Source organism: Filicampus tigris, chromosome 13 (assembly GCF_054856515.1).
Source record: "Filicampus tigris isolate MCC_2025a chromosome 13, RoL_Ftig_1.0, whole genome shotgun sequence".
NCBI lineage: Eukaryota > Metazoa > Chordata > Actinopteri > Syngnathiformes > Syngnathidae > Filicampus > Filicampus tigris.
In genome coordinates this window covers 1,493,969-2,605,918 of record NC_141229.1, presented here as the reverse complement: position 1 = coordinate 2,605,918, position 1,111,950 = coordinate 1,493,969, and the positions used below count along the sequence as shown (strand labels likewise).

Sequence of the window (1,111,950 nt, the reverse complement as noted above, 5' to 3'; positions counted from 1 at the left end):
GCGACCTGGCGCCCTACCAGGACGGCGTCAGGGCGGCCGCCGCCACCGGATGGTACCCGGCCAACCCCGCCGCTGACCCACGCTTCTCCACCAGTGAGTTCGCGCGCACGGGTGCGCGCCCACGCACGCACGCACGCACGCACTCACGCACGCACCCACACACGCCACACACACTTTTTAAATGACATTTTTACAAGTTTTTATTTGGAAAATCTAAATGAAATCAATGAAAGCGGAAAAAATACACTTTTTTATCATTAAACATATTTAAACATATAAATATATATATACATATATATATATATTCATGCTCAAGATGAGCAAATAAAAATAAAAAAATGAAAAATACCCTTTTTCTTTAAAAATATTTTGCTCAACTATTTTTTCTCAATATTTTTCAGGCTCAAAATGAGAAAGTAATGATTTAAAAAAAATGTAAAATGCATTTTCAATGTTTAAAATGTAAAAATAGAATATGTTAAGCTTTTTCCCCATTCGATACTATAAAATACAAAAACTACCTTTTTATCACTGTAAAAAGAAAATCTTACATTTTTACCCTATTCAAGAATATACTATTTTTTAGCATTCAAATTAAGAAGATAGTTCATTTTTATTCAGAACATTTCTATCATTAAAAAATAAAGCAAATCCAATCTTTTGTGCACAATACAAATTGCTGCAGTTTTTTCAATTTAAAGTTTAAAAAAATCTTATCACTTATTTTTTTAATTTCAAAATAAACATATTGCAATTTTTACACTGCAAAGACACAACAAAACACATGAATTCACACACAGACGCATATAAGGTTTTTTCCCCAACAAAAATAATCTATGAATGCGGTGAACATAATTGACAGTAAAAAATACAAGCACAAATCTTACTGAAGTGAAAAAATTTGTATTATTTCAAAAAACGAAAAATGTTTTCTATTCCAAAGTAGAAAAAAATCACCTTATTTGCCGCTATAACAACAAAACATCAGCTTTTACTATTTGATCATGTAGGAACAGACAAAACCTGTTTTACACTTATTTTTTTCCTCGATTAAATAATACTTATTCTGATCAATATTGATAGTATTTTAATTTTAAAAATGAAAAGAAATGATACATTTATTTTTTATTTTCACGTAGAAAATACATTTAGGAGGATAATTGTTCTATTGAACAAGAAAATAATACCTTACCATTTCAAATGAAATTTGTCATTTACCAATAGGAAATTCAACATCCTTATGATTTCACAAAGGGAAAAAAAGAAAACATACATTTTTAATTTAAAACCAGATAATATACTAATAATATACCATGCAATAAAATAAATACATTTTTACTATTAAAAACTAGAACATATATTTTTTTTTAAAACAATGACAACACACTTGCATCAGTCAAAAACATAACATTCAATTTTTTTTCTTACAATCATTTTTTTGGGCGGTGAGCTAATATTTATTGAATCCTATCCTTTTATGGATATTGACAATCGATATTTCAAGCAACTCCACATGCAAGAAAAGGAACAAATAACACTTTTGTGTTATTTTCAAATATAGAATATACATTATTACCAATTGTTACTATTTACAACTAGCAAACACTTATCATAACATGCAATCAAACAATTTTACTGTTGAAAATAGAAAATTCGAACTTTTTTTTTTACCATATGAAAATAGCAAATATACATTTTTCACTATATGGAAAGAAGCCATGTTTCATACTTATTGATTGATATATCCTCGAATATTGACAGCAGAAATCATATGCAGTATTTTATCATGTAAACAATACATTTGTGTTATCAAAACCTAGAAAAAGAACTTTATTAATCATTTGCAACTTTTATTTGAATACAGTGTAAAAATATTTCAATTTTATTGGCCACTTGTATTTTTTGCAAGAAGAAAAAAAAACCTTTTTCATTATTTACAAATCACGACTGACCGATGTTTCCCCAGTGACACCTTTTTAAATGATGGTGAATTTTCTTTTTTTTCTTTCTTTTGTTATTTTATACAACTAATGCGTTAGCCAGTGGGGAGGAGCTTCACAGGGCCCCCATACTTGGGGCCCACTAAAGGTCTTCCTATTTATTTCCCCACAGATGTACGCCCCTGCCTTTATCATTCTGCGTTAGCCAATTGTTTTACAGCACGAAATGAAAATTATCATTCATTATTATTATTGTTAGAGAGGTACTTGTATTTTGGGGGTGCGACAAATATATCTAACTAAAAGTAAATTGTTATCCAACTACAGTAATCTGCAGCCCCCCCCCCCCAAAAAAAAAGTCACTAAAAGGGGGGTTAGTGTTTTTTAAAAAACGTCTTGAATTGAATCATGCACATCTTTGCGCATGATTAACTTGTGGTGAGATGACGTCATCTGCCATCTTCTCACGTTCATCGCACGCAAATGAATCAGATGCGACCTATATATATGTTTTCGATTTAAGTCCATTCAAAGGGATTTTTTTTTTCAGCGTATGTTAAGAACCACGTGAATGCAATTTTGGAGCGAGAAGGGGAGTTGAGCATGCGTTTTTTTTTTTTTTAACTGTGTGTTTTCCCTGCAACATATTGAACCTAATCGCTATCGATAAGTGTAGTACAAGTACAGCATGGGGAAAAATAGCTTAATTTGTATAGTGGAATTTGTGCACTGAAAAAAGGTTTATTGGATTTACATTTTGTTTGAAAAAAAAAGAGTATGGAAATCATGTTCGAGCAACATATTGCACCGAATAAAAGCAAGTGAAGTCTTTTTTTTTCGGATGACTTTAATTGTTGGATGACTTTATCGCGTGTTTTTGTGTGCGCGTTTGTGCCCGCAGTCTCCCGCTTCATGCACGGCTCGTCGTCGGCCATGAACATGGGCGCCATGGGGGCCATGGGCGGCATGGGCGGCCTGGGCTCCCTGGCGGAGGCCCACGCCAAGGGCATACACGGCTCGCTGAGCGCGGCGGTGCCCCGCCGCAAGCGCCGCGTGCTCTTCTCGCAGGCGCAAGTCTACGAGCTGGAGCGCCGCTTCAAGCAGCAGAAGTACCTGTCGGCCCCCGAGCGCGAGCACCTGGCCAGCATGATCCACCTGACGCCCACCCAGGTTAAAATCTGGTTCCAGAACCACCGCTACAAGATGAAGAGGCAAGCCAAGGACAAAGTGTCGCAGCAGCAGATGCACCAGCAGGAGGCGGGCTCTGCAGCGTCCGCTTGCCAGCAGCAGCAGCAGCAGCAGCAGCAATCCCAGCAGCAGCAATCACCTCGCAGGGTTGCGGTTCCGGTTCTGGTTAAGGACGGCAAGCCGTGTCAAGGGAGCGGACCGGCGGCGGCGCAGCAGCAGCAGCAGCAGCAGCAGCAGCACCATCACCACCAGCAGCACCACAACCAGCACTCGCACGGGCATCCGCATCCGCATCCGCAGCAGCAGCAGCAGCAAGCCGCCAACGTGATGCTGATGTCCGGCCAGCAGCAGGTGGGCAGCGCCGGCCACTCTCCGGAGCTGGGGGGCGCCGGGGGGCCACCGACGCTGTCGGCCAGCCCCCCCGTGCTGCACGCGGGCCAAGTGGGCGGACTGTCGCACCTCAACTCGCCCGCAGCCGAGTACGGGAGCGCGCTGCAGTGCTCGGCGCTCTTGTACGGCAGGACGTGGTGACCCCCCCCCACCACCCCTCCCCCCTCTGGGCCACCGCCTCAAATAAAATAAAAAACCGCTACAAAAAGACATTCTCAAGAAAACAACATTTTTTTTTCTGTTTTTGAGAAGGATTTTTTTCGGACTCCATTTTCTACCGCAACTTGTGGGATTTATTTATGTAAATTATATTAACTCCGACGTAGAGTTCCATTAACTCTTTTTTTTTTTTTTGTTGCCCCCTCCTCATGTAAAAAGTGAAAATGTTCAGCTCTATTGTTGTACAGGTTTTTTTTTTTTCAGTTGCTGTCGTTTGGTTTGGTATTTGTACGTTTATATGTAACTTATCATAGATATTTGACTCACGACACACACACACACACACAAAAAGTCCTATTAATAAATTATGGAAAGGTGACCCCCCCCCTCCCTTCTCTCATTAGTGGAATGTTCTGACAAAGTGGGCCTTGATATCTTTTTTTTAAATAAAAATAAATACAAATACTACGACAAGCATTATGACGTCATCATACATGAAGTGAAACTTCAAAATAACAAATAGTGTGTTCATGAGGATTAAAATACTCACTTTTATTTATTGTTAATATATTTGAATTGCCCCGTAAGAGCCATAAACTTAAATCTATTGATTAAAATGGTATTCCATTTTATACTAATATACATGTTTTCTATTTATATACATACTAAAAAAAAGTTTGTTATAAGCAGTGAAAAAAAAACGGTTTCTCAAAAGTAATAAATTGCATTAGTACAAAACGCATATCCATTATTTGTTATTATTATACTTTTATCTGTGTATGTTCCCCCCCGCCCCTATTTAACACATTATTAATATATGGTGACAACTTGAGCTGTAAAAATCACGTTTAAAATATCAATAACAGTAAAAAAAAATAACAAAAAGTGTCAAAATAATACATTTCCATAATCTTAGTTTTTCATTATTTGTGATTATTTACAATGTTGCTTTTATTTTGTTGTTGTTGAAGTCCCTTCATTCTGTGGTTGAAGGTTGTGATTTAGGCGTGACGCTAAAATGGAGGAGCAAACAGCGAGTTCATTCTTGGTCGGTTGTGTTCGGGCTGGTCCGTTTGCACACGTTTGTCACCTCAAACCTTTTGTTGCCTTTGTCTTTGCGTGTCACTTTGGGCTGCGTGACTCAGCGCACATCAAACAGCAGCTTATCGTGGCCAAACGCCGTCTTATCACTTATCACCAATCAATCAATGCGGGGAGAGATCATTAGGAGGGGCAATAGCAAATATGTTTTTCTTTTTTTTTTTTTTTACTTTCAGAAAGTCTCTGTTTTGTTTTATGTATATATATATTTTTTTAATTTTCATTTTTGAAGGCGTTTGACCCCCCCCAAAAAAAGTGTAAAGAGCTGTACTAATCATTAAGGGGAAGGAGGGGTGGCGGGTCGGTCATTCTTCCGCCGCCTAACAATGTGGTTGCTAGGCAACGCGGCTCGCTGCAGGTCGTCTAATTTCAGGGTGGAAATAGCTTTTCAATTTCGTGTTGACACATACAATCGTTGCAAAATGATCCGTGCAACAAGCGTCGCGCGTGATGTCAAACGTGTACGTGTGATATGATAAATGAATATGAATATATATATATATATATATATATATATATATATATATATATATATATATATATATATATATACAATCTGTTTATTACAATAAGTAATACAATTCATATTTATATTTTGAATGTATGTTTTTACACCCCCATACAAAAGTAAAACTACGAAAAAAAAGGAAACACATAAACATAAAAACAAATGAAAAATGAACTACAAACCTAAACGCAACAGCAAATCTAAAACACAGAAACTAAGGGATGAACAAAATAACAAAAAAGTCAACATAACAGAAAATTGAAAACATAGTAACCAAGAAATAAAACAAAAAAACTAGACAATAGCAAAAACAACAATACAAAATTAATAACTAAGCAAAACAACAAGCATAAAACTCAACAGCAATTTATCTATTACTCTACGTAACACAAGTTTAACATTTTATTTGTATTTTTCATATTTCATATATTTTAACCCCCCCCAACTTTGGCAGCCCTGAAGTGCAAAACAAAACCCATCAACAAAAAAAAAAAAAAAAAATACAACAGCAAAGCAGAAAAACACAAAACTAAGAAAAAAAGAAAGAAAGAAACTAAACACAACAGCAAATTAAGAACACAAAACCAAAGAAATAAAAACAACAACAAAACACTAAATACACGAGAACAGTTTTAAAAAAAACATAAAAAAATAAAGAACAGCAAATCAAAAGACACAAAAGCAAATAAACAAAACACAAACGTAAACACATCAACAAATGAAAATGTCAAATTTTCTGCTAATTTTATTGCAAGATTGTGCCAAATCCTCCAAAATGTTTGCAAGTATAACTTATGGCAATGCGACATATTATTACCAAAGATCATCACTACGTAGTGATATGTGATACACAAATTTTGCGTCGGACTCCAAAAACATACCAACGTTTTCATGCAACCGTATCCGTTTTTTTTCCAATTTCCTCACAAAAATGAAGTAAATCCTCCCAAATTCTTGTGACAGCTGCTGCCTTCAAGTGATGGCGCTGGAATGCTAATCAACCTCCGCCACGTCACTTTTTAGGCCAATTTTGTTGAAAAAAATTGTAGAAAAACCTCCCGAATTTGGGCGATGACTGACTCTTCATATGGCGGGATTTGCTGTTGACCAAATAGCATTGCTAATTTGCTCAAAAATGTCCGTTTTTCTATGAATTTTATTGCAAAATTGCAGCCACAACTGTCTCTTTAAAGTTCAGTGCCTTTGTTTGTTGCAAGGAAAGGACATTTCTGCCGGCATGGCAGAAATGTGAATAGCAGAGAACGAGAGCGTGACGTCACAAGTCTTTTTCTCTCCTTCCTGAGTCAGCATTCAAATATTGTGGCCACTTGGTGCCGGCGGCCTTTTGTTCAGCGGCGGCAAATGTGGACATTTGTCCAAATGAAGGAGGTGGAAAGTCTCACGACAAACGCGACAACCTCCGAGGGCGCTTTGGTTTTGTCGTTTGCGTCTTTAACTTGAATAAAAGTGAGTAAACGCATGTCTTTTTTGCGGCAGCACATCGTCTTGGCTCGTGCGCTTAGAGGACAAAATGCAGCGCGTCACCAATTTAGCTTCAAAATATGTCAGTTTTGCTACTCAAAGTCGTCATTGCAAAGTTGTCGAAAATCTTTCCAAAGTATTACGACAAGTAGCTCTAGAAAGGTGACTGTGCTGGAATTAGCTGATTCCACGGGCGTGCAGCATAACAGCTAAATGCCATTTCACCATGTTTGCTTCGAAACCAGCTTTCCATAAATTGACCCGAGTCTGCAAACATTAGACCTAGTTTTTATTTATTTCTTTAAAAAAAGATATATTTTTTTATTTATTTTTAGATTCGCCTCTCAAGACCAAGGCTCAGAGCAACGTCTGCATTTTTCCATCCTCTGATTGGTTCAGCTAAACATACACACCAAAGTGTGATGTAAAGGGAAGGACAATTTCAAACGTGATTAATAATTCATTTTCACTGAATATTTTTCCAGAAAAAAAAAACTGACTTTATGAGGAGAGGTCAGCCTACTGCGTTACTACTGGCTGACGTGTTTCAACCCGGAAAAGATTTTCGGGGCATTTTCAGGGCAGCACGTATGAGCGCTACGGCTAGCTTGCTTACACAGAAAGGCAAGAGAAAAGAAAGGAAGTCTGCGTCAGCATCTCTGGTGAGTACCATGCATTTTATTTATTAAGTGTTTACATTGATAAATACCGATTGTGAACTGCTACATTGCAATGTAGTTAGACGGATTGATAATTCATTCAACGCTAACACCTGTTGATGATTCTTGTAACTTTAATCATTGTGGAGATGACTCAAAGGTGTCAAACTGTAACAACAAACACAATACAACACTTTACAGGCTGTTGTTAATAAAATACAACAAAGTGCTATGCCCCACTACTGTGCTATGTGATAAACACAAGACTGAGCTAGCATGCTAACACGCTAAATGCTAACTCGAATGCTAATAGCCGGCGCTAGCTAGCTTTCTCAAATGCTAATTGTAAATAACAATAAATCATCGTGGAGATGACTCAAAGATGCAAAATTGTAACAAGCAACACTTTACACGCTGTCGTAAATAAAATACAACAAAATGCAACACCCCGCTAGTCGCTAACGCGTTAAATGCTATGTCAAATGCCAATCGCTAGCTATCTTAAAATGCTAATCGTAAGCAAACATTTTGGCTTCCTTCGGAGTACAAACTCACAGTAAATAAACTTCACAAATTTATACATATTACAGAACATTGACAATACACAGAGGTACAGGTTAAGCCTCAAGGAGCTACCAGCTCAACTTTATTTATAGAGCACTTTAAAAACAACCACACTTACACAGCGCTATACAGAAAATAAAAATGAGACATATTATACAAACACAGTTAAGACAATAAATGATAATATAAAAACAGCAAACACAATAAAAGACCAAAGCAACGCCACGTGTCGTGTTGAGTCGAAAGCCAAAGAATAAAAATGTCCTCCAAAAATTAGGCGAAAACTGTCTCTTTGAAGTTAGAGTGCTCTATTATGGTATCAAGCAAGTGCATCGCTAATAAGCTCCCAAAAATATGTCTGTTTTTCTACTAATTGCGATGGGAAAAAAAAATGGAGCAAATCCTGGCATAGCGTCGTTCACGTGAGAAAATTGTTCGAATAATATTTGCTCATGCAAATTGCGGTGAGCTGCTGGTGCTCAAAGCAAATCAAGTGCTGCTTTTTTATTCTCAACAAAGCCAACGCAAGTGTTTGCATTGTTGTGGCGCCATCGTGTGTGCGCGTGTGCGTGTGTTGCACCTGTTGCACGTCCGTCCTTGAGATTAGCGCCGTTGCCGCATACGTCCTTTGCTTTACGTTTCATAAACAGTTGCTTATATAAGTCATTTTCATTTGGATATTCAACAATCCGCACCATAGGGTTTGATGTCTTAGCTTCCCAGGACATGCTACATGCTATTTACAATATGTCAGCAGTAAAATGAAAACATATAATTGATATGTAATTAAGTGAGTAGGTCGCACGGCCGAGCAGCTGTCCCATGTCGCCGCAAAGTGTCGTTTTCTCTAGCGTAGAATTGTCACACTTAGCTAACCCTGGTAACATAACTTGATCTCGACCAATTCCCTTTTTTTAAGTCAGCAAAACATTTTTTACACATTAATATAACACAGGACAAAGATAATGACGTTCAAACACCTCCCCCCCCCCAAAAAATGGGCAAATATTGGCTAGTTTTGGCTATTTTTCTCTCAATTGTAAAGTTAAAGAAATACTGAATGACAAAATATTTTGAAACAGTCAAATGTTCTGTTTGTAATTCATATCGTTATAGTTTTAAGTGTGAAGGGACTAGAAAAATAGTTAAATCATTTTATAAATATATAAAATATAAAATAATCGGCTGATAAATTTTTCTGCCAAATTTTGAAATCGGCATTGGCCTTAAAAAAAAAAATCCATATCAGTCAGGCCCTGATTATAATCCAACTCAAAGTAAAACTACTCCTGCTTTGAAGTGTTTTCCTGGCCAAGGTTTGCCATTTCCACGCTAGTCAGGTTAGGATATCGTCCATTTTTTTTTTCAATTTTCTTATTTTGACGTGAATGGTGTTTCCGCGTTCCAGACATCGCATTAACACGAAAGTGTTGCATGTTTCCAAAATTGGACAAAAGTGTTTTTCGCAGGACAGCGACAATATGCTACATGCTAGCTTCATCTAGTAACTGCAAATGGTTTGACATTTGGGATCATCGTTTGGGGTACATACAAGGTTGCAACTAGAAATATCGGCAATTGTTTCAAAAATTAGATAGGGTGGGTGAGGTGAGGGGGCGGGGGGGTATGTCTGGGGAATTGAGGCTGTATGCTAAAGGGCTTGGTCCCTAAACCCGACAATAGCGAATGTTGACTGTATTCCCTTCCATTATTGGTTTCATTGTCAAACAGAGCCGTACAGATTGCCGCCCTCTCATCCAAACGCACAAGTGCGCCCTCCAAATTCCACGAGGGCTCGCCGTGCATTTGCATCCCATCAGCCTACAACCTCATTCAGCTCAATGCCGCCTGCTTTTCATCTGGAATGCCTTCAACCAGTGTGCGCAGCTTTTATTGAGAGAAACACAGGCTGGGCCAAAAGGAGGTGGACGCCAATTTTCTGGGAGGAATGACGGAACGAAGGAAGGGAAGGAGGGGGGGGGGGGGCTATGAAAGGAAGGAAGGCGGGAAGAAAGGAAACAAGGGAAGGATTAAGAAAGGATCAAGGAAGAAAGGAAAGGGCGAAGGATGTTTGAAATGAATGTAGGAAGGGAGAAAATGAAGGAATTAAATTAAGGAGCCAGAGGACCAAGGATGTATGAAAGGAAGGAAGGAGGCAAGGAGGGAAGGGTGAATGGAAGGAATGATAAAAGGATATATGACGGGAATGAAGGAAGGAAGGAAAAAAATGAAGGTTGTATTGAAGGAAGGAAGGAATGATGGATGAATTGGAAGGAAGTTAGTAAGGGTAGACGGATCGAAAGAAGGAAGGAGGGAGAGGAGCAAAGGTGTACGAAAGGAAAGAAAGAAATGAGGGAAAGAAAGATGGTTGGAGGAAGGAAAGAAGGAAGCAAGGATGGGAGAAAGAAAAGGAAGGAAGGAAGATGAAAGAAAAGGAAGGAAGATACAAGAAAGCAAGCAAGATGACCAATGAAGGAAAAAAGTAATACATGTTGGAAGAAAAGGATGGATGGAAGGAAGTTTGGTAGGGTGGATGGTTTGAAGGAATTAAAGGTGAAAAAGGAAGTAAGGGAGGAGACGACCAAGGGTGTATGGCAGGAGGGAAGGAAGGAAAGAAAACGAAGTGAATGAGAGATGATTGTATGAAGGAAAGACTGATGGAAGGAAGTATGGAAGTCAAGAAAGATTAAAGACAGGAAGGAAGGATGCAAGAAAGAAAAGGAAAGGAAGGAGAGGACCAAGGATGAAAGGAATGAAGGAAGAAATACTGGAAGAATAGAATGGAAAGGAAGGAAGGAGTGAATGAAAGATGATTGGATGAAGGAAAAAAGGAAGGGAGTGAAAGAAGGGAAGCAATGGCGAAAGATGATTGGAAGAGGGAAAGAAGGCAGGAAGGAAGGACGGAAGGAGGTAAAGGAAGGCAGGAAGATGCACGAAAGGAAGGACGGATGCAAGAATGAAAACAGAAGAGAGGAGAGGACCCTCGACGAAAGGAATTAGATCAAAGTAAGAAAGGATGAAAGGAAGAAAGTGAGAAAGGAAGGAAGGAAGGAAGGAAGGAGCTCACGGCCGCTTTTGGTCGCCATGCACACGCAACGCCGCACCTCACCGGAAAGCCGAGCCCTGGTTTCAAAGCCCAACCCCGACTCGTACGACAGCCCAACCTTTCGCTCGAAACCCGAACGACTCTCGAGGCGTTTCGCGAAACGCAATTGGACTGAGCAGATGCCACGAGTGTGCGCGAACGTGTGCCTGCAGCCAACGAACGGCACGCAGGCCGGCGTGCCCACGTCGGCCCCCACCCCAGCGGCTCCGTGTACAGTAGCGGTCGGGGGTCCATTGGGGGGCCAACGAGGCATGACTAACCGGGTTAAGGCCACACTTTCTCTGTCAGCGTCCCGCCGAGATAACTGCGCATTGAATGGCCTTGCGGGGGGCAGGGGGGGGGTCATCGGTGAAGGGGTCAATGTGCGAATGGGCGCGCACCGGCTCGTGACAAACAACAGCGCATCAATACGCCTCATCAAAACGTGGCTGCAAAATCATTTTTTGTTGTTGTTGTTGTTGTTGAAGTTTTCAGTTCAGTATTTTTGTTTGAACAAATGTTGTTTTATGGCAAATCGATACTAAATCAAATCCGCTCCCACTTTGGTGAGAAGCCCGGAGCTTAATATTATATTCGTACTGACTTTTTTTTCCATCTTCATTTTTAACATTTTAAGCTTTTTATTGTATATTTTTTAATTCCCCACTAACATTTTTTGTTTGAAATACTAAATATGACACAAAGTCATTTATTCGTCCCAAAAAATAATTTGTGAGAACACCGACCTAATTATGTTAATCAGTACTTTTATCATTTTTAATGCCTTCATTTAAAAAAAATTAATCAATTTTAAAACAAATGCTTGAATGTTGAGTGCATTTAATTTTGTACTCTATTGTCTTCTGAAAGAAAAAAAAAAATCCAATTCAATTAATTCAAATAGCCCGCAAAAATGAAGTTGATGAGAAAGATTTCCCAAAACATAATACAAACCAAGGATCAGTTCCTTCCTATTTCATTAAGTGTAATCCATTCAGTATTATTTTAATCAAATATATTCATTTAAAAAAAAAAAAAAAAAAAAATCTGAGCAAAATATTACAAACAGCTCCCGGTGTCAAAGAAGGACCATTTCCCATCGTTGTCCTTGAGCCACCGAAAAGTCTGAAAATGAATTTCACGTTTCAGAGTTTCACGTTGCTCTCGGGGGCCGCAAAGTGGCCCCCTCGTAAACCGAATCATAGGTTGCAGCACCCCAAAAAGGCCTTGAACGTTGCAAGACAATACGCAATCAAGATCGGCCAAAACGTGACAGCTTAATCGAGCCCTGCGCTTCGAGCGCCGTCGCGATCCCGAGCTGAGAAAAGGCACAAACGTCCATTTAACCCCCAGCCGGGACCACCCCCCAAGGTTCCGACTAAATAGAGTCCCGCACATTAGGACCTGTTGAGACTTAACATATTTTCTTCTGCAGCCTGCAGGGGATTAGCCGCGAGGGTGGCGGTGATATTTGCCCCCTCCCTGCCCAACCACTCCTCCTCCCTCCTCTTTTCTTAATGAAATATGTCATTAGGAGGAATTCATGTGACACAAAAGGGGCGACAGTCAAAAAAAAAAGAAAAAGAAAAAAAAAAGGTTGACTAATTATATAGTTTGCCCTGGCAGAGGCTGCAGGCAGGTGGCTGGTCCATCATGCAAATGGCTGCGCCGGCGCAATTAGCCTCTGGCAGCCGCCTCAATTAACAATTAGCTAACATGCAATTCTGCCGCGCGACGCCCCCGCCGTCTCCTTTTAGGCTCAATTGTCAGCGTGTATTTTTCAATTGCTCCGTAGGAGACGCGCTTTTCTTAATGTGGTCAATTTACAGGCTCAGTGAACGGAAGTCGACCGCATGGGGGGGAGGGAGGGGGGGGGGGTGGATAGCGGCGGTGGGCGAACGCTTCCCTTTACAAAAAAAGAACTTTTCTTCAAGTGTTTCAAAAGAGGAAGTTGAGTTAACTTTGAACTGCCGAAAATGAGGATCACAATTTGGCACCATCGAATGGATGAAACCGTGAAATGAAAAAAGACGGCGGTCCTCGAGGGTCACTGTACTGGATGTTTTCGATGTTTCCCCTCCTCCAACAACACCCGATTCAAATGATCGGCTCACCAGCGAGCTCTGCGGGAGCCTGATAACGATCCTGATCATTCCAATCGGGTCTGCTGGAGGAGTGGGAAACATCAAAAACATCCAGGAGAGTGGCCCTCGAGGACCAGAGTTGGACACCTGTGCTCTAAACGAGGGGGGAAATCACAATAAGCGGAGATGCATGCTTTTCAAAGGACAGAAAAAAAGTTAGAGTGGAATCTCTAAAGTTGAATGCCCTTGAAATTGTAATTTGATGAGAAATTTGGGAAAACGATGTCTTTAAAGCACAGGTGTCAAACTCCGGTCCTTGAGGGCCACTATCCTGCAAGATGTTTCCCTCCTCCAACACACCCGATTCAAATAATCAGCTCATCAGCACGCGCGCTGCTAACGATTCTGCTCATTCCGATTTAAAAAGTAAATGAAATATTTGGAGGTATTTGTTTTTTTCCTTAGCAATGTCACGTGGCAAAAAAACCCAAAACAAAACACAAAGTCGTTTGTATGCTAGCATGCCAGGGCCCGACGGGCACTTATATCGTGACCAACGGTTTAGCAGACCACCGCGGACCACATGCTGTGTCTTGAGGTTCTGCTTTTCTAACCCCTTCCACCGATCCCCCTCGCAGCCCTTTGCCTCGTCGCGGAGGGCCATCCGCGACACCCCCCCCCCCCACCCCCTCTCGGGCCCACCCACACGCTCTCATTATTCCCGCTGGCCTCCGACATGACACGGGAACAAAGTAGACATTAAGCGACATTAAAGCCGGGGATGGAAGTAATCAGGAAGCCGTTATCTCTTAATGAAGCCAAACACATGCGCCGCGATCCACACAGGCGCTAATCAATAGAGGGCCCCCCCCGGACAAAGAGGGAGGCGGGTTAGGGTAGGCCGGGGTCGCTCTCTGTGCCCCCTCCCCTCCCACAAATCAATTAGAATGCTTGTTTGCTCTGACAGTCTATTTCCATTAATTACGTGTTCATTAAAAGTCATTTGTCAAGACAACACTAAGAAGACCTGTCCTGTTCGGAGGGAAGATTACTGGATTAGAGGGGAGCTATAGGCTGCCTCAGAATTAACCCCCCCCCCTCGACCCCCCTCACTGGACAGCTCATTTTCATCACTTTTAGCTACCAAAGATTCCTGTTTTGTACTCAAAAATTTGAATAAGAATTATGGACGTATGTGGTGTTTATTATACATTGAAGATGATTGTTGTCGTTCAACGAAAACAAACGCCAAAAGAAAGAACATTTAGATTCAGACACGCTTCTTTTAGAGCTGGGGTGGGTGTCAAAGTATTTCTTGTCGCGGTCCACATTTGGAGTTCTTTTTTCAACCTTGGAGAGCCGTTATGACTGTGAAACCGAAAATGTTAATCATCTCCTCATATTCAGTGGCGGAGCTAGACATTTATCCTTGGGAGGGTGGGGAGGAGTGTGGGAGGGGGGTGGGGGGGTGCTTAGCGAAGCCAAGGCTATCTCAAGGGGTCTGCAAAACAAAAATTTGGAAACGTTATCAACAATCAACATCCATTTTTATGTTTGAATAAAATGTGACCAGGTGCATGTAAAACATTGGCAACAGAAGTTACAAATATACAGAAAAAAGATGTTTCAATCGCTCCAATGTTATCAATCATATCTCCCCCCCCCCCCCCCCCTGTCTTTTCATTTTGTACGCACCCTATCCCTGGCATCACTTAAGAGTCACACAATGTTATCAAATCTCCACTTTCAGCCTCAAAAATGTCCCGGAAAATAGACCAATGCAAATGATTGATTTAATATTCAAACTTTTCCAGCTAGTTGACGCACTGTGGGAGGATAAAGACCTGCCCAAATAACTGCCCACTCACAGTGCAGCCCACTTGATCTATTCCCCACAAAAACCCGGACACCCCTGAACTAAAAATTTTTTTGGGGTGATGTCATTTTCAGTTGACAGCATGTGACAAAATGGCCGCCCCCTGAGATGAATCAAAAGCGGTGGATTTTGCCACTTAATACGTATTCCACAAACACAATATTCATCAGAATATCACGTTTGTAAACAACTGAGATAATATGGTTGCACAAGTGTGCACACCCTCTTATAACTGGCGATGTGGCTGTGTTCAGAATGAACCAATCACGTTCAAGCTCATGTTAAATAGGAGGCAGCACACCTGCACACCATTCAAAGTGCCTCCGATGAACCCAAAATAAACTGTTCAAATGTTCTGGTAGGCTTTTCCTGACATCTTTGTCGTCACACCTTACAGTATAAGATGTGAAATGTTTTTACATCCCCTCTCCAAAATCTATATTTTTTTCAATTTGCTTCGTTCAATCAGTTCAAATTAATAGTGGGGGGAAAATTAAATGATTTATCTTAGTTTCGTCAGACATAAACACGACGCAGAAACAGCAATCGAACGGGGGTGTGTAGACTTTTGAAATCCCACCGCAAGAATATTTTATCCTGCAATGAAAGAAAGAGGAAATTCATCGCATCTGCATGCGAAAGGAGCCAAACTGCGCTGCTGTAAAGCTGTTTTACATCACCATGATCTGCATGTATGATGACTTTTTTTTTTTTTTTTTTTTTTGCAACTCTGAGAACAGTTGCTTTTACCAAAGGTCCCCTTGTTGGTTGCTATAGCATTCTCAAGCACCACTCTGCTCAATCCCCACCCCCACAACGACCTGCTCTGCACACTTGTAATAAATTATCCTCAAGTGAAGTGAAAGAATAAAATATATTGGTTCAAAAAGAAAAAAAAAAAAGAAAAAAAAAAAAGGAGCTGGACCGGCGCACTTTAGTGAATCACACCCTCGTAAACATTTTTGTGCGACGTGACCCCTTTGGCAGTCTTGTTGGATCTTTCTCATTTCAAGCCATCCCATTGCGTTGTCTGCTGTTACGCAATGTTTCGCGCAATCTTTAGGATGCGCCTCATGCCGAGCGTGAAGTGCAAACACATGCGAGGAGGGGGGGATGAGTGGGGGGGGGGGGGGGGCGGGGGCAGCGATTTGTTGATTAATTAAACATGGCTCCTCCAAAATATAGCCCCCCCCAACACCCCCCCCCCCCCCCCCACCCTCCCCTCACAATACGCTTGCGGCAAGTTTGCGGCAGTGTGAATCGCACTCCTCATTGCTGTCATCTTTGCCAAATTGAATGCAGATTGAAAATATATTTTCGGCTCTTGACTGGGCCTATTCACAGCCTGTTGAATCGACGGCGCGTCAATAAAAGACTCCGCCGTTTCGGAGCTTGGAGTGATTGCACGCGTGCACTTTGAGGAATGCTGTGCTAAATAGTTGAGCGTGGATTGAAGCAGCAAGTGTGCAACTTTCAAGTCATTTCATGCAAGGCTTTTCCGACTGGGAGTTTCAATGAGGGTGAGGAAACTATTTGGCAGCCATCAAATGTGTATAAATGTACACTTGATCAAAATTTGATGTGAATTTGAAGGGCATTGAAACTGCTGGTTTGAAAAGGAATACCGTGGGACCGCTCAGGTCCCGACATTTACAATTTAGGTCAATTGTAATTAGAGCCTAATATGGATTTTTTGAGGCTGATGACAATTGCTTTGCTGGCGGAATAAAATTCAGATTACCGATTAATCGATGGATTGAATAAAAAATATCGACAATGAATAAAATATTGGTCTCCAATTGCTTACAACAGTAAAGATATGACTTATACTCTGAACATTTGACAGTTTTACAATACTTTCTGCTTTAGTATTTGTTTACCAGAGAGGGAAAAATCCTCAAAAATCGGCCAATTTTTGAGGGGTGCGGTTGTTTGAATTTAATTATTAATTCGGTTCGATTCAGTGGGATTACGATTTCATTTGATATGAAACGGCTCTGTTCGAGAAGGCGCAAAGACTTTTTTGTTGCCATTTGACAGACCTTTGAATGAACTTGCCAGTTCTATAGCTATAGCTCTCCAATAAAAGACGATTTGATACGTATCTCGATGCAATTCAAAGTGGAACCATCCGATTCCATTCGATTCGGTGCACTCACATCTTTTGAATCAAAAGACGATTTGCCGCACTCTGAAAACGAATCAAAGCTATCTGAATTACGAAATAAAAACAAACTGTTGTAAAAAATCCCAAACTTACTGTGAGTTTTTTTATGTTGCCGTCAACACATACACTCTGTATCAAAAAACTAACACTAAAACTAATCTGGATATTTTTGAAAAAAATCAAAGCAAAGGAAAGTAACAAACCCACTCTAAAAACTCATCAAAACTAACTGAATATTATTATTATTATTTTTTTAAACAGATGGTACCAATCTGCAAATAACGTGAAGCGCCCGACTGAAAATGTGTCGGCTGTTCATGGAGCTGAGGGACAGCTTTGCAAATTAGTAAATGTGGCCTACAGATCCATGTCTTCATGCTCCTGCGGGCTAGCAGCACCACCCAAGATCGGTCGTCTGGCAAGAAATCAATAGTGGGGGGAGCGGGGGGGGGGTGGTGGTGGTGGAGGTGGGTGGGTGGGGGGGTTCTAATCATCTGTACATTTACCATCACAATCAACAATCAAAGCCAGGACCCGCACCTTTCTTTTGGGGGGCCTCCTGAGCGCAACAATTTCCCGGCTGACTGTGAAAAGGCAGCGGCAAATTAGAAGGCTCGGATCCCGTGAGCGGCGCCTAATGGCTCTGATTTGTGAACTGCTAAACGAGGTTATGTAAATGAGGCTGAATGGAGGCAGCGGGACCCCAGGTGACAGGTGCAGGCGCTTTTTTTGAAAAGATACATTTAAAAAAAAAAAAAAAAAAAAAAAAAAGAAAGGAAAGGTGGGGGGCAGGATGGGTGTCACCAAATCAAGAAGGAAGCTGCAGCTAAATGTGATCTGCCAGACACATTGCAATGTGAGACTTTTCTCCTTCAAATCACAAAATTTGGAGATACTTGATTTTTATCGGAGAGTTGTTTCTTTTTCTGTCCAGCAAAAAGCATGTATTTACAATTTTTTTTTTTCATGAAACAAGACATTTTTATTTTGTTGTTTTTGTTTTTAAAAAAAGAGAGATACAGTACATACATTTTTTGAGCAGGTAATTATCCACATTTCCATGTCCAACGCCCCCCCCGAAACACAAACAAAATATATATTTTTGTTGTTTTGTTTTTTTAATGTAGATATTTTGATTTGATTGGATAATTGTTGTTTTTTACGAAAATATTTTTTAAACACATTTTTATTTTATTTGTAATTCTGATTTTTTTTTTGATTACAAATCGTTGATCCTTTCCACCATTTTTTTTTTAACAGTATAGTATAACGGCAATAATAAATACATCGTTTGGATGTACTTTTAGTACTTTTAACTTTTAAACACTTTAACTTTGTCTTTTTGATTGAGACATCAGAAACACTTTATCTCACAGGTAGGCAAATTAAATGAGCATTTTTTGTTCTGCTTAGTAACTTCTCACTGTGTGGGAACATTGGAAGTATATCGGCTCCGTGTGTCAAACCATGTCAAGTGTTACAGTTCCGCTCCCGTTTCGGTGGTGGGGGTCGAATGCAGACAAATGAAACCAAGGCAAGGGACTTGTCTTCAGACCCCTTTTTCCTAAAATGATTAACCCATCGAGAGAGCTTATATGAGGCGCGTGAGTGGCGCTTTCTCGTTTGCCAGCAACTGTCATTTTCCTGTTGTTGTCCTCATCAGTCTCTCTCGCCATTATGTGAAAAGACGGCAAAATGAATAGAGCAGGGAGATTTTCCCACAGTCACTCAACGTGTGCACGTACACACACACACAAATCACCATTGTGGCCTGCAATGGCCCTGCTGCACAGGCCGCTCTGCACTCAACAACAATGTTCTCATTAGAGGATGACTATTCTTTATTGTGAGTGATCAAGTGCAATGTTAACCGTTAAGCATGTCATTTTGACCAGGGTTTTATAATCCTTAACTACGCTATGTTTTTTTTTTTCATTTAGTAGTTGTTACGCTAATGCAATTAACACATGCTGAATGTATGAATGTCTTTTTCTTTACATTTCAAAGCGTTATTTACAGTTGTTGTGAAGGGACAAATGAGGTGTATTCAAAATATGGTTTAAAATCGGAAAATGAAACAAATTAATCAACACGGTGACTAATTAAGAACTACAAACACTTTTGAAGTGTTTACAAACAAAATGTACTCAATGAACTCAATGTACTAAAAAAAAGGAAAAAAAAGAATTATGGGCAAATTAGGATGTAAAGATTTGAGAAAGTTCCGCCCACACTGTGATGCACATGTCCCTCTTGACTTCCTGTATTTCAACCAATCGGGGCAAACGAGAATTGCACAGACGGAAATGGTCAAAAATTGCAAATAAAAATATTTAGTGGCTCATTATGAATTTAAAAATACGTTGGATTGTTTGAAAACAACATTTACAGAAAACAAAATACTTTTAGAAACAAATTGGGTCATAGATAACATTACACACCAAACGTGAAAGAGTGCGTTTGTGTGCGCGTGTGTTTTGACTCCGCACACACTGTGACGCGTACACTTGCTCCATCATTTCCTCTCTTGCATCCAATCAGCGAGCACGTCGACTGTCGAGTCTCGACGTTGAGCCACAATGGCGGAAACAATGAAGCCGAACGGGGAGAGTTTTCCTGCCGCGAAAGAGCCCTCCAGTCCCAAATTGTCCAGCTACTCGGGCTGCGTGAGTGTCCTACTCAAGCTCCTGGCCGACTTCGTGACAGAGGTTGGTTCGGCGTTTGTTTTCGTGGCGTTTTAAGCGCGGAAACCAGCCAAGTTGGTGTTCTTTGCTAGCTCACATGCTAAGGCTCGCAGCTGCAGTTCGGCACCAGTCGCTGCAAAACATTTTAGAGGGCTTCAGCTAGTAGAAAGATAATCGCTTGAAAATGGTTGCCCTCAAATAGTTGTCGTTTGTTTCACAACGTCTTCTAGTAAACGTGTTCAGTGTTCACACGTCCTATCAGAGGTAAAACCTATTTACAATGAGTCCGTGTTTAACTTAGATGCCTTGCTGAGCAGGTTGGCCCCTTGTTGTCATTCGTCAGCCTGTCTGCCATATTGGATGGGGCAGCTAGCTCCAAACATAAACTAATGCAAGTACATGGACTGAGCTCCATAAAGCGACAACCTACGTTGTGCACAAAATCAAATGTTCATAAATGATTACGCCTTATATATTTTTGGAAAAGACAAACACCAAACTTACGTATTATTGTTTTTCATGTTTCATAACAGAGCAACTAAGTGTTTTTTGTTTGTTTGTTTTTTTAGGTAATTTTAGTTTGTCAGGCAGAGGGTTGTTTTTTTTTCGTGGCACTAGAAGCACAGCTAATGATATTTTTATATATGTAGTGGCTTATGTATAAAGTAATAAAACATTAGTGTGTGTGTTTGTTGAATCAACGATATTTGGAAAAGACATTAGACAAAAATGTATTGAAAATACATAATTATCAGAGTAAATATACTACTATGTATGCTCACAGAAATGAGAAACTGCTAATTTTTAGAAAGCAATATTAGGTTAAGGCTTCTGATTGACAGACGTTTTGATTTATAAAGAAAAACAAATCTCAAGTGGGCGATGCTCACTGCAGTTATTTGAGGCAAAGTCACTTTTTGAAGAAATACTGTACGATGCAAAAATAGTTTTTAATTAGTTTTGTGTCTCAGCTCGAGTTAGGTGACGCCGTTTTGAGGATGGACATCAACATGGATGCCTTGAGTCCTCAGTCGTCGGACGCCGTTCACGCTTACAACTGTCTACAGCGGCACATCACGAAGCTACAGGTAGACTACATGCTGGTTATCTCGTATCAATCCTTGTGCCCTCCATTGGGATTTTTGTTCATTTTTTAGGGCTTTGGTGGTGAGACTTGCATGCTAAAGACTAACAACAAAACTGATTTGACTGAATTATTATTATGTACCGTATTTACTGCAGTTCCAAACAATTTTTGGGCCAAAAATGCTTGATTGACTCTCATTTTCACCTCTCTGTCATTACCGTATAAATGCCTGCGTTCCCTAATACAGTTTCCCCCCCCCCCCCCCCCCCGCAAGCTTTATTGAACCAAGTCACCCATTATAGCTTAGAAAAACCTCACGGCAAAGCACCAAGGAAAAGTGCCATAAAAAAGTGAGAATAGTGAAATAATGATGATCTCATGTCACTAGACTAACAAATGGACTCACTCAGTCGGAAATCTGGGCCTGTTTAATTGATCAAAATACTAAGTATACTGTAGAAAGCCATGACTTCTACTCGAATTCTGTTGTATGAATGGCAACAGGTGCCTTCTGCCGTCTAATGAAATCATTCCGCCTGTCACGACGCTGGCATGGACAGATGAAGAACAATTTTTAAGTAATGAATAAGTATAACCACAATTTTTTTTTAAATTGACAAATTAAGTGAAATTTGATCATTTCCATTGGCATGCTGGTTGGGAATGAAATTTCACTTAATTTGCCACTGGAAATGATTCAATTCTGCAAGATTTGTGAGAAATTTAATTAGAATAAAAAATATTCTCTTAATTGGTCCGAACATTACTTATTTACTCCAAATGTATCTTTGTTCATCTGTCTATAACACAGAGTTGACAGGCAGAAGAAATGAAAAGCTCCCCCACTTGATGCAACTAATCAGTGTATCCAATTTTTGACATTTTTGTTTGATGGTGTGCCGTGAGGAAAAAAAAAATAAAATAAATAAATAAAACGGAATATGTGCCTTGAGTCAAAAAAAAAAAGGTTGAGGAAACAGAGCTGTAATGTCAGCATTTCATTTAGAAGAATAGTAGCAAGAGTTGACATTTTTAGCGTTTTCCACCAGATTCCGCGGTTTCCCCTTTGTAGACTGACTCATGTATTTTTTTTTTTTAGAATGCCAGAGAAATTGAAAACTGTTTAGATATTGTCCAAGCACTTCAGGATGTTGTCACGTGCTCCAGGCCATGTCCGACAGCCTCAAAGCGCTGGCCGAGGCTCCAAGCGGCGCGCCATCGGAGAGCGAGAAGGAGACTCCGCGCGACGCCGCGTCCTCGTCTGCCCTCGGGCGGGCCTCGTCAACGCCTCCGCTCCCCAGCGCGTCGGACGCGGCCGATGACGTCTTGGTGCAAATCCGCGCCGGCAAGTCTGAGGTGGGCCACGCTTATGAATAATCATCACGTCATTAAAGGGCTCGTCGCGGGCCGGAGAATCGGGAGAGGGGAGCAGGGCGGCAAAAGGGTGGGTGGGGGAGGAGGTGGGGCGGGGCGCGGGTCCTTTAGCGGCGCGGTCGGCCGCGAGAGCCGGCGTCGCTTGGAGGGCTTTGAGAGCGGGGCCTGGTCCTTGATGGATTATGAAGTGGATGCTCATTACTCTCAGATTGGATGTGGATGGAGGACAAGAGGCCCCATTCTGTTGTGCATTTATTTTGGTAGCCAAGCAAACAGTATTCATATTCCATCATGCCACGCGGGCTGGCCCCTGTTACGTGCCTACCTGGAATCGCAATTGTCATTCCACATCATGTAAATTGCAACGCCCACCAAACCAAGCGAACGCCCCCGCCCCTCGCCCCCGTTTGCCTCGTTACATTCTCATCACAGCGGCAGCGCAATTTTGCTCGGCGGATGCCCTTCAATGGCCGATCAATCCATCGCCTGTCATTACGCGTGTCGTCCCTCCAGATCGAGCGCAGGATATCTGCATTTATGGCGCGCAAGCAGATGGAGATCAATGAAAACAACGTGCGGGAGTTCTGCAACGTGATCGACTGCAATCAGGGTGAGCGAGGCGGCTGTGGGGGGGGCGGGGGGGGGGTGTGGGAGGGGAGGGGGGGATTGAATGTGTCGGGGTGTGGAGTGGGAGCCTGCGCACAGATTGCCAATGTTTGGGAGAGAGCTGATTTCCAGCGGCCGAGAGGTCAGGCTGAACTGAGCTGGAGTAGCTAACGGCCTCCAAAAAACACGGCAGCGGTGATGTTATTGTGTTTTTATTCATGTGATTTTATACGGCGCATTTGTTCTTGTTCAGCAGAGGACAGCTGCGCCAGAACAGACGCTGTGTTCACGCCGTATCCCGGATTTAAAAGCCACGTGAAAGGTGGGACTGGAACATAAAATATCAATCATGGCACATTTGCCGCCCGGTGGAATCACTGGTTTGTTCAGAAACAATTTGTCCCATAGGAATCCTTTTTCACAGTCCAAAGTCAAAATGTGGCCATCAGAAAACCTTGATGAACTGGACGTGCAATGTTTTAAAGTAAAAAAAAAAAAAAAAAAAAAAAAAAAAAAAAAAGGGACAACAATAAGGTACATTCTCAACAAATCACAAAACAATAATTTAAAGACTTGGATATGAACGTCTGTTTTTACGTATTTTCTTGACATTCTTTTTATAAGTGTGAAAAGAAGTGGACGCCTTTAAAAATGAATTGTAAAAAACGGATGAAACATGCAACTATAATGATGAAGGCAAAACAAGTGATTCGTGCTATCGCTCATTTTAAAAAAAAAAAAAACATTCCCGTAAAACGATGTCAACCACTCTTAACTCTTTCAGTGCCAGACATTTTCAGACAGTCTTTTACCTTAATTGAAAAAAATATGTATAATTAAGTTCCTGGGATTGAATGGCTGGACTGCGAAAACAAATGGTAAAAAATAAAATTCAATGCGCAACTACACTATACTGACAAAGGCAAAACAATGGCGATCAATGTAAAAGAAGTTCACTACTATTATTAAAATGCCACAAACAAAACAACATTTTTATATACCGGTCAATTAAGAAATCTCAATGCAGAGTCATTGCGCCTTACCCATCTGGTTTTAAACATTGTTGCGCGTGAAACAAGCGTGAAAAGAAATTCACGACGCTTACAAAGAAAACTTGCAACCTTACTGATGAAGTTCAAATATATAAGACTCGATTTTGACTTTTTAAAAAAAAAAAAATTGTTTGTCACAGTCACGCGAGTGGTGAACACGCACGGGCCTCAGACCCGCACCGGAGGCCAAGGAGAAGCTGGAGATCAGGCGCGAGGCCTGGCTACACAAAACTGCGGCAACTCGGCCATTGAGGAACGCCTCAACAACATCGAGACTCACCTCAAACTCCCGTCAGGTAACGGGAAGGAACGCCTTTTGACGACTGGAATTCTTTGGAATGTGACAACAAAGGGTTTGAACAATCTGTGATTTTTTTTGTTTGTTTTGTTTTTGTTTGTTGTTCTTTTTCCGGGCTCTCGTTCATAGATATTGCCATTCAAGGACGGCACAAAACTGCTGAACAGCAAACCGACATTAAGTGCAAGAACTCAGTTTGTGCAAAACAATTTTTTCCGTTTTGACATTGAAAAAAAAACAACCTTGCAGAGCTGTGAATTTGCAGGTTCTGAGCGGCTAGTATTTCGGGGTCACCTATAGTAGAGGAACCATGTTTTTGTTCTACGGAAACATCTGTGAGCAAGTGAATTCTTGAATGGCAATTTGAGGCTTTAATGTGTCATTTTGGATGCTTTTGGGCAGCGGGCCCGGTTCCCGTGAGTGTCTACCAGAGGCTCAAGAAGCTGGAGGACCGCATCCTGCAGTTGGAGGGACTTTCGCCAGAGTACTTCCAGTCCACGGTGAGGACACACACACACACACACACGCACGCGCGTTATTTCACCAGAACTAGACCGCATAGTGAAAGCTGTAAGTGGCTAATTGAAGTCGCTAGCTTGTTCCACAGCCGCTGCTAGTAGCAAAGTCACCCGTGAGGCGCCATTAGCCGCCTCTGGTAAAAATGAAGCCTCCAGCAGAGGATTTTTTTTTTTTTTTTTAGCTGGCGGAGGGAAGAGTGTGAAGAAAAAATTGGCCGGCAGGTCGCCTCGATGGCGAAGAAGGAGAGGTGTCATGTCACCGGCCATTGTGTGGGCCTACATTTAAGGCGATAACGGGACTCGAGTCACATGACTCAATGCAGACTTCAGAAGTCAGTTTTGGGATTTGGGACATGCTAGGCTAAAACTTAGGAATTATTCAAGGTTCAGGGTTCATCTAGGTAAGGGCCGGGCAATTAATCGAAATGTAATCGTGATTCCGACTTTGGTTTCTCCGCCATCTTGAAAACATCAAAGAAAAAAACGATTCATCTGCCAACCGTCGCAGAGGATTGGGCATGAGGTTATGATGGTCGTTTTGGATGTTGAATAAATGCAAAGTTTTGAAATCAATCAATCGTTTCTATTGATCGGGATTTCCATACCAATCCAGCAACGAGGAGAAAACACTGAGGAATTGTCAGTTATACGCCCGATATTTTTGGGACTGTACCGTCAAAAGCAAATAAGCAGAATGTGACGTGGCTCGGCGAAAGAAGTGGGTCCATCCTGTGCGCGTGTGCGCGCAGCGACGGCGTTTTCAAAGTGTGCTCGAGATGAGCCGCATCATGTCTCTTGATGCCGCCATCGCTCAGCGCAGCACAGCATGCAGCGCTCTTGAGCCGCTTTTTGACTCGCTGCATGTTTGTGCGGGCGCACATGTCGAGTGTTTCTGAATAAACCGATGGGGACTTTTCTACTCCCAAGTACCACTTTTTTTTTTTTTTCGGGGCGGGGGGGCTGGGGGGGGGTGAAATGTGTTTTGGGGGTGTTGCTCAAACGGCCGTACACGGGTTGCCCTGCAAAAATATCAAAGTTGGCACTAAAATGAAGTGATTGCTCCCCCCAAAAATTAGAGGGAGTCCTTTTTCCGCGACGTCAGTCAGAAAAGGGCCTTCTCCAGACTTAAACCTCGTAGAGCACGCATTTGACCTGTTTAAGAGGAAACTCTTAGGGAGTAGCCCCCCCCAAAAACAAATCCATTTAAGACCGTCCCAAAAGTGACTTTTCGAGGTTAAGAACGGCATCCTCAAGGGAAAAGTTTGCTAATCACGGAGGTGTGTACTTCTCTGTAGAACCTGGCACACAAGAGACCCAAGACGTCACCCGCTCAGGTACGGCCGTGGATTCAAATGTTTTTCTTCTCTTTTCTTCGTTTGAACCTTTGCGTCTCCTGGCTGCGCGGCTGACTTTGCTCTTGACGTTGCCCTTCAGGCCTGCAGTTTGACCGAGCTGGATGAGAAGATTAGCGCCGTCCAAGCAGCCCTGCTGAAGAAGGCCAACGAGTTTGGGCGCGCATACGGACCCGAGTACCCTCTTTGACCTGATTGGGCGCAATTGCGAGGTTAGGTGTCGAGATGCGCCGAAATGACACTTCCGATAACGAGGAAAGCGGGGGCAGTCGCTGGCAAATAACTTTTGGACAAAAAAATGTCGGCTGAAAATGTTCAGTTGCCCAATTTTCTCCGGTGCATCCCCGGTTAGGTGTAATGCTCCCTGTGTAAATAAAAGTACATTTAGCGCTTAAAACATTGGCCTTGTGGGTAATTTTTAATTGAATTGAGCTTCACTGATAATTTTTCCATTGTCTCCGTTAGCCATGCTACATGCGATCTACTTTAGCATCGAAGCTGCCTAACTTGAGCAGCGTAGTTTTTTTTTAATAGATTTTATTCGTCATTCCCATGCTAGTCATTAGCTTAGCGTGTGCTACATGCTATATTGTACGTTAGAATGGAGTAAGCAGCTAGATATGTTCCTATGTTGAGGTAAGTTCTTTTTCCGGTTGTAATTCATTGTTGCCATTGCTTTTTGTTGTTGTACATCCATTTCATTAGCATCATTGCTGCCTATGTCGTGGTAACTTCCGTTTTCAATTGTAAAAAAAAATCGCCTTTCTCTATTGTTGTTGTTGATTTTAGCTTAGCATATCGTCGCTGTCCTGTGAAAAACACTTATCTCCAATTTTGGAAACTTTTTTTAATTTTCACTTAAATGCGACGTCTGTAACGCGTTTTTCGTGATTCATGTAAAAATAAGAAAATGAAATAAAATGGAGATAAGTGTTTTTCACATGACAGCGACGGAATGCTACATGCTACATGCTACATCAGCTTCAGAAAGCAGGTCAGCCGCGACCGGTCGTTACCTGAGCCCTGAGCAGTTGTGATGTCATTTTCAGTCGACAAAAGTGACAAAATGGCCGCCGCCAGAGATGGCTAAAAACGGGTGGAAAAAAAAATAGTACCAGTCTATAGGCCGGTCCGCCTCTAATTTTAAACGGGCGATTCCGACTAAACTTTCACTAGCACTCCCTGGTTAAAGCATAATTATGCTAGATGCTATTTTTGTGAGCATATGCTTGGTCAAATGACGTCTTTGGTGTGCGTAATTGATGTGAAATGAATTGTACTGCGCAACCTGAAGTTTTCCTGCCTCTAAGTCTTATTTTGACACGCACAAAAAAAAAAAAAAACAACAGCTTGAAATCAGTGTTGCTGGTTGTCAGCCATTTGTCTAATAGACAAGCAGACAAATCAAACAACCTGCTATCCGCGAGAGTGCGCACGTGCGTGCCTGCGTGCGCGCGCGCGCCGCGGCGCGTAATTGGGAGGAAGCTGAGCGAGGGCACCTGATTTCTTTGCCCGACTGCTGCGTTGCTGATGATCCGCGCTAATGGTTGTCATTATGACAAATGACCTGATTATGGCAACTCTTGTTTGCGAAACATCTCGCAGACCCAACAAAGCAGCGCCGCCGTCACCGCTTAAACGGGCCGCCGCTGCGCTCGGCGATGCCGCCGCCGCCACAAATGACTAAAGCGACAATTATGTTGTTCTTTTTTAAAAGCGTTTTCAGTGAAGCAGCCTTGTTTTGCATTAGTGCTATCCAATTTCATTTTGATTCTACTACAGTGTTGGCCCGAAAGCAGATAAAATAAACCCCACGCTTATTGCCGGGGGACATGTTCCAGACAAAGCCGCAATAAATGAAATTATTTGATTATAGACCAACCATGTAAAAATATCAAATTTCTTTGTGTAGTTTTAACCACTCTACACACTTTAAACACATTAGAACTTGTTTCGCCGTGCCAGTTTTGACTTTTTCACTCACAAACATCTCCGAATAAGAGACCAAGCATGCTTGCTTCAAGCTCTTTTTTTTTTTTTTGTCACTCAAGTTTCCTGTTAAACTGTCAACAGATAATTCGTTTATTTCAACGCTCAAATGTTCAAACAAACCATAACATTTCCACCCTAAGTACCTTCTTTAATTAATTTAAAAAGTAAGCAAAAAGTCAGATTTCGTAACGTCATGAGAGTTAAAAAAAAAAAAAAAAAATGATGGATGGATGATCATCCATCCAGTGAGGGAAACGAAATAATTAATCCCCGCATAATGGTGCGAAGACTGCCAAGTGATAAAATACCTCCGGCTAACAGGTGTCAAATTCTTCCCTCTTTAAATGTACTGTAAAATGGTTTATTCTTCGGAGATGTTCTTTGTACGTCGTGTCACTACTTTTTTCTCTTTGATTGATGGAGTGACCTCAGTACAATGGAACTTGCATTCGGGAGTCTTTTTGTCTGGATATTTTATTGTTAACACGGAAATCGTTTTTTTCTTTTTTTTTTTTTTTTTGTGTTAATCCCGTTTCTTTCAGGTGTACCTCGTAGGTTTTTTTTGGGGGGGGGGCGCGGGGCTCGGGTCCTCCTGTGGATGTAAGACAGACAAGGGGGCCGAAATGTGCAGGGACCACTTGAGCTGGCGCAACGTTGACAAATGGATTTGGGGGTCTGTTCTCTGGAGGTTTTTATTGTTCCCCTGGAGCTTTTGTCTCCGACGCAGTCCCCTCATGAGGGTTAATGAGGACAAATTGCTCCGAGGGTAACAAATGGATTATGCGGCGGAACAAAAGGTTGTATGCGACGGCCGGGATCCGCCCATCATGCGCCCATTGAGCCCGGCGTCCTCCTCAAGTGGCTCGCCAAATATCTCATTATCTTCATCCTGCCTGTTTTTAGTCCACGTCGAGGGTTGCGACCTCCTGCCGGGGAACTTCACCTAACCAGGCTATAAACTGCACCATTGTACAAAGGGTGGAAAATTTTTTTTTTTTTTTTTTTTTTTAAATGCCCCGCCGTGTAAAAATCAAAGCTCGCGACGAACAGCCATGACTTGAGTTTTCAAAAAATAACATTGAAATCCAGATGAAATTATCAATGTATAAAATGTACCAAATATATGCAGTACAGGCCAAAAGTTTGGACACCTTTCTCATTCGTGTTTTTTTTTTTTTCACGACTATTTATTTACATTGTAGATTGTCACTGAAGGCATCAAAATTATGAATGAAGACGCGTAGTATGTACTTTACAAAAAAAAAAAAAAAAAGCGAAATAAGTGGAAACATGTTTTATATTCTAGTTTCCTCAAAATAGCCACCCTTAGCTCTGATTACTGCTTTGCACACTCTTGGCATTCTCTCCATTCATTCAGCTTCAAGAGGTAGTCACCTGAAATGCTTTTCCAACAGTCTTGAAGGAGTTCCCAGAGGTGTTTCGCACTTGTTGGCGCCTTTGCCTTCGCTCTGGGGCCCATCTCAACCCAAACCATCTTGATTGGGTCCAAAACATGTTTTCAGTTATGTCACCTTTTTTTTTTTTTTGTAAAGTACATAACTCCACTTGTGTCCATTCATAGTTTTGATGCCTTCAGTGAGAATCTACAATGTAAACAGTCATGAAGAGTGAACGCGTTCAAACTTTTGGGGTGTACTGTATGTCGTAGAAAATGGTAAGAAAAAAAAAAATGTTGCGCTGAAAAAGGATGGAACATTACTCATATAACTGAAGTCGTAATAGTATCAGAATGAACTCATATTATTGCCAGGAAAAAGTTGTAATTTTACAAAAGTCCTTACTTTGTTTCCAGGGGGGCAAAAGTCTTGTTATATGGAAAAAGTTGTAATATTACAAGAATAAAGTCGGAATATTGCATGGGAAAAAGTCATTCGTCATATAAAGAGAAACAGGTCATGTTTTGAGGGGGAAAAAAAAGGTCAATGTTACTAGAATAAAGTCATAATACAGGACAAAAGGGTAACGTTAGAGGCAAGAAGTTGTAATAACAGAAAAGTAGAGGATTATTTTCCCCCAAATTTTATGAGAAGCTGTAGTGTGACTTTGAATAATACACAAGTCGTCATGCTCCGAAATGACCAACATGCTCAATTCAAGCATGTCAACATGCTTGTTTTTGAAAACAACTTTTTGTTGTAATGTCACATGAGCAAAGTTGTACTTTGAAGCCGTCCCGAGGGGAAAAAAACCCCACATCATTTTCTAACAACATAGTTGTAAACGTTACTTGAGAAAGTTGTAACGTTTCTAGAATAAAGGGCCAATTGAAAGTACGAATAATCCAAGAAGGCACGGAATACCCGGATGTCGTTCTTGCTTAAAGCAAGCATGCATCTTTTTGGATACTTGGCGAGTGCTTGTCAAGGAAAATATCCCAAGATGCATTTCGTGTTGATGTCATGGAAATATGTCAACGAGGGACGTGCACAGCTGTTCCAATTTACAAAAAGAATGTTCCCGCATACGTTCTGAGGAAGATCGTGCTTGGCGAATTCACTGGACCGTACTCGGCGTTCTTCATATCGACAAAACGGCCACTACGTCTCTCGGCTGGCCCGTGAACGTCTCCGGAATAAAGTGGCTAGGAAGAGGGAACTCTGGGCTTGTCCCCCCCCCATGATTGACCCCGGGTAAGCGGAATAAAATGGACGTCAATGTTATCAGAAAAAAAGTCGTATTGTCTCAAAAAAGAAAAAAAGAAAAAATTTAAAGAACTGAGTTTGAGCGTGACTTGCAAGATCGACCGACTCCGAAATGACCGACGCGTTTTCATTAAAAAAAAAAAAAAAAAAATTTAAAGAACTGAGTTTGAGCGTGACTTGCAAGATCGACCAACTCCGAAATGACCGACGCGTTTTCATTAAAAAAAAAAAAAAAAAATTTAAAGAAATGAGTTTGAGCGTGACTTGCAAGATCGACCAACTCCGAAATGACAGACGCGTTTTCATTAAAAAAAAAAAAAAAAATTAAAGAAATGAGTTTGAGCCTGACTTGCAAGATCGACCGACTCCGAAATGACCGACGCGTTTTCATTAAAAAAAAAAAAAAAAAAAATTAAAGAACTGAGTTTGAGCGTGACTTGCAAGATCGACCAACTCCGAAATGACCGACGCGTTTTCATTAAAAAAAAAAAAAAAAATTTAAAGAACTGAGTTTGAGCGTGACTTGCAAGATCGACCAACTCCAAAATGACCGAAGCGTTTTCATTAAAAAAAAAAAAAAAAAAATTAAAGAAATGAGTTTGAGCCTGACTTGCAAGATCGACCAACTCCGAAATGACCGACGCGTTTTCATTAAAAAAAAAAAAAAAAAAAAATTTAAAGAAATGAGTTTGAGCGTGACTTGCAAGATCGACCGACTCCGAAATGGCCGACGCGTTTTCATTTGAGAAGCGCTTGCCTGTCATTTTTTCGAAACAACTCTTTCCGTTTCTGTACGCGCGGACGCCGAGCGCGGCTCCGAGGTCGCGCGGGCGTCGTTTGTCCTTTCACGCTCGCAAAGCGTCCACTTCCGCATCCACTCGTGTAACTAAATCCCGCCTGTCAATCAGCCCCGTGTCTCACCGAGTCTTTTGGGAGCCTCGCTCAAAAGACACAGAGGTGTTCCTTGTCAACGTGCGCCCCCCCCCCCCCCCCCCCCCCCCCCTTCCGCCTGTCTTTTGGATTTGATTTTTTTTTTTTTTTTTTTTTTTTCATCCCTCCGGTGAGGTCGCCAGAGAGGATTCATATCTATTCATATCTCGGCGACTCTTAATGGGCTCCAAGCCCTCCAGAAAGAAAGCTCTTTCCTGTGACTAGTCAGCTCCAGTCTTTATTCAGCCGGTGGCTCGGTGTCAAAAAAAGACTGTTGCTCGTTTGAGCCCGCCAACAATGAGGAACAAGGCTGAATCTCGAGCGGGGTGGGGGGTGGGTGGGGGGGGGAGACAAAGAACAGAAAACAGGCTTTTCACTCTGCAGAACATTAGATTCTGACACATTTTGCCATGGCGGTTTTTCACCCTTTTCCTTCCCCATCATCCTGAGTGCTGTGGCTCTGGTCTTTTTAAAGAGACCACCTGTTGGCAACAAGCCCGTTCTTCATTACAGGCAGAGCCATTATCGCAGGGTGAGGAGCGCCACAGGCTAACTTTTTTAGCTTAACCCTGCAGAGGTTTCTTTCTGTTGCTGCTGAAAAATCAGTTGTTGTTTTTTTTTTTTTTTTTTTTTTTTCTTTCTCCCTTCCCCTCCCCACCCCGTCTGTAATTTTCAGGCCTTTTGTTGCCGTGAGAGGAAGTGATTCATTTAGCGCTCTTGTTCGTTACAAAATGACCCTAAACAAAAGGACGGCTAAATAGCCGGAATGCTCACATGTAGGTAGTTCAGATCGTATCCGTACAATTTGTAGGAGGTTGCTTAACGTCGCTTTTGGTCTCAATGTTTTCTGCCAAAAATGATTAGCATCAAAAAATATTATATTTTTGTATTGTTTATATTTGCTGTAAAAATGTAAATTATTTATGATTAAAAAAAAAAATCGTATTGTGAAAGCTCACTGTAGAGTTGGTTACGAACGTACATGAGCGCAATGGTAGTTTTTATAGGCTGTTAACTTGTGGTATTTATATTTCGTAAAATGGTGCAAAATGATGTCGGTGGTGACGCGGAGAAGCTTGGGTTGTTTATGAGAGTTTATTCGCAAATGACATGAAAAAGTTTTGCTGTTTTTTATAGCCTGCTATTCATTCGTCATCCTATTTGAAATTATAAATGTATTTATAAATTATCAATGGAAAAAGGGTAAACATGTGACATGTAACAAACATGTAAATTTGACACAGAAATATTTTGCAGCTGAACAAATTTGCTGTAAATTTTAAGATTCTATTTGAGTAACAATTCAAGAGCATATTTTGAAAATGTGAATTTTGACAAAGGTGTTTTACCGTATTTGCTATATTTTGCTATGAAGGATTTTCAAATAGCATTAAAAAAACATTTTTGAAACTACTTTGGGAGATTTTGCCAAATTTTTAAACAATGATTTGACTTGAAAATGGTAGTGAAAAATATTTATTTTTGCCTGATTCTAAAAATATGGAATGTATAAATTGAATTAAATTGATTGAATTAAATTTACTGATTTTTTTTTTTTTTTTTTTAATTGACCAAAAAGAAGATTGAAGAAGATGCTATAATTTCACATAGTAACAACCTGTTCAGCACCAATGTCAATGAAGTTAGGTTTAGAAAGCTATTATTATATTCATCCTTGTTTTCCCTTTTGCAAATTTAATAACAAAAAATGTTGATCCTGAATGATTCAAACAAAAAAAAAAAAAAAGTCCTCTCACAGTTTAGGAGTTATAGTGACATAACGAGCAAAATGAGTGCATAAAAGTTTCCACTTTTCCCTCAATAACTTTGATGGCACAAGTCCCACTTTTTTGCACACACTTCCCGTCAAGTAGCTTTTTGGGGACTCGGTTGGGGGAGGGGGTCGTTTTTCCACATTCTAACCTCGAAATGAATTGCGCCCGTCATGCCATCACTGTGGGAACACACGCAAGGAGGGAGGCGGTGAAGTTGTTGTGATGCACCTGTGTCACCCCCGTACGAGGAATAGAATGAAGGGGAGCATCCCCCCCCCCGGACCCCGCAGCCCTCAACAAGTCAGCTGCTCGACGCCACCGCCGGGCTGTGTGGAGTTAAATGTGGCAGCAGGGAAGCAGCGGGAGTGGAATTCAGGCAATTACAATCAAGTCGGGGTATAGTTAGAGCGCGGGCCCCGGCAGCACCTGAGCTGGATGCTGATGAGACACTTAGCCCCCACCGACAACCAACCCCGAGCTCCCCTCATACCCTACGCCGGTGGAGTGCAAATACTTCCTAACTGTACTTCATTTCGTAGCGTTTCTCTTTGCTGTGCTTCGTCCAGTGTGCAGACATGAGATTTTTTTTTTTTTTTTTCAGGTACATATTTTCCTTCTAAGTGTATAGGTACTACACAACCAGACTTTTTCAGACCCTCTGTAGCACTGACATATAAATAGTAAATATTTATGACATAAATATGTCATTGGGATAGCATGAGTTAATCGGTTTGAAGTTGCAATACCACTGTTCGCCACTAGATGGCAGACAACCTGTTCATCTCCATAAGAGAAAAAAGAACATAGAGGTGTGGTTGATTTTGTGGCATTTTAGAGTCGCTCAACTTAGTAGAGACGCTTTCAACACCGAGGGAAGAAATAGGGATTCAACTGAACAAACTGGAACTTTACTGTTTGGCACACGACTCACAGTCGCGGTTCCATGTTGACAAACGTGCAATTTAATTTTAACGTGGCAGTTAATTGAGACAAACAGTCAACAAACTTTGGGTAACAAACACACCTAAACGATAATGTTTTGCAACCTTATGACGGAAAAAAAATTCCGCATTTCTTGCCACGGCGCATCCTGGATGCCTGGAACCGTTGACAGTTCGTTGAAAGTGCATGAAGTTGCCCGTCCCTGGTGTATATTATTACCACTAGTGTTCATTCCTTTAAACTGCATTCCATACAACATGGTATGTGAGACCCGTAGGTTACATCACAAAAAGTTGTACCTGGGAGACCAAAAAACGGATGCGGACAATTCCCGGCTTTACTAGCAGTGTCACCACGTGTGCTTCGGTGCCGTATCCCCGCTTTGCCACGGGTGGCGTGGAGTCAATCGCCCTCTGTCGGCTGTAATTGACTCTCATCGGTCAAGCATCCCCGAAACGTTCCGGACATTCCCCAGAAAAAGTTATTTGCGCTACGAGCCTCTTGGCCTTTATTACGTGCCGCGCGCTTCCTGTGCTGAGCTGTTCGGGAATATCTACGACTCGGAGAATATGGAGGGAGGCATCACGACGACACTCTTACGCTCTTAAAGCTCCCCACCCGCCCCTCCACCTTTTTTTTTTTTTCATCCCTGTTCTTGGATCTTTTCCGGTAGAAGAGGTGGAAGTGAGATGGGGCGCCCGCCTTCTCTCTTAGCCGCCGCACTCGGCTCAAGCACCATCAGGGTCATGAAGGGGGCAGCTCGCTATAGAAGCAGCAGCAGCGGCGGCGCAAACCGACACGTTTTTCAACGTAAAGATGCCGGTGGGCCCAGATGGTTCTCGCGATATGTTCGGGACCGCCTGGAAATCGGAATTGCAGTAAGGGCAAACTCGCGGTTTGGAACATGGAGAACATGTACGCACGTGGACAAAATTGTTGGTATCCCTCTGCTAATGAAAAAAAATCATTTGAATTTGACAAAATTCGAAATTAAAAAAAAAAAAAAATAAAAAAAAAATGTAATGAGAATTATTAAATGCCAATCGGAACGTTTACATGCAGCCAATACGTAAACCTTTTCAAAAATAAATATTGGCAGTATGCGGGTTGTTAAAAGTTATGTAAACATGAGCAATAACCTGATTATGCCTTTAGGGGGCGGCATGGCTCAGTGGTGGCGTGCTCGTTTCCCAACCCGGAGGTTGTGGGTTGGATCCCCGGCCATTGTGACCGTGTCGGAATATCCTTGAGCAAGATACTGAACCCTCAGTTGCTCCTGATGCTGCGTCATCAGTAGCTAGATGAGGTACAGTGTGAAGCGCTTTGACTACCCAAGGTAGAAAAGCGCTAGCCAAGTGAAAGAACCATTTACCATTTGTTCGGGTTTGTAAAATTTATGGCCGGGTTACTCCTTTTCTAACCCAAATATGTGCACATGTATACATGAAACAAGGAGCAGGGGAAGCAAAAGAGAGAGTCGTTCCTCTCAGGAGAATAGAAAGAAAGTTCGAGACAAGCAGGTTAAAGGTCAAGTCTAGCAAACCATCACCAGGCAGCTTGAGGTTCCCGCGACTTCAGTCGCACGTATTCCGAAATTTAAGATCCACGGGACTGTAGCCAATCCACCTGGATGTCGCCGAAGGATTAAAGTTGATGACGAAGAAATTGAAGAGACGGATAACCTCCAAACAAATTCCCGATCAACTCCCAAGAGACATCAGTGTCGGATCACATTTTTTCCCCAATGTGCGTATTTAGACTCTGAACTATTAATGTAGTCAATTAGGAATATTTTTAGGGCCGTGTCAACTTTTGGAACGAGAATGACGAGGCTTCTTGTGACGTGAGAAAAAAGGTCCCAGTTTTCAGGAAGGCGCCGCAACTTAGCTTAGCATGTTAGCGGGATACGATGCAGGGTGTTTGCTTGCAACTAGCCAAAGGCGAGGTCAGCAGACCGCCTCTCCTGCAGTTCCTGTGCCATAATGGTTGTCTTTTGATTCTCCTGCCGGTGCCTTCGGGAGCGCCCGGAATTGTCTCTTTGAAATTATTCCATTTTGCCCAAGAAAAAGAAAATGGATTGCACTGATCCTGTTTTGTTCCTGAGGGGGGGGCGGAGGGAGGCTCGGGGTTGTTCGGGGGGAGGGGGGGGGGGGAGTTGTATTATCCCAGGCTGACACCGGTGGCGAAGAGGCAATCACAGTGACCACGGCTCCCGACAAAAACACTCCATCTGCGAGGAGAGGAGGAAATCACACCACAATGATGGCCGACTCGCCGGCGCCTGCCTCTGGCAGCTGGGCCCCGACGGCCGCCGACGGCCGCCGCCGCCGCCGGCTTTCCACACAGACGCTAAGAAAATCAGCAGCTGGAGCGCACAAAAGACCGAGTGCTGCACCTGCCGTCGTGCAACAAGAAGCACTATTCGGGGGCGCTGGAAGTTTCTTTCTGCTCCGTCCTTTTAAAGCTCCACGATGTACGCCTTTGCCTAGCAATACTGCGACTCATGTGGAATTTGACCAACATCGGAACTGAACGTTTTTTTTTTTTGTTTTTTTGTTTTTTTAGGGGGAGGGCGGGGACTTGAAAAACTCTTATTGGCGGCTAATCTGTGTTTTTCAATATTTTTTTGTTCAAATAATACATATGTATATAATCGCAAACGGACGCCCGTTTAAAATTCGAGGCGGACCGGCCTATAGTATATACAATTTCTTTACCCCGGGAAAAAACAGACGAATGACCGACAACGGTGTGAACGACGAATAAACCGACGCTCAATTTGTCGTAAAATGCCCAGCTCTGGTATTAAGTATAATGCTTGAAAATATATTGAAATTACAACACGCTCGATACTCTGCAGCGTAATTGATTTATGTAATAACGAAGAAACTAGACAACCCCACCCGCTGCCACTGCTGTACAAAGATGCTTTGTGGTGAACACCATGAAATTGTTTGGATGACCCCAAACGTTCAAACTGAGGCCGGGCAACCGCCCTCAACACCCCCCCCCCCATATAAAATACGTGTTGGTAAGTAGCGCTCCAAGCTACTCGCTGGCAGAACAAACGCCGTTAGAATGTCAAACTCGGCCTCCCCGTGTTAGCATTCAACAGCGTCAACCGTCTTTGGCGGCCCGTACCTGGGGATCAAAGACACGAAAGAGAGCGACCTGACCCTCCCCTCCGCTGCCACCGCCACCCAATACGTACACCCCACCCCACCCCACCCCACCCCCGCTATTAGCAAACAGACAAGAGCCCAGCTGACACCACTCTCAAGATGTGCCGTGCAGACGGAGGACTGTGATTACGGAGCAATCCTGAGGAGAACCCCACCTCACTTACACACGTGCACGCGCGCACACACACACACACACACACACCTTGCACCACAAACTCAACTATCTCTGAAATAGATGTTAATCTCCCACCCCGACTCGCCCACGGTGGCCATGAATAATCAATAGGCCGCCATTTTCTTCCACACAACAGGTCATTTCTCAAGAGTACTACTCTAGCAGATTACAACCCCCCCCCCCCGACTGGAATTTCAGCTTTGTGCCGGCAGTGTGTGGGAGTGGACGTCTGCATGTACAGTTGAGCCCCAAATTGCGTGTCGTTATTATAACCACGGCCAGATAAAATCGCCATTTTGAGGGCTTTCCCAGACTTGAAAACACCATGTTTTGGTAGCGGTACCCAGATTTTTTTTTTTTTTTTGTGGTGTGCAAAATGCAGACCCCCGAAGACAGTCCTGAGCAACATAAAATTTGTTAAGCTTGTCCATCACGAGGAGAGCTACAAAAAAGTCTCAAGAAACAATGAGTGAAAAGACACAGGAAGTGTGCCGGTTTGGTGTGAACCAGCAATTTTGGCACTGTCAACTATTAAAAAATAATAATAATAATAATAAATTCTGCCCCAATGTCTGTTTTACTTAACATGAAATTTGGTAGGCATGTTTATCAAGAGTAGACCCACAAAAAAAGTCTCAAGGAGCCATGGCCAAAATGACAGAAATTCTGCCATTTTGGTTTAAAGCAGCTATTTTGGTAATGTAGGGCTCTCAACAATATTGGGGGGGGGAGAACTCAACCCCCAAAGCCATCGGTAACATGAAATATGATAGGCATGTTAATCAAGAGTAGACCTAAAAAAAAAAAAAGTCTGAAGGAGCCATTCCAGAAAAAGCACAACGTCAGCCATTTAGTGCTTTAGTACCTGCTACAATTTGAATCAAATTGGTTCATTTTATTTTCTGTCCAATCGGGTTACAGAATACATTTATTAATCAGCATTAATCAGTATTTTATATGCCATTTAAAAAAAAAAATTTTTTTTTGTCATGTTAGATAGCAATTGATATACACTGTGTACACGGCACGGTTCCGCGCTGTTCATTGCGTTTTTGTATCGCTTCTATAATTGGGACGCGAGAGTGGCGCTATTAAGAGATGGATTAAGTCGGGTAAATCCCCACTGAAGGCCCAGGAACTTCACGTACGAGTTGCTACTGACACACGCGCACGCATACTCGCGCGGCACCAGAAGTCCCAATCTGATCCGTCGCGGGCGCGCAAATCAATCTCCCGTCTCTTTAGGTAATCCGCGATGGCTCTCCGCACATCCTGACACTAATAAGGTATTGAGCAGGTGAGGCCATGGGGGTGAGAAGAGGAGAGGCCTGCCATCTACGGTGCTTTTGGGCTGGGGGGGGGGGCGATGGGTTATGCGGGCACAAATCCAGTGCAATTACGGTCGAGAGAGAAGACCAAGTAGCAAAGATGGAGGAGAAAGCAGGGAGAAGAAAAGGTGGGAAGGGAAGGGGGGGGGGGGGGGGGGGGAAATCGATCCCATCTGTGGTATGATGGTTAATTAAAGCAGCTCTTGAGCGGGGGGCCGAGGATGAGAGGCTTTGGCCGGGGCTGGGGGCGCCTGCCTGCCACAGAATGGAACATTTCTTAGCCATGAAAGGAGGAGGACGGTGGAGGGGAGGGGGTTGCACGTGCAGGGGGCGGGACTACACGCCCCCCCCCCCACACACACACACACACACACTTGAACATACGTCGGAAGAGAGTGCAAACATTGAGGATAAAACGCTAATGAATTGTCACGTCGAGTTCCACAACAAGATGAATTTAAAGGAGATAAGCAGCAAAAAGGACGTCTTGACACTTTATTAGGTACACTTGTCCAATCAAAGGCAAGAGCGGTTTTGATGGCGGTCATTTCTTAAGAGGCGTCAGCGAAAAACATTTTTACGACTTTTACGCGTATGAAACGGAGCTCGTGTCGTGGACCAACGGGGACAAGATGTGGCAAATATCGGCGGGTGTGCGAGTTGTTGTTTCGTCTGTACGCCTACGACGGGCGTCCGTTTTGTAGGCGATAAACGGGAAGTGTAAAAAAAACAGCGGTCTCAGCGTAGTCGGAAGCCCATTTTTTTCATGTCATCGTCTATTTTCGCCGTGAGGCTTCAATGGCCGCGGCGAGGTTTCTGTAAGAATAGTATTGTTGGATTGATTTGTTGTAGTTCGGGGGATAGTTTTGTGGGAGGGAACAGGCGACAGGAAGTGTCGTTTTCCTTTTCTTACGAGACTGAGATGGCCGGACCAAATGCGTCTCCTTTGATGCTATCAGTTTTTCATTTCATTGTTATTTTTTTATTTATTAAATTTTTTTTTTATACCCACTGTAACCTCTTTTGTGGATGTTATGAAGTAAAAAAAAAAAAAAAAGTGTTAACCAGTGTTATCATTGGCTGACTGATTTAGCACTTTCTCCTCACAGTTCAGAGGTCGCGGGTTCACGCTGCTGCATGGTGTTTGTCTCGAACAAATATATGCAGTATATTATAAAATATTAGATAGGGGAAAAATAAAATACCAGACAAAAAAAAAAAAACTCAAATATGAGGAAGAAATACAAAAATATTAACTGAAGCAAAAACTATTTAAAAAAAACAAAACAGTAACCATGATAGAAAAAAGCACATTGACGTACAATCATCCCCTCGGTGTGCTCGCATATTCCGCCTCGGCGGCGTATGAATTATGTATCGGCTGGCGATGATTGGGTGCAGGCGGGCTGACGAAGGTGATAGATTGGGACGATGATTTGAAGGTGCGACGCGTGTGTCTGAGGTCAGCGCCCGCCGCTTAATTGGGGCTGAGCCAAAACGCTCGGTGGCTTAATGAGGAAATGACACGCTCTCACTCGTGGCCGCCGTCATCAGACACGCTTGTCGTCTGTCCGTCTGGCTCATTTGCAGAAAAGTGAGGGAGAACGTCGACTTCTCAAGGGTGTGCAATTTCATCCGTGTCGACCACTCCCAGTTTGACTGCATACTAGCGTTGCACTCAAGACCAGACTAGCCAAGACCGTGTCAAGACCAAGACGGAAGCCACCGAGACTTTTGGGAGTCGAGAGAGACAAAACTGAGACGAGACGATACTAGACCAAGACCAGAACTCACCGAGACCAAGACAAGACCGAGACGAGACAAAACACGAGGGCAAGACTTTTGGGAGTCGAGACTGGGACGAGACCAGCCAAGACAAGACCAAGACCAAAATCACAGAGACCTAGACAATACCAACATTTCTGGGAGTTAAGCCCGAGACAAAACCAAGACCGGAACCCACCAAGATCAAGACCACAACAATACTTTTCAGTCCAGAAACAAACCGTCCAAAATGGCGTCGAGCTTCAGCTCTTCAGAGAAACCTAATCCATATCCAATCTTCAACCCAATCTGCCCGGTCAAAAAGAAGTCACCCAACTTTGGGTAAAAGTAACCCAAACTGTTCAAAATCCACAGCTACCCTGTGAGTGGGTTTGGAAAACAATTCAGTGGGTTTTTTCGTGTGTATGTATTTGAAAATGGAGTGTGGAAAATGTAATTTAGTTGATTTGACATAAGCTACAGCCAACGTCTAACATCCATCGAGCCATCCATTATCTGAACTGCTTATCCTCACTTCATTTTAGAAATGGGAAAACATGCTTAAAATATTCTGAAATAATACAAATGTTAGGAAAAAATACAATGCAATATAGTATAGAAATAATATACAACATTTTCACAATTTCTATAAATATTGGCAGAAATAATGTAAAAAAAAAGACAAAATATTAGAAGTAACAGAGAGAAACAAAATACAATGAGACAAAGTGGTCATTCTTGTTTTCTTGCCACCAACGTCCTCGTGCCTCCGCTGCATTTTCCCCGAAACAAACGATCTTTGATCAAGCTACGTTTTTAAGGCTAATACTGTCGGATGCATTTGAAGCAAATTTGAAAGATTTCTGGCAAGTCTTGGTCAGTAGGTATCGCCGCCTGTTTCACTGTATTCAAGTGGAAAATAACAGCAATCCCCCCTCACGCTTTCTCCGTAGTCTTGTCGCAAAAGTCATGATGTCATTGTTTGGTACCTAGCGGCATGCCCTAGCAAAGCGGGTGAATGATTGAAGTGTAAACACACGCACGCACGCACGCACGCACATTCCTGCAGTCGGCGGCCACACCCGACAAACAGACAAACAAGGCCGAGTGACTCAATCTTGTGTCAATCTCGTGTTAACTATTTGCGCGTGGAAAGCGGCCGCCATTCGCTCTCTGGGCCTCCTTTGTGATGCTATCAGCTATTTTTGTGTTTGAAGTGCACAAGGACCCGCCCACACGGGGCACCACCACCCAAAAAACAACAGCATCGTCAATATTAATCATCTATCGAATTTTCTCCCTCCGGTGCATGGGGCGTCAGTTTTTAGCAGGGGAGCCCAGACTTCCCTCTCCCTAGCCACTTCATCCAGCTCTTGCAGGGGAATCCCGAGTCATCCTCAGGCCAGCCGGGGGACATGGCGTCCCCGCCGTGTCCGTGGTCGTCCCCGCAGCCTCCTCCCGATGGGATGTGCCCGGAATACCTCACCAAGGAGGCGTTCAGGAGGTATGCAGGTACTGAACCGATCCCCCAGGAGCTCGTCCCGACCTGGAGAGAGAACTCTACCATTTTCCGACCGAGGACCACGGTCTCCGATTTGAGCCCGATTTTCATCCCGACTGCTTCACACTCTGCTGGGAACAACTCCAGTGAGATTTAGAGATCACAGCGAGATGATGCCGACAGTAGCCTACGATCTGGGGAAAAAAGCCGAAACGCAATACGAAGGCCAGCCAAACCGGACCGCCTCAACACAGAGGCACTGCGCCTGAAAATGATATCCATAAAAGTTATGAGCAGAATCGGCGACAAAGGGTCAGCCTTGGCGGTGTCGGAAATTAATCCGACTTACTGCCCGCGATTCAGACCAGAAGTCTGACACCGCTCATACGTTCCGAACAGCCTGTATCGGTTCAGTTTCCGGGTTCGGTTTGGTACCACACGCTCGCAAAGCACCTCCCACAGAACTGCCAGAGGGACGCGGTCAAACGCCTTCTCCAAGTCCACAAAACACATGTAGACTGGTTGGGGCGAACCCCACCCTCAAGGACTCAAGGTGGTCCACCAGGAGGAAAACCGCAGCGCTCCTCCTGAATCTGATATTCGACTCCCCGACGTACCCTCCTCTCCAGCACCCCTGAATAGGCCTCACCGGAGAGACTGAGGAGTGTGATCCAACTTTAGTTGGAACGCACCACCTGGGACCACCACCCCAGTCTGCCAGTTTAGAGGCACTCCCCCCGATGTCCATGCGATGTTGCGGACGAGCGTCAACCAGGACAACATTCAGAGCTTCAGGAACGCCGGGTGGATGTCACCCCCCCCCCCCCCCCCCCTCCCCCGGGGCCTTGCCGCCGAGGAGAGGAGGAGGAAAACCTGCCTCAGAGACCCAAGATTCTGCTTCCTCATGTGAAACCGTGTTGGTACAACTGAAGAAGTCTTGGAAATTTTTTTTTTTGGACTATTGTCCCCTGTCCCGCGCGTCTCCTTGGCGTCCCGATTTGTTGATTTGTCCTCCCAAACATGTCTTTGTTCGCATCCCCAAAAGTCGGGGGATAGGCGCGCTCGCGCTTTTGCGCCCTTCTAGTGGCGTTCCAAGAATAGGATCAGTCAGAAAGGACGGCAAAACCAGGGCGCCCCCCCGCAGCGCTAAGTAAATAGGCGCCTAATGGCCCCTGATGAATTGTGCTCGGCTCTCGTCGGCCGGGAGAAAGCCGCGTAATGACCCGCGCGCGTCTCCGCTTGCCGCCGTCTTTCTCCGTCTCGCCCTCATTTGCTCCTTGCCGCTTTTTGATTAGGAATTAAAAAGGGACGGCAAATGGCGGCGGCCTGATTGCCATATTTGATTAAGAAATGTCACAGTGCATGTTGCGGTTTTTAGGCGATATAAATATATATTTCCTGCGCCTCGCCGTCGCTGGTGCCGGGCACACAATGGCTGCCAATGACGTGAAACTTGCGCTAATCAAACTCATTCTTCTTCTGTGGGAGCCACCTCCCGACACGAGCTCGTGCGCCACAAACTTATTTTACGCAGCCTTTTTTTTTTTTTTTTTTCTTTTCTCTCAAGGACCAAAATCATACTTTACAGTTAAAGAGCGTTTTATAGTGTTGTAGTTTGTATTCAATTTTCTTTAAAAAAAATTCCGTGACATATCATTTTACAAGAATTTTTTAATTGTGTTTAATAGTTTGTTTTTATTTTACTCGAAATTGTCATGAGCAACCCCAAGGAAGAATTTTTCTTGCTGCCCTCAGTCTCCACTTTGCTGCGACTCTTTTTTTTTTTTTTTTTCTTGCTACCCATAGTCTCCATGCCGCAGTATTATGATCCCCCGCAGTCTCTACTTTTCCACTGTGTTCTGTTTTGTACCGGCAGTATTATGCTCCATAGTCTCCACTATGCTGCAGCACTGTGTTTACTCGCCGCAGAATTATCCTCCACAATCTCTACTTTGATGCAGCACTCCGTTTCCTTGTTCGATCCTTCGCTGCATCGTTTGTTCTTACTGCTCTCAGTCTCCTCTTGGATACAATAAACTTTACTATGAGGACAGTCTCCACTTTTCTGCAGCGCCCTGTTCATTTGCTGCCCTCGTTCTCAACTTTGCTGCAGCACTCTGTTTTCTTACTTCAGTGTTGTTGTCCTCCACAGTCTCCACTTACTACTTACTACTACATTCTGTTCTCTGGACACAGTGTCATACTCCGTAGTCTCCTCTTTACTGTGACAGATTTTCTTCTTGCCCTCAATCTCCACTTTGCTGCAGCACTCTGTTGTCATGCCACAGCGTTCTCCGCCACTTTGCTGCAGATTTGTCTTGTATTTTTATCCTCAAGTGTCCACTTTTCCAAAGGGTTCTCTTTTCTGGCCGCATTCCAGTATACTCCACAATCTCCCCTTTGCGGCGGAGCTCCTTTTTTTTTTTTTTTTTTTTTTTTCCTCTCCCCCCTCTTGTCCACTGATTTGCATAAAGGTTTTGACCCTTTATCAGGAGCTCCGCAGAAAGGCTACATGGGCACCTCATAGGTCCGCTTGAGACAAATTTGTGTGTGCATGTGTGTGTGTGTGTGTTGGACAATGGTCCGTGTCCATCAGCACACACTTAATGCCTGCCACGTGGTCAACTCACATGTGTACAAAGGAGAATTGATTCGTTTGAAGAAAAAAAAAAAAAAAAAAAATCCACCAAGGACAGTTTTTCCCGAGATGGCGGACGGGGAGAAAATAGACCAAAAGGTGTCGAGATGAAAAGCGGCATGGGGTGGTGGGTGTTGTGGGGGCGGGGGCACAAGGTCGCCTTCGCATCTCCTTCCTTTTTTCCTCCATCCTTTTGTGGTTCTCTCATCCGTCCGTTGCGCACGAACAGAGGCGGCCATGTGGCCTCCTGGCCTGCAGGGGGCGGGGGCGGGCGTGTGCACGTTCTCCTCCAGGAGAGCACAATCGCGTCAAATGATTTTTAGGGACCTCCGCCACAGTTAAGTGTCGAAAATGTAAAATAATACACTCCTTTTTAATTTTTTTTTTTAATTTAGGATTAATTTGATCGTAGTCAAGAAAGGGGACTAGCTGATTGATCCGGACAAGATCGGAGGTCGACCACCTTCTCGGAGTGCCAGCTGTGGAGATTTCCGCACTGACCAACTGGGCCAGGTGTTCTCCGAAGGCGTCTTCCTGCAGTGCTTCATCTTGTGAAATCATTCTAATTCTAACGTAACATTGTGTCGCATCATACTGTGTGTAAAATGTTGCCCACTCAGAATTTCGTTGCAACCTGGGCAGTCTGCAAGAGGGATTCCCCCGTCAGCGGCCCCTTCTCAAGGTTTCACATTTTTCCCCAAGATGTTTTTCCCTTGCCCTCCCGAGGGTTAAGATCAGGGGATGTATGACGTTTTTTTTTTTTTTTTGTTGTCTTTTCACAGTCCAGCCATTCAATCCCAGGAATTTATTCACATTTTTTTTTTCAAATGTTTTCAAAAGTTTGGCTAAAAGAGGGTCTGAAAATGTCCGGCAGTGAATGACTTAAAAAAAAAAAAAAAGTCATTTGATACTTTCTGACCGCATTGAGCTAATGAAGATACTTTTCACACAAAGACCCCGTCACCCCCTGTCAACCACCACCACAACACCAGCCCCCCCCCCTTTGCTTAGCGTATCCATAAACAAAATCAGGGGGTACAGTAAGGCTTCTAATCAAAGCAATCAGAGCTGTTTTCAGAGGTGTTGGTCTCAGATCTGTCTTTGCTTTAATTACTTGATGCTGGTGGGGGGGGGGGGGTATTGACGCTTGGGTTGGGTGGGTGGTTGCACGGGTTGTGATTGTGCCTTATCACCTATCCGCTGGAATAAAAGACTAGCCAATTACTTTGTTTGGATGCTAATGATTGCGTTTCATTAGCGTCCGCCCTCAGCCCCCGCTAAACGGATGAATATGCCATCATTCCAATTATTTTGAATTATGAAAATTGCTTTTGAAAAAGGGGACGCGGCGGGTATCATCAGCGGCGCCATAATGCCGTTCTCATTCCGAGAATGCTTTTAATTGTCAGCGCCCCCGCGCCGCGCCTTAATCATTTAATTGTATTGTCTTGGCGACGCGCTAAAATACACATCGCCAAGCGCATCCGCCACCACCCACCCAGACTCTGAACTTAGTACAAGTCAACGCATTCCCCCGGAAAACATTACTTGGTGTGCTCATGAAGGTGGAACCCAATTCTTTTAAGGTGTTCGCCATAATCGTTCAAGTATCATGCTCGGAGTCGATGAAAAACCTTTTGTGAACCCTAGTTAGTTAGCTCATAATATTGGAGCCCTAATCTTGGTTAGCTCATAGAGTTGGAACCAAATACTTTCAAATCTGTCAAATCATTCAAGAATATTGGTTGGGGATGATTAAAAAAAAAAAAAAAAAAAAAAGCTAGTTGAACATTAGCTGGTTAGCTCGTAGGAATGGAACCGAATACTGCAAGATGGTCCCCCATCATCCATCCAAGAAAAACAAGTGAAAACCGTAGTGAACTCAACCATAATCTTGGTTAGCTGTTAGACTTGGAAGCAAATTCTTCAAGATGGTCTGTACAATCATGCTTGTATCTTTGTTGGAGATGGTTAAAAAAAGCTTCGCAGGTTAGCTCATAAAAATTGAACTTTAAGTTCATCCTGATTAACTCATGAAGGTGGAACCAAATATTGTTAAAATGCCCTCCATGGTCTTTCAGCTTTCCTTTGGTTATGCGGTATACTCTCAAGACTATCATGACAATCGATATAATATCGTCTGAAAGTGTTACATGGTTTCACCTCGTGAAGGTGAAACCAAATTTCCAATAAGACGATTTGATGATTTTTCTCCAGGTTAGCTTCTGAGGGGGAAACCAAATTCTACGAGCATATTTGTTTAGTTCGACCGGCAACGTGAAGTCAAGAGAAGATAAAAGTGGAGAGATGTTGGTCGAAACAAAGGTGTAGCGTGCAGAGGGAGAGGGGGGGGGTCTTGAGTGACAACCTTGAGAAGCTCTCCATCGTCTCCGCCGTTGAGAGGGAGGTCAAGTGCGCCCCCTCCGACACGTGCACGCGCGCACACACACACACACAGCGCCATGCGGCAGCATCTCAGAATGAAGAGGGTCGCTATCCCCCAAATGATTCCCACTTTACTTAATGTAATAATAATAAACACACATGGTGTAAACATCTGTCAGTCCTTTCACATACGCGCAACATACAAACACTTGTCCAGTCGCGTAAACAAATGTTGCAAATGGTGGTCCGTCCTTTCACACGCAAAATCGACATTGACATCAAATGAGGAAAACAAATGCTTGTAAATCTCAATGAGGACCATATACACAAAAAAAAAAAAAAAAAAAAACGGAATCAAATGAGAATCACATATAAATCAATGTGAATCCAATGGGGACTGAAATCAGGGTAAAATTTGAATCAAACAGGAATTCAATGAGAAGCAATGTGAACAGGATATAAATCAATTTGAATAAACTACGACGGAGTGTGAATCAAATTTGAATTTGAATGGGAATCAAATGTAAGGTACATGAGAATAAAATAGAAATGAAATGGCAATCAAAGTAAAAATTAATTAAGAATGTAGCTGGAATCAAGTTGGAATTAAATGGGGGATGGAATGCAAATCAAATCGTCATCACGGTGACTGAAATTTGAATGAAGTACAAATGAGTCCAAGTCCAAGAGCAATCAAAGTCAATAATATAGGAATCACTTTGAATCAAGTCACTTAAATGGGAATCAAATGAGAATCCAATGATATGTATTAATCAAATCGGAATAAAGTGGGAGTCAAATGGGGTAAAATGTGAATCAAATTGCAATTAGTTGAATTAAATAGGAATTAAATGAAAAAGCAACATGGATCCACTTAAAATAAAATGGAATCAAATACTAAATAAGAATACAATTTGTTTACTGAACATATAAACAATTATCCAGTTTCTAACACAAATGTGAATCAAATAGGAGTCAATTGGAATGAAATGTGAATCAAATAGGAATAAACTATCAATTAAATGTGTGAAATATGTATTATTGGGACTCGAGTCGAATGGGAGTTTAAATTGGAGTCGGCGTGAATCAAAGATTGCGTCATAAAATCGGAATCAAATGTGAGCTTGTGCGAATGACCGAAAGTGATTCAAAAGCTATCCCTGGGACCCGGTGAGCGCTGTCAAGTTTTCAACATGGCGACCAGCGAGAAAAACAGGACGCACGCCCGCGTGTTGACGCCAGACTCCAAACGAAGGTTGAGAGCGTCAAATAGAAAGAAAGAGAGAGAGAAGGTAAAAGTGCACTCGGCCGACAAAAGCCTTGCGCCCTTGGTAACTTTCAATATCCACATTCTGCCTCGCTACATCTTTTTTTTTTTTTTTTTCCTCATTCAAATGATTGAGGCCGTGACATTTTGGCAACTTGTCAAAAGTGTCTCGGGGCCAGCGGGGTCAAGCGGCGCGCAACAAAGGTGGAGGCGTCTGAGGGACGAGAGCTCCTCAGACCCAAGCGACCCCCCCCCCCGCACCCCCCCTCCCCATCCCGCCCTCGGTCTTGTTTGCATTGAAAGGCCGGCGCGGCGTGGACCAGCGCCGGCACAATTGTGCCACCTTCTGGAATAAATGGGACCATCGCCATCAAGGCCGCATCGATGCGAACTTCAAGTGGCGCTGTAAAGGAAGCTTTGCTTTTTCTGTTTTCTTTCTTCGTTTTCTCATTTTACGGAAATGTTGAGCGCATTCCTTTCAGTTCCGTTCAACAGCCTGCCACAGAGAAGGCAAGACATTTAGTCCTTGTCATGTCATCCCTTTGAAAAATCTCTTTTTTCATAATATGCTCTACACATCATAAAACCCGACTTTGAAACCGTAATTTGAAACACTAAAGGTAGTCTGAACCCTTCTTTAAAATCCAAAACCTGGTTTAAAACCCTAATGTGAAATCCTAACCCTGATTTAAAACCGTCACTTGAAACGCTAACCATAGTTTAAAGCTCTAATTTGAAATGTTGGAACCCTAATTTGGAACCCTAACCTTAGTTTAAAACCCTAGTTCAAACCCCTCATTTGGAACGCTAAGCATAGTTTAAAGCCCTAATTTGAAATGTTTGAAAACCTAATTTGAAACCCCAAATCTAGTTTAAAACCCTAATTTGAGAGCCGAAGCCTATCTTGAAACCCAAACTCACCCTATTTTAAAGCCCTACTTTGAAACGTTAACCCTAGTTTCAAAGTTTAATTTGAAACCTTCACGCTAATTTGAAACCCTACTTGGAAACCCTAAGTAGAAACACTAACCCTAATTTGAAACCCTATTTTGAAACCATAAACCTACTTGGGAGCATTACTTTGAAACCCTAACTCTAGTTTGAAATCTTAACCCTAGTTTAAAACCCCAATTTGGAACCTTAACCCTAACTTAAAACCCTGATTTGAAAGCCAAACCCTAGTTTGAAACCCAAACTTGAAACCTTAACCCTAGTTTGAACCCCTGAATTGGAACCCTAACCCTAGTCCAAACACCTAATTAGAAACTCTGACCCTTGCTTGAAACCCTAACCCCATTTTCAAGCCCCACTTTGAAACGTTAACCCTAGTTTTTAGACCCCAATTTGTTACCTTTGTTTGGAACCCTAATTTGAAAACCTAACCCCACTTTAAAACCCTGCTTTGAAGTCCTCATTAATCCCAACCGATGAATCCACCGCCCGATTCCATCAACCAAAAGGAGCCCGTTTCAAAATGATACTAATCAGTTGGAGTTTTTCCGATTAAACGGCCAAATTCCTCACAAAACAATAAATGACTCCTTTTTTGGTCATCGATTTCGTAATCTTCCCTTTGACAGCGTAAGCCTCGTTATTGAAACAAACAAGCCTCCACTCGTCCGGCGTAAACCAGGCTGAAGGCCGCCATCCTTCCGTTTCCATCCGCGACGACACAACGCACACGCACGCATTCCATCCGCCGGCTAAATGGAGAGCACTCGTACGCAAACGTCCTTCATTGTTTTTTGTTTTTTTTCCCCATTCCCCAGGCGGCTGGAAAAACAAAACTTGTTTTTGCCGCGCTTTGAATGGGCCGCCGTCTTTTTCCACACTCGTCTATTGCGTCGTGGCTGGCGCTCTTTTTTTCACGCAAGCGGCGGCGGCGGCGGCGGCGGCGCCGGGCGGGCGGCTCTCAAGGACCGAGCGAGCAAGGCCGGCTCGCTGGCTTGCGACAATAGGCGACCTATTAAGCCCCGGCCCACGCTCATTATCCGGGTTTTTATTTATTGATTGATTTTTTAATTTTATTTTTTTGGCTTTTGCATATACAGTAGTAAGCTTTTCATGCACTCTCTCTTTTTTTCCGTCTCGGTGGGTTACTGTTTTGTATGACAACAATAACAGTAACAATGTAAATGATTATTATTAGCATTGCAAATGACGAGGGAGTGGAAAAGATGCATTTGGAGCTCTCTATAAGGCGATGCAAGTTTCAAGATAGGGTTTCAACAAAGATAGGGTTATGGTTTGGAACAAAGGTTAGGGTTTCAAGACAGGGTTTGGGTTTCTAATTAAGGGCCAAAGCTATGGTTAGGGTTTCAAGACAAGATCTGGGTTTCAAGTTGGGGTTTCAAAGACAGGGTTACGGTTTTAAGAAAAGGTTGGGGTTTCAAGCCAAGGTTTGGGTTTCAAATTAAGGCTCAAAGCCATGGTGAGGGTGTCACGCCAAGGTTACGGATTGAATGGATTTGGGTTTTAACCCAAGATTAGGGTTTCAAACCATAGTTCGGGTTTTAAGACAGGGTCTGCATTTCAAGATAGGGTTTCAAATGCTTTTTGGGGTTTCAAATTAAGGCTCAAAGCCATGGTTAAGGTGTCAAGCCAAGGTTATGGTTTTAAATGTGGGTTTAACCCAGGATTAGGGTTTCAAGACAGTGTTGGGGTTTTAAATTGGGGTTTCAAAGAAAGATTAGGGTTTCAAGAGAGGGTTCCAAGGTTTCGAGCCAGGGTTAGAGTTTTAAGGTAGGATATTAAGCAAGGTTTAGGATCTGGCTTTCAAATGAAGGTTCAAAGTCATGGTTAGGGTTTCAAGTTAGGGTTTTATTTCAGGGTAACGTTTTAAGCAGTGGTTAGTGCTTCAAGACAGGGTCTGGGTTTGAAGTTAGGTTTTTTTTTTAAAAAGTTGGTGTTTCAGGGCAGACATTAGGATTCAAACCTAGTGTTAAGGTTTTAAGACAGGGTTAGGGTTTTAAGTCAGGCTTTAGATTTCAAATTAGGTTTTCAAAACCAGGATTGAGGTTTGAAATGAGGGTTTTCTAGCCAGTGTTTGAATTTTAAAGGGTTTCAACCAACAGTTAGGGTTTTAAGACTTTCAACTAGAGTTCCAAGCCAGGGTTAGGGTTTTAAATTTTGATTTCAAACCAGGTTTGGTGTTTCAAGTTACAAGCTTCTCACTATGCTCACTTGTAGCTCTACCTGTTGTCTTTTTCCTCTCCATCTTTTCGGATGAAAGGAGAACATATAGATTTGTCACAGAGTGCATCTTGTGAAAATAAATAATCAACCTTCGCTTTGGATGGTAGTGAAGCAGGGTGCTGAATAAAGACTCGATTAACCCAATGCATTAAGGCCTCATCACGCCACGCATGTTGCTGCCCAAGGTCTTTGCAGATCCATATCACTTGGGCAGCAATTGGATGGATGCGCATCCCTGCGACCCCCCCCCCCCCCAGCGCCCTCCTTCAAATATGTACTGTCATGGTAACCGGCTCTTTACACAAAGCTGCGCATGAATATGCGTGGATTGAGGACGTCTGTTTTGCCGAACATGCATTCAAATTCAACCGCTGTATGAAAAAGAAGCCCACAAAGTTTATAGAGCAATTAGCTTTCCTAAAAGACACAAAATGTGCTCGGGGTCGAAAGATGTTGCGCATCAATGCTAACATGCTAATAGATGTTATGCTAACATACAGTTTAGCAACCTAAACAGAGGAAGCGAGCAATGCTGAACTTTACAGCATGCACTGTAGCTGGCCGCTATTTCCAAAGGGAAGTGTTCAAATGCTAATATGCTAATTTTGCTAGGCTAGCACACTGCGATACAGCAACTACAGCACAAAAATGCTAAGAGAGATATTCAATGTTTTCATTTTGCCCCACAAGACATAGGCTACAGTACAACAAACTTTAAGGTTGATTTGTAAGGGTTTTGCATTTTTGCTCTGTCGTCAGGTGTGATTTTCAATGAGGACTGATCAAATGCTAACAGTTGGTATGCTAACATGTAACATGATATTGAGCACAAAAGCACGCTGTCGGATCAATAGGTATTTTACATTCATGCTATGTAGCTGGCTGCACATTCTTTTTAATAAGAATGAGCCAAATGCTAACATGCTAGCTGTTTGTATGCTAACATCATGCAAGATAGCAACGCAAGAACAAAAACAATGCTGAGGCATATTTAGGGTGGATTTGACATTTTCCTCATAGTTGTCTAATGAGAAGGGATCAAATGCTAACATGCTACCAGTTGGTATGCTAACATGTAGCAAGATAATAATCCAAGAACAAAAATAGTTCAAATAAATCCATAGGGATTTTTTATTTTGATGCCGACATGCTAGGCTAGCACTCGACTGGTCCACAATGAAAGTGAAAAAATGAAAGAGGAAAATGAAGGTAAAGTCGGATGGGGGGGAGTGGCTGGGTTCCTTTACCACGCTAGTCGGTTCTCAGACACCCCCCCCCCAAGACCTGGACCCCCTTCTCTTGGCAGCAGCATTGTGAGGGACCCATAAAGAAGAGGAAGCCCGGGGGTCCTGAAGGTCAACCGATGATGGATGGCAGGCACGCAAGAGCACCCAATTGCACTTGTATTTATTTTATTTTTATTCTTTGCTTTCTCTTTCTGCACTTCTAAACATTTGGATTATTGTCATCCTTTTGTTTTGTTTTTTTAAATGACATAAAATGACAACGACAACAATCCATTTTCTTTGATATTTTTGGTTTCATTTTTGTCCATCTCATTTCATAAAACTGGATTTATGAGGCGGTTTTGTAAAAGTTACTGTCTTAACTCATAATAATAATAAAATATAATCATGGTTTTTTTTCACTTTGGAACGAATTTATGCTTTACGTTGGGCCACATCATGCATATAGATTTAAAAAAATGCTAAAATGTGTAAATAAAAGGAATTTTATATAAAACTCAATTAACAAAAATCAGGCTCATTTTTATGGAGTGTAATTATATTAATAAATAAAACATTTTTTAAATATATATTTGAACTTTTACTGTATACATGTTTTGTATATGTACTGTATGTATATGATATTTACTTTTTAGGAAGAAAAAAAATTTTTTTTTGCTGAACACTTTGGCCTTCTATGCTACTGTATTGATCATGTTTACGATGATGGTAGTCCAATTTCATACTACTTGAGACCTGATTTGCCAAACCTCACAACAACAACAATTGATGATGTCAGCACCGTGTGTGTTTGGGGGGGGGGGGGGGGGTCTGCTGTTGTCGCCTGGGCAACGGTGCTGCGTGTGGGAAGCAGTCCAAACACGACAGAGCTGACTTGACTGACTCAAGGTGACTGCGGTGGGAGGTGCGGGGCGGAACAATGGGCGCTCCATTAGCGCTAATGTGGTACACATGTAACAAGATTAGGGTGAGGACACCTGGGGGCACTGGCGGAGCCAGAGGGGAGGCCGGGGTAGCACTGGACCTCCCTGAAATCCGATTGGACCCCCCAGGTGCCACCCCAGATGATTGACATATCGCAGCACCGACTGCTAAGTCCCTCCTGTACCGTAGTCGGCGCCATGTACCACAAAGCCTCGCAATCCACGTTCTGTAGGAGAACAAGATTAAAGCGGAAGGATTAGATAAATTCAAACTTCAAACATGGTCAAACAAAAAACTTTTTTTTTTTTTTTTTTTTTAAAAAGCTGCCTTACTGTACATGATTGTTTTTTTTTCACAAAAAATGTCTTACGATACATGGTCGGTTTTTTTCACACAAAAAAAAAACCTTACTATAAATGGTCGGTTTTTTTTTTCCACAAAAAACGCTTACTATATTTGGTCCTTTTTTTTTTTTTTCACCAAAAAAAACCTTACTATACATGATAGTTTTTTTTTTCACAATTTGACTATTTTTCCAAATGGGTTCAGCACGAGTTATAATACTGCCACATAGATTCTAACCATTAGCACTTCTATAGCATTTGCAATTATGTGTTAGAATTAGCATGAGTCGAGTGAATTTAAGGGCTAAACTATGTGGCTGTTGCCTTCCAATCAGCTGGGAACAAACGCTAGCCGGATGATGAGGATGCTGACTCTTCCTCCGAGCTCATCCTTCACTTTTCACCCCTCTTCCTCCCCTTGCCCAAATTCCTCCACTCACTCTGCCGAGGATGCCCAGTCAATTAAGAAGACATTGTTGCCGCCCCCTTCGGGACGCCGTATAAGGGGCCACCCAGGAGCCCACCGCCACGGCCCGCCCTCCTCCTCCTCCTCCTCCTCAAAAGCCGCTTCACTGGTGGCCCCCAGGAATGCCACTCGCTTTGGGGTGGTTGAGAGGGGGGGGCTGGGTGAGCGCAAGGTTGGGTCGGCTCGGTGTTGTGGGTGGGGTGGGGGGGTCGTGGGGGGGGGGGGGGGGTAAGGCCAGTCAAAAGGAAACGCTTAACTCCCGAGGAGCAGCAAGCACTTCAGCGCAGTTTTAGATTTGACCCCCCCCCCCACACCTCATCGCAGCACCAACACCAGTGTACACACACAATTCCCATAGGAAATCATGTCAAGTGGAAAAAAAATGATAATAAGTAAAGTAATACTGAAATACAAGAATACAAAACTATCACTTAAAGCATTTAAAACAGTGAGGATCATCACCATGCTTCTCTAGCATGTCCACAACCGTGAACCCATGTTACATAAATGGATGTAACGAGTAGGTCAATCAACACAAAACGGACACGTGGGCAAATATATGACATAAAAAATACACTAAGACACCTGAAACCTTTTGAGGAAAGAATCCAAAAACTCAAAACATATTAGATGAAAAATACTTTTTTTAAATGAAGGCTTAAAAAGGGAAAAACATGGAAAAAGTAGGATATTTTTTTTTAGAAATTATAGAAAAAATAAATAAAAACAATACAAACTTCCCACAAACAATATAAAAATATTGCAAAAAAACAAAAAAAGGACAAACAAAACAAAAACACTAGACAAATTGTAATAAAATAGAAATAATGGTTAGAAAAAAAAGAGAAATATTACACAAAAGCACACTCTTAACTCTTACAATATTTGGGGGGAAAAAAATCTGAAAATATTAGATCAAGAAATATGAAAAATAGATGAAATAGAACATACAAAAATACTCGTCATAAAATAGAAAAATATGGAGGAAAAAATTACCGGTAGTACAAAACTAGCAGACAAAAAAAAGTAAACATATTACACCAAAAATATATGAATACCAGACCAATAAATATTAAAAGATTTTTAAAAAAATAGTACAAAATGAAATAATAATAAATAAATAAAAATACAAAAATACAACTAAGTAATGCAAAATATTAGACAAAGGCTATTGGACAAAATTAATACAAGACATTAGAAAATTGTTCAAATATATCTGAATAAAAATACACATTTAGACAAAAATATGCATATATGAAATGAAACATTAAACAGATTAAAAACTACTCAAATACTAGAAAAATCTCATCAAAATGTGATGAATACTACAAAATGGCAGAAAATAAAATCAATGGGAGTAGAAAATATAAAGACAGCATTGTACAAAAACTACTTAAATAGACTAAAACTGCAAAAACATTGTCAAAATGAACAAAAAGAATCATGAACAAATATTTGACAAATTTTAGACCAAAACACAAATACTGAATGAATAGAGAAACGCATGAATAATTGATGGCCACCAAAAAGGCATTTGTAACTGGGACGGAGCACTTCAAACGAAGCGGCTCATAAAGCATCAACACTGTGCTCGTAGCATGAACACACGCGTGAGCCCATGTTTCGTAAACAAAAGCATTCAGTAGTTCAATCTGTTGACAAAAATGTTGACATGAATGAAAGCGAGGGGATTTCGAGCCAGTATTATTTCAGGTTTTCTGCATCATCAAGTCGTCGAAAAAGAAAAAAACAAAACAAAAAAAAACGAACATTTGAAACAGCTCGCCGGCGTCCGCGTGTGCGCGGATTAGCTGATAGCGTTTGGAGTGGCCGGCCTCCATCTGGATACTTGACCACAGTAATGGAAGCCACACATACAGAGTGTATAATGAGTCGCTCACGACTCAATTAGCGCAGACGCTTGTGGAAGTGCAGCGGCAGTCGGCGTTGTCCAAAAATAAAAGCTAGTCTGCGCTGTGGACACAATTTTATATCCTGATGATTCTTCCATAAAACGACATGAAATTAATGTCAATTTGCTGTGATTTTTTTTTTTCCCCAATGCCACACTTTTTTTTTCTTTTATAGTTCACACAATTCAATGAATAAAAGATTCATTAAAATAAGCAAAAACACCAAATAAACAACTGAAAATATCTGGTAGTATACATATATATATATATATATAAATATATATATATATATATATATATATATACGTATGCCGGGCAGATAAAACGTGATTTCAACCAGATCAGCATTTAGTATAATGATTATATTGGATAAAATCTTATATAATCTAAGAAAATGATCTTATGCTTCATTATTTGTTATAGAAACAAACATGTTAAATACAATATAATGGAAGGAAACAGGTTTGTTTACCATGATTAGAAATATGTTTATCAAATTTAAAAAACGGATTGTAGTGTACAATGGCGTTGTAGTGTACAATACATTTCTGGGTTTATGACGTTATTTCATATCCATGTATACGTACTTGTGACATAGCCAGCTAGCACTGGTGTAATTGTGTTTTGGATAAAGGCTGCCCTCTTGTGTCCGGTTTAAATTCCACACAAGTCTCCCCAAAATATGCATTTAATATGTAGTATTATGTAATGTACATAATTATTTGAAAAATGTAATTTCTCAACACCACCAAAAAGGTTGCAGCTCCTTAGTTATACGTCATTATGTTACTTTGAGTTTAAGTTACGTTACTTTTATGTTTATCCAGGTTTTTTTTTTTTTTTTTTTTTTTTTTTTAAGGCTTTGCAACAATTTAGTCAGTGTGCAAATGAGTTAATAAAAAAGACGACGTACAGCACAAGTTAGTAAACACAAAGGAACCTTTTATTGTGACGTGACAAATAGTTCCCAGGGACCATAAAAGTCAAAAATAAATATAAATATATTTGCACATCAAACAATGGTCAGGTCGGGAAGAAAACAACTGCAGACAACGAACTGATCAGTCAACAATTATTACAGTAGTTTTGTCACTTTTTTTTTTTTTTTTTTTTTTTTAAGTAGCTTGACATCCTTCCACATGTGCTTTGCTGCTATCTGGCGGCCGCTCACTGAAACAACACGCCAGGTACCTGTTGTTTTTTTTGTTTTGTTTTTTTTAAGCAGGTTTCGTACAACAACGACAACAACAAAAAAACAAACGAAAACAAATAGACCAAATGAGCAAATAATAAACATATGATTACGTTCTTGAGAAGAAAAAGACATCTGATGCACTTCCTCCCACTAGGCTAAAGGCCTCAAACGATTCACAGTGGACCACAAGTTCAATAAAGAAAGAAGCAAAAACTCTTTGCGGAGGTTCTTGTAGATGCAAATTAAGTCGAACGTGACACATTAAAAACGAACAAACAGAAAACGTCCGAGTGCAAAATGTCGCATCTCAAAGGGATTTACTGCTACAGTACATTTTATTTACACGTGGGAAGGGAAAAAAAGGAAAAGGGAGCAGCCGCAAAGGAATTTGCTAAGATTTTTCAAGGATACTTTCAAAAACCTTTTTCACTTTTGTTTGTTGTGACGTTAAAATACGTCACTTTCCAGGGGAAATAAAGGACAGTGGAACCTCCGTAAGTCATTGTGATGATAACCACAGAACAGGAAATGGAACATTTAAAAATATTTTTGAGCTAATATTTTTACTTCGTATTTTCATGAAAACTATTCAATGTATCAAAATATTTTCAAATTGAGAGAAAAGTAGAAATGTGATGATAACCATAGAATGGGAAGCTTAATATTTTCTAATATTGTTTTTGTCTAATTAAAAAAAAAAAAAAAATTCTGCCTTTGTCCTAATTTGTGTTTTTGTACTTTGAATACTTTGTTTAATTTTTGGTATTTTTTATAATAACCACAAAACAGGAAACGAATATTTTGTAATGGTTGTATTTTTTGTCTTGTTTTGTTTTGTCTTTTGTATTGTTTTGGCCATTTTGCAAGGTTGATATCTTTAACACTTTTCCTTTTGATAAAATGATTTTCATAATTCAATCAAATAAATAAAATAGAAGTACAAAGTGTGATTATAACCATAGACCATAAAAATGGACCATAAAAAACGAAAATAAAAATCCACTATGAGTGTGTCAGCGGTCTTGAAATTGTAAGTAGTTTAGTTTTACTATTCTGTGCAGTGGTGAACTTGAAGGTTTTTTTTTTTTTTTTTTTTTTTTTACACTTTATATGAAAGTTAAAAATGTCAAAGTGCTACATTAACACATGGCCCGTACATTTTAGAAATAATATCTGAATGATAAAAAAAAAATGTATATAATCATGAGATAAGAAAGTGATCCGCCTCAGAGGTTCCATTTTCCTACCTAATTTTCCTGCATAGAGAATTCCAGCTGTTATTTATAGACGTGACACCGCCCCCACTCCCGCCCCAAGATCCACCCCCCCACCCCAGGAACAAGTGCTGGTGCGAAGCAGAGCCGCCACATGCTGACAGGTGTCCTACTTGCTGCGGGCGAGTGAAGTGTTTGTGATTTTCAGTTTCGTAAGGGGAAGTCAACGCAAACATTTTTTTTTTTTTCAAGAACATGTTCTACGCAGGGCGGCACGGTGGTCGACTGGTTAGCACGTCCGCCTCACAGTTCAGAGGTCGTGGGTTCGATCCCGGCTCCGGCCTCCCTGTGTGGAGTTTGCATGTTCTCCCCGTGCCTGCGTGGGTTTTCTCCGGGCACTCCGGTTTCCTCCCACATTCCAAAAACATGCATGGTAAGTTGATTGGATACTCTAAAATTGGCCCTAGGTGTGATTGTGAGTGCGGATGTTTGTCTCTGTGTGCCCTGCGATTGGCTGGCAACCAGTTCAGGGTGTCCCCCGCCTACTGCCCAAAGACAGCTGGGATAGGCTCCAGCACGCCCCGCGACCCTTGTGAGGAGAAGCGGTACAGATAATGGATGGATGGATGTTCTACGCAAGCCCACTAGTTGAAACCGGGCACTCTGATCAATATTGCGTTTGTGGAATAAGTGTTATTTAATCCACTCGTTTACAGCCATTTCCGGGGGCGGCCATTTTCTCTTCTGAAAATAACATCACAACTGCTCACAACGACCAATCACGGCTCAGATTCAGAAAACAGGTCGGCCGTGATTGGGCGTTGTGAGCAGTTGTGATGTCATTTTCAGAAGACAAAATGGCCGCCCCAGCAGATGGCTAAAAACGAGTGCATTTTGCTGCTTAATTTATATTCCACTAGTGGGCCTGCTGGGAACATATTCTTGAAAAAAAAAATGTTTGGGTTGGCTTCCGCTTTAAATGTAAATACTCTACACACTGCGGATTTAGAACAAATTGCTCAGCCAAGGATTGAAGTCTGTCTGTCCGCTTGATTGTTAGTGAACGCGTCTCTTCGAAAAATCGAAGTACATAGCCTGCTTGCTGACAAAACACAAATCTGCATTGAGGCGTTTTACATTGTGGGAAGGTGTGCGCACTAGCGCAACCCCATTATCTCAGGATTTTTATTTTTATTATTTTCTACCAGATATTTTTACTTCCCCTCTCTAAAAGATTTTCTTTCCAATTGGGTTGTACAGGTCAAGGGGCCCGATAATGGTGAAAAGAGTTCTGAACGGATTTTTCCTTGCTCTCACTTAAAAAATAAATAAATAATAAACAGCATTTAAACGGCTTGAGTGTAGACTTTTTAGATCCACGGTATTTGCAAAAATGAGCGTATCCAGAGCAATGTCAGAGAGTCAAAATAGTTCATAGTAGGGATGTTCAATACCACTTTCTCATTCTTGAGTAGTCAACAATATCGATACCAAGTACCGATACCACTAGTTTAATAGGACAGCGGTAACAGGTAAATCAATCATGGTTTGAGTCATATTTAGCGTTTCAACTATTAATATAGACCAGGGGTCACCAACGTGGTGCTCGTGGGCACCAGACTGTCCCCTGCCAGTGATTGTTAGTGACTGCGATTGTTCCCTGTATGTATGTAAAGGCGTCAAACACAATAGAGATGAATTTTATATTTTGCAGTGGACCCCCGCTATTTGCGGGGCACAAGGACCGCGCCGGGTCACGAATAGTGAAAATCCGCGCAGTTCAACTGACGCCCATTGAAAAAAAAATGCATTGGAAAAAGAAATGTAAAAAATTTTAAGCCCCCCCCAAAAAAAATCTTTAAAAAAAACAATAAGCATTCGATATACGTTTTCCACTCAAAACGTCGGGCACATGGGGCGAATATTCAAAAATATATATTTTCTAACTATGCGAATCCGAGGATGCCGAAGCGTGAGTATTTATGTGCACTGTATATGAAGTCATTTATAACAATCTCGTATTTATTACATGAATGAAATATTCTCATCGTGTATCAATCGCCGGTTTAGAAATGAAATGAAACGTTATGAAATCTTTTGTCTATCGCTCCAGCCGTCGCATTGACGCCTCTCAACGCCTGTGCTGTCTAAACAAGCACAACAGGGGAACTTGAACTGTGTCCACGCTACGCCTCGACTCCCTGCACACACAATTAGCCTGCCTGGCATGGATTCGGGGAAAACATTTTTTAAATAGTGAGAATTAGTCGATCAAGAAAATGTTGAGAAATGTAGTGTGGAGCAAAGGTTGTGGAGCTCATTCAGGCTAGAACAAGGGCGAAATCAAAGGAGCGGGGTTTACGGGGGGGGGGGGGGGGGGGGGTAATTGTAAACGAGCTTGCGGACCTGCTTTTTCCGGGGATGCGTTGTAGGATGGACAGAAAGATGGAAGGAGGCTTGTGTTTTCTTTGGAACAAACACAAGTGGTGCACATCAGCTAATAGCGCCTGGCTCCCAGAGGGTGCTGGGGGCTGGGTTTCAATGTAGGACACTCTTCCTCTTTGCTCCACTTCAGCTATTAATACACCCAAACAAAAGAAGAAGGGTTGGTAGATGGAAGGGGGGGTGGGGGGCGGGCACATAGTTCAAGGAGAGCTTTGTAGTGCTGCGGCTCCGCAGATTCCACGGATCCCACTTTTTGCATTCTCGTTGTGGACGACGACGTGCAAGTGCGCACTTTGGTTTCAGTCGCGCTTAAAAGGTCGGCGAGGACGCCCCCCCCCAAAAAAAAAGAAAAAAGAAAAAAAAAAAAACGTCATAAAAGGGGGGCTGCATAGTTCAAAGCAAAAAGAGAAACGATCGGCGTAGTGGGACAAAACAAACACTGGTTTTGCATAAATCGCATGAGGGAGAGATTGCGGAGCAGCTACCTCGAGGTTATTATCAGCGGTAGTATCGCGCTTTGGTTTTGCGGATGAGCGCATCCGAACGGAAGACGGGGAGAAGTCACTCCCGCCGAAATAAAAACTACGGAACACAAGCGGCCAGAATACGGAGACGAGGGCCGGGGCTGGGGTGGCATGCATCGCTTGCAAAACGTTAAAGAGAGACGGAAAAGAGTGAAACGGGCTTGTAATTGATGGTCCCGGAACGGTACCACGCAGAATTTCAGTGGTCAGAAAACATTCTCACGAACTTGAATCCGACCGATCAAGTTAGAGCACAGTGGGGATAAATGCGGCCAATTTAGCAAACACGTCTTCAGTTTAGCATGTATGCTGTGGTTAGCATTGCATATTATCACCACCATATTCAAGCCGGACCGGGGGTGAGAAACCGACAAACCCCAAAACATTTTCAGACCACAAAAAATTCTGAAGGAGGGTAATAGTTTTTTTCCCCCCTGTCAGTCGTTATGCTAAGCTAACTAGCTAAAGAAAAGGTTAGCGCACTATCAATTTTCACATCGAACTGGCGTAAAACAGCTGATATAAGCGCGTGTATCGCGTCTTAAAATTCACATTTAAAATTGTATTTTTCAGTTGGTGACTGACTGCTGCCTCGTGGACGGTACCGCGTTCATGCTCAGGTGACATGCTACATTTCTCAGAATGGGCGCAGACGGCCCGTATTTCTGACAAACTGAAAAACAAAAACACCGCCACCTACTGATCTGTAATTGTAAAGTGATTGCTATATTTTGGCACGTTTATTTGATAAATGAGCACAAAAGATAAATGGAGCGTTTGAGCCGTCTGGTTTGTGACTTTAGCATACGTGCGTTACTTTGAGATGGTGTAGCATACCAACACTTTCGTAACGAGCCCCAGACTTGACGTGGATTTTTTTTCCCCCCCCTTGTGGTCACAATATAGATACACACAAAATGGCCACACTGGTCAACAACAAATTTGAATCTGAGATGCCCTCATGTGTCCCGAAATGTATTTCTGGCGCGGATTTAAAGAATGTCTTGTTTTCTAGCTTGTCAGGCCACAAAAATAAAAATAATTAAATAAAATCATGTCTAGTCTGGGGCTCTGTATTTTTTTGTAGTGAATGGACAAATATAGTGTTCCATTCAGTTGATTTTAAGTGCAGCGTTTGCAATCGGGCTACACTGTTTTGATACTCAAGTTACTGACGCTAACCTTACTCTCAAGAGTAGCCAGTTAGCGTTGATGCTAGTAGCCAGTTAGCGTTGATGCTCACTGAAAAAAAAAAAAAAAAAAAAGGATTCACCATCGACTACAATCTACTTCTTGGAAAACAGTCTTTTCGAGCCTAGCCGCACATACTGTACATAAAATAGCTTTCTTTGAAAAGATTCACCATATTCACACGTTCTCTCCTCCGAGTCATAAATAAGTTAACACATCTCATCGTAAATAATCTGCCGTACAAATGGCGTAGAAATACCGTGTGTCCCGCGCGTCTCGCCGGAGATGGCAGGAGTGGACCCACGATGCGGTCGAGGGTTCGGATTTCCTCTCTCGTGGCTCGGACTTTTCCCTTTGGACCTGGGAGGGTGGGGGGGGACAGGGACCAACAGGCAAGACGGGGGCGGAGGGGCTTACAAGCTGGAAATGTCGGGAGCTGGGACAGGAGGGCAGCCCTTGCGTTTTTTTTTTGTTTTGTTTCCTCGTGACAGCTTCTTCCTGGTCCAGTCCTTTATTGACACAGTGTGAGTGTGCGTGGATGTGTTTCTGCCTGTTAATGTGTGAGTTTGTGTTTCTACAAATGTATTTGTTTCTGTCTTGTCTGTTTCTGTGTATGTGTGCGTGTTTCTATGTTTGTGTGTGTGTGTGTGAGCGTGTGGGCCCGGGATCACGAGTGGGACGAGCTATTGCTAGAGGAGGTTTGCTTGATATTGAGGTTGCTGCTCCTTGCTGCATGCTTGCCATGCAAAAAAGAAAATGAAAAAAAGGAGAAAAAAAAAAAAAAAAAAAAAAAAAAAAAAAGAGTCGTCACTTCCCGTCAGAATAGTGAAAGGCGGGAGGCGCCGGCTGCTGCTGCTGCCCCGAGTCCGTTCCGGTGGGCGTGGTGCCGGTGGGCGTGGTGCCGGTGGGCGTGGTGCCCGGCGTGGCCTCGGCGGGCCGGTGGCTGCCGTCGCCCCCCTCGGCAAAGTTCTTCTCCTGGGACTGCGACGAGGAGGACGAGGAGTGGGTGCTCTCGCCGGAGCTGCTGCGCGTGTCGGTGCTGGTGCTGGTCTTCTTCATCTTCCGCCGCTTAGCCAGCGGCGCCTTGTCCACCGTCTGCAGGCGGAAACCTTCCCGCTTGCATTTGTTGAAAGCCTGCCACGCGAGGAGGAGGTTAAATGAAATTCTAATTGTCCCCTTCATCATGCCTGGTTTGTTGCGTTTTAAATTGTGCTCGTTGCAACAATGTAGGCAAAAATTAAATACTCTCTCTGTACTTTTTTTTCCTTTTATTTTATTTTTTTGTGAAAGAGGCATTTAAAATAACAATATTACTTGACCAACCCCCCCAAAAAAAACATTTTGAAAATTTTCATAAATTAACTTTTAAATAATGCTAAAAATTAGGGCCCGATTGATAATGGATTTTTTGAGGCGCATTCCAATTTTTGCAGAAGAAAAAAATACAGATGACTGATTAATTGGCCGATTAATTGAAAAAAATATATACTGCATAACTTCTTTTTTTTTTTTGCATTTAATTAACGAAATGATAAGGATGTTAATCCTTGTCATATGTGTGTTTCTGTTACCTGTTACCTTATAAAGACTGTATGACAATTTCCTAATGTGAAATAAGTGTCTTGGCTCACTTGGACATTGGATTGAAAACACTGATATACAGTATATCATTGTATAATGTGTTTGTCACGCATTCTAAAGTACAACTTCCTCCAAAAAAAAAAAAGAGTACTGTAAAGTTGAGTTGTAGAGATGCCACCACTGTGCCCGTGTGATGTAGCATTTGTGTACTCCAGCCATCTACCACGGCAAATGGTGACAACAAGTTATAATATAAATGCAGCCCCCCCTGGTGGCACAACTGAACGTGATTATAATTGGCCTTGTATTAACTACTGGTTCTCCGAGTTAATCATGAATATAAGACAGGAGGAATCAAGCAATCTTACGTTAAAGGTAGCTTTGACGTAAGTGTGGACCGACGCGGTGGACGAGCCCAGAATGTCCGGCGTCATGAGCGGGTTGGAAGACAGCTGGCTGTCGTCCTGGAGCCAAGCGTTGTAGCGGAGGCCGCACATCTTGATGCGCTTGCTCGGGTCCACGGTCAGCAGTTCTGTGGGACCACAGGCAGTTATTTGAGGCCGGCTGTCAGGGCCGCAAAGTCTCACAAATCTGCGTATGAACATTTGGAGGCGGCCGATGTCGATGTCGTGAGCCCCGTGAAATGGCGTAGACCAGTGAAGGCCAGGGTTCAAACCAGGACATGGGGGCAAAGCGAGGGTATTTAGTTAAGAAGGAATTATACTTCTATTAACTGGGAAGTCAACGCAAACATTTTTTTTTCAAGAATATGTTCTATGCAAGGCCACTAGTCGAAACACGGCATTCTGATAAATATTGCGTTTGTGGGATAAAGTGTTAATCCACTCGTTTTTAGCCATCTAAGGGGGCGGCCATTTTGTCTTCTGTCGACTGAAAATGACATCACAACCGCTCACAACGACCAATCACAGCTGACCTGTTTTCTGAATCTGAGCCGTGATTGGTCGTTGTGAGCGGTTGTGATGTCATTTTTCAGCCGACAGAAGACAAAATGGGGCGGCCCCCAGAGATGGCTAAAAAAACGAGTGCGTTTTGCTGCTTAACTCTTATTCCACAAACGCAAAATGAATCAACTAGTTCAATTAGCCCCCCCCCCCCCGTAAACCCCGCTCCTTTGACTAGTTTCAACTAGTGGGCCTGCTGGGAACATATTCTTGAAAAAAATATGTTTGGGTTGACTTCCGCTCTAAGTAATTATTTTTAGCGTCGCATTCTCTTTGCCGTTTTTTCCTCAAAACACAAAGCCAGCCGGCTTGATTTGCAGCGGCAGGACGTGCCAGATGCACGGCAGCAGCCCTTTTGTGCTCTTGCGAGACAGCCGTCCAACAACCACCACAAGCCACAAAAACTCTGGTCTGGTCTCACCTTGGATGAGATCTTTGGCCTGCTGCGACACGTTTCTCCAGGCTTCGCCTTCAAAGGAGAAGTCTCCCTGTTTGATTTTCTTCATGATCTCCTCGGCGCTGGTGTGGGTCAGGCTCTGCTCCTGACATTGGAAAGGCACCTGGCCGGACAGCATGGTGTACTGTCAACAACAACATGAAATGCAACACATTAAGACAACGGGAACATAGACTTTTCACGACGTCTTCTGTTATGTTACTATGTTATTTTACTTTCAATGGGTGCTGCGGTTTGCTGAGCACGGCACTAAAATAGCCGCAAGCTGAAACTGGGCTGCATATTCTACGAGCTTCCATCCGCTCTCATTAGGGTAAAGGTAGGACAGCGGAGGATATGTCATGTCCTGATGTGATCTCCTCTCATTTTGCCTCCAGGTGAGTGAGCATACTTGTTTTCTTTTAGAGCAGCTCCTTAATCTTTTTTTTCCCCCAAATCACGTTCTTGCACTGTATGTTCTTTTAGTCATTTTAGTACACTACTTGTTATTTTGCTTTTTAAGTCTTAAATTCTTCAGTTCTGTTTTTATTTTTTTTTTTATGTCTTCAATTATTTTGCCCCTGAATGTTGTATTTTGCCTTTAAAAATGGAAATCTACCCAAACAATTTTTTTTCAACAATATGTTCCCAGCAGGCCCACGAGTTGAAACACGGCATTCGGATTAATATTGCGTTTCTAGAATATGAGTTAAGCAGCAAAATCCACACCTTTTTAGCTATCTCTGCGGGCGTCCATTTTGTCACTTCTGTCGCCTGAAAATTGCATCACAACTGATCGGGGCTCAGCAGTTGTGATGTCATTTTCAGTCGACAGAATTGACAAAATGGCCGCCCCCAGAGGTGGCAAAAAATGGGTGGATTAACTCATATTCCACAAACGCAATATTTATCAGAATGCCATGTTTCAACTAGTGGGCTTGCACAGAACATATTGAAAAAAAATATGTTTGGGTTGACTTCCTCTTTAAATGTTGTTTTGTAATTATGTGAAGCACATTGAGTTACCTTGTGAATGAAATGTGCTATATAATTAAAGCTGTCTTGCCTTGCCTTGCCTTGCCATGATAGGGGCCATTAATGGGCACTATAGGATGACATTTGACAAAATACTTAAAGTGACATCATTACATATGGACATAATTCTTATGGACATAATGGGCCACGGTTGACTCCATTCTTTTTGCTTGACTCTCCACTCACCAGAATGACGCCCAGACTCCACAGATCGCACGATTCGTCGTAGCCGTCATACTTGAGTATCTCGGGTGCGGCGTACTGCAAGGTGAAGCAGGGCGTCTTCAGCAGCTGATTGTCCGGCGGCTTGAGGCGAGCGAAGCCAAAGTCGATGATTTTGATCTCGGAGCGCTCGCTCTCATCAGTGAAGAGCAGGTTCTAACGGGGTGGAGGGTCATTTTTTTTTTTTTTCTTGCTCTTTTGATTGTCTGAAAAAACGCCAAATCGTTCGTGTGCACCGAGTGTGCGGACTACCTCTGGTTTCAGATCCCGGTGCACCACGCCTACGTCGTGCATGTGGCTGACCGCCGACACCAGCTTGCGCATGATGCGACTGGCCTCCGTCTCGCTGAAGTGCCGCTTCCGGCGGATCCGCTCCAGCAGCTCCCCTCCGCCGAGCAGCTCCAGGACCAGATATGTGTGGAGCTGTGACAAAAACAAAACAAACAAAAAAAAAAACACAAATTCACCTACTTGCAGTTTTTTCCCTGGAGAATTAATGTTTGTGCTCTTTCTGTAAGGCCCTAAGATGGCACCAAATAGCCTAGCTCCAGTAGTAGCTAATGTTGGCCAGTGGTAAACCTCTCAAGACGATGCAGCAAAAGGCGCGGTCTGCTACTGGCAGTGGTGGTAATTAACAACGGATCAGCTGGTAACTGCGAGCCGCTTAACATAAAGTGGACTGAAGCAATCGTCTCAGTGATCTCAAGTGCTTATTTTCACTTCCTCTCTCGAGTGTATTTTTTCACTTGAGTTGTACAGGTTTTTACGGGTTAAAACGTTTTTTAATTATTTTCACTCGGCCTAATTTTTTGACATCACAAAATTTGGCATTTGAACAGCGGTGTGTTGACGTTTTGTATCCAGTGTATGTGTTTAAAATAATTAAGAGTATCTATGTACCACCTAGTGAACATTGTCGCACAATATGAAATAGGAAAGCAGTAATTGGTATTTTAGAGAGGCGATATTTACGCCAGCGTCATGAAAACTTTCCGCATCAAATCATCTGTGGGACCTTTATTTTTAAGGCTTATAGTCATTTACAGCATTTAGGTCGACGTGTCCAAAACAACAGCGGTAAGTTTGAGCAGACTTTGTGGGGCCGCTCTTTGGAGTACAATTAGGGAGTGTATCTAGGTTGGCTTTAAGGGACGGTGCATGAAGAGAGACCGTAACAGCATCTCTCGGGCTTTCATCCTCCTCCTCGTTAATTAGGCCTTTTTCACAAATTAGTGAGGGTACGGGCAACCGAGCAGAATTTACAAGTACAGGAATGACAGTGGGGGTGGATGAAAGTGGGAGGGGGGGGGGGGAGTAGGGGTGGCGCACCTGGTCATGGTAAATTTCATGCAACTTGACGATGTTTGGGTGGCCGTCGCAGAGCTTCAGAGCGGCTATTTCCCGTTGAGTCTGCGCCTCCATCCTGGAAGAAGACAACAAAAAGGAAGGGGTCACAAAATATTCATTTATCAGGAGGAGTCAACTTTTTTTTAAACTTTGTACCGCTTGCTGATTATCTTGACGGCGTATTTCTGCCCAGTCTTCTTGTGCGTGCAGCGCCTGCAGATAGAGAAGCTCCCCTCGCCCAAAGCGCCATCTTTTAGGTCCATCTCGTAGCTCGTATAGAAAGGTGAGTCCTGCCCGGAAGGCAAAGGTGAGAAATTGGAAATATAGTAAAATACATTCTCGATATGATTTAAAAAAAAATAGATACATTTTTTAGTTGCGTTTGCCCTACCTTCATCATAGCGCTCCGGGCCACTGCAACCGACCCAGGCCGCTCGGAGCCGCCGCAAAGCTGTATGGGGTCGTCCATCACCACGTTCCTCTTGAACAGGATGGAGGGGGACATGAAAGAGTAGCCCTGGATTCCCCGCCACCCCAAAAAAAAGATACATGAAAAAATGTGAGAGGGTTAACAGCACATGATAATATGTCGTCAGAACACCTCCATCAGTTTTTTATAGACCATCACGACTGTATAAAATAAAACTTAAATGTGTGAAATGTATGTTAAGATGCTTTACAATATTAAGATGATTGAATACTTTAAATTGTCCATGTATGGAATGTGAATGGTTGTTTGTTTAAATGTGCCCTACTATTGGCGGGAAACCAGTCCAGGGTGTCCCTGAGATAGACTCCGGCTGTATTGTTCATACTGCATTTGCAGTAGGGCTGAATGATTTTGAAAAATATCCATCCATCCATTATCTAAACCGTTGCGCAGTAGACGGGGCTACACCCTGAATTGGTTGCCAGCCATTCACAGGGCACACACAGACAAATCAATTGTAATTTTTTTCCCTCAATATTGCAATTGTGACTTATTATGGCGCACCTGGAGAATGGGATGTGGTGGCACCCTGCTGGCTGCAAAGCCTGCACTCTGCAGGTTGGAGTGTTGATGAGTTTTTATAAATCCATACTGCGCTCCCCTTACAGGTGCTCAGTCTGAGGTTGTTGTTTTTTTTGTCCTCCCCATCACTTATGTTACTTTTCATTTGCGAAAATGGGGCGCAGTAAAAGGCAACCCGGCAGACTCCCATTGTGTATCTCCTTTTGGTCATTGTTTTTCTGTTTCTCGGACGGGTTGCGTCTGTTCCAGTCCGTTGCCCCCTGTGCGACAATGACCATAAAACTATTCGGATTCTAATATGTAAATATTTCTTCAAGGTCCTCTTCCCGTGTGTTTTCTAACAAACTCAAGCAATAAATTGATCTGTTACAAGAAACAATATCAGACATTTTACATAAATGTTTTGGTCTTCTAGGTTAGGCTTATGCTAAACTAAAGGCAAATGAACGATAAATTAATATGGAAGACAGTTGATTTAGCTACTTCACTTTGAGTTGTTAACTTACTAAACACTTTGTTGCTTCTCAACGAGCTCAAGCCTTTAAGAGATTTGATGAGCTCACGCATGAAGTTTTGTTTGAGTTTTCAGGCATATTTTTCCAGACAATATCCCAATTTTTTTTTTTTTTCTAATGTTTACAAATTTAGAGGTTTCCACTGTGTGTTTCAGCAAGCGACATTTTGGTACATCTTTCCCTGGAAATATAATCGCCAGTCTAATAATCACACCAATTCTACACGGAAATTGACCAGCTGTTCCTTTTTTTTTTTTTTAAGTGTTGTTGCTGTACCAACGCTCATTGTGAAGAGACGACTGCTTAATTCCAACTGCGGGGATTCCGGAGCCCCATGCATTGACATTAATTTACACGCACATACACACACGCAGCTGTGGCATGCGCGAGTGACAGCCGCGGATGGACGGAAGGATGGCTGCGTGAATGAATGAGATGCCCCAAATTGCCGGGCTTGAAAATGTGATTGCTGTCAAAATGACAGCCTGGCGCTCTTAATGCAATTTTAATTCTGTTTTGTTAGGCACTGTTGTTGGAGAAGGAGGGGGAGCACATGGTAAGACCCCTCCCCTCCCCAGGCGGGCTGAGAGCGAAAAAATGCGCAATCAAAGACGGGAGGCGTACCGCGGCACACGCGCCGACGCTCCACGAATGTCACCTTTTATTCCGCCAGAGAAGGCGAGCTAATGCGTCTATTGATCGCGTCCCGGCTCGAGCATCCAGAAGGCAATCGAGAGTTGAAATTCCAACGCCCCTACATCAGCTGGCGGTGGGGCGTTTTGGGCCGTATTACGGTTCAAAGCCAAACCATCAAAAATAGTCATTCGCATCTGTGACTTCAATGGGGCAGGCCGCGCGCGGCTGCAATTACGCCGATGAAAGGCTCTTTGAGGCGCCGTGAATGGCGTTGGGCGCGCACACTGACGCCTGTTGACTTACAGCAACCTTTTGAGGACATCCACAACTTGACTCGATGACTTGGACTGCGGCGTCAAATATGGTCGCAAAACCCGGAATGGGAATCCACATTCCACATGCGCGAGAGAAACAAATATTAACGGAGGAGTGCACAGTGACCGACTTTTGGGGCCGTTACGTGACAATGTAAAATGTAAAAGGGAGACATTTTGTATTCATCCAGCCTTTTTCTAGACCAGTGGTTCTCCAGTGCTTTCACCCTGGGACCCGAATCTTCCTATTGTTACAGAGTCGCGACCCACTTTTCTAGACGTTAAGAGCAAAAATTCAAAAACGTATTTTCAAATACATGTTAAGTAACGTCCATTTTTAAATGCCGTTAAAGATTAGTTTGACGTGCCGCCAAAAGCAAACTGTATTGATCATGTCTATGACATCTGCTAGCCAAAACCTGATCTGCACTGTATTTGTTTACAGAGTCGCTAGTGACTAGAGCGCAAATTTTACTTAGGTTTGTTCCTGCTTGTATGATGAATGCGTTGAGCAAGCTTCTGCACACGTGTGCATTTTATTTCATGAGACCATGACCGTGGATGGTATGATAAACAATGACTTCTCAGCCATGTTGTTTGGTCGCTATGATGTGAAAATAATGGATATAATTGACACTGACTGCAAGAATCAAATGTCCTATTCTAAAGGCAGTTTTTATTCAGGCATGACTCTTGACCACCACTGGAATACCAAATTGCTCTGCCACTGATGTCAAATGATTGAGTTTACTGTCTATATTGTAAATTGATTAATGGGCAGCTCTCTCTAAATTGTGGTCCAGTCTCTTAGGGTAAAATGGAGGAAAATAATACTTCAATAGCACTTTGTTCGACCCACCATTTGAGAATCACCATTGTTTCCAAGGCTATAATAAGCCAATGTAATTAAAAAACAATCCCACATCACACTGCTCCGAACAAAAAAAGTATATACAGTGTGGCCTTGATTAACGAGTGACCTGTCACCTAACTCACATTTTTTCAGCAATACAAGCCGTTGCTCTGATAAAAATTGATGTTGCGAGCACACGATGGTAGTAGCTCACTCAACTCATTTCATAAAAAGCACCGATTTGGCACATACGGAACAAAAAAAGAGGTGTTTCTTGCCACTTCCCGTTAAAGTTTAAAAGACAATCATACGTCCGACATCGCGGCACTAAAACTAACCATAATGTTTGGCGTCCCACCTGGAAGATGCGGTCACAGTTCTGCGGCAGAGCGGCGGGCGAATAGGTGGGGTCCATCTCCGTGAACTCCTCCGCAAAGTTGCTGACGTCCAGCTCATCCCGGATGACCGGTTTGAACGGGGCGGGCACCTTTTTGGCCGCCAGGTCCTCCCAGTTGATCTTCTGCAGGTGGGCAAAACGTGGCACTCCTATGTAAGAGACTTCAATCTGTGGATATCTTGACGCGTCCCAGCTTGCAATCAAGTCAAATCCTATCGATTTGCAATTCACCATTTGAGAACTCACCAGCCTCGTATTTTTTTTTGGGGGGGGGGGGGGGGGGGGGGTTGAACTTTAAATAACTACTCGCTGAAAAATGCACCGGAGCCTGAGCGCGCAATTTTGTGCTCGTTCTGCAATACCACAAGTTCCATCCCAAAATGCCTTGTGCCTTCTACAGCACCATGTTAGTATTGACCACCAGCTGAAAGTAAGGCTGGGTGCTTATGTGAAAATAATATAGTCACAATTGTTTTGATTGATATTAAAATCACAATGAAAAAACATGATTATCCGTTGATTTACAAACTTAGTATTTATTCAACTACCAAAAGTCAACTTGTGTTTAACGACTTTAAAATTAAGTTCCATAAATGCTATAAAAACATGCCTATGAAGGACTGAACTTGAGTATTTCTATATTGTGTATATCACTTATAGTGGGGATGGTCTGGAATGCAACCACTGGGATGGAGGGGGGATTACTGTATGTGCCTTTGAATATCGTTTTATATCCTTTCTGTGTGTGTTCCTACAGCTTTTGTGCGTGAATAATCGTGATTTGAAAGAATATCACTCATGGGACTCAATGGTAATTTTGTATCAGCCTGTCAATGGAATTTTACATAGGCGGCTAACATTAGCGCTGGCTAAAACAAAGTATGCGCTGTATCTAAAATATACAATGTGTGTAATTCTTGTGGTTGTTTGTTTAGTTTTAAAGTTAACCCCAACTGAGGTGTCAGTTAAATAGCTGAAAGCATGCTCAGGGAAGGGCAGAATCAGATAACGTCACAGGTCACACGCTTACTGCACAAGCGACACGGGGCATTCAGGGTACTTTCAAAATGCAGAAACTTGCAAACGCATGGCACATGAATCGTTTTTTTGTCCAATGTTTTTTTTTTTAGGATGGTGCGAAGAAAAAGTCAAAATCGCGATTACATTTCGATGAATTGCTCAGCCACAAATAGCAGCACAGACCTGGTAAAATGGATGCTTCTTGACATTCTCCACCCCGTTTGGACCGGAGCCAAGCCTCTTTTCGGGGTCTTTGGTGAGCAGCCGCTGGATGACGTCTTTGGCCAGCGGCGCCATGTCTTTGGGGAAAGGAGGATCTTTTTTTAGAATCCTCCTGGGGCAGACGGAGCCAGACAGATGTTTCAGTGTACAATACGCGTGTAGGAAAAGTCAACCGATAAGTAGATTCGCACCTGGCGATGTCCGTGTGTGAGTTCTCGTCGCCGTCGACGGTGAAGGGCGAACCGCCGGTCAGAAGCTCGTACATCAAAACGCCCAGACTCCACCAGTCCACCGCCTGCGAGGGAATACACACGCACACACGTTTGACGCAAGCGCTCTCGGCTTGTATGAGCTCCAGGTCGCATAAATCACAGCCGTTAAAGTAGCAAAGTCACCTTGTCATGGCCGGACTCGCCTCCTTCCACAATCTCGGGTGCCATGTACTCGATAGTTCCGCACACGGAAAAGGCTCGATCCACCTTTGTCATTGGAAACAAACAGTCAACAGCGTCAAACCAAACTCAGCGTTATTATCTTTATAAATATAAATATTTCTACACAGCTACTATTGCTCAGATTGTTCAGGCTGCTTATAGGAGAATTTTTTTTTTTTTTTAAATGGCTTGTTTTCCATGAGAAAATCTGACTGTTCAATGTAACGATGGATCTTATTTGTTTGCGTATATAATTTTATTTTGCATACCATTACAAGTTTAAAACATTTGTAAAATAAACGACAGCAAAATAAATATTTTTTTTACACTGGTTATAATCCGTTAAGGGGAATAAAAAAAAATAGACAAAACCACAAACACATTTTTTTTAATAATGTCATATCTGGGGTGAAATTGACCAGCTAACTCTTTTAAAAAATTGCAGAACATTTTTATACAATGCGGCATTTGAATAAACACAAACAAAAACATTTAATATCTGTTTTAACGTATTAACATTTATAAATTAATACTTTAATTAAAATGCTAATTAATCATTACAAAATGTGGTACCAACAAGAGCACGAGAACGTCACCAAGGCCAACCACAGATTGAGATTAGGGATTAGTTCACAATCTTTTTTTGTTGTCGTTCATCATGATGAATATATACGACGTGTTTTTTTTTTTTCTTTTCCAATATCAGCTATTTTTTTTGTCTGGAGTGAAATTGAGGCACTCGCTGTTTGAATTATTTTAATCTATTATTCATTTGGTTTTATTATATAATCATTTGTTTTCCCTTTTCTCTCTGAAATATATCAAAAAATAAAGTTCACTCTGGTTCATACAGTAATGTGAATCATAGAGTTGGACAAACCTGGTCAAATTCTTTACTGAGGCCAAAGTCTGTAAGGACGATGTGACCGTTTGAATCCAGCAAAATGTTTTCCAGCTTCAAGTCGCGGTACACAATCCCGAGCTGCAACGGTAAACGTCTGTAAATAATGAGGACAAACAATTCCAACACGCCGACATCTGTGCGACCGCAGTCACCTTGTGGAGATGCTCCAGCGCCAGCACGATCTCGCCGCTGTACAGTGCCACTTCCTGCTCCTTGAAACGCACCCGCTGCACCAGGTGCGTGAAGAGCTCGCCGCCGTTGACGTAATCTGCGGAAGGCAATAATTGTTAGAATAAATGCTTGGATCTTTATAGTGCCTTTCAGAGGAGGGGGGGAACATTGGAAAGTCGGACGAGGTTTTTGTTAAGTTTTGAATTTTTTTGTTTTTCATTTATTTATGTCAGTTTTAAAAAAACATCTCATGAATGTTAAGATTTCACGGTAAAGGTGAATAAAGCTGATTTACGACGACATACACCCACACTGGAAAAAATGTAAAATGGTTCATTCCACAATCCACCTGTATTAAGGTTGCTTTAAAGGGGAAGTGAACTTCTTTACAAAATATGGGAGTGGCCATTTTGACACTTTCTGTCAACTGAAAATGACATCATAATTTCTCAAGGCTCAGGTAATGATCACAACAATCACTGCTCACTTGTTTTCTCAAGATGAGCCATGATTGGTTGTTACCTGAGCAACTGCGATGTCATTTTCAGTCAACAGAAAGTGACAAAGCTACCTACAAGGCTTTCGTTAAAAATTTGAGCACATGGAACAAAAGTAACTACACTTGCCAACACTAAAACGTATACCTTCTGTGCTGTCATTGTCTTTATGTGTTTCTAATAATAATGTGTTTAGAATGTAATTGTTAATTGTGATTTTTATTGCTATTTATATGTATTTCTTGTAATTGTATCGAATGCTTTTTTTCACATCATGGCCAGCCAGGGGCCTACAGATGAAAAATAACCTTTTGGCTAATTCTGGCTTTTTTGGGGTTGTTTTTTAACCATGATTTTTCATGTGTTATGTGAAATTTCACCGTCCCCTTTCAAATAAACAAATCTAAAAGGGCGAGCGCGTCAGGTCACCGAGAATGAGGTGCAGCTTGGTGTCGGTCTGGAAGGCGTAGTGGAGCGTGACCAGGTACGGCGACTGGCGAATGTGCTCCAGCACTTGACGCTCGCTGCGCGTGTGCTCCGCCGTCTTGGCCTTCTGCACGATGGTGGCCTTCTTCAGTACTTTCATGGCGTACAGCTTGCCCGCGTCGTGGCCGCTCACCTTCCTCACCAGGAACACCTTGCCGTACGCTGGCGGGGGGGAATTGACACAGGACAGAAGGGACACAGTTCAGCACACAAAAATGAATAACACACACATGCACACGCGACACAAAAAAATTCTGCTTCACCACAAACAACGGGGACTTACCTCCAGTGCCGAGCACCTTCAGCAGCTCAAAGTTTTCTATTCCCACCCGCTCGACGTGGCCCGTCAGGTTGGCTGAGAAGCACAGAAACACACGCACACAAAAAATATTATAATCTGTATCCGATGGACATTATGGAAATATGGAAAAGACGGCTAAAAGTCTTTTTATAGCTTGCAAGAAACCATATTTGTGACTTGTGCTAAAATGGACCCACATAGCAGAATGAGTCACAGTGACCCAAATTTCAGAAATGAGGTTTTGGCATAATAAAAAAAAGAGAATGATCTCAGCTTTCCAATGATATGTCAACCATTACAGCCTTATCACTCATTACATTATTACCACAGATATGAATAGGTAGATACGACACGCCCCCCTTGAGCGCTGTGCCTATTATTCCGCTCAAATGAACGGCAATACACCAATCAGAGGCTAGTATGTTGGGGTCATGAACTCTAGCATAGCAACAGCTGATATTTGACACTTGAAGGGGATTATTATATTAGTTAATAATAATAATATTAGCTCATAATAATGTATAATTGTAAAATGAGTACGAAATTAGCCAAATGTAATCGTCATCTTTACAATGATATATATCTGATACCCCCGTAAATAAAATGCCAAATATCTGCCGATTCGATCCAAACAATCAGATCTGTGTAAAGTCTAGAAATTAACAGAATGAAAATACAATAACATGTTAAAGAACATGGTGAAATCATGTATAATACATGCTAACATATTCCAAAAGTATAGTCATATGAATGTAAGGTTTAGCAATCTAATGCAGTGAGCCTGCTCGACGAGTCAGAGTGCTTGAAATGACTGATGAACGAGTGGCAAACAAAAAGCAGCAGCGCACTGACAGCACCCCCTTGGGCGTCTTCCGAGTTTGTTGACCTGCAAAAATGTGTGCAACGTTAAAAAAAAAAAAAAGAACATGTTACATAAATAGCGTGCTTGTTCTTCTTCGCACCCACTGGAAATATGCACGAGAGGCGGAGGATGCCACATTAAACAAGAGGAGGGTCATTAGCGTCCGTCTTTGAGGTCTTCAGTGCGACTCACGACGTCTCTGCACAGCCGGATGATCATGCTCGCCGTGCGCCGTAGTGAACGCCTCACCCCCGAGAGAAACTCGAGTGCCTCCAACTAGACGTGACAAGGCTGGGAGGGCATTCGCCGACAAACGAAGTCCCCCCCGCGCTCCCCACTGACTGCCGGGTCAGGAGTGTGCATTGCATAACGGCGTTGTCGTGCTCGCCCCGCCGAGGCCGAGTTTGATCTCCGTGTTTATTAATAGACCCACAGCGGAGGTGCACAACCGAACACAACTTGCTGACTGCTCCTCAAAACTAGGGCTGGACCGATTGGATTTTTTGAGGCTGATGCCGATTCCGATATCTGGCAGATTGAAATTCTGATAACAAATTCATCGGCCAATTAATTTTAAAAATATATAATGGCTAAAATAACTTCTTTTTTGATCCCTTAAATGTTTACAACAATAAAGATATGAATGTTCTGCATTACTTTGTCCTTTAGTATTTGTTGAAAACCAGCAAAAATCTGACAATTTTTTTGCTGACTTTTTTGGGAGGGGGCAATGGTTGAATGTCATTTTCTTTGTCTTATGTTGTAATGTGTGGGAGGAAAAAAAAAAAAAATCAACCCCCAAAATATCGGCCAATTTTTGCTGATTTTAAAAGAGCTAACATCGGCCGATTAGGGTTAGGGTTAGGGTGGAAAACGTTTGGGTGGAAAGCCAATTATTGAAACATCCCTTTTCTGTAAGGTAACGAATGTAAACATCATTGGCTAATTTAATATAGCGTACCTGCGCTAGGTAGAACATACAGTATTTTAATAGCAACATGACAAGTGGCTGCCAACTTGAACTTTCTAAAAAAACATGAACTGAGCACTTCAAATGCCTCTAAAATACTCCATAACAAATAAACCCATGAAATAAACCTCAATTAAATATTAAAGTACATGACCTATTTTACTTACCAAACTCATGACTGTGCCTAATGCAATGTTCGTCCTTGTTCTTCTTCAAGACATCGATTGGCGGTTGGCAAAGCATCTTAATGTCGCATTATCCCCACCTACTGATAGTGTCCTTCCTTTCACTGTAAGGAAACCAATGTGAATTGATGGTGGCCAGATATTGTGATGTTTGCTGGCTCCACTTAGCGATAGAGGTCTGAATTCACTGAATATCACAAATGTTTCCTCGTATCTCAAGACAAAAATCACCTACTCACAGAATCTCTGCAATTTTCTTTCTGTAACGCCCTCAGGTAAATCCGCAGGTGGCGAACCGCAAGTATGCGGGGTCAACTGCAAATATTGATTTTTTTTTTATCTAGTTTTTAAATTACATTTAATTTACCATTTTCAATGTAGCCAAAACAAGTAAGCTACTGCATAAAATATTACAAGACCCTTAATGTAAATTATTTTGGAAATAAACGGCTGTTTTTGATGACGCTTGGCACGTTAGCTCGGCTTCGCTTTTGACAGCTCGCCTGGCTTTTGAGCCGTGTGACCGACCGCTAATAGTTTTGACGTGACTTAGCAGAGACAAGTGGGTGGGGATGCGAATAACACGGTTAGACTTATTAAGACGAGGGTTTAAGGTTTATTCTGGCCAAATGGCACGACAAGTAGCTGGTAAGCTCGCATGGTGACATAGATGTTGTTGCCACGGACGGCCAAGTTAGCTTTGTTTATTAGCCATAGCTCCGGAGTGAGTTGAATGGTTAGGTAACGTGAGTCACCGAGAGGCAGTGCAGTTAGTAGGGAGGCAGTCGCTCCGCTAACCCCCGCCTCTTTTTTTGCTCGTTTAAGTAGCTCGAACGAACAGGACGACTCCCTTTAGACACATGTACGGAACCCGCCGAAAATCTGCAGCTCGCTCACCGTTCTTCAGCTCATGTTTCACCGTAAAGAGGTCGCCCTCTCTGGACGGTCCCTCCATCGGCGATGGCATCGGGATGATTTCTTTGGGCTCCAGTTCAGCTCAGCTCGGCGGTTCCCGGCGAGGCTCCGAGGCTCGATTGGCCGAAAAGAAAAAAAAAGATCAAATAAATTAAAAAATGAATCCTTGGTACGACCTTAAAGGTGTCACACACGGCACCGACATTTTCACGTGCCCGATTGTTGACGGATATGCGGCCAGAATGTTGCCACTTGGGCTGCCAACATGAAGCCAGCACGGCCAGTCAGTCAGTCGGTGGAAACACTTCTTTGCCTCTACCTTCGCAACCAGGCAGCCCCTTGCTGCTCATTGGTGTTGCTATGGGAGATCCCGCTCTCTGATTGGTTGTTCGAATACTGACGTCAAACAAGTCCCGCCTCCTTCAAAATTGCTGCTGCTGTACTAGCTAGTGTGCTGAAGTTGCTTGAAATAAAATGAAGTCAAATAAAATACAATTTCAGTAAATTGAATTGAATTGAATCATGTTTGATAGCATGAAATTGATATATTGTAACTTAATGGAATAATGAATCAAATTACAATGCGTTTGTAACTACATTAAATTGATTAATAATATTATACAAATTAATAATTTATTATTAATATTATTTTTAGTGTACTCAACATAATTGAAACTCACTTCCTTGCTGTATATTTTTGTTACACAACACAACACACCAGAATATATATATAGATATATATATAGATATATATATAGATTTTTTTTAAAATACTGTACATAAAAAAAAATCATAGTTTACATGTTCAACAAAGGGGAAGTTAAAAAACGGCTGTAGTCCCACCCAGTAGTCTTTAAATAATTTTAAACCTATAATAGCATACTTTGCAAATAATAGGTTGTTCATATGCAATCTTATATAAGTATATATAAGTAGATCAAAATAATGGTCATTATACCCAATGTATCATATACTTAAAACAAATATAAATATTTTTAAATTACTTTTTACTTAATGATCCAATGAAATTATTATATATATTTTACATCCACATTAAATTTTTTTGTAATCATTGATGGATTTCTTTTTAAAAAATCTCTTCCTTTCCACTGATTCAAACTCCAGTTCGGTAAGTGGCGCAAAGGAACTTCAACCCTTATTGGCAACCTCCCACTCAGCTCAAACGAGACAACGAAGAAGAAAAGAGGGCGAGCTAACTTTGCTAGCTAGCTACCCGCCGCCGCCTGACCTCCGCCCGACGCAACATGGCTTGTGTTCGATCCCTCGGTGTTCTCTCCAAATTGACGCTAAGGAGATATGCTGCAGCACCAGGTAAAACACAACGGGGAGACGTTTTTTTAAATATCTGTATCGTAATAAGTTCTGTAAGGCTGGGTGTCTTACTCAGTTTGAGTGCAAAACGCCAAATAGTTGTTCGAAACGTGCTAATGTATAAATTAACATAACGTTGGGAGCCCTTTACTCCATTCAACAGTAACATCTTACCCTCGTTTAAGAGTCACATTCTTTTCAAAACACAACCCGTGAATAAACTTGGGCTTAATGCTCATGATCAGCGACTATTATACAGCAGTGTCAATGAAAGACGCTATTAAAAATAGGTAATTCCACTGCAGATTTTTTTTTTAAATGGTGGAAATTTGCTCTTTGCTTTTGGATAATGTTTGTCACAACTCGCAATTGTAGTGGCTCTGATTAGACTTCTGGCATCTCGAATATGGGTGAAGGGTCACTATAACGCGGGGTTGAAGTGAGAGCGTCTTGAGGTCACTCTGGGGCGACTCCACATGACGACTAAATGTATGCAAAAATATGTATCATGCAGCAATGAAAATAATTCCAAACTGTGAGCATGATTTTCATGTCAATTCTCTGACCTGTCGTAATGAATACATGACTCTTGTATTTTTTCTTTCTTTTCTGCTACACAGGAACTACCTTTAGAACCTTCTCAGTGGCCACCTCAATGTTAGGTAAACTTTAAACTTGTCCATTTGAACAAATAAAAAATTGTCCTGTCATGCAGTATGATTTTTCCTGTGCAACATGGGATTTTTATGTTAAGTGAACATTAGTTTTTCATGGAACCAAGCCCTGGCACAAAGAGCATACAAATCTCAAATAATTGTCTCGCAACATTTTTTTTAGATACTTGAGTTTCTATTCTAAATACCCCCCAAACTATGATCCTATAATCAATACCATATAGATTTTTGCTATTCCCGGCAGGGCTGGGTCCCTAACTCCTGTGAATAGTGCCTGACTGTGCATTATCTCCCTCTGTTTTAAGCCCGAACACATGTCAGCTATGAAGTCAAGAACGACGTCGCCGTGGTTCGAATTAATGACCCCAATTCCAAGGTAAAGCACAACAGTTTTCCCGAAAGGAGGTAGGGGATAAAAATTAAAGCTTTCTCATGAGCACCATAAAGTTTTTCTGGCGCATGCATGAGCCTTTTTTTTTTTTTCAAGTTTAATCGGCAGATATTAGTTATTTAAAAATCTGCAAAAAATTGCAGATTTTTGCCGATTATTTTTTTACGTAACACATCACAACTCAAGACAAAGGTGATGAATGACATTGACACCCAGTCCCTCAATGAAAATCGGCAAAAAACCTTTTTTTTTTTTTTTAAATTAAATCCTTCATTTAATTGGTTGTCAGAATTTTATTCTGCCAAATATAGGAATCGGTGTCCGTCTCAAAAAAATCCATAATGGTCGGGCCATAATAACTCTTTTTCTGATGTGCTCGTTGAGCTGTTTCGTGCGCACCAGAAAGTCACCCCATGTCCCTTTAGGGGCTATGTAGTTTTTGGCCATTTTTCATTTTAGTTTTTTTATTGATTTATTTTTAAAAATGAACCGTCATTACTCCTCCTTCCATCCAGGTCAACACACTGTCGGTCCAAATGCAAAAGGAGCTGACGGAGGTGATGGACGAGGTGTGGGCAGACAATGCCGTTCAGAGCGCTGTCCTCATCTCCTCCAAGCCGGGATGCTTCATTGCCGGAGCGGATATCAAGTAAGTTTATTTATTTAACCCTGCCATATATGTGGAAAAAAAATACCGAATAACATACTCGTGCCGTGTGAAAACCTGCAGGTTTCTCTTTTTTGTTAGGACAGCTTATACTGGCTTCATTAGATAAATAAACCATGCTCAATAGAGCACAGAGGTATACTGACTGAGCATTTTTGTGTAAAGTCCAACTGTATGTCAATGCACTGAAGTATTGAGCAGGTCATTGATTTCAAGTTAAAATCATTACTTCTCACGCGATTTAAATTGAAGTATGTGTCACAATTTAGCACATTCCTAACACTGTTTTTAATCATCCCATTTTTACCACATTTTTGGGGGAGGGGGATTCCATCATTAATCATGTTTCGGCCGCAGTATGATCCAGGCCTGCGGCAACGCAGAGGAGGTCACGGCGCTCTCGCAGGAAGGCCAGAAAATGTTCGAGAGGATCGAAAAGTCCCCAAAGCCCATCGTGGCCGCCATCAATGGCTCGTGCTTGGGAGGGGGCCTTGAGGTCAGCCAAGTGTCTTGCTGTCAATTTAAAGGTTTTGCTTCTGTATTACCCCTCAATGTTCTCTTCTTGTCATTCCAGTTCGCCATTGCGTGCCAGTACAGGATTGCGACAAAAAGCAAGAAAACGGTGCTGGGTACGCCAGAAGTCATGCTGGGTCTTTTGCCAGGAGCCGGCGGCACGCAGAGACTCCCCAAAATGGTGGGTGCTGCTTTTAGAAGTGTGTTTCTCAGCAAATGGCTTTAATTAGTTTCCACAAACAATCTTTTTCCTTAGATTGATACAACAGAAGAGTTATTGTTAACACGAGTTGTTTGGTTTTACTGCTTATAGCTGGGTCTGCCCAACGCCTTTGACATGATGCTGACCGGGCGAAACATCCGAGCGGATAAAGCCAAGAAGATGGGCCTCGTCGACCAGCTTGTAGACACCCTTGGTAAAAAATTAATAAATAAACGAGATCATGTCTTGCTTATTGAGGGTTTCCACGGGTCATTAAAAAGCATTGAAAATATATAACACATATATACTGTATTTGTGATGAGTGGGGACTATGAACAAAATTGGCAAGATTCCACGAGACCCTTCATGTTCCAATTAATTTGCTCTTAATTTGAAAAGGAAAAAATGTACTGGTGTATGTGGTAGGACGTGGGCATTAAATGTGTTATAAGTTGCATTAAAAAAGTATTAAACTAAATACCAGCAGAAACCCTCTTATTAAAAGTTGCCTAATAGTCCACCTGAACAGGCCCAGGTCTGAAGAGCCCCGAGGAGAGGACCATGGACTACCTGGAGGAGGTCGCCGTGGAATGTGCGAGAGGCATTGTGGGCAAGAAGATTCCTCTGCGCAAGGACAAGGGCACCATGCAGAGTAGGTCGGACCCTTCCATATGCTACATGCTGTGACTTGACTTGACTTTGACGGTCTCCTCCGCAGAGATCCAAGACTACGTGATGAGTTTTGAGATGGTACGCAACCAGATTTACAAGACGGTCCACGGGAAAGTCATGAAGCAGAGCAAGGGACTTTATCCCGCGCCCCTCAAGATCATTGACGTAAGTTCTTGTCTTAGCCATTACGTTTGACATTACCTTCAATTGAACTCTTTTGTTTTGCTACTTCCAGTGTGTGAAGACTGGCGTGGAGCAAGGTCCCGTTTCTGGATACCTGGCAGAGTCCCAGGTAAGATTAGTGTTTTTTCAAGCACTGCAGACCTGGACCAAGGCCAAACAGTTGTAATTGAACTAGTCGTCTTGATACAGTTGTGTCTAGGCCGGGCGTGCGGATTCCGAACTTGCGGTTGCCGCATGCTAAGGAAGTTGGCGGTAATGCGCCAGAAGTATTTGCCAACCACAAAAAGGAAATGGAAGAAGAAACAGTAGTAGTAGTCATGGCAACTAATGTGTGACGTTAGTGTTCGGATTCCACCACAACAAGGGTTTACAGCGCTAAAAGGCGCAATAACCGACCAAGATTCTACCTTTGGCCGCAATTTGTAGCAGGATTCTCGTTACGGGAAGCCATTTTAAACTAAAAAGAAAAAAAATTCAGTTGTTCGATGTGGAAGTTTGGAATCCAATTAGAAAATGTTTGTTGCTGTTAATATGATTAAGAACAGGGATTTGGGGTGCCAGTCTGAGCTCTGTTTTTAATATAGTCAAGTCGCACCTGAGTATAAGTTCCAGTCCGACTGGTATTCTGTAAATTTATAACAAATTGTTGAATTTGTGTAAAATCATTCATGAGAAATACATTTAATAACTGTAATAGAAATGATTTATATTTTGAAGTGATCAATTAATCATTGAGCGGTTTTGCAAAATCCCGCTGCCGAACTAAAACGCAAACCGTGACGTAAGCATAATTTCCTTGGCAGAGGTAACGATGTACTCGTTATCATAATTGGGCCGTCTGTTTGTCTGTCCACAGAACTTTGGACACTTGGCTAAAACCACCGAGTCTGCGGCCCTCATTGGACTCTATCACGGTCAGGTCGCGTGCAAGAAGAACCGCTTTGGGAGCCCTGCAAAGGAAGTCAAGTATGTCAGCCGGCAGCCATCTTTGTAGTCCTCTATCCTAGTTAGAACCGGTTGGTTTCTCTGCTACCAGAACTCTGGCAATTTTGGGCGCTGGCCTGATGGGAGCCGGCATCGCCCAGGTGACGGTGGACAAAGGCGTGCACACCATCCTGAAGGACACCACCGAGGCGGGACTGGCCCGCGGTGAGCAGCAGGTGTACAAGGGGTGCGTTTTTTTGTTTTGTTTTTCAAGATAGTTTATGGCTGATATTTGTCAGATGGTCCATTTTTTTCTGTTATTATTTTTAGTGGCTTAAGTTCAAAGTTCAACCCCAGTTAGGCACGCTGCTTACACTAACAACATGGGCGAGGAGAGAGACGAGCTGGTTTACAAAGCAGTCAGCGTTGCCAAATTAGTGACTTTTCCGACCCTTTCGGCAATTTATTTTTTGAAGTAATCTTCAGTTCGCGTTAAACGGCAAATGTGTGAAATCGTTTTCAGTGTGTTTAGTCGAACAAGAGAGAATCCCAGTAGAAGGTAATCAGTCATTTGCGCCCCCCCCCCCAAACATACAAAGCTTATCTCTGTTAAGATCTATCGCTTGAACTTACTTCCTTGACACCAATTACTGTACAAACATTTTTGTGATGTCAGGCTGAACGACAAGACCAAGAAGAGGAGCATCACGTCCTTCGAGAGGGACTCCATTTTGTCCAACCTGTCCGGCACGCTGGACTACAGCGGCTTCGAGAAGGCCGACATGGTGATCGAGGCCGTGTTTGAAGACCTCAAGGTCAAACACGCAGTCCTCAAGGAGGTCGAAGCGGTGAGTGCGACTCACACACGCATGCTTTTTTTAAGGAATGCGCGTTCAAGCAACAGGTGCCGCTCTAATCCTTCATTGGAAGGGCTTTTTAACCAACAAAGCGCCTGAAGAAAGTCAGAAATTATTTTTTTTCAAATACGAATGTGCCTTGAGTTTATTAGTCCTTGTATGTTGTCATTCTTCTGGAGTGTGTGCCTTGGCCACCAGGGGGCAGTGTAATACAGACAAACGGACACAAACGAAGCGTTTCACAGCTGACTTGGTACGCTGCGATAATAATAATATTCATAAATTTTCAGAGAGGAAACAAACTATACCTGTGAGCATTGTTATATTGTCTGTCTACATGTTACTGCACCATTTGTATTCAAATCCGTTTTAGAGGGTTAATAATAACAAACTGAAGCTGGTTTTTTTCTAAGATTACAGTTAATTTTTTTTTTTTTCATGGGACAATATAGTCTAATATTAAAGTTAGCCCTACAATTAAAAACAAACGATTATAAACCTCAATTCATTTAGTTAATAATTACATTGTTGTATAATGTGTGAAATTGCATAATAAACACATTTGAATAATAGTAAGTCAATGTCTGCATGTGAATGATACAATCACACTTAATGCATTTTTTAATGTCAGTTTCAATTGGCTCAACAGTAAAATCTTTGTCTGTGACTGAAAAATATTTTATTTCCTTTCCTGAGGAAGAGAAAACTGACTTTTGTTTATGCCCGGTAGGTGCTGCTTCCATTCAGTACAAATGTGCTCAACTGTAAATTCTTTGTCCGCGTGTAACCAATAACATCCATGAAGTGAAGTAACTACAGTAAATCCACTTTTCTTCCCTGTGGTGGAAAAGCTGAGATGCTCTGTTTGCATGGCTCAATAAGTGCTGCTGTTTTGGCTTGTAAATGAGTTGTTGTGTTTTAACTCACCAACGCAGGTGGTTCCTCCTCACTGCATCTTCGCCACCAACACATCAGCTCTGCCCATCAAGGATATTGCGGCCGCCAGCAAGAGGCCTGATAAGGTTTGCTACACTTCTTTCTTTTTTTTTTTTTTTTTTTTTTTTGTGTGTGTGAGAAAAAACAAAAATCGAATTCCTGTTCCTTGTGGTCACCCCTCAGGTGATTGGCATGCACTACTTCTCCCCAGTGGACAAGATGCAGCTCCTGGAGATCATCACCACCGATAAGACCTCCAAGGACACCACGGCGTCGGCGGTGGCTGTGGGGCTCAAGCAGGGCAAAGTCATCATCGTGGTCGGGGTGAGACTTTGACATATTTCAAAATCAGAATAACTTAAAAAAAAACAAAAAAAAAAACATGAGCAATTACATTTAAGCGATTGTACGTGTGCAGGATGGCCCAGGATTCTACACCACTCGCTGTTTAGCGCCCATGTTGGCCGAAGCCGTGCGAATATTTCAGGTTTGTCGCATTCGACTATAGCGCCTTTTTTATTCCGCAGTGCAACAGAACAAACATTTCATCCCATGCAGTCAAATATATATACCTCATACACGTCTACACAAACATAGACACATCGAGATTTAATATATGGGATTGGCTCCGCCCAATATTGAGTACGGCGATGGCCTGTGCAGCCTAACTGTGCGCTCATTGCAGGAAGGGGCGGACCCCAAGAAGCTGGACGCGCTCACCACGAGCTTCGGCTTCCCCGTGGGCGCCGCCACGCTCATCGACGAGGTGGGCATCGACGTGGCCGCCCACGTGGCTGAGGACCTGGGCAAGGCTTTCGGATCGCGCTTCGGCGGCGGCGACGTGGAGGTCCTGAAGACGCTGGTGGCCATGGGATTCAAGGGTGAGCCGCAATGGAATTAATACTTCGCTCTTGCAGGATTTGAAGTTTCTTGACTTGAAAGTATGACTTTTAGTACACTTAACAGTTCATTCTCATGGGGTGTTTTTTGAAAAACACCTTTCTCAAAAATGTCTTTTTTCCCCTCAAGTGTGCGTGTGTGCATATATGTATGTCCGTAATTTTAATTTTTAAAATGATTTTTTTTCTGTGAAATATGATTTCTTTTTTTCTAAAATATGTAACTTTATTTTAGTATAAATACAATTGAATTTTCATTAGATGACTTAGTATAACTTTTTTTTCCTCCAAAATACAAAGCTTTATTTTTTGTTGCATTGGGACTTTTTTTCAGAAATATACTACTTTGTTTAAAAATATGACTATCCTTATTGGATTAGATGTGTTTTTCCCCCTCAAATATATAACTTCAGTCTCTTTTTTGGGGTTTTATTCCAAATATTACCACTTGTTTAAGACAACAAATATGACCATCTTTGTAAGATTATTAAAAAATTCTCAAATTACTTTTTATTCGTATTATGAGTTTTTGTTGAAAATTAACTAATTTATTCTCATAGACTTCTGATTTTTTTTCTAGAAAACATTCAAGTAATTTTCTAAAAAGTAGACGACTTAATTCTCCAAAAATCATTTTTTTCCTAAAATACATAACTTCATTCTTGTAAGATTGCTGCTTTTTTTTTTTTTTTTTTTTTCAAATACAGAACTCTATTCCAATTTTTTTATTTTAAATTTGACAGGATTTTTTTGTTGTTGTTGCTTTATCATTGTTGCCTTCTTTAGGTCGCAAGTCAGGAAAGGGCTGCTATGTGTACCAGCCGGGCCTGAAATCCAGAGAAGTCAATCCTGATATCGAGGAAATCCTGGAGAAATACAAAATCGCTCCCAATCCCGCTGTGTGAGTTGACACTCACCAATAAAATGGCCGAGCTGTGATTCCATTCTGAAAGCGTCTTTCCTTTAATTCCAAATCTTTTTTTCAGTTCATCCGACTACGACATCCAATATCGACTGGTTTCTCGCTTTGTCAACGAGGCGGTGCTGTGTTTACAAGAAGGCATCTTGAACGGTCCTCTGGAGGGAGACATCGGAGCCGTTTTCGGCCTGGGGTTCCCTCCCTGCCTCGGAGGTCAGACTCATGGCATATTCTGTTGTTTGAAGTGGACATTCTTTCGAAAAAGTGCCCCAAATTTCGACCTCTGGAGTGTCTGCCCCGACATCACGAAAGAATCAACGCTACACTCTGATTCGCTGACTCCCACGTCACTCACCAGGCCCCACCTTTTAAAGCCATACACACTCAAAGTAACAGTTATCATAGTGTGGAACATGAGGATAATGAGACCAAGTAGGAAACTATAATACCGACACCTCGAATACACATTTTGTTGTTTAATAATGCAATATCAATTATCTGATTAGACTTTTCTTATGACTGACTTTTCTATTCGTAAAAATAGGAACTATGCCTTGCACGGAAGACATACAACTAAGAATTGCTAATGAAGCTCGAAATGGGCACCAAAGTATCGCTAAAGAAAATGTTTCCCCCTTGAAGTTGCCATTCTGCAAAGTTGCTTATCGCTCAGAATATCAACAATTAATATATGCGTTCATGTTTCTTTCCGCGCTTCCAGGCCCGTTCCGCTTCGTAGATACCTTTGGTGCCGACAAGCTGGTGAAGAAAATGCGGCGGTACGAGGCCGTCTACGGGGATCACTTCACGCCGTGCCAGCTCCTCCTGGATCACGCCAGCGACCCCGCAAAGAAGTTTCACAAGTGAGCCGCTCGTCGCCTTTGGCCTGTCAGCACTTAACACACGACTGCAGTAGACCACATCAACAAGGTGCCTCACGACAATTATTGGATGCTTTTGATTTTCACCAGATCAACACCCACGCAGTTGGTGATGGTATGATGTACGTGCATTAAAATATTCCAAAAGAATATACGAATTCATGCTGAAATGTACCAGTATGGTAGTGTTTGGTTTTTTTGTACGTTAAAAGATGTTATGGGTGGGTAATGTAAATGTAGGGCCTTAAATAAAATTTTGTTATTGAATCAAATGCTTGTATGTGTTTTGTATGTCCATTGACATACTTATAGCCTCAGATATGGTCTACAACAGGGAGAAACTCAAACTCTGGCCTTCAATAACTGAAAAAAAAAATGAGTTGAGTATGTTTAGGGAGGTGAAAAAGGTAAGAAAAAATCCAATTTGTTTGGGTTATGGACAATAACTTGTGAATTTCATCTTTGTGAGTTTTATTTGTTTTTTATTTGTTTATTTTGTTTCTATATTTTGAAGAGTTGTGATTTCCACCCCAAAAATTAATTGGCATATTTTTGAGGGAAAAAAGAAATATCCCAAAAGAATAAAATCGTTCTGAAAGGATGTATGTTTTTCACTGAGTCGTAATCCTCTAGTAAAATAGTTCAGTATGTGTAAATATATGTATTTGCTTTAGATTTATTTTTTCAAGAAAGTCCAGTCAACTGTTTTTAAAAAAAATGTTAAATAGTTTATTAATAAATCTAGCTCGTTTTTTATTTATAATAATTTATTTTTTATTTGGTATTTTAACTAAACTAATCAAATGTAGGTTTTTTTTCAAACCAGTCGTTGTATGAGTGTTAAAATGTTTAAACCCAATTTGAATTTTGTAACCAATTTAAATGCTAAATTGTTTGCAAATCATGTGAATTTTTTCTTAATTGCCATGAATTTATTTAACATAAAAATACAAAGTTTTTGATTGACTTCTATTCAACAATAAATCAATGAACAAATTGTTTCTTGAGATGAATGACTTGCACTATTAGTAACCAATTATAGGGTGGAAACTGTTCAGATAATACAAGAAATATTCCAGGTGTGTTCCAAAGCAGTTTGTTGTTGTTTGGCATCGTCGTCGCGGTGTGCTTAATGAAGTGGCCGGCTAATGGTGCCGTGACGTGAATGGTCGTGGGCGGGTCACGTGTGTTTGCCGCGCCTGCCATTGTCTGTCGTCATCATCATCAGGGCGTGTGCTGGAGCTGCTGCTGTTGACACCGGCGTCTTGTCCTCCTCCCAGCCGGGATGCGGAGCTTGAGTCCCGGCTACACCAGCGCGGGTTCGCCGTGACGCGGCCGGATGAACCGAAGCGTGTTAAAAACAATAAATAAGAGAAGGCGCTGTCTTCTGTACGTCTAGCCATGTCCAACAAGGGGAAGACGTGCGAGTCGGTCCGGGTGGTGGTCCGCTGCCGGCCCCCCACCAACAAGGAGGCGACGGCGGAGAAGGGGAGCTCCATCCTGGAACTGGACGCCGAGTTGGGCCGCATCTGCGTCCGTAACCCAAGCGCGCCACCCGGCGAGCCTGCCAAGGAGTTCACCTTCAATTCGGTGTTCGGGTGGGGGTCCACCCAGTGCGAGGTGTATGACGACGCCGTCAGACCCCTGGTGGACTCGGTTCTGATGGGTTTCAATGGCACGGTTTTCGCCTACGGCCAGACGGGGACGGGGAAGACGTGGACCATGAGGGGGGTGCCGGCCGACCCGGACAAGCGGGGCGTCATCCCCAACGCCTTCCATCACATCTTCGCGCACATCTCGCGCAGCCGTGGACACAAGTATCTGGTCCGGTCCTCTTACTTGGAGATCTACCAGGAGGAGATCCGGGATCTGCTGAGTAAGGATACTAGGGGGGGGGAATAAGTCTAACGACGTTGGCTGTGTTCAAATTGTTCACTAATTTCCTCACTATTTAATGATAAAAGAAACTAAGAATAAAAAAATAGGTGCATGCATTTTTTCCCTCGAAAATATATATACCCCAAAATATCTTCATAATGTCAGTACTTTTCTGTTAGATATTAGATTTGTTGCTCTAAAATATAAATTCTTTAATTTCCCAATACAAAATGTCACATAAGAAAATTGTGTGGGTGAAAATCACCCGACGTTAGTGTTCTAGGGTTAAAGGCGTATTTTTGTCTTATGTGCTGCGACAGGGAAGTGAATGATTACGAACGATCAGAGTGACTGCGTTTATTGTAATGTGGACGTTGATAGTTCCTTAAAGAGTCCACTGGAAATACTTTTGTAGTGATTAGGGAGTGGTGAATGATGAATGATTCGGGATGCAGTCGCTGCCTTCAGATTCATTCACTCATTCCCTGTACTCACTAATCACCATTCTGACACAAACCAATAAATGTATCTGTAACAAATCTTAAGTATTTTTTTTTCCAGTGGAAAACGTCAGAAAGCTGGAACTGAAGGAGAGTCCCGAGGAGGGCGTCTACGTCAAGGACCTGTCCTGGGTGGTCACCAAGGACCCGGCCGAGATGCACCACCTGTTGACGCTGGGCGACCGTTGCCGCTCGGTGGGCTCTACCGATGCCAACCGCCGCAGCTCGCGCTCGCACGCCATCTTTGCCGTGACGGTGGAATGCGGGTCCGAGTCCGAGGAACCGGTCCGCGTGGGGCGCCTTAACATGGTGGACCTGGCGGGGAGCGAGCGCCAGAGCCGGACCGGCGCACAGGGCGGCCGGCTGCGCGAGGCGGCCAAGATCAACCTGTCGCTGTCCGCCTTGGGGAACGTCATCTCGGCGCTGGCGGACGGCAAGGGGGGCCACGTGCCCTACAGGGACTCTAAACTCACCCGGCTCCTGCGGGACTCGCTGGGCGGCAACGCCAAGACGGTCATGATCGCCACGGTGGGGCCCGCTGAGCGGGACCGCCACGAGTCCCTGGCCACCCTGAGGTACGCCGGCCGGGCCAAGAACATCAAGAACAAGCCCCGCGTCAACGAGGACCCCGAGGCCGCCCTCCTCAGGGACTTCCAGAGGGAGATCGCCAGACTCAAGGCCCTCCTGGAGGAGCGAGGCGCCTTGGCCAGGGAGCGGCGGCAGCGGCGGCGGGACAGCAAGAGACTCAGCAGGGACCTCGCGCAACTGTGGAAGGAGGACGAGGGAGGAGTCGGCAAAGGGCCCCCAATGAAGTGGCGCCACTCCGGTGGGAAAATAGACGATGGCCAGTGGGATCAGGAGGCCGTGGAGAAGATCATTGAGAAGTACAAGGTATAGACAAACGATGGGATGGCCAAAATCCTCTCATGGAAATACATCCATTTTTACTTGAAAATGTATTATTCATCCCCGTTCCTCCTCTGAAAAATATACATTCTCCTTGAAAATATATTTAAAAAAAACATTTCTCTGCAGCATACAACTAAAGTATTGTAAAAAAAAAAAAAATAAAAAAATAAAAAAAAAAAATATATATATATATATATATATATATGTCATTTTCTCAAAAATATTTAAAATTTCTCCTAAAAAATCTGTCATTTTTAAAACAAATTAATTTTGAAAATATAGGACTTTTTTTATTGAGCTTTTTTTTATTTTTTCATGTATAATACATATATTATGGAAGCATATTGCATTCACTTAAACAAAACGTCCTGTTTTTCTGAGTAATTTTTTGGGGGCTTTGTTTTTTTTCAAATATTTTTTAGATTTTCTGTTGTTGTTGTTGTTGTTTTTATATATATTTTTGTCCCTGTTGTTTTTCTGGTCATTAAAAACAATATTCTGAATAACTGAAAAAAAAAAAAAAAAAACACAGAAAAATTAATTCCATAAAACAGGAGGAAAAAAAAATGTAACACAGAAGAAAATATTCCAAAACAGAAAATAATATTCCTAAAAACAGAAAAAAAGACAAATCCCTCCCCCCAAAATTGCTTAGACAAACAGGATTTTTTTTTCCAAGTGAACGCAATAGGCTTCGGTAATATACTCTGTGCTTGTATATTCAAATATTCATATTTTATGGTGTATGACTGTACTCTGGTCTTGCCCCGAGCGTCATGTCCACATGTTTTTCTGGCCAGGCCATGGAGAGCAAATTGCTAGAGGGAGGTAAGACCATCATGGACCACACCAACGAACAGCAGAAGTTGCTGGAACAGAAGCGGCAGGAGATCGCCGAGCAGGTGAGAAAACTTCCCATTCAAACGTCCGCCAGCGACCGGAGCGAGTGAGCGAGAGCGAGCGTTTTTTCCGAAGATCCGCCGGGAGCGGGAGATGCAGCAGCAGGTGATGCTGCAGGACGAGGAGACGCTGGAGATGAGGGAGACCTTCTCCTCGCTGCAGCAGGAAGTGGAGATGAAGACCAAGAAGCTGAGGAAGGTCAGAACGCTCACAAACCACCAAATGGGCTCAGCAGGACGCTTCATTAGGGACACATTTGAAGTGCGTACGACGCAAAAAGCTGTCGGCTGAAAAATACGTGCGGCAAAAATACTGAATATTGAAATATTGAAATATTGTTTTTATATTTTTTATGGTCTCACCGTATCCCGTCTTTTTGAGTTGCGCACATCTAATTTGATATTGTCGATTTTTCCCGAGATCGCGGCGATCCATTTTGCATATGGACGCAAGTTACTGCAGACCAGGGTTCTCAAAGTTTGGATTTTTTCATTTAGTTTTCAATATTTTTAGTATTTGTTTACATTTTTATAATACAGGTTATTTCTTGTGTGCAAGATTAAAAAAGATGGATGGATTGCTGACAATGTCCCTGTTAGTTTTGTTTTTACTGTATTATCATTAGTATTAGTTTTAGTTTTATTAGTTTATTTATGAACTAGAAAATGAGAGCACATTCGTTTTCTGGAAATTATTCTTTTTTAAGATTAAAATCTACAAATTTTCATGAAAATGTTTTCCCCCAAAATACAATATTTTTTAATTTCCTCCTCTTTCCTTTGAAGAATTATTTTTCTTCATAAATAGTATTCTTTTGCCACAAAATACACAAAAAAGTAATAATTCTCAATCATAAACAGTTTTTCTCGAACATACACATATTCTTTGAAATATGCAACCTTTTCAAAGTAATCTCATTTTTCAAAACAAACTTAAAAAAAAAAAAAAAAAAATTTCGGGAAAATCTACATTTGTTTGCTCGATAATGTAAATCTTTTTTCCTTTGAGATCTATAAGTTTTCCATGAAAATATATGTACAGTAGTCCCCAAAATATACCCTCAAAATATACACAGATTATGACTTTTAACTCATATTATTATTTTTTTCTCTCCAAAATATACAGACTTTTTTCCCCAAATATATATTTTTTTCCTCAAAAATACTAACTTTTCTTTTTCAAAACTTAACTTTCTTTTCCTGGCTACTTTTAATGCAAGTCTTTCACTTTACTTTTATGTTGTCTCATGTGGCGCCCGCATGTTTAGCTGTACACTAAACTGCAGCTGGTATGGGCCGAGATGCGCGACGTGATGGACGAGCACGTCGCAACCAGGCAGGAACTGGAGCAAACGCAGGAGGAACTCACCCGAGAGCTCAAGTACAAGTGAGAACAAATATTATTTCGGGTCACGTTATTATTATTAATGGAATGTTCTCCACCCCGAGATTAGCATGAGCTCATCTGTACCTAATACATTGGCGAGCGTGTATTATACGGATTACCACCGCGCATATTTTCAGATCCCTCCTGATGGAGAATTTCGTCCCTCCCGCTGAAAAGAAGAAGATGATCAACAGACTTCACTTTGACGACGAGGAAGATCAGTGGAGGCTGATGTCGGTCATCCCGGTGGAACGGTACGATTGGAAAAAATACAAGTGTATCCTGTGCTGGATGCGGATGCCTGGATGACTTTATACTAGGGATGAAATAATTTCACCCAAAAAAAAAAAACATGAGATATTTTGCAACAGTTAGCATTATTGTTTTATTATATAATTAAAAACAGCGTAAACGCTGGTGCTGGATGCGGCAGGACCGGTTGGCACTCACTCGCTCGCTCGCTCACTTACTTGCCCCCATGCGTATGCTAGCACGGCCACTCGGGTGAAGCGAAGACCTCTGTCCGCCGTGGGATACAAGCGTCCAATCAGCCAGTATGCCCAAGCCGCTGTCGCCACGGCAACCGGGGCCCCGTCCAGATATCAGGTCAGCGCCTTGAGATGCAAGTTTCACGTGTTCCACGACACACGTATCTGAATGAAGGGAAAAGCCATTATTCCGTTAAAAAAAAACAAAAAAAACAACACATTTTTGTAAAGTGTCTTGTAACGAGAGAAAATAGCCGTCTGTATTATTGTACTTTAAAGCCATGACTTCAATTCAATGAATATTTTGCTGCTCCTTCTGGTGTGTGCGTGTGTGTGTGTGTGAGCAGGCGGAGAACATCATGCTACTGGAGCTGGATGTGTCTCCGCCCAGCATGTTCACCCTCAACTTTCACGGGTCCCAACTGGAGAGGGTCTTCTCCCCCAGCTTGATGCCGGACCCCCGGTCGGAAGTCGTCATGCGGGAGAGGACCCGGTCGTCGGCGCGGCTCAGGAAATCCCGATCCTGGTGAGACCGGAGTGCCCAACGGTTCCTGTATAGTGAGCAGAATGATAAAAATAAGAATTGGAAGTATAATCATCATCATTATGATCATTAAATACTACTACTACCACCACTATTACTAATAATAATGATAAAATGGAATTGGCAAAAATGCCAAGTAAATTGCCACGAAATGCCAATAAAATTTCATAAATAAGCTAATATTCACAACAATGAGCACAACAATTTCCCCGTGTAATTGCAGAAAATGTTTTCTTTGGCCGTTGCAGGTATCAGGCCCCACAAGCGACGTGTGTTTCAGCATCCGTGTCATCCACCGCCCTGACGTCACTCTCTCAGGGTCCGTGTCGCAGACCCTCCTCGGCCGCCTGTCTCGTACCCGAGGCCTCGCTTCGAACCAGCCCCTGAGTAGGATCCGGCTCCGCCCTGCCATATTAGCTTAGCGTGTGACAACGACGACGCCGGTAAGCATGAGGACCTACTACAGGAACTGGTGCTTTCTAACAAAGAGGATATCAGCAAAAAAAAGCACAGCCAAAGCTTCCGTGTTTGACCATTTCATTTGCATTTTTTGGGAGTATCGGTGGTGGTGGCATGTGTCGCTCGCAACTGTAACTGTCAGGCAAATATGGTTTGTATCAGAAAGGCTTGCTCTGGCTATTTAGCTGCCTTATTTTTTTACATTGGCGACATTGTGACAAGTGAATTGAGTGTACTGTTCTTCAATGTGAAAATAAAGATGTGGGGGGGGCACAGCACTTTTTAAAATATTCCTTCAATTACAAAAAATGAATCAATGTTAAAAATGAATAAAAATGTTATAAATAACATAATAAATACAGTACATCATTAGATGTTTTTTATGAATGTCAAAAGAATACGTACATAAATGTGTGTGTATAAAAGTGCTTCTCTAATGTTCCTAGACTCAATCTCGTTGAAGTACGTTATGCCCCTCTACTGTGTACTGTTTTTTTTTTTTATACCACATCACTGCCGCCATTGTGGTTGTTATGGAAACCCAGCGACGCGGCGCAGGAAAATGACATAAATACCTGTTCTATTTATGTTTATTCCAAAGTACAAGTACACTTTACAGTGGAGGGAAATAAGTCACTTTATTCGACTGTTTCCAGGTAAATTAGGTGGTGGGTAACAGCAGACCATTAAGTTAATTAATACAAAGGTATGTAACAGGTAATATATACAGCACACAGATACTGTTTTTGTTCGAATTTTAATTTGTCCGACTGCATTTGAATACACTTCACGTCTCGTCCGTATCGCGATGTCGTGACGTCAATGTTTACGCTCTCGTTAGTGGCACAGACTTGTGCCGTATCATAAAGTGATGCCGTATTTAACTTGCGGATTCCTAGTGAGTGAGCGAGCGTTTTTTCGCTCGCTCGTCCAAAATCAGCGCTTGAATATGATTTCGGGATGGCGTTCTGTTGATGTTGGTTGAAACTCTCTCTAAAACAAGGTAAGCCAAAATGTCGAGAATGTAAGTCAAGGTACACGTCACACCAGCACGCGGGCCAACTTCAAAATAAAAGTCTATTAAGGCTACTGTACTGGCGCAAACTTTTATTTTGAAGTTAGCCTTTGCGTTGGTGGCGCGTTACGAGTGTGTTTGTATCATTTTTTACGTATTCGCGACGGTGCACACGCCAAATAAACCGTTACCGCAGGCAGGCAAAAACATCATCGTCATCATTTTTATTTTAATTGGAGGTATCCGAGTTACTGAATGAGTCGTATGGGTATCACAAAGTGCAAGAGAGAAATAGAACAAGAGAGGGTACTGTGAGTTAATGTGAACTCCCGGTACACCGTAAAAATCTTTTTACACTAGAGGCTAAAATTGCGTATCCGACCTACTTAACCCTATACTGTACAGAGAAAACTAGTATACACCATTGAGCATAATGCTCAATGAATGCCAGTGGGTGTATGCATATGTCACGTACATTCAATGTAGTGACTGGTTCATTGCCTTTTTGATCAGTGAGCTATTGATCACTTTTATATAAGCTTGAGAATCATTATAAAAATAAATATCTATTTATTTCGTCGAGACCGACAACTCTCGTGTTAGCGTGATATTGCAGGCAAATCTCACGCGAGCCGGTAAATCTCACGCGAGCACTTTATCGCGCGAGAACTAGGTCGAGCGCGCGGTAATCGACGCCATATTGGCCACATTTGACCGTGAATCACGGATGTGCCGTGAATGTTGCCGTGGTGGACTCGGATTTGCTCCTGTTGCATGTGAGAAGACGCATCTTGATCGACAGAGTTGTAATCGTGAATGCTGCCGTGATGGAGTCGCCTTCACTCTGCCTTGGTGATGAATTTTCTACATTTAAAGAAGTAGAGGACGCGATTGCCTCTTTTGAGAAGGCGCAAAGTGTGTCCTACTGGCGTAGAGACACGCGGACCTTCAAAGCAGCCCAGAAACGGGTGAATGTACATGATAACCCTGCTCTGAAATATTATGAAATTCGCTACACGTGTGTGAAGGGTGGGAGAAAATATGAATCGAAGAAGACAAAAAGTTCAGAACTGTACTAGTAAGTATCCAAAATTCCATGAGGCCTCGGCCGTCCCTTATATTGTAGGGCAGTGCTTCTCAACTTTTTTCATTGGTTATATACCCCAATGTGAAACATTTTTTTTCGGCCAAGTACCCCCTAACCAACACAAAGCATTTTGGTTGAAATAATAAAAAAGACGTAAAACAAAGTGCTCATTTCTTAAACTTTCTCAAACATAATTTGTAGTGGTTGATCTAGATCACGGGTCAGCACTGACACCCCCTCGCCCTCCCAAGGACCACATGAGTAGCCCGTGAGATTGTTCAAAAAAGAAAATAGCTCGTCAGTGAAGTTATATTTTGCAAATGTTAATATTTGCAGAGATTTGTAGAGAAGTGTAAATTGAAATCTGTTTTCAACCATGTTACATCATTGTTGATTAATTATTTTGACAAATCGTATACATGGTCAGTGTCTTCACATACATTACTAAAGCCAAAGTCAACCCCCAAATTTTCTTTACAATAGTATGTTCTTTGCAACCCCACTAGTCTAAAGTTGATATTCTGATTAATATTGTGTTTGTGGAATACGAAATAAGCAGCAAAATCCACTTGTTCTTATCAATCTCAGGGGGAGGCCATTTTGTTAATTGCCGTCGACTGAAAATGACATCACAGATGCTCAGGCCTCAGGTAACAACCAATCACGGCTCACCTGTTTTCTGAATCTGAGCCATGATTGGTCATTACCTGAGAAACTGTGATGTCATTTTCAGTCGACAGCAAATGACAAAATGGCCCCTCCCATGAGATGGATAAAAACGGGTGAGTTTTGTTGCTGTGATCAAGCTCAATTTATGTACTGATTCTTCATTTAAAAAAATATTTTAAAATCTCACTTACCCCCATTTGAGAACCTCTGCTAAGCAATGGCATCTGATCAAATGAACCCTGATTTACTGATGTACTTTTTTTTCCTTCTTCTTTCAAACAGCACCTTCCGTGAAGATTGTGGAGCGTTTGTGCAGTTCAGGGCTACCAAGGATGGACAGAAGATTGCTGTTGTAAAGATCAACACACATCATAATCACCCCGTTGGTAAAGTAAAAGTTGCAAAGGTTAGACACCAAAGATGTTACTTCCCAACATTTTGGATTGTGTTTACATTGATAGACATGGTGAAAAATGGGCGTTTATAGAAAAATCTTGCGAGATCTTTGTTTTTTAGCAAAAAGATGTCAATCTGTTTAAGAAAAATAGGCAGGATGCGCCCCCTTGGGTGCCCCTGGATCTGTACCTGTGCTTTCAGGGCTCCAGACTGCCCCCAAATGGTGGCATTTTGCCCTTTAAATTTGGGACTGAAAATTTACTCGCACTATCTACTCGGATAGTTTGCACAATTTTTTTTTTTTTTGAATACTTTTGTTGTTGCTGACAAACTTTTGCGCCACACTTTTGCCCATTCATCCATGATGTAGAGTCAGTAATATAGTGAAAATGAGTACAAATGTGAACATTTACATCTCAAGTTGCTTTGTGTGCGCTCCTAAAATTTCAGGTTAGGGGCCAGTGTGCTCCTAGTAATGAAAGTTAGTCCGGAGCCTTGGGCTTCATTGTCACAACCATGGCAGCTTAACCGTTGCAGAGGGTCAACAGCATTTTCTTTGATTCCATTTTTTTCTAGAAAAATTGGTCGATGGTCCACTGAAACAATAGTTCTACCGTCATGGCTAAAAGTGAACTACCGGTACATAATAGATGCTGTGCAGTACCGGGGTTGTCCTATAAGGGCCTCGAGCCGGAGCTGCTCCTATTACTGTTTGCCCAAGAAAACAAAAATTTGGTGACAGACAATCAGCTACATCATCAAATGTTTTTCGCAGTGCAGCGACGATATTCTTGTTAAAACCCAAATTGGGTTGACTTCCCTTTTAAAGTGTATAAACAGTGAAGTTGATTTTTGTCTCGCTCTCCCTCAGGCCCAAAAACAGACGGCGAGAAAATCAACCTACTCGAGGCAGTCTCCTCTTCCAACTTTATGTGAGGGCACCAGAAAGTATCATTCTGACTCAACGGATGCAAAAAGATTGAACAGAGCCGTTGCCGAGTTCATATGCCTTGATCAGGTGCCCGTGTATACTGTCGAGAAACCCGGATTCCAGAACCTTGTGCGTCATCTGGACCAAAGATATAACATGCCTGGAGGAAATTATTTCATGAGAAATGAAATCCCCAAACTTTACAGTCAGACCAGGGAGATCATTCTGGCGCAACTCATCAACCAGCCTTTCTTTGCTTGTACCACCGACATCTGGACAAGCCGGACAGTTGATGCGTACATGGCCGTCACGATCCAATTTATTAATCGGCTCTGGGAAGCGCAGTCCTGGTGTTTGGGATGCTCCGTGTTATATTCAGACCATACGTCCAAAAGTATCCATGAGGCACTAGAGGAGATACTGTCAGAGAAATGGGGACTGGACCTTTCAAAAATGTCTGGGATAACCACTGAGAATGTTGCCAACAACAAAAAGGCGTTTGGAACCTACAACTGGATCCCGTGTTTTGGCCACAATCTGCATCTGGCCGTGGGCAAGGCTTTAGGGCTGGATCGAGTCTCGGCGTGCTTGTCGAAGATCCGGTCAACCGTGTCCGCCTTTGCTCGGTCGAATAAAATGATGAGGAGCTTGAAGGAGAAACAGAAGGCGCTGAAGTTACCCGACCAAAAATTAATTCATGACGAGCCCTCGCGATGGAACTCCACCTTTGCAATGGTGGACAGATTCTGTTCGCAGCAGCGAGCCGTCTGTGCTGTTTTGGCTGAGAACGGGAAGAAGCACCGCCACCTGATCCCCAAAGGCACGGACATGGCCATCCTAGCAACTGTTCGAGAGGTCCTCGGCCCACTCAGCAGCTTCACAGATGCGTTAAGTGGCGAGAGGGACCCCACGTTGTCTTCTGTGTTGCCCCTGAAATGGAAAATATTTTCCTGTCTGGCAGCGAAAGAGGACGAATGTGCTCTTTCGTGTGTCATGAAAGACAAAATCCGAAAAGACTTCGCCGAAAGATATGCCAGCGCAGCGTTGGACAGGATGCTTAACGCCGCGACCTTCTTGGACCCGAGGTTTAAGAATAGCTTTGTCACCCTGGAGGAAGAAGTGAAGGCGTTACTTTTGCAGAAAATGGATGAGTGGCCACCGGCTGTGGTGGTCCAAGACGCAGAGCATCAGGAAGAACAAAACGGGCCAAAACCAGTGAAAAGAACTGACTTAAAAAGCTTGCTATCCGCCATCAAAGCTGAAAAGATGGGAGAGTCCGAAGCTGCAAGTGTGGCTGAGGAACAGGACAGCCCTTCCATGACCGCTGCTAACAAACTGAGAAGGGAATTTTTGTTGTATCAAAAAATGGACGAGATAATGGCCTCGGAAGACCCGCTCACCTGGTGGAGGAGCCACTCAAGTGTCCTGCCAACCCTGGCACATTTTGCCAAACAGTACATGTGCATTCCAGCCTCAAGCTGTGCTTCAGAGCACGTGTTGAGCACGTCGGCTGTCACCTGCGGTCCTGGACGCGCTAGGCTGTCGGAGGAAAATGTTGATGCCCTTGTTTTCCTAGAAAAGAACTTAAAAATGGCCAAAGAGCTGTCACATCTTTAAGTCGGGCATGATGTTTTTTTTTTTTAAATGTTCACCTTTAAAAATGTTATTTTCTTATCAAGTGTAGCCCGATACCTTGAATTCATAAAAATTCTTTTGTCAGTTTTAATGTTTCCGCTTTTGCTGATGTCTCACTTTTTTGTCGATATACCGGTGTTGAGGTACGTTATGCAGGTATCGAAGTCAAAATGCTGGTACGTGATGCTACATGTAACTTTGTCATTGTTCTCCAACATTATTTAAAGAGGAAGTCAAGCCCAAAATGTTCTTTACAATATGTTCTATGCACCTCCACTAATTTTATCACAGCATTGTGAATGGTATTGCATTTGTGGAATATGAGTTAAGCAGCAAAAATCCACCCGTTTGGCAAGCTCAAGTGGTGGCCATTTTGTCACTTGCTTTCAACTGAAAATGACATCATAGTTGCTCAGAGTTTAGGTACAGCAAGTGACAAAATGGCCGCCCCCTGAGATGGGCAGAAACAGGTGCATTTTATTTCGAAACTAATATTCCACAAGCACAGTATCAATTGGAATTCTGTGTTTAGACTACTGGACTGCAGAGAACATATTATTGTAAATAATTTTTTGGGGGTGGACTCCTTTAACTTGTCTTTTTTTTTTTTTTTTTTTTTTTTTATTATTATCAAATGGGGAAACTTCCAGATTCTCCCAAAGCAGCGTAATTTGGATGATGCAGAGCACAAAGAAGTACAAGACGAAACAAGAAAGTGTTTTAAGTCCATATTAGGCTACGGTCACACTTCAGGGCTTGATGCGCAATTGTGATTTTTGTTGTTGTTGTTAAATGCGATATTTGTATGTACTCGTTTACATTACAAAAACAAATGTGATTGTCCATGGTGTGACACGTGGAGACAGCAACACTTGCCTCCTTGCGGACAGAAGAGGGATGGCCTTCCCACAACTTGTAAAAGGTTGGAGCATCATCAGCCAAGTTCATTCAATGGCCAGCATTGAAAAAAATGGTGATACTCCTAAATCTGTCAATTTTGTAAGCCAAGAAACGTTTTTTTTTTTTTTTAATATTCACGTTGCAACAAAGTTCTTAAACCATAATTTTGATCTCGATGCTAAGAATCAGTTACCTAGCACTCAAAATTTTCTCTAGACTAAATAAAAACAGATTTTTAAATAACTTTTAGGCAAAAATGAAGCACACCGAGCCCCAAATGTAGTAAATTAAATAATAATAGAATAATAAAATGGTAATCACGATAACGGCCTAATTTCAGTGATGAAACAAAATGAAAACTTCATGAAAAGACACAAGGAGGGTGAAGTGAGGCAGGAACCACGCAGTGTGCGGGACTCACGGCAAAATACCCGAATCCCGGCAGCCCACACGTCACGGTAAAATAACCTATTCACAGCCAACCTACCGTAATCACGTAAGCCAATTCACGGCAACACCCTCCCTCGCCCCGGCAATTGACCAATAACAGCCATTAGATCGATGCGGCGTTTGATCAATCAGAGCTGGTCACGGCAAAAATAACCACTGCCTAAACATTTTTTTTGCTTTTTAATACAATAAAATGACAATATATGAAATATATATATACAGAGACAGGAAAAGTCAAAAGCCAGAAACACCGTTAATCGATGTAAACAGAGTAACAAGTGTTAACAAACGGTGCGCTTGTCGTGTTGACGGCTGGATCAAATCAGAAAGAAAATGCCGCGAAAAGACATTGTTACTATGTGTAACGCTAACTCCTCCTCTTCGATTCCATGACGAATCCATTCAACCACACATATACAAACAATGGCCTAAAAAAATACCTCATAAATGTTGACCAATGTAAGGAATTTTCTGTAAAGCGGATTCAAACCACACCAGCATCATCATCACCTGAAAGGGTACGAGATTTTACCGGAAATACAATAAAGCCTGGATTGAAAGAGGTATAATTCATGTTGCGGATTTATTTCAAAGTAATGGTAATACGCTATTGTCTGGTATAAAGTAATTTCATGTCAAATTCAAATAATTTAAGTCTAATGTAAACGATCTTCCTCAGAGTATTCTTGAGTTGATGAAATGTCATCTGACATCTAAGCTATAAAGACGTAATAGAACACGTTCTCTCACAATTAGAGGAATTGATATATTTATGATAAAATGCACAAATAAACGTGTTAATCATACTTTTTTCAAGATATAAAACAATTTCCTCATGAGGAAACTTCTATTGAAATGCAGAATTAAATTGGCGTATAACATGGTTATGCCCTTTTCAATTCTGCATTTCAAATAAAATAGATTGAATTTAAAATACTGCAAAATATGTATCCACGCAATAATTCACTTTCCAAGTTCATTGACTTAGACCATAGATCCACCTTTGTTGGAGTGAGTCAGAGACAATTCTACATTTATGAGTCTTTTTTTTAATATGTCGAAAAAAATGGTAATAACATTGAACTTGGTGTAAAAGATATAATTACGATTTTTGTTGATGATGACATTGTCTTTGTCCTTTGTGATCAATCTTATGCTGTTATTTGGCAAATATTATTTGCACAAAATAAGAATGTCTAAATCCCTACCAAATTTTCAGATATTTACTGTAGAGTTTAATCTGAATGTAAATACTTTGAAATAAAAGAAAAAGAAAAGTGTTTGCATTTTTCAATTCCTTAGTGCGCTATCTCTACTTGACCTGGAATGAAAGTTTACTGTGCCTTATGTTTTGTTTTTTTGTGTTGTTTACTTTTTGTATTACATTGATGTTTTTACATTTTGTTATACAACAATCGCGTGTTTTTAAATGGGTAATTGAAAGTCTCAATATAAATTTTGAAATAAAAAAAAAACAGTTTCCTAGCACAGCAGCGTGGGAAAGGTTGCTGAGTCAAGAGAATGACACACGTACAGTAGGATGACGTCACATCATCGGCGGCGGTCACGTGATCCCACAATTCCCCCTCCCCCCCTTACAGTAAAATCCAACATGGCGGACATAGCAGGGCCTACGCGGCGGTGGCGGCGACACCATTTCAACTGAAGACGAGCGTTGCACAACAACAACGACGACGACAATGAGGGAGCGACAGAAAAAGAAGAAGAAAGGAAGGACGTGGGCGGAAGCCGCGAAGACGGTACAAATATGTCATGCGTGGCCCTCCAACGCGCCCACTTGAGTGACACTTGTGTTACTTACAATGTCCACTCACAGCAGGCCTCGTATGTGTGAGTGTGATATCAGCCGGGTGTCACAAAAGACTCGATCAATAAAGTTGTTCGTGCCCGTAACGTGAAATACGTTCGTGTGTCGAGGAATTGAGTCGACTTACGGCGCGAGGGGCGCGGGAGTTAACGCAGCTAGCCTAGTCGAGTAGTATGCTACTTCGAAGTTCCGACGTTTTGTCAATAAACACGATGAACACGTCACAAAAGCACATACAAAATTTCAATATATAATTTAATGCTGGTGTTGTCGTTGTTTTGAATGTAATAGTGTCACTAGAACCCCGCAACATTTCTCATGACAGTTAGCCTGACGTGCTAATGAAGTCAAAACAGCAGTCTACGTTAGTGTCTGACTTTCGTAGCATTAGCTCAAGTTATTGTCATGTACTGACATTAGATATTCAAAGCTTAAAGCACAGTTGCACAGACCGTTAAAGTTGGATCTTTGCATGGTGCTCAACAACATTACATCACCTACGACAATAGAATTCCTACCAGTGAATGGATAGGTCAAAATCACGTGATTGGTAGTCACTTTTTCCGCCATGCTGCAGGTTCGGGTCTGAACTCAAAAATAGTAGGTGTCCAAATCCAACCATTCTAACTTGTTCTATCATCGGGATGTGCTAGAATGAGTGTTAAAAATGTTGACAGAATATAGAGAGACTTTAAGGCAAAGCCGGGGGACGATGATAAAGTGGCCATTATAAACAAGTACAATCACTACACATTTCAAACATTTCTGACCACCTAGCTGTGTGCAAAGATAAACTGACAATCCCCGTCCTTTCCTTGACGTTCAGTCGTTTCACCCTGAAAATCTAAGACAGTGCACAAAAAAGATTCCATGAGACTTTGTCCCTCCCACCTGTGTTGTTAAAGTCCAACAACACACAGCAATTCACACTTTTTCGACGCTGTTATGAGAGCGGGGCATGTTACAAAAAATTTGCGGCCCGTTTATCGCCTTCCACCTACAGCTGGGGTACCCTTCCACCGTCCGTTTATTCGCCATTTTTTCTGGCTGGACCAAATAGTAATCGCCTATAGGCCGGTGCGACCATCAGTTGTGCAGGTGTACCTGATGAATTCATGTTGTTGTGTTTCTCTTCCCATGTCTCAGGTGCTGGAGAAATACCCCAACACACCCATGAGCCATAAAGAAATCTTGCAGGTGATCCAAAGAGAAAGACTTAAAGAGATAAGGTAAAAAAAAACCAAAAACACCAACAACAGTATTTCTGTTTTCACCACTGTCGTCTGTATCGTCACTTCAGTTGATTGCTTCCTATCACCTCAAATTCTCTTCTAATTGTTTTCATTTCTTTTTTTTCTGTATCATTGTCACTGTTTTCATCCAGAAGGTAAGAACAAGTTAGATTGCACCCCACCCTCCGTCCCCTACATAACTAACAAACTCACTGTTTGGGATGACTTTTACTAACATTCATGTGTCCTATATTATACTGCCCGAAGAACACAAAGTTAGTCATAAAACAATATGTGCAACTACGATTTTTCAGTAAGTCATTGCAAGTAATGCAGTGTACTAGGTGAAAAAAACTTCAAGCCATTAAGCAGAGTTTTGAACATTTAATTCAGTGACTGTTTTGCTTACGACCACTAGATGGGGCCTGCGTACCACTAGCGGACATAAAACAAGAAAAACAAAACTCTTGGGAAGTAAATTCTTCAGATTGCACCAATCAAGTTATTTGTGAACTCATCTGCAATGTTGTTACCTTAATACCATAATTGCCCAAGTCATTTTTAAAAAAATTTTTGGGGAAGGTCCAAGGTCCAGTTGCCGTGAATCAACCCTTGTGGATTACTGTGACCTGGGCGAATGAAGAAAAAACACAATTTTTAGTGAGCATTTTGCAGTATGTTGTCATAATAGTTTGGGATTTTTCATTGTAGTTTTTATTTCGTTCAACTTTTTTTTTTAATTGAGTTAATTAGTTTCTCGAACAAGTTTAATTCTCATTAGTTTTGTCTTTTGAAAATGTTTAATTTTAGTTTTTTTCATTAGTTTTAGTATTAGTTTCATTTTTTCTTAGTATCATGGAGTACTTGTCAAGTGCAAGATAAAAAGAAAAAGTCACAAAAATATTGTGTAATAAAGTCAAGTAAACTACAATTCCCAAACGACTGTTAAACCTTCTTTCTTCTGCACGGCCGAACAGTAATACTGAAATAAATACATTTAAAATGAACCCCGAACATATTATATTAATTGACAAAAAATGATAGCGAATTACATTTTTGCTGTAATTACAGTTTTTTCAACGAGTTTCATTTTTATTTTATTTCATTAACGGAATTTTTTTTCAATTTTAGTTCTTTTTTAAAAAAATTTTTTATTAGGGTCCATTGACTATAATAACCTTGGCATGTTGTTATGTACCGTATTGATATTATGGCAGTGTGCTGAAAAACGATTAATGAGCTGAAACAATTTCTCCCTCCCCGCCGATGCCGAATGCAGCGGAACGTCGCCGTTAGCATGTCTGAATGCAATGTTGCACACAAACTCCCGCGGCGAGGAGGGCATCTTCTACAAAGTTCCGGGCAGGATGGGCGTCTACACCTTAAAGGTCAGTCTGAACACACATGGAGAAAAAAAACCACAAAAAAAAAAACACAGCAGGCCACCACCAACTTGTGTGTTTCTGAAGAAGGACATCTCGGGGGTGGCCACGGAGTTGTCGGAGGAAGAATCCGAAGAGAGCAGCGACAACCTGTCCGACTCGCGAAGCTCGGAAAACAACAGCGGCCCTCAGGAAGGCAGGAGGAGACGCTGGATGCGACCAGGTAACGGCGCACAGTCATAGGAACCAGTCAACTGGCACTGGCGCAATCGCCTGAGTTCCGAGACAATACTGTCAAAGGTTTTGAGTTCTGCGAAAGTTGGAAGGTGTTCCAGATGGAGTCTTTGATCCGAGTGCAGTGAACCCTTGTTATTTGCGGGGTTTATAGGGGAAGTCAACCCCGAAAATGTCTTCACAAGAAAATGTTCTATGCAGCCCCACTAGTTTAAAAATTGCATTTGGATTAATATTGTGTTTGTGGAACATGAGTAAAGCAGTAAAATCCACCCATTTTTGTCCATCTCATCGGGGCGGCCATTTTGGCGCTTGTTGTCGACTGAAAACGACATCACAGTTGCTCGGGGCTCAGGTAACGACCAATCATGCCTCAGCTTTAGAAAACAGGTGAGCCGTGATTGGTCGTTATTTTCGTGTCATTTTCAGTCGACAGAAGTGACAAAATGGCCGCCCCCAGATATGGCTAAAAATTGGTGGATTTTGCTGTTTAATTCATATCCCACAGACAATTACTCAGAATGGCGTGTTTAGACTAGTGAAGGCGCATAGAACATATTATTGTAAAGAAAGTTTTGGGTTGACTTCCACTTTGACCAAATACGTTCGACTTGTAGGGTAAATGCTAATAACGTTGCCTTTTTTTTTTCAAGGTGTATTGATGAGCGCGTGCGCAAGTAAACAAAAAAAAAGGGAATTTTGTAGCATTTGGCCTACATTCTACCAATACGTTCATCAATTAAGTAAACATTGACCAATAATCGGTCTATCCCTAGTGAAAATACCCCAAACTTGGCTTCTTGAGACTATTTGTTGACCTTCACATGAAGCTGTAACGATGCACCAAAGTTAAGGTTCGACTGGTATCTCAATTTCTGACCCGTGGTTTGGCATATGATAATATATAACGTATAATTATGATATATTGGCTCAAAACACTGTAAGTTTGAAATGTAAATGGCAACATTTCTGTGTTCTACTAGAAAAACGATTTTACTAGAAAGTAGGTCTGCAGAGATTGTTCCTAACAATGGCCCCACTGAGCATTTCTACTTATCGTTATTGTCGGCGGGGTAATCCCATCGGGGCGTCTTTTGTGCTCCCGCCGTGGTTTCGGTTTCATGCAAACAAAAGAGCGCCGTGTTTTACAGTGGGCGCGCCGCCCTCAGGAAGTGTATTTTGTAACATCTGCATGTTGTGTCTCAACAGTTCCCTCCAAGCTGCCGTCGCAGCAGCAGCCGACGTCGCCGCAGCCTCGCTGCTCGTCTCCGTCCGTCGCCGCCGCCGCCAAGCTCATCTCGCCCTCGCAGAAGCACAGCAAGAAAGCTCTCAAACAGGTAGGTGGAGGACTGACAAGTGTGAGTTTTTTCTTTTCAAAAAAGGTTATTCATAAGCGTTTTCAGCGGCGCCAAGGTGTCCTATGACACCCGAAGACTGCGTTGGTTTTGAGTCCGATCCTTTTTGTCTGGGGTTATGTTATTATTGCTGTTTGATTGTTTTGTTGTTGTTATTTTTTTATGAAGCAGCAAAAACAAGCCAACATCACAACTTGAAACATTTGTGGGCATTTTTCACTACCGTCCAAAGTAAAATTAAAAGTTTCAGACAGTGTTAATATGCCCCAAACTCTGATGGCCAAAGACTGTTAATGAAACTCTTAACTTTGTTGAAACGTCTTGTTAAGCAGGAACCATTTTGAACATGCATGAACAATTTTTCAGATTTGCATAATGTCGATTTTATTTTTTTTTTTTAATTCTAAATGTTTGCCAAATATACATCTTTGTTTGCAAGCATCAAACATATCAGCATATCTTCAACAACATAAATGAAAACTTAAACAATAGCTCCGTATAGTTTTCTACAGTAAATAAAGTCCTCCAAAATTCCCAAATAGCAGAAATGTTAACATTTCACTTAACTTTGTTTTGATTTCAAACGAAAACAAAAGGTGCAGAGTGTTCCCAGGGTCAGTCGAATCTCTTATAGAGTTAACTGCGAATTTGAATAAATAGTTCCTTGAAGTTAACACAGTTTTAAATTGATTTATTATCGGCCAGCAGATTTTTTTAAAAAGCTGATGCCGATATTCTTGCCGACAATCGGTCTGTCCCTAGTATTTACACATATGCACATATTGGAGTAGAAATATTACAATGTAGACATTACATCACACATGTTGCACTGCTTGATGAAATTGAGAGTGATTCAGAATTCAGTGTTCTTTTATTGAAATGGCCCTGGGAAAGGGAAAGTTGATCGGTCAATATTTACACTTTGCATGTGGATCTTAAATCCGAAAAAAATGTCAGCTTTTTACAGCGTAAAAAGGGTCTGTCATCTTAACATTGAAACTCATCAGTGAGGGAAAACAAAAATGCCCACAGTCGAGTTTTAGTGTCCGTGTCCTTATAATCCACCCGATCAGCATTTTTCTCTCTCCCGCTCGCTGCTGCTTTTTTTTTTTTTTTTTTGTGTGTGTGTAGTGTGTGTGTGTGTGCGCGCGTCTGTGTTTCATAATGAGGTTTCACTCGACGGTGCGGATCGTGATTTACTCCATCTGTGCTACTGAGGACATTTTAGCTCCAACCCGTGCAATTTACACATTGCGCGTTACGTAAACCCCGCTTGTCATTTCGCTGTTATCCGAGCGAGGCGAGTGTCAAGAGGCACCGATTCATTGCTCGGCACGCACGCTGACACATTATCACACGTTATTCTCGTTATTCATGACTTTGCTCTTGCTCTGCAGGCCTTGAAGCAGCAGCAACAGCGAAATCAACGCAGGCAGGCGGCCATGCCGACCACTTCCAGTTCCAGGCTGCTGTTGAAGACCATCAAAGACATGGCCGACAACATCACCGCCAAGACGGGTGAGCGTACGCCACGAAGCGTCCGCGTTGGCAGCCCGGTATCCAAACAACATCTTGTTGCTAACGAATGTCACCGACAGATCTTTGCCTCCCCGTTGGAGCCAGGAAGGTTTCTCAGCGGTCAGGTCGTCTCAGTGCAGGTAACGTCTGAAGAATAGCACTCGCTAACTTGACAGGGACTTGCAAACAATTTTCGGTTACGCTGCCATAGTAAAGGAGCTCTTGTTGTAAACTTTTTTTTTTTTTTTTTTGGGGCTCTACAGGGCACCTAAAACGTAACAGGTGTAAAATCGACGTGGAGACTCCAGACTCCATTTTGGTCAACACCAACCTGCGGGCCATCATCAACAAGCACACCTTCTCCGTCCTGCCGCCGGACTGCCAGCAGAGGCTGCTTCGACTTTTGCCCGAAGTGGACCAGCAGGTGCCTCGCATCTTATTACGTGCTTGGCAGTTTGTGATTCCTGACGCGCGGCTCTTTTTCGACCAGGCCTGCACGGACGGCCTCCTCAAGGTGACCAGTTCGGCTTTGAACAACGAATTCTTCACGTCGGCGGCGCAGTCGTGGAAGGAACGGCTGTCTGAGGGTCAGCGCAACTGCTCCCGACCGATAATGGCAGCATCGCGTTTGTATTCAACTGATGGTCACCGAGGATTTTTTTTTTTTTGCTCTCGCCAGGCGAATTCACTCCGGAGTTGCAGCTGCGAATGCGCCAAGAAATCGAGAAGGAGAAAAAAATGGAGCACTGGAAAGAGGCCTTCTTTGAGAGCTACTATGGTGAAAAGTAGGTTGACTGGAGACGAACGGGAAGGAATCGTTTTTTCTACTGCTTGTCGCAGAAATGCAGGACTTCGAAAACTCATGAAAGACTCCACTTGAGACTTGACTTAGACTTGAATCACATGACTTGACAAGTTTTGCCTGTTTACATTTGATAATATGCATTTTCAAGGTAGTGCGTATGTACAAAGGCCCCGATCGATTAATCGGCTGATATTGGCTCTTTTAAAAAAAACGTCCATAAAAAATGCTGATTTCCCCCATTTTTTTTAAACCTATTACAACAACACAAAAGTTAATTATGTTCAAACAGCCCCCCGAAAAAAAATCAGTTATCTGAAATTTATTCTGCAAAATATCGGAATTGGCATTGACCTTTAAAAAAAAAAAAAAAATCAATATCACCCGGGCTCCATTTGTTTTGTTTTTTGAAAGCTAAGTTATTTTTTGTGTGGTTTGCGCAAACCTGGCAGATTCCACTTCAGGAAGCAATTATCATGGAGGCAACTTCAAAGATTATTATACTCAAATTCAAGGGATTATCTATTTGCTAATCATCAGAAACGAGAATGACTGCCCCCGTAAGGTTTGCAACTCAGAAATAAGAGACGACACTTGAGCCACTACGCTACGCTAACTTTACAGCTTAGCAGACCGTTCGCTAGTCAAACATGAATTAAGTGCTCCTCATTAAGTAAGCTCCTCATTGGGAACATAATAAACAGAAAATGCAGAAGACTGGTTTCGGAACCATTTAAAAAAAAAAATGGATCAGATCAGGGGATGTCGTTAATATTTGTCAACTGTGAGCCTGTGAAGCCCTTTGAGACTCTTGTGATTAGGGGTTACATCAATAAATTTGACTTGACGTGAGATGTATTAGATACTAGACTTGTTCCATTCTTATAACAGTAATTTGGTGCTTGCTTGCAACTTACCTGTGACCTGAAGTGATTAGTTATGAAGTTATTATTCATGCCTCCCCATTATTCTTTCCCTACGCAGTTCTGGACTCAGTCTTGAGGAATCCAAAGAGCTGACGAAAGCTGATCTGAAATGGGAACCGAAGCCCCGTCAGCCAAGGCAGGCCGTTAGAGTGTCGGAGGAAGCGAAGGGCACCAAGGACCGCAGTCGGACCGACAGTGGCGGCGCGGTCAAAGACTCAAAGTCCACGCCGTCGCAGGAGAAAACACGACCTCCTCTGAAAGAATCGCTCGCCGTCCCGGAGCTGATGAAGACCAGGCGCTCTCAGCAGGCCGAAGACCGTAAGATGCCCGCTCCGACCTTGAGACCGGAAGCCAAGGAGCGCAACGAGCACGTCGCAGCCGAGACGCAGCCCGAGCCGAGCGAGAAAGAGGATGAAACGGAACTCCCCCAGTCCGCTGTCAACGCAAGCCCGCTTCCAGAAGCCGGGACGGAGGTAAAAGAGGATCCACCGACGTCTGGGGTAAAGCCTCCTGAAGAGACGGAGGTCGAGCCGGAAGGCGCTTCAGAACAGCAGAAAAGAAAGCCTCCCGGCGAGACGGAGGGCGAGGCCACCCCGGAAAAGAGACAGCGAATATCTTCAGTTTCCTCAGTGTCCTCCGTCTCCTCCGTGTCTCCTCCAGCGTCATCCATATCCAGCCCGGCCACGCCCACTTCGGCTGGCAGCCAGAGAGTTCCGCCACTCAAGGTAGGAAGATGTTTCAGTTGGGTTTTGCCTAAACTCGGTGTTTGAGCTGTCCATTGGTGGTGAATAGGGATGGAACGATTCACACAAGCCCCGATTCGATTTTTCGATTTTCAGTTCCCGATTTTCGATTCGATTCAATTTTTTAAAAATTGCTACCATGCTTGTGTCTGTGCACGAGTGTGGTTCTGCAGTTGTCCACAAACGCAATACGCAACGATGTTTGGCACAAAAGCATCATTTGATCTACACATTCAAATTGTGCTATGCATCTCGAATGAAAAAATGTTTCAAGACATCATTTTCTAGATTAATTTAGACCCAATTTTCGATGAATTGAATCAATTAATTGGGGAGAATCAATTTTAAATCGATTTTCGATCAATCGTTACATCCCTAGTGGTGAATGTAGGTTTTTGAAAAGAAATTACTGACCGTCATTTTAATTGTCATAGTGTGCTGAAAAAAATATCAGTGACATCATAAGTGATCAATGTTAACCTGACTTTCTTCACATTAGTGTGGAAAAAAACTCATCTTAAATTGTGCCACCCCTATGAGGTGATACAGGCCAGACCACTTCACCGCAGTCTCGCTGTATGTCAGAACGATATTACTGCATAATTGGTGTAGAAGCGTGCCGATTTTTAACATTTAACGCGTTTGAAAAAAAAAATGTTAACACGTTTTTTTTTTGTTGTTTTTTTTGTTTTTTTAATGTAAACAGCTCCACACATGACCGGTCACTCCACTGTTTGCATCTGTAAAAATAGCGTCAGATTCAGGCCGCTTCCAGATTGGCGATCACATCACAGTCACGGAGTGCGTAGCTCGGCCGCACTCGGTGTTGACCACGCGCAATCGGATTTGCTGTCGTGAAAATTGAGCAGCAGAGCAGGTTTAACACTGACAGTTGTCGGTGCCTCCCGTTTTTTTCCGAACACATGGGGGAGGAAGAATACACGGCACCAGAGGATCGTCTTTCAAAGACGTCCAACAGCCCCGGGGGGCAAATGCACAAATTTGGCCCGACAGTCGGAATGTGTAGACCCTGCTTAAGTGGAAACATGACTTAGATGGAAGCCTCACCACCCAGGGCCTCATTCGGAATGTTCCTTCCAGTCCATTAGACTCATCTCTCTTTCTTTCAGCGGCTATTCAATAAAGACACTTGATATATGCCTTTGAAACGAAGACGGCAACTGTTGTAAACCTGAATTTAAAGTAGCCACAATGGATTCCCGTGACAGCGCATAAATCTTCCCGCTCTTTACTTACTTACATCATCAGCATTCTTTTTACAGTTTTTTTTTTTTTTCTCATCGAAGAAAATCGAACAAAACAGAAAGGCCGAAACCAAACTAAATAGACAAATACAAATCCCACCGGCACTTTTTGAGCAGGACTGATCCGCGCTCACTTTCTTGTTTCGTTTCAGATTCCAGTGTCACGAATTCTTCCCATCCCCGCGTCGCCCAGCCAAGTGTCGCCGAGGACGCCTCTCCCTCCCACGAGCAGCCCGGCTCGCACCGGCGCTCGCACTTTAGCCGACATCAAGGCCAAGGCCCAGCTCGCACGAGCCCAACGGGCGGCGGCGGCCGCGGCCTCCAGGGGCGCCGCGCCCGGCTCCGGCCGCGGCGCGGGCAGCGCCGAGCCGACGAAACCCTCCCCGAGTCCGAGTCCGACGTCCCCGCTCGCCTCTGCCAGGTTACCAGCAAACACCGCCGGCGCACCTCCGACTCGCCCACAGCACTTCTTTGGGCCGCTCAGTCCGAGTCACTTGAACATTCAGGATGTTAGAGCAGCCCACGTGCAGCCTTATAGCACTTGCTCCGACTCGGTACCCGAGTGTCGGGAAACCCCTTCTGCATCAACCCGGAGCAGCTCCTGTATCCCTGCAAACAATCCGCTGGTCACCAGGCTCTTGCAGGGAAAGGAAGTCCCCTTGGAGCAGATCCTGCCAAAACCACTCGCCAAAGCGGAGGCCAAGATGTCAAGTGTACACTCCAGCAAGGGCAAGGCACCTCATTCGGCCGCAAGCGGCGGCCCCGAGCAACAACGCTGCAACGCCGCCGGCTGGGCCTTCCCCGACTGCGCCAGGTACCCCAAGGAACCTCTTGACAAAGACACTCAGGAGCAGATCTTACAGACTCTGATGGAGAAAAAAATCCAGCAGCGCCAACCCCAACCAGGAGGCGGACATCAAGCGGCGCGTGGCGAGGAACATCAGGGCCGACCTTGGATATCCGCCGGCTTCTTGGGCCGCAGGAGGACGCCGAGGCCCGCCATGTCAGGACACTATCTCCTCAACGTGTCCACGTACGGCCGAGCGTCAGAGAGCAAGCGGTGCCGCCAGGCCGCCGTCCCGAACGCGGCCGGTCTGAAAAGGGAAGCGGCGGGGGGCCGGGAGGCGGCGCCAGAGGGGACGCCCGAGTCGAAAACGGAGCAGCAAGGGTCATCTGGAAGCGAGCGCGAGCAAGCGGAGAGCCCCCCTCCGCCTTGCAGCGGCATTAAAACCGAACCGGGATTTGAGCAAAGCGCCGCCGATGGCAACATCCCAGGGCATAAGCAACTCTGCACTCAGGGGAAATCCGAGCCATATCTTCCACCGAAGGAGCCCGGTCACCAGCGACCGTCTGCCTTCCCCACCCCGAGGATGTCCATCCATCAGGAATCGGTTTCGCCCCGTTACGGCGGAACCATCAGCTTGTCCGTACCGCACACTTTAAACCGCAACGCCGGCGGCGGAAGCCCGACCGCGCCGGACGCCGGCAGCGTCATGTCCTTCTCGGTGACCGTCACCACCATTCCCGCTGCCGCCAACCCCTTGGACTCGGGCGTCCGCAGCGCGCCGCCGGCGGAACCGTCCTTCATGGAGGCGGCCGGCATGGAGGACGCGCAGTCCAAGTGCTACTGTCGGCTGAAGGCCATGATCATGTGCAAAGGGTGCGGGGCCTTCTGCCACGACGACTGCATCGGACCCTCGGAGCTGTGCGTCTCGTGTCTGGTGGTACGGTGACGCTCGGATCGGGTGGCTTTCTGGGCGCTCGCTTGCCAGGTTTACACTGGATGGTCTTTTACGGGAGTCGAGCGGTTCGCACGTCTGCCTCACATTTCGGAGGTTCGGGCTCGGAATCTTGGCCCCGTACCTTTCCTGCGCGGAGTTTGCTTGTTTTCCGTGTGCTCGTGTGGGTTTTCGCCGCTTGCTTCGGCTTCCTCCCGCATTCCGAAAACGTCACGTTCCGCTTCGTTGAAGGCTCTCAATCGCGGGTGTCCCACTCCGGTCCTCGAGGGCTCTTCTCCTGCATGTTTCACTCCTCCAACGCACCTGATTCGAGCCATGGGCCCATCGGCATTCTCTGCAGGCGCCTGCTACCGTCTTGATCGTTTGAATTGGGTGTGTTGGAGGAGGGAAACATCTCAAAACACACAGGTTAGTGGCCCACGAGGACCGGAGTTTGACACTTGTGCTCTAAATTGTTTTATAGCTGTGAGTGGGAGCGTGAATGTCTTTCTGTCTACTGACTACAATGCTCACAAAAAATTAGGGATACGGGGTCCGAGCTCCGTGCCAAATAGCGAAAAAACTGCAATCCAATCACCGGTCTGTGGACTGGCACCTATTCGGTACCGGACCCCACAGATAGATTGACGGGGGGGGGGCGCGTCGAAAAGTGAGTTCTGATTGGGATTATATGTCATATGCGCCCCCCACTTTCAAACCAGTCCCTGGCCGAAATGGTTGGGGACCACTGCCCTAATGTTTGTCAGTTTTAGCACTAGATGCTCATTGGTGCTCATTTTTTCCTAGCCTCACTGGATGAATTGAAAAGATTTACATTTACAGTATGGGACAGTGTGATCAGTGGTCCCCAACCTTTAAAGCACCTCGGACCGGTTTTGTCCATCGACATTTTGACAGACCAGCACGCCGTGAGATCGGTTCGCTGGGACGGGTTTTTCAGGAACACAACACTACTCAAGCCGCTCCGCTTCACACACACACACACACACAAAAAAAAAAAAAATGCAAAATGCCTGACTCTAGTGCACCCCTGCTTACAGGGTGGCGCCAAAGCCCTACTTTTCTATTAGACTGGGCTTTGGACTGTAGTACCCTGGCCTGGTGCGCCAACCTACCGCAAGATGGCGCCAGTGCACTCTTTTGCTATTAGACAGGGCTTTGTGAGGAGACTTTTTAGGTTCACCGTGAACTTTCACCTGAAGCCGAATAGTCCCAATTTTTTGTGAGTAGTTTGTGTGCGCTACGAGGGGCTGGTGACCAGTCCAGGGTGGACCCCACCTCTCGCCAGAATCAGCTGGCGGATAGGCTGGAGCTCGCCCGCAACCCTGTTGAGGATAAGCGCTTTAGAAAATGGATGAATGAAATGTTATCATCCTAATCCGTTTCCAAACGTCCGTTCTTAATCCAATCGGTAGTCTCGTCGGATCCAATCTGACAACGTTTGCACTTAGCATTAGCATGATATATATTTTTAAACTACAGATTTCTGAAAACTAGTTTTTAAACGGGAAAGTGGAGGGAAAAAAAGTGATTATTTTTGTAGAAACTCAAGACTGTTTTAACGTTTTAGACTTTTTTTTTTTTTTTTTTTACCATTGGGCCTGTCAGTTTTAAGGCAAAAAAGGGGGCGTTGATGATAATCATGGTGTGTGAAATACCTCCCAATTGGTGTTTGTCATGCACACACGCCATAGAAAGTGCAACTATTTTATAATATCGACACCAGAGACTCGCCACGAATCCTTCCTAGTTTTGAAGAGAAATTTTAAACTGATTTTTTTTTTTCCACTTTACACCTTATACAAATTACGATTGCACATTCAGAAGAAAAATGCCCAATTACAAAGGTAGCACGAGCGTTTAGCGCTTACATTCACTGAAATTTATATACAAATACCTTCCTACCACTTTTTCTTACCTGTTTGTAGATATATCAACATTCAAGTTACAGTTTTTTTTTCTGTAAATATTTAAGGCCAACGCCTACGTTTTGTTTGAAACCAAGAAAATAAACACGCGGTTAATTGCAAATCAACTACGGAGATTTAAAACGCTAATGCTTTAGCATACTGTGCTAAGCAGTAGTCGCGGTTGATTTGGCACAGCGAGATTTATTAGAGGTGCAATATGAAAATGAGTGATGAAACACTTCACTTTAAAAAAAGGTATACAGTATACATTATGTGTGTCTACATATATGTGTATGATGCTCATGTATATTTTATATATATATATATATATATATACATATATATGTATATTGCGTCGCTGTCCTTTGAAAAACGTATGGCCAATTTTGGATTTTTTTTTTTTTTAACAGCGGAAACAGCATTCATATAAAATTAAGAAATATGGAAAAAAAAATTGACAGATGTTTTTCACATGACGGCGACAATATATGAAATATACATTTGCTAGAGGTGCAATAGCAAAAACGCCAAAGTCACCTTAAAAAGAAACTAATTAGATCTAATTTTGAAATGTCTTGCTAATAAATCAAAGTAATATATTTTAATTAATATATTTTAATATAAAAGCTATATTTGCATTTTCAAAATCAACAGGGTATGTAGTTTTTTTTTTTTTTTTTTTTTTAACAGGCCACCACAGAGCTTTTTATGGTCTTCAGCACCCAGATATATACGTTACATGAATTGTAATCTGTGTACTACGTTTTTTAGATGTGTCTACATTTGTGCGAAAAGGTGAGAGTTTTTCCATGTGTGTATTGAATTGGTAGGTGTGAGAATGAGAGACGCGTTTAGTCATTTCATGTCGCTGGATTCCCTACACACCCCCCTGTAATACTGAAAAACAATCAGAAAACTTGATGGGCAAATAATGTGATGATGTTGCAATTGTTTTGGGGGGGGTGGCGGTGGGGGATTGAGGTACAAAGCATCGCTGTAAATCAGGGAGCATGTGGGCCATACACGGCAAACAAACTTAAACCCACAAAAGCCTGTAGTACAAAAAATAATCTTAAAAGTAATAAACTGCCCCCTGATAGGAAAAAGGGCAACAATGTCCACCTTTATTAGACTCAAATATCATTTTGTCCTCCGTTTTAAACAGGTGAATGTAATTATCAGCACTATTGTGTAAAAAAACAAGTGTATTTTATCAGAAGCTATAGACTATTATTAATTAAAAAATATATAAAAATGATCACTTTGTGTTTTGTTTTTTTCCCCTACTCACCAAACATTGGGTGGGATGATTATTAATAATACAATAAAACTTTTGTGTTTGAATTACTTTATCATTGACGTTGGAAAATTGACATACAGTGCAGTACTTTTGATGTTGTTTTGTGCGGTACGGACAATTAAATGGTCGGTGGATTACTTATAATTAAATTAGTGATGAAAGGAAGGACCATAAGATAATTTGATTAAAAATAATTTTGCATATACTAAAAAAAAATTGGTTAATTACAGTTATGTGAGTGATAGATACAATTTTAAAATCTATGAATGATTAAAATTAAGAACTTCATATGTACATTTATTTATATATATATATGTATATATATATATATATATAATGAAATTTGAGATGTATGAAAAAAAAAGGAATTCTTTGCAAATTGGTATTTTTAAAGATTTTATGATTCCAAGACACCACCAGATGGCGCCAAACAATACTCCTTTAGCTTCGACCTGAGCACAACCGTGAATAGGTGAGTTTTTCAGTCAATACAAAAAATAATAAAAGATAAATCCTCAAATTCGGGCATTCTGAGAAGAGAATATGCAGAGGTTTACTGTGATTTATCATCAAATTACCTGCACATGTAAATACATGCATGTTGGAATAATTGAATAGTGAAATAAGTAAACATTGAAATAATTGAATAGTGAAATAAAAACGTATTTACATAACTGAATGCGTATCAAAATATGAAAAATAAATAAATATTGAAATACAGAAATAGCGTAGCGGTGGCGCGGCTGCGCGCATGCGTGCAGAGGAACAGGTGACCGCGCATGGCATCTGCTCCGCCGCTGCCACCGCTGCCGCCTGGCTCGCCGACTATGCCGAGCTGCACGTCCGTGTGCGCGGCCACCACCACCGCAGTGCTCCGGGGGCCACCGGAGAGAATTGAGACGACGATGACTGACGGCCGCCCAAGACGCTTCTTCCGGTTATCGCGCAGACTGCTGTGAGACACAAGAGTGCCTCGGTCTTTTTTCCTCCTATTATTCTTTTTTTCTCGGGGAACCTCCATCCTGGTGCTGATGCAGCGGAGGATGCTGACGGTGCTTTAACTGTGGGATCGGAGGCCAGCTTCTTCGGTGGGGCTTCGACGCTGCACGGTGAGGGAACCACACGTTATTAAGGACGATTATGATTATGATATCGTGATTATGATGTCACTAGTGGAGAGATGGGGCGTTTGTGTGTGCGACATGGCCGCTACACGGGTGATTTTTTTGCGAGATACCGCAGAGCAGCGTCAACTGGATGCTGAAGGTGCGGTTTGTACGTGAATGCACCTTGAAGCAGCAGCAGCGATGATGTCACTCGCACAGTCGTCGTTTATAATGTCATAAAACTGTCTTTTTCCTTATGCAGTCAGTTCTTAACAACATAAATCAAGGTTTTAGTTCATCTCGCTCTTCCATTTATGTAACAACTCTCGATTGAGATAAATACTTCCTGTACTGCAATATACAGCTACGTTGTGTACAATCAATATTATGCATACGAACGTATGCGTACCATTTTTCATTTGTTCAAGAATATGTGGCTTTGTTGTTCTCACGTTTACATTTAATAGTTTAAGAATCTTTTCACTTAAACTGTTATTCATATTAACATGTTTCATACATTTTGGGTGTATTACAACTCAGCAACGTTTCATTATATATCACTGTCAATCCTATAGGCTACGTATAATCTTCTGGTTTTGCTTATTTAGATGAGATTTTATTCTAAATAGCTTTAACCGCCATTTATTTTTAATTTAATGCGCCCAAGTATTGCATTTTTCACTCTAAATACATATATATATATATATATATATATATATATATATATATATATATATATATATATATATATATATATATATATATATATATATATATATATATATATATTGTGTGTGTGTGTGCATATTTATTATTTAACCATTCATATATTAATAGTTCATCATGACTGACAATGTTTTATTTTGTATCCATATAATCATCGCAAAATTGTATTTGTATTCTATTACAGCCGCACATTTCATTAACAAAAAAGTAGATCTTATAATTCATATGCTTTACAATGTAACAAAGCATTTAATTAAATAACGATAACTACATTTTTATATTTCAATGCAAGACTTTGATCACTGTCTTGTCCTGTATATCATGAAGTGTACATGAATGTGTCTTTTCTTTACAGGCTCGCCGTTGAAAAAGTTTCGATTCGCGTGACGTTGAGCCACCAACAGGTACAAATATTTTTTGTCCTTCGAGTGCTAGCCACCGCTAACCCATTAGCTTGGCAAATAGAAAACAAGTGCCGAAACAACCCAGCTGGGAGCTTTGGAAGGGCTAAAAATAATCCTTCTACGAGCACTCCCACACATCAGATGCGCAATTTATGGGCATTCAGGAGTCATTTGTTTATTGTGCTAGCATGTCTTGTTTTCAGCATATGAGTGACTCCTTTGCTATCGATTTTGTCATCACTTTTGGAAGCACCACTGTGATACGAAACGTGCAAAAAGCTACAAGCACTATACGACTAGCCGGTTAGCTTAGCATAGCTTGTGAAAATTACTATATATTTATTTGCCATCCATTTTGACAATACAGTTTCGTAGAAGTACGACCAAAACCGTAACGGCCCCTAAAACAGGAAGCTTACTATGTACATCTGTCACAACTCGTCTGTTCGCTTAGCATAAGCGCGTCAAAATCTGCTTTTCTACAGAAGCTAGCCACACTTAGCTGGTTATCTTAGAATAAAATAGTGGGAAAAAAAATCATTTGACCCTTTTTTTTCCCTAAAAAAAACACTTAAAAATCCAACAACAACAAAAAAGTATTAATGATTCACAAACAGGGAGTTAAAGAGCCATGAGTAGCTCATTAGCTTAGCACACATGTGTCAAACTCAAGGCAATGGGGCCAGATTCGGCCCGCCACAGCACAATTCTGTGTGTAAGTCAGTGCCCTGTGGGATTATGGGAAATAATGTTGTTTTTAGCATTTCACCTACATTTTACCAAAACGTTTGAACGACTATACCAAAGTGTTCATACAATTTTATCAATACGTTCAAACAACTTTGCAGGACAGTCGAACGACTTTACCACAACACCGGTACGTTTTGAACGACCTCTTCCAGTCACAAATGTTTACTCCACGTCGGCAATTCCACACTTCCGAATAGCACAACCAAAAGCCACCTTAAGACTAACTACACTGGTCAGCAAATCTTTACACAAAATTTTCAGCAGAGACGCACGTAAAGTAAACTTTTCTGGATTTTGGAAAATGAAAATATCTCAAAAACCGTCAAAAATATGTTTAGGGGCACATAAAGCCATCTCTGATTAAAATTTGCTGTTACTAATAACAGTATTCTCGATAATGAGTGATATTGATAATAGCATTAGTAATAAAAAGTCAATCTTGTTCTGTCTCTATGCCGTCACAGGATGATCGAGGAGGGCAGCAAGCGAGGCAAGGCCGCCGTGGAGAAGAGGCAGCTCTTCATGGAGATGAGTGAGTGGACACCAGTGGATTACCTCCTCCAGGGTCCCGGCGTCTTTGCCTTTGTTCTTAATACACTTGTATGACTTGAATAAATACTACAATAAAAAGTTGTTTTTTTTGTATTCTTTCTTCTTCTCAGGAGCTCAAAACTTTGACGTGATCCGACTGTCGACGTACAGGACGGCGTGCAAGCTACGATTCGTGCAGAAGCGATGCAACCGTGAGAACCCCGGCGGCCGTCCGCTAAACGCTAAAGTTTATTAGAAACCTGTTGACGGTTTGCTTTTGTGTGTGTGTGGCGTCAGTTCACCTGGTAGACGTGTGGAACATGATCGAGGCCTTCCGGGACAACGGCCTCAACACGCTGGAGCACCACGCCGAGATCAACGTGTCGCGGCTGGAGACAATCCTGTCCTCCATCTACTACCAGCTCAACAAACGGCTGCCTACCACGCACCAGATCAACGTGGAGCAGTCCATCGGACTGCTGCTCAACTTTATGGTGGCCACTTATGACAGGTGTGATCTGCCTTACACTGAACCCCCCCCCCAACCCCCCCAAAAAAATCTTAATTTCTGCCCTGTCCTGTCCCACCCTGCTCACCAAATTTTTAATACATTTTTTAATCACGAATTTAAGTAAACTTTTCTAGATGTTTTTTTTTTTTTTTTTTGCACTGATTCCTAATCTGCCCTCATTTTCATCAGATTTTCACAATAATATCATGATAATACATGTAATATTTATGAATTAAGGGTTAGGATCAGCAACAAGTGGATTTCTTTTCTGAAACGCCATAGCAATAAATTACAACGCATGGCAAAATTTGTATCGCAAGACCTTTTATAGGTAAAATTTAAAAAGAAAAAAAATACAAATATCTCAAAACCTGATGTGCTAGTAAAATAAAGGGAAGACCTTTTTGAAATCAGTTTAGGGTACCATAGTAATAAAACAGTTTGTGTATCATGGTAAAAATGATTGTGTCCACCGGGTGGCAGTATAAGCAAGGGAGCTTTATTTATCATTTCATACGCAAGGTAACCAAATGTTCTTCACATAATTAAAAGTACAACATTTAAAAGCACTTTCAAACAAAAGAGTTTAAGACGATTAAAAGCTTAGTAAAGAAATAAAAAGTTACTTACTAACTCTAACTATTAAACAAAACATACAGTGCAAGAATAACATTTTGGAATTTAAAATGCGAATTTAAAAATAGGTCTGGTTATAAAATAAAAAAAGTAAAAAATATTTTTTTTTCATCCCCCCCCTAAATAAAATATTTAAAGCAACAAACAAACATAAGTAAACAAAACACTTCCCACTAGAGGAAGCACCATTGAACACAATTGCATTGGTGTCATTTTGGTAAGGCCAAAACAACTAGTATCGAGATTTTTTGTGAAAAGTAGTTAGTTTGCTTGTGTTTAATTCAAGCTCGGTGTCAACCAGAACAGAGGAAGGGTATTATTTGAGTAAATACAGTAGTCACGCATGATTGTTTGTCTTGGTTTGTGCAGTGAGAGCCACGGCAAGTTGACGGTGTTTTCCATGAAAGCAATGCTGGCAACCATGTGTGGTGGCAAAATCGTGGACAAGCTGCGCTGTAAGTAACTTACGTACACGCAGGGTGCAAGAGCCCATACGTGGGGATCCATGGAGTCATTTGAAAAAAAAAATATGATGTCGGATCATCTGAAAAAAGTACAGACCTATATAAGGGGATCGGTGATTCAATACAAAAAACATAATAAACCAACCTTATGCTTGTCACGTCATCACATAAATCTGGATGACTAAAGTATTTTTGGGTATATTTTTCATTTATGTATTTTATTTCAAAACAAATGTGTGTATTAGCTGAGTAAAATCCTATTTTTGTTTCAGGAACAAAAGGCATATTTGTATTTGATAATATAGACAACATTCCTATAATGCAGCTATATTTCCAAAATTCACTTATGAAAATGTGACTTTCTTTCCTCAATAGACATTGACTTTATCAAGCTTTAATTTAAGCTTATATTATTTCAACCTTTTGTCTCTATGAAATGTGAATTTGCTATCATAACAGCTAGACATCTTTTTATTTCCTATAATGGTAGTTAGCTTTAGCATTGAGGGTCCCCTGAACCCGAAAGGTTTGTATTATTCATAATTAAAATGATTATTATTATTATTATTAAAATTATTTAACATTATTTAACTGTTATTGTCTAATAGCAGTCAAATACATCTACATACATATTTATACATATGGTTTGTGGGTTGAAATGTGTATTTCATGTAATACATTGTACACTTTATCTAATATATTGTATGTTATGGCAATATTATGAAAAATATAACAATTATGAAAAATAACAATGCTTTATATATATATATATATATATATATATATATATATATATATATATTACATAATGGAGATTAAAGGAGTATGGATAAGTTTATATTTTTTTCCTTATCCTTTTTGAACATAATCAACTTTTGTCACTGTAAGCTTTGACCACACAGGGGGCGCTGTTGTTTCACCAATCTTTCCATGGCTCAGACGTGTACTTTTTTTTTTTTTTTTTTTTTTGTTACCTGGCAGATATTTTCTCTCAGATGTCGGACTCGAGCGGCGTGATGGTGTTCGCTAAGTTCGACCAGTTCCTTCGCGAGGTGCTCAAGCTTCCCACGGCGGTCTTTGAGGGGCCTTCTTTCGGCTACACCGAGCACTCGCTCAGGACATGCTTCCCCCAGCAGGTGGGAGGGCCACATTGCGGCGATTCTTAACTCCAGTCTCATTTGTCAGGATGATTCTTTTAAACTATTTAGCAGTGTTAAAAAAAAGAAAATATATCACTGAGCGCCGCTATTTTCTTTTGGTCTGTGGTGGAGGGAATTATAAACACTTCCAAATAGCAGTGTTAGCGATGTCAGTGTTAGCACAAAACTTTGAGACTTACGCTAATAAGCAAAGAAAAATGTCAGGAAAAGCCTACTAGAACAGCTGGACTTTATTTGGGGTTATTCAGAGGCACTTTAAAGGTGGTAGGAATGTGCTGACTCTCATTGTGAGCATGAATCTGATTGTTATAAGAGAACGTGCACACTTCTGCAACGCTGTTATCTCAGTTTTTATTTTACTTCCCCCTTGACAATAACAATTCAATCATACTGGCCCCTGTCACATTAATAGTGGAAAATCTGTGTGTGTGTGTGTGTGTGTGCGTGCGTGCGTGCGTGCGTGTTTGTGTTTACATCCAGAAGAAGATCACGCTGAACACGTTTTTGGACGTCTTGATGGCGGACCCTCCGCCTCAATGCCTCGTATGGCTGCCACTCATGCACAGACTCGCAAATGTCGAAAATGGTACGTTTCGGGGGTTGTTTGCGGTTTCCGCATCAGCAGTGTGCCCTCTGACAACAACGAGGCAGTAGATGACTAAAAGTCTGTGTCGCACACGTCACACATGTTTTCCCATGTTCTGTAGATTTGGCACCAAGCCTAAATTTCAACATAACTCCAATCAGAACCTTAGTTTGAACCCTAAACCCCATGACCAGACTCCGAAACCTAATTTAACCGGAACCCTATAGTAATCCTAAACATGACTCAAACCAGAACCCTAATCTGGACCTTAGCTAACGCTGAGAGGGTGTGAGAAGTGCTTCTTAGACAGGATTGTAAAGCCGAACACAAATTTGGCCATTCTAAAATTGTCACGACTAGCGAGCCCTCCAATATTTGCGTCCTTCTCCTCGGTGGTTTTCAGTCTTCCATCCGGTGGAGTGTTCGTATTGCCGCAGCGAGAGCATGATGGGTTTCCGCTACCGCTGCCAGCAGTGCCACGGTTACCAGCTGTGCCAGAGCTGCTTCTGGAGAGGCCACGCCAACGGACCCCACAGCAACCAGCACCAGATGAAGGAGCACTCGTCCTGGGTAAGCAGCAAACAAAATCTTTTTTAGCCACTCCGAAAGCCAGAAGAAAGGCGATTTTGGAACGATTGAAAGAATAAGGGCTATACTCTTTGAAATGATTGAAATTGTTGATTAATGCCACCATTATTTGAAGGAGGTGGTTATCCGTCTTTAAGTGCTTGAGGGAGGACTTTATCGGTTTTGAGCTGCCGATTCCTTTTGGAAAGCGTTTGTTGGTGGTGATGTTGCGCAGTCATGGTTGCATGAGGGAGGTATCGTTTACTTTGACGATTTGAGGGAGGTGTTTCATTTGTTTTAAGTAGAAAAAAAAATTTGAGGGAGGTATTTATTTTCCTCGAGTTGATGATTGCATAAGGTTGGCGGTTCTTCTTAAGATGAGGGAGGCATCAGTATGTCTTATGAAAAACAATTTGATGGGGGCATTTATTTTTGCTAATGTGATTAATTGAGCGTGGCGACTATTCGTCTTAAATTGATTGAAGGAGGAGTTTGATGGCTGCTTGGGGGAGCCATTTTTCTCATGATGATGATGATTTGAGGGAGGCGTTTATTTTTTCTCAAGTGAGGATGATGTTTATTCGTCTTAGTTTGATAGCTGCTTGAGCAAGGCGTTAACTTGTCATGAGTTTATTGTTTGAGAAAGACATCTTTTCATCTTAACTTGATTAATTGCTTGAGGGAGGCACTTATTTGTCATGAGGTGATGACTCCTTGAGTGAGGCGTTCATTTGTTTCAAGTGGATGAGGTTTATTCGACGCAAAGGCCACCACTTGAGGAAATACGGTAAGCGCCTATTCGCAATTCCTACGTCTCGACCTACTTATGCAAATGGCACCGCTTTGTTGCCACGGCAACGCACGCCGCCATCCTTATTGTGTCGCATTCGTCCTTGCCTTTTGCAGAAGTCTCCCGCCAAGAAGCTGAGCCACGCCATCAGCAAATCCCTGGGCTGCGTTCCCATCGGCGAGCCCCCGCATCCCGTGTTCCCCGAGCAGGCCGAGAGACCCCAGGAGCCCCCTCACAATGTGTAAGTCGTCAAGTCTCATAATACTTCTTACCAGCATCATAAAAATGACTCATAAAATACTTGAAAACCGTATGTCATATTTTTGAAAAATATGAATCGTGTTTTCAAATCATCCGGGATTCCGTTCACTCACTATGACATGTACTACTTTCTGAGCTGTAATGCTGATTGGCCGAGAGCTCACTCGCGACAAATGAATGCTGTGTGTAAAGTTGTAATCATTTATTACAGTTTGTTGACAAGTTTATACGGTCATTTCCATGCTGATGGTTAGCTATTAGCATTAGTAGCTACAACTAGCAGCTGCTTGATTAAAAGTGTAAGCGCCTCTTCCTGGCAAAACGTCCTTTTTGTTGGAACGGGTATGTAAACATGTTGATGAATTATTATTTTCAATGTTCAACAGTTTGACATCATCAATCTGCATTCTTTGGCCGGTCCATATGTCTGTTGTTTCTCATGTAGACTTGTACAGGTGAGCCAAGGCAACCTCAGCAAAATATTTGCAGCTGGACGCACATACCTCGGGTCCAAAAAATGTCGACATGTAGACACCTCTGCTTTCGCAACATATAAATATAAATTCTACGGGGCTGCTTTCTTTCCAATGTGCTGCTTTTTTTCTAGTAGTAATTTCACTCACTGGTCACTTTTTTTTTTTTTAAGTACCCAACACGCAAGGCAGGAGGGGTCAGAAAAGTTGCAAATACAGTCCTGACCAAATCGCCTAATTGCGAACACTGGCTGTGCTTTTCCAAGCTATGTTCCTCTCTGTTACTAGCCACTTTGTTAGTATAAACTGCAAAGATGCACTTTGAACTACGGAAACCGCAAAAACCACTGCTTGAATTTTTTTTTTTTTTTAAGTTTAGATTTTGGGGGGTAAATAATAGCTAAAATCATAGTGAAATTAAAATATTTATAAAGGAAATTCAAAGAAAAAGTAAACAAAAGTTTTTAAAAAATAATTTTGAAATAATAGCAAAAATCATAGTGAAAGTAGAATATTTATGAAGGAATTTCAAAGAAAAAGTAAAAAAAAAGTTTTTGAAAAATAATTTTGAAATAATAGCAAAAATCATCGTGAAAGTAAAATATTTATGAAGTAATGTCAAAGAAAAACTGTCAATCCTGTGACTGTGCCTGCCAGCCATTCCCCTCATTTGTATTTCCTACAAATCTCTCCCCCCCGCCTCCAAACGGGATCGTTCATGGCAACCCCGCCAAGCTTCCATTTTGACTTTTATTGATGAGACATTTGAGGAAAGAGAGTTTCAAATACTGCCAACCAATGAATAGTCTACGGAGACCCGCTGCCGTATGCGAGCGCTGACTTTGATTCCAGCTCCCAAAATCCAGCAGATGCCGTTTTTAATATTTTTACCTGCACCTGACAGCCAAGCTCGCAGAATTCTTCCTAGCCGCATTTCCCTGGGATTTGCCTTCAAAGGTTTTGGGGATGTGTATGTTTCCAGACTGTTGCATCCAAAATACAGCAAAACTCGCTACCTACCTGCCTTGGGCTCCACTCTTTGAAGCACTAAAAATAGAACAAAAACAGCCAAATTCCCTGTACTTGGTCTTAAAGTTGAGCTAAGCAGAGTCTTTTGGGGCACACTCGTTGTTGCCCTGAAGCTTGCAAAACAAACCAAAAAAAAAAAAAACAGTCCAGACAAGCATGTTGTGTTCTAGGCATCACGGGACAGACGGCTGAGCTGCCCTACATACCAGAGAAAGGACAGGGAATTTGGACACACAGCTCAGTCAGCTGGACTGTGTGGGGAAGAATTGATGAAATTATTTTTCCTCATGCCAGCCTTGTTGCTAGGCAGAATTCACGGGGCTGTTAACTAGGCTGTGTATGTGACAACTTCGGCAACGGGCAGGAACACAATAAACGCATAAAAAAAAAATAAACACACCCTAGCTTTATTTGATCAGCGGATATGGTGGGGCACTGCCCTTGCATCGCAAGAAAAGGACATTGAGAGGTACCAGGAACAGAAAGTCAGACAGAAATGTCAACAAAAGTAAGTAAAGTGGAGCGTCTCAATTCGAAAAAGCGCTTTTTTTTCATGACAGCACCCTCTGCTGGTACAAAATCACCACTGCTCATCACCAGTTTTTTTTATCTTGTTTTTTTTCTTCCCAAAGGCCTTTACCTTGCTCTCCAGTAGAGAGAGCCATTAAGATTAGACACGGCAGACGTAATTCACTTAGCGGAGAGTGCGCTCCATTGGGTTTTTATGATTCGGGATGAAATGACCTCGGTTAGCGCCGGTTGGGACGAGGGGGGCCGTGGTTGGTTATGCATGACTTTTTTTACATTTTATTTTTAGCCCCGCCAGGGCCACTAACTGTGAAATACGGCGACAGCGAGGGGAGGTTAACGTTGCGGCTCGGCCCCGCCGCACGCCAAGTTCAAGGAAAGCATTGTCATTCACCAAGAACATTGCCGCTTGCTTCATCTCTGCTGTGCATAATTATTTCGACAACGATTCAGTTATGTACAGAGCAGCCAGAAAGTATTCACAGTGCTTCCATTATTTCTACATTTTGTTAGGTTATAGCTCTCTTCTGAAATGCAATATTTTTCCCCTCAAAATTTTGTATGACAACATTTTTGCATATTCATTCAGAATAAATTAAAACAGAAATCAAATGTACATACTGGAGAGTGAGTAAAACAAAATGTGTTTATCATGCAGAGAGGTGGTTTACAAGTGTTTCTGAGGTTTGCTGTTTTCCCATCATGGACAAGTGCAAATAAAAATTGTCACTGGGCACTCTTTGTAGGGCAGAATTCTTTGTGCCCCAAATCCTAATTTGAAAAGAAAACAAAATGACATGCCGGCTATGCCCTTGTTGCGAGGCAGAATCATACACAGTTAATTGTACCGCCCAGAAAAAAAAAAAGTTCACTGTGCGGTTTCTCTGAAAGTTTGGGTAAAGGACAGTGATCCAGAACTGTAACAGACTCAGGCTTTTTTTTCTTTTTTTTTTTTACTGGTGAGTCAGGTGGAACAGTCTTGTTGTTCGGCAGAATCTATGGGGCAGAAATATTTGTGCCCCAGAGAGTATGAATAAGGCAGTCATGTTCACTCTGCACTTTCCTAGCCAAATTAGGGCAGATGCAGGAACAGAGGCGAAACTAACCCTAGCTTTTTTTGTTGTTGTTTTATTTTTTGAATGGTGGATCTGATGAGATATCCTTGAATCTGTGGGGCAGAATTACTCGTGCCCCAAAGAATAGCACATTCACTGTCCTGTTTCTCCGGCAATTTATGGCACAAACACAGATGATACAAATCTTAATTTTTTTTGGGCTGGTGGATGTAGTGGAACACCCTTGTTTGGCGGAATCAATGGGGCATAATCATTTTTGCCCCAAAATATTTGCCAGTCATGTCCAATATGCCGGTGCCTCGTCAAATTGGGCCGCAAGCAAGAAAACGGGCTGGACAGACCCTAGCTCTTTTTTGGAACGGTAGGTCAGGTAAAGCATCCTTGTTGCTAGGCAGAATCAATGGGGCGTAATTATTCATGCCCCAAAGAATTGGAATACGTCAGTTGTGTTAACCATGCTTTTTCCCAGGCAAATTTGGACAGGCGGAGGAGCACAGACGAGGCAAACGCTAGCGTTTTATTGGACCGGTGGATTGGGTAGGAGAGGTGGAAAAAAGACAGGAGGGTGAGAGAGCGAGCGAGCGAGAGAGAGAGAGAGAGAGAGCGCCGGAGAGAATCGACATTGAGTTTCCGTGGAGACGGTAGCAGCCACAGCATCAGCGTAGTAGCCCAGACTCGGATGTGTTTTTTTTGCCAAGCGGGCGGGCAGGCGCCTTCTCTCCTTGGTGGAGGTAAGCTGGACGGTGATTGTGGTCTGTACTCTTTTGTAGCGTGGTTCCCTTCATTTGTTTCCTCCTGGCAAAATGAACGCAGGCAATCAAGTAGAATGCTGAAACTTGACAGAAGTCCCTTCAAGTGGATGTAAATCTGTGTGTCGTCACCTTCAAAACGCTGAGCGGGACAAATCATCATAATGGGACTCTCTGTTTTTTTTTTGTTTTTTTTTTATGTGATAATGTCTTCTTGCCCGCTAATTGTGTGATTGATTACGCGTTGCCATTCCCCACCTAATGTAGAATGTGAATGCTGAGAGAAATGCCAAAGACACAAATAATGCTGAATAATGGTCATAGGAAGCCTGAGATACTAGGAATGGGCATATGACTTCGTTTCCTGAATCAACAAATAAAGGTATTAAAAATCAATTTGAAAAAATAGAACAGGATGGAATCATCTCGCACTTTGGAAATTCTGAACTCCCGTTTCCCTGCTGTGTCCTCCAGAAGTACTCGTTTGGACAGTAAACTCGCTGATAGCGAATCAACGGCGACGGTTCACTCCATTTTGCCCCGGTGCACTTCAAGGCGTGATTAATCGACCGTCAATTCCATACGATAACCAAACTTTGTTTAGGAATTCTGGAAAAGAAATTATTGACCAACTGTCCTGTATTTTGTTCTTTGATTAACCGGAAAGTAACCATGGAGCTATTGAGCAACATTTTCAAGGACACTCCCTTTTTGCCCCATTCGCTGCAAGACATGACTAATCGACTGTCAGGTCCAAACAATCGAGCTAACTCTATTTGTAGAAAAAGCATGGAATTTTTTGGGAAGGGCGAGAAAAACAATAGTCCACTTGTCCTAGCACCTTCCACATCTCGTGTTTTGACTGATCGTGAATTAGTTGAGCAACAACAAAAATATTAAGCTGTAAAAACAAGCTGCGGTTTTAAAATTTGCTTCGGGACACGATTAATCAAACGTCAACACCCAATCGACCGAATTCTTCCGGCAGGAAAAGCATAACAGTGTTTCTGTACATTTCGTCCTTTGATCGCTAGGAAATTTGCCGCGCTAAAACTCTGTTTTTTTTTTCCTCAGTCTCTTCAAGACATGATTAATCAACCGTCAATTCGTCAATGCGAAGACATAATCTGCAAATATGCCCCTAATGTCTTTGGATCTCTCTTAGGCCATTCCGGGGCATCATTGCAATTCTGCGCACGATCTTATCTTGCTTTTCATCTTTCTGCCCCCCCCCCCCCCCCCCCCCCCCCCCGAAAAAAAAAGAATACAATTTCGGAAGATTGTGAAAAATAATAGCACACCTGTCCCGAACACGCCGCGCATTTGGTTTTGATTGATTTGTGAACCGGGTGAGTCACGACAAAGCTACTACGTGCCGAAAACGAGCCACGTTTGGTGACGCGAGGCAGCGCGAGTGGGAATACTTGGCTTTTGACTCAAAACCTGATTGTGCCTGGCTCTCGAGATTGATTCTTCATTATCAGCTGCCCCGCCGTCGAAAGCCCCGCCGCTGCGTAGTAGCATTAAAGAGCTCTAATCTTGTCTTGTAGTCAGCCCAAAGCAGCGGCCGACCGCGTGAGCGACACAATGCTCATGTCCTCCGGGGCGGCTGCTCCCACCAAGAGGTAAGCACCGAGGATATTGGCCCAAGTGGCAAAGATTTCACATTTTGTACAAATGAATCCGCAACTACAAATAAACAACAAAAAAAAAAGATCTCATTCCAGAAGGATGTGAAAAGTAATAGCGTACCTGTTCCAAACGTGCTGGATATTTTCTTCTTTGACGGATTGAGATTTGGCAAACTCACGCCCGCACGTTTGGCGACTCTACGGACGGGAATTGCAACCCCCCCCCCGTTTGGGGTTTTGAGGCTCCACATGCTGTGTATCGCACTATATTAATCCCTTTTCATACTGCGCTTAGGACAGCGTGTCGCTGAGGAACCCATTCGTCGCGTATGACAAATGTATTTGAAAGCACCGTTGCCGTGACGCCGGACTTATTTACACGTAGCAGCATGAGGACGGCGGAGGAAGCCTGAATAAATGCGGTTGTGGCAGTGTCCTCGAGCTTTGGCGTTTTTTACGAAGACACCGCTCCCTGCTCAGCTTGTAATTTACGTCCAAGCAGTCTGGGTGAAACTGCGGCTCGCGGATGGTGATAAACTCTCCAAATTCCCGTCAATTTATTTTGCGACAGTGGAGGCGCGGTCAACGTCTCGTCTATACCGGTAGCAAAAGTCCACGTTTTGACCCTCCTGCTTGGTTGCTACGCTAGCACTTCCAAATATGGCCGCCGCTATTCGTACCTTCTGCTATCTAGTGAAAGACTATTTCATTGTTTTGACTGTCAATATATGCTGTGGATAGACAGCACTTTTCAGAACAACAAAGCGATGCAGAATAAGTCCGTTAAAAATGTTTCGGCATTCATTTTCACCGTGTCAGCAGGTGGACTGAAATATGAGCAAATTCCCTTCCGCCTCTGCGTGAAAGTCCCCAGTTTAAAACATCCACCGGAAACATGTGTGCGGAAAGTTTCCATCTTGCCTGCGGGCGGCGTCACAGCTTTTTTGGGCAAGAAATTGTTTATTAAGCCGCCGTGACGCTTGTGAAATACTGTCGCTTTTCCGAGTGGAGATATGCTGGGAGATGAAAGAAAGCAAATGGACGCCTGCTAAATATAGAGTACTTTTAGCCCTAGATACATTACATTTCACAGCTAATATTCTTAATTGGCATTCCTGGTGTTCTTTTGAGGTTGCTTACTCTTGTTCTCCATATCAGATTGGAGTGCTTTAGAAGTCTCTTCGAGGCGCGAAAAATAGCATTTGGGTTGAGTCGCATGGACCAGAAGGACAGTTTGGCAGCTGAATATTCGTCTGCTGTGCAAGAAAAGCGGCCTGCTTGCCATTCATATGAAGATCCACTAGCCCAGTCAAGGCGGTTTTTGAAAGCGCGTGTTGTTCTGACGAATTTACGTCTCTTCAGGAAAAGTTAGAAAAATCAGCCTCCGGCACCAGTTTTCACCGATCGACATGAAGTTGGGTGGACATGATTATCATAACAGGGCACACAAAGAAGCCTCCAAGACTCAGGCCCAGAACGGAACAGCAAGTCAGCCATTTTGGTTTGAAGCTGACAATTCTATGTTGGAAAGTTACACGAAATCGTCCCCTAAAACCAGTTTAACTAATCGAAATTGCTCCGATTGCGTCCGATCATAACAGGATGCACAAAAAAAGTCTGAAGAACCCGTGCCTGAAATTCAACAGGAAGTCGGCCATTTTTGTGTGAAGTGGCCATCCATCCATCCATCCATCCATCCATTATCGTTACCGCTTATCCTCACAAGGGTGATCGATACAAAATTGGTAACATCATAACAGAACACTTGAAATAGTTTCAAGGACCCATGTTTAAAAGTCAACAGGAAGTCGGTCATTTTAGTGTTAAGTGGCCATTTTAGGACAATTTCCTCAGTGGTGTGAATGCTGGAAACCGTGGGGGGGGGGGGGGGGGGGGGGGGATCAGCCCCCAACACCAGTTTGACCATTCAACATAAAATTGGTTTATGTTCATCTGAACATGACACACATAAACGTCTCAAGGACATGCCAAGAGCGCAGCTGAGAGTCGGCCATTTTGGTTTCAATCTATCTAGCTAGATACGCCCGTGTAGTTAGTCACATGGCGTCTTTTATTTTTCCCTGCAGCGTCTTGGAGAGTCCCAGCCGGCTGGACGAGGAGCACCGGCTCATCGCCCGCTACGCCGCACGCCTGGCAGCCGAGGCGGGAAACTCCACGGTCAGAATTTTTACTTTTAAAAGAGAAAACATGGCGAAATCCAGAGAAAACAATCCTAAACGTAGCCGTCTGATCCATTTATTGGAATAGTTCAAGCTTCTTTACTGGTAGGTCAGTATACCGGACACCGCAGCGTAATCACTTTTGATAATCTTTCAGACATCCGATAATCGGGCCTATGCTAACTTTGTTTGGAACGGGGGGAAAATGCCTTGCTGAACAGGTTTAACCTTTCTGATTGTCAGCTTGATTGTTTTCACACCAATTTTGGGCAGGAAGAATCACTCTTGCACACCTCACACCATAAAATAATCCCTCGGGATAATCTTTGTTTGTTTGAGGAATCATTCAATTATAACTGACCAGCCTGACACTTGCGTTCACTAATGCGTTTATTTGTTTGTTTTTATTTCACAGCAACAATGTCCTCCCTCCGACTTAACGTTCAACTTTGACGCCAACAAGCAGCAGAGGCAACTGATTGCCGAGCTGGAGAACAAAAACAGGTGGGAAAAATGCTGACCCCTCCAACAAACTCGGGCGTGGCAAAATTGTGCGCTTAAGAGCCACGTTTGATTGTTAAACAGAAAAACAACTACCGGTAAATGAATACAACAAACTCATTCCAAAATTCTTTTTTTTTCCCCCCTCAAAATTCGACACTGGCAATCCTGGCCAATATATAAAGGTGTGCCAAGCTATTAAAAAAAGCTGAAGTTGCTGCCGACAAAGTATTGGGCAAATTCTGTGACTATTTTTTCAAGTAAAATTGTTGTTCAGGGAGATCCTTCAGGAGATCCAGAGGCTTCGTCTGGAGCACGAGCAGGCGTCGCAGCCCACGCCGGAGAAGGCCCAGCAGAACCCCACGCTCCTGACAGAACTTAGGCTGCTCAGGTAACAAGCACTTTTTTGTTTCAAAGAAAGTCACCCCAAAATATCAGAAATGCACAAATATTACGACAAAAATCCAAGCAAACGGTACAAAAATATTAGACAAAAAAAGAGGGGAAAAAACAAAATATTTGGCAAAAATGTATTGATTTTTTTTTTTTTTTTAGTACTAAAAATCGCAGAACACAAAAACACAATATTAAACAACTATGATCGAAATATATCAGAAATAGACAAGAACGTTAGACAAAAATTACATTTAAAAATTTGGACAAATGCACCAATATTTGACAAAAAATAAAATGAACACAAACACAAAGTATTTGACAAAAAAAACAACTAAACTTGACATAAAAATACTAAAAAACATATGTATGCTGAAATACATGTTTACATTTTTGAATAAGGCCGTAACATCAAAATGTAGGCAAAGTGACTCCATACTAGCATGATCTGTGCATTTTTGTCCCGCCAGACACAGGAAGGACGAGCTGGAGAGGCGCATGTCGGCCTTGCAGGAGAGCCGGCGGGAGCTCATGGTGCAGTTGGAGGGACTCATGAGGCTTCTCAAGGTTCCGATCAAATCAAAAGCACTTAGACCATGTGTTTATTAACGTGCCGCTCTAATGCCTTTCCTCTTCCGGGTGCACGACTTCACTTATCCTCTTATCCGTCTGCTCCGTGCTGGCCGAAAGGACGAGGAACAGAAGCAAGCGGTGAGTGGACCTTCATATATTTAGCATGCTTGCTAGCCGGCGCTGTAACCCAATAAATTAAATGGACATTTCAGCCAATTAGAACCCAGAATCAAGTCATTTTAAACACAATCAACTTGGGCCCCGCCGATTAATCGGCAGGGCGATCCAATCTGCCAATATATATGCTCTTTACAATCGGCAAAAATTGGGTTTGTTTACATTACAACATAAGACAAAGAAAATGGCATTCAAACATCCCCGCTCCAAAAAATTGGCACATTGACATTTCAGCCAATTAGAAGCCTGAGTGAAGTCATTTCACACACTATCAACTAGGGCCCGACCGATTAATCGGCGGGGTGATTTAATCCGCAGATATGCACTCTCTAAAAGTGTAAAAAAAAAAATTTGCCAATTTGTAATTTTTTTTGGCCATTTTTTTCCCATTGTTTTCTGTTTTGCATACATTAACACATTAGAGCACAAGACAAAGATAATGGCATTCAAACACCCCCCCCCCTCAAAAAAATGGGCACATTTTTGCTGCTTTTTTTCTCTGTTGTAAATTGAAATAAATACCAAAGGACAAACTGTTGTAAAACGGTCAAAATGTTCTACTTGTAGTTCCTGTCTATATTGAAAAATAGTTTTATTCATTTCATATTTTCTAAATTAATCAGACCACTTATCTGTTATCAGAATTTTACCCTACCTAAATATCCAAATCAGCATCGGCCTCCCAAAAATCCATATTGGCCTACTAACAACAATGCTCAGTTTAGGAAGTTACCCTTGAAAATCACACCTGAATATAAGGTTAACAAAATAATAATATGAAAAAAAAACCAGTGGAATAGATTTCGGTGCTATGCCTAATCCACGATTGTGGTCTGCAGTCCCAGTCGGGCGGCTCCCCCCACTCGTCGCCCAGCCACGGGGCAGGCTGCTCCATGCCCATGCCCATACGCTCCACCTCGGCTGGCTCCACGCCGACGCACACGCCCCAGGACTGTATGGCGGGCCTGGGGGGCGACGTGCTGGAGGCCTTCGCTCAGGGTGAGTCCACGACTAAAAAAAAAAAAAAAAACAGCGTTCTTTACCCAAGAAAAATAGCATCTCTACTATATTGTATTGTATTCATTCTATATTGGCCAATGCACTTTTCAGCCTTTTATCAATCGCGCACCCCACTAGGCCCCGCCTCTTAAAGACAAATGAGCACAGTCAGTACGATATGTACATTTTCTGTACATTTTATCCTTGCGATTAGGTTTTTCTTGTGTTGAAATAGTGTGTTTAAAGAAATGTGTTTTAATAAGTTTAAATGTGCTCACAGTGCATTGAGGGTACAATTGTAACTTTTTTTTTTTTTTATATGCTTGACTGATTGAAATCGGAATTTGGTCTTTGGGCGTCAGGTGTACCTCGGAATCTGCGCAATGACCTGCTAGTGGCTGCCGACTCCATCACCAACACGATGTCGTCGCTTGTCAAAGAGCTCCATTCAGGTGAAATCACGCAAAGCACATTTATGAAAAAAACATGAGGTGAATTTTTTTTTTTTTTTTTTTTGGGGTGACTTTTACTCTTGAAGTGGACGACGGAGCAGATGAGGAGGAGACAAACATGAGAAACGGAGGGGAGAGAGGTAAGCCACAGATAACGCTCGATACTTTTACACTTCAATGACACACCATGTAAAACCAGTCAATCGTTCTTTCAAGTCACCACAATGAAAGATACGGTGGAACCCTGAACACCAGATTGATCAAAAGATTCTGTCTGTACATCAATCAATCAATCAATCACATTTTATTTATATAGCACTTTTCATGCATAAAAATGCAACTCAAAGTGCTTGACACATGCTTGAGATGAGCGAGATTTCTCTCAAATTACTATGAGGTCAGTGAAATTATTATGAGATTCCCAACATATTGCTGTGAGGCTCCGAGATGAATCTGAGGCCACTGGGATTAATATGAGATTACGATGATTTTGCTGTGGTTTTTATGAGATTACTGTGAGATTGCTATGAAGTTAGAATTAGTTTGAGGTTACTGAATCGCTACAAGATTATTATGATTTTACAGAAGAATTCTGTAAAATTCCTTTGAGATTAGTGAGATTTCTATCAAATTACTATTAGATCACCAAAATTACAAAGATATTACCAACATATTGCTATGAGGTTCTGAGATGAGTCTGAGGTTCCTGCAATTGCTGTGAGATTACTATAATTTGAAAGAGATTTTTGTAAAATAACTTTGGGGTTACTGGTATTCCTTTGAGATTACAGAGACATCTACAAAATGACTGTGAGGTTACTGAGATTACGACGATATTACCAAGAGATTGCTATTAGATTACAGAGATTAGTGTGTGGTTGCTGCAGTTGTTATGAGATTATCATGATTTCAATGCTGTTTCTTTCACGTTACTCTAGGGTCGTTGAGACTTTAATTTTCTTGCGATTTCAGTAAATTGACTATACCAGCGATTACCAAAAGATTGTAATGCGGTTACCGAAATTAGTTTGAGGTTTCTGTAATTGCTATGAAATTTCTGGAATTTTATTATTTCTTTTGAAAGAGAGTTCTGTAAAATTGCTAAAATTACAGTGATTACTGTAACATTAATGTGAGTTTACTGCAATTGTTACGAGATGAGTTTTTCTGTAAAATGTCTTTGTCGTTACTCATATGAGATTTGTATAAAAAGAGGTTACTGAGATTATTGCTATGAGGTTACTAAGATTACGATGAGGTTAAGTGAGATTACTTTGAGACTGCTGTGAAATTACCATGCGATTACTGAAACTACTACGAGATTATAATGCGAGTGATATGAGGTCACTATTTTGCAATGACTACAAAGTAAGGTAGCAAATATTCCCATTTAAGTGGTTGTACTGCACATTGTATCAGATACTTCAAAATCAACTCTGGTTGTACTGCTTTTATATGTACAATGGTCCTTCTTCATGTATGGACTTTTTTTTTTTCTTCTTCTTCTTCTTCTTTTCGGAATAAATTGCCGCTTCTAATAATAGCACGCCTTTTGTGTCCATGTCTTTTCATGTGTCCTGTGTGTTTTTGTGCGCAGGCACCATGCGAGTACAGAAGCACTGAAGCAAGAGCCTGCAAGGTGCATCGTCAAACCGGGAACAATCAGTAATGACGCCGACGACGCTCGCCAGGCATTAGCACGTTAGACTACTGCATGCTGTAATCCAAACAGGAGACAAAAAAAAAAGTTTCTTGATATCTTGCAAGGCGAGCAGGAAGTTTCGAATTAGCCAGTGTGTTGTCCTGTAAGATCAAACTCATTCTGTACATATTGACCACGCCAATATGGGTCCCGTCCCATTGCTTTTTAGCGTTAGCATTGGAGTCTTTATTTTTTTGTTGTTTTTTTTTTTTTTTTTTTGCATGAAGCAACACTCGTGTCAGCTATTGTGCACTTGCTACTTGCACTTGGAGCCTCAAGAAGAGTTTGGGCCAGTCATCCAACACTTGCAATTCGGCGTCGCCCGTCTAGCCAGAGGTTATCACTTTTTTTTTTAAACACCCACACTTTGCCTGCACTGTAAAAATCACAACTTGTAGTTTTTGGGGATAAAATAATCATTTAAGTTGGAACAACTTTAAAATATATAATAAATGATTGACATTAGCACAACAAAGCAAGCAAAGTTGTTTGGTGTCAGCCGGACTCTCTGGTTCCAGATGCTAATATTTTTTTAACACTCCACAGTTCCTCTCATACTTGAAGGCCAATCAATGTGCTGCTAAGCTCCGCCCACACCGTACAACTGAAACCCACAGCACTTGTAACTAAGCGTTGCCGCTGTCTCGTATACCCGCTTCAAATTTCCGTAGGTGGCGGAGTTCGGGTTTGAACCCCGGAAGAGGCCTGCAAAATCCCAGGAAAAAAAAAAAAAAAAAAAACACCTTCAAATCGAAATGGCAGACAACATGTGCGTTTCATAGTCTAAGTTTATTTATGCCGTTTATGCCGAATTCCATGAAAATTGGACATACTGGTGCCGGATGCAAATATTTACAAACTGCCCTAGCACAGATAGGTTTGTAACGCTGCTAACAATGAATAGCATTTTGGCTGTGAATCTCTCCATAAAAGATATTTTGATACGATTCTTGACACGTGGGGTACGATACGATTCAAGGATATGGCGCGATTTTAAAATATAACCATATGATTCGTTTTGATTCAGGGGGGATTACGATTCGATTCCTTACAGTACGTACGGCATGACAAAAGCTTCTTCACAGTAAATCTGGTAGAGGACATTTGACTCTTAAAAGACTGTTTTGGTCCGAGTACACACAGTAAAATTTGAGAGTAAAATAATCAGTGTAAAAATCAGCCCTAAACCAAAACAGTAGACACAAATATGTAAAGCAAGACGGACAGAAACATTAGTGAGCCAGATGCGAAAAAAACAACAAGAAAAACAAAAGAGGCAATTTTGCATATATTTTGTTTCCACCGCTATCGTAAAACATGGCGCGCAGGCCACGTTAGCCGCTACACTGCTGCTACTGTGAACAACACAAGCAAGGACTCTTCACTTGTGATTTTGAGTGTGTGGCGTGTGCTCTCTTGAATGACGCAATGAGGAGAAAAGTGCAACGACGGTTCAGCCCGGTGCTACAAAATGGGAGCGGGTGAAAAGCTGGTAAAATTCAGCAGGAAATCCTTCACTTCAGTAAAAATGTGTTTGTCTGTTTTTTGGGTTTGTAATCGTGGGTGTATGGGGCGATGTTTTGAAGTGCTTTTTTTTTGGTGAAGCATGTTGAATAGTTTGTGCTTTGTGTCTTTTTCTGATGCGACAATTTTGCTGGATTGCTGCGTGAAAGCGGCAAAACGAAACGCATAGCGTTCCGACTAAGTGCGCTCGGGCCGTGAAGCTCAAACTTGCTGAGCTGGACCACAACGGGTTTGAGAGCAGGGGTGGGCAAAGTACGGCCCACGGTCCACTTTCGGCTTGATCCGTTCTTGAATCGGGCCCGCCATTCAAAATTAATTCAACTGCTTTTATCAATTTTTATTAAATAATTTAACTAATAGGCTATTATCGACTTATTGTACATAATACAATTAAAAAGTGGTAAAAGACTCAATTTGACATTGATTATACCACATTCAACACATTTTATTTCCTCAAACAAGTTTTTAAAATGAGAAATACATTGACTATAAATGGTGAAATAAAAAGGGGGGAATGAACGACTACAGATTTGTACTCGTACTTTAAAAAAAAAAAAAATTTTTAAACCTTATCTTCGAATGTCCTGGCCCATCTGTCCTAAAACAATATGTGGGCCTTCAATGCAAAAATTTGCCCACCCCTGATTTAGAGAGTCTGGCACCGTCTACAAGCGCCACACACTGTGTTAAACGGAAACAACAAAACAAGCTCTTTTTTTTCTTCGTTCCACTTTGTCCTGCTGTTTTTGTGTGTGTGTTTTTGTTTGGATGTCTTCTCGTCAGCCTTGACGTTTGTGCCAAAACGCAATGTCCGCGTTAAAATATGTGTGTGCGTGTGTGTGTGTGTGTTTCACCATTAACCATTCACGTAATGCCTGGACATGCTTGCATTTAAATGGAAAATGCTTTAAAAAATTATTTACTGTACAAGCAGAATACTGTACATTGTAAACAAAAGCGACGGGGTTATTTTTTTTTTCCTTTCAAAAAATGTGCAAAAAAATGTTATTTATTGAAGTCTATGTGTGTGTGTTTATGCTTCTGCTACACATTTTGTTTCATTTTCAAACACTTTACGTGAGAAAAAAAAGGACACCAGTCTTTTTTTGTAAATAAATCAAATGTGAGATATTAAAAAGAGATTTAAAATATTGTTTGGCGGTAGTGTCGTTGTTTGTCACGATGTCACGAGAGACTTGGGCAAATCTCGCGAGACGATCAAGGCTGCTCAGTAAGTGGACAATCGTAAGAATCTGTCACTATGTTCATTATAAAAAGTGTGAGTATATATATAGTTTTAAAGTTATTTTTACGCTTGTAAGAAAATGTCACTTATCTGTACGGTCCAACATTTTATTTGTATTTTTAATATTATTGATATTTGAATTGTATTTCTCATAGAAGTCATTGTGAACATGTTTAAAGTTTCTCATTTTTTAGAAATAGCTTTAAAAGGTGATAATAATTTGAATTTGAAATGTGTTTTTTAGTTGGTTGGAGGCCCATGTGGACAAATGTAAGTTGCAAGAAAAAGTACGTGAACAAATGACCTAGGTTCCATAATCTGATCAAAATCTAAATCCTAATAGATAGTTGTCATACACACATTTTTATCATCATTATGGCAAGAAAACAAAAGTATGTGAACCCCTTCAGGATACAATCGGAGTCAGGAAGCAGCCAATCATGTGACGAGATTGGAGGTTTCATAAAGTTGCCCTGTCCTTAAAAAAAAGTTAGCTAAAAGCATGGAAGTGTATAATTGTTCGTGTATCATTATGCAGACTGATAACGCTCGGATAACATTTATGCAGAAATCGGTGTCATTCCAAAAGGTTCACATCAGTTTTCTTGCAACTGTAGTACACAGTATCGAGCCACCAGGTGGCGACCAACATCATTTTGTGTCACATTTATGGTAACCTCAAATCTTGAAACCGTCGATCCAATTCCAATCTAATGCCATCAATCCATTAGCTATTAAATATGTTATGCTCCAATAAATATAATTAGAATATAAATACATTTAAAAAACGGTGAGTTAATTGTTTTAAAGTGCAACTACAACTACATTTGAATGAGGTTAATAAATGACATTTAAAGCGAAAGCACGACCGAGCGCTGAATACAGCGGTTACAGATCGCCTCACAGAGCGGGCGTTAGGACCCGGCGGCGTCCCACCGAGCCAACGCGCCGGCCCCGCTGCAGTGAGCGAGAACCAGAGAGCGAGCCGAGCATCTGGAGGAGCTGTGACCGGCGAGGGGAGGCGGAGGACGGGGAGAGATAGAGAGAGAGAGAGGAAGGAAGGCAGGAAGGAGGCTCCGGGAGGACGAGAGGGGAGGAAGAAAAAAAACGGAGGCCCTTCCTGGACGTCGGGGGACATCGGGTAAACGTGTTCGATTCCCTTAAGTCCGTTTACGGCCTGGAGAGGGGAGGGAAGAAGGAAGATGGGCGAGGGGGGCGTCGTGGCGGGGTAGCGGAAAAGGAGCACATTTACTAGGCGGAAGGGAGGAAGGAAGGAAGGAAGCAAGGAGGAGGTGGCTGGCTGGTGGGCGACATTTGGCTACATTGGACAAATTGAAGTGAAGAAAAAGATGCACCGCCAATGACCTCTCGAAACGCTGACGAGCGGGGCCTGCAAGAAGAGCCCCGGATCACTCGGGTCTTATTGCAGCCAGACCCGCCCCCCGACTCCCCCCCCCCCACCTCATTCCTTCCTTCCTTGTATAGATGTCACGCTAGCGTCTAATTTTCAGTGAAATGTCTCAAAGGTGATGACACCTTCTGGTACCTTCTCATCAGCATCCAAACCGACGCGGAGCAAGTGAACGCATCACCTGTGCCGTTTTTTTTTAAAGCACATGAGCGTTACGTTTGGGTGCACTGGGAATTTTGACCAACTAATTTAAAGGTACGGCAACGTGTGCTTGAATGCTTTTGTAAGGCCCTAAAAGACACTCAGACATCCTTCCTGTGTCCACTCTTAAAACTGCTGTGTCAAAAGTAATCGAAATTATTGGACCCAGTGCTGGGTCCAAAAGGGATAGAGCAAACGTTGGGTTATTTACACCCAGTACAATAGGTTGAGGATTTGACTGGGCATATTGGGTGAAGATTTGGATCCAACATGGGATTAAAAACTACCAATACTGATTAGTTAAACTTGCAGATGATTGGGTTATCAGATTATCAATATAGTTAAAAATAACACAAATTTTATTACCAAAGTTTTCTCGAAAGAAGAAGCAACATGGGGTTGCCACACTCTTAAAACTGTTGTGTCAAAAATAACCCAATTTTGGTGAAAAAGTAGTTGTACCAACCACTACTTAGGTCAATGTGACCCAACTTTTGAAAACAACAAAAACAACCCTCCCAAATTGGGTTGTTTTGTATCAAGTTGACCCAAGTCGTGGGTCAGTCCATTTTTTCCCTTTTTTTTTTGACCCAGCTACTGATCCGTCCAACCGCCACTAACATTTTCTATGAATGTTACATTAAATGTATTTCAAATTCAGTTCTTCAACCTGCCCAAAACCAATCTTCAACCCAGTCTGCTGGGTCAGAATAATTCACCCAACTGTGGGTAAAAGTACGGCAAGGCAAAAGTAAAGAAATAAAAAGTAATTTACTATAATTACTCAAAGAACGGAAGTAACCCGATATGCTCAAAATCCACAGCGAGTGTCTTTGGAAACTAACCCAACACATATTTTTTTTAAGTGTGTTGGCCATTTGCTAACTCATTGCCTCTCTAACTCCTGTATAGGCCACCCTATAATTTTCTGTACATGACAGTATGATGCTATAGGTCACTCTAGAACTCGTCTATAAACCCCTCTATAACTCCCATTTATATATTACACTGGCCTATTAAGAACTATTCTTTTAAAAAAAATCTTTATATTTATATTTATTTTCCAGGCGAGGAGAGAAGAGGGGTGATCTCATTCTTTTCCCACTTTTTGTTCACTTTTTAATTTCAATTTTTGGAGCGCACTGTTCGCCATCTCCCGCCCCACTCGCCATGCCGTCCAATGCCGTCGTGGCTGCATTCAAAGGCTCCGACTCCACGGGAAGCAGAATGGTAAGAGAACACACACGTGCAAGTGTTTTTGGTTTTTTTTCCCCCAGTCTGCTTTGTTGGGTTGTATGGCCTTTTCACACTGCACTTAGCCACGTGCAGCGCGCTGTCGACGAGCCCATTCATCGTACCTTGCGCCGAGGGGGCGGAACCGCGCAATTCCACGTCGTGAAATGCCATTTGCTGCGACGGAGACACGCCTCGAATGAAAAAGTTTCATTTGGGAGCACAGTCATGGTGTTGTCGGAAAGCGCCTTCACACTATTTAAAAAAAAAAAATCAACCCAAACATATTTTTTCAAGAATATGTTCCCAGCAGGCCCACGAGTTTGAAACACGGCATTCTGATGAATATTTTGTGGAATATGAGTTAAGGAGCAAAATCCACCCCTTATTAGCCACCCCAGGGTGGCGGCCATTTTGTCACTTCTGTCGACTGCTCACCTTCAGAAAACAGGTGAGCTGTGATTGATCGTTACCTGAGCCCTGAGCAGTTGTGATGTCATTTTTCAGTCGACAGAAGTGACAAAATGGCCGCCCCCAGAGATGGCTAACAACAGGTGGATTAACTCTTATTCCACAAACGCAATATTTTTCAGAATGCCTTCTTTCAACTGGTGGGCTTGCATATTCTTGAAAAAAATATGTTTGGGTTGACTTCCCCTTTCAAGATGGATTATGTAGTCTTGAAGCTGCTAGCAAGATTTGAATGTCGACCCCCGCCACGTCTCTGCCCAAAGAAACGCTCACTACGTGCGTACACGGTGGCGCGCCAAGGCAACTACATTGCTCGCGTGATTGAGTCATGATGGAGTAAAAAAAAAACGAAATGTTACCAGTTTGTTGTTGTATATTTTGTCGTGTACAATCAATCAAAACACAAGCGAGGTGATCAAATTTTGCGAGGGATTTGCTCAAGATCTGCAGTGGCAAAATCTGATTTTGACCAAACTTGGTGTAAGAATCCATCATGCGCCAATGCATAAATTCCATCACGTTGGGTTGGTTTTCTTTCACTTTTCTTCATTAAGAATGTTGTTTCCATGGAATTTGGTTAAGATCAGTGTTGGACAAAATTGGTCCAAAAGTCCATTGCTGTCCAAAGTATCACGTTGCGCTGGTTTTGTTGAACTTTGTTTGACGGTCCCGTATTACACGCATCGTCGTATGCGATGGCGACGAGGGCGTTGGCTGGCGTGGAAGAGGAAGAGGACGCAGCGGATGAAAGTTGGCGGGGAGGCTCGTGTCGTCTTCCTCCCGTGTTCCCATTACACAGTACAGCCCTTGTTGCCAGGCAACAGCTTGAATCAGCGGCTACTCGGACAGAAATAGTGCACAGTCGGCGCGGCGGTAGTACCCCCGGGCTACGACGCGTCTTCCTGGTGTTTGTTTGCTTGTTTGTTTGTTTTCGCCGCTGCACGATGCCGGCGCACCGCTGGCGCCTCACGAGTAACCGTTAAGGGCGCAGATCCACGGTGAGAAAAATGCGGGGCTGAGACACGAATCCAATTCAATTGCTTGAAGACCTTGGAAAAGTAATCGCGTATGAAATCGGCATCACAATGTTGAAGGAAGAAAAAAAAAAAAAAAAAATGCATATGTATTTATTGACATTGTTCGGCTGAAGAGAAATACTGCGAAATGGCCCAATTACGGCTGAAACGGTTCAATAGCAAGCATCCAATGTTGTCTTGTTGCCGCGGACAGGGCGACAACGCCACAACGGACGTGGAGCCAGTGACGGACGAGGCTCACGGCGTGAACGCCGCCGGCAAGCCGGCGCGGAAACGCAAACATCTCGCAGTGAGTAGGAATACTTGATTTCACGTAAAAGTGGGGACATTTCTGACATCACCAGCTATCCACGTTTATGGCGGCGCTCAGATGTGTTCGGATTGAGGCCGATGCGTGTGTGCGTGTGCTTGTGTGTGCGTGTGTGTGTTCACGCATACGTGTTGTGTCAGTTTCTGTGTGTGTGTGTGTGTGTGTGTGTGTGTGTGTGTGACCTTTGACCCGAGCAAGGGGCCAAGCCGAATTGAGCGTGTCACTCCAATGTTGTCGCGGCTCGCTCGCCAACGTCTTTTTGCGCCCGTGAGCGCCTCCAACGTTGTGTCCCCAAAAGTGCGAACCTTCCTTCAACCCTTCACATCTCGCAGGACATGACCCACAATCTTTTCTTTTTTTTCTTCTTCTTTTTTTCTATTCTCGCAGCCTCGCGCGCAGTTGCCAAAAATTGTACTCAAGTCAGAGTACTTGTGATTTTAGGTTGAAAGTATGCGGCGTTAAAATCACTCTGACAAGAATGCATCCAAAGCATTACTTAAAGCAGAAGTCAACCCAAACATATTTTTTTTAAGAATATATTCCCAGCAGGCCCACTAGTTGAAACACAGCATTCTGATTCATTTTGCGTTTGTGGAATATAAGTTAAGCAGCAAAATGCACTCGTTTTTAGCCACCTGTGGGGGCGGCCATTTTGTCTTCTGGCGACTGAAAATGACATCACAACCGCTCACAACGACCAATCACGGCTGACCTGTTTTCTGAATCTAAGCCGTGATTGGTCATTGTGAGCAGTTGTGATGTCATTTTAGGGCGACAGTGACAAAATGGCCGCCCCCACAGGTGGCTAAAAACGAGTGGGTTAACACTTATTCCACAAACGCAATATTAATCAGAATGCCGTGTTTCAACTTGTGGCCTTGCATAGAACATATCGTTGAAAAAAAAAAGTTTGCGTTGACTTCCGCTTGAAGTAAATGTAACGGAATACATGTAGCGTGTTGTAACTTCTTCTTGGCATGTATTCAATGAAATGTTTGACGCGGGCGTGTCGTTTCTGTTACCAAGCAGAAGCGACATTCTCCGCATGTTTGCGTGCTGTCGCAAGGAAGAAGAACATCACCCGGCCGGGCTGGACGGCCCTCCGATTTGTTACATTCAACAATTGTTTAATGCTGCAAATATGATTATTTATATTGAATATTTATATTAAACTTAATGTACTCGAATGGATGTTATTTTGTAATATTACATCAGCAAAAGTCTTTTCAATATTTGTATACAGTGCCAAATGTTCAATTTTGAATTTATTTTTGAGTAACTTTCTGACTTTTTTGGGTCCGCATTTTGCAACGAGAATCGTTACTGATGATTTTCACTGGTGCAACACTTTAATTGTTGAATCAGAAAATAAATGAATTGAAAAAATATTTTATATATGTAGTATAAAATGTTAACAGCGCAAAATGATTTTGATTTTAATTTGATCGCTCATCAAAATTTTATTTTGCTTCCTTTATTTTTTAATATTTATTTTATATTAATTTATCAATTGAGAAAAGTTTATCATTTGTATTTCTGACCTGGCAGCAGACATATTTTTAATTAGCAGACAATTTGTAATTAACATGTACCGGGACACTTAATTAATATTTTTGTGTGTGGAAATTTGAGGTGAAGAAGGTGAAGGCTGTAAGATAGCAAAATGTGGAAAAAGTGAAGCCCTGTAAATACTTTTGGAAGAAATGTGTATTCGTTACAGATATAGCAATATTTTCAGTAATCATTTTAAGAAGGATTTAAAAAAAATATATTTTAAAAAGTTCATAATGCATATTTATTCAATCATGTTTTTTTTTATTGGTGCAGTTTTGGGCAGCCCGTTTTAATATGTTTAATATTTTTAAGAGGCGAGTCTATGAAATATTGTAACATAATGTAAAAATGTATATATTCAAATAAATGATCATTTACAAGCGTCATTGACATTGTACAATGTTTCGCATTTTTGGAATAACAAAAATGTGTCAAAGGTGCCGTCGCTGCCAACATTTTAGAAACGTGATTTTTAACGTCGCCTTCCTTCCCCAGACGGAAAGCGTCGGCGGCTCCTTCCAAGATGGCGTCCACAGCCATCCCGGTGCCCTGGCGGCCCTCCACAACGGCGACGCGGGCGCCCACCTCCGAGGCAGGACGTCCGACGCCTGCGTCCCCAAGCCGGAGAGGAGGGAAGCGGAAAACGGGATCCTCAGGGAGCTGTCGTCCTCCCCCTCCTCCTCCTCCTCTTCCTCCTCTTCGTCCTCCTCCTGTCGGCCAGAGGACGGCGTCCAGGGTCCGAGCCCTGGCGAGAGGGACGAGCGGACGGCGCCGCACAAGAAGCGAGGGAGGCGGAAACTGGAGCGACCCACCAAGTGTGAGTTGCTGCCACCGCTTCCATAATGTCGGGAAGGGATGTTCACATTGACATTGTCCACTTTTCAATATATTTTATGGTGATTTTAAAAATGTTTTACATGACACCGCTCCGAAGATCTTTCCCGACTGCCTGGTCGTCGTAGTTTGCATGCAACGAAAGTAATAAATCACGCCGACTCCCCGGGGAGGGAGGCGATGACAGGCCGGGATGGAGATGAAGCTTATCCGGCCCCCCAGCCACCCGCTCCCCCAGAATGTCTTGCTCTCACTCACCCGCGACCTTGATGAGGGACGAGGAGGAGGTGAAGAAGAGCAGAGTAGAGCAGCGTAGAGCGCCACCTGGCAGCAAGCCTCCGTCGGGACTCCCGCTGGCTCAATGGCATCGTGCCCAGAATGCCTCTCAAGCTGCGTCCTTTATGTGGTTTCGGGTTCTCTGGGATCTGGAGTTTTAGTCCAAGTTGAATGTGTGTGTGTGTGTGTGGGGTGTAAAACCCAGTCTTGAAACCCTAACCTCAAAGCCTGAACTCTGTAGCTCACTAAGTCGCTAACTCACTTACTCACAAGGTTATTAATTTGCTAACTTACTGGCTCACTAACTCACTTTCTCACTATTTTGCTAATTTGCTAACTGGCTAACTTACTCGCTCACTAAGTTGCTAACCCGCTAACTTACTGGCTCACTAACTCACTTGCTCACGATCTTACTCATTTGCTAACTGGCTAACTTACTAGCTCACTAAGTTGTTAATTCGCTAACTTGCTAGCTCACAAAGTCCCTCACTCACTCACAAGTTTATTGATTTGCTAACTCGCTAACTTACTGGCTCACTAACTCACTTTCTCACTATTTTACTGTTGTAAAATAGCTAGTAATTTAACTGGTTAACTTACTAGCTCACTAAGTTGCTAACTCGCTAACTTACTAGTTCACTAAGTCGCTAACGCACTTGCTCACTAGTTTACTAATTTGCTGATTTCTCAGCTCATTAACTCACTGATCACTCATGTACTAACTTTCTAGCTCACTAACTCACTTGCTCACTAGCTCGCTAGATCACCAAATTACTAGCTCAATTGCAGTCTAGCTCACAAACTCAGTAACTCACTATTGTTTGCTTATAAAGTTGTTGGGTTTTTTTTCCTGCTTTTTTTTTGTTGTTGTCTTTTTGCCACTCTCAAGCCCGCCAAGTGTTACAGTAGACTCTGGACTTGGTCCAATGTACGGATGTAGAGTTTTTTTTGGCTTTGGGATTTCACGACTGATAATGAGTACTTTGAGCAGTTGCGTAATAATCAAGGTGTTGACCTTATCTGTGGGGGAAAAAAGTTGTGAGGACTTAAAAATCCGAACTTGCCATGCTATAGTGTGCTTCTAAGGTTTCTATTTTCTAATCTTAACCCTGCCTTGAAACCCTAGTTTAAGACCCTAACTTAATTTCATCCTTCTAAATCCAAACATGAAACCTTTGCTTAAAACTCTAATTTGAAACTGCAACCCTAGTTTGAAACCCTCATTTGAAACTCTTAACTTTTTTTTTCCTAAACCATAATTTGAAAACCTAACCCTTATTTGAAACCTGAGCCTAGGTTAGAACCCGAACTTGAAAGCATCTTGGTGCCTCAGACCAGAAGATGGCAAACGTATTTGGTTTAGCGTTTTTGCAGAAATGGCGGCGCAGCAACAAAGTACAGAAACAAACGACGTGCGGTGGGAACTTGTTTTATCAGCTGCCGTCTCTCGAGACCGAGCCGGACCTCCATCAATCCTAAAGATGACGGTGTTTAAATAAAGAGCCTGGGTAAAAATAAACCAAATGTAAATCTGCAGACTCGGGTTGTAGTTTGTCAGCCTCGCCTATATTCAGAGAGAGAGAGATTACAGAAGCGAATTTCATTGGCACGGCGACTCCATTTTTCCATCCATTTTGTATAGCGGCTTATCCTCATTGGGGTGATGGAAAGGATGGAGGCTGCAGCTAACTGTTGCGGAGCGAACCTATGGGTCATTTACAGTCTTAAGTTAACCAAAGGAGACAATTGGCAAGAGAAGTAGGTAACAAATCAAATGATTATCATACAAATGATCAACAAAATCCATTCACACTCACATTCACACCTATGAGCAATTTAGACTTCAATGAACCAAACATTCTGGAATATGTTTTTGGAATGTGGGAGAAAACCTGAGGAAAGTCTCGCTAGTCTTTTATGAAGTGGGGGGGGGGGGTATCAGGTCTGAAGGCCACCCATAAAGTCTGGGTTGCAGCAATGATAAATAATAAGACCAGAGACTTGTTGTGGGCTTGACGCCAGAGGGAGCAGGTTGGTAAACTTGTCAAGATGGTGCAGAGAAAGGCGTGGCTCGCGATTGGCACTGGCGCAAATGAAAAGTTCTTTTTTCCTCCGCAGATGTGGAGCACACGGAGGAAGATGACAGCGAAGTGGTCAAGAATGAGGTAAGTGTGCTTTTTGTGATCCCTTACCATCCCGGGCTACTCGTCAGTTAACATAGCTTAGCATAAAGACCCGGACAGAGGTTGATGTATTGGCATGCGATGGACGAGCTGACCAATCTGCTCATTTCACATGAATCTCAAGCTTCCAGACAACATGGTTTGGTATAAGGACTCGGGATGTTTTTTCAAATGCGATCGAGGAGATGATCAAGTTGCTCATTCTGTAAAAATCTGGGTTAGCGTACTGTATTTTAGCAAAAAGACTAAAAGCCGTTTCATTCTGTCGATACTCAATTGAGGAGCCGAACGATCTGCTCGTTCCTTACGAATCCGACGTCACCAGACAGTTAGCATAGCTTAGCACAAAGGCCTAATAGCAGGTGAATATAAAGTACTTTGGGGTCCAACTGAGAAGCTGACATTTAGCGTAGCTTAGCATGAAGGCTGAAAGACCAATCTGCTCATTCTATAAGGACCCCGGGCTACCAGACTGTTAGCATAGCTTAGCCTAAAGACCAGAAGCAGGTTGATATTTTGGGATATGACTTAAGAGCTAACTGATCTTTTCATTCTGTATGAATTCGGTGCTAACGATATAGCGTAGACATGTACCAGGTCGATATTTTGGGATGTGACTGAAGAGCCGACTCAGCTGCTCGCTCTGTACAAATCGTCAGCTACCAGACAGTCAGCGTAGCTTAGCATACAGCCTAAAAGCATTTCAATGTGTTGGTACGCGATTGTGGAGCCAAATGAACTGCTTGTTCTAGTCATATCTAGGGCTACTAGACAGTTAGCATAGCTTAGCTTGAAGACTCGAATCGGGCTGATATTTTGGGATGCGCCTGAAGAGCTGACTAATCTGCTTGTTCCGTACGAATCCCGGACTGCCATAAAGTTATCATAGCTTAGCATTAACACAAGAAGAAGGTTGATACTTTGGGCTGCGATTGAGCAGCTGAGTAATCTCCTCATTCCGTAAAAATCCGGGGCTACAAGACAGCTAGCGTAGCTTAGCATAAAGACTCGAGGCAGTCAGTGGCTAGCGTAACTTCAAACACAACGGTCTCCACTGTAAGGAATGTCTTAAAACTGAACATGACGTGAAGTGGAATGCTTGAGCTTGGCCTTTACGAGAGAAATGGTACCTAGTGTATAAAATGTGAAACGTCAAATACACTTGGGAATTTTTCCCCGAATCGTGATACGCTGGTGGGATGTTACCACCATTCTGGACGCTTCTTTTTGCGAGAGAATGGACGCAACAAGTAGCTAATTTTTACCTTTTTTATTTTTATTTTATTTTTTTTTTATTTGAACACCCGAAAAACAGGGAGATCGCGGGAGGCTGCGAGGGGGAGTTGGCGGGGAGATCAGCCTTCGTCAGAGGCCTGTGCCCAGAATAACCTTCCAGGCCGGAGACCCTTATTACATTAGCAAGCGGACCCGAGAGGAGTGGCTGGCCAAGTGGAAGATGGAGGTGAGTACCGCAGCCACCGCCATCTTAAGGGGGGGAAAAAAAAAATCTTCGGGGGATTTCCTTCGACCAGCTGCCAGGGTTTCAAGACGTTAGGGAGGTTCACAGCCAAGTGTATTTGATGGGTCATTGGATATCACATGAAGGTACCGTTTATTTCAGTCAATTTCCTGGCCTACGAGGGCTCACACGGTTCCCACGTTTCCTGCATTTGTGCTGCCAATTGTGTTTGCGGAGGGGGAGAACAAAACTCACATGGAATGCGTCTGGTCGATTTTTTTTCGATTGGCGCGCTTTGAAGGGAAACCTCGCTCCATTAAAATTGTCACGTACTTGGCCTGTTGATGCTGGTGTCATTTGAAAATGTTGACGCCATGCTATTCTGAGCAAATTAGTCGAGACAGGCAGCACGGCGAGCTGGCGGTGAGCAGGTGCGCCTCGCGGCTCTGCGGTTCAGGGTTCTCCAGGTAATTCGGCTTCCCACCGTACTCCAAAAACATGCATGTTTTCGTTGTCGTTGAAGACTCTAAATTGCCCGTAAGTGAGAGTGAATGCTTGTTTATCTAATTGGCCCACTCGCTGGTCATTTTGGTGCATAGATCTTGGAGACTTTTTTTTTTTTTTTTTTTGTGCATCCTGGTTAAATGTCGCTCCCGGTTGTAAAGTGGCTCGGCTAGTGTGACTTCATATTTCCATTTCTTTCCATGTCTTTCGCAGCCCCTCCCCCAATACACCTTCCCCCTACTCTGCTCTGCTCAGTGAGCGGCCATAAAAATGTCTCGGGGAGGAAATATTGCCAAATTAGCGGGACGTAGCAGGGTCCCGCAAGTGAATGGCCGTGAAATACGAGGCAAGCGGGTCCACTTGGGTTGGGTTTTCCACAACAAGTGGCTCGAGGAGGACGACTGAACTTTAAGGCCAGCACGCACATAAAGATAACCGTGGGCTACACGTCATAATCTATTGACAATCCTTCACTTTTTTGAGTTACACGGGCAAACAAATTTAGCATAAAGGTGGAATCACTTGTTGCACACTAAATTTGATCTGGAACAATTGAGTTTTAAAGGCAAGCAAAATACATAATAAAGCATGGGAAGTATTTACATTGCTTTACTTTTTTCACTTTTTATTTTTTAAGCTATACTCCAAAATGGTTTGAATTCATTTTTTTCCCCTTCAAAATTCTACTCACAAATTCATGATGGTTTGTTTTGTGGATTTTTGCAAATGTATTTAGTGTTATTATTAAGTAAGTGAGGTAGTAAGTTAGTGAGGTAGCAAATTAGTAAGCTAGTAAGCTCGTGATTTAGTGAGCTAGTAAGTTAGCCACTTAGCAAATTAGTAAGCTAGTAAGCTCGTGACTTAGTGAGATAGTACGTTAGCCAGGTATCAAATTACTAAAATAGTAAGCTCGCGACTTAGTGAGATAGTACGGTAGCAAATTAGTAAGCTTGTGAGCTCACGCCTTAGTGAGCTAGTAAGTTAGCAAATTAGTAAACTAGTAAGCTCGCGACTTAATGAGATAGTACGTTAGCCAGGTAGCAAATGACTAAAATAGTAAGCTCGCGACTTAGTGAGATAGTACGGTAGCCAGGTAGCAAATTAGTAAGCTAGTGAGCTCACGCCTTAGTGAGCTAGTAAGTTAGCCAGTTAGTAAACTTGTGAGCAAGTATTCACGACCTTTGCCATGATGCTCATAACTGATCTCAGGTACATCCTGTTTCCACGGATCATTCTTGAGATGTGTCTGCAGCTTCATTCGGGTCCACCTTCGCTAAATTCCGTCGATTGGGCATGATTTGCGCGGGCGCACACCCACGAAACAGGATCGCTTGGAGGTGACAGATCTGGCAAAGGGTACAGAACCATTTCTGCCACTCTGAAAATTCCATGGAGCACAGTGGCCTCAATCATCCGTAACATGAAAAAGTTCAAAGCCGCCCGTCTAAACTGAGCCATCAAGGGAGGAGGTCCTTACGATAATCACTCCAGCCGAGCCCCAGCGTTTCCCCGTGGAAAGCCAAAAAACCTTCAAGGAGGACAACCGTGTCCGCAGCAGTCCGCCAGACGGTGGAGTGGCCAGATGGAAGCCTTTTTCGAGTAAAAGGCACATGAAAGCCCATCTGGAGTTTGCCCCAAGGCACCTCAACCACTCTCAGACCAGGAGAGACAAACTTCTCTGCTCTGAGGTGTAAAATCAGATTTTTAGTAATGCACTGTTTACAAGTGATGAGACGTTTTTCAAGATAACTCTTGAGTTTTGTTGTTGTTGTTGAGTTTCGAGCGCTAATCGCGAGACGCCGTACTCCACGACAAGCAGCTGATGGTGAACCATTCATCAAAAAAGATCCCAAGTAAAGTTTCATGCAGTCTATTTAAACCAAACCACAAATTACGAACGTCTGCTAGCTTCATGCTAACACACAGTGCAAAATGCCGTAGACAGCTAATTGAAACTGATATTGAAGTTGTGGTCGTTATAACTGTTCAAGCAATGATGTTTGAACACAAACGGCGCAGCAACACTTGTAGAGAGACAATATGACAATACTCGCATTATATTCTCTATCCTCTGTGTATTATCATACCCTTCTTGTACGTTATACTGCCCTCCCTGGTGGTCAGGTGTGCACACCAGAAGGCGCACAATGTCAATGGGCATTTCAATCTCCGTGAAATTGTGATGAACAAACTGTTTAACTCTATTTAATTATTCTATTACTGTATGTTGTTGTGAAGCTCGTATAGCAAAAATTTTTGTTGGGTGTTTTTTTTTTGGGGGGGGGGGTCGGAACTGGAATGGATTAATGGCTTTCCACTATGATTTTAATCCATGAGTAGTTGAGGCTCCGCCCCCCAGATCTGTAATAGCCTTCCAATGCCACCAAAGGGCAGGAAAGCACTACTTTTGTCATAATGAAACTATTCAACTCACTTCAACATATTTCCTTAAGTTGACACCAGAATGCCAATTCGTGTATGTACTTGGTGTGACATTTTTGGGCGTGAGTTGCGATATTTTTCCAATGTAAAAGTAAAACACATGAGCGTTCCTATTTTTTTTTTTTTTTTTTGTAATAAATCTGCAAAAGTGTCATTTTTTTTTCACACATTGTGATTCCGGGTTGTTGTATGTAGACTTTTGAGGATTTTTTTTTTAAATTTCGTTTTAGAATAAAGCCATAATATAATAATATAATATATATAATGTTATATATATATACTTTTATTTTTGCATTTATTTTGGCCACAAAGATATCCTAAAGGTCGAAAATGCAAAGAAGGCACAAGGGTTCCAAAATGTGTTTTGCAAGTTTTTAGGCGCCAGGATGCCACTGCATGGCCCACATGGTGGCTAAAGGGGCTTTACCACACCACAGCCTTTGCTCGTTCCGTTTTTTTTTTGTTGTTTTTTTTTTTCTTTCTAAATGCGCCTGCTGTTACAGTGGCTCTCCCTCCCCCATTCTTAGCCATGGAAATGACTCCGCGCAGTGCAGATTTTGAAGCGTTTTGCGGCAAATTCTCAGGCGCTGTGCTCGCAAGACAGCCTCCTCCTGGCCGGCCGCCAGATGCTCGGCGAGTCCTCTCCAGCCAACCAGAAATGCGTTTGGGCCACCACCTGACCCTGAATTCCCAGACAAAGAAATGTGCATGCCTGTGTGAGTGGAAGTGAGGGAGGGGGGCGGGGGGTTGAAAAGAAAAAAAAAAAAAAAAAAAAGAAAGAAAGAAAAGAAACCTCCACACTGGCTGGACTATGAGGCTCGTGTTTGGGTATGTGCACTTGCATTATTTGTTAGCATGCGCGGACGGCGATCCACTTGAGTAGAATATGCTGACTGCGGGCATTTTCCAAACGGGATTTGTTGTTCTACTTCTTCTTCTTGTGTTGTGTGCGCCATCTGCCTGGGAAAGCCAGAATGGGAGCGTGCAAGTAGAGTTGCTTGGGTGGTGGGAAAAAAAAAAAGAAAGTTTTTTTTCACCCCCCACGTGAGGGTTGATACGTGCTGGAACTATTTCCTGTTCCACTGTAATGTAATGTGCTATTAGTCGTCGTAGCAGTGTGGGTCACGTGCAATGGATTCACAATGGAAGGAGCAGGAAGGAGAGAAAAATGATTGAAGAAGTGTCAAGGTAGCATGAAGGTCTTGAGGCACGCCGGTCATCCAGCAGCGTTTTGGTGTGCGTGTGTTTCTCAATGGTGGCAGTGAACTCGGCTCACTTTGTAATAAGCGGCCGTTTGGAAAAGGATTCTTCAAAAAAGAGGATTCAGGCGTTTTATTGTCTCTCACTTGACAGTATACTGTCAAACTAAACATAAAACAAAGAGAATTCCACATTGTGTACTTAAAACGAGGGGTAGACCGATTATCGACCAGGCCGATTATCGACCAGGCCGATTATCCGCACCGATATTTGGCGTTTTGATGAATATCGGCATGGGCCTTTTTTAAAAAAAAAATCTGATGGCCGATAATAAATCAATTTAAAACTAAGTTGAAATCAAAACGAAGATATGTGAAAGTTTAACATTTGTCATTTAGAAATTTTGGAGAACTTCATTTACTGTAGAAAACTACATGGAGCTAGCTCCCTGAACTATTTGTTAGAATTTTTATTACAAAAATGTACTTTATATTGCCAATGCAAAATGTCATTGGCATGCTAACGGTTTGCGTTGTTGTTGTGGTTTTAGAAGCAATGGATATTTGAACACAAACGGTGAAACAAGACATGTGGACATAATATCTTTGTGCTTTGTGACATTCTGCTTCTGTCTTGACAATCGCGCCACGTTTTTGTGGTTCAATAGAAAACCCGATAGACGGCCGCGGTTTTTCTGTTGCTGTATGTCGATCCATGTGTGATACTTAATTAATATCAGAGGCGGGCATTCCGTCCCTGGGATCGACGGACGTCCATTTTGTTGATAGTCGGACGTAGGATGAGAACTCTTTTAAAAAGGACAGATTAAGCAAGGGCGGATGTAGGTTTTCATCCGTCCCTCTAATCGTCCCTAACCGGGTCAAGTACCGGCTGACGTGTTGTGTTGGGTTCTTTTAAAAATGTGTGTTTTCCCTCCCTGCAGTATTGTTCTCACAGGCATGGTCTGCCCTCTAGTGGACGCCCATGTCACTGACAATGACGAAAAAAAAAACAATGAAAAGCTATGATCCGGAAGTAGAAGACATCCGTTCTCCTCCTAAAATAACATTGCTTTATTTTGCAATCATTATTTTTTATTGCAAAATAACGCAATAAAAAGTGAAAACATGCAACAAAACCCTCATCATCATCATCATCATCATCCACAAAATGTTCCGTCTCTGGCCAGCTCTGCTAATAAGTTCGCCAGTTAGCAAATTAGTAAGCTAGTGAGCAAGTGAGTTAGGGACTTGGTAAGCTAATATCTTAGCCAGTTAGCAAATTAGTGAGGAAGTGAGTTAGTGACTTGGTAAGCTAGTATGTTAGCTGATTAGCAAATTAGTAAGCTAGTGAGCAAGTGAGTTAGTGACTTGGTAAGCTAATACGTTAGCCAGTTAGCAAATTAATGAGCAAGTGAGTTAGTGACTTGGTAAGCTAATATGTTAGCCAGTCAGCAAATTAGTGAGCTAATGAGTTAGTGACTTGGTGAGCTAATTTGTTAGCCAGTTAGCAAATTAGCAAGATGCCATATTGAACAGTTTTTTTAAAATTATTATGATAGTGTTCTGTGTTAATGACTTTTTCATATATTTGACTGAAATTATGACTTAAATGTTGTGACTGCAAAGTGCATTTTAGGTTTCTCCTGAATTTCCACGCCAATGTTGACTCTTCCTAACTTTTTTTGTCGGCGCCGAACGTGTTGAGTCCATCTTTTGCCATTTTTCACCCGTTTAGCCACAAGCCTGAACTACGTGAGGCTAAGTGTAGAAGCGCCGTCAAAGTCCACAAGACAAAAGTGCTCCGGCTGCGTCTTTCCTGCCTGTCGCGCTGCAGAACCCGCAAAGGTCGAACTTCCTTTGGTGCGGCGGTCGCGTTTGCGTGAGGAAGTAAAAACGTGTGAGCCGCGCTAGCAATTTTGTCTTCCTGCCGCCGCGGCTTTTTGAGTTTTCAGAGAAGATACGCGGTGGCGTTTTGTCATTCGGGAGGGATTTTTTTCCCCCCGCCTTCGAGTGCACTCTGTCACCCTTTGAGGCCCCGCCGGAGTGAACCCAAGTTGGATTATCAACTCGTCTCAGATCTCTGTCAGAGACAAACTCAATAGTTAATCCAAAATAGGGCTTCAAACGAGGTTTTGGGTTTGAAATGATGGTTTCAAGACTTGGGTTGAGGTTTCAAATTTGGGTGTTAATCAAGGGTAAGGCTTTCATGGCTTCAGGTTTGATATTAGGGTTTCAAGCAAAAGTTAGGAATCCAAATCAGGCTCGGATTGCATTTCAAACACGGGTTAGGGTTTCAAATTCGATTTTCAAGCCAAGGTTAGGGTTTCACATTCAAGAAAAAGTTCAGGGTTTGAAACAAGAATTTGAGTTTCAAACAACAGTTAGGGTTCCAATTTGGAGGTTCGTGCCATGGTTTGGATTTCAAAGCCTGGCTTAAGGTTTCAAACAAGGGTTAGAGTTTTAAATTATGGTTTCAAGCCAAGGTTAGGGTTTCAATTTACATCATTTACAAGCAGGAGGAAGTCCAGAGGCAACAGCCTCTTGATTGAACAGCATATGTTTCTACTCCACGCACACCTTAAAGGGCCGATTGTTTACAGGACAGCACTGGGAGGAGGGGGCAAATTCTTCTTTTTTTTTTTTTTTTGCCCTGACCCCTTTCTGAGTTTCCCAAGTTGCGCAATCTCGTATGTACAGTACATTCATGACAAGTCGGCAGAGTATGCAGTAGGGTGTTCGGGTTTCAAATGAGGGCTTCAAGCCTGGCTTTGGCTTTGAAAAAAATGAGGATTTCAATTATTGGTTAGCGTTTCAAACAAGTCTTGTGCTTTCACATCAGGGTTTCAAGCCCGGGTTACGGTTTCAAGCCCAGTTAAGGGTTGCATGTAGCCGCGGTCCTCACCTGCGCTCATCTCTTTTTTTTTTTCTTTTTTTTTTTTCCTTCCAGGCAGAGAAAAAAGCCAAACTGATGTCAGCTATGAACACGATAACGCATCCGGACTCAAGCAAGGAAACCGATCGATCGGAAGATGAGACTCCGCCCAGTCCGCCTCTGCCAGCTTCCAAAGCGCCTCCGCAGCAGCTACGTCAGCCTCCGCCGCAACGCCAGCCTCCGCCGCCTCAGCGCCCGCCGCCTCAGCGCCCGCCGCAATCGCAACAACATCATCAGCATCAGCAGCAGCAGCAGCAGCAGCAGCCTACCGACCCCGCCTCACCGACTGTGGCCACCACGCCTGAGCCCGTCGCCCTCGCGGGTGGAGACAAGACTTCCCCCAAAGCCGCAGACACTGAACCCGAGTATGAGGTAGGAAGACGACAACCTTGTCCCGCAGTTGTTACTCTTATCGGTGTCCCGGGCTGACCAGACAGCCGTCGAGTCCCAAGAGTAAGGCTTCAAGAAATGGCAGGTGCGAAAACCTGTCCGCGGGGTGACCGGGCATCCGCTTCGAAGGCGCACAAAACTTGGGCATTGGTGACCAGTAGGGATGTAACGATTAATCGAAATCGTATTTGACGTTCATGGCTGAGTCCAATGTCAAATGATTATGATTGAAAAATGTGTTAATGGTAGGGATGTAACGATTCATCGAAAATCGATTTAAAATGGATTCACCCTGATTAATCGATTCGACCAATCGATTAATTTACAAGTGGAAGCGATGACGAAATGTATGCACATACACACACGCAGGCATGCACGCACACACTACCAAATACTACTACTAAATAGCATGAAAATAGTTTGTAAAGTTAGATCAAATTATGCCAAACATGATTGCGTATTTGTGGATGGCTGCAGAACCACACTAGTGCACAGACACAAGCATGGTAGCAGTTTTTAACAAAATCAAATCGAAAATCGGGAACTGGAAATCGAATCGAATCGGGGCTTGAGTGAATCGTTACTTCCCTAGTGACCAGCGACCCGGTTCTCCGGAGTACAAAAACCGGACTTGAGAGCAAACGCAGACTTGGAATGACGCTTGTGAGCGGCTAAATTCCGTGTCTGCTGTCGTTTTGCAGGACGATCGCGGTTTTGGCATCGGCGACCTGGTCTGGGGGAAGCTGCGAGGCTTCTCGTGGTGGCCGGGGCGAATCGTGTCCTGGTGGATGACGGGACGAAGCAGAGCCGCCGAGGGCACCAGATGGGTCATGTGGTTCGGAGACGGCAAATTCTCCGTGGTGACTATTTCCTTGATGTCCCAAATCGGTTTTCATCGAGTTTTTGAGTCGTGATGGAAAAGTGAACATTTTCTGTGTGTTGTTGTTGTTGTTGTTTTTTTTCAGGTTTGTGTTGAGAAACTCTTGCCCTTAAGTTCCTTTAACAATGCCTTTCACCAACCAACCTATAACAAGCAGCCGATGTACAAAAAAGCAATCTACGAGGTGCTACAGGTACGAGCGTAAAACGGTTTGCATGCGCAACATTCTCAACAATAACGATCATCAAATCAAATTAGGGGTTCAAATGATGGCTAGGGTTTCAAATTGGGATCGCAAGCCGAGGTGACTGTTTCAAATGAGAATTTCCAGAAATAGTTTAGGACTTTAAATTCCAGGATGAAGTCACTCACGGTTAGGGTGTCAAGCCTGGGATGGGATACAGTTTCAAATGAGGGTAGGGTTGAAAATGGGGGGTTCGGGCCGAGGTTGGGGTTGCAAGCCTGGCCTGAAATTTGAATTTCAATTCTGCTTTTGAAGACAAGGTCAGGATTTGAAGTTAGGCTTCAGATTTCAAATCAGGGTTTCAAGACCGGGTTACGGTTTCCGTTTAGGGTGTTCAAGTAAGGATTCAAACCAAGGTTTGGATTTCAAGGGTAGGGTCTATAAAATGTTGGTCTCAAAGACAAGATTTGTTTTTTAAGCATGGGTTAGGGTTCACATTAGTGTTTCAGGCTTGGATATGGCTTTGAGTTCATTTCCCCTCCATGGTTGAGTCTGCAAATTTAGGGACAGGCTTAGCTCCTTAATGCTGTGAACCGTGATCCCAGGTGGCCAGCGGCCGGGCAGGCAAAGCCTTTGCGCTCCGTCCGGACAGCGACCACGGCGATACCTCCAAATCTGTGGAACTTCTAAACAAGGAGATGATCCAGTGGGCTACGGCCGGGTTTCAGCCGACTGGACCCAAAGGCTTGGAGCCGCCGGAGGGTAAGAACAACAACAAGAAGGCAAAGTCGAGCTTTTTCGAGCTTTCAAGCCAGGGTCAGGGTTTCAAATATTACTTTCGATCCCGGGTTAAGGCTTCGAACTCCGTGAATGAATGAATAATGCTTTGCCCTGTGTCGAAACCCGTCAGAGGAACGCAACCCGTACAAGGAGGTCTACCCGGAGATGTGGGCGGAACCGGAAGCCGCCTCCTACACGCCGCCGCCGCCGCCGCCGCCGCCGCCGCCCGCTAAGAAGCCTCGAAAGAGCGCCCAAGAGAAACCCAGGGTCAAGGACATCATCGACGAAGGAACGCGAGGTTGGAGTCTCGTTGAATGCAAACCGCCGTCACCACATCTCTTATACTGGGTCGGAATGGACTGACCCCCCTGTTGGCGTCCCGCAGGGATGCCTTCTAGATCCTTGCTTGCTTCTGATTCACATAAACTTTTATTAGTCTTTTGGAAATCAATTTTCTGACCGCCTTTTTGAGGGCCTCAAGATTCTGAAAAAATTCCTCAATTTTTGCAAAGGGCGCGAGTTAGTGGTTCCGATTAGGATTTCGAACCTAGGTTAAGGATTCAAATTAGGGTTTCAAGCCTAGGTTAAGGTTCATATTAGGGTTTATGCCTTAGGTTGAGGTTTCAAATTAGAGTTTAAAGTAGGGGTGTTCCAATCAGGGATTTGTGCTGCCGATTCCGATACCGATCATCCACGAGTGCGATTGGCCGATACCCTCTCCGATACCGATCATGTGGATTAGCTGCACGTTTTTCAATTTTAGAGCTGCTCACTAGTGAATATGTTAATAATCGAATAATCTGTCACTCGGTTAATGATTGAATCTGATTTTTTTTTTTCTTTTTTTTTTTAAATCTGCCATCACTTAATAATAGAAAAACAGGACATTATTTCAAATTGACAGTGCAGAAAATGCACAAACAGGTATTTTTATTTAGTTCCTGGTTTGGTGTTATGAAAAGAGGGAGGGGCTGCAGGTGATCGTTTTCTGCGATCGTAAGGCATCGATCGAAGTGCCGATCACAATCGGCGGCCGATCGATCGGAGCACCGCTAGTTTCAAGTCGTGGTTTGGGTTTCAAACCGCTTTCCGACCAGGGTAAAGGGTCTCGAACATTGGTCAGGGTTTCAAATTAGGGTTGAAAGCCTAAACACCATTTTCACCAATCAACCTGAAATTCGGCAGACATGCCTGTCATAACAGGACACGGTAAAAAAAAAGTCCGAAAGACTCACGCAGGTAATGCAACCGATCGCGACGATGTCGCGTTGTCATTTCAGAGCGACTCGTCTACGAAGTGAGACAAAAGTGCCGCAGCATCGAAGGTAAGTCGCGCAAATCGCCCCCGCGCGAGCGCCTTTGCCGCCGCGTGACGTTTGTCAATCAACTCTCCACGCAGACGTCTGCATCTCCTGCGGAAGTCTCAATGTTAACCTGGAGCACCCGCTGTTTGCCGGAGGAATGTGCCAGGGCTGCAAGGTAGGAGACCCGGCGGCCCGCCAAACCCCGCCGGCCTTCACGAGCCCTCCTCCGTTTTGTCCGTGTGGAATTTTCCAGAACTGCTTCTTGGAGTGCGCCTATCAGTACGACGACGACGGCTACCAGTCGTACTGCACCATCTGCTGCGGCGGACGCGAGGTGCTCATGTGCGGGAACAACAATTGCTGCCGGTAAATTGTGACCATGTCCTTTACGCGTCGTTGTCGGCCGCTCAGAAAGGTCGGCGATTGCCTCTACCCAATTGATACGGATTTTTGGAGGCCGGTGTCGATAGTCAGTTATCGCTATTTTTTCCAATCGGCCGATTAATTAAAAAATGTATATAATGACCAGGGATGTAACGATTCGATTTTCAGTTCCCGATTTTTGATTCGATTCGATTTTTTAAAAATGCTTGTCGCTGTGCACTAGTGTGGTTCTGCAGCCATCCACAAACGCAGCACGCCGTGATGTTTGGCGCAAAACCATCATTTGAGCTACACATTCAAAGTGTGCTATGCATCTGGAATGAAAAAATGTTTCAAGACATCATTTTCTAGATGAAGGTAATCAACTCGATTTTCGATTAATCTGATCGATTTTAGATTAATCGTTACATCCCTAATAATGGCTAATGACTAATGAAAAAAACAGTTGGGGGGAGGGTTCCTCAAGCTTACAACTAGAGATAGACCGATATGCCTTTTCCAGGGCCGATACCGATTATTAGCAGTCAAGGGGGCCGATAAACGATATTTGGAGCCGATATTAATTTTCGACAAAAAGGAAAATATTGGTGTCAAAATCTGAAAAAAATTAAAACTCTTAAATTTGTTGAAACATCTTCAAGTACAGTATATGTTCATTGAACTAGTTTCAGATTTGCATATTGTCGAGTTTTTTAAAAAATGATTATTATTATTGGCACTTTTGAATTGAATGGCATGTTGTGGCCAGGTGCTTCTGTGTGGAGTGCGTGGACCTCCTGGTGGGCCAGGGCGCCGCCCACGCCGCCATCAAAGAGGACCCGTGGAACTGCTACATGTGCAGTCCCAAGGGGGCGAACGGCCTCCTGGAACGGCGCCCCGATTGGACCTGCCGCCTGCAGCATTTCTTCGCCAACAACCACGACCAGGATTTCGTAAGTGACACGTTCAGAAATGGCTTAGCTTTGCGACAATGCGATAGGTGGATGATACACACATGTCACACGCTATTATTACAAGTATTTGATGTCAGATGGAATGATGCCATTTGACATTATTTGCTGTCACACGCCGCAAAGATTTTTAACCCTTTGAGCACCGTCGACGTGAAATGCTGTCAAAACAAATCCTGACGAGGAGCACCGGCGACAATTGGCCGTCAGCTACATTTTTTTTTTTTCATGGGAATGGCCAGACAAAAGTCTCGGCCAACTCTGGTTTCATCTTTTAGCTGGGAAAATAAAAACAAAGTTAACTACGGCCAGCAGATGGCAGAATTTGATTTCTTTTAGATGAGCTCAGCGGGTATCACAAAAATGCCTAAGCTCCTAAAATATGGCGGACCCTCGGAAATGCAACCGTTACAAGCACCTTGTGTTTGATCAAAGTGTTTGTCGCGAAAGAGGGGAGAAAAAAAATGACCGTAAAAAAGTAGAAGCGCATGCACGCACACACGACTAAATACTACTACTAAATAGCATGCAAATCGTTTGTCAAGTTTGTCAAATTTAAAATGGTTACAATGCTCATTGCAAATACATTTCTTTGCCACACACTTTCATCATTGTTGCTGGGAATGACGTGCTCCTCGCATTGTGCCACAGCAACCGACAAAGCTTTACCCACCCGTCGGAGTGGAGAAGAGGAAACCCATCAGGGTCCTGTCGCTATTCGATGGCATAGCAACGGGTAAGCTGCGCAGGCGGGGTTTTTCCTGGTTGATACCCATCAAAAGATCCCGCTGCCCTTTGAAAACGTATTTGCGGTTGCGCACCGACCGCCGGCGCAGGGCTGCTGGTGCTGCGCGAGCTGGGCATCCAGGTGGAGCGCTACGTGGCCTCGGAGGTGTGCGAGGACTCCATCACGGTGGGGCTCGTCCGGCACCAGGGCCGCATCATGTACGTGGGCGACGTCAGGAGCGTCACGCGCAAACACGTGAGTTCAACCCCTTCCTCGCCTTCCCGGCCGGAGAGATCGATCGCGGCATTCAGAAATGTATTTGACGTTTGCGGCCGGAGTCCGATGCCAAATGATTATGATTGAAAAGATGTGTTGACGGTAAGGGATGTAACGATTAATCGAAAAGCGATTTAAAATCGATTCACCCTGATTAATCGATTAACTTATGCACATACGCACACACATGGCATGCATGCACGCAGCGACTCAAAATCGAATCGAATCGGGGCTTGAGTGAATCGTTACATCCCCTAGTCAACGGCAGTGGATAATGACGATTTCTGGTCTCGCTTTACCGTATATATTTTATGACCGTGTCATTCCATCTACAGTTGTCTTTCTGTTGAAAAGGGAAGTCAACGCAAACATTTTTTTTTTTCCAAGAATATGTTCTATGCAAGCCCACAAGTTGAAACGGGGCATTCTGATCAATTTTGCGTTTGTGGAATAAGTGTTGATCCACTCGTTTTTAGCCATCCCTGGGGGCGGCCATTTTGTCTTGTGTCGACTGAAAATGACATCACGACTGCTCAGGTTCAGAAAACGGGTCAGCCGTGATTGGTCGCCGTGAGCAGTTGTGATGTCGTTTTCAGTCGACAGCAGACAAAATGGCCGCCCCCGGGGATGGCTAAAAACGAGTCGATCAACACTTATTCCACAAACGCAATATTGATCAGAATGCCCCGTTTCAACTAGTGGGCTCGCATAGAACATATTCTTGGGAAAAAAAAAAATGTTTGCGTTGATTTCCCGCCTTTAAGTAACCCGCTGTCTTATTTCGGCAGATCCAAGAGTGGGGTCCTTTTGACCTGGTCATCGGTGGAAGTCCATGCAACGACCTGTCCATCGTCAACCCCGCGAGGAAAGGCCTTTACGGTGGGCGGAAAAAGCAATTCTTCACATTTTGCTTGTGCTCCATTTCAAAAGCCTTTGTTGACGTCCGTGTGCGGCCGCAAAAGAGGGCACGGGCCGCCTGTTCTTCGAGTTCTACAGGCTGCTGCACGAGGCTCGGCCCAAGACGGGGGAAGAGCGGCCTTTCTTTTGGCTCTTCGAGAACGTGGTGGCCATGGGCGTCAGCGACAAGAGGGACATATCTCGCTTTCTGGAGGTACCTTCCCCGCAACCGCCGGCACAAACGTGCTACCGCGTAGGCCCGGATGCGACATCATCTAGTGCGCCTGGGGAAATAATCAGCAGAACCAAGCGGTGGACTGACGCCCCCTCGTGGCACCAAATATGAGCTGCACCCACAGTGCATGCCGAGCTAACGCTCTCCATTGACGACATTTACCGGTCATAAAAAAAATATCGGTATTGGCCTGAAAATTAAGAAAGGAAAAAAAAAAAATAATAGCTTAAAATTTCAATGACATTTAACACCTCAATTGTTACAACATATTGGAATCGGCGATAATGGTCCTGTATTTACTAGGTATGAGATCAACACTAAATCTTTCAGTAATTATGTTTTGGTTGTGAACATACACGTTGTGGCGATTAGTCACACGAGATGTAAACCGACCCTTGCGTATTTTTATTACTTTTTTTACAATTTCTTTACCATCAGAGTTTTTGCAATATCGTGACGCATCCACCTCGATTATTACAAAAAATAGTAGTATCAGCGACACCGGCCCTGTTTACTTGGTGTCAGACACCACATTTGTCATTATTTTGGTTGCAAACATATATTGTATTGATTGAGTATGTGCATCCTCCGGGGGGGGGGGATTTAAAAATCGATTTTCCAAATTATAGTTGTGTAATCCCATATCGTCTTCGATGCATCATGTCTTTGGAGGTCCTGCATCAAAGTGCCTTTAAAAATGTCACACTGTCAAAAGTGAAATGTTATTGACTGACGTTTTTGCTGTGTTGTCGTCAGTGCAACCCGGTGATGATCGACGCCAAGGAAGTGTCGGCCGCCCACCGCGCCCGCTACTTCTGGGGTAACCTTCCTGGCATGAACAGGTCGGTGGGTGAATGGTGAGGGAAAGCATCCACGTGGACTCAAACACAAAGCCGCAATTGCTGAGCTCACCTTTATTAGCTCATTTGATCATTTCGCACACTTGACGGGACGTGAAAGGTTTTGCCGGGACTAGGGTTGGGCACCGAGAAGCGGGAATCGAGTGGAACCGGGTCCATCATTCCGGTTCTCCCGGAACCCTTCGGATTTTAGAATGTCGGTGCTAAGTTTCGATTCCGGAAGAGCTACGATTGAAGTACGCTACACAAATAAAATTGTATTGTTTAAAAATAAAGCTCTTGTGAAAAATAATACTAAATAATATTACAACAAATGTATTCAAATAAATATACCGGTTAAAAACATCTCTTGGAGTAATCCATGGTAAAGTTCACAAATAGTAAAAAGTTCATGAAATTGAAGAACAGAGAAGTTGGTGTGATTGGTCCAAAAATAACTCATTTTTGTTGTTGTTAAGAATCGGAATCAAGAATCGTTAGGAACCGGAATCAAATCAAAGGACTGGAATCGGAACTGGAATCGTTCAAATTCAAACGATGCCCAACCCTAGCCGGGACTAGTCTTGCGACCGGTGTACCCGGCGAAAATTCAACCGGAAACGAGGCTTTCGCATCGTAGTTTTAAGATTGTGAAAACTTGGGAGGGTAAATTAGGAAGGTCCAATACTTTGCAGGTTTTGGGACTTTGCGAACTTGTTTATGAAACGCTGAGGCGACACACTGCACAGCCATGTTTTTCATCCAGAAAGAATCATGCGCGAGATGGCAGATTAATTTTTTATTTTTTGTTATCCACTGATTTGTCTCAAGCGAATCCCTTCCTCCTCAGGCCTCTGACGGCCATGTGCAGCGACAAGTTGGACCTGCAGGATTGCTTAGAACACGGCAGAACCGCCAAGGTGTGCCACGCATGACGCCGGACCTCGGCGCGCGCGCGCACCTGCGCTTCACCTAAAACCTCTGGCTTTCTTGTCATGTTGTGTCAGTTTGACAAGGTGAGGACCATCACCACCAGGTCCAACTCCATCAAGCAGGGCAAGGACCAGCACTTCCCCGTCTTCATGAACGAGAAGGAGGACATACTGTGGTGCACCGAGATGGAGAGGTAAACGTCAAGCAATCTCGGATTGGATCGGGTCGGGTTTTATGGCAGTTTTATGACCCCCCGCGTGCATTTGACGAAATGTTAGTAAACAAAGGCGCGACGTTTTGCGGCGGCAGTGAAAAAGACATCAGGCGCTAAATTTGTCATTTGTGTACTGCTGACCCTGCTTGAGTAAACAACACATGAAAACGTGTTTTATGGCAGTTTTATGACCCACCGCGTGCATTTGACGAAATGTTAGTAAACAAAGGCGCAACGTTTTGCGGCGGCAGTGAAAAAGACATCAGGCGCTAAATTTGTCATTTGTGTACTGCTGACCCTGCTTGAGTAAACAACACATGAAAACGTGTTTTATGGCAGTTTTATGACGCACCGCGTGCATTTGACAAAATGTTAGTAAACAGGCGCAACGTTTTGCGGCGGCAGTGAAAATACATCAGGCGCTAAATTTGTTATTTGTGTACTGTTGTCATTTTGTGTACTGCTGACCCTGCAAGTAAACAACAAATGAAAACGCGTTTTATGGCAGTTTTATGACTTACTGTATGAATCCGCTTAAAGTTAAAAATAAAACGTCAAAGGAACAATGGAAAAGTGAATTTTCTGCTCGTGTAATTAGTTGTTTATGTACTGTCAACAATCCGTACCTGAACGAACAAAAAATAAAAATAAATAAACATGTTTTGTTGCGTTTTATCACATCGTGCGTAATTCCGATTAAATACCATCGGAAGCGTCAATGAAAATGAGGAAAGAAAAAAAAACACATATTACTAAATATAATTACTGTCATTTGTCAACACTTTGTACCTGAATGACTGGCGCAAATTTGTTTTATATTGTTATCAATTACTGCATAAATCTGCTTAAAGGTTATGAAACACCAAAGACAATTTAAAAACACGTTTTATTGCCTTTTTACAACAAAGGCTTATTGTGTAAATCTGCTTAAAGGTGAAATAAAACCGCGTAAGTTTCAATTGGAATAAATGCACTTCTAGTACTGCATTTGTGCAATTATTTGTTTATCGTCAACACTGCTTCTAAACAACCAATAAAGACTTTTTTTTTTTATTGCATTTTATTCCTCATTCTTATTCCACCGACGCACTTCGGCTCGCGTACAACTTGGTGTTGCAAGGAGCAGTTTTGACTTTCGCTCCCTTTTCAACTTGGCCGACTTCCAAAGCGTTGGCATTTCTCACCAAAATCACAGAGGCCACAAACCGAGATTCACCCCATGATCTTTATCTTCAACTCAAAAGCTGTGCTGATCTCAAATCCGGGAGCGACGTAACGCCGCCATCTACAGCCATCGGTTGGTCATTACCTTGGTTTTTACAAACCTGAATTTCGGAGACGAAAAACGTACTTGACGAACATACGCATGGGCGGGTGGTCAACGGTTGGGTTCCATTTGACAATGTGAATGCTAATTCTCCATTTTTTTTTATTTTATTTTTTTTTGTCCTCCGTCTCCATCAGGATCTTTGGCTTCCCGGTCCACTACACGGACGTGTCCAACATGAGCCGACTGGCCCGGCAGCGTCTGCTGGGGCGATCGTGGAGCGTTCCCGTCATCCGCCACCTGTTTGCACCGCTCAAAGATTACTTCGCCTGCGTTTGAGCGCCCCCTTTTGACCGCCCTTTTAATGCGGCGTCAAAGCCTCGAGCCTTCACTCTCGGAACTCGCTTCGGTGTAGACTTCGCGCGTTCTATTTGTTATTCTTATTTAATTTAAAAAAAAAAAAAAAAACATTTTTTTTTTTTTTTAGCAGTGTTATTATCACCTGGATTTGTTCTTTTGTGCGAGCTATACTTGAGACTATGCTTTCGGAGAAGAGCTAAACATGAGGCGAGCGTACTGTACTGTTTTTTTTTTTTTTGCCGTGCTTCCGGCGTAAAGGGAGAATCCAAGAATCCCACCCCAAAAAAAAAAAAAAAAAAAAAAAAACACCAAGATCACATATACCTCGTCGTTTACAGCTTCTGAAGGTAATAATAAAAAAAAAAAAGGTACTACTACTGTAATATGGCGTCAATGCCACGGTGCTCCGCAATGGCGGGAAACGTCGTCAACTGAGCTCTTTGCTTGAAAAAGACTGAGGAAAAAAAAAAAAAAAAAGAAAACAAGCGTTGAAGACGTTTGTGCTTTTTTTGCAGCTTTTCTACAAGTTCTTACTGGTGCTCACTTGTTCACAACTCGCCTTCCCGAAGTGCACAAACTAAGCCAAGCGACGATGTTTCCCGCCGTTGGCAAAAATATAACGTCGGTCGCGTTCCATATTGACCGATGACTTTTACTGTACATTTAGCGTGAGGTGCAAGGAAAAAAAAAAAAAAAAAAAAACCTCAACAACATGGTGCGGCTTCACAAAAGTCCTTCAACATTTTTATAGGCAATTTTTTGTGTGCTGTTGTATCAACATTATAAAAGCACTTTTATACTTTTATTTCCATTTTTGTATTTGATTTTTAAATCTAGGTTGATGTGATTTGTTTTACGATGATGTGAAATACCCTGGCGCAATACTTTTTTTTTTTTTTTATATATACAGTAGGGCTGTGCCAATAGTGTGGGGGGGGGGGTAAGTTTTTTTTGTCTCTAAATATGTGAAAGCTTTTATTGTAGGACACCTTGTATAATCAAACCCCCGCCCCGCTTTTTGGTTGTTGTAAAGCGGTGATAAATAGACGTCGAGTGTAAAACCGCCCAGGTTTTGGTAAGATTGTAATGCGCATTTGTATAAAACAGCTTTTCTTAAACACACCCTCTTCACACTACTAAGCCCACAACAAAAAAAAAAAAATTCCAAACCGAGATGACTGCAAGCAGGCGTATTCAATTTTTTTTTGTGAGGGGGGGGGGGATGAATCAGTCAGGGGAGGAAAAACAGTAAATGTGTAACTTATATCTGACGCACCCCCCTGGTCGCACCTCTATTTGTGAATCCATCGTAGAAAATATTTGAAAGCGCGAGCGTTTAGCATTAACATGGACAAAATGAAGCGAATATATTATCCGGATTGTACGCCCCGAGTTCAATGTGGTTGGTTGCAGGCCCACACCGTGAAGGAAAACAAAAGAATCACAGTGTGGGTGGGGAAAAGGGCAATGTAAATGTGGAATTATTATATAAGATGCACCTCCGGCAGTGCGCTCACGCACCTTTAGTTTGGGAGTCCCTGGCAAAATTTGTATTTGATTTGATTTTTTTAACAAATCACCGCTCTTCACATTAAGGTGGACAAAATTATCTAGACTCCAAGCTGTAACAGTCGGCGCACCCCCCCCCATCCCGTAATCCAAAACAAAAATGCAAAACAAAGCTCGTTTTGTACATAGCTACGAGAATTTTACATATATTTGGTTAAAAAATATATATCATATTTCTATATATCAGACCCAGGGGGGCACTTGCACCTCTGTTTTGGGATCCTCGGTTGGTTGATTTTTTTTTTTTCTTTTTTTAAATCTAAATCTAAATTTACTGGTGGACTTGGTGCACCCCCAACCTATAAACTAAGTCAGTTTAACTCATAGCTACTGTATGACCCAAAACATAAAGTAGATTAAAAGTATTTTGTGGTTTGTTTATTTACTTAGAAATTACAGTAAATATTCATTATTTTTTATTTTGAATATATTTATACCAGACCACAAACATGCATTTTAATCTCAAGCATGTTCCAGAGGTGTGCACAATTATAATTGCAGACAGTTTGGGAATTCTTACTATAAAATGTCAGTGCAAATTTAATTCATGTCTAAGAATTATGGAGGATATCTTCAGAGTTGGCAACACCCCATGTCTGGCACCACAACCCCCCGCTTAAAAAAATATCAAAACAAAGTCAGTTTAGCCATATGGATTTTAAGTGGATTCGGTGACTATGTAAATTTGTAATTATGACACTAGATTTTGAATTTTACGCACCCCCCAGGGGTAATTCACACAATTAGCTGACTCAATTCTCTTGATTGTAAATCACCAACACAGAGAATTTAGGATTTTGGTTTGTCACAACCAATAAACCCAATTTTTGGTACACCACCAAAATCACCTCTGCTTCAAAACGAAAACCTGTCAAAGTATTACCAAAAAAAAAAAAAAAAAAGCTTAAGTATTTAAAATATTTTAGCTCAATCTCAATGTAACTCAATTCTGAAGTGACCTTATCGCCATCCGTTTCCTCCCTTGCCGCCAAACTTCCCTCGTCTTGTCTTTGTACATTTTTGTACAGAAACGTTGCCGTTTTGGTTTTTGTCCCTGCTTTTTAATGGAAATGTACAAATGTAATTCTTGGCTAATATATAATCAAATGAGTGTTTTTTTGGGGTTGTTTTTAAAAGAAAAAAAAAAAAAAATCATGTGATGAATTTTGATTGCGATCTAGATGTAGTTTGGTCCAGTGTTTGCCAACCTTTATTGAGCCAAGGCACATATTTTCAACATCTATATTTTAAATCTCACTTAAAACGAAAATGTCACAAAAACTATACGTACTGAAGTAACGTTACAATGAATCATGAATCGTTTGTGGCCATATTTTATCCCGCGAAAATGACTGAGTACCAAATATGGGCCTGTTTCGTTGAACACAAATGGCAACAGGTTAATTGTATCTCTTCTGCCACCTAGTGGAAGAGCATTTCATTGTTACGCCTGTCACTATACGTCACTGGCACTGATAGTCGAACAAAGATTTGCCGTAAATAATCTGCGGAGCAATTATGTGGAATCGGATCATTTGCCATGGTTGGAAATCGCTGGTTTAGTTGCCCGTCCCTAATCGGGAGTTGCCATATCCTTTACGCGTAATCCCCCCCGTATTTCTCGCAACTTTTAGCGACTTCACCGCACAGCCCTACGCCGGCGGTGTTTTTAAGACTTGCCAATGTGGGGATTTATTCCACGCATTTCGCCGCATCTAGAAATATGTCTTTTTTTCTTGTCGTAACAGACAAACTTATTTGATACAACTATGTTAACTTTGTACCTGACAGGAGGAGAAAAAAAAATTACAAACAAGTTTTCTTACGTTGTTTTAGACTTTAGAGGATTGCTGTAGTCGGTGCTTATCTGTGGGACAATTGTGAGGAAGAAGAAAGAAAAAAAAACTGTAGCGTGATGTATCAATACGCTTGTTTTTTTGTTTTTTTTTTTTACCCCTGACGTTCCACGCGTTGAAGTTCTCCATGTCTCTTTTTTTTTTTTTTTTTTTTTAACTGTTTTATTCACATCACTGGTCAAGGCGAGTCGCTGGACAGTCCATGCGAGTTTCTGTCTAAAGCGTCACTGTTGTTTGAAGCCGATGTGCTTTCTTTTGGAGTTCAGTTCTGACAGCAAATGTAGCATTCGATCCTTCACACCACACAAGTTACGTTTCGTGTCCAGAGAGAAGATAAAGACTCCGTATGTAATTGTGCTGGAGAACACTTGAATAAATGTATTGTTTTTGGTTTTTGGTTTTTTTTTTTGGGTGAAAAAAAAAAAAAAGCATCTTGTTCGTGTCTCATTGTAACCGTCAAGCAGTGTTCTATTTTATTTCCCTTTCAGCTTGTTTGTGGCCATTTTCAACCAGCTATAGGCTTAGTCTTTTTTTTTTTTATTATTCATGTTTTTGCATCTTTTACTGCACTAAATTTTTAACTAACATAAGTAGAAAAATCCATTTTTATTTTTCAATCCTTCAATTTGTTTACACAATGCACAGGTTAGAAAACAACTCTTCAAAATTGGAATTTGAATATTTACGTATCATCAGGACCACCTTTTTTAAAATACAGTGATGCCTTGCGATACGGAGCGAATTTGTGCGCGAATGATTGAGATTCATTCAGCCGATATTTGGGGACTTTTGAGCCTTCACAATAAGCAGAGGTTTGGCAGATATAGTTCTTCAAAAAAGGAGGTGTGGAACTTTTGAATGACACTCCCGGTCCAAGTTTACTCTAAAACTAAACATACGACAAAGAGATCATTCTCTTTGTGGACAATACTCACGGGCATAGAATGGTTATTATTATGTTATAGATGTTTCAATTCAAATTACTGTACCCTCCGAAGGCATTGTTCATGCAATATGGCGGCAACTTCAATGTAAGATGCAGCACTCTACGAGAAATTTATTTAGAACAACTATTGTGATTTCCGCTGTTGGCCACGCCCCTTGCCGCCTCCAATAGGTTGCTCAGGCGACCGTCTGTGCTGAAAGCTGTCAAATTTTTACAACCAAAACCGGAAGCAATGGCAGAAAGACGACGATGTGTAAAATAAAAGAAAAGGAGTGCTATTTTCTCAATTTGACCAATATTAACACGTTTTGTGGCAGTCAATGTGATTTTGAGAATTCACACACAACAATAGGGGTATTTACTGCTATCCATTTGTCGCCATTCACGCCGAGCAAGTGGATTCATGCTCTTTTTTTATTTTATTTTGAAAGGCAACAGGAAACCACTTATAGCGCGTCGCGTCCACGCCAGTTTAGCGTAAATCTGGTGGTCTTGCACCGGCCGGGAAAGGCATCCGTCTGCCGTAAGTGAGTGTTTGCCTCCCGGCTCAGTGTCGCATTGTGTGTGTGTGGAAGGAACCCGAGAAGCCGAGCGGACCTGCTGCAGCTGCACACCCGGACGTCAGGTATGCAAGGGCGGCTACCTTCATTGGCTGCACCCGGGTAGATGCGGAGCTGGATGTGGGATTTAAAAAAATAAAATAAATTTAAACCCCCGGGCGAGGCTGCACGTCTCCAGCTTGTCGCCCTGGAGGAGCACAACTACTACCTCCAGGCTAGTTTTTGTTCTAATGAAGGCAGTTTAATGGATGTTTAGGATGCTAAGGCCGGGTTAAGAGGAGGGGGAGGGAGGAGGAGGAGCAGGTGGGAGGAAGCAGCAGCAGCAGGAGGGGGTTAGGCGTTTCTGGGTCGGCTATGAAAAGCTGTCTGTCGGACACCGGTTTCTTTGTCATCATTTCAACCACATTTGCAAATTTAAGCGTACGTTACGCTAAACGTGCCCCCCCCCCCCCCCCAAAAAAAAAAAAAAACACCAACACGTGCGGAAATGCCTTTTTTAAAATGCACATTTTACAACAATCAGACACCTAATTGGCACGTTATCGTTATGTATGATTGTTATGCATTTTATTTATTTATTTATTTATAATTTTTTTTTTGGGGGTGGGGGGGGGGGTTGGGTTAACAATGCAACCCTCGTGCTGTCATCATCAAGGCGGGGATGCCATCAACCTGCCGCACCCGCATACGCAAAACGGACGCACGCCATCACGCTTGGGCGTCATCATTCAGACACAGGGGGAGAGAATGCCAGTCATGATAATATTCATTTTAGATGCAACTTTTGAACTCTATTTAAAAAAAAAAAAAAAGATTTAACTAAGATTTGTGGCTATTTTGGATGTTATAAGCGATGAGCTAAAAGACACCATATGGCCTCGCCTGCTTTATGAGGGGGAAAGATAGACTTACATGTTGCGCTGTAGGTGCGAATTTTGAACTACATAAAAACGGGAATTGTTGCATTCAAGTGGAAGAAATAACCCAGGTGGGACCAAACGACGGGCCGGGGGCCATTTGCGGCCCGTCATCCGTTTTTAAGCGGCCTGCTGCGTAACTAAAACTACAACAGTCCGGTACAGTTAGCAACTAACACAGCCCACATGCAGAGGAGCAGAGAAAATAAAGACAAAAGTCATTCCCGCCTCTCACTTTCTCATTTTCTGCCAATCAAAGATTAAAATTAAATCAATTGTAGGGGAAGAATGTATAACGTTTTTTTTTTCTGTTATCGCCTGAAAGAAAAAAATGTGGACACCCCTGAAATTAGGAATGAAAATGAGACATTGTTGCATTCGAGGGGGGAAAAATAGACTCGTTGTTACATTCAAGTTGAAGAAGATAGACTTTGTTGCATTCAAGGGGGGGAAAAATAGACTTTTTGTTGCATCACTTTTGAGCTCACGTCAGCGTCCAGGCGGCGACTGACACGAACGGCCGCCCACTCCCGCAAACCGATTCCAGTTCCAGCCTGGCATCTCCCTCATCTCGTCTTTGCAACACATTCTCACCATGAGAGGCATTAATATTTAGCAATCGAATTCCGTTGAAATCGTAGTCAGGTTCCCCCCCCCCAGCCCTCGGCAAAAAATGATACCAGGTCTCCCCCGCAGAGTTAAAACCATGACTACCAGCGCGGCCATGGTGCGCATCCTGATCAAGGGCGGCAAGGTGGTGAACGACGACTGCACGCAGGAGGCCGACGTCTACATCGAGAACGGCGTCATCCAGCAGGTGGGCAAGGAGCTGATGATCCCCGGTGGGGCCAAGGTGGTGGACGCCTCCGGCAAACTGGTCATGCCCGGCGGCATCGACACCAGCGTGCACCTGGAGGAGACCTTCATGAACGCCGCCACGGCCGACGACTTCTACAGCGGCACCAAGGTAAGCCGCGACTGTACGTGGAACGTTTGGAGTCTGCTTCTTATTTTCGGGGGAATGGAAATCTCGACTTACTTTCCGCTTCTTTCGAGACACAGACACCTTGGCTTAAACGTCCCAGTTTTCATTTTGAGGTGCTGATCATATCGTGGCATAAACCTTCAGCTTCGTAACTCTTTCGGCGGCGGCCATGTTTAAAAAAAAATAAAAAAAACAGAAACTTCCAAATGACAGACTGGACTCTCTTCTTTCGTTGCACATAAAAAAAGTTACTTTCTACCTGATTCCATTTTTTAGTCATCAGCAGTTGTTTCACCCAAATCTCTTATTCTCGACCTGGTGTGTTGGTCGCAGTTTGTAGTCGGAAACGCAAACGTAAGCGCGTTTCAAATCATAGGCGCACCAGCCCATAGACGGACGGGTACTATTTTTTTTCTGGCCCGACAAAACTGCAGATAAACAGACGGCGGAAGGTGATAAACGGACCTCAGGTTTTTAGTAAAATTGCCCAGCTCTGCTAATTAGTAATAGTAGTATTTAGTAGTGTGTGGGGACATAACTAAGATGGGGAAATACTGTATTTTGCTGTAAATGGTCATATTTTAAATTTGTTTGAGATGCGACAATGTTGGCATATGATGCAGATTCCAAAATTTGGCAGAATAAAATTCCAATAACCGATTAATCGATTTACAAGCTTGGTCGCGAAGAAAGTAAACTCATTTTTGCCCTGCAGTTGCCTTGTCTTGGTTTAAGGTAGATTTTTCGATTGCCATTTCATATGTAATTCCTTTTTTTTTTCAAGGTCCTCTTCCCATGTTTTTTTTTTTTTCTTTTTTAACAAACACAAGCAATAAATTAATCGGTATTACAATAAACAATATCAGATTTATGATATGTAAACGTTTTGGTTTTATAGCTTTCAGTTTATACTAAAATAAAAGGCAAATGAACCGTGACGTAATATGAAAGACAGTTTATTCATCTACTTCAATTACAGGTGTTAACTTACTAAATACTTGCAGTTTTTTTTTTAAGCGTTCACTACAACTTGACAAAACTTCTACCAAACAAGACGAGTGTGACGTAAACAACAACAACAACGCAAACAAATCTGTGGCTTCAATCACTTCGGTTTTTCACGTTTCACGAAATGAAATACATATATAAATAGATTGATAAGACGCCGCCTCTCTTCTCCCGCCTGGCCTGGCCCAGCCCCTCCTCCTCCCCCCCCGCCCCTCCTTACCCGCCGCGCTCCCGCGGCTTCTCCGGAGACAAGCGGCGGCCCGTTTCCACGGCGACCGCGGCGCTCGCTGCGAATTCCGCCCCGAGGCCTTTTCGCACCCGCCATTGTGCTCGGAGACAATGGCTCTCAGACCCGCCGCGCCAGCGCCGCTGGAAATATCCAAACCCAAGACGGCACTCCTCCTCCACTCTGGAGGCTCGGTTGGCAGACGCCCACACACTCGCTTTCACTTTCTAAAATGTTTACGCCTGGAAGAAAAGGTATATCAACCTTTTGGAATTGCCGCATAAATTGATGATTAAATATGATCTGATCTTCTTCCCTCCCAAGGGAAGCCAAGGCACGTATTTCACCGTACATTAGGGGAAAAAAAAGTAGACGTGGTTCCCAGAAAATGTGATATGAGAGCCCAAACATAAACTTGTTCAAAACCAGGTGAAACTGCGTTGATGTGATTTAAATCAAACCCGTCCCCGCAATGCGCGCTGAATAAATAACAATAGTCGGCTCAGCCAGTTGTTGGCAGGAGATTGTTGAATGAGGTGCTCCACTCCACTGTGTTGTATTGGAGTCAATCAATTCTTTTTCCGTTTGAACAGCTTCACTACGTTCAGACAAAGATATTCCGTTGGAAACGGGTCCAAACGACCCACGGTGATCGGCGTTGGCTTGGCGAAACGACGCTGTTCCGCCTGCAGCGGAATTGTGCGCCCTTCAAATCAAAGTCATTCACTGCCATTGACGAATTTACACGTCTTTTCAAAGTCCGGCCATTCAATCCCAGGAATTTATTTTTATTTTATTTTTTTTCAAACATTAGGGTAAACGACCGCCGGAAAATGTCTGGCAGCGAAGGAGTCGAGTGAAAATGCAATTTCCCAAGGCACACTTTCTGATCTCGCATGACACACTAATGTGCTGCATCACAGTGGTATGAATTATTGATCATAGTTTGCCTTCATTTTTTTTTTTTTTTTTTTGCCGCACTATTGCAGTCCTTATTACAGGAAGGCCACTCCGAGCCTGCCTGTTCCAACGGGTTCATTGGCGTACTTTTTCTTGTAACTTTGACTGAAAGAGATGAAAAGCTGTAAAATAACTGGAAAACAGGCAAATTCCTATCATCCTCTATTGAGTACACCGGACTCTAAGGTTGTTGTTGTTGTTGTCTTCCAGGCCGCCTTAGCCGGAGGTACCACCATGGTGATGGCGCACGTTCTGCCGGACAAGAACGAGTCTTTGCTGGAGGCCTACGAGCGCTGCCGCAGCTCGGCCGACGGCAAAGCCTGCTGCGACTACGCGCTGCACGTGGGAGTCACTTGGTGGGGTCCCAAGGTAGTCAACGTCGGCGGCACTCGCCTTCACCTTAAACCTCAACCCTTTCGGGTGGACGCCCGTTTCGAAAAAGGGGAAGTTCAACCCTCACAGGTTCTTTGCAATCGTTTGTTCTATGCCCCTCGGCGAGTCTAAACCGACCCGTTTTTGGCCATCTCTGAGGAGGGCGGCCGTTTTGTCACTGCTGTCGACACCCCAAATGACACCGGCCGATCGCGGCTCGCCCCTGAGCAGTTGTGATGTCATTTTCAGTCAACAGCTGCGTAGGACATGATCTCGTTAAGATTTTTTGCCGTTGATTTCCCCCCTTTAAAGCGTTCTTACTTATCTTTTCGGCTCACACAATATTGTGGTTCATGTAAACACAGAAACTACCCAATGACCGATTAGACTCTCCTCTTTCGTCACGCTAAAAAGTTACTTTCTACCTTATTCCATTTTTTTTTTAGTAATGAAGCTTTTTGTGAAAAGATAGGTATTATCCACAAGTGACATTTATGCTCACAACTTTTACTTGAGTGACGCCTCCAACATCTGAACATCCTTTCTTCTATAAAATACCAACCACAATTACAATGTGCTTTAGATGGAAAAAAATAATGTATTTACAAGTACTCACCAGTGTAACAATTTTACATTTGACAAACTATACAAACTATACTCACACGCTCTTTAGTAGTAGTAGTATTTAGTAGAGTGTGTGCGACGCGCACATGAGCGTATGTCCATTACGTCATCGCTTCTCCTGCAAAATGTAAATCATCTCTGTCCTACGTTCGCTTTGTAGTAGATTTAACGTGACAAACACTAGGCTCAAACACAAGCTGCTTGAAACGATCGCACTTTATTATTCTTTTATGTATTTTTTTTAACTTTCCCAGCTTAATGATGACATCAGAGCTGCCAAAGATGTTTCTCCACCTATTTCCTTACATTTTTTCTTATTTTTAAAAACGTCGTTGACGGCAACGGCCGTTGCTCCTCATTCGAATGAATGAAAAGAGTTAGCGTGGCGTTGGGCGTCCGTCCGCACTCCGGCACACCTGATGCTCTCAACGCGGCGCCAACTTACCACTTCCCACCGCAGGTGTGTGCCGAGATGGAGAAGCTGGTGAGGGAGAAGGGCGTGAATTCCTTCCAGATGTTCATGGCCTACAAGGAGACGTACATGCTGAGGGACAACGAGCTCTTCCAGGCCCTGCAGCACTGCAAGGACATTGGCGCCATCGCCAGGGTCCACGCGGAGAACGGGGAACTGGTGGCTGAGGTCCGCCACAAACTTTTTGCCACAACCCTTCTACTGAGCACTTGACATTTTTCAATTTGATCTTTCCATCGTGGCCACGATATCGAGTCACAAAGGCCTTTTTGTCCTCAGATGTTGCACGTTGTAACTGAAACCTTTGTCCCCATCCCAGGGTGCGAAGGAAGCCTTGGAGCTGGGCATCAGTGGCCCGGAGGGAATTGAGATCAGCAGGCCTGAAGAGGTATGAAGAGCACGCCGCCGCCGCCCGACTCCACCTGCGAGTCATTACCGCTAGTTTTCCACCAGGCAATGCAGCCTACGTCAAAACAGAAACCTCTCCTGAGAGTCCGCATCTTCAGTTCATTCGCGTCGATTCGAACCTCGTATGTCGGGACTAGGGGTGGGAACGATAATGGTTTTTTTTTCGATGCGTCGTTCGGCGTACTGAAAAGATTCTGTATCGATTCATAGGTATTAATTAGTGCTGTCAAACGACTAAAATGTTAACTAATTAATCGCAAAATGTTCCGTAATTAATCGCGATTAATCGTGTTTTTCAACTACAATTTTTTACGAAGCTCGGAACCGATATTTGAGTCAAATCTTGGAATTATTATAGGGAAAAAAATTAAAAGGATGTTTTGATTCAAAGACTGTTCTCATATCTTTCTTTGAACCTTGAATACGATTCTTTTCCTGTAAAATACAACAGTTGAACGATACACCAAAGACGTACAACTAATATGGTATTTGAATTTGGCTTTGCAAATTTCTCCAACGAGCCATCGAGCAACTTTTTAAGGTAAAATTACGTAAAAGTCCGTCTTTGTGACATTGACTCTCCTTTTTTGTTTGACTGCAAAATGAGCGGAGGTCAGCTGGCACAGGAAATAATTAAACTGAGTTAAGTTAGTTAATTGTTTTTAATGCGTTGTGACATTTAAATTAATCTATATAGTTAACGCTTTAACTTTCACAGCCCTAGTATTAATAATCGATATTTCAAGTTTAACTACAAAAACAAAGCATGCGCAAGTGATTACGTGCATTTGTATATCAGACGTCTGTGCTAGGCTAAGCTAAGATGTGCGAAACCTCATACGAGCGGGGCGAAGTCAAAGTGTGAAATATAAAGCTTTGCTCTTCCTTGAGTTTTTTGTTTTAAAAAAGGTACCAGTGTTTTACATGGGCTATAAAACGTAAGCCGATGTAGTGATGCATCGGAATCGCAATCGAATCGAATCATAGGCCTCTGAATCGGAATGAAATCTAATCGCGGGCCTCTAAATCGGAATCGGATCGAATCTTGAGGTACCCATAGATCCCCACCCCTAGTCGGGATCGCCTTAAACCGATGACGCCAAATATACCAACTTCCCCGTCCCGATTCCAAATTCAATTGGACCGTGACAAAGTCAACTGCAATGCTTGGTGGAAATGCGTCTTTAGTGGGGAAAATGACGGAAAGAGGATCCATTCAAAGGTGACGTCATTCAGAGAATAAACTGTCACTGAGCGTAATGCATGACCTCATCTTGGATTTTCACAGTTGGAGGCGGAGGCGACCCACCGGGCTATCACCATCGCCAACAGGGTGAGGGAAAGCACGCAAGAAGACGCTGACGATAATCCTGGCGGCGGGAAAAATGTTACTCATGTGGCTCGCTTTTTCCCGTTAGGCCCGCTGCCCCATCTATCTGGTTAACGTGTCCGGCATGGCGGCGGGAGACGTGGTGGCGGCGGCCAAAATGCAAGGTGACGTCTACAATGGTATCGTTAGCGGCCCTGCCAAAATCAACCCGTTAAAAAAAATTGTCGTCGCGAGGTTTCAAAATTGTGGAAAATCAAACAACTTGCCAAATCGGAGCCTGTGACGCCTTTCGGGACTTTACAAGCCGTACAAATAAGCTTAAGTTGACTTTAAAATACTATGCTAGCGAAGAGCTAGCTCATGAGCAAACGGACTTGGGCCTGTTACCCGCGCAGTTCGCAATTGCGCCGGATAACCACGGATGCGAGCAAAGGCACTAAACTTCAGGCGAAGTACTGATTGAACCCCTTAACTTAAAGCTAGAGTACAATATGAGTCTTGAAGCTGCTAGCAAGATTTGAATGTAGCCTAACATCACTCCTCTCTCGTCTCTGACCAAAGAAACGCTCCCGGTTCACTAACATGACGCTATGGCAGCTACATTGCTAGCATCACTTATTCATGATGGAGCAGTCCCCCAAAAAACCCGAAATGTTACCAGTTTGATGTTTGTTTTGTTTTTTTATTATGTACGATCAATCAAAGCAAAAGAGAGGTGATCAGCTTACCCGATGAACCGACCGCTACAGCCGCCTGCGACTCGAACACCAACCGCAAGCTATGAAATCAATTTCCATAACTGTGCCGGGAAACGTCGCCGGTAGAAGAAATTGACGCTTTCCTGTGAAAAACACTTATGTTCATTTTTGAATTATTATTATTTTTTTTTTTTCAATTTTTACGTGAATGGAGTTTCTACGTTCCAGACATCCCATTAACTCATTCACTGCCATTGACGGATTGCCTTGTCTTTTCACAGCCCCGCCATTCAATCCCAGGAATTTATTTGTTTTTTTTTTTTTTTCAAATGTGATGCTAAAAGAGGGTCTGAAAATGCCTGGCGGTGAATGAGTTAATGTGATTTTTTTTTTTTTTTAAATGACCAAATTGGACAATATGTGTTTTTTTACAGGGCGGCCACGAAATACTCATGACTGGCATAAAGTACACGAGCCCCCGTAAAATGTATTTAATTCCGGTAACAAAGTCCAAATGACTGTCCTGGAGTTGGTGAAAAACGCCTTGAGGACACTTGTCAAAGTGTGCGGCGCGTGTCCCACAGGGAGGGTGGTCCACGGCGAGACGACCACCGCCCACGCTGCGCTCAACGGCGCCCAATACTACCACCCGGACTGGGCCCACGCCGCCGGGCACGTTACCCTGCCGCCTCTGCGCCTGGAGCCCAACACGCCCAACTACCTCCTGAGCTTGCTGGGAAGGTGAGGATCTCGCCGGAAGATTTCACCAAAGTCCAAATCCGACAATCGGCTCACGTTTGAGAGCTTTTCGACTTTCATACCTTGAAGGTTCCCTAGCTTCTCGGATTTTTTTCGTTGTTGTACTTTCTGATAGCCTGCGGCACCATGCTGCCTCAGACAGGTCAGTCTCGGTACTACAACAGACAGACCGGTAGTTATTTGAGTGGTGTGCTGTGATGGTCAGGTATCTTGGTATCCTTTTTATTTTTTTAAATTTTTTTTTTGAACTTGTTCGGGGGCACAAAATAGTATGTTGGCGTAAAAGTTGATGTTCTAGTTTCATAAACTTCCACGTTCTTGTCATGAGACGCAGATGTTTGGCAATATAAATGTTCTCGTTTGAAAGAAAAGTTGGCAGTTAACTTTCTTTCTTTTCAAGATGTCAATCTCTTGGTTGAACCTTCAGGATTATTTGTTTCGGGTTCCAGATTGGTGCAGCCTTTTAGGTTCTCTAAATTCTCTCGCTTCTTCGATTATTTGTTTTCTCCGTCAGTCTGCGCGCCCCGTGGCGCCATTCTGCCTCTTGCAGGTTGTTCTTGGTACTACAGCGGACAGAATTGCGTGTGGAGTACACGACACGCTATAAGGGCAGTAACCAACATGCCGCGTCTCTTACATTTCGTAACGCGGTTAAGATGTTCCCAGCCGTTGGAGTGAGCGAGTCAAATAATGCCGGCGCGACCTTGCCTCCTCTCCTCTCAGCGACACTCTGAATGTCGTCGCGTCCGACCACCGTCCCTTCACCACCAAACAGAAAGCCATGGGCAAGGACGATTTCACCAAGATCCCCCACGGCGTTCCGGGCATTCAGGACCGCATGAGCGTCATCTGGGAGAAAGGGGTGGTACGCACGCCGAGTTGCCGTCTCCAGAACCAGGAAGCGCCCAGAAGCAAAGTCTCCTCTGTCGGCTGATGCCCTCTCGACCGTTGACAGATCGGGGGCAAGATAGACGAGAATCGCTTCGTTGCCGTGACGAGCGCCAACGCCGCCAAGATCTACAACCTTTATCCCAGAAAAGGCAGGATCGTCCCGGGAGCGGATGCCGACGTGGTGGTCTGGGATCCCGAGGGCTCCAAGTATGAAAGCCGACGATCGCCGCGGGTTTCGGGTTGCCCAACCTGCCGAGACCCGCGTTACGTCTGTCTTGCAGGATCATCTCGGCGGAAAACCAAGTGCAGGGCGGCGACATGAACCTTTACGAAGGCCTTCGCTGTCACGGCGCGCCCTTGGTCACCATCAGCCGAGGGCGGCTGGTCTACGAGAACGACATGTTCACCTGCGCCGAGGGCTCCGGCAAGTTCTGCCCTCTGAGGACCTTCCCGGACTATCTTTACAAGAAAATGGTTCAGAGGGAAAAGGTACCGCAGGGGAAATTTGTACTTTGGTCCCAAGTTGACTGTCGGCTCGATTAGCTTTGCGGAAATGATGGCAGGACCCGCGTGAATATTTCATCGATAGGTGACCGATCAGATTGGTTTTGACCGATTACACGTAACAGTTGTAACCCGTGGACCTCATTGTCCCGTCGTCGCGACCCACTTTTATAAAAAAGTAGCAACGGTCGGAAATATATATTGTTTAAAGGCGCGGTGATTAATCGACGACTAATCGATCATCGCATGAATCGATCATTATTTTTGATAATCGATGAATCGTTTGGATACGCTTATTTAATTCCGATTCCTCCAAATCCGTAGAATGTCAGCTTCTCTGAAGTAAATATTATTCAATTTCTGTGAATCAAAATAAAACATCTGCTTTTACTTTGGAAAACAATCGTTGACTTTTTTTTGCCTATTTTCTCACGTTACGGACCCAACCAGTCACTGAATCAGAATTCATTTATGTTTCTGCATTTTCTGCACCGTCAATTTGAAATAATGTCTTGTTTTTTTAATACAGGGATGGAAATGAACCGTTTTTTTATCCGATTCATTGACAGATTCATTGATTATTAAAAAAATCGCAAGTTGCAGCCCTCAAAATTTGACAACACGCATATATATGTAAAATATTACACATGCTTGACATGTTCAAAGAACCTTGTTAAGAAAGTATGAAAATGACAACTGCATGTAGAAGAATGAACATAGTCCAATGAAATTTCACAATTCGATAAAATTACAGCCAGAAAATATGTTTTGTATCTTAGCAGTAGCACTGACCTTCACTACCTTGACTAATATGTTATATATGGAAACTCGATCTGGCAAGATACGATAAAACTGTTCTTGGGAAGTCAATATTACATTTATAAATATAAAATAGAAAGTACGTTGGCAATGAGCGTGACTTTTCGTGCCCACGACCGCCTATTCTTCCACCGTAATCGGTTCGAAAAATCCCCAAGTTTGCAACACTGACTGTGTTTTGCAAACGATCGCCCGGCCCAAATGCATCGGCGCGCAAATTTTTCCGATGACGTTGCGTGTGTGTGTGTGTGTGTGTGTGTGTGTGTGGCCCCACCAGTGCCAGGCGGCCAAGCGAGTGGAGCGCGAACCGTACACGGGAGACGTGGTGATCGTGGCGAACGCCGGAAAGAGGGACGTGGCCACTTCGGACCTGGACACCCCGACGCGCCCCTGCACCCGTCACGGCGGCGTCAGGGACCTCCAGGAGTCCAGCTTCAGCCTGTCCGGTGGGCATCGACGTCAAACGCGAGTCGCCGAATGCTTACGCGCTGACAAAACTGACAAAAAGCGGGTTGCCCAGGTGCCCAGATCGACGACAAGATTCCCAAAAGGTCCTCGGCCAGGATCCTGGCGCCGCCCGGCGGGAGGTCCAGCGGGATCTGGTAGAGGCTGAGAACACCCGACGGAGAGGACGACATCCCGAGGGAAGGATCCGTCCGAGCTAGCGAGCGAGCGAGACAAGGTTGTACTTAGGATAAATGTGAGTTAAGGAGGTCATGTTTTCAATGTTTTTTTTTTTTTGTTTTTTTTTCTTGTTAACCAAGCCCAGTTTCTTCGGACTCGAAAGAACGATGATGATTGCCCAATTCGAGCGCGGGTTGCAAAATCTGTTGATTTTCATCCGAAACCTTCGCAAACCAAACGATCAACCGAGTGTCAGTGAGGGAATTGTTACGTTGCAACCCGAAAGGAACGTGATGTCACGATCGATCGTGAGCGTTACCTCGCCGTGAAAATACCACGTTTGCACTTGCGTGCCGTACTTTTAACTCGTTCGCTGCCAGACATTTTCAGAAAAAAATATCAATAAGTTCCTGGGATCGAATGGCTGAAATGTGAAAAGACGGGGAAAGTCGTCAATGGCGGTGAATGAGTTAAAGACGCTTTTGTACGCCATTTTAGCTTTTCCACGTTGTACTGTGAGGCCACGGTGAATGAGAAGGGTGACGTATTGTGTGCGGATCGCCGCGGCGGAAGCGAAACATGGTGCAATTTAAAATCTCTTTGTGTTTATTTATATTGCAATATTTGACTTGATTCATTATACAGTGGTACCTTGACTTACATGCACTCCAACTTATGCCCGAGTGAAGTGAAAAGAAAAAAGGAGGGTCGCCGATGCACTTTTCTGCCGTCCGTTGAACGGGACAGCCAAAAATGAACGAACTCGCAAGGAGCATGGAGAGGATTCGCTCAACTAACCGCGTGCTAAATGGCCAACCGGAGCTGGAGCTCCCGTCATTCCGAGGCCACGCCCCCTGAAAGGCGCCCATCTCATCTCGAATACTACTGTATACAAAATGAACGCACTCGCAAGGAGCATGGCAAAGGCGCTCACACTAAACTAACCGCGTGGTAAATATGTGTTTGTGTGGTTTGTAATTACATTTTATAAAACCTTTTTTCTTTATGTTCTTTGTAGGGGTTTTTTTAGGTTTTTATTTGGGAACGATTAATTATTTTTTTTAAAGGCAATTCTAATATTTGGCAGAAGAAAATTATAATAACCGATGAATTGTCCGATTGGTTAAAAAAATATATATTAGAAATAAAATTATTTTTTGGGGGGGAAAGACATGAATTACAGGCGAAACATTTGACTGTTTTTCAATACTCTGTTTAACTTTACCACAGAGAATAATCGGCTGAGTTTTTTGACGATTTTTTTTTGGGGGGGGGGAGAATGTTTGAATTTTTGTCTCATGTTGCAATGTGTTTACATTCATTTTATCTTTTAAATTAGACAATTTTTGCCGATTTTAAAACGGCTAATACTGGCCAATTAAATCTGTCCGCTGATAAATCGGTCTGGCCGATTTATGTTAGGCTACAATAGCTCAATTTGTTCTTTAAGAAATGTGTGTACAAAAATGGGAGATGTTTTTTCGGGTGGCCGAAATGGATTACTGAGACTTTCAATTCATTTCAACGGGGATTTTTTTTTTTTTTTTTTTAATTAAAGTAAATTGAGTGTGATCTTAGTTACGGAATGACTTGAACTCAATCAAGGTACCACTGTACATTTCCAAACCGAGCTTCTTCCAACTTTGGTTACATATCCACGCAGGGTTTTTTCTGCATTTAAAATTTGGAGGCGGTGGCTGCCAAAGACCGCTGACATCATGAAAACGTCTCAAATCTAAACGGCGATGCACTTCCTGGTTTGCTTTTCAACTGAAATTTCATAGTTGTACCAACGGGATGGCGTTGAATTTGTCATTCTGAATGGTCCCACCTGAATTCGGGCCAAGAAAATCCCTGTCACCACCACTTGTGAACGAGCCGACGTTATGCTTGCGAGCGTCGGGGATGCTGTGTTTCCGCAAATGGTGTTCGGGGCGGTGTCAAACTCATTTTTTTTTAATTGCCAAATTTATAAAACGATGCTTTAAAAGTATGAAAAATAAACCGTTGTCTCAGCTCTCAAATGCTGAAAAATGGATGCTACTTCATCTAGCTCGTGAGCTAGCAGGCTAGGGCCTAAAAATAACTAAACAACTCATAAAAGATAAACCCACTGATGCTAACGAAGGCTTTCAAGTTGTCGCCTCATGCCAGATGCCATGCGTCATGCAAGGCTGCTGTAGCCACGCCCCCCCCCCAAAATTAAGAAAGCAGAAATTGTGAAAAGTAATTTTACTACACACATGTATCTTGTATTTAGAAAGAAACTTTACCGGGTCTTTAAGTCTACAATAAATGTTGCATTTAATGTCAAATCCTGTGAATAACTCATTTTTGTGAAAAAAATTAATAAAAATCCCCAATTAAGAGGGTATTATACAGGGGGCTTAGCAAGAAATAAAATATTTTCAGTTGTCATAGCATATTTCTTAGACAACGGAGCTCAAAATGCTTCACATCCTGTCATTAAACGCAGTTACAGACTTCGAGATTGGAAACAAAGAAATACAAAATAACTGACGAAAATGACTAAAAGTGTGTACAGTGCAAGAACACGATTTCCCAAAACATGATTTTAAACAAACCATAATCGTAGTTATGAGAAAATAGCATCATTTTCAACCTGAATTTGAAAGCATTTTCACTTTATTGATATGATTTGACTCTTATTTCATTCCTATTATTCACTCTGATATTTAAAAAAAAAAATGCAAGCAAATCAGGGCACCGTATTATACACAAGTACGGAGATTTTAGGCGGGGGTATTTTACATTGGATTTTACGGTATGTCAAGAAGGAATTTCGTGGGATTTTTTTTTTTTTTCAATAATTATTCAATTGAATAAAAATGTCAAATTTGCTCCAAATTTTCTGCCATCCGTTTAGCGTTTTTCGGATGATGTAGTTTGACACCAGCCACGGCCACTATTCGAAGAAACACGCTAAGCACCCACAGTGGTCCGCATTTTTGCTGTGATCTACATTTTCCACTGAATGCAAAAAACACCCAAAAAAAAAAAAAAAAAAAAAAGTCTCACCTAAACTGCCTTTTTCTTCACACTCGCATTGTCTTGTCGCGTTTGAAATCTTCCCGACTGCACACCTCTCGATGTATCATCTTAGCACTGTGAAACTTCCTCCGAATGAAAGCAGTGAGGTTTGAACAGCAGACATGCCGCCCCTTCAAGGGGTCTTCACAAACTGAAACGCACTGATACCTTTTTTTTTTTTATGTTCTCTACAGCAGTGTTTTTCAAACTTTTTTGAGTGGAGGCACATTTATTTCATTGAAAAAAATCCCGCGGCACACCAGCAGCTAGCTGAAATTGTGAAAAAGCTTATTTTAACAAGATATAAATAAATGTTATATTGTTTAAATAAGCATTTTTGACATTGAAGAATGACGTTATATTATAACGTTTGGAATAGTAATCAAATAAACACAAAAGAAAAAAGTATTTTATAATCTTTCATATTGATACTTACTCAGTGTGAAACATGGGCCCGTTTGGATAAACATGCGACACTAATTCGCTTGTCTCCAAACAAAGACAATTAGATACAGTACCTGCTCCCGCTGCTGCCACCTGCTGGTATGGAAGAGTAGTAAATGTAGTAAAGACAGGATTAGGCTGCCAGGCGCTAGACCGCACAAATTAGATCATTTCCCACGGCACACCTGACAATATCTCACACAGAAATATGCACAGCGTTTGAAAAACACTGCTCTACGGGTTTCTATTTATATGATTTTACTTTGTGAATAATTGTCTTAGTCCTTTGAGTTGTTTTGTTGTGCGCCATATCGGACTTTCATCATGTTATTGTCGTAATACAATACAATTCCTTCGTCGTTTATTTTTTTTTTTTTTTGGGGGGGGGTTAACATTTTTTCACTCTTAGACCCTGAGGTTTGTGGAGAAAAAAAACAAACAAACCAAAAACAAAACACTGGTGCTGAACATTGTGGTCACTTTGTATGGTTTGGTTTCTTCCCTTCTCGCAGCGTCTGTCACATCATTCGAGTGAAAATAAATGACAGAGGAATGTCATCTTAGAGTCTCGTGTCTTCATTTACTATACACCCACATTTGTATCATTTTAGTAAAACATTTTTACATAATGGTCTACTGCCTTGTAAAGTCGCACCCGTTCAAAGTCAGATACTACTTTAAACAATGTGAGGCTAGTAACCCCAAGTGGGCAAAAATAATACCTGCACCTCACGTGCATATTTTGTTGTGTTATTAACGCATATAATAACATAAATATATGGTTCTGTTTCACACATTTTTGTCCATCGTGGTTGGGTTTCTAGACAGGCATGTCTCCAGGATTTTTTTCTCTCCTGGGCCTGAAGTGCGGCTTGACCAATAAGCGGGTTGAAAAAAATCAGGTATAAATATATTTTAGAAAATCAACTAAAATGTTGGAGGGGCTTAACTGGGGCTATACAGATTTCTGGCTTTCGCACCCTATAGCCTTGGTGTGGCGCCATCCTAACACCAACAAACAAAGGACTATTGTATACTATAACTTTTGTATCCCGGAACTTTTCTGACAGGCCTACGGTAAGTCCGGTCCTCGAGAGCTCCTATCCAGCCTGTTGTAGATGTCTCCCTCCTCCAACACACCCGATTCAAATGATCAGGGTCGTTGTCAGGCTACCGCAAAACTTGACGGTGAGCTGTTCGTTTGAATGAAGTCTGTTGGAGGAGGGAGACATCTAAAACAGACTGGATAGCGGCTCTCGAGGAGCGAACTTGGGCACCCCTGCTGTACATGATTAAATCACTTATCAGCTGCTTGTCATGGAATAGAATGGACGTATTTGTCCTCCGAGGTGGGACGAGGGGGGGGTGTGAGGAAAAAAAAAAAATCACACATCCCATCATGTGTCTACGGCATAAAGCGGCCAAAGTTCTATTTTTAATCAGCAAGCCCTTTAAAGCAGCGTGGAGCGCCCGCGCATGCGCAGTAGCGGGCGGAGCGAGCGCTGAGGAGAGCAGAGGGCGGCCGGAAAGCAACCAAGGCACCCAGGCAAGAAGGCGCAGCGCACCACGGAGGCTTCCAGAGCACCACGACCACGACGACAACCGGAACACAGTGAGTAAGCGCCCACCATATCCAACTTCCCGGCATTTTGAGTCTTTTCATCCTCATTTGGAATGATAATGATGAGCGCGGAGTGATCGGCAGTGCGGAGGTATGTGCGGCGGAGGCCTTGCCGAAAGCGGCCGTCAAGCCTTTTGTCGAGGCTGCGAGACAAAAACATTCCCCCCCCCCCCCCGGCTCGGAATGGAAAACAGACCTCCGCCCTTTTTTTTTTCGCTGTTGCCTGCCCGCCCGGCCTTCGGCGTTTCACACCCCGGATGTTGGTGCAGTCCTCCCCGGCTAACGAGGCCCTGCCGGCGGCTGCTCGAGAGAGGACAGACGCCCTCCCGCAGCACCCTCATCAATATCCTGGAAAGAAAAAAAAAAAATCACACCACTTCACTGCGTATTTGCAGCTGGAAGGAAGCCACATGGAAGAACTTCCATTCAATAAACGGGGGTTCACTGTGACGTCACTATATTCAAAGAAGTGTTGCCATAATAGTTTGATTATTACTATATAACGCATATGAAACTTTTTACAGTGATTTCATCTTGAAAGTCACCACTAATTATGTATTGTGTATTAATGTACATTGATGCTTATATAGATTTACTGATACACACGTGTATATATATATATATAGATAATAGATACCACTGCTGACTATTATTGCAGCTGTTTGCGTTCACTTTTGTATATTCCGGACAACTTCTATGGATTCATGTATAGTGTGGTACAGTGGCTCGAAACGGTTGTCACCCTTGTTGCAAAGTCACACAAAGTCATTTTTGGAGGCACGGGCGAATTGCGATGCCAGGTACCGGTAAATCTGGCATGGAGTAGGTCCTCCTCGGCAGTAGGTGGCGCCATACTTTGGCAGTTTGACACAAATACGAATCATCATGCGCATCATAAAGGTTTTGTTCATAATGTTTTGTCATTGTGCGAAATGAAATGTTATACATATCAAAAGTACTGTCAGGATCGGTACTCGGTATCAGTGAGAACTCAAGAGTGACTGCTCATATTGGTATCAGTCTGAAAAAAAAAAGTGATATCGAACATCCCTGATTTAGTTTTTTGTTCAAAAATAACCTCTGCAAATACGTGCATAGTATGCTACATTTTAAAACGCAGTTTCACGTGGCCAAAATGCATATTGCTCACTCTGATGTCCGCTAGCCAAAGGCTGAGCCGCACTGTTATTTGTTTACAGAGTAGCTAGTGACTAGAGCACAAGTGAGTAACATTTCCCGCAGACACTTAAACAATTTTATATGTTCGTGGTAGAAACTTGTTACGCCTCAGCACTTTCCTGAAAAAAAAAAAAAACAATCAAAATTCAAATGGTGACCGGGTAATGCTGCTGCTTACATCCTTTTGCGCGTCAGTTTTCTTGAGTTTCTTTTTTGCCGTTTTGGACTTAAGATGGCAGGTGTTAGCAAAGTGAGCATCGAGAAGGCTGACGCTGACAGATGTGTGATCTCACACACGCGCGCACTCGAGGTGTTTTGTGTTTAAGCCGCAAGAGGATTATGCTCACCAACGCTCCCTGCTACACACGTGTGGATTAGCGACAGCGCTAAAGGCTCCTCGCAGGCACGGCGGTTATTACACTCAAGGATCGCGGCGGCGCCCCGACAACGGGGTTTGGGTCTGTGGATCGGGTCATGGAGCGTTTACGTCATAGTTTTGTGACTTTTCTCACTTCACGTCTAACGGAAGGACGTTTCCGGTGTGTGCGTGTGTGTGTGTGTCTTTTAGGTCGGGGATGGCAGTGAATGTGTACGCCACGTCTGTGTCCATTGACAACCTGAGCCGCCATGACATGCTGGCGTGGGTCAACGATTCCTTGCAGCTCACCTACACCAAGATCGAACAGCTCTGCTCAGGTAAGATGGCAATATCCAAACTGCGGCCCGGGGGCCATCGGCGGCCCGCCGACCATTTTTTTTTTCAGCGGCCCGCGGCATATACTAAAAATGACAGATGACGTGGGTGGCGGTGGGCGGAGTGAGGAGGGGGCGTGTCAGAAAAAAAGTTGACACTACTATTAATAAATGGGTTTATATTTGCAGGGGCGGCGTACTGCCAGTTCATGGATATGTTGTTCCCGGGGTGCATCCTCCTGAAGAAGGTCAAGTTTCAAGCCAAGCTGGAGCACGAATTTATACACAACTTCAAAGTTCTCCAAGCAGCCTTCAAAAGGATGAGCGTTGACAAGGTCCGAATCGCATCGTCATTACGTTTCACTCACTTCTAGGGATGTCACGACGAATCGAAAATCGATTTAAAATCGATTCGATTCATCGAAAAATCGAGACGATTAAATTTGTCTAGAAAATGATGTCTTGAAATGTTTTTTCATTCCAGATGCATAGCGTCTAACAGAAGGACTTTTCCGGTGTGTGTTTGTTAGGGATGTAATAACTAATTGAAAATCGATCTAAAATCGATTTGCTCCAATTAATCGATTAATCGAAAAATCTTTTTTTTTTTTTATTTCATCTAGAAAATGATGTCTCGAAACGTTTTTTCATTCCACATGCAGAGCACATTTTGAATATGTAGATCCAATGATGCTTTTGCGCCAAACAGTGGATGGCTGCAGAATTGAAAATCGGGAACTGAAAATCAAACCGAATCGGAGCTTGAGTGAATCGTTACATCCCTACTCACTTCCTGTTGTGCTTTTTTTTTTTTGAAAGTTTTTTTTTTTTTTTAGCTCATCTGCTCGCGTTTGTGCTCCGGCAGATCATTCCGGTCGAAAAGCTGGTCAAGGGCAAGTTCCAGGACAACTTTGAGTTTGTCCAGTGGTTCAAGAAGTTCTTCGACGCCAACTACGACGGGAAGGAGTACGACCCGATGCTAGCCAGACAGGGGCAGGATGTGGCCCCCGCCCTCAACCCAGGTGATCACTTTAGCCACAAACCAAAGAGAACTCCAGGTAACCAAAACCATTTTTTGGGCCATTGCTGCACGGTCTTTGCTGAGCTTTGGATGGCGCAAAGGCACTCGGCGAGCATTGGAATCGCACAATGATTGGCCGTCGTTTTTTTTTTTTTATTTGCCGATTCCACTTTTCACTAACTGGTTCGGGTGGTCAACTGATTGACAGAATCGTCACAAAGAACTCGTATTGTACCATGTTGCAGCTGAATGGAACTGTACTACTTCGTGGAAATATGTTGGGTTTTTTTTTTAAACGTCACATTGCCACCCAAAATGAAGACCTGAAATTTGTAAAATCCCATTCCCTGTGAAGGCATCATTTCAAGGAGCCAATGACCAGCAAGAGTCAGTTTCATGCTGCTGCAAATTTTTTATTTTTTTTGTATCTCACTGAGAGCCGAAAGTTGGCGAGTGTTGCCTTTTCTTTTTAACGGTCGCAAACAGCTTTTCTGGTAGACATGTTCAAAATGTTGTTGCGACGAGAAAAACTGCTTGCGACCATTTGCGACCTTGAATGAACCCTCGCAAAAAAAAACCAACAACAAAAAAATAATCGCTTTGTGCGCACACAGTCAGATACGGGCTTAAAGCGGAAGTCAACCCCCTAAAAATCTTTACTATAATATATTCTACTAGTCTAAACTTGATATTGTGAATAATATTGTGTTTGTGGAATACAAATTAAGCAGCAAAATCCAACTGTTTTTAACCATCTCAGGTGGCAGCCATTTTGTCACTTGGTGTCAACCGAAAATGACATCGCAGTTGCTCAGGGCTCAGGTAACGACCGATCACGGCTCACCTCTTTTCTGAACCTGAGCCATGATCGGTCGTTACCTGAGCCCCGAGCAACTGTGATGTCATTTTCGGTCGACAGCATGTGACAAAATGGACGCCCCCCCCCCCACCCCGAGATGAATCAAAGCGGGTGGATTGTGCTGCTTAGTTCATATTCTATGAACGCAGTATTCATCGGAATGCCGTGTTTCGACTAGTAGGGCTGCCCGATGATGAAAAAAATATGTATCACAATTATTTTGACAATAATTGAAATTACGATTATTCAAAGGATCTTTTTTTTTTTTTTTTTTTTTGGTACAAAACAAGAAAATGTTTAAACGTGAAAAAATATCAAGGCAAATACATTTCTTTGAAAATACATTCCTTTTGGAGTAAGCAAAATGTCTAAAATGAGTTATGAGTTATAAAAAGTGCAAATGTATGAATTCAAGTATGATTTCTATGTGGATATTACAAATGCATATTAATCGTTTTTTTTTACAAGATGACAATTTTGTACTCGTGGAGTGTCATCGTAATTGACTTTCGATTAATTGCTCAGCCCTACAGCATAGAACAAATTCTTGTCAAGAACATTTTTGGGTTGACTTCACCTTTAACGGAGTCTTGACTGACTTGAATGCTTTTTGCTGGCAAGTTTTGCGACTTTAGTTGCTTTCTCTTTTCATTTTATTTGTCATTGGTCTCGGTGTCTTGTATCTGCTCCTGATACGGGAGACCAAGGCAGCGTCATGTGTGAACTTAATGCTTTACTGAATCAGGTTATTTTATTTTATTTATTTATTTTTTTTTGAATATAAAATGCCAAGCATGTCTTGACCACGTTCTGACGTCCGGCAGGACCGCAGAGGACGTCTCCGACGGTGCCCAAAAACATGCCGACGCCGCAGAGGGTCCAGCACAACACCCCGGCCTTGAGGAAGAACTCCACCCTGTCTCGAAATGGCGGCAGCGACGCGGAGATCACGGAGCTCAATCAGCAGGTTTCATAACGAGCCATAATCCCGTCCTTTTACCGCGTATTTGATTTGGCTGCCCCGGTAGCATGGTGAATAAATGGTTCCCATGTCCCTTTTACAGTGTGGGACATTGTGGAAAATAGATGGATGGCTGAAGACATGTCAAGTATATACGTATATATTAGGGATAGACCGATTGTGCCGATATTCTGCGTTTTGACGAATATCGGCATCGGCTTTTTTAAAATATCTGACGGCCGATAATAAAAAATATATTATATTATATTATAACAATAATCAATTTAAAACGGTGTTGGAATCAAAACAAAGATATGTGAAAGTTACATTTTCTGTCATTTTGAAATATTGGAGAACTTCCATTTAGTGTCGAAAACCATATGGAGCTATTTTTTTTTAAAGTGTTTTCATTTGACTTTTTAAGACATGCCGAACATGAACTTTTTTGTTAGAATTTTGGCAACAAAGATGTATATTGTCAAAAATGTGTAGCAATAATAATACCCCCCAAAAATATCTACATTATGCATATCTGCAAAATTGTTCAATAAACATATGCTTGAAGACGTTTTTAACAAACTTAAGAATTTTATTTGTTATTGTTAGATTTTGAGGCCAATATTTTCTTTTTTACGAAAAATTAATATCGGCTCCAAATATCGGTTATCCACCGCCTTGACTACGAATAATCGGTAATCGGTATCAGCCCTGAAAAAAACATATCGGTCTATCTCTAATATGTATACATTTTTTTGTCTTTGGAACAGTTGATGGAGTTGAAGCTGACGGTGGACGGCCTTGAGAAGGAGAGAGACTTTTATTTCAGTAAACTACGAGACATCGAGCTCATCTGCCAGGAGCACGAGAGCGAGAGCAACCCGGTGCTCAGCAGGATAATCGACATCCTTTACGCCACAGAGGTATTCCTCTCCGTCAGACTAGCCGCCGCATCAACTGTCCCACGGGATACGTTCCGATTAACACCCGATTACTTGCCAGTGGCGTGTTTTGGCGACGACGCAGGACAGCCTCACTGAAATACAATACAATCCAATTTTATTGACATAGCCCATTTCGTAACAGCTCGAGCTGTAACAAAGCTCTTTACCAACAATACAATCAATAAAAAACAGTAAAAGGCTGTGATGCACGTATGAATGAATATAGATATAAATGATATATAAGATATAAATAAATATATAACTAAATAAAGCCAATAAATTAACATCAAACACTATACACAATTGACACGGGAAAAGAGCCGAAAATTTCAGGTCTGATCAAAAGCCAGAGAAAAGAAATGTGTCTTCAACCGGGTTTTGAAAATGGACAGAGAGGGGGCTTTGCCTAACGACCAATGGCAGGTCATTCCAGAGGCAACTAGGGTTTCAAACTAGGGCTAGGGTTTCCAACTAGGATTAGGGTTTCAAACTAGGGTTGGGCTTTCCAACTAGGGTTTCAAACTAGGGTTAGGGTTCCCAACTAGGGTTAGGGTTTCCAACTAGGGTTTCAAACTAGGGTTAGGGTTTCCAACTAGGGTTTCACACTAGGGTTAGGGTTTCCAACTAGGGTTTCCAACTAGGGTTGGGGTTACAAACTAGGGTTAGGGTTTCCAACTAGGGTTTCAAACTAGGGTTAGGGTTTCCAATTAGGGTTTCAAACTAGGGTTAGGGTTTCCAACTAGGGTTTCAAACTAGGGTTGGGGTTACAAACTAGGGTTGGGGTTACAAACTAGGGTTGGGGTTACAAACTAGGGTTAGGGTTACAAACTAGGGTTAGGGTTTCCAACTAGGGTTAGGGTTTCCAACTAGGGTTTCAAACTAGGGTTGGGGTTACAAACTAGGGTTGGGGTTACAAACTAGGGTTAGAATTTCAAACTAGGGTTAGGGTTTCCAACTAGGGTTAGGGTTTCCAACTAGGGTTTCAAAATTGGGGTGGGGTTACAAACTAGGGTTTGGGTTTCCAACTAGGGTTTCAATCTAGGGTTGGGGTTACAAACTACGGTTAGGACTTCCAACTAGGGTTTCAAACTAGGGTTAGGGTTTCCAACTAGGGTTTCAAACTGGGGTTAGGGTTTCCAACTAGGGTTTCAAACTAGGGTTAGGGTTTCAAACGAGGGTTTCAAACTAGGGTTAGGGTTTCCAACTAGGGTTTCAAACTAGGGTTAGGGTTTCCAACTAGGGTTAGGGTTTCCAACTAGGGTTTCAAACTAGGGTTAGGGTTTCCAACTAGGGTTTCAAACTAGGGTTGGGGTTTCCAACTAGGGTTTCAAACTAGGGTTGGGGTTTCAAATTAGGGTTTCAAACTGGGGTTAGGGTTTCCAACTAGGGTTTCCAACTAGGGTTAGGGTTTCCAACTAGGGTTTCAAACTAGGGTTAGGGTTTCCAACTAGGGTTTCAAACTAGGGTTGGGGTTTCCAACTAGGGTTTCAAACTAGGGTTGGGGTTTCAAACTAGGGTTTCAAACTGGGGTTAGGGTTTCCAACTAGGGTTTCAAACTAGGGTTAGGGTTTCCAACTAGGGTTTCAAACTAGGGTTAGGGTTTCCAACTAGGGTTAGGGTTTCCAACTAGGGTTTCAAACTAGGGTTAGGGTTTCCAACTAGGGTTTCAAACTAGGGTTGGGGTTTCCAACTAGGGTTTCAAACTAGGGTTGGGGTTTCAAACTAGGGTTTCAAACTAGGGTTAGGGTTTCCAACTAGGGTTTCAAACTAGGGTTAGGGTTTCCAACTAGGGTTTCAAACTAGGGTTGGGGTTACAAACTAGGGTTTCAAACTAGGGTTAGGGTTTCCAACTAGGGTTTCAAACTAGGGTTAGGGTTTCCAACTAGGGTTTCAAACTAGGGTTACGGATTAAAACTAGGGTTAGGGTTTCAAACTAGGGTTAGGGTTTCCAACTAGGGTTTCAAACTAGGGTTGTGGTTACAAACTAGGGTTTCAAACTAGGGTTAGGGTTTCCAACTAGGGTTTCAAACTAGGGTTAGGGTTTCCAACTAGGGTTTCAAACTATGGTTGGGGTTTCCAAGTAGGGTTTCAAACTAGGGTTGGGGTTTCAAGCTAGGGTTAAGGTTCCCAACTAGGGTTAGGGTTTCCAACTAGGGTTTCAAACTAGGGTTGGGGTTTCCAACTAGGGTTTCAAACTAGGGTTGGGGTTTCCAACTAGGGTTTCAAACTGGGGTTGGGGTTTCAAACTAGGGTTTCAAACTGGGGTTAGGGTTTCCAACTAGGGTTTCAAACTAGGGTTAGGGTTTCCAACTAGGGTTTCAAACTAGGGTTAGGGTTTCCAACTAGGGTTTCAAACTAGGGTTAGGGTTTCCAACTAGGGTTTCAAACTAGGGTTGGGGTTTCCAACTAGGGTTTCAAACTAGGGTTGGGGTTTCCAACTAGGGTTAGGGTTTCCAACTAGGGTTTCAAACTAGGGTTAGGGTTTCCAACTAGGGTTTCAAACTAGGGTTGGGGTTACAAACTAGGGTTTCAAACTAGGGTTAGGGTTTCCAACTAGGGTTTCAAACTAGGGTTAGGGTTTCCAACTAGGCTTTCAAACTAGGGTTACGGATTAAAACTAGGGTTAGGGTTTCAAACTAGGGTTAGGGTTTCCAACTAGGGTTTCAAACTAGGGTTGGGGTTACAAACTAGGGTTTCAAACTAGGGTTAGGGTTTCCAACTAGGGTTTCAAACTAGGGTTAGGGTTTCCAACTAGGGTTTCAAACTATGGTTGGGGTTTCCAAGTAGGGTTTCAAACTAGGGTTGGGGTTTCAAGCTAGGGTTAAGGTTCCCAACTAGGGTTAGGGTTTCCAACTAGGGTTTCAAACTAGGGTTGGGGTTTCCAACTAGGGTTTCAAACTAGGGTTGGGGTTTCCAACTAGGGTTTCAAACTGGGGTTGGGGTTTCAAACTAGGGTTTCAAACTGGGGTTAGGGTTTCCAACTAGGGTTTCAAACTAGGGTTAGGGTTTCCAACTAGGGTTTCAAACTAGGGTTAGGGTTTCCAACTAGGGTTAGGGTTTCCAACTAGGGTTTCAAACTAGGGTTAGGGTTTCCAACTAGGGTTTCAAACTAGGGTTGGGGTTTCCAACTAGGGTTTCAAACTAGGGTTGGGGTTTCAAACTAGGGTTTCAAACTAGGGTTAGGGTTTCCAACTAGGGTTTCAAACTAGGGTTAGGGTTTCCAACTAGGGTTTCAAACTAGGGTTGGGGTTACAAACTAGGGTTTCAAACTAGGGTTAGGGTTTCCAACTAGGGTTTCAAACTAGGGTTAGGGTTTCCAACTAGGGTTTCAAACTATGGTTGGGGTTTCCAAGTAGGGTTTCAAACTAGGGTTGGGGTTTCAAGCTAGGGTTAAGGTTCCCAACTAGGGTTAGGGTTTCCAACTAGGGTTTCAAACTAGGGTTGGGGTTTCCAACTAGGGTTTCAAACTAGGGTTGGGGTTTCCAACTAGGGTTTCAAACTGGGGTTGGGGTTTCTAATTAGGGTTTCAAACTAGGGTTAAGGTTCCCAACTAGGGTTAGGGTTTCCAACTAGGGTTTCAAACTGGGGTTAGGGTTTCCAACTAGGGTTTCAAACTGGGGTTGGGGTTTCTAATTAGGGTTTCCAACTAGGGTTAGGGTTTCCAACTAGGGTTTCAAACTAGGGTTAGGGTTTCAAACTAGGGTTTCAAACTAGGGTTGGGGTTACAAACTAGGGTTAGGGTTTCCAAATAGGGTTTCAATCTAGGGTTGGGGTTACAAACTAGGGTTTCAAACTAGGGTTAGGGTTTCCAACTAGGGTTTCAAACTAGGGTTGGGGTTTCTAATTAGGGTTTCAAACTAGGGTTAAGGTTCCCAACTAGGGTTAGGGTTTCCAACTAGGGTTTCAAACTAGGGTTAGGGTTTCCAACTAGGGTTTCAAACTGGGGTTGGGGTTTCTAATTAGGGTTTCAAACTAGGGTTAGGGTTTCCAACTAGGGTTTCAAACTAGGGTTAGGGTTTCAAACTAGGGTTTCAAACTAGGGTTGGGGTTACAAACTAGGGTTAGGGTTTCCAAATAGGGTTTCAATCTAGGGTTGGGGTTACAAACTAGGGTTTCAAACTAGGGTTAGGGTTTCCAACTAGGGTTTCAAACTAGGGTTGGGGTTACAAACTAAGGTTAGGTTTTCCAACTAGGGTTTCAAACTAGGGTTGGGGTTACAAACTAAGGTTAGGTTTTCCAACTAGGGTTTCAAACTAGGGTTAGGGTTTCCAACTAGGGTTTCAAACTAGGGTTACGGATTAAAACTAGGGTTAGGGTTTCCAACTAGGGTTAGGGTTTCTAACTAGGGTTTCAAACTAAGGTTAGGGTTTCCAACTAGGGTTAGGGTCTCCAACTAGGGTTTCAAACTAGGGTTAGGGCTACAAATTAGGATTTTGGGTTTCAAGTAAGGGGTTAGGCTTTCCAATTGGGGTTTCAAATGTGGTTTAAGGTTTCAAATAGGCTGTCACCATTAAAGCTGGCTGATTTTTTTAGGTTGATTAAAGCACATTTTCAAAGAAGAGTTGCAGTCGCTATCAAATAGTTGCTGTTACTACTTTCTCGATGCTTGTGGAGATGTTTGAGGCGTCACTAAAGCAACAATTATTAGCATCCAAGTCACCAACCCATATTGCATCTAATCTTCCATTTGGTACCTTGTGTGTAAAACACCCGATTCTGTGAGCCTTGATCGATCCGAATGCTCCAAATTGGCTGCCACTGGTTTGAAAATGGCTGCCGGTCAAAGTGTTCAGGCAGCACACGTTTTTTTGACAGCTGCGCTTTGTTGTGTGTTCCAGGAGGGCTTTGCGCCTCCGGAAGATGAAGAATTTGACCAACAAGCCCACCTGGACCAGGATGAATACTGAACACCGCCCCTCCTGCTGACCCCCCCCCCCTTTTTTTTTTCTTTTTCTTTGATTTGATTTCCCCTTTTTGTGCACGCGGCTCCCCTACCAAAGTCACCGGCCACCAACCCGTCATCATTGGCCGTCCTCGCCACTCCTCCTTTCTTTGGCCGTCCTCCGACACGCAGCTCGACGTCGTCGCGGGTCGGCCGACAGCGCCGCGCGACTCGGCCGCTTTTGGCTCGACTTATTTATTTTGCCTTGGCTGCGCGGCCTCGCGGCACTTTTTCAACTACAAAGCTCAAGTGACTTTTGAAGAGCAGTTCCTTATTTATTTAACTTATAGTTCTTTTTCTTACCAATCTCCTGTAGCAGAAACCTACTGTACGAGAAAACTTGAGGCCAAGCTTTTTGGTTTCCGCTCGAGCGGGGTTTATAGTACGTCGGACCGGGAGGGGGGGGGAAATACTTTGAAGGATGTGATCGGAACGCATTGATTATTATTACATTTGACCAGCCACATATCTGAGCATGAGAATGTTATACATTGACTGTGAATGAGTGATATTTTGTAAAAAGTATTTCATGTGGAGATTGTCTTGTTGTTTTTTTTTTAAGCCTGTCACAGCCAATCAGAGGCGGCAAATATAATGATTGACATGAAGACCACCCAATGACAGCACAAAGTTGGCGAAACAAGGCAAGGGCTTGTAAAGGATTTTGACTGATTCGTCATTGGCCAACTTTTTGTGTCACTCGTTTCTCATCTCTGTTTGGTCATCTTTGGGTTTTTTTTTTTTGGGGGGGGGTACATTGTCACCCGTCTCGAGAATTTCTGCACATATTTTAAGACCTTATTTGAAAGGGTACCGAGATCCTTTTTTTTGGTCAGAATCTTGGTGAACGATGTGAAACAAGTCGTATTGTTGCCTCCCCTGTTTTGCTTGTTTTGTTTTGTTGCAGAATCGCTTCAAAGGTGACGCTCGTCCGCGGCACAAACATGTTCGGAGCGCACTTCTTTTTTGAGTTTTCAAGAAATAAACAGTTGTGAAATTAACTGCTGCTTTTCTAATCATCCCTTTGAGACATACCGTGTGTGCGTTGCTGTGTAATTACGGTACAAGTACACAGGAATGAAATGGATAAAAGACGTATTTTGTCAGTAGTAGTAGCTGCCAGGAAAGTGACACGTTTGCGTGTGCGTGCATTAAGCGCCTCAAGATTACTAGTGATCGTAGGTCATACATTGCAGTTATTGTAATCTTCCAGAGAGAAAACTTGGCTTCAATTAGGGTTTGAAAATAGGGTGTCAAGTCGTGCTGCAGCTATTGAATCTATCCTACTAACATTTTGAATTTAATCAAATATTCGGACAAAAATATATATATATTATTTTTTTTCTCAAATGTTTTTATTTGAAGCAACAAACAAACAACTCACATAAAAGGCATTCAAAACATGCCTCGTTTTTTGTTTTTACAGGGAATAATGATAAAAACAATAACAGAATAAGTAAATAAAAATAATACAAAATGGACAGTCCTAATATCGCGACAATAATGAACAGTATTAGCAGTGGCCCGCATGTAAGACTGTAAGCACAAAGAATGCGAAAATTTAAAGAAAGAAAAAATAATAATAACAATAATAAATAAATAAACAAAATACAAATAAGATGACATTTGAACAACGGACAAAAATCATTTAAAAATCTTGGCTAAAGTACATTTTTTTCCACAACTCTTTTGATGAAACATTGACTTACAAGTACAGTACTTGAATGGGACTTTATGCCCTGAGGGGGTCTGTATCGTTTTTACTGGCACAAAGCAACTTTGAGGAGGATGGGAGCAACCCTGGCACACAAAAAAATTACAAATGTCCTGAATTGCTTTACGGCATACTCACTTCCTCCTTTCGCTATAAGGACGGCTCAGTATTTTACGACACTATGCGCTGGCACGCATGGGAAATGTGGTTGATTTTTGTCAAAACACTACTGCTTTTGTCCACATGGCGCCGCCATAATCAACAAAAACTGACATGACACAGTGTCGCTTTAAAGGGAGTGATATTTACGATATTTTTAGCCAATCAATCAAATATTTATGGCGGCTAAGTATGCACGTACTCACTTTTTGTATGCCAACGCTACGTGCTAATGCTAACAGTAAAATGCATCATTAGCTTGTGAGTCCAAAGCTATTATATAGCTATTATATATAACATTTGTGTGAAATAATTCTTAATAAATTGTATATACACGATGACTTTACCTGCTGTGAAGATCCGCGCTTGTGGCCTGCGTGACGTCATCCTAATTTGCATGTTGTGCAGATTCGTCCTCTCACAAAGTGATTGTATCCTCAGCTGGCAATTCGTGCGTAGTGAAGATTCGTAGTCGCAGAAGCGAGAGTCGTATTCACAAAACAATGCACTCACGGTTTTTATTCGTACTCACAAAAAAAAAAAATTCAAACCCTCACAATTTTGATTCGTACTCTCAACAAAAGAACGAAGGATAATGAAAGATGGCTCATATCTCAAAAAACATAATACTTCTAGTCTGGTATGGCTTGGTTTACACGACAGGTCCATTTAAATTCCATCATTCAAAAGCCCTTATATAAAACCACAAAAAAAAAAACACACATTGAGATTGAAGTTTCTATCAACTTAAGCGAGTGATTTGGCCAAGACGGCATAACATAGTTCACACAATACTTTATTGTCTATGCATCACTATTTCGACTGTTTATTATTTCCATGTGCATTTCATTTGTCCTATGGCTGTGTTCACGGAATACCTGCTGACACAAAGACTCGCATGTGAACATTATTACAAAAATATTATAAATATGAAACTTTACCTATAAAAAATTTTCAACTATGAATGAATGAATGTTTATTTGAACATTAAAAGAAAAGAAAATCATTCAAACTAAAATATATTCTGGATTTTGTCGCTCAAAGCACTATGCAAAACAACAAAGAACAATCAATAAAATTGAATGCAAAAACGGGTGGGCGTTATGAGGGATGCGTTTTTTTGTTTTTTTTTTGGCGTGGTTTTTGAACACTTTGAATGAAAAGACTAAACGCCATATGGCAGTTTTGACGTGACCCTTTGTGAGCGTGTCGTTTGTCGTCCAAAGCATCGGCGCTTGTGGTGCGCTGCTCCTTCATTGCCCCAACGTTCCGGTGGTCGTGCAGGTGTCCTCGCTGCGAGTCGATCCGACCTGACTTGATCCGAAGGTGGGGTCGGCCACGGAGAACTGGCCAGAGGCCTCAAGATGGGCTCTCAATCCAGAGAGTTACTACTCCTTCTGTTGGGTGTCCTTCTGAGTCGCGGTGAGATTTTTTTTTTTTTCCCATTTAGAATTAAGAAAATAAAGGATTTTTTCCCTTCCCAATGAATCTTAATTTGATTTCAGTCTTTTTTTTGGTGGTTGATAAAAGCAAATGTCATATGGGCAATAAAAATAAAATGTAATAACTTATGCCACCCTATAAACCGATTAGGTAAAACTTATGTGACGTTTTATTTCTTTGTAACTGGCTTTAATGTAATGTGAAGCGTGTTGTGTGCTTAGGGCTCATTAAAGGAGCTCCAAAACACGGGGGTTACACAATAGTCACTATTTTTGTAGCCATTAACATTGACAAATAAATCCAGGATCAGTTCACGTAGTATCTTGGTACTGACGGATGAATAAATGCAAACGATATCATTTATTTACACATTTCAACACTGGAGGCACTTTGTGCGACCATCTGAGAATAGTGCCTCCACGTGGACAAACAATGATACTACAACCATGACAGAGGTTGTGAATGGCAGTATTTGGAAGCATTTTTCATCTTTGAATACTGTGTCGTGGTCTTTCTTTCCGTATTTTCAATATGCAACTATTTCACTTATTTCATTTTGGCCCTCGTCCTGCTGTGGATCTTAGTGTGGTCAATTAAGCGTACTCTGGTGAAATTTGTCATTTTTGTTGGTTTCTTTGCAGGACAGCGTGAGTGTCCGACAGGCTGGCTGGAGCACAAGGACAAGTGTTATTATATCTCCGAAGACACCAAGACGTGGAGGGAGGCTAATGCCTACTGTTTGTCACGTGACAGCAACCTGACGAGCATTCTGGACGGCGACGAGAAGGTCACATGATCGCACCGCACTTTCATCCATTTCTACTACTTCATTTTGTATTTGTTGTAGGAATGGCTGACGACAACATTCAAACAGGACAAGGCCTGGCTGGGCCTGACGGACGAGGAGACGGAGGGAGTGTGGAAGTGGACTGATGGAAGTCTCTTCACTGACTCCATGGCGTGAGTCGCGTTATTGCTCCGATTCATCCTCAGGGTCATTTGTTGCTAGGTAGATTTCAAAAGCTTCGACCATGACTGCATAAGTGTGAAAGGGGCTTTTGTTGCAGGAAATGGGCGGACAAGCAGCCGAGCAACTATGGCTATGGCAAGTATGGTGCCAACTGTGCTGCCATGGTGACCAAACATGGAGGTCTCTGGTTCGACTTCAACTGTGACAGCACCAAGGAGTACTACATCTGCAAATGTGAAGCCATGGTGAGTAGCCTTCTTCAAGAAAGATAATGAGATTGTTCCCATCGGTCATTAGTCGGATTTAAAATACAGCCAACGTGTGAGAGATTCTGCCAATGACTTTGGACAGTGTGCACACTTAGCGATAGCCGATGCTAAGCTAATCCCGCTCGGTCTCAGGTGGTGGTGCCAAGCGGCACTCAAGAGTTGGACAAGACTGAAAAAATGGCGCTGGAGCTGGTCACCGAGATGGCCGTTACGGGAAAGGTGGTCGTGACTGTGAGTGGTCGTCTCAGGCACGGACCCCAAGTCACGGGAAGACACGATGACGCTAACTGTTGTTGTTTTTTCATTTCTTTTTAAATCAGACACCAGAGGACGTTGTGACCGTGGCCGGTCTCCAGTCATGTTCGCCTGATGATGGTGTCACATGCTCACGCTTGCTGGTTATGAACACTGCCGGGGTGTGTCACTTTTTTTTTTTTGTTCAAATGTTGTCAAGCATTATCAACATTGATTAACATTTCGACCCATTCAAACTAAAGTGGTCATGTGACATTGGACAGTCACAAATGCACTTGCACTTGCAAATTGCATTGTCTTGTTGCAGAATTCACTAATTGGCGAGCTGGTTGGAGGTCTCAGGGTGGGCAGCAGCATCATCGTCAGAGGGCGAGTCCACGACAACCCAAAACGGTACTAGACCACATCCCCCACGAATCGGGATGTTGCCATGACAGCACGTTTGCTCTTTTGCTTTTGTGTTGCAGGTTCGATGTCGACCTGTTGACTGGAGGTGGCAGACAGCTGGCGCTGCACCTGAACCCTCGCTTAAACTATTTGTGCGCTGTGAACGTGTTTGTGCGCAACTCGTTTCTGGCTGGTTCCTGGGGCAAGGAGGAGCGCCAGCTGGACTTCTTCCCCTTTGCACCCGGGCAGTTCTTTGAGGTGACGTTCGATGACTCATTTTACACACGCCTCCATCACAAAAATCTCGACGTGTTTGTTGGTGCGCAGCACGGAGGACTCGTGGCTAGCATGTGGACCTCACAGGTTCACGTTAGCATGTTAGCTTTATTGAAGATAAACAAATGGTCTACATGTCTCCGGACATTGACGACCAGTCATTTGTTGGGGTTGAAAATGAAGCTTGACTGGTTGAAAAAAAATCTCAGCTGCCGTTTTGCTGAGCCCTGCGGTCTTGTCATTCAGATGACCATCCGGTGTGACGCTAACTCTTTCCACGTGACCGTCAACGGCGATGTCCACCTGGACTACAAGTACCGAGTGGCCCTGGACAAGATCACACACGTGAAAGTGTACAACAGCGTGACCCTGACGGATGTCAGGCAGCTGTGGCAGAAGTGACGTCTCGACATAATTACGCGTATGCGCCAGCCATTTTAAGGAGCTATGTTTCTGTAATCTATAGCATAATCTAGAGCATAATTTCACACTGCAGCTCGAGGCATTGTCCCGGATGAAGTTAGTTGCAGATTGACGATAAGTTATATTTCCTAACGTATTGATCCGTGAATGCCTTTTAAATGTGTTTCCCTCCATTTTCCTCCAATAAAATTGTACTGTATTGCAAAAGTCCTGTTACATGTTGCATTTTAGTGTAAAATGCTTAAAATACGGTATCTTTTCAAAAATGGAGAATGTAATAAGACTGCTTTGCCATTTGATTTGTGAAGGGGCACAATGAGAGGACTTTACATTCATTTATAATACTGAAAAGCATTTCAAGTCCTCACTGGGGTATGTGAGTAGCTCAAAGGAATTGAGACTGTAGGGTAGAGAAAAATGAAGATGCTATAAAGACGCCTGTATGGGATATGAAGGAGTTGGCCACAGAGAATATCAGAAATAAGTGTTCGAGCTTTTTGCGATGCTTGCTCCAGAAGATAAGGAAAAACGGGGGGTTCCTGGTGGACGCAGTTCACTGGGTTGGTGTCGGACTAAAAGTCGACCTGTCATCGTTCAGTTTACCATGAGAGCTTTCAGAGACAAACTGTGGAGAATATCTCGGGACAACGGGATTTTGAAGGAGAAGAAACTCTTGGTCAAGGGTCGATCTGACGTTACAAGACAAGCTACAAAGAGACAAGCTTTAATAAATAAATTAAATAAATTTTACATAGTCGGTTTATAGGGTGGCATAAGTTTTTATTACATTTTATGTTACATGTTTTACTGCCCATCTATTTTGCCTTTATCAACCACAAAAAAATACTTAAATTAAATCAAGTTTCATTGGGAAGGGAAAAATTCAGCTTTATTTTCTTAATTCTAACTAAATCTTAAAATGAAAAAAATCTCACCGCGACTCAGAAGGACACCCAACAGAAGGAGGAGTAACTCTCTGGATTGAGAAATCATCTTGGAGCCTCTGGCTCCGTGGCTAACCCGATTTTTGGACCAAGTCAGCTCGGGTGGACTCGAGTTGCGGAAGACTCGCAGCGAGGATACCTGCACGACCACCGGAACGTTGGGTCAACGGAGGAGCAATTTGCACGACAAGCGCCGATGCTTAGGACAACTACGGCACGCTTATAAAAGAAATCCTAGGGGTCACGTCAAGACTGTTATATGGCGTTTTGTCTTTTCTTTCAGAGGGTTCGCAGCCTTCATAACGCCCACACGTTTTTGCATTCGATTTTTATCGATGGCTCTAGTGTTGTTGCTGTTCTGCATCACGTATGCTTTGAGTGACAAAATCCAGAATATATTTTGCTAGAGATTTGTAGTTTGAATCAATGTCTTCATGTCATTCGAACACGTTTTATAGGTAACACATTGTAGGTTTCATATTTATAATATTTATGTATTAATGCTTACATGCAAATGATATAAATGCACATGGAAATAAACAATCAAAATAGTGATATAGAGGCAATAAATGTGTGTTGTGTGAACTGTGTTCTGCTGTCTTGGCCAAATCACTCGCTTAAAGCGGAAGCCAACGCAAACATTTTTTTTCTCCTAAGAATATGTTCTATGCAAGCCCACTAGTTGAAACGGGGGATTCTGATATATATTGTGCTTGTGGAATAAGATAAGATAAGAATGCCTTTATTGATCCCACAGTGGGGAAATTTTCATTGTTACAGTAGCAAAGATATAGGTCACACTATAAGTGTTAATCCGCTCGTTTTTAGCCATCTCTGGGGGCAGCCATTTTGTCTTCATTCGACTGAAAATCACATCGCAACTGCTCACAATGACCAATCACGGCTCAGATTCAGAAAACAGGTCAGCCGTGATTGGTTGTTGTGAGCAGTTGTGATGTCATTTTCAGTCGACAGTAGACAAAATGGCCACCGCCGGAGATGGCTAAAAAAATATGTTTGGGTTGACTCCCGCATTAAGTTGAAAAAGAGACTTCAATCTCATTTTTTTTTTGGTGGTTTTATATGAGGGGTTTTTGAATGATTGAATTTAAATAGACCTGTAGCAGGGGCGGAGCTATGGGTGGGCCTTTCAGTGTTAAAAAATGCTAAATGCTCCGTTTGTGCCCATACAAATGAAATGACAGCAGTCGATTGCATTTGATTGTATATTTTCCTTTTCTGAAGTAAAAGATACCGTATTTTAAGCGTTTTACACTAAAATGCAGAGCAACGTCTGAAAGAATTTTTTGAAATACTGTTTTATTGGACTAAAATGGAGAAACACGTTTAAAAGACATTCATGGATAAATACTGACCATAACTTAGATCATCAATCTGAATGAAAATTCATCTGTTACAATCTCTAGCTGCAGTGTGAAAGGAATATATGGCAACTGTCACTAGTCTAGTCATATCTAGTTATAATAGAGAAACAGCTTTTTAATATAGACGCTGACACTGTATGGCGTCGTACGCATAATAATGTCGAGAGAGGAAATGGCGCTTCGTCCATGTCACTTCTGCCACATCTGCCTGATATCTATCAGAGTCACGTTGCTGTGCACTTTCACATGTGTGATCTTGTCCAGGGCCACTCGGTACTTGTAGTCCAGGTGGACATCGCCGTTGACGGTCACGTGGAAAGAGTTAGCGTCACACCGGATGATCATCTGAATGACAAGACCGCAGGGGTGAGTTAAGTTCATTTTCAACCCCAACAAATGACTGGTCATCAATGTCTGGGGACATGTAGACCATTTGTTTGTCTTCAAGGAAGCTAACATGCTAACGTGAACCTGTGAGGTCCACATGCTAGCCACGAGTCCTCCATGCTGCCTACCAACGACAAACATTGATATTTTTGTGATGAGGAAAAGTCATCAAACGTCACCTCAAAGCGCTGCCCAGCTGAAAAGGGGAACATGTCCAGCTGGCGCTCCTCCTTGCCCCAGGAACCAGCCAGAAACGAGTTGCGCACAAACACGTTCACATCGCCCAAATAGTTTAAGCGAGGGTTCAGATGCAGCGCCACCTGTCTGCCACCTTCACTTTTAATCAACAGGTTGACATCAAACCTGCAACCCAAAAGCAAAAGAGCAAACATGCTGTCATGGCAACATCCCGATTCGTGGGGGATGTGGTCTAGTACCGTTTTGGGTTGTCGTGGACTCGCCCTCTGACGATGATGCTGCTGCCCACCCTGAGACCTCCAACCAGCTTGCCAATTAGTGAATTCTGCAACATGACAATGCAATTAAGGAAGAAAATTGCGTGTGAACGCTGAAGGGCTGACAATGACAAATGCTGTGGAATGAGCAACGGCTTGAAATGCATTCGTGACTGTCCTATGTCACATGACCACTTTAGTTTGAATGGGTCGAAATGTTAATCAATGTTGATAATGCTTGACAACATTTGAACAAAAAAAAAAAAAAGTGACACACCCCGGCAGTGTTCATAACCAGCAAGCGTGAGCATGTGACACCATCAGGCGAACATGACTGGAGACCGGCCACGGTCACAACGTCCTCTGGTGTCTGATTTAAAAAGAAATGAAAAAACAACAACAGTTAGCGTCATCGTGTCTTCCCGTGACTTGGGGTCCGTGCCTGAGACGACCACTCACAGTCACGACCACCTTTCCCGTAACGGCCATCTCGGTGACCAGCTCCAGCGCCATTTTTTCAGTCTTGTCCAACTCTTGAGTGCCGCTTGGCACCACCACCTGAGACCGAGCGGGATTAGCTTAGCATCGGCTATCGCTAAGTGTGCACACTGTCCAAAGTCATTGGCAGAATCTCTCACACATTGGCTGTATTTTAAATCCGACTAATGACCGATGGGAACAATCTCATTATCTTTCTTGAAGAAGGCTACTCACCATGGCTTCACATTTGCAGATGTAGTACTCCTTGGTGCTGTCACAGTTGAAGTCGAACCAGAGACCTCCATGTTTGGTCACCATGGCAGCACAGTTGGCACCATACTTGCCATAGCCATAGTTGTTCGGCTGCTTGTCCGCCCATTTCCTGCAACAAAAGCCCCTTTCACACTTATGCAGTCATGGTCGAAGCTTTTGAAATCTACCTAGCAACAAATGACCCTGAGGACGAATCGGAGCAATAACGCGACTTACGCCATGGAGTCAGTGAACAAACTTCCATCAGTCCACTTCCACACTCCCTCCGTCTCCTCGTCCGTCAGGCCCAGCCAGGCCTTGTTCTGTCTGAATGTTGTCGTCAGCCATTCCTACAACAAATACAAAATGAAGTAGTAGAAATGGATGAAAGTGCGGTGCGATCATGTGACCTTCTCGTCGCCGTCCAGAATGCTCGTCAGGTTGCTGTCACGTGACAAACAGTAGGCATTAGCCTCCCTCCACGTCTTGGTGTCTTCGGAGATATAATAACACTTGTCCTTGTGCTCCAGCCAGCCTGTCGGACACTCACGCTGTCCTGCAAAGAAACCAACAAAAATGACAAATTTCACCAGAGTACGCTTAATTGACCACACTAAGATCCACAGCAGGACGAGGGCCAAAATGAAATAAGTGAAATAGTTGCATATTGAAAATACGGAAAGAAAGACTCCACGACACAGTATTCATTCAAAGATGAAAAATGCTTCCAAATACTGCCATTCACAACCTCTGTCATGGTTGTAGTATCATTGTTTGTCCACGTGGAGGCACTATTCTCAGATGGTCGCACAAAGTGCCTCCAGTGTTGAAATGTGTAAATAAATGACATCGTTTGCATTTATTCATCCGTCAGTATCAAGATATTACGTGGAATGATCCTGGATTTATTTGTCATTGGTACTGGCTACTAAAATAGCGATTCTTGAAATCCCCGTGTTACGGAGCTCCGTTAATGAGCCCAAAGCACAAATCTACACGCGTATAAAAAAATCCGCTCCCTTGAACACTGCATTTTTTTTAATCTTCATAGTCACGTTTGATATTGCATATCGTCGCTGTCCTGTGAAAAACAACTCAATTTTTTAACCTTATTTTTACATGAATGGCGTTTCCGCGTTACAGACATCGCATTCATGTGAAAATTAAAAGTTTCCAAAATTGGATATAAGTGATAAGATTAGAGTCAGTTACGAAGAAATTAAAAATCACATCAGTTTTACATAATCGGTTATAGGGTGGTATGAGGGAATTCACGGCATTAAACGCCACATGAATAGGTTAATAAAATAGGCAAATAATCCTTAAATGCTTCGCTTTTTTATTACATGTTTTATTGCCACTCTTACATTGGCTTTCATCAACCACCAAAAAGAATTGAAATTAAATGAAGCTTAATTGACAAGGCAAAACTAAACTTTATTGTATTCTTTCTAAATATATATATACTTTTATTTAATCTCACCACGACTCAGAAGTACACCCAACAGAAGGAGGAGTAACTCTCTGGATTGAGAAATCATCTTCAAGCCTCTGGCTCCGTGGGCGACCCGATTTTCGGACCAAGTCAGCTCGGAAGAACTCTTGAGTTGCGTAAGACTCGCAGCGAGGACACCTGCACGACCACTCGAACGTTGGTTCAATGAAGGAGCACTGGAGCAGTGTGCACGACAAGCGCCGATGCTTATGAGACGACGACGACACGCCCAAAAGTTAAAGCGTGGGGATCACGTCAAAACTTCTGTATGGCGTTTCGTCTTTTCATTCAAAGGGTTCTAAAACAACGACGCCAAAAAACGCAGCCCTCATAACGCCCACACGTTTTTGCATTCAGTTTTATTGATTGTTCTTTGTTGTTTGGCATAATGCTCTGAGCGACAAAATCCAGAATATATTTTAGTTTGAATGATTTTCTTTTCTTTTAAATAAACGTTCATTCATTCATAGTTGCACATTTTTTTATAGGTAAAGTTTCATATTTATAATATTTTTGTAATAATGTTCACATGCAGTCTTTGTGTCAGCAGGTTTTTTGTGGTTTTATATGAGGGTTTTTTTGAATGATTGAATTTATAATGGACCTGTCGTGTAAGCCATGGCTATTGTATTGTAGTTTACAGTGGTGCCTTTTGAGATACCAGTCTAGACATATATATTTCTTTGATTTCAAGCTCAAACTTGATACGAGTGGCGTAAGGTGGCACTGAACTCAATAAGTGGCTGTCTGGCAAATAAAACAGTTCCTCAAAATCGTCTTTAAGCTGCGTAATGACACTCCCACTTGAAATGTACTGTCAAACCAAACATGACCCGAAGAATTACACATTGCGCAGTTGCGATAAAGCACATAGAGTAGCTTTATCAGAGGAAAATCTGCCTAGCTTAATGCTACCAAATAATGCCAAATGCCATCGACATGCTAACGGTTAGCATTAAGAAGCAACGGATAAACAAAACAAAATGTTTTGGGGTGAAAAATGGGCCATCCTGGTCGCATAGATTGCGATTCAGTTCCTGGTTTGGTCCATAACATGTCAGAAAATAGGCAAACGTGACTTGACCATTGCTTTGTAAAAGCAAACGTTTTATTTTGATTCGACACAAAGATAATCAAATCAAATTTTATTTACATGGCACTTTTCACACAAATGCAAGTCGGAGTGCTGTACAATAAAAATCCCAAAGTACAACATCAAAAGAAGACCCGCTCCCTACCTCAGTCCACTTTCCTGGAAGACTTTCGAAATCGGATAGCATTTACTGCTGAGAAGCTAAACGTACAAGTTAGAGTTTGGAAAATACAGTACACAGCAAAAAGTGGAGTGTTAAAATGACTCCCACAGAGTCAATTTCAACACTTTGTCAGGGTTTAGGCAGCTCCGCACTCTACAGAGTTGAATGAACACTTTGCAAATAGTTAACCATTTGACACTGTGCCAGAGTTACTTAACATTATAGGAGTAGATTGGTAACACTGCTGAGATAGATTTGACAACCTGGTTAGTGTTAGTTTCACTCCCACAAGTGTTCAAATATTTCAATTGATTGTATTTCTTTTTTTTTTTTTTTTCATTGCAAGAACACCCATGACAAATTTGCTTTAGGTGAATTGATTATCCTCACTTCACCCTAAGTGTGATACCACTACATGACAGGGACAGGTACATGGAGAGAATTAAAAAAAAACAACACAAAAAAACCACGTCTTTGACGAAGCTTATAATTAACTCTACGCAGAGTTGGTTAACACTAAATAAATCAACTCTGTCATATAACTCCAACACCAACTTCCATTTAAACCAGACGGTGTTAAAAATACACTTTTAGGACTGACATAAAACTCTGAAACATTTGACCCCAATATTTTAAAGCAACACTGTGTCATGTCAGTTTTTGTTGATTATGGGGGCACCATGTGGACAAAAGCGGTAGTATTTTGGTAAAAGTCAACCACATTTACCGTCGTGAAATCCTGAGCTCTCGCTGGCCTGCAAGTTGGACTGAATTCCATTTCTATTTTCAGTGGCTGTGTGAAATATGAATAGTGGAGGTGAATAATCTAATTTTGTTCAAACGATACTTTTGTTTTTTTGTGTGTTTTGGGGCTTCTGCCATGACACCAGTAATAGCTCGTAGACGTTCGACAAAAGTCCCATTCAACTACTTGTAAGTCAATGTTTCATCAAAAGAGCTGTGATATTTTTTTTTATTAAGGTCGAATTCTTGCCCAGTGCTTCTTTAACACTAAATAAATCAACTCTGTCAAATAACTCCAACACCAACTTCCATTTACACCAGACAGTGTTAAAAATACACTTTTGGGATTGAAATGAACTCTGCAACATTTGACCTCAATTTTTTAACACTCCAATTTTTGCCGCGTAGTTTGTTTTGTTTTTACAACCAAAGTAGGCATGGAATGTCCGGAGACTCACTTTTGCGGGTGTTCTTTGTGCACATCCAGTCTGTACTCAAGCAGCGTGAAGTTGATGAGCTTGGCGGCGACGTCGGCGTCCGCAAACTCTCGCACCTTGCGGAACCCCATGGCCTCGTACAGCTTCTGCGCGTCCGTCTGGACCACCGAAGTGAACAGGACCACGGCGGAGAAGCCTCGCCGGCGCGTGAAGTCCGCCACCGCCCGACACAGCTTTTTGGCCACGCCCCTGCGGCGGTGGCTGCGTCGCACCGACATGCGCTTCAGCTCCAGGCAGTCGGGGGCGCCGTCCCTGGGCAGGCAGGCCACCGTGCCCACCACGCGGCCCTCGCTTTCGGCCACCCAGAAGCAGGCGTCCCGGGAGGCCATGTAGGTCTCGCCGATGGTGTTGAGGTCTGTGGGACAAGAAGGTCAAGTCAAGACAAGTGACTGTGTCGCTTTCTTTTTGTGCCTTGGCCACCGGGGGGCAGTATAATACAGTCATACAAGCAGAGTGTCCCCACTTTTCTTAGTGATTGGGTTAGGTGGAATAATATTTTAGAAACAGTGCCCGTGCTAACGCTAGCAGTCAATGGGGAATACTATTGACGGACTAATAGAAAATTAGCATCGAGTTCGGGGAGTTACTTTATTACTTCAAATAACGATTATTCACAAACAAATGTTGTCGCGCATACAGTATAGTGCGTAAGCGTCGATTTGTCAATGCAGAGCGAACATTTTTTGACAGGCAAATATGTTAGGGCTGCTCGATTATGAAAAAAATAATCACGATTATTTTGGTAATAATTTAAATCGGGATTATTCAAACGATCATTTATTTTGGGGTACAAAATGTTTAAAATGTAAAAAATATGAAGACAAATTTCTTTCAAACACTATAATTAAGTAAGTTTGAGACAAACTAGTTATTACAAGATTAAAGGTGCAAATGTATAAATTCAAGTATGATTTCCTTGTGCGTAAACAAACAGTGCGTTGGATACAAATGCATATTAATAATCGTTTTTTACGATTATGCCAATTTTGTAATCGTGGAGTGTCTTCAAACGTACTTGGAAATACGTTCGAACGTATTCAAATATGTTTGAACATATTTAATATGTACCCTGTGGCATTATGGGAAAAATGCTGAGTTTTTAGCATTTAGCCTACAAGTGCGCTCGAACGTCTTTGCAAGTACTGTACTTTCAAACATACTTGCAACAAAGTGGGGGAAAAAACAACAACTTTATCACCTGTGCTGCAGCACTTTTCGATGTAGCAGTTGAACCAGTGGACCAGCAGCTGTCGGACGGCAGCCAGCAGCAGCGTGACGGCGAGAACGGGCAGCAGGAAGGACTTGGAGCTGACCAGCAGGGCGCAGAAGGTGCACATGAGCAGCATCTGACTCTGCGGCTGCTTGAGGAAGTGCACGAAGGTCGCCGGCACGAGCTCGCTCATGCCCAGCGAAAAAATTTCATGTACCATAGCGAGGTCGCCGTCGCGGTACTCGCGGATCTCCACGTGTGACATTGCGACACTCCGCTGCGGAGGACACACAAGATGAGTTACATTTTTTCACGAATTAACAGTTCTTTTTTTTTTTTTTTTTTTTAAGCGCATTCAATAATAATCATGAAGAATTATGCATGATTTCATCATTTGTATTGTATTATTTGAATACATATAATAAATTGCTGTTTTCTTATTTTGATCCTTAACCTCCATGAGTATTGAACATTTACTGTACAGTAAAGCCGTTCGTGGGAGATAGGGAGAGAGCGCTTCCGCAAATAGTGAAAAATGGCGAGTAAATTATGTTTGTAATTGCCTACCAGTTGAAACTATTAATATGATGCATTATTATTATTAATATTGTTATTGTAGCCCAAGGTATGATCCCACAAACGTTGGTATCTTTACAAGCTTAATTTACATTAGCCTTCAAAATAAATGGCTTACAAATTATTTTAGGAAAAAATGCAATGGAAGTGCACGTGGCAAAGACTCTTCAGAACTTCCGCTCACAACCCAGGCTAAAATTAGCTCCTCCATTACATACAAAGGTTGTCTCTAAGGCAGAATGCATCACTTCAATATGTGTTCCACACGGGGGGGACGGACGGATTTATGATTAGTGAATCACAAACATACGGGGGATTGTTGTATTTCTATTAATACTGTGGCGGAAAAAAATAAATATCACACTTTCAAACCATGTTTGGTATCAGGAGCGATCACTTTCAATTCGTACATACTGTTGTAAGGATATCGCCCAGCCCTGGAGGCAGAAAACAAAGACGTGCCTTCCTTCCTTAACGAAAAAAATAAATGAATAAATTCTGACCACAAATCAGTGCCAAGTCACGTGAGGATCAAGGTCCATTGTTTAGACAACAAAAAGAAAAAAAGAAATAAATCCAGACAACATTCATTCTCCGACATAATATTTCACCAATTTAAAGGCATGCAATTCCACAAAACTATTAACATTCGTAGTGAAATTACTGGCAAAACGTATTTGACATAAAATGACGCGTTGCACTCACGTATTATTTTGCAGCTAGTTAGCTAGCTAGGATGGATGCGAGTCAACCACAACAAACATTTCATTTAATCCAAGATTATTGCATTGCGTCGAGGCTAAAAACACTGAAAAGTCACGAGTAACGACCTCGTCGTACCTTTCCGCGTGCAACAAGCGCGTGAAAGTGCAGCACAAATGCAACCAAACGCGCTCAATTGAAGTCACAATAAACTCATCTCGTCGCCGCATTCAGGGGGGATAGGAAATAGGAAAAGCAAATGCATCGAGATATTTTTTTTCACATTAAACACGTAATGTTGTTTGAGAAGTGTTAAGATTACACCGGCATAACACCTGCTTGATACGACGAAGATCACATAACACCATATTTTCAATGGTTTCTCTGCGTGTGAGCGTTTTCATGTTAGCTCACCATTCTGAACTGAGGGAACATGAACGCATCTTGGAGCCTCAAACGCTGTTTTTATGTAAACTTGTAAAATGATGTAGTACTTAAATACAAGTACAGTCTAAATGAAGGCAAAAAGCACAATTCGAGAATTGTCTCTAAAATCAGATGACTATAAATACAAAACTTTTTTTGTTTTTCCAATGACGACGGTTAAATATTTACAATCCTTTTAAACGTTGACCGAACAAACACTTTGTTTTCTGTCACTGTCGTAACAGTATTTTAACAATGTCGTAAAACGATAGATATACTTTTCCTACATCTTGTACGATGTTAATGATATGTTTAAGAATTTATTTTATCTATTGTGCCTTTTAGAATTATTCATTTTCAGAGAAATAGCTTTCATTTGATTCATTATTTTTAGGTGACTGTTGTATTTACTTGTGGGCTATTTTTAAATTTGAGTGGTTCACATTTTTTTATTTTTGTACTATTTTGAATTGGTTTTAAGTGTTACATGTCATTTATTGCACAATTTCTTTTCCAAGAGTTCAATTATTTTTAAATGTATTATATTTTCAATTCATATTTTTTAAGAGCATTGAATTAAATCGGATTCATGTTTCATTGGACAATTTTTTGTTTTTCAAGATTTACATTGATTGTATTATTTCAATTCATTATTTCAATTTTTTTTATTTTGTATTATTTCAATTCATGTTTTTATGTCCAATTTTTCAAATGTTTGATGTAGTACTTAAAAAGTACTTTAAAAAAGCCCACGTGGCTTTTATGTTTGTCAGGACAACAATGTCATAAAAAACCCCAGACAAAAACAGCAAATTAAAAGTCGAGATTTCATTTTCAGTTGAGTAGCAGCAATATGTTCATTCATCCAGGAAAAAAACAAAACAAAGGACATCAAATGTAGTCCACGGTGAATTCAAACATTTCTGAACAATCTCCATTCTCCCCAAAAGAAGTTCATCACGCTTCAAATTTACAATATAGCGATTCACACACTCACTTTTTTTCCAGTGTCATCTGAATAAATACGAGCAAAGCAATAGAAACCCCTCTGCAAAGTAAAATAGAAATCCATTTGGTTAACGTTCCTTAAATGAAATCTGAACGTAGAACAAAGTAAAGAAATAAAAACTACTTCAATTCAAATCAGAGGTAAAAAAAAATAATAATAAATTAAATAAATTACTTATGCATGTGCTCTCCTTCCTGCCGCTCATCCCAGGTTGACGTCTCGGGCGAAGGTGGTGATGAGCAGGATGATGGCCAAGCCAGTGAGCGGCCCGGCTTTCTGGATGAGGAATACTGAAGCGGGTGGCAAAAATTTCTGCGAGCGCCGCGCGTGTTGCCAAGTCCATTCAAGTGAATGACAGCGAGTGCCGTATTCCCATTTTTGTCTTTATTGTAGACCAGGTCCTCTTTTTGTAGCAACTTGTTGGGAAAAAAGGTTGGAAAGACCCTCAAGTTCAAATGGTCTCAAACACATTAAGAGGTGAAGAAACTCAAGCTTTTAACTAGGGATGGACCGATTTATCGGCCAGGCCGATTATTTTTTAGAAATCTGATGGCCGATGATAAATCCATTTAAAACTGTGTTAACTTCAAGGAACTATTTATGTACATTTTAGTTAACTTTATAAGAGACTCTACTGACCCTGGCAACATTCTGCACCTTTTTGTTTTTGTTTGAAATCAAAACAAAGATGACGTGAAATTGGAACATTTTTGTCATTTTGAAATTCTGCAGAACTTTCGGGAGCTATTGTTTAAGTTTTCATTTCACTTTATAAGACGTGCTGATGACCCTGGGAGTTCCCTTTTTGTTTGAATTTTACAACAAAGATGTATACTGGCAAAAATGTATAATAATAATAATCAACATTTTGCAAATCGGAAAAAAAAGTGAAAATACATTTAAACAAAATTAAGAGTTGTCATTTTAATTTTTTTTTATTTTGGCGCCAATATTTTCCTTTTTGCTGCAAATGAATATCGGCTCCAAATATCGGATACTAATAATCGGTATCGTATCGGCCCTAAAAAAAACATGTCGGTCTACCTCTAATTTTAGCGCCTGACAATGTTGTGAACTAAAAGACATTGCCGGTCATGAAGCATCATCCATGGGGAGCCCAAGCCTGGTCCTCCAGAGCTCCTATCCAGCCTCTTTTAGATGTCTCCCTCCTCCTGCCTCATAGGGGCTCTCGAGGACCGGACTTGAAAAATGTTTTTTTTTTAAATCCCAAAATACACGCGAAATTACGGTGGTTGAAGAGTCAAAGGGACCAACTTCTGGCACCTGCTAAAACGGCACTCTTACAACAAAAGTAGTCAGGGAATGTCCAGGGACTCACTTTCCTGTGTGGTCTCAGCACAGGTCCAATCTGTACTCAAAGTGCGTGAAGTTGATGAGCTTGGCGGCGACTTCGGGCTCCACAAACTCTCGCACCTTGCGGAACCCCACGGCCTCGTACAGCTTCTGCGCGTCCGTCTGGACCACCGCAGTGATCAGGACCACGGCGGCGTAGCCTCGCCGGCGCGTGAAGTCCGCCACCGCCCGGCACAGCTTCTTGGCCACGCCCCTGCGGCGGTGGCTGCGGCGCACCGACAGGCGCTTCAGCTCCAGGCAGCCGGGGGCGCCGTTTTTGGGCAGGCAGGCCACCGTGCCCACCACGCGGCCCTCGCTTTCGGCCACCCAGAAGCAGGCGTCCCGGGCGGTCATGTAGGTCTTGCCGATGGTGTTGAGGTCTGAGGGACAAGGAGGTCAAATCATTGTGCTGCTTCCTTTTTGGAGCGCCTACTTTGGCCACAGGGGGGCAGTAGAATACAGTCACAAACAATGAAGAGTCCCCACTATTCTCAGTGAGTCAGTAAGGTGCAATAATAATGGTTGTTTTTTTGCAGAGGATAAAGAATATATGCCTGTGAGTATTGTTACATTGTCAATTATCAGTTTATCAGGAGCTCACCAGCAAGCCAGACTTCCAGGCCTCCAGGGAGGGGGGGGGGCAGCCCCAGGTGTAGATGTGCACAGCAGGAAAAGTAGGATATTTATTTTTATTTAATGTTCTTCATTGCTATAGTTTTCATGTATTACTATTTTACTTGTGACTCATTTTTATTCTGGTTGTTATTTTAAAATATATAAAGTTGAGCTTTGGTAGTAAAAAAGTATAAATACTATACTATGCTGTCAAAAGATTAATCGCGATTAATCGCAAATACGGACTTTTATGTAGTTTTACTTGAAAAGTTACTTGACGGCTCATTGGAGAAATCCAAAATAATTTGCACACTTTGCACGGTCAAATTCAAATACCATATTTGTTGTACATCTTTGGTATATCGTTCAACTGTTGTATTTTATAGGAAAATAATCGTATTCAAGGATCAAAGAAGGTTATTAGAACAGTCTTTGAATTGAAATATACTTTTTCCACATTATTCCCTAGATTTTACTCAAGTAAATAAGGGTTCAAAGCTTCGTAAAAAATGTAGTTGAAAAATGTGATTAATCGCGATTAATCTTTTGACAGCACGAATAAATACTACGTTTTGAAATGTGAATAATCATGTTTCTTAAATGTGATTTCAATATCAATCAAAACAATTGTGATTCTCATTTTATTTTTTATTATCGGGTCCGGAACATATGCAATTCACTGTATTATCGCTTTTACGGCATGTTTTCGCCAAAGTCAAAAAAATAAATAAAACAACCGGCCCGGCGGGACTGGAATTTGGCACCTGTGCTGCAGCACTTGTCGATGTAGCCGTTGACCCAGTGGACCAGCAGCTGGCGGACGGCGGCCAGCAACAGCGTGACGGCCAGAACGGGCAGCAGGAAGGACTTGGAGCTGACCAGCAGGGCGCAGAAGGTGCACATGAGCAGCATCTGACTCTGCGGCTGCTTGAGGATGTGCACGAAGGACGTCGGCACGTGCTCGCTCATGCCCAGCGTGAAGATCTCCCGCACCGTAGAGCCGTCGCCATCGCGATACTCGCGGATCTCCACGTCGGACATCGCGACGCTCGGCTGCGGACGACACAAGATTTCACTTTTTAAAATATTTAATATACATATTTAAATTAGTTTCTTTTTTTTTTTACATTTAGTGTAAAAATAAAAAAGTGAACCGAAATGGTAAACCCTTATTGTACTGTTTTAATAATTTTTTTTTAAGTAATATATTTATACTTTACTATTTATTTTAAATTCTACTGTAATTAATTAATAAACATTGTTTTAAAGATGCTTGGATTGATGATTTCATTTTTTACATGCGTCAAAGACACTCCAGAATTTCCACTCACTAACCAGGCTCCTCCCAGACAGGGAAGATTGTCTTTCAGGCAAGATGTCACACTCACACTTTTAACATCCATTATTTGTGTGTTTTTGGCAGAGCTGGGCATTTTACAAAAAAATGAGCGTCCATTATTCGTCATTCGTCTGCAGCGTGAGTACCCTTCCGTCGTCCCTCTTTTTTTGGGGGGGGTGGGGGGTGGGGGGTGGGGGAAATAGTACCCGCCTATAGAATGGTCCGACTCAAGCAGGCTTCCATCAGCGATTCGGACTGCAAACTTGAATAGCATAAGCCCCCCTTCCCCCTTCACTGCGCCATGGAAGCCTGTTCACAGTCTGGTTCCTCACTCAAATCTGTCCCCCAAGCAACAACAACTCACTATTGCTCCTCCGCGGCCTTTAAAGCCTCGCCGCGAAAAATAGACTAAAGATGGACTACAGACGGAAGCCGGATTTAAATATATGGACTTCCGACTAGGCTTAGTCAGTCTATTTTTTAAAAAACTCCCGTCATTCGTCAACAAAACGGACGTCCGTCATTGACGGATAGACGGATCGGTCCGTCACATAGACGGAATGCCCAGTTCTGTTTTTTGGTATTTTTCTTGTTTGGTATCAGGAAGCAAATCAGGGTGAATTACAAAAACTCGTTGTGGATTAAAATCCTAAATGCTACATCGCCCAGTCCTGTAGGCAGAACCAAAGACGGTCCTTCGTTCCTTCCTTGTCCAAGGACAAAAAAAAACTCCTCTGACCCCAAATCAGTGTCAAGTCACATGAGGAGCAAAAGCAAGCAATATTAATTAACCTATATATATACCGTACGAACGGAATATTCCACGAGAACGTTAACATTGAAAGTGAGATAGCTCCCAAAGCTTCTTTAACATAAAATCACGCGTTCCACTCGCTAGCTATCTAGCTAGCTGCCAGCTAATCCGTCTGTAGGAGCGATGCTAGGCAACCACATCAAAACATCTTATCTAATCCCACATTATCGCATTGCGTTGGGATATTTAAAAAGGGAGATATGACAAATGACCCCGGTGTACCTGTCCGTGAGGAGGAAAAGCGCGAAAGTCCAACAAAATTACAACTAAAACCGTAAAATTGGAGGCAAAATGACTTGTACTATCTCGGCGCCTTGTTATTCTCTGAAACAGTGATGCATTCAGGGTAAAGAACAAAAATAGGAAAAACCAAATCCCCACAAATATTTCTTGATATTAGAAACGTTATTTTGGCTCATGAATGCAACAATGCACCAGCTGCTTCATACGATGAAGGTCACGTGACATTCTTTATTCGTGTGTTTTTCTGTTGATTTTTTTTGGGTGTTTACGATACCTTACCACGACACTCATTTGGAAAGGAGGCACAGGAACGCATCTTGGGCTCCTCCAGTTAGTTTTTTGTTGATGTGAAAGTGATGTACGGGTAGTAAATATTTGCAGACGGCAAAAAGCACAATTCTAGAACCTTCTTTAAAATTCTGGACATTCTCTAAGATGCCTAGAAATACAAAAAGTACTTCTATTTTTTTTTTACATGACAATGGTTTACTATTAAATATATTAATTGTAGTACTTTTTGAGAGTTACATTTGTATTTATTGTACTAGTTTTAGTTTATTTTTAAATAAGATTTATTTTTAATTTATTGCCCTATTTTTACATTTTAAGTCATCTTTGTTTTTACTTGGTTTGCTTCTTAACAAATATTTGCAATTTTGCAATGAAGTAATTTTCAAGAGTCAAATGTTGTATTCTCTAAAATTAACGTGCCATTTTTACACTGATGATGAATTAATATTTAATCATAAAAGGTGAAGCACTTAAACATTTTTGCTTTATGTCACTGTCAGGAGAACGTTACTAAAAAAAAATGACAAAATGAGCATTTTTTTTTTTGGTCACTTGAGCAGCAGCAATATGTTAATTCATTGAGAAAACTCCCCCGAAGGACATCAAGTCCACTGTGAATTCCAACATTTCTTAATCTCCATTCCTCCCGAAAGAAGTTAATCGTAATTTCGAACGACATAAAAACACTTGTTAAAATGTATAAGAGATCAAAAACGTACAATTTTAAAGGGCTACCAGTCAAATCATGACATTTGTATTTACAATATTTAAAAGAGACATTATATTTGCATTTTTTTGCATCAAAGTCCGATTCACACGTTCACATTTTCTTTCAGTGTGATCCGAATAAACCTGAGCAAAGCAATATAAACTCTCTGAAAAATACAATAGAAATCTACGTCATTTAATTAACTTTCCTAAAATGAAGTTTGATTGTACAACAAAGTAAAGGCAAAAAAAAAAAAAAAACTGCAAAGAAAATCAGAGGTAAAAAATAAAAACAGTACAGTACAGTACCAACCACAATATCTTACAATATTTCAAGAAAAAAAAATAGTAATTCACTGTCTTTTTCAGACAAATCAAAGTAGATTTCATGAATGAAACGATTTCACCTTGTGTGTAAAGTTCATTTGGTTTTGTTTGTACAAAACATTGTGGAAGCGTCCCGCCGCAAGACGAAGGCGAGCAGACTTTTTTTCTTTTTTTTTTTTTTTTTTTTCCTGCGTCCCTTCCCGGCGCTCATCCCAGGTTGATGTCGCGGGCGAACATGGTGATGAGCAAGATGATGGTGAAGCCCGTCAGCAGCCCGGCGTTCTGGATCAGGAAGAAGACCACCTTGGACGAGGTGCGCTTCTGTTCCCGCGCGATGGCGTCCATCTCGGGAAACTGAGTCGTGGAAAAGCTTATTTACTCACGGAAAATGTGCACATTAAATGTGAAAAAGAATTCAGGGCAACATTATCAGCTCCCGTTCAAGTAAAACCCTTGAGAAAGAAAGCATTGGACGGCCAGCGCTTCACAGTGCGGATGGACAATGACCCGAGGCACGCCGCGAAGGCAACCAAAGACTTTACGAGATATGACTTCCGACGCAGAAAAGTGAACACACACACACACTCGAACCGGACTTTGTGTTTCAGGTCCGTTATTTTACCGCCATGCTTTTATTTTGAAGGCAACCGGATATGTTGCGCCAACGTTTCCCGAAGGGACGAAAAACAGCCTGTCGATTAAAGATGTCGTTTATAAAGACTTGCGCGGGAAAATACGCCCTGCCGTCAGCCCTGTCACATCAACCTGGGATGAGCACTGGGAAGGAGAACAACTTTTCCATTTTTTTTCTCGTATTGACCCAAGTAGTGGATCGATACCTTTTTTGACCCGAATTGGACTAGTTTGGACACAACTGTTTTTCAAATGTAGGGTCAGGGCATTAGGGTATGGGGGGGTCAAGTTATGGAGATAGCGTGTGAGGCGGTGCTAAAGTACAGAAAATGTCGATAATAGCATGTGACAACCGTTTTTATCTTTCAGTGTGTGCTCTGACGTGTTTTTTTTTTTTTTTTTTTACAGCGCCTTGGATAAGACAAACTCAACGTACCATATCGGCCAGCGCGATGTACAGGAACATGCCGCCGGCGATGGCGAAGATGGCGTTGGGGGCGAAGTTGCTGCCCAGCAGGATGCCCAACGCCAGGCCCACGTAGCACGCCAGCGCCGACAGCAGGTTGAAGAAGATGGCCTGCGGGATGCTCATGCCCGAGTTCAGCAGGATCACAAAGTCGCCTGGACGCCAACACCCACATCATCATCGTCATCATCGTCATCGTCAAGAAGAATTCCCATCACACTTGATGCATTTTTACAAGCTGCCATTAGATGGCAGTCAAGGATCAAGTGTTGAAAAAGGAGTTCTACTTTCAAATTCGGGTGGTTGGAGACATCGGACAAGTTGGAAAGAGTACCGAGCTCGTGGGGGAACTCCTCGCAGACAATGGCGGTGGAGGTGCTGAAGCCGGCCAGCGTGGAGACGGTGAAGGAGGCGCCGATGGCCAGGCCGTCGATGAAGTTGTGCAGCGCGTCGCTCAGCGTGATCATCCAGGCCACCGTCTTGACGTTGGACAGCCGCTGGCCGCCCAGCCAGCGGCACGTCGCGCTCGACGCCTGCAAGTCCCGCATCGGGTTGGAAAATCATGCACCTCATTGCTTTCTTATTGTAGACGTCATTTATTTTTGGACTACTTCGAAAATACCTTGTTATTGAATTATTCCTGTCGGTGATTGTTTTATTTATTTAATTACTTGTGTTGTTATTTTCTTTCTATATTTGTTTTTTGTTTTTTTTACTCGACTTAACCCACTTTGAAAACATTTTGTTATTATGGGTATTCATTTATGTATTTTTAATTGATCGTATTGAATTACTAGGCATCCCTGTCATTTATTATTTGATTGTAATATCACGTATGAATATTTTACATCATTAGTTCTTTACTTAAAGGTATTGTTTTGTGGGTTCAAATCTTATTATTTTTATATATGAAAATACACTGTGATTGTATTACGTCTGTAATGTATTATATATGAATTATTTATTTGTGTGATATTTCTTTCATGCATTATTTATGTATTTGTTGATTATGTTTTTTGGTTTTTGCATTGTTTTATTTATCATACCACATTTTATAATTTGATGTCGGATGTATTGTTATTATATTTATTCCAGGCATTATTTGAGTTTGTATTTTTCATGTTTTGGTTGATACATTATTTTACCAATTTAATTATTATGAAAACGCAGTTTATTTATTTATTATGTTTCAGGTTTCACACAGTTGTATTAATTTTTTATACTTTGAAATTTGATGTGTATTGTTATTTTATTTGTTCCATACGTGGTTGTATTTAGTATTTATTATGCCATACTATTATATATCTATCAGATTAAAGGTTATTTTCAAAACGTGTTATAATGGTATTATTTATGTAATATCTATAATTTTTCATGCACCATTATGTATTGGTTTGTTGACTTACATGTATTATTATTATTGTACGAGTCCTCGAATGCGTCATTATTTTTCATGTATTTGATCCATTTGAAATGCTTTTTTGTTGTTGTTTTTACTACTAGAATTATTTGTATGTAATAATTTAAATCTTTGTGGCATTTTCTGTGATTGCTGCTGCAAATGACAGCTTTTTCATTTGAAACAGCAATAAGTCGTCATCAAGTTGACGCTTGGAAACGTTGCAGTCCAAACCTGAGCAAACGAGTGTCGTAGAAGTGAACGCTCGAGCGAAAACGTCGTCGAGGAACGTGGACGTCAAGGTGAGAACGGACACACATCAGCGGGCTTTTCCGCCTCACAATGCCTGAAGTGTACCCGCTGCTCTTTTTAGTCGGGCACAAGGCGTCTTTTGTGCTCCGGCCGGACAATTCCGCCATTGACCAGGAGGGGGGAAAAGGACCTCCTTCTGCTTTGTTTGTTCTGCTTTTGTTTGCTGGCTCGTTAAACGTTAACCCCGACGCCACATCGAACGGCTTTTCTTGCTCTTTTTTTCTTTTTTTTTTTTTTGATGATGTCACTTGAACGCCGTCCCACGTGTGGCCGGCGGCGAGCGGGTCCGTGATAACGACGCCGAATAAACAAACATCCGGCAAATAATGACGACTTACTGTATTCTTGATAAGATCAACAGCACTCATGAAGGTGATTAGGTACAAGGTGGCGGACAAAGTGCACAGCTTGACTACTTCACTCACAGTATAGATCCCCGGTGGTCACATGTTACTACATCAAATGAGGACTTGGGTAAAAACGTGTGTCAGAAAGCACGCCGCAATCCAATTCATTGTTGATGTTCCTTGTGGTGTGCCCACCTTGGCCACCGGGTGGCAGTAGAGTCAAACACTGCTATTCGAGTGAATAGTGGCAATACGCACATAATTGGAGCCCATTGAAACGCATTGACGGAAAGAAATATATACAAAATATTTTAAAATTTAAAAATATATTAAAAACATTTCATTAAAAAAAATAAAAAAAACTACTAATATGTGAATCTGTAGGTGCCAAACTGCGAATATTCAGGGGTCAACTGTGACATATTGTACAGTAATCAAAAATGTTTTTCACGTGGTTTTACTGTCCACAACGACTTCTTGGATGAAACGAGCGAGTAATTCGGCTCATGTATTTTCTATTTTCATAATTATATTGAACATTTTGCACTGGTATCGCTGTCCACCCTGTCACGGGGTCACTGCCCCTTTCAGAAAGACAATGATGTTTTTAGTGACATCACAACAAGCATTTTGCCTTTCTTCAATGGAGGCTGAAAGAGTGGACAAGAGCAAAATAAGTATTTATACTTTTTCTTCATATTACAGTAAGTGTCATGCGCACACATAACCAATAAGAACCGACTTCTTCCACTACTAATACTGCAAACGACTCATCAAGATGAGGATCAAGAATATATGAGTCGGAGTATCATTAAATGATGCCTACATGTCCTGCTTCACCATTTGTGTTAAGAACTTCTGCTTCTAAAACTGCTACTATCGATGCTCACCGTTGCCATGTCAATGGTGTTTTGCACTGCGTTAGCATTAAGCTAAGTCGACTTCCCCGAAGCAAAGCTATGCATTTGTTTTAAACCCAATGTGTCTTTCTCTTTATTTTATGTTGAGTTTGACAGTAAACTTCAGCCGGGAGTGGCATTAAACAGCTCCAAGCCTCTTTGATGAAGAATTGTTCAATATTTGCCAAAGTGCGCCTTACTGTGAAGTCAGTTGAATTGAGTCGACTGCCACTTCAAGGCACCGGATTTGAACGTTATACTGCTAATTTAATGGCAAATTTCTCACTTTGTTTGGCTCATTCATTTGCAAACCTGACTCAGACGTCAGCGTGTGTCAGCCAAGTGTGTCCACGTGTCACTAAGATATGCTATGCTAAGCTAATCTTTTAGCCCGGGTCTTTAGGCACCGTTGGGTGCAGCGTTTCCCGTGTTTCTGACCTGCTCGGGAATGATGTTGGCGTTGGTGTGTTCCGAGCTGACGCTGCTGCGCTCGGCCGTGCTGATGCTGCTGATGCTCGTCAAAACCAGGCTGGAATCCTTCTTCAAGCCGCCCTCGCCGTTTGGCAGCGAGTCGTCGGGCGCGGCCAAGTGCGACGGGCCGTGCTGGTGATCGGACGGAGAGAACAAAGATGGCTCCATTGGTACAACAAAAAAAGACCCGAAAAGAAAGAAAGAAAAAAAAAAAAAAGGTGGGAAAGCGAGAACAAAAAGCAAAGGGAGGAAGGAACAAGGATGTGAGGAAGTGAGGAAAAGGGACACAAAAAAAAACAGGAATGAAGATGGACTGCAACGAAAGGTAAAGGAAAGAAGTGAGAAGGAAAAGACACTCGCATAAGGAGGAAGGGAAGCAAGTCATCCATGAGGAAAGAAAGGAATGAAGAGAAAAAAAAAAGAACAAATGAAGGACTGACAAAAGGAAGGCCAAAGGAAGAAAAAGGAAAGCAAGGAAGGACCCAGAAGATGCAAAAGAAAAGAAGAACTGAAGAAGGGAAGGATGGTGGAACCAAAACAGAAATGAAGGAGAGAAGAAAAGGAAAAGTCAGGGAATAAGGACGGAAATGGAAATAAGGGCAGACGGAAGGAGTGACAAAGAAAGGCGGAAGGGAAGGACCAAGAAGACGAGAAAGAAAAGAACGAACACAAAGAAGAAGGAAAGAAACAAAGGGAGGAAAGAGTAGAGGGAGGGAGGGAGGGAGGAAAGCAACAACAAGCTAGCACCAGGAAATCTGACCTGGTGTTCCACGCGCAGCGCCATGGTGAGGATCCTCTCCACCAGGAAGAGCAGGTAAAAGCCTCCAAAGATGCCGATGGCGTTGGCCACGTAGTTGTCCGATTTCGGGTCGAAGCCCAAAGCCTCAATGACGACGACAACAACAAGCGATTGCGATCAAGGGGCGCCGCTTCGCGCCAAAGCGCAGACGTCTTTTGATGAGGCGGCTCACCTCCGGGATGAGCTGCAGCACGGCGTTGGAGAAGAGCGTGCCGATGGCCAGGCCGATGAAGTAGGTCAGCACTTTGGGGAAGTAGGACTTGCCCGTGAAGGGGATGAGCAGCAGGCCCAGCAACGCCGCCAGGTTGATCACCGTCACCGACAGGAAGCCCCACCCCCAAACTGCACGTACAAAAATCACACTCGCCAAAAATGTGACCCTCCAAACGGGGCTGTGCAATTCATCGAAAATTCAAGTGCAATCACGATTAAAACACTCCACGATGACAAAATTGGCATCATGGTGAAAAAAAACAACAACAAAAAAAAACGATTATCAATATGCGTTTATATCCAACGCACTATGTTAGTTTACACATAGAAATCAGACATTTGCACCTTTTCCAATTTATAATAACTAATTTGATCAATTTTGTTTGGTCCAAAGTGTTTCCAAAAAAATGATTTGTCCTTATATTTTTTAGGTTAAAACATCTTATTGTTTTGTATGCAAAAATAAATGATCGTCTGAATAATCGTGATTTAAAATATTACCAAAATAATCGTGATTAAAATTTTATTTGATTTTTTTTCACATTTTCCTCACATTTTATTTATAATTTCCAACTCTTCCAAAACAAAACAAAAAGAGAATAACAAATAAAATTAAAAAAAAAAAAACCTCTAAAACATTTTTCATAATCGAGCAGCCCGACCTCCGAATGAGTGACTTTTCAGGTTTCAGTTTGATCAACCCGTTTGCATTGCGTCGTGAAAGAGAGCGAGCCGTTTTGCACACCGTACGGGCGTCGATGCACAGTACATTTGACACAGCGGTGTGTTATTAATTACTAGCTGATAACACATTGCTGATAAATACTAAATGGGGCTGACACGCTTTTTCGACGAGCTGTGGCGGATGAAATAGCCATCCGCCACCCCACCAAAAAAAAAAAAACCCCAAAAAAAAACCTCGCCCCCCCCCCAACACATACACACAGGCGCATGTGAGAGTGAGGTCAGAACCTCAGCAAGTCATTTCAGGACAATTATCACAAAGTTACAATAAGCTAGGTAATAACCTTTCGTATTGGTAGTTGGAGTTACAGAGTTAAAAGTATTCCTGATACAACCTGCATGAAAGGGTTGATGTCAAAGTTGAACATTTGTCATTCAAGTGGAAAAAGAAGGCAGGCAACGTGTAGGAAAAAAACTGTATCGTAAATTGGTCAAATATATATTTTGGTATTTTTCCAAATTTGCTCAGTGTGTTGAGGCTGAATAAAAAGTTTTTTGTCATTAGTAAATGAGTTTTGCCTTAGTAATATTTTTAGCATTTTTGAAAAAGAATCGTGCATTTATACGAGTACGCCTGACTTTTGAAAATGTGTGCCTTTTAAGAAATATATTTTTTATTTTTTTAAATTTGTTTTTACTTAAAAAAATGTTTATTACTCTTGAACACTGCTTTTTTGTTGTTTTTTTGTGTTGACTTAAAAATACACAGTATAAACCTATTATGCCTGGGCTACATTCTTGTATTTTTCACTTTTTTTTTTATGATTTATTTTTTTTCCTTTCACTTTTGTAAACTTCTTTTGAAAATATGTTCACTTTGGCATTTCGTTGGTACCCTTGAAAATGCCTTTTGACTTGAATGAGTGTTGACCGTTTACAGCTGAGTTCCTACATTTGTATGGTGAGCGCTCAGTGTATGAAATGCACATTTGTGTGTTCATTTCCTTTGGGACTGACCCGAGTAGTCGAGCGCGGGCGGCGTCGGTGTGGTGGTCTCGGGGGCGGTGTAGGGGCAGGAGGGCACGAGCACCTGGGTCAACACGGCGGGACAAATGGCCTCCAGATGTCCGACGCTCAGCCGGCTGATGTTGGGGAAGCCAAAGTGGGACAAGATCTGCTCGGCCGACAGGCACTAAAAGCCGCGGCCACAAAAAGAGGAAAATACACACACACATGACATATATACACACACATTATACATGTATTACATATATATATATATATACATACATACATATATATACAAACATATATACAAATACTTGTATACATACACATACATACATACATATATACATATATATATATATATTCACATACACACATATATACATTCATAAACTCATATGCAGATGAATTCATTTAAGTTATATAGTCTAAAAAATGTGACACGTATCTATTATTACTTGATAATTATGACTAAACCTACTGTACAAATGAATATTAGCGAAATATCCTTTTATTGTATTTTAATATGGCATAACAAAAGCTTACTGGCCATTTCATTAGGTACACCCATTCAATCACACAGACTGACAACACTGAACATGTTAGCACGTTGGGAGCTGTTCCGAAGGTGTTGACCCGCGATCAAAATATTAGGAACAGCCACATATTGATACAAATGTCGTACTCTGGTCTTTACGAATGACCCTCGCCCCCCCCCCCCAAAAAAAAAAAAAGTCAACCCAATGAATTGTCCGCTGTGCGCGTGTGAGTATTTCCAGCGTGTTACCTCGCGTCCGTGGAGCGGGTTGTCGTCGTGGGTGACGGCGTGGTGCCTGCGGGCGGCGACCATGTGCAGGAGCTCCTCCAGGTTGCGCGCGGGGATGGACTCGTTGTGGCCGAAGAAGCGCACGATGTCCCGCAGGAACTCGCCGGCCTCCGCCGCGAGAGGCTCCCGGCCGTGGGCCGCCGCCGCCAGGAGCGCGACCCCCAAAAGTCGCAGAAGAAGCGCAGCCATGTCTCGCTCCCTTTCCGCGCGGTCCTCCTATGAGAACAAGAAGAGCAACGCCTTCGCTCCCAAAGAAAGTTCTTAACTCCTCCAGCACGACTTCATGACCGCACACATGCACGCGCACTCGCGCGGGCAATGCAACAGGCGGGAGGTAATCAGCGCTTGGTTCAAAGCTCACCGGCGCGCGCGCGCACGCACGCACATACACACACACACGGGGAGGCGAGCGAGCGCGTGCGTGCACGAGTTCCAAATATGTTTCCTTTGTGCACCCCGCCCCCCAGTTGGAATGCCCCCCCCCACGCGCACGCGCAAACAAACATGCACGTGCAGCAGGGAAGGGGTGGTGGAGTGCGTGGGGGGGGGGGATGTTTCATGTTGTCACGTTGGAAGGTCTCACTGCGGAGGGGGTGGGGAGGTAAACAAAAGTACGGCGGAGTAGGTTCGTTGGCGTCCCCTCGTGGGGACATCACGCATGCGCACAGGGAAACACAAAGATTACAGTCGATACGTACTGCCGCCCCCAATTAAAAAAAAATCACGTATAATTGATATGTATTGGAAATAAAAAATTAAAAAAAAACAAACAAAACAAATCTTTTTTTTTTTACCCAAAATGTCGTGATGACCGGCCTGTCAGTATGGTTGTAGATAAGCCCCCGTGAAAAGGCCACAAATGTGTTCCAGCCTCCTAATAAAACTCGAACAGAATTTTTCAAAACGTGTTTATTACTGGGGAAAGCAACACTACAGTATTGCATTTTGAAATAATCTTTTATCGTTACTCACATAGAACGTGAAGAATTTATGCCTCATGATTTCCGGCATCATTGTGCACTTCGTTCTGGCACTTGACTTCCAATAGGGGGCAGTATAATACATGCGTAAATATGCGCACTCACAAGAAGATGGTCGTAACTGATCAGTAAGATGCAGTACTGTTTTTTTTCCAGAGGATAAGGAATATATGCCTGCGAGTATTGTTATACCATCTGTGTTGATTCAATGTTTGTGCTCAAATATTTGTTTCTTAAAGGGTTGTTACATTGCAACTACCAATGCTATTTGTTAGCCTGTCAATGACGTTTTCCATTATGTGTTAGCGATATGCTAGCGAGCGGTCATCAGTTACAGATTTTGTACATAATTGATCAAAACCGGAAGTAAATAAATTACATTATAAAAAAGACAAACGAACCATCCATTTAATTTTCCATCCAAGCCTAATGACTACAATTTTTTTTCCTAAAGTCAGCCATTTTTATGACCAATATTGATAGAAATTTGTCAGGAAATTAAATATTTACAACAACAAATCAAAATTTCCTCATTTAAATGTTTGACATTTACACTAAAATACAAATGACGCGTCATTTTAGATGGGAGGAAAAAAAACAGGTGTCCTCACACTGAACTTACAAGCAGCAGGATCAGGCGGCGACAAGTTTTAAGGCGATTTAAGGCGAGTAGAGGTCGCTCAACGAGGTGACGCTGAGCGCCCGGGAGAATTCCGTCACGCTCGTGTTTCTCCCGGCGCGGAACGCCACCGTCCTGTTCCTGGACAGCATCAAGAAGCCGTTGGTGCTGAAGCGTCCGGGAAGGTCGCCGGCGTCCAGCCACACGAAAGGAGCCACGGCCGACGACTGCAGATGCACCACCAATCCCGTCTCGTCCTCGAGCACTTTGGCCTGCAGGGAGGGACGTCCGGCGGTGTTTTCAACTGAACTCAACTTTTGTAAAGCACTTTTAAAACAACCGCAGCTGCATACAAAGTGCTAGGAAGTCAAATTCAGACACATAAAAACAAAGACAGTTCAAAGAATACATTAAAACGATACAACACTAAAACAATGCTGAGTCAAAAGCCAAAGACTAAAAAATGTGTCACCATGAAGGAATTCTGAACCCGGGTGAAATTTTTTGCATGCGAGACTGACAGTCGGCCACCGGCTTCTCTACGGGTCAAAATTTAATTAAGGTCATAAATATGACTTCCGATCCAAAAAGCTTTCACACACAAAAATACGGAAGCTAATGCGAGGACCAAGGGTATTGGAGTTAACGAAAATTAATGAAGTAACTCAAACTAAAATCGGAAAAACATTTTCGTTAACAAAATAAAATAAAATCGAGAGTGCTTTAAAAAAAAAAAAAAAAAAAAAAAAAAATTACATTCATAAAATTAACAAAAACGACCGATAGTCATGGCAAAAAAAAAAGCCCTTCGTTTTCATCGTTGCTAATTAATTTCATACATCAACGTTTGTGGTTTTTATCAGGCAGGAATTCTGGAACAAAAGTGTCTCACCGTGATGTTTGGTGCCCGTAGCCCCAGGGCGTCCTTAGGTGAGCACAGGAAGTGGTGGTTTGCGGGACCGCGATGGCCGCCGCCGCCGCCCTCCTCCAGGTGGAAGGCCAGCAGGCAGCTGAGGCGGCTGCAGCGTCCACATCCGGCCAGTAGGGCGGCGACGGGCCTTTTGAAAACCGGGACGGCGCTTCCGCCTGGGACGGCCACAAGCTCCGATTTCACCGTGCAAACCGGGTCAGGGGTGCTCCATGCGTAGACTGACACCTGGTGGACAGCCGGATTAGAAGCGTTTGGGATTTTTCATTGTAGTTAAATTAGCATTTCGCGTTTTTTAATTCAGTTTGAATGAGTTATTAGCGCTTTTGTCAACTATAATAACCATTTACAGTCACATTTGATTTTATTTGAATAATCTAATATTTTCATTTCATCTTTCTTTAAATTTTACATTTGAAAATAAAAAACACAAAATTTATAATTAATACTTAACATTAAAAAAAATGTCCATTTCCATTTGATTTTTACCTTTAATTTGCACTTTTGGACACAAAAAATACATTAAAAAACATTTACATTAAAATGTCAAATTTGAACATCTTTCCTACTTTAAATTTATTCTACCTTAACATTTGAAAAATCTTTATTATTTTTCCCCATTAAAAGCTTTACCATTTTATACAAATACAATAATTGTATTCTTTACATTAAAGTGACTTTACTACCTTAAAGTTTTAAAATCAACACATGGTTCCTTTTTTTTTTCACCATTTTAGCATAAAAATTCCATCACAATTTTAACTAAATTTTTTTTCGTAACTTTAAAAACCTTCAGCACTGTACTTTTTTTTCAGATCAAAATGCTTGCGTGAGTATTTTTTACATTTTACTACTTCATTTTTTCCTCCCATTACATTTTGTAATATTGCCGTACATATTTTTAAATGAAAAAAAAAACATGAGCAACATTTTATCCTACATTACGAATTCAGTTAGAATTTCATTTTTTGTGATGCCAGGCCCTACCACAGCTCTGAGTTTGAGGTCCTGGCTCAGGTCGGAAACGGCGTAGATGAGCAGCGCGTCGTCATCGTCCTCGAAGGCGACGGGCAGGACGTCAGCGAAGAAGTCGACGGCCAAATAATGCAACATCTTCCACTTGCCGCCGAACTCTGCCGGCGAACAGGAAGTGACGGAGGATGCGACAGGAAGCGGCCGCTGTTGGGCCTTTGCGGGCCGACTTACCGATGGACGACCATGAGGGCGCCTGCCAAATGTCGTTGAGCTGCCAGTAGAGGGCGCCCATGGTGTTGCCGAGGCCTCCCACCAGCTCGCTGCGGCTACGCCGGTAAAATTCCGTCTGAGTCTTCACGCACTGAGCCTGCATCACCTATTGAAAAATTAACAATATTCAATAGGTTTTGGGGTTGAAAAGTCCAAATTTTTTTTGTCCCAGTCCAGATATAATTGCCGTCAATTATACACAGATTTGTGGGCTGGTGCAAGCCGGCCGGTCCCAATTTAATAAATAATTATTACAAATATATAAAATCTTGTTTTTTTTTTTCTTCTTAAAGACAAAAATAAAAGTAACATAAATATATAAATGGTCGATTTAAAATGTTTCACGCAAAGACGTACTTAGAAAGTATAAGACAAAAATAGGCAAATAAACCAGAAATTCAATAAGGATGACAGGCTACAGTCCGCTTGCACGGGGGGCTCAATCTTCATCTGAGATTTTCATCTGGAAAAAAAAACATTCCAACAAAAACAAAAAAAATGACGACGTTTGCGATGGTGGTGACCTGTTACCTGCGTGAGGTAGAGCGTGTGCGCGAAGCTGGTGAGGGGGTCGCTGGAGTTGGGCAGGTGGAAGTGAATGGACGCCTGCTTCAACATCTGCTCGTTGCCATCCTGATGGTGCTGACGGTGCCAAGCAAAGCGGCTGCTCAAGCTCCAATCCTCGGCAACCGACACCTGCAACCGGGCCTATTGTTGAGTCCACTTCAGCGACATTTTCGCATAATCGGTCCATTTAGCTATTTTTAAATAGTCAAAAATCTGCCGTTGTTTTTTTTTTCCATTGGCATTGTGATTAATATTGCGTTTGTGGAATATGAGTTAAGCAGCAAAATCCGCCCCATTTTAGCTAGCACAGGGGTCGGCCATTTTGTCCCTTCTGTCGACTGAAAATGACATCACAACTGCTCAGGGAACGACCAATCACGGCTCAGCTTCAAAAAACAGGTCAGCAGTGATTGGTCGTACCCTGAGCAGTTGTGATGTCATTTTCAGTCGACAGTAGACAAAATGGCCGCCCCCTGAGATGGCTAAAAACGGGTGGATTAACACTTAATCCACAGATGCAATCTTGAGTGGAATGTTTGTTTTTTGAGGAATGTTTCCTTGCGTCAAGTTTGTGTTCAAAGAGTTTTAGGTCTTGGCTCCGATTGGCCCAGGAAAGAGAGGCCAACACTTACGGGCCGCAGCGTGGAGAGCGATGGCCACGACTGGAAGCCGTACTCAGAGGCGAAGCGCGTCCGGGGGAAGCCGCGCCAGTCCCAACAGTCGGCCAGATAGCTGTAGAAGTGCGTGTCGCCGTAGTGCGGGTCGTACGGATCGGTCGCCACGTAACCTTCTCGCTCCGACTCGGCGCCGTTTGTCGGACTGGAGACCAGGAACGGCCGACTGGGATCTTCCTGAGGGATGCGTCGCGCTCCATCATTATCGCCATTATCGCACACAAGTCAGGGCTTCTCAAACTTTTGAGGTCCGCTGAGAATAATCATTCTAATACTTAAGCCAATTAAACATAACCAACATGTACCACTAAATGTCAGAGGAATTAAAAAATGGCCTATTTCCTATTTAAAAAATCGTTAAGTTATCATTTTTTCTCGTTTTTAGCCATCTCCGGGGGCGGCCATTTTGTCACTTCTGTCGACTGAAAATGACATCACAACTGCTCACATGGACCCGTTTTCTGAATCTGTGCCGTGATTGGTCGTTGCGAGCAGTTGTGATGTCATTTTCAGTCGACAGAAATGACAAAATGGCCGCCCCAGGAGATGGCTAAAAACGAGTGCATTTTGCTACTTAACTTATATTCCACAAACACAAAATTAATCAGAATGCCTTGTTTCAACTAGTGGGCATGCTGGGTGAAATATTCTTGAAAAAAGTTTGTTTGACTTCCGTTTTAAAAAAGGTTTCCAGGAAGCATAAATGTCTAGTTGGTGTACTATATTTGTTTTAGTAGCGCACATATGCAGCTTTGAACTTTTTGCGACATGATAATTTAAAACTTATTTCTCTGCGGAAAGTCCGGGGCTAGCGGTTTGAGAAGCACCGACAAATGTCGGACATAATAAATTTGAAAGCGACCTGTTTAACGATGGCCATGATGTTGTCCACGTAGAGCGTGACGTAGTCTTTGACGTAGACGGGTCGCTGCCAGCCGGGGATGTGGAACCAGTCGGTGGCCAGCGCCGCTTCGTTCTCGTTGTTTCCGCTCCACACGATGACAGACGGGTGAGACTTCAGACGCCAGACCTGGGAAAAAATAAATAAATAACAAAAACGATGCCCACAAGACATTCGTTGGAGAAGGGGGAAAAAAAATAGAATTTCAAAAATAGTTGCCTGAATCATATTTTGAACGCTTCAAGATTTTTTTTTTTATTAATCTGGTAACAGTACGTTAAAAGTGACTTAGGCAATTGTGCTGTCAAATATTTTCAAATTCATTTCTAAAAACGCTTTCTTAATATTTTCATTATTTGCTTCAAATATTCCCATCTAACTATTTTTGAGTTTCTATTTCTGTATTTTTTTCAAATGATATTTCTGTAGACTATTTCTGTGATTTATGAGAATAATTTTTTTTTTTTAAGTTGATTCTGACTTTTTGTGTACTACTTGAATATTTTTTTGGTGCAATATTTTTATATTTGTATTGAATGTTGCGTTATTTGTGAATTTTCAATGGATGGTTTGATTTTCTGACCATGTTTGTTCATTTACCAATTCCGTATCTAATATGTGTTTTTTTTTGTTTTTTTTCCTTGTACCGAACGGTTTTACTCATTTTAGGAGCAACTCCGAGTATGAGCGCCACAGTAACAAAAAAATGCTGAGATGAGCTCACGTCGCGTCCCTTCTGACCTGTTGGTAGACCTCTTCCCTCACGGTGCGTATGAAGTCGTCCTCGGTGGGATACGTGGCGCAAGCGAACATGAAATCCTGCCACACCTACAGCACAAATACGTAAACACGATCACAACGTGGTGTGAAATGCCGCGTGAACTCTTGGTTGCGCTTACCATGAGACCCAATTCATCGCACGTGTCGTAGAAGGCGTCCTGCTCGTAAACGCCGCCGCCCCAAACGCGGAGCACGTTCATGTTGGCGTCCGCCGCCGACTGCAGCAAGTCCGCCAAGCTGACAAGTAGGCAAAAGGCCCTTATAAGACAATTTATATTTTCACTTTTGTTTTTTGTTCAACGTTTTTGTATGTTTTCTGAAAGGGGTTTGTATTTTTTGTGTGGTATTGCTGCATTTTTCCCATTTTAACATTTGTGCATTTCTTGTTTTTCTGTCTAATATTAGTGTAGTTTTGCCTAATATTTGAGTATTTTTATGCATTTTGTCTACGTTTTCATAGTTTTTGCAGGTTATTGTTGTAACATTTGCATATTTTTCAATATATTTGTCTTCTAATGTGTCCGCATTGCTTGTAATACTGTCTAATATTTGAGTATTTTTATAAAATAACTTGTCTCAGATATATTCACATTGTTTTGGAAGTTGTTGTAACATTTGTGTATTGCTTATATTTATTTATCTACTATGTGTTTTTTGTTTTTTAAAAAGGTTATGTTTTTTGGGCTATTAATGTCGGATATTTTTCTCATATGTCTGCATTTCTTGTATTACTGTCTAATATTTGTCTATTTTTGTCTATTTGATATAATAGTCCAATATTTTGAATAATGTAATATTTATGTTTTGTATTCTTTTGTTGTAAGATTTTTTTTTTTTTAACAACATAAAGGTATGATGAGCCTAATGTATATATATATTTTTTTAACTTTTTGGGGGTAATATTTGTGTTGTGAGTGTACTCCGTCACACAGTTGCAATGTGTTCCTGTTTTTTGGGTGACTTACACACGAGGCGTAACTTGGTCTTGGAAGGACTGTGCCGGGATCCAGTTTGATCCTTTGAGAAAAAGCGGCTTCCCGTTGATGCGGAAGTAAAAACTGAGACCTGGCGAGCCGGCGACGGGTTCCTGGACCAGCTCCACGCTACGGAAGTAAACCTGCAACACACAGCGAGGGCTTTAAATGACTCTCTCTCTCTCTCTCTCTCTGACATCATCTACTTCTATGAGTTCAATTTGGCGCCGGGGAGCCGACCGGGGAATGTGACAGAATCACTGAATTAAACATTCAAACCGCGCACCTATGTGGTTTGAAACCATTTGGAATGAGTACAGTGGACCCCAGCTAAGGCTGGCCAATCAATTGGAATTCAATGGCAATTTCAATTTTGGCTTCTCTCAATATTTAAAAGGTTATAATTGAAGGAAATTGTGCAGGACGCCGCGGTGCGTTCGCATGTTCCCGGTGTTGTAAAAGTAACCCGAATGCACCGTGTTGGGCGTACCGTATGTGATGCTACCGTTCCTAAGCGTGCTGTAAGCCGTTTAATATCCAGAGCTGGGCATTCCGTCAATTCTTTGGATTGATTTCATCTTAGTTTTGATTCTAATTGCGGTTAGAGCGCCCCTAGCGGTGGAAGAAAAATCCACAGAATAGCCGCATGGTTCAAAACATAGGAAAAAAGTAGCGGCTGCTCGTCCGGAAAATACGGTAATAAGAGTTCAATCGCAACTTTCTTCTTATCTCATTGTAAAAGTGTATTCGTGCATGCATGGCACCACACTGCCCCCAAGAGGCCAAGACGCGCGCAGCATTTTGGTTTTTCCTCTGTCAGATATTTTCTTGTCATAGTATAATGATCATTTGTGTATTTTTCATCTCATATTTTGGCCGCGTGCAATGACAGGAGACGAGGTGCTACCTTTGAGTGCGCTTTGAGTAGCGCCATACCGTCCGGCGAGCGCGCCGTGACCAGAAGGCGGTAGGACGTTTGTCCGCCGAGACCATTGGGCCACCACAGCCTCACGTTGCTGCTCTGCAAACAAAACGTTGACCACGTTCCAGCATTTTTCCGAGCATAGGTGCGTAAGAGGCGCACGCATACCGCGTTGACGCCGAGGGTGAAGGCGTATTTGGCGGTGCCCTGGCGAATGTGCGTCGGGAAGATGACGCGGGAGAGCAGATCGGGCAAGTCCAGCGTGATTTGGGCCGACATGGGCTGAAGAGCGTCCACCAGCGCGTCCACCTGCAGCGACCACGATGAGCGGTCGGCGTCTGCCACGGAAAAAGCCGCCATTCAAATTTTAGCAGGGCTCAGTTTGGTCAGCCAGCAGCGGAGGATTTTCCGTTTGTTTTTTGTGGATTACAGGTGGCACAACGAAAATCAAAAGATTAGGTATGTTTACGTTTTTGTTGCAATATTTGGGTATTTTTTTCCCCCAAAAATGTTTTGGTGGTATAATTATGTATTTTTGATTTTAAACATTGTCGGACGTTTTGAGCTAAGATTGATGTATTTTGGTAATTTTTGCCTAATATATTTGTTTTCTGTATTTTTTTTAAACACTCAAGCATTTTTTTTTTCATTTTTTTTATAAAGAAATCTTGTTTTTTGGTACTAGTATTGTGTTTAAGATTTTTGTTGTAATAAATGGGTATTTAAGAAAAATCTATTATGTCTGTTATATTTTTTCAAAAATGTTTTTGTCTAATGTATGTTTTATCATCTAAAAATGTTCTTCTTAGTGTAGTTTTGCAATTTATTTTTGACAAAATTTGTGGAGGTTTTTTTTGTTTTTTTCCCAATACTTTCGGGTACCTCTTGTATATTTTTTTGTATAAATTACATACATATGACATGGTTATGTATAAAGGCTGTTGTGGCGATGATGATGATGATGATGAGGCGCAGGTGCGGTGGCGTACCGTAGAGAGGAAGAGCAGCCAAGTGGACGAGGCGCAGCAGGTCAAAGGCCTCCAGGCGGACGCCTTTCCACAGGCCGGCGCCGGGGAAGGAGGGACCCCAGTCCCAACTGAACGAGCTCTGGGCCTGAGCCACATACACATATATAGATTTAAGGAATTTGAATTCAAGACGGCAAACTGAAAAGCCACCTTTCATTGTGAACAAGTGTGGATTTATGACACGCTAAAACATTGTGGCAGATTACGAGCGCTGTGTACCACACAAAACTGGTTCAAGGTCAGTAAGCACAAACAGAATTAATACATGAGGTGCACTGGATTGTAAAACGCCGTGTCGATTTTTGAGAAAATGTAGGGATTATTCGTGCACATTATAGTCCAAAAATACGCTGCGTCCGTGCAGAAGAATTGCAGTTTACTTTACTTATTACACAATACTTTGTGACTTTTTTTGTACTTGACAAATACTCTATATATTTAAAAAAAACAACTAAAACTTAGACTATAACTAATAAAAACTAAAATGAAAATAAAATGGCTAGTAAAAACAAACCTGCTTTAAAAACAAATTAAAACTAACCAAAAAAACAAGTCAAAACAAAATAAAAACGCTAACGAAAAATCACAACCTATTCCAGCCCTGGGTTGGACTCACTTTCCTGATGAAATTGACATGGCATTGTCCCTTCTGGACGTCGGGCGGACACTCGGGAGGAATCGTGTAGGCGGTGTGAGCGTTCCTCCTCTGGGCGGCGAACACGACAGGAGACAGGAAGCGGACCTGCAGCGCGTTCTCCTCCGCCTTCAGCAGCTCTCGGACAGGAAAGACCTGCAGGAGGAAAAAAAAAAAGACGTGGGACAGGTTGCGGAAAGGACGGACAGACTGGTGGGGAGGCGCGAAAGTGAACGTACGTATGGGCGGAACATGTTGTCCGTGCGGCCCACCAACGCGCCGTTGAGCCAAACGGACGCCACCGTGTCCACGCCGTCCAGCATGAGAAGGACTTGCCGCTTGGCCCTGAGGCCAAGGACACATTTACAAAGGCGATCCCATTAAAAAAAAAAAAAAGAAAAAAACTTTACTTTTTAAATGTTATCTTATATTTTCATCTAAACTGTTTTGTATTGTTGCTGTACCATTGTACATTTTTTTTAAATCTTTGTGTATTTTTAAATATTTGTAATCTAAGATTTGAGTATTTTAACAATATTGTGTAACATTTGTATTTTTGAAACTAATTTTGTTGACTAAATTTGAATTTTGTCTCAAAATGTTATAACTTGTGTATTCTAAAACCTTGTCTTAATTTTTGTAGTCTATTATGTTTGAGTATCTTATTAAATTTTTTTTTAAACGCATCTATGCATTTGTTCATATTTTTTCCCCAAATATTGTTTCTGTCTTTATTTCAAATAAAAGATGTCTAATATTTTTGCATTTTTTGTCTAATACTTGTGTATTATTTTTTATGACTGTCACTCCATTTTATAACATTTTTTTTTTAATACTTTTGTGTATTTTCGGAATGACTTTTGTCAAAAGCTTCAAATTTGTCTATTTCGAAACTGTCTATTAGTGTTTCAAAACATTTGTACTCTAAAATATTTGTCTTTTGTTTTCATAATATTTTATATCCGGAATTTTTATAGCATTTCCTTTACTTTCTATATTAGTTTGTTGACTTTTTCTATCTTACCGATTTTTTTAAGGTAAAGCTTAACTGCACATTTTGCTTTTCTCAATACTTATTGTATACACATGACAGTGACACATTCACACTAAGATCACGGTTAACACTCTTGACACAATGACAAATAGTGCTCAAATATAACGTAAAGAGGACATATTTAGGAAACTCGATTTTTTGATATCTAGTAAAGAACTAGTTTGATGTCTGGAATGCCTCACCGAGTGTGAAATTACGCCAAAGAAATATTTGGATATCAGCCAATCTGTAACTGACTTGAGTTTTTTTTGTCTGTTCTTACTAATGGTGTTTTTCTCTGCTGACCTCAACTCTTTGGACACTGCAAACGTGGTGGCGTACGTCCAGTTGTCCAAAGAGATCCACTCGTAGTGCAGGTCGTTGAAGCGGAAGTAAGGGTCCTGTAAGACGCACTAAAGCATTAGTTGACACATTTTTTTTATTTAGGGGTTTAAATGGCACTTTCCATCCAGAAAATTCTATAATTAATGTAATCTTCCAAGCAAATAAGAAAAAGTGAACACAATTGCTGGGGACAAGTGGCTTAGGAGTAATATTGAAAACGCATATTTTTAAATAGCTCGAGACTTACTAAAACCTGCCAAGCACATTGATAGCTTTAAATTGTGATCGTGATTATTTTTTTCTTTATTTTTGACGCGACCTGTATGAAGCCTCGCTGCTGCAGCGCCGTGTGGACGCAGCCTGGCACCCGAGCGGGCAGAGAAATTGACTTGTTGGAGTTCCACAAGTTCCATTCACCGTCCAGACTTTGGACAAGAGGAAAAAGACCGCCATGGCTCCAAACCTGCAAAACTCCAAACGATAAAAGCAAGACGACAAAAATGCGTACAATCATCTTTTCTTCGTTACGTCGCCTTCATATTGTTATCAAGTCAGGAGTTACTTCCGGGTTTTAGTCATATGACCGGATTTTGATTCCCACTCGTGGCAGGGTACGCCCCCTGCAATACGATTGGCTGCTGAACACGCGCCGCTGCTATAGTCAATTCAGTTTTTTTTTTTTTATATTCATTTTTAATGACTGTGCGTCTAACTTGTTTTATTTTGTACAAATATGACACATATTTGTAATGGTCATCTTGTTTAATCTGAAAGTAGCCAATCGTAGGGGCGCGTGTTCGGCAGCCAATCATATTGCCGCCTGATCGCTTACCTACTTGACTCGCCATTGCGCATCATAACCACGCCCATCTTGCTTTCAACAAACACGATGATACAAGTGGTTTCCTTCATCAATTTTAAAGTACAAATTACTCCATATATTAAGATTTTTTTTTATTCCGTTAACTCATTCAGTACCAGACTTTTTCAAACTCCTCACATGTCATTGGGATAGAATGAATTAATATGAACAACGGAGGCAAAAATAAAATCATTATACATAATTTAATTGAAAAACCAAAACAAATGAGCTTCCGAAATAAATATTTAAAATACTTTAAAAATAGACTTGCCACTTGGCAAACATCTGCAAAAAAAAAAAAATAAAGGGACTCAAGTGCAATTGAAAAAAACGAAAAAATACAATCTCAAGCTGAAAATATGTATGTACTGTAGAAGCTGGGGAAAACCACTTACATAAATGAAGTTTTGAAAAATAAATTGACAAATTCAAACAAAATAATGCCACAAAAATTTTAAAATTTGATTGGTAAATCAACAAAAAGTTGAAAAATCAAAACCCTGAATAAACTAATGAAGACAATTATACAGAAGCACCATCATACACAAATATTTAAAAAAAAAATAAAAAAAAGGAAAGAAAAAGAAAGACCAAAATCTGCACATTTAAGGTTGAAGTAACTTTATTGAAGGGGGAAAACTAAAAACAGCTGCGAGTTGATCAACCGCCAGCTTGGCATTATACATACTTGTGGGGGTGGGGGGGGGCTACAAGAAGACAGTTCAAGTGTGGGGCGCAAGCCATAAATTTATCTAGTGGCTTCTAGAATTCGGATAGAGAGTGGGGGAGAAAAAACAAAACAAAAAAGTAAAACAAATGCCTCGGAGGGTGAACCAAATTTGTATGTGTGTTGATATAGTAGCCTACCATTTTTTTAATTAACATGCATAAAATACAACATTGAGGTACTTAATATTTTGTCTCTGGACAGCAGTGCCTTTTCTGTACACGCTTGTTTCCGCGGCTAACCGCTTCCTATGCTAACAGGGCGACGGAAGCCAGTTATTTTTTTTTTTTTGCCAAATTAACATACGTAGTTAATGAACCCGCTTCTGTGTGTGTGTGAGAGAGAGATGGTTAATTGTGCATGCTCAAACAAGGTGTGCGTTTGAAACTATTACGAGGAAAAATATAAATAAAAAAATTCCTGGAAAAATCTGTCGCCGCGCGTCCTGAGAGAAAAACACTATCTTCTGATTAGCGCACGGGTGAGAAAAACAAATAAAAGGAGGAGGTGTAAAATGCTCTGGATTAAACAACAACAAAAAAAAAAATATATATATATATAAGTGAAAAAAAAGAACTTTTTTTTTTTCAGTCTGAACAAAGAAATGCATTCCCCCCCAGCCACCAGACCATTTTGTCTCCATCACATTGCATATTTTTGTGTCCATTCTTTCGCCATTTTGGTGTACCTGCAAGGAGAAGAATTTTCGTTAAGCGGTGCGAGCATCCAGTCAAGGCCTACTTTCATTTTAAACAAGCACTTTGCTGATGCATGTTCGCCAAAACAAAGCAGAGAGGTTGATGACTATGCCAACATGCGCAACTTGAAACTTTCAATTTTCCATATACAAATTTTTGTAAAAAAATAATTCACTAAATTTGTTCAAGACAACCATAAAGGAAAAAAAGCAGCACTTCATTGTATACAAACAGAATAACGAAATGAACTGGTTTTAAAATAAAAAATGAAACCCATCTATTATGTAGTCTGTGTTGGATGTGTGCCTAAAAGGGGCGTGGCCTAGTGAGAATCCCTCTGTGTGTGAGCGTCTGTGTACAAGCTGTGGCCTACAGCAGGTCCTTTTAAGAGCGTTCTCATTTTGTATTTGTGTGTTTAACTCTCCGAATGATGAAAGGGCATCGCCAACGGTGGCTCACCTTGCCCACGTGCCAGGGCATAACTGTTCCATTACCGATACATGAAACGGACACTCGGGACACTGAATTCAAACAATTAAAAAAATATATTATTCTTAAAAGATTTAACAAGGGATGGTTGCCAAGTCGATCGGTTATTATATGAAGATTTGATCAAGTTTATTACATTTATTAACCCAATGTGAGTTCTGATGTTGAGCATTTTGAGAGGTACTTTCATCACTCATTTCAGAAACTGAAATCCAAATGTGATACAGATTCATTAGATAGTGGAATTTCAGGCGTCGATTACGGCTTACAATGAAAAGCCAAAATTTGGTGTCTCACGAAATTAGGCAAATTATAAAAAAAAGGCTCTTCTAAACATACATGTCAATTCTATTCTGACTCCAGATGCACTGTCACTTTGTATACAGTCCATCTGGACGCTTCACTTTTTCTATTTTATGTAACGCCATTTCAAAATGGAATAAATTCATTTTCCCCCTTTACAAATTCTACACACAAGATGCCATAATGACATCAAAAAAAAAAAAAAAAGGGAATTGTTTGCAAATATTAAAAAGTAAAAACCCAAGAAATGACAAGTATTCACAGGCTTTGCCACGATGCTCAAACTAGAGTTGAGAAGAATTATTGCGTCATCTCTCAGCACTCCACCAATCAGGCCCGAGATGCCAGATGTCGAGTAAAAGGCTCATGGCAGTGTGGCGCCTGGTTTCTCAGATCACGAGAAGGAAATTTCTCTGGTCTGATGAGACAAAGATTGAACTCTTTGGCGAGAACTGCTGGCAGGCCCGAGCCAATGTGACCCCCCCCCCATCACCGGTACGATAAAATAGTTTAATTTCTGAAAAGTTTTTTTTTTTTTTAATTTGTAACTTTTATGATATTTGAGATTTGCCTGAAAATGACAGTTTGCAGGAAGAAAAAGTAAAATCAGTTTCTAGGTTGAAGCATTTTGACTGCTTTGTTTTAACGTATTTCTATTGTGCTTTAATGCAACCGTGCGGACCTGCTCAGCAAGCTCGGGGAGGTGGACGGGAACGTCAAAAAAAAAAAAACAACAGTAGGGTGTTGACACAGTACTTTTGAACTGAAAATTGACAGGCTGGCTTTACACTGCGGGCCCAAGGGCCCAACTCCGATTGAATGCCATAATGCATATTTTTTTCCCCATTGTACATACCTAATACAATAGCATTTCCATTCACTTAACACATGAAACAACCCACAGATGCCCGGTAACAGCACAAAAGCCAACACAAGTAAACAAAACTTAAAAACCACCCATATCCTAATTGCAGCCCCGTGAGCTGGGGGAGAAAAAAAAAAAAAAAAAAAAAAAAATCAAATAAAACAACCAGAATTGTGTCACTTGAACCTTTGAGTGTAAATCCAGCCTTCAAAAGATGTGCGTGTGTGAGATAACAGGAGCAAACAGATTAGTACCATCGGTCACATCGACAGTCAAATCCAATTCAACACCATCAGTAAAGCGGGGTACACGCATACCGATAATTGGACCCAAATGAACACATTTTATTAACCCTTACGATCAGTCAGCAACGGACTGATCGACAGGTCCTCTGAAAGATTATCCTGCGGCGGTGTGTGCGGTGCAAAGAGGGATTTGTCCTCTGAAAAACATAAGGACCAACAAGCAAATGTTTATTTTAGTATTTATAATCCTAAATCCTTATGTTACCATATCGTACCGGACAGTTTGCCGTCTATGTATTTGTATTTGCTTTTACCAGTCAAGCCAATGGCTTCTTCAGACGTATTCCTCTACTCTCAGTTTGGATGCTGCCTCTCACAGGTCAGTCTTGGTACTACAGCACATGTGTGGCGCGTTTTCACACAGAGGGCAGCACTTACAAAAATACATTTTAAAAAATACAAAGCTCTTCCGAGTATGATCATCACGGCCTACATCAAAACGTAGTCGCGTACTAGGCCCAAATGGTCCGAAAAAGCAGACCCAGTCTAAGCACATGATTCAGTTTCAACGTGAGCACCACGCTTCAATATAGGAACGTGCACAAATTATTCATGTCCACACATACGCACATACACATATAGTGATCATTTCGTGTACCCCCCAAGCATGTGCGGTGTCTCAAATTAAATAAAAAACTTCAAATGTTTACTTTGTGTATAATATTGGTCTAAAAACCCCCCAAAATAATGTGTGTACCCCGCTTTATTCACTTGACAACCAAACAATCAATCCCAGAGTGCCAGCCAAGATGCAGCCTCAACTTCTTACCCCCCCACTTTTTTTGGTTTTGTTTTAAAGCATGGCGTACTTGGCTGTCCACTCCTGAGCTAGCTTATTGTACCTGAGAGTGAAAGTTGACATATATTTCATTTTTGGGGGTGGTTTTGTACCGGGTTTTTTTTCCCCCCCTCCCCTTGCTTTACTTACTTGATGTTATCTGTTTTGTAGATTCGTGCGATCTCTGGCACTAGCGGGTCGTCTGGGTTGGGGTCGCATAGCAGCGAGCAAATGGAGAGAAGAACTGCACCGAGAAAAGAAAAGAAAAATTTAAAAAAAATTTAAAAATAAAAACACGGGTGTGTCATTCGAGAAGAATCTTAATGACGCGTGATTTGGCAAGGAAATGAAATCAGCTTCCTGGTGAAGGAGCCAGCTGGGCAGGCACGACGTATTCAAGAACTGGTGAATGAGTCACCTTTCGAAATGGTAAGTGCTGGAGACCACTGTGATCTGAGAATGTCCAGACAGATGCTGCCATTACTGTTAATATTTGGGTGGTAGATTCTCGTCGTGAACGCAACCTGAAAGACAAAAAGGAGGGGGAAATACTGCACGGTCACCATCACATCAGCCAAGAACAAAAAGTGTTGATGCGCGGAATGTTTGGTGTGACTGCAAAAATGCCTTCCCGGGTGCCCGTGTTATGCCATCGCGCCTTCCGAAGCGCAGCTCATTGTAACTTATGCAAAACAAGCCAATACAGAGGCGCCTCTACGCTCAACGACGACCCAGGGCAAACCGCAGCAACAATTGTTCATTCAAAGCACGACAGTAAAGCCCCGTAAAAGTGTCGAGAAGGCCAATTACCAAATAAACCTTCCCAAATACCGTGTGCTGCTGTGCAAAGTATACATTTCAGTAATAAAGTGAAAGACCATTCACCATGTCGGCTAGCTGCAGCGCTAGTGCTAATTAGGATAAACCGATTATCGGCTCCGATATTCAGTGTTGTGACGAGTATCGACATCTGCCCTTTTTTTTTATCTGATGGCCGAAAATTATTTAAAACCGTAAACTTTTTTAAATTTTCATTTAAGATTATATAAGAGATTCCGCTGACCCTGGAACCTTTGAAGATATGCAAATCCGAAAAATTGTTCAATAAACAAGACATTCAACATTTTGATGCCAGTAGTTTCCGTTTTCGCTGAAAACGGTTATCGGCGACAAATATCGGCCTCTTCACTACCAATAATCGGCATAAAAAAAAAAACACATCGGTCTCTCTAGTGCCAATATCAGTGGATTAAATCGACCAACCAAGTAATCAATTTGGCCCTAATCACATATGTAACAGTTTTCTTTTATGATAGTCGGAACGATCATTTAAACTATTATATAACTTTGCTTTTTTAAACACTTTTATGAGACTACTTGTGGACATTGTAAAGATTTTATGATGCCAAAGTCTGACCCTGCAAATCACGCATTCCATTTCCACATTTTCAAGGGTGTATGTGCGCATGTTTTTTTTTTTGTTTTTTTTACGGGGGCCATTGTTTGTAAAGCAAATAAATGGGAATTAAGACGTTCTGCTTTAAATGCGGGTGTGCAAGGGCGCTTACCTTGGGTGGTTTGAAGGGATAGTCTGTTGGAAAATGAATAGTCAAGAAGAAAACGCCTCCCTGATATGGACTGTCACTCTTGAAGGGACACAAAAACAAAAATATAAAAAGACATTCCAAAAATCCTGGCCTCGCGCCCATAAACAGAAAATAAAGTTCAATTTAAACGGGCGGGGGGGTTAGGTAGGATAAAAAGGATCTGTACTTACAGGGCCCATGATTGTGGCTTGCCAGTGAAACACTAAAGAAAGGAAGAAGGGTTAGCTCTGTAGCTTACAAAGGGTCACAAGCTTGGAAATGTTATCATCAGTTGATGAAAACTTACTGTCATCACCCACTGGGCCAGCGGAGCACTGTGCTGGTGGGTCGCGAGCCAGATCGTGAAGCTCCTAACATGGGGAGGGGGAAAGAAGAAGAAGAAAAAAAAAGATTTAACTTTTGACACGGCATTAGGTACAGCCTAGCTTAATTTGTGTGTCTTATCGCATGTGCTTCATTAGTTGTATTGTACTTTATTTGTATGCCAGCTGGTAATGTTAGAAATGACTGATTTTTCCGCCGCACTTAATGGGGGACTGGTTTTACGTGTCTTTTTTTAAATAACGCGGCCAGTTCGGTTTCATTTTGTTTTATTGTGCAATGTGAAACATTCGCCTCTCTGGAATTAATACCAGGCGAGGAGTTTTAAATTGTAGTTTCGCTTTGCCTTGTTTCGCAAGGGGCTAAAGGAGGAAAAGGAGTTTTTCTATTATGATACAAAAAAAAAAGAAGTCATTTTTGCTTACTTTTTTTCCCTTCATCACCTGCCCATTTGTTAACTATTGTTTTCTGCCGAGCCCAATTAAAACAACTTGCCGAGAAACTCACCTAACTCACGTATTTTTGTTTTTCTTCTGTAACGCCCGAAAATGCCCAGCTACTTCTAAAGCGCCAAAGAGTTGTTAGTGACCAGCCGGTTTGACTGCAGCGTGAAGGAAGATTCGAGTAGAGCCCAACAGGCGGGCAAGGCTCATTGCCAGGTGGAAGTAAGAGAAAGCAGTAAACCTCCCAAAATGACGCAGAGAAAGAGCCGGATTGCTATTTGGCACCGTCAAAATAAACAGTTAGCTGCTCAAAGTAATGTACAGTCAGCACCGGACTAAAAGATGGGCTTTGCAACATAGTACCTGTCAGTAGTTTGGGGTCACTAAAAAATGTCCAATGAAAATAACATTAAATTAATCAGAAATACAGCTTTGGTGGTGATGTACATTGTGTGTGTTCAGGAAACAACCAAGTAAAAACGCTTTTCGGGTATTTATTTTTCTGTACTCTTTACGTAGAGATAACAGGCTTGAAATCTTACAAGACATTAACTATGCAACAAACTGGAATTACCAAAATGGCACATCACGCGCATCATTTTTTAAAAAAATTCATTGATGAATCGGTAAAAAAAAAATTCCAGTCCATTTTTTTAATTAATCAATGAATCGGTAAAAAAACAAAAACGATTTCCTTCCCTTCATTAGAAAAAATCACACCGTTTCAAATTGCCAAAACAGAAAATGCAGAAAAAAATTATGATTGAGTTAAATGGTTTGGGTCATCACATCCGAAAACAGGCAAAAAAGATCACTGGTTTCCAAAGCGAATGCAGATGTACGCAAACGTCAAATTCAACAGGGTCTGCTTTCAGGGAGGACTACAGAAATTAGAGTATTTACTATTGAGAGGCTGGAATTGGGAGGATGAGGACATTTTAAGTTAAAAGGGGGTCTCTGAACTTTGAACCGATTATCAAAACAGTTGTCGATTAATCAATTGTTGCCCTTTTACATTTTTTTTACCGTAAAGTACCAACACATGACTGGCAGTTCTCCTACATGGAAAGGTCTATGTCGGGCTGATTAAGTGGTCTTTTTGTATTTGAAAAAAAATAAGTATTAGTTCTATACAGGCGTTCAGTATTGACACCAATATTTAGCTAGGGAATGAAAAACGAGCTTTTGTTCAACTTTTCAGGTGAAGTTCAATCAGCATCTTCTACGATGATGTGTACCTGTAACCAAGTACTGGGTGAGTAATTTCGTCACCTCCGATTATGTAAACCAGTTAAAGCAAGATGAGACTAAAGCATCAAACATGTTATTTTTAGGCCTTCAGCTATTTCAAAGCAAGGAGGGTTGTAGTGGGGTGAGTGGGGTGAGGGGAGTCCCCCCCCCCCCCCCAACCTCCACACACACTGCCCCACCCGGCCTTCACGAGTAAACACATTTTAAGTAAATGTCAATCATTGTTATTCATATTTAAAAAATTCGACGTTTCGCTTTTAAAACGCCGGCCGGCCGGCCGAAGCGGCTGAGCCCGTAGTTGCATACCACAGACATGTTTCACCCACGACGCTTTTGACGTGAAATATGACTCATGATTTCTGGTTAAACGCCGCTTGTGCGTCAGTACAATTGATGTGTTGCAAAATCAGCTAAAACACTCTTGCGATACTACAGACACCACTCTAATATTTGCCATGATTCCAATCGAAGCGCGGACATGTGTGTTTATATAAGCCGTGTGCGGTGTCGGGGCCCTCCGGAGTCAGCTAGGCTGCTAACTCCAACTAGTATTCGTCCAAGCACCAATATTAAAAACATTTAAACCATGATGTTGACAAACACACGGTCAATGTGGAAAAAAACATGCGTGCTTTCTTTAAACGGTTAAAAGTGTTAGGAAAACGATCATGCTTCACGACGTAATCAAGATAAGCGAACAGAAGGGGGCTAACACTACTAGCCCGCTAGCCCAGGCTACCTAGCGGGCAGTTGGGGTGTCAATGTTACCTTGTTAATCCGTTTCAAAGCCATCCTTGTGCTGGGCTGCTGCGGCTGCTGTTGCTGCTGCTGGTGGTTGTCGATCCGAGCGATGAAGGCCGGCCGTGATATGCCAGGATGCTGGGGCCTCACTCCAAATGAACCGACGCAAGTGTCACACACAACACGACGCCCTGGGCCTTGTCGTTTCGAGCTAGCACACGGTTAGCCGACGAAGCTAAAAAAGGGAATTACGTATGCGCCGACGAGGGAAGGAAAAAAAAAAAGAAGCGAGAGAAGCGAAGCCGGGCGATTTTCAACCAGCTTATTTTCTTCTTAACCAGCGAAATGTCTCAGTAATCGTCCCCGTGAATTGAGTGTCGTCGTCGGGGTAGGGGTGGTAGGTAAGGGGGAGGGCGCGGATAAGTAACCCGGAGCACGAAGCTTCCCGTGTCGATTTGATGCCGTTAGCCAGCTAGCAGCTGTCTACATGCGAGCGAGCCTTTATGACGACAGGGAGGGGGCGGGGCGAGTGCACGACGTCGAAACACCACCAAGAGTGGCCCGGATGTTGGCACTACGCGCACGCGCACAAATCGTAAACGCTAAAACAAGAAGCTTTATTTGAGAAGCCTTTTTTTTATTTATTTTTTTTATTATTTTCAAATGTATTTATTTATTTCCATAGTGTATGGATAAGTTGAGTGCTGAGGAGGTGCAGACAGTCCACATGTTTACATATCATCGTTTCATGAAACATGAAAAGTTGAAGTGATAAAGTCACATATTTTTTTTGCATTATGGTTGTAATATGATTTATGACTTAGTAACTTATGTTTACGCCACACTTGTTTGGTAACATTTGTGAAGTTGTCACAGTGAACACTTAAAAGACTAAGATCAAGTGTTGAGTAAGTTAACAACTAATTGAAGTAGATAAATAAACTGCCTTTCATTTTAATTCATAGTTCATTTGCCTTTATTTTAGTGTAAGCATAACCCGTAAAACCAAAACACTTATGTATAATAAATATGGCATTATTGTAAGCAAATTAATGTATTAATTGTGTTCGTTAAAAACGGGAAAGAGGAACTTCCAAAGTGATCGCATATCAAATCGCAATCGGAATAACGAGAGGAAAAAAATTGTATTTAGATTATTTTTCAAAATCGTTCAGCCCCGAATAGAGACACACATACTTTATATCAAAATACTGTTATTTGAATAAAATCAATTCCAATTTTGTAAGTATAATTCATAATTGATTTAATTTTTTTTTTTTAAATAAATAAAGCCATCACTTAATACAAATGAATATGAAATGTAAATGTATAATTGTCTTATTTTAATAAAATAATTATTATTGTTGTGGCAATTATGCATTGTTATTTTGGTTCGCCTGTCTTTTAGGAACATAGCAACATGGATCGGTGTGGTTCTCGCCACACCTTGAGGGCGTCATAGAAACAATCCACATTTCAATTTGGAAAAAAATGGCCTAGAAGCTGTACTGTATTGTCAAACCAGATTCCATATTCAATACAGATTTGAATTCAACAAATGTCTTCACATGAACTTAAGGCCATTTTAATTTAATTTTGTATTTGTATATCAGCTTGGATCAAAAATGTGGGTTTATTTCTTATTAAAGCTTGGTTAAAAACAAAAAGCCACACCTTAATGACATCATGGAACGTGACTACAATCAAAACTATCCTATTGTTCAAAATAGTCATTTTGTCCTCCTCACCCCGCTTACTTTCAATCCAGAACATTCAAATTCAATTTAATATTAATTTTTGATTGAGGTGTATTTAAGACTAATTAATATATTTTTGTTTTTACCCACTTTGTTTTAAAGGACCAACATTCAATCCAGAATTGGTAGCATTTGCATTAGCAAAGAAATAAACAAATACAGTTGGAAAACCCTCACACATTGTTTACATTTGAGTTATTTTGAGAGAATCAAGTAAAATTAGGAAACTCCATTAGAAATACAAATAATACAAATAAGAGCTCTAACAACAACAACAACAACAAAAACAATATTGCCCTTGAGATGTCAAAATCAGATGTTAATTCCACACCATTGTGTCTTGATGCACAAATGCAGCTTTGTGTGTCTCGTGGTCCCCCCCCCCCAAAAAAAAAATCAGGTCACATTTGGTGAAAGTCTTCATCCTGCAAAATGTTCTTTTCAGTGACGAAAAGGCAAAATAAAGGAATAGAAAAATCAACTTTTTACTTCTCACATCAAAGAATGAGGCGGCAGGGCCGTCCAGCAATCTTTGAGGAAAAAGAGAGGAAAAAAAAGCACCTCATTCGTGTTTGTCTAATCATACGTTAGCATGTGATAGATTCTGGATAACAGGACTGTACCGTTTGTGAAAATTGAACAGTGGGAAAAAAACCCATCAAAAAACATCACCCTCATCCAGACCATCATTGGAATCGTCGTCTTCCCCCACAGAGTCGACATCTTCCTCCGGAGGGGCCCGGGCGTCGGGCTCCGGGGGGATCGAAGCGTCGGGTTCGGTGGCGCGGACGGTCGGCGGCCGGGCCGGGACCGTCTGGTGGCACATGGGGCACGTCCCCTGCACGTGGAGCCACTTGCTCAGGCAGTTGGCGTGGAACAGGTGTTCGCACGACGTGACCACGGCTGACGTCATCTCCTGTTAATGCGCATGCACAACATCACCTTCATTAATAGATAGAAATTCAAAAATGGAAGGAGAAAAGGACAAATACAGTCATTAAATAATGGAAGAAGAAAAGAAAGAAAAAGGCAAAAGTCCTTTTTTGAATGACTATAATGACTGAGGAAAAAAAAAAACGTGAGGAAAGTGACTGGAAATGGGCAAAAAAAAAAAATGGCTTTTACGTGCTGAGAGCAAATACAAACAACATTTTTGATTTTTTGTGTGCATTTTGCAAACAATCTGGAATTGGAACGTCTTAAAAACGCAAATGAACATTTTATCCTGACGCCAAGAACTGCAAAAACAGCAGCAAACATTACAGACTATGTGTGTACATGGAGAAAATGGCCACAAACAAGAGTAGTAAAATCCAACAAGGCCTGAGAGTTCAAACTCCTTTTTTTTTTTTTTTTTTTTTTTTTTAGGCACATATTTGTCCCCATTGAACCATCTGAACAGGTACCGACCATGAAGCAGATGGCGCAGACGTCGTTGTGCCGCCTGAGCCGCTCCGGCGTGGCCCGGGGCAGCGAGTTGATCTTCTTGACCGCCTCCAGCCGGAGCAGAAAGCTGCGCCAGCCCGACTGCGCCCGCAGCCACACGTTGCAGTACGAATGGACGACGATGATCGAGGCGCCCGTCCAGCTCCACTCGCCCAACAGCGACTCCCAGGCGCCGTACGCCACCACGCACAGCGCCACCGCAAACTCCAGCAGCCGGCTGACCGCGTTCACCCAGTAGATCACCTCGTCCAGGTTGTCCAGGGGCTCGCTGCGCAACAGCTCCACCATGAAGAGGGAGTAGATGAACAGCGTGCCCGTGACCTGTGTCGACCAGAGCGCGCGGCGTGCTTTGTGACGTACAAAATACGGGTGAGAACCACATCGGAGAGCGCAGGTGGCCTACGCAAAATATTGTGACGTGCGCCTCAAAAGTCAACAAATGCCTAAGCAATGGCCTCAAAGTGAGCCTCAAATGACCACTTGAAAACAAAGTGGCTTCAGGCGTGTTAGCGTTGCGAAGAGAAACTGGCGTTGGGGGAGGAATTTTTAAAAGCATTCCGTAGGGTGCTACTGAGAAAAAATGGCCAATTTCAACCACAATGGCTTTTGAGGCAAGGCTTCTTGGGACTTTTTTGTGGCTCTACTCATGATAGACACACGTACCAAATTTCATGCTGCTATCTGACACAGGCTTGGGGGCTGAATTTCCAAGCTTCTTTTCGAGGGCAGTGCTGAAGCCCAAAGGAGCACTTCAAACCAAAATGGCGGCTTTTCAGGCAAGCCTTTTTTTGTGGGTCTACTCATGATAGACAGGCTTTCCAAATTTCGTTTTGCCTTGTAGAACTAGCTTGGAGGGCTGAATTTTTTTGAAGCATTCCGGATGGTGCTATCGAGTCAAAATGTCTGTTTCAAACCAAAATGTCAGACTCCTTAGGTCTTTTCGAGCATTTGCACGTCTACGCGTGATACCAAATTTTAGGATGCTAAGCGACACTGGCTTTGGGGGCTGAAATTTGAAAAGCATTCCAGACAATGCCACCAAGGCAAAATGGCAGCTTTGACCCAAAATGGCCGACTTCCTGTGTCTTTTTAGGCAAGGCTTGTCAAATCTTCGGGGCCTACCTGAAGGGAGGTGAGCATGCATCCGGCCACCAAAATGAGGAGCCAGAAGTCCATATGGAAGAACTGCAAAATCTCATATGCCAAGAACACTGGCAAGACCAGTAGAAGAAGACACATGCTGAGCCCACGCAAGTGCTTCAACACGCTCCTGCAAGGGGGAAAAAAAACAAAAAACACACACACACGATGAATCCAGATTTTTTTTTCCCGCCAACCCAGTGGTGAGCTTTTATTTTCCGGACTCGGCTTTCTTGGTGTGATCGCCCAAACAAAAAATACAGCTTTGCCACCGTCTTGTGAGAGCTTGGCTGTCGAGGAAACTACGTTGAAGTGAGTTGCGGGCTTTCATTTGGACACAAGTAGTGCTTTGCCACCAACTTGTGGCATCTTGGTGTTGAGGCTCTCTGTGAGTTGCATCTCGCTAGCAAATTGAGTTGAATTAAAGAGTTAAATTGAGTTGAAAAGTTTCAACAGGCAAAAGGACTGTTTGGCAGTTATTGTGTGGCATCATAATTTTAACAAACAATGTTTAAGTGAGCTGAGGAGTTTCATTTCGACCTACCAACCAACATGTGGCATTTTGGTATCAGGGAACCATGTTCCGGAGTCTTATTTAGACAAACGTAGTGCTTTACCATCAACTTGGTGCCAAGGAACTATGTGGCAGTGAGTTGAGGAATGTGAGTTCGGCAAAAAAAAGTGCTTTGCTGCCATCTCGTGGGATCTTGGTGTCAAGGTATTAAGTTAAAGTGGGTTTAGGCGTTTCATTTCGACAAAAATAGTGATTTGTCGACTTCTCGTGGGATCTTGGTGTTAGGGAACTATGTTAATAGTGCGCTGAGGAGTTCAAAGCCAAAAAGTAAAGCTTTGGCGGCATTTGAGGTATCGTATTGTGTAAAGCAACTCGGCTGAAGTGAGCTGAGGAGTTACATTTGGACAGAAGTAGTGCTTTGGAGCCACCTTGTGGCATTTTGGTGTCAAACAACTAAGTGAAAGTGAGTTCCAGAGTTTCTTTTCCACAAAAACGCCATTTTGCCGCCCGTGTGTGACACCGTTGTGTCAAACAACTATTTTGAAGTGAGTTGAGGAGTTTCCCGGGGGACACGAGCGGCGCTGAAGCACCTGTTGCGCGAGGCGGCCGTGGCGAGGACGAGCGGGTGAGTGATGTCCAGCATGGCCTGCATTGTGGACGAGAGCACGATGAAGAGGATGATGCTGAGCAGGAAGGTCCGCTGCAGCGTGGCGGCGGCCAGCAGGCCCGTCTGCAGGGCGAGCAGCAGCAGCGTCACGCCCTCCGTCACCCCCCTGCCAAACAAATTGCAGCTTTTCTCACCGCCCGGCCGGCTTCATCTGTCTTGAAAGCCCAACCCCGTTTGAAACCCTGACCTAGTGGTGAACATTTGAATCCGGATGTTTTAAACCCTTAATCCGAAACTGGAACCCTGATTTGAACGCCTAACCCTTTCATACAAGTCGAATTTGAAACCCTAATCCTGTTTTCAATGCCAAATTTGAAACCTTGACCGTTTTTGTAATGTTCATTTATAAACCGAACCCTGCTTTGAAGCCATAATCTAAATTACTAACCCTTGTTTGAAACCCTCATTTGAAAGACTAACCATGTTTTAAAACTCCAATCTGAAATCCAAACACTGTTTTGAACCTGAATTTGAAACCGTAACTCTTGCTTGAAAGCTCAATTTAAAAACCAACCCTGATCCTTGTTTAAAACCCTCATTTGAAACGCTTACGTGTGAAACCCTCATTTAAAACCCCAACCCAGTTTTGGAAACCTAATTCCTCAACCCTTAACCAAGTGTGAAACCCTAATTTAAAACCCTAACCCAGGCTTGAAACCCTAACCATGTTTTAAAGCTCTAACCTGAAATCCAAACACCGTTTAGAAACTTGAATTTGAAACCCTAATCCTTGTTTGAGACCATAACCCTCAATTGGAAATCTCACCCTAATTTGAAACCCTAACCGTGGTTTGTAACCTTAATTTGAAACCCCAATCCTGTTTTAAAACCCCAATTTGAAATCATTCATAACCCTTGTTTACAGCCCCGAACTGAAACCTGAACCCTGTCTTGGAAATCCAATTGTCAAACCTTAATCATGTATTAAAATCCAAATCTTAGATACCTAAGAGCCCTGAAAGCCTTATCCTTGTTTAAAACCTTCTTTTGAAACCCTTAGCTGAGTTTGAAACCCTAATTTGCAAGCCTGACCCTAAGTGTACTACATTCTATTCATGGTTATGAGGCTGACGACGGCTTTGTAGAAAGCAAGCGGAAGCGGGCAAGGCGGCAGGTGTCGGCGTGGAGTGTCCGACCTGTGCATGACGTTGTGGTTGTGCAGGACGTCGTCGTAGCTGCCCAGGAACAACTTGCAGAGGTTGAGCAGGCCCAGCGCCAAGTAGGACACCACGAAAGTCAGACCCAACAGCGAGTACGGCGTGGCACAGCATTCGGAAACTCTGCGCACACGCACACTAAAGGCTTACAACTCAAATACTTAAGTACAAAATACTCAAGTACAAATACTTTGTCCCAGATATCTGTGCATTATTTACACCACCGCATTTTTGTTTACTTAACAAAATTTCGCATCGCGCCGTACTTTTTCAATTTCTATTCTTTTTTTTTTTCTTTTTTAACAGAAGTACCAGTGTTCAATCAGTACTTCTATGTTTTTTTTACACACGTATCTCTACTTCTACTTAAGTGCAGCGTGTCAGTCCAGTGACTTAGTTACTTTGTTGACATGTTGTGGCGTTGTGTCAAGGAACAATGTTGAAGTAAGTTGAGTTTCAAAAGTAAAGCTTTGCACCACCTTGGGTTGGGGAACAATGGTAAAAAGAACTTTCATTTAGACAAAAGTACTGCTTTGCCGCCATTTTAGTGTCAAGGAGCTATGCTGAAAATGAGTGGAGGAGTTTGTTTTGGACAAAAGTAGTGCTTTTCCACCATCTTGTGACATCTTGGTTTCAAGGAACTATTGCAAATGGATTGAGAAGCTACATTTAGCCCAAAACATTAGCTTTAGCATTAGCATCATGTGGCATTTTGGTGTCAAGGTGTCGTCGCTGTCCTGTGAAAAACACTTATGTCCTTCTTTTTCATTTTTAAATATTTTTACGTAAATGGGTCATTACAGTTGCATTACAGACAACGCATCAACGTGAACATTTTTTTAAAAAATGCCAAAATTGGACATGCATGATTTTCACAGGACAGCGACGATATGCTGAAGTGAGTTGAGAGCTTCATTTAGACAAAAGCAGTGCTTTGTTGCCACCTTACAGCATCTTGGTACCAAGGAACTTTGTTGAAATAAGTTGAGGAATTTCATCCGGACAAAAATAACACTTTGCCACCAACTTGCGTTATCTTGACCGGGCGTCAAGTACTGGCGACTTTTCAGTCTTAGCGGCAGGGCTGGGTGCAAATCCCAATTGAGTCTCCATCTCGCACGCACGCGCCGTGAGCGCTTCCCCACCCGGTGAGCAGGAAGAAGAGGAGGCCCTGACGGGCGGCGGGCGAGGCGGCAGGGGACATGACGCTGGAGCACAGGTAGACAGCGAAGAGGACCAGCCAGAAGACGCTAAAGAGAAGCGGCACGGCAAACTGAGTCCACAGCGAGAGAGCTGCAGCCAGCAGGCGCGACAGCGACATCACCTGTGCGGGATTTTAGTATCAGGTCAGATTTCAAAAGAACCCCAGAAAAGCTAGCAGTTTCTCAAGACACGCGCCCATATTTGGTCTCGACTTGTGAGCAAAAATTGGCTGGAAAATGTAGTGAACAATTGGTCAAAAAAAAAAAAAAAAAAAAGAGCCTCTGTGCTAGCAACCCTATTTGCTACATCGTTTGTGTTCAAGTTGTTAAAGCGGAAATCAACCCAAACTCTTATTCCACAAATGCAATATTTATCAGAATGACTTGTTTCAACTTGGGCTTGCATAGAACATATTCTTGAATAAAAATATGTTTGGGTTGACTTCCCTTTAACTATTGCGATGCTAGTTCCGTTAGCCTGTCTAAGGCGTTCTGCATTGTTTGGTAGCATTAAGCTAGCGGACTTTTGTAAGGCAAAGTTATGTGTCGCTCAGTTAAAAACTCACAAGTCGGGTCACCCGTGAGTGGCGTTACGACGAGGGTTGGCGCACCTCCATCTTGAGTGACAACACCGCCTTGGTGATGCGGTAGAGCGCCGAGAGCAGGAAGAGGCCGCAGGCGACCTCGCTGAGCGTGGCGGCGAAGGCGTGCACGGCGGGCAGCAGAGATGCGGGGGCGCCGCCCAGGCGGGCCAGCAGGGGGAGCGCGGGGGCCCAGAAGAGCCACACTTTGCGCGTCTTCATCAGGAACGCCATCAGCGCGCTCACCAGGAGTTGACCTGAACACACACACAGATGGCTCACTAGATGGCGCTGTCTTGCAAGGGAATGTCCGTTCACTGCCACAACACGGCTTGGAGCCCTAATTCGAAACCTCAACCTTAGTTTGAAAACCAAACTCATTCTTGAAACCCAAACCCAGGCTTGAAACCAAATCGAAATCCTAATGTGACACACTAACACTGTTTTGTAACCCTCATTTAAAAGCTTTATCCAGGTTAAAACTCTCATTTGAAATCCTAACCTTATCTTGGAATCCTAACCATTGTTTGAAACCCTAATTTGAAATGCGAACGCTTGTTTGAAACCCTAAAACTTAGTTTGGAAACCCTAACCCTGGTTTGAAATGCTAATTTGAAATCCTAACGCCTTGAAACCCTACCCTAACTTGAAATATTAACCTATGTTTGAAACCCTAGCACCATCTTGAATCCCGACTTTAGAAGCCAAAGCCCTTGGCTGAAAACCATAATTTGAAACTCTAGCCTTAGTTTGAAACCCTAATCCTGTCTCAAATTGCCAATTTGAAGCCCTAATATGGTCTTGAAACCCGAATTAGAGACAATAACACTTTGAAATGCAAATTTGAAATCAACCCTCACCAGTCTTAAAAGCCAAATTTGAAAACCTCATATACAGTATGTCTGAAACCCTAACAGTGTCTTGAAATCCTAATTTGAAATCCTAACCATTTTTGAGCCCCTAATTTTCTAGTTAACATCAATTTGATACTTGAACCCAGGCTTGACTAGCTAAACATATCGCCAACACGCCGCGCGGCACAACACGTCGGTCACGTGATGCAATCCAGCGGGAGTATAAAGAACCCTTTAGTTACAATTACCTATTAGTGAGCCACGTGACATCATCGTCGTTTGATTCGGTAAATGTCAAAAGTGTTATGACGTAACAGTCCAGCAGATGGCAGTGTGTCGGGACTCACCCATCAGAGCCCCAACGAATCTGTTGAAGGCTTCGGCGTGGAGGTAGGGCGCCCCCTGGTGGCCCAACCGCAGCTCCTCCCTGATAAACTCCCTGGAAACCACAACAGGAAATGACAACACAACGGGGCGTGGCCAGCCCAGGAAAACAGCAACACAATTCATTCATTCATTCATCCAAAATTGGAACCCTAACCAGAAGTAGGAACCATAAATTTAAAACCGTAACTCAGACTTGAAACCCCAATCCTGTCTTAAAACTCTAATTTCTCTCATTTCAAGACGTCATTTCAAAGACTAACCCTGATTTGAAATCCCAAAAATGTGTCGAAACTCTCGTTTGAAAGGCCCGTTTTTGACGGTTGCTTGCACTGACTTTGCAATCTGGTGTCCCATAAAGAGCAGCATGGCGGCCAGCAAGTGCAGGTAGACGCTCACGATGTGTCTCAGTGGCAGCAGCAGAAAAAACAGCATCAGCAAGTGACCTAACGCACCCAAAAACAGACAATTGTTGGAGAAAAGTGTAAATTGTGTGACCAAAAAATTTTAGTACATTTGAAAAAAAAAATATAAAAATGTTGGCGAAAAAAAAAAGCAAAATTAGAACAAACGTATTGGTCAATAATACTAAATATTAGACAAACGATAGATGAGAACACATGAGAGAACAAATACTCACCAAGGTAGAACGGGTCATAGACGAACCACCGGTACTTGCTGAACATGTGTTCATTTTTTACCCTGAGGTGCTCCGTCAAAGTTACGACGTCATGCTTGTAGAGCAGGTCCAGCGCCAGGATGCAAGGCACCCTCAGGGCCACGTTGGCAAACTCTTCCAGTCGAGGCATGCCCACCCAAAACAAAATAATAAGCAAAAATAAAATAAAATAAAATAGACGATTTTGGGGGGGGGGGGGGGGAAGGGGGATTAGAGGGTCACATGGCCACCGTTTATCCTACGATCACCTGAAGCAGAAAGCAAAACAACAAGCTGTGTACTTGACCCTCAAAACAACACCAATACTTTTAAATGTAATGTAATGCTACTGTATGTATAAAAATACCACGGCGTTATTATAGTGTCAATTGAAAGTTACGAATGGTCAGTATGGGATGAAATACAACTTACGTTGCAGAGTAGACATCCTGCTCGTTGGCAAGCAAACAACAAAGCATTCACCATTTTCACAGCGAAGCAAACGTTAAGTTAGAACCGCACTGGAAGTAAAAGAGTTGATACAATTAAAAGTAAATACAGATAAGGACGAGGAATAGGACTTTTCAAGCAATACTATGATTCCGGGAGTTTGCGCGGCCACTTCCTGTAAACGTATTGCGGAACAAGCCAATCACATTGCGGGAAACTCGGAATATGAAATAAAATCTTTAAAATGAATATAAATATTTATGACAAAGCAAATCCGACGTTACAGCGAACCGTGAAACAATAACAAAAAAATGGTATAAAATTAAAAACATAAGAGACACGCGAGATCGAGGTAATATTATGTAAACGTCACAGCGGAATGATCCAATCAGATTGAGGGATATTTGGGCTCGATATACTGTACTTACATATTACACACAAACAATATGTAAAAATATATTCGTAAAAAAAATCAAAATATGCACAAAAAAAATACAAATATTACTTAATTTAACTTTATTTACAGAGCACTCTAAAAACAACCATTGCTGCATACAAATTCAGATCACACATACAAAAACAAAGACAGTCCAAACAATCAATTCATCACATCAAAAAAGTAAACACCATAACACAGTAAACCAATGTCGATCGAGTCTAACGTTGAGTCAAAAACCAAAGAATGAAAATTGTGTTTTAAGACGAGTTTTAAAAATGAACAGAAGTGGGGCTTGCCTAACATTTAGCGGGAAGTCATTCCACCGGCAACAGAAAAGTCTCGACCCCCTCTGAGGCTCCACTTTGTCCTCTGTACCGTCAGTAGCGTCTGATCCGCTGCCCTGACGCACCGGGCTGCTACGGTGCGTAGAGGTGGAAGAAGCTCAAAGAGGTCAGGTGGGGCGATCACATTTCAAGATTTAAAAACAAATCTTAAAATGAACTGTAAAATGTACAGGCAAGCCTGTGCAGAGAGGCCAGAATTGGAGTTTTGTGCTCCCTCTTACAAACGCCATCTAGGAGGCGAGCGGCAGTATTTTGGACCAACTGGAGACGCTGGAGTGAGCACCACCACCACTTTGCACACTAGCGGCACGACAGATTTGAAAATGAGATGGAAAAATACCCAAACAGAGGAAATGATTAAACACTGGGGAGAGTGAGTAAGAATGAACAATTGTCCGTAATGCTGATTTAGCTCTCGACTTTTTGGATCGTCAGCGCTGGCGTCCATGAAACACGTATGTTGTTGTGCGTGAGGCTTATCCAAGTGGTGGGTGGGTAGGATTTTTTTTCTTGCGGGAAGTGGGCTGAATTTCGGAGAAGCAAGCTACTCACAACACTGTAAGAAGAAGATGATGAAGAAGAGTGATCTCCGTTGGGTCCGTGGCCAGCGGGGCGTGTCCCATCTTCCAAAGAATTATCAGGCACAAACAAGCGTCTTGCGTCACTCGGACAAGAGCGGGAAAGTCGCCTAGACGTGGTACGTCGTCTTCCCACTATGAAACCTAACACTTCTACTAATCCTGTCTAATTTGAAACATTGGGCCATGTTTGAGAGCATTACCCTGTCTGAAACACTCTTGAAACCCTACCCGTTTTGTACTAACAACCTTAACCCAGGGTTGAACTGCTAATATGAGACCTTCAAATTTCCCTGAAACGCTATTTTGAAGCTAACCCTGTCTTGAAACATTACAAAGTGCAACGCTGCTTTAAAGCCCTACTTTTTACTACTACTACTCTACTCATTTGAAACCATATGTCTTGAAAACCCTACTTTGAACCCCTAATCCAGGCTTGAATTGCACATTTGAAACCCTAACCCTATCTTGAAAATCTCATTGGAAACCTTAACACTGGCTTGAAAGCCTAACTTTGACTTGAAACCGTAACCCACGTTTGAAACCTTAACAATGTCTGAAAACCTTACTGTTGAACCCTAACCCTGTTTTTAACGTTAATTTGCAACTTCTTCAACTTCCACTTTTAAACTTCTTTCAAACACTAATTTGATACCTGAACCCCTGTCTGGAAACCCTTCCTTTGAAACTTTAGTCCAACTTTGAAACCCTAATCCTGTCAGAAAATCTGTTTTGAAACCTGAACGTCCAGTCTTGAGACCTTAATTTTAAAACCCATCCCTGATTTGAGAGAAACTTCACTTCCATATCCTAACCTAGGCTTGAAACCCTAATTTGAAATCCTAACCCTGTCAAAAACTTGAATTTGAAACCCTTCAACTAGTTTGAAAGCCTAACTATTGTCTTGAAACTTCAAAACACAAACTTAAGATGGAAACCCTAATTTGAAACACCAACCCTGGTCTGAAACACTGATTTGAAACTCTAATTAGAAACCTTAAAACTGGTTTGAAGTCCTACTTTGATAATTGGGGTCCGGACTTGAACTGCTAATTTGAAAATGTAACCCCGTCTTGAAACCCTAATTCCGCACTTTGACACTGGCTTGAAATCATACTTTAAAACCGAAACCCTAACTTGGTATAGAAACCCGAATCCTGTCAGAAAACTCTGATTTGAAACTCTTAATTAGAAACCCTACTTTGACACCTTAACCCCGCCTTGAAACTGTGACCATACTTTTGAAAGTGTGATCCAAAATTAAATTGCGAATTTGAAACTGTAATTTGAGTTTCTAAACCCAAACCAGTCTAGAAACACTTATTTGAAACCTTTCAACCTGTCTTGGAACGCTACTTTGAAACCCTAACCCAGTCTTAAACTCAGATTTGAACCCCTACTTTGATGCCTTAACCCTGTCTTGAAACCCTACTTTTGAAAGTGTAACAAACTAATTTGAAACATGCACCCTTTGAAAGTCTGCCATGACGATTGTTCCACTTTTGGGACGTTGGACTTGAGGCGTTCTGATGATTTGCGTTGCGGCGTCTGGAGCCCCTCCCCCTCGGTCTCCCACCTCCTCCTCCCCCCCCCCCCTCCGGTCTGCCCTCATAAGCGACGTCCCGGCGCATTCTCTGCACATGCAGCACACAAAGAGCAGGATGGAAAAGTCAGCCTTGGTCTTCATCGTCCTCCTGGCGGGAAGATTTTGGGCGAGCGCCGACAACGCCACCGAGACCGCACCCACCGAGACCGCCGCCTCCGAGACCGCCGCCAACGTGGCCGGGAGCACGCCCACCGCGACCCCAGGGTTGAAGTCCACGGCGAGCTGGGTGCCAACACCGCCGCGTCCCAGCAGCGTGAGCAAGAAGATGGAAGACAAGCACAAGGACAAACTTGAAATGGGTATGACCAATCACACTTCATCGGTCCTGTCCTTAAAACCTGAATTTGAAACTCTAGCTCTGAATTAAATTGCTAAGCCTAACTCGAAACCCTAGATCTATGTAGTTTGAAACCCAAAGACTTGTTTACAACTCCAACCCTGTCTTGAAACAAGAACCTAAAATCCTAATTTGAAACCCTAACCCTGTTTTGAGACCCTAAACTATGCTTTAAGGCATCATTTGAAAGCATAAACCTAGCTTGAAACCCCAATTTCTATCACCAGTCCTTGTCTCAAACACCAACATCATCTTGAACCCGTCATTTGGAACACAAACCCCTTCTTGAATCCCTAACCATGACTTAAAAGACTATTTTGAAACCCCAACCCTAATTTGAATCCTAAACCCTTGTTTGAAACCTTCAAACCCCAACTTGAAACCCTAACAATGTCTTGATACCCTAATCAAAAACACTTATTTGAAACCCTGAACCTGACTTGAAACCCTAATTTGAAAGCCCAACCTTGGATTGAAACATGACTTCAAACCATAATATGAAACCCTAACCCTGGTTTGAAATCTTCATTTGAAACCCTAAACTTGACTTGATACCCTAACCAGGACTTAAAACTCTAGATTGAAACCTTAACTTGAAACCCCAAACCTGGTTTTAAAGCCTTATTTGAAACCTCAACGCTGTCTTAAAAAACAAATTTGAAACCATGACCCCTGTTTGAAACCCTATCCCGTTTGAACCACCACCTGTCTTAAAAGTCAATTTTAAATCCCTAAATTGAAGTCCGAAACCTTGTCTTGATATCCTAATCATGACTAATAAAACCCAAACTTCAACCCATAAACCGAGTTTAAACCCCTAAACCCGACTAACCCTTGCTTGAAACCCTAACATTGGCTTGAAATCCAACAGCTGGCCCCTAAACTAAAATTTGAACCCTAACACTTGTTTGACACTGTCAAATTGTCTTAAAACCCAAATTGTAAACTCTCTAAAGACTCTAACCCTGTCTTTAAAACTGTAATTTGAAACCCTGACTCTAGTCCAAAAGTCGAATTTGAAACATTGTCCTTCAAGAGGAAGTCAACGCAAACATTTTTTTTTTCAAGAATATGTTCTATGCAAGCCCACTAGTTGAATCAGGGCATTAAGTGTTAATCCACCCGCTTTTAGCTATCTCAGGGGGCGGCCATTTTGTCACTTCTGTCGACTGAAAATGACATCACAAGTGCTCACAATGACCAATCGCGGCTCAGATTCAGAAAACAGGTCAGCCGTGATTGGTCGTTGCGAGCAGTCGTGATGTCATTTTCAGTCGACAGAAGACAAAATGGCCGCCCCCGGAGTTGGCTAAAAACGAGTGCATTTTGCTGCTTAACTTCTACACCACAAACGCAAAATAAATCAGAATGCCGCGTTTCAACTAGTGGGCCTGCTGGGAACATATTCTTGAAAAAACAAAATGTTTGCGTTGACCTCCGCTTTCAAGGAGGTAAGTTGTTCATGTTTGAACGCTTTGCTGCCAGATGTGCCGCGAATCCCCCAAAACAAGTCAGCTGTGACTCGTCTCCAAGCGTGAGAACAGGCGGAACTTTCTTGGGCGCAAATCATTCCCGCGGGCTGTACCCACGCGTGTGCGCGCGAATCTCCAAAGCAGACGAGTGGAGCGAAAACACGTTGTCAGCGTTTCTGATCAACGCTCGTGTTATTGCCTGGGAATTCCCGGCGGCCGCAACGTTGACTTTTACACTCGACCCCGGTTGGCTCCGGTTTTGCGCAAAAATGTCTTATCTGGCCGTCTTCATCATCCCCCCTCCTCCTCCTCCTCCCCCTCCTGCTCGAGGAGCACAAGGAGTGGGAAAGTGGGGAAGGGGGCCTCTCTCCACATCCCGCATAGCTGAGATGCTCCGATTACATCGCACTCACGCCGGAGCAGTTTTAACCCCTTGATGGGGAGGGCAAGCACTGCGAACATACAGTAACAGTAACAGGAGATATTGGTCATGGAACACTGTAAGAATAACAGAACAGGTGTCGCTTGTCAAACAATAGCATGAGTCATTTGGAGTGCAACGAACAGTAACAGTAACCACAGTCATTTCTTGTGTAAAACGCAGTAACAACAACCGGAGCCATTGGTCATGTAACACAGGATAACAGTAGCAGGAGTCGTTTGTCATGTCACAAACAGTGACAGTGACAAGACTCATTTCCAGAGTAACAGTCACAGGAGTCGTTTGTCATGTAACAAACAGCGACAGTGACAAGAGTCATTTCCAGAGTAACAGTAACAGGAGTCGATTGTCATGTAACAAACAGTAACAGTGACAAGAGTCATTTCCCATGTAACACAGAGTAACAGTAACGGGAGTCGTTTGTCATGTAACACAGAGGAACAGTAACAGGAGTCATTTGTCATGTAACACACGGTAACAGTGACAGGAGTCATTTGTTGTGTAACATACAGTAAAAAAAAATACAGTAAAGGTGTCACTGTCATCTAGCTTACAGTAACAGTAAAGTAGAGTCATTTGTAATGGAACATACAGAAACAATAACGACAGTCATTTGTCATGTACAGTACTGTCATTGTAACACACAGTAACAGGAGTCATTTTGTCACGCACAATACAGTAAAATAATTTGCTGTGTAAAAATGAGTCTTCCTGGCCTTTTTAGAAATGAGTCTTCCTGGCCTTGTGTTGGGGTTGGCAGAGCTGAGGCGTTTTGCGCCGTACCCGCGATAATACATCAGAGGCATGTGCAGTGTCTTCTCAGGTCACTCGGTTTCAAAGTCCACCCTTTCCCCAAACATGCAAGGCAACACACCAAACCAAAGTTTGCACACAAAGTGCATCCGGAAAGTATTTGCAGCGCTTCACTTTTTCCACATTTTATTATGTCACAGCCGTATTTCTAAATGGAATACATTCTTTTTTTCCCCCCCCCCCCCCCCCCCCTCAAAATTCTAAAAGTCACACCAAGTGAAGCCCAGTGAATACTTTCCGGGTGAACTTAGTGCCGTGGTGTCCAAAGTCTTTCTTCCACAGGCCACAAACAGAAAAATGGATGCAAGGGTCACTTAATCATCACAGTGACTTTGAAAAACTTCTACGTCACAGCTTTCAAAACAAGTTCAAGGTGAATTGGCGATACGGGATTTTGGAGCAGGCCCGCGCAACCGGAATCCCGCTAGAATAGACACGCCCCTGCACTGCGCAGCAGCTGAAACTCTTCTCCACATTCGGAAGCAAAACAAAAGCAATCCGCAGTACGATAACTTTTAAAGGGAAAGTGTCAGGTTCACACCAAGTCAGACATTAGTAAACAACGCACACAATGAGGATTGGAGACACACCGAAGACAAAACATAGTCTTTTTTTGCTTGCAAGGAGAGCGCAGGCAAGTGTACGATTACAGTTCTTGAAACCCTCTGCCGGCTCCTGCGCCTCCTCTCTTTTTATTTTCTTCGGAGTCCCTGATTACAAAGGTGTTCCAGCTTTAAGGGAAAGGGGAGCGAAAGCAGCTGGAACACTCTGAAGTTGTTTTGTCGATGTGTGTGTGAGCTTTTATCATACATATGTGGAAGCAAAGCACACCAAGCAAGTTGGGCCTGGATATGGAAAATGCTAACGCGAAACCCACACAAGCTAATAAAGCTAGCAAGCCTAACCATGACAAATCTAACACATGAATCATTACATACATTATTATTCTTACATTCCCCCCTGTTTTTATATAATATAAAGCTAAACCTACAAAGCTAATAAAGCTAGCAAGCCTAACCATGACAAATCTAACACATGAATCATTACATACATTATTATTCTTACATTCCCCGTTTTTATACAATATAAAGCTAAACCGACAAAGCTAATAAAGCTAGCAAGCCTAACCATGAAAAATCGAACACATGAATCATTACATACATTATTATTCTTACATTCCCCGTTTTTATACAATATAAAGCTAAACCGACAAAGCTAATAAAGCTAGCAAGCCTAACCATGAAAAATCGAACACATGAATCATGATATACATCATTATTCTTACATTCCCCTCTGTTTTTCTTACATTTCCACAGTCCATTGTTATTGTTTTATTCTGTCCCAAGGACTCAGCGCCTTACCACGGGATGCTCTTCGATAAGAGCATCGTTCCTATTTTGCGGCTGTGCCCTACTCACATTCGACTTTCTTCACAAGCAACTTCGACTTACATGTTCGACGTGTTTTTTTTTTTTCAAGCCTAATTATGCAACCAACTCACCCGCTGTCACTGATGCCAAACGTGTCTTTTGCGTCCTCCAGGCTGTCCTCCCCTGGGTCTGGAGTCCCTCAGGGTGGACGACACCCAAATCCAGGCGTCCTCCTTCCAGAGGTTCGGTCTGGGTCCTCACAGGGGGAGGCTCAACATCCAGGTTTGACCTCTTCTCCATTTCTCATTCTTCTTCTTTTTTTGTAATCTGTCCCGTTCAGCTGTTGTGTCACCATCATGCAGTATGGCGGACATGTTGAGCTTTTAATGCCGGAACAGGAGATTCTGATACAGCGGTACCTCAACTGATGAGCAGTAAGCGGCACTTTGGCAAATAGTGAGGCAAGTCTTAAAAAAAGAAGAGGCTTCAAGCAGTTTATTGCCACTCCCAGTTGAGGTATACCCACCAATAGCTGAGGTCGACGGGAGTTGCTAAACACTCTGTTTAAACCGGAAGTCAACCCAAACATTTTTTTTTCAAGAATGTTCCCAGCAGGCCCACTAGTTGAAACACGGCATTCTGATTCATTTTGCGCTTGTGGAATATAAATTAGGCAGCAAAATGCACTTGTTTTTAGCCATCGGTGGGGGCGGCCATTTTGTCTTCTGTCGACTGAAAATGACATCACGACTGCTCACAAGGCCCAATCACGGCTGACCTGTTTTCTGAATCTGAGCCGCGATTGGTCGTTGTGAGCAGTGGTGATGTCATTTTCAGGCGACAGAAATGACAAAACGGCCGCCCCCAGAGATGGCTAAAAACGGGTGGATTAGCACTTATTCCACAAATGAAATATTTTCTCAGAATGCCCTGTTTCAACTAGTGGGCTTGCATAGAACATATTCTTGACTTCACCTTTAAATAGATTAGTCCATCTTCTGATTGGATTGGTGATCGGTTCTTTTTTCTTTTTTAAATCGCTGATCAGCTCCGAAATCCTAATTGTATAAGGCCCCAAAAAAAAAACAAAAAAAACCCCAAAACAAGTTTTTGTTGCTTTATTTTGTGATGCTGAAACAGACCATTGGAATTTCCATTCAATTCAATGGAGAAAAATGATTTGAGTGTTCTCAAGGCATCACTGTATTTGTGTTGGATGGATATTTATTCGAAACTAAGTGGGACGGAATGAGGGGCTTTGAGAGAGGGGAAAAAAGCATAAAGAAAACAGCAAAAAAACAAAAAAAGCAAAAAAAAAAAACAAAGCGCCTTTGGCAGAAGAATAGTTTGAACGGGTCTTATGAAACGGCTCAGGGAGTCTGAAAGCAATTAAGTGTCAGTCTCCAGAGCCAACAAGTTTGCGGTTCCTCCCGATTGCTGACCAAGCATTTCCGCGCGTGCGTGCGCGTGATGATATTTCCAGTCGGGCATCGAGGACGGCGACCTGTACGACGGCGCCTGGTGCGCCGACTACAGGGACCGGCACCAGTGGCTGGAGGTGGACGCCTTGCACCTGACCCGCTTCACCGGAGTCATCCTGCAGGGCCGCAACACCATCTGGAGGTCAGGTAGCGTCACCAGCCGTGTCGGCGCGCCAGGAATTTGGCGCCGTTCCCCCGATTGGGAAATCTGAGCTGGATTTGTGCGCGCAGACGAGACTGGGTCACCAGCTACAAAGTGCAGCTGAGCAACGACTCCATCAGCTGGGAGAACAGCATGAATGCAACGCATGAAGCGGTAAGATTTCAAGCTTCAAACACCGCTTTAAAAGCCCAACCCGGACTTTTAAAACCGGACTTCAAAAAGCTCAATTTGAAAAATTAAGCCATGTTTGAAGCCAAACGTCCGCTTGAAAACCGTACTAAAACCGAAGCCGGGCTTGAAGGAATCCTTAATTGAAACCCTAACCCAGTCTTGAGACCCTGTTTTGAAAACCTCAGTTGAAACCATACCCCAGTCTTGACACCCTAATTTTACACCTTAACCCTGGTTTCAAACCCTCATTGAAACCCTAATTTGAAACCCCACGCCTGATTTGAAACCCTCAGGTCTTAAAAGCTTCATTTGAAACCCTAAATGTCTTGAAACCTTAGTCCTTGCTTGAGGGGCTAACTCCTGAATCCATTAAGATAGGCTTGATGCACCAACCCTGCCTTGAAATCCTATCCATTTTCGAAAGTCCAAACAATACCTTGAAACCATCGCTTGAAGCCCTAACCCACACTTGACACCCCAGTTTGAAATAGCAACCCAGTCTTGAGACCCTAATTTAAAACCCTAACCCAGTCTTGTCACCCAAAATTGAAACCGAAGGCACGAAACCCTGAACCAGTCTCAAAACTCTAACAGAGGTTTGAGAACCCTAATTTTAAACCCCATCCCGGACTTGAAACCCAAATGTGAAACCATAACCCTTGTTAAAAACCTTAACCAAGGTTCGACACCGTGTTGTTAACCTCTAACCCTGGCTTGAAACCTTAATTCGACACCCTAAAACAGGTTTGAAGCCCTAACCCAAGGTTGAAATCCTCATTTGAACGTAATCGATTTCAAGCTACATTCACAACTAGGATTTTTTTTTTTCTGCCCTTAACCTGTCTCGAAGCCTAATTGAAAACCCGAACCCAGGCTTGACACCCTAATTTGAAACGCCAATCGGTATCCTGTTTACAAATCGCCAAGTCAAGCTTGCTGGAAACAAATGTGAAACGGTTGAAACGAGTTGAATGCAACACCGCAGCGATTACGTAACACCGGCCGCACTGCAATCGTTTCATGGCGCTGTGCGGCTTGACTGGCAAAACACGCAAAGTATGATTACTATTTCCATCCAGTTGCGGTCATTGACACCAACGTTGCGCCGTCCCACTCCACGCAGATCTTTGAAGGCAACAGCGACGGCGAGATTCCGGTGCTGGCCTTGCTCCCCGTCGCCAGGGTCGCGCGTTACATCCGGATCAACCCGCAGAGTTGGTACCCTGACGGAGACATCTGCCTCCGAGCCGAGATACTGGGATGTCGCATCGACGGTACACGCGCACCAACGCGGCCGTGTTTTGGGTTCGGCGGCCGCCCGCTAACCGATTGTCCGCTGTTCGACCTTCCAGAGCCGCAGGAGAGCTTTTCTTCAGCACGAGAGGCCGGAACAAAGGGGGACCTGGATTTCCGACACCACAACTACCAGGAGATGAGAAAAGTGAACGTTCACAAGTTCCTTCGGGTTGTACACGTCGGACACTTTTAAAACCTCGCTCTCTCCGTCTCTGGAAGCTGATGAGGTCGGTGGCGGAGGAGTGTCCCGACATCACGCGCATCTACACCATCGGGAAAAGCTACATGGGCCTCAAGCTCTACGTCATGGAGATCTCGGATAACCCCGGGAAGCACGAACTCGGTGAGGAGCGCCATCTTAACTCATTTTCACGTCAAAGATCAATTTCAACCCGGGACGGCAGTGAACGAGCGACTCCAATAGGCACCCCGAAACCGTGACTTGTTTTGAGCAGGCGAGCCCGAATTCCGCTACGTGGCCAACATGCACGGAAACGAGGTCCTGGGTCGCGAGCTGGTCCTCAACCTGATGCAGTACCTGTGCCGCGAGTACAAGCGGGGCAACCAGCGCGTAGTCCGGCTCGTTACCGAGACTCGCATTCACCTCCTTCCCTCCATGAACCCGGACGGGTACGAAGTGGCTTACAACAAGGTACGTCGACCTTACCGGTCGCCGCCAGAAAATTGACGTGGATTTAAATCTCGCGGCGTTCCTCAGGGCTCCGAGCTGGCCGCCTGGGGCGAGGGACGATACACCTTCGAAGGGATCGACCTGAATCACAACTTCCCGGATCTGAACACCATCCTGTGGGATGCTCAGGAGATGGCCGAGGACCCGTCTAAAGTGCCCAACCACTACATTCCCATTCCGGAATACTACACGAAAGAAGACGCCATGGTAAGAACACACAAGAAACAACATGCATCATTGGAAGCGGGAGCAAAAACTGCTTTTAGCACCTCACATCGCTCAGAAAAATGCCTTCTAAACAAAACAAAAAAAACAGCAAAAAGCACTCTCAGTGAGGGACCAAATAGCACTGAACTTCATTCTCAGTAAGACAGCAAAAACATCAGGATGTATCGTGGTGATGCAAATGCATCCTAGGACCAAAAAAAACACAAAATGCATCACACGCCAAAACTTGCTAGAAGAGGGGGAATAAAAAAAAAAAAAAAAAAAAATCCAGTAAACTGATTGTGGTCGGGTCCCGGGTTGGTCAGGTGGCGGCAGAGACGCGCGCCGTGATCAGCTGGATGCAGGACATCCCGTTCGTGCTGGGTGCCAACCTGCACGGGGGCGAGATGGTGGTGACGTACCCGTACGACGGCACCGAGGGCTGGGCCCCGCAGGCCAACACGCCCACGCCGGACAACGCCTTCTTCCGCTGGTTGGCCACCGTCTACGCCTCCACCAACTTGGCCATGGCCAACCCCGAGCGCCGCCTGTGCCACAACGAAGACTTCCAGGTGTACAACAACATCATCAACGGTGGCGCCTGGCACCATGTACCCGGAAGTGAGTCGCCACACACTTTCACTAGGCGGGTCTAACCTGAGCAGACCTGCAAAAAAAAAAAAAAAAAAAAAAAAAAAAAAGTCTCAAGAGGCCAGGCCTGAAAAGATACAGGAAGTCAGCAATTTGGGCTTGGTGGATTTTTTTTCCTTCTTTTTTTTCAATTCAGCCCCGCACCTGAAGTCACTTTCACTTAGCTACATGAAATTTGGTAGGCGAGTCTATCATGAGTAGACCTACAAAAAAAAAGGTCTCAAAAAGCCATGTCTGAAAAGACACAGGAAGTCAGCCATTTTGCTCTGGAACGGCGATTTTTTTTTTTGGAACCCTCGAAAAAAAAAATGTATTAAAAAAAACAGCACCTGAAGCGGGGCAGTGCACACCCGGTGAGATTACATTTTTAGTCAATTATTATTACAATAATTTTTTAAATATGTGTTTCATTGTGTTTTTTTATTTTATTGATTAAGAACGGCATGATTGTGGTTTTCTAAGGAAAATCTGAACTTCATATTATTCGGTTCGTCATTTTATTTGAATATGCCATGCGTCAAGACAGGAGGATTATGTGAAGTGAGAGAAATATTCAGGCCCGCCCTGATTGTTCCAGGCCCACCCATTAGCCACGATCTGGCTCCGCCCCTGCCCTCACGCCAGTTTAACTTATCCCCCCCCCCCCCCCCCCCCCCAAAAAAAAAAAAATTGGTAGGCTTGTCTATCCTGAGTAGACCTACGAAGAAGTCTCAAGAAGCCATGTCTGAAAATACTCAGAAAGTCAGACAATTTTGTTTGAAGCAGCAATTCTGGCTTAAGCACCCTTGAGAATTAAAAAAAAAAAAGAAATTTGAAAAAGTCAGCCCCTGAAGCTAACTACCCATTGCAACATGACATTGGGTAGGCTGGTCTACCATGAGTTGGCCCACAAAAAAAGTCTCAAGAAGCTAAGTCTGAAAAGACACAGGAAGTCAGCCATTTTGATTTGGAGTGGCTATTTTGGCTCGGTGGCACTCGAGAATATTTTCAGGCCCTGAAACTAGTTTCATTTAGTAACATCAAATTTGGTAGGCGAGTCTATCATGAGCAGAGCTGCAAAAAAGCCTCAATAGCCATGTCTGAAAAGGCACAGAAAGTCAGCCATTTTGGTTTGGAGAGGCCATTTTGGCTCGGTAGCTAGCACCTTCTATAAAGTCTAAAAAAAAAGATTCAGCCCCTGGAGCCAGTTTCCTTGAGCAACATGAGAATATCATGAGTAGAAAACCGACAGAGCTAACGTTTTTTTCTTTTTAACACAGACAGTAACTCTTTCGACCGTTTGAATGCGAGCTAGTAATTGCGATGTCCTTGTCAGGCATGAATGATTTCAGCTACTTGCACACCAATTGCTTCGAAGTGACGGTGGAGCTTTCCTGCGACAAGTTTCCTCACGCCGACGAGCTTCCCGTCGAGTGGGAGAACAACAAGGAGTCTCTCCTCCTCTTCATGGAGCAGGTCGCTTTTTTTTCCCCAAAATAATGATTTACAGCCCAAAAAAAAAAAAAAAAAAAAAAAAAAAGCAAGACTTTAATTTGGTAATATTAGGACTTTTTCTCCAGGCATTTTTCGATGGTTTCCTTATGTTGCCTTGAGCATTTTTACACGATTCTAGCAACGTGAATGTGCCCCCCCGTAAATGTTGTATTGTCAGGTTCATCGAGGCCTTAAAGGGGTGGTGCGGGACAAGGAGAGCAAGAAAGGAATCGAGGACGCCGTGATCAAGGTGGAGGACCACGGGCACGACATCCGAACAGGTAAGGCGGCAAAACCGATGGCGCCTCTTTTTGCTGTAACCTCGCGGTGGCCTTTCGCCTCTCCGCCCTCCCGCAGCCGCCGACGGAGACTACTGGCGCCTGTTGAACCCGGGCGACTACAAGGTGGTGGCGTGGGCCGAGGGCTACTTCCCGGCCGTGCGGCACTGCCACGTGGGCATGGAGCCCCGCGCCACCGTCTGCGACTTCAGCCTGACTCAGACGCCCGTGCAGCGCCTGAAGGAGATCCGCGCCAAGGGCGGCAAGATCCCGCAGGACCTGCAGCTGCGCCTGCGGGCCCTTCGTCTGCGCAAGCTGCGCGCCAGCACCAAGGCCATCAACCAACGGCGAGAGGGCCAGAGGATGCAGCGGGAGCAGGCCCGCAGGGCGCGATCCTCCCCCTTGACGTTATGAGGATTAGGGATCGAGAAACACGAAGGACACGCACGGTCGCTTCACCTCACTGTCGGACACAACATTAGGCACACTTGCCAATCCAAGAGGAAGCTTGTAGCGGATCTCACTTGATTGTGCTGTCCAAAAGTAAAATAACTTTGGGCGAATAAGGAGTATTAGGGCCACGTCATTGTTAGTGTTTTAATGTCTTTTTTTGCGGTAATAAGTTTTACGTACTTGCAGTAGTCTAAACAGTATTCTGATTAATATCGCGTTTGTGGAAACAGATTCATTCATCAATTTTCATACGCGGGGGTTTAGGGGGGGAGGGGTTAGCAGCCCCCACGTGTAAACGGCGATAACTAGCATAACCCAAACACTCGTTTGAACCCAAACTTGCTCACATTGTGTTAGAATGAAATTGAACCCAAACTTGCAGGAAACTTTGCTCGAACAAAAGTAAACCAAAACTTGCTAAAATTTTTGTTTCAATATAACTTGCCAAAATGGTGTTAATTTTTTTTATACTACGCCCCCCATCTTTGTTGTTTTGTCATTGATTACAACTTTTAACAAACTTAATCATAACATTTTTCCACAAAGGCGGTTTTTGATCTAAAATATTTTTCCCCCCAAATAATTAACATTCTACTCACAAAATTATTTTTTTGCCCAAAAAATGATGACTTTAATCCCTGTAGTATAAAAGAATGGCCTAATTTTTGCAAATTACAGTTGAGCCCCGCTATTCGCAGGGTCAGGGATCAGGCCTGCACGCGAATTGCACAAATAGCGAAAATACACGTACGATTGACGTCCATTAAAATGCATTGGGGAAAAAGTACTTTTTTTTCAAACAAACCCCCAAATCTTCAAAAAAATGCTGATAAACATTTAGTATAAGTCTTTCATGAAAAACGGGGGATAAGGTAAAAAAAAAAATCCCTTCCCTCCCCCCAAGAAAACTGTAATGTCAACTGTAACTTTAGTGAAAGACATATTAAAATATTTAAGTCAAGTTTTTTGAAAAAATAAATAAATCTTCAAAAGACTTTTTTTCAGTTGTGCAACTAAAACTTTGTTCTCCAGTTCCCATTTTTAGAAAAATGCGATTAAATTCATATATTGAGAGAAAAACAATGTTTTAATATTACAAACTACTTAACATTTAAAATATTTTTTAGAGACATTGCCTTTTTAGTTTTAGTAAAAAAGTACGACTTCACCCTCATACTACGATATTTAATCTAAATAGCAAAACTTTTCTTCCCAATTTTTTGGGGTAACTTTATTCTGGTATTACTAAGAAAAAAAACATTCTCGTAAATTACATTTTTTCCTCCCCGATGAAGTACAATTTTATTTTCCCAAATCTCCACGTTTATTCTTGAACCAAAATTGTATGTGTGGCCCTAATTGTTCCTTTTTAACTGTGACAAATGAGTGAAAATAGACAAAGTGAACGTGCACCTGGTCAAGTCGTGGCGATTCTGCTCCACGACTGTTGAATGATGACATGCTTTTTTTTTTTTTTTTTTTCCCCATCAACAAGTGTCAGCTGGTCTGATGTAGAGCGATTTTACTTTGACTCATGTCCAACAGGAACACACTGTTTAAAATGATTTTAATTAAAGTTCCTTCTACTGTATTTGGCTGGCCTGGTTTGATGTTTGGCAAAAGCAAACGTTTTTAGGCTGTGCTGCCATCTAGTGGCGAGGAGGCAAAACAACAAATTGCAAAACAAAGCAATTTCTTTTTTATTTTTGTCAAGACAAAGTACCTTTGTTTTGTTTTTTTCTTTCTTTTTTTTTTTTTTTTACATTTCATAGCTCAGGATGATTCGATGCATGAATACAACTTGGCGCAGCGTGTACACAGATACACACACACACACACATGCGCATAGGAGCACTGGAAAATAATACAAAAATGTTTTCTGTTGAATTCATATTTTCACTTATTTCATTCTGACAATTAGAGCAAATTGAGAGACCGTAATATTCATTTCAGTAATTGATTATTCTGACAGTACATATTGGAAAAACCTGAAAGACATGTTTCACACACAACACACACACACACAAACACAAAACAGCTCCGGAGAAGAACAAAGTCTTAACGATGATGAAATAAATAATTCAATAAATGCGTTTACATCTGTTGTCTTTCAGGTTCACCTTGAATATTAGTTTTGAAATGACTTTAAAATGTCCTACTGTCATAAGAAATAAGCGCAAGAACAAACCATGTTTGTATGAAATTAGTATTAGGGCCATGCTGGAAAGGAAAAAAAAATATAGCGAGAATAGTTTTGTAGTCTGACGAGGAAAAAAAACATTTTTTTTGTAGAAAGTCTTTTTTCCCCCTCTTCATAAAAAATCGTAATGAGCAATCGTAACGAGATCAAAGGAATGTGACAGTTGTGGATTGTCAAGAAAAGAAAAAGAAAATGTCGATATTTTTCCAGAAGGCTGTAATATTACGAGATTCAAATAGCGATTTTTTTGAAATATGGAAAAAAGTTGTATTTTTTCCGGTAAAAAGTTGCAATATTACGACAGTAGTCGTAAAGTGTTTTCTAGAAAAATTGACTTTCTCCAGAAGGTTGTAATATGAGATTAGGATTTTTCAGAATTTTTTATATTTTAATCGAAAAAACAGTTTTTGTGTATTTCGACAAAAAAAAAAAAATCGCAACATGACAATAGTAGTACAATGTTATTTTCTGGGGAAAAAAGTCAGATTTTAAAAAGTTTGTAATATTACGAGATTAAAGATGTCGTTTGTCAAGAAAAAAAAAACATTGCCATAGATCGAGATTAGTCACGTTTGTTTGCAATGTTTCAAAGAAAAAAGTTGCATTTTTGCCTCAAAAAAGTCGCTTTGAAAAAAAAAACAATCGTAATATAATATAGTAGTTTTGCTGAGTTTCACAAGATTCTGAGTGGCTTTTTTTGGAGAAAGTTGAAATATTAGCCGTCGTTTGGAGAAAAATCATTACGGTCACAAGAAAACTTGTGTTTTTTTTTGTTTTTTTTTTTAAAAAAGTCATTATAAAATTTAGATCATTGTTGAAAAAAAACAGTCGTCACATTATGAGAATGGATTCGTTTTGAGTTTTTTTTTTTATTGTTCTTAGAAAATAGTTTTTCCGAGATAGAGAGGATAAATTGAAAGACGAAAGTTGTGATGCATCGTGAAGAAAGCGATCATTTTAGAATTTTTCCCTCTCATGATTTTTTTAAAGTCATAATACGACATGATTTAAGCTGTGCTTTTCAGAGTACACGATTCACATTCAAAGCTGCACGATGACGATTTTATTCCCTCTAAAATATATATTTTTTCCATTCCAGTGTGGTCCTAACAGCCCTTATTGATAACCAACTAAGGCTGGTATGCATAGTAGTTCACACTTGGCTTTCATTTTTTATTCAAAATTATTTCTGTTATCATTAGCTCAAGAAACCTTACAAAAACGCCACTGATGGATGAGAAGAAATTTCTTTGGGCGTCTCTTGTTATTATGGATTTTTTTTTTTACAGTGCGAAAAGTGTCGTAACGGTCGAATGGGAAAACAACACTGGACGATTTTCCATTGTAAGATGAGCTTCTCAGCATTTGAACAGGAAGCGAGACGCAAAAGAGTAAACAAAAAAAAAATAATAATAATAAAAAAAAAAAAAAGCCACCTAAACGCCATCGCTGACGGCGTGCTACGAGGAGCCTTCAAATGCAGAAAAACGCTGAAAGGCCACGAAGCGGAAACATGAGCCAAAGGCGGCGGCGGATAGTTGCGCAAAACAGCACCTGTTGATCGGCATCGACGTCCATCGTTACGTCTCGAGTCAACATCAAAGCAGTCAGCTGGCAATTCCACAAAGGATTTCTCCTCCCATTCATCCATTTTGGATGCGGCTCATCCTCATGAGGGTGGCGGACAAACAAGCATTCATATTAACACCTAAGGCCAATTTGGAGTCTTTTTTGAGGAGATATTTTTACAGGGGAAAGCAATTTATGGTGAAAAAAGTTGGTCGTCTTATTGAGGGGAAAAGTCAAAATATTACAAGATCAAAGTCATGATTTTCCGACATTTTTTTTCCCTAGAATTTTTTCACCCAGACTGCTGGTTGTCTTTTGGCAACAAAATGTTGCGTTTTTACTGTTTTTATGCGGCGAAAAAAGGATGATTTTCATCACAAACTTCAGAAGATTAAAGTCGGTGTTAGTAGATAAAAAAAAGTCATAATATTACAAGAACATAGAATTTTTTTCTTTTTTTTTTAAAGTAAAAAAAAAAAAAACCTTCAATGGGTTTGGCCCCACCCTGGACTTGTTGCCCACCAATTGCAAGGTAGACACAGACAAAGCATTTGCACTCTTATTCACAACGATCGACAATTTGGAGTCTTCAATTTACTGAAGATGACTTTTTGGCCCAAACTTTTTGAATTTAGAAAAAAAGTCGTAGTGTCTCAAGCTAGTTGGAATATTAGACGGAGGATGTCTTAGGGGGAAAAAAAACAAAAAATGTCAAATATTACGTTGTGTTTTCTTGTTTAATTATTCGTTCGATTATGGTAATCATTTGAAAAAAAAAGCTGCAACATTACAAGAATATTTTTTTTTTTTTTTTTTTAAACATTCAAATTTTTTTTTCTAAAAAAAAAAAAGGAATCCTTTTGAGAAATTTACATTATTACTCTCTGTAAAATAAAAGTTAAATATTTCAAGTCTCAAGAAGTGTTATCAGCACCATTTGAGGGAAAGGTCTTTTTTTTTTTTAATCATTTTTTATGAAAACTGGAATATTAGTCGTCTTTTGTTGAGAAAACGTGTAATGTTCCCTCCATTTGAAATAAACTTAAAAAAAAAATAAACTTAAAAATAAAATGTTTCTCTAGAATTTTTTTTTTTCCCAGAAAAAAGTTGCAGCTGTTCGGAAGTCAGAAGCTTAAAGAAAAAAAGGACATAACATCACAAGATGAAAGATGTGTTGTTCAGAAAAACTTGCAGTTTTTCGATTTGTATTTTTGGTCAGAACAAAAAAAAGTTGTATTTTGAAAGTAAGGAGATGGATGTCAGCGCTTAAAACGTAACAAGTTGTGTTTCTTGATTTGACCCCCCTCGTAAAAAGTCGCCCGGGACAACCTGCCAAACAGAGCAACTGCACTCGATTCGTTCACACCTATGGACAATTTTGAATCTTCAATGAACTGACATGCAGGCTTTGGGAATGCGGGAGGAGGCCGCAGAAATCGCACGCAAGCCTGGGGGGACCGTGGGAACAGTCGCCACGGAGCCCAGATTCCAATCCCGACCCTCACGACAGTGAGGCAGACGTGCTAACCGCCCGTCCACTTCCACCTGAAATCGGCAATTTCGGGCGGGATGACGCGTCGGCGCTGCCGGTCGGGACCGACTCAAACGTCCCTGGTGGGCGCGCAGCACTTTTTGAAAAGGTGTGCATAGAAAAGTCGGGCGTACCTGGGGCGGGCGTGCTCCGCTAGAACTTGGGCTGGTAAAGCGCCACCCGGCCGCTGAGGCAGCCCGAGGCCAGCTGGCAGTGCGTGGGCGAGAACTTGGTGGTGAGCACCACGTCGCTGTGCGAGTAGATGGCGCGCACCTCGCGCAGGCAGCCGGTCTGCACGGGCACGCAGTCGGCCAGCTCGCCGCAGCTTTCGTCGAAGGCCAGCAGACGCACGCCGTAGCCGTACGGCGAGCAGATGAGGCGGCCGTCGGGGCTGAAGCACAGCTCCTTGATGTAGCCCCGGCCCACGTTGGCCTCCTCGATGTAGTGCGTCAGGCGCAGGGAGCAGCGCGGGGACACCAGCGGACGGGTGGGCGCGCCCTCCTGGAACTCGTACACGCACGTCCACTGCGGGGTGGGTGGGAAGGGGGGGGGGGGGGTTGCAACCAAGATGGAGGTGGGTGTCAAAACCAAGCCAAGATGGAGGCCAGGTAATGCCACATTAAAATTAGGGCGAGGCCGATTATCGGCCGGGCCGATTATCGGCGCCAATATTGTGCGTAATATCGGCATTGGCCTTTTTAAAATAGTTGATGGCCGATAATAAATCAATTTAAAACTGTGATGGACTCAAAACCAAGACATGTGAAAGTTACAATTCCTGTCATTTCTAAATATTGGAGAACTTCATTTACTGTCGAAAACTATATGGAGCGATTTTTTTCATTTCACTTTTTAAGACATGCTGACGATCCTGGGTGCTCCCTGAACTTTTTGTTAGAATTTGGTAACAAAGATGCATATTGTCAAAAATGTATAGTAATAATAATTCCCCCCAAAATATCGACATTGTGCAAATCCGAAAAATTGTTCAATAAACAGACGCTTAAAAACGTTTCAACAAAGTTACGATTTTAATTGTATTATTTTTTCTAGAGTTTGATGCCAATATTTTCTTTTTTTGCGAAAAATTTATACCGGCTTTTATCGGCCGCCTTGACCACTAATAATCGGTATTGGTCCTGAAAAAAACATATCGGTTCATCTCTAAAAAAATATACACATATAAATAAATACATACAAAGGGCCGCGACGTGCTCACCTCGCGGTCGTCCATGTTGCTGGAGCAGCGTATGAGCGTGGCCCAGCCTTTGGGGTGCAGCTGCAGGGACGTGATGCAACTCCCTCTGTCCCGCTCGCCTGGGATTTCCGGGGTCAGAACCTCCAGGCTGTTCCTTGGAGAAAGGCCTGCAAGGAGAGCATTTGGGTTGGGTGAGCGGCCGTTGGTCCTCAGCAGCTTCAAAGTCATCAATTAATTTACCGCGACGGTGCTTGGGACCAAGCCTGACGGTTCTGGAATTTTAAGGCAATGCTAAAAATATTCAACCACACACATTTATTTAGATCTTAAATTTCCGGAGGCCTCCATGAAACCAGACTGGTTATCTTTGTGTATTTTCAACATTTGCTAATATTTGCTTTTACTTTGGGGGGGAAAAAAACATCAACATTTTGGCCTGACATGTTACAATTTGAAATAATGTCCTGTTTTGGACTAGAGGGATGGAAATAAAGTTGTTTAAAAAAAAACAAAAATTGGATTCATCGATTAATCGACAGATAAACCGATTATTAAATAATTGTTAGTTGCAGCTCTACACAATATGAGTGCAAAACTATTTTACAATATGTACATAATCTTAAGATAAACTGTATCAATATTTTTTTAAGTTTGTATTGTATGCCACAATATTCAATGAATATACATATTGAAATAATACAACAATCATACAACAAAATGTAGTAATAAAAAAATGCATATTATATTAAGAACATTCAAGTTTTAAAAAAAAAATTGAAAAAAAAAAATTATATATATATATATATAATTTATATAATATATACAATATATATTAAGGCAGTCAAAATTAAAGCATTCATTTAAATTTCATAACGCACAAAAAAAATTAACTCAGTTGTATTTATTTCCTGTAGCAGCTGACCTAATATATAATAACATTTCCAAGCTTTGTAAAAAATTGTAGTTGAAAAATACGATTAATCGCGATTAATTATGGAAAATGTTGCGATTAATTAGTTCAATTAGTTTGACAGCACTAATATATATCTATATATATCTATCTATCTATCTATATCTATATATTAAACATGGGTCTGTCACCTTCTCTGTGAGGGTGCAACTTGCTGCAATCGTTTCCGTGGCGAGGTCCAGCCGAGCGGGACGCCAGCGCGCCTCCATCTAAGCGTTGGCGGGGGGGCGTCAAAGAACACATTTGAAGCCGAGAGCAAAACGGAGCAGCGTTGCGACTGAGATTCTTGCGCCACCGACCTGAAGTGAGCGGGGTTCGCCTGGCTCGGAGCATGCGGTAGCTGCCCACCTCCAGCGACTGCGTGAGGTCCAGGTCGTGCAGGATGAGCAGGTAGCCCGACGACGTGGAGATGAGCATCTTGGAGCAGTCGGGCGTCAGGCGCATCCGCATCAGGTAGCGCGTGTGGAAGAACTTCTTGTGCGGGCAGCCGTCCTCCGTGAATCTGCGCGGGGCGTTTCAGAACCGTGTGAGCAAACGTAAAAGCTTCTATCTGTGACTACCAACCAATCGAAACGGTCTATTTTTGTGAGTAAAGGCCAAAGCAATAAAAGTACTGCTTTGGCGCCATTCTGGTGCCAACGCGCTACTTCGGAGTGAGTTAAGGAGCTTCACCGAGACAAAAGTTGCGCTTTGCCGCCGTCATGCTGCCAATGAACTTTCAAAGTGAGTTGAGGAGCTTCAGTGAGAACAAGTTGTATTTTGCCACTATCTGCTGGCAGCTTGGTGCCAAGGAACCATGTTGACATGAGTCGAGGAGCTTCGTTTAGACAAAAGTTGTGCCTTGTCTCCATCTTGTGGCATTTTGGCGCCAAGGAAGTATAGTGACGTGAGTTGAGGAGGTTCAACCAGACAAAAACGACGCTTTGCTGCCATCTTGGTGCCAAGGAGCTACATTGACTTGAGCTGAAAAACTTCATTTAGACAAAACTTGTGCTTTGTCGCCATCTTGTGGAATCTATAGGCAACTATAACCCTTTCTGGGTGTTAATTACTAGATTTTTTTTTTTTTTGCTATTGGCGGAAGGGCTCAGTCCCTATCCTGAACAATTCACCTATTTGTGGCTTTCGGACAATTTTCCAACGATACCAAAAGATGGCGCCAAAGCACGGGATGACTCGAAAGTAGTAATTGGTGTCAAGGAATTATGCTCGAGTGACACGGTTTGTCAATGATTATTCCAGTTTCACTTTTGATAACGAGATAGGTTTTCAAGCAGGTGCACCATATCCAAGTCATACTTTCGGTGCGGCGGCGACAATAGTTTTCAAGAAAAGAGTCCGGCCACCTGTTGGTGTCCCAGGTGATGACGTTGCCGTCGAAGCCGGACGTGACCAGCAGGCGCGTGTTGGTGTCGTACTCGATGTTCTTCACCCAGCTGGCGTGGCCGTGCAGCGAGCACACCTTGGAGTTGAGCTTGCGCAGGTCCCACAGCGCGATGGTGGTGTCGTCCGAACACGTGGCGAACAGACGGTTGTCCAGGAACCTGCCCAGAGTGACGGCGTGAACATTTGCAGCAAATGTGGCGGATGTGGAAGACCTCCGCATGAAATTTTGCCGGATTGGTGGACTCTTTCTGACAGGCATTGATTGGACGGGCGGAGATGATTGGAAAAACGGAGAGGGTGAAACGTCACCTTATGTTGTTGACACAATCCTCGTGGGCCTCCGTCAAAGTTTTGATGTGTCGGGACGAGACGGGATCAAAGAGGAGGACTTCGGTCTGCTCGCAGGCCACCGTCAGCACAGACCTGAAGATCACGCGTCATCATCGGGCTACTCGATCACTTGCCATTGACGAATTTACTAGTCTTTTCACAGTCCGGCCATTCAATTCCAAGACTTTATTTAGATTTGTAAAAAAAAAAAAAAAAAAAAAAAATTCCAAACGTTTGCGTAATAAAAGGGTCTGAAAATGTCTATGAGTTCATAAGTAATATTAATAATGCAGTTTAGGGTTTCAAGCCTGCGTTTGGGGTACAGGATACAATTTTAAACCTGGGTTAGGTTTACAAATTAGTAGGGATGTCACACTATCGGCAATATCGTGATATCGCGATATTCAGTTTGCCCTGATATCGTCGTCGTCGTGTCACGATTTTAATAGCAGTAAATCCGTTTAAAATCCCGAGTTGTTTTCCATTCATGCAGTTCCAGCACCCTCTGGTGGTTAGTTTAGTTGTGCAGTTTCATTTGCTGCATGTTTTGTCAAGACATTTACATGCAACTGCTCGTGTTTATTTTATTTGTATTTCGTGTTCCACAGAAACCTAAAGGCCCCGATAGACCAAAAAGACGCTGGCCAACAGTGACAAACGTTTACCCGCCGCGGCGTCCGGCCGGCTGTCGGCACGTCACGCTGGAGGAATACGCCGCAACGACAGCTGACCATTAAAGTAGCTTCTGCGCATGCATAAGATGTAATACCCTTCCACACCATCGGTGGCGGTAGTCACCATTTCTCATAGTTAGAAAACTCCAACCGGAAAGATGTTGGCCGGGGGCGGATTATAAAAAACGTAAACAATGCATTCGGCTCTATTCTCCGCTCACGATGAACTCCCACGCGAAGTAAACCATCACGTTCTTGACACGGTATTGTGAAATACTTACATTGTCAACCCTCGCTCTTGCACTTGTAAGAAGATTAAGGCAGCGGAGGCGCGCTCGCTGTTTTTACGCATTTGTCGCTTCCCGTTGGCGCTCGGCGCGCTGATTTGCTAGCTAACAGCCAATCAGAGTGACCACGTGTCACGACTGGCGACGCCGATTCAATATACGTAAACGCCCCCAAAACGCTTACGGACGGGCGCTTAAAGACGCCACGACGCTTCACGACCTCTGACGTCGGTTTGGTGTATCAGGACCTATACACACACCCAAACAGATTAAACAGAAATTAAACCGATTATTGCTCACATGAACAAAACTAAACGTGCTAGCCAATAAAAGGTCCCAAAAAAAAACAGTCATACCAGGAAATATTTTTTAATATCTTCGTCGGCCTGCTTCAGCCAAGGCCAAGTTATTTCTTTCTTAGTGCTATTATTATGTACAAAAACAGAATATTGTTTTTTTTTTTAATATGCGCCCTTTATTTTTGACAATATTGTGAGCTTTTATACAGTATGGTGAGATTTTTATATATCGCCAACCTCCCTACAATATCATGTTAATTACCGCATCGCGAGGTTCATATCCTGATATTATCGTTTGGATATCGTGACATCCCTACGAATGAGCATTTAAAAGCCACAGTGAGGGTTTCAATCAAATTGGATGGAAAAACTTCAGATTGGGGTCTCATGCCCGGTTTTGGATTTCAAATTACGGGTATAGCGCGCATTTACCGGAGGACCGAGTGGCGACACGAACGTGAGCCGGCCTGCTGCTTCTGTTTGACCCGCTTTCATGAGCCGTCTAGTCGCTTTGACCCAGCTACTTTAATCCACAGTGACCAACTGACCCACTCACTCGAGTCACGTACACACCTACAGACGTGATGGTAAGGTTAAAAACAAAACAAAAAAAATGAACTATAAAGTGTGTAATAAAGCAATTCAGGCTCTTTAAAATATAACTAACTTGATACTGTTTCTTAGAAGGACTTTACACATTTTAATCTGCGGAGGAGATTGAGACTAGTGAGACAATCGACTGCTCCAAAAAAAAAAAAAAAAAGGACTGGAGACTGTGGAATATTCATTCTACAAATACAATCAATTAAAAAAAGACAGGGTTAGGGATTCAAATCAAATCGGTTTTTAAATATTAGGGTTTCAGAAATGGGTTTGGATTACAATTTAGAAATCATGCCACGCCGGGTTTAAAAAATTACACATAGGTGAGCACGTCACGCTTGGGTTTCAAGACTGGATATGGGTTTCAAATGAGGGTCAAAAGACAGGGGTGGTTGTTTAGAAAACATTTGGGATCCAAACCTTGGGTAAATGAAGGTTTCAAATAAGGATTTCAAGCAAAAATTAGACTTTCATATCAGGGTTTCCATTTAGCAAATGTTTGTTTCAAGGCTGGGTTAGGATTTATGTGATCATTCCTGGGTTTGGGTTTCAAATCAGGGTTTAACACCAAGAGGAGGTTTTCAAACCAGGGATATGGACGTAAAGAAGGGTTAAGGCTTCACACCAGATTCAATTAGGGTTTCAAGGCTGGGTTTGGATTACAAGATAAAGTTTCAACCAATGTCTAAAAAAGGCAACTCTAGTGTGTGTAATGAAGCATACGGTCTCCATATTCGGGGTCACTCCAAATTGAAGGCCTTACCCGTCTGGGGAGTACTCCAGGTTGAACACGGCACCGTGGGTCTTGGTGCTCAGGTTGACCGAGTCGGCCGCCGGGTTCATGGAGCTGTACAAGCTGGTCATGGTCCGAAAGTTGTCCCGCACCGGGTCCACAAACACACCCCGCCTGATGGACCTGTTCTGAAGCCACGAGAACAGACTCGTTGGCCGACCAGCGTCGGAGCCCGAACCTCCGCTGCCGCCGCTGCCGCCAGCCTCGCCGCCTGCCGGTCGAGATGCGGCGGGTGGTTCGTGACGCTCTTCCGAAGTCGCGCGAGTTGAAGAAGGGGAAGGAGGGCAGCTCCGGGCGAGGTCTCCGTCGTGGTCCGAGCCGTCCATGTCGGGTTCTTTGTCGGAGTCGCCACCGCCACCGCCGCCGCCGCCGCTTCTTCTGCTGCTGCTGCTGCTGCTGCTGCTGCTGCTGCTCCTGCTGCTGCTCCTGCTGTCGGGCCTGTCCCGCGGCTCGTCGGCATCCTCCGAGCTCATTGTGGCTTCAGGGGAGATATCCAAGTGTCCGATGAGCGCGGTCCACCGGCCGAGCGTGAAAGCGGGGCCGCCTCAGCACCGCGGCGGGGCCATGGTGGCACAGGGGGCGCTTGAAGCGGAGAAACGACGCTTGTTGTCAGACTCGCCTGAGCCGAACCACCGCGGGTAGAAGCGGACTAGGCTAAACGGTGCATAACCCGACAAGTACCGGTGATGCTTTCAAAATAAATGTATGCAAGTGCCGAATCACACGATATCACGCTTGAAAATGAAAATTATGAGACTTAGCGCACAAAAAAAACATAAAACGAGCAATGTTATGTTTAATCGGTCTTTTAGTTGCATATGATTGAAAATAACAAAGTTATTTTTAAACTCCGATTTAAAATACCAGAAGTAAATTTAATTCGATTGATTAACTTGACTTTACTTCGTCACGCTAACAGAAATTGCGTAGTTCCGCTTCCGCCATTTTCCTTCGGCGCCATCTAATTTGGTTGCTTCCACCTTGTGGATGGACTCTGCCTACTCATCACTTTATTATTATTATAATTATAATTATTATTATTATTATTATTATTATTATTATTATTATTATTATTGTTGTTATTATTATTTATTTATTTCAACTTCACTTTGCTTTTTATGTTGGGACCTGTGCACGTGCATCGCTGACGTTGCTACCGGGGTAGCCGCCATATTGGGAGCGCACTGGAGGCAACGTGTGACTTCTGTTGTTACAAGCAAGACGAAATTGCTGTTTCTCGCTTGATTTAGACGGCCGAAATATATAAACATGGTGAACTGTTGCTGTGTTAGAGGGTGCAGCAATGCCACCCATTATCGCAAAGGAAGAAAATTTAACACCGGACTGAGTTTTTATAGGTTTCCTGCTTGGGGGAAAACCGAGGGAACAACTCTCGTTTCGGACATGTCAAAAGAAGGATGGCGTGGTTATCGGCTGAAAGATGAAAACATTTCACCATAAACAACCGTCCTTATTAAGTCTATTTAAAAAAAGCTGCAGCATGACCACACTACTGTCTAGTTACACCACCTCCTGGACAACACTGGGAAAATGATTTGTGTGGGTTGTTGAATGCTTAAAATGATCTTTGCTGCTCACAAAATTTCAAGCTATGGTTGAAGATTCAAATTAGGGCTTCAAACAAGGCTTAGCGTTTGAAGTCCTGCTTCATGTTGGTTGTGTGAGATGAGTGTGAGAATGTGCCCACATGCTCAAGCTGGGTTCAAACCTTTACGAAGCAAACATGGGAGTTTGCATGTAAGCAAAGAGAGAAACCATAGCCTACAAAACTTCAACTTGAAACCTCAAACCTGTCTTGAAACCTTAATTGAAATCCCTAAACCAGTCTTGAAACCCTAACTATAGTTTAAAGCCTTCATTGAAAACCTTCACCGCACTCCTATTGCAGTATTTTCAATGCGCCGTATTTTAATGTTAACGTTGAATAGTCATCGTCGTCGTTAGACTCCAAATGTTTGCCTGTCCGACATTGCTTGTTGTGGAATGGCGTTTGATGTTGTTTGTCATTGCTTCCATTTGCACAACTTGCAAAGTGTGTCATTGACTCATTGGTGTCAGTTGATTCGATTTAGCATCAATTTGATGTCCACTCATTTGCGTCTTTCATGTGACACACGCACACACTCGCATTGCGGGGACTTCTTGAAAAACTTTTCCAGTAAACATACAAATACCAACAAACAAATTCAAGTTGAGCCAGGAACCTGAAACCCTAACACCAGCGTGAAACCCTAATCCTCGATTGAAAGCCTGATTTCAAACTCCAACCTCACATTCCAATTTGGAAACCTTCAATTTGAAACCTTCACCCCGCCTTGAAACCCTAACCTGTCTTGAAAACCTAAGCAAGAAACCTCAATTTGAAACTCGAAGCCATCTTGAAACCCCAATCATAGTTTGAAACCCTAACCTTGATGTCAACCCAAATTTGAAACCCAAACCATGTCTTGAAACACTACATTGAAAGAGTAACCATTGATTGAAAACCCCAATCCAACCTTGAAACTTTAATTTGAAACCCAAACCCTGCCTTGAACCTGTAATCCAAGATTGAAACCTTCATTTAAAATGCTAACCCTGCCTTTACACCCTATTCCAATTTTGAAACTTTTAACTAAACCTAAATTAAACTACAAACCTTCATTTGAAATTCTCGCCTTGTCTTGAATCCTAATTTGAAGACCTATCCTTGACACCAGACCCTAACCTTGACTGCAACCTTAATTTGAAACCCTAACCCTCATTTTAAAACCTAATCCAAACTTGAATCCTGAGTTTGATATATCGCTAAAATCATTGCTAGCTATGACGTCTGCTAGCCAAAAGCTGAGCTGTGTTGTTTCCAGAGCCGCTAATGGCTATAGAGTGCAAGTGGGTAACATTTCCTGACGCTTACCCAAAATTGTAAGTTCTATGTGGGAACTTGGTACCATAAAAAAAATGGAAAAAAATTAATAAATCGGAATACAAATACATATCGCTGTCCACGACTAGTTTAGTCGCATACTAGGTGTCAGTGACCCACTTTTGTGCCCAGACCCAGCAGCTGCTCCAAGTGCCACGAAGCGCCTAACTCGCTCTCCCTACGTGGTCAGATGGTGTCGGTGGGCCGGGACTATTTTGGACGCCTAAAAACCCAACACGGGAAGCTCCTTGTGACTTGTTTTCTGTGGCTGTGGAGTGAATGTTAAAAGAGCAAATGGAAGACTTGCTGAGTACCACAAAAACGAGAGCAGTCGACAACAAGCAGCGAATGCCCAAGAACAACAACTGTGGCATGTGGACATAAGACGAACTTCAAACCCACCGTGAGAATCCCGGAACTTAGCTTTGCACCTCAATTTGAAACGCTTAACCTTGAAAGCTTGTCTTAAAAGCTTCAAGTGGGAAAAAACTAACAATTATTTGAAACATCACGCCCGCCTTGGAACCTTCATTTCAAAAGCCTGACCCAAACCCACCTCTGTATCCTGTCTACATGATGCATCATTAGTCAGTAATGATGGTCGAACACGGCCAGAATCTTAAGTACACCCCCCCCCCACTTAACCCCCCCACCCCGCCCCGAGTCCTCCAGCGCCCTTCCATGAGGTCACATAACTTTACAGTAATCGGCGGAGCAAACATCAGCTGCTTTCTGTTAGCTGGGCAGTGACTCCAATTAGAGCTTCAACACACACACACACAAATACACACGATCCTCTTATTTTTAAAAGGTGTGTATTCTGCCGGCAAATCACATTACGGCCACTGAGAACCTAAAGTCACGGGTTGCATTTTCCCAAGCCGCGACACGTCGGACGCCTTTGAAGTGGAGCTGGCCATGGGGTCAGCGGTGAGGTACGCTTAAAAACAAAACAAAATCAGGAGGAAAAAAAAAGTCCCACTCGGACATACGATCCTAGCTTTGTTTTTTTTGTTTTTTTCTCTTTTTTTTTTTTTCATTTGGATCATGCGTTTCAAGTTGTTGGTTTACATAAGAAAGAAGCCTTCCATACAGTACTGTGATTGATTGCCAACCACTTTGGATGCCAGCGACGTTATCGTGACAGGCGGGACAATGAAACGCTCTTCCACTAGATGGCAGGATTTCCAATTCACCTGCGTGTCCACCTGTTGTCCTTCGTACAATGCAAGCACAGCTTTGTGTTCAGCTCCACAGGCCCAAATTCACAACTCAATGAATACGTTTGAGTAAATTGTGACGAGATCGTCAGTATTTGGGTGAAAAGTGGAAATGGCTAAAAACGAGTGGATTAACACTTATTCCACAAACGCACTATTCATCAGAATGCCGTGTTTCAACTCGTGGGCCTGCTGGGAACATATTCTTGAAAAAAAAAATATGTTTGGGTTGATTTACTCTTCAACCAATGTCATTATATCATTGGTTTATCGTTTGAAGCATGGATTTGAATTTGTGCAATTGTAATACCTTCATTTTTGCGAGTGACGGATGAATGGAATTGTACTAGTTATTTTGTGTAATACGTACTGTACCAGGGATGCAACGATATCCAAACGTCACGATGTGATCTCGCGAGATGGTTCTCACGATTCGCCAATTATCGCAATACTGCGGCAAAGTATCACAGTCTATGTAGTCGTGATCTGCCGTGATCGGCGAAAAGTCCTGTTTTAATATCGTAACATGACCGCGACGATATCGTGGCAATTTCAATATCACGATACCGGGACTTTTGGGATGTAACGATATCCAAACGTCACGATGTGATCTCGCGAGATGGTTCTCACGATTCGCCAATTATCGCAATACTGCGGCAAAGTATCACAGTCTATGTAGTCGTGATCTGCCGTGATCGGCGAAAAGGGATGTAACGATATCCAAACGTCACGATGTGATCTCGCGAGATGGTTCTCACGATTCGCCAATTATCGCAATACTGCGGCAAAGTATCACAGTCTATGTAGTCGTGATCTGCCGTGATCGGCGAAAAGTCCCGTTTTAATATCGTAACATGACCGCGACGATATCGTGGCAATTTCAATATCACGATACCACCGTTCCCGTTACATCCCTATACTCATACAAAACAACTGACTACACAGAAACAACATTTTCTTAAAGGCTTCAATCATACAGTATAAAGAGGGCTAAAAATATGAAATAATCCCTAGCCCTTAACGTATTGTTTCATGAATATATGGGGCCAGTGCCGGTTCTGACGGGGGCCACCAAAAAGTTGCCTCTAAAAGGCTTAATGTCCGACCCTGATGCAAGTCAACTGACCGGCGCGATCAGGCATGATTGCAGCAAAAACACAACTAATGCGATTAAAAACGCTCAGGAGGAGATGGAGACAAAACACGTTTGCGCGACCGTGTATCGGTGGGGCGACGGCGTTCTCCACCCGCGTCACGTGTTGCCGCCCCATCGTGCCCGACCTTACCATCAGCGGCCGTACGTAGTGCGAATATGAAAAACAAGCCTCGTGTTGGGCTCATGCATTGATGTGAAATGCAGATTCGAAGCACTGGTGTTGTGGTTGTTTCACTATGAACTACATTTGCACACTTGAATGCGATCGAAACGGTTTCTACACTGCATTCAGAAAGCAGTGACACTGCTTTACTTGTCCATGTTGTTGTTACAGACCTCAGTCCAAATTGGACTACCGTACTCAAGTTTTCCTCCAATTTCGACACACAAACGCCTCCAGGATTTCTTTTTTCAATTTTCAAAATGTATTTATTTATCATTTGGGGTTAATCAGCGGTACTTTCAATGGTTGGCAGGTGTGTGCTCAAGTCCATTGACACAAGTTTGAATGTGATTAGTGATTAGTGTGTTGATTCGACTCAATTTTATTTTGTCAAGTGGTTGCACAAAATAAAATCATCTGGATCCAAATGTTTTTTAAGTAGTTAGTCTGCTTAAAAAAATGCATCTGGACCCAGATTTTATTTTGTGCATATTTGACAAAAACGCTTTTCAGTGTAGAATGGCTTAACTCAGTTAAGAAATGTGGAAGGAGGAGCTAAATTTATAAAAGATCTCTTAATTTGGGAATTTTATTGTGAAAATATGGGAATCTGGGGAACGTGATAAAACAAAAAAAAAAGTCCCCAAGAAGCCTGAATGAGCTGTTAGAAGTTTTTGGTATACTTTTGAATCGGTGAAGAACAGTGGAAAGAGGAGATCAAAATCTCTTAACTCAGGAATTTCGTTGTGAAAAATGTGGAATGTTGGCAATGTAGGAATTATTGGAATGTTCTCCTGATGTCTTGAATCAATTGAACAGTTTCAGAATTTTACTTGTTGAATATCACATTCATTTCAATTTTCTGAATATCACATTCATTTCAATTCTGGTGAAATTTGGCAAAGTGGCAAACCCTCGCCTGGGCATCCTGAACGAGGTGAATATGTAAAAGTTGAAATGGTTTGAAATTGGTGGAGGAATGTGGAATCGGCGGAGCAATACTATTTTTTGGAGTGCAGAAAATGTCCTTAACTCTTTAGTGAGGACAACTCATGAGCCACGAGAGGATCTTTAAGCAGCTAACTACCTCATCAATATCCATTCCAAAACACAAACAAAATATGAGCCGCCATCATAACAGAGCCTCTGTGGCTGTTTTTGGACGCTCAAATCCAATCATGCACATGTTAGCGTTGCTAATAATTGTGCATTTCCCCTCCGCGATTTTCTCAAAACATCCATGTGTTGGGACAGCAAAGAGCAGCGTGACAGCTCACTGCTTCATGTGACCCCACAGCACACTTGCTCCTCTTCCTCCCCTTCCTCCTCAATCCCTCCCTGCTCCCTCCCCTGCTGCGGCCAAAAAGACTTCGGCACGTCCATCTTGCATCATTTGCCACCGCCACTCCGCTCGCCTCAGGGTTTATTTATTTATTTTTTAATTTTATTGTATTTTTTTTTAGTAGGGAGTAATTTGCAGCAGTTCTTCACATTGTTGATTTTGTTTTTGATGGGAAAGGTGAGGCGTCAGGCTGTGTGAGAAATGGGGGACACACAGTCGGCGTATGAGGAAGGCGAGCCAGGCCAGGATGCTGCGGAGCGCCGAGTGCAGGATGTGCAACACTGTGATGATGAGAAGGTACACTTTTCAAATGTGTTAAAAATGCCTTTACCTTTACTAAGAGACACACATTAATTTCTTCAAGACATGTTGGGTGGCGAGGGCTAATTAAAATTGGAAAAATGTTGCAAGGTTTATTTGGGGGGGAAAAAAAATCCAGAAGTTTCCTCAATTTCAATTATTCCTTGAAAATGTTACCTTAAAATTGTTTTCATTCTTTTTTGAGTGATAAGTACGGAAGAGGATTAGGGACAGTGGGGGAAAAAAAATAAAGTTGGTAAGATTCTCACTTTTATTCTCAAAATTCTAACTTTATTCTCAGAATTCTGACTTTACTGTCAGAATTTCAACTTTAAAGTCAGAATTCTGACTTCATTCTCAGAATTCTGACATTAAAGTCCGGATTCTGACATTGAGAATCTTGCCAACCTATTTTTTTCCCCCACTGGCCCTAATCCTCTTCCGTAGATAATTCTGTTCAAATAAGGGTTTGAAGGGTTAGTTTGCAAAAAAAAAAACTATTTTCTGTTTACTTTAAAATTTTGCCCAGATTCTGTCCTAGTTTTTAACTAATTGGTAATCCAAAAGGGGAAAAAACATTTAAAGGTGAAGGAAATTCATACAGATTTAGCAATTTCATGATGCATTTACGTAGTCATCAAAATGTATCAGTAATACTGATTTTGTTCTCCCTTAGCATCATCTCAATACAAAATCAGAATATTATGGAGCAAAATATGAATGTCGCAATATACCGTATCATTGTGTGCTTTGCTACGGTAGCGATACCCCAGCATTAAAGTATTGATATCGCAATGTAATGTATCATTATCGGCTTTGACGCAGTCTCGATACATCAACATGTAATATGGATGTTGCTCCCCCATTTAAACGATGCCCCTGCGTATAGTGGTCATTGTCAAAATTAAACATGTGCTACTGCAAATTTTGAGGTTATTTTTTCAGATTTAAAAAAAAAAAAAAAAAAGTCAATGTATATTTTCATGCTAAATCAAATGATTGAATTTCTTTTTCTCAATATATCAATTGTTTTTGAATTGCTGTGTATTTTGGACATTGTTGAAATATCACGTGATATCTCATCATGTGTTTTTTTTCATTCCATTAGAGAATTTTGGTTAAATGTTGATTCATGTCGCCATGTTTGGTGTGTCCTTCTTATTGAATTTATCTACAATGCATGGCAAATGATATATTTTAACAGCTTTAGCTTGTAAATTTGAAGTGCAAATATAAAGGCTGCCAAAGGACTGATAGAATTTCCTCAATAATGCACTAATTGATTATTAGCATGTAATGTAATCACAGGAGACAACAGAACAATTCCCAGTGGTAGGAAACAGCAACCAAAGACATTTTTATTTTTTTATTTTGTTCCTGTAATGGTAAAATACGCCATTGTGTAGAAGATTTTTAACCTAGTTAGCCAATAATGTTTTACCCCCAAAAAGCTCAAAATAGTAACAGTATAAAGCACATGATTACGTCTCGATTAAGATGTCAAATGATACTAGCATTCCTTAACAGAAAATGAGTTTTAGTGTTTGGATGTTGCGCTGAATTCTTTTCTATCTCCTTAAACTTGAGTATAAAAAGGCAAATTTACTTTGAAAGTTCTCACTCCTGCTCAAAATTGAGAGCTCACGGAAATCGAGTCACGTCATGATGCTGCATGGTGAGGACTACAATTACAAGGGGAAACATTTTCACATTTTGGGGCTTTTGTGCTTTATTCGCAGCTTCTCAAAAACAACGGGCAAATTGCTGCAAAATCAGACACCCCGTTAGTGGAAGTCTATGGTATATGTGAGGATGACAGGAATGCCGAAGGTAGGCAGTAATCCACTAACCGAAAATGAGTCCGAATAAACAAATAACTGATGTGGTTTAATGTGCCTTCCTTGCCTGCTATCACTTCTTAAGCTGACGCCCTTTCAGAGAAGCCGCCTGAAGACGTGGGGACACTGCTAGAAAAAGTTGTAGTGGACGAGGAGTCAATCAAAGAAGCCAAAAAAGAAGAAGACATATCCTTAGAAGTGACTGAAGTCGAAGCAGAACACAACGACATCAACGAGAGCTTTAAAACATTCTTCAGTAAAGTTGGTTTGAAGTTCACATTGAGACGAGGCTCCAGAGACCACAGTGGGAACCGAGAAGATGGCCCTGATGAGTCCACTGAGGTCAAAAACACTTTGGACCAAATCCATGATGACAGAACCCAGGTGGACACAGCACGTGAGATTCAAAATGAGGATTCAATATGTCCGACCGGGGAAGATGCAGCAGTCCTAGGAGATTCCCAGAATGAGGCAGACAGCCCCGACGAAGAATGGACGCACCTCGACACTCCGTCCGAACACGATCCTTCGTCTCCCTCTAGCACCAAAGAAGATGTGACCATGTCGCCCATTAAAAAGTTTTTCACCACGGGCATCTTCGCCGGATTAGGGAAAAAGAGGATGTCCTTGGAAGATGAGACCATAACAAGAGAGCTTGTTCTACAGCAAGTCGGAGACACTGCAAAAGAAACGACACGAGACCAACAGGAGGACACAGAAAAGACTGCAGTATCACTAGCAGGTGGCGACCAGGAAGAAAATCCATCAGCAGACATGATGAGTGAGCCCGAAGCCCCCAAAGAGATGGAGGATATTCCGTCGAGTCCTCTGAAGAGGCTTCTGTTGGGCTCTAGTCTGGTGAAGTTCAAAAGGCAAAAAGACGCAAAAGAGCCTGATGGTGAAGAATGTAAACCGTTCAATGATGGCTCGGACCAGCTCTCGTCACCAACGGACATGACACGGAACGATGAAAACCAAAGTCCTGCACAACCTGTAGAAACAACCGAGGAGGAGGAGAGCCCATGGGCCACCTTTAAGAAACTGTTATCGCCCAAGAAACGGGTGAACAGGTGCGCCTTGAACAATGATGATGTGCAAACCCCAATGCCCAAAGATGAGCTGAAGTCAAGCAAAGGGGATGACATTTTCGAGTGCAAAGTGGATGAGGGCAATATGAGTAACGATTCGGCTGTTTCCTGGGACGCCATTTTGTGTGCAAGAAGTCAGACAGTGGTGGACTCTGATCACCAAACACCAACTGAAGATGTGAACTGTGCAGAAACAGTTGAAAATTATGACAGCAATGGTGACATTTTAGCAACTACCCCCAACAAAGCCGCAAGTCCACATGAAGGCGATGTTGAGTCAGCTTGGACCGCATTCAAAAGACTGATGAGTCCGAAAAGGAAAGCCAAGCCTGTGGAAGAAAGGCAAAGCAGTCCTGAATCTGATGGCACGCAAGAAAACTTCTCCTTTTCGGCTAAAATTTTCCCAGGCTGGAAAAAGAGAAAGTCCATCTCAACTAAAGACCAAGAAGCACATTCGTGCGAGGTGGATCAGGAGCTCGGTGCAGGTGACCTTAATTCTGAGATGTCAGCTGTTGTTCCCTTGTTGAATTATGACACTGTTGAGACAGAACCAAAAGAGACTGTTGTAGAGAGGGAACTATCCACAAAAACAGATGTTGAAATCAACCAAGACTTTGTTCCTGAGGTGACAGAGGCAGCCCAACCTTCGGATAATCTGCAGACTGAGGAAACCCATCACAATGTTGACGCATCAGAAAATCAGGCCACAAATGAAGACCTGGCCAACCTGACAGAGTTCATTGGCAAAGCACTGAGTGATATTCCTGAGGAAGGTGAGTTTACAGAGAGCACCACAGCAGACAATCCGATCGAGATAACATCGGAGGCCGTCACCGCACCACAACCTGTGGACGTTAGCCTTGCCGACAATAGCGAGATGATCTCTGAGGGCTCCCAGTTGTCAGAAAAAACATTGGGTGCTATCACACCGGTTCTGGCAGAATCCCAAGTCAAGGAAACAGAAGAGCTTATGCAGCAGGTTGTTGAGAGCATCTCCACTATGCCAGAGGCAGATCTGCTGTGTTCAGACAAAATTGTTTGTTCTGCCTTTTCTGACACATTTGAAACATTTGGAGAGGATTTACAATCACCCGAAGACCAAAATTTAAAGGAATCTATCACCACGATAGATCTGGTTGTAAATGAAATGGAAGCTGCAACGGATAAAACAGAGTCATCCAAAGTCAACAAAACCACAGAAATTACAACTCCCATATCAACAGAGGAGCTTGACACCAAGGAAGTCACACCTCCCATTCCTACCGACGAGCTGGATACCCAGGAAATTACAGCGACAATTTCTACAAAGACGCTTGACACCAAGGAAATCACAATTCCCATTCCTACAGAGGACCTTGACAATGAGGAAATGGCACCTCAAATTCTTACAGAGGAGCTCGACATCAAGGAAATCAAATCTCTCCTTCCTACCAAGGAACTCAACACTCAGGAAATTACACCTCCATTTTCTACCACGAAACTCGACGCCCTGGAAATCAAAACTCCCATTCCTACCGAGAAGCTTGACACCAAGGAAATCAAAACTCCTACTTCTACAGATGAGCCTGTCACAGACGAAATAACACCTCCCATTCCTACAGAAGAGTTCCACATTCAAGAAATCACAACTCACAGTACAACCGAGGACCTCGACACCGAGGAAATCACACCTCCCATTGTTAAAGTGGAGCTTGACACCCAGCAAATGGCGCCTCCCATTCCTACTGAGGAGCTCGACACGAATGAAATCAAAATCAAAATTCCTACTGAGGAGTTGGACATTGAAGGAATCACACCTCCTGCTCATACTGAGGAGCCTGACACTGAGAAAATTACACCATCCATTACTACCAAGGAAGTCGACATTGAGGAAATCAAGTCTCTCATTCCTACAGAAGAGCACGACACAGATACTTCAATTACTACAGAGAAAATCAGAACCCCAATTCAAACCGATGAGCTCAACACAAAGGCAATCACACCTCCCATTCTTAAAGAGGAGCTTGAAACCCAGGAAATACCGCCTCCCATTCCTACCGATGAGCTCGGCACCCAGGAAATTACACCTTCAGTTCCTTCAGAGGAGCTTGACACCAAGGAAATCAAAACCAAAATTCCTACTGAGGAGTTTGACAATGAAGAAATCATACCTCCTGCTCATACTGAGGAGCCTGACACTGAGAAAATTACACCATCCATTACTACCAAGGAATTCGACATTGAGGAAATCAAGTCTCTCATTCCTACAGAAGAGCTCGACACAGATATTTCAATTCCTACAGAGAAAATCAGAACCCCAAATCTGACCGATGAGTGTCACTCAAAGGAAATCACACCTCCCATTCTTAAAGTGGAGCTTGACACCCGGGAAATGACGCCTCCCATTCTTACTGAGGATCTTGACACCCAGGAAATTACATCTCCAATTCTTACAGAAGAGCTCGACACTCAGGAAATTACACCTCCACTTTCTACCACGAAACTTGCCGCCCTGGAAATCAAAACTCCCGTTCCTACCAAGAAGCTTGACACCAAGGAAATCAAAACTCCTACTTCTACAGATGAGCCTGTCACAGACGAAATAACACCTCCCATTCCTACAGAAGAGTTCAACATTCAAGAAATCACAACTCACAGTACAACCGAGGACCTCGACACCGAGGGAATCCCACCTCCCATTCTTACTGAAGAGCTTGACACACAGGAAACTGCACCCCGCATTCCTACCGAGGAACTCGAAACCAAGGAAATCAAAAGCCCGATTCCTATCGAGGACCTCGATATTGAAGAAATCACTCCTACTTGTGCTGAAGAGTGTGACGTTGAGGAAATTACACCATACAGTCCTACCAAGGAAGTCGACATTGAGGAAATCAAGTCTCCCATTGCTACAGAAGAGCTCGACACAGATACTTCAATTACTACAGAGAAAATCATAACCCCGATTCAGACCGATAAGCTTAACACAAAGGAAATCACACCTCCCATTGTTAAAGAGGAGCTTGACACCCAGCAAATGGCGCCTCCCATTCCTACTGAGGAGCTCGACACCCAGGAGGAGCTTGACACCAAGGAGATCAAAATCCAAATTCCTACCGAGCAGTTTGACATTGAAGAAATCATACCTCCTGCTCGTACTGAGGAGCCTGACACTGAGAAAATTACACCATCCATTACTACCAAGGAACTCGACATTGAGGAAATCAAGTCTCTCATTCCTACAGAAGAGCTTGACACAGATACTTCAATTACTACAGAGAAAATCAGAACCCCAATTCAGACCAATGAGCTCAACACAAAGGCAATCACACCACCCATTCTTAAAGGGGATCTTGAAACCCAGGAAATGCCGCCTCCTATTCCTACTGAGGAGCTCAACACCCTGGAAATTACACCCCCAATTCTTCCAGAGGACCTTGACATCAAGGAAATAAAAACCGAAATTCCTATTGAGGAGTTTGACATTGAAGAAATCACACCTCCTGCTTGTACGGAGGAGCCTGACACTGAGGAAATTACACCATCCATTCCTACTAAGGAACTCGACATTGAGGAAATCAAGTCTCCCATTCCTACAGAAGAGCTCGACACAGATACTTCAATTCCTACACAGAAAATCAGAACCCCAAGTCAGGCCGATGAGTGTAACTCAAAGGAAATCACACCTCCCATACTTAAAGGGGAACTTGACACCTGGGAAATCCCGCCTCCCATTCTTACTGAGGATCTTGACACCCAGGAAATTACACCTCCAATTCCTTCAGAGGAGCTTAACACAGAGGAAATCACACCTCCCATTCTTGCCAAGGAACTAGAAACTCAGGAAATTACATCTCCAATTCCTACAGAGGAAATCAAAATCAAAATTCCAACTGAGGAGTTGGACATTGAAGAAATCACACCTCCTGCTTGTACGGAGGAGCCTGACACTGAGGAAATTACACCATCCATTCCTACCAAGGAACTCGACATTGAGGAAATCAAGTCTCCCATTCCTACAGAAGAGCTCGACACAGATACTCCACTTACTACAGAGAAAATCAGAACCACAATTAAGACCAATGAGTGTAACTCAAAGGAAATCACACCTCCCATTCTTAAAGAGGAGCTTGACACTCAGGAAATGGTGCCTCCCACTCCTTCTGAGGAGCTCGACACCCAGGAAATTACACCCCCGATTCCTTCAGAGGACCTTGACGTCAAGGAAATCTCAACTCCCAGTCCTAACAAGGGGCTTGACGCCGAGGAAATCAAACTTCCCACTTGTTCCAAGGCGCAAGAGACAGAGGAAATTACACCTCCACGACCTAAAGAGACTTTCAACACAGAGGAAATTCAACCCCCTACTCATTCAGAGGATTTGCACACCAAGGAAATCACAACTCCCATTCCTACCCAGGAGCTTGGCACAGAAGAAATCAGAGCTCCTACTCCCACCGAGGAACATGATACAGAGGATATTACGCCTCCCATTCCTACCGATGATCTCAAAATTGAGGAAATACAGACTCCATTTCTTACTGATAAACTTGACACCAACGAAATCACAACTCTTATTCCTCTACAGGGGCTCAACGCAGAGGAAATAACACCTTCGATTCCGATCCAAGAGACTGACAAAGAGGAAATTGTGTGTCTAATTCCTACTGAAAAGTCTGACATAGAGGAAATGACACCTTCCATTCCTACCAAGGAGCTCAAATTTGGGGCATGTGCACCTCCAAGTCCAACTGAGGAGCTTGACTCCAAGGAAATTTCCCCTCCTGTTCCTAGTAAAGAGCTTGATAGAGAGGAAATAATACCTCCAATTGCTACTGAAATAATACCTCAGGTTTATACCGAGGCACTCGACACAGAGGAAATGGCCACAGATGAAACAAAAGAAACTAACCTTTTTAAGTCAGAAAACAGCCTCAAAGAATTGGACAGCATCGATGAGATCCATCAATTTGTGGACTGCCTCACTAATGTAAACCAAGGCGAGTCTTCAGAGCAGGTGTCCGAAAGTAAAGATGCTAGTACAAAAGATGAGCGAGAACATTTGGCAGCCAATCAAAGTGAAACAGAAGCCTCCAAAGTGGACGGTCAAGAGTCTGCATCTGTGGCAGAACCTGAAAGTAGAGATGGAGGCAAGAGATATTTTTTGGAACCTGCCAAACAACTTCAGGTAGAGGATCACATTCCTGTTGAGTTGCAAAGGTCAAGGGAGCGACAAGACAACACAGCAAATTTACAAGAGGATGCTACAGCACAATCAATAACTGATGAACCAGAACCGGAAACAATTGATCATAATGACCTTAGCGAAACATACCCAGAGGAAAATACTTTACGGGAAGTTACAATACATTTGGAGGAACAGAAAGTTGAAGTAACATCACAAAACTTTCCAGCGGCCTTTACAGAGGATCTGAAGCCAACAACACAGAATTTATCTGAACCCAGCTTGAATTCGGTTGATATTTCGGGAGCACAAACAGAAGTAGTGGCTTTGCAGCAATTTGGTCATCAACTTGCTGAAGATCAACTGCTTTCTGAGAAGGTTGCAAGTGAAATCAAGGAGACGAATGAGCGCCTACCTGATATCAGTGTTGAACCAGAAAACAAAGATGTAGCAAATGAGCCAGTGGATACATCCACAGATGAACTTTTTAAAGAAATAGAACCGCTAGAATCAGGAGAGGCAGAACTTGTCGAAAAATTGAAAGAGGGGACAGTCCTGCTGGCTGAAGTTGAGGACAAAGCAATGTCTGCACCTGAAAATGAATTGATCCAGAAACAAGTATTAGTGGCAACACCGAAAGCAGAGTTTGAATCGGATATAGTTGATGTCCAACACGTTGAACTTAAGGAAAACATTTATGGAGAAGGCCCTCCAACGGAAAAAGTGAAAGATGAGAATGTGCCTCTGCTGAAAAGTGATGTTGAGCTAGAAAAAGATCAGAAGACTGTAAGTGATACCCAAATTAAACTCGCAATAGAGGACCAAGACATAGCGGCAAGAGACCTGTCAGTTAACGCAGAAGAAATACCAGAAAGTACTCTTGCATTAGATACCATGATTGCTGAAGTCAAATATAGATCTGCACCTCTAACTGAGGATGAACTAGTAAGCAGAGACCAGAAGGCCAAAGCTCAACTTAGTCCTGAACAGGAAGTAGTACAAGAATCATGTCTAAAATCCGGTGAACACAAAGAAGTAGGTGAAGGTATTTATCCACAGAAAACCATGACAGAAGAACGTGAAGAGGAGATTGTGCCTCAGCTTCAAACCATTATTGAGTCAGCAAAAGATGATGAGGCGGCAGTGGATGCATCTGCAATTGAACTAGTGAAGGAAATAGAAGGAACCCAATCCGAACAATCAATCCACATAGAATTGGTTGAGGCACAAGAAACCGTCGTTGCAGCAGAAGAAAAGATGACAAAAGAACTCAAAGAGGACCCTGTGTGTTTTATTGAAGTACAACCAGAGTGTGACCGGAAAGCAGTGGGAATAGTCAAAACGGAAGGAAATCCAGACCAAGCTGCAGTAGAAGAGGGAAAGGCAATAACAGTAGATATTGCTGAAGAGATAACAGTTTTAGTCGAAGTTAAAGAGGAGGCGGTACAACTAAGTGAAATGAATGTGGACCCAGAGGAGAAAGACGAGGAAGCGGTGAATGAAACGGACAACATGAAAAAATCTGAAGCCTTGGCAACAGAGGAAGCTAACACGGAATCTCTTCAATGCGAAGAAACAACAGAAGGCATTCTGGGAGAGGAAAGTCTTCCAGGTGAACTCAAAGAGGGAGTGGAGCCGCTACCTGAACTGACTCCACAGCCAATGAACAAAGACAGGAAGCAAGAAACTGATTCGACAGAGGGTACTCTGGCAAAGAAAACTGCGGATACCCGGAATGAAGCAATGAAATCCAGTGCTAAAACAGAATCGCTGTCAGATGTAAGTGCTGAAGTTCAAGAGCCGGAAGAAGTCACTGCAGTTGAGACAGAAACAGTGGAGGAGGTGTGTAGGTCTGGACTGGGACTCACTGACGAAAGTATCATTCGAACACTTTCAAAGGAAACACTGCTAGGGGAAATTCCAAAACCAGAAACGGAGAATGAAATTGCTTCAGAAGGAGAGCAAACCAAGCCTCAACCGGATCAGACTTTAGATAGGGAGGAGGATCCGGGATCAGAAAACACAGCTGATGACCGACCGCAACATGTTGCGGAGGGAGACGAAGATGGCACATCACAAGTCACAGAAGCACATGTATCGTTACACCAGGAGGAACAAAATTGCGCTCGGATCCGCGAAAAGGTTATTTATGAAGAAATTCCGGAGGTTTGTGGAACTCTTGCAGGCCAAGTCAAACCTGAGGCACATCGAAGTGATGTGGAAAACAAAACCGAGGGAGAAAACTGTGATCAACCAGATGCAGATGTGACAACTGCTACAGTAGCGCACGCTCTGGTGACTCAAGTGACCTTGTGCCATTTTAAAGAAGTCTCAACTTCACTACCTGATCTGATTATGACAACATCTGGCATGCAGGAACCCCTACTTGGATCTGTGGTACCAAAATCCACTGAAACCGCAGTGACTGAATCGCCAATGATGACAGATGACTTGGCAGGGACGGCACAAATGGGCAATGAGGCTGTGATGATGCATGTGCCAGCAACAGTAATGGAGGACAATCACAGCATTGAAGTACAAGTCGTCCAAATGGACATCACAAAGGCAGAGAGGAGTGTGGATCAGATCCTGGAGGTTGAGATAAGAGAAAAAGGAGTCATTGACGTGTGTAACAGAGATATTGAAGGAGTTGAATTTGTTTCCGCAATCCCAGGGGTTGAGGACGTAATGCATGAGGACTACGCAGTGATGTGTCATGAGATCATTCCACATGTAAAGGAGAACCAACTTGAGACCTTGGATCAAATGGTCTTAGAAGAAGCAAAAGTAGTTGAATTTGGGAAAGTTGATGGAAATGTGGAATTACTCGACAAGGAGCATGCTTGCAGAGGTCAAAATTCGGCAGAGGCATTACATCAAGAAGCAACTCCACAAAGTTTAGGAGTCCCCATACGTCAAGAGAGTTTGGATGAAAAAGAGGATGGCACTTGGGCCCTGCAAGCACAGGAGCCAATAGCACCAACCGATAAAGCTGGTAACGCACCGGTAGCAAAAGAGGAACCCTGTACCCAAGAAGATAGTCATAGAGACACAGAGCCAGACAGGGAAGGTCACCAACCTCTAGGAGTGCAAGATTCCTTACACCAAATGGAGCCAGCGGATGGTCAAAAAGAAAAAGATCCAACAGAGGAAGGTGTACAGTCACCAGAATCCATGTCTCAAACAGATCTAGATAAGGACCAGGACATCAAGTCAAATAAGGAAAAATGTCAGCCCCCGAAAGGAGAAGAACCACTATCCCAAATAGATACAGAAGAACCCCTGTCCCTACTAGACCCTCTTGCTGATCTTAGAACGACAGAGCAAAGTGAGGTTAGTGTACAGGCCATTCTGACACTGGATTCAGAAGGTTCAGTTGACAACCATGAGCAGACAGGGATACCTGACGAACATGTTCCAGTACAGGAAACAGAAAAGCCCTCATGCCCAAATGAGCCAGATGAGAACCAAAAATCGGCAGCGCTAACCAAGAAGAGTTGTCAGGCACCAAAAGCAGAGGAGCCCGTAATCCAAAAAGAGTCTACTAAACACCAGAATCAGACGGTGCTAACAGATGAACACATTCAACCCCCAAAAGAGTCAGACACACAGATACAGATTGAGTTGTTGGAGAAACATGTTCAGGCAAGAGAAAACCAAGAGCCCCTACCCCAAAATGAGTCCACTGAGACGCAGAAGCAGATGGCACTATCAGAAGAGCATGTTCAGGCAAGAGAAAACCAAGTGCCATCACCCCAAACAGAGATTAATGAGACGCAGAAACAGACAGAGATATTAGAGAAACATGATGAGGCAAGCAAAAAGCAAGAGCCCCTACCTCAAAAAGAGTCCTCCGATATCCAGAAACGGGCGGAGCTACAAGAGAAATATTTTCAGGCAAGTGAAACACAAGACCCCATACCCCAAAAAGAGTCAACAGAGAACCAGAAAGAGACGGAGCTACAAGAGAAATATTTTCAGGCAAGTGAAACACAAGACCCCATACCCCAAAAAGAGTCAACAGAGACCCAGAAACATATGGAGCTATCAGAAGAGAATGGGCAGACAATAGAAATCCAAGTGCCATCACCCCAAAAAGAGCTTAATGAGACCCAAAAACAGACGGAGCTACTAGAGAAACATGTTCAAGCATGTGAAAACCAAGAGCCCCTGCCCCAAAAAGAGCCTACTGAGAACCAGAAAGAGACGGAGCTACAAGAGAAATATTTTCAGGCAAGTGAAACACAAGAGCCCATACCCCAAAAAGAGTCAACAGAGACCCAGAAACATATGGAGCTATCAGAAGAGAATGGGCAGACAATAGAAATCCAAGTGCCATCACCCCAAAAAGAGCTTAATGAGACCCAAAAACAGACGGAGCTACTAGAGAAACATGTTCAAGCATGTGAAAACCAAGAGCCCCTACCTCAAAAAGAGCCTACTGAGAACCAGAAAGAAACGGAGCTACAAGAGAAATATTTTCAGGCAAGTGAAACACAAGAGCCCGTACCCCAAAAAGAGTCAACAGAGACCCAGAAACATATGGAGCTATCAGAAGAGAATGGGCAGACAATAGAAATCCAAGTGCCCTCACCCCAAAAAGAGCTTAATGAGACCCAAAAACTGACGGAGCTACTAGAGAAACATGTTCAGACAAGTGAAAACCAAGAGCCCCTACCTCAAAAAGAGCCTACTGAGAACCAGAAAGAAACGGAGCTACAAGAGAAATATTTTCAGGCAAACGAAACACAAGAGCCCATACCCATAAAAGAGTCAGCTGAGATCCAGAAACATATGGAGCTATCAAAAGAGCATGTGCAGGCAATAGAAAGCCAAGTACCATCAGCCCCAAAAGAGCCTACCGAGATCCGGAAACAGACAGAGCTACTAGAGAAACATGTTCAGGCAAGCAAAAACCAAGAGCCCTCATCCCAAAAAGAGTCAACTGAGACCCAGACACGGACGGAGCTACTAGAGAAATATGTTCAGGAAAGCAAAACACAAGAGCCCCTAACCCAAACAGAGTCAACTGAGACGACCCAGAAACAGATGGAGCTACTAAAGAAACATGTTCAAGCAAGAGAGAACCAAGAGCCGCTTCCCCCAAAAGACTCCACTGAGACCCAGAAACAGACAGAGCAAACTCAGGAGTTTGTTCAAGCTCCAGAAAGGGAAATGACCTCATTCCCAAAAGAGCCTGCCAACGGCCAAAAACAGGAAGTTCAGACCCAAGAGACCTCTGAACCGGCACGAGAATGGGAATCCGCTGTGATCACGGACCCTTCAGTCCTTTTGGATTCTGGCCTCCAAACAATGGAGGCGGAAGAAGCAGTAGAGGAAATCCTACCAATGTTAACAGTACAAGTAACAGAGGAAATTGAACCAGTGGAGACAATAGAAGCAGTAAAAGAAACTGCAGCCACAGCAAACGAAACACCGACAACTGAAACATTACAAATTGCACAGAGACCAGAAACCGAGGCCCCCTTCAAAGAAGCAAAAGAGGAACAGGACATATGGATGGACGCAAAGGAAGAGATTGAAACTCAAGAGGAAACAAACGCGTTGTCACCTCAAGATGTGAGTCCGCGACATGACGGCAACCGAGGGACAGAAGCAGCGCGAGAAGAGGAGCCCAAGTCTGTGGCAAATCCTGACCCCGGAGCTGAAAGCCAGAGCGACAATTTCGTCATTGCACTCGACGAGTCCAAACTGGAAAGTGCGGCAGTCACGGAGCGGGATTAAGCAGGTACGTTTCTATTTAGTCTCTTCTTTGAAATATTTAGCTTGTCCAAGCATCCTAATCACACTACTGTCCTGTGTTCTTTTTTTTTTCCCCTGACTTTCAAGTTTGCTTTGAAGCCCAGAACGTCACTGCGGAGGAGGATACACTGAACTAATGTGATTTACAGCCTCATTAGGATTACTTATCATATCATGATTATTATTTGCCGCCAATTTGTTGGGTATTTAAACACGAACGGACTGAAAACTGATAGAGACCGACAAGACTGTGGCCATTTATTAAGACACCTGTATTGTTCTTCCAAATGTATATTCCCTATATACCGTATTACCCTCAAACAGCATTAAGTGAGAATAAGAGCATGGATACTGACCAAGTATTTTTTGGGACGTCGCCGAACGTGTTTATTATGAATCCAAATAGGAACACCCCTTGCACTCTCGACACACTTTTCTTGGTTTGTTTGTATCAGCTACATATCGACGTATTTTTCACGCAAATGCTGATGTCAAATGTGGTGGTTTTAATTATTGAATAAAAGAGTTAAAAAAAAAAAAAAAAAGTCCATTCAACTGTGGATATGTGTTTCATTCTTTCATCCTCATACCAGGGGTGGACAAACTTTGGCGCTGACGAACCACGTGAGCGGTAAATATCAATCGTTCTTTGGACTTGTCAACCTTTTGGTTGAGGCTCACTGTTAAAATGAATGATTTTTGTTACAAAAGAAAAAACGTTTTTTTTTTGTATTGGATTTGTTATTAAAGTGATTATTTCAACATAAAAACGTGTCAATATATGTATAAAATGGATGGATGGAAAAACACTTTTTTTTTTAGTACTCGAAATAATTCCATTAACCAATTAGTTTCATTTATATAAATGCCAAAAAAAACCACAAATAAAATCAGGGCTTCAGACTCACATTTTTTAAAAAAAAACTAGGAGCACAGTGGCCTCAACTTGAAATTTTCGGGACGATTCACATTTCCTCAAATTTCCACTGCATTAACGATAAACACTTTGACAAGAAATGCAGAAACCACACCGATTCTAAATTCACATTTTATTGTGCAAGTTACGACTAAACATAAGTTACACAGCGTAAATGCTAAAAATGTCACGTGAACGTTAAGCCCGGCAGTGCCAGGAATATTTTAAGCAAATGTCATGATGGCTATCACCAACACAAGTTTGCAGCAAACACAATTTTCGGGAGTTTTTTCCTCTGTCACTAAGTTGTTCAGGGAAATAGTAAGCGCTTAACAGTCCTTTTTTGTCCTTATTTACAAGAGTTGTGTGAAATGTATGAATTTTCCCGATAACCCCGCGAGGCGTCTTTTTCACACGCTAGCCAATCGTAGTGCTCGCCTGAAGCCAGAAGAGCTCGAAAGTGCAGCCGTTGGCGCCGCGCAACCTTGCGGCGCATACCTGAGCGCAGTACGCATGTGACGACTCCCCGGCTCAGAAGATCATCCTCACCACTTCAAACAACACCTACGACAAAAGAAACCAGTAACATGTCAAGACTGGGAGCGAACAAGAGATTTGAAATGGAACAAACCAAATGTGCTTCAAGGGTAGACTTTCCGCTTTCTTTTCAGGGCATTCTCATCCAAACCAGGGGGGAGCCAGTTGCAATTACAACAAAAAATGATTTGCCTTGGGGCTGTCACAATCGAATTAATTTTCGATTCCGTCGTCCAAACTACTCCTCCGTCGAATGACCGAGTTCATGATCATTGACGTCACTTGCGCTCACAACGCAACTCAGTGGGCCAGCTCGGAAAGGTAAGGTGGGGCGAGGCCAGTTCAAGATTTGAAAACAAATAAAGGAATCTTAAAAGAAGAACTCAAAAACGTACAGGAAGGGATGCCAGGGCAGCATTTTGGACCAAGCGAAGACGCTTCAGGGGGGGGTTTGGCTGACTCCATAATGGAGCGCATTACACGAATCCAGCCGAGTTTGAATAGTTGTCGCCGTTGTGTTGTCAATGTTTTATGCTACGTGCTCTCTGTTACATTGTTGTTATTTGCGGTTACACGTTCTGTAAAGTGCTTTGTTGCAGCCGACATAGACGTCGGTTTCAAAGTGCTCTTACAAGGGCCACTGGGACCAAACGCCATACCTCCGCTTTTCCTTTCATTGAAATCCAACAATTTCACTGCCATCCAGGCCTTGTACAAAAGTGACGTTTTTTTTTTGCTCAGCGGGACTAAGGTCGGACAGTCATCCGCACGGCAGTGGAAGGAAGTACCGTGTTTTTTTTTGGTTTTTTTTAAGCTGGAACCCCAGGCCAGCAGATACAATGAAAACAGCAGAGGCCCCGGAATCGAACCCTGTGGAACACCATACGACAGTAGGGCAGCGCAGGACTCTGAGCAACGAAGGCTAGCGCGAAACGTTGTGTCTGCCAAATAGAGATCTAAAGCAACCGGTTGAATCGGGTCGAATTCTTTTCCCGGTCCTAGTTTGTATATGCGCTTCCCACTTTTGAAAAGTAATGCGACAAGAATCCGAGCGTTTCGCTGGCTAGCCCATCGCGTGACGCTACTGCGACGCTAGACGAGGCGCTCGGCCGGCGCTCACTTCAATGGTGATGAGGATGACGATCATCCATTCCAGCCTCAAGCTGTGCTTCTCGCTCAGGTGACTCCTCATCAGGTCCGTCAGCTGAGTGCAGTGCTCCAGCTTCTCGTTCACCACCTACGCCGGCATCATCAGCAACGACGTCGCACAGTGTGAGCGCCAGCGCAAGGGCAATTATGAAGATGATGATGATGATGATGATGATGATGATGGCGCGGTCACCTTGACCCTGCGGTTGATGCTGAGGAACTGGCAGGTCTTGTCGTAGATCTTCTCCAGGTTCTCTCGGTCCCAGTAAAAGTCGGGCGTAAGCAGGAGGTCGGAGCTCAGGTTGATACAATGCCTGACCGCCACATTTCAAAAGACAGTTTTTTTGGGGGTAAATATATCAAATAAAGGTCAAATATCGCCGTTGTCCAGTGACAAACTTTTCCCCCCCCCCATTTTTACATTCATGGGTTTTCTGCGTTACAAACATCCCATTAATGTGAAGATTTAAAAAAAAATGATAAAATTGGACATGCGTGGTTTGCACAGGACAGTGACGATATGTAATAAATATATACAAGCATTATTAGGCAATCAGTCTTTTCTAATTCATTTCAAAAGCCATGAGTTGAATAATGAGTCATGATTAATATTACAAGTTATTACAAGTGATTAATTACAAGTTCACATTTACGTAAGAAGAATTGAATTAGATTAGTATTGTTTTTACTTAACCGCAGTATAAAAAAATAAGCATTATCATACAATCTTTGTATTCATTTCAATGAATTCAAAACGCAATTGAAAACACGTTAAAATGTTAATTTACATCCATGATAAATTTTACATGTACATCGAGTAAAAAAACAATGTATAATTCTGCTTTTCAATGCAAACTTTAACTTTATAAAAAAATGTGTACCCGTATTAGAAATGTACATTTTTTATATATTATTATATATATTTATATATTTAAACGTTTTATTAAAAAATGTACAAATAAAATCCCTCATTTTAAATTGCATTTTGTTGAATTAATAAAGCCATTGAAGAAATGTCACACATGTATATTCATACATCAATATTACATTTAACATTTTGTAAGGTGGTTTATAACAAACCACCGTTATCCAAATATATTTATTTATTTTCCATTGAATACATATTGATTATTTCAAAAAATGCACAAGAATCTGGTTGAAAGTTTTAGTATCAATATTTCAATATACGTATATTTAAAAGTATTATTATATAACTACTGTAATCCCCTCCACCCCCCGCCTCCCCTTACAATTTCATTTGCAAACTGCGGCGAATCTACCAAGTGGCCTCTGAAGTGAGTGTGTGTGCGTGTGTGTGTGTGTGTGTGTGTGTGAGACGTGGCGGCGTGAGGCTGGCATCGACCTCAAGGTGAAGAGCTCGCCGATCTTCTGCATCACCTCCGCTGACGACAACTTGACTCTTGTGCCCGACTTGAGCGTCTGGAAAAAAAAAAAAAAAAAAAAAAAATTTGGTGCCTGAGACACACGCGCGCAGCCACACACACACACCAGACGGCATCAAGAATTGAAAATGCGAGCGCAGCGTACCTCGGGGATTGACTGAATGGACTCCACAAAGTTATCCAGCGACACTTCCCATATGGCCAACTTGACTGGGGCAACCAAGTGACACAAAAGAGTCACGGTCAACACAATGAAGCACAGGACAGGACAGGACAGGACAGGACAAGACAGGGCGCGTCATTAGGCACGCCTGCTAACCGACAATGAATCGATGATCAAATTAATCCACAACTATTTTGGAAGCGGATTAACCGCTTGCAGAGCTTGTTTAATTTAAAATTGTCCAAATCCTCCGAATTTAGTCTTCAACGGTAAATATTCTCTGATTTCCGATTAAATCGGGAAAAAAAACTCGGATGGGAAATAATCGTTCGTTTCGGTCCGGATCGCCTTCTTTTATTTCAAGAATTGACGCGTGGCGTATGACGTGGCGTCTCACCTGACAAACACAACGCATTGGAAAAGGCAAACTTCTCCAGAACGGCGTCGTGCTGCTCCGAGTGCTGGCTCAGAATGAAGTTGCCGCGCTCCAGTTTTGTGTTCCCCCTGCGCGGGGCAAGCCGCGGCCATTGCAAAGTGAAAAACGTGCTGCAATGGAATAACGTTCGAGATGTGGACTCACTCACTCGCCGTACGTGTAGTTGATCTCTTCGTTTTCCCAGTGGACCAGCGCCACTTCGTACGGCTGACTCTCGTGACGCTCCAAAATCCTCAACACCCTCTTCAGCTGATATCAAACACGTTTGGAAGACAAATCATCAGCGGAATGATAAAAGGCCTGCTAAAATGAACGAGTTTTTTTCATTTTTCTTTGTCTTTATTTACTTATAAATACGATTGTAAAAAAACAAAAACAACATCAAAACACTATAATACTAAAAGGGGAAAACGTCCTTAAGATTTCAGTGAAATTCAACCAAATCCATTTAACAAAATCAAAACAAAAGGCAGAAATGCAATTATACTTTTTTTTTGGGTGTACATTTGGTGTTAATTAAAGCAAACGTGAGATGGTGTTTTGATTACCATTTTCTCTTCCACGTTCCAGAAAACCACGGAGCCTTCCCTGAAAATTGTAAAACACATTTTATATAAGACGATCCTGATGATCAGAGAAAAAAAAAACCAACCATTTGTAATCAAACAATAAAAAAATAAAATAAAAATCACATCTGGACAAAGTGTCGTCTTCAAAGTGATGGCAAATGTTTGAGTGCCCCGAAAAAGACAAAAACAACAATGTGATGTCAATAAAGGGCGCGAGTCCACCTGAAGAAGAAGATGAGAGAGCTGTCGTCCGCTTTGGCGCTCACGTCCGAACTTATCACCAGCACGTTGGAGGCATCTGAAATGTGGCGACATTGATTCCTTTTTTTTTTTTAAATTCAAAGCACATGTTGGAGGAGACAAAAATGTGTGTAGTCTACAACTCCTCATTTCTACTCCTCAAATTTTGGAGGATTTACGGTAGTCGATGAAAATCGACGCAATTTTTTTTTTTTTTTAGGTGATTACGGTAATCTTATTTCAAGCTGCACAATAGTTGGAGATTTATGGTAGTCTTATTTAAACTTGCGCAATTTTGTGGGGATTTATAACAGTTTAACCAGTGCTACATTTAAGGTCTTGACAGGAGTCTTACCCAAACTTTTTTTCCAGTTGTAAAGGGCTCTTTTGCATAAAAATTACCATTCAAGGTTGGGACAAAACATTTGATGCATTTTTTCACAAAAATCAACTCACTCAAAATTTGAATATATATTATTCCAAATTGGCAAAAAAAAAAGTATAAGCGCAACTGAGACATGTCTGCCATCTAGTGGTGAATGGTAATATTACAACTTAAAGCAGTTCGGCACACGCACATTTTCCCATTCATGGATTTTTTTTAGCAATACTTTAAAAAAGATTTTAGTTTTTTTCCAGAATTTTTTCTCCATTTACCTCACAATATTTGTGAAAAACTAAACATGTTTATCAGTGTTTTCTGAAAAATGTTTATGGTTTGTTAAAAAATGTTTATATATACATATTTTCCTTTTTTTTTGGTTTAAATTAATTAGGGGGCCACTCAGAGTGTGGTCGCGGGCCACCAGTTGCTCGTCCCTGTTTTAACCTATGCAACTTTTGGGGGTTTTGCCTGAGTTTTATTTTAGCCTGCCCACATTTTAGATTTACCGTACCAAGCAACTTGTGGGGGATTTAGGGTTGTCTTTATTTTAACCACCACACATTTGGGGAGATTCAGGACAGTCTTTATTTTGACTTGGTTTTGACTTGAATTTTGGAGGGGTCTTTATTTTAACCTGCGCAATTTTAAGGGGTTTTATCAGTTTTTTTTTAACCAGGCCATTTTGGCGTGTTTTTACACGAGTCTTTGTTTTTTTTTAACCTGCACAGATTTACACCATTTTATTTTAACGTGTGTGATTTTTTTTTGGTTATACTTAACCTGCACAATTTTTAGGGGCCTGATGATTCACTGACAGCATTTCTTGTCTTGATTAACTTTGTACCCCGGGCGTGGTCTTACCTCGAGGGAACTCCACTTCATGGAAGCCGTGTTGTGTCAGGTCAACGCTGAGCGTGGGCAGATTGTACTGGTCTGCTGTTGCAAAGGCTATACATTGCATCATGTCCTGGGGAAGCAACCGCACAAGAATGCAAACACACATGAGTGGTATGAACAATGTGCAGTGTGCAAACGTGCAGGCTGGCTCACCATGTCCTGATTCAGGAAAGGCTGATTAGCTCTGGAAGGTTGTTTGGTTCTCGGCCCTTTGGGAACTCTTTTCCCGGGTGCCATCACCGGTTTCAAAGTGGGCTTTAAAACAGACTTGACCAGATTTGACGCGTACAAACGCTTCTGTTGGCTCTTGTGTTGAAAATCCATTAAAAAGATGCAGCCCGGGCTTTTGAATACACTTAATGCAGATGACAAAAAATGCCTTGGAGGTTCTGGATTGAGCTGAGGTGTGTTTAAGGACCACCTCGTCTGGAGACCAGAAGAGCATGAGTGAGTCCTGAATTTTAACTCATAATTGTGTGCTTGAGTAGGATGAAAAAGACAGGCTGGGGTGACAAAGTTGCGTGGAGCTCCCAGTTTTGCCCAAAAAGTCCGCAGAAGGATCATTTTTTTTCCCTCCAGGGCTGTTTGCTCACACACTACACGGGGACACAATTTGCAGTTATTTACTTCATAACTGAATTTAAATGAAAACTGTAAATATAGTACATGCGCCAGTCCAGAATTGGAGAACAACTTAGGAAACAATCATTTTGAAAAATGGAGCATTTATTTTATATACTGTGTATCTTTTGTTGTTTCATTGATTATTTGATTCAGCCAGCTCCACCACAAAGGTACATGTTTTATAAAACATAATTACCGCTATTTCAAATGTGTCTATTCCAAAACAAAATGTTTTAACAATTACAAGAAAGATATATCAACAAATCAGACCAACCATTTTTTTTTAAATAATAACAATAAAAAATTAAATGCATAAGTGGGTTCTCAAGGGGGAGCGACAAGAGGGGGAAAACATCTAGTGGTGCTCAAGAGCTATTTGGTATTTTGAATGATATTTAGGAACCAGTTTTTCCACAGCTACAGTCACACTTCGTCTCAGGATGAATAGAGTTTGCACACCGAGTGCATGTTTCTGTATTTCCTTCACGGATAATTTGAAATTTAACGGCTGTGGGGAAAGAAAATGTGCCGAAATGATGGAATGACATACGGAGTAGCAAACTGGTGAGCAAGGCATGCAAAATAAATGAAACGTGCTTGAAATAAAAACGGCGCTCGGCACACTACCTGTATTGCGCAATTTGCAGCAAATGGCTACCCGAGCTAACTGGCACTCTCGACGGGGAAATCATGACTAAAAGTCGTCACCAAACGACATTTACGCATTCAAATAAGAACGTTTCAAAAGAACAAATTCCCGCTGTCAAACTTAACCACCTGGGAAGCAGATGTTGCATTGCCAATAAAGTTTTTTTTTTCAAGTATTACTTCCTGTTTGTGTTGCAGTGAAAGCTCCCGTTTACCCCGGTTTATGACTCGCAGGTAACAAGTGTAACGCTCGACAAAGACAAAAGTTTCCCGAGTAGGTTATGTTTATTTTAAAAAAGGAATAGTAAAGAAACAACGTCATTTTACTAAAATTAATATTCAGAAATGTTTTGTCCGAACGAGAAGAACAACAGACCCCGGTTGAGAGGCTTGTGGGTTAAAACAAAAAGCTAGTATGGCAATCAAATGAGTTTTTTCCACTTTGATTTTCTACGCTCATAATTATCTAGTTGGTATTGAGTCATGCACTTGTTTGCAGTTAATGTCTCGTAAGTAGGATTTAATTCCGTAGTCAAAGTCATCCATGTTGCTAAGGATGCCTTTCAGTCCGAACTCGGGGCTATATTTAATTATATCGTTTGACCTTGAGTAGACGTCTTTTCGTTTTCTCAAAATGTCATAAAATGAATAAATAATGCATTGAAATCATAAACGCCCTACTATTATTATTGTTATTATTATTTCTTTAACCAACAATTTTTTTTCCAGGTTACAGGCGCTACGCTGTCGCTATCTCCTGGTCACTAGGAGAAATGCTTTCGGTGACAACTTCCGGGTATCGAAAACCAATCTATGGGTTGGAAAACGACCACTCTTCCACTGAGCCAGGCCGCCCCCTTATGTAGTTATAATTAATTTAATTCTTCTTCTTTTTTTTTTAAACTTAAAAAAAACATGTATATATACAAAATTATAAATAATAAATATATTACATTTAAAACAAGATACTCAATACACCGCCTCTCTCCCACTCAGACACTCACACCTACTTGAAGGAATAAATTCAACATAGGAATAAAAACACAGATATCAAAATAGAGATTTGGCATTCATTGTTTCTGATGCTCGCGTATACATTTGTCATAAACATTATATACAACAGTACACACACACACACACATGATCATCCTCACTTTGTTACACTTCTGACACCGGATAAGCATACAAAAAAAATACAATAGTTTCTATCTGGCTCCATAGTTTTTGATATGTTGAAAAAATAAAACGACCAACGTCGTCCTTTAAAAATAATCTCGGCGCGTACGGTTCAAAATGGATGGTGGGGATGTGGAACTGCATGCGGAAAAAAAAATACACGTTGCAATGTGTTAAGCATTACTAAGTCGAATCATGAGAAAAAATCACAGCCTGCGTTTCAGCCATTTTACTTTGGTGCATCGTTTTCTTGTAAATCCTCCGTTCGCCACATGATGATGATTCATGATGACGCGGGAACTCGTGCCTAAATGTAGTTCCGGAGTCCTTTACCAGGTTTAAAACCAGACTCTTTTACTGTCCTGGAATGTTTTTGTTTACTTCCTGGAACTACAAGCAGCAGTTTCCGTGGGAATGAATCACATATAGTTTCAAGAACAAGTTTGTGAAGCCTTTGGAACGAGCTGGACTTGTGCATTTCGTTTGTTTTCCGCTAACTTGAATAACCTCGGGGCAGAGGGCGTTAACCAACACCTCCAGTCTCATCACACTGATTGACTTGCTCACCATTTACGTCAAACTTACGCAGCAATCCAGATCATTCCAAAGGGTTTCATGGGGCGCTTCTTCCTTTTGGCTCCAGACGGGGTCTTTTTTTGCACTTGCGCTTTCTAGACGGGCGGAGGCCCGTTGGTGTAGCTCAGCATGGGGTAGAAGGAGTGGGCGAAGTTGTTGGACTGGGCGCAGTAGTCCGCCTCGGACAAGGGCAGCAGGAAGGCGACGAGCACCAGCAGCAGGAGCGCCAGCTGGAGCGGCAGCGCCACCCGCAGAACGCGGCGTGCAAAGGACGCGCCCCAAGGCGGAAGCGGCGGCGTGTCAGAAGGGCAGGAAGCGGACCCAGCGGCGCTGCGACACCTGCCAAAGAGCAAATGTTACATTCAGACAAAGGACAATATCTGGCAGAGAAAATCACACTTTTTTTTAATGTGTGTGTGTGCGGGTTGATGATTGGGGGGCGCTAACAATCAACAAAAAAAGGTTCTGATGTAAAATTTGAAAAAAAAAAAAAAATATGTGACATAAACAAACAGCCTACTATGAAAACGCACTGTAATCAAACTAACCAATTAAAATGGAATGTAAATTAATAGCACATTACATTATTTGATCAACATGAAACCAAAAGTTTTTGGTGTATCAAATACTAAAAAATGGTCTTTATTTTTCTTATGCAAATGAATACAAATAATGAATGAAAAAATACCATATTTGGAAAAAAGTCAAATAAAAACTAATGTTCTAATAATAAGAAAAACTCAAACAAATAATCAATATCCTTTAATATTAACAATTAATTTCATTCAATATTTTTCAAATGAAAACTATATAAGAATAATAACATTTATTTGAAAAAATGATTCAATAATAGGAAATCAAACTATATTTATTTGGTAAAATAAGGTAAACAAAAACACTGTGCTGATGTACAAAAAAAAAAATCAAATAGATTAGATAGATCACACACTATTACCAATTTTTCGAAAATCAATGAAAGACGAAAATGTGATCAATTCTACAATTAAAAACGTTTTTGCGCATCAAACCCTTTTAACCAAAATAAAACCTAAAACATATGACCTTTATTAGCTCTTGTAAGAAAAATAATGAAAAAGACAAACATTTCACAAGAGAAAATCACGCTAGATTAATTGATAAAGCAAAATTTGTTTTTGCTGATTTAATACTGTAAAAAAATGTTTTTAAAAAGTCCAACAAATGAACCGATAAAACCACACTCTGCTAAGCCTTTCAAAATATATGGTAAATGAGAAATGGTTCTCAATTGACCTACCTGGTTGAATCAAGGTTCAATTAAATGAACATGACTCGTGGCCTATAATCAAACACGTCGCTGTGCTAATATGCTAACTGGCGCTACCACAACATTCCAAGTAAAGTGGAAGGGGGTCTTGAATGCAATTGATTGAGGTCATGACGGGGTCTTCGGCAGTAGCAGAAGATCAACCAGGAAGTAAATGAATGAGTGGGTGAGTGAGTGAACAAATGAACGAGTGGCAAAGAAATGACAGCGAGCGTCATGCTGAGACCGGGCACTGTGTGTGCCCGTGTGTGTGTGTGTGTGCGTGCGTGTTTTAATTAAGAGACCAGTTTGGGAGAGGCTGTATTATTAGACGACGTCATTCCGACGAGAGGAACAGGCTGAGACATTGGAGGATGGTCGTTTTTTCCACAAAGTGCTCATGAATATGCAGCAAAACTGCAAAGTCTTACCATCCGTCTAACATTTTCTCGGTAAAATGGTTGGTTGGGGAGCCGAATATGAAGCAGCCCTTTGAAAGTTGGAAAGAATTTGACCGCTGACACATCAGTTTCACCGACTGACACGGAATTGGGTGGACAAAAAACAAAACAAAAACAAAAAAAAGTCTGCATGATATAGAACAGGAAGTCGGCCATTTTGTTTGGAAGCAGCCATTATGGGCACATTTTCTCAAGCGTGCCCCCTGGGGAGTTGAATATAAAAAAGTAGCCACAGACACCATAAAATTGGGCGCATGTGTCTTGTCAAGACCAGACATGGGCTCATGACCAGTTTGAAGGTTTACCGTGGTTTTAAAAAGTCAAGGTTTCAAGAACCACTGTCGCAGGCTCTCTCTTTTTTTTTTTTTTTTTTTTTTTTTTTTTGGGAGGGGACTTCTAAGCAGGGCACAATACGGTTGGCTGCTTGCAGAGCTGAGTACACGAGCTGACTCTCAAGTGAATTGCCTATATACTATAACAATATAAAATAAATGAATAAAGAAATAACAGGTGCCAATGGGTACTAGTTAGCCCCAAGGACAACATGAGTTGGTCATTCATTTATTCAAACCTAACACGGTACATGTTTCGTCTGTACCAAATATTCGCTATTTTGCAATTCCAGCCCCAGACAGCAGTTTCACTGACCAACGTGAAATTTGCTTGCCTACCATAACAAAACGAATGGAAAAGTCTCAAGATGTCCGAAATGACACAGGGTGTCAGCCATTTAGGGCAAATTTAAGGCCGTCGATGAATGAATTTGCCCAAATAAAGCCCCATCACAATGACGCTCATCGATCCCACTTTACCCAGGGTGAGTGTCATAAGTAACCGTGCGACAAATGGCAGCACACGCTACGCAATGACAACGTCGGCTTTCCTTTCGATCCTAACCGGAAAACGGCAAGACTTTGGAGTTTTGCAAGTACAACCAATGCAGAGAAAGCAGGCTTCAAAAGGTGCAACGATGATGTGCAGTAGGCGGCCGCACAAATGGCGAGCGGCGGTGACTGAAAGGGGGGCAGGGGGTGGGGGGGGTGCTTGGGGGGGTGGGCGGTCATAGTTGGTGACATAGCAACAGAAGAAGAAAAGTCACAAAGAGAGAAACGGCAGCCTTTTGTGTTGTTCATTGCAGACATTTGATGGCTGTTGAAGAGACAAAGAAGGGCAAGTGCGCCCACTAGTGGCGGGGCCTTGGTGTTAGCTACAGAGAAACACGTACAGGCGAATCCAGCGGCTGGTTATTATTAAGCAGCGGAAATTCCTTCAAAACCAGGAAGGGAGGGCTGCCGCTGGTCAGTCGGCCTACACAAGAGCGTCTAGACTTGCAGAAGATGATGGAATTCACTACCACGCAATTTGAAAAAAAAAAATAGAGGGTAGAACAGGGATTCCCAACCACGCGGGACATGATCCAATTTCGCTTGATTTATCTGGAAAATATCATTTCATGGCTACAAATCTTTCTTGATCTAGCTATGCCAGAAAGAACACACACACAAATATATATATTAGGGGTGGGAACGATAATCGTTTTTTCGATGCATCGTTCGGCGTATTAAAAAGATCCTGAATCGATCCATAGGTATTAATAATCGATATTTAAAGTTTAAATAAAAAAATAAATAAAAAAACAACAGCACGCGCTAGTGATTAAGTGCGTTTGTACGTCAGGTGTCTGCGCTAGGCTAAGCTAATACGTGACAAGAGGGCGGAACAAGCGAAACCTCATACGAGCGCAGCGAAGTCAAAGTGTGAAATCCAAATCCTTTCTCTTCCTTGAGTTTTTTTGTTGTTAAAAAGGTATCGGTGTTTTGCATAGACTATAAAATGTAAGCCAATGTAGTGATGCATCGGAATCAGAATCACATCGAATCATAGGACTCTGAATCAGAATTGAATCGAATTGTGGGCCTCTGAATTGTAATCGGATCGAATTGTGAGGTACCCATAGATTCCCACCCGTAAAATATATATATATATATATATATATATATATATATATATATTTTTTTTTTAATGCAATTGAACGTGCATCAATTATTCACAGGGACCAGGCCGACCCGAGAATAATGAAGTGGGGTACCCGAAATCCCCCAAATATATAAATAAAATTACACAAACTTTTTAAAAATACTGAGCAAAAAAAATTCACCACGAGTGCCAAACTGCGAGTATGTGGGGGTCCACTGTAAAGCTCTTTTTTCTTTATTCGAAACATTTTTTAAAAAGTTTCTAGAACGGATCAATGGCATGTTAGTGAATTTGAATGGGAAAAATCAATTTGATGTACAAGAGAATTAAGTTGTCAAAAATCAGACGTCCATCATGTTCACGAATGAATTAAAGCAAACCCTCGCGTATTTGTGGTTTGCCATTCGCAGAGCCAACTGTTGGCAGTTGTTTATTTGAACCTGTCCTACCAAATTCACTTCTTGACTGATAACATATTGCTTTGGTGCCATCTGGAGGCACCTTAGTGCAAGTGAGCTGAGGCATGCTGTATGTGCCGACACCCTGGCGGCAAAAGTCAGTTACAAAGCGTTCAGGGGGAGGAGCCAATTAGTCGCTGATTTTGTCTTTTTTGCGATTTTCACTTTTTGCAGCAGGGCTCCGTCCCCATCCCCCGAGAATAGTCGGGCTTCACTGTAAACCCCTAAGTCAAGGGACCGACTTTTCCGTGACATTTTTGCTTGATATTTGCTTCGACGTAAATAACGGTTCGGAAGCTCTGTTCTGGAATCCGTGCGGCCGCCGCCTTCCATCATCTTCCGAGTGTGCTAGCAACCAACAGAACCATGTACCTGTGCTGTGGACCGCTCACAGGGCCTCCGTGCTGTGACACACTACATTTGCCCCGCCGCTGTTTGCAATGAACGGGTTGGTAGAAGGAGGGGGGGGGGAGGGGGGATGGAGGGAGGTGTAAAAGAAAAGAAAAGTTTTCAGTCCAGGCAAATCAAGACAGAAGCCACCGATGACACCCGCGTCCCCCTAAAGTGACGACGAGAGGCGAGCGGCCACAGGAAAAAAAAACAAAAACAACAACATGGCGGCAGGTTCATTCATTCATGTGAAAACCACAACAGCATCAGCATGCTGAGAGACCTTTTCATAATGTTCGGCGCAGGGATACTTCCGAGTAGCAGAAAGCGATTGGCTACCACTGACCTCAACTGAGACAAAACCTGTTGTGTGTGTGTGTTTTTTTTAAAAAAAATCATTTTCTTCCCCAAAAAAATAACATAAAAACAAAAATCAATCTATTGGTACATAATAATACGTAATACAGTATCGTTAGCCTAATAGCATAATTGGCAAAGTCATTTTGGAACGTTTTCGGAAAACAACAAAACAAAATCAAGTTGCTTCAATTTAACTGACGCACCTGGTTGACTGAGAATCTACAAACACAACATTTTACGTCTACATTTTTTTTTTTTTTTAAACTAGTGGTGTCATCAGAGATGACTTTTGCCACCCGGAAGTACATACACGTGACATCATGGTGAGAAGGTCCATTTATCAAGCTCTGCTGCACTAAACAGCAAACATGAGCGGCATTCGCTGGGGTCCAAAGTCAAATGAGGAAGAGTTCCAAGGAAGGCTTACGGGGAAAGATTCTTCGGTCACTTGGAGGTGTGACGTTGGAAGTAAAGGAAGGAAAAAATAAGAGATTGCTGGCTCTCTCTTGCTGGGTGTGCTGCACTAGTCATAAATGCGTGAAAAGTTTGGGAAGCCAGAGGAGAGGAGAGGTGGAGGTGGAGGTGGAGGTGCGGAGGAGGGGTGGAGGAAAGATCTCGGTATGGGAGGAAGGTGAACTTTGTGACTTTCATGGGGTGCAGGTTGATAGCCCCTTTCACACTGCCTAGCTTTTTCTTTGGAGGAACAAAAAATGAACTGAATCCATTTGGGAAGAAGAAAATGTGGAAAAAGTGAAGCCCTCTTCACTTTTAGCGTATTTGAGAATTTTCAGGCAAGCCAGGAGTGGAATACTTTTTTTTTCCTTCATTATAGTCATATAAATTAGGGCTGTCAAAATTAAAGCATTAACTATGGAGATTAATTTTAATTTCATAACGCACTAAAAAAAATTAACTCAGTTAACTCAGTTTTGTTTACTTGCTGTAGCAACTTACGTCTGCTGACTGTGCAGCCAGACTTAGAGGAGAGTCACGGTCGCAAAGATGGAATTTCACATATTTTTATTTTAAAAAGTTGCTTGACGGCTTCTCGGGGAAATCCAAAATAATTTGCACACTTTGCACAGCCAAATTCAAATACCATATTAGTTACCATACGTCTTTGGTGTATCGTTCAACTGTTGTATTTTACAGGAAAAGACTCGTATTCAAGGACCAAAGAAAGCTATTAGAATAGCCTATGTAAAGAAAAATACCTTTATTTGTTTTCCACATGAATTCCAAGATTTTACTCAAGTAAATAACGGTTCCAAGCATCGTAAAAAATTGTAGTTGAAAAATGCGATTAATCGCGATTAATTATGGAACATTTTGCGATTAGTTGAAAAAAATTTAATCGTTTGACAGCACTACTATAAATACATTGAAAATTCACCCTGGAAGCTCATGGATTACAGCAATTGGCGGAAAAGACGAAAACGACACACATTTTCGCTGTCATTCTAATTTGTATTTGCTAGTTTTATAAACGTCAATATGTAGTTTTGGTTTGGTTTTTCCTATTTTATTCCATAAATGTGTTTTTCAATTTTAAAGTTTCAGTTCAGTGTGAAAGTCACAGCTGAGTCGATTGTCGATCTTCTGCTATAGTTCTGATTCTACAATTTCCGGTAAACTGTGCGTGAAAGGGGCTAATTGAATGCTGGCGGCGGAGGTCCCGGTGGGGTTGAAGAGGAACAGGAGGGGGGAGGCGTATACGTTACCGATCGGCGCCGACTCGGAGTGCTCCTCCCCGAGGCGGGACTGAGCGACCCGGATCCCGTGTCCAAATCATCCGCAGACGACCAAGATGACAGATCCTGTGGAAACACAAGGTGGACACGGTCAAAGTTCAGTCCGGACAAAAGCGAGAATGAGGCAAAAAAAAAAAATGTGCAAACCAAAAAAGAAAATAAAAATAAGGTAATTTCTAAAACATGAGAGCTTACTAAATAAATATCAGATGTAACAAAAATATTTAAAAGATAAAAAAATGTTAGATGGAAAAAATTGACAAAAAAATATAGCATTCAATTAAAAATTTCACAACAGAAAATGAAAAAAAAAATACAATTGAGAAAATACAAAAACAGGACAAAATATTTCTTAAAAACTATACAAATACTAAAACCAAATATACTGAATGTTTAAAAAAATGACATGCAAAATACCAAAATATTAGGGGAAAAATACACAAATGGACACAAAAATGTTAGAATGAAAATGATAAAATACATTCGGCCATAGCGAGTCTGCTATGTATTGAAAAGAAGAAAGTAGTCATTTGTATTTTTACGAGCTGCGAAGGGCAGGCGTCCATCATAGGCGCATCTTTGGGGCTCGTGGCGAAGATTTGGTGTACCTGCTGACTGCTGGTCATGTCCAGGATCCTGGCCAGCTCCCTCAGGTCTCGGGTGACCTCCTTGAGCAGCAGCTTGAGGCGGTTGCCGATGACGTGGACCTTCTCCTTGGCCTCCAGGCAGTCGCCGCTCCGCGAGTTGACCAGCAACTGCAGCGCCATGTCCTGCAGCGAGGCCACCTTCCGCTGAGAGTCCAGCAGCTCCTGGCGGATTTGCTGCAACCGCCAGTCACCACTCTGATTACACTTCAGTGTGGCCCAGGCCGAGGATGGACACAGGAAGTCTGCCATTTTGGCATCAGTAGCGCGACTCTACAATATATTTTTGAATATTCAGCCCCCAAAGCCAATTCCCCTTAGAAGCCAAACGAATGAAAGTTGGCAGACATATTTATCGCGAGGAGACCCGCAAAAAAAGACCAAAGAACCCATGACCAAAAAGACACAGGAAGTCTTCCACTGTGAGTTCAAGCACGCATTTTGGCTTGGGAGTGGATTCTACTACCCGCCGGTCTATGTCTAAAAAAAGATTTTAAAAATCAGCTCCAAAAGCAAGTTTCTCTTCTCATGCGAGAGCCACAAAAAAGGCTCCAAAACACATTCATGTAAGAACACAGGGAGTCTTCCACTTTGGTTTGAAGCGGCCATCTTGGCTAGGGACCATACTCTATTTTTAATTTAGCCCCTGATGCCAGCTTCCCTTAGCAGCATGAAATCTGGCAGACATGTCTAAAATGAGTAGTGTGACATAAAAGTCTAAAAAAAAAAAATTTGATCTTAATGCCAATTTGTATTAGAATCCTGAAATTTTGCAGTACGTCTATCATGAGTGGACCCACAAAAAATTGTCAAGAACACACGACTGAAAAGACACAGGAAGTTTTCCACTTTGGTGTGAAGTGGCCATTTTGGCTCAGAGCATCCTTGAGAATTAAAAAAAACATAAGGCCAGTTTGATTTAGAAACGTGAAATTTGGCAGACCTGTCTATCATGAGTAGACCCACAAAAAAAGTCATGCCTAAAATAGCAAGTAATCCAACTTAATTTCTTTGCTCTGAAGTAAAGGAATTCCTATCAAGAAGCCAAGATGACTGGATTTTCGTACCGTGAGTGCTTTGTGGTGCTCTTGCAGAGTGTCGCTGTCCTGGATGGGGTCGATGGGCACCACTTCGTTGCGCCTGCGGTCAATATTTTCCAACCACAGCAGCAGGCCATGGCTCATCTCGTGGAAGTCCTGTTTGTGGGATCGGCAGAGGTGGGAAATGAAGTACAAATACTGTACGGCATCTTTGCTTGAATACTTATTTTTCTGATGACTTTAACTTAAAAAAAAAAATCAATAAAATCTGTAAATGTCAATGCTAAACTAATAAGGTTTATACTGTGTTATAATTGCATATAGATTCCATAAGATGGTGGAAAAGGACAACATTTTTCTAAATAAAGCTCCTCATCTCACTTGAACTGAGAAATATATCAGTGAAAAACGGAACATAGGTAGCAACATAATTTTACAATTACTTTAAACAGATTTAACCGACATATAAGTATTGGTACTTTTAGTTACTGTTGCACCTGTGAAGATGATGATGGACATATTGGCCAGTTTGCGGGCACCCACCTGACACTGCATGAGGGCTCCCTGGAGTGAGGACCTCCACTCGTCCAAGGAGGCGGCCAGCTTGTCCCAGAGGTTGTTCATGTCCTTGAGTTTGGCCTGCAGCTCCTTGGACTCGTCCGTGTCCGAGTGCACAAAGTCGCTGCTGCACAGGTTGATGGAGAGCACGATGCCCTTGCGCTTGTCCCAAGCCCTCTGCAGCTCCTGGACACACAAGCGGACCCGTTTAAAGGCAACCCGGCAGGAGAAGTCATTGTCACCTTCTGCTTCCGCAAAGCTTGAATGGAGGCAACTGGACTCTTTCATCATGAATCCAAAAGTCTGCCTACTGTTAACACTTGAATCAAAATCTAGTCTTCACTTAACAATACATTCTTAAAGGCAGTCTTTTTTACTTGACATATTTAACTACAGTATTCGTGTTGTAATGGCAAACTCAAAATTTAGAATGTATATTAATTAGGGCTGTCAAAATTAAAGCATTAACTATGGAGATTAATTTGAATTTCACAACGCACTAAAAACATTAACTCACTTAACTCAGTTTTATTTACTTCCTGTAGCAGCTGACCTCTGCTCACTGTGCAGCCAAACTTAGAGGAGAGTCACTGTCGCAAAGACGGTCTTTCACGTAGTTTTAATTTTAAAAAGTTGCTTGACGGCTCATTGGAGAAATGCAAAATAATTTGCACACTTCACAAAGCCAAATTCAAACACCATATTAGTCGCACGTCTTTGGTGTATCGTTCAACTGTTGTATTTTACTGGAAAATAATTTGTATTCTAGGATCAAAGAAAGCTATTAGAACAGTCTTTGAACCGAAATGTACTTTTGTTTTTTTTCCACATTAATTCCAAGATTTTACTCAAGTAAATAACAAGTCCAAGCTTCGTAAAACATTGTAGTTGAAAAATAAGATTAATCGCGATTAATTTGAGAAAATTTTGCGATTAATTCGTTAAAAAATTGTAATCGTTTGACAGCACTAACAATAATATAACGTTTAAATTTGTTGAGTGCCTTTACTAAGTGCTCTGGTGTTTGGAATCAGGCGTCCTCCTGCATTTTATTATTTGTTCAGTCCGGCATAACACCTTGAGCTTCTTGATGCGGAACTCGATGGTCTGGATGTCGGTGCTGAGGTCCAGCCTCCGCTGCTGCTCCAGCTCATCGCCCGCCTCCCGGAGCCACGTCCAGATGTTGTTGAGATCCGAGTTGAGCTGCTGCCACTGCTGCTGGTTCTGCTTGCTGCGAATCTCCTTGCTCAGGTCCTGAGCCTGCAGGAGCTCCCAGCGCTCGATCACGCCTGCAAAACAACCCGCCAAAGTCATCAGGGGATGGATGTTGTTAATATTTGTCAACCGTGGGCTTGTAACGACCTCTGAGACTCTTTTGCGATTAAGGGATGAAGAAATAAATAAAGCCGACTTGCATCGGTCGAACCAATGCGAACTTTTTTAGGGCGAGTCTGATATTTGGCAGAAAAAAAATTTCCAATAGCTGATTAATCGGCCGATTATTTTTAAAAAAATATATATCATGACTAAAATCAATTATTTTTGGGTACATACAACAACAAAAGATATGAATTACAAGCCCAACATTTAAATGTTTTACAACACTTTGCCCTAACTTTGCTTTTATAATACAAATGTCTTGAAAAGAAAACGCAGCTTTTTAGCCGTAAACAGGCATTTCATGTGACTCGAGTACCCCGTCGCTGCTATTCGGTGCGAAAAAGGGCAGGTCTCGGAATGCAGCAAGTGAGCGGTGCGGCTCACCAGATGTTTGGGACTCGGAGCTGCTGGGATTGGCCAGGCCGGACGCCGTGTCCTCTTCCTCTTTTAGCTCGTAGCCCATCCTCTTGACTGTGTCGATGTTGCCGCGACACTCACCCAGCAGTCGCATCTGCAGCACGCGCAAGAAAGAGCCGCGACTACTCAGTAAGTGATGACGATTCTCAGGAATATGTTGATTTAACACGGCACAAAACACAAATACACAATATAAGTATATAATGTCAACATAAAAAAAAAAATACAAATGCTACAACGAAGTATAAATCATTTTTTAAAATATATTACGTTATTATTATTGTATTTGGAGAAAACTGTATCCTAATTTGTTACGATAAATTGATTACTGTATGTACAATGACTTGCTATATTTCAAAATAATCATAAAAATATATAATAGAACAAAATATTTCATTATATTATTATTCTTTTGCATTATATCAATTATGTATTATTTAAGTAAAAAAATAAAGGTATTATACAATATTTTTTAATTATATGCAACTATGTGGTACGTATTTTATGAGTAAATACTAATATAATTTGTATATAATACATTATTACGCATATTTTATTCCACAGAATCATCAAATAAAACAAATAGCTAACAAATAAATGTTTTATATTTATTTAATATTTGGTGTTTATAATAATATAAAGAAATAGAATGGCAACATCGTTAGCATTATAGCAAACATTTTGCTGCGCTGTTTCATTAAACACAGAATAAAATTAATACAAATAATACGTTAAAAAAAACACACACACACACACACACACACAAACAATCAATTAAGGCAAAATGATTAAAAATGAACCAAAGAACTCTAATCAACTCAAGCATACATATCCCATGTAGGAGGCATCCAGGTCGACGGCGGCGTGCGTGCGGCTGCGGCTGCCGTCGGCGAGCGGCGGCTGAACGTGCGGCGGGTCAGCTGAGGCCGCTTCCCCTGCGGACACAAGGTGTTCACACACACACACACACTGCTCGTCATCGCGCCAACACCCAGAGTACGCGGGCTGTTTGCGTGTGAAAAAGGTCCACGGTCAAAGGCCCCGTCCAGACAGCCACACGGCAGAGGTGACGCAAGTAGAAAAGTGTGGGCGGAAGCCTGTGCAAAGATCACCTGATGCTAACCTGCCACCCCCTTCGCCCAAAAGAAGAGGAAACACAACATGCAAAGAGCTTTCATAGACCTTTTCATCGTCATCGTGAACAACATGTGCCAAGGCACTTCCGGGTGGCAGAAATGTGACCGACTACCGCTGACTTGAACCGAAATTGTTGGCGAGGAGGAGAAATCCAGCGGAGGTCGTCACAAGTCGCGGAGAGAAAAAGCGCAAGATTGTCTGGAGGTGGCGTGGCCTCTTCTAAAGGGACGGACCGGGAACCAAACCATCGTCTGGTTTGTGGAACACATTCCCTCACAGCTTTGAATAAAATGTTTGCAAAACGGCGCCTGCTAAGCTAACGCCGGCGCTTTGGCGCGCTATCCATTTCAACGTCTGAATGGTGCTAGTGTGCTATTAATCAGAGCAACAGAAAAGTCAATTCAGTGATCACGTCTGAATTGCCACCACGTCTCTTTTCAAAATCAACTCACCCGTTGACATTTCAATTACGGCGGCTGGTCAAATGACATACAAGTGTTTGTTGACTATGACAACGCTTGAGCCTTTGCCACCCGTGACTTCCTGGTGAAAAGGTCTATAGCCACACACAGCGCAAAGCAAAGTGAGAAAGAAGAGGCTGGGCTCGGCTCCATTTCTGTTAGGTCACAGTTTTTTTCCTCAATTGAGGGGGACCAAAAGAAATGGAATGGAACCCTCTGTGTTAGAGAAGTGTTGCTACCGGCTAGCAAAAAGTGGAAATGAACACAAATCCAAACGCGGTGAAAGCTCTACGGCCACAGGTGCCACTGAGTGTGTTATTCCCGGAGGCATGCTAGGTTCGTTAGCACGTTGCCTACCAGCGGAGCACCTCAGTGTTTTCTCGGTTAGTTTAACAAAGGCCTCCGGGTTCTCTGGGATCACTAGATCTGGAAGACACATTTGTGAAGCACACACACATTCAGCACTGGCCACTTTTACACATTTGACCATCCCGCCATTTTGGGGCGTGTGGAAGTACAACACTGTGAGGGCTCATTGAAACGCCACCACGCTGTCATCTGCTGTCTGAATCCTCGAACGGACAATGCCAAACGTATCATATGTGATACTTGACTTTTTGAGGCCTCTACATCATCAGTGTGATTTTTTTTTGGGGGTGGGTGTTGAAAAGCCAGATGTATACTATGTAGTGCGCTGTACAAATAATCCACTAGAGGGCAGTCATTTATTCACCAGACGTCATTCCAGTGAAGCTGCAAGATGGCCGAGATGAATGAATGAGGCACAGGTGATAATGAAAAAAAAAAATGTGGGAAATAAACTGCGTTCTGCTGGGTGTAAAAACATGGAACTCAAAGGACAAAAATATTAAGTGAAATTGTAGCCCAAAAAAAGGAGCTAAAATAATTCCAGGCTTCTGCTAGAACACAAAAACAATGTTAGGGAAAAGCCAACTGGAACAACTGAACTCTATTTGGGATTAATCAGAGAGCACAGGTGTCAAAGTCCGGTCCTCGAGGGACTGCATTCTGCTTGTTTTGGACCAGAGGTCCTCAAGAGCCCCTATCCAGCCCGTTTTAGATGTCTCCCTCCTCCAACGCACCTGATTCAAATGATCATAAGTAAGCTCTGCGAAACCTGATAATGATCCTGATCATTTGAAACAAGTGTTTTGGAGGAGGGAAACATCGAAAACTGGCTGGATCGGGGCTCTCGAGCACCCCAAATAAAACTTGACGATAAACTTAAAGAACACTTTTCAATCGTTTACTCTGCTGAGATGGGCAAGGAATTGGAGTAAGCCCACCGTGAGATCTACGTAACGTTCTACGTGACTACGCAATGACATCATCACACACTGGCAAAGTCATTTTGCCAACTTTGAGCAACAAATAAGCATCAGCAGGCAAGTGGTTGACAACATGGGTGTCGAGCACCGACCTGACAAGGCGGAGGCAGCCGGCTGCAGGAAGTCTCCCTCCTCGCTCTGCTGCTCCCTGAGGGCCCGACTGGCGCTCTCCAGTCCGCGGCTCAGGTCGTAGTCGTGGTCCCACTCCAGCGGGATGGAGTCCACGCTGGCCGGCGTGTCCCGGCCCGAGCGCTCGGTGCGCAGCTGCGCCGCCAGCGAGGCCGCCGAGCGTCCCGAGGAGGGCAGCGGCGACAGGAAGCCGTCGCCCAGGCGCTCGCTCCACGGCGGCAGCCCCGACAGGTCGCCCGACAGGTCGGCGGGCTCGTCCAGCTCCAGCTCGCGGTCCGAGAGGGACGCTTCGGCGTCGTCCTCGGCCAGCTGAAGGAAAATTAATCAGATCGAGTGAGCCCGTGAGGACAATTAATAAAAATACAGCATAAAATGTTTTCTGCTGGCTTCATTTTTGTTATTTTCCTGTTTAGAATAAATATTTTTACATTATTTTGGAATTTGTAAATGCCCCCCTCTAAGACATGAATGAATTTCATTTTCTTACTTTGCCATGTATTCACAAAAAAAAAAGACAAAATTTAGAAAAGTAGGAGAAATGGTCTTGGCTTCCATTTTATTTCTATTCATTTAAAAATGTTAAAATAAAATTGACAAAAAAGAAATAGGAGAAAAATGTCAGGTTTTTTTTAATGTCCTTTACATTGTGTTTGTAATTTGCTAATTGCATCTTCAGAAGTATTTCAGAGTTCTTTTCACATTTCTGGGAATTCAGCAAATATTTACAAACAAATTATGAAACTAGTTATCTAAAGAATAGAGTAAATCTGCTCATGCTCTTTTCTTCCGCTTTATTTTAAATTATTTTCTTATATTTGTAAAACATTTTTATGTTGCGCTTCAAAAGCCCCCTCAAAAACATTTATGAATTGTATTTTCTATAGTTCAGGAGTTTATTACTTATTTATCTATCCATCTATCTATTCATCTCTGTCTCTGGACAGATGTGTTTTAGGTCTTACGGGTAGCCGGATGAGCTTCTTGTAGTATCGCTCAACCCGTCCGAAGACCTCCTGGCAGTAGCGCTGCAGCTCCTCCAGCTCCTCCTCGATGACGGCGGCGTCCAGCGGCTCGCTCTTCTCGATCAGCGCCTCGCCCTGGTGGAAGATGCCCTCGATCTTGGCCGTGGTCAGCGAGATCTCCTGCTGGAATGACTGCGGGACCGTAAAAAAAAATAGAAAAATAAAAAATAAAGCGTGTGTGTGGAAAACGTGACACGCTGTATTTTTTCCTGTTCAGTATTTCATTTCATTCTAGTTGAAACAAACGATTTGTTACAACCACCTGGCACCTCCTCATTTATCAACCTAAGCGAACACGGTGGTTAGCGTGGCGTTGCAGCCTTTCCCTCACCCTGAGCTGTTTGATCTTGGCCTGGATGTCGCACTCGGAGAAGTGCTCGATGTTGGTGAGCTGCAGGTCCATCTCGGTCAGCCACACCAGGATGCCGTCCCTCGCCGTCTCAAACTCCTCCCTCTGACTGATGAAGTGCTGCAAAGGTGGGGAAAACGCACCCGGTCAGAATACAAACTAAAAAACACACACAGTTGCAAGGAAAAGTAGCTAAGCCCTTTGGAATGACTCCGGACCGCTTCGCTAACTCAGGGCCTGGACGCAAATCCAGACGTTCATTTCTTTCACACTGTTCCCGAGATGACGATTTCATGAGCACTTGACGCAGACCTGTGGGTCATTTCAAAGGGTTTGCATCCTTTTCCTTGCAAGACACGTGACAGTGGCGACCTTGAGCCGGCGGAGGATGGCCGCCACCCTCTTCTGCAGGTTGTCCCAGCGCTGGTTGGCGCTGTGGGCCATCTCCTTGAGGCCACTGCAAGCGTCCGTGCGGTTTTCTCGGGCCAAGCGGCGGTACTGCTTGTTGAGCAATTCCAGCTGCGTCAGGCTTTCGTGGACCTGCCGCTGGAAAGTCTGCGGGCACGTGGCAGCATAAACCTCAAACGTCTTCTCCTGAAAGTCACTTTACAGGAGGATATGCTGCGGCGTATTTTTGTCTCGGACAAATCAGGATTTCATCGGGTAATATTTTCACTTTACTCCCCTTAAAGGAGTACTTTTCTCATAAAATTGCTACTTTATCCTTGTACAACAAAAATAAAATATTTATTATTCTTGTAATACAGTATATCAAGTTTATTCTCTGAAATGTTTACTTTTTTCCTCATAAAACACTGACCTGGTAAAATTTTGCTCCTGTAAAATCGATGACAATATTCTTCATGATTATATGCTGTTGCTTTTTTCTTTACTCTCATGAGATTTTTATCCTGAGAAATGTTTCTCTCAGAAATTATTTCATCCTTGTAAAAAGATATTTTCGTTGTCATTATATTTTTTCATTTTTCTGAAACTGAACCTTTATGCTTGCACAATGACCTCCTTTCCCCCCCTCAAAATTGTTTTGTTTTTATAAAATTAGGACTTCAATCTCATAAAAAAATTGTGTTTTTAATTTTTCCTCTGCTTTAAGTTTTTCCTTTTTTTAACACCTTGTAAAAAACTGTGCGCCCCCCATAATAGCAACTACTTTTTTCCTTGTAAAATTTGGACTTTATTCTTGTAATTTCAAACTTTTGTTTCCTGAAACTAAGATGTTTTGGTTTTCTAAAAAAAATATTTACTCTTTCTCATAAAATCCTAACAGTGATTCTTGTAATTGTTTCACATTACTGAAACTAGGACTTTTTTCCTTCCCATAAATTATGACATTGTAATAAATTGCGCACCTCAAATTTCTTGAGTTCCTCCTTGGCTTCGGTGTACAAAACACCAGAGGAGTTGGGCAGCGCGGCCGTCTTCTCGGAAGCGGCCAGCCATTCCTCAAAGCGGGTAAAGTCCTCCAGAAATTTCTGCCACAAACGCCACGTTTCCTCAATCCTGTAAGCCGACATGTTTGGTAAAATATCACAGGCGGGGGGGACTCCAGTCACATGATCCGGCTGGAGGCCGAAAGGGGAAAAAGCGAATGGTGACATGCAAGGTTTGCAAGTCAAAGACAAGGCCCTACTTGAGCCTCCTTTCCATGGAGGAGGCGCAGATGCTCCTCCATCGGCGGTCCAGACTGCGCGTGGCCTGCTGGATGGAGTCGCACTCGGCGTCGGTGGCGCAGGCGTCGCAGTCGTGCAGCAGAACCTCGCACAGGTTCAGCACCGACGCCACGCCGGTGCTGTGCTTCTCGATGTCGCTCTGAAGCTCCTTTTAAAACACACGTTCTGTCATGTTCACACTGTACTTAAACAAAGGTACGGATCAATTCACAGATTTTTTTTTTTTGTTTTTTTCCTTGGAACACATCCTTGGTTATTCACTGAAAAGTAACAGTAGTGCTTTGGCGCCATCCTGCCGTATCAATGAAGCAATCTGAAAGTGAGTTGAGAGTAAACCTGAAAAACGAATACTCAAGTAAAGAAGACATACCGGAAAAAATGTAGTGTAATAACGTATTTGTACTTTGTAACTTCCCACCACTGTGTTGCGATGATTTAAAATGGATTCCCCGGGCTAAAATGGAGCGTCACCTGCTGTAGGTTGAGCTTCCGCTGAATGTCTTGGAAGTCACAGGAGTCGTAAACGATGGGCTGGGATAGCTCGGTCTCGATGTGGGCCAGCCAGGTACGCAGGCTGCTCATGTTCTTGTCCAGCTGCTGCACGGCCACCAGGGTTTCCCTCAGCTTCTTCACCCTGCCGACAACAGTGTTTACAGATTGAAAATAGAGCTGGAGAAGGCGATCACCACGTCAGTCACGCCGGGCTTTGCTGAAAACACAATGATCAATTATATGCTAAAATAGCAATGACCCAATATCCAAATGCTGGGGAGGTTTTGACCAAAGGTATGTGCTTCCAATCTGCAAATTAAGTCTGAAAACATTTGGCTTGTACACCGAATTGCGGTACAGCTACAATTGTCATTCGCAGTTTTTATGAGCCAAGGGGAAATTCCATTCAAATTGTAAATTGGATTTGGCTATATTGCCAGCGCTTCGCGGAGATGAACGCGTCTAGTCCGACTCTTTACCTGGCTCCAATTAGGTCCAGGAGGTGCTGCCAGCGGTCGTTGACTTTGGTGAGCTTGTGCCGGATTTCGACAGCCTTGCTCGGGTGGCTGGCCCGGGCCAGGCGCTCTCCCAACTGGTGGAGGTGCACCTTGTTCTCCTCGGCCACGGAGATCTCCTCCTGGTAGTCCTGCCACACCACCCATGTTAAATGCAACAATTTTGTACTTTTAGACAAGTGCCAACAGGAGTTTGAGATTTAAAAAAAAAAAAAGTTTATAATTGAAATAACTCTGATGCAAATAAAATGCCCTAAACAAACAGATAGAATGCACCCAACTTACTCAACTCAAAATTATTTATACAGCAACAACCATATCAGCATTACAGGTGATGTACATAAAGTAAAAATCTGACATAAAAAGTTTTTATGTCTTTGTTTTCATGAAAAACATTATTATTATTGATTAAAACATACTAAAAACAAAGACAACAATTAAGATGCAACCCAGAGGCAACACCTGCAATGAAAACATCAGGGGCTCCAAAATTGAACCTTGTGGAACACCATACGACAGTGGGGCAGAGTGAGACTCAGAGCGACCAAGGCTAACACAAAAAGTCCTGCCTGCCAAATAGAACTTAGAACAACTTTGAACTAACTTCAAAGATAGTTTTCCTTTTTTTTCCGCAGACTTTTGTCTTCAAGTTGTTAAGGCTTCAAACGGAAAGATTGTGAGGCTCACAAAAACGTGCGCTTCTTACCTTCCGCAGCCGCTCGATCATCTCCTCGATGCTTAAGTCCCCGTTTTGCGACACTTTGCTCTCCATGCCGGTGAGCCACTCGCACAGCTCCTTGTACTTGTCACTAAAAAGGCTCCACTCGTTCAGCTTGTCGGCCACCTGCTGCCCACGCAGGGAAAGCTGCAAATACACAAAGACATCGGCAACGTCCAGCAACGTGCAGTACATCAAATGCAAGGGGTAAGAGTGGGACTCGGTGGTTTTGTGTGTTTCCTGTCTCTCTGTTGTGTAGCACAAACAGGATGCCATGCACAAGGTTTCAGTGCGGTCGCTTCAGCAACATTGCGAAAGGAAATAGACAGGGTATCTACAACATCTCCTTACACCCAAAACAATATATGATAAAAGTCAAGTCGGGTCACTGCTCTGCTTGACGTGCTTCTTTTCACCAAAACGCTTTTTGGTCAGAAACGGGTGTTTTTGGTCTAACCAACTGGAGTCTAATCAACTGCTGATTACTGCAGAACAACTACAATTATGACAGGGACAAAAGTGGTGCGGGTGCATCCGTCACCTGGTGGCAGATTTCCTCCCACATGCGATGCAGCAGCTCGATGCGCTCCTGCAGCACACACAGGTCTTCGGCGCTGATGTAGCACGACAGCGATTCCCTCAGGACGGTCAGGTGGGCCAGATCTCCGGTCCAGCCTTCGATGGCGCCCTCCAAATCCTAAAAAAAAAAAAAAAAAAAAAAAAAGTGGAGCCAACCGTGTGACATAAGTCCGAAGATGGAAAAGGGACAGTATCCGGTGTACCTTGCAGCGCATCTGCTGTGCTTGCAGGTCGTCGTGGTGATCGAGAAGAGGCTGAGAGAGTTGACGTTTTAAGGCCCGAAGCTTCTCTAGCGATGCACCGATGCCTTTGTCACATCGGTCCCAGTCCTGTTACGACACAAAGCAAGGAACGAGCTCATTGTATTTTAACTCCATTTTCCAATGGCCAAAGAGGGGTCGTCGATCACATTGCAGGGCGTACGTAGAAACATTAAATCATTTATTCCCAAGATAAAAATCAATTGTTCTGAGGAGACAAAATAACACTAGCGTCTCACTAAAGCTCAAATGACTGATGAATAGAAAGTAAAACTGCTATAGTGGGTCTGAATATTATTACATTTTTGTGAAGTGTTTTATTTCTGATATTCTAAGTTTAAATACTTGTTTTAAAGGGCACTTACTCAAATGAGCTCCATTTTTTGTGGTAAAAGTTAAGTGTTGTGCAAAACAAAGGCAGATTCATTATTTTTGGTATATTACTTATTTTCAAGGCAACATATTGTTTTTTTTATGTTTAATCTGACCTAAAAAGAAGAAAATGGAATTAAATATGTTGAAACTTTGGAGACTTCTACTTTTGGTGAATTCAAGACATATGAGCGAGGGACGACTCATGGTATGACAAAAAGGGTTCGAGGTACACAAGACCAAAACGTTTGGAGCCACTGACTTAGTCCACATAGACGTTTTCTTATAAAAATGACCCCATTCTCGTAAATTCTTGACAATCCGTGTACTAACATGACTTTATGGCCACGTAAAATTGTGATGTCATTCTTGTGAAACTTGTCCTTTTTTTTTTTTTTTTTTTAATCAATAAACTGCCGCTATTTCGTAAACCGACTAGACGAGTGCGAGCGTGTTGCACCTTCAGCAAGGTGCTGAGCTGCCTCCGCATTTCCTCCAGGCATCCGCCGGCCCGCTTCCACCGCTGCTGGATGTCGGTCAGCTCGGCCTGCAGGGCCACCTCGGCCCGGCTGTCGGCCGACAGCAACAGTTGTCGGCCGGCCTCCACCGTCAGGATGTAGCTGCCCTGCTGTCGCTGGAGCACCTTCTCCTTCAGCTAGGGGGAGAAAAGAGACACTTTTTAGTAAAGGTGGACCACATTTTAAATCTCTTAAAAAATCTCTCTGTAACGCTGCAAGAAGGCGGCAAAATCTTGGCTAATAAGAAATTAGTAACTGGTGTCAAGGAAGTATGTTGTGTTGAACATCCTGTATGCTAGGGAGAAGCTAAGTTTAGCTTGGGCAGTTAGTAGATTTTTCAGAGAGTCTTCGCTACATGTGCATGTACACATGCTTTTCCGGTGCAAATTTCCCCTAAAAAATTATGAAAGGCTTTTATTTTCGAGGGGTAATGCTGCAAGATGAGTGTGATTTGACTTAATAGAGTGTTGAGAGGAATATAGTTATTGGTGCATTAAACCACAAGGTTTAAACAACGAATATTGGCAGTTACAAAAAAAAAAAAAATTGGAGGGGTATCTATTATCGACTCATTGTAATCGCTGACTATAATCGCCGAAACCTCCCAAAAATTGCGGCGTAAGACTGAAATTGCCTGGTTAACGACCTGGATGGCATCCAGCATGGAGCGAGCTTGCTGCAGAGGAACGGTGGTCCCGGGCCGAAGACCCTCGGCCGGTTGGGAGACGTCCAGAAGCCACTTGCGCAGCTTGTCGACCATCTCCCGGTAGCGCAGCCACTGGCGCACCAGCCCATCGATGATGCCGCGCCTCTGCTGGGCGCGCCGCACCACGCCCTGCCACTGGTTACTCAGCAGGGCCAGTTTCAGATTGAAGTCTTTCCTGCGCAGTCCAGGACGGACGGAACAAAATTCAGCAGTGGACAGATGGGCCACGCTATTTTGGAGATGAGGTCCATCAATGAAAATGTTTAAATGTGTGTAAATTTGAAAGATATTTTACTTTTGATCATAAAATAACATTGAATTCACTTTTTAAAAATGGTTTTTATTATGAATTCAACTCGTTAATTACGCTTGAGATTAGTGGTTGGATTACTTTGATTTTTAAATAATTTAATTTGTATAAATAATGTTCATATTAATGAAACAATAATTCATGTTTTTTTTTTGTTTGTTTGTTATTTCTAATGAATTGAAATCAAACTTTTGATGGTTGAGCACAACCACAAACTTGTCTAAACTTGTGCCACATTACAAAAGGGATAGAATGGCCATTTTATTTGTATATGAGGTTAAAAAAAAACAGATCAAATGTATGAAAAGAAAAAAATATTACATTCTTAAAATATTTTATTTGAATAATAACATTATTAATCAACCGATTCTTTTATTTCATAAAAAACAATTCATGAAAAAGTATATGAACAATTGTTTATTGAACTATTTTTCCTCATTTTATTATTTACTATGAAAACATTAACCAATTATTTAATGTGATGAATGCCAAAAAAACCCTAAAATTTTATTTCACCAATTTTAGGGAGAAAAAAAAGGTGCTCAATCAATTATTTCTCATTAATTATAATGTATTCATAAATCATTCAACAAAATGAATTACACAAACTTCAATGTATATAATATACAGTATAGGCAATACAAACGATAACCAATTATTTGAATACATGTACAAATAATCTGCTTAATTAATCAATTTTAGGGGAAAAAAATGCGAAATGAATGCAACAAATATTACAGGATTGTGGGTAATATCAATCAGTAGTCCAGATTAAAGCACGGGGCAGGTTGCACTTTGCCCATCCTTGCTTTCGATGATTGCTTGAGTACAATGGATTCAAAGCCTGTTCAATCTACCTGTCATCCACTTGGCCCTGTTCCAGCATCCTTTGTCCGTCACTGATGATGGAGTGGAGGATCTGCTGGCGACTGAACATCTCGGCCTGGAATAACTGCAAGACAACAAACGGTCAAGGAAAACAACAAAAAAAAATTGCAATCATCTTTTTTAGGGAATCGGGGAAAGGCCTCGAACCTCGTGGGCCTTCTGCTGCTCCATCAAACTTTGGTAGTTTCCGGAGATTTCCACGGCCAGATTTTGCTCCGTTTGGACCAAGAACTCCATCCACGTCTCACACTTTTCCAAGAAGGTCTGCTGCTGAAGCAGGAAGGACTGCAGTTTGCTGCAGCAAATGAAATCCACAAGCATCATTTGACTACTTTGATCACACATGAGGCTTTATTTTCTCAAGTGGCGTGCAGGCGGCGTAACTCCCACGTTAAAAGAGATATTTGGGTCAGACCGGTGCTGGTAATTTGGTAGACGAGTGCATGGCTGGCAGATCTGAGAGTGGGCGGGCTGCGGCGCTGTGGGAGTGTCCTCTCAATATCGCTTTAAATGCGGCACAATTTACACATCATTGGAATAGACCTTCGAGCCGGAGATTACGCCTCGTCTTTTTGTTCTAATTAAATTCATTCCAGTCCTACTTGTGCCTTTTTTTAGCCAATCAAGTCCTCCAAGTCATGCGAGCGGAGTGTAGCCCTCTGATGCGCTTCATACCTAAATCTCTCGGTGGTCTGCGCTGAGGCCGCCGACCAGCTCCTGTTCAGGTTCTGCATGCGTTTGATCTCGGAATCGTTGAGCGGGAGCCGGTAAGCCAGCTCGTTGAGACGCTCCAATTCCGGCGCCATGCTGCTGAACGTCATCATCAGTCGCTGTTGAAAGACAGCGGTTACGACCGCGCGTCCGCGAGGATCGGTGTCAAACTTTTTTTATTTTTTTTTTTTTGCTAACCTTCAGCTCCTGCATGCGCTCTTGGATGAGGGTGAGGTCGGTGGAGCCGTTGGGGTCGTGCACCCTCAGAGCCTCCTCGGCTTCCGTGACCCAGCCCACTAAAGCGTCCAGCTGGCGGTTGAAGGTCTCGTAGTCGTGGACGCCGGTCTGGGAGGGTGAGGAGACAATGGCTGCGTAAGTGCCAGCTAACGGGATCGCTTTGATATGCTAGAATCGTCCCGACGGTGCAATGATCGGCTGCCCGGCGGCAACATTATATGTGCTGTACCTGCAGTGTGACGAGTTGTCTGTTGAGCGCTTGCTCCACCGTCGACAACCGCTGAGAAAGCGCCAGGTGGTCCGACTGAATGGCGGAGGCGGCCGACGTGTCCACCTGCTGCTTCAGCTGATCTCCCAGCTCGCGGAGAACCTGCAGGGAGGCCTGCACCGGAACGTGGGAACGGAGAACCTCCTGCCACAAAAAAAAAAAAAAAAACAGCAGGGAGATTTCTATTCAAGCGGGTGGGAGGGGCAAAACTATTAAAAGTTGATTTTCATTTATCGTGGCTTGGTTTGGAACGTATCGACCCCCTTGGGGGTTGACTGTAAACCCAAACCGCACTCACGCCGCAATGTTGAATCCAGGCGGAAACGTGCTCGTCGGCAATGTCATCGCCGCACGCGGTCTTGAGGAGCTGCTCGGCTTTCTCTTCCTGGAGCAAAACGCTGGCGGAGGTCTGCTGGTGCAGATCCTTGTAGCCTTGCCACAGTTGCTGGAGAGCTTTGCTGCTCTTCAGGCGCTCAGATATCTCCTCCAGGAGGCCGGACCACCTGTGGAGGACACGGAGCGGTTCAGGGCTAAGGCCCGCACTGCCCCGCTGTGGTATGGTGTTCCGCAGGCTTCAATTCTGGGGCCGCTGCTCTTTTGATTGTATCTGCCGCCTTTCGGCGCAATTTTAGCAAAACAATGTATTTCCTTCCACTGCTATGCGAATGACTGTCCCGCTGAGTAAAAAAGACGCCTTTCTCATTGAGGCCACTTTTGTCCTGTCTGGATGAAATCAACGCCTGGATGGCGGTGAATTTCCTGAACTCCCATGAAAAGAAAACAGAGGTTATGGTGTTTGGTCCCAGTGGCCTGTCTACATCCCATCCTGCTGATTTGGGCCCCCTGGCGCCTTATCTAAAGCCAACAGTCAAGGCAAGCTCCTCTCTGCCTCTCTTTAAAATTCAGATTTATTCTTTGGCTTTTGACACAGCATGAGACGTTTTTTTTGTTTTTACCGTATTGGGACTTTTTTGTTTTCACTGTCTTTTTTGTATGTATGTATTTGTTGTTGTTTGACTTATTTGTGCTCCCCAAACGTTCCGAGATGTTTCTGGTGGTTGGCGACCGAGTCAAGACGGGGTTCTTTTCTACAATTTAGTCAGCGACTCTGAGTTTCCGTGATCTCTGTCTCAGGGACGTCAAAGTCTCCCAGGTCTACTCCAAACCATATCGGACACCTTGCGTTGGCCTCCTTGAGGGTGTGATTGAGGGAATCCGACGCTGATGGGTGACACTCTTTCAGCAGCTGGTGGGTCACGGCACCGAACCTCCTCAGGCTGCTCTCCTGCTTCTCCAGCTCCTCTTGCAAACCCTGCGCGGACGGCACACACACATGAACGGATCCGCTCATGACAAATCAAGTGACGAAAAACGCGCATCCTACCTGCAGACCCTGCACTTGCTGCTGAACGGCCTCCAAGGAACCGGTGAGGAGTCGGAAGCGTGACACGGAATAGCGCCCCTCCATCAAGTAGCCGTTAATCTCTTCTGACGCTCGCTTGTAAAGACTCCACTGATCCGACACCGACGTCAGGCTGATCTTAAGCTGACCAATCTGGGCATATTTATCGCGTTGACTACAATGTACGATTTACGAGATAAACGACAACAATGGTGGGGGAAACGCACAAGGTGGTCCAGGTTGGCCCAGGTGTGGTTGACGCTCTGGAGCGTCTCCATGACGATAGCGCAGGCCTCGTCGGTTTTGTTCTGAACAAGAGCGCAGCCTTGCTCCTCAACCCGTTCCAGTTCTTTTTCTTTGTCCCTCACCGTCTCCTCCATATCCTGAAAGATTGATTTGGAGTTGTAAGAGAGAAACAGCTCTTCAAAGGAGTTTTGCTGACCAGGACAGATGACACACGAGGGGGCTACCTGGCAGTCCTTGAGCGCATTCTGTACCGACATCAGGTCCTCAATCCTGTGTTTCCTCTTCAGGCGCTCTTCTTGAGTTCCCATCCAAGACTTGAGGGCCTGAACGCTGCTCTCGTACTCCAACCACATCTGCAGCAAGCTCTCCAGGAACTGGATCTGCAAAACAAATCATGCACCTTTTTGGTTTGTTTGTTTTTTGCCCCCCCCCCCCCCCCCCCCCAATGGTTAGGTCACTTGCATGCCGCGCTCCCTCACCCGCTCGTTGATACGGCCCTGCAGGATCTGCCAGCGCCTGTTCATGACGCCGAGACGCTCGGCAAAGTCGGTTTTGTCGCTGCGCTTGCTCTCCACGTCGTGACCGCTGAGGTGCAGCACCGATTGGTTGACAAAGTCCACAGTCAGCTGCTTGCAGCTTAAATCCACCCTGAAGCCCTGAGAGGTGAAAAAAATGTATATAACCACTGCAAATGACAAGATGGCGAGCTTCTCCGTGTCACCAAGCTTTATTAGAAAACCACTTTCAATGCAACAAACACAATCTGACTCTACGGGTCTCTAGGAGAAAAGAGTACTTTGTACATTTCGGAAAGAGGAGCTTTAGGACACAAAAGCAAGGAAACTCAATCTTAAAATGGTGTCCACGTCATACCAAAGGCAAATTTTGTTCACTGGATCTCATGACAATTTTCATAATAGACCAAAACTATGGAAAGAAGAAACAGAAATGAAAAATCTTGACTCTTAGATTAGCTCCCTTGGCAAGGCCATTTTTACTTGCTTATGAAGAGACGGTTATATGCCTCTCACTGTATTTCGTCCTGATCTCAGAACTGATGTTTTGTTCATTTGTACTTAGTTTTCACTGGGTTTGACGGTGCCTTGTGGTGACCACGCTTGCGAATAAAGTGAAAATATCACGCTTGTTCATTGCGCTGAGAACAACTTCGAGCGGTCCTCCGGACAACCATCACTGCCGGGTGGCTCCATGAAATGTAGGTCCATTACCTTGTATTTCTGCAAGTAGTCCTGAATCACATGTGATCCTACGGCACTCTTGAGGTTTTCTTCATCCTCCTCAATGACATTCTCCATCAGCGATATCCAGTTAAACAGCTCTGAGATGGCGTGACGGGAGGCCAGCTTCTCCATTTGGATCTGAGGAACAAATGCAAATCATTGGACCGGGATGTACACTGGGGTACCTTGAATTACAAGTTTCATTTTGTTCCATGACCAAAATATTTCAATACTTCATCACTATTCCCACTGAAATAAATTGAAATGCCATTAATCCGTTCCAGCCCACCAAAAAACAAGACATTTTTTTTTTAACGAACCGTTTTCAATGAAGAGTAGGGCTGCTCGACGATGAAAAAAAATATTCATGACAATTATTTTGGTAATCGTTGAAATCACGATCCCCGAATACCGAATAAAGAGCAAGTCAAGGTTCAACTATGGTCTGGAAGTATTTGCACATGCACCTGATGGAGCTTTTCCTGCACCAGCGGTATGCGTGTGAACAGTTCACTCCACTGATTGTCAATGCGGGCCAGGTCTGAGCGCAGCGCCACCGTGTCCACCTTCTTCAGCCTCAGGAGTTGGTTTCCCTCAGAGACCACAGAGCTCTTCAGGCCGGACTTGCTCTCTGCTTCCTTGGAAAACTCCTGCGAGAGAGCGGCATCAAGTAATAAGCCATCCAAGACGTGAGGGCGGCAGCATGATGGCGACGTAGTGATCGCTCGCCTCACCAGAAAAGCAGAGAGGTGGTCTCTGACCGTTTCCAACTCCTGCGGGACCAAGACCGCTTGCGTGTTCCAGAATTCCAGACGCTCCAGAGCAGACTGTAGCCATTCGCTAAGCTCCCCGCACTGCCTCTGATAGCTGGGGGCGGGGGGGGGGAAATGATACAGAACATTTTTGAATCTGTGGGTCAGTGCGTTCTTACAGTTATTTTTCCATCCACTCTGCCAGTTAGCCCTGCAAGACTTTCCGTCACTTTTCCGTTGACTGATCGTCCGTTGCCAACCCTGTCTGCCTGCCTGTCTACCTTTCGGTCTTATCGCTCGCCCAGGAATGAACTCTCTGCACCCGACCATCAATTCTGTCTTACTTAGCATGTTTGCCTGTCCCCGTGGCTGTTTGGCGTTTTTCTACATCATCAATGAAGTGCGAGTTTCTCCATCTGGCTATCTATGGATGACAGAGCATAACATGACCGGGCCCCAATCTGGTGAGGTTCCTAACCTGGTCCAGTGTTTGAGGATGGCCTCCAAACGCTGCAATTCCTTGTTGACTTTGCTGGTGTTGTCCAGCCAGTGTTCGCCCAGAACTGCCAATTGATTCTCCAGAGCGGGACAGCAGACGGACAGCAGCAGATGTTTGCCTTCTCCAAGCACCTGGTGTAGTTTGTGTTGGTGCTCCATAAGCTTCCCCTTCAGGCCCTTTGGACACAAAGGAAGAGAAACTAAAGTCACATTTTTGCAGATATGGCAAACGTTCTCATACTCTGTACTTCAGTAGCACATCAGTTACTTATGTCAGAAAAAATATGCTAAGTTCGGATACTTGACAAACCGCATTAAGTACAGTAGTGACATATTTCTACTCGGGTACAACCCACCGTTGCGTAGCTGAGATAATGACTAGACGGACTGTATTTCTGTTACCCTACCATTGCTGTACCTGATACAGTGAAATCCGCTCCATCAATTTCTCTTCCGTCTCTTCCACTAATCCCACTGCGGGGATACTTTCCTCAACGGCCTCCAACTGGCCATCCAGGTTTTGATAATCCTGCACCAAGCGGCGCCAAGTCTGGCAAAGAGAATTAAAAAAAAAAAAGGTCCAAACCACATACGTTTTGTCAACGGGCTATCGTGTGTGAGGTGGTGAGGTGATCTTACCTCCAGAATGCCCTCCAGCGATACACCTTTACTGTGCGACTGCTGGAGGACGCTCCGAGTTTGGTTTAGCGTCTCCTCCAGCACCCGTCTCTCTTTAGGAAGCAGCAGACCGCAGATTTTCCCATAGTATGTCTCAGTTAAAATCATATGCGACTCCAGACCCTGGAAAAACTCCTACAAGACATCGAGACAACCACAGATTTTGAGCAGAACCTCTCTCTAAACTCTTCTCAGTGTTGATTAACAAATACTTTTTCTCGAATTTTATAATCCAATAGTAGAGCGCCATCCACGGGTTAAAAATCGAGAAATGCGTTTTTTGTGTGCATTTGATGCTCAAATTTTTGTCCCTCCTTTTTTTTAAAATAACTTTTGTCAATTTTTTGTTTTCTGCAAATCCTGGTGCTTTACATAATGTAGTGTCATTTAAATGTTTTGACATGTATTTGATAAAAAAAAAAAGCATATACATTATTTACTTATAAAAATCAATATCAACAATGACAAATCTAAAAAAAAAAAAAAAATCAGCAAACAGGTGGATCTTGACTTCACCGTATTCTGCTGTACGGTAAGCATCACTGAGTCTGACCTTGTGTTTGTCCAGGTGACTCTGGACTTCCTCTACCGAGCCGGCGATGATCCTCTGATCGGGAGTCATCTTGCCCTTGGCCGTGTCCACCAGGTCAGTGAGGTCTTGCAGGGCGCGCTCGTACTGCAGCTTCAGCGCCACGTTCTGGTTCAGCCCGCTGCGCCGAGCGCCCACGGTCATCACCAGCTCCTCGAAGGCATCCTGACAATAAACAAGATATATAGTAGCCCTTTGATTTACGCGTGTCCCAACTTCTTCCATCTAACCTGAAGCTTCAGTATTTTGTCCGTTGTCATCTGATCCGTTTGCAGCACGGCTCCTCTGCTTTTCAGTTCCGTGATCTTCTGTTCAAATTCTTTTAGGTTGTCCTCTGTGCTGGCAATGACCTGAATATAAGAGAGTGATCAGTAAAAAAACAAAACAAAAAAAAAAACAAGAATGTGAGTGCATATGTGGACACTCAATTTTACACAACCTGGAGCTGCTCTGAGGCTGGTCTGTCCATGGCTTCCGCTAGTACTTGCAAGACCTGGCACTTAGTCTCCATTAATGCACTCTGGAGATGCTGCAGTTCCGTCTGTGTTCAAGAACAACGCCAAAACATACAGCCTTTATTTACACTCATCTTGACTAATTACAAAATACTATTGTACTGTTATATATCGTCTAAATCTTTTTCATTTTCACTTTAACGCGATGTCTGTAATGCGGAAACATGATTCATGTAAAAATAAGATGAAACAAAATGGAGAAAAGTGTTTTTCACATGACAGCGCCGATATACTTGTTTGGATAATAATGGCTAGTAGCGCACACAAGGGCAATGTACAATCGAACAGTAAATTATAGATAAAAAATGAGAACACAAGAATCATCAGTATAAAAAGAAAGTAGGGGGGGGGAGTATGACATTTTGAACAGATTTGTTTGGAGTTTGTTTTGGGAATGCTATATGCAATGAAGAGGAGGGGGCCAAAGACAGAGCCCTGTGGCACACCTTTGGTGCATAGCGACGGCTGGGAATTGAATGAACGGATGAACACCAACCTGGTAGGCTGTGAGTTGTTGAGTCCTGGTCCTCATGTGGTCACAGCTTTGACCCAGAGCACCGCCCAGAGCTCCCAGTCTCTCTTTCAGGCAGTCCAGATTGTCCTCCAGCAAGGTCCGTTCCTCTTGCCTCAAGCCAGATGACGCGGCGAGCAAGGTCTGGCTGAGCGTCACCTCCCCTGCCACGCGATGGAGATCACTCTCCAACGTCTGCAGACAAAAAACAGGAGCAGCTCAGATCCTGCCTTATATTGGAGCAAGAACACCGAATTCCATCCATCTATCGTCTCCTGGTAGAAATCATTGCCCACGAAGTTTCAGTGACAGGGACAACCCTGAAACTTGACGTATCCGCATTGTCAGGTCCAACACATGATATTTCAGGATTTTGCCTTGAAAATGAGCACACCTCCTGCTTTTCCAGTTGAGCCTCCACGTTGTCAGCCAGTAGCAGCGAGTCGGACAAGACCACGTTCTCCACGCCGTCCAGCCAGGAGGAGGTTGACGACACAGCTGTGTAGAGCTTCTGCTCCATCGTGGAGGCCCGTTTCTCACCATCGCCGCCGGGCTGTAAAAGGGCAGTAGTAGACGCAGGTTGAATTTAGATTGATGTCATGATTTTAGAAGCAGAGGTGGGAGAAAGTCACATGTGTCTAAGTAATAAGTAAGTCTCAAGTCATAAAGTCTTCATGTTTCAAACGGGCCTCATGTACCTGAGTGGGGAAAAAAACTCCAGCAATTCAAGTGTAGTCTTCACTAAATTTCATGCAATCTAAGTCAAGTTATTATACTTGAGGTTCACAAGTCAAGCCACAGTCGAGTCTGACTCAAGTCAAGTCGTGTGACTCAAGTCCCCCACCACTGACTTTTACGAGACGATGTTCAAAATACCAACCTGAGAATTTTCCATTGTTAGCCTGAAACTGTCATAAAGACTCTTCAGCGATGATGCATCAGCTTGAAGTTCTTCTTTTAAAAGCGGTGCCGCACACGGGGCACCGGAATAAACCTGCGCAAACAAAATCAAATCCCGAGCTTTTAAAAGCAACCTTTTTTTTTTTTTTTTGTGCTTTCTACACTACTTGACTGTACCGTCTGCTTGTGGTCCTGCTCCAGGTTCTTTTGCATCAGCTGCACTTTGGTTTTAAGCTCCAGCCGCAGGCTCTCCCACCTTTGCCTCATCTGCTGGCGCGCAGCGTCGGCCTCCCTCTCGGCGAGCGCAGCTGTCGAAAACGGCTCTGAAGCACTATCCGGCCCCCCGAAGACACGCACGCAAAATTCCATTCACAATTTGTGATAAGACAAATCTCAAACTAAAAAGTCTAGTTGCTAAAATGCTATGTCAGAATTCCTACGACTTCTTTTTTCAAATAAACATATCTTGCCATGTAAATCTAAATCATTGTAAAGAAGGTTAAAATCATCATTAACTCATTACTGCCAGACATTTTCAGACCCTCTTTTCCTGTAACCTTTGAAAAAAAAATAAAATAAAATAAACAAATAAATAGGTTCCTGGGATTGAATGGCTGGACTGTGAAAAGACACATAAATCCGTCAATGGCAGTGAATGAGTTAAAGATACTGCCTTGTTTGGTCACGAGTAGTGCCTAGAAAGACGTGTGAGGTCCTGGCAACACGTCCTTATGGTGACGGTTGACCGTTTACGGTAGCGGACATGCGTTTCTTTCTAAGAATGCTACGAGAGGATGTTCAGTACGTGGTGCTGCCCGGTGACGCCTGCTGGATGAGGATCTCCTCTCCTCTGCTGGCTACCGACTGAAGCAGCTTCTTCTGCTCTGCGAGCTGCTCCTCCAATTCCTACGCAACCAACGAAAAAAAAAAAAAAAAAAACGACACAAATGCGTTTCTTTCATCCGACCATCAATGTGCACAGTGCGGGTGGAAAATGTACCCTTTGAGTCTGAAGCGTGTCCTGGTGCTGTTGGGAGCGCGTGGTCCGGGCCTGGGCCACCCAGTCCTGAACGCTGGGGCTCTGAGAGAGACTGGAGTCGGACTCGCTGTCCTCCTGCTCTTGCATGGAGCCCTACACGCACACATGTCGTAATTGTCAAAGGCAGCATTGACACATTTGTATGTGCAAATGCGTCACATGTACAAGCATCTTTCTAATCTATTCACCGTCATACACAAATCCTGATCTTGTTGAGAGAACGTCTTAGTTTTATGGCAAGTCACCAAACTTTGCTGCTGTAAAATCAAAGCGATCAAATTGTTGGCCATCCGTCTCATACAGTGATTCTCAACTGGTGGGCGGGTCGGGTCGCAAGCCGTGTTGACTGGTTTTCATTGGATTATTTGATATTTGTCAAGTGTTTTTCACATGAATAGTTGAACAGCGCACAAGCCAACGTAGACTCTAAAAGAGTTGGGTCCAAAATAACTAACTTAACTGGCTCGAAAAGGGACCAAGTCTGGCTGACCCAACTTTTTGGGTTATTCATTTCACTCAGAAAGTTGGGCCAAATGAATAACCCACAAAACAACCCAAAAACGGTGTTATTTTGGACTAAAAAAAAAAAAGCAGAACAACGGAACATTTAATTTGTTTAGTGATTTATTCATTTGACCCAACTTTTTGGGTTGACTAAATAACCCAAGAAGTTGGGTCAGTACCTTTAGGACCCATTTTATTGTTGTTGTTTTTAGAGTGCACAAACATAAAGCAAAAAAAAACCGAGGGGCCCTGTCCAATGAAATATTCAAACTGTATCCAATTTCTACTTATTTGAAAAGTAATATTAGTTGACTTTAATAAAAAGAAAAGGTCAGTGCTAAGATGGATGAAATTTAGTGGCTGCATGTTGTCCAATTGTGAAATCTAATTTGACTTGTTTTCATTTTTGTACCTGAAGTTGCCAAGCTCATCCTTAGTTTCTAACTAAGGTGCTCTCAAAGGCACTTTGAACATAATGTTATATTTGAAATGATCATTTGCAGATAGATATGTTTTCAGAGGCTATTTTCATGTTTCTTCCCAACTTCTGTAAACGTGATCGCAACTTGCCGGAAATGGGAAAATGCGGGCCAACAACAACAATCGAGCACGACCGGCCGAAGTCGGCAGCGTGTGGCAACGAACCCACCTGCATGTTGGCGTGCTTTTCCTGCAACATCTTCTGCAGCTCCAGCAGGCCTCCTTTCAGCGTGCGCAGCCTCCTGGCCAGTCGCTCGGCCTCGGCCCGGGTCTCGGCGCGACCCTGCAGCAGCAGGTTCTCGCTGCGCACCGACAGCTCCGAGAGGGCCTGCACCTTCTCCTCGATGTCCAGCAGCATGTTCTGCAGCAGCAGGAAGAGAGAGGCCAGCTCAAACATGCTGCCGCCACAAGTCCATTTCCATTAGGGCCTCAGACCTGCGGCTATTCCTGGCCGGGGGACGGCGAGGGCTTTCTCGCTGCCCTTTGACCTGGGCTCTTCCGGCCTGGGCTCTTCTGCCACATCGGCGCTAATCCCTCAGGTCGCATTGATCAATAGAGGAAAGCCACGCAGCGAGCCAAGTGAAAAAGTGCCTTTGTTTTCTCGTTTGTCAGTCCTCCCGGCTCTCAAGGATATCCCGCAGGCTTTGCCACCGATCCAGGCAGCGGGATCTATTCATGGTCAGATGACGACTCGCGAGAGACGCTGACATAATCTTCTTAAGAGCAGCACTGGTGCGGCTAAGAAGCATGCCAAGTCAATTGTCCAGCTGGAGCCCTGAACACGCTTGTTTGCCTACTCAGTGGTAGCAACGCCCCTCCGTCCTCAATAATTGTTGACTTGGACCTGAATTTTATAAACCGGCCAAACGTTGATTGTGCTGAAGAGCATTTGCACATAACGTTATTGGGCACCAAGAACTTCTGGTGTTTTTTTTTTTTGCCACGCTTCTCCTTCCGCATTTCTCAACCGATTTAAACCGTACAAAGTTGAAGAGATTCACAAAATTGACTCCCAGCCATCCCTATGCACCAAAGGTGTGCCCCAGGGCTCCATCCTGGGGCCACTCCTCTTCATCGCAAATGTCATTCCCAAAACAAACTCAAAATATATCTGTTCAGAATGTCATACTCCCCTTAGTTTCTTTTTTACACTGATAATTAATATGTTGTCATTTTTTTTTACCTATAATTTACTGTTTGATTGCACAGTGTCCTTGTGTTCCCTAAAAGGCATTATGATACGAACAGGCATCCATATACAGCACAGTAGTATGTTGTAATTTGTAAACTTGAGTGTACATGCTGTATGTTTTGGCTTTGTAGTTAAACACAGATTGAAATGCAGCATCTCCATAATGCATTAATGGAGACATTCCTAGAACCAATATTATTAACAGCAAATATTATATCAATATCAATACTATTGACACCAAAAGTTCATGTCAGTGCTTCCAGGGATGATGATGATGATGATGCGCAGTATGCAAAACCCACCTGACAATGTGCGAGCTGCCCTTCCATGTCCGTCTCCTGGGCCTCAAGGAAGGCGGTGGCGGAACGGTGCGTCCGGGCCAACCACCGGTCCAGCTCCTCGGCTTGGATCTGATAACGCTGTACAGCCTCATCCTGGCGTTGGCCTTCAAGCCGATCGATGACGCGTTCCTGCGGCGGGATTACGTCCACACTTACATCCGTACTTGTGTCCATAGTGTAGCTCAGTGTTTTTCAACCTTAAAAACTCATTCACTGGCAATCCATCCCTTTCAAAATCGTTCATCATTGTCTATATTAATAATTTCAACCATAATTATACCACTAACTATGCCTGAAAAAAATAACCTCCACTAACAACCCTGACAAACAAAGATCGCAGGGCCTGTTGGTGACGTCACATCTCCTAACATGTAGAGCTCCTTTCCTCAACCTTTGTGGAAAATGTCATCGGGTCAAGGCGAGAGGTAAAGGTGTTGCCTTTGAAACACAGTACAGGGCAGCGTTGTTTCAAATAAATTCAACTCCGCTGCTCCTAACTGACATACTCATGCCATGGCCAGGATTTCTGATGTAAGTCTTGAGTGTGAAACGACTTCTTTAAATATTGCTGCCCTAAAGCATTATGCAAAAATCCTTTCATCGGGGTTGGTCAGGACGTGTACTCAAAAGATGGGTTAAAAGGTTGCATTGAGGCTTTTTGGAATGAAAACAATCTTTCTTCCAAGCTCCAAGTTATCTCACTTGTATAGGAAAGAAAACTTCCAAAGCAAAAAGCAGAATATGAAGATGCTCTGCGTGTCAGTTGAGCTGTATCCCCTCCACAATACTTCCTTGACACCAATTTCTATTTTCCTTTGAGACAATTAGTCAATAGCGAAGCGCAAATAGGTTTGTCTTTCGACCGCGTACGTACCTCCAACACCTGGCGCTTCCCCGAAGCCTTCATGCGGATGGTGGCCATCCTCTCGGCGAGGACGGCCAAGGAAGACTGCATGGCCAGCTGGTCGGCCATGTCCGAGTCCACGGCAGAAGCGGCGGCCGCGCTCAGGTCTGCGGTGAAGCTCGTCTGGAGCCCGTCGATGTCTTCCTGCACGCGCTGAATCTCTTCGATCAAGCCCTGCAAAAACAACAAAGCAGAATTCAATAGAATAGATGAAACTGGAAATGGTAACTCTCGCATTTGAAGACCGACCAGTAAAAAAAATAAAAAAAAAAAAAAAAAAGGAGAACCCTTATAGATGAAAGTATTAAAATAGTAATTAAAAATAGAAGAAAGTATGAAGTACATTACTACACAGTATTGGAAATTATTCTAAATTAGGTTTCGATTAGTTATCTATTGAAAAGAAGATCACCATTTCTGGCTCGATCAATATTCTTTCTCATCATTTTAGAGGAACAGCAGCATATCCTGCACTGTCCCGACCAATCTAAGGCTACTACCAAGTACTCCAGCAAGAACTTCTATCGCCACAATCAGAACCTTTCGGGTCTGTGGAACGACAAGTGAGTGTTGTAACCAACTAACCTGGTGCGTTGTCATGTGACTATCTGGACTTGTGTCAGCCTCCAGGGGCTCGCTCAGCTTGGCCTCCAGCGCTTCCATTTTGGACGAGATGGACTGCAGCGAGGCCTGGTAGTGCTGCTGCTTCTCCAGAGCTTCGTACAGGCTTCTCTGCTTCTCGCTGATCTGTCCGCGGGAGGACCCCCGCGCACACACATTAGATGTGAAAGTGGCAGGAAAAGGCCAGACACTCTATAAGTTGTACCTACCACGTTTTTTAACGTCTCCCAGGAGCGCTGCAGGTCGTCCAGGTTGGCCACAGACTCAAACGTCGGGTCGTACAGTTCTTGGACCGGAGCTCTTTTCAGTGCTCCCCTTCCAGCCTGGCAGGACGCATTCGTATCGCTATGACTTGATTTCTTTGTGTTTGGGCTAATACAAATACACTGAACGGCTACATCATTAGGTACACCAGCACAATCAATCCAAGAGCGAGCAACAAGTTTACATCTCAGAGGGTGCAATCGAGTTTCAAACTAAAATGGCTGACTTCCTGTGTCTTTTCATACATGGCTTCTTGAGACTTTTTTGTGGGTCTACTCATGAAAGACTTGCCTACTAAATTCCATGTTGTTAGGGGAAAGCAGCTTTTGGGGCTGCTTATTATTATTTTTTAATTAGAGGCTGCTACTAAGCCACAATGGTGACTTTAAACAAAAAAAGCTGACTACCTGTGTCTTTTCAGACATGGCTTTTGGGTGGGTCTACTCATGATAGATATTCCCACCAAATTCCATGTTGCTAAGGAAATTTTGAATTTTTAAAAGTAGCCAATGAGCCACAATGAGACTTACTTATGAGAGACATGCCTACGAAATTCCATGTTGCAAGGGGAAACCAGCTTTTGGGGCTGATTTTATTTGATTTTTTTAATAGAGGGTGCTACTAAGGCACAATGGTAACTTTAAACCGATATGGCCTGTGGCTATTCACAAATGGCTTTTTGAGTATTACTGTGTGGCTTGACATGCCTACCAAATTTCAAGTAACTTGGTAAATTTGCAGCGTGAAATACCTTCGCAGTAGCAACATCGCTGTGGGCGAGCGGTGAGGGTGAGCGACACGTTGGAGGGGAGGACACGGAGCTGAGGGTGCCCTCCTCGCCAGACTCCTCGGTGACAGGAGACAGCAGGGTATGGCAGCGGCCCACCGTCATCTGGCCATTTGGAAGGACAACAGGCAAGAAAAATCAAGGGCGCATGTAGGAAATGTGAGGATTCCCATATTTCTATTTCCATACATTTCCTCTTAGAGAAAAAAATGTCCTGTGGCAAAAAGCGAGGATTGGTCAGCAGTCAATCACGAGGCACGTACTATACTCATTAATTATAAAGCATTGTACCAGGGTTAATAAAAGACTGTGTCTCTGTTAAAGGTGTACATTTGTAGAATAATTATGAAAATGAAAATGTGTGGTTCAATTATTTCTTTTAGAAGAATGTTTAAACTCAAAAGTATTGACTAAATATATGAATCAAGCGTAAAAGGAAGTGTATAAAAATTGTAACATTTTGTTGGCCTCACAAGGGTGGAAAGCTTTTGTGAAACAAATTTTGTTTTCGTTTATTGTTTCCCTTCAAGTTTTTTCTGATTGAAGCTGATTACATAAATTAACCAATCGCTCAATCAATAATCTTGGCTTGTATTGAAAGGTATTCCTAAAATGTTGTTCATTTCCTGTAAACAGCCAAAATATTAGGGATAGAGGGGTGGACCAAAACCCACTTCCATCCTTGCTTAGTCCATCCTTTTAAAAATACTTTTCGTCCTCTGTCCGTCCGTCCATAACATGGGCGTCCGTCCGGGACGGACAGACGAACCGTTCCGTCCCTGGGACGGAATGCCCAGCTCTGGGTATCAGTATGATGCAGTGCAGTCGTACACCTGCATCCACTACATCCACAATGACCAAATATTACAGTATCACTATTATTGTGCATTAATATCGGATCATTTCTATTTTACCATCACAGCCGTCCTTTCCTCCGCCATCTCGAGCAACCCCCCTTCCACGTCGCTGACGGTCAGCAACAGCGTGGCGTGCTTGGCCTTCACCGCCAACATTTTGCATTTGGAGTTAAGCGAGGCAATCTGCTCCTGGTAGCCTTTGATCTTTTGGGCCAGCTCCTAAGTAGAGAAGAAGAAGAAAAGGAGAATGTTGGTTGTTGGTTTCAGCCAGACCTTGTTGGATAGTAGCAGTCGAATTACTTCATGGTGAAGGATCTGCGCCTGCAGCTCCTGGATGTTGCTGGTGGTGATGGGACGGTCCTGGATGACGCGGTGCGCTTCCTCGATCAAGCCCTGCAGCTCCCTCACTTCCTGTTCGTACTGCTCGTACTGCACCACTGCCTCCTGGAGAGGTTTTAAAAAAAAAAAAAAAAATGTAACACCTCAAATGAGTATCCAGCGTCTTTCCTGCATCTGTCCTGGCCACCTCAGCCTAATCTCTAATAGCATGTTATTATTTGACAAGTGTTGCACTAGTCGGCTGTTATTTTTATTTTGGTGTTTCCTGTATTTTTGGAAGAAAATCTGCACTAAAAATGCCATTTTTCAGACTCAATTTGTTGTGAACAATACACATATTGTTTTGCCATTTTGTAAATGTGATATGATGTGGTGACTGTCAATTGTATACATTTGCTATACAGTATACATTTTACAGTCAAAAAAGGCCCTGAGGGAAACCACATACATAGTGGTCTGTAAAAACAAAACAAAAAAATGGATTCCTTTGCGTATTTACTTTTTAGATCTTACTCTTGTCTTTTTATTTGTTTAGCATTAACGTTCTTTTAATTCCCTCTCCAAGCTGCTCTTTGTTGACTAATTAACGTTTACTTGTTGGTTGCTTCTTTTATTCTTCATACGAGCGTAAAAGTTTAAATATTGCTGTTGAGGGACTTTACCAACCTGTAGAATGTTGCACTGCTGGATGGCCACGTGCTGTAGGTGGCTGGCGTCTTGCTGCAGACGTAGCGCCGTGCGACAAATGGCCAGGTTGGGCATCACCTCTTCGGGTACCTGCAGAGCGCTCTGGCACAGCTGGACTGCCTGCACCTGCTGCTTCAAACTCTCCATGTCCGCCATCAAACGCTGACCCAAAAACAAAAAAAAAAGATAGGGGAGGGTGAGGTGTCCATCAACATCAAATGTTGTCAATGTTTGGAGTGTAGAATTGTGTGTAAAATTTTGAGGAGCAAAATGAATTTAATGCATTCAAAATGTGACACTAGCATGAGTGAAAGCAGAAAAGGGCTTGACTTTTCACTTCTTTCCACATCCCCTCTGATGGTTACCTGTCTCTGAAGCAGCTGTTCTTTCAGGCTCTGGCGTGCCAGCTCAGGGGATGTTAGCGTGGACTGAACCTGCTCCAGAGCGACGTGCAACGCTTTCACCTCGCATTCCAGCGCCTCCATACTCTGAGGACATATTTTTTCACAATTCGATTACTTTTACCGTATTACAGGGCTGGGCCTCACATGTGAGCACACCCCTCACATTTAAAAAAAAATAATTCTACTATAACCTAGGCCAGGGTCACATTTGTGACCTACTGCGCATGTTTTGACAAAAGGGTCATTTTTATGATCTTGTTCTATTTCTATGAAAGTTGACCCAAGTGAATGCACGGGGGGAAAAAAGCATTGCTATCTGAAGAAATAAAGCAAATGCCAGAATTGGGAAAATGTAAAGCCCTAATTATACAACATGACGAAGAGCAGAGGCTAAGCTTTCCACACCTTCTCTGCATCCTCCAAGCTCTGCAGCCGCGTGTTGATGCTCTGCTGGAGCTCCTCGGTGTGCCGACTGAGCTCGCACACCTGCTGGCTCATGGACTCCACCTGCAGGACCTCAGACAGGAGTTCCACTTTCTCCGCCATGGACTCCAGGTCTCCGTGGAGCTCGCGGGACTCTCGCAGAACAGCCTGGAGAGGAGAGCCAAAACAGTGTTTGTGGGTGAAGGACGAGAATCCTGCCTGCATTAGGATCGGCCCAAGCAAGACCATCGGTGGGTTTGTGTTGGGTGGGACACAGAGCAGAGATCGAGGAAAGGTCGTCGGAAAATGTTTTTGAAATGAACAGATGGGCCAGGACAATCGTAATTGAGGAATGTCAACGTAAAGAATCTCGCGGGCAATACATTGTCTGTGCGCCACCCACCTGGTACATGCGTATCTGCTCCTGTAGGTGAACTGACGAGTTCCAGATGATGTTGGCCCTCAACAGGCTCTTGGCTTTCTCCGACCACCTCACGATGAAGTCCAGCATCTCGTGGTATTCGTCTAAATAGCACACGGCCTGGGCAGCAAATGAAACGGCGAGGAACTAACTTAAAAACTGAAGACATCGGCATGCAATGAACCTTCGCACACTCTTCACTGTAGTATGTTTCGAGTCCAAGTTGCAAGGCCACAACGATCCTTCTAATATTTGTCTCTCAATTTGTGAACTACTTCAAAATGTACTGATAGCATATTTAATGTAATTAGATGGAGGACTCATTCCTAATCAGTGTTTCATATGAAAGTGTATTTTGCATGTTTCTGTCCAAATGCGGTCCGGGTTCCAAACCTTTTTGAGCCAGTTGTTGCGGCAGTCGGCCAGTCGGGTGGTGTGATGGTGCATCTCGGAAAGCTTCCCGATGGCGTCGCTTAGCTGCTTGGCCAGCAGAGGGTTACGGCGGCCGAACTCCTGCACACCTGCGTCCAACTCGGAGAGAGTACGACCACAGCAGTCCAAGTCCTCTGCCAGACTCTGGAAGCAGAAATCAAAACAACGGACTGGTTGGAGAGAAATCTTACAGCCAACACTCGCTTATTGCGAGGGACCCATTGCAGACCCACCCACGGGTGGTGAATCGGTTATCTACCTTGACTTCTTCTTTGGCTTGGTCAACTTCTGGAGATTTGTCCTTGAATTTGGCAGAGATCGCTTTGAGTTTGTCAGAGACTTCGTGGATTCTGGAACTGAACTCCTCTTTGATTTCTCTGGTTTTCTGGATGTCTCTTTCTTTGGAAAGAACCTAAAGTGCAACAAGGCTCCACGTAAAAAATATTGCACAATATTGAGTCCAGCATCGACCTCTACAAAAAATAGCAGCGCACCTGATCCTCAATGGCGCCCAAAGCCAGCGAGACCTCAGCCAACTGCATGGAGATTTCAGAAGGCAGGATGGTGTAGAGATCCAGGTACTTGCTCTGTTGCTGCTCGGCTAATTTGTCCACGTTTTGACGGTAGGTGATCACGTCTCCATGGACCACCTGCACATGTGTTAAAAGAGGGTCTGAAAATATCTGGCAGTGAATGAGTTAAGAGCTCTAGAGGTGCAAAGTACCATTTTCAAAAACACTCTTGAATGAATAGGTCGGGGTAATGAATCAAATTTGGACTTGGAGCTATTCTCCACTTTCCTTCGTACCTCCAGTTCCTGAAGCAGAGAGTCGATGTCAGGCGTGGGGTTGAAAAGAAGCTCCCTGGTCTCCTGGATCCAGGCTTTCACCACGCTGAGTTCTCGCTCCACTTCCTCTCTGTCCCTCAGTTCCTGAGCGGCCTGAGCTCGCTTGGACCTGGACTGCGTCAGGAGGCTACACACAAAAACAAAAAATGAAGCCGTAGACAAAAAGACAACTAAGCTCACATACACACATTGTCACCTGTGCACAATGACCTAAAAAAAGACAGCTGTGTGGTGTTAGTACCTGTCCATCTGGTCCTGCACAGCCCTGATCTCCTTCAGGCTGGGGAGCTCTTCCTGCTCACTGGTGGGCGAGGGCACCTCCACGTCGTGTAGCAGGCTGAGGGCGTATTGACGTAGCAGAGTCAGCGACGACAGCTCTCTCTCCAAGTCTTGGCTCAGCACATCGTGTTGCTCCAGCAGAGATTGCAGGGTGGCCTTGGAGGCCTTCTCCACCGCGCTGTCCGGCACCCGACCCCGGAGCTCGTCCGCGACGGCTCGCACCTTTGTCATCTTTTGCCACAAGACAATTATCCGTTGCATTCAGTCCTCGGTGCGTGTGGCTGGCTTCAGTCCATCCCGGACTTGTTTGCTTACCTTCTCTCTGAAAGTCCTCCACTCCTGCGCCGTGTCCTCCAAAACTCGCTCCTGGCCACGGGCCACGCTGCGTAGTCTGGTCCAGCGCTGCCACACGGTGGTCATGGAGCGACTGATGGTGGCCTTGCTGGCGTCGCTGCCCACCTGCTCCAGTTGAGCCGCTTGCTCCTCCAGACCGCTCAGCTTCTCTTGGAAGCCGTTGACAAGCGAGACCAGGGACTAGAAAACGAAACAGACAAGAAGGGAGCTGCAAGGATTTCTTGCAAGCACCGGTTGTGTCCTACAACGATTTGCCCTATCCGCTCTTATAAAATAATGCAGTCACAGAGGCGCTGCTGGTTTCCGTCCATTCATTGTCAATAGCACTTGCCTTGATCAGGGTCACGACTCACGAGTACTGGAGCCTTTTCTAGATGACTGATGTGAACAGGTGTGCTACACCCAGGACTGCTCCCCAACCATTCGCAGGGCACATTGAAGTCATTACCCCACCGTGCCACTCGCTGCTTCTTTTTAAACTCGTAAATAACTCCACTCAGTAGTGGGCTTTCCTACCCGATGACTGTGCAATTTGTCCTCGGCCTCTTGGCTCGTTGCTGCCTTTGCGGTGGAAAATTGGGTGAGCTTCTTTTCAGCTTCGTTCATGATCTCAATGACGGTCTGCCGCGCCTCCTGGTACGACTTCCACTGAACCACGCAGCTGAAGAAAAACATTCATCAGGCATTGTCTTGAACGTGAGGTTCCCAAACCTTTAGGGTCCAGGGACTCCTTATAGGAAAGATTTTTACCAAGGACCCCATCATGATCATAACACTATTAAATATAACTCCCATGTGTAGTACTAAATGCGGGTATGCACTTTTTAAAAATGTACCACATAATAATTGATCACAAATTATCTTTCGGAGCCCCAAGCTACAGCTCGTAGATCCCAGGGATCCCTGGACCCCAGTTTGAGAAACACCTGGCAGAGACAGACAAATGTAAATGCTGTCCAGACTATATTGCTTCTACTACCTGTGAAGAACATCCTGATGACATTGGAGCTGATCCCGGACTTCCAGGCCCCTCTGCTTGGCTGACTCCACACTTACCCGCAGCTGCCCTTTGGCTACGGGGTTGACCAGGTCCTCCAGCTGGGGAACAAGGCTCTCCAACTCTTCCAGGTGGATGAGGAACTCCTGCTCAGTGGCCACGATGCCGTCCTGCTGTCTCAGACACTCCTCGTAGTTCTCCACGTCCACGCCCAAGCCGGCCTGCTGCAGGAAGGACACGGCGTCCTCCAGCCATTCACAGGCCGCCTGCATCCTGAAGTGGTACTTCTGGCACAGGAGCAGGGCCTGCTCCAAGGTCACCTTCACGATAAAGGCAATACAAAAGGCCTCCTTAGAAACCAACCTCCTAAAACCTTACAACTGAATAGCAACCCCCAAACCCTAATCCAACCCCAACCCTAAATGCTAATGCCAAACTCCATCCCAAAACATGAAACATTAACACTAACATCTGCTACCCTAACCCAAAAATGTTAAATCCAAACCAAAAACCTTCACACTAAACCTAGAACTAAATCTAAACCGTAATCTTGCACAAAATCCTGATCCTAAAACCTAAAAGGAAAGATGTATCATCTGAATTCAAACAGATCTAGAAGATGTGTTGTACCTGTTTGGAGCTCAGTTGTTTCTGAACATCTGCTTGCAGCTTCGCCATTTCTCCGAGGCCGGCGTCCACGTGGGTCGGCGCCAGTTCGTTAGCGCTGGTGTACTTGTGCTTCTCCCTGCTACTCAGAGCCGCCACGATCCTCAGTCTGGACTGAACTTCTTCCTGCATGATTTGTTGCTTCCTGATCTCTTCCTGCACCTTCTCCACCCGCATGTCTACAGTGACGGCAGAACCCAGCTCGTCCCGGACCTGCTGCAACCAGGCCAGTGTCCTTTGCATCTCAGTCTCAAAGTCTTTACTCTGAACGAAGCGGTTCTCGCACTCCTCGATCAGGTCGCCGACCGCGGCCTGCAAGGATCGCAGCTCCTCCTGCCACAGGATCACTTGCTCCTTTGAGGCGTTGTGGACCGTTTGGTCCAAAGGTGGAGGACGAGTGCCCATCTGCTCCATGAGTCTGGATAGATGTGAGTTGGCACTCTGAAGGCTCCCCGCGAGAGCGTGGTAGTTCTTTAGTCTCTCCTCCGCGGACTGAGTCTCAGCATTGACCTTGACCAGCTGCTCCTTGGTTGCCTTTAATTCTGAGTCCACTTGCATGGCCATCGCCTTCTGGTCCTCGAACGACTCCAAGGTTTCATCCAGATGCTCCACTTTCTGTTCCACCAGCCTCTTGAGGCCATTGTAAAGGCTGGTGAGCTGGGTCATTTCCTCGGGGCACCACGGTTGTCCGGTGCTACGGAATCCTTCCTTCTTCTGGTTGAGTTCGCTGACCGCAAGACCCAGGTTGCTCAGATCGGCTTGGATGGCTTTGTAATCGCTCTGCAGACTGACCACCTCCTCTGTTTGCAAGCCTTCCGGCTGAGCGCCCAGATGGTTGAACTGCTCCTCAAGCTCTTCCAGCGCTTTCTGCGTGACGTCTATAAAAGAGGTGTACTCATTCCTTGTGAAAATAGCCTGTTGGATTTTCTCCTGTTTCTCTTTGGCTAACGCCAATATGTTGTTGTATTGCTGTGGGAGGGTATTGAGTTTTTCATCCAAGTAGCAGTGGTCCACTTCATTGAGGGTGGGCAAAATGTCCTGGCCTGCTCTTTGCACAATTAGGAGAAGGTTCTCGTACTCCACCGCCTGCTCGACTATCTGCTTGTATTTTAACAGCTGCGCCTCTAATTCAGCGTCGCCAACCATTAGATTGATTTCAGGAAATGTGATGATGTCAGCTTGTTTCATCCACTGGCATATTTTGTCCAGGTCATTCTTAAAGTACTTCCTAGAGACAAAGACCTTCTCCAGTTCCTGAAGTTTCTGGCCACACCTGTGTAGAGTTTTATCGAAGATGTTTTGCAGCTCCTGCAGCTTTGTGAGAATCTCATTCCTCTCTTCTTCATTGGCATCCCTCATCAAGTCCCTCCCCTGAGACCACAAGGACGTCAGCTCACTCTGGTAAGCTTTCAAACTGCTTTGGATGTTCCGACAGGTTCGGACCTGCTTGGAGAGGTCCTCGGGCAGCAGGGCAATGTACTCTTCAGCCTGGGCCTTTTTCTCATTCTGCTGGACCCAGGAAATAGACTGGTTGACGGCCATAAGGAAGTGAGTCCTCTCGGTGAAAGCCTTGCTTAGGTGTTTCCTGCGTTGCACCACTTTGACGCTCAGAGACTCAACCTCGGACTGGGTGTCGGAAATCAGCTGCTGCAGACGCTGACGTTCGCAGAGACCCAGGCGGGCCAGAACCCTGTCGGAGTCGGCCATGGCTTGCGCCAACAGGAGTTGCTTGGCCTCCAACTCGCTGCAAATGCTCAGGTGGTCAAACAGGAAACTCTGAGCCAACTCCGGAGGAGGACTCATTTTCATAGCCTCGGACAAGGCGGGCTGCTGCTCCTCGGCCCAATCCCGAGCCTCCCTCAAACGAGCCTCCACTTGGCCCATTTCCTCTAGGGTCACCACAGAGTCCTGGATTTTCCTCTCAATGAGATTTTGCATCTGGGACCATCGCTGTTCAAAGTGGCTGATCTGCTCTTTCACCAGTTCCTTGTCGTCCAGGTTCAAGCACTGGATGACTTTTTGCTTCTGGTCCTTCAGTTCCTCGAGTGTACTCTTTTGTCCTTCCAAGACTACTGCCAGTTTGCGTAACGCCTCCAAATGCTGAGAGGAACTTTCGGCATCAGTTCTGCGTCAAAAAAGAAAGAATAATGGGTACATTGGAGAGACCAATCAACCCCTGTGCAAATGCATGGCACAACATAGGAGAGCAGCCTCTTCGGATCTAGAATCAACAATTCATTTGTGTCTCCAAAAATTCCTTTGAGGACAACAATGTCCAAATTATGGACAGGGAGGCTGTTGGTTTGAAAGAGGTACGACGAAAGCCATCGACGTCAAACTAGAAAGGCCCTCCATAAGAAATTAGGTTCATGCCATTACTTCCTCTCCCGTCAAATTGGTCTAATTTGATGGGAAGAGTGGCCATCAGAAGTCGCTTTGCCGTCCCGCAGGTGAACGAGCGTTTGGTATGCAAAACAGTCATTGACCAGCCTCGCCTGGCAACAACAACAGCCGCAGCAATACTATTGTAACCACCCTGATGGGGTTCACCCACTGGAAAGAAAAATAGGAATACTCCACACCTAAAATGTAAAACTGAATCAGACTTCGGATTAAAAGTGAAATGTCTTCAACAGCCAACAAGATTCCAGTTGCCTGGATTCAACCTTTGGTTATTACAATGACCTGGATGACTGAGAATCTACACAGACAGACCTATGGATAACAGACACCTCGACATTTTAGGTGGACGCGAAAGCTTGACACTATTTTTCTTTGACTTCTGTTCCAAACCAGCCATAAAAATCATGCAGGGGAAATTACGGGATGTGCGTGATTGGGTTTTTGACATGGAACATGCCACATTCATAGCCTGTCAATAAATTCAGTGCAGCTCATCATCTGGATAGCAGATAACGTCTGTAGCCATATGTTTAAAAAAAAAAACGCAAAATGAAACTATCTCCTGGGCTAAAGCTGGTGATGTTTAAATGCCATTCACACTGTTTACACGAAAGCTAAGCAGCTTGTTTTGCAATTTGTTCACTTACTGTACAGAACATGAACCGTGACAATAAAACTAAGGTACGCACTGAACCATGACTTTTGGTGTACAGTTACAGTATATCCCTAACAATTCACTCTTATAACCAGCCTGCTAAGGCCAAACGTTAACTACAACTGTGGTAAAAATGAGTTTGACACTGCTGACTGTATGCTATTTTTCATCTTACACTACCTGGCCAGGTTGTCCCACTCTTTGGACACCTGCTCGAACAGCGCCTCCACTGCCGCAATGCAGTGGTGGTACTCTTTCGACCTCTGCAGATCCTCCTGCCGCTGGGCCTGCAGCCTGCCGGCCTGGTGGCAAAGTTCCAGCCAGGAATGACTCAGGCGGTCCAGCTCTGCGTGCTCTGGAGAGTCTTGGCCCGGAGACAGTCTGCTCACTTTCTCCGTCATCTTGGTCAGGATGCTTTGCTTGGACTGGAGCTGCTGGCTGCAATCCTGAGTATTGTGGATAGGTCATTGACAGAGCTGGGCACTTGACCATTTTTTGCCGGCCATATTCATAAACATTGTCGACCTCCGCCCCGTTCCGCCCCCCGACCCATTAAAAAAAAAAAAAAAGCGTCCGTGATTGACTGCGAGAGAGACGCTAACGGCAGAGGGTTTTTAAGGATCATTAGCTGGCTAATTTGTGATTCAAACACGCTTCAAAATGCGCCACATAGTACTGTACCGTCTCCCAATGATACGCCATCAGTCCTAGTTCAATGAACGCGTTTTTATTAATTCAAAAAATTTTAAATTAATTTTAAAATTTGCCGCCCTCCCCCCCCGCCCGCGAAATCCGGCATCCGGCCGGGTCGGTCCGGCCCAGGGACGGACTGCAAAGCTCTGGTCATTAATAGAGAAATATAGCGGTACCATGGCTTTTGAGAAATGTTTTTGGGAAAAGTGCTGTCTAAAAGTAAAAAAAAAAAACGAAAACTACCTTGGCTTGGGACAACATGTTTTGGGCTATTTTGGTCTCCAACTCTGCAGGTCTTCTGGACAGACTAAGGAGTTGCTGTTCCATATCTTGGAACAGGCTGGTCAGATCTTGCTTCTGCTCCTTAATCTCCCTCCAGCCCTCTGAGAGCTCCCGAGCACTTGACATCCTTTCTTCGATCTACCCAAAAAAAAAACACACACACATCCACACCCACACACACACACACACACACAAAAGAATGTTAGCGATGAACATGGTGCGCGACAAGATTGAGCCAAAGCAATGCTTTTATTGCTTTGTATAAAAAAAATGTCTATAGTCTCTCCATGTCGTGTATTTTTTCAAACGTATCCCCCACAATGAATGGAGGTTGACTATTCTTACAGTCATTTTGACCCTCTGGACCTCAGCCGCTGTCACTCTAACGGCGTCGTCGGACAGGTCACATACGGAACACACCAGGTCAAGGTAAGTGCTGGCCTGCTCCTGGAGGGCCCTGTAGTGCTTCACCTGAAAACATCAAGAAACAAACCTTGTGAGCATCATATTACAGTCAAACTCTACAATAAACAGCGAGAGGCCTCATTTTCTGTGAAGTGCGGCGAGTTCACTGCCACCATTCGGCACGGCTATCTCCAGTTAGCGCTCGCAAGTCAGAGCAAAAGCGTGTTCAAATTACGGCTCGTATCACGAACAAACTTTGAATTTGGATCGCTCGTATCTCAAGGTACGATTATGTTGACACAAAAAACTGCAAATATGTGCCGTTAAAGCATTGTTACCTGTTTGAGTGCTTCCTGCAGACCGGATGGTTCCTGGTGGTTTTGCCGGATTTCCTCCTGTACGGCCGCCAGCCACGTCTGGCACTGCTGGAGGGTATCCTGGTGGTTGACGTGTTTCTGGAGTTCTCGGTCCAGACTTTGCTGTACCTATGAGCAAAATGCAGAATGAAAGACTTTCTTCCCTAAAATCTACTGGGAGGAGTATGGCATTACTCACTCGTTGAGCCGTGCTGCATATGGCGGAGTAGCTATCCCTGGTACCCTGTTGGTGTGCCTGGACTTGTTGGCTGATCTTGGCTTGGACTTGGTCAGTGCAGCTGGAGACCAGTTCTTCTCCTTTCTGCTTCAAGCTGGTGAGGCGTTCCTCGAAACCGGCAATGTCCTCCATAATGGCCTAGAGAAATTTACAAAATTGAAGGTTGGCTCTTAATAGAGGGACCTAAATAGCCATCCAACTCCACACAGGGAGGCCAGGGCCGGGATCGAACCCACGACCTCAGAACTGTGAGGTGAACGTGCTAACCATTCGTGCACCGTGCCGCCTCGAACCTAAATATAGTTGTTGTTGTTTTTCCTTTCGAGGAAAATATTTTATTTCTAATTTCATCATAATCCTGACTGTTGGTCACATGACATACCTTCAGTTATAAAGGCAGTAGGATGAACTAGAAAATGAAGAAAACAAGATGGTCTAATCATCTTTTCCATGACTGTAGGTGCTATTCGTTAAGCCGTCTTTATGGCATTTCCCATTGTTTGTTAGCATTAAGCTAGCCGAGGCTATGTGGTTGTTTTGATACACAATATGTAATTCACTTTTATTTTTTCATTGTATTCATTTATTTTATGAACATGTTATGCTTAATTTGATCGTAAACTTTAACAGGCAGTGAACGCTTGAAACCTGTTTTTTTTTTTTTTTTACTTATTTCGTATCTCAAAAGACACCACTGTATATCTTAAATCCCCATGAAAATCTACCAGAAGCTTTCCTTCCAATTACAGTTCACTTCCCACCCCTTTTTCAAGCTTAGTCAGCCATGCGTCTCCTGAGACCTTGAACCTTAGTAGTCACCTTGTGTCGGGCCAGTTGTTGGGTGGCCATCTCCATGCTGCTTGTCTGCATGGATTCAGACGTGACGAGCCGACTGGACATCTGCAGGAGCCATTTCTCCACCTCCTGCAGTTCACTGTTGTAATCTTCATGCTCCTTCACCCACTCCACCAAGTTCTGGACCTGCGTCTGAAATGAAACACGGCAGGTCACAGAGTCACAAGTGCTATCGGCACAACTGTGCAATGCGATGTTATTGAGGGATCCGTACCTTGGCTAACGAGCAGAGCTCCAGGAAGTCTGCTTGCAAGCTTTTCAAGTTGTCACTAATGATGGGGTCATGGACCGTGTCTAGCAGGGCTTCCCCCTTCTCGATCACACATTTCACAGCCGACTCGTGCGACTGCACCATCTGCTGGATGGTCTGCAAATAGCGTATGCGTATATTAACGAGCTTGTTCACGCCAATGAGATATTCAATTTATGTTACCATTCCAAATTCAAATTGTTCAGCTTATTCTGAATTTGTTGGGAACTATATTCTGGTCACAAAATTCTACCCCCCCCCCCCCCCCCAAAAAAAAAAAAATCCCAAATTTTCATAAACTCCTAAATGAATGACATTTTACATATACTGATTCAAACCGCTCCAGCATTACACTGTTCCGCTCATTCCAGACATCTTGGGTACTATTCCCACTCCCAAAATTCCCAAATGTTCTAATTCCTAATTCATGACATCTGACATATTGACCGTCACCCTTGCACATTTTTTGACTGCTTCAAACCACTCCACCTTCAAACTGTTCTACTCATTCAAATCACCTTGGGAACTATTTTCAAAATTCCCACATTTTCACAGTAAAATTCCTAAAGAAAGATATTTTACACAAGTACCGCCTCCTCACGCATTTTTTACCCAATTCAAAGCATACGAACTTCAACACTTATATTCTACATTGCAGCAATTCAATTACCGGTAATTCCACATCTTTTCGGTTCAGGATCGGCTCTTTAGCTTTCAAACACAGTTTCTACACAAATTACATTCTCTAGTCACAGACAGTAAACATTTGTATGAAAAAAAAAGTATACACATGAAAATCGGTAAGCTCAGTATAATTGAGCAAAGCCTTTTAGTGTCTTACTTGGCCATATATTGTTACGCTGCTGTGCAAACTATTCGCATTTAGTCCAGAGCGACAGAGGCGATTTTCTATACCTTGTACTTTGCAAGCTGGGCCTTCTTCTGATAGAGTTCGGCTTTGGGCTCCACGCTGGATGCCAAAAGGCCCTTGGTCTCCAGCGCCCACTGGGCCTGGGCCTTGTACTTATCCACAAAGTCTTTGGAGAGCGAGAGGCACTTCTCCAGGGCATTCTGTTGGGCGCGCAGTGCCGCCACCAGGTCTTCCAGTTGACCCAGTTGGCCGTCCGCGTCCTCCCTCAGCTGCTCCGCTTCGGCTTCCTCCAGGAAGACGACGGCCCGCTCCGTCTTCTCCCTGACCGTCTTCAGGTTGGCGTGTCCCTGCTCCATGTCTGCCTGGAGTGCCTGAGCACAAACGCGGGAAGGTCAACTGCGTACATCCAGTGGTGGTAAAGCTGTCCGAAGCGCTGACCTGAACAAAAAAAAAAATCAAGAGAGCCTACCTCTAGCTTCTTCAGCTTTCTCTCCATGGCAAAGCGATCCACCACGTCTGCACTAACGGCCAGCGTGCGGAGGCTGTTCTGAGCGGCGAGGAGCCAGTCCGAGAAAGTGCCAAAGACACATTGAGCCTCCTCAATGCAGGACACCTCCTCCTGCAGCAGCTTGATCGTCTCCTGCAAGCAAAGAAGATAAAGTCAGGGTATTATTTGTGGCATGCTCAATATTTAGAGACGCTGTAAAGTAAATTCAGAGATTTGCTTCGGAGATAATTGCTAAAAACAGGCAAAGACTGCGCGCTATAGACCTCAGTTGAAATGAATGGAAATGAAAAAAAAAAAGCGTGGATAGCGCTCGTGTTTTTTATTAAGGAAAAATAGCCCTTTATAATATGAAGTTAGCTCCAAGTGTACCGGTAATTTCTTTTAAATCCAGGTTCAAAACTATTCTGCTCCACCCCCAATTTTTCTAAAATCATGTCCTTGTGCCATACGTTCTTTTATTCATTTTTGTAAACTACTTTTTAGTAGTTTACTTCTCTACTTGGCTTTTAAATGTCTTAAAATTCTTGTTTTTCAGGTCTTCAAATTCTTTACCTTTAAATGTTGTGTATAAGACACGCTATGCAAATAAAGCTGCCTTGCCTTGGCTCAATGACAATCAAATAAGATGTAAAACAATTAAACGGTTTGAGCATCATGATTTAAATTCATTTTGCTGCTCCTCTTGGTGTGCCACCGGCAAGGCAAGGCAGCTGTATTCATATCGCACATTTCATACACAGGGCAACTCAATGTGCTTCACACAAGCAAAGACACAGCACCTACAAGCATTGACAAACACAACAAACAGTGCCATTAAGAATCAAAGCAGAGAAAACAAATGTAGCGTACGAAAATTACTGGAAGGCACATTGACAACATTTACGTGAAGAAATGAGAAAGTTTACCAGTAAGTGCAGGAGCAAGGCGTGGTAGCGGGCTGTGATCTGGGTTGCTCTGGTACTGATCCGGCTGCTAATATGGGTCTCATCCAGAACTTGCTGAGCCAAAACACTGAGGCCCTCCATCTCCTCTTGATAAACCAGCACTTCCTCCTGCCACGTCTGTACAAAGAAAGAACATGAGCGAAGTCATGGGAAAGCCGCACAGGCTAATGGCGAACACGGGCCTTTATCAGCTGCAGCTGGGCATCTTTGGTGGCGCGGTCGGAGCGGCGGTGGCCTCGCAGTTGCGCTTTGGTCTCCATGCCCTTCAGCCAGCTGTCCAGACGCTGGAATTTCTGCTCCATTTGTCGGAGTTTGGCCAAGGCGCTGTTGAGCTGGGCCCTGGTGTCGGCCAGCCGGGCCTGGTACAGCCTCCACTCCTGCTGCTGCGTCTCCAGAGCTCGGTCTTCGATCTGCGGCGGACCCCAGGGGGCCACCAGCTCTCGGCTGACCAGCAGGGTGTTGAGAAGAGCCTGGCCCTCGGTGCAGTGCAGCTGGAGCTCCTGTGGTCGCAAATAAAAATGGCGTCAAACGGCATTTGAGAAGGGAGATGCAGTGCCCTCAACCGGTCCGCAGTTTCAGTCTATGCTTTTGTGAGTTCTCAAAAGTAAAATAGGTGCCTTGACTAAATAAAGGTTGGGAAACACACGACACATCTTATTAAACCTCCTGGGAACTGTTTTCAGTTGTGCCAAAAGCCATCTCAGTCCTCGAGGATGTTCCGACCTGCAGTTTTTGGAGCGTCTCCTCCAGCATATCGACGTCGCCCTCCAGCTGAGTGTAGCAGCCCAGCTTCTCCTGTTCCTCTTCCAGCCAGTCCTCAAATGCTTGAAGGCCCTGTTGATACTCTTCATGAGCTTTAACCAGCTCCTCCGCTTTGCCAACGGCCCCCTGAGGTCAAAACAAGTCTCACCATCCAGTATTGCTTCAGACTACGGCGGTACCTTTAATATCTTATACGTTCTAATACGTTCCTGCCCATGAAAAACACGTGTTTAATAAGAATAACATCACAAAACAAAAGCCTTCATGATAAACTAAAATAGAATGTGTAGCAGGCCCAGAGAGGTAATATGGACAATCCGGCGTTTTCCCGGTGGGCTGGGCTGGTATATGCGCTGCGTCGGGCTGCTTTTCCAGCCTGCACATTAATTTGCTCCCTCCTGTGGATTCATTTTGAAATCAAAATGCATTTGTGAATTTGAAATCTATTATCGCCTTCTCGTACAAGTGTACTACTAACAAGGACAGTCCATCACAAGGGCTACTTGTAATGTCAACAAAGTATGCTGGGAAAGCCCGTTGTTGCTGTGTGGCGATTGTAAATTTTGCATCAGTCTGCTATGTAGTGCAGCGGAAATAGTGTGAACAGGTTTTAAAGAAGAGCACAAATAGGAACTGACACGTTAGCTGCCTAAATGTTACTGACGTATAAGCTTTTGATAAATCTGCCTTGTTAAGTGTCTGATCACTTGTAAGTCAAGGCACCACCGTCATGTTGTTTTCTCGTCGGCATAGAATTTTTCGGGGGAAATGTTGGTTACCATAACGTTGTCTTTGATGCCGTTGTAGCGCTCTTGCAGCTCCTGCAGCTCCAGCTGAGTCACGTAGTTCTCGGCTATGCTTGCGCTCTTCGCCACGATGGTGGCCAGCAGGCTGTCGTGGCCCAGCACCTCCTCGTACAACAGCTGCAACCGAAGCAAGGCTCAGTGGTTAGTTATTATTAGCAATTATTTATTTGTGCAGTCCACATTTACATATCATTGTAATATGGGTTAATTCATTGCTTGTGTTAAAAAGAATACACGGGAAGAGGACCTTGAAAAAAAAATGTGCATATTAAAATGCAATATTGAGGATAAAAATAACTGCAATTAGATTATTCATCAAAATAATGCAGCCTTTGTGGGAAGTTACTTTGTGAGTGTACTGTACTGACATTAGACCAGAGCCAGCTAATCACATGTCTAACTAGCTATCTCGCTAAACTAGGTGCTTAGCTGTTGTTTTAAACACACAATGGCTAATTGATTTCTGGATACTGCTGTACTTTCCAATACTTTTTTTTAAGAAGAACTACGAAATAAATTCAAGTAATACAATTTGGTAGAATGATTATCAGTCTCCAAGAGGATTTACATATTGTTCAACAGATACCCTCCATTTTAAGGAGCGCCCAAAAAAAAAAAAAAAATATTGATGAATATTCAATACAGCTGTTTTGGTGAGTAAAATATATTTTATGTATTTGTTTTCTATTTATAATTGTTTTTTTAAAAAAATATTGTTGGTAACAGCTCACCAATAATGAAATAAAGTCCATTACATACATTTAGTATATTTTGTTGAGTACCTAAGAAACACCGAGCAAAAAAGCACCACTGGCACTGATCCCAAAAGTGAGGTGTCAGATTCTTTATATTTGCACGACACAATGCTCCAGAGAGAGGAGGACGGTATCACCTTGGCTCTGCTGAGATTCGCAGTTTTATCTCGCATTTCGGCGCATTGTTTATCAGCCGGGTCCAGGTTCTCCTCCACGTGCTCCAGCCAGCTCACAAACTGACGCACGTCCTCCTGGTAACTGGTCCACTGGGACAGAGAACCTTCCAGTTGGCTGTTGGTTCAGAGGAAAAATCACTTAAGTAAAGCAGTTGAATCAATACTTGCACTTTAACGAGAGTGTTTTTTTTGTACACAAGTGTCTGTACTTTTGCCACCTCTGGTATGCATCAAGTATTATTGATTTCTCACCTTTTGCACTGAATGGAGGCGGAGAGCAGAGCGTCCCAGGAATCTTTCAGTTCCTGTATTTGTTCCTGGACCACAGCCACACCATTGGCCGAGGTGTTTCTCTGAACCGACTCCCCTCTGGTGATGAGCATCTTGAGCTGGATCTCCTTCTCCTGGCGAGCAGTCAGCAAGGCCTGGAACAATCAATCGCACCGGTCTCGTGATGAAAAGGTGCTACGATGCCATCAGACGGTCTTGCCATCTTCTCAGTGCAACTATTTATATTTTTATTATATAGTTTTATAACTAATACCTAAACCTTTTGGGGTCTATTGTACTGCACAGATCTAAACACAACACGTTTTTGTCATTATTTCAGCTCAAGTCAATCACTTTGTGCTACTCGGATGCTACCTGGTGCTTTTAGGTTACAAACATTAGGAAATTGTCTATGGCCCATCCTCAGTCCGAATTGCTCTACCTCCAGCTTGATCATTCGGCTATCCAGGACATTTTTGTCAGCCGTGGGGGCGCAGTAGGTCTGAAGCATGTGGCTCGTGTCAGCCACCCAGTTCTGGAGCTCCTTCAGCCCGTGATTGAACAGTTGGTGCTCGGTCACGATGCGGTCAATCCGTGACGCCTTCTCCTGTTGAGTAAAAATAATTGGAAAATTAAAAAAATGTTCCTTCTAAGACTGAAATGTAGTCTTCCAAAAGTTACCACTTTTTTTTTCTCATATTCAGACTTTACTCTTGTAATATTGACTTTGAATAAAGACTTTATTCTTGTAATATTGACTTTGAGAAAAAACAGTTTTTCCTCACATTTTTTTAAAGTAAAAAACATGTAACTTTTTACGCATACTATTCTGATGCATTTCTGGTATTATTGTATGCATGTATGTATATTAGAAAAAAAAGAGCTAGATCAAGACAATTCATTAAAATAAAAATAATTTTCAATTTTAAATGTCTTATAGAACTTTTTTATTATTATTTTTTTTTAAATCAACCCTGTTGCTAATGCCCCTTGCCTCCTGTTTATCAGCACCCAGAGACAAATTGCAAGGTGTTACCGTACCTTGGTCAGGTTGGTTAAAGATAGAAACTGAGCAGAGAGCTGCGAGACACGGTGCACAAAACCCTTGCCGGCTGCATGTTCGTCCAAGAGCCTCTGGGCCTTCTCTTTTAGCCTGCTCAGCTGGACTTGGTGGGAGGCTAGCTCCTCCAGCACAGACTGAAAGGGCACAAGCAGGTTATGGTAGAAAGCGTGCAAGCAGACACACAGACAAGAATTACCAAAGCAGGGTTAGAGGACTTAAAACGTGGCTGTAAAGGAAAGCAAACAACACCAGTGTAAGGATTAAGAGCAGAGAAGGTTTTACAGGCAGTTAGAGCAAGCTGGACAGAGGCAGTGGGCCATAAGAGCTAAATGGACAAACAATAGCTTCAGAGTTTAGCTCCAACATTAGCCTTCCTTTACCTTTCAAGCTTTCTTCCCATACTAGCTTTCCACGTTATCTCTAACATTAGCTTCCAATATTATCTTCAACATTACCTCTAATGTTAGCTACCAATGGTGGCTTCTGAGGTTAGCTCGCGGTGTTATCTCTAACCTTGGAGATGAAGCCCAAAGTTGGCATCCGACATTAGCTTCAACATTAGCTTCCAACGTTGCTACCAATGTCATGGTCCAAAGGTATTATTTGTATTAGCTTGTCAAGTAAGCGTCCAACGTTAACTCCAAAGTTAGCTTTTGAGGTTGGCTCCCAACAGTACCTCTAACTTTAGCTCTAACTTTTGAGCCAAGAAAGACCAACATTAGCTCTTACTGTAGCTTCCAAAGTTAGCTTCAACATTAGCTCCTGATTTTAAAAAGAGCTGAAGAAGAATTTTCCAGCGTGCCTACCTGAAGTTTGTGGAGCTCCATCTTCTTGGCCGGGAGATCGTGAAGTCGTGTGCTGCTCTCCTGCACGGCCAACTCGGTGGCGTTCAGGCATTCCTGGAGGGGCTCAGCACTGGCCTCAAAGTCTTTCATCTGCGACACCAGGTTCTGAAACCAAAAACAACAACTCTTCTGTCAGCCTGCTTCTTTGGAAAACTCTGCCCACAACCCGATCCTTGCTCACTTGTAGATTGAGCTCTCTGTTGTGAAGATTGGACATGATGTTCCTCCAGTCCTCAAGAGCATTACTGGTCTTCGTCCGAACCGACTCCACTTTGTCTTTAGCTGCGATCATGGAGAGAAGCTCACCTGTGACCACTACGCCGTTGAGCTTGGACTGACCCAGCTCTCTGTCGCTTAGAAACTCCTGAGGAGAAAGAGAAGATCATGAGAGAATAATTATCCAACTACACTAGTTTAAAAAGGTGACGGATGTTGTGCTGTTGGGTGAAATTTTAGAGGTGCACTTACTTTGGGTATCTTGAATCTTTTAAATGTTAGCTTCAACATTACCTTCAGCCTTAGCTACTGTATATCTAAACAAAGTGCAGCGCTAGATTTGGACATTAGCAACAATACTAGCTTCCGATGTTAGCTACAAAATATCAATTTTCAATGTTAAATTCCAAAGTTAGCTTCAAATTTGGCAAATTTAGTGCATCTTTTCCTTCTAAGAGTACCCAATTCATAATTACCTGAATCTTTTGCAAGCTTGACAAGGCCTCAGACAGATTTTGGGGTGCGTCGAAGCATTTGGCCGTGTTGATCTTGGTGGTGACCAGCCACTGCTGGAACTCCCTGTAGGCTGAGCGGAATCCCTGTTCCTGCAACTTCTCTTTGCTCTGGCACTCCCTGGCGGCTCGCAGACTCAAGCTAGTAGCAAACCACAAAAATAGCAATGGACCTTTTTGTAAATCTTCCATTCGTTCAGTTTATATAGCAGATGGCCTCATTAGAACTGACTTGGGGAGAATTTTTTCCTCATACTTACTGTATATTGTGGTATTCGCTACATGGCGGGATTACGGCATTTATCAACCACTGCTTATTTGTTTTTGTTATTTGCCTGATCCCCTGCTTATTAGCATTTAAAAACATAATGCAAGTGTTTTGGGCTCTGTCCAAAACTGAAATTCACTGGAAAATTTCCACCCCTTGCAAGCCCACTTCTGCATATCTCAGTACCTGTTGTATTCCTTAATGAGGGCAGAAACTCTCTCAGACTGGGAGGTCATGTCTCTGGAGAAGCGGCATAGATCATTGAGCTGCGTCTTCAGGCTGTCGCACATGGGCTCGGCTTTGACAAGTTCCTCCATTGTGTCCTGACGAAAAGAAACGTTTTTATTCATGTGGCTGTTGTGTACGCAAGCGTGGGACGGCTAATGTGGATTTTTGATTGGCAAAAAAGTTCGAACGGATTTGCAAGTACGTTGCGAACGCACTTGGAAAATGCGCGATCGCAGTTGTAGGCTAAATGCTTGAAAACTTTCATTTAGCCTGCAAGTACATTCTAACGTATTTTAAAAGTACGTTCGAAAGTACTTGCAAATACGTTCGATCGTACTTGCAAATACGTTCAAACAAATTTGCCAGTCAATATTTTTTACTCCACATTGGCACTCCACGCTTCCGTAGGTCTGTGCACCGGACATGTAACTCACCTTTGCAATCTGCCAGCCTTTCACAGCCTCCTCTCCGTCAGTTTTGCCCTCGGCTTGCCCCAGACGAACACGCCAGTCGTGAATCTGACGCCCCAAGTCCTGCATGTCCTGCTCCAGCTGCGCTGACAGACTGCTGAACTCCTGCTCGGAGGTGGTCATCTGACAGAGGGCCGTCTCCAGACTGGCTCGGGTCTGAAGCGCTGCCCGTTCCCACTGTTCCCAGCTTGACAGCAGGGTGGCCTCCTCGCGCTCGATGGCCTCATAGCCCCCCGAGCCGGTGTGATCTCTCGCTGCCGCCCCGCATCTCTGTACCCGGTTGAGCCTCTCTCGGCCTCGCTGCTTAGAGTCCAGCAACTCCTGGGAAGCAAACAAAAAACAGTGCCTGAGAGGTCCCGAGAACTATCTGTGTTCCCTCTACATTTGTACAGGTTCCCACAGAAACACGCAAATGTTCTTTCAAGGGTCATCGGGGAACCTTGAACGAGTATCGAGTGAACGAGTATCAAAATCACCATGGCTGTTATTTTTTTCATGTCCTAGGTAAAATAGGACATTGCTTTTCAGAGTTCATTGATCTACTATACTTACTACTTAATTATTTTGCAATGGGTCAGTTTGACCACTAGGTCAAAGTTTTTGTTGTTGTTATTTTTCTTCACTTTTCAGAAACATTGTTTTTTCAGGAACATTAATAGTGGTTCTAGGTCAATTTGAACCATGATCTGAAAAGTGTCAGAAAGGAGAAAACCAATTCTCCCAAACATGCCAATACACTTAGTAGTTAAAAAGGCCAGAAATTTGACAATGCGTCAATTCAACCCGCAACATAACCAGAGGGTTAGGTTAAAAACAAAATGGTTGTGACTGATGCTCACCTGGACCTTGGCCAGCTTTCGTTTAATGGAGACCGAGTCTCCTGACAGGTCAGACCAGCGTTGGAGTTCCTCCTTGGCTGAGATGAGCCAGTCGTTGAAGTCTCTGGCGGCGTCCAAGTACTGCTCGTGCTCGGACACGATGCTTTGCATGGACTGAATTTTACCCTTCGAGAAAGGACAAATGGATCTCATCTTTCATATCTGAATCTCACTCCTCACAAAAATATATTATTGGCATTTTGGGTGAAAGTCCAGAGGGAGATGGCCACTGAGCTTAGAGTTTCATCATTAAGAGTCACAGAAATGCAAGGAAGTGGACGTCAATGGAAAAATTCATGAATCCATTTTTTTTTTCTCCTTGTTCCAGTGCATTATTCATCCAGAATTCCCCAATACTACAATCCCTCACTTTTTGCAAGTGTATTACAATTCACGTGACTTCTCAAGCTTGCGTTACCTTGACCACAGCTGAGATGTCAGCAAAGTGCGCGTTGAGCTCCGCCCGTGACTCCGGTCCAAAAGTCTGGTCTGCGGATTTTTCGTACAGCTCCACGGCCTTGTCGGTAAGACGAGACAACGCTGCGGCGTGGGAGTCCACGTCCGCCTGGATGGCCCTGAGACGCTCCAGGAGAGTGGACTTCTCTTTGAGGCCGGGCTGCTGGGGTAGCGTCATGCCCAGCTCCTGCTCCACTGACTCCATCCACTGCTGCAGGTGGTTCTTGTTCTCCTGGAAGCCGCTCCACTGGGCCACCGTCCACTCCAGTCGACTGTGTACAGGAATTTGGCTAAGCAACTAGCGAAAGCGGTTTCTCCGGAAATGGCGTGTGAATGCTGAAGAGCGACGTTGATTTAATAGTTCAAATGTGAATTGGCATGTCTCCATCAATTTAGGAATTTTCTCAAATGGAATGATGCGGAAAATTGGGAATTGTTGGAATGTCAAAAACACGAGCCTGAATGTGCTGAATTTTTCCGACGCTGGCATGGTTTGAGTCGGTTGAGATTTTTGGAAAGACGGAATCAATTTGCAAAATGCCTCCATTAATTTGTGAATTTTGAAGTGGAAAAATTGGAATTCTGTGGTAATTGGGATCTTTGGAATGTGTACACAAAGTTGAGTTGTAGAGCTGAACATTTTGCAGTTGGAATGGTTTGAATCGGTCGAGAAATTTGGAAGGATTAGATCAACTACAATTCTCCATATTTTCCATTAATTAGGGTATTTTGTCATGAAAAATATGAACTAATGAAAATGTGACAATTTGGGGAATGTGAAAAATACTTCCCAACGTGTCTTGAATGAGCTGAACGGTTTGAAGTCGGAACTGTTTCAACTGGTTGAATAAGTTGCACTGCATTCATTTCAACGGGACCGTTTGTCATGGAAAATGTGCAATTGTGGGAATTTAGGGAATGTAACAAAACAGCTGCCCGGACGTCCTGAATGAGCTTAATATTCTGATGTTGGAACAGCTTAGAATTGGTTGTGATGGAAGTAGCGGCGGTGCCGCTAGCCATCATTCGGACATTTGTGCGTATCGTCTTGTCACATCCCTTACCTGTGGCAGCTCATGGAAGTGATGAGCATATTGGCCCAGGCGTCCTTCAGACTCTGAAGCTGTGAGCAAATGGCCTCCTGCCCTTCCATCCTGTTGTGTTTGAGGACTTGTTCCCCTTTTCCAACCGCCATGTTGAGCTTCACCTCACCTTCACCCTTCATCAGCAGGATATCCTATGCGAACAACAAGGCAAATGTATGAATATGAACCTACGCTAATTTGTGAATTCAACTGACCTACACTCACTCGCTTGTTGAAAATATTTGTGTTTTGAAGTTCTTCTCCTGTAATTCAAAGATGCTACAAGATGGCACCAAAGCCCTGTCTAGGTAGAGAAAGTACTGTGTCGAAGTGGTACAACAAGAAAGAGAGCCAAGTTTTGTGTGTCAGGGAGGAGCCAAGTTTAGCCTGGGTTGTGAAGTGGAAGTTAGGAGAGTCGCTACCGCATGTGCATACTTTCACATTCGGTGCAATCAGTATAAGACATGACATACGGATGTTCTGTACTGGTGAGTCAGCTCCTCTCTTTGTTTTTCAGTCCGGCAGTAAAACGTTAATAAGTGTTCTTCGCAGAGGATAACTAATATATGCCTTTGTTATATTTTTTCTCTACACGTGTTGTGTGTCAGCACTCTGCTTCTGACCAGATACCTGTTGCTTAAAGGTTAACAACACCAGGGCCCGACGGTTATGGATTTGATTTCTTCAGGCCGATTCAAATATTTGATAGAATAAAATTAATAAAATCCCCGCGAGCCTTGTGAGGATAAGCGGTATCGACAATGGATGGATGGAAAATTCATAAAATATTAAAAAATATATATAATATAAATAATATAGCTTGACAATACATCTGTCCTTTAGTATTTGTTTAACTTTACAACAGAGAAAAATTGGCAAAAATCAGCAGGGCTTTTTTTGTCTATTTTTTGGGGAGGGGAGTGTTGAATGTTATTTTCTATGTCTTGTGTTGTAATGTATTAATGTGTACAAAAAAAAAAAAAAAACGCAGCTTTTTGTGAAGTGAGGTGAGTCACCTTCCAACATACAGCATTGGATCTCAAGTTTGAGCTCGCAAGTCAAAGCAAAAATATCAGCCGATCGACAATCTTGAAAAACTCGTGAGCCGGGTCCACTGCATGTATTCGCATGGCAAACACTTTTAGGGCCGCACATTTTTCTCCTAGCATCTCATCGGTCTGACCTGTACGAGCACAAGCCTTTTCTCCAAGGTCTCTTTGTTGCCGACGGTGCTGTTGAGCGAGGCCAGACGCTCCTGGACTCCGTGCAGCCAGGTCCAGGTGGCCTGCAGCGTCTCCTGGAAAGCCTGCTGCTCCTGCAAAGTCAGCTGGCAGCTGCGCAGCCTCTCGCGCCCGCGTCGCAGCAAGGCCTGGTGCTGCGACTGCAGCTGAGCCGACACGCGCGTCTCACTGCCGTCGCCTCGCCCGCCCTCGTTCAGGGCCTGCGCCTCCTGGCACAAGCGCTCAAAGGAATCTCTAAAGGAGAAAAAAACAAACAAAAAAAAAAAAAAAACCTTGTGCTTTTGACCAGACCGCATCATTTTTCCAGGAGGTAGCAATTTCATTTTGTTTGGCAAAAAATAAACATGAATGAAATGAAATCATTCATTTCACAATTCATGTGAAATTAATTTTATAATCTTATATCGGGGTAAGATTCATATTTTATATTATTTAATTTTATTTGTACATGTTGCCTAATATTTTATAATAAATACATAATAATAACATTTTATGACACAATTCATTCATTCATAATATCATAATTTTGAACGTTTACAAAACCAAAACAAGCACCTTTCTTTGAGCACTTCCTGCTGATATTCCTCCACCTGTTCGAGCAAAGCCTTTTCAGGACCGCGTTGCGTGGCTTCGAGCAGATCTGAAGTCATCCTCTTCTCCATGTGCTCCAACCACCACTTGAGCTTCTTCAGGCGACCCTCAAACCTGAAAAGAAAATGTTGATTCTAAATAGAAAATGCTCCGGGTTTCTCCATCATAGTGATACTGATATATGGTGACGTTGTCATCGTGAACGCTTAAAAAACTGCAAATTGAAGTGTTTAGTAATTCAACAACTCAAACTATTGCGTCTAGTTGCGTACCAGTTGATGGTCCATTGTCTTTATGTTAGCGTAAGGCTAACCTATAAAGCCAAAACATTCATGTATAATAAATCTGATAGTGTTTACTGTAATACAGATTAATTTATTGTTTGCTTTATTAAAAAATACACAGGAAGAGGACCTTGAAAACATAATCGCCTGTTAAATTGCAATCAAAATATTGCAATCAAAATATTGCAATCAGCAATCGAGAGACTGGACAATTTCATTGATTAACAATTTATTAATGGAGGGTCAGTGTGGTTTTAGATGAAAAAGATCAACCTCCATGGCATTAATGGAGTGTGACTTTATTCATAAAGATGAAGAGTTATGGTGTTAGATGAGTGGCATTTGATTGGCTAAGAAGCTACATGAGTAACAGGAGACTATTTGGCCTGCTGGGTAATCAGAGCGCCCAAGTATTACTTCTGGTGTTCCACAGGGATCCGTTTCAGGACCCAAACTGTTTATCCATCCATCCATTATCTGTACCGCTTCTCCTCACAAGGGTCGCGGGGCGTGCTGGAGCCTATCCCAGCTGTCTTTGGGCAGTAGGCGGGGGACACCCTGAACAGGTTGCCAGCCAATCGCAGGGCACACAGAGACAAACATCCGCACTCACAATCACACCTAGGGGCAATTTAGAGTATCCAATCAACTTACCATGCATGTTTTTGGAATGTGGGAGGAAACCGGAGTGCCCGGAGAAAACCCACGCAGGCACGGGGAGAACATGCAAACTCCACACAGGGAGGCCGGAGCCGGGACCAAACTGTTTATTTTATACGTAAATGATACTGTATATGTAAAGTTTCTGATTTATGGAAATTTGTTATTTTTGCAGATGACAAAAAACATATATTCTGTGTTCTGGGAAGGACTCGCAGCAGCTTTTACAGGTGGTCATGATTCAAATGCATAAATCAAAACATTTGTTCGAAATAAATAAGATAGCTTTGAACTTAAAAGTTAATGATGTTTGGAAATCAAACATAAGCACAGAAAACAAGGTGGGAATTGACAATGTGGAAGGTCGAAAGGGTTTACGAAAATAAGTTTTGGGGTGTCTTAAGTCAAGGCACCGCTGATGCCTTTCAGACACGCTCAGGATCAAGTTGTGCTACTCCTACCCTTTCATGAGGGATGCGCTGTCCTCCAGGATCTGTTGGTTCTGTCTGCACTGCTCCACAAAGCTGTCCCAGTCCTGCTGGATGGATGACAGGTGCTGCTGGACCTGGCCGGCGTTGGCTTTGGGGAGATGGAGCAGCAGCTTCTCTCCTTCCTCGCAGACCTGCGTGAGATGCGCCTTGCCTTCCTCCATGCGCTCCGTGGCACCCTGAAAAACAAACGCAAGTTTCAAACAGCAACCAGGGATGTCTTTCCGTCCTTAAATGTAGCTTCCTGATCGGTTTTACTGTCTTCTCCCGTGACGTCACTTAGAGGCAAGTCTGAATTTAAAGGGGGGGGTTCACCGTACCATACCTTCAGTTTCTGTAATTTGCGTTCGACGATGTGAGTGTCTCCAGAACGGTCGCAGCATTCTTTGACAATCTCCCTCTGCTCCACAAGCCAGCGATGGAAATCCTGAACGAGATCTGTGGTTCAAATACAAAGGTTTAATACTAGGAATCACCTCGGTCCTCCAGGTGAAGCATTCTGTGGTTACGTTTCTCACCATTGAACTGCTGTTGGAGACCGTTCTGCAACGACGCCAAAGTCCTGGCCGAGACCTGGTTTACAGACTCGTAAATCTTGATGAGCTCGGTGAGCGCGGACCCCAAACTGGAAAGCTCCTCCGAAGGATATTTGCGACACAGGTTGTTCAGGCTTTCTCTGGTGGAGTCGATACTTCCCTGCTGATTTTGCAGCTCTTTCTGAAGTTCCTGGCAATGACAACAAAATGGACACCCAGAAAATGGGATGTCAAAAGGCACAGCCTGCCGGAAAAGATGATACGGAGTCTTACCTTCACTCGGCAAATGTCCTCGGGATCGGAACCAGTGGGAGAGGAGACCAAGGAGTCCTCCATGCTCTTAAGCCAAGCGGACATCTGTGCGATGTAATCCTCCAGCAGTTTCTTCTGGGCGCTGAAGTCTTGCAGGTTCCCGAGCGCCTGCCCATGCAGCTTCTGAACCGAATCCATCTTCTTCCTCAAGTCGTTCTCCAGCAACTGTTGCGGTTGGAATAAGGGTTTTGCCGCTCTTGCTAGTTGATTTGTTTGACCCACAAACACATTTTTCCTTTTTTTTTAACACCTACGTATTTTTATAATTTAACTTTCATGTGCAATACATACCGTATTATTTTACTCATCAATATTTAGGGTACAGTTAAGCACAAATCCGTACATTTCAATTGAATCATTAAGTGATTTTTTTTTGTTGTCTTAATATGTTCGAACTGTGCAATAATCTATAGTGGCTTACAATAATAATAAGTAGGGATGGGCGAGTACCGATACTAGCCATATTTTAAGGTATCGGAGGTATATGGAGGCTGCTGATACCAGTATCAACCCCCCCCCCCCATTTGTGTCCATTTTATAATTGGGAAGAAAAGGCAAACATGTCTGACAGATGCCCATTAATATGCAATTTATATATTATATATATATAGTATAGTTAAATCATAAAAGAAATTGTCAATCATTTCATGCAATTTCAAGGAAAAATGCTATGTTGGGATATATAGGTCTTTGGCAGAGGGATGGCAGTGCCGCTGTGGGAGTGGTCACAGCCAACTTCAATCATGGGCAAACAAAGCCTCCCTTCTCATTCTTGAAGCTTACAACAACTACATTTAGCGTAATGCTAAATTGTATTTTTTATACAGTAATCCCAATCCATCCAATCGTTCCTTTATGGGAAATTGGTCAGTGGGACCAAAAACACTGGAGAGCACTGATCTGGAAGGTTTTCTGCTGTACAGATGAACCTACTTGCAATTTTGGAGGAGTTTCCTGACTTTGACTGCTCCTCTTCAGCTCTGCCATTTTGCTCTGCAGGTTTTCGAGTCTCATCTCCTTCTCGCCCATTTGTTCCTGTTGATGTGAAGCATAAATGTTGTCGTGGTTAGCAGGGAGGATAAGCAGCAGCTACTTTGAGTGTTCTCATTTTGTATTCGTGTGTTACTCCCGTTCAACAAACGCCTAAAAGTGCATCTGCGACTGTGGCTCTCCTTGCCCACGTGCAAGGGCATTACATTCGTTATTACTATTACTATGATTATGATGATAACGAGAATGATTATTCTTGTTCATTTTATTGATTGCATTCAAAATGCTTACCTGAAGCACAGAGAGCCTTGCTGACACCTTGTGACTGTCATTGAGGTTGTTCAGACTCTCGTTCAGTTCCGTCACGCAGCTGCTGGTCCAACTTTCGACATCGTCGGCAATTTGCCGCACATCCTCCCACAGCAGCAAACTCTGCTTCAGGGGCTGGAGGTTATCGTCCAGCCTCTCCGACACCTGCGCGAGGGAGTTCGTCAGTCGATTATCATCGAGTTGAGTGTTTCCCAAAGGTTGATCCACTGAGAACCTTTGCATTTGTTTGTTGTGTATCGCCATGCGTCACTGGTATAGATGGATGAACAAATGTACATTTAAAAGAATGTACTTTTTGGATCAATTACTGGATTTTTTTAGCACTATATGGCGCACCGGATAATAGGGCACAATGAACAGGTCTATTTTTGGAGGTTTCCTTATATAGGAGACACCGGGTTATAAAGCGCACCGGGTTATAAGGCGCATTACTCCACATGAAGTGAAACAAACCAGTACAGCAAATGATTCAAGCTTGATTCCACTTCAATTTGACATCCATACATAAGGCGCATCTGATTAGAAAGCGCACTGTTGATTTTTATAGGATTATTTTAAGTGCGCCTTATAGTCTGAAAAATACGGTAGGTGAAAATGGATCATTTCCCACTGCAAAGTGGTTTGGAATCACTAATCAATTTTGTTTCCGGAGTTTCTTGTACGTACATCCAGCCAGCGGTCCACGAGCGTCTCCATATCCTTTCGGACCGTTTGCGCGTCGCACTCTGGCAACTTCTTCAGCTCGATCACCAACTGTTTTCCTTTGCTGGAAAACCGGTCCAGTTCCTGTTGCTTGTCGGCCATCGCCGCCTTCACCGCTTCATGCTGGAGATGGAGGAACGGGAGCTCTCTATGACGTGACGCGTTGATTGAGGGTAAAAGAAGAACAACTCGACTTTGTTCTGACCTTGCTTAGGGATCGCTTGGTTTCCTCATGGTCCTTCAGAACAGAGTTGATATCAAACAGAGGTTCCGCGCTCTCCATAACGCCGCTGATGCCGGATTTGAGCATTTGATATTCTCTCACGAGCTCAGCAAGGACATTGCACTGCTCCTGTCTGTTTTTTTTTTTTGGTTTTTTTTTTTAATTCAAGGCAGTGTTAGGGTTAGGGTCAGTTTGGCTTCTTTCAGAAGTGAAAACACATTCCGACACTACCTCTCTGTAATGAGCCTCTTGGTATCCCCCCACGTGGTCTCCAGTAGGCTGATTTCCCTCAGCGCCTCGCCGGCTAGCTCTGCGTCTCGCTGGGCCAGCTGGTTCGCCTTGTCCCGCAGCCATTGCTCCTCGTGCTGGTGGGACTGCAGTTCGTCCTCCAGCTGGTTGAAGAAGCGCAACCTGACACAAACAGCAATGCAGTGCGGCTCTAAGTCAGGGATGTCCTAACTTTCACCATTCGGGAAAATGACACAAACAACAATGTTGCTTGTTGTGAAGCGCGTTGAGTCACTGCCATACATATACAGGACTCGTATCTCAAGTTTGCGCTCGCAAGCCAAAGCACTATTTTGATCGAATATTTGTTGCTAAAAGAGCTATATAACACCGCGACGAAAATGTGATTAGGCATTCGCGTTTGCCTGTCAATGGAGTTCCAGATTATTTATAAGCATTAGCATTAAGCTAGCGGCAATGTGTTTTAATTACACAACATATTGCTCGTCCCTCAAGTTTGCGCTCGCAAGCCAAAGCAAAAACAAAAAAACAAAAAACAAAAAATCCTCCGAACAACTAGAAAAAGTCATTAGGTCGAGTCGTCCATACCTCAAGGCGCTGTACTTTCAAGAAGTTCTGAAAAAAAAAATGCTCTGGCATCGTGTTACCTTTGCTGGAGAGCCAGAAGGCTGGGCTCTTTCAAGCTCTGATGGTCGGCTTTTTCTTCAATGTCCTCCACAGCTTTGAGCAGCTGCTCTTTCCGCTGTCGAAAGGAAGTCCACAGAGCCCCCAAGGCCTCAGCTTCGCTCTGCTTGGTCCCCAGCAGGCTCCTAACAGCATCCAGCTCGGCGCTGAGCGAATCGGCCAGCATGCGGCACGACTTTCGCGCGCCTTCTTCGGTGGCCATGTGCAGGTGGCTTTTGCAGAGGCCGCTGTCCAGGTCGACGGCCAGCGTTTCCAGCCGGCACACGTCGGGCACGGCGGCGGAAAGCTCCCGCTGCAGCTCCTCCACTCGGCCGCGGTCCCAGCTCCCGCCGCGCTCCACGGTTTGCCGCAGGCCTTGCAACAGTGTCGCGGCCGCGCTGTGCGTCTGCTTGAAGGTCCCGAGCTTTTCCAGGCACTCAGACTGCAGCTGGACGATGTGCCGAGCCTCCGCGTAGGGCTGGACGCAGCTGTCCACTCGGCTACGGAGGAGCTGCGCATCGCCGGGATCGCAGGATTGACAGAGATTCTCCGCCTGATCATCTAACGTCTGTTTCGCACTTTCTTGCTTCTGTAAGGCCGCCTGGGTCTCCTGACAAGAAAGGTTCTGTGTATCATTCATCTTCAGTTTCCAATGAAAAATGAGAAAGATACAGATTATTCTGATATATATATATATATATATATATATATATATATATATATATATATATATATATATATATATATATATATATATACATTTTTTTTTTAAGTTGACCCCAAAAATATGAGGGAAAAATATCAGATTTTTCAATATTTCAAGTTCTCACATCAAAAATACAAAATAGAAAAGAAATCAGGCCTCAAAGGCTTAATTTAATACGTGTATCATTTTTTTCTTTCCGGTCCCAACAAAAAACACATGCCAGATGTCTTCAAATTGTAATTTTAGGCTGATATGATTCGTTCGTTCCATTTCCAAACGGCAATCAAAAAGTGAAAATTGAAATGTTAATTATTTATGATTTAACACAATGCCAGATTTGCTTTGTATTTCAATTTCAGGCAGAAGGAAAAAAAAAATCATAATTTTACAAGAAGAAATGAATCTGGTACAGTGACAGAAACTGAGCCCTGCCGCGAATGGCGACAAGCTGCGTATAATTTACTCCCAGCCAAAAAGGTTTAACCATCAATTGGGTTTGATGTGTCTCGTATCGCTTACGTTTACTCTTGCGTTGGCCGAGGGCAGGTCGCTGATGCTGATTTGGGAAGCTGCGTGTAGACTCGAAAGCATGGTATCACTCCACTGGGAGAATTTCTGAAGGTCACGGTCAAACTGCTCCACGAGGGCCAGGTGCTTCTGAAGCTCCTGAATTCTGTAGGACAAAAAACGTCGTAATATTAATTTCCTTTGTTTCGGTTATTATATTCCTCATGATTTGTAAGTAAGTCCCCCTTAACTATGTGCTTGGCCCCCGGCCCCAGCCGAGCCCAGCCCCCCACATCCCAATTAAATAAATAGCATAAAACCGCCACTGGTTGTTTGCAAAGGACGAAGTTAGTGTTCAAACTGTTGCTTAAAGTGTTGTAGCGCCGTAACATAGATGCACATTAGCATTAAGCTAGCAAACTGAAAGCCGAAGCTTTGTGGTTGTTTTAAATACACCGGGTATAATTTTCTTAGTTTTATGTTTAGTTTGACAGTAAACTTCAACGGGGAGTGGCTCAGGTTCAGAAAACAGATGAGCTGTGATTGGTTTTCAGTCGACAGAAGTGACAAATGGCCGTCCCCTGCGATGGCTAAAAATGGGTGGATTAACTCTTATTCCACAAACGCCATATTAATCAGAATGCCTTGTTTCAATTAGTGGGCCTGCATAGAACGTATTCTTGAAAAAAAAGGGTTTGGGTTGAATTCCCCCTTTTAAGTTCACTGCCACCATAAAGCGCTTGTATTTCACGTGCCAGATTTCGGAGGAGTCTGACGTGAGCTCCCTGTAAGTTATTATCAAAATTTAGAACTGAACCCTAAATTAACAGGAAGCCAGTGCAAGGACTACAAAATTGGAGAAAATTCCTAAAATACCTTTTAGGAAGAGCTTCATTTTGGGCATGTAGTCTCGTCTGCTGGACGTCAAGCTCTTCCCTCAGATGGCTTGCCCTTTCATCCGGTGCATTGCCATAAAGCGATGCCCCGAGAGAGATCAGCTCAGCGTGAGAGGGCCCCAGCGTCTGGACCTCCGAGTGCAAGGCCTGAAAAGAAATCGTTATTCTATTTCAGAAAACAGAAAATCATTTGTTTGTGAGGTTTTCTTCAGGTTAGGTGCGAAAGCATGCAACGTACCCGCATGTCGTGCAGCTCGCTGCAGAGTGCGGCCTTGTCGGCCGACAGGCAGCGACTCTCGGATATGACGGCACATTCGCTCCTCTCCAGGCAGGAAAGGAAGTTGCAACGTTGTTTCTCAAACCTGCAACAAAAAGTTTCAGCTAATATTTTTCCCCACCCAAAAAAAAAAAAAGAAAACAATAAATTTGTTGGAACCTATGACTGCATTTTCAAAACTGTCATTTTTGGGAAATCTTGTGAAAAAAAGTGGATTTATAGTGTAATAATTGAAGTCAGGAGCTGGAGTCGGGTTTGTCTGCGTGTGAGCATGTAGGCGTGAGTTGTGGCTTACATACAAGGGCATTATAGAAGCTTAGTTACTCAAATTTTTGTTGTTACTTCACTCAAGCGCAACGTACGTGAAGCTCACTCCCACTGAACAATTTGGCTCGCAACAAAAAGCAACGTAAGAAAAAAAAAAAGAAAGAAAAAGAAAAAGGTCACCCATATGATGGCACGTAAAACTCATAAGTCAAGGTCACTGTATTACACTCTTAAGGTTGTTTTTCACCTTTGCCAAACGGTTAGAAGGGTCTCCAGAGTGCTCTGCTTGATCTTGGCTTCCTGAGTGTTTTGTTCAAAGCTGGTACTTAACGCCTTCACAGTCGCCTCCGCTTTCTCTCGGTGGCTGAGTCGCCGGGCGCCGGCGGACAGGGAGAGCAAAGTTCCCTTCAGCCTCTCCAGTTGCTGAGAGACGTCCTGAGGGACGGACACACGAGACGAGCAGTTGGTCCGTGTTGGCAGTGGCCCTTGACTCATTTTTGAAAAATCCATAAAATACAAATCTAAATCTGCCTACTTTCCTTCGACATGGAGCATCAGCTATGAACATTTCAAACTAATTCAGAACTACAACACCATTCTCAATAGTACACAAACAGCAAGAACCGTTGACAGTTCATTTGAAGGGCATGAAGAGTTCCTGTTGTGTCCTCCTAAAATTATTGAATGAATTGCATTTTGTGAAAACGTGAGATGAGCTCTTGCGCTTTTGATTTGCTGTTTTGTTCCATATTTGAATTTGAATTTTTACAGAAGAATGTGGTTATTTTTTGATAGCCCCTATTACAATTGCTTTTGCTAATTATTGGTTAGGAAGTGTCTGGTCTTTCGTGGCCTCCCCCAGTAACTCTGACAAGAGATCGTGGCCCCCTCTATCATTTAGGTTGACTGGACTGCGAAGTTTCAATTTTACCACAACAGGTCAAAATCAAGCACCATGTGGTTTTGTAGGGCTTTGTAGGTATCTGATGAGGAACTGCACGTCTTGATTGGATCTTCGAGCTTTGACTGTAGCTCACAGAGCGATGCTTGCGCCTAAGAAAAAAAATAACAGGAAAAAAAGAACCCTTAAACTAGAAACTGTCAGTACAAATCTGCTATGAAGCTAACATGCATTTTTGAAGATTTCCTTCACTGCACCTCTTGGAAGCTCTGCGTGAACTTCTGCTGGTGTGAGAAGCTTTCCTGCAGCTGTCCGTCAAGCTGCTGCACGCTCTCCCTCAGCTCGTCCCAGTAGCGTCCGATTTGGGTCAAGCGGGCCTTGATGCGGGCCGCCTCGCCCGACGAAAGGAACTGTGCCACGTCCTGAGAGTCCGCCTCCAGTCCGGAGAGAACCTGAGCATGCTCCCGCAACTCCGTCTCCACAACCTGAAGGCATGGTAACACGGTGGTTAAACGAGCCTTCAAGCTGCTTATCGCCTCTCCCGGCTGAAGTTTACCAGCAGATTAAACATAAAGCAAAGAGTGAATCATACGTTGTGTCTTTGAAACAACCATATAGCCTCAGCTAGCGCATAATGCTAACACATAATGTGAAATGCCATAGGCACGGGCGCACAATTAGCATCTATGCGACGGTGATGGAACACTTGAAACCACATATATTTACAATCACAACATGAAGACAGCAGGCAATATAAAAATACTGACAGGCATATATTATTCATCCTCTGCGGAGGACAACTAAAATTAGTGAGGATTATTGAGTACCTTCACTGTCTTGATCTGTTGCTCAAGTGCCAAACTGGAACCCTTCAAGGCGTCCAGTTGCTTTTCCTTGTCTGATATCCACGAGGAAAAAGCTTCAAACTCGGCTCCAAACCGATCCCACTTGAGCTTCATCTCCTCTGCAGTTTTCACACTACAGCACAAAAGCAAACATTACACAACAGCTTCAATGATTGTTATTTTCTTTTTAAAGTCTCAAACTTGAAATAAGCGTACTCCTTTTTGAGCCGAGCCTCCACTTTGTCCACTTGATCGCTGAGGGACCGAGCCTGCTGCAGGAGCAGAGTCTTGTTCTTTGGGCCCAGCTGGATTTCCGTGGCTCTCTTGAGCAAAGTGTTCATGTGAGAGGCTTCGGCTTCACATTGCTTCAGGAGCACCTGTTTCACACAAAAAGGATGCGTAGAAATGTTAAGTTCAGAGTACACGCAAAATCACTGTTGGATTCATGAATTGTGCACAATGGCTAATTCGCAACACCGTGCGAATGTTAAATGAATCAGAATTCATTCTACAATTTATTTATTCTATTTGTGGGGATTTTTTTTCCAAACCCCCAAAATTCTTTAAAGGGAAGTCAGCCCAAAAATGTACTTTATAATAATATGTTCTAGGCAGCTCCGCGAGTCTTAACATGGCATTCTGATAAATATTGCATTTGGGCGATATGAGTTAAGCAGCTTTTAGCCATCTCGGGGGGGGGGGGGCGGCCATTTTACCACTTGCTGTCGACATCACAGTTGCTCAGGGCTCAGGTAACGACCCGTCAATGTTTTCTGAAGCTGAGCTGCGACGGGTCGTTACCTGCGCCCTGAGCAACTGTGATGTCATTTTCAGCCAACAGCAAGTAACAAAATGGCCACCCCCTGAGATGGATTTTGCTGCTTAATGTGTATTCCACAAACAAATGAATATCAAGTTTAGACAAGTGGGGCTGTATAGAACATATTATTGTAAAAAAAAAAAAAAACAGTTGGGTTGACTTCCTCTTAAAAAAAAAACAAAAAAAACCACCAATATCCAAAATATTATTCAAAATAAGCACTATTTGTAAATGAGGACCTCTGAGAGAGTTAAACTGAGGAGTTAAGTTTGACTCACTCTGGCCTGGTCCAGTTCTACCGCCAGGCTTTCCGGACTACTGAAGTTCAGGTCACGCTCGGTCGTGGATCGGGCCTTGCTAACAAACTGGCGAACCGCCTCCTGCTGGCTGTCAAACTCTTGCCAGGCCGCCAGTGTGACCTGAGGAGCATAAAGCATCACTGTGAAGACTAACGAAATACATGCAACAACGTCGTCGCCATCAATAATAAACACGCGGTGGCCCACCTCCAGGCTTTGCTCTTGCGAATCCATGTTTTGCTCCATTTTGCTGAGCGTGTTCTCCAGACTGTGCAGGTCATGCTGCAGAGTCTCTCCCAGGCCCTCCTCGGCCTGCAGCTGCTGCCCCCTACTGATCAGCTGCTGAACATCCTTCCTCTTCATCTTCAACCGTTTCAGAAGTTGCTACGGAGACAAAATGCAGACCCATTAAGGCTTCCAATGTGATCGTTTGATGGCGGTGGCGTGGGGGACGTTTTATACCTGGTGAACAAGCAGTAGTTGCTGGGCCTCTCTCACGGTGGGACAATCCAGGATTCTGGAGACATCGGCCTGAGCTTCTTTCTGCGCTCGGAGAAGATCGTCCAACGTTGTCTGCACTTCCTCCCTGAACTGGACGCAGTCAGCCACAGCCAGGACCATCTTCTCTGCCTAAAACGCACCCAAGGCGCATGAGTAAGAAGAGAGAAACGACGGTAGTGACGGTATGCCGGAAATCCCTGTTGGGTGCGTACCCTGGTTTTAAGGTCACGGTTCGGTTCATGTTTGATACACGAAGGGAACAAAAATGCAAAAGAAACTGCTACTCCTTTGCGTAATATGAATGACTGTTTTGGAAATTGAAAAGAAAAACAACAGCTTGAATGTGTTCTATTCAAGAAACTGCAACCTCCATAGATGACAGCTGTGATTTAGCGGCGCATTCAAAGTGACCTGGTGATTTTTGGCCAATTATTAGCCCGGAGCATGTTTGAAACGATGAGTGACGAGTTGCCCACCTCTATGAGAGACAAGAGAAGACCCTTAAAATCAGCCGAGAGTTTGCTGAGGGCACTTCCCTGCCTCTGGGCGTCGCTGTCGGCGCAGATCTCGATCAGAGCGGCCATACGGGCTTTCAGCCAGCAAAGGTTCCCTTCCTGTAGCTCGGCGTCGTTCCTCAGCTCCTGCGGCAAGATAACGTGGCCAAAGTAATGATGCAGATGGCGATAGATAGTCCGCTGAAAGGCTCGATGTTGAGGTTGCTGTGACGCAAACCATACCATGATGGTAGCCTTGACCTGACTGTATTTTCTCGGATCGCCCGCCCGGTTTCTCAGGAGTCGCAGTTGGCTTTCTTTGGAGATCAACCAGCAAGAAAGCTCGGCGTATCTGTTTCGAGACGCAAGCATGAAGGTCAACGTGAGAATTAGAGGTGTCCAAACTAATCGCTCATCAAATGAATTGACAACTATTTCGAAACTCAATGATTTTGATTTATTGCGTAAGTCAAAATTGCCCAAATCCTCTGAGTCCAGCATCCGAAAAGGAAATATTCTGCAGACTGATTACCTTTTGCATTTGCAAAAAATCTGATGTTACTTTGGAAAACAATGATCAACATCAACAGTAACTGATCCATAATTCATTTAAGTAGCCCTTGGCATCAATCAGTACCCTGGAAGTAGCTCCCGGTTTTAAAAAGGTTTGGTGAGCACAGCGTCATAATTTCCTCTCGTGCAGGGATGACGCTACAAGGGGGTTGGGGGGTGTTTGGGGCTATAGCGTCGTCAGAAATCTGTGTAGCCCCAGTCAAGCCCCTCCAGCCTTTTATTTGATATTCTAAAATACATTTATAAAATATTTTCACCGAATCTTACACCTGTTCTCAATTATGCCGTTCAACAATTGTTCAGAATTGAACGGCCGGACATGTGCATTCAAAGGTCAAATAAAAGTTAACTTAAAAGGTTATAGTGCACTTCAAGTTCATCCTGAAATTCCACCCAAAAGGCCAACATCCCTCATTTTTGGTGAGTACTGTCGCGTAAAACGGCTGAAGCTGCACACCAGCAGAGGCCTGCCTCGCATCATTTGTAAAACCGCCATTTTTAGGTGATTAGACCTGGCATTGTAGTCCTTCCACTTGTCCGGGTGCTGCGTTAGCTTCTGATGGGTGTTTTCAATCTCTTCGCTGACCTCGGCGTAGTCCTTCCTGGACTTCTCAAGAGTTTGGTGTGCAGAGTCGCCCTCGGGGAGCTTCTGACAGAGTTCCTCCATCAGTTGCAGCCTCTTCTCACAAAGGGACTGAGGCCCCTTTTCTCTGAAGAAGGCCTGACCAGGGAGCCGAGGACATAATAGCCTGAGTGAGCTCGGCTGAAAAGGTGACACATCTTTCACAAAGGGGTCGCTCGCTCCCTCACCCGGTGCTCCTTGATGAGCCTCTCGCTACCCGCGCTGGCCAGGTGCCGGTTCTCCCTGGTCACCTCGGCTTGGCACTCCTGCAGCAGGAGTGCCAGCTTGCTCCCCTCCGCCTCCACTTTGAGGCGGAGGAGGTGGAAGGGAGCGTCGGTCTGGACGTCCTGGGAAAACGAGGACGTCAGGAGAGAAAATATTTTCCAGGGCCTTTCAGTTTGACTTAGTGAACCCACCTTCCAGTGTTTGTGCAGTGCCCGGACGGTTTCCTGCAGCGACTGTTGCTCCTGGTCGGGCAAAATGTCGGTGAGCTCGTCGCAAGCCTTGAGGAACGTGTTCAGGACGCGCTGGTCCAGCTGCCCGAAGAACTCCTGGCAAAAGCACAAACCGCCTGCCTTACTTGAAGCTTTCACGTTCCCGCTCTATTATTTCTACTTCCTATGGCAGGAATTGTTTCCAAACCTGAACCATCAATGCCTCCCTCAAATAATCCCATTAATAAATGTTCAATTAAAAAAAAAACAGACCTAACTAAGTCAAATGACAACAAATAAACCTCCCTCAAATAACCCACCTAGGACAAATAAACACCACCAATAATCAGCAACTTAAGACACAAACGCCTCCTTCAAAATACTAGCTATTTTTACAAACAAAGGCCTCCTTCAAATAATCATAACTTGTAACAAATAAACAACTCCCTCACATTAACTTAAGAAGCAAACACCTTCCTCAAATCGTGAGCCACGAAGAAAAGTGGACGCCTCCAAAATATGCTCATTAAGAAACAAACGTCCCCTTCAAATAACCATCAATTCAAGACAAAACACCTCGCTCAAATCATCAACTTGCGACAAATAAACACCTCCCTCAAACAATCGCCAACATAAGAATATTTACTTTCAAAAAGCAATTTGCAACAAATAAAGACCCACTCCAACAATCATCAAACAAACGCCTCTTTCAAATAATCTTACACTTAAAAACAAATAAACATCTCCAGTAATCAACGACTGAGGAAACAAATACCTCCCTCAAATAATGATCGGCCCGCCAAAGAAATAAACACCTAAAAAAAACTGACCTGTAAAGAACAAAACCTTCAAATGATCCAGCAAATTACAAAAAAATGAACACCTCCTTAAAATGATCAAATTAAGACAAATAAATGCCTCGATCAAATCAGAGGTCAGCCATAATCTTGGAATGGCACAGTACCTAGAAACATACTATTAATACATCTCGTCCACTCAGACTGCTAATAATCTCCTTCCAGATTTGATAGGCACTGCCTTGGAAGAATCATGTGTATTTTTAGAAGGGATATTAATAACCAACAAATACCTGACGCGCACTTTGAAACACAGTTGTGCCAAACTGGAGTATGTGTTGAAGCAAAGTTCATTGTGTAGGTGCAGAAACGGGGGAGGAGAGCACCTTGCTGATCCCTCACCGTCTGCTTTTTAAGAAGCTCCTCCGGGTTGCCTCTTTCCGTCAGGCAGCTTTCCGCCATCTTGAGAACTTTCTCCAGCTCCAGCCGTGACTCGTCAAACCGCTTCATGAGGCTGCTGTTTGCCTCCACGCGCTTCCGCCACTCGGTCGCTTCCCTAAACATGGCCTGCGTGCACATTGCAAACTCTATAAACGCCCACCCCGGCATCACACCGAGCCAGGGAAGCCTGACCCACAAATTGAGAAGGACTGAGCTAAAGGCAAAATTCACAACAGGGGAAAAAATAATGCCAGGAATGTCCGCTTTGATGTCTTTCTGTGACTATTCCAGTCACAGCTGAATGGCAAAAATGCCAACACAATTTCCTGACTCGCATTTAAACAGTCCTCCATTCACACTGTGACATCATTAAATTACTAGACAAGACTCTTAATAATTGATAAACATTAGAACGCCATCGCAAGGCTTCAAACAGTCTGTTGACTGGAAGAGTCACAGAAAGGCATACAAAAGTATGTCCTTGGAAATGTATTGGTCGATGAAACTGTTGTGAATTTTGCCATTCAGCTCCTTGTTAGAGAGCAGAACTTTGTACAACCCCCAAAAAAAAAAAAAAAAAAAAAAAAAGCGCAGAGAAGTTGGACATGTTCAGAGAAGGTCAAATTAAGTTCACCGGTAAAGAAGTGCATAAAAGCGGAAGTCAAGCCAAACATATTTTTTTCAAGAATATGTTCCCAGCAGGCCCACCATTTGAAACACGGCATTCTGATTCATTTTGCGTTTGTGGAATATAAGTTAAGCAGCAAAATGCACTCGTTTTTAGCCATCTCTGTGGGCGGCCATTTTGTCTTCTGTCGACTGGAAATGACATCACAACTGCTCACATCGACCGATCACGACTGACCTGTTTTCTGAATCTGAGCTGTGATTGGTCGCTGTGAGCAGTTGTGATGTCATTTTCAGTCGACAGAAGACAAAATGGCCGGCCCCAGAGATGGCTAAAAACGAGTGGATTAACACTAATTCCACAAAGGCAATATTTCTCAGAATGCCTTGTTTCCACTAGAGGGCTTGCATAGAACATATTCTTGAAAAAAATATGTTTGCGTTGACTTCCGCTTTAAGTATTTCAGGCAGTCCGTCTGAGTCGCCAACGGCAGCCAAACGGACCGGCACTACGTCACACGAAGGTGCCGCACACCTGACACGAAAACAACTAATAGAAAAAAGAAAACTTTGTTGTACACCATTCGGTCCCACAGACTGCAATGATATTGTCCCACAGTGTTTTTATTTGTCCAATCACCACACCGCGCATGTGTGTGTGTGTGTCCGTGGGTTCAATTTTGATTTGTTGCTTTATTTCGCCGCGTGTCTGGCTGTGCGGCGCCTGCATGTGATGTGGACGAGGGCACTGACTGGGCCCCCCTCAAACACGACTGACGACAGACTGACGACGCCCGCCTTTGTTAGTGGGGAACTCCTTCAGACGCTTACCTGCGAGGAGACTTGGAGATCCGTGACTCTTTTCTGCAGGAGGCTCATGTCCATGTGCTGCAGTGTTTTACTGGCGTCCGTGAGCTTCAGGATGGTCTGGTGATTCCTCTCGATCGCTATCAGGCACTTCTTGCAGCTTTGCGTGGCGGCCGCCAGCTCCTGAAACAACCCGAGGCGTCAGCCCCTCAGTATGCATGGGTGGACTGAACGCCTCTTAAGGCTCACCTGGCACTTCTGTTTGAAGTCCACGGGCCCCTCGGAGTCGCTGCCGCTCGTGACATGGCTGGCCTTCTCCAGAGCTTGGTAGAAGCCAGTGATGTTCTTCTCCATTTCTTCCAGCGGAGCTAAGAGGAACTGGGACTCCTTCAGCAGTGGCAGACATCGCTCTCTCACCTGATGGCATGAGAGCGCAGATAAGCAAATTGAATATTTAGATTTCTCCCAAAAAGTTCGGGATATGCGGATTCCGGGTGACATTTCAGGACGAACCCTACAATGCAGTATAGTCTTAATCCAGCATTCCCTAAAATGATGTATTTGTTGTTGTTTACTTTATATTTATGGCCAAGAAGTGTTTTACAAACAAATCATTTTTATTGTAATTATGGCTTTACTACCGCCGTGCCATAAGCGACTACGAGGTGTTTCGATTACGTCACAACAGTAGGAATGATACTTGGTGATGATGATGATGATGATGATGATGATGGGATTAGACGCCGGTCATCACGTGTGTAATACAATTGGTCGCCGGGGTTGGGGGCGGCGGCGTGCGGACAGCGGACATCGTACGACGCAACGTAAACGTCAACTCACGGCAGAAATCACACTATGAAAATGAATCGGCAACGTGTGGGGCGTGGCAAAGGGGGGGTGGGGGGGGGGGGGGGTCGATTGATGGTGGCGGCGGCGCGGCCGTCTCGTGAATCTCGTGAAACTGGCCCTGACACTCCAGACATTTTGACTACTTTCGGTCCACACCAGTGGGGTAAATCCAGGCTACTTCCTGGTTGGTCGCTAAGCAACTACTTCCAAATACGGGCAAACTTTGCATTGGATTGAAACAGCCTTCCGGAAATTGCTTTGGTCATTAGAAAGCATTTTTGAGGACTTTAAAGTAGTGAAAATCTCCGTAATGTGCCTGGCATCAAAGCAGACCGCCGTGGCCGCACCTTGCCGAGCTGCTCCTTGATGGAGGTCATCACGGCCGTCATCTGAGCCACTTCCTCCTGCGCAGTGTCTTTGCTCAGCAGCTGAGCGGTGCGACCCGCCGCTTTACATGCGGCCTCCATGGCTGGCAATTTGTGCTTGATTTCCTGCAAGGGTGGTGGAGTTGATGCGTGTAGTGGGATGCGTCGATACTTAGCTCAACAAATGCTGACTATGCGATCACACTTAGGTCAACAAATGTTGACTGGTGGCAACTGGACTCTTCTTGGTTGCTGACGATCAGGTTTGATCATAAAGCCCCCTCTCGGCAATGTAGTCTTCAACAACCAAGGAGAGGTCGGTTACCTGGCTTCGACTTTGGTGGATTAGCACCATTATGGATGACTGAGAATCTACAGAGACACTTCAAACCAACACTTTGCCTTTTTCGCTACTAAAACAGACTCAGGAGGAGTAGCGAGAGTGCCTTACCTCGACATCCTGAGCAAATGTGCGGACGTTGAGGAAAGACACTTGCACGGCGGCGCTCATCTTCTCGTCGGTGGCGTCCATGAACATTTTCAAAGTGTTGATGCCGTCCTGATAGTCATGCCTCAACTTGTCCACTTCGTCCGCCCTTGCATACTGACAACAACAAAAAAAAAAGCCAAGGTTCACTCCTACTTGGCGGGAGTCAATAATGTTTTCTCGCAAGCCCTAAAGGGGGAACTCAGCCGAACATTTTCTTTGCAACAATGTTTTATGAGCCACCACTTGTCCAAACACAGTATTCTGATTAATATTGCATTTGTGAAATAAGAATTAAGATGAATCCAGACGTTTTTATCCATCTCAGGGACTTGACATTTTATCCGGCACTGCGCACGGCTTGCCCGTTTTCTGGGTTTGCTCACATGACGTTAACAATGCGAGCCCGAAGGTACTCTGATATCAATTTCAGTCGACAGCAGAGGGCTGAGTATGTCAAAATGGCGGTCCATTTACAGAGAAAAATGTTGGACTTGAGCTCCATTTTAAGTTTGATTTGAGCCAAGTCATGTGATTCGAATCTCCCACTCCTGCTTAAAAGTGTGAAGAAGAGGTCGGACAAAGAGCGACTGGGCTTCATTTACGTATTTGACTTTGACAAAGAGCTCCCTCCATCGGCCGTTCAGAAGAAGGAGCTGCTGCTTGAGGTCTCGCGACACGCTCTCGTCGCAGGTCTCGATGAGGAAATTGCCGGCGTCGTTCATGTCCATGTGTTGCTGGACCCAGTAGGACAGGTTGCGGAAAAAATCCTGAATCAAGAAACAGTACTGAGTTTGGATCGGAATCATTGTCCTGTATTTTGTCCATATGTGCAGAAACAACAATGCATCCTCTGTCTCCCCGCATGTTCAAGGTTCAGCATTCACAAATTCACCTGGTTGTGGATTTTTTTTTTGGGGGGGGGGAACCTATCCTCTGTTATTCACCGAAAAACACGCTTAGGTCAAAGCAATAAAGTATAACTTTGACACCATCTTCTGGCATCTTCGTGAAACTATGTGGAAGTAAAATACGGAGCTTTCTTTGGAAAAAAATTAGCGCTTTGCCACCACATTGTGGTATCTTGGTACCAAGGAACTTTGTTGAAGTGAGTTGAGGGGTTCTAATTTCCAAAAGGTAGTGCTTTGCTGCTGCTATCTTGTGGCATCATATGTATTTGCCATTGGTGGCAGGGTTGGTCACTTTCCTCCACCAATATCTGAGGAACACTACTTGGGCCCGACCGATGTCTTTTCAAGGCTGATGCCGAAATTTGGCAGGATAAAATTCCGATGACCAATTAATTGGTCGATAAATTTGAAAAAATATACAATGATTAAAGTCACTCCTTTTTGGTTCGGTAACACGTAAAACAGTAAAGATGGCAATTACGGGCAGAACATTTGACTGTTTTACATAAGTTTTTACAGCAAAGAAAAAAATCATCAAAAATCTGACAACTTTTTGGGGGGGGCGTGTTTGATTGTTATTACCTTTATTTTATGTGGTAATGTGTTAATCTCTTATTTAAGGGGCAAAAATTGGCAAAAAAAACAACAAGATCTGCTCATTTTTTCACGTTTCAAAAGAACTAATACTGACCAGCCGATTAATCGGGCCCTACATTTTACTACACATACTTTTAGTGACATTTTGCTTTGGTGGCGTGCCATGAGGTTCTTCTAATGTAAAATACATGCCTGGAGTCCTGGAGCACAACAAAAACGCTACGTTTCGCTCAGCAATCCCCAAAACAACTTGTTTTCAGGCCAGCCGCATACTTACACGCTTGGCGGCCTCGGGCTGGTTGAGCATGTGCTCGGCGTCCTCCAGCCAGGCCTGCAGAGCCGCCACCGTGCTGCTGTACTTCTCCCAGTTGGAGATGACCTCCTCCAGCATGCTCCGAACGCTGCGCACCTCCAGCGCCAGGTTCTTCCACTGAGCCGTGGCGTCGCCAAGGAATATGCTCACGCCCTCCGTTTCGTCAACTATGTACGTCAAGTTTGATGAGACAAAGCATGCGGAAAATGTCACTTGCTGTCCATCAATTCATTTTCTATACAGCGTATCATCATTAGGGTCGTTCTGTGCAATTAATCGAAGTTTGATTCCCATTCCGATTATTACACTTTTTTCACAAAATTGGCATAATCGTAAAAAAACGATTATTATGCATTTATACCTAACGCACTATGAAATCATACTTGAATTTATACATCTGCACCTTTTATATTTTATAATAAAAATTTTTATCAAATTTGTTTGGTCCAAAAGGAACTGACATAATTACAGTGTTTTATGTGTAAACATTTTCTTGTACCAAAAAATAAATGATCGTTTGAATAATCGTGATTTCAATTATTACCAAAATAATCGTGATTAATATTTTTTTCATAATCGAGCGGCCCTAGTCACGAGTGAACTGACTGTTGGCAAGGGGACGATAGTACGCCCTGGACTGCTCAACGGTCAGTGGCAAGGCACAAGAGTTCGCACTCACCCGAGATGCCAAGAAGCCAAAATTCAATTCCTTTTTTTTTTTTTTTTTTTTTTCTTGTTAGTTCAGTGTCATCAAGTATGAACATGAACAGAATTATGTGTGGTGTTGAGAAAAGAAGCAAGTTGCAATGGCAAAGATGCTATTCTCTCTTTTTGGGACTTACCTTTGGTACAGGTCTTAGACCCTAAAACATGAAATGATCATCTGTTTATTACAATGCCAACATCAATATGCAATACAGAACTCACAGCAAATTAGCGATATTGGGATTTCGGGTGAAATTTCACGATGTACATAGAGTGCACTATTACGTTAACAAGTGAACTTCCACGCCGCTAATAAATCCTCGTCGTTGTGACAGACAGAGCATGCTATCATGGAGGTTGAGATTGAGGACAAATGAGTTTGACAGCGAATGACCCAAATTGAACAACTACCATGGCAACGGTTGGTGTGGAACAAGTTGGTGATGTCATCAAACGCAGTCACGTTTCACGCATTCACACATTTGGGATATTCATCCTGAGAGTTCACCCGAAAGCACGACAACCCAAAGTCATGACATATATTTGTCATTACAATGGAGCCTTGAGAATTTGTTTAATCCATATTCGTAATTCAATCACTCAGCCTTCAAAAAAAAAAAAAAAAAACATTTTTGTTATGCTTTTTTTTTTTAAATGAGAAAAACTGCTCTCTATAATATTGTATTTTATAAAATAAATACAATAATGAGAAAGGAATTCATTCAATTCAACGGCCATTTATCCGCTGCCTTGGCCACCTGGGGGCAGTACAGGACAGACAGACGGATATCGTGCACGTGGACGTCTGTACAATATAGAAGTCTCAGCTCTTCCCAGTGGATTAAGAATATATTACAGTAAGTACTGCTATAATTAATGTCTAAATGTGTTGCTGCCCCATTTGTTTTCAGGTATTGGTCACGTAAAGGGATATATAGCCGTTTCCCATAATGTGTTAGCATTAGCGCTAGGCTAGCAACCTGAATTAATTGTCTTTTGTTTTATGTTTAGGTTGACAGTAAACGTCAACTGGGAGTGGCATTAAACAGCTTGAAGTCTTTTTGGGATGAATTGCTTGCACTTTCAAGTCAACGCAAAAAAAACAAACAAAAAAAACAACATTTCAACACAATGGCTCGTATCTTGAAAAACTCGTATGTCGGGTCACTTATTTCTCAAGGCACCACTGTATTATGTGCGATAAAAGAGACTAACTTGAACTGTCAGACTTGACATAGACGTCCGCTGCTTGCTTGAGTGCCGAAAAGAGGATCTCGTACTGCTCGAAGAACCTGTGGCCCTCAATGAACGTCTGGAAGAATAAAAGTCCAAAACGTAACCATTTGCACCGTGCCTCCGTAACGGCGACCATACGTCAAACTCACGAGGTAACTCTGCAACAGGAGCTCCACCGAGTCCCGCCTGCCGTATTTAACGATCCAGGACTTGAGTTTGGACTCTGCCAACAGTAGAAAGGCCATCAGCCGATACTTCATCTCCCAGAATTCCAGTTTGATCAAGTGGCCGTGCGATGACGTGGACACAAAATTGAACCTGCATATTGCAAACAGGCTTGATTTTTTTTTCCCCCCTCCTTCTCTATAGTTGGAGGCCACGTTTCCAGATGCCGGGAGACGTACCGTTCGGCCATATCTTGGAGCTGTTCCGGCGGAACCGGGACGCCGTTGACCGATCTGTCTCGGTGGATCTGCTGGAAGGGTTGCCGGTGCGACTCCAGGTTTTTTAACACCTCCTGAAACAGTCAAACAGAGAGAGTGTGATTTATGATTTTGGATTGTGATTATGGTTGAATATAATTCTGATAACCGATTAATTGAAAGAATATGCATTTAATCAAGTAACTTGTTGTTTTGGGCCTTTAATGCTTGTAACAACATAGATATGAATCGCAGGCACAACATTTGACAGTTGTACAACACTTTGAATGCTTGTTTAAATATTATCTTTGTCTCATTCTGTAATGTGTTAATATGTAAAAAAAAAAAAAATCTGCAGAAATCTGCAAAAATTGGCCAATTTTGCTGATTTCAAAAGGGCTCATATCTGTAGATTAAATTGGCCGGCCGATTAATCGGTCGGGCCTGAGTAAAGAGGAGATATTAGCAAAATGAGAGATGACAGGGACAATGGAAACTATGTCATTTTATAATTGAATGCCAGAAACAAAAATTATCAAGACATATTATCCAAGCAGCAATGAAATTTTGAAGCTTCTAAATCAGGGCCCGCCAAACTTTTTGAAAACTGAGAGCTACTTTTTCGTTACTGATTAGTGCGAATGACTTTCAGCTTGATACACATTTCTGAAATAACAAATTTGCTCAAATTACCTTTAACAATATTATTATTGCATGCTATTTTTTTAGTAATGACAATATTGATGAATGTGAAGACACTGATCCCCTTTATATTTCAATTAGGACACATAAATGTCAATATGCAACACTTCGAGAAATCTCTGCCCATTCCAAGAAAATCACAATGTCCCCTGACTGGTGAGCTATTTTTAGAACAGGCATCAGATAGCCCCCAAGGAGCCCATGAGTAGCTCGCGAGCACCACACGAGTGACCCCTGTTCAGCGCTGACTTGGAGACAGTCACAAGAAGGAGTCATGCCTTATTAGTTGTGATGGACAAATGAAGCTTCATGAAGCACTTGTGATAACCTCTAGGTGGCACTGTCGGCTTAAAGATGCGGTGGAAATTTTTAGACATTTCCATTGCACTGGCCTTCATCTTTAAACCAAGACCGCCATCTTAAGGAGGAAAAAACATCACAGGTGCTTCATGAAGCTTTGTTTTCCCATCACTGCTTATTAGCCATGACAAAACTTCTTTCAATTCATTGTGAGAATTATTATTTTTTTTTTTTTAAGACCCAGACGTTTACTTGAGACTAGTATGAAATGTGTGTCTGGATATGTCCCATTCAATCGCTTCAAACTTTATTTTGCGCTGGAATAAGGAGGTCTCCACCACGTTTATGCCTGTTGTCAAACGCCACCCAGGGTGAGTGAGCCCTTTGGAGTGGAATCGCAATGGAGTAAATCGGGCCCGTAGAATCACCTCCTTTCAAATGAGCCTGAGACCAAAAAGCAAGGCAAGCTGACCTTGTGCTGCTCCAGTTTCCTGTGGAGAGCATTGGCCGTCTCCTCGTGAGCGTGCTGGATGGGAACGTCCTCCCTCAGGGCCATCTCGGCTCTGTGCAGCCAAGCCCCGATCACGCCCAGAGGACCCGGCAATGACTTGTCCAGGTGGATGTGCCAGTCCAGCAGCTGCAATTGACAACCGCAAAAAAGAATTCTCCATCAAAACAAGTCCGAGTTTTGCTGCGCGAAGCCTGGAAATGTTCCCCTTTGTACGTCTTCGACAAAATCCTCCCCACCCGGATGGACACGCGATCCCACGCCTGCTTGACCAGAGCCTGGTCCACAGACAGCTTCCCGTCCTTGTGGAGCGGTTGCAGCAGCGGATCCGTCTGCTTCTTCTTCATCTCGTACTGTACGCGGAAGTTCTTGAAGGCCTGGAGCAAAAGACAACGCAGCTAGGACTCGCGGACCGACGTGGCGGGCGACAAGGTTTCCTGAGCATCGACTGTAGGTACCTGATACTTGTCTGTGAGGTTGCCCTCGGACGCCTGGGCCCTCAGCACATCTCTCTCCAGCTGGTCCAGGAACACCTTCAGCTCCCTCAGCATCTTGCGCTCCTCCCTCTGTCAAGTTGCGCGAGAGGATCAACAAACGTTCAGCCCGCTTTTCATCACTGGCATTCTGTTAATACAGCGCGTCCAGAAGAAGTTTTTTTTTTTTTTACTTTTGCTTTTTGAATTCAGTTTGTTTCAATTTGTTTTTTTTTGTTTTTTATTACAGATGGGCAAGTACCGATACCAGGTATGGGCATCGGGCCGATACCTAGGCCTATTTCGAGGTATTGGTACGCCCGGCGGTGGCCAATACCGGTATCGGCTGCCCTATTGTGACCTTTTTTACAGTTCGGAACTAGAAAATAGAGGAACAGAAAATTGGCATTAATTTCATGCAATTTTAAGGAAAGTTAGTCTATGTGGATGTATAGGTTTTTTCTTTAAAATTATCTGTCTTTTTTGGGGGGGGGGCGGGGGGGTTTGATGTATCAAAAGTACTACTGGTATCGGAGCTTGGTATCAGTATCTGTGAATTCCACAATTCCAATTTGTCCGCCAATATGTATCACCGCGGGCAACTTTGCTACGGACCTAAAATGAGCAAATTGTCTGGAATGACTTTTTGCTCAATGAGACTTTAGTTTTCGTTTTTCTAAAAAAAATAGCACAAATCAGAAAAATACGCTTTTTTCTCTTTGTCATTTATGGGTGTTGTGCGTGTAATGTGGAGGGGGAAAAAAAGAATTGAATCGATTTTGGAAAAAAGGCTGTCAACATAGCTGCGCCGTAAATGCTCTGTTTAGAGAGAACATTTCAGAAACCCACCAAAGGTAGGATTAGTGAGGAAACAGCACACGTTTGAGGCTTAAGGACCGAAAAGGTAGCGAATGCCAGTGAGAGAGCCCAACATACCTCAAGCATTTGCTCTATGTCTTGCGGGGCAAACTATCCGGGGAAGGCGGCAAAGCACACAAAAGAGACGCATCAGGACAAAAAGGCATTGGAGGAACAACGCCGGGCGGAGAAGACGGACGGCATGCATCCCATCGCTCACCTGAGGCACGGGAACTGACAGCGCACAGGTCGGAATGGAGCCGAGGCGCGGCTTTAATGTGCGCACGAAGCGGATGGAGAAATCAAACGACAAGCTCGGTGATGGTGGCAAGTAAAATTGCCGTCGTGGGCATGCGGCGAGATCAAAGCATGCGCGCGGCGCTAAAGCTCGGGCAGCGCTCGTTTGCACACGACTTGAAACGAGCGATCTCACACACAAATAAGGCAACTAGGACGTTTCGATACTGAGATGCAGCTTGAAAGAAGACAGCAAAGATTGACGGTAGGCATACACCCACACATATACGGAGGTTGACTTACACATTTAATTTGTAACAATTTAGTCATATCTCAAATCCATTTCCACCACTGAAACGATTCAAAATGCCATTACGCTGTTCCAGCCCCCCACAATTTTTTTTTTTGTAATGTGCTTTTAATGAGTAAATATAGCACTGTATTGTTTAAAAATATGATACCATACGATAAGGCAAATAAATAAATAGAGTGTTATGACTGTACGTACTTTACTACTTGCGCGTGCCCGTAAGGGGCGTGGCCTACTGAGTGACACCAAGGGTTGAAATCGGGTTGGCTGGTTAGTTCAGCGTGAGCGTGTTGGTGTGCGCTGTGGCCTACAACAGCTTCTTGTATTTGTGCGTTGTGGCTATAATGCTCGATAAAAGAATCGGCGACGAGACCGCGGTACTTGCATCGTCGAATGAAACTGTAACAGCTACGGTATTCTTGCCATGTGACGTGGAAAAAATGAACTGGAATATGCACCCGGTATTGCTTAACTCAGTGCCATTGACGAATTTACTTGTCTTTACTTGCACATTGACCAAATTGAAACCGCCCCAAATGCGTCAGGTCTGAGACTATACACAAGGGGCCACATTTACTTCCGTGCATTCTAAGTCGCATTTGTTTTTGCCTTTGACTTTTTCTGTTTGTGTTGACGTGCTGCCTTTGAAGTCAACCGCTGGCTGCGTCAACACGAGCTTCACACCAGCTACCTCGTCGTGCTGTCCCCCGGCTTCCGAGTGGTGAGGGTTGGGGTAGTGCTTGAGGAACTGCGCCACGTACGTCATGATGGACTTCTCATCTGGCTTGTCGACGTCTACGTCTGCCAAGTGAAACAAACAATCAACAAACAGGATTGATCTCCAGCAGTGGTTCCCAAACTGAGGTGAAAATCAGGCCATGAAAATTAGGTTGAATTGTCCTTGAAATGAGGTCATTCCATGGCAATTAGGGGTTGACGCGGTAGTTTTGTTCGGAAAATTGATATCGCTCCCTGGGACAAAACAAATGGAGAACTCTTGAAAACAACACACTCCCAAACACCTTCTGGATCCAGCAGACGAGGGATGCCCAGCTCGTTCTCCGCTAGCGCGAAGGCCTCCTCCAGATTCTCCTTGTTGCCCCTGCGGCGCACCGCCTGCATGTCGACCAGGTCAGGCCGGATGGCGTGCACCACCGACTGGAACGCGACTCCATCGCGCCAACTCGCACCAAAATCCTTCACCTCAAATCCGTGATGCCTGGGAAAGATTAAGAGGGTGACTGGTGCCGTTCAAAGACATTTTTTTACCATGATGTCACACATACTTCCGGGTGGCAAAAGCTCAAGTGAGCTCCGACTGCACCATTAGAAAATCAACCCGTACGTGTCATTTGACCAAGACGGAGCGATTGAGAAAACGGGCTTAATGGCTTCGAGACGAAAATTGCCTGAAAGATTGACCTGATGGCCGCCGTAATTTACATTTTCAACAGGTAAATCGATTCAAAAATAGACGCTGGTCATTGAGGGACTGGCTCATGAACCGACTTTTCTGTTGCTAGCATGCCGGAGAGCTGACGTTTGTTAGCCGGCCTAGCCATTATGTTTTACGTCTAAATTACTCTAAGGCAACGCAAGCAAACATTTGAGACATGCCTGTGAGAAAATGTCATCCACAAACCCGATGGTTTGATTCTCAGTCGGTCTCTTTAGAAGACAATTTACGACATCTACTCGATTTAGCCCCCTCGCTCACAGGTTCCGCTGGATTGCTGTCGATTTTTTTTTTTTTTTTTAAAGAACTCAAAAAAGGCCAAAACCTTTTGGGGTATATCTGGCGGTGCAATTCAAATTCAAGTCGGCGGTACTCACTCGTGAGTTGCCCTACACAAACATTACGAAAAGGTCTGCCGTTGGACATACTTGGCGGCGGTGCACTGCACCCATCTGAGGAGCGCCTTCTTGGCGTTGCCCTGAAACTTGACCACTTTTCTCTTCATGGGAGGACTTCCTGTTTCGGAGCTCTCCACTGAGGAGTTGCTTGCGGACAAGGCCTGGAGGGCTGGAAGGTTGCTGGTCAACTCCTCAATCTGAAGAGGGAAAAAGATGTTTGGAGGCGTTATCTATATCAAACTTCAGGTACTCTGGTCCCTGCTGCAGTATATTGCAGATTATTTTTGATCTGTTGCGCAAATCAATGCTATATTTCAACGGCTACGTTTACATGGACACATTGATTCGGATTAAAAGACTGTGATCAGAATAAAAATGCTTCATGTACACGCCCAATTCGGAATATTCTGTCCCGATCAAGCCCATTCCGATCAAGATTTTATTCCGAACAAGAGGGGTGGTTTATATGACGATTGATAATCCGATCGGCACGCATGGAAACGCTTATTCCGAAATCTCGGAAGAAATCGTCGTTACCGTGCACGTTTGTGTCGTCGGTATACGCGTTTCTGTTATTGCCGGAAGCCAGGAGAAGCAGAGCAAGCAAAAGACAGAAATGGATGGCCCGTTGTTTTGTTGACACAGAAGTCGCTACGGCTTCCTCTTCTACTACTCTTTCCGGTACATTTGGTTAATCTGCGCATGTCAAAATAATTTGTTCCGATCTAAAGTGTGATGGATGAACACACAAATCCGAATCGCATCAATATTTTTAGTGTCCATGAAAACAGTGCATCCGATCATAATTTTAATCTCAATTCTGATCAGATTAAAGACGTTTTGTCCATGTAAACGTAGCCAAAGAATTCAAATCGGGCTTCGCCGTACCTGGAAATAGAGGATAACGGTCCATATCAACCCGAGGACGATGGATGGTCGTCCGTCTGCGATGTCCGTAGCGTGAATGTTCACCAGTTTGATCTGAAACAAAAGCCGGGCATCAATTATTCCCTGCAGATAGCTCTAATTGCTAATGCCTCGAAAAAAATGCCTCTCGCGTTTAACGTGGTTTCAAATGATATCTCAAGCTTCAAAATTGGAACTTTGACGTGCAAGACAAAAAAAATTACAAGACATGACAGGAACAATCGGTGGGTAACCGGCACAAGCTAGCAGCTCTTATTATATTAGCTATTCCAGTTCGGATATGCTAACTCAGTCAGCATTGATCAAACTCGATTTGCACCCCAACATCTGTGGTAAGTACAGTAAGAACATTAACCCCAGGATTTTAGACCTGACAAACTCCACATTGAGTTACAGTATCGTTGCCTCGAGTGATACTAGCTTGTCCAGATGCTTACAATGTGTTCCTTTTCAAGAAGGAAAAGCAGATGTAAGCACAGCAAACGTGAATCGGAGAACATATCAAAGGGGACCTTTTATGAAAAAGAGACTTTTTAATGGCGCATATACAAATAGTTGGGCCTCTGGAGTTCCTGTCCAGCCATCAAATGTGAAATTCAACCACATCGTTCTTTCGTGAGCTGCCTATTTCCGGATGTTTGTCTGTGAGTCAGCTGTTCTGAATTGCAATGTGGCAATGTGTCTGCTGCATGCACCACATACACGGATCGGCAAGTGCTGCCTCCGCCGGAGCAAATAAAATCCGTGCTTTGGTGGTCTCTATTGGGGCCGGTGCTAGCTGTTATGCTACGGCAAGACGAGATGTTCTTCTGGAGATATTATTAGCCCGCTGTGATGTCACAATCAGGACAAAATCTGAACTGCTCGCCCATACACACATTTACAGAAATAAACAACTCAAGATTTACTGGGTTGTTTAATTTCACCCTTGATGGCTGGGTGGGCACGGCAGGGACAGAGCTATTGGTATGCAAACATTTACAATATCTACTTTTCATGATATTGTCCCCTTTGAAGAGAGAAAAGCACAGCAAAGATGAATCGTAAAAAACATGTTATCGTTTGGCTGGAAGACAGCAATTTCTTTAAAAAAAGAGCTGAATGGTAAATTGGTTGGCAAATTTCATGCCGTCGTGCATCAATTGGAAAGAAAGCAAACGGTTGCCGAGTGCTTTTGCCGGCGCGACTGACCGGTGATCCTTGATACCGACACTGAGAGCACACGTGATGGGAGGAAGATCACAACAAAATGTAAGTGTCTGTCCTGGGGAGGGGGGCGGGGGGGTTGGGGGGGGGGGGGGACAAGTGGAAAGTGGGACACGCTCGGCGCAGTCATAAAGGATTCCGAGATGGAGATCACGTAACTACCAGCTGCTCTCCTCTCTGAATGTTGACCACATCAGCACTCGAGGCACCTTGCAGATGCTGACAAATAGCGCCACTTTTGCCGGCGCGAGAAGTTTTTTTTATCGTTTAAAGGAGCGCCAAATGCTTACCTTCCTGCCCTCCAGGAATTTGAGCGCAGTGCCGATGTTGGAAACCCAGTGGATCCTCTTGAGTTGGCGGCCTTGCTCCGAGGGCTAGTGAAGTCCAGATAGTACATCGTAAAGAAACAGTTCTCAATTTTTCTTCCATCAAGTACCGTCTCCAAAAAATGTTGCGCTCCAAATATCGCCACTTTGATCGACATTCATATGAAGTGGCGTAGTGGAAAAACAAGACAGGTTGTATTCTGAAAGGTATATAAATATAGGAAAATAGAAACTGTCCTCAAACATGGATTCAATTCAAATGTATTGTACATAGAAATTAGCCACAAATGATTCAAAAAAATATCTATCTATCTTTGACATTCAACACAAATGCATTGAACTCAAAAGTTAAATACAATTGAACTGTAATTCAGGCAGTGATTCTTTCCCGTATCACTAGAGGGCGCTGGCATTCCTCGTCCCACACTTTGAGAATGTAATAAACGTAATAATCATGATACTAAAAGAAATGTAAACAAACAAAAACCATTGTTGCATACCCCGAAATTATTGAAAAATGTTTTATTTTGAGTACAAAAAATAACGTATATACTCTTTGTCATTTGAAATTGTAAACCCAGTCAAATTTTACTTGTGACCAGCCCATAATATAACTTAAAATGTGACGTATTCAATAGTGGAGGCACCACATTCAAATATTAATCCAATAAATTAGAGGCTTTGTTACCAATTATTTCCCTTTGAGCCTTTTTCCGAAATTTCTCCATAACAACATTCAAATTCCTGATTTTGATTCCTTTTCTTCTTGCCCACAACTCACAGAAACACACAATCCTAAAAGCCTGTACCCATTACCTGTACCGTACTTAAATAGTAAATGATGGCAAAAGTTAATTTCTTGTCAGGTAATATTACCAGGTTTTTCCGGTGTATAAGGCGCACTTAAAATCATTTAAAGTACGCCTTATAACCAGGTGTGCCTTATGGACGGATGATGATTGAAGTTGAATAAAGTTTGACTATTTGCTGTACTGGTTTGTTTCCCTTAACATGCGCTTACACGCTTTATAACCTGGTGCGCCTTATAGTCCGAAAAATACGGCATTCAAAATCTGAGGTAGAACTGACTCTGGGACAATTCTGAGGTTTTCTCATGTATGAAAAAAAAAAATGCAGAAAGTCTACTTACAAGTCTTTGACCGGACAGCACTTCCAACAGAGCCAAGAGCTTCACCCCATCTTTAATGTCCTCAAAAAGATCGTTGACTTCTAGCGGTGGTTTATGCTACAAGACAAGACAACAAGATGACAGACTGGAGTGTCCTCAATGCGAGACGAACGCTTCCGCGCCGCCTCTGCTGACTCATTTGGGCTGCATGTGAAAGGACATTGATATGCTAAACCGTCGCCAGCGCGGCCAGGCCCGTCCAAATGCTGCTAGTGACAAACAGGCTTGTTAGCAACGAGCGCCCCGGACCTCCCCGCTGCCGCAAAGATGGTCCCGTTCCCTTGGCGATGGCTCGACGCCCGGATCTTGAGTCCGCGATCGAGTTCCTCTAACCCACCGCGCGCTGTCTCCGGATTTCACATGGGCACATTGACAGGCGGCTGAGCACCGCGAGCCTCGCGGATGAGAATTTATTCAGCGGTGCTAAGCTTTAATGAAAAGGCTCTTTTCTTGGCGGCGTTGACCAGACGCCTCACCACTCAGTTGGCTGGCCTATGCAGGGCGAGGAGTGTGAAGACGTCTGCTCGAGAGTTCTGCACGTGAATACATAAGCACAATCGCCTCAGGGTGGCGCATCCGGAATTAGCGTGTGGCGCCCTTCCAACCATTTTCTATAGCGCTTATCCTCATTCGGATCGCCGCTGAGCTGGAGCCGATCCCAGCTGACCTTGGGCGAGAGACGGTGATGCACCCTCGACTGCTTGCCAACCGATCGCAGGGCACTTAAAGCGGAAGTCAACCCAAACGGGTTTTTTTTTTCAAGAATGTGCTCTATGCAGGCCCACTAGTTGGAACACAGCATTCTGATTAATATTGCGTTTGTGGAATAAGAGTTAAGCCAACAAAATCCACCCGTCTCTGGGGGCGGCCATTTTGTCACTTCTGTTGCCTGACAATGACATCACACACCCTCAGGGCTCAGATAACGACCACTCATAGCTCAGCTTGAGAAAACAGGCGAGCCGATATTTGGCTTTTTGACAAATATCGGCACCTGCCTTTTTTAAAACTCTCCTGGCCGATAATAAATCAATTTAAAACTGTGGAAATCAAAACAAAGATATGTAAAAGTTTAACATTTCTGTCATTTTGAATTTTTCATTTACTGTAGAAAACTTACATGGAGCTATTGTTTAAGTTTCCCTTTAGATTTTGATGCCAACATTTTCCTTTTCACTGAAAATGAGTATCGGCTCCAAATATCGGTTATCTGCCCCCTTGACTATTAATAATTGGTATCGGCCCTGAAAAAAGCATATCGGTCTGTTTCTAGTCCGAGCACAAGTATCGACCCTAAACTAGCAAAAAATATATATTTTTTTAGGCATCAGTAATTCAAAAAGTTTGAAGCTCAGTCTGTACTTATGACCGCTGAAAGCCAATCACGTTACTCTACGTGAAATCCAGACATGGTTGTTGACCAAACCACCCTTGTAGAAGACGCAATCTAAACATACTATAAAGACGGTCGGACTGCATACGAAGCCAAGACCTCGTCACTTAGCCTGCTACTCATCCTCCTGTCCTGGGAAAATCATCGACCGACCCCGGGAAGGACGTCAGAGTAGGGGAAAAAAAAACTGTGGGGAGCAGCGGAAAAAAGGATCATGTCATTCAAAGCGAGAGAAAACAGATACAGAGATGAGCGGAAAACGGAGACGGCTGAGGAAATGGATGTCGGATGAACTGTTCGACCACCCCCCCAACCCCCAGCCCCCCAGCTTTTACTTTAATTGCAGGAGTGTGCAATTCCTGCTCACAATTTCTACTGCAGAACACAAACTATTTGATAACCCTCCACTGCGATATGGATATTTTGTCCCACAACCTACGATGCAATAGAAGTGAGGCCTCATTGACGCAGCATGCATTTCGGTGCGATTAGTATGCAAGCAGCGCACCCCAGACAGCACCATTTCTAATGAGCTCTGCCTTCACATTCTTCAACTGTCATAAGCGTGGGCACCACAATCCCAAAACGAGACAATTCGATTCACTTTCTCTGGTGTTATTTAAGGGTCACACTTGAAGTGAGGCAGCCTGCGCAAACAGTAGGCGCTATTTCTGAAGCCAATCGAGGACAGCCTGCGGGGAAATGTCCTGGCCCCGTTGTTCTCCATCTGCATCACTCTGCACGTACTCGCTCACAACATACACCCCCCTCCACCACCACCACCGACCCCCCCGACGTCAGCACAGTCCGGTACAGCCGACATATTTTTGCAAAAAAAAAACTCCAGTCACGATTCGTCCCATCTCACCACTCCAGAGGGCCGGATCTTCACCCGCCGCGGACATAACAAAAAGACGCGCGAGGTCATTATTTACAGTCGTTTAGCCACGACGGCGCCATTATTAGCGGCCATCACAAGCGGTGGGATCACGCGCAAGCCGTAAAACGTTCCACTCTGGCGTCTCTCTTGTGGGCCGCGTGGAAACGCTTTGCGAGGCAGGGAGATGCCGCCAATTTGCCGCGTTTGAGTCGTGACAGTCTGCCTTTGCCTTTCACGCGGAGCCCAGCAACGCAGGGTATGGACATAACTGTGTGAGTTTTCAACACACCGGAAGAAGTTACAACTTCGCACGGCTGGTACACGTGAAGCTTTTGGTGAACGGCTCGTTCAAGATTGGCAGTAAAATAATGGCGGCCACACAAAATATTGACACTTTTTGGCACAATTTGGACATTTTCACATACGGGTGTACTCACTTTTGTTGCCAGGCGTTCAAACACGATCGAGTAATTTTGGACATTTTCACATACGGGTGTACTCACTTTTGTTGCCAGGCGTTCAAACACGATCGAGTAATTTTGGCGTGGAAAGTCAATTATATATACGCAGAGGTGGGCATTTCACACAATTTTGCTGCTCTGCCATTCGTCATCGGCCAGGGTACTCGTCCGTCATTTGTCATTCCGTCATTTTTAGTGACGAACTGAATTGTAATCGGCCGTCCATTTGTCAGTCCGTCGGTTAGTCCGTTGCTCCGTCAGTCGCACCCCCAAAAAAAAAAAACGTCAGAAAATTAGCAGTAATGCTAATGCTCAAAATGTTGTACGGTTTGTCCGTACTGTTGTAAACCGAGGACCCCCGCATTGATTTTCCACTAACTGCCCGCATCCCACCCACGATCCGTGAGTTGGAATTACGCCAAACAGCAACCTGGGAAAAAAGCCATCGTCGACGAGCGGCGTAAAAGGGGCTTTTGTGAGCCCCGTCGCCAACGAGTAGGAGGTGCGAGAATCAACGTACGGCCATGATGGGTCAGACTCTTACCTTAGCCAAGTGAGAGTTGATCCATTTGGTGAAGGTTCTCTTCTGCACAGCTTCTTGCTCATCTGCAAACAGAAGAAGAAGACGCGTCGGAATGAGGCGAGGGCATCATGCGCGCTGTAATAAACTCTGCCTGGCCAACGCGGTGCAAATCAATCGATAGCAATCAGGTTCCATTGCGAGAGCGGCTGCCATGCAATATTACTAACGATTGGTTTGAGTCACTCAATCGTGGAAAATACCTGAGCGTCTCGGGGTGCTTTCGCACCTTTGGCTTCTTTGACGGCTTTGTAAACTTGCTACTTGGTCTCCCGCGTAAGGTTTGGCACCTTTTTGACCAAATGAAGCAAAGCGTCACAACAACCCCCATGTGGCTGATTTGGCCTTTTTTTTTTTTTTTTTTTTTTTAAGACCAAAGAATGTCAACAGGCTTTTTGAATCATTAAAAAGACAATCCATCCGATTATCGTCCGTCACACAGTGGATTGAAAAGGTGATGCTATCAGACAGCGTCTTCCATGACAAAAGCGAGCTTTTTGGTAAGTCGCATCTTTTTATTACGTGTGGTGATGTCAATTCGCACGTCTGTTTGTGTTAATGGATCTGCGTATGAGTTTGATTCTCATGTACAGGCCTGGTATGCTCCTGGCAAACCTCCTTTCCCCGTGCTTGTGTTGCTATCACCGTAGGCATGCTTCTTCCTCATTTTCACTTCCTCATTTTTTGTTATGGTCTTCACTTCGTTTTACCCCCCACTTTTCGGTGCACTTTTTGCCAAAAAAGCTGTTGCTTTTTTTTTTCGAATTGAACCGTTATCTTTGTTCTCATCGTTTTGAACAAAGTCATCAATCCATCCGTTCGTTTTTCTTGACCGCTTGTTCCGATTGGGGTTGCGTGCGGGTGAGCTGCAGAGGCACGATACACACTGGCGTGATGGACAGCTGATCCCAGGAGACATATAGACAAACAACCACTCATAAGTAATTACGAGTGAAGAGTCCTCACTTGCATGTTTTTGAAATGTGGAGCACGAGGAGCACACGGCAACGCCACACAGGAAGGCCGCAGCGGGGGATTGAAACTCTAAACTAACCACTAACTCACCGTGCAGCCCTGCACCTGAACCGGTGGATCAGAAATTCGGCCTTGAGAGATTGTGAACTTAACAGCATGCGAGTGAAAGATGGAAGAGTCCTACGTTTGATGATGCTCTTTGCATCACCGGGGGTAGCATGACGCAGCTTTATATCCCACTACGAATGACAGCCCTGACGGACAAGCCCTCTGTCCGTCCGTCCGTCCGTCCGTCCGTCCTGGCACAATGTAAGGTGAATTAGCTACCAGGGAGCATTGCAGCAGCAACCCTGCAGCAGTGCCAACCCGCTGTGCATACGCCGGTCTCGAAAAGAGGTCACGCCAGGAGATTACTGGCAGCCTCCTTTGTGGTTCTATTAATGCGACCACAAGGCCCCTTGTGCATTATGCAGCAGCTTTGGGGTTTTTTTTTTTCTTCACTCCAATCCAATCCAAGCAACTCCTCGGAGAGACAGCAGTCACGCTCACAAGGCGCCACCACGCCAGTGCCGAGCACTCGGTCGACGATAGGCACGGGATGCCCGCTGGAGCGTCAACAGATGCGGCGCGCATCCATCCGCCAATTAAAATGCACTTTCCTCTAATTGTAGCCCCACACAGAGGAGACAGCCTGGACTTACCCCGCAGATACTGAAAGAATCCCGTCACCAGATTCAAGGAGGTCGTCCCGGCGCAAACGTCCTTGTAGTGAGCCATTCGACAGACCCATGTGTCAAAGGAGCAACATCCACAGTGGGTTCCCTCGACCTCCCCCCCCCCCCCCGCCCCCGCCCCCTCCCCAAAGCAGGAAGCTGCGCGGAAAAAGAGCTGGCTGGAGATGCCCTCTCACACGCACACTCTCACACACTCACGCATTCCCGAACGGTTGATTTACAATCCCATCCTTCCCCGTCGCCGTGGCGTTCCCATCCAGAGGAGCCATGGATGTGGATGCACACAGACACCTCCCCCCCACCCCCCCGCTGCACCGCGGTGTCATCATCACGGCACCGCCGTCAAGAGGCTGGCTACACATCAGCGGCTCGGCCAATCAGCAGCAAGCAGGCAGGGGGAAGGAGATGACGATGTCACGTGGTTTGGTTCACTGAGAGGCTCCTTTGGCTAATCCTCCGAGACTGATACCTCACACGACCACCACACATGATTGCGGCCCAAAAAAAAAAAAAGAAAATCAACATACAAAAAAATGACTCATTTAAATTCGACGTATAATTCTGATGAATCAGTATCTAGAATCAAGTTAATATACATGTTTTATTTACTTTGACACGTGACTATCTGAAAACTAACTTTTTTTATTTTAAATTTTAATTAATAATTGATATTAATAAGAAGCTATGTCAAACCAGTTTATCATTTGAAATATGAAATTATAAAGGAAGACGTTTTTGATACAAAAACAGCAAATTGACAAAAACAGTAGCTGCAGCTACTCAACTCTCTACTTTTTATTGATTAAAATGAGACATACTTGAAAAAAATGGGTTGCTAGCATATTACATCATATTTGCCTGGTTCATGTTTAAATGTTTTTGGAAAACAATTTAAAAGCAAAAACCAAAAAACAAGCAGATTCTTTTTTTTTTACTGATTTGACAAATATGACTTGGGTAATTATGCAATTAGGCTAGCGAAATGATACTCAATTTTAATTCATAATTAGCTAATTATTTGATCATCCACCATCAGGTATAATGTCGAGGAAAAAAAAAATCATATACTTGTTAATTATGTTACAAAATCATTTTGGAGCTTTTGTTCAAATTAGGCATACATCTGTATCCAATACATCTCTAAATATATCTTTAATAAAGTATAAATAAGTCTCATAATAATTTAGTCTATATTGATAAAGTAATTTGTGAATTAAACTCATAATGAAGAAATCAAAATGCATGAAGTATTCTATTTTTGCTATACTACATTTATTTATTACATATATTGTGAAATTAATATAATTCTATTCTTGGGGCATTGAATGAAGTCTCTAGAGTCCTCTTTTTTTCCCCCATTTAAACTAAATTGAACTCAATTGAAAACAACGTAAAAAGCTCAATAATTAATTGATATGGCGGCTAGTCCACCATCTGCTCCCACTCTGCCATTGTGACAGCAAATGAGACCCAACCCCCAACAAACCACCGCGGGATTCCCCCCTGTAGTACTTACTCTGCTTATTCCCTCGTCACTTAGGGTTACGTCACTCTTGCGCATATAACACAATAGTGACAGAGTGCATGACAGCATTTAGGGGGGGAGGGGGAGAAAAAAAAACGTGTTTATTTTCAAGACCACCGGTGAGCTAAAAGCTTTTCTGCTAAAAATAGATCAGAGCTGCTGATTCTATTATTGGTGCTCTGTACACAGATGCTGCCACTGGGCCACAAAAACTATCGAAGGGGAAAAATGAGAAACGCCCCCAAATCCCGAGATTTGATTCGATTTTTTGGGAGTTGTAACGCTCACAAGATAAAGTTGTAACGTTACAAGAAAAAGCTGCAAAGTTGGGAAGTGGAATACTAAGAAATGAAAAGATTGTACCAGTATAGGTGAGAATAGATAAGTCACCAACATATTTGTACGTTTATTCTTATAAGTAAGAATAAAGTCGTAGAAATTCTAGATAAAAGATGTTAAAAAAAAGTGTGTTGTAATTTCACGGGGAAAAAGTCAGAATGTTCCAAGAATAAAGTTCATGTAATATTACGAGAGGTCGCTATGTTATAAGATTAAAGTGTAATATTATGATAAAAAAAAAACTCTTGTAATTAGAGATAGACGAGTACCGATACCAGGTTAGGGTTATCCAAAATTTTAGGATCAGGAAGTAGACGAATAGAAAATACCATTAATGTCATGAAAGGAAATTTGCTATACTGTATTGATAAATATATAGGTCCATTGCTTTTTGGGGGGACATTTTCTGTATCAAAAGTACCAGTGGTATCTGTGGTTGGTATCGGACGACTCAAGAATTGAGAACTCGTACTGGTATTGGTCTGAAGAAAAGTGGTATTGAACATCCCGATTTTAGAAAAAAGTTGTTATGTTTCAGTTGTAACACTGCTTGAGTAAAGTTGTAATTTTACAAGAAAGGTAAGGAAATGTTCAAAGAATCAAGTCGTAATATTATGAGAATATGACCAGAATATTTGAGAAAAGGCCATAATGTTATGCCAATTAAGAAATATTACAAGAAAAAAAAGTTGTAACATTCCAACGATAGTGTTGAACATTTACGGGAAAAGGCCGGTGAATAAAGTCGTAATATCACGACAATATCGTCACAATACAATGAGAAAGTTCTTAATATTATGAGGAAAACAGTCGTAACTTTCTGAGAATGAAGTCATAATATTATATGAAAAGGCTGCAACATTACTAGAATAAAGTTGTAAATTTATGGGAAAAGGTCCTAGCATTCCAAGAACAAAGTCGTAATATAATGAAGATATAGTCGTAAAGTTCTGAGTATAAAGTTGTAATATTACAGGGAAAAGTTTGAAAAATTGTGCCGGACAATACACTCATAATATTCCGAAAACATTCCATAATATTCTGAGGAAAAAGTGGGAATATTGTGCAAGAATAAAGTTGTAACGTAATATAAAAAGTCGTAACACTGTGAGAAAAAAACTTCATGAGAAACGGTCATAGTATTCCGAGAATAAAATTTAAACGTAACAAGAATGCAGACATAATATCATGTGAAAACGTCGTAATATGAGAGAAAAAAATGCCGTAATGTTTTGAGAAATACATTGTCACATTATAGGAAAACGTAAGAATTAAATTGAAAACTTCCAAGATAAGGCCGTAGTTTTCCCACAATAGTCGTAACATTACGACATTCCAGTCATATTATTTGGAGGAAAAAGTTGTATCGTGAGAAGAACGACGTCATAATATGACGATATGTTTTCTTTCCTAATTCACATAATAGTCTGCAATCGTGTTTAATAACAAACCCAACCACAACGGCATGGACCACTTAAGGTGATCTCAGAACAAATGAGACGGGCTCTCGCTCTCGCTCGCTCGCTCACTCACTCGGCTGCTGCGGATCCATTAGGTCCTTTCGTGCACAGCCGCTTCCGTTTTGCTTCTGAAATGACCGTCCACTCTCTTCGCCGACATTGACAAAGAGAAGAGGAGAGGTCAGGCTCCAGATCAGGCGCTTAGCCCAGCACATGTTGCTGACACTGGAGTGATGATGTCACACACGCCATAATATACGCAACTTCTATTTTTTGGGGGGTTAAAACAGTTAAATTGGACTTCAAATTTAATTTGTTCTATTTTAAGTTTGCTGCCTTGAAATTTTGAGCTCACGCAACTTTTTTTTTTTTTCACAGTGCAGACGTTATGGAAAAATATTCACAGCATTTCAGTTTTTCCACATTTTGTTATGTTACAGAGTTATTCCAAAATTCCTTTAAAAAAAATCTCAACCTCCCCCCATTATGCCGACAGGAAAAAGGCCTTATAATTGTTTTCAACTTTATTAAAAGTGCGGAAAGGTGTGAAGCCTGTGGATATACAGTGCTTCACTTTTTTTCCACATTTTCTGGGGGTTTACAGCCTTACTCCAAAATGGATTACATTTGTTTACATGTAAATGGTTTTAGGGAAATGTTTGCTTTTTTTGGTCAAAAATAGAAAAATATATGTGTAAAAAAAAAAGGGGGGAACCCTCTTCTGTATTCACTGTGTTTCACTTTTTCTAAAAAGTATTGACTAGTAAAAGTATTGAAGTATTGACACTTGACTTTTTCCACACTATTACAGCATTATTCCAAAATGGATGAATTTAGTTTTCCCCTCAAAATTCTACCAGCATAGAGACAACAAGGAAAAGACTTGTTTTTTAATTTTTTTTCAAATTTATTAAAAATAGAAAAATGAAATGTGGGGAAAAAAAAGAACGCCTGTGAACAGTTCGTGCGTGTGGAAAGCATTCACATCGCATCACTTTTGTAACTATGTTATAGCCGTACTGCAAAATTGATTTTTTTTTTTTTTAAATCCCTCTCAAAATTCTACACACAGCGCTCATAATGACAAAATATTTCATCTTATTCTAATCTTAATTACTCTTTAAGGCTGCTTGACAGTCATGCAGAGAGAACAGATCATGTTTGCGGAGCGACAGTGTCTCCTTGTGGTATTTTAGAGCTACTGCAGGGATGAATAAAGCCTTGGGTGTTTTGGTTTTGCTCATATCCAGTTCCAGCGTTACTCCATGTTGGGCTCATACCAAAAAATGGCTGCCTTGTCCTCAAATGAAGCCTAATCCCAGATGACTTTGGGACGAGAGGTAAGGCACACCCTGGACTGGTCGCCAGCCAATAACAGGGCACGTATAGACAAACAAGCATTCACATTAATTCACATTAATCAAGCGGCCACTTGGTGGGTGGTCGGGGGCCACATGCGGGCGTTGGACCACCGGTTGCCCATCACTGTCAAGAGTAATAAAAGACTCTAAATTGTCCAAAGGGGTGAACATGAATATGAATTCTTGTTTATCAATGTGACTGGCTTGGTGACCAGTCCAGGGTGTGCCCCGCTTGTCTCAAAGACAGCTGGGATAGGTACCAGTTCACCCGCAAATTAAGCGAGGCATTGAGGCGGGGGGGGGGGACTTCACACTTGTAGAGAATGACAAGTCACCCTAGTCTACTGAGGAAACATTTGTGGTTATGGTGCTAAAGTGCTGGCCCTGTTTCTGCTTTGACTTGTTTCCTGTGCAAACCTCGCCTGAATTCAAAACCGCGTTAAATTTGTCACGACATGACGACAAACTGTTTGCTCCATACAGACAAAAAAAAAAAAAAAAAAAATTAGAACATGCCTATGCATTTGACGCAACTGTGATACTCTTGGAGAAGGAGTTTTCACCTATTAGACTGACTTTCACTCTGCTGCTTTGACATGAGGTGAAAGGGTGACTGTAGCGAAGATGCCCATCTTGGCAAAGTGAGCATGTCAGTGCCTATCAATTGACAAAAACAAGATACCCTTGGATTCGGATTTTTCATCTACCGGACTAACTGTCACGGCAAAGTTAACGCATCAATACGAGTGCATTCTTTCAACACTGATACTGTTGAAGGGGGAATTTTCAGCTATTGGAATGACTTTCACTCAGCCACTTAGACCAAAAGGTGACAGCGGTGAGGTTCCGCAGTGTGACAAAGTTAGCAGATCCATACTACGCATCACTACAACGTTGATACGCTGGGAGCAGGAGTTTTCCACGTCTCTGTTCTACTGTGGATGTGTGTGCGTGCGTGTTAGAGTGACTTGAGACTGGCCCGCAGCCCAGCCACTGAATCAGCAGCACACCCCTTTGCAGCAGTAGCACAGCAGAACACACACACACACACACACACTCGCACATGTAGTTCAAGTCAATAATAAGACAGACACTCACCCTGCAGTTTTTGCATTACATTAGCGATGTCCGCACATCCTGTGACACGACGCCTCGGACAAGCCATGACGTTGGCTGTGAGAGTGTGTGTGAGAGAGTGTCAGTGTAAGTGTGTGTGATCGTGAGTGTGTGTCGCCTGTGATGCCCCTGTTACGTCACGGGCTCCACCGTCCAATGGCTGCGCTTCCTCCGTTCATGGCCTGCGGCAGACAAATGTTTGTCATTCATTGCAATGATATACATTTTAACAGGGTGACTAACAAATGAAATTGTGAAGCAGACATTTTTAAAGATGTTAGTTAGTAAATTGTCCGGTTTGGACTTAAAGTTTGATTTAAAATATAAAATAACGTTTAAAAAAATACAGCTGGACATATTAGTTTTTTTTTTTTTGTCAATTCCATAGTAAAACGTGCGGCAACAGTTATTTCCTGAAGTAAAGTTGTTGAATTCGTGTTTGTACTTTTAGCAGTCTTGTTTAGTGTACGTTTACTTTGCCACTTCTGCTGTACACAATAATAAAGATGGCAGGTGCACCGTAACGAATTGTAATGTTGAACCATGTTAGAGGACAGCAAAACGAGTTAAATCGACCATTAACTTTAATGCCGATTCATGAGGAACTAGCTTCACTCATTAGCATCCATTAAAGGAAAAAAAAAAAACTTCTCGAATGATGACGTTGTTGTAGAAGTTTACGCGCACAAACAACGACATACAAACGGCACTTGAATGGAGTCGACGCTCCAAAAAACATCCTTTACGTGTTTTACACGACAGAACATAGAAACAAGGGACACAATCGTCAAGGTTTAGTTCTTACTGCGTTCGGATTCGTCTAGCTGGCTCGTGCTGATTTGCAAACCGGAAGTGAGAGTATGTTGCCCGGTTGCTATGGTAACGTGGCGGAAGAAAGAGAAGGGGGGGAAAAAAGAGAAGGCAGTGTAAAATAGATTTGCTTTTTTTTTACATCATTATTTATAACATCAGATTCTTTACAATGTAACTGTCCAAATATCGTTCATAAGAGTCAACACAAAAATATTGCGCAGTATAACATTGCACTGAACCTTTGTTTACAGTAAACAAATCCGGCTTTTTTTCCAAACTAACAAACTTACCTCACAATATACATCAATAATCGTGCTCACAGATGTACATTATCATATGAAGCTACATCATTACTTTCTGTAGGTGTAAAACGCAGGACGATAGAGGACTGAGACAATATATCATCTCTTTCTTGTCTCTTCAGCAAAAAATTAGGCTCAGCTTGAAACACTTTTTGTTTTCACTTCTTTCAAATTTTCACAGTGTTAAATACAATCGTGTGCCACCACCAAGTGGCCAAAAGTGGATTTGTATCCCAAAATGAAGAACAAAACTGAGTTGTAATTGGACAAAAAAATAATTTGGCAGGTATTTTCCACTTGTTATTTTTCACAAATTCACTTACTGTAAAGCTCACTAAACTGTTCATTGAAACAGCCACATGACTGGTGCGGCTCTGTAAAAGCGTAACAACGACCTGTAACGCAATAAATTTCCCTTTTTTTTGGTTGTTTTTTTATATAATGTAATAGGCCCATAACGTAATAACTGACCTATAAGGTAACAAAAGTGCTGAACCTAATGTAATAATCACTGTTCATACCACGACCGAACAGTCCGTATTGGGGCGGTGGGCTACCCCAAACTCCAATAACACCCCTCCACAGAACTCCTTTGGACAAATTGCCATGCACTCTTAAAGCGGAAGTCAACACAAATATATTATGAAAAAAAGTATACTTAATTTTCAGTTACGCAAGACTAAAATGTGGTTAAGGGATGCATTGTTGCCCTCTTTTCCTCAAATGATATGCTAGTTTAACACATTTTAATCGTTTGCAATCGATACATGTATGAATTTAGTCAATCCAAACTTTTTTTTTTCTTCTGTGTATATGCATCACATTTTACACGGACTCAAAATGGCATCCTATAGTCAAGATCAAATTATGGCCCTTGTCGTTAACATTTTATTGTTTGGGATTTGCCTTCCAAAGCATTAATACCTCACAAGCTAACTATTCTAGAATCTAATGATATTGTCAAAAGCACTTTTGTTTTTAAAAGTGGGATTGGCTACAAATAAAATGCATGAATAAAATATAAATGGTAAAATATAAAAATGCTGAAACAATTTCACATTACTGCACATGCATTTTATGAAATTCGTGGTGAATGAATTTCATAATGAAAAAAATAATGATAAATCACTGTATTCATTCAAATAAGCAATTGTTGCTATGGACGATGAAATATTTGCCGTAAATAAGATCAAACTTGTAGATGACGATTTTAATGTAAGAAAAAGAAAAATAAACTTTGATGTAGAGCGTTCTTACAAACACGCTTGCACGACTATTTCAGACTCCGAGCACTTTAATGTGCCGTCAGCCAACGCCTCTGCAAAGCGACCTTGGAAGCTGCCAATCAATCATCACTCGGCCAAGCAAGGCTTTACTTGACAATACAGATTTTAAATGTCGTTCAGTCCAACTTGAAACGCGACGCAAGTGCGTCACAAAACAAACGGAGAAACGCATTGTCCTTCCAGAGTGCTTGTGCGAAGGGGCGGCGGGCAAGCCGAGAGTCGGATCACATCGAGCAGCTGCGGCGTCTGTCACAATGCGGGCGTGTCACTGGAAGTTTTTGGTGAGTTCACCGATCACTATGCATCTCTTTGGCATTTTTAACATTTTCAGAGCCCATTTTGACATGGGATAACTGTCAAAACCGTATTTGTATAATATATTTGGCGATATCTACACTTTGATTCTGGTGAGCCAAATATGCAATTACAACTTCATTTGCCTTGTTAAAGTGGGATTCTTTTTGAAAAGGCGCATGTACATATTTTGAATTGAGGATTTCAAAGACACCATGGGGATAATGGATGGATGGATTTGTTAAATGTGCGTTTGTGGATCCGCTGGAGCGTCACGCAGTGTCGAAATATTCATCACACTCGCATGGAAAGGTCCCCGTCCCTCTTCTGTCCGCTAAAAGGCAGTGTTGCTGCCTCAATTGAATGGGAACAAGTCCTCTCCGCTCTTCGTTTAATTGACAAAGTGAACTAGCCTTCGTCTAATCTTCTCTTACACTTGTACAACAAGTACAAGTTGGGGAGCCAAATACGACCGTAATTTGTTGGCCTCGAGCTTGCTTTGCTTTGACATGGAAGACGTTTAACTGCTGCTACGTCAAGGCAAAGCAATCTCGAGACAAATCAAAATTACGATCACATTTTGCTTCCCGCCTTGTTTTAAATAAATACATCATAGAAGGCTCGTTTTCTATTTTTCAATGTCCAATTTTTAAACGAAAAACGGGAGATGACTGATCCCATTGAATGAAGGCAGCAACGCTGCCCCCTTGCGGACAGACGACGGACGAGCTTTTCCACACGTGAATGTTTCGAATCTGTGTGTGCGTGTGCGTGTGCGTGTGCGCGCGCGCGCATATTTTGAAACAGCGTGATGTTTTTCTTAAAATGCGCTTTCCCGCTGATCCACAAGCGCACTTTGAACAATTAACTCGCAGAAATGAATATTTACAAATCATGATTACACACGCAACATTAAAACACGCATCTGAAAACCACGTATATATTTGTGGAACTGAAAAACAAACGTGAAAGTCAGTCTTTCATCTTTCATCTAATTTTTCACTCAAATTTTTCTCATCCCCGTCTCAGGAATCTACTCCAGTCTGTGTATTGTTCTGAAAAGTTAATCAACTAAACTGTACATAAAGTTACTGTTATATCCCATTTTTCCCGGATCAGAAAACTGAGAATATTGCTACAATAAAGCGTGAGACTGTTTGTCTGTTGTCATCGTGGGAGGAATTTAGATTACAATGAACACTGCTGTATTACATAACATGCGATGTAGTTAGTTTGAATTCCACCATGGGCCGCTAGAGGGAGACCTCTCACAACACTTTAAAAAACCCTGGGAGAGTTTTTTTTTCTGAATTCCATTTAAACGGACAGTTGTTTTGATAGTATTTGTCCCACTTCTGTCAGGTGGCCATCGCGGTGGCCGTCCTAATCCTGCTGACCCTCGCGATCACGGTGCCGCTGCTTAGCATTTACGGCCCATCCAGCAACAACAGCGACGAAAGTGACGACATCAAGAACGCTATCCAATCCGAATTCGGAGAATCCGAATCCAAATCGGACACGGAGCCCTGTGTAAGCGTTTTTACAATCATTTATTGGTTTAGAACTCAATTTATAAGATGATTATCTGAACGACCATCTACTTAGGGTCACCACCACCTCACTTGTGACACAACACATCGCTCGTTACCTTTTAGCAAATGTTTAATAAATGTTTGTGTGAAGACACCGATCACGTGAAAGATTTCCCGCTATGATTAGGAAACAGAAAAATATCAAAATGCAACACTCGACAGTCAACCCCTGACAGTCCACCCCTGCATACTCTCGGTTCGGCACCTGCATCTTCACATTGTCGTTGAATTTCCCATTTTTTAAAATCTCTCTCTCTCATGTAATGACCGCCTCTCGTTTATAATACCCCCTCTGACCGGCCCACACCCCATAGGCACCCGGAGACAAACTTTGTAGAGACTTTACCGTTGTGAGCGACCAAATGAATGACTTGGATTTGAACGAACTACTGGCGATGGAGCTCATCAACAACCTGGCCCGTTCGGGAAAAATCCAGTTTGTGAGTATAGTCGTCTCCCAGCCACTGAAACCAAAGTTGCGTGACACCACGATGCCGCTCACTGTGTCTTGTTTCCTTTCAATCAGATAAAGGACAAAGGGAGCTCCATCCTTTTCCCCACACCACCTCAGATCTCATGCTACAGCCAACTCGCTATGAGAACTATCGGTCAGAAAGGGGTGAGTTGATTTTTTTTTTTTTTTTGTGAATGAAGCATTATTAGAGCTTTCAAACGTCAAACTGCAGTGATAACGTGACTTAAAAGTGGAAATCAAGCCAAATATTTTGTCAATATGTTCCCAGAAAGCCCACTAGTTCTGATTCATTTTGCTGCGTTTGTGGAATATAAGTTAAGCGTCAAAATTCACTTTTTCGCCATCTCCGGGGGCGGCCATTTTGTCTTCTGTCGACTGAAAAATGACATCACAACCGCTCACAACGCCCAATCACGGCTGACCTGTTTTCTGAATCTGAGCCGTTGTGTGCAGTTGTGACGTCATTTTCAGTCGACAGAAGACAAAATGGCCGCCCCCCTGAGATCGCTAAAAACGAGTTTTAATCAGAATGCCGTGTTTCAACTAGTGGGCCTGCTGGGAAAAAAATATGTTCGGGTTGACTTCGGCTTCAAGAGAGCCACAGTTGCCATTTCAGCACATTTCTCTTGTCGCAGAATGCCAAAACTCAAGTCGGTAAGCTGGTTCGAAAACTGAGCCCGGGGCAGCGCATCGTCGTCAGGGGGAAAATCCACGTCAACCCAATATGGTAGTAAGAACACGTCCCCCACCAATAAGGCAGTTACCATGACAACACGTCCCTGCATGTTTGTGCTTTTGTGTTGCAGTATTAGCGTCAGCCTGGACACCGACGAGTACCACAGCGGCGCGATCGTAGCGTACCTGAATCCTCGCTTTCATTTCCAAAACGATCAGAAAGTGTTTGTGCGTCAATCTCGCAGGTCAACTGACTATTTCATGACCGGGGAGGAACGATCGCAGAATAGCTTCCCCTTTGAAGAAAACCGTTTCTTTGAGGTGAAATGAATCTCGACATTCTTCGCACACCTCTAATTACACCACATGGATACCTGCTTATTGGTGGGCAGTGCGGAGAGCTAACTAGGCTTCACGGGTTTAAATCTTGGCTGGGACCTTCTGTGTAAAGTTGGCATGTTTTGTTGCGGCACACGTAAAGGGGACGTCAATCCAAAAATGAGCTTGACAATCAATGTGCCTCCACTAGTCTAAACATGGCATTCTGGTTAATAATACGTTTGTGGATTTAGGCAGTAAAACCCACCCGCTTTTGTCCATCTCAGGTGGCAGCCATTTTGTCACTTCTGTCGACTGAAGGGCCCAGGTAACGACCAATCACAGCTCACCTGTCTTCTGAAGCTGAGCCATGATTGGTCGTTACCGAGGCCCTGAGCAGTTGTGATGTCATTTACAGTTGACAGATGTGGCAAAATGGCCGCCCCTCGAGATGTCTAAAAACAGGTGGATTTTGCTGCCTCAACGGGAAACCAACCCAAACATGACTTTGACTTACTCTTTAACGTAAAAATGGCATATCGGTTAATGTCCGAAAAACTACGGCCGATTGTCATCAAAATTTCCATGCACATTTCCAAGGCTCACACCATCTTTGCCCCCCCAGTGTGAGTAGAGACTTGGATGCAGGGGCGGAGTCATGGGTGGGCCTGGGTGTGCACAGCCCCACCCAGATTGACAGAATGCCCACCCAATGCAATTCATGAAAAAAAAAAAAAAACTTTTAAGTTTTTAGTTAAATTATTAAATTATTTTTGAATTTGTGTTTTGTATTTGATTGAATATTAAGAATGGCATAATTGTGGTTGTCTAAGGCAGATCCGAACTTCACATTATTCAGTTGATCATTTTATTTGAATATACGATGTGTCGGGATAGGAGGATTGTGCTCAATTGAGAGAAATATTCAGGCCCACCCTGATTTTTCCAGGCCCACCCATTAGCCACGTTCTGGCTCCGCCCCTGCTTGGATGTGAATTTTGGTGACGACTCCTAGCAAATTTTTGACATTAAGCGACGTTCCGCTTTTTTACCCCGTACGTGAAGCATTTTAGACTGCCGCCACGTTCTCCGCACGTCCCAAAAAAACATGTTTGCACGTAAGACCTGCACGTGCAGGTTTGTGGCTCTAGAAGCGATTTGTTGACCGGCCGAAAGATGCTTTGAAGTTGCTGCTGACCCTTGCGTGTCTTGCTGCTGTTCAGATGGTCATCTATTGCGAGAGTAACCCCTCCACCATCGGGATCGCCATCACTGGCAACACCTCACTGTCCTACACATCTCAAGTGCCGTACTCCAAGGCTACGCACGTGAGAACAATGGGCAACATGACCCTGCTGGACGTCTGGCAGATGTGAGGTCACGGCGACGTCTCAAGCGCCACTTCCCGTCTGGTGGTTATCAAGCATATATGTTTTGCTATCTATCATTCTTCCTTTTCACCAATGAATACTAAATATGGCTGCCACCTATTGACAATTCTGTAAAAAGACCCCAAGTTAAATTTAACACTTCAGCCGCAGATTGTGTTGAATGAATGATAAGAAGCTCCAAAATGTTGAGAATTGATTTTGATCTTTATCCATAATAGTTCAATAAACAGCATTACCAAAGTATGTTGCGTCTTGGACTCGTTTTCTCCATTTGAGCCAAACCACAGTGCGGCCATCTGTGCGCAATTTTCTGCCATCTTAGGAAGTTTTTACATTGACTGCATATTTCAAGAATAAAATCATTGACTGCATATTGTCAAGGATAAATTCAACTGATTTGGATGTAAAATATTTCGAACATTCACGTCTGTCAATCAAAAGCACTATTTTCACACCGTAGCAAGGAAACCTGCCCAAGAAGTATTTTATCATACAGTCATGAAAATCTTGGGACCATTTCGAATTGAGACTTGTGTGTGTGCTTTTTAAATGATTTGAATGAGCCATTGATTGCAGAATGCAAAATGGCGACGGCCGTCAGTGACTATTGATCACTTTGATTGGCTGTTAGCCAGCGAAGCAGTGCATGAGACAGGACACAAAAGCCAAAAAAAACGCACAAAGCGACATACACTAATATTAATCTTTGATGTCAATTAGGGGGCCGCAAAATATCCGGTGGGCTGCAGTTTGACATCCGTGCGCTAAAGTAAGCCGCCCTAAATTGCTACACTTACTTGCCTACGCCAGTGTTTTTCAAACTTTTTTGAGTCAAGGCACATTTTTTTCATGGAAAAAAATCCCACGGCACACCACCAGCTGAAATTGTGAAGAAAAAAAAGCTTATTCTAACAATAAGTGTTATATTGTTTATATACGCATTTTTTAACATTGAAGAATGACATTATAACATCTTGAATAGGAACTGAATAAACACAAAAAAGTATTTCATATTGATAGTGTGAAACATGGGCCTGTTTGGATGAACACGCGTCACTAATTCGCTTGTCTCGAAACAAAGACAATTCATTAGCTACCTGCTAGCTAGCTGCTGCTGCTACCTGCTGGTGTGGAAGAGTACTACAATGTAGTAAAGAGATGATTACGCTGCCAGGCCAGGCGCCAGAGCGCACAGGCTCACAAATGAGATCATTTCCTACGGCACACCTGAAAATATCCCAAGTGTGCCGTGGCACAGAGTTTGAAAAACACTGGCCTACGCCGCTCACCGCACGCTGTGGAAAACCGATGGCCCTTTGACGACTGCAAACAAAACACTCCACTAAAAGTCATGATTGGACTGACTTTATTTTACATCAAATATAATATGACTATTACCATGATGAGAAAATGAGCAGTCCCGCTTTGTGTCTTTTGAGTTAAAAACAAAACAAAACACGTCGAATCGTGTACGTATGATCATTCGCAATAAATATAAAAGTATAAATACACAGTATTGCACAAGTTGTATGTAAAGTGCAGCGTTGCTAGCAAGCTGAACCGACCAACCGCCATCGTCCTAAAAGCGTCACGGTGACTTAAAAGTGCCAGTGCGTTGCGGGAAAAAGGTCTCCCGCGCCCGCGTCCGCGCCCGCGCCCGCGCCGAGGTCACGTCCGCTTGCTGCGGGCGCGCCCCCCCACCGTTTGGCGGGCGGGTAGGTGCATGTGTGCGAGTGTGCAGCCGTGTGTTGCGCGTCCACGGTCAGCGCGCGCGCGCGCCTCAGGACGCCAGGCGTCCGTGCACCTTGAAGCTGTAGAGGCACGTGTAGGTGGGGTCGCCCCAGTTGCTGTGCACGCTGAGCGTCACGTGCGTGCTCGCGCCGGCGCCTTTGTCCTGCCACACAAGCACACCACCACATTGCTCACCCTCGGCAAACTCACACATTGCTTTTGTCTTTTCCACTTTTGGGAACTCTTTTTTTCTTTTTATTATCCTCACTTTTTTTCCGGCTGATTAAATACTTGATGCTATTGTCGTACTTGTTCATACTTTTTTTCTTTCATATTTACTCATACTAGCAGCTTTTATATATTTAGTTTGTTTGTTTTGGTTTTTAATCACTTAAAGGGGGGAAGTCGACCCAACCATATTTTTTTTCCAGAATATGTTCTATGCAGGCCCACTAGTTGAAACAATATACACTATCAGGGGGCGGCCATTTTGTCACTTGTGTTGAAATTGACATCACAGTTTCTCAGGGCTCAGGTAACAACCAATCACAGCTCACCTGTTTTCTGAAGCTGAGCCGTGATTGGTCGTTATCTGACATGAGCCACTATTGGTCGTTATCTGAGCCCTGAGCAACGGTGATGTCATTTTCAGTCGATAGAAGTGACAAAATGGCCGACGTCCCTAAAATGGCTGGATTTTGCTAACGCGATATTCCTCAGAATGCCGTGTTTCAACTAGTGGGCCTGCGTAGAACATATTCTAGAAAAACAAAATATGTTTGGTTGGATTCCCCTTTAAAAAAAATACTTTTCGTGTACTTTCTTCATACTTTTTCCATCATTTTGTCATATTTTAATTCCTAAATCGCATTTTGTGATTTTAAAGAATTGAACATGTAAATGTATTAATTCATTCACTGGCATTTTCAGATACAGTTTTACCCGAATGTTTGGAAAAAATTGAAATCAATAAATTCCTGGGATTGAATGGCCGGACTGTGAAAAGACAGGTAAATTCGTCCATGGCAGTGAATGAGTTAAAAGGCCGCTTATTTTCACACGATGCGCTGTCCAGGAAAACAAGCAAATGCCGGAAGAGCAAAAAACCAAAACATTGGTTCAAGTTGAGAGTGAAATTTCGGTGAAGCAAATTTTGGCGCTTTTAAAAATGTGTTTTTTTCTTGTTTTGCAAGCCAGGTCGGGCGGCGGCGTACTCACGTTTATTGGGAAGTTCTGGAACATGGGCCCGTTCTGCTCGTACTTGAAGCTTCCCAGTTTGACGCCGGCCGACTCGGAAGACTCCGAACCCTACAGAGACCGATCGCCGTCAGCTCTCACGCGGCCACCAGAACATTCTTCGTCTAGGTGGGGCCCGCTCGACTGGCGACCAGTCACGGGTTTATCTATCTGCGCCTTGAGCAGCCGGCTTGTCTGTCCGTACGTGACAGGCGACCGGTGGGTGCTTCGTAGCTACGTGGCCGGCCGGAAGCTGGGTACTCACGTAGACGGAGAATTCCTTTGGGGCGTGCGGGATGTGGCCGGTGGGCGAGATGCTTTTGGCGACGTGGCCGAGGGTGACGCTGGTGACGACCACCGCGTGCGAGAGGGCCACCGTCAGGTTGCCCCGCTGGCCGGCGAAGGCCCAGCAGTTGCCGGGGTTCAGTTCCGACTTGCCCTGAGGGACGAAGGGCGACGGGTCAGGGCCGCGCGCCGGGGCGGTCGCCTGCGCCGCCGGGGGGGGCGGCGGCGGCGGCGGCTTACCTCGATGACCACTCGCGGCCGGACGGCCTGGCGGAAGTCCCACGCCAGGCCCAGGAAGGACACGTGGGACGTCTTGACTTTGTACGCCGGCGTGGTGGCGCTGCACAGCACGCTGGCGCCTGACGGCAAAGCAAAAGACGCGCCGCCGCGGCTTCACGCATCGGCGGGAGCGGGACGGCGCCCCCTTGTGTGTGCGCCGGGTGCTTGTCGCACTTGTCGTGCAACGGTCATATGTCACGCGTTTGTCATGTCGCACATTTGGCATGTTTGTCACACGTCGTGTGTCTTTCACGCGTTTGTCATGCGTCTGTCATTTTTGTCACGCCTGTTTGTCCCGCGTCTGCCATATCGTCGCACGTTTGTCACACGTTTGTCATGTCGCACATTTGTCATGTTTGTCACACGTCGTGTGTCTTTCACGCGTTTGTCATGCGTCTGTCATTTTTGTCACGCATGTTTATCCCGACACGTTTGTTATGTCGCACATTTGTCATGTTTGTCACACGTCGTGTGTCTTTCACGCGTTTGTCATGCGTCTGTCGTTTTTGTCACGCATGTTTGTCCCGACACGTTTGTCATGTCGCACATTTGTCATGTTTGTCACACGTCGTGTGTCTTTCACGCGTTTGTCATGCGTCTGTCATTTTTGTCACGCATGTTTGTCCCGTGTCTGCCATATCGTCGCACGTTTGTCACACATTTGTCATGTCGCACATTTGTCATGTATGTCACACGTCGGGTGTCTTTCACGCGTTTGTCATGCGTCTGTCATTTTTGTCACACATGTTTATCCCGACACGTTTGTCATGTCACACATTTGTCATGTTTGTCACACGTCGTGTGTCTTTCACGCGTTTGTCATGCGTCTGTCATGCGTCTGTCATTTTTGTCACGCATGTTTGTCCCGTGTCTGCCATATCGTCACACGTTTGTCACATGTTTGTCATGTCGCACATTTGTCATGTTTGTCACACGTCGTGTGTCTTTCACGCGTTTGTCATGCGTCTGTCATTTTTGTCACGCCTGTTTGTCCCGTGTCTGCCATATTGTCGCACGTTTGTCACGCATTTGTCATGTCGCACATTTGTCATGTTTGTCACACGTCGTGTGTCTTTCACGCGTTTGTCATGCGTCTGTCATTTTTGTCACGCCTGTTTGTCCCGTGTCTGCCATATTGTCGCACGTTTGTCACGCATTTGTCATGTCGCACATTTGTCATGTTTGTCACACGTCGTGTGTCTTTCACGCGTTTGTCCCGCGCCTGCCATATTGTCGCACGTTGGTCATGTTTGTCACACGTTTGTCATGTCACACATTTGTCATGTTTGTCACACGTCGTGTGTCTTTCACGCGTTTGTCATGCGTCTGTCATTTTTGTCACGCATGTTTGTCCCGTGTCTGCCTCATGTGTCTGTCCTATTTGTCACATGTTTACCATGTTGGTCACACATTTGTCGTTTTGTCTGTCACGTTTGTCACATTTGTCATGTTTATCACATGTCATGTGTCTTTCACATGTTTTTCCCGTGTCTGTCATACTTGTCGCACGTTTGCCGTCTCGGTCACACATTTGTCATTTGTCTGTCATACTGTCACAGGCTTGTCATGCTTGTCACACGTTTGTCATTCGCCTGTCATATTGTTACACATTTGTCAAGTTTGTCACACGCCACGCGTTCGTCACACGTGACTTACGTGTTTGCCACACGTCCGTTTGCGTTACGCCCGTCCCAGCGCTTCGTTTGAGGGCGCCTTCATGCTTTCAGATCACGAGGTGCCAATTCAGATGACGGGACGCTAACGAGATGGGATACGGGCGCACTCACCCGCCGACTGGAGGGCGTAGTTGGGAACGGTGGCCCACAGCGGCGGCGCCTTGTCATCTTTGCGCCTCAGCTCCTCGTAGCTGCTGAGAAGCGCTTTCAGCTCGTTGTACTTCCCGTAAACTTCCTCCAGCAGCTCGTTGCCGCGTCCGGACAGCTGTCGGGACGACAGGGTCATTGGAGGCCGCGGCCGGGAGAGGTCGGCGGTTCGCGCACAAGAAGCGTTCCCGTACCGAGTTGGAGGGAGCCGGGCCGCCCGTCATCTGGCGAATGAACGGCTCGCACACTGGAAACAGGAAGTCGAGTCAGACCATCGTGATTCATCGGACTGGAACCCGGCCCATGGGCGCGAGGGCCTTAAGTCGAGAGCGGGGTCTTCACGTGGTGATACAAATCGGGCGAGAGCCTTCCCTCGGGGACCACGACCTACTTTCGGGACATTCACTCCGGACCGCAAAATTTCTCCTGGGACTGAAATTGACTTTCTTTCTGGTCTCTTTGGACAACAAAAACTCTCTCAGCATGAGTACTTTCTCTCTGGACTACAACCGATACTTTGGGCTAGCACCTTCCCTCATGGCTGGAATCTTCTCATGGGTCCGTCACACTCACTCGGGATGAAAACCTTGTCTCTGGACTACAACCTGGGCCCTGGACTACATTCTTCACAATGGACTACAACCTTCTCTCTGGACTTCACTCGAGACTGCAAGCTCCTCTCGGGACCAGAACTATTATTTGGGATGAGACCCTTACCTCAGGACTGAAAGCTGCTCACTGGACTGCCACCTAGCTTTTTTCACTGAAACCTTACTTTGGGCAACAAACTTCTGTTGGAAGTTGAACCAGGGCTATAACTCTTTCTCGGGACTAGAACACTAGCACCTTCTCTTCGGTCCAGAGCCCTCTTTTGGAACAACATTCTTCTCACAGCACTAGGAACTGATCAATGGACTATGGACTAGGATCCTTCAGGGCCAGATCAAGCTCCTCTTTCAGTCTGTACTACAACCCTCACACGAGTGAACGTTTAGCGGACTCGCCGACGGATGGCCGTTTAAAAAAAGTGGAGGCGGACCGACCTGTAGACGGGTACTATTTTTTTGAGAAAAATGACGGACGCTCAATTTTCTGCTAATTAGGATCGCCCTCTTCTCTACGGACGACAACCTTCACCTTGGACAAGACTCGTCACTCAGGACTACGATTTTCTCTCAGGACTACTGTGAATACTCACAGATCCAGACTACAGGGATGAAAATGGGGATGAGGTAGCTCCGTGCCAAGCGTAGCACTCCGTTCCCTCTGCGTGCCCGTCTGACGTCTCTAACGGGACTGTCGGACTGCGGGGGGTCGTCCTTGGCGTCGTCCGTGGCGACCCTGCGGGGGCGCTGCTGAGCGCGGCTCCGAGTCCACAGCTTCCTGTGAGGACAAGGTGAGCAGCGGCGTATACATGTGCATAGACGCCGCCCGCCTTCAGCGGGGTTGGCCCGTCACTGGGATGCGCGAGCGTGTCGGCCATATTGGATGTGGCAGCATAACGCAGTTGAGACCACCTTGTCTCTCCGTAAACAATGTATTCGATTTCAATCTTCTCATTTCAAATGTTAAATGTCACACGCCAAGACAAATGATTGATGTCCTTTTATCGGGTTTGGATTCGATTACCCACATTGCCCTTTTTCAAGCTATTCAGGTTGGTCATGCCTAGCACATGAGACAGATTTGTCATTAATATCAAATATGGACAAATGCTTTGGTCTGATGCAGCCGTAGCGGGGCCACAGGCCAATACAAACCGTAGGCCAGTCGCGTTCATCCAAGGAATTCCATACCGGTTCAGTCGCGGGCCGGGTTAACAACAACCCTCGTCGGCACCGTTGGAATTCAGCTACTGTGGGTTGAAGACGGAGGAGAGGCGGAATGCGAGTACATAGAGAGAAAGAGAAGACGAAAGCAGAGCCTTGACCTTAAGGCGTGGACTTTGACAGGAAAATCTAGGGAGGTGGTTGACATGATGGCTAGGTGAAAAGGTAGATTGTGTCGTTTGTCCAGGAGACCGGGTGGACAGCCAGTAGGGTTCGAAGCGAGCCTAGAAAGTGGGCTCCCAACCAGAAAGTGGGCCGCTACTTGAATAATGAGTAGCCAATCTACTGTATGTCACAAGTAACGCCAAAATCCAATCTGCTCATTTTGCAAGCCGTTTGCTTTTTATCGCCATGTCACGGACTCCGTGTGACCGATGTTATGCATCAAACGAGTGGAGGGAAAAAATGGATTTGGATGGTCGGTAGGTCGTCGGAAAAAAAACACAACCAGCAAATTCTAGTCACAATCCAACCAACAACCTTATCTTGCCCTAATTTCATCCTGGCTCCACATCCAATATGGCGGCCACGTTGACGCGGGAAGGAGCGCTCGACACGCCGTCTGCGGATGTGGAAGTGCGCCACCATGAACACACCTGCTTACCTGTACGGCGTCTCCCTGTACGAGATGACGGGCTGTCCGTCACTGCTGTAGTAGCCCGATGACTCCAGCCGGGAACTTTTTCTTATCATGGCTGCCGGACACAAGGGGGGCGGGGTTACAAAGAAGGGGGGGGACTTCCACGCATGCTGGCTGCGCTAACTAGCATACCTACGGGCTGATGATGACGTCATCGTGTCAACACAAACTTTGGAAAATAACCTTCTGTTTAACTCACGCAATATTAATCACAGTCACGTGTTTTCACTACCTCTGCCACATCCGACGCGTTCTTGGCATTCCAAAAAAACATTTTTTAAACAAGAGTGTAAAGCCACTTTAATTGGCACTCCAAGTTAAGTTTACTGTCTAGAAACAAAACAAAGAATGATGATGCCTGACAAACGTCTGTTTAGCTTAATGCTAATAAACAATGCCACAGACGGGCTTACAATTAGCAACAATGTCTCAATGTTTCAACAACTACTTTTGAACACAAACGGTGCATTAACACATGTAGACAGACAATATCCAGACATGCAGTACATTCTTTATCCTCTGCAAAGAATGACCAGTGTTGCTTCTTCCTACTGAGGTTTGAGCATCTCCATGCATAGCTGTATGTCTTCATGACACTGCCCCCTGGTGGCCAATGACCGCACAGCAGAAGTCGTATTTCGAGGAATCACTGCATTGTGACTGTAATCCAATTGCTGCAAATCATGTTTATGCAAATGAGCAGAGCGAGTCCTTGGAGCATTTTTTTTACTAGACGCTTCTAGTCATCGCGCACGAGTACACCGCACTAGTCGAACGGCGGTTTGTGAACATTGATAAGAGGAAAATAAAATAAAGCAACCAAATTTATACGAGATAAAAGCGCAAGACAAATTTTGGGCCTTCCAGTTTTCCTTGGCTCATCTTTTCCATTGCTTCCAACGCTCATTTCATGAATTGAATCAACTCCAAACACTTGCAAACTGTGGTTCATTTGTTCCCCGCCATGTATTTTAACAACGTACTCATTTTTGATGCTTATTTTGTCTTTTTCTGCAATGATAAAAAGGCTCCGTTGAATTGACATTAAAAAAAAAAAAAAGGATGCAGGCATTAAAAATCACGTTTCTCCGACATGAATATTGCACATAGTAAAAAGCCCAGTAGAAAAATGATTGACAGCAGTACTAGTCATGATCTGGCCTTATTGGCTCTATTTTACGGCATTCATTTTACTTGACTAAAAGGAGGCCTTTAGATGATTCTGTTTTTTTGTCGAAAATGTCAACGTAATAGTCACTGCACTTTTCAAATGAGGATTTTTTTTTTTTTATCATTCGTTGTAGTGACTGAATGCAATGATTCAATTAACTAATTAATAAACAACGATTAACACTGTCGGTTTGTGTGTTGAGCAAGATTTCCAAACAGCAGAATTTGAAAGCTGGGCAAGATTGAAACTCGGCATAAAAGAAAATCTCGACGTTGGGCAGAAAGCGGCACATGGTTTTTTAACTGCTTTTCAAGAGTCCGAACTTTTCGAATGTTTGTCACTGGCAAATGATGCTTAATTGCCTTTTGAAGATCAGTCTCAAGCTTTGCAATTTTAAACACAAATTTGATTGGCCGAGACCAGGTTTCAAAACAAATTCAAAGTAAATCTATTAGTTGGCTACTAGTAAATGGACAACTAAGGTAGGACGTATGGAGTAAATGCTTTGCCACAAATGTCAATTTGATCTTATTGTGAACAGTAGGCGTGACGTCGGCCACAGCCCCGCCCCTTCCCGCATCCTAAACGTTGACGCTCAAGTGTCAATCAAGCCTTTCCAAAGTTGCCTCTTTCGGTGCCCTTCTTTCTACTCACATTTGGACTTGTTGATTTCTCGTGTCTTCTTCGCGGTGTAATGCTAGTCGATTGGTGTGTTGTCGGATCCGTGACGTGACTCGTGAGGATCTTTGCCAACTGCCTGGGCGTTTAACCGGGAGGAGCCGCCATTTTGTGCCGGTCGCTCGTGAGAAGCTCGTCGTCGTCTCGGACGCGCGCTTCAAAGGCCGCCGCCGCCTCCGCCGCCGCCGCCTCACCTGCCGCGCCTCCGTGACGTCACGGTGCGTCAGCGCCGCTTCGCGGCCCTGTGACGCGTGACGTCAGCACTTTGGCTCAAGGCGCGCGAGAGAGCGCACGTGCTGGCGAGGAGCCGGAAGGGAATGGAATCTTTGAACAACCAAAATCATCTTCTGGTGTCAAAGGCAAAGCGACTTTAGGCTGTCGCAAGGGAAGGCACACTTTTGTTTTGAAAAAAAAAAAAAAAAGCACAAATACACGTGTTAGAAGTACACTGCATAGCGATGACCGGATTTCCACAAAAGGAAAAATTGCGGAAGTCACAATTTGGCGTGAAACTTGCATGGCGTGAAAAAGAAAGACAACTTGCATTTTAAATGCTCCACAACATTGACACACGCAAAAATACAATTTCCAGCCTCACGGGCTTGGATGATGACACTTGTCGTTGAAAATTTTGGGAGGGATTATGGAAAATGTATTCGTTTTTTTGTTGTTGTTTTTTTACATTTGAATGTCTTTAACTTGACATTTTAATGTGTTCATTTATTACTTTACAATTGACGTAGGCAACATAATTGAAGTATGTGAAAAGGGGCTAATTATGGTGCTGCCACACCAGAAAAACAAAGTTGAGTATCAAGTTATAATTTGATCAATGTCACGTAACTGATGAAATGTTTGCCCTCCGCTCTGTGCAAAACAAAAACCTAGCAATTTCCTCCATTTCAGGTCACTGGTGGAGTCGCTATTTGTGTTACGATGCTGCTTTTGGAAAATACCGTTCCAAAAAATAAGGCCAGCTGTCTAAAAAGATTTACATCGTGAGACATCGACTCTCCAGCGTGTCCTGGCTCGTCCCCGGGGCCTCCTGCCGGTGCGACCTGCCCGGCCGGATCAGCTCACCAAGGGAGGTGTCCGGGAGGCATCCTGATCAGATCCCCGAGCCACCTCACATGGCTCCTCTCAACGCGGAGTAGCGGCGGCTCGACTCCCGAGTGCATCCCGGATGTCCGTGCTTGTCGTCCTCTCTAAGGGAGATCCCGGACCCCCCTGCGAAGGAAACCCATTTCCGTAGATTGACCGGTAAATCGAGAGCGTCGCCTTTGGGCTCGGCTCCTTCTTCACCGGGCAGCCCGTACCCCCGAAACGCTTCCACAAGATCCCCCGGGCTACGCGGTCAAACGCCTTCTCCAGGTGCACAAACGCCGTAATGCGATCATTGAAATTTTGTTCTGGTCTGTCAGCAATCGGCTTCCATAAAAAAAAAAAAGAAAAAGTATTTTCGAAATGCTGTCATTGTAGTCAAACTTGAGGAAAAAGCTGTTGCTTCCCCCTAGTGGTGATCAATGGTAAAACCTCCCTCCTGCAAGCGACGCCGTTGGCGAAGGTTTTTCAGAAGGCAACCAAAGTGACGACATCATCGCCTCGACATGACAAAAATCATTTTTATTGTCTCCAGTCCGACACTTTGTTTGTCAAACATGCTGAAGGAAGGAAAAGAGTCGGCAAAAGCGTGCCGTCCTCGCCAACGTCGTCTTCATCACTCGCCCAGACAGGAAGTCGGCGTTTCCTCGCCTCTGGCGGGGGGGGCTGGGAGATGGGGAAAAATATTTCCAGCGTTTGTCTTTTGTTGTGCTTGTTTGAAAAATAAATTCCACGCTGTGGACTTTTATCGCCGCGGAAAGGCTGCGACCCTTCGGCCACGCCCACCTTGGGAAACATCCGACCAATCGGGAAGTCTCGTTTTGGGAATCGTCCTTTTTCCCGCCGGTTTGCCTGCTCCTCCGGTTGCCCTGACGACGGCCAACTCCCGCTCGGTCTCAAGGCACTTGAGTGTCATGGCGGATGCACCCCGGAGCAACAAAAACGCGCCCGACCCCCCCCCCCCCCCACACTCGGTGTGCGAGTGCTCTCGTGTGTGTCCGCGTGTATTATGCTCTTGTGTGAATTTGATTGTGCGTGCGAGTTTGTTCCGATTTTTTGTTTGTTTTGGTGTGTTTTCATGTTCTCCTGTGTGTGTTATTTGACGTTTGTTTTTGGTGGCCTTTACGTTGGACACGTCGACCTCGGGGGTCAGCGGGGCGGCTGTGGCAAAACAACTGGGAAAGAATGCTAAGCTAAGCTAACAGCTGCCAACGCGCGGCGGGCGCGTCGACGTGGAATGCGGGGGAGGGGGGGGGGTCCGGGGCTGAACGTCACGGCGATGTCACCTCCGTCGGCCAATCAGAGTCAAGCTCAGGGTGACGTGCAGCAGCCAGTTGCCGGGCGGGCGGGGCGGGGCCAGCGAGATCAGGTCTGAAAGGGAGAGCGTGTCGTTAGCGTCGTCAGGAGGACGCGTTCACAACTCCAAAGAAAAAGTGGACACATATTTTCAACAAAGAAAACACAAGGACGCTTCCTTCTTAAGCATTCTTCATCCCATCTTTCCATTGGTCCTTCCTTGGGGCGCCAATTGTTCCCGCCTTCATTTTCTTCCTTCTTTCCTTTCATCCGAACCTACCTAAACATCCCTCCTTCCTTCCTTCCTTTACATCTTTCCATTTCCTCTTTTTCACTCCCTCCTTTCTTTGCTGGTGTTCCGTCATTCCTCTTTCATTTCCCTCCTTCGTAAGTATCAATCCACCTTCCCATTCTTTCCTCTTTTCTTTGGCCTCCCAAATGTTCTCTCCTGTCTTCCTTCAACCTTCCTTCCCACGTATTTTTCCAGCGTGCCATCTTTCCATTCTCTCCCTAGAGTTCCCATATTTTTCCTTTCCGCTTCCTTCTTTGCTTCATTTCCTCCCTCCCTAACCTTCTTTGCTTCCTCCCATCTTTCCATTCTTCCTTTCCTGCTCTTCCAAATTGTCTTTGACCTCCTTTTCTTTCCTTCACTTCCATCCGCCCCTTCTTCCTACCCCAACACGAACACAACAAACAAACGCGCGCGCACACACCTCCCGTGTACTTTTCTCAGCCATGTGCGCCCCATGTCATAATTTTGTTAGCCTGCAGGGGGTAGCAACACGCTAGAGAAAGTCGCCCACACACACGGACGCATATATGAATGGACTAACAATGGCGCTTACACGCAGCAGCGGGAAGTCGAGCCACCGGTGGCCATCTTGCATTGCCACTCATTAAGCACGCCTAACTTGGATAGATTGATTCCTCCGTGGCCATTTCACGTTTTTTCTGTGTCTGTCTCCTGGGGCCAATTGTGAGTCAGTTTGTGTGTGTGTGTAAATAAATATATTAAAAAAAAAGTCTGTGTAGAAAGACAGAAACAGGAAGTGGCGATCGGACTCACTGTTGGACGGCGGGTCTTGGCATTGGCCCTCCTGGATGGTGATGTCATCGATGGCGATGTCGCCCTCGATGCCGGCGCCGCGCACCCCCTCCAGCACCACCTGGCGGACGCACAACGCAACAGCGTTTAGCTTATCCATTAGCGCGGGGGCGGGGAGGTCGCATAGTGTGGCTGCAGATGGCTTTTAAACTGCATTTTAGAATTATTTTGTTCATCAAAACAATGCATGAATGAATAATACACAATATTACGTACATAACCACAAATATAGTGTTAGTTCGTGACAGGAAAAATTATTCTACATAGAAAAATAACTATATATATATATATATATATACATATATATATATATATATATATATATATATATATATATATATATATATATATATATATATATATATATATATATATATATATTATAATATATAGTTATATTAACTCATAAAGTTAATATAGTTATATAGAATATGAGCTATGCAGCAAAAGCCACGTTTTTCGCCATCTGGGGGGGCGGCCATTTTGTCACTTCACTCGACTGAAAGTGACATCACAGCTGCTCAGGGCTCATGTAACGACTCGTGGGCCTGCATAGAACATATTCTGGAAAAAAAAATGTGCCTGGGTTGACTTCCTCTTGAACACGTTTATTTTATCAATGCACCTAATTGTGACAACAAATGACCCTTGAATGTACTTCAATACAACAACACCTGGAAGTCGGCGCTGGGGTGAACGTCGATGGCGGCGCGACGCCATCGGTCGCCTTGGTTACCGCTCAGACTCCACACAGACGCATCCGACGTGCCTTTTTGCCGCAGGAAGACGCTCAGCGCTCCTACGGCCATAACAGGAAGTTGCCGTCAAGCCTCAGCGGCACCACGCCAAGCGACGGCGGGCCAACTCACCGATGTGCTTGCCGTACATGTGGTAGTAGAAGGCCAGGCAGTAGGTGGCGCCGCTTTTGGAGCCCGTGTTGAAGGAGGGCGACAGGAGGCGGGCCTTGTCGCCTTCCATCCTGGGCCGGGAGGTCTCGATGTAAACGTAGTACCCTGCGGGACGCCACGGTTGTCCGTTTAATTCAATATCCAGTCAACCCGTCGCCGCGCGCAGTTGGCGGAAATGAGCAAACGCTTGTTGTGCTCGACATTTCTCCTAATCCTGCGTCCGCAAACAGATTCGAGGAAGTTTGTTCGCCGCCCGCTGCTGGACGGGAAAAAGCAGGCATGTCGTCAAATGGAAACAGGATTATTAATCGTGGCAAAGGAAGTGAATGAAATCCCCAAAGGTCTGCCAATCCGGCGCAATCTTCCTCCCGTGTTTTGGTGTCATGCGGCTCATCTTTTTTTTTGCTTTGCTGTTTATAAAAGTGGATTTCAAAGAGCAGGCGGGGTCAACGCCAGCGCGATTTACGGCAGCATGGGGAATTATTTGAGAACCTGAGTGTGTGCGGGTGCGTGCGTGCCAGATTAAAGTACTTGTATTGTTATTACGATGCATTTAATCTGCTTTAACAACACAGCGTCACACATTCACATTTCTTTTTTTCTGTGCCTTGAAAACTCAGCTCCCGAAGGCAGCTTCTCTTAGCAACAAGAAATTTGGCACACGTGTCAATTTTGAGTCGACCCACAAAAAAAAAAAAAAAAAAAAATCTCCAGACGACATGCCCGAAAAGAACCCGTAAGTCAGCCATTTTGGTTTGAAGCATCCATTTGAGGCCCATTTGGAACGTTTTCAGGCGTCTTATAAAATTCATCCGCCAAAGCCAGCTTCTCTTAGCAACATGAAATTTGGTACACGTGTGAATTTTGAGTCGACCCACAAAAAAAAAAAAAAAGAAAGTCTCCAGACGCCATGCCCGAAAAGAACCCGTAAATCAGCCATTTTGGTTTGAAGCATCCATTTGAGGCCCATTTGGAACGTTTTCAGGCGTCTTATAAAATTCATCCGCCAAAGCCAGCTTCTCTTAGCAACATGAAATTTGGTACACGTGTCAATTTTGAGTCGACCCACAAAAAAAAAAAAAAAAAAGAAAGTCTCCAGACGCCATGCCCGAAAAGAAACCGTAAGTCAGCCATTTTGGTTTGAAGCATCCATTTGAGGCTCCTTTGGAACATTTTCAGGCGTCTTATGAAATTCAGTCGCCAAAGCCAGCTTCTCTTAGCAACATGAAATTTGGTACACGTGTCAATTTTGAGTTGACCCACAAAAAAAAAAAAAATCAATCACATCAATCATGAGTACACCCACAAAAAAAAAAAAATCTCCATGCCCGAAATGACGAAGAAAGTCAGCCGTTTTGGTTAGAAGCATCCATTTTAGGCTCAGTTTGACCATTTCCAACTTTTCCTTGAGATTTTCTCCATCTGCTAACAGATTCGAAGCGTGTGTGCACGTGTGTGCGTGACCTTGCTTGGAGCCGCGACGATCGGCGCTGGGTCCGGTGTTGGGCGTGTACTTGGTATCGCGGGAGGCAGCGCTGTGGCGCGTCCAGTCAAAATCGTCGCTTTTGTCCTGAGAGAAGAGGCACAAGGCCTCGTCCTCGAAAGCACACTGGAACTCCCCTGCGCACAGACGCGCGCGCGCGCGCACACACACCATTGCGTTATCGTGCACACATGCTGACATTAAGAGCTGACTTTTCAGAGTCAAGCGCCACCTCAAAAAACACTCCAAGTACCACCATAATGATCAACATGAACGTACAGTGACGCAGTAGCCCCAAGCGTTCGCGTACAATGTGACATAAACGCTTCTGGATGTACTCAATCACTTCTTGAAAGTTACCTAAATAATCTTACATTTGCTGAAATACTCCCTAAACTATTTTTACAGCTCCAGAAATACTTCTTAAATTATTTCAAAATGGCCGCCCACCAGAGATGGCTAAAAACGAGTGCATTTTGCTGCTTAATTTATATTCCACAAACGCAATATTTATCAGAAAGTCCCGTTTCAACTAGTGGGCCTGCTGGGAACAAAAATATGTTTGGGTTGACTTCCACTTTAAATACGCTATAATTTAAAAAAAATGCTCGACTAAAGTTATCTAAATATTCTAAAATAATTGACAAAAGTTACATAGCCTTGAATCTACATAAACACTCCCTAAAAGTTAAATACTAAATACTCAAAAATCGAGGACATATTTGACAAAAGTTACCCAAGTACTCTTCAGTCTATAAAATACAAGACAAGTTACTTAAATACTCTTGAAGGCACTGACATACTCCCTAAAAGTTTTTAAGTTGCCTGAATCGTCCTAAAATATGAATATAGGAAAAGAAAAACTGTATTTAATAGTTCAAAAATGTATCGAACATAAAAATGAAACGTAAATTGCAGCTGATGAAACGTTCCAAAAGCAATTCTCCCAAAATATTCTTTGCAAAGGCATTGTATTTCAAAGTTAAATGCAAATGAATTGCAGTGAACACATTTTAAGTCCTCGAAGCCAAAACAGGGTGAACCCACTGTCAAAACTCTGATTTGATTGCGTGATTTCTCGGCGCCCTGCTAGAATCACAGCCAACGCCGAATGGTGAACGTGTGTCGCGTTACCGTGATCGGATGCCAAAGGAGTACTCACTGAGGTGTGGATTGACGGGCGCTGCGGAGGAAACACAACACTGCTTCGATCGGTGCACTTTTTGCAAAACACACAAATGGCGTGGCGGCGCCGGCTAACGGGACGTACCGCTGTAGGCGATGACGCGCTCGGTGGCGTCGCCCTCGCCGTAGCGCGTGATGGGCATCAGGCGCACCAGGTAGGACTCGGGCTTGACCAGTTCCGTCAGGTTGTGGGTCAGCAGCTGCCCCTTGTGGATGTTGGCCTCCATGGGGATCTGCTGCTCCCACAAGCGGCCCTGCCCCACCTGACGCACGCACACAGTCACTCAGGTTAGCGTTAGCGCTAGCGCCGCCTGTGGCAAGTACAAGCACGGCGGTGTCTTTTTTGGAGCCGAGCATGCGCGCTCGTCCTGGAGCTGAGCATGCGCGGTAGGGATGTGACGATTCGCTCAAGCCCCGATTCGATTCGATTTTCAGTTCCCGATGTTCGATTCGATTTTTGACAAGGACTTTTTTTTTTTTTTTTTGCCAATCGATTTCAAATCGATTTTCGATTCATCGTTACATCCCTAACACATTTTACCTGTGGAGATTTTTTGTAACATGGCCTTAGACAAGGAAGAAGGAATTATGAACAGCAGGGATGTAACGATTCACTCCAAGCCCCGATTCAATTCGATTTTTAGTTTTGAAAAATTGCTACCACGCTTGTCTCTGTGCACTAGTGTGGTTCTGCAACCGTCCACAAACGTAATGCTGTTTGACGCAAGCGCATCATATGATCGACACATTGGAAAAAAGTTTCAAGACAACATTTTCTAGATGAATTTAATCAATTCGATTTTTCGATGAATCGATTTTGGATGAATGGTTACCTGGCGAATGCCCAGCCGGTAGGCCAGGACGCGGTCCACGCCGGCGGGCTCCATCTGGGTCCACTGCAGCGTGAAGCCGTACGTGCGGGGCCGGTTCTGCCACAGGGCGCCGGGTGTGTCGTAGTAGAACTCGGGGGGGTACGCCTTGCCTGGCGCGGGGGAGAACACAGACGCTGGCACCGGCTTCCTCCATCGTACGCGCAACCAGAATCGGCGAAGATGGATCGGACACGACAGCCAACGTGCGCAGGTGCGTGCGTGCGCGCACGCTTTTGTGGTTCAGTGTGTGTGTGTGCGAGAAAGAGAGAGGATTAAAGTCCAAAGAAGGAGAGTGGTGATTGGCTGACTCAGCTGTCGCCATGGTGACAGCGGCAGTTTAAAAAAAATAAAGCAAAAAAAAAAGGGAGGAAAAAAAAAAAACGGGTTTCACGATTGTGACCTTCACCCAGCATGACCAATGATCATGATCCCGCATCATCCACGGGCATCATCTTGCATTTTGACTTTCTTCCTGCATCGCGACCGCCGTGCTGCGCCATTGAACACATCGAGCATCATCCTGCATCCTTCTCATCGTCTTTTGACCTTCATCCCGACTTGTCATCTCACAGCACCCTTTGTTCTGGATCACCGCCATCGTCCCGCATCGCCAACGCCCCCCGCGAACCTTCACCCTGAATCGTAACCGTCATCCTGCACGGTGACCCTGACGACTATCATCCAGCATCGCTGTCACGTTGAGCTGCATCATGGTTGCCAAGCTGCCCCATCACCTCCACCTTAATCTTGTTCCACGGCCGTCTTCCCGCATCATCCTTTCTTTTGACCTTCATCCTGCGTCGCGGCTAATTGTACAGCATCCCACACCATGACCGTCATCCTGCACCACGGTTGCCAACCTGCCCGACGACCTTCACCCTGCAGCGCCATTCGGTATCAATACTTAAATGACCGGAATCTTCTTTCATGACCTCGATAAGTCTAATCTCGCTTGCATGGTCATCATCCTCCGCCATGACCTTCACGACTTCCATCTTGGACCAACACTCCAACGACCTTCATCTGGTGCCACGACCATCACCTTGCATCGACACTACCTTTTTGACTTGAATTCTGCCTCGTGACCGTCCTGACCTTCATTCTGCCCGAGTGCTGAGATGGCTTTTCCTTTTCAAAGAAGCTGCGCTAGTGTGCGGCGTTAAGAAGCTTAACTCGGGAAGTCTCTCAGCATGCTGACAGGCAAACTCCAAAGAGCTTTCATTGGTGGTGGGTGGGGGCTTTTTTTTTTAGGGGGGCGGGGGGGGGGGGGGGTATCGGGAGGTGAAGGGGGGCGGCAGGTTGCTTGAGATGTGATGCATGGGGACGTCGTTACTTCTGACGGGAAAGAAAGTGACGCCTGAATTCCTCACGCACTGAGCCGCAACTTAACACTTCAAGTGGGAGGGGCTCAAAGGGATGAATGTGTGTGTGTGTGTGTGTGTGTGTGTGTGTACATTTGTCACTGAACGTGTGTGTCATTTAAGCCCCTCCGGATAAATGTCGGATCTTCCGTTGCGCGGATATTTTCAGAGAATGTTCATTATCAGCTAATGACCCGCTAGCGATAATGTCACTCGTAAGCGAGGGGTCTCATTGGTCAAAAGTTTAGCTTACGCTCCTGCGGTCAACATTTGCAAAGCCACAAACAAAGATGGCTGGAGTCAAACAGCAAGTTTTGATTCACAAAGAGGAAGTGTGTTCAGCCCCAAACTGAGTCCCACACATGAAATGCAATGTCACAAACAGGAAGTGGGTGGAGTCAGAAACAAGGCTTGTTAAGTCCTTCACAGCAAGCGTGTTGAGTCACAAACAGGAAGTGTGGGAAGTTACACAGGAAGTGTTGGTTTACTAACAGGAAGTGTGTTGAGTCCCAAACACAGGAAGTGCGCAGTCAAACAGGAAATGTCTGGTGTCACATACATGAAATGCAATGTCACAAACAGGAAGTGGGTGGAGTCGGGAAACAAGGATTATGAAGTCCTTGACAGGAAGTGTATTGAGTCCCAAACAGGAAGTGCGCGGTCAAACAGGAAATGTCTGGAGTCACATACATGAAATGCAATGTCACAAATAGGAAGTGGGTGGAGTCAGAAACAAGGCTTGTTAAGTCCTTCACAGCAAGCGTGTTGAGTCACAAACAGGAAGTGTGGGAAGTTACACAGGAAGTGTTGGTTTACTAACAGGAAGTGTGTTGAGTCCCAAACACAGGAAGTGCGCAGTCAAACAGGAAATGTCTGGTGTCACATACATGAAATGCAATGTCACAAACAGGAAGTGGGTGGAGTCGGGAAACAAGGATTATGAAGTCCTTGACAGGAAGTGTATTGAGTCCCAAACAGGAAGTGCGCGGTCAAACAGGAAATGTCTGGAGTCACATACATGAAATGCAATGTCACAAATAGGAAGTGGGTGGAGTCAGAAACAGGAATTAAGTCAAGTCCTTGACAGGAAGTCCGTTGATAGTCACAAGCAGGAAGTGTTTTTTCACTAACAGGAAGTGTGTTGAGTCCCAAACAGGAAGTGCTGAGTCACAATCAGGAAAAGTGGGGAGTGGCAAACAGGAAGTGTGAGGAGGCCCAAACAGGAAGTGAAATCAGAGTCGACATCATGCATCAACTGACCCGTGACCAGGAAGGTACATCTGCCCGCTCCGGCCTCGTTGCTGATGTCACAGGTGTACTCTCCGTATCCTTCGCGGTTGAGGGCTCGGACCTGGTAGTGCGTCTCGTCGCGCTGCTCGTCAAACTGGCCCACCGTCAGGAGGCGGGAGCCCAGCTTCCACTCGTAGCGCAGCAGGCGGGCCGGGTGGGCGCGCAGCAGCCGGCACGTCAGGGAGAACGCCCGACCCAGAGCCTGGCGGACCTCCGAGAACACCGGCTCCACCGCCGGCGGGGACTGCAGCACGCCGCGGCACAGGACAGCGCAGGAGTCAATCGTAAGCGCAACAATGACATTACCTCGTGTGCAGGGCCCGACCGATATCGGGTTTTTTGAGGCCCGTGCCGATATTTGGCAGAGTAAAATTCCGGAAACAGATTCATTTTTATTTCAGCGACTTTTTTGCTGGTCCCTAAATGCTAACACCGAATAAAGATGTCAATTCTAGGCAGAACGTTTGACTTGTTTACATCAACTTGTCCTTCAGTATTTGTTTAACCTTACAACAGAGACATTTTTTGCCGATTTTTTTTGGGGGGGGGGGGGAATGCTTGTTTGAATTTCTTTATTTTTGTATTACATTTTACCATGTTAATCCCCCCCTAAAAAACATCAGCTAAAACGGCAGATTTTTGCCGATTTGAAAAGAGCAAATATCACCCGATTACACCAGCCAGACGATGGCGGGTAAGGCCCTAATTCCGTGTGCGTGAGCATGCGTGTGGGTGCGCGTTACCCACACTGCACCAGTAGCTGTATGAGCGCTTGTCGGGGTTTGACGTTGAAGCCGTTGTACTGGCTGGTCTGGCAACGGTAGGTCCCGCCCATCTCCCGCGTCACGTTGGCGAGCCTCAGCACGCCGTCGTAGCTTTCCGTCTGGGCGGCGTCCTCGGCCAGCAGAGGCGCCCCGGCCGGCGCCCCGACGGCCGTCCCTGCCTCCCGCCGCCGCCGCCGCCGCCGCAGCAGCAGCCGGACTGTCCTCCACGCGAGACCACAGGATGACGGGTTTGGGTTTGCCGGACACCAAACACTGCAGCTCCACCGCGTCGCCCTCCTGCGCGATGATGTGAGAGCGCCCCCTGGGCACCGTCAGCTCAGGCGGAACTGCAACAAGATCGCAGAAGATCCACTTCATGAAATAGAAGCAACAACAGGAAGCGACCAGGCAGAGACCCTTCCCATCGCCCCTCCCCACCCCTCCCTCACCTGTGGTGGACGAGATGTTGACGTCAATGCTAATGTCGGGACTTCCTCCGTCCCTGAGCGACGCCACGCAGGTGTAGGTGCCGAAATCGGTGAACTTGAGATCGATGATGTCCAGGTTGGTGACGCCCGGCGACATCTCCGCATCCGTGTGCGTGATGACCATCCGCTCAGAGCTACGCAGCGGGCGGCCGTTCTTCAGCCAGCTGAATTGCAGCTCCTCCGGGGGCGTGGCCTCCACCTGGCAGCTGATCTTCACTTCGCGCCCGATCTGGATGTGGTCGTCGTTGTGGTACGGGTCCGGAGTGATCCAGAAGCGAGCTTTGCGCAGACCTGAGGGAGAAGCCAGCGCGTTGCGTCACAAACACAGAGTGTGTTGAGCTACGCAGGAAGTGGGTGGAGTCGCAAACTGGAAGTGCTCCGTCAAACCGGAAGTATCTATACTCTCATACATGATACGCGATGTCACAAACAGGAAGAGGGTGCGTTAAATCAAACAAGCAGTGTCTGGAGTCACAAACAGGAAGTGTTAAGTCCGAAACAGGAAGTGCATGGAGTCAAAATCCGGAAGCGCCGAATCAAACAGGAAGTGCATGTAGAGTCGCAAACAGGAAGTGTTTGTACTCTGAGACGTGGAATGTGATATCACAAACAGGAAGTGGGTGGAGTCAGAAACAGGAAGTGTTGAAAACACCAACCCTAAACAAGCAGTGTGCGGACTCACAAACAGGATATGCGTTAAGTCCGAATTAGGAAGTGCTGAATCAAACAGGAAGTGCGTCGTCGCAAAGAGGAATTTTGAGTGACAAACAGGAAGTGCTCCGTCAAGCAGGAAGCGGCTGTGTCCAAATTCACAGGTTGGGCCGCGTTTTTGAAAAACGTGTCGTCAGAAGCAGGAAGTGGGTGGCGTCACGATGCGCTTGTCTGTGCGCGTGCGCGTAGACTGCGAATGTGTCCATAAATAGTTGCAAACGCTTGCAAAAAAGGTGCGCGTCACTTCAAGGCGTGTTACAAGACTTCCTGGATGCGCGGTGTCGATTGCGCGTGGCCGCACCTCTGACCAGGACGTTGGCCGACTTCCTGGCCGCGTTGCCCACGTTGTTGTCGGCCAGGCAGCTGTAGGCGCCGCCGTCGTCGACGGTGACGGCGGGGATGGTGAGCGTGCCGCCCTTGGCGACGCTCCTCTTGGGGAGCGCCTCGCCGCCGGGGCGCAGCCACCTGAGGGCGGGAGGGGGGTCCCCGCTGGACGCCGCGCACACCAGCGTCACCGTCTCGCCCGGGTTCACCACCAGCGGCTCGTCCGGGAGCAGCTTGATGGAGGGAGGGGCTGGCGCACAACACACACACACACACACACACACACACACACACGCCCGCCGTCAACACCCGCGCATCCAAAAGCCGCGTACAATATGGCGTTTGGCGTGTATGGAATGTGAAATACCGCGTACAAAAACGTGATTTGTGCGTTCAAAAATAGGGCTGGGACGATCTGATACTAAGTGCATAAAGGGTTCCGGATACACTCGAGTGCAAAAAATAAAACACATTTATGCAGGCAGTATTTGACGTAACGCTGATGTAACTGTGGCTAAAAAAAACAACAACAAAAACGCCATAGTGTGCCTGAAGTGCGCGCGCGCGGCGCATACACACCCGTCCTGTTGTTGAGGCTGAAGTGCGCGATCTTGTCGGCGATGTCGCACACGTTCCTGACGGAGGCGATGCACGTGTAGTTGGCGTAGTCCTGAGGACGAAGGTTCTTCAACTTCAGGATCTTCGTCTCGCCCTGGAACACGCACGCGCACACTTTGACACCCGTCTTGGCTAAACAAGTAGCATGCTAGCTTGAGCTAGCTGGGCATATCGCCAATGTGGCGGACCGCACCGGACCGCGAATCTGCCTATGACGGACGGCCATTTTGTAGGCGATAAACTTAATAAAAATAAATAGTCAGACTAAGCATAGTTGGTACCTCATTTATCCCCCCCCCCCCCCCCTCATCTATGTTGTGACGCTAACGCTAACGGAGGCCCGTTTGAAATCATACGCGGACCGGGTACTATTTTTCCCGGCCAGACAAAATGGCGGATAAACGGAGAGCGTTAGGGTACCCCGGCGTCAAGGCGGAAGGCAATAAAGGGAGCGCAACTTTCTCCTCGCGTGACCTGTGTGAAGAAGGGCTCGTAGATGTCCACTCCGGCATCGGCTCCCTGCGACAGGACCTGGCGACCTCTCCTCCAGGTGTAGTGCACGGGCGGGTTGGACGTGGCCACGCAGCGCAGGAACACCGTCCTCTCGAAGTAGAAGAGCTCCTTGGCGTCGCCCACGCTTTGGTGCACCGTGATCAGCGGCTCGTCCAGAACTGGCAACACACAGGGGGGGGGGCGTGACCACGCCCCCACACGCTCCCATCATGCATTGCAGGACGTTGAGGGTCCCTGAAAGCAGGTGCCTTCAGGGACCACTTGGACGCAAAGCTGCTTCAGGAGACGGGTATGGTTTTGTGCGGCGTGCGGGTGTGTCCTCACAGTAGACGTCAACTCGTATGGATCTTATGGCGGGCGTTCCCATGCCGTTGTCGGCCTTGCAGTAGTAGCGCCCCCCCTGGTGGCGGTCGATGCGTTCAATCTTTAAGGTGTCGTTGTGTGCCCAAGAGTCGCTTTGGCGCTCCGAAGTTCCGCCTGCGGTTTTGGTCCAGCGGACCTGTTTGGAAAACAGGAAGTCACCAAACGGAGGCTGCGTCCAAATTCACCTGCTGCATCCTCCCAAGGCCACGTTTTCGCACGCATGACATCACTGCCGGCGCAAATCGACCGCGCGTGCTTTTCCAAATTCTAGCAAGACAAGTGGCAGGCCGGGTCCTTCGACACCTTCAGAGAGAGGCTCCTCCTCCTAAAGCCTGCGTGGACGGCATAAAATGTGGCCAATTTGGATAGGCGGAATGTAAATTTGGTCCCCACGTGTGGTCGAGTTGCACTCAAAGTGACGTCACGCGGCCGAAAACGCGGCCTTGGGACGACCCGGCCAAGAGGTCAGCAAACAGGAAGTGAACAAATAGAAAATTGCTCAAACAGGAAGTGAGCCAAAGGAGGCTTTTCCAAACAAAACTGTCCGCGTGAAACTTCCGTCGTCACTGACTTTGATTTCACCTTTAAACTGTAAAATCTTTTCTGCGTGCACATGCACTGTGTGTGTCAGCAGCTGATCTATTTTTAGCTTCCGCAGAGACAAATACAAAGGCGGGAAAAGCCCGAAGCAGAAAGACCAAGCAAAGACGACGCAAAGGCAAACCGACGATGGGCAACAAGCGTCCCGCGATCGGCCGATTGCTCCGACGGGGTTGTGAAGAGCGCCGAGACCATCTTACGAGCCGGACAACGCCACCCCACCACGGTCCCCGCTTTGGTCTGGCTACGTTTTTGTGTAACATGCACAAGACAATCCCAGCAAGATGCCAGCACAGTCGCGGCCGCTATTCGCGTCTGCACGCGCAACCGCGTTCAAACTAGCAAATAACTCCAATGAAATATTTTTAATCAGGTGTCCAAATGTCCTCACAAAAGGGGTGAAACAAGTACGTGGGTTCTGCTATCTCACCTGCGGTCGAGGGTGCCCGGTGACCAGGCAGACAAGTTCCAGAGTTTCTCCTTCTCTGATGGTGTACACTCGCTCGCTGTGTCGCTCCTCCTCCACGCTGCAAGCTTGTCCCGAGTGCACGATGCGAACTGTGGGTGGCGCTGCACAACACACACACACACACACACACCACATTTTCCACTTCAAAGTCGAAATAGAAACGCTGCACGTCACGTTCGGCTATTGCCCGTCGCTATGGCAACTCAAAGCTGATTTCCGGGAGGAGAAAATAATCGTAATGACGACAACAAACTCCCCCTCCGCCCCCACCGATGATTTGGCCGCGGCGCGAGGCTGACGCAGCATTCGGCGTCCATTGGATGTGAAACAGGAAGTGATGTCACGGGACAGGAAGCTCACAAACAAGTGGACAGGCACAAACGAACGTACGCACACACGTGAACTAGGCACACAAGCACAACTGTGCACGCGCACGCGCCGAACGTGGGGACGCGGCAATGCGAGGCTGCGACGTACTCGAGTACAGCGTCAAGTGACGGCGCGCAGGCCACTCAGTGGTGACGCAACGTCAGCGGCTGCGAGGAAGACGAGCAGGAGGATGAAGCCCGGCAAAAGTGAACGAAAGCAGGTAGGGGAGGGGCTGAGCAAGGATGTCCTACTTTGCCTCGTCTATTTTTAGACGAGCACTTTTTCTTTTTTTGGGGGTGTGGTGGGGGGGCAGGGGGGGGTCTCCTCTGACTGCCGATGTCATCAAACACACGCGCGGACACGCGCACGCACCTGCTGCCGCGCACGTGTTGACGATCCCGAATATTGGCAGCAGTGTTGTGCGTGCGTGCGTGCTGATCCCAGGTCAGCTGTTTTGCGCCTGTGCCGGCGTTACATAAAACGCCCCCCCCCCCCCCCCCCCCCCTCGCTTCCTCTCTTTTTTTTTTTTCTATTAGTGGGCCGAGGACGCCGCATGCAGTCAGTCAGTGGGCCGGACAAAAATAACCGGCGCCCCATTGGCTGGCCGCCGCACGCTCTCATCTCATGCATACGTAAAGAAGCCACCCAAGGACTGAAAGATGAATGGAAAGACACACACGCCCACTTTGACACAGCAGCCGCGCGGCCAATCAGAGAGCAGCTAGGCCAGCTTCCGATGAGCTGCCCAGCACAGGACGAGCAACTGCTATTACTTTGGAAAGCAATCGAGAACATTTTGCCTCATTTTCCCACCAGGAAGTCAATCGTCAGTCGATCTTTGTGCCTTTTCTGGTCCGGCAAATTGAAATCGAGTCTTCTTTCGGAATAAAGAGACAATAATACAAAAATAAATACATTTTGACAGATTAATCGACTACCAAAATAATCAGTTGCGGCCCTATTCCGAAACGACACGGAAACGACAACATTTCATTTACATTTTTTTTCTTAACTAGTTCAAAACGAACGTTGGCGCCTCGAGTTACGAGTGCTTCAAGATACAAGCTGTCACGTGACCAAATCGTTTGTCTTGACACGCGAGCAAAATAATCGGTGGTACGAGTGCGCTTCAGGCCCCCGCCACTAGATGGCGCCTGCCAGTTTGACAACCGCGCTAACTACAGTGACTTCAATTGAATCGCGCCCGCCAGAAACGCCCTCAACGGAACCAGCGAGCCAATCGGCAACACGAAGGGCTGACCAACGGAAGCGCTCCGTGGACCGGGCGTCTCCGCCCATCCGTTCGTCGTTTCGCGTCAGCTGCACTGTTAAAACAGTTACATTACAACTCTCGACTCGCTCACTTCGTCTCCTTACACACGCTTTTTTTTTGTTATTTTTTAGTGGGTGGGGCGGACGTAAGGACAGAGGCGCATTAAAAGGACGAGGACGGACGGGATCAGAGGATGATGCATTGTGTCCAGTGCCCAGCTCTGTTAAAAAAAACAAAACAAACAAAAAAAAAAACAAGAAAACAAATTAGGGGTGTTTTGGGGGGCTGGAACGGATTAATTGCGTTTCAATTCATTTAAATGGGGGAATAATATTTGAGCTATGAGTGTCTTGGGACGCAAGTGTGTACACGCAACGAATTCAGCTCACAATTCGAGGCGCCACTGGAACCCCTCCAAACTTGCCGATTTATTTTTTTTTTCTAAACAGCGCCAGCATTGTGTCCTGTTAGCTTAGCTGCTAGTGAGCGCTTGGATGACGACGACGACTTGTTGCCTCCATGGGCCAAACGTCAACGTTGGCGCAGATGTTCGAGTCTAATCCCCCCCCCCCCCACGCACGCACGCACGGCTGCCTGTGATGTAAGATGACATGTAATCCACGCAGGTCACATGACCTCACACCGGAAGTGCTCAGATGGACAATTGTGTCCTGTGCCACTCCACTTCCGGTATGTGCCAGCCAGGTGACCTTGACAGGTGTTTCCCGCCCGCGAGAAAAAAAAAAACCAGTGCGTCGTCACGTGACTCGAGGCTCCCCTCTCTGACGTCGCAAAGAGGGGGGAAGGGGCGGGCGAGCAATTCTACCTGTTGTTCCGCGCGCGTGCACGCTGTCACTCATCGCAAGGTCACGTGTGTGTATTCGCGCACTTACCGTACACGCCCTGCGCGTACACGCCGTGCACGAAGCCGCTCAAGAGCCACACGAGCGCCACCAGCGGGCCCATCTTCACATCCTACCCCCGGGACGAGCTCGTCTGTCCGGCCTCCTGCAGCCGCTCGCCCCCCTCCTCCTCCTCCTCCTCCTCCTTCTCACCTCGTCCTCTTCTTCCTCCCCCTCAGAGCAGAGTCGTGCCCAGTGTCGGCGTCTCATGCAAACATCCCAAGCCAAGGCCTCCCCCCTCCCCCCCTGCCCCCCCACCGTGCACGTCGACGCCGGCCGGGCGGTCAGGTGGTCCTGCTCATCCCGCAGCAGGCCCGCAGGAGGCCGGGGGGGAGACGCGTGAGAAGAGGCGCTTCAGGCGGCTCTCCTTGTCACTGACATTGCGCGGGGGGTGGGGGGGTAGGGGGGCGGCGGTCGTTGGGAAGTTCTCGCGTCCCGGCTGACCCTCCGAGCGAGTCTCGCGGTGGGTTGCGACGGTCCACGTCACGCGCGCAGAGTCCCCCCCTTAATGCATCCTCGCGCTGGCGGGCTGCGGTCCGAATGGCAGCGGCTCGCCGCGCTCCGTCGGGCCGCCGAGGGGCGAGCAGAGTCGGCGTGAAGCTGGAGCAGCGGTTTGCTCGCTCGCTGGGCGGGTGGGTGGATGCTGCTGGTGCTGCTGGATTTGACCGGTGAGATGTCAGCCAGAGAACCAAGTCGCCAGTAGTGGACCGCCGGCCTACTTCCTGGGTGGCTTTTCACAATAAAATAGCCGGGTCAACGTAAATTCATGTTTGTGCCAAGTCACCTATCGAAGCTCACTCTCATTTTATTTGGATGGGGCAAAAATGAGCACGACGACAAACGTTACGTTATTATGCCTGTTTGTCAGGTACACTTGGCGAGATAGGCAGGGTTCGGAATCTAGGGGGCGCCAAAAATCAGATGAAAATGTATCTTCAATATAAATTGAATTATGACTACAACGCCGCGCCACGGCGACCAAACTGAAGTGGCTTAATTGTGTTGGCTGACAGAATGTTTTCGAGCAATGCAAACCGTGTAAAAGACTGTCTAAATGTATGCTATCAAATATTTCTCAGTAAAACCTTGATTACCTTTGCCTAACTGGGCCCCAAGTGCTTCAACTTCTGGAAGTCCACTAAAGCCTCATTTCCACCGACGGTATCTACACGGCTCTACTCTACTCGTGAAAAAAAAAAAAAAAAAAAAAGGGGGGCCCGGTTCTACAACGTGACGTAGATATTTTGGAGGCCAATGATTGGTCCGAGATAATCGCCAACAAGGTGTGTTTTTTCCCTCACCTTTTATTTATATACATTCTCGAACAGGAAAACATCTGGCATTCTTCAGAAAACATTTGTCTTGATACAGTAGAAAGAGAAAAAGAACATTTGCAAGGATTTTTCAAAAATGTCTTTTACAAAAATCGCTTTAATTGTTTAAAAACATAAAAATAAAAGGTAAAAACAACATTTGAATGTAACAATCATTGAGACTCTTCACATTCAAACAAACTACGTACTGTGTTGCAGTTTCCACCAAACCATTTATCCTTTCACTTCTTTCTACCATTAAGATGAAAGATTGGAAATATTTCTTTAACTCATTTTAGAAACAGGAGCTTATTTCTTCATTTGCTGGCGTGAATATGGTATTTACCTTGTATTCTTATATTTATCAAATTTGACAACGGAGGGGCCATCAAGGTGTAGCTGCGCAAATCATCACCCCGGGAAAACAGCCAGTCACGGCTCTGTTTTCTGAAGCTGTGTCGTGATTGGTCGTTACCTGAGCAACTGTGATGTCATTTTCAGTCGACAAAAGTGACAAAATGGCCGCCCCCGAGATGGCTAAAAATGGGTGGAGTTTGCTGCTTAACTTACATTCCACAAGCGCAATAGCAATCAGAATGTGGGCCTGCATATAATATATTCTTGCAAATAATTTATTGAGGTTGACTTCCCCTTTAAAATGTCGTCTTTACAGATACTCAGGTTTCGTTTGATTTTTTTTTTTTTTTTAAATGCCTCGACTAAAACTAGACTGAATGTTGACAGATTTGTTGACTAAAAGTAGACGCCTAAAATGTTTTCTTGGACTAAAATGCTGCACATTGCACAGCACAGCAGCAGCAGCCCACCGTAGCCCGTCCCCACAAAAAAAGTGTACAGAGAAAAATCCATTTAACGCAGTCTTCATTAATGTGATTAAAACGGTGGCAGACAGGTGGCCATGCGCCGTAATACCGGTCGTGGGGTTGATGATTATCCCAGCGAGAGAGCACAACCGCTCAGCTGGATAGAATTCAAGACGCCATGCAACGAATTAAGACGGACTTGCAGGCGTGCGGGTAATTGGGATTCCCCCCACAAGGGCTGCGGAACGGCTAAGCGTCAAAACACCACCGCGGGGGGGCATAGGCAAGTGAGGCAGGCCAGAAGTGGGCGGAACTCAGAACCAGAGAGCAAGAGGAGCGCACAACGGTCGTGCTCACTTTTATAGGGAAGGCTCAAATGCCGATTGGCTTAATTGATTAGGGCAAGGCTGCTTACCTACCACCGGGGGGGAGACATCTCATTCTGCGACACGAGCAAAAGCGTGCGCGAATGAAGCTGCTGCGGCGGCCTTCATGTTTCAAATTTCCCGCGGTCGAACGCCAGCGCTCCTTCTTCTTCTTCGTCTCATTCTTCTTCTTCCTTTTCTACTTCCCTCCGTGCAGAAGACTGAACGTGCAGCGTTCCCACCGGGGCTCCCAATGCGAATGATCGCATATAATTCAGTTGCCAATTGATGTTTTCATTCTCATTTTGGGATTGCATATTTATTTTCGGATTATTTTCGGTCCGTGTCTCTTTTGGTCATTGGATGTTACTTTTGGAAAAAAAAGGCTAGTTATTTGATTTTTTTTAAATATCAAAATACCAAATCGAAATACAGCTTGAGTTCCTAGTTTGGTGTATGAACGAGTCTGAAAATGTCTAAAAATAATTCAATTTTTAATTTTAAAACGAAAATAGAAAATATGAGGCACAAATCTAAATACGGCTCATATACAGTACTGTATTGGTTTTAGATAACCGGAAGTAGTCACCGAAAACATTTCTCATAGTACCTATTTAAGAGCCATCAGCGAATCAGGACAAATCCATTTTTCACTTGTGTTTGCAATGTCTAGAGTAGCACCCACCAAGGTAACTACAATACCAAGATGAAAGCTGGCTGCAGCTGTTATCGCTGTATGAGCAAGTGACATGCTCAAAAGCAGAGTCGGAGCTGGACGGCGTCTTTTGGACGGAGAGGACTAAACCAAAGTCAAGTACGCGTTGCTTCCGGCCGGTTTAGAGGACCGAGTTTTTCTGGAAGCAACTTCCCGGTCAGGAGGTTAAGGTGGGAGAACTTGACACATTACCCACGAATGATTGGAAACTTTCTGAAGTCACTGCGGTGTATCCGAGTGAAGATGGATGTGTACGCAAGGTGCAGCAGGGGCGGCCATTTTGTCTTCTGTCGACTGAAAATGACATCACAACTGCTCACAACGACCAATCACAGCCGACCTGTTTTCTGAATCTGAGCCGTGATTGGTCATCGTGAGCAGTTGTGTGGACAGAAGTGACAAAATGGCCGTCCCCAAAGATGGCTAAAAACGAGTGGATTAACACTTATTACACAAACGCAATATTTATCAGAATGCCCCATTTCAACTTGTGGGCTTGCATAGAACATATTCTTGAAAAAAAATGTTTGCGTTGACTTCCTCTTTGAACATTCTTGGCTGCACGGACATCGACATGAATGAAGGCGGGGATCCCAGCGTAAAACACACACTGATAACAGCATTTTCGGCAAAAAAAATAAATAACCCGGTGTCAGTAACAGTAGCGACGTAAGATGGCTGCTTCCGGCTTCAGCCGCGGTGGGCCACTTGATTGTCCATTCGTCCGTGCTTGGCTGATGTTCGCCGTGACGGGAGTGAATTCATTTCCCGTTCCGGTTCAATTTTCTCTCCAAAAGACACTTCTCAATCGTCCTGCTATTCAAAGTCGGATACTTGAACGCGGTTCCGGTCAGACGCCTGTGAAAAGTGTAATCGATCGCAAAAGCAGTTATTTGCAGTGTAAACGCACTAGCCGTGTCATCGGCTGTTGGTTTGTCTACATGTACCCTGCCAGAAAAAAAAACAAAAAAAACATCCACTTGAGTTTGTTGACATCATTGAGATTTTTTGAAAGATATATATATTTTTTTTCCCACGTGTGTTCTGATGGTGAACGTCCAAAAGAAAGTGCTATCAACAACATAAAACAGCGCAAATATTTACAAACGAGTAGCAAGCGATATCACTGCTTGCGGAAGCCTCTCAAGATGGGGTAGATGTTCTCGAAGGCTTCGTAAATCTCGCCGCGCTCTTTGGCGCCTGCAATGGAAGCAGATTGATCGGCAGCCGAGTAATTGATGGATTGATTGACCGACTGACAGCTGCAGGCAGCCCAACCGACCGGCGCCTACCCGTCAGGACGACTTTGCCCGACACGAAGATGAGCAGAACGATCCGAGGTTTCACCATGCGGTAGATCAGGCCCGGAAACAACTCGGGCTCGTAACTGCACGGGCACAGAACCGGTCCGGTTAGCGCGTCGTTAACATGACAATATCAGCGCGAACAAGAACTTTGGCAGGAACAGGATTGAGAACTTGAACAGGAACGGCAACGCGATGGAGAGCTTGGCCAGAAACAAGGGTGGGATGGAGAACTCCAAAAGTGACAAAGGACACGTCCCGCAAGAGGATCAAGACAACTTGAGTGAGGAACAGGATGGAGAACTTCAGCAACAACATGAACACTAACAGGGTCAAGAACATAAGATCAAGAACAGTAACAAGATTGACAACTTGAGCGGGAACAGGATAGAGACATTGAGCAGGAACAAGGACATGAGCAGTGACAAGAGTGAGAATATGTGCAGTCACATGATTGAGAACTTCAGCTGGAAGAAGATTTGCAGTAACAAAGACCAGTAGTGAACAAGTTGCAGGAACAAAGTGATGTGCCGGGAACAGGATGGAGAACTTGAGCTGGACCAAGAACAGGAAGAAGAACACCAGCAGCAAAGAAGATGCGCATAGAGATGAAGGGCGCCGAAGGTGCGACCTGCTGAACTGCTGGTGGGTCAGGACCAAGCCCTCCAGCCGGATGGGGAAGCAGACATCGCAGCTGGCCACCATGTTCTGGATCTTGAAGTCCAGGAAGCGAGCGGGGAAGCCCAACTTCTGCACCACGCGGGCATACTTCCTGGCTGCCAGTCGGGACTGCTCCTCACTGCGTGGAGGTATTCACACACGACCGCCGTCAAAAAGTGGCTCCGGAGCCGGATGGGACGGAACCGGACGGCCAACCCGTTCCGACCCGCCCCGCCCAACGCTACTGACCTCGTACATCGGTACCGACCTCTTGGCTCCGGTGCAGACCATCTTCCCGGAACTGAAGATCAGCGCCGTGGTTCTGGGCTCGCGGATCCTCATGATGACGGCGGCAAAGCGCTGGAAACAGCAAAACGCGCTATTGACGATGCTAAACACACTTGAGCTAAACATGCTGAGCACAACATACTAAAGCTAAACATTCTTAAACTAAACGGGTGAACTAAAAATGGTGAGGTCAACATGCTAAACCATTTTGAGTTATACAAGCTAAAGCTAAATAAGCTAAGCTAAACTTTCTAAGTTAAACATGCTGCACTGGTCATGAGCTAAACCTTCTAAGCTTAACATATTCAGTTATACATGCTAATGCTTAATATGCTAAGCTAAACATGCAAAACTACACGCTGGGGCGAACATGCCAAGTCAAACGTGCTAATGCTGAACATGCTGAGCTAAGATGCGAATGCTGAATGTTTTCCGCCACGCATGCTAATGTTAAACACGCCAAGCTAAACATGCTGATTCTAAATGTGCCGTGCTAAACAGGCTGATGATGAACATACCCGTAGAAACACGGCAAACATGTTGAGCTAAACATGCTCACGATAAACACGCTGAGCCAAATGCGAAATGTGCTGCGCTCAGCATGCCAACAGTCAAGCCTTCAACCAGTGAGGTTGTCTTTGGCTAGCTACCTTGGGGTTGTACTCTGCATTCCGGGCTTGGAGGGCGATGAACTTGAGGTCCAGAGGACAACCCAGGTTCACCGTGGAGACGATGTTTCTGCGCACACAGACACCAGTGATGGCATGCGCAGTAACCGGATGGAAAACAATCGGCAATGTTATCAACAACTTGAGCAGGAACGTGAACAGGTTCGCCGTGGAGACAACGTTGCTCCACCGCGCGCACACACGTGCAGTCACTCAAAAACAAAAAAACAAAAGGGCACACACAAAACTCAACAAACATACCAACACACATTCATAATCTCTTTCCCAAAACACTCATTCTGGTGCACTCCCTTGCGTGCGCACACGCCCACACACACTCTCTGACACAAAAACACTCGCGCACACACCTACGAGGAGTTGTATACGGCAAACAATATGGCGGCTGGACCTACTGCAGCTGCGGCACGATCCCTGACCTCTCCGTCATGGGGGTCATGGGCGTCATGGGCGTCATCGGGGTCATGGGGCAGAAGATGGCGCTGTCGTTGGCCAACTGCGAGGATGACGAAGAAGGTCGGCCTTCGTCGTCACCTTTGTGGCGGGATGCCGCGGCCGCGCCCCCGCCGCTGCCGCTTCCTGCCATCAGACGCGCGCAAACCTGTGTCAAAAGCTAATCAAGTACTAATACGGGTACTTCACAGCTTTCTGTCCAGGCTAACAGGGTCAGTTAAAGGGGAAGTCAGCGCAAACATTTTTTTTTTTTCCAAGAATATGTTCCATGCAAGCCCACGAGTCTAAATAAGGGGCGGAGCATGGGGTGGTGGGCCCACCCGATGCTACAGGAAGTAAATCAAACCGAGTTAATTATTCTTTAGTGCCTAATGAAATTTAAATTCATCTCCATAGTTAATGCTTTAATTTTGACAGCCCTAATTGATAGTGATTGATTGTACACACATTTGCCTTATTAGTAGTGCCACTAGCAGGATCCAGGAGGTTACTAGCGCAGCAGAGTCGTGGAGCCGGCCGGTACCTTCCGCATCATGCGTGTCGGCGCTCAGCTCGTCAGGCAGGAAGCTGAGGTCCAGGTCGTCGGCCAGCTCGCCGCTCGCCTTCGGGGAGCGCGGAAGCGGGTCGGCCGTGCTCGGGAGCTCCGCATCCTCCCCGTTCAGGAAGCCCGAGTCCTGCCCGGTAAAGAAAAAAAAAACCCAAAACGATCGGTTAAACCCTGAATTAATCAATGCATCGATTTCGTGATGGATATTTAACGGAAGATCCAACATTTGGATGCGACTTCTGTGAAAGATGATTCGTCGTCATTGTCTTCAATTTGCATTGTTTGATGGTGATCAATAGTACATCAGTCATCTTCACAATGATTCATCACGATCAATCATTTACAGACATGTCCAAAGTCCAAATGTGGCCCGGGTCAAATTTGAACCTGCCGCAGGCTCTGTCATCCAATTAATAACGTCTGGCCCGTTGCCCCGTTGACAAGCATATAAAATACACTCTAAATGCAATTTTACATTTACACACAAGAGGACGGCAGCACGCTGTCCAACTCCACAACCCTGTGTACCCTTTCCGGACTAAGATGACAACAATGAATTAAAAAAACAAAACAAATGTTGACAGCAAGGGCCGAATATTTAAAGAAAGGTGGAAATTGGACTTTTCCCACTGAAATACACAACAACTTTGTCTGCCTCATACGCAAGGAGACTTATACTTATTTCCCTGTTTTGAAATCTAAGAGTTCAGTGAACATTTATTTGTCATGTTTCAAATGGACCGAAAGGCATGTTTTAGAATCTTGAAATTACAATAAAGTCAAAAAACGAAAGGCAGACTGGTTTGCCAAAATGTGCTTGGATTTATTGGTGTCCCACGTACAAAAGAATGCAGGCTAAATGGTTGTATTTTTGTATTTTCACCTCACCAAATCTGTCCCTCTTTGCAAAAAGTTTGGACACCCCTGATCTATACCATTCATTACAAGTAGCCACCTAACATTCAATTAGCTAACAATGTCCACTTCAGCGGTTGCTTAACTGTCCTGTACGACAAGACAAAAATGGTCCATGCAGCGAGGCCGCAATGAGCGAAGCGCGATACAGCGAAGGGCGACTGCGCACCGACCGCGGCTGGCCAGCCACTCACGTTTGCGATGGAGTCATCGAAGTAACGCTCCAGCGCCGACTCGTCCATGACTCAGCAAGCGCGCGTCCCCCATCCAAGACTTGCCAGGATTTTCCTGTGTCGCTCCCAGACTGGGAGGAAGAGCACAGGCCCAGCTGCAGCCAATCTGATCGTGACGAACACACACGCGCGCACACACACACACATCTTGCAGGTGGCCATTTCCAATGCGGAGAGGCCACTTTTGCGATGCTTTCTTTGTGACATAAACGGGCTTGTTTACAACTGGTGGCTGTTCGAGATGGCTGAGTTGGGCTTGCGGGCCTCCGTGGTGAAAAGTCTATGGGCCTCTTCGGAGTCTCATTTTAGCTCCAGAACTTTCTTTTGCCATATCGAGCGGGATGACCCGGACGTGCTTGGAGCGCAGGTTGGTGGCCTCCTAAAAAAAAAATCTTGGGAACGGGGCCTCGATGCCAGCTTTTAAGCCACCTTCCTGACCAACCTTCACAAAAGCAAACAAGATATATTACCCACAATCCTTTACAGCACACAGACCAAATTTACAGACTCATGCGAAGGCACCTGAGCGTTCCTCTGAAAAGAATTAGAAAAACTTAGTTTGATAAGGAAAAATAGTCAATAATTATACATGAGCAAACAAATCAAAAATACAGTTTGACGGAAGGGTAGCAACGTCAACAAGAATTTGCCTCAAAAATTGGAAGACAAACTCGGGAAGTGTATTGCTGCCACACAAGGGGGGGAAAAAAAACAAAGTAAACACAAAACGTCATGTTTTAACAATATCAATATAACCTTCTAGAAGTATAAATCTGACGTGATAGCATCAAAAACTTTTAAGTTTGCGTTCCACATTTGGCAAAATAAAACCAAACAATTCCCTCCAGTGTATGCGTGTCTTCTTTTTAAACCGTAAATCTTTTAAAACACTTGGTCTTACTTTTTTTTTTTAACAATATTAGAGCAGTGTCGTAAGGCAGCTCATAACTTTTACTGATAGGACACACCAAAAAAAAAAAAAAAAAGGGGTCACCAGAAGTGACCAGAACCGTAAGGAATTGTTTTGTTTTGCCAAGCGCAGATGTGAAACATATCTCGTTAAAACATGTTGTAGAACATTTCTTTTCTGGTGTGGCAGCAATTGGATTCCGTACGTGACCAACATTAATATCCAATGCACGAAAAAGCTTTGAACATCAGATATTGTGAAATACAGAAACGTGTGTGATAAGATAAAAACTTTGAGGTCAGGAGAGGAAAAAGGACAGAAAAAAAGAAAATAAGCTCGACACTCACATCATCAATACTCCCCATTGAACGATGCCATGAGTACGGAAAGCTGCAGTCAACTTCATTTGGAAGTGCACTCGCCTTTCCAATGCTTGAATCGAAACTCCCTTTTCATCTCTCCTTGACCCCATTGGGAAATGTATCTTTCCACCGATCCTGCAAATGCTAACAAAATTAGCCAGAACCCTCCGGCGGAAATTTTTGATGGGACTGCGGACTCTTGCAAGTTAAAAAGCCGCGCTCGCGAAGGCTATTTGTATTGTTATCAAATGGAAAGCCTTTCTCTAACTACAAATATTGTGTACTTGTGCAACCTGCTAGTCAAATGACCACTGCCAACCGCGGATACTCATATGTACTGTATGCGTGAACATTCCGTACATTCATACACACACAGCGCACATTAGCGCTTGAACAAAACGTGGGTGAAAGTGATGAAGTGTCCCATTCACGGTTATTTCGGGCATTCAGTCAGCTGACTAGCAAATTCCACAGATTCACGTATGACAATCTTGATAAATCACAGATTTGTGGGTCAAACGTGTGCGCTAACGATTTCAGCACAAATTCCCGCGCGCGCAGTTAGCGGGTGAAGCCCAATGTCGCTGGTGGTGTGACATGCTAACCGTGCTAACATCCGCACCAACTTTATTCTGCCAGGAAGCAAAAAACAATGTGGCATGCTAACATGTTAGCATCCAGGCTAACAATCGCCTTGCGGCTAGAACGCGACGGACACGCAGGAAGGCGCTAACGTACCAGCATCCACGCAAACAACTGCAGACTTTGTTGCAAACGTTTATTTAAGAGCATTTTAAATATCCGAAGAAGTCATGTGATTTGTGTACCGTCATCTGAGGTCAGCTGTCAATCATCCATTTTGTTTCAACGGTTGCAGAGAACAGGAAGTGATTGTTAACAGTCATTAACGTTTTGTTCAAGTGCGGTCGTCGCTACACAGTCAACGGGGGATGCCTCCCATAAACCGGAAGTGATGTTGAAATTGGCGAGAAAGGGGGCGGGATTGATGGAGTGAGGACCTGGGGCTTGGTTCTAGGAAGGCGGGAGGGGTCCAAGCTTCCTGTGAACGGCCTGCAGAAGCAGCATGGAGTACTCCTCCAGGAGAGCCGCCGTCCTTTCCTGGTCCGCCATCCCAGCGAGAGTCCCGCCGCCGCCGCCGCCGCCGCCCGGTGCCAACGGCAGAGACTGGAGCTCCGCCCTCATGGCCTGGAAGGCTTCAGACAGGACAGCGGCCATTTGACTGCGCTCAGGGTCGACGTCTTCCGTCCAAGCGCTGCTCACCTGCAGGGGCAAGCGAGGCGGCCATGTTTTGAGCAGGCGCGAGAGGAGGGTCCGACAGGGAGTTGGGGGAGGCGAGAGTACCTTCCTGTAGAGGCGGGTGGCTCGCTTGAAGCAGCCCAGCATCTGATTGGTCAACGCTCGGCAGGACTCAATACTGACAGGCGGGTCTGCGGCAAGAAACACGTCAAATGGAAAAATCGGGCGGGTCATCTGACAAACGCGTGAGAGGAGGGCAGGGCAACCATAGACATACTGTCAATCCCCACCAATTCAGAATTGGCAAAGCGTCTTTAGAACATAAATCTGTTAGCTAAACGTGCCACCAATTCAAAGCTATCTGCGTATTTTTGTGATCAACCAAATTCCCCGCTCCTTCTTAAGATGCCATGGGCGAGCTATCGCCGATAGCGAGCCAGACTGACAGTGATCGGCCGCATGATGGAAACTCCCAACACGTCGGCAAGGCTACGGCGTGAAAGCAGGTTGGTAGACTAATGTTGGAAACTACTGCTACCGTTTGTCTGGTTGGTCCTAACCAAGCCTTGTTGCGTGAACCGATGAAGCCTTATTAGACAGGATGCGAAATGTCTTCTTTAACAAACAAAGCCGTCCAGTTGCGATCTATTCAATGTTCTGAGAAAGAAATGACCCGGGTGAACAAGAATATCCACAAGCACGTAATTTTCGGAACTAACACTTCAGAATCTAATGTTAGAAGCTAAAATTGGAAGCTCACGTTGAGGCTAACGTCAGACGCTACTGTTGGAATTCCTTAGCTCCCCCGTGAGCGATAACGTTGCAAGTGAACTTCAGAATCTAACAGTGGAAGCTAATGTTGAGGCAATGTTGGAAGCTATTGTCAGAATCTAATGAGAGAGGACAACATTGGCGCTCACGGCGCTAACATTGGACTCCAACACTAGACATTGTTGGAAGCTAACTTAACAAGCTAATATTAAAAGCTAATGCTGGAAGCTAACTTTGGAAGCTATTGTTGAAGCTAAACAATTCATGCTAATATTGAAGCTTACGTTAGCTCTAACGTTGCAGGTCATGTAGGAAGCGAAGGGAGATGACGTTGGAAGCCAACGTTGGAATTTAACATTGGAAACTACAGTAATGTGAAGCTAAATTTGGAAGTTGATGTTGGAAGCCAATATTGAAGCTAATGGTCTTACTTAGCTATGATGTTGGAGGTAGCTTTGGAAGCTAACTACAGAATCAAATTTTGGAAAATAATGCCAAAGATGAAAACGGAAGCTCTTGTTCCTTAGCGCTACCGTTACCAAGGAAGCTGATGTAGGTTTTTCCTTAGCTCTTAAGCAAGCGGACACGTTGGACGCTAACTCCGATGTTGAAAGCTAAAGTTGAAGCTAACTATGGAAGCAAACGTTAAACTTCATTAGCTCTAACATAAGATGAAGTTCACTTCCAACGCTGTATTATTAATATAGACAATTAACAATATGTTTTTTTTGGGGGGGATTGTATAACTGCCTCGCTGATTTTGCTTTTGCAACCAGGCTTGGTCGCTAACACCCGCTAATAGAGAGTGTCGACTGTGTGTCTGTGGTGAGGACAGATAAAAGGGGTTAAGGGACAGCGTCTCACCGGTTGGTGACAGACAGGAAGAGGAGGGATGATGAAGGCGAGCCCAGACGGAAAGATGACAGGATGAAGGGATGAGGAAGAGAAGCGTCCAAACCTGCGTTGTCCTGAGCCTCGGGAGCGGGTGAGGGCCCGGGTGGGGGCCGGGAGGGGGCGGCGGTCTTGATGGTCGTGATGCAAGGTTTGTCGGGCAGCAAGAGACGGGTGAGCGGGTTGGCCTGGTTACCTTGGCAACCCGGCAAGGGAAAGGAAGAAACGGCAACGGTAGGCGGTTGGCAACCGCCGGACGCCGCCCCCGCCGCCAGTCCCACTTGGTTGAGGGCGTCACCCAGCGAGGCGGAGCGGGACATTTTGGCGGCGGAGCTGGCGGTGGGACTCATGTAGGAGCGTGGAGCGCCCGCCGAGGGGGGCGGGCACTTCCTGGGCAGCGTCATGGCGGCGATGGCCTGCTGGGGAGACCTGGGGCTGGCGGAAGCCGGGTTCTGAGGTGGCTGAGCTGCAGCCGTAGTGCGTCTGGGGGCCGAGGGGAGAGAGGTGGGACGCTGAGGGATCACACCACCTGCCGATAAAAAACAAAAGCACCTTTCACTTTCTCTTGGTGAACCATGATGTAAACTAACATTTACAAATATGAAAACTCAGGGTGTTTTTTTGGGGGTTTTGGTCGAGTTTCAAATCCACCCACAATTTGTCGTAGCAGCTAGCTAGCGCTAAGCTACCCGGGGAGGCTTTGTCTGTCCGGTCCAGCGTCTACGTTTAGACGCTAGAACGGAGTCAGAGGCCAACAGATAAGTAACAACACATGACGTAAATGGACTTTATTGACATTCCCAATCACGCACAAACACTCAAATTCCGGAACATCCTCCGGGGGCTCACGACACCGTCACGTGTATATTTTGAAGCATTTCATTGGTTAAGAGGCCGGGAATTGGGTAAAAAAAAAAAAATTTCAAAAAGAGAGAAAATGACGAATATGCACGAATTTTGAACAGATGAAACTCCTGACTTTGCAAATGCCCAACTGCGGGGAAATACTATACCTGGACCGCTCACGATCCCCCTGAGATCAGACTCCCTCTTTTCTGTGGAAGCCTCACGGTTCTGCTCCTCCTCTTCCGGCTGGCAACTTCCCGTTTGGTTGGAAGTACATGTCACGTTCGCGTCCTGGTTCCACGCCTCAGGGACCACGGGGTGGGACTTGGTCTCCATACCGTCCGACTTAGGGACGGTTCGGCTGAGGAGCAGAACCAGGAAAAGGTGGGAGAATATGAGGGACAGAGTCGGAACATGAAGAGGAACAGAATGAGACAAGGCGCGAAAGACGTGAATAGTGGGACCAGAACTTGAGGACAAGACAAGGCGATGAAGATATGAGGAGCAGAACCAGAACAAGGTGAGAAGATACACGAAGAACAAAACCAAAACACGACAAGGAGCAGAACCAGAACAAGACGTGAGGACATGAGGAGCAGAACCGGAACATGATGAGGAGCAGAAGAAGACACAACGACCAAGACATGAGGACCAGAGGTTCTGCCGGCGTGAGTGGTACCTGGCAGCAGAGTTCTGGTAGAGGAACCTGGATGACATGCTGAGGCTCTCGTTGGAGCTGTGAGCGGTTCTGCTGGGACCTTCTGCATTGTGGACCAGCGTGGCAAAGTGTTTCTTGAGGAAGGCCTCTTGGTCCGGAGTCTGCGGGACCGGACCGGCGTCCTCGTCCTCGTCCAGGGAGTCGCCGTCGTCACTGAGACGATCTGTCTGCTCCGTAGGCTCCGCGTCTGGTGGGGAAAAAAGGAGAAACGGACCTGGTGATTATCCAGGTGCGCAATGTCACTTTTATGCATATCAGCATCCTGGTGTCAGTGAACTATCTTGAAGTGAGCCGAGTCGATCCGTCCATTCATCCATCCATCCATCCATCCATCCATCTCAATGCCCGATGTCTGACTTTTTGCCGCCGTCGTGTCAGGACTGGAGGCTCTGGAGTTGAATCTGAGCGAGCAGCCGCTGTCCGGACTGGGTTTGTCCTCCGGTCCGCTTGCAGGACCGGCGCCCTTCACCTCAAAGTCGCTACCCGGGCTCACTCTGTCCTCCCATTGGTCAGGAAACAGCACCGGCTGCTCCCTCTCCAGGATCGGATTGGACAGCAGGGTGAAGTCTGGCCTGGGATTGGTCAGCGCCTCCGTGTGCTCTACCTGTAGGGACGGCGCTCAGGTCAGGAAGGCACTCACTGGGGATGTTAACCATTCGCTAAAGCCCCGATTCGATATTCAGTTCCCGATTCTCGATTTGAGTTTCAAAAAATTGCTACCATGCTTGTCTCGGTGCACTAGTGTGGTTCTGCAGCCATCCACAAACGCAAAAGGCAATCATGTTTGGCATAGGCGCATAATTTGATCTACATCATTTTCTAGATCAAATCGATTGGTCCCGATGAATCGATGTAAAATCGATTGGTCCCGATTAATCGATTCAAAATCGCTTTTCGATTAATCGTTACATCCCTAGCACTCACTCATAGAAATATGACCGCAGACATACTATGTACGCATAGAGAGACGCCTCATTGAGAAGTTGGATACAGTTTTTGTGCCAAGGGACGATTGCAGGTGAAGGTTTGCAGGCTTTTCGCTGGCCCAAATTACGGCACAGGTGGTACCATCCTGACCATGCGTCATTTACATATTCTGTAAATTCAACGGACTCGCTTTCTGTTACAGGGAGGAGAGAAACGAATGCTTCGTAAATTTGGAGAACAACTGGCTCTACTTTTCTGCCTGAGCTTTCCTGAGAAGGTTCTAGTTCAAAGAGAAGGCTGGAGTCCTGCTAGTTTGTAGTTCGGAGAGTAGCTGGTACATCCTCACCAGTACTTTGCCACATCCAATATGGCGCACATGTACAATTCAGCGCTCAAAGCGCCATCGGCTGCACGTTTATCCGTCTACGGACAGCATGTCAATCACGCACCTGGAGACTGAGGCGACTTCCCAGCTGCTGATTGGCCCTGTGAAGCCCCGCCTCCGAGATCCAGCTGCCCCGGGGGCTGCGTGGCGAGGGGCTGTCGTCGAGCGGGCGTGTCTTCATCGGGAGGGAGGGCCGTTCAACAAAGATTAAGAAACACCCGATCATTTTGGAGCGGGAGTTACGGAAGACACCAAACGCTTACCGGCAACCCGCCATTGGAACAGTACGAGTCCAGCTGTCTAAGGTCCAACATGGATGTCACCGTGGCAACATCGCTAGCGTCGCCACCGCACGAACTCCTGGCCCAGCGGCGGCGAGGCAGTCGCCCGTTTGCCGGGGCCTGGGAAAAAACGTCAACAACAACAACAACAAATAAAATAACAACTTATTTAGCTTCAATTTACGTTGTGAGCGGAAAGTAATCACAGATTCACATTTTCCACCCTTTTGTTACGTTACAGCTGTATTCTGAAATGGATTCTTTTGGGGGTTTTCCCCTCTCAAAATGATACACCCGAGCCCTGCCGCTAATAGTGAAATTCCGAGAGTAATTGGTGCCTATTGAATAGATTTAGAATCTGCCGCAAAGCACTGTTTTTGTCTAAATTAAACTCGCTGCAGAAACTGAACTCACGTCAACATAGGTCCTTGACAACAAGAGGCCAAAAGCAAAGCACTTGATTTATCGAAATGAAACTCCTTAGCAGACTTCACTTGAGACCAATATGTGACAAAATGGTGCCAAAGTACTTTTTTTTGTCTAAATGAAACTCCTCCTCTCACTTAAACATAGTTCCTTGACAACGAGATGGCAAAAAAAAATGCTGGTTAAGCGCTAATTTTGTCTAAACTCCTCAGCTTGCGTCAACATAGTTCCTTGGCACGGGAACGCCACAAGCTGGCGACAAAACACTATTTTTGTCCAAAAGAAAACTCCTCAACTCACTTCGACATAGTTCTTTGGCAAAGGGATGCCACTAGCTGACAACGAAGCACTATTTTTGTCCAAAAGAAAGATTTTCACCTCACTTCAGGAGTTTATCAACACCCCTATGCCACAAGAAGGCGCTAAAGTACACTTTTTGTCAAAATGAAACTTCTTCGCTCACTTCCAACATTGTGCTTGGACACCAAGATGCATGTGGAAAGCATTTACAGGGCTTTACTTTTAGAGATTTGCAGTATTGGAAAAAAAAAAAAAAAAAAGACCCTTATCAAAGAAAACCTGGCGAATTGTTTGTAAAAACAACTCACCGTCTTGCTATCACGTGCCGCCTCCCCTGCGGGAAAAGAGCACAGGTGCGACGTTAGATTGGTGAGGAAGCTTGATGACGTTGGCGCGGCAGGACGTACCCGCTTCCTCCTCCTCCTCCTCCTCCTCCTCTTCTTCCTTGTCGCTGTCTGACGACATGGCAACCACGCGAGGAGGCCCCACCTCCCCGGGCTTCCCTTCCTGAGGCGCATCGTGGGAGGCGGGGCCTCTGCCGGGCAGCTTCAGGTCGGACAGGCGCTGACGCATCCGCAGGGTCAGCTCGGGACTGAGACGCCACACGAAGATGCAGCTGCGCACGCGCGCGCAAACACATGGTCGATGTGTGTGTGTAAGTGAGTGTGCGTAAGTGAGTGGTCGGGGGCGTGCGCGTGTGACAGCTGCCATTCAAGTCCTACCTGTCACCTGACACGCTGATGAGGCGTGTGCAGTCGCTGCTGAACTTGAGGCCAGTCACCACCTCTGACAGCGAGAGGAAGGGGGGGAGAGTGAAAGACATGCGCGCGCGCGCACGCACACGCAAACGTGCACCCGCCGACTAACCCGAGTGTCCAAACATGGTGGCCACACCCTCGCCCGAGTAGAAATCAAAGATGTTGATGCTCTTGTCCGAACAGGAAGTGGCGATGTAAAGACCCGACGGGTCGATCTGCACCTGAGCATCAAAGAGATGAAGACGATCAAGACGAGGGAGAGCTCCGGTCTCCACGGCAACCAGCGCCTTTCCCTTCCCACCTTGATGAGCGTTCCATCTTCTCCCTGAGATCCTTTGTAGATTTTCTTCTGCTTGCTGTTGTTGATGTTGAAGATCCTGCACGAGGATCGCCGTCATCTTTGTCATCATCCGTCGTCGGCGGGCGAGAGGCGGGAGAGGCGGAGTCACCTGATGCTGCGGTCCTGGCAGCCAATGGCGGCGTACTTCCTGGTGGGCTCCACGTCCATGTCGTACAGCGTGCTCTTCCTCACCACGTGATGCGTTCGCGTGAACGCCACGTGGCCGTCCGTCTGAGACAGAGAGCAGGGAGCGCGCGAGGTCAGGACATTGACAGGAAGCGAGGTGGCGGGCGGGCGTGACGTCACCTGCCGGCCCGTGCGGAAATAGACGCTCTTGTCGGCACCGCAGCTGATCAGTCGCACTTTGCCCTCACTGGCTGGTGGACGGGAAAGAGGCGACGGCGTCACGGGTCGGGCCGGGCTTGGCGGGACGAGGGCTCAAAAGTCCACTGACCTGCGAACCGGACGGCGGTGATGGAGGACGAGTGCTCGTCCAGAGTCTGGACCAGACGGTAGTCGCACGCCGCGTCCAGCACGTGGATCAGGCGGTCGCGACTGGCTGTGGCCAGAAACTGCACGCCTGAAACACAAACATGCGCGTACACGCACGGGGTCGGGTGGCCTGCTGCATCACATGCAAACTTTTCCCGCACATAAAATTTGGAGGCGCGCCTGGTTTCAGACGTCTCGAAAAAGTCACGACAACTGTGCACTTTGGGTCTTAACTGCAATTGCTCGGCAACGCCCACGGGTGGCGCTGTATCGCAAACACTTTGCAAAAAATGAAAGCAAAAAATAAATATATTTCTTTCTAATTTTCTTTCCTTTATTCATTAGATGTAATTTAATGACATTTTTCGTCATATTAATTAGAAACAACAGTGGGTCCACATAGTCACAGTTCAGCAACCACCGACAGACCTGTTTGCAGATCTTTTTTTTAATATTTATTATGGGAAGACGACTCCCATTTATGTGGAAATCCCATTTTTGAAGAATTTTGGGGGTTCACGGGGAGACCCCCCTCATTTTCCCAAAGCATTTCAATGGCTGGCATTTACACGTGGATTTTTTTTTTGCTATTTGTGGGCCAGCGCGTAATTTGTCCATATCAAAAATGGCACTTTTGGCATGCATCTGGTTAGGAAGTCTGTGGTGCTCCTCTACGTGGACCCCCAGTAGCGCAGATGAAAAACTGCGGCCACCGATCCATTATAATTGGAATTAAAAAAAAAAAAAAGTTCTGTTGAGTTAATTTTAATGGTGATTAAAACTAATTGGCATGCTGATTCCTCAGTCCGTTTTTTTTTCTAGCATATCAGTTTTTTTTCTTCTTTATAGCGTAGCCTCCACATAAGCAAAATTAGCTCCAGTAAGACTTGCCAGCTAATTACGATTGAACTCATCTACAGCTATGCGGCAACTTGTCATGCTCTTTTTCTTTTATATTCCACTGTATGTCAATATTTGATTAAAAAATAAATAAAACAAGCACATACCCGTTAAGTGCAGTACTTTTTTTATACTTTTTTAAAGAAAATTGCGATCTTAGCAGCTCAAAAACTAGACATGATAGAGAAAAACTGACATCGGTTTTGGATACCACACCCCAAAATTAGTTAAAAACAGCTATCAGACCTAACTCAACAAAACGGCGTTCACCAGTGCTACTACAGTTGCCCATCTCAGCAAAAACTCAAATCGGGGAAGAAAAAAAAAAAAAACATTCATGGAGCATAAAATACATGTATAAAAAAAAAAATTGTCAGTTTAAGCCAGTTGGGAGAGGGGCAAGTGATCAAAACGCTACCACCTGTCTCTCAATTTGAGGCAAGAAAAACCCTGCTTAAGATGCCACACAACGTCTCACCTGTGTCGCTTTGGGAGAAGTCCAGGGAAAGAATTTCACCGTCATGAGCTTGAACGTTGACGATCTCCTGCATGGTGCGCACGTCATGCACTCTGAAACACGCGCACACAGGCATCGTGATTGACAAGTTGTCAACCTCCTGGTCCCCGAGTGGGCGTGGCCACCAACCTGAGGACGCCCGCGCGGTCGCCCGAGGCCATGTGGCGCCCGTCGGGGCTGACCGTCAGCGATCGAATGCCGGCGCGGCTCTGGTCGCCAGGCGGCGCCTCGGGGGCGCTTTGCCCCGCCTTCTCGCTGATGGTGGCGAGCGAGACGCTGTCCGGGTCCAGGAGGCTGGACGGGTTGTCCTCCACGTAAATGACCTTGTGAAGATCCTGGGGGTCGGAGGTCAGAGCTATTTGTGTGTGTGTGTGTGCGTGTAAAGGGAATTGACTGCAAGGATTAAATGCTGTTTCTATCCTCAGGGATGATGCGTGTGCAGTGTGCCAGTGCCTTTGTGCAAGTTGTGGCCTGAAGCAGCTCCATGTGAGTGTTCCCATTTTGCATTTGTGTGTTTTGACTCTTTTTCAATATTATCATTTTTTTTTTCCCCATAATCGAGCAGCCCTAGCTTCAGAATTGCTGATGACATCGCCGAGAAAAAAAAAAGTACAAATAGGACGGGGCCCTAAAATTGACCCCTGAGGAACACCGCAGGAAAGGGGGACTGTTACGTTCCTGGTTATTTGTGTAGTTTTCTGTTTCTGTTTTCTGTTTTGGTGTGAATTGTGTTTTTCAGTGCGGGCGTGTGTTTGTGGCCATGAAAGTTTGTGTGTCCTGAGTGCAATCAGGTGTGACCTGCTGATTGGCCAATTCAGAAGGTTGCTTCCAGCGGATTGGTCATAGGTGGGAAGCAAGGTTTTTTAAACCAACACGTGCTGGCAGTCAAGCCTCTCTGAGCCCTCCAGCTTCCAACCTGGCCAGATGCCGTCCTGTGCACTGCGTGTACCTGCAATTGTGTGAGCAGCTGTAACCTGGTAAGAGGGAGAAGCCTTTTTATTTCTGCCTGTTTTCTCATGTTTATTAGTAGGAGTTAGGTTAAGAGCGTGCCTTTGATTTGTTTTATTTTGTAGACAGTTAGGGTCCTTGGATTTATTTTGTTTGTTGTGTTGGCATATTTCTCCCTCCCAGATCAAAACAATGAACCACATAAAGATAGTTTTCGTGCACACTGGCCTGCTTGGGTGTGGGAGGTTGAAGGGAGCATTTAATTTGGTTATGTTTCGGGTTTCCCTCGGCCAGTAACAGAACAGGGACAGACTGACTTATGGGGGCCCAAAAACACAGAAAAATATCTTTGATTTGAAAGGTCAAATCGATATCTGTGTGCGTGGGTGTAAACATGTGCATACATGGCTGAGGATGTTGTTGGGGAAGCGCCGAGCGTCCACGTTCCACACACGTATGGTATTATCCGACGAGCATGACAGGAAGCATCCAGGTGGGAGCGCCATCTTCCCCGTGTCTCCACCGTCTTCGGGAAACACCTGCGGATGAGGTGTGAGGATCTCACCGTCCGGTGCGGTAGGCCCCGCCCCCTTTCTCCCAGCGAATCCTGAACCCCGGGCGCCACACCAACCTCTAGACTCCACACGCAGGAAGCGTGGTAGAGTGCCGAGTAGAGCTTGCCCACCCGGCGCGGGTCTCGAAGGTCGCCCACGTCCCACACGTACACGCTGTGATCGCTGTAGACGCACGACAGCCAACCGCTGCTCGGGTCGTAGGTCAGCGCCACCGTATCCGGGTAACGGGCGTCCGGACGAACGCAGAACAGACGACTAAGGGCGAAGTTGAGTGTTAAAAAATGGAGAGAATGCTTGTATGGATTGTAGCTGTCTAGCCTATCCTTTGTCGCTTTTATGTTATTTTATGGACTGCTTTTGAGTCTGAAATATTGATTGATTGATTAACCATCAAATTTCAAGCAAGTTCCAAATTACTGTGACCGAAATCTGGAAAGCCAAGAGCAGTCCCCATGAAATTTCAAGCAAGTCCTGACTTTGAGGAAGTCAAGATGTACAATCTTGCTGCGAGGTCACAACATATAGTCGCACCTAAGCCACAAATGCGCTCACAATATAGTTTTGAATGATCCCGTCATGGAAAACTTGACGTCAACATCGTGGGTTGGTTTAGCTGTTAGTTTCTAAATCGACATATCAGCCAATGTTGTCAGGGACGTTTGAAGTGAAATAAAGTGTGTTTTGGCATCATAGTTTGTGGGTTTAGTTCCACTGTACAAAAAACAAAACTACGAGAGTACCACTGAGTCCCGCCCAAAATGCCTAATAGGAAAGTAGTAGTTGGTATTTGTACATACAGTATCAATAAAGTCGCCACGCCTTATGAACGACTGTGCGAAAATAAAATTATCGGAAAATTCTTGGAGCAACTAGCTCAACACAACACAATGTCAAATCGGCCAGGGCGGACTGTCTTGTTGGAATTCTACTTGCCTGGCATCCGTCATGGTAGAGACGTCGGCGCCCAAGAAGTGCGGCCGCGGCAGCGTGCAGAGAAAGTGCAGCGTGTGCGGGCTGAAGGCGCGCACGGCGCCGTCCGAGCAGCCGCAGAAGATCAGCTCGTCTGTCACGCACAAACACGTGGCCTGAGACGCCTGCAGGCACACACGCGGCAGTCTCATGTGACGTCATGTGACATCATGTGACAAAGCAGCAACAGGGAGGCAAGTCAGCCAGTCGGCGGCTGTGGTGCGCTCCAATGACCCGTGAGGGGGGGCGAATGGTGACTCCGCCCTACTACAAGACATGCTGAGCGCAAACATGCAGGGAACAAAACCACAAAGAATGGAAAATGTGACGATTGCGCAAGTGTGAAACATGAATGAAAACATGATACGGTAAAACAACGAATGAAAAAATTGAAAATGAGACGTTGAAAACTTGACTGAATGCAGACACGAGTGAAAAAAAGGGAGAAGTGAAAACGTGAATTGAAACAAGCAAAAAACACTGAATTAAAGCATGAATGAATAAAAACGTGATGTATGAAATCACGAATGGAAACAAAGGATGAAAACATGACGAATGAAACAATAAATGAATAAAAATGTGACGCACAAAAACATGAGTGAATACGAAAGGAATGAAAACATGAATGAAAATTGTCCGATGAAAACATGCATAAAACATGCTAAGTGAAAACGAGGTATGAGAACTTGAATCAATAAAAAGGGGACGCATAAAATCATGAATGAAAACATAATTGGAAACTTGAAAAAAAATGAAAGATGACAAGTGAAAACTTGAACAAAAATGAGTGAAAAAACAAAAATGTGAAAGTGAAAACCTGAAAAAATTCAAATGTGACAAGTGAAAATGAATGACAACATGACAGGAAAAACCATGCAGAAATGAAAAGTGATAACATGAATACAAATGTGAGAAGTGAAAACGAATGAAAACAAGGTGAATTCATATATAGGGAGAGCAAAAACAAAAAAACGGGGATTTTTCAATGCATTGGAGGACAACGCCATCTATAGGACGGAATTTCCCAAAAAAAGAAAAATTCTATTATTGTTTCCTAAACGGCATGTTTTAAGGTTTCAATTACTATTCATTAGATTTATTGAATATTTTCCCTCCATCACTCTTGGCTTAATTGGATTGTTACAAAGTTCCCATTTTGTTGTGTCAGTCTGCATAAGTGGAAAAACAAACAAATGAAAACAAAATGAACAAATATGCTCCATGAAAACACGAACGTTGGCACTTTAAGTAAGTCACACAGCGTCTGACTTACAGGGGCGGAGTCAACCCTCTGCCCGGGAAGCAGAAGAAGAAGAAGCAGAGAGCCTTGCGATTAGCACGTTAGCACATCCGGTCAACAGGTGCGGCAACAAACATGTGGACTCACGCGTAGCTCCACCCACTTGTGGAGCATGCGCCGCTGGTCCAGCTGCACCAGGAGGCCCGACGTGCTGATGCAGAAGGTGGAGGACGCCTGCTGCCCTTGCCCGCACGCCACGTCGCAGAAGAAGTTGTTCTTCAGTTCTCCCAGCAGCCCCGAGCGCCCCAGCAGCGGCACGGCGGCGCTCACCTGCGCGTGGGCGCGGACGGAGACAGAGAGCACCTTGTTGCGCGTGTTCCCGCCACGTGACTCGAGCGGCTCCGAGTGTCACCTTGGAGGTCCTGCTGTGGTCCAGGTACCAGAACTTGACGTGTCGATTCCCCGCCGTCACAAAGTAGGACGAGTCGTGTGAGAAGGACACGGCCGTCACCTTACTCGACACCTTGTTGGCCGCCACCACCGCGCCTTTCTACACACACAGGAAGTAGGGCCCGACGATTATGGAAATTAATCTCATTGAGATTTTTTTTTCCCTCCCCCCCAAGTAACTGCGATTTTTTTTCCCCAAGGTACTCCCTAATGTATTTTTCAACCATTTTGTATTTATTACAACAAACAATAACAGCTCTGCAATGCATTCTAAAATACTGAGGTCAAGGCAAATGAAGCATGAATTCATATGAAAGACAGTTTATCTACTACAATTACAGAGTGACTAAGTAGTTTGATGTGCACTTTAAGCGTTGCCCACGGCAACATCATGCTGCCACACAGGTGTGGTGTAAGTGTAAAGGCACACATTCAAATCATCAGCTCATCAGTAATGTTTGCAAAAGCCTGATAACAATCCCGATGATTTGAAGCCGGTGTGTTGGAATGGGGATACAGCTAAAACAGGTCGGACAGAGACTCTTGAAGACCGGACTCGGGAACCCATCCTCTACAGCAGTGTTTTTCAAACTGTGTGGTGCCGCGAGATATTGTCCGGTCTGCCGCGGGAAATGATCTAATTTGTGTGCATGTGCGGTCTAGCGCCTGGCAGCGTGATCCTGTCTTTACTACATTGTAGTACTCTCACATACCACCAGGCGGCAGCAGCAGGTAGCTCATTGTCTTTGTTGCGTCGAATTAGTGACGCATGTTTGTCCAGTCCAAACAGGCTCATGTTTAACACTGAGTAAGTGTCCATATGAAACATTCTACAATACTTTTTTCTTTGTGTTTATTTAATTCCTATTCAAGACGTTAAAACGTCATTCTTTAATGTTAAAAAAAAAATGTGGGTATAGATTCTCTCTCAGGGAAAGAAGCTTTTCTGGGGACAAGAAGCCTAACTTTGGAACCAGGCCCTTCTTGGGTGACAAGGACCTTACTCTCGTGACTAGTACACACCTTAGGGACTAAAACTCTTTATAGGGACTAGAAGCTTCTGTTGGGCCTTTATCAAGCTTACCTCTGGAGAAGAACCTTCTCTGGTGAGTGGAACATTCACTTGTGACTAGGACAAGCTATCTGGAGTAAAACCTATAGGGAGTAGAACCTTCGCTTTGGATGAAAAGCCAACCTCAGGACAAGGACCTTATCTTGGGACTTTGAATCCGTCTCTGATGACGAGAACTTTTCTCTTGGGACTACAATCTTTGTTTGTTTGTTTGTTTGGCGCTTACTTACAAAGGCACAGAATTAGGAAGGAGTAAAAATGCGTACTCGTGGGATGATTACGAGTGGCTTACTTTCCAGTTCCATACGTGCACCATCATGTCGTGCTGGTAGCCGACGCTGACGATGTACTTCATGTTGGGGGAGAAGGCCACACAGGCCACGCCGTATTTGTGCTCCTGGAGGGACGCCACCTGCACGCCGCTCAGCACCTCCCACACGCGCACGGCCGGCATGTGGCCGCTCTGAGGACCCCAAGGCGCCGGGAGTCAAGCCACCAGATATGCAAATGGCCGCAAGTCACATGACCGCGTGTCAAATTGACAGTGTGTAAAATCACCACGCTTTCCAACAAAGTCACGTGACCTGAAGTCAAATAATTGTGCCAAACGACACGTCACATGTCCACGAGTCAAACGTTCCGCGTCACACAAGCCATGACTCACCTCGCCAGTGACCACGTGCTTGCCGTCAGGTGAGAAGGCCAACGTGGTGATGGTCTTCCTGCAAACACACGTGCGGCGTGTTACCGTGGCAACGGCAACACCAAACATGGCCAATGACCAGTTTACCTTGACGCGTTGAAGATGTGACGTTGTTTGTTTTTGCGAGGATGCAGCAGGACCACAACACACCTGCACACGCAAACACGCACAAGGTTATGGGAATCATATGTTAATAATATGTAAATCACAACACTGATAATGTGCTTCTAATCATCTGAGTTAGTTAAGCCGCGAGTGTTTCAAGAACAAGACATCATCTTCACCATGCCAACTGTAGCTGGTAACTTAGCATGCGCCTCACCGCATCTGACCGTTTCCTCCTCGCCTGTGGCTGCACTCACCCACTTATCACCAGATAAGCCCCTCCTCCACCTGCAGCCGATTGGCCGGTTGGCCGAGGAGGGGGACGATGAGCCGGACAGACTGAAACATTCCCGGCATTCCCCGCAAAACACCGAGGCTACGATTACACTCCCAGTGACACAATTCACTTTTGTTCGCTCGCGTGGATCACATCAAATCGTGACGTCGACTTGAAAAGGCTGACTGGAGAGTTGACATGTACGCACGTACATTTTGTAGACGCTCAAAATATTATTAAACATACACCTTTTACAATAGCTTTAGAACCCCAAACTCTATTTTTGAGTCTCAACTTATCATATGAGGCGAGATTGAAAAAATAATCACATCTCTGGAAAGCCCTCAATAAGGCCTATAATTTGACGTGTGACTCGCTACAAATACATTTTTCACCTTGATAGTGATGAAGTTGACCTCACCCACATTCTTAAAGACAAGGTCAATTAACCAACCCCCCCCCCCCAGAAAAAAATTACCCTACCAAACGGCTATCTCAAGTCTGTATGTCTCCCAAGCTAGGAGAAAAGCAAATACAATTTGCAGGGAATTTTTTTTTATTTTGTTTGCAGTGACCTTGACCTTTGACCTAGGCCTCTGAGCTTTGATCTGTAAAAAGCTGTGAAAACACCCACCCCCACCTCCCCAGCCTTCGATTTGATCTACTTCCTGGTAGATAATCAATGTTTCGGTCCAGATGTGCGGGTGTGGTGGCCAAATAAACAAACTTGCTCATGGACATTAGCAACATTGCTAACATTACCCGAATGCAGCTCCGACCACAGGAAGTGACAAGGGTGCTACATCCTGCTTTAACTATGATGCCAATTTGAGTCGCTCACCCGGCGGGGTACGCCAAGAGTCCACTCCTTGGGTCGCATGATAGCGCTCGATTGCCGGGTGACGTGATGCCCAGAACCTTCTCCAAGGTCACCTGCAGGGGGAAATGACATGAGGGAACATGTTAGTGAGTCACAGGACCCTCCCCCTCAGCGCTTAAGACTTGAAGAACTGCCAGGACTTGACAGACGAGTTAGCGCCGCTAACGTAGCGCAAACATCTGCAGGCGCTTTGACATGCGCTAGCATGCAAATGTTTGTCGGCACGTGCAAAGCAGGTCGCATTTGTTAGCATGCATTTACCATTTGCTTTGAAATACAAAACCAGATGGTTGCTGTCAGTGTCAACCATTTCAAAAGACCATGTGCCAAATGACTAGTCACATGACCGTACGCCAAATAACCATGTGACAAGTTGAGTGACTGTGTCAAACTGTGTTAAATTGCTTGTTTAACTTTCAAATTACAAGTCACATAAGTCAAATGACATTTCACATGGCCACATGTGAATGGCCATTTATCAAATGACAAGTCAATTGACCGTGGCAAATGACCAGTCAATTTTCGAGTCACATGACCGTGTTAAACTTATTTTACTTACTTAAAAATTACTAGTCACATAAGTCAAACGACATGGCCATATTTGAAATGACCATGTCAAATGGCAAATAAATTGACCATGCGGAAAAGTAAGTCAATTTTCAAGTCACATGACCATGTGTGATATTGTTGACTTCCAAATTGCAAGTCACATAAGTGAAACGACATGGCCATCTGTGAATGACCATGAGTCAAATGACACGTCTCACGAGTCATGACCAAACGTCAAATAACCACAAGTCACATGACTAAGTGGTAAACGCCCAAGAATCAACTGCCAAGTCGGATACCCACATATCAAATGACCACATACTTGATGACCATGTGTCAAATGTATAGGCGGTTCGATACACAAGCCAGTGGTAGGTTGGAATGATCTCAACTCGCAAGTCAAGTCACCGTTGTATAAGATAACCCATAAATGTATCACGTGTTTGAAATGCACAGAAAGCATAAAGACATAAAGGCGCTAAATGCTAACAATCGTGCGGAAAATCTGAGAAAGGACAAAGCTGGCGCCTTCTCGGCGCGCACCTTGTCGCTTGGCTGATGACGTGAGGCTCGGCCCCGCCCCCGAAGTTTGATTGACGGCGATCTGAGCAGGTTCTTGATGCGGCGGCTGATGGCGCCTCCGCCTCCGCCGTCGCCGCTCATAGCTTCGCTGCTAGCGGCTAGCTCCCTGCGGCATGACGTCTGCGAGCCCGAACTCGCTCAGCCGAGCCGAACCGAAGCCTGCCCCAAGCGTACTCCTCGTAGGTCTGGACCGGTCCGGGTCGCCGGCTGCGGTTCCGCATCGCAGCGTGGCGCCGCGGAGAAGAGAAGAAAAGCGGGCCCGGTCACCAGCGTACACACACACGAACACACATATTCACAGACGCAGTGTTGTGTCAAGCTAGCACGCGGCACAAGTGTTTCCGGTCTTCACTTGCAAAGTAAAACTACCTGAAGGAAGTTGAACTTTTTCTTCTTGCAGAAAACATGACCCTGCTGTCTCGTTGGAATACTTAAAAATAAATTAGATACACTACAAGAAATGAAACTAAACAGTTTTAATCAGTATTATTCTGTCTTTAATGCATTGTTTGTCAAGATGGGCCTTGATATTGACTGGTAACTAGTCCATTGTCTAGGTGTGCCCTGACAAGACTGGCCACCAGTCCATTTGCCAAAATATACTGTACCTTGACAATTGCTGGCGGCCACTCCATTTGTTTATACATACCTTGACAATGGCCAGTGACCTGTCCATTGTATGTACCCCCGTGGACTGGCGATTAGTCTATTTTGTCTGTGCGCCCTGTGATTGGCTGAGGACCAGTCGACTGTCCGTACATACCAGTCCATTGCAGGGATGGAGCCAAATTGACAAGACTGCCCACCCAGTGGGATTCATGAAAAAAATATATACTTTGAAATGGTTAGTAAATTATTGAATTACCTTTTAATTAGTGTTTCATTGTGTTTTTTATTTTATTGACTATTAAAAATTGCATTAATTGCGGTTGTCTAAGGAAGATCTGAACTTCATATTATTCAGTTTGTCGTTTTATTTGAATACGCGATGTGTCGGGACAGGAGGATTGTGCTCAGCGAGAGAAATATTCAGGCCCACCCTGATTTTTCCAGGGCCACCCATTAGCTACGTTCTGGCTCCGCCCCTGGTCCATTGTTTGTCTGTACGTTCTGACATTGACTGGCGCCCAGTCCAATGTTTACCTCTGCAGCCCAACATCAGCTAGACTCCAGCTCAACTGACATCCTGATTGAAAACAAACGTTCTACATAATGGATGAATGAAAAGAAACGAGCTAACGTACTAATAAAGCCAGCGTACAGGTCCAAGGTTAAAACAGATGTGGTCACTTTATTTAAATTAGTGTTGCAGACCTCAGTTATGCAATTACAACGTAGAAAAATACAAAATTCAGGGACAAACAAAAGTTTCATTGAGCGGTTGCCAAGGCAACGGCAAAGCATCCGATCGCGGCGTCCTCACGTGGGCGGTGCCCCTCGCAGGCCCAGCGGGACCAACCTGGGCATGGGCCTCCATGACACGCCCTCCGCCGGTGGTGCCGGCGCCTGGGCAGGAGGTGGGTGCTCTGCCTGCGCCCCGCCCGCTTTCATGTGCAGCAGCGGGGGAGGGGCCAGCGCGTGGCCGTTCAGCCCCGAACCCTCGTCCCTTGGGGCGGGCTGGTGCTCCAAGACTGACGGCGATGCCGTCGGGCTGACCGGCGGCGCATCGGGGGTGGAGGACAGGGGGGGCGGCGACTCAGGGTGCGGCGGCGACTCAGGGTGCGGCGGCATGGCAGGAACCAGCGGGAATGATCTGTTCGGGATGTCAACTGGAGACGACAGATGTTGACTTTAGTGTGTCTGCGTGTGTGTCCGCAACCAACAATGAAACATCAATTATTCAATTAGTGTTTCGATTGAATTATTTATCAAATTAAAACCACCTTAAATCCTTGATTGAAAAACAGGACATTCAAATTGACGGCACAGAAATGCAAATATTTGTAGATTAAATTGATCGATTCAGTGTTCCACTTTCACGATTGGATTACTATTCCTTTTTTGTGATTATTAAAAAAAATTTCAATGAATACAAAAAATGTAACAAAGTTGGGGCGATGTTTGAAAACGTCTTATTGTGGAAAAAAGTGTACCTGTTGCTGCTGAAGAAAGAGGAGGTGGCGGCGTGTAATCCGTCATCAGCGGGGTCAGAGTCTGGAAAGGTTGCCCGGGCAACGCGGCCCCGACCACAGATAGAAGATCAGCGGGCAGGATGGCCTGGAAGCCGTCGGGGTCGCCTGCAATCATGGTGGACAGGAACAAATGGACCTTCTTTAGCATACTTTTTTCGAGGACCTGTACTTGAGTACGTGCTGAAGTTCGGGTACCTCGATTAAAAAAACAAAAAAACCTACGTACACTGGCAAGAAGAAATCGTCAAGCTAACTTCAGCAACAACTGTTCATGCTATACATGACAGTAAGACTCCGTCAATGCGTTAAGAAGGCAAACTTTAAAATAGACTATCAGTAGTTGACTATCAGTTGCTGAGCTGCACTAACACTACGAAACTACCTATTTTTACAAAAAAAAAAAAAAATGTAAACATTTCACTTTTTTGGGCACCGATCCTTTTTTTTTTTTTTTTCTTTAAATGTAGACGAGATTGAAAGCAAATGAGAAAAATTAAGGGAAAAGCACTGTGCATTTTTTTCTTTTGATTTACCCTTAATCCAAAACGTTTTGTTTTGCTTCTCTAATATGCATAATTTAATCTACACATTCCAAATGTGGTATGCACCTGCAATGGAAAAGACAAATTTGGCAAACATTGAAAACTTTTCTGTACGTCTCTAGAACTCCCTTTACAATGCATAACTGTCATTAAAATGTGATTAGGTCGTTGGTAGACAGCAGTTTAATCACTAAATACAATTCAGAATGTATCATCTGCCGTAAATAAGTAATTTAATAAATGTTGTTGGGTCCAAAACAAATGTAAATTATTATAGCGTTTCAAAGAATTTCGTCTTAATATTTTTTACATGTTTAAACCTGTTCTTGTTTTGTAGCAAGAAATAAATAATCGTTTGAATAATCGTGATTTCAATTATTACCAAAATAATCGCGATTAATAATTTTTTCATAATAGAGCAGCCCTACCACAAACCATATCATATCACGTTCGACTGGTTCCACTGGTCGTGCGCGTCGTCTATATATCACTGCCGTTACTTATCAGAGCTCCCGGCGATCGACGGCGTCTGCCATTAGCCTACCTACGGCTCGAAAATATTCCACGATCTCCTCCGCGGTCTCGCAACACCGTCACGTGTATATTCTGATGCATTAAATTGGCTAAGAGACGGAGAACTGGATTTAAAAAGGACAGTGACATATCCGCTGTCAGGCTTTAAAGGTAGAAATACACAACAGCGCTCCCGGCTCTAGTGGTAGAAACGCGCCAATGCGCTCCCCATCCTTAATGGGTTAAGATGGCATTGCGAATCGATACTTTTATTTTTTTTTACATCGATGCATATTTTAAGCATTTATATCGATATGAAATCGATCTTCAATAAATCGTTACATCCCTAATTACAACAGAACATAAGTGCAGAAAGTTTTTTTTTTCCCTAGTCAAAGAAGGGAGTCTATTCTTTCACTTGGTAGACTGAAGACGATTGTCTGTGGTCCTGGGAAATCACTCAAAATGCTCTATATTGGCCGGCAGTGATTGAGTTAAGGGGCGTGGCCTCCTTGCCCATAAGCGAGGACATCTTAATTGCTCCATTTCACTTTTTCCACTGCACGTGAGCGGCAGTGTATTTCAAACTCACTTGTAAAAAAACAAAACAAAACAAAAAAAAAAGTTAGGGCACTGATAAAAAAATCACTCTGCTGCTATACTTGTGTAGTTTTAGTCAGGTCCTAATTTGCCTTTGCTACTTACCACTCACGTCCGGCAAGGGGGCGGCGCTCTTGCACCGAGACAGGATGTTGGGCATCGTCTTGGGTCGATTCCTCACCCCTGGCGCCAAATGGGAGGCGATGTGCGTGGCTACCTTTGGCTGATTGACAGCTGCGCCTTGAGGCAAGGGAGGGGGCGGGGTGACCGGGCTTGGGGTGGGAGGTGCTTGTTCCTTTGGAAGCTTCTGAGTGGAGGAAACAAATACGATGTCTTCGCCGCCTAAAGTGGCTGGCGATTGGTGCCCGAAGGTGGCGGTCGCCACGGCGATGGCAGGGCCAGTCAGCGCGGAGGAGGGCGGGGACGCGGGACGGGGCTCGGGTGAAGGCGAGGGAGAAAGCTGAATGAGGCCGGTGTTGCTGTTTCGGGTCAAGCGCACAGGTTTAAGTCACTATCGTTATCATGTTGTGACATCATCAGCCATGAGCTCAGACAGGAAATCAATAGAATTTAAATGAACAAACTGTCCTGAATGTTTGGGCTGTACTACTGTACTACTGTAAATACACAAAACATTTGCATTTTAAACTTTGAATTCAATATGTTTTAAATTCCAAGTTTTCTTGCTTATAGACTAGTCGACGGGCAATTTAGTCGAAATTCCCATCCCGAATCAGGACAATTTAAAAAAATTAACGGAATTATAATAGATTTCTTATTCTTCGCCGTTTACCTCCAACATTTTTAGAATCAATTATTTTCTTCAAATTCTATTTTGCATTAAAGTGTATTACATAGGTATGGGCGCGTACTGATAGCAGGTATCGGGCGGGCCTTAGTTTTAGGTATCAGGTAGTCATGGAGGCTGCCGATACCAGCCACCAATAGCAAGGCAAAATAAAATAAAATCTGACTTTGATTAAGTCCTCCCCGGCATTAGTTGGTGCTATACTGCGGCAGTTTCAGAAAGAAATGGCAATCGAATTTAATCGCATGGCCATTTTGCCCAACGCTACGCTACCTCTTACCAGTTTCTTTTATTGGCAGATCTCGTCTTTGTGGTGACATCTTCCAGGCTGTCACGGCGGATGTCACCTGTGATTGACAAGCACAGCTGTCAACACAGATAGAGATTTTTATATTATGGACTAAATGGTTGACTTAAAAAGTACGCTAAAAATCCCTTCGCAGTCAGTGCCTTTGAAATTATTCACTCATTTCCTACTCCCTAATCACATAGTAGGCATCGTTTCATGTAGTGGACTATATCGTTGGTCGTTCATTTTTATTCTCAAGATGCATTGTGGGATACAACGAGGGCACTATATAGGGCATGACTTTTATTCACCGCACATTCCTACAGCAGCACTACAAAAATGGTCGACTCACAAAATAGGCCACGACAAGGCTCGGAATACTTTTTTTTTTTTTTTTTTTTTTTTTTTTTTTGCATAGCAGATTTGCAAATCTGTGACTTTGTTTAATTAAGCAACTTATTGCTCGTGGAGCATTTATTTTTGCAGGTGAAACGAACGGACCTGAAGCAAAGGTTTTATTAAACAATAAAGACAATATAACAAATGAACAATTGTTTTTTTCTTTTTGATATAATCAACTGGTTTGATTTCATAAATTCACATTGTGCATGGCAACAAACTGTATTTTCGTGTCCGGAAGCAAAGCTAAATGGTGTCCTTAAAAATCAAAATCAAAACTCAGGACTGCATTGTGAGTACATTTTTAATACTCTAAATATACTATACTATATTATGTTACTATACTTTCAACCATACAGGCCACGCCTCCTGGCTGACATACACTGTATGGCCGGGTAGGTTTTTCAAATAGTAACCCATGAAGGACGGGAGCGAATAACCGCGTTTCTACCACTAGAAACCTTGACCTTTAATGGGTTAAGTGACAAGAAGACAAAAGGAGGACTCAAGAAGTAGAGAACTCACCGGGCGAGGGAAGGAGGATGGCCATCAAGCGCTCCCTCTGCCTGGTCAATGTCATCTTCTCTCTCCTCAGACGCTTCTCGGTGGCCCTGAGCTCCTCAATTACATGAACAGCCTGAAAACAAACACAGGCGGCAAAAGTACTCAAACGCTGGACTTATTCAAACTAGAAATGCAGATAATGGCGTATGAAAAAAAAAAAAAAAAGTATAAGTGATTCAATGCTTTAGTTTCAATATACAGTGCGTTAGGAAAGTATTCAGAACCCTTGGAATTTTTCACTTTTTGTGTCATTTCAGCCATTGGAAAAAAAACAAAACCAAAAAGTTCATTTGAATTGTCATTAATGTACAGTCAACACCCAATCTCGACAGCAGAAAGAAAAAAAAGTAGAAATGTTTGCAAATTTACGAAAAACTGAAATATGATATGGTCACAAGTATTCAGATCCTTTGCAGCGGTCGTCATATTTAAAGCAGCACTGGGCAAGAAATCGACCTAAATAAAATTTGGGGGAAATGGGAAATGTGGTTGATTTTTGTCAAAACACTAACGCTTTTGTCCACATGGCACCGCCATAATCAACAAAAACTGACACGTGACACAGTGTTGCTTTAACTCACATGCTGTCCATTTCTTCCGACCTTCCTTGAGATGGTTCCGCTCCTTTATTGGAGTCCAGATGTGTTCAATTAAACTGATTGGACTTAATTCGGAAAGGCACACAATTGTCTCTTCGAGGCCTTACAGCTCACAGTGCATGTCAGAGCAAATGAGAATCATGAGGTCGAAGGAGATCAGAGACAATTGTGGCAAGGTACAGATCTGGCCAAAGTTAAAAAAGGATTTCTGCGGCACTCAAGTGGCCTCCATAATCCTCAAAGTGAAGAAGTTTGGGGCGACCACAGCTCCTCGTAGACCTGGCCGTCCAGCCAAACTGAGCAATCGTGCGAGGGAGAAGAGCCTTGGTGAGAGAGGTAAAAAAAGAAGCCAAAGATCACTGTGGCTGAGCTCCAGACATGCAGTATGCAGATGGGATGGAGAAAGTACCACAAAGTCAACGATGACAGCAGCCCTCCACCGGTCGGGGGTTCTATTTCATCCCTACTGACCGCCAGGGGGCGGTGCTTAAAGCACTGAACGTTCCCTTCGCACATGAGCAGTCCGAGGATGCCCTGGCGGTCATTCGGGATTCATAGAACCGTAGTTACAGACGTGACTTTCGTTTTATGGCAGAGTGGCCCGACGGAAGCCTCGCCTGCATAGAGTTTGCCAAAAAACACACGAAGGACTCCCAGACTATGAGAAATAAGATTCTCTGGTCTGATGAGACCAAGATTGAACTTTTTGGTGTTCATTCTAAGCGCCCGGTATGTGTGGAGAAACACAGGCACTGCTTATCACCTTCCCAATACGATCCCACCAGTGAAACGTGGTGGTGGGAGCATCATGTTGTGGGGGTGTTTTTCAGATGCAGGTACAGGACGACCAGTTGCAATTCAAGGAAAATTGAATGTGGCCAAGTAAAGAGAGATCCAGGAGGAAAACCTCTTCAAGAGTGCTCAGGACCACAGACCGGGCCCAAGGTTCATCTTTCGACAGGACAATGACCCAAAGCACACATCTAAAATAACAAAGGAGTAGCTTCAGAAGAACTCTGTGACCGTTCTTGACGGGACCAGCCAGAGCGCTGACCTAAACCCGATTGAACATCTCTGGAGGGACCTGAAAATGGCTGTCCACCAACGTTCATCATCCAACCTGACAGAACTGGAGAGAATCTGCGAGGAAGAATGGCAGAGGATCCCCAAATCCGGGTGTGAAAAACTAGTTTCATCATTCCCAAGAAGACTCATGGCTGTAAAGCTCAAAAGGGGGCTTCTACTCAATAAAATGCAGCAGGGTCTGAATACTTATCACAAGATGATGTTTCAGTTTTTCTATTTTCATAAATATGCAAACAGTTCTACATTTCTGATTTTTTTAGTCAAGATGGGGTGCTGAGTGTAATTTCATGAGAAGTAAAATAAACTTTTTTGATTTTGGCAAATAGCTGCAATGACACAGAAAGTGAAACATTTCTGGGGTCTGAATATGTTCCGTACCCACTGTAAGTTTTATGTTTTAGTTACCTCAACTTGACTGTAAAAGGGACAAAGTACAGTATTTGTGTCTCATTCTTCCACCACTGAACCCAACCAAGACCAGAAGCGCCGCCGCCGCAGCAAGGCTAGACGCTGGGCGGAAGGAAGCGCCACACACTCACCTCATTCAATGTGACGGCGGTGGACACGATGTCCTCCAGCTGGAGTTCATTCTTCAATTTGGTAACCATGTGCGAAATCCTGTGCCGCCGGATCCTCTCCAAAGTGTTGTGGATCTGTTTCTGCACAACGTCACATGACCATATGAGGGAGAGAAATGACAATGTCGCAAGTCAGACATGTTTAGGCATCTCAAACACTGACGAAAAGGTTTCTTACATTGTCCGCGGGGCGGCGTCTCTCTTGGTCACTGAACTCGTCCGTCAAGTCGGACGAGTGATCCGTCTCGTCGCTGGATGAGTCCACCAGGTTGATCTCCTGGATGACGCGCTTGGGGTGGTCCTCGTCATCCACAATGCAGACGATGTCCAGGTCTGCCAGGTCCCTGGCAGGCTCCGGGGATCTGGATGAAGGAGGCTGTGCGGGCGAGATTTTTGACTCCACAGGAGTCCCTCCAGGGGTCCGCGCGGTTGCATCTTTCTCGTTACTCAAGAGAGTCGCAGAATTGATCTCTTCTTGCACGCTGCGGACTTCTGAAATGACGAGGTCAGAGGCGGTCGCCTTGGCGGGAACGAGGGCCGTTTTCTTGGCGGGAACGAGTGGGGTCACTTTGGCCGGAACGGGGGCGGTCACCGTGGCGGGAAGGTGATCTTTTGTGGAGGTGGTGGGAATGATTCTGTAGGTGGTGCTGTTTTGACTTAAGGACGTGGAGTCAGGGAATAGTGGCAATGAGCGGTTCACCGTGAACGACTTGAAGCCAGAGAGGCTGGAAGCAGCGCTTGGCGGCACTGGCCCGGAGACGCTGCTCGCAGGAGTCACAAGAGAAGAGTCCCCAAGGACACAGGTGGAACCTGAAGACAACAAGATGACGTTTGGTTACACCTGCCATTCATTCCAATGTCCCTGCAACAGATTTTTCAAAGCGCCCAACCAATTCTCTTCAATCTCTGGCTCCTGAGCATACTGCTTTCACCGCAGTCTTGTGCTAGTCGCCATCAACAACAAGTGGAGATGGACAACACGCATTCTGAAATCCACCATTTCTAACAACCAGAAGGGAAACAAGGAGAAGCTTTTGGGCGAAGCTTCGGTATTTCTTTGTGGACACCCAACATCTTGTGATGACGCCGTGTTCACAGGAAAGTTTGTACAAAAAAGAATTTTATTTTGGTTGAACAATCTCCACTTACACTCTGATCCACTTTTCCAATAAGGGAATGGGTACAGTGAGTTAACCCAATTCGAGTTGACTCTGAAATCGTTCGCTAATATCAACACCAACAGCGAAAGCGGATTTTGGGTGTGAGTCCGAGTTCTAATAGTGCGCAGTATTGTCAACAAATACCGTTTCAAATGCAGTTCAAAGTCCGCGGAAACTATCAAATATTGAATAAATGACATTTGAAGCAGTCTTATGTTTTTTTAACGTGTATATTTGATTGCGTTTTTTTCCGAATATACATTTGAAGCAGTCTATGTTATCACTCTCGTGGGCTTTGATTGGCTGTTGGTGACATCGAGTATTCGGATAGAACACAAATTTTCGTTTTGAAGACTCACCTGTCTTGTTGGGGGTGGCTGCTCTCAGCTGGCTGATGGGGATCAGCTGGACCAGTTTGCCATCCGGTCTGCGGTAGTAGCGAACGCCTGTTGGGCTTTGCACCTGCCGCAGAATCATCCTGACCGTTGAGGACGTGGGCACTGCCGGGCGAGGCGGGCGTGGAATCGTGATGCCGGGGCCTGGAAGTGGAACCATTGACGACCCTGAAAAGTCATTTTTGTGATTTGTTTGTTAACACACAAAATATGTTCAAAGTGCTGAAAATGTGCAAAGATCGAGAACTAGTTAGTATTGAATTGTCAAAGTATAGCGTTAAACTCTTTTTTGCCTTCACAGTTGTTGGGATGTTTTTGGACCGGGTTAAGAACAAGCCCAAATTCGCTCCCCTAATAACTGAGTAAAAACGCAGTCATTTCTTCAGCTACCTGGTGCAATTGCAAGCTACTTATAGGGCAAGTCAACCCAAACTTTTTTTCCCCCAAGAATATGTTCGATGCAGGCCCACTAGCTGAAACAATGCATTCTGATTAATATTGAGTTTGTGGAATATGAGTTTAATTCACCCGTTTTTAGCCATCTCCGGGGGCGGTCATTTTGCCACTTCTGCCGACTGATAATGACATCACAGTTGCTCAGGGCTCAGGTAATGACCAATCACAGGTCAGTTGTTTTTGAAGCCGAGCCATGATTGGTCGGGGAGTGTTGCATCGACATCTTGGCAATGTCATAGAGATGTTGCTGTAACTTCTGGCTGATGTGGTATCTGTGTGACGCCGCCCTGGTGAGATCGCAAGCTTGATACGGTATTTGGCTCCTGAGCGGCAGTGACATCTCGGCCCCTGCGATAGGCCCAATAGTGAGCATGGTTTAAGGTTGGTGCCATCACGTCAGAGCTCTGCGATTTTAACCTGGCATGGAGACCAATTGAGTGAACCCCGCGCGAGACTTCACGGTTGACTTGGTGATCTGCGCCGGTGACCCCACGGTCTTAATGTCCACAGGGGGCGCCACTGTCAGTCATGCCACGGCATCAACACACTGTGGGGTCATCAACACCAGCAAAAAAATAATAATAATAATAATGCAACAACAGCGCTCTCTGATACCATGGTGAAATGATTTTGAAATCATAAAAACACAAAAAAAACTAAATAAGCTGAGCGAATGATTCAGAATCATTTACTGATTTTCTACACTGCTGAATCATTATGCATTTTGAGTCGACTTCTTAGTGAACTATATAATCCACAGTATACAAATATAGTGATGAGGGAATGAGTGAAAGATTCTAAACAGTCTCTGATATCATCAATCTTAAGCTCACCTGATGGTGGAGGTGGGATGAAGTAGTAAGTGACAACGGGGGCGGACGTAGAGGTGGTGGTTGCCGTTGAGGTCAAGGTTGCCGTGGTAGTGGCGGTTGCTGTCGTGGCGGTTGCCGTGAAGGCGGCGGTTGCTGTCGTGGCGGTTGCCGTGACGGCGGCAGTTGACATGGGGTTAGGGTTAACCGAGACAGTCAACATGGGGGTGGCGGTTGCCGGGGAGGTGGCGGCGGTTGCCGTGGAGGCGGGGGTTGCCGTGGAGGCGGGGGTTGCCGTGGAGGCGGCGGTTGACGTGGAGGCGGCGGTTGACGTGGAGGCGGCGGTTGATGTGGAGGCGGCGGCTGCCGAGCAGGCGGCGGCTGCCGAGCAGGCGGAGGTTGAGGTTGCCGTGCAGGCGGAGGTTGCCATGCAGGCGGAGGTTGACGTGGAACCGGAGGTTGACGTGGAGGTGGCGGTTGGGTAAGTCAGCCCGTGGCAGGGAGAGGACATCTGTTGGGCCTCGGGTAAGGATGGATTAACATGCTGCTTCCTAGTGGCCGCCACGCGGCCGGTCAGATACGCCGCCAGACGATTGGCAGGGTGGAGCGCCCCCATTTCACCCAACTGGATCTTGGCCAGAGGATACATTTTCCCATTCACCTGGACACACAAGCCAGCTGATCAACCACTCGGTCTATTGATGACCATGCCTCTGGCTCTAAAACCCCGACATCATGACAACTTTTATTATTTGACCATCATAAGACTCAGTCGGGTCTCAATCGTAATGGCAACTGTGGTGTATAATTCCGGGTTGACACTGTACTCGAAAACAGAGACACAATTACATTTTCGAACGCTCCCGAGCAGATCGGTGTAACGTTTAGTTTTACCTTGATGTGAGAAGATTTGGTGGATTTTAAAATGAGTGAACATTGTTTCATGAGTTGCAGGCAAAGCAGGGGGATTCAATATATTAGTTTTTTTTAGTATTTTTTTTAAAAAACGGATTATTTGGATCTACCTACAAGTCAGTAATAGCCTCAACTTGCGCCAAGAAAAACCCTGTTACTGACCACTTAGGATGTAGTTTGGAATGCAAGCTAGAGTGGCGGTGGGCTCACCTGGATGGGGTCCCCGCCTCCCGGTTGCTTCTTCCTTGCCGAAAGGAAGCCAGCGGCCGAGACTCCGTTGAGGAAGGGTAGAACCATCTTGATGTCGCTCTTGCTCTTGTCCGGCTGCTCACTCCAAGTATGCGCCTGTTCATGCAGGGCCACTGAGCCCTTCACCGTGACGCTTTGGTCAAGCTCCTGAGGCAAGTCCTCCATGAAATCCTCCTCCGTCACCTCACGCTGCCAGGCTTCCACAGGCTCCCCCTCCTGCGCCAGCTGGGTTTGGTCGCTCTGAGGAGGCACGAGAAGAGTTTTTGACAACAAAGGCGGAGGACTCGAGCCACATGACTTCGATTGCTGACTTTTAGGACTTGGGACATTCTTGAGAGTCATCTTAACCTAGACCTGAACTACATGACTTGGCAAGTCTTGCTTTTGCATTTGATGTTTATCATCCCTTTTTGACTATTAAGTTTTGTTCATTCCCAAAAAATAAAACTTCAAATTGATCACAGACTATAATGGGAGCTTGCCCGTAGCTAGGCATGTCCAAAGTATACTCTGAAAATATTAGAACATCGAATAATTTTATTCTATTCACACCTATAAGTGTTGCCGTATGCCTCATAGATGTCATAAATGTCGATGAAAAGAAAAAACTGATTGTCATCAAAATTTATGTGCACACGTACTGGATGTGCATGCACATTTAATATTCCCAGAAATATTACAATGATCGCGTCAAACATTTTGGATTTTAACCGTTGCCGTTGAAAAGGACACGTCGGGAACGGCTCTCGTCCATAAAATCAAAAATATTGTGACTTTTATTATATGTCCAGAGCATGATTAGGAAGTGCCTAAACATGTGCACATAAAATCTGGTGAGGATCTATCACGGTTTTTGTTCATTATGCAACCATAATGGAACTTTTTCATTTTCCTTTTTCTCAAAGGAAGAATATGAAACTTGACATGGGTAGGAGAGCTTTCTAAATGATGGCAGTACTTGACGACGCCATGCGGCTTCTTGAGCGCAAAATAGACCAAGAAACTAGTCAACAGTCTTGTGTGACAGCACACGCTCCATCACAGTGACGTGGGCCATTCAAAAATGGCCAAGACAGCGCTGCACAGGGTTTGTCATCATTTTGATACTTCATCGGCTTAATTCTTTTTTCCAGGGTATTAAATGCCATTGACATTGAAACTTAGTCATGCTTATACGCACTGCCTAACATAATGAATGGTAAATGATTGTTCAGTGGCGTGTTGCTTTAAGACTTAATATGACTTCTTACTGTGTGCCTTATTCCCAACCCCGCCCATCACCAACCTGTTGAGCTCCATCTTGTTTGCTGATGAGAACTTTGTAGTGGATGGTGCCGCTGTCCTCCACCGTCTGACTGATGGGATTGACCTGGTACTTCCGGGCCCAAAAGGGCTCTTTCAGTCGGTCCTGGGCCATGGCTTCGCACAGCATCTTCAGCACGTGATCGCGGTCCTCGTCGCATGTCCAGCGACCCTCGGTGAGGATGGTCAGACGTCTGGATGCCCTCGACTCCTCCAGAAGGTTGAGGGGTGGGCTGGCCGTCGCCGGCAGAGGTGGACTGGGTGTCGGCGGCTCAGCTGGCTTTCCTTCTGAGGAGGAGGAGGAGGAGGAGGAGAAGACATCAAAATTCAGGGTTTCCCTTCATCAGTCACCTTTAGGAGAAATCTGTCTGGAAAAAAAGGGATAGCTGTATATGACTACACACACTACAATACCGCAAAACACCTCGCCTTCCATCCACACTCCATCCTATTCCTCCTTCATTTTGATTACAAGGACTCTGTCAAGATTTCCCTAACCAGCCTTCTATATTAAATTGGCAGGACCACAGTCACGCACACTACACGCTGCTTCTTGGCCCGCCACGGTCGCGAGGACGTTGCGAGGAATAAAGCACCAGCTCACTCCGTACAGTGCTTAATGCGGTTGCTGAGGGAGCCTAAAAGAAAAATCTTAACATCGCTAAATTTACGAAAAATGTTCTTTTATTTTCAAGTCTGGAACTATTAGGTAAGTGCCAATGTTCAGCCAGTTGAAGCATCCGTTTAACTTAATTGCCTGAGGGACAAAGGTGTTTTTGTCTCTTGTCTATGTATAGTGGTTGATAGCTTGCATCTTCAGCCACATTTGAGTAATGCATACTGACAGTTCGGTACACACACGGAAGGTCTGATAAGATTTTTTCTTTGGCTTGTTGCTCAAACTTTTCCTACGGGGTGTTGGGAGTTGGGAACCGAACCATGACATTTCCCCCTATTTCTAATTCATCACACTCAAACTGGAGGAACTTACTGGGACGCAAAGTTCGGAGTTTTTTGCCATTCTTCATCTTGCAACGTTTGGGTTTCCTGAATGGCTTCTGTAGGAAGATGGAGGACGAGTCACTGGAAGTTTGGCGCGTGAAATTCCTTACTGAGTCAGAAATTACCTGCTGCAATGTTACAGACTTTCCCACAAATCTTCTCACTCGGGCACAGCTGCTGGCGTCCTTTGTCGCCTTCTGAGAATAAAGTGAATTGTAACTTTACAATTCATTATTTTATACATGGCATTTTAAATTCCTTTTTATGTTGATCCAAGCTCAAGGTTCACAGTTTAAAAAGACAAGTAACTGCCCTGTGCTCCAAATTAGGGTCCCACTGGATCACATACCCAGTTGTCCCGTAGGACTGTTACTGTGACTGTTGACAACATGAATGTGAGGATAAAATGAGAAATTGGAATGCGTTGGCCAAGAGTTAGTCTGTGTCACCCAGTTACGACTAATATTACGACTAAACAAAAAAACAACAAGTTGGGACAAACACTGAGCTCAAGAAATTCCACAACACTGATGACGACCATGTTTTCAAGGCTGAATGAAGTAAGAAGGAGAAGCACCTTTGACAGTATTCCAGACAAGGCAACGCAAGAGGAAACGGAGGAAGCTTCTGGGATGTGGGTCCTCTCCAAATCGGAGTCCTTGTTGTCCCTCTTCCAGAGCGTTCGGATGCGTTCGGCAGGCTGAGAGACGCTGTCGGCTTCCTTGAGTACTGAAGCGGGAACACAGAGCCTCAGACAAACAACGGTGGTAACCAAGTACAAAGGTACTGCTACTGCACTTGAGTTGATTTTTCAGGTGTCTTTATTTGAATAGCTATGTTGTCAGCCTAAAAAAAAAAACCCACCAGCTTCTAGCATTCAAAAATTCTGTGACTAACCTGAAAAACATGTACAGGTAAGACATATTTCTTTCAGCAGTTATCGTGAGCTAATTTAGCTTTTTTTCAAAGTTGCTTCACAAAATGTCAAGTTACCAAAACTGGTATTGCAGAAAATTGACAGTAAAAAGTCATTTTAATTTGTTAATCTTTTATTTAAAGCTATTTAAGAGTCTGCACTTTGTTTTTTGTTGAATTAGCACTTTTTACCGCAGTCTGTTCTTACACAAGTATCTGTACTTCTAATCAAGTACACAGTGTGAGTACTTTTGCCACCAGAACAACATGGAGCTGCCTGCACTTACTGTAGGCCATCTTCATCCTCTTTCGCTTCTTCTTTTTACTGCTGCCGTGGCTTGAGGGGCTGGAGTCGGAGCCGTCCAGGTTCTTGAGCAGAACCACCTTCTGCTTGAGGCAGTTGCAACCCAGCATGCACTGCGGCTGCCCGCAGTGGCTGACCCGGGCCGTGTAAGCCAAGCTGGCGCAAACGCAGCCCAGGTGACAGAAGTCATTGAGGCACGCCAGTTCTGGCCTGTGAGTCAGCTGGATGGGGGCAGTGGGGTTGTCGCTCACGAAACCCTGCCAGGGATCAGACAGAGTGTGTGAGGACGACATATCACATGGACTCATGGTACTCAAACTGGAGGCCTGATGTTGTGCCATTTTTTAACCTAATTAGGCCGGGAGAGCATAACTGGGTTTCTACCACTAGAGCCGGGAGCACTGTTGCGTCTTTCTACCTCTGCAACTGGGAGCGCGTATACGTATTTTAAAAATTTTTTTTAACCAATTCTCGGTCTCTCAGCCAATGACATGCATCAAAATATACACGTGACGGTGTCGTGGGCCCTCGTAGGATTTCCCGGAATTTCTTTCGAGCAGTAATGGCGGACGCAGACGATTGCAGGAGCTCTAAAACAAGTGACATTAGTGAAATAGACGACGCACTTGTGGTCTTTGAACCAGTGGAACCAGTTATGGTTAAGACATATAGACAATGATATCGCCGGCTTTGAAGCAGAATAGAGGATGGTGATTACCACTCGATTTTATTTGATTCTTTTTTTTAAATAGCGCTTCTCTTGTACTGACACTTTATTTTTACATTTTGATTGAAACAGTAAATAACAATAAACTCAGGCCTGTGTGAAAGCCACATGCTTAAGCTCTCAAATTGTAATGTTTCTACCTGCTACAGGGGCTGAGATATGAATTATTTTGAAGGTGTTGAATCTCCGGGAAAACTTCAGGTTTTAGAGGGTGATTCGAAAGTCGCCCTTAGACTTTAGAGACCGGTTTTGCTAGGCGCTTCAGGCCTGAATGAGTTAAATGTGCATATGGGGACCGCCGTACCAACAAAACAAACATACTCGTAAAACCTATGACTCCTCCTTACAACACCTATTACTCCTCCCTACCTTAGCTTTGGGCCAATGGGCTGCCTAAGTATTTCCAGAGGAAAGGTCAGATGTCATGACAATTGACGACGCCGTCAGTATGTTGGCAAGCTACTGTGTAACCATCTGACTGAAAGGTAGCCTCTGTCGTTGACTGATCATATACTTTAATTGTGTCATGTGTATTCAATTTCTCGATGCAAATCATTTTTGAGGTCCAAACGGCATCGAGGGTTTTTCCTTTCGAAATACGATGCGATAGCTCCTCCAGCCAACACTGTTGTGTGCCGCTTAGCATCTGCCAAATTCAAATCGTTTTTGAATTTTCACACGTTCCCCAGAGACCCAAAATCAGCCCCGATTCGATTTCCAATTCCCAATATTTGAATAAATCACCGCTTCTGCAACATACAAATGGCCGCCAATGACTGATGAATATTGAATCTACTTCAAATAAATTAGGGTATGTTCCTTAACAGGTCATGAATATTTAGAGTGGAAAACAAAAATTCCCAGAGTACTTATTTGTAATTGTCGAGGTTTTGGAAGGGGCTCATTGGAACATTTTCCCTGGAGCCCAAAATGACCCCCCCCCTGAATGAAAGACACATGGTACCTTCAAGGTGAAAAGTGATGTCAGCGATATGGAGGCCCTTTCCTCCGTGATGTAGATGCGAGGGTGCCCGCCCCACATGGCGCTGTCCTCCAGGTCTTTCTGCCTCAGCAGGCCTCGGGTCAGTGGCGCTTTCAGGGAACTTTCAGGGAATAGGTCCGCGTCACCCGCTCCAGAGTTCGACTGTAGGGGGGCTGGTTTACGTTTGAGTCTCTTCCTCCTCTCAAGAGGAGGGGACTGAGGAGGGGTAGAGAAAAGTGTGCTTGCCATAGGGCAGACCGTGGGCGGAGTTTTCTTTGGTTTTGGAGGTTCTTCAAGGGATGCTGGGGGCTGGGTGGCATCTGTCAAAGTAGGAAATGGTGGGAAAGACGCTGCTGTAGCAGGAAAAGTTGGAGGTTTGGAACTCTTCGGCTTCCTTTCAACTTTTCTGGAGGTCTTCATCTGCCTATGCGGGGCTTTGGCTCTCTTGGAGGGTGGGACGAACCCGGTGATAAGGTCGGAGGCGGGCGAAGCGGCGCTTTGCTTCTTGAGGACGCTGCCGAGTGTGCGGACGTAGCTGCTGCTGCTCGCAGGAAGCTCGTAGACTGGCAGCGAATCCGGCGGCGCCTGGGAGAAGCTGGCCACGCGCTGGTCGATCAACTTGGCCTCGCTCTCCAGGTACTGATCCAGCATGTCGCTGCAGAACGCCGACAAGTTCTTCTTGGTCTGCTCCGAGCTGACGGGCACTGCTAATAGCACAATTCCATTTAAGTCAACGCCCCACACACACGCTCAAGTCGCATACGTGACAATGTCGTCACCTTCGGCTTTGGAAGGTGACGGAGCCTCTGAAGATTCCGATGGACTGAATTTTTCTCTCCAACCTTTAATCTGCGTCACATCTGTAGTCTTTCCAGTTCTGGACACAAACGATCCAGAAGCGCCTGGAAAAACACAGCGAGATAAATGTGCAGCAATAGATTCAACAATGGCTTTGCACTCCCAGCTGGGCAACTGCTATGACTGTCATGTGGACAATCGGGGTACCGACAGCTTTACGCTAATCGCCAAAGCCTGTATCTCACTGAGCTGCGAATGCTGGAGAAAACGGTCGTAAAACATGTCGCCAAAGACCTTTTTTATTCACCGATGCGAGAGACCACGGGACCAACATCTCGAGCCATTTGCGCATTGAATTCACAAGCATTCGCTGCTTAGTGAAATATCAGCACCCATTCTCTTCATTTATCATCATGCCAGGGGAAACAAGGCTATACAACACCCGTTTGGATGAATTTAAGGACACAAATAGCAAAAGAGTATGGTGAAGCAGTTTGGGAAGGAAATTTGAAGACAAGGGCTGGCCTGTACCAAGCCGTAAGTAATAAAGTTTTTGGCGCTAAATTTTATGAGTTACACATAATTCAATTCCATATGATCGTAATCCTTCAAAGGTGAAAAGTCGCGAGTGTCACTAACGCGAGAGGCGAGCCCCAGATCTTTGTCAGAAATTTTGACCAATGCAACATTCGCAAGCATTTGCCGCTCAGTCAGATACCCCCTTAAACTCAGTGACTCACCCTGTAATGGTGGCAGCTCCTGGCCTGGGGGCTCCATGGTGACGCCCGGAGGGGGTATGGGCAGACGGACACCCAAGTATTGCAAGTCGATGGACTGACTGGCGTCCAGCAAATTCATCTTCAGTCCAACTGAACAACACAACATGACTGCATTGTTGCACGTGTTCAAAGCAAGGTGGCCAAATCGTTAGCCTAACAGCACAACTGCTTAAGTCTTTTGTGAAGGTTCTCAGAAAACAAGGATAAAAAAAACAGCACAATGAACAAACAAGAGTGCAATTGCCTCCGTTCAACCTTTTCAGATTATCAACAGCTGGCTGACAGACAATATAGAGACATTTCTTTACAATAAGGTAACAGTAATTTAAGAATGTTTCATGCAATTATGCTATTTGGCTAAGAAAATTCAACTTGGTTAGCATTATGTAGCTTTCAGGAGAGAGAAAAAGAATGATTCTGACCCTCCTGTAGCACCGGGTGGATGATCTGCTGGTGCTTCATCATCTTCATGTCTTTGACAAGAACTTCCTCTAAGGAAGCAATTGTCTCTTCTGGTGAAAAAAAACAGTCACGACAGGATGCGCAAAGAATAAACAATGGACTGGAGCCATGGCTGTTCCACTGGATTCGCGTGGAGTAGGAGGTTTACCGTGGGCGTGATCTTCAGTTGGCTGCTGCAGGTGAGCATCTGACGGCGACGACACAAGCTGGCTGTTTGCGTCTTGTTCTTCGTTGTCAGCGATATGAAGTTTGAGAGCTTCCTAAAATATAAAATATCTACTTTGCTGTTTGCGCCCCCAATTGTTTTTATCTATAGAGAAGCCTCAGGCCACTTGAAAGAAACCCATCGATGGACATTTGGACATGTATCATGGCTCAGTTTGCAAGTATGAACAAAAGCACGAAGAGTTGATCGAGTATCGCAAAAGCTCTCGAGAGTTGCACAAGCGCTTCAAATCATAAAGATGACCATAGAACAGGAAATGGAACTTATTGTAAGGTCGTAAAAGGATGCACACATGTGAGCCGGCATAGAAAAATGAGTGAGAGTGACGCGTATTTCAGAAATGAGGTTTTGACGTTTTTAAGAGATATGATCTCAGCTTTCCAATGATGATCAGCCATTGTGCTACATTACTCACGACTTCATTTTTGCTCATTACATTATTACCACAGATACAAATAGGTGGATACAACATGCACGCTTTGAGCTGCGTTGCGTGCCTATGGCGATGCTAGGAAGGGCAAAGTCGTCAAGTTCCATTTTCGTGTTCCATGCTAGTGGACGGCCAGCCCGCATACGGTTGCGTATAATGCCATACAAATGCTACAAGCGAACTGGGAGTAGCCTTTCACGTCCTACGTCCTCATCCGTCCTCTTAAAGCACTTTCGTCCTTACATTTCATCAGTACCCACCCACCCATTAAAAAAAATATATATATATATATATTTTTTTAAAAGCGTACGCGCATGACGTTGTGAGAGAGAGGCTAGCGGCAGAGGTGACACAATTCATAAACATTATTACTCACAGTTGATTAGCTGGCTAATTTCCTATTCGCATCCATTAAATGGCTGGGAGTATCGTGAGTGGATTGAATTGTTTAAAACTGTGTAAGTGATAAGATAACTAAACATGATTGTGTGAATGCAGTAGCTACCTTGGACGTGAAGGAGATAAAGAGCTGCTCCTCAACTTCTTCCAGGTTAGGCTTCATGGTCGTGTAGGCAGAGTCATCCGTCTTCAGTTCCAAATCGGACAAGGCGAGTTTTCGCCGACGAGCCTTCCGTTTGCTCTTCAATTGTTTTGGGGATGGGATCGTTGGGACATGCGCAGGAGGAGCTGATGCATTAGCTTCTGCAGAAACATCAGCTGGACAGGGTGGTGTCAACGAATCAGTGTTTGGAAACTCCACTCCCATTCCGAGATGCTCTTCTGTAGAAAAAAAGTGCACTAGGTCCGCGATGGAAGGCGTAGGGGACAATGCGTCACCGTCCAAAGAGGAAAACGTTGGTGATAGAGTCAACGGAAGTGCAAGTGGAGACAGTTCGCCGGGGAAAGGCAGCGGCTGTTCGCTCTCTTGAAAGGAAAGAGAATCGACAGTTGGGGGATCAGAATGGATCAGGTCAGGAGACTGGGATGGATCATTGGCCGGAGTTTGGGAAGGCAACAAGGAGGACCCCAGTGAAAGTCTCGGTGATGTGGGCTGGAACACTTCAAAGGAGGGGTCCACGTAGGGCTCAGGAGGAGGTAAAACTGTATGCCACTTAAAGACAGATGGGCCAAAGTCTTTGCTTAGTGGCGAAATTTCAGGAGGCTTGGAGGAACCAGAGTCCAGATTCAATGCAAAGGTGGCAGGTAGAGAAGGTTGTGGCTCTGGCAAACTCACGGGGGACAGAGACTCAAAGCCAAAGGTTGAACAGGGCGAGTCAGGAAGAAAATGACCAGAGTTGGACACTGAGGGGAGAGAGGTTGGCACGTTGGGAGTATCTAATTCAGTGTTCAACATTGGAGACAAACCAGGAGACAAAGATGAGGTAGTCAGAGCTGAACAAATAAAAGTCTTGTGGTTACTAAGTGTCTCACCAACCTTGGCAAACAATGTTTTTTCTCGCTCAGGAGCTGAACGCACCAGTACATGATCACAAGTTCTTAATGGTTTTGGTTCCGGAGAGGGCGCGTTATCTTTCAAAGAAAGACTAGAAATATGTTGAGAAGATTCTTTTCCCAAGACATCTGGAGTCAATTTGTCTGATACCCTGGGGTAGCCCTGGTTTTCGGGTTTCATGTTAGATGTTGAGATGACATTCTGATGATCCGAAGCTGTCCTTGTTCCGGTTTGGACCTCTGCAGGAACTTGTGTGGAGGAAGATTCCAATTTGCCCTTGAATGTCTTGGTCTTAGTGGAATGCTTTTTCAAGAACAGAGCCAAGGCCGGCAGTGGAAGAGGACGTTTAACACTAGGCAATGCCTTGACCTCGGACTGACATTTAGGCTCAGAATCAACCACTCCCTGCGCAGCGCCAGTCTTTCCCTTGGGTGGAGGTTCACTAGAGGACTTGGTAGACTTCTTGTCTGCTTGGTGAATATCTTGGCTTGTGGCTTTTCCTGCAGTAGTTTTAGTGTCGGTTTGCTTCAGTCTTTTTGAGGTGCTTAAAGTGTCCACGCTGCATCTTGTTAAGGAAATGTGCGCCTCTCGAATGAGGTCCCCAATTAATTGTTCTGCTGGCTGTGAGTTGCTGCCGAAGGAAACAACAGGAGTTGTGATTTAATTAGAACTCTCAAGCTTGTAATAAGACAACAAACAATCACTGGTGCCTGTCAATCAAGTCTAATGACCATGGTGTCAAATCCTGCAAGAACCAAGACAGTTCAAAAGGTATCTTGTGAATGTTCCACCCCATCTACACCTTATCACAGAGCAGATCAAATAAGCATCATAACATATATTCTCATTTCCAGAATGAGTCACTTCGCCAAAACAATCAGCATCTGAAGCAGGCAACATGGAAGCCAAAGTTTTTCTTGACAAGACAACTCAAGCTCAGAATAGGAAACAATGTGATGTTGTGGCAAATATACAGATAATAACACAATCTTTATCTTTAACAGAAATCTGAAAAGGGTGTAGAAAAAGAAGAAGAAGAAGAAGAAGAAGAAGAAGCTCTTACCAGGTACTGTTCGTCACAACTTTGGGTGCGGATCCAAGGGATTCGTCTTGGACACTAGTTGTCCCCGAAGATTTAGTGTCCAGAAAGCCCCGAGGTTTGTGATTTGCAAGGAAAGACTTCAAGCTTTTCTTTAGCGGTTGCTGCTGACTGGTTGCTGCAGCTCCATCTTGGTTGGATTTCAGCGTCTGGCCTAGTGAACCGTCCTCCCTGAGTCCCTTGGCAAACGGGTTGTAGTCAACTTTCAGCTGAGCAAACTGGCAGTTATGGTAAGCATTGACAGCCATGAACTCAGTCTGTTGAAATGTGAACGTGGCAACGTTTGAGGCATTCAGCTTAATGTCTTTAGCAGCTTTCTCCGTCTGGACCACATGCAAACGGGGAATATAGCGATGCAATGCGTGCAGTACAGCATTGCCTTCCTGGTCGGCCGTGTTGCTGGTGAGCTTCAGTTTGTAAAACGAAACGGGATTCTGCATCCAGTGGTGACCCGTGGAAGGCGATTCTGGATGCGGAAATGGAGGATTTGTCATGTGACGCTCTGCCTTCCCGGCCACCTGCCAGCTGGTGCCAGTCCACATGTAGCAACTCTGGTCTACCAGCTGAATGTCCATCATTAAAACATACTTCTTGGATGGCTGCAAACCAGAGATACGGAAGCGACAATATGGAAACATCCTGCTGCCTTTCTTGGTCAGAATCATCTCAGTTTTACACCTAAAGAATTCATTCCACATGTTGTTGTTGTCCAAAGTCACTTGGATGCCTCCGCAAGTACTCTCAGGTGTCAGGATATCACCTCTGGGAGGTTTGGTGGCAGCGCGTCTGCTGCAGGATGTTCCTGACTGCACGTCGGCTTCAGTCATCATGGTGGCCTCTTTGTAACTTCCATTTGAGCCTCGTACGCCGCAGCCTGCCTGATCAAAATGACGAGGCAGATAATCGGCATCAGGCGCGGTTGCAGGGCTGGCCGCCCCACCGTCGTCAAACACCATCACTTTCTGTAGCGCCTTAGAGGCCATGGACACATCCCACACGTCTAAGGGATGGAACCATTTAGCATTTTGTACGTCTTACCACGGGGCACAAAGACATCCTGGAAAAAAAAAGTACTTTACCAAGCATGATGATAATGACTATATCATGACATACTAACAAACGCTCAAACCTGTTAATAAATATGCATGATTGCAGTTGTTGTGAAAATGTTATAGCATGCCATCGAGACAATGTTTATTACGTTATTACGCTATGAGCTGAACCTGAAGCACTCACAATTAGCTCAGTACACAATCATAGGAAGTTGAAAGGTTTACGGTTTAGCATGGTAGGAGTGCAAACTCGTCCACCGTGCCGCCAGTTTGAGACTAAATAGGAACTACACTAGTGACAGCTAGTAGTTTGTTCGCTAACATGAAACAAGTTGACTTCACAGCCATCCATTTTCTATACCACATAGCCTCATTAGGGTCACAAGTGAACTGCAGTGTATCCCAGCTATCGCACTCCATAAGGCATAGTACACCATGAACTGGTCGCCAGATAAGCCATCTTTGTCGAATTTTGTAAATAAATAAATAAATAAAATAAAAAACATGGAATGAGCACTTCAAACGCTTCTAAAATACTCCATAACATACCCCTTCATGAAAAAATAATTGATTACTAAAGTGCATGATCTATTCTACTCCCCCACACTGCTCTTCTCACAAATAATAATCCATTTGCTATATTTAAGTCGCGATTGTAAGAAAAATGATGTGATTTAAAATATCGTTTATCGTCGCATTGTCTTAGAGAACCCTTGGAAACAAAGGCCCATACTAGCTTATTGGTGGACATTTTAAACTGAAACCTATCAATCATAAAAGGAGTTCCCCAAGGAGCAGGCGAAACGAAAGGGTCCAGTAGATATGCTGAGAAAATCTGAGGTTATAGCCTACTGTTTTACTGTGAGTTATTATTTGTAAAGATTATAGGCATTATTACAAACAATCTCTAAAAAGGAAGCAACCCCCCACCCACTGAACCTGCCGCCCCTACACGAAAAACTCAATTTTCCTGGAACCCATCACCCAATATTCAAAAGTCTTTGTGCTTCATTCCAAGAAACAGCGCTTAACAAACTGATATTTTGGCCAGTCAGTCATGTTGCTATTCAAGGATACAGACAATTACTAGTTTTCAATAAACCTTACAGCAGGCATTATCTACATTTTAGATTGCATTATTTTGAGATCAAACAGCGGCTTAACTAAAGATGGCTCATAGCATGTATTTGATACATAAGTTAACTAGACAAAAAGTATATTTACAATATCTGCATGGTGTCTTAAATGCTACTTCAAATACATACATATCCTACTGTCTAATATGGTATCATGCAACAAGGACTTATAATCGGCTAACTAGTTAGCTAGCTAGCATGGTAGCAAGCTAGCATGCCAACATGCTAGCAGGGCCTGATGTACAATTTGCACTAAACAGGACCATGCGTTTCATGACGTCATTCTGATTACCTTTCACACGGTTAAAGCTTCTACCGCGCGGACACCATGACCTCAATCCACTGAACGGCCGTTTCGCCACTGTTTGCGTGTCGTCGACATCTTGCTTGTTTGCTTGCTTGCTTGCTTGCTTGCTTGTCCCGACGCCGGCTAGGCTAGCAGCGTGCTGCCGTCAGTAAGTCTGTCGGTCGGTCGATCGATCCGTATGTGTGCTGCTACGTCACGACGCGTTACTGCGCACCCTCTTCGGCCGCCATTTTGACGTCGTGTCGCCGACTCGCCGCCACCTGGCTCCTCTCCGTCTTCGGTGCGACGTCCCCGTCGTTGTCGTCCGACAGCCGGCGGCACCGTGTTGGCCCCGAAACGAATTCGGTAGGGTTTGTGCTGCGACGAGAGCCCCAACAACGACAACGACAATAACGCCGTAGGACCAAAAGTGGGACGTTACTGGTCTGGACTAACTCAACGACTACGTGTAGTAACACAACAACGACTCATCTAAGGTAGTGCCGCGACCTGGTAACATAACGGATTTGAGATTGTGCAACGACGCGTCTACCGTTGTGTGGTCAACTACGACGACGTGTAGTAATACAACTACGACTGCGTGTACCTGGATGACTACGACGTGTAGTAACACAACGACGACGTCTTTGTAACAGTAGTTACCGGCACAAAATGGCGGCAGTCTTTTTTCCTTTTAGTGTACTGCGGTGGTGAGATGCAGTTACGTACAAATACGTAATCATACTTGAGTAATGTATAAAACGGACAATTGTTTACTTTTACTCGCAGTATTTAAAAACAAGGATCCGTACTTCATGTCAAAACAGGCTCTTGTGAATGACGACACATTGAGAATCAGTATACAGTGATCCCTCATTCATCGCGGTTAATGGGGGGCCAGAACCCGCCACGATAAGACTTATGATTATGATTATTATTTTATATGATATTTATTGTACAGTTTTATTTTGGGGGATTTGCGCCTCTGTTACGCTGTTGCGAACCCCAACATGGTTCCCACACTTCTAAGTACTTGTTAAACAATCAATTTAACTATAAAAATGCAAAATGAAGAATATAAATACCAAGCTTGCAGGCTGTGATCAGAATTTAGCTTCGACCGACCGCGGCAGCTGACGAGCACGACGGAATGTTCACTAAAAACTACGTTAAATTTTAATTATCATAAAATGGACTTACCTTAACTAGAATGCCATAGTGTAATTTATCCAATCCTGCACTTTAAAACGCGTGTCGCCGTCGTGAAAAGTGATACCTCTTCGCCTGCTTTTTCTTCTTCTCCTCCTACTTCATTTCAAAAACGAAGAAGAAGCATGGCCGCCGGGGGCATCATGCATTAACTTTATCTTTGCACAACATCAATAAAGTCCTTTGGATAAAATGCAACGCGGGATTGTAGTTAAGGTAAGATTTTTTAAGACAACCTAAGACAAAAGTAACAAACACTTTCACACTTTATTTGGCGATGTCTTAAGTCGTCCGTGCCGCTGGCCGGCCGGGAGCGCGCTGCGCTCATGAATTATAAACACAGCTGTTGTACTGTACTATCCGATCCAAGTACAAATTCTGCGCCGGTTGAAGTGTGCCAGCGTAGTGGTTGCCCCGAAGGTTTGAATACCGCTTTTTATTTTAGTTTTTAACTATGTTTACAATTTATTGTAGCCAGTCAGTTGTAAACTAGCCATTTTGTTTCACATATTTATTGAAGAATTGAACACTTATGCAGTTGAACCATTTCGATGTAGTTTGTGAAACAAAAATGATTAGGGCCCCACAAAAATAAGTTTTGGCTAAGGTAAGGATAAGTAGAAGGCTCATAAGATGATGTCAAAAGAATCTAAAAAAAGAAGGTGGGGTTAGAATTTTTAAAAAGAGTTCAAGAGTTTAACCTATAAAAAAAATTTAAAGCTGCACTCTGCTATAATTTGAGTTTCTAATCGTTATACCCAATTGCTATACCCTAAAAGGTATTTTTAGTGGACCTTTCAGTCAACTTTATAAAAATGATCTAGATAGCAATTAGGGAGTAGGGCATGAGTGAACCATTCCTGAGAAGCATTGTCGACTCAACATTTGCCGCATGAAGTGTTCACCTCCCCGGGGCACGCAGACAGGCGTGTAGTTTGCATCGTTGCGGCTCATGTGCATGTTCAGACATATTCAGTATTTTTTATTTTTTTTTGCGTGCATATTTTGTTTGGATGATGAATGGAAAACCAGGTCCCTGATGCCAGTAACAGTGCATTACCGCCACCAGTTGGACAAAAGTGGTAATGAATGAAACATCTGTTGCGCAACACCGAGCATGGAAAGCAGCACACATTTGGATCGTGCTGATACTCGCATACTTTACTTGTAACCAACGTAACTATTAGCATTTTTCAAGATGGGTGTCTGCAATGCATGAATTTTTGCTAATCGCGGCGGACTGTTCCTCAGTGAGGTGTTGTGCCACCCAGGACAGGACAGAGTTGTTGTCGTTTTTTTTTACTACACTTACCCATTCCAGATGTTAGCATCTTAAACGGCTGGTCTTTTGAGTGAAGATGTATTAAAAACTTCTCAGGCAGCTGAAAGTTGAAAGGATATCAGCTCCTGGGGAGGAGAAAATCATTTGCTTAAAGGGGGGGAAATCAACCCAAACAATTTTTTTTCATAAAAATGTTCCAAGCAGGGCCACTAGTTGAAACGCTGCATTCTGATTAATAGTGCGTTTGTGCAATATGATTTAAGCAGCAGAATCCACCCGTTTTTAGCCATCTCAGGGGCGGCCTTTTTGTCATTTCTCTTGACTGAATATGACATCACAATTACTCAGGGCTCAGGTAACGACCAATCACGGCTCGGCTTCAGAAAACAGGTCATCCGTGATTGGTCGTTACCTTAGCCCTGCGCAGTTGTGATGTCATTTTCAGTCGGCACAAATGACAAAATAGACGCCCCCGGAGATGGCTAAAAACGAGTGGATTAACTCTTATTCCACAAATGCAACATTTATCAGAATGCGTTGTTTCAACTAGTGGACTTGCATAGAACATTTTCTTGAGAAAAAAAAATGTTTGGGTTGATTTCCTCTTTAAAAGTGGGATGGCTGTCATTTGGGTTATGGCGAAGACAACCTTCAAATCGTCGCTGTCCTGTGAAAAACACATCTCCAATTTTGGAAACTTTTAAAATCTTCACTTCAATGCGATGTCTGTAACGCGGAAACATGATTTGTGTAAAAAGAGAATGGAAAAAAATGGAGATAAGTGTTTTCACATTCTTTGGGACAGCCTGTTAGCATTGACTATGAGCTTAGCATAGCGGTTAGCTTCAGTAGCTTAACCCCAAACATGGCTAAAGTGATCATTTAGCATAAGCACCAGCTAGTTTGTATTACCATCAACTTAACAATGTAGTCAATTTGTTCCCAGTAAGCGAAGCATCGTCCTGTATTTTTTTTATTATTATTATTTTTAACGCACGATTACACAAAAACTGCAACCTATAGGGAGAACATAAGACGTAATTAATTTTAGGTCCAAATCGGAATAAAAATGAGGTTTTAACGTCAACTGATCATGAAGCATGAAAAAGCATGCTTGGCCCACAGAAGGTCAGACAATAAGTGCAACAATTTTGTTTGTTTTTTTTTTGGGGGGGGGGTACTCATTTTGTCGTTTGAGTCTCAATGAAGTGTTTGCAATCCAACATGGTTGTATTGCACCTTGGACGTTCAAGCGTGATACTAAACAAATAAAAAGCCCGTCACTGCCACCCGTTGCCTTATTGTCGGGGTCACTGGTGATTGCGCAAACTGATGCTCACCACTTTTATTACCCATTCAACCTTGGCAGAGGGCCCCCGGAGTGATGTTTTCGTTGTTTGACGTCAGTGACTCTGCATATGAAGCTGTTCGAAATCAAAGTTTTTAATTAGTCACAATAAAACATTCACATTAACAAGCACGTTAGTAAGTGCCAAGGCAAGTGTGCAAAACTCAAGTGTCAGGGTCAGTGTTTCTAGTCTCAAGTGCCCTATCCAAGCAGTTCACACGTGAACGACTGCGTCATCGTCCTCTTCCAGTCTGTCCACTTGGGTGCCTCCACAGGGGTCCACAATGTACCTGTAGTCTCCACCGCCACCGCCGCCGCCTCCGATAGCCATCGCAGCGCCGGACGCGGCCATCAGCCAGTCCTGCTCCTCGTCCTCGGCCGCCCACCTCCCGGGGGCGCTTGTTCCGTCGCCCTCTTGCTCCCCGCCGGCTCCCCGGCCATCCAGGCCTTGCCCCTCCAGGTTGACGTAGTGCAAGGACTCCTTGTGTGGGGCGGCGGGCGAAAAGCTAAGCCGCAGCTCCTCCAGAAGGACCGCCAGACGCTGGAACGTGGGCCGACATTTGGGGACCGGACTCCAGCAGCTGTGCATCACGTCGTAGCTGAGAGGTCACATGACATGATTTTGACGTCACCCGACGGACCGCGCGGTGGTTATGCCATATTAGCTACGATGTCGCGTGACGCCGCTGAGCCGCTGGCGGGCCAAATGACAAATCACAGGTTAGGTTCACACGACGGTTATGACATCAAATGGCATTGTTATGATGTCATGGCATGAAATGACAGAATTGTTCCGATGTCACAGCTGGGATTTGTGAGGGCACGTCCCATTCAGCGGCCGACATTGCCGAGTGTTACGAGGTCAAAGGTGAGAAGTCACATGACAATCACAGATCACATGGAATTGTAACAGCTGAGGGGTCTCTGAAAATCATGACGAGGTCCCATGACATTGTCGTGACATCTGCCGTGTTACGTGACATCAGCACTGACCATAGCCGAGCTGTCACATGACACGCCGTTGCCGACAGCCGGGGCGTCGCATGACATCCTTAAGGACTCACATGTCTTGTCGGCACTCGGCAGGTTTCTTGAGGCGCTCTCCTCGGATCAGGTACTCGTAGATCTCGGAGTTCTCCACGCCGGGATAGGGCGTCTGCCCGCGGGTCATCACTTCCCACATGGTGACGCCAAAGGCCCACTGACACGCACAAAAAAAGTTGCCGTCACCTCATTGGTTCAGTGAGTGAACAATCAATGACATGTTTGTGTGCTTGACTCCATCCCACTCTAACGGGTATTTTATTTGCTTGGCTACAGCGATGGCTCTAGGGCTGAAAGGATTAATTGAATGCATCATCACTAAATTAGAATTATTACAAAGCGGACCTAGATCGATCCCTGAAATGCTCACACAACGCGGCGACTCTCCTTGGAACCACTCATCATTCCCTCCTCCCGAACAATTAGCACGGGAATATTTAGTTGATTCTGTATAGCTGACTCGAGGCCAGTGCTATGCAATTATTTTCTGTTATGCCTCCCCTACGAACGAGAAAACATTTCGCTCCCCCCCCCCCGCGACTATAAATAGTAGGGATAGACCGATTATTAATGTGCATTTTGACGAATATCGGCATCAGACCTTTTAAAACATCTGATGGCTGATAATAAATTAATTTAAAACTATGTTGGACTCAAAACAAAGATATGGGAAGGTTTAATATTCTGTCATTTTTTAATTTTGGAGACCTTCATTTATTGTCAAAAACTATGTGGAGCTATTTATTTTTTTTAAGTGTTAAGACATACTGACGACCCTGGGTGCTCCCTGAAATTTTTGTTACAATTTGGCAACAAAGATGTATGTTGTCAAAAATTTAAAGTAATAATATACCCCCCCAAAAAATCTACATTATGCAAATCTGAAAAATTGTTAAAAAAAAAACATGCTTTAAGACGTTTCAACAAAGTTAAGATTTTAAATATTTTAATGCAAATATTTTCTTTTTCACGAAAAATTAATATCGGCTCCAAATATCGGTTATCGGTCGCCTTGACTAGTAATAATCGGTATCGGCCCTGAAAAAAAACAACATATCGGTCTTTCTCTAATGGTGTCATTTGTCTCAGAAATTGTTAGAAGTACACCTCTGCATAACACTGTGTCCTTGTGAACTATGAAAACAAAAGGAACAACAGTGAGCAACTTATAACAAAGAATAACTTTCTAAACATTGTTTTTATAGTCTGCAACAGAAAACATTTGAAATGCGTCCATTTGCCTGAAATTAAAACACACAAATGAGAGCACTACTGCCATCTACTGTAGTGGATGTGCAAATACACTAAATGAAAAGCAGTTTTGCCATGCTAAATGTCAGGTACCAATGAAGGAGCAGAACCATCTCAAGGAAGATCAGAAGAAATGGACAAACATTTCTATATTTCTGGGGGGGGGGGGTTTCTGTCAAGATTGGGGGTGCTGAACTTTTTGGAGTATGTCTCGTCCAGGTTGCAAATCAAGCCAGGTCTGGCCCTGATCATATGATATTTTTTTTAGGACTGAGTGTGTTTGTTTTCTTTATGTGCATTCTTGTCGTGGTGTGTTGCCCTATTTGTATTCAAAGACATTCTCGCAAGTCATGAAATGCGTGATGGAATATATTGCTTTCAAGTGAGCAGTGGTTCACTCTTCCCAAGATGCATTGTGGGATACACTGAGGACACTATATAGGGGATAGCCGACACACGACTAGAGGTGCAACACTCAATCAACAATGAATTGATTATCAAAATTTTAATTTATTTTATATTTTCATTATTTTTGCTTCCTAGAGAATAAATCGTTTTTGAATGTAATTTCGTCCAAATGCTCGGAATTTCAGCTTCTCCACAGTAAATATCTGATTTATGTCGTCCACCTTGGAAAGGGACTGATTACACTCAACACACATTTTCAGACATTTTGATGTTGCTGAATCTGAAAATGACATTGGTTTTCTTCCTGAAACGGCTCTCGTTTTGGAGATATAATCTACATATTTGCCGATTTCCTTACATTGTTACGGACCCAACCGATAACTGAATCATAATTGATGTTTGTGCACTGTCAATTTAAATAAAGGGATGGAAATGTAAACGTTTTTGTTTGTTTAGTTTTTTTTCTAATCAGATTCATCAATTAATCGACAGAACAACCTCCAGATTAATCGACTGTTCAAATAATTGTTAGTTGCCGCCCTAGACAGTCCAACAGCAGTACAAAATGGCCAACTCACTACACGGGGCACCCATTAGCGTGATTCCAAAAGCAGCCGCCAAATGTAACGCATCAGGAAGTGATGTCACAAAATGTGTGTGTGCCGTACCACGTCGCTCTGCGTGGTGTAGACGCTGTCGGCCAAGCTTTCCAAAGCGATCCACTTGACGGGAAGCTTGGAGACGGACCCTTGCCGGTAATAATCTCCTGAGTAGATCTTCTTCGAGAGACCAAAGTCTGCCACGCACACCGCCATGTTCTCATCCAGCCTGAAACACACGCAGAGCAGAGCGCCAATCATCTCGCGGCTGCGGACGGCATGTGAGGCGAACGAAGGCGCAAGGAAAGCGAAGGGAAGAAGGTCGGCGAGGACTCACATGCAGTTGCGGGCCGCCAGGTCTCTATGGATGATATTGCGACTGCTCAGGTATTCCATCCCCCGCGCCACGTCCAACATGAACTGAACCAGCACGCGCGCCGACAAGTCCTGGCGGGAAAGACACGGCCGCTGAGCACGCGCTGAGGGTTAACGCTTGGGATGTAACGATTAATCGAAAATCGATTCGCTCCGATTAATCGAAAATCGATGCGCTCCGATTAATCGAAAAATCGAGTTGACTAAATTCATCTAGAAAATGATGTCTTAAAACGTTTTTTTCATTCCAGATGCATAGCACATTTTGAATGTGTAGCTCAAATGATGGTTTTGCGCCAAACATCACGGCGTCCTCCGTTTGTGGATGGCTGCAGAAACACACTAGTGCACAGAGACAAGCATGGTGGCAATTTTTTTTTTTTTTTTTTAAATCGAATCAAATCGAAAATCGGGAGCTAAAAATCGAATCGAAGCTTGAGTTAATCGTTACATCCCTAGTTACATCCCTAACCCAGACTAGGATGTAGGATCTTAAATCAAGCCAAAAAGTCTTTGTGATCGTGTTTTGCAATATTCATCAGAATGCCGTGTTTCAACTAGTTTCAATCAACCCAAACATGTTCTTGGAAATAACATGTTTGGGTTGATTTCCCCCCTTCAAGCTATTGCTCTCTCTTCAAAAGCTAAGATCATTTTTCTAATTTCAAGAAATCTTACCAAGTGTAATTCATTATCTGACCGCACTGGCATTTCGTTTCACTTGTTTTTCGGCGGAATCCTCTCAAAACAAGTATTTATGTCTTAAATTTAGACAGGTCATTTTTGCAGTGATACACCGTGACATGGTGAGTGTGACACAGTGAGGACGACAGTGAAGGTGCGACGCCGACCGACTACGCCGCCATGCAGTTGTGCTGAGGGGACATACAAAGGGCCGGTCTCCGAGTCGGGACAGGAGCAGGAATGTGTGCAGGTCTCCGTGTTTCATGAAGGGTAAGACCACCATGGGGACGGGCAAACGCTGAGCGTGCCGCCGGTGCAGACTCACTCCTAGGGGACCAAGCGCAGCGTCCGTCAAAAGACAGCCCACCTCGGAACGGGCTCGTTACTTGAAGGAGGCCAGATTTACCAATAAGCTGGATGACGTTGGGGTGCCGGAAGTCCTTCATGTAGGCCGCCTCCTTCAGGCACTGCTCGATGTCACCTGATGAGGTGACGTCAGCTGGACACGCCCCGCAGGGTGACACGGGTCAGGGCGTGAGGTTCTAAGGCAAGCCAGGTGAGCGGGGGAAAAAAAACTCACATTTCAGAACCTTGACCGCCACCTTCTGGACCCGGCAGTCGTCCGTCTTCAGGAAGGCCTCGCGCACCGAGCCAAACTCACCTAAACACAAACGTGCGAGCGGCGGCGTCGGTCAACTTTCATTTTAATCATGCTAACGCATGCGCCTAAGCAAATGAACAGATTGTCACATGAACGCATGACGTGACCTTTGCCCAGCATGTGTCCGAGTACGAGCAGCCTCTCTGGGATGAGAACGTCCTTCAGTTTGTTGTTAAGCTCCTCGCTGATACCCAGACTGTCCACTAGAGGGAGACACACAACAGAGTTCGTCTGATCTGCCCGAACGAAGGGAATCAACATGGTAGCGGGCGTGGCTAAAGTGACAGCTGACATGTCACGGTAGTTTGATTGGCAGCAGGCCCCGCTCCCTGATGTTATTTAAACTAGGGCCGCAACTTAAATTGTTTGAATCATAGGTTACATTTCTATCCTTTTAGTCAAAAACAGGACATTCATTCAAGCTGGCAAAGTATATGTAAACATATAATAATATGTATTAGAATGTGAAATTAGATCATTGTATTATATAAACATCATATATGTATTGAGATTCAGTTAGTGGGTTGAAAATGAAAAATTGTTGCTCATTGTTTGGTCCAAAGTAAAAGCAAATGCTGTATGAACACAGCGACTGCGTTCAGAATCGGCCGCTCATTCCCTGCTTCCAAACAATCATACGCCTGACTCGGCAGTTGAATGAAAAATCGTTTTGGAGCACTACTAATGCGGAACTCACGCGTGGAATCTTGCTGGTCGCCGGCGTTTCGGTTGAAGGAGCGAGCAGCCGTGAAGGAGACCGGAGCGTCGGTGCTGGCGGGCGGGAAAACCCAACTGGGGGCAACAACATGTCACATACACACAGGCCGGCTGGACTCGGCATTCTGACGACTTCCTGTACCCGAAGTGCGTTTCCTTCCCGCGTCTCCGGGCAAAGACGGAAAAAAGCAGCATCAACACCGTCAACGCCAGGAGGGCGAACAGGACGCCCACCCAAATGTGGTTCCGCTCCGTGGGGGCGCCTGCAGATACCGCCCAGCCGCCTGCACGCTCGACAACGCGTTCATTAGCGTGACACGAGCTTGCTTTTGTCTCTTTAGCATGTGAGCGGGCTAACGGCTAACACACCTGGAGTGGGCAGGACCACAACGGGGGTGCTCCAGGGTCCGCATCCCACCGATGTGCAGGCTGACACCTGGACGGAAGAGTTGAAGAAGCGACCGGCGCCCGAAAGGCGGGCCCAGGGCTCTTTGAACAGCAGAGGCTCCTGGACGCACGGTATGTGGAGGTGTCAAAATGAAATCAACAACCAATCCATGATCAAATTCATCCACAGCTATTTGAATCATCGAGTGATCCTTTTAGAGCAGGGCTCGGCAACCTTTTACGCTCAAAGAGCCGTTTGGACACGGTTTCCACGGAAAAAAGGAAACACTGAGCCGCAAACACTTTTTTGACATGGAAAAGGAAGATGTGTATGTGTGTGCATACATATACATGTAGATATATCGTCGCCGTCCTGTGAAAAACACGTCCAATTTTGGAAAAAAAATATATAATTTTCATGTTAATGCGATGTCTGTAACGCGGAAACACCATTCATATAAAAATAAGAACATTGAAAAAAATTATATATATATATACATATATATACACACACACACACACACACACACACATATACACATATATATATATACACATATATATATACACACTACTACTAGGTAGCTAGATAGCTAGATGGATAGAGAGACAGACAGAGACAGATAGCTAGGTAGCTAGCTAGGTAGCTAGATAGCTAGCTAGATAGCTAGCTAGATAGCTACCTAGCTAGAGCGGAGGGGATTTAAGTAACGGGTTCAATGTAGCGGGTTAAGAGTCCGGTTTCTTCTTCACAAATCTACTCAAGTAAAAGTAAAAAGTATAGTGATTTAAAACTACTCCTAGAAGTACAAAATTTCCCAAAACGTATTCAAGTAAATGTAACCGAGTAAATGTAACTCATTACTACCCACCTGATCGTGAAATACAGCAATCGTTACCAATGAGAGCCTTCGACATGCAAATCATGTTTTCGTGTAAAAATCCACAAAATTGGGCAGCGTGAGCGGTAAAGAAATGCATAAAACAGGCGGCGTTAAAGCACTAACACTATTTTTAGTAACCGTCAAAGAACATCTTGTAAACTGTCAAAGCACATTGATTACCAATTGTCAAAAATCAATCCGAGTGAAGACCTCACCTGTTGCTCCCCTCCCAGAATCCATTGCACCTTGTAGGCCAGTAGCTCTCCCTGAAGCTCCTCCTCCCGAAGCTCCGCCCACTTGAGGCTCAGCTCTCGCTCCGACAAGTTGAAGGTCAGGTTCTGAGGGGCCGCAAAGGGTACTGCGAGGACAGAGGACAGACACGCCTTCGTGACACGGACCAGCCCGCCGCCGCCGCCCTGACTGGAGATTGGCGGGGTCACCTGACTCGGGCGTGAGGAAGTGCGTCCAGGGGGAGAAGGGCGATGCCCCCACCTCGTTGACACAGGAGACCCGTGCGCTGTAGTTTGAGTGGCGGGTCAGACGGGAGAGGATGTGATTGTGAGGAGGGACGGACGCCGACAACTCGGGCAAGACGACCCGAATGGGAGACAGCCGTTGGAGCTGACGGGTAAACACACGTGTGACACTGAATGATGGCATTGTGCGTGCGCGTGTCTGCTTGCTGAAACCACACACACACACATGAAAATAAAATTTAAAAAAAAGTTTCCCTCCTGGCACTTTGGCTTTTCTCATAATGACGAGCGCACACTCACGGCCAATGCTGTAAAACTTGACACAACCGAGGCGGAGTCACGATACTATACTTTGCGGAAAAAATATCGACGACGTCATCGATGAATCGATTCTTACATTCCAACCAAAAGAAAACAGAAGTTCTGGTGTTTTGGGTCTTCGGTGGCTCTTCTGGCTTCATATCTAAAGCCAACGGTCTCCAACTTGGGTTTTAAAATGGACAGTGACCTTAAAATTGGGCGGGCAAATCAGAGCTGTTGTTAGGTCCAGCTTCTTTCATCTTAGACTGCCGGCTAAGCTAAAGCCCCTCCTTTCCCATCAGCACTTGGAAGCAGTCATCCACGCAATTGCTGCGATGCACTTTATTTTGGAGTCAACCAGTCCTCCCTCAAACATCTCCAGTTGGTCCAAAACGCTGCTGCTGTTAGGCAAGCCCCCTCTCTGTATTGTATTGCATTGTCGTCGACTAGTACTAGAGATCTTGTGCGTGCGAGTTACCTGGACAACGCAATTGGACAACTCCGAGTGACCGGCGAATCCTGGTTGCCATGACAACAAGGTATCGCTGTCCACCAGCTCGGCAACCTTCAGTCCAGTGGGAGCTGCCGGCAAAGCTGTCATGAGACGAGGAGTCCGATTAGTAAACGCTGTCCCTCCCAAAGCGCGTGCGATGCTAACGGGTCGGCTGTTAGCCCGATGCTCATGCCAGTCTCACCTTTGATGTGCACGGTTCCCGTTCTGGACACGGAGATCCCGCGGGCGTTACGGGCCTCGCAGTAGAACTTCACCGTGTTGTTGACACCTGCACGCCGATGACACGTCTGTGACGTCACTTGACACATCGAACTCCTCCCTGGTTCACGCCGGGAGGCCGTTTGACGGCAAGATACGCAGGGTCTTACCGTGGACGCGAAGGACGGAGGGAGACGGGGCGGCGCCTCCCTCCTGGACACCTCCCAGCCACCACAGAACCTCCACGGGCTCAGGAGGTCCGACGGCACCGCAGGTCAGGTTGAAGGGCTTGCCGGGAAGCGTGGACACATCCTGAGGTTCCTGGACAAAGTGGGGGACGCCTGGGCAAAAAAAAAAAAATGAAATAAAATAAATACATACTATGACAGCAGTACTAGGGAAAAACCACATGAGAGCGCGTTCGCGTTTGGTCCTCACCTTCGACCGTGATCCAGGCCCTTTTGGATGAGAACGTTTGTCCGTGGAGGTCCACCTCGCACCAGTACTGGCCCGCATCCTGCTGCTGGATCGACTTCACACTGAAACACAAAAACTGGAGATTGGACTAGAACTAGGACTTTGAAAAGGACTAGGACTGGGACTGAGGTCATGGACACCACTGCACTAGGTTCTGGTTGGCCGCTTGAAAGAGCAGAGGCTTAAAACCCAAACGGGAGTGGAGGGACTCGGCGGGGATTCCAGTGGGAACACCACACAGCGTGACGTTTCAGAGACGTTCCACAAAGTATCGTGGGCAATCGAGGTCTCTCGGTTCTCACCGACGTCCGAGTTCAAACCGCAACTTTCTTCCCAACTGGTGCCGGCATTACCACTCTCACAGGTGTGACGACGCAGTGAGGGTGAGGAACAGAGCGAAGCCTCGTCCCTCCAAACAGAAGCCAAGCGGCAACAAACACGACAAGAGGGACCAAACTTGTTTTCGAGATGTTGACCGAGCGCAGGTCACGTGGATGCTTCCTGTTCTGGGTACCTGTGGTACGTTTCCCAGTGTTTCTCCCCGAGGGCGATGAACATCTGGTCACTGCTGAGGAGCCGAGCACCGTCCTTCATCCAAACCACGTCGGGCTCCTCCACGCCCTCCACGGCGCAGCCTAGACGGACGCCATTACCCTGAGACGCCGTCTGGTTGCTCGGGTGCCGGCTGAACGTCACGCCGCCTGGCAGACCACAAACCAAGACACTTCATGGCCTTTGTGTTTGCTGTCCTCTGGATGCTACATGTTAGCATACCGACTGTTAGCATTTCAGCTCAAAATGGAACCTAGAGCACATTGTAAAATCCTTGCCTACCTGGCCTAAAAACTTTCTCTATTCAGATGGCTATCTCGCAATATTTTAACGTCATCGGTTCTCAACTGCTGTGCCCCTGAGATCCGCAATTTCCTTTGGCCGCCAAGTCCCGACCCGCTTCTACGTAAGCTAAGAAAAAAACAACAAGATTGTGTTCAAAACTAGCCAATCTACATCACATTTTGATGTGTTCAAATGCTCAAATTGCCTTTCGGAGAACCTTCTTAAGAAACTTGAGGATCATCGTGATAACCGAATGCACAAAAATTAATACCTTGGCTCTTTTTAGGAAGGAGCAAAATCAATATTTTGTCGTCTCCTCAGAAAATTAAGGATGACGACCAAAGCAACCTGAATAGTTGTAACAGTCTAGCTTGCAGCTAGACCGCATTTCTACCACTAGAGCCGAGAGCGCTGTTGCGTCTTTCTACCCTTGAAACAGGGCATTCTGATAAATATTGTATTTTGTGGAATAAGTGTTAAAACATTCGTTTTTAGCCATCCCCGGGGGCGGCCATTTTGTCTTCTGTCGACTGAAAATGACATCACAACCGCTCACAAGGACCAATCACGGCTCAGATTCCGAAAACAGGTCAGCCGTGATTGGTCGTTGTGAGCAGTTGTGATGTCATTTTCAGTCGACAGAAGACAAAATGGCCGCCCCCAGAGATGGCTAAAAATGAGTGCATTTTGCTACTTAACTTATATTCCGCAAACGCAAAATGAATCAGAATGTCGTGTTTCAACTCGTGGGCCTGCTGGGAACATATTCTTGGAAAAAAAAAAATGTTTGCGTTGACTTCCGCTTTAAAGCCGGGAGAGCGTATACATCATTTTCATTTCTTTTTTTTAGCCAATTCTCGGTCTCTTAACCAATGAAATGCAACAGAATATACACGTGGCGGTGTCGTGAGCCCTCATAGGACGATTGCCGGAGCTCTGAAACAAGTGACGGTAGTGAAAGGGACGACGCGCTTGTGGACTTTGACCTCGTAGAACCAGTCGAACGTGATATACGGTGCTTCCCTTGCGCTGACACTTTATTTTTACGTCTTCGATTGAAACAGTAAAGATTACTCAACCTGCGTGAAAGCCGCATGCCACATAAGCTCTCAAATTCTTTTGGAATTATGTTTCTATCTGCTACGGGGGCTGAGATATTCATTATTTTCTAGGTGTTGAATTTCTGGGAAAACTTCAGGTTTGCGAGGGTAATTCCAAAGACGACCGACGGTTTCGGGGAGCTGTTGAGCCAGGCTCTTTCGGCCTTCATGGGTTAAATACCGCTGGAAGTCCGTTTACAATTCAGGAAATAACATTCCTGACGTAAACATGCCTGTTAAATTGTTATTTTCCAACTAAAGGGCAAATGCGTGTTCAATATGAAAGGACAGGGAGGGGGGAAAAGTGGATTTAATAACTGGTCTAACCTCAACCACTAATTTTCAACTAATCAGACGTACGGAACCATCCGGAAGAGTTGTGCACGTAAATGAAAACTTGAAATATTGGCATTGCTTAAACGGAACTGCAATACAGTGGGGGTTTACTGGAAACAATCAAATGAGGGAAAAATAACAGTCCAACTATCTTTGAACAAGACACTGAAGCCATTCTTCTTGTACCGCGTAAAAACTCTCTTACACAGTTTGTAAACTCAAAATGTTGCCTGTCGGGAGCATTGTAAACCCACGACCTCTTGAGGGCCCCTTGTCATTTCTTACAAACTGCCCGCGACCGCCCCAAAATGGCTCCGTGACCCACTTTTGCGTCCCGACCCACTAGTTGAGAATCACTTTAACAGGTATCAGTTGAACTTGCTTTCAAAAATGTGAACGCGCGTCTCTCGCACGCGCACGCGCGCGCAAACAGCAAGTCCATCGATTTGACATCATCCGTCTTCCCGTACATCCGTGATGACGTCAGCCCGCTGCGGCGAATTTGATGACCTCACTATGGCACTGCGTGTGCTCCTCCACGAGCGTTGATCGATAACACGCTACAACTTTAGCACACTTTCCACCACGTCAAAGCGCCACAAAAGTCCCCTTTAGTCTGACGTTTTTGCAACAAGTTGCACACCTGACCCTCCCACAATCAATCAATTCACCGACAAATCGATCAATTAACCCAGTGGACTCACCGATAGCACAGGAGGCTAGCACAGCGACCAGCACGAGCACCAGCATGTTTGTTTGTAACCGACGTGCCCGCGCGCACGCTCCCGTCCTGCGAATGGGGGGCAAGGGGGCACTTTGACCCCCACCCAGCCGCTGGCGCGCGCGCAAGCACGCGTTCCGCTTCGATCTGACGTGAACTCGCGGCGCAACAAGACACAAATGGAGAGTCCAGGAAAAACAGAAGAGAAAGTTCCTCGGCGGGAGGGGGATGGTGACCATAAGTGAGGCTGTGGGGCCTGGGGGGCACTGTTTTGCCGAGGTTGTGACAGTGACCGCGACGGATGTGGAATTACACGCCTTCAAAATAAACCACCTGCAGATCTCAGAGCTCGCCAAGTACGGCAAGAACACTAAGTCAAAACACGTTGTGATGCCTCTGCACGACCTGTAAAACGCATTCAAACCTCTTACTTTCATCTCGTCTCGCTCAAGTACAAAAGTACTTTACACTTTTATTTTCCGTGCAACTAAGCACAGTAGGCTACAATCTCCATCCATCATATGTATTTTTAATCAATCTCCTGCAAAATTAAACAAATGCGGGGCAAAAACAGAGCAAACAGCAACATTTTGGTGACAATAAAAAAATACACGTTCTAAGGTCTCTATATCTTCATTAAAAAACACAGTTAATTTCCTCTAAATATTATAATAACATAAAATATATGAATAGGTTATTTTCTAAAAATCTTTATGAATCAAAACCAGCATCGAATTATATTTTCCATAAAACATGAGAATTATTAACTGAGCTCACACAACATACACCAAAACTGTGCGTTCTAACAAAAAGACAGGTCTATTCGGAAAATAAAATCATACTACCGGTATGTACTATTTTAACGGCACTGTCTTCAATGTCCTTGTCCAAGTGTTGTTCATTACCTGTTTCCTATTTTGTTTCACTGTCCCATATTTAATGATCTGTCATACAAATACTTACTATATTGCATACTAAATGCTCCGACTACTGTTGTGTTAAACCTCTGACTACATAACAGCAAATACTGCAGGCTACATCATGTTCAAAAGGGAGGATAGTACCTAAAGGTCTCTTCAAATGATCTTCGAGCCCAAGCTCAGTTTAAGCACAGTAAACTGAGGTTGGTCCAACCCCAATTTTAATTCAAAACACGATGCTGTACAATCCAGTGCAACATCCAGAAAGAATCAATCAGTGAAAATCTTACAGGCAGTGACGTCTCTGCATTTGGAGCTGGTGGGGCCTGGCCCCACCAGATGGCGCTGTTGAGCACTATGCAGGCTCAAAATAATTGTGAATCGGTCTTTATCATCGTTTATAAAATATTTTATCAATAATATGTAAGAAATACCAATAATGTTACTTAGGCAGTTTCATTAGAAACATTTATGCAGACTAAATGTGTAATGTGTAAATGTGACCAATATTGAAATACTAATTGGGAAACGTTTTATTTTAAAAGTGTGAATCCATGAGGACTGAGGTTCCATTTACGAAATTTTAGTAAATGCCAGTCTACTATAACTCACTTGTTACATTACTATGAGCCCTTCTCCTTCTGCGCATGCGGGCCACTTTGACGACGCATGTGTTCATGCGGCAGAGAAGCCGCATTTATGATGTAATATGAACGCTTAGACAAAAAAAATCTGATTTATTCATTTTTCAAAAAACCCGAATTGAGCATTAAGACCTGCAGTGTGAACCTATCTTAAGTTGACCAGTAACTCATTTGTATTAGTAAAAGGGCAATATCATTTATCTCCTTGAATTCTCTGTATGTCACGATCATCAAAAATGATCAGAAACAGTGAAGTTGGCTTCATTAATTTTTTTCAAACAATGTTTGTAATGTAACAATGTAATGTTTAGTGTGTAGCAGCCGTGTGTAAGATACACATTTCTTGCACTGTGAACATAAAGTTTGTAAAATCGTACAGTACATTTAGTGTCCTTGGTAGAGTCAACCTGTGCCTCCAGGTATGCTTTTATTGTGAAAGTTCATTCATGAGTAGTGTGACAAAAATACGGAAATGCATCTAGCTTGACGGAGGCTAATGGCTCGCAACTATAATGATCTATTTTGCAAACGACAACATAGCTGACACATCGATGACATCACAGGAAATGCATCGGATGACTTCCTGTTTTCTTGCGTCCTTGGTGACAAAACATGCAGCTGATTAGCAAGGGTGTCGCCGTGACAACGTCAATGTTTTTGTTAAAAAAAAAAAACTGTTTAAAAAGTGACTCTAAAGCGACACTAGAGGCGCAATAAATAGCCTTTGTGATGGCAAGTCAGAGAACAGTTTGCTGTTCCACTCTGTTCCTCTGGATGTCCACGGCGGCGGAAACAAAATACTTCCTGTCAGGACTGGCGGGACACAAGCTGCGCTAAGTGGCGGGAAAGCCGCTGGAATTGTCTCTCGGCTCTTCTACGACGACTTCCTGTTTTGCGTCGGCAGAAGGGGAAGAGGAGAACAAGTTGTTGTTGGTGGTGGTGGTGGTGGTCTTCAGGAAAACTTCTTCTTGGTGGCGGTGAAACGCTCCATGTACTGAGGAGGGAAGACATGATGGTCAAACGCTGCTCTGTGATTGGCTGAAACACTGAGGAGGTCGCCATAGCAACGGCAACCACAACAACACTTACTCCATCCAGCAGTTTCTGGTTCTTAACGAACCACTAGATCTGATGTTTTGGTCCTTGGTGGTGCTTTCTGTTGGACTGATTTTGTTGCGGTCTACCCGCTTCTGGTTCCCGTTAGCCCAGAGTGATGAATTGGTTTCTGGTACTAGTTCTGATTGGCCCACACTGCCCTGCCGGACAACCTGAGATGAAAGCCTTGGGCAAAGTCTCCACACTCAGACTGACGGATCTAATTCTACGTTGCCTGATTGCGGGGTCCTTGTTGGGACTGATCAGATCATTCGGTAACTGGGTCTTGGGTTAGAGTTGGACTATTGGACCAATCTGACCGTTTGGTACTTTTGGCAACAACCAGCAACACACAAATCACAAACTTATTGCAAAAGCTGAAGGGTGAAAGCGTTAGCCTTGCCTAACCTCGCTTAGCCTAGCCGATCCTGTCCCGTTGTGGTCGGGACCACACCCCCCCCCCCCCCCCCTCACCTTGTCGTAGCCCTCCAGGTCTCGTAGACTCTTGACCTCAAAGAGGTTTCCTTCAACCGAGAAGAGAGACACTTGTGACTCATTCAGAATGGAGAGTGGGATGGCGGCCAGGTCCAAACAGTTCTCCTCCACACGCAGGACTTTGAGGCGAGGACAGCGAGACACATCCGCGGACAGCAGCGAGATCTGGAAGACAAGAACAACTTCCTGGCTCCAAACCCAGGTCCGCGGGTTTGCCTCTCATCAGACTGATCTGATTCTTTGCGACGGAGTTGCGCCTTGCGTGGCACCCGTCCGATTCTTTGGTATCTGGTTCTGCTTTCCGAAGAACTAAACGAGTTGGATGGGATCTGGTTGTGGTTGTCAGTCAGTAGCTTTGATTGTTCGTGACCAGGTTCTGCTCTTGTTCGACCAATCTGATTGTTACCTGGTTCTGGTAACTATTGGACTAATCCGGTTGAAGTGTATTGTAACGTCTTCCAAAGACACGACCTGACAAGTAGTTGGGTTGATTATTCCAAGCTCATTCCTCACTCGCAAATCCGCGCAAGTCGCGCGATGCGTTCGGGAACCTCGGAAACGAGCCAACTCGGCAAAACACAAACGTCACCACAACACAGATAGCCCAGTTCGTACGTTATTTGTCTGAAAAACTTGCATCTTGTCTTGGTAAGTCAAAAGGTTTTAACGTCTTTCCTCAGACCTTGTGCAATTTCCGTGGTCGGCATTGGCCTTCTTCGGAGACGTTTGACTTTGACGGCCCGTGACGACGTGTCGGCGGGAAGCCGGCGTGCTCAGAGCCTAGCGACACTTAAACTGCACAATATCTGAACAAAGTGTTTTATTTGTGGGTTTTTTTCGTTTAATTGTAGTTGTAAATTGTAACATTATTGGGACAATCATATAGTCACTGTTGGCTGAAAATCTCAGAAGTCCAAATATGGTTAAATTCTTTTTTTCTTTTTTTTTTTCTTCCCCCATCATAAATTGATTCTCATGGTCCCGAGTGACCCCCGAGCGAAAATAGTAAGGTTCGCTGGACCCCCCCCCCCCCCCCCACGCGTCTCGTGAGGCAAGTCTCCGTTTCATTTTAGTTTGTACTTTAGACGCGGTTAGGTGGAGCATTGTTTTATTAGCTGCATCCCTCATGGCTTGAAATCTGAAAGGAGGCGTTTTGTGAAGGCGTTTGAGCCAAAATGAAGATGTATTGGGCAGGTGTGACGTTTCATAGGCTGGGGGCACGATGAGCGCGGAATGTAAAGTACTCGGATGTCGCCGGCTTGGTTTTTATGATGACCCAGTCTAATTTTGCGGTACTTGTAGTTTCCGTTGGCCTGATGATAATTGAACCAATGTCATCGTTTGCTCCCCGGCTCCGATTCTTGTTGGACCAGATCAGATCGTGCGGTAGCTGGTTTTGTTTCCTGTTTGACTGCTCTAGTTGTTTTGAACCTGGTTTCTGATGGACTGGATCTAATAGTATGACATCAAGTTGCGGTTCTTGCTGAGTCAATCTGATGATTTGCTAAACGGGTTCAGGTTCCCTTTGGACCGGGCTAAGTGTTTGGTACCTGGTTCTGGTTGAGGTTGATCTCGATGACCTGCAACGCTGACACCTCTGGCGGCACACTCTGAATGTGGTTGCGAGACAGGTCCAGCAGATCCAGGTGTCTCAGGGCTCCTAGTCCGGTGGGGAACTCTGAGATACGGTTCCCGGCCAGGATGAGGGTCCGCAGGGCCTTGAGCTGGTCCATGGTGGGTGGGAGCTGCGGGATCCGGTTGGAACTGAGGCTAAGAGTCTCCAGTTTCTTCAGCTTCCCGATCTCATTGGGGAGTCCGCCTGAGGACCAAAAAGCGACATCACGTGAGTGTTGAAGAGTTTGCCGACTCATTCCAGGACCACTGACGGTTTGGTCATGAATAGTTGGGACTGACCCAGCCTGTTAGAGTTGAGGGTCAAACTCCGCAGCTGCGCATAGTTTCCAATGGACGGAGGAAGTGACTCCAGCTTGTTGTCGGACAAGTCCACAGTTCGAAGGTTTGCTGTAAGCCGCTGCAGTTCCTCGGGAAACTTGAAGACCACAAAGGTACCAGTGTCAGAACCTGTTAGCTTCGCATCGGCAGCGATCAGCAACGACGCTTGGCTAGGACCTCTCGGTTGAGTCATTAACATGACTACGGAGGTCACAAGAACAACAACGTACAGGTTATAGAAACCACACGGTGCCACAAAATGCTGATTTTCAAACGCACACGGCACCAGAACATGCTAGTTATAGAAGCCACGTTGTAGAGGTGGACCGATATGCTTTTTTTCAGGGCCGATACCGATTATCAGACGTCATTAAACGTGAAATACGGAGGCTGATAACTGCCATTTAGAGCCCATTTTCAGGAAAAGGAAAAATATTGGCGTGAAAATTGGAAATAAAATAAAACTCTTAACTTTGTTTAAACATCTTGAAGCACATGTTTATTTATTATTTTTATGATTTGAAAAAACGACAACATCTTTGTGCTAAAATTCTAATGAAAGCTTCCGGGAGCACCCACGGTCGTCGGCGTGTCAGTAAAATGAAAACTGAATAGCTCCAAATACTTTTTTTCAGTAAATAGTACTCCAAAATTTTACAAAGACAGAAACATTAAAATTTTACATACCTTTATTTGATTTCAACACAGTTTTAAATTGATTTATTATTGGCCATCAGATTATTTTTTTTAAAACGCAAATGCCAATATACGTCAAAATGCAGAATAACGGCACCGATAATCGGCCCGGCCGATAATCGGTCTATCCCTACCACATTGTACCAGAAAATGCTGACTATAAAACCAAAAGATATTATAGAAACTATATGGTGGCAGCACTTGCTGACCATAAAAGCAACATGGTAGCCGAACATGCGAATTATGTTGCAACATGGCACAAAGACATCCTGACTACAGGATCCACATGGTTATAGAACAAACTGACCTACATGACACATGTTGACTGTAGGACCCTCAAAGTACCACAACCTGCTAATTAAAGAACCCAAATGTTACCAGAATGTACTGTTTATTGAACCCACATGCTACTGGAACACACTAATAACAGAACCAACATGGCACGAGAATACGCTGACTAGAGAACCCACATTGTATCAAAACCAACTAACTCATTAACTCGCATGGTACTGGGGCATGCTCATTATAGAATCCCCGTGGTACCAGCAAATACTGAACCCGCACAATTCTGGCACAAGCTAGTTATCAGAGCTGGGCCTTTTACTAAAAATTGGGTCTCCGTCAGCAGCGATGGTATCCTTCCGTTGTCCGTCGTCCATCATTTTTCCCGGGGTTAAAAAAAAAAAAAATAGTACTTGTCTATAGGCCGACCCGCCGCTATTTTTTAAACGGCTGTCCCTCTGCGAGTCCGACTAAACTTTCACTCGCAACAACAACTCACTCTTTTTTGTTCCTGTGCTCCCGCGGGCACTCCGCCGAGATGGGCAGATTCCGTCAGACTGACGGCTCAATCCGTCAGAATGATGGACTGACGGACTTCAAAAAAAGGGGTTTCCGTCTATGCTTAATCCGTCGTTTTTACCATTTTTCCTGTGATTCGTCGACAGTCAACAAAATGGGCGAATTCGCATGATATCAGAATACGCTGACTATATAGAGACACCCTTCCCGCACACGCGAACACACACACATTATATATAGATATAGCTACATCAGAGTACACCCCCCCCTTGAAAAATGTAAAGATTTTATTCAATATCTCAAATATACATAAGAACAATTTCCAAAATGTTGACGAAATATGTTTTGTACAATGTGTTTAATTCCTAACATGAAAGTAAGGTAATACGATGTACAAAATCGTAAGTTTAATCAATTGAATGAATGCAAAAAAAAATTCCATAAGGCCGGAAGGGTACCCAGGTCGCGGACGGAGGACGGACCGACAAAAACGGGTCAAGTGCCCAGCTCTGAAAAATGGTACCCAAACATGCTGATGATAGGATCCGCGTGGTACCAGACATGTCTCACCTCCGGAAGTCCTTTTCCTGTGAGTTGGAACACTCCCGTCTTCTGGGAAGTCTCCAGGTGGGATTTGAGAGCGCTATTCCCCATCCGGATTTAAGGTCCAAACTGTCTCCGTCACTGCGGCACCGTCCTGCATATCAATGTCAATCAGTCCCAGTCAATTGCAACATCAATTAAAAAAAAAAAAAAAAAATATATATATATATATATATATATATATATATATATATATATCAACAGATCACGTGACACTGTGATTTCAAGTATTCAACCAAACTTCGTTGTGGAACTCAAGCTGTCTATGATGGAAGCTCGTCGGTACCAAAGTTGATGACTTCAGCCTGCGGCTGGGGGCACTAAACAGCTGTAGCAGCCATGTCAACTCGTTTATTATTCGTTGTCAGTGGTCGTATAAGGCGACGAGAAATCCCAACCACTCCACTTGGTCGCTTATGTGTTATGTGCGCGTGTGTGCGCGTGCGTCGTCGGAAGAGGCGAGGCTAAGCTAACATAAGCAACAACCGTTAGCATGCTAGGTGCTAGCACACTTCCAGACGCGGCAAAGTGGCTCACTTACGTCACAGTGACGAAATGTTGAGCTGTTCTCGTAAGACAACCTGGAAACGATTTAAACATTTATTGGGTTGATAAAATATTTTTATTTAAAAAAACAAAACAAAAAAAAGTTACGAGAGGAGAGCCGCTCAGTATCTGTCAACAGAAAATCTCCGGATGTGACGTCACATTACACACGCGCAGTGCACCGCGTGTTTGTTTGTCTTAGAGGGAATACGTCATCATCTCTCAATTTTTGTTCCATACAATCATTTACAACTCACTGAGATTTTTATTTTTTTTTCATGTAAAAAGATTAATTTCTTTACCATTATATTTATGTATGAAAAAGTTCGGTGACGTAACTACTTCTTTGAATCGCAGTTCAGTCTCCGACCAGCAGAGGAAGCCATGCCAGTAGAAGTAGGCCGAAGAAGACGTATTGCGCAGGCGCAGACTCTGTTGATAGAACAACATAGAAGCGGCTGAGGACTAAAATGTGATTTTTGATTCAATTATCGATCTCTATCGATCACCACACTAGTGATAAATCAACGTCATGGACGCCGTGAAGGAACGACTGGCTCATTTCGCACTCGAGGCCCACGGTACTACAGTGTAATAATACTACTAATAATAACACTAATAATAATAATAAATCTTTATTTGACAGGGACAGTGCAGTCAAACATAGATACAAGCTTGCAGCTGGCAGCAGGGGGATCGAATCTACTAAATTGTTTTGAGTAACACTATTGACTTTTTATTTTACTTTAATTTAATCCCACTTGAAACGTGAAGCATAAAGTGGACATTTATGGCGATCGTAATTCAGCCACGACTCAGATATATTTATTTTTTTACGCACGGTTATGACGTGACATCATCGTTAGTGATGTCTCCATGAAATGAGATAATAAAGCCTCGCCTCATAATTTCCCCCAAATACTGTATTTATTTCTACCTGCTACCAATCGCTTGAAATTCCCGACACGCTGGACCACATTTACTTCCGCAAACACAGCGTCGGGTGTGACGTCGTCCCTTCTTCTGTGCAGGCGGGCCACTTTGACGATCGACGCATGTGTTCATTTAGCAGACAAGACAGGGGTCGCATTTTTAATGTAATATGAACGCTTACACAAAAAAAATAGGATTTTTAGGGGGGGGAGTGGAGGGGGGGGGTCAATTATCTCTCTTGTTCTGTGGAACAAGATGGGTGATACTTAATGCTGCGTTTAACCGACTTGTAAAATACAAAACGTTTAATAAATCGCGCGTAGACGGTTAAACGACTAGTCGCACACATCCCTACTTGCTGCTAACGAGAGAGACTATTAAGTACTGTACTACTACTACTTATCCTACTTAGTCACCAATCCATCCATCCATTATCGATACCGCTTATCCCCACAAGGGTCGCGGGTCGTGCTGGAGCCTATCCCATCGATCCCACGCTGCCCGCACACTACTCAGGCGTGTGTAGTCACCAATATTACTGCTAATGTTTCCACTTTCTACTTGTACCAACATTGACTGCTGCTACTATTACTATTACTACCCTGCCAATACTACTGCTTTTAATGTAGTACGATTGTAACGTTTCAGATTTGTATTTGAGCCAATCGGTGCCTTACGTGGACGGCCCACCCGAGCCGCTTCACTTCTACCGCCAATGGATCGCTCCCAACAAGCCGTGCATCATACGAAACGCCTTCAGTCATTGGCCGGCCCTGTCCAAGTGGACGCCCGCATACCTCAGGTAGGAAGTTTGGAACCCCCCGCCGACAGCACCTGAGGAGACCTGGCCCGAGCGCGGGCTTCCCGTTTCCTGTCTGCAGGGAGAAGGTGGGCCCCAAAATCATCAGCGTGGCGGTGACCCCCGATGGTTACGCCGACGCCGTCAAAGACGAGCGATTTGTGACACCCGAGGAACGACGCATGAGCTTTTCCTCCGTGCTTGACATCATCCAAGGAAAGGTAAGAAGGACAACGCGTTGCGCGTGGTAAACACGAGAGTCGAAAGACGCAACACGAGAGACTGCCGTCTATGGTTAGCAGGCCAGTGTTTCCTTTAGTTTTTTGTTTTTTTTTTTAAAGCAGCGGGAACAGGACATCATCCTAAATCCAATCTGCATGCTGTGCTGCGCCCACAGAGAGCTTTCCGGAGTAGATAACAGATGTCGCGTGTTACCGTTTGTGGGTACATAAAGCAGCGGAACATTACCTACAAGCACCAACACAATTTGACCGGAGTGAAATAGCTCGGCGAACGTTAGCTACATAATGCACAAAGTTGAAACGCAACACGGCGCAACTTTGACTGCAGACCGCTGCTTCGAGAAATGAAACACGACAATGCACGTTAATACGTCGGACACAACAGCAATTTCAGATACATTTTTTTTTGTGGAGGGAAAAAAATCATAATACTGCATTTCATAGGAGACGATGAGACGTACACTTCTAGTATATCAAGTGTGTGTGTGTGTGTGTGTGCGTGCGTGCGTGCGTGCGTATGTATGTGTGTCAGGTGAAGCAGCGTGGCGTGTTCTATGTTCAGAAGCAGTGCTCTAACCTACTGGAGGAACTTCCCGAGCTGACGGATGACGTGGAAGCGCACGTCGTCTGGATGAGCACAGCACTGGGTGAGGGAGTGCGCTCGGTAGCGCCACCTTGCTGTTTGAGGCATGCCTGTCGACAGAGGCGGGCACTTTACTCAGTTTCGCTGCTCCGTCGCCCGTCAGTCAATCATTTTTTCCTGACAAACTGAATTGTAATCCGTCTTTTGTCATTTGTTCAGGAAAGTCACCTGACGCCGTCAACTTCTGGCTTGGCGAGGCCAACGCCATCACTTCCTGTAAGACCTGCTCGCCATGGCGCCTGACTTTGCGCCAAGCTAAAAAACAAACAAACAACAACAGGAAAGTGTGCCGCTTCCCGTTTCAGTACACAAAGATCCTTACGAGAATGTTTACTGCGTCATCTCTGGACAGAAGGACTTCATCCTGCTGCCACCCACTGACAGACCCTTCATCCCTTATGGTAACCATAGCGCCCACGCTAACCGCTAACCCGAGCAACCTTGCTTACAGTTGTTATGAATAATCATAGTAACCATAGCAACAGTCGTGACAGTAAGCATAATAGCAGGCCTTTTGGTAACTGTACTAACAGCCCTAACCATATTAACAGTCCTAAATACACCAACTATGGTAACAGTGTTCCCGATAGCGACGGTTCTCGTGGTAACCATAGTGACAAAGAACAGCCCTTTGGGTAGCCATAGTAACAGCCCTGACGGTAAAGCCCGTCGTTTGCGAAGGTAGCGAATGTGCGTGCGCGTCAGGGTTCCTTCGGTCGCAAATGTTCGCCAGACAGTTTTCATGTTTTTTTTTTTTTTTAATTGTCGCATATTTTACTTGCCCCTATAACATCCCATACGGTTACCATAGTAACATACTGTACAGTTCCGCACGCCTGGTCACTGTCGTATCATCACTTAGCGCAATAGTAGTAACCATGGTAACATTCCTTATGGTATCCATAGTAACAGCCCTGATGCAACAGTAAACTACCACCTGGTTATACCGTAGTCCCATGCTACACAGTAACCATAGTAACCGCCCTCGCGCTAACTATAGTCAGCTACCACGTGGCTAGCGCAGCAACATCAGGCACAGTAAACAACAGCGCCGTCACAATACTGACAGCCTCTAACATTGTAACATTTCCGTCGTACACGTACTATGCCAGGCTCTGGTAACCATGGTAACCGTGCGCCGCCAGGCCTCTACCAGCCTGCGGTTTACCGCCAGAAGGACGACGGTGACTTTGAGGTGGTGGACCAGAGCGAGGGCGAGAAGGTGCGCTCGCACGGCGGTGGTGCTGGGTCGCTCCCGCGTCCTCTCTGACACTGTGGCCTGCTCGCCTCTCCCGGCCGCCAGGTGCCGTGGATCCCCCTGGACCCGCTGGACCCGGACCTGGAGCGCTACCCCATGTACGGGCGAGCGCGGCCGCTGCGCTGCAGCGTGAAGGCGGGAGAGATGCTCTACCTGCCGTCCTTGTGGTTCCACCACGTAAGGCAGTCGCACGGCTGCATTGCAGGTACCATGCAGGAATGAGGGGACAGTCATAATCAAGTCAATCATGAGCATGTCAAAACACGCAAGGATTTTCTCCGTGGTAGTCGCAGTCACTTTAGCACTACAGTGGTTGCCAGGTTAATCTGTGCCGTGACCAACCTTGTATGGTAACCCCCCCCCCCCCCCTCGGGTTTTTCAAGAATATGTTCTACACGCGTCCGCTCGTTGAAACGCATTCAGATGTAATATTGCATTTGTGGAATATGAGTTAAGCGGCAAAATGCACTCGTTTTTAGCCATCTCAGGGGGCGGCCATTTTGTCACTTCTGTCGACTGAAAATGACATCACGACTGCTCAGGTAACGATGAATCACGGCTTAGCTTCAGGAAACAGGTGGCTAAAATCAGGCTCTTATTTCACAAACGCAATATTAATCAGAATGCCTTGCTTCAACTAGTGGGCCTGCATATTCGTGAAAAAAAAAATCATGTTTGGGTTGAGTTCCGCTTTAAAGGAACTACGCTTAGTTTTCCACATTTAAGGTTTTTTAAACACACTTTAAAAACAAAACAAACACATTTAAACGCATACATATGTTGCACTACTCACCCCTCCATCACAGGATCCAGCTTCACAGTCGCACTTGTTGGCAGATTTTTGGGAACAGTTAATCATTATTTTGTTGAGATCCCAGTTTCGTTTGGGTGTAACTCCATGGTCGACCACTAGATGGCGGCACTGTACATGTGAAAGAAGCAGCGTGGACACGGGCAGAGCTGGACATTTTACTAAAAATTGAGCGTCCATTCGTCGCCCGTCTGCATCACGGGTACCCTTCCGCCGTCCGTCAATTTTCCCGGGGAAAAACTTTAACTAGGAATTCAAATGTGTGGAAAGCGTTTAATGGCAAAACTACGGCTGCATTTTATTTGATTTTTTTTTCAGTGAACTTCTGGTACGACATGGAGTTTGACATCAAGTACAATTATTTCACGCTACTGGACGACATCGCAGCCGTCACCTCCCAACACTAAGCTGGCCGACGGGCTGCAGTGCACCAACAAAGCCACACGAGGGCGCCATGGGACTTTATACGAATATTTGAGTCATCTTCCATCCGCCGATATTTTTTCAGAAGTGTGCCAGTTAACGGTGTCCATGGGTGGAGACAGAAAATGTTTTTTGGGTTGGCTGGGGTGACACAGTAATGTCTCACCGAGAGGCAGCAATAAGATGACGAGCACACCCGAGTGCATGTGTTTTTTTTTTTTTGTTTTTTTTTAAACATACCACCCCCAGTCCGGGTTTTCTTGAAATAAAATGAAAACATATCCAGAACGCGCTGCTTGTTGTTACCAAGTCTTGAATGCGCTTTGATCGATTTGAAACAGTGGCTTACGCGGATACACAGACTGGGTGGTTTGGACGTAGGACATCATGGCACAATGAAGTAAAGTGAAGCGTAACGTAGCGACGCTGTCAACAAAACATATGGCGACCCAGACCCACTCTTTCTCGGCAACTGGTAAGTTGGCCGCTCTGCTGCTCACTGTGCACTTCTGAGTGGTATTATGCATCGGCGGTTATTCTACGCATGCGTTAAATGCGTCAAATATTTTGACGCGATCATTTAATTACGGCCAGATAACGCGGTCAATTTGACAGCACTAATATTAAGTTGTTTTTCGGGAAAAAATGGCCCTAACTTCTGGGTAGACGTTTTGGGGTGAAAAATGACCATGGGTGTGGAATGCTGAAAAGTCATCTCTGTCCCTTTAAAAATGAATGGGGAATTTTTTTGGGGGGGAAGGGGAATGACCAGGTATAGTAAGGCGTTTAAAAAAAAACAAAAAACACCATGTATATTAAGACGTTTTTTGGGGGAGGAAATAACCATGTATATTTAGGCGTTTTTTGGGGAAAAAATGACCAAGTAAGGCGTTTTTTGGGGGGGAAAATGACCAGGTATAGTACGGCGTTTTTGGGGGGAAAAACGACCATTATAGTAAGCCGTTCTTGGGGAAAAAAAAAAACAGGTATAGTAAGGCGTTTTTTGGGGGGAAACAAAAGACCAGGTATAGTAAGGCGTTTTTGGGGGAAAAAAAACATGTATAGTTTTTTTTTTTTTTTTCTGAAAAAATTACCATGTATAGTAAGGCATTTTTGGGGAGAAAAACGACCACAAGGCATTTTATTTTGAAAAAAAATTGACTGATATTTCTGGAGAAATTTCGTGAATGCTGAATGCAAAAATTTGAGTGTAATGATGAGCACATTGAATGCCACCGAAAAATGGATCACTAAAAGTGAAAAATTGAGTGGCTTCTGAATTCGATTTTTGTTGAAGTAAAATATTAAAAAGTTGAATAATTCTCCTGGAGATGCCTTCATTCATTTAAGATGATTGGGACCATACACTTCTAAACATGTCTTTTGTTAGAAAAAATACCTAGGTTGGTCAGATGAACGTTATGATGCGTCACAATCGGATCAGAACTTTTCATTGGCCGAGAGCAAAAGTAGGGAGGAGTTACGGCTCGGTTGGTTTGTTTAATTCAAACAAAACCAAGAAGGCCAAAGAAGAAGTTAAGAAAAGCTCTTTATTAAAACATTCTAACCGTTTAGATCTGTCTTTTTCATTTTTATTGCAGCATCTCCAATGCAACCACTTGGCTTTCTTCAAACTCATATTTATGTTCACGGAAACACAAACACCCCATCTCCCCAAAAACAAAATATGCAAAATGGCCACCCAAGCTGCCACTTCCTGTTCTGGAAACGAGTCCTGTCCGAGACTCCTTCGACAGCGAAACAAACGCAATGTGACAGGTCACCGCCATCCAGGGCGGACCATCCGCAAGCTTTAAAAAAACAACAGCAGCAGCTAAAAGGTTTGCCACGCAGCTCAGTCGTCGGCGCCCCTGCGGCAGACTGGGACGCTAACGCTGCGAAAGGTGGGCACCCAGCGGTTATCGTGGAGGCCCACGTTGCAGCCGGGGGCGTCCCTGCGCCGGCGGTGGCAGCACAGCCAGAACCCGGGCCCAAAGGGCAGTGCCTGGCAGTACGGCTTGTGGTGCCAGCGGCACAGCGAGACGTCGCCGCGTCCGTAGTGCCGCTTGCACTTCTTGCAAGGGTCGTCGCGGTATCGAGGGTCCGATACCCACAGGGAGTCGGCGGGCCGGACGCCGTAGTTCTCAATGACCAACTTGAAGTAGCGGCATGTGCACTTGAGGGCCGCCAGGGTGCGGGTGGGCAGCAGCACGAAGACGCCCACCAGCACGTCCGGCGGCAGCGCGGCCAGAGTAGCCGGCGGCTCCAGGAGCTCACGCAAACGCCGCCTCATCTCCCCAAAGTCATCGGCGGCGGCGGCGGCGGCGGCGGCCTCCGTCCGCTCCGCCGCCGCCGCCGCCGCCTCGTCTGTTCGGATGTGGGGGGACTGTGGCAAAGGCCTGGGCAGAAACAACAATCCGGGAGGGGGCTCCGTCTCCAGAGCCGCCGCGCCGCCTGAAGGGGGTGAGCGGGAGCGTCCGATCGGGTCGCCGTCCCGGGCGTCAGGTGACGGTGACGGCGAGTGCGGAGGGGACGGAGCGGGACTGGCGGCGAGCGGGAGGCGGCCCACCCATCTCCTCGGCCTCGCGGACGCGCCCCCCTCATCGCAACGCTGCAGGCACTCCAGCTTGGCGACAACATCCGACACGCGCACGCTTTCCGAGTCCTCCGGGAGGGGCGGCGTTCTGCCCGTGGTGAGCTCGGCGTGGCGTGCGCCGCTGCGCCGCTTCTCCAGGAACGCCACCATGGCGCCCACTGACACCTTCTGCTCCGCCCCATCCGCTGAACCCCGAGTGGAGGCATCGTCGGGGGGCAGCCCGTTTCCAGGCAAGGTACCCAGGTCCCGCCGGAGGTTTTTGTGACCCGCAGACCTCCTACGTCGCTTGGCGTCGCTGTTTTCCCACCGGCTGCCCTTCACTTTCCCGACCCGCGCCGAGGGGGCGTGGCTTACGCACCGCGAGCCCGGGTCCGGAGCGAAGAGGGCGATCTTCTCGCGGACGTGGCCCGGCTTGATGACGGCGCACATCTCCAGCAGGGTGGCGGGATCGTCTTTGGCCGGACAAAGCGGAAGCGGCGGCGGCGGGGCGGCCCGCATCCTCAGCGTGTTGCCGGCGATGGCGCTGAGGGGGCGGCGCCCGCCACCGTTGACGGACCGGGGCGGCGCGCGAAACCCCGACACATCCACGCACAGCTCCGAGCGCAGCTGCTTGACGTGCATGGCGGCAGCGGGCGGGCGTCAACGTGACGAGGTTGCCATGTTGGACGACGACGGCCAAGAGGCGGGCTTTACCTCCAGACGGCGCCTCGATTGGCTCACGGCGAAAGGAGGTGCGGCCTGGTGCGACTGACGGGTCGTCACATCGATGTCGTGCCAGGTGAGCGCGGCGGGACCTCGTCCGCCGGAGACCACCTGCAGGGTCAAAGTTCAAGAGAGATACTCACCATTCGGCAGTGAATCTTATTGAATGCCAACGAAGCGTTTTGCAATGTGAGCGCAGAGTAAAGTCCACAAAAAAGTAAATACAAAAAAAAAAAAAAAATCAACAAACAACTTGCATCCTTTCCCTCTTATTCCTCTTGCGCTTGATCTTTCCTTCACACCTCCATTCTTTCTTCCTCCTTTCCTTCTCCTAACTTTCATTCCCTCATCCCTTCCTTTCTCCTAACGCGCTACACTTCTTTCCATCTATTGTTTTCCCCGACTTTCATTTGTTCCTTTCCCTCTTTCCTCTTCGCGCCATCTGTCATTACTTCATTTACTCCTGCCTTCTTTTCTTTCCATCCTTCTCTGCACTTTTTTCTTCTTCAACTTCTCCTTCCTCCTTTTCTTGCCTCTGCCATTCCTCCTTTCTCATCTTTCCTCCCTTCCTTGCCTTCTCTCCCTCCCTTCATGTCTCCATTCTATTCGCTTCCAGATTTTCACCACCGCTTTACTGCTTTCCTTCCTCCCAACTTTCTTTCCGTCTTTGTTCGTGCACTTTTCCTCCTTCCCTCACTTGCTCCTTCTTGCTTGCCCGCTCCCATCGTTCCTTCCTTCACTCCTCCCTTTCTCGCCTGCTCTACTAAACGTCCCTTCCTTCGCTTTTACTTTTCGTTTCTTTCAGACATGTACTCAAGACACCAAACAAACAAACAAACAAACAGACAAACCCCCCCCAGAAATCGCTCAACGACAATAACTAGTTCGCCATTTGCACGGAACACCGAGGTTTGCGCACTGCCCTAGGAGGAGTCGATCGTCATTTGCAGTATGTAAACACTAAACGACCAAGTCAACTTTACAAGGGCCGAAACGATCGAAAACAGGAGCCGTGCACGCTTCCAGGGTGCGCGGGCTGCAATGGCGCTGGGATCGCCCGATACCATCACACACCTGGATGGCAGAGTCGCATCCGCAGCTGGAGTCGATCGATGTGCGCAATGTTTTTTAGCATCGCAAGCTAACAGGCATAGGAGGCCAACAGACAGCACGACTCACCTGATCCCGATCCGTGCTTGGCCGGGCGACGACGGGCCTTCGGTAGCCTGGCGACGTACACGCGCGTCTCCCAAAAGTGTTGAAATGTGCACACGCGCACACACACGCGATCACGATAAACGAGGGATTGACGTCGATCTTCGCGTTAGCCTTTACGTCGAGCTGGAGCAGCGGCGTCGTGACGTCATCGGACGGCCAAAGATCGTCTGTTAGTGAAGGTGATTGCACGCACCTGCGCTCAAGAGCTGTTTGGTTTTGTTGTGTTTTTTTCTTCTTCTTCTTCGGCCCAATCCCAATAGGGCCCGTGCACGGCGCGTCATCGCTGACGTCACTACCGGGTTAGCCGTCTTATTGAGAGTTGGGGTCATATCGGGAGCGCGCTGCAGGTGAGGCACTGCACTCCACAGACTTCGGAACCATTTGGCTGCCTACTTTTACGCTTTCCCCCTCTGCACTCCTCTGACGGCCACTGTAAATTTACAAGGGGGGGCGGTGGGGGGTGATTTTGACGCATCACATACTTTTTGGATAAAGGCACTTTCACCGAGAAATCTAGTATTCTCTTTTAGCGTTTTTTGACATCAAGTATAAAAACTGCTATATTTAGAGGCAATAAAATAAATGTGAAACTCCACAAAAGGCCACGGTTGTCTGCATTTTCATTCCCTTCTAGCTGTGAAGAACTCGGTAAGCCGCAGACTGCTCAAGGGAGCATACTGTCAAATTGAAGTGGTCGCAGTGCCCCCTCGTGGGAAGAGAGCGCGAGGCGCAAAGTCAATTGCAGTGGACCCCCGCTATTCGCGAGGAATAAGGACTTGGACAGTACACAAATAGCAACGAAATCTGCATAAATGCCCCTTATAATTGCGTTCACCTTGAAACATAGAGAAAGAGAGAAAGACTCGGGTGAGGAGAATTGGATCTGATGAAGATGAGCCTTTCTTTATCCTTCAGGGATTTTCTTTCTCTTTTTTTTATTTCTGCCTCCTTTCAATATTTCCTTCCCGTCTTTCATTCTTTCCTCCCTTCCTTGCTTATGTTTTTTTTTTCTAGACATGTAAAAACTGACAAAGCGTCGTTGGGGTCTAAGTTGAGTTTATTTTTCAGACTCAAGGATGGCTTGCGTTCAGAGGTCATCAAGTGAGAGGTCAGAGGTCACTGGATGCTGACGTGCGAAAGCGACACGTCGTTGTAGATGTCCAAAGTTCGGATCTGACTCGGGTTTCCACTGCGGTGCTTGAAGTGTGACAAGAGGGATCCTTGAACAAACACCTCATACGCACTCGCCGTGCACTTAATCTTCAACTGGAACACACACACACACACACACACACACACGTGAAACAAACATCCACAAATATAAATACGCACACATACACACACACGGTCAAAAACACACACGCACACAACTTATTGTTAGCATTGTCATCGTCATCATCGCCGTCGCCGGCGCGCTCACCTCGAAGGGCTGGCCGGGCGCAAAGGGGAAGCGCGACAGGTTCCTCTCCTCGTTGCCCCATCTGCCGCCGATTTTGCTGTTCATCACGATCACCTTCCTGCCATTCTCGTTGAAGCGAGGGTTGAAGTGGAACACCAGATCGCTGGCGGTGGACAGGTCCACCGTCACCCTGAAGGCGCCACGCACCCACGTTATAGCCTAGTCTTGGCATTAGCGTTAGCGCTAGCGTGGACATTATCGGCGGCGGTGTCATTTGCGTCGCTATCGCCTCTGTTTTCATGATGACGATTACCATTATCGTCGCGGTCGATATGATCATACTGACTTGTTAGCATTGGGCTTGATCTTTCCTTTGATGTCAATAACGCTTCCCCCTCTCAGTCCGTTGGGAATCTTTTGGCTGTACGGGACCGTCTGTAACGCACACAATCAATCGTTTGTAAATATCACACATCAATATTGTTCTCTTCATGTTCACATGCGCGCGGGTGGCGGTACCAGAGAACCCAAAGTGTTAGCTGCTGTTCCGGGCGATGGAGCGGGCCAGTCCCCGGGCGCTTTGGAGGGCGACGGCGATGGCCACTGACCTCCACCTCCTCCTCCTCCGGCACCGGGCTGCTGGCCGGGCCACTGACCTCCTCCTCCTCCGGCACCGGGCTGCTGGGCGGGCCACTGACCTCCTCCACCACCTCCTCCTCCAGCACCGGGCTGCTGGCCGGGCCACTGACCTCCACCTCCTCCTCCTCCTCCTCCTCCGGCACTGGGCTGCTGGGCGGGCCACTGACCTCCACCTCCTACTCCTCCTCCTCTGGCACCGGGCTGCTGGCCGGGCCACTGACCTCCTCCTCCTCCTCCTCCGGCACCGGGCTGCTGGCCGGGCCACTGAACTCCGCCTCCTACTCCTCCTCCTCCTCCGGCACCGGGCTGCTGGCCGGGCCACTGACCTCCGCCTCCTACTCCTCCTCCTCCTCCGGCACCGGGCTGCTGGCCGGGCCACTGACCTCCGCCTCCTACTCCTCCAGCTCCACCACCGCTGCCACCGGCTGGGGGCTGCTGCCCAGGCCACTGAACCCCACCCCAGGTGGGGTTGGTGGACGCACCTGGTACCAGCGCGAAACTGATGAAAAACTCATCACGGCATTCAAATACCTCCCTTAACCCCGCCCCAGAACTTACCAGGCCACTGAGGTTGGTTGGGTTGTTGCGGCCAAGCCCCTGCCCCCGCTGATTGGGCGGCGGCCCCGGAGGAGGCGCAATCATCCAGAGCGTCAGCGAGCTGTCAGACAAGCGACAACCACGAACAACACCAAAGTCAACACAGCGCACACCTTTACCAGGTGTCCGTAAATACAGCACATCGCGAAGAGGGCGCGGTGCTTCCGCCGGAATGTTCTCCATGAACACACGCGCGCGCGCGCACACACACACACACACGCACGAACACATTCCTACACAGCCGGAAGAAACAGACGACACTTACGTTCATTATCTTCTTCTGTGGTGAAGCAGACGAGTGGCAACTTGAAGAAGAATACAGACTGGTTTGAGTGGCTCGCCAAAAAAAGTGCGTCATCTCACGCTCACGCGCATGTGCACACGCGCTCCTCTCATGGTCACTTCATTAGGTACAACACTTGAACCGCAACTCGTGTTTAGGATTGAGAGCTGTTCCGAGTATTTTGTCCGGAAGCTGCTCAAAATATGAGCAAGGGCAGTCAACGGTAAACATAACGGATGTCACCTCACTAACACACACACACACACACTCGACTCTCACGGTCACTTCATTAGGTACACCACATGAACCGCACCACATTGTTTACTATAGACACCTGTTCCTAATATTTGGTTATAAAAACATTAGGAACAGCTGCAAATAGTAAACATGATGGGTGCCCTCTCTGACACACGCATCTGACAGACATTTCATTAGGTACACCACCTGAGCCATAACCCACTCTGTTTACAAAAGACAACAGCTGATCCTTCATATTTTTTCCCGCCTTCCGAACAAAAGTTTTAGGCGCCGCTGTCAGCGGCTGGATGGCGTCCGTCATGAAACGTCCTGTGACACAGCTCATTGAAAATGATGAAAAATGCCTGTTGAACTTTCAAGCTCGCTTCTTTCGTCGTTTCCCCGCCAACGCCATTAGTTGATCGCAAATGATAAAAGTTAGTAGAACTCATTGAAAGCAACTCGTCAATAAAAGTGAAAAAGTTCACCTTAGCTGAGGTGTGCAGCGTCGCTGAGTTTGTGTGCGAACTTGAGCGTGAGCCTCGCCCTGTTTGCAAATTTAGGCCACACCCTCAGATGAATTCTTGCCGTGGTATGTTGCCATGGCAGCAAAGAAGCGACACGCCCGTGCGCACACACACACACACACACAATAGCGACACCACCATTCACACACAACACGTAAAACGTGTATGTGTGCAAAAAGTCATCATTGTCGAGGAATTATTCCGAGTCTGCGTGAAGTTCGTGAGAACACCTCGACTGACAGCCAGCCAGTCAAAGCGAAAAAGTAAGCGGAGCTGCAGTCTTAGCACGTCAGCTGACAGTGTTTCTAATGTTTAGCTAAATTGTTGGCTAAAGCGTTTCAAAGAATTGCGTGATTGACTGATGATGCCGACAAAAGAATACTCTTATTAGCTTGCTATGGTAGCGTGTCAATCGTCACCTAAAGGAGACAGTCGTCATCACGTCATGCGATTGCTTAATGGACATTCAATATTTTTTATGCCGAACATAAGAAGTTCACCTCCACTTCAACTGTGTGATGAGCTAAACTAAGATAAGCTAGGCTAACAAGAAGATATCACAACTTTGTTCAGGCACATTCAAGACACCCAAAAAGCATCGGCGGACACGTGTTACAGTCGTGGCCGTGTGCTAAGCTACTATAATGCTAACACGTCAAATCATGTGCTGTGATCAAAATGCAAAGTTCAGAAAAGTGACCTTTCTCAAGCACGTTTTCAGGTCACGTTATCAAGTACGAATGTATTTTTTTATGTCATAAATTTTTTACTTTGACCAACTTGATTCATGATAAAAATGTCAACAAAAGACATTGCTGTAGCTAGCCATTACCTGGTTGCCGTGGTAACAACACGTAGACAGCTGTCGAAGCGACCTATTGCTAATCTCCACTTTGTTATGCTAGCCGTCTGATGAGCCAAGTGAAGCTAAAATAAGCCGTGAAGCTGCCAGTGGGACCAAGGGGTGCCATTTAAACGAAATAGCGATGAGTTGGTTGCCACGGTAACGTGTCAGTCGTCACATAGAAACTGACAAGGCAATAGTTACGAGAACAACATTCCGTTTTTATTTGGCAAAATTAACGCAGCCGGACAGCCACGTCTTGACGCTAACTTTGCTAAGCTATGCTAACGGGCAAAAGCTGTGACTTCCTATTCTAATTTTGCTCAGGCACATTGCAGACACCAGAGAGCATCAACAGATCCATTAAACAATCATGGGTGCGTGTGCTAAGCTAACAAGCTAACATGTCACATCATGTGTTGTACAAAAACAAAAACGTAAACATTGAATACTTTCACCTGTTTGGAATTAATCGCGGAGGGGCGGGGCTTCACAAGCACTTGACTCCGCCCCTTAAAAGGCATCTGAAGCCGACAGCCAGCTTCAAGCTGGGCAAGGACGGGCACTGGGCGTTTACACGGTGGTCATGAGCCGGAGCGAACCCGAGCGGAAGCGCAGGATCTTCTTCTTCAGGTGGCGAGAGGCTTTGATCCTGACGAAGGCCTGCGCCGCCACCTTCCCGCCGGGCCCGGCTCCGTCAGGCCCCTCGGGGGCGGCCTCGCCCCGGCCGGACCGGCGGTCCCCGGCAGGGGAGCGACTGGGCAGGCGCTCGGCAGAATATTCCGAGTCACTTCCTGCCGTCGGCTCGCCAGCGCGGGCGCTCTTTCTCTGACGGCTGAACGCGTCCCTGCCGGGGGCGTCCGCCCGTGACGGCCGGCGGCGGTCCCGCTTGGTCTTGGTGATGTGATGGCGTTGGTGGTTTCCACGGCGATGGACATCTGGGGTGGATACTGGGGGCTGTCTTTTGGCTCTCAGGGGGGCGGCGCCCGTGTCTTGGGGTCCCCGCCGTCGGGACTTGACTCTGCCCCTGTGGGAGCGGTGGCTCTTTGCCGGGTTGCGCCTGCGATGACTCAGTTGACTCTGCTGTCGCTGTCCTGCTCTGTCAAGGTTTGGGAATTGAGACCTTGCGGGGGCAGTTGATTTCGGAGTTTGCTCAAGGGTGGCATCCGTTTTTGTATTTGGTCCTGGGGCCTTTCCCCTGCCCCGTGGCATGTCGACGCCATCGGTGCGGCGTACGCTCTGTGTTGTGGGCAAAGGGTGGCGGCGGGTGCTATCGCAGCCGCCGCCCGCGTTGGTCTTGGGGCAGCCGGCGCGAGTCGGGGGGGCTCGACGCTGGAGCAGACGGTAGATGTAGTTGTCCAAGTGTCTTTTAGAGGGGCTGTAGGCGGGCCAAGAGCAGCTCTGCCGTATGATAGGAGGAGAGGTGGTGGGTGTGGCTGATTCTTTGCTTTTGGTCACCGCTTCTAGGGAGGTTCGGGGCCGCTTGCCGGGTGCCGCTGCGGGGGCCGGACCCGAGCCTCGGCCCACCTCGCTCGCTTTCGGGACACAAACCTTACTGCGGCGCTCGGACGGGGTGGGGCCCGAGTCCGAGGCGGAACCGGGAAGTGCCGAGTCACACGTGGAACAGCCATCGGCCTCGCCTGGAAACATGAGAGAATGATGACATGACAGAATTCAAACCCGAGTCAATAGGTGGCGGTAAGGGATGATGGATTTATCGTTTCGGGACCGAACTCGCGATCTCGGACAAGGTGATTTTGAGGTCGTTAAAGTTGCGCTTTTTTTAATTAAAGTTATGCACTTATCCCCCACGCTCACCAATCGATGCATGCCACTGGGGGCAGCTCCCACTAACCGACACCGAACTGGTAAAACAAAAAAAGCGTTGCGCCTACGTCACGCTGTCGCCCGTACTCCCGGAAGTCATTTCGTTGGCGGCTGCTTGAACGCTAGGCGCTAAGCTAGCTTGCCCCGTAGCAGCGCGGACTTCATTTGTCCGTGCCCAGCAGCGGTAATTACTGCCGTGCCGTGGATCCTGACAAACAAAACGACTCCATTAACAAGGAGCATTTTACACCGAGGAGGCGAACGAGGGGTCGCTGAGCGTGTTAAAACGACGTCGAGAGCGGACTTAACCTGGACCGCGTCGCACGCCGGTGACGCACTCCTGACACGCGGCCGAGTACGGGAAAAAATAAGGGCGTTGCGTACCTCGCGGTCGGTCCCACAGACGCCCAGCTCTGCTAATCGCTAAAGTGAAACGCAGAGTCAAGAAAGACCCAAAATAAGTGCTTGGGTGTACAGTCGATTTTTTTTTTTTGACTGAAGCCTGGCTAGAACTGCGTTAGGTTGGAGATCCAGCAGTTATCAACAGAAATTTTCGATTACAATTAACGCGTATCCGGAGAAAAATGAAGGCGAGGGCTACATTAGCAATGTAGCACACGCTCTAACACCGGAACACGCCAACGTCTTAAATAACCCACTCACAAATATTCTCATTATGATTTTCACACTCAGCATCACTGTTAGGACCGAAAGATTTCAAATAATACCTGCGTGATGTGTATTTCAAGCCATCTCGCTAAGGCCTCAGTCTCTGCTGGAAACGGTTAAAGCAACACGATGTCAGTTTTTCGTTGATTATGGCGGCGCCATGTGGACAAAAGCGGTAGTGTCTTGACAAAAGTCAACCACGTGTCGTGAAATCCTGAGCTCCGGCTGTCCTGCAAGTTGGACTGAATGACATTTCTATTTCCAGTGGCTGTGTGAAAGAGGAATAGCGATGAGGTCATGAATCGAATTTTGTTGAAACAATACTTTGGTTTTTGGGGCTCTGCCATGACACCAGTAATGGCGTCGAATCCACTTCCGTCCTTATAGCGAAAGGAGGACGTGAGTGCGCCGTGAAGCAATTCAGGACATTTGTATTTTTTTGTGTGCCAGGGTTGATCCCATCCTCCTCAAAGTTGCTTAATGCCAGTAACAACGAGACAGACCCCCCCAGGGCATAACAAAAGTCCCATTAAACTACTTGTAAGTCAATGTTTCATCAAAAGAGTTATGAACATTTTTTATTGAGGTAGAATTCTTGCCCAGTGCTGCTTTAAGTCTCTCGCAAAAATATGGGGCTAATATTGCCTTATGTCCAAAGAACATAATGTCAAACATTTTGGGGGGTTAAACATGTATTTTTATATACACAACTGCACATAAATGCATAATTAGACTTGACAGCAACTCGTACAGTGATACTTGAACCATTTTGAAAAAAATTGAAAAAGGGACTGCCTGGCTCACAAAACCTCTTGCATTATTAGAGTCATAGCTTTTCACGTTTTAATGGTTTCAAGGCATTTTGTGTCATTCTTGTAAATGTCCCTGTACATTGCGACGACTGCACTGAAGCTTGATTTCAAGAAAATCGCAAATGAACTCGAAAATCGCAATAGCAGTCAAAACAATGGCAATGGAATTTTTTCCTCACATAGTTCAGCCCGAGGCTGCCGACCTGGACCTAAAACCACGGGCAAACCTGTTGATTGGGTCTTGCAGATTGAGGTCACTCGACATACGCAGGACCTATCGGGGGAGGAGGGGGCGGAGTCAGGCTTAGACCAGCGTACCATTGGAGGGGCGAAATCCATCCGGGTCCGCCGTCCAGCAGAAACACTCGCTGAAGACGGAGTTGGACGAGTTGGACAACGACGCCGCGTCACTCAACTCGTAAAAACCTGACGCGCACAAGGTGGTCAGCGTCGTACGTCGGCGCGACACGGCGCCGCGCCTTCTCCAAACGTGCGCCGCTTCTACCTGAACTGGCCCGGCTGTCTGCGTCCCGCCGACGGCGTGATGTCTCCGTCTGGTCGCGTGAGACCTCGCTGTCCAATCGCAGCTCGCCCATCTGACGGTCCAACTCGTGGAGCTGACTCACCAACCCGGCGTCCCGCCTCCGCAAGCACCGCTGACACACACGCAAAACGCACACACTTTGTTGACACAACCATCTTTTGCATAAAAAATAGCAAAAGCGTTTCAAGAGTCAAGCGTGGTGGTGTGAGTTTGATGAGCCGGGGCTGATTTGCTACTTCAGGACCTGAATGACATGCACGGTCAATGCAACAATGCAGGGCTGCTCAAATATGAAAAAAAAAAAAAAAAAAGAATCACGATAATTTCCGTCATAATTGAAATCACGATTATTCAAACGATCATTTATTTTTGGGGTAGAAAACAGGAAAATGGTTAATGAATGGAAAATGTCTTTGAAACACTATGTAAGTTCCATGTTTTGGACCAAACAAAATGTATAACATTAGTTATTATAACATAAAAAGAGGTGCAAATTATCATGTAGTATGATTTCCTTGTGTAAGCAAACATAGTGCATTGGATATAAATGCATATAAGATGCTAATTTTTTTTTTACAATTTTGCCAATTTTGTTATCATGGAGTGTAATAATTGTAACTGTGATTGAATTTCAATTAATTGCACAGCCCGATTCCATGTACCAGAAAATCCTCCAGACAAACATTCAGCCATCCGTAGGTGCCCTGTAGGTCTGGTTGGACAGACTAGTGCACTAGTCAATTTGTCAACTTCACTACCGCGGAATTGTGTTTAAAGCGTTTAACACTGACTACTTTGCCCACGCTATCAAGTGGAAGGAGAGTGGGGAATAAATCCACAGCAGACCAAGAGGTCTGTGACTATTTGCAGGCGTGGCAAATTGCTACCATGCAGAGCGCGCTACTGTGGAGCGCTGCTAACGAGGAAAGGCTCCCCCGTTTGGCCAACTTGTGCATTGCACTCGCTCGGTTCAAAATGTGGGCCTGTTTAGTTGACCACCGAGGTTCATTGCGTTAATGCACCCCAGACTTATCGTAATTACCAGAAGACTGCATATTCTCAGTTGACCTATTTAATGGATGCCAGAAAGATCGATACACGGCCGCGGAGCCCTTTTCGGCGAGATTTCCAAAGAAGGTCCAATCCAACCAAAATGGTTCGTCTTCGCTGCCCAAATACAGGGAGGGCAGAGGGGCGGAGCCAGCACGTGGCAAATCGCTGGGCCTGGAAAAATCGGGGCCGACCTGAATATTACTCTCACTAAGCATAATCCTCCTGTCCCAGCAAATCGTATATTCACATAAAATGACAAACTGAATAATATGAAGATCAGATCTTCCTTAGACAACCACAATTATGTCATTCTTAATATTTAATAAAATAAAAAACACAACAAAACATAAATTCAAACATACTATCATAATAATTTACAAAAAAATAAAAGTGTATATATATATATATATATATATATATATATATATTATTTGATTTTTTTTCATGAACTTCACTGGGTGGGCCATGGCTCCGCCCCTGGAAGGGGAGGGCGACTCTCCCTAGCTCATTTGACCCTATGGTCTGAACTGATTCCAACTCGATGTGTGCCAAGGGTATCATAGGTAAGAAGATGCCGAGCCGGGAGGAAAGCTCACAACGACCAAGCTCAAGTCACCTATGTCATGATGAGATTTTCATCATATACGCCAAAGAGGCCGAATCAGTGTCAAGGGACTCAATGGCATCAATCACAAATGTCGGGAGTCTCACACACTGCTCGTTACCCCCCGTTCCCGGGATTTCAAACATTTGCGGTATGCAGCGCTGATCCAAACTCGTGTGAGCAACGCAAAGTAGTCACATGACCTCGGTCTCCTTCCAGCGGTCCAAACACTGACGTGGAAGAATCAAATAAAATAAAATTTAAAAAGCCCACACACAGCAGCTTTAACCTCCATCCAGCTGTGCGCTGATTTTCGAGCGTGGCGAGTACCCTGGGTTACAAACACACACATACACGCTTGATCCCTGGTGACGCGTGAAGGTGAGTGGTGACGTCACATACCAGTTTGTTCCTGAGGAGCCGGACGTTCTCCTGCACAAGATTCAGGTCGTCCCCCCGCGGCGCCTGATGCAGCGCCGCGCGGACCACGCGCTCGTGCCGTTGGCGCAGCTGCTCCAGCTCCGCCAGGCAAGACTCGGCGGCCAGCAGACGCTCCTTCCGGGTCGCCGCATCGTCGGCGTCGCGCATGACGTCAAAGGCGCGGCCCGGGAGGGGACGCGGGCCTCCGTCCTAACTGACCCGCGGCGAGTCTGGCAGACCGCGCCCACCTCCCACCCTCCCAAAAACGTCACATGACGTCAGCGGAAACAAGAGCGAGCGCTTCCTGTTTGTCCCTTCACAAGAAAGTATCGGCACGCCAGCCATCATAGAAAGGTATCCAAGAAAGATTATTTATTTCTATCCAAACGCTAACAATGACTATTTAAAAATCAACAATGTCAATAAAATAAAGACATTACACCACATTTTATTGTGGAAGAAAACTAATAAAAGGCTGGTTGCGGGGTCCTAAAGCCTGCCGCTGTTCTTGCTCATCAGCGTGTTTTAACGGGCCTTGGCGGTAGGTACGTTAGAAGAAATCACTTGACTCGTCTGAAGATGGCGTCATCTTCTCAGGGGGCGCCGGGGTCCTGATGCCTACTTCTTGTTGGCCTGAAAACATACATCGCACGCGCGCGCGCACACACGCGCAGCACAAAGATGTCATCGTCAGTCTATCCATCCAAGGGGTTGTTCAGACTAGTCGACTGGTCCACTTTACGATTCCACAATTGTGTTTAGCTCGTGACGTTAAATAGTCACTTATCTCGTCACGCGAATCTCTTTGGTAGATATTTTCCACGATGTGGTGTTCAGATTACTCGACTAGTTGACTTTACTACTCCTGAAGGGTGTTTGGAGAGTGACATCGACTAGTCGCCAATCACGTTTTGAGCTTAAGGAGGAGGCAGAGGGTCTTGCAGCATCAAATGAATGCGCAGAATAATTTCCGTCTACATGTTGCCATAGTAACACAGCCCAGCACACCGTCCTGTTGCCAGCTTGTCGCCATGGCGACCGAGCCAGTTCTAATTACTTAAAGAGAGCGGAGGTGTCAATACGCATGACTGACAGCTGTCACTGGTCACATGACCAAGCAGACAAAAACTTCCCACTGACGCCTAGATGTACAAATATTCACACTGCTCTCAGAGCATATATACACGCACACACACACACACAAAGTGGATCTAAAAAGCCTACACACCACCCCTGTACAAATTCCATTTTTGTGATATAAAGAAAGAGCAGGATTAATTATTAAAAAAACTTTTTCCACCAATAATGTCACCCTTCACAACTTGATAGAACAAGATGTTTACAGCCGTTTACATGTATCCCTTGTAATTGTGCTTTAATGCTTTTTTTTTTCTTTTTTTTTTACATCATAGCAAGGCCATTAGTTTCAGTGTTTTTTTTTCTCCCCCCGTCAGTGAAGTGGGCGTCCACTCGAGGGCAGACTAAGCCTGTGAGAACAATATTGCAGGCAGCTTGCAGGGAGGGAACGCACACGAAAACGAGCACTGCACAGTGTTGTGCAGGCATAGCAGGTATGAAACTAGCATAGCATAGCATAGCATAGCATAGCATAGTGTGAAACTTACTTCACATTTTTGGTATCTGTCATTTAAATTAAATGATGTACATGTGGGATTTATTCCTGATTATTTGCTCCAAACAATAAGTTGATCAATTTGAACATGAAATATCTTCTCTTTGTAGCATATTCAATGAAATATAGTTTGAACATGATTTGCAAATCACTGTATTCGGTTTCTATTTAGATTTAACGCAATGCCCCAAGTTTCAACTTCATTGCAATTGGATCTGTATATGTAGTTCTACACTACGGCCAGCAGGAGGCAGCACGCGCGCACACACACAAACACACACAGTGTAAACATGAGCATCTCTGTCCGAGAGCTGACACTGCAAGTGTTAAGTGAAGGCCGTATGGCAGAACGCACAAGAGAACGCAAACACGCTATTCATGAAATCGTGCGGTCGACGCGCTGCCCCCTAGTGGTCGTCTGAGGAGTTGACGCCAGAGAACAAAGACACTGGATTTACTGGTATCACACCTCAGCAAATAAAAAGTCACTTATGATGAGTTTGTGCGCTTATGATGACGTGGCGCTTGTCAGCTTGTTGCTGCGAAAAGTGCCTTTCACAACAAAACGTCACTGCGGTGCGTTTCCTACCTGACTGTGAGCTCGACCGTCTCAACGGGAACACCTGTCAAAACACGCGCGCTCAATATTGTGCCGTGTTGCGCGCGCGTGCTCAAGTGTGTGCAAGACCTGAGAGGGTTCACTTTGGAGGTCGGAGGTCAGCGTCCGACTGGCCACCGGAGTCAAGTCAAGGTCGACGCTCTCATTGGTCGCCTCCAAAATGGCGTCTGTTGAATGATGACATCGGTGTTGCGTCATCGCGTGGTGTATATATGTCGTTGCCGTGATGTCACTGCCAGTCATTGCCGGGATGTCGCACCTCCAGAGTGATTGAGTTTTCTATCGAGTTGAGGCGTGGCGGAGTGTGTCACCTCCCCCGAGCTTAGCTCCTCCTCCTGCCCCGAAAAACGCAGCGGGTCAGGGGATTATGGTCAGATGTGTGTGTGTGTGTGCGTGCACACACGTGTGTGTGTGTGCGTGTATGTGTGTACCAGTGATCTCTCTCCTTGGAGCGTGTGCGCCATCTCAATCATGTGCACTTTGACCTGTCCTTCACTGGGGGGGTCAAGATCCTAAAAAAGGAGCAGGAAGTGATTAGATGCAAACAGGAAGTGATCAAGGAGGCAAACAGGAAGTGGATAGATGTAGAAAGGATGTGACCAAGGAGTCTGCCGGTGATTACAGAGGTTGACAGGAAGTGATTTAGTGCAGGCGGGCAGAAAGGAAGTGATTGAGAAGCTAAACAGGAAGTGCGTAAAGACAGAAAGGAAGTTCTCAAAAGCCCTGACTGGGAGTGATCAGTGAAATTAAAAAAAAAACAAAAACAAAAAGAGGCAGACAGGAAGTGCAGACTTTCTGAGTGAGTGTTTCTCACCACATCTTGAAGAGAACTCGAGGAACTTGCTTCCTCTGACGAAGGAAATGATTGATTTTGGTGACTGTGAAGCATGAAGGGGATTTGGGTGATTGGGGGAGGGGCGGGAGGGCGTGGTGTACCTGTCAAGGCGTCCACGTGGTTGAAGCTGATCAGCAGTTCCCCTTCCGAGACCAGTTTGAGGCCTGCGTCGCTTCCCGTCACCGCACTGCTGTCCGTGCCGCTGGCGGTACTGGTGGTGTCGTCAGAAGGACTGGAGGGCGGCTCTGGATCGGCCTGAGGAGCGGCTACAGGAGAGGGGGCGCGTGGAGGCGAGGGAACGGCTTCTTTTTCTTCCTCTTGTGAGCGGGCGTCCAGGTGGTCCTCCTTCTCGTCCAACGGCGAGCTAGCGTCCCCCGGGGACGGCGCGCTCGGGACCCGGCGGACGGAAGGGGGGCTCGGGTCCGGGCTGGGGATGGGCGTGCCGACAGGCTCTGAGGGCACAAACGACGGTTGGTCAGTGGAGAAAAACCACCCCCGTACAAATCATTTTGCTGTCCTTAATTACAGGCTTCCGGCATCGACAAGACGACGTTGGCTATCGTCGCCTCGTTCCTGACTGCCGAAGCGGTGAGGCCTTGCGATTACGAGCGACCCAACTCAAGTGTTTTCCGAGACACGAGCCGCGGTTGGGCTGATGACGATGCTACTTTTCTTTCATGATTGAGATCGAAATGGATGCGTGGAATTTACTTTCATTTTCAATGGAGAAAGATGATTTGACATGCCGGCGTTTGAGTTATGAGAGTGACTATGGAATGAATTAAACTCACATCTCAAGGCATCTCAACTTTTTTTTTTACACAAGCGTCTGTACTTAGGCAACGTCTGCAAACGGTATTATGATGATTCGCCGTGCCCGCTAACGCGGCTAATGCTAACACCGCTAAGACTGCGCAACCTGGAGGCGCTGTGACGTTTGGCTGCGGGGAATCGTCGATCAGCAAGCTGGTTGGCTCGGACGGAGGGGGCGTGGAGAGCGGGAGGGGGTCACTGATGGATGGAACGGGACTCGGAGGAGGGGTTGCGAGAGGCGTCGCGACCGCAGGAACCACAGGAACCGTTTCCTCCTGGTAGGAAGAGGCGACGCCCGGATCAGGAAGTGGTCCCGGCTTCGGTCCTCCATCTGGCGCGGGTCCTGGAATTGGAGCCTCTCTCGGTGCCAGCACCTGGTCCAGCATCTCAGACAAAACCTCATTAACCAGTTGCTTGACTAAAGGCGAGTCCACTTGAACGCCGGCGTCCACGAAGAGCTGTAGACCTCCTCCGCCGGCTGCCTCCACTGCGCCACGCAAACACAACACAAGCTTCGACATCCGGCCGGTCCGGAAAGATCAGATTGCAGAATGTTCGCCGCGGTCCCCGCTCACCAATGTCCGAGGCGAGACTGGGCTCCTCCGCATCAGGCTGGTCATTCTGGTCAGGGACAGGGAGAGGAGGCGGATACTGCTCGGAGATGATTCTCGCCATCAGCTGCTGCTCCAACCTGAAAAAAAAAAATAAAAATAGAATAAAAAAAAACACAACGCGAGAGTCACAAGCAATAACACACACATGAGGCCGCCTGGGTGTGCACAGGCCCACTCTGATTGACAGACTGCCTACCCAGTAAAATTCATGAAAAAAAAAATAATAATAATAATATATATATATATATATATATATATATACTTTTCATTTTTTAGTAAATTATTATGATAGTATGTTTGAATTTATGTTTTGTTGTGTTTTTTATTTTGTTAAATATTAACAATGACATAATTGTGGTTGTCTAAGGAAGATCTGATCTTCATATTATTCAGTTTGTCATTTTATGTAAATATACGATAAGTTGGGACAGGAGGATTATGCTCGGTAAGAGTACTATTCAGGCCCGCCCTGATTTTTCCAGGCCCAGCCATTGGCCACGTGCCGGCTCCGCCCCTGCATGAGGCCAATGAATCCGAAGAGAGCCCGAGGCCGGATCACCCGGGACCACACGGGTGGGCGTCTCACCATTGCACCACTCGGTCGAGCGTGTTGTCATCCAGGTTCGGCGCAGAGCCGTGACGGGGGGGAGGCATCGCGCCGCGCTTCTCTGGGGGGAAGACCGGACCCTGGTATACCAGCGGAGGAGGAGACGGACCTCCGTCCAAATGGAGCGCTTCCTCGCCCACTCTCGACTCCGCCACCGCAACGGACTCCCGCTCCTGGAATGAAAAGATCACGTCATGCTTTGAGGTCAGCTCGGGCAGTTGCCAGACGCCCGATTCGTTTTTTAGATGACATCAGAAGGTAGACGTCGTCGGTACCACGTCGGCGACGGACAGGAATTCCAATCCGGGGAATCCGCTGCCTTCGTCCGCGGCGTCTTCCTCGCTCTTCCTCTCCGCCATTTCCACAGTGATTGATGGAGCGGGCCGGGCTTCAACGCCATCCACCGGCTCCGTTTGCTCTTGCTCTAAGCACGCGGGCGAGTCCTGTTTTACCTAGCAACGACACAAAGGGACTCTCAAAGTCTAGTATGTCTTGAAAAAGACAGGAAGTCCACCATTTGGATTCCAAGAGGCCATTGGAGGCTCATTTTGGACATTTCCAACTCTTAAAGGCGGACGGAAGTCAACCCAAACATATTTTTTTCCAAGAATATGTTCCATGCAAGCCCACTAGTTGAAACAGGACATTCTGATAAATATTGCGTTTGTGGAATAAGTGTTAATCCACCCGTTTTTAGCCATCTCTGGGGGCGGCCATTTTGTCTTGTGTCGACTGAAAATGACATCACGACCGCTGACAAGGACCAATCACGGCTAAGATTCAGAAAACAGGTCAGCCTGTGATTGGTCGTCGTGAGCAGTCGCGATGTCATTTTCAGTCGACACAAGACAAAATGGCCGCCCGCAGAGATGGATAAAAACGAGTGCATTTTGCCGCTTAACTTGTATTCCACAAACGTAACAAAATGAATCAGAATGCCGTATTTCAACAAGTGGCCCTGCTGGGAACATATTCTTGAAAAAAAAAAAAAAAAAAGGTTTGGGTCAACTTCCGCTTTAAGGCCTCGACGAAGCGCCGAATGGGGTCGGCTGTCGGGACAAATGATCACTGTGACGATTGGCTGATAGCTAGCGAATCAAGGCACTGGACCAGAAGGGGAAGTGACAAATGCGGACACGGGCGAAAATCGAAGCCTTTCCTCAAGAGCTAAATCAACTTTGCTCATTTTTCAAATCTCCTCTATTGACATAATGGCTGATTATACCCGGTAAGATTTATTTTTATTCTTGAGTTATTTTCCCTACAGAAAGCGTTGGTAATTGTTTGTTCAATATACTAACTCGGGTGGCACGGAGGGCGGAGGGGTGTACTACTTCTCAGGCATGCGCAAAATCATGTCCGCAGTGAGTTCTTCGGTCGTTTATCGCAGGCTCGTTTTGGACGTTTCCAGGGTTGCTTTAGTAATGAACTACTTGGACAGATTTTGGGCGATGAAATGTGCAGGTCCTGAAGCTCACATCTCTTTTAGACTGCATACTCACATCGAATCCTTCGTCCGGCGCACCTCCCAACTCCGCAGCAAGCTCCTCGCGCTCCTCCAGGGGTCCACGACTCGGTTGGGGGGGAGGATCTGGCGTGGGAGGCTCTGGTGCGGGGGGCTCCGGTGCGGGGGGCTCCGCAGGTGCCAATGTGACAGGAAGTGAGGTCACAGTCTGCTGACACCTGGGGGAGGGGCCTATCCTTGGATGCGCTTTGGGTGCAAAGGGATAATGCGGAAACGGCTTTCGCTGGAAATTGGTCTAATAAAATGTGGTACTGACCAAGAGGGACGGCCATAGCGGGAGAATGAACCCGGGCAGGGGCCGCAGGGAGGTCCGTGGGCTCCACAGTGGTCAGGTCGGAGGACTGGTGTTGTGCGGGGGCTGAGTGGAGAACCAGAGGCTGGGGGGATTTCACCTTGGCACCTAAGAAGAAGCGACAAGGACAACTTGCTACTCCTCCGCTAACACGGCGCTCTGAACACAGTCAACATTATCATTCCCGGCGTGAGGTATTACCAAATGTCCTTTAAAAGGCACAATATACACGTAAGCCATTATTATTGTTATTATTATCACAACGGTTGGTTTTTTTTTTTTTGGACATGACTCTGGATTTACATGCACAAAATGCTCATTTGTAGCCACAAAATACTAATTGGTGAATATCAAATATCACACTCGGCATGAAGCTCAACAAATTCATACCGGTCAGGCACCAATTAATATTATGAATTTGTTGTTATGTTGTGCACACAATGAATTTTTTTTTTTTTCTTTCCCCACTCGCAAGTCAAGTCTGGGTCTCCAGAAGTGCTCTAAACGCATCTGACCTTTCACGCCGTCCAGCGCGTGGGGGCGTGGCTTCCTGCTGACGGGCGGCGTCATCGAGCTCAAGCGAAGCGGCGGGCTCCTCTCGAGGCCCGGCGTCGGGAGCTTGCGGGGGGCTCGCCCGTACAGCCGCGTCAGGTACGACTCGTCGTCCGCCGGCCGCCAGGCGGCGGGTCCGGGCTGCGGCGAGCACAGCGGGGGAGTCGTCACGGGCGTGGCCAGATCTGACCAATCGGCGCGAGGAAGGGGCGAGGTACCCGTGCGGTCGCGGCCGGTTGGGTTCTGAGTCCTCTCCCCGCCGGCGTCCTCTTACTCCCTGCTCCTCTGAGCGCGTTTGCCGACCGGACCGGCTGGGACGGCGGCGGGATGGTTCTGCGATCGGCCGCCTCCTCTTTCATCCTGGCCTGCGTGACGCAGAAGAGTGTTTTTTTTCTTCTAAAAAAAAACAACAAAAAAAACGAGGGCTGCAACTACCGATGATGATTTAATAAGCGATTCGGAAAACCAAATATTTTCATTTCCATTCCTTCATTCAAAAACCAGACATGACTTCAAAACGAAAGTGTCAGAAGAGACACGACACAAAAACGTTTGAACTTTGTTTTCAAGTGCAAGCGAATGTTTCATTTTGATTCATCCCCCAAAAATCTGCCTGCTTTCATGGAGGACTGCAGACACTGGAGAATATTTACTGTTGAGAAGCTGAAATTACGAGAATTTGGACAAAATGTGATTAAAAACGAAACAATGAATGGATTATCAAAAGAAATGACGATAAATACATTCGATATTCGATTGGTTGCCGATTAACCGTTGCACTGCTACAAAAATCCAAACTCCAGGGTTAAAACAGTTTGGGTGTTTTCATTGCGGTTTCAATTTACCGTAGTGTTACTCATTTATTTTTTAAATTTAGTTAGTTCTGATTCGTTTTTAGGACAGGTTTGTTACTTTTTCTTAGTTTTCATTCCCTCAAAAATGCTTCGTGCTAGTTGAGCTTTTATTAGTTGTAGTTTTTTTTATAGAGTGCCTGTTGAGTGGATGTCATAAAGTATACTACAAATTTCAAATGACTGTTTGACCTTCCTTCTTTATGCCCCCCAAAATTACAGAACATCTCAAATGAATTCGAAAAGCTCCTTTGTGATATGAACTGACGTCAACGAAAAACAAAGGACATATTTTTGTTAGATTTATAGTTACTTTTTGAAGTGTAAGACATCGTTTCTGTTAGGTTTTTGAAATGTAGTTGAAGTTGTTTCTTAAATTATCGTTCACTATAACAACCTTGTCAATTTCCAAATTGACTTTATTCTTTCCCCTTCCATTATAGAAGAAAAGAAATGAGAGGATTCCAACAAATCTGACCAAAAAAAAACCCAACCCCTAATCGATAAAATCGAGGAGTCGCCAAGTCCGAAGTGGGAGGGGCTTGCGCGGGTCACATGAGCAGCGAGGCTTACTTGCACGTCTTCGCTGATCAGGTGTATCCACGCGTCCACCGTCCTCTTGATGCGAGCCCGCTCGCTCGATGCGCTGCCAAAAGTCGCACGACACAAAACATCAACACGTGTCAGACATGCTCAGCAGCGCCACCTGGAGTGTTGGAGTACATCGGCAACTGCCATTGGTCCAACTGACACCAAATCTGGCATCTATGTTTACACTCAAAATGTCCTATCGTCACCTTCCTACCATATTGTCCTTTTTTCATTAATTTGAGCATCCCGTTCTACAAGAAAAGTACAAATTTCCTCTTGATGACTTATTACTTTTCCAAGAGTCTTTGGAAGGCTCAGAGATTTGACGCCATTTGATGCCAGTGGCTGATTTTTTTTTTTTTCCCCCCCTCCAAACTTTCCAGGGTACACAACTGAGTGAAAATGTCCGCTTTGAAGCAAAACGGCCGACGATATACATGCGCAGCCAATGTCATGTCGGTCAGTGGCTACCTGTTAGCCGCCAGAGCCTCCAGCCGGCAGTGCAGAACCTCTCCGGTGCGGGCTCTCTCCACAGTCTCCAGGTTCTCGTCCAGAACTTTCTTCTGCCGCTGAAGCTGGCGCAGGAGCTGGCGAGCCTCCTCCAACATGGGCGGCAGCAGCACGGGTTCACTCTGCGCTCAGCACGTGATACAAACGGCCATATCTGACACTTTGAGTTGAATGTCACCCACTTGTTATCGATCATCTATGAGAGGGGTGCCCATTAGTCCACCGCGATCGATCGCAAAGGCATCGTGGGTAGATCGCCGGCCCATCATCCGCCCCCGCTACTGTATTGCTACGTTCACACCAACTGCGCAGGGAACGTTTCTGGCGCTGCGTTTCAATTGCAGTCAATGCAGTTTGCGCGGGCTGGGCGCAGTTGCGCGAACGATGCGTTTGGAGCGGTGGAACGCGGAGCGAAGCACCGGAAATCCGCCCATTCGGCGAGTATAAAACAAGTCGACGTTTGCGCCATTTCACCTCGCGGCAGCCAATCACACACAGCCACACAGCGTCCTGCTCACTCGGCGGCTTCTCGTTGACAGTTGTTGAACTTTTACCAAGACGCCAATATTGATAGCATTAGCATAGTGTGCAAAAAAGTTGACTTGCTTTCTACGCGCCGAACGGAGCGAATGGGCGGATTTTTGTTGCTGCAAATCTGCTTGAGGCCGCCCATCAGCAGCTACTGTCCGCCGGACTATGCGTCCTTGGCTGATTCCATTCAGTGCAAGTCATCCGAGTAAGGTCATTACAAAACATAATTTTTTTGTTGCATTGTGCTATATAGGTTGATGCAGTCACGCAAGGTACACCAGCATGCACGGTACATCTAAAAATAATTCTCAATTGTCAAATAATGTGTTTTGCATTTCTGGTCGGCGGTACCGGTAGATCATTTTGACTCGGCCATGTCATCGGTAGCTCTCAGGCTGAAAAAGCGTGGGCACCCCTATGATATATTCATTCATTAATTACTAATGATCTGCTGTTACCCACCGCCTAATTCACCTGGCAACAGTTGAGTAAGAGGAGTACCGGAACCCCCCCCCCCCCCGAAAGCACTGCTTGACAGCATTTCTTGAAAACAGGTTCACTTTTATCCTTGACTTCTATTTTCATGATAAACATTGACATGGTTTCAGTGGTCAAGGTAAGTCAAAAACAAAAGCACCCCCCCCCCCCCCGCCCGCCAAAACGGCGTGACTAGTGGTTGGTCAGCGAGCTGCCGTCTTTGATGAGAACGTGCGGGAGCTTTTACGAAGGCAACGCCTGGAAATGTTGAAATGAATTGCATCACGTCCCTTGCAGCATCCTCACCTCTGTGTGCGCTGGCCCCGCCTCTCTTGCCGCCTCATTGGCCAGCGCCGCTGGACAGTCGTTGGCTTGGGTTGCCACAGAAACAACTCTGGCGCGGCGCTCCTCCCTGCGGGATAGGATGAGGGCAAGCAGAAACGTCAAGACACAATTATCGCCCCAAAAAAGAAAAAAAAGATTTTATACTCAACAAAAATATAAATACAACTTTTTGTTTTTGAGGCCATGTTTTTATGAGATGAACTCAAAGTGCTTAAACCTTTTACACCATTTCTCATATATTTCACAAACCAGCCAAAATGTCTTACAGTGAGCACTTCTCCTTTGCCGAGCGAATCCATCCCACCTCACAGCTGTTCCATATCAAGATGTGGATTAGACACCACGATTGATGCACAGGTGTGCCTTAGACTGCCCACAATAAGAGGCCACTTTGAAAGACGGTTCTGTTTTATTGGGAGGGTCTGGGGACTCAGAAAAAACAGTGCAGCACGGAAATGGGTTTCCGTCAAGAAAACGGCACCTTTCGGAGTGGCCTTTTATTGTGGGCAGTCTAAGGCACACCTGTGCATCAACCGTGGTGTCTAATCAGCATCTTGACATGGGACACCTGTGAAGTGGGATTGATTATTTCGGCAAAGGAGAAGTGATCACTATCACAGATTTAAAGACATTGGCTTCCTTAGAATATTTGAGAGAAATGGTCATATGGTGTATGCGCAAAAGGTTTTAGAAACAAACGTGTTGCGTTTATATTTTATTACAAGAAACTAAAACCTTTTATATTATGGGGTGCAGACACCATCACAGGTCATGTGTGTGTGTGTGTGTGTGTGTCGAGGGTGCAGATAAAATGGCTGCCACATGCTGCAGAAAGGCTGTGTTGCTAGGCAACACATCTGCCGTGGTCTCCCCTGGCAACGGCAGCAGAGGATGCTGGTGGAGGAGAAAAGTGGCGCAGACAAGAGGCGGAAAGCTCACCGGCTGCCAATCACGGCGCAGAAAAACCCACATCACAGATGGAAGTGGACTTTATTGACACACGGCGCCAAGGCACGTTTACAACATGTCACCACGGGAACACAATCAGACGTCAACACGTAGAAAAGGCGTAAAAAAGGTTGCTCGAAAGCTCAACTGAAAAGTCCAACGCGCCGAAGACGACTATCAAAGTAACAAGTTGCTGTTTTTGTGTGACGCTGGGAGCTGCTGTCCTCGGCCAAACATGCACCTGTCGGGAAATTCTGAACACTTCATTTATGTCATATACAGTGAGCTTGCAAGGAATTCACCTTCATTTTTTTCCCAGTGGGGCTCTTCCTGTTATTCCCGCAGATGCCACAAGATGCCACCAAAAACCCAAAAGCAGTAATTACAGTCAAGGAAGTCTCGTTGAAGTGCTACATATCCACTGCTCTAAGATCTGGGTTTGTCAGGGCGGAGCTAAGTTTAGCCTGGGTTGTTACAGTTACCACGTGTACATTATTGCTAAGCCGCATATGAACTCACTGACCGCCGCGGACGTTTCTTTTCGCCAACTTGAATCCCAGCGTTTACCGGCATCGACGAGCATGTCGGTCAAGTACGTTTTTTTTATACGGAAGAGCGTCTGGCCCAGCCCATCGGGGAAAGTCAAGTTTCGACGTAACTGCGATGACAAACACACGCTCTGCGTCGCGCAACTTTGGAGTGGAAGATAAAAATATTTAGCTTCACCTCAGCTGGTCACGTCAATTATGCGTCGGACGCCGGACAAGTTCAGGCACCAGGCCCTCCAGTACGGCATGTCGACCTCCGGTATAAACGGAGCATGTGTCGCGGTAGGTGGTAGGGGTGTAACGATTAATTGAAAATTGATTTAAAATCGATTTGCCCCGATTGATCGAAAAATCGAGTTGATTACATTCATCTGGAAAAGGATGTCTTGAAATATTTTTTCATTCCAGATGCATAGCACATTTCGAATGTGTAGATGAAATGAAGCGCTTGCGCCAAATTGCGGATTGAAAAGTGGAATCGAAAATCGGGAACTGAAAATCGAATCGGGGCTTGAGTGAATCGTTACATCCCTAGTAGGTATAGGTAAAAATTGTCGGTACCTACCCCCTGGCGTCAGACAACTTCCCAAAAAAAATCCACTGAACAGGAACCCCCCACCCCCCAAAAAATACTGGCGTAAAAACATTGCATCACCAAAGACGGCAAGCTATTTGTATAACATGTATAACAAAATCACATGCCCACAGGAAAATGACCAAATTTGGACATAGGAGGTTTCGTCCCGACGCCAGCAATATTCAGGATTGGCTACTCGCGGATTTCCCTTATGACAGATGAAACTATCTTTGCTTATTTGAATAAATCCTTCCATATTCACTGGTTTTATGCTAAGGTCAAAGCATTGTCAATTTACAAAAAAAAACTATTGCTTTGGCGCCATCTTGTGGAATCTAGAGGCAGTTTAAAAAAAAAAAAAAAAACGTTCTCAGAAGGCGTGAATTGCGCGCCTTTTTCTTTTTGCTATTGGAGGCGGAGAGCAAGGAGTTTATTTGAAGCTTGCGTCCTCAAGGGTCCCTCTCCTTCTTGACTTTGACGTCGCCCGCCAGGATGGTGGCGATCTCGCCCTGCATGAAGGCCCAGGGCACGCTGGAGCCCACCAGGGGGCACTTATCGCCGCTGGGGCAGTACACCTCGGCGGCAGCGCCCTGGGCCTTGATGCTGTCTCGGGAGCACGGGAAGCAGAACTTGTGGTGTGCGGCGGACGGACACTGGACGAAGTGAGTGTCCTCCAGGCGCTCGTGACACAGCGTGCAGCACAGAGGTCCACTGGCGGCCGCGTTGGTCGGCTCGGCACTGCCGCCCGCCGGGTCTCCGTTGCGGGAGGAGAGGCCCCTCTGGCTGCCCGCGGGGGACGCGGGCCCGCTGCTAGAGTGGACGGAGTCTCTGTCCTTATTGGGGGACGCTGCGTGCCTGGCAGCGTCCGCCACGGACATGAGCGCGGCCGCGGGGGACTCGGCGCTCTCGGGCGGGGTGGAGCGCCCGGGGGCGGGACCTAACGGGTTGCCGCCGTAGGAAAGTTTGAGGGCTTCGGCCTGGTTGGCGATCCACTGCCGGTGCTGCTCCTCCATCAGCTTGGGGGCCGCTGTCGGCCGAATCGGTTCCGGGGAGGACTTCCTCTTCCTGGAGCCGCCTCTGGACCCGCTCGCGGCCTGGGCCCGGGCGGAGGACTGGAGGAAGGTGGGCAGCGGCGGGTGGGCGCCGTCGACGTGGGGCTGCGGCAGCATGTCCCCCCCGACGCAGTCCTTGAAGACCCGCAGAGGTTCCGGTAACAAATCGCCGAGCAGCCGCCAGTCGCCGGAACCGTGCTTCTTCTCGTACTCCAGGTACTTGAACCCGGAGGACAGACCTCGGCCCGAGTCCTTCATGCAGTCTTGGTACATCTGCTTGGCCACCCCCGAGGCGCTGGAGAACACATTACCAGAACCACTCGGGTACTCGATGAAGATCTTCAGCTCGTAGTCAACACCGGGTTTGGACACCGCGTCAAAGGCGAATACGCGGCCAACCAGCCCGTGGTCCTTCTTGAAGCGGACCTCAAACGGGGTGCACCCGGACAGGGCGATCAGTGTGTTTCGAACCATCTTGGGCTTGTTGGCCCAGTCCTCCTGTCGGTTCCGAAGGCTTTCGCTCAGCTCGCTCAGCGTCTCCGCGTTCCTCTGCTTGTCTCTCATCTCCCGGTCCTGTTCCATGCCCGTCGCCGACGACGGTCGCTTTGCGGCAGGCTCGCTCAGAAACACCGGGCCCGGCACGGAGCCCTGTGGCGCGGTTCTGCTCACCATGCTCTGCGCGCCCGGACCATTCGGCAGCGTTTGGGGCAGCAGGTTGGGCGGCACGTTAACAAGTGCCGGGGGACAACACCAGACCCCCGTGAGCCCTGCTCCTGGAGTTGGGGCTTTGACGGTTCAGCTCGGGCGGTCCGTCGTCCGGTTTGAACCCATTTGGTCCCCCGAGCCCGTTGGACAGCCTACCTTGGTAGTCCAACCTGAGCCGGGTGTCTGCACCGAGAACTGGGTACCGGTCCAAAGAGTGCTGCTGGGACTTTCCTGGTCCATCCGCCGGGTGCTGGCTGATGATCTCCTTCCCGCTTTTGGGCTCCTGGAGGCCATGAGTCCGCCTCTGGTGGCGGGCGGTCTCGATGGCGAACTCGATCCGATCCGCGCCCTCGTAGTTGACGCAGCCGCGGCAGACGGGCTCGCTGAAGTCCCAGATCATGGCCCAGGACATGCGGGGCAGGTCGCAGAGGTAACAGGATTGTCTGCGTGCCAACGACGTCGCCGGCTGCGGGGGGGAGGACATGACCGGTCCCCTGGGCCGCCTGCCTCCCTGCTGCCTCCGCCGAGCGCACGCAGAAAATGAGACGAGAGCACGGAGTGCGGGAGAAATTCTTCTTCTTTTTTTTTTTTTTCTTTTCCTTTCACCAGGCTGCTGCAGAGGGAAGAGGGCGGGGCTCCACTGTGTCACGCTGAGGAATCCGACACACGGGCGCACTCATGGACAAAGACCTCCCCGCCCCCCTTAGCATGGCACTTGGTTGTGAGTGACATTAGCCCCCCCCCGCCCCAACTGACACATGCAGACAAAGCATTTCACGAGAGAGAGAGCAAGAGAGAGAGAGAGAGAGAGAGAGAGAGAGAGAGAGAGAGAGAGAGAGAGAAGAGAGAGAGGGAGAGAGAGAGAGAGAGAGAGAGAGAGAGAGAGAGAGAGAGAGAGAGAGACAAACTAGGGGTGGCTTAACGTCACCAAAATACTGAACAAATCAATCTGAGTGTGCGCACAGCACAAAAGAGATGGACACAAGCACGTGCACACACACTCAAACTCCTTACACACATGTACATACACACACACTGTATGTACAAACACACACCAGCCTGACACCCCATTTTCATCACAAGCATGTGTGTGTGTGTGTGTGTGTGTGTGTGTGTGTGTGTGTGTGTGTGTGTGTGTGTGTGTGTGTGTGTGTGTGTGCATCTAGTCAGGAGGGGGTTAATGCCACCAAGATGCATTGTGGGCAACATCAAATCAGCACACACACACACACACTTGCGCGCACACAATGGAAATGTGTCGCTGTGGCGACGTGTATGCAAATAGGCAGATGTTGAATGTATAATCAGATGCGGATGCCCTTCAGAGGACAAAACACACGCACGCACACACCTGATGTGGTCGCTGTGCGTTGCCATGGTAACCAGGTCAGTCTCCACACCGGTCATAACGGCCACTAAAAAAAAAACAACACATAAACAAACATTAGTATGACTGTCTCCTGGGGGGAGGGGCTACAGGGCATCAAAGCACTTAGGACCCCCCCCCCCAACAAACATTGAGGTGCTGAGAGGCTAAAAATAGCAGCGGCCTTGTTTCCGTGACAACCAGTCATCCCACTCAACGGAATGGATGGTCACACAAACACAAGCCATCTCATAGGCAACACTGCCGCCTGTTGGCCAATGCACACATCACAAGGACAATGTGTGCGAGCGTGCGTGAGCGAGCGCGTACCGGCAGGCGGCGCCGGGTCCGGGGGCGCGTGGCGCGCAACGACACCGAGGGCCGACCGCAGCGGCCGATTCTGCGACGAGAGAGACGATGAAGGCACCGAGGGGCGGCGGCGGGGGCGGGAAACGGCCGAGCGGCTGGCTCACCCGAAGCTCCAGCTGCCGATTGTGCGGCGCCTCCGTCCTGCTCGGACGCACACAGTCACGTCGCAATCAAGTGGCAAGCCACGTCGGCGCATGCACAGCAACACTTCAAGGTGTGTACCTGTCAATGTTGTCCACTTGCTGACATGCCCCCACCTCCATCTGGCCCTATTCACACACGCGCACACACACAAACCTTAACACACTGGTAGAATATGATGAGCCAACACACCGTGTGGGCCCCCAACCTTTTTCCTGCCACGGACCGGTTCATACAAGTCTTTACCGTTTGCGGCCCTGCCCTGTAATTGTCTAGCTCCGTGCTTTCTACCGAACTCACCATTTTTCGTCTACATTTGTTTTAAGATATTTCTTCTTAAAACAGCAAACGTGGCGGTCGCTTGGTCTCAGGCATCGACTCGCCCATTTTATGGTATCAAACAATATAAAAATAGTTACGAGCCATGACTCCTTTAACTATGGCGTCCCAGGCAACTTGACGGGACGCATGTTGCGCTGGGAGGGCGCCGACATGTTTCTATAGCAACCAGGGGTTGGATTGAGACACGCTGCTGGTCGACTTGATTGATTAAAAATAAATAAATAAATAAATAAATAAACCCTTATAGAGTAGCGGAGGCGTTACATCTGCTTCAAAATAATGATGAGTCTGAGGATGAATTGGACATGGCCGCTGTACGGGGTCGCGGGGAGGTGCTGGAGCCTATCCCAGCTGACTATGGGCGACTACACCCTGAACCGGTCGCCAGCCAGTCGCAGGGAACACACAGGCAGTCGCTGAGCGGGAACCGATCCCACGCTGCCCGCGCACAACTCAGGCATGTGTACCACGAGATCGTCGCATGATGTGTACCTGGCCAATTAGAGCTGCAGCATTGACCTCTTTGCTTGCACCGAAGTCGTCTCCAAGTTTGACAGACAGCGACTGCGCCGCCTTGTGTGCACCGGCCGCATTGTGGGAGGTGCTGCTGTTGCTCTGCTGAGGTTCTAACAGTTGAACTTTCACTTCCCGCCTCTTGGGGGCGCTATGAGAGCTGAGTGACACAGCATCGAATAAAACAACAGAGCTGGGCATTTTACCAAAAATTGAGCGTCACTTATTTGTCATCCGTCTGCTGCAGCGTGGGTACCCTTCCACCGTCTGTCAAACTTCATTAGCGAGGCCCCCACCCCCACCGCTGGACGATATTTGAACAGAAACAGTGACTCACAGTGACTCTCTGTGCCATGGAAGCCTGTTCACAGCCTGGTCCCTCATTCAAATCTGTCCACCGAGCAACAACAACACACTATTGTTCCTCGCCGCGGAAAATAGACGAAACACCGACTACAGACAAAAGACGGATTAAATACATGGGCTTCCGACGATGCTTAGTCTGTCTATTTTTTAATTTTACCCATCATTCGTCAACCGTCAGCAAAACGACCGTCCATCATAGGCGGAGAGACGCACCGTCACATAGATGGAATGCCCAGCTCTGTACAAGATCAGAGAAACAAGCAAAACACCGCAACAGTGCTCACCGCTGCTTGAGAGCCGCCAGAACGAGCCCTCGAGACCCTGCCTCAAAATGGGAGGTCAGGAGGTCACGACCTGCAACAAGGGAAATCAACGTTAGCAATTCACTTTAGAATAATTAATATAACTTTAAACAACACATTTTCTATACGTGCACAAGGAATGGAAAATCAAATCATGTGGCAGACATCTCCCCCCCGGTGCAACACCTGGGTCATAACGACCGTAAAGGTGCGTGTGACGTCACACTCACCGGGTTGCCGGTCAGACAGCGTCAGACGAGGAGCCGCTGTGTGCGACTTGCGTCCGAACTTCGCGCGTCCGGAGCTTCGCTGGTGCTCGCCGCTCACCTTCTGGTTCGTCAAACGGACCGGGCTGGCAGCCGGCGCGGCCTCGGGTCTAGTCCTGGCCGAGAATCGAGTCCGGGTCACGTCTACGCGTGACGACAACGCGCTCATCGCCGACTCGAGTTTCGACGCGGCTAACTTCCGATAGCCCGACTTTAAAGTTCCCGCTCAAAGTGTATCAAGACCCAGCGGTGGCACGACGAGAAACTTTGAAAAATCACATTTGCTTAAAATCGGCGCTAGCTAGAGTTTTAAAGCGCGTCGTTGAGGCAAAAGCGGTAGCTGGGATGATAAAAGTGACGAAAAAAGTGCAGAAGCGTCCAAAGTGGACGAGCTGAGTGTTGATACAAACTGTACTTCCTGCTTCCGTTCCGAGAAGCAGGATGTTACACATATAACATCGGTTACCTAAAACGAATCCCAGAATTTAACACAGAGGCTGATTACAATTGTGATATATTTTGACAAGTTTAAAGTATTTAGAGAACATGTCGACAATGTTTTATTTGTAAACGCAGCGATATTTAAGAGCGGAAAGTTGGCACCGGTGTGTTAAAATCGTAGGACCCGGACGATCTCTTCGGTGGCACACTATTTGCTGTTAAGACGAAAAGTGACAACTTTTTTTTGTACATTCTGATTCTGTTGGGTATCTGGAAACTTAAATGCTTACACGTAATTATTAACCAAACCTCACAATTAATGCTATTCCATCTCCCTGTACGTTTTATTCGTATTTGAACGTTATTGAGGGACTCAAATGTACACTTCCGGTCCGTCCGTTTGTCCTTCAGTCCGCTTGAAGCGTTTCACGGCAAACTGCACCAGGTGAGGAAGAAAAACAAACATAAAAACAAAGTGGTGGCGTTCCGGGAAGCTAGAATACATAACATAGCCGTAGTTGTATTATTTAGAGGACGAGATATGAATAGATTAACACCAGCAGCTAAAATGAAGCTAAACAAACAGCTAGCTTGTAGCTCCGTTAGCCACAACGCTTTTTAATTTTTTTTATTTCAGTCACCCTTTTAGAAACGGTAAAAATAAAAACATGTCTTGTTCTTTTGAAGCTCATGAAAAGAGGTCTCACTGCTGGTTACTTTCCCATCGTCCAACATGGCGGTCCAGGTGTCCGAGTCAGACCAGATCAAACAGGTCAACGAACACCTCGTGCACGAAAATGACGTAGTTGCAGGTTTTTGGTAACGTTATTACGTCCTTTTGCATTTCAGTTCAAAGAGTTCCTTGGGACGTACAACAAGCTGACGGAGAACTGCTTCATGGACTGCGTCAAGGACTTCACTAGCCGGGAGGTTCGGCCCGAGGAGGTAGCGGCCGGTCAGGACGCGGTTCTGCCGTCGTCACATGATTGTCTCCGTCATCTTGTCTATGTTGTTGGTCCCCAGTCGAGCTGTTCCGAGTCATGTCTCCAAAAGTACCTGAAGATGACGCAGCGGATCTCCATGCGCTTCCAAGAATACCACATCCAGCAGAACGAGGCGCTGGCCGCCAAAGCCGGTCTGCTGTCGCAGCCCAGATAAGACGGACTCAAAAAGCCCCCCTCGTGTACTTGTTTTGTAAGGTGTAAAAAGAAAAAGAATAAATACTTATGTCATCAATGCGTGTTTGCATGGTGGCCTGTCACACAACACACACACACACACACACACTGCTCTCACACTTTGTTCTCCTGTGCACGCTTGCACAAACACAATTGATATTTAAGAACTTTATTGGAAATAGACGCCGCTGCGTCCAGGAAGTGTTTCCTGGGCTGCTGACAGGAGCGTACAAAGTCTTCTCTTAAAAATACTATAAATCATTCTTTACATTTTCGCATTTCATCTTATGTACACAAAAGTCCACGAGCTTAACAGGAAATGTCAAGTGGAGCAGAACCGAGAAGAAGCGAGCAGGCCACAAAATGTCTGACAAAAGTCAAGTTGAAGCGAGGAAGAGCTTTTTTTTTTTTTTGTCCAATTGGAGATAAAACTTACAAAGTCCTCAAGCTTCCTCACTGCAACACAATACAAAAACAAAACACCTTTATTTATTCAACTTTTTCATTTTTTCTTACCAAAATAGAAGCTCTACTTTCATAGAAAAGTAAAAAAAAAAAAAACATTTTTTTTTTTACTTGACTTAAAAATGTCCAACAATTCATTTGCATAAGCTCTGGCTCCTTCCCCTGAACCTGCAGCTGAACGTTGACCTCTCTCTTCAAACAGGGATAGGAAGTACACAGAGAGGGAGTGAAGAAGTGATGAACAGGACATCAAAAGGAACAACAAAGTTTAAATAAAAAAAAATTTAAAAAAAAGGCAGCAGGAAGTGAGGACATAAGAGGGAAGTAGAGAGAAAATTGACTGAAGGAGAAAGCGAATAAAGAAAGGCAGGAGGTTCAGGAAGTGCTCTGTGGCTGGCGAAGTGTCAAACAGGAAGTCAGTCCTTTTCTGTGGTCCATCGTGTCCAATCGTCCGTCAGTCGGTCGGGCGGGCGTCATCTGTCCGTCCCAGGGGGGGGGGGGGGGTCGCGGGCGGGCGGGCGTGTCATCACCTGCACTCCACGGCCAAGGTGCTCTGAGCGGGAGAGGCAGAGGATGGACTCATCGCCGCGTCCGAGGAACCCGAGGACGTGGACGCCGTGGTGTTGGACACTGACGGGAAACCACACGAGGCGCTTAGAGAGCACTTGCGGCTGATGACCGGCGTGCAGGCGCAATTCGCTCTTTCTTACCTTCCCGCTCCTTCTTTTTTAAGCGCTTCCTGCGTCTGTCGATGGACGCCACCTCGGACTTGAGGCTCATGTAGTATTTCCTGATCTCCTGCAGCTTGTCCTGAAGGAAGGAGATCCGCTCGCTGCTCGACATGCTGTCCAGAGAGTCTGACCAGGGAAAACCGCAAACGGTCACACGGGCAAACGCCACAGCCACCTGCGTGCATATCTGTTCGTCTGTGTGTGTGTGTGTGTGTGTGTGTGTACGCGCGTTACCGAGCTGGAAGGTCCACTTGTAGGCCCGCTGAGGGGAAGTGGCGCTATGCTTTTCTTTGGCGTGCGGCGATCCGGCGCCGGAGCAGCGAGACTTGTTGGACTTTGACAAAGACGAACCCCGTGACTGGTCCTCGCTGTCGCTGCTGTGACCTGATGACGGGAAAAGGGGAGGAGTCATGTCAGGAAGTGACATCATGGCAATGGTGGCGACAAATTAAGGACATGGGTGAGTGGTAAAAAGCGCTACGAAGGAAAGAGCAAGGATGGGACAAGGAAGGATGAGTCAGGGCAAAGATGGCTGCCCTCACCTGTGCCATTCTTGTCTGTCTTGACAGGCCCGCTGGTGCGCTTGTGGTTCCGTTTGTGTTTCTTGGAGGCGGGGTTTGCCTGACACTCCGACAGACGCTTCTGACCTGAGAGGTGAACGTTGACAAGGGTGACTGGACATTCGCATTCCACGAGTGGGCCTGGGTGGCGCGCGACACTGACCTCTGGCCTCCTGCGACGCGTCGACGTCCGGACTGGACTGGGCGTCCGGCGCCTCCTCTCCGCCTGCCTCCGCCGGCTCCGCCTCCATCTCGGGGTTGAGACTGGCCGGGAGGAGCTCCTCGCGGCGGGCGTCGCAGGTAGAGAGGGCGTCGGGGAGGAAGGGGCGGTGGGGCGACGGCGGCTGGGCTGGGTGCTCCCTGGCGATGAGGAGGAGGGGCTCCGAGGAGGAGGTGGGCTTGTCCTTGTCATCGGGGTCGTCCAGGTCTACTTCATGGCAAAGTAATGCCTCGGCGCCCATTTGTGGCTCCTCGCTCGGGATGGGTCCCAGGGCCTCCTGGGCCTGGGGCGGTGTCCCGAGTTGCTCCGAGGGCCGTTCCTTTGAATCCTCGCCAACTTGTCCTTGCACCTCGTCGGCCCTCACTGCTCGATGGCTCTTCCTTTCCGCCTCGGCGCCACGCAGGGGCGACGGGAAGGACATGGGCGAGACTACGGCACCTACCTTGGTGGGGTTCGGCGAAGACTTGGGGGAGGCGGGTGTTACCCCTTCTTGCTTCCTTTCAGGGCGGAGATTCAGCTCGGGTTTTTCCTCCTCCTCCTCACTGGCCGAGTCGGTGTCTGAAGGGGTGGCGGCCGGCGGTTCTGGGCAGAGGCGCGGTGCGGGGAGGCAGTGGAGGACCACCATTGGCTCATCCGGTCTCTTCAGGACACTTCGAGGAGGAGGCGGAGGAGGCGGCAGTGGAGGTTCGGGACTCGTGGCGGTGGGCGGACTGGAGATTTTAGGCGGCGTTTCACTGTTGTGAAGTTTGAGCGTGGGTGGCGACAAAGGTGGTGACTTGATGTCTTTTGGTGGTGCGGCAAGAGTGTCCTGCAGTTGGTCGTGCTGAGGGGACGAACCGCCTAGGGAAGAGGCGGGGCACACTTTCTCCATTCGAGTGTCAATTTCCTGCTCGTCCGTCAGCTCGTCCTTCACTTTGGGAGCGTCCTCTGCCGGGTTCTCCTGGTCTTCGGAGGGACTTGTGACCTTGGCGCCATCCTCCTGCGGCGTGCTGGGACGAGGCGGCGTGACGGGAGGTGGAGTCGTCGCCGGGACGGGAGGTTGAGTCGTCGCCGTGACGGGAGGCTGAGTCGTCGCCGGGACGGCAGCCTCGTTCGACTCCCCCTCTTTTACTTCAGACGCGCCACCCCCCTGCTCCCCCTTCTCGGGCCTCCCCCGCCACAGTGTCAGCTTTTTGTCCGGTGGCTCTTCTGATTCGCTGTCAACCGTCGAGTTCTCAGAATCCTCTGCGGGGAGAGCGCATGATGATACTGTTAGGGTGACATGGAGAAGGGGGGGGGGACTAAAACCGTGGAGACAATGTAGATGTAAAATGCAGGCAAACTACAACACAATTATGGAAACAAAAGAGGATATAAAGGAAGCGCTAAAAATCAGCAGGACATGAATTAATTCAAAAAAATTAATTGCAGAGCCTAAATGAGTATTTTCAAATGAGTTTAGTGGTGCCAGATAAAGTACAAATACTTACCGCATTTTCCGGACTATGGTCTCATAGTTTGGCCGGGGGTTCGACTTATGTGTGAAATTATTAACACATTATTACCTGTATATCATTTCACATGTTATTGTAACCCACATAAAGAAACAAAGATAAATCCTTAATGCTATTAAAATGCATGAATAATTTAAACGTTTAAAATCTAATATTGTGTTAAATAAGTAATTAAAATAGTATGATAAGAATTTGACTGTCTATCAATACATCTACTTGCCGTGACTGTGGTCTTGCACACGCACGGAGCGGAGAAGACTAACAGAGAGATAATTACGACCGAATACATAAGTACTTTTGGAGACTTGGAAACATTCTCCATGGTCGGCGATAAACAAAAGACTTATTTAATCGATCTACGACCGTTTTGGTGAGTTTAAAGTTATCTTACCGGTTGTAAATTCCTCTTTAGTGCTTCGTTTATACAGGCCAACGCCGCAAACGTTTACTGGTTTACGGTTTGATTCGTGTGTTTTGTGCGACTTGTACTCCGGAAAATACTGTAATCCGTTTGTGGAATTAGAGTTAATGCATCCACTCGTTTTTGGCCATTTTGTCACTTCTGTCGACTGAAAATGACATCCCAGTTGCCCAGGGCTTAGCATGGACAGATGCATAGAACATATTCTGGAAAAAAAAAATGTTTGGGGTGACTTCCACTAAAGTTGAGTTTTCAGGTGTCTGTGTGTCTTGAGTTTTCTTTCCAGACGTTTCCTTTTTACTCTCTACATTGTCAAAATAGGCTACTTTTCCAACCTTTGCGGATGACATGACAAAAGGTATTTTTGGCATGAGCTCGTTTAGCATTTTTCATGCATTCACAATGTTAGCATTGGCATTAGCAAGTTTTAGCATTTTTTTTGTTCTTCAATTCACATTGTTAGCAACACAGAACATCACAGATGACGCTCCGTTTTGCTCACTCTCTGTCAGAGGCGGCCCGGTGCTGCAGGCCATAATAATGGGCCGCCCGAGGTACAACTTTAAGTAGATGACAAGAGTTCGAACATTTTTTTTTCCCTTCCTTAAGTAAAGAAGTTGAATCAATACGTTGTCAAACGACGCCATTAAGACTCACCGTTTGAGGCGCGGTCTGAGTCGTACATCCCGGACGTCCTCCTGGTCCTCCTGATACGTGGCGCGTCTGCAGAAACATGGACAAAGAAGATCAAAGACGGCGGATGAAACATTTGCGGCGTTGGCAATCATGTACTCAATTCCTGAACACTGTAAAATCATTTTTATATAGTGCAGAAAAGAAAAAAAAATTCCCTTATAAGGTAAGTTGTGCAGTAGCGTGTACACCAGACTCTGAATTTCGTTCGGATGTGTGAATCAACGACAAAGTGATCAGCGAGCGACAGTTATACTTATAGCGCATCGTTGTCAGAGCTGGCGGACTCGAGTCAAACTCGTCTCGTTGTGCCAATTTTAGGACTTCTGAATTCATGAGACTTGACTAGTCATATGGATTACATTTGAAAATCTGAATTTAAGACTGGGTGCCTTTTTTTTTTTTTTTTAAAGAAGCGCATTGTTGCCAGAGGTGGGGGAATCGAATCAGACTCGTTTCGCCAATTTTAGGACTTGCATAGCTAAAATTCATGTAAGGCTCAACTTTGAATTGGCATTGACCAGTCATACGGATTACATTTGAAAATCGGAATTTTCAAGACAGAGAGTGCCTTTATTCAAGAAAAGTTCGTTTTTAAGTCACGCAGGCTAGCAATCTGTACACCAGTGATGCAAAAAAACGCTAACGGAAGCCCGTTTCAAATCATAGGCGGGCCGGCCTATAGGCGATTACACTTTTTTTCCGGCCGGACAAACGGACGGTGGGAGGGTAGGCGATAAACGGACTGCAAATTTTTTAGTAAACTGCCCAGCTCTGTGTCTTAGCATAGACATGTATATACAGACTCCACCTTGAATGGGTTGACTGCTTTTTGTGCGTCCGCCATATTTAATGGGGCTAATGCAGTTAAATTGACTTCAAACTTCATAAAGCGACAACCTACCAAGAGCACACATTGGTGCCTCTACTTCATCCCATTCACACACACATTTGTGAAACCGATGGGCACCATAAGTGACACATGGCTGATGTGGGGCGGGAATCGTCATACCTCCAAAATCAGCACTTTTCAGGGGGCCCCAAAAAGAGCGTGTTCGTTCAACCATGAACATTGCATGGTCAAAGACGGCAAGCCATTTTCAACTATTTACATCATGGTCAATCATTTGTAAAAACAAATACATAACAGCTACGCACGCGTGGAATGACCACTTGATTAGATTTGTGCAAACAGTCAATTTTCCAGATGGTGACAGAGAAGGTTTCAGCCCAACACCAGCGTTATGTCGTTTTTAAAGCTGATGATTACATATCGCTGGTGTCGGGCCAAAACCTAATCATTTGAGTGAACTTCATATTTAAAAAAAAATATATATATATATCCATATAAGTCCACACGCGTGGGTGTTATTTTCACACATTATTGACCAATCTAAAGTGTTGAAAATGGCTTGCTCTCTTTTGGTAACAATGCCAATGTTGAACACACTTGCCAGTTTTGGGCTCTCCTGAAAAGTCACCATTTTGGAGGTACAAAGTTTTGGCCCGACGCCAGCCATGTGTTTATTCACATTTACAGTACATTTTATCAACACGGTAACAGTGTTAAATAGCTGTAAAGACAAAAACTAAACAAAAAAAATAGCGTGTGTTTTGTAATATTAAGACATGGAGACAATTGTCATCTTACTGGCACCGCGGAGAATGTGAAACGAAACAAACACCATGCGCTTTAAAAAGGGAAGTCAACCCAGACGTTTTTTTTCCCAAGAATATGTTCTATGCAGCTGAAACAGGGCATTCTGTTAAATATTGTGTTTGCGGAATAAGAGCTAATCCACCTGTTTTTAGCCATCTCTGGGGGCGGCCATTTTGTCGCTTCTGTGAACTGAAAATGACATCACAGTTGCTCAGGGATCAGATTTCGACCAATCACAGCTCACCTGTTTTCTGACGCAGAGCCATGACTGGCTGGATTTTGCTGCTTAACTCATATTCCACACACCTAATATTCATCAGAATGCCACGTTCCAACTAGTGGGCCTGTGTAGAACATATTCTGGGAAAAAAATACATGTTTGGGTTGACTTCCACTTTGAGCGCAGACTTTCAGCTTTAATTTGAGGGCAGTGGAGGAATTACAAGAGTCTGTATTTGTTGCCTCACAATTTTTTAAGGGACAAAAAAAAAAAAGTAATGGGTGAAATGAACAAACCTACAACGAACTTTGGCTAGTTTCAAATACTTATTTGGAAATGCTTTGTGACTTTTCGCAAGGCGCTGGATTTCACCTCTGCCCGGTGATGCTCGTCAGGCCTCGACTGCAACAGTCTTCAGCGCTTGCCTGGGGCTTCCCCATTTCACTTTTGCCTTCGGCGAGTCAAGCGCCCGCTTAGTCGGATTCAGATCAGGCGATTGATTCACTCGACCTTCGCAGGGCGTTCCACGTCTTTGCCTTCAAAAACGCTTCGGTTGCGTTGACGGTATGCTTTGGGTGGGTCATGTGCGCGGTCAAGCGCCATCCAACGAGTACTTAAGCAGTTGGCGGAATGTCAGCAGACAATCACATTGACCAAAAACGCTTCAGATGGAACTTTTGGCACATCACCGATAAATACAAGGGAACCAGTTCCGCCGGCAGCCATTGGTGCCCAGCAGTATCATGCTTCACAGATGAGGCGGCACACTCCGGCCCATAAATATTGGGACATGGACACAGTTCTCATCTTCTTGGCTCTAAACACCACCACAGTGGATTTGAGGAAGAATGTATGTAAGAATGACAACAGTTTGTGCCTCCCACTTTTGAAGGGAAAAAAAGTAATGGGACAATTAAATGCTCAACTGCTCCATGGCCGGGCGGGCACGGAGCAGTTGCCCATGGATGTGGATCCCTCGTATTCACTGCTGACAAAAGCAGGAAGGATAAAATCTCAAGTCTTTCGGGAAAGCTTCTCATCTGCTCATATTTGGCCAAATGCTTCAGAACTCAGTGGACGGCGGTTCACAGCGCCGATAGACAACGGCGCAAAGCAGACTGCGAAAGCAACAAATCACTTTTTTTTTTTTTTTTTCTTTTTTTTAATGTAAAGAAGTGTAATGTCGCGCAATGGCCAATTCGTTTTGAAATCCATTTTGGTGATGTTTAGACTCAGAAAGATGAGAATTGTGACCATGTTCCATTTTTTTTTCTCCTGACTGCACGTATATTCAAATTTCTTTCATACTCTGCGAATTGTTGCTCATCTTTCGAGGGGAACTGAGAATAACTTTTCACAGGTCAAAATTTGCCTTCCACCAAACGTTTTGCATCTGTAGCACGCGTTTTCCAGGGATGTAACGATTAATCGAAAACGGATTTCAAATGCTTGAAATCCACACCGAAAAAAAATTATGTTACTCCTGAGCTTTAAAGTTTTTTCCATTCCAGACGCATGCCACATTTTGAATGCGTTGATCAAATTACGCGCTTGCGCCAAAGTCATTGCGTATTGTGTTTGTGGATGGCTGCAGCACCGCACAGAGCCAAGCATGGGAGCGATTTACAAAAAAAAAAAAAAAAAAATCTAACCAACACTTGAGTGAATCGTTACATCCCTAGCATTGACAGATAAACATAAAACGCGACTGAGAGATAAGTTCGAACATATTTTCGAAGTCCAGGCATTACACCTTTGCTGGGGAAAGTCGCCAATATGGCCGCCAGGTAGCCACGGCAGCTAGCCCGGCTGCTAAAGCACGCCGGCATATCAAAATTGCGTTCGGGAATACGCTCAGAGCGTTGTTGGAATGTGCCGCAAAATGCACCCTTGGTCTTCATATGTGGTCTCAATCCTCTTCAATCCCGCTTTTTACGCCGACCGAAAGCAACGGTTGTAGGTTGGTTTTATAAAGTACATCAGGGGTCACCAACGTCGGGCACCAGGTAAGCCCCAAGGACCACATGAGTAGCTCCTGGGCTACTCACTAGCGAGGGGAAATTGTGACTTTCTAGGAACGTTGTAGAAGTGAGTGTAAACATCGGCAGAGATTTATAAGAAAGTGTTGCATGTTCTCGACTCAACTTTATTTTTTGAGCACTTTAAAAACAACCATTGCTCCATACAAAGTGCTATACATAGAGTAAAAATCAGACATACAAAAACAAACACTGATGACTATCATTGATTATGAGCACACAATAACATTGTTGAAGGTAATTTGAGCAAATTTGTTATTTCAGAAGGGTGTGTCAAAATGGTAGCCCTTCACGTTAATCAGTACCTAAGAAGTAGCTCTCAAGTTTCCAAAAAGGTTTAGTGACCCCTGATGTACACCTTCGGCCAGGATTATTGACACATGTCAGATAAGTTTGACCTGATTTGTTTGTTTCGGAGCAGGCCAAAGGCTAGTTTGGACAAATGCGATTTGTGTACGATAAACAAGGGTTCGCGTCACTGTTTCGGCTTATCCGTTGTTCTTGCGGTCTCTCGATATATGAGGTGGTTTTCAATGTGTTTGCATTATTTTGAAGTGTGTTAAAAGACCTTCAAAAATAAGTGCTGTAAATGCTAAAAAACAAAAAAAACAAAAAACGGGCCTAGGGAGTATTTAAATAGGGTATTTCCATTTCGCTGATTTGACTTATTGCCATTTGAAAGGGGTTTGAAAAGGGGTGTAAAAAGTAGAGATCGACCGATGTTTTTTTTCTCAGGGCAACTACTGAAACGATTATTAGTAGTCAAGGAGGCCGATATTTGGAACCGATATTCATTTTCAGTAAAAAAGAAAGAGGTTGCCGTCAAAATCTAAAAAAATTATTTGAAACTCAACATCTTTTCTTTTTGTGTGACTTTTTTTCCACGAAAAATAATTGGCAAACTAGAGCCACGGTCAAGACAGGACCAGAGACCCCTGCTGCCTTGTCATCCGCCATGTTTGTTCACTCCAAAGTCTCGCTTCGTCTCGAGGGGTTTTGCGAGATTTTCCGTCTGACGTGAGAATATCTGCGAAGGAATGTTTTTGGGGTTTTTTTTCTCGTCACGTGAGGACGAGGACTTGCGTCTCAGAGCTTGGAAGTCGTCCGTCAATTTTAAAATCCTGCCATGTGAACCGGGCTTAGGAGTGTGATGCTAATTCGCGAAAGTTACTGCGACTTGCTTAACCAAGTCAGCTTGGTTATATAGTTAACAATGCGGAACTTCCCCCCCCATCGCGCCACCACCACAAAGCAGCCTACTCACTCGATAGGGCCAAATCGAGCGGCTCGGGAGGGAACGCGAACGTGACGTTGGCGTGGCTTACTGTCGCCGTTGGCCATGTTGGGCGGCGTCTCGGTGCGGACGCTCTTGCCGCTGGACCGCCCCTCGCCGCTCGGCGTCTTACGCCCGGGCGGCGCGTTGGTGGGCGTGGTACGGATCTGGGGGCGCCCTCGCTTGGCCGCCACGGGCTTGGGCGGCGGCAGCAGCAGAGGACCGGCCATCAATGCCGCCATGGGGAGCTTATCTTCCGCCTTGTCCGCCTCCTCTTTGTTCTGGAAGCAAAGCGGAGAGGTCATCACAAGCCGGGGCGATGCGGACGGGTAACGGCAGCTCACCTTCACCTTCTTCCTGGTTCTCTTCCGGGTTCCTTTCTCGGCGGGCCAGATGATGCGGTCGGCCTTCACCCATTCGTCGTACCTGCGGGGAAACGCGCAAAACGTACGTGCGGGTCAGATCAAGTCTTCGAGACCTTGTCCACCCGATTCCGAGATTTGCTACGGGGTTGGACTGCGACAGCAGGCACAGGGTCTTCAAGCTGTCGTCAGCCGTGACTGCACTCCACGCCATGCGGAAGAGCAAGGAAATTGCTCATTGGCTTGAAAAGCCTGACGCGACAGCCCGCATGTGGGGTGAGGGCTTCGCGCCCGTGTGGCAACTTCAGAGGGGGGCTGCTCGGCTATGAAAAAAAATTGAACCCATTAAGGACGGGAGCACATAACCGCGTTTCTACCACTGGAGCCGGGAGCGCTGTGGCGGCTTTCTACCTTTAAAGCCGGGAGAGCGGATACGTCGGTGTCTTTATTTTAAATCCATGTTGTTTCTGTCTGCTACAGGGGCTGAGATATTAATTATTTTGCAAGTGTTGAATTTCTGGGAAAACTTCAGGTTTTTAAGGATAATTCCAAAGGCGAACGACGGTTTTGGGGCCTTTTAGGCCTTAATGGGTTTATCACCATCATTTTGGTAATAATTGAAATCACGATTATTCAAACGATCATTTATTTTTTTGGGGCAAAAAACAAGAAAATGTTAAAAGCGTAAAAAATATAAAGACGTATAAATACATTTCTTTTAAACACGATGTAAGTTCCAGACAAAATTGATAAAATGAGTTATAATAAAATGAAAAATAAAAAAGAGGTGCAAATGTATAAATTCAAGTATAATTTCCTTGGACATAAATGAACTTTAATAATCGTGTTTTACGATTATGCCAATTTTGTAATTGTGCAGTGGGATAACCGTAGTTAGAAATGAATTTTGATTAGTTGTAGTCGAGTGGTGGAAAAGCCTCGCGATGACCTGGTGATTCCAGCAACCGTAATGGGGGGGTGTATCCCTTTTCGTTTGCATTTCTTTTATCAAAACCGTGATGCAAAACATTTTCACCTGAACGCGTGCGCGGCGTCGGTTGGTGCGGACCCACCTGACGTTCCAGCCGTAGTAGTGCACCAGGTAGAAGTGCTCTCCGTTGTCGGAGTCCGTCTTCTTGATGTGAGCCTCGTAGATCTTTTGCGTCTTTCCCCGGCCGTACTTCACTCTCACCTTCGTCCCCGTCAAGGCGTCGCTATCCCCCTCGTCCTCACTCCTGAACACAATTTTCTCGTTAAAGGGGACATCAGAAAAACGGGTCAACCCTGAGCAATTGTGATGTCATCAAGAGAAGGCCCACCTGGCTCCCAGTCGCCTTTCCCGCTCTTCATCCTCGTCATCCTCGTCGTCGTCGTCATCCTCATCCTGCTCCTCCTCGTCCTCCTCGTCTTCCTCGGAGCCCCTGTCGGACCCGTCCAGACGCCGACGGCTGCGGCGCCGCGCGTCCCTGGGCTCGTCGCCGTTGTCGTTTCCTCCCTTGTTGGGCGGCTCCGCCTTGGCCGCTGCGGTGCCGCCGCGCCTCCTCCCCTGCGCGGGACAAGATGGAGGATGTCAGAGATGGAGGTGCAGCCATAGGGGCGGGCGATGATGTGTATCACACACACACACACATTTTAATGGAAGTATGAGGAATGCTCTATTATGGAAAAAAATATGAATCACAATTATTTCGGTAATAGTTGGAATCACGATTATGCAAACCATTTAGTTTTTGGTGCAAAACAAGAAAATGTTAGAAAAGTTAGAAAATATAATACATATGCATGTATTAATGTATTTGTATGTACATAAATGCGAGTACGTTCCTTTTGGACCAAACAATGATTGACAGTTGAGCGGAGCGTGGTTTTAGCGCAATCAGCGGACACACATCTAAGAGTCATTTGTCATACTTTGGATTTCTTAAAGATAATTCTAATAATTCACAACATTTAGTTTCACCATTTAATTCAGGAATGAACATTTGAAACGATTAGCAATCTTAGTTGTTACTTTTGGTCCCCAATTGCTATGAAAGCAGGAGAGGCCAACAGCCAGGTAACGACACCGGCGTTGATCAACTGCTCAGATGGGTTTCATTGACCGCACTGGTCGAGCTTGTGACAAGCCGCCCCAGATGGCAGTCGTCGCGGCGACTCACCCTGGGGGACGTCTGCTTGTCCTTGGGCTTGTCCTTGTCGCTTTCGCTCTCAGTCTCGGCGCCCTTTTCCTCGCTCTTGTGCGCGGCCGCGCTGAACTCGGCCCTGGCGGTTCTGGGAATGGTGGCGATCCTGGGAATGCTGGGCGGCTTGGGGGAGCGCGGGTTGTTGTGGTGGATGGTCCTGAAGGTGATGCAGGCCGAGCGGCAGTACTCCTCGAAGCCGAAAAGGTACCTGCGCGCGGGGTGGTGGGGTGTTTGTCTTTGGTGAACTTTGTCTGTCTTTGGTCGCCCGTGCGGCCGGCGTGTTGGTGGAAGTCAAATGCTTACTTTTTGTACGCCGTCTTGACGTTATACGCCGCCGCCGAGTTGAGGATGGGGATGCCGAGATCCATGTAGATCTGCTTCCACACTGTGCCACCCTCAATCTGATACACAAACGAGGTCTATCATCATTCAGAAATATGTCTGCATAGACTGCTTGTAAGGGTCATATTCGCATATTAGCAGTAAAGACAGACCACTGCATTTCATTTTGAAATTCAAAATACAATTTTACTGTTATGTACAAGAAACAGCCTCATTTTATTGTTGCAATACACCAGAGTAGGGATGCTCGATTAAGAAAAAAATATCAATCTAGATTATTTTGGTAATAATTGAATTCACGATTGTTCAAATGATCTTTTTTTTTTTTTTTTGGTACATAGCAAGAAAATGCTTAAATGTAAAAAATGTAAAAAGCTCCGTTTGGACCAAAGAAAATTCATAAAGTTTATTATGAAATTTTAAAAAAAGGTGCAAATGTATAAATTCAAGTATCATTTCCTTCTGTAAAGAAACACGTTGGATATAAATGAATATTAAAGTGGAAGTCCATCCAGAAAAAATAACAAATTCTACTTACAGTCAATTTGCATAGAAAACACTTTTAGGCCATACACAGTTAACAGAGTCGTATTCTTACACATCCCAGCAAATTATTTCACTGTGCAATTCGTAGTAGGGCAGCACGATATCAGAAAAACATCCAATATGGATGTTGACTGTAGCGATATTGAACATGGACCTAAAGAAATGACACTTTTAATATTTAATGAAAGAAGAAAATTTTTTTTCAGCGGCAAAATGAGCAAGCTCACATATGTGGTTTTAGCCAATTCATTGTAATTGATAATCTTCAACTATTGGGTGGTGATGCACATTTGGTCAAATAAATTCAGATAAAAGCAGACACTTCCAGAAGAAAATTGTCCGCATGTCTTTGCAATAGGCATTTTGCATAGGCCATTACCGCCATGTCGATTTATCGCGCAGCCCTTCGTTGGTCGCATTGAAACTCTGTAGCTCGAGCAACGCTTTTGGGCCCTGGCCCACCATTTGCCGATCCCCGACCGAGTGGACGCCGGCTCACGTTACCTTGCGACAGCCGCCGTGTTGGAACACCAGGCGGAAGAGCTTGAACAGGTTCAAGTCCTTGTAGCCCAGCACTGGAGGCTTGTTGATGGGCGTCCCTGATGGGGGACACACACACACGTGCATGCATATGGTCAGAAAAGCGGCACGCGTGTGTGATGGACAGCTGTCAATCACCTGCCCGGACTCACCTCGGTCCTCCATGAACTTGTAGAGCTGCTGCAGGAAGTGATCTCGCTCCTCCGGGTCCGGCTCTTCCTCGGGCTACACACACACACACACACACACACACACACACACACACACAGGTGTGTCTAGCTTGTAGGCATTTGTACATGTACAGGGTTTTTCCTACATTCAAAACATTGGAACATTGAGTAGAGTTGCCTACTAAGTTCACTTTCAAAACAGGATGGAAATAAAACAATTAAAAAAAAAAAATCAAGAGCGTAAAAAAAATATGAAGTTCAACACAGGACGTTTTAAAGTGGAAGTCAATTCAAACTTATGGAATATAGCTGTTTTTCGCCATCTCTGGGGCGGCCATCTTGTCATTTCTGTCAACTGAAAATGACATCACAACTGCTCAGGTAACCACCAATCACGGCTCCCCTGTTTTCTGAAGCGGAGCCGTGATTGGTGGTTACCTGATCCCTGAGTAGTTGTGATGTCATTTTCAGTCGACAGAAATGAAAAAATGGCCACCCTCGGAGACGGCTAAAAACTGGTAGATTTTGCTATATTCCATAAACACAATATTTATCAGAATGCCTCGTTTCAACTAGTGGGCTTGCAAAGAACATATTCTTGAAAAAAATATATGTTTGGGTTGATTTCCACTTTAACGCAGTTTTTGTTGAATGTAATGGCAACCCCACAAAAACAAAGAAACAAAAACAAACCACCAGCGCAAATACACAGCAAAGCTAGCATAGCTCATATGCTGGTCTATTTTAGGTGCGCCCAAATGTATAATGTGACTCTTAAAAGAAAGCGAGTAAATTGACTTTACAGAATACGTGCACGTCATGGCGCATGGCCAGGATGGTACCACCTCTGCCTCAATTTGAGCGAGGAAAAACCTAGCTGAAATGTAGCCGCTTGATTGGGTGCATGATAAAATTCAATGCAAGTGCATTTCGTCAGAGTTGGCGGCTGCGCGATTTGGTTGCCACGTTCGACGACTTTTCCCCAGGGAAGAGACGACACCAGCGGAACGATTTGCTGAGACTGAGGGCACCGACCTCCTCTTTCAAGAGCTTCCTCCTCTTCTCTTCCTCGTTGACATCGTCGTCCTCGCTCTCTTTCTCCTCGCCGTTGTCGTCGTCGTCGTCGTCGCTGGTGGACGAGTCCAAGATCTGACTCATGTCCATCTTCCAAACTTCTGGCACCTCCCTGCGCCTGGCAAAGGCCTGAGCCGCCTCAAAGCCTGGAGAGGAGCAGGACGAGGAGTCATGAGGTGAAGAGGCGGAGGACAAAAGAGGAGCAAGAAGGAACGATGGTGAGAAGAAGGGAAAGAGGAAGGAGGGGATGTGGAGCCATGAGGAGGGAGCCAAGACGCAAGGATGAGTACGAGGAGCACAGGAAAAGGAGGTCAAGGGGTGGCATTGTGGGAAAGGAGACTGACCGCGTGTGGTGGAAAGCTCCGATTTGTTGATGCTGATGGAGTTGAGGGGGTGCACGTTCCTCCTGGAAACCGTGCAGCTGCGGGGAAACAGGACGTAGATCAACAAGACGCTAGGGATAGAGCGATTATCGGCCAGGGCGATTATGGGCGTCGATATTCAGCATTTTGACAAAAAAAAAAAATACCTGACTGCCGATAATGAGTCAATTTATAACTGTGTTGAAATCAAAACAAAGATAAGTGAAAGCGTAACATGTCTGTCATTGTGAACTTTTGGAGGGCTTCGTTTACTGTCGAAAACTACATGGAGCTATTTAAGTTTTCAGACAACAAAGGTGTATATTGTTTAAAATGTATAGTAATAATTACAAAAAATAAATAAACATGATGTAAATCTGAAAAATTGATCAATAAACATATGTTCAAAGACGCTTCAAAGTTAAGAGGTTACATTTTTTGTTTTAGATTTTGACAAATATTTTCCTTTTTACTGAAAATGAGTATCGGTTCCAAATATAGGTTAGCGGCCTCCTTGACGACTAATAATTGGTTTCGGCCCTGGGGGAAGAAAAAAAAAAACAAATTCTATCATAAAAGAAGACTGGATTTAGATTTAATACATCTTTATTTTAACTTTTTTTTTTTCACAAAAACTCAACTAAACTACTCTTAAGCCAACCTGATTTGGCTGTTGCTCAGAAATGCTGTCTGTCTACATATTTTTGGAGGATATCACCAAATCGAATCTAAATGATCACGATAGATTTCTCTGCCCGTGTTGCCCAAACGTCTAACAAGCGTGGCCAGGGAACAAATTCAACTTGCATCTCAAGGCACCGCCACGTAGCGAGTAGGAAACGATTCACAAAGTGGACTCCAACTCACAACTTGGAGTCGCTGAAGGATCGAACCAGACACTGATCCTTCTTCACCACCAACTCGTCGTTGCAGCTGGGAGACACCACCTAAACGCACACGTCAAGAGGTGTTCACACATGACGCAAACGCACGCCATTGGTGGCTTTTACCAGTGCCAGGAAACAGGAGGCGGGCTGGTCCTCCTTGACGCTGCAGACTTTCCCCAGCAGCTCATCGTTCAGCCTTCTGCGGTCATCCTCGTCGTCTTCGCTGGACGACGACTCGTTCTCCTCGTCCGCCCTGAGCCGCGCCAGACAGTCGGTCGGTCAGTCAGCGCCCCCGCTTTCACGCTCAAGCCCCCGCCCCACTTTTTAACAATCAAATCTTCTCGCAATGACTCACACGGCCTGCGAGGAACGACGCCCGCGATTGGACTTCTTTCCGATGACCGGAGTGCCAAAGTGTTCCGGGTTGGTCAGAGGAAGCTGGTCCAGCGTCTGAGGAGGAAGACGACGAAAACCAATGAGCACGGGACAAGACAATGAACGACAGGAGGAGAACACGGAGGCGGGCAAGAAGAACGAAGGGGAGGAAACGGGCAGCCAGAAATGCGTCGAGTACAAAACGCTCAACGAGAAGAACAATGGGTAGCAGAGAAGAGGAAACAAGTTAAAAGAACAACAACAACTAAAAAGGGACAGCTAGAAAAACAAAGAGGAGGAGGAGAACAAGCAGGAGGAAACCGAGAACGAAAAGAACGACGGCGAAGAGCAGGACGATAAGAAGGAAAACGGGTAGAGATGGAGAGTGGAGCAAGAAGGAAGAACAAGCAGGAGAACAAGGATAAGGGGCGGAGCCAAACAGCACCAAGCAGCAGGAGAAGGACAAACGAGAGGAGGAATAAGACAACAACAACAACAAGAAGAATGATCAGTAGAAGGGCAAGAACAACAGAGGAAAGGGATAGACAATGAAAAGTGGGGAGGAAAAAAAATGGAGAACAACAACAAGTAGGAGGGAGACAACAACATGGAGGAGAAAAAGTAGAAGGTGAGGAACAACAAGAAAAAGACCCCCCCAAAAAAATGAACACGTAAAGGCTGACCAATGCAGATTTTTTTAAGGCTGACGCTGATGGTTGGCAGCAATCAAAAAAAAACATTCACTGATGAATTTAACTTCAGATTTCGGCAATCGGTGTATGCTGCGCACAAGCAACAGTGACGTTTCTGGAAAAGCATGTCAAGGCCCTGACTGTCGGGCCACCCAAAGCTCACTCGTGCTGTACAAATTTTATACATAAATACAATGAAATCAACACATTTCTTTTGTAATTATCTAATATTGTAAATGTTGACTTTTATCAATAAGCAATTCTGGCACGTCGGGTTAAATTCTGCCAAGACTTGAACAAGATCCAAAGCTCACAAAATGGCAATTGTTGAATATCCCGTTAGATTTTGTACTGGAAAAAAAAAAAAAAAGTTTTTTTCCACCATAGATGCTTAAATAATGCAATATAAAGACACTAAATGTGAAACAATTATTGAAAGTTATTGTTTTACATCATGAATGGTGGCCAAAAAAAAAGATGAAATTGGAGCACCCAGCTTTTTCTTCTTTTTAAAAGGTTTGCGACAACCACATCATCCAGCCACGGAAGATGCGCATTTGATTAAACAGTCAGAGCTCCCTCTAGCGGACAAACGGCGTAAAGACATCATTCTGGGCGACACCACCACTTCACAGCATTTACTATTGCATGAGAAATTAAGAGTATATCGCCGTCCAACTGGGAATACTCCAGCCACATACAGTAAGTATTCCCACCTACGGACCGCTGTCAAATTCCCTCACTTGGAAAAACAACGTATGCATTCAATTTTCTACTCGATTCGTGACAACGGAAGTTCCGGTATCCGGAACCCGGAACCAATAGTGAAGCCCGCAGTGAGCGCAAACTCAAGCAGTCCCCGCTCTATACTACGGAAAAACTTTGACCGCTCCGCCATCATTAGATCAAAGGGAAATTCTCTCACTCCGAAAAAAAACAAAAACGTATGCATTAAATTTTCTTCCACTATATAACATTAACGATCGATTACTTCCAACGAAGTTCCGGTATTGTAACCGGAACCCGGAAGCCATAGCGAAACCCGCAGTAGCGCAAACTCAAGCAGTTTCCCACTCGATACTATGGAAAAACTTTGACCGCTCCGCCATCATCGGATCCAAAACGGCGACATGCAAGTTACTTCTTTGGCATGGCACCATTTTTGTTATACTGTACTGTATTTTGTTCATATACCTGTACTTTATAGTGCAGTTTTTGTTTAATAAAATTGTTATTATTATTATTATATTGCTTGTGTTGTTAACTTGTTACACATGTATTTTGTTAATATACAGGACATGTGACAATGCAAATATGATTCCTTACTAGAATACTTACTGTATTATTATTATTATTATTTTTTTTGGAAAGGGCTGAAATCATCTGACCGGTCCTGAACCCACCTCGCTCTCCGCAAAGTGTCGCTCGCCTTTCAGGCACAAAGACGACCGCCGCAGCGTCTTCTCGTCTCCATCGTCAAAAACTGAAACACACGGCGACACCTGAGTCAGGCGCTCGCTCGGAAGGCGCCCGCCGCTTCACGCGCACTCACCGACGGTGTAGAGGCTGGCGTCCGTCAGCTTGCTGATGACGGCCTCGCTACACATGCCCTCGTTGGTCTTCACCTCCACCGTGGAGCCCACCTAACGGCGCACACACGCGGTCACCACCATAACGTCATCATCATTATCATGAACATTTCCCCACCGTGGGATCAATAAAGGCATTCTTATCTTATCAGGGTGATGAAGCTTCTTACCCTGAGGGGGCCTTTGACCTGATCATCGTGGACCACCTGGCTGGTGCTCTCCCCTTTCAGAGTCACCTGCAGAGAACAACGACAACAACAAAACACAAAAGTTGATTCCAATTCGGTTATCAGTCGCGCGTAGCGCAACCGGACTCCTTATTAATTCTCATTGAGTGAGGGAAGAAAAGAAAACAAATGCTATATGAAATCATTGACGTCATTAGATTATGTCGTGCCATATGGACCAAATTGTACTTTCCCATAAAATGACATGAAATCGTTTGCAATTTTCTCTGATCTTTTCACCATGTATTCAGAAAAACACTTTTTTTTTTTTTCCTGGACGAATAATTAAATGGATTATACCCAGTGGAAAAATGCAATTCCAAAGATCTGGTGGTACGAGCACTGTTCAAGCAAAGTAGACCGTTGTGTACGTTGTAACGCGGTATCATGTATAACGTTGTTTATATCCATGCGTCCTTCTGGAAAGATATTTGCAGGGTGATGACCAATCAACCCACACTAACCCCAACTGTCACACTCGTGATGGAACGTAACATCTCGGGCGCTACGGTAGCAACACAGCTAACAATATTACACACTCCCAAATAATGCAAACAATAGGTTAGAAGTCGTCACGGAAAGATGCATATTGGAGGAATCCCCACCAACAATAAAAATGACAGCTTTTCACGTGTATCGTCTTTCGGCGTGAAATATGGCCGAATGTTTTAGAGCATCTGCTGCCTTGATACCATGTTGGAAAAGGTGCGACGCCAAATATACTCCTTGCCTGTGCCGTCTTTACTCGGAACGCAAACAAACAATCCCTAGGACAGCGTTCGACATGAGCAGTGCCGCCACAGTACGTGACTGTCAATCGGGCCAGAACAAATTGCATCAATAATTACAATGAAATCAAGACGTTCTGAACATTTTAAATCTTCATTCACTAATTTTCAATCCATCCGTAAGATATGGCTTGAGCAAGACAGAAAGATCAGAAAAAAATTGCAAAATGTTCAGTTTAGTCATAAAAACAAAAATAAAACACGACACAGAAATAATATTTTCTCAAAGGCTTAACTAATACAGTATATTATTAGGTATGCCAGCCACCCCGCCAAAAGTCTTACGACCCCGTTGGAATGAAACACTGTGTACCGGTTCCAATTCCCATCCCGATAAACTAATGCTAACAGGAAGTGTGGTTGTATAGGGAATCACTTAACTTCATTTGACTGGTGCGTAAATACTCTCTGTCTATAAAAGTGAACGATATAAAAATCTAGTGATTCAAAGTAAGGAAACGAGGGAACGATACCCATGGCAGCTACAGTTGACTTGAGGCCTGAAAGACGTGTATAATTTTACAAGTGCCCGTATAATGATTAGGAGTAGGGAATGAGTGAGCGATTCCTCCCGCAGTCGCCTATGTCACGTCAAAGATGAGAGCCACCTTACCTTGACCTTGACCAGCCTCTTCACAATCTTGATCTTGGCCTCGCAGAAAGCCCCTCGGTACTTGGCGCTCACGTCGGTGCCCACGGTCAGGTAGGCAGGCTCGTCGGCTGCCTGAAAAAAAAAAACCCCCACAAATGTCACATACAATAAGTACAGTAAATAATGACATCGCAATAAAGTCCAAAACACTCACCTTCATCTTTTGTGCTTATTTGAGGAAGTCCAGCTCGGGTGCTTTGTTGATTGCTGAGGCACAGGAGAAAACAGAAATGTGTTAGAAAATTGGGCAAACAAGTACCAGCTTATAACAACGCTATGAAAGCTAACTAGAAGCCGCAACACTTGATTGAATCTGCAGTCATCTAGTTATTGTAGTCCGTGAGGATTCTCAGTCATCTCGGTCTCTCGAGGCAACCGGCTGACTCTTGTTGGCTTCAATTTTTGTCGATTACCGTAAACTGAACAAGTGTTTCTTGGTCGTTGAAGATGCTACGTCTTCAAGCCTAGATGACAGAATCTGCAAACTTATCTATCACGAAAAGATGATTGACAACCTGCAAGACTAGGGCAACGGGACTCTCCTGGTTGTTGAAGAGGTTTCGTCTGCAACAACCAACAAGAGTCCAGTTGCCTGAAGATTGCCTTTCAACGCCTAACGTTAGCTGAAGAGAACCTTCCAAAGTTGAATCTAGTTATCTTCTAGTTGGTTATGTCTGTGTAGATTCTCGGTCAGCAATGCAAGGTCCAGGGTTGAAGATCTTACATCTTGGAGAGACCTGGATGTCTGAGCATATATATACAGAAATAAATAGCTAGAAGGTGATTCCAGGCTGTTGCGGATTCTACTTGTGGACTCTTCTTGGTTGTTGAAGTCGTTTCGAGTCCAGTGGCTTCAATCGTCCAGGTTATGGCAATACACGAAAAGTTGTACAGGGGACACTGAAAGACATTAAACCCAAGAAGAAATACAGTTGCGCAGAGAGACCTTGATAACTGAGAAAGTAGCCAGACATAACTAACAAGAACCTCAGGAGTATGTACACCCCCACCCCCCCACCTACGGTTGGATCAAAACAAATGTCAGCTCCCCTTCACTTAAAACAGGGAGTTTTCCTCGGAGAGAGCCGACCAGCCCATCTGGCCAGCCAGCAGCGGCCGGTTCGGTCGGGTTGTCCGTGACCGATCCGAGCTCCCGCTTGGAGCTGAGCTCCACAGTGAGTCACGTCGCCATGTCAGCTCAGCTAGCGCGGCTAACTTTAGCTCGCTCCGCTCCTGCCCTCCCCCTCTGGCTTCCGAGCGGTTTGGTAACGACGGTCAAACCGGGGGCGACGGAAAGCGGGCCAGCCGGCGGTCGGATGGCAGTCGAGTAACGACCAAAAAGTACTCGCGGGTTGAGGCGACGGCGGTGTTGGTGGTTGGTGGCTGCGTCCGCTCTCCGGCTAGCTGGAGCTAGCATGCTAAAGAGGCAGGCGAGCTAGTTTGTCCGCAGATTTAAAGCGTCTCGCTTACGTCCACTGGCTCGTGGGCACAAAAGAAACTAACTTTATAGCCGACGGCGTCATTAAATGTGACATGAGATGAAAGTCCGTCGCTTTACATGTTTTCATTTCATATTGGGTTGTTTGACAAAAGACACACACACACACACACAAGCTTTCACATTTCTTCAGTGCGAAAACAAGCCGTGGCTGCCATTCAATTCGTGGCTGCCGCTCGTGAGCACGACGAAAGCCGACATCTTCTAACACCTGCGCGGCTTCGCCGCTCGCCGAACTGGCGAGTGTTCCCGAGCGGGGCGGACGGCACTTTTCGGGGTCGTAAAAATCATCATTTTATACTCACGTTCAACGAGGCGTCTTGCTTCCCTCTCGCCCGGGCTTGCGACGCGATACACGAACAACAAGCTGTTGAGTCCCGAGCTGTGTTTCCCGTCAGGCCATTGGCGGACAGCTCGGCGCTTCTCGTCACCGAGCAAAGCTATTGGCCAGGGGAATACACGTTTTTAATTGGTCCTTACTCTTGCGCTTTCGCTATTGGTGGATACGAACGCGGCGCCACAAGGGAAATGACGACATGTGCTGAGTAACTTCCCAATAAGAGGAAGCGTGGGAGTGGAAGCTCGCCATTCGAGATCGCCATTGGCTGCCCGCGGTTTGCGCGAAGCGGGAGGCGCGACACGATTGGCTGAGCTGGCTTCCTTGTCTGGGCAAAGCCACGCCCCGATACGTGCTTATGGTGCGCGCAGTGACACACAGCGGACTCCGTAGACGAAATAGCCGATTGAACGCCATACGTTTTTTTTCTCGACACATCGACCGTAGCGATCTGACAAACAAAATTCAGTCACGTCACGTCGACCTCTCCTACACCGGAGACACCATTTCTTGAAATTGTTACCAAATGCGACGTTTGGCGCTGATTCGTGCGCGTTCTCGCGCAAGACTTCCGTCCAACACAAAGTGAACACAGCTGTCAGAAGGTGCACTTGAGTCGACTTTAACAGGAACACACGAGCTGCTTGCCGCGGGACATCAATGCCGAAGCTCGGTCGTGCCAATTGCGGGCGATCGAAGTTCATAAGATCGTGTGATTGTCGCTCCCATTTCACGCGTGACAACTGCCAAGTCGAAGTGGAGTCTTTCGCTCCCGTGTTTGGTGATGCACATTCCTCGACGCCACGTCGCGGGCACGGTGCCTCCACAACAAAAGCTCGGACTTGAGTTCGAGCACACAAACGTCACTTTGGCCCAGCTTGTGTGCTCATAAAGGACGCCCGTGGATCTGTCACGTTATCAAATACAATGGATGCTTTGACGTCACAAGACAACATTGACAGCCAGGCCATATATGGTCATTTGTGTGCCATGTGCCACTTGCATCTGATCAATGTGCACCAGGACATGGAGGACCAGGCTGGAAACATCTTTTGTTTATTTTCAAAGCAAAAGTATAAAACAAGAAAAACAAACGAGTCAGCGGGTTCACATGTTGTCTTCGTCTGAGTCGTCTTCTTCCTCCAGCGAATCCTGAAAGATGTAACCCAGTGTTAAAATGCAGTACATAGTGTGTGTGTGTGTGTGTGTGTTTTGGTGTGTACGCGCGTCACCTTGGCATATTTCTCTGCTTCCTCCTTGATGTCTTTGGGGACGAGCACGTGCCGTCCGTTTGTGACTGAGGAGGCAGAAAGAGTTGGTTAGTTGCCATGGTAATCGGCACGCATCAGCTGTGGCCGGCTGCTGGTTTAGGTCAGACAGCCAAGAGGAAGTGACATCACAGGAGTTCAGTCCAGTGAGCGAAACCTTCTGGACAATCATCATCCCCGCGCCGGCGGAAGAGACAACTTTTATGTGTTCGTATACTTACTTTCGCCGACCCAGCTGAGCTCCAACTCGAACGCTTTGTCCTTCACCTCGTCGTGAACAATGTAGATGCTGAAAGCGCGCACACACACACACACAGCAGGGCGAAATCAAATGTTTGGCAAATTCCGATTATCTGCTCATATTCAGCCAAATGCTTCCCAAGTCTTTGGCGGCGCTTGACAGTGCAGATTAGGGATGGACCGATTGTCGGGTGGGCCGGTTATCGGCACCGATATTTGGCTTTTTGACGAATATCGGCCTTTTTAAAAACTCTGCTTGCCGATAAATCAATTTAAAACGGTGGAAATCAAAACAAAGATATGTGAAAGTTTAACATTTCTGTCACTTTAAAATTTTCATTAACTGTAGAAAACTACATGGAGCCATTGTTTAAGTTTTTATTTCTCCTTTTTAAAGACATGCTGACAACCCCGGATGCTGAACTTTTTGTTAGAATTTTATAACAGATTTATACTGTCAAAAATTTCTTGAAATTAAAAAAAAAAAAAAAAGAAAGAAATCAACATTACGTAAACATGCTTAAAGATGTTGCAACAAAGTTAAGAGTCATTTTTTCTTTAGATTTTGATGCCAATATTTTCCTTTTTACTGAAAATGAATATCGGCTCCAAATATCGGTTAGCGGCCTCCTTGACTAATAATAATTGGTATCGGTTCTGAAAAGCATATCGGTCTATCTCTAGTGCAAATGCACTGAGACTCTGCACGTGTCATATCTATTACAAGACGGTGGAACATTGGTTTATGAACGACATTTTGGAACAGTCTAATAAAAACTAAACTAAAAATGAAAGCAGTAAAAAGCACAAAAACAGTCAAACAAAAACCAAGTCTCATGCTGAGTCAAAAGCCAAAGAGCAGCTACTTTGAACCTGGAAAATTGAATGCGAAAAAAATGGAATGTTGAACATTGAATTGAAAAACTTGAATGCGATGCATTTGAAAATGTAGGTGTGCATAACTTGTACACTGGTGCACCCAAGAAAAAAAAAGACAGGCAACGTAAACATATTTTTTTCAAGAATATGGTCTATGCAGGCCTACTAGTTGAAACACAGCAGTCTGATTAAGATTGCGTTTGTGGAATACGAGAAATCCACCCGTTTTTCGCCATCTAAAGGGGCGGCCATTTTGTCACTTCTGTCGACCGAAAATGACATCACAACTTACCTGTTACCTGAGCAGTTGTGATGTCATTTTCAGTTGACAGAAGTGACAAAATGGCCGCCCCCGGAGATGGCTGAAAACGGGTGCATAGTCGACAAAATGAATATTCATCAGCCTTGTTTGTACTAGTGGTCCTGCATAGAACATATTCTTAAAAAATGTCTGGGTTGACTTCCACTTAAAAATGATTTTTATTTTCAAACGCTTTATGTAAAGAAGGTTCTCATCTCAACATGACCATGACAAATCCGATGATGTCACCGGGCAGCGACTCACATTTTGGCGACCTCTTTGACCAGCTCTCGGCACGTCATGTCCTTCATCTGCAACACACACAATGTTATACATCACATGATAATCAAAAGCCGGCACGCCGCCGTGTGACGTCAGATCAATTTAACAAAAAAAAAAAACTAAACCAGAAAAAAGGCAGAATTTCCCCGCCTTTGCTTAAAAACGGTGTCATTTAAAATCAACAGTGCAGAAAATGCACAAAGTGACTACGATTCAGGTACCGGTTTGGTCCGTCTGATGTCCGAAAATCGGCCAAAAATGTTGTCCATCGTTTTGCCCAAGTAAAAGCAGACGTTTGCAAATGTCTTATTTTGATGAAGTCTGCCATCGTGGGGGACGACAACATTTGGAGAATATTTACGATTGAGAAGCTGAAGTCTGACGATTTGGATAATTTCAAGTTAAACCCATCAGCCCAAACGATTTATCCATGACCAAAATAGATGTAATAGTTGATTCATTTGATTGTCTGTTGATGAAGCGATTGTTGTCCCCGTCACTAAACACAAACAACGTCTGACGTCACCATTTTATTGACACAATGTCTTTTGATGACATCACACAAGCTCACCTGCAGTTTTTCAATTTCCGTCTTGGCGGCTTGTTTAGCTTTTCCAATAGCACACCCCCAGTAACCCTGAAACGCACACGCACACACTTATTGAGAACAACGAGGTGCGCAATGGGCATGCATGACAATGGACACAAAAGGTGCACGCGTGTGGTCAGACAGCCAAGAGAAAGTGATGACATCACGTGACATCAGCCTGTTGAGCGAAACCTTCTCTGTATCATCACACCCACAGGCTTGCAAAAATCAAATGCTGGAACATTTCCACGCAAAATAAAACAGGAATTTACAAGGTCGGATCCAAGCATTCAACGCCACGGTGAATATTTTTTGTCAAGCACGGTTTTCGGTGGGTGGGCGTGGAGAATTCAGTTTGGTAAAACCACCGTCATGACGAGCAGACGCCAGTAGATGCGCCGCACTGCGTTTTAGCAGAATAAAGATAACGGGGAAAGTCTCGGATTATCACAAGAGATAGACCGATTAAAGGTGTTACAATGTCCCTTTTAAACAAAAAAAATAACAAAAAAAAAAATGTCTGCTCTCTGCCCCAAAAAAATGTTGATTCAAAGTGTTACCATGAACTGTTTTCCATAATTCTCCATCTTATATTCCCGTGGAAATGTTCCCAGCCCTTCCATTGCAAGCGCAACCGTGTCATCAGCAGCACGCCCAGGGCGGCCATGTTGCACACTCACGTATGAGACGCCCGAGGGATCGACCATGTAGAGCTGCGGCCCGTCGTCTTTGTCGTAGGAGCCCAGGATGAAGCTGCGGACGACAACGACCACAAGCTGTCAGCCAGTCGGCGGGGGCGGGCGGGGCCAAACTCACCTGCAGCCGAAGGGCCGCACGGCGCTGTACAGCGTGTAGGCGTGCACGTACATGGCCACGCGCTCAGACAGGTGCTGCGGGCAACAAGACGGGCCGTTAGCGCAAAGACGCCAACTGGTTTGAAATGAAGACAAATATTTCAAACGGGAAACAAAGTCGCAGATGCTTTCAGCGATACATCAGGGACCTCGGCTCTCGGACGACGGGGGGCGTAGCTAAAATAGTGCCTAGTGACATTTTGGTTCAGGCGAGAGTTGCCCGTCAACCGCCTGTTTAAGTCAACATGAGCGCCTGCATTCACATTCGCGGTTATGCGGTGCAATCACGACATGTCAACAAAGCTGTATTAGCCACGCCCACCTCACGTAAAAAAATAAAATAAAATCAGGAAAACTGAAACAGACCCCAATGTTGTCACTGTTTGTCAGGCACTCAGCTATTTACGGGTCAAAAAATAAATAATTTTTTTTTAATATTGTAAAGTTTTTTTAGGGGCACCCCACATTTTTTTGGGACTTATTTGAAAATGTTTGTTGTGTGAATTTTATTGCGGGCCGGCATTGTGAATGTCAGGGCTCATTTGCTTTCTGTGTTTGATCACGCGACATACACATTGCGAGCCCAAAGGCCCCTTTGAGGTCAATTTCAGGTGACGTCACTTCTGTAGAGGGCAGTACAGGAAAATATGTCGCCCTCGCTAAACAGCTGAAACTGGTGGATTGTTCTGTTTAATTCTTTTTCCGCAAACATAAAATTAAATAGGAACTTGTTTGACTTGAGACTTTTATTATATTCCTAAGGTTACCTTGAGAGGGATGTCGTGTCCGTAGCTGGAGCGGAAGTTGGACGCTTCATCGCGGGCCACTTCGGCCAGCGAGCGGGCGTCCGCCAGGAGGCCTGCCACAGCCTGGGGAGGGGTATCAGACGGTTACCATGGTTACAAGCCACAGAAACATCAGCCGCGATCCCAGCAAGTCACACGAACTCAAAATGGCAACTACTTTTTCTAAATACGATGCGCGTGTGCGTGTTTGTTTACCATGCCGACGTGCCTGTCAATGTTGAAGATGCGTTTGTTGGAGCCCTCCTCGTACAGTTTGGACAACACCAGCTTCTCCACGCCAAACACGACGCCATCTTTACAGCGGATTCCGATGGCTGTGCTGAACACCAATACAGCCGCACAAAAAAAACAACAAAAAAAAGAGTGAATTTTTGTTATGTTTGCGTGACAGACACTCGGGGACACGCCAGGAAGGCGAGCGCACCCACCTGCTGTTCTCCACAGCCTTAATGGCGTACTCCACCTGAAAGACTCGCCCGTCAGGAGAGAAGGTGGACGCCGACAGGTCGTACTGGAACACAAATCCAAGACAGGAGGCTTGCAGTCAAGTCATTTGTTCTCACGGAGCTTGATAACGAAACATAACCTGATTGCCCAACATGCTTCTCGCGTGACTACGCATGAACATTGCATGTATGGTACATTTCCTTTCCTGATTACATTTTGTTTGTGTCATTCATTGTGTTTAAAGGATGCGTTTTATTATTTTATTTTTTAAACTATTAAAACAATATATCCACATTTCTGGTGTGTGGCAGCTTTTGCAACCTTTTCAATTTCATTTTTCTTTTTTGATGATGACTAATTTTCGTGGACAATTAAACTGCACCAAAGAGATATCCTTCTGCCACGTTTTATCGCAAAGTCAGTATTTTTTAATTTCATTGATCATTCTAATATAATTTATTGATCTTCCACAGCTAATGTAGTAAAGTTTATGGTTCTGTACAGTGGAATCAACATCAAATATCAATTAATATCACGCAGGATAAAGATACAGAGTACACGTGTCAGCTAAACTAGCGGCTAATTAGCGGTTAGCATCATTCGCGATTTCTTTTTTTAACCTGAATTTGGTTATTTCAAAATAACGGTGCTACTTGCAACACATTAGAACGAATGTTAAATATTTGCTCTTAGTGCTCACCTAGCGAGAAAACGTTGATAATGTCATGCGAAGGCCGACGACACAAGGTACAGAGCACCAGACACACGTGGATCCTCCGCCGATTTTAACTTCGAGTCTGCTGCACCACATGGCCGATACTGTATTATAAACCATAGAACTGTCGTAAAACTGTCGTGAAACAGTCGTACGGTAGGTGTCCCACTTAAAGGAGCATCACACATAAAACAAAACAAAGTCGAGTTTTATCACGATAACAACCCTAAATATGTGTGCTTTCAATCTTGACTTTTTTTTACAGAATAGAAAAACACGATGAATACGTAGATAGTAACATTCATATATATATAAGACATAAAAAGGAAGCAGTCATATATTGCTTCGTCTTGTTTAGCAGAATTCTGATGCCCAACGGTGTTTTCTTTTTATTGCGGGAATCAAACTTATCACGACTTAACGTGATATCTAATCAAGTTTTAACTTGATACGTTATGACATTATAAAATTGAAAAATCACATTAAAATGTGAAATTTGATCACATTAAAATGTGAAATTAATCGCAATGTCACATGAAAATTAAAACGTGATGGTTTCGCTGGACCAATATGCTATAAAGGGTAAAAAATTGTATCGTTAAACAGATTTAAAGAGAGTGTTTCTAATCAATCCTTTTCCACCTTGGGCACATTCAATATGGCGGACGCTCAGACGTATCGCTGTATCACCATCTATGAACAAAATAAACCACGGTAAATCTAGACTAGCATGAGCGGGGATGTAAATTAATATTTCTGGTGACTAATTAGCGCAATTTGGTCGAACTCCAACACGACGAGACTTCTGATCGCTTTTAGTTTCAGATTAGCATCGCGGTGCATGGCCGGCCTAGCTACAATGAGGTGACTCAGCAGGCTAACAGCTAACTCACTAGCTAGATGCTGTTCTTTATGAAATACCTTTTCCCAGGCAAATCTTGAAAACATAGACCAGTTACATTTAGAAAATAAAATGGTTTATGTGAGACAAAATACTTACCCCGGTGCCAATGGAGCTCATTCTGACGCCAACTGTTGGTCCAGTGTGAAAGTGCAAAAGCCAAGGAAGCTGCGTTTGGCTATACCATCACCCGAGTCGTATTCGTACGAACACTTCCGGCAGCTGCCTTCACAATAACAACCTCTTACGTCAGATACGATTTATTTTCCCCAAAATGAGTAAACAAACTTAAGCGCTACAATCCTGGTTAAATCGAGTAATTTCATTCCACCTATAAACAGGCGGCTAAACCACTTATTTTAAGAATTAAATCTCATTCTATTTGAGGGGATACATTTAAACGACAATTTTTACAGCCATGAAAAAACACAAGGCAAGGTGTTTACTATACATTATAGGGCAATCAGTAATCTGCAATCTGATTTTAATGTTAAGAGAAAGTCATTATTGTTGAAATGAAAATGTTTTTGAACCAGTATTGTGGTTTACTTACTGCACATTCCAACAATACAACAAAATGACTAACTCATTCGGAGTTCATTGTTTACCGAGGTGTTTACATTTCAGACTTCCTGCGCTTGACGGAAAGTAGCAGTATGATCATTTTAAAGCTGTATCATGCTGCCGAGCTGAGCAAGTTTTCATTTGAAATAAGGTAAAATCACCGCACCAACTCAGGCCGCTTGAGTTTTTTTCCGTGTTTATAAACTGCAAAATATCTTAATGATCAAATGAAAGAGATTAAAAAGATTTAAAAAAAAAAAAGAAGACGATCCTTGCAAAAATAGCAATAACGTTTGTTATTTTATTTCATTTGGTAACTCAGAACATACAAACACAATAGCCAGGTGGGTAGCAAACATAGACGAAAAGAAATCTATTACAGAAATATCTGGACAATGTAGCCACCAAAATTACTTTATAAGGAATGTGATCGCCATTGTGCTAAAGGTAATATATCATCATGTATATGCCTATAGTTAACTGCAAAAATCTTAAAATAGAACGATACAGCTCCTTTAAATCTTTATGCATAACGCAAATACGCAGGTATTACTTTTGTCCACTTGAGGTCGTTATTTTCGTGCTCTAGAGGAGGGCCATGGTCATTTTTACAACAGGTCACGTTGAAGGTGTTTTTTCTCCTCAGAGTCATTATTACTGGTCTACGCTGGGGTTCCTTTGCCAGTGGTTGGTCTTGTGTAAACCTTGCTAAGGGAACTCAAATGTTACATTAAGACACCTTTCCTTAGCATTTGCAGAATTCATTCGACCGATCCTCCAAGTTCTTCCAGGTCATCTTGCTCAGATAGGAAAGGGGAGTCCAGAGGCAAAAAACGAGAATCCAAAGAGGGCCAACACTGGCAGTTAAGTTGTTCCTTTTGTAGTATCATTGGAATACTGGATCACATTGAAATTGTCTCTAACATCCATACTGCAATATTTATCAACATTTTTAATAGTGATTTGGGAATATTTATACCACTAAATGATGTCCCCATAAACTGGAGGAAATATAAGAAAAAACGGGCCTTCGAAGTTATTGTGAAAACAAATCAGCTCGTTTATTGGACTGGCACCTTTATTTTATATCTTTTTTCGTACTCTATCGCCACCTTGGATGACACGGAAGCTTTGGTCACATTAAGTGTGGAAAAACATTCGTTTACAGTAATAAGCAAATAAAAAGAGAAACAAGCGCAACAAGAGTGATGTTAAGGCAAAAACACACTCAAGCTCCTCCCACAAATTAAAACCAACAAGGAGCTACAATTAAGAGCGGAAGATGACCAAGACGACGGAAAGCCGCCGTTAGACTGTACTGGAATACAAACCTGTACAAGGCTTTCATTTGTTTCATAACAACAGGAACCAACACTCAATGAGCTCGCCTAAGTTTGATGACAGGAAAAAGTGAGAGCCCGTGATGTCTGTCTGCCACTAGACCAGACTGATTCAGATTGGCCAAGACTGCATCAGACTGATCCAGATTGAATTTGACTAATCCACATTGACAAAGAAGGGACCAGGAACTGGATCCTGATCCAGGATACAGAATGACTCTGACCAGACCTGAATAATCAGGATTGAATCCAGATTAAGCCACATTAGACCAGGACCTGGGCTATGTGACATGGACCAGACTGACCCAGTACCTGTACCACATTGACCCAGAACCTGGACCAGATTGATGCAAACAGAACCTTACTGATCCAGGACCTGTACCAAACTGACCCAGATAGTGCCGGGTGGACCCAGATTGAACCGGTCTCAGAGTGATTCTGACCTGACAAAACTGCCCCTAAATGAATTTGACTAATCCCGATTGACGCAGGCAAGTTATCAGGATTTGGACCAGATTGATGCAGATTGACCCACACTGGACGAGACGTATCCAGACGGATACAGAATGACTCTGACCAGACCTGAATAATCAGGATTGAACACGACGGATCCAGATTGACCCACATTCGACCAAGACCTGGGCTATGACTATGACATGGACCAGACTGACCCAGAACCTGTAACAGATTGACCCAGAACCTGGAGAAGATTGACGCAAACAGAACCTTACTGATCCAGGACCTGTACCAAACTGATCCAGATAGTGCCGGGTGGACCTAGATTGAACCGGTCTCAGAGTGATTCTGACCGGAAAGAATTTGACCAATCCCGATTGACACAGGCAAGTCACCAGGATTTGGACCAGATTGATGCAGATTGACGGGACTGATCCAGATTGATCCACATTGACCCAGACTGCAAAAGTCTGATCCAAGGACAACATTTGTGTGCGTCTGTGTGTTGATGAAAGATAGTGTGTGGTTAGAGTGATGAAGATAACAGACTTCATGTTTAAGGGTTTTTTTTTTTGTTTTGTTTTTTTCAAGCCTTCTTGTTGTGGTTCTGTAATCCATCTGACATGGCCCCCGCAACCCCGTCCTTACACCACCCCCGTGCAGAGTGTGTTGTCCAGCTGGAGGGAGCGTGGCTGTGACTGTTGGGGCGTGGTTAAGTGTTTCCTTTCAGGACACCTAGACAACTCTGCAACAACTGCAGGTTCCCCTAAGAAAGAAAGATGGAAAGAAGGAAAGAAAGAAAGAAAGAAGGAAAGAAAGAGAAAGAGAGAGAGAGAGAGAGGCCAACGCCGACTTTGTCAACAGGCTCACTGACTGACAAGGTCACTGACAAGGTCACTCACTACCTTGGCGTGTTTGAGCTCCAGCTCGGCCAGCTCCACCAGGTTCTTCCTGAACGCCGCCACTCGCCTCGTCTTAAAGTCGATGAGCTCTGGGGTGCGACACGAGGATGTGCAGAGGAAATGAGGCTCGGAGACAGGCGCGCGGACCCAGGAGGGGACAAGTCGAGGAGAAAAGGATTAAGAGGAGGAGGTTCTGACCTTGCTTGGCGGACTCGGAGATCTTGTCAAACTTGCGGCAGCACAGCTGCTGGCTGGTGTCCGCCTGCAGGACATCGCGGTTCTTGGCGCGAGCTTTGTCCAGGGCCTTGTTGGCGTTCTCGTAGTCCAGCAGCGCTCGACTGCGGCGGTACAGGAGGTCCTGTCGGTAGGGGGCAACACACTCGCATCATTTTGTTGATTTTTTTTTTTTTTTTTTTTTTTACACTCCCATCATCGCGTGACGAAGATTTTCAAGGTGGTGTCACGGAAAAGACCGGAGTGGACCTTTGCAGCCTGCGACTCCCTCAGGTAGTACTTCAACAAGTCGGCCAACTTCAAGTCCTCGTCGGCGGCCACACGAGCTTCAATTTTCTGTAAGGAGAGAAAGAAACAAGTTGAGGACAGGCCTGCCATCTGAGCAAAGGCAAGTCAAGTGACATACCCTGGTCTTCTCGAAGAGCTCGGACACCTTGAGGAAGAACCTGAAAGGCAAGCAGACACCGGCATGAATGTTGGCTGTGCGTGCGCGTGTGAGTGCCAAACACACGGTGGCTGGCTTGGCGTCCTTCTTACTTGCACAGGTCTGTGGAGTCCAGCGTTCCTAACGCATACAGAGACGACGCCATTCTGTTGATGTCGTCCGCAGCGTCTGGACAGAAACAAGCCACATGGAGGGACTTCCTATCTTAACTGTCTAAATTTACCACTTCTTCGCGCACTTCCCGTGGACAAGTCTTAAGCTCTCCCCATCTCTATGCACTTCCTGTCCACGTCCATGCACTTCCTGTCAACGTCTTCCTGAAATTTTTTTTTTTTTTTTTAAGAACTTCCTCTCTTTATAAACATCCTATACACTCAACGCACTTCCTGTCCTTATATACTTCTGTCGTCGGCAACTTCCTGTCCACACATTACTTGCTGTCCACCAGTTCATCGCACTTCCTGCCTTTATGCACTGTCCACAATGTTTTAAGCGCTTCCTGTAAACACATCTACCAGACTTCCTGTTCACACGTGTCATGTACGTTTGTCATGTACTTCCTGTTTTTTAAGCTTCTACTTCCAGGCGACACATCGAAAATTTAATATATATTTAAAAATAAATAAATAAATAAACTCAGAAAGAACGAAAATAAATAAATAAACAGGTCGCGACCATAGATACCGCATGTTACCTTAAGATTGTGGTGACAATTTTTACTCTGAAAATTCACTAGAATGCACGATATGAAGAGTAAAATAACAACAAAAAAAATTGTCCCCCTCCACCCGCCGCCATCCACCCACCCAAGCAGAATTCAAATCTGTGGGAAACACTGTGCACGTCTTATGAACTTCCTGTCCAAGTCCTATGCACTTCCTGTTTACAAGTTGAACAGTCCACGGAACTAAAGCACTTCCTGTCCATGTCTCACGCGCTTCCCATCTTTCCGCATTTCCTGTCTTGATGCACTTCCTGTTGACAAGACTACTGTATCCGTCCGCATGCCTTATGCACTTCCTGTCTTTGCACACATCTGACGCACTGGCGGTCTTACTCTTGTGGGAGCGGATCATCCTGTCGGATTTGGCCGAGGCGTCTTTGACTCTGTTGTGATACTCTAACAAAAAGGTTTTCTCGTGCTCGAAGAAGTCGTCCACGTCCTGCGGACGGACACCAACCGAGAGCGTCAAAAGCGCGACTGGCATGGCGACAAACGCGGCGTCGAACAGACGTCGCGGCTCTTACCTTGACGCCCGCCACTAGGACGCCGTCGGCCGACTTAACGACATTCTTGAAAAAGTCCTCCAACTTCTCCTTCTTGTTCTTCCCTCGCACGCTCAGCTGTGAACGCAAGACAGTGAGGTCATCGCTGATGTCATAGGAAAAAAATGGATGGCTACGGCGCGGAAAACCGTTTGTGAGCGTTTATTCCATATCCATGATTTCTAGTTTATGCTCCATGCGCTAGTACGATCGTTGCCCTCACTAATGAGAAAATACAACACACTAGTGGAATGTTTTTTTGCCACTTCTAGTGTCGCTTTTAACCTATTACGCAATTATACCTTCCTTGTAAACTCATGTGCTGCACTAGTAATGCTAGTAGGCCAATTTAAAGTCCATGTACTAATATGTTCTTTGCCCTCGTGGATGTCAAGGGTATTGAATAAATGCGGAAACTTTTTGCTTTCCCATACGGGCCTGGCAACTCACGTCCTGGTTGTACTCCAGAAAGACGTGGAAGTTGAGGTCCTTCCTGAGGATGGGATGCGCCGCCACGCGACACAGGAAGACCTCGTGCATGGCCACCGTCTTCTTGAAGATGGCCAGGTACTCCCTGGGGGGGCGCGGGGTGGGGTCACATGACAACAAGTGAGACGACAACAGCCTATTCATGTGTTCCAGCCTTTGCAACACCCCCCCCTCAAAAAAAAGACCAAAAACTTTCTTGCTTGCTTGTTAAAATAGCCACGTCTAATATTGTACTGAATAAAAACACTGTGTCACGACAAAATGAGAACAAATGTAAACATTTCAACTACTTTTGCCACGTATTTTTCTTCAATTCAACGGACATTGAACTTTTGGTGTTCACGTCTCGGCCACTTGGGGGCGGTATAAAGCACACAAATGATACCGTATGTACCTGAGGAGACAGTGGTAGTATGATGGTAGTTTTGGAGTGGTTGAGTTGGAGTCGTTGAATACATACTACATTTTGAAATCAATAAATCATCATTTTAATAATCTGGATTTCAATCTCAAGCACAGTAGTTGCAATTAACATTATTCCATAATCATCTAACCCGGCTGTATACAAATCCTTCCCTAACCTCTACATTGGGATTTTGAGTCCACAAACTCCAAAACCCTGACTGAGTGAATGATTCCCAAGTTGACCAGGGAGACTCACGCTTCGAGTTCCTGCTTCATCTTGGTGAACTCCTCCTTGGTCATGGAGCCCTCTCCCTCGCCCAACTTCTGCAGCTTCTCTCTGGAGGCGTCAAAATCGGGTCTGGGCGGGGCGGGCGGGATCTGAACCGACAACAAGAGTCGATATCGTATAATGATATTGATACTATCTAATAGAGATGTAACAATTCACTCAAACACCGCTCCGATTAGATTTTCAGTTCCCGATTTTCGATTCGATTTCTAAAAAAATTGCATGTCTCTGTGCACTAGTGTGGTTCTGCAGCCATCCACAAACGCAATACGCAGTGATGTTTGCCGCAAAAGCATCATTTGATCTACACATTCAAAATGTACTATGCATCTGGAACGAAAAAACGTTTCAAGACATCATTTTCTAGATGAATCAACTCAATTTTCGATTAATCAGGGCCAATCGATTTTCGATTAATCGTTACATCCCTACTACTGTAGAGCTCTGCAATGTCATTCACGCAACTTAAAGGGGAAGTCAACCCAAACATATTTCTTTCCAACAATATGTTATATGCAAGCCCACTAGTTGAAACAAGGCATTCTGACAATTATTGCGTTTCTGGAATAAGAGTTAATCAACAAATTTTTAGCCATCTCTGGGAACGGCCATTTTGTCATTTCTGTCAACTGAAAATGACATCACATTTGCTCAGGGCACTAATAACGACAAATCATGACTCTGCGTCAGAAAACAGGTGAGCTGTGATTGGTTGTTACCTGAGCACTGAGCAACTGTGATGTCATTTTCAGTCAACAAAAGTGACAAAATGGCCACCCCCTGTGATGGCTAAAAACGGCTGGATTAACTCTTATTCCACAAATGCAATATTTATCAGAATGCCTTGTCTCACCGCCATCTTGTAGGGAATTACAAAACTTTCTGAGTGAGCGTCAAGTAGGGATGGGAATTTCGACTAAAATGCCCGCCGCCGACTAGTCTCAAATTTTATTTGCGACTAGTCGACTAATGTGTAGTCTCAAATTTTATTTGCGACTAGTCAACTAGTCTATAAGGAAGAAAACTTGAATTTTAATACATATTGAATTCAAAGTTTAAAATGCAAATGTGTGTATTTAGGGGCTATTTTAGCCCAAACATTCAGGACAGTTTGTTAATTCAAATTCTATTGATGTAACAACAACTGACTGGATAAAGGGGAACAATTGAAAGAGAAATACATTTCTGATACATTTTCCAATGCAATGCATGGCATTTATTATGAATAATGTAATGAGTAATGGTACCGACTCCCAGTCCAGCAGGGTCCCCATTGCCAGCACCATGTTAGGCTAGGTTCACACCGCTCCTTATGCCGTGCTTAATATTAAATAAAAAATACAACAAAATGCAAATTCAAATATAATTGAATAATAATTTACTAAAAATTTAAAAGTATATATTTTTGCCATGAATTTTACTGGGTGGGCAGTCTGTCAATCTGGGTTCATGGCTCCGCCCCTGAGTGGAAAGTAGAATTTGGCAGAGAGAAAAACAAGCTCCCTTGCACTTGCACAGGAAGTGTGAGTCAAAGCGAGCGAGCACGCTACTCACAATGTATCCGGCGTAGTCTTCGTTTTCCACAAACGAGTCGTGCAGCCAGATGAACTCTTCGTGCTGGCGCACCACCGAGAACTCGCTCTGCTTGAAGTTGGGCAGCGTGCTCTGCGGACACATCAGCGCTTTGGCGGTCTGACGGGCGCGCAATCAGGAAGAGACCTCGCGCCCCCCGGGATCGCAAGTGACCTCACCTTGGTGTGCACGGTGAACTTGACCTTGTCTCGTTCGCTGAGGGCGTCCGAAATGTCCACCTGCAGTGTGGCGTCCGTCTGGAGGTCCACGCTGACCGCCCTGGGCTGCACACCAACACACCGCAACAATCATGTGCATCGTCTCAGGTTAGGCCGGCGACCGCGTGTGGGGAATGTTCGCGGCAACACAATTGAGATAAAACAGAAAATACAAAGGTTAGCTGGTGTAAAAGTTTGCGGCGTCCGTGTATTTCAGGCAACTGCGGCGCCACCTGACGGAAAAATAACCCCATTCTTCAAATATGTGAGAACCTGGACTTGTCCAACAGCTATAGACAAGCGCAATTATACCATTCTTAATATTCAATAAAATAAAATTAAAAAAACAACGAAACACAAATTCAAAAATAATTTACTAAAAATGTAAAAGCATATATGTTTTCATGTATCTCACTGGGTGGGCAGTCTGTCAATCTGCCCACCCATGGCTCCGCCCCTGCTTCAACATGCACATTATAGGGTCGGCAACAAACATGCCCACAATATATTTTCATTGACCAATAGAGATGCTCTGGATGCCGCCTCCGCTGCAACTTTACTAATATATATATATATATATATATATACATATATATATATATATATATATAGTGAATTTTTATTCTTGTAACATTTTGACTTCATGCACGTGTAATGTTAGTTTTTTCTCATGCACTTTTCTTTCTGGGATAACCTTTCTTTCTTGTTTTTGAAATGATGTCGTGAAACGTTTTTTCAGGCAACTGCACTTTTGGATTTTAATGTCTTTTTGATGTATTATTTTGGCCGGGGGCGGGGTTGCTACTACGTGGCGTGAAAAGTTTTAGAACCGCTGTTTTTCATCATTGCTAACTGCTAGCTTGTCAGCTTGGTGTCCCTTTCGGATCTGATGGCCGCCTCAACCCAAACAGGTGCACGTGACCTGCTGACAGAACCAGTTCTCCCAAAGCTGCAGCTAAAAATCAAGGTAGCAGAGAGCTAATGCTAACAGGCGGAGCTAAATACAGCTAGATTTAGCCACGCCGGGACCGTAGCCGCAGTCCTGGCCTGGGCCTGGGCTTGGGCTTGGGCCTGGACCGAACCGGGCAGTAGCGCTCCAGCTGGGCGAGAGGAAGCGCGGATAAGAAGGACAACTCACTCCTCGGTCCTCCTCGGAGAGGAAGTCTGGTCCGTCGTCCAGTCCTTCCTGCTGCGGGCACACAGAGACGTCATTTGTAGTGGACGAGCAGACGCCCGTCGGAACCGCCCGGGGTGCCGCGGCACGGTTCCTGGCGGTGTGGTTCCGACGCACCGCAGTCAAAAGGAGAAAAAGAGCACAGAAAAGAGAAAAGAGGCGAACCTAACCTACCATCATGGCTGCCAACGGGTGGAGACAGGAGTACGCGTGACGTCATGACGCCGTTTGAAAACATCAAACGCATAACGTCACATTTGACGCGCTCTCCTCCAAGGGCGACGAAACCGCATTCAAATCACAATTAAAAGCGACTACTTTAAAATAGTTTTTTCACTCCAGAGAATGCAACGCCATTCATCCACTAAATTTTGTTCATTGCAGAGGGTATTGAAAGTTACACTTGGATGACTTGATTTATATTTACATGCCCATTTAACAAAGAAATCATCTTGGACAATGTTCATGTCACCTCCCACTAAAACTTTGTTGGTTGAGTATGTTAGCTTAAAGAGAGACACTTGGGTGGGATGAACATTGGGACTTATATGATAGGTCTGTATTTAAAAATGTTGTCAGCACTAAACCCCCCCCCCCCCCCCGGAAAAAAAACTGAAGTGATTTAAGTGCATTTTTGGACGAAAGAGGAGCGAATTTAAAAAAAAAAAAAAAAGATTAACTACAATCATGGCTTTTATCACCGAAAAATAATAAATGTAAATAGTGTTAGTGATGGGATGATGACTCAATAGTGACCTCTGCTGTAGAATCTCTGAAATCAATACAGGTAAACAAAACGGAAATATGATGGAACAATTTGCATGGGCTACTCGATTATGATTTTTGATTCCTTATAGACACAATTTGGCGCGGCATATCCAAACGACACACTTGCTGTATTGGTCACATGATTTTTTTTTTGTTGAAGCGATACCCGCACCAATACGGGGTTTCACACTTGGGCACTAGGCACAGTGCTGATGCACCAGTGTTCCTCGTCCCATCACTAGTTTATGTACTTTTGGACACTTAACTTTGTGATTATTGTGCATTTTATTCACCCGATTTGTTTGGCGGTATTATTTGATATTGGGTGGTGGTTTGATTTACTCGATGTGTCGTTTTACTTGATGTAATTAGTCACGGTGTATTTGTTTGTGTTTTAGACTACAAGCAAATAAAGTTTTCTATTTGTAGTTTTCACGGTGCTACCAATGCAGATGGGAATAATCATGCTTCAATTAAAAGGAACAAATGCACCTGCTTGTCCGTCTTCATTCGTTCCGGGGAACTGTTTCACGTGCAGTAGTCATGATGCGTGGAAACTACGTTCGCTACGGTAAATATGTCTCCTTCGAGTGTCCGTAGCACAAAGATGGCAGCCTCCTGCAAGGGAGACGTGCCGTAGGTAATATAATTAGAGATGACTTCACCTTCGATGTAACATAAAAATAATTACGTTGTTGTGATAGAGCTTTTTTGGGGGGCATATTGTTGAAATGAATAGTGGGGTTTTAAAATGATCATCCATCCTTCTCCTCACAAGGGTCGCGGGCGTGCTGGAGCCTATCCCAGCTGTCTTCGGGCAGTGGGCGGGGGACACCCTGGGTTGGTTGCCAGCCAATCGCAGAGCACGCAGAGACAAACAAACATCCGCACTCACAATCACAGCTAGGGGCAATTTAGAGTGTCCAATCAACTTCCCACGCATGTTTTTGGAATGTGGGAGGAAACCGGAGAAAACACGCGCAGGCACGGAGAGAACATGATCAATGAAAAAATCAAAACATTCTACACATAATCCCTTTAAATCTGCCAGACATTTTCAGACCCTCTTTTACCCTACGGTTTGAAAAAGATTTAAAAATATATAAATACGTTCCGGGAATTGAATGGATGGACTGTGAAAAGACAAATATGTCCTTGGCAGTGAATGAGTTGAATGATTAAGGCGCAGTAAAAATGTACGATTTTTGAATTTACCACCTTCCCGTTTTCTTCATGTTTTTGTTTTTTCGGCTTCATTTTTCAGTCGGGGCACCTTTAGGGGGAGTTTCAACGTGTAGCTGCGGTGTCTTTGGAGGTTTCATCTTACACGTGTCATTGATATGCATCATGGGTGCAGATGGTACTGGGGACGGGCCCCCCCCCCTACTTCGAAAACGACGTCATTGACCCCCACCTACCCCCAACTTTCGCTCGTAAAGCGGCAAAGATCTCCGGTGAAACCGAGAGGACTTGTGTATGACCGAGCGCTTATGTTCTGTTTCAACAACAGATGCATTTAAAGTTAAACAAGTGGAACTAAAAGTGTACGTACGCACAAAATCCGAAAATGGCATACGAAAAAAAAATCTGACCTATCAAAGCATGCGTACGTACACGTACCTGTAGGACATTTTTCCTCGATAAGTAATTTGGGAGCCCGAATGTAGCGCCCTCTACATGGCCAAATCGATCCATATATGGTCAGTGAAATAGAAGTACGTGAAAACGAATGAGCCATGCTAGCCAACGCTTTGAGAAAGTTGAATCATGACGACAATGGTTCTCAGCACTCCCAATTGTGTGTTAGAATGTTCCTGTTACTGACTCACGTTTGCAGCACGGCCGGCCGGCGCCCAGTGAGTGACGCGGCAAAACTCGGCGGCACGCCCGTGAGTCTCGGCCACTGTGAAAACTTTTATTCCGCCTGCTGTCAGGTTCACACCAAGTGAGACATTCGTAAACAATGCGCACAATGAGGAGAGAAGACACTCTACAACAATATTGTCTTTTTACTTGCAAGGAGAGCGCAGGGAAGTGTACGATTACAGTTCCTAAAACCCTCTGCCCGGCTCCTGCGCCCCCTCTCTTTTTATTTTTCTTCGGGGTCCCTGATAACAAAGGTGTTCCAGCTCTAAGGGAAAGGGGAGCGAAAGCAGCTGGAACACTATGAACTTGTTTTGTCTATGTGTGTGTGTGTGTGTGTGTGAGCCATTAACATACATATGTGAAAGCAAAGCACACCAAGCAAGTTGGCCTAATGATAAAAATCAAACACATGAATAATAAAATGCATTATTATTCTTACACCTGCCACATTAGCGTTTTAGTATTTCATTTTTATTTTATTTTGGCTTTGTGTGCTTTTATTTGGTTGTTATTTAAGATTGGTATTTTGATATGATTTGCACTGTTACGACTGATTGTAAGATCCTTTATAAGATGTGCAACGGTTCATTTGTTAAATTGCATCGTAAATATTTAAGAAAGAAAGAAAAAAAAAAAAGTCGGCTGCTTTTGCGGAGATTCAAAATCGGAACGGCAGTTGCACGTTGTGGAGATGTCGCAAATGATAGCCAATCAAAATGCACACAAGCGCCATAAAAATACAATACAATGAAACTTGATTTGCAAAGCGCATTTCGCAACAGCTGTGACAAAGCACTTTACATACGACAACAACAAAATATCAACAAGTAAGAGCAAGAAAGTAACACAACATAGTAGACATGGGAAAACAGCAGAAAACTGTCAGTCTCACGTCGAATCAAAATCCATCCATTACCCGATCCGCTTCTCCTCACGAGGGTCGCGGGCGTGCTGGAGCCTATCCCAGCTGTCTCCGGGCAGAAGGCGGGGTACACCCTCAACTGGTTGCCAGCCAATCGCAGGGCACACGGAGACAAACAAACAGTCGCACTCACAATCACAGCTAGGGGCAATTTTGAGTGTCCAATCAACTCACCATGCATGTTTTTGGAATGTGGGAGGAAACCGGAGTACCCGGAGAAAACCCACGCAGGCAATGGGGAGAACATGCAAACTCCACACAGGGAGGCCGGAGCCGGACTCGGACCCACGACCTCTGCACTGTGAGGCGGATGTGCTTACCAGTCGACCACCGTGCCGCCTGAATCAAAAGCCCAAGAATAGAAATGTGTTCCAAAATATGTTCTATGCAGGCTCACTAGTTGAAACAGGGCATTCTGATGAATATTGCGTTTTTGGAATATGAGTTAAAGCGGAAGTCAGGCCAAACCTATTTTTTTCAAGAATATGTTCCCAGCAGGCCCACTAGTTGAAACGCGGCATTCTGATTCATTTTGCGTTTTGTGGAATATAAGTTAAGCAGCAAAATGCACTCGTTTTTAGCCAATTCCGGGGGCGGCCATTTTGACACTTCTGTCGACCGAAAATGACATCACAACTGCCCAGGGCTCGGGTAACGACCAATCACGGCTCGGCTTCAGAAAACAGGTCAGCCGTGATTGGTCGTTACCCGAGCCCTGGGCAGTTGTGATGTCATTTTCGGTCGACAGAAGTGACAAAATGGCCGCCCCCTGAGATGGCCAAAAACGAGTGCATTTTGCTGCTTAACTCATACTCCACAAATGCAATATTTTTCAGAACGTCTCGTTTCAACTCGGGAACATATTCTTGAAAAAAAATATGTTTGGGTTGACTTCCACTTTAAAGATTTGTAAAAGCCAAAAAAACGTGTGTCCAAAAACGCTGCTAAACATTGACATGTCCTTATCATCACGTAAAGAATGGCGCGCAAGAACAGAAAGGAGGCAGCAAAGCGGAAGCGCGCCAAGACCATCTGAGTGAAATTCCTGCGAGCAGGTTCACACTCGCGCTTCGCCTCAACTTGGGAGCTCGGACTCAAATTCCTTTGTACACAAAAAAAAGGCCATCACGGAGCGAAAGCTGATGACTGATTGCCAATGGCATCAAGGTACGCCTCGTTGCCTTACTCCTGCCTCGGCAAGAAAATGGAGAGAGAAAAAAAAAACACACACACACACAAACAAGGAAGCAAGCAGACAGAACAAACGACAAAAGAGGCCTCGGAATCAGCTTGACTGGATCCATTTGCCAGGACAAAGAGAATTATTTTGGGCTCGGCAGCTGGCGGCGGCCTTTCACATCGTCGGCCCCGATCGACTTTTTCTCTTGGCGACAGTCGATGCGCTCTCGACCCATTTCAAAGTACGAGCCGACGACAAAAGCAAGCTCCGACTGGCGTCCCCCTCCCCCCGCCCCCGGGGGTGCCGTGCGAGTCGAGTCAGCCCTCTCGCATCTCGCGAGCCATTTCGAGCGGTCGGACCTGTTTGTGCCGGAGGTGTGGCGTTTGCTAGTCAAGACATGCAGTTTCGCTGTGCTGTAAAGAGAGAAAAACCACTCCCTGAAGCGGCACGCCTTTAAATGTGCCTCACGGAAAACCTGCCCGAGTTGTCAGGACGTTACCAAGCTTGTGCAGTTTACGCGATATCACCACCCGCTAGCAGACAACATGGTAGGTCGCCCTCTTTTCTCGGCTCTTCTGCTTCCCTTTTCGCCGCGTCGCAACAGTCTTGGGCGGAGGGTAGGGGAACCTCTCGGGGACCCCCCCGTCGGGTTCTAAAAGAAGCTGGGGGGGAGGGGGGTCGCTTTAGCTTCACTTGTTAGCATTAGCTCCCTGATACTTAGGCGGTAGCTGTAGCTTTGGTGGAACTGGTTCTCCCAGCTGGTCATGTGACATGGAGCAGTTGTTTAGGTTCTTGTTTTTCTTGTCATATATTTATATGAGGGCTGTCCAAATTAAAGCTTTAACTATGGAGATTAATTTCAATTTCATAACGCACTAAAAAAAATTAACTTCCTGTGTCAACTGACCTCTGCTCACTGTGCAGCCAAACTTAGAGGAGAGTCACTGTGGCAAAGGCGGACTTTTACGTCGACTTTTAAGTTGCCTGACGGCTCATTGGAGAAATCCAAAATAATCTGCACACTTTGCCCAGCCAAATTCAAATGCCGTATTAGTTGTACGTCTTTGGTGTATCGTTTCAACTGTTGTGTTTTACAGGAAAAGAATCGTATTGAAGGATCAAAGAAAGCTATTGGAACACTCTTTGAATCGGAATAGACTCTTATTTTTTTCCAAATTAATTCCACGATTTTACTCAAGTAAATATCGCTTCCAAGCTTCGTGAAAAATTGTAGTTGAAAAATGCGATTAATCGCGATCAATTGTGGAAAATGTTGCGATTAATTAGTTTAAAAAATGTAATCGCTTGACAGCACTAATTTATATATATATATATATATATATATATATATATATATATATATATATATATATATATATATACACTGTACACCGTACGTAAACTTTGCCTGCGTGCATGTGCGCACATATTTGTAGTATTTTATGACCAACATGTAAGCGCTGGCATTGGGCCGCCATTCAATACGAAATGTGGTCAATTGTATGCTTTTTCACGTGTGTTAAATTTGACAAATGACTGACCAATGTGAAGTCTCGTAAATGGTTTGCTCTCTTGCACAATGCGCGGCGTGTGAAGAAACATTCTGTTTGTTTGGGCTCGTTGAAAGGGTTGATTTTTTTTTTTTTTTTTTTTTCTTCTTCTTCTTTTTGGCGGGGTAGATAGGAGGATTGCGGAACTGAATGTTAGCAGCGAGGCTAGCGCAAATCCAGGCATGCCCGGACCGGTCCTAGAACAGCAGGGCTGTTCAACCTTTTTCTTCCAAGGGCTGCGTGCGCAAACATCCACTTTGGCATTCTTCACTTTGCCTTTATAGTTTTTCTTTCTTTCTTCTTCCAATGATAAAAGCAATCCAACATTGTAGGTAAACGGTCGCTCTCGAGCAGAAAGCCCGTATGCCCAAATATGGTCATATTCACAATGGTCACAATGGTCTGTGCCCCACTTAGTCTGTCATTTTTACCTGACCAATTAAAAATGTTGGCAATAGCTCGAGATTGTATCTATGAAAGTCCCTGTAAAGTAAAAATGTCTGATAAAAATGACACACCCAGACAAGTGTGTTGTTAACCAAATATTGGAGGGTGGGGGGGGTGTTCATCTGCTGCCGGTCAAAGTACTGACATTCTGTACGCGAGTACGACTACGTGCAAAGAACAACTTTGGTAAAAAGCTACGGAATTTGGAAGATCGCCATTACACGCCACACCCTCAAAATTGGGCCAGGATCCGTTTCCAAACTTTGATGTGATGAATCATGCAGGTAGACCTATCTCTTGCCATTTTTTTTATTGAACTTTCAGTAGCACCTTTACGGTAGTTCAACTTGACCACAGAAACAAAAGCACACGCCGCGCGTAGCTAGGCACAATCTCCGAAAAAGAGAGCCGCTTTGCGCTCGAGGCATCATTGCCGCTCAACTCAAGTTGCTCCGTGTCGTGTTTCGTCCCCGAGTTGAGAGGCGACAATCTACTCTTCAGGTTTTCACATGGAGAGTTTGCGCTGCGCGCTGCCGGGTCATCCTGCGTGTTCCCGGGTTTTGCTAGCCTTGGCCTAGCGCCAATCGCAAGCAGTGGTACCTCTACTTACGAAATTTATTGGTTCTGGAAGAAATTTCGTAAGTAGAACATTTTGTAAGTAGGGACGCGTTTTCCATGTAAACGCCCTAATCCGTTCCAAGCCCCCCAAAATTCAGACATAAATGTTCTATAAAGCATAAAAATGGATCAAAACATGTACAGGTAACAAATACATGTTACAATTGCACCATATATGAGAGTTGTGCATCATGTAAAAAAACAAAGAATAAAAATGATGGTCGTTTAGCTTTTAATTGCTGTCCTCATCGCTTTTTGCCCTCTTTGGTTCACGTTCTATCTCAGAAGTGGTTTTTGCCGGACGTTTTGTAAACAACTGATTTGCTAACATGGCGACTGTCGATACATTACGCTCATATTCTTTGGCGAGATCAAACAAACGCATCCCTTTTTCATACTTTTCTATTATCTCTCGCTTTGTTTGTGTGGACACACAAAAAAAAAAAAATGTTCTTCTTTTTTTTTCTTTTCCTCGTTTCTAATTCGGAACGCCGCATGGCCCGAGGGGCGAATGACGAGGATGAGGACGCTGCATAGACATATCCATCTACCTGTCCATCTACACACGGACACATACAGTAGAGGTCCCTCTTAGCCAATGGGATGCCAGGAAGATGCTCGGCTAGCCAATGGCAGAGCAGCTATGAGTATGTTGCGTTCAGGAAACTCAGCAGCCCATAGTGTATTTTTATCTTTCGTCTCCTGAAATTTCTTTTGTAACAAGAGGCGATATTTTCCCGTTTTGGCGTTTTGTAACTTGAAACTTGCGTATCTCATCGGAAGAGACGTTCGTGAGTAGAGGTACCACTGTACATGTTTTTTGTTTAATATAATGCACGTTTTTCCATTTGACGTGTTTTGGGGTTGATTACATAGGCTGTCATTTAGTTTATTATCGTGATTGTTTTGTTCGTTTGGTTGACATGTTTTTCTCATTAATTATACGTATTTTTTGGTGCTGTCAAAAGATTAATCGCGATTAATCGCATTTTTCGACTACATTTTTTACAAAGCTTTGAACCGTTATTTACTTGAGTCAAATCTAGGAATGAATGTGGAAAAAAGTATATTTCAAATCAAATACTGTTCTAAAAGCTTTCTTTGATCCTTGAATACGATTCTTTTCCTGTAAAATACAACAGTTGAACGATACGCCAAAGACGTACAACAGATATGGTATTGGAATTTGGCTGTGCAAAGTGTGCAAATCATTTTTGATTTCTCCAATGAGCCGTCAAGTAACTTTTTAAGTAAAACTAAGTAAAAGTCTGTATTTGCGATTAATCGTGATTAATCTTTTGACAGCCCGAGTATTTTTGTGCTGTATTTTCTTCTGGGTGAGAAGATCCTTACAACCAGACGTAGCATCTTCAATTATATTTGAGAACCGGTTCTCCATTAGCGAATCAGAACACAATGACCGCTCATACGCTGTAAACACATTTTTTTTTTTTTTTTTTTAATTAAAAACGGAAGCGATGACACAGCATGGTCAAAATATCGATGACGGAGCGATGGACCGACGATAAGAGTTTGTCTCGGCTTGAAATAATAGCAGACTGACCACGACGGACGGGTGGCCCGGCCACTGGCGAATGACGAATGATAAACCGGCAGCAACATTTTGTGACGCGGCCAACTCTGTAATTACAGTAAATGGCGCAGGCCGCTTAAAAAAAAAAAAAAAAAAAAAAAAAGAAAAACAGATGGCAGGCCGTAAATTGCCCCCGGCCAGAGGTTTGGACTGCCCGCACCAGCGTATGCCTGCTTAGCGACAAGTAGCGTTCTTATCCAGGAAACAGAACCGGGGGCTGACTTCCCGGCTGACACGTGAAAGGCGTTTTAACCGCTAACTGTGTTGCGGACAGGCATCAGGCGTGGATGTGGACGATGAGATTCTCAATTTGGTTGAAGATATGCAGTTCAAGAGGACAACGAAAGTGGCATTCTTCCGCATAAGCGACGACGAGAAGACCATCATCGTGGACACGGACAGAAAAGTCATGCCGTCCGAGAAGGACCCCTACGACGCATTCGTCAAACTGCTCCCGTCCAATGATTGCCGATACATCGTTTTTGACGTCGACTACGGGACCAAGGAGTGCGGCAATAAGCAGCAACTGCTCTTCATCTCCTGGTGGGTGTCTGCGTGCTAACGTGCTAATGCTAATCTCACGGCATCTGACTCAACAGGGAGTGTGTAGTAGGGTGAAATTATGACAACATTGTTGTAAACAAGTACCGCCTATTTTTTCTTTTTAAAGAACTTTGTGTTTATTCATTTCCGTTAACAGACGGCTCTTCAAGAACTCTTTAGTGTGAGGAAAAAAAAAAATAGGCGGTACTTCTTTACAAAAACATTGTAGTCATTTCTAGGGAAAGACCGATGATCGGCGCCGATATTCTGCGTTTTGACGAATATCGGCATCTGCCTTTTTAAAACATCCGATGGCCGATAATCAATCAATTTAAAACTGTGTTGAAATCAAAACAAAGATATGTGAAAGTTTAATTTTCTGTCATTTTGACATTTTGGAGAACTTCATTTATTGTCGAAAACAATATGGAGCTATTCTTTTTTTTAAAAGTGTTTTCACTTCACTTTTTAAGACATGCTGACAACGCTGGGTGCTCCGTGAACTTTTTGTTACAATTTGGTAACAAAGATGCATATAGTCAAAAATTTATAGTAATCATAATACCCCAAAAAAATCTACATTACGCAAATCTGAAAAATTGTTAAACATATGCTTAAAGACGTTTCAACAAAAACTTTTTTTTTTTTTTTTTTTAATTTGATGCCAATATTTCCTTTTTTACGAAAAATTAATATCTGCTCCAAATATCGTTTACCGGTCACCTTGACTACTAATAATCGGTATCGTATCGGCCCTGAAAACAACATATCGGTCTCTCTAGTAATTTCACCCTACTACAAGTGCTTCCAATTTGTGTTTTGGTTCTTTATTTCAAAAGGGGGCGCTTGCAGTGCTGAGCCTCCCTTCAATAATACCAGACTAGACTTCAAGGATCCCGAAGTCCAAACTAACTGGTCAGGGTGAGGCTGACCAGGCTTTGACCTAATTGGAGCCACTTTGACTCGAGCTGAAGCTCAACTGAAGCAAAATGGTTTCGGCGGTCCCACTTTGACTCCCCCAGAAGCTCCCCCGAGAAGCACTTTGATTCCAGTAGAACGTCACTGGAATTGAAATAACTTGAGCGGAACCACTTTGACTCCAGTAGACTCCAGGGGCGGAGCTATGGCAGATTGAGAGACTGCCCACCCAGTGAGACTTATGAAAAAATATATAATTTTCATTTTTTTGGTAATTAGTATGAAATTGTTTTTGAATTTGTTTTGTTGTGTTTTCTATTTGATTAAATATGAAGAATGACATCATTGTGGTTGTCTGAGGAAGCTCTGAACTTCATATCATTCAGTTTGCCATTTTATCTGAATATCCGATGTGTCGGGACAGGAGGATTGTGCTCAGTGAGGGAAACATTCAGGCCCACCCTGATTTTTTTCAGGCCCGCCCACTAGCCACACTCTGGCTCCGCCCCTGGTAGACTCTCTTTTGAATTCAGCAGACGTCAGCAGCAACCACGTTTGAACTCAAAATTCACCTTCTGTGACACGTCCATGTTCAAACGCCAAAAAAATGCTAAAAGCGAGAGAAGTGATGTCACTTCCTGTTTGTGCACAGGGCTCCGGAAGATGCTCCTGTGAAATGCAAGATGCTCCATGCCAGCTCCAAAGAGTGCCTCAAGAGAAAGTTGAAATGTGAGTCGCAGCACCGCCGGGCGATCAGGAAACGCACGCTGGCACCGCTGCGTGTTGTCCTTGTTGTCTCATGATGATAACGTCACCGTCGCGTGCGTCTCCTCCTCAGTTAAGTCGTCCGAGTGGAATATAACCTGCCTGGCGGAGGCCAAGGACATCACTGATATGGGCTCCAAGCTGAAAGGGGCTGTGTGCGTGGAGGGGAGGCAGCTGTGACGCAAGTCAGCCGCACCCCAACATGACAACGTCTGCAGCCTGAAAGTGGATCCTTATTTGTGACATCCCAAAAAGCCACCCTTCAATAAAAACCTGTAGCTATGCATCCCGCATCCCTGTCTGTCTTTGTTTGGTTTTGAGCAAGTTTGGCTTCAAACAATCGTCACCAACCCGCCATCTCGCTCGTTACTGCGCATACACAGAAAGTCAACAAAAACGTTTTCGCAATAGCGCAGGGGTATCCAAATCCGGTCCTCCAGAGCCCCCTACCCGGACGGTTTTAGAAGTCAGCAGCAAGCTTTTCAGAAAGTCAACTCAACTGTATTTCTAAAGCACTTTGAGACAACCACCGCCACACACATAGACTATTCAATGTTGGCAAAGTTTCGACCAGTAAGCTACGTACCAGTATGCGCTAAGCCTCAAATTAGCTGTGTTTCGTTTGCGTTTGTGCCTGCATTTTAGACCTGTTGACGTTCCCACCACCAGAGGGGGGTGGTGAACACACTACATTGACGCCTTTACATTTATTCAAACAAGTTTTGGGATAAAATTGTACTGGCCGCAACAAACGCGACAAGCAGGGCAGAAGGAAAAAAAGAAATTGGTCGGACTTAAAAGGAGACGAATACAATAGCGCGCCCCGTCGAGCCTTGGTGGCCTCTAGAAATGGATGGCAGGCGCGCGCTCACACAGAGGAATGCAAATGACGATGTGAAATAAATTGTGTGGCGCCATCTTGTGGCCAACAGTGGAATTTCACACAAAATAAACGAGTGACTGAGCAAAAGTTAGGAACCGTACAAACAACCCAGCTGAAAGAGGATGTTGTGAACGCAACTGGCACACGCTTGACGAGATAAAGGTTCGCTTTGGCCAGTCCGATTGCCGCTAGTCTAAATAAATTAGTAAAATTATACAGAGGTAATAATACGCAGGTGTTATTCTTAAATGTTCAGTTGTGTTAGCGTCAATTGCGGCTCCCTTGTAAAGGTTTTGCGTACTCACGGTTATGGCGAGCTGAAATTTTGAGTTGAGCAGTTGGAGCAAAATCCTCACGCGGCCCGCGTGTGAAAGGAGGCCTCTGGGTGACGACAAGGCCTGCATGAGCACTCACTTCAATGACGCGTCAGCAACAGGATTTACAAATCTTCATAAACCAAACTCTGTCTGATAAGAATCGTTAAGGTCCACACTTCGCATGCACTCACAAGCTCTCCCGCTCGCACTTTGTTCTGTTCCCCGGTGATTGAAGCGACTGCTAATCGCTAACAGCTGGTCTTGTGTTGCTATCTGACCATTCATTTCAAACTGACGATTCACTCACGTTGTCCAGGAAAGTACAACAAAGTCGGAAATAAATTAGCTTGGCTAAACTTAAAAAAAAAATTCTCTACATGTTTTCCCGGTCTTTGCATCTGGTTCACTTTTTTTTAGAGCACTTTCTATGAGGAAACTCTTACTGTACTTAAAACATTGAAACATTCCTATATCCTTCATCTATGCTCTTTTTTTGTATAGTAAGGCAATGGAACAAACTTTTGGTGAATGGTGAACTTCACAATACAAACAATAAACCGAAATTTGTTCATGGAACAAAGCGGCTACAAATTTCAAGTTGTGAATCAACTTTTTGAAAATAGGACTTCAGGACCCTATTTTACCTGTCTGAAAACTCACAAATGGAAAATCCGTCTTTCGTGGCTCTTTTCTTCTTAAATTACTTAAAACTCTGTTACAATGCTGCCTGTTGGTGGAACAACACATTTACACGAGGGGAAAAAAAGACATCTAACAACCCAGCTGTTAGCTGGGAGTTCGGTACTGGTACCGGAAGTGACTTCAGGTAATGGTTGAAAAAAAAAAAAAAAAAAACACCCAACCCAAAACCCAGGGTCAGCTGACTTCCGGTAGGATTAGCGGTAAAGATTATTTTTTTTGGACACCACTAGTATCATTCAAGTATATTCTTTTTAATTACTCCCTCCCCAACCTTTTTTCTTTTTTTATTGAACAGTTATATACAAACAAATAGGCACTCATATCAACAAATAACATCGTTTCAAATCGATTGAGCATAAGAACCATACCAATGCAATTCAAAATATAACAAAAATATTAAAAGAAAACAAACAGAAATTAAATTTGTAAGGGGGCTTTCTCCAGTAAATCAAATATTTCGAATAAAGTGAATAGGCAAAGGGCTTTTTTGTCCCTAATCAGTTTCAGAGATTTACACAAAAGTAAGGCAAAGTAGGCTGAAAAAAGTGCGTTCGAGGCTTCCGGCACCAACACCGAGTTTCCGGGCATGGAGGTTTGAGGGCATCATTCAGAACTGTGGAATACGACTGACTGCTGCATCCGGACAGGCTTCACAGATGTAACCAGACCAGGACCATTATAAATGTTTCAATTTGTTAAAAAAAAAAAAAAAAAACACCTGTGAGACATACACGAGGCGGGCGACAACGCATGCGCTGACATTTGAATTCGTGACATTCTCACCATGAGTAATGGGAGTATAAATATCAAGAATCATATTTCTTTAGATCACGCTACACCTAAAACACGAGTGCAAAAAAAAAAACAGAAGAAAAAGGCTCAAGTGGGCATAACATGATTTACGATGTTTAGTTTTGAAAACTACACATGGACATTTTGAGCCGCTGCTGTGCCAGATGCTAATACGCTAAACTAATGATGCTAATTGTGAGGTTTGACGCAACATTCAAAGTGTGGCGAGCTTAAAGGCGGTGTCGGCGTGCTGCGATTGGGCCGTCACCGCGACGCAAATAGAAAGAGGATCATATTCTCGGTCCACATGGCAAGACTCCACTCCTGCCGCTCCATCTAAGGGCAAGAATGCGCAGCTTGCAGGAAGTGACTCGACTCACGCAGGAAGTGTGGACTCAGCTGTTGGCAGGAACTTCACGTTGACTCCAAACAGGTTCTGGTCACGTCAGAGAGGTCAGAACGGCGTTCTAATCAAGTCACATAAGGTTCTACTTCAGTTTAATCGGTCCTGCTCACGTTTCTGTGACAGTTCAAGTGGCTCTAATGCAGTTTTAGTGAAATCTGGAATGATTCTATCACGGATATGGAAGTCAGTGATTCAATCAGTGAGATGATGTTCCGCTGACGTCACAGTGGCATGACAACGTTTACAGATGCAAATTCTAACCAAGTCAAAATGGCGTTCTGGTTCTGCTAATTAGGTTCCCCTGAAAGTAGTCCTAACGGGCTTCTACACAAGTCATTGTGGTTCTAATGACATTCTCCAGTAGTCAGCGGTTCTACTGAAGTCAGGAGTCTGACTGAGATTTCATAGGTCGTAAGGAGGTCGGACTTAAATTCAATTGCTCCTAATACAATTACTGTTACAGTTGAAGTGTTTCTGATGAAGTTGTATTTAGAAGTCAAAGTGGTTGTAAAAAGGTTCTACTGATGTCATAGCAAGATCCTCTCCAAGTGGCCTTAATGAGGTCCCGGTACCACCAAAAGTGATTTTAACATTGATGTACCAAAGTCCAAAGTGGTTCCAGATAGTGAGGTTCTACTACTCAAGTCATGGTGGTTCTACCAAGGTTCTGATGGAGTCCAAAGGCTCCCCGTGAGGTTCTGTTTTTGTGCGGCGGGCGTGTGACTGAGGCACAGACGAGTCGGGAGGCGGGGCCACAGGCTTTTATTGCAGAGTGGCTTCCTGTGAGGTCACAAACAAGTTTCCACTGTAAGGCTGCGGATGTTTGTCGCGTTCTCGTCGTCGCTGCGAGGGCTCGGTCGTCTCTCACCGGGAATCGGCGGGGCGGAGGGGATCGAATCTGCTTCCCATAGTGTTATGCTTCCAAAATCAAAGTGCACTCTAACGACGTGTGGTGTTGGTGGTTACATTCAAAGCAAAACGTACGGCGGCCAGGAGAGCGCTAACGCTAAATGTGCTGTGATGCATAGTGGAGCCACGCGGCGACAAACAAGAATAAATTAAAGTCACGTGTAAAAAAAAAAAAAAAAAAAAAGAAAAAAAAAAAAAGAAGCCTCACGGTGTGAGGCGGAGGTCTTTTTGGCAAAACTCGGAGACGACCTTTCCTGCCGGGTCACCAATTCATGTGGCAACAAAGTGGGAGGGGTTTGCATATTTTAAGTTAATGAGATCTTCATTTCGGGGGACAAAAACAGACAAAACAACAACAGCAAAAAAAAAAAAAGAAAATAATGGGGCCTAAAGACGCCAACTCCTTCACGACATGGACACACACGGCAAGCGGCGGCGGTGTTCTGGTGGGCTCGGGGCGGTCGGGTCCGGATGGCACGGCGGGTTGGCTCGACGCGCACGACATCACAGCGGCTTCCCCTCCAGGGACACCACCACGTTGCCGCCCAGCTTCTCGGCCAGCGTGCTGCGGTCCTGGATGTCGTCCAGCCCGTTCACCTGCCACTCGTGCTTGATGCCTGTCCGGGGGAGAAGACACCATCGTCAACCAGCCGCGATGTGTCAAATAGTCATGAGACGGTGACGTCACGAGACATTGACATCAGGCCACGATGACATCGCGGCATGTTCCACAATCATCAGAAAATGTGACATCATCACGGAGGGCGACATCGCAAGATGTTCCGTGACGACATCGTCACCGTGAAACCAGCATCATAATGAAACTGGCGTCACCGTCGACGTTTACATGCGACATTTCTTTCATCCGATCAGACTTTCGATTAAAATGATGATCGGATGCACCGATTCCACGGGCACGAAAAATATTGTTCGTGCGTCACACTTTCGATCGGAACAAATTATTTTGACGTGCAGATGAAGAAGCCACGGCGACTTCCGTGTCTACCGGTCTACAAGCCGCATGGTTCAAAACCTAGGAAAAAAGTCCCGGGTTATAGTCCGGAAAATACGGGAACCTATTTGCTGTTTTTTGTGTACCTTGGTGCCAAAGAACTATTTTGAGTGAGTTGAACAAGCTTCATTTCAACAACCCTAATACTTTGCCACCATATTGTTCCATCTGTAGAAAATGATATATTTTTCTGGGGGTTTCAATTACTCTCGGTTTTTGCTGAGTGATGATCCGTCTCGATAAGCATCATCACGTTTCTCGTTTTCTCAACTTTGTGGCCAGAAAGCTGCGTTTTTGTTGAGAGCAACCCATGTTTGACTGCTGATTACTCAAAATACTGACTAGAAGATAGCTAGCCGGGAGCTGGCATTCTGCAGTCGGAAATCGCTCACTTGCACTTGAGTCGGGCATTCAGTATCCAGTTGGGAATCGGCGCATCGCCCAGCCTGTCCGAAGGGGTCCATCTCAATAATGTGACATTCAACAAATCGAATTACAACTCAACCTCTTTGGAAGTTTAAATGAAAGTTTGACACTACCACGATCAATCCACAAACAAAACTACTCGGCGAGTCCCGATCTGATCACGTGATTGGAAACTGGGGCCAATCACGTGATTTTATTTTTTTTTTTTTAGCTGATCGGTATCGGCTGAAAAAGATGCGATTTTTAAATTCCGAGGGAGAAGAAAAGGGATGGATGGCTAATTGAGACCATTTGGATGTGGTCTTTTTTTTGGTCTTAATTGCACTGCCTTGCAGAGATACTGGATCGGCATTCGGCAGATACTCAAAATCAGGTGACTCGGATGTGGGTGCCCCCCAAAAAAAGCGATCTCTACAATAGTCGAAGATCCAAACTAGTCCACATCTGGGTGAAAAAAAACCCAAATGGTGGCTTGCAGTACGTCGCTACACCCTGACAACAAAATAAGCAGCGTGGCTTTCCACATTCAAACTCTGCCCCAAAAACGGACCCGGTCATCTTCACCAGCTGTTGCCCGACAACCAAGTCAGGCCAGGAATGCCATCAGATCCTAAAACAGCCAAACGATTCCACGTATTTGATCATGCGCATCCATGGCAGTTTGCAGATGATTCAAATGTGCTAAAGTGACACCATTTTCCCCTCTTCCCTTCAAAAAGTAGAAAATATACGCCCGTTTACGACATTTTAAACGTGCCGACATGCTTTCACCGTATTGATTTGTTGACGCATTTTGCTTGCCCATCATTATGATTTACCACTTTGAATCGGGAAAAAAAATGAAAATGCCTTTGTTCTAAAGATCAAACTAACACATGATTTGTTTGGGTTCATCTTAACGTACGTACTGAAATAGAGAAAAAACAAACATCTAGCGAGCGGAGAATGAGTCGGAGATTCCCGCCCGCCGTCAGTCGACGGGAAGCGCTCACCTGTAAACTTTTTCTTGATGGCGTCTTTCGAGCTGGCGTAGATCATCTTGCTCTTGAGGGGCGCGCCCTCGGGAGCCCTGCGAGGGACACAAGCGGCAAGTGAGGTCACGCGCAGGGGCAGCGCCTTGGGCCGCCGAGCACTTCCCGCCATGTCGGCGCGCTAACCAAATTAGCGTGTTAGCACGAGGACTCGCACCACAAGTTGGATCGTTGCTTTGGCCATGTTCCACTGAACTCAAAGTGGTTCCAGCAAGATTCCAATGAAGTCAAAGCGTTGCTTAAGAGGTTCTGCTCAAGTCATTTTGGATCCAATTAAGTTCTACTCACGTCAAAGCGGTTCTAGTGAGGTTCTGATGATTCCAAAGTGGTTCTCATCAGGAGTTCCTTGGTACAGATGAGTTTATAGGGGTTATTGGCTTCCAATGAGGTTCTTCTAAAGTGGGTTCTAATTAAGCCAAAGTGATTCTAATGAGTTCATATGAAGGTCACGTGGTTGAAACAAAAGTGGTTCTAATCAGGTTCTAGTAAATCCAAAGTGGTTTTAATGAGTTCGTATGAACGTCAATTGGTTCCAATGAGGTTCTACTCACATTAAATTGGTTCTGACGAGGTTCTACTGACTCCAAGTGGCTGTCTGAAGTCGATGGGGTTCTAATGAGGTTCTACTGAAGCCAAATTGTCTCTAATGAGGTAGGACCAAAGTAATTTGGGTTCCATTGAGGTTCGACTAAAGCCAAATTGGTTCTAATGTGGTTGTCCCAAAGTGACTTTAGTTCCAAAGAGGTTCTACTAAAGTCTACATTTTCTAATGAGGTTCTCCTACAGGGTTAGGGTTCTAGTGGTCCTATAGAGGTTGTTCGAAGTGACTGTGGTTCTGATTAAGTTCTAATGAAGCAAAAGCAGCTCTATCAAGGTTCTACCAAAACCAATGTGGTTCTAATAAGGTCTTACCAAATCGAAATTGGTTCTCATGAGGTTCTACTGAAATCAAAGTGGTCCTATGGAAGTTCTACAGAAGACATTCTGGTTCCGAGGAAGTTTTACTGAGGACGTTTTGGTTCCTGTGAATCAAAGCGGCTCTAATGAGGTTCGCCTGAAGTCCAAGCGGTGCTAACGAGGTCCTACTAATGTTAAAACGCTTGCGACAAGGTTCCAATGAAAGCAAAGTGGTTCCGCGAATGTCGCAGAGGTTTTAATGAGGTTGTACACAGGTCAATCAGGTTCCAAAGAGATTCGACTGCATTTCGGTTCGAAGAAGATTCTCATCATTGTCCTAACGTCAAAGTTTTGTATGAAGTCAGTGTGGTTCGGATGAGGTTCTACTGAAGCCAAAGTCGTTCTAATGAGGCCTTCCGACGGTGAAAACGCTTCTAATTAGGATGAAATAAACTCATTTAGCCAACAACGAAATCAAAGAGGTTCCTAATGAGGTTCTACCAACTAAAGTGCTCCCAAGCCTGTTCCACTAAAGTCAAAAGAGCCCAATGGAGGTTCTTCTTGAGTGAGTGACTGAGGTTCTATCAAAGTCAGTGGTCAAATTGAGGTTCTACTCAAGTCATCTTGGTACCAACGAGGTTCTGCTTAAGTCGTTAAGGTTCCAAAGAGGTTGGAGTCAAATATGTTCTCTTCAGTAATCGACGTCATGCAAAAGTCAAAGTGCATAGTACAAAAGCCATTTTGGTTCAAATAAAGGTTTTACTGAGGTCAAATAGATTAGAAAGTGGTACTTTTACCTGCAGTTAAAAGTGCTTCTAATAAGTTCTCCTGAAGTCATTGTCGTCCTAAGGAGGAACCGTAAACCGACCAGGAAGTGACATCACACGACACGGGCGCTTGAGGCACGAGCACCCGCGACGGCATCGGCTGACTCAATTAGCGCATTAGCACGAGGGCACGCACCAAAAGACGAAGACCAGGTCCTCCTTCTTGGACTCCTTGGTCTCGTAGGTGGCGTCGTAGAGTCCGTATCGGCAGTCGTCGAGGGGGAGGAGCTTGACGAAGCAGGCGTACGGGTCGTCCACCGTCTCGCCAATGTCGCCCACCAGGATCTGTTTGTTCTCCTCCACGATGATCTTCTTGCGGTCGTCGCTGAGGCAGAAGAGCACCGCCTTCTTACGCTGCTTCACCTCGTCCGCCGACCTGTGCGACTTGCGCACCTTCATGTCGTTGAACACCTTGATGACCTCATCGTTGACTGTCACGCCTGACGCCTGGGGGGCACACGCACACCGGGTTACAGTCGGAAAAACGGAGTACAATGAAAACAGTCACAACGGCGCAGTAAGCTGTAGTAATATTTGGGGCCGGGCCAATCTTATTAGTCAATATCGGCCTTGTTCGAACTAACCATAATCGGTCAGAGATTTTCTGATCGATCGCCCATATATGAATACTATTACTGTCAAGCCATAATGAGATTCTTAACAAATTCCCCACTACAACATGCCACACTTGATTGTTTAGGTTTCATTCACTAACATTTTTAATGGCCCAAAAGAACAATATAAACTATTGGTGTTGCTAATATATATATATATATAAAATCAAGTTGGCAACATAAACTCTTTATGTTTGATTGAAGTCACATTTTAAACCCCTTCAGTAGTTCCAAGGCTGGTCCCTGGTCGGTTCCAGACTGGAGGTATTATTAGCTTAACGTCAGCCGGCTGTGGTCTGGGTGGGTAGGTCTGGACTGGACTTTATGAAGTTATGCCGGACTGGGTCAGACTCACCGGAACCTCGGCACTGGCCTGAGCTAGTGTCAGAGGCAGGAGCCGGACCCCGGCCTGACCTAAACTACTCGCATAAATTCCCTTTCGTATGATTTTTCAAATTGATTTGAGTCAACTATTTGGTGCTTCTCTTACACATCGAGATGGTCCGGCTACGCAATGTGACTTTAATGGGATTTTTTTTGTTGAAATTGGGGCTTATCCAGCATTCATTTGATACATGGACATGGACATGCCCGGCCCGGCCCGGCCCGACCCGGCTGCGGGGCTAAAATGGCCGCCCCGGGGCATAACGGTCCAAATCCCGGCGTGGGCCGGAGCACGCCGCTAGAACGCACCGGCGTGGACGGGTCAAAGGCGGCGCCGGTCTCTCTCGAACGCCGGTTCGACCACTCGAGTGGCCTTCGGTCCGGTGCTGACTAAGTGGAGCGACGGCGGCGGCCATGCTGGCTAACATCACGCTGGCCACCACTCAACTACGCGCGCACACGCTTCCAACGGCAAGCCGGGAGCCCTCGTGCAGTCGCCGGTGCCGTCGAAAAGGCCGGTTCTTACCATTCTGTCCCGGACTTTTGTCGGCCTAGCAACGCCGTCACAAGGCTTCGGTGAAGGGGGGAAGGTAGCGACTAGCAAAAGGGTGGACAGCCGAGAAGGAGGGGGAGGGGGAGGAAAAGGGGGAGTGGGGGTGGAGGTTGAGGAAAACTGCCAAGGTTTGGGAAGGGGCGTGTCTACAGTCCAACTCTCCAACAAACGGCGATTGGCGACTGAATATTAATAAGATGATCGTCCAATCAGTGCCCGTGTAGCCTCCACGGCCGGCACCGGTCTAGCGTGAGCGTCGATTTGATCAGACGCCCAAATCGTAAGAAAAGACCCAAAACGTTCATCGGCCACAAACGGAAAGAAAAGGACGAAAGTGACGCAGCCTTGTGAAAATAAATCTGACATTTATGACCGCTAATTGGTGAAATTAATGGTCAGGTGACCCTATTGTTTGAGACCATTTCAATTTGAAGGTGATTTCAAACTTGTGTAAGTGCGGTGGAAAAAATGATTCATTTATCACAAAAGTACATACAAGCTCACTTGACAGTGCTTTAGCATTGCAACATAATTCGTTATGCATATTATTTAAAGTCCCTGTAAAATGAAAGTAAATGTTTTGTAAATTTGACCCATCAGTGTTCACAACCCGAACAGTTGAAGATTGTTTAATTTTATTAAACAAAAAAGTTTATGTTTAAAATGTATTTCAAAGAAAGTTTCAAAACCGTGCAAATTCAAGGCATTGTCTCGACTCTGGAACGCTGTGGCCATGTCTGCTGAATGTGTTGAAACCACGCCCCACTCGCCTGTCAATCAAATGCTACAGCAATGACCTGCAAAAATGGATGCTACTTCGTCTAACATCTTATTCCAAAGGTCTACACTATTTCACAAAGCAGGTTCATCAAACCAGGAGTTAAGCGTGCGCAACTGTGAACTAAAACTATTAAGAGAATGAATGGAGTCGATTCAAGGGAGGGGCGTGGGAAAAATTGCTGCTCGGGGCAACATATGCGTTAGTTTCACAATATAAGAGAAAAACTGCTCGTTTCCGCCTATTAATTTATTTCATTTACACTAGGTTGAGGTTTTCCTTGCTCATTTAAATGTTGCAGATGTCCTTTTGACGATCATGTGATTAGATGTATAAAAATGTTCAGTCTATGCACATTATACAAGAACTAAAAGTCAATTCACTTGTTTTTCAAATGAACAGAATAGAGCTTTGTACATTTTGGTTTCAAGCACTTTAACGCACCACACTACTGTTCATATGTGAAGGTGTGGTTGTAGACAAGATGACAACGTCATTTTATAAAAACTTTATTTTTTTGCAAAACGAGGCTGGACAAAGTGGTGATGGCGGTGGGTCGTCTATCAGTCATAAATAAATAAGGGGAGCAAACATTAACATTGACCTGCACCCGGAAAATGCACTTGCACCAGTCCGCAACAAAAAGATGAAAGAGTTGAACACATCTCATCAGTGTTAAGATACGCACCAGGATGCATCCAAAGAACACATGTCAAGTTTTGAACAAACCTGTTCATGGTTTTAGGGTCACAAAGACAAAAATGAATTTCTATTTTTTTTTTTTTTTTTTTTTTAAATCCACATGCGTGAACTAGTTTAACGACGACACACGTGATTATCGTTAGTGGCATTTCTGAAAAAAAAAAAAAAAAAAAAAGACAACATGGAAAGAGCAAAAGGAATGGGAAGATCATTTGGTAGCCAGCAAGAACATCACTACTTTTTTTTTTTTGGTGGTGTTGTTGTCCCTGAGAAACACAAAAGATGTGAGCGTGTTTGGTGTCAGTGCAAAAGGATTCTGAAGGGAGGCACCACACGAAGTCCACACCCTGAACAGCAGCAGGTCAGAGGTCAGTAGTTGGGACAAGGCGAGCGGGCAGGACGCGACGACGCTCTACAAACAAACGGGTCATTTCATAATGACCCCTGACCCCTGTGGCCCCATCAAATGTGGTCAACGAGTCACCTCTCAAGAGGACGGCGTTTTTTTTTCTCTCTTTTTTTTTTTTTTTCCCTGGTTGGAAGTGAAAGGGTGAGCAAGCTCAGTGGCGAGCTCGCTTGGCAGGTGGGGTGGCGGCGTGCTCCGCCAGGCCCAACTTGCTGAGCTGGGCGCGGAAGAACTGTTGCAGGCGCACGCCGGCCTTGGCCTCATTGGTGTTGCGAGCGTTGTACTGGAGGCAGTTGGAGAACATCAATTCCACGTCCGAGATGAAGTCACCTGACGGATGGAATTCAAAAGGATGAGAGCAACTAACAAAATGGCGCCCAGCCTGGCAGAATGAGGCGTGAGAGAGCCAGTGAGTCGAGCGAGTGGCTAATTTGTCATGTGTGGCTAATGTGGGTGGTGGAGTGATAGTCTGCTTAAGAATCGTCTGTAAGTGAGTGAGCATTGCAGGTTGGGCCCGGGCGATGTGGGTTTTTTGCCATAAAAAATGTATGAATAAAATTATTTTTTTATGGGGGGGTCATTAACACAACAACTAAAGCATAATATTGGACAATACTTTGTCCTTTAGTATTTAACTTTACAGAGGAATTTCCAAATTCACAAACGTGCAAACAAAAAAAGTTGTAACTGATGAATTTATCTTTAGGTCAGAAATGTATGGAGCATATAAGCAACATAAGATTTACCATTTTTCTCCCACGTCAATACATCTTGTTAGAGTTGCGTTTGTAAAGGTTGATTTGCCATTATGGTTAGTTTCTATTTCATTTCAACATGTTTTGAGAGCAGGTTTGTATTTTTTCAAAAATACTTTGTTTTAGTTTAGTTTTTATTAGTTTCAGTATTTTTCTAATATCAGTATTTGTTGAGTGCAAGATAAAACGTGGCACAATTTACATATTGTGTTTGTGTAATAAAGTACAATTTCCAAATGACTGTTCGACCTTCCTTTTTCTGCACAGCCCAATAGTAGGACCGAAATTCTTTTATTTGAAGTAAATTGACAAAGACAACTAATGACATTTTCGCTACAATTACGTTCATGCAGTAGGGAAAGGATGAGTACAGTATTGGAATGTCAGAGCGCCGTCCAGTGGACAAATGGTGTAAGAACATCATTACGAGCAACTCCAACACTGGACGTTTACATAGTCGTGACAAAGGAATAGATCAACGTTTCGTTGGCGTTTAAACTCTCACCGATTATGATCATTTTGAAAAGGCCTAATGCGTCGGCTGATAAAATCTGACCCTGAGCTCTAGTTGCCAGTGAGTGTGTTGCCAAACTACCTGAGTGTGTGTGTGTGTTTGGGATACCTGAGTTGAGGTACTGGCAGTTGTTGACTTTTTCTCTGATGGTGCTGAGCGCGATGGGTTTGCTGATGATGTCATAGTAGTCGGGCACCTGCACACAAGAGCGAGACGGGAAGTAGCGTGGCGACGCCGAGGCCGGCTGGCGCGTGCTCGGCAAGCCAGCTGACCTGCGTGCGGGTCACCAGCTTCATGAAGGGCCAGCTGTCGTCGTGGCGGACCAGCTCCACGATCAGGAGCTCGCACGCAGACAGTTCGTGGACACCTTGGTTCCTCCCGGACGAGCGGCGGCTGCTGCTGCTGGAAGACGAGGCGGCGGCGCTAGACGGAGAGGGGAGGACCAACTTGCGGGGTAGGGATGGGGGCGGCGCCGCGTCTGCCGGGCGGGGTGGAGCCACGTTAAAATGTTGACCAAAGTGTTTACAGGCTTAGGGTCATTTTCATGTCACATGATCAGTGATGCTAAATATATTGCCTACAGAATTGCCATTTAAATTATATCTAAATAGCATGATAAATTATACATTTTATGCATGTGGAGCCAATTTAAAGGGATGAAAATAGCAAATACACATATACGCAAATAGAAGCGTTTCAGAGGTGGCAATACTACTTCTGTAGGAGCTGTGTGGCGGAATTGTCGCCTCTATTAACGTCTGGGTTTTTTGTTTTTTTTAGACTCACGAGTGAAAATAGTAAGGCTCGCTGGATTAAGTTGGCTTGTTTGTTTAAAGTCACAACACTGGGGTGCTTTTGTTCATGTGCGTTCCCTTGTTGTCACAGGCATAGTCTGCCCTCTAGTGGACGCCCATTTCACTGACGAGGAAAAAAAAAAAAAAAACACTGAAAGCTATGACCCAGAAGTGAAAGGTGTTAGTTCTCCTCCTAAAATAACATTGCCTTATTTTGCAATAATTATATTTTGCAATAATTATTTTTATTGCAAAATAACGCAATAAAAAGTGAAAACTTTAAACATAACCACACTTCATCATCATCATATCACGACAATGGCAGCTTTTTCTTCTTATAGAAGCCAGCTAATGCATCTTGGTGTCTTAAAATTGAATTTCAGTTGGTTATTTTACAATCAGTTCGTCTATGTCTTTACTCAAGCTATCTTGACTGTTAATGCCACAGAAGGAAGCCTCAAGATGTTGTTGGAACACACCAGGGGGATCTGTGATGTGAAGTGCAAAGGTGTTGCGGCCATTTTGAATTCACACAATAGCAGGCAGCCAAACAGATAATGCATGTCTGAACTTATGAACTTAGGGGCAAGGGACGCTAGTGCCTCTGTCAAAATTTGAGCCAGGAAAAACCCTGTTAAATGTCCCGTTTCGACTTCCAGACCGTCAACGCGAGCGCACCTGCGGCAGGCGGTCTCTTGCGACCCGACGACCTTCTGGCTCCGTCGTCGTTTTTGCTGCCCACCGCGGTGGCCTTGGGCAGAAGGGGCGCGGCCTTCTTGCCTGATGACCTGAGTGAGACAAAAAAAAATAAATAAATAAAATATACGATGACAGTGACAAGCGACACAAGGCAACCACCAATACCCGCTACCGAACTATACCTACTTGGATGTACTTTTCCCATTTGATGCCGCGGCGCTCTTGGGTGCGGCCTGTTGACTTTTGGGCATGGCCTGACTGCTCCTGCCTTTGGGGGGCGCCGCCTGACTCTTCTTGGTACTGGAGAAGAGTAGAAATATGCCGTTTTCAAAAGCTGCTAATAAGATGCGGCATAAATGAATGAATAATCTATTCATACCCGCCAACAAAAGCAAGTGATGTTACATGAGTCTCCTATTTTTAGACACAGAATCTCCGCCCAGAAAGCTCTCCAAATAACATCGGGTGATAAAAAGCTAAATATAGCAGCAGCTGAGTAACATCAGATAACACAGGTTAAGCTAATAATTGCATTCAAGGCAACGTCAGCGGATAAGAAGAAGCTAAGCTAGTAACTGCAGCAGCTAACAACGGCAGTTAAGAAAAACCTAATGGCTGCAACTAAATTATTTTAATAGATCAATCAATCTGTCACTTATATTTTTCAATTAACTGCTGTATTACATAAATGTTATTTTTCATTTACATCCTTTTACTCAAAGAGGACATTATTTACAATTGACATTGGAGAAAATTCACAAACAACGGATTATGATTCAGTGACTGGTTTGGACAGAAACTTTTGCCAGAAAAAAATTCTTTTTTTTCTCTATCACTCTGGACAGAATATTTGCTGTTGAGAGGCAGAAACAACAAAGATTGGACAAGGTGAAGTTAAACATGGTCCCGAGACAACTATCTGACTATCAAAACAGTCCGATGAGTTGTCGATTAAGTGTTGCACCTCTACTCATAAGAAGTTAAGATAATAATAACAGACAATCTTACATCAGCAGCTAACAATAAAATAAGATAGTAACATTGTCATCTATCAAGAGGAGCCAACGATGAACTAATTGAATATCAGCTAATCAAAAACTAAGCGAATGTTAAGAGCCGCTAAATTCTGAGCATCTGATAAGACAATAGTCACTCAGGAGAGCAGCCAAGCCAAAGATGGCAGATCAATTAATTGATCACCTTCACGGAGTGTCGTGTACTCATCGATTCCCTTTCTCATCAGGGAAGGGTGCAGGAAGGTCTGGTGCTGTACAACTCAACTGCTGCACAATCGCCAGTAGATGGCAGCGATGCACCATTTTAGATTTGCGATCAGTCTAGTTTGCCAGTTGATAAGCGATTACGAGGGAAAACATTGACACAACCGCCCAAGAGGTTGGATGTCGGACAAGTTGAGGCATTTTACACTCAAAAGAGTCACTAAAATAACAAATATTTGCATCAAAGTCACTGTTCTGCTTCATGTTTCTTCGCAAAAAGCTGGTTTTCTGAGGTTCCCAGGGTGGGGAAGAAAAAAAAAAAAAAGGTATATTTTGTAACACATACTTATGGCCTACTGCTGATTATTAAAGAATTGAAAAAGGTAGACTCACTTTTTTTCCCTTCTTGGTAAAAGAAGTCTATATTTCCAGTAGGTGGAGGTGGTTTACACAAAAGCAGATTATTGAGTATTCTGTGGGTTTTCAAAGTCGTTTGAAAAAAAAAAATGCTCGAAAGCAGAAACGCAACAAATAAGTGCAAAGCTCATTTAAGAGTATCACAACACTCGCCTCACAACAACCTCTGGCTCTTCCTCTGACTCCTCTTCATCCTCTTCTTCGGTCTCCTCTTCCTCATCCTCATCTTCATCCAGTGAAGAATACTGGCGAGAAGGAAGGCGGCCGGATCTCTTTTTGGGCCGGCAGTCGGGACAGAACCATTCGCCCTCTGGAACACTCTGGGGAGCGTAAAGGGGCAGTTAGCGAGACGCCCATGCGCAGGCGTCCCGTCTCCGGGGTGTGAGGGAGGGTTGGGGGGGGGGGGGGGGGGGGGGGCGCAGGGAACCTTGAGGCGCGGCCTGAGGCAGTGCGTGTGGTGGCCGCGGTCGCACGCGTCGCACAGCAGCATGTTGTCGGCGTCGCCTTTGCGGCGGCACACGCGACAGCGGGCGTTCAGGATGGAGCGAGACCACAGAACGCTTCTCTCCAGGATGGCTAAGTGAACAAAAACCTACACGTGGAAAGCCACAAAGGCACGTTCAGAATTTGGGGGTCGGGGGGGGGGGGAGCACAGGTACAAGTAGCCAATGAGAGGCGGGACCAATGACCTGAGACAGACTGGAAGACGACAGCAGAGATTCTCTCCAGCGCTCCAACACAGACTTCACTGCGCGACTGCTGTCACTGCCGTCTGAGAAAAAGAAAGACAATGCAAAGGGGGGGGGGGGGGGAAATCATGAGGAGCAGGAACAAAAAAATGAAAGGTAGCGAGAGAGAAATAGAGAGCAAGCAAAAGTGTGCACGAGTGAGAGAAGGAGAGTGTGAGAGAGAAGAAAAAAAATGAAAAAAGAAAAGGCAAAACAGTGAGAAGATGAGAAGAATAAGTCAACAGTGAGATGAAGGCGAGCAAGGAAAAAGAATGAAACGTGAGAGAGGGCGGAGCAACGGCAGACAACGTGATGACGAGGGCACCCGTCAATCATACCGTCGCTGGCCTGGTCCTCGTCCTTCTTCTTGCCTTTTTTGCTCTTCTGCTCTTTCTTGGCCTCATCCTCACCTGCGGCGCCGTTAGCCACATGTTAGCTTAGCGCACTTAGGCAGCAGGGGGCGCAAGTGCTTATGGACGCAAAAGCTTTTTGGACATTTGTTTTCGTTACACTTTGTACCGACTTGGGCAGGTTGACAACCAAAATCAAACGGGAGCTCATTTCAAGGCGGCCTGCTGGAGACTCGAGAAAAGTCTCCCAAAGAAAACGGAGCGTGCTGGAATTTAGCGCAAGTGCACGGCAACCCGGCTAGGCGGCATCAGGCCACCAACAAGTCTCAAGGCCAGCCGGTCAGGCAATGCGAAATGCTTCAGACCGTCCGTTTGCACGGCAGTCTGCGTGACATCGTCAACAAGTGCGCCGTCTGCCTTTTGACCGATCCGTCGAGTTTGGCAAAAAAAAAAAAATGGCGGAAGCATCTCATTGGTTGAGTGGTCATGTCTCCATGCCCGTCTATCACGTCCTGGTACAAGCACTTTCAGGGCAGTCTCTCTCGATGCCGTCTAACGTTTTCATACCGGTGGGAACTGACTACACGGAATTAGTTGGGTAGCGGTGGAGCTTCAGACCTACCTAGTGGAGCTTTGAGGAAGCGTCTCTCGATGCCATGTTCCACGTGGCCCAGCGCCTGAGCCAGACTTCTCACTGCCAACATCTTGTCCGCTGCCAACCTACGCACGCATGCACACACACTTGCAGCTCATTCGGGGAGACATTTGTCTTCATACCCGTCTAATGTTCTCACAGCCACCACTTCATGTGTCATCATACTTGTCCGTTTTCCCACCTGTCTGTTTGTAACACACTTGTCTCTCGGTCTCCATACCCGTCTGTCTTCATACAACATCCATCCTTCTGTCTTCCAACGGGTCTCTACTGTATTCATACCCATCTCCATATCAGTCTGTTAATGTAACGGCCACCCTCACCTCAAGATCTTCATGTTTGCCTTCCCATTTGCCCTCATACATGTCACTAATGTCTTCAGATCCAGTCCGTCTTCATTTGTCATTTTTGTCCGTCCGTCCGTCTCTGATGTCTATGTCTACACCTTCATACCCATCTGTCTGCGTATTCAGACAGATGCCTCTACGTCTGTCTTCCTTTCCATATATCTTTGTCTTCACACCTGTTGGTTTCTTTTTCTTTGTACCAGCCCATCATAGCCCCAGTCTTGGCGTCATACCAGTCAGTCTCTGTGTCCTCATACCCATCTATCTTCTTCAATCATGTCCCTCCATGTCCTCACACAAGCCCGTATCTCACGTTTTTAGAGTCTTCTGTCTTTATAGCCATCTTGCCCGCATTCATACCTGTCTCCGGCCTTCAGGTGAGCAGAGTTCACCTCCATAGCTTCGCTTCCATCCGCAATCAGCAGCTCGTAGTGTCCCGCCTCCAACGCTGCACGCCACTCCTGTCTGTCCATCACCTGGAAAGGAGTCAAGCCAGTGTGGCTGTGACATCATCACACTATGACAGCATAGTGTAAGCGATGGCGCTACCTTGAGAGTCCCGAGAGTTCCCTGGTGGATGCGGTCCTCGATGTCCAGCAGCAAGTCCCTCAGCCTGCCCTCCATGAGGGTCTCGGCTGCAGCGGTGCATTCTGGGACGGATCGGGACGACTCGGGATCATCTGGACAAAAGGCGACGCGTGATGGTCAACACCATGTGATGAGACGAGGCACGCCAGGTGTGTTTCGCCGCAGCGACGGTTTGCGCCCCAAAAGGTTCCCATTCCTGAGGGGATGCTCTAGGCCCAAAGGAAGATTCTAGCCCTCAGGGAAGATTCTCATTCCAAGAGAAGGTTCGAGTATGCTCTAAGATATTAAATCCAATGTAAATGTGACAACTATACTTTGTGACTATTTTAACTGATTTTGATGAACTGTCCCGATATTGAGTGATTTATTTTAACGCCCAGTACTAGCAATCACTCCAAATTGCGTTCGTGATTCCACGTCAGCAAATTCGATGCGCAGGATGATGCCAAATGGTCAGCGTACGATTCACCAGCACGTTTGTGTGTTTGCTTAGTACCGGTGCAGGTGTACTTGCTGCGCTGGCAGGCCTGCAGAACCTCCAGCAGACGCTCGCGCTCCTGCAGCAGCACCTCCTTCAGGCCGCTCTCGCGATAGCCTCGCGGGTTCAGCGCGTCCATCAGCTGGTCCAGCTCCTCCACCGAGCTGTAGAAGAACCACTGGTTGGGACGGTTGACCGGCGGGCCGCAGCGATGCAGGGGGGCCGGGCTCGAGCCGACACTGCGGGGACAAGAACGGGGGAAACATGGATCATTCTGGACCGCAACCAAAACCAGAACTCACCTGATTGTTAATTTCTCCCCTTTCAAATAAAAACATTTAAAAAAAAAAAAACAACATTTGTACCACAAAAATTTTTACTGAAAGGGAAGTCAACCAAAAAAAAAAAAATCTTGTATGTTCGAAGCGCCTTCACTGCTCTCAAGATTGAGTTTGTGGAATACGAGTAAAGCGGCAAAATCCACCTTTTTTTATCCATCTCAGGGAGGCGGCCATTTTGTCACTTCTGTCGACTGAAAATGACATCACAGTTGCCAGTTGACATCACGGAAGCCGGCTGAACTGTTTTCTGAAGCTGAGCCGTGATTGGTTGTTACCTGATGTCACTTCCAGTCGATAGCAAGTGAAAAACTGGCCGCCCCGAGATGGACAAAAACGGATGGATTTTATTGCTCAACTCATATTCCTCAAACGTAATATTCATCAGAACACTGTGTCTAGACTAGTGGGCCTGCATAGAACATAACTCTTGTGCAATGTTCGGGGTTGACTTCGCCATTAACTGACGACTGAACAAAACTAACTGTTATCTGATCCACTTATCGTAGGGCTGCAATTACCAATTATTTTTAATGATACTAACATTCGTGCAAACCCAACTCAGCAGGCCCCCCGTCATTGTATTGCAGAAATGTTGCCTGTAAACATTAACTTTCCGACCCACCTTCCCTCCGCGGGCTCCTCCTGGACATGATGGCCGTCCTCCATGTCGTCGGCGGCGGCGTCGTCGTCGTCGTCCTGGGCGGCTTTCGGACGCGGCCGCAACATATCCTCGGTCAGGCCAAAGCCGTCCTCCTCCACAAAGAGCGCAGATGCCGAGGGGAGGAGCCAGTAGCGGCGGTAGAGGCGGTCCCGGCCCAGCGGATGCAGGCTTGTGCACGCCGCCGCCTTCTGGATGCGCTCCAGCAGCTCGCGTACCTGCGCGAGGGACCCCGAGATGCGCGTGAAAAGCCCGATGTGGATAGCAATTTTTCTTTTGTTAACATTTAGTACATATCTTATGTCCTTGTCTGGGACACCTCTAAAGCGTAAAAATCTTTCCAAGCCGTCATTCATGCTCATGCCAGTGCCGCCGTACACTTAAAACTACGAAGTGGAAGTTTTTCATTCCTCCTAAAATAACATTGCGTTATTGTGTAATGATTATTTTCATTGCATTATAACGCTATCTTAAATATTCTCCTGATTTCCCAATTTGATGATTCCCTAAAATAGTCATCTCATTTTATCGTCTGACTGATCAGTTGGGCCCTACTTTCAACTCATGTCAGCTTTCCGCCCCTTAGACGCAGCCGCTAGCCGCTAAAACCTTGGAAAGCGGCAAATTCACGGCTCCTACCATATCGATAGGACCATATTTCACACCGGACAGCGGCAGAAAAGTGTTTGGTGTTGGTGGGCAGCTCACCTTCTCCTGTTCTTCTTCCACTTCCTCGGCCGTCAGCGTTGTGGCGGGGCCGGTTGGAGCTTTGGGGTCGGAGGTCGTGGGCAAGTCTTTGACTTCGGCTGAGGGGAGAGACGAGCCGAGCCGTCAGTGAGGTGCACTGCTTAAACTAACAACGTGGCTGCCAACACAGTGCAGCTAGTTTACCATGTAAAAGTCGTAATGATGTTTACATTTTTTTAAACGTGCCATCAAAATGCTTTTCAATAACATATTGCGTTCCAATCACTTCAAACTGCCGGGTTCACGTTATGGCCGAGGGTAAAAGATGCTGGTAAAGTGAAAGGTAACAGAAGGCTTAAAATGATATTTTGTGGAGCGTAACATTTTTTTTTTTTTTTAATTACTCAGCCATATTGCCCCAGGCCAACCTTTTGTGGTCTTGGTCAGTGCCGAAGCATTCATCTCGTGGTCCTTCAGTTCCAGCTCTCTCATCTTGAGGCGCTGCTCTTGCTCGCGTAGCCGCTCCTCTTTGCGAAGGCGCACCCTGAGGGAGGCAACGTACGCCCGTCACGCCGAGTTGACGTTAGCCGGGGTGGCGCGTGCGCACGCGTTACCTGTGCGCCGCCTCCTCTCGCTCTCTGCGGTGCTGCTCGGCCCGAACCTCCCTCAGCTCCTGCCTGGCGGCGCGTTGCTCCTCCACGCAGTCCTCGATCAGATCTCTGCTCGACGCCAACGTCAGCAGTTTGCCCGTCAGCGCCTGCAGGATGCTCAGCTTCTCACCTGGACAAAAACCCGCAAACGCCAGCTGGGTTAACTTCTTAGAACTCGGGGGCCCGACCGATATTAAGTCGCCGTTAGATTTTTCAAAGAAGGCAAGGGCGTGTGTTCGGGGGCGCCGGCTCACCTGGCGTCAGGTCGTAGACGGGCGTGCACGCCAGCTTCCTGATCAGCGCCGGCCGGGCCGAGCAGAGCTCCACGCACGGGTCGTCCATGGACGTGAAGCCGCCCTGCTTCTGGTAGCGGAACTTGGGGTTGACGTAGTTACAGTCGGCGCCGGACGCCAGGATGTGCAGACGCAGGATTTCCGACAGCGTGCAGCTGTCCAGGTCCACTTCCTGGAGGCTGCAGCCCAGATGGAGCTGAGACCAGGCGGCGGCCGACGTCAGGGCGGCGCTCTCGGCCGAGTCGGCCCGCTCGCCATCGTCGTCCTGAGCTTCGGAGGGATCTGGCGCACAAAAAAAGTGTTTGATTTCTGCAGAAGCGTATGGCTGCCACAACAAAAAGCAAAACAGTTCAATAGCAAGTTTGGGGCATGATCAATTCCACGTTTTGATGAGATCAATGTCACCTTTTCACATGATTAATTTCCCTTTTGAGGTGATAATTGTCAGGTTTTAACAAATGTTATGTTAAAGTGCAAAGCAACAGAAAAACCAAACGGAGCCATTTCGGTTACACCAGTTCAGGTCACTAGTGGAGCTTTACGCTGAGAGGGAAAAGAAAAACAAAAACAAAAAAACACAGACTGAAAAAAGTAGCATGTTGAATTTACTGCATTTTATTTTGTCAAGAGGTTGTAGAAAATAAAATCATCTAGATACGTACCGATTTTATTTAAGCATTTTTTTAGGTAGACTACTTCAAAAATTATTCTGCATTTTGACAAATATTGGCATTGGCCTTTTTTTTTTTTTTTTTTTTTTTAAATCTGATGGCCGATAAATAACCGTGTTAACTTCAAGGAACTATTTGTTTAAATTTGGGGTTGAAAGAGATTCTACTGACTACAGTTTTCTATTCCAGTTTTTATGTAACTTTTTAAGACATCGGATGGCCCTGGGAGCTCTCTGAACTTTGTTAGAATTTTACAACAAAGATGCATATTTTCAAAAACGTATTATAATAATATGATGTAAATGTTACTGCAAATGAATATCAGATCCCTGCCTCCATGACCACTAATAATCGGCACCGGTATCGGCCCTGAAAAAATGGTATCGGTCCGTCTCTAATCTGGATCCAGATTTTATTTTGTACGTGTGTCGTCTTTTAAATCTTCAATCTTTACAAACACTTGGCTTTATTTTTTTTTTTTATTATTGTTATGTCAAGACACAAAAAGGACTCCTCATGCGGCCTGAAGCAGAATCAAACTCATTACAGTGCAACGTGAGAATGATCAGATCAAAATCATCAAGGAACCACTGTGCATGCACGGAGCTCGGCTCAAATCAAGAAAGGCGTCTCGACATCTCTACTCATGTCTCACCTTCGTGCACATCTTTGGCCGCCTCCTCTCGCTCCTCATCCAGAGCCTGAAAGATGGCCGTGATGAAAAAGAAGAGCATCTCACAAAGGGGACCATCTGGATTACATCCCACAAGGGCCTCCTCCAGAACCTCTGCACATGGAGGGAGCCAAAGAGAGAGCGAGGGGTCACTTGGAGACTGACGGGGACTCGCAAATTTACAAGGAGAGCAACTTCAAGGTGTGATTGGAAATCCAAGTTGAATGAGGAGAGGAAGTCAATTTCCAAAATGTACATACATACAGTATCCACATTGTTTAAAATTAGAGGCGGAGCGGCCTATAGACAGGTACTATTTTTTCCCTTCTGGGGAAAAAAAGGCGAATGACTGACAACGGAAGGGTACCCATGCTGCCGACGTTTAGTTGGTAGCAAAACGCCCAGCTCTGGTAATATGATTAAATGGTCGATCAGGTGCAATGTAGTTAGCAGTATTTGTTTTGTTTCACTATTTGGTGTTCAATGAGGCTGGATATTTGCATTTGATTTGATTTGAATCTTTTATTCATTTAGTCGTTTGCAAGGTATGTCATCAGTGGCCCCACCAATTTCCGCCTGGGACCAGTTGACGGTGGTGCAAACCGGCAGCCTTTCGTCGATGACGGGTGACACATACATGAGGATCGGCGGACAAGGACTGCAGCGAACACTTCCCAGGCCACGTTTCTTACCGAGCGAGACTCCTTCCGGGAATTCGTCCTTGAGTCCAAAGTCCTCGCCGAAGGCCCGCAGGAACTCCAGGACCATCATGGCTTCTCCGAAGAGCTCGGCCGGCAGACGAGTCCTGACGGGCGCGGGAGTGGGCAGATCCTGTGAGGAGGAAATGAGAAGCTGAGGGTGCGGCGGCAACGGCGGGCCCCGCCGATGCCTTCAGTACTGACCTTCAGGTCTTCACACTCCATGTCCTCCCTGGGTTTGTTCCACAGTTTCAGCTTCTCTGCGTATTTCTTTTTCTCCTCCTTCAGCTTTTCGCGCTCCTGCAAAGCCCAAGTGAGACACTTCAGAACAGAGATTTTTTTTCTTCTTTGCGTTGTCACCAAAGAATCTTTTTAAGAATCCATTATTCCTTAGATTACTCGGGTCATCAGCCCCACAAGTTTATTTTTCACCAGCTCTAAAGTATGTCCTTGCCATCTGACTTTGAATTTCAATTCATAACATTGATTTTTGTTGAACCATTTAAAACAATTCTGTCAAAAATTCAACATCTTAAAATTCAAATGAAAACTCAGATGGCACCGGTGTATCCTGTAATATTTTTGTTCCACCCGAGTATGAATTTGAAATTAGCATGTAGAATTTTTGACGCTGAAAATTTTGATGTTGGGGAGGAAAAAACGGTATTAGGTATTTTATTGTTGCTATCGGTTTTTGAATTTAAGATGTATTTGTGACTTTTTATTTTCAGTTTTTTGATAGTAAAATATTTTAGTCAAAATCTCTCTTACCATTCAAATCAAAGTCATGACTTGCAGCATTTTGTACCATCATTTTCTGAATTTTAATTGAAATTGTGGATTTTTTAATGGTAAAAAATATATACACTGTACATGAAATCATTTAGATTCATTTAAAAACAAAATTGAAAGAGATGGCAAATATCTTTATGTCAAGTGTTTGAATTTGAATTCAAGAGATTCCATTTTGAAAGAATTGTTTGTCTAAAAAGCTCATGAGACTCACCAGATCCTTTTCCTGCTTCCTGCGCTCCTTCTCCTCTCTCCTCTTCTGCTTCTCCTCCTCAAAGCGCTGCCTCTGCTCTTCCTTCAGCTTCTCCTTGGCCCCCTGCACCTCCTCCTTGTCCCTCTTCAGCCTCGCCTGGGCCATCATTTCCTCTTTCTGCTGCAGCAGCTTCAGGTTCTCCTCCGCTGCCTTCAGCAACCACGCGCTCGCCTGCTGTTTCATAGTCACGTGAAAACATTTGAACAGCCCAGTGATTTTTTTTTTTTCCTTACATGGATTATATTTAATATGAATCTAAACAATATAATCAAGTAATACAACTGAAGAAAACACTTCAAAACAGCTTTTTAATGTCATAAAATAAAAATGGAGTTATTGGTGAGCAATACATTATTTTCCATGGCTGCAACTAAGAAATATTTGCACCCCTTTAAATGAAAAGCAGGACATCATTTCAAATTGACAGTCCTGAAAAAGCTCCAGCACACATTGATTTGGATGGTTACGGGTTTACTAAAAACTTCCTCTCACCTGCGCCGGTGAGCCCCGCCCCTCCATCTTGACACTGCAGGGGAACTGGGGCGGTTCATCTGGGAAGAAATGGGAGAAGTTCTGCTCAGCCAGCCGGTACTTCACCACGCTGGATGCCTGCCGGACGCAGAGGAAGTAACATCAGAGGAAGTGAAGCATTGTGGGTAATGACAGTAGGGAGAGTGAAGGGGGGGGGAGCTCCTCACCTTGAGCCGAACGATCCCGTTGACGGGCTCACAGTGCTGCTTGAGCAGCAGCTTCAGGCGCTCGCGGGACATCACGTTCTTCCTACGACTGAACACAACAAAGCTGCAGCGTCAAAGCCACGCCCACTCCACAGCTTTTGCCTAAATATGGACAGGTGATGTGTGCGTCACCTGATCTGATTGGCTCTGACGACAAACGGCTCGCTGTGCTCCTCCGTCATTATCCTCACCTCGTACTTGAACACCGACGGACTCAGAGGTTTCTTCCTCTTTCTGTTTATACACACACACACACGGTCATGTGACATGTTCATCCATCCATCAAGGACACAGGTGTCAAAATCAAAGCCCTTGAGCCATATCTGGCCCGCCAAATCATTTTACGTGGTCGGCACAAGTATGCCAATTTTCTCGACTCCTGTTTGAATGTAGTGATGCAACATCAAAATAAGGGCTTGACTGATATGGATATTTGGAATCTGATGCAGCTACAGGTACAGTATAGGGCAGAAAAAAAATTCTGATTGACTAATAGGCCGATTAAAAAAAAATGTACAGTATTATGAAATGATTTGTAGGTCCTTTAACGCAACAAAAACGTGAACAACGGGCAGAGGATTTGACTATTTTTCCAATACTTACTGATGTACTTTTTACTTTTCAAACTTTTTTATAACTTGTTCAAAGTACAAAAACACCCCAAAAAAAAAAAAAACAGCATAACTCTGCAAAGCATATTTCGGATGACTACAACATTGAACATTTACTATTTTAAGAGAAACTAATCCTATAATCAGTACTTAATCAGCTATTACAATTAACTTACCGTTCAGGCCCTAGTAAAATTGATATAAACAATTGTTGCGTTATCTCCCTCTACCAAAAAATGAATAAAAAAATAAATAAAATCAATTTTTGAGTGATTTTTGGTGTACCGTTAGACGAGCCCAGTGACTTAATGTAGTTTGCAAGTTACAAGCGCGCCAGTGGTGAAAACGCATTCGACAGCTCTGACTTTTTTTTTGACCTGCTGGGACTCTGAAAGGCGGCGGCTTCTTCATCATCATCATCGCTGTCACTGATGACAATGATGTTGCTGTCAGCTGACTTGTGTCCATTGGCAGCCGGCGCTCCGTTTGTGCTAGAATGCGGCGAGTTGACCTGAAGGATCTCGCACAAGTGCCTAAACACACACACACACACACACACACACACACACACACACACACACACACACACAAGCAAGAATTTACTTAAGATTTGTACAGACTCGATTGCGATGTGAACCAGGCCTTGGGCGATCAAATATTCTGAGAATCGACTATCCCTGCCTGGTGAGTGACATGGGTTTCAGCGGTTGAGAGTGGAGAGTTGGCTGTGAGCTCAGGTTAGCGTTGGCTGCTAAACGGCTAACTGTTCTGCTTTGCAGAAGACAAATTACACTTGTGTGAAACGACGGCAAATTTTGGACGCTCTACCGTTTGCTCCTGGCTCAATGCCATGATGACAACTTATTTCTATGAGAGTCTGCAGTAACAGTCTGTGTGGGTAAATGACCACCGCAGATTCAATTTTGCAATCTAGCGAGTTCAATATTACAGATAGACCGATTTTTTTCAGGGCTGATACCGATTATTAGGAGTCAAGAGAGCCGACGCTCTCAGCATGTCTTCAAAAGTTAAATGAAAACTTAAAATAGCTCTACATAGTTTTTCTACAGTAAATATAGTCCTCCAAAATGACAGAAATGTTCAAATTTCACTTTCACATCTTTCTTTTGACTTCAAACAAAAGCTTGAAGTTAACGGTTTCAAAATGATTTACTATCGGCCATCAGATTTCTTTTGAAAATAAGCCATTGCAGATATTCGTCAAAACACTGAATATCGGAGCCTATAATCGGTCTATCCTTATTTAATACCACTTTTAGAAGTACAAATACACAATTATTGAGTAGTCACCAATACTAGTATTTTAGTATTTTTGATGCATAAAATTTCCCCCAAAAAACAATGACATAAAGACCAATACAGATCACAATTTCTCTTAAAAATGCATAAAATAAACATTTCAGTAATTTTCCATTCCTCTAATTTCAACAGCCACAGTCAAACAGCCACAAGAGGGCGGCCGATACGAGTTTCAACACTGTCGTGAGTACTGATACCTTGAAATAATGCTGGTATTGGCGGTGATAATCGGTACTCACCAAACCTTATTTCTGTAAGCCAATAAGATGAGTGATTTTTGAAGCTCTAATTTAAACATACATGGAAGGTGACCTACAAAATGATCCAATCAAATCAAGCTTCATTCAATCAGAAAATTGCTTCTGCCAAACAGGCAAAACAGAAGCTCCACTCAAGTAATGGGAGTAGTTGCAAATAGATTAGCATGGACAAGTTGATTCATCAAACCTCAGACTAATTTTGCATATTTAAAAAATGTGCCTGAAAGGCAGCTGTGAAGCAAAGCGACTGAACTGGGCTCAAATCTGTTGTTTCGATGCAGTCGGTTTCCCTCCGTCAAGAACCGGCCGTGTTCTACCTGGCTCCGTTGTGTCCACTGACATCCACCGTCTCGCCAGGGAAGAAGCGCTCTTTGGCGAAGGCGTAGATGTCCTCACAGAGCTCGCTCAGGCGGCCACGGAGGCCGAGTGCCGCCAGGTGCAGCAGCGGCCGCACCAAAGCGGACGGAAAGTTCTGGAGGCTCTGCTTGGCCCGCCGCTCGCTCTCCACCGCCTCCAGATAGGTGAGGCCCGCTCGGCCCGTCAGGGAGCAGCTCCAAACCAGGCTGTTGCAAAGGATGGTCCTCTCGAAAAATTCACTGAGGATGACAGATTTACTAAGCACCTTCCAATAGGACCCAACGACAAATAGTTGAAGAAACAAAACAGCGCTTGGGGTTGTTTTTTGAAAATGTGCAGGGTAGCAGCATGCATTTTTAGTAGAGAGACACTTACAGAGGTGGCAGAGTCTATTTTTGTACAATGTTCAATGTGAAAACACATTGAACAGCCGCCGCTTCCACGGGTACACGCAGATTTTAGCAGGTGCAATTCATTCAGTCATTGATCAGAGAAGAGGCATGACAGGTTTTAGTAGGGAGTGTTCCAATGGTTAGAGGGGCTGCGGTACTGACGGCTCTGCCACCAAGGTCTTGTTAGTCCGCATGTCAGTGTCTTTTAGTAGAGTCGCTCGCTCGCTTCTAGTTGGTGACACGTGGTTGTGTGAGCCGTGGAAGTCGGTTGGTTGGTCTTTGTTGTCACTAGGCCACTCTTGGTTGTCAGTCAGGCGGTCACTCTGAGGAATCAGGCAGTTTTAGTAGTTTGCCAATCTTGGGTTGGTTGATTGGGTTGGTAGTCTGCTGGTTTGGTAGTACTACGGGCTTGAGGGACTGGCAGTCTAAGTAGTGAGCCACACTTGATAGTCAAAACGTATTCAATACAAGACTCCCATATTGGAACATGTCGACTAAGTTTTTTGTTAGCCATCAAAAGAGAACAGGGGTCATTCATTCATTCACTCACTGTGCTGTTCAATAAAGTTACAATGAAGTCAGGGAACTAGTGTCTTATTGCCCTTTAAGAAGGGAACGTCTCGACCGCGCTTGGCCTGTTAGCAGCTAGCGGCTAAAAGTAGCTAACAAGTGACAGCTAAGACCAACGCCAACTCTGCTAACAATACACCTGCCATTGAAGTGCTTCGATGTAAACATACAATCACACACAAACTAATATATAGTGAAAGAACATGTGTCCGCTTGTATTGTTGTGATTCAAGTACTTTTTGTGGAAGTTTATCGCGAGCTACTGAATGGGACCACCGTGCCGTGACGTCACGAGGCCGGGCACAGGTGATGTTGACGTCGCTGAATGATGGCGGCGGCGCTGGCGACCGCCGGCCAGGTAAACTCACTCGTAGCTGCGGAAGATTTCATGTGTGATGCGGCAAAGGAAGACCTCCTCGTCGGGGCGCAGGTCGGCCGGAGGTTCCTGGCGAACGAAGGCTTTCCTGTGAAGGAGCGGCATGCTCGGGCAGCCGCTCTAGAACAAAAAAAAAGGGAGGGAAGCGATCAGCACGGCAGGAACTAGAAGCGAACCCCCCGGTGGAGTGACGTCTCATCCGCCGGGCCTCCGGAGAGCATCTCGGCGGCTCTTTTGTTTGGACGCGAGAAGTAGGCGGCCGCGTGGAAGCGAGCCTTGTGCCGCTTCGCTCTTGTCAAAGAGTGATCCAATCGAACTCACCGGCACCGGACTCACCTGTTCGGGCTCAGTGTAACAGCGAAGGTTGGGTTGCGTTGCACCTTCTCGCCGAACGTGTGTTTGTGACGACGACAACTAATCCGCGACGCGAAGCAACCAACTGTCCCGGCTCGAGCGGGATCACTGGCGGCTTGTTGACCAAGTTTTTATCCACTTTACGTACCAGAACAAAGCTCGGAAATGTCTGTGTGCTAATGCTAGGCTGCATGGAGTGGCCCGTTAAATGACGCCCACACGTCTCTTTGAACGAAAGTAGCGACGCTATTGACGGCACGAATTGTCACGCTTTAGTTCAGATATTTTGAAACTTTTGACCACCGGCACGCAACCTTAAACGCACAAACGAGTGCGCCTCCTGAACCTCGTCAAATTTGAAAACGTTGCACCCTTGCTTGATTGTCGTTAAGCCAAATACTTTATGTAGCCGACGCCGTCACTTAGAAATGCCTTCAGTATAATTCAGAGACGAATAGATAAGATTATAGATGACTTTCGTCGCTGTCCTGTGAAAATCACTTATGTCCATTTTTTTTCAATTTTCTTATTTTTACGTGCATGGTTTTTCCGCGTTACAGACATCGCATTAACGTGAACATTTTTCCAAAAGTGGACATGTGCTTTTCACCGGACAGCGATGGTAACAGTTTATTTCAAAACTGTCCCGTTCACCGAGCTGATGCGGGTCTCCTGAACGCGCCATACTGAGTGAATTAATAGGCGGAGCTTAAGCGCGATTGGCTGGGCGTGTTGCCACCAGCCAATGGTTGCTCGCGGAGCCGCGCCGCTTACTCGTTACGGCCGGCCACAGTGAAGAAAGAGTCTGGTGACGTCAGAAACGGCGAAAGGAGATGCTCGTTACGCAAAAACGGAAATGAGGAAATAATAGTTCACAACTTCAACAATGACTTTTAGAACACAGTAAATTGAGACTCAGACAGGTCGGGATATCTACAATTCAATTTCTGGAATGACGTCACTAGTGGCCTGCGTCCCAGGAAGAATGAAGTTGAGGAAAATACATAATGGTCTGCTTTAAAATTAAGAATGGCCTTTAGCGATATCAACAATACTGTTACACTATCTCCATGATTGTACTAATGAATTGTAGATATCTGTAAAAACAAACAACATACACATGAATGGCAGAAATGTAATTTGCCCTTGGCAAAATGACTGCGATTTGTCTGGGGTGATGTCATCACGTCATCCTCCGCTATCCCTTGGATATGAAGTGTCATTTCCAACCATTCAATGGTGAATGATTAAGATTCTAGTCAAGTAGCAAATAAACATTTTTTATTATTTTAGCAGACACCAACATGTGCATTTGCATTATTGTTGCTTATTTACGTGACGCACACACAAACACACACACTTGAGAAAAGAGTCCATGGTCCAGGTCATAAGACCTTATACAGGTGGATCTGTCGCAGATCCTCGGGGTCCGCGTCTTTCCCCACATATACGTGGTAGTCCAAAGGAAGCTCCTCCACCCAGCCGGCCGGCAGCCCCTCCTGATGGGCAAAAACAGGACGCACGGAAAAGAATCAATGCTGTAAATGTGTGTGAGGGCGGGGCAGGGGTGTCCATCTGAAGACCCCCTACCCGTCCCCTGCGGCTGCCGTCGAATCACAGAGCGTCAGCCTCACCTGCAGAGGGTGGAGGGCGTCGTGCAGACTGGGAACTGTCACCAGCAGAGAACCTCGTTTCCTGAACGTCTGCATGATGAACCTCCAGGCCCTGAATGGTGCATCTGTGTTAACTCTGCATTTGTCTTAATTGTGTGTGTCAATATTTTGACCTCGCCCGGACCTGACTTGCTCGCCGGGCTCCATGAAATACTCAAACACGTTGTTCATGACCACAACGTCGGCACTTTGCAGCAGAGCGTCCTGTGTGCACACGTCAGCGTGGACAATCTGAAGCACAAACACTCCGCAAATAAATAAGCGTACCGTCAAACAAAACATCCGAAAAATATATCTACTCTACATTAAAGCGGAAGTCAACCCAAACATATTTTTTTCAAGAATACTTTCCCAGCAGGCCCACGAGTTGAAACAGGGCATTCTGATTAATTTTTTTCTCGTTTATAGCCATCTCTGGGGCGGACATTTTGTCTTCTATCGACTGAAAATGACATCACAACTGCTCACAACGACCAATCACGGCTGAGGTGATTTCTGAATCTGAGCCGTGATTGGTCGTTGTGAGCAGTTGTGATGTCATTTTTAGTCGACAGAAGACAAAATGGCCACCCCCAGAGATGGCTAAAAACGAGTGGATTAACATTTAATCCAAAAACGCATTATTTATCAGAATGCACCATTTCAACTAGTGGGCTTGCATAGAACATTCCAAACTTTTTTTTTTTTTTTTCGCAAGAATGTTCATCTGGGGAAAAATGAGAAACCTTCCAAAGGGAGGATGCCGAGTGTGCAACATTTAACACATACGTATTATGCTATGAACAACACAAATACATTAAACATCACATAATCACAACTAAATATTCCATACATTATTAAACACCCCCCACAGATACATTAACATCCCATAATTAAACTAACAATACCATGACTACATCAAACATCCCATGTATAGAAGAACCCAACCATCCCCAACAACACACCGGACGCCATGCGCGCGCCAAGACTGAGACGGACCCACCTGGACTCTGGCGTCCATCCCGTACTTGAGTACCATTTTGTTCTGCAGGTGAACAAAGTCCTCGCTGAGCTCCACGCCAACCAGCCGGGACGCCGAGCTGTACACGTACCCCTGAACAACACGAGGGTGGGTGTATGGTGGCGTCAAAGACAAAGTGGATGGTTCGGAGTGGATATTGATATATGTGTTTGAAAGAGTGAAATGGCAAATGCGCTGTCACTTATATAACGCTTTTTCTACCTTGTGTACTATGGTACTAATATGCAAGTGCGAAAGGTAGACGTCAGTAGAAAAGTGGTATTTCAGTTTAGAAAGGGATGGGGGGGTTATTCAGTATGTCGGTTTGTATGAGTTAAGTCATGTGAAAGGGATGTACAGTATACTGCATCAGTGTGAAAGGGGTGTATGACGGTGTAAAAGATGTCTGAGAGGAGTATGTCGGGTGAAAACTGCTGCATGATTGTGTGAAAGGAAAAGACAAGAGTATTTTGGTTTGAGAACTAGATGCCGGTGTGAAAGGGGGCGTAGTGTATGCGCGTGTTGTCATCTGACCCCGTAGAGCACGGCACCCAGTCGTGACCCGACGTCCACCAGCGTGCGACCGCTCAGGTCCGGCAGAACGTTTTGGAACAAGAAGAGCAGCTCGCACATGGAGAACGAGTGCGACACAAAGTCTGTTCGTACACACAGCAAACAACTGTGGGTAAACGCTGCACCGCAATTGAGCGACGGCGACGGTTCCACGCACCCAGAGGCGCCGTGCTGCGTGATCCGCATTTGAGACAGTAGCATCGACTCATCCGTCCCGCCTCGCAGAGGGCGTCCACGTGCTCTTCGTCGTACAGGAAGGCGTCCACGTGGACGGCGGGACGCGGGCGCTGCTGCATCTGCAAGGTACAAGCACACGTACGGTATTTGGTAAGGGGTATTTGTCACTTTGGCATGTCATGGGAAAGGGATTTCTGTCAGTGTGAAACGGTTCAACTACAAGTTAAGAGCGTGTGTCAGTGTAAAAGGGGCATATGTCAGTTTGAAATGATGTCAGTGTGAAATGGGATATGCCAAAGGGAGATGACGGTGTGAAATGGGTGTACTGCATGTGTGATTGGGGAGTGTATGGGGACATATAACATTGCGAAATATGCTATTTATTATATACAGCAGTGTGAAAGGGCTACATGTCAGAGTAAAAGAGGTACATGTGGGTGTGAAGGCCAACATAAGTCAGTGCGAAAGTGTCAGTCTGTGTCAAAGGGGCCACATGTTGGTGTGAAAAGGCTGTAGTGTATGTCAGCGTGAACGGCGTATGTGCCATTGGGAATGGGTGAATGTAGATGGCAAAAGGTATACGTTTGATTGATTGAACATTTATATGTTCAATCAATCAAACGTATAATAATGTCTAATAATGTGTCTATACACATTATGAGAAAAACAAAATTTGGAAGGGGAAAGGAAAGAAAATCATTAGATGTCATTGATCAACTTTTTTGGAATGTTCAAAGATGTACAACACACATCAAGTCCTACTCCTTTGTTCACATCAAATTATTACACTAGTAGGTTATTTATATACAAAGAAGCACCCCAAAGTAGTACAAATACTATATATGCAATACATCCGTGTGCATGTCAGTGTGAATAGGGCTCTGCATATGCAGTGAAAGGCTGTATGACACTATGAAAAGGGTACAGGGTAGGTAAAAGGGTATACTGTACCTATGTGAAAGTCCTTCTGTTATACATGCATGCATGTCATTGCGAAAGGTGTGTATGCCCTTGTGAAAGAGGCATGGGTGCTTGAGGAACCTTGAGCAGAGCGTTGGCCTCACAAGGCAGCATGGCGTCGAGTGGCAGGCTGTCCCTGATGTCATCAGCGATGCACCTCAGGATGACTTGATTGTTGTCCACCAGCAGCTCATCGAGCTCCTCTGCAAGCGCAAGGCATTGTGGGTAGACGTCGTCAACAACAACTTGCCACGTGAGACGCTCCGGCAGCCGAAGCAAGCAAATGCGGCAGAAGGCGTCGCAGACCAGTACCTGATGTTCGGATCCAGTCGAGCAGCTTCGGCAGCTGAGAAGGTTCGACCCTCCTCAAAAGCTGCCGCAGCTCACTTTGAGCGTCACGCAAGTTCATCGTGGCTTCTACGCCGGCTGGTTACAACACTTCCGGCTTCTTTGCCGCGCCGCTCGTTGGACTCTTTTAATAGGCTCGTCGCCTTAAAATAGACAGTGGCGTCACCAAGAGACCCGGATGCTGCCGCGCTCAGTTTGAAACTACTATAAACGTTTATTTTATTTATTTATTTGACCAATAATGGAGTGTTGAACTCCATCTGACGGACATGTTGGATCACAAACACAGATTCGAAAATGTTCATCTAACTTTAAAAATTTAAGCAGAAAACGGAAGTATTTTTTTCACGCAAACTTTATTGATATTGATGAGAAGACGCCCCAAAACACAATTTCACGCCCAAGTAAGCAGCCCAGTTCATCAGAAATGATAAACATTAAGAGACATTGGGAAACTGAGGGGCTGTTCTGTTTTATTAAAACGATTTGTTTGTGCACATCATCAAATGAGCCGTCGCGAGTTGTTTTTGTCGTCACCATGCAGTTTTTACGGTGTCCTTCGGTTTGGGGGCGCTGTGGAGCGGCTACACCGTCTCTAAATACAGGAAGAAGAAGACAAACGGAAATAACAGTACAATAGTTTCAAACCGTCTGGCGGGCCCGAATTTCAACAAATGTTGGACAAATTTTGAACATTTAACTCCTCAGACCAACAAGTCTGCTGTTTTGCCACGGTGAGTCGTTTGTTGTTCATGTTTATTCTTTTGAGGAAAACTCGTTTTAATTAGTACCGACGCTTAGTTTTGACACTTTTTTTCACATTTTGTTTTTATGAGACGAAGCGTACTAAATATCAGCTTAGACTTTAACAAAAATAACAAGCACCCGTATGTTGCTCGCTGTAAAGTTACGATTCAGTGCTAAACAACTGTATAACCATACGATATACTTCCAATATGTCTTGTATTGTATTTTATTGCATTGCGTGTTTTCAAAAATGGTACTCCGTCAAACGTCACCCGATGACGTTTACGTGATTGAGCGTTACGTCACAGCAGTCTCCCTCCCCAGATGCCTCAAAGCACCGTGCCTCCCTTCAGTGTGACATCATCAGACGGACTGCTGTCCAAATGTGTGTCCAGTGGGGCAGTGTCTCAGGTCAGCCTGTTAGCATGTTGCTCTTGTTAACTTTTAGCGACTGGCATGTTACTGTAAATAAGAAGTCAATTAACTCACCCATGCCTTTCAGGAAGAACTCAAACCTGCCTACTCATCCCACAGCTCCGTCTTCTCCTCTCAGCTGCATGAAGCTGAGCAGCGGATCAAAATGCGGAAAGAGCTGGAGCAGGTAGGGCCACCCCTTTTGATTCATCATTCGCTGGTGACACCATCATCCTTGCTTTCTATGTTCTAGCTGCAGCTTGAGCTGGAGCTACTGAAGGAGGAGAAGAAGAACGCCAAGGTCACACATGTGTTCTACCTTGGTGAGGATTGAGGAGCACACCCGCACGTGTTGATGATTGGTGGGTTTCGGATCAGAAATTTGGAGAAGCAGCTTTTCCTGTCTCGACAGCTGCCAGGCTGCAGGCGCTGCAGACTTTCTGCACGCACCTGCAGGATGTCCTGAAGGACCACAAGCTTCTGGCCCAGCGCCTCACCAAGCCGCTGGGGGGCACCAACCTGCCCGTCCCGGCCCACCTGCACCGGTAGCGTCCGTGTCTGCGTCATACATGCTTGGACTCCTCGCAGGAGCCATTCAGATGTCCGTATTGTGTCGGCAGCAGGTCACATGTTGTTGCTGTTGCTCCAGGTTTGTGGTGCAAGTGATCCACATGGCGATGGACTTTGTGGAGACTTTGGATGAGAAGAGAAGCGCTGTTAGCAAACGTGCCGGCGCCACCACCGACCTGGATCAGCTGGTAGGAAATTTAGGCCAAAGGATGGGTTCCGTCATAGCTCGCACATTCGCTGTGGCATCAGTAGGCAGGACAAGATGCAATAATAGCAAACTATTATTTATATCAGTATACGTTTATTATTTATATCAATATAAATGTGTATTATATGCGTCAAGTGCGCAGGCATAACACAAGGCAGGTCGCAATCAGTCGCTACTGATGTGACTTTGCCGGCCGCTGTTTTGAACTGTGCTGTTTTGTCCTGCGTGTTTGTGTCAGAAAACGTCTGTCTCCCAACTCCTGGCTCTCGCCTCGGAGGAGGAGGCGTTGTCCAATCAGCTTCTTCGATGGAAGGACGTGTGCAACAGCCTGTCTAGTGACAGCTCATCCTCTTGACCTCACCGGCCTGCTTTTGTCCCTTGTCACCGCTTCTTCTTGTTTGTAATTAAATGACTTCTTAGATCTTTATTTTGGGCCCCACCAATGTAATTTGATTGATTGATTTTTATTGAACATATATATAAATCCAACATGAAGAAAAAAACAAAATCATAATAAAAGATCAATACTTATCTTAATTCCGTAAAGTTTATATGTTCAAGGAGAGTAGGGAGAAGTAAACAACTTGTCGAGTCCTACCCCTTGTTCACTAACGCAAAACTAAACTAAAAACACTTATTTCTTACATATATACAAAGTAAACACTATAAATAGAAACAAAAAAGTAAGAATGCAAACAGACATGGCCTGATTATACACGTTTATAGATAATCATATTCAAAAACCTAAAGACAGTAAGTTAAGAGATTCACTTTCCTTTCATGTGTCTATACATGATTTATATATTTTTGTAATACTAGAATTTTTTTTCACCCTGTGGCCACTAGAGAACACACAAAATACAGTTCACTGAGAAAACCCAAATAGATTTTGTATTCAAAATTGAAACTGCTTGATTTTGGATCTTTATTGAGGGCGGGTTATTTTCAAGGTGTTTAAAGAATATTATAGGGTCGGTGCGGTTAAAACCGCCAGAAAAGAAAGATTGTTAATTGATGCGGTTGTAGCAACGCGGAAATGTGAGTTTTACTGTTTCGGTCAGTTTGCTATGTTTTTTTTAACATGACTATTAATTACCACGCATTAAGCAACATCAGTCAGGAGGTATGGATGAAATTTAATAGTCAAAGTAAAAAAAAATTTATATATACGTGGGTGAAAACAAAAATCAGGTAAATGGTTGACGGACATTACCGAACGGTAGCTGACTGTTCCCGGCGGCCTTGAACGCAGCACCTACTTGCTTCTCTTTATCCTCAACGCCCGCTAAGCAGAGCACCACCATTATCGTCACGTATCCTTTCCTTCTGTGCTTCCCCAACCGGAGCCGCCATGGACCAGAACAAAGACCGCACCCTGACCGGGGACCAGTCCCTGACCGGGGACCAGTCCATCGCGGAAGGTCGGGACGCGGCGGGCGAAGTCGACGAAGCTCCACCGAAGCAGCCCGAAGCTCGGCGCGACGAGGCTTCGGATGCTGATGCGACGGAGGCCGACGTGAGCGAGGTGCTTCTGGACCGCCACGACGAACTGGACGCGGATGCCGAGAAGCAGCAGCGACAGGGGGAGGACAACCAGGACAAGCGAGTCATGAACGGAGCAGGAGAGGCGCAGCCGGAGAAGAACGGCTGCGTGAAGGTGAAGATGGAGGCTGAGGAGCAGGAGGAGAAGTTCACCGGGTTGAACAAAGAGGAGCTGCTGCGAGTGGCGGGCACGCCCGGGTACGAACACTGATGCGCTTAGTTAGAAATCATCTTCTAGAAATAATCACAAGAAGAACAAGATGCATTTTTTGTTTTTGTCTCATTAGCATGAAAGCGACCAATTGAAGGAGTGTGTGAAAGAAGCGTTTGGTCTTTTTGTGTGTGTGTGTGTGTGTGGGGGGGGGGGTGTTGTTTCTTTGCCTTTTGCGTTTTAATTCGTTCCGAGACCACGCTCGTAACAGGGCCCAGGTAACGGCCAATCACGGCTGACCTGTTTTCTGAAGCTATGCCATGATTGGTCATTACCTGAGCAGTTGTGATGTCAATTTCAGGCGACAGAAGTGACAAAATGGCCGCCCCCTGAGATGGCCAAAAAGAGGTGGATTTTGCTACTTAACTCATATTCAACAAACGCAATATTAATCAGAATGCCGTGTTTCAATTAGTGGGCCTACTGTGAACATATCCTTGAAAAAAAACATGTCTGGGTTGATTTCCACTTTAAAGACGCAGTCAATTTTTCAAATATGTATTATGCGCCCCCACTAGTCTGAAGACGGCAAGGGGCGGCCGTTTTGCCACTTGCTCTCGACTGAAAATGACATCACAGGTGCTCAGGTCACGACCCATCACGGCTCATCCGTACTCTGAGTTTGCTTATTTGACGTTTGCGACCGTCTGATTAAAGTACTCGACAATACGGTATTTAATTGAACCAGACAGTGAACCGCTAGCTTAGCTGGTCGTTGTGAAAGGGGCTACGTTAGCAGCGTTACGTCATTGAGGCTGGCAAATGCTCAGGTGGGTTTCATCCGGCAACAAAAAAAAGCTGTCTTGGACGCTTGTGTGAAAGGGCGTACTTGTGTGCCCCGGTTGCAGGTGGGTGCGCACTCGCTGGGCCCTGCTGGTTCTCTTCTGGCTAGGCTGGCTGGGCATGCTGGGGGGCGCCGTGCTCCTCATCCTGCAGGCGCCGCGCTGCCAAGACCTGCCCACCACCCACTGGTGGAACCGCGGGGCGCTCTACCACGTGCCCAGCGTGCACGCCTTCACCCAAGCCGGGGACATCAAAGGTAATCGCCATGCACGAAGGGTAGCGCGAGCCGTCGGCATCGCGCGTTCGAGGTCGCCTTGAGCGCGTTGGCGACGCACTGTATATTCATGATGGGCGGTCAAATGATTAATCGCGATTAATCGCAAATACGGACTTTTACGTAGTTTTACTCAAAAACAGCCAAATTCTATATTTGTCGTACATCTTTGGTGTATCGTTCAAATGTTGTATTTTACAGGAAAAGAATCGTATTCAAGGATCAAAGAAAGTTGTTTGAGTTGAAATATACTTTTTTCCACATTAATTCCTAGATTTTACTCAAGTAAATAACGGTTCAAAGCTTTGTAAAAAATGTAGTTGAAAAATGTGATTAATAGCGATTAATCTTTTGACAGCACTACGATAAATTTCAATGATTATTTCATATTTAGTGTGTTTACACTGAGCACAGGAGTGGATCCTCTGACAGGCGGAAAAAAAACTTTGAACATGGCTAGTCAATCCGGTGGTTGTGTTATTGGTTTGGCTAATGCTACATGCTGTCTTGGTTGACAGTTCAACAGATGTAAACAAGGCAATGCCCTCGCCATGATCCAACCGTTTTTTTGCTCAGTCCCGCCAAATATTGGAAGCTGGCTGTGTTAGAACTGGAAACGTGCCTCCAGAAACGCTTGGCTCACGTTCGGTCTGACTGCAGCGTTAGCGTTGAGTGAATCATAACATCCCTAATCCATACATAAGGCGCACTGTCGATTTTGGAGAACATTCAAGGATTTTACATGCTGTAATGGTCCGAAAAATACGGTAGTTTTTCGGGGGTGATGTTATGGGGTTATTTTAAATCTAACTGAATATTGTTGAAAAAAAAAAAAAAAGGTAATTTTCTTGTCTTATCTTGTTCAAGTCATTCCTTATGGAAGGATTTAACCAGACTTGCAAACAAATATCCGCAGCACGCTAAAATGGTCACAGATGATTGATCCATTTAAGTGGATAAAAGTAAAAAAAATGTTGAATGTCACACATTTAAAAAAATTAAATTAGTATGGGTCCAGTCGGGCCCGCGCCAGTGACGACGCTGGCTACCGGGCCACTGTTAATGTCGAACCATGTACTATCGGACAGCTGTCCCCTGGTCTCTGACCTGGTACCGGGTCACTCAGAGCAATTGGGGACAGGAAATGATAGTCTACTTTTATGTACGTTCCGAATATATGTAGCCTTTATAATTCGTGAATATATGGCAGCAGCGCCGTAACAGTGCACAGTGATTTGCTTGGGAACATATCCTGAAAAAAAAAAAGTTTGGGTTGACTAGCCCCCGTCACATTTTTTTCCCCTTGTTAGTTTTTGTTAACTATAACCGTGGCGTATTCAGCATGCCTGCGGTCGGCGCTACCGTGTTAGCATTCTGTGTGCTAAGCTAACGTCAGTCATCGTGTGTGTCAGGTGTGCGGCAGAAGGTGGACGCCTTGTCCCAGTTCAAGTTCAAAGGTTTGGTGATCGGGCCGGTCCACGTGGCCCCGCCCGACGATGCCGCCGCGCTGAGCTTTCAGGAGATCGCACCTGACGCTGGAAATCTGGAGCAGTTCAAGGACCTTGTGCGCGCGGCGCGCAGGAAGGGTGAGCGCACGCGCAAAAGGGGCGTTCGTCTTCTGGGGCGGGGACATAACAAGAGCTGAAATTGTAGTACAGTAAACCCTCGCTATTTGCCAGATTTTTTTTTTTTTTCCCTTTGGAGGGCGAATGCGTATTTGAATGACATTATCCTTGTTTTCTATGTTAACTTGTTCTGTAAAAAGGAAAACAAATACAAATGGCAAAAATCGGCCAATTATAAAAGAGCTGATTAGGGATAGTCCGATTATCGGCCGGGCCGATGATCGGCGCCGATATTCTGCATGTTGATCAATATCGGCATCGGCCTTTTTAAAATACTTGATGGCCGATAATAAATCAATTTAAAACTGTGTTGGAGTCAAAACAAAGATATGAGAAAGTTAAATTTTGTCATTTTGAAATAATTTCATTTACTGTCGAAAACTATATGGAGCCATTTTTTTTTTATAAGTTTTTTCATTTCACTTTTTAAAACATGCTGATGACCCTGGGTGCTCCCTGAACCTTTTGTTAGAAACAAAGATGTATATTGTCAAAAATGTATCGTAATAATACCAAAAAAAAAAAAAGCTACATTATGCAAATCTGAAAAATTGTTCAGTAAACATATGCTTAAAGACATTTCCACAAAGTTAGGATTTTTTTATCTTTTTATTTTGATGCCAATATTTTTTCTTTTTTATAAAAAATTTATATCGGCTCCAAATATCGGTTATCGGCCGCCTCGACTACTAATAAAACGGTACCGGCCCTGAAAAAAACATATCGGTCTATCTCTACAGCTGATGAATCGGTCTGGCCCTGGTTTTAAGCGCTAAGCGGTTCGTGGAACTTTTCGGTACCAATGCGTCTTCCTGATGCGCGCAGGCATGTCTGTGGTCCTGGATCTGACTCCAAACTACCGTGGCTCCAGCGGGTCCTGGTTCTCCAACACGAGCGTGACCATGGTGGCCGAGAAGCTGAAGGTGAGGCGGTGAGAGGAGTAACCGCTCGCCAGCAGGGGGCGCCGCCCGTGCCTGACACTTTTGCGTGTCCTCAGTCCGCGTTGGTGTTCTGGTTCAGCGAGGGCGTGGACGGCGTTCAGCTGGCGGACGTGGAGTACGTGGCCGCCGCCGTACCGTCTCTGTGGGCCGACATCCGGGCCATCGTCCAGAACGGGACCAACGAGCGGCCCACCAGGAGGTCAGAGTGACGTTCGGGAATGCTAACAAGTCTTCACCAGTGTTCAGAAAGCGTTCCTCGAGCCCGCCGCACACGGAACGACGCGACCGGACTCGACTCAACTGTCGCGCCGGGTGTGGGGGGGTGGCAACTACTCGAAAGAGTCGGTCACCGGTTAGCATTGGCGTCGCAATGTCACAGATGTGACAGCCAATCAAAATGCACATGCGCTTTCTCACGCACTCAAAAACCCGTCCGATGTTTGACGTATGACGGGACGGTTCATGAACGCGGCAGGGCAGCCTCTCCAAAAACACCCACACTCGCTACTTTGCTCTTTGTGGCTATGCGCTTCTTTTCTTCCGTGACAATCGTGCCATGTGTTTGTGGTTTGAATTCGTTTAAAGCAGCAATGGGCAAGAATTCAACCTTGATAATTTTGCTTCACAACCTTTTGGATGAAACACTGATTTACAAGTGGTTGACTTTTGTCAAAACACTACCGCTTTTGTCCACATGGCACCGCCATAATCAACAAAAACTGACACATGACACAGTTGCTTTAATTGTTCAGCCCTCGCGTATCTGTGTCGAGTGTGTCATTCCTGAGGAATTTCGGTGCAGTTTGAAGAGTGACCACATGTTGTAAGTCTGCCGGTGGCTTTATTCTGAAATGCTGACAGCGTCCTTCCTTCCCGCAGACTTCTGATGGGCGTGACCGAGCGGCGCTCAGCCGCAGCCGTGTCCGCCCTCCTGTCGTCCTCCGGCGTGGACCTCCTCAAGTCCGGGGTGCTCCTGGACGGAGACGCGTCTGAGCTGGCGCAGTCCGTCCTGCGCTTGTACGCCGCCCACTCTGCCACCCGGCTGGCCTGGAACCTGGGGGGGCGGGGCCAGGGTCACCTGGCCTCGCTGGTGGGCCCGGCGCTGGTGCCGTTGTACCAGCTGCTGCTCTTCACACTTCCCGGGACGCCCGTGCTCCAATACGGCGACGAGATCGGCCTGCTGGACGAGGTGAGCGTGGCAGCCTCCTGTCGCCAAAAGGTGGCGCTAGTCAAACTGCCTAATAACTCATGCTAGTCTGTGTTAACACGGCAGCTTTGCTTACCTTTTGGCTTTGACATGACAATGTTTCCGACATGTGTAACAGCTTGACAATATCAGATCTTCGCCCAACCTAGCTGCCAAGTCATGGTTGGTGTGGGGGCAAACTTATTTAAATGAGCCAAATTATGATGACGCAATTAACTGAATTTCAGAAGGGCTTAATGACTTGACTTTTTTTTTTTCACCGTTTTTTTTTTTGTTGTCTTTTTAAGGGCACAAAGTTTCCCATAATGATTTGGGACTCGCCCGAGGAGGAGGAGCTTAACGCAACTCTCAAGGTAAATGATTGCAAACACAAGAAGAGATGAGGAGGAAGAGGATTATGATGAAGGCGGTAGTGGTGATGATGACGAGGACGATGAAGAGTAGGAGGATGAGAACGTGATGCTGAGGATGGTAACGGAGGTGATGATGATGTTGCTAGCGATGAGTGAAGATACGTGGCTAATGATGAAGCTGATCAGGAAGAGGATTCGAATGACGATGAAGACGATGATGATGGTGATGATGATAATTATGAAGATAGGCTGATGAATATGAGGATTATTATGTTTATGGAGATGTTGGTGAGGATGATGTAGTGTGGGCGATGAAGATGATGGTGACAAAGATAACGTGGAGGAGGATGAAGATGATGAGATATGATGTGCCAATGAGGAAGATGAGGGGGATGATGATGATGATGAAAGGGGGTGAGGACAATTATGAAGATGACGATAGTGGTGATGATGCACAAGATGATTGTGACAGCAACGATGAGGTTAACACTGGAGATGATGAAGAGGGTGAGAGGATGATGATGGTGCAGGTGATGAAGAAAGTGGTGCTGTATGACGACGCTGATGAAGATGAGGATGCGGATTGTCACAGCAATGTTGATGAGGTCAACACTGGAAATGATGAAGATGGCGAGGATGATGACGGGGATGATGTTGAGGTTGATGAGGCTGAGGATGAAGATGGTGCAGCTGTTGAGGATGACGTTGATGAAGATGGTGAGGTTGATAGTGATGAAGATGCTGATTGTGACAATGTTGATGAGGTTTACATTTGATGATGATAATGATGATGATGATGGTGAGGTTGATGATGTGTTGTAGACGGTCAAGAGAACGATGACGTTGTCTCCCCCCTCCCTCCCCCCAGGAGGATGGCGCCCGCCGCGCTTGGTGTCGCGCGCTGGTGCGCAACCTGAGTGGCGCGCGCGCCAGGGAGCGCTCGCTGCTGATGGGGGACTTCGTGCCCCTGCTCAACTCGTCTTCGGAGCTGGCCTACGTCCGCTCGTGGGACCAGAACACTCGCTTCCTGGCCGCCTTCAACTGGGCCGACGGCGAGGCCCAGCTGGAGCCCGACCGCCGGGCTCTTCCGCCACTGGCCGAGGTGGTCCTCGCCACCGCCGGCGCCCTGACGGCGGGCGCCCGTGTGGACCCCGCCCGGCTGCGTCTGGGCGCCGGCCAAGCGGTGCTGCTCAAGTTTCCCTACGTCGGCTAGAAGCGTGACGTCAGCGGGTTTGTGTCTCGTTTTTGCGTGGTGAAAAAAAGTTCAATAAATGTCAATGTGACCTGCAGATGGCGCCAACTTGTCATCCGACTTCATTCGCGATGTTTCCTAATTCTGTTTAGTGATCATGATTTCTCACTGGCTAATGATTAATGCAAAGCGCTACTAGTTTGTGTGCTCAAATTACCATGAAATTTATATTATTATTATGAGGGTTAGGGTAAAAAACAAAAAAACTATCGACAATATGATGATTTCTCACACATTTGAAAGGATCTCTTCTCCAACTCCTAGAAAATCACAATGCCACGACACTACTGGTGAGCTCATATTTGAATAAACCCGCAAGTTACTCCTGTGGTCCTTGAAGGCTCCCACGTTGGTGAGTATTCAGAAATAGTTTTTGTTGAAGAGAAGCTTCGTCGGATTCGGTGTAAATTCAATGTTGTCAAATTGGAAGCAATTAGAGCAGAATTCCTGCTTTGTACATAAGTTACTAATTGTATCCAAATATACAGGTACAACTGAATAATTTATAGCTATATGCGATATTTAAGCATTTGTCGAATTAGATCACATAATTCAATCTTGGTTTGAATTAAAACTAAATAGACGCTGTCGGGAAAGATCAAACACGCTGATAAACATTCTTATACTATTTCTCATATTCACACCTTTAAAGCAACACGGTGTCATATGTCAGTTTTTATTGATTATGGCGGCGCCGTGTGGACAAACGCGGTAGTGTTTTGACAAAAATCAACCACTTTTCCCGGCGCGCGTAGTGTCGTGAAATCCAGTCGTCCTTACGGCGAAAGGAGGAAGTGAGTATGCCGTAAAACAACTCAGGACATTTGTATTTTTTTGTGTACCAGGGTTTATCCCATCCTCCTCAAAGTTGCTTTGTGCCAGTAAAAACGATACAGACCCCCACAGGGCATGAAGTCCCATTCAACTACTGTACTTTTAAGTCAATGTTTCATCAAGAGTTGTGAAAAAAAATTATTACGATCGATTTCTTGCCCAGTGCCTCTTTAATATATTTATTGTCACGTGAGAGTATAATAAACCTCTCGACTAATTGGCGACTTGCAAGCAACAGGTGCATACCGCCAAAGAAACCTGTTTGGGGGTTGCCATTGTTGACGTTCAGCGGAAGCCCCGCCCAGCATTATCTACGTCACGACATAAACAAAACAGAACCAGGAAGCGTGGCGCTGATTGCACTTACCGTGTTTGCTGGTCACACAAAAAAAACCGTCTGACGTCAGCATGGACGCATCGCGAGTGTTGACGTCGTCGACTAGTTAAAAAAAAAACATAAACAAAAAAACAGGTTAAGCTAGCATGGCGTCCTCAGCGGGGTTGCCACTGCTCGTCACAGACCGAGCGGCCTCATCATGCCACCCAGGCCGGCCACCACCGCCTCCTCCAGCGCCTCCTCGCCCGCATCAGGCCGCCGCCGCCGCTGGCGTCATGGTGGAGTCCGTGGATGACGCGGAGGGTCTTTTCGTGGCGGTGGAGCGGTGCCCGCTGTGCAGCACATCCCGCCGGAGGCTGACGTGTGCCGGTTGCGTGCAGGCCGGAGACTTCGTGTACTTGGACGGCAGAAACGGAGAGAGGTGAGAGCAACGCGGAACTCCGCAGGCGAATTTGGGCATATACGATTGACCTCCGCGTATTCCGCCTGTAGAGTGATGATGTCAGGTTTTTGACGCGACATCATCAGAGCTACAAACCCCCACTTTACATCGGCGTCATTGTCACCCTCCAAAACGATGCTTGGAAAACAACAACACTGCACACCTCACGTTAGGCTCGCAGAATCCGTTGTAACATAGCGTTGTCTAAACACGATACTCAACGTAAAACGACTCGAATCTTTTCCTAAGGATAACGCCACGTTCCTTTCCCGAGTGTTTATTTTAAGTAGAAACATTAAGCAAACACACTCGTTGTTTACGTCCGTGTCGCTGTTTTAGCCGAGCTAGCATTGTAGCTCATAGGAGCTTTGCTAGCAGTTAGCCGAGTGGAGTTAAATGACTTGCTGCTAAAGTATAAGTAAAACGTTCACCTTTCGCACAAAATTTTACTTAACCAAAACATGTAACGTCAAATTCAACTTAAAATGTCACACGTTGGTATTGGCGGGTTTTAAATCATTTCTTCAAACGTCCACCTTCTCGGCTAACCCTGACGATGCACAGAGGGTTGTGAACTTTTGTTTAATATTGTTTTGTTTTTTTAATCCTCTATAATGTTGCTTGGTTAAAAATCTTGCGTGTTGTAAATGTATTTTACAAAACTTTGGTCAGCACTCCTTTTAAAAGTGCTCCACATTTACAATTGGATTGGTTGAGATGACTTGTACACTTTTTTGTAAGGGAAAATTTGGATTGTTTGGGATGATTCGTAACCTTTTGGAAAGAAGTCCCTAACGTTGGGTCTTTGCGGCTTGTGTCCACGACGCAGGTGCGCAGACAAGATGGCAAGGCTCAAGACACTGAAAGAAGAGAAGGAGCAGCTGCAGCAGAGGTGAGAGTTCACGCGCGTTGATGCCGAAGTTTTCGGTAGTGGTCACATAACCGATTTTCCTTCTCCCCAGGGTAATCCACACCATGCACAGGAAGTTGTGGACCGACGAGACGGTGGGTTTGACGAGTTGGCGCTGGCGGCGTGTTTTTGACAGAAAGTGTTTTGTGAATACGTTGTGTTCAGAAGTGGAAGATGATGTGGTGCCGCGCGAAGATGGAGCAGATCAACCAGGCGCTGACCTGCGCGCGCCAAGAAGTCAAGAGCGGTGAGCAGTATTTGCAGCAACACAGTATTTGCGGCTAATGAGGAGGCGAGGCTGTTCGATCTCATTTCATGGAGACGTCACTCAAGATGACGTCAAGGTCATGCCGCGCATAAAAGATGAACCGATGAATTTCTGCCATCACCCAAAATGTCCACTTTAAGCTTCATGTTTCAACTGGGATCAAATTAGTCAAATAGCAAGTCAATACTGTTACGCAAAACAACTTTGCAGATTCAATCGCCCGGCTGCCAGAATTCTCTGGCTCCGGAAGACGTCAATTTCGGTCCGATCTAGGACCACACATGAATGTGGCCCCGGTCGCATTTGAAAAAGTGGGAATTGAGCCGTTGAGACTGTCATAAACAAAATCTAACACGGGTCGCATTTGTAGGCAAAAAAAAATCCGATCTGGGTCGCATTTGCCTGCGTTGTGAACCTAGCCTAAGGGACTTACTCCCTTAAAAGAAAGCTCACTGTGTAATCAAATTTTGCTGTAGTTGCACAACAGGGGCACAGTGACCTTAAAGTGGAAGTCAACGAAAATATTTTTTCTTCAAGAATATGTTCTATGCAAGCCCACTAGTCTAAATATGGCATTCTGATAAATTTGTGGAATAAGTGTTAATGCACTCGTTTTTTAGCCATCTCTGGGGGCGGCCATTTTGTCTTCATTCGACTGAAAATGACATCGCAACTGCTCACAACGGCCAATCACGGCTCAGATTCAGAAAACAGGTCAGCAGTGATTGGTCGTTGTGAGCAGGTGCGATATCATTTTCAGTCGAATGAAGACAAAATGGCCGCCCCCAGAGATGGCTAAAAACGAGTGCATTTAGCTGCTTAACTTATATTCCACAAACGCAAAATGAAACCGAATGCCGTGTTTCTAGTTTCTACTAGTGTGCCTGCTGGTAACATATTCATGAAAAAAAAAATGTTTGGGATGACTTCCGCTTTAACTCTCTGTTGTGGTACCATCGTATCACCTCGTGCCATCTTGTCATCTGGCATCGTCTCATGCCCCCTTGTCAATCTTTTGTCATCTGGTCCCACTTCTGGTGTCGCCTTGTGTGTCACCTCGCTAACCTCGCATCACTTTTTGAGCAGACAAGGAGCTGCTGCTGCACTCCCAGGACGAGCGTCAGCGCCTCCAGCGCCGCGCCAACCGCCACCAGCAGAAGCAGGAGAAGATCGAGCGGCACAACCGGCGTCTGGGCGAGCTGCTGGAGCGCCGCAAGCAGGAGCTGCGCGAGCGGCTGGCTCAGCTGGCGTCCACGCGGCGCGACCACATCGCCGAGTTGATGGCGCACATTTTCCCCACGCGGGAAGAGAAGGCCTGCAGCAGGTGGGCCACGGCGGCGGCCATCTTGCGCGCGTGGAAGCCCGCTAACTGATCGATTCATCGGTTACTGGGATGCTTTTCTGCAAATGAAATCTCTCGTTATTATTATAAGGTGGCAGCCAAGTCCTGCTTGTGTCTACTTTAAACTCCTCAACTCACTTCAGCATAGTTGATTGCGGCAAGATGACAGCAAAGCATTACGTTGTTCCGAATGAAGCGCCTCAACTCCCGTCAATGTAGTTGCAGCCAACGCGCTAACTGACACTCGCCCGCCCGCCCGCCCGCAGAGACCCCGCCGACGTGGTGTCGGAGTACGACGCGGCGCTGACGTCCAGCACGGTGAGCGAGCTCGCCGAGGCGCGCAGGACCACCTACCTGTCGGGCCGCTGGATCTGGGACGACCAGAACGGGGAGACCAGCGTCAGCATCACGGGGCCCGCCGTCACCCTGCCCAGCAACGGGGACTGCTCCGCCTACTACGGCTGGATGGACGAGAAGAGCGCCAAGCACGGCCCGGGTTGGTGCGGCTCTCGCGACCGCACACACGAGCCACGTAGATTCTGATGCTTTTCATTGGTTAAGAGGCCGAGAATTGGACTTAAAAAAAAAATAAATAAATAAAGAAAGAAAATGACGTATACGCTCTCCTGGCATTAAAGGTAGAAAGACGCAGCAGTGCCCACGCTCTCAAAGAGGAAATCGAGAATATTTTTTCAAGAATATTTTCTACGCAAGCCCACTGGTTGAAACACGGCATTCTGATTCATATTTGTGCGTTTGTGCAATATGAGTTAAGCAGCACCCGTTTTTAGCCATCTCTGCGGGCGGCCATTTTGTCATTTCTGTTGACTGAAAATGACATCACACTTGCTCAGGAAACAACCAATCGCAGCTCGCCTGCTTTATAAAGCTGAGCCGTGATTGGTCTTTAACCGAGCCCTGGGTAGTTGTGGTGTCATTTTCAGTCGACAGAAGTGACAAAATGGCCGCCCCCTGAGACGGCTAAAAATAAGTGGATTAGATAACCCTTATTCCACAAATGCAATATTTATTTATCTTGTTTCACCTAGTGGGCTTGCATAGAACATATTCTTGAAAAAAAAAATCTGTTTGTGTTGATTTCCGCTTTAATGGCCTCCAATTGATGAAAATGCAGATGAACCTACGTTACATTCCTGTTTCAACTTACCTCAACAACTTGAGTAAGGAGTGCCTTCAGATGTCTCCTGACATTCGTGCCGTGTTTTTTTCCCGTGCCGCATCTTCAGTCCGTTTTCTTCCCCGCGCCGACGTAACGAAAGCGGCAAACCCGCCGATGCCAGCGCGTCTGTTTGACGAGTGCCACGTTGTCCCTTTCAGAACTGGACCACATCAACCCGGCCCACACCATCAGCGCCGCTCTGTGCTACGCCACGCAGCTGCTCACCGTCTTGTCGCACATCCTAGACGTCGGCCTGCCCAAGAAGCTGTGCAACAGGTGCCGCCGCACATACAGGCGAACGCGCACTCGTGACCCCTGACCCCGTCCTTATCTTTTGGGATTTATTTATTTTTTTTCCGCCCCCTCTAGCGAGTTCTGTGGCGACAGCCTGAGTCGCTTCCGCTTCACACGCGCACTCAGCAAGCTCAACACCAACACGCTGCACCTGTGCTTCTCACAGGTAAGCGCGCTCAACGCACGCTGCCGCCGCAACCGACCGCGCTGGCTCCTCCTATATCGCTCTCGTGTGTGTCTGGTTGTGTGCACGATTGTGCACGTGTTCTCTGTGTGTGTTTGTTTTGTGTCTGGGGATTTGTGTGTGTTTTGAGTCTGTTTGTTGTGTATGTACCATATTTTCCCCACTCTGTCGCTTTTTCCCTTTGGTTTTTTTTTGTTGTTGTATTTTTTCTTTTTTAAAAGAGGAAGTTTACCCAAACATATACTTTTTCAAGATTATGTTCCATGCAGGCCCACTAGTTGAAAAACGGCATTCTAATGAAGATTGCGTTTGTGGAATAAAAGAGTTATTAATCCACCCATTCTTAGCCATCTCAGGGGGCGGCCATTTTGTCACTTCTGTCGACTGAAAATGACATCACAACTGATCAAGGGCTCAGGTAATGACCAATCACGGCTCACCTGTTTTCTGAAGTTCAGCCGTGATTGGTGGTTACCTGAGCCCTGAGCAACTGTGACGTCATTTTCAGGGAAAAGAAAATCAATCATGGTCAATATTTGCTGATATGAAAGCCAGTATTGATCAATATTCATTATTTTTACATGTTTAAAATAATAAAACATATTGAAATAGATTACAGATAAAATATAATCAAAACAGTCATCCAGGAAAATTGATATTGACGTGTGTGTGTGTGTGCGTGCGTGCGCGTGCGTGTAGCACGTGGACTGCGACAAGCTGCACCCGCACCACACCCTCCGCAACATCATGTTCCTGGTCTCGGCCGACAACGGCAACCTGGGCAGGTGAGGCGATGACGTGGCGGTTGTCCCGGCAACGCGCGTCACATGGGCGAGCGATGGCCGGCTGACCGCGCCCCCTTCCGCTTCAGGACGGGTCCGTTCGAGGCGAGCGCCGACCTGGAGGAGTCGATGGAGTTCGTGGAGCCCGAGGCCTCGGGAGCCGCCGAGGAGAGCGGCGACGAGGCGCTCAGCGACGACGAGACCGACCTGGGCACCGACTGGGAGACCGTCCCCAGCCCGCGATTCTGCGACATACCCTCGCAGGTACCGCCCACTTGCACGCGCACGCGCAACACGGGAGGGAGGGGAGGCCGTTCCAACTTGGTCAACGCTTTGCGGACCAACGCTGCGCTTCCGTTCACTCCATGCCCTGAAAAGTTTGCAAAGATTCATAGCCAATTGTGGCCCGATCGATGAATCGATTTTTATCGGACCGTTTTAGCGAAATGATCATCATCATGCTGAGTTTTGCTGATATATTCTTACTTTGTCATGAAACGGTAAATGCTGGCGTCATGTAAGATGACGCCCTTGCGCCAAATGTCCACTAGGCGGAGCTCTGACTCGGTACGCATCTTTCCTGTGATGACGTCAGGGGCGGAGCCATGGGTGATTGACAGATTGACAGACTGCCCACCCAGTGAGATTCATGAAAAAAAAAAAAACCTTTTACATTTTTAGTGAATCATGAAATTATTTGTGTGGTTTTTTTTTAATTGAATAATAAGAATTGTCATTTTATTTGAATATACGATGTGTCGGGACAGGAGGATTGTGCGAGGTGAGAGAAATACTCAGGCCCACCCCGATTTTTCCAGGCCCACCCATTTGCCACCTTCTGGCTCCGCCCCTGGACGACGGGCCTCTTGCGCGACTGTGTGCCAATGTTTCCAACAACAATGGTGGAACTGCCGCTTTGTTACGCATTGTTATATTTTATGGCAAAAAAATTGTCATAATGTCAAGAATGACAGTGTTTGTGCAACACGATAATTCAATAGGCATTGTGCTGCTCCCTCAGGTGTTCACGCCTTGGTCACCAAAGGGCAGTATAATAGATAAAGAGGTGCTTCACGCACATTTGATGATGAATGACAGAAGACCATCGCAACTAAGCTGCATTAACTCTACCGTGGCGCCTTGAGAGACGACTTTGATTTGTTCCTTGACTGTGCTGCCAACTCAGAACCCCCCAAATCATTTTACAGCATTGAAAGGAAGGAGAACGCCTAGATAACCCCGTAAAAAAAACAACAGATTTTGTGTCTTTTTTTTTTTTTTCTTATGTGGCATTATTTATTTTCAAAAATGTGATCGATAACATGGAGCATAAAGCGTTTGTTCAGCATGACTTAACACTTCAGTTCAGTTGTTTGTGTTGTACACGCCTTGGCCACCGTGGGGCAGTGTAACTCGGCTCAGCCAAACGAGTACAAATCGCCACTCAGCAGCTGCAATAATATTAGCCCTTTTTGGAGAGGATAAAGAATATGTTCCTTTTTTTTTTTTTTTTTTTTTTTTAATTTGTTGTCAATTGTTGTACAGCTCTGTTGGTCAGTACAGATGCAGTTACATATACAAAGTATGCTCATAATCCAGATTGGAAGATATGAACAAATCTATTGTGATCATCTCGTTCCTGCCAGTTCACCCAGGCCGAGTACCGTGCTTTAACAAATGTAGTGCAAGATTGCGCAGAGTTTATTTCGCCGCTTGGAATGTCTAACCCGAATCCGATGTTGTCCCGCCCGCAGCCGATGGATCTCTCCCAGAGTGCGCTGCAGGTGTCCCAGCCGTCCGTCATCACGGGAGGGATGATCTCATCGGCGGCGGCCTCCGTCACGTCCTTGTTCCGAGCGTACATGGGCCAGCACTGACCTTTCGACTTTGGGCCCGGGGAAGGGCGGGGGATTGCGCAAAGAGGACAGAGAAGAATATGTACGGACGATCGCCGCCTCATGCTTTTTACATTTTTTTTTTTTGTGGGCGAGAAAGAGACATGTTACCATGGCGACAAGGAATGCTGTTTCCATGGGTCTTTTGAATGACACTGACCTTTTAGCAAAGGCACAATCTGACAAATGGTGGGCGGGACACACTTTGACGCCAAAACGTCCCCGCGCGCTTGCTTTTCCGAGGCCGTGCGCCGCCAATGGAATCGTTCCTCGGAACCTCTTCCAGCCTGCTTCTAGAACGCAGGCCGAGGAGGGCTGTGGCGTCACTTTCATCCGATTGGCCGACAGATGTGGGCGTTTCTTAAAGCGACCTGGAAAAGGACTTTGCTGCACATCTTCCTAACGTCGTGGTCTAACTCACTTCACGTCCAAAAGCTTATCGCCGAATGTTCGGAAATACCGCGGCCAGTCTTCACCCCGATTTTATATGGACGTCGCTTCTTATGCCAACTATGGGTTGTTATATTTTTCAAATTTGAAGTGAGACTAAGATTAAATATAGGCGAATACCGATACCAGATATCGGGTCGATCCGACCTTATTTTAAGGTATCAGGTTGTGGTGGAGGCTGTCGATGCCAGCCACTGATACTTAAAGCGGAAGTCAACCCAAACAATGTTTTATGCAAGCCCACTAGTTGAAACACGGCAATATGATTCATATGAAAAATGAGTTCAAGCGGAAGTCAACCCAAACCAATTTTTTTCAAGAATATGTTGCGAGCAGGCCCACTAGTTGAAACACGGCATTCTGATTCATTTTGCGTTTGTTGAATATGAGTTAAGCAGAAAAATCCACCCCTTTTTAGCCGCCATTTTGTCTTCTGGCGACTGAAAATGACATCACAACGACCAATCGCGGCTGACCTGTTTTCTGAATCTGAGCCGTGATTGGTCGTTGTGAGCAGTTGTGACATCGTTTTCAGTCCACAGCAAGTGACAAAATGGCCGCCCCCAGATATGCCTACAAACGAGTGGGTTAAAACTTGTTCCACAAACGCCATATTAATCAGAATGTTGTGTTTCAACTAGTGGGCCTGCATAGAACATATTCTGGGAAAAAAAATATGTTTCCACTTTAACGCCAAAAAAAAAAAAATCCTCCTCAGCAGTAGTTTTAACACATTGGCGAGCCGTCATCTGCGACGGTAAGAAAGGTTTTGTTCACAATGTTTTGTTCCCGTGTGAAATGAAATGTTGTATATCAAAAGTACGAGAGATATCAGCGGTTATTCGTACTGGTATCGCTCTTGAGAACTTCCCCCGTCGAGATGTCCACCCACATTTAAGCGTGACTGCACCGTTGTGGGTGCGTTCACAATAGCTTATGATCAGTATTTTACAGTGCGTTTGGTACCGTAGTAATGGTAGCAAAGATATTTTGACTCATTTAAGCGGAAAATAACTCACTTGACGCATATGTGTACAGTAATTTTTTTTCTCCCCCAAATCGGTGTTTGGCTTTGTAATAAAGTCCTGAGACGTATACTGGTATTTGCTTCGGGTCCATAACGAAGCCAGAACAAAAGGCGGCGTTGAAAATGCAGGACAGCAACATGCAGAAGATGGGCTTCATGCTTACGAAGCGTCGGACGTCACAGCGTTTTTGTGCCAAGAGCCCCCTTGATTGGCGCCCGGTGCAATGGAAGAGCAACGGGGGCCAGGCTCTTCCAGAACCTGTCGTGGAAAAACCTCTCTTGACTGACCGCAGCACCCGAGGCGATGGTCCTCGTGGACGAATGTTTGCTGTCGCTTTGGAATGTTTTTAATAAAGAACTTTTGGATGTTTTTTTTTTTTTTTTTACATTCGTGACTTTATTTCATCCCACCTTTAATACTAATGAGAGTACAAATAGCTTAGTACTAGCGTGGTGTACTATATTGTAGCATTAGTCTACTCTTTTGTTAGCATTCTGACGACAATCTAGACTAGTTTTTGTACTGTACTCATAGTTATTGTGGACTAATCGTACAATAGTGTAGTATTGTGTAGTTAGGGTGCAAAGTATAATGTGATTAGAGCAGTGTTTTCTAAACAGTGTGCCGTGGGAAATTAATTTGTGCGATCTAGCGCATGGCAGCGTAGTTATGTCTTTACTATCTTGTAGTACTCCTCCACACCAGCAGGTGGCAGCAGCTGGTAGCTCACTGTTTTTGTTTGGAGACAAGCGAATTAGTGACGCATGTCTCTCGAAACAGGCCCATGTTTCACGAGTATCAATGAAACAAAATACTTTTTTCTTTGTGTTTATTTCATTCCTATTCAAGACGTTGTGATACAGCGTCATTCTTCAAAGTTAAAAAAAATGCTTATTTAAACACCCTTTTCAATGAAATAAATGCCTTAATTGACTCAAAAAAGTTTGAAAAACACTCATGATGGAAAGTGCAGTAACCTGTGTACTGATAGGGTAGGCCTACATGTTTTTAAAATAATCTCGCATGCTAGAGTAGTGTTATAATGTTCTAACGGCACTTATAGTGTACTTGTACTGCATGTAATGTACTTATTCCATGGTAATGGTGAGGTAAACATGAAAGCACGTAATGTGCAGTGGTACTGTTGTAAAAGTCTAGTATTGTAATATTTACTTGTACTGCACCGATCGTATAATAGGGCACTTGTACTTTGGTAATAGGGCAGTAGCATACAAAGAGTGGACTCATGCCACGGTAAATGTCGTTTTGTAGAGGAGCTTCCTAGTATAGTGTAGTCATTCTGTAGAGTTGCAGTGTAATATTACTGGAAATGTTGTAATAGTTGATCAGGAATATCACAGTAGACTAACGTAACAGTATATATAGCATTCTAATAGTGTACAAGTAGTGTAATACTGTAGTTTAGTACCATAGTGTAGCAGTATAGTCAACTGATAGTGTAGTATTCCATATAGCACAGTATAGTATTGTGGTATATATGCATAGTGTAATAGTAAGTAGTGTGATAATAGCGTAGCAGTATAGTTAGCTATAGTGTACTGGTAGTGTATTAATATAGCAGTAGTGGGCACATAGTATAGTTGTAATAGCGTAATGACAGTGTTGTAATATAGTAATAGGAAAGTGTAATATAATGGTGTAGTAATAGTGTAATATTACTGTGGTTGTTTAGTACGGGAGCGTTGTAGCAGTTTAGTGGAAGTGTAGTCGTCGTGGTGATTGTAAAATGTAAGCGAGTAGATTAGCAGATTAGCATGTTAGCCATGTTTGGTATGTGCAAAAGCCTAGTGGGTCACATGACCTTTAATCTGCACACAAATATCACTTTGATTCACACTCACGCGACGCTCTCCGGTCGAGATGAAGTTTTGTGCAGTTGCTGCGCTTTTGCTTCTGCTCATCGGTCCATTAGAAGTCTTTGGTCTGCTTCCCACCCGCGAGCGGGACCGCTCCTTCAGGATGCGGACCATGACGCAGGACTCATCTGGCCCACCGGACCTGCCGGTGCTCTGGACTGAGCTAGTGGGGTTGAGACAACTGGTGCTCAGCCTACAGGCGGCGGTGGTGGATCAGCGCCAGTCCCTCAGGACTTCGGAGAGCCGCCTGAGAGACGGACAGGAGGTGGCAGAGAAGCAGAGACAACAGCTGGACGCCATGCAGATCCAGATGGATGTGGACAGGACGCTGGTCCTCAGTCTGCAGGCGGCTGCGGTGGATCAGCGTAACGCCCTCCGGACTACAGAGATCCGCCTTAGGGACGGCGAGGAGGCGGCAGAGAAGCAGAAACAGGTTCTGGACTCACTGCGAGTCCAGGTGGAGGCAGACAAGAATATGGTGAGCGAAATCAACGCTGACCTGAAGAGGAGGGAGCAGCACAGGCAAGGTCAGTACACTTGGACTAGTTCAGTGTCCACTTAGACCACGTGAGGCCACTTAGACCACCTGAGTCCACCAAGACCGTGTCCCTATAACTTCACTCAGACGCTGACATGCGGATCAAAATGGGACAGGCTAAACCTTGTGAAGGGCCCGCTTCAGTCGGATTCCCGTTGAATCCAAATGACATACATCTTCTCAAAGACATTTGAGCTTGTGTGAAAGTAGGCTGAACTTCAGTTTTTTCAGTGGAAAAAATGTTTACTTTTTTTTTCAAAATGATTTTTTTTCTCAGGTCTTGGGACCAGTTAATCCAGTTTAACCATGTAATTCTGTCTATGCTGCACAAATCCACTTGGAGCAAGTGAGTTCCCTTAGACCAGTGAGTCCAGTTTGACCAAGGGTCTTCCATCCTGTTCCTCGAGGGCTGCCTGTTTTCCCAACTCTCCCTGCTGCAACGCCCCTGATTCAAATGATCGGGATCGTTATCCAGCTTCAGCAGACCTTGCTGATTATCTGAGCATTTTTTAATCAGGTGTGTTGCGCCAGGGAGGGATGGGGAAACAGGCAGGTCAGCGGCCGGAGCAGGAACAGGATTGAAGACACCTGAGTTAGATCTTTTGAGTCCAGGCAAGGTTGTCTGTAATCTGCCCGGGGTCCTGGGGCAAGATACAATAATCCTGCCCCCCCTTCCCAAGAAAAACAAACGGGCTAGTAGGGGGCCATTAGCCGTCTTTAGGTGACCCCTAGCCATGAGCCTGCAACAGTGAGTAAGGGGCCCTATGTCGGGTCCTCGTTGGGCCCTTCTCATTGGGTCTCATTGATTGGGCCAATGTCAGTTTGTCTCCGGATTGCTTGGCCCCTGCGGCATCTCTCAATCCGGGTGAGGTAATTGAAGGTAACGAACGCGTTATGGTTGTGTGCTACTCAGAGGAAGTGTCAAGGTTGCAGTCCAGACTGAACGCCAGTGAAAGTTCTTTGGAGAACTTGAAGAGGAAGACATCGGGTGAGTCAAATCATCCGTTTGACTGACGTCCGTTAGCCGGTTGGTTGCTCACCGCGACAAATGATGCCCAGCCCTGGCCGGCGACCTTCCCTTCCTGAGGACGAGGCTGAGGGCCAGTGAGAGCGTCCTGGACCAACTCAAAAGGAAGAGCTCAGGTGTGGTTCGTAATTTCAAAGATCAAGGCAGCCAATCAGAGCCGGCCTCGCAAATCACATGACATCAATTGTTGGCGTGCTTCCAGTCCTGGCGTCTCGACTTTGCCTGGTGGAAAATCTGAGGAAGAGGAGCTCAGGTCCAAAGCCCTTCCTGTTTTCTGTCACTGCTTGAGCTAAGGCTTGGACTCAAGTTTGATTATTTTCTTCATTCCAGTGGAGGATGCTGAAGTCCAAGGCCATCAGAACTCCAGCCGGGCTCACACGATATCCTCGGTTGCAGACAAAGATGAGCAACGGCGGGAGGCGGAGTCCCGTCCGGACGCGGGTGAGACTCCCGCTTCTCGTTGACAAGTTTTGATGATAATGATTTCTCCGAGTCTTCCTGACCATGTACAGACCAGGTTAGTCCACTCAGACTCGTTTGAATATGACCATACCGCATAAGTCCACCATGACTATCTAAGTCCAGTTGCACAATGTGAGTCGAGTTAAAGCATACGAGTCCGCCTTGACCATTTATATCTTCTTTAGAGCACGTGACTCTGTGTATTTACAAAGGAGAGTGTGAAGGTCTGAGGTCTTGATGATAACATCCACTTTCTATTTTTTTTTTTCTTTCAGATTCATCACGTCTACACCAAAACGTGACTGCTCTCTATGTTCGGCTACGGCACCTGGAGGGCGAAGTGATGACAGGTGAACGACACCTACAGGACATCAGAGGTAACTATGCATTGGAGGTCCGCTTCAGGTTTGGCCTCTGGAGGCCTTAGAATCTGGAGGTCTAGACTCCATTGGTCTTGTCTTCTGGAAGTTTAGACTCTGGAGGCACAGACTATGGAATTCTAGATTCTGTAAGAATGGACTCTGAATTTTGACAATGGAGTCTGCAGGTCTTGACTCTGAAGGCCTTCAGTCGAGAGGTTTTGACTCTGCAAGTCTGTACTTTTACATTTATACTCAGTCTCGATTATTGAGAGCTAGACTCTGGAGGTCTTGATGCTGGACGTCTCAACTCTGGAAAGCTCCATTCTGGGGGTCAGGAATCTGCTTTCATGCGTTGTTTGCTTTCAGCTGCTGTGGCCAACACGTTGAATGACACACAGAAACAAAGCGAAGGTAAGCGCTCAATCGCTCTGTGTGTGCACGTGTGTTTGTCACTGACATAGTTCTGGTCGGCAGGGTTGAAGGTGCGACTGAGTGTGGTGGAAAACCTTGTGGAGGATCTGTGGACTGACAAGTCAGGTAAAGTTGATAAAGGTTGTGGAGAGAGAACTCCAGTCAGCTGTTAGAAGGGTCCACGAGACTCCAACTTTTGACCCTAGAGGCTTGGACCCTGGAGAGGCCTCAAGTCTGGAGACTAGAAACTCAAACATACCGCAAGCGGTTCTGCTCCTGCTCAGGTTCTCTATGTTGACATTCATTTTTTTTTTTTTTAGTTAAATCAGGTCAGCTTTCCAGCGTGGAAGCGCAACTGGTTAACGGCCGCAACAGCACCGCAGGTACGCTAACACGCTAGTATCATGTTAGCGTGCTAGTATGCCAGCTAATAGCGGATTGGATGCCATGTGCCACTTGAAGCTCTCGAGGGCAGTGTGAGGATGGCTGCGGCTCGCGCCGAGAAGCTGACGGTTCTCAGCTCAGGTCAGTCTTGGTCTTCTCATTTTTGTCCCAACGCGAGCTCGCCCGTCAACGTCTCGAGTTCAATCGTCGGAAATGATCAGTCATCCAACCATTGATTTCTCGTAAGACTTTCCTGACGATTAGTCAATTGATTAGTTGCCTCGGGTTTCATAGGTAGGTAGAGTTTTGTGTTATTGGCAAAGCGGTGGATGTTGACACCGTGTTTTCTAATAATACTAGCCGAGGGAAGCATGTGAAAACTCAAGAATACTGGTCCTTGTACGGACCCCTGTGGGACACCGTGTTAAGTAAATTAGGCATCGAGTCTTTGTTGTCACTATCAGGTTGTTATCATGCAACACACCTTATCGTGTCCTCATGCCTCTCTCGTCACGTCTCTCACGTTGTTCTCGATCGACTTATGTCAATCGATTTCTTATTTTATCACTCTTGTTCTTCCCATGTCTCAAACGCTTCTCATGTCTTGATCGCGTTATTGTTCTATATGACTGTGTTGTATTGCTGGCATTTCGTGTGTAGCGTTGGAGAGCCGACTCAACGTCAGTGAGAAACTTCTGGGAGAACTCAAGACTGAATGCACAGGTGTGTGCGTGTGTGTGTGTGCGTGTGCGTGCGTGTAAGTGTGTGATTTTGTGTGAGTGGGTTTTTGCCTGTCTAATGTCTAACTGATCTCAGGCGAGTTGTCAACGGTCACGGCAAGACTGAAGCTCGCAGAAGGTCAAGTGGGGGATCTGTGGATGAAGAACTCAGGTGAGGAGAACACGAGCGCATAACTGTCAAAAATTCTAATTTGCCCGTACTTTTCTGTATAAAGTATCTATATTTAATCTTACACAGTCATTTTCGCTCAGCGGGGGAGGTGGGGCAAACGGACCGGACATTTTTATGTCGATTCTCACACAGTTTTTATCACTCAACGGGGGGGTGTTGCAAGTGCGCTATGATCGTGAAAGTCGACCGAAGTGTACTGTCGCAATCGCTAATGGACGCTCCGGATTAGAGCCGAAATGGGCGAGATCGGTCTAACCAAAAACGAGTTTTTTGATTTTTTGTTTTTGTTTTCCCCCCTACAAAAATGTCTATACGGCGTACTCAATTTGAAATGATCAAAAAACGTATCAAATACGGGGAAAACGTATACGTTAATATCAGGTATGCGAGCGTGCGCATGCGTCATGGTCGTCGTCATCACTGTCGCCGTTGTCGTAACATGCTTCGGCTCAGACAACACAACTTGCCAACATGGGGTCTCGACTCACTGACTCCACTTCTCACGTCACTTTGTGTTATCATGTCACCCTCACGTCGCTCCGATGTTGTTCTCGTGATCTCTAGCATGTTCTCGCGGTGCTATAATCTTCTCATGCCGCTGTCGTGTTGACGTTGCGTGTGCAGCGCTGGAGGTGCGAGTGAACGGCAGCGAGAGACTTGTGGAACAACTCAAGACCGAATGCACAGGTGAGCGAGCGTACGTGTGTATGAGAGCACGAGAATGTGCACACGTCGTCGTCATGGCGTTCTCATCGCGCTTTCATACGTTCATGTTCTCATGTTGTAAAGCCACCGTGTTGTGTTTTTGAACATGGCGAGTGCAGCGTTGGCAGTCCGACTTAACGTCAGTGGCGAACGTCTGGACGAGCTCACGACTGAGTGCACAAGTGAGTGTGAGAGAACGTTCACGCGCCATCATCATCATCATCATCATCATCATCGTCACTGTTGTTGCGACGTCCTTCAGCTCGGACCGCACGACTTGACAACGTGGAGTCGCGACTGGCGGACGACATCCGCGCCGCCGCCGGTAATGTCGCTCTCGTCATCATTTCCTCCTGTTCTCATTTCGGCGCGTGACCGTGTCGCGTTGTTGCCGTCGCGCGTGCAGCTTTGGAGGTCCGCCTGAACGGCAGCGAAAAACTCCTGGGAGAACTTAAGACTGAATGCGCAGGTCAGTGAGCGCGTGGGAGAGCTGCCTTGTATGAGAAGATGAGAAATTGCGCCATGGCCGTCATTGTTGTGACGTCCTTCAGCTCGCACGACGCGACTTTCCCACGTGGAGTCCCGACTGACTGACAGCATCCACAACACTGAAGGTACTCTCGCGTTGCTCTTTTGTCACTCTTTGCCGTCTCGTTTCAGGTTGCTTCAGTTCGTCACTCGTTTTGTTCTCACAGGAGGCTCATGTAACTCAATTTCTTCACAAGAAACTCGTGTTCCCGTTTTTTTGGGTTTTTTTTCATCCGTGATCTCATGTCACTCATTTTGCTCTCATGTCACTCATTTTGTTCTCATGTAACTCTCATGTCACTCATTTTGTTCTCACGTCATTTATTTTGCTTTGAAGAAGCTCTCCTATTCACTCGCCACTCATTTTGTTTTCCTGCCATGCTGATGTTCTCATGTCACCCATGTTGTCCTCATGGCACTCATTTTGTTGTCATGGCACACGTGTTACTCTTTTTGCTCTCTGGAAAGTCAAGTCAAATCGATCTGTATAGCCCTTAATCACAAAAAAGTCTCAAAGGGCTTCACATGCCCACAATCGACAAATATTAACGACATCCCCTGATCTTAACCGCCAGCGGGGCAAGGAAAGACTAAAAAAAAAAAAAAAGTCACTCATTTTGTTCTCACGTCACTTTCCTCTCACTCAATTTGTTCTCATGTGACTCATGTTCTCATTGTTCACTCGTTTTGTTCTGTCAGCGTTGCTGGGGAGGTTAAACACGAGCGAGCAGAAGATGAGCGACTTGAAGGCGACGACGGAAGGTCACGCAATCGCAGCGTGTGCGCGTGTTTGACGAGTGTGTGCGCTTGTCACGTTTGATGACATTTTCCCTCCGCAGAGTTGACGCTGCGCTTGCACGTTTTGGAGCAGCGTAGCACACAGACATCAGGTCACCCAAACGGTTGTGCGCTCGGTTGGTCTGGCGTGGCGATGACGTCGCCAATGGTGTCATGAACCATGTCGTCGGCAGGCGAGACCAAGGTGGCCTTCGCCGCCGCGCTCACCGACTCGGGATCCGTGGGACCGTTCGACCAGGAGACCACTTTGATCTTCTCCAAGGTTTTCGCCAACGTCGGCCGAGCTTACGACGAGACGTCCGGTGAGCCTTGATGACTCGCCGTCCCCACGATGACGGCAATGACAAGGATGTCCCCAGAAATTGGTCGTCCGTTTTGCACAGGTGTGTTCACAGCCCCCGTGGGCGGCGTTTACGTGTTCAGCTTCACGGCGGCCGACTTCCTGAAAGGCTACACGGGCGTCACCCTGTACCGCAACCAGCAGCTCATCGTCTCCAGCCTGGACCTCAACGACCACGGCGGCTACGCGTCGGCAACCAACGGCGCGCTAATCCCGCTGGAGGCTGGGGACCGCGTGCGCCTGAGCCTGCCCGCCAGCTACAGACTATACGACGACACGCGCAGCTTTAGCGTCTTCAGCGGATTCCTGCTTTTCCCCCTGGTGGCCGATCAATAAACTGTCTTCCTCTGCTCGGAAACAACGTGCCCGTGCTAACATAATTGCTAAACTTATGTTTGGAAACAACAATGTGACAAGCTAACATGCTACCATAATCTGATAGTATGATAGCTAGCATCCACGTTAACATGCGAGCATCTGTGTTAATGTAAGACAGTGTTTTTCAACTTTTTTTAGTCAAAGCACATTTATTTCATTGAGAAAATCCCGCGGCACACCACCAGCTGAAATTGTGGGGGAAAAACAGCTTATTCTAACAATGTAAGTGTTATATTGTTTGAATAAGCATTTTTTAACATTGAAGAATGTATCATAACTTCTTGAATAGGAATGAAATAAACACAAAGAAAAAAGTATTTTATCATGTTTCATATTGATACTTACTCAGTGTTTGGATAAACACGTCACTAATTCGCTTGTCTCTAAACAAAGACAATTAGCTACTTGCTGCTGCCACCTGCTGGTATGGAAGAGTACTACAACATAGTAACGCCATGATTACGCTGCCAGGCGCTTGACCGCACAAATTAGATCATTTCCCACGGCACACCTGACAATATCTCGCGGCACACTGCACAGAGTTTGAAAAACACTGATTGAAGAGACAATCTACTCTGGAACAATGTGACATGCCAACGTGCTAACACAATCGAAAACCTGTTTGGAAAGCACAAATGGACTTCATTCACTAATAAATTCATTAAAATGTTTAAGTTCTGCACACAAGTTGAGCGTATTTTGTAAAAACACCGTCAGATTCAGGACATGCCGATGTTCTCACCATGCCGTGCCGATGTTAGTAAATCTGAATTCATTTTGAATGATGAGCTTGGTGGTTCGACCTACTTTTTACCTATTCATGGGCCCCCGGAGCTATTCATGGGCCCCCGGGGCTAACCATCAAATATAAGCCCCCCTCCCCGACTCGAAAGCCCCTATCGCAAACAATTCCAACTTTTGGTGAAGGCAGAAAAATCACGTCAGAGTTCGTTCCATACTACGGAGACCCAGCTGCGCGTCGCTGCTTTCACTTGGTCGGTAGGTGGCGACGCAGGGACGTTCGCGTGTGTGTGCGCGCAACAAAGAAGAAAGAAGACGCTAACTTCCGGCAGAGTGTACTGATGACGAGTAGCTCGAGCTAGCAGCTGTGACGAAGGCATAGACAAAGTGGGCGATTGGAAGCCTTCCAGGTGGGACTTCTCGGCGTTCTCTTGTCTGGTTGTGCGTATTTAGTCGCTCGGGTTGAGTTCACCCGGACTCCGGAGCGCGCGACACGCCAGCTAACTGCTAACGTTAGCATTGGTTAGCTGGTTGCTGTGTTTGTGTGTGTCGACGGACGTGTCAGTCAGTCTCTGTCCAGTCGAGCATTTGAATCGCTCGTCAGCCACTGCCTGAAGTGTAAGTTTGAAACACAAGCTCAAAGTGTAACATTTATGACGTCAAATGTTGCGGTGGTTATTAATTGCCTGCACTTTTTCGGCATAGTGCCTCAGACTGGTTGTTTTCAAAAGGGATTCAATTGTTTTATTTCCTCAAATTTTCTGACAACGTTCAGCAACAATCCAGTCTGGCTGTTAGGATATGTGAGAACAATATGCTCAACTGGCAAAGATGATTAACTACATAGTTTCATCATATTAAACTTCAACGGGTGGATTCAGTGATTTCATTGCTCCAAAACAAGTCTGTCGACTTGCATCTCTATCTGTAATGGAGATCGCAGAGTTCAATTTGCATTCACGTGATGGTTTTATTCCACAGTTTACAAACAGCGACGGAGACAAGTTCCCAATCGAGTTGTTGTAGTCTGAATTGTCGACATCACTTTGGGGCAGACACAGTTGACAACACAAGACATGGCAGTTCTTTTTAATAGTCCATCCACCCACCATTTATAGGTCTTATCCTGGAGTCAGGTGTCCCTCTCAATGACATAAGATTGATGAAATGGAATTGTGAGACAAATCTCAGAGGAACCTAAAAAGAATCTGCAAGCAGTAATAAATAGATGAAAATACAAATTGTCCTTATGTGTGAATGGTTACCCGCGATTGGTTGGCAACCCGTCCAGGATGTAGTGCATCCCTGCCTCTCGGCCAATCGTCAGATGTACTGGGATAGGCTCCAGCTCACCTGGCTCAGCTTGATGAGTAGGAGCAGTGTTGAGAACTGACGAATGGTTTGAAGCAGTGCGACTGTTGTCATGGTGATGTGCAGATGCCAGTAATTTCTCTGTTTTTCCCCAAGAGTACAGGAATTGTTGGTGCCCTCCTCTTGTCAACTGACCCGCTCAGTCGAGCGTCCCCCGCCACCCGTACGTGAGTTATCGTCTCGTATCTATCACGCAGTGCAAGATGCAATGTACGCTATCCAGCTCTAGCATTTTGATCTACACTATTTGTCTTGCGCACACAGTGACAATTTGTAACCCTCCAATTCAATTGCCCCGCTTCAGTGTTTGTATAGAAATGTAGTGGAACGTAGAAAGGAAGCAAAAATTGTGGCCAGTATTTTATTGCAATTTTTTAAAAGGTTTTTTTCTTCCCTTTTTTCTACTTTAAAATGGGTCAATTTGATCCACAACATAAGCGAGTCAGTCTGACCCATGTCATTATTTGTTTATTTAAATACTATAAATATCTATTACAAAAAATAGGCCAAGAAAAGAACTTTGATCCCAAATTATCAATATGTTTTTTCAATACAGCCGCGTATACCGTTACACCCCCGAGTAAATATGGTATGTAATCACAAACGTGGCCATCCCACGTTTTAAAATGCAACTTTTTTAAGAAGAGTTAATGAGGCTTTGTTCTATAACATAGACATATGTTATATATTATATATACATATATGTGTTTATGTTCTGTGCGTTCCCTGAGCAGAGGCGGAAGCGTGTAAAGCGGAGGCTGCGTGCGCGCAGGGTCACACGTCACCATGGTGCTCGCCGATCTGGGCCGCAAGATCACGTCGGCGCTGAGGTCGCTCAGCAACGCCACCATCATCAATGAAGAGGTAGCGCAACAGCGCGCCGACGTGTCCAAATCACACTAAATGTCATGACGCAATTGTCAAGAACAAGAAAATGTTGCATGCAGTGCCACTAGTTGCATTCGGAATGCATTTGTGGAATATGAGCAAAGCAGCAAAATCCACCAGTTTTTACCCATCTCAGGCGGCGGCCATTTTGCCACCTGTTGTCGATATGAAAATGACATCGCAGTTGCTCAGGTAATGACCGATCGTGGCTCAGCTTCAGAAAACAGGTGAGCCGCCATTGGTCACTACCGGAGCCTTAAGCAACTTTGATGTCATTTTGGATTTGAAACGAAAAGCAACAAGATGAGCTTGAAGACCTTCAGCGTTCATTTTGAGGGCCAAAAGTAACGGCGCAATTGGTGCGCCGCTGCTCCGTGGCCAGGTGTGTTCTTCGCCTCATGAGCCAATTTACGATAAAGGTCAGGCGTTCATTTCAGTTGTGCTATTTGCATTTGGAAGCCATCAGTCCAAAAGACACCCACGAAAGTGAGAAAAACATTTGGTCTGGTCAATTCAGCCGTTTGGAGCGTGTTTAAAAAGAAAGAACGGGCCCATCGGTGAGCTCAGCAACGGATTAGTCGATAGGATAATCAATTCTAAAAAGATTGGATCGTGACAGGCACCGGCGGCCCTTATGTACGTACCACAAAGTCAATGTGAAACGGATTGTTGCTTTCATTCCAAATCCGCGGTGGTGGCATTTAGAGCCCAAAAGAGGACAATTGTGCCCATGTACCACTACGACGTAGCGACCTGACCGGATGGCTCCACTGGACCAAAACGCCTGTTATAGAGAGTCAGGCATGAGCAAACGATTCCAAAGCCGGCCTTTGTCGCATCTCCTCCCGTCAGGTCCTCAACTCCATGTTGAAGGAGGTGTGCGCCGCCCTCCTGGAGGCCGACGTCAACATCAAGCTGGTCAAGCAGCTGCGAGAGAATGTCAAGTGAGTTTTTGGGAAAGAAAAAAAAACAAAACGTCTTTCTTTTTTAGTAGCTTCCTCACATCAGTTCATCGGTTCTTGTCGCCGCAGGGCCGCCATCGACCTGGAAGAAATGGCGTCGGGCCTAAACAAGAGGAGGATGATCCAGCACGCCGTCTTCAAGGAGCTGGTCAAGGTCTGTGGCACAAAAAAAAAAAAAAAAAAAAAAAGGAGGAGGAGATGATGGGAGAAGCAGTGTGGAGCTTTGCTTGTTGTGTGCTCACAGCTGGTGGACCCCGGCGTGAAAGCGTGGACGCCGTCCAAAGGCAAGAACAACGTCATCATGTTTGTCGGCCTGCAGGGCAGCGGCAAGACCACAACTTGCTCCAAGGTCACGCCCCTACAGAAAACAACCCCGCCCTCGCCCCCGTCATGTCATGTCATGAATAACCTCAGGTTGATTCTTGCAGCTGGCGTATTACTACCAGAGAAAAGGCTGGAAGACGTGCCTCATATGTGCCGACACCTTCAGAGCCGGTAACACCGCACACCACCGCTTTTTTTTTCAGGCTCATTCCAATGTTTGGCAGGAGAAAAAAAAATCCGATAACCTATTAATCGGCCGATTCATTTAAAAAGACAAAAGAAAAAAACAAAAAAAAATCCTGTAAAGTGAAATGACATTTCTCTATTTTATTTGCTGTGGAGTGACCAAGGACTTCCATATCAAAACCAGAGTCGGCCAAAATACCATGTCAGGAAAGTTGCTCATTGGATTGAATGGGGACGGAGCTCCCTCTAGTGGACAAATTGTGCAAGGATGTCATTCTGCACCGCTTCAACTTTACACGTTGACGGTTTTGTGAGAAAGTACAGACGATTAATTGGCAAAACAGCGGCCCGTTGGGAATATTTAGAAAAAAAAGATGAGTCGGTGGGGCCCAACACTTGACGCTGACTGGCGCTCTCTCCTGTCTGCAGGCGCCTTTGATCAGCTCAAACAGAACGCCACCAAGGCCAGAATACCTTTCTACGGCAGGTGAGTCTCAATGACGCCTTCAGCTTCCCGCACATATTCATGGTTGACGCTTTCCTTTTTAATTCACCTTTCCCCCCCTTTTTTAAATTAAAAATGTATTTTTTTACTAATAAGAGTAAGAATGCCTTTATTGATCCCACAGTGGGGAAATTTTCAATTGGAGTCAAGGAAGTACTGTTCGTTGAAAGTGACACATCTCGACTAATTGAGTCTTCATGTTTGTGGATGTTTTTGTTCTGCTGGAACCAAATCATTTAGAAGAGTTGAAAATTACATTTAAGTGTTTAAGGATCCCGCTCAGTTGCATTCGGACTCCTCCTCGTCAGGGGCGGGGCCAGAACGTGGCTAATGGGTGGGCCTGGAAAAATCAGGGCGGGCCTGAATGTTTCCCTCACTTCCCACAATCCTCCTGTCCCGACCACATCGTATATTCAAATAAAATGATCAACTGAATAATATGAAGTTCAGATCTTCCTTAGACAACCACAATTATGCCATTCTTAATATTCAATCAAATAATAACCACAAATTCAAAAATAATTTAATAATTTATAAAAAAATGTCAAAGTATATGTTTTTTTTAGTGCTGTCAAACGATAACCTTTTTTTAAAAGTAATTAATGGCAACATTTTCCACAATTAATCGCGATTAATCATGAATCGTTTTCAACTACAATTTGTAGTGGGCAGTCAGACCCGGCGCCCACCCATGGCTCCGCCCCTGCTCCTCGTGCCGCCGCGCGGTTGCGTTGCGGCTCCTCATCTGTGCTGCGTCGCCGCGCGCGTTGCCTTCGGGTTCCTCCTCGTTTCGGGTACTGCCATGTGTTGCCTTCAGTTACACAGAAATGGATCCGGTGGTGATCGCCGCGGAGGGCGTGGAGAAGTTCAAAGGCGAGAACTTTGAGATCATCATCGTGGACACGAGCGGCCGCCACAAGCAGGAAGACTCGCTCTTCGAGGAGATGCTGCAAGTCTCCAACGCCGTGGTGAGCGCCCGAACGCAACGCGCCTCGCCGCTCCGCTGCTCCGCTGCTCATCCTCCTCCCCCGCCCCGAACCGTTAGTCATCCTCTGAGGCGTTTGTCTCCCCAGCAACCCGACAACATCGTCTACGTGATGGACGCGTCCATCGGTCAGGCCTGCGAGTCTCAGGCCAAAGCCTTCAAGGACAAAGTGGACGTGGCGTCGGTCATTGTCACCAAGCTGGACGGACACGCCAAAGGGGGCGGAGCTCTGAGCGCGTAAGCAGAAAAATACCGGGCTTGGTTTGGATTTTTCCATATTCGCCAGGGGCATAAAAATCCAATAACCAACTAATTGGCTGATTCATTGGAAAAAAAAAATCATGATAATGGTGATAATAATGATAAAATACGGATTTCCGTGTCCATGACATTTTATTGATGGAGATAATGAAACATGCCTTTCGTGCTAATCTCATTTCTTCTGCTCAATTATATTTCTTTGCCTTGAAATGATGACTTCAAAATACATTTTTAAAAAAGTCTGTGGGTTTTATGCTACCCATACCGATCATCCATGAGCGAGATCGTCCGAGATCGATCACGTGGCTTAGTTGCATGTTTTTCCATTTTAGAGCTGCTCACTAAAGATAGGAGTAATGGATTCATCTGTCAGTTATTGTTTTTCAATAAATTGATGAAGCAGATTAAAAAAAAAAAAAAAAACGATCCAAATATATTTATAGAAAAACAGGACCTGATTTCAAATTGACCGCGCGGGGAAAGTACACCGGACACAGGCTGCTCCCTTGTTGGCTGCAAAGTGCGAGCCGCGGCGATCGTTTCTTGTGATCGGCGTTGATCGACACGCCGCTCTTGTGGCGCTGAGCATTAAGTGACAGATAGAATCCGATCTCGTATGAGCTTTTTTTGTTTTTGGCGTCAGGGTGGCGGCGACCCGGAGTCCCATCATCTTCATCGGCACGGGCGAGCACATCGACGACTTTGAACCCTTCAAGACGCAGCCGTTCGTCAGCAAGCTGCTCGGTACGCCGCCGAGGCGCTCGGAGAAGGCCGGCTTCCCATCTTACTACTTTCCCCCCCCCCCCCCGCCGCCAGGCATGGGCGACATCGAGGGCCTGATCGACAGAGTCAACGAGCTCAAGCTGGACGACAACGAGGAGCTGATCGACAAGCTGAAGCACGGTGAGGCCCCGCCGTCGGCTTCGGGGTTCCTCGCTCTCCCGCGTCTCTCTTTTGACGCGTCTCTTGCGACCCTCAGGACAGTTCACGCTCAGAGACATGTACGAACAGTTCCAGAACATCATGAAGATGGGACCCTTTGGGCAGATCATGGTAAGCCCCGCCCTCAGTAAGGCAAATGTGTGAGCGCCAACTGAATGGGCGGGCCTGCGTGCGTGCGTGCGTGCGTGCGTTCGTAGGGTATGATTCCAGGCTTCGGAACGGACTTCATGAGTAAAGGAAACGAGCAGGAATCCATGGCCAGGCTGAAGAAACTCATGACCATCATGGACAGCATGAACGACCAAGGTAACGTGCTGCTAACCCGCGCGAAGCAAACCGCTTGCGGAGGATCCACGGCGATTGGAAAGTAGTTGGCGCCATGACCCAAGACTAACAAGCGTTTACAGATAGGGACGTAACGACGAATCGAAAAATCCATTCAAACCGATTCGTCGAATAATCGATTCAAATGGAGTCGACTCGGACATCTCATCGCTCAGAAGCCCTCCTAAACAGCAACGCCTAACAAAAGACTTAACATACATAGGTCATTCGAGTATACTCATTAGAGTGCTAAAAAAAGGACGTCTTTCAATTTTTTTTTTCCCATTCCAGATGCATAGCACACATTTTGAATGTGTCGATCAAATGATGCGCTTGCACCAAACATCATTGCGTATTGCGTTCGTGGATGGCGGCAGCACCACGTTAGCGCACAGAGACGAGCATGCTATCCTTTTTTTTTTTTTTTTTTTTTTTTTTAAATCGAGAATCGGGGCTTGGGTGAATTGTTACATCCTTATTTGCAGATGTTGCCATTGCAAAATAGTTGCAGAGGGTCAACAAGTCGTGGAATATTGTCGCCGATTGTTAAGAAGTCTGGGCCAGGCTGAAGTTTGGAGTGTCCAAACTTGCTGAGGGTAGTCGCCCACTTTTGCACATTAGTTGCACACTCGTTACAAACAGTCGATTTTCAGTTCCCGATTTTCGATTCGATTTCAAAAAATTGCTATCATGCTTTTTCTCTGGGCACTCGCGTGGTTGCGCAGCCGTCCACAAACGCAAACGCGCAATCATGTTTGGCGCACGCGCATCATTTGATCGACACATTCAAAATGTGCGATGCATCTGGAATAAAAAACGTTTCAAGACATCATTTTTCTAGATGAATTCAACCAATTCGATGTTCAAATGATCCAATCGATGAATCGATTCGGCCCGACGAATCGGCTTTAAATCGATCTTCGATCAATCGTCACATCCCGAGTAAAAATGAGTTGCGGATGCTCAACGATGACCGCAAACTAGTTTCAGGAGTGCCAACGACCAATGAAAAATAGCTTTGGAGTGTCGTTGATCGCCACGGCGATGTTTGCGCCAGCAGAGTTGGACAGCAAGGACGGCGCCAAGCTGTTCAGCAAGCAGGCCAACCGCATCCAGCGGGTGGCTCGCGGGGCGGGCGTGGCCACGCGCGACGTGCAAGAACTTCTCACCCAGTACACCAAGTTTGCTCAGATGGTCAAGAAGATGGGCGGCATCAAAGGCCTGTTCAAAGGTGCCGCGTCGCTCGCCCCGTCGCTCGCCCCGTCTGCGCCGTCGCTCACGCCCACGTCTGCTTTGTGCGCGCTCAGGTGGAGACATGTCCAAGAACGTCAACCCTTCGCAGATGGCCAAACTCAACCAGCAGATGGCCAAGATGATGGACCCGCGTGTGCTTCACCATATGGGTAACGAACGCACGCACGCACGCACGCACCAACTGGAGGCGGGGCACTCCAGCCAAATGGCGCGGCGCCAATTAACGCATGTTTTGTGCGTCTGCAGGCGGCATGCAAGGCCTGCAGTCGATGATGCGCCAATTCCAGCAGGGGGCGGCGGGAAACATGAAAGGCATGATGGGATTCAACAACATGTGAGCGGCACGGACGCCAGCAGCGTCCTGCGCAGGGAGGAGCTTGCTTTTTTCTCTCTTTTTTTGTGATTTTTTTTTTTTTCCCGCCCCAATTCCGATGAAGACGCTGCTTCCCGATCGGACGAGACTGGATGACGGACGTGGCAACCGTCAAACAAATGTTTCTGTTGGTCCATTTTTAATCCGATGTGATATGAGCTGAGTGATGTCACGTGACGTCATCCCTTGTGAAACTTTTCAAAAGGAAATATACAAAGTTCCCCATTCTCAAATCGGCTCTTCTTTTGTGTGGGATTCTTTCGACTGGATTTTTATCACGACGTCATTCTCCCACCTGGCTCAAAGGGGAAAAAAAATAAATAAATAATTCAAGTGACATTTACAACCAATTGACCTTGATAAAATCTTCAAAATACATTCTTGGTGCCAAGGAATTATGTTGGAGTGAATTCAGAAGCTCCATTTAGGCAGAAGTAGTGCTTTGTCACCATCTTGTCTTTAGTGCCAAGGAACTGTGTGATCAGGAGCACTTTTGAAAAATGAATAAGAAAACGATTGGCTTTATTGAGTTTCATTTCAATTTTGTGTGCATATATTTCAAACGCAACAGCCAAAGATGGCGTGTTCAGAGTTTGACATGAGGAAGATGCAAATGTTTTATTTTTTAAATCTTGAAAGCAGATGAACTGATATTCATCACTTCTAAATTCCTCCCAGTTGTGAAGTTGGACAAAGACTAAAGAACAAGAGTCAGTTGTTCTGTCTGTAATTCATATTTGAGTTGATGTCTAATTCTCACACTTCCACAGCTTTCAGATGAATTTTACAGGAAAAACATTTTAGGAAGACAACAGGCGGGGAACTGCATTCGTCATGACGTCAGGTCGACCATCCAAATAACGCGCTTGGCTCTAACATCTTTGTACAGAGAGGATGTCTCACTCGGATCTCCGAACTAAGAAGAGCGAAGTTCAAATAATTATTATTGGGGACAACTTTCCAACACTTCCATAACCATTAGGTCTTTAAACGTTTTTGTGGAATTAATTTGTGGGGAAAGTAGGCGTGTCACTCTAGGCTCCCAAATAGTTGTTGGGAGTGAGACGTCTCGCTCTGTTGCTCTCGGCGCAATCTTTGTCTTGACGTGGCGGGGCCGCCGCCATGTTGTTTTGCTTCGTTGTCAAGCTCACGCGCACACGCGCGCGCAGCGAGAGTAGAGTCCCTCACGCCCACCGGAGTGACCGTCGCAGCATTCCGGCGTTCGAAGTGAACGCGTGAAGAGTGAACTCGTGAAGACTCTTCGCCGGAGAGCGAGCCAAGCGGTGAGTGACATTTGGTCTCGGGTTGTTTTTGCTGTTCCGCTCGCTTTGTGTCCTCAGCGGCGGCGGTAGCAGTTAGCCGGCTAGCTAGCTAGCCAGCTAGCCAGCCAGCCAGCCAGCCAGCCGGCCGTTAGCGTACCGGTGCGGCGGCTAACTCACCTGTCAAGTCAATCGGTGAACATTTCAAAGAGTTTGTGTCAGCCAGAAGTGTTCTGTAGGCTGTCGACATAAACGTTCAGTGAAGTTTCTCTGTCACGTCGTGACACGTCCCGGCTGCCGAAGGGACGCCTAAATGAAATTGGGAGACGTGACGTCATATGATTGGCTTGACTGTGCGCGTGTGGGCTTGTTTTAGGTTTGTCATTAGTTTTGAGTTTTCAATTCGGTGCGTGCGTGTCACTTGGACGGGATTGTGACCCGGGTATGCATGATCTGCGTGTATTGCGTATTTGTGTGTGTACTTATGTATGCACTTGTGTATGCAAAGTGTGTGTGTGTGTGTGAGACGTTTCAGAAATGTGCTTTTCCTATGTGTGTGTATGAATGAGAGAGTGAAGTGTAGTTGGGTTTGATTTAATTCATTTTAGTTTTTATTTCTTGTGTTGCGCAGTGTGTAGTCAAGTGCGTGGGTGTTTAATTTTGACAAGCGTGCGTAGGCGTGTGTGTGTGGGGCGGGTGTGCGCGCGCGCGCGTGTGTGCGTGTGAGAGCATGTGAAGTGTGCGAATGCGCGTGTGTTCGAGCATGTGAAGTGTGCGAATGCGCGTGTGTTCACGTGTGTGTACGGTCGTAGATTTAAATATTATGTGAAGTGTGCGTGAAACCGTGTGTGTGTGTGCATTTAGTGTACAAATCTGCGCGTAGTCTGTGCATGTGGAGTGTGCGGGTGTGCTGTGAGCGTAACACCACCGATGCCTTGCCCATAAAGTGACCCCGGCGCGCCTCCGTGCAGTCTGAGGTCGAGTGGGCGTTGCCATGGCGACCTTCCCGGAGTACATCGCCCAGAACGAGGAGCGCGACGGCGTGCGCTTCAGCTGGAACGTGTGGCCGTCCAGCCGGCTGGAGGCCACGCGCATGGTGGTGCCCGTCGCCGCCCTCTTCACGCCCCTCAAGGAGCGACCCGACCTGCCGCCCATCCAGTACGAGCCCGTGCTCTGCAGCCGCGCCACCTGCCGCGCCGTGCTCAACCCGCTGTGGTACGCGCACACACACTCACCCATACACGTGTACACGGTCACACAAACACGCACCCTGCGAAGTGGTGCCAATTGTTCGGTCAGCGGTGTCCCGTGCTGTCCTTTGCAGCCAGGTGGACTACCGGGCCAAGCTGTGGGCGTGCAACTTCTGCTACCAGAGGAACCAGGTACCGCTTCGGTTTCGGCTTCGGCTCGTGGCGGCCGGCCGGGCCCCGCTTGCGCCTCACCCTCTTCCTCTCGCCGCTCCTCTCAGTTCCCGCCGTCCTACTCGGGAATTTCGGAGGTGAACCAGCCCGCCGAGCTGCTGCCTCAGTTCTCCACCATCGAGTACGTGGTCCAGGTGAGCCGCACGTTCTGTTCTTCCGTGCACCTCAAAATGTTTGAAAGATGAACACTTGACACCAGCCAGCCGGATGTGACGCAATTCAACTGGAAATAATCCACAGTCCCAAAGTAATAATCCACAGCACACCTGCGCATTCAACAAACAGATTTGATGGACGATTACTGGACCGCAATGCGATCTTTCCTTGCAAATTCTTCGCCCCGCCACCTTGAACAACAGAAATGATCCAAATTCGAAGAAATAATCCACGGGAGGCGCGGGAGTTAGTGCCGGCATCAGAAACACGGTCACCAATTACTGAAATGTGACTTTCACTTGCAAGTTTTTCCTGCCACCTTTGCGCAATCGAAAAAAAATAACAGATTGAAATAATCCACTTAGTCAAAAATAGTCCATGGCGGCATGCTCAGACACATGCTCAATATATAATTATGTGTCGTATGGATTAGAGTTGGACCGATATGTTTTTTTTTCATTATTAGTAGTCAAGGCGGCCGATAACCAATATTTGGAGCCGATATTATTTTTTCGTAAAAAAGACAGTATTGGCATCAAAATCTGAAAAAAAAAGAAAAAGTCTTGACTTTGTTGAAACGTCTTTAAGCATATGTTTATTGAACAATTTTTCAGATTTCCATAATGTAGTTTTTTTTTGTATTATTACTAAAAAAAAATTGACAGTATACATCTTTATCAAATTCTAACAAAAAGTTCAGGAAGCTCCCGGGTTCGTAGTCCACAGTAAATGAAGTTCTTCAAAATGACAGAAAATGTAACTTTCACATATCTTTGTTTTGATTTCAACACAGTTTTAAATTGAATTAATATCGGCCAGCAGATCTTTTCAAAAGGCCGATGCCGATATTTGTCAAAACGCAGAATATCGGCGCCGAGAATCGTCCCGGCCGATAATCGGTCCATCCCTAATATGGATGATGAATCATTCCTCTTTCCAGTTTAGTAACGATAACGCCCATTGCGCAATAGAAATGAACACTATGACTAGAAATAATCCACAGTGGGGGGGGGGGGGGGGGGGGAATATCCAGAGACGCACGGGAATATGCGTGTGCGTCAGAGCCATTGTATCCAATTACTTGATAAAAATCAACAAAATGTCTTGAAATAGTCCGTACAGTACAAACCACCGTTCCTACAACCATTTCCATTTCACTTGCAACTATTGCCAGGTACTCCAAATAACTGCCGTCGTGCACAATAGAAAGCAAGGGATCGAAATACTCGAAATAATGCATCTAGTAAAAAAAAAAACACATGGCAAAAAACACACGCAACGTACTGCCAGATGATTACTGCGAGCGCTCGTCCTATTACTATGTAGAAATAAAGAGAAGGCCTAGGAATAATCCACAAAGTAAGTAACGTGTTGTGCGCGGCGCCGTTGACGTTGGTCAGCGCGGCCCCCAGATGCCGCTGGTCTTCCTGTACGTGGTGGACACGTGCATGGAGGAGGAGGACCTGCAGGCGCTGAAGGAGTCCCTGCAGATGTCCTTGTCTCTGCTGCCCCCCACGGCTCTGGTGGGGCTCATCACCTTTGGCCGCATCGTCCACGTTCACGAGCTGGGCTGCGAGGGCATCTCCAAGAGTTACGTCTTCAAAGGCACCAAAGACCTCAGCGCCAAGCAGCTGCAGGTACGCCGACGGGAGGGTGCTAACGGCCCGAGGCTAGCCCACTGACGCCAGCCACGCGTTGCCGATCTTTGATGCTAACTGGCTAGTGCTCGTCATTGGCGATACAGAGGTGGTGCTAACAAAGTGACACCGATGCTAATCATGTGTGCTAACTATAAAATGTGGTTGTTGCTTTCATTTGTTAAATCGGAACAAAACAAACACAGAGCGCATGCGTTGCTGTCAGTGTCTTAGCATGAGCGCTAACACTTGTCCACTAGCGTTACGCTAACTGAAGTCTGCTGATCATTGATCACAACTAGATGGGGCTTTTACAGACAATGCTAACCATTGATGGCAGTTATGTATGATAATTTGATTGTGCTCACCCTCGATAATAATCAGCGATCCCAAAGGATGATGCTAATTGTTGATGCTAACCAGCTGCTGCTGGCTAAATGATGCAAATGCTGGGTGATAATCAGATGATCATTGATGCCTACCGGATAATTCGAGTCATTGATGCTAACCCAATGTTAACTAGATGCTAAGCAGATGTTGCTCACATTAATGCTGAACAATGTTCAGAAAATGATGCGAATTATTCATGTTAACCAGATCATGCTAATCCTCGATGAGAATCATTTATGCTAATGATGCTCACCGTTGATGCTAAACAGCGACTGCAAATGACTCGATGATACAAATCGCCCAACCAGATGATCGTAATCACTAATGCTAACCTGATCACGCTAGTCGTTGATTCTAACGGGATGATGCTAACTGGGGGACGCTCACCAGATGAAGCTAATCCTTGATACTAATCATTGATGTGAAGCCGATGCTGCCAATATTGCATTTCAATCGCGGTATGCGGATGTTGCTAACCGTGATGCTAAACACAGACGCTATCAAAATGATGCTAACCATCGAGGCTCGTCAAATTCTGCTAACCACAAGTGTTGAGCTCCTCACTTTGCAGGTCCTCCAATGTGGCTCATGCTACGTGCTAGCTGTGCTAACGGACTGTGAATTGTGGCTTGGCTAATGTGCAGGAGATGCTGGGCCTGGCCAAGCCGGTGGCCTCCTCCCAGGGACGAGGATCTCAAGCCCCCCAACAGCCGCAGTACAACAGGTGCCCTCTGCCGCCGCCGCCGCCGCATGCGCACGCTGGGGACTCAACGGCTCCGGTTGTGCTTGCAGGTTCCTGCAGCCTGTCCAGAAGGTGGACATGAACCTGACTGACCTGCTGGGGGAACTGCAGCGCGACTCCTGGCCCGTGGTCCAGGGTAAGAGGCCCCTGCGCTCCCTGGGCGTGGCCATGTCCATCGCCGTCGGCCTGCTGGAGGTAAGCGCCGCCTCGTCAAAGTCTCCTCTCATTGGCCGGGTGCTGGTCAAGCTCTTTGAGGCGCTCCATTTAGATGCAAGTAGTGCTTTGCCGTCGCCTTCTGGCATCTTTGGTGCCAAGGAACTATGTTGAATTGAGTTGATGAGCTCCGTTTGGACAAAAGCTGTCATTTGCCGCCGCCTGCTGCTAAGGAACTAGGTTGAAGTGAGTTGAGGAGCTTCATTGGGACAAAAGTAGTCTTTTGCCGGCATATTGGTGGCAAGGAACGATGTTGAAGTGAGTTGAGGTGCGCCGCTTGGATAAAAGTAGGCATTTGCCGCCATCGGCTGGCAAGAAACTAGGTTGAAGTTAATTGAGGACCTTCATTTAGACATGATGTGCTTTGCTGCCAGCCGGTGGCAGAAAAAATATATACTGAAGTCTGTTGAACGCTTCATTTAGACAAAAGTAGTGTTTTGCCACCGACCGGTGGCATCTTGGTGACAAGGAACCACAGTATGTTGAAGTGATTTGAGGAGCTTCATTTAGCCAAGTAGTTGAAGTGCGTCGAGGAGCTCTATTTGGTCAAAAGTAGTGTTTTGCCATCATATTGGTGGCAAGGAACTATGTCCAGTTGAGTTGAGGAGCTTCATTTGGACAAAAGTAAAGTGATGGTCCCCTTTGCGCTGTGCTTGACTTGTTTTGTTTTGTTTGTTTCGGGCCATTGTTGTGTCAGTGCACCTTCCCCAACACGGGCGCGCGCATCATGACCTTCATCGGGGGTCCGGCCACGCAGGGTCCCGGCATGGTGGTGGGCGACGAGCTCAAGACCCCCATCAGGTCCTGGCACGACATCGAAAAGGACAACGCCAAGTTCATGAAAAAGGCCGCCAAGGTGAGAAGGCGGGCCGGCGAGCGCCGGCGCCACCTGCGGCCGCCCGGCGAGCGCCGGCGCCACCTGCGGCCGCCCGGCGAGTGCCGGCGCCACCTGCGGCCGCCCGGCTGACGTTTGCGCGTTTGTGGCCGCTTAGCATTACGAGGCGCTGGCCAGCAGGGCGTCCGCTAGCGCCCACGTGGTGGACATCTACGCGTGTGCGCTCGACCAGACCGGACTCCTGGAGATGAAGTGCTGTGCCAACAACACCGGGTACACACACACGCTAGATATATGTTGTCTTACTTTGAAACGCAACACATTCCACATGACGCGTACACTGGACTGGAAAGCTTATTTTGAAAACCCCCAACCCTGGCTGCAAACCCATTTTTGAAAGCTGGAAGTCAACGTAAAGATCTTTTTTTTTTTTTCATGAATACCTTCCCAGCAGGCCCACCAGTTGAAACGCGGCATTCGGATTCATTTTGCGTTTGTGGAATATAAATTAAGCAGCTAAATGCACTCGTTTTTAGCCATCGGCGGGGGCGGCCATTTTGTCTTCCTTCTGTCGACTGAAAATGACATCACGGCTGCTCACAACGACCAATCACGGCCGACCCGTTTTCTGAACCTGAGCCGCCTTGTCCTCGACAAAAGAGAAAATGGCCGCCCCAAAGATGGCTAAAAACGAGTGCATTTTGCTGCTCAATTTATATTCCACAAACGCAATATTGATCAGAATGCCCTGTTTGCGTTGACTTCCCCATTAAAGCCCTAGCCCAGGCTAGCAACCCTATTTGGATACTTTGAAACCGTCGTCGAAAGCCCTGACCTCACCCGCCCACCAATTCCACCGATATGGCAATATTGGCTTGAAATGTTGACGAGGTCAAACCAGCGGTAGCCCACAAGGACCTTCTAAAAATAGCTCACCGCTCATGGCACGTTGTCATTTTCCTCGCGGCGTTGTCGACGTGATCATCGGAAAATGTCAACGCCGGCCGACAATTATAGAAATGTTGCGCATTGGCACTTTCTGTATTTGTTTCTTGTGAGAAGTCATTCACGTGCTCAGTCTCTTCACAGAAAATAAATATTCCTTATTAACAATAACGTAGAAGATTGTTCAAGCTCCGTGTGCGTGTGCGCGCGCGCGTAGAGGCTACATGGTGATGGCCGACTCGTTCAACACGTCCTTGTTCAAGCAAACCTTCCAGAGAGTTTTCTCCAAAGACGTTCAAGGCTCCTTCAAGATGGCCTTCGCCGCCACGCTGGAGGTCAAGGTATGGCCCCGCCCCTGCCCCATTTAAGGCGGCCCAATCGACCGGGGGGGGGGGGGAGGAGCTTGGAAAGTTGCCATCAAGAGAAATGCGCTTTTCTTTCCTTAGACGTCCAGGGAAGTGAAAGTGTCCGGAGCCATCGGGCCCTGCGTGTCCCTCAACGCCAAAGGACCCTGCGTCTCCGAAAATGTACGGCCATGTTGTTTTTTTTTTGGGGGGGGGGGGGGGGGGGGGGACAATGAATTCCCACGTTGACGATTTGTTTGCCGACGTCGTGGCAGGAGATCGGGCGCGGAGGAACGTGCCAGTGGAAGATGTGCGGTTTGGACCCCAGCACCACACTGGCGCTCTACTTTGAGGTGGTCAATCAGGTACTCGCCTACAACAACAACAACTTCCTGCCATCACAAGAGGCGCAACGGTCAGCGGGGAAAAAAAAAAAGAAGAATTCAAGAAAAAATGGCGACTTATTGTACAACTAAACTTTTAGCTAGCAGTACACGTTAAATGGTGGCGGGCGTGTGCTGAGTCCCATTAAGCGGGAGTTTAAATTAGAGGTACAACAATTAATCGGTAAGTAGGCAACTAATCGGTTGTCAAATTATTTGACGACTATTTTGAAAATCGATTGTTCGGAGACCTTTTGCCGTTTAACCTCAAATTGTTCAAATCTTCAAAATTCCAGCCTCTCTTCTCAGATTTCTGTAGTCTCATAGAGATTTACCGGTATTATTTTTGTGTATTTTTTTTTTTTTTTTGAATAAGACATCTAAATTTTAATTCGGTAACCTTTGATCAACATTTTTGCAGATTTTACTGATTATATGTTACAGACCAAACCAGTTCCTATTAGGTTTTTTTTTGCCTTTTCTCCAAATAATGTCCTGTTTTTTGAGTGAAGGGATGGATTTTTTTTTAAAAATCCAATTCATCAATTAATCAAAAAAAAAAAAAAAGCAACAGACAAATCAATTATTAAAATAATTGTCAGTCCCAGCCCTGCTGTCAAGTCACGATGACTGTTTTAATAAGTAGGACAACAAATGTTTGTTTTTTTTAATCCAGTTCACCGACAAATTGAAAAAAAAAATTGTCAGATGAATCGATTACTAAGATAATTGTGATTATCTTATCATAAAAATGCTATGATAAAGTTATCAATTGCAGCCTAACTGTCATAATGACCGTTTTAATAAATGGGACCAAAAGTGATTTTTATTGAAAAAAAATTGTGATGAGATGAATCGATGACATGATTGGTTCATTCGTAACACAGGCGCGTCCTCATAAGAGGCTCTACCACATGATTTCCTTTTCATTTCCATTTCTCTTTGTTCAACTTTTCATTTTTGGTGTTGGTAATAATAATGGGCCTTGTTGTCATTTCTTCAAACGCTAGCATTTGGACAGGGCTGCGTGGACTTTTTCTCTCGCCACTGTGGAAGTTGCGTTGAATTTTTGTGGCGTGTGTGTTTTCAGCACAATGCCCCCATCCCTCAAGGCGGGCGCGGCGCTCTTCAGTTCGTCACGCAGTACCAACACGCGTCGGGGCAGAGACGCATACGCGTGACCACCATCGCCAGGAAGTAAGACGCACGCACACCGCACATGAAGTTGTGGCTTAGCCGCCGATAACCAAACCGCACTGCCGCCCAAAAGCGATTTGCCCCTCCTTTATTTCTTATTTATTTAAAAAAAAAAAAATTTTTTTTTTGCACATTTATCACACGCCACAAACCAGTTTTAAAATCTCACAAAGACGAGCCCAGTAAATGTAAAATATAAATGATTTTATTATTTATTTATTTGCCAGCAGGCCTTGGTGCAGCTTTACTGGCCGACACCTTTCGAGTCGGTTGTGGGCTGGACATTTTTGCATCAAGTTTTTGTCACGTCATTTTTATTTTTCCAAAAGCCTTCAAATTGCCGTTTGGCTTAGTCAGTGCCTTGTTGCTCCCTTTCCCTCCTTTTTTTTTTTTTTTTGTAGGTTTCTGCTATGTAGTTAAAAAAAAAAAAAAAACGATTAAAAAGGTAGAATTATAGGGCAGGAATCTCTACGACGATAACATGATCAAAATTAAAGATGTAAAATGTTGAAATATGGAGTCTGGAATGAAAGCCGCTTTACCCAAGTTGTATGATTCAATCCAGAATTCAAAAATGCAATTTGATGGAAACATATTGACCGATTTCAAGACCAATTTCTTGTGTGTTTTACGTACTTGGCCAGTGAAGGTGATTCCGATTCCGATTCTGAACAACTAAAGTTGGAAATGTCCAATTGAGACAAACGTCGCCCAGGCCGCATTTTGGAAGTTTGATGACATAAACATGAAGGCAGCTAAAAAAGGAAAAAAAACGTTGACATGTTGCAAATCTCAAAAGCCACTTAATGAGCACGTCCTTAAAGGCTTTTAAACAAAGTCAAGTGTCGGGACGGCAATATTTTCACTTTGACTATAAATATCGGCTCCAAGTATCATTTCTCGGCATCCTTGACTAACTAAAATATATATATTTTTTAAACGTAACTGTGTGTAGCGGAAATGGTTAAAAAAAAAATGAAGCAAGGTGGACAGTGAGATAAATATGCACAAAAAAAAAAAGCGAACCCAGGAGGCCGGCAAATACATTTTCAACATTTGTAAGTTGACTTGTGAGTGGAGCATGACGTGACCCCGCGACCGGACGTGTGCGGCAGCTGGGCGGACGCTCAGACGCAGATCCAAAGCATCGCCGCGTCCTTCGACCAAGAGGCGGCGGCCATCTTGATGGCCCGGCTGGCGGTGTACCGCGCCGAGACGGAGGAGGGGCCCGACGTGCTCAGGTGGTTGGACAGACAGCTCATCAGACTGGTCAGTGCTTGCCCATTTGAGGATCAGTCGCGTTTCGCATTCAAGTTCGTCAGCGTGTCTACCTTGGGGGGAAAAAAATAAATAAAAAATCAGCAACGAAATAATACACACACAAAAAAAAATCCCGGTTCATTCCATGACCATGCTTGTTTTTATTTCTTTTTATGTAATTTGAAATGTGGCACTTTTTTGCCACATTTTGGCCACCCGGGGGCAGTACAATACAAAGTAAGAGATGCTCGCAACCAATAGTTTCTCAACTGACTTGGTAAATTGAAGTAAAATGACAGTTTTTGCTGAATTTGATTATTGCGGCTGAATTTGCCGTATATTGCGGCTGTACATTGTTATCTTAACTGCAGGCATAGAGCAGATATCGGCTGAGCCGATGATCGGCGCCTACTTGGAGCGCTTTTGACCTTTGGCCTGCTGGATTATTTGATCTCTTGATAGGGAGACGAGCGCAGTAAGGATGTCATTGCTCACGTGCTATTGTCGTACTTTGAGCTTGCCTATGACAAATTGAATTTTGTCAAATATATGCTGCTGAGCCTGACAGCTCCCTCGCTCCCTTTTTTTTTTTTTTTTTAAAGAAAGATTTAAAAAAACAAAACATCAACATGTTACAAATTGTAAAAGCTATTTAATGAACAAAGTCCACTGTTGGAGTGTGTATGATGCAAAATTCGGACGTCAAAATCATCCCTTTTACTGCAAATGAATCTCAATTCCCAATATCGGTTGTCGTCCTCCTTGACCCCAAATAATCGCTATTGTCCCCTAAAAAGCGTACCGGTCTATCTTCATTTAGCTGTCTACGTGTGTTGCTGCACTGTTTGTGTTGTTGCTAGTTTGGTCAGCGCATGAGTGTCTTTTTTTTTTTTCCCCCCATTGTGCGTTAGCATCAAGCTAGCAGAGTTTATGTGGTTTTGTTAATACAGTAGGGTTGGTTTTTTTTGTTGTTGTTTTTTTTTTTTTTCTTTGGAAAGCATACAATGAAAACTCACATTTGCCCAAAGGGAACGTCGATTGCAAACGTTTTCCGTATCGCTCGTTACGAGGTCAAAAAAAAAAAGCCGTGAGTGACTGTTGGCTGTTTCCCCGCCAGTGTCAGAAGTTTGGCGATTACCACAAAGACGATCCCAACTCCTTCAGGTTCTCCGAGACGTTCTCGCTGTACCCTCAGGTGAGGCGGCGACGACGACGACGACGACGACGACGACGCCGACGACGCCGCGGCCTCCGAGCCCCGACTGACGCCGGCTGCGCTCTCTCTTTCAGTTCATGTTCCACCTGAGGCGCTCGCCCTTCCTGCAGGTGTTCAACAACAGTCCGGACGAGAGCTCGTACTACCGTCACCAGTTCAACCGGCACGAGCTGACGCAGGCGCTCATCATGATCCAGCCCGTCCTCTACGCCTACTCCTTCCAGGGACCCCCTGAGGTAACTCTCAGGCTCTGCAGTTTTTTGGGCGGGGTGTAATTCCACTGTCAGCCGCTAGATGGCGCCGCACTAAAAACGAAAACAAAAGATTTGCTCACAAATCACTCTCTAGATTAGCAATGTTTCCTAACAATTTTTTAATTTTTTTTTCCTTCAATTCAATTTAACCTTCTGCTGCATGTGTCAAGTGTCCAATTATTGATGAGCAAGTTTTTTTTTTGGGGGGGGGGGGATGCAGCCGGTGTTGTTGGACAGCAGCAGCATTCTTCCAGATCGCATCCTGCTCATGGACACATTCTTCCAAATTCTCATCTACCACGGAGAGGTACGCACGCACGCACGCACGCGCGCGCACGTTCCCGAGCGCGACTTTTGTGTGTGTGTGTGCGCACGCCAGACGGTGTCTCAGTGGAGGAAGGCGGGCTACCAGGAGATGGCCGAGTACGAGAACTTCCGGCACCTTCTGCAGGCTCCGGTGGACGACGCCCAGGAGCTGCTGCACTCGCGCTTCCCCATGCCCCGATACATCGACACCGAGCACGGCGGCAGCCAGGTGAGGGGGGGGGGGGGGGGGCGCTAGCGCTTTGACACTTTGACGCTCGCGCACTGGACAGTGCTACCTTGACTCGCGGGTTGAATTTGTTCCGTGGCGGGGACGTTCCATGCCACGCCAATACGAGTACATGACTAGCATACATCGATGCTTCAAATTTCCAGGACCACAATGACAATGTCTGAATTGTATTTATTTTTAGGGGGGGGAGGGGCTTAAAGTGAAAGTCAAGCCCAAAACGTTTTGTTTTTTTTCAATAATATGTTCTATGCAGGCCCACCAGTTGAAACAAGGCATTCTCATTAATATGAGTTCAGCAGCAAATTCCAGCCATTTTTAGACATTTCTTTGGGCGGCCATTTTGTCACTTCTGTCAACTGAAAACGACATCACGGTTGCTCAGGTGAACCAACCAATCACGGCTCGGTTTTAGACAACGAGCAGCCAATCACGGCTGAGCTGTTTTATGAATCTGAGCCGTGATTGGTCGTCGTGAGCAGTTGTGATGTCATTTCCAGAAGACAAAATGGCCGCCCCCAGAAAACGAGCGGACTTTGCTGCTTCATTTATATTCCGCAAACGCGATATTAACAAGAATGCCGCGTTTCAACTTGTGGGCCAAAATAGGTTTGGGTTGACATCCGCTTTACGTATCGGTGGCCGGTATCGGCAGCCCTCACAATGTCCCGATACGTTGAAACGAGACCGCCGGTTTCGAGCCCATAGCAGCTACTCGCCGCCCCACATTCAAAAGTCACAACGTGGGGCGTTCCCAAGTCAAGGTAACACTCCGCGAGCGCAAGATGATGATGATGATGATGATGATGATGTCATCATCAGGCTCGCTTCCTGCTCTCCAAAGTCAACCCGTCGCAGACGCACAACAACATGTACGCCTGGGGACAGGTGAGCCATCCGCATGACACCATTTGACGAGCGATTGATTTTTGAAGACGGATCGCTGAACCCGCCCGCCTTTTGCCGGCAGGAGTCGGGCGCGCCCATCCTGACGGATGACGTCAGCCTGCAGGTCTTCATGGACCACCTGAAGAAGCTCGCCGTGTCCAGCGCCGCCTGACACGCACGCACACACACACACACACACACGCGCGGTGCTATTGCGTGCGCTGCCTGAAGCAACCGTCGGTGACGTTTGCGACATCTTTGACGTTGTTCGATGGTGTGATGACGCGTTAGTCACATTTGGAAGGAGGAGGCTTGCCGCCATCTTGTGTCCACTCTCTTTGTTCTAATAAAAGTTTTGGAAGTGGCCGCCTTTGTGGGTCTTCGTGGTTCTGGCCGCACTTTCATGGTGGACCTTCGATCGAGCCTTGATGGACCTTCACTGACATTTATAGCTTCAAGTGCCCTCCGTGGGCCTTTTATTGACGATTATTCATCGTCCAATTGTGGTCCTTGTCATCTCTTTATGGACCTTTGCCTTGACATTCATGGATCGGTTGTTAGGCCCTCATGGGCCATTTTTCCGACCTCATCGATCTTTTGTAGATAGAGCTACGATAGACCTTAAACAGGAAGTCAAAGTTTTTTTTTTCAAGATTATTTTCTATGCAGGCCTACTAGTTGAAACGCGGCATTCTGATGAATATAAGACTTAATCCACCTGTTTTTAGCCATTTCAGGGGGCGGCCATTTTGTCACTTCCGTCGGCTGAAAATGACATCACAACTGCTCAGGTGACAAGCAATCACGGCTCAGCTTCAGATAACAGCTGAGCCGTGATTGGCCATTACCTGAGCAACTGTGATGTCATTTTCAGCCGACGGAAGTGACAAAATGGCCGCCCCCTGAGATGGGTGGATTTTGCTGCTTAACTCTTACTCCACAAATGCAATATTTATCAGAATGCCGCGTTTCAAGCTTTCTAGAGCTTTTTTGGAACCAAAATTAAACCTATGTGCACCTTTTTTTTTTTGGACCTTTCTAGAGCTTTATGGACCTATACAAACCCACGATGGACCTTAATATACCTTTTATATCGACCTTTTGAAGACCTCAATATACAGTATAGCGCTTTATGGTCTGTCTGGATCTTAGTAAAGCTTTTCCCGTGCCTCTTAACGTCAGTTCTAGCTCTCGTGCCAAGCAAGATGGACAAGCATAGACCTAGTGGGGCAAGATAGATCTCATTTATCCAACAACGACGTGACCGTGAATCAGCAGAACATCATACTGGCCATAGCTGTAGTATTCATTGAGTTGTGTTTATACTAGAGAGAGACCGATATTTTTTTTTTTCAGATTTATTAGTAGTCAAAGTAGTCAACCGATATTTGGAGCCGATATTCATTTTTGGTGAAAAAGAAAATATTGGCATCAAAATTAAATAAATAAATAAAATCCTAACTTTCTGGAAACGTCTTTAAGCATATGTTTATTGAACAATTTTTCAGATTTGTATAATGTTTTTTTTTTTTTTTGGGTGTTATTATTATTACTACACATTTTTGACAATATACATCTTTGTTACCAAATTCTAACAAAAAGTTCAGGGAGCACCCAGGGCATGTCTTAAAAAGTGGAATGAAAACACTTGGAAAAAAATGGCTCCATATAGTTTTCGACAGTAAATGAAGTTATTTCAAAATGACAAAATGAAACTTTCGCATATCTTTGTTTTGATTCCAACACAGTTTTAAATGGATTTATTATCGGCCATAAAATATTTTAAAAAGGCCGATACCGATATCGATCAAAATGCAGAATATCGTCCCGGCCGATAACCGGTCCACCCCTAGTTTATACAGCCAATTCAAACAAACAAACAAACGTAGAGCTTGTAGCTAAAGCAAAGTCAACCAGAGCGAGCGCCGCTCTTGGATTAGGCCAAGCTAAAGACGCGTAGCTAGCGTCGAGCTAGTGTCAGTCGATACTTGGTGATGACTCCGGAAGACGTGGACGAAAACACAAAACTCCGCCAAAGTGAAATCTGCCCTGTTACTATGACAACACGCTCAAGTGACCTCGGGCTTCCTGTCATTCTTTTAAACGTTTCCTCCGGGAAACAGGAAGCAACGGCGTTGCCACGACAACAATGGGACGAGCGAGCTCAATGTCAGTGAATCACGGACGCGCGCGCTTCCTGTCAGAGACGCAACTATTTCCTTCAAGTTGTTAAGATCAATTAGAGCAGGGCAAGATGAGCTGCATCCTTCCTGTTGCCGTGTGTGCGCGCGCGCGCGCTCGCGAATTTGCAATGAGCCGGCTTGCCATCTGCAACAAGGAGCAAAGTCGAATGAAAGCGGCGTTGACGTGACCCCCGAAGAAACAAAAAGGCGGCTGGGCCGTATCAAGGCACCGCACACTTCCCGGCCCGGCAGGAAGTCGGGGCACACGGGTGGTCCGGAGGGAGGCGGGGGCGTAGGGGGCGTTCGGCGCTCAGGGCGAAGTCGCCAGTCAGCGCGAGACAAGTTCGGAGCCACGCAAGAAAGAAACCAAGAACGCGTTTCCAGGTAAGAATTTTCTCTTGTTTGTCATTTCAAACCTACTTGAACCACTTCATCTGTTCCAGGGTCAAACCGAGGTCAGTCACACCAACCGCTGCGACACTTTTTTGCTGATCCAAATGACATCATTTGTACTTTATCCCAGTTAGTGTGTGTGTGTGTGTGTGCGCGCGTGAGAAACTTAGCACGTACATAGCGTGTGCGCGCGCGTGTGTGGCGCGTTGGCTCGCGTGTGTTACATGAGACATTTGGAGAGAGATCAAGTGCAAATAGGCTAACAGTTGCTATGCTAACAAAATATCCTAAGCGCTGAGGATTTGACATTGCGTGCTAACGAAGCGCTAACGAGTCGAAGTTAGCGGTGAATTCATAACATACATTTGGCAAATGGACTAGGGCAGTCCAATTAATCGAAAATCAATTACAATTACGACACTCCACAATTACAAAGTTGGCATCATCGTAAAACACGAAAAAAACGCATTTATGTCCACTGTTTGTTTACACAAGGAAATCATACTTGAATTTATACATTTGCACCTTTTTTTTAAAAAATAAATATTTTATAACTAATTTCATCAATTTTGTTGGGCCAAAAGGAACTTGCATTTATTTGTCTTTATATATATTTTTTATGTTTAAAACATTTTCTTGTTTTGTACCCCAAAATCAATCACCGTTTGAATAATTGTGATTTCAATTCCGAACAAAAGGATCATGATTAATATTTTTTTCATAATGGAGCAGCCTTGGCATGTGTGTGTGTGTGTGTGTGTGTGTGTGTGTATACCTCAAGCACTAGAATCTAAGACAACTTGTTTCTCCCTCGTCAGTCTGGTAGGAGCAGTCAGCCATGCTGCCGCTGGCCCGGTCCCGGTCCCGGTCCGTCTTCCTTCACTTGTTGCTTTTCACTCCCACCCTGACATGGCTGTCCGCCAGCCCCGACCGGCGGCCGCGCTACACGCCGCGTCACTCTCCGCTCCCCTTTGAGCGGGCGCAGGAGGCGTGTCAACCCCACGGTCTGGCCTCCTTCGCCAGACCCCGGGAGCTGGCCCAAGTCCTTGCCGCCATCGCCGAGTCGCCGCCCGCCGGTTCCCCCGCCTTCTGGGTGGGACTGAAAAAGGCCAAGAACCAGTGCGTGGTCCCCTCGTTGCCTCTCAGGGGCTTCAAGTGGACCGACGGGGGCGAGGACGCGACCGAGATCCTCTGGGCCCGCGAGCCGGAACAGACCTGCACCTCAGTTCTGTGTGCAGGACTCGTTGCACAGTCGGAGGGGTCCGCGGTCACCGGCTGGGGCTTGGTGCCCCTCAGCTGCAGAACCAGGAATCACTTCATATGCAACCTGGTGTCAGACGACGGAGGGCTCGCCGGACCTGAACTTGCTAGTCCTGAGCCTGCTAGACCTCAACCTGCTGGACCAGGATCGGCCGAAGCAGAATCTGCAAGACCTGGGCCAGAATCAGCTGAACCCGAATCTGCAAGACCTGAACCCGATGGACCCAAAACAACTGGACCAGAATTTACTAGACCAGAATCCGCTGGACCTGCACCGGCGGGACCTGAACTGTCCGAGCAAAAACCAGAACTACCAGAGCCGCCAACACCTGGACCCGCTGGACCAGAAAGTGTTGGACCTGAATCTGCTACACTTGAACCGGCCGTAACTGAGCTCTCTGAGCAAAACCCAGAAATAGCAAAGCCACCAAAACCGGAACCCACCGGACCAGATTTTGTTGGACCTGAATCTACTCCACCTGAACCCGCTGGGCCTCGACTTAAGGAACCTGAAAGAAGACCTGATGAGCCGGGCCAGGACACTGGTCCAGAATCAGGGTCTGGCTCGTGCCCCCACCCTGTGGTGGCCGGAGCTCGTTTCCTCAGTCTGGATCCTGACAACAGCAGCATGATCCAAGTGGACTGCTGGTCCAAAGTCCGTCTGGATTTGCACTGCTGGGGCCGGGCGGGAGTGTGGCGTCTGCGGGGCGGCGCCCTCGCCAACCTGAGCACCGTGTGCACCCCGTGCGGAACCGGCTACCGCAAGGACACCTCGGGCGACTGTGTGGACGTGGACGAGTGCTCCGGCTCGGGCTCGCAAGGGTGCCGCCACTTGTGCGTGAACACGGCGGGCTCCTTCAAGTGCGTGTGCGCCGAGGACGGGACGGCGTGCGAGCCCACCGAGAGCCACGCCCCCGGGCCCTTCTCAGGGACGCTGGTGCCGGCCCTGGTGGGGGCGGCCGTCGTTCTGGTGGTTCTGCTCCTCGTTGCCGGGGTGACGATTTGGTGCTGCCTGAGGAGGCGGAGCAAGAAGAAGAAGAAGGAGGCGGAGCAAAGGGGCAAGCTGGCCACATGAGTGTTGGCTTGTCATCGTCAATCACATCACAGTTATGGAGCGGTGATGGATTGTTGGCTTTTTGTTGAGGTCAGGGTGATTTTTTTTTCTTTTTTTTGTGTGCGTGTGACTCGCGCGCACGCACACACACACGGTTACACGTTGGGGAAAACACTGAGCTACACGCTTACATACATAGACGCACACGCACACGCACTAAGAGCACTCCCCCTGGTGGCAGCCGAGGGGACGTGCCTTGAGGCATTCTGGGTAACGTAGGCTGCTGTCCCCATGCGCGTTGCAGTTTCCACAATTGGCCAGCAGGGGGCAGCGTCCGATTGTCAATCTTCAGCACATGGTCGCACAATTTTACACGCACACTCCCAGGAGCAGGTCAGGACCTCAAATCAATCAATCGGGGGGCGTGGTTTCGATATTACTTGAGGGGATTACGTCATTGTTCAGGTTCGTTTCAGCGCGCCTCACGTGACACGTCAACAAAATGATGGGCAGCAAATCAACTGGTCAATGACGAAAGCGCTTTATTACTTCTTATCACAATGACCAGATTGTTGTTCAAAATCAACCTGCAATGTTGTAATCTGATTTTTATTTTTATTTTTTTAAACGCAATCATAATTTTGAAACGTATTCCAATAAAATACGGCCATATAAAATATAGTCGGAGACCCGGTTGTAGGAATAAAACATTCTTTTTCGTCTTTGTTTTTCAAACTTGCGTGTTCAAACAAATAACGTTGAGATTAAAAATACTTCATTTTATTTTTATTATTTTTTGGGGCGGGGGCGCAAATACAAGTTCAAACAAAACATTCTTTTTAGTATTCATAATTATTCAGTGCCGTCAAAAGAGAATTAAAGTTGTGGCGATTGAAATCCTGTTTTGTATTTTCCTTTTTTCTCTTTATTTTTGACTAAAAGCACAAATGTTCCCATCATTCACGTGAAATTGTTGTAGCTAAAAAATACACACTGTAATTTTTGTTCAAATATTTTGATCACGCTCTATATTTTACTGTATATTTAAGCACAATAGAGCAATGATATTTTAAAATAAAACTTGCCTAGGTGTCAAATGATGTATGAAGTGTTTTATTCTCGATGATGATGATGATGATGGTGGCACGTGGAGGAGGAGGAAGAGCAGGGCTGGACCTTCTTCAACAGGAGGAGTTTCCCTTCTTCTTCTTCTCGTCACCTCACTGACTCGGAGTCATCCAGTCGGCCCCGGGACCAAGAGCAGCACCAAGAGGAGCAGGTGCAGGCGCAGGAGCAGGAGCAGCAGGAGCAGGAGCAGCAGGAGCAGGAGCAGGAGGAGAGTGGCGGAGGTGCGTCGTCATCCTCCTCAGCGTCGTCATCGTCACGCGCCGTGGTGTTTTTGGGACGAGGGACATGCTGGGCTCGGTGAAGATGGAAGGTCAGGAGGCTCCGGACTGGACTTGCTTCTACAGCGACGAGGTGAGCGCACGCCGTTTCTTTTCCCGCGCAAACTGACGCGCTTAATTACGCCGAAACAAAAGTGACTCAACAATGACAGTGACAAAGTTTCCAACTCCACGCGCACTTTGGATTTCTGAGAAAGGCACACAAACCTATTAAAAAAAAAAACAAAAATAAATAAATAAATAAAAAAGCATTTGTTACTGTATGTTCAATTCGAAATGGCTTTCGTTTCATTTTGCATCCATCGCGCACATGAACTCTTGGAACCAACATTGTCGCTCACACGGCGGCGGCGGCGTCAGTGAGACGACAGCAACAAAAAAGCGTGACAATTCACAGGATCAAAAATATGGCCCTCCTGCGTTTAAAGGTGAATACATACACGAGAATGGAGTGCGAAATACTCGCGTCGTTTATTTTGATCATGATCGGAAGACTTCAGAGATCACAAAAGATTTGAAACAAGATTCAAAACATCCAAATCAATTTAAGGCATCCAGCAGCAGGTTCGTGAAATTGTGCCGGACTTGCAACGTTTGACATTTTCTTGCCTGTTAAGACCGTGGACCATTTGTTACTTCATCAAATAAAAAATAAAAAAAAGGATGTCAAAACATTTAAACTCCGAGAGAAAATGTGATGCAAAATGTGCGTCGATTCAAAACGAACAAGAAGCCGTGAAAAAAAAGGACAAGAACAAAAGAAAGACGTAGAAAAATGATGTTGACGTTGAAATGACGGCGAAGCAAGAAAAGGCAAAAAGACAACAAATCAAAACCAAAATGACGTTTTCACTCGGAACTTTTTTCTTTTTCGTTTGATTTCCTCCACGCGTGACAGTTTCACTTCTCACAACGTCCATCAGATAGCGACGAAACAAAACACCTTCATTTTAATTGTCAATATTTAAAACACCATCAATAAATTAAACACTTTGAAAAAAAAAATCCAGAAAGTTCAGAAAACAAAAGAAACGATTGTGAACGATTTCAAAAGTTCAATGAAAATAATAACAATCAAAATGACAGTAGTGTTATAATTCACACACGCACAAACACGCGCACGCACACACACACGCGCGATTTTCACTGCGGTAAACAAAAATATATAAAACACACGTTTGAACAAAATGAACAGTCTGAAGAAAAATGCCTTGTAAAAAAATAAAATAAGTGTTCGGAAAGCTCGGCCAAAATGAAATTTTCATAAAATACAAACGGAAAATCAACAGTTGAAAATCACACACACGCGCGCGCGCACACACACACACACACACACACTAATTGAAGCGTTAAAAAACGCAGCTTGATGAATCAAATCACACACCACAAAATCAATCGAGTTCAAAACTTACACACAAAATCACCTGGGCCTTCATCGGTAGTGTGAAAAATAATAGTGAGCAAAACACACACACGTGGGGAAAAAAATCAACAGTGTTGAAAAAGTAAACAAAATCATGGTTAAAAACGGGCTACAAAAATGCCTGCACATAAAAATGAAAATCATCACTTACAAAAAAAATCCCAAAGAAAATTAATAATGCAAAAAACATCACAAAGTCCACAATGACACAAAACCGCTGAGGAAAAAAAACACGTCGGAACACAAACGGTGGTAAAAAAAAAAAGATATATTTGTGTTTTCATCATAATAATAATGATAATAATAAAAATAAAAATAAAACATCTGGCCTGTTGAAAAAGGAGCGAAACAAACAAAAAGGCTTGAAAAGGGAGCCAGCAGGTGCAAGTTCACCGCACGGGGGCGCCAACATAAACATTTCCCCAAACCTATGTACACACACACACACACGCACGCGCACACACTCGCTACTAAAAGATACTTGCAGGTCATGTTTGGATGGAATTTGACAATTATTGCTCATGATGACATGATGTCATCTTAAAATAGATTTTATTTTTCTATGGAGGACGCGTGCGGTCAAATGCTGAGCGTCAAGACTGGAACGACCCACGTGTCGATCATCACGGCCGGCCCCGTCAATCAATCAATCAATCAATCAATCTCAACTGTCAATCATTTCCCTGACAAAACCGAAGCCAAGCTTGAAAAGTGTATTTGAAAACACAAACCTAAATTGAAACCTTACTTTAAAATTGTAACCGTAATTTCAATTCCTACTTTGAAACGTTGACATTATTGGCCTCAAACCGTAATTTGAAACCATTTGAAACCCGACTGTAAAAGCCAATCCCTATCTTGAAACCCTACTTAGAAGACTATTTTGAAAGCCTACTCTCGAACCCTGACCTTGGCTTGAACCTTCTTTGAAATCCAACGCCGAATTTCCAACACTACTTTGAAAGCTTACTCCTACTTCAGTCCCAACTTTTAAACTCTTTCAAGCTTACGTCGAAAGACTAACCCAAGATTAAAACCCAACTTTGAAATTCAAACGCTATCTTGAAACCCTACTTCAAAAGCGTGCCTTACAAGCCAATTTTGAAACCCTAACTCTATCTTGAAACCCTACTTTGAAGCCCTAAGCCTGGCTTCAAATCCTACACCTAGCTCCAACCCTACTATGAAACCCTCACCCGAGTTTGAAACCTTAACCCTAGCTTGATACCCTACTTTGAAACCCTAACCCGAGCTTGAAACTTTCCTTGTCCGTGTCAACTGACCACCATGTGCGCCTCACTCGAATCACTTTCAACCACATTGAACTCAATTTTCATTCATCACGTCGTCAATTATGTGAAGCGCTTGAGTCGCCGGCGAGCCATGTCCGACTTGTGCCTACTTCCTGTCGCGCAGGTGTACTCGCCGATGGCGGCGGGCCTGGGGATGGGCTCGGTGTCCGGCTACATGTCGGCCGGCGGCGGCGGGGCGGCGGCGGCGGCCTCCTTCAACATGCCGTACGGCGGGCCCAGCATGAGCCCCGCCCCCGTGTCCGGGATGGGCGTGTCCTGTCTGGGAAACGGCGGCATGAGCGCCGCCATGAGCCCGTGCGGCGGCGCGGGCCAGGGGGCGGCGCAGCATCACCACCACGCGTACGGCGCCGTCAGTCCCGGGGCCCAGTATGGGGGCGGCGGCGGCGGCGGCGGCGGCGTCGGGGGCGGCGGGGGCCTGAACCTCAACCTGAACCGAGGCCGCGACACCAAGCCGCTGCGGCGCAGCTACCCCCACGCCAAGCCGCCGTACTCGTACATCTCGCTCATCACCATGGCCATCCAGCAGGCGCCCGGCAAAATGCTCACCCTCAGCGAGATCTACCAGTGGATCATGGAGCTCTTCCCCTTCTACCGGAACAACCAACAACGCTGGCAGAATTCCATCCGACACTCGCTGTCCTTCAACGACTGCTTCGTCAAAGTGTCCCGCTCGCCCGACAAACCCGGCAAAGGCTCCTACTGGACGCTGCACCCCGACTCCGGCAACATGTTTGAGAACGGCTGCTACCTGCGTCGCCAGAAGCGCTTCAAGTGCGACAGGAAGAACCTGGCCGACGGCAGGAAGGAGCGCGGCGGCGGCGGCGGCGGCGGCGGCGGCGGCGGCGGAGGCGGCTCGCCCTGCGCCGACGCCCTCAAAACCCCGGGACTGGCCGACGCGTCCCCGCTGCCCTCGTCCAGCCGCTGCTCTCCCCCCGGCCCCGAGGGCGCCAAGCTGCCGGGACCGCAGCTCCTCTCGGCCCTGTGCCTGCCCCCGCACGGCATGGAGCTGAAGGGCGACGCCCACTACGCCTTCAACCACCCCTTCTCCATCAACAACCTCATGTCGTCCCCCGAGCACCACAAACTGGACCTGAGGGCCTACGACGCCCTGCAGTACTCGTCCTACGGCGCCGGGAGGGCCGGCGATCCTCTGGAGGCGCCCTATTACCAGGGGGCCTGTACCAGAGCCCTGCTCAACACCTCGTAGGGCGTCGGGGGCCCGAAACGTTGCGGGCGGACGTCGAACCGCCGTCTCGGAAGGACAGCCGGCCGACGCATTTCCTGCCCTTTTTCCCGCCGTTTGCCAACCTTCAGTCAGTCCCGGCGCCCGATATGGCCGACAAGGCAAACTGTGCCCCGGAGTGGCCGTCAGCCTCCGGGACTGGCCGACACGTCCCCGCTGCCCTGCTCCGGGCCGGCCCCAACGGCGCCCTCATTTGGTGGGCGCCAAAATTGCCAACACCCAAAAGTGGACCTACGCTTCTGGGGAACGGTGGCGCCCCGCCACCAGGGAGCCGCAAATCACAGAACACGTGCGCGGAAACAGACACACATCCTCTACTAGCTTTTTTTTTGGGAACACCTCCTTCGGTCAGTTCTGGGGGCGGCGGCGGCGGCGGCGGGGCCGACACCCTCAAACCTCCGGGACTGGCAGATATGTCATCCAATCGAGATGCCCCCCCCCCCCCCCCTCCCCGGCTCACCGAGCCATCAACAATCTCACTTTTGTCCTCGTGGCACCGCAACCCCAGCAACCCCACCTTCAGGGCGCCCTACTTGTCCTCAACGCCACTTCACGAGTGGCCCTACCCTCGCACTTCCCGTTGGCCGGACAGAACCCGCGCAAACGGCTCACCGGCGCTTTTCACACCGCATCGCCGAGAGCCGGGACATCGCCGTTGCGGCTTCACGCATTCACATCAATCCACCCGGCAACACAAAGTGCTGTCGACAATGAGTCTCGGTCGGTCGAAAGTTTCCCCAAGTCGGCTTTTATTCGCCCGAATGCGCGTTCGCAAAGCCGTTGCGGCTTCACACCTTTAGATGAGCGGGGGTGCGGCCAGTGAGTCGCCCGCCGGTCGCGCTTTCCTGAGACTTATGCGATGGAAAATGTGTGACTTGACTTTGAGCCACGCAGGGCGGCGAGCTGGGAAAATAGCTTGGGAAAAGGTGCAGGAAAGGATGGGGAAAAGGCAAGAAAACAGGCAGGAAAAGGGGGGGGGGGGCAGGGAAATCGTCAGGAAAAAGGTACATACTTCAACCTTTGCCTATCTTTGATGTCTTTGCTTTTTTTTTTTTTTTTTTGCTGGCCTTCCCCACTTATTTCCTTAAAAGGGTGGGGAAGCAGCAATAAAAAAGGCAAAAGTGTGAACAAGGTGCACAACTGGTAAAAATGTGAAAAAAAAGGCAAGAAATAGGTAGCGCCTCCTCTGTTTTTTTCGGTTGTCTTTTTTCATGTCTCAGCTCGCTGTCCTGCGTGTTCGACGGGCAGGCGGCCAGAAAATGGCGGGAGAACTTTGGGGGGGGGGGGGGGGGAGTTGGAGGGCCAAACCTCCACAAGGGTCAAAGGTCAGTCTGTCTGACGTGAAACATTTGAAGATTGATCGGTAATGTGACGAAGATCAAAAAAAAGACAAAAAAAAAAAAAAGTGTGCATGACGCCGACCAAAATCTCCAGCGGGAAGCAAGTCGGAAAAGAAAAGCAGGTTTGTGTGTCTTTTCTGCATGTTTTAACTTATTCTTTTCAAAATAAAACATCAAACCTTGGCCTGCTTGATTCATGGCGTCATCAATAAGCAACCAATCAGGCGGATGTAAAAATCATTATCAATCATTTGACTCCAAATTGAGCGGCTGTCAGCAGTGAGGGTACCTTCCTTCCGTGGCCCGCCATTTCTTCCCCGTCATCTTTTCCACAATAAAAATATTCAGCATTGACTTTAAGCCCTAAAAGCGAGCATATGGTCGCGGCCGGGCTGGGCGGGGCGGGGGGCGGCGGCTACCCCCCCCCCCCCCCCCATCATGCTTTCAGAAAAGGCCGCGTGCACCTTCTGGACCCAAACTTTGAAGGACCCGCTGGGGGGCCGGAGGGGGGGGGGGTGGGGGGGCTCCCCCGGGGAGGCCACTGGGGGTCTTTTGATGGGGATTGGAATTAATGACGTGCAATAAGACGACAATGGCGCCTTTGTGAACCAGCCCCAAAAAGAGCAAAGAGCCCCTTTCACAATAAAAGAGCAAGCGGCCCCTTTTCACGATAAAAGCGGACCACTGACGACAGTGGCTGGCAATGTGCTTGTGACTTCTTAGCATTAGCATTAGCATTAGCAGGCCTCACATTTCGAAAAGCATCATTTGAGCGCCTAACTTAACGCTTTTAAAATCCTAACGCCGGTTCAAAACCTGAGGTGGAAACCCAAACTCATATTTGGAACCCTAAACCTAGCTCAAAACCCTTTTTTTTGTTTTTTTAAAGTCTTAACTAGACTTGAACCCTGTTTACATGACCAATCCTTTAAGACATAATCGGGTCTTGAAACTGTCATTTCAAACCCTAACTTTATCTGAAAACTTTCATTTCAAAACCCTAATCTTGCCTTCAAAGCCTTATTGCAACAACCTGAGCCTTTTTCTTTTTTTTTTTTCAACTAAAAAATGATGTTGTCAACATTTTTAACTAAAAAAATAAATAAATAAAAAAACCTGACCCTAAACCTAAATCCCAAATTTTGAAGTCTTCAAAAACGACTTTGAAATCCTTACCTTCATAGATTTGATCATTTTTTTCCCCCAAAACGCCTTGCTGTACATGGTTGTTGTTTTCACCCAAAATAACTTGCTAAACATGGTCGTTTTTTTTTTTTTACCCCACTATACTATACATGGTTGTTCCCCCCCCCCCCCCAAAAAAAATGCCTTACTGTACTTAAACATCACTTAAACATTTTTAGTGCATTTCATTGTATTGTCTTGGCTTTAGCTCACCTGGCAGAATCGCTTGCCCATTGACTAGCGAGTTGGTTTGAAACCCACTTCAACATGATGCTTTGTTTCTGTTACTACATTTCACCAGCGTCACTATAGTTGAGAGGTTAGCGCAGATGACTGCGAGATGGATAACCAGGGTTCGATTCCAGCCTAAGACAGCTTTCAACTCAGCGTTCTTTTCGTCTAATTCTTTCACATTTAATATTCTTTGATATAATGAATTATGATTACACATTGTAGACATCTTAGTCATTCCCCCAGAAAAAAGCACTTTATTATACAGGGTTGTTTAAAAAAAACAAAAAAAACCGGCTTTTTCACAAAAAAAACACCTTTCCATACATGGTCGTTTTTTTTCACAAAAAAAACACCTTACTATACATGGTCGTTTTTTGGGGGGGGGGGGTTTTCACCAAAAATGCTTTACTTTATATCAGGAGTGGGCAATTCCAGTCCTGGAGGGAGGGCCGGTGTCCTGCCCGTTTCCCATCTCTCCCTGCTGCAACACACCCGATTCATATAATCAGCAAGTTCTGCAGAAGCTGGATAACAACCGTGATCATTGAATCGGGTGTGTTGCAGCAGGGAGAGATGGGAAACGGGCAGGACACCGGCCCTCCCTCCAGGACTGGAATTGCCCACTCCCGATTTAGAAGCTACCGATAATTTGGAACCCGCAAACAACCCTCGACTCTGGTTTGAAACCCTAACCCTACCTACCTTGGAACCTTAATCACTTTTTAAAACCCTCAGCAAGTTTGGAAAGCCAATTTGGAAGCCTTAATCTTGCCTTTAAACCCTAACGTCATTTTTGAACTCACAACCCCATCGTCAAAGCCCAAAAAGCAAGTTTAGAAGCCTGACCCAGGCTTGAAACCCTAGCCCGGTCTTGAAGCGCGCGCCCGCACACACGTGCAGGTGGCATCAGAAGTGGGAGCGAAGAAAGGCGCTCTTTGTCGTCAACAAGCAGATTATGGGTGCAGTGGGATTACCGGCGCGGGGACACCCAAATTGAGCGCGAGCCGGCCAGCGTTGCCGTGGAGACCGCACAATTAAGGGGGGGGGGGGGGCGGGGGCGGACCGCTATGGGCTGTAGTGCAACTCCAAAAATAAAACAAATATTTCCTTTTTTTGCACAATCCAAACTGATCTTTATTGAGACAATCCAAGTGTTGTTGAGCAACCCGCAGCCACGTCACCGTCGTCACGGTGACAGAAGATGACGTCGTCAAATTCAAGGCCTCCAGCCAATCAGACGACGGCGCGCAGGTTTCCGGTGCCCACTTTTTTCCTCAAAACTTCCACCAGACGCTCCAACCTGAAAGGCAAGTCGATTATCAGATGTCATCGTATCGTTTGGAGTTGGAGCAAAATTGCACTCGCCACCACTAATCACAATCCTTCATCAATGCCCGGCAAAACATTCCCATGTGACTTTTTTCAACCGACAAAATTAAAGTGGAAAAGAAATGGATGCGCGCAAGAATGGAAAATGATTTGGGCGGCTAAAAGGAGGCTTGAGTCCACGTTCGCCCCCTGGTGGTCGGCTGACTAAAAGTGCGGCCAAATCCGAGTGTGAGACGCAAACATCGGCGACGATCAAGTTCGTTCACTTTGGCGATTGAAAATCGATTCATTTTTCCAGCCCTTCTGGGAACCTGAATTTCAAATCCTAAACCTGGTTTAAAAGACGAATTTGAAACCTTGGCTAAAAAAAAACAAACCAAAAAAAAAATACCATAAACTAGGCCCCCCACGCAAACAATACTTTAAAACCATCCCTTTGGTTTTAAAGCCTAATTTGAAACCACGATTTTGTCTTGAAACCCTAATTTCAAATCCTGATGCTGTCTTAAAACCCTACTTTGAAAGCGAAAGCCTCATTTAGAAAAGCAAACGTGATCTTAAGATGCTTCTAAACATCTCAAGGCTTTTCAGCCTTATTTTAGAGCACAACCAAGACTTGGTGAACGGATACTCGAAAAAGACAACCCTTAGCTCGAAACCCTCATTTGCAAAGATCGGTTGGCTCAAAACCCTTTGAATAAATTCCAAGCCGGGCTTGAAAGCAAAACCCTGAATGGAAGCGGCGCCCTCGGTCGGCTCGCAACCCCAATTTGAAACCGTACTCCCGGAGCGTTGCTCGTACATCCGTACGTGCTGAGCGTTGCGCACCAAAAGTTGGAAAATAAAGTTGGAATATGGAAGAGATTCCATCAGTTGCACCCCCTCCCCCCCCCCTTTGCCCCCGTACCCCCCCCCCCCCCCCCCTGAGCAAACACTCGTCTCTATTCGGCGAGTCGTCTCCTTTCACAGTGGCCCCGCCCCCCCGCTGGCAGCCAAATTAGAGCAGAAAGCCTCGGGTTTGAGCCCGGACGACTTAATCTGTTTTCATCACCGTCTCATCTTTTCATCTTCAGCCTGATGAGACAGGAAGTCACGCGGCCGCACGGATTACTTTGCCCGCGACACGCCGCGGCCGCGCAACGGGAATAGCAATGATGTCACACGCGCGCGGGCCGTCCACCGCGTCACACTCAACTGCCGCGTCGGCGTCAACGAAGTCACATCCGAACGTTAGCGTCCGTGCTGTCACGCGAACGCCATTGATGACAAGTTGAACATGTCGCCACAGAAAGCTTCATCTCTGCTAATCATCTTGAAAGTCAACCATGTCAACGGCGGCGCGCTGCCATGAGCGAGCGTTCAAGGCGTTAAATTCTTCCAGCGTTTTCGCCATCTATTTTATTTGTTTTTTGTGTGGGGGGGGGGGGGGGGGGGGGGGAGTGGAGTTGAGAGCCACCCACGCGCCCCAATACCTGCGAACTCTCTCGCTGGCGTCTCGCTCCGCCTCCTGGCAGCGTCGAAGCTCCGCCTCCACATCGCGCTTGTCCTGGGTGAGCTGCTGCAGCTGAGCCAGAAGGGGCGGAGCCCGGGTCTGCCCATCCGCAGGGGGCGGAGCCTCGAGGAGTCGCTCAGTGCTAAAAGGAGGAAAGCGGACCCGTTTCACGGCGCCCCCTACGGGCCAAGCTGCTTACAAGCGTCTGACCTGTGATTGGCTCGCAGCAACTTTAGCTCCGCCTCCATCCGCTTCCTGTCATCCAAGGCCACGTCCCGCTCCCGCTCAAGCCTGAGCAGCTCCTCCTGATTGGACGAGAGCCAAAGGAGCCGTCGGGCTTCGCTCGCGGGACTCGGTCGCCTGACCTCGGCGAAGGCGTTAAACGCCGACGCTCGGCGAGCGCCGCGGGCTTGCTTAGCAAAAGTTGATCCCGATTCCAAAAAGGCTTCATTAAGACGCCGATTGCATACGCGCACAGTCGCACAGCGTTTGACTTTTACATCCTCGACACTTTACACGCGCAGCTTGCTAATTAAGTAGACTTAATTAAACACTTCTCCTGTCCTACATTTCGTAGCCTCCTATTTCCTTTTTCCTTACCTCTCCTTGGCCCTCGTTTCCTCTTTCCTAGTTCCTAATTCTGCATTTCCTTGTCCCTCATTTCCTCTTTCCTGGTTCCCTAATTTCCCATCTGGTTGTCCCTCGTTTCCTCTTTCCTATCTCCTAATTTCCCATCTGGTTGTCTCTCGTTTCCTCTTTCCTATCTCCTAATTTCCCATCTGGTTGTCCCTCGTTTCCTCTTTCCTAGTTCCTAATTTCCCATCTCCTAGTCCCTCGTTTCCTCTTTCCTAGTTCCTAATTTCCCATCTCCTAGTCCCTCGTTTCCTCTTTCGTAGTTCCTAATTTCCCATCTCCTAGTCCCTCGTTTCCTCTTTCCTAGTTCCTAATTCTGCATTTCCTTGTCCCTCATTTCCTCTTTCCTAGTTCCCAATTCTGCATTTCCTTGTCCCTCATTTCCTCTTTCCTAGTTCCTAATTCTGCATTTCCTTGTCCCTCATTTCCTCTTTCCTAGTTCCTAATTCTGCATTTCCTTGTCCCTCATTTCCTCTTTCCTAGTTCCTAATTTCCCATCTCCTAGTCCCTCGTTTCCTCTTTCCTAGTTCCTAATTCTGCATTTCCTTGTCCCTCATTTCCTCTTTCCTAGTTCCTAATTCTGCATTTCCTTGTCCCTCATTTCCTCTTTCCTAGTTCCCTAATTTCCCATCTTGTTGTCCCTTGTTTGCTCTTTCCTAGTTCCTAATTTCCCATCTCCTAGTCCCTCGTTTCCTCTTTCCTAGTTCCTAATTTCCCATCTGGTTGTCCCTCGTTTCCTCTTTCCTAGTTCCTAATTTCCCATCTGGTTGTCCCTCGTTTCCTCTTTCCTAGTTCCTAAACCTGCATCTCCTCGCCTCCTCGTTTCCTCTTTCCCGGCTCCTAATTTGGCATCTCCTCATCTCCTTTCGGTCCAGCCGGAGGGTGGCGTCGCTGCGGCGGGCTGCCAATTTGAGGCGGCCAGGTATAGCGGGGAGCTGGCCCCCAGTGGGCATGGCAGAGATGAACCCCGCCCCCCCAGCCACACTTCCCTCCCCCGTCGCTAATGACCCCCCCACCCGTCATGAAGAGGAAGGAAACGGAGGGTCGGTGTGTGTCTTCTCCAGCAGAGTCAAATGAGCGTCTTCAAACGACGAGGCGCTCATTAAACAGAGCGCCATGCAAATGAGGTCATCGGCACGCCGGCGAGCCGACCTTTAACGTGACGACTGAAGGTCGCGCCTTGGCCATTAGTAGGACCAGCAAGAAAGCGCGGCCACCCGACGCCACCTTTCGCGCGGACACTCAAAGGCAACCCAACTTTACGCAACCCATGTCGACGGACGAAATAATTGACTTTGACAAACTACCTCCGGCAATGACTGGATGGACGTGAACAACCGACTTAAATAACCGAAAAACTATTCACGACAATTTTTTTTTTTTAATCGACCTCAAAAAAATCGATACAAACGATCCACTAAAACAAACGAACCGAAGGCAATTGGACAAACGAACAAAGAATGTCAATCATGTTTGTTTTTCTGTTTTTGTTTGCGTTCGAATCGACCTAAACATGCGACTAAAACAAAACAACCCAAGACAATCGACTTGGACAAAAGACATTTTTACCAATGACAACCGAGGGAAATTTCTTGGACAAATGACTCAAGCGATCGACTCGCACAAACAACTTTCCAGAATGACTCGATGGACGTCAACAAATGACTTCAGACGTTTGTTATTTTGTTTCTGAATTGACCTAAGCCGCCGATTCAGACAATCGAATAAAACAATTGGACGTAAGGCAATCAAATGGGACAAATGACTTAGGCAACTGACAACCAACATCAAACATGAGTTTTGTTGTTGTTTTGGAAACAATCGACAATCAACTTGGACAAAGTCATTTGAAGACGTATTGAAAGCAATTCCTTGGACAAACGACTAAAGAATGACCCGATGGACCGAAACCAATGCCTTCAATCATTGAAAAAATCATTTGCTGAACGTCTTGAACAATTTCAAAAATCGACCTGGACTAACAACTTGACTTAACGGACCTAAACAACGGACTTCATTAACAAATGACAAACTTTTTTTTAATTATTATTATTTTATTTTTTTTAAATCAACCCGAACTGAATCGATGACTGCAAAGTAGGAATTGAAGATTTGAAGACGTCCACGAAGGCCTCAAGCGACTGAAAAGGAGACGTTGAACGTTGCGTTTGGCGCGTGCGGGTCGCCACGCGGGCTGAAGCCGTGGGCGACATACATCTGCCGGCCGGCCGGCCGCTGATCGCGCGTCAGCTGTTCAATTAAAAGCGTCTCGGGCCGGTAATCCCCGCCCCCGAGCCCCCGCCCCCCCCTCATTGAGAGCTCGGGAGCGCTACACCGATAACAACGTCCATTGGATATTCCCGCGGCCGCAAAGCGACGGAAGACGAAGAGCTGAGCGCTCTGGCCAAACGACAAGTGGGGGGGGAAAAAAAAAACAAAAAACAAACGCCGACAAATCGGTCACGCGTGACGACGAAGACGCCGTCTTGTGTGCGCGCCTACCTTGCTCGCCCTCTGCTCTCTCTCCTGCATGACTTCCTGTTGCAGTCGCCGACACTGCAGACAAGTCAAAGAGTTAACGTTAGTGACATAATGCGGGCCATTTCAGCTTTGACAATCATACAAAATGTCCCCATTGTGCGATTAATAAAAGTCAGATTATCCTAGCCTAAGTCGATTGAACAAGCAAACGATCGACGTTGACAAACGACTGAGAAGAAAAAAAAAAACAATCGACGATACAGCATGGCCAAAACCATCTCTACATTCCAAATGACTTAAAATAATGACTTCGACAATCAACTTAATTCACTGCGCCAATTGACCTAAACCAAGAACTGCAACTAACGATTACTTGAGTAATCGATTAAGCTGTCGATTATTTCTTAACACGTCCACGCCTTTATTCAAAAACGGGGTATTATGGTGCGTACAATCGCTCCAAATATCCACGCGCTCGTTCTTCGTCGTCACGTTTTTGCTCTTTGCTTCGCCCTTGACAACCGCACCATGTCTTCGAGGTTCAATAAAAAAAAAAAAAGAATGCAGCATATTGGATGTGGAGCCACAAAAAGCGGATACAGGCTCACAGTTTATGGTGAACGCACGCCACTCGACCGCCACTTGGTGTGTGGCCAATCGGAAATTTTTTTTTTCTTCAATCAATCCAAACAATCCGTTTGGACAAAATATCGAATTCAAATAATCGATTCGAACAATCCAATTTGATAAATGCCATGCCAAGAATAAGCCCCAAAATGACTTTAAAAAAAAAATCGGCCTGAAGAATTAACGTTAACAAACGATTGAAGAAGAAAACAACGCAAACAGCTGAACTTAAAAGGTTTCTAGTGAAACCAAAACATGACTTTAAGCAGTGATTGTCAAAGTGTGGTCGGGGGGGGGGCTCCCTCTAGTGGTTTGCCACAGAATCACCCAATCATATTTTTGAAATGTGCAAGAACAATGGCGTAACCATATTTTTGAACCGATGCAGTACATTTGTTAAGCGCAGTTCAGTCAGTTGTGCTTCTAAGTACACCACATTTCCTTTTAACCTTTTCAAACCGCTTTTATTTTTCTAACATTTATTCCAGCAGAATTTCTGTTCTGTTAATGTGCAATACATTTCAACGTAATACTAAATATATATTTTAGTTTCCATTTTTTTTTTTACAAATGTTCACACTGTGCATAATGTTTCTGTGGCTTGCCATGCTAATACTTTGAACATTTTTGGGGCGAACACTTGGGCCTACTGCGCTACTGTATTTTAATGCGAGTCTTTACAGGTTTTTTTTTCAAGGTGGTACTCGGTGTGTAAAAAAAAAAAAAAAAAAGTTTGCCGACCACTAACTTAAACTAAGGACTAAAAAACAAAAACCCAAGCGAGCGGGTCATGGAGCAGGTCTGGCGGGGAATGGAACCGGCAACCCGGCAGCAGCTGCACACATTTAATAAGCTTGTAATGACCTGATATTAGCTCAATAAAGGCCTGGGGGGGGGGGGGGGGGGGGGGGGGGGGGTGGAATTGGGGGATGGCACGCCACCTCCTTCTCAGCACCCCCCCCTTTTCTAATATTTCCCACAAGTCCCGGCAGCGGCGTCCGATAATCCCTGAGAGATGAGGAGAGGGAGCGAGGGACGGCGAGCAGCGGGGGGGAGGAGAGCAATCCTCCAGCATGGAGTGTTCTCTCTCTTCTCCTCCGCCGGGGATTACGCTCGCTTTGAAACATATTTGAGGCGGCGGGGCGGCATTAAGGTGTTACTGTGGAGGGTGGTGTTAACGCCGAGGGGCGGGGTGTTAAAAGATGGCGCGCCGCCGACACTAGCGGGACTTAGCGGCGCGCTACAGCCGGATGGCGGCGGGTTAATGGCGGCGGCGGCGGCGGGGCCGGGATGGATGAAGGCGGGGGCTGGGGGGGGGGGGGGGGGGCACGGGGGGGGGGGGGGATGTGCCACGTCACGCGGCAACTTTCCAACATCGCGTCAAGAAAGATCAGAAATCCTTTTTGAGATTGTGCTGGAGGTTATAGTTGACAAAAACTAGCCAAATTGCTACAACAAAAATTGATAACATGGTTTTGTTAACGGAATAACATCAAATCTAAAAAAAAAAAAAAAAAAAAAAAGAAAAAACACACCCAAAAAATAAAACTAATACTAAAACTAACAAAATCTAAACTAAAACGGGAAAAACAACAACGACCTCGCTCTGAAAACTAATAAAAGAAAACTCCAACTGAAATCCAAAATAACGACCATGAAAATCCCAAAACCGTCAAAGCATGCTGGGGGGACGTTGCCGCGATATTTTGCTCGCCGGAATTTGCAGTCGATTTAATCGATTCCCTTTGGAAATTTGCATTCGATTAAATCGATTCACTTTGGACTTGAAAAGTCCAAATGAACGCGCCGACTGAAATGGCAAACATTGCTCGAAAAACAAAACATTTGTTGTTATTAGTCAGTCTGGTCTTGAGGGGACCGGGGCGCGAGCGCGCAGTCAACATCGTTGTTTCGTTGTTTTATGCAAATATTTGCGGCGGCGGGCGACGGCGGCAAACACGAACGCGTCACCAGCCGCCGCCGCCGCAAACAAACGCGGCGCGGCGCGGCGCGGCGGACCTTGGCGAGGGAGCCGTCTCGCTCGTCCATGACGGCCTTCATCTCCTGCGCGCCGAGGTGGGCGCGGCGTTGCCTGGCCAGCCGCAGCCGCTCCAGCAGGGCCCCGCCCAACCGGGACACTTCCTGCGCCGAGGCCGAGTCGCAGACGCGGCGGAGGAGTTCCTCCGCTTCCTGCAAGTCGGCCAAACGCACGGCGGAGGGTTTCGCGTCGTCCACGCGGCCAGGGAGCAAACGTGCGAGAAGAAGAAGAAGAAGAAGAAGAAGAAAAAAAAAAAAGGCTTTTACCGAGTCGCCGTCGCCAGGGGACGAGCTCCGGCTCCGGCTCCGCTCGGACCTGGAAAACGCAAACACACGGGTACACGCAGGCGAGAGCTTGAGATTCCTCGGCCTTGCGTGTCAGTCAAAGTACATTTGTGTCGGTTCCCGTGGGCGGCGGGCGGCCGGCACGCGGTGACCGACGCCCCTTTTGCCGACGGCTGACGAATGACGGGGCACTTTTAAAGAGGAGGGACGTGGATTTTTTTCCGCCCGTCTCGAGTAATGCGGCTCAAGTGGCGACGGACCTCCGAGTGACGGACGACGTGGGGGGGGGCGGGCGGACGGCGGAGCCACTGACGGACTAAAGGACTGAGCTTTACAATTGGGCTGAGTGTGGAAAAATGCCGGACGGACGAGAGACGGGCGGGCGGCCAGGGCGCTGACGGATGCAGAAGCCAGTCGAACGGGCGCCTCCGCTTTGTGCGGGTTCTGGCTTGCTGCTCCCTGCTGGATCTTTTTGGATCTCGGTTGCTCTTGTATGTTTGGTGTTGATTGTTCTTGGCCGCTCAGGACGGATCTTGTAAGTTAGCGTTAGTGGTCTCCTTCTTCCAGCTTCTCGCCCGCTCGTGTATGCTCCCTGCGTCCTTGGACGTTTGTCTCGGTTGTTTTTCTGTTTCTTGTGTTTTTCTGTTCGGCTTCTTGTTCGGGCTTCTTGGCGTTTCTTGTGGGTTTTGGGAGGTTGGTGTCCATTTGTTGATTTTATTGCTGGTTCCTGGTCGCTTGGTGTTGTTTCTCGACGGTTGTAGAAGGTTATTGTCGGGCTCGGGTAGCGTTCGGACACGCGTTCCTTTCGGTGCTTGCAGGTCTGCTTGGGTTCTCGTAGCTTGGTGGTCGTTCTTTTTGCTTGTTTATGTTTGTGTTGGTTCCGCAGCGCCTTAAATTTGCTTCCTGCAAATTTGTGCACACGTCGAGGGTCTTGTAGGTTCTGTGTGGTTGTCGTTGGTTCCTGCGGGTTCACTGACGTCGGGTCTTGGTCGCTTGTTTATTTTTTGCGGCGGCAGTTATTTTATTCTTTGTGGCGTTTTTTTTTAGGTTCTTGTTGGGTTGTATATTGTGTTGGATCTTTTAGGTTGGTGCTGGTTCTTAACGGTCCTGGCATGCTTTGCGCACATTCGTCTTGGTTCTTGTTCTTGTTCGTACGTGACGGTGGGTTCTTGATAGATCTTGCTGATCCTTCTTGGTTTGCGTGGGTCCCTTTTTGGTTCTCGCAAGTTATTTGGGGTTCTTGTACATTTGTGGTGCTACCGGGTCATTTTTGTAGCTTCCTGCGGGTTTGTGCGCGCGTGTCTGGGTTCTCGTTGATTCATGATGGTTCTAGTAGCTTGCCGTCGGTTCTTGTTGGACCGCGATGGCCTTTTTTTTTTTTCTTCTTTTTTCCACTTGTACGTTCTCGGCGGTTCGGCCGGCGGAGGCGAAGGCGCTAAGATTGCGATCCGCCGTCCTCCTCCAGGGAAGTTCTTCATTGAGCCCGGCGCTGTTTTGCTGTAATAAACTGTAATAAGATGGCCGACGCGGCGCCGCTCTGCGGGGAACAGCAGGTAATGAAAGACCAGCCGCCTCCAATAAAGCTCCTCTAACACCGCGCTTACAGCTCGGCAGCTCGCCTCACGCCGCACGGGCGCTCGCGCTCGCTCGCACGCACGCACGCACGCATCTCAGCCGCCGCCATTACTCGGATCAAGAGTGCGAGCAACAATTAAGTCATCATTTTGGAAAAAGTTTCTGTGTGTCAAATTGTTATTCAACACTTTTCCTAGACATCACACACTTATCAGAGAATGACACACCCACCCGCACACGCTAACAGATACTGTATACACACACACACACACACACGCACGCACACACACACACACACACACATAGCCCTGACAGATGGAACATGATCGTCCATATTCGCTCCCTCATAAAAAGGATTGCGGCCGCCATATCAATCACCCCTCATCCTGGGCTGGGGGGAATTTTGTGTGTGTGGCGGGGTATGTGCTTGTGTGCGCGGGGGGGAGAAGGGGCGGGGGGGGGGGGGTTTAATCTCTAATTAGGTTTGCGTGTCTATTTGGCAGCTCCTCGGCTGACGAGAGCTCATTTCACAGCTTTTGAACAAGAATTGGCTGCGGCGGCGGCGGCGGCGCACGCTTGTCACAAATAAACAATTTGGAATAATTAAGTGGCAAATACAGTGCACTTTTTATTAGGACTTTATTTTAAAACATGTCGCAATGTGATCCCGACTTTCTCATGGTAAAAAAAAAATAATAATAATTTTTTTCGTTTTTTAAAACAACTTTATTTTGAAGGGCACCCACGTCAATCACAAGACTGACACACACACACACACACACACACAGGCAAATTAAAGTCTCAAAGCTAATGAAGCGAACTAGCATGCCCTTTTGTGATCAATCATCAAATAGAGGCTTTTATTTTGAAAAACATTTTGTTGGAAGGGCACCCGGCGGAGACGCTGCAGAATGATGAGCCACACTGGGTTCAACACTTTATCTGGAGAAGCAAACTAGCTGCACGAATTGAATTCGAAAAAAGTTCGATTTTGAAGGGAATCCACTAGGGAGGTAACGATTCACTCAAGCCCCGATTTGATTCGATTTTTTTTTTTTTTTTTTTTTAATTGCTACCATGCTTGTCTCGGTGCACTCGTGTGGTTGTGCAGCCATTCGCAAAGGCCTTCAAAGATGTTTGGCGCAAGCGCATCTTTTCATCTGGAACGGAAAAAAAAAACAACTTTTCAAGACGAGATGAATTGAACCGATGCGATTTTTCACGTGATCAAATGGATTAATCGGGGCGAATCGATTTCGAATGGATTTTGATCCCCGGAATCCACCGGTCGCACAGGACCGAGCCACCTGTCAATTAGAGGACTGACACTGTCGCTTTACCTTGACAAGCATAACAGCGACAGATATTGTTATAATAGCGGATATGTGTGTGTGTGTGTGCCACTTTTATTTTGAAAGGCATCCACCGGAAAGGCGTCGCACTGCAGTGTGAAAAGTCACAAAATCGCCTGTCAATCGCTGGCCTGACCCGTGTGTGCGTGCGCGTGCGCGTGCGCGCGTGCTTACTTGGCAGCCTGCTGCAGTCTTGCCACGTGGCGTAAAGCCTCATCCCGCTCCTCATTGGCCAACAGGACTCGTGACATCATGGCCTGGTCTCTCTCCTTGCGAGCGCTCAACAACTCGTCCAAGAAGTCTGACGGGACACCGAAGCCGACAATTTCAGCGAGGGCGGCGTCGGGCCGTCGTTGCGGCCGCCGAGCGGCGCTCACCCGAAGGCGCCTGCCAGTCTTCGGCCCGCTTGGTGTCGGCCATCAGCTCCGCCTCCTTCCTCTGTAGCTCCTCCTCCTTCAGGCACAGCTGCTCCAGCAGCTGAAATAAAAGTCCGGCGTCGGGCGGCGTGGGGTCGTGAGGCCGAGATGCGTGTCGGACGGCGCGGCGAGCCTTCAAACCTTCTTGTTGGCGTCTCTCAGCGCGTCCAACTCTCGGAGTAGCAGAGACACCTCTTTGTCTGCGTGCGGGGGCGGGGCTTGACCGGAAGTTGCCGCGGGACCAACCGCGACGTCCCCAAGGCTGCCGGAGGACGCGACGGGGATGAGTCGTCTGACCGCTCGGACACGAAGGGGCCACGCGATGACGCACCTGTGGTTAGCGCTTACGCCGCGTGCCGGCACCTTGCTAGCCGCCGTCTTCAATAATAGCGGCGGCAACTATGTTCTCATATCGCCTTAAAGGTCAGGCTGTTGCTTCTTGGCGTATTCGCGCCGAGAAATAACATGGCTGCCATGCTAATTGAGTGTTTCTAATATCAAGTGTTTCTAATCTAACGCCGGCTTCTCCTATTTCGGGCAAGCGGCTCATCAAATCATCTCGTTTAATAGGTCACGGCGACGCCAGGAAGAAGAAAGTTTAATCAAAGGTCTAATAAGCTTGGCAGCAATTTCCAATATGAACGCGTCGCTCTGGTGAGCGCGCTGGTGTTTTTGTTTGGACCGGGTGGGGCCCTTCCCCGTGATGCATCGTGCCCTCCGGCCGCAAGCGCGTGTCCCGCTAGCGCCCCGCTAGCGCCCCGCTAGCGCCCCGTTAGCGCCCCGTTAGCGCCCCGCTAGCGCCCCGCTAGCGCATGACCTTTTGCGTTTGATCACCTGCTGGCAACGGGCCCTCCCGCTACGGGGCCGGCGTGACCCTGACAGGTCTCAGGACCCGGCGGGGAGCGTCCACTGGCTGAAAGGTCGGCTTCCATGTCGGGAACGCCTGCCGACGTCGCGGAGGACGGCGGGCGAGGCGTTCTGCTGTGGCTCTGAAGCGGTGCTGCGGCGCCAGCACTGCGAGCCTCCAAGGGGACCTGCAGGACTGAGACAAAAAAACAGGAGCAAGACGGGCAAGGATTGGACAAAGATTGTGAAAAGGTTCTGGTAAAAGGCTTCTCACCCGCAAGCTTGTCAGATGGTTCCGCACTGGGCCCGGGGGCGGGGCTCAGAAGTCGCTGTCGCAGTTCCTCGTTCAATTGAGGGTTATCTGACAACACGGAAGGATATTTGGCCATCACAACTCAACAATGACGGTGCAGAAATTAAGCCACTACACTCTATCAGGCTTTTGATCCAATTCTAGTCCCTGATCGGAGACTTGTCTTTGGTCAAAAGGCCTCAATCGGTTACTGGTTTTTACCTCGGATCAAATTCTCAATCTGGTCTTTTTTTTTTTTTGGACAATCTGGTCCTGATTTTGTTTCTGGTCCAAGGCCTTAGTCACTAGTTAAAGTCCTTAGTCTGGTTGCAGTCTTTTTCCAGCTGGTCTAGATCTTGTCTCGGGTCCCAATTGCTCAGTCTGGTCCTAGTCTTGTCTCCAATTCAAGCCATGCATGTGAACTTGGTGTTTTCCCCGGTCCAAAGTTTCACTCTGGTCTTCTCTCTGGGTTCGGTCTTCAGTCTTGTCCTGGTACAGGCTTTCACTCTGGTATTGCTCTTGTCTGCGGTCCAAGTTCCCCATCTGGTCTTAGACTTGTCTGTGATCCAAATTCTCTGCGTGAACCCGGTCTTGTTGCGGCAACAATTTCTCCCTCTGCTCTTTTTTGTTTTTAGTACAAGTTGACCCACTCTGGCCCTAGTTCCGTCTGTGGTCAAAGTCCTTAGTCCGGTGGCGACCGCTCATCTTGTCTCGCCATCATCTAAACGTGGTGAAAGTTGTCACTCCGCTCTTGTCCCTGAACCTGGTTTTGACCCGAGTACCGGTCTTATCTGCGGTTGTGGTCGTGACTTTGACAGCGAGCGGGGCTAGTGAGGGGGGGGGGGTGGGGGGGGGGGGAAGCGTCGTGGACTTTCAAGTCACTTTGAAAGTGTCCGTGCTGCGTGCGCCGGTCCGTGATTAATGTGAACAGTTTCCTCGGGCCGGCTAAGGATGTTTAAATCCTTCTAAATGAGCGTTCACGCTTCACACTCGCTTTGAAGTCTCGTCAAAGATGGAAAAATGTGCGGAAAAAAGGGGAAACGCAAAGGCCAATCGGGGGTCCAATCTCCGTGAGCCAATGAGGAGCTGTCGGGGGTGCTGCCCCCCCCCCCCCCTCCCCGAACCTCCTCCTGGCGTAATAGAAACTAAAGTCCATTAATTTTTTAAGCTTGATTAATAGATTTTGTGCGGCGGCGGCGCAGGAAGTTTGCTGTGTTTTCCAGCTGACTGCATGAATATTAATGACGGTGTGGAGCTGATTAAATAAGATTCACGGCAAATCCAACACAATCCAGCTCTGATCTTTCCCGCCGTGCCGCCGCCGCCCGGAATTTCCATACCGACAGGACGGCGAGAACAACGCACACAATCAACACGCGCGAGCACGCGCGGGCGGGCACGCGCTCGTCTGCCGTCGCCGCCTTTGATCGTTTGCGTCTGTCTGACCACTTCGCTCAACACAAACAAACCGCCGCGGATTATCGATCGCCGATCGGCTACGCGATGCAACCAAATGTCTGATTGACAGCGCGCAAAAAACCCACTTCCGGATGTGCTGGCACACGCTTATTTGCTATTTGAAGTGGCTGGAGCATGTGCAAGGGGGAATGTACTCGAACAGACGCTCGCGAAAACTTTTTACGCAAAGTAGCACGATCATGGCCAAAATGAGGATCCGGATTATTTCGATCAATTGTAACCGCGATTCTGAATCACAATTATTTATGTTGCCAGGATATGAAAGAGAAAAACTAGGGCTGGCAAAATCAAAGCTTTAACTATGAAGATTAATTTGAATTTCATAACATACAAGAAAAAAAGGAACTCAGTTTTATTCACAATTTACGTCTGCTGACGTGTGCAGCCAAACTCAGAGGAGAGTCGCTGTCACAAAGACGCACTTTTACGTCGTCTTACTTTAAAAAGTTGCCTGACGGCTTCTTGGAAAAATCCTAAATAATTTGCACACTTTGCACAGCCAAATTCAAATGCCATATTAGCTGTACGTCTTTGGTGTATCGTTCAACTGCTGCATTTTACAGGAAAAGAATCACATTCAAGGATCAAAGAAAGCTATTAGAACAGTCAATGAATCGAAATATACCTTCATTTTTTCCCCCCACATTAATTCCAAGATTTGACTCAAGTAAATAACGGTTCCAAGCTTCGTAAAAAAATTGCAGCTGAAAAATATGATTAATCGCGATTAATTATGGAAAATGTTGCAATTAGTTAAAAAATGTTGATCGTTTAACAGCACTAGGAAAAAACGCTTAAACAAAGTGTAGCAATAACATTGACAAAGGGCTAACTGAACACATTTGCTACGACAGAGTGCCATCACAGCGCCTCGACCTCGGAAGTTGACTGATTGTTGACTCAATAAAGCCTTGACCAAGCGTTGGCCCCCTGGTGGTTGGCTCACGACTGGGTGGGAAAATCGGGGTCGCGATTCCAATTCGATTCACCGTGCAGCCCAAGCAGTACCTCGACTGTCAAATACACTCGCGTAGTAGGCCCGCGTTGGAGCAAAATGCGACAGAGGGATTATCCCTGAAAGCTTTTTCCCCAAATGATCGTAAGCCTCTGTTACATGAGCTACAGTTTGAATATTAACGCGGCACTTAAATAAGAACATTTGGCAAAATGGTCCTTTAATAAACATTCAAATCTATTGCGCATCATTTGTACCTTCATAAAATGTAAAAAAAACAAACAAAAAAAAAAGATGGAATTAAAAGTGAAATACAACTGAACTGCACTTGTGCCACTAGAGGGAGCCCACATTTTACACTACTAGAACGCACATGAACAGATTGTTGGCGTCGGGTGGAATCCTCCAAAAATCGTCACTTTTCAGGAGACCCCCTATCCCCCCAACTTTTGTCGACCATTAACATTACCTCGTCGTCAAAGACAGCAAACCATTTGCAACACTTTAGAGTGGTCGAAAATGTACACACAAAAAGAATTCAAACCAAAGAAAAAACAACACAAATCGCACACACTGACCAATAGTACACATTTGTGGAAAAAAAAAAAAGAAATTGACCGAAATGTGACATTGCTGGCAAGTCATATCTCGGAGAAGACACACTAAGAACATGACACACTGACATGTGTGCGCTCAAACACATGCTTACATGGCACATGGCAAAGAGACGGGAGACCTTGTACAGGTGTCATAACGTTAAGATGCACAAGTACACTTGGTACACAAGAGAAATTGACCGTGAGTGTGTGCTCACACACACGCACGCACGCTCAGAAACAATTCAGTCCACCCAAACAGATACGAGGCAGCCTTCTCTACAACACAACACAACCAATACAAGCGTGTGTGCGTGTGTGTGTGTGTGTGTGCGTGCGTGCGTGCGTGCGTGCGTGCGCGATGGACCACCCAGCCTGCAGATTAAAAGCTTCACATGACCCCCCCATTCACTCTCAGCCTTTTCATTACATTTATCTACATTTATCTGTGTGTGTGTGCGTGCGTGTGTGCGTGCGTGCGTGTGTGAGAGTAGAGAGTGCTTTGATCGATATGTGTGGTGATTGACAAGCCACATACTGTAATGTATGTATTCGTATGTATGGATTTAATAGTAGATCGGGTCAGCGGAATCAATGAGGGTGCCACGAAATCTGATCATTGGGATTGAAAGGACAATGATGTTTTTGACTGACAGCACACAGGAAGTCCCAAATCCAAAAAGTAAGACGCTTTCTTACCCCCCACTAAAAATATAGTGTATATAAATACATACATATATATAAATACATATATATATACATATATATATATAAAAATATAAATAAATATACATATATGTATAAAGATATATATGTATAAAAAATATATAAATACATAAAAATATGTATGTAAATATATAAAAATATAAATATATGTATATACATAAAAAATATCTATATGTATATATACACAGACACACACACAGAGTGACTATTTGTCTAGTCCCATTTTCAATGTGTACGTCATGACCTGTGGTGTTGCTGGTGTAAAGGGACACAGTGCCCCTCAGTGGACAAACTCACACACTACTACTCCGATACTTTCAGCATTAGTGTGTTTGTGACTGATTTGTAACGTGTAATACATGCTGTGTAGCGCTAGAACGCGCTGTGTTGTTGTGTACCTCTGGATCAGTGATGTGTTACACTTCTGTGCATACGTGTGTTGTGCACCTCTAGAAAATTGTCGGGTGTGTCGCTAAATGTGTTCTTGTGAACATCTGGAACATCTTGTCATGTAGCACTTGTGTACGTGTACCCGCAAGTATTGTGGTGTACACACAATAGTGTTGTGTACCTGTGTACATGTCCACCAGAGAGTCTCTTAGTTCTTTGCTTGGCGTCCATCTTGACTGTTCTGAACTCTCTGGACTTCTGTTATAAAAAATAAATACATAAATAAATAATAATAATAATAATAACAACGTGCTTTGAGGGACCTGGCGTTGAGTCCTGATATTAATTAGCGGGGGCGGACAATTTATTTGTTTTTTTTTTATTCGCTTTATAGAGCTTTTCGAGACTAGAATAGTCACAACAATTCTCTTGATAATGCCTCATGAATAAAGATAATTCAGCTAAGCTAACAAAGATGATTCCGTTTTTTTTTTTCCCTCCGCTCTCTGTGTCAAGGTCTGATTTGTGACCATATGACATAAACGATTAACTAAGATCCTCAAGTAAACACAGCTTTAAAAAGTGTCTTCTTCTTCTAACAGATGACATTTGTTTTGCTTCTCAATGTGGACATCTGCTCAGGGCAGGGGCGGTTCTATTCTAGTGGGACACAGGGCTGCCAAAATCAGCCCCAAAAATCAGGTAAAAATACAAAAACATTTGTCTCGTCACCTTTAACAGAAAAATTCAACTGAAAAAAGGTCAAATAACTAATATATACAGTAATTGCTTAATTGAATGGTTTTTGTTTGTGAATGAAGCTTCAAAATAGCTTCATAAACCAATTGGTGTCTATTTTCGAACTCCTCTAGATCAGTGTTTTTCAAACTTTTTTGAGTCAAGGCACATTTCTTTCATTGGACAAATCCCGCGGCACACCAACAGCTGAAATTGTGAAAAAAAAATTGTTATATTTTAACAATATAAGCATTATATTGTTGATATAAGCATTTTTTTTAACATTGAATGGGAATGAAATAAACACAAAGAAAAAAGTATTTTATAATATTATAATATCATTATAATATTGATACTCAGTGTGAAACATTGGCCTGTTTGGATAAACATGCGTCACTAATTCGCTTGTCTCTAAACAAAGACACTGAGCTACCTGCTGATGCCACCTGCTGGTATGGAAGAGTACTACAACGTAGTAAAGACATGATTACGCTGCCAGGCGCTAGACCGCACAAATTAGATCATTTCCCACGACACACCTGACAATATCTCACCAGTGTGCCGCGGCACAGAGTTTGAAAAACACTGCTCTAGATCAGAAAACAACCAATCACGGCTCAGCTTCAGAAAACGGGTGAGCTGTGATTGGTCGTTACCTGAGCAACTTTGATGTCATTTTCAGTCGACGGAAGTGACAAAATGGCCGCCCACTGACATGGCTAAAAACAGGTGGATTTGGCTATATTCCATAAATGCAATATTGATGGGAATGTCCTGTTTCAACTCGTGGGCCTGCATAGAACATATTCTTCCCCTTTAAGACCCTTTATACAAAACAACAGTGCCATCTGGAGGCGCATTTTATAAAGTATGTCAAAGTTGCATCCGTGGATTTTTCTGTACGCCGCTCTCGCACGAAAACGTTTGGACACCATTGGCCTAACAGATCTTAATCGTTTTGAAAGTTCCCTCTCATGAAATGGACGAGTCCATCTTACTGCGCACGTGCAGACTTGATTCAAGAAGGGGGAAGCAATAGGCAAACTTTTTGTTTGTTTTTTTTCAAAATGGAAGAGAATTCTCCCGGCAGAGTGAAGGTGAATGAAAAATTTTCATCCAAACTACCAAATTTCTTTTTTCAGAGACACCGAATGCGCGTAACCGATAGTAGCAACGTGGCGTAGGCTTGCACACGCGAGAAACTGCTCACACCTGATGTTAGCAACATGCTAACGGCACTGCCCAGTGGCCGCATGAGTGATAAATGACCATTGTGGAAATGTTGCCTTACTGGCGGCGCAGCTGCAGCTGGAGGTGACGCATCTTCTTTTTGGCTTTCCGCAGCGCCAGCTGAACGTCTGCAGCTTTAACCCGAGACGCCATGGCCGACAACAGACGTCGCCACGGCAACGCACACACCGAAATATTGATGAGCTCACCGGACAGGCTGTCAATGATGCCAACATTTTTCGGGGGGGTGTCTTAGGCTGAAAACATGAAAGACACAAGGAGCGGGTGATTTTGTCTTCATGTGTTTATTCGTTTGTTCATTCATGCATTGGATGATTGGTCACTCTGTTGTTCGTCCAGCAGTTTGTTGAGCAACGCCGCGTCCACGCGGTGCTTCATGACAAAGCGACCGTTCAGGTGGAAGACGGGAATGTCCCACTTGTACTTGTCTCGCCACGCTCGATTCTCCGGACGGCTGATGTCCACTTGCTGCAGGACAAACTGACACGCGTACAGGCGACAAACGTCAGTGACCAGTCGTTCATCCATTCAGGGTCATTTGTGCCCGCTCACTTTGTGCTTGAGTGGCTGCAGCGCTTCTTTGGCTTCGTCGCACAGAGGACACGGATCCTAAAAACAAAATGCGGCAGTTAGCTCACCGGTGTCAACGTTCTTTACTGTTGAATAAACAGCATTAGCAACGTTAGCAAGCTACCACGCTAAAATTCTAAAGCACAATGTTTACTTAAACATACTGCACTCCCGAAATACACTGTTAGCGTTAACATGTTCTCTCTTGCGTACTAAACTGTTAGCATTAGCAAACCATTCGCATGTTTCTTACGCATCTATCTTATCTTGCTGAACATCGTGACAAGTGAAAAGAGAAGCTGTTAGCATTAGCATGTGAGTGTTAGCGTTGAACAAAAGCGTGAGAATAGGAAAAATGGCAGCTGTTAGCAGTGGAATTAGCATGTGTTACCATCGGGCCAGATTTTAAAATTAGCAAAAGTCAGAAATTAAGCGCAGCTGCACACTTTTCTGGATACGCATATTCTCCAGACCCCTCAAAACCACGGCTGAATGCTGACAGTATATATCATCTTATTTGGCAAAAAATAGCGGCACCAGCGACCTTTTTTATGCACCTGTGTGATTACAGAGCTTTTTGCTTCCAACATGCTACTGGCAACTTTGGATTTTTTTTTTTTTTGTTTTGTTTTTTTTCCTTAAAGCGCAGGGCTCACTATTAGGGCTGGACAGTTTATGATCGCAATTACGGATCACAAACTTCAGATGGATCACAGTGATCAGCTGTGAGCATATTCAGGGCCCGTTCGGAAATTCACCTTGTTGCCTGTGCAACTGCTCTTGAGAGTGAGCGTAATCGGAGATGCAGAGTGCACTCCCCTCTCATTGATTTGCGAAAGCAGCTAGCACCGGCGCTAGCGCGCAACGGCGCTCATTTTTCGGCGCACTCTGTATAATCAGACGACAAATCCGAGCAACACTTTTAGTTTCCGAAAGGTCGGAGTGAACCAGAGAGCCTGGGGTCTGTCACAAACAAATCTTTTTGCAGTCGATTATCGTATTAATTATTCCATCGATTACTCGAGTAATCGACACAAACGAGTATGTCGACTTACAGCAGTCAAAGACAAATCTAGAGTAGCACTCGGAGATATACCTGGTAAGAGAACATTTTAAATCACATTCTCCCGGATTTATTTGTACATCCCTCTGCGATACAGCATACACGGTGGCATTTTTGCCGTTGAGACTGAACATAACGTGAAAACGCAGCAGAGAAATCAATGTATTCAAGTTAGGCGGGTTTAGCGAGTGGCAATGTAAGATGGCCGCCGGTGGTTTCCCTTCTTCCGACGGTGCTATATACCTACGTGCCTTATACATGGAAACAAAAGTGGGGGTTGGCATTAGCATGGTAAACAGTGACAACAGGAAAAGGTTTGTAGGTGTTAGGATTAGCATGCACATTACCTTGGTGTACAGAGTGAGAACTGGTAAGGTGTTGCGACAGTAGCGCCTGACGCGTGGCACAAGCGTGACATGTGACACGCGTCGTGGCACAAGCGTTAGCATCTGGGAAGAGAAACAAAACAAAATGGCTGCTAACCTGATCGGGTCACGTGAGTTTCGGTCGCAGTGGCCGGCCAATCGCAGAGCAGGAGAGCCCAGCTCCACCAATAAGTTTTTTTGAATACACGCAGTCTTTGTCCACTGATGACATGTCATTCCCAAACTCTTCCAAGTGACGACATCAAATGGGCGACAAATCTCCCAAAAATCCCAGAATGCATTGTTGCACTGTGCTCTTGAAGAACCTTCTTCAAAGTACAGTGGCACCTTGGGTTAAGAATTACCATTATATTTCTTTTCATTCTCCTTTATTATGTTTTTATACAATGAAACCAGTGCTATTTTTGTCAATCAAAAACACAGCAAAACATTGATGTTTTCAAGCAGGCACGGCTCCGGGATTTTTTTTCTCTCCCGGGACTAAATGGGGGCTTGACTGAGGAAGTAATTTATAAATATATATTTGAATTTCAACTAAAGTGCTGGAGGAATTTAACTGGGGTTACACTGGGTTCTAATGGGGCGAGAGCACCCACTAGTCCCGGTGTAGCGCCGTCCCTGTTTAGAAGGGGCCGGAACGGTCACAACAAAATGGCGGCTCACTCGTTTACGTCGGAAACGTCCAAAACACCCGGATGTTCTACTTTCTCCGTTGGTTGGTGGGCTTTCCAAATGGGCGTCACGTCGTATTTTAAAATCATCAAATTGTCAACGAGTTGCTTAACAAAGTCACACTCTGTCAATTGAGCTCAAACAAACGTCGTCCTCTAGTACAAAATATAAAATACGAAATGTTGCCTCCTTGTGTGTCACATGTTGTTTGCCTGTTAGCTCAGGTGCTAACTGTCAGAAAGTTAATTCAACTCACCGAGTACAGTGGCGATGAACAAGACGAGTCGTCGCGCTTTTTGCCTTCAAGCCCACAAATGAAGAATGGAAGTTTGTTGATTGGAGAAGCACAAATGAGAACGTTAAGGAGAACACTCGATTACGTACTTTGCATTTAAGTCTGTTTTCTTCTTCTACGGCTGCATTCGGCTTCGCCACCAGTTTTGGCCCGCTTCAGATGCATGGCCGCCACCTGCTGGACTCGAATGAGGTGACAATCACCCTGCAATTGTCCAATTTTCCATGACTTCCATCGCATGTTTCCATAATTAGTCATTCTAACCAATGTTCCCTCTAATTCTCCACGTGTCTGAGTATTCACACAAATCCCCTGAGCATTCCTTGGACCATGGTGAGCAACACCAGCACATGGCGGCCACACCAATATCACGCCTGTCCAAAATTCTGCAATCAGAAGTTGCATGATGTAGGTACGTCACCAAAAATTAAAACCACCTATATATCAAAATAGAACATATGATTGAATACGCCTTGATATCGAAATAGAATATTTCGTGGAATAGATATTTGTGATACAAATAAAGTCATTAAACTGGTGTGGAACTGATGGAATGATTGTTGAAACGTAACGCGTGTGCGTGTGTGTGCGTGCGCTGAGAGAGGGAGCGCAGTGCGCAATTGCGCATGTGCGAAGCTGAGAGGGAACAATGATTCGAACTTGTAATGTTATGAGTTTATTTTAGGAGGATCTGTTTTCAATTGCCTTACATGGATAAAAGTTCAATCCAAATTGTACTTTCATTTCCACGTTTTGTTGTATTCTAAGTCCACAATTTCAATTCAGTTTTTCCAAAATTTGAATTCCATGTGCCTATCTGACTTTTAACTCCTCGTTTTGTTTTCACAAATTGACTTCACCTCCGATTATAATTCCATGTTTTCTTCATGACTTTAATTCCATGTCTCCATCTGTCTTCAATAAGTGACGGAATTAAACATTCAAATCGTGACAGGGGACTGGAATTCATGTCTATTGTATGCTTCCATAATTTGAATTCTGACTCCCCTCCCCCATCTTTTAACTTGAATTCCACGATGTTGATGACAATTTATCATAAGTTCAATCAATTGCAAGTCTTCATAACTTTCATGGCTGCGTCCATATAATTTGAAATCCACATTAGGACTATTTTAATTCCATGCGATGTTTGTATGATGTTTGATTCCATGTTTCAATAAGTTTTCATTGCGTGCGTGATTTCAATTCTAATCTTCAATTCCCTGGATGGTTTTACTTAAAGCAGAAGTCAACCCAAACATTTTTTTCAAGAATATGTTCCCAGCAGGCCCACTAGTTCTGATTAATTTTGCGTTTGTGGAATATAAATGAAGCAGCAAAATGCACTCGTTTTTAGCCATCTCTGTTTTTAGCCATTTTGTTTTCTGTCGACTGAAAATGACATCACAACTGCTCACAACGACCAATCACGGCTGACCTGTTCTTTGAATCTGAGACGTGATTGGTCGTTGTGATGTCATTTTTAGTCGACAGAAAACAAAATGGCCGCCGCCAGAGATGGCAAAAAAACGGAGTGGATTAACACTTATTTCACAAACGCAATATTTATCAGAACGCCCTGTTTCAAATAGTGGGCCTGCTGGGAACATATTCTTGAAAAAAATATGTTTGGCTTGACTTCCGCTTTAAATTGCAATGAAAGAAAAAAACAAAAACATCTTTAATACCACGTTTACGTATCATTTCAAAGCCATGCTCCAACTATTTTTGATTCAATGTTTCCACAACTTTTAATTCCACATTTCAGATTGTTTCCATATGACTTGAATTCCATAATCGACATGACTTCAATTCCACGCTTCCTGAACTGCTTCTTCCAAATACTGCAGTCGACTTCAATGAGGTAGGCTGAACAATGTCAAATGAACGTTATTGTTTTACCAAAGCTGGAATTGCACTCAAGTACAAAAAGAGGGAAAAAAGGAATGCTTGGAAGGGGACTTCCTTTATTCCCGCCGACCACGGCAACGAAAACAACACTCGCAAGTCTTTCCTTTTATTTTGGAGCTGCGGCGTGAAAAATCCTATGGAGGAAGTCAGTGGGGGTGGGGGGGATTAGGGGGCGGGGGGGGGGGGGACACCGCCGACCGTCCACACGTCCGACATCCGCGGGGGTGGCGGCGGCGCAAGTGAAGAACGCTTTCCACGTCAACACGCAACTTTCCTGGGCTCCTGGCGGGGATTTCCCAGCATGCCTTGCCAAACAGGAAGTCAAGCTTGATGCACGGCATCAATAATCGCCGGCAAGCACGGCGGTCTGCCCAGAGTCATCGCCGTGGTTACGCGGCGTGCGCAAACATGCGGCCAATCAGAAGAAGGAGAAGACACGCCCTCCCGTCATCGGTCGCCTGGACCGGGCTCCTCCCCCCCGTCGTCGCCAGGCAGGCGTGGCCAAGTCGCACGGCACACGGTCATGGATCAGGAAGGTCAGAGGTATCCACGGTAACCTAACGACACAATATCATGACACTAGTGTATCTATACAGTGGATATCAAAAGTCTGCACGCCCCCCGTTTGAGTGCCAGTTCTCGGTGGTATTTAATTGAAGAAAAAAAATAAGGTGAGACCAAGGTAAATCATTTCATTTTTTTCTTGACCATTAGTGTGACATGTAACCTTTCCAACTCAAAACTCAAAAATAATCATTTATTAAATAATTTACTGAGTGGGGAAGTAAAAATGAATGAGTTGAGAATGAAGCAATCACATTCAAATTCACATTAGTCAGCAAAAAATCTGCCACTCTTTGAAGTGCCTCTGATTCACCCCAAATCAAGTTCAGATGGTCTAGTAGGCTTTCCCTGATGTTTTTTTTTCTCCTTACGATTTGAAGGCTGAAGATTTTGTGCTAAAACTGCCTGCTATTTTGAACTGTTCATAATTCCTTCTTCCTTGTCTAAGGCCCCATTACACAAAATCTCTGGTGTTCTGGTCCACTGAAACCAAGACTCTTTTTCCAAAAGGTATGTTTGGTGCAAATACAACGCTCCTCATTATTTATAAAAATGTTAGGAAAAGTCTACTCGAACATCTGAACTTTTTATCAGAGGCAAATTAGGGGTGGCACCTGTGTGCCGACTCCCATTTAATGTGAATTTAAATAACTCTGAACACGGCCCTGTTGTAAGAGGGTGTGCAAACTTGTGCAACCACATCATCAGCCCTTTAGGGTTACTTCCAACTCCATTTTTTTCCCCATTTGAGTTGAACAGGTTCTAGGTCACGATGGTGGCAAACATTTGGGAGTTACCTTTGTCTCATATTTTTTTTTTTATACCACAAAAAAAAAAAAGGCATTTCAACAGGGGTGTGTAGACTTTTTCTAGCCACTGCATATGTGCGTAAGGATGCATCGTTTATGTCTGGCGTTTTTTCTTGAAAGGTTTGTAGAATCATTTGCAGAGTGAAGTTGGCGGGGCTGAGGGCACCTTAATGAAGATGGTGTCGTCCTTGGTGTAGCTGGCCGACTCCAGGACGCTCTGGGAGACGAAGAGCGGGCACCCGGAGGCGATGTTCATATCGGCGGCGGGGCGGCGGAAGCTGCTGCTGTTGGGGTCCGGCTTGAAGGCGTCAACCAGGTGCTTGCGCGCCGGACCCTGGTCCATCAGCATCAGGGTCACCTGACACACACGCAGGCGACATCACGGGTTGCTCAGCAGTTGTTCCATGCTAACTGTTAGCATGTTTCGCGCCAAGCGGATGTTGTGAAGACAAAAAGCGATGTGCCGGTTTTCAATACACAAGCTGTTATTCTTTTTCTTTTAGGTTTAGTTTGACAGTAAACTTCAGCTGCGAGTGCCAAGCTGAGTTGGCCACGCAGCACGCTTTTCACCAAATAGAGGGAGGAGGGGAAAAAAATAATAATAATAAATCAACAGGTTGTATTTTGAAAGTCGCAAAATGTCGGGTCACTCGGCGCCACCTTAAATCCATTGTCAGGATTGTTTCATGAATGAAGTTATTTTAAAAAAAATATGATGAGACAAAATTCTGGCCCCGAAGCTTCGCCGGCACCATGTTACGCCACTCACTCACTCACACACGCGTTTCTGGCAGACGTGAAACCTACGGGAGGGCTCCAAATACAACTCGATGACAATTTCACAGTCTGTCAGCACCCTCTACTGGTGGAAAGTTGCTACTGCGGCCAAGCAAGGAAATCTCTCAGTCAATTGACGGAATGCTCAACAAGGATAACGGCTTTGAAAAGGACGCAACGGCGACAGCCCGATGGGACGCCCGTGGGCCGGCAGTACCTTCTGCTTGAACGGCCACGGGAGGAGCGCGTCGTACTCGCCGCGCATGACGACAAAGAAGAGCGACAGGTGCGTGCCCTTGCCCATGCCGTCGCCGTTCAGGTAGACGCGGGCGCACATCTTGTAGCCGAAGTAGCCCGTGTAGAAGGGCTGCGAGTAGAGCGACAGCGTCTTGGCCGCCACCGCTTCCTGTTTCCGCCGCTTGTAGTCGCGGATCTTCCAGATCAGCGTGCCGTTGTAGCTGGCCGTCTCCAGCACCTGGAAGCGCAGGTCCATGTCGGCCAGACGGATGTCGTGGACGCTCAGCACGTCGCCCTGACGGCTCTGCTGCGTCTCCAGCGAGGCTGCGGGCAAAACAAAGAAGGCGCGCGGCCGGTCAGACGCTTTTGGCCGCCGAGCGCTGGTTTTTTTTTTTTTTTAAAGTCGGCGCCGACCCAGGGTGACGCTTGCCGCCGCCGAGCGTCCTCCCTGCTCCAGCGCGGCCAGCCTGCCGCGGACGGCGTCCAGCGAGGCGCGGACCTTGTCCAGCTCGTCCCGCAGCGACGCCAGAGAGCGCAGCTCCAGCTCCACCTCCAGCAACTTCTCCGAGTGGGCGCTCATCACCTTCTGCGGAAAAGGCAAACGCGACTCTTACTCGCTCATTTTTAGGCAAGAGAGCCCGTTTCAATAGAATAAAATACAAATGTCTTTTTGTTGTTGTTGTTGTTTGCTGCAAACTCTTTGTTGCTGGGTTAGCATGGTGGATTTTTTTTTTTTAATACATGCATTGAGAAAAATATGATCCAAAAATGAAATATATGAAGTGCACGTCGTTGGCATGTATGCACGTATTTTTTTTTTCCATTTTTGCCATAACAGCAGCTCGACAGTACCAGAGTGTGTGCGTGCGCGTGTGCGTGCCGACCTGCATGGAGGCCACCTTCTGCTCCATGTGCCTGTGCTTGTCCCTCATCTCGCCGTTGTGCTTTTCAGCCTCGCAAAGACGAGAACTCACGAGAGGGATGGCTTTGCACTTGTCCAACAACTCGCCCTTCACCTCCTCCACCTACACACGCGCGCGCGCAAAGCCATGAGGGTTCCTCTGCGATGATGACGGTGATGAAGATGAAGATGCTACCTTGCTTTCCAAGGAGACGTTCTTGAGCATCATCATCCTCAGGTGCTCGGCGGCACACGCGGCCTCGTGTTGTCGGACCTCCTGGCTCAGCGCCTGCGCGCGCACGCACACACACACACGATGTTGATTGACAGCAGTCGGGCCGGCCTGACAAAACGAGGTGGAGGCGGAGTTACCTTGTAGCTGCAACCGTAGCGCTGGAAGGGGCAGCTGACCTGAGCTTTGGGACACTCGTGCTGGTGAGTGGCCAGCTGCAAGAAAAACACACAAGAAGCTCTGCTAGCTTAACTAGCTAACACACAATGCTAAATGCCATTGACCGGCTGACCAAACTAGCGTCTAGAATTACACTAATTTCAACCTTTCAAAGAAGGGAGTCAACGCAAACATTCTTTTTTTCCATAATATGTCCTATACAGGCCCACTAGTTGAAATACGGCATTCTGACGAATATTGCGACTGTGGAATCTGAGTTAAGCAGCACAATCCAACCGTTTTAAGCTAGCTCAGGGGGCGGCCATTTTGCCACTTCTGCCGTCGCCATTTTGACGTCAGAGCTGCTCAGGTATCGACCAATCACGACTCAGCTTCAGAAAACAGGTGAGTTGTGATTGGTAGTTGCCTGGGCAACCGCGAAGTCATTTTCAGTCGGCAGAAGTGACGAAATGGCCGACCCCTGAGATGGCGACAGTCGGGTGCATTTTGCTGCTTAACTCATATTTCATATGAATCAGAATGCCTTGTTTTAACTGTAAAGAACATATTCTTGGGGGGGAAAAAAGAACGTTTGGGTTGACTTGCCCTTTGAAGCAATTCAATTTGGACATACAGTAAGTGATAGCGACACATGCGGTGACTCGCCATAACGTCGATGTGGAATTTGTCCGGAGGTATTATACTGCCCCTGGTGGCCAAGCTGCGCACAGCAGACCAAGAAACAAAATGCCCATTGATGAGACTAAACTGTTGAATAATATTTTGAGCGTCTGTTTTTTTTTAAATTTTTTTTTATAAAGCACAATTTGGTAGAGCGCTGATTAAAAACACGTTTGTTTTTTGGGAGACGCGAGAAGGGAGTGACCGCCAAGCGAGCCCCGCCGAGGACTTTTGTTACCTCGCTCCGTGGCAGCGACGAGAAGGAGCAAAGGTTGGGACACGACACCGGGAAGGCCGGACACACCGTCTCCTTGTGTTTCTAACGCACAAAGACACACACACACAAAGGCCGCCTTGAGCAAAACGGCCCTCACGCCGCGCGGCCGGCGCCAGTCTCGGCGCTTACCTGCAGATCGGCGAGCGCCATCTTGGCCAGGCAAAAGTCGCAGGTGCTCTCTCGGTGTTTGCACTTCCAGCTCAGGTGCTCGGGGATGTCCTTCCTCATCATCCTCTCCTTGCACTTGCCCAGCGGGCACGGCACCTCGAAGAAGGGGCACACGTTGGCGTGCTCCTGCGAGGGGCGACAAGGTCGGTGAGCCGGCGGGCGGGTAAAGGGCTGGGGTCGGGGGGGGGGGGGGGGGATGTTGTTGGGGGACGGACGGCGGCGGTCGTCGATGGGCTCACGGGCATCTGCTGCAGGCTCATCTGCTCCTGGCAGCCTTTGGCTTCGGCCCGGCAGTGCACCTTCAGCGCCAGGATTTCCCGATGGCAGCAGACGTCGCGGAAGATCTGGCGCAAAAAGCGGCCGCGGCCATCGGCGTTGATTAGTCAGCGATCGGGCGCCGCTCATTCGTGCGTCGACGCGCTCACCTTGTTGCTGAATAGCGGCTCCATGTCGGCCGGACACACCGGGTTGGGACGGCTGCAACGTGCGCACACACACACACAGACAGACATTTAAAGCAACCCTGTGTCGTACGTCAGTTTTTGTTGATTTTGGCGGCGCCGTGTGGACAAAAGCGGTAGTGTTTTGACAAAAGTCAACCACATTGCATATATGTCCCAGCGCGTAGTGTCGTGAAATCCTGAGCCGTCCTGATAGCGAAAGGAGGAAGTCCTTTCAAAGCAAAAGGTAAGTGAAATGTTAACATTTCTGTCATTTTGCAATTTCGGGCAACTTCATTGACTGGAGAAAAAGTATTTGGAGCCATTGTTTTAAGTTTTCATTGAACTTTTTCAGACATGCTGACAACCCAGGGTGCCTCCTGAAATTTTGGTTACAATTTTATAACAAAGATTTATATTGGCAAACACTTATAATAATAATAATAATAATAATAAATAGACATGACGTTTCGACAAAGTGAAGAGTTAAAAATTTTTTTTTTTTTAGATTTTGAGGACAATATTTTTCTTTTACTGAAAATGAACATCGGCTCCAAATATCGGTTAGCGGCCTCCTTGACTACTAATAATCGTTATTGATATCGGCCCTGAGAAAAAAACGCCCCAAAAAACGTATCGGTCTATCTCTAATGTTAATTCCAGTTGCTCGTGTGTGCACGCGCGCGCGCGCACGCGTATCACCTGAGTATGTGCGCGATGCAGGTCTGACAGAAGCGATGTCCGCACTCGGTCTGCCTGGGCTGACACAGGACCAGCCGGCAGGACTCGCACAGATATTTCTCCTCGGGGACGTCCACAAAGTGATCCGTGAAGCCGCCATCCGCCGGCAGGAAGCCCGCCGCCGCCACGCCTGAACGCAACGCACGCACACACACGCGCATCAGACCAAGAGCCAACATCATACACGCACAACATCATCAAAACGTCGCCATAAACACACGTGAGTATCACAACGATGGCGTAGGGACGCGATGACATCATAGCTCACCTTGCGAAGAGTCGCTCGGAGGCCATGGATTGGCCGGCCGGTTGGGAGGCGGGGTGATGGGAGGGGCCGCGGACAGGGGCAGAATGAGGGAGGGCGCCGCCTGCTGGAGGGGAACCTGCACCTCCCTCCCGTCAACACTGCGTCCGGCTGACATGACCTGGGCGCGCGCGGGCACACGGACGCGCACACACACACACACGCGCACGCAGGCACGCACGCACACACACACACACGAGTCATTCATAAAGGTTAACAATATGGACCATATTAGCCCTTTTCAAAATAACGACAATCGGTTAGTTTTACCGATTAAATGCTTCTTTGTAACTCAAATTAAACATGAAAATAATGTTGCCTTGAAAATAGATAAGAAATATAAATAAATACATAAAATATCTGAATCAGTACTAAACCTGCCTTTGTTTGATCGAACTCTCGAAACATTTTCCACAAAAAAATAATACTGAGCTTCTTTCGCAGGCATTTCGACTTTAATTATGCGGAACAAAACCCTCAACAAGAGCAACATTCCGAGCCGCTATAACAGTTTGACTTTTTTTCCCCATCAAGCATCTGAGCTTTGATGAGACACTTGAGCTGAAATGTGCCACGTGTACCATTTTATTACTTACTACTTATTGGAAATAAATAAATGATCAAACGCAGCCCCTGTAATGCGCTTGTGGAGCCTGGTTGAGAAACACTGCGCTAAGGGACCAAAAAAGAAGCTATCTTATCTAGGACTGTCACTCTCAAATATTTTTTGAAATTGATTATTTCATCCATTCATCTGATAAAATTGTATTTGGCATTAAAGTACATGACAAAAGCATTCCCTTGTCCCCCGATTACTGTTTATTAACCAATTCTTATTTGGTGTGGTTTGGTGATAAAAAAAAATAAGATAAATAAATAATTGCTCAGTATCACACGAGAGGGATTGTTGTTGTACTCGCTAACTTTTCTGAACTTGATTCAGTTACTGGTTCCATCATTGTTTTTCAGAGTTAAAGCAAATGTTTGTAAATGTCTTTTCTTGATTAAGCACAACTAGCATGCTTTCATGAAGGATGACAGAAACTAAAATAATTACTGCTGAGAGGCTGAAATCAGACGATTTGGAACAATGGCTCGAAACGATTATTGAAATAGCTGTCGATTCATTTGATAATTGATTAACTGATGACATTTCTCACTTCATCCTTTATATAAATATATATTTTACATAACCAATTAATCGGCCGATTGATTGGTTATTGGATTTTCTTTTTCCAAATATCGTAATTGACATTGGCCACTGGGTGAGCACAGTAGTTTAACGTTTAAGATTTAATTGCGTACCTGTAAATATGCGAAACGTGGCACTAGCAGTGGAAAACATGTTAAAATAGCGCAGTCGTTCCACTGTTTTATTGTATTACTAGTGGGGACAATGAGTGTACTAGCATATGGATCTTAAGAAGGAAATAGAAGACATGGACTAAACGATGTTCTTTCGTGCCATAGTGAGTCTAGATTTCGCTTTAGCTCTGAGTTCGATTGATCACGTCTTAAGGGGCTTCTGTTTACTGGCTGCTGCTCATGCTAACGCGGTTAGCATGTGTAGCTTCTCTTCTCCCAATTCAAGCTCCTCGAACGTAGGAAACGCTTGACGCGCACAGTTATCAAGTTCATGACGTGCTTAACATCCGCGTCACATTCAAACAAGAGACAACCGAAAGCTAACCAAGCTTCGAGCCGCCTGCGTGCCGACTCACATGAATCAGCTCAGCCGCTCCTCGGCGCCTCTCTGCGGGACTCGAACCGCCGACCTGCCGCTCGCCTCCTCATGGTCCTCATCCAAGGGTTCCTCTGCTCTCCTCGCCGCTCCTCTTCTCTGCTGGGCCGGGGGTAACTGGGAACGGTACGGAGCTCCAGCAGCGGCGTCGGGGGCACTGCGGCGAGGTACGGTGCTCGGGTCACCAGTGGAAACCCCCTCCGCCGCTTCCGCCCAGGAAATCCCCGCCGCCACCGCTGCCTCCAGGGGGCGCCGTTCGCCCTTCCTTCGCTCGCGCTCGCCCTCTTTTCTCTCCGCGTCTTTTCATTTGAATCTTTTTTCATAAAAAATCTACCTGTAATTTAACGTATGAAAAAAAGTGTTTCAGTTATTTTGTTCATTTAGTTCCGTGAGAGTATTTTTTAAAAATAAACATTTTCTATCCATAGCGATCGCCTGAAGGTGATGTCATCAGGAGAAGTTGTGATTGGCTGCCATTGTCATCACTGAGCAAGCTACTTATCAGGTTCATTTAATAAAACCACGGCACGGCCTTTTGGTGTATAACTGAGTTTTTTTTTTTTTTTTTGCAAATAGGTATCCCATCACTCATGAGCACCGTCATAAACTAACCATCTGTGACATGCATAATATATTGATAGCACCACGGCAAGACCTATTCGCGTTTGCTATCCAGGTAACCTTAGCAACAGATAACATGACATCACCGGGAGACATACTGATTGGCTGCAATTTTTACTACGCAAGCTGCGTTGTATTGATTAATTTAAACTACAGCAGGTCCTTTTATTTTAAAAATATTTAGAAACTAGCATGGCAACAGTAACATGGCATTAGCAGCCATTGGCTGCAAACAATTAGTACAGATGCTTTTCAGCTTTAATTAAAATACAGCCGGTTTAAGTTTATAAAATTAATTTTGCAAACCAGGTAACCATGGTAACAATAGATATGATGCTAGTAGAAAACATTCTGATTGTCTGCAAACAAAAAAAAGGTGTGGCACTTTCAGGCTGCTTTAATAAAACAACGGCAGGTCTTTTTATTAAAAAATATATTTAGGAAATGAACTTCATGTAACCGTGGCAACAGATGACATCATGAGATGTTCTAATTGGCTGCAATTATCATTTCAAAAATGAGCTGCTTTCCAAAGGTTTTAATAAAACGATGCCATATTTGTTTTGGTGAATGAAAATGATTGAGCAAATCAACTTGATGTGGAAATAGTAACAAATGACATTCTGCAATCCAAAAAATTATTTCCTAAAAAATAAAATAAAAAAAAAAGTGGGGGTGGGAGAAGTTACTTTCTGGTTGATTTCAGAAAACTGTGGCAGGTCCTGTTAGCTTCTAAAAATGAGTTAGCAAAGAAACTTCCAGTAACCATGGCAACAGACAACCTCACTTCATCATAGCATCAAAACAAAGAAAATAAAAACGAAAGGTGAGCTGCTTTCAGATTGATTTAATTAAACTATGGCAGGTCCATTTTGGTTATAAAAAATATTTTGCCATAGCAACAGAAACTTCACATGGAAAATTGAAACCGCGCCCCCTCACAAAAAAAAAAAAAGCAAAGTAAGGGGGCGGAGTCAAACATCCACACACATTCAGTTGGGCGGGGTTCATCGAGGTTAGAGGTCTGCAGGGGGCGGAGTCAGGTGGTCATCTGTTGAGCACAGAGAGCTGAGTGAGTGAGTGTAGGGGATGCTATCTTTTACTTGCTGAAAGACATATTGTCCCAGTGCTTTGCTGCCATCTGGTGGCATCCTGATGCCAAGGGCCTAAGTTGCAGTCAACCGAGGAGCTTCGTTTCGACATCTAGAGGCCATTATAAAGTTTTATATAACAGTGGGGGTTAAATGCAAGTCTAGTGGACTTTTAAGTTTTAGCCAAGTTGTGAAATTGGCGACGGCAGTCACGTGAGCGGAACCCCCTCCCACCTGCGTCGTCCTCGGCAGGCCCCGCCGCCTCCATCTTGTCGTCGTCGGGCGCGGCCCCGCCCTCCACGCCGTTCTCCGCCTCCCACTCCTGCAGCACCTGGTCCAGGTTGAAGCGACGGCGGTAGTTGACCAGGAAGTTCTTCACCTGCACCACCGACTTGTTGCCGATCACGTCCGAGATGGCCTGGAAGTCCCGCCCGTACTTCCTGATGGCTGTCAATCACGCGGGCGGGCGGGCCAATGAGAGGCGAGCGCCGGAAAAGCCAGAGCCGGCCCGGACGGGGCGATTTACCTTGAACGGCCAGAAGCTGCTCGTCCGAACTCCAGCGGCCGTTCACTTTGCCGCTCACCTGTGACACGCAAGCCGTCATTGACGTGACGTCGCAAATCTTCCATCAGACTTGGAAGTCGAGCCCCCGCCCACCACTGTAATGCTCGTGTTTTAAGAAACATTTTGTTTTTTGCTATCTGATTTTTTTTTTTTTTTTTTCCCCCCCTAATCGCTTTTTGTATTCAGTGCTTACCTCAGGTTGTCTGAACTGGTCCACTCCAGAGTCCAGTTTCTCCTTGAGAGCGCTGTTGGACTGCTTGATGCTCTGGACCTGAAGCGCACACGCACACACATTTACACGCACATTTCCGCACGCGTGCGCGCACGCGCAGTCGGACGTGGCGACCTGTCGCTTGGCGGCGGTCAGTTGAGCGTCCAGCTGCCGCAGCACGCCGTGAGCGCAGGAGGTGGACAGCGAGACCACGTCCTCCTGCTTCAGGAACATTCCTCTGGGGGGGCGGGTCTTGGCCCGGTGGGCTCCTTTGACGCCTGACAACTGACACGAGGAGGACGTTTTGACAGAGACCGAAAAAGGACGTCGACTAGAGAGGCAATGGTACCATTTCATATTTGTTTTGTTTTTTTTTCTCTCCTGACCGGGTACAAGTTCTTACATTTCAATATTGGCCGATACAGAGCACCGGTACTTGATAATACCATTTAAGATTTCATATTTCAGACTTTGCACTGCTGCTCCAGCGGCGTAGAAGAAGAAGCAGCAAAAGAAGAAGAACGTCTTCCAGGTTAAAGCAAATGGTCATATTTTGTTTCCTGACTCGTGCATTTAGCACGTCCGCCGATCCGCAAACGCACTTTCGACAATTCACAGGCGGAATTGAATATTTACAAATGATAAGTCACGATGAAAGCGCGCACAACAATAAAAAACACACGTGAAATTTGTGGATCTGAGAAACGTGTGGAAATCTCGCATATATTTGTGGATCTGAGAAACGTGTGAAAATCTCGCATATATTTGTGGAGCTGAGAAACGTGTGAAAATCTCGCATATATTTGTAGGTGTGGATCACACCCACGTGAAAATGGCGGACGCATTCTCGTGAATAATTTTGACCCCAATGCCTCCGCATAGTTTCAGCCCTAGTTGTGACCACATAATGCAGAAACGTCGGTCATTACAAAGCGTACTTTTTCTTACAACTGTGTGTGTGTGTGTGTGTGTGTGACAAGATGCTTGCATGTTCTTACTTTGAGTCCAGCAGCGCTTTTGATGTCGGAGCGCTCTGTTGCGGAACCCGCCTAAAAACAGGATGGAAAAGCACGCGTGACGTGAAGGCGGGGGAGACGCGCGGGCGAGCCCACCTGACCCACCTCCTTGCTTTCTTCTTTCACGTGATTGGACTCGGGATCACTGGCGTTATTTTCCTGACTTTCGTCGTCGCTGAAACGCACGCGCACAGTTTTCCAACGGCGCCTGCGATGGGACGCGGGCGGGCGGGCGGGCGGTCGGGCGCTCGAGGGGCTGGCTCACCTGTCGTCTCGCTCTCTCTTGACTTTGCGGCTCTGCCTCTCCATCAGGCTGCTCCTGTTGCGGCTTTTCTTCCACGAGTAGTAAAAGCGGACCAGGCTGGCCATGGACTTGTCGGGCAGCTGAAAGCAAAGCGGCAGCGGGCGGAAGGTTGAGCGCTCACTCGGCCCACGCGGCAGACCCCAAGGCCGCGGCGTCCGGCCCACCATCTGCTGGATGCGGTGGAAGCTCTTCCCGTGGAAGCTGAAGGCCTGCTCGAACAGGACGCGGTCCTCCACCGTCCACTCGTCGGGAAACGGCGTGAAGTTGGGCAGGTCGGCCAGCGACCGCTCCACGTCGTGCTGGTGCCAAAACAGCATGCCCAGGGCCTGCAAACAAAACAAAACAAAAAAAAAAAAAAACATGCACACAACATGCATTCAAGTGCCACATTCTTATCAATCCATTCACACACTTTACCGCAGATGGAGCCATATCCTTTTTTTCGGGGCCGATACCGATAATTGCTTGGCCCGGAGGCCGATAACCGATACTTGGGGCCGATATTCATTGTCAGCAAAACGGAAAATACTGGCGTCAAAATAAAAAAAAATAAAAAAAACCTCTTGACTTTGTTCAAACGTCTTTAAGCATGTTTGTTGAACAATCTGTCAGATGTTTTTTTTTTTTTTATTATAAATGTTTGCTCATATGCATTTTTGCATTCTAACAAAAAGTGACCTCGCAGGGTCACCAGCATGTCTTCAAATGTTCAAAGAAAACTCAAAGAAAACAATGGCTCCATATGGTTTTGTACAGCAAATAGTCCTCCAAAATTTCAATGTGACAGAAATGTTCAAATTTCACTTGGGTCAGGGTCTTATAAAGTTAATTGCAAAATGTAAATAAATAGTTCCTTGAAGTTAACACAGTTTTAAATTCATTTATTATCGGCCATCACATTTTTGAAACAAGGCCGATGCCAATAATCGTCAAAAACACTGAATATCGGAGCCGATAATCGGGCTATCCCTAATATTTACCCACAAATGATAATATACATATCAAAGTTCAATTGTTTTCTGAAGCTCGGTCGTGTACATAAATTGTGCTAGTTTAAACGCAACATTTGACTTTTAAGGTTGTATTTTGAATCAAGGGCTGATTTGTGTGTGCTTCCCGTTAGCAACTTGTTTTTTGTTTTTACAATTCACTAACAGTGACGTTATTAAAGTAACAGTAAAGTCAAAGTAAAGTTGACACACCATCTCTTACCTATTTTAAAAAGAGCTCATATCTAAAAAGAGCTCATATTGGGTGTTAGTTGGAATGGTAATCGTGACTAAAGTGACAGTCTGTGTCAAACAATGATCAAAGACGAACCTGTTCCATGTTGTAGCCGTGTTTGTCTTTAGCGATGCTGATGTATTCGTCCACTGAAAGAAAAACAAAACAAAACAAAAAAAATCACCTTAAGATGGACTCGCGCTGTCTCATGTTACAAGTGTGTGATATCGAATTTTTCAACATCGGAAGCACGATATTACAAGTGTTACTTTGTGGGCGAGTTAATCGCTGCGACAGAGTCGGAAGCGAAGGCGTCCGAAAAAAAATAACGGCGCGCGCTCTTACGTTGACTCTGCTGAACGCTGTTGCTGGGACTCCACACCAACATGCCCACGCTGTGAGACAGCTGACACGCCTTCGCCACCTCTGCAAACGGGCGCACACACCACATGACGTTTAAATCAGCTTCGTCTTTCCACGTTGTGTCACAGACTGTCGCTTCAGTGACCGCCATGTTACTTACTGGCTGACACTTTACGAGAGGCGTGACAATTCATCGATGGATCCAGAACTGATCGTTTACACAGGCCAACAACAACAAAAAAATCGGAGTGATGTTTGAATGGTTTGTGGGTAACTTTGGGCTACTGAGTCCAGGAATGTCTTTGAATGGGCTGTAGTTTTTCAGATATCAATATTTTTGACAACAACCGATTGACAATGAATGTGCTTTGAAACTTTGGCCTTTACTAAAAGTATGTCGTTTTCAGATTCAACGACATCAAAATACCCGAAAACAGTTGAAAAGTTCTTTCTTGCCCCCAAAATGTGGGTCGACCAGTGTTATCAATTCAGTCACCAACTATTTTGATTGTCAATTAATCGTTTAGAGCCAGTGCTGGGCTACAATTGTCCAAATCCTCTAATTTAAACCTCTCAACAGTAAATATTTTCACATTTCTGTAGTCCTCCATCGAAATAAAATAAAATTGCAACATCTGATTTTACTTTGGAAAACAATTATACACATTTTTGCCGATTTTCCGACAGACATTACAGACTAAAGCAGCTACTGAATCATAATCGATTTATGCCACTTTGAAATAATGTCCTGATTCTTCAATTAAAGAAGAGACAGACTCATCTATGATGAAAATAATCATAAGTTGCAGCCCTACACTTTACACTGTTATGTTATTAATCGATGATCCAATTAATTGATGACTGTTTTGATATTTACTCATTTAGACACCTTGTTTACCTTAAAATTGTCCACATTTCACAGAATTTCATCTTTGCTCACGTTTCTGTAGTCCTCCATGAAAGTACCTTGTAAGATGTTACATGAACCGTCAATAAATCAATTATTACATTGATTAGGATTCAGTTACTGGTTATAACCCGTGATAGCCTTTAAAAAAAAAAACAGGAAAAATGCAGGTTGCAAATGTCTTATTTTGATCATCTGTCTGCATTCATGGTGAGGATTTGGACAATTGCAAGTTAAACATGGTCTCTAAACATTCAATCGACTCTCAAAATAGTTGAAGATTACTTTAACCATTGATTAGTTGTCGATTAATCGAAAAAGTGGCACATCTGATTGTATATAATAGCACTAGCTGTACTGTTAGCATATTGTTAAGCACTAGATAAGGGTTAGTACTGGATGTATGATGTTAGCATATTCAAAAGTAAACCATATACAGTGTTGGCATTAAATGAACTTGTAATCTAGTACATTTATCATATTAGTGTTACGATTGGGCAACAATAAGATTTTCTTTTATTCTATGGCGATTATACAATACAACGGTAGTTGTTGTGCAGTACAGTAGTTAGTGAAGTATTAGTAACAAATCCGACGAATTGTTGTTGAACTAGTGCGAGCGTGCGTGTGTTTGAGCGTGCGGGTTGTTCCAGACTACCCCATCCATGTGTTACTTTCTTACCCGGGTCAAAGTCCGGAACCACGGCTTGATATTGCGATCCGACACGCATCCCTCCACCTGTACGCACCGCAAAACATGAACACAAACAACTTAAAATGAAGCCAACGTGAGGAAGTTTTTTCTTTTTCTAAGGGGGCTTGGATCGAGGCTACCCACCGTTCTCGTCGTCACTACTGGAGCCTGAACTTCCATCTTCCCAGCAGCCCCGGCCGCTGCTTCCATTACCGGACACGCTCTTCCCGCCGATGCTGACCGCCGCACCGGGGCCGCGACCTCGCCTTTTGCCCGCCATCGTCGTCGCCGCCGCAGCCGCCACCTCCGCGTTCCTGTCGAACATGGGCGCCATGGGCTCAACGTGACCGACGCCAAGCTGGTCCGCCTGGAAGAAGTAGGCCGACTTGGACGCCAACTCCTCCGGGCCTCGCTACAACAGCAAGGCTTAAAAAAAAAAAAAAGTGAGCGAGAAACTAACTGTAGGAAAGTAGACCCGGAAGTTGGGACCGGAAGTAGGCGAAGAAGAAGTAGACGAAGATGGGGTTTTTTTTTGGTTTGTTTGTTTTTTTTTAAATGTAATTTAAGACGAACTAAGACTGAAGAAATTCAAGAAAAACAATGTAAAGCTTTGTTTCAGTTTTAACAGAAAGTGATGTTGTAAAGTATCGATTTTTTTCGGGGGTGGGAGGCTGGAGACAACTGGAAGGCTTAGATAAAGTGAGCTAAGCACGAGCAAGAAGTTGGGGCCGGGAGCAAGCTCCTTCACTTGCTTTACTCTAAAAATGTTGCCACAATCACCAAAAGAAGAAATGGAAACGCCATGGAAAGCTCGCCGCAATACAGAGGACATTGCAAAAACTGTTTCCATTACTCCGACTCCTCGCATTTTTCTTATTTATAATGTTAAACGGTTGTTATTGTTGTTGTTTTTTACTCTGACTGTATACTACTGACAGTCATTTATTTAAGATATGATCGCAGTGATACTATTGTGTAAGACTATTGTTGAAATACTTCGCCTTTTCACCGCTAGATGTCACACGCCAACAACCGAAAAAGAAACAGAAGACCACGACGACGAAAAAAGTTGACGCTGGTTACGCGCAGATGGAAAACAGTGATAATATTTATCCATCCATCCATTTTCAGAACCGCTTATATTACCCATCTATTATCCGAACTGCTTCTCCTCACGAATGTCGTTTCATTTAAAACAAACAAACAAACAAAGTTAACATACTAGCTATTAAGTCCAAAGGTATCCGTAAGAGTTATTTCATCTATTTAATGGCAAAATAATTGATGAAGAATGACACGTGCAGGCTGTTACATGTTATGTCCATTTTAAAATCAATGGAACGCGCGCCTACGTGTCCGGCTGAAGTCCGCGTTGTAGCCTGACCATGCAGCGATAATCAATCATGTCGAGGTGTAACAATGTTTGTTATGCCTGCAATGCCAGATACGCACTTAGCACCGCCCCCCTCTCGAGCCCCCAAACAAACATCCTCACATGGACGCACCCGAGGGCGGCGGCGGGTAGCTAGATGGGAGGGGTGCACTGCCTGCAGACTATAAATGTCCCAAAGCTGCGGGGACGCCTGCTGGAGTGACACAGCCACCACAGAAGCTCCCAGCACACTCCTGAGGTTTCTTCCCAAAAGTGTTGTGGCGCCGTCATGCCGTGGCTGCTCTCATCCCCGCCTCACCCACCCAGCCTGTCCCCATCCCAGCGCCACTGCGAGCGCACCGCTTTCGCCTTCTACTGCGCGGTGCGGGACCAACTTCCGGCATGGCTGCTGGAGGACATGCGCAGCATGGAGGTGTTCCTGTGGGACGACGGCCACCCGCGCTCCTTCTCGCCCGCGGATGCGCTTATGTATGCGCTGGTGCACGACCACCAAGACTACGCGCGCTACCTCCTCCGCAGCTTCTCGGTCAAGGCGCTACATGTGTCACAATGCGGCGTGTGCCGAAGTAGCGGGTCGGCGCACCTGCACGTGGCGGTACGCTACAACCGGACCGCAATCCTGGGTTTGATGGTGGACGCGCTAAAGGACTCAGCGCCCGAAGGATGGCGCAAGGAATACCTGAACAGCTGCGGCGGCTGTGCGCACGGGGCGGACGCGGGTAAGACGGCGGTGCAATTGGCAGTGGAACTGTCACGGGCTGACTGTCTGCTGCTTCTCCTGGCGCACGGAGCACGGCCGCATGCTTTGGACGCGGCACTGCTGCGACTCGCCGCTTCTGGCGCGGCTGAGCGGCGCGACGCCCGACACTGCCTGGACCTGCTGCTGCTTTTTGCACCAGAACCGGTGGCACTGTGCCGCCTGCTGGACGAACCGCAGCGCTGGCAAAGCCTCCTGGGACGGGATGTGTTTGGCTGGTTGAGCGGTCTGGCTCCGCCGCCACTTCTGCTCCAGGCTCTCAGGACCATAGCCCAGTCTGTCCCATGTCAAATGAGCCAGTTGCCCACTTTCCTGCAACCGCACAGTGAGCTGAGCTTGGACTTTCCCTTACCGTGGAAACAGACAGAAACAGGATAATGGTTTTGATGATGTAAAGACTCCTGTGACCTATGAGCCCGGCTCCAGCCCATGTACATTTTTGAGCTTGATTATGTCATAAAGTGAAGGACACTCACTGACACTGGAGTCAGCAGCTTTGTGTTTAATATGTTCACGGGTGAGTTTCCAAGCAATCGGCGCACAGTAGGACGACATCACTTCTCGCTCCGATACCCAGGCCTGACCTAGAACCTAAAAGGTTCAGAGTATAGTAAAGTGCAGCAGAGTCCAGTCAAGTCTACCCCAATATAATCAAAGGATCTCTAGAGCGTATCTACGGTTAGTCAAGTCGGCTGACGTCAGAGTATGAGTCCGCAGGACAGGTTTGGTTGGTTGACTGGTTGAGCCGCCATCACTACCGCTTCAGGTTCTCAGGACTTTAGCCAAGTCTGTCCCGGGTCAAATGAGCCAGCAGCATGCTTTCTTGTAGCCGCGCGATGAGCTGGACTGGAAGATAAGAGACTGAAACATGATGACGTTTAGAATTCAGTAAATGGTTATGATCCTTGATTTGGGACCATGGGTCCATGTACATTTTGTGTTTCGATTGTTAATAAAGTGAAGGACACTCAACTGAAGCTGGACTCTGGAGTTTCTGTGTTTAATACGTTCACGGGTGAGTTTCCAACCAATCAACGCGTAATAGGACATCACTTCCTCATATCCAAGTCCGACCCAGAACTTAAACCGTCCAGTAAAGTGCAGCTAAGTCTATGTACCAAAGTCCGCCAGAATCAATTAACATTAAAGTTTGCTAGAGCGTGGTTAAGATAAGATAAGATAAGATAAGAATGCCTTTATTGATCCCACAGTGGGGAAATTTTCATTGTTACAGCAGCAAAGATATAGGTCAAAGATATTAGTCAAGTGCGCTGAAGTCAGAAGTAGCTACTCCAAGTAGTCCGCTAAAGTCCATCATGGTAGGTTTGCCCAGGTGGGACGTTCCCTGTTACTCCATTGTTATTGAACCCAGTGGGACAAGAGCTCGAGAGAGTCCTTCGCAATCTGCTGAAGTCCAGGGCATATGCGTGAGTCCAGGTGAGTCTACCAAAATCTACCAGAGTGCAGTCAAGCTCAAACAAGTCAGCGGAAATTGTTGTGTGCGTATGTAGTCCAGCGGTCTCGAGTCCATCACAATCCGCTGATTTCTAGAGCGTCTGCGAGAGTCAACCTAAGTCCATCAGAGTGTGGCGTATGTGTACATACTTAGTCGAATAGAGTACACCATAAGGGACTTGCTCAGGCGGAATATCCCCTGTTCTCCCAAGAGTTCAAACCCAATCCACTCGAGTTCATTGGAGTCCATCAATTAACTGGCGTCCAGCGTGTCTACAGTACAAGAGTCCAGATGAGTCCACCAAATGAATTCAATGTCTGTCCAGTTTGTTGACGTCTGTGTACATGTACAGTATATAGTTCATCACATGGATGAAGATTCCCTATTTCCCTGTAGAGTTGTTGGACCCAGTGACCCTAGAGTTCACCTGGGTCCATCAATCCATTGGTGTCCAGTTGAGTCTACCAAGTGGTTTTCAGGTCAGTCAAGTCTGTTGGGGTCTGTGTCTGTAGTTCATCACAGGGGGCGTCCCAAGGTGGATGATTCCCGATTGCCCTAAGGGTTCTTGAACCCAGTAGCACTAAGATTTCACTTGAGTGCATCATTGGTGCCTCGAGCTTCCGCGGGAGTCCAAGTCCCCCAGAGTGTTAAGGGAATATGTACATATGCAGTCCACTAGAGTACGTCAGAGGGTGTTTGCTCATGGGCACGAGTTCTTTTTCCCACCCAAAATATTTTCCACCATCACTTACATCCCCTAAAAACACAAAAGTCTGGACGTCATACTCCTCATAGTTGGATTATACATTCCTTCGATCAGAGGCCATCTTTGACACAAGTTCAAGCCATTTCTTGGCCTTAAAGTGCATCCTTGTCATGTGAAAGAACGTCACACTTTTGCCAGTAAGTGATGCCGGCAGCCAGTTCAGCGTCATTCCATAAGAAGGTGTTGGAAAAAAAAAAAAAAGTGACAACTATCTTACAGAAGTCCACACGGAATGGCATCAAAGGAGTTCCCACTCGTCGTCAACATCGTCGCCGCCACCGCCGGCATTTGTTCCGAAAGGGGAGAGACGACGGGGAGTTTGCGGGAGAAGTTTTGTCATCCGACGGGCCAGTCCGCCAATTGCCGTCACCGCCCACAGGTCGTCGTCGTCTGGAGTGACTGCAAGGACAGAAAAAGACGGCAGGAGACCACCTTGAAGGATCCAGGGGTGGAAAATTTCCATGGGAACTGAATGTGGGCGACTTTGGAATTGTGGGAAGATTACGATGGGAAACAACAGGAGTTGAGGGTAATTCAATGAGTGAATTAGAGCGTGAATATGAACATTTTGTTTTGTCAGAAGCAGACATCCATGTGAAACTGTTAGCTCTCCTTGCCCACACGCGAGGGAAATTCAGCGCAGCGAAACGCTGCATATTTTTGTCAGTGTACTCGAGCCTATCTGACGCTCGCTCACAACCCAAAAAATGTTGTCCCACAACACAAAGCTAAATTATTCAACCATGAAAACGGCTCGGAACTTGAAAAACTCCTAGATTGGGCCACTCCTAAATCCAGCAAACAATGTGTTTTCACGAAATCTAGTTGTTTTAGTCAGAATTATTCTAAAATATAATGTATATTTAAATTTCCTATTAAGATCCATCCTTCAATTGTGTAAAGTCCTGGTTTAGTGGAATAAATCTCAATGAACTCCTGTGGAGGGTTTCTAACTTTGAAAATGGACAGAATTTTGCCACCCTAGTAAGAACTCAGGACAAAACCAATAAACATCTACTCAACTCCTTATATACAGTAAACGCCGTATCAAACCCCAGACCAACTGGTGTGAAACCAGACTTACCAGTCAACCAGTTGGCGTTTCCTGGGATCTTTTTCCAGTAGTCTCCAGCCGGGTTTCTATCAGAGACGCCGTAACGTCGAGCCAGGTCTCCATTGACACATCGGACCCAAACAGTCCGACAACTGAGAACCAGCTGACTGACGCTCAAACCTGAAGGACAGACAGACACTTGAGGCAAGGACAAAGAAACACAGAGTTGAGTTGAAAACACACAGACCTGGCACCAGGTCCCAATTTGTCCCAACAGGCATCTCGTCGCTGAGTCCCGTCCTGACAAAGACGGCGCCTCTGTTGTCCAGCGCCCACAGATGACGATCGTTCGGGCTTGTCTCAATACTGATGAGCTGGACTCCGACAGGCTGCAAGGGACACGACATCACCATTAGCAGGACAAGTGGTTCTAGATGCGTGTCACATAGACTGCTGGTCCTATGCATGTTACCTCGACAGGTGATTATGGATTTGTAGTTCTAGATGAGTAGTTTTAGATCCGTGTTATATGGTCAGGTGGTTCTAGATTTGAAGCACCATGATCACTGGTACATACGTGTTCGTTGGAGAGAACTCTAGACCAGTTCCATTCCAGACAGGTTCCAGATTTGCATGAACTAGTCAGCTGGTCCGGTTCTGTCAAGCTATCCTAGATAGCTGCCCAAGTGATTCTAAATGTGTGTTATCTGGAAAAGTGGTTCTTGATGCATACCAGGGATGATGGTTCCGAACACCTGCTTCTAGATTTACCGTGACCGCTCTTACCTAAACGGGCAGTTCTAAATGGGCTTCACTGTGACAGCTGGTCCTAAGTATGCATGACCTGGACAGATGGCCTAGATTTGACTTACCCGGTGAGGTGGTCTGGTGAGGTTCTAGATCTTTGTTACCTGCTCAAGTGGTTTTGTCAAGTTGTTCTAGATGTGCGTAATCTGTCCGGCTAGGTGGTTCTAGATGTGCTTTTGCTGGGCAAGTGGTACTAAATGGGTGGGCAGGTGATTCTATATCTGTGTTATCTGCTCATGTGGTTCTCGATGCGTACCTGGAAAGATGGTTCCGGACAAGTGCTCCTAGATATACCATGACCCCTGGTTGTACTTATGTTACCTGAAACTAGATGTGTTTTACAATGACTGCTGGTCCTCAGTAAGTTTTACCTGGACAGGTGATTCTGGATTTGGAGATCTGCATGTGTGTTACCTTACCGTGTGTTTCTAGATGTTTGTTATCTGGGCAGGTGTTTCTAGAAGTGTGCCATGTAGTTCTGGTCAGAAGTGTCTAGAAGTATGTTACCTGCTCAGGCGGGTCTATGTGGATCCAAGCGGGAAGCATCATGTTAGGGTTCAGTGGTTGGGTTCCAACCCGGAAGTAGACCAGTCCTCGACTGTCGAGAGCCCAAACGTTCTGGCTGCCGCAGCTGATGCTCACCAGGCGTACGCTTCCTGTCTCAAACACACATCATGTAAATGTTATCGAGCTGAAGATGTGAATCTGGAGTTCGAGGCTAAGGTGGAACATGAGCGCAATGAGAGCATCTGGACTTTCAGAGCAGAATCCAGGTCAGTCTGTTTTGGGGAGAACAGGCTCATATTTCACTAACCTTTGACGACTCGATACTCACGGATCAGCTCAGGTCGCTCGAAATGTTGACAACAACAATGTCCACCTCACATCGCAGTAATCCACAAAGTGGATCGAAATATAACCACAGGTATTGAACGGACCGCATTTGTCAGCTCGTAACAAATGCGTTAGTGAATGTTAGCACATACCCGGTGAGTTAGCATGTCACAGGTATATTAGCAGAGCTGGGCACTTGACCCTTTTTTTTGCCGGTCCGTCCGCGACCTGGGTAGTACCCTTCCGGCCTCGTCCCTCCGTCCTTAGTCATAAAAATGCTCGTCCTCCTCTCCTGTTGAGAAATCTCCTGCGCAGTTGGGTAACTAGTGGCGCGTTTAAAGTGTTCGGAGGCCATTTTTGTCGTTTGCCCATTTCGCCGAGTAGGTTGAGATGCGTCACACGCATGAGGGACGATTAGTGGGCCAGACTAAAATCCACCTCCGCCCTTGCTTAGTCCGTCCCTTTTTTAAAAAAAAAAACTTGTCGCCCCCCCCGTTCTGCCCAGCTCTGTATATTAGCACATAACAGGCATGATCGAAAAGGTTAGCAAGTAACAAACGTGTCAGGCAATGTTAGCTTGTAATAGCACATAACAGGCATGTCCTCTATGTTAGCACGCATCGGGCACAACGCTAACATCTAACGTGTGTTAGTTAATGTGAGCTCAAACAGATCAGTTCGCAAATGGTAGCACATAAGAGGTATTTTCAGACATAATTTCATGTTGACCAATTTTAGCTCGCAACAGACACGCACCCGAACAAAGCTGTTAGCACATAAGTCTTGTTAGGTAACGTTAACCCGTAACAAACCCGTTCGCTAATGTTTGCAAATAATTGGCATTTTAGCTGATGTTTACTAACTAGACATTAGTGTGAATTCACGTCATTGATCTAAAAATATTTTTTAGCAACAAAAATATTTTGCCTAGAGATTTTTCCAATGTAAAATAAGTGCCTTGGCTCAATGAAGTTTAAGGAACACGATACTAGATCATGTCAGCCCGTCAGAGACATACGGTGTCTGTGTTAGCAAATGTTAGAAGGTAACAGGAGCGTTCGGTCACGTCAAATATCTTCCAAATATCACCGGGCTCAGACGAAAGCTGATCCTGCGCCTGCGTCACTGTCACAGTCTTGGGGCAACATAAACAAGCGGCGGGACGTGTGACTTTGAGTCATGCGCTTGCTGATAGTGAGAAGGACCACAACTAAAAACAGACCCGATAGCACTCGTTACGCAACATTCAGCTGTCGGTGTGACATAGGGGAAGCAGGTGTGTGTGCGTGTGTGTGTGAGAGGCTGCCCACATGATTTTTATTGATGTTAAATACGTTGAAGCAAAGACGACGAGACAGCGCATTGACAGCTTCACCGATTTCTGCCTGGTTACACGTGGCTAAACATCTGTTTGTCCGTTCACGGAGATATACGCCCTAGACTGAAAAAAACATGAGTTGAATTGACTCAATCAGGTGGTTGCTCAAAATAAAATAATCTGGATCCAGATAGGTTTTTTAAATTGAGTTAGTGTCTGCTTACAAAATGTATCTGGATTCAGATTAGGGCTGAACGATTATGGAAAATAATCTAATTGCGATTTTTTTCCCAAGGTACTTTCTAATGTATTTTCAAGCATTTTGTATTTATTACAACAAACAATAACAGCTCTTTAATGCATTCTAGCATACTGAGGTAAAGGCAAATGAAGCATGAATTCATATGAATTATCTACTACAATTACAGGTATAGAGTTATAGAGGTATAGAGATTGAATGGCTGGATTGTGAAACGACAAGTCAATTCGTCAATGGCGGTGAATGAGTTCATATCGTGTTGCTCATATCCATAAAAATCCCTTCACCCCGAATACACACCACGCAAACATCTGTCCTGTCTCATGAGACAGGAGTGAAAAATGACAACGACAAGAAGAAGAAAAAAAAAAAGCGATTCACCGCCATCTACTGCAGTAATGACGACGCGAGCGTATCGGGATGGCGACGCGTACCGAGCTGACTGAGGTCCAGCGACGTCCAATGGAGACCGGCGGGACAGGACGAAGACAGGGTGCGAATGAACACCCGGCCGTGGGTGTCCAGCCCCCAAAGGGCGTCGCGGCAAGCCGACAGCTGGATCAGCTCCACCTGGTGAGGAGAAGAACGTCAGGAGAACATTAGGACACCCAAGGGAGAAGTGAAGAAAAAAAAAAAATGGGCAAAAAGAGAGTGACCTCCGGTGGCAGCGTGACCGTGGACGGGCGAAGTTCTCCATCCTGATCCCAGACGCAGAACAGATCCTTCTTGCTCTGAGCCAACCACAGGAAGGCGCCTAAAACACACCTGCTGTCAACGTGCGCTTGCGAGGTTACTTGCTTAGTTCGCGAAAACAAACGAAATGACTCAAGGATAAAATGAACTTGTTTGGCGAAAATGTCCTTTGATTTTCATCTTTGTTATTTAATTCCATACATAAAGCTGCTGGGGTTCAATTGAAATGTTTTTATTGCTGTATGGCTCTACATCCGTACAGAAGAAGGAACGTCAAACAGTAGGCATGTAACGATTAGTCGCGAATCGATTTAAAATCGTTTCGCTCCGATTAATCGATTCGATTAATCGAGAATCGAGTTGCTTAAATTCATCCAGGAAATGACGTCTTGAAACGTTTTTTCATTCCAGATGCATAGCACATTTTGAATGTGTGTTTGTGGATAGCTGCACAACCACACTAGTGCACAGAGACAAGCATGGTAGCAATTTTTTGAAAATCGAATCGAAAATCGGGAACTGAAAATCGAATCGGGGGTTGAGTGAATCGTTACTTCCCTATCAAACAGTCATTCTAGAATTGTAGTTTATGAGACAAGAAAGTGACTTTTTTTTTCATCTTGCATTCAACAAATAATATTTAAAAAAAAAAACTACAACTAATACTAAAACTAATCGAAACCAAACAAAAATGAAGAATTTCCAACAAAACAAAAGTAATAAAAATAACAATCCCGCTCTTAAAACAAAAACAAAAATCCAACCAAATAAAAATGATAATGAACTATTACAACCCTGGTGTGGTGGCGTATGACTGTACTGTATGTGCGTGTGCTGGTCAGATGTTTGCATGTGACACAAGTTGACGTCCGAGCGCCTTACCGTCTTTGTGGGGCACGGCCGAAGAGGTGACGGAGCTCCAGCGGGTGGCCGCCACGGTGCCTCTGGGTACGAGGTTCTGCCAGAAGGTTCCCACCAGGCTGCCGCGGGCCAAGTGCAGCTGGTTGCGCCCGGACGCCACCCACACGCCGCCCGCGTTGGCGCTGACCAGGCTGGGCTGGCGCTGCGAGTACTGAGACAGGAAGGCCACCACCCGCTCCACCGGGGCCCTCGTGACCGTGGCGACGCTTTGCGTGGCGCTCAGCAGCGTCTGGAACAAGCTGCCTTGATCAAAGACCACGTAGTCGGATATGCTGACCTGAGGGACGGCGCAGTCAACGCTGTCACGCACGCTAACAAGCACGAATACGCACCATCACACAATCAGACACACGCCTACGCACGCGCTCACAATCGTCACTCTATCACACACACCAGGGCTGTGCAATTAATCGAAATTCAATTACCATTCCGATTATTACACTCCACGATTACAAAACTGGCATCGGTGTAAAAAAACGATTATTAGTATGCATTCATATCCAACGCACTAGGTTTGTTTACACAAGCAAATCATACCTAAATGTGTATATTTGCGCCTATTTTTTATTTTATAGTAACACATTTTATAAATGTCCAAAAGAAACTTACTTCGAGCCATGTTTTCAAACATTTTCTTGTTTTGTACCCAATAATATAAATCATGATTTCAAGTATCAGCCAAATAGTTATGATCAATTTTTTTATTTATTTATTTTTTTTTTTAAATAATCGAGCAGGCCTAACATACACTACCACACTCACACGCAAATCCAAGTACGCACCACACAAAAGGGTTGAAAATGTATGACACATAATAACACACGCATCACACCCCAACAATCTCTTTCACAAACACGCACACGCATTCACACACAAAATACACACGCGCGGGGCGGGGCGAACCTGCCACCAGTGGTCATCGTCGCCCTGCGGTCGGCGCGAGGAGACTCCCGTCCTGAAGAAGAGTCTCCCGCTGACGTCCAGCGCCCAGGCCGTGCCGCCGTCGCCCAGCGTGACGCACATGAGCTCCACGCCCTGAGCCTCGCTGCGACGCCACGGCGGACAAAAGACAAACGCGCACGCCGTTGACATGCTAACGCTGAGCCGCTGCGCTGGCGCGACCTCCCCCAAGCACGCATGAGCGGCCATGTTAGCGCCGGGAAGGTCGTACAGTACTGGAGTAGTACTACACGAGTCTTAAGGTACTGCAACAGTGGTAATCCACAAAGGTACACCAAAAGTGGCACGCAGCAAAACGCACTCGTTTTTAGCCGTCTGTGGGGGCGGCCATTTTGCCTCCTGTCGACTGAAAACGGCATCGCCACTGCTCACGACGACCAATCACGGCTGACTGTTTTCTGAATCTGAGCCGCCACAAAATGGCCGCCCCCGGAGATGGCTAAAGACGAGCGCGTTTAAGAGAAGTCCTGCCACAGTAATGCAGAAGCGTTACCAGGGCGCTAATACGAACGAGAGCGATCGAGCAGTGTACTTCATTCCGACGGTTTTCAGGCGGAGCAGACGGAGGACAGCAGTGGAGCACATTCTTACCTGACGGTGTCGTACTTCCAGGCGTCTCCGAGGCCGCGGAAGCTGCCCCGGCCTTCCCTGTAGAACAAAGCGTTGTGCTCGCTCAGGGCCCAGACCACGCCCCCTCGCACGCACACCTGGCTGAACACGCACGGCGCCTCCACCTTCACCGAGCGGGCGCAGGGACGCTCCACGCTCAAGCCTGCCGCGCAGGCGCGGGCACACACGCGGGCAAACAAATGAAGGGCTGGATCGAGTCCCCGAGCGGCCCGACGGAAACGGCGGCGAGTTACCCGTCTGCAGGTACAGGTCCCCGTTGGTCCTGATGACCCAGGCCGAGTCGTCGCCGAGGGCCACGTAGGCCGTCTGCTCGGCCGCCTTGTACCAGTGACGCTTGCCCTGCGCCGACACTTTGGCGCAGGCGTACGCCGTCATGCTCTTCTGCTCCACCTTCCACAGCAGGTGACCTGGCACGGGGGAGCCACGCCCGGCTTAGCGCGCCGCCGCTAACACATGCCGCTAACACATGCCGCTAACATTGCGTGGGGGGGGGGGCTCACCTGAGGGAGAGAGCGCCACCTGGTGGATGTTGTCCTCAAAGCGCTGCCACTGGAGGCTGCTTCCGGGCACCGGGCTGCAGTACAGCCCGCCTTTGAAGTCCAAACACCACACGTATCTGCCACGCGCACAAACACGCAACATTACGACACGCACTCGCCTGTACAAAGACGTGTGTACACACACACACACACATACACACACACCTGTCAGTCACATGAAGACTCAGTATTCCGCATCCCGGTCCAGAGTACCCCATCCAGCTTTCGGCCAACTAGAAGGACAAATAGAAGCGTCTGTGAGGTGCTACTTGTCATTGAATTTGGTATTTTAAGCATTTGTGGGTTGGCAGGAGTCCCTCCTTGGCCCCGTGCCAATCCCCTTCAACATGCCCGCCCGTCCTCTTCCTCAGCTGGCGTAGGTGCGGTCGAGTTGCCCACAGATGGAGGTTGGACTCAATGTGGGTGGAGCTAAATGTTTGACCGTACTTTTGGACACAGGTGGCTGAAACGGCCGTCGTTGATGTCGACGGTTGCAGGAGGTCGGGCGGGGGGGGGGGGGATTTGCGACATGGCGGCCTTCATCCTCCTGGACTGTTCTCTATTTTTGTTTTTTGTAAGGCTCACCTGCTCAGCTTTGCGTCCAGGTCGTCCCCGAGCCTCCTCCTGCAAGGCTTCGGCCGCCGCTTGACTTCTCCCGGCGCCGCCGTGTTCCACATCGGCGCCGCCCACACGGGGAAGACCGTGGCGGTAGATGTCGTTCTCCTCGTCATCGCTGGACACGCTCAGCTTGTTGCCAGGGAGTCCGGAATCCCCGCTCTGCTCCGCCACACCGACAGGTGGCGCCAAACCATCCTCCTACACATTTTGTTGGGAGTCATGACGTCCACGTCCAAGGCCGGGACGGGAAGTCCGCAAACTGGTCCTTTACCTGCTCCGCCTCCGCTTGCATCACAGGACCGAGGGCGCGGTCACGCTGCTCCTGTCCGTCGCGCTGCATGTAGGAGAAGGTGCACTCCAGCAGCACGTCCACATTGGGGGTGAGGGGCCCCAAGTCCTTCTCCGGAGGCTGAGGGGGCAGGCTGCCGGATAAGGAGAAGCGGGATAAGGCGGCGCTCATGCCAACAGGAAGCGAAGAAGCGCCGCCGCTCAACAACACACCCGGGTTCCTCTTCCTGGGCTTCATCCTCCTTCCCGGTTCTGTCCCTGATCTCCATCGGGGAGTCGTGCTTGGGAAGTTCCAGCCCCAGGACGGACGCGCCGCTGCCGCCATCGCTGCCGCTGCCGTCGTGGACCCCAAACGCCGACTCCGAGCAGCTGCTCTCGGACAGACGGTTCCCGCCGCCGCTGTCTGCCAAAGGACAACAAAGAGTCACTCCGATTTGCTGCGGCGCGGGAAGATAAGGAGTCGGTCACAGTGCGGCCGGGTTATCTGAAGGCGCGAAGCCGCAACGGCTGCGCAACGAGTGTCATGTCAGCGGGTTGCGCTCGCCTTGTCGTTGCCGCTTCTTCTTCTTCTTCACCTTGACGGCTTTCACCACCAGCTCCTGCCACACCTCCTCCTGCCCCAGGGGGGCGCTGTAGCGGCGGGAGCCGGCGTCGCTGGAGGCGTTTCCGCGGAGACTGTCCCAGGAAGTGACGGAGCTGCTGCGGCTACGCGAGCAACTGCTCAGGACGTTGCCGCCCTGGAGAAGACACCACGGCGAAGCGCACTTCATGACCTGGGATCTGTAAAGCTGACACTTGCAGTAGGCCTACCGGTGAAGTGAAATACCTCGACAAGTAGCAACAGTTAAGCACCGTACATCATTCATTTGCGTAAATAAATGCCGCACCTCACATAAACGCCTCATTACTACCTGCTGACTAGAAGTGGCATCTGTAAAGCTGATGTTTAAAAGAGCAGTGTTGGTAGCAGGGAAGTAAAAGTACAAGTACCAATATAAGGACAAAGGAGAGGTAGGGCTGCTCGATTATGGAAAAAAAAAAAAAAAAAAAAATCACAATTCTTCAAACAGCCTTTTACTTTTTTGGGTACTAAACAAGCAAATGTTTAAATGTACAAAATATATAACGACACATTTCTTTTGAGACATTATCATTATGTAAGTTCCAAACAAAATTGATCAAATGAGTTACAAAATTTGCAAATGTATAAATTCAAGTACATTGGATATATCTTTTTTTTTTTTTTTTTTTACGATAATGCCAATTTTGCAACGGTGGAGCGCAATCACCGTAATTGAAATTGAATTTCGAGTAACCGCACAGCCGTAAGGAGAGCTACATTTGCACTCGATTCACTTGAAAGAGTCAATGCCCAACCTCAGATAGCCGCCCGCTAACTAGCAGTGGCATGTGTAAAGCTGACATTGACACCGGTATTCGTAGCCGTGAACAATTGGTAGCACCTAACGAAGTGCTCAAAATAACCAAGTCATCGTCACCTCGTCCTTCTCCTGCGCTTCCTCCGCGTCCTCCTCTTCCTCGGCGCGGCTCCCGCCCCCCTCGCCGGCCCCGCCCTCCGCGATGATGGCCATGGTCCTGATTGGCTGAGCCGTCTCCACCCAACCCGTCGGCGCCGCGACGTTGGCCTGCGGCGTCAACGGCGAAGACAGACGCGCGGGGAAGTGGGACGGCGAGCGCGAGGCGCCCTCCGGAGCGTCCGACAGTCGGATGAGCTCCCGGTCGCCCTTCAGGATGAAGATCTCGTTGTCGCAGCAGGACAGCGACACGATGTCCCCGCCGCTCTCCAAGGCGCCCACCAGCACCTGAAGGCGCCGGCACCAGAGCGTGACCGCTTTTGCCGCCTTCCGCGAGCCGTCGCCGCGCGGTGACGTGTCGGCACCTGGTTGACGCAGTCGACCACGTAGACGCTGTATTCGTTCCAGCTGAGGATCCAACCCTCCTTGAGGAAGCAGCTGAGCAGACCCAGCTGACGCTCGGACGGACGGTAGGCCCCTACCGGACAAGGACGGGGGAATATCTCAAAGTGGGGAATCTGTCAGACAAACGAGGAGGACACAGCTAAGAGGCAACGTGGCATTTGCAGTGACAATGGCAGAACGCGCCGCAGATTCCAAAGAGATTTTAGTATCGGTACCGGCAGCTTGAGCAGAAGCGGCGGCGGCAGTCGTGAGGAAAATACAAGTAGCAATTAGCATTAGCAGTCAAGAAACGGGAGCAGTCGACGTATCATCTAGTCATGAAGAAGCAGCATCGCTATCAGTCATAAAAAGATCAGCACCGGCACCGCTAGTCGGAAGCACTAGTATTGAAGTACTAAACTATTTTGGGGTACTAAACAAGAAAATGTTCAAATGTAAAAAAGATAAAGACAAATACATGTCTTTGAAACACTATAATTATGTAAGCTCCAAACAGAATTGATCAAATGAGGCAAAATGTATCAATTCAAGCACGATTTCTTTGTGTGTAAACAAACCCAGTGCGCCGGATATAAATGCATATTAATAATCTTTTTTTTTTTTTTAACGCCAATTTTGTAACCGTGAAGCGTAATAATCGTAATTGCAATTGAGTTGGTGGCGGAAGTTGAAGCGCTATGGTCGTACCGCAGTGTCGAAGATGGCTTTGAGCAGTCTGGTGTCCACCACCTGACCCGAGACATCGGACCTCCAGAGTCGAAGTGCCGGTCGGGCCGCGAACACTTGAAGGTCGCTCTGCTTGCAAAGAGCCGGCAGGAAGCAGGCCCCGTACCTGCCGCTACTGTCACGCACACGCGCACACATTTAGTGTCCCTTCAAAAGAACTCAACACGCAGCGCCACCGATGTCGAACCGCTGGCAACAAAAGCGAGTAAACCCCTCGGTGAAACTTGAAGTCGACTTGAGACTTAAAACTGCCTTGACTTGAATGTAACTTATTGCCGAGCGCACACGCTGAGCTTTTTTTGTAGCGCGTCACACGCGACACTCACCTCTTCCTGGGTTTGGCTCCGAGCTGCTGGACCTGCCCCGTGTGCGTGCAGTAGAGCAGCGAGCGTTGCTGCGTGGACACCAGCAGAACCTGGTGACTGTAGTCCAGCTGCACGACGCCGCCGGATTCCTCCAAAAGTAGCACCGGTGTGCACGTACCCTGGAAACACACACGCACGCACGCACGCACGCACGCGACGTGAGCATAGTCGGGCTGACGTCGTGCGGAACGCGCACATCTCTCGAGTCGGAGTCGAGTCGAGCCAAGTCAAGTGAGTGGAGTCCCCCGCTTGTGGACTGGCGGTCTCACCTGATCGAGGTCCAGAGCGGAGAAGACCACGCGTCCTTTGTCGTCGCCGGAGAAAAGCTTCATGCCGTTGGTGCTCCACGCCAAAGACGTGACCGAGCCTTTGTGGAGGCCCACCACGTCCAAGCGCCGCAGCTGAGCATGCACAAAACATAGAACTGCTCATTCTGAACGTAGCCCCTGCACTTACGACAGGCTGTGAAAACTGATGCAAACACATGCGCACATAAAAAAAAAAAAATAAAAAAAAAAATGCTTTTTGGGAGTTGCATGGGTGATAGGTCACATTAATGGCGAAAAAAGTTTTGAAATGTAACTTGGTGCATTTTATTTCTTACAGCACAAAAACCTGGCATCCCAACAAGGGTGTGTAGACTTTTAATACCCACTGTAAGCTTGGTTTAGAAAAAACGATCAAAATGTTTGGAATCAAAGCCTCTCCCGGCAGTTATTCGGCGCCCAAATTGAAATTTTGATTCGGAATCTCATGGCACATTTACACTTCCATACACACCTTTGATCAACACATAAGACGAGGGTGGATAATTCCCAAACACATCCGGTTGTTTCCATAACCTTGTTTTATGATGACTGCATTCGCAAAGAAAAGCAGTGAGCACACATTCTCACCATAAACTAACAACTGGGGTTGCTTTACTTATTTACGGCTAACTAATGGTTATTTTAATAATCGATTAATCCATTATTTTGTTGATTAATCAATGAATCTGGGGAGGAAAAAGTGTTCATTTCCATCCCTATATTCAATAACAGGGCAGTATTTCAAATTGACAGAGCAGAAAGTGTACAAGCATAAACTGATTACGCTTCAGTTACTGGTTTGGTCCGTGACATGTCAGAAAAGAGGTTGATGATTTTTTTTTTTTTTTCCACAGTGAAAGCGGAGGTTTGCAATTGTCTTATTTCGATTCAACACAAAGACAATCAGTCTGCGTTCACGGGAGACGACAAAAATTGGAGAATATTTACTTACTGAGATGCTGAAATTCAGAGGATTTACACCAAATTAAATCCAAACGATTATTCGATGATCAAAATAATCATCGATGAATTTGATCATCGGCGCACGTCTACTCTTGTGAAAAAGGCAAAATAACATTCCGTCGCTTCAGGCGACGCAGCTCACCTGCTTGTTGCGACCCGGCAAGGGCGACACCAGCTGGAAGATGGCCACTCGGCCCGACGCCGTTCCCGCGGCGACCAGGTCGTCAAAGCAGCTCAGCAGCTTCACGGCGGTGATGGCGTCGCACTTTCCCTAAACACAAGCACTGGCTTTATAAGTGCTGTTTGGAGAGCTCCAGACAAGCAGATGGAAAAGAGCGCCACCTCCAGGCTGTACTTGTTCATGTGCGCTAGGCGGCGGCAGTAGAGGTACAACATGCCGATGCTGCTGCCCACCGCCACAAAGTCGCGGCTGCTGTCCACCGCCGTCAGGTAGACCACCACCGAGCGGAAACCGCGCTGGACCTGCAGATAAACAAAGCAATTGTGTTTTGCTTTGTTTTTTCCGCCATACGGTGCTGCTGACTATTCCGCAGCCGTTCAGGTACTTCGGTATAAGTAACATTTTAACTATATGGGTCCTTCTCATACGATTGCATTAATAATGGTACTAAAAACACATATACGTTTGTTGTGTAATTCCATATTATTATTTTTTTTTAATGCCACTTGGGTTTTGAGTGTGTAAACGTCCCATGATGGAACAGCCATGATTGAAGTCCTATTTTCAAAAGGTCTTGATGGACTCAAGTAGATGAAAATGACGATGATAACGACTTGAAAGTTTGCCACAGCCTTGTTGATAGGACCCACAGGTTTTCGCATATGGTGGTGGCCCGCTGAAAAACACTTCTTGCAAAACATTCAAGACAGGAACAGCTTCATAGCAAACATGTGAGTTGCACAATTGACATGTGTTGCTTTTCAAACGCTTCTGAAACAATTGCAAAAAGGATCCTAAATACACATTAAACCCATTACACTAACTGTCTTCATACATTTATAAAAACAATAAAGACATGCAGCGGTTATTCTGAAACTTTCACAAATTCCCCTTTTTGTTTTAAACTTCACTTCTGCGTTCTGTACGTATAGTGTTTATTAGTTCATGTACAGTCGATCCCTGCATACTCATGGTTCCGTACCTGCAGTTTTGCATATTCATAGATTTATTTTTTTTAGCAATCATTTTTATATTTTTCCCAATTTTCCCGGTCCTTAGCGCCTCCTAGCAGGGGTGTCACTGTACGCCACTCTGCTCATTGCCTGATAGTGTCAAATATGTTTTTTACAAAATTTTTTTTTTTACTTTGGCTGGGATGGCGTTCAGCAGGTGCTGGAGTGGGCAGAATTCCCTCAAGATGGACGGCTGGCTCTCCATGTTTCTGTTCTGCTGAAGAAAAACAATTTCACTTCTTATCCAAAAGTGAAGGATAACAAGAACAAGAACAAGTGTTCAATAAACGCCAGCAGGCTTTTTTTTCTAAATTATTTTGTTTATTTAATACAATGTCAGTACTACAATGCGATGTCAACACTATTGTAAAGTTGGTACTTGACAATCAAATCCAAGACAAAGACAATGGAAAGCAGAATTCAAATTGATAAAAACACACACACGCCGTTGTTGTGTTTTGAGCTAGCCTGCCCAAGCACAAGCTAAGCTAACAGCAGAAAATTAGCACGGCGAGCTAACATTATTGGCAACGGGACAAAATATCACACTCACAGACAAATGTCGCGTAGAACAAGTCGCTCGGTTGTGCGTCCAGATGTTATTCATCCCAGCAGCAGCTGGATGGTAAACAGAGGCGACATCGCCCTGTCAGTCCGGCAGACGTCATATTGATGTCGTCATCCAAACGCGTCCAGCTTCTGCTACCCGCCATTCGACTTGTGGCGTCATCTTTCTGCGTTTTTGTGTTCTTTTTATTTCCATTTCTTCATTCTAAATGTATTCGAATTAAAAAATTTGAGCCTACGAATCCACATTTTAACGGGTCATGTGTTTTTTTTCGTGCAATTATTTCCACATACCGCAGAGATTAAATTACGTCGAAAGAATTGAATGAAAGCAAAACGGGACGAATGGAAAACCCGGAAAGTGGATTTGACGATTTATAAAAAAATTAAGCCGTGGTTTAAAAAAAAAAAAAGGAAAAAAGTATACTTAAATAAGAAGTCAACCCAAGCATATTCTTTCAAGAATATGTGCTATGCAAGCCCACTAGTTGAAACAAGGCATTCTGATAAATATTTCGGTTTTTTTGAGTCGACAGAAGTGACAAAATGGCTGCCCACTGAGATGGCTAAAAAAGGGGTGGATTTAGCTGCTTAACTCATATTCCACAAACGCAATATTAAACAGAATGCCGCTTTTCAACTAGTGGGTCTGCTGGGAACATATTCTTGAACAAAATGTGTTTGGGTTGATTTTGCATCTTTAAGTACAGATACTTTAATAAATCATAACGTCGCTGTCCTGTGAAAAATACTTATGACCAATTTTGGAAAAAAAATAATTTTCACGTTAATGCGATGTCTGTAACGCAGAAACACCATTCATGTAAAAAAAAAAAAAAAAACATTGAAAATAAATGGACATACGTGTTTTTCACATGACAGCAACGATAAGCTGATTTAACATTTTCTAATCATTCCTTTCTACTTTTTAGGTTTGTACTTAGAAAATTAATAACTGCTTTTAATGACCCTAAAAGTATTAGCTAGCATACTAGCCTGAATAACACAAACTAATATGACATTAGCAACATGACTGAGGGGAAAAAAAAAAAGATTGAGCAGTTCAAACTCTTCCAAAATTCTCCATGACAAATACTTTGTGGGGAAAAAAAAGATAACGAAAGTAAAAGACCTACAGACAAAACAAAAGGTTTGTTGAGACACGTTGTGAAATAATCAATTTATTGATATAGCTGTTTCGTTTTACCCTCATTTGAAGGTGTTTTTTTTTTTTTCAACCATTTTTTCTATAGGCGACATCACACAAAAAAACCTTCTCCGAAAACGCCATTTTTGCCCACACATAAAACTAAATTTCCCCTCGACCCCATCGTCCAATTTAAAAAAAAAAAAAAAGATTGGTGAGTTGTAACCACACTCAACATTTTGACAAATTGTCATTTGGGGAAAATCTTGTCATGAAAGAATGATTTGCAGATAGAAGGCTCTCTGCGATAGCGATCGCTGCCTTTCACGACCGCATCAAAATTGAAAGAATGTTGTATGGACATGCTTGACAAGACAGATACAGCCTCATCAAAATTCTATCTTAAAGAGAGAAACAATGTCAAATTCTGCACATTTTTCGCACTTTTTAAAACAAAAGTATGGAATATCTCAAAAACTACTACTATCACGCGAAATGCGAGTTCGCCCCAGTGATCCAGTCCGGACATTTTGCCTCCCGCCTGGAGCGGCTAGGCGAAGGCTAAGCTAGGCTAGCTGAAAAAAACTCCTCCAAGGTTCCGTCATCTGCTCCCCGTTTTTTTTCCCCTCCTCCGGTGTTCATGTTGTTCTTCACAGCAGTGGCGCATTTCACTTACAAACACGCACATATTCTCGACGAGCGTCGACTTCTCTAATCGTGTGGCGTTACGATTGCATTTCCTTTGAGGCGCAGACTGGGTCCCTGTTAGCCGCTTAGCTAGCAGCAGCCGCGCAGCCAAAATGGCGGACAACGAGGATGAGAGCGGGTCCGGGAGAACAATAACAGCCGCGGGACCTCCTCGCTCCCCGGCTCAAACCCACCCCGCGGACTCCACGCAGCCGGAGGACGCCACCCCGCCGCAGCCCGTCGCCCCCGGCACCGAGCCGGCCGTGTGTAGCCCCGCCGCGACGCCCGGAGAGCGCGGGGAAAGCTCGCCCGCGGCGTCCGGCGAGCAGGGCGACCATCCCGGGGACCTGGCCCAGGCAGTCTCCGCTGTTGCCCCCGCGGTCGGGGAGTCTCAGCTGGTGGACTTTTTACAGACAGAGCAAAGCATCCTCGTGGGCACCGAGTTCTCCAGCTTGGGCGCAGACATGAGCAACACCACCATCATCTACGTGCAGCCGGACGGCAGCCTGATGGAGGGCTCCGGGCTGACCCCCGAGGAGCAACAGGCTCTGTTGGAGCAGCTCAGCAAGCAGCAGGTGGTTCAGGTGTCGGACAGCGAGGCCGCCCAGCTGCTCCAGCAGAGTCAGGCTGTAAAAAGCAGCCCCGTCCACGGCGCTGCGCTCAACCCCATTCAGCTGCAGCAGGTCATCAGCCAGGTGAGCAGCAAGACTCAGCAGCAGGTCCAGATCCCGCAGCAGCAGGTCCAGATCCTGCAGCAGCAGGTCCAGACCCCGCAGCAACCGGTCAAACAGATACCCCAGGTCCAGACCCCAAAGCAGCCAGTACAACAAATAGTCCAGATCCAGACCCCGCAGCAGGCAGTAAAACAAGTGGTTCAGGTCCAGACCCCACAGCAGACAGTCAAACAGCTAGTCCAGGTCCAGACACCGCAGCAGGCGGTGCAGCAGGCGGTGAAGCAGCTAGTCCAGGTGCAAAACCTGCAGCAGACGGTAAAACAAGTAGTCCAGGTGCAGAATGCCTCCCAGCACCTGAAGAGCGTGGCCCAGCAGGCCGCCTTACAGGTCAGCAGCAGCAGCGGCGGCAGCACAAGCACAGTCCACTTGACTCAATCCAAGGTAAGCACACAACTGAAACTGTCAAACGACATCAATAAATTGAAGCATCAGCCTAAATGACCCTTCACCTTGACGTCACACGCCCTTCCAGGTGGAAGACGACGGCGCTTTCCGCTCGTAAACAAAGCCTCTGGTGTCATTTGACTAGAGCAGAGTGCTTGAGAAAATGGCCTCAAATAGATTTTAGCCTTCAGAGTTGGACTATGTAAAGGGCCATTCGTAAGAGACGACGGACGCTACGTGTTTCCAGCGGTCTTCTTTGTCAATTCATTTATGACATGCAGTAGATTTATCCTCCTCGCCTGCAGGTTCCGCCAGGTTTAGATTTTTTTTTCAAAGCAGACCTCTCCATATAGGCAGCCATTTTAGAGCATTTTGACCAATCTTTCAAGAAGCACAGAATGCTGTGACAACACACGCGGCGGACCGATCAAGACGGTACACTCCTTTTGGTTGTTTCTAGGTTTTTCCATTCGCTTTTTGTGACAAGAAACATGTCATTTGGCTTTGATGCTGATGGGTGTATGCCATTACAAAAACAAGACTGAGAACGGCAAAATAATCCTTTATTTGCTGATATCCAACCAAGACGCGCGTCGTGACTGATGCTGACTCACCACATGGCTCTATTTCGATGTCGGTGGCTTTTGTGCATGGGTTCGCCATTCACTCCAGCAAGTGCATCGTTTTTGGACGATAGCGACACACTTTCGGCTACCTACGACGACACAAACTCCGTTTGAAACATGCATTTACATACTTTGTTCAAGTGTCAGGCTCCTGAACTTGTCCGACGTCCAAAACGTTGGCATTAATTATTTTTTTCCCCCTATAATCGGTATCACTGGCTGCAAACGCTGTGCTGGGCTCAAATGCGAAGCGATGCCACGGCGCCATCTACAAGGATCTGATAGTCATTACAGTGGTTTCACTTAAATGGTTGATAGAAAGACTAATAAAATAATTCAAACGTGTACATCAACATAAAGCTAAGCAAGCCTTCTTCCGGAAAGGTTTTCAGAATGTTAATTTTCCTTTCATACTTACAGCCAGAACCGGTCAGGATCCAGATTCAGGCTCCTCCCAAACAGGAAATAAAGCCCCGCCCCGCCTCCCAGCAGCACAACAGTCAGACTGTCAATCAACCGGTGACGTTGTCGACCAATGGCAGCACTCAGATCATCCACATCCAGCCAATGGTGGCTCAGCAGGGCCAGCAGTTGTTCCTGCAGCAGAACTTGGGCGACGCCCCCATCCAGCTGCTCCTCCAGAGCCCCGCCCCCATGGTGGGATCTTTGCTCCCAGTGGTCCACAAGCTGCCGGCGGCCGTCACCACCGCCGCCGCCGGCAAGACGCCGCCCGCCCCCGCCGCGACCCCCACCATTAAACTGGCCAACGTGTCGCTGCTCAAGACACCCGCCAACGGCACCTCGCCGTCCCCCAGTAAGACTCCGGTCAAACAGACCGCCGCCCCGCCTGTACAGGCCAACCCAACCGTAGCGGGCCCACCGGCCGCGGCTCCGGTCGCCCCACCTGCGGCCAAAGACCGAGACAAGGAGAAAGCGAGGAAGCAGAAGAAGAAAGAGAAGAAGGCAGCCAAGGTGCAGACCAGGTCGGGGCGGGTCTCGAGACCGCCCAAGTACAAAGCCAAAGACTACAAGTTCATCAAGACAGAGGACCTGGCCGAGAGCCACCAGTCCGACTCCGACGACTACTCGGACATGAGCATGGAGGACGAGGACAGAAAGGACGGCGCCCAAGACGCCGACACCTCGCTGGCCTACAGCCACAAGTCCCGGTCCCACCCTTGCCAGACCTGCGACAAGGCCTACATCGGACTGGGGGGACTCAACCGCCACTACAAGCTCAACCCCAGCCACGGAGAACCCGAGCCGGCCGGCGAAGCGCCGCCGCCGCCGCCGCAAACCCGCGCCGACGACGGACAGGCGCAAACGGGTGCCACGGAAAAGACGGACGAGACAACGGCGGACGCCGCCAAGGAAGAGGACACGGAGGGAAAACCTGCTGCTGTGGCAACGGACAAAGTACGGCGCTTGCGACCTCATTTTGTTTCGTATTATATACTCTGTCACTTTTACACGGTCATTTGATTACCTCTGCTTGCTAATTAGCCGAGTGCCTCGTTGTCTCTGGAGTTGGGCCCGGCGGCTTCCGCTGGAGGATTCCGGGGCGTCCACCACCGCGGTCCGGGCAGGCCCCGCGGTCGGGGACGAGGGAGGGGGCGCGGCCGCGGGCGGGGTCGGGGCCGGTCCCTGGGGGTGGCACCCAAGGTAAGATCACTTTGAAACGTTGACACGTGTCAATCAAAAGCAAGTCAGGCTTACAAGTGGTCACGTGCCGAAGTTCGTTCAGGTGTCGGGCAGCCTGAGCCTCATGGGCCGGCGGGGACGCCCCGGACGGCCCCCCAAGCCTGGTGGCGGCGCGGTGAGCGCCGAGCTGCAGGTGGAGAGGAGACGCGAGCGACTGCAGGAGGTTTGCCCGATTGTTGCTTGGTTTGTAAGCGTCTTTGGCGCGTTTTCCTTGACGACCGCCGTGTCCGTCCGCAGCTGGTGGATCAGTGCGAGGACGAGGAGCTGATGGACATCGTTCTTCCTCGTCTCACTAAAGTCTTAAGTGTGTGGGAGATGCTGCTGGCCAAGGTAGGAAGGCAAACTCCAGAGTCGCCTATGTGCAAGTCGGAAGTAAGTCTCGGGATGCGCTTTCGACTTAACCTACCGTGACCCATATTTACACAGACGCACCCGGTTTGGTTGTCAAGTGTTTAAACTTGTCTGACTTCCGATATTTGGCTCCCTTATAAGCAACGTGACGGCCGACAATCGGCGCCGAAACGTTCCCTTTTACGCAAAAGCCGTGCTGATCTCAAATCTAAAGTGATGCAACACTGCCATCTACTGGCGTCTGTAGCTATAAGCTTGAATGTCACAGGCGAGCTGGCCGAGACTACAAATTTACTCCTCTGTGGCAGTAAACCGTTGACGAATGGAAACGTCCACGGCAGTCAATGAGTTAAACGGGTAAAAGCGCATCGCCGACTTTCCCCCACACACAAGCGGCGGCGTAGTTGAACTTGAACACAACAAAAGAGACCTGTAAAGTCATGCGGATCGAGTCGACTCGGGGATACGTTTGAGCCAAGCAAGTCCGGGAAGTAGCTGTCAAAGGTTGTTTTGTGCAGACCGGTTAAGAGTGTAAAGAAGGCCAAAACGGCATCTTTGTGTGCTCCAGGTGGAGCGGATCGGCCCGCCTCGTACTCACTTTCCGGATGTGTACCGCGAGTTCGAATCGCTGCAGGCGCAAGTGAGACAGGCCGCACAGGATTACATCATAGCGCCACAAGGAGGAGCCGCACCCCTGGAGATCAGGAACATCGAGGTGAGAACTTCTGGAGGAGCTGAAAAAGTTTCACGCAGCCACATGGAATTTGGGAGACATGAAGATCACGAGGAGACGCGGAAAAAGTCTCAAGAAGCCCTGCCGGCATTTTGGTTGAAAGTGGCCATGGTAGCCTAATTTTGGTCTTTTTTTTTTTTTTTTTTTTACACTGATAAACCGTTTTTGTTGAATTGAGTCCATTTTATTTTTGTCAAGTGGTTGGACCAAATCAAATCCTCTGCTTTATTTATATGTATTGGAGCCAGATACATTTTTTAAGTAGATGTTGTAAAGTAACATGAAATTTGGTTGGCATGTCGATCAAGAGTAGACCCACAAAAGTCTCAAGAGGACATGCCTGAGAAGGCACAACTAATTGGCAATTTTGGTTTCAATTGGCTATTTTTAGGCCATTTTGGCCATTTCTTGTTTTTTTTTTGTTTTTTTTTTTTCCCCAAAGATGACTTAATAAATTTAGAAAATGAAGCTTCCAAAGCTGTTTTGACCTGGCAACGTGAAATTTGGTTGGCATGTCTGAACCGAGCAGACCCACAAAAAGCTCTCAAGAAGCCTTGCCAAAAAGGAAGGTGGCCATTTTGGTTTGAAGCGGACATTTTTGCTTCATTTTGGGGGTTGTCACGGATGACTTAGGAGTAGAGATTAAGAAAATTCACCCCCCAAAGCCAGTTTGACTTGGAAGCATGAAATGTGGTAGGCACGTCTATCAAGAGTAGACCCACAAAAATGTCTCAAGAAGCCATGTCTACAGGAAGTCTGCCATTTTGATTTGACGTGGACATTTTAGGCTCCATTTGGTCATTTCCACGGGTCCTTTCCCCCCAGTCTCCGAATCCAGTTTCACTTGGCTACGCCAATTCCGATCCATCATTAGCAGACCCACCAAAAAGTCTGAAGAAGCCATGGAAGTTGGCCACTTTGGACATTTGCAGAGGTGATTTCTGATGCTGCTGATACGTGCTCGCAGGTGGCGCGCTCTCTGGGCATCCTGGACGAGGTGAACCGGATGAAAGTTCTCCCTGGCGCGTCTCCGGCGTCCAGCGCCAGCAACAAAAGTAGCCGTTACATGGAGGTAAGCTCTTGAACTCCCCTTACCCGATCCCCGCTTGATCCCGCTCAGCCTCGTCTCGGCCCCCCTGCAGAACTCCAAGATGCTGCCGCCATCCAAGCGCTTCAAGATGGAGAACAGCGTTCCACTGCAGCACAACGGCATCGAGAGAGCGGGTATGTACAGGGGAGAGCTTGGAGGACCTTTGCCGAGTTCAAATACTGACCTTTGACCTCGGAACACACTAGTTGTGACCTCCGCCACCCCCGTGGTGACCTCGGTGGCCCCCGTGACGCCGACGTCGACGCCTTGCGCCGCCTCCTCCACGGCGACGCCGCTGATCCCCAGTGAAGCCAAACCGTGAGTGAAGCTCCCGAAGCAACACATCGAAAAAAAGTGGTCAATATGCTCCAGCAGACGTTGACGCAGATGTGTTTTTTAAGGAGGGGGGTGGTTCTCAGTTGTCTTTAATTAAAGTTGTGGCATTCTTGTGTTACAATTCACAAAAAGTAAATAATGAAAGGACACTTCACTTTCACAGTTTTTTTTTTTTGGGGGGGGGGGGGGTTCTGTTGCATAAAAATACAGAGTATGGCGTTTGTTACCATGACGACCGGGGGAGGAGCTGGGGCGTAGCACAGAAGCGAGCGAACAAGGCACTTTCAAGACCCCTGCATGAAATTTTTGCCTCAATATATTTTCACCAACTATTTTTAAGTTCCCTGTGAGCAGCCAACCTTCAATTTTGTATATTCCTGGTTTAGTCCCATAAATTCCTGTTCATTCCTTAGCATTTTTTTTTTTTTTTTTTTTTTTTAGTACTGAGGTACCTTAATTTGTGAGTTGAATTTATTCCATGACCAAACTTTCACCTCACGTCACTTGCATGACTCTGATCAAGGGAGACGTGTTTACACCAAACGACAATTTGCCTTACTCGCACCAGAGAGGTGGACGGGGCTTCCCCGGCTCGATCCAAACACGATTACGACACGCGACGGCTGTAAACAAGTCAACGGAAATATTTACACCCCATATGCCAAAACGTCCTCGCACTGCGGCAGAACGGAACATGAATTTGTGGCTCGAGTTGAACTTTTCCAACTCAAGCTTTGGCCAATTTCACGTCGCCGACTCGTGTTGCGTCAAATGCGCCTTTTGTGTCACCCCCGCACAAATTTGCATGAACTTTATATATAAATATGTCGCATGAGTAATTTGGGTCTGGTGTGAATGCACCGCCACTTCCGTACATCAATGTAAACATGAACTGATGGCGGCAGAACGTTGTGAAGTTTGCTGTTTCCCAAAACGTATTTGAAGGTCATTTTTTTTTGCTCGTGGCACAAAGCAAACGACCTAGCAGTATTTACAATATTTGTCTGAATAAAATTCCCACAGCTGACTGAGTAGCCAATAATATATCGTCGCTGTCCTGTGAAAAACACATGTCCAATTTTGGAAAAAGTTTTGTTTTTCACGTTAATGCGATGTCTGTAACGCGGAAACACCATTGACGTAAAAATTAAGAAAATTGAAAAAAAAAAATGGACATAAGTGTTTTTCACTGGACAGTGACGATACATGATTTTGCCCGTTTTAAAATCTAATCTTGGCCGATTCATCGGTTGGGCCCTGATGAAAATGGTATTGTTTGGGTTTTTACAATACATTACTGTACAGTGTGATATATTTTTTCTTTTGAAAAGACACACTACAAAAAGTTTTGGGTGTTTTTTAAGGGGCTGGAACGAATTAATAGCGTTTGCATTCTTTTCAAGTGGGAAAATTTGATTTGAGTTGAGAGCACGGTCACAGAAAGAATTCGGCTCGTGAGTCAAGGTACCTCAGTACTCATCTTGAGTATTTGCTCCTCCAGCTCCACCGGCCCCGCCCAGGCTCCTCCAGCCGCCACCCCCATGGAGGTGACCGCAGCCGAGCAGCGGGAGGCGGAGGCCCCTCCGCCGGCGGAGGGTCCGGCCCCAGTCCCGGCCCCGAGCGAGCAGGCGCGGGAACCCGAGAATCTTCCGGAGACGTGTCTGGTGCAGGAGGGCCAGGAGATCTACATCGAGACGGACGGCCTGAGCGACACGGACGGCATCGTCATCGTCAACGGGCCGGACGGGACCACCATGCACATCCAGACTCCGGACGGCGTCCCCCTGGAGGCGGTGCAGGCCCTGCTGGGCATCGAGGCGGCCGACCCCGGCAAAGCCAGCTGAACGGCCAATGGCGGACTTTGCTTTGCTTCGGAACCTCCTGGAACCGAGTGGCTGGACGGCCGATCTGGATGTTTCGTTGGCTTTGTCCAATCTTTGGAGTTTGAAGCAAACTGGACGGCCAATCACAGACTTTGTCACGGAACTAATGGAGGTAGTAGCCCAACTAGCGGCTGATCGGCAAATCGTGGACTTTGTTACGGAACCTTCCAGAATAAGTGAGTGAGCGTCCGTTTTGCTTAGTTCCAGAAGGTTCCGTAACAAAGAGCACGTACGGAACTTTCCGGAAGAAAGCAAAGTGACCGGCCAAACGCAGACAGGTTTCTGGAACAAATTCTGCAATTGGCTGCCTCGCCGCCGCCACTCTTGGACTTTGTTACGGAACCTTCTGGAACAAAGCAAGCCGGACGGCCAACTGTGGACTTTGTCATGGAACCTTCAAGAAGAGAGAGCGGCTTTGTGGCCAATCGCAGACTTTCTTATGGAGCTTTCTGGAGCACGGCAGCTGACCAGCCAATCGCGGACTCGGTTCCGCAACCAAGTCTACGCTTGGCCGCTCAGTTTGCTTAGTTTTCCGGAAGATTCTGTAACCAAGCCAGCGAAACAGCCACTGGCGGACTTTGTCACGGAACCTTGTGGAACGCTCCTTGCCGTTCCTATTTATTTCTCACGCTCCGTTCTTCTCCACGTCGCCGCGATCCGACCGTTCTCCGGGGCGCGACCATGAAGCGATCCATTGGTTTTTTTAAGCTTGTTGTAAATGTTTTTTCATATTTGCGTTGTGAATATGTAGATAAATGTGAGAAACAAAGCTGCACTATTTTTACGACTTTTGGGACGAGCGCTCGTGTACGCCCGGCGCCTGTTGGTCTTTGTTTCCTGTTTTCACAATAAAAGCCGTTGTCAACCCGGAAGGTGTCGCTGGCCCGTCTCCAGCAGGACCGCCTCCAGGGCCAGGCGGGCGCGCGCCGGCACCAGCGGCTGGTGGAGCCAGCACGAAAGGTACACCAGGCTCAGGTCCGCGTTGGCGCTGTGAGCCACTTCCCGGAGGAGGAGCCGCTTCAGACGCAGCTCCGACGTGAACGACCGCAGCAGGATGCCGCACGAGTGCGCTGCAAACAAGCAAAATTCACCTTTACAGCCCCTTTCACGACACTTTTGGCCACTCTTAAGCCTTTCGTTAGCCGCACCGTTAAAAAGTACCTTTCTTACCCCTTTCACACTGTCAACAGGTAACCTTTCCGGAGCTACTTTCACATCGCCTTTTTATTTCTCTCCTTTAAAGCGGAAGTCAACCCAAACATTTTGTTTTTTCAAGAATATGTTCCCAGCAGGCCCACCGGTTGAAACACGGCATTCTGATTCATTTTGCGTTTGTGAAATGCAAAATGCACAATAATCGACTGAAAATGACATGACAACTGCTCACAACGACCAATCACGGCTCAGATTCAGAAAACAGGTCAGCCGTGATTGGGCGTTGTGAGCGGTGGTGATGTCATTTTCAGTCGAATGAAGACAAAATGGCCGCCCCCGGGGATGGCTAAAAACGAGAAGCTTAACACTTATTCCACAAACGCAATATTAATCAGAATGCCCCGTTTCAACTAGTGGGCGCGCATAGAACATATTCTTGGAAAAAAATGTTTGCGTTGACTTCCCTTTAAAAAGAAAAAATGTCTTCCAACCCGTCACAGCATCTTCCTTCAACATGTACCTTTCTCAAGCCCCTTCCGCACTGCGCCCTTTACATTTCAATCGAACCTTCATCAAACCTTGTTGTAGCCCCTTTGCCGCCACCGCCGCTTTTCGAATCCATGTTTTTCTGTAGCGCTTTTGGCACGACATTTTCTATGGTCCCTTTTGTGGCGCTTTTCTACCATCTCCCTTTCAGCTGCCACTTAAATACATTTCTGAACAACAACAAAATCTTTTCCCAGTCACTTTTGCAACTCCGCGTTTATCTTTTTGTCGCCCGGTTCATACTTCAACCTCCCCCTCTACAACCATCCAAGAAATGAACTTTCCTAACCTCTTACACGTCATATTTCGACAACATTTCTCCTCCGTCAAACTATTTTTCAATGTTCACCTCTCTGTAGCCACTTTTAGGTGTTGACGTTGTGCAGCCCTTTGCACACCGCGGTTCCACATTTCCCTTTCGTTTGCAGCCCATTATCACGTCGCCTTTCACCCTGTCCATCAAAATCCTCGCTCTCATCTACACACGCGTCTGATTGCGCAGAAAGGAGCTCGATACGATACAATGTGGATTATTCATGCAGATGAATTGTCCGTAAGAGGAGAGCTCACCGAAGTCTTTGGCGTTCCAGCTGTGGAAGAGCGGAAACTTCCTGCCTTGGGGCCCGAACTGAAATTCCTCCAGGTCCACCAGGCCTCGCTGGGACGCCATCAGCCGCTCCATCTTGGCCACGATGGCCGCCTGACGTCAAGTTGCGCATTAGAGCCACGCGGCGCGGACAAGCGTTTGCAACGCCGCGTGGAATTTTGTTCACCATTTTCTGGACGACGCCCTCCAGTTTTTCACATTCCTCCCCAAGTGCCGCATTGCCGACCACGAGATCCCCCGAAGATCCTTCCGCCTCGCCGCTGCACAGGGAGTAGAGAGAGGTGCTAACATTAGCACGCGCACGCCGCTTAGCACACTAGGCTACAACTACGTTGACCTGAGGTGCGGAGCTTCAGTTAGAGAAATGTAGTGCTTTGCCGCCATCTGGTGGCAGCTCAGTGCCAAGAAATGATGTTCAACTGAGTAGAAGGAGCTTCATAGACCATCGTGACACCAGGGAACTAAGTTGACGTGAGCTTAGCTTCATCTAAGCAAAAGTAGTGCTTTGCCTCCATCTGGTGGCATCTTGTGTCAAAGGAATTAGGTTGAGTGAGTTGAAGCACTTCAGTGCTTTGTAATCTGTGATGAATTACACGAATTCATCATGAATCACATTGATGAACAATAGCTAAATACTACACACACACACACACACACACAGCCTTACATTAATTACAAGTTCAAACAGATATGCATAATTTTTACTGTACAGGCAGTCGATATACTACACTTGAATTATAAATATGATAGAAAATCGTTCTTCATCCAATCACATTTGTTTACAAAGTTCTGGTGGGCGGGAGCAGAGCCAGCAGTCTGGTTCTGCCAAGGCAGAAAGTTCTTTGCCCTTGGCAACACATAGCAGAAATTCTGATTGGATGACAATAGAACCTTCTAAATTATGGATTCATAAATATATTATACAGTATATATGAATTAATTGCAGATATCAATACTTTAGCTTGAGGATCCATACTTAAAATTGAGCACTCTGGATCGGAGTATCGATCTGCCCATCCATCCCTAGTTGAAGGCAGTCAGGTCGGCCGTCCCTGCCTGCCGATGAGGTGTCCCTTATTTATTTTTCCGGGAGTTGGCAACCCTACATGTAGCGTATAGGTAATTATAAACCTTCAGATTTTTTTTTTTTTTGAGGGGGGGTTATTCGCAGCAGGCGCTACACTCTGAATGGTGAGTTTTTGTTAGATGTAAGTTATAATTGTCAAAATTATTATTTTTTAGAAATCGTGAAGTATTTTACTGTGTGTGGAGTGAATTGACATGCAATATAAGAATAATGTACAGCGGTCACCTGCTTCTCCTGGCGTTGACGATGCTCGTAGCGATGGTGAAGCCTTCATCGTTGAGCTTCTCCCAACGCAGCATCAAGTTGTGCCATTCGGCTGCGTTGTCCTTTAGTTTGCGGCCACTTCCTGTGACGGCCGAGCACTTCCTGTTCACGTTGGCGACGTCGCCTGGTCAGGGTACACACACATAGGCCGTGGTTAGTTGACTGACACAGTTTATGTTGCATTGGAGGGCAGTAGCCCTTTCACAAATCTAACTTTGTATAATAGCCAATTTGAAGACTGCTTCAAAGGACCAATCGGTGAAATGACCGAATTCAACGTTAAAATCAAATGACTTGTTTACATCTGCAAAGGAAATGATACACGGAGAACTATAAGCAGTTGATGAAAAGATACTTTTACTGCGTTAAACTCAGGGATCATACTACAAAATAACTTCACTAAAACACACGTTTCAGCACATATACATGAAATTCGCTGGTTTGTTTTACCTTCCATGTGTTTAAAATTCCTCCTGACGCCGCACACTTCCTGGATTATTTTCGTTGGTGGTGTCACGTGAGTTTCCAATGACCCGTTAGCGCTCCCTGTCGGTGGAGGGGATTGGACCAACATTTTGTGGTTAGATTGCGGTACAGTATTTCAATTTGTTAACACACAAGACAAGTTTTACATAACATAAGTCCACATTTAACTAGATTTCATATTACCATTTAAAGACGATTATGGGTTACGTGATAACAGGTAGTGCTTCCATTTTTGGGGCCATATTTTGATTGGTGCAATACTTAGTTCTTAAATCCTTACGTGCTTGGTAGTTCTTAAATGTTATTTTTATGTATGGCCGTAGTATAAAGTCAGTCAGAGGATCTTCATTTTAAATCACTTTGATTTAAATGCTATTTTTTGGGAGGTTTCATACTGCGTGCGCAGCCATCTTCGCCGTTTTCTGGCATTACAGCGCCCCACACAGGTAAGATTCATGTACTACAATGTTTCGCATGGATACGAACGTCTTTGACGGACAAAACAAACAAGACTTGAGTGGAAAAATGTTTTGAGTACCGAAATGCTTCCGGGAAAAACGGGATGAGTTTTGCCACTACTGGTGCTTTGAATTCACTCAGTACAGTTTGAGAGTTTGTTTTTATTCATGGAAATGTTTGATACATGGCATCAACCTTTCATTTTAGATACTTCTAAAATGTCACAAACTTGTATAGTTTTATTTTCAAAGACATTATTTACAAGTCAAACAAAAGGTATAAAAAAAAAAAAAAAAAAAACGTCTCAGTCCGACAATGGGCGGAAGTTGTGAGTGTCACTCGGAAGCTTCGTTGTCTTCTTTGGCTTTCTTTTTCTTTTTCTTTTTCTTCTTCCCACTTTCAAGCTGCAAACACAGGAAAAACATTTGTCGAACATCAAGCCTTGTGGATTAAAACATTTTGGAAATGGGCCCCCAAAAAAACAAAAATGCATCCGCTGTTCTACCACAAACCTAGTTATATTTTATTAACTAACCTCTACTTGTGGCTCGGCGGCCGCTGCCGTCGTCGTCGCATCCTCCGTTTCGGCCCGTTTCTCTTTTTTCTTCTTTTTCTTCTCTTTGGGTGTCCCCTCAGTGGCAGACGTGGCTTCCACTTCGCTGTCTGCCGCCTCCCTCTTCCTCTGCGCAAAGATGAAAGGAAAGGGGTGAGGTGAGCGGCTCCTGCGGGCTGAGAAGCTAACAGACGAGCACTGATGGTTTTACCTTCGCTGGCGTGCTGGTTGCTTCCGACTCCTTGGCGGCAGCGGTGGCACTGTGGGGTTAAAAATAGACAAAGGTTTTGCTTAAAGATACATGACAGCTGGGGAAAAAATATTTTCTTGAAGATAACTGGTTATAAAAAGTCAACACACGCCTGTTCAATTTCCCTGAGCAAGGTGATTTTCAGTTGCGACTTTTTTTTCTTGAGTTTACAATCGTTTTCTTGATCGTAAAAGTGCAGTTTTTTTTGTTGTTGCCACTTTGTGCAAAATACATTTTGATTTTTTTGACTCCTGAGCTCTACTTCCTGGACTTTGTTTTTTTCCAGGGCAAATACGATTTCTAAAAATAATTTCTTAAAAATATTCTCAGTTGTGCGACAGTTGAACCTTAATACATTTTTTCTCTCTAAAAGATGACCAAATTACAACTTTATAAAACTCATTTTTCATCAATAAAATACAACTTAAAAACATTTTTGGATGTTATGACTGAGAAAGTACACTAGAGAAGCAACAATGAACATCGATGACTAAGTTAATTGATTTATTATCAAATTAACCGACGACTATGATTAATCAGCCAGTGGCTAACTTTAAATGGTCGCAATTTCAGCAGTAAATATTCTCCGATTACCGCCGTGCGCCATGAAAGCAGACCGATTTATCCGCGTTGAATCCAAATATGACATTTGCAAACAATGCTCAACATTTTTGCCCATCTTTTGCTGGATGAATTTGGAAATCCTGTCTAGTTTTGCAGCCAAGGGATGAAAATGCAAAACATAGCCCAAGGTAACGGTTCCACAACTGGATTATCTCCAACTGCATTCAGATGAGGTGTACTCAGAGCAGCTAATCGCCGAGGCAACCATCGGCCGAGCGAAGAAGCCACACGGAGAGTCACTGTAGCAGAGTGACTCCCTGGAAGAGGACGGCACACCTCAGCCAGGGATAACCCTCTGCGACAACACGCATGACGGAACCAAGGTTTTACAATCAACTAAAACCCGACACATTTTTCACATAAAAATGAAAGTGCTTTTAAAAAAAGCTCAAACTACATTGTTCATTCATGAGACTAATTACAACAAGGATAAAACAAGCAGCATTTAAAAAAAAAACACTTGCTTTGAAAATGAAGTGCCTACATGAAACACCCGGAAACGATAACCCGGGCGGGAATGCATCTGGTCTCACCTGTAGTCCACGTAGTCCGTCTTCCACGTGTCGGGCGTGCTTCCGTTGGGCTTTCCGTGCTTGTCCAGAAGTCCTTTCTGGATCATCATCTTCTTCTGACTCGCCTGATGGACAAAAATGACCAACGGTCAACGGTTGAGTCTCCCGCGTGAGAATGCGCACGGTGATCGGGGAGTCAGGAACGAGTCAACCGGCTCCATTCGGAATCAGTGGCCGCTTCCCGAACGACCGGAGAACCCACCTTGGGTCCGAGCCCCCACTTCCGCGGGTAGGTGTCTCGCTCCATGATGACGCGCTTGATCTTGGCCACCACGCCGTGATCGCACGTGGAGATGACCGCCGTCGTCATCAGGGCCACAGCTGGCGCGTGCAAAACAATGGAGAGAAGAAGTTAACGCCTTCGCATGCGCATCCCTTTCATATTCACTAGTCACCATCAAGGTTTTGTAAATCATCCAAAATAGTTTTCAGCTGGATAATCTTGCAAAAAAAATTGTTTTTTTTAAAAAACATTTCTGCAAAAACAAAAAAAAAAAAACTTTCCAAACAAAATATAGCTTCTGTTTGGATGTGTCGATATATCAAACAATCTCAAAAATGATTGCTTTCCCCCCCCAAAAATACCAAAATACGACTCAGCCAAAAATACTTCCAAATAAATTTTCTGCAAACAAATGTTTAACACCCCAACAAGAGAATTCTATCAAAATAACTTTCACCAAAATGTTTCATTAAAAAAAAAAAAAAAAAAAAAAGCAAGACTCTCGCCCCCCGCCAAAAAAATAAATAAAAAAAAAGTTCCCTACGGGTAAGCTTCCCCCACACAAGAGAATTCTATTAAAATGACTTTCACCACAAAAAGATTCTATCAAAATGACTATTTAAAAAAAACTATTCCAAACACAAAAATTTCATACATAGAATTCTCTTATGGGTAAAAAAATGTGACCAAAATATTTTAGCGTCCCAAAAAAAAACAAATTGCACTTTTTGGGGGACATTTTTTAAAATTCTATCGCATTCAGCCCAAAATATTTTGCCATCCCCACGAAAACCTCCAAAGTATTTTGACGATCCAAGCGCACGGGCCTTTGCCGCTGACAAACGAGAGCCATCAGACAAGGGTGATAGATAGCAGGTCAACACAGCCCGAGGGCTCCTGGATCTACACGCGTCATCATGTGGCCCCGTGTGCGCACACGCCCAAGCGCGCGCACGCACGCACGCACGCACGCACCTGTGCAGATGGCTTCCCCCTTGGTGGTGATGACCACGATGTCCTGGTTGACTTCGATGCCGTCCTCGTAGCGGAGGACGCCGGGCAGCATGATCTTGGCGCCGTAGCAGATGGCGTTGACCTGAAGACGAGCGCTCGGAGTCAAACGCGTTTTGACCAGCCCGAGGCGGAGCGGCGGCGGGGACTCACGGCGCTGTCCTTCATCACCAGGCGCTTGTGCGACACCAAAAGTTTCTCCAGAGGGAAGATGACGCGCCGCAGGTACGATTCGTCTTTGTTGTGGTCAAACTGCCACTGGGCGTCCAGGATGTCGTGCATGGTCACCAGGTTGTCCTAAGCCGCGCGCGCAAAAAAATTCAACGCCAAACATCACCGATACAGGAGATGCGCCCGAGAAAAGTACACAAAATCATTTAGATAGAAGTGAATACATTTATCCTCAAAAATAGCTTTCTGCCCAAAATTAAGAGGTATTAAAAAAATAAAATCTAAATACATCAACCCCCCCATTCAAAATATACATTGGTACGAGCCTTGCCCAAATGCATCTTATTGCGAATACATAATTACATTAAAAAAACAACATTTTGACCTGCGCCCCCCCAAAAACTTTTTTTTGGTTGAACGATTTGTTTTGCCACACCGAGGTCCAACATCTTTTCATTTCATCTTTCCTTGCCATCCACTCGGACTTATTGCCGTCTGTGAGCAGCCGCATTCTGCCACGTCGGTCCAAAAGCGCCCAACGTCGGCACCGAAACCTTACGGAGGAAAATCTCAGCCGCACGTTTGCTGTCCCAAAGTTTCATTGGCAGTGCGACACCAGCAGTCGAACTGAACTCAACACTTTGGATATTGGATAACCCCCTAGGATATTTTCAGTTCCCATTTTCAACATGCTTCACGTTATTTGAAAGTTTGTTTTCCGTTTCCGTTGCGGTCCATGACAGGGCGAGCGGAGAAAGCCGAGCCCACCTTCTCTCCCATGACTCCGGAGCGGACCCTGCGGAGCTCCTGCATCTGGCCCCCGACGCCCAGCAGCAGGCCCAGGTGGACGCACAGCGTCCTGATGTAGGTTCCCGCCTCGCAGCTCACCCAGAAGATTCCTGAAAGACGGCGCCGGCGTCAAGCGCCGCCCCCGCATCGCGCCAACCGAGCTCGCCCGGAGCTTACCGAGCCTCCTGTCGGCGTCGTACTCCACCAGTTTGCTCTCGTAGACCGTTCGCACTCGCAGCTGGCGCTTGACGGCGGCGATGAGCGGCGGTCGCTGGAACAGGGCGCCCGTCAGAGTCTCCATCGCCTGAAAAGACGACAACACTGGATCGGACGCCTCAAATCCACACACAAAGGCTCAAAACGACATCTCAATTTTATTTCGGAAAATTCAAAGCAAAATCTCTTCCTCTTGAGATTCAGAATAATTGTGCCCAAGCCAGAAGTCTGCTTTAAAATCACGCCGGACTAAAATGACCGACAATTTCAAAAGCGGCCTCGGAACGTGATTGCACAAGGGCGCCGCCTGCAGAGCGTTTAGCAGCAAAGCGCAACTTACTCTGGCCAGCGCGTGCTCGCTTTCGATGGCGTTGTGCAGCCGAACGATCCCCACATACTCTTTCCCTGCAACACACAGCAGAGGAGGGAGTGGGCGTGGCTGCTTTTTTTTTTTTTCTCTCTCAATTGAGACGGCTCGGTTGAGGCCCGACCCACCAGGATGGACCTTTCGCTTTCCGCCGATTCAAAAGGAACTAAAACCCATTAAAAAAAAAAAAACGAGGGCATACCTGCACTCTGCTGGGATTTGACCAACCGCGTGGCTCGGTCCACGCACACTATGAGGCAGCCGGTGACTTTGGGGTCCAGCGTGCCGCTGTGGCCCGTCTTCTCCACGCGCAGGATCCGCCGGATCCACGCCACCACCTCGTGAGACGAAGGGTTGGCCGGCTTGTCCAGGTTGATGAAGCCCGACCTGCGGGGGGCGCAAACCAGCTCGCATCAAGAAGCCATTTCGAGGGTTAAATGGCACAAAATGTCCGCCGTATCGCAATTCGGTTGGAGCTGGCACCGGTCTGGAACTCTCTCCCAAAGTCAAGGTTTCTGCCATCAAGTTAATAAGGCCAGCCGCTTTTTTCCCACCCCTCCTGGACTCAGCAGAGAGGGGAGGGCTGAGCAGTTACACACACCCCGCACAGAGGGAGGCGCGGAAATGAGAAAGAGCCACTGTGCCAACTGCAGCAGACTTAAACTCGGCGACTTTAGGCTTTGTCGAGGGGAAAAAAGTGCCAGGGGGGACTAGTTAACACGATTGTGTTAAATGTTTCTTAATGGGGCATATATTTTGTTTATTTGAAGTTGACTAGATCATGTTCAATGGAGAGAAAAAAAATGGCAGTTTTTATTTGGTAATTTCTTAGCGTCAGAATCTAATAAAAAGGTACATGCCTAATTCCAAGAGTGGTCAATTTAGAACAAAAAGGTTGAACCTCACTACAGTGCACAGCTGGTCAAAAAAGGTGTGCATGCTTTTTTCTTTATTACTTAAGTTTCCCACTTCAGTTTTTTCTTGTGTGAGTGTCAAAGGAGAGAACCTGTCGCTATGTAATTCCGTATACTGAGTGCAAAAAAAGTCCCCAAAAGACTTATAGCAAAGTTAAACTATCGTCAGCCTGTATGCTGCCACCTACTGGTCAGCTGTTGGAAGTGCAAAAAAACAAAAAAAGTCAGGAAGCAGACGCTAATGTGGACGCCCGCGTGTCATGACACCATCGTCGCGTCTTACTTGATGTAGTCCTGGATGTTCCTCTTGAGCGGGTTGCTCCCGCTGGGGAGCGGCGTGTAGTGGGCCGTGCGCACGTTCAGCTTGTCGAAGTTCTACGGGAAAACGGACGCCGTTACTTCTTGGAAACGCGCCACGGCAACCGATCGAGCGCCAGCGGCGCGATCAGACCAAATGTCATCTTTGCGGCCACCCGCTCGGCCGGCCCTCGACGCCGCACCGCTCGAGCGGCGGCTCCGGCAGAACGCCGAAGCGCGCCGAGAGCGGTGCCGGCGAGGCCCCGCCCCCAGAACGGGGGCGCGGCGACGGGCCGGCACGGGTCGCCGCTCGGCGAATGGATAAACGGATTCATCATGTCGCGGCGGCGGGAAAGGAGGAACGAGGAGGACGTGCGCGAGCTCACCTTGAGGAGGAGGGGCCACTGGGACGTGTCCAATGTGGGCACTTTGCTTTCGGGCTTGATGAGGAAGTCGCCGCTCTGCTGGATTTCCTGGCGGAAGACATTTTGCATCGTCTTGATCGGGGCCAGATCGACGACATGACTTCAAAACAAAAGGCGACAACGATTTTGTCACTCACCCCGACATCCTCGGCCACTTTCTTGGCCTTTTTCTTCTTCTTTGCCGAAGCTGAAAACAAAGCACGGCACGGAATGAAAACATGACTGAGGCCATCAAAATCAATCACAACTCCCAATGTGTGCTGCGCCGACTCCCCCTAGTGGAGCGCAAAAGAATCACCGTCATGGTAACATTGGCAGCCTCATTCGAGACTTGGGATGTGGTCAGAAATAACCAAGCTTAGTCAAACTCGTGTTAAACAGAAAAGAGCATCTGATAAGCCAGAATCAAGTTCGGACGTTCTAGTAGGCTTTCCCTGACCTTGACTGAGCGTTTTGTGATTCAAACAGTGATGCGTCGACTTTATACGGTCAAACGCTACCAAACCATTTTTACCACAGCACGTGGGTGTAAATTAGAACCTGGATGAATCATTTGCTGAGATTCGATGCAACGCTCATCTCCAAAAGATGATTTGACTGTTAAAGCAATTCAGGTCAAAACAATCACCTCAAAACCAAAATGGCTGACAAGCTTTTAAGTTGGACATTGTTGCTTACCAACGAACCCCACAAAACATGTCACTACACACCAAGACAGCATAGCTTCTGCATTTATTTGCCTGGTCGTGACGACCACATGTGCTGGATATCATGTTTCACGTGTTTTTCTTTTCCCTGATCTGTGAGTGGCTATGTTTTTTTGTGCCCAATTTCACCAGGCTGGCTTGCAAAATACGACAAATTTGAGCATGTTAAAGAAAAATTCATTACCGAATAAATAATGGCAAAACTGGGTGGGGAAAATGCAAAGTAAGTTATTTGCCATTGTTGAGAAATAATCAATTGACATCAATACCAATAATACATGCTTTACGCGGGTCATATGATCGATGGTTTAACACTGATTGACGTAAAATTGTTTGACACTGCTCAAAATTCACGAGTTAGACGATTGGGTAAGCCCACGTGGTCGTCGGTGCAACACGTGCCTGCTAGCATGTGGAAGCTAACAATGCTAACGGCATGGAGTCAGCCTAAAAACCAGCCGAGCGAGAAAAAAACCCATCAAATTAGGACTCATTCCTCCTAAGAGGAGACGATGAAAAACAAGGTTGCAATAGAACACGACGACAACGTTCTCATCATTGTGGGAAAACCGTTTGACGGGGTCCTGCCCGTTTTTCACGGTCCACACGTGGCTTGGCCACAGAAGCGTCGACGGCTCGCATTACACTTGACTTGAACGACAATCACATTGTTGCAACTACAGCTTTGACTTGATTTTCGAATACGATGTTTCACTAAAACAAAGGTCATCTTCAATGCTTTCAGAGGGTAATTTATACAGCCCACGTTCCCTCGTAAGTCACCGCGATTTTTTTTCCTACGCTTTTATCTTATAAATGGGAAAGTAACATGTTCTTAGTTTAAAACAACCGCACAAACAAATCAAAAGTGTTCGCAGGAACGCGTCTTCCACTCACCGTCTGCGTCCGCCATCTTCGTCCGACTGGTTAGCGCGCTGGTGGCTCTGCCCCTTCTTTTTCCGCTTTCTCTTCTTCGTTAACGGCTTGGCTTCTTCATATCGTCGCCATGCTGCCATCTGGGGAAATACTGCGCTACTACAGCACAGAGATAATACCCATTAACTGACTAACGAACTGTCTAACTAACTGACTCCGTTGATAATAGAATGAAACAGTGTTGTATATTTTTAAACGCAAAATATATTCTAAGCCTCAAAGTTACAGAACATGTTGCCCGAGACAAACTTGCAAAAAACAGCACAGACGTCTTTGCCGCTGTGTCACCCCCTTCAAAACACTTCACGATATATACCCAGCTAACATATTTACTATGTGATTTATTGATATTATTTCCTTTTGTAAAAGTAAACCCGATGCGCGACCTTTTTTAAAATTGCCCATTAGTGCTGCATTTTGAAACAAACTTGAGAATGATATGCTGTTCAAAACAAAATACAAGATTATGTTTGACGGGAAAACAAATATCACTATCTTCGAATCGAAAGATTTATAAAGAACGGTGTATCATTATTAATTTGTATTTTTGTTAGGAAGGTTTCACACCCATACTTGTACATTTTTAAACTCAACTCCATTGTTTAAACCATTTTGGATTGAAATGTATTCTTAGTTGATGTCTCAGGATATTTTTACAAATCAGAAATGTAGATTTCCATTTCCATTCGGAAATCGTGTCACGGACATTCTTGTCTAAAATGTGACTTATCATTTTCCTTGAGTGTATTTGTTTGCTGTTTTATCTTTTACGTTTTGTACTTTATATTTTGTCACCAAAAATAGCATGAGAGCGTCAGCAAAGTCACTCACCATAAAACGAGTGGTTAAATTCGTAAAACATAGCTTTAACGTTCACTTTAAAAATGATATCACCCCTCAAAAAAAAACAAATGCCCGAGCATCTTTACAGCTGCAGTACTTTTAGGAAAGAATGCGTCGGCAGATGGCGCTGTCGGTCCATTTTCGAGCAGCTCTTTAAAGCTAGACTTGCGCAAACAAAACACTGCGTTTCAGTGGTAACGAAACCAAGCAATCATATTTTTATGTTTTCGTGTTTAGTTAATCAAACAATCACTAATCACGTCAAGTCTTACAATGTGCACCAACGGCCTGAGCTCCAAATGAGCGCGTGAATGAACATTCACGCATTCAAATGAATAGTTGAATTATTATGGGAGGTGATCATTTCATGTCACTCAAACTCACATTTTAAAGCCATATAGTGATAATCACCACTAAAAAATAATGTGTATTATAAGCATGGTCGTTGTCGTCAATATATACAGTACACTGACGTGTCACTTCATTAGGTACACCCTCGAATGCAGTCCACTACAAGCTTTGACTTTGACATGCAAGTCTCTCATTTGCAAGGACATTCATCTAATCATTGAACTAAATGTACTCATAAAATAAGCAAAATGTGCTGCGCAGTGATGCACTGTCCCGCATACTCATCGTGAGTGACAACTATTTCAAATATTTTGACATGTAGCTAGAATCAGTGCGTCATGGGAGTAAAAATTGTAAGCGACACCCCCCCCCCCCCCCCCACGCACACACACACATTTGTCAGTGTGGTTGCGTGTGTGCATGCGAGCTAAAAGCTCACTTACATGCCAGCCGTCAGCCTGTCACAACGCATCACGGGGGACGGCGGCGGATAAAGGCCCGCGTGGTCGTGCGGCCTGCGGGCGGGCCCTGTTTTGACAGACGTCGCCACGAGCCGCGTCCTCAAAGTGACGGCGCTCGGCCGCACTGTCGCCGAACACGCGTGCGGCCATCAAATGGGATGACTCAGCGCCGGCTGCCCTGTTGGGCCGTGCCTCAAGATCACACTCTGGTGCAAAGGGACCCAACATGGAAAAAAAAAAAAAAAAAAAAAAACGTTTTGACTTATTACGTCATCATATGAGATTATATTGAGAACCGAATTAGGGATTTGGAAAGCCCTAGTTAAGACCTTTAATTTGAGATATTACTTGATGTGCTCTGGTGCAACGTCTTTTCTCACCTTGTTCTAGGGAAACTTTGAAGTCAGCCAAAGGACGTTTTGGGGATATTACTTCATCATATGAGACTATATTAACAGACTAATTAATTATCTGAAAGGTTCCAATCAAGACCTTTAATTTGAGGTATGACTTGACATGATTTGGTCTACTGTCATTTTTTACATTGTTACTAGTAGTAAACTTTGAAGTCAGACGACCTGCGTGAACTCAAAGGAAGGTTAATATACTGACATGTGACTATGTTGACTAACTGATTAGTGGCGTTGCAAGGCCTGACTAATTCCTTGAGTTTGAGGCATTGCTTGATGTGTTTTTGTTCATTTTTGACCGTGGAAACTTTGAAGTCAGTCGATCTCTGCGAGTTCATAAGAAATCATATTTTGGGGTTATTACGTCGTGACAAACTAGTTAGTGATTTGGAAAGCCCCAATCAAGACCAACAATCTGAGCTATTACCCGACGTGATTTGGTCTAATGTCATTTTTCACCTTGTTACTGGTCAACTTTGAAGTCAGATGATGTGCATAACGCCAACGCAAGTTACCACCTCAAAAAATAATCGCCTGAGAAAGTACCTTCCTTCCGTCTAACCAATTTTGAAGACCATTGGATGAAAATTTCAGGAAAAGGACCTATACTTGCTTTTGACATATTTGACCCCGCTGTGACCTTGGGCTTTGACCCTGAGCTTTATCTTTTGGCACAGCCTATGCCATGTTTGTGATCAAAATCAAGCATTCCTGTCTAGGATGCCGTATTTGGAGCAAAAAAAAAAAAAAAAAAAATCAGTTGGATCTGCAATCATACAAATTCCCACTGGTGACCTCATTTAATGTGTACATTTATTTTTCCACACAGCAGGAATGAACAAACGGATTTGGGTGGGTGGGTGAGGGGGGGGGGGGTGTCGGTGGATTGGGGTGTCACTGAACACGCCGAGAGCACAATAGCATTCCTGCTCCCATTCCGGTCATGCCGACGTGATCATTGCGATGAACTGCGATTGTGTGTGGGGGGTCTGCGATGGGGGGCATCTGTGCACGGCGGCGGCACAAAAGAGCAGACTGTGGCGGCCCACCACCATCTCGTCGGAACTCCGGACACGCTTCTTAGCCCAAAAAAGCTTTTTGGGGACAAGACGGGAGGTGGAGAATTCCAAAGCTGACAGAAGGTTCAATAATGAGGTTTTGTCCCGGAGGGGGGGTGGGAGGGTCGCTTTGGCCATAGCAGGGGGGGGGGGGGGGGTCGGTAGCAGTGTTGGAATCAAGCAGCCAAACTAATGAGTTTCAAAAAGCACAAATCCATCGTTTTCATTGCACTCTCAAATGACACTTGGAAAGTCCGTTTGGTCATTTTGGTGCTCTGGAGCAAGAAATGAAGAGATGGACTCGGAGTGTTCACGTTGTAATCCAAACTCAATCCACTTTGAGTGTTTGCGCGCTACTTTCAATCCACGTTGAAGACCATAGAGTTCCTCTAAAGACAAAACAAAGTTGCCAAAGGGACGGCCTCAAGAGCCTGGCTAACATCCCCCCAAAACCGAAGGGCGACTACAGCATCAGCCTCTTAAACGCCAAGTCTACAAACATATGTCTCAACCGTATATCACGTCCGACTGGTTCCGCTGGTTCAAAGTCCACAAGCGCGTCGTCCTTTTTCACTGCCGTCACTGATTTCAGAGCTCCCGCGATCATCCGCGTCAGCATTCATTTGAGAAAAAAAATTCCGGGACGTCTCATTCGTGGGTCCACTTTCAGAGCTCCGAGTCCAATTCAGTGATCAAAACATGTCAACACAAAGTTGTCCAAAGAGTCAACTAAGGAGCCGAGGGACTCGCTTCTGTTTGCGTTCACATTCGGGAACGAGCTGTATTTTGCGCTTCATCAATACAAGGAAAAGAGGTCAGAGTGAACCTAGCTCAGTTTTTTTTTTTTTTTTTTTTTTTTGGGGGGGGGGGGTGCTCTTTGACTGGAGATTTTATCCCTCAAGTCATGTGGAACTTTTTATAATAATCTGACCATCATGGCAACAGTCATGTGAAAAGACAATGGAGGACACGGCACCTGCCTCTCACAAGCCCTCCCCCAAGTGTGCGGGGGGGGGGGGCTCCAATGGGCTGTCGCTCAATGATCTATTCATCCGTCTATCGAAGAACATCTGCAACCTGAGTGTGTGTGTGCAAAAACCCTCAGGGGGTGTCTCCTGAATTTATGACTCATTGTCAGAAGCAAAACAGTGCACTTACGCCTACTTGGGCTAACACACGCACATATACGCGCGCACGCGCGCGCGCGCACATACCTCTGGCGGCCTCCTGGGCATGCGCACGTCTGAATGTTGGTTGGCCGAAGCAAAGGAGGAGGCGTGTACAAAACGCCAATCACACGTTGCGGGCGGCGGCGTCATGTGATCTCAGCGCCGTATTGGTGATGAAAGGAAGGTTTTGAAGCTGGTTTCCATGGAACACCTGCTTGGAATATCAAAGACAGAACAGGATCGGGAGTCAGGCGGGAAGTCCCCCATCGACGTTGACCCGACTTGCCGCTGGGCTCTGCGGAGCCGCAAGGTCACTGTGGTCAAGGTCAGCGAGGCGGGGAAAAATGGGAGCAACGAGGACACGCCTCCCAAGCCGAAGGCATCAAGAAACATGCTCTATGCCGGCATTTCAAACATGAAAATGCTAATCTCCTAGCATCAGGGGCGGAGCCATGGGTGGGCATGAGTGTGCACGCACGGGCCCACCCGGATTGATGGACTGCCCACCCAGTGAGATTCATAAAAAAATATGTACTTTAAAAATGTTTGTAAATTATTATTTTTGAATTTGTGTTTCATTGTATTTGATTGAATATTAAGAAAGGCATAATTGTGATTGTCTAAGGACGATCTGAACTTCACATTATTCAGCTTGTCATTTTATTCGAATATACGATGTGTCGGGACAGGAGGATTGTGCTCAGTGAGGGAAATATTCAGGCCCACCCCGACTTTACCAGGCCCGCCCATTAGCCCCGTTCTGGCTCCGCCCCTGCCTAGCATGCTCCAAACACGCCATCGGTTGCGAGTTTGCTCAGCTATGTGCTGGATGCACGCGACAATGTGACAAGAAAGCAACGTAAACAAGTCAGGCCAACATCGATGGGTCATGTAGACGTCATGTAAACAAGTAACGTGTCACATAAACAAGAGACAAAAACAAGCGATGTAGGCTAATGATGTGAACAAGTATTGAGATAAGGGTTGTTCACAAGTAACCACCAGGAACAAGTCATGCGAATTAGTAAAGCAAAAAAAGAGACAAAAACAAGGGACGTAAGCTAATGACGTACAGCATATAAGTAGCGTACACAAGCGACGGTAACAAGCGATGTTAGCAAGGGATGCTAACGAGCAACGTAAACTAGTCACGTTAACGAGTGAGGTAAATCGGTAACAGGTCACAAGTGCTGTATATTAGTAACACAAACACGAGACAAAAACAAAGGACGCGAGCACGTGATGAACAGTACATACAAAGGACATTAACAAGTGACGTTAAAAAGGGATGCTAATGAGTGAGGTAAACACGTCACGCCAAACAAGTCCTATCAATCAGTCACATAAGTGTAGCTAGTAGCAAGATGTAAACATGAGACAAAAAAAACCAAGTGACTTAAGCAAATGATGTAACCACGAACTGTGAACAAATATTGGGGAAAAAAATAAATGATGCAATGTAAACCAGTAAATGTAAACAACTGACGTGAACAAGTGATGTTAGCAAGTCATGCTAATAAGTAATGTAAGGAAGTAACGCCAACACGTGACATACAGTAACCCGGTAACAAGTACATACCACAATCAAGTCTCTTAAAATTAGGGACGCAAACCCGAGACAAACACAAGAAAGGTAAACAAATGCTGTGAATCAGTGACGTTAAGTGATGTCAACAAGTCATCTAAAGTCGTGACGTAAAAAACAAAGACACAAAAGCAAGGAATGTAAGCAAACGATGACAAGAAGTAAGGCTAACAAGTGAGGATAACACTGGCAATTAATCATGTAAACAAATGATGTAAATTGGAGACATAAGGAAATGATGCTAAGTGGCGCAACTGCTCTACCTAGTGGTGAAGTCGGGTAAGTACACTAAAAAAAAAAAAAAAATCATAAATCAGTGAACAAACTGAGTCGTGTCCACACGTCAATATTCAGAAACGGTCATGAGGAGCTTTTTCTGTTGTTTTGTTGAAACGCCATCTGTGCGTGAAAGCCTCCATTGTGCCGGCCGCGTCACCATGGCAACAGCCGAACGTGCCACACGCACGCACACGCAAGATGCAAGAGATGCTGATTCAGGCTTCTTTTTTTTTTTCCCCCCATGACACGCTCGGTGCTACTTTTACACGAGCAACCTTCCGTTGGCCAACATCCCGAGGTTGCTCGGATTTCGCATGCACCTCTAGGGGGCGCCGTGGATGACGCATCAATAGGATGAGAGTGAGAAATGGGTCAGGCACAGCATGACTCAGCGATTGAATCATCCCCCCCTCTGCTCACCTCGAAAAGGCCTCGATGCTCACTTTCATTGAAATGTGTGCGTGTGTGTGGGATAGGGCAGTGCAATTAATCGAAATTCAATTACAATTACGATTATTACGCTCACAAAATTGGCATAATCGTTAAAAAACGATTATTAATACTCATTTATACCCAACGCACTTTTGTTTGTCTACACAAGGAATCATACTTGAATTTATACTGTACATTTGCACTTTTTTTTTTTTTTTTTAATTTCATAACTCATTTTATAAATTCTTTGGGCCAAAAGGAACTTACTTCAATTTATCCGTCTTTATATTTTTTACGTTGAAACATTTTCTTGTTTTGTACCAAAAAAATAAATGATCATTTGAATAATCGCGATTGCAATTGTTACCAAAAAAATCATGATGAATATTTTTTTTACATAATCGAGCAGCCCTAGTGTGGGGTGCAATACTTGTGGGGGGAATACGGGGGTTGTCAAAGGACACAAAGGACCTTTAGTTGCTTTCTAAGGACACGTGGAAGGGTCTTGATTGACTTATGAGGTTTGAAAAGGACAAACCAGATGCCGCTAAAGTGTGTGTGTGTGTGTGTGGGGGGGGGGGGTGCGTGCGTGTTGCAGATAATGAGCCATTGCAATTTAGGATTAGTTGGGGGGGGGGGGGGGAAAGCAGTCGCAGGTTGATATGTTCCATGACTTTGCGTTGCTGAGTAAAACTAGGCTAGGAGGCTGAATTTTCAAAACTTTCCAGTGTGGGCTACTGAAAAAAAAAAAAAAAACAAGCTTTAAAAGAAATATGTTAGGCTGAGAAGCAGCTGCATGTATTTACACGCGTGTGTGTGTGTGAGAGGAGCATCTGCTATCACACAGGCCAGATGGAGTGCGCGTGTACGCGTGTGCGCGTGTGCGTGTAAGAAGTGTGTCCAGGCACGAGATCTTCCTCCTCCTCCAAGACAGATGTGCCAGTCTGACACCAAAGAGCCATCTCAGCCCCTCTGACCCCCCCCCCCCCCCCCCCCCACAGGGAACAAAAGGGGGCGGGAGAAAGCAAAGTGACCAGCTGAGCACAGCAAAGTGACCTTTAACCTCAGCCGCAGATGCACACACTTTGCATGAATGCAACTTGTTGTTGTGGAACGCGTGTGCGCGCAAACACAAACACACACATACACAAATGCACAGTAGGAAAGAACTGGAAAAAAAAATATTTTGAGAATAACGTTCAGAGAATAAAACTATTGAAAAAAGTGTGACTGAGGGAAAACGGTGCATCGTGAAATGGCATCGTTTTTTGGGCAGAAAAACGCCACGTTAAAAAAAGTAGTAATCGATTGTTAACAGTCGTTTGCAATTTAGAAAAAAAGTTTTTTTCAAACTCCTTTTTTTGTTTTACTTTAGTCATTTTTTCAGATACATTTTATCAACAGAAAAACGTTGTTTTGCTGAGGAAACAGTTTCTCCCAAAAACTGTCAAACTGAGGAAAAAGTGTAAATTTTGGCGAACACGTCGCACGATAAAAGTCATTTATAGAGACAAAAAGCCATGGATGGATGGATAAAAATCTGCTGCTTAATCTGTATGCCACAAAGACAATATTCGTCAGAATATCAAGTAGCAGCCTGTAGACGGGTACTATTTTTTTTCCAACCAGCGGAAAAAAAAAGGCGAATGACGGACGGCGGAAGGGCAGACAGACGACGCCCAATTTGTAATCAAATGCCCAGGTGTGCATAATGTACTCACTGCCTCAAAACACACACACGCACAGCGACTCTGATGACACTCTTTTCTTTCTTTGATCGAGACCCCCTACCGCCCCCCCCCCTTGAAGTAACTGGCGAGTGAGTCACGTCTGCACTTTGTGTGTGTGTGCGTGCAGACGGGCGTGAGAGGCCCAGGTGAGAATGCGCGTGAGTCAACGTGAAATGAGGCAAAGACGTGAGCGAGCGAGTCGTCACTCCCACAGCAAAAAAAAAACAAAACAAAAAAAAACAAACGCACTGCAAATAATTCCAATGCAACCGACGCCAACGAGTTCAAATCCCGGAAAAATAGCACATCTTTGTTTTCATCCTTTTCCCTCACATTAGACAACGATGCAAACGGCACACTGGCCGATCATCGGCAATCTAAAATTCAGCGTGGGAAAAACGAGTTGAGCATGCGCCAGAAAGGGGCCGGCCAGATTCCCCCCCCCCCCCAAATCGCCCGCCCGCCCGCCTCCTCCATTCCAGTTTTGTGCGACCCGGTCGTGGCCCAGTTTCCCCCACCGGGGTGCGTCCCGTCTTTTGTTGCAAATTACAGACGTTGACGTTTCACGAGATGACTGACGTTCTTTTTCATCAGTGGGATGACGCCACCAAAAGGGCCGGCAGGGCGAGCGTCTTCGCGCAGCTGTGCAGGAAAGCAGGGCGGGGAAAAAAAAAAAAAAAAAAAAACACAGGACGAAGCGCCGTCACCTCGTTTGAACCCCCAAACGATGAAAGGCACACATTTCAAACGTGTTCTTTGTAGCTCCCTTTTTCCCATGCTGTCCTTCTGGGTGAAAAGTACTCACAAAGAATGGGGAGGTGAAGGGGTTCGGATTTTTTTTTTTTTTTTTTTAGTAGTTATGTAGTAACAGGTGTGAAAGGGACGTGCGCAAATCCAGGACTGGGTTCTAAGTTGAACACCAAACACTCACTTGGCTCTGTGTGACCATGTCGTCACTCAAGGTGAACTTTTTAAAAAATTTTTTATAGCACAGTCACTAACAATGTCTGAAATGACAAACAACTTTTGGGCTACGGCGCACACACGCGGTGCGGCGTTAATGTTGACAAATGAGTGTTTGGCTCTCCCGCGTGTGCGTGCAGACTTGGCTGACGATGTGATTTATGGCAGGAGGCGGCCATCTTGCGTGGGCCTGCTCCGAATGACCTTCAACACGTGGACCTGCACGTCCTCCTTCTCCTCCTCTTCATCTTCCTGCTCCTCTTCCTCCTGCTTGTCTCTCTTTGTCTTTTTCATCCTCGCCTTCCTGCTAAAAAAAAAATCCTTGACTTCCTCCTTGTCTTTATTCTCATCCTGCTCTGCTCCTCCTCTTCCTATTTGTCCTTGTCGTCTTCCTCGTACTCTTCATCTCCATCCCTCCCACCCTGACCGACTGTGACCACACCCACAGCGGCGCAGCCCTCCTTCTCACACACCCGTCAGCCATTTGCGACCGAAAAAAAAAAAGAACAACGTCGCCAGTGGTGGGGGTTGGCTACAAAAAGGCAACGTTTGTTCGCTTGTTGGAGAGATTACGACTCTCGCTAATTCCTTACTGACACGCGCGCACGCACACACAACATAACATAATCCCCCCCCTGGGGGACATCCAGGTGGTCCTCTGCACGACTCCCCCGTCCGAGAGCGTTTGCAGGAAACATCCATCATCGCCTCCCAGGTGGTGGAGCCCACCGCTCATCTAGTTGCCGCGTGTCATCATCACAAATGTCGGTGCCGGCATGTCAGAGACGAGCGCTCACCTAATCCCTCCATGTCGTTGGATCACATCCGCGGCCTTCCCAGGAAAAGAGGCGAGACGATGGCGGGAGTGCGACCCCGCGGATCACAAGCGCGTCCCGAGACCGACAGGAAGTCCACAACCGGCAACAGGAAGTCGTGAGGGCGACGGCGGCGAAGGTGTGAAGAGGCAGGCGATTCAGACGACCGGGTGGGACGTCGACATCACATCGGAAAACACGATAAGCATCGTTGCCTTGAACACGTTTGAAGGTTTTGGGAAAACAAGAAAAAAAGAAATTCAGCAGACAAGAAGAGTTCAGTTGCCTCGACGCCACAATCCATCGACACAAATTCAAAGACATTTTTTTGGGCAAGCATATTGGTGTTTTTTTTCTTTTTAATGGATATTGTGAAATGACCTTGGGTCGTTTTGATAGCAGGCTATAACAAGCAAACTTCCAAAATGCCAATGTTCAAAATGAGAACAAATATTTTGCAGTTTATATTTACAGGTCAGCACTTACAAATTCACCTAATTCGCAGTTTTACTTCCCTCGTTTTTCACAGAAACGCCAGCTTGTTAAATTTTTGGGGCCCCCGATTCCCCAATTGCTAACCCACTGACTATTTTTTTTTAAATATATATTTCGTGACAAATATAAGTAGCGCCACAGATTTTTGCTATTTGCCTTCAGGCTCTGTCACTAGCCCACGAGAAAAGTGAAAGGGAGACATTCCCAGAGTGCTGCTAGCGATAGCAGTATAGCTAGCAATTTATGTACTTATGTATGCAGTACTTATGGATGAGGGGGGCTAGCTGCTAGCCGCTATCAGCAGCTAGTAGTAGTGACTCCATGAAAACATGCGTACGAGTTCATTCTCCACTGACAACACGCTAACAGTAGTCATCTGAAAACCGTGTTAGACTGGGAAAGTAGGGCTGTGACTCAAAAGGGGCTAATTGGCCGCTGAAAAACATTGACGTGGGGAGTGCACACCTACACAGTTCATTCGTGTGGATGTCCGGAAGTCGTCAAGGGCACATTTGGCCGGCTAACGGTGTCCTAGTATCGGGATTATTTGACGTTAGCAACAATCAAAAGGGAGGTTTCAAACTTGGACCTGAGAGACAAACTAAACTTAGCGCTAGCTAGGATGGCGCTAGTCGCAACGTAGATGGATTTAAAATGGGACCAAAGACAATTTAAAAAAAACATACATTGCCAGAGTACGGCGCTGAATTCCGTAGGTTATATCTTATTTGATATTTTATAGCCTATGAGGCAGGATACGTCTTCCTTTTCTGTACTTCCTGCCGTGAATGTCATCACCTCGAGTGGCTCGACTTGACCCCGGGGTCACCTGGACTTAGAGAGGATGAAGACGAGCGAGACGTCGCGGCTCCATGAGTCGCGGGTTTGCTAAAACGGTGGGAGGCTTCAAGCGGAGGTCAAAGGTCACCAGCAAGCGAGCAGAACCGCCAAGCCATTCCGATTCCAATCAGCAGGCAGAAGAATCACTGCCGTTTCCGCGGGAGGAGCAGCGAGGAGGCTCGCGGCGTCGGGACCGTGATGCGTCTCCTTTGATACGATGTGATACCATGCGGCGTTCGATTCAATCGGAAATATCATTTCATGCAACAACCTGCCCTCAAGTCAAGTCATAAGTTCATTTAAGGGCAGGGAATTGAACGCGACATCACTTAAGACCGACTTATTGAAAGCAATCAAACGCCCAGAGTGGTTTCCATGGAAACTCATGGCACTCATCCCTCTTCCCCCCCACACTAATTCAATCGCTGCTGTTCTGAGCGAGGGGGTGGGGGGTGGGGGGGGGGGGGGGGGGCTAAGGCCTTCCCGGTAGCACATATCTGAATTTCCCATCGCAACTGGAAGCAGAGTAAAGCAATCGCTTCGGCAGGCAACGACTAACGGGCTGAAGAATCGGCGCTAATTAGCCAGCAGGGCTCAATCCCTGCGAATAAGCTCCAAAAATCAATCCGTCAACTCTCAGGACGAGCAGACCAAATCCTCGGCACCTTTCTCACGATCCCGACTTGCCGACAAAAGCTCGGCCCCGCCTTGGCCGACCGACCGACCCTGGTCAACCTCGGCATGATCGGCGTTTAAGCGGCCTGCAAAGTGATTTATTGCCAAATACGCTCACGCTGTTTGCAGACAAGTGCTGAAAACGCGGAAAGCTGTTGTGCGTTCAACTGCTTTTCACCAGTTGTCCTGAATTTGGGGGCGGGGCTAAAAGCGGACCTTGACCCGGCCGCCATTGACATGAAAGTGCTTTCAAAGGGGAACTGAAGGAAATCCATCCATTTTCATCAATCCATGTTATGGATGAGAACATTGTGTATTGCGCTACAATTCTGTATGTAGTATTATACTTTATTTTATGAGCAGATATGAATATTCCTAAATACTGTTAATAATGGAAAAAAAATGATTCTTTTCCTCCTTTTTGATGTAAATGACCAGGTATGCGTAAGGAGGCAATTTATTACGCTTGGCTGATATTTTCAATTTCATTTTCTGGGGGGGGGGATAACTTTCAGTATTATTATTATTATTATTATTATTTTGATACATGTTCAAAATAAATCGTCAAAATAAATAAATAAATAAATCTCACGGCGCTGCAATTTTGTCTTATACTGCCCCCTGCTGTAGACCGAAATTGATGTCAATGTACCTTCGGGTTCGCATTGCAAACTTCACGGCTCACCTGTTGTCTGGGTTTGTTCTCTTGACGTTCGCAATGCGAGCCCGAAGGCACATTGTCATCAATTTCAGTCGACAGCGGCGGGCAGTACAGGACCAAGCGGCGGTGCCCTGAGATGGATGAAAAGGATCAATCGACGACTCATTGATCATCAAATGAATCCACAATTATTTTTGATAATCGCTTCATCGTTTGGATGCCTTTTTAATTGAAAATCGTCCACATGCTCAACATTTCACCTTCTCGTCAGTAAATATTCTTCAATATCTGCAGTCCTCCACAAAAGCAGAGCGATTATCTGTGTGTTGAATCCAAATCAAACATTTGCTTTTACTTTGGACAACAATTGTCAATGCTCTTGCCTACTTTCAGACATTTTATGGTCCAAACCAATCACTGAATGCCATTTTATCTGGGTATTTTCTCCACTGCCAATTTGACAACATCCTATTTTTGAATAAGGGATGGAAATTTAAAAAAAAAAAAAAAAAAAAGAAAAAAAATCGGACTCATTGAAAAAACAAATGGACAAAGTATATTCCGATGTTTTTTTTTTTTTTTTTTTTTTTGCCTTGAGCTCCGCTTAAACATCCTCAGCATCTGCATCCACCGAGTCCAAGACAACATCATCAGCGTGGTACTTGTGGGCATCCAGCGGCCAAGGCGGCCTGCTTTCAAACAACAACCGAACATGAGCTTTTGTTGAGCGGGAGTGAATGAATGAATTTGTCTTCATTGTGCAGCAACAATGAAGACAAAGCGCGCATGCCGAGGTGTGGAGGCGCCTCAGGTTGCGTCCCCCCCCACCCAGCCCGTGCCCTCCCCCATTCCCGCTTCTCTTTCGCCTGAGAGGACGTCTGCAGACATCCCGACTGGAATTCCAAGTTGAGGAATCCCATTTCTGTCTTCCAATTGGACGGCTCGTTTGGCGCATCCCCTCAGGCCGGAAGCGCCCCCGACTTGGCGGCAGACAGCGTGGGCGTCCGACGTGGGCGTCCGACGTGGGCCAAAGGGGGCATCTACCAGTCCGTTTGTCTATTTTTACATCTCATTTGATTTTTTTCCCCCATGTATTTGTTTGTCCGTCCGTCCGCATCAGCGGCGCGTCGGCCGTCGGCGTGGAGGTTGGCGAGGGCGTGCGGCGTGGGAGAACGACGAGGCGCAAAACAGCGCCAAGGCAACGCGGACAGCCCCGGGAATTCATCCAAATAGATAAAAAAAAAAAAAAAAAATTCTCCCACCTCACTCGCGGTGGTCCTGATGTTGGAGGTCCCCCCCCCCCCCCCCTCGTTTCCAAGGAAACCGCGACGCAAGTTTCATTGCTTTCAGTTGGCGTGCCCGAAATGTTGTGCGAAATTACTTATTTGCATTTGTACTTATTCACTTCTGATTTATAGTTCGGCAATGTTTCTGCTGCATGCGCCACATGCTGATCCGCTACAGTAATTGACAAAATGTCATTGGATGGCTTGGTGGTGAAGTGCTGCCGCCATCGGGGAAAATTCAATCAAACTCTCACGGGGACACACAAAAAAATAAATGAGCCAGTGGCGGCATTGGGATGAAAACGTGCGAAATTGGAAACACTGACTCGACCGTTGATGACTTGCAACGCCCTAGCTCCGCCCCCAGCTGTTATGGTCAAGACAAGACAGAACCGCCAACCGCCCAGAAAACAATTCATTCTCAGCAGAGTGGCAAGTGACCTGTCATTCTGTGGATGAAGACGACTGGAAACTCGATTGGTGGCGAAGTGCTGCATCCACCAGTGAAAATACAATCTTGAGCCACGTTCGCTTCACGAGTGGCATATTGTGAAATTAGCCAGCGCTGCCCACGGGTTGAAAACTTGTCAACACGGTGCAGCCCCTCGCTTTGTTGAAACGCCCTAGCTCCACCCCCTGACTGTCAAGGTAAGACAGAACCGCCGCAATTCTTTAAAACTGCGAAAACAAAATTGTAAAATGTGCTTCATCACGAGTGTCATTTAGTTGAATTAGCCAACTTACCAAATGCTGCGTAGTCCCTTGCTTTGTTGCAACACCCTAGCGCCACCCCCGGTCGTCATGGTAACAACCGACAGAAACGGTTACTCTTCCTGCCGAGCGTGACAAGCGGAGGTTAACTGTGCTGTTATTCTTTAGCGTCTGTGGTTGAAAACACATTTAAACTCTTAGGAATGGTTGCTTGGTGATGAAGTGCTGCCTCCGCCGGTGAAAAGACAATCACATTTTTATGGGTGTTTGCTGTATTATAAGCCGCATCTCGTTGAATTAGCCAGTGGTGGATTTGTAGTGAAAACTTGCCAAGTTGCCGGGTAGCCTCTTGCTTCACTGTAACACCCAAGCTCCGCCCATCATTGTCATGGTAGCAAAAAGACAACAAGAATCATTGCAGAGAATGCAAACGAGGCGTAAAGAAATCAGGCCAACCTTTGGGAAACGAAGACGCGTTGGTGTAAATGTCGGCGGCGCGGGAATGAGGTTTTCCGGCATCTGCCGACTGTGTCCCTCTTCGCTCGCAAGCATCTGCTGGCGATCACGGGGAGAGACGCAGAAAAGATATCGTTAGCACAGCTCAGAATTCCCAGTTTGCCTGAATGCAGCACAGCGGTGCCTTTTCGAAAAAAAAATGACTTTCACCAAGCTTTACAGGTGCTTTGTGAGCACTCGGCCTGCTTTCAACTTTTTCCGAAATTTCAGAATCGCCAATTTGCTTGAACGCTGCACAATTGCACTTTCATGCACAAATGACTTGCGATTGGCTCAATTGGCTTTACATGTGCCACTTGGCAGCCTGCAAAAACGTAGATTTTCCAATATTGCCGAATTCCGAGTTTGCTTGAACACAACCCGATGCTTGTCCTTTCGAGAAAAGACTTCGTGCAGGCTTTTGATTGACTTCCAAGCTCTGTAATGACGACCTTGAGCAAAAGTGAGCATCTGCAAACCTTTCTGAATTCAAAGTTGCTTTGAAAGCAGCACAGCTGAACCTTTTTCCAAAAATGACTTTCTTCAGGCTACTGATTGGCCCAAATAGATTTTACAATGAACTTTTTTTTTTTTTTTTTTTTTCTTTTAGAGCGGTCACCTCTTGCACTTGAAAACCTGAACGACCAACCTGCCATTTTTTTGACGCTGGAATTAAAAAATAATACTAATTTTGGACTTTGAAATGTGACATTTACTAACGTTACTTGTTAAAGGTCAGCAGATTTCATTTTCCTCCGTCGCTACTCACCCAAACTTATTTGTGCAGGACAAGCAGTACTACACGCACACACACAGTCTCAGGTGGTTTGCAGTCATCTCGGCCTTCCCTGTAATTAAATTGTCTCTCCCACCTGCGCCACAGCAACACATCTGACTGCACGTAATTACAGGGCTGCACCGACACACACATGAACACGCAGCTGGATATGAGGACAGCAGGGAGTTAAGTGTGTGTGTGTGTGTGTGTGTGTGTGGCTGAAAATATATCACAAATAAATGAAAGTGTCGCACCACGTCGCCCGTTGTCAGCGGCAAGTGGAATCGAGATGGATCCATTTGGGATTCAAACAGGGATCTTGTTCCACACCACACTAAAGTGCTACAAAACACCTCGGCTATTACTTTACAATACCATCCACTATATTCCCCAAAAAATATATCCCATATTTCATTGTTTGCATGTAGGGAAATAAATGTTTATCCTTTCAATAATAAAAGTTTGCTTTGCATGCTTGGAAAAACATTTATTCATAAAGCTGAATGTGCCATAAAGTGACATTTACTGAGAAGTTCAACAGGTTACATTACGGCGGGTGGGGGGTCGGGGGGGGGGGGGGTGTACTTCCTATTTGCTGGGTGCACACTCTTATTTTTGGAAGAACACGTGACAAGCCACGTGCGAGCTGTGACATCATCACTACGCCACCATCACCTCACAAATGTCCTCAAATTCAAAACGCAAACAAAAAGCAACAAAAATGCTCACTCACCGGAAGCCATCTTTGAAAGCGTCCAGAGAAAAAAAAGTCACTCTTTCCCCACCCTTTTTTTTTTTTTTTGGGCCAAATTAAAATGTAAGTAGAATTTTACTAACCGTAATATTCATTTAAAGAAAGGCACATAGCAGCAGAAGCTAGCATGATGCTAGCAAACATGCTAATAAATAAATGCAAAGTAACTCAAATGTTTTTGTTTTCTTTGCTGTGTAAACAAACGAGCTTAAGGAGCTCTAGCATCTTAACAGTTTTTACATACGAAAAACCTCCTGGCATTGGCAGCTTTTTCTCGAGCGCTTCGTCACATCGCAAAGCTTCTCCGGGCGCCATTGCGTCGACGTTACATCACGGCGACGTTACATCACGGCGACGTTACATCACGGCTTTGTCCTCGAGTGGGTCATGTGCTGCCGCCGCCTCCATCTTAATTGCTCAACAGCAGACGTTTGTCCGTTATACTCGGCGTCCGCCATCTTGTGCCCTGGCTCGTGAAGGCTGGATCGCTTCAAGTGCGCAAAGTGGGTGCGTCATCGGAGGAGAAAACAGCAAACCGCTGCTAGAAGCCGTCATCGTACTCGTCACAGCCGTAATCTGCTGGTAAATAGACCCCAAAAACAACAACAAATCAAAAATCACTTAGTGTGTGTGTGTGTGTGTGTATATATATATATATATATATATATATATATATATATATATATATATATATATATATATATATATATATATATACACACACATATATACATATATACAAATATATACACATATTTCCACATATACATATATATATATATATATATATATATATATATACATATTGTCGCTGTCATGTGAAAAACACAATTTTTGATAATCAAAAAAGAGTTTCCAAAATTGGCTTATCCCAATAAAATAAATCTTAAAAAAAAAGTTTGGGCTCATTCAAAAAAATGAGCGCTAACGAGCTGGCGGCCCCAAGCGACGTCGCTCGCGCCATGCCGACGACCCCCCGCTGACCTTGACTGCCCATCAGCTCCATGGCGCTCATGCAGGTCTCCTCTTCCTCATCCTCGTCTTCCTCGGCCGCCGCGTCGTCGTACGCCACCGGGCCGCTCTCCACCAGCACGGCCGAGGGGGCCTCCGCGGCTACGGGGGCTGCGGCGGTGGGCTGAGCAAACAGGGAAATATTGCGGGATATATTTTTCATATTTCTCATGATATCGACAACGCCCCAGTGGCACAACTCATAAACATGGACTGTTTGCGCGTGTGTGTGTGTGTGTGTGTGTGTGTGTGTGTGTGTTGACTGGCAAAAGGAAGAAAATGCAGTTCCTCTTTAAAAATGTAGCCCCAAAAGCCAGTTGGAGTTGGCAGCATGAAATTTGGTAGACATATTTAGCATGAGGAGGCCCACAAAAAAAGTCTCAAGAGGCAATGCCTGAAATGACATAGGAAGTCTGCAATTTTGGTTTAAAGCGGTCATTTTTAAGCCCCCAAAGACAGTTTGATTGAGCCACATGAAATTTGGTAGCCATATCTCTCATGACTAAACCCACAAAAACGTCTCAAAAAGCCATGTCCAAAAAGACAGAGGAAGTCTCCAATTTTGCTTTAAAGTGGCCATTTTAGGCTATTATTGGTGATTTCCGGGCATCCGTTGAATGTTTGCCAAATTCAGCCCACAAAGCCACGAAATTTGGTGGCCGTGTCTCTTGTGAGGAACCCCACCAAAAAGTCTCAAGAAGCCGTCGCTGAAAAGACACGGGAAGTCAGTCATTTTGGCTTAAAGAGACCGTTTTAGACTTCTTTTTGTCATTTCCGGCAGTCCCTTGAATATTTTCAAAATTCAGCTGCCAAGTTTGACTTAGCAACATGAAATTTGGTAGACCCACATAAAGTCTCAAGAAGCCATACACAAAAAGACACGGGATGGCCATGTTGGGGTCAAAAGTATTAAGTTGCAGTCATGGTCATCCACCTTTCCTTCACATTGTTATTGTAGCTGAATCTCCGTGACGTCTTCCTTTGTTGTGCGTCTCCTCATCCTCTCCCTTCTACACAAACAAAGCTCGTTGTCTTCTTTCCTTCCTGCCTGCTGACTCGAAAAAAAACATTGTTTGCAGGTGAGTACTGCTCAGGGGCCGTGCCCAGCCTCCGGTGTGTCTTATTTTAAGATTTTGCCAATATACTGTCAGTTAAATAATACAAAAACAAAAAACAAAAAAACACACGCGAGCAGCTTCTACTGATTCCCGGGACTGAGATCCCCCAAAAGTGTCACACATTAGACTACCCTTTCTCACCATCAAGCCCACGGAGAGGCTGTTTTCGATGGCATAATGGTACAGTCTAATTCCTGGGAGAAAGGGAGCGAGTGGGCAGCGTGCACTCATCTCATCTAATCTGCAAGATTATATAAGAGGGCAGCGGCCTCGGCCAATCACGACGGACGATTGCTTCCAGTTCCCAAGGGGGGTGGTGGGGTGGGGGTAGCAAAGGGGGGGGGGGGGTTGCCAAGTAACAAGGCTCGTTGACCCCAGCACTCGTGCAAACGTCGTTCTGCTGGCACGTGATTACGCAAAGGAGAATTGAAAGAGGACAAGGCAGGAAGTAAGCAGGAGCGCTGCAGGAAGGAGAACGACAAGTCGCCGCGAGATCGCCCGCCGTCATCCACGCCACACGCCGCGGCTGCCACCTTGTCCGAGACGACTCGTGTGCCGTGCACAGGGCAGGAAGTGGAAGCCAACGCAACAAGGCAACTTTGTTTACGGAGCCCCTTTCAACCACAACTGGAATAAATGGATGGACACAAGATCCAACAGGCAATTCAATACTAAGATGCAAGTATAAATGCATTAAAAACAAACAAAACATTTAAAGAATTGAATTCAAATGAAGAATTTAGAACTAAAATATACAAGACAAACGTAAACACGAGTGGACATGCATAGACAAACACACACGCAGACACGCGCACACATGGACACACAGCAGCCAAGATGAGTGTTGTGCGTGCATGTAATGAGCGAGCAGTGTTCATCCGAACGGCTGGAAGTTTCAAAAAAAAAAAAGCAAAAAGCTGCCGAGGACATTTTGGGCTTGAAGGGATTTTGACTTGTGAGCAGAAAGAAGGGGCGGATGGGGAAGGGGATGGCGGGGGAGTTTCGTTCGGTGGAGATGTTGAAGGGCAAACAAAGAAAGTCCAGCGGGACTCTCTTTGCCGAAGCCAACGACGGCGCTCACCTCCCGGGAACGCAAGTGAAACCGCGACAAAAAATATAGATGTAGAGCACCCCCCATGAAAGCCCCCCCCCCCCCCCCTGGTTGTCATGGTAAGAAAAGCTGCATACGCTGAGACAGAACCGCGCCCCCCCCCAAAAGTGGATGTTAAGTGTGATGTCATTGGCGACACATGGACGTTAAGACACCTGGGAACGCTTTGCGATGCTGATTCTTTTTTTTTTTTTTTAAATAATGTCTTGTGGATACAGTGTGATGATGATGATGATGAAGATGTCTTGTGTGCATGAGGATGAAAGATGAAGAGAATCTGACCTGCTGCACGGCCATCTTCTTCTTGGGCTGCCCGGACACAAACGGTTGCAACCTGACAAACAAACAAACAGGAAAATAAACAAAATTATTATTAAAAAAAAAAAAAAAAATTAAACTATTGATGTGAAATTCTGGATCTGATATTTGATTTGGGATTTGTAACCAATGCAAGTTTCATCCTGACTTGACTGGCTGCCAAGTGTCACTTAAGCCTTGGCGGAGGTCCACACACTGAAATGAATTCACCATCAAACCGTAGGCTGGACTTTTAAAAAAAAATGTTTTCCTTTTCAATATTTCCATATGAAAAACACTTGACGGACGCTCCGTCGACACCCAAATGTGAAAAGAAGGTCATATGTTGAATACAATTGCTTGCATCATTCTGACCACTGAATCCGTTTTGTGTATACTGTACTAACATACACACACGACTTGTATGTTGAACACGTGCGGCGCGAAACGCCCGCCACCCCCGCAGGGGGACACAGAAGATTTCCACACGACCCCGCCAAGAACTTGTCATGAATACTAAACGGACGCCATTGTTCTTATTCATCAGCGCTGTTATCATCACGGGGGATTCCGTAAATTGTCAAGGACTTTTGTTGGCTTGAATGCTTCTTCTCGTTGTGATTGATGGGATAATCCTACTACGTGACTGAAAACGTATTATTTTGGGAATATTACGACAGTACCTACATCACCTTTTAGGGGGCTTCCTTATTGTTATTATTAATAGTAGTAGTATTTTAAAAAATATATATATATATGTGCAAGGAGCTGCCAGGACTTTATTGAAATTATTCATTTTTGTTCTTCCTATTTTCTTTTAATTAATAAATCATTTTCCTGTCACTAAGGAACCTGTATGGAGGCTTTTATTACTATTATTATTATTATATTTTTATTATCATTATTATAGGACTACACTCAATTTTTAAATTTTATTTATCATTATTTCCTGTCACTTTTTGGGTGCTTCAATAATTATCATCATCATCATCATCATTACTATTATTATTATTAGTAGTAGTAGTAGTAGTAGTGCCTGAGCACAGAGCCACCAAGACTTTATTGAAATGATTAATGTTTCTTCTTTTACCATTTTTTAAATGAATTATTACTGTAATGTATTATTTGTACTGTATTGAAATGATGACATCTTGTTCATTTAAAAAAAAAAAAAAATTCTGGCCACTACATGAACATTTGGGATGTTTTTATTATTATTATTAATGTTATTGTTATTCATGCCTGAGCATGTACTGTAGCTGCTCTGACTTGTTTTGCATTGGTTCAATTTTGTTGTTCTATATCTTATTTTTGAATTGCTATTATTATCATGATTTCCCGAGCACAAAGTCACTTTTTGGGTGTTTTCAGTATTATCATTATTATGGTCATCATTGTAATGATCATTGTAATGAATGCCTGGGCACAGAAGTGCAACAAATTGAGTGTTGCAATTATTGTCCTTCAACAATAAAAATAATGACTATAAATTTCCCACCAGTCACTCGTCTCGGGGGGGCTTTAATTATTCTGATGATCATGTCGATTACGATGATTATTGGGGCCGGACAGAGCACGCCGCGTTCACAATGCGACCACCGCGTCATTTAGCGAGAGCTACTTGCGCTTTTACGAGTGACCTTTACGAGTGACAGGGAGTTAGCGGTGGAGTTCCGAGGTCAAAGGGCGGCCAGAGCCTGGTCTCCGTGGCGACCGACTCGAAGAGGAGCCGCGGGGAGCGGCTCCCGACGCACCGCCGGAGTTGGCCGCCGCTGCCGCATAAATCATGCGGGCGCGCATGCGGCGCTCTCACAGACGCGCCGCCGCCGCAGATGTCTCACTCGGATCGATTTCACGCACATCGTCAGAGCCCGAGAAAAACTCCCACGCGGAATTATGGGGACGCAAGCTCTTCACTCGTCTTCCTTTTCTCGTCATTTTAGTCTTTATACGCAAACGCACGGGCGGCGAACGGCGAGTACGCCGGGCTGGGCTGGTAAAGTACAACTCTTCTGTAGCAAAATGTTGCGTTTTTGTTTCTAAAATGCCGACCTTAGTAACCCATTTCTCATCAAATGACATCATTCCACCAACATTAAGCCTTTTGTTGTGCATTAATTGCGACTTTCCTCCCGCTCAATTACGTGACAAAAGAAAAATTCGTCCCCGTCGTTAGTGATGTTTGTTTGTTCAAAGTTGAACTTTGGTGCTGACTGGTGATTTTTGCGGGGCAGGCAAGGAAGCGTTTTTTTGCCTCCAAGGCCCGACAAGTTGTTGACTTCCTGCAAACATCCTCTGCTGAGTCACGTCCTCCTGCTGCTGCGTTTCTTTCTTTCTTATCAGCTGCTCAGCACTCAAAAGTACAACAAGCACACACAACATTAGATGCGCCTTCCCAAATGCCAACGCAACGCAATCAAACTATGTCGCTAAGCAAAACAGCAGCACCTCGCGAGGCACGGAAACAGTCCATTGTCTGGCGCTGTTCCGCAAATGTCTTCATCGATAAATAAAAACAAAGACCTCCCCCCAACACGTGCCACGCTGAGCTCAATTGAGTTCAAAAACAATGGCGGCTATTTGTGAACACGCAGAGGTTCATCAGTCATTTAAGCTTAGCAGGTTCACAGAAAAAATGGTGGCATATTTTCGTTTATAAATTAGCTTTGATTTTTTTTTTTTTTTTTTTATCCATCAAGGTCTTCTCTTTCTCAGGACATTGAGTCCATCGCAAGTGGACTGCACTTATTTCATATTGTGATTGATCATGTTTTGTTTTCTTAATCTGACATTTGGACAGGGGTGTGTAGACTTTTTATATTCACTGTACATGTTTTTTTTTTGTTTTTTTTTTTAAATGTGTCTTTTAAAAAATATTTTAAATATTGTTTCAACTCATGGGCCTGCATAGAACATACTCTTGAAAAAAATATGTTTGGGTTGACTTCCCTTTTTAAAGTGACCTGATGCTAGCTGCTAAGCTAGCAGGAAGGCCTTGGCGGAGCTCCGTGCTCTCCCGAGAGACGGTGCAAGTTTTTATCACTAAATGTCAATCAAACGTCATCTGGCGTGCCGAGCGACGTGTCATTTGTCTTTGGCTTTCAACTCCGCCCCCAGCTAAACGCTCCTGCATTAGGCTATCAGTAGCCGCCGGCTTTAGCGGCGCGGCGCTAATCAGCTTAGCGCCCAATGAGACGCCGCGTGAGCCGCAAAGGCGACTGACGGAGTTTAGCCGCCAGATTGGAGGGGGGGGGGTGTGAAAGCGGGCGGGGGATGGGCGAGGAACGAAAGAGCAAATACTGCGGCGTATGATTTAAAAAAAAAAAAAAAAAAAAAAAAAAAATCTATGCAAGGGAGTCTTGCGCTCAGGGGACAAAAGAGGAAGTGGAATCCCTGCAAGGCCAGCAATCTAAATCCACATTCTCACTAAGACAGCTTCCCCCCGCCCCGCCCACCCCCCGTCTCGCTGTGTTGCGTGAAAGGTATCGACCAAGGTGCAAGCGACTTTTGTAACTTCAGAGGTGTGACAGACACTTCCGCACTGTTGTGCTGAAAGCAACTGGCACTGTCTGACATCTATTGCACAAGCCAGTCTGATGGATTTATACAGAATAGTTACAAACTAAAAAGCGGTGGGGGGGGGGGGGGGGGGGGAGCCCAGGCTGTGTGAAAGGGGTTAGCGTGATTCTTTTGTTTCAGTAGAAGAACTGAAACCAGGCTTACTTACATTTAGACTCTTCCAAATGACAGAAAAGCGGTTATTTAGCGACAATGGCTTTCAAAACAGGAGAATGAAGCGCGAGTGTGTGGCGTTAAACTTGGCGCCCCGGTCCCGACTTGCCAGCATCGCCTTTAACACAGCCGCCTTTAACACGACCTGCTTCAGTCTGCCGTTCATTCAGCGGCTGGTGTGACTGACACCTGCTGCTGCTGCCGCCGCCGCCGCCTGGGAGAAAACACGGCATTTCCTGTCTCGCACACCCCTTTGGCTCCCGCACCGCAACCGTCTGGTGGAGGGGGGCGGGGTTATTCGGCGGTAGCGGCGGCAAACATCTGCCGGCTAAAGTGCTGAGCTGCCAACTTTCTTCACTGTGGAAAACCAACACAGACTCCCGCCGGAAAACAAACCCCGTCAGGAATTCTCTTTCTTCTTCTCTCTTTCTGCAAAAAAAAAAAAAATGCGAGAGAGGAAAACGGGAGCGGGAGAGTGCAAGAGAACAACACTGGAGGGCAATTAGTCGCTATTTCTGGATCCCGCTTCTTTCCAGTGAGGATGGAGGGAACGGGGGCGGGGATGTTTGGCAAGCACACGAGCGGCTTACATATCGTAACAATGCATGAAAAAAAGGCAAGAATGCACCACGCAAAGACATCCAACCCAAGTATCCCACTTCTGACACCACTTGTCCCAGGACTCCAAGGAGCAGAACCCTCAATCTAGATTTGAAACTTGGGTCGCTTGACCATGAGACCACCAAAAAAAATGTTCTCCCCCTTCCCCAAAGGTCCAACCATCCCACTTCTGACAACATTTACCTCTAAGGCCAAAGATTAGGCTTCTCAATCCAAATTTGAACCTAGGTAACTTGACCGTGGCACTAGGGAACCAACCAAAGTCTAATCGGGTCCCAATATAAATAAGTCGGTGAAGTATCTCGTTAGCGCCGACACATTTCGTGCGTCTAAATGAGAAGAGCCCCCCCATAAAAGTGCACATAGAAGCCTTAAGAAGTGGGAACGCTCCAGGCCTAGCGGGGGATGGGCGCGCTGTGGAACGGGGAGCCCCACAATGCCTCAGTGTGGCCCCCTCAGCAACAAGGCACAATGGCTGCACTGTCAGCACAGCCGCACGGTCGCTCTTTCAATAACAAGCTCAAAGGCCGCCATTCTGCCCCCCGACTGCGTGCCTTCTTTTGGGGGCTTTTTCCCAGGCTGCACACGGTTAGACTGAGAGATGACGGCCATGTTGTTGCCCTGCTTTTTTTTTTTTCATTTGGCAAACGCATTGCATGGCCACGTGTCCTCAGCGATTCATGTGGGCCACCATTTTTCAAAAACATCGCTTTGTGTTGACTGGCTTAGCTCGAATTTTGTTGGTATCAAATTTAGTGAGATTGTTGCCACCGTTAGCGCCATCGTTAACAACACCGCTAGCAATATTGCTAGTACTGCTGTCAGCATCATTGTTAGCACCGCTAACCCGGTGTTGAATTTTCAGGAATTCAAATGACTATTCAGACGGCAGAATTGCAACTAGGACTCGTGTTAGTGGCATAAGGTTAGCATTTTGAGCTAACGGCAGCATAGTACTGTTTTAAGCAAAATGCAAGTTGTTTAACTCGACGTAGACAAAAAGGTTTTGAGCGATTCAATATATATTACTGTGAGGGCAAACGCATAGCAACTAGGCCTTACTTTTGTTCAAGTCAGCAAAGCATTTATCTGTAGATAATACAAGTTGTTTACCTGGGAGCAGACAAAATAAGGATTCATTTTGGAGTCATTTTTCGAAGAACTCTGTGGATGACTTACAGAGCACGTTTGTGGCATATCATTAGCTTTACTTAGCTTACATCAACATAGCATGGCTTTTAGTACAATAAAGTTGGTTATCTTGGAGCAGGCAAAATAAGCGCTCCTTTTAGATGGATTCAAAGAACTCTGCGTTAGCCTTGTGTCAGCATAAGTACAGAAAATAGAAGCGTATTGTAACCTAGTTGTAGTTTTAATTTTTCAAAACTACTTGAATGGAAGTGACTACGTGGCCAGCCACGTAGCTTTAATCAACAGCATATTAGCACGTGTGCCCGCCAACCTCTTCCCCAGGGAGCTGAGCGGCGTGCTGAGGTTGAGCGGGCCCCGTCCCGGCCTTTGGTAGCGTCCGCTCTGCCTTTTGGTGGGGTTGGTGGGTCCTTGGGGGGACTGGGCCTTGTGGGCGGGGCTGACTGCCGGCTTAATGTTGAGGTCCTTGAGCACGTCGTAGTTGATCTTGGCGGAGATCTTCTTCTGCTCCAGCATCTTCCCGATGGCCTCGTCGGCCGTGTCGGCACGGATGGCCGCCCGCCGCTTGGGCGTCGCTCGCTGTTTGGGGAAACGGCACATGGCGCTGTGGTCAAGGAGCCAGGCAAATCTGAAACTAATGTCAACTCTCTGCAGATTTGCCATTGACCAACTCTCAAACTTTTAAGGCAACATAGAAGCTACTATTGGAAGCTAATGTTAGAGCTAACGTTAGTTTCCAAGGTTAGCTTCCAACATTCTATTCCAATGTTGAAGTTGAAGCACTGATTTGCCTTGCCTGCAATGTTAGAGGTAATGTTGGAAGTTTAATTCCAAAGCAAACATTGAAAGCTACCGTTGGATGTTAACAACGGCGGTAATATTAAGGCTACTCTTCGACTCTACTGTTGCAGGTAGCGTCCCCAGCTATCATTGGGCTTCCTTTGCGCTAACAAAGGTAACGTTTGGACGCTAGCTTCAATCCCTGACATTAGATTCCGATGTTAAAGCTACCTCAGGAAGCTAACGTGCCTTCCTGAGCTCTAAATTTCGAGGTAACCCTAAACTAACTTTGGAAGCTAAAGTTGGAGCTGACGTCGGGTTTTTGAGAGGCCCCATATACATTTTTAAGCTATCGGCAGAGCAACAAGGCCTCACATTTGGAGCATAGCATTAGCATTCTGAGATAAAGTCATGGTGATTAGTGTGGCAAAGAAAGGCAAGAGTTGGTACCTTCCTCTTTTCCTTGTAGATGCCCAACTCCTTCTCCTTGGCAATCTTGGCCTCCTTTTCTGCAAATACAGTCGTTTGGTCTCGCAACAACAACAAAAATATAGAATGTTGTCGTATCACCATAATGAACCTTTCTGCTCTTTGAGGTAGTCTGAGTTCTCGGCCATCCAGAGAGCCGTCTTGACCTTGATCTCATGTTCACTCAGCAGGTACTGCAAACCAAAATCATCCTTTTTTGTTGTTGTTTTTTGGGGGCTTTTTGCTCTCTCGTGCGCACAAATCAGCATCAAAACATTTGTTCTTCACCATGAAGTCATATCTCAAATTAAATGTATTTAAGAGGGCTTCCCAGTTCTGTAACTATGTTGTCAATCTATCCTTAGATATTACCTCAAAATATGCTTTTTGTACTATGAATCCAAGCTGGTCAAAACCTCCCTGGTAACAAAGTCGAAAATTACGCCGCAAACAAACCACATCGAGTCACACGTCAAATTGAAGGTCTCGACAAAGCCATTTGATGATACAATCGCCGAGAAAACGTGTTGCTGTTAATATTTTTAGCATGTAGCCAAGCTGGCCCCAGCTCACAAATAACAAATTCCAAAATCATGTTGCAGACAAAACCATGTTGAGTCACACCTGAAATGAACAGTCTCCATGAAAGATTTCTGCATCTGTTACTACGCTGTCAATAGAAACTCATGTAATCACATATTTACACCAAAACATTTTTGTAAACTGTGAAGCTAAACTGGCCAAAGCTCCCAAGTTAGCAGGTCCAAAAATCACAACAAACCACACATCATGTCAGACCTCAAATTAACGGTCTTGATGGGTACATTCCAGATATGTAACTAGGTTGTTCGTATGTCCTCAAATGACAACACAGTCACCCAAAAATGTTTTTTTCCCCCAGGGCCAAAGTCAAAAATCACATGGCAACAACCCACTTTTGAGTCACACCTCGAATTAAAGGTCTTGAGGTGGCCTTTCCATGTACGCAACTACATTGGCAACATGTCACCATACGGTGAGGTCATGACACAAAAATCACGTACCAGCTCGATCTCGCTATCATCGATGCCGCTCAGGTCCAGCTCGCCACCTTCAGCAGACGTTTCTGTGACGCGGGCAAACAGAAGCAACAAAAACAGTGTGTGTGATTAGTGACATCATGACGGAGAAGCTTCGTGGTCTAAAAAAAAAAAAAAAAAAAAAAAAAAGGAAAAAAGACGGAAAAATAAAATCTCATCCGGGGGGGCGGGGCGCGCTCGCTATCTGGCGGGCGCAGCCCTCCAAGAAGTTCCTGTGCGTTAAGTGCGAGCTGATAAGAGGCAGGCAGCAGCAGCGCCGCTGATAAGACTTGGGGAGGTCACTTAGACTGGCGCTTGTCGCACGCGCCTCTCTAATTTCATCGCAAGCATTTAAAAAAAAAAAGAAAGAAAAAAAAAAAAGACTAAAGAGCGGAAATATGACAAAGATTAAACGCAAAAGTCTTTTACAAGGCAAATGCAGGTCAGCTTATCAGTTTGTCATTCATCATTTCGACCGCTTCTTTTTTGGAGTCTTAATGTGGTTCTGCTAGCTTCTCTTTCGACCCCCACCGCCCAAAAATGCAATTTGACCTTGATTTTTTTGATTCTTCTCTCTTTGCATATTTCTGTTCCACACTCCAATTCCCTACGTGTTTTCTTAGCAGTTTTCTTCTCATTCATGGTGCCCGTTCTGCTGGATTCTCTTCCTCACCAATGCCAAAAAAAAAACTTCTCCTATCATCTCTTCTGTCTTTGCCAAATTCGCTTTGATTCTCATCATTCATCGTCTGCATCTTTTCTCCTCCTCTTGCTTTGTTCTGCTGGCTTCGCTTCCGTCACCTTTTTTGAGCTTATCAGACGTCCACCAAGTAGCTGAACAGGCAAAAAAAAAATAAAATAGTTGAGCTAACATCCTGAGCATTTTCTTTCATGTTTTGTCATTATGTCTAACCTGTCAACTTTGCATGTTTGTGTGGACAATTTTTCGCGCTGATGTCCTTTTTCCCTTGGAAAGATCAAATAACTACAGTAGATAATTGTGCTGACTTTTTTTGCAAGGCTATCTGATGCATATTTAATAAGATTATGGCCAATAGTTGTCCTATGTGGCTAGAATTCTCTAGATTACAGCAAAAAAATGTCTAGTCAACCTGCTCACGGGGTCAGACCTTGATAAGGATTTTTTTTTTTTTCTTGTGAGGGGGGGGGTTATGTGTTAACTTCAGTTCTGATCCTCAGACTTGCACTCATGTTATCACTCATGTTATCACAAACCAAAGCAAAAAAGCAGGTGCTGGGATGTGAAACCTTCCCTCCTCATGTGTGGGGTTCATCAGGCTCAGTGCCTGAATCCCCCCCCCCCCTCAGAAACAAGCATCCAGTCGGGCAATAAATAGAGTGGCAGATTCTCGCCGACACGGGCGGGCCGGGGCCAGCCCATTAAAATGCGACCCGCTCGACCTTGGAGGAGGTTCCGCCAAGCGAAGGCCTACTCGACCACCTGCTCCCCCCTCCAACCCCCCCCATGCAGACTCAAAGGGAGGAGGCAGTCACGCACTAAATGCCCTCCCCACCCCGGGGCTTGATGGAGTATGCACACTTGTTTATGCAGACAACGAGGAGTCAATACCTGCTGTTGTGATAATTGTTAATCATGCTACTCGGGCTAGCGGCTAACTGCTAACAGAGTCCGTCTCCATGGAGACGCTTGTTGTTGTCAGGATTCGGATAGTTCGCACTGTTATTATTCACCCCCCCCCAAAATTGACTTGCTAAGGTCGTCTGGAAAATGCAGCCACAGTTTGACTTTGCGACATGACATTTGTCTGTTGAGCTGGCCCAACAAAAAGTCGCTTTCCGTGAAAGCTGTCGTGTTGTAATCATCAACCTTGTCACTCGCAGTATGAGCAAACATCTTACAAATTCAGGCCCGAAGGTCTGTGACTTAGCAACATGGCATTTAGTAGGCCTGTCTATCATGAACAGGCCCACAAAAAAAGTCTCGAGAAGCCACACTTAAAACACACAAGAAGGTTGCCATTTCCATTTGAAGTGGCCATTTTGGAGTCATTTACAGGGATCCTGGGTCTGTAGTACCCCCACGTTTTGAAAACCCTGCCCTAGAACTAGGGATAGACCGACATGTTTTTTTCAGGGCCGATACCAATACCGATTATCGGTAGTCAAGGACGCCGACAACCAATATTTGGAGCCGATAATAATTTTCAGTAAAAAGGGACATATTGGCAAAAATAAATAAATAAAAACATTTAAAAATCACTCAACGTTGTTGAAATGTCTTTAAGCATACCGGTATGTTTATTGAACATTTTTTTTCAAATCTGCATAATGTCGATTTTTTTCCCGATTATTATTACAATAAATTATTGACAATATACATCCTTGTTATCAAATTCTAACAAAAAGTTGAGGGAGAACCCAGGGTCGTCAGCAAGTCTTTAAAAGTTCAATGAAAACTTAAAACAATAGCTCCATATAGTTTTCTACTGTAAATGACAGAAAAGTTAAACTTTCACATATGTTTGTTTTGATTTCAACACAGTTGGAAATGGATTTATTATCGGCATGCAGATTGCGAAAAAAAAGGCAGATGCCGATATTTGTCAAAACGCTGAATATCGGCAATAGCGGCCTATCCCTACCTAGAACCAATTTGACTTAACATCTAGTCGAAATTGGCTGCGATACGTAGACCCACAAAAAAAAAGTCTCAAAAAGCCGTGATTTAAAATGCACCGAACATCCACCATTTTTGTTGGAAGCAGACACTCTACAAGTCATTTTGGCCATTCCCAGATGTCATTTGGAGACAAACCGCTACCAGATTTGAACCACGCAAACGTGTACAAGACAAGACGTGAGGGTTGGGGTGTTTTGGTGCGCCCGTGTGTCCACATGTCTTATCGCAGCTGTGCCCATCAGTGCGACGGGTGATGGGCGGTCATGAATGAATGATGAGTCATTAATAATTCACGGGGGCGACAAAGTGCTTCGGGAGATTAAACACAGGCTGCAAATATGCGCTAAACAGGTGCTCACATTTCAAGTCCAATTAGACCCACCACCAAAGCCTGCTTGGTGAAGGGACACCACTTGCGAGCACTTCTCTGCGTTTAGCCAAATAACGTCGGAATGACGTGACCTCATTGACTCCAAAGTGTCGGTCGTGTCATGGGAGGTCAAATTGGGGCACCTTAACATGACTTTGGCACGTGCTTGAAAGTCTTTCGGGGGTTTCAGGGTCTCGCGGTTGACGCGCTCAGCGTCGACGCTGATCAAAAGAAGTGCCATCGAAGTGTTCACCGGGTTGTCGCGTCCCAAGTAGCTTAGCATCATGTGTCAACACCTCCTCCTCTTGAGTCACGGCCTCCGGCGACACGTGAGAGGAGAATCCGCTGACTCAGCTAGACGCACGTAAGCAGCATCTCTCGTCTCCTCACGGGAGGATCACCGATTGACTTTTTTACCTCCAATTTTTGCAGTTCTTTTCGCGATGCTAATGAGCCCCGGGGGGGGGTCACCGCTTTGATGCCACAGCTGCCAGAACTCCACTTTTGCCAAGCCTCATCTCGTCTGCGTTTTTTACAAATTCGAACGAGGCGAGTTGGGGATCACTCTCTAGCGACGAGGAAAATAACGATATAGTGATTCGGGAGTCTGGAATGAGCTGAATGATTCACTCGTTCCCGACTCTCGAATTCCTCCAAAGGGATTTCTGGCGGACTTTTTAGTGAACGACTAAACTAGTAGCAAGTTGCTCATGACTTCACACACACACAACTTCACACACACGCATACACTCACACGTGCACAAAACGTCTTCTTCCCTGTAATCTGCAGCTGTGATGAGTCATGCTCGTCCACTCAGTCATGGTTCCGGTTCTAGCATGAGCATTAGCATGAGCTCACTGACAATAAAGAGGGGACGTGGGGGTCCACTGGGACGTTAGGGAGGCATTACGGGTTGATTCGGGGCTGTTTACGGCTGCTCCGGCTCTCCCAGACAGGAAGTGCAGCAGGAGTCAATATTTATGGACGTGACTCACAGGGAATCAAACCCGCGACTCCACACTCACGGCTCAAAAAGTCCTTGCAACCCGGGAACACTTCGATAGCCTCTTTAGCTTAGCGGGCAAACGGAAGACGATAAACTCCATTTATGATGCTAAATTATTTAGCAATGCTAACACTTTTATGGATACTAACACATTTTGAGATGCCAATACGCGCACACACACACATGCTAACACATGCTTCACCGATGCCGACACACTTCGAGATGCAAAGAGTTTTGCAGATACGAACACATTTAGAGGCGGGTAGTCACAAAGAGATGCTAACACGATTTGAGACAGTAACTCCATGATAGAGATGAACAAACTTGGAGATGCTAACATTCATAGCTGTTGACACACTCGCATGATGTAAACGTATGTTAGATGCTAACAGATTTATATATAGTCGCTGTCCCGTGAAAAACACTTATCTCCAATTTTGGAAACTTTTTAAATTTTCACTTTAATGCGATGCCTCTAACGCGGAAACAAGAAAAAGAAAAAGAAAAAAATTAAAAAAAAAAAAAAATGGAGAAAAGTGTTTTTCACATGACAGCGACGATATGCTAACATTTGTCAAGGCATTATCTGTGGCGCGCATTTTATATAGAGTACATATATTTTACGTAACACTTTCATTTTGTCTTGTTTAGATAGATAAGAGATACTGTCGGTATAGATGGCTAGAGATAGCTAGATAGATAACTACTGTCGATAGCTAGATTAAACCAGAAGGCGCGTGGCATTTGAAGTGCCAGGATGCGGCAGCCATTTTGCATTCACACAAAAATAGAAGGTGCTATTTCTGAAGTATTTACGAAGTGTCTTTACTTTAAGTGTCGTTACCGTTATTACGAATGTTATAACGACAAGAGTGTCATGGGTTTTTATGAGTAGTTTTCATGCACTTGTATTTGAAGAATTTGAGGGGCAACACGTGCTATTAAGTTGTTTTGTATTTGTTTTCCTGTATATCTCTTGCTTGTCTTTACTGTTATGTCCTAAAAAAAAATACACATATATATATATTTTTTTGTTTTGTTTTGTTTTTACAGTTATTAATGCGAATGAATCGCAAAGACCCAAGCCTCCATCCCTTCTTACCGCCATCTTGCTCCCCTTTGGCGCAGCTTCCCGCCGAGTTGTGGAGGCCTAGCGTAGCCGCGGTGGGCAGGCTGGCCCCCAAGATGGACGCCAGCGTGGGTCCCATCCTCCTGGGCTCCTGCCGGTCCTGCTCCAGGTCTTCAGCGGCGTCCCCCATCTGCTCCAGCTCCATGAGCTTCTCCAGGGTGAGCTCGGCGAGATCTTTGCCAAAGTGTTTGGCCACCGCCTTCATGATGTCGTCTTCGTCCTCCAGCTCCTTTCCGTGATCTTCCTCCGCCTCGGGAGACACGCACAGGGCCTCGTTCACGTGCTTCTGCGAGTCTACGTTGACAGTGGTCCAATTTACACATTCACAGTGTAAAAAAAAAAAAAAAAAAAAATCATTTTCTACAGAATTGTTTTTTACTACCAAAACATTTAAACACATCTTAGTTGTTTTTTTTTTTTTTTCCATTGTTAACTGTCGACCTAATACATAACAGCAAATGCTGACCTTGTTTAGTGTACGCGGCGTAAACTCCTCGAAGTTTGGGTCGGCTGCTTTCCAGCTCGGAGTCGATTTGGTCCTGGTAGCATTCGATCTCACCTGCAAGATTTGCCCATTGATGTCTTTTATCTGTTTACTTGCCGTTGCGTTAAAAATACCTTCAATGTCATCCATCTTCTTCTTGAGCTCCACCTCCAGCTGAAAAAAAAAAAAATGACAACAACACGTTCATCACACGCCTGCGACGCAGCCAAAAGTGGCTCAAGTGGCTCATCAAAAAACTGTGACCCTGTATCGAGTTCGGAGGCTCAACATCCAATATATCGGACTCTATTGATTTTTATGGAACCACAAAAACATGGCGCGGTTGTCAAGGAAGATTGCCACCCGTTCAATAACGGTATCATTTAATGCAAAAATAAATACATAAATTGAAGAAAAAAAACAAGACAGCTGCAATGTGTGAGGCCAATGACGTTTCCGTGGCAACTAAGCCAAGCGCAGCCATGCCAAGACGGTTCGTCAAACATTTCGCCAACTGAGGTCACTTTTCTTTGAAACTTTGGTTCGTAAACTGAATTGTTTGTGAATCAGGTTGCAGCAACACAAACTTAGTTTTAGGTCGCAGATTTAAAAAAAATAAAAATACATTCATTCAATGTTTTAATGATTTCATTTATTGTTGTATTTATTTCTTTGTATGGCTATTGTATGATTAACGTTTTAAGTTGATTATTTTACGTTATCTAAATCTTTTTAATATTCATTCTTTTTATTTACAGTAGCACATTTTATTTTCATGTACTGTATGTTATCTATTTTATGAATTGGTTTCATTTATTAATGACTTGCTTTGATTCCCAACTTGTATTTCATTAACATTTCTCCTTATGTTTGTTGTTTTGATGTCATTTCATTTTTATTTATAAATATATTCTATTTACAGTCCTACTTTTCATGATGATGTACTTTGCCCGTTATTTTATTTAGAAATGCATTCTTCATTTTAAACAAGTACATATTTATTTGCCACCTTTAATATTCATTTAGAATTTGTATTGTTCAAGTATTTCGTATCATTCATTTGTTTTTATTTCTATTTACTGCCCTGACCTTTTTTTCGTGCACTTATTTGACAGATTTTTATCTTTAATTCATTAATTCTTTATAGAAGTTACTAATTGGCTTTTCAGTACTTTAGATGAGCTGACTTTGTAAGTAATTGTGCTACTGAGGAGTGCGTCGGTGGTCAGGTGATTTTTTGGTTTGTTTGTTTTGTTTTTGCGCTCAAAACCTTCTTTGCGCTTGCGACCTGCTAAAACGGGCAAGAGGTCATTGACGTGCCTGCTGTGCTTTCTTCTTGCGCAGTCCGGCCGTGAAGCAGGGAGGATCGCACTCCTGGTCTAAGTCCACCTTCATGAACTCCTCCACCGTCAGCAGGCTGGTGGGCGTGTCCGAAAACTCCACCAGTCTAACACACATAAATATTAACGGCCAATTAAACTTCACATTTTTCTGCATGCACAATTTTCTATTTGGGATCAATTTCTTTGGTCACGCGCCCGCAGACTATCGGAAGGAAAAGATGCATTTTGGAGGTGGAGGCACAGTCAGGTAGCTAAGTGAATGCCACAATTTAATTGACATTTTTCCAAATGTGGAATTTTTAACAGTTGTACTCGTTAAATTCCACATAATCCATACTATCAAAACTGGACACCCACCTTTTTTTCAGCGTGCTGTCGCACACTTTGACCACATCGATGATTTCTTTGGTCGTGCGGCGAAAGTCGTGCATGCGAGCGGCGACCAGGAGAGCTACAAACACACACGCGCACACACACACACGCACACACATTAAATTGTGTACCTAATGAAGTATCCAGTCCTGCTTGCTTTTACCAATATAAAAGTCCTGACTAGTGCCCATCCGATGGATAAAAAAAAAAAAAGATATTTAGCCTTTTCAAAATCATGCAATCAGGCGTCACGTCACGCATGAATCGTGTTTTGCCACTAACTGCACTCCTGAAGTTGCTTTTATACTGCATACATTTATGGCCTAAATCTTAAGACAAATCATCACATCATGATTTTTGGGTGTGTTTTTGGACTTCAAAATTCCTCTTTGTTGTAAAGTTAAATATTAAAGGAGAAGTGTTGTAAAACAAATGTTGTGCCTGTAATTCATGTTTGTTGTTGTAAGCGTTAAGGTACCCAAAATTTTTTTTTTTTAATCAATCGACTTACTAATAGTTTTTTTGGGGGGGCTCTGCCAAGTATCAGGATTGGCATAAACAAAAGGTTTTTTTTAAATCCATAGGGGTCGGGCCCTATTCCTGACATCAGCATAAATGAGTGAATTTTTAAGTGGTAACTTGCTCTGGGGGTTCCTCTCCGCACCCCCCTTCAAAAAAAAAAAAAAAAAAAAAAAAAGTAGGCGTACGTGTGCGTGTCGAAGTATGAGTGTTGCGTAATGAGCAGCCGAGCGCGCCTTGAAGGAGAACACTTACATAAGCTTGATTAGAGCGGCTGGGCTGCTAAAAGCGACTTTGTGCGTGCGCTGACTTGCACCTGCGCGCACGCGCAACCCCGAACGAACCCCAATCATCACAATCAGCCTTGGCATCACAATTAACGACAATCATTTCTCCACGTATCGTGTTTCAGACATAGAACGATTCATTTGGGTTCGAATCGGGCTTTTGCCGCAAACATCCTCCAGCGGGCACATCCGACTCCATCTTTTATGAACATTAAACATTCAGGCGGGACAGCGCAGGAACATGCGCGCACGCACGCACACACTATGGAGGAGGAAGGAAGACGAAGAAGCAGTTCCATCACGTCGACAAAAGTTCAAATGTAGCTGACAATTTGGAATGGGATTCGGAGTCCTCTTGACTCATTTAAACATTTTTTAATTTAGGTCTTGCAACGTTATTTGTGCAAAATGACAATTTGATTCTCAGAATATTTCGACTTAATTCATGGAAATGTTTCTCAAAGTATTATGATATTTGTCGTGTAATATTTTGGCTTTTATTCTTGTAAAATATGCATTTTTCAGTCTCTAAAGTAGCAACTTTCTTGTAACTCAAGTTATTCTTATGGTTTTTTTTTTTGCTTAATGTTTAAGAATAAAATTTAAAAAATGAATAGTAATTAAAAAAAAAAAAAAAAGACTTTTTTCCTGGTAAATTAGGACTTTTCTGGTACATGTCAACTTTATTCTTGTAAAATCATATATATTTTTCCATGTAAAATGAAAAAAAAAATTCCGTTAAAATTGTAACTTTATCCTAAAATTTCACTCTCTTACTATTTTGATTTAATTTTGATAGAATTTACTTGCAAAATTACAACTTTTCTTATATATTTTTTTTATCTTGTAAGATTCATGTTTTTCCTTTGTAATATGTAATAAGTAAGTAAATAAGTAAATGACCTTTTTCGTAATATCTAAAACGTATTATTTTTAAATGATTTTTTAGGGGGTAAAATCTCCCGGTAACATTCTAAGTTTAGTCTTGTAATATTCTGAGTTGATTCTCACAGAATTGACTTGTCAAATTTAATATTTCAACTTTATTCTCATTAAATGACTTTCTTCCCCCATTGATTTGATGCTCACAAAATTGCTACTTTTTGTCTTGTAAGATTTGAATTTATTTGCATAAACGAAACGAGGGTTTTGTTTTAAGGCATTATGCTTGGATGTGTCCTGCTGTGCTGTACATGATCATCACTTCGATAATATTTGAACCTTGTATAACACTGGCAATAGAAAGCAAGTTGGGAGATGATGGCGTTTGTGTTCGCTTACCGGCCCCGCAGAGTCCGGAAGGCCTTCGTCCGGTGTGCATCCAGTCCCTCTTCATCCTCTGCACCAGCCTCAACGCCGTCATGGACACGTCGTGGTTCTTGTCGCCGAACTCCAGCAGCTGGGCGAAGCGCGGGATGTAAAGGCACGGGTCTGCCCGTCGGTCAAACGTTTGCAAGAGACAAGTTGAAAGTGTCATGAGCATTTTGCCGTTTCGGCTCACACGAGAAAAGCACAACCAACCTGTGTGTGTTGCCCAGCTCACGTTTGAGGTTTAACATCATGCTAACGGGCTGGCGCTAAGCTAACTATCAGAACTCCTACGAATAAGACACAGGAGTATACTGAAAAAAAAAAAGAAAAGAAAGAAAACACCTTTTCATTTTTTTTCTTCTCAGGTATCTATCCCACATGCCTATTTGGCGGCCATGTTGGTAGGGACAACGTTCCCATCAAGGTCACCCGCTCATTTCTTATCAGATTTTCGCGAGGTTTACTTTGTCGTTCATCCATGTCAAAGCGTGTACAGTACAATCAAATAGGACATTTGAGGAAAAAAAAAAGCCTTTTTTTTTTTTTTTTTTACCTGTGAAAGGTTGGTCACAGTTCACTTGTTGTGATTGGACAGCGTTTGTGTGCAAAATGTAACATTTTTATGTATTATTGTTTGATAATTCTCCCAATTGCGCAACATGTCTTGACGTGGGTTCAACTCATCAGAAGTGTCCCAGTATTTTGGAGCAAGAGAGGAACAACTTATGAATAATAAAAGCGTAGGAACAAAGTGGCAGGTGGGCATTTTCAGCCACTTTTGTCAACTTTAAGTGCTTCTAAATTTAGAAGGGGGGGAGGGGTCTCTTTTTCTTTCTCTCTTTCTTTCTCTTTCTTCATCGGGAGCCAAGAAGGAGAATTGATGACGATGGAGTTGAATGTCCTTCCAAGTGAGCCCACCAGCTGCTAATAACATCCACACTTATTACCCCCCCGTGACACACCACCTCAACATTCCGCTGCCCCACTTTGACGATTTCGAATACTGCTCAACCCCCTTTGAAAGGCAACTATTAAAAAGACTGTCAACTATTTCAGACATGAAAAAGAGGCTTTATCGCAAAGTAGACAAGCACCCGGATTACATGCTAGTCTCAATTTACAGTTCATTTGAAACAAACTGATGACATACTATTTTACGGGACAATTCCATTGCTGTCGCCCCGTAAAACAAGAAGAGATGTATTTCGACAGTAAATACACAAACAATTCACAAGGTGACATTTTCATGAGGGAAATTCTCCTAACTTTTTGAATTTATTATGCTCGTTTTTTAGTACAAGCTTCTTGAATACACTTTGTGCATTTTATTCTTTTTCAGTCTTATGTGTATTCAAAACAGCAAACCTAAATTTTGTTTTTAACTTTGATTTAAAAGCTTACTTTCATTATCGTATATCGTACGTGATAAAGTTCATTTTATATATGTGACAATGGAAATGTGGCTAACCCATTTGAAATGTGTAGATTTATCTTTGCATACAATTTCTGGAAAACTGTATACATTGTATAATTGTGTATGTACTCAAATCAGACAGACAGAAATTGCCAAAATGCAGCTTTTGACTTAAAATGCTCATTTTGGGGGGAGAAGCACACAAAAATATCAGCAAAACTGTACAATGTAATGAAATTCTATTCTATTCTTATTTCTTGTAATCTAAGGAGCTTTCACTATTTTGTTACTTAGTATGTCACGAAATGTAGTTAACGTTTTAAAAAAAGTACATATGTATTGATATTAAGAAATATTTAATAATGGGTTTGATATGTTTTTATTTATGTTAAGGGGGAGGTTTAATTTAGATGTGAATTTTTTTTGTAGTTTTGCCCAATATAACAAATCTCCATTACATTCTTATTTAATTGCAACTACAAAGACCTTTGTCGAGTTGGTTGCTTGAATGTGCAGTATTTGACAGATTAAATCCTTTTTGGAGCCAATTTGGCCATTTATTTTCTGTGCTTTTAGGTTCCATATTTTCCAACCTCAAGTGTTCTTACCCTAGGTTCGGGTTGACGTTCATATTCAAACACTTCATTCTCTACCATAAATAATGGATTATTCCTTTGGCTCTAACCCGCTCGGCGGAGGGGGACCGCTTGTGTGTACTCTGTGCTATGACGTATTCTGCGGAGGTTTAGCTCGCTCTGACGTCAACGACAGGCGTGAATGTGATTGGTCGACACCTGGGGTAGGGAGGGCCTAGGGAAAAGCGGGGAGGAGAACGAGAAGGAAAGGTTAAAAAAAGAAGGGAAAAAAACAAAATAAAGCTCAGAGCTTGGAAAGTCTCCATAACAAACCACCGCCGAGCTCTCACACGAGTAACCCGACGTGAGCAACGCGAAGCGGGGAGGGCGGAAGACTGATTAGCCGCTGGAGAGGGAGAGAGGATTTAAAAAAGAAAAAAAAAAAAGCGAAAACAGACGACGCAGCGAGCAGGAAAAAGTGCTGGCGCTCCAAGTTGGCGGAGGAAGACGAAAAAGAAGGACGCCGAGGCCCGGCAGGATATTTTTAGATGCGCTGCTGGCATAAACTTGGCCGCCGACGCCGTTTCAAAATCGGCGAAGAGGAGGAAGCGGAGCAACGCGGCTGAACTGAAGCCTCCGAGAAAAGCCTCGCTTGGTCGGAGCCGTCGCAGCGCTTCCTCTTTTTTTTTTTTTTTTTTTTTTCGTGGCTCTTGCGCGCCGATGCCCACGGCGGACTGCCGGCTGCTCCGTCATGGCCGGATCATGAGGTGCCTGAGCTGCCTGCTGCTGCTGCCCGACACACTGCGAAAGTCCAAGAAGCTCGGCGGGCTCCCCGCGCGGCTCCCGCTGCCGTCCTACGATAAGCACACGAAGATGGCCGCGGAGTTGTGCGCCGCCAACAACGGCAACATTGCGAGCGGCACTACGGTGGCGGACGCCGACAAGGCGGCGACCAAGGAGGTGACGGCGACGGCGGCGGCCGCGGCGACCGTGAGCCAGGCCGCCGCCGGCGGGGGCGGACGAGGCGAAGGCGAAGGCGGTGTCGGAGGCGCGACGGCGGCCGCCACCAGCCCCACCGACGACCAGCAAAACGTCAGCAACAACAACACCGCCGAGCCCCGCAGCTGGCAGGGCAGCCACCCCACACTCAGAGAGAGGTGTCAACCATCACATATTATCGTGACTATTTGCATGTCATACTGAGGAGGCCATTCACACAAATTCACATTTTAGAACACTACGAACTACTTTGCTCATTACCGAATAGTTACTACGCCGTTATCGACAAGCACTTGAATCTAGATGGAGCTTTTCATGCACTTCAGGAGCATAGACAATAATGCTCAAATCGGTTGTTTTGACCAAAACAGTAACAAGTAAATGCATATAAATATATATATTTTTTGTTATTACAATGTCAGATGGTGATTACCGGTGTATATTAGTGGTATCGGCAGGACAGTATCGCCAGTTACATGACGATATTATTGAAATATGTATTTAAGTTGATACTAGATTCGAACTACTCATCAACTCGACAACTATTTTCATAATTAATAGTTTAGAGACGTTGTTTAACTTAAAATGATAAAAATCCTCAGAATACCAGCTTCTGAGTAGTAAAGCTCCAATTCTCTAGTCCTCCATGGAAGCAGACTGATTACATTTTTGTTTGATCAAAAAGGGTCTGCAATCATCTGCTTTTACTTTGTAAAACTGTGATGAACCTTTTTGTTGATTTTCTGGCCAATGTTACAGAGCAAACCAGGAGCTGAATTGTAACGATTGATGTTTGTGCATTTTCTGCATCGTCACAAATTGACAGAATAATCTTTTTTTTTTTTTTCAAAATAATCATGAGCTGCAGGCCTCATTGATACATCATAAATTGCTACATCTGAATGATTTTTTTCACCTTTGTTTTTTTCCTTTGGATTATGAATCAGTTAAAACAACAAAATGACTTATAATTAAATAAATAGTATATACAGCACTATATCAAGGTATAAAAAAAATAAATTAAAAATTCACTTGCGATTGTATAACTCGCCGTATCCCTTCAACAGCCAGCAAGTGTATTTATACTCCGTTACACGATTAAATGTTCAAATCCCACTTAACGTATTATTTGATTTATATTTATTTTTTGTTTTTGAAGGAACGCTTTGATGTTCAACAACGAGCTGATGGCTGACGTCCACTTCATTGTGGGCCCCCCGGGCGGCTCGCAGAGGGTTCCCGCTCACAAGGTAACCAAACAAACAACAAGGCGGTGCTAGCTAGCTAGCTAGCTAGCGTGCTGTCAGGGTGTCACTACTGACGCGTCACCATCACTCTTTTTGCGTGGGCAGTACGTGCTGGCTGTGGGTAGCTCGGTGTTCTGCGCCATGTTCTACGGCGACCTGGCCGAAGAGGAGGCCGACATTCACATCCCGGACGTGGAACCCGCCGCTTTCCTCATCCTGCTCAAGTGAGTGACACCGGTAGCGCCGACAGTGGACTATTATTTCAGTCGCTAAAAAGTCCACAAAAAAAGCCCTATCGAGTTGTTCGGGAGTAGGGAACGAGGGAATCATTTACTCAGTTCAACGTCGTTCGTTGACACCGAGATGGTACCTGAGCACTACTTTTGTCCAAATGAAACTACCCTACTCAATCCAACATAGTTCCCTCACACCAAGAAGGCGCCAAAGCACCATTTTTGTCCGACTGAAACTCAACTCCAACATATTTCCTCAATACCAAGATGGTGGAAAAACACTATTTGTGTCAAGATAGTTCATTAAATGGAGCTCATTGACACGAAAATGCCACAAGACAACGACAAAGCACAATTTTTTAAGCACAATTTTTGTCAAACTGAAACTCGTCAATTCACTTCAACATGGTTCCTTGACACCAAGAAGGCGGCAAAGCACAACTTTTTTTCCTCCCTGAGTGACAGTGGTTAATTCGCTCCAATGTCGTTCCTTGACACCAACATCCTGTAAACTGGAGGCAAAGCGCTATTTTTGTCTAAACGAAACCCCTCAACTTGCTTTAATCAACAGAGTTCCATGACACCAAAACGGTGCCATGCCACCATTTTTTTTTTTTAGAAAAAAAAACCCCTTCCCTTTGCTTCAACATAGTTTGGCGCCAAAGCACTACTTTTGTCCAACCGAAACTCCTCAACTCAACAGTACTACAAAATGGCCCAATCCCTATATAGGACACGATATAATAGATAGCCTGGGGACGGATTCCAGACACAGAGACTTCAAAAGCTCCTGATTACTCATCCCGAGCAAGCAAGACTAGTCTGTAATTGCTGCTCTTCTGCCGTGCTTTGTCTGTCCTCTTGCAAAAAAAAAGAGGAAAAAAAAAAATATGGCCCAACGATGTTGCAGAGCAGAAGGTTAAAAATAACCTGCAGTGCCGCAAAGCATGCTGGGAGGCTGCAGCGGTTCACTTGATGGGAATTGAGATGTGGAAGGATGGCGCTCCGCCTCCCGTAATGGAGAGGCCAAAACTGTCGCAGAGCGGGGCTGCATTTGAAGGCACATGGAACCACACAAGGCCAAGTGGAGGTGGTCACAAGTTGAAGGATTCTTCAAGTGTAGCCTATTTCACATTTTGGGGGGGGAGGACTATGATCCGTCACTGACCTTTCTATCCTAAGTTTCCTTTTGCGGCAGCATAAAAGTTTGCATTGGAAGGCCGCTGACGTCATTAAGCCACATGAAAGCTGTACCAAGTTGAAGGATATACGACTACAGCGCACACAAAAAAAAAAAAAGGATTCCTGAGGCACCCTTTTGTGGGAACTTCAAAGTTAGCATTTGAAGGCGAATGACATGTCATTTTTCCAAGGATACGTCACTACTATTCTTCAGGACCACCTGTGTCCCACAATTTACTTAAGACCTTCAAATTCCACACTTGAAAGCGGATGACATCAACGCTGCGTGAAGGCTGTCACCCAGCTTGCATCCTTCAAATGCTGCCTTCTTTTCACAGCGATACAGTACAATACTAGTCAATATATTTATTTATATCGTGCATTTCATAACGGCAACAGCTGGAACAAAGCACTTTCCATGACAACAACAAAATAGCAAAATAGCAACAAGTGAAAGCAATCAATTAAAACATTTGCGGGGAGCCGGTCCCAATCTGAGGGACTCTTCAAATGCAGCCCTACTTTGATTTTTTTTTTAACGGCCTCTTTCCATCCTTCATAACCACCAGAATTCCAAGATCCTTTGTGAGACGTAAAAATGTCGCATTTGAAAACGTCCAAACCCTTTGCAAAGTTGAGGGACCTTCAAATGTGGCCTTCTTGTTTTTCCAATGATACGCAACAACTATCCTTCATGACGGCCAAGATTCCTTGTGTGGGGCTTCGGATTTCTGTTAAAAGCCGTGACGGTAGTTAAGCACCCGAAATGGTGACGGACATCGGACTCGTCTACTTCCCGGTTCGCCGGAAAGGATTTCATGTAGAGATCGCAACGTTCTCGGTGAGCATTTTCTGTCCGTTAACGTGTTCATCCCCCGCGTGCGTCAGGTACATGTACAGCGACGAGATCGAGCTGGAGGCGGACACGGTGCTGGCCACCCTGTACGCCGCCAAGAAGTACATCGTCCCGGCGCTGGCCCGGGCCTGCGTCAACTTCCTGGAGACCAGCCTGGAGGCCAAGAACGCTTGCGTGCTGCTTTCCCAGAGCCGCCTGTTCGAGGAACCCGAGCTGACGCAACGCTGCTGGGAGGTCATCGACGCTCAGGCCGAGCTGGCCCTGCGCTCCGAAGGCTTTTGCGAAATCGACGGGCAGACGCTGGAGATCATCCTGCGGCGCGAGACGCTCAACGCCAAGGAGGCGGCGGTGTTCGAGGCCGTGGTGAGCTGGGCGGCGGCCGAGTGCCAGCGGCGGGGGCTGGCGCCGGGCACCCGCAACCGCCGGCAAGTCCTGGGCAAGGCGCTCTTCCTGGTGCGCATCCCCGCCATGAGCCTGGAGGAGTTCGCCGACGGGGCGGCGCAGTCCGACATCCTGACGCTGGAGGAGACTCGCAACATGTTCTTGTGGTACACGGCCGCCAACAAGCCCCGGGTGGACTTCCCCACGAGCGCCAGGACGGGTCTGGCGCCGCAGAGGTGCCACAGGTTCCAGTCCTCGGCCTACCGCAGCAACCAGTGGCGCTACCGGGGGCGCTGCGACAGCATCCAGTTTGCCGTGGACAAGCGCATCTTCATCGCCGGGCTGGGCTTGTACGGATCCAGCGGCGGCAAGGCCGAGTACGGCGTTCGCATCGAACTCAAGCGGCAGGGCGCCACGCTGGCCCAGCGCCTCACCAAGTTCGTCTCGGACGGCTCCAGCGGAACTTTCCCCGTGTGGTTCGAGCACCCGGTCCAGATCGAGCCCGACGCCTTCTACACGGCCAGCGCGGTTCTGGACGGCAACGAGCTCAGCTACTTTGGGCAGGAGGGCGTGACGGAGGTGCAGTGCGGCAGGGTCACCTTCCAGTTCCAGTGCTCCTCGGACAGCACCAACGGCACCGGCGTGCAGGGGGGGCAGATCCCCGAGCTCGTCTTCTACGCCTGAACGCCGGACAGACGCCGGGACAGGCCAGAGTGCGACGGGACTTCCTGTCACGTAGCATCGCAAACTCTACCGGAGACTCTTCTGCAACTTTATTTAAATTATGCTTTTTTTTATTTTTTTTTTTTTTTTTAATTTAAACACTGCGGTTGTTAACCACACAACCGGACTACTTTCTGTTCCGGAAACAAGTCGGTTCGAATCGAGGCAAGTGGCTCTCGCGTCTTGGTTGTTCCTCAAAGTTGCCAAGAGGGGTCCAGCTGCCTCGATTCGACTTTTGCAGATTAGCGCAACCTGAGTAACTGAGAATCGACACGGACAAGTCGGGTCCGTTCCTAAAAGTTGAGCCAACAAATGTTCCGGAAAGCCGCCGCTTTCACACACTGAAAAAGCCACATTTCGGAGCTGTCTTTCAAATGTCCCATTCATTTCTTTGACCGGAATATTCTTCGAGCAAAACCTCCACCTTTCTCCACCTATTAAGAATTGCCCATTTTCCATGAGAAAATTCCAAAATCGGTGGGGAAACGTAAACCTTTCGGCGCCAGCGCCCCCCCCAACCCCCACGACAAAATATCGAGTTTGGATCATTCAAAAGTTTCTCGCTTGGAAATGGTTGGAGATAAAGGCACGCTGTAAACGTTGCTTGTTGGCGTTTTGAGACTTTGGTGCTTAAAGGGTTATCAACCAACTAAGTTTCAACAAGCAAGGAGAGTCCAGTTGCGTCGACGAAACGTTTCCGTATTACCACGAGCGGGAATCTAACGCGGATAAGTCGGCTTCTTGCTGTTTTGCACTTGAGGACGCGCCCTCACAAAAGCTTTGGTTTCTGTTCTTGTGGAGCAATTTCTTGTTGAAACAGCTTGATGCTGTCTGAAGAAGCGTTCATGTACCAGGGTTGATGACATAAAAGTTCTCACACGTGATCCAAACTGCACACGTGGCTTTTGCTTATGCTTTCTGTGTGTGTCGCTCTTTCTGACGCACATGATGATTTGCGAACGTGTCAAAGAGCGCCAACTACTACTGTGGAGGACTTGAACCCAACGTTAGATTTGGGTTTGCCTTAAGTATCAGTGGCTGGTATCGGCAGCCTCCACGAGCACCGATACCTTCAAATGAGCCTCGTATCACAGATACAGATATCAGTGAAAAAACATTTTTTCTCAAATGACTCAAAACCCAAATTCAAAATGTTCAACACCCCCCCCTCAAAAAAAATCTAACTTTTTGAAGAACTTAAAATTTTTCATGACAACATTCCCCAAATTAATGATAACATTTTGCAATTCACAATTTCCCAACAAATTCAATTCATCCTAGTTCCAAATGTGAAACGTTCCAAAAATTCACACTTTTGTAGAATTCCACCGTTTCGTGAGAAAATTCACAAATTACGGAGAAGTGCAATAAAAAAAATTAAATTAAAAAAAAAGACTTTCTGAAACAGTTCAAAAATCATTTTTGAAGAGCCCCCCATTTCCATCACAAAATTCGCACATTAATGGTAACATTTAAAAATGTATTTCTTTTCCATTAAAACATTTTTTTTTTGCCTTTTACAAGAAATCCAAATCATGGGAAACCTCCTAAATGAACGTGGAAGTAGCACAACTTTACCTCGACAATTCAGCTCAGTGTCAAATTCTACATTTGGCAAATCCAAGTTGATTGCACTGCATTTCACATCGGTATGACGCAATTTCTAGTTGAACATATTTTGACCTGCCCCTAACCAAAACACACACGATATGTGCACACTGACCACATTAAATCAAGTTCGCAACATACAGTCAATGTCGTAGCAACTCAAGTCTACGTTTATGCGACCCGTGACGTGCAACTGCACTGCACATGCCTAGCGCCGTTTCTAATATTTTGAACATCTTCTTTCGCGACACAAACTAGTCAAAACCGCCAAAATCATTTTACAAATCCATTATTCCTGTACTCGATCGCATGAGAGCTAATAAAGTGGTCATAGATTATTAACGCCAAATCATTTCTGATGTTAGGGAACAAAAATAACATTGGAACCGTCAAACACGTCTACACATCGTTAGCGCCTTAAACCATCCTATTATGGTCCTTAATCGTTTTGTCTGTGTCACAAATCAATATATGGATGTTCCCGTGATTTATGCCCCCCCCCCCCCCCACACACACACACATTCAATTGTCAGGCATTCGAAGGCGTTAATACGGGGGATGGTACCTATAGCGGGAGGCTTGATGCAGAGGTCTCTGGAGAGCGCCAGGAAGGTTTTTCCCAAAGTGTACACGTTCACCTGGAAGGACAACAACAAAGGCATCATCACATGACTTCCTGTATCCAAACGAGGCCTTCGCACTTCATCCGTGGCACACTGAGGGCAAAACCAGGCACATGACATCGCTTTCGTCTCGTCGCAAAACTGTAAAGGGGAAGATGGGCGAGGGAGCGACACAATTGAACAGTAAGGACCAATCTGGTGGTTCGATCAAATGGTCCCCCTTCACCTGACCAAAAGATGAACACATGCTAGCATGCTCGGCTAAAAATCAGTTTAGAATATCTGTAGCTACATTACCAGTATGGCGTTTAAGAGTCAAACCTGATTAGTTTCTAAGACAGAATTTCATAGCGATGCGATGCCAAATCGAATGGAGGCTAGTATCACTGGTACCGATATTGATACCGAGTCAAAACATGCTAGCATGCTAGGCAGAGCAGGGATTTCCGCCGATGTGACGGACGGCCATTTTGTAGGCAACAAACGGGAAACTTATAGTCGGAAGCCCCCTTTTTTTCCCCCTGTCTATGTAATCGTTTTATTTTTTTGTTTGTTTTTTTTTTTTAAATAGTACACGTCGATATGCGGGTCCGCCTCTAATTTTAAACGGCCGTTTGTTGGTGAGTCCGACTAAACTTTCACTATCAATTCCAGTTCGGCGTCACCTCTTCGTATTCACATGCAGATCATCTCGGTTTTTTTTTTTTTCTAATCACATTATTGATGTGACACGTGTGCGCGTCACAGATGTTTCATTGTATACGACCTCCAGAAGGCTTGAACGCCGCCCCCCCCCGCCCCCTTGTCTGAAAGTGAAAGGCCGCATGACAAAGACACGAGGCATCCTTTCGACTTGCGTCGCCAACGCCCGCCACCACCACCACCACGTGTGGACAGAAGGCAGCGAGGGTCACCGACCCGTCGCCTCTGATCTCTGCCACTCCCCCTGCCCGAAACCCCGCCCCCCACTTGAGGATTCCGCGGGCCGCCGCTATTCAGGGAAGAGAATTCCAGCCAGGAATACCGCGCGCGCTTGTTTACTCCACATTCCTTTCTCGTACTACAGACACACAGGAAGTCAGCGGGTGGACGCGACACGCAAAGTAACGCCGAGCAAAGAAAAACACGGGAAGTAACGTGGTCGCAAGGTAGTAACAGGCGTCGCACAGGAAGTCGTCGTCGCCAGCTTGGACTGGGGTCCGCGTTTCAACTCCACCAAGACAGTCGTAAGCTGTCAAGTCTGCGGCTTCTGTGTTCGATTCCCGCGCGTCACTGATTGAGTCATCCCGGACTAATGACGCACGCGCACGCATGCCACTAGTGGGCGTGTTGGGTGGAAGGGGCTCCGCCGGGGCAGCTGCTAGTGTAAGAATCCCCCCCCCCCCCGACCCCCCAACTCCCACTCCCAGCAGCAGCTGGACCTTCAACTATGCGCGCACGCGTGCCGACCATTAGCCGGCTCCCAAAGTCGACTCCTGTTTAGCGAGGCCACGAGCGATTGACATACCTGGACGATGTCGCTGAGGTCCAACAACATGTCTGCGCCGCAACTGTTAAGGCAGCAAGCAAAAAAAAAAAAAAAAAAAAAAACAAACAAGACAAATTCACGTTTGGATCAAGAGTTATAAATGAGGACATCATCTTCGACAAGTCGCAGGCAAAAAACAAGCAGTTTGTTACTTGCCGAGACTTCTGAAGCAGTTAGCCGGTCAAATCTTGTCGAAAGTCAATCCTATTGACGCCGCAAATATTTCGCTTCTAGAATATGAAGTATTCTACCTTCCAGAACATCCTCTAGAGCACTTCAACTTGTTTACTTTCTCGTCTCAAAATATTCATCTAATACTCAAATATTGGATTTGTAGTGCATTAAGCGTTTTGCCTTCTAGAACGTAGCAAGTAGTGATCTTCCAGGACATCTCAATAGGTTGTCTTCTAGAACAAGTATTCAGAACATCGACAGTTTTAGCTTCCGGAACATGTGAAGTACTTCTCAACTAGCTCACATATTGATCTTTCAATCTGTTGGCCTACTTCAACACCTCAAATATTTAGCTTTCCAGAGTATCAAGTGTTCAGGTTCCAGAACATTTCATGTGTCTGTCTTCGAGAACACTCCAACTTGTTTAGCTCCTCATCTCAAACTCTCAATCTACTACCACATCTCAAATTTTTGACTGCTAGCACATCAAGCGCTTTGCCTTCTACAACACAGCAAGTAGTTCTCATGACTCAGCTTCAGAAAACAGCTGAGCCGTGATTGGTCGTTACCTGAGCAGTTGTGATGTCATCTTCAGGCGACAGAAGTGACAAAATGGCCGCCCCCCTCCCCCCAGAGATGGCTAAAAACGGGCGGATTAACTCTTATTCCACAAGGATACGTGGCGTCCCCTCGGTGCGACACACCAGGTAGATGCAGGCGGCCATGACGTGCGCCGCCTTGCGTCCGCACGTCAGGTGCTTGGCCAGCGCCATCTTGTAGAAGTTGTAGGCCGTGTCCAGGCAGTGCTGGTTGAGCTGAAGCTGCTGGCCCAGGACGCCGATGTGCTGCTTGGCTACAAACACAAAACACGCCGCACATTAGCGCCCGCAATCACTTTTTTTGTTGCAGTGTTTTGCACTTTAGGGCCACAGTAGAAGTCATTTGTTCTTCTGTTTTTTTGTTTTCAATTTCCTGTGGCGTTTTGTTTTTTTGTTACCGTGTTCTGCACTTCGGGGCCAAAATAGATGACTGTGCTTGAATTGTGACAATTTTTGTTTTTACTTCACTCAAGCAAAATTTCCAATCTCATTTTGGCTTGCAAAAAAAGTCAAATAAACGGACCAAGCGATGGCTTGTCACTGCAAACGTGCAAAAGTTGCGCCACTCGGAAGTGAGAAAAAGCCCAAAGGGCCCAATGGAAGGCCAAAGTGAAATTGTTTGACTCGTACCTCTGTGCAGCGTCAGCGCTCGCGACTCTTTTCCCGCGTTGGCCAGATGACCGTCTCCAAACGACGGAAGCTTGGCGCCGCCTGCACACGCAGACGCCTTCAAACACTTCATACACATTTTCAAGGTCACGTTTCATGTTCAGAATGGGACAGGCCAAGATGCCACGTCGGAACTGAAGAGCCAAACTCGGCTCAGCAAACCCAACGAGAGGTCACCAGGAGCGTGCGTTCAGTGAGACAATAGCACACTCTTGTGGGCACTGGCTGAACTACAACAACACGCAACAAAGTCGGAAGACTCGTGCACGGCCGTGTCAAAGTTCAAAAGGGGATCTGCTCGACATGTGACCGATAAACAGCAGCTGAGTGAGGTGATCGTGAGGGTTGCCAATCAATCAATATGAACGATCGTTGCCAATCAATCAATATGAATGCCTTTGCTGCTTTGCATACGGCAAAACCCGCACCAGAATTTCCATGTGTTGATGCTCTGGCACATTTCTGGCTCATCTTCTGGAACGTGCTTTTGTGTTTTGGTGAGTGCCCTCGACAACGTCTCGTGTTTATTTACTCAAAATGTTTGTTTGAAAAATGTGTGTTCAATTTCGAGAAAATCTCCGCTTTCGCTGTTCCGGAAAGCATCGGAGGAGATCAGCAAAAGTCCGAGGTTGTTCAAGAACTACTTTTCTGACAAAGCCAGTGGTGAGCGATTCTTTCGTGTTACTCTGAAGAACTTCTCATTCTTATTTTTTTACAACATCTCAAGTGTTGTACTTTGTCTTCTACATCGTACAAGTTTATCTTTAGGAACTTTGAGTGATCGTTTCCTGGAACTTTTCATGTTTACCTTCGAGAATTTGTTGCGTTTCCCTTCACGTTTATTTTTGACAACTTTTGCATTTCTGTCCGTCTCTTCAAACCTCATGTTTTGCCTTTAACGGGGAAGTCAACGCAAACATTTTTTTTCTTTCAAGAATATGTTCTATGGAAGCCCACTAGTTGAAACGGGGCATTCTGATAAGTATTGCGTTTGTGGAAGAAGTGTTAATCCACTGGTTTTTAGCCATCTGTGGGGGCGGCCATTTTGTCTTCTGTCGCCTGAAAATGACATCACAACTGCTCACAAGGACCAATCGCGGCTCAGATTCAGAAAACAGGTCAGCCGTTATCCTCTAAAAATAAACAAAGCTCTTCAATATCTTGTGGTTATCCCCTAGAAGTTTTGATTTATGTATTAGAATGCCTTATGTTTATATATTCTATATTTTTCCCCGTTTTTCCCTGCGAGAATATCACCCGTTTTTCTTCTACGACCTTTCATTCATCCTCAAACAAAATAAGATCTACAACTTTTTTTTAAACTGTTTATGTTCTAGAACTCAAATTTTGGTCTCTTGGAAGGTTATACGACGAATATGTGACGTCGGCAAATGCCAAGATGACTTCATCTGACACCATGTTCTGCTTTTTCGTGTTATGAACGTCCATTCTGATGTTTGTTTTTTGTGTTTTTTTTCCTTTCGGGTTTCTGACCTTCCGAGGAGACAAACTGCCCGACGGCGAGCGAGCCTCCTCCTCCCGACTCGACGAACTCCACCTCGGAGACGATGATGTTGTCCTCCAGCACGGACCCGCAGGCCATGCAGACGGCGTCTCCGCGCGCATGGTCCACGTCCACGTCCGAACTACCGCAGTTCTTGCACGTCCGGCTCATCTCGGCCGCTCTCGCACCCTTCACGCTGAACACAATAAGGATATTCATGTTTTTTTTTGTTTTTTTTTTATGAATTATCCCAAAAATAAATACGTCAACTTCACTAAGGCTGCAAAGTGACAGGCATGTTCAGCAAAAACAAGTTGTCGCTCATGAGAGTGCAGTTCAGCGAGTGTCCGAGGAAGATTCGCTTTTTCTTTGGCCTCTCTGGTGATACTTGAGGAGTAGCCTCAACAAGAACGGTGAACAGAACCAGCAAAAAGTCAAGTGGACTAAGCGTGTTGCCCATTTTATTGGTTTTACCTTGTATGATTAACAGTGGTAAGACGACAGTTAAGAATGCTTTGTCATTTGTCATTCGAGTTGAGAAAATAAATACACATGAAGTCAAGTCAAATTTATTTCGATAGCCCTTAATCACAGGAAAGTCTCAAAGGGCTTCACATGCCCATAGCCGACAACATATTTACGACATCCTCTGATCAAGGAAAAACTACAAAAAAACTCATAATCATGCAAAGTTCAATGTGCATCAAGAAAAGACAAAAACGTCCAAGAATTCAGAGATTCCCAAAGTGTGGCGCACAAAAGCATCACTAGCTAAGCACAGTTCATTTATTGCAATGCATTTGCATTTCATCTGTCTCCATTTGGTATTTCCCTATATTTGAAAGCAGTGTTAATGTACAAACTGCACAGAATGTTACGATGGCTTACAATATCGAATGAATTTGATGAACACTTAGGCCGACTACGCCACTGTCTGTTCATTTTGGTCATAATGGTGCTAGATGCTAGAGGGTTAAGATTTTTTTTGGGGGGGAGGAATCAAGCTTGGAATCAAGTTTTCGAACTACTGCGCCTCGCTAAATAAAAGCCAACCAACGTTCAATTGTTAGCCGTCGTTCATTGATGCACGCTTTGAAACTTGGGTTTCCTCGCTACGTGCTGACGTCACAGGGACACGAACGTTACACCTCGGCTTTCCCATGACAGCGCATTCAAAGACATTTCGACGCGACTTTTCCAATGAATTAAAGTTGCACTCAAATCGAGTTTAAAGCGGGGTTAGGAGCACAGACATGGAAGACCGTAGAGAAAAGTGACAATTGTGGACGCACCTCTTTTAGCCGGCTAGCTACGTGGCACCGCCGCCGTCCGCTGCTCGCTCTCCGACCACGCGTCACTTCGGCGACACGCAAAAAAAAAACCCAAACCAAATATATTAAACGGTCCCAGGAAGACACACTTTATTCGGACTCGGAATGTGGCGTGCTGGAAGCTAGCTGAAGCCGGTGGACACTACACATGTGCCCGCGCGTGCACGTTACGTACCTGCAATCCGGCGTGGAGTGACGTGCGCGTGCCCGCCGCCCCCTCCCCTCAAAACACGTTGTGCGGGGGGGTGAGAGTCTTTCTATGCGTATGCGGTTATTTGGTCAAAGTAGAAGTGAACAGGAATTTGGTTAAATTGTCAGAAAAAGAAAAAAAACAAGCCACACTTTTTGTGTCAACACGAGTTGACACAAGCGCGTGCGTGCGCGTGCCAGGATGATACCAACTAAACTCAGAGGGGAGGGGTGCTCGAGTCAGTTCATGTTGGATTTAAGTGGTCTGCTCCAAACAAAAACCTCTTCAAGGGAGTTTGGGAGATTTCAGACATTTTGGTGTTACAAAGTGCCCGTGCGAACTCCGCTTGACGCGTGGACCGCCCCGGAACCTCAAATTAGTCTCACAAGCACCTTTTCAATTACACGGCATTACATCAGAAATGTTGGCCTCCCCGACAGTTGACGTAAATTTTCATCATGCATCCGTATTTTATTTTTGGTAGACACAAAACATAAAACTTGGTATTTTATGGAATAGAGACAATCACGTCATAAATATGTCCACGTTTGCCTCAATTTATTGCTCATGGGAAATAAATGTATAAAATGCCATTTTTCATAAACAGGCCTATATTACAATTACATAAAATTGTTGGAAATTGTTCAACCATGACAAGTTCTTTAAATACATATTTGCACATTTGCTTCAAAAAGTAAAACGCCCAGAACAAATAAAAAACGTGTAACTGTTTACATTGTAAATATTTGCAAATTTGACTCAATCGATATAAAATGTGTTCAGAAAATTATTTTTGGTCAACCATACATTATTTAATCATCCACACTTTCAGACCCCCTTTTACCCTAACGTTTGAAAAAAGAATGAAAAAATATAAATTCCTGGGATTGAATGGCTGGACTGTGAAAATACAAATTTGTCTTTGGCAGTCAATGCGTTAAGATAAAATTTAGGAAAACACTGAATTAGCTAATGTTCAGGATTTTACCTAAAAAAAAAAAAACCTACATATTTGCCTGCAAAATGTTATCAATATAAATTGGTCATTTCAAAAATTGACCAGTGTATTTTCATTTAAACCAACTAAAACAGACATTTTGGCAAATGTGTTGGAGAATCCCAGAAATGAATTTGAAAATGTTTGCGTACTGGCACGTCACGCTCAACTTGAATACATGACCAGAATGTTATTTCAATCTTTTTTTTTTGTTTTTAATGAATGCATACAAGAGCGCATATGTAATGGCTCATTGAAAGAGTTCGGTAGGAAATGCTTTTTATTTCCATTTGCTGTCAATGAGATGCTGGCTTACAAATCGACCAAATACCAGCACCCTTCAAGTGCACACAAAGAACACATACACACACACACTCACTCACACTATTTAGTGAAGCTGTTCAACTTTTAGGCAATGAGCATAGAAAAATACTTTTAGCAGCAGTGTTACTAGCTGAATACATTTTGTCACCCAAACTTGATTCAACCAAGTTGTTGAGTTGTCCTTCCGTCTGTTTGGATTTGTGCTCTTCGCAGACGTCCTTCATACATACAAAAACAGAATCCAAAGACGAAAACAGAATCCAAAGGGGGAAGTCAAGTCTTCAATGCGTGTGCGTCATCTTCTCAGAAGACACTGCGGGACCAGGACCCCAAAAGGCCAACCTTTAATATGCCAACCCCCCAAAACTGCCAACACTCTGGACACGGGAAGGGCAAAACTTTCATCCTCACGGGCCACTTTTGATTTGGAAAAGGGTTACATGGATCATGCAGCTCATTCGGAGACCAGCTAGACAGACAATAACCATGAAAACACAAACTACATAAAATATTTGAACAATAAAATGTGTTTCTTAGCTTAATCAAAATAAAATATATTTAAGTCATGAACCAATTATTTGATGCATTTTAAAATGTTCAATGCACAGTGGATCCTGTTACTCGCTAACCGCAAACAGCCAAAATCAATGAGACATGAAAAAAAAAAAAAAAAAAAAGAAATAGGTCCACCGTATATGTAGTCTAAAACAGTTTCACTTATATTTGACAAAAAAATGACATTTTTAGGTTACGTTCTCACCGCCGGTGTGATGCCCCATTTTGTGTTTTTGTTAATAATCCATCGTTTTATATACCGGTAGTCATTCCCATTACAAGAACAAAAAACAACTTTTGGGGCTGCGCACGAATCGCTGGTGATTCGAGTGGGCGTGGAAACTGGGAAGGCAATTAGCCAATCGGAATTTTCAGACTCTAATCAGACCGTTTGAATAGTGATGCATGTTGTCGAGTTGAATGTTGGTGATCACGATCACGGCTCAGATTCAGAAAACAGGTCAGCCGCGATTGGTCATTGTGAGCAGTTGCGATGTCATTTTCAGTCGACAGAAGACAAAATGGCCGCCCCGAGAGATGGCTAAAAACGAGTGCATTTTGCTGCTCAACTAGTATTGCACAAACGCAAAATTAATCAGAATGCCGTGTTTCAACTAGTGGGCCTGCTGGGAACATATTGTTAAAAAAAAAAAAAAAAAAAAAAATTTTGGGGTTGACTCCCGCATTTTTAAGTATGAAATGGCTCCAACACCGCTCCTCGCATTCTAGTCTGAACTAACGCGGAACCGTTCAAACTCGTAACATTGTAGCCTGAGGCAAAACCATCATCAGCTTCATCAATCCCTCTCTGAAAAGTTTTTGTTCCCAAACTGCAAAGTCAGGGTGCGCGATTAAGACCCCTGTGGTCCACAGCACACAGGCGAGGAAGACTAACACTGTAATAAGTACAAAGACGCACATCCAACCACCTCCGGGACTACATTTCCCACAACGCCTTTCACATCTACCACACAAACACGCTTTCAGTCCAGTACGTGATGCCATCGTCCACCCGCTGAGCTTCGTACGACAAACACCAGGACAAGATGGCCGACGTCGGAAGTAGGAGGGAGAAAAAAAAAAAAAAAAAAAAAAAAAAGGTAAATACGACGAGTACAAAACGGAGGCCGGAGACGCCGGCAACTTTTGAGGAAGGAGAAAAAGGTTCTTTGGGCGACCGGTTTCCACTGGCGACGTTGGGTCCCCGTACGAAGACTCACTGGTGTTCCCGAGACTCGTAGAGCAGCTTGGCCGCCTGCAAACAACAACAAGCGGTCGTAACGGGATTGAGAGGCGAAAGCCAGCAGTCGGGGACACGATGGGATGCGGTTGTCGGACCTTGTGCATGGCCAGCAGCCACAACTCGGCCGCCTTCTTCTCTTCTTCGCTGGAGGCGGCGTCCAGTCGCAGCAGCTCAACTTCCTGCGAGCCCGCCGGCTTGTACTTGACTAGCATGCCGATTGCACGCGGAGACGTGCCTGTGCACGCGCGCGCGCGCACACGCGCCGGCAGAAATACACAATTAGCATCAGCATTGATGCTCACAAGACACAGTAAGTGACGATTGATGACATCACAAAGATCATGATACATGTTCAAAAACAAACACAACAATTTTAGCATTAGCATTCATGCTAACCCTGTACAAGGCGTGACAGTGATCTTGTTGACGAACAGGCGGGCATTAGCTTTAGCATTACGGCCGCAGATGAGAGCACTAGCTAGACCAGCGCGCTGTAGCAGCCCAGCTAACAGGCGCGCCTATATGTGGCGAGCGGCAACTCCCCTTTCCAAAGTAACAAAAGGTCAGTTGGTTACAAAACCAATTTTTGAGGTTTACTTCTTTGTCAATGCTAAGAACATTGAATAAAAACAAAAAAAAATAAAAAAAAAACCCCAAAAAAACCCACTTTTATTTATATGTAAAATGTTATTCATAGTTCTCTTGTCATGATTTACTTGCCGTTCACACACATGGAAAGCGCTGACGCCTTTGCGCCCCCTAGCTTAGCGTCAAGGTCAAAAGGGCCATGTTATAACTACCCATGTTCATAGCTACTATTAACGCTAACATTAGTGTTAATGCTAACAGTGGACAGAAAGCAAAAAGGACAAATAAAACCCCAAAATAAAACAAAGCAACAGACACGAGGACAGCATTAGCATGAATGCTAACATCGGACAGAAGAGAAGGAAAACGACAAAAGTCAACGTTACCGCAAAGATCTTGAAAGTGATGAGACGCTCATGCATTTCAAAACAAAAAGGCACCATGATTCATGCATGTTTTTAGCATTAGTCTTAGCATTAATGCTAGACAGGACTTCAAATGCACCCCTGCCACAAAGACATTCAAACGGAACATTGGGGAAATTTTTTTTTTTTTAAACTTCACACACACACACACACATGCATTAAAAATCTAACAAGTGCATTTAGCATTCACGCCAACGCCATTTTGTTTTGGGTCCCAAAGTTCTTTGGAAGTCAAAACACGTGGCAGCTCAAACGTGAAGTCCGACGCGGTCGCAAGCACGGACGACGAGCGGCGCTAACCTTCGCAGGCGCACCCACCGGAGTCCAACAGGCTGCCGCCAGCGTCCGAATCAATCTCTGACAGCAAGAAAGACAAACCAGACCCGACCCGTCAACAGCAGCAGAAAAGAGAAGCGGCGCAAAAGCTCAACGCGCTGCTCGCTTGACTTCACAATTCCAATGCTTCGGGAGCGACCGTTTTGCACAATGACATGAAGCGAAAGCTCACGCGGCCTACGTGACAAATGAGCCGACGCCCCGCGCGGGCAAACGCGGGCGTGGCGCGCGTCAGCGAGACGCCCGGCGAACGCAATGACACAAACGACGGGTTTTCCCAAGGCGGCAGTCGCGACAAGCCGAAAGCCACAAAAAAAAATAAAAACACCGCTCGCCAAAGTCTTGCGAGCGCGGAGCCGCAGACCCGACATTTGGCTTTCCACACAGAACGCGGGGCAGCGCCGCAGACTCCACGTCAGCGACACACACCAAAGCGGGTAAAAGGAGCTGCCGTCACTCACCTGTGGGGTTGCTCGTGTCTGTCAGGACCTGTATGCTGATGATGCGCGCCAACTCCACCTCAAAGTTGTTTTCGCCATCCAGGAATAAGTACCTGACAAGTTGAGCGTGTAGCATGTTAGCAGGCATACATTCTTTGTCCTCCGCCACAAATATTCCGAAGTCGTCGTGAGCGTTCGTGCGTCTCACACTACCCCGGTGGCCAAAGTGTGCACACCAGCAGGAACCGCACAAGCGCTTGGCTTCCCATTTCATGACGTAATGACTGTTGATTTACTTGTAAAGTTCAAAAATATTCTCAGGCTTTAGTTGATTGAGGGAATTTCAAAATGTGGAATTCGGAAAACTCTGTTATTGAAAGAGCTTGATGAATTTTTTTAAAATTGGAACAGTTTTAAATGTCAACTGCCCGCATTTATTTGAGAATGTTTAAAAAAAAAAAAAAAAAAAGAACACATGAATTACATAGGGGAATTTTGGAAAAAAAACTAAACGACAAAGCCCCAAAACCCATTTCCACTTTAAGCATATTTTCTTGTGGAAAATGTGGAATTGTACTCACGTTTTTGAGAAAAAAAAAACAACCAAGCCCTAATGAACTAAATGTTGTCACCATGTGATAGTTTATATCAGTTGAAAAACGTGGGACAAGCAGAATAGCAAAACACAGTTTTGGTGCAGAATAATGTGGGGGATATTGAATTCTTTATTTTTTTGCTCTTTAATAAAATTGGTCACCTGTGGTTGTTGGAGAGGCGGGAGGTCATGGATGCACACTTGTCGGACGTTCCCAGAGTGACCAGGAAGGGACTTCCTGGACAGTTCACACAAACATTTTTTTTTTTTAACATTGTTAAATCCGACAGTTTTCATTGGATCCAAAAACGTCCGTCCCGTCCGGGACAAGCGTGCTACGTGCTTTTACTTTTCTCAATCAAAACACAAATATTCCAAAAAAAAAAATTATTTGATGTCACATAGGGATGCGACAAAATCAAAATCTCGCGGCACGATACTTTCACGATATGAAGGGCACCTTGTCCTGACAATGTGGTCAAAAAAATCAAAAAAATCCAGCATATCAACTGGAAACCAATGTTCAGTTTGAAAGACCCACTTTTAGCTGCCGTGGTCAACAAGAATAAAATTCTCCGTAGACAGCAGAGGGAGGGCAGTGTTTCACTTGGCGCTAGCTAGCGCCCGCGACGCTCACCTGCCACGAGCACTTTGATCTGCTTGTCGTAGAAGTCGCTCTCCTTTTGCGACAGCAGGCTGCACTGGGAGCACTGCCTGACCGGGTCCACGAAGCTCATGCGGGGCAGCGCCACCTTCTTGCTGCAGCACTTGTCGCAGAAGCAGCGGCCGCAACGCCGGCAGTGGTGCTGCGCGGGCAAACAGACCTTCTAGTTAGGCTGAAAAACGTTTGCCGACGTGGCAAAGACAACACAAACGTTTAAATCATAGCGACCTTGCGCTTGATGAAGTCAAACTTGGTCTCGCACTGCATACATTTTTGACACTGAGGGAAAACAGGAAGTGGTTACACAGCATGCTGACAAAAGTGAAAAGTCACAGTTCAGCACCGCTATATCACAGATAAGCATTTTTAGAAGTATACAGTGGAAAACCTTAGTTCAGAAATGCCACAGTACAAATTGGTTCATCCAAGAATCGGGTTGACAAAATACAAATCACCTCAATTCACCCACTATTTATGAATAAATCACCTCAATTCACTATGACAATTGGGTTGAAGAACAATTTGGTTGATAAACTAAATCTTCAAAGAAAAATGACTTTGCTTCAAGTACTTATTGTTTGGTTTGCAAACAATTTTACGAATAATTCCATTAAACTCTTCAGGTCACATGCTATTTTTTGTTCAGGAACACTTCAGTTGACTTAAAATTTAATTGACAAACTAATTTCTCCCCCCAAAATGACCTGTGTTCATGCACTCTCTTAGTTCATGAATAATTAATTCTGTTTCCGAATTAAAGTCTCAAATACAAATTGCAAGTGTTGACGCATTATTTTTGTTTCACAAACAATTCCGTTTAAGAATTAAGATGTTAAATAAAAACTACTCTGGCTCATGCAGTCATCTAATGGAGCAGTTTGGCCCAGTCGTGCCAATTCCGGCACCCCATGAACATCATTGGCTCTAGGTGTCATGTGCTGAATTTCTTTTATTTTTTTCACCAAATTGAGCCACTGAGATTAGCCAGTTCATCATTTAAGTGCAGTAATGTGCAAAGTGAAAATGCACTTTCTTTGAATGATTCTTTTGGATGAATACTGGTTGAAAATCAAAGCTTAGTTCCAATTTGGACATACGGGGGGAGTCCCTCGTTGCACACGCAAACTCAATGCGGGAAGTCACGGTGAAGGACAGTGAGCGTTTGTTTAAAAAAAAAAATAAAAAATAAATCTGAAAATGATTAATTTGACTGTCACTTTATGGCGTGTTTGTCTTTAAAGTGTGTAACAAAAACTGCAGAAGCTGTGCCAAAACAAACAAAGCTTTTACGTCACATCAAACAAGCTCGTCTTTGTCATTCGAACCACACACAATGTTAAAAGGCGGCCTCGTGCAAAAAAACAAAAAAAAAGTTTCGTAAACAAAAAAGCTTTTATTTTAGTTTGTTAGCTTAGCCTGCTGGCGCTCAACTCCCATCAAATTCCAAGAATTTCACACAGGCACACGAAGGATGTTTGTCACACAATTCAAAATAAGAGTTACACTTTAACCGCCACAAAACTCCTTCAGTGACTTTGCTTATACAACAAATTATATTAGTATTAAATCCTAGAAGCGACTAAAGTATTTATCAGTTTTAATTGCATGTTGATGTTTTTTTCGTATATAGCGCAAACGAGTCCGTTTTACTTTGAAAGGTCTCAACGGAAACGCGCAGTCTAATACATGCTACATTGTCTTACAGTAGCTTCATGGTAGGGTAAAAAAAAAAAAAAGCCGTGAATTTAGGCTCACTTCTTTGTCGGGAACCCATCTGGGTTCGTCCAGGCAGAAGGGACTGTTGAAGGCTCCGTTCTCAGCCACCATGCGGAGGCCGCTCGGGCTACGGACCAGCTTTTTACCGTCGGGGACCGAAGACATTCTTTCGGCGCTCTCCTCTTCGTCTTTTGGCTTCTGTGGAAGACTGCTAGTGATTGCGGACACGCCCTCCGCCCGCCGGATTGGCAGGCAGCCCGACCAATTACGGCACGCGGATCAGATCACGTGGTTTAAAGCGCTGTAAGTGCGCTGTTTTGCTTTTTGGGGGCCGCCGCGCCCAGTCGACACGTTTGCAAACTTTTTGCGTTTCCCCGCAAAAAACGTTACGATTTGTGCTCGTTTCCGTTTGTGTGTTGTTCGCACCGTTGCCAAGGTGACGATAAATCGCTTTGGTGCAAATCCTGGGCAAATTGTCTACATTTGTGCTTTCTTCTTTTCTTTTTAGATGATAGACGTCATTAAAAAAAAGTAAAAACAAAGAAAGAAAACGATTACACGTGCAGCATTAGTAGATGGATGATCCGTTGAACACACAAAGCAAGCGTGTTAGCTGTTGAGAAAAAAGATATATCGGGGATTTTTTTTCTTGAAGTGCATTTTTAAACGATAACTACGATGCCATAAAAATACACAGGACTGCACTGGGGGAATTGGGCACACTGTCAAAAATGTTTGTTTGTTTTTTAAGATATATGCAATGGCCATGAAAAAAGGTAACGGTCCACAAGGAGGATTGGTGGAACTTAAAGAAGAAATGCCCATGGGAGATGTTTGCAAATTTGCAATTTTTTCGAGATAACAAAATGACATTAGCATAAAAAAACTATCAGTAAATAAAAACACAATACTGGTTTTACCAGTTTAAAAAAGAAGAAAAACAACAAAGATGGTGTTTTTTTGCTTTTGAAACACTGCATAAAAATAAGCGCAGTTTATTTTTTGTAACGGGGTAACTCCTAACGTGCAGCAGATGGCGCTGAGGAAACCAATGAAAGCAGCCATATTACAACTCGACAACAAAGCAGACCACTGTTTTATTCTTCATCGTGACTCACTGCATCATCAGGTTTTTCAGATTTTGCACAAACTCGTTGCCACTCACACGTTGTAGTTTTGCCACATTCAAACCGTTTTGCGTGTGTGTCCGCTTTCAAACATGGATGGAATTCCTGCCCGTGTCAATACATTCATGACATCATCACTGTGCGCCTGCCGCTGCTATCGGTTGTTTGTCAGTGCAACGACGCCCCCCCCCCCCCGCCCCGCCCCGCCCCACCAAAAAAAGACCAATCAACAGTCGCTTGAACCTCACAAATCGTGCGTCATTCGAATGTTTGGTTTGGAAAACGACAGCAAGTGCGGCCAACGGCAGCATTCAGCCACATTTGGGCACATGAACAGCAGACAAACAAGCAACATCAGCCTTATTGCACAACCCTGCAAAAGTAGCAAAATCATAATAACAATGAGGAAAAAAAAGACATTCCTGCAAAAAGTCTTAGCTAATCTTTTGGTCACACGTGTGTTGTTGCATGTACACAATCAAAGCGGTTTCACTACATCAAGTCCAGTTGCGCACTGGAATTACAAGTGCACTTGCTAAAGGCACACACACAAAGAAAATCACAAAATTCAATTACTGTATTTTTCAGGTAAAATTCCATGTAAAAATATGGAATTTTTCATGTAAGAAATTCCCACATTATACACTTCATATTGCGACTTTTATCATGTGATATTTTTCAACATAAAATTACATTTTTCTTGTAAAATTACTTTTTTTTTTTTTTTACACATTTTCTGTAAAATTAAACTTTTCATATTACCTTTCAGCATTTTATCAAGTAAAATTGCATCTTTGTGCCATAAAATTAATTTTTTTGCTGTGAGTATACTTGAGACTTTTTCCATGTATAACTACAACCTTTTTCTTGAAATATTTTCTTTCTGGGTGTTGTTATTTTGAGTTGTAAAATTACAAGTTTTACGAAAAAAGTAAACTATTTGGGTCATATACATTAAGATTCTTGAAAATATTGTTAAAATATTTTTTTTTCACAAAATTGCAAATTTTTCTTGTAAAAATACAAACTTTATTGAGGTGGCTCAACATCTTTTTGTAATTTTGTAAAATTCAAATGTAAAACACAGAAATATTTTTACAGGTAAACTTACAACATTTTTATCGTAATATTCCGACGTTTTCATGATGGCTGTTGTAATTTGGAGTTTTAAATGATGTCCCGCCCCCCTTGTAAAACTCAAACTTTTATTCATGTAACATTTGAACTACTTGGTTAAACCTTTTTGTTGCAATATTTGTACTTTTTAGTGCTGGCTGTTGTAATTTTGAGTCTAAAAATGACAACTCCTCCAGTGGGTTAGGATTTTTTCCCCCCCCCCCACATAATTTCACATTTTTTCCTGGTTATGTATTTATTTTTGTAAATGACTTTTCTCCTGGAAAGTAACATGTCAGTGCGCGAAATGACGACTCGAGTAAGCCTGTCGCCTTCATGTGCCCCGTTGGCCAACAATCGTCATTGCAAATAGCCTGCACCCCCATTTTTTTTTTTTTTTAATCAAGTGTTTTCCACCCAGTCACGCTGGACTAGTAAGATGTTGAGTGTGATGTGAAAGACTACAAGAGTGACACAGAAAATAGCTTAAGGAGCTACAGCAGCCATGTTGCGCCCACCAGCAAGCTTGGAACTCCAAGTGTGAAAAGTCGTATTTACAAGTAGTAGTTAAGCGGCGCGTGACGAAGCGCGCCGTGGTGGAGAGCGTCAACGCGCCAGGTCGGTGTGGCTGGCGCTCAGGTCGCGACTCTTCCTCAGACGATGATTTGGTTCCTGGATGGACCCAAAAACAGAGCAGTTACTCCAACGGGTCAAAACATCTTTGAACTCATTCACTGCCGTTGACGAATACAGACTTTAAAAGTTTGCAAAGTCAAAAATCATGCCACCATCAGTGAAAAGCTGGAAAACAACAACAAAAATCAAGGGACGCTCGAGTGACTGAGAACTAGAGTGGGCTAGCTCAGGTGGTCCACAAAAAAAAAAAAAAAAAAACGTTATCAACAATCAACATCCATTTTTATCTTGAATAAAATTTGCACTCACGTGCAACACCAGGGTGGTTACCGGTATATTTTTTTGGGGGGAAACCCAAAGAATTCTTAAAAATGCATACAAATCTCCAATATGTGTCTTCCGTGAAAAACAGGGGTGCCCCGCCCCCCCAACAAACCAAAATGTATGAAAATAAAGCAAAAAAAATGCCCAAGATGCCCAAATGCAAATGTCCTACTATAGTAGAGGAAATATATTTACAATTTCCCCCACAAAAAACATTTTTGAAAAAAAATCATTTAAATTGAGGGGCCACACGGAGTGTTGCAACACAGGCCACAACAGCACCTCAGTTGTGGATAAAAGTGCAAGCAATAGGATCCAAGTCCAAATTCATAAAATTAGGCAACATTTCAAAAATCTGACATCCAGTGTTCGAATCCCACAAATTCGCCCCAAAACATTAAAAGTCTTCTGCAAAATGACAAAAACAGAGTTAGCCCACTCTCGTTGTCAGTCGCTCATTTAATGACAAATGTCACAATCTCAGCTAGTTGCTCAAGTTAGCTTCATCAAAGCACATACTTTAAAATGACAAATTGTAATTAAAAAAAAACCCTTCTAGGTTTTGTAACAAAAACATGTCTGTGATGTCACCAAGAAATGTTTGACCCAAAAAAAAAGCCTGACTGTAGCTAGCCGGATGCTAACATTAGCTTGATCATAGTCTGTCAAAAAACACATTTCACTGTGGGATTGTGTGTCAAAATAAAATCAAAGGAACGTACAGCACATTTTACAATTGACCAACCAATATTTTTGGGGGGGAAAGGAAGAACTGCGGTCTGTTAAATTAAACATGAGATCATTCAAAAATCAACTCTTCTTCCACGTTAAAACATGTTAGTTGGATGGCAACATGCTGTTTTCAAGCTTTCAAGCTGAGGGACAGCATAGTCCTCCTTTAGGATCACGCAAAAAAAACATTTTAGTTTTAAATTGTGCAATTTGTTGTAATTTGACATGAGATCACCTACTGAGAATTGTACCAGAAAAAAAAAGCATAATAGGGGAAAATTGTTCACATTTTTCAGGAAAAAAAAAAAGATAATTTTACGTGAATTTGTAAAAAAAAAAAAAGAAAGACTTTATGAGTTTTAATTTAGAAAGTGAAATGAAAAAAAATGTCATAATTTCACCTCGTCACCTTGAGATTTGATTTGAATCATAATTCAAAGTGCATACATTTTCTCACCATACTTTATTCATAATTTTATGAGGGAAAAAAACAATTCAGTTTTTTTTTTTAATTATACATGAAGTCTTAATTTTAAATGGAAAGTTTTCATTTTAAATGCCTGAATTTTACATAAAAATGTGAATATTTACATATTTAAAAGGATGTGCCTTTACGAGAATTTTATAATTTAAATTGAGAAGTCATTGAAAAAAGTCTGTTTCAAGAGAAAGGTTAAGTTTAAGGAATTTTAATTTTACCTGTAAAAAGTCTTGATGTTACATCTAAAAAAGTTGTGGTTTCACGAGAAAAGTTGTGGTTTCACGAGAAAAACATAACATAAACAATTACACGGCGCTTCCGTTTACAGCGAAAACTCAGTCTTACGAAAAAAAAATATTCCTGTGAGGGCAAACTTTTACAATAAAATGTTTTTTTATTTGACAAAAAAGAGTGGTTATTTAGAAAAAATTACATCATGGGGGGGCTAATTTTTCATTGAGCGTATGTAGTGCTTACTTGGTAGTTGGGCTCACTTGGCGTCACCTCCTGGCTCACGTTCAGAACGCCGAGCGAGCTGGCTCGTTTCAAGCTGCGCCCACACCCGGCCGGGCGTGGCGTCATGCGGGGGAGGGGATGGTGGGGGGGGGGGAGGTTATAGGGGTGAGGGGAGAACACGCGTCTCTCGGTTAATCACACTCTGTTAGTGGCGTGGGGGGGGGGGGGGGGGTAGGGGGGAGTGGCAGTCAAACACGCTATTACATTCAAGTGTCGTGTCGCATCTTGCGAGTGACGACGACGATGATGATGATGAAGGCAGTGACGTCATCGTGACGTAGAAAGGCCATCATTTTACAAGAATAGTTCTGTTTTTATAATGGCCGTCATTTTCCAAGAAAGGCTTTCATTTTACGTGGGAAAAAAAAGTCACAAAGTCGCTACTACATGGAAAAATTGAAAGTCGTAATTATAAGAAAAGCATGTTTCAATCATCCATGAAAAATTGGAAATTGGAAAAACAATTGTACAAAAAAAAAAACATTTTTGGCAAACATCATAATTTTAGGTGGGGAAATAAAAACATAAACGTTTCAATTATTCATGAGTCCCAATTTTGTTTGAAAAAGTCAGAATTTCATGAGAAGTCTCAATTTAGTGAGAAGTCATAATTATATGTAGTCGTAATCGTACAAAGTTTTAATTCCGCATGAAATAAGTTGAAATTTCAAATGAAAAATCACAATATTACGAGAAAAATAAGAACAGGAAAAATATATGATTTTAAGCGGAAAAGAAAATCCTATAGGAAAAGTCTTCTTTTTTTTTTAATGAAAATGAAAGTCATAATTTTACACACATCCTAATTTCATGAAAAAGTTTGGAAATTTGAATGAAAACCATCGTTATCGCGATGGAAAAAAAGTCAGAATCATGATAAAGGTTGTGACCTCTTCATCATCATCATCATCATCTTCATCATCGTGATGTCATCAACCTTCCACCAACAAGAAAGGAAGCAGGAAGTGAAACCAGACCAGAGAGCACATGCGGATCCACATTCAAGTGCCATTTATTCTTAAATAATAATAATAAAAAAAAATAAAAATAAAAAAAACATAATGCAAAGAACAAAACGAGCCATGCAGCAACCACAGCGTGTTCCTTTTCAAAACAAAACCAGACAAAGTAAAAATAAAAGCCCACAGGAAGCCACCAGATGCAATAAATATTAGTGGACCAAAAAAGAAAGAAAGAAAGAAAAACAAACAAAAAAAAAAAAACCACCTAAAAGCAGATCTTGTGCAGTTTGGCACGACAGCAGCTGCATATTTGTCCCGTTCTTTTCTTTTCTAAGGGCCGTCATGAAAACATGACTTCCTGTTCAAGAACTTTTTAGCTTTTGGTTAGTGCAGCGGGCGCCCCCCGCAGGCCTGGAGGTCCAGCGAGCCCCTCCTGGTGTCAGAGAGCAGGTGGGTGGGCTACATTTTGGGGGATAGTTACCCGGGCTTTTTGGGCTCGCCGCCCGTGGTGCCGCCGCCTGTGCCGCCTTTCAGCTTGCGCACCAACTTCTCGCTGCTGCGGCGGAGCGACGCTCGCAGTTTGCTGAAGGAGCCGCTGCGCTTCAAAGCGCCTGAGCCGTCCTGGTTGGGGGGGGTGGGGGGGGGTGGAGGGGGTGAGACAACGCCGCCCGCCGGACACAACGTTAGGAACACGTTACAGTTTTGAAAGGAAAAGTTAAGGTTCACTTTCATTGGCTGCCGATGATGTCATATGTCAGTGAGTGTCAATCAAAAATCGGTATTATTTTCTTTGGAGGGATCAAATTTGTCACTTTTTGCATCGGGTGGCGTACCTAATGAAAGGAGCAGAGGGGTGACAAGAAAGAAACAAGACCAAGCCGATGGTAGTGCCACTCGCCAATTGTTTTCCACTCACAGCGGTACTCGTTATGCTAGCTTAATCCCGTTGGCGCCTGACATGCTAGTCCTCATCTAGACTTGCTTTACGAAACAAATTCTGCCCCAAAAAAAGTGAATTATATTATATTATAATTGCCATGAAAAAGAAAAACCCTTTAGAGAAAAACAAATGAACGGGGGATTGGGTCTAAAAAAAAAAAAACAACCAAAAAACTGTGAATCAGATGCCAAAATTTGCAAAATTGGGAGTTTTTGAGAAAATGTAACAGCCCCCCCATAAAAAAAAAAAAAGAATCAGTGTCTAGGTGAATTTGCATTATAATTGCCATGAAAAAAAAAAAGAAGTGAGGGAGTGGCTGGGAAAAAATGTGAGTCTGGCTTTCCACCCACAAAAAGGGATAGTTGCGTGTGCAACACAAAACGAACCACCGCACCAGCGAGCCGAACGCCCGGATGGGCGGGTCTCGTTTCTTTTTCGTCACATCCTTCATGTGGTCATCAAACGTGTCCAAGTGATTTCAAACCAAGCGTCAGGCTTTCGTTCCAAGAAAGCTCATCGACATCAAAGTCATCAATACTAGGGCCCGAACGATTCATCGGCTGGCTGATTTAATAGGCCGATATTTGCGCTTTTAGAAACCGTAAAAAAATTTTTTTTACACATTACACCATAAGGCAAAGATAATGACATTCAAAAATCACCACCCCTAAAAAAAACATCCCCCCCCCAAAAAAAAGAGAAAAGAAAGAAGTCATCTGATTTGTGCCAAATTTTCATCTGTTGTAATGTTAAAACAAATATTAAAGAACTACCTTATTGATTCACATCTTTGTTTGAAGTGCTGCAGGACCAAACTAAAAGTTATTTTATACTTTGGATAGTTTTTCAACGAATTGGCCAATTCATCGATTATCAGAATTTTAATCGGCCAAATATCGGAATCAGCATCAGCCTAAAAAACAAAACGGTCAGGCCCTGAATAATCAATAGGATGACTGAATGTCTATCGCTGTCTCCGTCTGACTTTGACGGACAAATCTAAATTCATGTTTGAAGTGATGATGGCAGCAGCAGCAGAAGAAGAAGAAGAAGAAGAAGAAGAAGCGTCACACACAAAGTTGCCGTCAGCGATGAGTTCAAGTTTTATTGGAAGTTAAGAAAGATGCACACATACACGCCAGCACAAGCAGGAGAAGATTAATAATAGAAGAAGAAGAAGAACAACAACAACATACGAGGGGACTTTACAGCTGAGTTGGAAATTTCTTCCCTAACCAACGAGAACGTGGAAAGTTCCTCTAAAAATCCCAACGCAGCAATTGAGTCGGGAATGAGCCCTCAATCACTAAGTGGGCATTTGAACACACATGCAAACGTCTCCATGACGACGTGACCTGATGTGCTAACTACTATTTACACGCATGTTAGCTGCGATTCTTATTGATTCATCTATTTTTGGGCTTTTTTTTTTTTTTCGTTCGGTATTATTGACAGCGCTTTGGAGCGAGCGTTCGCCGAGCGACGACAAGATGAGATGCAATCGGAGCGCCGCGTGCCGGAAAAACGGGGACGTGGCCAATTTCGGACCTCTGCCCAGGAAAAATGGCCAAACAATCTGTTTGCAAATACGTCCGACGTGAACAAAAGTGTGAAACGGCTTCGTTTGCCTTTTTTTTCTTTTGCTCTTTTATCATCAGGGAAAGCCCAGGAGTTGTTATTTTCGGGAAGAAATTGTACAGAGCAAATGCCAGAATGCAGTATACAATATTCTTGGACCGGGCCGTTTAAAAAAGCAGCGTGGGCGATGAGCCACATGCTGCTTCACCATGCCGGAAGTCAATATCATTAGCGGTGCGTTGTGATGGTTTTTTTTTTTTGCTGACGTCTGACTTTTGGAGTTTGGCATCGTCGGCTATTTCCCACTTCCCAGTTTTACAGAAAGCCTCTCCAGTCTTTATTTATAAGTCACACGACTGTGATGTCATCAGCTGGGTGTGGGGGTGGTTTGGTGGTGGTGGGGTGGGGGGGGGGGGGGGCATCGCCATGTGTCCCGAGCGGGCTCGAGAGTGCGTCTCGAGGGAAAAGAGGGAGGAAGAAGACGAGTGGGCGGCGAAGAACAACAACACGGTTACAAGTTTCATGGTGTGGCCGCTTTAACATGAAGGAAGCCCCCCGCCGCCCCCCTCAAATCCAGCCCCCCCCCAGCAGACAACAACGAAGACGAAGATGACGAAGGACGGCGGCAAAGCTCGAGGCGTCCACGGCAGAAGACGAGCGTTTACAAGCGGCATCTGGAGGTGGTTAGGCCTGCTGCTCCAAGCGGCGGCGGCGGCAAGACGAGGAAGAGGAGGAAGATGACGGACGAGAGAGAGAAAAAGAGAAAGAGAGAGAGAGAGAGAGGTTAGGCCACGTCCAGCATCGGGACAGCAACTTTCTGAAGCCTCCTGATCTGTTTCTTGGAGCATGCCGAAGGGTCAAAGTGCGCCGCCGCATGTTTCACGCTCCTGTTTTGTTGCTCACTGTTTTGCCATTTGTCATTTTGGGAATTTATTTAGAATGATCTGAATGTCCCAAAAGAAAAAAAAAAAAATGTCATGACTAAGCCTTTCCAACAATTATCTATTGTGTGTTACTGCTGAAAAATCGAGCTTTCATTTTTTTTCTCTCCCCCGACGGGCCATCGGAAAGAAATAAGTCAACAGACGACTTGAGAAATGATTTGCTAGAATATCAATCAAAAGAAAAGAACACAGAAAAGACGTGAAGTTGCATCATGAGGCGACTAATAGCATAAATATTTGTTGAGAATGGAAGGCAAAATATTTGTTTTATTTTAAAAACATTTTTTTCAACAGAGGTTTAACATTTAGAAGGACTGAACATTATAAATAATTGAAAATATGCCAAATACAACAATTTTTCAGTTTTTTTTTTTTTTTTTTTTAATGGGTCAACCTAACCCGCGACATGAAAGGCATCAATATCACATGTTAAAATACTGACTGAAGAATGGAAGAAAAATGAGGGCAGAAAAATATATTTTATCCGAGATTTTCTTTCCTTTTTACTTGAAAATGGGCCCATTTGACCTGCGACAAAAGTAGATATGACAGAAAGTAGAAAAATAAGGCCAGCGGTTGTATTATATTATTTTACAGAATTTTTCAAGGCTTTTTTTTTTCTTTTTTTTTTTTTTTTACGGGTCAATTTGACCCGCAACAAAACAGGAGCGTGAAACATGAAAAGCTGCCATGTGATGACATTTTCTGTGCTTTCCGTCCGCTCACATGCTTACACGTCAAGCAAAGGAGGACGCTTCCGTTCCGTGCACGCGCACGCACACACGCACACCCGTCAAACGTAAAGTAGGAGTGCAGTACAGACAGAGCCCAGGTTGACACAGTGGACAGCAAGAGACGGAGTTCACCTCACAGCTACGACACTTTGACGTTTGTTAACAAAATGGCTGACATGGCGCAAGATGCCGATTGGTTGTCGGGGGCGGGGGCTGCTATGGCAACTGTTGCTACGCAAAGTCAGATGCAGGCTTGGCGTTAGTGGCGTAGGGGAGGGGGAAGCGGGAGAGGAAAACACTTTGAGCTGCGGAAGCAGTTTGTTTTTTTTTTTGTTAGTGTCCATTTTGGACGGCGAAAAGAGTCACAAGTGAAAGAATGACGTGGTGCAACCGAAGGAGGCCGCCAACCCGCGACAAGTCACAGGACCGAGTGTGGCGTTCGGGCGAGCCGACGCACTTGCTAAGCAGCGCGACAAGCATCGAGAACATCAAGCGGCCCAGGTCAGTTCAGGCGGCTGCGCTTTTGTGCCCAAAAAGATGCAGGGAGGCAAACAAACGCGCCGACCTGAAGCAAAAGCTGCTGCTTGACGCAAGTACGCTGCAGGGATGTCACAATATCGCGATATCAAAATTGACACGATGTATCCTGGTCGTCATGTCAAGACATTAATAGCAGCAAATCAGTTTCAAAGCCCAAGTCGTTTTCCATTTGTGCACTTGCAGCGCCCTCTGGTGGTTCGTTTAATGGTGCACTTTAATTTGATGCCACCTATGTTTAAGACCGACGCTTAATCGCCAGTAGGAGCCCATGACTCTTCGTGAATGGCGATATGTACAAAAACAGAATATTGTGATGGTTTTTTTGGTGTTTTTTTAACAATATTGTGAACTTTTTATATATTGCCAACCTCCCCACGATATTGTGATAATCATCCTAAGGTGAGGTTTATATGGTGATATTGTCGTATCGTGACATCCCTACTACACCGGTACCTTGACTTAGCACTTAACTTGCCTGTTGAATCTTGTCGGAGCACAAAGCAAGAATCGTCCAAACAAGTTAATTGGGCAAACTGGTCAATTGGGGCAAGTCAAGGTACCGTGGCGCCCTGGCGGTCAATCGACAACATGGTCAAGTGGCCCCGAGCGTCCGCGTGTGAAGAGAAACGGCGAGGGCCGCGTACTGCACTTACCCCGTTCCACTCCACGCTCATACTCACTTCCTCGCCGCCGTCGGGGCCGCTCTCGTACTTGACCGTGTCCGAGTTCAAGCTCTCGCGGCTGCGCTGCTTCTCGCGGGCCTCGGGCTCGCCCAGCACGTCGGCCACGCGCTGCTTGTGCGCCGTGTCCAGGCCCTGGAGGGGAAACGCAAGACCGCACGTCATGTCAACCCGAGGCCGAGCGCGTGCGCTTGTGTGCTTTGAGACCGCGCGCCTTCGACGGGGCCAAGCGTGAATAAAACATTTTGTCGTTTGACGAACGCAGATTTAGATCATCAAATCCTGATAGCGATTTGACTGTTTCAATAATTGCCTTTAGTCTTACGTGACACGGCAATAATTTGTGGCGCACCACACCAAATTCAGCCCGCGGTCGCACGCCCTTATAAGGAAGTCGCTAATGCTAGTTAGCATTTTTGGTGAGTTGGCACACTCGAGCAACTGCTGAGGAAAACTGAAGGAAACAATTCCTCCCTTTTGGAACGCTTTAGTCCATATTTTAAAAACAACTTGAAGAATCTTTTTTTCAGCGTTTATCGTCGCTGTCATGCCTCTCAGACCTCCAGAATGACCACCGGTACTTGGAAGGAAATTAAACTTTTTTTTTTTTTTTTAATTCCGCTTGAGTTAGCAAAGATGACCAATCACAGTTCACCTGTTTTCTGAAGCTGAGGGTGCCCAGCTCTGGATATTTTGGATGTTATTATTCCCGTGCGCCACTTTTGCCCACTTTGTAAAAAAGAGAATCTTATCTTATTCTTATTTTGTTTCTTTCTTTAAATTTTCCCACTCTTTGTGCTTACAGTCTTACATGCGGGTCACTGCTATTACTCTGTTCATTATTATTGCGATATTACGACTGTCCATTTTGTATTCTTTTTATTAATGTATTCTGTTATTATAATTATTCCCTGTACAAACAAAAAACGAGGCATGTTTTGAATGGCTTTTATGTGAGTTGTTTGGTTGTTGCTTGACATAAAACCATTTGAGAAAGAAAGCGTTTGCCGTCACCTGCTTCCTGGAACGCATGGCGGCCTCCTCCAGGGTCTCGGCCGCCTCGAACTTGCCCTGCCGCTTGTAGAGCGCGCCCAGGTTCTTCAGGGTGGTGGTGACGGTGGGGCTGCGCATACAACACACGACTTTTGCTCAAGCGGGCCACTTTGCACTCTCGGCTTCTCACGGCGTGCGGCCGTTGTTCTTGAAATCACCTGTCGACTTTGCAAGCCTTGTACCAGCCGCCGTACTCGCCGAAAGGGGAGCCGTCCTTCTGCTTGCCCTGAGAAAACGACAACAACCAAGCAAAGCGCTCAACGACGGTCCGAGGTTTAACCCATTGGAAGCCTTTGAGTTGGCTTGAATCACGCTAAAGAAAATGATTTCATTTCATTTTTTTTTTTTTTTAAAGCCAGCTATTTTGTCACTTCTGTCGACTGAAAATGACGTCACAGCTACTCAGGGCTCAGACAACGCCCAATCATGACTCAGCTTCAGAAAACAGGTGAGCCGTGATTGGTCGTTACCTGAGCCCTGAGTAGCTGTGATGTCATTTTCAGTCGACAGAAGTGACAAAATGGCCGCCCGCAGAGATGGCTGGATTAACTCTTATTCCACAAACGCAATATTTTGTCAAAATAGCTTGTTTGAACTAGTGGGCCTGCATACAACATATACTGGAAAAAAATGTTTGATTGACTTTCGCTTTAAGAAAAAAAAAAAAAAAAAAAAAAAAAATCGGAGAAATCGGACGTGAACACAGTAGTAATAATAAAAAAAATAATTATAAAAAAATCTGGTTGGTTTTTATTAACAAAATAATAATAATAATAATAATCCCGATTATCATCCCTGCATGTGACTTGGTTGAGGTGGTCCAAATTCAAAAGGAGTTTAATCTGCAAATGAAGCAAGGAGAAAATTGGAAGTGAAGCAGCGCCGGTGGGATTACGGCGGCCGGCCTCGGTAATAACCAAGCGTTCGGCCTTCATGGCTCCGGCGACTAATCCGCTAACTCAAGACGCTCCCGTCTTACTGCAGCTTTTCGACACGACTGAGCTGCCACGGTCAATGCGTGGCGACGCAGGTTGCCGTGGCGACCGCGGCAATTTCACCATCAAGCGGCTTAACGGAGTCCAGTTGGAAACGCAGCATTGCGATCTGCAGGACGAAAGCGCTCCGATGTCACGACTGTCAGTGGTATCAATTTGGATCTGTATACAATCGTCTTCACAGAGGATAAAGAAAACGTGCCTAGGTGTGTCGCTGGTCATCATGGTAACAAAAGGTCAGCAGACGAGGGAGTGCGGACACCGAGACAGGATGGCTCATTTCAATTACGTGGTGGCGGGAGTGGTGAAGTGCTGCCTCCACCGGCGAAAATACCACCAAATACTTTGTACATTTTTTTTTTCCTTTGTGGGCACCTGCTTTTCTTTCTTCACATTATGGCCTAATAGTAGGAAATGAAAGATGTGATTGGCGATGAGCCCACAATTCTGTAGAGGAGGCGGGGTTAATGGCTCATTTGCATGACAGGAACAAACCCCCTCAAAACAGACAAAAGTGTAGCAATAAAATGGTCTTACTCTTGTTACTGGTTTTCAATGATGTCACGTTCGATTGTTGTTGTGTGATTTGAAGTCGTGTGCGGCACTTGGTCTCGTCTGCGCTTGTTTGTCAAGTGCTCAACAAAATGGAGTTGAGACATGTTCTTAAAGCGAGTCAAGCCAAACCTATTTTTTTCAAGAATATGTTCCCAGCAGGCCCACGAGTTGAAACACGGCATTCTGACTCATTTTGCGTTTGTGCAATAAGTGTTAATCCACTCAAATTTAGCCATCTGGGGCGGGGGGCGGCCATTTTGTCCTCTGTCGACTGAAAATGACATCACAAGTGCTGACAACGACCAATCACGGCTCAGATTCAGAAAACAGGTCAGCCGCGATTGGGCGTTGTGAGCACTTGTGATGTCATTTTCAGTCGACAGAGGACAAAATGGCCGCCCCCACACTTATTCCACAAATGCAATATTTATCAGAATGCCGTGTTTCAACTCGTGGGCCTGCTGGGAACACATTCTTGAAAAAAAAGATTGCATTGACTTGCGCTTTAACATTTAATTGTCAAAAACAAAATACACAAATATTTCTCCCTGAAAAATTTGCACATTTGTGTGACTGCACTCGGAAAACCTCACCTTGCTTTGTTCCTCCCTCTCCTCGGCGTGCATCCAAATGGGTTTGTTCTCGCCTGCGGTGCAAACAAGAACATTGTTTGTGGGTGCGCGTGCATGCGCGTGTACGCGGATGGGCGGGCGTACCGTCAACAGAGCCAAACTCCCTCTCGTGGGCCCGTGTGAGGATTTCTTTGTAGAGCGTCTCGGCCTGCTTGAACTTGCCCTGCTTGAGGTAACAGGAGGCCTGGCGGGGGAAAAGTTCCCGTCCCGTCACAAGGTGGACGTTACAAAAAAAAAACAAAAAAACAACGCAAACAGCCCCGCTGTGCTCCTGACCAGGTTGTTCTTGGTTTTGGCCACGTTGGGGTCGTCGGGTCCCAGTTTGCTCTGGTAGATCTCCAGCGCCCGCATGTAGTAGTACTCCACTTCCTCGTACTTGCCCTGGTTCTGGCACAGCAGGGCCAGGTTGTTGAGCTGCTTGGCCACGTCCGGGTGGTCCTTGCCCAGCACCTGCGGCGCAAGCGCAGGAGGGGCCGCTCAAAATCAGCAAACGTTCGGGCAGCGGAAGCCGACGCGCGTTGGCCATTGGTTGGTTGACCACGTGTGCGCCCACTTTTGACCTTCCTTCCTTCCTTGCTTGCAAACAACCGGCTTATGTCATGGGTCAAATTGACCCAGATGAAAATGTTTTTTTTTTGTTTTTTTTAAATGCACAATACCAGTACAAAATATGCACGTGAGGTGCAGGTATGATTTTCACCCGCATGGTATGACTACCTTTACGTTCGACACTTTGAATGTTAAATGTTTTCCCTTAACTAAGTGACATTTGAACACAAAAGGAGGAGCAACACATATACACAGACAATATAACAATATTCACAGGCATATATTCTTTATACTCTGCGAAGAACGACCAACACTCCTGCGGCTTACTGAGGACTTTTGAACAGCTCTGTGTATCGTCATGTCACTAATATGCTGCCCCCGTGTGGCCAAGTAGTGCACACCAGTAGAAGCAGCACTATGGCCGTTGAATTGAAGCAAAAAAAAAAAAAAGCTAAAAACGTCATTTCTTTAGATTCTCGTCGTCTCACCTTCTCGCGTATCTCCAGCGCTCGCTTGCACAGCGGTTCCGCCTCTTTGTACTTGCCCCGCTTGCCGTAGAGCACCGCCAGGTTGTTGAGCGTGGCGGCCACCTGGCGGGGGGGTGGGGGGGACAAGACAAAACTTTTGTCAAGTTGTGAAACAAAGGCGGGCTTGAAATCACCTTGACTGGGTCAAAGGTCAATTGCTGCGATCCGGTGGCAAAGACAGGATGCGCTCACAGAGCGGGGCCTTATCATTTGATCCCCTTGGGTGGTGAAAGTCATCGAGCTAGGTGTGGACGTTTGTGTTTGTCCATGTCTCCGCTGCATGAGCCACGTGCAAGAATCTGCATGTTCATTGGCAAGTGTTTGAAGAGCAGTGTAGAAAGCGTAGCGTGTAAAGTAGCGATTGACCGATTATCGGCCGATATTTGGCTTTTTGACGAATATCGGCATCGGCCTTTTTCAAAACTCTGCTGGCCGATAATAAATCAATTTCAAACTGTGGAAATCAAAACAGATAAGTGAAAGTTTAACGTTTCTGTCATTTTGAAATTTTCATTTACTGTAGAAAACTACACGGAGCTATGGTTTAACTTTTCATTCCTCCTTTTTAAGACATGCTGACAACCCCGGGCGCTGAACTTTTTGGTAGAATTTCATAACAGAGATGTATGCTGTCAAATATTTCTTGAAATAATAATTAAAAAAATAAATAAATAAATCAACACTGTGCAAACCTGAAACATTGTTCAGTAAACATGCTTGAAGACGTTGCAACAAAGTTACGAGTCAATTTTTCTTTAGATTTTGATGCCAATATTTTCCCCTTATACTGAAAATGAATATCGGCTCCAAATATCGGTTATCGGCCTTCTTGACTACTAATAATCGGCATCGGCCCTGAAAAAAGCATATCGGCCTATCTCTAGTGTAAAGTGCAGTGGATGAAGTGGCGCCTTTGTGAGTGAAAATATTTTGAAAGCGACGTGTGTCGCGTGTAAAAAGCGCAGTGTGCGCAAAGTGGCGTCTGTGCAGCAAATTGTCGAGGATGAAGTGCTGCCTCCACGAGCGAAAATGTTTTTTTTTTCCGCCACCGTACTCTGTGCTCAGCTTCTGCGAGTCGAAGCGGCTTGCCTCCCCGCGCTGCCCTGGCCCCGCCCTCGGGTTGCCGTGGTAACAGGAGCTCACCCGCCAGCGCGCCCCTCCGCGAGAAGCTCGTTTCAGACGAGAAAAATAAGAGCTCGCGTGTGCGTGTGCGCTCCCATTTTCTTGATCCCTGGGCAATTTTGGCCCAAGCAAGTGACGAAGCATTTGAAGCCGCGGCGAAAAAAGGTGCATAATGTGTCTCCTTGAAGGAATGGACTGATCCAAGTGAAGAGATTGATTCTCAAGTCGATTTGTGGCAAAAGAGTGATGTGGAAATGACTTCGTGGAATCACTTTGAGGTGAAAAGGGAGAACGGTGATGGGGGAGGGCTGACCTCGCAAAACGGAGATGGCTGACGCTCCACACCTGGAGAGGTTCACACAGTTAGTTTGCTTCGATGTTTTTAACAGATAGCGCGTGCGACTTTATCATCATCATCATCGTCGTCGTCTTGTGTAGGAGCGTTAAAGGACGCACTCCCAAAAAAGACGTAACAAGCTTGGAAGACGAAATTGTAGACGCAGAACACACACATACAAAAAAAAGAAAAAAAAAAAAAAAGGTCAGGCTCGGTGTTGGCGGCACGCGGCCCAAAAAAATGTGCGGCGGCGCCGCGACCCGCCCCACGAGTCGATTCAGGATTTTTTTTTACTTCTCGGCAATATTGGCCGGACGGCCGATGAACTCACGGCGGGGTGGTCGCGGCCCAGCGTCTTCTCCCTGATGGCCAGAGCGTCGTTCAGCAGGTTGGCGGCCTCCTTGTACTTGTTCTGATCTCTGCAACGCACGCACAAAAAGAGCACTTTTGACAAACTTGCACTCACCCGCCGCGGTTCCCACACTTAACCGAAAGCCGGAGAGACGAGTCAACAGAGACGATTTGTGCAGGGGGACAAAAAAAAAAACGGGAAGGACCCGTTCAAACAGTTTGCCAGCAGGCTCGGGTGGCTCTTTTGTTTGTGGCGGACAGCGGGGACATCGACGCCGCGCCGGACTGTAAATCGTGTTTGCCGGCTTCCACGAGCTCGTCGACGGTCGTCTAGCAGCCGGTCGCGCGGCGCCAGCAGAGCATGAATTGATTTACTTTTCAAGAACAATGAGCTATTAAAGTGGAAGTCGACCCCCCCCCCAAAAAAGAATATGTTGTACCGTATGTGCCCCCACTAGTCTAACGACATTCTGATTACAATTGCGTTAGTGGAATACAAGTTGAGTCGCCCTTTTTATAGCCATTTGAGGGGGCGGCCATTTTGTCGCTTGCCGTCAACTGAAAATGACATCACAGTTGCTCAGGGCTCAGGTAACGACCAATCGCGGCTCACCTGTTTGCTGAAGCTGAGCCCGTGATTGGTCGTTACCTGAGCAACTGTGATGTCATTTTCGGTGGACAGCAAGTGACAAAATGGCCGCCCTCTGAGCTAGCTAAAAATGGCTGGATTTTGCCGCTTGATTCCATAAACACAATATTAATCGGGCTGCATGGAACTTATTGTAAAGAACATTTTTGCGGTCGGCTTCCCCTTTAAATAACTGGCTAATTGATTTACTGCACATCAAAAAAAAATCGTAAAATAAACAATTTTACGCATACATTTAACAAGCTTCACTTATTTGATTAAATGAATGGTGAATTTACTATAATCAAATGTGCATATTATTTATTTATTGTCCTTTGTATTTGATCTTGCGTTGTTGTAACGTAAAGTTGAGTGAAAATAAAATCCATGAGCACGAATTGTAATTCTATTCAAATTAAATATTTGACACACACCTTTAGATTTCATTCCCGTGTCTGTTTTTAAAAATGAAAAGTGGCCTTTCAGTACAAAGGCCCCCGCCCAGAAGCATTTATTTACCCCTTTAAATAATTGGTTTATTAATTGATTTTGTTTAAAAAAAACAACAACATCATGTCACACATAGTGTACATAAAACGTTTATAATTGAATTAGTAATAAATAATAAAATACATTAGAATGAATGGTCAATGTACGATTAAAATAACTATTTTTTATACTTCTTAAAATTGCATTGCTTCATTAAATATAGTTCTATGTTTATGCTATAAATAAAGTTGATTGAATTGTTCTATTCAAGTGAACTATTTTACAGGCTTTTTACATTTTTTTTTTTTTATTAACGACGGTCCCTTTTCAATACTAATGTGGCCCTTGAGCAGACAAGTTGAATAAAAAGATCCCCTTGCGTGATTTCGGCCCACGTCCGAGACAAGCGGCGGCGGCGGCGGCCATTTTGCAGACCTGTAGACCAGGGCCAGGATGTTGAGCATGGTGGCCACGTCCGGGTGGTCGTGTCCCGACGTCTTCTCCAGGTCCTCCAGCGCCTGCTTGCAGAGCGGCACGGCCACCTCGTAGCGGCCCTGCGAGGCGTACTGGATCACCAGGTTGTGGAGCGTCCGCAGGCGGGCCGGGATCTCGTAGCCGCCTTGCTGGGCGGCCGCCGCCGCCGCGCTGCCGTGGGCCGGCTGGACTGCGGGGAGGGCGGAACACCACAGTCACCGCCACAATGCGAAAAAAGAAAAAAACAACTACAAAGTAAAAGCTTTTTTTTTTTCGTTTTACTTTGTAGATAATTGAGAGTAAATGTGTCAATGAGTAATTTTCATGAAAGATGAATGAATATAATAGACAGCGCAGGGCTCCAAAAGTATCGGAAAACGTGAAGCGGACTTGCGGACTTACTGCCTTGCGCTTGGTCGTCATGATCATCCGGGAAGAGATCATCCAGAGTCTCCTTGCCGGAGTCCGAGTCCTTCTCCTCCTGAGGAGGAAAGCGCACATGAAAAGTCCAATAAAAATCCAGGAGTAGAGATTGGGTGAACGATACACGTAATCGAGTCATCGGTGAAATGGAAAAACAGTTTTGGGACATTTCATGACGTCAGTGCCGCGGCAGAATTACGAGATCAAAAAAATGGTCCGTGTTAAAGCGTTGAGGCAGAGATTTTGCTTCAACATTTTGAGTTATTCGATTCATCGTTTCAGGTCGACTTACTTACCAAAGCAAAACAAAGATATGTGAAAGTTGAACATTTCTGTCATTTTGAAATTTACTGTCGAAAACTACATGGAGCAATTGTTTAAGTTTTCATTTCTCCTTTTTAAGAGAAAAAGGACAACCCCGGATGCTCCCTGAACTTTTAATAATGATTTGTTTTTTTTTAAATCAGCATTATGCAAACCTGAAACATTGTTCAATAAACATGCTTAAAAGACGTTACAACAAAGTTAAGAGTGCATTTTCCTTTAGATTTTGACGCCAATATTTTCCTTTTCACTGAAAAAGAATATGGGCTCCAAGTATCGGTTACCTTGACTGCTAATAATCGGTATCGGCCCTGAAAAAAAGCATATCGGTCTCCGTCTATTTCGCCCCCTCTCGTGAAAGCTGACGTTTGCTTCCGCTCGCACTGCGGCGGTGTTTGGATGCCAAAAGACGCCAAGCGTGGCCATGCGGCAATCTGGATGCGCGCGAGCGTGAGCGTGAGTCGTCGTTGGCGGGGACTCACCGAGGGGGACAGGTCCTGGTCGTACTTCTTGAGCTGGTTCATGAACTCCAGGTGCTTCTTCTCCTCCTCCAGCTGGGCCACGCTCTGCTCGCTCTTCTGCAGCTTCTGCTGCGTGGCGGCCAGCTCGTCGCGCAGCCACTGGTTCTCCTGGCACAGGCGGCGCACCTGAGCCCGCAGCTTCTGCTTCTCCGACTCCACCGAGCTCAGGTGGCCGGACAGGGCCATCATGACCTGGGCCTCGCTCAGTCCCAGCTCCAGCATCTCCAGGGACTTGCGGATCATGTGCGACTTCTCCTCCACCAGCACGCCCTCCTCGTCCCGCTTGAGGCAGCGCAGCGTGCCCAGCAGGCCGTCCAGGATGGCGTGGTGCTCCTGCTTCAGGGCGTCCAGGCCCTGGATCACCTGCTTGGTGCGCGAGATGATCTCATCCTGGGAGAGCCTGTCGCCGGGCTCCTCCTCGCCCTTGCCGCACACCACGCCGGACATGTCCTCGCGCATCCTGCAAAGCGCAGGAGAGGGCGTGATGCGGGCGCCGATGTCGCCGTGACACCGCAAGGGACATCAGACGCTGATGTCAGCGCCGAGAAGCGGGAGGCGTGACGCGACGCGACGCCACGCCACGCCACGCGACTCGACTTTGCGCGCCTCGCGGATCCGAACGCCCCGGCTTCTCGACGGACGGTTCCGCGCCGACCCGGCCTTCGCATGTGGACTTTTGCAACTTACTCTGCTGGATGAGGTTGAAAGAAGCACTTGAGAAACCTTCGAGGTGAGTGAACGAGCGAGCTCTTTGGCTGCCTTTGAAAACATTTTGAAAAAAGACAAATTCAGAAATGGCAGTGAATGAGTTAACATTGCAAATTTTGCAACGGCAAAGAAGAAATGTCAGCGGCTGGTGCGCTGTAAGCGCTGAGCAGTGTCGCATTGCCATCCAAAACAGCGGCCACGCATTTGCCTCGCTGCATTAAGAGCTCACAAGCGACGCCGGAAGTGGCACCGGCAGAATGCGAAACGTGGACCTCTTTCATCAATCAAACCTTGAACGGATGCTGAAATGATTGGAAAGCTGACATCATTCTCTTTTTGATGATGACAAAACCTCGTTTCTGAAATACGGGCCGCTGTGACTTATTTGGCTACGCCGGCACGACGGCGATATTGCGGCAGTTCTAATATCGCGATATCGCTGTTCTCGTTACATCGCCGAGAGTCGCGTGATTTTACTGCCCAGAACCAAGCGACAACGACCGAATGAAACTCGATGAAATCAACGCTGTCCAGATGTAACCGCATAAAACCGGATGCAAGTACCCATGGCCGGATGCAGGTGCACAAAATCCGTTTCGACCATAAACGACACCTCAGTTGTAACCACATGAAAGTAGTCCGCATCGCCAAATGAGCCGGATACAGAACTCGATGTAACTTGCTGCGCGCCCCCGCTGGCTTTGTATCAATTTCACACCCTCGAGAAAGAGGATTGCGCGCGAGCCGGCGCATAAAAAGCCCGCGGGCTTCGACGCATCCGAACGCCGCAAAGCTTCCCGAGCGCACTCTTGACCGCGTCGCGGAACTTCGATCCCGGCTCGGGGCGCTCCCTCACACCTCCGTGACAACTCTGCGCACAGGCAGGCCACAACCTGCCTCGAAAAACGCTTGACAGTCATTAACGGGCGGGTGGAGAAAACACTCAAACGGAGAGGAACAGTCTCGGGTTGATGGAAAACGTAACCATAACGTAGAACAAGAGGCAACCAGATGATGACATGAACTGCACATTTGGGCTAGAACGATTATCGGTCGGGCCGATTGTCGGCGCCGATATTGTGCGTTCTGACGAATATCGGCATCGGCCTTTTTAAAACATCCGATGGCCGATAATAAATCAATTTAAAACTGTTGGAGTCAAAACAAAGATATGTGAAAGTTAAATTTGGTCAACCCAAGCATATTTTTTTCAAGAATATGTTCCCAGCAGGCCCACGAGTTGAAACACGGCGTTCTGATTCATTTTACGTTTGTGGAATATAAGTTAAGTAGCAAAATGCGCTTGTTTTTAGCCATCTGTGGGGGTGGCCATTTTGTCTTCTGTCGACAGAAAATGACATCACAACTGCTTACAAAGACCAATCACAGCTGACCTGTTCTCTGAATCTGAGCCGTGATTGGTCGTTGTGAGTAGTTGTGATGTCATTTTCAGTCGACAGAAGACAAAATGGCCGCCCCCAGAGATGGCTAAAAACCAGTGGATTAACACTTATTCCACAAACGTAATATTTATCAGAATGCCCTCTTTCAACTAGCGGGCCTGCATAAAACATATCCTTGAAAAAAATATTTTTGCGCTGACTTCCGCTTTAAGTGTTTTCATTTCCCTTTTTAAGACATGCTGACGATACTGGCTGCTCCCTGAACTTTTTGTTAAAATCTGGAAACAAAGATGTAGATTGTCAAACATGTAATAGTAATAATAATACCCCCCCCAAAAAAAAAAAATCTACATTATGCAAATCTGAAAAATTGTTAAATAGACATTTCAACAAAGTTAAGAATTTTTCATTTATTTTTTAAAGATTTTGATGCCAAAATGTTCTTTTTTACAAAAAATGAATATCGGCTCCAAATATCGGGCGCCTCGACTACTAATGATCGGTATCTGCGCTGAAAAAAAACCACATCGGTTTATTTCTACTGCAGATACATAACCCGAGCAGCTGTGACAAGACGCAACCACATGAAACCGGCAAATATTCTTCACCACATCCAATTTGACAAGTTATTCGTGCAATTCTGGAAAATTCAATGATAAGGCGCAAGCTTCGCGAGCTTCTCCCAGCCAACTTTCGGTGAGCTGTGGGGTGCGCCCCTGACGGGTTGTCAGCCAATCGCGGGGCACATCTTGGACCATTTCGATTCTTCGCCAAAGGCAACATGCATGTTCTGGGATGCAGGAGTCTCAAAGTCTGCTCGGCAACACTCGGGGCAACATATCCTGTTCGAATCAAGCCTTCAAAACAGAAGGTGCACCAGTATAATAGTTTCAACACACTTTCTTTGGCCCTCGGGTGGCTTCTCGAGCAGTCACACTCAACTGCTTTGTACTCGATTATTGAGTGCAACTGTTAAGTAAGCCACCACATGGCCCGAGAACGTGTGCTCCAACTATGTTATACGGCCGCCTGCTTTTATTTTGAAGTTCCGGTTTGACAGGAGGTGCTACGCAGATGTTGCCTGAGCTTGCGTTTGGGAATACGATTCTAAATATTTGATACACAACTTACAAAACGTCTGTGATGAAAATGCATCGATTCCAGGAAATGAATGGCCGACTCCTATTTGTTTTGTTTTGTTTGTTTTCGCAAAAACTACGCGGATGTACGAAACTATTTTGATAATCGATAAATCGTGTAGACATCGTTGACATTAAAATTGTCCAGAATTGCAGCCTCACAGCAGTAATTACTCTCAGATTTCTGTAGTTCTCCATAAAAGCAGACTGAATGATTATCTTTTGAGTTTCACCCAAATGGGGCATTGGCAAACATCTGATTTTACTTTGGAAAACAATGACCAACATTTTCTAATAAGTTCCAGACCAAACTAGTCAGTGAATCATCAGTTTGCCTGTACATTTTCTGCACGGTCAATTTGAAATAATGTTCTGTTTTTCAATATAGAGATGTGAATTCATGCTTTTTAATTAAAAAAACAAAAAACTATTACACCATTAAATGATTGACAGATTAATCGATTAAAATAAATCATTAGATGCAGACTCACAGTCATACTGTGCTGTATTACGAAAAAAAAAAGTATAAAAACAAACCACATTGAATGTCACGAGGTGTCCCCTGAAATGCGACATTATAACTCGACAGGCTGTACAAAAAAAGGCCGTCGGCTTCATATGATGCCTTTGTCTGTCTGCACTTGAGTCCATCAACACCCCAAGCGAGCAAAATAAAGTCCCATTTATCTCAGGGCTGGAGCATGAAATCTCGTGTTCAGAACACTACGTGCTTGTTCTACTACCAGCTTTCACTTCCACATTTGAGAGAAACAGGACGTGTGGAAAGTGTACTTCCACGAACCACATTTGTGCGCACTATCACTGATTGCAGGCAGGTTAGGTTGGTACTGACTCTTCGGTTTGTTTACAAACACAATGACAACAGCTAGCACCGAGCAGGACGATTATGGAATTCGATACGATTATATTGAATACGTGCCACCAGAAAAAAAAACAAAAAAAACCCAGAGACAATAAACAAGATGATCCAAGCGGATAATCGGTGATCATCAGGAGCCCTGTTGACTGACTGGTAAATGTTAATGGAAGCGTGCGTGGGGTCAAAGACACCCCACCCCACCAAATCCTTATCCTCATCCTCATCCTCATCCTCCCAGCTGTGGATCCCACACTGGCGTGCACTGTGTGCGACACAAGAAGCTGCACCCGCGCGGAATGGCAAACGCTGAACTCGGGGAGGCAGCGCGCCTGTGGCCGGCTGACAGGCCGCTTTTCTGGCGTTATCTCCTCACACACACACACACACGTAACACGGTCGAACCTGAAGAACCGGTTAGCCTGAAGAGAATGTTCCTGACGCACAGGAAACAAATACGCAAGCCTTCCACTTTCACCCGGCCGATCAAGTCCCGAAATCAAATATAAACAGCATCAACCCACGAGGGGACTTTTTTTTTTCCCCACATTCAACAAAAAGGACTTGTAATACATGTAAGTACCGCGTCTCATTGTGGTGACGCGTAAATAATAAAACGCCACAATGAGTTCATTAACCTCAGTCGGGGGTGGAATAGCGTTGCAGGAATTAGACCGAGCCCGCCTTACCGTTCTCTAGGACATCCGTTGCCAGCGCAGCCAAATTGTGTCTTAGCCTCACCTTCGACCAAAATAGTTGGACGGGAGAGTGATGGTGCGGTGGTGGAACTGGATGACTGAATTCCCAACGAAAAGCAAGCAAAAAAAACAAAAAAACAAATAAAAGTCTCCCACCGCCGGCGGCAGGGATGGGATCCGTATCGCCGACAGACGTCGGAGAGGCTAGCTCACATACTAGCTAGCGTTAGCTGTCAAAGGTCCGGGCTTTAGACGGAGACGCTCGTGACAGAAAAGGCCTGCTCTCCCGGGACTTCCATGACTCGAAGCGGGCAAGGGAAGCGTTACGAGGCCGGGTGCTGCGACGCCCACTGCGGATGAAGTGAGGGACGGCTCGCCTTCCAGGTGACTGGCAAACTGACTCACTGACTTGACCGACTCACTGACTGACTGACTGACTGACTGACTGAGCGACTGTCACTGGCTGGCTGCTGGTTAGGGGCGTGAAATGGCGCCTCCTCCCGCGGCTCGCGGGCAATGACGTCACCCCGGCCAGATTAATAAAAACGATGGGGAGGGAGGGGTGGAGGGCGTGCGCGCGACCCCATACCCGCTGCCGATCGAAAGCGCGCTCCCGTCGACATCAGTCTGTTTTCCAGTTATTATGGGATGCCTCATGATCAGAGCTGCATCGGGAGGGGAGCTGTTGCTAGGAGACGACGCTTGTTTACATTGCAGTAACACAGTGGCGGAGCTAGACTAATGTGTGTGTACTAAAATGTACACACGCACACATCTAAAACTATGGCAACACCTGTTACAAATAGCCAGACAAACCCTTTTTCAATAGCTACAATGTAACTAAAATACATTAAGATGCAACCTCTGTTTGTCATTAGAAACAACTCATATACAGTATCTTGTCCCCGCCATCTTTTAATTTTCTACGCACCCTATGAAAAACAAGACGGTAGACCGTAGCCTATTTTAGGCTGGCGTCACTTAGTCACAATGTTATAAAATCTCCACTTTCAGCCGAAAATTGTCAGAGAAAGTAGACCAACGTGGGTGGCTCATTTAACTCATTCGCTACCAAAACATTTTCAGAAAAAAAATTGCACTCAACAAATACTCCATACTGTATCTTAAAAACAACTTAAACATATACTTAACACTAATAACTCAACTCAAACGGAGCATTTTTGAGAAAATAAAAAGCTCTTGAAAACTAATGACAACTCACGTTGGTAACTTATTTAAAATGAATAAAAACGAAGCGTAACAACAATTCCTTAAATAACCCCGGTGCGACATCCCTGTCCGCTTTCAATATTAATTTTGTCAAAAATGATGAACGTTCAGATGATATCAATAATTATTCCAAACAAATTGACGGGGCCGTTTGTTTTGACGTTGCTTTATTTGGAAGCAATCATGTTTCGTGACAGCGCCACTCCCAATCAGTGCACTGGCGGGTGTACCTAATCAAGTGGCTTTCCAGCACATGACCGACAGGCAGGCGTCGGCCATCACGTTGCGCTTGCGTTGCGGCCTTTATTCCGCACGACCCTCTTCCACAGGTGCTGCAGCGCAACGCGGGCCATGAGGACGGTGATTGACACGTTGCGCCGGTACCACTCCCTGCAAGGACACGGAAGAACGGCGCCATTATTCCAGTGACTGAACGCGCGCGCGTGCGTTAGTGCGTGCGAAACAACGGACTTGTTGTAATTGACGTGTCGCTGTCGGTTTTTGTCCAAGAAGTCCTTGTAGAAGACGGACATTTCCTCGCTGGTCAGAGCGCGGCGGCGGCCTGCAACGCACATTTGGGAATCGTTTTCAAACAAAAATATCATTTGGCTTAGGTCAAAGTGGAGTTTAAAACCAAAACAAAGTGACTACACTGTTTAAAAAAAATAAATAAATAAGTAGGTGAACTCAAAATTTCAAGGCAAAATTTGAAATTGTGCACTTTAACAAAATATTTTACGTTTTACTGTTATGAAAATTGGCGTGCCCCCACAATAAAGAAAGAAAGAGTTTACAGAACTAATTGTTCCTTGTATTGTACCCAAACAAAAAAAACAACTCAACAAATTGTTTTGGAGCAAACAACTTGCTTACTTTGTTGCCGTAAATGTCAATAATTTAAAAGTTCCAACTTAAACTACTGTTTTAGCCCCCAAAAAATACAAGTTTTACATGGTCACTCCACAGTGTTGCGTTGTGTACACAGACGTCAACTGTGTGTGTGTGTGTGTGTTTTTTTTTTTGTGATGGCTGAAGATTGGGACAACCTTGCTGGTCTCTCTCAGTCAAGCCTTTTGCCTTCAGCTGCGACACGATGAAGGCGTCTTTTTCCTATACAAAACACAAACGGATATTTTGGGTTTTGTTTTTTTTTAACGGTCACATGAAGCTGCCAGAAAAAAAAAAATTCACACAGACAACCACAGTTTTAATAATGAACGAAACAGACTGGCTTCGGTTCTAATCTGCTGCATGACAAGCGCAAAGGCTTTCTGCAGAAATTCTTTAGGCATTGCTGCCCTCTGCTGTGCGTGTGCATCATCTACTAACTTGAGGGGGAACGAGGGGAATGTTTGCGCGGTGACAAGACTAAGAAATACCAAGAAATGCCAAATAATTAAATACCAAATCATTCATAAAATTATACAGTATTGTATGAAATTGTCCATTCATTACGAAAATTGGAAATATATGTCGTTAAAGACTGATATTGATCTTGTTAAGTATTTACTTTTAACTTTCCTATTTGTCATTTATTTCATGACCAACATCATTTCTTTTAATTATATAGTGGCTACAAATAAATATTTTAATAAGAGCCTTATCAGTCAATTTTTTTTTTTTTCGATTAATCGGATGACTTTTTTTTTTTTTTTTTTAATTCCTGCTCCTTACTGTAATTCAAACACAGATATCAATTCAAAGTGACATCTCAGAAAATGCGCAAAGAAATTGATTATGATTGAGTTACTTGTTTGGTGCATAACAGCCATAAAACTTTTTTTTGGAAAAAAATCTTCAAAAATGTTAATCATTTTCCAAAGTAAAAGCTGATTAAAAATGTCTGAATTTGATTCAAATAAGGTCCCCAAACGATTAATTCAATTATCAAAACATTTCTAGATCAATTGTCTAATCAATCATTTGTCAATTAATCGATTAACTCTTACAGCGAAATGACAACTCAATAAATTATTTCATATTGTAATAAATTGGATCAATCATAATTTGCTTTATACTGATGTCATTTTGGCACCCCAAAAAATCCATACTTTTGAACATGTAAAATTATAAATCATAATAGCCAACGTGATTTTCAATTTACATTAACGAAAACAACAAAAACTACCACTGTGCTTGCTAAAAATATTTTTTTTTCTTGTTTTCCCAAAACGCTCAAATATGACTGAGGCAACTGTGGTATTATGCTAACAAAATAGAGAAATACAAAACGCAGGGTTAAGAACAATCGTGATTAATTTCAGAGCACCTTGCCGAAGGTGAGGTTCTGCTCGCTCCAGAATCTGTGGTTCCAGTCCTCGGTGTCCTGTCGCATGTTCCTCAGCCGTCTCTCCAGTTCCGACTCGTCGGGGGCCACGCGGTAGACGATGGGTCGCAGGTTGGAAAGCGGGTTGGGCGGGCCGATCCAGTCGTGCGTGGTGCTCGGCGCCGGTGGGAACTTGGACCTCTGAGCGCCAACGAGACACGCCGAGACTCAAAACACCAAACTAAAGTCAACGTTTCAGTCGAGCGAACAAAATGGTAGATTTTGTAGGGATCTGATTGTGGTAACTGGGATTTCCCATGCCACGCTGACTAAAAATTTTGCAACGCGTTTTTTAACCAAGTAGCACTGTTCAGTATTGTACTACAAGTAACATGAATGAAATAGAATGTAAATAACTAAGTAGTGTGTCTATCATGATAACTCAATAGGTATTGTGCTGCTGCTCAGGTGTGTATGCCTTGGCCACCAGGAGGAAGTGTATTATATTAACATACAACACGAAGATTTGATGATAAAACTACAGAAGAGGGTCTCTACCAGGCGGCTAGAACCGTGTATGGATTGTATTTTCCCTAGTGGAGGCAGCACTTCATCACCCTGTTTTGCCGTAGTCAGATCGACACTTGAAAACTGATCAATCTCAATCTGCCAGTTCAGAGGCGGCGGAGAGCATTACACCATGGAAGGGTTTTAAAAATTACAAACCTTCGGTAACTTATCTGGCTGTTTTGCCTCTAACTTGCTGCATTCTCGCCTGCTGGCGGCCGCCATGACACTTTGACGTGCACGTAAACAACTCAAGCGGCGCCACGTCAAACACCCCGCGGCGGCTCGAACAGACATTATGACCACCAAAAAACAAACAAACGACAACAAAACACACACGACTAACGCTAAGCAATTACTCGCCGAGGCTTAATTTAAACAAGAGTACGAATCATCCTCGCTTAACCACCGGCGTCCTTCTGCGGGATACGTTTGACTTCTGGTCACGTGACAGCCAACAGGGAAGAAGCGCTTCAAATGTATCACCGTCTCGGCCCCGTTGTAATTGGGCGTGTTCCACCACCGTTCTCGTGTCGATATAGTTCCAATATTGCTTTGCTTGTATCGAACTATTTTCCTTTTAAAATGTTTTAATCGCGCTTTTCTCCCCAGTGGGTGTGGGGGTGACGCGCCCCTTATCGCCGTTGTCTCTGTATTTCAAGCATCAAACCCGCTTTTTCTTTAAGCTCTCGCCTTTGCGGCGCGTCATGGTGCTCAAATGAAGCGTCGATTCATGTTGACCAAACCAAACCAACACACAAAGACGACGTCGATATTAAATTCGAACGTTGTGACGTGATCGGAAAACGAACAAGTGACACGCGCGCGAGTGCGTGAAGTGTGAATATATTTGTTTCACGAGTGGAATCAACGTCCCGCCGCTTGACTCGAACATTCCAGGGACGAGCACAAACTCCGCGTTCGCTGCGGGCGGGGCCAAGGCGAAGTGACGCAAGCAGCTAGCTTGGGGAAGCTAATGTTTGTTAGCTGTGCTGGAAGAAGAAGCCGAAGAAGGAGCTGCGTGCTTAGTTCCCCGCACCTCTCATGGCTGTACGATGGCTATGCAGGTGAGAAGAACGTCAACTATGCGACACCCTCCCTCCGCGAGCTCTTTTCATGCGTTCAAAAGTTCCACCAGCCGGGCGGGGCACAGTCAGGTGATCGAACTCCGCTCGGGGAGAAAAAAATACAAGCCTGCCACGGAGGCACATGCTACTGGAAATGAGTTAAAATGTCGTTTTGGAAGGGGATTCGTGTCCGCTATGTGCTTTCGTTGACCACCGGTGACGTTTGAAGGCGAGCCGGAGTCGGTTTGTAGGCGGGGCCACAGCTGCGCGGTGCTGATGCTGAGCACATCTGCTGCGTCGCTCCCTTAAAACAAAACCCCCCATTTCCACCCTTTTTATCCACTCCTCGTTCAACATCACCGGATGGGAAACCGCTCGAGTTAAAACATGTGCGCCAACGTGTTCGGAGTGTTGAAAAGGTGAGAGCTGTCGTGACAGGCAATGGGCGCGTGTGTTGCAGATGTGCAGGTGTGTGTGCGTGTGTGCAGGTTGACACATGTGCACCTTTTCTTCTTTTTGTTTTTTCGGCGGGATGACATAATGCGCCAATCCGGGAATAGCCTTACTGCAGGTGGGCAAGGCAATGCTGGCGAGCTGGCATGCGGGGAGGAAAAAGCTTCCTCTTAGCTGCTAGCCTCTTAGCATGTCCGACAAAAAGCCTGCAGGCGTTCTCTCGTAGTCCGGATCCAACTAAGTGGCTCCGTGGTTGATCTCAAATGTCACATTGGTAAGATTGTGGTGCGCAGAAGGCGGCGATCCAGTGTTGTGCTGGTAATGACCTGGCCCTCACCCTCTTACGTAACATTATCTAAGGGGATTACTGATCCATAAAACCTCTTCGAAGGGTCATTGTCAGAGGTGTAGCGGTATTAAAAAAAAAAACAATCGGAATTCAGAGTTGAGGGCGTTATCGGAGGCAGAAAATCTTCAGGGTGCTCGTCATGTGGGAAAAGGAAAATGTAGGCTAGCCTCTTCGGTTGGGCGCGTGTGTACGATTCTGACCCACTAATGGGTCTGAGGGTCCGTCTCCAACGATAGTAGGTCATCCCGTTCTCAACACTCAAGCGGGTGTCGACATACCAGGAAATAAAGAGGGCGTGATAGAAGCCACTGTTGCTTAAATTCTGCGGATTTGGATCATTTCAAATTGAACAAGGCCTGCAAGCCATTAATAGATGATCAAAATAATCATCGATTCGACCATCGATTGGTTGTCGATTCATCGTTGCACCGTGCTAAGCAGAAAAGGGGAAACTCAAAACCTTTTTCTTTATCTTTCTGAAGCAAAGCACTTTATTTGAAGACATAATTTGTATTTACATGCTCTTATTTTGAAATGCAGCCTTACTTTTATTTTGTAAATGAGACAACGCTACATAGTTGTGCTCATCAAGTTTGATTGCCCGGGCGGAATTTGTAACAGGTGAAGAAGCATTTCTGAAGCGTGAAGGATCAGGCTCAACAACTTAATTCATGCAGCGCATTTGACAACGGCTGCAGCCGTAACAAAGCATTTCACTTTGAACGTCAAGCCCATTCCCATCAAGATTTTTATTTGGAACGTTGATTATCCGACCGGCGCCCAAGAACACGCTTTTACTCTGACATTTCGGACCAAACCGCCTTCACCACGCGCGTCTGTGACGTCGTCATACGGGAAGTCCTCGAATGACGCCGCACGCCACCTACGACGTTTGGACTCGACGACGGCCGTGCCTCCTCCGCCATTTTGTCCCCAGCACCAAAGTGACTAGGTTTTACATGCGGTCGATATTTGGGTGAAGGCCAAAATTCCGATTTGTTTCCGCTCATTGTTGTGGCTTCCCGTTTGTTTGGCAGCCTCTTCGGGAAGCCCTTTGATGGTGGCAAGAGGATGGAGCACGCAGGGCAGCCTCAGCAGCAGCAGCCGCCGCCGCAGCAGCAGCAGCAGCAGCAGCAGCCAATGGCGAGAGAGCAGCCGCACCAGCACCCGGCCATGATGCGGCTCTACGAAGTCCACCGGGAGGTGACGGCGCTGGGGCCCCAGGTAGCGTTGGCGTCCGGTTTTTTTTCTCTGCATCAATCTACATTTCCATGAGAAATATCAGTTCAAGTAAAGTAACGCTTTGGTATCGCTTGCTAATCTTTTTACGGGTGATTTTGCGGGAGACTATTATATCCGGGTGCATTTTATTCTCTGGAAAAAGCCGAACTTCACTTCCAAGAGATACCGATTATCGGCATCGGCCTTTTTTAAAACTGCTGGCCGATAATAAATCAATTTCAAACTGTGGAGATCAAAACAAAGATGTGTGAAAGTGTAACATTTCTGCCATTTTAAAATGTTCATTTACAGTAGAAAACTACATTGTTTAACTTTTCATTTATCCTTTTTAAGAGACGCTGACAATCCTGGGTGCTCCCTGAACTTTTTGTTAGAATTTTATGACAGATGTACCCTGTCAAAAATGTCTTGTAATAATCCCCCCCCCCAAAAAAAAATCACCATTTTGCAAACCTGAAACATTGTTCAATAAACACGCTTAACTCATTCACTGTCAGACATTTTCAGACCCACTTTTCCCCAACGTTTGGAAAAAAAAATGGAATAAAATATCAATAAATTCCTGGGATTGAGTGGCTGGACTGTGAAAATAAGTGTAAATTCGTCAATGGCAGTGACTAGGTTAAAGGCGTTACACCAAAGTCAAAGAGTAAATTTTACTTGAGATTTTGACGCCAATATGTTCCTTTTCACTGAAAATGAATGAATATCGGCTCCAAATATCGGTTATCGGCCTCCTTGACCGCTAATAACCGGTATGGGCCCTGAAAAAAAAAAGCACATGGGTCTACCTCTACTTGTTTGGTCCCATCAATCGGCGTGAATTGGCCACCGCTGTGCCCAGGTGTGCACCTTCAGCGGCCTGCCCGACGGCCGCGACTACAAGCGCCTGGAGCGCGAGCTGACCCGCCTCCTGCTGGAGGTGGACCGCGTGGACACGGAGGGCAAGGCGGAGCTGCAGGGGGCGCGCAAGCGGGCGGCGCAGGAGGTGGAGGGCCTGCTGCGCTACCTGGAGGAGAACGCCCGCCACCCGTCGCGTCTGGCCATGGAGGAGCTGAGCGAGGAGGCGCGGCGGCTGGTGGAGCGCCGCGTGGTGGCGCCGCAGCGCCAGGGCGGCGCCGCCGACATCGACGACGAGCTGGTGGAGGCCCTGCAGCAGCTGGTGCTGCGCCTCACCCAGGTGAAGACGGAGGGCCGGGTGCCGCTCCGCAAGGCGCGCTACCGGGCGCTCACCCGACTCTGCGCCGTCCAGGACGTCCTGGAGGGCCGCACGCCGCAGCAGACGCTCTCGCTGCCGCTTTCGGGAGAAACGCACGCCGCCGTGCACTGCATCAACCAGGTGAAAGAATTCAATTGAGAGACGACACTCGCAGGCACAGCTCGACAGATAAAAAGTGGGAGTGACGTTTACTTTAAGTAAAGTCAACGCAAACATTTTTTTTTTTTTTTCAAGAATATGTTGCCAGCAGGCCCATTCATTTTGCGTTTGTGGAATAAGTGTTAATCCGGCCATCTCCGGGGGCGGCCATTTTGTTTTCTTTCGACTGAAAATGACACCACAACTGCTCACAACGACCAATCGCGGCTCAGATTTGGAAAACGAGTGCATTTTGCTGCTTAACCTTGCTGCCTCGCTCACGTCACCCATCAAATTTTTAAGAGGCCTAATCGAACATTATCTCAGTCAATTATTTAAAAAACGCAAGTCAAAGTACTGTCGTTGACTGAAAAAAAACATGCTATAGTGCAGTGTTTTTCAAACCTTTTTGAGTCAAGGCATGTTTATTTCTTTGAAAAAATCCCGCGACACACCAGCAGCTGAAATTGTGAGGAAAAAAAGCTTGTTTTAACAATATAAATGTTATATTGTTTACATAAGATTTTTTTTTTAAACATTGAAGGTTGACGTTATAACGTTTTGAATAGGAATGAAATAAACACCAAAAAAAAAGTATTTTATAATATTATTATAATATTGATACTCAGTGTGAAACATGGGCCTGTTTGGATAAACATGCGTCACTAATTCGCTTGTCTCTAAACAAAGACAATGAGCTAGCTGCTACCCGCTGCTGCCACCTGCTGGTATGGAAGAGTACTACAACGATGACGCTGCCGGGCGCTAGACCGCACAAATGAGATAATTTCCCAATTTTTTTTTTTTTTTTTTTTTTTTTGGGTGGGTGCGTGTACCTAGGTGATGGCCAAGGTGAGCGTGGCGCGCAGCCAGCTGGTGGCGCTGCTGATGGGCCTGAGCGGGCGGGACAGCTGCGCTCACCTGTCGCGGCTGCTGATGGAGATGCAGGTGGAGCTGGACGCTCTGGACGTGTCGGGCAACGCCGCCGTCAGGAACTACCGCAAGCAGGTGGTGGAGGAGATCAACGGCCTCCTCAAACATTTGGACCTGGAGGGAGAGGGCGAGGACACGCGCAGGTACCAGTGCGCCCCAAAGCACCAAAAAAAAAAAAAAAAAAAAAAAAAAGTCAATGATGTTTTTTTTTCCATCATTGAGCAGCCTTACTTGAATTTTGCCCGTGGCACCGGCGTCCGTCCAGGGCGGTCCGACTCCTGGGGCTAATTGTCGCGTTTGCGCGCGCAGGTACGACCTGGCCCAGAACGACTCCATCCGCGAGATCGAGGCGGTGCGCGCCCACGTGCGGCACCTGCGGGAGGGCGTGCTGCGCCACTGCGCCACGGGCGAGCCGGGCTTCCGGCCCAAAGCCGAGCTGCAGGGCCTGCTGACCCACCTGGACCAGGTGGACACGGCCAAGAACCCGTGCATCCGCGAGGCGCGGCGCCGCGCCGTGGTGGAGGTGCAGGCCCTGGTCACCTTCCTGGACCTGCGCGAGGCGCTGGCGTGCCGCCGGCCCGGCCCCGAGGAGCACCCGGCCCACCGCGACGTTTGGGCGGTGCTGGCCAGCCTGTCGGAGCTGCAGGCCCGGGCGCTGGGTTTCGACGGCAAGCGGGCCGACAAGAGCTACGTGGTCCTGGAGGAGCTGCTGACCACGCAGCTGCTGGCGCTGGACGCCGTGGACCCGCGCGGCGACGACGGCGCCAAGGTGGCCCGCAAGCAGGCCGTCAAATTTGCGCAGAACATCCTCAACTATTTGGACATGAAGACGGACGAGTGGGAGTACTGACGTGCCCGCGCCGCCTCCGCTGTGGCCTTGGCCTCCCGCAGCGCCGCTTTTCCCGCCCGCTGATCACAAAACGCTTGCAAACACACCCGGCTTTTTTTTTTTGGTACACTCTCCATGTAGACGTTTGGATGCGTGCGTGTGTGCGCCCAAGACGGCGTCAACATGTTTACGTGTGTGTGTGAGCACATAAGTGTGTGTTTCCGTGCGTTTTTGAGCGTGTATGACTGCGTGCGCAAGTGGATGCGTGTACGAGTGCACAGGGGTGTTTGGGTACATCTGTGTGTGTGTGTGTGTGTGTGTGTGTCGTTGAAACGTCTCTTTGACGGTCCCCACTTCGATCAATCGAGGAAGTGACCTCGTGACCTGCATCTGAAAAACAAAAAGACGCTTTTTCACAACATTTCCTACATGGACTACCGTGAGAATCTGCGATCGATTGTCATTTTTAACGGGAAAACCTCCCTCGGAATGTCCCGACCTCCCGTTCCCACGGCGACAGCGCTAGCGCGGCTCACCTTCCCCCACCCCCCGAGCGTGAACTTGTTTGGACGGCGGCGTTAGCTGGATGGAGGACAGCGCCGCCGCCGCCGCCGCGTAGCGCACGCTCCCTTTGGCTTCTCCTTTCATCGGTCTGTTCCACAGGAGGCTGAGCCACGCCCACTTCCTGTTTCTTGAAGAGAGAGGGAAGATGCCAAAAGATGGAAGATGCCAACGGAAGCTTGCAGAATCTTCGTGCCTTCATGTTCACGCTTCTTGAGCTGGCCCCAAAGCCGCCGTGTACCATATGATTGGACGTGTGTACCCCCCGTGATCGGATGTGTGTACTGCGAGAGTTACCGTCTCACCGTGCGCGTGTGTGTGTGTGTGCCACATTTACCATGTGGCAAGACGTGCAGCATATGAACAGATGTGTGTACGATTTGACCAATTTTAAATGTACCACGTGTGTGTGTGTGTAACATGCGGCCAAAATTGCGTACCACTTATATTCCATGTCATCAGACGTACGGTCACGGGTGTGTACTGTGTGTACCATCCCACCAGATACCATTTGACCAGACTTGTGTGTACGATATGATCCGACGTGTGTATGCAGTGTGTGCGTGTACCAAATGACCATACAGATGTACCATGTGACTGGACATGTGTGTATCAGATCTATCTCATGTGTGTAGCCATCTAAATGTGTGTGTACTAGGGATGGACCGATCATTGGCCGGGCCGATTATTGGCGCCGATATTCTGTATTTTGGTCAATATCGGCATCTGCCTTTTTAAAATATTTGATGGCCGATAATAAATACATTTAAAACTGTGTTGGGATCAAAACAAAGATATGTGAAAGTTACATTTTGTCATTTGGAAATATTGTAGAACTTCATTTACTGTCAAACTATATGGAGCTATTTTTTTTTTTTTTTTTTTTTAAGAGTTTTCGTTTCATTTTTTAAGGCATGCTGACGATCCTGGCTGCTCCCTGAACCTTTTGTTACAATTTGGTAACAAAGATGTAGAATGTCATAAATGTACAGTAATAATAATAATAATAATAATACCCCCCCCCCCAAAAAAAATAGCTACATTATGCAAATAAATCAATCAAAAAAAAATGTTCAGTAAACATATGCTTAAAGACGTTTCAACAAAGTTAGGATTTTTTTTTTTTTTTTAATTTTGATGCCAATATTTTCTTTTTTACCAAAAATTAATATCGGCTCCAAATATCGGTTATCGGCCGCCTTGACTACTAATAATCGGTATCGGCCCATCTCTAGTGTGTACCACGTGTGTAGAATGCGACTCGACGTGTGTACCATCTCACTGGGCCTACGTGGACTGTACCATGTGACCAGACGTAGGTGCCCCACATGTCCCATCTCACGCATGCGGTGAGATGGGACACGCAATGACACACACACACACACAAAGAGCACAAGAGAGTTGCACTAGCGTGTATTTTTCGATGCGTATTCTTACTGCACAAAACAACACGATCGAGCTTGAAATGTGCTGAGGATGAAAAACAAAATGGACGCCCGTTCATGTCTTGATTAGGAGCTTGTGCCCCGTTACTTTGCTCTGTTTTGTCAGCGTGATCATCCCCCCCCCCCCCAAAAAAAAAGGTCAAGAGCGGGGAAGGTGTTTCCCGCACCTTGTTACTACTGTGGAACTTGTCGATCATATTCATGAAGCTATTTTTACACTCGACATGTGCATTCAGTGCAGTCAAATGTATCACAAGGCGCCAAAATGTCACATCAGTAGTTGGTAACGTTGGCAACGTTGGCAAGGACTTCAAAGCAAACGTCTTCCACGCACAAGTCAAAACGAGAGGAAAAGCTCAGACGCAGCGCAGACGCGGTTGCCATGGTCACCGTACAACAGTTTTCATTGTACCACAAATTCATTTTTCCTTTCAATTGAATGTGCTACTTAATTGGTTTTCTTGATTTTTGTTGAAGCTCACGATGGGAATGTGTGACTTGTTTTTTGATACTCCAAATATGACGTGTACAAAAAAAAAAAAATACTGACGGGACCTTAGAAGAAAGCTTGTTTGGATTCGCTGCCAAAATAAACATGTTGCATTGTCACACTTTAGTTTTTTTTTTTCTTCTTTTTTCCCCCGCGTCAATTCTCAACGTGGTGGAAAAGCGCTCGAGTTTATTTTACGACTTTTGGGACATTTTTGTGTATTTTGGCGCTTTAGCTGAGCCTCCCGAGGACAAAAACATATCATGCTTTGTCTGCCAGGGGGCGCTCTACGAGCCCCTCAAGCCCCACAGATTCGAACAGTCCTTTTATTCTTCTTTTTCACACACGAGAAAACATATTTGGCTGTGCAACAGTAGTCGACATTACGATTATTATTATTATTATTTTTTTTAAATACATAATATTTTAATTGTAATATTTTTGTTACTGCTGCTTTCCACGTAAGTTTTTAATTCAAAACCTTCATTTTTTTCTGGCATACTTTTGTGATGTATATTGTTTTATGTGTATTGTGGGATTTCTTGACAATAATTCCGATTCAAGTGGAGAGTTTCTTACATGATTGGTGAGGGGGGGCGGCCACCAGGGGTCGCCAAGTGGCCAGGAGCTGATGGTGGGACAAGTGAGGAGGGGCTACCGTGATGACGTCACAGCCGCCGCGGCCAGGCTACATGCTGATGTGTTAAAATTACATAACGTCATAAACATATGCTTCACAATTTGCGCGACAGGCCAAATAAGCACGTGTGTGCGTGCGCACGCTCGTACTTGTGCACTTATGTCACATGGGGGGGGGGGGGGTCAATAGAGTGCTGGGGGTCTTACATAATAGCGCCCTCCCCCCAGCGATTATGGTAAGCTGGTGTAAAGACGCTGAAAGCTTTAAACTAAATCATTGAGCTGCAAAGCTCAAAGATGCAAAAAAAAAAAATGGATTTGACGCCTCCTCATCATGGGAGATTTTTTTTTTAAAAACACACCAACGTCACAACTTGTTCATATGCATGGCTCATCGCGAACATTCCCAGGAGCGAGGGTGTGCACACTTATGCAACCACATCCCATTTGTTTACTTCACATTTTGAAAAGATTTCAGGTTTTTTTTTCTCTCAATTGATGGGTTAAATTAATGTTGAAAAGAATTTGGAATTTATTTATCTCTGTCTCTTTTTCTACCAGAAAAAAAGCTAACACTTGAACAGGGGGGTGTAGACTTTTTTTTATATCAACTGTATGTGTGAAGGAACCGACGTCGCTGTCCTGTGAAAAACACGTGTCCAATTTTTGAAAGGTTTTTAATTTTCGCTGTAATGTTTAATGCTAATGTTAATGTTAATTTAAACACCATTCACGTAAAAATAAGAAAAATGAAAAAAATTGACACACGTGTTTTTCACAGGACAGCGACGATAAGAATTTTTTAAGTTCTATCATTCTAGCTAAATAAATCTTCTGATATTAACCATCATGTGATTGTGAAATTGTAGCGTCAGCAAGAGTGAAAGTATTTCACAATTTTTTTTTTACAAAATTAAAATTCTCATCTCAACACATGTTTTTGCACTGTTAATTTACCCCTCCCCCCCAAAAAGTGTTGAAATGTTAGACGTGAATTTTTTATTTTTTTTTACAATGTAAACAAATGTTATTTCCTGTTATTTCCTAAACAAAAAAATCAAATAAAATCTTTTCACTGATAGCAAGTGGAAAAAAAAAATGAAAACGAGAATTTAAAAGAAGCCTGCAACATTGAGACATTTCCTTTCCAACATGAATGCATGTCCAAAGACGCTTTCCAATCAATTCCAATTCCAATCATTTTGTTTATTTTCTTTACCGACATCTTCCCTCACTCAACTCTGACCTGGACTCCCCTTGCCCGCCTCTGCGTCTCCAAAAAGATGCTAAAAATTCACAACGACTGCAAAACGACGGCCGACCCGAGATAGCTCCTAAAATAAGCACGAAGAAAACCCGCAACTGCGCAATGGGGTATTTTCTGAAGAATGGACCAGGATAGTGCCGGGAAAACGGGACTCGGCACAGCCAAAGATTGAGGGCGGCCAGTACGTTTGCACTTTCTTCCGCTCCGCTTGACGCTCACTCGCAATTTACGTAACGTCGCTGAGTGCGGCTCGCCACTAAGCCAGCACAGCACAACACGCGCGCGCACATACACGCGCGCTCTCATTGAATTTGACTATGAGTGCGAGGCAAACCGAAGCTTGTACTTAGTTGAAGTATTAAGCCCACATTGAGAAGACAAATAAAGTTCTATGCAACATAGTCAAATGTTTCAACCTTATGCGAACAAAGTCAAATTCATCCAAGTTAATTTTCAAACAAAAAGTCTCAAACTTTGATTAAGTTATATTTTTCACAATCCAAAATAATGCACAAAATATTCATAATCCTTGAATTTATTTACAATAAGAAACGTTTGTGTTTTTTCTTTCAAGATGCTAAATCAAAGCGAAAGTCAACCCAAACATCTTTTTTTTTTTTCAAGAATATGTTCCCAGCAGGCCCACGAGTTGAAACAAGGCATTCGGATTCATTTTGCGTTTGTGGAATATGAGTTAAGCGGCAAAACGCACTGGTTTTTAGCCATCTGCGGGGGCGGCCATTTTGTCACTTCTGTCGACTGAAAATGACATCACAAGCGCTCACAACGACCAATCACGGCTGACCTGTTTTCCGAATCTGAGCCGTGATTGGTCGTTGTCAGCACTTGCGATGTCATTTTCAGTCGACAGGAGTGACAAAATGGCCGCCCCCGGAGACGGCTATTTTTTGATGTTACAAAGCTATTATCAGGAGTTACAACTCTGACAAAACACGGCTACGAACGATAGCGACGCACACTGTAAAGACAAAACACAAGTGTACTTACCTTGAGTCTTTTTGTTGAGGCAGATGAACGTTGCACGTTTGTACGCAGTCTGGCCCTTGCAATCGCACAAAGACGTAGAAAGCACTTTAGAAAAGAGCGGCCATTTGCATGGATTTGGTGTGCACACATAGTTACAGCCATAAACTTATTTTCACCTGGTTTAGGAGCGTGATCATCATCACTGTGCCCACTTCAGGCTCACTTTGGACAGGAAGATGCTGTGTTCGTTTTGGCTTCTAGAGAAAAAGAATCAACAGAAATGACCGTTGTAACCCAACATGTTGTTTTTGTAATGCTTACAGATACCAACCAGGGTGACAGTTTCTAAACAAAATGCGGGTGAGTGTTGAAAGCCGGCGAGAAACACCCGGGGGGAAAAAAAAAAAAAGCCATCGGTACAATTTTTTAATTTTCGCACAACCTACCTCAAATCGGACAGATTATCCGAGTTGGCGGTCCCAAAATGGCGGCGTCGCAAGAGTGGATCTTGGCGGGATGTGGTGTTCCACCCGACGGGAAACCAGACCAACAAACGCTTGCAAAAGGGTCCGAGGTTTGCGTTGGAGAGTACAGACGCCACTTTTGACAGCATTTGGAGCGGAGAGACTTTCCATGCAAATTCAAAGGCTTCATTGAAATAATTTTTCTGAAAACCTCATGGAAATTTTTCAGATTTTTCTTCGCATTTATTTTCCAAGACAAATATCCTTTTCAATAAGTGCATTTTCCTAGAAAAAGAGATTTTTAAAAGGTGTCAATGTTGAAAGGCTAAAGGTTGATTAGATGAGAGGAAAGTACGGAAGTATTTGTTTTGTGAAGTAACAGCGGCACCTGACAGTGATGGGCTGCGTTTGCTGCGTCGCCACGGCAACAGCAGGAATGACTCACTGTCAGCTGCCCTACTCACTCTCACCTTTCTTTGTTTGTACCATCTTATTTAAATGAAAAAAAATAAGGAAAAACATGATTATTTATGCAACATTTGACAAAAAATACAGCAAACATTTGTGACGTACGTCTTTGACAAAATGATTTTTTCCCCCCAATTTTTTTTTTACCCCAAAAATCATGACTTTTTACAGAAAAGAAAAATCTGAAGATTTTTGTTTGAAAGCAACCCAACTTTTTCTCTTTTAAATAAAATATGACTTTTGCACAGTGATTAAAAAAAAAATTATTATTTGTGACTTATCTAAAAAAATATGGCCTTTTTCCCCCCTCGGAAAAATATGCTATTGTTCCTTTAAGATTACTTGTGTAAATTGAAAAAAAATAAAATTTTCACAAGAAAATAAAATTGACTTTTTACAAGAAAAAAAGTCTAACATTTTTGGTGGAAAAAAACTGACTTTACCTAAAAAGGCTTCAACTTTTTTTGGGGGGGGGGGGGGGGTAGTGAATAAAATACGCCGGTAGTTAAGGGAATATGCTTTTTATTTTTTTTTTCTTCTTTTGCCAAATCAAACTTTCTGGGAAAAGAAAATAAAAACAAACAGAAATGCGGAAAAGTTTTTCGGATGAACAGGAAGCGGATGCCCGGCGCCCCGCATGAGTCTAGTCGACAGTCTGGGTCAAAGGTCATCCCCAGCGAAACAAGTGATAAGGAAGCGAAAGCAGACGCTTCCACCTTGTGATGTCAGCGGCAACCAATCAGCGGCGGCGGCGGCAGGTGACCAATCAAGTTGCTTGCTTCAAACATGACGCGCAGACACACGAGATGGCTATGTCACGTACTCGTCCGATGAACAAGAACAGAGCGGGTGATAACCCGCCGCGGATCATCTCAAGTCGTGTTCTTGTTTTCAATGCGGCATTGTGACATCACAACATCAGAATACGACAACAACAACAACAAAAAAAAATCGACAACAATGCATCCAGTCGTGCGGTGTGTCTGCGGCGGCAGCAAATGCTAACAGTCACGACTATGAGTAATAGCAATGGGAAATGTGCTCAGCGGGGATGTGTTGAAGCTGACCTTTGACCTTCCTAACATGAAAACTCATCCAATAATACCAGAGGATACGTGACTAGCGGCACACACGCACACGCGTGACCTGCCTGTGTGCACTTCCACATGAAAAACGGTGCAAGCAATGGGCCTTGGCTTTTTTTTTTTTTTTTTTTTTTTTTTAAAGAGGAATGCTTGTTATTTGTTTGCCAAATTATTAGGAACACCTCTGAGGTTGCTCACGTGACACACACACTCACACACACTAAAGAGTGTGATTCGGCCTATTTCAATTTTGATATGTTTGGATCAACTTTAAAATATACGTAAATGCCACTTGTAAAAATGAACAAACAGACACTCTGCAAAGAAAAAAAAAAATCGAATCACACTCTCAGTGTCAATCTTTCATTTAAAAAAAAAAAGAAAAAGTCATTTTCACAGGACTGAAGTTGCAATCTCACAGCAATAAACTTTTCTTTTTTTAAAGAAATCTTATATTGATATATGGCTTTAAGAAAATTAAGTTTCAATTACTTTTTCCAAATAGCTGTTGATTTTTAAAAATTATTTTTTTTTCAAATAAAGAAATTCATTGGAAGTTTTTGGTACATTTTCTGTACACACACACACACACGGAACATTCCAGAACAGAGGCAATTCACTTGTAATCACATTACTCTTGTGTGTCTGGCGAAGTTTTAGGAACTCCACTGAGGATTCTCACATGACACACACGCACGCACAATGTGTGCGTGTGTGTTTGACATTCCTCCCTACTGAAGGTCATCTGAAGGTTAGTGGCCTCGATAAACACGGTGAGGGGACCACCAGGGCCAGTGGTGATTGTCGGGCTTGACTGTGTCTCAGGATGATGACATCAGCACTGTGTTAGCTTAGCCCACATGGTCACGCGAGTTAAAAATAAATCGGGGAAAAAGAAAAAGTCTCGAGTGCATTAAGCGGCCTTCAGATTATTCAGAACGCCTCTGGGGATTAAAGAGTTAAATGTCAAGCGACTCTTATGAGCCGCATCACGTGACAGAGCGTTAGCGCCACTTTATTAGCCACGCCCACTGATTACAGGCAACCCAGACTCTAGACCGAGCCATGTAAATACCAACATAGAGAACAAAAAACATTTTAAAAGGTTTGAACACTCCCACACGCTTTAAACACAGCGTTAGCCGATTTGCATAATAACCTGTGCCATTTTTTTGCCTTACATCACAAAAAAAAAAGTGATTTGGAAAAATGTTGTTTTTTTCTTTACATCTGTGTAGTTTGCCAGGCATCCAGGTTTTTGGAATTTGCTGCATTTTTTTTTCTTGTTTTCTGAAAACCGACTTAGGCAAATGACTTTGGCAGTTGGCTAACATTTAAACTTGTTAAAAATACGTTCTGTATTTTGAACAATTTTCTAAGAGTTGCTTAGTTGCATTAATAAAAGTAATCAGGAAGGTATAACAACAAAAGTCTGCTAGCATAATGCTAACATATAATGCGAATAAGTAGAGTCAGGCTAAGAGGGATTAGCATAGCTGTCACACTTGAAACAACGGCTATTTTAATGCATGCAAACAAAACATAATGAAATATTGTGTATTCAAACAGCAAGCCAAAAAGTACCACATAAACTCTCTGCTGAATCGGGGACCTTCCCTGCCTCTCCGCATCTCTTGCAATATTGCTCAGCGCTGCCTGGCATGTTGTGGCACAATGTGGTACTACACTGACGCTACGCTTGCCCGATTACTGTCAAATCTCATTACAAAACGAAAATCCACAATTAGGCTGATAGGCCAACATAGTAAAAATGTGCAAGAGCCACATATAAAATGTTTTTCCCTATTGCTAAATTTTGGGTTATTATACACTCTGACAGGTGAGCAGGTGTACCTAATGAAGTGTCCCGTGTGTGACACTGTGGCTGGAGGTCGGGATGTTTGTCGGCTTCCATGCTACAAGCTGCTTAACGCCCCGGGATGAGCAGCTCACAAGTCCTATTTACGGGCCCCGTCCAGAAGGATTTCCAAGCTCCGCAGAAGAGAAGCTAACGCGCTTTGTGGCGTTTTAGCGCGCTTTCTGTTATTATGTCATCACAAGAGATATGTATCGACAACATAGTTCAAATTTGGGGAAAGCGCTCATCAAAGCCTTTCAGTTGAGGTATTACTTCATGTGGTTTGCTGCAAATACATCTTTCACCTTGTTACTGGTTCCAAAAAAAAAGTTGTCTGGTTATTGCGCCACCATAATAAAGTATATTGGCAATATTGTTCAATATCTGAAAAGTTCCCATCATGGCCATTAATTTGAGGTACTACTCCATATGGTTTGCTGAAAGTGATTTTTTTTTCCCCCTTTACCTCATTACTGTTTTTTGTTTTGGTGACCCCTTTAAGCAAAAGGACATTTGGGGTATTACATCATGATATAATATATATGCAATATAGCTCTAAAAAAAAAAACCCTCATCATGGCTTGATGCAATGTGCTAATTACATTTTTGACCTTGCTCAACTTTGACCTGGGAAGATCTTTTTAAGGTAAAGCGTGAATCGGCTCCAAAAAGGATCCAGATGAGTCGCTAGCTACTTTCTACCCGCCCAACAAATGTGTAGACGATCGGACAAAATGGTAGGGAAAGGAATCATTCTCATCTTTTGCCACTGTCGCGACCTTGACTATCAAGCGAGTCCTTGAAATGTTGGCCCGTACAAAGATGAGAAGCCAAAGAAAGCATACAGTCAACATCAGCTGATTTTATGTGGGCGTGTGATTCCAAATAAGCACTTCAATTTGGTGCATTTCCAATCATGAGACGGAAAGAAGCCTGTTTTAAAGACGAAACCAGGAAGTAGACTGGACCCGAATCAGGAAGTAGCCTGTTCCTGTGGTGAGTTTCTCGATCTTCCACTGACTCACGCCATCTTTTGGACGCCTTGCCTTCAGAAATAATCACAATCAAGATTCCGAGTAGCGCGTCTGAGTCTGTGATCCAAACGCGGCGCACCGCACGTGTCTTTATTTATATACCGGCGGTAGTAAGTAAGCCCGGGATTAGCGTTAGCGTCTCTCGTAGCGTCGCAGTCACAAAGAAGCCGCCGCGTCGTCGCGTTAAGAAGCCGCGGCGGAGGCGGACGGCCGCCGCGGCGGAGGCGGCCAGGTCGCTTTGTGCGTCGCAATAAAACAACCGAGGAAGGAACATTGGCATCTGTCGAGTCACTGCCAGCGTTTAGCTTCCTTTTTGGGAAGCGGCGACAGACGCTCGTAAACGCTAAGTGGTAGCAACCCGTTGCGAATAAAATAAATAGTGAATGTTTAACATTGGGAAAAGATGAACTATTGGTGGGGTATCTTGGAACAGATCAAATGTAGTTAAATGTTTCATATAAAATTTTTTAAAAAAGCATCCTATATCTTGTAAAATTTGATTTTCCTAATTTACTTTTTGTTTGATTTAAAATACAGAGTGACATTGATGAAAATCAATTTAAATGTATATGTTTTTAGAAAAAAACATTTAGGTTTTCAATTTTTTTCCCTGTTACCAATTGTGATGCCTTATTAAAAATATACCCTAAAAAAACTGACAAATTTCATATTTTGAATAAAGGGTCTGATATCCTGTAACATTTAATCATTCTATTTTTTGCTCTTACGTCTTTAGTAAAAATATCTATTCTAAGTAACACTTTAAAAAAATGTGAACATTTTAACCCATTTGACAAACTTTCATTTTATATCAACAATTTCAACAACAAAAAACCCCAAAGACGGCAAAAGTGAATAAAAACAAGAACGACTTTTTTTTGTTTGTTTTTGTCTTCAAAGTCATTTAAACAAATGTATAAAAATCCCCCAAAAGTTGTGATTGACCCTATCAGCTTGATGCAAGCAACCATGAAAAAAATAACAAAACTTGAAAGATGTCCGAAATGATCAAACTTGCTGTGTTCTGGGTTTGGTGGCGAAGGTGAGGTACCCGGTGTGGGCGGGCATCTCGCGGGGCGGCGTGGTGGTCTTCAAGGTGGCGGCGGCGTGATTGGCGGCGGGAGGGGGCGGGGCCTCCGGGGCGGGCGCGGCGTGCGGCCCGAAGTCGGGCAGCGGCATGGAGACGGTGCGAACCTCGTGGACCCTCAACAGCACCTCCAAGGTGTTGACCTCCTCAAAGTTGTGAGCCAACAGCGCCTGGCACGTCCGCTGCACTTGCTCCATGCACGGAGAGAACGAGCACAGGCGACCTCCTGCCGGGAAAACACAACAACATCGTCAAAATGGAGGACGCGACCAACATAAAACGGCCCGACAAAATCATTGGTCAAGCGATTTTATCGTTCCTTTTCAAAAATAATCATAATCGGCGAATCGAGTTCAAATGGTGGCAAAAGTTAGCATATTACGCTAACGCGGCGATGACAACTGAAACGCAGGCTTTCCACTATTTTGCAGTTTTATAAGCATTTTATTCTGCCTACTGTTTATGATAGGTGCAATTCTGCTGGTGGCCACTGGATGGTGTGCACGATAAATTTGAAGGACGAATGAAAACAAGTGTTTGAGCTCAGCCTAGTTTTTTTTGAAGATTATTGAATGCCAAACGGTCTTCAATCCTCGGTATGCAGTTTCCACAAAAAATGGTGGGGGAAAAAAAAAAAAGACTTTTTTTTTTATATTGGGGGGGGCGGGGTAAAAATGAGCAAACATGCGAATCCGCAGGTGCCAAACCGCGAGTGTTGAGGGATCAACTGTGTTTCTATATGGTGGATTTCACTTCTTCCAAGGGTGGTCAGGTACCTAAACCTCGCAATGGACGAGGGTTAACGGCATTTAACATCACTGCGACAGCTAACACAGTAGCAATATTTAGCATTGCGCCGGCAGCTAACTAACTCGCAACTATTTGCCGCAGGTGCATTAGCGGCCTGCAGGGGGCAGCGAGAAACGGACGCCGGTGTTTCCTTTGGTTTTTTTTCTTGGTCTTTGGTCTTTCACCTGACTCAACAGTGCTGCGTTTCTCCCTGGGAGAGGTCCAGATAGCCATCGGAGACAACGGGGTGAGGCGGCCATAAAGTGGACGGTCTCCGTGGCAACAAACAGGGAGGGGAGGGGTGGTGGATGATTAAACAAGTTCAACCAATCAACAGCACACTGGGCGCATTGTTGAGCTCTTATTTGTTTTATGCACTTGCATAATGGAAAGGGGGAGGGGAGTTATAGCGGGAGGATTGAAAAAAATGGGGGTGGGGCGGGTTCGGGGGGGGCTTGGGATGTCAAGGACCTGATGGAGAGCAGCTTTATTCTAAACAAGGAAGTCGGGCGTCTCGCCAAAAACACGACAAGAATTACAAGCGAGGGGAAGGAATGAGAGTCCAGAGAAGAGCCTTGATGCACCGGCAGCAAATTAAAGAATTACATTTTTAAAAAAGGAAGAAAACCAAAAAAAAAATGACAGAAAACTCTTGATTTTGTTTGTTGTTGTGATGCGGGGACGCTTGCCAAGGTCCCGTTTGAGGACGCCAATGCAGTCAGCGTGACCTCGGTGCTGCATGGCCCTCTATGGACATGCAACACTTCTGCGTGCGTGCGTGCGTGCGTGCGTGCGTGCACGCGCAAAGCAGCAGCACCTCCATAAAAGGGAGTCGCAGTGGAGAGCATCTTGCCCGTTGCGTTCATCCGCAACTTCACGTCCACGTTGTGCACAACCTGACGGCCGTAACTTTTCCGACTAAATTGTCTCGGATGTTTTTGCTTTGTTGAAGACAAAATTGACGTTACAGTCGCACAAGACTAAAACCATTTGCGCCGTTTACAAAAAAAAAAAAATCGAAGTCAAATTCATTTATAACTAAATCGTCTTCAACGTTAACAGAAAAGACGCGCAGGAGATTAAATGAACACTTATTACACATTTACGAAAAAAAAAAACAACAACACGGGCTCAGTTGAAGACTGAATTTTGACGCACACACATTTTAGGTTCATCGGTTGTCTTTGGTGTAAAAAATCAAATGTCTTCGATGTTAGCTACAATTGTGTGGATTGGCGCCGTTGACAAGAAAATTGTCGCATCACCCAAATCTAAATTTGAGTCTTATTGATGACTAAATTGTCTTCAACATTACAAATCACACGTTCATTTCATTGACGACAGTCTTCAAAATTGTACGCGGTAGCTTGCTGGCAACAAAAGCGCCTTTTGACATTCACAAAAACAAGTTTGTTAAGCTTCCTTCAGCATTATCAAAAGTGTTTGTGTCGCTGATGACTTGATGTTAGCTTTGTTGGCAATCAAACTACCCATTACGTAAAGTTTGTCAACAAACTAAATTGCAAAAAAACCCCAAAAAAAACACCTATCGCCACCCGATATTTCGTGTCAATATAGCGCTCAAGCTAGCAAATAAACATACGGTACGATGAGAATGAACTTTTTAAGATTCGATGCTTGACAAAAATGAAAATCGACGCGGTCATTGCTATTGCGCCAATTGGTCCATCAAAGTGCACGGACTTTAATGTGAACCCAAAGCGCCCGTTTCACCGATGACAAAACTCCAGCGTCTACGAAAAGAGGCTCGAAAAGAAACAACAAATGTTTTGGGCCAAGCCTCCGAATAACCTTCCGTGAACGCGTACGTTCAGTTTGACTAAACTGCCTTCAGCCTTAAGGCAAAACGTGCCTGTGAGTCAACGCTAACTTCCTTCGCGTCTTCTTGTGCCACTGACCTCGCTGTGACCTCAACAGGTTGCCGCCGCACGTTCAGCTGACCTTTGCGCGCAAGCTAAAAGGGCAGCGACGGTTGCCGGGCGCCCTTTGGCCAACATTGCTTTGCGCTGCGTTTGCTTACCGTGCGCTTTGAGGGCGGCCTTGGCGTGCGGCACGGCCTCCCAGGGGCTGGGGATGTCCAGGAAGACGGCGTCGGCCACGCCCGTCACCCCGAAGCCGTCCTTGCAGACGTCGGCGTTGGCGACGGTCACCAGGTGGTCCACGCGGTGCTCGGCAAACTCCTCCTTGGCCTTTTGGGCGCGCTGTTGGTGGAACTCCACCGTGTGAAGGTGGCCGGTCGGCGCGACGCTACGCAAAATGGCGTGAGACAGAGACCCGCTGCCCGTGCCTGGGAAGCAATGCCACAAAAAAAAAATAAATAAATAACATCCTTCATTGCTGTGGAGGAGGGTTGCCAAAATTCTGGCCACTTTCAAAGTTGGAAACTTTCCACGCTGCAGATCGCTCACTTTCGAATTTTGGCTGACAATTTGTTTTTGAATGGAAAAAAACAAACTGAAAAACAAAACAAAAGAACAATTTAATGATTTTTTTTTTTTTTTTTTTTTTTTAAAGACTAATAACCGTTTTTAGCCATCTCTGGGGGCGGCCATTTTGTCTTGTTTCAACTGAAAATGACATCACAACTGCTCACAACGACCTATCACGGCTGACCTGGTTTCTGAATCTGAGCCGTGATTGGTCGTTATGAGCAGTTGTGATGTCATTTTCAGTTGAAACAAGACAAAATGGCCGCCCCCAGAGATGGCTAAAAATGAGTGGATTAACACTTATTTCACAAAGGCAATATTTATCAGAATGCCCTCTTTCAACTAGTGGGCCTGCTGGGAACATATTCTTGAAAACAATATGAGGTTGACTTCCGCTTTAAGAACACAACTAACCAGTTTGCAACACGTACGCGAGCTTTGTTGACGTTTGAATTGGCTTCAATGTTTCCGAAACTCGCCGCTCCGAACGGACGGCAGCAGACACACGACGACGATAAAAGCGCGTTTAAGTGAGAAAGAATCGACGAAAGAATCTTAGCGGGTGATAGACTGGCAAAAACACCAGGCAGCTTCCACTTATGAAGAGGACAACTAGCCAGATGAACGTAAAACGAGCAAAAAGAGTCAAACGACCAACTACAGACACAGGCTAAAAAAGCTAACTTAGCAGCGAGAGAAAGAGTCAAACGCTCGAGATGACGATAAACTAGCGAGACGAACTGTCAGAAAGCAGCAGGATACAGCGTAAAAACGAAGCCATGTGAAAAGTTCAACCAGAGGAATGAAATGATCACCATGACGGACGCCAAAGTGTCAAACGAGCGTCGGCAAGACAAACTAGCAAGTTGAAAGGTCAAACCCTGGTCACCGTGGAGACCGGCACCAGGGAAGCTCGACAGCGGATGCGGACGCATCTCATCATTGACCCCAGCAACTGAATGGGCTTGGAGGGGGGGGGGTTGGGCGGTGTCCATGGCAACCAGCCGAAGCAAATTGCTAGCACGGCTACGAAGCAGGAAGTAACACCGCCATGCGTCTTTCGGCCTCCGGCGAGCAAACGGCACTACTCGAACTGACTGCGCTCGATACACGGACCTGCAGCGTCCGCACTCAAGGCCATGACGCGACGCGGCCTTCCCATCCCCCATTTGCCGCTGTCAGGCCAGGGTAGGCAAGAATTATTGAGGGTGGGAGGAAACGTGGGGAGGGAGCGCTTGTCAGGCAGCGCTTACCAGAAAATAATCAGCAAAAATACTTGCGGCAGGCTCCTGAAAGACTTTACTAAATTGTCGAAAAGAAGCACGTTAGCTTACTGGTGTTTAACCCATTCACTGCCGTTGACGAATGTACACGTCACAGGCCAGCCATACATTGCCAGGAATTTGTTTATATTTTTTTTCCTTTTTTTCCCACCAAACGTTAGGAGGGGTCTGAAAATGTCTGGCAGTGAATGAGTTAAAATGTTAACAATAATCCATATGTTGGGTTACAATTTTTTTTTTTTTTTTAAACTTACATAAAGTTATTGATATTTGAATTGTCTTTTGTTGTTAATAAAACTCCATACGTTAGATTCAGAAAAATCGTACGCAAAGTTATTGACGTTTGATTTGTCGTCAATGAATATTTTGATTGGCAATTTTTATCCCCACGCCTTATCACCAAACTATGAACATTTTTTTTTTTTTTTTTTGGGCGTTATCTGCACTGGTTATATCATACGTGGGTGCGGAACACATTCCCGGTAGTTGTAAAAAGATTCTCACCAGACTCGCAGACAACGGATCCCGGCTTGAGCTCCAGCATGAGCGTGATGGTGGCGATGTCGGTGGTGTAGAGGATCTGCGTGCGGTGCGGTAGCGTGACGGTCCACAACTCGGGCGTGGGGTGCAGCACGTGCACCCAGCCCCCTTTGCTGCACGTCACCTTGGCGCCGTAGCGCTTTCCGATCAGGTCGGCCGAGTGGCGAATGGCCCCGTAGCGCGTCTGCGTTTGGGCGCCGTGCCACACCTTCACCGGCATCATGGACTCGTGGCCCAGGTACACGATGGCCACGTCGCCGTCGCGGATCTCCTCAGAGTACTCCACAAAGCTCATGATCCGACGCGCTGTAAAAGACACGGGATCCCCCCAAAAAACGTCAATTGTTATGAAGTTTATAGGAAGACTCAAGTGTGTTTGACGCGCGAGCTTAAATGCATATCTCGGTGCATGGAAGACAAAACATTCCTTGATACGTACAAAAATATGTTACCTTTATAAAAGGCTCTAAATGGTCTTTCACGAAAACGAAAATGTGGGTTTACTGACAATAAAATTAGGTTGGCAAAGATTTGTGTGTTAATTTTATCGAGGATGCTGCATAAACTTGCCTTCGATGCATACCAAAAACAGATTTAGGTTGGTTAGAGACGAATATTTGTTTACGAAAAAAAAACAAAAAAAAAACGCTGTTGGGTTCATAAATGTACTTTTGTTAAAGACAAATGTTCCCTAATGTTTATAAAAAAAATTAGCTCGCATGTTATGTAGCTGACATGCTAATTGTCTTCAATGTTAATGAAACACTGTTCCATGAGCAAAAACACAGAAGAGTGTTTAAATTGAGCGAGTTTAAATTGTTATGTGGCTCATGACTAACTTTCCAAATCAATTTTCCACATAGAAAGGAATCGAAACACCATAAGCCAACCCTTAAATTAACAGTTTTCTTTCTAGTTGTCATTTCAAGTGTATAATTAACGAGTGTACTTCTTAAATACTACTTTTGCACAAGATGGTCAACCAGTCGGAATGACGTCACTTAAGTGATAAGGTAAAATTAGGTCAGGTGGTACTATCTGAAAGTGCCCTTGTCAAAACTGATAAGATTACACTACCTTTGATTAAAATGTGCCAATAATCTATGCAACAATACATCACTTGTAAAATAAATTAATCAATCAAACTATTTGTCACATTTGAGCATTTTTTAAGGCCAACATGAGCTCCTTAAATGAATGAACCAGGTAAGCTAAGTCAATTAGCATTACCATAGCACGTCATAAATATAGATTCGGACGCGTAGGCTGTAGGCATAAATCACTGGTAACAACAGAAAATAAGTAAAAGCGAGTTTTATGGAACAGAAATGTTCCAGAAAGTGAAAGTAACTTTATGAGCATGCGCGGTGACTTCCGTGCTAACCATGTTAGCTTGCCTGGCTAATGCTAAAAATGGAAAACCAATCAACTTTGAGAAATGGACTTACCGCGTCAACTCGGCTGCTTGTTCAGGGTCTCACAAAGAGCGTTTACTTCGAAAAATGAACTTTTGTTTTTTCGGAACTACTACAAGCATAAAGACATGTAGACGTGAGTAGCCACACGTGCCGGTGTGTTCACAGGAAGGTGGGCGAATTAGACCGGAAGTGGATGCATTTGGTAGATCAATATGCTTCCTGGAGTGGACAAAAGATTCCGTCGCGCAGGTCATTTTTAGATCTACGTTGAAAGTGCAGGTGGATTGTAGATCTTTTTTTTGTTTGCCATACCGAGTCCAAAGCAACCAAAAATTATGAACTTTTGACGAAAATTGAACGTTTGACCACATACTTACATTTTTTTTACAACTTAGTCAAGTTCGTGTTTTTATTATTTGACTAAAAAAAAGTCCATAAAGCGACACGTTAAATGAGAATGAACACATGAGTAGACATCAAACAGTAATTTATTAGTATTTCAAAATGTTGTTTGGAATAAATGCCAATTTAGGACCTCTTTAATCAATATTGACTGTTTTGTTTAAATATATTTCGTATTTGTGAAGCCATTTTGTTTTTAGAGGACGTACAATGCATTATTTACTCGTGACGTTGCTTCAGCCATCCCATGACCGCAAAATACTTTTTCTGATTTTTTTTTTTCAAAACAATCACTTCCACATTTTTAAAAAATCCACCTGTCGCGGTATTTTATGACCACAATTATGCATTAAAACAGGCGAGGATGAGGCGTCCAATCAGGCTCGCGAACGGCGTGAACGAATGGGAGCATCGTCCAATGGGCGTCGAGCATCGGGGTCTATAAATTATGATGTCAGCTGGCGTCTTTTCGCGGCCGCTGAGGAGGAGAGAGAGCAGCTTGTTGTTGGACCCGTATTGCGACTTCTTTTGGCTCGTGTGCAGGAAAAATAGGGATCTTCGTATCCGTCCCGGCTAGTAGTTGTAGTAATCAGCCGCACATCTGCAAACAAAAGGTAAGAAGTTGCATTTGTATGCTGCACGTGTAAGAAATATTCCTGAAATTAGAAGATTTCATGATGGAATGACGCGCGTTGGCCTCCGTGCGCCTATTATCGGACACACAATGACTTTCATTGATTGACAACACAGTAGGCTTCACGCCTCCCAGCAAATTTGCATTATGGCCCCCTCGATTTCTGCCAGCAATGCTGATTATTACTCATTCATTAATCGTGCACCTCATGAACGTCCCAAAAATTAATTTGACTTTAGTCTTCAATCCACAAAATGTGCTTTTTGTTAAATGTAATATATAAACTAATTCAAAAAAAGCTTGCATATATCTGCATAATGAACCCACAACCCTCTTGTATCTGAATTTTTGTGTATGTGCATTTTTTTCCAGAAACCCCCACCTATTTGCTGTTTTTATGCTTGATGTACCTGAAACGAGGTCATAGTAAATAATACGTGAGGCGGAATAAGTCAGCCTTTAAATTGTTTTTTTTTTAAAAAAGTACATTGCTTAAAAATGTAAATGAACCATTGAACATTTTTTCCTTTACAATTGCACAGGGAACACCAGTATATTTGTCAATCAGAATTTTCGTGTCACCATTTTTTTTAATGTGGATGGGGAGGGCAGAAAACTCACGTAGTTGCTTTTTTTTGTGCTTGGGGCGGCATGGCTCAGTGGTAGGGTGGTTGTTTCCCAACGCGGAGGTTGTGGGATCGATGCCCGGCCATTGTGACCATGTCGACGTATCCTTGAGCAAGATACTGAACCCATAGTTGCTCCTGATGCTGCGTCATCAGTAGGTAGATGAGGTACAGTGTAAAGCGCTTTGAGTACCCAAGGTAGAAAAGCGCTATATAAGTGACAGCCCATTTACCATTTACCATTGAGGCACCCGAAACAAGGTGATGACACAGATATGCAAGCACAACATGGAATTTGAAAAAAACTTCCAAACGTGTTTTTCTTCAAAAAGTTACCCGTTTGCATTCTTTTTCTTTGAATTGGTTATCCCTTGCGTCTTTTTGCTATTCACGCAAGGGTTTAGTGTTGCTTCGCGAGGCTTGTAATTCTTGAATGTCTCTGGGGTGCCCTCTAGTGGCGGCAAGGTCGCAAGCAGGTGCTTGTCTGTCTTTGCCTCGAAGCTGATGATGTCCACTGTCCAGTTGTGCTCAAAAGCGCGGATGTCCTTCTCTTCCTCCTTGCGCCCCGGCGTGCCAGGGCCCCGCCATGCCGTTTGGTAACACGCACAACGAGATGAAGCTGCAATACACGTCGGCGCAGGAGTTCCCCGACCTGAGCCAGCACAACAACCACATGGCCAAGGTGCTGACGGCCGACATTTACGACAAACTGCGCGCCAGGAAGACGCCCAGCGGCTTCACGCTCGACGACGTCATCCAGACCGGCGTCGACAACCCGGGTGAGGACGCGCGGGCGACCGGCTGCTGCGCGTAGCAGCGAATGCTCAGCGTGATCGTGACGTCACGTCAACGTCACCCTCAGCCAATTGTAGGCTTATCCGTTGCGACCTTAAACTTGACACCTGCTGCCACTTGACATCCGTGTGCGTGTAGGTCACCCGTTCATCATGACGGTGGGCTGCGTGGCGGGCGACGAGGAAACCTACGAGGTGTTCAAGGAGCTGCTGGATCCCGTCATCCAGGATCGCCACGGTGGCTACAAACCTTCCGACAAGCACAAAACCGACCTCAACGCCGACCACCTCCAGGCAAGTGACGTCATATGCTCCCGTTTGCCACATGACGCTGCGGTTTCACGTGTTGCCATTTTTATTTAATTTTTTTTTTTTCCAGGGTGGTGACGACCTGGACCCCAACTACGTGCTGAGCTCTCGCGTGCGAACGGGCCGCAGCATCCGCGGATTCTGCCTGCCGCCGCACTGCAGCCGCGGCGAACGCCGAGCGGTGGAGGACCTCTCAATCCAAGGTAAAAATTGGGCGGCCTCTGGTGGCAGCAGGCGGCATGACACCCGGCTTTCCTCGTCTCTTATCTTGAGTTGCGGCAGTTCGCTTCGATAGACTCGCATCTTTTCAAAACTGATTTTCAGATTCAGTAGACATTTAGGCTATTTTTCTTGCTGCCCAAATTGCACGAATGAAGTCGGGATCTCAACGTTAGCTGCGTATGGAATTTTCGCGAAACGACAACTAAGAAGGACGGACGGCTGCTACGGCAGAGGATAGTCTACATGTAACCCCCTAGTGACCTCTAGTGGCCGGAGAAGATCCCAACAGTAAGGGTCCGAGTAGCTGAGCCGCGGTGACGAGTCTTCGTCCCGCAGCTTTGGCGTCCCTGAGCGGCGACCTCAAGGGGAAGTACTACGCCCTGAAGAACATGACGGACGCCGAGCAGCAGCAGCTGATCGACGACCACTTCCTGTTCGACAAGCCCGTCTCGCCGCTGCTGCTGGCGTCCGGGATGGCCCGAGACTGGCCCGACGCCAGGGGCATCTGGTGAGCCCTGCGCGCGAAGCGCCGCTCGCTCTCTCTCTCGCGACGATCACTTTTGTGAGCTTGTGGCGATGTGGTTGAAGGCACAACGACAACAAGACCTTCCTGGTGTGGGTGAACGAGGAGGACCACCTGAGGGTCATCTCCATGCAGAAGGGGGGCAACATGAAGGAGGTCTTCCAGCGATTCTGCACCGGACTCACAAAGGTCAACGGGTTCATAGCAGGCAATCGATGCCACTTTGTCCCTAGGAATTGAAATTGCCTTCATGAAAATGGATGAAAGTTGGGACTCAAATTTGCCAGATTTACCAAGAGTTTGTAAAGGCAAGTGTCGTTGGCCTTTGACAGAGCCTCAACTTTCTTTAGTGTTAACAAACATTGCCTTTTTGTTTTACAAAAACACTTAAACATATATACAGTATATACTGTATATGTGTAATACATCTTTGAACATCTAACTTGTTTGTTTGAATGGACTTATACATTCAAACTTTTTTTGAATTACATGTATGTGTGTGTATATATATATATATATATGAAATTATAAATTCATAAAAGGCGGGACATTAGCTTTATTGAAGGCTGAATTGTCTGACCTTTTTTTTTTGGGGGGGGTATAAATTTGTTCAAATTAGGCCGTTGTGAAAGCATGAAGACTAAACGCCTCCCAACATTTTTTTGCTGGCGTTTGCCCAAGCGCATTTAGGGTTTATTCGTGATAAGTCGATTAATGAAAATGCGAGCTGTTTGAGAACTGAATTGTCGCGTTTAACAAAAAAACACATTAGCCCTGAAGACTCAATTGTTACAAAAACAATTTGTTAGGTTAAATCATTCAAATTTGATGGATACAAAAACTTATAGAAAGTATGAAGTCTAAGACTTCTCCAACAATATTTAATATTTAAATTTGTTCAAGCTCAATGTTTCCGAATTTTTTTTGTGTGCAACGACAAAAATGGATCGTTAAGGAAAACGAGGGAGTTGTGGTTCATGAACAAAAATATTTTGACTAGATTGTCTTCAATGATAACAAAACATACAAGTTGCATTTGCTCTTCACATTTAGTATACTATTTTTTTTTTTTTTGTCAACAAACCCATCCACTATGTTGACTGGCAACTAAACTATTTTTACAAAGACATTGGGTTGACTGTGGGAAGTTTGTTCACAAAAAAAGTTCCATAAAAAAATGGTTCTGCTGCCATTTGAGTCACTCGGTTGTTTGTTATTTTTAAAATGTATTTCCTGTTTGCATTCCAGATTGAGAGTTTGTTCAAGGATCGCGGCCACGCCTTCATGTGGAACGAGCACCTGGGCTACGTCCTGACGTGCCCGTCCAACTTGGGGACGGGCCTGCGCGCCGGCGTCCACGTCAAGCTGCCCAACATGAGCAAGCACGCAAAGTTCGAGGACGTCCTTAAGCGCCTGCGCTTGCAGAAGAGAGGAACCGGTGGGTGCACGGACGGCGCAACACTGCGGCCGGCCGGCCGGCCGTCCTTCTCCGTCACTTTCAATTGGCAACGCAAAAAACAACAAATTCCCAACTGTTAACGTTTTGAAAAATCTCTGGGTCAAGTCACCCCAACAATTTTTATGAATTCAGTCCTATAGCCCCTTTTGCCAATTTGTATTTAGTATTTGTGATCGGAGCCTTGAATTGAAATGTGACAAATCTGGCTTTTTTTTTTTTGAAGATGAGTCTTTCAATTTTTGATTTGCCACGTGAAAATGGAAAGCACAGACCAGCAACAATGTGTGTCGTTCATTTTTTTTTTTTTAACATGTCAAATTTTTGGGTCACACTCAACCAATAACGTTTTAAAATTTACGTTTAGTCCTGCAGGCAGGCTTTTTTTTTTTTTTTTTCACCCCAGTTTGTATTTTTCATCTGTGCCTTGAAATTGAAACTATCAGTATTTTTTTTTTTCTTTTGGATTTCCCAGTAAAAAAGTAGCGCTCATTTTAATTAGCTGTAAATCACAAAAGCCAAACTTGGCCCCCCTTTTTTCTTCACATTTCAATTTATGGCTGAGGTCAAAAATAAGATTTTTGCACGGTTTTCTTAAATTTTGGGCTCAGATTTAAAAATTTTATTTAAAATGTGACTAACAAAATTGGCTTTTTGTGGGGGGGGGGGGGGGGGGGGGGGGAGAACTTTTTTTTGCTCGTCCGGGTGGCTGCCAACCTCAAGTTGCGTTTCCATGTGGTCGCGCGTGCAGGCGGCGTGGACACGGCGGCGGTGGGCGGCGTCTTCGACATCTCCAACGCCGACCGTCTGGGTTTCTCGGAGGTGGAGCTGGTCCAGATGGTGGTGGACGGCGTCAGGCTGCTGGTGGACATGGAGAAGAAGCTGGAGAAAGGCCAGCCCATCGATGACCTCGTGCCCGCGCAAAAGTAGAATTTGCTAGCGCGGCGTGGGGACCTTCCACAAGCTTGGCCCGCTTTCCTTCCACCGTCCCGGAACGCGCTCTGCTCACTCGCCACTCTGTCCCCATGTGTGTGTATGTAAAAGATGGCTCTGAAATAAAATGTTCCTGAAAAGAATTTGCCCTGCTTTTGTTAAATGCACGATAAGAACACAACTATTGGGACGATGCCTCTAAATCAAGCGCCGGTTGGAATCAAATCCTTATTCTTCGGACTACATTTTGCAGGTGTCCCAGCGCATTTCTCCACTTCACGCTATTTCACAACTTGTAGGTGACTCAATACTTTTGAATATTTTCGCCTGGACATCACATTTGACGTGTCCCACTACTTTAGCCTGAGATTCACAATTTCCACCACTTTTGTTCACATTTTCGAGATGCCAAGCTCCACATTTCCCATCACATTAAACTCAAAACACATTTTTGTTTTTTTTTTTTGTTACTCGTGTCATGTCCCAATACCTTTGCCCAACATCCACATTTTCACTTCCTGTCAGTGTCCAAACATTTTTGTCCTACTTTTACAAAATGTCATTTTCGTCACTCTTCTCTCCCTGCTGGTGACCCAATATATTTGCATATACTTCATTTTTGTCCAAAAATTGTTGGCAAATGTCTTCACGAGAACCCGATACGTTAAAATAAGGCCAGGTATCGGCCCGACACGATACTTGGTTATCGGTACTCGGCCACGGCGAGTGCATTTGACCAAAAGTATTGGGACACCTCAGCAGCAGGAAAAGGTGGAAACTTTAAGAGATGTAAAATTTGAAGTCGAAGAAACGAAGAGCTTGTGTTCAAGTTGCCACTTGTACACGTTTAATGGAGTCATTGTCATGTGACCTTTACCAACGCATGTGCTGCTTGCTGCCATCTCTACTGTTTTTTTTTTCGTTTTTTTTTTTAACTTTTCCAACCCAAATACAAAATGAAAGAAAACAAAAAAAACAAAGTATTTGCGTTGTGAGATATTATTTACACGAAGAACAAGGGGGGGAAAAAAAGCTACGTGGTGATTTTAATCGTATTCAGGAAGTGTGGGGGGAGGGGGCGGCTGGTGGGGGTGGGGGTTAGAGAAAATAAATAAGACTAGAAATTCATCTTTTGTGTCCACATTCACAGCGGGACACAAATCAACTCTCAACTACGTCGCCCCCGTGTGGCCAGAACGAGCTACTAGTCGCCAGTTGAGTGATTATTGCCCCAAAAAGGAAACAAAGGGTACATGATTTCGAATCATTTCATACTTGTCTGGTCTGTTTTTGTTTCTTATAAAAGGAGACATTTGGAAAGTTGCTAGGTGGATGATTGTACGGCTGGGCTAAAGCGGCGGCGCCGGCGGCGACGGCGGCCGCCTCATAGCTTCAGCTCGTTGGCCACCTTGGAGGCAATGTTCTTGAAGGCCATGGACGAGCCCGTTATCCTCTTGAAGCGCACGCCGTTGAGCGAGAGGCGCGGCAGCTTGCACACCTCCATCTCCCACTGGACCAGGTTCTCGGCGCGCCCGTCGCCGTGCACGCACAGCAGCAGGAAGCTCTCCTGCTGCTCGTAGTCGCAGTTGTTGGCGTCCAGCACTTTGCGGATCTCCCGCATGATGTCGGCCGGCTCCATGGAGCTGGTGGTCCTCATGCTCCACGTGAAGCGCAGCGAGCGCGGCTTGCCGTCCTTGCCCTCGCCCTTGGCCTCCCCCCCGCCGGGCACGTGGCGGCTGCGGACACACAACACGGCGCCACGTCAAACAGGAAAATAAATACAGAGAAAAATGTCATCAATCAAAGGGGGGGTTGCAGCAACCTGCGTTGTAGCCACAAAATGAATTTGAACTAGTAGCCTCAAAATACTACTGGAAAATGCTACAAAATGCTAATTCGTGGACAAAAAAAAAAAAAAAAAAAGAATTGCTCATCACAAAACGGTCATTTGTGGCCGTGAAATGCTTATATGCAAATATGAGACCACAAAATGTAGCCAATAAATCTTAATATGTGCCCACAAAGTTTAATTTGTAGCCACAAAACACGACATCGCGACCATAAAATGCTGATCGTTGGACATAAAAAAAACCCAACATAAATTCATCAAATTACCACAAAATGGTCACTTGTGGTCATAAAATGCTAACTTTGACCACAAAAATGGGACCACGAAATCTTAATACGTGCCCACAAATTTTATTTAGTAGCCACAAAACACTAAGTTGCGACACAAATGCTGATATACATACATATATATATATAAATATATATACATACATATATACATATACATATATTATATATATATGTATATGTATACACATACATACATACATACATACACACAAAAAATGGTCACTTGTAGCTACAAAATGCAAATTTGTGGTTACAAAAATGTAATTCATGGCCATAAAATGAGAATTGATGGCCACAAAATGTGAAATTGTGACCGCGAAATTCTGATTTGCAGACAAAGAAAAATTTCAATTGACCACAAAATGCATCACTTGTGGCCACGAAATGCAAATTTGTGACCACAAAATGTGCCCACAAAATCCTAATGTGCCAACAAATTATAATTAGTAGCCACAAAACGCTAGATCGTGGCCATGAAATGCTCACATAAATTCATGAAATTACCACTTGTGGCCACAGAAAGGTCATTTGTAGCTAAAAAAATGAGAATTTGTGCCCGTAAAATGAGAATTCGTCTACAAAAATGTGTGTCCACAAAATACAAATGTATGGGCACAATGTAAATTTATGACGACAAAATGGTAACTCGTGTCCAAGATTGTTTTGTGGCTACAAAGCTTTAACTTGTGGTGACTAAATACATGTGTATGACAAATAGAAATACTCATTTGTCACCACAAAAATACAAAGTATTGACATTGTGCCCAAGAATGTTTTGTGGCCTCTAAAGCGTGGCTCCAAAATTGCAAATTTGTGGCCATGAAATGATCATTTTGCCAGTTGGACGAGTTGAGGTTGTTTTGCATTTTTGCATCATGGAAAGAAAACAAAAACAAAGAAAAAAATGCTCATGAAACATCTGGAAGAATTCATCAACTTAAGACGGACCATGCTGCAGCAGGCACGAAAGGGGGTAAGGGCGGTTGTTTGTTTTGAAGGGGCGTGACACGGCAACATGCAGAAAGAGCAACAACAACAACAACACAGAACAAGCGCGACGGCATCGACGTCATGCGGCCAACGGGACGACGAATTCACCAAAATGCTCTGGCAAAAAAACAAAAAGAGACAACCGGCGAGGGAGCGCTACGGACGCCGTGGCCCCTTTCACGCTGGCTTCAAGCAAAATTGCACACGAGGGAAGGCAACGGGCCAGCCGCCCTTGGCTGACGGCCACACTTGCTTTCGACACAACGGGGCGGTGTCGGGGCTTACGTTGCGCACAGCCGTCCTTTCACGCAGCCGTCACGCCACCTGCTGCGCTCTCCAAAATTTCCAGCATCCCATTTTGTGTTTAGTCGTACTGCTTTTGGTGGCCAGCGTGAAAGGGGCCAACGTTGGCCTTCGTGTGCCAACGGTGCTCAGAATGAGCTGCCCAGACGTGAAGTCGCCAGCTTCAGTATTTCTAGGTCACACCAATTGGATATTTTTAGCGGCGATGGGTTATCTCCGCCGATGAATCGGATAAAAATCGATTTGGCCTTATTGAACACCAAACGGAGCATGTGAGCTGCTATCGTTGTCCACCACTTGGGGTTGGCATTTTCACATTCAATTGCTGTATTGGGTGTGTGACTTTAAAAGGCGGGGCCTGACCCGGTGAGTGACGTGGGTGTCAGAATGAAAGCGTTATCTGCTGTGAGCTCAGGTTGTGTCCCTTACTTGCCCACTCGCGGGGACGTTCGAATGCAGTGGTCGGCTACATGCAACTAGCTGACATCAATGTCACATTATCTTCATTCTAAGTAGGCCCAACCGATTAATCGGTCCGTCGATTTTCTCAGATGATCTTAGCCCTTCTCAAAACAATCATTAATCGGCCGAAGTTTTGCAGATTAAACGGCAAGACATTCTTATTTTCTCCTGAAACGGCAATCTTGTAAAACTGTCCTGCCTGTAATTCATTTCTTTGTTGTTGTGAGCATTAAGGGAAAAAAACATTCTTTTATTACATATTTTGAAAATGACTGAATATCTGATTTTTCCTCCTGGCTCGCCGGCATTGCACCAAATGATTGGTGCGCAGAGTGCGGCGGGCGGGCGTGTGCAGTAACATTCGTCCGTGTGGAAAATTTTCCCCGCAAAGTTTCTAAGCAGAGATTTTGCTGTGACTTTTTTGGTAATCGGATTATTGTCGCAGTCTTAGTTGCACACGGTCCCGTTAATATTTCCCATTTGCCAGGGAGCGTGTAAAACTCCGTTATGACCAACGCCGCCATTTTGCGGAAACTGCGTGAAAGCTACGAGAGAATCGGGCAGTGAGGTGGGGCGCCGAATTTTCGGCTTTTGGCGTTGCGAGGCGGCGGCTGTGTGAAATCAGGACCGAGGGCCGGGGATTCAAGTTTTCATACCCAAATCCTTCCTTTTCCTGCCCCATTGTGATGAAAGCAATTGTCCGGTATTTTACCTATTAGGCCCTTTCACACACACACATCATGCAAAGCTGTGATGGCGGCTCGGCCGCTCCACTCCCGATGCGCCACTATTTGCGTCGTGGCGGAGCGAAAGCGGCTGGCGTCACTCGACGGGAAGTTGTTGGGTTTCCCCCCCAACCCCCAACCCCCCCCCCCCCCCCCAACCCCCCCCGTGGGTTGACCGAGTACGCTCACCTTGAGCCTCCGAGTCTCCCGTTTCTCTCAAACTCTGTGGAGACTCTGACGGACGCGTGAGAGGACGAAGATGACGAGGAAGAAGAAGACAAAGAACAAGAAGAGGATGTGGATCGTGATGCCTCACTCGTGTTCAAACGACACAAGAAAAAAATAAATAAAAAATAAAAAAAGCTCCAAGAGCCTCACAACAAGAGAAAAATGTTCAACAAGCGAGTCCTTGCACTATGCTTCTTTTCCACTGAGCCGGTAACAATGCTGGAGACCAAAACCTGCTAACCGCTAGCGGCGACTTCCAGACAAACGATCGACCACACACTTGCTTCGATTCCCTCTTACTCACATTTTGATTTTTTTTATTTTCATGGCAATTCTAAAGACTGTCTGTCAAAAATTCACTGATGTTTGTCTTGTATCTTTCCTCCAGCCCCGACGACTCGCCCAAAACTATCAACAACAACAAAAGGAGGAGAGAAGACGAAGCTTGTACTCCACTTGGCCACCAGGGGGCAGAGCAAGGCCAGTGATGATTTTCAGCCATTTGCCCGAAACAAACCCAACCGAGATGATCCCTTCACTTTTGCAGGAGATTCTCGGTTCTCGATGGGTGTCACGCCCGGGTAACCATGGCAACGCGACACCCAACTTCCTGCCCCGCGTTTGGCGCCCCGCCCACTTTGGATTTGTCGTTTGCTTTTAAATGACGGCAAGGCAAACGGTGGCGCGTGAACGTCGTACCGGTGTCTGTGGTTACTTGGAAAAGAAACAACAAAGCATGACAGTGGCGGCAGGCGGCGCCCCCTGCCTGCATGCACCAGCACGACAATAGTAGCAAAAAACACACACACACACACACACGAGCACACGCGTACAGCGGATCGCCGCTATTAGCCAAGGATAGCCACTGAGCCCGATCACAATGACGCTCATTATAATTGGCGTGGGAAAAAAAAATTGGCAAAATTGTATATTTAATAAATGAAAAGTGTGAATAACTGTCAACAAGCAGTTCCCGGGAGAAATGACTGTAGGCTGCAAAAAAAAAAAAAGTATCTAAATATTAAAAAAAGCCACGAATAGGTGAATCGGCGTATGCTTAATCTCGAATATACAGGGTCCGTGTCATTTTTTATTTTATTATCTGAAAAACAAAAATACTTTTGAGTGTTAAATACGTAACTATCAAATATGATGCAAATATACTACGGCGCATACTTGTCAGACATCAAATGTGGTCTATTTTTAGTGCGTGCTTTACCCATTTCTTGTTTGGAATATTCCTCAACTAATTATTAAGCATAAAGTGCCTTTGGGGTCCTCCGAAAGTCAAGGTGAAAAAATGTCAGAATTCTGGAACTCTGACGTGTGATTAGAAGTGGCCAAACGTTTGCACACATTCCAGTACAATGTCCAACTGCACGATAACGTGACAAACATCGCCGATACGAGATTTCCCTCGCGGGACTGCTGGTTTTTTTTGCGCCCTCTTGTGGCCGCTTTGACTACTTTGTTCCATTCCTGTTTCGAGAGAAAGTTGTCGTCAATGGGGAACGGCATCTTTCTACATTCATTTAATAACTTTCATTTCTAATAACATTTACACACTTGCCGACATTGCGTACGTGCAATTTGCGGTATTTTGTGTGCCAGGTTTTCTGCTTCGGCTGGATTTTTTAACTGACTGGCTGGCTAACGTTCCTGCTACCGAGTTCTTCCCTTTCGCGTTGTAATACTTTAATTGGATATCTGCTAGGCATACTTGAATATTTATGCTCATTCTTCGCCCTTCATTGCATGCCGTAAAGAAGTTGCGCTGCCAGATATTTTAAATGGAATTGATGTGGCCGCTAGATGTTTGTTTTATTTTATTTTCATGAATCTTTGATGCATTTTATGGTGTGGTCGATATCAAACAAAGAATACGTAGACAAGGTTGCGGAAAATTGCTATTCATTTTGATGTACATTTGAAGGAAAACTCTTACCTCAGGATAAAGCGTTAAATCGTAAAAAAATAGAATTTGGTCCATATTGCTCGCCTCTAAATCCAACACCAAAAGTCAAGTGGCCAAAAATCAAAAGTCATGCGCACAACTACTTTTTTGTCAAAATTGTGCAACTAGCATGTAGCGTGTGTGTGTGTGTGTGTGTGTGTGTGTGTGTGTTGCAGCCGGGCGGCGTGTTAGTGGCGTGCCAGCGGGGGTGCGACAGCGCAGGCAGAACTGGTCCTACCTTTTGGTAAACCTGAACGACATGTTTCTACAACAGAACCACACACAAGAAGAACCAGAGAGAGAGACAAGTGTCAAACCGTGTCCCATCGGACGTTTGGGGGCAGCAGCAGGAGCAAAACAACAAGAGCGCACAAACGCACGCACGGCGGCAGCAGAAGTCTACACGAAGAAGAAGAAGAAGAAGAAGGAGGAGGAGGAGGAGAAGAAGAAGAAGGCTTGACGGCACACAACTGCGGCTGACCTGCCTGCTGCTTCGGAAGCCATTTTGTCTCGTCTCCATGCTGCCCTTTTGTGTCCACCTTGCAAACATTTCCCTCAAGCCAACGTTGAGTCACTTTCTTCATTTTTACTTTTGTACTTTTACTTTTTTGATTAATATCCCGTTTGTGAAATAAGAATTAAGCAGACACCACCCCTTTTTTTTTCTAAACTCATTCAGTACCAGACATTTTCAGACCCTCTTTTAGCATAGCGCTTGAAAAAAATATAAATAAATTCCTGGGATGCAATGGCTGGACTGTGAGAAGCCAAATATGTCTTCAATCATCTGCCACTTTGTCCTGTCCTAAAACGGATGTCAAATTCGGGCTCGCATTGCAAACGTCACGCGACCGAACCCCGAAAACGGGAGACGCGATGTTTGCACGCTGAGACCTAACGCATTGTGACGTCAATCTCAGTCGACAGTACAGGACAAAATGGCTTGAGTTAAGTTTCAAGTTAGAACGTGAAATTCATCGATTCATTCGGCTCGACGCAGTAAAAGAGGCAAATAACATAAATAAATGAAAGATGTCCAGCCGAAAGTTCATACAACCAAACGAGGCCCATCTGAGCGCTAACTGTGCTAAGCTAACCGCTAAATCTGGACCAAAGTGTCATTTTTCATTTATTTTTGGGTCCGCGAGCAGACAGGCAGGCAGCGGCCGGCAACCCACTTTGTCCGTCACATGACAAAGAATCATCGCGCCGATTGGCTCGCTCGAGGAGAACAAAAGAAGGCGGCAAAGCTTTGTCTTACCTGCGCGTGAGCTTGGAGGTGAGCTTGGAGAAGAGGTTGCTGGTGGCGCGGCTGCGCGCCTGCGAGAGCGGCGAGGCGTCGTGCGAGAGGGTGGGCGAGGCGGGCGGCCCGTTGTAGGTGGCGGTGCGGCGGTCGCGCAGCTGCCCGCCGTGGAAGGTGCTGCGGCTGGCCGTGCCGCGGGGGAAGCGCAGGCGCTCGGGCGTGGCCGCGTTGGCCACGCTGTGCGTGGACGCCACCGGGTTGCGCTGGCCGCCCGGAGACACCGACACGCTGGGGGGGGCGCACACGCAAGGTCAGATGGCATTCTCAAGCACGTGGCCGCAGGCTTGCAAATCAATCAATAAATATATAAATAAATAAATAAAAGAAAACCTTCAAAAACAAAAGCGGTTACCCAAAATACATAAGCCAAATTATCAAAAACTTTGTCCGTTTACTAGCCAAATTCATCATACTTTTGGGAAAATGATCATTTTTTTCTTCACTTAAAATTAGGGAAAGAAAAATAAAAAAATAAAAAAACATCCAACATTTTCAGCATAAAATTCAGACTTGTCAAATTCTGACATTTTTAATGCTAATTTAAGACTTTTCTCATATATTGGCATTTTTCCTCTCGTAAACTTTTTGACTTTCTTCTGGATGGATTTCAAAAGAGTCAAATAAAATAAATACATGACAATATTTGACAGAGTTGATGGCAGAGGAAGGATGAAGGAAAGATCAGGACAAGAATGGAAAGTTCCAAATGAAAAATAATGAATAATGAAAATTCCTTTTTTCCTCAGAAATTGACATTTTGAGTGAATTTAAACCTTTTTGTTTTACCATTTAAAATGAGAAATTGTTATGTAAAAGTGCACATTTTTACAAGTCTCTCGTAAAATTGCGACTTTTGATCTGATGGACATGGTGTGGCTGTTGAAATATCAGCGTGGTGATGAAGCGACACGTCATTCCAGCTTGTGGTCTGACGAGCGGGCTGTGGGAAAGGAAGCGGGCGCTTTTAGCGGTTTGACGTGCGGGTTGGCGAGGGGCTGACAGCAGGAGGCAAGACGGGTGGCACTCGTGGGGGTCGGGGGGGGGGCTCACCCCCCCCACCCCCCATCCTGTCGCCTTACTTGGCCGAGCAGTAGTCCAGCGCGTAGTAGGAGTGCGGCAGCGTGGCCCAGCCCGCCTGGCAAGCGTACAAGGGACCGGCCGCCGGGCACCTCAGGGAGGGCGAGGGGCTGGCGGCGCGGGCAACTGAGCTCGTGCTGACCGCCCGCGGTGGCCCCCCCCCATGCAAGCCCCCCCCCCCCCCGACACGGACAGAAATCAAACACAAGATCGTGAGAAGAAAGCCAACGCAAGAAGACGGTGTCGACAGAAAAGAAAGGGTGATTCCGACACACGGCAAAGCCGAAAAAAGCCAAGGGCGGCAAAATCAAAGTGGGCGCACTCACCTGTTCTCCTTCCCGTTGGGAATGACGGAGAGCCGGTCGGCGTTGTTGCGGTCGCTGCACACGTACGTGTTCCGGCGCGTCATCCCTGCCGACGCCGCGTTGCTCTGCCGGGGAAAGGTGAGTCACGTGACTGGCAAGTCGACGCCCACAAGCACGCATCGAAGCGCACGCTGAATGCGTTGGGTCAAACTTTCGGAGCTCGAGATCACTCACTGGACACCTTGTTAGGTACACCTGCGCTAGCTCTTGTGATTCAACCATGACAGAATTCAGCCCTCAGCAAAAATGATTTCATTTGATTGTTTCGACCGTCTCTTTATGTGTGGCACACTTTTAGTGGTTTACCGTAATTATTCCCCACTTATATTCCTCTATTTTTCCCAAAAACGACAACTTCTTAACCTAAATGTACAATTTTTTTTTTTTTTTCACTTACAATTTTTGAAATTCTTATCAAATTATACGTAAGATTACATAAAATGACAAAAGAATGATGGTAATTTTTGGTAAACTGTGGTAAACTTCTCTGTCAGAATTCCTACTTGTAAAATTTGGACTTTTTCTCATAAAATTGAATTTTTTTCCCCCTTCCCCTGTAAAATGACAATTTTCATAAAAAGAAATTGAAAATTGACTTTTTTTCACAAATATATTTCCTGGGGGTGAAATTCAAACTTTAAATTATAGTAAGAAGTATCGGTCAATGTTTTTCTTGTCGCTATTTATTTGGATATTTTTACATGTAAAATGAATTTTGACACTCTTGTAAAATTGATCTTTTTTTGGTGGAAAATGATGACTTCTCTTGGAAAATGTCCGTCACATTTTTGTATCCGATTATGATATCGCTGCGACGGGCCGAAGCCTACGTCACAACTTGATAACTTTCTTTCACAAACCATTTGTCATTCCACAGGTGCGTCTGTTCTTTCCACGAGTTTTGACCAATATCAAGCGTTGCAAACGGCTTGCGCTCTTCGACAATACAATGGTAACGGTTGAACAAACTTGGCGATTTTTGGAGGTGCTGGGATTCCGCCCGACGGCGACGATACGATATTGAGTGTTGTTCAAGAAGTGTCCGGTGAGAGTTTAAGCCGATGCGAACGAGCATTCACGACGCCTTGAGTGACACGATGATGAGCCCGCGTCCACTCACAGTGTGCCCGGCGGCGCCGGCTTTCCTGCGGTCGGGTATGTCGGCCTTGTTGGGGTTGTTGGCGTTGCCGAGCAGCGGGCTGGCGGGCGGCGCGCCGCGGCTCCCCGGTGCTCCCGATTTGCGCAGCTGGACGCCGCCGCCGTCGTCCTTCCCGTTGTCCACGGCGGCGGTCTGACTGCGCTTGGGATGGGCCGTGCCGCCTGTTGCGTTCTGGCCCACTGGAGAAGGAATGGAGACTTAGAATTGCACAAAATGGCCTTGTAAAAAAGCAAAGTAACAAATGGAGGGATACATTATTAGGGCACAACTGATGAGGATTTTTCAAGGGCTATGCTCATTCTGACATTTGAAACACCGGCAACAAAAAAAAAAAAAAATCCAGTAACTGATTCATTTAAAATATATGATAAATAAAATAACTTCTTTAGTGCTTCTAACAACAGATATGAATTAACCAGAACATTTGACTGCTTTACAATACTTTGCCTTTTAGTATTTAACTTGGTCCATCTAGTGGACAGAGTGCGCAAGGACATCATTTTGAGCAACTCCAACACAGCGGCACTTGCCGTGTCAGAATATATTGGTGATTGATTTTGACTTGGCGAAGTGAGGCCGGGTTTTTGCTCATTTTGAGTGCCGACCTTGCTCGCTGTAGCGCCGCTGCTTGTGGTTGGACGACGCGCTCCGCTGGGCTTTGGGGTGCGAGGGCGACTGGCCGTTGAGCTCGCTGTTGGGTCTGATCTTGGCCAGCGACAGGTTGCTGCTGGACGCCGACTCGCCGGGCTCGGGCTGGGGGGGGGGGGGTGGGGTCGGAGGTCAAGCGGGTGGGAGGTCAAAAGGGACAGCCATTTGGGGCGCTTACCTCGGAGGCCTTCCTGCCCAGCAGCAGGTAGGCGGCGGTGATCTCGTCGTACTTCATCTTGGCCAGAGACTCCTGGATCTCGTCCAGGTTGTAGCCCATGCCCACCATCACATCTGCGCAACACGCACAAAATTGCCGGCGGTCAACTTTGCCAGCTTTTTTCTTGTTTGACCAAAATGCTCAAACAGGATTTAGGCAGGTGTTATTTCCCCCCCCCCCTTGTTGAAATGTTCTGGTAATACTTTTTTCCCCATAATATGACTCAGAGAGTAAGATAAATCTTTGAAAGCATCTGATTAATTCTTAAATAGGAAGTCAACCCCAAACGTTTCTATACAAGAAATGCAGCCCCGCTAGGGGAAACACGGCATTCTGATGAATATTGCGTTTGTGGAATAAGAGTTAATCCATCTGAGGGGGCGGCCACTTTGTCACAATTGCTCAGGTAACGACCAATCACGGCTCAGCTTCAGAAAACAGATGAGCCGTGATTGGTCGTTACCTGAGCCCTGAGCAGTTGCGATGTCAATTTCAGTCGACAGAAGCGACAAAATGGCCGCCCCCTGAGATGGCTAAAAACGAGTGGATTAAGTCTTATTCCACAAACGCAATACTTATCAGAATGCCATGTTTCAACGAGTGGGCTTGCATAGATCATATTCTGGAAAACAAAATGTGTTTGGGTTGACGAAGGGCTGAAACATGCGGCAGAAGAGTTTGGCGTGGAGGAGTCACCGTGACTCACGCATGCACTCGTTTTTCCCGTTTGAGCGGCTCGGCATCAAACAGAGCCGTCCGACCACAATATTATATCAAAGACACTTTTTTTTTGTTCATGACTAATTGCAAATTCTAGGCTTGAGATTCTTCAAGTTGTTGAGTCAATTCAATCAGGAACAGAAAATTGAAAATGTATAAATAAAAAAAAGAGTGAAATATAATTCAAAGTAATCCTTTTATAATTTATACACAAGATAATCAGTCTGCTTTCCTGAAGGACAGAAATTGGAGAATAATTCATGTTGAGAAGCTGAACTTCTTTGTTAATTAGTTCTGATAGTTATTTTTTTACATAATTGTATTTAATATTTTAAATGCATTTGCATAATCGACACATATTTCTTAAGTTATTTACAATAAATTCAATCCTTTTTCAATGACTGTAGGTACACAAATAAATTCAATTAACCAAAGGATTATTTTAACGAAAAAATGTCTAAACCCTCTTAATGTTTTGAGATTAATAGTTTTCAATTTGTGGGTTTGTAGGGGTCATTCGTAGAGCAGACAAAAAATGAATGCATTGATGCATTGCATTTTTATCATTTCAATTCGGTGTTTTTGAATTATTTTATACAATTCTATTTTAAAAACCTATTAGTAAAATTGTTGATTCGACAAATAATTTATTTTAAATAAAGCATTTGTTGGTGTTTTTGTTCCGCGTTCTTGGGTAGTACCGATGGCTTACTGAAAATACTTGCATTGACGTGATGGTGGAATCTGTCGGCTATGTGGCCCAATACTTTTGTCAAAATGGTGCGATGGCCCACCATTTTGTCCACGTGCCTCCAGTGGGCAGGATGTCGAACCCCAGCGATGCTCTACATGCATTATTGAGAGGGGAGGGGAGGGATTCCTCTACGCAATCCATGTTGTTAAGGCGCTCCTCGCCCAGCTGCTGTTACGCAAGACCACCGCGGGGCCGGGTCCCCCCACCCCCACCTCCTTCCATCAGTAAGCCCTTATCCAGGACACGACATTGGGGTGAGGGGCGGGGGGGGCCGGGGAAGCTCGCCGCCTCTCGCCGGCAACAGCTTGTGTTTACTTATTCATCGTCACGTTTCTTCTTGGCCGCTGGAATAACGACAAGGCGCGAGCGAGAGAGCGAGAGAGCGAGAGAGAGCGAGAGCCCCAGGCCACCAAACGACACTTCACGCAAAACACTTCTTACGCAACAGCAAGATCGGCGGAAGATCTTCACCGACACAAGTTTCTAACTGTTTCAGAGCTTTTTAAGGCGACTTTTAGCCCCCGCAAGGATGTGTAAAGTAGTAGCCTGGATCCAGTTGGACTTGGCAGCTTGAAATTAGGTAAGGCATGTCTATCATGAGTAGACCCCGCCCCCCCCAAAAAGTTAAAAAAAAAAAAAAAAAAAATAAATAAAAATCCAGGAATGCAGAAAGTCTGTTAATTCTGTCCCTTCAAAGACAGACTCCTCATGGAGACTTTCAAAATTCAGCCCGCAAAGGTGGAATTTGGTAGGCATGTCTATCATGAGCAGAGCCACAAAAAAAGTCTCAGGAAGCCTCACTCAAAAAGAAACAGGAAGTCTGCCATTTTCGTTACTCTCCAAATTGTCTCACCACTGGTTCATTAGTGCACCTGAGAATTTTTTTTTTTTTTTTAATTCAGCCCCAGAAGCAGTTTGACTTATATGAAATATGAAATTTGGTAGGCGCATCGATCATGAGGAGAGCAACATAAAAACACCTCAAGAACCCACGTCCCTAAGGACACAGAAAGTCAGCCATTCTGGTTTGGCTCAAATGATTTTGTACGAGTATTTGACATTTTTGGCTGTACCTATTCTCTTCTGATCAGTGATGTCCAGCTCCGGCTCGACGTAAGGCTTCAGCTCGTCGTCTTCGAATCCAGCATTGATCCATCGATCCTTCATGATTTGCTGCATCAGACAGACGGTCAAAATAGTTTTAGATTTTGGACAACGCATAACAATCCCAAACGTGTCCTGTTGTCCCAGTTGACGTCCACGTTGTTTGTTTTGGTGTTCCGCCGATACAATCAATGTCTCGGGGAGATTTTAATCAGCCAGGAGAACAACTAATTATCATCGATCCTGCTCGCGAACCGCACTGTGGCCTGATGCGCGACCGCCACGCTCCAGTCGGGAAAACATCCGTGGACGACACTTGTCGGCTTTTACGTTAACCAAAAGAAGAAAAAAAAAAACAACATAATAATGTCGTTGTTCTCAAATACTCCTTAAAATAAATGTAATAAGATATAAACAACATAAACAAGTTTGAATATTTCAAGACTTTTGTGTCATGGCTGCTAGAAATGTTTCATCTTTTCTCAAACACGCACACGTACAGTGTCACGTACACAATCAATAGAAAAAAAAAACCTTTACGAGAATAAACATGTAATCTCAAGAACATTTTTTTTGTAGCTGTGATTTTGAGAAAACACTACTAACGTTATGCGAATTACATTTATGAAGAAAGGGAGACATTTTCAAAGTAAAACGTATTCAGGACAGTCTAGTCTAATTTTTTTTTAGACCAAAATGTAGTTTAAAAAAAACAAAAAAAAAAAAAAAAAAAAAACCTTACAGTCACAACAATACATATCAATTTTTGGAAAATACAGCCAAATGTACTTTTAACAAAAAAGAACAATATGAGAATACAATTGTATGAAATTTGTATTTTGGGGGGAACTAAGTGGTATAACAAAGCCAGTTTCAGTGCGAAAAAGAAAAAGCGAGCATTTTATAAGGAGTAGCGAACGGTTATCGGAAGAGCAATTAGTTGCTCTAACATGACTTTTTCGCATTCAATTCCGACTTGAATTTGGACTTTATTCTTGATAGTAGTTTTTTTCCCCCTCCAGTGAGACGCCATCACGGCGCCACGGGACGCAGGCACAGAAAGGCGACGTCGGGAAACAATTGGAGCTTGAAAGCGACAAGGCGTATTCGCGATTCGGGCGTCCTCGCTCACCTCGAGAGTGCCGCGCTTGGCCGGGTTGAGCACCAGGAAGCGCTTGAGGAGGTTCTCGCAGTCGGTGGACATGTAGAAGGGGATGCGGTACTTCCCTCGCAGCACGCGCTCGCGAAGCTCCTGCGGAGGTCGGGCGGGTCAGCGCCATTTTCCTCCCGTTCGGCCGCGACGTCTCACCTTGAGGTTCTGGCCGTCGAAGGGCAGCGAGCCGCTGACGAGCGTGTAGAGGATGACGCCCAGACTCCAGACGTCCACCTCGGGCCCGTCGTACTTCTTGCCCTGGAAGAGTTCGGGCGCGGCGTACGGCGGCGAGCCGCAGAAGGTGTCCAGCTTGTTTCCCAGCGTGAACTCGTTGCTGAAGCCGAAGTCGGCGATCTTGATGTTCATGTCGGCGTCCAGCAGCAGGTTCTCCGCCTGGAGACGAAAGGCCACAGCATTAGGGTATATATATTCATCGTTGTGCTTGGACAAGAACACTGCATCCTTCTGAGGGCTGTTCCTAATATTTTTGCCCCTCTTGCTGCTCATAGATGGCCCGGGCAAAATCTTTGAAACAAGATCAAAAAATGACATGGTGTTCAATTCATTTGACATTTTCAATGACGGCCGATGAAACTGAGCACCGTGACCTCTGCCGAGGTGAACAGTATGCGAAAAATACAAAAGTGGCCAAAATGTACTTTTTAAAAAAAAATGTTGTGTCCACTTTTTAGTGCACAACAGCGCCATCTACAGTACCGGAGTGGAAGTTGGATCAACCTTTTTGGGGGGGGTTTGACCTTGGTGGAGGTCTGGATTCAAAGACAATTATGGATGTATACTTTTTTTTTTTTTTTTTAATGTAAAATTTTTTTAAAAGGCAATTACAGATGTCATATGCAAATTAAAAAAAATGCATTGTTAAAAAATTTACCTCTGAAAACTTTACCTACAACGTATTTTGGGAAAGGAAAAAAAAAAAACTCCACATGCTCACGTGTGCCTTTCAGAGCATCTTAAGAAACGGAGGATGAACACGACAACAGAATGTACAACGAATACAGTCAAAATGTACATTTTGATATTGTAGTCAAAACGGGCCAGGATATGGCCACGGAACTTAAATAGTGGCGGTGACGTCTTCTTCTTATGAAAGTCAGACAGTGATGTCTAGTTTTTATGAAAGTCCCGCACCCAAACTAAAGGTCAAAGCGGCAACCGAGTGTGCCGCGCCGCCACATATCCCGACGCCACTGCGCAAACGAGTTCAACGCGCGACTGACTCGCTGATATAATCTGATGGCTGTGATGCTGAGGGCAGAAGAAGAACCAAAAGAGCGGCCAAGTCATCCGCCGCGCGGAGGAGGCGCATCGCGTCCTGGGAGGCCTCGGGAAACCCGGCGTTCGATGTCAACGCGCGGCGAGGCGAGCCGCGCACGTCTCCGGCCTCATGGATCATTCATTGAGGGGGTTGACGCATCAATATTGATACAAAACGACAACAAAAATTTGAGAGCGCGCGTCCTCCACTCTGACATTTTCCGAGCGACGTCAGTCAGACAGCCTCCGAGGCGGAGACGTTTTGCTTATTTGAACTCCGCTGATGAAGATCAGGGCTTGCAGATCATTCCTGGAAAAACTGGTTGCTCAACCTTTGGAGAGATTCTCTGCTGCGTGCGTGCGTGCGTGCGTGCGTGCGTGCGTGCGTGCTCACCTTGAGGTCTCTGTGGACGATGTGCTTCTGGTGGCAGTACTGCACCGCCGACACAATCTGCAACAGGAAGAAAACGAGCCATTTAAAGTAGTGCTGTCATCATTTTTTTTTTCCTGAGTCACATTCAGTTTTTGTTGTGTTTTTTTTAGAGCTGCAAAAGTGAAAGCGTTAACTTTAGAGATTAATTTACATTTTACAAAGCGTTACAAAAAATGAACAGTTAACTGAGTTGTATTTACTACCTGTGGCAGCCAAACGTCCGAGGAGAGTCTCCGGCACAAAGACCGACTTTTACGTCGTTTTACTTTCAAGAGTTGCTCGGCGGCTCATAGGAGAAGTCCAAAATAATTTGCGCACTTTGCAAAGCCAAATTCAAATACCATATTAGCTGTACGTCTTTGGCGTATCGTTCAAGAGTTGTATTTTACAGGAAAAGAATCGTATTCGAGGTTCAAAACAAGCGATTAGAACAGTCTTTGAATCGAAATATACGTTTTTTTCCCCCGCATTAATTCCAAGATTTGACTCAAGTAAATATCTGTTACAAGCTTCGTAGAAAATTGGAGTTGAAAACGCGATTAATCATGATCAATTATGGAAAATTTCGCGATTAATTAGTTTAAAAAAATGTAATCACTTGACAGCACTATTTTTTTTTTTTAAAACAGTTTTTTCAGAGGTGGGTAATATTTGCGCCATTAGTTACTCAAGTAACTCTTAGCATAACTTGTCAGAGTAGTTTTAAGGCAACATAGGGCTATGACAAATGAATCGATTATTCCATTGAGTACTCGGGGAAAGTCCAGTACGATACAATTCACGTTTTAACGAGATAAATCATCATGTTAAAACGTGATAAGAGCAACGTCCGCATTGGGCAAAAGAAAACGAAGCAATTGCTTCTTGTTCAGGCCATTGGCGGAGTCGTTTTTGTGTCTAATAAATAAAGTTACTAGAACATAACGCAGCTTTTCTATAATACAGTAAAAAAAAAAAAAGAAAAAAAAAGAAGATACATATACTCAAATCCTTCCAGTGACCTGAATCAGAAAAACTTTTTGTTTTAGCAAATGCAGAAATCCAATTTATCACATTAAAACGCGGAGGGTATCTCGTTCGTGAAACTGAGCGCGGCAGCAATACGCTTCCATACAACGCGGCAACAAACACATATTTTGTCTTTAAAAGCACGAGTTGGTGCCGTTTACTTGGGTGACGGGCGGCGGCCTCGTTAAGACGTCGCCTGACCTTAACTGGCAACTGGCGTTCGGACAGCGGCGCCCGTGTAGCGCAGAGGGGCAAAAAGCAGAAGACGTGCGGGCGTACCTGTCTAAATTTAGCTCTGGCCTCTTTTTCCTTCATTCTCCCATGTGCTACCAGGTAGTCGAAGACCTCTCCTACAAGGAGGAAGAAGAAGAAGCAGCAGCAGCAGACAGGAAAGAGCGGTGAGGACAAGATGGCAGCAGCTGTTTGCCCCATGTGTGCGCTTCCGGCCCATTTTGCCGCACATGGAGCTGCTCCTAAGGGCACAAGCTGCTGCTGACAAACATCAGCCAACTGACTTCCAAAATACATCCATCACAAATACATTTATTTGTCAAAAAGCCAACTAGAACAACCAGAGGCATTTTTTTTTCTAATGGTGGCAGATGCGTGCTGACTCCCATTTAACACAAGTTTGAAAGTGATTGGTTAATCTGAACTACAGGTGCAACAATTAATTGCCAACTCACGGATTAACACATTCATTTTCACTCTTTTCATCATTGATGAATCATTTCGAGATTGTTTCTGAGCTCAAAATTGCCCAAATTCCTGGAATTTTAGCCTCTCATCAGTAAACATTCTACTATTTCTGCAGTCCTCCAGGAAACCTGACTGAGGATCAAAAAGAAGACACAAATTTGCAAAGAATGATCAACATTTTTTTCCAACAATTTTACAGACCAAACCAGTAAATTGACCATAATTTGTTCCTGCACAAGAAAAGGACATTTACATGTTTTTATCTGATTCATAAAAAGAAATTATACACCGCCAGATTAATCTATTACTAAAATAGTTGTTTGTTACAGCCCTATTACAAACAAAGCCACATACCAAACTACTGGCGGGCGTGCACACTTATGCAACCACATTACCTCTATTTAGTTTTACTTTCCCTTTCGAAAAGATTCCCCTCCGTAATTGAGTTGTACAAGTTACAGGTGATGTTAATAGGGGGAGAAGTTTGGAAATTATTATTCTCATGTATTTATTTTTTTAATCGCAAAAACCTGGCATTCGAACAGAGGTGCGTAGACTTTCTATCTCCACTGTATATACACACACGTCTCCTCACCCTCGACCTGCGAGGGCACTCGTCGACTTCCGAGGGTGCGCGACAAGCAACTCGGGGTGGTACAGACTACCGGTAGTCTGAATGGGGTAAAATCATCTCATTGCAATGCCACAGAGGAGCCGGCGTTCCAAGTCCAAACGGACAGAATGCGCCTATTGACTTGACTTCCGAGTAATGCGATCAGAGCGCGCGCTCGTCTCGGGAGATAATCACATTCCGTCTGCCCGGCGCGACCTTTGCCGCTAATCGATAGCGCGAGTGTGACGCCGCATGGGATGAGGGAAGGAGTCTGAAGATGGGCGCTCGCTAAAAGCTGACAGGATTGCAAAGACTTCCACGGGAATTTGGGAAACAATTTCGAGCTTGCATAGACATACATATACATTTTTTTACATTTCGAAACATAGTAATGAATAGATTCCAATTGGATGATATGATATATATATATATATATATATATATATATATTTTATTTTATTTTTTTTAATAAATGTTATTTGTAAATATGAAACCACATCACACAGAAAAGTGAGATTATACACACGCATCAGGTAAAATCGTTCCATTTCCAAAATGGACAAGTACCGGCCGGCAGACATTACAACTTGCGTCTCAACGATTGAATAAATAAAGAGTAACACATTTTATTTCTGTCCGTCCTTTGCTTTCCTGCATGAAACGTACAGCTAAATTGATTGTCTTACGGCGGCGCTGCCGATAGTGGATGATTGCGGTTGTTACAGGGGGCATCAAGTTTGAAAAATTCAAAAAAGTTCAGCCCCACTTTATGCAAGATTAAGGGGGGAAAAAAAGATCACACTAAGTATTGTGTAATAAAGTAAAGTATAAATCCCGTATGACTGCTTGACCTTCCTTTTGCTGTACGGCTGTACAATAGTACCAAAACAAAAACAAAATAAACACTGAAAGCTTGTGCATAAAATTGAATAAAGACAAAAACAAAGGACATTATACACGTCACGGTATAATTACTCTTAGATAGTTTCAGTCCGTTTTCATTCTTTTAAAAAGTAGACTCGTTTTGATTTTACTAACGAAAATGTTTTCCAATTTTACTTGTTGTTATTTTGCTCTTTTTCATCAACTATAGCTTAAAACCTTTGGTAAATGTATTCGAGTGATCTTCAAAGCCCTTTTCCGAAGTGTTTAGACCCGACACTCCAATGGTTTTTTTTTTTTGTTTTTTTTTTGTGTGAGCGTCTTCAACCGACCAACAAGGGCAACCTTTGATGAAAAGTGTTTTGATCTTTGTGAACCAGGTCGGAGCCAAAAAGGGTTTTGGAGGAGGCGTGCGCTCACCTCCGCTGGCGTACTCCATGACCAGGTAGAGTGTCCTCTCCGTCTCGATCACCTCAAACAGCTTGACTGCCAGGACGCACAACAACACGCAAAACACGTCAAGGGCGGATAGTTTAAGTGTGTGCGAGAGCGCGTGCATGCGTGAGCGCGCGCGGATATGAACGAGTGCGAGACGAGCTAAAAATAGACTGAGGGTGGGATGGAAGACGAGCAAGCAGAGAGAGAGAGAGAGAGAGAGAGAGAGAGAGAGAGAGAGAGAGAAAAAAAAATGTTTGGAGTGTTTACTATTCGGGCCCGAATGATTAATCTGCCGATATAGGCTCTTTCAAAAACAGCTATTTTGCCGATAGCTTTTATTTTTAACACATTATAACATAACATAACGATGTTTATACAACTATCCCACCCCATAAAATAAATCAAAAATTTTTTAAATGGCTGATGATTTTCTCTGTTGTAAAATTAAACAAATGCTAAAAGGACAGTCATATAAAAGAGTCCAACGCAATAATATTGCGGTATCATGGTATTGAAATTATAGATCCAAAATGACTTTTTAAAAAATATTTAAATAAATAAAAACAACCCCCGCCATGAAGACTATTCAATTTTTAATTTTATTTGGTAGACAAGCAATGTGTACCATGTTAAGATTAAATAAATAAATGTGCACCTGCTTCTGTTTGATGACTTCTTAGTAAGTCACAGTGTCCCGTCACTGGTGAGCTATTTTTCAAACACACCTGTGGCCTACTCATGTTGTCCTTGTACATGCTGTCACAATTAAAACATTTTTTTTTTTTTTTAAGGACAACGCACAGGGCAAAAAGGCATCCATGTTTGCAGTGTTTTGTCTTGCTCCCTCCTTTCTCAGTGAGTAACTGCTCACCGAGAAGTTGGAAAAATAAATTGGAGCCAATTTACTCAGCTCTGCAAGCAGCCAATAATATTGTGCTTAGGTGTCCCCTCCAAAAAAGAAAAAAATCTCATTATCGGGAACAACCAGTATTGGCGCTTAGTGAAACCTTCACTTTTTAAAACCACGGTAAAATGTCCAATCGATAATCGGCCCATGTGTGTTCATTATATACAGTTTTTTATTTATTTATTTAATTAATCGGTCGGTTAATCAGTTATTGTAATTTTATTCTACTAAATGTCAGCATCATCCTAAAAAAAAAAAAATTACTTTTTTTTTTTTTTTTTAAATCCATATTCGTCAGGTTTTATTTACTCGAATTATCATCCCGCTGATTATAATGGCAGAGCACCCTATGGTGTCACTTCGGACCATATTTTCTTTCGTTTCTTTTTTTCTTTTTGAAGTGCAAAAACATGTTTCATTGAAGTGTAGAAAAAAAGGACATACTGTAACTGTACATGCAAATGTAAGAAGTACACTTACCAATGTTGGGATGATTCAAGATCTTCATTATTCGGACTTCTCTGAAGAGCTGAAAAGCAAACAACCAACGTAAGCATAACTACATGATGAAGAAAAACTAATCTAATCAATAAACACAAGTTAATTAAGATGAACATTTGATGAAGCTTAAAAATGCACATTTAAATGCACATGGGAGAGTAAAACTACAAAAAAAAAAAAAAAAGTATTTTTTTTTTTGGCCTCTATATGATGGTGGGTGGGTGTGGAATTTATCCCCCCCATGACAAAGTAACATGAGTGTACATCTGATCTCTGACGCAAATGTGTTTTCAGGATTAGCATGACTCTAGTTGCTGATTTTAATCCCGCTTGTGTGCGCGCGGGGGAAAGGAGGAAAGCCCGGGACAAGGGTGTCAAATTTTGCCCAGGGGTTCGGAAGCCACATCTGAAAAGCCAGGTGATAAGACAACCACTCTGCACCCGACAGGACATCCTCCAATTGTTTACCGCACAAAACAGGGAAGCCATCAGCAATCTCGCCTAAAGGCTGGACGATTATGGAAAAAAAAGAATAATCACGATTATTTGTGATTGAGATTGAAATCACGATTATTGAATGACCTCCAAACTTTGGATTTATTCAACTATTACTAACAACTATTTGAATTTGTAAACACAATGGGTCGTTCTGCACATTCATCGTTTTTCTTCGATTATAAAAACGTTACGATCGACAGAAGCCAAAATTGAAATCACAATGAAAATATCGATTCATAGACCAGCTCTAATGGTGCACTACCCATCCTAGCCGTCTTTTTTGACTGCTTTTTCTCGCGGTGCCGTGGCCTAACAGAAAGGGATCAGATGGCAAATAAGTGCGGTGAAGGCGTGCCGCCATTTTCAGGATTTCAAGTGACACGCATGGCCACCACGTACTTCCGCACCTGGCGTCTTTTTTGATCATTTGTGACATACGGGGTCATTGTGACTCATCTTGCTCTGCCGGGTCATGTTTGCTGGCGCATCCGGAACGCAGCAGATGTGAACAAAAGGTCCAATCCGCGGGATTAGCGCACGGCTTCAATCCGTGGTGACGCTGGTCTCTCCGGGGCTTTGTGAACCCTTCGTCGGCACAATGAGCCACGATGGGTTGGGGGGAGATAACTTGTGCGTATTTATAGCTTTGCATGAGAGTAATTTCACCTTTTTAAGTCTTTCAAGACGCCGCCGATTTCTTAAAATAAACACGGAAGGAAAAATCAAGCGTCCTAACGTTTTCATGTGCATGTGCAAGCTCCGCCGTCATGACTCTGTGCTTTTTTTTTTGGGAGCCTCTGCAACACAAATGGTTACAAATCAATGGCACTTTGGAAAAACCGATGGAAAACCACCGCCGGGCCGGCCGAGGGGGAAGGGGAGGCCACCAGAGGGGGCGGGGCCGCAGCATGGTCACTGTCACCAGCAGCGCAAACTTTTTTTTTTTTTTAAACAGGCCAACGGAGATGCAAGCTAAGATATGTTCGATAGCATCCAACCGTCCCGGCAAACAAAAACACTTGAGAGACAAAAGCCTCATGATATCGTCACCAGTTTGCCTGACATCAAAAAATTAAACAAAAGCAACCATAAATACAAACACAAGATGAGCCTAAACTCAACAAGACAAACAATGTGACCATAAACTTATGAAGACCAGCACAATGTGACTGTAATTGAATGACGACAAGTAAAACCATACAGAACGATAGTTTGTTTTCCAAAAGTGCTTTTGCTCTGGCACCACCCACACTGTGACCGTAAATACATGACTACAAATGCAAAGTGACCATAAATGCAAAAGGACAAACACAAAGTGACCATACATCCATTTGGACAATCAAAACATGATATCAAACACACAAAGACCAATACAAAGTGACCGTAAATACATGCAGACAAATGCAAAGTGACCATGAAAACAAGTACAGTGACCATAAACACATGAAGACAAACAGAGTGACCATAAACACAATTTCACCACACATCTATAAAGACAACCCTAAAGTGACCATAAACACATGAATACAAAATATTAAGGATGGGCGAGTACCGATACCAGAAGGCCGATACAGACCTGATTCGAATACTTAAAAAAGGGAAAATCAACCGAAACATTTTTTTTTTTTTCAAGAATATGTTCCCAGCAGGCCCACTAGTTGAAAAACGGCATTCTAATCAAGATTGCGTTCGTGGAATAAGAGTTAATCCACGCGTTTTTAGCCATCTCTAGGGGCGGCCATTTTGTCTTCTCTCGACTGAAAATGACGCCACAACTGCTCAGGGCTCTTTTGTAATGACCAATGATGGCTGACCTGTTTTCTGAAGCTGAGCCATGATTGGTCGTTACCTGAGCCATGAATAGTTGTGATGCCATTTTCAGTCGACAAAAGTGACAAAATGGCCGCACCCGGAGAAGGCTAAAAACGAGTGGATTAACTCTTATTCCACAAACGCAATCTTCATTAGAATGCCTTGTTTCAACTAGTGGGCTTGCATAGAACATATTCTTGGAAAAAAAAATGTTTGGGTTGACTTCCCATTTAAGGCAAAAAATAAATAAAAATCTGACGCGGAGTAAATCCCCCTCGCCCGTAGTTGGCAGTAATCTAAAATACCGGCGGTATCGGGAAATAATCAATCGAGTGAATACGCGTAGCGATATAAAAGCCCCCCCCCCCCACAAGATGGATGCCAATGAGTGGAGGCGTGGCTAGAAAGAAAAGCCCCTCCCTCTTTCTGTCATCTCCTCACCTTCTGAAGACTGTTGGGGTTCAGCTGCGTCTTGTCGATGATTTTAATGGCCACCTGTGCCGCAGACAACAACAACAAAGGGGAAAAAATGATGTCGCGCGTGAGAACAAAAAACAAAACAAAAGGCCACGCGCGACAACCTCAGGCGGAACAAGTTGCGGTTGCCGCGGTGACGATTTCATGACAATCGTCAGTAGGCAGTCGGGCAGATGACTTGGAGACATTTTCATCTGATTTATATTAGAAGTTTGGTGCTCAGGGTGGATTTTTTTTTTTTTTTAAACAAAAAATGAGCTAGCGCAGTCATACGTACAGTTGAAAAAAAATAGTTGTAATATGATTTTTGTTCATGCCAATATTTATTCAGTTACATTATTATTTCACTAACACAGTTGACCCCTGTAAACTTGTAAATTAGACACTCACAGATTTGCATATTTGCATTTTTCTTAATCAGCGTCTTTTGAAGAACTGAATAGTTAGAAATGACTTCAGCATTTATGCTATGAGGCTAACGTTACTTTTGTTGTTTTTTCGGAGGCTAAAGAAGGACGTGGCGACGTTGGCGCTTACCTCTCTGCCGGTGAGGATGTGGCGAGCCAACTTGACCTTGGCGAAGTTGCCCTTGCCGATGGTCTTGAGCAGGCGGTAGTTGCCCACGTGCGGCTGCTGCGGCTCCTCGGAGCTGCGCGAGCGCACGCCCGAGCGAGACGAGCGCGAGCTGCTGACTTCCTGTCGGCCGTTGCCGTGAGAGGACGTGTGCTGCGGGGAGGGAGCGAACACGTCATTCCCCAAAAAAAACAAAAAAAACAAAAAAAAACCCACATGATTTTCATTTCTATTATTTCTGTGGAACTTGGTGCAAGTTAACGGTGGAAAGAATATAATATACCATTTAGGAACTCCACAGAAAATGTTATTTCAAGTGAAGAAAACCTTGGTCATGGTCAATGAAGGGTTAAGTTTAGTGGAATTTTCCTGGAATACATCATAACTATCAATGACAACGCATGGTAAAATCTGCCAAACCCCAAAAACAAAAAATGGAAATATCTCAAAAACCTGATTTTTCATTTATTTATTTATTTTTGCATCAGCGTCAAAAATACATTACGGGACACATAAAGGCATCTCTGATGAAAAATTTGCTGTTGACCAATGTCGTTTGTAGTTGTCATTAAACAATTATTTTGTCAATCTGTATACCATTTATTTACATTCTGGCACGGGTGACTCGAAATATAGTCACAAAACTTGGAAGTAAAAACACAAAAAACAAGTAACAAGTAGCAAACAAGTAGCAAAATGTAATCTTGCGCAATTGTGATGTGCACTTTTCAATTCTGGCAACTATGGAACAATTTGAAGAAAAGGTTGAATTTTATTTTGAAGGGCAACTCGCCCGGCTCCATGACGGCAACCGTTTGACCCCAAAATTGTCAATTTCACTCCAAGTGTGCATTTAGGTGAAAAGTGAGTGAACCTACTCGAACAAAAGTAGCAGAGACAAACGGCGCACGCAACACAAGTGAGCTTGTGTGAGAAATGAAGCGTTTGGATGTCGACCTGATTAGTGTGCTTGCGTGTCTGAGCGGTCATGTGAACTTGGTTTCTGGCTGTGCTTCTCACCACACATTGATTTTTTTTTTTTTTTTGTACTGCTGTCCTTTTCAAAAGCAACCAGGGTTGACGGGGTAAAAACCGGATCGAGGTCAGTCAGCATCAGACACGAGGCGCGTCCAGAACCCGTTTCCTCACCGTGCTGGCTGAAAACGATTACTCCAAAACTACCGTGAAGGGGCTTTGCACTGCAGGAAGTTTACCCCACAACACGGAACTTTTGGCGGACCATGAGAGGCCTGGAGCCTGCAGCGCTTAATTAACATGGTCGTTCCAGAGACGACAAGGATCAAGAACAAAAGGTGCAAATGTGTCAACCAATCAGATCAATCCAAAGAAGTACAACCCCCTTACATGGTCCCCTTTTGCCTGTGATAAATGACTCCAGAACTACATCTAGATAATAGTTCCTCAGTCCAAACACATAGTTTGTCTGGAGGTCCTAGTTCCAGGGTAAAAAGATTCATGACCCCAGTTTCAGATGCAGACCCCGTTCCAAAGGTTCCTCAAGCTTTTGACAGTCCCTGAGAGCAGGTTCTTCTTTTAACTCTGATATTTCCTCAAAAATACATTTATAGTCTTGGCACTGCTGGAACTTAAGCCCTGAACTAGTAACTTTGTGGGTGGCCTCAGGCAACGTGTCCCAACATGTAGTTTCTATGATTTTTCTTTTCGGGCCAAAAGAAGTACTAAGCCTCTTAACATAGTCGTCCTTTTGGCCCCGGAACGCAATTCAGACAACAGTTCCTTGCTGCCTAGCAGTAATCCAAAAGTTGCAAGTTCCAGGGTTGAAGGAACCGAAAGAAAGATTTGAGCCCACAGTTGCAGTCAAAACGTCACAAAGTCAATTGGAGCCCAGCGCCCAAACGAGGGGCAACCAGGTCGTCACCTACTCAACCGCAGATATTTCTAGGCTTAAATATGACAACGTCACGTTGTTCGCTCATGGCGGGAAACTTCAGAGAATGTCGGATTCGAGCCCCCCATCCACCCACAAAAAAAAAAAAAAAAACCCTACAAACATCATTTTAGGCGACATTTCCACCTGACCGGAGTATATATTTATTTTTTTTTTACTCACGAGGCTGCACTGCCTCCTGTTCGCCTGCGAGCCAGTCATGTCGCCGCAGGAAAACGGCCGCCTGACGATGACCTGACGTCCGCGACCGCCGCCGACTCCCTCAACGCCGCTCGCAACTTCTCCACTGATAACAAGCGGAGGCCAGGGCAGGAAGGAGGGAGGTAGGGAGGAAGGAAACTAACTGGTGGGGTGGGGGTCGGGGGGCAGCGTCTGTGTGCAGCAAACCAGTGACAGGCTGCCTACTGCGGCGGGAAGATGCCCTTTCAGAACAAAAGCGTGACTTTGACTGACAGTCATCCCGGCCAAATTATTTTTCCAGGGGAGTCGGTCTTTTTCTTTTTGGATGAAAATCATCCCTCGCTGGCCTCATTTTATACCTCTAATGTATTTTCTAATTATTATATTTGAACGTATCACAGCGTGAATAGAAACAGGATTGGATTGGAACCTTCCTGTATCAGGAACTCCACGTTGCAAACTTCCTTCAACTTCAAACGGAAGTGCATCTAATTTCATTTTAACTCATTCAATCCCAAAGACATTTTGATGTCTTTTCACAGTCCAGCCATTGAATCCCAGGAATTTATTTCAAGCGTTAGGATAAGAGAGGGTCTGAAAATTGAGCTCATTTATGGCTGGTTTTAGATCTCGGAGCGGGTACCGCTCAGGTGAAAACGGGGAGAGTTCTTGCGAACAAAGCACGTCTGATCTTCCAAGACGCGACACAGGTGAGTGACATTTGAGCGCCTGTTGGCCTCATCAAGTGTTTGTTGTTGGCTGCGTCTCGCGACTGTGACGACACACCGCACTGTCACTCTACCAGCACGTGGAAAGACGACAAGGCTGCCCAATGCGGATTTAATATCTTAGGCTATCCCCTGCTAATTTCTTCTTTTTTTTTTTTTTTTTTTACTTCTTGATTACAAACCTGTTTTGAGGTTAGCTGCTATTAGAGTGGCAACAATTTAATTGATTAATAGACAAGTTATTGATTGCCAAATTAATTGCATACCATTTCGATATCCGAAGAAACGTCGGAAGACCTTGTTAAATTCCAAATCCTTCACATGTGCTTTGTGCACTTGGAGAAGGCATTCGACCGTGTCATTCGTGGAGTGCCCTCTCCAGGTTGGGGATGAGATTCTGCCCCAAGTGGAGGAGTTCAAGTATCTTGGGGTCTGTCGTGGTGAAGAAGGAGCTGAGCCGAAAGGCAAAGCTCTCCATTTACTGGTCAATCTACGGTCCTAGCCTCACCTACGGTCAGAGCTGTGGGTCGTGAAAGAACAAAATCCTGGATACAGGCGGCCGAAATGGGGTTCCTCCGCAGGGTGTCCGGGCTCTCCCTTAGAAATGGGGTGAGAAGCTCGGTCATCCGGGAGGGACTCTGAGTCGAGCTGCTGCTCCTCCACGTTGCCCATTTTCTGACATATAACCGACCAAACCAGTAACGGAATCGTGATCAATATATGTATATAAATATGTTTTCTGCACCTCCAGTTTGAAATAGTCTGGGTTTTTTTTTAAGGAAAGGGATGGAAATTAAAAAGGAAAATTGAACTCTGTGATTTTTTTTTTTTTTTAATGAACCGAATAACCGATATTAAAATCATCAGTAGTTGCAGCTCCAATGCATGTCTAAAAGGTTTATATAAAGTTGATAAAAAGCGACAAATTCTGTTATATTCTTAATGAGCCACACCTGACTTAAACATGTGACCCTGCGGTCCAGAAAATAGACTGCTTCATTTACTTGTTGATATATTACATATTTGAGTTACCAGTTGTGTGTATTTTTTTTTAATATCATTTGAAAACAAACACTGTAAAAAGAAGAGTACAGTATACTTGTAATCAAAACCCAGCGCTTTATTCTGACAAGCGACGTCGGAAGTGCGTGCGATTACGTCGCGCTTGTTTTTAACAGTGAGTCAGGCTGGGTGCTTTCGGTTGGTCACGAGAAGGTGGGACTCAGACGTTCGTCTTCCGAATCTGAGTGGCCGAGGCCCCTGATTGACAGCCCGCTTAGCCAATCGCAAGCCGGAACACAATCTCCCTGCCTTGTGCCAAGCCAACAGGCAAAGTAGTGTCCTGTAGTTGTGTTCAGCTGAGGCCTAAAGTGCTCTCAGCGCGTCTCAAATAAGCAACGAGCGCACCAAAACTTGACACCGGCAACACCACCAGTACAACTGTGACAACAACAACAAAAAACACGCGAAGCGAGTTCACACCAAACAGGGGTTGAGGGGCACTTAGGGGAGGCCGAAGGGGACGCTGATTTGTTTACGAAGTGTCCGTTAAACGCAGCAAATTGTGTGCAAAGAGCTCCTCACATCACAAACGGCTACTCACACTCTCACTGGCCTTCTCGTTGACGGTGGGCAAAGGGCTTTTGGCGGACATGATGAGGTTTCAGGCGACGGCAAGTAGCCCGCTATCCGGTGACACCTCGTTGGATCCCGCGGCGGCGGAAGGGGGGCACAGTCGCATGGATCTCCGACCGGGTGGGGAAGCAACACTTCGGAGTGGCTAACAAGGAGCAAATGATGTAAATGCTAGCCGTGCCTGTCGTCCAGGGGCCCGTCGGGGCGAAGCGAACTCGGCCAACGTTGACGGAGGCGCTGCTCGGCCACCACTTCCCAAAAAAAAAAAAAAAAAAAAACCGCCCCGGTTTTTTTTTTCGCTCTCAAGTCCGCCTAGCAGAGACGAGCCATAGCCTCCAATGTCAGGCGGCAGCGGCGGTGTGTGGTCGGGCTGGCGGGATTCAAACGAGTTTGCCGGTGTAAATCCTCGGCGTCGGCTCGGTTCGGTCCATCGCGGGCGGCCCAAAGTAGACGAGCAGCTCGGTGGGACGATTTAGGTGCGACCAAAATGGCTACAAGGGCTCGGCGGCTGGGCTGGATTACGAGGCGTTCAAGGACCTCTCCCGGGCTCCGACAAAGCAGCTTTCGTAAACACCGGAACTGACCGGCACTACTCGACACAATGTGCAATAATAATTATTTACACCCAAAAACTTTATTTGACTCTCCATCTAAATTATTTTTGATGTAGAAAACAGCTATTTTCGTTTTCAAAGCAGAGTTCTAAAATATGTATATATGTATATATATATATATATATATGTATGTATGTATGTATGTATGTATATATATATATATATATATATATATATATATATATATATATATATGTATGTATACATATATATGTATACATATGTATATATAGAGAGAGAGAGAGAGAGAGAGAGAGAGCGAGAGAGAGAGAGAGAGAGAGAGAGAGAGAGAGAGAGAGAGAGAATAAAACACTGCTACATTCAAGCAACACTCACTAATGTTAACAGTATGATAGTACTGTGACGTGCGGTCAGACGGGGCAGAGCCTCACCTGCACATTAAGAGTGTAAAAAAAAAATATCAATAAATAGAATAGTATAGTGGAGATCCTTACTATTTGCAGGGGAATGGGGCCTAGCCAATAATCGACAGCCATTGTAACTGAATTAAAAAAAAGACCCATTAATTACACGGGTCAATAAAATTTTTAACCAGAGATGCAAGTAAACTTTTTTTTTGTTCTGCTTCCGAATGTTCTTGTTTTTTCACTAGCACATCACGTTTTCATAATCATATAAGTGGTCATATATTTAATAACATTTATTAAGAGACAGGTTGGGCAACAGGTTTTCTTCTGAAACGTCACAGCTATAAATTACAATGAGTGGTAAAACCCATATTGTGCAAGCTTATGTAGGTCAAATTTAAGTCATTCACAGCCAGCAATTTTCATACCCCCCTTCACCCTACCATGTGAAAAAAAAATTAAAAATATATATATTCACATACTACCTGGGATTGAATGTCTAGATTCTGTGAAGACATTGGCAGTGAATGAGTTAAAAAAAAAAAAATGAAAATCTCTCAAAAACCTGATTAAAATTTGCTGCATAGGCGGGGATGTAGTTGATTCTTTTCAATTTTACTTCTCTGTGTGCTTTAGTCAATTTGAATCCAATAATAGCCACAATTGCATATTTCCTCTTCAAATACTTATTGTACAAGACAAGGTTACAAGTGTGTGCAGCCAGCCTCACCGGAAATTACACAAATGCCTCACAAAAGCAGACATAGCAGAGCAACAGCACCATCTATTGGTAAAACTACAAAGGAGGCTTTTTGTAAGTGCCTGCTTTACATCTCGATGCAATTTGACTTACGAATTTTGTTACAAACTTATTAAACTGCAAAGCGTGAGGTGAAGCAGACAGGATTGTGCCCCAACACCAAAGGAGCATACGAGTGCACGCATGTTCATGCTGTACAAGATAGGTAGCTCACTTCATTATCTTACTGTACAGTGGCAACATCTACAGCAAGACAAAATTATAATTTGACATTTTTAAACTTTTCAGTGAATGTGTTGTCCAGTATACTCATGGCATAAAATGTCATTATATTTCCCGGTGCGCATTTTCCTTCTGGGCTACTCAGAAGCAATCAGAGTGAACGCAGTAGTTGTGGATAGCAAAACATTCATTTTCTTTATTGAGTGGAAAAATACAAGGGACCAAAAAAAGTGCACTGCAATGACCCCCCCCCCCCTCCCCCCCAAAAAAACCAGGCATGATTAAAAGCCCCCCTCCCCAAAATGAGCGCCGCAGCAACTCGTGTCATGTTTCAAGGCTCGGATGCACGTCGACGTGACAGAAGAGAGGATGTGCAGCCAGTTAGCTTAGCACGCTAGGTTACGTGAACATGCCTCAAAGCAAGGGGTGGACGGGGAGGAGTCAGGTGGTTACAGGGTGGCAAGGGTTAATGGTTCAGCCGTTTCAAAATCGTGAGTCAAAGCCGCACAAAAAACAAAAACAAAAAAAAGAAAGCATCATTTTCATCAATATTATCCAAGCTTCTCAGATAGCGTCGATATCGATGTCTTCCTCTTCCTTCTCCGGTTTTTCCACTTTCACCGTCTCCACTTTGAGCTCGCGGGCCGAAGAGGAATAAACCACCTGGTGGGCACAGATAGTGAGGTTAATGTTACAACAAGAAAAATAAAGAGGCACCTTTCAGCTGTGTGAAACACTTAACAGCCAACAGGCTTATTTAAGACTTCAACTACTTGGAACAAATTTAGCACTTTATGACATGACCACTAGGAGTCGCCACAATATTCATGATAAACATACATTCCTATAATTCCCCCAACCACTTTCATGGAAAGATTTTTCAAATCAAGTGTATTACAAATATTTTCAAAATAGGCATTTATTAAATGATTAAATTTCCCCAAACCAGAATTTGATTAGACACTTTTAATGAAAGAATTTAATAGTGTTTAAATAAAGTATTTGTTGGCCAGGCTCGTTTCAGTTTAAATACTGCAAAATTAAAAAGTGCTTTTTGTTTTTTCCACATTTAAAACCTTAAAAAGGATTTACAGATAAATGAACATCCTACGTTTGGGAGAATCACACTTAAGACCAAGCATGCACAATGCAAAGGCACTTAACCAACATTTAAGTTTTCAGTGCCAGCCCACTTGGCGCACCATGACGACATTACCTCAACATTCTCATCATCTTCCTCGTCGTCTTCTTCGCTGCCCTCGCTCTCCTCCTCGGCCTCTTTCAGCCACTTGATGAAGGGTGCCGCCTTGGCGTGGATCTCTTTGGCCAGCTCCTTGGAGACGTACTTTTTAGAAACCTGCAGGCAGCCAAACAGCACGTCAGCGATGCAGACCAAAACATGCGAAGGGCCTTGGCTGGTTCATAAAATGCAACGGCAACAAATGCAAACACACTGTGTTTTTATGTCATTTTACGAGCAGCACCAACACATAAGGCTAACAACAACACTTTCAAATGGTAACTATGCTAACGCTAACAATCAGCAGACACCAAAGAACAAATAAAGTGCATGACCGATATGAGCAAATAATTAAAAAAAAAAAAAAAAATTTTGCTAACTTTTGGGTTTAATATTTGCGTTACGAGACAGACAATTACCGTAGCGTCTTGCCGTGTGTCAAGAGTCTGTCGTAGCCGCTGAGAATCGGGTGACTTTTCAAAATAAAATACTTTTCAGCCTTGGATAAGAAATACACCCGAAGTTTATTTTTTCATCTGCGCGATCCGGTGGTTGGGGACCACAGACGTACACTTATGGCCTCAATTGAAAGAAATTCAATAAATGCTTTTTTTTTCAAGTTTTTGTACTTCAAAGTTCCTCACTGTTTTAAAGGGAAATATTAAACTGTCAAATGTTCTGCCTGTAATTCCACCTTTTTGTTGTTGGAAGCGTTGTTGAAGGGACCCAATAAGAAGTCATTTTATTTTATTTATCATCTATTAATTAATTGGCCGATTATTCCCAAGTCAGATTTTTGCTTACCAACTGTCAGCCGGGCCCTAATTTCCACTTCTCTTGCTATTGTGGGACTGGGATTTCTATACTGAATTCCAACTTCCATGTTTCTTTATTAAAGGTTAATAAATATTTCCCCTCGCCTTTTTTCTTTTTAATTATTAAAGGAATTAAGTCCAAAAGGCTTATTTTTTTCTCTCCACCAAAACAGTCCTATTTCTAGAGAAGGCATTTTTTTATAGAAGGCTTTTTACTAATATATATTTTTTTAATACAACTCTCTCCTGGTTAAACTATGTCTTTAATATGATGAATTTATGACTCTTGGCATGTGTGTGTGTACCTGCTCCTTCGGTCGTGATTAGAAATAAAACAGAATTTCTGCAAAAATCAAATTTGACTTAAATTGGGGAGGGAAAAAAAAAAGACTTTTTATGCTATCAAAGTGCATCTCTGTTCTTTTTTTTTCTTGAAAAATACGTCAACTCTCCGAAGACAATGTCATGTTGGCATGAGGATTAAAAATAAAAATAAATAAATAAAAGTTGAACCTTCTCGGCCCAGGCGAAGATGACGTCCTCCTCCAGGAGGTCGGCGTCGTACAAGTCTTTGAGGATGATGGGAACTCTCTGCAGCAGCTGGACTTGGTGCAGCTTCACCACGCACTCAAAGCCGCCCAGCAGGTACTTCTGGGCCTTCTTGTTGTTGTGGCAGAACTAGGATGGAAAAAGAAAAGCGTCAGCGACGTAGCAACTCTGGTTCAATTTGAGGCAGGAAAAGTCGGTCAAGTGCGGTTTTGGACGGACGGACGCACGCACCCGCAGGAAGTGTCGCTTGTACTTCTTGAGCTGCTCGCGGATGTTCTCGTCAAAGAGCAGCTCGCTGAGGATGAGCGGGCCCATGGCCTTCACGTCCAGACGCTCGGCCTCGGCCAGGATCTCCTTATCGGCCGCGTCCACCGCGCCGCTCTCCTTCCTTTGCTGCGCATCGATGACAACAATAACTGGCAGCAGATGCCATTTTCAAGTGGCTCCACAAACCGTCCAGACAAGTTTGGAATCAAGTGCTCTGTCTGGGATGTTACTTTGTTGTAGACAACCGACTCATGCCCCCGCAAAAACAATCAAATCAAAAAACTACATTAGGCGTTGGTTGCAGTCGTATAGAAGCCTTTAAAGGACACTGACTTTGACAAAGTTGTAGAAGAGGTTGACTCTCTCCTCCAGAGGTTTCTCCAGGTCCTCGCTGAGCGTCAGGTTCTTGGCGTGGTCGCTGATCTCCTCCATCCGCCTCCTCTGCGCCTCCTTGGTGGTCTCCTCCCCCCAGTCGTCGTCGTCGTCGTCCCCGTCCTGAAAGGCAGGCCAACGTGAGCGGGCCGTCGCGGGGGCCGTCGCCGCCCCGGCGAGGACGTTCCACGCACCACGGCGTCGGGAGCGTCAAAGTTCTCCTGGTTTCCGGCCTCTCCGCTTCCAGAGCCGTTCTCCTTGTCCTTCTTGCGGTTCTTCTTCTCTTTCTCCTTCTTGGCGGTGGTGGAGCCGCTTTCGCTGGCCTCTGGAGTGAGGGAAGCGGCTTTGGGGTTCAGGCGAGTTCAGATGCGACGGTGCCGGATGGCCGTGAAGCCTATCGTCTCACCTGGCGGGTTTTTGAGGATGAAGGTGCAGAGTTTGTGCCTGGTGTCCAGCATGCCGCGGTACCCGCACGCCTTGCAGGACGTGCCGATGGTTTGCTTCTTGGGATTCACGTTCTGCGAGCGAGGGGGGGGGGGGGGGGGCACATGAAACAGAATTTGTTTTTCGAGCGGAGGCCGCATCGGCGCTCGATGCGAGTCGATCATTTACCAGGTCAGTTTCTGGGTTGTCGCACTCGGCGCACAGCACAAACTTTCTGATGAACCCGTCCAGCATGTCCTGCAGCTTGTTGGCCTCGTGCGAGCCGTTGACGATGTAACGGTCGTTTTTGGTATCAAACTGGGTTTGAGCGCCGAGTTCACAGCCAAAAAACTTGGTCGGGTCTGCCCAGGGGACAAATGGGGAAACATTTCAAATCTGGATCGCTTCACATTTTGTAAGGCAGACGAGTCAAATTCAAGTTGTTCAATATACGCCAATTCTTGATTTTCATGTGGAAAAACTCATTTGCCAAACCCTTAATCATATCACCAACACCTAAAGTACAATACTGAAAAGTACCACCCACACACTAAACTACATCCAAAAGTGCATCACAGTACTGTCACAATATTGGAAATGTGTTATTTTGTTATCAGGGGAAAAATGCTCTGACTGGATGGATTTGACGGGCTGAACGGCAAAATGAGACAAAAAAAATGTCCTCAAAAGTAAATCCAGGAAACTACGAGCACTGACAATAGGTTAAAAAAATTACACACTGGACATGTATAAACTCATTGAAATACTTTTGACTGTCCTATACGGATTTTTTCTGTTCGTGGGCCGGCCCGTCCACTCTTATCTCTTTAATATTCCAGGTTGCTTTCCAAAAAAAGCATAAAAGCCACATTTGCACATGACTGTTCTCTTCAACAGAGTCAGTGAACGGCTTGAAAGGATCAAATTCATGCGAGTAAAAATGAGTGGCGACTAAATGTTGTTCTTCCTCAATATTAAAGGCATCGACGGTGCTTTGTGATGCGCTTCAATCGTCTTTGCATGTCGTCAACACATGTTGGCCTTCAATCGGGATGACGCCAATCTGTGGCCATCCTCTCCATTAAATGAAAATAACGGGACGTACATGTTGGAGGCCTGTTCAGCGCCTTTGCAACATCGACCATGTTGACAATGACCGTCTTGATTCCATTCCCTTTTCCTTCCACCTGAAGCAAAACACACGCATACAAAAATGTAACAGTGGCGCACGGGTCCGGGTCGCGGAGGCGGGCGGGCGGGCGCTCGCTCGCTCTCGTCTCGGTACCGACCTTGGCAATCAGACGGGGCATCTTGTAGCGGTAGAACTGGTCCGACACGCTGCGGTTGACATTGACAGACATGTTGGCTGGGCGACGCGGGCGGCGCTACTATCAGTGAGATAAGAGGATCGTGATTGGGGACTTTCCGGGATCTTCTGTCTGGAAAAAAGGGGATGACATAAACGACTGCAAGCGCGCTCGGTCTCTGACATGAAAAACGCCGTGCCGCTGTGGCCGCAAGCTCCCCGCTTGAAGGCTAAGTTTCCACCACACAGGTTCCAACGGCTGCGCAACAGCTCTGAAACACAAACAGCCACAAAAACGCCAGTCAGGGAAACGCTTCCGTTAAACGACTCACTTCAAACCTCCATACAGTGTGACACTGGAAGAATAAAAGAGAAACGTCCAAGTGCAACTTTCCATTCGGCTTTGCGATTTGACGCGAAATCCTTTCAGCTTGTGATCGTTGATCCAAGTTGAAATTAAGACTAAGCACTTACAATGAGCATTTTGCAGCATGGGATCACATCTATATGGACATTATGCAATCCTCCAGGTTTGAAGCTTCGTGTTTTCTCCATTTAAATACTTATGACATCACATTGATAAGTAAAACTAAAACATAAAAAGGCAATTTTATTGGTGTCATTAAATGCACGCAACTGCGCGTTTACCAGGCAGTAAAGTCAATTGGTCCCCTTGCAGGCCTTTAACAAAGCTCTGTGGACAACCGGCTGTGCTTATTTGAGCGCGTTGTCATGTCAGCAGTTGCCACCATTTCATGAGCTCAAAACTACAAAAAGTCAAAACTCAACTGGAGCGTCAACGTAAGCACCTCCAATTATTCCTGTTTGACTGTGTGTGTGTGGGGGGGGGACCATAGTGGCTTAGTGTCGCTGGATGACTTCTGCTCACACGCACAAAAAGAAAAGTGCTGACCAATTAAGTAAATAAGCTCCGGTGCGCGCACACGGCCACAGCCTCTGTGATCCAGCACAGGCCAGATTCGGTGAGAAGGAAAGGATAGGAGCAAAGCAAACAAACAAAAAAAAAGTACGATTACTCAACCCTGCTTAACATTTTACGGCTGTATTTAGCAGACTTTCTTTCTATACTTTGCCTGAGCACAAAAGAGGAGACTGAAGGCATGGTTGAACATAGCCAATTTCATTCAATATCAAATTATTTCTAACCAAATTAAGACTTCAAATTAACCAAATATGACATTTTGAAGTAAAGTTGGGATAACCTTTTCTATAATATTATGTTTGAAGTTGTGCAATAGACGTTTTGGAGCAAAGTGATCTGACTACATGCAAAAGAACACCTACTATACAAATATTTCATGACATGGAATATGGCAAAATATCAGTCAACGACTTCAGTTCATAGAGTTGGTTTGTTGGTGGGACCCTTTTATGCTTGCTTCTTCATGCATTGCCACAACTCGGGTTTTTATGTACAGACATTGAAAGCAGAGCGATAACAGGACCCTCTTTCCAAACACTTAAACTTTAGTTTCCAGAGCGTGATGAGGCAGCTGAGGTTGTCGAACTGTTGTGGAAATTTATCAATTGAAAATTATTTCAAGAGCAGAACCGTTTTACGAAAACTACATGTATAGATCTGCTTTGACCTGGAGATTGCAAATGGGTCATTGAAAACAATGACTCATATGGTTTAACAGTTTGATATATTTATAGTGATTTTCTTAATGTATTTGTGATCGTTTACCGCAAAACAATGAGAACACATTTAGAATCGTTATTCATATCTTATTACCGGCCAGGTCCAGCATACATGAAATCAAATTAGGCTGATTGTGGCCCGTGAACTAAACGCGTTTTACACTGCTACTGCAAAGAGTCTCTTTTCATACATACACGCATGAAGAATTTGCTGACCTTATGTTAACATACACACGGTGATCCGGCACAGGACACGCAGGCAGATTAGGCCAAATGAAAGGAACAAAAGTGTGATTTACCCACAGTGGCTTTGAAAAAATGCTAAATATGTTTGTAAAGGGCCGTCATTGCGCAAGGGCAAAAGTGTGGAGGGGTTAAGGGTTGACAGTGGATTTATTCTACACAAGGCCAGCTCTTGTTAGCAGCTCATCAAAATGAAGTCCTTCACTAATGCTAAATTGGTGACGATTACCAACTTATTTCGGGCGCCTGTCTTCTATTTTCACACGGGCACCATTAAATCCGACGCTGGTCGAGATCCCAGAAGCTATTTCGGGAGGCAGGCAGACAGGTTAGTTAGCTTAGCTCATTAGCCTAGCTTGGCGCATAGTGCGTCATGCAGCCAATGCACACGAGTGAATGGGAGGCGCCATTTTGATTGCGCCCACTAAACAAATAGCGCCCGTAGCCATGTTAATTCCGCTCTCACCATCGTGTCAAGAACGTTCATTAAAAAAAATAAATAAAAACACTCCAAGCATCATTTGCGACTTACCGTTTTCGCAAAATAAAGACATAAACACAACGCTGATCGTCCCAAGAGGCGCAGTGAACGATGTCGATGACTGCCGCTGGTCTTGTATCGATTGCAGCAGGCTTCTCGGGTGCTGTGTGACGAGGAGGATGATGAGGAAGGAGGAGGGGGGCCTCTCTCGCTTTTTTTTTTCTTTTTAATTAAGATGCTCGAGGGGGAAAGACCGACGAAGGGGGAGGAGGGGGGCAAAAGCCTTGACAAGACGCGTGGGCCGCTGTATCCAAAAACGTCCTCTGTGGTGGCGAGACCTTGGAAGACCACGGGAGGGGAGAGGCGTTATTTGCGAATGTGGGAAACCAAAAAAAAAAACTCTGTACTCAAAAAACATCGCGCGTAGTGTTAAAAAGGAGGCCGAAATTCGACGGGCCGGTTCTGATGGGCTGCGGTGTTTTACCGCCAGCTCCAAATGGAGGAATGACTCTTACGCAAGTGTCGCATGTGTTTCAGCGTCACATTTGACCCGATTTTCCACAGTATACCACACGCAATTATCCACGACTGACCCAAAAGATGAACCCCAATGATTACATTGACCTAAATCAAACCATTCACGCGAAATCGACCAACGTATGTCAGGAACTAGCCCGTAACCCGATCGTCAGGAAATAGTCCTAGCCCAGATGCTAACAGGGCGAAGAGCTGTGACGTCGTTCACTAGCTAGGCGCTTCAGACGCAGATTAAATGGCGATAATTTTTTCGTACTAAATTAATGAAAGGGTTTAACCCAACCTGCTTTTGCTCGACGTTATTGGTGGGTCACTCTGCGATCGTATAATTTGTGTCGTGAGGAGTCTGATAAAGTAAAGTACTGAATGAACAAATAGCGGCACCTTACCTCTAGAATGTTCTGGGAACTGGTGCTGCTCGCTCCACACGTCGATTTAACCACCGAGGTCTCAAATTTGCATATGCGGCATATGGTATTACTTCCGGAATTGACGATTTAGTCAAAATAAAGCTCAAGTTAAAACTGCCGACGAACTCGGAAACGTAAGCGGTTCAGATAGTTGATAGATGGATACCATTATTTCTGTAAGCACATTTTTTGGAAGCGGATTGAAATCATTTACATGTGAATAGTCCCACATTTTAACCTGTCAAATGATTTTATTTTGAAACATCAAAAAGGAAATACAATCTACACTAAACTGCTTCACCGTCTGTTGCCCTCGTTTCTCATTGGCTGACATCGTGACGTGTGACGCACGCCGTTACGCACGTACGTACGCGCTTCCTCAACTTGACTAGCACAACAGCGGAATTGAAGATGGTGAGTGTGAACTATCGTGCAAAAAGTAACAATTGCGCCGCGATCTTAGAGCGCCATTTCCCGCACGTTGTTCGGTGACAGACACGCGGGCGACGATGCGCATTCAGGTGTAAAACGATGTGACTTGTTTAATTTTTCTTTCCCTTGGTGACGCCTCAAGTCGGAGATGGTGGTCACATGACAGCTTCTTCACTTTAGTAGCACAACATTTTCAGAATGAATGACATAAACCCACTTTTAGGTCTTCAATTGAGCCACGGAGGCGTTCTTTGTGCTGGGATTTCAATCCCCAGATTGTGTGCGTGGCGCAACATTGACGCTAACGCGACTTTTTTTTTTTTTCCTCTGTTGGCGAACTGGTTAGCTCTCCGTGCTAACAAGCTAACAGACGCGACTGGTCAAGTTTGATGCAAGATGCATCCGAGTGACGTCACATAACAGAATAATTTCATTCATCTGTGCATGGACTCAATCATTAACTCTTCGTGTTGGTCGTTAAATGTGATTTAACGTGTTCAACTGTCTCGTATGAATGATAGCAGGGGTGGGCAAAGTATGGCCTGTCATAATATGGATTAATTCGGATTGATTGAAACATGTATTCATTATTTGCTTTTATTATTCATAATATAATTCAGTGGCGTATGTCTTTACAGTTATAGATCAAATGCTATGAAAAAGGATGCATTTTTTTAACAAGATGCTAAAATTAGGTTTTTGTTCTTCTATTTGCCAACCCCTACAAGCGATCACTAACTATTAACAGCCGAACGAATCACGTCGCATTTCAAACTGAATTCATTTTGTTTGACATCAAACTTAATCTGTCTGTCCATTTGCTTTTGATGTCTAATTTCAGTTACCCACCTTTTTCTCTTCTCCCATCTGCTTGCCTTTTTCTCTCAACCCCCTTCAAAACCATGTTTGTTTTGTTTTTTTTGTTGAAATAATAATTCCTTGCTTGTGTCATTCTATCCACGCACATATTGCCTTCTTCCATCCCGCTTGCGTGTCTCCAATCAACCAGGCTGGTCACCGGGTAAGTGCCCCGCGGTGGATGCCACTTGTTCTCGCCTGGCTCGCTAACTCCAAACTCAGGAGGTCTGCAGCACAAAATAGAACACACCTTCGCTTGATGGTTTCTTTTTTAAATTTTTTTGGACATTGCAATACATACAGTCATGAGCGCCATCATAACTCTCCAGAAACTAACGAACAAAAATGTTGGGGAATCATTTTGTGCAAAAACGCTTCCCCAACTCGCTTTCTCTTCTCACACGGAAGTTCAGAAAAGACTGGACTACTTGATGTATCCCAGAGATGGGGAACCTATGGCCGGAGTATTGAAATGAGTTCTTGCTAAGCCACACCCCCAAAACGCAGCCTGGAACAGCAGTTCGCTCCCTCTTGTGGTTTGCAAAAGTATCACCGCAAATGTTTAAACCGCACAATGTTACAGTGACCAAACTTTTTTTTATTTATTTTTATTTTTTTTTAAATCCCGTGCGGTAAATTTGTCGCCTACAGTTTAACTTTTCATTTCGGTTGTTATGGAGATTTATTCTTTGAAGTAGTGTCAAACGTTTGACAACCACTAAGCAAAAGCAAACGCAGATAAAGCGACGCGCTCGCCCGCATTGTCGTTCCAAACGCCCAAAATTCAACAGTCAAAATGGCCTCGGGTCTGCTCCACGGTCAACAACGTTCCCGTTAGCCGAAAGCTATCAGGAGGTTGTTGTTAGCTCAAAATGCTACCGTTGCTACGCTCCGAACACGAGCTGCGGTCTTGGCCAGCTAAGCCAACGAGGCACGTGTTGTTAAGGTTCCCCAACTCTGCCGCGTATCCTCAAATAGTGGCCTCGCCTCAAGTCGACGCCCACTTTGAACGAACAACCGCGGAAAGATTGGCGCATTTCAACGGCACGAATTGAAGCCAGCGCTAATTCAAACAATGGTCAACAGTCAAAAAGTTTCTAGCCACAGACAGACCCTACTCGCGAGCTCATACTTTCGACAGCTCCGGGAACCTTTGGGGTCGGGTTTGCTGCACTAAATATACGCTCTCTGATTGGGACCATTTAGCTGCAGAAAGTACAAGAACTAAAGGTTCCTGGAATTTGTGGCTTTGTGACAACCATTATGACAATTTGGATGACCATTTTCTTGGCCTCACTTTTCGACCTAGGGCAATTGATCGGCGTTAAAAAGATGCTGCCGCTAAGGAACCTTTGGGTGCAAAGCTGATAGGAACCCAACATAAGTACCGAGAAATGCAAATTGGTGAAACGTGTACAAGTATAGGTGTCCTCTTGAACTAGAAGAAGCCACTCTTTGAGGAAAGACGCTCTTCAGGTTGTTTGATGAAGTTCGCTGCCGCCGCCGCTTCGGCCGGCGTCCGAGTGGAGCCGTTGACGTTTTGTGTGGGCTTTTTGCATTCTTGAGTGAAAACGTCCAAAGGCAAAGTCTCAACTACCACCCGGTGGCTCATTGGCTGTCCGACACTCGGCTGTCCGTCCGAGACGCGGGGGACGAAACGGTGGCGTGGAGATCAAACGGTTGGAGTTCAGACAGTCAATTCGCTCGGCTTTGCACTCACTCAAACGGAGCGAGAGTGTTTCTGCCTGGGTGTCCCGCAGGGAGGCGTTCCTAGCCCACCTGTGTTTTTTTCCCCCTAAACACCGTCTGAGTCGTCTGCTTTTTCGCACAGTTGGTCCTGGTGTTAGGCGACCTGCACATTCCGCACCGGTGCAACACGCTGCCGGCCAAGTTCAAGAAGCTTCTGGTGCCGGGAAAGATCCAACACATCCTGTGCACGGGAAACCTGTGCACTAAGGAGAGCTACGACTACCTGAAGACACTCGCCGGGGACGTCCACATCGTGCGCGGGGACTTTGACGAGGTCGGTGTGGCCTAGTAGAAAGCTTGTCCGACCGCACTAACCTTTCAAAGGTGAATCGTTTACACCGCCGCCTGTTTCGAGGCCCGCCGGGGCTTAACCGCGGCGCTGTTCTGCGCGAAAGCTAGCGGTTCAGTTTGCCGGTCACAAATGTTCCGGCTCCCGAGGTGGCATCTGATTGCCTTATCTGAACACGGTCAACCGCGACCGTGTGTGAAAGAAACACTTTCCCAGAACCTGAACCAGCATCCAAGCGGGCTTTTGCAACTGTCTTCCCAGAACCTGAACTACCCGGAGCAGAAGGTGGTGACGGTGGGCCAGTTCAAGATCGGCCTGATCCACGGCCACCAGGTGATCCCGTGGGGGGACATGGCCAGCCTGGCGCTGCTGCAGAGGCAGCTGGACGTCGACATCCTCATCTCGGGACACACGCACAAGTTTGAGGCCTTTGAGAACGAGAACAAGTTCTACATCAACCCCGGATCCGCCACCGGCGCCTACAGCGCGCTCGAAAGGTACCACAAATCCTCATTTTGGGTCGCTTCACTTTGCGGCAGCAATCCGACTTTTGTTGTCTTAATTGGTAGCGACATGATCCATTTTTGTGTCGGCAGTTTTGTGTTTGGTCTCTGTTTCAACATGCTAGTGTTTGTGTTGCCTCAGTTTTGTTTTCTCAATTTATAGCCTCATTTTTTTTTTGTCTCCGTTAGTAGTAACATGAACCTTTTTTGGGTTTTTTTTGTAGCAACATAATTCCCTCATTCGTGCTTATGGACATCCAGGCGTCCACGGTGGTGACGTACGTCTACCAGCTGATCGGAGACGACGTCAAAGTGGAAAGAATCGAGTACAAAAAATCTTAAGAAGCAGGCCCAGATGGTGTTCCATTCCTTTCCACTAAGGGGCAGTGTCAGCCCTGTAATATATTGTTCATAAGGTTCCGTTTTTGTTTTTGTTTTTTTGGCTTGTGTTGGAGTTTTGTCATTGTACTGAATGCAAACATGTCTTTCACGTGCTAATTAAGCGTTTAGCCTCCTTCTCATTTCTTTCTTTCCACCTCACACAAAATAAATGACTTAACTCCACTCTTGTTTTGTTTTCCATTATACAACACCAAGTTTCGTTTTTTTTGTTTTTTTTCGTGTTTATATCGTGAAATGGAGTTGCTAATATTTGAACTGTAAAGCATCCATTCCTAATAAGAAATGTCAAGACACTTAACTTAAATGTTTTTGATCTAACATTTTAATAGTTAAAGTAACTTCATTTACAATTTAATTTGATTAATGAATAAATATATTTTACCTAAACCAAAATCCATAAAATGTTAAATTGCACATTGTTAAATCCTGTTCATATTTTTAAATCATTGGTTATCCAATTATTAAAATGTTCAAAAAAAAATTCCCCAAATTCTTTACTCAATTGATACATTTTAGCTAATCAATTTTGGGGTTAAAAAAAAAAAAGGTTTTATGAAGTCATTCCCATTTGTAGTTTTCATTTAATTTATTAACCAATCATTTCATAGTGTAAAATGTTACTTATATATAAAATTACACTTTTCATTAATCAAATAATTCTTGCTCAGTTGTTTTGGTTTACATTTGTAGCTTATTACCCAATTATTTAATCAATATTGTTATGCCTATGTAAAATTGTTCCAAATACATTAAAATGACTAAATGAAATAAATATATATATATATATTAATTTCCATTATAACTGATTAACCAATTTAAAGTAAAAAAATATATATATAAAATTGGAATTTTTATTATTAAATGCAAGTACAATCTCAAGAGCAGCCTACCCCCCTAACAGGCTCCTCGAGCTCTTTTAACACCCCCCCCAAAAAAAATTTAAAATCACCGAAACACAATTTTGGCACTAGTTCCCACCTCCCACACTGCAAATTGCCTCTATTCGGTTGAGCCTGTTGATACCGCCACCTAGTGGCGTTATACAAACTCGCGTATAAAATTGTGATTGACACTCCAAATTAGTCCATTACAGGGTCAAACTGTGGCCAACATGAAGCTTTTGAACGTCAGTTTGAAATGCGCTAGTAAAAACGAGTCAAGCATAATAAAATCAAGTCAAACGACGCCAATATGGAGAGAACAGGAAGGTTTTTTCCTAACTCAGTAGTACTGGAATTGGCAGTGTGTACGAGGCAAACTAAATTAAAGTCAAACTACTCACTCAAAAGTTGCATGACGGGCAAACTGCTCTTTTCCTTTCGGCTCGTTGTTTAAGTGCAGGAGTGCTCAAGTCCGTTCGTCAAGGAGCGCCTATCCAGCCTGTTTTCCATCTCTTCCTGCCTGTAACACACCTGATTCAAACGATCACAATCGTTATCAGGCTTGCGTAAAGCTCGCTGATGAGCGGCTCATTTGAATCAGGTGTGTTGCAGGTAGGGAGCGATGGAAAACAGGCTGGCTAGGGGCTCTTGAGGACCGGACTCCTGTTTCAGTGGTGCTACTGGAGATAAACAACCCAAAAAGTGACATTTGCAATTACGTTTATGATCATGGTGGAAAAAAAGGCAAATAGAGTACAACTACTGACGGAAGTCGTAGCGCAAACAGTACGACGTGAGCACAATACTGCCACCTGGCGGCACCGCTGGGACTGGCAACCGTGTATTAGCATTAGCATGTTAGCATCTGATTGTGAAAAATACTAACCGTATGCGTTGCTTTGTATCGCTCACTTACACACAACATTTGCATTGACCAAATATGTTTTTTTTTTTTTTTTTTTTGGTCGGGCAAATGAACAAGAGACAAAAGAATCAATTATTAACCAAACCATTTATTTTGCATGAACAAATCCCTTCCTGCCTGGCGCGCAAACACGCACGCACGCACGCACGCACACACACACGCCCGCACACACTTTCACACACGCACTCAGCTGACATTAAATACGTAACACGGTGGCAAAGGGGCCAAACTCACGGTTGTGTTGCACATGCTTGAAGAAAACCATGGATATTGTTTCGTATGTACACCGTCTGCAACATTCCCCCAAACTAGCACGCGCGCGCACACACACACACACACACACACAAAGTGGAAAAGGGGGGTGGGGGCAGCAACTGTGGGGTGGGGGCTGAGGTGATTTGGCTTAAGAAGAAAGAAAAACAAAATGTGGACTACATGAACATGGCAGTAACACTGACTGACTGACTTGAGTCCTAAGCGCTAGTTATTTACAAGTCGGTAAATTGGACTAATCAGCAAATTGGACTAATCAGCATGTGCCTTTTTTTTTTTTTATGGGGGAGGAGGGCTGGTGGCTTCTCCACCAGAGACGACAAAGCAAATAAGGCACGACTAATACTTGGACCATTCAGTTTTTGAAAGGGGACCATAAGAGGGATTTGGGGTGAGGGGGCCTACAGACTTGTAGCCGGCTTGTAAACAACTGAATCGATTGATTAGGAACGCCAATCAACTACTCTTTAACACCCCCCCCCCCCCCCGACTACCTGATTCCAATCCCACCTTTCTAAAATCCCCCCCCCCCGACTACCTGATTCCAATCCCACCTTTCTAAAATCCCCCCCCCGCAACTCACTTACTCTTCCTACGATACGAGAATTCATCAACAAGAGGAGAGAGCGCCGCCCTGCCTCGCACCTTTGGTACTGCCACACCTGCGCCCGAGGGAGTGAAATGATTGATTGACAGACGACTTGATTGACAGGCCGTCACAAGCAAGTGCGGATGTGAGCGAGAGAGTCAAAAGGAGGAGGGCTTTTCCTGACGCCCGCCCAGAAGAAAAGGTGGAGAGGAAGAGAGGGAGGCCCAAGATGGTGGCGGTCCGAGTGGGGGTTGAAATTGGGTGGGGGGTGGGGGTGGCGGGGCCGTGGGGATCGGAGGGGGGGAGGAAGGAAGGAAGGAAATTAGGAAGTTAGGGAGTAAGGAAGCAGTCAGTCGTGTTTGGGGTGCTCCTTGATGTCTTTGATGTCCTCCTCGTCCGTGTACTCGGACGGCTCGTCGCCGGGCTTCAGCAACCGGCCCACGTAGTCGTACTTCTCTGAAACGCAAACAAAATATAAATAATCGCAATCAGTCCGATGCAAGGGGAGAAATAAACAAAAAATTTCATAAAAATACATCCAAAAGCAAACGTATTTAAGAAATTGAAACGCACCCACCAAAGTAAACCAATAAAGAAAATATGGAGTAAAATATAGAATTCAATAGACTTAAAAAAAATAATGTCAATTATCCCAAAAATATCATTAAATAAATTTCATTGTAATTATGTATATATACATATATTTTTTTTATTTTATTTAATTTTTTTTTTTTTCAAAACAATGTAAATCATATGGGGGAAAAAACAGAACTTTATAAAAATATCTAAATCCGCTGCATAAAATTGTATTGTATTCAATTTTAATAATGCAAAATGTTTGAATTTTAGGCGAAAAACATCATGGCCAAACTTAATTACACACAAGGAAAAAAGGCGTAAAGTTGACATTTGAAATTTAGATGGGGAAGAAGATTAAGTCAGAAAATGCAAAAATAACGGCGGGAAAAGCATGAAAGTGAATATGTTTCAGAATTTTAAAAAACGATTTGTAAATATTTGAAATAAAACAACTTTCTCCTTTTGTGGAAAAAACTAAAGAACATGTACACTGTTACAAAACCCCCCAAAACAGATTACTAAAACAAATGGAAAAAAAGTATCAAATTTCCTTTTCAATAACAATCAAACCTCAATTACCTGAAATAATTTCAACAGAAAAGAAAAAAATACAAAAAAATTCATATGAATGACTTGTTTCAAGTATGTAATTCTTGAAAACAAAAACTTGAAAATTTGAAGCACATCAAAACTTTTTTTTTTTTTTTTTAACAATTTCATTTCCAGCCCCCCCAAATTGACCATCACATTCATTTAACAGGAAGAAAAATATACATTTTCTTTTAATTGATTTGATGTATGAATAAAGGAGACGTCAACCACTGTAATAAAGGTGCAAAGGCTCTTTTAGCGACTGCTACTTTTTTTGCCCTTTCGCGTGACGTTGACGTGTGAATATTTGCGGGGTACCCATGAACTGCATCTCCCACTCTCGGACGCTCTCCATCTGGACGGCGCTGAGGTCGGACAGGTCGTCGTACTCGTCCGGCAGGGCGCCTTTCTCCAGGCAGAAGGTGGCCAGGCCTCGGGACGCGTCGCGACCCGCGAAGATCCCGTACGGACCCTCTGAGGCGGCACAAACAACTCATGGCAAATCCACGTCTCAACACGTCATCGCATCATGCAAAAAAAAAAAAAAGACATTTAAGAAAACGGCATTTGCCATCGCAGGGCACATTTATGGGGGTAAATCAAGGGATGGGCGAGTACCGATACCGGGCTCATTTCAAGGTATCGGGTACTCGCAACAGATACCGGTCGGCGAAACCAAGGCGCCCTCTTGTGGCGACTGTGCCGTCAGGCACTCGGTGACAGGCATGGCTGACGGAATGTTGTTTTGCCGTTTAGCCTGGCACAAAACTGTTGCCGTCGCAAAGGGCGTGTCACCGTTCTGCCATGACAAAGGCCACGCGGCTCGATGTCACACTAAACCCGATTCCCATTTCCACACTACATCGTTACAGAGTACACACAGGCAGCGAAGCGTGTAGGTGTGCGTTATTATCAGCATACAGATTAGATGTGCCCAAAGTGTGAAGATAAATATTTGCTGCTGACATGTTTTCCGTCTGCGCGCTCACATTCAAAAGAGAGAACTGGATACTTGGTTGATCTCACTTTCAAGCAAAATAGTGAAGAAAAAAAAAAAAAAAAAAGAAAGCTGAAGTATATGAAATTGATACGGAATAAAGACGCATACCATCCTGGTCTTTTGTATTATTTATATATAGAGAGAGAGAAAAAAAACATTCCTTGTAGAGTGACGAAGGTACATCAAGTGTTAAGAAATAGTTTGAGCCGCTTCAACTCGCATTCCTGCATCGGAATGCGCTGCGAGGCGTCGTTGCTCTTTTAGGGGACGTTTCTTGTTTGAAAACGAGAACAAAGCAGCACGTATTCATCACTAGCGCATGCTACGATGTTTTCGGATAGAGTCGAGGTGGACAAATACGGCGCTGAGAGGACGTGTTGGTGCTACACCCAAAAAGATTCCCACCTCTATCCAATTCAAGCGACCAAGATGAACGCTTTAAAGCCAGGGTAATATCGAGTCAAAGTTAGGGTTCCAAAATAGGGTTTCAAGGCACGTGTTCAAGTTTCATGGAAGGTTTGGGATTTCAAAATGATGTTCTAAGAAACGATTGGGGTTTCAAGGCAAGTGTTATGGTCTCCGAATAGGGTTTCATAGTAGGGTTTTAAGCCAGGGTTAGGGTTTCAAAACATGGTTTCGAGGCAAGTGTTAGGGTTTCAAAACAAGTGTTAGGGTTTCCAAATAGGGTTTGAAGACAGAGTAAGGGTTTCATAGTAGGGTTCTAAGTGAGAGTTAGGGTTTCAAAACAAGTGTTGGGGTTTCATGGAAGGTCTGGGGTTTCAAAGTAAGGTTTTGATCCGGGGTTATAGTTTCAAAGTAGGGTTTCTATCCAGGATTAGGGTTTCAATGAAGGTTTGAAATTTCAAAGTAAGGTTTCAAGCCGGAGTTAGGGTCTCAAGGCAAGGTTAGAGTTTCTGAGTTGTTAGCGATTTCAAGGTAGGGTTTTAATGCAAGTATTTGGGTTTCATGGAAGGCTTTGGAGTAGGACTTTAAGCCAGGGCTTGGGTTCCAAAGTAGGGTTTCAAGCCCATGTTTTTAAAGGAGCAGTCACAGCGTGTGCACGTCAACAAGCTAACACGCTAACGTTAGCATTCCAATTCGAACTTGGCGCCGTTTGGCGCCTCTGTTGCCACGCGAAGCGTCAAATGTCGCACATTAAAACGTCGAACGTTGAAACGCCGCACATTCAAACGTGTGTTTCGAATTAGTGTACTTTGTTGCGGCTTGTGCCCAAGTCGCCAGGTGCTCCTGCTAACTAATTAGCACGTCGCCATCCCCAATTATAACAGACGCAAGCCACCCCCCGCCCGGCAAATAGAATTGACGAGAGCCCGCGATTCTCCAAGCGACTTTACGCCCAATTGTTGCCACGTAAACAGTCACATCTCGTATCGCGAAACGCACATTTGAGTTGACTTTTTCAACTGGAGCGTGCGAACGTCAACAAATTCTCCAAGTGGTCTTGGTAACCAGTTAGCACCTTGCTAACCCTATTCAAAACAAGACAAAAGCCCCCCCCCCTCACCCCCACCAAAACGATAGTTGGGGTTAGCCCGCGATTCACGGAGCTCCTTTACACCTTATTGTTGCCACGTAAACAGTCACATCTCGTAAAACACACGTTTCAACGAGGTTAAGGCGAGCGCGAACATTATAGTCTCCCGGTGGTTGTGTTAAACTCGTTAGCAGCGAGCTAGCCCCACTCATAAGACAAAAGCCCCCCAAAAAGGAGCGAGGCGAGCGCTCGATTCACAAAGCGACTTTACGCCCGATTGTCTGCTTGAGGACATGGAAGTGCGAGAGAAGCGTGAAGCGCCAAAGCGTCCGCGCACCTTTCCCGTAGAACTTCTTGCCACTGGTCACGTCGAACACCTTCATGTTGACGGCCATGAGGATGCGGGGGTTCCGGAGCCCGTCGTACTCGCGCAGCTGCTCCAGCGTCAAGTCCCGCCGCCTCATCTTGGGTAGCGCCGAGGCCTCGTCGCCCCCGTCCGCGCCGCCCGCGCCGAGCCGCCTGGCCCAGCGGCGGTAGAGCGCCACGCACGCCGCCAGCACGGCCAGCACCACGGCGACGTTCAGCAGCATCCCGCCGAGGCCGAGCCCCCCGCCGCCGCCGGACTCATCCGCCGTGTCCTGGCCGCCGCTGGTGTCAAGCGGAGCGGTCGAGCTGTCTCCATCGTCCGCCATACTGCACGATTAGCGTCTACCCGCCCCTGGCCTCGTGATGCGTTCGAGGCTGTCGGGAAAAAGAGGACGGCTTGGCGAGAGCGCGATTCCCATAATTGGGGCTTCAACGCGCTATTTGAGAACCCCCAAATCGCGAGAAAAAAACAGTAAAATTCTAACCAAGAGAGAATCTACTGATAAAATATTGTGGGAACAAATCATTCATTTATTGTTATTCTGACGTATGTGGAAGAATGCAGTTTTTCCGCCACATCGACCACAAAATGGACATTTAACCATTGCCCCCCCCCCCAAAAGAAAAGAAAATACGTTTGATTTTTTTCAAAATATTCTTAGGAATTGGCGTGCCGGTCTGTTTTGCCCTGTGTTGTTTTGGTTATGGTGTTATCTCTCTGGCTATCAAAACATTGTCTCGGATGTATTTGTCATTAAAACAAACATTTCTAACGTGTGTTCTAAGTATTTTGTTGCCTGGAATATGCTCAATTTCTCTTCTGGATTACATCAAATTTAAATCAGGAGAATCTACATGCGTTAAAGGGTCTCAAGATTCGACCCGACGTCACTTTGGCGTGCTATCCATGTAAAGTACCCCCTGCCCCACCGCAAAAAAAAACAACATCGTCACATCACGTAAAAATCCGTCACTTTTCTGTCAATACACGAAACATCTTGCGCTGCCTTTAGATGCATTTGGCATGCATTAAATAAACCTCTGACGTTTGTTTCCTGACGACGCTCGTTGCTGAGCGACTGGTGTTCAGTTTGACGAGGGCTTCCTGAACGCAGCACGTCACCCGCCCACTTGTGCTGCCACCTGTATGTCCTCATTTGGCACCCGTACTGCCAAAATAACAATTTTGCATGGACCCCTGTAGCCGACGCCACCAATATTTCACATAATTTAAAGGCACTAAACGTTTAGGGTTAAATTATTTAAAAAAAAAAAAAAAATTCTTATGTTAATTTGTTTTGTTGTATGATTTTCATTCTCAGCCTTCACTTGGCACACAATGTTGTTGATCAGGTTTCATGATTCATTATCAAAACAACTCACAAAATGGCGGAGAAAAAGAAAGGGGTTACCACAAAGTACATTTATACAATCATTTTTTATTTAATATTTTTGGGCATTTTTTACAGTACAATTCAAGGTATTAACATGCATTACTTTATCCCCCCCCCCAAAACACTCCAAAAAAATTGCTACCGATCAATCACTTCCTAAAATCAAAAAAGAATAACTGAATAGCCAAAGATTTTTTTTTTTATAGTATTTACATTTTTTCTTTCATTCAACTCTAAAACCTCCATTTAAAGTCCATTGAAGCAATAATGAAAATAAAAAAAGCAATTTAAGTGCTCTAACGCACTAACAAGCCTCAAGCATAATATCAAGTAAACTTTGAACAAAAAAAAAGTAAAAACACTTTAGGTTTTCCGTGGCTAGCTCAAACCCATCATTCCAGCAGAAATTAATAATGAAGCGAAAAGCCATGACAACACCATCAATCAAGTGGAGAACGAAATGAAATAAAAGAATAAATTATGTCAAAAGGGACTTTTTAAAGCTTGTGGGTGGCATAAAATGTATTTCAATTAAAAGTGTCAACTTGATTGTCACAATTAAAATGCATATCTATTTTCGTTTAATCTGATGGAACTTGAAAAGACATTATTAAAAGAAAGTACATTTAAGACGGGGCGGAAACGTTTAAGGCACAGGAGGGCGGCCACATTGGCAGTTTACCGGTCAAGTGAAGATCGATCGAGTTTGGCAAAAGTGAGGATCAAAATGCACGGAATGCATCTGATGTAAACGTTTGCGGAGACAATCAAGACGGCGGCTTTGACGTGAAATGCCGCAAACAACACGTCACGTCAACACGCGCTCGCCATCTTCATTCCGTGTCCTTCTTCGCCGTTTTGGGCTCGTCCCCCTTCTTTTTCTGGGCCCCTCCGTCTTTGTGGTGCGTTGGCGGCGCTTTGGAGGACGCCTGCGCCGCTTTTGAGGTAGAGTTGGAGGGATGACGCCGACGTCGGCCCTCATCCCCCGCCGCCGCCGCCGACGAGTGGCATCTCCTCCGGCCTCCTTCCTCTCCCATGGGGGGCTGCGGGCACACGGGGGTCGAGGATTAGCACGCAGGCTTAGCGCTCTTTCACATCTGATCACATTTTACATTTGAGGGTAAAACACAGAAAGGTGGCCTTCCGGGACCTCGCTGCTGTCCGGAATGACATTCCAGGACTGGGCTTGGTCATCAAAATAAACAAATCTTTCCTCTGTGGCCTTCCGGGACCTGACTGGTTTTCCTGTCTGGCCTTCCAGATCTGAATGATTCCTAGCGAGGTCCTCAAGAACCTAATTCCAGTGTGTCCCTAAACAACCTAACTCGTTTCCAGTGTGGCCTTCGAGGACCAAGTCGGTTCCTAGTGAGGTCTTCAAGGGCCCGATTCGTTTCCAACGAGGCCTTCGACTGGTGTGTCTCTAAAAACTGCGACTGTCACTCACCACCACCCGGAAGTCTTCCAGGTTCTTGAACTGGGAGAGGTGTTCTTTAAGTTTCGGGTCGATGGTCTGATTCTTCATCTTGGAGTATTTGAGGAAGGCCCAGAACTTCTCCAGTCCGTACAGCTGACCTGCAGCAGACAGACAGCCGTTTAACGCTCTTCATTAAATAAATAAAAAAAAAAAAAAAAAAAAAAAAAAAAAGACACCCAAACAAAAGCAGGTGGTGAGCGGGGGTCTGTTACCTCTCTCAAAGTCCCTCAGGGTCTCTTCCTGGAAGTCCTTGAAGAGGTCCAAACGAAACCTCTTCTCCAGGCCGTAGCTGTAGTACCGGAACAGGCATTCCAGGCCGTATCTGGAAGGCAGTCCAGTCGCAACAAACATGGAGGTCAAAACAAAAATGTGTCACGACAGGGCATGGCCGAGCACCAACAAAAGGCATCGCATGGCGGTAGATGGATGCCACAATTGCCTAAGCGTAATGTCAAGTACCACGTGCAAAAGTGTCTCGCGTGTACAAAAAGCACGTTTTGTGCGTTCAAAAATGTGTTTCGCGACACGCACGCACAAGATTTTGACGCTTGCTTCTTCTCTCTACTACGCGTACAATACGCTGATTCACGCTTACGATGCAGGCGTTAGAATTGTGCCACGATTCTTAACCAATCGGGAGACGGACAGTAGGGCTAATTCTGATTGGCTCTTGACTATCCGACCGTAACTAAGAAGTGGGGAGAAACCGGAAGAAAAAAAAAAAACTGCTGGCGTCTCAAGGGACGATAACGTTAAACCAAACAAAGATACTTCAGATACTTGACATTACGCTTACGTAATTGTGGTATCGATCTAACGCCATAGTATCGTCGCGGTATTGTTCTTGTATGCACCTACATTTTGCGTTCCAGTTTCGCACTGGTTCAAAAAACACGTTCTGGCTTCACCTACTGACTGCCTAACATAACCGCTGGTGGGATAAGAAACCAAGGTCTTTGTTCGCAATTATCTGACACTGAGCTCACAAAAAATGTTATTTATCAAACTAACTCGTGGTATCGGTGCGTACTCGAGTCAATACTTGTACTGGTATCGGTCTGACAAAAATAAAATGAAAAAAAAAATCAAACATCCAGAGTGGCAGATTGCCTGTTCTGTTTTCTATATTTGAAGAGTGGCAATCTGTGCACGTTTTTTTTTTTTTTATTTGGAGCATGGCATCTATTGAATTGTCCTCAACGTCACCTGTAGTTATCTTTGGCGTCCTCCAGCGCGTACTGTTTGAACTCCTCGTACATCTTCCTGTTGAAGTTGTCCCTCAGGAAGAAGGACCAGAACCGGAAGAGCGTGTTCATCTCCTGTGATTGGCCGACGCCCAGCCGCTTACGCTCTGACCGCAAATAACCAAAACGGACGCCGTGTCACTAAAGAAGGGAGGCGAAAAGAGGAGCATTTGCGCTCGTGTTCTTGTTACCGTTCAGGCATCGTCGCCTGTACTTGTGGTAGCCCTGCTGCGTGAAGCCGTTGTCCCGCAGCAGCTCGTGCGACGGGTGCCAGAACTTGGGCAGCGACTGCGGTGTGCAGCCGTAGCTCCCCGTCAGCGGGGCCCCTTCGGAAGGCGACGCGTTGGAGCTGCTGTGGGAACGAGGACCAGAGAGCACCCGTTAGCTCGTTCCAAAGTCCACACAAGGGCTGGACAATGCAACTGTCAAATAAAATCTAACAATTTCACGAAATAAATCCGCTTTCCAATTTTAACCCACAAGTGTTAAAAAAAAAAAAAAAAAAACATTAAAAAACGTCTTAACTGGACAAACATCAGATCCAAACAAAATGTCCAACGCACCCAACGCAAGGTTATTACAGTTCATGAAAAAAAATAAAATTGAAAAAAAAAAACCTAACATTTTTGTTAATGACAAAATATAAACAAAAACGCTTTTGAAAAAATGAAAATGAATTGAAACTACATCTGACGGTTGTAAAACTAACTAATGCTAACTATAAATTAGTCATTAGTCAATCATTTTTGTCCGTTAATATCATACAAGAGCTTTCTGGGTTCATTTTAAATGTATTTATTTTTCGGCATTTATGTATTTTCTGTAGCTACAGAAGAACCAAGGTCAGGTGTTTGAGGATTGTAATTTACTTTATTACACAATACTTAGTGACTGTTTTTTAAAATTCATTTATTCATTTTTTTTATCTTGCACTCGACAAATGCTGCATATCGTCGCTGTCCGGTGAAAAACACTTGTGTCCATTTTTTTCAATTTTCTTATTTTTACGTGAATGGTGTTTCCGCCTTACAGGCATCACATTAGCGTGAAAATTAAAAACATTGAAAAAATTGGCCATAAGTGTTTTTCACAGGACAGCGACGATATGTTAAAAAAAACTAAGCTAAAACAAGGCATTCAAAAAAAAATTATCATGAAACTCGCTCTAAACACAAATTAAAACTGAATTGAAAAAACAACTATTTATTTCAAAATCAAATACAAACGACTTTGAATGACAAATCCCAAATGGTTGGAAGCCTGACCTGATGGAGGCGGAACGCGGGCGGTGCTCGCGCGAGTCCATCACCCAGCCGATGTGCGCCTCCTGCGGTGGGTTGGAACTGTGCCGGGTCTTCTTCTTTCGGGGCATCTGAAAGACGGAAAATTCATCAGGACCACTGCTGGCACTACTCATTCAATACGATCAACCGCTGCTCGTTCGCCGTTTGCCAGATCTTCGCCACGCAAATGTTTCTGTGGAACCTAACAACTATTCGCTGAAAAACGCATCTATTGCCACCTATCTGCATATTTTTGTTGTCTTGCTGTCATTAAGATGGCCATACAGAGAGCCTTTGGTAGCTAGCATTATTGTTGGAAGCTAACTTCAAAACTTAATATTGGAAGCTTATGTTGAAATTAATGTTGATTTCCCTCAGCTCTAACGTTTGACGTCACATTTCTCACTTCAAAAGCTAACATTGGAAGCTATTTTGGAACATAGTATTAGCGATAACGCCGGAAGCTAAATTCAGAATCTAACATAAGACGGGAGCAATGCTTGACGCTAACAATGGACACTAATGTTGTAAGCTAACCTTGGAAGTTAACATTTGAACCAACGTTGGAAGTTAACATTGATCTTCCTCTGCTCTTAGGTTAGAGGTAACATCACTAACTGAAAGCTAACAGAGGGCATCCTTGGAAGCGAATTGAAGAAGCTAACATTGAAGCTAACACTGGACGCTACATGGAAAATTTGAAGTGGAAGCTAATATTGCCAGCAAACGTTAGAGGTCATGTTCAAAGCTAATTTTGGAATCCAAGGTTGGAAGCTAACATTGGAGCTCACATCAGAAGCTAAAGTTGGTCTTCCTTAGCTTTAATGTTAGCGATAACGTTTGAAGTTAACTTCAGAAGCTAACTTCAGTCGCCAACATTGAAACCCGAGGTAATGTTGAAACTAATGTCCGAGGTAAAAAGTTGGACATTAAGTTCATGAGCAATAAGTTAAAGCAAACATGTGGGTCGGAATGTTGATGCTAACATTGAGCTAACGCAGGAATCCAAAGTTATGAGGTCGATGCCTAGTCCCTAACCGCTAGAGGGTTCTCCGCCGACCTCACCTGTCCATCCACGGCGCCGCTCTCCTTCATCACCGGGTAAAAGCGCGGCGCCTTGGTGGGGTCCTGCCGCCCGGGGGTGCGCGGAGTCCTCGGGGTCCTGGGCTGGTGGGCGCTGGGCGATTCTGGCACCGTTTTGGGCAGCGAGCGAGCCATTTCCGTCTCGCTGGGTGCTGAAAATGCGCAACGCCCAGTGTCAATTGCGCGCAACAGTTTAGCCAGCGTGCTTTGCCACAAAGCTCACCAGCAGCTGGCAGGGATGGCACTTCCTGATTGGGGTCCACGGCTACTTTGGGCGTGAGCGTGTCAAACTCATCCTGACTGATGACGCTCAACTTCTTGAAGTTCTCCACTTCCTGCTGAAGACAATAGGGGAAGACCTTTTCTTTCAAACAGGTTGTAAAAAGCCTGATAAGAGGAACACGACTCGTGTGTGTGAGCCAACAGATGTGCAAGGGACTTTGACCGTTACACATCAGTGGAAAAAGTGACCTTGTGTGTGTGTGTGTTCAGGCGTGACGGTTCCCACATGTTCTACACTTCAAAAACTTAATTTAAAAAGGACAAAAAAAAGCAATTAAGTGGGGAATATACTACTTCATAATTTAAGCAAAATTAACCGAGGAACGCTATGTTGAAAAAAAAAAAAAAAAAAAAGCCACTGACGTTAGCTAGGACCATGTGGCGAGTCAGTGTTGCTCACAGCGTGTTTCGTCGCTAGTTATGCTTTTTTTTTTTTTGGTAAAGTGTTGTCACTGAAGACAATATTCTGCCGATCTGTCTAGCCTGCTTTGAAAACGGCTGGCAGCCAACGGGTAAAACGAGCGCCGATACCTTACTTATATATTTTGAAGGAAAAAAATGCTTGAAGCAAGTGAACCGTTGAAATATATTGGCAGACAAAGAACAAGAAGCAGAATTAGTTGGCCTTGATGGATGATGATTCGCGTCTTTCGCCTGTTACTCTTCTCCAACGCAATCAGGACAGTCGGATTTGAGCGCTAGCGTGCGGTGTGCCGCCGTGCGGGCAATCAAACGTCCGGATTATAAAAGACAATGATGACATAATTGGACAAATGTGCCGCGCGCTTGGCCAAAAAGCAGGTCAGGCCTCTCAGGGTGATTAACGGCAGACTAAATTTGGCCGCGGCAGCCATGTTATTTACGTTCAAATTCTTCATGTGCAAGCCAGCGATAAAGACCGCAGCAACAAAATTGTGTGACACAATGTGGCATAAGTAAGACCTAATGCATATTCAAAGTTTACGGTACAATTCTGAGCATGTGCTGTATCCTTCAATAAACAAATATTGCACTGTTCCATGCTGTCCGTTTAGGATTTAAAATGGGCCGAGCGATTGACGGTTCAGTCCCTGTAGTATAGTGACACAGTTAGCTAAGACGTTACGCAGCTAGCTACAATGCTACCTTGGCGCAGTCTGTCTGCTCCGCTCCCTTCCACAGGTCCTGCTCGTAGTAGTAAAGCCCGTCGTTGATGGCCTTGACCAGGTCCGCAGTCAGCTTGGAGCGCGACTCGTGGTTGCCGGTGCGGTCGCCGCTGGGGTGCTTGCGCAGGTACGGCGGCGTCTGCGTGACGATCAGGATCTTGTTGACGTCCTGGTCGTCCAGCTCGTAGTCAGAGTCGTCGTCGTCCGACCAGTCGGTGAACTGATTCTTGCGCGGCGCCATCTGCTCCATCTCCTCGTCGAACATGAAGTCCAGCTCTTCCTGGTCGGCCTCCGGGGCGGCGGCGGCGGCGCGCTGCTGGGGCTGCGGGGGCGGAGCCTCGCCGCGGTCCTTAAAGGCATCGTCAACGACGTCGTTAGCCAATTTCAATAGCCACCATTCATCGGGTCGCGTGAGGTAATTCAAACGTTTCCAATAGTGGCCGTCCCAGCGACCCCAAAATCTCAACAGTCGCGTGTCAGCTCAAGTGTCATTAACTCATTCACTGCCAGATATTTTTTTCAGACCATCTTTGACACAAACATTTGAAAACATTTGGAAAAAAATGTAAATAACTTCTGGCGTTGAATGTCTGGACTGTGTGAAGACAAATCGGTCTTTGGCAGTGAATGAGTTGGAGCTCACATGACTGATGAAAACAAAGTCAAAGTGCATGACAAAGGCAGGCTTCATTCTGTGTTTTGATTCCTTTTCAAATGCTATTTCTATTATTTGAAGCTTTGAGTCAAAAGAAAAAAGTCCGTGCCGAAGAAGTGCATGCTCAAATTGAGGAAACGAGTTGAAAATGAGCATTCTACTTTTGGAGAACCATCAATACGAATGAGTGAGAGAGTACCCCTGGTATGACAAAAAAAGCCCCCCCCCCCCAAATCACCCCACCCGACCCGGCTCCAATACCTTTGCTTTGCCGGAGGCGTGTCTGTGACGCTTCTCCACCTGAATCCAGGCGTCAGGGGCGTTTTGTGTGGCCTCTGTCGCAGGGGCTGGCTCTTCGCTGGAAGGTTTGGGCTCATCGGCGGGCTCTTGCGATGGTGCGGGCTCAGTGGGGGTCGCCTTCGCCAGCGATGAAGCTGCGGACAAAAATGTTTTTGTTTTTTTTTTAAATTGGATTTCCAACTCGTGACACTGATTGCACGCCTATTAAAACACATTCGTTGGCTGCGACTACTTCCTGAAATGGGAAAGTGTGTTCAGGATCCAGTCCAGAAAAAAATGTGCGCTCATGACAATAAAGGAAAAAAAACAACACAACATTTGCATAAAAGATAAAAAAAAACTGTATTATGTGACGGCTCATTTATGCATATGTATGAATAAATTTGTTTTAAATGGTCACTGGTCTTAAACATTTATGTGGGCGGGAAACTGGCGGAAAGTATAAAGACAAAACTCAAAATGAGGAAAAAAGGACAATATGGCAAAAAATTAAAGGTGAGATAAAAACGTGAAAAAAAAGACATGGGATTAAATAAACATAACAAAATAATCAAAACCAAAATGGAAAAATGAACAAGGCACAGAAAAAAGAAAAGGGAAAATGTCAACAAAATGAAAAGAAAAGAGTCAACAAAAGTGGAAAAAGAAAAAAGGGAACGTTTGTGAGGAAGGCATAAAGAAAAAAAAATACAAATAATGAAAAGGAGAATATAATAAGGCAAAAAAAAAAAAAAAAAAAAAAAAAAAATGGAGGAAAAATACTACAAAGATGAAATGAAAAAGCAACAAGTAAGGCAGAGTGGAGATCAGCACTGACCGGCGTTGGCGACGCTCTGTCGGGGGACGAACTCGGGACAGTGAATGAGCTGCGAGAAGTCCGTCCTGGGCGATCCCACGACGGGCGGCGTCGGGATGGGCCAGCGCTCGGGCTCCACTTTGCAGCGAACGCGGTTGTCCATCAGCTCCACCTCCTTGCTGTTCTTCAGGGCCTGGCCAGGCGCACGCGTGTCAGGACGGCTGCGGGCCGGGACGGCTGCGGGCCGGGACGGCTGCGGGCCGGGACGGCTGCGGGCCGCCCGCGGCGCGCGCTTACCTCCACGATGAGGCCCACGTCGGTGGTGAGCGCTTGGACCCGGTGGAAGCTGGCGATGAGCGAGATGGGCAGGAAGCCCTGCGCGTCCATCTTCCTCCTCAGGAAGAAGTCTCGCTCCAGGTTGTGCAAGCTGAAGTAGTACTCGCTGCAACGACGCAATGCACGTTGCATCAAGGCACATTCCCTCACTGGCTAGTCAGTACAGACAAACAACAAGTTGACTTGGACATCGCTGCCCCCCGCAGGACACTGCAAAGTGCACGCTTCGCGCCTCATTACATCTATTATCGTACTCCATTAGTTACAATCGATGAAATAAATCTATAAAATATCTAGAAATATATAGAAAATAGAAATATATAGAATATAGAAAATAAATCAAATAAAAAATCTGCAGGTTTGACAAAGTCACATGAAGACGCTTTCAGCCGACTCATATTTGAAGACCACTCACTAAACGAGGCGCAGAAAACAGAATGTTGCTGTCATATTTTATAGACTGTGCAATAAGGTCAATCTGCTCAAAATTAAAATATTTTACAAAAATTAAGGGGAAATTTGGGGGGGGAAAATGACCAAGGGGACAAAGAACTTCGAATTTCCAAATAAAAAGAATTTTCACATTTTGTAAAGAAAAAGAAAAAAATACCAAGGGGAGAATAGAAAATGGGATAAAGTGTGGAGGGAAAAAAATCAATATGGAAAACGTGAAAAAAAAGGGGGGGGAAATGGGAGAGAACAAAATTTAAAAAATGAGGGGGAACGAAAGGACAAGGAAACAAATTATAGTGAGGAAAAAATGACAGCAAAAAAAAGAAAAAAGAAAAACTGGGTGCAGGGGATGACTTTTGAAGCACCCCGATTATTTCCATTTTGCGCATTGTAGCGCCGACTGCTCCTTGGTGCAAATCTGCGCTCCACCGAGTCATATTGTACTTCATCTATATGCAATGAATCCTCCATTTTGTTCATTGATCAATACCTCGTTGAGGATTTGAAACACGTCCTTTACAATTAGCGGATGTTTCTTGTTGTGATGCCTACCGAGTCAATAGAGGCCCTTAGAGCGGCGGTCCGCAACCTCCAAAACTCCCAAAGCGCTTTTGGCTCTTTTATCCTTCTGCTGTGACTTCCGTGCAATCCAACTTCAAGATTATGCGACGTTTTTACTCTTTACCCAACTCACATTTGTCGTTTGATATACTCCTTGAGAAGCTTCTCGTCCACCGTGTACATCTGCACTTTGTTTCCGTCGTCGTAGTAGTAAACCATCCCGCCGCTGCTGAATTCTGAGGCGGCGCCGTCCGTCCCGTCGCGGTAACCCTGCGAGTACTCAAAGCGACCTGAAAGGCGACCACAACGGCGGGCGAGCCTTTGTCACTTCAAACCAACGCGAGATGGATGCTGCGGCCATAAGTTTAAAAAAATGAATACATCAATAAAAAGCTAATCAAAAAGAAAAGTGGAAAAAGCCGGGGATGAAAAAACAAACTGAGGTGGGGAAAAAAAGAAAGAAATAGGGAAAAAAGAAAGGCAAAAAAAAACCCCGAATTGAGCAAAAGGGAAAACAGGAACAAATATGAAAGAGTTAAAGAAAAAAATGGAGAAACCAGAAATGTTAAAGGAAAAACAAAGAGGAAAGGAAATTAAAGGGAATAAATGCTAACAACAGGGGAAAGGAAGTGGGAAAATCGAGAAATTACAAAAGTAGAAATGAAGAGAAAAACTAAAGTAGTAAAAAAGAGAAACAACTGCAGAAGAATGGAAAAAAACAGAATGACAAATGGTCTACCATTTTTGTTTTTCTCAAAATGAAAGTGAATCTAAATATGCCAACAATGACGTGACGTGGACATACCTCTGCCACGACCTCTCCCGCGCCCGCGTCCTTTGCCTCGGCCTCGGATGCCGCCGCGGAAGGCGCCGCCGCCGCCGCCGCCGCCGTCGCTCCTCACGCCGACCGCGTCGTCTCCCAAGTCGCGCGGCTCCCTCCTCCAACCTGGCCAGCAGAGCAAGCGCACGTTGGCCGGCGTTTGGCACGCCGCCCGGCGGCTTCACTGCATTCCCCGCGTAGCCTCACGCCGCGGGCGTTAAGACAGGCGCTTCTCAAACGCGGGTTCGCGAGCCGTGGCTTTTGGGGTACGTTATCTATCGCCTTCTGACGTCAACATGCCACAGGTGTGGCTTCTGTATTCGGCATAATAAGACAAAGAAATTCCGTTCACTTCAGGTCCTTTGGGTGTCCTATACATAAACTTACTAGCTATGCATCTACGAATCACTGTAAAGAAAATATCGCCAAGTTGGACAAATAAAAATTGGGACGGCCTTTTGACCAGATTTGCGATAGACGATATCACATCAAAAATGTATCGCAAAAGGCCATTTCTTCCGACGCAAAGTCACTTCTCCCATTCCTTTCCGGATATGGAAAATTCAACTTTTCTATTTATTCATGTTGTATATTTCATGTGTTTCTGTGTCAATGAATGTACTTACCTTCTAAATGATTGTAGTCCATGTTCAAAATAGAAATTGCTAACTAGCTAAACACAAAGCTAATCAGTCTCCCTTTCATGGGAGGACTACAGAAATCTGACATTGACTGCTGGGCGCCTGAAAATGAAAGAATTTAGACCATTTCTAATAAAACAAAGTCTCCATTATACAGAACATTTATCGATTGATTTGATAATCAATTAATCGTCGCAGCGTGAGTGTGTACGTTTTAAATGCGCAAAAATGTTTTTCTACATGGCCTTTGTCACTTCTTGCGTTTGGGTTCGTAACGTAACCCCGTGATTCCATTTCATTGACGGTAAGATGATGAGGGGCTCCGTAAGGGTTCCCCTGGGGTCCCCGAGTTTGAGAAGCCCCGCTCGGGACACTGGACAGACAGCGGCAAGCGGGTGAGCAAAAGCGGGCCAAGGCCACTTACTCCTGCCGCCGTCGTGCGGCCGGTTGTTGTTGTTGTTGCTATGCAGCGTGTGACTGGGCGACGTCGGGTCGGGCGAGTCGCTGCCGGGCTCGGCGTCAGAGTGCGCGGGGGCCCCGCCGGGCGTCCTGGCGCCGCCGCCGGCATCGTTGCCGTCCCGGGTGGCGTCCTCCAGCGGCAGGGACACCCACTTACGTTTGTTACCTAGCGATGGTTGCACAGCGACAGAGACACACACACACACACACACACACAGCTGACACGCCAGTGCAGAAGTGGCATCTTGGATCAACGTCATCGAGCATTTTGCAAACACTTGACATGTTTCGGATTCCTCGTCTTAATGAGTCTTGTGGCACTTTCAGGTTGTGAAGGGCAATTACGAGTTTAAACATTTGCCAGCCACTCGATGCTCCAATGGCATTGGCCGTTACGTCATTTTTCAACTGCTACCAACGTTGGGGATTAATGAGTGAGCAGTACGGCGTAAAAATCAGTAAATAATAAACACACGGTGACGAAACAAATGACAATTAAACGCCTGGCTGAGGTAAATCTAATGGATAAAAGTAGAGAAGGTGAATTGTGGCATTTGCAACTACAACAGCTGCCGCTCTCGATTTTACTTTAAAATAATATCATTTGTTTCAGCAATTTTAAATGATTTTTTTTTTTTTTTTTTTACATTTAGACATATTTTAACAATTTTAAATACTTTTCAACATTTGATGCATTTTATACATTTAAACAGTTTTTTAAAATTCCATTAATTTAAAATTATATATTTTGTAAAATGAATAATCACAAATTCAAAATATTTGTATTTTATTCATCTCAACTAATATATGGTATTTCATCAATTTAATGCATATTATTATTTACACCGATACATTTTACAAATTCAAAAAGTGCTTTAAACAAACATTTTTTTTCATCTCCCCAATTTGATGTGTTAATTTTACATGTATTTGTCAAACAAATACATATATAATTTGATGTATTAGTATTTTTTTTCATGTTGCCTTTTCAATTTGGAAATCATAAATTCTTAAATTAATAATTTGCAAGTATTTTTATACGATCCAATTCTTGGACAAAGACCTTCTTCACCTTTCTGCCCACAGCAAGTCGGAAGCATGCAATTGGTCCCAGAGCTGCTGGGGAGACGCGTCCCAAGGCTTTTGTCCACATGCGGCCAGTGGAGGAAAGCAGCCAAACATGCGCCGCCTCGACTACACACGCAATCGACGATGCGCTCGTCGGCGTCCGCATGCGGCACTCGTCACTGAGCGGCGGAAAGCTTGTCCAAATATGGTCAAAGGGGAAGTTGGCGCTTTCCACGCGGCAGTGAGGACGTGCGCCGGCGCGCCCGTTAGCCTCACCTCCTCTCTTCTTGGGGCTGCCGCTTTTGGCGTCCGGTCCCGCCTTGGCGTCTCCATCGGCGGGCGGCGGGTCCGCCTGAGGCTGCGGCGGCATCGTCTCGCGGTTCTCTTTGCTCTCGCCGCCGCCGCCGCCGCCTCCTCCTCCGCCGCCGCCGCCGTCATGGCTGCTCTCGGACTTCCTGTCGGGTCGCTCCCGCTTCTTGTCCTTGTCCCGGCGGGAGGGCGCGGGCTTCTTGCCGCTGTTGTTGTTGTTGCCGCCGCCGCCGCCGCTATTGTTGTTGTTCACCGCATTTTGTTGCCGCTGACCACATAAAAGGAGACAGCCGTCATCATCACAAAATCCTCTCCGTACATTACGGATTTCCCGCTTTATTCGATTTCCATTCATTTCATACCCTGAAAGGGAATTCACAAGTACATATTTACTTTGGAGATGTCACGATCACATTTTTTTTTTTCTGCAACCAAGTCCGAGCCATTTGTTTTTCAAGTTTACGCCGATACAGAGCCACAACCCGAAAGCTCGGCAATGCTTTGCCAAGAACAAAAAGAGTGCATCCAAATTGTCTTGATTAGCTTTTAAAAAATTTTTTTTTATTCAAATAACGGTATCTCAACAAGATAACTATTTAATACGGCTGTAAGTCAGTGGCTCAAATCAAGCAAACAAAAAAACATTCTTGAATTTAGAAACTAACTCAAAAATCCGATCTTTTTCAGACAATATCGATCAAATGAAAATCCCGTGACAACTCTTTCGTATTAAGAAATAAGGATTCAAATAAGCATTTTTTTTTTCTATTTCGTTTTTGTCTTCAGTGAAGAACATTCAGTCGAGCCCCGCATACTCGCGATTCGACACCAGCCGATTAGCATATTAGCCAATTTATTTATTATTTTTAAATCATGTTATTTTTCCTGGAACCCCCGCCCCAATCATCAGATTAATCAACACCTCATTTTTTATAATGGATTAATTGTTTCGAACCATTGTTTGAGATGACACTGGTCCAAATCATCAGAAATTTCAAGCTCCCTCCCAACACAAACGATTCTGACTCTTGTAGTCCTCTCTGCTGCTTATCTTTCTGTTCAATCCAAATAAGACTTGCAAACATCTGCTTTTACTTTGGAAAGCAATGATCAAGGTTTTATCTTTTTTTTTCCCCCACAACGATGGCCCAAGTTTAACCCAACGATGTCATGTGGGCGCATCTCGCCAACCGGGCGTGAGAGCTGGAAAGAGAGCCGCCGGTCTTACCTCCTTGGCCAGTTCACCGGGCGTCGGCCAGTTTGTGATGTCGCCAAAGTCTCCCGACTGACAGAAAAGAAGAACAAGAAAAAGAAAAAGAGAGAGGGAAAAAATAAAAATAAAAAAAAAAAAAAAAAAAAGAAGCGGCACAATTAGGTCAACAGTGGCAGAGTTGACACGATGTTCACTTTGGACTTTCAAAGTTTGGACAAGCGAGGTCAGGTGAAGGCTTTTGCGCTGAGCTAACACGCCCACGCGCAACTTCCATACGGGGCCAATTTGGGATTGGAAATCATCACGATGTGATGTGCTCAAGCGGTGTCGATACTGAGACACATACAATGTGTGACCGCCCGTCAATTGTTGGACCTGACCGTGAGCTCATCATCATCATCATCACAATTATGTTTGCCTTCACATAGTTGATCAACTGTGCAAGATAAAAATGAAGCAGATGGCAACAGCGGCACATATTCATGCAAACTACACAAATTGGACTTTCTACGTTTTTTAAAAGGCCAGAACAGACAGCCTGCAATCATTCTCATTCACCATTTCATATTAAATACTTTTATTTTAATACTATTTTTTTTTCTTCTTAAGAAAATTTCAACAGAGAAATTGAATTAAAATACTGTTTCATTGTAAATATTTAAGATAAATACAAAGATAATTTCAATTTACAAATGTAGAAAAAAGTAACATTTAAAAAAAAATGTTTTTTCTTTATAAACGAAGGAAAATGCTTACAACTCTTCTGCTCATACAAAAAAATGTGTAAGTTATATTTAACAAAAATTGAAGGTTTCACTTAAAAAAAAAAAAAAGTTTTAAATTGTAGTTTTTTTTTATATGCAAGTAAATAAAATATTTTAAAAAGCAAACCTTTTCCAGGTAAATGTTTTGTCCTAAACCTAATAATAACTCCAACATAAAAATTTAATAAAAAAATTTCAATTTACAAATATAGAAAAAAAGTACAATTAAAAAAAAAAACGTTTTCTTTAGAAACTAAGGAGACTGCATACAACTCTTCTGCTCATACAAATAAAAAAAACATAAAAATGTGTAAGTTATATTTAACACTTAACAAAAATTGAAGGTTTCATTTAAAAAAAAAAAAAGTTTTAAACACTATGGGTTTTTTTTATGCAAGTAAAAAAATATTTTAAAAAGCAACCTTTTTCCAGGTAAATATTTTGTCCTAAACCGAATAATAATTCCAAATAAAAAAAGTTTCAAACTTCCCATCTTAAAAATAAAAATGCTAGACTTATCTTTATTTGCAAATGTATCCAGTTAAATGCTTTTTACAAAAAAAATAAAAATAAATTTGAATGTCATGAAGTCTGCTTGTCACGTCGCGTCTCCACTTTTATCTTGCGTATTTGCTTTCAAGCTCCAGAATACAAACGGAGCCATGAAACCGTGGTCACGTGTCGCCTGCTACATGGGACCGGCCGTGAAAATCTCAACCCAGGTGCGTTGTGGGAAACCGCACGCATGTGGGAAGGTCAAAAGCTGCTCGGCGCATCTCGTCCCAGTTTGTCGCCTGCTCTTGACTTTCTCCGCTGACATTTACTCACGTTTGTGGCGTGGAAAAACGGGTCGACTAAGCAAACAGCAACGCGCTTCAGTTAAAAAAAAAAAAAATGAATCAAACACTTTGCATGGCGGTGCTGGCGAGCGGCCGCAGGTGGGGCTTTTCCCAGCACAAAGTATCCCACAACTTCTTTTGCACTCGCGGAAGTGGAAAAACATCGACGCTGGAATGTGTGACAATTGATCAGATGCTAACATGCTAACGGTCAACAGCAGCAGCTACGCTAACATGGAGCTAAATGGTTCCGGTTGGATGCTTTTTCTCACATTTTTAAGCACTCTTTTTTGGGACTGCTCATTTTGACCCACAGCATAACAAAAACGGATCGGATTCACGTGAATAGCATTTTTGTTCAGGGAGAATTTGATTATATTGTTGTTGGATAGTGTTCCTAATGAAGTGGCTTTTGAGGCCTGGCGCTACGGTTGCGCTTTAATTTGAAGAATTTTAAGTTAAAAAAAAAAAATAAAAAAAAAAAAAGATCATCATCAAGACCTTAATTTAATTTCACACTCAAAGCTAACCCTGTTTTTTTTTTTTCATTTTTAATCTAATTTCTTAATCTTTTGGATTTTGACCAAAACACAAATGTAAGTTTACAAGAAAAAGTTTTTAAAAAAGTAATAAATAAGTAATAAATAAATGTCATTCAATTTTGCCCCAATTAAAATATATATATACGTTTTGCTTCAGAACAGCTTATTTGGATCTGCAAAATAATTTTAAACATGATATAATTAAAAAAGGAACAAAACTAAGAGCAGCAGAGGATTTTTTATCATATTTTTATACATAGATAGATACGTTTGGTTTTTTTTTAACATTTTGGAAGAGGTCCTTTAGAAGTGCAATATGACAGGAGGCAAGCATGTCTATTTTTTCATTGTTAATAATGTGGGGGGAAAAAAACGTTTGCTATTCTTGATGTGTAACTGTGTGGAAATTAAAATACAAAAAAAGGCGGGGGGGGGGGGAATGTTCACTTCATTACCTTGCTGGATTTTCTGGTTCTGGGCTTGCTGGCACGGACGACCTTCAGAGCATTTTGCTGATCTGCGGACAGACGATCAATAAGTTACACGTGCTATCACTTCCAAAGAGCAACTTGGCTCAATTCCAGAGCAAAAAACAACAACAAGAAAAAAAAGTCCCTTGCCGTTTGTGTGCACCATGTTGAAGCGTTAAACATCCTCTGGCTGCTTCATCGAGGGGCTTGAGTGAGTGTGCGCGCGCGCGTGAGTGTGCGTACGTTTGCCACCGTGTGCGTGCGCGAGGGCTGGGAGTGGCCCCCGGCCGTCGTCGGGCCCTATCGCCTGCCAGAGGACGGCTGACGAGATAAGAGGCCAAAGGGCCGGCCGGGCGTCCACGAGAAGCCTTGGCTGTAAAACGATGCCGCGGCGCCGCGGTCAAATATAGCCAAGCTAACCTTACAAACACTCGCATCAGGTGCTCCAATAGCAACCTTTCAAATCCAAACTAGAAACGGGAGCACATTTTTTAACCACATTATTATTTAGAGAGGGGGGGGGGGGGGGGCAAATAAGCCTCAAAATATAAATAAATAATGTCACTAAATAAATCGCACAAAAAAGTGCCATTTGAGCTTTCACAAGAGAAAAGGATTTTTTTCTGTTAGCTCTTTTTAGGCTGACACACACAAGACTTTTATTTTTAATAGGTCGTAACTTCTTTAGAGACAGCCCCCCTCCCAAAAAATGACAGCCCCCGTTTCTAAGAATTGTATGTTTATGCTTCACAGGTAACTTTGCTTTCTACTCGGACTTAACTGTTCAAAGGATGACAACACACCATTCATTGGAAGCTAACTGACAGTTAGCAAAGCCTAAAAAAAAAAAAAATTAAAATAATAAAAAAAGGCCTCCATGAATGCTGATAGCTGACTGATTTATCATTGTGCCCAGTCACAATTAAGACATTTGCAAACTTCTGTGTTTACTTTGGAAAACCAGGTTTGCTTATTTTCTGACGTACTACAAAAACAAAAGTGTAACTTAACTGAACCATTATCAATTCATGTTTGCACATTTTCTGCACTGTTGATTTGTTTGAAAGAAGCTCATTGTTGTTGAAGAGGTTCTTTTTTCAAATCCAATTCAATGAATTAAAAATTTGAAGGATTAAGTGTTTAGTTGCAGCCCTCCATTACGTCTACTTCATAGTTTGCTCATGTGTCCAAAAAAAAAAACGATTCCATTTGCTAACTGCGTGTGGATCGAATGATGCACAAAATGGCCGCCCCGCGGAGCGCAGCTAAGTGTCGCCTCTTTATCACTTGGCTGCAGAGATGAAAATAGCGGATCAATCAGTTTGCCAATCAGAGTGACACAATTTGTAAAAAAAAAAAAAAAAAACGCCGAACGAGAAACCGATTGACCAATTACGCATTGATACAATCGCGCCTAGGTTTGATGATGTGCGCATTAAACAGGATGGCGGGCAGACATTTTGCCTTTATGACATCACAGAGGCCGCTTTGTGACGCCAACGATGAAAGCGACAAATGATACGTCTCAAAAGTCATTACTACATTTGGGAGTCAGGAATGGTGTCAAACGTTAATTCACGCTACAGTGGAGGCGGGCGCTCCAACACACCTGGTGGCGGTGCTGCCTGCGTCTTGGGTGGAGGCCTCACAGGCCGTGTTGCACACGCACGGCTTGTGCTTCAGTCCACAAAAGACACATTCCCACCCTGGACGGTCCACCACCTCTTGGCTGCGGTGGGAATTATTCCCTCATTCCCCATCGGCTAACCTAACGGACGACTTTTAACACATTGGACCAATTCAGATGACTAAAAAGGCAACTCAAATGTACTTGTGTAGAGATCAGGGAGGTGGAATTGGAAAATGTCCTACTGCCTAATCGCTAATTCAAGAATTTGTATCTCATGGGATACACAACCGGCCTGAAGATGTCAAACACTTAAGTTACATTTATAGAGTCAAGCAATTCAAACCAAATGAATAGCTTGACAAAGGTTACGCGCTGAACGCTTTCATTTCAGAGTACAGTACAAAAGACCGAAGTGCGTGAATTTAAACAGGGACCGCTAAGAACCTCACAATCTCATTTCAATTCTTTGGGTAGCGATTCAATTCTGTTTCAGCTCCTTCGGTTGCAAAGCAATTCTTAGGGAGGCTGTGATTGAATTTCGATTTGATATTGCTTTATACGCTTTAATGATGACTACTCAGTAAGACGTACAATATGGGAGTGCATGTTGACTGTTTGTCCAATATCTTTTTTTTTGCCCGTGTGAACATATGCGGCATGTCACCCAATGTTTTTGAGCAATAAACCATCTGAAAATAAAAAATGTGCATAATACTAGCTTGTTGGCGCATTTGTGAAGCACAAAAGTTAAAAAAAGAAAATTAAAAAAAAGACATCGCAGTTATTTGAAAAAAATAACCCCCTGGAACTGACTTAGTGAAGACGTGAACTTTGTCACTCCGTCCCTACAACGCCAATCACACTTTTTCTGGAGGTGTTCTAAAACTTTTGACCGGGTGTCAAGTTTGACACATGGGTTAGCTGCAGGGGGCGAACCCATTCTCACTGAACAATGGAACCGCGCTACACGGCCAAGTCACTTTAAAATGGACTTTACAGAATTTCAAAAGCCTCTGTGGCTCCCCCCACGGGCCTGACACTGGCATCCCTCCCGGGGAGGGGGAGGCAGGGGGAGGCAGGGGGAGGGAGGGCTTCCATGCTAACTGCTACAAAAGTAGCAGTTGTCAGCAATCAACACGTGGTGCTCGCTGTAAGGAGAGGAGAGGGAGGAGTGCAGGAGGAGCACAAGGGGTGGGTGCAGGGGTCCTCTCAAATGTCGACATGCTCGCAAGAAAAATGTAGCCATTTGAGAATAATAATCCCTCGTGGCCCAGACAGATTATCAAACCGGATTATCAAAGATGTCAAAGTACAACCACGCATACGCAACATGCTCGCCAACACGTGCAAAAGTCCTAATCGCCAATCGCTCATCAATAATCGGCTCACCTCTGTCTTGCGAGGCCGACGAGTGGACGCTGTGGAGCGGGACCCTGCCCGTCGTCCTGCGGGTCCACGCGTTGACTTTGGGCGGCGGAGCCTCGACTACTTTCTTGGCCGCCGCGTCAGCGTCAGCGTCAGCGTCGAGGCTCGGCTCGCCCTCGCCGTCCTCGGCTCCTGGCGCCTCCGCCGCGCCGCCCTCGCTGGCCCGCTGGGCCTCCGCGGGCTTGTTGCTTTGAGGGTTCGGCTTCTTCTGCTCGTGTGCGCCGGAGCTCGCCGCCGCCGCCGACGCTGCTGTCAAACTGGAGTCCAAGTGACCGCTTTCAAGCTCGCTTGACATCCTGCTCGTTTCCCAATAGCCGCCGCGCTTAGATCCAGGGTGAACTTTTGGTCCTTGCGTTCGTGTCCCAGAGAAAAGTGGACAAAAACTCGCGGGGTGACCACATCCACAAGTCGAGGTAAACAACTTTTTTGGGTCGAGGGGGTGGGGGGTGGAGGTTGGACCTCGCTAGCCAGCTAGCCCAAGTGGCTAGAGGCCGAGTCGCAGCCGTTAGCCGCCTAGCTATCCCAAGTCGATGCTAACCGTTAGCCGCCTAGCTATCCCAAGTGAGTGCTAGCGAGCTAGCCTCACCGCGCACACGTCCGCGAGCCCCGAAGACAAAGTGTCGTTTGGGCCCCGCGAGTGCAAAGTTTCACGTCAGCCGAGCGTTTACCTCCGAGTGGCGCGGCGACGCTTTGTCGCTCGAGCCGCCTTGGACTTGGCGTAACTTTTGAAAGGCTAAAAGTATGACGAGGTCCCGAGTGAGTGTATGAAGTGCAGGCAGCTCGGAGCTACTCCCTCCCACTCGCCCCTGCAGGCTGCTACTACTCGACTGTACACGGTGGACTGTACACGGCGTCGCCCACACCGCGGACGCTGGAAACATTTCCTCTGCTGCCCCCTGCAGGCGGCATTGCAGCACAACTACTCTTTTACGACTACTACTACTCTATTTTTCAAAACAAAAAGCGGAAAAAAAATGAGTCCTGCTCGTATTATTCAAATATCTGTTAGCCACACTAGAACAGCACCGTACCTGTACATTCACAAAGGTTTAGGCGGTGAAGCCTGGAGCAGTTGCGGCAAAAGCACGAAAAACACATACTTGTGTTAAAAGTACCAATTCAGCTCCCGTGGAAAGTAAAATAAATACATAAAATAGACTCCTTTGCTGTCTTTGTAGTGCAAGAGTTTGGACTGCTACTCCCCTGGTGTGATCCAAAAAAAGAGACGGAAAAGACGAGGATATTAAAGTCATATTGTGTGAATATATATTGTAAACCCCCCTTAAAAGACATTTTGGAACATTACATATGTGAAGTGCACTTCTGAGCACAATATTATGAATCTGAGGGAGAAAGTGATGCAGACGATTAGTATGTATACAAATAAAAGTCCAATGAAATAAAAATGGGTACTAAATGAATCAGGCCACCGCAATCATTGAACATAATTTAATGTCCAACGGATAAACAGCTTTGTCAACATTTACTTGAATAAAATGAATATACATTGTTTCATTTTCATGTAGAATGTGCACTTTTAAAATGTTTATTTTGCTATTGATGAGTGAAAATCATTAAAAAAAAAAAAAATCAACCTCCCATTTAGGTACATAAGCATATGTACTAGTAATGCAATTTGCCTTCATTCGAGTTCATGAATTGAAAATTAAGCAGCGTTTATGAAATGTCACGTAGTGAGTTACATAAAGGACAAGCATTTTTCAAGTGTAAATCTACAAATGTACTTAGTGTATTGGTACTCATCATGACTTTCATCTCGCCACGGTTCACATTTCTGTTAAGAATGAAAAAGGACCAAAATCAAGACGAGCGACATCGTTGATTGTTTGACTATTGGTGCAGATGACTTGTTCACACGAGGTCTGGTGTAAATGTAAGGATGATCCTGGAACAAAACGACACGAGAAGTATATTTTAAAAAAAAGCAACTTTTCCCTTCATATATTGCTGTGACGGGACCAACGTCTACCTTTGACGGGCAGGTGAGTTTGATTGGCTCTGAGAAGCTGTCAATCATCTGCTTCTCGCCATAAGGCTGGAACTGAACACAAAACACCATTCAGCTGAAGGCTACCGTGACAAATGGTTCATAGTAAAAAAAAAAAAAAAAATGGATAGAATCACAACTATAATGCTGGAATCAAAAGAAATATTTTTGCAATGTTTTCTGAGCTGTGATGTCTTTTGTTTACATTCCTTTCGGCAATATCACGAGAACACCGACGATGGTGATGCTTTTGGCCATGATAATGTGGATTATGGAATTTGCATCTCGTTTCATCTCCGCGGGAGGTCACCATGTTGTTCGCGCACGTCGTACAGGAAGTCTGGGCGGTCCCGCCTCCTCCAGGAAAGGTTGCAGAATGACGGCAAAGTCCTGCTTGAAGTAACGCTCGCCTTGCAGAAGCTTCTGGAGTTTTCTCTGTCAACACCAAACAGCATCAGCCCGGATATTGTCATCCATTTTCATACGCGGAGCAAAAATATAAACATCAGCTGAACTCAAAGTTACGTTCCAGACTTTTGAAATAATACAAACACATCTAATATATGTTAGCGAGATAACAGGTGAGGTGGTCAGAGACCCTGCAACCCACCCGTAAATATCTGCCTCTGCACTCAACAGCAGCTGAGAATCATTCGTGTGATTGGTTCACAATTTGAACCGTGACAGAGCAGAAAGTGGAAGAAAACTAAAAAAAAAATGTACTTGTAAAAATGCAATATTTATTTACCGCAGTTAAGTGAGAAATGTTGTAGAAAAGCTCAACAGAAAAGAAAACACATTCATTAGGAACGATTTTTAGTGTATGCTTAAAAATGGACGATGGGCCACTTGTGGCCCCCAGGCCAGTGTTTGGACACCCCTGCTCTATGTAAACAAATCCCATTTTTTTTCCCAAACTAACACATTTAACTTATCATCTCACAATAACCATCAATAATCCTGCCAAAGATGTTCAATACAAAACCAACCTACAGCTGCTTGCTTTCTGTCGGAGTAAAAATCAGGATTAGAGAGGATTTCACGTTCAATAATCTTCGACAAAAACATGGCTGAGCTGAAATACTTCCTGTTTTCATTTTGTCAAAGAAAATAGTCTGCCGCCATCTGCTGCTTGAGAGTGGAATTACACCCAAAATAAACAGGAGGCATGACAACCGCGACGGAGGGAGGAAGGGAGGTTTATTGGGGCTACAAACAAAACAAAACAAAACAAAAAAAAACCAACTTAAATATCGCTCACAAATCTAATTATCGCACGTGTGCCTCGAGCTGCCCGCAGCACTTGTCTGGATGCAGATGGCGGAAATCCAGGACCAGGGTAGCCGACGCACACTTCTCCTGCCCTGCTGCATGAATGCGATTGTCGCTACCGGTCAACTATTACGACGACGCCGTCCACTCATCTGATTAGGGGCCACGACCGAAAAAGTCAAATCTCCTACCACACATGACGTCATGAGATGCTGACCTGGAAAAGGACGTTGAGCTCCACCAGCTCCTTCAGCTCGGCGGAGTTTTCTTCAGGCTGGACGAGACACGAGCAGAAACGCCTGCCGTCACACCGGCGCGCCATGTCATCATCGGCGGTTCGTCACCGCCATCGTCATCACGCGGCCGTCAAACAAACTTTTGAAGCTGACAGCCCAGCGTGGGCTTGTGGACGTCTCTGAGGGGCTTCATGGGGAGGATCTGCACCACGTTGACGATGGTCCTCGGTATCTGCAGCGAGGCAAGAATGTCAACCAACAGCTTCAAGCTAGCAAGCAGTGCTCATTTTCAACCGGCAGATGGCGCTGTGCTTAAAATAAGCAGGGGGAATAAACATGGCTGCAATTTTGTAAGTGGTGTTTTCTGGAGTCCCCCCGACGTTGGAACATGTTCTGAGTTGTCGTTAGCAAAATAAAGGAAAAAGGCTTGACTGTCTCAATACTTTTGAAAGTCACAAAGGCCTGTGAATCCTGCCTAGCAACAAGCAAGTCAGCAGGACATACAGTCTGAACAATTCTCTTCATTTGCTTGCAGAAGCAGAGATATTATATTTCTTCACATGACCTCACCTGGTTCATCATCATGTCGAGAGCTTCGGTCATGTAGTGGATGAAATTGTCAGCAGAGAACAGAGTCTGTGGACAAATTCAACTTTTTAGATGCCTTTGTATAAAATGCTCATTTATAAATACGTCTTATTTAGAATTAATGCTCAAATTCACTTGGAAACGTGATGTAAAATCCTGAGAGGATTTCATCATGCTGAAATACCAAATAAAGAATTAATAGCACATCACAACATGTCAGAACAAGTCTTGGGTACCTCACAGATATGCTGTGAGCAGCACAGTGATGTTATCAAAGCTACGAGAGTGCTATTAAACGTGTTAAAATGAGCAAAATTATGAAAAAAAAAAAATTCAAGAAAGATGTTAATTGAGAGGTTGCAATTGTGCCCCCTAGTGGCTGAGAGTAATGTGTTTGATGACATCAGAGCAATTTGATTGGACGCTTTGACTCGATGCAACAATTACCATCAAATAAATACGTATATAATAATACATGTGTAGATATATAATAAATATAATATAAAATGATCTGGCCTTATTTTTGCAGTAGTCACAGATGTCGTTCATGCCGATCAACATGGTCACCACCTTCCAGTCCTCGTGGAAGCTCAGACCCTAAAAGAAAAGTGATAAATAACAATATTTCTATTAAAAAGCAGGACAAATGTGACCGCCAATCAGATGAAAGATGTAAAACGTACCGGATACGACTTGAAGGTTTTAATCATGTGTCGAACTTGATCTGACACGTTCCTACAATGCGGCGAAAAAACACACAAACACATACTAATATAAACTTAGTAATTGCCTTTTGGCTGTTCCGTATGCGTTTGTGTCTCCAGCAGGAACATTTTGTACTATAACTCCTTGTTGCTAGGCAGAATCCACTGGAAGCCTAAAAAAAAAAAACAACAACAACAACAAAAAAAAAGCAAACACACAAACCAAAATACCACAACCAAATATGCTGCGTATACAGTTTCCATTGAAACATTTAATCATTTAATATTTAACAGATCAAATATTTCTTGATCTAAAAATATATGTATATTTTTTCAGATGGTATCATGGAAACAGCAGGAAAAGTTGTATACAGCTGAGTGTTGCTAGGAAGAATTCACAGAAGGTCTGGTTAAAACAAACAAACAAACAAAAAAAACACACCAAATATGCAGACTAATAATTAAATAATAAAAAAAAAGCATTTAAGAGTTCATCTTTTTGTAGATTTAAAAAACATATATATTTTGCTGTGGAATTACCTACCAAACAAACAAACTGCCTAGCAACAAGAACATACAGAAACACTGTTGATTAAAATATGTTAACACTGAACATACGTCATACATTTAATAGTTTATTTAAAACATTTTTTTTTTTTACATAATTTTTTCAAATGTTATTGTGGAACCAGCATGAATATTTGTACAGCTGCTTGTTGCTGGATAGAATTCAGTAAGCCCTTAAAAGCATAGTGATAATGAGTGGGTGTTTTTTTATTTTTTATTTATTTATTTATTTATTTATTTATTTTTGGGCCGGGGGGGGACTATGAATTCGCCCGAGCAGCATCAAATCATTTTAGAGAATATGCACAAACATTGTTGATTAAAATATAATATACACTTCATGCCAATAAATCATTACTTGTGTATATGAAATGTGAGCATATGATTGCGAGAGTGACTTGCAGCGTGTTGTGTCCTGTCACGGCAAAGTTGAAGCCTGTCTGGTTGACGGTGACCGGTCGCCCGTGAAAGGTGGCGAACGGCGATGGACCCAACAGTTTGTTGTTGAACAGTTTAAAAATGTCTTTTAAAAAAAACAAAGCCAAAAAAAAAAATGTCACAGATTAAGTCGGTGGGTCAATTAAGAAGCTAACAAGTGGATGCTAAGGAGCTAGCTTTTACTTACTTGCCAGCGTGATGACATTTTGAAAAGTTCCATACCCTCCGATGCTGCAGACACCACAACAATTTAAAAAAAATAGTCATTCATTTATAAATGATTACACATAAAGTGCCACTCTACTCCAGGTACAAGTAATGACTATGAGATAGTGTACTTAATGAAATGTCCACTTACCTCCAAGAGACTTGGCGGAATTCGAAAGGAATGGAGAGGATGGTGGAGCCATTAGCGCCGATGGCCGTCTAGAAATGAAAATGTGAAGTGTGTAAATGTGTAAACTAATAGAAGAAAGTTTGCAGAACAGCGTTTAACCTATTCTAAGATGTTTTTTCCACCCATGATTCCAAATCCTGCCCAGGTGTCCAAATAAAATCAACAAACCACTTAACATGTTTTGGGGGCGGGGTTACGTAAACTAGCCACATTGTGACAGTGAATCGTTTTTTTTAAAGGATTTAATGGCCACAACTGCTTTCCATGTGGGGAAAATCCCCCGCCCCCCCCGAAAAAAAATTCCAAATTTGAACTCACTGTTAACGAGTCTCCTAAAGCGGCGATGACTTTGACGTCAGCAGCTTTGACGTATTCCACTAACGTTGAAGATTGCCGGTGGTTACTTGGGATGATTGCAGTTTTTCAATATTTTTGGTTTCCATGTTCACAAACGTGTCTAACCTGAAGTGGGAACGCTGGGAGAGGGACTCATGTCGGAACACCGGAAGGGAGGATGGAGGCGCGTCTGGAGGAAATCATCCTGCAAGGAAAAAACATCAGACGGACAGCGGACCGGTCAAATGTCAGTTTAAGGCCAAACACAAATGCTATTAGCAATTAGCTCTACATGCTAACATGTTCTGGGAATGTGGGAGGGAAACCCCCCAAATTTTCAAACTCCACAAAGGAAGGCCCAGGCTGAAACCCCCCCCACCCCACCCTTTCCATGAAAAATCAGCACTTTTTAAACACAGCCACAACTGAAAGTGAGCATCATGAACCAAAAAGCAAATCGTAAATGCTTTCCTTAACCTGGTTTATGTCCTCCTCTGGTACTGTCAAACCTGCGCACACACAAAAATCAATGAATCAATAAAAACAACATGAAAAATAATATGCACTTAATGTTGTTGCCTCCATATACACACCACCTTGATGGTGTTATTAAAAAGCTGTTATTAAAAAGCTTTCAGCGAGGTAGGCCTATGGCAGCCATGTTGTGTAAAACGCAGTACGCCTATACCTCCATTTTGAGGGGTCCCAAAGCATCAGCGTAAAGTATTATACGATTAATACTTGATTTATACAGGAAAAATGAAAAAAATATATTAAACATCTTCGAGGTAAAGTACTTACCGTGTACGTGACAAGTGATGAAAATGAAATGAAAAGTCCAGATGGCAAACAGCGCAGTCAATGAAAACGACATGCTGCTGCTTCGGAAGTGAAAAATGTCCAAGTGTAAAAGTGCGTTATCAGTGTTTATCATTAGAGAGGACTTATTGACATGAACTTTGAAGTCTATGCTGCTGTTAGTGCTCCTTAGTGATGGATATGACACTTTTACTGTACAGTAAACACGCTCAAGTCATCATGTTCAAATGTACGGAAGTGATTGTTTCGTACTCAACACCAACATTAGTTGAGCAATAATATTTTAGACTTTACCACATGTTGTTAATGGCACGATTTACATACTGTACAAAAAGGAGTGTTTTTTCTTCTCAAGTGGCTAACGCTTCTGTGTAAATTTTATTTGAAACTTTAAAACGTTAATGATATCCTCTGTACATTTTAATAGCAAAGAAACAATGATAATTTGTCAAGTCAAGTCAAATTTATTTCTATAGCCCTTAATCACAGAAAAGTCTCAAAGGGCTTCACGTGCCCATAGCTGACAACATAGTAACGACATCCCCTGATCTTAACCCCTGTCTTGTATCTTAATTTGATACAAATGAGCTTTTTAAATTCATTGTTTCTATTCATTCAAAGTTGGTTCATTTACGCGAATGAATGTACCGTGTCGCTTTTTATTGTATCTAACGCCAATGGCCCAATCCCAATCCCCACACTTGTCACTTGCACCCCTTTTGCGCGTTCCCGCCGAGGGTACGAGCGTGTAGTGAGTCCCAATTCTGCGAACTGCTCTATCTTTGCGCACTTGTTCCGCACTTCGTCTGAGCCCGTCGTTCGTCGATCAACGAGGCGCGTGGTGATGACGTTGTTCAGCCTGCTCACGCGAGGTGGGCGTCGCCCTCCTCCTGGCCAGGTGCGCGGCTGTCAATCATTTCTTGTCACGTGTGTCTCCCTCTGGCTGTAAACAAATGGACGCGGCGACGCTCGGCGGACAAAAGGTGCAAAATGTGACCCGGCGGCACCGAAGGGACTCGCTCAGATGCCGGCACAGAAGAGACGCTTTAATGTCCGCTTCGCACCGGTATTTATTTTCTCTCAAAACTTGCATTGAGCACTTTTTAGAGGCCGGTAAACGTGTATGCTAGCAAGGCTAGCTTACTTTGGCGGAGTTAGCTTTGCGTTGTGATGCCATCGCGTACTGTCGGAAACGTCAATCTCCTACACACAATATTTCGTAAACGACGCGTGATGTTAAATATTTTAGCCACACGCACGGCTTAACGTATTAGAAACAACTTTCAATATGCTAATAAACGTCTCTGACAGCGTGACAGTGAAATCAAATAAAAAATGCAAAATTGGACAGACGATAATGTTGTGTTTTTGTTGTCAGGCTCGCATTAAAAAGATCAAGCAAAAGAACGCAGAGGTGGGAAGGATTGCCATGGCGGTGCCTGTGATCATCTGTATCCTTTTTACGAGTTCAAATCTAGATATGTAATACTGAACATCACGTTTGGTGGTTTTAGCATCATTTTGGCCGCAATGTCCTTTTGCCAAGTTAAAATTTGAGTTAAACATCTGAAAACGGACATGTCGTCTCAAAGTGGAGTTACGTAATTCTGTAGCAGTTCTCTCAATCACATAGTGTATATCTGCTAATGAAATATATATCTGTAATGAGAAACCACATATGTATAAATGCCAACATTGACAAAAGAATATAGTTGCAGATATCTGAGATGTTTTTTTAAGTAGACAAAACTGAATCCTAGATATTTGCAAGACAGAACTGGATTACCTGTTGGACCTGAAGAGCAAATCCCACTGCCGGTTGACTTGTGGAGAAGACTGAAGACTTTTGAACCCACTGTTTTATCCTGTGACTGAAAACCGATTTGCATCGGGAAATCGGTTTTGATTGAAAAGATGTGAGTGAACCATTCCACCCAGACCCCCGGCGTATGAATTATAAATGAAGAATGAACCGAGAAAAAAAAAAAAAAAAAAAACATGTCGTGTTGACATCCTGAACCGGGGGCCAGCTCGAGTTCTTGAGATGTTTCTCAAGTCTCTGCTCAACAAAGCCTGTTTGATCACCGAATCCAACCTCAGCGGCGTCGTGTCCCTCGTGCACGTGTGAGTGCGGCCCCTTGTCTCCGTCGTCAGGTATCCGTGGCAACCGGAAGCAAGTCCAAATAACGTGCGTGCTTCTAGAAAGCAGTGCATCGAGTCGGAGAAGCCCTTCCACTTCCTGAAGGACATGACGGCGAGATTCACGTTCCAGAGTGCGCAAAATGACAACAGAGGTCTGAGCGTGTGGCCGGCCTACATGTGAGGAGCTTGGGGAACATTTTCACTCTTTGATTGCGTCACTTGAACTCGGTGGTCTAATTGATGTTATTTGCAGGACCAAACGGCCTGAAGTGTGCGTGCAAACAAGTGTGAAAGTGGAAGCGGTCACGCCGCGGCGAAGCTTGGGCTCGCTTGGCAACGACTCCAGCGCCAGTGTAAATAACTCCCGCTCAAGTTCATTCGTGCTCTACTGAAAAAAATGCCTGTGTTGAATTTACTCAATTTTATTCTGTCAAGTGGCTCCTGCACAAAGTAAAATCATTTGGATCCGGATACATTTTTAAGTAGCTCTATGGTCTACTTAAAAAAATACCTGGATCCAGATCATTTTATTTTGTGCAACCACCTGTTAAATAAAATTGTGTAAATTGTAAAAAAAAAAAAAGTCCTCATGGAGGAATAGAAATGGGATAAAATTGACCATTGACAAGCTTAGAGCAAAAGTGATTTGGAGGCGCAACAGTGCCACCGTGAGGCTGTGGTGTTCACTGCGTCACTCAAGGGACTTCACGCTTTCATCTTTTCTTTTTCTCAGGATTCGGAGCTCTTCATCTGCTTGTGAGCGTCCTGCTTCCTTTTAGCTTCTTTTGGACTACAAATGAAGACTCATTCATATATTAAGAGTGCACAAAATAACTTTAGATGTCTTATGTTGGTTTTGCGGTGAAAAAGTAGCAACCTTTCAAGTCTATTAGTTTTGTACATTTAATTTTGCGGGTGTAAATGTGCAGGAGAGTTGTTTTCAGACCCTTTTAGGCAGTTGCGCATAGGAGGTTTGCGATTTTGGAGCGTTTAATTTTTAAAGCATTTATAAATGAACGTTTTTAAACCGCCAAACCTTTTTGTGTGCGCAAAAGAAGCTATGTTCAACTCCAATGTGAATGTGAAGATGCACTCAAATGGCAATAAATAAGATCAATGAAAGCAAACACGGCGATTTGAGTTAATTACCATCATTTTGATGTCCTGTCTGCATGGAAAGGTACAAATAGGGCTAAGGACGTAGTTTTTTTTTTTTTTTGGGGGGGGGGGGGGGGGCTGCTTACATATTGCATACATTTAAGGTTAAGGATAAAGTTAAAGTTAACGCTTTTTTGGGGAGCATGTTTTTGTATTTAAAAGTTCTGTGAAGTTAAAAAATACTGAAGGACAGAGGACTGTATTGTAAAACCATCCAATGTTCTGCCTGCAATTTATATCTTTGCTGTTGTAAAGTGTTAAAGGACCAATAAATTAGTTTAGTCATTACATTTGATAGAGTAAATGTGCGGAGTAATTTTCTTTTGTGCATTTTTTTTTTTTAATGTTTTGAATTGACTTGAGCCTTTTTCGGCAGTTGTATTGGGTGGTTTGCATTAGTCGAGCATCTCATTTTTAAAGCACTTACTAATTGGTGTTTTTAAACCTGTGCAATACAGACAAGTACAATTGAAGATACAATCAAATTTTGACCGATTTGCCTGGCTGATTGAATAAACCAGTATTAGGACTTTAAAAACTGCAATACATTTTTTTTTTTTTTTTCCACATTACACCATAGGACAAAGATAATAACATTCCACTTTTTTGGGGGCCGATTTTGCTGTTGTAAAGTTGAACAAATAAAGGACAAAGTATTGTAAAAGTGTCAAACGTTCTGTTTGTAATTAACATTTTTATTATTGTAATAACGGAACAAGAAAGATGTTATTTTATTCACTATATAGTTTTTCTATTAATAGTCCTATTCACCAGTCATTAGAATTTTACCCCGCCGAACGTCTGTCGAATCAGCATAAAGAAAATGCCTACTTCAAATGTCAATTAAGATAAAAATCACACAAAGCGTACGCAGTGATTGGTTTATTCCGATCATTTGGCATCACATTGTCGGCCTGAAAAGGTATAAATAGATTAACCCCGCGGCAGAGCTGTTCTGTGAGGCGGGAAGGTTTTCGTTTGCTACGCCGGCTTTCCACGTGATGCCTTCCTGAAACCTGGGACGTTACACAACTGGCTGCGGCCGTGGCTTTGAAGGCCAACATGCACCGGCCCGACGCTCAAACAAACCCGAAAAAGTTTCCAGAGCTGCTTGTTTTGCTTAAATAAATGCAAAGTTCATTCTTTTACTTGTAGAAGTGGAGGCCAATTTGCTCGAGTGGTTCTTGTGAGGTTCCTCTGAACAACAAATACTCAAGAGGGACAAAACTCAAGGAAAAAAAAACAAACAAAACAACAAACAAAACGGTCCTCGCTGACTTCACGTCAAGATGTCACCGATCATGATGATGATGATGATGATGAGTCAAAAAAACAATTAAAAAGCAGATCTCAGAAGAGTCGCGCTCCGTAGCCAAAAGTCTGTTTGATGGCCTCGAAGTAGAACCTGCGCCAGCCGTCCTTGGTCCGATCCTCGTCGTCGTCGGGAACGCCGCGACAGTCCACGCGCAGTTCCGTCTCGCTGCTGCGGTCCACGAACGTCAGCGTCACCGTCGCGTAGTGCTCTGAAACGGACGCACTTTATCGCCGCCGGCCCGTCTTTCGAGACCCGCGCGGGATTGTCATCCGTGACACTTTCGGCATCACGCCAACCAAACGATACGAGGAGGCTCACTGCTTTCGTCGGGAAAGGATTTTTGACCCAAAACGAGACGAGGACGAGGTTTTTGTCAAAGTTAAAACCATATCATCCCCCCCCTCCCCCGATGACTGTTTATTCACCGGTTATTGGCGGTTATTTTGTATTGTAAAAAAAAAAATGAACAGCTAAACAAGAATGAAGCAAAGTCACACAAGAGGGATCGATTTACTCGGCAACCGTTTCGAAAGTGATCAGTCTGCTTTCACGAAGGACTACAGAAATCGGAGAACAATTACTGTTGAGAGGCTGATATTAAGAGGATTTGGATCGTTTTAAGTTGTCTCTAGATTACTCGATTATTAAAACAGTTGATTAATGAAATCGATTAATCAATTCATTTTGGCTCCTATTGTTCTGGTGTAATTTTTTTTTTTTTTTATAAAAAGACAGTTGGGACTGGACCTAACATGTGTGAGTGGAACCTGCCATCTACTGAAATACATACCACAGGGCCAGTTGTTGTACCTCCACTTCATCACTATTTTCTGGTCTTGCACCTAAAACAAGGAGTTGAGAAATTCACTTCAATATCAAGAGAATAAAAACGGTAAAAGCTTTTGCTTCTTTCAGAAGATGCCACATCTCACCAACTCCGCGAATTCCCCCAAAACATTTCCACCCAGAAGACGAAACCTTCCTCCCTTCTCACCCTCCACCGTGGCCGGAGCGTGCGTGAATGCCTGAATCATCTGCAATGGCAACGACACATTTCATTAGCCGCTACTCCCAAAAAAAGCAGGAGTGCGAAAACCCGTGCTTTCAAATGTTGATACTTGTAAACCTTTCAACAACTTACATTTGAACACAAAGAGAAGCAACAGATGCAGGCGGAGCACACAACAATACTCACAGGCATATATTTTTTATCCTCTGCGAGAATCGACTCACATATTACTTGAGCTTAGTTGTGACCTGCTTTCTCATCAAATCTACACGTAGTGGCTGGCTGTGTGCATTATGCTGCCCCCTGGTGGCCAAGGTACGCACCCCAGAAGAAGCAGCACAGTAGCCACTGAATCATCGTGATACACAAACCGTTTCATTCCTCACATTATATTTAACGATGTTATTACGATATATTTTTATAAAGTACAATAGTGTCGAATAGTACTTCGACCAAAAAAAACATGTTACAACATTTGTCCTGGTGTTTTTGAGAGGCTGAAATAGATTAATGGCACTTCCTTTCATTTCAAATGTGGAAAGACAATTTGCCATGAGTGCTTTAAGTTATGAGTGTGGCCATTCAACAAATTCAACTCGTAAGTCGAGACATTGTTAATTTAACTACAATTAATTATTCAACAGGATATAAAAGTTAAAAGTATATGTCCAATTGTTTTAGCACACTAATACAACAAATCAATTAAGCAGTTAATTACTGATACGTGAATTTTTTAAAAATGTAACTTTAATCAGCCAATTATAGAGGGGGAAAAAAAAAAAAAAAGGCAAAATTGTCAACAAATATTGCAGGACTTTTAATGGCGTAACCGCTCGGAGCAATCCGTATGCGGCCCCCGGCCGGCCTTGCGTTGCTCGGCCCTGGCCTAAGCCAAGACGAAGGCGTTTTCTCACCTCCTGGTTGACGAAGACTCTGAAGAGGTCCGCTGGGCTGGTGATGAACGTTTCCGTCAGGCTGAACTTGCACGTGGGAATCTTCACGCCCGCGTTGCCCGGCGGCGGCGCCGAGCAGCTCGATGACGAAATCTGCGTCCCCGCAAAAGCCAAAATGGAGTCAGCGCCTGCTCTTGCCGACTGAACGCTTGGAGCGGGTGAACGTGGCCAACCTGAGTTTTGTTCGTCTTGGCTTTGGACTGCGAGGAGGACTGGAGCGGCACCACGCCGTTAGCCGTCGGCAGGATCATCCCTTGAGTGAACTCTGAACACACGGAAGGGATAAGGTCAGTTATGACATATGCATTATGACACCGAGACAAGAAAAGTCACGGCGAAGCGACTCCGGACTGACAGGTTGCAACTGAAGTTGATCTTACATGAGTGACTGCCTGTTTTGGGCTTCAATGGCGTGCACTGTTCAGGGCTGTGACTGCTGGACAACGTCAAGCTTCGACTTGTTGTTTTTTTTAAAGGGAGTCTGGGACACTAAACTGCTGATTTATGAATTAAGTGTACATTTTAAGGCCTTTGGGGAAATCTGATTGAAGCTTTTGAACATTGATTTGGGGGGGGAATCTGAAGGGAGAGTGGAGACCGAAAAGCTTGAGGCAAAAGCTGCTCGGGTGACGGTTCCGAAGGGGAGGGTCAGATAAAAGTCGTCATTTCGTAAAAGGCGGGCTGGAGAGGAACATCAGATTGTCGCATCTGGCATGCTGTTTGGAGCGGACAAATGTCAAAGAAATGAAGTAACTCTTATGTATCATTTGTCTTGCCAGCTGATTGTGAATACAATGTTGTATTTTCTCAATGCCTTTTTAAAAAGCGCATCTAAGTGTCATGTTTAAGCCCAATCAAGGCCTTCATTTGGGGAAATCGGACTGAAAACCTTTGAAAGGCTAAGTGTGCATAGCTTGATTTCGACGGTGCGAAGCGTGAAACGAAGACGCGTCCAGCTACGTGACCGTCCTAACGGAGTAGGTGAATTTAAAAGCTCTCATCAAGAACTCGATACACGTCTCTTGTGAAAAGGCTTACTCCAAAGACATTCAGCAACATTTTGGCTGACCTGATTTTAAGAAGCCCACGTAGCTGCCCAGAGCTTGGCGGATCTTCTCAGCTCCTTTGGACCTCATCAGGCGGACCAGCGGCGTCTCCGGTTCATCTTTGTTCAGCGCCACGCTAATCTACAAGAAGAGCAGGAAGAAAAGCAGAACACAAGTGTCACCACGCCGACGACACACGCCACATGCACCTGCTTGACCGCTTACGTCCAGATCCTCCATATCATTCTCGTCAGACAGATTAGGAATCTCGACGGATCCTTGGTATTTTATTCCTGATGTTGACATTCCTGTGAATACAAAAAGTCCAAAAGTGAACATTTTTGCAGGTTGACGATGTTGTTTTTTTGACGTCTCGGAACTCTGTCCGACCTGTCCAGGCTGCTTTCAGGTTCCACTCGTAGAAGAAGATGAGTTTCCCTTTGCGGTTGTTGATGGACGCCTCGCCCTCCACCTTGCTCACCTCGGTCACCTCGCAGCTCCCTTCGCTGCTCTCCACCCGTAGGCCCAGCAGAAGACTTTTTAACTTGTCCGACGACCAGCTTGTGGCGTCTCGTTCCGTCCTGATGAGGAAGCAATTGTTACAAATTTGAAGTCGCTTATCGGTCCACATTTGCGTATGGTTTTATGTTGCGTTCACTACCGCCGGGTCCTAGGAAACCTCCTACTTGGTTCCCGTCAAATGGCAACAAAAAAACATGACTCGCGGCTTTAGCTTGTGATTCGATTTTCCCGTACATCTTCCTGTGTAGATGTTTTAATAGTGCTTAAGGGTACCTCTCTAGTTGCTGGGGTTCTTCATACCGATTAAGGAATTTTGACTTTCAATACACCTGGAACCTGAAACTTCCCAGGCTCCCAGACTGCAACATTGTATTTTTAGCACATGTCCTATGTGCATGTGTGGCACTGCTGCAGAAGCCTCGGAGATTGCGCCCAACATTCCAGAAAAAGTTGTTCCATCAAGTCACCATGGCGATGGAGTGCGGTTACCATGGGGAACCAACTCTGAGGGAGGACGATGACGCTTGACGCTGACTGGCTGTGACGACATTTGATGATGAAGCCAGCTCAATTATCATTTGCATGTGTTGTCATGCTGATAGCCCAGGCTCCCCATAATGACAATAATAAACTGGAGCAAACAATATTTTTCAGCTCTAGTTGCCTGTAAATGTAATAGTTGTAATAGTTTCCAAACATATTTTACACTTAGCGACATGAGGACGGACATATCCCAAGATTAAGAGGAAGAAAACGTGCTAGCTTTTGCTAAAGTATTCAATTATGACTGTGCCCATTTACAAGACACATTCGTTGTCTGTGAGTACCCAAATGACTCTCTGAACGTAAATTTTAAGCTTCTCATGAACAAAGTTTGTTGTTTCCCCCTAAATAAGTGTGAGAACTGTTGATAATAGCTACAAGCCACTTAGTTATGTGTAATGTTGTAAGATGAGTTTAGAACCATTTAAAAGTGCTGCACGGTTAATTTGGAGTACAAGTGTGTACAATTAAACTATAATAAAGATGATTACATTACACACATCTGTAGGTATACTATTTGCGAGTGTGTGCTATTCGTTTAGGGTTTTGGCCCCTAAACCCGCGAATACCTGATGTTAACAATATGTGCATTAGTAACACCTTGCAACCAGTGCTATTGTAGCTGTCATTACTAGGGAGATGTTTAGATTTCGTCTGGCGTATGGTATCTAATTTGCACTATTGGGGAAAAGTCACACTTCGTGGTAACAAGACGAACATTGCGCGGCACTGGAGTGACATTGAGGGCCCAGGAAGAGCCCAAATGTGCTCTTTTCGTGCGCCCCGGACGAGGTCGGTGTGCTGTTAGCTTTAGCATTAGCCTGCTAGCTCGCTCACTAGCGTCCTTTCTTCCCGCCTCACCAATGCCAGTTGTTGACGTTCGTGGCGTCCGCTCGCTCCTCCACGATCCAGCGAGGGTCTCCTTCGCCCCACTTGGCCATCTCGACTGCAGTTGAAATGAATCAATGGAACGTAACCAGAGTGCTCCTCCGCCGCCGCCGGTGTGGACGCACACGGTCGTGCACACGTTGCTTCTAGAAGTCTCTGCCGGCCCCGCTAGAGACTTGACTAGCCGAGCCGAGAAATTGCTGGAAGCGGAAGTTGTCGCAGTGGGAACGCCTCTTTCCCCGTCTGTGGTCGGGCTGGCTGTCACATCGGATGTGCGGCCCGCTGCGAGGTCTCGCGTGATGTCTCTGCTCGCGACTCTCGTCCCATACTTCGGTTTCCAAGATGGCCGCTCCACTCATTCGAGTACCTAAGCGCGAAAGTTCGATTGCAGTTTTGATTCGCATCATTTCTCTGACGTTTTCTGCGCCAATAAAACGCGTTATAGGGCGTGATAACCTCAGCTTGTGAATATCTACTTTGTGATGGTGTACGTAATCAAACGTCAACTTCTGCTAGTGCTAACCGTAGCTAGAGAACTAGCGGTGCCTATGTGGAGAAACGACGAGACTGTAGCTAAACGTAATTTTGTAGCCAACTCACAAAATACTACTTCATTGCGTCACCATAAGTCGTATAAAGAACGTGATCTAATGGATACCGGTACAAATCAAGATTGCTCTTATGTCACCTTATGTGCCCCCATTCACATGTTCAACAGCATACTGTTCCCACGGCTGTCATATTAAATAAAAAAAATCAACAAATGCGGGCGTTGTAAAACACGTCCACTTTTGCAAGTCAAAAGGGTTTTCACAGCGTTATCGGTATCATCAACCCCAACATCTGCAATTTTTCTATGATCAATATCATCCCACCGAATGAAAAGTTTCAAAACACCACTTTTATCCGTGTTATCAATGTCAACACCACCCCTAGAAATTTGCAGGTGCTGTAAAACACACAATTCCCCCAGTGAAAATGTTCAACAGCCATAGTTTTCCCAGTATTATCAATATCATCAACCCCACTGACAAGATTATCAATATCAATTTCCTTCACTCAGGAAAAATGTGGAGATTTCCACACTGACACTTTTTCTGCGAACAATATCAACAACCCACACATGGTAAGGGTTCAATACCCTCCCTTTCACCACTCTTGTCATTATTAAAAACACCCCCTGGAAAATGAGTGTTGTAAAACACCCCCACACACGAAACGCGGTGCCCAAACTTTTGCTAGTAAAAGAGTTCAACACCCACACTTCTTCTACCAGGTCAAATGGTTTAACACCAACACTTTCCCCAGCGCTATCAATTATCATCTAGCAAAGCACCCCCACTTTTTTTCTCATGAAAGCGGGTTAGCGACCACACTTGTTCCACTGTGGCCATGATTTTGATGTCGGTGGCATTTTAACGTTTTCTTGCATTTGCCCTCTACGCTTAAGTGACATGCTGGTGAACGGCCCGAACGTCAAGTTATGACAAACTTGGAGAAACAAACGATTTGTGACCGAATACTTGGAGTGGCCAATCGGTGTGAACGCGTACTGCTTTGCGAGAAAAAGAAGGCATATGTGTCGTGTGCGTGCGTGTGCGTTTGCGTCTTTGGGTTCCCCTCCCCCCCCTTTGGTCTCGCTCTCCCCTCCTTGCCCGGCTGGCTGCCTGCTTGCTTGGCTTCTCCCTCCCTGGCTGACTCAAGCGAGTGGCTGTGCTGAGCGGTGTTGGCGGCTCTACAGCAGCAGCAGCAGCCGCAGCAAGCAAGCAAGCAAGCAAGCAAGCAAGCAAGCAAGCGAGCGAGTGAGCGCGCAGAGAGAGAGGAGAGACGACTTCACTTTTTGAAGCCGTGGCATGAATGATCTCATCGGAACCTTCTGCTCCGCTTTCGCCGCCGACGATCCTATGAGTGAGACCGGAAGAAAATAAGGTGAGCATTGAGTCCACCGCTGCTAGTCGCCATTCGAAGGAAAAAAAAACAACGGGAAAAAGCCGGCAACCTCGCGTTGTTTATTTGTATTTAACAACTTAAAAAGTGATTTGGGGAGGGGGGGTGGAGGAGGAGGAGGAGGAGGAAGAGGCGCCGCGGACAACCGAGCGGACGCTTTACGATCTAATTAGGCTGTTAGCATTCGCCTTTTAAACGCGACAGTAACCGGGTGACTTAAAGCGGGCACGTCCGGAGACTTTGACTCCGACTGATGCCTGCTTTTGCCCGTTTCGCCGCCACATTGTCGCCCGCTTGACTCCGGCTCGGCTTGGCCCCCACCCCCGGCTAGCTGTTAGCCTAGCAGCGCAAAATGGCCTCATTGTCGTGCGGTGGTTGGGGAGACAAAAGCGGGGCGCCAGCTAGCTTTGAGCGGCTCATGTTCAACGAGCGAGCGGGCCACCCACCACACAGGTAGCGGCCGATAACGTCGACACTTTGGTGGTACCCGGCGAGGAGAAACGGAGAGGATAAGGCCGACTAGGAGAGCCGAGTTGTTGATTAATGACGGCCGAGGCAAGGCCTCGCTGGCGGTGGGGGGATGGGCCACGCTAACGGCAATTGACGTGCGGCGAGACTGCGTCTTGTCTTGGCTTTATTTACGTCTTTCGCACACGTTGGGGAACATCATCACCCTGAATACGTGTTAATTCGTCCCTGGACATCACACTTTGATAGTATCCAACAATATGTCGTTCAAGGGACGTCAGAGAGGCTACAATGCCCCCCCCCCCAACCTTTCATCAAAACAACGAGATGTGGCTCATCACATGATAGCGTTTGTGGTCTTTTTCAGTCACATTTCAAGCTTCGTTATGAATGTCTTTTTCCTTCTACTCTCATCACACTCGCTAGCTAATGTGCTTATATAACATTATCGGCTAGTAACCTGTGTGTGTGTGTGTGTGTGTTTATATTATATGATGTTATTTTATATATTATATTATATTATATTATATTACACACACACACACAAGTACACATTTGGAAACATTACACCGTTATATTACGTTTGTGTGATTCCATTAGTGTAATAAATATGCTATTTTACACCCCTTTGTACTCTTATAAATACGTGTGTGTGTACGTATATATGTGTGTATATATTTTAGAACGGCAGTGTAGCATATTTAGCCTTCCTGATATATTGACACTTTAAAGTTGAAAATGTTTGTTGTTCGGTTTGAGTTGTCTTTATATAACCTACATAGAGGTGCAACAATTAATTGATTATAAATTATCAAAATAACTGCTTGATCAAATCCTTGACATAGCCTCCCAACAATAAATATTTTCAGATTTCTTTAGTCCTCCATGACTTTTGCAAAATCTGCTTTTATTTTGGAAAAGGTTTGGAAGAGATTGATGAACAATTTTCTGACATGCGCAGTCCAAAACAGTAACAAAATCATAGTCAATGTATGTTTAATCATTTTCTTATCCGTCAGTTTTAAATGTCTCGTTTTATAACAGAGGAATGGAAATCATTTTTTTTAAATACTAGTAAAATAACCGTCAGATTAATTGATTCATGTACTAATCATTAGTCCGAGGGGCCAGTTAATCAGCATTCTCTTCTCAAGCGTTTGGCTAAATACTTGAAAAATTTGGCGGCTTGATGGATAAAGTGCTACCTCTACCAAGGAAAAGGGAGGGCTATGAATTAATTAACCTGTAGTAACATGGCAGAGGCTTCACAAGTCTCCCAAAACACCACAAAATGTAGCTGTGCTTGTCGATAGTCATCTTTTTGAAAAAGTCGTTCACGGGGTCGGAACAGTGGTAAAAATAGTCAACGCTGGCCAGTAAAATGAATCTTGTTTTAATACTGTTAAAAAAAAAAAGTTGGCTTTTCTGTTTCCTTGAGTATCTGAATCTGGTTCCACCTGTTTGATGAGCGTACTACTCTAGCAGTCATGTGACATTGCGTGTCAACATTAGTAGCGGCTAGAGTTTAAGGTAGTGCCAATTATGATTATTATTGATGGGCTTTATATAGGGAATTTTATTTAGTGGAGCAATCTACGTAGTTCACTCAAATGTCCACTGCTACTGGTGGTCCCTTTGTGGTGATGAGGGAGTATGGAATGAGTGAATGACTGCGTTCGGAATCATTCAAGTCCCCCAAAAAGTTCATTTCATTCCTTATGTATTTTATAAATTAATTGATGGGTTAATCAGGTTATCCATTTTTTTCTGAATTGGCCTAAAACAGCAGTTGGGCCCTAATAAATATAAATAATGTTTTGTCAAAAGTATACATCCATGCAAAATAGATGTCTTGACCACATGCACGGACATTACATCATACATTATACATTCATCTCTTTTTTTTCACTTTAGCGGTGGCATATCTGAAGCTTGCTTAGAAGTGTTTTGGTTTGCAACAGCTCATAACAGGAAAAACTTGTAGGTTGGGGCACTGAATCAAGGTATCGCAGTACTTACGTGAAATATAGTTGTTTTATTATCCCAGAATATAAAACTACATTTATAAGCGCAACATTTTAAATGGAACGGTTCGATTCGATAACCGATTTTCGTCACACCCCGAATATTTGAAGTTTCCTGATAAGAGCCAACGTTAAATTGTGGAAATTCCTGTTCTATCCCCTTCCTTTCCAATATCTTCCAGAAATGTTACATTCCTCATATGGGGTGATTCCCAATTCCCAACAAAGCCGATGACTTATTTTGTGTGCGTGTCTTGCATTCTAGTGGGCAAAAGGTGCGATCAATTGCTAGTTGTCGGTAGCGCGGTTGTGCTGCTGGCGCTGTTGAACGCAAGCGGGGTTGTTCCGCCTGGCAACGTACTGAAAGCGTAAGTTGTTGCGTCTAATTTTGGACACGAGTGGCGATTAACACAAAGGTACACCCATTGAGAGTGGATTATGAAAAGAAAAAAAAAAGTTTTTTTTGAAACTGTGCATCTGGAAAGTATTTACAGTGCTTTGCTTTTTCCACATTTGATGTTACAGCCTTAATTCCAAATGGAATAAATGGGGTTTTTTCTCTCTCTCTCTCACGTTTCGACTTTTGAGGAAAAAATGAATTCAGTCATTCGTTTTGGAAAGAAGTTATAACATACCAAACTGCAAAAAATGAAGCGCTGTCAGTACTTTGTGGACTGGGCCATACACTGAAGTTACACCACCTAGCCGCCGTCACACACAAACTTGAATATGATTCATAAATGGCATGGCAGTCGAAAACTTTTTCGCCAGTGGCCGATTTTGCGGTGTAATTTTTCCGCTTTTGCCGCTTTCAGACAGACGACATGTTTCCAAAGGGCACCAAGCGCAAGTTCCTCGATTCCGCGGAGGAGGCAGCGGCGGCGAGCGGTCCCGGGGGCGAGCAGGGCCCGGCGACCGCTCGCACCCCGTCGCCCTCGTACAGCCTCCAGCGACAGTCTCTCCTGGACATGTCGCTCATTAAGCTCCAGCTGTGCCACATGCTGGTGGAGCCCAACCTGTGCCGCTCTGTGCTCATCGCCAACACGGTGCGACAAATCCAGGAGGAGATGACGCAGGATGGCACCTGGCAGATCATGACGCAGGCCCTGGCCGCCGCCCAGTGCCCCGCCGACCGCCTGGTGGCCACCGAGGTGCTGTGCCGGCAGTCGGACCCGGCGGCGGGGGCCGGTCAGAGCCCCAAACCGTACCCCCTGGTGGGCGGCCTGGACGGGGGCTACCACTCGGAGGAGGTGGTGATGGAAGGGGGCGACACCCACAAGGAGGTCCTGTCCACGCAGTCCTACCTGGCGGGCCCCTTTGGGATGAGCCCTTGCTGGGAGGAGCAGGAGGAGGACGGCGAGGAGGACGAGGACGGCGAGGAGTCGGAGGGCGAGGACGCCGACGACCACCCCGATGAGGACTCGAGGCCGGGGGAGCAGGTTTTCGGCACCTTTGAGATCAAGCAGCCGCCGCCCTCTCCGGACCCGGCGCTGGAGGAGCTGTTCTCGGATGTGGACCCGTCCTACTACGAGCTGGACACGGTGCTGACGGGCATGCAGAGCGCCCCCAAGATGGGACCCTACGACCTGCTGGAGAGCCTCTCCTCCCACGGGCCGCAGCCCCTCAGTCCCAGCGCCAGCTGCAGGTCGGACCTGAACGAACTGGACCACATCATGGAGATTATCGTGGGCTCCTGAAGCTCGGCGCTGCCGCGGACTTCCTGAATGTGCTTTTGTTACACAGCCAGATTGTGGGAGGGGCAAAGTGGGAAATTATCTGCGAGCCAAAAATGATTTTTTCGGATCGGCAGCTCCCGTCGGGACCTTTTTGTTTTCTTTCTTTTTACTCGTACAGTATATTCCAGACACGGAGGAGACGTTTCACAAGTGGGGTTACAAAGGGGTGGAACATTTCCAGCAAATTTCCACCACGTTTAGCTGAACAAACTGGGGAGGGGGGGGGGGGATTCCAATTCCAGATTGGAAACTTTCCATGGGATTTGAGGGTAATTTAAATCTCACCTTTTGCTTTGTCATAAGCAGGCATCCATGCAAACTAGAAGCTCTTTTTGCCCACTTGTGAGGGCAGCACGGTACCTAAATTGCTCCATTTATAATAGTATAATATAATAATTAATATAATATAATAGCGTTTGCCTACGCTATTTGTAGGCAAACGGGACCAACTCTGACCGCGAATAGCCAAACTCCATTGTTGACTCGCCCTGATAATTGCCATGTAAAACAAAACAAAGGGCAAATAAGTGCAGGATTGGGTAAGAGAGGGAGAAAAAGTTGGGGATGGGTTTTGGAGGCGTCACAATTAGTTGATTTAACTAATATCAAATTATTGTGCTTAATTAAAGCAAGCCATTTACAGATATCTGCTTTTACGTTGGAAAACAATGATCGTTTTCCGCCAATTTTCTGATGTGTTACGGACAAAACCAGTAACTGAACCATAATCAGTTCATGGGAACAAAAAGTCGTTCACTCTGTTACGAAAATAATTGCAAATTATTTTAACTAGAACAATAAATGGTGAAAAACTGAGAAAACAGATTAACTCGTGCAAAATAAATGTTGTCTGATTAATTGATAGCATAATCAATTCTAAAAATATTTTTCACACCAAAAATTCTGAATAGATGAATTCTCGAATGTTGGACCGCAAGTTTGCGTGCGTCTACAGAATGCTGAAATATATATTCCGCATTACTAGCCAACCTTGAGTTTTGTAAATTCCTCATCAATTTCCATGGAAGGTTTCAGACTTTTTCCCAATTCGTGGAATTTTGCAACTCCATTTGCAACCGGCAATTTCTTATTTTGTGTTCTTTCCATGTTTACGTCCGTTGCGCTAGCTCCCGCTCAGCCTATTTATTGGAAGTCTTCACACTACAATGACAGCAATCCAGAACAAACATCCAAATCTATGAATTCATGCATATTTTCCTAAAGATTTGAGCAATTATGAATGGAATATATGTATATGTACGTATATGTATATAGAAATATATTTTTTGCATTATTACAGTTGGGGGGGATTTTTGCAAGTATCATTTGATATTCCTATTATTATTTTCTGAGATTTTAACATAGCCACATTTAAGACTCGAGTGTCTTCCCGAGCGTTTGCCATTGTCAGGCTTTTTTTTCGTTGCTGATTTCACTCGCTCCAAAGTTTTTTTGTTTTTTTTTTTTCAACCCAGGGAAGCAAAATCACACCTTTCCATCCAGCTCATCCAGAAGAAGCCATATTGCTAATTTATTCTTTTTTTTTTTCTTTTTTTTTAATTTATTGTATTTATTCTATCTGTAGGTACATCCACGTCACACATGTCAACCATTCGGCCCAAATGAAAATTTGTCACAATGTTTTTATTTTTTTTCCCCGAGTGCAGTACCTATTTATTATTCCATTTAGTTTTAATAATCTCAAGAACCGGGTCACAATTCCAATCACTATGCAGCTCCGTCATACGCGTTACAAAAATGATTGTATTCGACTCCAATGTCCTTTAAAGTCCTTTTATGCAAACAGTTGCCTTTCTGCAAAATGGATGCTCACAGCGGCGGTGAAGAAGAAAAGGAGGAGGCGACGACGGTAGAGAACTCAGGCAATGTAAACATGTATTGACAAACACACAAGTTCAGTATTACGCACATGCATGCACGCACATACACACACACACCCACACACACCCACACACACACACCTGAAGGATGTCACTAACGCTGGTCGCAATGGGAGCTAGAACTTCAAAGACTTATTACTACCGTTGTCAAAAAAATGTATGCATTTTTTTATATCCAGACAAAAAAACTTGTAGCGTCTTTGTAAATATTTTTTTATAATAAAAGATGCAACTATTGGTTGTCTTGTGTGTGTTTTTTTTATATTCATTTTGAGACAATAGTTTTTCATCAATAACTTCCTAATGTTTATTTTAAAAATATAATTTCTATATGTGATACATATTGTATAGTATATCTTTACAAGTAGCGGTAGTAATGTCTTATATGTCTTCTGTGTCCAAATCTGAAGCAGGATTTGTGTACCGTAGAAATAGTTCATGAAAACTGAACCAAATACTGATGTGTATTAATAATTTCATTTCAGTAATTGATCTGCGTGTGTGTGTGTGTAAAGTAAAGACATTTTGTTCGTATACAGTGTGAAGTGTACGTTGGTCAGAGCTCCAGAGAAGACACCTGACTGAGAGGGAGGGTAAAGGTTTTCCATTCTGTACATGCTGACAGGGGGACGAAGTGACGCCACGTTGTAAGTAATGAAAAGGTGCACTTAAATTGTGGCCTTTGTCCTCACATGCTGTTGCCTCTACTCATGTGACATGACAAACCGCACACTGCCCATTTACTTGCCTGACTTTGATGCACATAGTCGCACACGTCCTTATTTAGCTAGACTTAAACTTGTGGTGGTCACCGTACAATAGAATGGAATAGAAATTGAGCAAGCATAGCTTAGCGTGATGGCCCACTGCCAAGCCTTTGTGACCCTCTGTTAAAGATTAACGGCCTGCTGGTGACTCAGCAAAAAAAAAAAAAAGAGCAGGAGGGGGGGAAGCTTTCAAGAACTGCTTCTAGGATGGAACCAGTGGGGGTGTTCCCTTGTATTGATGATGTGACTGCAGGCAAAAGCAAGATGAATTCTCAAGCGTTTTGGGCACTCTGATGATCTGCTCATATTCAGCCGAACGCTTCACGACTTATTGGAAGGCCAGCGCTCCACAGTGCAGATGGACAATGACCCAAAGCACACAGTGAAAGCAGCCGAAGAATTCTTTTTTAAGGGCAAAGAGGCGGAATGTTGTGCAATGGCCAAGTCAATCACCTGACTCGAATCCAACTGAGCATGCATTTAAGTCTGCAGTTAAAGCGCATATTGTTGATTTCATTTCAAAGCCATTGCGGTGGTGTTCAGAGCCCAAAAGATAAGCATTGGATGCTTTTCCATTACAGGTCCCAGAGCGATCTGGACCCGGCCTTGCTTGGCCTGGCCTCTGTTGCTTCTCCTTAACAGTTTGACATACCAGTGAATGCATGTTGCTAACAATGATGTCCAGTTGCTAGAGGTTGAGCCGCCTCGTATTTGTTTACCGATTAAACGAGTGTCTAGAGGTTGAGAAAATAAGAATACAATACATACCGTTATACGCTCAGACACATCGAAGAAGAGGACTGACATAGTTATTTCAATTCACATTTAACAGGTGACTCCAGACTTACAATTATTAGTACACAGGTTATCAATACCACATATTATATATATTGATATCACATAAAATGTCCCCTAAAAGTTCTTATTTTTTGTTATTGAACACTGGCATTAAAGCCACGTGGTTGTGGTGGCGGGTTTTCTAAAGGAAAATTACGCAAATTTACTAAAAGAATATTCCATTTCGCAGTTGTTAATATTTTAGCACAAATAGCCTACAGTAAGTTTTTTTTGGAAGTGTATTTTTTATTTTTTTTTCAGAAATAAAAGGGAGAAGTAGGTCAAACCACAGTGAACAAGTGTTCAGGAAAGAAAAGAAGAACATGAGAGAAACAATGAGCAAGCTTGAGTGAGGCGCTGACTGCTTTTTCGTGAGAGCAAAAACGTGTACGAGGAGACTCCTTATTTGGTATTCACAGGTCTGCTTCCGGTCATGTCCCCTCCCCGCAGCTCTGAGTCATCGGTCCCTTTAAAATGTGGCGTTCAGGAAACACACGAAAAACTTGCAAAACCTTCCGGTTCATGTCACTTTGGAATTTGCGCCACTCCTAAGCATTTTAAATGTATTTACACGAATAAAGATTTGAAAGTGAATATTTTATGTCACCGCCAGAGAGAAAATACAAAACTGTGTAATTTTGACGTGCGAACGTTTGAAAACTGCTGTAGATTTGAATGACACGTCTTTGAAAAGCGTATTTTCGCTACTGCTTGATTTCAGGAAGGTTGGCAGTTATTCCAAACATTACACTTCAAACCATCCGAATCAATCACATACAAAAACGCGACTCATCGATGACTTGATTGCTCACGTGTGCGGTCACCCGAGTACTTGCGTTCTCTGAGCGGCACTTGAACGCAACACAGCCGCCGCACATTCGCTGCCCCGTGAGTGGCGGAGGTGGACGTTTGAACGGCGGCCGAGTGGACCACTCACAGCCGGCCTGAAAGCTTAGGTCCCACCTTTCAGTTCGACCCCCTCGCTCCCTCCAAGCGAACCGAACATTCCTCATCTTCTCTCCCGGGACTCGACGGCGGCGTCACGTGGCCGGAGAAAACGGACTTTACGGCGGATTGTGTCCTCTCATGACGCGGGTCGAGGACGCGTAAGGTTTGTTTATTTTAAGTCATTAATTCGGAACTTTCAAACTCGGATCACGAGCGGGAACGGTTCGTTACGGCCATCCGGAGTTCGGACTCACCAGAGCAGCATGATTGACAGCATGCGTGTGTTTTGTCATAAAATGTTTTATCAGAGCCAAATGGGATAGAGACTCTAGTCAGCTTTGGGGGCTCAAAACCCCTCTATTTGAAGTTCCATTTGTGGTGGGTAGAACCATCTTCTAGAACCTGCATCTACCTGGCACGGATGTCGACGTACCGGCGCCTTCTCTGGATGAGTAAAATCCTACGCATCGCTGTGAGTCATGACATGGGTTGGAAAAAAAAAAATGGGACGAAATTCCCACGTGTCCCGGCTGAGAATGTCGGTACTGGACATCAGGAGGAGAAATTCGACATGTTTGGTCACTGTTACATAAACGAGGTGTACTACCAGGTCGCAAACGTGCTGGTGGCTAACACCATGCGTTAACAATGTCCTAATTTCTGAAGGCAATTTTCCTAGGTCGCATTCCTGCGTCAAAGTTACCGACACGGAATAGGAGGTTGAAAATCAAGCCGCAAATTTCCAAGCTTCCGATGTCGCGCAGCATCAGAGGAAGGACAGGGGCTGTATGAAAGGGGATGGTGGAGGAATGCCAGAACCAGTATAGTTAAACACCAGTTCTGTGTGAAAGGTAAAAGGCAAATAAATGTCCGCTCCATTTTGAAGCAAGGGAAAAGTATCGATACGGAATGGGATATCGATGTCGTCAGGGATTGTGCTGGTCAGTACAGTGTAATTATGAGAAATCTATCCTAAGTGATAAGAGAATCGTGTTCTTGTTCAGAAAACAGTTGTAATACTCCAAGAAAAAACCCCAACTTAATTTATGTAGAAAAAGTCCAAATCATTTGAGAAAAAGTTGTAGTTTTATGAGGAAAAAAGTCATCATTTATGACAAAAAATGTGTAATTATTTTTAAAAATTTTGAAATATTTAGAGCATGTCCTAATGTTACGACCATTTTGTTGCAAAAACAGTTGTAATATTACAAATAAAATATCAGTATTATATGTGGGAAGAAGTTGTGTTTTGATGTGAAAAGTCTTAACTATACAGTCATTTTATGAAAATGTGAATTATAGAGGAAAAAAAAAAGTCTGATTTTTAGTAGGAAAAAATTGTAACATTATGAGAAAAACCTTCCCGCAGGTCCATGTTGGGTCGTGGCGTGAAGCGGAAGTGGAGCTGTGTGGAGGCGTTTAATGCGGCCGGCGAGGAGAAGCAGCGGCGCAGTGATGGCGAGGTCGGCACCACGGAAGCGATATCAGGCGGCGCCGGCGATACCGGCGACATGCGTCAGCGCTTGCTGGGCCTCAGCCTGGAGAAGCTGCAGCGCTACCGGGCCGGGGTGGAGCTCAGCCTGCGGCGCTCGGTGCTGCTCATCAACACGCTGCGGCAGATCCAGGACGACATGCGGAGCAACGCGGAGGAGAACATGAATGCGGTCCTCCGCGCTCCAGACTCGCACCTCTTGCACGAGGACCTGACTTGTCCCGGGTGTGCGGAGGGTAGCAGAGAAAGTCCGTCCTTACCGCTGGAATCCTCCTCCCAGGAAGTGAACATTGGGGCATTTAGCGATGTTGTGAACGCCATGGGCTACCTTGGCGACTTAGCCATGGACGATATCTTCGAGGACATCGATACATCCATGTATGAGACCTCTGACCTGTCCTCGGGTTGGACGGCGGGGTCTCTCTGGCCCGTCAGCTTTTCCCCCTGGGCGGACGAGGCCGGGAAAGGCACTGCCGGGGGTCTCCAGTCATGTCTGATGGACCTGAATGAGCTGGACCATATCATGGAGATCTTGGTCAAGTCCTGAGCCACCAGAAGTACAGTGAATCCCTGCGTAGTCGCATTCAGCATTTGCGACTTCGCCTACAGTTTTTTTTGGGAAGGGGGTAATGAGGGGGGACGTGTCCTCCGTTATTCTCGGCAAAACACGCCTACAGTATATTCTGTCGTAGATTTTCGCTGTTTGCAGCAGAGTTCGGTAGTGGGTACCTACCCCCCAGCAAACAGCGGGGGTTCACTGTACTCGTCTGATCCCCGGCCGAGGACGCAGATGGAGGAGTGACTTTAACACAGGATGTGTCGGGTGCCACTTCGTTTACATGACACGCTCGTTTTTGCAAGTCCAGGATCCTCAAGACACTTTGCAGAGGAAACAGTAGCCCCTTACATGCTGCCTATCAAAGCCGACTTTTCATGGGTCGATGTCCGGCGTGGGGGACAAGTGGGATCTTGAAGTTGATCCGTGGTAGTCGGAGGCACACCAATTGCTGGGCGCAAGGGTATTCCTGCAAAGCCACGACCAACCCTGTTGTATCAAAAGCAATTGTCACTGTCTGACCAGAGGTGGGCATTTTACTAACTTTTGCTGGTCCGTCATTCATCATCCGTCATTTTCGTGACGGACTTAATTATAATCGTCAGTCCGCCAGTCAATCCATCGGTTAAGTTCGTCAGTTAGTCTGTCAAAAGTCCATTGGTCCGAGAGTCAAAAAAAGTCAAAAAACGGGCGTCCGCCAGTGAGTGATGGATGACGATTACACTGACGGATGGAACCCCACTTCCGTCATTCGTCAGTCCGTCTTGTTCAAAAGGTGTCCCATCATTCGTCAGCAAAACAGACGTCCATCAGTGACGGACTGACGGACCTGACGGAATGCCCACCTCTGTGTCCGACAACTATTTGATGATGCACCGTGGCAGAGACAGCGTGAAAGGGGCTTGTGTCGTGTCGGGACAGGTCAATGTTGAGAGAAGCTGACCCATCAACCGGGTGAAGCCTGTTGCATCGCTGAGCTTTCCCAACAACTGCACAGTTTTTCCTTTCTGCCTGTGGTGTAGTGGGCACAACTCACAACGAAACCCGAGTCTAGCGAGTTGATAATTAATTGAGATGCTTAGTCGGCCGAGCAGGAGGGCATGGACCCAACTTTGGTACCTGACGTTGGGGCCCAATTTCGGACCCTAGTGGCTCCCAGTGGCACAGCGCATTTAAATATTTCTTTACCCTGACCATTCAACCACAAGCCTCTTCCGTGAATTCTTATCTACTACGATTTTATTTATGATTGAAAAGCGACCACAGGCTTCTTCTTTGTGGCTGATTGTTTCTCGCAATCGTAACTGGTTCTTCAGCTCTTTTCCTTTTTAATGTTTTTCCGAAACGAGGAATCTCAGTGGAAAAGCGATCACAGCCACTAGTGCTACTTTGCTGCCTCGTGTCCCCCAATTGTATTTTTATGGCCTTGTTTTTTTGTCTGTTTTTTTGTTTTTTACGGCTGAGGTTTTATGTAAGCAGTTTTATACATGAAAAGCTCGAGGGCAAAACCTTTACGGCGTGGGTTACTCCAGTTCTACCTCTAATGTTGACACTCCCGTGAACCAATTGTTCATAATTTTATCTTTCCCATGAGCAGGCCAAATCTCACTGGTCTCATTTCAACTATGTGCCTTAAAGGTTGTACGTCTCAGGCCATGTCCACAGACTCCACACATTCAAAAATGTGTGAGCTCATCACAATGAGGTTTGAAAAAACCCCACCAAGAATCCATTTGTTGAGGTTCGCCTGCATTTCATCCACTCAGAAGGCTGAAAAAGCAACATCGGCAGTCCTAGATGTCCATCTGTTCATCCATTTTCTGTACGGTTTGTCCTCCTTAGCACGGCAGGCAACTCAAGCCTATCCCAGCTGACTTTTTGCAAGAGAAGTAGGGTACACCGTGGACTGGTTGCCAACGGGCGAGTCACACTTAACACCCCCTGTGGAGATTTTAGAATCTTCAATGACCCTAAAATTTTGGGAATGTAGTACCCAATATTGAAAGCCAGAACCTGCGACTATGAGGCTGACATGCTGACTTGCAGTTTGAGTTTTGGAGTTCTGTTCTACGACGATGACGTAGCCTAAATTAGTTATTGACAGTAACTGAAGTAAATACAAGGGTCCTCGGTTTAGAAATTCTATTCTGTGGCGACGACATAACCCAAATTTTACCCAACCCAATTGCACCGTAGTCAGTTCCTAAGTACCCTAAAGCAGTAGTAAAGTTACAATTATGGTAAATAATCACATGTTGTGATACTGGTAAACCAAAGTGCCACTATATGTTTACGTGTACCCAGACATTTTTTTTAAAGTTCAAAAACAGGAGCTAATGTGGAAAAAGGCTGAATTTTCCCCCATTTACACACAAACACTTTTGGATTTTTTCCAAAATCTGCATTTTTATAGACAACACCCACCGTTTTCCTGAGGACCAAAGGCCCTATCGCATAGTAGGGAAAAAAAACCAACAACCAGGCCGTTTTGACAATATCTGCGTTCATGTGGACATGGCCTGAGGCTGGCTGAGCGTCACAGACTCAAGCACACAATCCCGCCTCAGCACCACCACAGCCCTTCTTCTGTGCTCTGGCTTCATGTTTCCTGACAGGCTGACAAGCAAGTAGTGGAGGGAGGGGGTGGCAGGCAGGGGGAGGACGGAGGAGGTTGGGGTGGGGTGAGGAAGCACCGCTTGCGTCACTTGTCCATTGGGAGGAGCTTCCAGCTTGTTTTGTTCAAGAATGGGACAGCTCGGCCTATAGCGTGAGACGTACGCTCCGGTGACTTGTTTTCTTGTTTTTCAGCCTCTCTCTTCTGTGTAGAAAAACAGAGAGCTTACGGAGGCTGACCAATGAAATATTATATTTAATTTAATAGAAAGCGGAAAGAACTCCGCTGTGTTATTTATGTGTGTGTGCCTGTGTGTTGAGGGTTATATAAGCACAAAAGCTGTATGTTGTCCAGGACGATCTTTATATATACTGTATATACACACACACACACATATATATATATCTATATATATATATATATATATATATATATATATATATATATATATATATATATATATATATATATTTAAATGTAACTGAAAGATGCATTTGCTGGTGATAATTCATATAATGATGTATTTTTGGGGTATATTTTATAGATTTAATCCAACAATACAGAAACTACAAAAATGACGATTTTGTGTTTATTTTTTTCTCAAAAACGAAACAAACACACCAAAAATTACTTAACATCAAGAAAAAAACGTCTTTTTTTGGGGGGGGGGGTTTAGCAAGTTTTTTTTTTAATTGATATCATGGCTGTATGTTAAAATGACGGAGACAATTATGCTATTAGGATAATTTGGATAAATATTACTGACAACACACACAACAGCACATCACACACAGAGAAAAAAATCCTAGTTCCAAAATAATGTGTTCTTCTGAGTGGGTAGGGCACTGCTGAAGCCCATATCACGCAAACACACACGCACGCAAGCACCCACGCACAAACATCCAGTAAATGACTGGAATTTTCTCCCCAAACTTTCTGTGTCTAAATAATTCCTCCACTATGCGTGTATTTGTGTGTAAATATACTGTAGTTTCTGACTATTTGAGTGACAGCCGCACCACACCTGTAAGTCTGAGCACAGGGCAAAGACCATCGAATTGGTCAACAGACACCGCCGAGGACACAAAAATGACGGCGAATATTGCCCTCTAGTGACGAATGGACCATAATGCAGGTACATACATGACTGGGCAAGGCATGACCAACACCATACAGCGAGTTCTCGGTTTACGATGGCACTGACATATGACGTTTCGAAGTTAGGAATACGTACTTACGTCCCACAATCAGTCACGCTTATTAATAGTTAGCGAAAGAGCTGGGCATCGTCTAACCGCATTCAAGTGTTTTTCATAATATTCATTTGTCTTTACTACTACATAGAAAAACAGGTTGGTTCTTACCTCAATTTTTTCTTCATCATTTATTAAAAGAATCATGGAAATGAGGTGATGTCGATTTTGTGTAATCCTGCAAACTACAGTAGAGCAAACAAATCAACCATGCGAGAGAGGAACCATGAGACACTAAATGACTAATTCGTGACATCAAAACCATAACCTTACGGTTTAAGTCCATGTTTATTATCTTCCTTTTGTAACTATCTTCTACTAGTCTTAACTTTCTTCTCCTTCGTCTTCTGCAGTGATAAAATCCTTAATCTTCTTGAGGATTATTACACAACAATCATCTCAACGGGTTAGGGTTCGGTCAGTATCGCAATAATCGCAATACTCATTAGAATGCCGCGTTGAGACTAGTAGGGGTGCATACAACAATGTAAAGACACTTTAGGGGTTGACTTCCCCTTTACAGTCCTGTGGTGATATGAATAAGTTACTCCTTCTGATCAAAAACCATTGTTCTTGGCTCATCTCATCTGAAAATATGAATGCAAGCCAGAAAAACAGTTGTACGTGTCTTCCTGTTAACTTTGCACATTTAAACCTGTTTTTTTTTTTCTCCACGTTTGTCTTTCTACCGATGAATCAGAAGCCACCGAGGTGAACGGCGCCTGCGATCGATCTGTGCCTTTGCTGCAGACATCGGTCACGGCGGGGCTGCGGGGCTGCGGGTGTGGTCCAATAAAAAGTCTGACCGCAGTCCGGCCGGCCCCGCTCGCCTGGCTTTTCACGAGATGGCCGACATCAGTTGACTGCAGCAAACGAGAAAAAGAGGCGAGCCGGGCTTGGTGTGCTGACTCAGCGCAGGCCCACCGAACCGGCAACACTTCCACAAGACAGATAGATGGCGCTACTTAGCAACTTGTTTGTGTCAACACGATTTCAAACCCTCACAAGTTCTGTGGAGGCATCTTCTGGTCAACAGTAACGGATGCCGTTTAGTCAGACATTCTTGAAGAAGTAAAAGTGGATTATGAAGGGATGGGTGCAGGACTACAAAGCAAATCAGGGCAGCAGATGCACACAAAGCGTGTTGAACCTGAGCGCTTTCACCTCCAGAGACTGGTTGAAAAGCCTCGGCTTTGGAATCCTCTTGTGGGAGTGTGTCGGGAGAGAGCTGAGAAGACACATTTTCTTGACGTGATGATCCGTTAAGTGATTTACAAGGCGCCCCCAGACAGCGTGGAGAGTCAGGTCCAGGCCCGGAATGTGACCTGAGCATGCAAACATTCACGTCGAAATGGATTTGGGATGCCATCTCATGACTGAGCTCATTCACTTTTCACATGCTGCTACAGTATCGTGTTTATCTTGTACTATTCTCAAGAAAACCATGTGATGCATTCATTCAGATGTCAACTTTTTACAATAGTTGTGAAAATGCAGATTATTCTTCTCCTCACTTTTTGACATGCTTCTCCTTCCACATTTTTCAATTGGGCACAATTCAAAAGATTTATACAATTTCCACTCTTCCATTCCAAACATGTCGACATTTAACAAAGACGTTCCCCATCTTTTGCTGATCCAAATGTAAGCTATTGATCTCATTCGGAACATCTTGGGGGATATTTTGCATAACTACCTCCCCCATCCACATGAATTGACCGATTCAAACCACTGCAACATGAAAATATTCATCTCAGTCAGGATATCTAGAGAACTACCTGTCAAATCCCCCCATTTACAAAATGTCCTCAATATAGTTCCCAAATGAAGACATTTTTACACATTTACTTCCTCCCTCCTCATACCCCGACGGATCAGATTCAAACCATTCCAATTTCAAGTGTCACATTCTACATTACAACAACGCAATGGATTAAAACAGCATTTCAGCTCTGCAACATTCACACGCAAATTTCTACAGACAATGCATTCTGTCTTAAAACCAAGGTTTTCAAACGGCAAGCGCTTCTGGCTGTAATGATCACCAGTGTTCTAGGCAAATCGGGAGGGGAGCGTTCAATCTCATTTCCTCTGCATTAATTATAAAGGAGGCTAATTAGGGAAACCGTCTCGCCCATGTGGCGCCTTGAAGCACATGCGTGGCCCGGCGTCACGTGGTCGTCACATGGGAGGCGCTGCTTTCATCACAAGGATGACAAGTATTAGCGATACACGTCCACCCGCACACGTTTTACGGCGCTGAAGTGGAGGGGGTTAACTGTGGTTTCCGTGGCAACCGCAGCCTCTTGAACTTTGCATCGTGCTTTTTAATTGGAAATTCAATCAAGTGGATGTTTGCAAATGTTACTAAATGATTCCAAGTGGAGATAATGAACATGTACAAGAGGCCTCAGTCACAGTAAATGACATTAGCCGCAGCACTCTCACCCTCTCCTCCACTGGCAGCCGGCACAGTGCAGCTGGTCCGAGGGACAATATGGTTCGTTAGGGTCAGGGTTGTCATTCTGTCCTTGGGGGAAGTCAAAGGATTCATTCTGCTCGTCTTGATATACAGCTCTAATTCACATAATGTCACACCATCGGTGATTAAAAAAAAAAAAGAATTTCGTGGCAAAAAAGAAAACCATTAAGGAGAAAACAGTGAAATCGGTTTCCACAGACATATTTGGGGAATTTACAGCAGCATCCTGGACTTTTAACTAGGGATAGACCGATTAGCGGCCGGGCCGATTATCGGCACCTATATTTGGCTTTTTGACGAATATCGGCATCGGCCTTTTTTAAAACTCTGCTGGCCGATAATAAATCAATTTAAAACTGGAAATCAAAACAAAGATATGTGAAAGTTGAACATTTCTGTCATTTTGAAATTTACCGTAGAAAACTACATGGAGCTATTGTTTAAGTTTTTCTTTATCCTTTTTAAGAGATGCTGACAATCCTGGGTGCTCCTTGAACTTTTTATTAAAATTTTATAACAGAGATGTATACAGTCAAAAATTTTCTTGTCATAATGATTTAAAAAAAATCTGCATTAGGCAAACCTGAAACATTGTTCAACAAAGACGGATAACGGCATTTCAACAAAGTTAAGAGTTTTAATTTGTTTTATTTTTTGATGCCAATATTTTAGTTTTCACTGAAAATGAATATCGGCTCGAAATATCAGTTATCGGCCTGCTTGACTATTCATAATCGGTATCGGCCCTGAAAAAAGCATATCGGTCTATCTCTACTTTTAATCCCAGCAGTGGATTTCAGCTAAGTATTTAGTCGACAAAAACTTTTACAATTATTTCACGACAAATTAAAAACATATGAACATGAGCCATGTGAACAGCTCAGCCTATTTAGCCATAAAAAAAGAATTTCAAGGTGAGCGTTCCAGTGCCTCGGTCGAAAATAAAATCAGCGCTTCATGCAGAGGAACCTAACAAATTTCCAACACTGATGTGGGGAAAGGGTGACGCTTTGATAAATCACCATCGCTGTACTGTACTGCATCTCTTTTACATAAGTGCGGATAATGCGATTTCAACACGGCCGATAAGAATCCGCTAACCAAACAAAAATGCTTGGACAAAACTCAAAACATGACAGACATTAGCCTCACGTAAGAGCCGCACCACGAGAACAGTCCAACCTCATTCGCTCATTCCTCATTTGCTCATTCCTTTTAACCGTCAGTTTTCGATCAAATGAATGGAAATACGACATAGTTAAATCCACCAATAGGACCGAGCACCAATCGGACTAAACGGCATGTAGTCAAGGCAGTAAACAGAGTTCCATGCGAAATAAGGTCCAAAGACAGACGGGATCAGGCAACAATAGAAAAAAAACATCAGCAGACCAAATGTCCAAAGTAGCGAAAGGATTAAGTGGACCAAATGAACAAAGGTCCGCAAACCAAAAAGACCAAACAGGAACTGGGGAAAACACTGAGATGTCTAAATGTCAAGTGGTCCAAACATTAATGGAAACAAACATCAGAGATCAAAACACCTGGCCGATGAGGACCGGTTAAGAAGAGCTGCAAACCTCAAGCTGCCTTCTAATCACAAATGCTATCAAGAGAACAACAGAGAGGTCCATGTGGAAACGGGAACAATCACCAATGGAAATACGGACATGTCAGAGGACCAATTGGTTAGCGTAGCTGAACGATGAAGTACCAAGTGGACCAACGGACACATTTCCAAAAACCAAGTGGGACAAACACCGACCAAAAGGCCCACACAGAAACAGGACCAAGCACGCCAACATCCAGAGGTCCAGATAACAATGCAAACAAACATTAGAGAGTAAGAGATGGAAACAGCTGGAGAATGAAGCTCCAAAGAGGTCCCAAAACCAACAGAACCAAACATCAAAATAACGGAACGTTTAAAAAGAACAAAAACAAATAGGACCAAGCAGCAAGACTTCAAAACGTCCAGAGATCCAAATAACAACGAGAACAAAGTGGTCAAAACCGCTGTTGGACTACGCTCAAGTGGACCAATATACCAAGATGTCCAGTCTCTAAACTATCTGCCAAAATCAGAAGTCATGACTTGAGATAAGCTTGTGAATATAAATTTGGATTTCATCTCCATAAACAAGTCATCGTGCCACATAAACCTAGTGGTGGGTGAGCAGGGTTGGAGGTGAGATAAAACCTCTGGCCGTGTGTCAAGAAGACGACTGATGAGATGCTGAGCTTGCAAGAAGAAGGGCCTGCGCTGTGCTGCAGCCCTGCGTGTTCAAGGCCTGCTCGCAGGGTCCATGCTCTTTGATTGACAGCGACGACAGCCAGCCGTCAGGCTGCCAGCATCACAATGACAAGGTGTGGCTAATTGGAGGAAGATTTGGATAAGGCCGCCATTACCTAAAGAGGGAAATCAACCCAATCATATGTTTTTCAAGAATGTGTTCCCAGCAGGCCCACGAGTTGAAACACGGCATTCTGATGAATATTGCCTTTGTGGAATATGAGTTAAGCAGCAAAATCCACCCGTTTTTAGCTAGCACGGGGGGGGGGGGGTATTTTGTCACTTCTGTCGACTGAAAATGACATCACAGCTGCTCGGGGCTCAGGTAACGACCAATCATGGCTGACCTGTTTTCTGAAGCTGAGCCGTGATTGGTTGTTACCTGAGCCCCGAGCAGCTGTGATGTCATTTTCAGTCGACAGAAGTGACAAAATGGCCGCCCCCTGAGATGGCTGAAAACGGGTGGATTAACTCTTTTAGTTCCACAAACGCAATATTTATCAAAATGCCTTGTTTCAACTAGTGGGCTTGCATAGAACATATTCTTGAAAAAAATATGCTTGGGTCAACTTCCCCCTTTAAGGAGCCCCAGATAGGAAAACATAGTCAACAAATATATTTAAATTATGCCACAAAGGTCAGGAACTGCTGAATTCTACAATGTGTTTTGTGAAACTGTCTTGTCTGCTCTCTTCATTTTTTTGCATTTCTTTTGGCTGCACTGCTTCCAGTAGTGAATGTGGATTTCAGATTTTCTTTTTTTATTATCGAAATCAGATTTCAGTGCAAACAAACGTGCTATCCTCGGTATACGTAAAAGGCACCAAAATTTGAAGTCAGTGTGACTTTTATGGTTCTTTTTCTCTACACAGTATAATGCATCATTTGGGCTTGTCACAGATATTTCTTCCTTTCCTCTGCGGCCATAAAACGAAGAGGCTTTGCGAATGTTGCTTTGAAGGTGAGCCAGAAATAAATGCTGCGTCACTTTGGCTGCAGGTGGACGGGAGGAGTTGGGGGATGATCTCATATGATCATCTCCAATGTGAATCAAATGAGGACCGAGGAGTTTCAAGTACAGTAATACGCAGTCGAGTAGCTGCGTGCCAGTAGACTAAAAATATCCCTCCAGATACGCCACGTGTCATTGTTTCCTGAAACGCGACACTCTGGAAGTGGCATTTGGGAATACTACGACACTCTGGTTTAAAATGCAGGGCAAAACAAATGGCCAAACAAAGAGCCCGCCCAAAACTGAAGCTACCTGACACCTGGACTGCCCGTCACAGTGTACCACTTCCTCGCATTGCCCCGCTATCGATCCACGAGGCTAATGCACCATCAAGTTCACATGGGCATCACTTAGCACTAACGAGCACCCACGGACCGGGGATGATCTCTTGTGTCCACTCTCGCTAAGCAGTCAAATGGAGGTTTCTTCAAATCTGGTCAACACTAGGTAGCCACACCCTAAGGGACTACTGAGCATTTTCAGAAGAGCTGACAGGTCCTACAGGCAAAACACATTTGACCTTTATCTTCCTCTTTTGTGTCCAGCTGCTGCTAATGACGTTAGCGATGGCGCTAAGGAAGCGGCTAATCTGTTTTTAACTGAAAAATGTCAAAAAGCGGTTAACTGACAGCTGTGTTTCAGAGCCTAAAAACACAAATGTTCTCCAAGCGGTTACGTAAAAACCACGTAAGAAATGACACCGGTGAATGGCTGGGTTCCTCAATCGGTTTTATGATTGCTACGATTATAATCAATGGTCATTTGCGAAACACATGCTTGTTGTTTCAGTGTCAAGTAGACCAACTTCACAAGCAAAAAAAAAATGGAGAGCCACAGTGCTGTTGTTGTATTCTCCATCAATGACCAAAAAATTATTAGCCTGGCGTGCGCAATACAGCAGGCCTTGAATACGACTGTTCGGACTTAGCGAACTACTTTACGCCTTTTCCAGTGTGTAAGACTACCACAGGATTAAAAGGTGAGGAATCGTTCGTGATTTTGTTACCATTGTTTTTTTTGATGATTTTATATTCATGGCCTACAGGTGTTTTTCACACCAATGTTACTGTAATAATGACTTGACTCCAGCGCTAGCGCAGGTTAGTGAAGAAGATTGTTTTGACTTGCGCACATTTTCAAACGATGTCCAAAACACTTTCTCCTTATGGATTGCATCATTTTCATGCCTTTTGGATCATCCATCCAAATTTACACACACATTTCTACTTGGGGATTCTAATCAGTCATTTAAGGGTTTTCAAAGGGCCTTGTAGTCCGATTAAAATGAAATGGAATGAAAATGATCCACCGGAATGAAAATGATCCACTTCAATCGGACTAAAGAGGCTAAATCCGAATGGAATTCACAGAGCTGGTATATTCCTTTTTCCAATCTGAACAAACGGCATGTAAACAGTTCACTTGGGATAGCCAGGCTGCGTTCAGAGTGCTCATGCTCTATCTTGACGTAAACGCGTAGTGTCGTTTACGCACTTGAAAATGGCAGCATCCTACCAGAGCTTGCCTGCGATGGGAGAACTTGTAACTTGTTCTATCAATTTGTTGCTTTGATCAAAGTGTTAAAACAGCCGCAACTACTGTGCTTAATAGGCAAATGAACTCCATCTTGATAAATCATGCGATCGTTTATTTTGATCTGCCCGTGTCACACGGCCGTAAAACGGCGGTTTGCATTAATGCACTGACGCATGTAAACGGCAAGTTGGAAGACGTATACCCCATCACATGTAGACAGCTGACAAGAGATCTTCAAGCGGCAATGATTTCAATCGGAATGTCAAAAAGCTCTCCATGTAAATCTGGCGAGTGTGGTTACCGAACAACAAGACAAGTCATGAACCGGTCAGGACTAGCAAGGCCTTCCTTCTCTGCTGGCCTAAACATTGTCAGAAGGAAAGTAAGAATATATAGCCCACAGCTAGAAAAGAAACTCAAAAAGAACCTACATGTATTCAATAGTTTGCTTAATTTCACCAGGCGGTGGCTAAGAAGGTGTACAATTGTGTTGTACGATTGTGTTGTGATATTTCAAGCACTCTACGGATGGACAAAGAAAGTTGGCCTCAATATCTTCACAAATTTAACTGTACTGCAGCTTCTCATTGTGTCAGCCATTATTCAAAGCGAGTGATCACGCTCTGCAACTTGAATGCAAAATTACAAATGGAGCGCTGAGGTCCGGAATGCTAATGACGAGGCGCCCGCCGCCTGAATCGGACGGGCCGACTTTTCAAACTTCTCCAACTTGCTTGTTTCCTTGTGTCTGATTGAGTCGACATGGCCGCCTTGGCTCAAGTTGCCTCGACAAAGGGGGGCTTGAAAAACTGCACGGATACGGCGGCAAATCCACTTATGGCCTCTTATCAGTGTACACACACACGCACGTATACAGACACACACACACAGTGCATACAGACACACAAACGCACGTATAGACACACGCACACAAAAGCACACGCACGTAGACACCCACGAAAGCAGGCATACATGAAAAAGACACACAGATAATCACACATTATAGAAATACATACAAATATACACAAATACACAGACCTACACAAACGCAAATACACACACACACACATGCATATTTTGTAGACATACAGATACACACACACATACAGAAAGACACACACGCGCACACGGACGCACATTGACGGACCTACACACATACGCACATTTGCACACTCCGATGCCCATTATTGGACCGACAAATAAATACACACACACGCAGATAGGCACAGACAGGCACACACACTCCATCAGTGCTGGAGCCAGAAGCTGCACGTCCTTGTCCGATGAGAGCGATCAATGAGCAAGGAGGAGGGAGGAAGAGGAGGGTTAAGAAGCAGAAAGGAGGGATGAAGAGTCCGTGCAGGGAGGGGGCGATGGTGATGGCGGAGGATGATGAGGTTGAGGACGAGGGAGGCGGGGGGCAGCTCCTCCCATAAGCAAGTTATCGAGCCGCGCTGGAGGTCTGTGATGTTTACAGGGCAAGCCAGTCTTCAGACGGCAGCGAGCGCGCTCACTAGCCCCTCGTCGGAACCGGGACCAGCCGAGGAGGGAGGAGAACCCTCCCGCCACGCCGCCACGCCGCCACCCTATCGCCTTTTACGGCTTAGGACCCTGCCTCCTCTGCAGACACCTCGACCGCCGCCATCATGTGCGACTGTTTCCACCTGGCCTTCCCTAACTGGCATGGCGCGCCCGCCGGCACAGGTGAACGAACAATTGTCCCGTTTCATCGGATGTTTAATTAAACTTGTTGGGGCTGAGGCCGGCACAGTGCTTGAGTGGTTAGCATGTCTGCCTCACAGTTGTGAGTTTCAGGGTTTGAATCTTGCCTGCATGGGTCGTCTGGCTTCCTGCCACGCTCCCCCCAAAATATATGACAACGTTATTACCGACTCTAAATAGCATGTCAATCTCAAGGCCCGCCGCCGTGGGCAAGATCTAGCCTACCGCATCATTTTTTTGTGGTATACTAAAGCAACACTAAGTGTGTTTACTTTATGTCTTGCTCAATGGATTTGTTTGTTTCAGTCTTGACATGGCATTTTTTCTCCCCATTATACAAGCATTTTTTTTTTCACCAAATCCCTTTGAAGATTAATTGAACAACAGTATTTTATTTGATTATCACTATTTTACATGACTAATGATATGAAGCTCAGTAAGTTGTTCAAAATACTGTATATATTATGACAACCAAACAGAGTGGCAATTTGATATGATTTCCAACCATAACTACAATGTGGCCTCAAATGAAAATGAGCTGCAAATTGTCCGCTTCTTTGTCCGTATGCGCCCAGTGATGGACTGGCCACCAGTCCGCCGTTTGCCTTCTGCCATTGGCTGGCGACCAGTCCAAGGTGTACCAAGCCTCTTGCTCTTGCTAAGGTATCGGATCGGGTGTTAAACTCAAGGCCTTGAATCAAGACCCGGCCCACCGTATGCTCTTTCGTGCTCCACTAAAGTAAACGAAGCGTGTCTACTTCATGTTTTCCTTGCTGATCGGATTTTCGTTTTGGCAGAAAATCTGTACATAAATCGACATTTTATTTCACTTGAACTGGTTTTACAAGCATTTATTTTCACCAGACCACTTTTGGAAAAAAATTCGGCAATACCGGTAGTTATACAATACTAAAATATTTGCTTGCCACTATTTTCCATGACTTCTGACTTTCAATCCAATTTGATGTTATAAACAAAACAATTCGGGGCAGCCGCGTATATGTCATAAAAGCAGGTGATTACACAATGACATGGCTATTAAATTCGCAACATAAATGAGTTTGACACCTCTCGGGTGGGCAGTACAGGAAAATGGATGCATGTTTGGCCTGAACGACACGCTGACTCAGCAGCAGCGGCGTGTGCGACGTGTGTGTGAGGTGCTAACGCCGACCTGCAGTGAGCGCTGGGTGTGTCGTCTGCAGAGATGTCATCATCTCTTCTGGCGAGCTCGCTGTCCTGCTACTGCTGCTGCACAGAAGCACTCCCTGTGGCGGTCTCTGGACACTCAAAAGCACGGCTGCACCAGATGAAAATAAAAAAGGGAAAAAAAGAGGACGTGTTTAAAGCCGCTACCTATAAACTTGCAGCAGTTTAGAAAACAGATGCCAAATGGGAAGAAATTGGCATTCTTTGCTGTTCCTCTCACGGCCTGCTGACTTGCCTCCTGACGCATCACACGTTCTCGTTGCCTCAAGGCTGCACGATGCAGTCGAGTCGAGGGGGATTCTTGCAGGCTTTATGCTACAAGCACCTCACACTAGTGTAGTGGTACACGCTGCTGCCTTTCATGCAGACGGCGGTCTTTGACTCCCGGCCACTGCCCCGAAACCCAACCACGGCCGGCCCCAGGCTCGGATAGAAAGAGAGTGGGTTGCATCGGGAAGCAAAACTGTGCCAAACAAATCATGCGAATGACTCGCTTTGGCAACCCTTGACGGGACAAAGCGAAGGTCACAACAGCTTGACAGCGGTACCTTGACTTACAAGCTGTCACTGGGTTGATTTTGGTTTTTTTTTTTGCTCTGTGTTTTGAGCCAAAATCTGCGGTTCAGATATGTTGCACTCGGTCACGGAAATGATTTCCATACCACAGTAGGAAGGTCCGCCTTGGCGAAAAGCATTTACACACTTTGTTTCGGCTTGGATTGGCCCCGCACACTGCCAGTCATTCCTGGATGTGATTCAAATTAGAGGCGGAACGATGTGGTTAGCATATCTGCCTCGCAATTTTCAGGTTTGTGGTTTGAATTTTGTTAGCTTGTTGTGCCCGTGCTTACGTCGGTTTTCTCTGTGTACTCCACATTTCAAAAACATTTATATTAGCTTCAGTGAAGACTCAAAATTGTCCAAAGGTGTAAATGGTGCTCAGTGGTCTATATATGTCCTGTGATTGGCTGACGACCAGTCCAGAGTCTATGGCGCCTCTTGTCCAAAGTCAGTGGCAGCACAGTACGGTGCTGGTTAGTTTTCATACAATTAAAAGTTCATAACGCTCACGTCACTACATTTCAGTATCAAGTTAGCTGAAGCTTGAGTATCATGTTTCTTGACCATCATGTTTGGAATGGTCAAGTCATTCCTGGTTATGATTTGAATTTGATTAGATTCTGAAGATGATGTAAAGAAGGAGTCAACCCCCAAATGTTCTTTACAAGAATATGTTCTATGCAGCCCCACTAGTCTAAACGCAGCATTCTGATTGATATTGTGTTTGTGGTTATATATGGTTGATATGAGTTCCGCCCGTTTTTATCCGGTCACCTGCTTTTTGAAGCTGAGCCATGATTGGTTATTACCTGAGCAACTGTGATGTCATTTTCAGTCGACAGAAGTGACAAAATTTTGCCTCAGATGGCAAAAAACAGGTAGCTTTTTGCTGCTTTGCTCATATTCCACAAAAGGAATGCTGTGTTTAGATTAGTGAAGGCACACAGAACATATTCTTGTAAAGAACATTTTGGGGATGACTTCCACTTTAAGAAGCTGAGATTGGTATGATTAATTATTGTCACGTCAGGCGAGTGTCATGTTTCTTGAGTATCATCTTGGATTGGTCATTCTTGGTACTGATTCGAATTTGATTTGACTTTTAGGATGTGTTGTGATTAATGATGTGGTTTTTGGTGTATCTCATCACATCAGGTGTTTGTTGGATAGTTTAGTTTTGTCTCGTATGAACATCCGTTCTTTCAAAAAGCAGTACAGTAGTTAAGTAGTCAGTTTGTTTTCATCAGATTAAAAGTTCAAATCAAAGCTCAGGTCGATGTGTTTTATTATCAAGCTATTGGACAGTTCGCGTCTCAGGTTCTGTAATATCTCTGGAAGATGAAAAGGTGTCCATTTTGTTTTTAAGACACTCAAGGTCAGAGAGGGTGGGGAAGGATTTGTGTTGGGAAGTGAGCCAGGGGCTCTTATGTTCTGTTCGGCCAGTGTCGGAAAATGGTTGCCGCATATTTGGATGTGACTTAGTCAAAAGCAGACCTCCGTCAAGGCTCGAAAATCCGACTATGGGCCAACACCTTCTGAGAGATGATTATGTCTCCATTTTCTCTTCAAGATTGTGTGATGACATTCATGGAGAAGTTGAAGAAAATGTCCAAAACCTCTTACAAAAAAGTTACAAAGGCGGGGAAAAAAAGATTTGACTTCCTCCTGGATCCATACGGAACATCGACACAGAGTTTTATGGATTAAAAACAGAAAAAGATTCACCTAGAGATCCTGCAAAGCTGGCGAGTCCATGCAGAAGACACAGCATCTATCTGTCTGTGCCTTTCAAGCAGAACCCAGTCAATTGTGTATGCTTTCACACAGTTGGTGCGGAAGCCGGGCAATGCGAAAATGAGATGAGGAATCAAATAGTTGGGAGGAGTGAGTGTCGGGTTTTGAAATCATTAGCCCTGTAATGACATTGAGGAGTACGGAATTACCTTTTGGATACGACTTCCAAGATGAGAAAATTGCTGGGTCAAATTCCTCACCCCCATTATATTGCTTTGCTGGCATTTGTTTGAAAAAAAATTAAAACAACATCTTCAACATGTCATGATATCGATCTCAAAATGAAAAAACTCAAAACAAATTTATATTGTAATGCTTCACATCAACCTTTGGAGACACATGCGGCAATACATATCAAATGAAAGAACTGAAAATACATTTTTCTTTCATAATAAAACAGTTACAAAGCTGATATGTCCAGTTTTTGCACATCTTTACATACATTGGACCATATCTGACGCTTTCGTATCGATACTGTAATATGATTGACAACAATGTGATATGAATGCATTTGGCTATTTTGTCACAGCCTGAATATGAATCAAAAGTTAAAACCAGAAACATTCCCAGCAATAAATATGTATGAATGTTTTGAAAAACTGAATTCAACACTGATTTTATCGCAGTTGTTGCTGTGGTAATGCGGTCAAATTGCAAGCAGAGTTCAGTGGAGGGTTGTTTACATGATCACTTTGTGGGAATAAGTGCAGTTTAAGATATGAAATTTGAACATTATCTTGAGGAATTACCTCCAATTTCTTGTACCAGTTGGAAGAATATACCGTATATTGAGAGCACAAGGTTGAAATCTAATTGTGTTTCTTGGCTGAAATCCTATTTTAATAAGCTCGGCTGCAGTGAAAGGAGCTTTTGTCCCAGCACAAGCAATCAGCTGTGTGCCTTTTGATGACTTTGGTGGAGTTACGCAAGACAATCAGACAGGAAGTGATCTCCTAACCGCTTTAGCTTTTGTTTTTGCAAGACATGATGATTGGCATCAAACGTGAACGTCCGGGTGTCACGGCGTTGCGCTCGTAAAAGGAACAAATAAGATAAGGCAAAGTGCTCAGAGGGAAGCGGTGCCACACCCAAGTCGAGAGCTGCAGTGTCAACCTGCAGCGGATCATCTGCAGCGTCCCCTCCTACTGACAAAATGCTGCTTCAGTATGTCTCACTCGTGAAGCCAAACAGGTGCATTTAGCAAACATTTGTCAATGAAAGGGGACAAATGAGCTAAACGTGACATTTTCATGTCTTGCATACAATTAGCTCGGTGCCTGACTACCCGTCTAATGTCGGACAACCAACCAAGTCAACCTTTTTGGTAGTTTCATATTTCTGAAAATGTGCCTGTAAAGTGAGACATTTATTTTCTTCTTCTTGTTTGACCAATTATGCTATCAGTGTTGCTAATTTAAATAATAATATAACCACGCCCTTATCAAGGTTCTCCACCCAAGACTCGGCAGTAAGGCTGGGTGATGATTCTCCATTTTCAAGTGAAGCCACAGAAGCACTACCATGCCAAAGCTAGAAGGACTTGCAGTATTAGCACAGATTAGCATTCGCCAACAGTGTTAGTGTCTGTTAAGTGCCACATACGTGAATGTTCAGAGAAGTTGTCAATGTGGGGATGTCGCAGGGTATTCGCGTAGCGATGTGTGCGCGACATGTGCCGCATGTACCGATTCGCTAGATGACCAGAATTGAATTGAGCAAGTTATTTGATAGCTTGTTGATGAAGTGCTGCCTCCGCCAGGGAATCTTTCTGGGCTGCCCGAGAAAAAAGTATCCACTGCGCCCCTGGCTTTATGGTACCGAAAGCTGTGCTCACCGTTAGCCCAGCAGTGTATGGGGTGATGCTTGACTCATTTGCAAGGGGCAGGAACGCCCCCTCAAAACATCTTAGCCATCCATTTTCTGTACAGCAAAGGTCTGTGCAGTGAGCGCACAACCAAATATTTGAGAAAGGAGTTGCTCTCATGCGCTCTTCCATTTGCTGAACATGAAATGCATCAACGCAAAGCTCACCGCACACAGCGATTGAAAGGAACAGCACTTCATCAGCGCCGTGCAATTGACACGAGCTACGGTGATTGTAGCCCTGCCACCCCTGGACGCCCTCTCGCCTCTTCCCTCTAATCCACTTCAAGACAACATCCTGGAACATCAGTCTTTGCAGGATGAAGACTTTCAACTCACAACTATTAACATGAGTGTACATTAATGAGAAATAAAATGAACTTTTTGGGTTTTGGCAAAAGGCTACAATGACACAGAAAGTGAAAAATTTCAAGGGGACTGAATACCTTCCGTACCCACTGTATGTCATGACAAAATACTGTTAATGGCTTAAACCAGTGATTCACAAAGTGTGGCACGGGCAACACCAAATGATCACTGTCTAACTACAGTTCAGTTGTATTTGTTCATTTGTATATTATGCTTTTTGAGTTACATACATTTGCATGTAAGCTTTAACAACTGTTTGTTTTTAAAAATTTATTTATGTACAGTTTTTTCTAACTTATATGTGCAATCATTTATTTAAGTTACAATTGTTTTCATTTTACAAATATAACCTCAGTCTTGTTTTTGATGAACACTTACTGTGGGCCTTCTGTACTACTGTGTTTTAATGTTGGGCATGATGGTGGAATTGATCACACTTTTGAATCATAATGTGAGCTAATAAACTAAGACTGACCAAAACCACATAGTTTGACAGTATCATATCATACTATAAATATTTTCAAAATATTGGGAGCTACATTGACTTTTATTTATTAACCACTATGACACATGTTCACACATAAGGTGAGCGCGTGTATTCCCACCCTCTTTGTCTACGCCAGGCTGAGCAAATCATTTGAGTCACTTGTTGTGTTTAAAAGCACCTCAAGTCATTTCCAGGATTTGAACAAACAACATCAGCAGGTAGGTGAACCGCTTGAGCAAATATCTCGGTTATTCAGACTTTTTATGCAATGTCGAGATTATATTGTGAATGTTGGCATTGTTCCGTTTGGCCCGATCAATGTGGACCAGTGTTTTTGTTAATGTTTGTTTCTTCTTATCATCAATTGGAATGTGATTCGATGTTTTTTTTCCCCCAGAGCTAACATAACGCCATCTCTTAACACTAATGCACTTAAAGAGGCAGTCGGAGCTCACATGACAAACGTTAGCACAGTGAGTGAGTGAGGTCTTACTATGTCCGTTTGTAAACAACATGTAGTACAGTACACCAGATTAATACCCTTAACACAAATTCATATCAGCTGAATGCAATTATAACAACCTGGTTTCATTAAAATCAACTCTGGGTATATTTTATGTAAACAAATGAATTAAAGTAGGAAAAATATTGTACTCATTAAGTGTAACTGTATTATTATGATTATTATTAGTGTTTTTAAAACCATTTTAACCATTCATTCATTTATCCTCACTATTTTTCACTAAATTCAAACAATTACCTGACATTCTTTTATGGTTTGGCCTCTCAAACCCCTAAAAAGTCAGATGGCGCAACTGCCCAAGCGAGCAGACTAAGAAATGTAATGGCTTAGACTAATGCAGTGACAACACTGTATTATTAGCGATTAGCTTAACTGAATAGTGTGTACATTTGCCTGTCTAGTGTGCGGGCAGCGTGGGTTCGGTTCCCGCTCGGTGACGGTGTCGGTGTGTGCCAGGCGACTGGCTGGCTTTGGGGTTGCACAGCAAACACTAGATCGTATGACTGTTTTGTGAGAACTCAATCAAAAACGTACATTTGTGCTTTCCATCCTACTACACTGAATTATAAAACAATTAGAGAGCATCTTTTTACATATCGTCGAGGGCGCATACCTACTGTACGTGATATCAAACAGAAGAGGTGCATTTAGTATTTCGAACTGCCTGGAGAAATGTAGCCTCTGTGGACACTCCGATGTTACGTGATCAAAAATGTATAGGTACACTACGAAAAGCTATTTGACGTTGAACATTGATATTACAACCACACTACTCTGAAATGCAGTTACACTACATACTAGAAGCCTAACACTACCACTTTTAACTCCGCTAGTGCCCCAAACACTGCTCAAATGTTCACTCAAATGACCCGTACAAGTAAAATTGTAGGACATGCTATCAGAACCTCCAACACTGACAACAATCAACCAGATGCATATGTAGTCAGATTTTCCCTTTTTGGAAATGCGTCTCATGTCTGGATCAATAAAGAGGATCACTTAACAGAACATGGAGGAGATGGTCCCCGGGGGGAACTTTTGCCAGGAAGAGCTCTACAAAGTCTCAACGCAGCAGACTTTTTAGGCTCAGATGAGACACAACAATGAAGACAATACAAATGTTGAAGTAGTGTGTTGTGTTTCTGTCTGTAGGAGCTGGACGCAGGCTGAGAGCGCCAGACCTCGGCTCAGAGGACCACTCGGTGAGTCCAAACATACCTTTGAGCGGAATAGATGAATAGGAGCCACTGGTTGGATCTTGGGTTTTTAAAGAGGCAGAGCTCAAAGAATGATCCAGAGAGGGACACGTGCTCCAGAATGAACTCTTGAATGAACTCTCCAGAGTGAATTCTTGAATGTCAGAAGCTGGTGATGTTAAGGCCCCAAATCATTCTTGGAACTAACAAAATCAAACACTTCCCCTTAATCAGGCCATGGATGGGGAATTTCTATGTAATACCTTATAAGTCCCCAAGAACTCAATCAATCAACATCTCAACTGCAGTTGACTCTACCTCTCTAGTTACATCTTCTCTATTCTCTCTTTTGTTACTTCCCACCACTGAAGAAATATCACAGCTGTTGCTGGTTCAGCAAAGTGTCTTTATCACACCTTTTGCTGTATTCTGGCAACACGAAACTGAGAGGAAAAAAAAAAACAGTTATAGAATTAAAGCACGGTCTACCTACTGCGTCGTTTACAGGCATGTGACGAGCCGTCTCATTTCACCGAAGGCGAGAGACCACGCCCTCAGGGATCGTCCCCCGTCGAAGAACATCCAGAGACGGAGAAATATAGCGACAGCGACAAGGAGGTAACGCGCAGCACAGCACACATGACTGGAAAGTGTCCAACAAACGCTCACATAAATTATTGACTGGAGCAATTTTCTCTCCAGCTCAGGAACTCATTTGAGTCAACTGTATTTCTTCTTGTGTACTCGACACCACAAAGACCACGCTATAATTAGGGGCCAAACATGTGCTGCTTTCTTATTTCTTTCTTTTATAATTCTTAGGCCCAATTAATCACCTTTTTGAAGGTTTTACCTAAAATTTTGAAAATTAAGGCCCAAAGCATCACAGTGCAATGAAATTTGGTAGGCATGTCTATCATGAGTAGAGACACAGTCCTCCATCTGGCGCAACCACCTAAATTTGCATATCGTCGCTGTCATGTGAAAAAGACTCATCTCCATTTTTTTTTTCTTATTTTTACATGAATCATGTTTACGCATTACAGACATCGCATTAAAGCGAAAATTAAAAAAGTGTTTTTCACAGGACAGCGATGATATATAATTCAACCAAGAGAAAAAATGGTGATGAATGTGTTCGCTGACAGCTTAGTTGATTTTGATGCAGGAGGATGACCCACACCACAAGAGAGGCAGGGGAAAGAAGGGTAAAAAGTCTGGCTTTGGCTGTGGGTTTGACCGCCGCTCGACTCCAAAGATGAGCAAACTGAAGGTGAATAATCTCCAATCAATTTCTCCAGATTGCTAGAGCGCACCGGTTGATCCTAAACAGCTATCTACCCTATGGTGGTCTTTCGACAGGAAGCATATAGCCCAGAGTCGGGGATGATAGTGAAAACAGCCAAAGATGGTGGTGCCGAAGGTCTTGTCTATGGTGGAGGAGGCAAAGAGGGCATCTTCATCAAAGAAGTGGTACCAGAGTCACCTGCCTCTAAAAGTCTACAGCTGAAAGAAGGTATGCTTCCAGTTTCATAAAACAAATAACTACACATTTTCCAAGAGGATGACAACTATAGTAAGGGATGTAAAAATTCACTCAAGCCCCGATTTGATTCGATTTCGATTTTCAGTTCCCGATTTGCGATTCGATTCAATTTCGCTACCATGCTTGTCTCTGTGCGCTAGTGTGGTGCTGCAGCCATTCGCAAATGCAATATGCGATGATGTTTGGTGCAAGCGTGTCAAGTAGGGCTGCTACAAACTATTATTTTGCTCGTCGATTAATCACCAACAATAGTGCTGAATTGCACTAACATTATGAAACTACCTATAACTACAAAAAATACTTTTTGGGGAACCGATCCTTTTTAATATAGAGTGAAATCAAATGAATAAAATTAGGGAAAAGCGCTGTGCTAAATAAAAATAAACTAAACACTTTTATTGGTTTTTATTTAACCTTAATCCAAAACGTTTTGTTTTGCTTCTCTAATATGCATAATTTAATCTACGCATTCAAAATGTGGTATGCACCTGGAATGGGGAAAAAAACAAGCAATCTTTAGCAATCTAAATTAGTACATTCTCACGAGTCAATGTTATGTCTTTTATTGTTAGGCGTTGCCATTCAGGGTTTGTGGAAAATAGGTCATGTTGTGTTTCCGATTCCTAAACGCAACACTCGGTGGGTAGTCACAGCGACTCTGAGGCAGCACTTCCTATTGCTGCTCGATGTTTGCTGACTAATGCCTCCATATTCCATAGCAGATGCTACCATATGTTAGTGTACCACAACAGGACATACACAGTAGCCTGCATGTGCTAACTAAAGATAGCTTTCAGAACAACTGTCCCAATGTGAGAAATGAAATCGGGCATCCATTGCTAACGCTAGCGCTAACTCGGAGCCATGACGCCATTACACACAATGCTTCTGTTTACATCACAGATTACCACTACTGCGCATGTGCGGTGCAGAGAAGCCGGCCGCGGGATACGAGGCTTTTTCGAGAGAAAAACATAACGGCAAATAATTAGATGTATAAATAAACGACACGTCCACTATTAAAATTAACTGTCGACGATTTTGAGCGTTGAAGTTGTCATGTTAGCAATCTAATCTTGGCAGTTCTAGTGTCAAGTAATTTACCCAATGTGCGTATGCCGTTCGTTTAGAGCTGGTTGACATGGCGTTGCGAATTTATTAATTTTTTTACATCGATGCATATTTCAAGCATTTATATTGATATAAAATCGATTTTCCATTAATGGTTACATCCCTAACTATAGTTCTAAGCCCAGGAGTATATTTGCTGAATTATTATCTTTGCAATATGGTTCTAAAATGTTGTACTCCTTCTTTAAATGCAGGCGATCAGCTTCTGAGTGCCACCGTGTATTTTGACAATGTGTCATATCAGGATGCCATTCAGATTCTGGAGCATGCTCAAGCTTACAAAGTGAAGCTCTGCCTAAAACGCAAACCTGACATCACAGAGACAGAGCCCCTTGCTGAGTCTGACATTATCCCTGTAACTATTTTAAATTACATCTTCAGACTATTTATGGTGTCTTCTTTTTCTGGAGCAAAACTAACATTCCTGTTCCCAACCAGGAGGACGAAACCTTCACTCCAGAGATGCGAGAACATGGAAAATCCAAGAGACGAGGTGATGCACGCATTTCTTGGCCCAAGTTTCCCTCTTTAGGGAGAGGAAAGAAGTCCCGTTTTGCAAGGTCTCACAGCTCCTCGGAGGCTGATGAGCAGAGGAAGTTGGAGCTGAGTCCTACAACGAGTGACACAGAGTCCCCAATAAAGACTCAAGACGCCCTCAAAGGCAAGAAACGGCATAAGATGAAGCTTCCATCTCTGACAAAGAGAGGCCGCATTAGCTCATCTGAGGATCAGGACACTGATGCACCGACAACATGCACACAAGAAGCTGCAGAATTGCTCTCACCCGAAGCCCTTCAAAGCCCCATGGAAAGAATGCCCGAAGTGCACAGGATAGAAGAGATGACTCTGGTAGATGGTTCTGACTCAAGAGTGACAAGACCTCTAGCTATTCAACACAAGGTGGAGCTTATTGCTATAGACAGTGCTTTGAAAACAACTGATCTAACGGTGGCTCTGGCGGGCCAAGAAAGCCCCACCGGACCAATGTCTCCCGACGGTAGGAAAAAGAAGAAAGAAAGGTCTGAATTAAAAATGAAAATGATTGGGAAGGATAAATCAAACAAGAAAGAGGCAAAATCACCCAAAAGGCTAAAAACACTGGGTGGAAGTTTAGAAATAGCAGATCAAGGCATTGCCAAAGGGGATCAGCCAGAGCATACGACTCAAACTGAACAAACATCCCCACTAAAAGGCAAAGGCAAAACAAAAAAAAGAACCCTACTCCCCAAGCGTGAAGACATTGAAATTCCTGGTATGGAGGACATGTCGGGAAGGACAAAAGTCAAAGGACCCCACGATGAACTACCAGAAACAGTGCAACTGTCAATCGATGTGGACAGCGTGAAAGAGGCTGTTTCAAAATTGCCTGGATATAAATTACCCAAGGTGGATATGTGTGGAATGCCTATTCGTGAAGAAATCACGGTGATAGATGCCAATGCTCAAAGAATATCAGTAAAAACACCCACTAAAGTCGCTGAGAGCAAAAAGAAACAGGAGGCACCCATCAGCAAGGCAGAGGACACTTCCACTCCAGAATTATGCAAGACTTCATTCAGGCTATCCAAGATCGAACCAGGTGACTTAACTTCAGAAGAAGTTTTAACTGTGACCCGGATGGACCAAACAACTACAGAGACAATACAAGAGTGTGAACTTGCGCTCAACTTAAAAGAATCTGACAAGAAATCAAAGACGACAAAGCTAGTTTTGCCAAGCATCGGGTTTTCAAAGGCAGACTTTAGAATCCCTGACGTTGGAATGTATTTATCAAAGCCATATATTTCTGGGCCAAAGGATGACGAGGTGAAAGGGGAAAGAACTATATTCCTACAAGAAAAAATACGTGAAGGAAGCATCACGTCCGATGCCAAAATGCTGGAAGCTGAAACATCAGCTCTGAGAAGTACTGCTGAACTTGAGTACATTGATTCAGCTGAATCCCCTGTCGAGAGGGAACTTGATGGAAAAGGAAGCCCATTTCAAAGACTGAAATTTGAAGTATCATTGCCAAGGTTACGAGGTCCAGAAATTGATTTAAGCTTATCAAAGACTGACGGAAAAGTCAAGTCACCCGATGCTCAATTAGGCACATACAAGAATATTCCGGAAGAGAAGTTGGCAGTTGATATTGCAGGATCGCCTATAGACCAGGAAACAAAAGGACGGAAGTTTAAAATGCCACAATTTGATTTAACTATCCCGGAAATCACTGGACCACAACTAAATGTAAACTTTTTCAAAAAAGAGGTGGATGAGAAAAAGCCAGAGCCTGAAGTTGATGTCCAAAAGCCAGACGGTCACACTCGTGAGGCCAAAGCCGAAGTGAAACTTCCAAAAACAACATCGGATGTTATGGACATTAAACCACCAGAGTGTGAGGCAGAAATTGATGAACAGGGAATGAAGTTGAAAATGCCAAAGTTGGGAGTAAAACTGTCAAAAGTAAAAGGGCCTGACATTGAGTTCAGCTTAACTAAGAAAGATATTGATGTCAATCTCCAGGACACTGATCGAAAAATTCCACAGACTCCTAAAATGGATGAAAATATTGGACAAACTGATGATTTACAGACAGGGATTGACATTAAAAAAACTGATTTACAAATGCAAGGTTTGAAATTTGATGTTGAGCACAGAGAGAAATTCAAAAACCTAAAGGCAAGTGCTGACATCAAATGTCCAGATGTTCCCAAAGTTGATCTTGGAAAAGTGAATATTGGAATTGCAGAGGCAAAAATGGAAGAACATGAGATAGATACTGAACCTTTGTATGCTGAAATTGAACATAAACGAGGCAAGTTCAAAATGCCCAAATTTGGCATCTCCATGCCAAAAGTGAAAGGACCAGAAATTGATTTAAGTATAGTGAAGAAGGACATGACTCTACCAGAGGCCAAAACTGAAATCAAAATGTCTAGAGAGGAACAAAAAGAGCTTTCTGTTGAAGGTGATATTAAAACACCGAAGATTAATATTGCGGCAAAGGACACAACATCACCAACGAAATTTTGGAGGCCAACATTCAAACTACCAAAATTCGGTGTTGTTTCTCCAAGTCTCTCTGTAGAAGTACCTGAAGGAGACAAAGATGTCAAAATTGATGGATTTGATGAGAAAATTCCTGAGGAAGCTTTAGCAATTAGCATTGAACCACCGAGCATTGACACAGACCGTCCATCAATAGAAATGACAATGATTCAAGCTGAACATGAGGGCAAAGGAAGCAAGTTTAAGTTACCCAATCTTGGTTTCTCTGTGCCAGAGGTCAAGGGACCAAGTATTGATTTTAGCATTTCAAAAACATCTTCAGAACAAAAAACACCTAAATACAGAGGTGAAGTTCACCTTCCTGAAGTTGAACTGAAAGAAACCTCTGAAACAGTGCAAATAAAATCCCCTGAAATTGACATTGAAACAAATGATCTTGAAGGATCACCATCAAAATTTAAAGTACCAAGTGTAAAATTTCCCAAATTCTCATTAACCAAGCAAAGTAGCAAAGAGTCTGAAGTAGAAATTGGTCCCCCAGTTGTTAACGTTTCTATTCCAGAAGTGCAGTTGGAGGTGACTCAACCTAAAGTTGAGTTTCAAACACCAGAAGTTGATGTCAAAATAGATGACCAGGCGAAGTTTAAAATGCCAAAGTTTGGCACTACCATGCCTAAATTAAAAGGCCCTAACATCGATATAAGCTTACCGAAGAGAGCAGGAGAGATCAGACTCCCAGGAGCTGAAGTTCAACTCACAGATATTGAGACGAAACTACCAACAGTGGAAGTGGAAGGCCCAAAGATAGAAGCTCAAACAAGTGGTGTTGAGGGATCTCCCTCAAAATTCAAATTACCAGCAGTGAAATTTCCCAAATTCTCATTAACCAAGCAAAGTAGCAAAGAGTCTGAAGTTGAGATTGGGTTCCCGGATATCGATGTTTCTATTCCAGAAGGCAAAGTGGAAGTTACATTACCCAAAGCGGAATTTCAACCAACAGAGGTTGATGTTAAAACAGACAAGCATGAGAGCAAGTTTAAAATGCCAAAGTTTGGCATATCCATGCCAAAAATGACAGGGCCTGACACTGATATAAGCTTATTGAAGAAAGATGGAGGGATCGGACTCCAAGAAGCTGAAGTTCAATTCACAGATGTTGAAATGAAACTACCATCAGCTAAAGTGGAAATTGAAGCACCAAAATGTGAAGCGCAAACAAGTAGTACCGAAGGATCTCCAATAAAATTCAAACTACCAACAGTGAAATTTCCCAAATTCTCATTGACCAAGCAAAGTAGCAAAGAATCTGAAGTTCATATTGGTCTCCCAGATGTTGATGTTTCAATACCAGAAGGGAAAATGGAAATCACTTCACCTAAAGTAGAGTTTCAACCACCAGAGGTTGATGTAAATATTGATGGCGAGGAAAGCAAGTTTAAAATGCCAACATTTGGCATCTCCATGCCAAAACTAAAAGGACCTGACATTGATATCAGCCTATCAAAGAAAGATGTAGGGATCAAACTCCCAGAAGCTGAAGTTGAACTCCCGGATGTTGATGTAAAACTACCATCAGTTCAAGTGGATATTGATGCTTCTAAAATTGAAGCTCAACCAGGTAGTGTTGAAGGATCACCATCAAAATTCAAACTGCCAACATTCAAATTACCCAAATTAGGAGTGGCTTTACCAAAGGTCAGTGTTGAAGTGACTGATATGGACACAGACATCAAGGTAGACGGAGCAGGTGTAAAATCACCAGAATTAAAGCTTGAGGCTGAAATTCCGGAGCCTGCTACAGATGTTGACATCAAAATGAAGAAGTCTAGATTCTCATTTCCCAAATTCTCATTAACCAAACAAAGTAGCAAAGAATCTGAAGTCGATATTGGCCTCGCAGATGTTGATGTTTCAATACCAGAAGGGAAAATGGAAATCACTTCACCTAAAGTAGAGTTTGAACCACCAGAAGTTGATGTAAATATTGATGGTCAGGAGAGCAAGTTTAAAATGCCAAAGTTTGGCATCTCCATGCCAAAAATGACAGGACCTGACATTGATATAAACCTCTCAAAGAAAGATGGAGGGACTAAACTCCCAGAAGCTGAAGTTGAACTCCCGGATGTTGATGTAAAACTACCATCAGTTCAAGTGGATATTGATGCTCCTAAAATTGAAGCTCAACCAGGTAGTGTTGAAGGATCACCATCAAAATTCAAACTGCCAACATTCAAATTACCCAAATTAGGAGTGGCTTTACCACAGGTCAGTGTTGAAGTGACTGATATGGACACAGACATCAAGGTAGACGGAGCAGGTGTAAAATCACCAGAATTAAAGCTTGAGGCTGAAAGTCCGGAGCCTGCTACAGATGTTGACATCAAAATGAAGAAGTCTAGATTCTCATTTCCCAAATTCTCCTTAACCAAGCAAAGTAGCAAAGAATCTGAAGTTGATATTGGTCTCGCAGATGTTGATGTTTCAATACCAGAAGGAAAAATGGAAATCACTTCACCTAAAGTAGAGTTTCAACCACCAGAAGTTGATGTAAATATTGATGGTCAGGAGAGCAAGTTTAAAATGCCAAAGTTTGGCATCTCCATGCCAAAAATGAAAGGGCCTGACATTGATATAGGCCTCTCAAAGAAAGATGGAGGGACTAAACTCCCAGAAGCTGAAGTTGAACTCCCGGATGTTGATGTAAAACTACCATCAGTTCAAGTGGATATTGACGCTCCTAAAATTGAAGCTCAACCAGGTAGTGTTGAAGGATCACCATCAAAATTCAAACTGCCAACATTCAAATTACCCAAATTAGGAGTGGCTTTACCACAGGTCAGTGTTGAAGTGACTCACATGGACACAGACATCAACGTAGATGGAACAGGTGTAAAATCACCAGAATTAAAGGTTGAGGCAGAAATTCCTGAGCCTGCCACAGATGTTGGCATCAAAGTGAAGAAGTCTAAATTTTCATTTCCCAAATTCTCATTAACCAAGCAAAGTAGCAAAGAATCTGAAGTTGATATTGGTCTCGCAGATGTTGATGTTTCAATACCAGAAGGGAAAATGGAAATCCCTTCACCTAAAGTAGAGTTTCAACCACCAGAAGTTGATGTAAATATTGATGGTCAGGGGAGCAAGTTTAAAATGCCCAAGTTTGGCATCTCCATGCCAAAAATGAAAGGACCCGACATTGATATAAGCTTATCGAAGAAGGATGGAGCGGTCAAACTCCCAGAAGCTGAAGTTGAACTCCCGGATGTTGATATTAAATTACCATCAGCTAAAGTGGAAATAGAAGGCCCAATGATTGACGCTCAACCAGGTAGTGTTGAAGGATCTCCATCAAAATTCAAACTACCAACGATAAAATTTCCCAAATTCTCACTTTCAAAGCAAAGTAGCAAAGAATCTGAAGTTGATATTGGTCTCGCAGATGTTGATGTTTCAATACCAGAAGGGAAAATGGAAATCACTTCACCTAAAGTAGAGTTTCAACCACCAGAGGTTGATGTAAATATTGATGGCGAGGAAAGCAAGTTTAAAATGCCAAAATTTGGCATCTCCATGCCAAAACTAAAAGGACCTGACATTGATATCAGCCTATCAAAGAGAGATGGAGGGATCAAACTCCCAGAAGCTGAAGTTGAACTCCCGGATGTTGATGTAAAACTACCATCAGTTCAAGTGGATATTGATGCTCCTAAAATTGAAGCTCAACCAGGTAGTGTTGAAGGATCGCCATCAAAATTCAAACTGCCAACATTCAAATTACCCAAATTAGGAGTGGCTTTACCCCAGGTCAGTGTTGAAGTGACTGATATGGACACAGACATCAAGGTAGACGGAGCAGGTGTAAAATCACCAGAATTAAAGCTTGAGGCTGAAATTCCTGAGCCTGCCACAGATGTTGACATCAAAGTGAAGAAGTCTAGATTCTCATTTCCCAAGTTCTCATTGACCAAGCAAAGTAGCAAAGAGTCTGAAGTTGATATTGGTCTTAAAGATGTTGATGTTTCAATACCAGAAGGGAAAATGGAAATCACTTCACCTAAAGTAGAGTTTGAACCACCAGAAGTTGATGTAAATATAGATGGTCAGGAGAGCAAGTTTAAAATGCCCAAGTTTGGCATCTCCATGCCAAAAATGAAAGGACCCGACATTGATATGAGCTTATCAAAGAAGGATGGTGAGGTCAAACTCCCAGAAGCTGAAGTTGAACTCCCGGATGTTGATATTAAATTACCATCAGCTAAAGTGGAAATAGAAGGCCCAATGATTGACGCTCAACCAGGTAGTGTTGAGGGATCTCCATCAAAATTCAAACTACCAACGATAAAATTTCCCAAATTCTCACTTTCAAAGCAAAGTAGCAAAGAATCTGAAGTTGATATTGGTCTCGCAGATGTTGATGTTTCAATACCAGAAGGGAAAATGGAAATCACTTCACCTAAAGTAGAGTTTCAACCACCAGAGGTTGATGTAAATATTGATGGCGAGGAAAGCAAGTTTAAAATGCCAAAATTTGGCATCTCCATGCCAAAACTAAAAGGACCTGACATTGATATCAGCCTATCAAAGAGAGATGGAGGGATCAAACTCCCAGAAGCTGAAGTTGAACTCCCGGATGTTGATGTAAAACTACCATCAGTTCAAGTGGATATTGATGCTCCTAAAATTGAAGCTCAACCAGGTAGTGTTGAAGGATCGCCATCAAAATTCAAACTGCCAACATTCAAATTACCCAAATTAGGAGTGGCTTTACCCCAGGTCAGTGTTGAAGTGACTGATATGGACACAGACATCAAGGTAGACGGAGCAGGTGTAAAATCACCAGAATTAAAGCTTGAGGCTGAAATTCCTGAGCCTGCCACAGATGTTGACATCAAAGTGAAGAAGTCTAGATTCTCATTTCCCAAGTTCTCATTGACCAAGCAAAGTAGCAAAGAGTCTGAAGTTGATATTGGTCTTAAAGATGTTGATGTTTCAATACCAGAAGGGAAAATGGAAATCACTTCACCTAAAGTAGAGTTTGAACCACCAGAAGTTGATGTAAATATAGATGGTCAGGAGAGCAAGTTTAAAATGCCCAAGTTTGGCATCTCCATGCCAAAAATGAAAGGACCCGACATTGATATGAGCTTATCAAAGAAGGATGGTGAGGTCAAACTCCCAGAAGCTGAAGTTGAACTCCCGGATGTTGATATTAAATTACCATCAGCTAAAGTGGAAATAGAAGGCCCAATGATTGACGCTCAACCAGGTAGTGTTGAGGGATCTCCATCAAAATTCAAACTACCAACGATAAAATTTCCCAAATTCTCACTTTCAAAGCAAAGTAGCAAGGAGTCTGAAGATGAGATTGGTCACCCAGATGTTGCTGTTTGTATTCCAGAAGGGAAAATGGAAATCACTTCACCGAAAGTAGAGTTTCAACCACCAGAAGTTGATGTAAATATTGATGGTCAGGAGAGCAAGTTTAAAATGCCCAAGTTTGGCATCTCCATGCCAAAAATGAAAGGACCTGACATTGATATAAGCTTATCAAAGAAAGATGGAGAGCTCAAACTACCAGAAGCTGAAGTTGAACTCCCGGATGTTGATGTTAAATTACCATCAGCTAAAGTGGAAATAGAAGGCCCAATGATTGAAGCTGAACCAGGTAGTGTTGAAGGATCTCCATCAAAATTCAAACTACCAACAATAAAATTTCCCAAATTCTCGCTTTCAAAGCAAAGCAGCAAAAAGTCTGAATGTGAGATTGGTCACCCAGATGTTGACGTTTCTATTCCAGAAGGGAATATGGAAATCACTTCAACTCAAGGCGAGTTTCAAACACCAGGGCTTGATATAAATATAGATGGCGAGGAAAGCAAGTTTAAAATGCCAAAGTTTGGCATATCCATGCCAAAAGTAAAAGGACCTGACATTGATATCAGCCTATCAAAGAGAGATGGAGGGATCAACCTCCCAGAAGCTGAAGTTGAACTCCCGGATGTTGATGTAAAACTACCATCAGTTCAAGTGGATATTGACGCCCCTAAAATTGAAGCTCAACCAGGTAGTGTTGAAGGATCGCCATCAAAATTCAAACTGCCAACATTCAAATTACCCAAATTGGGAGTGGCTTTACCACAGGTCAGTGTTGAAGTGAATGATATGGACACAGACATCAAGGTAGACGGAGCAGGTGTAAAATCGCAAGAATTAAAGTTTGAGGCTGAAATTCCGGAGTCTGCCACAGATCTTGACATCAAAGTGAAGAAGTCTAGATTCTCATTTCCCAAATTCTCATTAACCAAGCAAAGTAGCAAAGAATCTGAAGTTGATATTGGTCTCCAAGATGTTGATGTTTCTATTCCAGAAGGGAATATGGAAATTACTTCACCTAAAGTAGAGTTTCAACCACCAGAAGTTGATGTAAATATTGATGTTCAGGAGAGCAAGTTTAAAATGCCAACGTTTGGCATCTCTATGCCAAAAATGAAAGGACCTGACATTGACATAAGCCTATCAAAGAAAGATGGAGGGATGAATCTCCCAGAAGCTGAAGTTGAACTCCCGGATGTTGACGTAAAACTACCATCAGTTCAAGTGGATATTGACGCTCCTAAAATTGAAGCTCAACCAGGTAGTGTTGAAGGATCGCCATCAAAATTCAAACTGCCAACATTCAAACTACCCAAATTAGGAGTGGCTTTACCACAGGTCAGTGTTGAAGTGACTCACATGGACACAGACATCAACGTAGATGGAGCATGTGTAAAATCACCAGAATTGAAGGTTGAGGCTGAAATTCCTGAGCCTGCCACAGATGTTGACATCAAAGTGAAGAAGTCTAGATTCTCATTTCCCAAATTCTCATTAACCAAGCAAAGTAGCAAAGAATCTGAAGTTGATATTGGTCTCTCAGATGTTGATGTTTCAATACCAGAAGGAAAAATGGAAATCACTTCACCTAAAGTAGAGTTTCAACCACCAGAAGTTGATGTAAATATTGATGGTCAGGGGAGCAAGTTTAAAATGCCCAAGTTTGGCCTTTCCATGCCAAAAATGAAAGGACCCGACATTGATATAAGCTTATCAAAGAAGGATGGTGAGGTCAAACTCCCAGAAGCTGAAGTTGAACTCCCGGATATTGATGTTAAATTACCATCAGCTAAAGTGGAAATAGAAGGTCCAATGATTGAAGCTGAACCAGGTAGCGTTGAAGGATCTCCATCAAAATTTAAACTGCCAACGATAAAATTTCCCAAATTCTCACTTTCAAAGCAAAGTAGCAAAGAGTCTGAAGGTGAGATTGGTCACCCAGATGTTGACGTTTCTATTCCAGAAGGAAAACTGGAAATCACTTCAACTCAAGGCGAGTTTCAAACACCAGGAGTTGATATAAATATAGATGGCGAGGAAAGCAAGTTTAAAATGCCAAGGTTTGGCATCTCCATGCCAAAAGTAAAAGGACCTGACATTGATATCAGCCTATCAAAGAGAGATGGCGAGATCAACCTCCCAGAAACTGAAGTTGAACTCCCGGATGTTGACGTAAAACTACCATCAGTTCAAGTGGATATTGACACTCCTAAAATTGAAGCTCAACCAGGTAGTGTTGAAGGATCGCCATCAAAATTCAAACTGCCAACATTCAAATTACCCAAATTAGGAGTGGCTTTACCACAGGTTAGTGTTGAAGTGACTGATATGGACACAGACATCAAGGTAGACGGAGCAGGTGTAAAATCACCAGAATTAAAGCTTGAGGCTGAAATTCCTGAGTCTGCCACAGATGTTGACATCAAAGTGAAGAAGTCTAGATTCTCATTTCCCAAATTCTCATTAACCAAGCAAAGTAGCAAAGAATCTGAAGTTGATATTTCAATACCAGAAGGGAAAATGGAAATCACTTCACCGAAAGTAGAGTTTGAACCACCAGAAGTTGATGTAAATATTGATGGTCAGGAGAGCAAGTTTAAAATGCCCAAGTTTGGCATCTCCATGCCAAAAATGAAAGGACCCGACATTGATATAAGCTTATCAAAGAAGGATGGTGAGGTCAAACTCCCAGAAGCTGAAGTTGAACTCCCGGATGTTGATGTTAAATTACCATCAGCTAAAGTGGAAATAGAAGGCCCAATGATTGACGCTCAACCAGGTAGTGTTGAGGGATCTCCATCAAAATTCAAACTACCAACGATAAAATTTCCCAAATTCTCACTTTCAAAGCAAAGTAGCAAAGAATCTGAAGTTGATATTGGTCTCCAAGATGTTGATGTTTCTATTCCAGAAGGGAATATGGAAATTACTTCACCTAAAGTAGAGTTTCAACCACCAGAAGTTGATGTAAATATTGATGTTCAGGAGAGCAAGTTTAAAATGCCAAGGTTTGGCATCTCCATGCCAAAAGTAAAAGGACCTGACATTGATATCAGCCTATCAAAGAGAGATGGCGAGATCAACCTCCCAGAAACTGAAGTTGAACTCCCGGATGTTGACGTAAAACTACCATCAGTTCAAGTGGATATTGACGCTCCTAAAATTGAAGCTCAACCACGTAGTGTTGAAGGATCGCCATCAAAATTCAAACTGCCAACATTCAAATTACCCAAATTAGGAGTGGCTTTACCACAGGTCGGTGTTGAAGTGACTCACATGGACACAGACATCGACGTAGATGGATCAGGTGTAAAATCACCAGAATTAAAGATTGAGGCTGAAATTCCTGAGCCTGCCACAGATGTTGACATCAAAGTGAAGAAGTCTAGATTCTCATTTCCCAAATTCTCATTAACCAAGCAAAGTAGCAAAGAATCTGAAGTTGATATTGGTCCCCCAGATGTTGAAGCTTCTATTCCAGAAGGGAATATGGAAATTACTTCACCTGAAGTAGAGTTTCAACCACCAGAAGTTGATGTAAATATTGATGGTCAGGAGAGCAAGTTTAAAATGCCCAAGTTTGGCATCTCCATGCCAAAAATGAAAGGACCCGACATTGATATAAGTTTATCAAAGAAGGATGGAGAGGTCAAACTCCCAGAAGCTGAAGTTGAACTCCCCGATGTTGATGTTAAATTACCATCAGCTAAAGTGGAAATAGAAGGCCCAATGATTGAAGCTAAACCAGGTAGTGTTGAAGGATCGCCATCAAAATACAAACTGCCATCATTCAAATTACCCAAATTAGGAGTGGCCTTACCACAGGTCAGTGTGGAAGTACTTGATATGGACAAGGAGATCAAGGTGGACGGAGGAGATGTAAAATCACCAGAATTAGAAGTCGAAGCCAAACAACCTGATGCTGTGACAGGTGCTGATGTCAAAATGAAAAGGTCTAGATTCTCATTTCCCAAATTCTCACTGTCCAAGCAAAGTAGCAAAGAATCTGAAGTCGATATTGCTTTCCCCGATGTTGATGTTTCTGTTCCAGAAGGAACATTAGAAATCACTTCACCTAAGATAGAGTTTCAACCACCAGACGTTGATGTAAATATAGAAAGCCAAGACAGCAAGCTTAAAATGCCAAAGTTTGGCATCACCGTGCCAAAAGTAAAAGGACCTGAGATTGATATAAACCTATCAAAGAAAGATGTAGAGATCAAACTCCCAGAAGCGGAAGTTGAACTCCCAGATGTTGACGTAAAACTACCATCAGTTCAAGTGGATATTGACGCTCCTAAAATTGAAGCTCAACCAGGTAGTGTTGAAGGATCGCCATCAAAATTCAAACTGCCAACATTCAAATTACCCAAATTAGGAGTGGCTTTACCACAGGTCAATGTTGAAGTGACTGATATGGACACAGACATCAAGGTAGGCGGAGCAGGTGTAAAATCACCAGAATTAAAGCTTGAGGCTGAAATTCCTGAGCCTGCCGCAGATGTTGACATCAAAGTGAAGAAGTCTAGATTCTCATTTCCCAAATTCTCATTAACCAAGCAAAGTAGCAAAGAATCTGAAGTTGATATTGGTCCCCCAGATGTTGAAGCTTCTATTCCAGAAGGGAATATGGAAATTACTTCACCTGAAGTAGAGTTTCAACCACCAGAAGTTGATGTAAATATTGATGGTCAGGAGAGCAAGTTTAAAATGCCCAAGTTTGGCATCTCCATGCCAAAAATGAAAGGACCCGACATTGATATAAGTTTATCAAAGAAGGATGGAGAGGTCAAACTCCCAGAAGCTGAAGTTGAACTCCCCGATGTTGATGTTAAATTACCATCAGCTAAAGTGGAAATAGAAGGCCCAATGATTGAAGCTAAACCAGGTAGTGTTGAAGGATCGCCATCAAAATACAAACTGCCATCATTCAAATTACCCAAATTAGGAGTGGCCTTACCACAGGTCAGTGTGGAAGTACTTGATATGGACAAGGAGATCAAGGTGGACGGAGGAGATGTAAAATCACCAGAATTAGAAGTCGAAGCCAAACAACCTGATGCTGCGACAGGTGCTGATGTCAAAATGAAAAGGTCTAGATTCTCATTTCCCAAATTCTCACTGTCCAAGCAAAGTAGCAAAGAATCTGAAGTCGATATTGCTTTCCCCGATGTTGATGTTTCTGTTCCAGAAGGAACATTAGAAATCACTTCACCTAAGATAGAGTTTCAACCACCAGATGTTGATGTAATTATAGAAAGCCAAGACAGCAAGCTTAAAATGCCAAAGTTTGGCACCACCGTGCCAAAAATGAAAGGGCCAGACATTGATATAAACTTATCAAAGAAAGATGGTGATATCACACTCCCAGAAGATAAAGTTCAACTCACTGATGTTGATGCAAAATTAGAAATCAAACCTCCTAAAATTGAAGCTCAAACAAGTACTGCTGTGGGATCTCCTTCAAAATTCAAACTACCAACTTTCTCATTCCCCAAATTCTCAATAACCAAGGATATTAAAGAATCTGAAGTTGATATTGGTCTCGCAGATGTTGATGTTTCAATACCAGAAGGAAAAATGGAAATCACTTCACCTAAAGTAGAGTTTCAACCACCAGAAGTTGATGTAAATATTGATGGTCAGGAGAACAAGGTTAAAATTCCAAAGTCTGGAATCTCCATGTCAAAAGTGAAAGAGCCTGACATTGATATAAGCTTATCAAAGAAAGATGGAGCTACCAAACTCCCAGATGTTGACCTTAAACTCCCAGATTCTGAAAAAAACCTACCATATGCCAAAGATGAAATAGAAGGTGCTAAGATTGAATCTCCAAAAGGTAGTGTTGAAGGTTCTCCATCAAAATTCAAATTACCATCATTCAAATTACCGAAATTTGGAGGTTCTCCATCAAAGGTCCGTGTTGAAGTGCCTGATGTGGACAAAGACACTGAAATTGATGGCATAAAGCTGGAGATACCTGACAGTGAAACAATGATGGTGGTTTCAGCACCCAACGTTGACATTGAAGGCCAGTCTGTGGAAGTGACAACTAAAGAAGGTGAACTTGAGGGATCAGGAATCAAACAGAAACCACTATCAGATGCCGACGCTGAGATCAAGCTGCCGGATGTTGAAGTTGAGCAATTGGAAAGTACCATTAAAGGCCCGGAAGCACCAAAAGTTGAAGTCGACGTCAAGTTGAACAAAGGGACAGGAAATGACGACGTGAGTCCGGTCTCTCCGAGCAAATTCAAACTGCCATCCTTCAAAATGCCAAGACTGGCATTTTCACGACAAAAACCAGAAGGACAAAGTGTGTCACCGGACACAGAATATAACGTTAGTCAACCTGAGATGAAAGCTGAACTGAATGGAGATGGTAAATCACCACAAGCCACTCCCACATCATTTGGAGTTGTCATTGAAAATATTGACATTAAATTTGATGTGGCAAAAACAGAAAAAGGGGAAGAACACCCAGAAACCTCAAGGGAAGAAATAGAAAAGAAGGACAAACAGACCAAGCAACAAGCTACCAAAAGTCCAGAGCGGACGGGATGGTTTAGGTTTCCAACGTTTGGGCTCTCCTCACCTTCAGAACCTGCCAAAACGTCCCCCAAAAATGATGAGGATAAAAAGAGCCCATCAGTAGAACGTGAAGAAGACATGAGCCCAACTTGTTCTGTACAATCATCAGACATCTTCGCTGACATCAGCTCAACAGTGACAAGCGAGTATGTCAGTTTGCCCTCATCTTCTCCGACCAAGGTAACGGTCAAATATTCCGATCAGAACTTACCTCCAGATCTCGGAGAGATAAACGTCCTAACTTCCACTGCCAGGTCCGAGCTGATCACGATCGAGCCAAACTTACCCGAGAAGATCACTATCCTGTCATCAGAGGTCTTGTCTTCCTCTGAGGAAACTCTAAGACTGGCATCAGAGAAAATACACGTCTTTACATCCAACGTACAAGCAGGCCCTGAATCAAATCACGCCAAATTTCTGTCCACGGTCCAGTCGACAGGTGAGGCTAGTCAGATGTCATCATCGTGGACAGTGGAGAGTTCTCAGAGCAGCAAGAGGACGGTGTCACAGAAACAAATCATCCGAGAAACGTCACGCGAAAGCACAGAAACCTTCGTAATTACCAAACAGATCACCAAAACGTTTGAACCCACCGAGTTCTTCACCAACGACGAGACGGCTTCATCCGTCCAGCGTCTCAGAGAATCCGTTCACTCTGAGAAAATGAGATTTTTTGATGGTGCTGAGAAGTGAGGTGCTAGCTAAATCAACTTCATTGGTCAAAAATTAGAACATTTGTCAGTGTTTAGTCGAGGGCAGGTATGAATTAAACCTCTGAATGCATGTTGCTGATTGAAAAAGAGATGGACAAACATCCTTGGCAGAGGGAAAAAAAATGCGATGAAATTGTTAATAAGCTATGTATCTAGGTGTCTAATGACAGGGCTTCCGTAAATATGCTTACATGTGGTACAAAACATGTCTACTCGCAGCGTTTGTGCTCTAACATCACAAGGGTGTTAACAATCAGTCTATAGCAACATGAATGTTAATGATAGTTGTCATAAAAAACTGTTTGTGTGTGTGTGTGTGTGTGTGTGTGTGTGCAGGTGTGTGTGAATGTAACCGCTGAGGTATTCTTGTTGATGCAGTAAAGGAAACACTAGCAAAGAAATGTAACAGTAACAATGCCAAAATGTACTACTGTAACTATATTTTTTATTCATATTCTTGCTTAAACCTCATTTGCTACAGTACATACATACATACATACATACATATATATATATATATATATATATATATATATATATATATATATATATATATATATATATATATATACATATATATACATATATATACATATATATACATATATACATACACATATATATATACATATATATATATATATACATATATACATATATATATATATATATATACATATATATATACATATATATATATACATATATATATATATGTGTATCAGCAGCACATTCCCAGTGTGAATAATAATAAAGCTGTATGTGTAAATAGCTTTTCATGACCTCTGGACTATTCCATATGCTTCAATTCCAAATGTTTGCAATATAAACATAAATAAATACATATTATTAGTCAAAGCATGTCTGAAGAGTTCATATCTTACCACACAGTGATGACGGGAGGTCAGAGCTCCAGATGACTTCTTCCACACCAAACTCACATGCCTTTACGAAACTTGCTTTGTGCACAGGGAACAGAAAAGTTGGATACATTACAAACATTAAAAGGGACAAATTGACTTTTTAAAGTTTGTGTCCAAATAGCTGTGTGACCGTCTGCCCATGAATCAATTGTGACGATAAACAACCAAGTCAATCTTAAACTTCCACACGGCTGTTACCAAACAGTTGACAAGTGTGTGAGTTTGGTGGAGTGATATGTATATAATTATCACATTATACAAAAGTAAAATTTAGTTTTTCCTGCCAATTATAGACAGTTGCCAGTTTCACAATGGAAAAAAAAACTACACACACACACACACACAGGCGCACACACGCACCCCCCCCACACACACAATAGTTTGCCTCTTTTATTAACTTGCACAGTGCCCATACTGTGAAGAACAAGAGGATTAATTGATTAATGATTAATTCGCTAACAACTGAAAAAATATACCTCAAATGTATGTGTTTTTTCAGGTAAGACTGACAATTTCTGAATGCCGGTGACAGGTTGTAGGGTGGCATAAGGCAGTGTATTTGCTGCAAAACATTCTCAGAGTCGATTCAATTTTCTTAAATACGTCCATGGATGGGGAATATCTTACTTATCCAAATCGTCTGCCGTTGTTCTGAATGCTCCTTGATTCACACTGCTGTCCCTATTTTTACTGCCTTATAAGACCCAAACATCCGTGGTTGACTTTACCTGTCTATATTTTTACGGCATGTTTCAAGTAAAGCGAACGCACAGATATTCATTTTCAAATGTAAGGGGGTGAAAGTAGAAGTTCGACAGAACATTAAATATTCAAACAAAGTAAAGATAACGTAAAAATCGACTTAGGTGAAGTTACTAAGTATTTGTACTTCGTTACTTCCGAGCGCTATGCTTTGTCTCTTGTGTTCTGCCCCAGTTCTTTTGTTGCTCCAAGTACAGCTCATGGCGGCTTTGCCGGTTGATGCTGCATTTCCACCCTAGAGGGAGACACAGCTCACCTAAAAGGTTTGACTTAACACTCACGGTGACTCTGATACGAAACGAAACAGGTGGCAGCAAAATGTTGAGTTTTTGAGGGTCTTTTTTTAAAACAATTTATTTTCGCCACGCTGTCAAGCTAACACAGACTTTAACCACGCTAACTCCCGCCTTCGAAATGTTACAGTGGTGCAGTTCGAATGAACAACTTTCACCACTTACTAAAACATAAAGCGGATTATTTATACGTGAACCAGTTCAAGTTTTAGAGAGATTTCGGGAACATTTACCTAAGATTCGGCGAACGGCTAATTAAAAGATGTCGAAAGTCTCGAGTCTTGCGCTTGAACTTGTGTTGCGTTCAGGTGTGCCTTGGAAACTACTGCACCTGCGAAATATACGATACAATACAATACAATACAATTGTATTTATATAGCGCATTTTATAACAATACAATACAATTTTATTTATATAGCGTATTTCATAACAGCTGAAGCTGTAACAAAGCACTTTATAAACAGGTACCAATATGTTGATTCAACATCCTAATTCCACTCTGTGCTCTATCTCTAAACGAGGACGTCGCTGTTCAAAGAGCGTTGGGGGAAAATTTAAATGACAAATGACCCAGTGGAGTCATGTCGAGTCAGTCTCGCATTGGAAGTAACCGTATTTTCGACAGCACTTGGAGTGGCCGTGGCGCTCCCAACTGCGCATGCGCCCAACAGTTTGCTGGGCAACTTGACCGGGAGACTCTGCCGCCTGTCGCCCACAACAGTCCGCATCTTCATCGGCATCCGCATCATCATCACCAGCAGCAGCCCTGTGATGAGGAGCTTCTTAATCTAGACCAACAGACAGGTAAGGAGCTTTTTATTGATAAAGCCAAACATTTTCATCTATATTCTGTATGTCAATGAAGCAATCTAAAAATGCAAGAGTATATTGTTGAAACTTTCCCAATGGAGATGTTGGACATTTGAAACATTTGGTGTGCATAAGTGTGGGTGTTTCTTTATACAGCGAATCACTCTACAATCTATTCATAGTGTCAGTAAGCCACTAGGCTACCTGTTGTGAAGAAGCTCAATTATTCATCATCCATCACACACAGTATGAACATTTATGCACCGCAGTAACAAAAAGGGAAGAGGAAATGACTTTAAAATACCACAAGGATGCATGCTGTGTGTGGACAGGAACTATATTTGGACACCCTTTAACTGTTATTAAGAATGTATTCATGTGATTCTGTGTATTGGCGATAAGTTACAAATATTGAAATGTGGAAGGGGTTTTATGATCAGAATTTAAATCGCCTCCTTGTAAAATGTTTGAAATTTGACAACAAAACACCACAGTATAGTCCATAATCCATGCTTTGGCATTTTATTACATGGTGAACAAAAAACATGTTTGTTTTTTTTGTATTTGGAGCACGGACAGTTGTTGCGCTCATCCTTTTTTAGCATATTTGCTGATCGTCTCAGGAAATAATACTTTTCCGTCCTGTATCGGAGTGTATTTGCACATTATTCTAAATTTCTAAATTAGTTACCGTTGTAGACAAGTGGATTCTTACATGTATAGGATACGTTGACATTTTCCCAGCATTTTCTTGTGTGCAGAACACCTGTCACAGCTTTGGATGATGTTGACATTTGGTACGTTTGTAAAAGTACTTGAGATCTCATCACGGGCCAAAATTGTATTCATTTCTTCTATTTTACGAAAGTTATAACACAGATAGTACAGTCAGTCATAAATAACTTTTACTAAGGTTCCACCAACAATGCCAACAACAATTTAGGTAACTGACGTTTTGGTTGACATTCAACTCAAATGCAAAAGTGCTTTTCTTTTGTGGAAAGAGGAAGCGATTTAATGACATTTACCATGAAACGTTGGAAAAACTGCATAAACCTAGCCGTTAGCTTGTCACCGAATGAACGATTGAAAGTAAAGATTTAATCATGTATAACCGCATAAACCTTTTCTTTTTAAGAAAGTGCAACAGCAATAGCTTGTCTTCTTTTTAGGAAACAAACGACAAGAGACACAGTATGAGTCTCATTTATTATAAAAACACAAATGGCTCTATTAATTGATATGACACTTAAATCTTTTCTTTTTGGGAAAGTGGCCGGTTGTCCTCTTTTTCTGAACCAAAAACCACAGATGCAGTGAGTGCAACTATTTGAACAGTCTCATTTATGATGCTCCAAATTAGCACCAATGTCCCTAATACTAATAATAAATCAGCTTTATTTTGTTTCTTTTTGCAGCATCAATAGTGTTTGTCTTCCTTTCAGGAAAACAAAGGCTGTAGACAAGTGCAACCGTCTCCACCAGTGAAGTTTGTGTAGCAAGCTAGCCTGGATACTGCATTTGTGATTTTGCCAGTCATGAATTTGCAGTTGCATATGCGCAGATTTATTTTTTCTAATCTTATCCACAGAGAATCTTTTCTGCAGGCTGTTTTTTGTTCAGCCTAACGTAATTAAAGTATATGGCTCCGTCTCGTGAAATCTTGGTGTTGTTGTTAGCTTCAATTCATTGATTGTGTTTTTTGTCTTTTTGATAGTGTACATTTTGACCGTATTCTCTAACAGTTAATACATTTTTGTGAATGCCAAAACTTGAGTTGAATGACTTCATGGCGTTTTGTGCGCATTTTTGATTGACCCCATGGGATGTCAGGTCTGCAGTTGGTGCTAGCGTGTTATTTAAGTTTGCTAATTGCTAATATTGTTGATGAGCCTCATGTGAAGGTGGTTTGTTTGAGTTTCACTGAATACAGTCGTTTATGTAACATGGGGTCATGATTTTATGGGCCTCTCTGTTTCAAATGCTTTGCCGCCATCTTTTGCCAGCTGAAGCGTCCTACTCGGCATCGCAATTTCAATACCCGTGTCTATGACATGTCGCGGTGTGAATGCACACACTTCTGAAGACTGAAGAGCACACATTTTCTTCCGGAGGAACAATACCGGCCTCTGATGAGGGATAAGAGCTACATTGTGTTGCGGAGCGGAAAAGAGAAGAAGAAGCAACGGCAGCTTTTTGGCACAACAACGTGTCCTCTGGTGATTGACGCCACACACGAGTACTCCCCGAATCAGCTGTGGGCCTTGCGCGCTCAAGCAAAGTGCTCCACTCACTCAACTCATCACAGGAATCTCATCCCTCGGTACCCATGGCAACAGCAGCTGCCGTTCCACTGCTGACGAATTGTATGAAAAGTGACATAACTTGTGAAGACAGTCGAAAGGAGGCTGGACGGTACTTCCAGGTGACTCTGGAGTGAGGGGGGGAGGGGCAGGAGGTGGTGAAGTGGGGGTGCACTTTAGTGCTCAAAGGCCATAAGAATTTTAGAAACGGATGATAAAATGGGCCAGGAGCGCCATAGATGAGGTTTAAAAAGAAAAAAAATAAGAGTTATATGGGGATGTGAAACTGTAGAATATGAAAAATTGTTTATTTTAATGCCAGGATAATATTCAATTCCCATTATTATTATTTTACTATTTATAATGTATTTAATTGTAATAAATTGGACTCGATGGCTCGATGGGCCAAATTTTAAAATGTGTTTTTTGTGCCCCCGTATCCGTACTTTCGCCCACCTCTGACCATGTGGTCAGTGACCGTCACGACCGGCAACTCCTAGGCGATGGAGTCCACAAATGATCAGCGCTCGGCTGTCGCTGAGCTCGCCAGTCGCACTATGCTGAGAAGAAAAGCAACGTTTGTGTGGGAGCTTTGCGGAACATTGAGGAAAACCCCCACCGCCAGTTTACTCTCGTCAAAGCGAACCATAAAGATACAAGAAAAACGGCCGTGTTTAAAACCCGCAGAAGGTCATTTGGAGACCGGCGCGTTGTGTAACTAAGAGACCGATAAAGGCTGCATTCAGGCTTCAGCGTGTCGGAATAAGAGGCCGTCGAGGAAGGCAGAAGCACAATCTTCAAAAACACTCCAATACAAGTCATGCACCAACACAAAGCGCACTTTTCTTGTCAAGTATATTGATTTTACTGAGCCCACGTCTCTGGGCGCTTACACACAAAAATTGCAGCCTCAGAGGCGTAACAAAGGGTTGAGAGCTAGTCAAAACCAAGACTTTAAGGGGTTGGGACTGAGTCAAGACCGAGGAGTTGCTACCCTGCTTAAGAAGTGTAGGCCAGGTCGAGACCTTCGAGGACCTGAGACCAATTCGGGACCAAAACATTCAGGGATTGAGACCAAATGAAGACCTTAGAGGGGTTAAGTCCAAGTCAAGACCAATACTTGAAGGAATTAAGACAAAACCAAGACTTTGACAGATAGAGACCCAATCAAGTGCTTTGAGCGGTTGAGACCAATTCGAGAGCAAGAAAAAGACTTGAATGGCTTGAGACCAAGTCAAGGTTAAGACAATGAAGGCTTGAAACTGAGTCAAGACTTTGAAGAATTGAGATTAAGACTTAGAGGAGCAAAAACCAAGTCAGCTCCTTTGAAGGACTGAGACCCAGCCAAGACCAGGACTTGGGCAGTTGGAGATCAAGACTTTGAGTGGTTGAGTCAACCACCAAGACATTGAGGAGTGAAAACAAAGACTTTAATGGACCCAGTCACATTCTTTGAAGGGTTGGGACCAAGTCAAGACCTTTGGGGGGTTGAGACTGAGGCAAGACCAAGACTTGACTGACTGAGACCGAGTAAAACCAAGACCACCTTAATTCATTGTTTTTTAACAAACAAACAAACAAACAAGCAAACAAATGAAAACTCTGCATGCTTCCAATATGCCTCTGTTATCTTTTCCAAAGATCCAAAGCTTTGGAACCAACTAATGGTCTAAGACTTAAGGACTAATGATCCTGAGTTGTTTGCTTTGTGCAGGATGACCGAGGTAATGAACTCTCTGGAGTCGGGTGCAGTAGGAGGCGACCAGGACGCAGTATCCTTCCAGAAGTGGGTGTGAATGAAGATGTTTGTATGTTTTTTCCGCCAGCTTTGTCCTCGCAGCAATGTCCAACAGCGGTGGTGGTGATGGATGAGTGAGTCACTGGAGTAAAATATGAGTTGATGTCATCACACTCATTATGAAGCGTTGCTGTGTTTTCTGGAAGACAGCGTGTCTGATGATTTGGTTAACTTAAGGCAGTGGCGATATGGCCGTTACATAAATTCTCAGATTTTTTTTTGCTCAGAGAAAAGAGAAATTCCAGTTACGTTATTCAAAATTTAATAACATTTGACTCGTCGACATCATCTTGGTCTTCATCACATTAGCGATGATTTGAAAAAAAATCTGGAATCATGCAGTGCATGTCAGCATGGATTAACTTTGAACTATGGAAGCCACTAAAAAATTAAGATTAAAAAAAAAATTGTGTTGACAAATAAACTTGAAGAGTCCAGCCCTACTTGTGTTCAAACAAAGCTGAGCTGAGTACCATTCAGCTTCCCATCAGATGCTGCACACTGTTAGCGGCTTTACTAATCCAATTTTTACTGCGTTGTTGGTCTCTCACATGTGCTGTCACATGTTCTCGCCCCCAGTTAACCACATCACCAGTGTGCCCCCCTGCAGTCAACCTTACATAAACTTGCAGATATTCCCAGATTCCCATGAAAGGCATCCAAAGTTGTCCAAGAGGCTTCCCTCCATCGTGGTGGAGCCGACAGACGGGCCGGAAGTGGAGAGTGGCGAGCTGCGGTGGCCACCTGAACCCAGCTCACCGGACGCTCAGACCAAACCAGTTGGTGAGGAAGACTGCATCCGAACGTCATGGTGGTGCTTGGGGATGGGGAAATGATCAAAATATTATTGAACGTTTCAAGACCAAAATACTTTAAGAAGCAGAGACCAAGTCAAGACCATGACTGAGAGGTTGGGACTAAGTCGTGACAGAGACTTTAAGGGTTTGAGAAGTGTAGTGAAGAGCTTTCACAGAGTTGAGACTGAGTGAAGACCAGGGCTTCAGACTTGAGGCCAAGTCAAAACCTTTGAGGGGTTGAGACTGAATCAAGCTCAAGATCCAGGCAAGTTGAGACCATGTTCCAAACAAAATTTTGAGGAGTGGGGATCTGAGTCAATACCAGGACACTGGAGGGTTGAGACCAAGACAAGACCAAAACTTTGATGCATTGAGTCCAAGTCAAGACCTTTGAGGGCTTCAGACTGAGTCAATATCAAGTCTTAAATGGGTATAGACAAGAATACTGATTCGGGACGAAGAATTTAATGGGATTAGACCAAATCCAGTCCAAGACTGGGAGGGGTTGAAACCAAGTCAAGACCAATACTTGAAGATGTGAGATCAATTAAAGTACAAGCATTTGAGAGGTTGGGATAGAGTCAAGAGCAGCGTTGTAAGGGATTGAGATCAAGTCGAGACCATTGAGAGATTGAGACAAAGTTAAAACAAAAAAGGCAGGTTGAGAGCAAGTTAAAACCTAAAGGAGTTGAGACAGGAGTTGAGTTGAGTTTGGGAGTTGAGTTTGACAGATTGAGACTGAGTTGAGACCAAGTCCTTGAGGGACTGAAACCCAGTCAAGACCAAGACTTTGTTGGAAACTTACCAGGGTTCACAAATCCTAAACTACCAACTGCTTTGGGGGGCTGTAAAAAACGCAAATGAATAATAACCTAGCGTGTTGTTCTTCCAGATGAGGTCCCAACTGGATCCGGTGATGGGGCGAAGGCTCAGAGCTCCAACTGACGTCACCCTGCAGAAAAACGAAACCTCTATGGGAACGGTGACTTACTAGTCCATGTGTGGACGCGTGAGACGTCAAATAGAAGAGCACTTCCACACAACACACACACACACTCCAAAACACAAAGAATAGAAGCGTGTGTTTATATAGACCTTGAGGTGCCAACTAGGCTTGCAAAGAGGTAGAACATTTCTGGAATTTTGGGAATATTCCAACTTGGAAATTCCTGGTTTATTCCCATAAAATAGTAACGTTAGTACCTTGGAAATTTCATTTTTGTGGAAAGAAACAACAACTATTTTTTTGTAATGTGACTCACAAAGATACAACAAATAAATGAAAACACAGATTTAAAAACAATCATGTTTGTCATTTATAGATTTTTGAAAAGCATTGGTCATCTGAAATCAACAAGCTAGTCCTTGGCATGTCCCTCCAACCCTGCAGGGGGCAGTATGTTATCTTTAGAGCATGCTTGTCTACTGCTTTTTATCAATAGAGAAGGAAATGTTAACTTCCTTAGTGCCGCTGGAAAGTTAGCCCCTCGATGGACGTTTGTGTTCCGACGTGGGTGAGTGGAGTCTTTAAAGTTGTACTATAAACTCGGTACCTTTGAACTTTCTTTCCATCTCAAGCAAACTAATTATTTCAAAAAATGCTAGTGTTGCTCCACTTGGGTACCGTGCCAAGAAGCGATACAAGTAGTACGACTGCAATATAACGAGCCGTACTACGACTACCAGCACTACTAGACCTACTTCAGATAGTCCAATTACAACACCTACTAGCAGTGCTACTACAATTACTTCTATACTTGTACGACAGCTATCACAAGCAGTACTAGTAGACTACTACTGCACCTACTTCTGGACGATTACTGCTACACTTGCTGCTACTAACAGCTACTCCAATTACAGTGTGCTGCAATACTATGATTGCTACAACTACTACTAGACTACTGCAATTTGTCCTTGTACATGTTCTATTGTATAGCGCTACCAATATGTAGTCTTACTACTGGTGCTAGTACAAGTAATTGTAGGATTTTGTGTATTTTTCTACATGGACTAGAGTACTACATGATGTAACTGATGTGAGGTGCTGATTGCTTTCATATTTAATAGCTGCCATGTTTTAAAGTATTTGGAGTATTTTGCTTAGAAAGAAGTTAGCAAACTCAGGAGGCCGTTTTGTTGTGGAACACTGAGGTAAAATCTTGGAAGGTAAAATGATTGTACAAAAAAATAATTTTGATCTTTGTGACCTCGGAGAAAAAGTTAATATAGCCTGCAACATATGTATATATATATTTTTTTTTTCAAATATAAATGATGAATTTAAATGTTAGAAGGGTTTTCGTTTGTGGTGTTATTTTAAGCTTCACAGTTATAGAGAGCTGAAATGTATGCAATCATTGTCAAGTGAAAGGTCTTCCGTGATACAAAATAAGGTCACCATTTTGAGAGATCTTCTAAAGTGAAAGGTCCTTCACGATACAAAATACAATGATCAGTTTTGGAGCCCTCTTCAAGTGGAAGGTCTTTCATGAATCATAATTGCATCACCATTTTTGGCGCTCTGTCCTAGTGAAAGCTCTTTCGTGATACAAAATGACAATCAATTAGGACACAGGTGTCAAACTCAAGGCCCGGGGGCCAGATCCGGCCCGCGACATCCTTTTATATGGCCCACGAAGGCAGATCATATGGGTCGACTTCATGTTTCTTTCAAATTGTCTTCACTTTTAATAACACTGAGATATGAGATTTTGCAAGATTTTTTTTTGAAATATATTTTTGACCTATTCATTTATTGCAGACAATAGTGTTTAGGTCGTTTAATTACCTGGCATGTTTTCGGCGTGTTACTTCCGCCTTCATCATGTTTTTATTTTTTTAACCAATCCCTTCTTTAGAATAAATGTTAAAATAGTTGACCTAGCCGTTTTTACTCGTCTTTGATTTCAAAAAGTATTTTTCAGTCATTTTGTTGTGTATATGTGATAATATAAGGCAATTATCAAATGTATATGGCTTCAAATTATAACGGCCCTCCAAGAAAAACAGAAACTACGGTGTGGCCCGCGACAAAGATGAGTTTGACACCCCTGATTTAGGGCATCTTTTAAAGTGAAGGGATCTTCCATGGTACATAATAACAATCATTTTTGGATCTCTTTTGAAGTGAAGGGCCTTTCTTCACATGTACCAATATACCGGTAATCGTTTTTGGAGCTCTATTGAAGTGAAATGTCTTTCATGATGCGTAATGACTTAATCATTCTGTGTTTAGCGGGGAGAAAATTAGAATTGTTGAGCATTTGTTTTTGCTTTTTTTGTCTTTTTAAAAAAAATTAATAAATGAATGAAATCAAGTGTTGCAGCATTTGGCGTGTTTACATTCGATTCCCTGAAAGGATCCCCTCGGTGTGTTTGCGTGAACTCTAAAGCGTTGTTGGGCTGACAAAGCGTCCACGACGACGCCACCACCAACAAGCATCATCATCGTCCTCATCGCTTCGTGCACTTTGGCGACTTAATGAAAGGTCACGTTGCCGTCTGGCTAAGCTGAGCTGGATACTTGCCTCCTTTTGTCTCCCATCCACATGTGCTTCTCTCCGTCTGGGCGTGACCTTTTCTAACGACACCTCGGCGAGAAGCGCCAAGTCGGAGCAAGCGAGGTCGCTCCTGAGAAGATGAGGGGATGCGGCTACTGTCAATTACTTTTTCGGAGGAGGAAGAAGACTGTGCCAAAAAAATTGGACGGAAACAGAACAATATTTTGGTTTTTTATTTATTGAACATCTAAATGTGTACCTTATCACGGCCTGGACCACAAAATACTTTCTCAGATTTCTTTCGTTTTTGTCACAAAATTCCAATTTCTGATTTTAATGACATTTAGTTACCTCACTTTTGCGGAAACTTGTGTGAAAAGAGTGAGTGACAGTTCACACAAAACCAAGCAAAAGCAGTAGATTGGCATAACTTGTCTAATATACTGCCTTTTACTGGGTTCGGTGTGAAAGGCAAAGGTCGCTGGACACGGATCTACTGTTACAGTTCTGAAACACCACTTTTCACACAGAACCCAGCAAAAGCAGGATATTGACAATAACCTGCCTTTCACTGGTTACCGAGTGAGCGGCACAGGCAAACGAATGCCGCATCTATTGTTACGGCTTCGATGCAGCGTTTTTGCAGCATCAACTCTGCGTGAGAGGCGCTAGTGACGGTTTCACACAGAACACTAGAAAAGGCGGATATTGACATAGTAGTTGTGTCAGGATCCTGCTTTTTCTGGATTCCACGTGAAAAGGCACAGACGGCTACATTCTGGATCGACTGCTACGGTTCTGATGATTTCACACATGGTTTCTGTGTAAAAGAGGCCAATGATGAACCGGAAATGCAACAAACACACCATCTGCCCTTTTTGTTTGATTGCATCCCATTCATTGCGTTGTCAAGCGGCAAGTTTGAAAGTAGCTTTTAACACGGCCATGAGAGCGGCACTGCCGAGGTTTGATGAAGATGTCAAAGTGCGCCGCGCCGCCACTTTTGTCTCCGCTTGCTGCCATCGCCAGCTTCAAACGACTCTTTCAAGCGTTTGTGTGCTCCGCTCGCCTCTGTTGGCAGTCTTCACTCGACTGAAGACCCTCATCCCCCCCCCCCCCCCTGTTCCCCTGGTTACTCGCCAATATTATTCTTGGGTCAGTTTGTCCCGGATCATGTTTAACTAGCCCAAAGTCTCAAAAAACAAAGAAAAATTCCAATCATCATTTTTGGATACCTCAACATGAACCTTGCTGTTCAATTTGTTTCTCTGGAACAGCAATAATATTCCTGGGTCAAATTGACCCAGGACATGTTTCAGTTTCCAAAAATGTCAAAAACAAAATGGCAACAAAATATCAGTACGCATTGTTGCTTTAACAAGTTTTATGCTTAAAAAAAATTCTCGTCAATGGGTCTATTAGACCCGCAATGTAAGTTGAGGATTAACGCTTCTACCAACCATTTCAATCACTATTTGGTGAGTAATCTCATTCATTTCGCAGGAACAGCAGCGTTTCTGGGTCAGTTTGACCCAGGGCATCTTAAACCACACAATAGTGTCACAAACCAGGAAAGAAAATCTCAACTACACAATGTTTCTTTAAGATGTTTATCATCAGAAAAAGTACTTTCAACTCTATTTTTCTTCTAAATAACATTTCTTTAACCTTTGAACGGGTCAATTTGACCATCAACATTACATGAGAGATACAGTAAGTCTGTTATGAACATTTTTCAATTAGTGCATTACCTCTCACAGAAAAATCCCACTAACCAATGTTTCTATCTTATTCTTAACCCTCCTCTTTACATGTGTGTCATGGGAACAATGATAATTGTTCTGGGTCAGTTTGACCCAGTGTATTTAATTACGCAAAAGTGTCCGAAACAACGTCAATCCCACTAAAAATGTTTTTGTTTAGGCCTACTGTTATCTTTGTTTCTTAGGAACTCTAAACATGTTTGTGGGTCAATTTGACCCAGACTATCATTAACTACCTAAGTGTCATAAAATGCCCCCCCCAAAAAAAAAATCTCAATACACTTTTTGTTTTATGAAAAGTTTGACACAGAAAACTGCTTTTTGCTCTTTTTTTAAATATTGTGCCTCTCTAACTTTTAAATGGGTCAGTAGGACCCGCGACGTAACAGGAGGGTTAACGCCACGACTAACCATATCAGTCAATTTGTAGCACATTACCTACCACACATCAAATCATTCAAACATGTACAAATATTTGGACAAAACGTTTCTGGGTCCATTTGACCCACGACGTAACCCTTAAATGCCTTTGTTAGAAAATATTCACTGTGACGTACATGAACATTCGCGTGCCACTTGATTTACCAGGGCAATCAGGTACACGTTACCACCAGCACAGCAAAACTAACTATAGCTGTGTCCTAGTTAAGAGGCGGCACCAAAGAAAGCCTGTCCCCATTTCAAGGCGCCTTCAAAAAACACACTTTTTCTTGGAGAGTTTTTTTTTTTTTTTTCTTGGAGGGCGTACAACAAGTTTGATGTGTTGATGGTGATGTTGACGGCAGTGTGAACGCCGATGATTGTGGCGGTGATGACGATGTGCATGATGCCGTTCGTACAGACAGTGATGAGAAATGATGTCGGTGTGGATGGCTGTCATTATGCCAGAAGCGATTTGGATGTTGATTGTGATGATGATGATGATGATGATGATGACATGGAGGCTGATTCGGATGGTGCCTGCATGACGATATTCCGGTGACGGCAATATTGATATGTATGCCGACGTTGATGACGATGATATGTAAGGTGATGCGGGTAGTCATTTATGCGAATGCAAATGGTGACGTGGTGTTGATGTTCATCTATGTAGTAGATGTTCATCATGATGTCAAAACCTACGTTGCCGTGGATGCTTATTATGATGCTTAAATGATGATGTTTGAAGAGATGTGGATGTTGACGGTGATGTATGAAGTGAGATGTTGACGTCCATTGTTATGCTGGCGCAAATGGTGATACAGTGCTCTGTAGTACAACACACATGCCATCAATTCACGTGTTCATTAATTAAGTGAATAACGCTTTCGGCTTTGATATTGATATTTACGCGGATGCTGGAGATGACGTGACGAAGTGTATGGTGGTATGGAAATGTCAGTATGGATTCTGATGTGAAAACGGTCATCCGGGTGATGCGAGAGGTTTCAAGTTGTCTGGATGTCGATGGAGAGGTGAGACAGATATTGATGTTGACGTTAATGCCCTTGGTGATTGGTAAGATGATAAGGTGGTATGCTGTGTACGGTGATACAGTATTTATGTTGCTGCAAATGTTAATGGTGATGCGTATCGTAATACCCGCGTCCATGACAACGGCAGTGTTTAAATTGAGGCTGATGTCGAAGGCAAATGCTGATTTTGAAGCTGTGCAGCATGCTGACGTCGCTCCGGGTGAAGCGGCGATCACATTTCTCCGAGTGCCGAAGCGCCGGCGCATTAAAAATCAGCGAGAGGGGCCGTGAGCCGACGAGGAGGATGAAGAGCACTTAGCGTATGGACAGCGGCCAGCCGGCCGGCCGGCCGGCCGGGAGCTCCGCCTCCTCTCTGCTTTTGAGTTGGACGCCCACGCTGAGGCGAAACCACCAAGCGCGGAGCCCATCACAATATCAAGACATTGTTCAGCACGGTAGCAGTGCCTTGCCTTTCACACGATTGTTCATCTTGTCACTGTTTTTGCATTCCAGCTAACACATGCACAATTACGGTGGATATAAAAAGTCTACACACCCCTCTTCAAATGCACCATTATTTTGTTCTGTGACCTTTCCAAATTCAAACTCATTTTAAATCAGTCGGCACACACCAGCCACCATTTCAAGTACCTCCGAGTAACTCCAACGGAATTTCCAATGTTCTAGAAGGCTTTTCCTGACATTTTTATCGTCACGTCTTGCAGCACAAGCCATGGCTAAATCATTCATAGTGAAAAGAAAGTGACAATTTGGTAGCAGAAAGTCGATATAAAGTTACAGCTGGTAAGGCTTGGCACAAGGTAAACCGCTGGTCTAACGTGATTTTTGCGAACGCTGAGCTGTGCGGACCTATTTGTCGCCAGCTCATTCCGTATTGAACACGGCGCAGACACAGAGAATGGTGCCATGTCGCAAGGCGCAACGGAGTCCGCCTCCTCAAATGAGAGGAGTCGCTTTGAATGGCGGTGAGCGATGTCGGCTGTAAAGGCTCTCACAGAGGCGCAGACCGCCCGCTGTCAGATCCGCCCCTTTACGAAATGATCCTGCCCGCCATGCCTCATGCGTCATCTCAGAACAAATCGTCAGGGTTTGATGCTGAAACAATCAACATGAATAATAATTGCTGATAATTAGATGAGCAATTTATCATTCATGTTGTCAGTGAATAACGTTCTGGCGTACGTACAGCTCCTCTAGTAACCTCACCCGGGCAGGAATAATACTAGTAAATGTCACCGCGATCAATTTTTCATGGGGCGGCTCTGCAGGTGGAGACTGAAGGGGCGAGGGGCAGGCTGGTGTGGGTGTGGCCGCAGTGGGGGGCAGGCTTGGGGGGTGGGGGGCGGTTGAAGGGTGAGGTTGACTGATGAGAGCTTCAGCCTGCCCGCCAGATGTGCTGATAATAGTTCACTGCCAATATTGATGATGTTAAATAAGATACAAATGTTGTTTATTAATGAATGCATAACATGAGATGGTAACAACAGTCTGTTTGAGTTATTGTGAATATATTTTCTTTGCTTTTGTCAATTCATTTGCATTTCACCGGCCATTGTGACCATTTTCTGCAATGTGTTTACACTTCCAGGCCACCGTAGAAAACAGAGTCACGATAATATAATTCAGTCTTCATAATATTTAACAATAACGTTCATTTCATATTGGTTGTGTTTTCATAAATGAATTTCCACATTTAACTCCGTTAACCCTTCAGGCCACCACTGATTTGTGGACAAATACAGAATGAAGAATTCTCTTTTGCAAATACTTTACAATTACGACTCTGTTCTTGTCAACTTGTTACGTTACGTCAAACAGAATTTAGTACTCCAAAACAGTGTCAACAAAACAGTACAGTACAACAGAGTTGAATAACAAAAATGTGACGATGCACAGTAAAAAGTACAAACAAAAGGCTTTCCCTGCTGATTGTCATGGCCATCAGGTGTGCTGCAGGAGTTGCCGCCCGGCAGCAATCCCCCAGGAAACTGTAGATCGGGGGTGCCCGAGTCCGGTCCTCCAGTGCCCCCATCCAGCCTGTTTTAGATGTCTGCCTCCTCTGATTGAAATCAGAAATTGAAATCAGATCATCAGCAATCTCTGAGACGCCCGATAACGAACCTGATCGTTTGAACCAGGTGTGTTGGAGGAGGGAAACATCTAAAACAGGCTCTCGAGGACCTGACTTGGGCAGCCCTGCTGTAGAACGTAGAACAAAAGCCAAGCAGACAGACAGAGAACAGGAACATGACAGAATTATTTTTCACAATGACCATATACTTTGCCTTTTTGGGAGGGCACGCAGAGACACATTATGGCAAATGTTTCCAAGTAAATGCGCCAAATATGCGTACCGTACATTGTGCCGTGTCGATTTGCAGAGCATCTTGCAACAAATACAATGGAAAAAAGATGAGAGATGAAAGCAATATTTCATGGAGGAGGAGAGTGTGAGGATGTTTTGACATTGCTTTGCTGAGGAGGAGGAGCTGTGTGTGCGCGTATGTGTGTGTGTGTGCGCGCCCGCGCGTGTGTGCGTGTGGTTCCCGACAGGCCGTCTCACAGCTGGGATACCCGCTTGGTCATGAGTGGGGCAATCGAGGCCGCGTGTGTGTCTTTGAGGGTTATTTTGGGAAGCACAGAGGAGGAAGCACTTCCATCAATGCGCTGGCTCGACCAATCACAGCCCCCGTTGGCTTGCCCCCCGTCTGACAGCACCCCCCCGCCCCCCTTCTCCCGCCCCAACCCGCCCCCCAACCAAATCCTCAAACCGCCCTTTTCATTTGTACAACCTCAATTAGCTTTCAGTAGGGAGAAGAAAGACCAAATCATTTTAAAGGGCCTATTCATTACGGCATGTGTGTTGATTGTGGCAGCGATGGTCCGCCATGTAAATACATCAAGGAGTGTTTTTGATGTTTCCTCCACCATCATGATGTGAAAGAAGACCCCCATGGTTGGTCACATTTGTCGCTAACCAAAACTACAGCATCCACCGAGTAAATATATGGCAAAAGTAAAGACTTTGTAACATTACGCGCAGATGCCATTTTAGTGGCGATTAGTGACTATGGTTTTGAACTTGCTACAAAACAAAACTGCAGCCGTTTTCGCTAATTAATGGTGCTACCGTTCGCGAAAAGTAAAACAACGTTTTTCCATATACTGGTGCAACGATCGTTATCTCAACTAAATGAAAGAGACATGAACAATTGATACAGAAAACCATGACAACACGAAGCAAAACTAAATCCAATCCAAACAAAGTCAACAAAATCACAGATCATGGTAAATGATGGCCCTGTTCAATTAAATAATAGGTCCGTATTAGTCAAAGGAAAACAGCTTCAAGGCACACACTGCTGTTGGCTCACATAGACAAAAAAATGGGGATGTTTTCAGCCATCTAATTGAGCTAATGTTAGCGCTCCTGTGGCACTCTTGTAGCTAAGTAACTACTGTGGGTAAAGAATAAATATAGTCTATTTCTGTTAACTTTTGCAGATTTTGTCAACTTGAGTAGTAAAAAGATGGAGACCTTGTTTGCAGTTAGCTAGTTGAGCTAATGTTAGCGCTCCTATGATGCTCTTTGCTAACTACTAACTACTGTTGTTGTATGTGAAGTGGTTGTTACAGCTGTAGCTGTTGTGAAATACGCGATATAAATAAAATTGTATTGTGTTGTGTTGTATAATGTAGTTGTCTTAATTCGCCAAAAGTAAAATGGCAACATTTTGTGATGACTCGTCCCGTCTTTAGCTTGATTAGCCAAAAGTAAGCCCATCTTTTCAGGTAATGCTAGTGTCCTATGCAGCTTTCGCATAGCTAATGTTGCTTTTGTTAGCCTCATTTTTCAGCTATTGCCTGAAAGGAGTACAGCACTAACCTGTGACTACTTATCATGCTATCGTTATCTTTTCGGCTAATTTAACGTCTTTAAATAGCTATCATCTGTCTAATATGGCAATAGTCAGCCTAATTTTGGTGTTTTTCGCTTATTACCTCAAAATTAAACAAGGTTGATTTCTGATTACTTGTCATAGCAATAGCAACAAATAAAAGAAGAGTCCATCTTGTGGCCTTTTTAATTCATAAACACTTCATTCATAAACTGTTCTATTTATGTAACACTTTTAAATCCACGGTAAAAATGTTGCTTCCCCTCCCCCATACCTATGACTAAGGTCTTTTAAAACATTTTTCAAATCCAATTTCCCCACATCTTGCTCTTGTCTCACTGTATAAATTTCTTTTTTTGGGGTAATTTTAGTAAGCTTTTTAGTCATTTTAGGAAGCTACTTTTTATTTGTTTTACTTTGATTTTAAATGTCTTTAACTTTGTAGTTTGTAAATGCATTGAAATGTTGTGCTTCTAGTTTCATGAAGCACATTGAGTTACTTTGTGTACAAGCACATATGAATAAAGCTGCCCTGTCTTGCATTGCCTTGAAGAAGAAAATGTCCACTGCCATTGTGCCCTTGATGAGATGAATAACGAGATGCGCGCGTGACAAATAATAATCAAATAAATAATAAATCATTTGGAGTGACAGCTCGTGTGTACCCGGGGCAAGATGGTATAAAAATGTTTTAGTCACAGAACTCTGGAGGGGGTTAAACTATTTAAAAAACACACACACGCACATTCAAATGCTGAAGCGTGTATAATATCAGTTTAATATACAGCCAGTCTGCGAGCACAGTGTGGATGATTATGATTATGACGAGGACAATGGATTGCGTCAGCCATGAAGGGCGACGCATCTTCTCTTGTCTCTTATCTTTTCTAGCCGCCATTTCATTTCCTGTCTGCGGCGTGATTGACGCTTGGCACGCTGAGGGTCACCCAAGTGAGACCTCCTCTTTGTCGCCTTCTCGGCTCATCTTCGCACTTCATGATGATGAAGGTGATGATGATGATGAAGATGGCTTCCTCCACAGCGGATCCTCCAAAAACAAAATTCCCTACATAGGAAATAATCGGAGTAGAAGAAAAACTCCATCACACAATCTATATCAAGCGTATATGGGCAAAGGTTTTGTCCAGATTTCTTCATTGTCATACAAGTGTAAAAGCCCATTGTGGTGGAAATACATAATAGATTCTAAATCGTCATTAGGGGCTCTGTTTTCGTAAGCGGCGTAAATCCAGCGCAGCACGCGGCATAACTGTATGCGGAGGCTTTTTTGCAGACCAGCACAGGCCAGCGGAGGGAGAGAGGTCTGCGCCTCTATGGGAGTGATCACAGCCAGCTCCAATTGTCCAATTGACTCCCTGGTTGTTTTGTTAAATGGAACAATAGACAATCAGACAGCCACCTAAAGATCATGTTGCGCCTCAAGAGGGGTACACACTATTGTTCCATATTTGGAGCATTTTCACTCCCTTCACCCCCCATATGTCTCTAAAAGGTGACCCTAAGCGATTATCATGTGGTGTGGGGCGTGTTCAGAGTCCATTTGCCTTCCTGAGCTGCCTTTTTTTTGAAAAACAGAACAAGCACAATTTTCATTATACAAGTTGGGTCCACCGATGACTGAGAATCTGAAAATGCGAAAGCACACATACCAATAATCGAAAGGAATTCAGCCCGATTCGCCACCTCTGATCAAAGTCAGCAAAGGCCCGATTACCCGGTGATCCCTAGCGATTATCCTGTAGTGTGTTTAGGAGCCATTTCCCCCTGCTGCTCGGAACATTTACATAAGGTTAGCCTCGCAGCATAATTGCAGAAGTCATTTTTTTAAAACATTTTTCAGAAATTAAGAAAAAAAACAAAAATTCACAAAACGAAAGAGTCCAATTGCCTCGACTTGACTTTGAATCGACACAGACATAAAGAAAAAACACAATTGTTAGCAAGCACATTCATTTTTTCAAAATTGATATTGTGACAGTAAGTTAAGGATGACTTTGTGCAACTTGCACACCCATCGCAAACTACAAACAAGCGCAATTTAGAAAACTTGCAGGAAAGAGCAAGACAATCACAAAAAAGCATCTGCATTCATTTCCTCACATTGAACAACGCACAGGCATGCGCACACCAACAAAACAGGCACCCACACACGCACCTTCTAATGGAACTCTAATCTGAGGCCCACTGGTGGTGTTGCCGTGGCGTGAATTAAGACTCTTTCCATAATGTCCACAAATAATGGTAGATTATCACATCCATATATATGTGTATATATATACAGATACCGCCTGCAGGCTTAAATCCATTTAGGATTAGAGTAGAAAGAAAAGAAGAAGGCATTATGCAAGAGCACAAATACAGGAACAAAAAAAGAAATCTAAATTCATCATAATCATAGAATGTAACATAATATATTTTTAAATTTTACATATATATATATATAAAATTTCAAAATGTTTAACATGAAGTTCAGTACAAATTAGGTACCAGCAGATGAGAACCAATTAACGGGAATTAGACTTCATATTTAATAAATAATAATAAAGAGAATTTAAAATATCTATAAGTAAAGAAAAAACAAATGTAAACGATAACAGAGAGGTGAAAAAGTTCAGAAAATTAAAAATGAATAGAAATCAAAGTTACTTTGATTATAGTTATAGTTGTTAATTATTCAACAAATAATTATAATATTTGAACTGAATCTACTTTACGGAGGTAAGTGTAGCCTATTAGATGGAGTGATATATAAATGTGTAAATATTAATATTGCTATTATTTTACACGATCAGTGTAAATAATAATCAAAATAGTGTTTTTAATGCAGTAGTACGTCCTCTGTGACGTCATGGAAAACATCTACCGTGCGCATAGCTTTCTCTAGTGGACACTATCGACATGACAGCCCCTCTGACTGAAGTAACATTCAAGAGCAAGAGTTCCTTTTTGATTCTTCATGGCCAGACCGAGTTCCGCTCTCAAAATGATTATCTGTGACAACTTTCATTTGCATATTTCATCAGTTGTTAACCTGAACACAATAAGTGGTGCGGCTTGACTTGGAGATCTCCCCAAAACGCTTACGAGGCGTGTGACTTTGAGATTTCCGAGGGTACTTGAGGGCAACAAATACGATTGCTTTGAACGCTACATTCCAGCAAAGGGGGAAAAACGATGGGGAAAATATATTTTTCTAAGTGTCTCTCAACGCCAAGTGAGGATAAATTACAGCACGCGGGAGTGACTTTTACGTGCAGTGTCCGCGCGCGCGTGCGCGCGGGTGTAATGATTAACTGGAGTCTTGAAGGTGATCTTTGGCATTTCTTTGGCAGTCGCCCTTCACATTGTCATTCCTGTTCTTTCTTTCTTTCGTTTTTTTTAAACTTCTTGGATGCATTGTGATTGGACACGTTGTCTTTTCCTCTTTCGCGTGCACACGAAATGAAAGCAGCTGAAGAAAAGAAAGGAAGAAAGTGAGTTGCTGTTCTTCTACCTGAGCTGAGCAGGTAAGCGCTAAGGTCCAAAATTTTCTAGCACTTGTTCAAACCACCCCAAACGAGATTCTGTATTTACTTCGTTTTCGCTTGTCTTCACCTAACCACAATGAAAGATTTATCATTTTATCAGGCATGATCGGGACAACTTTTTTTAAAAATAAGAACACTTTGTGGGTGGTGGAGGAAATAAATGACATTCTTATAATCATAAATTTGAGCGTATTGAAATGATGTTTTAAATGTCTTGAAAAGACCGTTGGCTATCTTGCTAATATTCTTAGGATTGTTTGCACAGTTCAGTTTTACTTCTAGCAAGTACTTCGTTTTCAGTGAGAGATGTAATTAACTTACTGTTACTTGTTCCCTAAAGTGCCTTTTTTGTTTTCTATGAAAGCAATCCATTAAACAAACAAATAAACCTTTACTAAATATATAGATTTTTTTTTTTAATTGAATGCTGTATGTAAAAAACCAACATCCAAAACAATCATAAATAAATGATTCATTCAGATTAATTCACCTTTCAATAATTTACCTTAAAATAATGTGTATATATCTTTTCGTAAATGTATTAACAATTTGAATGTCATGTCATGTCATGTCATCTTCCAAACCGCTTATCCTATACAGGGTCGCGGGGAATTGCTGGAGCCTATCCCAGCCGTCAACGGGCGAAGGCAGACTACACCCCGAACTGGTCGCCAGCCAGTCGCAGGGCACACAATTTGAATGTATGATTTTGAATTCAATGCATAATAAATGTATATAATATAATAAATACACTCATAACGTAATGCACTTGTACTAGAACTCAGATGTTGAATATAGCGTCAACAATATACGATCAAGTGAGATCCAGCAAAGCGATCCTTGAAATGGCCTTTTGCCCCATTTAAAATGAATTCATTCATTTTAACGGCATTCATTCCACTTGATTCAACCTCGACGGATTAAAATGACTGTGTGCGTTTCCCTCCTCAAATGAAACTTTGACATTGCTGGGGGATATTCTTGGTTGCACTCGCTATGATTGTTTGTGATCGCTGACGTTTGCTTGAATTTTGGACGCGACGTCTTTTGAGTGCAAAGCCAGATGAAACGAGTTCTGCAAGTTAAACATCGCCCGCTCTTCCCGCTGCCATGTTGACAGGACGGGCGGCCATGTTTCGTGTCAACAAAAATATTCCAGTGATGGGCAACTTACAAAATGGAGCGAGCTAAGATACAAGTTCTTCGACGTTAAATGAACTTGGACTATACTGAAGCTACACACTACTCCTGAGCTACACTAAAATGACAAAAGTAGCTCAACTATATATATAAGGCTGTCAAAGTTAAAGCATTAACTATGGAGATTGTTTTACATTTTATAACGCACAAAAAAAAAATAACTCAGTTATATTTACTTCCTGTAGCAGCTTCCTGTCGCGCATCCCCAATATTTTCTAGCTACATTGAGCTAGAGTCTAGCTAGCTTGGGCGACAATCTATTTGTTTCACTTTCCCAGAGAGATTTGTGTCCCTATCTCCTTTTTTATCCATATTTGGACGACTATTTTTCTGTTGTTCTGTATAGTGCTACTTGGAGAGTTCATTCTTGTTTGGGGTGGAACTTGTTGTAAAACTTTCTGACAACTGCTGTTCTTAAGTATCAGCATGCGCACATGTCCCAAGTGATGGACCCCGGCACACAAACCCCCCGCCATGACGACAACTCCTCCAAGAAGACTTTGGGGGTGCTGGAGACTTTCCGGACCAGTATCCGACTGGCGGCCGAGAAAAGTCCACTCACGCCGCGGTCCAGGGGGTCCAAGAACCAGTCTCCATCCACACCAGACAGAGTGCCACATTCTCCTGGTGAGTCCAGAGGTTCCGGGAACTTTTAGTTGCTTGGTTCTCGACTTGTAGCTCCTGATACTGAAAGGTTCTAGTCAAGTGAGTTCAGGGTCTGCAGCTGGCACTGATAAATTAATCCAGGACTAAATTTGGACAGTCTTTCCTGTATGGTCTTTCAAAGGTCAAAAGTCAGTGCGTGTAGTTCCTGGAACCAAAAGGTTCCAATCAAATATGCTAAGGACTGCAGGTACTACTCCAAAGCTTCCTGAAACTGGGAATAAAAAGTTCCTGGTGCTGCAGAGCCTGCTCCAAAGTGTCCTGAACCTCTCAAAAGCATGGTCTTCTTTCTTTGGAACCTGCAACTAAATTTAGAACAACATTTTACAAAATCACATTGTTGCTTCAAAAGCTGCAAGTTCCAGGGTAAAATTTCTTCAGTGGAACTAACCCATGATGCTCCAGGAAGTTTAGGTTTCGGCTACTTGCAGTTCCAGGAACTAAGATCTATGTTATGTTCAATCGGTCCCAAAGCGTCATGCACCTGTTGAAAGCAGCACCCTGTTAGTCGGCTCTTCTCTCTCCACCCGACAACAAAATTTCGACAAACTTTCAATGGTCCAAACACACAATAGTCCTTCTAAATGTTTATGAAGCCAATTTTGCCCGGAAAGTCCCCGGATCTTTTAGTTCTTGGTACTTGCAATTTGTGTGACTGAAAGGTTCCGGTCAGGTATGCTCGGAACTGCGGACCCCATTCCAAAGCTTTGTGCACCTGGATCTGAACATTTCCTGTTTCTGCTGACCCTGCTCTAAAGGTCGCGGACCTCTCAAATGGATCAGCTTCTCAACGCGGGCTTCTTCCGGCCCCAGAACTAAATTTACAAAATAGATTCTGTGGGCCAAACTCACAATGGTCTTCCAAAAGTTCTTGGTTCCAGGCTAAAGTTCCTTCAGTGGAACGCTCCAGGGACCTTTGGTTTCAGCTACTTTCAGTTCCAGGAACTAGGAGCTCCCAATCGGAAAGGTTCTGCCCCAAAGGTTCCTGGTCTTTTTGAAAATGCAAGCCCCTTAGCAGGGTCTTCCAAAGTTTTTTTTTCCTGCAGTGGAAATAACCCAAAATGGGATGAATGACATCAGGAAGTGGTGCACTCGTATTTCCAGTCAACACTTTTATCAAAATGGTTTCAAGCGGCAATAATTCCTCCATTTGACTTCTACCTTTTTGTTTCTTTTTGTTTCCTATTTGCGATTGGTAAGAAGGTGTGACCGTGGCAACACAGGACTTCTCTTGCCCCTTGGCTACCCGGTTCTCGTTCCGGCTGAAGGCAATGTGAATGTTTTTCACGCCCCGCCCGCATCTGCGCATTCCTGAGCGGGCCACCTGAAGGACGCGCGGTAACTGGACGCTTTGTTGTCGTTTTGCCAGGCGTCACGTCGCCGCTGAGGAGCGTGGCGGCGCTCTTCCAGACCAAAGACGATGACGACGACCAATCGCAGAAAAGCAGAGCCGTGACGCGTTCTAAGACAGGTGAGCAAGTCATGCTGAGCAAAAGTGACCGCCGTATGTGTCGGCGCGGTGCGCTAGCGGCTAGCGTGTGCGCTTCGCACCTCTGAGGCTCCTCCTCCTGCTCAGAACCAAACATGGCCCGGCTGGATTCTCTCCTGAAGAAGGGAGCGTCCATTCGTCGCAGCCTGAGATTCAGCTCCAAGAAGGACAAGCGGCAGGACGCCTTCCTCGCCGTCCAGGAGGAGGGCGTGGCCAAGGAGGAAGAGGAAGATGAGGAGGAAGATGAGGAGGAGGAGGACGAAGCATGTGAGGAGGTGGAAGAGACGTACACGCTGCCCGAATTGCCGCTCGTTCCTCTCTCAGGTGAGATTGGGGACAATTTATTTATTTATTTATTTATTTATTTTTTAAACCCTCAAACGCCCCGTTCAAGAACAATGGGAAAGATCACCATCGCACAGAACCCAGCATAGATCAATCATTTATTTGAGACAGAATCCAGCAAAGGTTGGATGTTTATCCGCCTGTGTGCAAGATGTGGCATTCATTCACTCGTGTCTTTCGCACAGAACCAGGCAAAGAGATAGAATTTAGATTGGATCCAGATTAGACTTTTGGTTTGGCAGCGGCTTCTGACCTTGCATTCACACTGCACATTTGTTCACGTTAATGTTGGATCTTATTAGATGACAGAATCTGGATCGGATCCAGATCAGATTTTTTTTTTTTTTTCCCCCTCAACATGCCTCCCACACACAGCTCATTTGTTCATGTTCATATGGGACCTTGTCATATCACCCAATCTGGATCTGATCCAGATTGAACGTTTGAAAGCAATATAAATGCTAAAGTCAAACTGATACAGTTCCTGTTCAATATTGTGAAGTCGAGTGATCAATCGTATAAATGTAAAATCTTATTAGATCGCCAAATCTGGATTCGGTCCAAATTAAAAATTTGGGTGTGACAGCATCTTCTAACCCTGCCTGCACACTGCACATTTTTGTTTATGTTGGGTTTTATAAAATGACCAAATCTAGATCAGATCCAGATTAAAATGTTTGGATCGATAGCTCGTAGCTCTGCGTACACACTGCGCATTTGGTTCGAATCCGAATCCGAATACGGTGTCACAAGTTTGCAGCAGACGTATGAACCTTCAACTCCTGGGAGAAGGTAACTGGCCTGTTTTTTGTTTTTTTTTTTTGTCTGCAGTGATGCAGATCAGCAAGCTGATCGAGATGGAGGTCCTGGAGGAGGCGCACCTCCACCTGCTGGCTCTGCGGGCCGAGTTCCAGCGGGAGCGTCTCCTCCTGGACCAGGAGGACTCCCCCGTGGAGCTGGCCAAGAAGGAGAAGGACCTGAGCCTCCTCTACGCCGACCTGCGGCTGAAGATCTCCTCCATCGTGCGCACCTCCGTCTCCCTTCCCGCCAGGAACAAGGGGCTCCTGGTCCACGTGGCCCGCATCGTCCAGGAGGAGGACAAGCGGGCCCAGGAAGCCGGCGGTCTCCAGGGCAGCTGGATGGACGCCTGGAGGGAGGCGGTGGACCGAGGCGCCCGGGACAAGGTGGAGGGCGTCCACCTGGAGCCGACCAACCGCAGGTGGGGGGGGGGACTCCGGTCGGGCTTGAGCCGCCGCTTCGATCGACGATTTCCGATGCCCGATGCGGCGACGCTCCTGCTCGGAGTCGACGCCAGGCTAATGTTAGCCGATGCGCCAGCGCTACTTTGCTTCATCGTTTTTGTCTAGTTTACTGTCGAGCTTCAAAATCATTCGACCGTAATGTCATTTGATCAACTTTTCGGGAGCTCAGAGTTGTTTTCTTTGTTGTTACCAAACTAGCCTTAGCTGGCTAATAGCTATCGTTGCCTTGCGTAACTCCTGCATATTTGCGGGTCCGCAGTCGGAAACGTGCCACTAGGCAGATTTGGGGGGGGGGCAGTTTACTGTCAGTTATTTGCTGAAAAACGCAGTTATTCACTGTTTTGTTTTGGCGCCGTCTGGTGGCATCCGCCAAGGAAGTGCAGCAGCGCCAGGTGACATGACCCGGTTTTTCAAGATACAAGCCATTGTTTTGTTTCCGATTGAATTGCAAGCAAATAATTCTGCACTTGCTTGGACTTTTGACTTCCGACTCAGGTGCAATTTTTATCTCAGGCCGATACCAATTATGATATCAAATTCCGATAACTTATTAATCGGACGATTTCGTTTAAAAAAATATGTAATGAATCTATTCATTTCTTTTTTTGGTCTGTTCATGCTTACAACAATTAAGACAGAACTTTGGACTGTTTTACAGTAATTTGTCCTTTAGTTGCGCTTCACAACGCAAACAAAAATCAGCCTTTTTTTTTTCTTTTTTTTTTTTTGGGTTGATTTTTGCCAAATTGAAAAGTGCTAAAATTGTCCCTAATATGAATCCTCATCCTCCCGCGTGTAGTAACGCCTCGTGGCTGGCGGTCCACCTGGGCCTCCTGGGTAAGGCGGTGGTGGAAGATCTGGAGAAGGTGAAGCGCGAGCTGCGCTGGTCGTACCCGCCCAGCTTCCGGGTGTTCGCCACCTACGTGCGCAGCTACCACGGCGCCGTCAGGCGCCACCTGTGCACGCTGGAGGAGCGCGCCACGCAGCTCAAGGACCTCTACGCCCTGCTGGACTGGGTCGTGCACCGCTACCGCAGGTCGGTGAACGCCGCGTGCTCTCGGACGCCAATCGAATCGGCCGACTCCTGCAAGTTGTCCGGTCGCACAGCTAGCTGCGTTTTTTTGGGTTTGTTTTTTTTTACACGAATTGCAAGAGGAAAAAAAAGTCATCCAAGCAACGGGTCATATCTCGAGGGCCCTCTTATCTCAAGGCAACACTGTATTGCTTTGACGTCTTGTTGCCAATGAACTATTTTAAATTGAATGTGTGGGCTTCATTTAGACTAAAGAATTGCTTTGCCGCCATCTTGTGGCGTCTTGGTGCCAGGGCACTATGTTACAAATGACAACGTGACTGTAGGAGCTTCATTTAGACAAAAGTATGGCTTTGCCGCCTTCTTGATGGAAAAGAATCATGTTGAAATTAGTTGAGGGATTTCATTTAGACAAAAGTAGGGCTTTGCCACCATCTTGTGGCATCTTGATGCCAAGGGACTAAATGTTGGCGCTTCATTTAGACAAAAGTAGTGCTTTTCTGCTATCTTGTGGCATCTTGGTGGCAAAGAATTAGGTTGAAATTAGTTGAGGGGTTTTAGTTTGTTTCACAGACAAAAGATGTCGCCATTTTTTTTTTAAAGCATTTTGGTTTTTATTTTATTGAACAAAAATATTTTCCTCCATTTTCAGTTTTAGTTATTTCATTCATTTTCGTTATAAATGACCTTAAAGTGTATTCCTCTGCGTCTAGTAACGCTATAAAACTTTTTATGCTGGTCAAATAAGCGGGCAGGGAAAATGATGGAAGAGACTTGATGTCAGAGAGCAGGAATGCGGGAAACGTTTTCAAAAGAAGAAGCAGCCGGATCGACGGCGTTGGCGGAATCCGACCCCCAACCGCGCTTGGAAAATGGAAAAAAAAAAAACGGCTGAAAATAAGTGATCTTGCGTGTCCACGCTCGTGTGTGCTTTTTTTTTTTTTTTTTTGCCAACTTTGTCGCGCTCGTCGACAGCGAGCGGCTGATGGGCAGCGCCGCCCTGGAGCCCGAAATGAGCCACGTTGACGTCGACCTGCGGCTGGACCCGGACTTGCTGCTCAAGCTCAGAGACAAGTTCTGCCGCACTGTCAAGGTGAACCAGTGGGCGTGGCCGCTTCCAGTGAAATAAAAAAAAGCTGCTTGTGGATTGTCACTTACAACATTGATTGATTGATTGATTGATTGATTATTGTACTGTTCCAGGAGGACATGAGGGCGACTCTGGACCGCCTGGTGGAGCTGGAGAACGAGGAGATGTGGAGCGTCTGGAAGCATCCCGACACGGACGACGACCACCTGCTCACCTCCATGTTCCACATGGACGTCTGCACGGTCAGACAGCAACGCTCACAACATCGACGCTGATGCTCTTGCTTTTGCTTTTGCTTTCTATTGTTCACATCATGTGAAGTCAGCATCTATGAAACGACATAAAAATCATGCTTTTTTTTACCTTCCATGTTGATTGGCCAGCTATGGAAGCGTACTGCCACACCAGAACCAAAACAAAGTGTCACATTGTAGGGTGAATAATTTCACATTTTAATGTGACACCTTTCACATTTTAACATGAATAAGTTTCACGTTATAACATGATAAGTAGGTCCTGGCCGGATGATGTAATTGTACGATATTAGCATTTTTTAAATAGACCCCCAAAATAACTGCTGATTTAAAAAAAAAAAAAATTTAATTATATTTTCTTTGATTTATCAGTTATTGGAATTTTACTCTGCCAAATGCTGAATCGGCATCAGGATAAAAAAATTCCATGCCAGTCCGACCACAGTGACACGTTTCATTTAGTTTATAACTTGAAAGGTTATCACGTTTTAACGGATCATTTTCAAGTTTGAACGTGAGTTTCACATTTTAACATGATAAATATCGCCCGATCAAAAAGGTATACGTTTTAACATGATTAATGGTCTCATTTCACCGTGACGAGTCTTTAGGTTGAAGTGTAAAACTTACCACGGAAATGAAATTGAACATTTTTTTTCCCCCTGGTGTGGCAGCAATATGCTTCCTTCGCCGGCAGAGGGCAGCAGACTCAGGCTGTCCTGTTGATGTGTACGCAGAAAGTGAGCGGCAACGTGGTGAACGCCGGACGCGTGGACGCCGAGCTGGAGGGAGACGTGATCGCTTCCTGTCTGGGAGAGCTGAAGGATTTCCCAAAGAGGTTCCGTAATTTCCTCAATCATGCTGATTATGTTTTCAAGGTCAAAGCGGAAGCACATTTTCCACTGTTGGCAAACATGAGAAAGTCTGGCAAAAGCAGAAGAAGAAGAAGAAGAAGAAGAAGAAGAAGCGGAAGCGGAAGTGGGTGGCTTGTAATGCAACCGCAGAAAGCCTTGCAGGAGGTACCAACAGGAAAAGCACCTGAGCTGAAGCAAAGTGCTGCACGTCAATAGCAAACATGCATGAGACAGAGCACAATGAAATGTAGCATCATTCAAAAGCAAAGTTTACAAACAGAACAGACACCAAATAAAGGCGGAGTCAATAGTTGTACTTTTTTCATCACAATTTTTCGTTTTGATTTTTGCAATACACTGTATTTCAATTGTATTCACTTATAAAAAATATATTAATAATTGATATTTAATTCATATTTGTATTAGTTGAATGAGGCGGTTGCGGTGCACCATCCTTTCAATGTCTTTTATAAATGTTCGTAGTTTATGTAATTTATTTGTTTTGATTCACTTATTCGCTTTTATCTATTATTTCTTATTATGAATCACTTTTTTGTAAATGTATTATATTTTCCCAATTATTCGATTTTATTTTTTTATTGGTATTGACGGTATATTGTTTTTTTTATCGTTTACTTTGAATGTCATTAATTTGTATTATTATTCTTTATCATTATTATGATCATCATCATATTCTAATTGAAGAGGAAGTTGAGGTGCACTATCCTTTTAGTCTTTGTCCAGTTGTGCGAAATAATCATCATCCCTGCGTCATTTTTAATAAGCGATGTTACAGATAGAAGTATACTTTTTTTCCGCACGTGTGCAGGTTCCACGGCGAGTTCCGTCGCCGCTGCTCGTCCCTGCGAGCCGACAAGCCGCTGTGGAGCGAATACCAGGTCACCTACATCAACTGCTTCGACGCCTTGCAGTAAGTCACGTGACTTGCAGTCAGCGCACGCACGCACGCACGCACGCACGCACACGCGCGCGCGCGATTCCACAAGCGTTCTGCTTTGCCTCCCCGAGCGCCTGACACTTTTCAAGGGCTCACTGACATGTTTGGACGTGCTGTCCGCCCCGCCTCTAAACATGGGCATGAGAAAGCTTCCATTCACCTCTCGTGACTTGTTTGACTCGTTGACGTCGCAAAGAAAGGTTTCGTGCGCGTGTGTGTGTGTGTGTGTGTTAGGCGCCACACTGAGGACTTTTACGCGCGCGCCAGCCCCCAGGGGGTGGAGGCCGTGAGCAAGGAGGTGACGTGGCTCCTGCGCAGCCTCCGAGAAGGCCTCGAGCAGCAGTTCCAGGAGGACGTCAAGGTGCAAGAGTAGTTTGATTTATTTATTTGTTTGGTATTGATTTGATTTTTTTTGTTTTTTTTTTGGTATATGATCTCCAGTGGTCTTCTGACTGGACTCCCTTAAAGTGGACGTCAACCCAAACATATTTTTTTTCAAGGATATGTTCCCAGCAGGCCCACGAGTTGAAACGAGGCATTTCGATCAATATTGCGTTTGTGGAATAAAAGACTTAATCCGCCCGTTTTTAGTCATCTCTGGGGGCGGCCATTTTGTCACTTCTGTCGACTGAAAATGACATCACAGCTGCTCGGGGCTCAGGGAACGACCGATCACGGCTCAGCTTGAGAAAACAGGTCAGCCGTGATTGGCCGTCACCCGAGCAGTTGTGACGTCATTTTCAATCGACAGAAGTGACAAAATGGCCGCCCCCAGAGATGGCTAAAAACGGGTGGATTAACTCTTTTATTCCACAAACGCAATATTTATTTTTATTTAGTCGGCTTGCATAGAACATATTCTTGAAAAAAATCTGTTTGGGTTGACTTCCCTTTTATCTCTTTTGCGACGTTGTGTCGAAAGGCTGCGATATAAAAAAATTTGCTTTTCATGTTATTTTTTGATGGAATCCAGTCATTGCACTTTTCTGGGGAAAAAACAAAAACAAAAACACTGTAGTCCAACAAATGAAAATTCCACTTTGATGAAAATAGTAATTCACCTTTTCCTAGTCCTGATTGACTTATTGTGGGAGTTGGATGAGATGGGAGTGAGAGCGCAGGCGTTGACTTTTGTTTTGTCGGGAAATCCCACAGGAGCTTGGATTGTACCGCTGCGCGTTTGATTTCAAGGAAGGGGGGAGAGATTGAAGCGCTTGTTTAGGAAGAAGAAAAAAAAAAAAAAAAGCAGAACCGACGACATGTCACAACAGTAAATAGTTGAAGGGGAGAAAAGTGGAAGTGCACTGAAAGACAAATATTGGTGAATTCCCGTGATGACGATTTCACAATTGGGGACTTCTCCTTTCTCCTCCCTCGCGTGCACTTTGACCAATAAATAAATCACCTGTTGACGATATTTACATAGCAGGCGGGCAGGCACGCGGTTACACTCGGAAACAAACTCGCGTATGGGTGCAGAACGCTTTAGTTGTCATAAACATCAAAGACAATTTACAAGTTTCAACCACTCATCCAATTGAGTTTTGGGGAGAACGCACGTGCAAACCAAACAGACTTGTTTTTAGTGAACATCAGAGACAATTTAGTCTTCAACGACGTCTTTTATAAAGAGCCACTGAATATAACATCAGACATTTGAAGGTGAACTTGTTCAACAACAGTGTTTTTGTCAATTCAAATAAAATTTAGAATCTTTTAACTAATTGAACTAATGTGGGTCTTTTTGTAAACATCAAAGGCGATTTTGAGTCTTCAATGACACTCGTGTTTTTCGTGAAGTCACAGCGGCCTTATTTTAAGGGATCAATTACCCGCGATACCAGCCGCCGACACTTAAGGCAAAAAAAAAAAATCGGACATCAAGTAAATCCTCCCCGCCAGTAGTTGGCGCCGGAGTGCGGCAGTTGGACGCATCCGCCAATCGTCACATTGCGTTAAATGAAACGTTTTATATCAAAAGTATCGGTGAGTATAGTAAGAGTGAATACTCATCAAAAATCCCGGCAACAATGACTTCCAATTCCGAGCGGTTACTTGGTTCGTTCATGTGCGGCTTTTTGTGATCGTCAAAGGCAATTTCGATCCAAATTGAGCCGAGTTGTTGTCGTTGAGGTTTCTCCCTTGCTGTTCCAGGCGCACCTGCGTAGGATGATGACGAGGAAGTGGCTGACAAACGACGACGACTTCAACGGACTGTGCGCCCGCGCCGAGCTTCTGGCGCAGCACTGCCAGGCCATGCGGCCGCCGCACCGCCAGGTGCGACCGTGGTTCCCCGAACGCGCGGTTCCCCGAACGCGCGGTTCCCCGAACGCGCGGTTCCCCGAACGCGCGGTTCCCAACCGTGCGGTTCCCGCGCGGTTCCCCGAACGCCATGAGCCTGACGGCATGTTTGCCGCAGGAGGTGGCGAGCGCCGCGCACTACCACGTGCTCAAGGAGTACGTGGGCCAGCTGATGAAGAACAACTACTCGTGCAAGAACCGCAAACACCACAAGGCGGCCGGCAAGATGCGAGCGCAGTGCTCCAAGCTCGCCGACGTCTTCCATCGCATGGTAAGGGCAAAACGACAACAAAAAAACAACAACAAAAAAAAGAAAACGTCCTCATACATCAAAGACAATTTCAGGTCTTGGACTGAAAGTTCCGAGAAGCGAACATACCTTACTTAACTTTTCAAGCCACAGCAAAGGCAATTTAGTCGCCAGTAGACCTAACATAGTTGATTTCACAAACAAACAATATTTTAAAGTCAAAATGAATGTATTTGAATCCACATCAAAGTCAAATTTGAGTCTTCAGGAGAATCTAAGGGTACTTGTTTTTGGTCAACACTAAAGACTGAAGCGGCCATTACGTGTTCCCGTAAACACCCAACACCATTTAGAGTCTTTGGCGGACCTAACGTGCTTGTTGTTTTCGTTCACAAAATGTCGACTCAAAATTCATGCCGCTGTTTTCACAAACATCAATGACAATTTTGGAGTCTTGGCTCAAACCTAATGTAGTTGTTTTCGGGAGCAATTTCCCGCCGCCGATTTCGCAAACGGACCTCATGTTTTCGTGAACATCAATGACAGTTTTGAGACATCTCTTCAATCGGAGCTAATGCGGCCTCACAAACATCAAAGACAATTTGGAGTCTTAAAGATAAATCTGGCATATTTGTTTTTTTGTAAATAAAGACAATTTCAAGTTAAAACAATGTCGCTGTTTTCACAAACGGGCAAAGAAAATTTGGAGTCGCACCGAATGTTTTCGCAAACCTCAATGACAATTTACAGCCTTTTTTTTTTTGGAATCGGAACTAAAGGAGCTTCACAAACATCAAAGACAATTTTGAGTCTTGAAGGGAATGTGCCGTACTTGTTTTTCGTAAGTAAAGACGATTTTAAGCGGGGGAAGCAAGAAAGATGATCGGATGAAGCCACCGAAGGTTTCCGTGAAGATCAAAGAATTTTTTTTTTTCCCCCCCGTGTTGTGGCTCAGGGCTCGCGGGAGCACTGGCTGGACCCCGTCGGAGATCACCTGAGCGACATTGTGGGCCAGAAGAACAAAGGCGACATCAAAGACCACCTGCGGCCTCTGCTGGACCAATACCCGGACTTCAGGTACGCAACCCGTCGCCGTGGTCCATCATCGTCATCATCAGAAAACATTTAGGATCAAATGAAATGAGGAAAGTTGTCTTTTACGGTAAAACGTTTTCTTTCGTAGAAAATGAGTGAATGATTGAAAAAAAAAGGTTTCGTTGCATTTTATGGAGCAAAATGAAACAAAAAGAGAATGAAACTCTGGCGCTAGCTCGGAGCGCCGAGACAAAAAGGTCAACAATGAAGACGCGACATTTTGCCTTGCCGCGGTTTGAACTCCGGATGAAAAGCTTCCTCTTTGTGAGCGTGTGGGCGCTCGGAGGCCCGCGTAAACCCCCCCCCCCCCCCGCCCCACTTGGCTGCCGTCCGACAAACGGCGAGAAGGAAGTAGCTGGTATCAGCAAATATCAACAACAACGCCCAAGGTGAGCCAAGGACAAAGAAGGGAAAGAAAAAAAGCGGAACGCGCACAGTTGCGTAAAGGTGGTCGGTCACTCGATTAGGAAGGGCCTGCGATGACAGCCGATGCGGTTGCCAAGCAGCCGAGAACGAACGAATGAACAACCTCGTTAGGCAGCAGCTCATTACAACAAGAAAGCAAGCGCTCGTTACAAAGCACGCGAACACCAGTCAATAACAATGACGCTCTGTAGTCGCGCCGGTTAGCAACAGCATCACCCCCCCCCCCCCCCCCATTGAATGTTACATAAAAGTCTAATTACAATGAAATGAAAACAAAATATTCGTTATATTAAGAGTAAGTGCTCATTAAGTGTACAGGCAACGCTTCGGCTCTACCTCAACTGATGACTTTAACTTAACCAAGTTGGCTACGCAATTCGTTCGAATATCAAATCGGTTTTCTCCACTGAAATCGATTGAAATGCCATTCATCTGTTCCCACGCGCACAAAAAAAGACAATTTTGGGGGGTGCGTGCTTTTCGTGAAGAAAATGAGTCTCACACGCACTGTATTATTCGTGTTTTGATGTGGGCGGGCGCAGCTCTGTTTGCCTATTTTCCATCTGGGTCATTCAATGTTAGCAGCTTGTCCATGCTCATTGCAAGTGTTTTCATTCTTTAATTGCGCGTTTGCCGGTCTCTCCCATTCAACAAATGACAGCGCAGACTGTTGCGCTGGTTATGTTTTTTTCCGCTTCACACGAGCCTATCTGAAGCTCACTGGCAAAGCAAAAAGAAAAAAAATAGACAAGGTCACCCACGTTGTTATTGTGGCACATGCGATTGATTGATTGATGGATGGATGGATGGATTGTAGCTCGAGGCACCTGACGGCCGTGCTGGCGTTCCGCGGCGTGCCGCGTGGCCGCGAGCATCGGCGCATCCTGCGCAGGCTCAACCAGCTGAGGAAGGCCAAGATCGCCACGGCAACAAGCGAGCGGCGCCACAGCGCCGACGGCCACGGGAGCCGCTCGCTGTTCCGCAACATGGAGGCGGCGGTTGGCACCGACTGCCTGTCGGACGTCTCCGTCTTCTGCTTCACCTTCGCCTTCCCCAGCGAGTAGCTTCCTTCTTAATGCGCCTCATCGAAGACCCTCATCTGTTGCTTTTAGAATTTTTTTTTTTTTTTTTTAACCCCTCAAAAATGTTGTTTGAAAAATGGCACATAAATACCACAAGAAATATCTGTGAATTTTTTTTACACCAAATTTGTCATGGTTTCAAGAAAGCAAATATTGTTTGAATTTGACATTTTTGCACTGATTTTAAATTTCAAGTAGAATTTGTTTGCGATCAAAACAAAATTCTGATGGAGCAAAAGGACAACAAGATATATATCTGCGCCACCCGAATTCTAATTTGGAATTTTTACACGGCATTTTTTGATGGCAAACCCCCCCCCCCCCCCCAGGCGTTTTTGTGAAGACAAGGGACTCTATTTTTGGTTAGGTTGGAAATTTCGCTGACGAGTGCGGGCTGGCAGATCTGCGAGTGGGAGGGCTGCGCCGCGCCGCTGTGGGAGTGGTCAGAGCCCACTACAATCGCGGCCAATCCAAGCGTCTCGTTTCATTCGCTATAAATACAGTGTACTAAAGGGTGTGAAGTGGCCACTTGAAGCCCCCCCCCCCAGCTCCCTCCGATTGTTCGTTGGCCACCCGTTCATAGCTGTGACCCCCCCCCCCCGCCCCCAGTGGGATGATTTCAAATGTACAAAATCAGTGTTAGAAATCCTTCCAAGCCTTCACGTGCAACTCAAAAAGTGGGTCAACATCTGCTCTCAATTTTTCACCGTTTTTATTCTTGAATCTTACCCTCTTCTCTCGGGCCAAATGTTTTTGTTTTGTTTTTTTTAGTGGAAAACCGGTTACAGTGCTAACAGAAGGATTTTTATGCTCAACACTTTGTTTCACTTCACTGCTGTTGGTTTGCGTTTTGTGCACTGTGAAACGAGAACTTTACTTTCACTTTCACATCCGGCTCCGTTCGCACGTTCATGTTGGGTGTCTCACATTTGGTGTTGTTTTTCTCCTCGGGAAATGGAAATAGGTCAATATGTCTTGATTTTCATTTCTAAACATTTTAAGGATTAAAGAAAGGAACTCATTTAAAAGTATATTTCGATTTTTTTTTTTTTTTTTAAGTCACATTTGAACCTGACGGGGCCATCATAAAAAGTTTTTAATTTTGGTATTTTTAATCGCCATTTCTAAAATAAAAATATCAAAACAATAGAATAGTTGAATTAAAAAAAAAAAAAAAAAAAAGACGTTAAAAACGAATCACATTTGAAAGCGTGGCCATGAAACCGTTTCTACGTTTTCAACTTGAATGCATTTTTCAAGAACAGAGAGGTTGCCAAACTGTGGCCGGATTTTCTTGGATGAAAAGGAAAACAAAGTGACAATTCCCAAGCTTTGCTCCCATGAGGGAGGGAGGGGCCCGCGAGAGCAATCGACAGTTCATGATGTCATGTTCAAAAGTTCATTTCATGGTACACCTGTTGTGGCACTCTGTCGAACTCCCCCAGAAGGTTTGTGTCTGCGGAAACAACGTACGCGTAAAGTGCCAAAAGGATGAAATGAAATGAGTAGACACGCTTCACAAACGGGCGCAACGTGCAGAAGACGGGAAATATCGTTGGCTTTTGCGCGTCTGGACTCCGAAATGCATTTTTGCCGTGCTGAATAAACGGCGGACGCGAAGGGGACAGAGGCTGTCGGTCTGGAGCAACCACTTTGTTGCGAGCGAAAAAGTCAATCTTGGCTGGTCTGAGTTGCCTCTTACGGTCCTCTAACAAGGCTACTTCGGGTATGAATTCCCTGACAGCGGCATGGTGTGGAGCTGGATAAAGAAAAAACAGCCACACGAAAAAAAGAAAAGAAAAGAAGTTGCGCGTGTCTTGGCTAATTCAAGTCCCAGCCCAGGAATTTGCCCAAAATAGCTGCTTCAGCCCAAAACGGCTGACTTCCTGTTCAATTCTGAGCGTGGGACTTGGAGACTTTCTCATGTCCGCCAAATTCCCTCCATCAAACAGTTGGGGGGTGGGGGGGGGGGGGGGTTCTGGGGTTGGACGTTTTCTAACTTTCCAAGGCCCGTCGCACTTGGCACGAGACGATTGTCAATTTGACTCGTGTCTAAGCGTCGGAAATGCTCCGCAGCGGGTCAGGGCCGCTCACGCGTTGTTGACTTTGTAAGGGAAATCCCCGGCGGCCACTTGGATCGGCAAACCGTTGCCGCTCAGGCAGGCGCCGCCCGTAGTCGGAGGCAGAAGGTAAAGACGACTTCTGGCCTAGTGTAGTAGCACCTCGCGTGGGCGACTGCATGGGGGGAAAACATCGCGCACGGTGAGTGAGTCATCACCAAATCATTAAGTACATGGGCGCGGCTTACCTAGTGACTACAACGGACCTGTTCACTTTCAGGCATCGAGACTTTGTCATTCCTTCCCATGACGGACGTGGCCACCAAATTCCACGTCCATCGGTCAAACGGGTGCCCGGGGCTCATTTTTTTTCTCCAAACTTTGCGGCGGCCATTTGATCCAAACCGACCGACCGTACGCATCCGACACGGCCGACTTGGTGTTGCATTTCGCACATGAGACTTTTTTTTTTGTGCGTCTTGTTGTGACAGACGCGCCAAGCAAATTCCACCTTCGATCGTCTGTCAAGCAGGTGTCGGCTGCTATTTATTGATTGATCGATTTGACTTTTTAAAGGGGAACCAGTGAGTTTGTGGGGTTGGCTCACGTTGCGAACATGCCGCACGTTGAGCAAGAAAGAGCCGAGCCGTGCGGGTTCCTGCAAGCGTCTGCTTTGCTCGATAAACGCCTCGTTTCCTGTAAAGCGATGCAGCCTTTCCTCAAGCGACAGTAAGACAGGCCAAAAGGCAGACGTCGGAGTCGTTGCACGTGCGCTTTCATCAAATGTGACGAGTCGGCTTGTGAACATTTCGAAGCGGGCGGCGTCGTTCGAGCAAAATGCTTGTCCTGGTTTACAATGTTTTGTTTTCCAGAAGGCAAGCAAAATATGCTTGTGGACTTTCTTGCCATGGGGAATCCCAAGTAATGAAGGCGTGCGTGTGGTATGGAGGCGGGGGGTTTACATACGGGATTTCCACACGCACACGCACTTTAGCAGCTGCTAACTGTCACTG

At 44.7% G+C, this 1,111,950-nt stretch overlaps 82 protein-coding genes, 3 long non-coding RNA genes and 3 other non-coding genes across 207 annotated transcripts in view; 37 read left to right on the top strand and 51 right to left on the bottom strand.

Moving 5' to 3' along the window:
- The window catches only part of nkx2-1 (NK2 homeobox 1), a 4,629-nt gene extending 572 nt beyond the window's left edge, over positions 1-4,057 (top strand). Inside the window, exons 1-2 of the mRNA XM_086049458.1 lie at positions 1-93; positions 2,842-4,057. The exon at positions 1-93 is cut by the window's left edge and continues 572 nt beyond it. Coding sequence (XP_085905584.1) covers positions 1-93; positions 2,842-3,659 — 911 coding nt within the window. The 3' untranslated portion in view covers positions 3,660-4,057. The remainder of the gene's footprint in view (positions 94-2,841) is intronic.
- Positions 4,058-7,292: 3,235 nt separating this feature from the next.
- Positions 7,293-27,467, top strand: mbip (MAP3K12 binding inhibitory protein 1). 5 transcript variants are annotated; one of them, XM_086050058.1, is made up of 10 exons: positions 7,293-7,430; positions 19,745-19,911; positions 20,859-20,975; positions 22,142-22,330; positions 22,862-22,958; positions 23,211-23,276; positions 24,147-24,302; positions 24,707-24,804; positions 26,118-26,156; positions 26,257-27,467. In XM_086050058.1, the coding sequence occupies exons 2-10, from the start codon at positions 19,783-19,785 to the stop codon at positions 26,362-26,364; spliced, it is 999 nt and encodes a 332-aa protein (XP_085906184.1). In that variant the 5' UTR covers positions 7,293-7,430; positions 19,745-19,782; the 3' UTR covers positions 26,365-27,467. The 5 variants fall into 5 exon arrangements, with proteins under 5 accessions (XP_085906184.1, XP_085906182.1, XP_085906181.1 ...); XM_086050056.1 differs by having other exon boundaries at positions 23,208-23,276; XM_086050057.1 differs by lacking the exon at positions 7,293-7,430 and adding an exon at positions 17,692-18,059 and having other exon boundaries at positions 23,208-23,276.
- Positions 27,468-64,152: 36,685 nt separating this feature from the next.
- On the bottom strand, positions 64,153-79,954 carry rps6ka5 (ribosomal protein S6 kinase A5). 2 transcript variants are annotated; one of them, XM_086049096.1, is made up of 17 exons: positions 79,637-79,954; positions 76,705-76,776; positions 76,365-76,583; positions 75,420-75,535; positions 75,244-75,345; positions 74,325-74,408; positions 74,121-74,224; positions 73,891-74,041; positions 72,649-72,810; positions 69,352-69,477; positions 69,117-69,250; positions 68,943-69,036; positions 67,866-68,036; positions 67,578-67,769; positions 66,342-66,501; positions 65,324-65,487; positions 64,153-64,508 (listed from the first exon to the last, which is right to left on the bottom strand). In XM_086049096.1, the coding sequence occupies exons 1-17, from the start codon at positions 79,704-79,706 to the stop codon at positions 64,182-64,184; spliced, it is 2,448 nt and encodes an 815-aa protein (XP_085905222.1). In that variant the 5' UTR covers positions 79,707-79,954; the 3' UTR covers positions 64,153-64,181. The 2 variants fall into 2 exon arrangements, with proteins under 2 accessions (XP_085905222.1, XP_085905220.1); XM_086049094.1 differs by lacking the exon at positions 79,637-79,954 and adding an exon at positions 78,722-78,850.
- An 871-nt stretch (positions 79,955-80,825) lies between these two features.
- On the top strand, positions 80,826-89,976 carry hadhab (hydroxyacyl-CoA dehydrogenase trifunctional multienzyme complex subunit alpha b). Its single transcript, XM_086049097.1, has 20 exons — positions 80,826-80,986; positions 81,607-81,648; positions 81,966-82,036; positions 82,567-82,700; positions 83,076-83,214; positions 83,293-83,412; positions 83,545-83,647; positions 83,963-84,085; positions 84,152-84,270; positions 84,341-84,397; positions 85,145-85,254; positions 85,325-85,459; positions 85,889-86,060; positions 87,005-87,091; positions 87,189-87,329; positions 87,424-87,492; positions 87,691-87,886; positions 88,691-88,805; positions 88,891-89,036; positions 89,545-89,976. Exons 1-20 carry the CDS (start codon positions 80,920-80,922, stop codon positions 89,688-89,690), a joined length of 2,292 nt encoding a protein of 763 aa, XP_085905223.1. The 5' UTR covers positions 80,826-80,919; the 3' UTR covers positions 89,691-89,976.
- Positions 89,977-90,881: 905 nt separating this feature from the next.
- Positions 90,882-97,140, top strand: kif3cb (kinesin family member 3Cb). The gene is made up of 9 exons (XM_086049824.1): positions 90,882-91,580; positions 92,144-92,973; positions 93,792-93,893; positions 93,967-94,089; positions 95,159-95,277; positions 95,415-95,531; positions 95,769-95,883; positions 96,113-96,291; positions 96,558-97,140. Exons 1-9 carry the CDS (start codon positions 91,106-91,108, stop codon positions 96,694-96,696), a joined length of 2,199 nt encoding a protein of 732 aa, XP_085905950.1. The 5' UTR covers positions 90,882-91,105; the 3' UTR covers positions 96,697-97,140.
- Positions 97,141-97,554: 414 nt separating this feature from the next.
- On the top strand, positions 97,555-104,913 carry LOC147137132 (E3 SUMO-protein ligase ZBED1-like). 3 transcript variants are annotated; one of them, XM_086049827.1, is made up of 3 exons: positions 97,555-97,771; positions 99,822-99,945; positions 100,807-104,913. In XM_086049827.1, exons 1-3 carry the CDS (start codon positions 97,743-97,745, stop codon positions 102,481-102,483), a joined length of 1,830 nt encoding a protein of 609 aa, XP_085905953.1. In that variant the 5' UTR covers positions 97,555-97,742; the 3' UTR covers positions 102,484-104,913. The 3 variants fall into 3 exon arrangements, with proteins under 3 accessions (XP_085905953.1, XP_085905952.1, XP_085905951.1); XM_086049826.1 differs by lacking the exon at positions 97,555-97,771 and adding an exon at positions 97,934-98,635; XM_086049825.1 differs by lacking the exon at positions 97,555-97,771 and adding an exon at positions 97,934-98,861.
- A 530-nt stretch (positions 104,914-105,443) lies between these two features.
- Positions 105,444-120,043, top strand: asxl2 (ASXL transcriptional regulator 2). Of its 3 annotated transcripts, none has more exons than XM_086050165.1 (12): positions 105,444-105,611; positions 106,826-106,908; positions 108,191-108,299; positions 108,384-108,516; positions 109,737-109,864; positions 111,280-111,400; positions 111,481-111,540; positions 111,664-111,824; positions 111,891-111,987; positions 112,080-112,185; positions 113,187-113,853; positions 115,289-120,043. In XM_086050165.1, the coding sequence occupies exons 1-12, from the start codon at positions 105,552-105,554 to the stop codon at positions 116,867-116,869; spliced, it is 3,306 nt and encodes a 1,101-aa protein (XP_085906291.1). In that variant the 5' UTR covers positions 105,444-105,551; the 3' UTR covers positions 116,870-120,043. The 3 variants fall into 3 exon arrangements, with proteins under 3 accessions (XP_085906291.1, XP_085906289.1, XP_085906290.1); XM_086050164.1 differs by having other exon boundaries at positions 105,445-105,611; positions 108,381-108,516; XM_086050163.1 differs by having other exon boundaries at positions 108,381-108,516; positions 111,664-111,987.
- An 803-nt stretch (positions 120,044-120,846) lies between these two features.
- dtnbb (dystrobrevin, beta b) lies at positions 120,847-143,718 on the top strand. Of its 3 annotated transcripts, none has more exons than XM_086049560.1 (20): positions 120,847-121,194; positions 122,273-122,321; positions 123,536-123,603; positions 123,734-123,814; positions 123,900-124,113; positions 125,119-125,204; positions 126,195-126,349; positions 126,857-126,959; positions 127,363-127,529; positions 128,433-128,557; positions 133,983-134,057; positions 136,151-136,241; positions 136,659-136,747; positions 137,022-137,135; positions 137,608-137,704; positions 137,828-137,848; positions 138,727-138,886; positions 139,249-139,338; positions 139,425-139,478; positions 140,936-143,718. In XM_086049560.1, exons 3-20 carry the CDS (start codon positions 123,537-123,539, stop codon positions 140,959-140,961), a joined length of 1,815 nt encoding a protein of 604 aa, XP_085905686.1. In that variant the 5' UTR covers positions 120,847-121,194; positions 122,273-122,321; position 123,536; the 3' UTR covers positions 140,962-143,718. The 3 variants fall into 3 exon arrangements, with proteins under 3 accessions (XP_085905686.1, XP_085905685.1, XP_085905687.1); XM_086049559.1 differs by having other exon boundaries at positions 126,854-126,959; XM_086049561.1 differs by lacking the exon at positions 133,983-134,057 and having other exon boundaries at positions 126,854-126,959.
- A 1,045-nt stretch (positions 143,719-144,763) lies between these two features.
- LOC147137129 (DNA (cytosine-5)-methyltransferase 3A-like) lies at positions 144,764-176,297 on the top strand. 5 transcript variants are annotated; one of them, XM_086050568.1, is made up of 23 exons: positions 144,765-144,951; positions 146,490-146,652; positions 148,357-148,452; positions 150,523-150,844; positions 153,256-153,302; positions 154,636-154,782; positions 161,875-162,231; positions 162,951-163,109; positions 163,215-163,322; positions 163,919-164,075; positions 164,224-164,391; positions 165,374-165,418; positions 165,493-165,572; positions 165,651-165,763; positions 166,530-166,713; positions 167,383-167,467; positions 167,568-167,713; positions 168,523-168,613; positions 168,697-168,845; positions 169,623-169,708; positions 170,556-170,625; positions 170,713-170,831; positions 172,317-176,297. In XM_086050568.1, the coding sequence occupies exons 2-23, from the start codon at positions 146,593-146,595 to the stop codon at positions 172,456-172,458; spliced, it is 2,931 nt and encodes a 976-aa protein (XP_085906694.1). In that variant the 5' UTR covers positions 144,765-144,951; positions 146,490-146,592; the 3' UTR covers positions 172,459-176,297. The 5 variants fall into 5 exon arrangements, with proteins under 5 accessions (XP_085906696.1, XP_085906694.1, XP_085906695.1 ...); XM_086050566.1 differs by having other exon boundaries at positions 144,766-144,951; positions 169,623-169,723; XM_086050567.1 differs by lacking the exon at positions 144,765-144,951 and adding an exon at positions 145,297-145,476 and having other exon boundaries at positions 169,623-169,723.
- A 1,039-nt stretch (positions 176,298-177,336) lies between these two features.
- On the top strand, positions 177,337-193,060 carry dpysl5a (dihydropyrimidinase like 5a). Of its 2 annotated transcripts, XM_086050573.1 has the most exons (13): positions 177,337-177,475; positions 179,024-179,294; positions 181,717-181,875; positions 182,963-183,142; positions 183,294-183,362; positions 184,671-184,715; positions 184,801-184,876; positions 185,995-186,151; positions 186,893-187,034; positions 187,125-187,267; positions 187,342-187,549; positions 188,661-188,829; positions 188,904-193,060. In XM_086050573.1, exons 2-13 carry the CDS (start codon positions 179,034-179,036, stop codon positions 188,987-188,989), a joined length of 1,695 nt encoding a protein of 564 aa, XP_085906699.1. In that variant the 5' UTR covers positions 177,337-177,475; positions 179,024-179,033; the 3' UTR covers positions 188,990-193,060. The 2 variants fall into 2 exon arrangements, with proteins under 2 accessions (XP_085906699.1, XP_085906697.1); XM_086050571.1 differs by lacking the exon at positions 177,337-177,475 and having other exon boundaries at positions 179,001-179,294.
- Positions 193,061-193,954: 894 nt separating this feature from the next.
- mapre3a (microtubule-associated protein, RP/EB family, member 3a) lies at positions 193,955-205,720 on the top strand. Of its 2 annotated transcripts, none has more exons than XM_086050191.1 (7): positions 193,955-194,114; positions 195,871-195,998; positions 196,185-196,330; positions 196,861-197,017; positions 198,700-198,842; positions 199,604-199,756; positions 204,616-205,720. In XM_086050191.1, exons 2-7 carry the CDS (start codon positions 195,878-195,880, stop codon positions 204,682-204,684), a joined length of 789 nt encoding a protein of 262 aa, XP_085906317.1. In that variant the 5' UTR covers positions 193,955-194,114; positions 195,871-195,877; the 3' UTR covers positions 204,685-205,720. The 2 variants fall into 2 exon arrangements, with proteins under 2 accessions (XP_085906317.1, XP_085906316.1); XM_086050190.1 differs by having other exon boundaries at positions 196,861-197,053.
- A 2,076-nt stretch (positions 205,721-207,796) lies between these two features.
- On the top strand, positions 207,797-210,822 carry LOC147137126 (uncharacterized). Its single transcript, XM_086050580.1, has 9 exons — positions 207,797-208,014; positions 208,677-208,822; positions 208,883-208,995; positions 209,103-209,250; positions 209,407-209,505; positions 209,595-209,690; positions 209,837-209,922; positions 209,997-210,174; positions 210,439-210,822. Exons 1-9 carry the CDS (start codon positions 207,957-207,959, stop codon positions 210,592-210,594), a joined length of 1,080 nt encoding a protein of 359 aa, XP_085906706.1. The 5' UTR covers positions 207,797-207,956; the 3' UTR covers positions 210,595-210,822.
- Positions 210,823-212,859: 2,037 nt separating this feature from the next.
- Positions 212,860-216,223, bottom strand: LOC147137125 (uncharacterized). The gene is made up of 9 exons (XM_086050611.1): positions 216,002-216,223; positions 214,929-215,074; positions 214,756-214,868; positions 214,501-214,648; positions 214,246-214,344; positions 214,064-214,156; positions 213,769-213,854; positions 213,511-213,694; positions 212,860-213,289 (listed from the first exon to the last, which is right to left on the bottom strand). The coding sequence occupies exons 1-9, from the start codon at positions 216,057-216,059 to the stop codon at positions 213,134-213,136; spliced, it is 1,083 nt and encodes a 360-aa protein (XP_085906737.1). The 5' UTR covers positions 216,060-216,223; the 3' UTR covers positions 212,860-213,133.
- A 1,323-nt stretch (positions 216,224-217,546) lies between these two features.
- Positions 217,547-222,751, bottom strand: LOC147137124 (N-acetyltransferase 8F1-like). 3 transcript variants are annotated; one of them, XM_086050397.1, is made up of 3 exons: positions 222,608-222,751; positions 219,709-219,997; positions 217,547-218,865 (listed from the first exon to the last, which is right to left on the bottom strand). In XM_086050397.1, the coding sequence occupies exons 2-3, from the start codon at positions 219,983-219,985 to the stop codon at positions 218,468-218,470; spliced, it is 675 nt and encodes a 224-aa protein (XP_085906523.1). In that variant the 5' UTR covers positions 219,986-219,997; positions 222,608-222,751; the 3' UTR covers positions 217,547-218,467. The 3 variants fall into 3 exon arrangements, with proteins under 3 accessions (XP_085906523.1, XP_085906522.1, XP_085906524.1); XM_086050396.1 differs by lacking the exon at positions 222,608-222,751 and adding an exon at positions 221,137-222,091; XM_086050398.1 differs by lacking the exon at positions 222,608-222,751 and adding an exon at positions 221,002-221,149.
- Positions 222,238-226,894, bottom strand: nat8 (N-acetyltransferase 8). Of its 2 annotated transcripts, XM_086050400.1 has the most exons (4): positions 226,777-226,894; positions 225,166-225,454; positions 223,773-224,166; positions 222,238-222,849 (listed from the first exon to the last, which is right to left on the bottom strand). In XM_086050400.1, exons 2-3 carry the CDS (start codon positions 225,440-225,442, stop codon positions 223,787-223,789), a joined length of 657 nt encoding a protein of 218 aa, XP_085906526.1. In that variant the 5' UTR covers positions 225,443-225,454; positions 226,777-226,894; the 3' UTR covers positions 222,238-222,849; positions 223,773-223,786. The 2 variants fall into 2 exon arrangements, with proteins under 2 accessions (XP_085906526.1, XP_085906525.1); XM_086050399.1 differs by having other exon boundaries at positions 222,238-224,166.
- A 1,082-nt stretch (positions 226,895-227,976) lies between these two features.
- slc39a8 (solute carrier family 39 member 8) lies at positions 227,977-237,913 on the bottom strand. The gene is made up of 9 exons (XM_086049854.1): positions 237,783-237,913; positions 236,142-236,396; positions 235,364-235,538; positions 233,622-233,791; positions 233,411-233,533; positions 232,618-232,782; positions 229,557-229,755; positions 229,193-229,377; positions 227,977-228,477 (listed from the first exon to the last, which is right to left on the bottom strand). The coding sequence occupies exons 2-9, from the start codon at positions 236,367-236,369 to the stop codon at positions 228,331-228,333; spliced, it is 1,392 nt and encodes a 463-aa protein (XP_085905980.1). The 5' UTR covers positions 236,370-236,396; positions 237,783-237,913; the 3' UTR covers positions 227,977-228,330.
- On the bottom strand, positions 237,074-248,370 carry manba (mannosidase, beta A, lysosomal). Its single transcript, XM_086049853.1, has 17 exons — positions 248,130-248,370; positions 247,772-247,866; positions 246,672-246,777; positions 246,415-246,588; positions 245,760-245,883; positions 244,939-245,108; positions 244,756-244,869; positions 243,840-243,991; positions 242,994-243,111; positions 242,836-242,922; positions 242,056-242,223; positions 241,152-241,370; positions 240,484-240,648; positions 239,914-240,058; positions 239,695-239,840; positions 238,672-238,935; positions 237,074-238,051 (listed from the first exon to the last, which is right to left on the bottom strand). The coding sequence occupies exons 1-17, from the start codon at positions 248,322-248,324 to the stop codon at positions 237,821-237,823; spliced, it is 2,673 nt and encodes an 890-aa protein (XP_085905979.1). The 5' UTR covers positions 248,325-248,370; the 3' UTR covers positions 237,074-237,820.
- A 906-nt stretch (positions 248,371-249,276) lies between these two features.
- On the bottom strand, positions 249,277-257,709 carry LOC147137120 (ubiquitin-conjugating enzyme E2 D3-like). The gene is made up of 7 exons (XM_086048989.1): positions 257,228-257,709; positions 254,731-254,794; positions 254,615-254,646; positions 254,406-254,483; positions 253,256-253,361; positions 252,988-253,081; positions 249,277-250,087 (listed from the first exon to the last, which is right to left on the bottom strand). The coding sequence occupies exons 1-7, from the start codon at positions 257,249-257,251 to the stop codon at positions 250,042-250,044; spliced, it is 444 nt and encodes a 147-aa protein (XP_085905115.1). The 5' UTR covers positions 257,252-257,709; the 3' UTR covers positions 249,277-250,041.
- A 1,060-nt stretch (positions 257,710-258,769) lies between these two features.
- Positions 258,770-268,199, bottom strand: LOC147137119 (RING finger protein 145). Of its 3 annotated transcripts, none has more exons than XM_086048986.1 (11): positions 267,993-268,199; positions 267,543-267,829; positions 267,240-267,348; positions 266,866-266,957; positions 265,695-265,921; positions 265,027-265,205; positions 263,861-264,004; positions 262,648-262,830; positions 261,526-261,673; positions 260,368-260,724; positions 258,770-259,873 (listed from the first exon to the last, which is right to left on the bottom strand). In XM_086048986.1, the coding sequence occupies exons 2-11, from the start codon at positions 267,709-267,711 to the stop codon at positions 259,616-259,618; spliced, it is 1,866 nt and encodes a 621-aa protein (XP_085905112.1). In that variant the 5' UTR covers positions 267,712-267,829; positions 267,993-268,199; the 3' UTR covers positions 258,770-259,615. The 3 variants fall into 3 exon arrangements, with proteins under 3 accessions (XP_085905112.1, XP_085905114.1, XP_085905113.1); XM_086048988.1 differs by having other exon boundaries at positions 260,368-260,671; XM_086048987.1 differs by having other exon boundaries at positions 267,543-267,695.
- Positions 268,200-271,010: 2,811 nt separating this feature from the next.
- cpxm1a (carboxypeptidase X (M14 family), member 1a) lies at positions 271,011-283,866 on the top strand. Of its 2 annotated transcripts, XM_086049092.1 has the most exons (13): positions 271,011-271,276; positions 275,584-275,693; positions 276,895-277,034; positions 277,124-277,208; positions 278,350-278,500; positions 278,579-278,667; positions 278,742-278,865; positions 278,978-279,174; positions 279,241-279,420; positions 279,747-280,041; positions 281,387-281,526; positions 281,723-281,825; positions 281,902-283,866. In XM_086049092.1, the coding sequence occupies exons 1-13, from the start codon at positions 271,012-271,014 to the stop codon at positions 282,234-282,236; spliced, it is 2,214 nt and encodes a 737-aa protein (XP_085905218.1). In that variant the 5' UTR covers position 271,011; the 3' UTR covers positions 282,237-283,866. The 2 variants fall into 2 exon arrangements, with proteins under 2 accessions (XP_085905218.1, XP_085905217.1); XM_086049091.1 differs by having other exon boundaries at positions 278,350-278,667.
- On the bottom strand, positions 276,618-295,081 carry dcaf10 (DDB1 and CUL4 associated factor 10). The gene is made up of 8 exons (XM_086049093.1): positions 294,086-295,081; positions 291,439-291,552; positions 291,090-291,287; positions 290,043-290,245; positions 289,875-289,952; positions 288,795-288,940; positions 287,710-288,100; positions 276,618-280,087 (listed from the first exon to the last, which is right to left on the bottom strand). The coding sequence occupies exons 1-7, from the start codon at positions 294,586-294,588 to the stop codon at positions 287,729-287,731; spliced, it is 1,614 nt and encodes a 537-aa protein (XP_085905219.1). The 5' UTR covers positions 294,589-295,081; the 3' UTR covers positions 276,618-280,087; positions 287,710-287,728.
- A 5,999-nt stretch (positions 295,082-301,080) lies between these two features.
- LOC147137116 (uncharacterized) lies at positions 301,081-316,510 on the top strand. Its single transcript, XM_086050017.1, is given in 9 exon segments — positions 301,081-301,219; positions 302,962-303,052; positions 303,146-309,154; positions 309,386-312,163; positions 312,218-312,789; positions 312,874-313,852; positions 313,937-314,211; positions 314,377-315,061; positions 316,413-316,510. Coding segments are annotated over 9 exon segments (11,583 nt in total). The 5' UTR covers positions 301,081-301,123.
- Positions 316,110-323,231, bottom strand: rmnd1 (required for meiotic nuclear division 1 homolog). 3 transcript variants are annotated; one of them, XM_086049675.1, is made up of 12 exons: positions 323,022-323,231; positions 321,924-322,366; positions 321,735-321,840; positions 320,471-320,546; positions 320,228-320,267; positions 319,837-319,928; positions 319,641-319,747; positions 319,226-319,290; positions 319,041-319,117; positions 317,871-317,991; positions 317,649-317,765; positions 316,110-316,555 (listed from the first exon to the last, which is right to left on the bottom strand). In XM_086049675.1, the coding sequence occupies exons 2-12, from the start codon at positions 322,332-322,334 to the stop codon at positions 316,523-316,525; spliced, it is 1,245 nt and encodes a 414-aa protein (XP_085905801.1). In that variant the 5' UTR covers positions 322,335-322,366; positions 323,022-323,231; the 3' UTR covers positions 316,110-316,522. The 3 variants fall into 3 exon arrangements, with proteins under 3 accessions (XP_085905801.1, XP_085905802.1, XP_085905800.1); XM_086049676.1 differs by having other exon boundaries at positions 316,110-316,536; positions 317,678-317,765; positions 319,828-319,928; positions 323,022-323,230; XM_086049674.1 differs by having other exon boundaries at positions 319,828-319,928; positions 323,022-323,229.
- Positions 323,232-324,098: 867 nt separating this feature from the next.
- On the bottom strand, positions 324,099-430,187 carry syne1b (spectrin repeat containing, nuclear envelope 1b). Of its 7 annotated transcripts, XM_086049667.1 has the most exons (147): positions 430,135-430,187; positions 429,312-429,511; positions 421,784-421,845; positions 418,467-418,562; positions 417,281-417,364; positions 415,746-415,838; positions 414,888-415,054; positions 414,026-414,222; positions 413,695-413,804; positions 412,535-412,567; positions 411,584-411,691; positions 411,365-411,502; positions 411,090-411,254; positions 409,598-409,710; positions 409,343-409,511; positions 409,173-409,269; positions 408,095-408,115; positions 407,217-407,419; positions 406,037-406,201; positions 405,396-405,548; positions 404,927-405,070; positions 403,980-404,147; positions 403,755-403,913; positions 402,258-402,422; positions 401,041-401,175; positions 400,813-400,971; positions 400,515-400,723; positions 399,673-399,781; positions 399,412-399,576; positions 398,897-399,064; positions 398,642-398,818; positions 398,414-398,554; positions 397,532-397,692; positions 397,298-397,448; positions 396,728-396,955; positions 396,524-396,622; positions 395,817-396,004; positions 395,264-395,387; positions 395,006-395,172; positions 394,142-394,295; positions 392,901-393,526; positions 392,236-392,415; positions 391,987-392,137; positions 391,746-391,904; positions 391,041-391,223; positions 390,693-390,794; positions 389,721-389,924; positions 389,430-389,637; positions 389,237-389,349; positions 388,885-389,090; positions 387,444-387,593; positions 386,831-387,122; positions 385,627-385,799; positions 384,525-384,834; positions 384,068-384,232; positions 383,193-383,549; positions 382,717-382,853; positions 382,227-382,404; positions 381,716-381,898; positions 381,496-381,639; positions 380,668-380,823; positions 380,069-380,233; positions 379,609-379,781; positions 379,318-379,471; positions 378,399-378,542; positions 377,581-377,745; positions 377,040-377,357; positions 376,819-376,974; positions 375,875-376,045; positions 375,450-375,776; positions 374,499-374,651; positions 374,249-374,416; positions 373,391-373,567; positions 373,174-373,320; positions 372,776-372,901; positions 372,392-372,568; positions 371,636-371,901; positions 368,362-370,522; positions 367,714-368,051; positions 367,251-367,395; positions 366,696-366,914; positions 366,343-366,611; positions 366,063-366,228; positions 365,749-365,904; positions 365,514-365,666; positions 365,216-365,398; positions 364,805-364,942; positions 364,384-364,569; positions 363,940-364,062; positions 363,554-363,736; positions 362,849-362,992; positions 362,606-362,767; positions 361,656-361,796; positions 360,850-360,963; positions 360,605-360,766; positions 359,990-360,193; positions 359,077-359,244; positions 357,752-357,943; positions 356,560-356,691; positions 356,365-356,465; positions 355,737-355,890; positions 355,540-355,653; positions 355,054-355,212; positions 354,645-354,854; positions 354,073-354,174; positions 353,864-353,983; positions 353,598-353,798; positions 353,006-353,179; positions 352,785-352,916; positions 352,347-352,543; positions 351,851-351,983; positions 351,584-351,766; positions 351,105-351,254; positions 350,355-350,531; positions 350,100-350,255; positions 349,857-350,012; positions 349,612-349,782; positions 349,406-349,539; positions 348,526-348,730; positions 348,189-348,371; positions 347,921-348,067; positions 347,687-347,841; positions 347,159-347,306; positions 346,981-347,075; positions 345,754-345,988; positions 345,050-345,244; positions 344,161-344,286; positions 343,920-344,075; positions 343,367-343,525; positions 342,625-342,791; positions 342,125-342,287; positions 341,614-341,801; positions 341,333-341,483; positions 340,335-340,517; positions 339,945-340,082; positions 339,554-339,745; positions 338,555-338,900; positions 337,471-337,539; positions 336,344-336,450; positions 335,483-335,609; positions 334,796-335,007; positions 333,704-333,904; positions 333,188-333,316; positions 332,085-332,297; positions 331,447-331,542; positions 329,348-329,406; positions 324,099-325,133 (listed from the first exon to the last, which is right to left on the bottom strand). In XM_086049667.1, exons 2-147 carry the CDS (start codon positions 429,376-429,378, stop codon positions 324,890-324,892), a joined length of 26,328 nt encoding a protein of 8,775 aa, XP_085905793.1. In that variant the 5' UTR covers positions 429,379-429,511; positions 430,135-430,187; the 3' UTR covers positions 324,099-324,889. The 7 variants fall into 7 exon arrangements, with proteins under 7 accessions (XP_085905793.1, XP_085905792.1, XP_085905798.1 ...); XM_086049666.1 differs by lacking the exons at positions 429,312-429,511; positions 430,135-430,187 and adding an exon at positions 423,496-423,807; XM_086049672.1 differs by lacking the exons at positions 380,668-380,823; positions 429,312-429,511; positions 430,135-430,187 and adding an exon at positions 423,496-423,807.
- A 1,525-nt stretch (positions 430,188-431,712) lies between these two features.
- LOC147137113 (uncharacterized) lies at positions 431,713-436,718 on the top strand. The gene is made up of 7 exons (XM_086050648.1): positions 431,713-432,011; positions 433,387-433,554; positions 433,931-434,056; positions 434,143-434,235; positions 434,727-434,818; positions 434,898-435,087; positions 436,308-436,718. Exons 1-7 carry the CDS (start codon positions 431,742-431,744, stop codon positions 436,458-436,460), a joined length of 1,092 nt encoding a protein of 363 aa, XP_085906774.1. The 5' UTR covers positions 431,713-431,741; the 3' UTR covers positions 436,461-436,718.
- A 1,389-nt stretch (positions 436,719-438,107) lies between these two features.
- LOC147137112 (SUN domain-containing protein 3-like) lies at positions 438,108-447,597 on the bottom strand. Its single transcript, XM_086050463.1, has 9 exons — positions 446,124-447,597; positions 444,263-444,353; positions 443,028-443,212; positions 442,024-442,076; positions 441,794-441,947; positions 439,968-440,086; positions 439,708-439,881; positions 439,425-439,514; positions 438,108-438,369 (listed from the first exon to the last, which is right to left on the bottom strand). The coding sequence occupies exons 2-9, from the start codon at positions 444,349-444,351 to the stop codon at positions 438,256-438,258; spliced, it is 978 nt and encodes a 325-aa protein (XP_085906589.1). The 5' UTR covers positions 444,352-444,353; positions 446,124-447,597; the 3' UTR covers positions 438,108-438,255.
- A 154-nt stretch (positions 447,598-447,751) lies between these two features.
- LOC147137111 (MAM domain-containing glycosylphosphatidylinositol anchor protein 2-like) lies at positions 447,752-468,206 on the bottom strand. The gene is given in 19 exon segments (XM_086050466.1): positions 447,752-448,619; positions 449,611-449,710; positions 450,324-450,448; positions 450,519-450,662; positions 452,022-452,177; positions 453,203-453,223; positions 453,311-453,488; positions 454,059-454,207; positions 456,719-456,992; positions 457,485-457,643; positions 457,699-457,859; positions 457,962-458,291; positions 459,013-459,285; positions 459,615-459,747; positions 460,128-460,324; positions 460,491-460,665; positions 461,560-461,699; positions 464,134-464,872; positions 466,695-468,206. Coding segments are annotated over 18 exon segments (2,877 nt in total). The 5' UTR covers positions 464,207-464,872; positions 466,695-468,206; the 3' UTR covers positions 447,752-448,530.
- Positions 468,207-468,357: 151 nt separating this feature from the next.
- Positions 468,358-474,062, bottom strand: tbpl2 (TATA box binding protein like 2). Of its 2 annotated transcripts, XM_086050465.1 has the most exons (8): positions 472,407-474,058; positions 471,274-471,424; positions 470,693-470,876; positions 470,262-470,349; positions 469,592-469,683; positions 469,295-469,462; positions 468,652-468,746; positions 468,358-468,559 (listed from the first exon to the last, which is right to left on the bottom strand). In XM_086050465.1, the coding sequence occupies exons 1-8, from the start codon at positions 472,452-472,454 to the stop codon at positions 468,483-468,485; spliced, it is 903 nt and encodes a 300-aa protein (XP_085906591.1). In that variant the 5' UTR covers positions 472,455-474,058; the 3' UTR covers positions 468,358-468,482. The 2 variants fall into 2 exon arrangements, with proteins under 2 accessions (XP_085906591.1, XP_085906590.1); XM_086050464.1 differs by having other exon boundaries at positions 468,358-468,746; positions 472,407-474,062.
- A 419-nt stretch (positions 474,063-474,481) lies between these two features.
- Positions 474,482-492,194, bottom strand: mapkbp1 (mitogen-activated protein kinase binding protein 1). Of its 2 annotated transcripts, XM_086050461.1 has the most exons (29): positions 491,838-492,194; positions 490,707-490,798; positions 489,571-489,633; positions 489,445-489,502; positions 489,073-489,243; positions 487,671-487,808; positions 487,406-487,588; positions 487,292-487,309; positions 485,983-486,143; positions 485,106-485,304; positions 484,879-485,013; positions 483,656-483,861; positions 483,488-483,579; positions 482,072-482,197; positions 481,924-481,994; positions 481,727-481,848; positions 481,579-481,654; positions 481,387-481,498; positions 481,242-481,305; positions 480,927-481,135; positions 480,828-480,853; positions 479,776-479,913; positions 479,577-479,687; positions 478,558-478,804; positions 478,162-478,387; positions 477,650-477,843; positions 476,704-477,165; positions 475,080-475,165; positions 474,482-474,998 (listed from the first exon to the last, which is right to left on the bottom strand). In XM_086050461.1, exons 1-29 carry the CDS (start codon positions 491,955-491,957, stop codon positions 474,750-474,752), a joined length of 4,155 nt encoding a protein of 1,384 aa, XP_085906587.1. In that variant the 5' UTR covers positions 491,958-492,194; the 3' UTR covers positions 474,482-474,749. The 2 variants fall into 2 exon arrangements, with proteins under 2 accessions (XP_085906587.1, XP_085906588.1); XM_086050462.1 differs by lacking the exon at positions 487,292-487,309.
- Positions 492,195-493,142: 948 nt separating this feature from the next.
- On the bottom strand, positions 493,143-520,842 carry mgaa (MAX dimerization protein MGA a). 9 transcript variants are annotated; one of them, XM_086048756.1, is made up of 24 exons: positions 520,755-520,842; positions 519,445-519,539; positions 514,414-515,327; positions 512,403-513,981; positions 511,390-511,501; positions 511,202-511,291; positions 510,741-510,869; positions 509,982-510,104; positions 509,185-509,909; positions 507,477-507,750; positions 506,852-507,003; positions 506,400-506,471; positions 506,264-506,330; positions 505,256-505,560; positions 503,932-504,210; positions 502,831-503,467; positions 501,506-501,709; positions 500,165-500,796; positions 499,948-500,067; positions 497,685-497,796; positions 496,752-496,818; positions 495,769-496,142; positions 493,970-494,113; positions 493,143-493,645 (listed from the first exon to the last, which is right to left on the bottom strand). In XM_086048756.1, the coding sequence occupies exons 3-24, from the start codon at positions 515,277-515,279 to the stop codon at positions 493,296-493,298; spliced, it is 7,413 nt and encodes a 2,470-aa protein (XP_085904882.1). In that variant the 5' UTR covers positions 515,280-515,327; positions 519,445-519,539; positions 520,755-520,842; the 3' UTR covers positions 493,143-493,295. The 9 variants fall into 9 exon arrangements, 8 of the variants coding, with proteins under 8 accessions (XP_085904882.1, XP_085904876.1, XP_085904879.1 ...); XM_086048750.1 differs by lacking the exons at positions 519,445-519,539; positions 520,755-520,842 and adding an exon at positions 516,930-517,603 and having other exon boundaries at positions 495,769-496,015; positions 496,046-496,142; positions 506,264-506,471; positions 509,185-509,906; positions 514,414-515,506; XM_086048753.1 differs by lacking the exons at positions 519,445-519,539; positions 520,755-520,842 and adding an exon at positions 516,930-517,602 and having other exon boundaries at positions 505,256-505,557; positions 514,414-515,506.
- tyro3 (TYRO3 protein tyrosine kinase) lies at positions 520,834-533,043 on the bottom strand. 2 transcript variants are annotated; one of them, XM_086048757.1, is made up of 19 exons: positions 532,715-533,043; positions 530,252-530,438; positions 529,699-529,799; positions 529,431-529,601; positions 529,244-529,330; positions 529,027-529,142; positions 528,213-528,393; positions 527,988-528,130; positions 526,871-527,009; positions 526,644-526,785; positions 526,482-526,576; positions 525,892-525,987; positions 525,704-525,784; positions 525,530-525,622; positions 525,329-525,450; positions 524,402-524,511; positions 524,134-524,293; positions 521,827-521,963; positions 520,834-521,361 (listed from the first exon to the last, which is right to left on the bottom strand). In XM_086048757.1, the coding sequence occupies exons 1-19, from the start codon at positions 532,968-532,970 to the stop codon at positions 520,977-520,979; spliced, it is 2,802 nt and encodes a 933-aa protein (XP_085904883.1). In that variant the 5' UTR covers positions 532,971-533,043; the 3' UTR covers positions 520,834-520,976. The 2 variants fall into 2 exon arrangements, with proteins under 2 accessions (XP_085904883.1, XP_085904885.1); XM_086048759.1 differs by lacking the exon at positions 532,715-533,043 and adding an exon at positions 530,572-530,685.
- Positions 533,044-534,692: 1,649 nt separating this feature from the next.
- Positions 534,693-540,656, bottom strand: lrrc57 (leucine rich repeat containing 57). Of its 3 annotated transcripts, none has more exons than XM_086049241.1 (6): positions 540,480-540,656; positions 539,906-540,032; positions 537,800-537,935; positions 537,436-537,704; positions 535,865-536,050; positions 534,693-535,289 (listed from the first exon to the last, which is right to left on the bottom strand). In XM_086049241.1, exons 2-6 carry the CDS (start codon positions 539,987-539,989, stop codon positions 535,248-535,250), a joined length of 717 nt encoding a protein of 238 aa, XP_085905367.1. In that variant the 5' UTR covers positions 539,990-540,032; positions 540,480-540,656; the 3' UTR covers positions 534,693-535,247. The 3 variants fall into 3 exon arrangements, with proteins under 3 accessions (XP_085905367.1, XP_085905369.1, XP_085905368.1); XM_086049243.1 differs by lacking the exon at positions 540,480-540,656 and adding an exon at positions 540,180-540,400; XM_086049242.1 differs by lacking the exon at positions 540,480-540,656 and adding an exon at positions 540,225-540,400.
- Positions 540,657-540,880: 224 nt separating this feature from the next.
- On the top strand, positions 540,881-545,881 carry jmjd7 (jumonji domain containing 7). Of its 11 annotated transcripts, none has more exons than XR_015089276.1 (10): positions 540,881-541,065; positions 542,066-542,219; positions 542,299-542,437; positions 542,991-543,105; positions 543,261-543,317; positions 543,407-543,502; positions 544,214-544,323; positions 544,405-544,564; positions 545,231-545,372; positions 545,489-545,545. XR_015089276.1 is itself a non-coding variant. In XM_086049229.1 (10 exons), exons 1-10 carry the CDS (start codon positions 541,017-541,019, stop codon positions 545,514-545,516), a joined length of 1,008 nt encoding a protein of 335 aa, XP_085905355.1. In that variant the 5' UTR covers positions 540,881-541,016; the 3' UTR covers positions 545,517-545,881. The 11 variants fall into 11 exon arrangements, 10 of the variants coding, with proteins under 10 accessions (XP_085905355.1, XP_085905362.1, XP_085905359.1 ...); XM_086049229.1 differs by having other exon boundaries at positions 545,273-545,372; positions 545,489-545,881; XM_086049236.1 differs by lacking the exon at positions 544,214-544,323 and having other exon boundaries at positions 545,273-545,372; positions 545,489-545,881.
- A 1,243-nt stretch (positions 545,882-547,124) lies between these two features.
- Positions 547,125-550,378, bottom strand: fbxo34 (F-box protein 34). The gene is made up of 2 exons (XM_086049226.1): positions 550,071-550,378; positions 547,125-549,002 (listed from the first exon to the last, which is right to left on the bottom strand). The coding sequence occupies exon 2, from the start codon at positions 548,808-548,810 to the stop codon at positions 547,449-547,451; it is 1,362 nt and encodes a 453-aa protein (XP_085905352.1). The 5' UTR covers positions 548,811-549,002; positions 550,071-550,378; the 3' UTR covers positions 547,125-547,448.
- Positions 550,379-551,148: 770 nt separating this feature from the next.
- On the bottom strand, positions 551,149-553,843 carry lgals3b (lectin, galactoside binding soluble 3b). 3 transcript variants are annotated; one of them, XM_086049239.1, is made up of 9 exons: positions 553,753-553,843; positions 553,010-553,049; positions 552,706-552,805; positions 552,369-552,629; positions 552,165-552,206; positions 552,028-552,122; positions 551,855-551,943; positions 551,530-551,698; positions 551,149-551,375 (listed from the first exon to the last, which is right to left on the bottom strand). In XM_086049239.1, the coding sequence occupies exons 2-9, from the start codon at positions 553,013-553,015 to the stop codon at positions 551,226-551,228; spliced, it is 912 nt and encodes a 303-aa protein (XP_085905365.1). In that variant the 5' UTR covers positions 553,016-553,049; positions 553,753-553,843; the 3' UTR covers positions 551,149-551,225. The 3 variants fall into 3 exon arrangements, with proteins under 3 accessions (XP_085905365.1, XP_085905364.1, XP_085905366.1); XM_086049238.1 differs by having other exon boundaries at positions 552,028-552,206; XM_086049240.1 differs by having other exon boundaries at positions 552,028-552,206; positions 552,531-552,629.
- Positions 553,844-554,835: 992 nt separating this feature from the next.
- On the bottom strand, positions 554,836-560,879 carry dact1 (dishevelled-binding antagonist of beta-catenin 1). Its single transcript, XM_086049225.1, has 4 exons — positions 560,547-560,879; positions 558,449-558,599; positions 558,262-558,369; positions 554,836-556,275 (listed from the first exon to the last, which is right to left on the bottom strand). The coding sequence occupies exons 1-4, from the start codon at positions 560,730-560,732 to the stop codon at positions 555,209-555,211; spliced, it is 1,512 nt and encodes a 503-aa protein (XP_085905351.1). The 5' UTR covers positions 560,733-560,879; the 3' UTR covers positions 554,836-555,208.
- A 34-nt stretch (positions 560,880-560,913) lies between these two features.
- On the bottom strand, positions 560,914-580,466 carry kiaa0586 (KIAA0586 ortholog). Of its 6 annotated transcripts, XM_086049219.1 has the most exons (25): positions 578,819-580,465; positions 578,571-578,640; positions 577,900-578,080; positions 577,147-577,193; positions 577,029-577,065; positions 576,886-576,955; positions 576,541-576,604; positions 571,321-571,426; positions 569,968-570,128; positions 569,479-569,551; positions 568,273-568,419; positions 568,018-568,195; positions 567,467-567,610; positions 567,188-567,396; positions 565,961-566,137; positions 565,665-565,858; positions 565,040-565,155; positions 564,571-564,951; positions 563,753-564,103; positions 563,631-563,665; positions 563,248-563,328; positions 563,076-563,151; positions 562,886-562,983; positions 562,787-562,820; positions 560,914-561,197 (listed from the first exon to the last, which is right to left on the bottom strand). In XM_086049219.1, exons 1-25 carry the CDS (start codon positions 579,021-579,023, stop codon positions 561,115-561,117), a joined length of 3,318 nt encoding a protein of 1,105 aa, XP_085905345.1. In that variant the 5' UTR covers positions 579,024-580,465; the 3' UTR covers positions 560,914-561,114. The 6 variants fall into 6 exon arrangements, 5 of the variants coding, with proteins under 5 accessions (XP_085905345.1, XP_085905346.1, XP_085905344.1 ...); XM_086049220.1 differs by lacking the exon at positions 562,787-562,820; XM_086049218.1 differs by lacking the exon at positions 560,914-561,197 and having other exon boundaries at positions 561,207-562,820; positions 578,819-580,466.
- On the bottom strand, positions 572,331-575,879 carry irf2bpl (interferon regulatory factor 2 binding protein-like). Its single transcript, XM_086049223.1, is given in 2 exon segments — positions 572,331-575,216; positions 575,218-575,879. Coding segments are annotated over 2 exon segments (1,791 nt in total). The 5' UTR covers positions 575,674-575,879; the 3' UTR covers positions 572,331-573,881.
- On the top strand, positions 578,819-580,531 carry timm9 (translocase of inner mitochondrial membrane 9 homolog). Its single transcript, XM_086049245.1, has 4 exons — positions 578,819-579,740; positions 579,983-580,067; positions 580,145-580,240; positions 580,319-580,531. The coding sequence occupies exons 2-4, from the start codon at positions 580,029-580,031 to the stop codon at positions 580,451-580,453; spliced, it is 270 nt and encodes an 89-aa protein (XP_085905371.1). The 5' UTR covers positions 578,819-579,740; positions 579,983-580,028; the 3' UTR covers positions 580,454-580,531.
- Positions 580,532-580,626: 95 nt separating this feature from the next.
- On the bottom strand, positions 580,627-603,319 carry arid4a (AT-rich interactive domain 4A). The gene is made up of 25 exons (XM_086049217.1): positions 602,841-603,319; positions 601,192-601,244; positions 600,999-601,109; positions 599,541-599,606; positions 599,334-599,424; positions 599,185-599,264; positions 597,070-597,164; positions 596,838-596,967; positions 596,695-596,774; positions 595,810-595,886; positions 595,427-595,611; positions 594,374-594,446; positions 594,186-594,280; positions 593,097-593,194; positions 592,770-593,001; positions 591,930-592,156; positions 591,684-591,845; positions 590,593-590,674; positions 590,301-590,529; positions 585,021-585,086; positions 582,393-583,673; positions 582,212-582,316; positions 581,904-582,053; positions 581,649-581,795; positions 580,627-581,568 (listed from the first exon to the last, which is right to left on the bottom strand). Exons 2-25 carry the CDS (start codon positions 601,195-601,197, stop codon positions 581,465-581,467), a joined length of 3,972 nt encoding a protein of 1,323 aa, XP_085905343.1. The 5' UTR covers positions 601,198-601,244; positions 602,841-603,319; the 3' UTR covers positions 580,627-581,464.
- Positions 603,320-603,912: 593 nt separating this feature from the next.
- psma3 (proteasome 20S subunit alpha 3) lies at positions 603,913-610,409 on the bottom strand. Its single transcript, XM_086050255.1, has 11 exons — positions 610,254-610,409; positions 608,520-608,602; positions 608,287-608,410; positions 608,053-608,154; positions 607,248-607,321; positions 607,112-607,184; positions 606,414-606,479; positions 605,825-605,871; positions 604,362-604,429; positions 604,105-604,169; positions 603,913-604,024 (listed from the first exon to the last, which is right to left on the bottom strand). The coding sequence occupies exons 1-11, from the start codon at positions 610,272-610,274 to the stop codon at positions 603,980-603,982; spliced, it is 768 nt and encodes a 255-aa protein (XP_085906381.1). The 5' UTR covers positions 610,275-610,409; the 3' UTR covers positions 603,913-603,979.
- LOC147137097 (small nucleolar RNA SNORD53/SNORD92) lies at positions 604,241-604,320 on the bottom strand. Its single transcript, XR_015089439.1, has one exon. It is a non-coding gene; the product is annotated as a small nucleolar RNA SNORD53/SNORD92 (small nucleolar RNA).
- Positions 606,564-606,645, bottom strand: LOC147137096 (small nucleolar RNA SNORD53/SNORD92). Its single transcript, XR_015089438.1, has one exon. It is a non-coding gene; the product is annotated as a small nucleolar RNA SNORD53/SNORD92 (small nucleolar RNA).
- A 590-nt stretch (positions 610,410-610,999) lies between the features above and the next one.
- On the bottom strand, positions 611,000-620,844 carry snx6 (sorting nexin 6). 2 transcript variants are annotated; one of them, XM_086049456.1, is made up of 14 exons: positions 620,769-620,844; positions 619,473-619,523; positions 618,296-618,400; positions 618,099-618,209; positions 616,512-616,633; positions 615,812-615,935; positions 615,344-615,439; positions 615,153-615,258; positions 614,188-614,263; positions 614,057-614,096; positions 613,900-613,986; positions 613,615-613,774; positions 613,420-613,505; positions 611,000-613,280 (listed from the first exon to the last, which is right to left on the bottom strand). In XM_086049456.1, the coding sequence occupies exons 1-14, from the start codon at positions 620,784-620,786 to the stop codon at positions 613,227-613,229; spliced, it is 1,236 nt and encodes a 411-aa protein (XP_085905582.1). In that variant the 5' UTR covers positions 620,787-620,844; the 3' UTR covers positions 611,000-613,226. The 2 variants fall into 2 exon arrangements, with proteins under 2 accessions (XP_085905582.1, XP_085905583.1); XM_086049457.1 differs by lacking the exon at positions 620,769-620,844 and adding an exon at positions 619,683-619,792.
- A 1,616-nt stretch (positions 620,845-622,460) lies between these two features.
- Positions 622,461-632,204, bottom strand: LOC147137092 (uncharacterized). The gene is made up of 2 exons (XR_015089289.1): positions 631,868-632,204; positions 622,461-623,403 (listed from the first exon to the last, which is right to left on the bottom strand). It is a non-coding gene; the product is annotated as an uncharacterized LOC147137092 (long non-coding RNA).
- Positions 624,532-630,965, top strand: LOC147137093 (cofilin-2-like). The gene is made up of 4 exons (XM_086050194.1): positions 624,532-624,792; positions 628,728-628,996; positions 630,567-630,643; positions 630,753-630,965. Exons 1-4 carry the CDS (start codon positions 624,790-624,792, stop codon positions 630,857-630,859), a joined length of 456 nt encoding a protein of 151 aa, XP_085906320.1. The 5' UTR covers positions 624,532-624,789; the 3' UTR covers positions 630,860-630,965.
- Positions 632,205-634,525: 2,321 nt separating the features above from the next.
- Positions 634,526-640,537, bottom strand: cfl2 (cofilin 2 (muscle)). Its single transcript, XM_086050251.1, has 4 exons — positions 640,406-640,537; positions 639,018-639,328; positions 637,119-637,195; positions 634,526-635,305 (listed from the first exon to the last, which is right to left on the bottom strand). Exons 1-4 carry the CDS (start codon positions 640,406-640,408, stop codon positions 635,193-635,195), a joined length of 504 nt encoding a protein of 167 aa, XP_085906377.1. The 5' UTR covers positions 640,409-640,537; the 3' UTR covers positions 634,526-635,192.
- Positions 640,538-641,703: 1,166 nt separating this feature from the next.
- Positions 641,704-661,230, bottom strand: baz1a (bromodomain adjacent to zinc finger domain, 1A). 2 transcript variants are annotated; one of them, XM_086049684.1, is made up of 29 exons: positions 660,539-661,230; positions 660,195-660,322; positions 658,825-659,103; positions 657,305-657,460; positions 656,449-656,550; positions 656,278-656,365; positions 656,072-656,188; positions 655,541-655,753; positions 654,739-654,834; positions 654,529-654,667; positions 653,819-653,950; positions 652,454-652,774; positions 652,164-652,329; positions 651,978-652,093; positions 651,571-651,668; positions 650,827-651,080; positions 649,882-650,102; positions 649,347-649,477; positions 649,158-649,273; positions 648,418-648,515; positions 647,784-647,855; positions 647,407-647,489; positions 647,145-647,309; positions 646,871-647,037; positions 645,267-645,380; positions 645,060-645,169; positions 643,860-644,065; positions 643,696-643,783; positions 641,704-642,648 (listed from the first exon to the last, which is right to left on the bottom strand). In XM_086049684.1, the coding sequence occupies exons 2-29, from the start codon at positions 660,305-660,307 to the stop codon at positions 642,473-642,475; spliced, it is 4,137 nt and encodes a 1,378-aa protein (XP_085905810.1). In that variant the 5' UTR covers positions 660,308-660,322; positions 660,539-661,230; the 3' UTR covers positions 641,704-642,472. The 2 variants fall into 2 exon arrangements, with proteins under 2 accessions (XP_085905810.1, XP_085905812.1); XM_086049686.1 differs by having other exon boundaries at positions 655,541-655,750.
- Positions 661,231-661,820: 590 nt separating this feature from the next.
- LOC147137089 (uncharacterized) lies at positions 661,821-665,420 on the bottom strand. Its single transcript, XM_086050116.1, has 8 exons — positions 665,252-665,420; positions 665,021-665,142; positions 663,960-664,098; positions 663,764-663,885; positions 663,212-663,322; positions 662,354-662,460; positions 662,191-662,281; positions 661,821-662,055 (listed from the first exon to the last, which is right to left on the bottom strand). The coding sequence occupies exons 1-8, from the start codon at positions 665,346-665,348 to the stop codon at positions 661,942-661,944; spliced, it is 903 nt and encodes a 300-aa protein (XP_085906242.1). The 5' UTR covers positions 665,349-665,420; the 3' UTR covers positions 661,821-661,941.
- On the top strand, positions 665,130-667,653 carry haus2 (HAUS augmin like complex subunit 2). 3 transcript variants are annotated; one of them, XM_086050118.1, is made up of 7 exons: positions 665,130-665,293; positions 666,359-666,445; positions 666,537-666,635; positions 666,702-666,771; positions 666,861-666,993; positions 667,098-667,206; positions 667,465-667,653. In XM_086050118.1, exons 1-7 carry the CDS (start codon positions 665,255-665,257, stop codon positions 667,579-667,581), a joined length of 654 nt encoding a protein of 217 aa, XP_085906244.1. In that variant the 5' UTR covers positions 665,130-665,254; the 3' UTR covers positions 667,582-667,653. The 3 variants fall into 3 exon arrangements, with proteins under 3 accessions (XP_085906244.1, XP_085906245.1, XP_085906246.1); XM_086050119.1 differs by lacking the exon at positions 665,130-665,293 and adding an exon at positions 665,860-666,021; XM_086050120.1 differs by lacking the exon at positions 665,130-665,293 and adding an exon at positions 665,879-666,021 and having other exon boundaries at positions 666,346-666,445.
- Positions 667,654-667,786: 133 nt separating this feature from the next.
- LOC147137087 (amino acid transporter heavy chain SLC3A2-like) lies at positions 667,787-675,458 on the top strand. The gene is made up of 8 exons (XM_086050115.1): positions 667,787-668,966; positions 669,828-670,018; positions 671,449-671,622; positions 672,487-672,584; positions 672,659-672,801; positions 673,482-673,791; positions 674,097-674,162; positions 675,031-675,458. Exons 1-8 carry the CDS (start codon positions 668,578-668,580, stop codon positions 675,373-675,375), a joined length of 1,716 nt encoding a protein of 571 aa, XP_085906241.1. The 5' UTR covers positions 667,787-668,577; the 3' UTR covers positions 675,376-675,458.
- Positions 675,459-676,563: 1,105 nt separating this feature from the next.
- On the top strand, positions 676,564-684,014 carry atg14 (autophagy related 14). 3 transcript variants are annotated; one of them, XM_086050365.1, is made up of 11 exons: positions 676,564-677,006; positions 677,857-677,919; positions 677,990-678,032; positions 678,103-678,184; positions 679,292-679,529; positions 679,814-680,043; positions 680,886-681,003; positions 681,097-681,187; positions 681,905-681,990; positions 682,077-682,251; positions 683,009-683,716. In XM_086050365.1, exons 1-11 carry the CDS (start codon positions 676,732-676,734, stop codon positions 683,129-683,131), a joined length of 1,524 nt encoding a protein of 507 aa, XP_085906491.1. In that variant the 5' UTR covers positions 676,564-676,731; the 3' UTR covers positions 683,132-683,716. The 3 variants fall into 3 exon arrangements, with proteins under 3 accessions (XP_085906491.1, XP_085906490.1, XP_085906492.1); XM_086050364.1 differs by lacking the exon at positions 683,009-683,716 and adding an exon at positions 683,742-684,014 and having other exon boundaries at positions 676,565-677,006; XM_086050366.1 differs by lacking the exons at positions 676,564-677,006; positions 683,009-683,716 and adding exons at positions 677,066-677,594; positions 683,742-684,014.
- Positions 684,015-686,525: 2,511 nt separating this feature from the next.
- LOC147137085 (uncharacterized) lies at positions 686,526-694,399 on the top strand. Of its 8 annotated transcripts, none has more exons than XM_086050328.1 (21): positions 686,530-687,764; positions 688,689-688,763; positions 688,835-688,918; positions 689,005-689,055; positions 689,133-689,243; positions 689,540-689,641; positions 689,993-690,037; positions 690,101-690,163; positions 690,358-690,420; positions 690,500-690,562; positions 691,082-691,144; positions 691,238-691,312; positions 691,958-692,020; positions 692,158-692,220; positions 692,301-692,363; positions 692,445-692,507; positions 692,590-692,652; positions 693,266-693,328; positions 693,406-693,468; positions 693,538-693,666; positions 693,748-694,399. In XM_086050328.1, the coding sequence occupies exons 1-21, from the start codon at positions 687,242-687,244 to the stop codon at positions 694,038-694,040; spliced, it is 2,181 nt and encodes a 726-aa protein (XP_085906454.1). In that variant the 5' UTR covers positions 686,530-687,241; the 3' UTR covers positions 694,041-694,399. The 8 variants fall into 8 exon arrangements, with proteins under 8 accessions (XP_085906461.1, XP_085906462.1, XP_085906458.1 ...); XM_086050329.1 differs by having other exon boundaries at positions 686,532-687,764; positions 693,406-693,456; XM_086050332.1 differs by lacking the exon at positions 693,266-693,328 and having other exon boundaries at positions 686,529-687,764.
- Positions 694,400-695,087: 688 nt separating this feature from the next.
- On the top strand, positions 695,088-703,431 carry srp54 (signal recognition particle 54). 4 transcript variants are annotated; one of them, XM_086049016.1, is made up of 17 exons: positions 695,088-695,233; positions 696,291-696,361; positions 696,929-697,058; positions 697,935-698,026; positions 698,114-698,198; positions 698,289-698,393; positions 698,473-698,539; positions 698,984-699,041; positions 699,877-700,027; positions 700,133-700,281; positions 700,949-701,049; positions 701,122-701,208; positions 701,285-701,358; positions 701,445-701,553; positions 702,632-702,802; positions 702,879-702,974; positions 703,072-703,431. In XM_086049016.1, exons 3-17 carry the CDS (start codon positions 696,981-696,983, stop codon positions 703,161-703,163), a joined length of 1,515 nt encoding a protein of 504 aa, XP_085905142.1. In that variant the 5' UTR covers positions 695,088-695,233; positions 696,291-696,361; positions 696,929-696,980; the 3' UTR covers positions 703,164-703,431. The 4 variants fall into 4 exon arrangements, with proteins under 4 accessions (XP_085905142.1, XP_085905144.1, XP_085905143.1 ...); XM_086049018.1 differs by having other exon boundaries at positions 695,133-695,233; positions 696,293-696,357; XM_086049017.1 differs by lacking the exon at positions 695,088-695,233 and adding an exon at positions 695,240-695,441 and having other exon boundaries at positions 696,291-696,357.
- An 845-nt stretch (positions 703,432-704,276) lies between these two features.
- sec23a (Sec23 homolog A, coat complex II component) lies at positions 704,277-717,257 on the top strand. Its single transcript, XM_086049015.1, has 20 exons — positions 704,277-704,481; positions 705,429-705,672; positions 705,782-705,839; positions 705,926-706,012; positions 707,435-707,671; positions 708,706-708,785; positions 708,854-708,998; positions 709,714-709,872; positions 710,009-710,124; positions 711,014-711,137; positions 711,243-711,323; positions 711,416-711,505; positions 712,614-712,720; positions 713,836-713,989; positions 715,098-715,175; positions 715,271-715,432; positions 715,671-715,757; positions 715,830-715,985; positions 716,826-716,891; positions 716,974-717,257. The coding sequence occupies exons 2-20, from the start codon at positions 705,452-705,454 to the stop codon at positions 717,061-717,063; spliced, it is 2,298 nt and encodes a 765-aa protein (XP_085905141.1). The 5' UTR covers positions 704,277-704,481; positions 705,429-705,451; the 3' UTR covers positions 717,064-717,257.
- A 532-nt stretch (positions 717,258-717,789) lies between these two features.
- On the top strand, positions 717,790-722,878 carry clec14a (C-type lectin domain containing 14A). The gene is made up of 2 exons (XM_086050347.1): positions 717,790-719,458; positions 720,286-722,878. Exon 2 carries the CDS (start codon positions 720,306-720,308, stop codon positions 721,800-721,802), a length of 1,497 nt encoding a protein of 498 aa, XP_085906473.1. The 5' UTR covers positions 717,790-719,458; positions 720,286-720,305; the 3' UTR covers positions 721,803-722,878.
- Positions 722,879-723,006: 128 nt separating this feature from the next.
- On the top strand, positions 723,007-728,425 carry foxa1 (forkhead box A1). Its single transcript, XM_086050348.1, has 2 exons — positions 723,007-723,260; positions 726,027-728,425. Exons 1-2 carry the CDS (start codon positions 723,195-723,197, stop codon positions 727,128-727,130), a joined length of 1,170 nt encoding a protein of 389 aa, XP_085906474.1. The 5' UTR covers positions 723,007-723,194; the 3' UTR covers positions 727,131-728,425.
- A 2,603-nt stretch (positions 728,426-731,028) lies between these two features.
- Positions 731,029-752,772, bottom strand: mipol1 (mirror-image polydactyly 1). Its single transcript, XM_086049396.1, has 17 exons — positions 752,501-752,772; positions 752,373-752,416; positions 751,406-751,507; positions 749,978-750,034; positions 749,749-749,905; positions 747,618-747,686; positions 743,273-743,359; positions 742,987-743,194; positions 742,294-742,414; positions 742,114-742,213; positions 741,911-742,037; positions 738,792-738,840; positions 738,507-738,677; positions 735,882-735,935; positions 732,957-733,051; positions 732,727-732,888; positions 731,029-731,225 (listed from the first exon to the last, which is right to left on the bottom strand). The coding sequence occupies exons 1-17, from the start codon at positions 752,505-752,507 to the stop codon at positions 731,159-731,161; spliced, it is 1,677 nt and encodes a 558-aa protein (XP_085905522.1). The 5' UTR covers positions 752,508-752,772; the 3' UTR covers positions 731,029-731,158.
- Positions 752,773-754,358: 1,586 nt separating this feature from the next.
- Positions 754,359-762,629, bottom strand: traf3 (TNF receptor-associated factor 3). The gene is made up of 14 exons (XM_086050012.1): positions 762,334-762,629; positions 760,577-760,733; positions 760,270-760,438; positions 759,553-759,604; positions 759,367-759,471; positions 759,089-759,253; positions 758,921-759,001; positions 757,983-758,057; positions 757,807-757,899; positions 757,594-757,734; positions 757,124-757,295; positions 756,690-757,033; positions 755,862-756,053; positions 754,359-754,879 (listed from the first exon to the last, which is right to left on the bottom strand). Exons 2-14 carry the CDS (start codon positions 760,728-760,730, stop codon positions 754,844-754,846), a joined length of 1,779 nt encoding a protein of 592 aa, XP_085906138.1. The 5' UTR covers positions 760,731-760,733; positions 762,334-762,629; the 3' UTR covers positions 754,359-754,843.
- Positions 762,630-763,497: 868 nt separating this feature from the next.
- Positions 763,498-769,850, bottom strand: rcor1 (REST corepressor 1). Its single transcript, XM_086050014.1, has 13 exons — positions 769,494-769,850; positions 769,338-769,394; positions 767,731-767,811; positions 767,482-767,534; positions 766,326-766,487; positions 766,123-766,241; positions 765,963-766,032; positions 765,840-765,890; positions 764,977-765,126; positions 764,824-764,901; positions 764,592-764,649; positions 764,300-764,512; positions 763,498-764,025 (listed from the first exon to the last, which is right to left on the bottom strand). Exons 1-13 carry the CDS (start codon positions 769,681-769,683, stop codon positions 763,991-763,993), a joined length of 1,317 nt encoding a protein of 438 aa, XP_085906140.1. The 5' UTR covers positions 769,684-769,850; the 3' UTR covers positions 763,498-763,990.
- ankrd9 (ankyrin repeat domain 9) lies at positions 769,497-772,471 on the top strand. Its single transcript, XM_086050015.1, has one exon. The coding sequence runs from the start codon at positions 771,011-771,013 to the stop codon at positions 771,875-771,877; it is 867 nt and encodes a 288-aa protein (XP_085906141.1). The 5' UTR covers positions 769,497-771,010; the 3' UTR covers positions 771,878-772,471.
- tecpr2 (tectonin beta-propeller repeat containing 2) lies at positions 771,987-789,128 on the bottom strand. 2 transcript variants are annotated; one of them, XM_086050008.1, is made up of 25 exons: positions 788,692-789,128; positions 788,272-788,355; positions 787,287-787,427; positions 787,087-787,215; positions 785,943-786,074; positions 785,635-785,792; positions 785,270-785,423; positions 784,543-784,695; positions 784,142-784,465; positions 783,187-783,379; positions 782,856-783,045; positions 782,626-782,776; positions 782,322-782,552; positions 781,902-781,969; positions 781,698-781,813; positions 781,431-781,604; positions 781,159-781,339; positions 780,511-780,652; positions 779,569-779,884; positions 778,650-778,747; positions 778,428-778,563; positions 776,090-776,238; positions 775,023-775,164; positions 774,806-774,955; positions 771,987-774,120 (listed from the first exon to the last, which is right to left on the bottom strand). In XM_086050008.1, the coding sequence occupies exons 1-25, from the start codon at positions 788,743-788,745 to the stop codon at positions 773,960-773,962; spliced, it is 3,927 nt and encodes a 1,308-aa protein (XP_085906134.1). In that variant the 5' UTR covers positions 788,746-789,128; the 3' UTR covers positions 771,987-773,959. The 2 variants fall into 2 exon arrangements, with proteins under 2 accessions (XP_085906134.1, XP_085906135.1); XM_086050009.1 differs by having other exon boundaries at positions 788,272-788,352; positions 788,692-789,127.
- A 1,228-nt stretch (positions 789,129-790,356) lies between these two features.
- znf839 (zinc finger protein 839) lies at positions 790,357-799,249 on the top strand. Of its 2 annotated transcripts, none has more exons than XM_086050011.1 (10): positions 790,357-791,654; positions 792,704-793,699; positions 793,787-793,945; positions 794,028-794,147; positions 794,222-794,314; positions 794,904-795,050; positions 796,036-796,140; positions 796,211-796,292; positions 796,365-796,476; positions 797,996-799,249. In XM_086050011.1, the coding sequence occupies exons 1-10, from the start codon at positions 790,653-790,655 to the stop codon at positions 798,336-798,338; spliced, it is 3,159 nt and encodes a 1,052-aa protein (XP_085906137.1). In that variant the 5' UTR covers positions 790,357-790,652; the 3' UTR covers positions 798,339-799,249. The 2 variants fall into 2 exon arrangements, with proteins under 2 accessions (XP_085906137.1, XP_085906136.1); XM_086050010.1 differs by having other exon boundaries at positions 794,019-794,147.
- Positions 796,568-802,565, bottom strand: cinp (cyclin dependent kinase 2 interacting protein). The gene is made up of 5 exons (XM_086050016.1): positions 802,487-802,565; positions 801,998-802,160; positions 800,852-800,945; positions 800,649-800,778; positions 796,568-799,447 (listed from the first exon to the last, which is right to left on the bottom strand). The coding sequence occupies exons 1-5, from the start codon at positions 802,491-802,493 to the stop codon at positions 799,239-799,241; spliced, it is 603 nt and encodes a 200-aa protein (XP_085906142.1). The 5' UTR covers positions 802,494-802,565; the 3' UTR covers positions 796,568-799,238.
- A 557-nt stretch (positions 802,566-803,122) lies between these two features.
- Positions 803,123-811,115, bottom strand: dkc1 (dyskeratosis congenita 1, dyskerin). Its single transcript, XM_086050175.1, has 15 exons — positions 810,998-811,115; positions 809,531-809,580; positions 809,355-809,441; positions 808,955-809,046; positions 807,960-808,144; positions 807,731-807,795; positions 807,352-807,478; positions 807,154-807,284; positions 806,368-806,511; positions 806,179-806,299; positions 805,183-805,301; positions 804,942-805,045; positions 803,746-803,794; positions 803,517-803,663; positions 803,123-803,385 (listed from the first exon to the last, which is right to left on the bottom strand). The coding sequence occupies exons 1-15, from the start codon at positions 811,011-811,013 to the stop codon at positions 803,317-803,319; spliced, it is 1,506 nt and encodes a 501-aa protein (XP_085906301.1). The 5' UTR covers positions 811,014-811,115; the 3' UTR covers positions 803,123-803,316.
- LOC147137073 (small nucleolar RNA SNORD83) lies at positions 806,051-806,127 on the bottom strand. Its single transcript, XR_015089436.1, has one exon. It is a non-coding gene; the product is annotated as a small nucleolar RNA SNORD83 (small nucleolar RNA).
- A 15,816-nt stretch (positions 811,116-826,931) lies between the features above and the next one.
- brf1a (BRF1 general transcription factor IIIB subunit a) lies at positions 826,932-864,736 on the bottom strand. Of its 5 annotated transcripts, XM_086049000.1 has the most exons (20): positions 864,478-864,736; positions 864,264-864,328; positions 862,962-863,167; positions 861,429-861,509; positions 860,879-861,052; positions 860,005-860,036; positions 858,440-858,512; positions 848,627-848,776; positions 846,525-846,618; positions 846,145-846,271; positions 844,959-844,998; positions 844,807-844,899; positions 844,314-844,634; positions 839,158-839,219; positions 838,227-838,308; positions 838,097-838,155; positions 837,180-837,445; positions 831,350-831,401; positions 828,812-828,962; positions 826,932-828,406 (listed from the first exon to the last, which is right to left on the bottom strand). In XM_086049000.1, exons 3-20 carry the CDS (start codon positions 863,140-863,142, stop codon positions 828,369-828,371), a joined length of 2,076 nt encoding a protein of 691 aa, XP_085905126.1. In that variant the 5' UTR covers positions 863,143-863,167; positions 864,264-864,328; positions 864,478-864,736; the 3' UTR covers positions 826,932-828,368. The 5 variants fall into 5 exon arrangements, with proteins under 5 accessions (XP_085905126.1, XP_085905127.1, XP_085905125.1 ...); XM_086049001.1 differs by lacking the exon at positions 864,264-864,328; XM_086048999.1 differs by lacking the exon at positions 864,478-864,736 and having other exon boundaries at positions 864,264-864,463.
- Positions 850,895-857,161, top strand: LOC147137071 (BTB/POZ domain-containing protein 6-B-like). The gene is made up of 4 exons (XM_086049003.1): positions 850,895-851,802; positions 852,804-852,894; positions 852,997-853,115; positions 855,195-857,161. The coding sequence occupies exons 1-4, from the start codon at positions 851,366-851,368 to the stop codon at positions 856,225-856,227; spliced, it is 1,680 nt and encodes a 559-aa protein (XP_085905129.1). The 5' UTR covers positions 850,895-851,365; the 3' UTR covers positions 856,228-857,161.
- Positions 864,737-865,751: 1,015 nt separating the features above from the next.
- Positions 865,752-872,910, bottom strand: zfyve21 (zinc finger, FYVE domain containing 21). Of its 3 annotated transcripts, XM_086050074.1 has the most exons (8): positions 872,415-872,898; positions 870,888-870,938; positions 870,633-870,801; positions 870,158-870,233; positions 869,422-869,513; positions 868,925-868,981; positions 867,707-867,846; positions 865,752-867,623 (listed from the first exon to the last, which is right to left on the bottom strand). In XM_086050074.1, the coding sequence occupies exons 1-8, from the start codon at positions 872,538-872,540 to the stop codon at positions 867,585-867,587; spliced, it is 750 nt and encodes a 249-aa protein (XP_085906200.1). In that variant the 5' UTR covers positions 872,541-872,898; the 3' UTR covers positions 865,752-867,584. The 3 variants fall into 3 exon arrangements, with proteins under 3 accessions (XP_085906200.1, XP_085906201.1, XP_085906202.1); XM_086050075.1 differs by lacking the exon at positions 870,888-870,938 and having other exon boundaries at positions 872,415-872,910; XM_086050076.1 differs by lacking the exon at positions 868,925-868,981 and having other exon boundaries at positions 872,415-872,889.
- A 531-nt stretch (positions 872,911-873,441) lies between these two features.
- Positions 873,442-902,451, bottom strand: LOC147137068 (kinesin light chain 1). 5 transcript variants are annotated; one of them, XM_086050068.1, is made up of 18 exons: positions 901,713-902,444; positions 900,990-901,187; positions 899,767-899,830; positions 899,192-899,282; positions 892,627-893,125; positions 891,800-891,878; positions 891,359-891,587; positions 889,787-889,874; positions 887,958-888,059; positions 887,197-887,370; positions 887,005-887,104; positions 886,882-886,934; positions 884,897-884,964; positions 884,700-884,808; positions 883,659-883,820; positions 878,751-878,890; positions 877,269-877,341; positions 873,442-875,290 (listed from the first exon to the last, which is right to left on the bottom strand). In XM_086050068.1, exons 1-18 carry the CDS (start codon positions 901,848-901,850, stop codon positions 875,225-875,227), a joined length of 2,433 nt encoding a protein of 810 aa, XP_085906194.1. In that variant the 5' UTR covers positions 901,851-902,444; the 3' UTR covers positions 873,442-875,224. The 5 variants fall into 5 exon arrangements, with proteins under 5 accessions (XP_085906194.1, XP_085906192.1, XP_085906189.1 ...); XM_086050066.1 differs by lacking the exons at positions 899,192-899,282; positions 899,767-899,830; positions 900,990-901,187; positions 901,713-902,444 and adding an exon at positions 897,482-897,987 and having other exon boundaries at positions 883,686-883,820; XM_086050063.1 differs by lacking the exons at positions 899,192-899,282; positions 899,767-899,830; positions 900,990-901,187; positions 901,713-902,444 and adding an exon at positions 897,482-897,986.
- bag5 (BCL2 associated athanogene 5) lies at positions 893,263-910,398 on the top strand. 5 transcript variants are annotated; one of them, XM_086050070.1, is made up of 5 exons: positions 893,263-893,395; positions 904,460-904,646; positions 905,509-906,003; positions 906,862-907,097; positions 907,264-910,398. In XM_086050070.1, the coding sequence occupies exons 1-5, from the start codon at positions 893,361-893,363 to the stop codon at positions 907,802-907,804; spliced, it is 1,494 nt and encodes a 497-aa protein (XP_085906196.1). In that variant the 5' UTR covers positions 893,263-893,360; the 3' UTR covers positions 907,805-910,398. The 5 variants fall into 5 exon arrangements, with proteins under 5 accessions (XP_085906196.1, XP_085906199.1, XP_085906197.1 ...); XM_086050073.1 differs by lacking the exon at positions 893,263-893,395 and adding an exon at positions 897,245-897,367; XM_086050071.1 differs by lacking the exon at positions 893,263-893,395 and adding an exon at positions 902,267-903,039.
- Positions 910,399-918,860: 8,462 nt separating this feature from the next.
- On the bottom strand, positions 918,861-925,858 carry trmt61a (tRNA methyltransferase 61A). Its single transcript, XM_086050609.1, has 4 exons — positions 925,679-925,858; positions 924,195-924,536; positions 921,999-922,265; positions 918,861-919,394 (listed from the first exon to the last, which is right to left on the bottom strand). Exons 2-4 carry the CDS (start codon positions 924,523-924,525, stop codon positions 919,090-919,092), a joined length of 903 nt encoding a protein of 300 aa, XP_085906735.1. The 5' UTR covers positions 924,526-924,536; positions 925,679-925,858; the 3' UTR covers positions 918,861-919,089.
- A 650-nt stretch (positions 925,859-926,508) lies between these two features.
- ckba (creatine kinase, brain a) lies at positions 926,509-931,690 on the top strand. Its single transcript, XM_086050410.1, has 8 exons — positions 926,509-926,664; positions 927,888-928,089; positions 928,244-928,398; positions 928,484-928,616; positions 928,972-929,143; positions 929,224-929,347; positions 930,407-930,596; positions 931,366-931,690. The coding sequence occupies exons 2-8, from the start codon at positions 927,897-927,899 to the stop codon at positions 931,542-931,544; spliced, it is 1,146 nt and encodes a 381-aa protein (XP_085906536.1). The 5' UTR covers positions 926,509-926,664; positions 927,888-927,896; the 3' UTR covers positions 931,545-931,690.
- Positions 931,691-932,377: 687 nt separating this feature from the next.
- mark3a (MAP/microtubule affinity-regulating kinase 3a) lies at positions 932,378-962,006 on the bottom strand. Of its 8 annotated transcripts, none has more exons than XM_086050402.1 (19): positions 961,409-962,006; positions 956,932-957,120; positions 956,359-956,412; positions 953,587-953,635; positions 952,182-952,247; positions 949,847-949,917; positions 948,521-948,577; positions 947,005-947,241; positions 946,828-946,947; positions 945,665-945,764; positions 943,079-943,191; positions 942,858-943,005; positions 942,214-942,431; positions 941,055-941,158; positions 940,731-940,865; positions 939,610-939,879; positions 938,587-938,613; positions 936,356-936,400; positions 932,378-933,283 (listed from the first exon to the last, which is right to left on the bottom strand). In XM_086050402.1, the coding sequence occupies exons 1-19, from the start codon at positions 961,457-961,459 to the stop codon at positions 932,932-932,934; spliced, it is 2,406 nt and encodes an 801-aa protein (XP_085906528.1). In that variant the 5' UTR covers positions 961,460-962,006; the 3' UTR covers positions 932,378-932,931. The 8 variants fall into 8 exon arrangements, with proteins under 8 accessions (XP_085906528.1, XP_085906529.1, XP_085906531.1 ...); XM_086050403.1 differs by lacking the exon at positions 961,409-962,006 and adding an exon at positions 959,060-959,254; XM_086050405.1 differs by lacking the exon at positions 936,356-936,400.
- A 694-nt stretch (positions 962,007-962,700) lies between these two features.
- On the bottom strand, positions 962,701-971,768 carry eif5 (eukaryotic translation initiation factor 5). Of its 3 annotated transcripts, XM_086049187.1 has the most exons (13): positions 971,689-971,768; positions 970,814-971,100; positions 968,561-968,648; positions 968,360-968,458; positions 968,176-968,257; positions 967,260-967,432; positions 967,054-967,165; positions 966,842-966,972; positions 966,609-966,770; positions 966,240-966,401; positions 965,973-966,137; positions 964,621-964,761; positions 962,701-964,067 (listed from the first exon to the last, which is right to left on the bottom strand). In XM_086049187.1, exons 4-13 carry the CDS (start codon positions 968,429-968,431, stop codon positions 963,969-963,971), a joined length of 1,299 nt encoding a protein of 432 aa, XP_085905313.1. In that variant the 5' UTR covers positions 968,432-968,458; positions 968,561-968,648; positions 970,814-971,100; positions 971,689-971,768; the 3' UTR covers positions 962,701-963,968. The 3 variants fall into 3 exon arrangements, with proteins under 3 accessions (XP_085905313.1, XP_085905312.1, XP_085905311.1); XM_086049186.1 differs by lacking the exon at positions 971,689-971,768 and adding an exon at positions 971,583-971,597 and having other exon boundaries at positions 968,360-968,648; XM_086049185.1 differs by lacking the exon at positions 971,689-971,768 and having other exon boundaries at positions 968,360-968,648; positions 970,814-971,248.
- Positions 971,769-972,006: 238 nt separating this feature from the next.
- Positions 972,007-976,104, top strand: vps29 (VPS29 retromer complex component). Of its 2 annotated transcripts, XM_086049188.1 has the most exons (5): positions 972,142-972,230; positions 973,151-973,162; positions 974,831-975,022; positions 975,299-975,534; positions 975,765-976,104. In XM_086049188.1, exons 1-5 carry the CDS (start codon positions 972,219-972,221, stop codon positions 975,880-975,882), a joined length of 570 nt encoding a protein of 189 aa, XP_085905314.1. In that variant the 5' UTR covers positions 972,142-972,218; the 3' UTR covers positions 975,883-976,104. The 2 variants fall into 2 exon arrangements, with proteins under 2 accessions (XP_085905315.1, XP_085905314.1); XM_086049189.1 differs by lacking the exons at positions 972,142-972,230; positions 973,151-973,162 and adding an exon at positions 972,007-972,123.
- A 1,712-nt stretch (positions 976,105-977,816) lies between these two features.
- On the bottom strand, positions 977,817-983,056 carry pgrmc2 (progesterone receptor membrane component 2). Its single transcript, XM_086050049.1, has 3 exons — positions 982,613-983,056; positions 980,099-980,254; positions 977,817-979,066 (listed from the first exon to the last, which is right to left on the bottom strand). The coding sequence occupies exons 1-3, from the start codon at positions 982,965-982,967 to the stop codon at positions 978,960-978,962; spliced, it is 618 nt and encodes a 205-aa protein (XP_085906175.1). The 5' UTR covers positions 982,968-983,056; the 3' UTR covers positions 977,817-978,959.
- A 1,004-nt stretch (positions 983,057-984,060) lies between these two features.
- On the bottom strand, positions 984,061-1,004,713 carry LOC147137060 (la-related protein 1B-like). 2 transcript variants are annotated; one of them, XM_086049579.1, is made up of 19 exons: positions 1,003,792-1,004,713; positions 1,000,758-1,000,819; positions 998,173-998,229; positions 996,912-997,212; positions 995,533-995,733; positions 994,453-994,593; positions 993,781-993,937; positions 992,595-992,739; positions 992,319-992,490; positions 991,463-991,635; positions 990,527-990,895; positions 989,343-989,454; positions 989,102-989,271; positions 988,019-988,125; positions 986,945-987,105; positions 986,716-986,860; positions 985,722-985,831; positions 985,480-985,607; positions 984,061-985,078 (listed from the first exon to the last, which is right to left on the bottom strand). In XM_086049579.1, exons 1-19 carry the CDS (start codon positions 1,004,120-1,004,122, stop codon positions 984,869-984,871), a joined length of 3,252 nt encoding a protein of 1,083 aa, XP_085905705.1. In that variant the 5' UTR covers positions 1,004,123-1,004,713; the 3' UTR covers positions 984,061-984,868. The 2 variants fall into 2 exon arrangements, with proteins under 2 accessions (XP_085905705.1, XP_085905704.1); XM_086049578.1 differs by having other exon boundaries at positions 989,343-989,457; positions 1,003,792-1,004,712.
- Positions 1,004,714-1,005,263: 550 nt separating this feature from the next.
- LOC147137059 (phospholipase B1, membrane-associated-like) lies at positions 1,005,264-1,013,432 on the bottom strand. 5 transcript variants are annotated; one of them, XM_086050240.1, is made up of 15 exons: positions 1,012,979-1,013,429; positions 1,010,851-1,010,882; positions 1,010,500-1,010,578; positions 1,010,356-1,010,414; positions 1,009,999-1,010,066; positions 1,009,828-1,009,871; positions 1,009,605-1,009,725; positions 1,008,615-1,008,666; positions 1,008,448-1,008,528; positions 1,007,914-1,007,979; positions 1,007,484-1,007,575; positions 1,007,325-1,007,406; positions 1,006,146-1,006,270; positions 1,005,818-1,005,889; positions 1,005,264-1,005,733 (listed from the first exon to the last, which is right to left on the bottom strand). In XM_086050240.1, exons 1-14 carry the CDS (start codon positions 1,013,190-1,013,192, stop codon positions 1,005,862-1,005,864), a joined length of 1,143 nt encoding a protein of 380 aa, XP_085906366.1. In that variant the 5' UTR covers positions 1,013,193-1,013,429; the 3' UTR covers positions 1,005,264-1,005,733; positions 1,005,818-1,005,861. The 5 variants fall into 5 exon arrangements, 4 of the variants coding, with proteins under 4 accessions (XP_085906366.1, XP_085906367.1, XP_085906368.1 ...); XM_086050241.1 differs by having other exon boundaries at positions 1,006,162-1,006,270; XM_086050242.1 differs by lacking the exon at positions 1,012,979-1,013,429 and adding an exon at positions 1,011,175-1,012,341.
- Positions 1,011,945-1,014,465, top strand: LOC147137058 (dr1-associated corepressor). Of its 2 annotated transcripts, XM_086050245.1 has the most exons (6): positions 1,011,948-1,012,258; positions 1,012,571-1,012,643; positions 1,013,223-1,013,316; positions 1,013,395-1,013,511; positions 1,013,588-1,013,687; positions 1,014,068-1,014,465. In XM_086050245.1, exons 1-6 carry the CDS (start codon positions 1,012,217-1,012,219, stop codon positions 1,014,092-1,014,094), a joined length of 453 nt encoding a protein of 150 aa, XP_085906371.1. In that variant the 5' UTR covers positions 1,011,948-1,012,216; the 3' UTR covers positions 1,014,095-1,014,465. The 2 variants fall into 2 exon arrangements, with proteins under 2 accessions (XP_085906370.1, XP_085906371.1); XM_086050244.1 differs by lacking the exon at positions 1,014,068-1,014,465 and having other exon boundaries at positions 1,011,945-1,012,258; positions 1,013,588-1,014,053.
- Positions 1,014,466-1,015,359: 894 nt separating this feature from the next.
- ahsa1b (AHA1, activator of heat shock protein ATPase homolog 1b) lies at positions 1,015,360-1,023,306 on the bottom strand. The gene is made up of 10 exons (XM_086050615.1): positions 1,023,162-1,023,306; positions 1,020,742-1,021,135; positions 1,019,206-1,019,396; positions 1,019,041-1,019,123; positions 1,018,839-1,018,956; positions 1,017,943-1,018,034; positions 1,017,731-1,017,862; positions 1,016,740-1,016,841; positions 1,016,598-1,016,649; positions 1,015,360-1,016,015 (listed from the first exon to the last, which is right to left on the bottom strand). Exons 2-10 carry the CDS (start codon positions 1,020,819-1,020,821, stop codon positions 1,015,843-1,015,845), a joined length of 1,023 nt encoding a protein of 340 aa, XP_085906741.1. The 5' UTR covers positions 1,020,822-1,021,135; positions 1,023,162-1,023,306; the 3' UTR covers positions 1,015,360-1,015,842.
- Positions 1,022,387-1,029,081, top strand: cdca4 (cell division cycle associated 4). Of its 2 annotated transcripts, none has more exons than XM_086050617.1 (2): positions 1,022,387-1,022,697; positions 1,026,023-1,029,081. In XM_086050617.1, the coding sequence occupies exon 2, from the start codon at positions 1,026,032-1,026,034 to the stop codon at positions 1,026,902-1,026,904; it is 873 nt and encodes a 290-aa protein (XP_085906743.1). In that variant the 5' UTR covers positions 1,022,387-1,022,697; positions 1,026,023-1,026,031; the 3' UTR covers positions 1,026,905-1,029,081. The 2 variants fall into 2 exon arrangements, with proteins under 2 accessions (XP_085906743.1, XP_085906744.1); XM_086050618.1 differs by lacking the exon at positions 1,022,387-1,022,697 and adding an exon at positions 1,022,826-1,023,168.
- Positions 1,029,082-1,031,401: 2,320 nt separating this feature from the next.
- LOC147137053 (uncharacterized) lies at positions 1,031,402-1,074,996 on the bottom strand. 3 transcript variants are annotated; one of them, XR_015089428.1, is made up of 4 exons: positions 1,074,915-1,074,996; positions 1,073,588-1,073,662; positions 1,047,531-1,047,656; positions 1,031,402-1,033,933 (listed from the first exon to the last, which is right to left on the bottom strand). It is a non-coding gene; the product is annotated as an uncharacterized LOC147137053 (long non-coding RNA). The 3 variants fall into 3 exon arrangements; XR_015089429.1 differs by lacking the exon at positions 1,031,402-1,033,933 and adding an exon at positions 1,035,902-1,036,262; XR_015089430.1 differs by lacking the exon at positions 1,031,402-1,033,933 and adding an exon at positions 1,038,493-1,038,636.
- On the top strand, positions 1,031,405-1,036,096 carry LOC147137055 (cell division cycle-associated protein 4-like). 2 transcript variants are annotated; one of them, XM_086050620.1, is made up of 3 exons: positions 1,031,405-1,031,559; positions 1,031,705-1,031,868; positions 1,032,766-1,036,096. In XM_086050620.1, exon 3 carries the CDS (start codon positions 1,032,770-1,032,772, stop codon positions 1,033,433-1,033,435), a length of 666 nt encoding a protein of 221 aa, XP_085906746.1. In that variant the 5' UTR covers positions 1,031,405-1,031,559; positions 1,031,705-1,031,868; positions 1,032,766-1,032,769; the 3' UTR covers positions 1,033,436-1,036,096. The 2 variants fall into 2 exon arrangements, with proteins under 2 accessions (XP_085906746.1, XP_085906745.1); XM_086050619.1 differs by lacking the exon at positions 1,031,705-1,031,868 and having other exon boundaries at positions 1,031,412-1,031,559.
- On the top strand, positions 1,046,108-1,073,239 carry LOC147137054 (uncharacterized). Its single transcript, XM_086050614.1, has 7 exons — positions 1,046,108-1,046,338; positions 1,054,315-1,054,364; positions 1,054,866-1,054,976; positions 1,055,527-1,055,631; positions 1,055,721-1,055,874; positions 1,057,230-1,057,390; positions 1,057,474-1,073,239. Exons 1-7 carry the CDS (start codon positions 1,046,281-1,046,283, stop codon positions 1,072,681-1,072,683), a joined length of 15,849 nt encoding a protein of 5,282 aa, XP_085906740.1. The 5' UTR covers positions 1,046,108-1,046,280; the 3' UTR covers positions 1,072,684-1,073,239.
- On the top strand, positions 1,074,520-1,083,707 carry LOC147137052 (protein LBH). The gene is made up of 5 exons (XM_086050621.1): positions 1,074,520-1,074,651; positions 1,075,308-1,075,486; positions 1,079,510-1,079,567; positions 1,080,226-1,080,376; positions 1,081,283-1,083,707. Exons 3-5 carry the CDS (start codon positions 1,079,511-1,079,513, stop codon positions 1,081,333-1,081,335), a joined length of 261 nt encoding a protein of 86 aa, XP_085906747.1. The 5' UTR covers positions 1,074,520-1,074,651; positions 1,075,308-1,075,486; position 1,079,510; the 3' UTR covers positions 1,081,336-1,083,707.
- An 8,120-nt stretch (positions 1,083,708-1,091,827) lies between these two features.
- On the bottom strand, positions 1,091,828-1,098,228 carry LOC147137051 (uncharacterized). The gene is made up of 3 exons (XR_015089265.1): positions 1,096,830-1,098,228; positions 1,093,204-1,096,743; positions 1,091,828-1,092,815 (listed from the first exon to the last, which is right to left on the bottom strand). It is a non-coding gene; the product is annotated as an uncharacterized LOC147137051 (long non-coding RNA).
- Positions 1,093,933-1,109,908, top strand: exoc3l4 (exocyst complex component 3-like 4). 7 transcript variants are annotated; one of them, XM_086049025.1, is made up of 17 exons: positions 1,093,933-1,094,355; positions 1,094,500-1,094,554; positions 1,095,176-1,095,276; positions 1,096,195-1,096,402; positions 1,097,808-1,097,909; positions 1,098,015-1,098,251; positions 1,099,104-1,099,491; positions 1,100,334-1,100,570; positions 1,101,543-1,101,660; positions 1,101,771-1,101,899; positions 1,102,649-1,102,749; positions 1,103,595-1,103,696; positions 1,103,958-1,104,084; positions 1,105,878-1,106,000; positions 1,106,143-1,106,295; positions 1,107,230-1,107,351; positions 1,108,613-1,109,908. In XM_086049025.1, exons 4-17 carry the CDS (start codon positions 1,096,210-1,096,212, stop codon positions 1,108,857-1,108,859), a joined length of 2,379 nt encoding a protein of 792 aa, XP_085905151.1. In that variant the 5' UTR covers positions 1,093,933-1,094,355; positions 1,094,500-1,094,554; positions 1,095,176-1,095,276; positions 1,096,195-1,096,209; the 3' UTR covers positions 1,108,860-1,109,908. The 7 variants fall into 7 exon arrangements, with proteins under 7 accessions (XP_085905151.1, XP_085905147.1, XP_085905152.1 ...); XM_086049021.1 differs by lacking the exon at positions 1,095,176-1,095,276; XM_086049026.1 differs by having other exon boundaries at positions 1,093,933-1,094,554; positions 1,096,220-1,096,402.
- Positions 1,109,909-1,111,950: the final 2,042 nt, after the last annotated feature.

Excerpts from the sequence above, each read along its gene's own strand:
- mbip (XM_086050056.1), top strand. The coding sequence starts at position 19,783 with ATGGCGGAAACAATGAAGCCGAACGGGGAGAGTTTTCCTGCCGCGAAA. Across the intron at positions 22,331-22,861 it reads TCCGCGCCGGCAAGTCTGAG|ATCGAGCGCAGGATATCTGC; the intron begins GTGGGCCACGCT and ends TCGTCCCTCCAG. Across the intron at positions 23,277-24,146 it reads ATTTAAAAGCCACGTGAAAG|TCACGCGAGTGGTGAACACG; the intron begins GTGGGACTGGAA and ends TGTTTGTCACAG.
- rps6ka5 (XM_086049094.1), bottom strand. The coding sequence starts at position 78,797 with ATGCTTTGCCAACCGCCAATCGATGTCTTGAAGAAGAACAAGGACGAA. Across the intron at positions 69,251-69,351 it reads CCCGGAGCGCTATGATGAAG|GACTCACCTTTCTATACGAG; the intron begins GTAGGGCAAACG and ends CCTTCCGGGCAG. Across the intron at positions 64,509-65,323 it reads ACGTCAAAGCTACCTTTAAC|GCTTTCAACAAATGCAAGCG; the intron begins GTAAGATTGCTT and ends CTCGCGTGGCAG.
- hadhab (XM_086049097.1), top strand. The coding sequence starts at position 80,920 with ATGGCTTGTGTTCGATCCCTCGGTGTTCTCTCCAAATTGACGCTAAGG. Across the intron at positions 83,215-83,292 it reads GCTTGGGAGGGGGCCTTGAG|TTCGCCATTGCGTGCCAGTA; the intron begins GTCAGCCAAGTG and ends TTGTCATTCCAG. Across the intron at positions 84,086-84,151 it reads GGACAAGGGCACCATGCAGA|AGATCCAAGACTACGTGATG; the intron begins GTAGGTCGGACC and ends TCTCCTCCGCAG.
- kif3cb (XM_086049824.1), top strand. The coding sequence starts at position 91,106 with ATGTCCAACAAGGGGAAGACGTGCGAGTCGGTCCGGGTGGTGGTCCGC. Across the intron at positions 95,532-95,768 it reads TCGGTCATCCCGGTGGAACG|CACGGCCACTCGGGTGAAGC; the intron begins GTACGATTGGAA and ends TGCGTATGCTAG. Across the intron at positions 95,884-96,112 it reads GGGCCCCGTCCAGATATCAG|GCGGAGAACATCATGCTACT; the intron begins GTCAGCGCCTTG and ends GTGTGTGAGCAG.
- LOC147137132 (XM_086049825.1), top strand. The coding sequence starts at position 98,611 with ATGGAGTCGCCTTCACTCTGCCTTGGTGATGAATTTTCTACATTTAAA. Across the intron at positions 98,862-99,821 it reads AAAAGTTCAGAACTGTACTA|CACCTTCCGTGAAGATTGTG; the intron begins GTAAGTATCCAA and ends TCTTTCAAACAG. Across the intron at positions 99,946-100,806 it reads GTAAAGTAAAAGTTGCAAAG|GCCCAAAAACAGACGGCGAG; the intron begins GTTAGACACCAA and ends GCTCTCCCTCAG.
- asxl2 (XM_086050163.1), top strand. The coding sequence starts at position 105,552 with ATGAGGGAGCGACAGAAAAAGAAGAAGAAAGGAAGGACGTGGGCGGAA. Across the intron at positions 111,541-111,663 it reads GTCAGGTCGTCTCAGTGCAG|GGCACCTAAAACGTAACAGG; the intron begins GTAACGTCTGAA and ends GGGGCTCTACAG. Across the intron at positions 112,186-113,186 it reads GAGAGCTACTATGGTGAAAA|TTCTGGACTCAGTCTTGAGG; the intron begins GTAGGTTGACTG and ends TTCCCTACGCAG.
- dtnbb (XM_086049559.1), top strand. The coding sequence starts at position 123,537 with ATGATCGAGGAGGGCAGCAAGCGAGGCAAGGCCGCCGTGGAGAAGAGG. Across the intron at positions 127,530-128,432 it reads TGAAGGAGCACTCGTCCTGG|AAGTCTCCCGCCAAGAAGCT; the intron begins GTAAGCAGCAAA and ends TGCCTTTTGCAG. Across the intron at positions 137,849-138,726 it reads ACGAGGAACAGAAGCAAGCG|TCCCAGTCGGGCGGCTCCCC; the intron begins GTGAGTGGACCT and ends TGTGGTCTGCAG.
- LOC147137129 (XM_086050566.1), top strand. The coding sequence starts at position 146,593 with ATGCCGTCCAATGCCGTCGTGGCTGCATTCAAAGGCTCCGACTCCACG. Across the intron at positions 146,653-148,356 it reads ACTCCACGGGAAGCAGAATG|GGCGACAACGCCACAACGGA; the intron begins GTAAGAGAACAC and ends TGCCGCGGACAG. Across the intron at positions 150,845-153,255 it reads ACTGGAGCGACCCACCAAGT|ATGTGGAGCACACGGAGGAA; the intron begins GTGAGTTGCTGC and ends TTTCCTCCGCAG.
- dpysl5a (XM_086050571.1), top strand. The coding sequence starts at position 179,001 with ATGATACCAGGTCTCCCCCGCAGAGTTAAAACCATGACTACCAGCGCG. Across the intron at positions 186,152-186,892 it reads CTCCTGAGCTTGCTGGGAAG|CGACACTCTGAATGTCGTCG; the intron begins GTGAGGATCTCG and ends CTCTCCTCTCAG. Across the intron at positions 187,268-187,341 it reads TGGGATCCCGAGGGCTCCAA|GATCATCTCGGCGGAAAACC; the intron begins GTATGAAAGCCG and ends TCTGTCTTGCAG.
- mapre3a (XM_086050190.1), top strand. The coding sequence starts at position 195,878 with ATGGCAGTGAATGTGTACGCCACGTCTGTGTCCATTGACAACCTGAGC. Across the intron at positions 198,843-199,603 it reads TCACGGAGCTCAATCAGCAG|TTGATGGAGTTGAAGCTGAC; the intron begins GTTTCATAACGA and ends TCTTTGGAACAG. Across the intron at positions 199,757-204,615 it reads ACATCCTTTACGCCACAGAG|GAGGGCTTTGCGCCTCCGGA; the intron begins GTATTCCTCTCC and ends TGTGTGTTCCAG.
- LOC147137126 (XM_086050580.1), top strand. The coding sequence starts at position 207,957 with ATGGGCTCTCAATCCAGAGAGTTACTACTCCTTCTGTTGGGTGTCCTT. Across the intron at positions 208,996-209,102 it reads CTCTTCACTGACTCCATGGC|GAAATGGGCGGACAAGCAGC; the intron begins GTGAGTCGCGTT and ends CTTTTGTTGCAG. Across the intron at positions 209,251-209,406 it reads TCTGCAAATGTGAAGCCATG|GTGGTGGTGCCAAGCGGCAC; the intron begins GTGAGTAGCCTT and ends GCTCGGTCTCAG.
- LOC147137125 (XM_086050611.1), bottom strand. The coding sequence starts at position 216,059 with ATGATTTCTCAATCCAGAGAGTTACTCCTCCTTCTGTTGGGTGTACTT. Across the intron at positions 214,345-214,500 it reads TCTGCAAATGTGAAGCCATG|GTGGTGGTGCCAAGCGGCAC; the intron begins GTGAGTAGCCTT and ends GCTCGGTCTCAG. Across the intron at positions 213,290-213,510 it reads CAGCTGGGCAGCGCTTTGAG|ATGATCATCCGGTGTGACGC; the intron begins GTGACGTTTGAT and ends CTTGTCATTCAG.
- LOC147137124 (XM_086050397.1), bottom strand. The coding sequence starts at position 219,985 with ATGTCACACGTGGAGATCCGCGAGTACCGCGACGGCGACCTCGCTATG. Across the intron at positions 218,866-219,708 it reads CGAAAAGTGCTGCAGCACAG|ACCTCAACACCATCGGCGAG; the intron begins GTGATAAAGTTG and ends CTTGTCCCACAG.
- nat8 (XM_086050399.1), bottom strand. The coding sequence starts at position 225,442 with ATGTCCGACGTGGAGATCCGCGAGTATCGCGATGGCGACGGCTCTACG. Across the intron at positions 224,167-225,165 it reads CGACAAGTGCTGCAGCACAG|ACCTCAACACCATCGGCAAG; the intron begins GTGCCAAATTCC and ends CTTGTCCCTCAG.
- slc39a8 (XM_086049854.1), bottom strand. The coding sequence starts at position 236,369 with ATGGCTGCGCTTCTTCTGCGACTTTTGGGGGTCGCGCTCCTGGCGGCG. Across the intron at positions 235,539-236,141 it reads ACCCGCTCCACGGACGCGAG|TGCCTGTCGGCCGAGCAGAT; the intron begins GTAACACGCTGG and ends CGCGGCTTTTAG. Across the intron at positions 232,783-233,410 it reads CGCTGCGCGTGGAACACCAG|CACGGCCCGTCGCACTTGGC; the intron begins GTCAGATTTCCT and ends TCCGATCACCAG.
- manba (XM_086049853.1), bottom strand. The coding sequence starts at position 248,324 with ATGATTGTACGCATTTTTGTCGTCTTGCTTTTATCGTTTGGAGTTTTG. Across the intron at positions 244,870-244,938 it reads TCACCCTCGGCGTCAACGCG|AGCAGCAACGTGAGGCTGTG; the intron begins GTATGCGTGCGC and ends TTTTGTTTGCAG. Across the intron at positions 238,052-238,671 it reads TACGGGCACCAAACATCACG|GCCAAAGTGCTCGAGGACGA; the intron begins GTGAGACACTTT and ends CCCTCCCTGCAG.
- LOC147137120 (XM_086048989.1), bottom strand. The coding sequence starts at position 257,251 with ATGGCTTTGAAACGGATTAACAAG. Across the intron at positions 253,082-253,255 it reads AGCACTTACCATTTCGAAAG|TTCTTCTCTCCATTTGCTCG; the intron begins GTGACTCATTCA and ends TTCTCGGTGCAG. Across the intron at positions 250,088-252,987 it reads TACAAAACAGATAACATCAA|GTACACCAAAATGGCGAAAG; the intron begins GTAAGTAAAGCA and ends TTCTCCTTGCAG.
- LOC147137119 (XM_086048986.1), bottom strand. The coding sequence starts at position 267,711 with ATGCCTCGACTGGAAGAGTTTGCCAACGTGGCCCTGAGGGTGCCTTGC. Across the intron at positions 265,922-266,865 it reads ATTCGTTGGGGCTCTGATGG|GTCAACTCCTGGTGAGCGCG; the intron begins GTGAGTCCCGAC and ends GTGTGTGTTCAG. Across the intron at positions 262,831-263,860 it reads AACCACAACGTCATGCACAG|GGGGGTGACGGAGGGCGTGA; the intron begins GTCGGACACTCC and ends TTTGTTTGGCAG.
- cpxm1a (XM_086049091.1), top strand. The coding sequence starts at position 271,012 with ATGCAGCACACAAAGAGCAGGATGGAAAAGTCAGCCTTGGTCTTCATC. Across the intron at positions 271,277-275,583 it reads CAAGGACAAACTTGAAATGG|GCTGTCCTCCCCTGGGTCTG; the intron begins GTATGACCAATC and ends TGCGTCCTCCAG. Across the intron at positions 281,826-281,901 it reads CGGGCACGACATCCGAACAG|CCGCCGACGGAGACTACTGG; the intron begins GTAAGGCGGCAA and ends GCCCTCCCGCAG.
- dcaf10 (XM_086049093.1), bottom strand. The coding sequence starts at position 294,588 with ATGAGCTCGGAGGATGCCGACGAGCCGCGGGACAGGCCCGACAGCAGG. Across the intron at positions 291,288-291,438 it reads GATTGTGTCAACAACATAAG|GTTCCTGGACAACCGTCTGT; the intron begins GTGACGTTTCAC and ends CACTCTGGGCAG. Across the intron at positions 289,953-290,042 it reads GCGAACCCCGCTCACTTCAG|ATGGAGGCGCGCTGGCGTCC; the intron begins GTCGGTGGCGCA and ends GCCAACGCTTAG.
- rmnd1 (XM_086049674.1), bottom strand. The coding sequence starts at position 322,334 with ATGATCCTTCTGCGGACTTTTTGGGCAAAACTGGGAGCTCCACGCAAC. Across the intron at positions 319,748-319,827 it reads ATCAACTACACGTACGGCGA|GGGGAACACAAAACTGGAGC; the intron begins GTGAGTGAGTCC and ends TGCCCCGCGCAG. Across the intron at positions 316,556-317,648 it reads TCATCCTCATCACCATTGAA|GTGTTGTTTGAAGTGGTGAG; the intron begins GTGAGCGCCGGC and ends CTTTTGTCGTAG.
- syne1b (XM_086049666.1), bottom strand. The coding sequence starts at position 423,571 with ATGGCTCACTACAAGGACGTTTGCGCCGGGACGACCTCCTTGAATCTG. Across the intron at positions 397,693-398,413 it reads TAGAACTGGACCAGGCCAGA|GTGCTCCTGAAGCAATGTGA; the intron begins GTGAGTCAAACT and ends TGTGTGAAACAG. Across the intron at positions 351,255-351,583 it reads TGCAGGAAAAGCTCCATCAG|ATCCAAATGGAGAAGCTGGC; the intron begins GTGCATGTGCAA and ends TTTGTTCCTCAG.
- LOC147137113 (XM_086050648.1), top strand. The coding sequence starts at position 431,742 with ATGTGCCGTCAGCCAACGCCTCTGCAAAGCGACCTTGGAAGCTGCCAA. Across the intron at positions 434,057-434,142 it reads GTTCGGGAAAAATCCAGTTT|ATAAAGGACAAAGGGAGCTC; the intron begins GTGAGTATAGTC and ends CCTTTCAATCAG. Across the intron at positions 434,236-434,726 it reads GAACTATCGGTCAGAAAGGG|AATGCCAAAACTCAAGTCGG; the intron begins GTGAGTTGATTT and ends CTCTTGTCGCAG.
- LOC147137112 (XM_086050463.1), bottom strand. The coding sequence starts at position 444,351 with ATGATAAGAAAAAGTTCCCGGCTGGAGTCATCGGGCTACTACAGCAGT. Across the intron at positions 443,213-444,262 it reads TACAGGGAGACGCCGTACAG|GAAGCTGTGGACTCGGAGCC; the intron begins GTAAGCAGGTGT and ends TTGTCCTCACAG. Across the intron at positions 439,882-439,967 it reads GGCCGCGAGTGGTCATCGAG|GGCAAGTCGGAACTGAACCC; the intron begins GTAAGCCGCCGC and ends TTCGTCCCTCAG.
- tbpl2 (XM_086050464.1), bottom strand. The coding sequence starts at position 472,454 with ATGGACGAGTCGGCGCTGGAGCGTTACTTCGATGACTCCATCGCAAAC. Across the intron at positions 471,425-472,406 it reads TCGATGACTCCATCGCAAAC|GACTCGGGCTTCCTGAACGG; the intron begins GTGAGTGGCTGG and ends TTTACCGGGCAG. Across the intron at positions 469,684-470,261 it reads ATGCAGAGTACAACCCCAAG|CGCTTTGCCGCCGTCATCAT; the intron begins GTAGCTAGCCAA and ends TGCTGTTTCCAG.
- mapkbp1 (XM_086050461.1), bottom strand. The coding sequence starts at position 491,957 with ATGAGCGGCGACGGCGGAGGCGGAGGCGCCATCAGCCGCCGCATCAAG. Across the intron at positions 479,914-480,827 it reads CGGCACGTGATAGCAAGACG|GCCCCGGCAAACGGGCGACT; the intron begins GTGAGTTGTTTT and ends GTTTTTTCCCAG. Across the intron at positions 478,805-479,576 it reads GAAGTCGCCTCAGTCTCCAG|GTAGAGCACACGGAGGCGCT; the intron begins GTGCGTGATTGA and ends CCGTCCCTACAG.
- mgaa (XM_086048749.1), bottom strand. The coding sequence starts at position 515,432 with ATGGCCTCTAAGGCGCTACAGAAAGTGATGGTGTTTGACGACGGTGGG. Across the intron at positions 500,068-500,164 it reads GACGCCGCCCCGCGGACAAT|AAACAGATCCACAACACTTT; the intron begins GTAAGAAACCTT and ends GACGTTGTGCAG. Across the intron at positions 493,646-493,969 it reads TCTTTCTTCAGCAGCAACAG|TTGACATCCCGAACAGATCA; the intron begins GTACACTTTTTT and ends TGTCGTCTCCAG.
- tyro3 (XM_086048757.1), bottom strand. The coding sequence starts at position 532,970 with ATGGTCACCATCCCCCTCCCGCCGAGGAACTTTCTCTTCTGTTTTTCC. Across the intron at positions 530,439-532,714 it reads GCTAGCCTCCTGTGCTATCG|GCGGCGTGACGTTCAGCCGG; the intron begins GTGAGTCCACTG and ends GTGGTCTGCCAG. Across the intron at positions 526,577-526,643 it reads GGGAAGGAAACGCACTTCGG|TTGGGTTTTCCCGCCCGCCA; the intron begins GTACAGGAAGTC and ends TGTTGCCCCCAG.
- lrrc57 (XM_086049241.1), bottom strand. The coding sequence starts at position 539,989 with ATGGGGAATAGCGCTCTCAAATCCCACCTGGAGACTTCCCAGAAGACG. Across the intron at positions 536,051-537,435 it reads TCAACCTCAACCAGAACCAG|ATCTCGCTGCTGTCCGCGGA; the intron begins GTACCAAACACT and ends CTTGTCTTCCAG. Across the intron at positions 535,290-535,864 it reads ACCTGGAGGGCTACGACAAG|TACATGGAGCGTTTCACCGC; the intron begins GTGAGGGGGGGG and ends TTCCCTCCTCAG.
- jmjd7 (XM_086049227.1), top strand. The coding sequence starts at position 541,017 with ATGGACGCCGTGAAGGAACGACTGGCTCATTTCGCACTCGAGGCCCAC. Across the intron at positions 541,066-542,065 it reads TTTCGCACTCGAGGCCCACG|ATTTGTATTTGAGCCAATCG; the intron begins GTACTACAGTGT and ends GTAACGTTTCAG. Across the intron at positions 542,438-542,990 it reads TTGACATCATCCAAGGAAAG|GTGAAGCAGCGTGGCGTGTT; the intron begins GTAAGAAGGACA and ends TATGTGTGTCAG.
- fbxo34 (XM_086049226.1), bottom strand. The coding sequence starts at position 548,810 with ATGCACGTCAAGCAGCTGCGCTCGGAGCTGTGCGTGGATGTGTCGGGG.
- lgals3b (XM_086049238.1), bottom strand. Across the intron at positions 552,207-552,368 it reads CGGAGGAGGAGGAGGAGGAG|GTCAGTGGCCCGCCCAGCAG; the intron begins GTCAGTGGCCCG and ends GTGGTGGAGGAG. Across the intron at positions 551,944-552,027 it reads CTAACACTTTGGGTTCTCTG|ACGGTCCCGTACAGCCAAAA; the intron begins GTACCGCCACCC and ends TGTGCGTTACAG.
- dact1 (XM_086049225.1), bottom strand. The coding sequence starts at position 560,732 with ATGCGCGACGCCGACGATGCGGCGACCCGGAAGGAGCGTCTGCTGGCC. Across the intron at positions 558,600-560,546 it reads GGCTCCTCAGGAACAAACTG|CGGTGCTTGCGGAGGCGGGA; the intron begins GTATGTGACGTC and ends CGTGTGTGTCAG. Across the intron at positions 556,276-558,261 it reads TGGATTTCGCCCCTCCAATG|GCGAGGCCGATGGCTGTTCC; the intron begins GTACGCTGGTCT and ends TCATGTTTCCAG.
- kiaa0586 (XM_086049218.1), bottom strand. The coding sequence starts at position 579,023 with ATGAGCGCGTTGTCGTCACGCGTAGACGTGACCCGGACTCGATTCTCG. Across the intron at positions 570,129-571,320 it reads CGGGGCCAGCGCACACAGAG|AGTGAACCCGTGCTGCTGCC; the intron begins GTGAGGATGCTG and ends TGCTGAGCGCAG. Across the intron at positions 564,952-565,039 it reads CAGTCTCGCCTCGGACATTG|TGGAGGCAGCCGGCGGAGGA; the intron begins GTGAGCGGGGAC and ends TGCGTGGCGCAG.
- timm9 (XM_086049245.1), top strand. The coding sequence starts at position 580,029 with ATGGCGGTCCAGGTGTCCGAGTCAGACCAGATCAAACAG. Across the intron at positions 580,068-580,144 it reads AGTCAGACCAGATCAAACAG|TTCAAAGAGTTCCTTGGGAC; the intron begins GTCAACGAACAC and ends TTTGCATTTCAG. Across the intron at positions 580,241-580,318 it reads GGGAGGTTCGGCCCGAGGAG|TCGAGCTGTTCCGAGTCATG; the intron begins GTAGCGGCCGGT and ends GTTGGTCCCCAG.
- arid4a (XM_086049217.1), bottom strand. Across the intron at positions 599,425-599,540 it reads AGGTCAAAGGCCCCCTCAGG|GTGGGCTCCACGGTGGAGGT; the intron begins GTAAGAAGCTTC and ends GTGCGCCGTTAG. Across the intron at positions 599,265-599,333 it reads CGCCAGCCTCTACACCGTCG|TTTTTGACGATGGAGACGAG; the intron begins GTGAGTGCGCGT and ends CGTGTGTTTCAG.
- psma3 (XM_086050255.1), bottom strand. The coding sequence starts at position 610,274 with ATGAGCTCCATTGGCACCGGG. Across the intron at positions 605,872-606,413 it reads CGGAAATTGAAAAACTGCAG|ATGAAGGACATGACGTGCCG; the intron begins GTGAGCTTGTGT and ends TGTGTGTTGCAG. Across the intron at positions 604,025-604,104 it reads AAGCAGAGAAATATGCCAAG|GATTCGCTGGAGGAAGAAGA; the intron begins GTGACGCGCGTA and ends TACATCTTTCAG.
- snx6 (XM_086049456.1), bottom strand. Across the intron at positions 615,440-615,811 it reads TTCTGGAGTACAACCAGGAC|CTGAGCGTGCGAGGGAAGAA; the intron begins GTGAGTTGCCAG and ends TTGCGTTCACAG. Across the intron at positions 615,259-615,343 it reads TCCTAGTGGCGGGCGTCAAG|GACGTGGACGACTTCTTCGA; the intron begins GTAAGAGCCGCG and ends GTCCGTCCGCAG.
- LOC147137093 (XM_086050194.1), top strand. Across the intron at positions 628,997-630,566 it reads CAACTGCTCTTCATCTCCTG|GGCTCCGGAAGATGCTCCTG; the intron begins GTGGGTGTCTGC and ends GTTTGTGCACAG. Across the intron at positions 630,644-630,752 it reads CCTCAAGAGAAAGTTGAAAT|TTAAGTCGTCCGAGTGGAAT; the intron begins GTGAGTCGCAGC and ends TCTCCTCCTCAG.
- cfl2 (XM_086050251.1), bottom strand. Across the intron at positions 637,196-639,017 it reads GACCTGGTCTTCGTCTTTTG|GGCTCCCGAGGGCGCGCCCC; the intron begins GTGCGTGCCCTC and ends TGTCCCTCGCAG. Across the intron at positions 635,306-637,118 it reads CATCAAGAAAAAGTTTACAG|GCATCAAGCACGAGTGGCAG; the intron begins GTGAGCGCTTCC and ends TCCCCCGGACAG.
- baz1a (XM_086049684.1), bottom strand. The coding sequence starts at position 660,307 with ATGCCGCTCCTTCACAGGAAAGCCTTCGTTCGCCAGGAACCTCCGGCC. Across the intron at positions 657,461-658,824 it reads AGTGGACACAACGGAGCCAG|GCACTTGTGCGAGATCCTTC; the intron begins GTAGAACACGGC and ends GTGTGTGTTTAG. Across the intron at positions 643,784-643,859 it reads AGCTGGTGACCCGCACGCAG|GTGCCCGACTACTATGACAT; the intron begins GTCAGCTGGCTT and ends TCTTGTGTGCAG.
- haus2 (XM_086050118.1), top strand. The coding sequence starts at position 665,255 with ATGTTCGGATCCAGTCGAGCAGCTTCGGCAGCTGAGAAG. Across the intron at positions 665,294-666,358 it reads CAGCTTCGGCAGCTGAGAAG|ATGCCTCAAAGCACCGTGCC; the intron begins GTTCGACCCTCC and ends CTCCCTCCCCAG. Across the intron at positions 666,636-666,701 it reads TGCGGAAAGAGCTGGAGCAG|CTGCAGCTTGAGCTGGAGCT; the intron begins GTAGGGCCACCC and ends TCTATGTTCTAG.
- LOC147137089 (XM_086050116.1), bottom strand. The coding sequence starts at position 665,348 with ATGAACTTGCGTGACGCTCAAAGTGAGCTGCGGCAGCTTTTGAGGAGG. Across the intron at positions 663,323-663,763 it reads TGGGTGCCGTGCTCTACGGG|GGGTACGTGTACAGCTCGGC; the intron begins GTCAGATGACAA and ends CGTGTTGTTCAG. Across the intron at positions 662,461-663,211 it reads GGATGGACGCCAGAGTCCAG|ATTGTCCACGCTGACGTGTG; the intron begins GTGGGTCCGTCT and ends TTTGTGCTTCAG.
- LOC147137087 (XM_086050115.1), top strand. The coding sequence starts at position 668,578 with ATGGACCAGAACAAAGACCGCACCCTGACCGGGGACCAGTCCCTGACC. Across the intron at positions 672,585-672,658 it reads TGGTGGCCGAGAAGCTGAAG|TCCGCGTTGGTGTTCTGGTT; the intron begins GTGAGGCGGTGA and ends GCGTGTCCTCAG. Across the intron at positions 673,792-674,096 it reads AGATCGGCCTGCTGGACGAG|GGCACAAAGTTTCCCATAAT; the intron begins GTGAGCGTGGCA and ends TGTCTTTTTAAG.
- atg14 (XM_086050364.1), top strand. The coding sequence starts at position 676,732 with ATGGCGTCCTCAGCGGGGTTGCCACTGCTCGTCACAGACCGAGCGGCC. Across the intron at positions 678,185-679,291 it reads GCGCCAAGAAGTCAAGAGCG|ACAAGGAGCTGCTGCTGCAC; the intron begins GTGAGCAGTATT and ends CTTTTTGAGCAG. Across the intron at positions 680,044-680,885 it reads GAGCGCCAAGCACGGCCCGG|AACTGGACCACATCAACCCG; the intron begins GTTGGTGCGGCT and ends TGTCCCTTTCAG.
- LOC147137085 (XM_086050328.1), top strand. The coding sequence starts at position 687,242 with ATGAAGTTTTGTGCAGTTGCTGCGCTTTTGCTTCTGCTCATCGGTCCA. Across the intron at positions 688,764-688,834 it reads CTTGAAGAGGAAGACATCGG|CCCTGGCCGGCGACCTTCCC; the intron begins GTGAGTCAAATC and ends AATGATGCCCAG. Across the intron at positions 692,021-692,157 it reads ACTCAAGACCGAATGCACAG|CGTTGGCAGTCCGACTTAAC; the intron begins GTGAGCGAGCGT and ends TGGCGAGTGCAG.
- srp54 (XM_086049016.1), top strand. The coding sequence starts at position 696,981 with ATGGTGCTCGCCGATCTGGGCCGCAAGATCACGTCGGCGCTGAGGTCG. Across the intron at positions 697,059-697,934 it reads CCACCATCATCAATGAAGAG|GTCCTCAACTCCATGTTGAA; the intron begins GTAGCGCAACAG and ends TCCTCCCGTCAG. Across the intron at positions 701,050-701,121 it reads GTTCGTCAGCAAGCTGCTCG|GCATGGGCGACATCGAGGGC; the intron begins GTACGCCGCCGA and ends CCCCGCCGCCAG.
- sec23a (XM_086049015.1), top strand. The coding sequence starts at position 705,452 with ATGGCGACCTTCCCGGAGTACATCGCCCAGAACGAGGAGCGCGACGGC. Across the intron at positions 705,673-705,781 it reads GCCGTGCTCAACCCGCTGTG|CCAGGTGGACTACCGGGCCA; the intron begins GTACGCGCACAC and ends TGTCCTTTGCAG. Across the intron at positions 711,506-712,613 it reads ACTTTGAGGTGGTCAATCAG|CACAATGCCCCCATCCCTCA; the intron begins GTACTCGCCTAC and ends GTGTGTTTTCAG.
- clec14a (XM_086050347.1), top strand. The coding sequence starts at position 720,306 with ATGCTGCCGCTGGCCCGGTCCCGGTCCCGGTCCGTCTTCCTTCACTTG.
- foxa1 (XM_086050348.1), top strand. The coding sequence starts at position 723,195 with ATGCTGGGCTCGGTGAAGATGGAAGGTCAGGAGGCTCCGGACTGGACT. Across the intron at positions 723,261-726,026 it reads CTTGCTTCTACAGCGACGAG|GTGTACTCGCCGATGGCGGC; the intron begins GTGAGCGCACGC and ends CCTGTCGCGCAG.
- mipol1 (XM_086049396.1), bottom strand. Across the intron at positions 742,415-742,986 it reads GGAGGGCCCGTTGCCAGCAG|CCTTGGGGACGTCGCGGTTG; the intron begins GTGATCAAACGC and ends GTCCTCCGGCAG. Across the intron at positions 738,841-741,910 it reads AGACTGCAGCAGGCTGCCAA|GTCCGAGCGGAGCCGGAGCC; the intron begins GTAAGCACGCGC and ends TGCGTTTTCCAG.
- traf3 (XM_086050012.1), bottom strand. The coding sequence starts at position 760,730 with ATGTCAGCCGGACGCAGTGTTGACGGGAGGGAGGTGCAGGTTCCCCTC. Across the intron at positions 757,034-757,123 it reads GGCGGCAAGCGTCACCCTGG|CCTCGCTGGAGACGCAGCAG; the intron begins GTCGGCGCCGAC and ends TTTTGCCCGCAG. Across the intron at positions 756,054-756,689 it reads CGTGGCCGTTCAAGCAGAAG|GTGACCCTGATGCTGATGGA; the intron begins GTACTGCCGGCC and ends CGTGTGTGTCAG.
- rcor1 (XM_086050014.1), bottom strand. The coding sequence starts at position 769,683 with ATGGCGCCCATGTTCGACAGGAACGCGGAGGTGGCGGCTGCGGCGGCG. Across the intron at positions 769,395-769,493 it reads CAGTAGTGACGACGAGAACG|GTGGAGGGATGCGTGTCGGA; the intron begins GTGGGTAGCCTC and ends CGGTGCGTACAG. Across the intron at positions 766,488-767,481 it reads ACGGCTACAACATGGAACAG|GCCCTGGGCATGCTGTTTTG; the intron begins GTTCGTCTTTGA and ends TTTTGTTTGCAG.
- ankrd9 (XM_086050015.1), top strand. The coding sequence starts at position 771,011 with ATGCCGTGGCTGCTCTCATCCCCGCCTCACCCACCCAGCCTGTCCCCA.
- tecpr2 (XM_086050008.1), bottom strand. The coding sequence starts at position 788,745 with ATGAATAACATCTGGACGCACAACCGAGCGACTTGTTCTACGCGACAT. Across the intron at positions 778,748-779,568 it reads GGCCGTGCCCCACAAAGACG|GCGCCTTCCTGTGGTTGGCT; the intron begins GTAAGGCGCTCG and ends GGTGTGTTTTAG. Across the intron at positions 774,956-775,022 it reads AAATTGGGACCTGGTGCCAG|GTTTGAGCGTCAGTCAGCTG; the intron begins GTCTGTGTGTTT and ends TCTGTCCTTCAG.
- znf839 (XM_086050010.1), top strand. The coding sequence starts at position 790,653 with ATGGCGGACAACGAGGATGAGAGCGGGTCCGGGAGAACAATAACAGCC. Across the intron at positions 793,700-793,786 it reads CTGCTGTGGCAACGGACAAA|CCGAGTGCCTCGTTGTCTCT; the intron begins GTACGGCGCTTG and ends CTTGCTAATTAG. Across the intron at positions 794,148-794,221 it reads GACGCGAGCGACTGCAGGAG|CTGGTGGATCAGTGCGAGGA; the intron begins GTTTGCCCGATT and ends GTCCGTCCGCAG.
- cinp (XM_086050016.1), bottom strand. Across the intron at positions 800,946-801,997 it reads GTCAACGCCAGGAGAAGCAG|CGGCGAGGCGGAAGGATCTT; the intron begins GTGACCGCTGTA and ends CTCCCTGTGCAG. Across the intron at positions 800,779-800,851 it reads AGGGCGTCGTCCAGAAAATG|GCGGCCATCGTGGCCAAGAT; the intron begins GTGAACAAAATT and ends ACTTGACGTCAG.
- dkc1 (XM_086050175.1), bottom strand. Across the intron at positions 809,442-809,530 it reads AAGTGGCCGAGGATGTCGGG|GAAATCCAGCAGAGCGGCGA; the intron begins GTGAGTGACAAA and ends GTCTTCCGCCAG. Across the intron at positions 803,664-803,745 it reads CAACCAGCACGCCAGCGAAG|AGGAAGAGGGAGGCGGCAGA; the intron begins GTAAAACCATCA and ends ATCTTTGCGCAG.
- LOC147137071 (XM_086049003.1), top strand. The coding sequence starts at position 851,366 with ATGCCCACGGCGGACTGCCGGCTGCTCCGTCATGGCCGGATCATGAGG. Across the intron at positions 851,803-852,803 it reads CACCCCACACTCAGAGAGAG|GAACGCTTTGATGTTCAACA; the intron begins GTGTCAACCATC and ends TTGTTTTTGAAG. Across the intron at positions 852,895-852,996 it reads AGAGGGTTCCCGCTCACAAG|TACGTGCTGGCTGTGGGTAG; the intron begins GTAACCAAACAA and ends TTGCGTGGGCAG.
- brf1a (XM_086049000.1), bottom strand. The coding sequence starts at position 863,142 with ATGAGCCGGACGTGCAAGAACTGCGGTAGTTCGGACGTGGACGTGGAC. Across the intron at positions 828,963-831,349 it reads AGAAGATGGCCGTGCAGCAG|CCCACCGCCGCAGCCCCCGT; the intron begins GTCAGATTCTCT and ends CTGTTTGCTCAG. Across the intron at positions 828,407-828,811 it reads GGAGCTGATGGGCAGTCAAG|CAGATTACGGCTGTGACGAG; the intron begins GTCAGCGGGGGG and ends TCTATTTACCAG.
- zfyve21 (XM_086050074.1), bottom strand. The coding sequence starts at position 872,540 with ATGTCTTCGGTCCCCGACGGTAAAAAGCTGGTCCGTAGCCCGAGCGGC. Across the intron at positions 870,802-870,887 it reads TTGACTTCATCAAGCGCAAG|CACCACTGCCGGCGTTGCGG; the intron begins GTCGCTATGATT and ends TTGCCCGCGCAG. Across the intron at positions 867,624-867,706 it reads GGCTGCTGGCCATGCACAAG|GCGGCCAAGCTGCTCTACGA; the intron begins GTCCGACAACCG and ends TGTTGTTTGCAG.
- LOC147137068 (XM_086050068.1), bottom strand. The coding sequence starts at position 901,850 with ATGTCTGTTCGAGCCGCCGCGGGGTGTTTGACGTGGCGCCGCTTGAGT. Across the intron at positions 891,588-891,799 it reads TGACGACCAAGCGCAAGGCA|TCCAGCCGGCCCACGGCAGC; the intron begins GTAAGTCCGCAA and ends CCCTCCCCGCAG. Across the intron at positions 878,891-883,658 it reads TGAGCGTGGAGTGGAACGGG|GACGGCTCAGGCGCTTTGAA; the intron begins GTAAGTGCAGTA and ends CCCCCCAACCAG.
- bag5 (XM_086050069.1), top strand. The coding sequence starts at position 904,289 with ATGACGCCGCACGCCACCTACGACGTTTGGACTCGACGACGGCCGTGC. Across the intron at positions 904,647-905,508 it reads TGACGGCGCTGGGGCCCCAG|GTGTGCACCTTCAGCGGCCT; the intron begins GTAGCGTTGGCG and ends CGCTGTGCCCAG. Across the intron at positions 907,098-907,263 it reads GAGGGCGAGGACACGCGCAG|GTACGACCTGGCCCAGAACG; the intron begins GTACCAGTGCGC and ends TTGCGCGCGCAG.
- trmt61a (XM_086050609.1), bottom strand. The coding sequence starts at position 924,525 with ATGAGCTTTGTGGAGTACTCTGAGGAGATCCGCGACGGCGACGTGGCC. Across the intron at positions 922,266-924,194 it reads ATCCGTTGTCTGCGAGTCTG|GCACGGGCAGCGGGTCTCTG; the intron begins GTGAGAATCTTT and ends ATTGCTTCCCAG. Across the intron at positions 919,395-921,998 it reads GGCCGCCCTCAAAGCGCACG|GAGGTCGCCTGTGCTCGTTC; the intron begins GTAAGCAAACGC and ends TTTTCCCGGCAG.
- ckba (XM_086050410.1), top strand. The coding sequence starts at position 927,897 with ATGCCGTTTGGTAACACGCACAACGAGATGAAGCTGCAATACACGTCG. Across the intron at positions 928,617-928,971 it reads GGAGGACCTCTCAATCCAAG|CTTTGGCGTCCCTGAGCGGC; the intron begins GTAAAAATTGGG and ends TTCGTCCCGCAG. Across the intron at positions 929,348-930,406 it reads TCTGCACCGGACTCACAAAG|ATTGAGAGTTTGTTCAAGGA; the intron begins GTCAACGGGTTC and ends TTTGCATTCCAG.
- mark3a (XM_086050402.1), bottom strand. The coding sequence starts at position 961,459 with ATGTCCGCCAAAAGCCCTTTGCCCACCGTCAACGAGAAGGCCAGTGAG. Across the intron at positions 942,432-942,857 it reads GCGGCGCTACAGCGAGCAAG|TGGGCCAGAACGCAACAGGC; the intron begins GTCGGCACTCAA and ends TTCCTTCTCCAG. Across the intron at positions 939,880-940,730 it reads CTGGACTACTGCTCGGCCAA|CGTGTCGGTGTCTCCGGGCG; the intron begins GTAAGGCGACAG and ends CGCCCCCCCCAG.
- eif5 (XM_086049187.1), bottom strand. The coding sequence starts at position 968,431 with ATGTCTGTCAATGTCAACCGCAGCGTGTCGGACCAGTTCTACCGCTAC. Across the intron at positions 966,973-967,053 it reads CATCCTCAAAAACCCGCCAG|AGGCCAGCGAAAGCGGCTCC; the intron begins GTGAGACGATAG and ends CCCTCACTCCAG. Across the intron at positions 964,068-964,620 it reads AAGATGATGAGAATGTTGAG|GTGGTTTATTCCTCTTCGGC; the intron begins GTAATGTCGTCA and ends TGTGCCCACCAG.
- vps29 (XM_086049188.1), top strand. Across the intron at positions 975,023-975,298 it reads TGCGCGGGGACTTTGACGAG|AACCTGAACTACCCGGAGCA; the intron begins GTCGGTGTGGCC and ends CTGTCTTCCCAG. Across the intron at positions 975,535-975,764 it reads GCCTACAGCGCGCTCGAAAG|CAACATAATTCCCTCATTCG; the intron begins GTACCACAAATC and ends TTTTTTTTGTAG.
- pgrmc2 (XM_086050049.1), bottom strand. The coding sequence starts at position 982,967 with ATGGCGGACGATGGAGACAGCTCGACCGCTCCGCTTGACACCAGCGGC. Across the intron at positions 980,255-982,612 it reads CAAGAAGTTCTACGGGAAAG|AGGGTCCGTACGGGATCTTC; the intron begins GTGCGCGGACGC and ends GTGCCGCCTCAG. Across the intron at positions 979,067-980,098 it reads GTGGGAGATGCAGTTCATGG|AGAAGTACGACTACGTGGGC; the intron begins GTACCCCGCAAA and ends TTTGCGTTTCAG.
- LOC147137060 (XM_086049578.1), bottom strand. The coding sequence starts at position 1,004,122 with ATGTCAAGCGAGCTTGAAAGCGGTCACTTGGACTCCAGTTTGACAGCA. Across the intron at positions 992,740-993,780 it reads GAGTATATCAAACGACAAAT|CGAGTACTACTTCAGCTTGC; the intron begins GTGAGTTGGGTA and ends GCGTCGTTGCAG. Across the intron at positions 985,832-986,715 it reads GACGCCAAAGATAACTACAG|ATACGGCCTGGAATGCCTGT; the intron begins GTGACGTTGAGG and ends ACTGCCTTCCAG.
- LOC147137058 (XM_086050244.1), top strand. The coding sequence starts at position 1,012,217 with ATGCCGGCACAGAAGAGACGCTTTAATGTCCGCTTCGCACCG. Across the intron at positions 1,012,644-1,013,222 it reads GGCGGTGCCTGTGATCATCT|CTCGAGTTCTTGAGATGTTT; the intron begins GTATCCTTTTTA and ends ACCGGGGGCCAG. Across the intron at positions 1,013,317-1,013,394 it reads GTCGTGTCCCTCGTGCACGT|AAAGCAGTGCATCGAGTCGG; the intron begins GTGAGTGCGGCC and ends GCGTGCTTCTAG.
- LOC147137059 (XM_086050240.1), bottom strand. The coding sequence starts at position 1,013,192 with ATGTTTTTTTTTTTTTTTTTTTTCTCGGTTCATTCTTCATTTATAATT. Across the intron at positions 1,008,667-1,009,604 it reads GTGACAGGACACAACACGCT|GAACGTGTCAGATCAAGTTC; the intron begins GCAAGTCACTCT and ends GCCGCATTGTAG. Across the intron at positions 1,008,529-1,008,614 it reads AAACCTTCAAGTCGTATCCG|GGTCTGAGCTTCCACGAGGA; the intron begins GTACGTTTTACA and ends CTTTTCTTTTAG.
- ahsa1b (XM_086050615.1), bottom strand. The coding sequence starts at position 1,020,821 with ATGGCCAAGTGGGGCGAAGGAGACCCTCGCTGGATCGTGGAGGAGCGA. Across the intron at positions 1,017,863-1,017,942 it reads CCAAGACGAACAAAACTCAG|ATTTCGTCATCGAGCTGCTC; the intron begins GTTGGCCACGTT and ends GCGGGGACGCAG. Across the intron at positions 1,016,016-1,016,597 it reads GTACAACAACTGGCCCTGTG|AGCACTACGCGACGGTGACG; the intron begins GTATGTATTTCA and ends CGTCCGTTTCAG.
- cdca4 (XM_086050617.1), top strand. The coding sequence starts at position 1,026,032 with ATGTTTCCAAAGGGCACCAAGCGCAAGTTCCTCGATTCCGCGGAGGAG.
- LOC147137055 (XM_086050620.1), top strand. The coding sequence starts at position 1,032,770 with ATGTTGGGTCGTGGCGTGAAGCGGAAGTGGAGCTGTGTGGAGGCGTTT.
- LOC147137054 (XM_086050614.1), top strand. The coding sequence starts at position 1,046,281 with ATGTGCGACTGTTTCCACCTGGCCTTCCCTAACTGGCATGGCGCGCCC. Across the intron at positions 1,046,339-1,054,314 it reads TGGCGCGCCCGCCGGCACAG|GAGCTGGACGCAGGCTGAGA; the intron begins GTGAACGAACAA and ends TTCTGTCTGTAG. Across the intron at positions 1,057,391-1,057,473 it reads CTGAGTCTGACATTATCCCT|GAGGACGAAACCTTCACTCC; the intron begins GTAACTATTTTA and ends GTTCCCAACCAG.
- LOC147137052 (XM_086050621.1), top strand. The coding sequence starts at position 1,079,511 with ATGACCGAGGTAATGAACTCTCTGGAGTCGGGTGCAGTAGGAGGCGAC. Across the intron at positions 1,079,568-1,080,225 it reads TAGGAGGCGACCAGGACGCA|ATATTCCCAGATTCCCATGA; the intron begins GTATCCTTCCAG and ends ATAAACTTGCAG. Across the intron at positions 1,080,377-1,081,282 it reads CGCTCAGACCAAACCAGTTG|ATGAGGTCCCAACTGGATCC; the intron begins GTGAGGAAGACT and ends TTGTTCTTCCAG.
- exoc3l4 (XM_086049021.1), top strand. The coding sequence starts at position 1,096,210 with ATGTCCCAAGTGATGGACCCCGGCACACAAACCCCCCGCCATGACGAC. Across the intron at positions 1,098,252-1,099,103 it reads GCCGCTCGTTCCTCTCTCAG|TGATGCAGATCAGCAAGCTG; the intron begins GTGAGATTGGGG and ends TTTTGTCTGCAG. Across the intron at positions 1,104,085-1,105,877 it reads AGTTCCAGGAGGACGTCAAG|GCGCACCTGCGTAGGATGAT; the intron begins GTGCAAGAGTAG and ends TTGCTGTTCCAG.